Source organism: Nycticebus coucang, chromosome 8 (assembly GCF_027406575.1).
Source record: "Nycticebus coucang isolate mNycCou1 chromosome 8, mNycCou1.pri, whole genome shotgun sequence".
NCBI classification, from domain to species: Eukaryota; Metazoa; Chordata; class Mammalia; order Primates; family Lorisidae; genus Nycticebus; species Nycticebus coucang.
Window position 1 is genome coordinate 54,253,559 of NC_069787.1, and position 1,153,433 is coordinate 55,406,991.

The 1,153,433-nt window shown below is 41.4% G+C and overlaps 2 protein-coding genes, 1 non-coding gene and 1 pseudogene across 4 annotated transcripts; 3 read left to right on the forward strand and 1 right to left on the reverse strand.

The window, feature by feature from the left end:
* Window positions 1-35,056: 35,056 nt before the first annotated feature.
* On the reverse strand, window positions 35,057-948,418 carry CACNA2D3 (calcium voltage-gated channel auxiliary subunit alpha2delta 3). 2 transcript variants are annotated; one of them, XM_053599984.1, is made up of 38 exons: window positions 948,158-948,418; window positions 947,420-947,501; window positions 765,497-765,613; window positions 691,257-691,316; window positions 581,350-581,512; window positions 535,151-535,282; window positions 525,121-525,181; window positions 524,879-525,029; window positions 512,105-512,179; window positions 468,017-468,106; window positions 460,905-461,018; window positions 363,997-364,075; window positions 348,846-348,979; window positions 288,452-288,469; window positions 269,621-269,692; window positions 268,009-268,089; window positions 260,024-260,098; window positions 235,671-235,754; window positions 228,274-228,345; window positions 227,955-228,016; window positions 226,525-226,592; window positions 223,514-223,559; window positions 223,256-223,353; window positions 220,181-220,274; window positions 217,015-217,110; window positions 211,679-211,800; window positions 208,613-208,693; window positions 119,000-119,061; window positions 117,935-117,979; window positions 110,678-110,740; window positions 107,331-107,401; window positions 92,112-92,187; window positions 89,462-89,514; window positions 87,718-87,773; window positions 79,950-80,061; window positions 38,207-38,322; window positions 37,913-37,992; window positions 35,057-35,467 (listed from the first exon to the last, which is right to left on the reverse strand). In XM_053599984.1, the coding sequence occupies exons 1-38, from the start codon at window positions 948,277-948,279 to the stop codon at window positions 35,375-35,377; spliced, it is 3,276 nt and encodes a 1,091-aa protein (XP_053455959.1). In that variant the 5' UTR covers window positions 948,280-948,418; the 3' UTR covers window positions 35,057-35,374. The 2 variants fall into 2 exon arrangements, with proteins under 2 accessions (XP_053455959.1, XP_053455960.1); XM_053599985.1 differs by lacking the exon at window positions 288,452-288,469.
* On the forward strand, window positions 177,536-187,539 carry LRTM1 (leucine rich repeats and transmembrane domains 1). The gene is made up of 3 exons (XM_053599986.1): window positions 177,536-177,873; window positions 180,331-180,927; window positions 186,942-187,539. Exons 1-3 carry the CDS (start codon window positions 177,867-177,869, stop codon window positions 187,373-187,375), a joined length of 1,038 nt encoding a protein of 345 aa, XP_053455961.1. The 5' UTR covers window positions 177,536-177,866; the 3' UTR covers window positions 187,376-187,539.
* On the forward strand, window positions 208,970-209,073 carry LOC128593070 (small nucleolar RNA U13). Its single transcript, XR_008382246.1, has one exon. It is a non-coding gene; the product is annotated as a small nucleolar RNA U13 (small nucleolar RNA).
* On the forward strand, window positions 589,437-589,537 carry LOC128592935 (uncharacterized; annotated as a pseudogene).
* Window positions 948,419-1,153,433: the final 205,015 nt, after the last annotated feature.

Genomic DNA, 1,153,433 nt, shown 5'->3' on the forward strand with positions numbered 1-1,153,433 from the left:
AAAAACAAAGCAGGAGGAATCATACTACCAGACCTCAGACTATACTATAAATCGATAGTGATCAAAACAGCATAGTACTGACAAAAAACAGAGAGGTAGATCTATGAAACAGAATAGAGAACCAAGAGATGAACCCATCTACTTACTGCTGGCGTGGATGTGGAGAGAAGGGAACACTTTTATACTTCTGGTGGGACTGCAAACTAGTACAACCTTTCTGGAAGGAAGTATGGAGAAACCTCAAAGCACTCAAGCTAGACCTCCCATTTGATCCTGCAATCTCATTACTGGGCATCTACCCAGAAGGAAAAAAATCCTTTTATCATAAGGACACTTGTACTAGACTGTTTATTGCAGCTCAATTTACAATCGCCAAAATGTGGAAACAGCCTAAATGCCCACCAACCCAGGAATGGATTAACAAGCTGTGGTATATGTATACCATGGAATACTATTCAGCCATTAAAAAAAATGGAGACTTTACATCCTTCGTATTAACCTGGATGGACGTGGAAGACATTATTCTTAGTAAAGCATCACAAGAATGGAGAAGCATGAATCCTATGTACTCAATTTTGATATAAGGACAATTAATGACAATTATGGTTATGGGGGGGAACAGAAAGAGGGAAGGAGGGAGGTGGGTGGGGCCTTGGTGTGTGTCACACTTTATGGGGGCAAGACATGATTGCAAGAGGGACTTTACCTAACAATTGCAATCAGTGTAACCTGGCTTATTGTACCCTCAATGAATCCCCAACAATAAAAAAAATAAATTAATTAAAAAAAAAATACTAGAAGAAAGTACAGGGAAAACTCTTGAAGAAATTGGCCTGGGTGAGTATTTAATGAGAAGGGCCCCCTGGCAATTGAATCAGCATCAAAAATACACTACAGAGACCTGATCAAACTAAAAATTTTCTTCCCAGCCAAGAACAAAGTAAGTAAAGCAAGCAGACAGCCCTCAGAATGGGAGAAGATATTTGCAAGTTATGTCTCTGACAAAGGTATAATAACCAGAATCCACAGAGAACTCAAACGTATTAGCAAGATAAGAACAAGTGATCCCATCTCAGGCTGGGCAAGGGACTTGAAGAGACACTTCTCTGAAGAAGACAAGTGCATGGCCTACAGACACATGAAAAAATGCTCATCATCCTTAATCATCAGAGAAATGCAAATCAAAACTACTTTGAGACATCATCTAATGCCAGTAAGATTAGCCCATATCACAAAATCCCATGTTGGTGTGGATGTGGAGAAAAGGGAATACTTCTACACTGCTGGTGGGAATGCAAATTAATGCATTCCTTTTGGAAAGATGTTTGGAGAACACTTAGAGATCTAAAAATAGACCTGCCATTCAATCCTATAATTCCTCTAGTAGGTATATACTCAGAAGACCAAAAATCACATTATAACAACGATATTTGTACCAGAATGTTTATTGCAGCCCAATTCATAATTGCTAAGTCATGGAAAAAGCCCAAGTGACCATCAATCCAAGAATGGATTAATAAATTGTGGTATATGTATACCATGGAATATTATGCAGCCTTAAAGAAAGATGGAGACTTTACCTCTTTCATGTTTACATGGATGGAGCTGGAACATATTCTTCTTAGTAAAGTATCTCAAGAATGGAAGAAAAAGTATCCAATGTACTCAGCCCTACTATGAAACTAATTTATGGCTTTCATATGAAAGCTATAACCTAGTTATAACCTAAGAATATGGGGAAGGGGGAGAAGGAGGGGAGGGAGGGGGCAGATGGACAGAGGGAAGGTAATTGGTGGGATCACACCTATGGTGCATCTTACAAGGGTACATGTGAAACTTACTAAATGTAGAATATAAATGTCTTAACACAATAACTAAGAAAATGCCATGAAAGCTATGTTAACCAGTGTGATGAAAATATGTCAAATGGTATATAAAACCAGTGTATGGTTCCCCATGATCGCATTAATGTACACAGCTATGATTTAATAAAAAAAATAAATAAACAAAATAACTTATCCCTAGTCTAAAAAAGAAAGGAAGGAAGGAAGGGAGGGAGGGACAAACAAAGCAGGAGGAATTACGCTACCACACCTCAGACTATACTATAAATTGATAGTGATCAAAACAGCATGATACTGGCACAAAAACAGAGAGGTAGATGTTTGAAACAGAATAGAGAACCAAGAGATGAAACCAGCTACTTACCATTATTTGATCTTTGACAAGCCAATTAAAAACATTCAGTGGGGAAAAGATTCCCTATTTAACAAATGGTGCTGGATGAACTGGCTGGAAACCTGTAGAAGACTGAAACTTAGCAATTATGTTGGGCTGCAATAAACCCATTATTTCACCATAAAGATTTAAACTTACGACATGAAACTATAAAAATACTAGAAGAAAGTAAAGGGAAAATTCTTGAAGAAATTGGCCTGGGTGAATATTTTATGAGGGGGACTCCCCTAGCAATTGAATCAGCATCATAAATACACTATGGGGATCTAACCAAACTGAAAAGCTTCTGCACAGCCAAGAACACAGTAAGTAGAGCAAGCAGACAGCCCTCAGAATGGGAGAAGATATTTGCAAGTTATGTCTCCGACAAAGGTTTAATAACCAGAATCCACAAAGAACTCAAACATATTAGAAGAAAAGAACAAGTGATCCCATCTCAGGTTGGGCAAGGGACTTGAAGAGAATCTTCTCTGAAAAAGACAGGTGCATGGCCTACAGACATATGAAAAAATGCTCATCATCCTTAATCATCAGAGAAATGCAAATAAAAACTACTTTGAGTTACCATCTAACTCCAGTAAGATTAGCCCTTATAACAAAATCCCAAAACCAGAGATGTTGGTTGGCATGGATGTGGAGAAAAGGGAACACTTCTACACTGCTGGTGGGAATGCAAACTAACATGCTCCTTTTGGAAAGATGTTTGGACAACACTTAGGCATCTAAAAATAGGCCTACCATTCCATCCTACAATTCCTGTACTAGGTATATATTCAGAAGATCAAAAATCACATTATAACAAAGATATTTGTACCAGAATGTTTACTGACTCCCAATTCATAATTGCCAAGTCATGGAAAAAGCCCAAGTGCCCATCAACCCATGAATGGATTAATAAATTGTGGTATATGTATACCATGGAATATTATGCAGCCTTAAAGAAAGATGGAGACTTTACCTCTTTCATGTTTACATGGATGGAGCTGGAACATATTCTTCTTAGCAAAGTATTTCAAGAATGGAAGAAAAAGTATCCTATGTACTCAACCCTACTATGAAAGCAATTTATAGCTTTCACATGAAAGCTATAAGCCAGTTATAGCCCAAGAATATGGGGAAAGGGGAGAGGGAGGGAAAGGAAAGAGGAGGGTAGATGGAGGGAGGGTAATTGGTGGGACCACACCTATGGTTCCATCTTACAAAGGTACATGTGAAATTTACTAAAAGTAGAATACAAATGTTAACACAATAACTAAGAAAATGCTATGAAGGCTATGTTAACCAGTTTGATGAAAATACTTCAAATTGTATATAAAACCAGCACATTGTACCCCATGATTGCATTCATATACACAGCTATGATTTAATAAAAAAAATTGCCAACTTATTCACAAATGGTCTTGATTGTTTCAAAATTCCAAAAAAAGTAAACAAAAAACAAGTAAAAAAATACTTTTAAAAAATGTATTTCTCATTTCCTCAGGTACAAAATCAAGTTGTATCTTAAATTCTAATAGATTATAGAGCAGCGATTCTTAACCTCTGGGTCGCGACTCCTTTGTAACAATGAAAATGCATCCTGCATATCAGATATTTACATTACGATTTATAACAGTAGCAAAATTACAGTTATGAAGTAGCAACGAAAATAATTTTATGGTTGGGGGTCACCACAACATGAGGAACTGTATTAAAGGGTCGTGGCATTAGGAGGCATTAGGAAGTTTGAGAACCATTGTTAGAGAGTCAGCTACTTTTTCCCTTAGTTGTAGACTGCTAGTCTTTATTTCTTGATTGAAGAATTTTCACTTCAGGTCTACCTGCTTGCCTTGTTTCTATGATTTCACCTTGTTCTTCAGAATGGAATTTACTTTACCTTCAAAGTAAGCTAAAACTTGAAAAGGAATTCCACATGAAGTCAGCATGTGGATTACATGCCATGGATAAAGCTAAGAAATGTATTACTAAATCTTAGCATTCAGCCAATTATCTCATAAAACCAAGAAAATATTTGCAACTTTCTAAACCAATCATAACTCATTCCAGGAACATGGAAAGACACCCCTGGAAAAATAGATTCTGATTTTGTGGACACACAGAGGATTTCCTCTGTAAAAGGAAAATAGTTCCTTATTGAATTATTGTCTTAGGATGACTATATAAAAATGGGAATTACAGTTGCACTCTTTTTTTTTATTATTAAATCATCGCTGTGTACATTAATGCGATCATGGGGCACCATACACTAGTTTTATAGACCATTTGACATATTTTCATCAAACTGGTTAACATAGCCTTCCTGGCATTTTCTTAGTTATTGTGTTAAGACATTTATATTCTTCAATTGCCCGGGGGGTCCTTCTCATAAAAAACTCGCCCAACCCAATTTCTTCAAGGGTTTTCCCTACACTCTCTTCTAGTATTTTTATAGTTTCATGTCTTAGGTTTAAATCTTTAATCCAGTGAGAGTCTATCTTGGTTAATGGTGAGAGGTGTGGGTCCAGTTTCAGTCTTCTACAGGTTGCCAGCCAGTTCACCCAGCACCATTTGTTAAATAGGGAATCTTTTCCCCACTGAATGTTTTTAATTGGCTTGTCGAAGATTAAATAACGGTAAGTAGCTGGATTCATCTCTTGGTTCTCTATTCTGTTCCAGACATCTACTTCTCTGTTTTTGTGCCAGTACCATGCTGTTTTGATCACTATCGATTTGTAGTATAGTCTGAGGTCTGGTAGCGTGATTCCTCCTGCTTTGTTTTTATTTTTGAGTAATGTCTTGGCTATTTCTGATTCCATATAAAACGAAGAATTATTTTTTCAAGATCTTTAAAGTATGACAGTGGAGCTTTAATGGGGATTGCGTTGAAATTATATATTGCTTTGGGTAGTATGGACATTTTAACAATGTTGATTCTTCCCAACCATGAGCATGGTATATTTTTCCATTTGTTAACATTCTCAGCTATCTCTTTTCTTAGAGTTTCATAGTTCTCTTTATAGAGATCTTTCACGTCCTTTGTTAGATAAACTCCCAAGTATTTCATCTTCTTTGGCACTACTGTGAATGGGATAGAGTCCTTAATTGTTTTTTCAACTTGACTATTGTTGGTATATATAAAGGCTACCGATTTATGAATGTTGATTTTGTAACCTGAGACACTGCTGTATTCCTTAATCACTTCTAAGAGTTTTGCAGTAGAGTCCCTAGTATTTTCCAGATATACAATCATATCATCTGCGAAGAGCGAAAGTTTGATCTCTTCTGACCCTATGTGGATACCCTTGATTGCCTTTTCTTCCCTAATTGCGGTGGCTAAAACTTCCATTACAATGTTAAAGAGCAATGGAGACAATGGGCAGCCTTGTCTCGTTCCAGATCTAAGTGGAAATGATTCCACTTTAACTCCATTCAATATGATATTGGCTGTGGGTTTGCTGTAGATGGCCTCTATCAGTTTAAGAAATGTCCCTTCTATACCAATTTTCTTAAGTGTTCTAATCATGAATGGATGTTGAAGCTGCTTCAAAAATACACTATTGGGACTTGATCAAACTAAAAAGCTTCTGCACAGCCAAGAACACAGTAAGTAAAGCAAGCAAACAGCCCTCAGAATGGGAGAAGATATTTGCAGGTTATGTCTCTGACAAAGGTTTAATAACCAGAATCCACAGAGAACTCAAATGCATTAGCAAGAAAAGAACAAGGGATCCCATTGCAGGCTGGGCAAGGGACTTGAAGAGAAACTTCTCTGAAGAAGACAGGCGCATGGCCTTCAGACATATGAAAAAATGCTCATCATCTTTAATCATCAGAGAAATGCAAATCAAAACTACTTTGAGATATCATCTAACTCCAGTGAGACTAGCCTATATCACAAAATCCCAAGACCAGAGATGTTGGCGTGGATGTGGAGAAAAGGGAACACTTTTGCACTGCTGGTGGGAATGCAAATTAATACATTCCTTTTGGAAAGAGATATGGAGAACACTTAGAGATCTAAAAATAGATCTGCCATTCAATCCTGTAATCCCCCTACTGGGCATATACCCAGAAGACCAAAAATCACACCATAACAAAGATATTTGTATCAGAATATTTATTGCAGCCCTATTCATAATTGCTAAGTCATGGAAAAAGCCCAAGTGCCCATCCATCCACGAATGGATCAATAAATTGTGGTATATGTACACCATGGAATATTATGCAGCCTTAAAGAAAGATGGAGACTTTACCTCTTTCATGTTTACATGGATGGAGCTGGAACATATTCTTCTTAGTAAAGTATCTCAAGAATGGAAGAAAAAGTACCTAATGTACTCACCCTTATTATGAAACTAATGTAGGACCTTCACATGAAAGCTATATCCCAGTTATAACCTAAGAATAGGGAGAAAGGGGAAAGGGAGGGGAGGGGGGAGGGAGGGGGAAGGAGGGGGATTAATGGGATTACACCTGCGGTGCATCTTACAAGGGTATATGTGAATCCTAGTAAATGTGGAATGTAAAGGTCCTAGCAAAATAACTAAGAAAATGCTACAAAAGCTATGTTAACTAATGTGATGAAAATGTGTCAAACGATCTATGAACCAAGTGTATGGTGCCCCACGATCATACTAATGTACACAGCTATGGTTTAATAAAAATAAATAAATAAATAAATAAAAAGACATTTATATTCTACATTTAGTAAGTTTCACATGTACCCTTGTAAGATGCACCTTAGGTGTAATCCCACCAATCACCCTCCCTCCGCCCATCCTTCTCCTCCCTCACCTCCCTCTCCCTCTTCCCCATATTCAGTCTTTTAATAATTGTACATTTTGAAGAATTACAAAGAAACAAATTTGGCAATATTTATGAATTGGCTAGACCTAATTGAAAAAGATAATGAGTATAGTTAACTGTTTCTCTCCTTAAGTAAAAAGAAAGAAAATCATTCAGAAGTGAATGTTTCTACAAGTTTTTTAGTTTTATAATTTTTTTTATTTGTGCAAATGTATGGGTTACTTGAAAAATTGTGTTACATGTATATAGTGTGTAGTGATCAAGTCAGGATATTTAGGGAGTCTATCACCCTATTATAATATAGTTTGGGGGGGTTAATTTGATCATACCTATGTGCATTAATACAATCATGGGGTACAATGTGCTGGTTTTAGATGCAATTTGAAATATTTTCATCAAACTGGTTAACATAGCTTTCATGGCATTTTCTTAGTTATTGTGTTCAGACATTTATATTCTGCATTTAGTAACTTTCATCTGTACTCTTCTAAGATGCACCATAGGTGTGATCCCACCAATTACCCTCCCTCCACCCATCCTCACCCTTCCCCTCCCATCCCTTGCCCCTTTCCCCATATTCTTCTACTGTAATTGGGTTATAGCTTTCATATGAAAGCTATAAATCAGTTTCATAGTAGGGCTGAGTACATTGGATTTTTTTTTTCCATTCTTGAGGTACTTTGCTAAGAATATGTTCCAGCTCCATCCATGTATACATGAAAGAGGTAAAGTCTCCATCTTTCTTTAAGGCTGTGTAATATTCCATTGTGTATATATACCAAAGTGTATTAATCCATTCGTGGGTTGATGGGCATTTGGGCTTCTTCCATGACTTAGCAATTATGAATTGGGCTGCAATAAACATTCTGGTACAAGTATCTTTGTTATAATGTGATTTTTGGTCTTCTGGATATATATCTAGTAGAGAAATTATAGGATCAAATGGCAGGTCTATTTTTAGATCTCTAAGTATTCTCCAAATATCTTTCCAAAAGGGCTGTATTAGTTTGCATTCCCACCAGCAATGTAGAAGTGTTCCCTTTTCTTCACATCCATGCAACATCTCTGGTTTGGGGATTTTGTGATGTGGGCTGATCTTAGAAGAAAGTGCAGGGAAAACTCTTGAAGGAATCAACCTGGGCAAATATTTTCTGAGGAGGGCCCTCCTCCCACCCCTGGACAATTGTAGCAGCATCAAAAATACACTATGGGGACCTGATAAAATTAAAAAGTTTCTGCACAGTCAAGAACACAGTAAGTAAAGCAAGCAGACAGCCCTCAGAATGGGAGAAGATATTTGCAGGTTATGTCTCTGACAAAGGTTTAATAACCAGAATCCAAAGAGAACTCAAACATATTAGCAAGACAAGAACAAGGGATCCCATCTCAGAGTGGGAAAGGGACTTGAAGAGAAACTTCTCTGAGGAAGACAGGCGCACAGCCTACAGACACATAAAAAAATGCTCATCATCCTTAATCATTAGAGAAATGCACATCAAAACTACTTTGAGATATCATATACTCTTTTTTTTTTTTTTGAGACAGAGTCTCAAGCTGTCGCCCTACATAGTGAGCGTCACAGCTCACAGCAACCTCAAACTCTTGGGCATAAGCTATTCTCTTGCCTCAGCCTCCCAAGTAGCTGGGACTACAGGCTGCCACAACAGTGCCCAGCTTTTGTTGTTGTTGTTGTTGTTGTTGTTGTTGTTGTTATTGCAGTTGTCATTGTTGCCTTAGCTGGCCCAATCCAGGTTCAAACCCACCAGCCACAGTGTATGTAGCCAGCGCCCTACCCACTGAGCTATGGGCTCCACCTATGATATACTTTTGTTAACTATAGTCACCCTACTCTGCTAAAGATTGAATTTATTATTTATAACTGTATGTTTGTATTCTTTAACCCTGATATCTTCCTCTTCCCTCTCCTTACTCACTTTTCCCAATTTCTGTTATCTATCTTTCCACACTTTACTTCCTTATGATAAAATTTTTTAGCTCTCACATGTGAGTGAGAACATGCCATATTTGTCTTTTTGTGCCTGGTTTATTTCACCTAATAGCCTCCACTTCTGTCCACATTGCTGCAAGTTATGTTAATTCATTCTTTTGTATGGCTGAGTGGTATTCCATCATGTATCTTACCAAATTTTCTTTATCTATTTATTCCCTGATGGATGCTTAGGTTGATTTCATGTTTTTGCTATCATAAGTAGTGCTGCCATAACTATCTACATGCAGGTAATATTGATAATGTTGATCTCTATTCTTCTGAATAGGTAACCCATAGTGGGATTGCTGGATTGAATGGTAGTGAATGAATGGTCTTTAGTTTTCTGAGAAATATCCATACTGCTTTCCATAGTGGCAATAGTAGTTTACATTCCTACCAAGAATGTGTGCTTCCTCTTGTCCACATCCTCACTAATGTCCATTAATTTTTGTATTTTTATGAATAGCCATTCTGACTAGAGTATGATGGTATCTCATTGTGATTTTAATTTGTATTTCTCTAATAATTAGTAATGTTGGATTTTTTTCATATACCTGTAGATCTCTTGTATGTCTCCTTTTGAGAAATGTCTATTTATATCCTTTGCTGACTGGGATTTTTTTTTATTTCCTTTTGATTTGTTTAATTTCTTGTATATTGTGCATATTAGTCTTCTGTCGGATGTATAGTTTGAAAATATTTTCTTTCATTCAATAAATTGCCTCTTCACTCTGTCAATTATTTCTTTGCTATACAGAAACTTTTAAAATTAAGTACTATTTGTCTATTTTTATTTTTGTTACCTGTGCTTTTTTGGTCTTAGTTACAAATTATTTGCTGAGGCCAATGTCCAAAAGTGTTCTCTTCTGATATTTTTAGTTTCAAGTCCTAAGTTTAAGTCTTTGATCCATTTTGAGTTGACATGTATGTGTGGGGAGAGATAGAGGCTCAGTTTTGTTCTGCTGTATGTGGCTGTCCCATTTTCCAAGCACTTTTCTGGTATTCTTGTTAGCTCTGTTGAATATCAATTAGGGAACTTTATTTCTGAGTTCTCTATTCTGTTCCATTAGCCTATGTGTATATTTTTATACCAATATCATGCTGTTTGGACTACTGTAGCTTTGTAATATATTTTTATTAGTAGCCAGGATCTCTAGCTCTTCTAGGAGCAAGGGTGCCCTGCTTTGGTGCTGCCTTGAGCAATTGCTATGCCTGGAAAGGATAAGGACAGGAATTGTATTTTGGTGTTGCCCCACCCTTAATCCTACCCTGAGCAATCTAAGAAGGAGGAAATGCTTTACCAATCTGGAAGTTCTTCTCATCCCCTCCAGGTGCACTTTTAGAGGGGGAGCACTTATATGCAGATGGACTTAAGGACATATCTGTTGATCCTGTTTAGTAACATCCTAAACGTTTTCAGAACACTCCCCTGGACTGAGCCAACAAAAGAAAACAACCTGAGAAAGGAGTAAGGGAGTGAATCAGTCTCCTGAGACAGACTTCTTCCATTTTACAATAAAGAACTGCTATGTCAAATTATTTCTGTGGTCACTCTCTTGTATTGGCTCTGCTGGTGATTTTTCCTTCCCAAGGTGGTAGAGAACAAGAATAATAGAACCAGGAGGCTGGACTTGACACTTTGGTGTGTCTGTTCATTCTTTAGTCAAAAGCACACCAAGAACCAAGGACAGACCACCATGCTGACAATTGGAATCAAGTAATATGATACCTCCAGCTTTGTTCTCTTTGCTCAGAATTGGTACAGCTATTTGGGATCTTTGGTAGTTCCATATAAATTTTAGGATTGTTTTTTCTAATTCCATGATGAATGACATTGGTGTTTTGAGGAGGATTGCACTGACTCTTTAGATTGCTTTAGGCAATACAGTCATTTCAATGATATTAATTTTTCCATCACGAGCATGAGATTTTTTTTTGTCATTTCCATCTTACCTTCAACATCCTAATAACTATTGTTAACTTTAAGCATTTTATAAATACTTTTTAAATACACTGAATTATAGTAAATTACATTTGTTGAATTCATAGCCCTATAAAATAGAAAACTCATTAAATGTGTACATTTGGATGTTTCCTTATAAGATTATTTAGTTTAGGGATATTCAGATTTTTAGATTTCATGAATGACAAATAATTCAATAATTGAAATTAAAGGGAATTATAGTTTATTATTTTAATGTTGCTAATTAAGGGCATAAAATGCAAATGTAATAAATTATCTCTATAATCTTATAATCTCACAATGAAGGGTAGTTCTTTAAATGAAATACTTTATGAGAATTTACAGCAATCATTGACCAGCCTGGTCTGCCTGACTTGAGTTTGGGAAATCCTATCCCACTCCACTTAGTTCGTTCTGCAGATGCTGGGTTCAGAGTGGGAAAGGGCCTTTCCTAATTAATGCTGCCATTTAAGGGAAGACTGGGAGCTCCCACTCAGGTCCCTGAAGTCCTAAACCAGCATGTTTGTCACTACAACAAGCAGTTGGATGTGCATAAGTCTATTGGTTAGATTTCTTTAGGCTACAATCAACAGCAAAGTAACTTAAATTGTATTAAACAATAAAGGGAATTTATTGGCTCAAATAATGGAAAAGTTCAAAGTGTAGCTTCGGGCAAGGCTTATTCAGGTGGCCAAAGCATGTAATTGCATAGAACCTCACTTCCTTTATATTATCATTAGTCATAGTGCCCCTTTTGGCCATCCTAGAGAGTCCTTGTGGCTGCAAAAATTCCTGACGTCATGTCCTTTATACCATAGATGTAGACAGTATCCCTTTGTGTAGCTCCCACTCATCCTGGAAGTTACTCATCAGATGAGGGTCATTAGTTCCTCCCTAATCAATCATTGGCATTCCTGTGCGTGGGGAGAGAGGTGTCTCAAACTGATTAGGGCTGCTCCTTGTCTTATCCATTGAGGCTGCCATAACAAAATACACCAAACTGGGTAGCTTTTGAATAGTAGGAATTTATTACTTACAGTTCTAGAAGCTTCAAAGTCTACAATCAAGGCACTGGCAGATTCAGTGTCTGGTGAAGGCCTGATCTCGGTCACAAAAGGCTCTTCTCTCCACACCCTCCCATGGTGGAAGGGGAGGCAGCTCTCTGGGGCCTCTTTCTCAATGGCCCTAATCCCCTTCACTTAATCACCTCCCAGAACACACCCTTCCCAATACCATCACTTTAAGGAACAGATTTCAAGATTTTAGGAGGACACAAACATTCAGACTGAATCATTCCTAGAGCTTGGAGTTGGGTCAGTCCCATAAACTACCCAGCTAACAACGAGAAAGCAGCAGTTTCCAAAAGAGAAATTGGAATAGTGGTTTATTAAAAGAAAGGTGAATGAATGTTGGGGAAAGAGACAAACACATGTATATATCACTATTCTCAAAGAGTATATTGTATTAAGAAATGCTTTCACCTAAAATGGCACAGACCATGTTCCGCTTGTGTGTGGCTGGCATATAGAAGACCTTCAATAAAAGGGATGAAAAATTTATCAAACTAGGAAAGTTCAAAAAGATTTTAATATAACAAAATGTATTCACAACCAATAGTCCAAAAAATAATCTTAAAATGTTATACTTTCTTTCTTTCTTTCTTCCTATGAAAAGATGCATATTTACATTTGGAAATATACAATTTACTGAGATTTTTAATCTTTCTGCTTGATATTTTACCATATGTATTTCCCAAGTCATAAAAGCCAATTGAAAATATAATTTTTAAAAACTGTATAGCATTCTATCATAGTAAATTAATGGAATTTTTCAAATAATCCTTGATTAAGATTTATTTCTAATTGTTCACTATATACATAATGCTGCAAAGAACATACACTTATTTATTTGTGTGTCTTAAGAAATTGTGAGTGATTAGGTATCATTTTTTGTGAGCATCACAGCCTTTCCCCTTTCACCTTTCATTCTAAGATTTTGCTGCTTGACTTACTGTGCTATGATACCTATGGACAAATAGACAAGTTAGAAGAAGGGAAGCGAGCTAAATTAAAAAAATAAAGACAATTGGCTACTCAGAGCAACATAGGAAAGTATGAGGAGTTGTCTGCAGAATGAAGGTGCTACTTTTTGGAAAGAGATTTGGGTGTGAGCCACTGAGGCAACAGATTCATGGGCCTTCTGAGGAGGGATACTCAGAGAGGATTCACAGTTAGTTTTGCTGGGCATTGCATGACACAGTGCCCCCTTTGCCATCTCTCCAACAGGTTTCAAAAAAGCAACGCATTATAATTGGGAGTTTTAGAGTTGGGCTTCTTTTTCTTTTGGAAGCCTGAATTTGTCAGAGCCGAGAAAATAATGAGAAAAACACCACAACTAGCCCCCTTCCAGATAGACATCCTTAGGAAATGCTGCAAAAAGTAGAATTATTGAGTCAAAAAGTATGCACTCGTAAAAGGTTATTGTAACATCCAGAAAGGCACATTTACACTTCTACAAGCAGAGAATTAAAGGGTGTTGTGTGCTTTTTGGATAGAAGATCTTAACATTTTTGAAACACAAATGTCCACATGAATTTCTTTCCAGGCATGTAAATACAGAAGATGGATTTTATTGACAGATGGCAGATTCTAAAGTAGGGCAGCGTATGTTTCTCGTAGGATTTGCCCATCTTGGTTTGGGTGAAGATCAAGATGGAATGTGAAGGACGTATTACCCCTTCCAGAGTGGAGCTGAGTCTGGGCTGTGCTGCTTTATACAGTTGGATTCAACTATTTTTATTTCCTTGGGACATTTTGGATGGTTTTCCTAAGAATAACCACATCAAAGCAATGCTAGGGAGCTTTTTCAAGAATACAGTATGGGTATATTCTGCCATCTGTTACCACATAAGGATGGAAGAAGAGGGCTATGGGGAAAGTGTCCACCTGCTCTTCCAAGGGCTCAGTAGCACCTTACCTTGAGCCAGCTGGTGCTGAGGAATAAGACACATCTTTGAAACAAAGAGGAGCACAGAGACACCAAAAAGTTCACTTTAACTTCTTTGTCACCTGATCTTCAGGAAACACCACACATCCCTATAGGCCAATGAGATCCACATACCCTCTTATTGGTGGAAAGGTACAAGCAAGACAATGTGCTCCACTCTACTGCCTAGGCCATCTGAGTCATTAAGCCTTTCTCTAAAGTCAGACTCCAAAGAGGAATGTACCTCCTTTCTAATCGGAAACAGCCTTGCCTCAAGGCTTCCATCTTGAGACAAACACATCAGTGCTCCTGGAGCAGTTGGTGGGAGTATTCTTCCTGAGACTTCTTCTGAGCCTTGCTGTCACTAACTGCTTCTTGCAAAATATAGTAAATGTAGGGCTTCACAATGCTTTCTTTGGGGAAGGGGAGAAAAGAAAGAATTGTGCAAGATAGACAGCTGAGCACACATAATGATTGCCATATGTCAAAGGATTTCAAGCCTTTAAAATGGACTTAGGCAGTGCTTTGCTAAGTGTTCCCATAAAACAACTGCTTTTATAGGTTTCTGAGGTCTTAGCAATGGAAAACATGGATTTCTGATCTTTCTGTATCTTGTTTTTGTTTTGCCATTCCTTTGTTCTCGGGACTGAGAGACTGTCTTCCTTTGGCACCAGCCAGAATCTGATCTGGGTCATCCCAGTATGGCCCATGAGTTATAATGAAGCATTTTTCTCATGTCCTTCAAGTAAATCATAAATCCCTTGAAGCAGAAGTTGACAAAAACATGATGATCGAATGAACTCCATCCCAATCTAACTTCTCTTTTCCCTCTTCTCCTTCACTGGGAAAGTCAGGTGATTAGTCTGACAATGAGGCAACAATCCCTAGGTGGGAGGAATGTACATGAATTAATAACTTACTTTGCATTTAGTCCCTAATTATGAAATTTTTTTCTGTGAAGCCCTCTGCACAGTCTAAAATGGCTTGATTGGCTTCTATATCTGAGGACTAAGCAAAAGATTCTTCCAATAGCCCCAAGGGAGCAATTTGAATTATTCTTCAAATTAGAGAAATTGAGGCTCTTCCCCTTAAGCTCTTTCTATACACACCTTTGCAAATTAAAACTGCAGCTTTCTACCAAAAAAAGACCAAGACAGGCTTTGTGTATTTAAAGAAGGCAACAAGTCTTTCTGTCCTAGACTTAGAGACAGAAATAAGACAGTAAACTAACAAGATCTCCGTTTACTTCATTCAATGCTGTTAGGGTGATAAACAGGTGGGCAGAAGAGTGACTGAGGGGAAGATTGCCTCTTCAGGTGGAGCAGTCAGCAGAGCTCTCTCCAAGAAGCTGACATTGAACTTATATCTGAAGGATGAGTGTTGGCTAGGGGAAGGGTGTGGAGACTGAAGGAATCAAAAGGACAGAAATTCAGAGGACAGAAAGCCTTGCCAAGAAAGAAAGAAGACCAGTGTGACCTGAGCAAGGTGGGCAATGGGACAAAGCATGGAGATGTGGGACAGTGGGGTTGTGGGTGAGATCCAGCTGGGTCTTTTGACTAAGGAAACAAGTTTGGGTTTCAGCAAAGTCTATGTAATATTAAGGCCTTCAGGGTAACCTGAGTCCAGAATGGATCTTTGTGCCTGGGATTGGGAAAGCCACATGCCAATAAAAGGAGAGTCACATCATAAGTGCCCAAATTGTGAGTTAGCATAAGAAAGCAAAGACATAGCACACAAATACTCACCATTAAAGTGGTCCCCTCTCATACAGTCCTCTCTGTTTAATATTGTTTTCTATCCCAACCCGTCTAGTCAACATCTTTGTTGGTCTGTCTCCTGGTGATTGCGCAACATAAATTATCAGACAACATAATGCCAATACGATATGGATTGGAAAACAAAATGGCAAACTTTGCAAAAGATGCAAAATTCTTAGAGTCCCTGAAAGCTGAAGAATCAGATTATCTCTACTCAAAACCATGGACCAGGGAGGATTGAGAAGGGTTAAACCAAAAGAGAAAATCAACCCAATTTTGGATGTAATTGAAGCTTTCAAAGAGAATGATTTAAACACCAATGATTAAGAGAAGTTCTCAGAAAAATTTATAAAGTCCTTAAATAATTTTGAAAGAAAGGGAGAGAGAAAGAGAGAAAGAGACTTTATGACAATGTCATGAAACTTCAAGGCAAATTGAATTTTGTTATCATATAAATTTGTCGGAAAAAAACACTCATGTCTAATATTTTCTAAGAGGACAGTGTTTTAATCTAGCCCTGCATTTGAGTAGATATTAAATAAAAAAGCTCATTTACATAATTTCCAACCTTGTATTTCAAGTTGAAGTTCAAAATAACTGTTTTTTATAGTTTATTTTGAAAATGTAGTCCCTATTTTTGATGGATCAACTTAAGTAGCATTATTTCCAGCACCAATTATCTTCAGATAATAAAGACCTCCTGTGGCCACAGTTAGGAATGTGATGTCTCTGCATATATTGAGGTGGTGGCTCTGAGTTGTTCTGTGATGCCCATGTACATGGAGTTACCTCTATGAGGGAGATGGCTTTCCTGACTGTTGAGATGTTCCCCGCTCACAACCATATGTAAGGAGCTGTGTGGGAAAAGAAAGCTCGGTCTAAGACTTATTGGTTTTATTCTCCTAAGTAAAATGTCTCAAGAATGGAGGAAAAAGTATCCAATGTACTCAGTACTTCTATGACACCTACTTATATTTACTCACACTTTCTTATGAAAGATAGAACACTACTATAGCCCAGGATGAAGGAGAGAAATGGAGTGGGAAAGGAGGGGAGAGGTGAGGTTTGATAGGAGAGGGTAAAAGGTGGGACCACACCTATGGAGCATATGACAAGGGTACAAGTCAAATCTGTCAAGTGTAGGACATAGATGTTTTGGTACAAAATCAAGTAAATGAGGTGAAAGCTATGTTGATTGGTTTGATCTAACCACGTAAGATTGTATAAAAACAAATCAGCACATTGTACCACACATATGCATGAATGTATTTATGATCTATGTGTATTTGACTTAAAAAAAAAAAAAAAAAAGACTTGTTGGTTTAGCCCAGTGAATTAACTGACCATAGTCTAGCCAGTAAAGGAAGACACTTACCCCCAAGGAGAACTATTTCTGCTGACCAAGAACTTCCAGAAACTACATTTAAAATTTCCTAGTCCCAGGAATTTCCGGATGTCTGAATAACAGTGTGAAGATTTCCCAGATGAAAGATGTATTCTGTTCAGGAATTATAAACATGAAATAAATGCTTGAAAATTTCCTTCCCACGCTCCTTCTAAGAATGTCTGTCTGTGGACACCTCTTCAGAAACTTCCTGAAGCAGAGTTAAGAGCTTAGGACTTGGTGTCCAAGAGAATTGGGACCATATCCAGGTTTCTCCACTTCCTACTTGTGTGATTTGGGACACTAGATTTACCCTTTCATTTTTCTCAATTGTGAAGTAGGACATAGCAATATTAACTGCCTTATATGGTAGCTGTGAGAGTTAAGGTGGGCCGTGCATAAAAAGCGCTTCCCACAATACATGGTCACTATTGGCAGTAGAATAGTACCTGAAAAGCAGTTCTAACTTGCTCTATCACCTAACAGTTCTAACTTGCTCTATCACCCTGGCTAGAGTGCAGGGGCATCATCATAGCTCACAGAAACCTCAGACTACCGGGTTCCAGTGATCCTCCTGGCTCAGGCCAAGTAGCTCAGACTACAGGTGCACACCACTGCCCCCAGAAAATCTTTCTAGTTTAGAAAAGATGGGGTCTTGCTCTGGCTCAGGTTGGTCTCAACTCCTAAGTTTAAGCAATCCTTCTGCCCCACCTCACTGAGTTGCTAGGATTATAGACGTGAGCCACCATGCCTGATCTTACATTTCAACTTTATTCTACTGGTTAGAAAAGAGCTTTGGAAAAGTTTTAATTCATGGTTAAAAAAGAGAACTAATTATCATAATATTTGTTAAAATTTACCGAACCCTTATTTTATACCAGGCGATGTTATAGCACTTTTCATATACTAATTCATTTAATCTTCACCCTATGAAATAGAGTCTATTATTATTCCCCACATTACAGAGGGAAAATTGAGAAACAGAGAAAGGTGAAACAGTTGAGGCAAGGTTCGAACTAAGGAAGGATGGCTTCAGAACCCATGCTTGTTAACCAGTAAGTCTGTGGCGCTCCATGTGAGTGTGGTCATTGTGCTGGCACTGAGAAGGGGCCACGTGGAGACAAGGCTGCGCAATTTCTTGAAAAAAGTTCAGAAGAGAGATGATTAAAAAACATGCTTAGGGGCTTTTAGGGTGGGTGTAGCAGGATGGCACAATTTCAAAGGTCTGGATGTAGGCAGAAATGAAACTTGGTGTTTGACAGCATCCTGGTGGGGAGAGGAGGGAAGATGAGAAAAAAGAAGAATTAGGAAGAATTAGTTTTTACTTGTTCAGCTCTCGTTAGCTGAATTAAATTCTTCTTCTATAAAGAAGCCAATCTGGGGTAGCAGAAACGGAGATAAGAAATTCAGTTGTGGACAAGAGGGCTGAAGATCTTGAAATCATTCACAGAGAAAATGTAAAAATGTTTTTTAAGCCAGATAAGTGTGAAAAATTCCAGGGAGGAAGCACTATTAGGAGTTTTCTATTTATAAAATCAACCAAGAAAACCCAAAGAAGGGGAGGAAAATATTTGTAAATGACTAATCTGATAAGGGTCTTTTATGTAGGGTACATGAAGAACTGCTGTAACAACAATAAAAAGCTCAATTTTTTTAAATGGGGAAAAGAATCTGGACAGCAGCTTCTCCAGGGAATAGACACAAGTGGCCAATAAACACATGAAAAGGTGTTCCACACCATTAGCCACTAGGGAAATGCAAATCTGCACCTGGGTACCTGCTGGGATGGCTATACTAAAAAGGACAGATAACAACAAGTGCTGGAAAAGATGGAGAGAACCTGAAACCCTCATAAACTGCTGATGGGAATGCAAAATTGTGGTGCAGTCACTTTGGAAACCAGATTAGCAGTTCCTCAAAATGTTAATTACAATGGTGCCAAATGACCTGGCAGTTCTGCTGTTAGATATCTATCTAAGAGAAATGAAAACTGCAAACACATGTCCATGTGGAAACTTGTACACAGGTGCTCATAGCAACAATGTTCATAACAGTCAAACAGTGACAATAACCCAAATGGCCATAAACTGATGAATGAATAAATATAGTTGAGTCACACAATGGAATATTATTCAGCAACAAAAAGTATGCACACTATAACATGAACAAATTTTGGAAACATTATGTTAAGTGAAAGACGCCAGACCTAAAAGGCCACATATTATGATGGCATTTACATGAAATGTTCAGAATAGGCAAATCTGTAGAGACAGAAAGCACATTAGTGGTTGCCCAAGGCTGGAGACTCGAAGTGGGGAGGGACGGGAAAATGGGCTAATGGCTATAGGGTTTGTTTAGGGATGATAAAAATATTCTAAGATTAGATTGTGGTAAGATTTGCGCAACTTTGGGAATATACAAAAAAACTATTGTATACTTATTTAAATGAATTATATGGAATGAATTATATGGTATGTGAATTATATCTCAATAATGCTATTTACAAAAATCAATCGGGTGCAATAAAGTTAAATACAATGGTCTACATCTATAACTAAATTATGGTGTTTAGACTTAGAAATTCAGCTGACACATCAAGGGAAAATTTATTTTGTCTTGTTCTCCCTTTGGCTCTTATCATGTACTACTGTTTTTAGCAATGGATTCACTTAGTTCCTCCCTATATTTTTTACAAATGAATTCTTTAAAGACTTGTGAGTAATATACATGACTATAGAAAAAGCTTCAATTCTTGTAAGTTACTGGCAACCAGAAAGAAATGAGTGAAAAGAATTTTAAACTGGCAGTTTCAAATATTTACAAAGTCTGTCCTTTAATTCCCATCATGTTTGAAGATGGCGTTCTCAAGGACTTATTGAGTCACGATTGCATAATGGACCCACGCATTAGGTTACTGGTAACTGGAAAAAACTCAACTCACATTAATTCTAAACCTATAATCTTAAGAGTTTACAAACAAAGGTTGTATTTTAATTCTGGTGGGTTTAGAAATTTTCTTCCAATGCCTTGTCCTTTCAAGAATAACTGCACCTATCACTCCCCCCACACCAGCTGATTTTCCATCATCAGATCTTAGAATAATTTCATTCTTTCTAAACCCCAAAAGCAGCCCTAGTTGCAAACTGCAATTCATTAGGAGAGTTCCATGGCGTTTGCCGGGCCTCATGCCACATGCTTTTACCGGAATGGGTTTCATACATGTCCGTGGGGCAATGGTCTGCATTCACTTAAGATGCCTACCATGTGGTTGGGAATTTTTATTTGAGATTTGGAAAAGGGCAGTGTGAGGCTCAGACAAGGACCTCTCTTCTCTAATTCAAGGCTGTGGGTGGCAGGGATGGGAAGCACGAGAGCTGTTTCTGTAGGAATCCTGGGAGGGTAGAGTCTTTGAGCTTTATTTGGTGGACACAAGGAGCCTCTTGAAACTTTTAAACAGAAATGTGGAATAATCTGTTAGCAAAATGTATTTTTAGGGTGTAGGATCTATACCACAAGTTCAAATAATAGAGATGGTGAGTGCTCCGTGTGCCTCACACCATCTTTCTGTTTGTGCTGTCAGGAGGCCCTTTATTATCCACGTTTATAGGTGAGAAGACCACATTTTACATAGGTTAAGAAATTGACCCAAAGCTACACAGCTTACAGGCTGCAAAGAATTCCCATCAGTCCAACTTAAAGATTTGTTCTACGCATCCTTCCTAACCCAGAGGGCAAGGTGCTGACCTGGAGCCTGTTCCTTCAGTGAGGGATGAAGATAAAGGCTTGAAGTAGATGGAAGCAGGGAGTTGGCTAGAGAGGGGCTGGATGCAGGAGGTGGGGCAGGGGAGGGATGGGCGGCACTGGGTGGCCAACTGAAGGGCCTTGAGATCATTCTGTCTCCTAAAGCTACTGTGCGAGCCATAGGAACACTCCAGGGACTTTCTTCCCAGTAGAGTCAAATATGAGTGCTGCACGGAAGGCCCAAATGGCTGGGAGAGATGATACAAGCTGGGAGGGAGGTGAGACTTCCTCCTGCTGAGGTCCTGTGACAACCACCACGTTGCACAAAGTATTTTAGTAACATCCAGGTACGTGATAAGCACGTAGCAAATGCCGCCTCCTGTTATTCTTATTACTCCTGTCACTGTCATACTTTCCAGGCCCGGGCAGGTTTGCTTTCCATTCGCTGCTCTTCCAAACTTTCAGAATTACTAGAGCCTTCATTTCAAAGAAAATTTTGGAAATCTGGGGAAGGTGCTTTAGCTATTTCCTTTTTCTGAGTCCCAATGGTTTGAGTTATCTAGACGGGTTCAAACAAGAAGGGAATAAACAGGCCAAGTGAGGCAATGAGAAGGCCTGGGGTAGTGTCCATAAAACCAGGGCAAGGGCAAGAGCGTGCACATCAGAGCACAGTGGACAGTTGGGAGTAGTGGCTACCCAGACAGCACCCAGAGAACACATGTGGCTTTGCTGCCAACTGGCTGTGGGACCTCGGGCTTTATCTTCCTCTTCAGTAAAATGAGACTAAAATTAAACTCACAAGGACCTTTGGAGGCCAAATTAGATTTGGAATGGTGCCTGGGATATAAGAAGCATGTGCACATGGAAACTAGCAAAGTAAGCTGTTCTGAATGTGAGCTCTGGAACTGCTTGGTAACGCTGTAGACAGGGATGTTCTTGACAAGGCGCCTGTAGCTGCGGAGGCTAAGCTGCCTGTGTGAAAGCAGGATGTTTATTCTTACTTCCTAAGTAGTGGTGGTTGTCGAGATAATTATTTATTCCACCTACATTTAATGACCGCCAGGGCATAAAAGTGAACAGACACACCAAATTCCTATCTTTACAAAACTTCTCAGACAGGACAGTGCAGGTGATGGGAAAGGGCTCTGATGAAAATAAAATAAGGTGACATGATAGGAAGAAGCTGGGGGAGTAGTTAGTTTCAGTGGCTGAGAAAGTTCTTCCTGATGAAGTGATGATCAATGGAGACCCAAACAATAGAAAGAACTTCAAGGAGGGGGTTAAGGTGGGTGAAGGGAGGCCCTGAGTTTGGAGCCCTGAACTGATAGAAGTGGTGTACTTATGAAAGAGGAAGAGACACCAGAGCTTGCCCTCTCTCTATCATGTGAGGACACACACCAGGTGGCCATCTCCTCTCAGCAGGAGCCAACACTGCTGACCTTAATCCAGAGCATCCAGCTTTCAGAATGTGAGGAGAACGTCTCTAGTGTGAGCCATCCAGTCTACAGTACTTTGTTGCCCCGGCCCCAGCAGACTAAGACAGAGGGTCTCACAGTGCCTGTAGCAGGTGCTCCTCACCCTTCATAAGATGGGTGATCAAATAAAGAAATTGAGCCTGTGGTTGTGGTTACATAGGGCACAGGTAGAGGGCACTTTCAGAGTATAGTCTTTAATATATCTGAACTGGGTCTGTATTATTAATTAATCCCTCTGTGCCCTGACTGACCTGTCCTGTTCCAGGAGAGGTAAATGCAGGTCAATCTTTGCTGCAGTCTTTTAATCTGCTGCACTCTCTACAGCTCTGCTTTAGACACTTTGATGGCTTCATTTGCTAGTAGGTTGTGCCCATTTTGGTCTTAATGCTCTGTGCCTTGAATTCAACCTTGTATATTTTTAACATTATGGACCAGCTTTCTTCTTTCCTCTGTCCCACCCCCCCTTTTGCATATTCCTGGCATGTTTGGGGGTTGCTGGAACATGTGCCTTCTACCATAGCTGTCTGCACTTAAGTTTCATTATGAAATAAATTCAAGCACGTTCCTTATGCCACAAAGTACAGGTGACCTGAGGGTACATCTCCTCATCTGTATTCACCAGCTATGTAATTTTCTCAAGTTACTTAACCCTCTACACCTCAGTGTTGTTGTAGTCATTGTTGTTGTTTTGAGTCTGTGAAATGAAGCAATGTCTGTACTACAAGTTCACTGTGAGAACTGTGTGATCACGGATATAGCATGTGTGTGTGGCGGCCAATACAAGTGATGGGTATTGTCTGCTCTTCAGAAAATGCCCATCCACCAGGAAGCATGCACTTCTTCATTGTCAGAAATATTGCTTTATCTAATTTATTTGCACATGTATACCAGTTAGACCCAGTTTTCCATCACAAAGAAATCAAGAAAATATGGAAAAGTTGAAATTATATGCCAAATTGGGGGTACTTTTGATGAAAGAAAATAATTACTCTTCAGAATTCAGCCCTTTGTTGTAAAAAGGAGAAAATGTTACATCCAATGTCTATTGTGTCACGAACTAGCTGAGAACGTTTTTAAGTCAAGCGTATTTCTTCCTCTCTTCCCACTGCTTCCTTAACTCTCTGTAGTCTCCCCTCCACCTGCTCTTGCCCGACTGCAGCTGTTACCAAACCCAGGGTTTGATTCAGTAGATCGAGGGTGAGGCTTAGAAGGCATGTTCTTAGAAGGGTCTCCAAATGTTCATGAAACTCCCGAAATTGTGGTGCAAAATATTATGGATCTCATGTTTCTGGGGAGCTACAGATTTTATTAGGTTCTCTTTGGGGTCAAAGAAAAACCCTGGCTCTCCAACTTGACAGCACTATCGATAGTATTCAAGTAGAAGAGAGGAGAGGCGTTCAGTGCAGTGTAGGATGGCAGAGTATTTTTACTTGTATGAAATGGCTCAAATCCCATATTGGTAACATATTATTTAGTGATATTATTTCTAAGTAGTTTCATAGTACTACAATTACCAGAATAAGCTATTATAATATATTATATATTATATTATAATATAATAGCTATTATAATATTTATAATATTATAAATTATAATATTTATAATAATATAAAAGCTATTATAATATAATAAGCTAATAATATAACATATTATTTAGTGATATTATTTCTAAGTAGTTTCATAGTACTACAATTACCAGAATAAGCTATTAACATATTGAAAATAATTAACATGGTAGCGGTTAATATTCACTGAACCTACTATATATCACATCTAATGTGATTCGTACTATGACTGATTTAGATGTATTGTCTCATTTAAACCTCAAAACAATGCTATGAACTAGGTTCTGTTTTTAACCCCATCATACAGATTTTAAAAAATAGGCTTGAATCTATTAGATATTTTGACAAAATCACACAAGGAGTGAGTCATGAAGCTGTGACATAAATCTATATAGTCTGACTTCAAAGACCTCACATGATGTAGTTTTCATTAGATTCTTTCTGGAGGTGTCAGAGTAGTATGTTAAATGTGACATGTAGTGACACTAAAACTAAAAATAATACTAATAAGAACTAAGATAATACCAAAATTATAGGCAGGTGTCTTGTATTACTTCACATTGAGGAAAGGTGCATGTTATGTTTTAGCATATATTGTCTAGTATCCAACGGATGCTAAATAATTGCAATATAGCTCCATCTAATATAATTTTTGCCATCCAGCTTTTCGATAATTTCTTATGGTAAGAAGACTGTCATAACCATCCTTATGACTGTCATCCTGTCATAAGGATGGTTTCCCAGGCTCAGGGTATTCTATAGTATGGACCAGGGTGGTCCATGTTGGCACTGTTGTTGCTACTGGACCTGCAGGTGGCATTAACACAGTATCTGTATTATTCTCATGACAAGAAGAAGGACAGTGTTATTGTTAATAAATGTATTGTTTATAAAATGATAAAGAAAAAAGAAAATGCAGTCTATATCACTATTTACTCTGATATTGGAGGATACACATAGCGTTAGAACATTATAGTACTACAATAGTTTACTGTATAAACTATTATAAATTGCTCGTGAACTTTATGTCCACCTTGTATCCCTGCTAATGATGGAAATGATGTTGCTCTCTCAGCACAGCATACTATTCAGGAAGTATTGTGCTTCATCTATATACACACTGTATCTTTTGTGTTGTATTTATAGTAAAAATAATAAGGTGATGGTGGCACATACAGGCAGCAGAGTATACAATACTGGTATAAATTTATAAGTCACAAATATTGGGACTCTCATCATATGTGTAGTCTATCAGAATATTGTTTTACTAGTGTGCTAAATGAAATGTCTTGTCATTTCAGAGCCTATTTGAGTAAGTACATATGTAGCGCTTCTCTTCAGTGAATACTTGCTATTTAAGTGTTAGTGAGGTTGTGTCAGTATTTTTGCTAAAAGTATAGACATGGCACCCTGGTTCTTTTACTGGAGAAAGTGCTTCCAGTTTCTAAGTAAGCATGATGTGGCTTGGCAGTAACGTTATCATAGATGCTGAAATCTAAATCACAGGACCGCCAATCATACAGAGTGGTACAAGAGATTACTTCCTCTGACAGAGATGATATGGAACCCAGCTGACTCCTGTGCGTCTGGCGATTTGTGATGGTTAGTGACGTAAAACTGGAGAAGTCACCATCCATAGTTCCACTTTTGAGGGGCAGATGCTTCTCTATTTCACCATAAAGCTGCGGTCATAAGGATGGTTTCCCAGGCTCAGGGTATTCTATAGTATGGACCAGGGTGGTCCATGTTGGCACTGTTGTTGCTACTGGACCTGCAGGTGGCATTAACACAGTATCTGTATTATTCTCATGACAAGAAGAAGGACAGTGTTATTGTTAAAAGAGTATGTGTAGTGTAAAAATACTATTGCTACTGCGATTGGTGGTAGGGTGGCATTGGTGCACTGCCTTGGGGACTGGCAATATTGCCAATCTTTCTGCAAAAGTAGTGTGTGGAATAATATGCTGGTCCTGGTCATGCAGGTTGAGGATCCTTTATGAGAAATGCTTGGAGCCAGAAGTGTTTTGCATTTCAGAATTTTCCAGATCTTGCAACATTTGTATTATACTTTCTAACTCAGCCACCCTATGCTGAACATCCAAAATCTGAAATGCTACACTGAGCCTTTCCTTTGAGTATCGGGTCAGTGCTCAAAACGTTTTGAATTTTGAAGCACTTTGGATTTTCAGGTTTGGGATGCTCAGCCTGTACCCACATTGTAACATGCAAGGCAGTTTGTCTGAGTGGAATTGCTTATTCCTGAGTCTCAATGATAATGCATACAATGAAAGGAAAGGGGCGTGGTGAAAGTTGACAGGTGGCAAAGCAAACAGAAAACAGGCTCTGGGGTCCATCAAGCTGGCTCCAACCTCTGGCTTTGCTCATCTCTGCCTACGTGACTTGGTCAAGGAGTGTAAGCCATCTGAACCGTAGACCAATCGTCTGCCCCTTGCGCCTTCTCATGGCTTGTGCCGCACACAGTAAATGCCTCCCTCACTACCCGACAATGATTGCTACAGCTTGAAGATAATGTGATAACATAACTGAATAGCACATTCGAGGACAATGTTGAATCACATATAAATAAAAAGACAGCATGACTGTAATTTAGTTCTCTTCTTAACGCTATGGTTAGTAGGGGCGTATTAAGCCATGGTGGCAATATCTGATTAAAAAGATGCCACTCAAATATTTCTCTCTCTTCACTAGTTTATTGCAAACCATTTGGAGCTAGGATAATTGCAATATGGTGCTTCTTGGTATAGGATCTTATGATAGGATTCTTGGCAGCCTAACATAGTGGGATATAGCAGTAATATGACACCCAGTATTATAGTTTAGGGCCACACAGCCCAGCACAGGCTGAGAAAAGTGTGCTTTGGGTAACCAATGCTGGCAGCAGCAATGTGATTTTATGCTTCACTTTATTACATGTAATTGTGGGAAGAGAAATGATAATATACTGTGCAGAACTGCATTATGTCAGCCTATCCCCTCTGCCTTATGATTCAAGAAGCAGTAATGTTAGCACGCTACAGTGAATTATGCACTTTGTATTTGCAGTTACGGGAATACGAAGACATGAGATTATACTAGGGCACTTACAGTGTTTGAAATAGTGCGAGTTTATCTGATGCTGAAGTAAGATGTGTGCAGTCACCCTTGTACTGGACCAGTTCCAATACCCCTAGCACCGACACTATTCTAGTGTGCAAGTCTGTAGTTGCAAGGATATTCCTTATCCTTCATATTTATCAAGGAGTTGACAGTCACATGCGGCCTGCTGCCTGTTTCTACAGTTTGCAGGCTAATGGTGCTGTTTATATTTTTATGTGCTTTGAGCAAAAGTAAAAAGCCTATATTTTTTGACATATGAAGATATATCAAATTCAAATTTCAGTGTCCTCAAATAAAGTTTTGGAACACAGCTGCTGTAAAGCTCTAATGCAATGATTTTCAATCAGTGTGCCGCAGCACACTGGCGTACCATGAGAGGCTCTTTTGTGGTGTGCTGTAAACATTTTTAAAGATCATTAATTAAATACTTTCAAAAGAAGTTCAAAGGACAGGAAGTAAATTCTTCTTTTTTCCTTTTTTTTTTTTATTCTTTTTTTTGATCAGCACAATTTAAGCGTGCCACAGAAGTTTATAGGTTTAAATGTGTTGTGGAATAAAAAAGATTGAGAAACGCTGCTCTAATGGCATAATTAAACAGTTGTAGTAGACAGCATAAGGCCCAAACTACTTACTTGGGCCTTTAACAAAAAACGATCCCAGATTTCTAGTTTAAACCAACTTGCATGTCTATAATGTGCATATGAGCCAGAAGCATCGTATTTTGAACATAGTAAAAATGTGGCCAGGGTACCATAGTACCATATGCTATTTCATATGGCATTATGAAAGGTGTTCAAATGTTGCTGGATTATGATACCCTAAACTGGAAAGTTATGCCATCTTGACTTGCTACCTAGCAGAAAGGACGGGTGTCTTCTGCAGGATGGCTCTATGGGACCAAGTGCATGTTGTTATGGTTGATAACAAAGGATGTGCACTAAGTCCCTGTTTCTTACTGGCCCCTGCACCTTTGGGTAACTTGCTTGTTGAGCCTTAGTTTCCTCATCAGTGAAATGGGAATAAGCGCAGGCACATGCCCTGGTGGTCCCAAGATTTACAATAAATGATGCTTTAAAGTGCTTTGCATGGCATCTGGTAAATAAAAGCTTTCATAAAAGGTATCATAAGGATGGTTTCATTCAGCAAACACTTTGTGGGAGTCACTGAAGTTGGGGAGCTATTCCAAGTGCTGGGCATACAGCAGTCAACACAGAAAAGGCCCTGTTCCTCCAGGTGTGTAGAAGGAACTCTGGCAGTAAACAAGAAAATGCCACAGACTAGTTAGTTCGGGGTGTGAATGACACAGTGGGTGGTGAGAGAGCATTCCTGGGTGTTCAGTGGAAGACTGCTGAGGCCTGGATGGGAAGGAGTCCCTCATTTAACATTTTAAGACATGATTTAAGCTGCTTCAATTGCCTGGGGGTTCCTCCTCATAAAATACTCGCCCAGACCGATTTCTTCAAGGGTTTTCCCTGCACTCTCCTCTAGTATTTTTATAGTTTCATGTCTTAAGTTTAAATCTTTGATCCAGTGACAGTCTATCTTAGTTAATGGTGAAAGGTGTGGGTCCAGCTTCAGTCTTCTACAGGTTGCCAGCCAGTTCACCCAGCACCATTTGTTAAATAGGGAATCTTTTCCCCACTGAATGTTTTTAATTGGCTTGTCAAAGATCAAATAACAGTAAGTAGCTGGATTCATCTCTTGGTTCTCTATTCTGTTCCAGACATCTACTTCTCTGTTTTTGTGCCAGTACCATGCTGTTTTGATCACTATTGATTTATAGTATAGTCTGAGGTCTGGAAGCGTGATTCCTCCTGCTTTGTTTTTATTTCTGAGTAATGTCTTGGCTATTTGAGGTTTTTTCTGATTTCACATAAAACGAAGTATTATTTTTTCAAGATCTTTAAAGTATGACAGTGGAGCTTTAATAGGGATTGCATTAAAATTGTATATTGCTTTGGGTATATGGACATTTTAACAATGTTGATTCTTCCCAGCCATGAGCATGGTCTGTTTTTCCATCAAAAATCATTAATAATTGTTAAAGGATTAGAGTGGGGCTTCTCAACTCTCATGCTATTGGAGTAGTCAAATAATTCTTGGTTGTGTGGGCACGTCCTGATCTTTGTGGGATGTTAGGAGGCTCTCCGGCCTCTATGCACTAGAGCCAAGTACCATGGCCCCTACCCCCAAATTGTGCAACTGCAATGGTCTCCAGACTTTGGCAAATGTCCCCTGGGGGGCAAAGTTGTCTACGGTTTGTAACTACCAGATCCGGGGAAATAAGCCTGCAAAACCTCCCGCAGGATCTTTGTTGCTACAAGCTGGATACATGTGACAAAGACATATTAGAAATACCCCAGCTGATTCCTCAGCATTTAGAGGCATCTTTGCAAAACTCCTAAATTGCAGACACCACAAGTGGCCCTCTAGGGCCTGCTAAATTGTAATGACCTCCAATATCGACAGTAATAAAGCTATACTCTTTCTGCCGATAATTTTAATATTTCGCTAAACCACACAGTGTCCCATAACAATAGTAATGTTACCCTCTTCAGTCCTGTACTGCTCCTAATTTAAATAATAGTTATTGTCCTCATCATACATTTTTCACACATTAAGTAGTAGTTCCTACCAACAGCATTACTATCATGTTTCAATGTGCTACATTCAAATATTGAGTTCTCTTCAATACTGTCAACAAAAGCATAGCAGGTGGTGCTGCCCTGTCTTTAATTTTAGGACAAATAAAAGTATCACATTATCATCTTGTCTGTGACACAGTTTACTATTTTACCCTCAAGAGATATTGCAGTTGTTCTATATTTTATCTAGCATATACATATAAAATCAATTTTATAATTATACATGCATATTCATGATACATTTCTACATCTTAGGAAGACTATTACTACAATGTCACACTATAATTGGCTATAGATGCCTTCTGAATCTGTTACCAATTATGTTGAATGTCACAGTCTGCAGTTTTGGTGTCTAATTGTGTTATACATACTCACTGAATTGTGTCACTTTACAGTCCATCTCAATAATTAGTGGAAAATATACTATTATTATTATTATTATTATTATTTTGAGATAGAGTCTCATTCTGTTGCCCTGGGTATGTGCTGTGGCATCATAACTCTGCAACCTCAAACTCTTTGGCCTGAGCAATTCTCTTCTCTCGGCCTCCCAAGTAGCTGGGAATACAGGTGCCTGCCACCGTGCCCAGCTAGTTTTTCTATTTTTAGTAGACCCTGTCTCACTCTTGTTCAGGCTGGTCTTGAACTCCTGAGCTCAAGTGGGCCACCTGCCTTAGCCTCCCAGAATGCTAGAATTACAGATGCCATTGTGCCCAGCTGTAAACTATACATTTTAATAAAAAGTTCTCTAAGATACCTTTAGATATTGTTGGTAACAATGGTATTAATATTGCCTACAGGTGTCTCCTACTGCAAATTTTAGCAAGACAGCATAACATAGACAACCCTATGGCTCCTGTCCATTGCAGTGTTGATGCCACTCTCATAGGGAACCAGACCACAGGGACACACACAATTGCCCCAGTATGTGCTCTGACTGCTATTGCTTGCTTATTTTTGATATAGTCTGATTCAGACACTCTTTGAAATGAGAATATAGGAGTGAAAACAAACAAACCAAAAAAACCAAACAAAATCCCTGGCTTCTCATTGCTTCTGTTCTCTTGGGGACAAATAATTCCCATGTAACTGTTGTGGCAGACAATGAAGCAGGGGAAAAGGTGCAGGATGTGGAAATTGAGATCAAAACAGGGAGGTCAGGGAGGATGCCAAGAAGAAATGGCCTTTAGCAGGAGAGGGGGTGAGGCACCCAGCTATCGGGAAGATAGAGTGCTCTGGGCAGAGCAAAGGGCAAGTGCAAAGGCCCTGAGATGAGCCTAACACATTCGAGGAGCAGAAAGACCACAGGCTGGAGTGTGAGCAGAGAGGGACTGGGAGGAGAGCAGATGGTTTAGGGCTTTGTTGGTCATGTTAAAGTAAATTCATTTACTATTATATTGTATCTTCCCCAAAGCATTTTAAAATAACAATACTGTCTGTCAGCTTTGCTCTGTTGCCTAGCACTTTATTCAAATACTGTCTTTCTGGTGCTCTGTGGTAGGCTGTTTTATGACAGTGGCAGGAAGGTTACAAGAGCCAGTTGAAAAACTAGGCATGATCTTAATAGCAGTATTTCTGCTCTTAGGTTATTTTATTCTGTAGGGTACCTTACCATTTTCATTTGCCTATATTCGCCAGGACTATCTACATGTTACTAATCACAATTCAATCATTCTTAAGGTTTTTATATATATATGTATATATATATATATGTAAAATACCATTTTCAATACTAACAACAATACTAATACAAATATTGGTATTTTATAATACTAACAATAGTTCCATTCAGCTGCACTGCTCGATAGTTTACATAATGCTGTCTAAAGATTTACATCATGACCTCCACTTTCAGTTGACTTCTCTTTTATCTTTCAAAAATGCAACAGCAGGGCAAGGCGGATGGTCTAAGTTTTAAGGAAAGGGAAGGTTTGGAATATTTGTTAGAGTGAGACAGAAGTTGACTCAGGAAAAAATATGTTTCTGGGATGGCACTAGTCTGCCCAGGTGTGCTCAGGAACCCAGGTAAACATAAGGATACAATTGTGGCTTCCTGATTCTAGGCTGGGTATAAAGAGAAATGAAGGCAGGGAAGTCCTGCTGAGTAGCAGAAAATGGCTTGGGAGGTGGGAGGCCAGGAACAGTAGCAGTGGTCAGAGAGGTCAGCTGGCAGCCTTGCACTGGAGAAGAAGGAGTGGAGGCCAAACATTTCTGAGAGATGACGAGGTTAGTGTGTGGGAGCTGCTGAGACACAGCAGTATTAATGCAAGGTGCTTCACAGACTCAGTACGTACTCAACCGGCTGAGTGCCCACACTTGGGACACAAATTACCTGGCTTCAAATTCCAGCTCTGCCACTTTCTAGCCATGTGCCCTTGGAGACATTTACTTGCCCTCTTGTGCCTCCATTTCTCCATTTGCACAATGGTGAAAGTAATCACATCCATTCCCCAGGTCGCATATGAGGTGGCCACACATTAGGTATTTCAAATGGTGCAAGGCAGAATCAAAGCTCAGTAAACATTAGCTGCCAGGTTTGTCATTGCTGGTGGTGGTTTTATTTTTATTTTATGTCAGCTACTGTTGTAGGAGCAGCAAACAGAGTCCCTGTACTCATGGAACTGTGATACAGTGGGAGAAACTGAAATCAAAATTATTGCACTTATTGCCCCAGGGCTGTGGGGCAAGAGCTGCCCAGCAGGAAGGGATATCCAAGTGCAGCCTGAGCAGTGAGAAGGAGCATCCCCAGGGCACCTCCCAGACACATGGCACAGGAGGAACAAAAGCCCTGAGTGACGCCCATGCCTGGTATTGGAGGGTAAAGGATGGGAGGCAGAGCAATGGAGTCCAAGAGCAGAATCAGAAAGGGAGGCAGAGCAGGGAGCTGAGACCCTGGAGGAACCATGGGTTAGTGGTTTCAAACTTGGTTTCATATTAGCATCACCTGGGGAATTTTAACAACTATACAAAAGCCTGGCCTGCCCCTAGAGCAGTGATTTTTCAAATCGTGTACCATGGCACATCATTGTGCCATGAGAGGCTCTTTGATATACCACAAAAAGTTTAAAGATCATTAATAATTAAGTTACTTTTTTTTTTTTTTAATCCTGAGACACAGTCTCACTCTGTCCCCCAGGGTAGAGTGCCATGGCCTCATCATAGTTCACGGCAACCTCCGACTCCTGGGCTCCAGCAATCCTCTTTCCTCAGCCTCCTGAGTAGCTAAGACTATAGGCATGCACCACCACAACAAGCAATTTTTTTTTTCTATTTTTACTCGAGATGGGGTCTCACTTTTGCTCAGGCTGGTCTAGAAATCCTAAACTCAAGCAATCCACCTGCTTCAGCCTCCTAGAGTTACCATGTGAGGCACCATGCCTAGCAAGATTACTTTCTAAAGAAGTTCAAAGCACAGTGAATTATTTTTTACCTTTTTTTACAATATAAGTATGCCATGTAGGTTTAACTATAGCTTCAAGTGTGCTGCAAGATAAAAAAAAAAAAAAAAGGAGAAGTTGAAAAGCACTGACCTAGAGTCAAACATTTTACCACAGCTCAATTTGCAATTGCCAAGACATGGAAACAACCTAAATGCCCATCAACTCAGGAAAGGATTACCAAACTATGGCATATGCATACCATGGAATACTATTCAGCCATAAAAAAGATGGTGACTTCACCTGGATGGTCACTCCACTTCTTAGAAAGGGGTGGGGTGAAATGGTAAATACTTATATTATACATGGAGAGTGGTAGATCATATGATATTATTTTTGTTAAAAATTACATATGATGTTTGTTATCTGTTACAAATCACCTAGCTTTTGTTATAAACCCCTTAAATCTGTGGTAATTTCACATTTCTCAATATTAAACTTAATTTTCCTCTGACCATCACTTCAAGTGTATAAATGGAGTATCTTTATATTACTTGTGTCTTTACCTGGTTAGGGAGTTTAGAGGTCGGTGCATGCCTATAGTCTTAGCTACTCAGGAGGCTAAGGAAAGAGGATTGCTGGAGCCCAGGAGTTTGAGGTTGCTGTGAACGCTAATGATGCCATGGTGCACTACCCTGGGGGACAGCGTGAGACCGTGTCTCAGGATTAAAAAAAAAAAAAAGTAATTTAATTATTAAAATTTTATCCTTCCACCTTAATAAATTATGACTTCTTATCTGATATTAACACATCAGTATAAGCAGAATACATTTTGATATCTGTATGAGCCACAAATGAATTTATTTACCCAGTGCACAGAAGGGAACAATACCAGTAGTCACAATACTAAAATCCCATGGTTGTTAAAATTTTGACATATTATGGTTATACTGAGAATAGCACTCACAGTAATTTAGAGAAGTATAACAATGTAGGCTTGTTATTCCTATAAATACTGGAATCCTTTTTAGTATAGTGTGATAACATCAGTTTTTTTTAATATAACAAGATAATATGCATCTCCCCCCTTTTTTAGAGACAGTCTCCCTCTGTCAGTCACCCTACTTGAGTACAGTGGAGTGATCATAGCTCACCGTGGCCTTCAACTCCTGGGCTCAAGCAATCTTCCTGCCTCAGCCTCCAAGTTATCTAGGACTATAGCCACCCAGACTGCACCTGGATAATTTTTTTATTTTTTATAGAGACAGGGTCTCACTAGGTTGTCCAGGCTGATCTCAAATTCCTGCCCTCAAGCAATCCTTCTTGAGATGGGATTATAGGCATTCAACCACTGCACACGGACATCCTTTTAAAAAGAGTGTCAGTAGCATTCTCCAGATGACTTTTGGATATCTGTCTTATAAAGTAAGGCATTTTCTACCCTACCTAAGCATGGAGATTATTCCACTGTATTTGGGAACCATGATCCAGTGGAATCTATTTTCTTTGGTTCAAGATTCAGTGTTTTAAAAATGTTTGCAGGTCTGTGTAGTTTCACATCTTGTAATATTTGAGATCTAATTTCATCTCTTGTTTATAGGGAAAGCCAGAAGCCAAATTTGTAGTCACTGTTCTTTTCCTCCTTCAAGTCTTCTCAGAATGAATTCCTAGGATTTATGACTTTATTTCTACATCCAAATGTTCAACACTTGACTATTATGAGAGCTTGTGTTGTCATCCAAATTATTTTTTCTATTGAAGTTTAGTTCAACAAAATTCAAGGTTCTATGTAATAAACTGTTCCCTTGTAGATGATATTTTGATTTACTTCTATAAATATTTTTATAACTGTAAGTGGAGCATCTAAACAATTGCTAAATATTTGTCTAGAATGTGCTTTGGAACAAAGGCTCTGCCAACAACCATCCTTTACTGGTTTCTGGAACGAGCAACGTTTTCCCTGTGATTTTTTGTTGTTGTTGTTGTTGTTTGTATTCTCAGCAATAAAGTGATAATGAAATCCAAACAAATAGGTTATGATTTTAATATACTTTATTTAAAAAGTACACAGTTTTAAATTGGTTTCAATGGATTTCAAGCAGAAGGGATGCTGCCTACCTCTGCAGTCCCATTTCTGATGAAGGGTGATTATCATGTGGCAAACTCACATTTGCATGACTGGCAAAGTAAAAAGATAACTTTTTTGTCAACATATTTTTAAGAGTTTATATCACGTACAGTTTAAAATCATGAGATGCTGATGGCTGGATTATATTTCATGTTTCTTATGTTGCACCATATTTTGGTTCACAGTTTATCCATGATTTAGCATGCCAAGAGAACATCTCAGTGTCACCTTGAGAAGAGCATCAGAAGTAGAGAGAGCAAAATCAGGGCTGTCTTGGCCTGGAGATTAGGTGCAGCCCCACACTCCCTCGCGTTCTCCTGTGGGAGGAAAGCAGGGGTAGGTTAGCATGGAAATAAGCTCCAGGGCGCCTAAATATTTCCAAGCTCTGTTGACTCCCCAGACCTCTCCCTCTCCTTCAATATAAGGACTAAATCTTCTGGAACCTCAGTGATGTGGGGATATGGATTTATCTAAATGTCATAAAGTTAGAGATGAGAAGCTCTAATGTCAGTTGCCAACACATGAAAGATTCTAATTGTTCTTTGCATGCTACTATGTACAACAGGCAAGAAGTAAAGAACTATTAGTGGGGAAGTTTACTGTGACCATATTATAAAAGCAAAATGTAGACCTTCTCATTTTTCCCTGCCAAAATGGAAGTAAATATCGCAGAAGGTTTTATATGTCTTTTTTTTTTTTTTATTTAGGTAGAGGGAGGCCCTGTTTTACCAAATGAAATCATATTATTTACTCCTTTCTTCAGAATGCCTCTTTGCTTCTTATTTACTAACTGATGGAAATTTCCTCTATTCCATTATTTTAGCCCTATTTTATTCACCTATTTTATTATTAATGAGCATTCATTTTATTATTTATTCTTCACTACTACAAAGAGTGGTGAATGTAGGTCCTTACCAGCTGGTGATAACTTGCCCTTGCCTATGAGAAAAATGCCCAGGAGTGGGGCTACAAAGCTAAAGGGTACTTTTGCCTTTGATAGATATTTTATCATTATCTGCACTTCCTGATCACCCAGACAATTGTAACCTTCATGCCCTTGGTTTATTTTCACATGTGGTTGCCTGACTTATCAATTTAAAGAGCTCTTTACCATTTGATTTGTAAATACCTTTTCAAGTTCCATAAATTGGCTATTGACTTTGTTTTGGTTACACTTTTCCATAAAAAATTATAATTTTTATGTAGGTAAATGGAGCTGTTTTGCTTTCATAGCTTTCTGGTCTTCAATAAAAAGTTTCTCCAATCTGTAGAATTTCTTATAGGACTATTTTTATTTACCATGTAAGCCTAATCTATATTATCCACTTTGAATTAAACCTTTCTCATATATAAATTTTTTTATTCTGTTCCACTAACCTTATCTCACTAATTATAGCAACTTAAAGAAAAACTTTGTATGTTTATGTTATATCCAGTTTCTTATTAACTCCATTATTTTTACTATAATGATTTCGTTGTCTTAGTATGCAGTTCTTACTTATAACTGAAGTAATTTTAGTGTTTTGGGATGCTTATTTAGATTTACATTTTTAAATAGAGTTTTTATTAGAGATCAATTAATTTTATCAAAGTCCTTTTAGCATATATTTTTATGTTACCATTGAACTATCCTTTGAATATTGAAGCAAACATTCCTCATAAATTCAAGTTCTTATTGCTACTATAATGAGTTTAACATCTTTTCTAGGACTTGGATAGTTTAAATGACATTAAAATTAACTACTATTTAAAGATGAGATTAACACTCACTTGGCTCTGGTGGCATTTTCAAAAACAGACATCTGCCCAATATTTCCATAGTATTATTCTAGGCAAGGTTTCCATTATGGGGGTTGGAAATGGAGTTAATTTTTAAATTTATATTATTTTTCTAGATTTAGACATTTTTGTTGCCCATAGCATTGTAGGAGGTATTTTCTTATGAATCACCTAGATCTTTGACAAGTTCACCTTTTTCAATAGTAAGTGTAATTTTTCCCCTGACCATCACATTCAGTATAAACAAAATGTCTATACTTGTGACCTTACATGGTTAGGGGGTTTAGAGACTTAACATTCCACTTTCATTTTGCATAATTTTTCTATATGCTATACTTCAGAAAAAAGCTGTGAGTCTTTTTCTAATATCGATATTGCCACTTTTGCTTTAAGTGAATTTCTTATGAACAAAAGGTTATTAAAAATAAGCAGGAAAAAAATAATTTTGACTTCAAACTAGTAAACCAATTGGGCCCAAGTTACATTGTGTGTGCTAAAATTACAGTATATATATAATAATGAAGACAGTAAAAGAAAATATACGGGTTTTAAGAAAATAAATGGATATGACAGGGAAAAAACTATTAAGCATAAAGTAAATAATCTTTTTTAGCTAAGAGGGATTATTTTCTTTTTTTTTTTTTTTTTTCTGGAGTTTGGCCAGGGCTGGGTTTGAACCCGCCACACTCAGTATATGATATGGGGCCTGCACCCTACTCGCTGAGCCACAGGTGCTGCCCAAACCTGGCTATTTTTATCCCTTTTATTTTATTTTTTTTTGCAGTTTTTGGCTGGGGCTGGGTTTGAACCTGCCACCTCCGGCATATGGGGCCAGCGCCCTATCCCTTTGAGCCACAGGCGCTGCCCCAAGAGGGATTATTTTCTCATGAGTAAAATTTCCGGCTGTGCCTCCTTTGACCATTGTGAAAATCTCATTGTGAATCTCAAGGGAAAAGGAGAACAGGAATAGTTCTCAGACTCACCTCAGGATGGAAGCCGTGACAGGATTCCGGACGCCTTCTGATCTTCTGGGCCTTTAAACGTTCACACTTAAGGGATTCATTATGTTGACTGTAGTTAAGGCATGTTTCCAAGAATTACTTTTTCTACTCCGCATTTTGGAGGTCAAAACTTGGCATGAAACTCTCTTAACAACTACTCTGTCTCCAACAGTGGAAAGGATGTGATTTTCTTCTAATATTTCTCCCCCAGGTTTCCTTACTCTTGATCCCTTTTACCAGATTCAGCAGCAGAGGCTGGACCTACACACAAAAGGATATACCTGATTTCGATGGGCGCCATGGTGATCGGGGCCACAGACTCACAGAGGCAGCTGCTGTCCACCACCACCATGAACAAGTTGCTACTTGGGATCTGCTGGATGACAAAGGATCTGTTGGAAAAAGAGGCAAAAAGACAGCAAGGGGTCATTTGCCATCCCTGAATTGAACAGCCCTGGGGAAGACATTTCTCTCAGGTGTTAACAACTATCATAATATAAGCAAAGCAAATCAAAAGTCTTAGAAATGGCTTTATATACTAAATTTGCCTCCCTCCACAATGTTCTTCACTTACCCATACCAAGATTTACTAAGAAAACACTGAGTATGGCTGTTGTATAAAGTTCATACAACTTACTTTGGGAAGATTAAGATTACCTGTGCATACAAAACAGGAGAATCAGAGTGGGATAAATCACATCAGTTTCCAGTGTTTAAAAGATTAGGCTTTTCTAAGCCTAATTTCCTATCCTACAGCCTAAAAATTACCAAAAGTTGTATTGGAAGTACCTCTAGGCAGAGTTTTCCCTCCTCTTCCCCTCAAGGATAGACTAAAACTACATCATACTTATGGCAATAGAGGTAGAAAACTCCCTACCCCCTTTTGTGGCACTATGCACAATGTCTGCCTGGAACAGAGAAGCAATGCTGTGAATGAAATTAACATTCATCAATTAGAAGGTCCTACCCCTCAAAGTTTAAGTTCTGGACAGAACTAGTAGCTCTGTCCTTCTGGTCCATTAAGACAGGTAGACCCGCTAAAGTCAAGTTGGATAGTGATTCCTTCTTCCACTGCCCAAATCACTGAAGTGACAAAGTAATTCCACCATAAAAATACTACTAATTCTTTGAAGGAATGAATTAGAGATCAAAATCTTACATTCTTCCAGAGCCCAAAGAATAGCTAAATATTTAGCCACTGTCTTAGAACCCCTGTCATATAACTTTTTATGGAGTTCATATCTATTCACGTTAATAGACATTAACTCCACAAGTAGAATTTAACCTAACAAAATTGTCAATGGTCAAGTTCTTTGTTTTCTCAATAAATTTGTTCTATCCTCTACAGTGTATTACCAATGGTGAACTGAAACCGTGCAATGAAGAAAAACCTTTTGCTTTGTGGGAAATTTTAAAGAAGGGAAAAGAACCCCCCCTTTTTATTCACCTGCTGCAATCTCATATGTTGAATTACTCAAAACTGCCTTTGAGATGACACAATTAGCTTTCTTCCTACAAATGCCCATCCATCTACTTCAGTTATGTTCATTCTCTTCATTCACAGGAAATAGTGCATGTCACTGCTCAAAGATGGTTGCTCAATGTCTATACCACCATCCATACTGTGGGACACCTACTCTGCCCTTTCCACCTTTCTTCAGGACTACATCTGGTTGGAGAAAAATATTCAATCTTACTAACTGCTTTTCTAAAATGAAAAACAAAAAAATCTCTGCTTTAGCCTTCCGCTTTAACACTAGATCTCTTCTTGCCTATGGAAGGACATTGCTTCAGCAGTTGGCCTCTTCTCAATAAATTATGCCATTAATAACAACATAAAAAATCCTACCTGAGATAGCTCTCAGCAGAGAACAAATCTTTTCTAACATGGAGGCAGATTAACAAAGTCCCAAAGAAAAGTGCAAAACCAAGATTACACAACTCCCTGAGTGGAACCTTGGTAAGTCAACCATGCAAGGGAGTATAACAAATTGCTCAACATACAGAGATGGTCAACATAAGGAACTCAGCTCCCGTCCTGGTATGTACATGTGGTGCATGTCTAGTCTATGAAAATTTGGTCAACTTGAGGTGGTCAATATAGGAAGGTGGCCAACTATGGAGGTTCTACTGTCGTTAACTAGGAAAATAAGATGAATAATAAGGGAGAAAAATAGATGAATAATAAGGGAGAAAGAGATGAAAATGTGAAATAGAAGGTTAGAAGATCCAAAGAAGAAAAAACAACTTTGGGGTTGAAAAAAAATATTCTATTCTTTTTATTGAAAGGGCTCATTCAAGCTTTAGTGAAATGTCACTTCATCAAAGATAGAGCCCAATCCTAAAATCTTCTCTAGGAAGCAAATTACTTAAAAAGGAATGAGAATGAAACCAACTTTTTAATAGGAGGACTGAAGCTGAAGAAAGAGAACAATATACTTAAAGTTTTGAAGGAACAGAATAAAGGAATTAGAAGGTATGTTAGTGTCCAGAGAAAAATAGATTCTGCGTAACTATGGATATTTATAGAAAATTATGTTTTAAAATTTAGGAATAACTACTGAAAAAATACAAAAATGAAAACCTGGTCAGTCTACGATAGCATGATAAATTAAATACACACACAGACTGCAAGTCTAAGCCTAAAATTATTACCAATCACAATAAATGTGATTTTGTTAGATTAAAAAGCAGAGATTTTTCAATTGGGTTTACAAAAATATTAACATTATGCTGTTTGCCACAGGCACTCCTAAAACAGAATGACATGGGCGGAGGAAAAAGAACACCAGAAAAATGCTAAAAATAAAATAGCTTAACAAGTTCAAAATTTATACAAGTATTCAAAGTGAAAAGTCTTTAAAATATAATTCATAAAATAGAGGATTATACTATTTTCCAATATAACTAACACAGTATGACATGATTCTTCATGTACATAATAATTAATAGTGCACACACTAATAGAAGTACCAAAAGGATTGCTGAAAGAATGCTCTATTTAAAATGTGAAGCAAAAACTCTTTAGATTTAAATGATAAAGAAAGTAAGTTATTTCAGATACAGATAACTGCAACGCATATCAAAGAGGCAAGAGCATCAATTACATGTTCTTCTCTTATAGTATAGACATATGCAGTGGAAATAAAAAGCAAAAAGAGAAAAACACATCTCATCAATCCTTGAGCATTTCAGAATAGCCCAGACTCACATTTGTGCCATTATCACCCTAGACACTTTTATTAGAAAAGATGAAGGTTGTAAATATGATAATTGACATAAGTTTTTGTATCAAAAGCTGGAAAAATAAAAACCCAGACCTGCACGTGTACCCCTGTCCGTAGCCTTCCCTCTTGTCCACTGGACAGAGTGTTGATGCCCCTCTACACTGCCCTGCTGTCCGGCTTCTGCAGGGACATGACTGATGGCAGAGAAGGGACAGGTGGTCAGTGCAGAAATGGTTTCCCCCATTGTGAGCTTCTCCCTGCAGTTGACACGGTTGCTGTCACATCTGCCATCTTGGGAAAAGCAAAACTCATTCTTTCTTGACCTCCCCTCCAGCTACTGCTATTTATCCACCCTTCTTTATAGTCCAACTCCTAAAAAGAATTATCTATCTCCCTCTCTGCCCTTCCTTGTACCTCTCCTTCCTCCACAAATATACTCTAACAAGGCTGTAGTCCTCACCATTCCACCTCAGTCTGTTCATGACAAGGGCACCAGTGACCTCAGTGCCTTTCTTCTGCCTCCCCTGCTCCTCCTTCCTCCTTACTTGCTCACCGTCTGCCCTTCACAATATCCTGTGGTTTCCAGGGCAACAATGCTGCATCTGACTGTCCAAGGTTATCAGTTATCTCCAGTATCTGGGGCTGTGCCCAGGACAGAGCAGACTCTCCATAAATGTTTGTTGAAGCAATGACAGAATTTATAATGATAACAGCAGAAGAAGAAAATGCAAAAAAAAACAAAAACAAAAACCAAAAAACTGTGAAGATAATTAACAGACTCGAATCTAGTTTTAAAAAATATTAATATGAATCAAGTTTTAGTACTCCCGATTAAGAAAGAAGTTACAAAATAATATTAAAACTCAAAAGATACAGGGGCATTTAAAACACTTTCAGGGACTATTATGTACTTGTATGTATGATGCTGCAAAAAGTTTGAAAATTTCAAGAAAAAACATCTTTGGGGATAAAGTATAAATTATCTACAGTTGGCCAAGATATAAAAATCATGAGCAGACCAATGGCCACAAACAAAACTGAAATGATTATTGAGAATCTACCCCCAGGTGAATACTACCAAATCACCCAAAGAACAGATATTGCTGTGTTCATAGAAAACCCACATCGACCCACTGACCAACTATTAGAACTAATAAAAGAACTCGGTAAGCTGACTAGTTACATAATCAGCATATAAAACCACAGCCTGACACTGGCAATAACCAATGAAAAATACTTATGAATAAAGAACAATTGATAGTATCAATCATCACTATAAAATTCCCCAGAATAAATCTAGTAAAACATTTGCCTCTATAAAGAAAATGAAGAACCTGGCTTATTGTACCCTCAATGAATCCCCAACAATAAAAAAAAAAAAAAAGAAAAAAGAAAATGAAGAACATTAAAAAGATAACCTAAAAGGTGCAGAGAAACACCGTGTTTGGAAAGGAGCACTCCTATTTTAAAGATGCCATTTCTCTCGTAATTAACCTTCCAATTGAGAGCAATCTCAATCAAAATTCCAACAGGACTTTTGACAGAATTTGCTGCAATGATGCCTAGATACTTTTAGAAAACTAAATACAATGAATAGTTTAGACTATTATACCAAGTAGGTTTTACAAAAAGAGAAAGGTAAGTGTTTGCCCTACCTAATATCAGAAAAAAAAAGGAAACACAGACAGACAAAAAATAAGCAAAAGGGGTTCAATATCACTAAAAATTAGGGAAATGCAAATTCAAATGAAAATAATGATTTTACTAGCAGAATGGTAAAAAATTAAAATCCGTGGCAATAGCAAATGCTGAAGAGAGTGTGAAGAAGGGAGTACTGTTGGGTAGTGCTGGTGGGAGAGTACATGGTTACAGTTACTACACATACGAGAACAATTAGTTATTGTGACAGTGGAAATCAGTTAGGTTCTATTTGTCTTTAGTTTTACTTCTAAGATTTGTTATTCAGGAACCCCAAAAGTCATGTATTAAGATGCTGTTGGTAGCCCTGTTCGTTGTCAGCACCCACCCAAAAGTCCGTCAACAGGAGAATGATTAAATAAGCAAAAGATGTCCACTCTGTGGTCTACTAGGTAGACCATAAAAAGGTACAGGTGTCTCTTGTCATGCTAAGATAGCCAACACACAATAAATGAGAAAATAAAATAATACAACTATGTGTAGAGGATTTAAGAATATTTAAGTCCTAAGAAAATGCCATGAAGGCTATGTTAACCAGTTTAGTAAAATATTTCAGACTGCATATGGAACCAGCACCTTGTACCTCATGATTGCATTATTGTACACAGCTATGATTTAATAAAAAAAAAAAGAACATTTAAGTCCTGCTACAGAGAAAAAGAAAAAGAAGATGAATAAAACACATAAGGCATATTAGGTATAAACAGTAAACAAGTAAGTGAACCATGACTCTTGGCAGACTAAATGACTAAACAAGTAGAGCACATGTGGGTTGAACATGGATAACAAAGGATGAACATATGAGGGGTCTTCCTGTAGAAAAGAAGGAATGTAGAGACCAAATAAAATTATAAATTAAATTCATAAAGCACAGATCCTGTCATCCCCAGATGGCTAGCTCTCAGCTATGTCATTCATAAATTAACTCACTCAATACCCATTCTATGCCTATGATGCACAGATAAATGTCAGGGCTGCTCAGCTGGTTACAGGCAAGTTACCCAACCTGACCTTGCATCTTTCCAATAAAATAAGCATGCACTGGCTGCAGGCACTCTCTGTCTTCTGAGCCCCATTTTAGACGAGGGCTGGTCCTCCTAGCTGTACCATCAGTGGGGAGGACAGTAAGGAGAGGGTAAGGGGAAGCAAAAACAGGGGAAGGGAAAGGAAGGCATGATGAGAGAGGGATGAGGAGAATGTAAGGAACCCTGTACAGCACAGGGTGCCGGGAAGGGGGTGATCCTTGCACCCCCTTTCTTTTCCCCTGCTTCTAGCTGATCTTTAATTGAATTCTATAAGCCTAGCGATTTGGGCATCTTCGTTTGCCTGTGAGCCTTTTTGTTCTATGACTTCTATGGGAACTTTTCTGGTAAATACTTGCATTTACTCAAAAAGCAAGCACAAGACAGGCCATACTGGTTCTCTCTCTCTAGGGGCCAGGAGTACTGAATTGCTTCTTGTACAAAGAGAAAAGTGAAACTCAAAGAGGATAAATAAACTCTTATTTGCAGCAAGATGAATAAGACAAAGCTAGCCCCATTTTGCAGATGAAACAGGTCCAGGGCAGAGCCAAGATTCAAACCAAACCTGCAGACCTCCAGCACGCAGGCTCAGATGCTCTGCTACTATCAGCAGCAGACTCGGTATCTTGTATTGGAATTATCAGGGCTCAGGCTCCCTCAGGGCAGATCAGAGTGATCACTCAATACAGACGCTTAATGAGAACAAATGCAAGGTATTATTGTTTTTAGCACATCTACCATGAAGCCCCACAGCAAACTTGTGCTGGTTCTTCCCCAAATCCTAGGAGATGAAAAGCCTTGCGTACAGCTACACTGAAGAGGAGAAAAGCCACCCCCTACAAAGGATTTGCCAGCGGAAAGATTAACTGCTTTTCCATCTTTTAAAGACTTACTGTCTGCTTATTAACATGGTGCTTCGGAGGGGCCTGGGCAATGTTAGCTGTACATTTATGTGTACAATGTGTATTTATGGCCCAGGGTGCAGGGTTGAACTTCATAAAACACACCTCCATCCAGCTGGGCCCAGCAGCCAGGCTGACATCATACTGCAGAGGGTCTGTGGCCTGGTGGCTTTGCCTGGGGGCCAAAAAAGGCCAGGAGGGAAATGCCTCAGCAGAGAATCACAGCAGTTGTTTTGAAGCAGGGATAGGTCAAAATGCATGAAATAAATTAGGTCCTCAAGGGAAAGGGAGTTGGGAAGAGAGAAGCAATTTTGATGTGTCCATTGCCAGAACTGAAATAACCCAGTCCTCCTTTCCCCATTCACTACAGACCTAGAAAGAACTGGAGGGAAAAAGCTGATGTGATTTCAAGACAGCCTCCCCTGACAAGAGACTCCTTGCCGCACGCTGTCTTCTGAGAGGGGCTTTGCTCACCAAATGATGAAAGTGATCACTGTGCTTTTCTAATGCTCACCCCAACAAACATGCAGAACAGGGGAAACCTGGGGATGAGTTTCCCAGAGGATCCCAGGATCGCTCATTCACTTGGTTGGCTTGCCTTTCATTAAATGGATGCAAAATTGTAGCTTGAAAAAATAATTGGGGGGGATAGAATCTTAAAATGTTTCAAACCTAGACACAGGTCTTTTAACCTTTATAGATTTTCCATATTTTGTCCAAAGATAAAGTGAAAGATGATGAGAAATGTACAGGGAACTATTTACATTCTGTGCTGATCCTGTTCCGTACTGCTCCATTCTCCAGTTGGATCAGGCATCTGACCATGGCTCTGCTTTCGGATCCTGTTCTCCTGGGAGGTGGGTACATGCTCCCTTCCCCAGCTGCCCCACCCTCGCAAGTACTAGAATTTCCTACCCTGACCCAGCCCCAGAAGTTGTGAAGAGCAAATATTTGTTGACTGTTCAAATCTAAACTAAAAATTAAATATTGAAGACTTATTCTAATCTAGCACAGCTCTGTAGCCATCTTTGGAAAAGGAAAGACCAGCATCTCCATGATGCTCAGGCCAAATGAAGGAACAGGAGGAACAGCATTGCCTCACCTGCTCATCCCCCAAAGTGGGCAAGCCTAATAGTTTATTTTATTTTATTTTTTTTTTAGAGACAGTCTCACTTTGTCACCCTCGGTAGAGTGCCGTGGGTCACAGCTCACAGCAATCTCCAACTCCTGGGCTTAGGCAATTCTCTTGCCTCAGCCTCCTGAGTAGCTGGGACTACAGGCACCCGCCACAACGCCCGGCTATTCTTTTGTTGCAGTTTGGCTGGAGCCAGGTTTGAACCCGCCACCCTTGGTATATGGGACCAGCGTCCTACTCACTTGAGCCACAGGTGCTGCCCAGGCCTACTAGTTTTATAGGTAAATCACAGTATCATGTCAAGCTGTTTAAGAGCACAGAAAAAGAAGGAAATATTTCAGATTCCTTTTAAGAATACTGATATAAAGGGCAGCGCCTGTGGCTCAATGGAGTAGGGTGCCGGCCCCATATGCTGGAGGTGGTGGGTTCAAACCCAGCCCCAGCCAAAAGAAAAAAAGGAATACTGATATAAAACCTGATCAAGATGATACAAAAGAAATCTGTAAATAATCTCTCCTTTGATTACTGCTGCTATGATCCTCAATGAAATGCAGTAACTAGCCTTCAGCAGGACATTGAAAAAGTATGGCAGTCTGCTCCAGTGAGGACACACCTAGGAATGCAAGTGAACAAGCTTATTGAGTTGTCCCAACTTAACAGAAATTAAAACATAAAACAATTCTTTTTTTCCTTCTTTTTTCTTTCTTTCTTTCTTGTTTCATTTCTGTTTTCAACTTCAGTGTGTTGAATTTCTGCTTTCTCACCTCTAAATAATACATAGTTTCCATAACTTTCTGACCATTTTAGGCAAATAAAATTAGTACACTCTACTTCAATACCCCAATTTCATATCTAGTTCAAAGCTCACACACATCCTTCCTGCAAGCTGCTAGGTCAGTGTTTTTCAATCTTTTTTATCCCACGGCACACTTGAACCTATAGTTAAACTTCTGTGGCACACTTAAACTATGTGGCTCAATATAAAAAAGAACAAACAATATAATACTTACTATGCTTTGCACTTTTTTAGAAAATAATTTAATTAATGATCTTTAAAAATTTTTCACAGCACATTGGTTGAAAATCACTGTGTTAGGTTCTAGTTTCTCAAGTAGTTGGGGGTCAGGAAAACAGAGCAGCAAAGAGGTAAACATTTTCTATTCACCAGGCAGAGGTGCAATCTCACAGCTTGTTTTCTTACACTGACCGTGACTAGTCTTTGGTGTCTGCTGTGTGGGCCAGCACCCAAGTGTTGGCCCTCTGGGAGGTTATCATAGACTCATCCCCTTACAGAACACTAATTCAGCTCTAGAAGAACTATTAAATGTCACTTTCTCCATGAAGCTGGCCCTCCCAGAGGGAAACACCATCCTCCTTCATTTTCCCATGACATGTTGTAGGTGCCATATAAAATACACACTCTGAGCTATGTTTGTGGAATTAAATACTCACAGCTGTTTTGTAACACCATGCTGGAAATGGCTGGAAGGATAGACACCAACACTCTAGTGTACCTTACAGACAGCCTGAAAACCATTAGCTATGGAGCATGTAGACAATTCCCTTTTGATAATCCAGAGGAACAGATGAAAGAGTTACCATCTAGGGCAGCTAAGAGTGAGGTCCAAAGAGAGAACTCTGTGGGTGTCAGATGGGAGGTACAGGTCACACACATGAAGAGGACATCAACAAAACAAAGAAGAGAACAAACAAACAATGGTTTCCAAATAGGAGCCCAAGTCAAAAGTCATGAGGACAGACGCTTCCAATATCAGACACTGACTGGCCAACTAGCTGCTGCCCTCCATGGGTATAGGTAGTGATAGTAGGAATTGATCCATTCAATAACATAATACAGAGGGTAAGCTAGCCAATGACTATCCTTTCTCCATCTTCTCTAGATAACCACACAGAAATAACTATTTTGTTTCCTAATTTGGATAATTTTACCTCCTACTACACTGAGAGGGACATGGGTTTCCCTTATTTTTGTTTCCTATACATCACTTCAATAAACACTAAAACTTATTAAATAACAATGCGTAAAAGGTAAAAGTCCAAAGTAGCAGAAGCTTCCCAGCAAATGAATTTTACAGACTACAGGACAAAGTTTAAACTGTCCAGAATTTTTGTTTATTCTCCCAACTCTTCAAGGTCCTCTTTCTGCTTTAGGATGATTTCAGAAAAAAAGAGGGTTCTGCTTGGCCTTCTGTAGATGTTTCTCTTTGAAATCCAGTTTCTCTTCTTTTGGTACCAATATCCTGTTCTCCCACAGGACCATCCCTCCAGGCAGCCCAGGTGCTTCTGAGGAGCTAGCCCTGCCCAGGACAGCCACCTGGGCCCAAGCTGATCGGCACAATTCCTTACCCTCAAGAAAGCAATCAGTTTACATACGGGCTTTGAAACTAAGTTCTTCCAATCACACCGAAACCCAGAACTCTCATCTCTACTCCCCACACAGAGAACAAGGAAACTGCCAGCCTCAGGAGCCACTGTGCTCAGGAATAAAAATGTCTGCTGGGAAATGCATACAGAAAACCTGGGTCTTGATCCTAACCTTTGGGAAACTACAGTACACCTTACCTGAAGCCTACATCTCAACTTTCCCTTTATAATTTGAGTTGAGCTTTCTATCATTAATAAATAAAAGGATATTGGGGTGGCACCTGTGGCTCAATGGGTAGGGCCCCGGCCCCATATACCAAGGGTGGAGGGTTTGAACCCAGCCCCAGCCAAACTGCAACAAAAAATAGCCAGGCGTTGTGGCAGGTGCCTGTAGTCCCAGCTACTCGGGAGGCTGAGGCAAGAGAATCGCCTAAGCCCAAGAGCTGGAGTTTGCTGTGAGCCGTGACGCCATGGCACTCTACCGAGGTGACAAAGTGAGACTCTGACTCTAAAATAAATAAATAATAAAAGGCTATCAGGGGATATGCTTTTAAATTCCATATGAGGACCCCTACATTGCCTGCACCCTGCAGTTGGGAAACTGAGGCTTTAGGGAGCTGAGTCCCTGGAAACCAGCTATATGCATGGCTGACACCAGGTGTACCTCGATGACCTACCAAGAATCAGACTGGTATAGTCCTCTCCTGCTTCATTTCACTAGCGTGGGAAATGTGTTGTGTTTTCACAGCTAAGTGCTAAGATTAAATGGGACCAGCATATTCTCTTTGTTATACTTACTTATTCAAAAATGTATACAGTGAACACATTATGGAATTCCATTTGTGACTTGCTGATGGAGAGAGCACACAAAAAGCTGGGATGATGCTTTGTCTGCAGGGCGGAGTCCCACAACAGTATAGAATGCATCAAGAAGTGCCATCCTAATGACTTCCACTCATCCTCAGCCCACATGGGATTTGTTGTGATTTATGGTGCAGACCCAGATCTTGAAAACAACTTGGGCAGGAAGTTCTTTGGTATCGGCAGCCCAAGGCAGGTGGCAGGGACTGGTATTTTGTGCTTGAAACATGGGGGAGAGATCCCCATAAATGCAAAGCAAGAGGGACCCAGTTTCCTTTTCTTATCACAGAGGAAGAGAATCACAAAAGAGCTGACATCAAAAGGTATATTTTAAAACTTGGCTATCATTTTAGCTTTTTTGAAGTCTTTTTTTTTTTTTTTGTACTAGGGTCTTCAGTGAATCTTCTTAATTATGCCATGAACCATTTTTCTTCTAATCCCTTAGGAAAAGTAAGGAATTCATTAAATATTTTGACTGAAACTATTAGTGTCTTTTCTTCTACATAATGACAATAAAGGCTAACTTTTGTGGAGAGTTTAACGCCAAGCACTTTTCTAAGCAGTTCCCTTTTAATCTTTATACTGAGTCAAAGGAATATCATTATCTCCATTTTTATAGATGAAAACATTAAAGTTGAGAAGTTGAGAAACTTTCTCAAATCCTAAAAAACATTGAGTACCAAAGTATCAAAACTCTACAAAGCCAGACCTGCTTGAGTCTAACCTTTGTTTCAACCTTCATGTCCAAGCGTATCTAATCACATCACCATAATGAGCACAACCATCACTACCAGACAGTCACCACCCTCTGCGCTTACTGAGCACCCACCCTGTACAGGCATGGTGTGAGGGCCTCGTCCCTAAAATGGACTCATTTCACAGCTCTCTGAGGCAGGTAATGCAATCCCTTAGTCACAGAAGAGATATCTGAGATGTAAAGAACTTCAGTGATATGACCTCAATTTGGTTTAAGACAGCACAGGTAACAACTATCAGACCCAGGGTCTGGATTCAAGATAGCAGATTTTAGGAGCCCTCATCTCATCCATCATGCAACAACATCTCATGTGGAACTGAGTTTGGGCAACAGCGATGCAATCATTCTCCTCTAATAACCAGAACGGAGAATCTGTCCCTGGTTTGAAGGGACAAGTTGACCTTCACTTGAACTCATAGTTCTAATTTCATACTTTCTAACTTCATACTGCCTTCCATAATCTCCAATAAGTGTAGCCTTAAATAGTATAAAGAATTCCCTGGGGAGTTAAGCATCTACTTTTAAATGAACTGGCAAAATCAAATTCTGATCATCAATAATTGTTTTCTAAAAGGTTAGACATCTTGCTTTATATGAAAAAGGCATTTTTGTCCATGTACTACACTAATGGCAAGAAAAGAGTTGAGCTAAAAATCAGCCCAGTTTTGAAAAGAAAAGAGACTGAAAGGAAATACCATTTAAGTCTTTAAAGTCTTAATACTTTAAATACCATATTAAAGTATTAAACACCATTTAAATACTTCTACTTATTGCCATTTTACAGATGAAGTAAAATGCTCAAAGTTACAGAGCTAAGAAAACATGGAGCTGGGATTCAAACCCAGGCCATCTTGTTTCTGAGCCTGAACAGGTGATTTTTCTGCTTCGTAGTTCTGAGTGATGACATAACATATAATTTTGACCTTATTCTTTACACAATTCTCTATTTTTCAGTTTTCTACAATGACTAGGAATCACATTTTCATGAGAACAAAGAACTGTAGAATTATAACTTTTCTTTGGATCATATCTATATATCTATAAAATGGTGCCTCAGCGATCAGCATTTTACTCTCCAATCTCGGTTGCTAATCATCAGAAAAACTAAAATCAGAGTGAAATTCTTCCAAGATCATTAACTGAAAAGACAAGCAAGTACCTCCTTAGTGGCCTTGCTGTCCCCTCCCCTGTGCTCAGTTTGACTGTGTATCTTCAGAGTTAATTCCCTAGTCTGCCACCCCCACAAGAAGCCCTCTGAGCCTCCTGACAGTGGCTGCTTTAACACAGGCTGATTGACAGCTGGAGCTCAATACACCTTTGCTGGTTGAAATTAAAGCTGAATACTTGCCTTATTTTGACTCTATCTGAGCTGTCTGAATAATATATCTCATAGCTTTGAATGAATGTCCCAGGGAAATAGACAAATCATGTCATTTACTATATTTTGAGATCTGACTTCTGAAGCCCTTCAGCCAATAATTCCCACCCTTATTCCACAGTCCGTTATCACAACGAAGCATGATTATTCACTTAGAATAGTGTAAGCACGACAGTAGAGACCTATAGCTGGGGGAAGTTTCAAGAGAGACAGATAGATGTATTCCAGAAACACTGAATGAAAGGCCATGCTTTAGATGTTTTTTATTATTGTTCCCATGGATTTTTGTGATGATTGGTAATATATTCCAAGATGAAAAAGGAAGCCTCCCACAACATGTATCAGAACGGGGCTCCCATTCTGGGTGTACTTGATTCACACAGAGACTATCGATATGGGAGAAATGGGAAGAATCCTGTGAAGGAGGTGGGAAATCAAGGGGGTGCTAGAAAGCCGACTGGCTCAGAAGGCAGTGGAGCTGAATCAGATCCCAGCATGAAATGAATGGGCCACCTGCCCTGAGACGTGTGCTTCTCCCTCTCTCATCCTTAGCTTTCCATCTCAACAGTGATTTTTAACACCCCTGCCCAATATGATATTCTCAAACTCTTGGCTTTCACATCATCTCTGCCTCCTCACATGAATCTCTCCAATTTCTCCAGCCTAACAGACATGGGTTAGTTGCTACTGGTATCCTTCCTTTCCATAAGCCCCTTCCATTGCCAACCCTCTTTTTTGGTGTTGAGGTGGGGGAGGTCCCGACTTTGTGAATTTTTTCCCCCAATGTTATTTTATTTTAAATCAACAACTTAGAATTGTATATATTTATGTGGTATAAAATAATGTTAGGATTTATGAAGACAATGTGGAAAAAGAAAATACAATGAATTAACATATCCAACTAATTAACATACCCATCACCTCAAATACTTAGCATACGAAATTTACTTAGCAAATTTCAAATGGAGAATGCACTATTATTAACTGTGTTCACCACGCTCTACAATCAATCTCAAAAAACCACCTTATTCTTCCTGTCTGAGATTTAGCATCTTTTGACCAACATCTCTACATCCCCTAGCCCCAGCCTTGTAACCACCATTCCATCCTCTCCTTCTAGGAGTTTGTTTAGATTATGCATATAAATGAGAGCATGTTTGGCTTCTTTCACATAGCATAATGTTCTCCAATTCCAAACATATTGTTGCAAATGACAAAATTTCTTTCTTTTTTAAAAAAGGCTGAATAGTATTCCATGGTATATATACCACATTCTCTGTATCCATTCATCCATTGACAGACACCTAAGTTGACTCCGTACCTTAGCTATTGTGAACACTACTGCAGTAAATGTGGGAGTGCAGCCATCTCTTTGACAAACTGATTTCACATCTTTTGAATAAATATCCAGAAGTAGAATAAATTCTGTAGGACAGATACGAGTTATTTTTTGCAGGTTTGGTGTAACCTTCTGGACCAGGAGGGTTTTTTTAGTTAGAAGATTCTTTATTCCTGCTTCTATTTTAGTGCTAGAAATCAGTCTGTTCAGATTTTCTGTTTCTTCCTGATTGAGCCTAGGGAAGTTGTATGTTTCTAAGACTTTGTCAATTTCCTCCACAATTTCAACTTTATAAGCATAGAGATTTTTATGGTATTCTGAGATGATGTTTTATATTTCAATAATATCGGTTGTGATTTCATTCATTTTTAATTCAGCTAATCTGAGTCCTTTCTTTTCTGCTTCAAATTAATCTGGCAAGAGGCTTGTCAACACAAATCAGTAGCTTTCATATATGCCAATGACAGTCAAGCTGAGAATCAAATAAAGATGCAATTTCTTTCATAGTAGCAACTAAGAAAATAAAAGACCTAATGAAAGAAGTGAAAGACCTTCATAAGGAGAACTATGAAACACTGAGGAAAGAAATCACAGAAGATGTAAACAGCTGGAACAACATACCATGCTCATGGATCATCAGAATCAACATTGTTAAAATGGCCACACTAAAGTGATTTACAGATCCAATGCAATGCCTGTTAAAATACCAATGTCATTTTTTGCAGCTATAGAAAAAATGGTTCTACACTTCGTATGAAATCAGAAACGACCCCAAATAGCCCGACACAACCTTATGTAATATGAACAAATCTGCAGGCAAATTTTCCAGACTTCAAACTATCCTATAAGGCTCTAGTAATTCAAACAGCAAGGTATTGGCACAAAAATAGAGACATAGACTTATGGATCAGAACAGAGAACCCAGAGATGAAACCTTCCTGATATTTCCATCTGCTCTTTGATGAAGAAGACAAAAACATACATTGGTGGGAAAAAATCCCCCCCCCACTTTTTTAATTAGACAGAGTATTACTTTGTCACCCTGGGTAGAGTGCCCTGGTGTCATAGCTCACAACCACCTCAAACTCTTGGGCTTGAGTAATCCTCTTATCTCAGCCTCCCAAGTAGCTGGAACTACAGGCCTGGCTCAAGAATCCCTGTTAAATAAATGGTGCTGGGGAAAATGGATAGCCACATGTAAAAGACTGAAATAAGATCCATACCTGATACCATTCAAAAAATTAATTGATGATGAATAAAAAATTAAACTTAAGGCATGAAACTCTAAGAACTATAGAAGGAAGTGTTGGAAAAACTCTTATTGGCTTAGGGAAAGAATTTATTAAGACGACCCGATGAAAATCACAGCAACAACAACAATAACAAAAAAAATGTAGTTCCTAATCAAATTAAAATGTTTCTGCATAGCCCAGAACACAATCAGCAGAGCAAATAGACAATCCACAGAATGAAAAAAAAATTGTGTGCTATTCATCCAATAAAGCACTGATAATCAGAATCTACAAAGAACTCAAGCAAATCAGCAAGAAAAAAAATGAATAACCCCATGAAAAAGTAGCAAAAGACATAAATAGAAAACTTTCAAATAAAGATAGTCTAATGATGAGCAAAAACATGAAAAAGTGCTCAACTTTGCTAATCATCAGGGAAATTCAAATGAAAAGCCCATCAGATATGACCTAACACCAGTGAGAATGGCTCATATCAAAAAGTCTCAAAGCAACAGGTGCTGGTACGAATGTGGAGAAAAAGGAACAATCACTCACTGCTGGTGGGAATGCAAATCAGTACAACCGCTACAGAAAGTAGTATGGAAATAACTTAAAGAACTAAAAGTAGACCTATGTTTTGATCCAGCCATCCCATTAGTAGGTATCTACCCCCCCCAAAAAAAGGACATTTTATAAAAATGACGCTTGCACTTGTTTATAGCAGCACAATTCTCAATTGCAAAGATGTGGATACAAACCAAGTGCCTATCAATACATGAATGGATTAATAAATTATGGTATATGTATGCCATGGAATACTATAAAGCCATAAAAAAGATGGTGATCTAGCATCTTTTGTAACAACCTGGATGGAACTGGAGACCGTTCTCCTAAGTGAAGTATTGCAAGAATGGAGAAACAAACACATATACTTAATACTCAACTGGAACTAGTCGATCAACACTTAAGTACATATATGGAAGTAAAACTTAAAGGAAATTAAGTAGGAGGGAGTGAGAAGGAGGGATAGGATAAATTCATACCTAACTGGTACAGTGCACATATTCTGGGTGAAGGACACACTTATTACCTTGACTTAAAATGTAAAAAACAAATTATATAACAAAAAAAAAATTATGTAATGCCCCATATCTAAAGACTAAAGGAAGAAACTACATGATTATCTCAAAGGATGAGAAAAATGTTTGGCTAGCTTTAGCATCCTTTTATGATAAAATAAAAGCAAATCTCCAGAAATTAGGACTAGAAAGGAACTTCTTTAACTTGATAAACACAAATGGCTAACATCAGACCTAATGATAAAATTCCAAATGCTTCCTCCCACGACTGGGAACATGGGGAGGATCCTGGCTAGCACTCTAACCATTCACCATCACCCTGGTCTTAGTGCAGTCAGCCAAGACAACAAACAAAAGGCATATAGATCAGAAATAAAGAAACATAACCATCTCCAGGTACATATGCACTATTATTTGTCTACACAGAAAAATCCTAAGAAGCTATGAAAAAAGCAAGGAGAACTAATAAGTTTAAGGTATAAGAATACATAAACTAGCAATAAACAGTTGGTAAGTGAAAAAAGTAACATTTAATAATAGCATTACAAAATACAGAAGGTTTTCCAAAAGTAGAAATTAGCTTATTCTGAAATTTACATGGAAAGGAAAAGATACTAGAGTAGCCAAAGGCATTTTGCTAAAGAAAAAAGTGAAATAACCTTATTAACTGACTTCAAGATTTAATGTAATCCTATAAGATAATTTAATATTGGAGAAAAATAGACACATAGATCAACCTAATAATATGGTGTCCAGACAGACACATACGTATATGGTCATCTGAATTTCAGCAAAGTTTCAAAGGCAATTCACTACAGTTTTTTCAGTAGATGATACAGAACACGTGGATATATTACGCTAAATAAATAAGAATCTTTATCCATACCTCACTCCATGTATAAAAATAAATTCAAAATGAATCACAGACCTAAATATAATGCTGAAAAGCATACAATTTCTAGAGGAAAGCATAAGACGAAATCTTTGTGACCTTGGGTTAGGCAAGAACATCTTAGAAGATTATAACAACAAAATCACTGTCATGACCTAAATCTCATTTAGAAAACATTCAAATCTACAATGGCCAAATACATTCTTTTGAAGGGCTTGTGGAGTATTCACCAAGATGACAACATAATGGGTCATAAAATGAATGTAAACAAATTTTGAGGGACTAAATCACGTATAATATGATTTCTAGACAAAATAGAAATGAAGTAGAAATAAAATATATTAATATATCTAGAAATTTTATAAATAGTTGGAAATTAAGCAGCATGCTTCTAAATAACTATGTCAAAAGAAAATCACAAAGGAAATTGGAAAATAGTTTTGATTAGAGTAACAGGCAAAATATCAAAACCTGTGGAATAGCATTTCTATAGGGAAATTTATAGAGTTAAATGTTTAGACTATGGGATCCAAAAATAATGTGTAAGTTTTTACCTTACACTGGAAAAGAAGCAAATAAACCCAAAGAAAATAGAGGAAAGAAATGATAAATATGAAAATAATAATAAAATAGAAAATGAATAAAGAAAGTTTATAGAAGAATGTCAAAGAATGTTTCTATGAAAATGCCAAAGAAGGCTGGGGCAGGATGGCTCAAGCCTGTAATCCTATCACTCTGGGAGGCCGAGGTGGGAGGATCCCTTGAACTCAAGAATTCAAGACCAGGCTGAGCAACAGCAAGACCTTGTCTCTACTAAAAATAAAAAATTAGCTGGGTGTTGTGGTGGGTGGCTGTAGTCTCAGCTACTCAGGAGGCTGAGGCAGGAATCTGAGGATTCTGTGAACTGGGCTGACGCTGTGCCACTTTAGCTGGGGGCACCAGAGTGAGACTCCATCTCAAAAAAAAAAAAATGGCAAAGAAAAACTTAAACAAATTATTTGCAATATATTTCATTACAAAGAGTTATTATTTCTAATACATGTAAAAACTTTTGTACTTTTGGTTCTATTATGAGAAATGAAAACTGGAACTTTAATAAGATATAATACCCTCATTGGCAAGGCTAAAAAGTAACGGGTGCTCTCATACATTGCTGGAAGATAGGCAAAAAGGTACAACTTCCATGGAGAAGAATTTGTCAATGTCTAGGAAAATTACACACGTGTTGACTTTTTTACCCGATAATCCCACTTCTAGGAATCTATCCTAAAATATTCGTTTATATATGTATTAAACTATTCATTGCAAAATCCATGTGTAATAAGAAAAAGCTAGAGACAACCTGAATGTCTGTCAGTAGGAGACTGAATAAGCTCTTACATAGCTACACGATGGATATGCACCTGTGAAAAGGAATAGGAATCTCATCCCTCAAACTGATACATAATGATCTATATGATATATATATATATATTTATGTATATACATATTATTTAAAAAGCAAGCATGTGAATGAAGCATGCTGTGAATGAAGGGAAAAGAAATATGAATGCATTTCATTTTTTCTTACAGTTAAAAAACCCAATGGAAAGCTAAATCAGTGACTAATAAACCTATTAGGAGAGGGAGGTACAGGACGGAGAATTTAGGTAATTCAGGGACATTTCATTTCATGGTTATGATCTTGATACCATGTGCATGGATGTTTTATATAATTTTTTAAAAAGTATTCCTCAAATTAATAACAACCCCCCCCCCCGTCAAACTGCTGAATTAATCATCCAAAGAAAAGAAGTATTTCAGGGCAGCGCCTGTGGCTCAACAGAGTAGGGCGCTGGCCCCAAATGCCAGAGGTGGCAAGTTCAAACCCAGCACCGGCCAAAACTGCCAAAAAAAAAAAAAAAAAAAAAAGTATTTCAAATGACTTTAAAACACAGTATTTTCTCACTATTTCCATCTTGGGATCTAGCCTAAAAACAAAAAAAGCCCACAAAAAATTCCTACACAATAATCATGTTATTGTTAGCAGTGATACTGATATTTTAAAATTATTGTATTTATATTATAGCGTAAATAAATAATTATTCTGTTACTGTGTTTAGGAAATGAGATTTTCTGCATAAGAGAACAAAAATATGTTTTAGGCTGAATTATATTCCCAAATCCATATGTTGAAGCCCTTGTTCCCAATGTCATGTTACCAGACTTTGGGAGGTAATTAGGTGCAGCTGACGTCATGAGAGTGGAGTCCTTATGGTGGGACCATGTCCTCTTATAGAAGAGACCAGAGTGTGTGTGTGCTTGCTCTCAGCAAGAAGGTGGCCGTCTACCAGCCAGGAAAAGAGGCCTCATCAGAACCTGACCTTGCCAGTAGCATGCTGATCTACAAGCTCCCAGCTTCTAGAACTGTGAAAAATAAATGTCTATTGTTTAATCCACCCACTCTATGGTATTTTGTTACAGTAGCAAGGGAAAACTAAGATAAGGTACGGGTGTGAATCAAAGAGGTTAATTAACAACCACACAATTTTGATTTGGAATTGAAACTATTAGTACGAGCCCTTAATTTATTATCTCTTTCTAAACAAATATGTATTTCCTAGCTCTCCTAGTTTCCTGATAAGACTTAAGATTTTTGTAAAGTCATTATTAATACTTGGGCTCAGATTGTAGTCTATAAATAATAACTCCTAATAAACAGAACAAAGGCTTCCCGGAAAATGGCTGATTCCAGATGTAAGGCAGAAAATATGCAAATAAGCCTGTAATGCTTTGTTACAGAAATTATCAGTGACTAATGAGGTCTTGTCAGAAGGATACGAGGACCTATTTGAAGTGTCTTCCATAGGCCAAAGATAAGAAAGTTGTATATCAAATGAATTATGTCTGTAATAGATTAAGGCACATATAAATACATATGATAATAGTTCATGAGTTATTTTTTTAAAAAAACAATTTATTATTTTGGAAGTTGCTACTAGAGCAGCAAATTATTACTCTGAAAATTGGGTAAGGAAAGAGAACGAATCAAGCATTTATCTTGTCTTTTTTGTACAAATTCTACTTTGGGGTAACCAAACCATTTATGAAGGAAAGTTTTTCTTTGAAGAAAAAGTTCATCTAATTATTCAGAAAAGACAATGGAATTAAAACATCACAATTTTTCAATTAGTTTCCAATTTTCTGGAGAAATAACGGATCCATCAGTAGATCTAAAAGCATCTGGTGAAAACTGATGTCAACTTGACAAAGTCAGGCTGACAAGTGAGAGTATAAAGACCTGCCTCTCCATCGCTCCAGGGAGATAGTGTGGGCTGTGTGCCCCTCAGGAGGGTGGCGGGAAGCACATGGCACCCTGCAGAATACTCTCACCAACATTTCCTGTCAGAATCTAGTGACTTTCTAGTAGGATCCACCAGATCACAGAAAGTAACAGGGAAAGAGAAACGTCTTAAGACTCCATAAAGCAACTGTCCAAATCTAGAATATAGGGCAGTGTTTATCAACTTTTTTTTTTTTTATCTCATAGCACACTTAAACCTACAGTTAAACTTCTGCAGCACACTTAAATTATGTTGATCAAAAAAAAAAAAGAGTAAAATAATTACTTACTGTGCTTTGAACTTCTTTTGAAAATAATTCAATCAATGATCTTTAAAACTTTTCCTATCACACCTAAGATCCTTTCATGGCACGCCAGCGTGCCACAGCATGCTGGTCGAAAATCACCGATACAGGGAATTCTATCAGACAAAAGGCCTTACAATCAAAGATAATATGTGCAATTCATTTGATGTGTTCCAAACAAACCAAAAATAAAAAAATGCCTTTTAAACAATTAAAAATACCTTTTTAAACAATTAGCTAATAGAGTGTCAGATAGCTTTTGGGAATTACTTTAAATTTTGTGGGGTATGATAATGGCATTGAGAATTAAATGCTTTTCTAAGGTCTCTTTTGTGTAAGAGATGCATACTAAAGTGTTTACAGATAAAAAATGATGTTGGGATTTGCTTTAGAATATTTCTTTAGTAATAATGGCAGTATTACTAATGATCAAATAAGAAGAATACAATTGAAGTTTGATCTGTATTTTGAGACAAAATTAGTAAAATGCTGATAATTGTTGAAGCTGCATACAGGTATACAGGGTTCATTAAATTATTCCTAATTTCATATGTTTATCACATTACCATAAAAACATTTTTGAAAATATGCATTAAGAGTTCAAAAAGAGATTTGTGCATCATTTTTCTGAGCTCCGACTCTTCTACAGCTTTTCTCCTCAATTTCCTATTATCACTCGTGATAAACAGACAGCACGGTGCCACAGGGCATTTTCTGAAGATAAACAAAATAGATAAACTCTTGGCATAGGATTCACTGTCCTTTGGTTTCTAAAGGTGGAAAAATGTGTGTTCGTGCCTCTTTTAGTTTTTTTTACAGTCCCCTTTCAAGAAATGAATTTTGGGAAGGTGCTAGAAAGATCTTTCATGGTAAGCATATGTCCTTTTTTCTGATTCTTGTAACTGAACAGGCAGGCACCTCACCTTCACAAACACAGTTCATACATCGAATGACTTCTTTCTTTTGGGCACATGGCTGTAGCCCAGTCCATCCTCCTAGTTTAACAAATGCACCAATAGATTCATATTTGTGTACTTAGTGTATATATATCCATCATCCTGGATACCTTATTTATCATAGCATTTTGTCCAAGGCATTTACTTTCTTATTACTATCTTGAGTCACTGTTGACTATTATCCCGTCCATTCTTGGAAATTATTAGGCAGAGTGCTCCTCCAGGTGGGTTTTATGGACTCATTGTGCCTTTTGTGCTAGTAAACATTTGATGAATTCCTGGTTAAAAAGAGCTCAATAGGTTTCTTCACTGCAGGACTTCTAAGAGCCTTTACCATGCTAACACAAATTCTAACTTTCTAAGGGAAATAAGGAATAACAGCATTTTGGACTTGTAAATACATATTAATATATGCATATACCATATTTCATGTTTGTATACATCATTCAATTTCATGCCTGTGGATGCATATTTATATGTGCATATACAGCATTTCATATTATACCTGTGAGTGTATGTTCATACATGGATACTCAGCACATCTCAAACGGCCCTAACTGGAATTGAATAGAAAACCATGAGATGAAAGTAAACTCTTATAGCCACTTGATCTTTGATAACCAAACACTGGGGAAAAGAACCTCTATTCAATAAATGGTGCTGAGAGAACAGGATAACCACATGTAAAAGACTGAAACTGGGCCCACAATTCTCACCACTTACAAAAAGTGATTCAAGATGGATAAAAGATTTCAATCTAAGGCATGAAACAATAAAACTCTCAAAGAAAGTGTAGAGAAAACACTTAAAGATATCAGGCTGGGGAAAGATTTTATGAAGACAACTTCCATGGCAATTGCAACAACAACAGAAATAAACAAATGGGACTTAATTAAACTGAAAAGCTTATGTACAGCTAAAGAAACAACAACCAAAACAAATAGATGACTTGCAGAATGGCAAAAGATATTTGCAAATTATGAATCAGCCAAATGCTTGGTAACTAGGATCTACAGAAAACTCACATTAATCAACAAAAAAGGACCCAATAATTCCATATATCACTGGGCAAGAGATATAAATAGAACCTTCTCTAAAGAAGACAGATGAATGGCCAACAAACATATGAAAAAAATATGCATCATTCCTGATCATCAGAGAAATGCAAATCAGAACTGCCCTGAGATATCACCTAACTCCAGTGAGAATAGGATTACACATAAAGTCTTAAAGCTGCAGATGCTGGTCTGGATGTGGAGAGAAGGGAACACTTTTACCCTGCTGATGGGACAGCAAACTAATACAACCTTTTTGGAAGGAAGTATGGAGAATCCTCAAAGAACTCGAATTAGAGTTCCCATTTGATCTTGCAATCCCATTACTGGGCATCCACCCAGAAGAAAAAAATAATAATTTTATTATAACTACATTTATACTAGACTGTTTATCCCAGCTCAATTTACAATCGTCAAAATGTGGAAGCAATCTAAATGCCCCCCAACCCAGGAATGGATTAACAAACTGTGGTATATGTATACCATGGAATACTATTCAGCCATTTAAAAAGATGGAGACTTTACATCTTGTGTATTAACCTGCATGGAGGTAGAACACATTCTTCTTAGTAAAGCATCACAAGAATGGAGAAACAAAAATCCAGTGCACTCAATCCTACTATGAAGGCAGTAGATGAGCTATGGGGGCGGGGGGAGGGGAAATGAGCAAGAGAGGAGGGAGGGGGGTGGGAGAGTCACAGTCTGTGGCACACCTATTGGGGCAGTGTACAATTGTAAGAGGGAATTTAACAAATGCAATCAGTGTAACCTAAGTCTTTGTACCCGCAATGAATCCCAAAAGATAAAAAAAATAGAGATGCTCATGGATCATAGTATGGATTTTCATCTGCTTGTTCTAGTTACCATGACCAAATTTTTTAACCATTACAAAATTTGGTTGCTTGAGGTTTTCATGTGTATTTGGACAAAATAGCACAACTTTTTAGAAACAACTGCTTTATGACAGATGTTAGTGAGAGGGGGAGAGTCTAATTTTTAGGCAAAGTTAGTTGTTAGGAGGACACAGTGACTTCTTGGGAAGGTCATGGAACTAGATCACAAACTCAAGGGTAAATTTCTAATTTATCTCATTTTCAATCTCCAGTGTTTTCTGCAGATTTAAAAAGAGCTCAATAGGCTTCTTCAATGCAGGACATGGGTGTTTAGGGAACAAAAAAAAGGCATAAGTACATTTAATGAAATATATTTACTTTTATCTAAAACAGCAGGGTTACACCTTGCAGTTTTTGCTTTAAAAAATATGGTTAATTCTAGAGAAAACAAACTTCCTTCTTCACAGGGGAGAAATGACATCAAGAGGAGAATTTATAAAAAGAAATATAACATGCACTAAAATCAGAGGGGAAGGTAGGCCATGATACACTGAACTGTTCATTTGACTCTTCCTTTAACAATCTCTGAGGTGTCAATCTGAAGAAATTCATTCCTGTTTACTTTCTACCCTTTCTAAATTGATGTCGATGACTGACTTCCTGCATTCTGGCTTCAGTTTATACTTGAGCACACCCTCTTGCATGGAGGAATTGCCTGCTTTCTCCAAGACCCTCGGACACAAGTTCTGAAATTCTTCCTCTTGAAAGTGCCATTAATGTTATGGGGGAGTTGGTTCAGGTTTTCTTAAGGCTCTGATTCGTAGCTCAGTTATGATCACTTGTCCCTTTTTAACTGCCACTCATTTCCTATACACTCAACTTTGAACACTAGGGTAGCCATGCGTCCTTGAGCCCAGCTGTGTTGTAACAACATCTCCTCGTTGTGGGCCTGAACACACAATGGTGGTGCCACCAACAACTTCTCAATCCTTGTCATTTGAGGTGCAAATGAAACTTTTGGCATTACTTTATCCTTGGTTTCTTGTTTTAGTGTTTTGTTTTGTTTTTTCTTAGTTATAGTCTGGCTTCCTCCTAGTTTATGCCAATAAGCAAAAGAAAAAGAGAGAGAATCTAGCTTTTGGTAATGAACTCCAGGGAAGTGCTATTATGTCCTAGGAGATGCTGCCAATGGTCCCCTAGCATGGCTATGCATCAGAACCATCTGGGGTAACTGGCCAGAGCACAGATCCTCAGACCCACCTCTTGGACACTGGGCATCAGTTGGTTCAGGGCAAGGCCCAGCAGCATACATTTCTATAGGCACCCCAGATGATTCTGATGAGCCTAGCCCCGTGTTTGAGAAGTACTGCTAAATATTCTGAAAGAAAAGGAGAAACAGAAAAATTACATAATTTTTTAAAATGAAAAATAAAATCCTTTTGCTCATAGTGACTATCTTAAAAATAAAACACCAGAGGCATTCTCCTAAGATGTGAGGGAATCACACTATGGCTAGCTGGCTAAACGGTTAGTAGTCTATGCCAAGTGGCTTAATGAAATCACCCACAGGTACAGGTGTCTCCAGAAACACAGTCCTTCTCTTTATCCTTGAATGTTACCTTGTATAACAACTTCAGACCACTAGTTTGGGAAACACTTGATGGCATGGATGTTTTAACTATGCAGCAAAGTGAGAATTCAAGAGAATTCAAGCTAATGTGTATTCAAGACCCTTTTCTTGAGTTATCTACATCATCGAGGCTAATACATTTTACTATCTGCCCTCCTACATAAATTATTAGACAGTTATCTGAATTCACCATATCACATAACAGGTGGAAGCAAAGCCTGAAACATTTTTAGAATGATCCTAAATAGGGTGGCGCCTATGGCTCAAAGGAGTAGGACGCCGGGTCCACATGCCGGAGGTGGTAGGTTCAAGCCCACCTCTAGCCAAAAACTGCAAAAAAAAAAAAAAAAAAAAAGATCCTAAATACCCTGAGCATGCAACTCTTCCTTTTTTTTCCTAGCCTGTTCAGTTTACAAACACAGCAAACAAGATTGCGTATTATTTATTTTTGCCTCCTTTCTTAAAAACCAATTCAATTTTCAGAATTCGATAAGCATACATTTGAAACCTGTGGCCTTTATAATGAAGAAATGACATAAAAATCGATGAATAGGCCAGTCAGGAAATGGTTAGAATCAATAACATTAGCATAATTCATTTGAGAGATTTACTGGGAACTGAAATACGCATTCTGGAACACAGGGTTGCTCAGAGAACTGGGTGACCTCATACATCCTGAGCACTTTATCCTGTTTTAATCAGGGTTTATTAATCTCAACAATATTTTATGTTGCTTTAATTTACCTGATGTGTTGTACTTACAGCCATGCTCACACATTCAAAAACTGTTTGAGTTTCATTTTTCTGTGACCCACTCAACAAGCCTGTGTCATGTCATTTCAGTGTTGCTGATTATTAAGGTGAAATAATTAACTCAGCACCCTGCTAGAAGTCAATACTTTCTATGTAAAATTGGACTTTTCTATAATAATACAAAGAGGTTTGTTAATATTTGCTAGAAAAAGTATTACATGTATAAAACTCTCTATCACTACTATATTGCCTTTTTTCTTACATCATAAGTGAAATTACAAACAGGCTTCTTCTATCACCTTAATAAGAGAAAAGAAAGTTTACAACACTTAGGTCTCATTCTCACTTGGCACCATATCTTCCTGGATAAGATTTTTGGATTATAATTTCAATCTAATATCTGTTCTTTATAAAAGTTATAGCTTATCTCCCAAAACAGGCAACACAGAAAGGAATCAAGAGAAAAATAAGATGTTTATGTATGCACTGTGTAACTAATTAATGAAGATTCATCTTAAAAAATAATAGTTCCAAACTATTTTGCTTCTAGGAATTAATCCTTGAAAGAATCATTGCCTAGACAGAGTTTTAGGAGTAAAACCTTTACCTATGACGGTATTACTTAGATAGCAAAATATTAAAGACAGCCGAAATGGGGTGGGTAAGGAAACTTAAATCCATATACTGTGTGGTTATTTTTCTTAATTACATTGCAGAAATATTTAAAGGCAAGGAAATACTCTTATGACATTTCCAGTTCAGACAGTTTATAAAACAATATTTATAATATTGTTCTAGTCATGAAAAAATACAGAAACACGAATGGAAACTAATACATCAGAATTTTATCACAGTTTTACTTCTGGATGATTAGATTGTAGATAATTCTCTACAGGCAGGTGCCACTTTGGCAATGAGAAGGTAATTATGTTAAGCTATGTTTTTAATGTAATACATAGGCTAGTTGATTTTCTTACTACATAAGCTCCATAGAAAAGCTAACATCTGAAAAGAAAAGACCAACAATGTAAGATTTAGCAAGTTAAGAGAAGAAGAGAGGTAAGAACATAATTAGAGAGTATACAGGAAAAGAAATATAAGTAACTTAACCGAAATATAAGTAACCTCACATCAGTTGGTTCAGGGCAAGGCCCAGCAGCATACATTTCTACAGGCACCCCAGATGATCCTGATGAGTCTAGCCCCATGTCCCATTAAGAACCTAGAAGGCCATAAGGACAGAGGTTCCCCACCCCAGCATAGCCTATGTATTATTTTAATTATTTACCATGTTCATTTACCCTACTTTGTACAAACATTTTGAATACATTTAGTTAGTTAGCTAATGGTTATTTAAAAATTAGTAGCTATGGAAAAGAAGCAATCATATGCAGAAATATTTCTCAGTGGCATCTGTTGACTGGACTTTGCATCTGGTATCACTGGGACTTTATATTCCCTGCAGGCCCTCAGGTAAGCCTGCCCCACCCCCTGCCTTCTGTGGACCACCTTCCCTTTTCCTAAGGAAAAAAAATCACAAAGTTGCTTTTCAGCTCTTGGGAATCTGAGCTTCTAGTTGTTTTCAAAACAAATACTTGTTTTTAAATACCACACAAAATAACAGGTTTCAGGTACTAGAATTACACACAACTGTGCCCCACCCCTGCCAGGTTGCGTACATGTTACATGGTTATTCTCTTGGGAAACCTTACCTCAATCAACAGTTTTCTGAGCACAACTTTGTATACAAGACCCTAGAAAGGGCTAGGAATATAGGAATTAACTTGACATGTCCTCACCTACAATGAATTCAATGTAAGAGCTCCCAGCTATTGAGTACCAACTAAAGGCCAGGCGCTAAATGAAGCTGTTCCCTCTAAGCACGATTATCATCTTCATTTTACAGATGAGCGGATGGCAACTAAGAGGGTAAGTCACCTACTGACAGAAGTCATCCAGTTAGGAAATGATGGCACTGAGGACTCAAATCGAGGAGTTCATTACACCAAAGACAAGTACCTTTTGCTACTATTTAAACCTACCTCACCTGGTTTGGTCTGAGGAGAGGACAAAGAAAGACAGGATTAAACAGTAAGTGTTAAGTGCTATGAGAAAACCCGCAGTTCCATCTGATGAAGACTTGAGTGAAACTGACACTCAAGAAGTGCATGGTTCTTGTCAAATTAGATGTGTGTAGATTTCTTCCAACAGGTCAAGTGAATGATAGAATTGTCAGTTTCCAAAGCAAACCCTGGCACTAAGATCTACTCAGTCCGACGTGTGGCTACAATATCTCTGAGCCATGACAGAGAGCTATTCAACTGAATTCAGAAGAGAGAATTCCACCAAATCAGAGTCTGTCAGCCTTCAGACTCAGACGGCCCTGGACCCACTTCAACCGCAGCGCACAGTAGCCTATATAGTCAGGAGGCCTAACTCCCCTGAGACTCAGGTTCCTCCTTGGTGAAATGTAGATGAAATAAAAAAAAAAAAAGAAGACAAAATAAATGTGGAAATGTACATGAAGCTCTTGGCAAAGAGTAGGCATGAAATAAACAGTAATCATATATGAATTCTCACATAGGCTTAGATCTACTGAAATAATCCAAGGTTGCTGGGGCAATTTACTTCAATAGAAACGGAATCACTCATGAAGTATATAATTTGTTTTCTAAAAGTCAGTATAGGAGTGTTTTTGTTTGGGAAGCATCTGACATAATGATTCTAGCCTGATAATTTCTCCCTTCTGACTTTGATCATCTACACCTCTAATTATTGTGGATCATGGGTGATTCTGATTCTCATCTCATACTCTCTCCACCCATTTTTATTTCAAATGCATTAAGAACCTTGGTCATTAGCCAGTGGCTGATGTGTTTGTTAAGGTTCCTGGACTATATCTTCCTCAGTATGAAAAACATATTAAAATTAATGACCATTTCCTCCCTAGGTTGCCAAGTGGGCTTGTCGAAATCATGAGAGATGCTCAAGAAGGTCAGAATGAGGATCACGGCAGGCAAAAGAAAAACTTCAAGTCCCAAAGAAAAGTTGATCATTACAAAATAAATTTCCTTCTTGAGTATGCAGAATGTCCCTTGAAAAAGTGGTTTGCACCTAGAAATTTTATGTCTATATTTGATGTGCTGCATTTTGAACAGCGGTTCTACTTTGATCTTTTGAGCTCCTTTAATACATCAGATGGGTTTTTAATACCCATAGGAATATATAAACTCTTTCCAAGCCAAACAAATGGAGGGCAAGCTGGAGAGTTAATAAACACACATCTATAGAGTTCTGGCAGCTTGCTAAGCCACTTCAGGTGCAGTAGTGAGCAGACTGAGGGGAGCACAGACTGCCCTTTGAGGTAGGGACGGCAGGAGGCCCAGCATGAACCACCACCGAGGTGGAGACAAAGCACCGCAGAAGCGGCGCTGGCCAACGCCAGCAGTGTGGACCCAGCTCTGGGCTCCTCGACTCCACATGCAAATAAACACTCCAAAAATACCCCTTGGCTCTGCGGGTCTCCTACCCACTGGCGTGGAAGAGGAAGCCTGATTGTGCTGTGAGCCCAGCTGAACTTACATGCCCTCCCACCCTCTTTCCCACACATTAAGAAATGTACAAATGGGAAATTGTTTGTGTGACTAACTCACGTCAGGTAGAGACCTGCCTAGTCATTATAGGCATGTGCCCCTCTCATTTTGCATCACGGACTTGGGAGGCAAAACAGTAATTTACAACATTTCCTGTATTAAAAATTCTCCAAACACCACTTATCAAAGAGCAAGTAAAGATAGCAACACCTAAACAACCACGTCCATTCTATCTGGATCCTCAAAGTTGTAATCATCCTTGAGTCTGGAGACAGGGCACCTTTTTCCTTTGCATAGCTGATAAAGAGGATCAGAGAGCCCTACCCCTAATAAAGTGCTTCATTGATCTGAGATTCTGAAGGTAGAAAAACTGACCTGAGGTTTTAATCCCAATTATCATAATGCCTTTGGAACACATTTTGCACTCGTAGGGCTCTATTTCAACAATTCAAAATAAAGTTACCAAGATAAGCATTTACCACCTCCTGTCCTTTTAAAAAAATGTAAAGCCAAGATGTTTCAGCAGCCACAAACATATAGCACTAATTAGGTTGTCCATTCTAACAGCTGGCATTGAATTATTCAAACCTGGCCTGATACGGATAAGGTAAAATGAAGACATGTATCACGGGGCAAATAGTTGAAAACTTTTGAATTTGATAGAGTCATGCTTTCAATGTTTTGTAATGGAAAGAAATTGTTTTAGGAACCAGAAGTTACTCCTACCATGTTTCTGAGATGCAGAACAAGAAGCACAAAATACAGGGTGAGGAGGAGGCTTGTTTTCCTCTGCTGTAACTCAAGCATGACAATATAAAATTCAGAGCAGTAACTATTTTGACTGAGTAATCCACAGCTTTGCACATAACCACCCAAGATGGCAAGGTCCAAGGAAGTAACAGGCACCAAGGGAAAACTGGGAGGAAAATAAAATGCACAGCCCTCAATCGCCAAAAGGAAGAATCTGATCACTGGTGCTACTCTCCCTTAGAATAGAAAGTTGGCTTGTTTAGAAATTAAACAAAGCCCATTTGAAAAGCCCACTGATTATTTCAGGGGAAGCTGAATCACACTTACTTACATGTTTTAAACAAAGATTGAGTACAGTAGTTGTATAAAAATCCATAGTGCAGGAGATACAAAAATATTTCAACAAATGAACGTGCACTTGCAAATGAAGTGGTTAAAACTGTTACATTTTAACATCTACATTATTCAAGACACTAAAGTACTCCCACTGGCAAAGTCTGTATCTAACTTGTAGCTTGATGTATCTGATCATTATTGAATATGTATAGACCCAGATTCAGAATTTCCAATTTTTTTCTGCACCAAGAATCAAGTAGACCCAGGAATCAGCAAAAATCCAAGAGCTACTTTTTCTAGGACAGTTTCACTGGAGCAAAAACCTCACCATCTATTTTTTCTGATTGAAACTATGTTTTACCTTCCAGGCTGAGAAATCTGGAAGAAGGGAGTTCTGTGGTTTTCCTGTATCCCTGTCAACACAGACGGGTTTGTGGATTGTTCTCAGTAAAAATATCTGTCATGTACGAAGTTTTACTCTATGCTAGGCACTGTGCTAAGGATGAGGGTTATATTCATTTTTTTAACCCAGTGAGGAAGAGATTAATTTTTATCATGTCCTTGATGCAGATGAACAAACTGAGTCTCAGAACATCTAAATAACACATTAAGATCTTTGCACTATTAAGGATGGTATCCCAGACTCCCGTTCAGTCCCATCCTCTCAACCTTTACTCAAGGAAAATGCCATCTCCCCGTTGTGCAATGGGTCCATTTTACAGATCATTTTCAGAAGGCGTCCTTGGTAGGAACACCTGCAATGCACTCACTGAAAATAGTCTGAAGACTTGTGGTAAATTGCCCACCCAGCTTGAGACCTCAACAGGAAATTAGAGTCATTTGTAGGAAAATGGAATCCCTGAACTATGGTTCTCTGAACTGTAGCCCACGAAACATGTCAGCACAGCTTCCAGACCAATTACTTTCTTTTGACTTAGCAGATAAATGAAAGACGCGTGGGGAGAAGTTGATGAGAGAAGAAAAGTGTAGCCACAGCTTTGGGGGTGTCCAGGAAGACGAGCAAAGCTTGTGTACAGACGTCAAAGTGAAACTGATTGGCAACATAATTTTTATGAAAAGTGATGAGTGATATGACCAAAAAGAAAAAAAAAAAAAAAGGGGAGCATATACCACCACCAACAAAAAACCCTCTAATTTACCGTAAGAATTAATAGCTTCCCATCTTTGAAATGTGACAAGACTTTTAAAGTTCTGGTCCTGAAAATGTGACATGTTTGAAATTTTATTTTTATGTAAAAAGTTTTCTTAATAGGCTGTATTTAACTTAGTAATTGATTTTCATTCCAAGGAAATCTTCATGATCCCTTTCTTGGTTAAGGGTATATGGTGGGAGGGTAGAAAAAGAGAAAGAAACATCCCGGAGAACAGTAAGACACGACATTCTTTTTAGATCTCCAGTTTTGTTCAATTTGTTGACAGTCACGAATGCCCAGAAAATATGGGCTGAGTTGTTTTTGATTGCTGTTTGAATAACAGATTAATTTAATAATCAGTGGGATATTGAATGACGAAAATTATTGGTTAGAGTAGCCAAACCACCAACCCTAATGACATTCTTACGTAAATTCTTATTTTCTTTTAGGCTCCTGCATTCTTAATAAACCCTATATTTTTGAAGATCCTTTTTAAAACATTTTATGCTGTCGGCCTATGTTATAATATATCTGTTTATGCTATAGACAGATAAATGTTCATTTTGGAGTTGCCAATTTTTAGGTTTCTATTTAGAGCAACTGAGTCACCTCTTGATGTGTTTTCCATATAAAACCACCTCGTGATTCTGGAAACAGGACACATGAATGGAGTCCCGAGCAGCCCAACATTAGCCTTCAAACATCTTTGAAGACCAAAGGGACTAGCACTATATGGCTGGAACCACCTGACATGGTTTCCTGAGTTCCAGCAAAGTGTTTATACACCAGGGTCATCAGATCCTTCTAAGTGATGGACAGATTGTTAATGGCAGTTCGAAAGCAAAATGCAGCTAAAGCATGTTCCTGTGGGAAGTACACAGTTCTTTGGGATTGTTACATTATGGTTTGCCATCACTTGTGGAGGAAAGTAATCCCTGCCTTGAGACTGGTTTGTAACGGACACAGTTTTGTACGTTCCATTGCGGAAGGCGAGATGTTTTTCTATGAAAAAGATCTTAGTGCGTAATTTCTGAAATACTATAATTTTCACCAAACTCAGTTTCCAGCTCCCTCCTCGCCAAATGCTGTAGAATTGTGTTATTTTTGAATGTTATTGCCCCTGACCTGAAGTTACCTACAAAGTCGGTCAAAAATTAGTAACTGTCTTTATAGAACTAGATGTGAAAAGTTTCACTCTTTCCAAGCAAAGGTTGACACATTTCTATGTAAATTAGATGTAAAGCACCTGTGAGATGTAGCTTTCTGGATGCCACCAATCATGTTGGCCACTGTACTGAAATATCTATGGGCCGTCAAGGAGAGAAAGAAGACAATAACCAAATACTATTATTTTCCTCCTTAACATTTTGCATTCCAAGAGTGTGAAAACCATACAAAATGAAAAATAACAACATTGTAAGTACTTTGATAAATACTCAGCTGCATCTTCTAATAAATTCAATTTCATAAAATAGAATAAGAAAGGACAGAAAGGGATAAGCAAAAAACAATAATAAAATGGTTCAATTTTTAAAAAGTACCCAAAGAGACCATCCAAGAATCTTTTTTTTCCTATTAAAAGAACATTAGGTCATAATATTATAATAAATTTTCACAAAGATTTTGGATTAGAAATGAAAGTAATCTTAAATTGATTTCTCATCTAAGTAATGACTAAATTGATCTATCACTTTCTAATCCCTAAAAAGAAAAGGAGGAAGAGAAACAAACGAGATTTTTGCCCTGCCAGGATCAGTGTGTATATGTGCTAGGGGGTGGGGAGAAGGCCGGCAAATGGCCTATTTGTTTTGAGACTGAGTCTCACTGTGTCACCCTGGCTGGAGTGCAGTGGCATCATTATAACTCACTACCTTAGACTCTTGGGCTCAAGACATCCTCCTGCCTCAGTCTCCTGAGTAGCTTGAACTACATGCCCATCCCAGCAGGCCCAGCTAATTTTTCTATTTTTTGTAGAGACAAGGCCTCACTTTTGCTTAGGCTGGTCTTGAACTCCTGAGTTCAAGAAATCCTCCCCACTGAGCTCCCAGAATGCAGGATTACAGGTGTGAGCCACTGTGGCCAGCCCAATTGTCCTGTATGAATCAGGAGTTTCTAGTTCAAGAGGCCACCCTTTTCACTGCTATGGTTATTTCTCTCATCATCTGGAATCTGATCATTTTATTTTCTCCCTTCCTTAAAACCCTTCTTATTCCATACTGGTGTCAGGGCATTTGAAGTCCTTTAAAAGACACTTTTCTTTGACAGGAGCCGAAGGGAACATTCCTTGGCCCGGGATCATTTCCTTTCTCATCTCTCCCCACCTGCAGGTCTATGTTCTAGCTGCTATGCTTTCTCTCAGCTCCATCATGCTCTTCTGTCTGCCTGGATATGTTTACCTTGATCCTGCCTCAGGTGCCATTTCTTCCAGGGAGCCTTTCTTGACCAGCCAACCTCCCTTCTGTGCTTCTGGGAGGCATTTACTCCCTACTCATGGCACTAACCATGGAGTATTGGAATCACCTGGTTACTGGCTGCAAACTCCATGAGGGCAGGAATCCCACGTGTCTCATTCATGGCTGTCTCCTCCGATGTAGCCCAGTGACCAAAGAATGTTTACTGAAGTCCTTTTTCCTCAAGTGTAACCCAGATGATCAAAAAAATGTTTACTTAAGTCCTGAGCCATATTTAAATTTTTTTTCTTTAGGCCCTATTTTGTTTTCTGAGCTAATTCTTTAGAGACCTCCTTCAAGATCGTTTAATACATCAGCCCTCACATCTTATTAACTAAATTGCCACCTTACAAATTAGTGATTTGAAACAGGCAAGATCTATGGTGTTAGAAACCAAGATACGTCAGAAATCTCCTGCTAAGTGCAGGTTGCACTGAGAAGGGGCGAGGTATGAGGGGCTCCTGTGGAGCTTGCAATGTTTCTTCGCTTCTTAACATGAGTGCTGGTTAGATAGGAGTGTTCACTTTGTGAAAATTAACCAAGCTGTGCAGACTTGCAATTCACACTTTTCTGTATGTATTATACTTCAATCAAAAATTTACTAAAAAAGGAAAAGTAAAAGAAAGAAAAAGCACATTTCTCTCCCCACCCTCCCTATCCAGACCTGAGTCTTTACTATTTCACCTCTGCAGTGAGTGACTGAGCTGCTGAGTGGTGGTCGTGGAATAAAGCTTTGAAAAGCCTGTAGTATCTTTTCACTGCTGCCAGCAAACTGTGCAAGGCCTTCTTCAATTTCCCAATCTCTGTGAGTCTTCAACCCAGCATGGAATTCAAGATCAGGAACAGACTAATCATGGCTGATATAAATCCCATCAGCTTCGACTTTCTATCTTACACACCTTTGTATTTCCCAGCATACCAGGGCAGTTTCTAGACCAGAGCTGGAATGCTATGACTTTCTACTGCTATTGAATAAAAGACTTTTTCAGTCTGAAATCTTTAAGTCACTTACCTTAATCAAACTACATTCATATATTTGGTTTCTAATAAGGAAAAACACTGGTTATCCCCTATCTTAACTCCATTTGTTTTTTCACTTAAAATAGAAATAAACCCCCCAGCTTACTCTACTATGGATTATTGCCTATCACTCACTTAGTGATATCGACCACCTCACCTTTATAGTTATGATGTTTGGTGGTAGAATATCCATTGGTCAAAAAAGTTCTCAATCCTGAAACCTCAGAACCATGAATTATCAACAACTTTTAATCATACATGACCTGTGATTATCTGAGATACAGGTTTGTTATACCTTTATTTATGGGAATTCTAGTAGTAGCATAGTAACATTCGACCATGAAAAGCAATATCCTCCTTTTAACTGCGTGATTTATGGGGGTTATAAACAATACACACACACACACACACACACACACACACACACGATGTTATGGGTTTCAGTCCATTCAGGCTGCTATAACAAAATACGTTAGACTGGGTAATTGATAAATAACAGAAATGTGTTTGTTGCTTACAGTTCACCAGGCTGGGAATTCTAAAATTGAGGCCCCCTGGATTCAGTGTCTGGTGAGGGCTCATTTTGTGCTTCACAGATGGAAACTACCAGCTGTGTCCTCGCATGGTAGAAGGGGCAAACAGGCTCCTTCAAGCCTCCTTTTCATGAGAGCAGAGACTGACATCAGGGGTTAGGTTCTGACATACGCATTTGGGAGGCACACCAACCCACAGTCCACAGTGTTATGCGTGTATTAAATGTGGCCAACCACTGAGTGTTTACTCTGTTCTAGGCATTACCCTAAATTCACAACAACCAGCCCCTGCTCTGCTTCCTATTACTATCTCTCAAATTACCCAGGGAGGGGCTGAGCTTTAAAGAGTTAAGTTTTTGCCGAAGGTGAGAGCAGGATCATGGAGTTAGGACTCCCATTCTGAACTCTCTGCTTCCACTGTTCCTGCTCTATCTTGCTATACGTCAGTCTTTTGGGGGTGAGGGGCTCTAAGTCCCCAGTCAGAAGAGAAAACTCCAACATGGGCCAATGTGAAAGCAATCTTGCTTCACACACTCAGATACACGAGATGAAATAGTAACATAATACAAACACATTTAAATACACAACAGCTTATAAAATACTAAAAGCTAATTCTTAAATTTATTGCTGAATATAAAAAACTGATAATCTGGTACTCTCTGAAGCTCTGAATAGGAAAAACAGGATTGCTTATGAGAAATCAAACATCAAGCCTAAACTGCATGCCGCTGAGAAAAATATTTACTGTAATTATATGGTGCAGAAATTCCCCAATACAAAAAATTACATAATTATTCCCAGTCAATACTAATAGAATATGTGATAGAAGCCCAAATGCAAATGTGTTACGAAGAGAAACTCAAACTCCATTCTATTCCCAGAGAAATACTTCACAGGAAAGATCAGTCCACAGTAAAAAATGACCCAATATATGAGCAAATAATCTATTAGGAAAGAAAGCAGATAGATTAAAAATAATGATGCCACCAAACTGAAACTACTGGAACAGTTTTCAAAGAACTTTTTAATTCAGTAGAGAACCTCAGAATAAGACTGCATATAAAAGGAAAACGTATTTTTTTTAAAAAGCAAACAAAACTTCTAGAAAGTCATCTATATTAAAAACTCAATGTATTTTCAAAGCAACAAACTAGACATTATCAAAAAAGATTAATGAACTATGAGTTTAAAGAAATTATTAAGAAAAAAGCATATAAACAAATAGAGATAAACTTATATATAGAATCACTTCAGTGAAATTTCAGAACATTCCAAAGAGAATGAACACTGTAAAAGCCACCAAAGCAGGGAAAAATGCCAGGCTACTTACAAAGGTGCATAGCTAAAAGTCAGAAAATAAGGGAATGATATCTTCAAAAGTTTCGATTTTATATGCTGTAGAGTTAGCACCACAGAGTAATATCAAGCTAAATAAGGCAAAGAATGAGAGAATTTATCCCTCCCGGATCATTCTTGAAAAAACTTCTAAAGTACTGTTAAGAAAAAAAAAAGTAATGGTTTAAAAAAAAAAAATCCATGATGAGAACACTGGTAAAAAAAAAAAAAAAGTAGCTAAGTATGTAGGCAGTAACACAATGATAATTGACTGAGTTAAAAACCCAGAACTATACTGTCATAAAATATTGTATGAAAGAGATGAGAAGTAATCCACATTAAAGGGTCCGGAGCTTTTGTTTGTTCCGGAGGAGGGAGGAGTTCCTCACCCATTGAAACATGTTAAAAAGACTAAAAGAAACTACTAAAAGAATAGAATGTATACTTTACATACCGGTAAGAGAAAAGGGATTAGAGAAAACTCAATCCAACAGAAGACTGAGAAGCCAAGAAAACACATGGGAAATACAAAGCATATAAAATGATGGCAGAAAGAATCCAGACTTGTCAGTAAGCACAGTAAATTTTAAAAGATTAAATCTACCAGATAATAGACATAATAAAATTTCAAATCCAGCTATATTCTATTTCTAAAACAAAATCCTAGAACAAAGTGACAAAGGTTGAAAATAGAAGGAAGGAGGAAATATGCCTAAGAAATATTACCCCCCCTCCCAAAGAGCTAATGTACCTATGCTATTAGCAAACCAAATAGACATTAGGGCATAAAGCATTTTCATGGAGGAAGAGGAGTTGTTACACAGTGATAAAAGGAAGGATTTATTAGGAAACCATAATAGTCTTGAATCAGAACGCCCATAGTAATATAACTTCAAAATGTAGAAAGCAAAATGCATTTCATGGTATGTAGGAGTTGAAAACTCTGTAATCCTGATGAGAGATTAATTGACATCTAAAATAGAATGAATAAAAAAGGAAGGTCTGAAACACAATTAACATGCTAAACTAATATGATCCCTATACTCAGCTCTGACAGAATGTAACTTGATTCTGAAATACATAGACAAGTACTAGACCGAATACAAAATTTCCACATATACTTAATGAGATGTGTTACACAGACCACAAGGCCATTTATTAGACATAAATAATAAGAATGGATTTATCAACATATATCAGGTAATTTTAAAATACAAAGAATTTATAGATAAAGAATGGTAAAAATTGGAAAACCGTTAGACCTGAATAACACACAAAGCCCTACACTTTAAATTTATAGAGATGCACTGGAATACAGAGAGAAACTTACCTATATGCAAATAGCTATACCTGTAGACAGAAAATAAAGCTGAACAGCTAAGCATTAAGCACAAAATGTTAGAAAATAAAAAAACAGAGTAAATCCCCAAAACATAGAAGAAAGACAAAACAAACATATCTCTGGCAGTTTGAGGAAAGAGAGACAGAGGGAGAGAAAGCCAACTAAAAACATTTAAAAGGGACAAAATATCACAATATAATAGCCTTTTTAATCAAAAGAGAACACTATTAATAAATGGATGCAATAAACTTGAAAAGCAAGATGATGTAGTCAATTCTCTAAGAAATAAACAAACGTACTTCAAAAAGAAATGGAAAATCCAGAGATAGCCACAAAAGAAACTAATTTAGTAGTTGTAAATTTACACGCACACCCAGATCTCATTAGTCACTAATAACTTTTATGGGTTTTACCAAACCTAGGAGAAACAGATACCATTATTCCATCTTCCATGAAATGGAACAAATGTTAGAGAAAGAGAGACATTTTCAAGTAATTTTGTGACAAAAAAGGGACCTTAACAGCAAAGCCAAATGACGGTACAGGAAAGGAAAAACATAGCCACTCTCTTTTTCAAGCATAGATAAAAGAAAATTCATAGTATAGTGTGAGAAAAATGAATTTAGCAATGTGTTTAATATGTTTGTACACTTTTTTGTAATCATGACAATGAAGGTTCCCCTGGAAAAGCAAATACGTCTTCACATTCTAAAACCTATCTGCTATGAATGATACTTACAGTGTATATTTTTTATAATTAAAATTAAAAAATGTATGTCATATCTCACATTAACAAATTACTTTAGTAATGATATAGAAAAAAAATTTTAATAAATTCAACATCCATACAGGTTTCAAGCCATAAAAATAGCAATAAAAACTCCTGTACAAGTTTTTTTAAATCTAACAAATGGTTAAATTCCAAAAACTTACAGCAATTCTGGAAATAGCGATGGTTGCATAGCGCTGTGAATGTACTTAATGCACTTAAATTATATGTTTTAAAATGGTAAGGTTTATATTCTTTATATTTTACTGCAATAAAAAATACCCTTTAGCTAGCATCATGTTTAACATGTAATTATTAGGAGTACTTCCTTTAAATCAGGAATGAGACGTGGCTGCCTAATCTCACTGCTTCTATGCAACCATGAATAGTTATAGTCTAGTGCAATAAGAGAAAAAAAAAAAGAATTAATGCAAAAATTCCAAGAGCATCTATATACAAACTATTAAACCTAAAAGAGCAATGGCAATTTGTTGGACATAATACTCAATATGAGAAACCAGTGATGTTCTCATGTGCTAGTCAGCACAAATTAGGGAGGTAGTTTTAAATATATAGTATTTATGATTAAAAAAACTATAGACTGTCTAGATAAAAATATATTATAAATAAAATTATAAAACAGTATTAAAAGGCATATCAAAAGACATGTAAATAAAGATATACTCAGTTTATTAATGAGAGTTTATTATAAACAATAGCTATTATCTTCAAATTAACCTATAACTTATAGCAACTTTCATCAAAACCCATCAGAATTCACAGAAATGAACAAACTGATTCCAAAATTAATATGAAAGAGCAAAAAGTCAAGAATAACCAAGACAACTCAGAAGAAGCATAAGGAAAAGATACTTATTATCCGAAATGCCAAGCCATATTATAAAGCTATAATAATTAAAGAGACCTGGTATTGACTTGGGTATTAATGAACCATAATTAATGGAAACAGACTGTCAGATAGATGGGAACTTAAGCCCATGATATAGGTGTGATAAACTATTGTGAAAATGAATATTCTCCAATAAAAAGTGTGAGTTAACTGGCCGATTATATGGAAAAGGACCAAAGTAGAACCCTAGCTCATGCCGCACACACAAATTCCAGAGGGATTATTTTTTTTTAATTTAAAGGCAACACATTGAAGTATTCAGAATAAAAATATAAGAGAATATTATGATAATCTTACGGCAGATGAGAAGTTTTCAAGCAAAGCACAGCATGCACAGATAATAAAAGTATAAATTACACTGTATTCAAATAAAAATGAAAGAAAACTATGTCTCATGGATCTGTAGCCTTAGCTACTCAGAAGGCTGAGGAGGGAGGACTGCTTGAGCTCAAGAGTTCAAGACCAGCCTGGAATAGGAAAACCCATAACAGAATGCATACCATTGTAAAGAAATTATATAAGAAATAGAATGAACACGTAAATCAATAGAATAGATTCAGCCACTGGATAGGGAACTTCCAATTAAAATACAGAGGTCAGAAACCCCAAATGGCCAATAACACCAGAGGCTCAGCCTCATTTGTAACCACAGGAAACGTATGTTAAACCACCGAGACTCCACCCCCAGTACAACAGTTGTGGGTGGATCGTGAAGGCTTGGCGCCTTCAAAAATGATACCTAAGAATATTCCTAAAGTAACTAGTTGAAATCGCCAACTATCAACTGGAAAAACACCAATTAGGACTTTATCAAAACATCAACAAATTGGACTAAACGTCTGCTATTTTCGTGCATTCTGAATGCTTCCCAATGACCTGGCAAAACCAAGTGGTATTTCTTACAAGCTGATAGAAGTGCTTCCTTATGCAAGAGGGCAGCCATGTCTATCTCTCTGCTCTCAGTGTAATTGCATGCATATTATCATGTCATCGCACTGATCCATCTGGGAAAGTTCTGTACTCTGCAGAAAGGTGGAGGGGAGGGGATTGAGTAGGGCTGGCTTACTTGGAGCAGTCTTCACAAGCAATGTTCCCCGTGGTCTCCTTGATGGTGCGCTCAGAGACAAATGCTGGATATTCAGTATCACAAGGCTCCAGGGTCTGTTTCAATTTCTGGGCTGTAGGAATAAGGGGGGGGGGGGAAAGACCAAGAAAACAAGGCACAGGCTCAATATTGTGACTGGCAGCTCACAGCAACTCAGAGTGCAGTTCCGCTCCTGCTGCTCTGTGATTTTTCTAGGCACAGCATCATGCATTATTTTCTAATTAGTCAAGTGATTTCATCTGCCAAGCAACCCTATAAGCTATAATTCCTCAAGCAGTTGTGTTGGCTTGATCAGCTATCATTTATGCATCACAAGAATTCTACTTTCTGGGACAACATCAATCACTGGGTCCTCTGACCTCAGACTCACTCAAACTTAGCAACAACACATATGTATATCTGAATAAATGTATAAAATATAAGTTATACCATATTATTTAGGGTGAGACAAAGGTCATGATACAATTGCATGGTTTTATTATAGAAAGAAAATTGAAATATGAAATAGTAAAATACGTAATGTCTTTGAAGCACAGCCATGAACCAAATCCTACTATTATGAAGTTCCTTGTTCAATAATATACCATGTCAATTTTAAAGCACAAAATAACCCTGGTATACAGATGAGCACATAGTAGGAACTCGGTAAAGGCTTGGTGCTGATGAAATTATTTAAACAAGTTGTGTCCAGTGGACAAGATCCAAAACCTAAGTCTCAGTTTTCTTATTTGTAAATTGGGGGATAATAAAGCCCTATTGGAGGTTGATGTGAGAAGTTTATTTTTATTTATTTATTTATTTATTTTTGGCCGGGACTGGGTTTGAACCCACCACCTCCGGCATATGGGACCAGCGCCCTACCCGCTGAGCCACAGGCGCCGCCAATGTGAGAAGTTTAAATGAAACAATATATGTTGAGTACCTAGTACAGTACCTGGGACATAATGAATGGTAAGTAAATGTCAGATAATAATGACAATAATAATAGCAGCAACGGTGACAAAAACAACCCTAGTATTCTAATGAAGCCATTGTGACATTAAAATGATGACAATACTATAGCAGAGTAATTAAGAGTGAAGGCTCAGAAATAAGAGAACTTTGGAGTGTGAATCCTTGCTCTGTTTCATCTAGTTAATCCTCAGTATTCTCATCTGTAAAATGGGGATGCTCTTCATGGGAGACGTACTCATCAACATTCCCCCAATGGGAAGCTTATTGGTTTCCAACAATCCAATCTTTGTAAAAAGGTTTTGTTTGGTGTTTTTATATAGAAAAATAACATAATTATTTGCAATCCTCAAACACAACAGGATTTTAACACAATGATGTGTGCTATAGCCGTGTGATGTCAGGTGAGTCTTTAACCTCTCTACACCTTAGTGTCCTCATCTGCAAAGGGAAATAACAGTACTGAGCTCACGTGGCTGCTTAGGAATCAAATAAATTACATGAAAGCAGCTGGCACATTGTGAGTGTCATCTGAGGGTCTGTTCTTACCACCATGACTTCTGCACTCATGTTCTTTGCTCATTTTACTGAGTCCTTGGACTGCCAATCTTCTTTAGTCATTGCTTTTTGGTAGGAAAGGCAAGCAAGATGCCTGCCTTCTGATTCCACTGGCTGCAAGGTGCTGGTTCTGGTTATTCTACCAACACTCGCCCAGGCCTCTGACACTGGCCTCCTGTGCCCAGTGGGTGCTAGCTCATCAGAAGGGACATTAAATGCCGGCTGAATACAGGACTGATTCTCTTCAATGGTATTTTTCAAGAAAATGAAGTGGATGAGGAAAACGTGAGAACATCAGTCCCTTATGACAAATCGCTTGCTGTTCAGGTGGAAGGTAAAGTGATTTTTGATGCTCCAAGCCAGACAGTAAAAACACAAAGAAGCACTTGGTGAGCACACCACTCTCTTCCCAATTCTTTTCCAGTGCCTGTTTTGTAAGGAGGACATCTTTGTTTGGTACTGGGAAGATTTTACCATCTTTCTTTCATTTTCACTTATTTCTTCCATTTACTTTTCCTTCCTTTTAATCTGGGGAGGCCAAACATAAAGCTCAGAGAATCTGGCTACAATTTGGTAACACTTCTTATTTCCATGGTTCTTATTTTTGTAGTTGATTTTTCTGTGTGGCAAGTGACTCTGATTTTCAATTTAAGGAGCTTCATTTTTATATTTAAATTATTAGAATTCCAAAAAGTGGGTCCATTAAAATGAAATAAAGCTGATGTATACAATAGTACAGATTATAAGTCGATAGGACATAAACATGCAATGACGTATGAAAGCCTAACAATGGCAACAGCTACATTTATGAAGAAATTGCTATGTGCCAGATGTTGTTCTGATTTATATATACCAATTTATTTCACAGGAAAACATGACAAAATTTTAAAATAAACTACGAAGTACAAACAATTGTTATATCATTTCTGTAGAAGGTGAATGGAGGAGAGAGGACTGGGGGAAATTGCCCAAATTCATTCATTAAGTATGTGGCAGAGCCAAAATTTGACCTTGAGCTGTCTGGCTCCAGCATGTATATACTTAACTGTTCTGTGAAGTTTGGCCAATGAAAAAAATGTAAGAAAGGTCTTTGGGTCAGACTAAAATAGGCAGCACGTGGGATTTAAATAAGTCGGATAATTGCGCTATCTCTAATTCCAATTGTCTGGGCCCAGTTTCAATGGAATGAGTCCAGCACTCTCAATGGTGAGACTCATTTGGCCCTGGTCCTTTCTGGAGATAAAATGCTTTCTTCTTTGACAATTGTAGGGTACCCCATGCTGATGGGGTGATAAACTCTTGCGTCTATGTATAGCATGGCTATCGACTGGCTGGCAGTTGCTTGATGTACTTTTGGGAAACACATGAATTATCATATAAAACCATGGTCACATTTAATCTAAATAACATGGCTTCACATGAAGACTTTTCTTTGTCTAGAGTGCTATGGAAAACACCACATGTATATATATGTCAGTCACTACTGTTCATCCAGGGAATTTCAAATCAATAACCAAGGCCACCAGGAAATTATTGGTTACTGAATTTTAATTCTTAGGCATTCAAAACTCACTGTCTTAAAAAGGTGTGGGTACATAAGGATCATGGAGCTCAGCTAGGCTAATTCCTTCTTTTTCCAGAAGGGAAAACTGAGGCTCATAAAGCAGACACAGCCTGCCTTGAGTCTTACAAAGACTGTCTCATCACAATCACCATTGGCTTAAACAACAGAATACTACCAACCATCATCTTCACAACCAAAACTCATTAAGAATTAATTCACTACATGCCTCACACAATGTTAGGCCCTTTGCATGGACATGATTTTCATCACCACGTAATGATCAAGGCCCTGATACTATCCCATTGTGGAGATGAGAAAACTAAAGCTCAGAGAAATTAAGACGCAGCCCAAAGTCACACTGCAGTGAGTGATGGAGTCCAGATGCAAGGCCAGGCACTCCCATGCTGGAAGCCTATACCCCACGCCCTCGCAGAGTAGTGAGCGCCCTGCCTCCCACCCAGCCACACTGGAGATGTCACTGTGACCTATCACTCACTCACAGCAGAGCATCCAGTGGAGCACTCACACAATAGAACTTTAATTTTCCCTTAGCAACAAATGTCCCTGATGAGAATAACTTACTTGAGTTCACAGTAATTATGCACAGACAATCGGGAATGAATAGATTTGCCATTTGAAAGCCTTCCTCTTTTTTTTTTGTCTCTGTGAATGCACCCCCATTCACAACCGGGTGCCAGCAAGCCCCATTCTCTTTGTGCAACTTCACAAAAATGATACCTTTGTGATAATCAAGCAGAAATGGGCTTCCACAGTCCCCTTCATTAAGGAAATGAAGCAGATAAACAGTATAATTATGGATTCCATTTTTAGCTAAAACAAAGATGTGTATCTCAGCTCAGGGTCTTTATCTAGAGAGGGAATAGTAAGTTTAGAATGAAGAACCATTACAAGTCATTATGATATGGTGCCTGAAACTTTCTCCTCCTTACGCTGAGTCTAGGATCTACATTTATGTTTAATAAGATATCTCAATGATAGAAATCTTGAGGATAAGTTAATTCACCTCCATATGACTTATTTACTTCATCTATAGAATGGAAAAAGTCATATTCATGCCCAGAAGAGGGCTGAAGACCTGAATGAGATAATTAGACAATTTCTGTGCAGCATCTGGCTCAATGCATGGCCTTAAAGAAGGGCAGCCTGCGGCCCCATCATTATCTAACTGAGGGGCAGGCTCGGCTTAGGTCTGAGTTCATTGTCTGGCTCAGAGAGGTTTGGTGACAAATTCTAGCAGTACCCACCACTCAGGTATGTTAAAGGGATTGCAAGGTAATCTACGTGTCAGATCTCTGGAAATGGCAAAGCCCTGTGTATCAGCATACCATGTGTCAGCAATGTCATTATGTGACAAAAGCTTTCTACTGTCTGTGGAAAGGAGGTCTCGCAGTCTGGCAGTGGAGTAAGAGGACTTGTCGTCATTACCTACTAAGGAACAGGAAACAGAGAATTAAAGTATCACATCATTCCCCTTAAGTAAAGGTTCAACCACTGTTGGTCCAACTGTGTATATGCGTCCCAAGTATCCCAAATATCTCTGAATCCCTTATTCATTATCCCCCACCCTACCCTCCTCGCTCTAGGCCAGAGTTTCTCGGCAGCAGCACTATTGACATTTTGAGTGGAATAATTCTCTGTCGGAAGGGAAGGCTGTCCTGTTATCACAGGTGTATAGCAGCTTCCCTGCCCTCTCCCAAATTCTGGTTACAAGCCCTTCCCAAGTTGTGACAACCCAAAATGTCTCCAGACATTGCAGTGAGCCCTAGGGGGCAAAATTGCCCCCTTTTTATTGAAAACCATTGTCCTAGGCAAAGATCACAGTGACCGGTGCTCAATAAAAACTCCCAACTAACTGTCAAATCTGCAGGAACAAAACAAGAGTGTGGGTAGATGTCTGTGGTAGCAGGTCATGGGGAAGGGAACGAGGTCAAGTTGAGAAAGAGGGAGGTGGGAGAGAGTCTGGCATGAGGAAGAGGGAGCATCTCCATTGGGTGTGAAGAAAAAGGTCAAAAAGTAAACCACTGGCAGCACCCAGGCTGCTGCCCTGAGCACTGGGCAAAGTCCTAAGGAACAGCCAAACATCTTAGCCCCAAACCACCACCGCCCCAAATACGTGCACTTGTCACTCTGGACGGGTCCATGAGGGCTTACGCCTGGGTTGTGTGCACAACGCTGGATTCCTTTCTTACAACCATGTCTTGTTTATTATTTCCTCTGTGACAAACGAGGAAACCAAAGCCCAGAGAGACCAAGGGACTTGCCCGCACCCTCACAGCTAGCAAGAAGCAGAGAAGGGCTGTCTGACTTCAAACCCAGGACCCTTAATCACGAGGCTAAACAGCCACTCTCCTTCCAAGAGCGCACAGCCTGGTTGGGAGGGAGTGGGGATAACAAGCACCTGTTCAACAGGTTCCTTCCCATCTTTCTCTGTCAAATCATGTGCAATTGGAACAAAAGCAAGTTCACACCATTGATTACATTGTCTTTTGAGGACATGACAGTGTTGTTTGCCCAAGAGAAATCATATTTTGATCTGTTTCTTGACTCCCCTTTTCTCCGCACTGATTGCTGACCCTTTTTTTTTTTGTTGTTGGGGATTCATTGAAGGTATAAAAAACCAGGTTGCAATGACTGCATTTGTTAGGTAAAGTCCCTCTTATAATTGTGTCCCATCCCCAAAAGGTGTGTCCCACACCGCGACCCTCCACGCCCACCCTCCCCTCTCTGCTTTCCCTTAATTCTGCACCCCTTCCTCTCCAGGATTTGATGTCTTTTTGGTGTATATAGAGTTTCATATTTTGGGTTTGAATTTTTTTGCTTTATTACTTAATTTCATAAACATTTTTATTTCAGAAGCACAGTAATCTGCCTTTCTGTGGATGGGTTGTAATTTATATTAAAATGGATTTTATTGTTAGACATTTAAAAATCTAGCAGTATTTACCATCGTGAATTCCTTAGTGGTGATCATCCTACCATAGGAAGCTTTGTTTCCACCTCAGTTTATTTCCTTAAGCTACATTTCTGCAGGTGGGATGTGGGGCACTTAATGTCATTCAGAACTGGTGCCAACCCAGCAGAGAGGGACAAGGAGTGGTCATAGGCCTGGGGGTTCATCAGGACAATTGTGTGTGGATGAGAGCAGAGGACAAGGGTCCTGCTCCACAGGGCTGCCAGCTTCTCACGACAGAGCCACACCTGGACACACAAGCACCAGGATGACAGTTCTCAGATGCCATGCTGTGCAGACATCAGCCTGGGTATGACCAGAAATTAGAGTTCCTGGATTCAGGCAAAATGGGCCTATTTGCAAGTTACAAAGCTGTGACTATAGTGATTCTGATGGTCCTGCCCAGCACAAGAAAGATTTATTTCCTAAGATATTTAATAAGCAAAGATTAAGCACCTACTATGTGACATAACTCCTACCATGAAGACATTCTAGTTTAGTATAAAACACACAAACTAATTGATGCAATAATGGTGGGGAAGAGCTGGAATCATGTGTGAGCTGACTGGGGCTGAAGCAAGAAGAAAATCTTGCTAAATTTGCCCAGGGGAACTGAGGGAATCCTCATGGGTGGAGGGGTTTAGGACAAAGAAAGGGAATATCAAATTAAAATATACCCAACAGTGGGGGAGGGGGCAAGGGTGGAGCTGGGGAGGGATGCTGATATATTACTAATTTCTTCTTAAAAGACAAATATTAAAAATAATAAGAATTATAGCAGTGTGCTAGTTTCTGGCATCCAAGGTCAGAAAATGAACAGGAGTGAAGGAAGGACAGAAAGAACACAGTGTATCTGACAAACATCCAGTGATTAGGCAGGCCCAGGGCAGACCACTGGGAGACAGCTCTCACAAGGGAGCACTGGTCTGGTACATAATCATCATCGTTCTGGCCAGCACTGTCATCACCATCATAATTAACAGCTACCATTTTTTGCAGACTTATTACGTTCCAGTCACTGTGGTCAACATATAACATGATTTAACTTATTATTACACACACTTACACACACACACACATCCTTCCTAAGAGACTAATTTTATTTTCCCCATGTGCTTAGTATAAAAAAACATCTTTGGAGGAAGATCAGCTAACATGCCAGAGGCCGCCCTCTGAACCAGAGCTCAAACCTATACTGATCTAACGCCACAACTCAGGCCTCTAAAAGTCTCTACCAATCACTGCTAAATCATCAAAGGCGTGTGAGCAGGAAGGATAATATCATCAGATGTATGTTTTATGAGACTAGTTGTAAAAACAAAAATAACGTGGTTAACCATTCATTCAGCCTGAGACATAGGCAATGTGTCCGTCGCCCTCAGATGTTTAGCACAGCACATGAGCTTTTTGAAAAATTTACCTTTGTAACGTATGACCTTGAAGCCTTAGTTAAAAAAAACAGGTCAAATACATTCAACACAGGCTGAAGGAAGCCTGTGAAATTTTGTGTCAGACTGGAGAGTTCGGCACTTAGCACAAAGGGAGGCTTTTTGCTGACAAAGCTGAAAACTCATCACTTTGTCCTGGGGAGTTTTACGCCAGCCAGCACATCCCTGATGAAAAGTAGCCAGTGAACCCGGGGTTTGTCACTCTGAGCTAGGAAATAGAAACCAGTTGCTGCTTACCTTTAGCTGTCATATCAGAGTGCCACCAACTGCAGAGGTTAAATTCCACCAGAAACCTACACAGATGGTGGGAAAGCCCAGTGGTTACTTGGTCGTCATGAACAGAACAATGACATTCTGGGCTACTTAGCATTGCTCACCTCATTTGAAAGAATAACATCACAATTTTTGAGATATCAACATGATTGGTTGAGTTACCACTGAATTTTTACAGGTTTTATCTTGTTTGTAAAAGGCTACCTAATTCCTGATGCCAGCCAAACCCGGAAATCAGCTTTACCTAGACTCAGAGACACCTAGCTGAGAAACTTCCTGCTGGGTAGGCTGAAATAGTTTTCTAGTTATTGTTCACGCATTATTTGCTATTAATACCATCTAGTCTGATTCTTCAGTAAACAGCCAACTTCTTAAGGCTTTCTCTGCCTCAGTTCAGAAATACAAACAGAATATTCTCCCCTACTAGACTATGTTCTGCAGTAATAAAGGATGCTTTCAAAATGTATACTGCAACACGAACATGTTTAAGCCTCTCCCTTCCTCCCCCTCCTGCACCCTGCCCCGGGGTGTGTGCCCACACATGTGCATATGTGTGAAGACGTGGAATTTTTCTTTATGAAATTATGCTACAATGCAACTTTATAAAAATCAGCATTTTTAAATTTCTAGTGAAGAATGTAAAAATAATAAAAATCGCTTTTCAAACTGATGGAGAGAGGTCAAAATTCAGTCATTTCTTTTTCAGTTTCATGGCTATTGTTCCTAATAGTGCTCTCTCAATCAAAACCCCACCATTTTCCATTAATGGGTTTTCTGTTTCTTACACACCTATATGTATGGAGAACTTACTTCCCCCTTGAATTTATAAATGTTGCTAACTTCATGGAGGTTACAATGAGGCAATAAAGAGGACAATGTCTATTCAGCAAAGGGTAAGAAATCTGCCTTAAACCCACAAACCTGGAGTTTTAACAAGGGAAAATAAGAGAGTTTGGTGCAATTTAAACAATCTGGTTTACATGCTCATTCATGAAATTCTTCCCTTTCGTGGGACACAGTTTTTCTATAATGTGTCCAATATCTGCTCTGGCAGTCAAGGTTTTCATCTTTATACCATGTCAAGTCTTACCTAAGTTACAGAAGCATCTACCACCCTCCATAATGGACAGTAATTTGGCAGGATAAACAGTCAAATCACACCTAAGAAAATCTTTCAGTCTCACAAACCCTCACCCCTCCATGCACAAAGACACCTGAAGTAGCAGTGGACAGCTACAGGATGTGTTCTTCTGTTCAGAGCCCACCCAGGCTGCATGAGAAACAGCCAGAAATCCATTTTACATTTAATAGTAACCATAATGAATACATTTGGATTCTGTATTGCAAGCTGTTAGTCTGCTAACAATGGCATAAGGGTATAATGGTTATTATGAATAACTTAATACAATTTTGGTCTTGATGTTTAATATTTCAAGATGAGGTTATCTTGGAGTATAATAAATCGCATAGTTATTGAAAGCATGAAGCAGTCTCTCAATTCACTTACAATACAAAAAGAGAAACAGGAGCATATAACCACAGAAAGATCAAAAAATGACTCATATAAGGCATATATACAGGATTTGAAAATGGCAATAAAAATATAATGAATTAATGATTGAATGTACCTAATACTGGATGCAAAATGACTTTTAAAATAAATTGTGTTTACTGTAAAAAAAAAAAAAATGCAGCAAATTGTACTTACAAAACAAGTTCTGTCACTATCCATTTTACCGCAGAGAGGAAAGCATTGTAAGGCTGAAGAGAAGAATTCAATTCTTTAAAAACAATGTATCACACACAAAATTTGTAGTTTAACTTAAGGCTTTACATAAAGACAATGTTTTTCTTCTAGGGAGATTGATATCATGTTAAAAAACAATGAAGCTGGAGAAAATGGTTGGATACTGTATCCCAAAGCTAACATTTTAAAACTTTGAACTCCACTCTAGTGAGATGTGATTTACAAGTAAAATAAACATGATCTAATACAAGGGTTATCACTGGGAGGAAAAAGGAAGTCCAGCAAACGATGTTTAAACCTTTACCCTCTGGGGGCTAATATTTCGCAGCCTAATGCTGAGGGGCTGGAATCATATAACTAATTTCAAATGGTAATTCACAGGCTGCCTCGTGGAAGGGGGATTCCCTGTTCTTCATCACTGTATGTCATTCATGGAAATAAGCAAAAACTGCATACACTTGATTTTAATGCCTTCCATGAATGATGTAGGATTTAAACTGCCTTTTCTCACACTTACATATTTGGACTTGAAAAAATGATAACCATATAAACACGTGATTTTATCCTTGCAGAAAAGCCCCTTCACTCTATAAAAGAAGGCATTGACAGCCTAATCTTTATTTCAGATATTTTAATTAAAAAAAGCAGTTGGATTGTTTACTCTGTGATATTTCCTATGTGGATAATTCAATTTCCTGAATTCTGGAAAATACCAAGTCTCCCCTCAGTTGGGTCTTTGTACCTAGGTATGCCAGATATGTGAATGGTGGGTGGACTCGAGAGGCAGGTAATGACATTGTCAAAGCCCAGGCTCCAGGCTCCAGATGTCAGGTCCAGAAGAATCTTAGAATCTTTTGTGGTTGGCTTTAGGTATCAGAGAACTGAAATGCCTGCCAGGCCGAATCCTGGTTTCTGGAGCTGTGTCTGCTTAATCCTACCTTCTTAGCATTTTAGTTGTAAGAATTAGAACTAGAAATGAAGAAATTATGTGGCTTTACATAAAATAAGAACAACTTTATAGACTCCTAGCCATTCTCACAGCTTTCCTATTTCAGGCTAGAAAGTAAATGAACAAAACAGCAACAAAAATACTGAGGTTATTCACAGCTCAACCAGATTTCAGATTTCTTTGCACATCTTGCTCTGATTTGACTGAGTATTCAACATCTTTCCCTGACTTAGAGGGCTCTGGGCCCCCAAGAGTAGGGAGGGATAAGGATGTGAACTTTTAACTATTTCTTAAAATCAAGTGCAACCTGGTAGTCCTGTGGTTTTGCCATTACATTTCATGGCTTGAAAAATAATCACCTTTCTTCTAGAAAAAGCGGCATAGTTAGACCAGGGGACAATTTTGTGTTTTTTACCTACTGGTGGTGGATGGGTAGTGTGTGTCCCAAGGAGGGATCAATAAAAGGATTAAGGAAGCTTTAGTGGTTGGGGTGGGAAGACTATCCTGGGGCAGCTCACCCTGAGGCCCTGGGGAGGCACTCAAGCATCCCATGGCAGACATTGGTCCAATATAAAACAAAAGGATTATGTAAATGTAGGATTAAACAATTTCAAATGCACATTATCATTCAAAAGGATTAAGCCCTTGAGCTTTTATGCCTAATGATGAAAACATATCTTGGGAACATTTTAAGTCTGGAAATATTCATGCTAAGGTTAGAGAAGTTGGGTTTGGAAAGACCTGATGAGACTCACTAAACAGCCATGTTTTTCAAAATGTCAAACTCTTCGTTGCCTATTAAAAATTTTCCAGCTCTGAATGACTTCTTGTCAGGGTAGAAGAACCATATTAAATATTTGGTTTTTAAATGATCCCCTTATATCTGCAAATGAGGAAAATGTATATATTTTAAAACCAGAATGGCTTTTAAGTGTGTGTTTCAAACCAAATTTTAGGTTAATTTTTGGTATTTACAAAATGATAACATTGTGTCATATTTATACATATATACCAGAATATGTCGAGGTATATATAAATGGCTTTCACCCCTCCAGGCTTCTAGGTATTGGTGGCCAAAATTACATTGTATTCACATTGTAAATTATATTTTTAAATTGGGAGTAACTTACAACAGTTCATTTCTGGCAGCCTGAAAGCCGTTTTTCTAAAAACACAAAGGCTGCGATGACTGATCCTCAACTGTGACATCATCAAATCAGCTCCAGGGAAAACTGGGCTGAAACTCAGCACAGCATGATTAGGGGAGAGAATCTGATCAAAATGGGAATTAGGGCACAGGCTCAGAGCTCTATCACAAACCAAAAGAAAGATCTCTGTTGAACAAAACCAAATTCTTTTATATACAAATGAGATAATTGACAAAACTTGTCCCTTTTTCTATCCATCAAGGGGGGCGGCTGCTGCATTAATCCATCAAAGACTTCAGAACAGTTTTCATTCATATAATCACTGGATTTAGATTTAAACAGAAGTGGTTTTTCTTTTTCTTTTTTTTTTTAAGAATGAGTAAAGTCAGGAAATGCATTTAAATGTTCATGGTTTTGAAAAAGATAAACTTCATTACTCCAAAGAGGGAGATAGGCTCACACAGAGAGAAACACAGAGACTGCAGCTTTTTCTAGGTGATGGCGTTGTACTTACATCCAGGAGGCCACGGGCACCGTCGCTGCTTTCCTTGTTAGCTCTGCACATGGCTTGGTAGTCATAAAGGGTAATTCTACAGGAAAAAAATGTAAAGCGCCATTACTAAATGAGAAACCAAAAATGGTGGTGTGTACCACAAGCCGAGCAGCCACTATCAAGTGCGGAGGTGACAGGCACCACATAGGCCCAATGCAGAGTGACAAAACCAGTAACATGGCCAAGTCCAGCACTGGATGGAGACGCATGGAACTTGAAGAACAAAGGGAGTGAAGGCAGAGGGAGAAGAGGCCCTGCCCAACTCAATGAAATAGTCATCTTGGTCTGAGAAAGGATGGTCTGCATGGGCCAAGACAGTCCAAAGGGAAGATGCTGTTCTAAACTGGATACTGGACCCTGAATGAATTTATCTGGGCCATGGCTCCAAGGTCAAGGAGAGCTGGAAAGAGCCACTTTGGGCAGTCAATGGCAGGATCCTCTGTCTTTCTCAAGCACTAGATAGGCCAGCTCTATGTGTGGCCCCGCACATGGACAGTCTGTAGGAATCCAGCCGGCTCATTAACTGCCATTCCCTACCCCACCCCCATGGCCAGCACCTAAGTTATGAGTATATTCTGACTTTTGAGAACAGTGTGGTTTATTAAACCAAAAAGTGAACATTTTTTTTTCTATTGACAATACAAGTATAGCTCTCATCCCAATTATGGCCTTTACTCAGCTGCAAAAAAATGTTTTACTTTAAATTGTTTGAGATATTTTAATTCCCCATCAACAATTTTACAAAGTAAAGGTAAGTGGCATTTCTGGTAGCATGAGTTAGGGCTCAGAAAACATTGCTTGAAATATGGCACTTTGACAGAAGCAGCTGCTTGGCCCTCCACTGCAGTCTCTTGATCTTCTGTCTCTCTCAAACTATAAAATAAAATTGTTTAACTAAAAAACAGACCCTCCAAAGAGGAACACAAATGCCTTCCCTACCATTTCATTCACCAGAGAGGGTTAAAACCCACATCAAAGAAGAGACTGAAAATTAAACACCACACCTACAACCCAGATAAGCTTCGTCCCAAACCACTGTCTGTTCTCCAGACACCCCTATCCAACTTCCAACAAAAGTTATTTATTAATTGTCTGAGCATTAGGTTCATTCCTATCCCCCCAAAATCATCTACTGTCCCTCAAATTGCCACATTCCCTCCAACTTCCTTCTTGTATGAAACAACTGTATTCCATTGGGTTATTGGGTAATCACTGTCCTGTGATTCTCTGTGTTATCCACGTTAAAATAAATAGTTTATGCTTTTTTCTTCTATGAATCTGCATTTTGTCAGCTCATTTTCAGGAAACCTTAAGCAGGGAATGGGGGAGGCTTCTGTGTCCATCCCTATGCATAGTCCAGTGTTTGGAAGGAGTGAACACCTTACCCCACACTCAGAAGCTGCAGCCAAAGGAGATGGGCATTCCCAGCTTGCCCTGCAGAGTTCCCTCCCACCATTCCTGGCAGCCCCAAGCAGAGATACTTAAAGTCCAGCCTGGGTTATATAACAGCTGCCAGATGCAATTTTAAATGACTGGACTTTACATGCACTTCTAAATGACTAGATGGAATTCTCCCCACAGGAATTCCTTTCTAGAATAGTACAATGCTTAATGTTGAGTGAACCCAAACTGCTGTGCTTGTTAAGAAAACTAGACATAAAAGCCCCACACAGGAGGACTGGTGTTAGAGCTATGTCATTCCTACCCCTAGGACCAACTACAACACCCAACGTGGAGAAGACATTCAGTTTGTTTGTATTTTTAATGAATGATTGAATGATCGTATAGGTCTTGAATAGACGACACAACTGAGAACAAAGGGGTCAAGTGCAACACCAACATGTGTTGTGGAGGCCTCCCTAGCTGAATGGTAATTAGAGACAGGGTTAAATGGACTGAACACAGAGCCATCTATGGGTACCGACTAGGAAACTGGCTACATTTGACCAAACAGAACATGGAAGCCAGCTCCTGACCCACAGCGCACAGCACTTCTTGGGTAGCAAAGCTCAGGGGGACACCAGTGGTCAAACAATGTCCCAGCCAGTCCCCAAGGCCTCTCCTTCATCAGTATTTCTTCTGCAATGCCCTCTGGTTTTTCTGCTCATGCAGATCCAAGCCGCTTTTTTGTTTTGCAGGAGTTTTTTTGTTGTTGGCTGGGGCTGGGTTTGAACCTGCCGCCTCCGGCATACGGGGCTGGTGCTCTTTTGAGCCACAGGAGCCGCCCCAAGCAGCTTTTTTATATAGAAACAGAAGTGAAGACTACAAACCAGCCAAGCATTAGGCTTGGGAAGTCTCCTGCTTCTCACAGAAACATTCACCATCGACACAGCCCTGACACTACCCTAGTCACCAGGATGTGCCACAGAATCCCCTTCAGACCCTGTGGCCCCTAATGGCCAACAATGCCGCCCTCTCCACTCTTACCCAGGAGGTCTCCACAGGAGCCTCGGTAAGGGCTTTCTAGGATTTGGCAAGAATTAGCATCAAGGTATCCTTGTCCCCCTGCCCGCTCTGCCTCTACAGCTAAAACCTGTGCCCAAGCCAGCTGAGAGGCAGCACGGGGCCTAGAGGCACGTGGAGGTGCTTGGCGTCTCATAGATATGGATGCAAGATGCCTGTGGCTTCAGAAGTTGGTTCTGCCCCACATTCAGGGTGGGATCTGGCTTATCCTCTTCTGAGGCTCCATTTGCTCACGTATAGAATGACCGCAGAGATTTAAACAATTAAGAGCACAGAAGCGCGCTGAAATCAACTAGGAAGAGTGCTTGCCTTGTTAAGACCCTTACAACAGGGCTGCGCCTGTGGCTCAAGGAGTAGGGCGCTGGTCCCATATGCCAGAGGTGGTGGGTTCAAACCCAGCCCCAGCCAAAAACCACAAAAAAAAAAAAAAAAAAGACCCTTACAACAGAAGATCTGATTTCACTGTCCATAAGAGTTTGGGCTCTCAAAGCCACACGGTTTCCAAAGGTTCAAGGGATGTAGTGTGACCTAACGTCAAACTGCCAGCCTTGGAGTCAGTCTTGTCTGAGCTCAAATCCTAACTCACCCAATTATAACAATGGTTTTGAGTCCTCTCTGTGCCTCGGTTTCCTGTCTATGAAATGGTAAGAATAATGCTCTCTTACAGAGTGGTTATAAGGAATGAAGAAAGTTGTCCATGTGCTGTATTTAGCATAGTGCCTGGCACAGAGGAAGTATTCAATGGAAAACAGTTATAACTGCTGTTACAATTACTGGCATGTTTTTCATTGCCACTATTAATTAATGGGGTAGTGTTTAATGCAATGGGGATTGACACAGGATTTATGGAGATGGACAAGCCTCCTGGTTTTGTTGACTCATTGGCATGTACCATGCAGAATAAAATTTATGCTTGTTGCTGCAGTACAAGGCACCCTCAGAAGCTGTGCTGCAGTTATCAAAGGGTAATGCAGGAACTTCTGTCCATGGAATTCTTAGCTGAGGACCGTGATGAAAACAGCTGATGTCTAATGAACTCTATTTAACAACCATAAGCAAGGGACTCGTCTAAGAGCCTCCTTAGAAGAGAGATTGTAATCATCCCCATTTTACAGAGGGGAAAACTAAGTCTTAGCCAGCCTAAATAATGGGTCCAAGTTCACAAAACTAATCTGTGTCAAAGTTAGAATTAGTTGGGGGCCAAGCTGAATCACTGCCTCCTGCTTTCTGCTCCGAAGCAGGTTCTAACAGATTCTAGGAAACTCTTATGATTCAGACCTGTGTTCTACCTTCTTCTTGTCACAAGAAATGCTGCCCGGGATAAGGTCTCGACCAATGTCCAGAATCAACTTTCCAGCCAAGCCAAGGGCTGCCAGGGAGTCAGGAGGCCAGGCTGGGCCAGCCGGCTGGGCTTGTGAGCGCCCCTCACCATGGTAACCACCCTGACAGACAGATGGCAGGAAACTCAGGATTCTTGGATCATTTTCAAAGGCTCCAGTTTACATGTTGGAGCCAAACTAAATTACTCTGGGGCAGCCCCCAGGTCAGGGTTCCTGTCTTTCATTTCAAAAGGAGGTTTTCCCGATACTATTGCCACTGAGGAGGCTACAGAACAAGCCCTCCCTGTCTTCTGCACACTTAGACAGCTTTAACTAGATGTTGCAGAAAGAGAGACTTCCACGTTATTACCGTTTGAAGTGATTTTGTTACTGTTTTAAATGACTCCATTTTGCGGCTACCTGTATCCTGTTTGGCTGATTATAAAGAACATGATAATTGCCTGCTTTCATTTGACTCTAAAATAAGCCCTGAGAATTGTGCCCAACCCAAGACTAGTGCTTTGCACTGCTGCCCTCAGCAACAAGAATTTATTCTTATTATAGATAACATGTCTTAATCCCCATGACATCAACACCAGGCCACTTTAACCAAGGGCCAGAGCCTGAAACCTTATCATTAGCATCTAGGCAACACAGATGGATCTCTTTGAAACATAGAGGGAGGCAGATGAGGTCTCTGAAGAAGGAGCTCAAAGCAATGCAAACCAAAGCTTAGGATATCCTACGCTCCTGTGCTTGATAGAGCCTTGGACAACAAGCTGGAGACATTAAGACATGTTTAAAGTCATCTTATAGATACTGTTTATTCCAACTAGACAAAAATCACAACCAAGAAAAATCTTTTTTTCTAAGAATTATGTTGAATTTTAAAGGCACAAACCCAACTACTTTAGTACTTGTGGGGATCAACATTTATTAAACACCTACCATGTGCCATTAGGGGCCAGGTAATTTACCTGCAATGACTCACTGAATTAACTTACTTTAGCTAAATTATTGGCTTCAAACCACTTCATGTTTGCAAATCCAGCCTTAAAAGGGAGGCAAGGTAAGCACTAGACATAGAGACCCATCATGGGACATGATTAAGCAACCCTGAACCTAAAAGTCTCAGCAGCAAAATGACTCACTAAGGTAACTTGCAAAAATATGTATTCTTTGTTGAGCTATAAAATACATTCTTGGGGGACAGCTTTCAACTTGCAAGTAAAAGGGCATAGGACGGGAATACAGGAAATTCTTAACAAAGAGATTGTTACCCTGGGAAGCTCTCACGCATTCTTAGTGACAGCCAGGAAAGTAGAAAGCTCAGCCTGTTCGTATGAGGGCTCAAGGAAGATCCAACACTCGCTCTTCCTTTCTCCTGCTGTGTTGGGCACCATCTAACTTATCCCACCACAACTTTTTGCAGAGATGGTGCTATTACTTGAGAGCAGAGCAGTGTATATAACCCAGCTGAGGCAGAGAATGTACATGCCCTTGGCCCTCTTGCCTTTAAGCCCTCTGACTGGAAAGCACTAGAACAGATGTAATTAATGAGCACCCATCTTCACCAGAGAAGAAGCTTCATGTGGCTGCATCAGCCAGGAGTCCGGCACAGTGGTACTGGGGCCACTTGGGGTCCACTGCAGAACACTGACCCCACTGGCCCCAAATCAATGCCTTTTATTGATAGGTGATGATAATATAAAAAGAAAAAAGTTGTTGATAATCATCCTATCAGCATCTCACCAAAAGTTGTAAGAGCAATAACAGTAAGAAATAATTGATCACTTTCTGCCAGCAATGTTAGCATTATCTCCGATGTTTAAATTTTGTAGGAGAGGAAACTATGGTCCAGATAGCAGAAGTCACGGGTCCAAGATTTTTACCATGTTAGTAAATGGAGGGCCTGAATTATCAATCCAAGTCTCCCATACTTGAAAGCTGTACATTCAGACTGCTTCCCAAACATGGATTCTCAAAGATAGCTTTTTCCTTAAGGATCTCATGGGGATGAGGTCTCATCAGGAGAATCTGAAAAATGGGATGCATACTTACTTTCAGTTTCTAAGGCCATTTGCAAGCATATACATTGGCATTTGTTTAAAATGGTGATTCTCAACTTTGGATGACCTTAAAATCCCCTGGGGAACTTCAAAAAATTTTTTTTATATATACTGATGCTTGGGCATCTCACCTCCTACCCCTAATATTTCACTGATCTGGGTTAGCAAATTTGTACAAATTATTTTGTAAGCTCCCTAATGAATTCTAATGTGCAAACAGAGGTGAGAGCCATTGATTTTAGAATGTGGGATACCCCACTTGCATTTTCTTATGTGTTTGTTTCTTTCCCTCCTAAGTTGACTGTAAGTATCTTACAGGTAGGACCTGGACTTAGAAACCCAGACACATCCTCGCAGGGCCCATATTAGTATGGACATATTTTGGGGTACTTCCTTGACTCACCATATACATAGATGTCACACACAAACTTCAAGCATGAATAGAGTTTTCTATCATCCTGGAGAGCAGCACAGATTTACCAGACAAGTGTGAATGCCTCAGAGCCTAGGAGACAGGGTCCTCTGAAAGAACCTGGCCCTGGAAAGACCAAAAACCTTCCAGCATCAGGCAAGTCAGAGCAGAGTGTTGCTTTCCCAGACACATCTCTTTCCATCTCGGGGCAAGGGATCAGATTCATGGGTGCCCAGTAAGCACACCTTGATGCTAGTTTTTCTGTATATTCACCTGGCCCCTTCCATGAAAATTAGCAATACTTTTTAAACTGAAAGGAAAAAACAAAATCACAATAGAAAATCTTAAATTTCCTTTGTCTCCTTCTTTGAGTAGGAAATGGAAGGTAAAGGCTGAATCCTGCTTTGGGAATGAGTGGGTTCCGGTGAGAATTCCTGGGTGCTGCCATGTTTGCGAGGCTGTCATGTCTGCATTTCGTACCAACTGCACTGCAATGATGCCTGTGCTGCGCTTACCAATGACGCTGCAATGGTGCCTGTGCTGCGCTTACCAATGACGCTGCAATGGTGCCTGTGCTGCGCTTACCAACGACGCTGCAATGGTGCCTGTGCTGCGCTTACCAACGACGCTGCAATGGTGCCTGTGCTGCGCTTACCAACGACGCTGCAATGGTGCCTGTGCTGCGCTTACCAACGACGCTGCAATGGTGCCTGTGCTGCGCTTACCAACGACGCTGCAATGGTGACTGTGCTGCGCTTACCAACGACGCTGCAATGGTGCCTGTGCTGCGCTTACCAACGACGCTGCAATGGTGCCTGTGCTGCACTTACCAACGATGCTGCAATGATGCCTGTGCTGCACTCAAGCACAGCAGGGCCGCCATTGAGGCGTGATGGACGTCAGTACCTATGAGTGCTGGTGTTGCTGCTGTCATCAGTAGTGGCAAAACCCCATAGGTGTATTCACTGCTCCTACTCTCAGTGTCTGGGGTAGCAGGCACATGAACAGGTGAGTCAGATGGTGGCTATGGCCAATTGTGTTCAGGACTGCACCAGGCAGGAGTTGCTGAACACAGTCCCACGTGTCTTGAGGATTTCTTTTCTTTTCTTTTCTTTTTTTTTTTGAGACAGAGTCTCACTCTTTTGTCCTGAGTAGAGTGCCATGACATCATAGCTCACAGCAACCTCAAACTCTTGGGCTTAAGCAAAACTCTTGCCTCAGCCTCCCGAGTAGCAGGCACTATAGGTGTGCACCAGTAGGCATGATTAGTTTTTCTATTTTTAGTGGAGGCAGGGATGGGGTGGGGTGGGGTGAGAGGAGGGTCTTTCTTTTGCTCAGGCTGGTCTCAAAATCCTGAGCTGAAGCAATCCACCTGCCTCAGCCACCAAGAGTGCTAGGATTATAGGTATGAGCCACCATTGCCAGCCCAGGATTTCTTAGGTTCTTATTCCTGTGGTCTGAAGTAAACTGGAGTATGATGGCTATGGGAAAAAATATGCGTAGTCTCCTAATATCCTCTCTAGTGAGCAGAACTCTGACTTTTCAATATGCATTTTTATCAGAATCCTTTGTAGTGAGGTAAGGCCAAGTGATTCAGCAGAAGGATTGTATGAGAAGCTGCTTAATAAATTTAAAAATATATTAATATAAATTTTAATAAAAAAACTTGAAACTTGGCCTTTTGAAGCTTTTGGACTCCCTGAATTCCCCTTCTGAAAGCCTAGATTATAGATGTGATAGTGGGGACTCAGCAGCTATATAGTACCATGAGGTAATCTTCATTTTAAAAGCTACTGGGGAGAAATGAAGAAAAAAATGTAGTCCTGGGTCTGTGATGACTAACAGGAGGGCCCCAAGTTAGTATTTTCGGTCTTCTTTTAGAGAAAAGAAAGACTCCTATGTTTTTTAAGTCCCTATTAATTCAGATTTTCCTGTTATTTGTCATAGAACCAACTCATAACTAATAAGCTGGACTCTCCGTTTCAGACTTTGTTTCACTGTCTCTTAAGGTGGAATAAGCATGAACGTAAAAACATATCTTTGCAGGAAATCTTGCAGCACACTTCAGCTGTGGATAAAAGACAAGTGATGATTAGGAGAATGTGCTCCGAGATCTCACAGACACTCCTGTATCACTCCTCTGGGTGAACCTGACAAGTTACTAAAATGCTGGGAACCTCCACTTCCTGTCAAATGCAAATAACAATAGTAGTTACTTTGTGGAACTGTTATGGGTATTAATTAAGATAACATGTGTTAACTGCTAATTATAACATTTTGCCTGTAGTTAGTATTTAATAAATGAGGCAGCTGCCATTATAATGAAGACGGGGCAGTTACTGTTTTGTTGTAATTGGGGTTCCTTAAGCAGCAGCTTTCGGATTTTATGGAGTGGTTCATGGGATTCTCCATGTCTCCACATTCTAGAAAGTTTGGCCCAGAAACACATTTGTCCAAGCCACTCTGTCCTTGTCCCCTTGAACACCAGGTCTGACAAGTATGCTTCTGTAGGAGTGGTCAGGGCAATAGGAAGCTGAGAAGCCATTACATTCATTACAGGAGTAGTTGTTAGACATCAGAGGGGCAGTCAGCATGAAAGGAGAGCAGCCATCCAAATGCAACAGACTTCCCCTTTAACACCTCCTAGATCCCAAGGCCAGGCATTTGCTGAAATGCAATGTGATTACCAGTAAGGGGAAAGGATCTTAGTTGCATCATAGAAAGACAGGGGTAGAAATGATCCAAGTCTTGAATTCTATCTGGAGGTGTCACCTTTCAGAAAGGTGATTTAAAGAGCAGGATTCCACGGGGAATTGTACACAAGCCAATCTTGTAAACAAATGTGCGTGGGGTGAGATGTCAAGGGCATTTGCCAGGCCCCACAGGAAAAATAAATGAATGGTCTTGGAGAGGGTAAAAGCTCAGGCATGTTGCATCAATCCCGGCATAAAAACAAAAACATAAAAAACAGTATACACACAATAACAATAGAAAAATGAGAGAGAGAGAGAGAGAGAGAGAGAGAGAGAGAGAGAGAGAGAAAAGAAGGAAATAGCAATGGCCAAGAGAGATAGGAACTATTGTAGCTCCAAAGCATAATAAAATATTGGTAAGTGGGCCGTTTCCCTGCATGGCAAAGGCCAGGTGTGCTCCATCGGCCTTTCTGTCCTCAAACATAATAATTAGACAATCAAAGAACAAGGGAAGACCCTTGGCCTTTCCAGAAACCATAAGATCACTTGGTAAAAGAAAAACCAGGAGGGAAAACCCTCAAGTTCTGAGTATTTGAAAAAAGCAACAGCCTTTCTTTCATCTTTGGGTGAGGATTTTACTTCTTCCCTGTCTTCTGAAGACTGTTGCTCTTTCCCCAGGCTCCAGATTTAATTCACTTCAAATTTCCCTTTAGTCTCCCTGACTCAAATGTCCTAAAATTCACATTTGCACCTCTTATCTAACAAATTCACTTCATATCCAGGCTGGAACCCAACTCTAAAAAACTCAGCTGAGCTGAGTTACTGAGTAACCCCCTGTTACTTACGGAGAAGGAGGGGGGTGAGAAGTGGCAGGGCCACTGTTTTTCGTGTCCTGTTAGCAATCCGCAGAGCACTCTGTGACCGCAGGATGCCCTTCCCAAGGTTAACCCTGAGTTTTCTTCTTGCTGGCTGTATGCTTGGTCTTTGCTCTGGTATTGGTAGACTGAAGAGACCCTGGGGCTCTCTAGCAGAGTAAAGCATCACCAAGGCACTGCAGATGGGGCCCTCCCACCACCTGCTCAAGGGAAGGATGCAGGATCAGAAGATAATCCAAGAAGTATGCCTCTGAAAGATGGCCTGGGGTCTAGGAAGGGATCAGTCCAGACATTTTTATTTGTTTGCTTGAAAGTCTAAAAAGAGAACAACAGGAGGGAAGGTAGAAGTACCGGCTCACAGAGGATAGCCAGGAGCTCTCTTTTTATGATGTGATCCACTCACACACCTGGCTGTGCTCTGCAAGGACCTCCCCTGTGGTCACAGTGGGAGACAGCCAGGCAAGAGGCTGAGCGCCCATGCTCAGGACAGGCTGCAAGTTGCCAGTACCACCAACCTGGGGACACCTGAGTCCTCATATTGTTCCTACATTATTCCATCTAACCCTCGTTCGCGGGCACATGAATCATTATCTTAGTCCTATTTTGATACAGAGATCAGGCAACTCCTAAGCGATCAGCAGCTATGCTGGAATCCAGGTGCATTTCTTGACCCCGTCTACACCTGAGAACCACACAGAGGCTTTTAATGAGAACCAATACCCGGGATCCACCCCAGACCAATTTAATACGAAATCTCTTAGAGTGCAGTGAGCCTCAGTGTGTTTAAAAGGTCCCCAGGGGATGCTAATGCACCGCAGAGTTCAGGTCCACAGGTCCACCGAAGCTGTGCTGAGCTAGTAACTGCCATGTAGTAACCTTTAGGGGGTCACTGGGGATCAAACAACAAAACAAAATAGGAGAAAACTGACATTTGGAACTTACTCAAGGGCTAATCTTACCTCCTGTTTTCAATACCTTTGCAATTTAAAAGGAAGTTTCACAGATTGTAGTTTAGTTTATTCTCAGGCAATAATAGGTCCCTATTTGGTGATGAAGAAACTAGTCTCAGAAAGTCTGAGGAAACTGTCTAAGGTAACCCAGGGGCAAATCTTCTGCACAATCTGAAGTCTTCTTATTTCAAGTCCAAAGTATTACAGAAGTCCTGTCGGGACTTTTGAATGGTCTCTTGTGACTGGTTGTATTTTTTTCCCCCTTTTCCCTGGATATATGACAGTGTTGAATGACAACACTGAATTTGCATTACTGGAAGAAAACAAATTCTAATAAAAGGATTTTGAAACTCTGAGTAGTTGCCAGAGAGACAATGTTACTGCCCATGACTGCAAGAGGACCATAGGATGTGGACTTGAGAGGTGCCTGCAAGGCTTTTACGACACATAACATGGGTGATGAAGGAAAACAGCTAAAATGAAAAGCCCTGAATGAGTCACCTCTCAGGGAGTCCACTTACTTTTGGTGATAGGAAGGAAGAAGTATTTGAAGTTCTCCATTTGCAATACAAAATGCTGACCAGGCATATGCTATCATGTGAGAAAACAAGTGAAGCCTGGGATCGTGGCTTGATCTAACAATTTACCAACTGCAGCTGAAATCAGAGCGATCTTATCACTCAGTGGGCCTGAAAGTTCTGGCTGTCCAGATAAGACTTTGCTGAGCCTACATCTTGCTTAGCTATCCTTCACCTCTCAAACACCCCTGAAGGCTGCTCCGTGTACTATGCTGCTGTGCACAGAACCAGGTGAAGGGCAGAAGCCAGACACTTCTCATTCCTTTCAGACTGCAGGACATTTGAATCCAGCTTTGCTATGCAGAGACTTAGGGCAAGTTCTCAACTTTTCCAGCACTTATTGTTTTTAGCTACACAATGGGTGTATTTGTATGGTGGTCTGGCTTCGTGGGCATGCCACCTGCACTGAGTGCTAGTGCTTGGTTTAATGTTCTGCTGTTGTCCCAAAATTCTTGACACTTTTTGAACAAGGGGTCTCTCATTTTCATTTTGCACCGGGCCTCACAAATTGTGCAAGTAGTCTTATTTCTGCCAGTCTCGCAGAGGTGCTAGAAGGCCTGCAAGGTATGCCAAGTGCAGCCCAGGCCTGGTGTGTGTGGTGCTCAGGAAAGGCAGCCATGGTTGTTACTGTCACTCCACTGAAACTACTACTCTGTTATTTAGCCCATGGACACTAGTTCATACATAAGCTAGGTGGACAGAGTCAACTCAAAGACTGAACTAAAGCGGCGAGGGTGACAGATCTTGCTGCGGGACTTTCTTAGCACTCTCTCAAGTTGTTAATTTATTTGCATGAACCAGTGGTTTTCTTGCCACATGGCACTGAAAGACCCGGATATTCTTTTCCTCTGATGGCACCGCCAGGTAGAATGGCCAATAGGTCACAAGGGGAGTGGTCAGAGCAAAGAAATGGTCCACTGCCACATGGGCAAGCATCACCTCACTGTCCTGGAGACACAGGTAACAGAGATAGACCAGGGGGTGCAGACAAGGGGAGGCTGATAAAGGGAAGTGGTGTTATTCTTTTTGAGTTCTATCTTTCTGGAAAAGATGGAAACTTTCTGGCACTCTTATGTATGAAACTCATTTCTTTAGGACTGGACATATACTGGTCAACAAGAGAACTCATGCCAAGCTTCCACTGTTCAAGATGGTGGGATGAGAGGTCAACATAGTGAACTGATTCTGTACTTTACCTGGGCCAACCATGTCATCAAGGCGACACCACATACCCTATGTTTGGGGGTGCAGTTCTGTGACTTCTGTCCCCGAGCAGTGTTACTTCCAGTTGCATCCTTTCAAAGCTCCCAAAATACAGATCTCCTCTGAACAAAAGGAGTCTCAACTTCATGCTCTGAGCAAGCAACTGCATGGGGCCAAGGGCAGGGCAGTAATGTCTGATTTTAAAAACTGTGCTACTCTCCCACCTGAGACCCCATCACAGGGAGCACGAGAAGCCTGTCTGGAGACTTGTGGATGCAGAAGAAGCACTTCCTGCGTCCGGCAGAAAACAAAGCAAACTGAGCAGAGACCCACAACAAGGTCCCAGCAGCAGCTCGAAGCGACTGAGTTCTTCACATGTGCCAGGAACTGTGCTAAGAACTTCAGTGCCTCTGATCACAAGCCTCAGAAGTCATTATTACTAATATTATCTTCAGTTTCCATATAAGGACACTAAATCTTGGAGAGGTAACTTGACTTATTCTAAGTCACTCAGTGAGTAAGTGTCAGAGCCTGGACTGAGCTCAGTCTAACTCTAAAACTTAAACTCTCACTGGTTAACATAGCCTTCCTGGCCTTTTCTTAGTTATTGTGTTAAGACATTTACATTCTACATTTACTAAGTTTCACATGTACCCTTGTAAGATGCACTGCAGGTGTAATCCCACTAATCACCCTCCCTCCACCCGCCTCCACCCTCCCTCCCCTCCCTTCCCCCTTCCCCCTATTCTTGGGTTATAACTGGGTTATAGCTTTCGTGTGAAAGTCATAGATTGTCAAACGGTCTATAAAACCAGTGTATGTTGCCCCATGATCGCATTAATGTACACAGCTATGATTTAATAAAAAAAAAAAAAGTTGCTCCTAGGTTAAAAATAAAATAAAATAAAAAAATAAAACTCAAATTCTCATTGCTCTACTGGCCCCAGTGAGAAGGCCCTTCAAAGAGGCCCAGAAGGTCTGTCAAAAAGCTCCCAGGTGCTTCGATAACTGAGTAAAGTCCCCAGACCTTCCTTTAACTCAAATAAGTTGGCTGCTCTTGTAGTAAAAGAATGTTCTAGATTCAGGCCAACCATATTTTACCCACATGGAGGAGAAGACTAGAAACTTCAAACTCCATTACAACCTTACTGCTTCTCCCACCAAACAGTTTGAAAGGAATATCCAAGAAGGAAAAGAATAAACAGAATGAACGAAATAGGATTTTTAAAGAAATTGAAAAATATGCTTTCAAACGAGAAACATGTGTGCGATTATTCATCTTTTTTCTCCCCCCCCCACCAAATAGGAAACAAGTTAGCATGACACAAATGTTCACGTCCTCACAGAGACGGAGACATCGTGGTGCCCTGGATGGCAGACAACCCCATTGCTGCGATGGGGGACACGCCACAGCCACCCAAGCCCACCTCCTCCAAGGACTTTCCATGTGTGCGATGACTCCTGGCCAAGAAGAAAACTGTACTTGAACTTTTAAAAGGGAATTGAGCAGGAGAGGACCATCTGCTCCAGGCAGGCCTGAGAGCAAGTCCGTGTGTCAGAGCAGAAGTGCTGGCAGTGTGCCAGGTTTTTGTATTGCTGCTTTTTCCCCCTCCCTTTTGGCACAAACAAGTTATGGAATTTCAAAAACTGGGTCATCATTTTTTAATTCCCTGCTTTCAGCACAGGGCTCAGTTGGTTTTGCTGACCGGCTTAAAAGTTCAATTTCCTGAGCTAACGCTTCCTAGCCCTTCAGCTGCAGGAGTAACACATTGGAGGCCGGCCTTATCACCGGCAGGAAGCGTGCAGAGGGTCTCACAGGCAGGCGAGAGCCTCATCTTCATATTTCCTGCTGCTGTGTATTTAAGAGCATCAGATATGCCATTAAAGCACCACTTCAAAGGCTGCCTTCTTCCAGGGAGGCCAAGGGAAGGGAGACAGCACTGATTCCAGAGTGACATTCCAATCTCCCAATCTGCCGAATTGGTGGCTTTTCCCACAGGCTTGGGTGTTCCCAAGAGCATGGCTGGCTGCCCACGAGGGACACGGGGCTGTGAGGAAGCCATCCTAGTTCCCACAACCCAGTTAAGTGTGTACCTGTTACTATGGAATTTGGTGCCATCTGTGGTTTCTCCCACAAGCAGAATTAAACTTACCTCCAACAAGAGCATTTGGGGACTTTCACATGATTTCTACGACTATATCAAATCTCTAAACATCCCCTGCCATCCGTGAGCTCCGGATGCCTAGGAAGCTCCCCAGGCTTGTCAGTGTGAGACACAACACACTCGTCCTTCATGACCAGGTGACAGTGTCACCTCCTTCTTCACAGCAACCTGCTGAAGACTGACGTAACCACGTCACCGTGCAGGCTCCTACTTCAACATTGGCTTCCAATAAACTCTATGCTGGGTGAACAGGAAACTCATTGTGACCTGAGTTTCTGAGACTCTTAACACTTGTGCGAGAGGAATCGAATGTCAGCGAGATCTTCTGCAGCATGAGCACAAATGAAAACTAGTGATGGGGTCAAGTCTGGGCTTCCTTTATTTGACCTCGGTTTGCTTTATTTTATTTAGGCAAACTTTTTTGGGAGGCATATGGGACCATAAAATCCTTACCTTTTAAAGGAGCCCATTGTTAGCAGTTTGTTCATCACAGCTCCCTCGATCTCACCAAAAAAGTCTCCAGTCTATCGGGAGGAAAAGAAGACATGTGAGGATGAGTGGATGAATCATGCACCAAAACAGGAGAGAAATGGACACAGTCTGTGTCCTGGAACTGACAGGAGCCACAGGCAGGTTTTCAGGACCCTTGCTGCATAAAAGTGGAGAAGGCTTTAATAGTCATGAAAAGTCAAGAGATTACAGAGCCAACTAGTGGGTAGATGTTAACACTTCCCCTATACACAAGGGGTTGGACTGCAGCGCAGAGGACATGTAATGGAGGCTGAAACTAAAACATGCATGCACATACATGTGTGTGCGTATACACACAGACACACAATTACGCAGAGATGGGGTAGGCATTAATCTGTACATAATCCCCTGTGATTAAAATGCTACTTCATACAGGCAGGAACAGGCTATGAAAGGGTTTCCTCAGCACTAATAAAAAGAATCATTTATAATTCTCAGATGACCTGTTCAGGGAAATATAGCTGTCTTCTTTGTTGGCCCCATAAATTTCCTGCAATTGAGAATCCGTCCTTTCTCAAAATCACTTTCTGAGGATCACTATTGTTTTTGTCCATAGGCAGTTAATATGTTAACCAAAAATAAGACTATTCAGTCCTTTAAAGAGACAGCATGGCCAGTCAGACTTCTAATGGTCCTCTCCTACATCTGGGATCATCTTCAGGATGTTCAAGGCCAGTAATTTTTTCCCACCACCAGGCTAATAACTTTGCAAGTCTAGTTCTTAATGCTGGCCAAGATTTTCAAACTTTGCATGGTGGAAAAGTAAGATTGACATCCTCATGCATGCCCTCTTGACTTCTGGAGCCACTACCAGGTGAGGTGTCCCGGGGGAGGATGTATGCAGCACAGAGGAACAGGGCTGGTGGCAATAGCTTTCTTCTGCCAGCCCCCTGGAATGAATCGGCGTGGACCCGTACAGAACTCCCATCTCTACATTGGGTGCTCTGAAGACTTATAGCTTGTGTAGGGGTGAGTGGAGGGTATTACAATAGGAGTCAAAATGACATAAATTCCTTAGGCTTTGTATTAAATAAACACCAATTCTATGGGCAAAGGGAGGATGATTGGTGGGATTACACCTACGGTACATCTTACAAGGGTACATGTGAAACTTACTAAATGTAGACTATAAATGTCTTAACACAATAACTAAGAAAATGCCAGGAAGGCTATGTTAACCAGTGTGATGAAAACATGTCAAATGGTCTATAAAACCAGTGTATGGTGTCCCATGATTGCATTAATGTACACAGCTATGATTTAATAAAAAATAAAATAAATAAATAAACCCCAATTCTATTGCAACTGAGTGGCCTCATTTACACCCCAGTTTTACGTAGCTAGGTATATGTACGTATGTATGTGTGTACATACATATATATAGACTTCAGCAAAAAGTTAAGAAACAGAGGGAGAAAACTATAGAAAAAACCATTTCTCTGGTTGAATATTGAACACTTCCTTTCTTACTGTAGGGAAACTTGGAAAACTTTTGCAATGCAGTGTATGTGCTGAGGCTAGGAGCAAGAAAAACATTTGTATTTTGCATGTGTAAATATGCCAGTGTCAATGGAACTGGTTGTTAAATGGAGAAGAATTACCCTAATCGGGGTGCACCGAGCCAGGCAGTGTCTAACAAGCCCAGGCTGGGCAGGCTGGCAGCCCCGCTGGGTATACTGCATATTTCATGGGGAAATAAAGCAGGGAATTTGAAGTGGCAATGTCTATTCATGGCTGAAATACAGTAGCTGTTGTAATGGTTTGTGGGCTAATCCAGGAATCACCACTGGAAGATATCCCGACATCTTCTCTGCACCCATAACCAGGCTCATATCTCAGCTCTATGTGCCTATGGCAAAAGGGTCAAATTCTTCTTTCGAGGTGATGAATTTGGGTTCTGTTTCCACAGACTCTTGAATGTCCATGTTCTTCCTTCTGGCCTGTGGGCACGTCCTGACAGGCTCTCTGCTGTCTCAGGGACTGGCCTCCTTCCATGGGCTCATTCATCCTATCTAGTGTCCATCAACTGCCCAGCGTTCGGCGTTGTTCAGCACCAGAAAAGACTACATGTGGGCATTTTGAGTCTCAATTTTTTGCCCCAAATGGTGCATTTAAAATCCTATAACATTATCATGAATAAGAGGGGCAATGGAAACACAATCCCTCAAGCTTCCTGGAGCCACTGTTTATAAAGTAACAAGCTATTAATCTCAGACCCTAAGGAGACACACTTAAGGACTGTTTTATTCTAGCTAATTTATTAAATCGTAATGGGCCTATCAAACTGCTGACTACCAAAAATTTTTAAGATTTAAAAAGGACTTTGTTATAAAATATTAGTATCTCCAAATATTAAAGTTCAAAGAAACCTGACATAGTCAACCATCCTCAATTCACAGAGCCTACCTGGAGGCCCAGATGGGTTCAGTTAAGTGCCAATGATCCCAAAGCTTGTTAAGGAAAAGAACTAGCTCCAGAAACCATCGGACTCCCCCACCAGTATTACTTTAATTATATCACACGGCTGAACTTGTCTGTATTTTACCCTCTTTTAATATGCTAACCTAATTTCTAATTGCAAAAAAAGTTTGTTTCAGAAAGTTGGATGGAAAAACCTGTGTTTCTATTACAATACTGTTCACTTTAACTCTCATGTTGATTCCCAAGTCGTGTGCGGATTCTGGTGCTCAACCCCATGACTTGCTTTTTTCCTTCCATCCCTCTCCCTCCTGCTCCCGTACTGCACATGACTCAATCAAATGAAGAATATTACTCAGCTATCTCTGGACCCCTGCCCCTCACTGTTGAGAGCCCAAGTTAACCAAAAATCTGAAAGAAAGCCGTAAGTAATAATCATGTAGGAATACGTGTGTGTGTGTGTGTGTCGGTATATACGTGTAAATGTCAAGTATCAGAAGGAGTGAACTTCCTGAAAGCTGCCCAGACTTTTTAAAGCATCTTCACCCTTGAGGCAAAAATTCTTTAGGTGGCAAGACAACTCTGAGGCTAAGAGTTCTATAAATTTAACATTTTATGAGAGAACAGACTCTGGGCTCTGCCATCCCCACCCCCCACTGGGAGGTAAAAACTCTTCAAGGCCTGCTGAGAGGTGGGTTGTGACATTCTTAGAGGGACGGAAACAAGGTTTTATAATCTTCTGGTATTACCTGGTATTAAAGGGACAAGATCATTGTTTCAAAATTTAACACTGTAATTTGTTCCCCCAACCCAAGCTTCTTCCTTAGAGATGGTAGAAATTTTTCACTCACCTGTGTGTAGTCTTCAGCCACCAGAATAAATCCATTATTGTCTATGAGGTAACAGTTCACAGTCTAAAATTAATGAAAAAGAAAACCAGAGTTTCAGTTTCAGGTCCTCAGATTGCTTTTACACAGAATGATGTACTTCCAACCTGAGACACACCTATTTCTTTGGAAGGAATTGTTTTCAAGGAATTGGAAATACATACTGACTCTAGGAGTGAAGGTCATGTTTCAGATAATCTCAGTGTTTATGCTGCAAAACTAACAAACAAAAATAAACGTTGAACAAGCCTTGAACAACTCAGATTGGAATAAAAATAATATGCACTAAAAAAAAAAAAGGATGAATTACAGGTTGGCTTTCTTTTATTTTCCGTCTTGTATGACCTGACGAATATTTCTCAGGAACAAAGTGATCAGAAGCCCCTGGCCCAATATTCGTGGCAGCAGAAGTGCAGGCTGTTTTGAAAGCAAAACACCAGCACAATGTCATTACTCTAATGATGTATTAATGAAAACACCGTGTTAGCTTGAAGGACCATCAGGGGACCAGGTAATATTTTTTAATTTGTTCATAGACTGAGGCAGGGGGGAAGGGGCAGACTTCTGTTAAAGGAGCCCCTCAGGCCTCCTAAAGTTTTTCAAACTGTGTTTTTAATTGGGAGCTGGATTTGGGGGCAGGGATGTTAGCTTTTGGTAGCTCAGACTTATAAATTGTAGAAAGCAAGGTAAGCCCAAACCTCCGCTTCCCCCACACTACTTTAATCTCAAGTGAATGATTTGCTACAGGCTAAGTTTTAATTACAATGCTGTGGAGTTTAAACTTAAGGTTTAATTCCGTCCTTGATGTAACTCAGTTTCTATTTATTGCAGCTTTACATACATACCAACTGCAACATTTAATTTGTAACATATCTTTACTTAAGCTAAATTCCGCCTAGCTCCAGGCCACCAAAGGGCTGCTGTTTTCTGGGACCTGTGCCTGTCCAACAAGGCTGGTGCCACTTGGGCAGAAGAGGACTAGTGAGTTGGTCAGAAGGTCCAGCCTTTATTACCCGACAGGGACTGTGCAGAATCAACCTGAACTTGTAAGCCTCTTTGGCACCTTTTACAAAAGAGTTGGCTGCTCTGGCGAACAACTGAGCTTCTCTCAGTTATCCAAAGGGTCAGATAAATTATTTGTGTACATCTATTCACACTCTTGTTATTTGAAGATACTCTCGGATTCAGGGTTACTACTAGTCCTAGAGGGAGTCTTGATAAACTTTCTCCAGCCTCAGGAAATAGCAGTATGGACATAATGTCACAGAACTGGGGTTTGAGGTCAGTTTGGTCAAGTGGTATGGAGGTATCCTGGACTCCCTGAGCATAGCAATTCTTAAACTGATGTCTGAAACCAACAGACTCAGTCAGTTATACCCTAGGGGATTTTCTGTATGTACCCACAATTTGTTAAGGAACAATCGATGGAAAAAGAAGAAAAACAACAAAAGCCCATTAGGCTAGAGTCTAAAAATATACTTGATAATCCACTCACTTTGATGAGATTTGTCTACATTCTACCAGACGGTGAAGGGAAGAGGCACTGGAACACAGCCAGCCAGCCCAGGCTCCTGGAGGACAGTTTGCCTAACCTCGCATTTCCCCTAAAGAAGCCTCAATTTTGCCCCAGAATAGTGGGCATGTTCTCCAGGGCATGGGCTGGAGAATAGCCTTTATTTCTTCTACACTAAGTATCAGTTGGCATTTATTTCTTGGATCAGGCTTCTAGTCAATGTTTTTTCAATTCGCTTTCCCCCTCATATTAGGATTCTAGGACAGGAATTTGGCAGTAGAGAAGATGCCTTACTGTACTTGAATTTCAAGGTTATGCTAAGTATAAAAAGACTTGGTCACTCTATTATGCAAGAAACAAGTGCTGCCAGCTTAGGATTTACAAGTCATGGAGAAAATCACAGGTCAAAGGCAGGGTGCTGTGTCTCTGAGGTAGACCTGAGTTAGATTCTGTAAAGTGCAATTAGTTTTCATGATAAGAAACACTATTATTTTGACTACATTAAACAGTAGAAGGCAGATACAGTGGCCAGACAACTTCTTAAACAGACCTCCTAGTCAACAACAACTTGGATTAAATTATTACTGAGAAGGGCAGTGGAGTGGAGTAAGGCCACTGGAGTTAGGGGAGCAGTTTGGGGTTTGTAGATTAGTTGGGACCGAATTATCCAGAATCCGGACTGTTTTTTTTTCTTCAATGCCACTTTTAAGTTAATAACATTCAATTGCCTTCTCCAGTAAAAGTCCATAGAAGATATATTTTCTCAACTTTCCCTCACTGTGCTACTTTCCTTCTAAATTAAACCCAATATCCTAGATGAGGTCTTTCTGCCATCCTGTCCCAAGGCTGTATGAACAGGTTAAAGGGGTTGGAGACACCAGCGGCTCTAAGGTTTAACAGACACTGTAAGCGCCTACACACAGCTACTTTTGGCAAAACATCTGGGGATAATGTTATAAAAAAACGCAGAGGTAAAGGTGGGGAGGGAGACTGAGAGAAGTCGACGTAAAGATCTCTTTCTGCAGCTACTGAGAAGGCTGATGACTGAAGTTAAAGCCCAAACACAGGCCATGGGGCTTGGGTAGTCTCAGATGGAAGGAAAGGAATGCTCAGGAGTGAGAAATCATAGCACCAACCTTGTGTTCACTGCAAGGTGGTGTGAGCCTGGAGGCTGAGATGCCAGCTTTACGAGCTTTAGAACACAGTGTGACCTGGAGCAAAGTCCTTTGACACTGGGAGTCTCAGTTTTCTTATCTGAAGTGGGGAAATAGCAACAACAGCTACTCCACAGGCTTGTAAAGAAGATTAAATGGGAGGGTCCACTTTTTGCACTGTGCACAGTGACTAGTGCATATTAAGTGCTCAAAGAACATGTGCTCACGTCTGGGTGCCATTTTGATAAGTATCCTCATGATACAATTGCTCCGTTTCTCAGAATGGGGAGTGTTACACAGTTCACAGCAAGCGTCCTGGAGGCAGGTTGGGTGAGCTTTGCTGCTTTTTGTTTTGGAGGATGACTTAGTTTATTTTGATTAGTGAAACAACACACTTAAAAAGCCTGGTATTGTACTGTCTATTGTCTTCAATTGTTGTGTGTGTGTGTGTGTATGTGTGAGAGAGAGAGAGAGAGAGAGAGAGAGACAGACAGACAGACAGACAGACACGGACAGACAGACAGAAACTGGGTTCTTACATCTGAGGATGGGGCTCAGGAGGAATCTCTCAATCTCAAGCACATAAAGATGCCACACTTTTCTACCTTGTCTCCAAGTCTCACAATCTGATCTCTGATATTTCAGTTGTGGAATATACTGAACCTTATTTTATATCACTTGTTATCTCTTTTCATTATAGACTAACTATCTTTTGAACAAATGTATTGAAGAGGGATTACTTGGGAAAGGTGAGCTTGGGAGGGGCCGCCTGTGCCCCTCACTTCAACTGCTACACAAATGACCCTCAAACCCACCACTGGCTGGCTGGGTGGTTAGACATGCAGGCATCTGGCTGCTTGGATGCAGCTTGTCATAATTTAAGCAGCTTTTCGGATTCTACAGGAAATGCCCACAAAGCCTTACAAATCGTACAGATTAACAGAGAAGTTTAATCTCTATTCCTCTGGAACAAGAGAGGGTAGAGTGGATTTTGATGGCGTACGATCCTCTCACTGCCCTCTCGCCTACTCTAAATGTCTCACCTCCCATTATCTCTGCTGACTACTGGTGCTGTCATCAGAGATGGTAGCTGTTGGGAAGGTGAGTGGGGAAGAGGACGGTCCCCGTGAGGGAACACTAGTGCTCATGGGCCGGACTGAGACCAGAGGTGGGCATGGCCTGCCTTCCTCCCTTCTGTGCTTGTTTTCTTGACCGTGATAGCTCGTTGCCACCTCGGCGCCTGGGCAGTGACGTTCTCTGCCTGCAAAGCTCTCCTTACGTTTTCGGCATTGTTTTCACTGTATCTCCTTCTCCATCTTTGGCTGACTTAAACATTACCTCCTCGGGGAAGCCTTCCCTGACCACTACATATTAATTTACCCCACAGCATTTATCACAGTTGATGATCATTTAAGATTATCTCTTCTGCCAACCGCTAAGCTCCAGGAGGGCAGGGGCCATTTCTGACTCTGCTCCCCATGTAATCTCCAGGGGTCAGCTGGGCACCAGTACCTAAGAACAGCTTAGTAGATAAGTCTTGAACGAATGAGTGAGTGCATGAACTGTTGCTTCACCATCTCTGAAGTCAACATTCGCCCTGGGTGGAATGGCGTTCTGTAAAAGTCTTTGGCCAGAGCCATGGCCAGATCCTCCAGGTGCCATGGCCCAGGCACAGCCTGGGCCACCCAAAGATGCACCTGTGCAAGATGGGAAGGCATCCAGCCATCCTGACCAGCCCACAGCCCTCTTACCAAGGCCCTAGGGGTGCCCCCATGAGAGAGTGGATCAAAGGCATAGTACGTCTGGTAAGTCTAAGGCAGTAAGACCAGGCCCTCAGTACAGGAGAAGCCAGAGCAGGGAAACTTAATGAGCCCCTACAGCTGTTTTCAATGGGGATCTGATCATTTGAGGTCAGTTGGGAGAGAGGAAGGACATGGGCTCATATGCCTAATTAAAAGTTATAAAAAGAGAATGACACATGGAAAGAGTCTGTTGAAAGAGTGGAAAGGGGCCTTGGTGAGAAGGCAGGGCTGGCTTTGCATTTAAAACAATGTCAATTGGTTGCCTGGAGCCAAAATGTAAGAGTCAAAAAGGAAAAGGGATGCCAGTTGCAAAGTACAAACTGGGGACATTTGATCATCAGATCAAGTTCAAAAATCAGGGCAAAGTCAAGGCTTAATTTTCAAAGTATATGAACCTTTATGTGACATTTGGATGGGGATTTATCCCACTGATTGCTGAAAGAGTGTCACTATGAAAGACATCATAGCCTGCGCTCACTGCCCAAGGGACACTGTCACTTGCCTAAAGTGTATATACCATCACTGTCTGAGCAGTTTTAGATCCAAGTAAACCAATTCTAAAGGAAGAAAAAGTCTTCAGAGGTTGTTTTTTTCTTTAGTTTATAGCTAACAGTTATTGAGTCCTTACCATTGCCAGAACTCTTGTCCTGCAGTGTTCATAGCTCATCTCACCATCTTCATCATTACTTCCCTATCGCAGTTGATGATCACTTAAGTTTATCTCTTCTGCCAACCACTAAGCTCCAGGAGGGCAGGGGCCATTTCTGACCCTGCTTCCCATGTGATCCTCTGTGAGGTAGACACTTCCATCCCTACTCTGTAGCTGATGAAACTGAGGCACAGAGAAGTTCAGACACTTGCCCAACGTCATAGAGCTCTTCACTGTCAGAGTCACAACATGAAGCTAACAGTATAACTGCGTAGTTGATGCCTTTACCCACCATGTTATGCCACCTGCGAAATCAGTCATTGAGTAACAAATATACACCAGACATTTCTATGACAACTCTAAGCAAAGATCTGCTTCTTATTTTTTTATGTGAGGATGCTCTGAACAGTGTGGCTTACAGGAAGATTGCTGTCTCTGGCTTTATTCATCAAATTATTTAACCAACTATCCATTGATCTAATCAACCAACCAACCATCACTCAACCAACCAATGAGTCAACCATCTAATTAATTGACCAACTATCCAAGCTACCTTATATCCCACCAGACAACCAACCAACCATCTACACAATCAACCAACTAACATGCCAACCATAAATACTGTTCATGTTCTTTTACTATAAATTGGGAATTAGTAGTTATACTAAGTAAAAGTGAAGAGCTTCACACAGGACCTCATGACACTGATTAATCAATATTATTATTGAGTTGTGTTGTTCTTTATCTGAGAACCCCAAGGAGACAATAAATGTCTCAAAGACAGAGGACAGGGTTAAAGCCCACTTGACTATCTTATGAATGGTAACCCTGAACTTACTGAAAGGGTGTTGAAAATAAAACTTCACAGGATGCTCCCTCCTAGGGGAAAATAATTTTTGATTTTTTGTTAAGAAAAAAACTGGGCTTCTACTAAAAACCGCATTAATTGGATTTTGTGCTTTGGACACTGTGATTCATACAATTAGGATTTTTTTTTTTTCCAGCCAGCAGCCAGACTTTCTTGGACTGAGCATTTTGCGTTTAAAATAATCCTGAACTCCCTTTTATATTTCTATACTTGTTTTTCCTTTGCCTCTTTTTAAAAAATCTACTTCTAATGTATATTTTCTGGGTTAAAATTATGTTTGATCAAGATTTCTCAAATCTCTTTGGCAACCAGAAGACTATAAATATATGATTATTTATAAGGTCTAACCTATGTACTGGCCAATATTTAACTAACACAGAGAAAGAAAGGCTATGTAAGCTGGAGTGAAAGGTCTACCATGCCTGTCTATACTTGTTCCAACAGATGGGGCGGAAGGTATACGGGATTGCATGTTATAAAAACGTAAGTTAGATGGAAAAACTTTTGGCAGTAGCATAGTTTTTTCTGTTACTGTTCATGTGTGGGAATGAAATTCCTACTCCTAAAGGATGGAGGTCTGGGAAGAGAGGGCGGGGACAGAGACGGGAGCACGGGATATAGGGGAGAAACACCAGGCTAGAAAGAAAAATTTTAAGTTTCAGAGTTTTCAACTACTAGATTTTTTGCATGCTTAGTACACAAAATTAACCAAGTCTCTTAATTTTTCTTTCGTCCTCAGTTTTCTTATCTGCAAAATGGGCCACTAATTTCTACCCATTAAGGATGGAAAGTGATAAGGCTTGCTTAGTACACGAAATTAACCAAGTCATTTAATTTTTCTCTGGTCCTCAGTTTTCTTATCTGCAAAATGGGCCACTAATTTCTACTCGTTAAGGATAGAAAGTGATAAGGCATGGTGGGGAGGAGCTTTGATAACTGTGATGTGAGCTTCAAACGGTAGTATCTTTTGTTTTGTTTGCTACAGAATGTCAAAATTCTAATGGTGCTGTTTACGAGACATTTGGAATACATTTCCAGCTTTCCTAAACTATCTGATTTGGGGGGGCTGGGGGAGCAGAAAACAAGAAACAAAGCCCAAGTCCTTCTTTTGGAGATTGGACCAGAGTTATGTGTTGACCTGCCTCTGTTCATAGTGTATTCCCTGTCCAGAAAGTGCCATCTGTCACCTCCCCTTCCTTGGCCAGGGCAGAAACAAGACCAGGAGGCCATCATACCTCATCATCGCAGCTGATGGAGCATTTGCCATCCAGAGAGGCGCACTGTGGGGCGGGGGGAAGCAAGGGGAAACATGTTACTACATCACTTGGACATTCCAGTGTCTGCTGTGGCTGCCACTTAGCTATTCAAGGACAAACTATCAAAGTCAGGGCCTGTAAAGCAAATACCACATTTCATCCAAAAAAAATGCTCCAGGATGAGCCTTGCCCACCTTCTTCTCTACAATCAATATTAACTCAAGACAGTAATAAAAAAACACATGAAACAATTTTGGGTGGGGGTAAGCTGGCTCCTTTTCATCTATTTTAATTTATGTTGTCATTCAGTTTTAACAATATCTTTTCAAGATCTCAAGTCTTTAGGTAACAAGAATTATGTAATTATTTAATTTTAAATTAATTAATTCTCAGCAACTTAAAAAGCAAACCCTGTCATTACTCTTACTTTGTAGTTTCCTAAAGTATCTTAATTTAAGAAATGATAAACCGTGTGACATTTAAAATTGGGCAGATGAAGGCAATTTATCAGGTGCCATTTTTACCAAATTACTGAACAAATACCACTGAGATTACTCATTACAGACAGCACCAGCGAAAGAAAAGAAGGCTCCCAGATTCCCCAAGGTAGAACAGCCCAAGAAAGCCTTCTGGCCAAGGAAGGCAGACTCAGGCTTCCAGCTTCCACAAATCTGGTTATGCAAAGGCCTTCAAAATTGCAATAAAGACATTCAGCAACACATAAGCAGGTACCACAACAAGATTAGGAGAAAGTCACTATGAAAATCTCACAAAAGGTTCCAAGATTTAAAAGAAAAACTCCTTTGGAAGGTCACTTTCTTGATTCACAATTAAAACTGTTCCTAGGAGCAAAGTCCCTTCTTTGCTCAGCATGGTGTCTAACATGCTGACAGTCCTTTATTTTTCAGTAAAATGAAAGGTAATCTGAGCAGCTGACAGCTGATTTTACAAACATGCATCGGAAATCTGGCACTTTTAGGCTCCAGGTACCCAAATGGGAACACCTGTATAATAACAGCGTTGCTAATGCTGATTATAACTTACCTGTCTGCTAGCAGTCCAGAACTTCCTTTGGAAAAATTCAAGTTTCATCTGAATGCCTACAGCTGGGACAAATTATAAACAAAACAAGGCATTAGAGATCTCTTTACACAATTATTTAAGATTATCACTGAAAATTATCCGTCATGGTGAGAAGCTAATATAGGCCTATCAGATAAAATTTACCTTGAAGCATACAACTAAAACATTTTATCTCTCAGGCAAGGAATGCTCCAGGGTACCTGTATTCACAGAATTCTGATACAGAACAAACTGAGCATAGGGCAGATGGCTCTTTGGAGACACACCACTGTAGTGTTTCTAGACTCCATACACTTGGGGGTCCTGCACCCCAACCTGACACAAGCTAAAAACAGGAATGAACATCAACAACCGAAAGGATATGTGTAAGACGGCTGTTTCTTCATTCCTGTTTCAGCTGTTGCTCTATGAACTTGTATACCTAAAATGTGTACTCTGCATGTGTTTTCCAGACACACAGTTTGAAAGCACTTGTCACCAGGCTGGTATTTGGAAGTGAGTGACTTTACTATCATGGGACTCAGCTGGTCCCCTAGAGTCCACATCTCAAGGTTCTTCTCTGTCTAGGAACTCTGGCAAAAGGACACAATTCTTTTTTTTTTTTTTAAAGGTATTTACTGCTCCGTTTATTTATTTATTTTTGGCCGGGGCTGGGTTTGAACCCACCACCTCCAGCATATGGGACCGGCGCCCTACTCCTTGAGCCACAGGCGCCGCCCAAAAGGACACAATTCTTTTTTTTTTTTTTTTTAATTTTTTTATTAAATCATAACTGTATACAATGATATGATTATGGGGCATCATACACTCACTTCATAAACCATTTGACACATTTTCTTTATGTGTGGAAAGCTTATTCTAGTAACAGACACTAGTGATAGAAACGTATAAAAAAGGAAGAGGTTAAGAAAGTGACTTGAAAGCTTGGGAAGCAGAATTTGGTGGAAGCTCAAAACTATGACATGAACAAGATCACCCTATTTTTCTCCATGAAGCCACAGCAATATAATTCTTGAAACCATTTCAGAGGATGAGAAAACTATGAAGAAGTTCCAAAGAATGAATCTCTGTAGGACATGCTGACTCTCCAGTGGATGCCATGTACCCCAGTGCAGCTTTGCAAACTTACCGCCTATTGAATCTCCGCAATAATTGCCATTTCTGCAGACCGCCAGTACAGTTATTTATCTTTCCACACTTCTTTCTTTTGCTTAAATTCTTATAGTAACCTCAATGACACCCCCCAAAATACACAATTACAAGGGGAAAAAAAGTTCACTTACTTATACACTCTTAAATTTTTTCATGTCACCTTTTCTTTTCTTTTCTCTTTTCTGTTCTTTCTTTTTTTTTTGAGACAGAGTCTCACTCTGTTGCCTGTTGCCCGGGCTACAGTGCTGCGGTGTTAGCCTCGCTCATGGAAACTTCAAATTCCTGGGCTCAAGTGATCCTCCTGCCTCAGCCTCCCAAGTAGCTGGGCCTATAGGCACAGACCACAATGCCCAGCTAATTTTTCTGTTTTTTATAGTAGAGGTGGGGTCTTGCTCTTGTCCAGGCTGGTCTCAACTCCTCAGCTCAAGTGATCCTCCCACCTCATCCTCCCAGAGCGCTAGGATTATAGGCATGAGCTACTACACACAGCTGCATGTCACCATTTCTGACCTCCCACTTGGGTTATCCTTACTGTGCTTATTTCAGGAACTCGGAGATTCATAAAAGTCTTACCCTATCACCCTTGTTAACTATCAAGAGCATTTCTACTTCCTAAAGAAATTGTTGAAACAAGCCTGAAGAATGAAGGTTAACTTGACATTTGTCTTTGGACTCAGAATTTCAAAGTTGAGGATTAGAGCAGAGCTGAGCATGGCCAACGTATGCAGAATGTGAGCGGTCTCTGAAAGGAACCATGTCAGCACTCTGAGCTCATCCTGCTCTCCCAAGTGTCCTCTCTCTTCTGAGCCATAAATCCCCCAAAGCAGGGACTATCGTTGCTCCTTGCCGGACCCCTGCCCCCCAGAATGTTGTTAAATACTTGCTTTTTTTAAACCTGTAGGTGATGTAACCTGCAAGTACAGAGAAGTGTGGAAGAGTAACATCTGTGTGAATTAGAGTCACACTTAGATAAAGGGTTCTTCAGGGGTGGCCATCAACTCACTAGAACCACCTGCAAACTTTAAGAAACAATACGGATAGCTGAGTGCCTTCCAGTCTTTGCCAAGACCATTTAAATGAGAATTTCTGGGGGTAAGGGTCTGGGCATGAGTATGTTTAAAAAGAACCCCAGGTGAGACTAGTGTGCAGCCAGCATTGAGGATGGTTGCTCCCTACTGCTGGCTCTTGAGAGCGACTACAACAGAGGTTACATGGCCAGAATATACCATCAACCACTCTTCCCAGCCTTGGAGAATTTCAGAGACTTGAAGGGAGCTGATTTTGGAGTCTGAAGGTTGTTCTCTGTTTTTCAAATAAATCTTGTGCCTGACAGATCAGGGTGCAGACTGCTGGACTGTGCTCAGATCCACTAGCGAGCAGAGGGGACTGCCTGCCCCCCACTGAGGAATGAGCTTGGAATTAGCGCCTCTGGTTTTACCAAGACAGGCAGGGGCTGGCTGAAACTGACTTCAGGGCCGGGCCCCCAAACTGTGACACCCAATAACTGGTATCTAAACAGAGGGTGGGAAATGAGTTTGCACACCTTCCTCTGTGTCTCTTCACAGACCGCCTCCTGAGTCACTCCCTCAGACAGCCCCTACCAGGCCACCTCTCAGGACCAAGGGTCAATTGCCATGGCCAGCTTCGAGGCCCCACAAGGTAAAGCCTGAGGGTTCCCAGAAAGAGTCATTCCACAGTCATCGTTTCCTGGTCTTCCTTTTTCCCACATCCAGAGCCGCCCTGGTCCCCCGTCATCTCTTGAGTTCCTGCATCCACCACTGCTCCCTTTCTGAGCCCCTGTCTTCACCTCCCTAATGAAGCTAGCTGCTCCCTCCTGGGTGTTTATCCATCTCACATATTTGGAGCCTGCTATCATCTGCCCTGTCGATCCTGTACCCCAGCTCCTCAGAGCGCTTTAATCTTTCCTCATGAGTCAGTCCCTCCATGCCATTAATCATGCGGCTGCTTCTCTCTGATCTCCCTCCAGCACCCTGCATTCTCGCCCTGCTCCCGATGCCCTGAGCTGGACCCGCTTCCCCCCGCCTCACTCACGCCCCTGTCTCAGCCAGGAGCTTGTGGTCCAGGGCCACAGAATGTCCTGGCTGTGCTCCTGCTGGCTGGCCCCTGCCTGTCCAGCAACACAGACCCCCTGCTTCCTGTGGCATGTCTGGATTTGCAATATTTTCACCTGAAAGTCAATATACTCTCCTATGATGAAGAGACGCACCACCCCATTGGTGTCAGCTTCCTGAGCATTTGTTCAGTGCCCTTCCCTGTGCCCAGCTCTGTGCTGAGTACTGAGTGGGATGAGGCCACACACTTCCTCAGGGTCTGGCTGTGCAGCAGCCCCATGGCAAAAGCTGCATGACAGGCATAAACAAAGGGGTACGGAGGATGGAGCTGACCTGACCTGAGGGTGCTGGCAAGAGCTTTGTCTAAGGCAGGGGCATCTGAACTTTTTTTTTACCTCTGTCATACATTGGAAGAATAAGAGATGTCTTGGGCCGCACATTAAATACATAAACTCTAATGATAGCTGGTTAAGCAAGAAAAAGGTCTGTGCATAGTTTTTGTAACATCTAATGCTGTAGAGAAGCAAAAAAATGTCCTCACAAAATCAGCATGGGGCCCACAGGCTGCCTACATCAGGCCGCAGCAGGTTGGACACCCTTGGTATTAGACAAGACATGGAGACCCCACACGTATGAAAGTAAGAGCCAAGGGAAGATGATGATTCAGATGGAGGCAACAGCACTGGGCAAGAGGAGGAAGCCTATTTAAAGTCATCATGAGTTCTGAGCCCTGAGAAGAATGGGGAATGACCTCAGTGGTGCAGGCTGAGGTCAAATGGCAGACAGTGTTTACATGTCAGGCCTGGGCATCTGCCGGGTACCCTGCAGGCTAGGGCCTGGCCGAGGGCTGAATCCAGCCTCTTCTTGTAAATAAACTTTTATTGGGACACAGCCACACTCATTTGTTTACATACTGTCCATGGTTCCTAGGGCAGAGTTGAGTACTTGCAATAGAGCGCACGGCCCATGATGCCTCAGTTATTTTACTCTCTGGTCCTTTGCAGACAAGGTGTGCTGGCACCTGCTGCCAGCACCATTAAAGATCTTCAAGGAAAGAAGTGCCAGGATCAGATTTATTTTAGCAAGTGCATTCTGCCAGCTTGCAGGGGAAGTGCTAGGAAAAGGGCCCGGATGAGGGGAGACACATGGCCCCTTGGGGATTGGGCTAGTTATTTCTTAACCATGAAAATAATTTCAAGTACAAACACCAAAACAAAAACAAATAAGAACAAAAGGGCTCTCCCCCACCCAACAAACAAGCAAATAGACAAAAATGCTTGAGAGTATCTTGTGGCCAGCTGTATTCACAAAAACCAAAGTGACCTGCCACCAACAGAAACCTAGTTTCCTTTCACCCTTTTCCTTTGTTTTGTTCTACATGTTTTCTTTATTCCACCTACATCAGAGAACACATTAGCACTTCAGCAAGTTCTGCCCTCCCCCTGTCACCCTGTGGCCCCTGCATAACAACCTGTATGGAAACTGAGACTTGTCAAGCCCATCTAGTTTGTTCTTTCAACAACATTTCCAGTGCATTCTGATTCAAGTCAGTCTTGCTAATTTAATTAGGAAAACAAGGACAGAAAATTCTTTAGTGTAACCCAAATCCCAAGGAGAGGGCAGAAAATGAAAACACCATTCCTGGGGTTTGAAATTTTTTAGACAGTCCAGAAAATCATCAACGATCTCCCCTGGAGTCCATGATGCTCCTCACTTTAATTTGATTACAGATGCTCCAAGGCTTCCTGCTAGGAATCTTGATCACGTGGAGAGAGACAGAGTCCCTTGTACACAACAGCATCTGGTGGTACCTTACTCACCTCCCAGGAGAAGAACAGATCCAGAAAATATTATCCTATAGGATCCTTCCCAATATACCAGGGTCTGGGGACTCTGACCCTAAGATGTTGAGATACCATTTGAAAACCAACAAAATAACAAAATTATTGTTATGAGAACTGTCATTCCAAGGAGTCTGGAATCCTGTCACATGACACACTCAGGTATCTGAAGCGCTGACCTCTCTTTTGGTTTGAATTATCCATGTAACTGGTCTTGCAAATCATCTCAGTACTCTGCAATGGCCTGAACACAGACTTTCAGCTCAGTCATGTAGATCACAGACCCGCAATAAAGTATTTGCCTTCCAGACTTCCTCTTTTCTCAACTTTCAAACTTCTTTCCTACCCACTTTCCCCCCTCCCTTTCTCCCCGGAGTATCAGAAACCCAGTATGTGCTAGGATGGATGTATTAAGATAAAGATGTGAGGAATTCAACAGCAAGCATGGGGCTTTGGGGAGAGCAGTCAAATCACTGGAGAGAGAGTCACATTTCAGTATTCTTAGAGCTGACAGAGACAGGCAGGGCCATCATCTAGCACCAAAACACACAAAACACTCAATTCGGAGAATGTTAATCATCAGTGTACCTGAATCTAGAAACAGGCAGCTAACCTCAAATGCTCTGCTTCTGAGCTGTCCAAATCGGGAGCTGTAAGTTACACATGGCTATTGAAATTGAAATCAATTAAAATTAAATAAAATTCATAATTTATTTCCTTAGTTGCACTAGCCATGTCTCAAGTGCTCAGTAGCCACTTGGAGCTAGTGGCTCCTGTTTTGGACCATGTGCAGAGAATTCTCTTGGATAGAGATCACTGTCCAAAGAAGGGATCTCAGAGAAGAACTGGACACTGGCACTCCTTCAGGATTGAAGGTAAAGGTCTGCACAGACCCTGTATATTCTACAACTCCCTGGATGTGGGAGAAATGAAGATGACTTAGGTACAAAGAGTTTAGATCAGATAGGACGGCCAGCATGAGATGAATCTGGATTTCCAAGGGGAAGTTGGTAATGAGGTTGAAAGAACCCCAAAGAAATAAATGCAATATGTTTGATGTGGCTACTACCCCCAGGATCTATTTATTTTGCTTTATAAAATTTGAGAATACAAATTACATTTCCAGTGCTATTATATTCAAATGCATTTAAGATGAAATCATGCGTGCATCTCATATCACGTTAATAGACAAGCATTCAAGTGTAATCCAAAACTCAAGGAATAACAATGTTACATGTAAAATTAGAAATAAAATAACTTTTCATATTGTATTCATTTAGAAATAATTATCTGTGGGCTTGGCCTCAACTTACAGCATACCCCTAGGAGGACAAATTTGGCTTGTGAAATACTGCTCACCACGCCTGGCATGAAGCTCACCCAAACACCCCTAATCCTGCTTGCATGATCCTCCTGCCACACAATATAGTCACCTGCACATGGTGAGCTCATTCAGAAGACATCAAAACAATTCTGCCACCATTAATAAATTCTGACCAGGGAACATTTTGCTAGGAGAATTTCTTGTGAACCCCATTTTGTAAGACCACTGCTGGATGTCCTTAGGTAAGTCACTTTACCTTTCTGTCTCCACCCAGAGAGTCATACTGGCTCTAGCTTCTGAACAGAATTTGTGTGGGATAGAAATAAACAAGACTAAATAAAATCATGGGTGTTGGAACACTCTTAAGGAGTTGAGAGTTGATGGTGTTGTCAACATTCATGTTGTGATTTGCTCCTGGACTTTTTTTATTATTTATTCTTATGTTTCATGGCCAATACTCTTTTCATGCCAATATGTAGAGACTAGAAAACTCAACTATGACAAATTCAAACTGTCCACTGCTAGCAATGCTCTTTAGGGTGTAATATCAGTGAATAAATGCTTTCTAAAATCATGACATAAGTTGCACAACTCTAAGAGAATTTATCTTTTCCCTTCAGGATTAATGAAAGGTGTGTCCCTTATTCAAACCCTGTGTTATGGTTTGAATATGTGTCCTCTCTAAAACTCACATTGAAACTTAATCCCCAATGTGCTAGTATTGAGAGGCAGGGCCTTTCCCAAGTGATTGAATCAGGAGGGTTCTGCCCTCATGAAGGGATTAATCAATTCATGGATTAATGGATTAATGGGTTCTCATGGGAGTGAGACTGGTAGCTTATAGGAAGAGGAAAAGAGATCTGAGCCAGGCCCCTTGACATGTGATGCCCTTTGCTGCCTTGAGCCTCTGCAGAAAGTCCCCAGCAGCAAGAGGGCCTTTGCCAGATGTGGCTCTTGACCTTGGACTTAGCCTCCGAGAAGAGGCTGTAAGAAATAAATCCCTTTTCTTAATAAATTACCCAGTTTCAAGTATTCTGTTAGAAGCAACAGAAAATGGGCTAAGATATCCTGTTACTCGCCGACCCCCTGGAATTGTGATCATCAGCGCATACACAGGTAAAGGCCAGATAGGTCAGGGAACAGAACGCAAAATGATTACTATCTAGGACACGGAGGCCGTCAGCTCCACATGCACATGAACCAGGCTGCCTGGCCACACAGCCTCTGAATGGCCTGGCTACCACTGGAAGGATGTAGATGATGTCATTGTGTTCTGGTATGTAGACGGAGAATCACATCCTAGAGGTGAGCTGCTCTACTCGGCAGACAAACAGCAGAAATTTTTTCTAAGAGATTCCAATGCTTAAGTAGAAATATAGTAGAAAACTGTCTCTTTATTAGGAAAAAAAATGAAACTATATTCAGTTAGTAATGCATAAAATACCTACTAAGGATTGCCCACGAGTTTCATCTCTTAGGAGTAGCACACCTTTTCTTAAAACCCAAATTTTAAAAATAAACCTTCCGGCAATTAACCTCCTTGCTGGTTCTATTCCCCAAGGCAGTGGCTGATTTTACCTGGCGGGGTTAATATCTCCCATCCATCGAAGACCCCCTTTGACAGCATCCCTGAATTTTTATTTCTATATGTGGACGGGCAAAGACCGCTAGCGGTGACAGTAACAAGGCCTGGCACATTTGGATTCCAACTTGTCTTTATTAACGGTCAACCATAATAACTGTTAGCCAAGCCACATTTGTTTAAATGTTTTCTCCTGGTTGTTTTCAAAATAGTTAATTGCGAGTAGAACTAACAATGAATCTGAATGTCACTTTTTTGGCATGTTTCACGATTAACACGGGGTTTGGAAGAAGGCCACTGTTCTGGAACGCTGAAGAAAAAGCACTCTCACCTTCCTTGCATCGAATGTGAGCCCATTCCAGAGGTTTGCTAATGTCCAGGATAAATGACTTACCACGTGAATAACAATTTAAAACCGTAATGTGGATTATGACATAACTCATCTGTTAAATATTTCATGTGAAGATTTTAATGAATTGCATGATGGAATGTTGGACAAAAGAGACAACTGAATCCTGGGACTAATTTGGGTGAAACTGAGAACAGAGTATCCCGGGGAAGATGAGAAGGCAGGAAAGACAGCTGCACTCACGTCCCCCTGGCTGTCAGGCCGGCAAATTCAAAAGCTTTTTTAAAAGATTATAGGCAAGGGAGAACAATCAGCAACAACCTTTGGAAAAATATGTAGATCAAAGCAATATGTGTTCGCTATAATCTTGGTAAAGCCTGAACATTAATCTCCAAGCTATGGTATTATTTCAGAAATTATTTAAAAAAAACACACACACACATTCTCACAGCAGCAGACACACCTCATAGTTTAGCCTACTTGGAATGAAGAAATAGAAGCAATATCATGATAAAAGGGGGAGGTATTTTAAATATAACCCCCTAACCAATTGCATAGTTTGCTTCTGAAGTATTCCCCGTGGTATTGGTGGGGGGAGTCGTCTTTCTTATATAAGCTTTTAAATAACAAAACGGCACATAATGTATGTCTGTGGTGAGAGAGAGGGAGTAGAACCCAGGTTCACACTATCACTCGATTGACAAGGCCCCAGCAAAAGATTTTCTTTGAAGACTCGTAGTTGCACAGGCCTATTTTAATCTCAAATCATACCCCCCTGCTGCTCTGACTGGCTCTGGGAACGTGTGTAGGAAGGCCTGATCCATCTGCCCACACATTTCTTTCATAATCGCTTTGTTTTTGTCCTGTCAGAGCTTCTTGGGAACAGTCACCTTTGGTAAAATATAATAAATGACAATTATAAATGTTTCCTCCATTTGGGTTCTAATTACTTGACTGGATCAATGTTGAAAAGAATTAGCAGGGCTGTGGAATGGAATAATAATTTTCTTTTCACCCCTGAGGTAATCTGGAAGCGTTTTTCCAGATTTCATCTGAAGAAACCTATATTCCCTCAGCTTTCCAAGGCTGCTGGAGCTAGCATCAAATAGTTTTTGTCAGATCATTTTATGTTCACAATACTCCTCAAATAATATTATTTCAATGAAGTTTTTTAGCCAATACATTTTTTAGAGGCAATTCCCACCCTTACAACCTTTCAGAATAATAATAATAATAATAATGATAAAACATTTAAGCCTCAGGCTTTATTGTATTTTAATCAGGGCTGCACAAATCAATGTCCATTAAGAAAATTATAAGCTCCAATTATAGCTCCCTAGTTAATAATTTCTATTAGGTCACCACCTAATAACAGTTACTAAAGAGACTATAACAAAATTGGGGGTCAAGTTTCTAAACATTTCAAAACTCATAACAGAATGGCCACATGTATTTGCCAAACATCTCTGAATTGAATGTTTATGATGTTATTTAATACAAAATAGCACTAAAATATCCACGTGGGCAGCTCAGAGTGTTGGAAGGACGCCTCCAAATCCTCGGATTTTCAGGCTCCAGTTACCGTGTGTGGAGAAGGAAAGGGACTTGTCCAAGCACACCCAGCTGGAGCCTGGCGGAAGCCTGCATCCACTTCAGAGCTCCCAAAAGCAAATGTCCTCCAGGGCTGAGTGGGAACTGTGGGGAGCTGGACACCACTCTGCGCTGGGTGGGAACTGTGGGGAGCTGGACACTACTCTGCGCTGGGTGGGAACTGTGGGGAGCTGGACACCACTCTGCGCTGGGTAGGAACTGTGGGGAGCTGGACGCCATGCTGCGCTAGGTGCCAAGGGAGCTGTGGAGGTTGGCTCAGCCTAGCTGGTGTCCTGTGGAAGCATGATACTTAACATGTAGACAGTTCCTTCCTAAAATGTATAACACTTTGGTAAGATTGCCATATACAATATTTTTTATTTGTTAAATCTGGCAACCCTAGGCTGAGGGTGATATTGCACATCCTTAATCAATGAACTGGGGTGACCTTTGCTGCACACTTGGCCCTGAGAGGGCCCAGAAAGTCTGCATCCTGCAGTTTAGCTATCAGGCCTGGAGACCAAGGCAAGCTCCATCAATGTGACTTTTCATGACTTCACTGTGTGTTTCAGGAATTTCCTGCCCAGAAAGATAAGCAAGTAAAAATGTTTCATGATTTCATGATTTGCTTGAGAAGCTTTCCCAGAATCAATTTTTCTCTACAACAGGCTGGTAAAACTGCCTCCCCCACCTTTTCAGGTCAATATGGGTCCACTAGAGAAACCACTTATTTATCAAACAACTATTGCTTTGGCAAGGTCCACCAGCCATAAAGTCACCCAAACCCAACCCGATCCCTACATTGGAAGACCCATCCAGATTCCTAACCCCCATAAGCATCTACCCTGACTTCTTTCTGACATTCTAGTAAGACTGTCAGGGTGGCTCTCCCTTATTGCAGGAGGGAGCAAACTTGACTTTGCTTTATCCACTGAATATTCTGATGGTCTTCTCAACAACCTGCTTCATTTTTCTTCATGGCATTTATCAATATTTGACATTAGGTTATATGACACATTAATTTATTGTATTTCTTCCACATCCAACTGGAGTTTGGGACTATTTGTATAGCACTGTATTCCCTGTACCTAGACAAATGTCCAGCACTGGAGTCACTTAGTAATACACACTGGATGAATAACTGGATGTCTGGATGCTATGTGGAAGGTCATGACCATTATTGTCAGACAGTTTTCTCTCTCTGGAGACCTATCTTTGCCTTCTAGGTGGTTTGAAGTGTCCTGAGAACAACAGGTCCGTGAAAGGTTCTCATCAGATCTGTGTTTTGGAAATGTCTGCAGGTGAGGTTGGCAGCCACATTTAATTTTTCTTTTTCTTTTTCTTTTTGAGACAGAGTCTCATTATGTTGCCCTCGGTAGAGTTCTGTTGTGTCACAGCTCATAGTAACCTCCAACTCTTGGGCTTAAGCAATTCTCTTGCCTCAGCTTCCCAAGTAGCTGGGACTACAGGCACCCACCACATGCCCAACTATTTTTTTTTTTAGCAGTAATTTATTTATTTATTTTTTTTTTAGGGGGGGAATGTATTTTTTTTTTATTGTTAAATCATAGCTGTGTACATTAGTACAATCGCCTGTACCCATTCTAAGATGCACCATAGATGTGGCCCCACCCATTATCCTCCTTCCACCAAAACCTCCCCCCTCCCTTCCCCTTACTTGGCCCTTTTCCCATAGTCTTGTGCTATAGTTGGGTTATAGTCTCCAACTATTTTTTTGTTGCAGTTGTCACGGTTGTTTAGCAGGCCTGGATCAGGCTCAAGCCTCTCACCCTTGGTGTATATAGCTACAGGTGCCGAGCCCACATTTAATTTTTCTTTTTAGAGACAGGGTCTCACTATATTGCTCAGGCTGGTCTCAATCTTCTCTCTTCAAGCAATCCTCCTGCTTCAGCCTCCTGAGTAAGCCAAACTATCGGCTCTTTCATTTTAGTTTGGCAAATTTCAACATGTTTTTGCTTCTAAATAAGTTACTTCATGAAACATGTTTCCCTGCTCAATAGACATATCTCTAAATTATGTAAGACATAATGAAAATTATTTTATAAATTGGGTCATGGGCATTATATCACATCACAGTAATAGCACTAGTGATAATGGAAATGAATACCATTTAAACCTGCTTACCATGTGTCAGGTATCTGCTATTTATAGAAACTTCAGACACTTTAGCAACAATGCTCATAATATCCTGAAAACTTGGTATGTGAGAAGAGCAAGGATCATAGAAGTAAGTTAGAGGCCTAAAATCCTAATAGGAAAAGGTTTTCAGCTCACATAGCAAAGCCAGAAAGGTTTCCACAACTGTGAGTTCTAGCATGTTCTCAGTGCTTTTTCCTGTCAGATAACATGCAGATTGGATGTGTCAGGATAAGTCACTTGTCATTCTCTACCTAAATGTCCCAGAATATTTGCACCGGTTACTATATTTGAATATTCATATTGGTTCTGTCTTTTCCAGACAATTTGCTAGATTTGACCAATTTGCTTAGGTGATTGGGCTACTACCTTAAGATTACTCTGAGAACTAATTACTTAATGTGGAGGTTAGAATTAGAGAACTCTTCACTAAAGAGGCAGGATCTTGAGAATGAGTAAGAATTTACAAGGACATATGACCAGATGGTGAGGGAGGGGAGAGCGAGCACTTCTTCCTGAAAAATCCCAGGCCAGCAATGAGTCTGGAGAGACTGAGATGGCCCAGGACACCAGTGTGGGAGATGTAAGCAAGGAAGCTGAACTTCCTTGACCTTTATAACACAAGGATCTGGAGATTTACACAAAAACTGGTGATCATTCCAGGGATAGCTCATCACAGCAAAATCGTCCTCTTGGTGGTAGCTCCACAATATGATGGCTGCCTATCCTTATCCAGAATCTCTATGTCATTTTACATGGAAAGGATAACTATGCCAGAAACAGCCGAGGGAAGACTGGGAACTTATGAGTGTGCTTGCATAGCAGGGCAGCCTGGAAAGGCAAATCCAGCCTGCCATTGGGCCTGGTGCCCTCCAAGTATGGAGATGCCCTTTCTAAAGTCAAACACCGATGGCAGATGTGAAGGGCTGTAGAAGGCCTGGCCCAGGGCAGACCCTCCCAGCATAGCTGCATACAAGGTGATTATGAGTAAGGAGGAAGAAGAAAATGGGGGAGCATTAATGAGAGGGGCAGACAGCACTCCGGAATAATCAAGCTTTTTCTTTTCTCCAACCTCTTGGAATCTCAGGACCTCATATTATTGGGAATCAGTCCTGCAGTGAAGAATTCCCGTTGTGTCCTATAGATTAATCAGGCAGATGCCGAGGATGGAAAAGCCATCTTCTTTTGCTAAGTGGTTGCTTGAACAGACTTCCAGAACAGGCAGGGCTGGTCAGGTCTCCCAAGGGCTGTGGGGTGAGGCAGGCACTCCCTTTTCTGATGTAGCAGGCAGGCCAGGTCTAAATCCTTCTCAGCAGAGCCCATGGCCTAAAGCCACCTCTGCAGACAGAAGCCTCAGTGGTGAGCTAGATCACCTGGTCTCAGACCTCACTCAACTCAGACTTTTCTCTACTCCACCAAGATTCTGCTGGGGCTCAAAAGTGGACACCCCAAAGCCTGGTGCTTTGATGTGCTGAGATGCCTCAGAAGCTGCCACAGCAGGAGCGTTCCTCTAACCTAGTCTTGTCCCCTTCCACCAACTGCAGGCAGGGACTATCTCTGGAAGTTCCTTATCTGACCAAGACAGTTTCCCCCCCCCCCAAAAGAAATATAATTGTCTGAACCCCCTGCTCATTAGATAACCAGAAAAGATGGACCAGCAGAGAAGAGACAGCCTGGCAGTCTTCACGCCCAGACAGACTTCTTACCTACCCTTTTCAGGGCAGCTTGGGGAGATTACTTGGGACTCCACCGGCATAGTAAGACAGCCATTGTTCTGTGCAGCTCCGCCACTAATTTGCCCAGTGTCTGTCTCCCCCTCCCATCCCGTGTCTCTCTCCTCCCCTAGGAAAAAGATGGATAACATATAAATGCTTCAGGACTGAACTGGGCTACTGGGTCATCATTCTCCTGAGATTCTCCCAATTTTCTCCTTTTAATCTGCCTCTTGTCTGTTGATTTTCAGAGACCCTTCAGAGGGCAAAGGGGGAGTTTTCTCTTCACCCTGACTATTCCCTAGACACAGCTGGGGCCCCGTAAGTGCTTGATACAAGCTGATGGAATAAGGGACGATGAGCAGATGCTCTGTATTCCACACACAGGAGTTAATCAGGGGCCTCTCAGCCTCCCTCTGAGTGCTAACAGTTTGAGACAGTTGTTACCAGCATTCTCCTTTGCAGTTTCCTGGCACCCACTGGCTCTCCTCCATTCCCTCAGCCAAAGCATTCCGCTCTTAAGGCCTAGGGGAAGGGAGGACAGAGAGGAATCCAGACAATAAGGGAGTAAACACTATATTTTTGAGTCTTAAAAGCGGAGGCTCACTGGAATCTCAGGGCAGGAAGGAAAACGGGAAGTGCCTGGGCCCGACATCTCCTATGCACCCTGTCACCCTGTACCCTGCCTCTAGCCCACAGGGACTGCTCAGGGAAGGGAGGGGAACTGAAGGGAAGCCAAGGGCCTGCAGACCCTGAGGGAAAGACCCGAGCCTTGATGTCCCTGTGGGTATCTGCCTTCCTGCCCTAGGGCTGATCCCCAGGTCGAGATGGGGATGCCCAGAGCACAGGGGAGTATTCCTTCCATAGTCATCCCTCTATGAGTGCTGGAAAGTGGCAGGACCCGAGTGTCCCCTCCCTCGGCCTTGCTACTGCTGGAAAGGATTCAGCCCCTCTGAGGCCACAGACAGATGACGCGGCAGGAGGACACTCTTTGCCCACACAGGCACGTCAGAAAGAGGCCCCGGGAGCTGCCTGCCGGCTGACTCCAAGGTGACCTTCCATTGGAATGAGGAGGCCATGGCACCGGCCTGTGCATGGACTGATGACAGAGGACCAGATGGGACTGGGTGACTCAGGAAATGCCTTCAGGATCAGATGATTAAATGCCTCACTCCACCTCCCACCCCCGCCTTCAGCCTCAGGTAAACCCTTCAGGAAAGCAAAGAGAGACACTACATTTGCTGAGTGTTCTCACCCAAAAGGATAATGAAGGCTTCTGATAGAAATGAAATTGAGTTCACATAAAACTGCATTGATTGCACACCTGAAATATTGGGCCCTTGTACATAACCCCAAAACATAAGCAATGGGGCACTTTAGCAAAGGGGCTGACCTCAGGTGTATACTCAGCTTCCAAACCTCTGGCCTTTTCTCACATCCACTCAGGGCTGATCCTGGAACAGAACCCAGGGCTGTGGGAACTGACTTCCAGCACCCCCATTCCCCTGCTGGCCAGTGATTCAAACAGCCCACCAAGTCCTGCATGTAGCAGTCATTTGGGCAGGTCTTTAAGGCTACCCCGAGTGTCCACAGGCCAGGGGGAGTAACAGGCATAACAGCTGCATCCTTCCCTCCATCCCTGCTCCACAGAAACTTAACCTTTTGGCATAAATAAATCTTTAAAATATAAAGTTTTATGGATATCCAAGTATTATAAGTAGTGTCTTTGAGGACATGGGGTCCTCTGAGGGTCCCATTGTAATGACTGGTACTTTCCCTCTACCCATGGCATGGGCATCTGGCCAGCAGTGCTGGGGCCCCAGCTGTGTTCCATGATATCTATAGTTCTGTCTACACTAGGGGTTGGACTTTCCTGAGTCCCATCTCTACCGTTGGGAAGGCTCCACAGTGTTACCAGCCCTAGAATATTAGTACTTTGTTAATTACCACATACATCTGTTTCCTTATATGTACTCATAGGTCCAGAAGGGAAAATATCAAATGAACTTGGGACTGTGTCCTGCCTGTTTCAGAGTCTGCACAATGGGAACAGAGCTATTTGTTGAGACCCTTACATGAGCTGATGCATGCTGCGAGCCTAGTACAGTACCAGACATGTAGTAAATTTCAATGTCACACACACATAGTAACAGATTATGTGCATCAAATACCTGTATTATTTCATATAATCCATATCCTGTTTTTGTTCTCTGTAGCTGAGTCTCCACACAGTTTTTCCAAGATGGGGGGAACTCCTTACCAATCCATCCTCTACAGAGCTGTGATCCCTCCACCAGTAATACTAAATCCATTTCATCTACTGGCCTGGACCTCATTCATGTTCTTTCTAAGCTTTGTGAACTCCATGTCTCCTTTAAGGATATTAGATGTCAAAGGTTTCCTCCTTTGTTGCTGGAAGGCAGGCAAGCTGGACCTGGTATCATCTCAATTACTCAGAACAGCCCACGTCTGCTGAGAGTTTGCGAAAATGCCCGCAGAGCCCAAAGAATCCTCACAGGTAGGTACTGTCATTGTCATTCTGTTTTATGGCTGGGGGCAGGGAGTTTTCTAAGTGGCAGAGGTGGAGGACAGATGACACACATTTCTTACCTGTGAGAGACTGTGAGGGCAATTTGAACCCGATCTTTCTGACTTCAAAGCAGAAACAAAAAAACAAATATATCAAAATGAATGAATAAAAGGGACTCGACCATGCCCCTCTAGAAGAGACTGGCACTCCAGCTACTTAATATGAGATTGGTAAGTCCTCATGTGTTGGGTCAATCCATACATTTTTGCTTCAGATTTTATTTTTTCTTTCCAAAGTCTGTGGACTGACTCGTTTCTAGGAAGCCAGAAAGATCTAAGAAATTCACTATATCTTCCAAAGATTTCAGGACCTCAGTATTTGCTACCTTGCTCTGAAGAAAGAATACAGTCAGGAGGCTCCTGAGAAACCAGGCTGTGGCCTGAAGGAGACGCCCCTCGTGGGGTCTGGTTTTTAGGAAACCTGTGTGCAGGGGGCACTGGAGGGCACAAAGACAACAACCGAGGGCTCTAAGCAGGCAGGTTACACAGGGAAGAAATGTTCTAGGACCCGCAGGGGTGCCCAAGGCCGATTACGAACAAAGCTGATCCTAATAACATGAAGAACAGGATGAGTTGGAGGGTCCACTGCAGGCAGGCACCAGCAGTCCTTCCAGGGAGACGTTTTCTCCATTTTAAAGAAAAGGTGCTGGGCAAAGACTTAACCAGGGCTGTGCAGAGCTGGGAAGGGAGCCTGCCGGCCTGACTCAGAGACTGCTGCCCTTCGTCTCCCATGCTCTCCCATGTTCTTGGTGGGGCTGTATCCTCCCCTAGGGGCTGTTCTGGAAGTTTCTAGTGATATTTGATGGTCACAACCATAGAAGTCCTACAATTCATGAGACTGCCCCCACAAAAAACGGTTGCATATCCCTTATTGCTTCCAGTGCTCCGCCTGGTACCGAGATGTGTGGAAGGCATGATCCTTGTCTGGCCCTTGAACTGAGCTCTGTATTACATCTAAATAAAAGTGTGCCTTGCACATGGACTTTTCTAGAAATGTCACTAAAGTCCTATGAAAGAGAGTCATGGGTATACTTTGTTTTATCTGCAGCTTTGTTATTTCAGAGAATCCCATCATCAAGGCGTCAGAGTTTGTGGGTGAGACGTCCACAGGGCAGCTGTGGCTTTTATGGAAGAGTCGACACCTCAGAAGTGAGGTGTGAGTGTCTGGCTACTTGCTTCTGTCTTTTCTTGCAGTTGGGCCCAAACATTTACATCCCAAAATCTATTATCCCATTATCAGCTACTAGAAACTATTTCTTGATATTATAGTTGGAGAATTCCATGGAGGATTTTGGGTGGGGTGGGGGGTCAGCATGTAAGGAAACAGGTTATATTTTCTATGAATTTCATTTAGAGTTGGGAATTAGTTTTTAAAGGGGGCCTTTGGTGGGATAGAACTGAGAACTGGCTTCAGCTTCCCCTCTGCTCCTGAGTCTGGTGAGTACCCTCTCTTTTCTAGACTCCCCCCCCGCCATTTGGCTATGGCTCCCCTTCCCTCGACTTGCCTTGAAAGCACAGACTTGGCTCAGCCAAACCTCACATGTCACCAGGCTTCCTCTATGCTTCCCTTTCCGTTTATTTTGGCCCTGATCAAGGTGCAAGATATTGGGATCTGAGGCTCAGCTCAACTGATGGATTTCCCATCTCAGAGCTCAGGTCCTAGATAAGAAAATGCTTTTCTTGGGGCTGCCCTCCTGCAGCCCCAAGGTCCACTCTGCTGTTGGCCCCTTTTCTTTTATCAAGAAGCATTGTCTCTGAATTGCCGCAGGCTGGAGAAGGGTACAAAAGCCTTGCAAACTGCTTTTCCTTGCACAAAGCGTCTTAATTATAATTGTTGTCAGCACTTATGTCATTGCTTTGGCAGACGAAGAGGGCAGGAGGGAGTACTCTACACTTTCACAGCATCCGCAGGTTCCTTAAAATGAGGAGGGGGCTGCAGGGAGTAAAAGAGCAAGAAACTCAGCCCTCAGTAGATTAAAAGGGGCCTTTGTAGTGGCTGCATCTGTACATTAAAATAAATCTCTTCTAGCAGTGAAATAACATGTACGTTCATTTGGGCTGGTGCCACATTCAGCATTTAAGAAATGTGACAAAACATTGCTTGAGCATGTTGAAGTTTGCCAGCTCAGAGCAAAACAAGAAAGCTGCCTTGGCCGCATGGAAATACTTCTCCCGGTTCCCTACTTTCACTTATGACTCCCATTTTCCGGCTACACTTGAAAGAAAAAGACTTTGCCCCTTTTTCAGGTGCCAACCACTTAGCATGGCCCTGAAATGTGCAGCAAATTGCCGTTGGAGGTGGTAGACTTCAAGAGGAATCTTTTTCTTTTCCCCTAAAGGAAACTACCAGAGACTCTGCGTGCCTGATAAAGCCTTTAATAGCTACAGAAACATTATTTTGGGTGGCACTCAGGTAGACTAGACATGAATAATAACTCATAAAAATAATTACTTCTACCCAGAGTGCAGCACACCAGATGAGCTTGAGGGGAGCCCTGTTTTCAAGAGAATTACAGGCAAAAGCCATTTTCCATCCAGAATCCAAAGGTGTATCTTCTGGGACAGAGACCATGGTCACTTCTGGAATGTACCCCTCAAAACCAGTTCTGAGTTTTTCTGAGATCCTGACCAACAGTGTTGGGAAGTTTTTCAGGAGGCTGTTTGCATCTTTACAACATGCTTAGGCCTCAAATACTAATCAGTCCACGTGTTGAGAATGTTAATAGTGCACTCTGCTTCTTGTGTTATCCATTGGCTGTGGTGTTGATGGGTAGATGTGTACAAGTTTAGAACTAGAAGATGGAGTGGATCATTGAACCCAATTTGTTTAGTTCATAAACCAGTAGCCAGAGGTTCAAAGAGGTGAGCAACCTGCCTGAGATGGTTCAGAGATGTCACCCCTGCTGGCTGCAGTGAGGGACAGCTGTTACTTATGAAAGCTGAGCATGCACATCCCATTTTGGGGTAGCAGAGCAGCACCATTTCCTTCAGGGAGCAGCTGTCCGGCCTCCAATTTCAGCCCGTGTGGTTCATGTAGTGTTAACTGCTACCACTTTGCAGAGGGATGTTTCCTCCTCTCCTCTGCCACAGAGATGGGCGCTAACCTATGCTATGGCAATGAGAACAAGCCCTGGACTTGGAATTGAAACTCTCAGGAAAGAGAAGACTTCTTCCCATTGAGTTTGCCAGGCTGGTCTGATGCATGCTGGGGGCACTGCATAACAACGGTCAGCTGGAGAATGGGACCAACACAAAGACAAGTAAAACAGGAGACCCTTGGTGACTTCAGCTGAGCCCTGGATCTAACTGTAACTGAAGCCAGATACAGCTCTGAGCATTTTGGTTACATGTGACAATGAATTTCTACCCACCCCAAACAATGACACAGTTTAATTCGTTTAATTTTGGGCTTTTGTTGCCTCCAATGGCTAGTATCCTGGAAAACCCAACTGTAGTTTGGGTGATTGGCCCCTCCTTACTGTCACGTGTAGAGAGGCGTCACATTGGCAACTCCTTGCAGATAATGAAATACAACAGCTGACGAGAGCACTGGCAGGGAGCAGACCTGAGGTGTGGCTGCCCTTGTCTGCTTTCCTATCCAGCGTCCCTAACAAAGACTGCTCTCAGGATGCTGTGGTCTGTGCTGCTGCCCTGTAGACACAGGGCATAGGGCTACCCCGGCTGGACTCCTGCCCTTTCCCCCTGCCTGGCAAGTCCTAAGCACAGCCTCTTGTGTTCCTCATCTTCTGTGTCTTTTAGGTTTGGGTGAATACTGCTTGAAAGGTGAGTACTGCTTGGAAGATCACTATACCCTTTTTCTGGTCCTTAGTCTACTGAAGAAGTTGAGGTGCAGCATAGAATAATGGTGGGCTCGGGAAGAGAACCCAGCACGCCCACTTACCAGCTGTAGAAGGAGTTTAGGCAATTTGCGCCCCTCTGCTCAGTCTTACAAGTTGTGATGACAAAATTGAGACCAAGAAGAGAGTCTGGCATACAGGAAGAGAGCTCAATAATTGTTAGTTTTGGTATTATAGTATTTTCCCAGAATTAAAGATTACTTCCCTGACGGAGTTCCAGGAAAGACTAAAGATGACCCTTCTGCTAGCCAGAGTCAGCAATGTTCTTCCCCCACCCCAATGACATGTTCTTAGACACACAAAGTCCCTTACAACTGTCTCATTGGCTCACCCCTCTCCTCTCTCTCACCAACTGCTCCTACGACAAAGCATTTAAATCCTCCTTAAATTGTAGCCGCTTATAGCAGTCGACAGCAAAAAGCTGCCTGTTCCCTGCCTCAGGCTCTCTAGGTAACTCTAATCATCCTATGGTCACAGGCAGATTAATTTTTCACAATGCTTAATGATTTTTATCAACACATTATTACAACTGCAGTTAAAGATCCTCCAAACTCCAGCTCTGTGCCTTAACAGTAATCTCAGTATTTTAATGAACCACATCTATTTCCAAAGTGGCATTTATTACTTTTTTTTTTTTAATTCCTTGATTTTGAGTGTTTAAGAAAGAATTGGATGCTTTTCATCTAGCAGAGAAGAGAGCAAAACATTATCCCCCACATCAGGTTTGGAGTTAGTTCCATGAAAGTTCATGGTCTCCTGATGTTATCTGGTGTTCTAGAATAAGGCATCGGTACAAGTAACTCTGCTCTTCTTCTTTGTTAAAGCAAACCTTTATTTTTTTTTTTTTTTTGTCCATTGGTAGGGTTAGTTCTAAGAGGCTTTAACTTCTTTCCTAACATTACTTCTCCCTTTTACTTTCTCCTCCTCTCTGCACTGTCTTTATCCAACAAATAGTGATTGATGGTCTTCTGTGTTGGGGGACACACCTGAAGGATATAACAGCTCATGTGTTCCCAGGGCTAAAAGTCTCTAAAGGCACACAGATATTATGCAACTGATGACCACTGGGAGTGGTTTGAAAGAGACATGTAGGACAGTAAGGCAGCCTAAGAAGGGGCAGCCAATAAGTCCCCTCTTAGGGAGAAATGATTTTAATATGCAGCCTAAAGCCAAGGGTGGGGAGTAAGCAGGCAAAGTGGGGTGAAGGTAAAGGACATTCGAGGCCATGACCTTGAGGTGAGGGTTTATAGAACTGAGAGGCTTTCAGTGACAGGTACATCCATGTATACTGCTTTTTATTTCTTTAGAAGTCCCCACTTCTCTTCATGGCATCTCAGAATGAAGGACATGTGATAATGAGGCAGAGTGCGAATTTTCCTGCTGTTTAGAAAGATCTGGGAGAGTAAGGGTGGCAAAGACCTATGAGGAATAGGAGCTGGGGCAGGGGGTGGTGCCTTCCTCATTCCAGTGAGGACCCACCCACCACCCCAACTCTTATGACCCACTGACTGCCCTGCCGAAGCAACTTTTTTACATGCTACCTTGCCTGGTCCCTGACTGATACTGTATATCCTCACAATGCCCCAGGAGACCTATAATCTCAAAAAAGGCGAGTGTGGCGCTGGACACTGAATGGAGCAGTGATAGGGAGCATTTACACCTGTGCCTGGGGACAAGTGGAGGTGACTGCACTGGACAAGCTTGAGAGTCCCTTGGACTGGCTGGGAGTTAGTGGTACTAGTTTGGAGATGTTCAATAACTTGCCACAGGTTATGGTGCTAACAAGTAGGAGAGCACAGAGTGGACACCAGGCCTCCTCGAAGACTCTGCTCCTTGTCACTGTACACTTAAAAGACATTGTTCTTGCTCTGAAGAATTTCTCAGGCACCTGAGAGAAAGTGACCTTGTGCCTGAGCTGGGTGCAGGAGGGAGGTCAAAAGCAGATGGAATTTGAAGATACAGACAACTGGTCCTACTTGGCCAGTTTCAAGGCCAAGACACTACAGAACAATGCTTAGACAACATTCTAATCACTGCCGCTGATATGTGAGAAGGCTAGCAGGTACCAAAACCACGCATTCTGCTACACACATCACAAATACCATCATATATATTCCTGAAAAATGCTAATGTCCAGATGAGGTAGGGGTGAGGGTCTGAACATGGACCCTCAGAGAAAATGGACACTTGCATGGCGACAAATGAGAATCCCTACCTTTACATCCCCCAAACAAGCCCTGGAGTTAAGGTAATTCCCCCTATCCTCCAATTTGGCTGAGTCCCCATTGATTTATTCAATAATAAAGCCTATTTGCAGGGAAACTTTAAATTAGTATCTCAGTGCCTCACTCTTAAGTGAGAAAGGGGCTACAAATATTCATGGAAAGCCTTCAACATGAAAACCAAAGAAAAACCAACAGAAAAATAAATGAGTTAGTGTTAACAGCACAGATAGCATATACCCAAAACCAACTCTGATTATAGTCAATATATTCAGAGAGATAAAAGAAGTATTTTTGAAACAAGAACAGGCTGCCATAAAAAAAATAACGGTGCAAGGGAGGGGTCTTTCTGTCCAATAGAACTAAAGTCATTATCATATAGATGTTTCATTCAGATGCTGGAATTACAAATAGTTTAATAAACAATGATTCAATATACTGTTTTACCTATGTCAAATGTAAAGGAGATTTGAAAAGTGTTTTTATTATTGGCTATTACATGGCTTACTACAAGTTTACTATAATATGTAGGATCTAGATTTAATAAATTAGTAAGTACACAAAAAAATAAATAAAAAAATACAGCATTGGGTAAAGGCATGATAAGAAATAAGATAATAAAATGAGAATAATCTCATTTGACCCTGACAAAGAGCACACAGAACAGAATGAACAGGTCAAATACTGTGCGATAAATTTGAATCTCACACTTAAAAATCAAGATTCTAATTAGCAACAATTAACTCTTCCCACAAGTCATTACTTGAGGTTTCCAGAGGTTAATTTTTAAATCAACTATATATATCTATATATCTGCATATCTGTAATATACATCTTGGCATGAATGTCTGTAAAGTGTTTTATAGAATTAACTAGTTTTGTAAGTTATGGACAAAATAGATTCTAATATTTAAATGAAAATAAATTAACTCCCCATACCTGCAAAAAAAAAAAAAAGAAAAGACAAGAAAAAATAAATGAGTTAGTGTTAAACAACACAGGTAGCATACACACAAAAGCAACACTGATTACAGTCAATATATTCAGAAAGATAAAAGAAGTTACTGTATTTTTAAACAAGAACAGGCTGCCATAGAAAATAACTCTTGGAAATTTAAATTAAAACAGTCAAAGTAAACAAATTTAAGAGTAGAAAGATACATGTTGGGAAAAGAAAACCTCATGGATAATAAAATAAAAAGGTCTAGAAAAATGATAAAAGAAAACTTGCTAGGACTTAAGGACATGCACGTCTCAATCAAAGAGCTCCTTACAATGAATCATGAGGACCCATAGTATCTTGGCATTAAAAACACTAGGAACAAAGAGTAAGTACCTCCTGAAAACTCCTGGAGTGGCAGCAGGGCAAACCTACGCAGATCAGAGGACCTAGAAATAGAATGATATCAGACTTTCTAAAATCATTGGGAAGTCAAAAGAAAATGGAACAGTGCCTTCAAAACAGAGGGAGAATGATTTCAGCCTGGAATTCAATACCCAGCTAAATGATTATCCATTAAGGGAGTGAAATAATGATATTTTCAGAGCTACGAGAACTCAAGAAATTTTACTTCTCTTTCTTAGAGAACTCTGGAGAATGTTCATCAGCAAAATGAGAAATTACATCAAGAAATAGGCAGGCAGGAGGGTTAGGAGAAAGGGACATGTGGTAGAGGAAAATGGGAAGAGACATCTTTGGAGCTTAGCTGCCTAGGAGGCTTAGAGAGCTACTAGTCCATCTGAAGCAGGGGGACACAGGGTGGAGGGGGGAGTCCTCTCAAAAACATGAGGCAATGGGCAGACACACTGACACTTAGAAAATAGTAGTGACAGACGTTTAAGATATCTGATAGGGATAGGGAAAAAACTAGTGACAGGGAGAAGAAAAACTAAGGAAATAAAAAGACAAGGGGATCTTTCAATCTAGGGGAAGGTATCACAAAAAAGAAATGACACAAGAGCACACTATGAACACAGTAGGGGATGTATGCGCACTCCATGGTCCTAATAATCTCTGTCTAATTAATCAAAAACTATGAAATAGGCATATAGCTGTGTTTATGGAACAGAGGCAGGGGAGGGCTGAGTAAATGACCCAAAGCACCACGTATTAAAGAAAGTAAATAAGTAATGTCTAAAATTAACTAAAATGCAGCAATCTCAACTTGCAATTAAAAATGGGGATGCCAAGAGAGGTGGACACCGTTGCCTCTAGGAAATCAGACTAGGGCCTGGGAGTGCTGGGGCAGGGTTTGCTTTTTCTCCTGGTAAACTTCTTTAGCACTATTTAATTTTTAAAAACTGCATTCATGGCTGGCGCCTGTGGCTGAGTGAGTAGGGCACCAGCCCCATATACTGAGGGTGGGGGATTCGAACCCGGCCCCGGCCAAACTGCAAACAAAAAATGGCCAGGTGTTGTGGTGGGCACCTGAAGTCCCAGCTACTCGGGAAGCTGAGGCACGAGAATCACCTAAGCCCAAGAGCCGGAGGTTGCTGTGAGTTGTGATGCCATGGCATTCTACCAAGGCCGACAAGGTGTAACTCTGTCTCTGAAACAACACCACCAACAACAAAACTGCATTCATATATTACTTTGCTATAAAACCAATTTAATTAGAAAGTGAGGTATGAAGAGGAACAAATAATCTGCAGATTCAAGTCCCTGGCATCAAGATTCAGGCCTGAGACTATTTTTCCCTTTGCTTCTTCCTCCTGTGCCCATATCAGATGGTGTGCGTGCATTCCCGGGAGGCGGATAGGAGAAATTTCGGGAGAAGTCAGTTCCTATTCCTTGGCTCAGAGTCAGAATCCTTGAGCTTTGTCTGACTCTACCCATCTAGAAGGTGAGTTTCAACCATGCTAGGCCCCTCAAGGGACCATGCGCTGATATAAAAAGCATCAACACACCTACGTAGAGTATATGGGCATGTAACTGCCCTGTCACAAAAGTCATTCTACAGGTGCTCAGGGAAGCCAAGACTCAGGGATACATGATTATTGGGCTCTGGCCAATGATCACTTGATAAACCCTATCTGAACTTCATACGTGACTAAGGATGCGTTTTTGCAAGGAGACTAATGGCACGCATACCACCTGTAATCATCTCTGGGTGGAATGATTTCCAAATAAATCAAGTAAGTTTGCTGAAAGACAGATGTGTTTGCCATTTTACCAGCATGAACTTTATCCCTTGGTGAGCAGTTTCCATTTTTACTACAGCCAGGACAGGTGCAAACCAGGCTGCAGAACCGTGTAGCGGGAAGGAAGCCAATGCTTGTCCCCAAAGCCTCTGCCCCAGGTCCTGGGGACCTTCGCCCCAACAGTCGGCTTGGTGTCCTCTTCTCTAGAGGTTGAGGCATCCATCTGAAATCTCATGATTAGAATTCTACCAAGATCCCCTTGGTAGGAAGAAATTATTACTTTAATTAAACTTAAACTTATCCCACAAACCATTAAGTATTACAGGTTACCTTGTCACAAAAGACAATGAAAACAATATGGGTGTCACGTGGGAAGCAACAGTAGATACTGAAAAAATAAATGTCGTCAAGACTTTATTTTCTGCTCGCCCACATAATTCGAGTATTTAAAAAAAATGATGAACAATGAATGGAGGGAGAAAACAACAGACAAAACCGGGAGTCTTTAAAGCTCTAGGCTGTGCCAGCAAGTAGTTTGAAAACAGTGTTCGTCAGATCCATATGTTTTCTGCATGTGTAAGAATACTCTCACACAGGGGGCTTACTTCATAACTTAGATTCTTTTTCATTTAATTCAGTCATATTAGATTATGGGGCTGATTATGATCATATCCACAAATCAGTATTTTAACAGAGTTTCCATGGAAACACTATATGCCCCTGTTTTTTAACTTTTTGGACAAGGCTTTGCCTGTTTAACAACTTGAACAAGTTTGACGAGGACAACATGTTTTGTTTAAGTTACATTAGCTGGGGCCAATATTTCCTAATTGCATTACCAGGAGAAACATTCACGGCATTACTCGTACCATGGAAAACCTCCCCTTGACTAGCATTCGATTTGCTTCAATCACTAGAGAACAGGAAACATACCAGGATTGCCTTGTCTTATCAAGTTCTAAATGTGTTAACTGGTTTTAAATCTATGAAATAATCTCCCTTATTAAATGACAAAGTTAGTCTTGTTAAGAGGATCGGCATGTATGGCTATATCCATTTATTTTTCAAAATCAAACCTACAGATATCTGTGGTTCCCTGCTACAGAGGAGAACTCATTGTGCCTAAGTGTATGCCCTTTTCTGCAAATGGGTTTCAGAAAAAATCCACCAAGGAAAGCCTCCCTTCTTCCACACACACATAAAAAAACACTCTCAATAATAACAAGCACAGAATACATGCAAAAGTGACATCCAGGGACAAGGACTTTTCATAAAACAATCTCTTTTGGGAGGTTAGTTTTTGGTCCTTTTAGCCATTCATACACACAAAACCTGTGATGTTTACTTCCAGAAGTGACATTTGGGGAGTGGCCTGTAGCAAAGTTTTTGAAAATGCTGCATTGTATAAAGATGTGGGAGGTGGTGGTGCATGGACTGATGTCAGAGTTCACCCTGACAGCGGATAAAACTTATGGCCCGAAGCTCTGCGTGATGTCTGTGTCTGAAATGCTGGTGGAGCTTAATAAAATATCGGCAAGGAATAGTTTAATTTTACAGCGTTAGGCAGTGAGGCAGTAATTTGAGTGGGATGAGTTGTATTTTAATACATCAAAGTATACTATACTACAGGGAAGCCAAATGTATTTTTTAAAGACATGCATCCCCTATTCAGAATTGCTTGACTCGAAAACCTTCCTTTCTCAAGGAGAGTAAGAAGGAAATAGTCATAATCTTCCAAGAGCTACCTGTCTTTCTTTTTAAACTATGCACATATCTCAAAAGTTAGCTAATCTATTTCCAAGGCAAATGCCTTTTCGTGGGGGCACTGACTTGGGAATGGAGACTGGACACCAGCCTGGTGAGTGTGATTCTCTCCCGACCACAGAAGTGTGTGCCGTGCAACCAGTCGGAAGGCTGCAAGTTCAGCTCGACCCTTGCATCTGCCACTCTTCTTTTTGAGATGCTTATCTGCTCAGATGTTAGTCCCAGTGGCATCCTTTCCCCTGTGTTATGGTCTAGAATTTTTCCATGGGAAGGAAGTGGCCATTCTATTTCTACTTTTTTTCCAGGGCATGGTCTGCCTTAAGAGTCTGGATACTCTAATGCAAGTGTGGCCCAGGGGTTTGTTCGAATGGTTGTCCAAACAATTGCCTGGGTGGAGGGCAGGAGCAGGCCTGTGAAATGCCATGCTTCTGCTACTGGTCTGCAGATCAAAGGGAATTCTCTCCTTCCTGAGCAGCAATGGAGAGAGGGTGGGCCTGAGGGGGCAGCTTCTGAACAGGGGAGCAGCCATGACAAATATGTCCCAGATTTGACTGATAGCTGTGTTCTGGGGGGCAGGCCAGATTAGTGCTAACTCTCTGCACAAAATGCCCTGCCTTCCCCACCGCCAGCCCCAGAAAGCTTCCCTAGTCTGGGACCCAGCAAGCAGATAGCAGCCTTTCTTTGTCTCCCCATGGCCCTGGGCTCCCAGAAACAATAGACAGTGAAAACCAACAGGGGGTAGGCATCTTCCTGGGTAGAGATGGATAGAATATTTCCCCCAAGTTTGCTTTGTCTGGGCTAATAATGTTCTTGCAGGGTCCTTCTTTTGTTTTCCCTCAGATGCAAGAAGAAGGGACTGGGAAGAATGAGATGAGATAAAAGTACATACTAGTTCAAAGCTTTGAAGTCAGGTAGACCAGGTCCCAGATCTACCACTTATGAATTGTCATCTTGGGCAAGTAAGTAAGCCTCACAAGTTTCCATTTTTTCTTTCATAAGATCTAGAACAGTGGTTCTCAACCTTCCTAATGCTGCGACCCTTTAATACAGTTCCTCATGTTGTGGTGACCCCCAAACATAAAATTATTTTCGTTGCTACTTCATAACTATAATTTTGCTACTCTTATGAATTGTAATGTAAATATCTAATATATGCAGGATGTATTTAGGTGACCCCTGTGAAAGGGTCGTTCGACCCCCAAAGGGGTCGCGACCCACAGGTTGAGAACTGCTGATCTAGAAGATAGTTACAACAAAACCTCTGTAAGTTGACCACCCAGTTTGTAACAAATTGGTCAACATATGGAGATGGTCAACATAAAGAACTAGGCCTTCTGTACTAATAGGTACATGTGGTGTATGTTCAGTCTACAAAAATTAGGTCAACTTAAGGAGGTGGTCAGTGTAGGGAGGTGGTCAGCTATGGAGGTTCTACTATAGTTCCTCCCATGGAATTGTGAAGGAATGACATGATTGTTTCCCTGTAAAGCACCCCATGTCTGAGACCTTCTGAGGGTTCTATGAGTTTTAGATATGGTGGTTCAACCCTGAGAATTTAGGGTTGCACCAGGTCAATCAAACTGGATTTCTAAACAGAGGAAAAGCTAAATGGGGAACAAGCTGTTAATCAATGGTGTCTCATCTTCCCGAGTGGGGAACTAGCATCACAGTTTCCTCTTGGTCCCAGTTGGCCGTGTACCACGTGTTACCCTTTAAGATCAACTTCCTCTGGGCTGGGCACTTCATTTTCTTAGACATATTCTTATGGAAGGACTTTAGTGAGGCTCATGGCTAATCCAGGACTCACGGGAAACCCAACACTCATGGCAAAGTAACAAGAACCATCCACATGCCCAAATTCAAAGACAGAATGCTTATGCCATCGCTGACTCCTTTGGAATCAAACACAGATCATCATATAACATCTTTTAACATGTTCTAAAATTTTGTCTTTCATTTGAAGGTCATTTTTACAAATAAAGAATTATTTTTATCACTGTCGAACTATGACTATGTTCATGAGGACAAGGAGAAGAAATCACGTTTACATCAAGATGTAGAAGTGGGAGATAAGGGCAGGTGATAGGGCTTGGTCAGTAGCTTCTGAGGGCCCATTCAAATTTTCCTTAGCAAAATGGCACTTAACATTTGTTATGATAGACTTCAGGGCCACTGAGGTTAGTCCACTTTGTAAAAGGCAAGGACAGAACAGCAGGCAGGCTTATGTTAGCATGGTGTAAGCAGTTGCTTATCTAATGTCTCAAGCACTGGACTGGAAAGGATGGCCAGCCCCAAGGACTGCTAAATGGGGAAGCTGTGGGGCAGAAACACTCATTTGCCACCCCTGGTCTGCTGGGTGTTGCATCCAACTAACAAAAACTCACAGGAGGAAAACTTCTGTTCCACCATGTAGCCTCAGAGCCTGGACTCGGGCACTTGTGCAGTGAGGACGCAACTCCTCCCTTTCTGCTGGTCCTGCGGCTCAAGCATAACACATTTTCCCACAACTGAAAACTACGTAAAAGCTCAGGATCTAGTAAACGCGTACTGAGAGTTCATAATGCTTGCAAAATTGCCACCCTCTCTACCTCCTCCTTGAGGTGTACAGCCAGATATCTCTCAGGTTATGGTGAGACAGTGGAGAAGCCAACAGACACCCCCAAAAGTACATTGCAAGGTATGCCACAAGGCTGTAGTCCTGACCCAAACACCAGACAGAAGCATTCTTGCAAAAGTGTGTGTGTGCATGTGACAATACTTTTCCATATTAATAATAAAGTTAATGTGGAAGATGGTTTGGGGGACTGAGCAATCAGCCTCATCACCTCATCTCCAGCACCTGCTTGCTCAGGCCCTCCCCTCACTCTCGGGGTTGTAAACATACTGGCCTTCCAATATTCCCCAGGGTACTGCACGTCTCTCTGGCCTCTCAGTCTAACGCAGCATGCCTTGGCCTGGAATGACCTTCGTCCCTTCTCCTCCTTGTAGCAAACTCGAACTTGTACTACAGATTTCAGCCTGCTTATAATATCCATAGTGATGTCTGCTCCAAACTCCCAAGTCAAATTCCCTGACTGTATTCTCTTACAGCACCATGTACCCCCTACCCAGCACTCTCCACGTCACTTTTCATGTTGACCTTTGAACAACACGGGTTTAAACTTCATGGGTCCACTTATGTTCAGACTCAAAAATACCATATTCACAGGATGTGAAACCCACCCCAACAGGGGCTGGCTTTTTCTGGATGCATGTTCCACAGGGCTAACCGTAGGGCTTGAGTATGCAAGGATTTTAGTGTTCATGGGGGTTCTGGAAATAATCCCTCTTGTATAATGAGGATGACTGTATTTCTATGGCTATAGGATGAATGTCTCTTTTCTAGACTGTAGTGGCCATATGGACTCTAGGTCCATTTAGAGAGTTGTATCTTATTTTGATGCCTGTAATATCCCCAAACACAAAGCTTCTTTAGTAAAGAACATAGTAGATGCTTCTTTAATAAAGAAATATATAACAAAGGGGTCCCTGTAGTATTTATTTTTATATAAGAGTATTCTCACCTTCAGGAGAAACTGGAAGCTTCTAAAAGCAGAGAAATGCCAGTGTCCCCAAAGTCCAGCCCAGGCTGCTCCCCCCAGGGCAGCTCTGCTCCGTGTTTCCAAATGCCTTCCTGGGAGGAGCTCCTCCAGGCCATGGAGAGGAACTATAAACATCGGCTCCAGCAGTGAGTGCAGTACACTGAGTTTATTTTCTTCTCAGCCCTCATTAGAATCACAAACGAAATGTTGACAACACATAAAGGAGCCTGCTTGTTGAACACAAATGTTTCCACTCCTATCAACCTCAAAAGTCTGATAGTCATGCCTCGTGATGAAAGCTGAGCAGCCCTGGGGAGATGACTACATGCTTTCCCTAATTATGCAAGGATGGAGAAAAGAGCCTCCTACTAGGGACATTCGGGGAGAGAGCAGCAGGGAAACCTTGAAAAATAAGAGCACCCAGCATGTAGTAAGTGGCCCAATGTGGGACTCACGAGTTAAATGAAAGGATGAGACCAGCACTGCGGGGCCAGAATGGGAAGCTGCCCGTTACAATCCCCGACAAGGCTGCAGCAAAGCCACGGCAAGGGCTTGCACTTTACTAATCAAGTGCCACATGAAGGTTGTGGTTCTGTGGCTAACGAGCAATTTTCCTTTGTGGAACTATTTGGATGACAAGCAGAAATATGCACAGCCCCAATTCACAGAGATTGCAATTAATTCTAGGCAAACACCCTCACACGCATGCTTTATACTCCAAAAGGATGGTGAAACCATCCACAGGCAAGATACTCCTTTGCATTAAATTCACTTGTTTTTGTTCCAAGCAGATCAGTTCAAGCAGATGCATTCTAAACGTCTAGTTGATACTTGGCATAGAGATACAGTGGTAAAGATGGTACTAGCTCATGTATAGCGGCCATGGGCCAAGACATTGGCTCTCCCCACAAATCTGCGAGCTGCGTTTCTTTGCACAGATGACAAAATTGAAAATCGGGGTGGTTAAATAACTCATTCGAGGTCACAATGCCAGTCAGTACTGGAGGCCACAGTTGAGCCTCCATGGTTTCACTCCAGATTCCATGTTCCAATGTTCTGAAACGAAATGGTGAGACAGATGGACCCACAAAGGGATTCCTAAAGTTTAGAATGTGTTATTAATGGGTGGGTTATAACTCTAGGTCTTGCTTCAGACAACTGTGTTTTTCCAGAACATTTTCAAACTATGTGTACCAAAGAATTAATACAGAGCAAACCTCAAACAGAAAGAAAGCAAAATAGATTCATTATTGCATCACAACATACATGCACTGAGCTATAACTTAAAATATGAAACATACATTGTAATCTATTACAGAAACTGGATATCATGACATACAAAAGCAAATAAAACTTCATGAAGAAATACTGCACAAAACACTCATTTTCTGTGTAACATAAGTAAACAATCAAACATGAACAGGGACAAAAGTAGCCAATCAAAAGATGTAAGTAAAACATCGTGTCAGCACAAGGCCTTGGCCAGGCTTCCTAAGCTGCCATGTTTCTTGATCCTTCTGTTTCTTTCACTAGCTTTATGTCAACCTGCATCTGTCTGTGTTACTCCACCAGCCACATGAGCTCACTAATTACCTCTAATCATACTTATCTGAAATACATCTTCATCTTTACATACATCCTATGTGCAGGAAAACCAAGTGTTGAGAGGCTGGAGTTGGGAAGTTATTGGAATAGGAAGTCTGTATTTCCTCTAACCCTGACAGTGCAGGGTGGATGGACCCCCCTTGGTCCATCTTTGCTGCCATCTGAAGGGGAGAGTGGGTTCCCTGAGAGTTGAACAGTATCATCAGAAACAAAATCATATGCACTCTTCTCATGGGTAACAGGTTCAAGGTGATGAGAAGATCAGCATCATCTCTGATATCCTAAATAAGGACTGCTAAATAGCACCCTACAAACTGGTAAGCTTTTTACAAGCCAGCATGCTATGTCTTTTCTAGTCCCCATAGAACCCTAGCTTAGCCCCAGGCTCTATGGACATGTGGACTCTGGAAAGCAGCCTCAAACATTTTGGCCAATGTCTTCCTTCGCTTTAGTGGGGCTGGGGCATACATTTCAAACTCACTGTTCCCCTGATTTTATATCACATCCACAAATCCACTAACTTTATCAGATAACTTGAGGTGTGCTAAAAGGGAGATTAAACTCCGCAGACATTCATATTCAGTAAAATGAATGACCCTAGGTTCCCTTGAACCTGAATGCTTACCTTAACAAAAGGGCAAGAAAAAGCAAGGAAGTGAACATAGCACCCTCTCTCTGCTCTCTACCACCCTCCCTCTTCTGAAGGGAAGGTCATTTCACAGCCTTCATTCCTCCAGCTAAAAAGGAAAACACATCTCATCTTCTGAGTCAAAGCTTCCAGATAATTACATTTGTAGCTTAATGGCAAAAGAATGGGTGGTATAAAAAAATGACAGTAGGGCATACAATGAATAAAACTATGGGTTCCCTGAATGTGTGCCTAACTTGGGAACTCACAGTCTATGTGTTTGCAGTAAACATGCTGGAGACCTTGGGCAGGTTCCTTAACCTCTCTGTTCCTCAGTTTTGTGACCTATAGCAAAAGTAACAGTAATAACCTAATTCATTCATTCAACATTTATTTAATAAACATACCATGTGGGTATTGTAGAAACTATGGGAAGAAACAAAAGAGGTTGCTTGAAGCTTAAAGGCTAGAGTTCTGTTGTCATCTTTAAGATAAAGCAAATAAAATGTGGAGGCAGACTACAAATAATCTCCAAAAGCTACATCTCCTCTTCTCCCGAGGCACACTGCTAGACAACATTTCCCAGCCTCCCTTCCTTTAGATATGATCGTGTGGTTTCATCCTGGCCAGTGGGATATGAACTGCAGGGGTCAGGCCTAGCCTACACCTCATCTTCATTTTCATCCCCCATCAGCCAGCTGATGGGGAGGGCTCTGAGAAACAAGAGGAGGCACGGCCCCAAGACGGAGGAAGCCAGGGTCCCTGCAGGACTGCACAGAGCCCAGCCCCTGCCAACCTGAACTAGACTATTAAGAGCAACAAATAGAGAATAGAGAACCAAGAGATGAATCCAGCTACTTACTGTTATCTGGTCTTTGACAAGCCAATTAAAAACATTCAGTGGGGAAAAGATTCCCTATTTAACAAATGGTGCTGGGTGAACTGGCTGGCAAACTGTAGAAGACTAAAAATGGACCCACACCTTTCACCATTAACTAAGATAGACTCTCACTGGATTAAAGATTTAAACTTAAGACACGAAACTATAAAAATACTAGAAGAGAGTGCAGGGAAAACACTTGGAAAAAATCGGTCTGGGTGAGTATTTTATGAGGAGGACTCCCCGGGAAATTGAAGCAGCTTCAAAAATACACTACTGGGACCTGATCAAACTAAAAAGCTTCTGCACAGCCAAGAACACAGTAAATAAAGCAAGCAGACAGCCATCAGAATGGGAGAAGATATTTGCAGGTTGTGTCTCTGACAAAGGTTTAATAACCAGAATCCATAGAGAACTCAAACGTATAAACAAGAAAAGAACAAGTGATCTCATCGCAGGCTGGGCAAGGGACTTGAAAAGAAATTTCTCTGAAGAAGACAGGCACAAGGTCTACAGACACATGAAAAAATGCTCATCATCCTTAATCATCAGAGAAATGCAAATCAAAACTACTTTGAGATATCATCTAACTCCAGTAAGATTAGCCCATATCACAAAACCCAAGACCAGAGATGTTGGCGTGGATGTGGAGAAAAGGGAACACTTCTACACTGCTGGTGGGAATGCAAATTAATACATTCCTTTTGGAAAGATGTTTGGAGAACACTTAGAGATCTAAAAATAGATCTGTCATTCAATCCTATAATTCCTCTACTAGGCATATACCCAGAAGACAAAAAATCACATCACAACAAAGATATTTGTGAGGCGGAGCAAGATGGCGGCCGAGTAACAGCTCCCTTGCATCTGGGCATCGTGAGTCTGGGGAGATAGGACTCCAGGCATCTCTGGCTGGTGGGATCTGCCTATCATCACCCCTGTGAGGATACAGGGAGTCAGCGAGAGACTACTGGACCCCAAGAGGAGGACTAAAACAGTGGAAAAACCGCAAGTGGTCGCGTGTGTTCAATCCGTCTAAACCTGCCCGCAACTGTAAATTCAGTAGCAGCGAGACTGCAAACCAGAAAGGCCTTACCTGTGAACTATTTTGGTGTCTTTGGACTTGGCACTCAGTTGAACTGCCTTGGGGAGAGCCTGAGTGGGAGTGCGAAGAACTTTGGCCATTGTCTGGGGCCCCAGTCTGAGCAGCTAAGCCAGATGGAGCTAATAGTGTTTGGCTCTGGGTCACAGGGTGCCATTGTGAGCCATCTGCCCGGGCAAGCTCCGCCCTCAGGGTCGCAGAGCTAGAATCGGGTAGGAGCTGGTAACCCAGCGACCAAGTAGCCTAAGGGTGGGGTCTGAGCCACCTTGCAGCCCTAACCCTCAGGGGCAGAGTGAGACCGGTTTTGGCAAACTGGGTAAGTGGATAGGCACTTCAGCAGTGATTCCAGCGACAAGCACTTTCCTGGGAAAGCTTCTGCTCAGCAAGTTTACAAATTCAAAGTGCCCCTTAAGTGGGCTGAAGAGAGACTGAGGGTGTCTACCTGCTGGGGTTTGAGAAATCAGCAGTCTCCAGTCGTATCAGAACTGTGATTAACATCTCATACCCAAGAAGACCACGTGTTGCCCAGACAATATTCAATAACACATACATACTGCTTTGTTTTGGGTTGTGTTTTTTTTTTGTTTGTTTGTTTGTTTTTTTGCTTTGGTTATTTTATTTTGATTTGTTGATGTTGTTTTGCTTTTTAATTTCAACCTTTTCCATACAGATCCTTTTTCTTTCTCAATTTTTCTAGTTTAATTATAATTTCCCATTGCTGCCTTTTTCAATAATTAGAACTTCAATTTTGCTAGTGTTTCTACCACTATTATTTGGTTTTTCACCCAATTTTATCCCGTAAAGTTTTCTGTTTGCTTGTTTTGGTTTGATTTATAGCATTTTTGTCTTTCCTCTGTACTTGGTAGAGGAGGGGTATTGTGTCTGATCAGGTTAGCAAAGACCTGCTGACCTCAAGGGAACCACCCAACTGGGCACCCCCAGAAGGTGGGGTTTTTTAAGGTTGTGTCAAAGTACCCTACTGTACACCTATACTGCTCTGTCTCCCTCTTACTGTGCCTCTATTCTTCTTGTCAATATTCCTTTTACCCACCCCCCCTCCTTTCTCTATTTTTCTTTTTTTTTCTTATCACTCGGTCCTTCTTTCTTTCATCCCTTTTTTGCTCTTCAACCTTCTCACCCTTCTGGTCCTGTAACCCTTAGTCCACAGGCATGAGAACTTAAAGAGCAAGAGGAAGTGAAAGGAAAATTAGGGCAAGGAAACAGATAAAAGAAATCACTCATGAGGAAGAATCAGCAGAAAACTCCAGGCAACATGAAGAACCAGTCCAGAACAACCCCGCCAAGGGACCATGAGGTAGATACTACAGATGATTCCACTTATAAAGAAATGTTAGGAATGACAGAAAGGGAATTAGAACACACATGTTGAAAACAATGAAAGAAATGATGGAAACAATGAAGGAAACTGCTAATAAAGTGGAAAATAACCAAAAGGAAATCCAAAAACAGAATCAAATAAGAGATGAACGATATGAAGAATATAAAAAGGATTTAGCAGAGCTGAAGGAACTGGAACAGTCAATTAGGGTACTTAAAGATGCAATGGAAAGTATCAGCAACAGGTTAGACCATGCAGAAGAAAGAATTTCAGAGGTAGAAGACAAAGTTCTTGAGATAATTCAGACAGTAAAAGAGGCAGAAAAGAAGAGAGAGAAAGCAGAACGTTCACTGTCAGAATTATGGGACTTTATGAAGCGCTCCAACATACAAGTTATAGGAATTCCAGAAGGGGAAGAAGAATGCCCCAGGGGAATGGAAGCCATACTAGAGAATATTATAAAAAAATTTCCCAATTTTTCCCAAAAAATTTCCCAAATATGACCAAAGATTCTGACACACTGCTTTCAGAGGGATATCGGACCTCAGGTCGCCTCAACTCTAACCGAGCTTCTCCAAGACACATTGTGATGAACCTGTCCAAAGTCAAGACAAAAGAAAAGATCCTGCAAGCTGCCAGGAGTAAGCGCCAGTTGACCTACAGGGGCAAATCCATCAGAGTGACCGCAGACTTCTCTAATGAAACTTTCCAAGCAAGAAGACAATGGCCATCTACCTTTAATCTACTTAAACAGATCAATTTCCAGCCCAGAATTCTGTACCCTGCTAAGCTAAGCTTAAAAATTGACGGAGAAATCAAATCATTTACGGATATACAAACATTGAGGAAATTCGCCACAACAAGACCAGCTCTACAGGAAATACTTCAACCTGTTCTGCCCACTGACCACCACAATGGATCAGCAGCAACGTAACAACTCAGAAATCAAAGGACAGAACCTAACCTCCACACTGATGCAAAACTAAGCAATGGACTCTCACAAAATAAGACGAATAGAATACTACCACACTTATCAATTATCTCAATAAATGTTAATGGCTTGAATTCCCCACTGAGGAGACATAGATTGGCTGACTGGATTAAAAAACACAACCCATCCATTTGCTGTCTACAAGAAACAGACCTGGCTTCAAAAGACAAATTAAAGCTCTGAGTCAAGGGATGGAAGACAATTTTTCAGGCAAATGGAATTCAGAAGAAAAGAGGAGTTGCAATCTTATTTTCAGATACATGTGTATTTAAAGCAACTAAAGTCAAAAAAGACAAAGATGGTCACTTTATATTGGTCAAGTGAAAAATACAACAAGAAGACGTTTCAATTCTAAATATTTATGCACTCAATTTAAATGCTCCCAGATTCTTGAAACAGACCTTACTCAGTCTGAGCAATATGATATCTGATAATACCATAATTACAGGGGACTTTAACACTCCTATTACAGAGCTGGAAAGATCCTCTAAACAGAAATTAAACAACGATATAAAAGATTTAAATGAGACCCTAGAACAACTGTGCTTGATAGACGCATAAAGAACACTCCACCCTAAAGATAAAGAATATACATTCTTCTCATCACCCCATGGAATATTCTCCAAAATTGATCATATCCTGGGACACAAAACAAATATCAACAGAATCAAAAGAATTGAAATTTTACCTTGTATCTTCTCAGACCATAAGGCACTAAAGGTGGGACTCAACTCTAACAAAAATGCTCAACCCCACCCAAAGGCATGGAAATTAAACAATCTTCTGTTGAATAACAGATGGGTGAAGGAAGAAATGAAACAGGAAATCATTAACTTCCTTGAGCATAACAACAATGAAGACACAAGCTACCAAAACCTGTGGGATACTACAAAAGCAGTTTTGAGAGGAAAATTCATCGCTTTAGATGCCTACATTCAAAAAAGAGAAAGAGAGCACATCAACAATCTCACAAGAGATCTTATGGAATTGGAAAAAGAAGAACAATCTAAGCCTAAACTGAGTAGAAGAAAAGAATATCCAAAATCAAATCAGAGATCAATGAAATTGAAAACAAAAGAATCATTCAGAAAATTAATGAAACAAGGAGTTGGTTTTTTGAAAAAATAAATAAAATAGATAAACCATTGGCCAGACTAATGAGGAATAGAAAAGTAAAATCTCTAGTAACCTCAATCAGAAATGATAAAGGGGAAATAACAACTGATCCCACAGAGATACAAGAGATCATCTCTGAATACTACCAGAAACTCTATGCCCAGAAATTTGACAATGTGAAGGAAATGGATCAATATTTGGAATCACACTCTCACCCTAGACTCAGCCAGGAAGAAATAGAGCTCCTGAACAGACCAATTTCAAGCACTGAGATCAAAGAAACAATAAAAAATCTTCCAACCAAAAAATGCCCTGGTCCAGATGGCTTCACTCCAGACTTCTATCAAACCTTCAAGAAAGAGCTTATTCCTGTACTGCAGAAATTATTCCAAAAAATTGAGGAAGAAGGAATCTTCCCCAACACATTCTATGAAGCAAACATCACCCTGATACCAAAACCAGGAAAAGATCCAAACAAAAAGGAGAATTTCAGACCAATCTCACTCATGAATATAGATGCAAAAATTCTCAACAAAATCCTAGCCAATAGATTACAGCTTATCATCAAAAAAGTCATTCATCATGATCAAGTAGGCTTCATCCCAGGGATGCAAGACTGGTTTAACATACGCAAGTCCATAAACGTTATCCACCATATTAACAGAGGCAAAAATAAAGATCACATGATCCTCTCAATAGATGCAGAAAAAGCATTTGATAAAATCCAGCATCCTTTTCTAATTAGAACACTGAAGAGTATAGGCATAGGTGGCACATTTCTAAAACTGATTGAAGCTATCTATGACAAACCCACAGCCAATATTTTACTGAATGGAGTAAAACTGAAAGCTTTTCCTCTTAGAACTGGAACCAGACAACGTTGTCCTCTGTCACCTTTACTATTCAACATAGTGCTGGAAGTTCTAGCCAATACAATTAGGAAGACAAGGAAATAAAGGGAATCCAAATGGGAGCAGAGGAGGTCAAACTCTCCCTCTTTGCTGACGACATGATCTTATACTTAGAGAACCCCAAAGACTCAACCACAAGACTCCTAGAAGTCATCAAAAAATACAGTAATATGTTTTTTGGAGACAAGATGGCGGACTGAAGCCAGCTTTCAACAAAGGCTCCCGTCCAGAAGGAGAGTTAAGGGACAGGAATTTAGTAAGTATCCTGGTGGACTTGAGCCTCACCAAGAGAGAAGGCTGAAGAACGCACATCAACACCGCTGAGGCAAGTTGTGATCACAAGGACGCAAACAAAAGGTACAAAATCCACCACCAAGCGGACGGGAGTCCCCCTCCCCCATGAGACCGGCTCTGGAGCCCCACAATTGAACAAGCGGGCAGAAATTAAAGCCCCTCCCACTACACTCCACGGGAGAGACCTTCTAAAAACTGGACCTACCTCCCCTACTGGGGTGCCGTGGCGTTCTCCTGCCGGATATAGGGCTGAATAAAACTTTGGGAATCCTTTGCCGGCAACCCTGAATCCCCGGCGCTCCCCTCCCGCCCACTGAGGTCTGGAGGCCTGTCCCCCAGGACTTCGGATCCTTGGGTGATTTCTCAAGGGGAGTGGACAGTCCCCGAGTTGCGACTGGTCAGCATTGACTCTGAGGCGCGCGAGTGAGGAGAGGGCACCGGGCTGAGGGGGAGTCACGCCTCGCGGCACTTCCCTGCGGTGCAGTGCACCAACCCTCCCCGGGCACAAGACTGAATAAGACTCTGGCCTCCCCGCTGAGAGCTGAGAGCCCCTACTCTCACTCGGGGTCTGAGGGCCTATCCCCCAGGAGTTCGGCTCCTTGGGTGATTTCTCGAGGGGAGTGCACAGTGCCTGAGCTGCGTCAGGTCAGCGCTGACTCTGGGATACGTGAGCGAGGAGAGGGCACTCTGCTGAGGGGAAATCAAGCCTTGGCGGCACTTCCCTGCGGTGCAGTGCAGCAACCCTCCCCGGGCATACGGGGCCCAAGACTGAATCAGACTCTGGCCTCCCCGCTGAGAGCTGAGAGCCCCTACTCTCACTCGGGGTCTGAGGGCCTATCCCCCAGGAGTTCGGCTCCTTGGGTGATTTCTCGAGGGGAGTGCACAGTGCCTGAGCTGCGTCAGGTCAGCGCTGACTCTGGGATACGTGAGCGTGAGCGAGGAGAGGGCACTCTGCTGAGGGGAAATCAAGCCTTGGCGGCACTTCCCTGCGGTGCAGTGCAGCAACCCTCCCCGGGCATACGGGGCCCAAGACTGAATCAGACTCTGGCCTCCCCGCTGACAGCTGAGAGCCCCTACTCTCACTCGGTGTCTGAGGGCCTATCCCCCAGGAGTTCGGCTCCTTGGGTGATTTCTCGAGGGGAGTGCACAGTGCCTGAGCTGCGTCAGGTCAGCGCTGACTCTGGGACACGTGAGCGAGGAGAGGGCACTCTGCTGAGGGGAAATCAAGCCTTGGCGGCACTTCCCTGCGGTGCAGTGCAGGAGCCCTCCCCGGACGGTAGTATTGCGTGAAACTGAATGAAACTCTAGCTTCCCCCCGCCCCACTCCCAATCCGGGTCTGGGGGCCCATCCCCCAAGAGTTCTGATTCTTGGGGGATCTCTTAAGGGGTGTGGACCCAGCACAAACTGCGACCGCTCAATGCTGACTCTGGGGCGCGGGACAGAGGAGAAAAGGGTCGCCTGAGTGCCCACACCAGAGCAGCAGTTCCCTGGAGGTAGATCAACAGCCGTTTTTTCTTTAACGGCAGAACGCTCACTTCTGGATATTCTGAGGCCACACCCCCTGTCTCCCTGGGCAACCAGAGGAGGCCACCGGTGACACGGCTCACAAACCCGGAAGCCTCCAGGACGGGGCCGACCCAGAGAGGTGTTCAGACGCAATTCTCCAGCAGCAAAGACGTTTGAACTCAAAACAGCCCGTCTCCTGTAGGCGACGACAGGAACAGAGACAGAACCTCACAAAGTTGTCTGTTCTGTTCTGTTCGGTTAGCAGCATCCATCAGGGACGGGGCTAAGCCTGAGTGAACACCTCCTTCCCATCACCTGCATCAAACACTCAAAGATGTCAGGCCCCATCTCCTCCTGCTAGATAGCGGCAGTCTGCGGGGGCCTGGCAGACTTCCTCGCGATTCAGGCAGGTGCAAACCCCTGGAGTGTCTGTTCACTGCAGGCAACTGGGTTAGCCATCTGCAGAGATACCAGTGACTGGGTCCGACGGAGGGGCAAAGTGGGGAAGGAGACGTCAACCTTCCCAGACTGCTCTGTTTGCAGGGTGGCTCCTCCTGACTCCACGCTGCACTGGGGTGAGCTGTCTCAGAGGAGTCACCAGGTCCCTGTGATCCAGTTCCCAGAGACCTCTTGAACCCTTCCACCTGAGACAAGTGCCGATTGAGACAGTTGATTCGGACCTTTTGAACTGGGCTAATAGACTGAGGACTTTTCAGGTGGTGCCCTGGGTGTGCGATTGTAGGAAGGTTTGATTCTCCTTTTCCAACTGGGGCCAGAGGTGGGCAGGCGGGGTGACTTAATTGCTGATTTTTCCACACAGCTGAGACTTCAAGCCAGAGTAGAAGTTGCAATAGGATCGAACAGAAACCAGTTGAAAACAAGACAGAACCACTTTGCTCCACCACACCAGACAGGGCCCCAGTTTCTCAGGCCACAACACTGTACGGGCCCTCGATAAATCCCCAGGGGAAAAACCAAAGGGAGTAAACCATGGGGCGGAATCAGCGGAAAAACTCTGGTAACATGAATAACCAGAATAGATCAACCCCCCCAAGAAAAGATACGGCAGATGTGATTGAAGATCCCATTCATAAACAACTGGCTGAGATGTCAGAAGTCGAATTCAGAATTTGGTTTGCAGACAAGATTAATAAAATGGAATTAGGAATTCGAGGAGAAATTCAAAAACTGTCTCAAGAATTTAACGAATTTAAAGACAAAACCACCAAAGACTTAGACACACTGAAACAAGAACTTACAGCCCTCAAAGATATGAAAAATACAGTAGAATCCCTCAGTAACAGAATGGAGCAAGCAGAAGAAAGGATTTCTGACATTGAAGATAAAGTCTTCGAACGCTCCCAATCTCTCAAAGAGGAAGAGAAATGGAGAGCAAAAACAGATCACTCACTCAGAGAGCTCTCAGATAATTCGAAAAAAAATAACATAAGAGTTATAGGAATTTCGGAGACTGATGAAGTGGCAGCCAAGGGCACAGAGGCCCTTCTACATGAAATTATGAAAGAAAATTTTCCAGACATGCCTAGAGAATCTGAAATTCAGATAGCAGACAGCTTCAGAACCCCAGCACGATTCAACCCCAATAAGCCATCTCCCAGACATATCATAATTAGCTTCACTAAAGTTAACATGAAAGAGAAGATTCTCAAAGCAGCCCGGCGAAAGAAAACTATAACGTACAAAGGTAAGAATATTAGAATAACTGCAGATCTCTCTGCTGAAACTTTTCAAGCAAGAAGAGGCTGGTCATCAACTTTTAATCTCCTAAAGCAAAAAAACTTTCAACCCAGGATCTTGTATCCAGCTAAACTGAGTTTCATCTATGATGGAGAAATTAAATACTTCAATGACATTCATATGTTGAAAAAATTTGCCATAAGTAAACCAGCTCTTCAGGATGTTCTCAGACCTATCCTCCACGATGACCAACACAATCCTATACCACAAAAGTAAACTCAATCAGAAACTTCGGATCAAACTCCAACTTCCACACTGGCGAAAGGATTAAAAATGTCCACTGGACCTTTGAAAAACTCGATACCCAAAATTCCACCAGACTTATCCTTACTCTCCATCAATGTGAATGGCTTAAACTGTCCTCTAAAGAGGCATAGGTTAGCTGACTGGATACAAAAACTTAAGCCAGATATTTGTTGCATACAAGAGTCACATCTCAACTTAAAAGACAAATACAGACTCAGGGTGAAAGGATGGTCATCCATATTTCAGGCAAATGGTAATCAGAAAAAAGCAGGTGTTGCAATTTTATTTGCAGATACAGTAGGCTTTAAACCATCAAAAGTAAGGAAGGACAAGAATGGTCACTTCATATTTGTTAAGGGTAATACTCAATATGACGAGATCTCAATTATTAATATCTATGCACCCAACCAGAATGCACCTCAATTTATAAGAGAAACTCTAACAGACATGAGTAACTTGATTTCCTCCAGCTCCATAATCGTTGGAGATTTCAACACTCCCTTGGCAGTGTTGGATCGATCCTCCAGAAAGAAGCTGAGCAAAGAAATCTTAGATTTAAACCTAACCATCCAATATTTAGATTTAGCAGACATCTACAGAACATTTCATCCCAACAAAACTGAATACACATACTTCTCATCAGCCCACGGAACTTACTCCAAAATTGATCACATTTTAGGTCACAAGTCTAACCTCAGTAAATTTAAAGGAATAGAAATTATTCCATGCATCTTCTCGGACCATCATGGAATAAAACTTGAATTGAGTAACAACAGGAATCTGCATACCCATACAAAAACATGGAAGTTAAATAAGCTTATGCTGAATGATAGCTGGGTCAGAGATGAGATTAAGAAAGAAATCACCAATTTTTTGGAACAAAATGACAATGAAGACACAAGCTATCAGAACCTCTGGGACACTGCAAAGGCAGTTCTAAGAGGGAAATTTATAGCACTGCAAGCCTTCCTCAAGAGAACGGAAAGAGAGGAAGTTAACAACTTAATGGGACATCTCACGCAACTGGAAAAGGAAGAACATTCCAACCCCAAACCCAGTAGAAGAAAAGAAATAACCAAAATTAGAGCAGAATTAAATGAAATTGAAAACAAAAGAATAATACAACAGATCAATAAATCAAAAAGCTGGTTTTTTGAAAAGGTCAATAAAATAGATAAACCTCTGCCCAACCTAATCAGGAAAAAAAGAGTAAAATCTCTAATATCATCAATCAGAAACAACAAAGACGAAATAACCACAGACTCATCAGAAATCCAAAAAATCCTTAATGAATATTACAAGAAACTTTATTCTCAGAAATATGAAAATCTGAAGGAAATAGACCGATACTTGGAAGCACGCCACCTTCCAAGACTTAACCAGAATCAAGTGGAAATGTTGAACAGACCCATATCAAGTTCAGAAATAGCATCAACTATACAAAACCTCCCTAAAAAGAAAAGCCCGGGACCAGATGGTTTCACGTCAGAATTCTACCAAACCTTTAAAGAGGAATTAGTACCTATATTACTCAACCTGTTCCAAAATGTAGAAAAAGAAGGAAGACTACCCAACACGTTCTATGAAGCAAATATCACCCTGATCCCCAAACCAGGAAAAGACCCAACAAGAAAAGAAAATTATAGACCAATATCACTAATGAATATAGATGCAAAAATATTCAACAAGATCCTAACAAACAGAATCCAACAACACATCAAACAAATTATACATCATGACCAAGTTGGTTTTATCCCAGGGTCTCAAGGCTGGTTCAATATACGTAAATCTATAAATGTAATTCAGCACATAAACAAATTCAAAAACAAAGACCATATGATTCTCTCAATTGATGCAGAAAAAGCTTTTGATAATATCCAGCATCCCTTCATGATCAGAACACTCAAGAAAATTGGTCTAGAAGGGACTTTTCTTAAACTGATAGAGGCTATCTACAGCAAACCCACAGCCAATATCATATTGAATGGAGTTAAATTGGAATCATTTCCACTCAGATCAGGAACCAGACAAGGCTGCCCATTGTCTCCATTGCTTTTCAACATTGTAATGGAAGTTTTAGCCACCGCAATTAGGGAAGAAAAGGCGATCAAGGGTATCCATATAGGGTCAGAAGAGATCAAACTCTCGCTCTTCGCAGATGATATGATTGTGTATCTGGAAAACACTAGGGACTCTACTACAAAACTCCTAGAAGTGATCAAGGAATACAGCAGCGTCTCAGGTTACAAAATCAACATTCATAAATCGGTAGCCTTTATATACACCAACAACAGTCAAACTGAAAAAGCAGTTAAGGACTCTATCCCATTCACAGTAGTGCCAAAGAAGATGAAATATTTGGGAATTTACCTAACAAAAGACGTGAAAGATCTCTATAAAGAGAACTATGAAACTCTAAGAAAAGAAATAGCTGAAAATGTTAACAAATGGAAAAACATACCATGCTCATGGCTAGGAAGAATCAACATTATCAAAATGTCCATACTACCCAAAGCAATATATAATTTCAACGCACTCCCTATTAAAGCTCCACTGTCATATTTTAAAGATCTTGAAAAAACATTACTTCGTTTTATATGGAATCAGAAAAAACCTCGAATAGCCAAGACATTACTCAGAAATAAAAACAAAACAGGAGGAATCACACTACCAGACCTCAGACTTTACTACAAATCGATAGTGATCAAAACAGCATGGTATTGGCACAAAAACAGAGAAGTAGATATCTGGAATAGAATAGAGAACCAAGAGATGAATCCAGCTACTTACCGCTATTTGATTTTTGACAAGCCAATTCAAAACATTCAGTGGGGAAAAGATTCCCTATTTAACAAATGGTGCTGGGTGAACTGGCTGGCAACCTGCAGAAGACTGAAATTGGACCCACACCTTTCACCATTAACTAAGATAGACTCTCATTGGATTAAAGATTTAAACTTAAGACATGAAACTATAAAAATACTAGAGGAGAATGCAGGGAAAACCCTTGAAGAAATTGGTCTGGGTGAGTATTTCATGAGGAGAACCCCCCGGGCAATTGAAGCAGCTTCAAAAATACACTACTGGGACTTGATCAAACTAAAAAGCTTCTGCACAGCTAAGAACACAGTAAGCAGAGCAAGCAGACAGCCCTCAGAATGGGAGAAGATATTTGCAGGGTATAACTCTGACAAAGGTTTAATAACCAGAATCCACAGAGAACTCAAACGCATCAGCAAGAAAAAAACAAGGGATCCCATCGCAGGCTGGGCAAGGGATTTGAAGAGAAACTTCTCTGAAGAAGACAGGCGCACGGCCTTCAGACATATGAAAAAATGCTCATCATCTTTAATCATCAGAGAAATGCAAATCAAAACTACTTTGAGATATCATCTAACTCCAATGAGACTAGCCTATATCACAAAATCTCTAGACCAGAGATGTTGGCGTGGATGCGGAGAAAAGGGAACACTTCTGCACTGCTGGTGGGAATGCAAATTAATACATTCCTTTTGGAAAGATATATGGAGAACACTCAGAGATCTAAAAATAGATCTGCCATTCAATCCTGTAATTCCTCTGCTGGGCATATACCCAGAAGACCAAAAATCACAACATAACAAAGATATTTGTACCAGAATGTTTATTGCAGCCCAATTCATAATTGCTAAGTCATGGAAAAAGCCGAAGTGCCCATCGATCCACGAATGGATTAATAAATTGTGGTATATGTATACCATGGAATACTATGCAGCCTTAAAGAAAGATGGAGACTTTACCTCTTTCATGTTTACATGGATGGAGCTGGAACATATTCTTCTTAGTAAAGTATCCCAAGAATGGAAGAAAAAATACCCAATGTACACAGCCCTACTATGAAACTAATTTGGGACTCTCACATGAAAGCTATAACCCAGCTACAACTTAACAACAGGGGGAAGTGGGAAAGGGGGGGGTGGGTAGAGGGAGGGGAATCGGTGGAATCACACCTGTGGTGCATATTACAGGGGTATTTGCGAAACTTGGTAAATGTAGAATATAAATGTTTTGGCACAGTAACTGAGATAACGCCGGAAAGGCTATGTTAACCACTGTGATAAAAATGTGTCAAATGGTTTATGAAGTGAGTGTATGATGCCCCATAATCATATCATTGTATACAGTTATGATTTAATAAAAAAAAAAAATACAGTAATGTTCCAGGATATAAAATCAATGTCCACAAGTCAGTAGCCTTTGTATACACCAATAACAGTCAAGATGAGAAGCTAATTAAGGGCACAACTCCCTTCACCATAGTTTCAAAGAAAATGAAATACCTAGGAATACACCTAATGAAGGAGGTGAAGGACCTCTATGAAGAAAACTATGAAATCCTCAGAAAGGAAACAGCAGAGGATATTAACAAATGGAAGAACATACCATGCTCATGGACAGGAAGAATCAACATTGTTAAAATGTCTATACTTCTCAAAGCAATTTACCTATTCAATGCCATTCCTATCAAAATACCAACATCATACTTTCAAGATTTGGAAAAAATGATTCTGCGTTTTTTATGGAACCGGAAAAACCCCCGTATAGCTAAGGCAGTTCTTAGTAATAAAAATAAAGCTGGGGGCATCAGCATACCAGATCTTAGTCTGTACTACAAAGCCATAGTGGTCAAGACAGCATGGTACTGGCACAAAAATAGAGACATAGACACTTGGAATTGAATTGAAAACCAAAAAATGAAACTAACATCTTACAATCACCTAATCTTCGATAAACCAAACAAGAACATACCTTGGGGGAAAGACTCCCTATTCAATAAATGGTGTTGGGAGAACTGGATGTCTACATGTAAAAGACTGAAACTGGACCCACACCTTTCCCCACTCACAAAAATTGATTCAAGATAGATAAAGGACTTAAATTTAAGGCATGAAACAATAAAAATCCTCAAAGAAAGCACAGGAAAAATGCTGGAAGTTATTGGCCTGGGGAAAAACTTCATGAAGAAGACTGCCATGGCAATTGAAACAACAACAAAAATAAACAAATGGGACTTCATTAAACTGAAAAGCTTCTGTACAGCTAAGGAGACAACAACCAAAGCAAACAGACAACCTACACAATGGGAAAGGATATTTGTATATTTTCAATCAGACAAAAGCTTGATTACTAGGATCTATAGAGAACTCAAATTAATCCACATGGAAAAAAGCCAACAATCCCATATATCAATGGGCAAGAGACATGAATAGAACTTTCTCTAAAGATGACAGACGAATGACTAAGAAACACATGAAAAAATGTTCATCATCTCTATATATTAGAGAAATGCAAATCAAAACAACCCTGAGATATCATCTAACCCCAGTGAGAATGGCCCACATCACAAAATCTCAAAACTGCAGATGCTGGAGTGAATGTGGAGAGAAGGGAACACTTTTACACTGCTGGTGGGACTGCAAACTAGTAAAACCTTTCTGGAAGGAAGTATGGAGAAACCTCAAAGCACTCAAGCTAGACCTCCCATTTGATCCTGCAATCCCTTTACTAGGCATCTACCCAGAAGGAAAAAAATCCTTTTATCATAAGTACACTTGTACTAGACTGTTTATTGCAGCTCAATTTACAATCGCCAAAATGTGGAAACAGCCTAAATGCCCACCAACCCAGGAATGGATTAACAAGCTGTGGTATATGTATACCATGTATTACTATTCAGCTATTAAAAATAATGGAGACTCTACATGCTTCGTATTACCCTGGATGGAAGTGGAAGACTTTATTCTTAGTAAAGCATCACAAGAATGGAGAAGCATGAATCCTATGTACTCAATTTTTATATGAGGACAATTAATGACAATTAAGGTTATGGGGGGGAAGCAAAAAGAGGGACGGAGGGAGGGGGGTGGGGCCTTGGTGTGTGTCACACTTTATGGTGGCAAGACATGATTGCAAGAGGGACTTTACCTAACAATTGCAATCAGTGTCACCTGGCTTATTGTACCCTCAATGAATCCCCAACAATAAAAGAAAAAAAAAGATATTTGTACCAGAATGTTTATTGCAGCCCTATTCATAATTGCTAAGTCATGGAAAAAGCCCAAGTGCCCATTGATCCACGAATGGATTAATAAATTGTGGTATATGTACACCATGGAATATTATGCAGCCTTAAAAAAAAGATCTAGACTTTACCTCTTTCATGTTTAGGATGGAGCTTGAAAATATTCTTCTTAGTAAAGTATCTCAAGAATAGAAGAATAAGTATCCAATGTACTCAGCCCTACTATGAAACTAATTTATGGCTTTCACATGAAAGCTATTAACCCAGTTACAACCTATGAATAGGGGGAAGGGGGAAAGGGAGGGGAGGGATGGGGGAGGTGGGCAAAGGGAGGGAGATTGGTGGGACTACGCCTATGGTGCATCTTACAAGGGTATATGTGAAACTTAGTAAATGTGGAATGTAAATGTCTTAGCACAATAACTAAGAAAATACCAGGAAGTCTATGTTAACCAGTGTGATGAAAATGTGTCAAACGGTCTATGAAACCAGGGTATGGTGCCCCATGATCACATTAATGTACACAGCTATGATTTAATAAAAAAAAGAAAAAGAGCAACAAATAGGCTGTTATGGTCAACTACTGAGATTTGGGGATTTATTTGTGACAATAGCTAGCGTGACTTTAATACAAATCTAACAATATCTGGCCCATTATATGCACTAAATAAATGCCTGCCATTTAAAAATCTATTCCAAGTTTTCTTGCTTTCTGTCTCATAAGAAGTCCAAAGAGAGATATTTTGAGAGAGAGAGAGAAAGGAAAGGAAGAAGGGAGGTGGGGAGGAAGGAAGGAAGGGAGGGAGGGAGGGAGGGAGGGAGAGAGAAAAGGAGCAAAATAATATTGAAGCTTTAAATAGCTCTGTATAAACTTTATACGTGGATGCTATTTTGTCATCCACAATTCCCAGGGAAATATGTTCACTATCATCCCCTTGCTTCCACATGCCAAATTTCCCCCATGACCAAATGAAATTTCTCCACAGATTGGTGGTGCCAAGGGCCTCCTCCCCACGACGCAGAACTGCAGCTGTCACGGGGCCTGGCTGCCTCCTGGGCATCAGATCTCTGCAGCGCATACTTTGGCTGGGCAGCCGCTGACATGGATGGAGGAGCACTTTGCCGTGATTTTACCAAGCACATATTAACAGTGAGAGAAGCACTCATATTTGTTATAAGGTCTTGTCACATGCAGAGACCCCTTGGCAGAGAAAGACAGCTCTTAGCTCTGAAGCTAATCCTCTTGGCGTGAGGGGAGACAAACTCAAGGCACATTACATTTACACATAAAACTTAGCTGGTCATTAGAGGCTAAGCCATCTGAAATATTCCAGTAAATGAAATGTGCCTCTACTAGCTACTTAAATAAACTTGTTCCTTATAGCAAGCTGAATATGCTAAAGTATAAATAGAAAAAGTTAAATTTCATTTTTTTTTTTTTTGCAGTTTTTGGCCAGGGCTGGGTTTTGGCCGGGCATATGGGGCCAGTGCCTTACTCCTTTGAGCCACAGTTGCCACCCCAGAAAAAGTTAAATTCCTCCTCTTTTTCTTAAATCAGCCCCTCCCACCCCCAAGTAATCATTATTATCAGTTTGGTGACTGTCCTTCCCTACTGATTCCTTCTTCAGACAAATCAATGCACATTTATAGGGTTAGTTCCTCCTATAACTTTTTTTGCAACATAAATGGGATTATACAACCGGCTTGCTATTCAAATTGCTTCATTTCACTGAACAATTTGTTATGAATATCCTCCCAGATGGGTATTGGTTCTAACTTATTCTTTTTAAATAGCCATATACTATGGCCTGGGAAAATGAGTTATTAGATGCTGGGTTTCAACACATCATCAATTTTAAGGGTTAATAATTGTTATTGGTTTATTTTTTTTAATTCATGGGAAGTGAAATGGTAAATAGACCTACTCATATTAAAAAACACTCTGACACATTCTTCTCATCAGCCCACGGAACATACTCCAAAATCGACCACATCCTAGGCCACAAATCTAACCTCAGCAAATTTTAAAAAATAGAAATTATTCCTTGCATCTTCTCAGACCATCATGGAATAAAAGTTGAACTAAATAACAACAGGAACCTGCATACCCATACAAAAACATGGAAGCTAAACAACCTTATGCTGAAGGATACATGGGTTATAGACAAGATTAAGAAGGAAATCGTATTTTTGGAACAAAACAACAATCAAGACACGAATTACCAGAACCTCTGGGATACTACGAAGGCAGTCCTAAGAGGGAAATTTATAGCACTGCAAGCCTTCCTCAAGAAAACAGAAAGAGAGGAAGTCAATAACTTAATGGAACATCTCAAGCAACTGAAGAAAGAAGAACACTTCAACCCCAAACGCAGCAGAAGAAAAGAAATAACCAAAATCAGAGCAGAATTAAATGAAATTGAAAACAAAAGAATTATACAACAGATCAATAAATCCAAAAGCTGGTTTTTTGAAAAGATCAATAAAATAGATAAACCTTTGGCTAACCTAACCAGGAAAAAAAGAGTAAAATCTCTAATTTCCTCAGTCAGAAATGGTAATGATGAAATAACAACAGACCCCTCAGAAATTCAAAAAATCCTTAATGAATACTACAAGAAACTCTACTCTCACAAATATGAAAATCTGAAAGAAATCAACCAATACCTGGAAGCACGCCACCTACCAAGACTTAGCCAGAACGAAGTGGAAATGTTGAATAGGCCTATATCAAGTTCTGAAATAGCATCAACTATACAAAATCTCCCTAAAAAGAAAAGCCCAGGACCAGATGGCTTTACGTCAGAATTCTACCAAACATTTAAAGAAAAACTAGTACCTATACTACTAAACCTCTTCCAAAATATAGAAAAAGAAGGAATATTACCCAGCACGTTCTATGAAGCAAACATCACCCTGATCCCCAAACCAGGGAAAGACCCAAAACAAGAAAAGAAAATTATAGACCAATATCAAAATGAATATAGATGCTAAAATACTCAATAAGATCCTAACAAACAGAATCCAACAACACATCAAAAAAATTATACACCATGACCAAGTCGGATTTATCCCAGGGTCTCAAGGCTGGTTCAATATACGTAAATCTATAAATGTAATTCAACACATAAACAAACTTAAAAATAATGACCATATGATTCTTTCAATGGATGCAGAAAAAGCTTTTGATAATATCCAGCATCCCTTCATGATCAGAACACTTAAGAAAATTGGTATAGAAGGGACCTTTCTTAAACTCATAGAGACCATCTACAGCAAACCCACAGCCAATATTGTATTGAATGGAGTTAAATTGAAATCATTTCCACTTAGATCAGGAACCAGGCAAGGTTGACCATTGTCTCCATTGCTCTTTAACATTGTAATGAAGTTTTAGCCATTACAATTAGGGAAGAAAAGGTAATCAAGGGTATCCACATAGGGTCAGAAGAGATCAAACTTTCACTCTTCGCAGATGATATGATCATATATCTGGAAAACACTAGGGATTCTACTACAAAACTTTTAGAAGTGATCAAGGAATATAGCAATGTCTCAGGCTACAAAATCAACACCCATAAATCTGTAGCCTTTATATATACCAACAATAACCAAACCGAACAAACAGTTAAGGACTCTATTCCTTTGACAGTAGTGCCAAAGAAGATGAAATATTTGGGAATATATCTAACAAAGGACATGAAAGATCTCTACAAAGAGAACTATGAAACTCTAAGAAAAGAAATAGCCAAAGATGTTAACAGATGGAAAAACATACCATGCTCATGGCTGGGAAGAATCAACATTGTTAAAATGTCCATACTGCCCAAAGCAATATATAATTTTAATGCAATTCCTATTAAAGCTCCATTGTCATACTTTAAAAATCTTGAAAAAATAATACTTTGTTTTATATGGAATCAGAAAAAACCTTGAATGGCCAAAACATTACTGAGCAATAAAAACAAAGCAGGAGGAATCACGCTACCAGACCTGAGACTGTACTATAAATCCATAGTGATCAAAACACCATGGTACTGGCACAAAAGCAGAGAAGTAGATGTCTGGAACAGAATAGAGAACCAAGAGATGGATCCAGCTACTTACCATTATTTGATCTTTGACAAGCCAATTAAAAACATTCAGTGGGGAAAAGATTCCCTATTTAACAAATGGTGCTGGGTAAACTGTCTGGCAACCTGTAGAAGATTGAAACTGGACCCACACATTTCACCATTAACTAAGATAGACTCTCACTGGATAAAAGATTTAAACTTAAGACATGAAACTATAAAAATACTTGAAGAAAGTGCAGGGAAAACTCTTGAAGGAATCGGCCTGGGTGAATATTTTATGAGGAGGACTCCCCAGGCAATTGAAGCAGTATCAAAAATACACTACTGGGACCTGATCAAACTAAAAAGCTTCTGCACAGCCAAGAACATGGTGAATAAATCAAGCAGACAGCCCTCAGAATGGGAGAAAATATTTGCAGGCTATACCTCCGATAAAGGTCTAAATAACCAGAATCCATAGAGAACTCAAATTTATTAGCAAGAAAAGAACACGTGACCCCATCTCAGGGTGGGCAAGGGACTTAAAGAGAAACTTCTCAAAAGAAGACCGATGCAAAATCTACAAACACATGAAAAAAAGCTCATCATCCTTAATCATCAGAGAAATGCAAATCAAAACTACTCTGAGATATCACCTAACCCCAGTAAGAGTAGCCCATATAACAAAATCCCCAAACCAGAAATGTTGGCATGGATGTGGAGGAAAGGGCACACTTCTACACTGCTGGTGGGAATGTCCACTAATACGTTCCTTCTGGAAGGATGTTTGGAGAATACTTAGAGACCTAAAAATAGACCTGCCATTCGATCCTATAATTCCTTTACTAGGTTTATACCCAGAAGACCAAAAGTCACAATATAACAAAGACATCTGTACCAGCATGTTTATTGCAGCCCAATTCATAATTGCTAAGTCATGGAAGAAGCCCAAGTGCCCATCGACCCACGAATGGACTAGTAAATTGTGGTACATGTATACCATGGAATACTATGCAGCCTTAAAGAAAGATGGAGACTTTACCTCTTTCATGTTTACATGGATGGAGCTGGAACATATTCTTCTTAGCACAGTATCTCAGGAATGGAAGAAAAAGTATCCAATGTACTCAGCCCTACTATGAAGCTAAATGATAGCTTTCACATGAAGACTATAACCCAACTATAGCACAAGAGTATGGGGAAAGGGCCAAGGAAGGAGAAGGGAGGGGGGAGGTTTTGGTGAAGGGAGGGTAATGAGTGGGGCCACATCTATGGTGCATCTTAGAATGGGTACAGGCGATTGCACTAATGTACACAGCTATGATTTAACAAACAAAAATAAAATTAAAAAAAAAAACACTCTGACTTAAAATGGGCAAAAGAGTACATCATAGAAGCTGGAACGTTCTTGAAATCTGAATGTGCTGATAACTACAGTATTACTCCGAGGGTGTATCTGAAGCTGTCATAATAGTTTCCATGTGGGAAACTGGGGTCCTTCTGGGTCATGATGCCAGGATCCCCTCACCGTGTAGTCCTCCCTTCTAGGCAGTGGCTTTGGCCTTAGCTGTTAGCTGGCGTTTAGCATCTCTCCTTGGTTACTCTTTACAGTTATCTTGCCACCTTTTGGATCTGGCTCACCAAGGGAGGGAGTGAGGGAGGGAAAGAGGCAGGAAAGGATGGAGGGAGAGAAGGCTCTGCCCACATTAGCATGCGTATCACACACCCTCCCTTTGTTCTCTTGGCCGAGGTCAGATGGAATAAATCAATCACTTTCACAACCAAAGCCCTTCAATGTGTCGGGGAGTCTTCCAGTCCATGTGTGCACTGCCATCTTTTAACTGCCCTTAGAGTTAGCAGGAGTAAAACAGAACCAGAGATTCCCCTCGGGCAGTAAGCAGCTGCTCCCAGGAGCCCCTGGGCTGCAGGGCTTCTTGGGCCTGCACGTTTAGATGGGGGCAGGCAGCTCAAACTCATGGAGGTCTATAAATACACACCGCTGCAGGAGGTGCCACTTTTGATCATTTGCTCCACCAGACTTGTGCTATGCACTTGATCCTCCCTAGCCCCTGTGAGGTGGGTGTCCTCTGTGTCTACAGCTAGGAAGGTAAGGCTCAGAGCATGCGCCTGGGATTTGTCCAGTATCACACACAGCTTTAGGACACAAGCAGCAACCAAAGTGGGCTTGTCCACTTTGCTGCACAGCCTGGCTCTGCCAGGGTTGCCCTGACTGCCTGCAGTCCTCTGCAGGTACGCTGGCCTCCCGTGGCCACCTGTGCTGCCAATGGAGTCATCTTTTTCAGGTCTCTGAGTCTAAGAGACCTGCTCTGTAGTTGGGATCTGGCAGGACACAGCTAAATAGTTCCACTATAACCAAAAGAGACTTCAAAATTCTATTAGTTCAAGCCCTCCTCAAATAAGTAAGTACAGGGGCTTTCAAGCCCGTTATGCTTCCTGACCACAATGACAAAGTTTTAGACATAAGAGGGACTTAAAGGTCATCCTATCCAATGCCCTCAGATCACAGATGAGGAGACAGAAATGTGCATGATCTGGCTGGGTGGTAGGAGCTGGGGATGGGTGACAGGTATAAGGTAGTGATAGTAGTGACCAGAGTACAGAATAGTGCAGGTTTGTAGACCCAAGCCCGTGAGCCCATCCAGTCCTCTACCTGCTCTTCTAAATGACTTCATCGGAGCACAGACACACCAAAGGCTGAGGTGTTGCCTTCGGTTATTTTTGTACTACAACTGTAGAGTCCAGTAGTTGCAACAAAGAGACTGTAAAGCCCTCCATGTCTAAAATATTTACTATCTGGCCTTCACAAAAACTCTTTTCTGATGCCTGGGAAAGAGAGGCACATGTACATATGAGGTCTTGGTAACTTTCTGGTTCTTAGAGGAAGCAGTAGGTTCACAGGATTTTGTTATGTTATAACGAATTAATAACTAAATGCCATACATGGGCCACAGATAGTCATATATCACTAAGAAATTATTATTAAGGCTGGGCATTGTGGCTCATACCTGTAATCCTAGGACTCTAGGCAGCCAGGGAGGAGGTTAGCTTGAGCTCAGGAGCTCGACACCAGCCCAAGCAAGAGCGAGACCCTTTCTCTACTACAAAAACAGAAAAATTAGCTGGGCATTGTGGTTGGTACCTATAGTCCCAGCTACTTGGGAGGCTGAGGCAGAAGGACCACTTGAACCCAGGAATTTGAGGTTGCTGTGAGCTAGGCTGATGGCAGGGCACTCTACCTGAGGTGAGAGAGCAAGACTCTGTCTCAAAAAAAATTATTAAATTCTTTACACCTGAAAAAAGACAAATAGGAAAGAGGGAAGATACCATTTAGCTCTTAGGAAACCATTCATCTTCCTAGCCCTCTGGGAGGCCAAGGAGGGTAGATTACCTGAGCTCAGGGGTTTGAGATCAGTCTGAACAAAAGAGAGACACCCCTCCCCCATCTCTACTAATAATAGAAAAACTAGCTGGGAATTGTAGCAGGTGTCTGTAGTACCAGCTACTCAGGAGGCTAAGGCAAGAGGATCACTTGAGCCCAAGAGTTTGAGGTTGCCGTGAGCTATGATGATGCCCCGACACTCTACCCAGGCCAACAGAGTGAGACTCTGTCTAAAAGAAAGAAAAAAGAAAAGAAACCCTTTACCTGATCTACTTCATCACCTATGTCTGACTTTTGCCCATTGTGATTCTGAAAAAATATTGGAGAAAAGGACAAACTGTGGCAAGCTGGGGACAGCAGACTTGCAGGACGGAGCTGGATGAGTCTACTGGGTTCTGTGAGTGGGAAAGGGAATGGCCCCAGGAGGCAAGGGTCCCAAAAGTACATGCTGTTGAAATAGCCCAAATCCATTTATAAGGAGCCTCTCCCCCCTGTAGCATCAGAGTGGCATGTGGGGCCGTGACCTCAGGAACTCCCTCCTGCTTTCAAGTTAAGGTTGCCCTTCAAAGGCTGGCAGCACACAAGTCCTGGAGGGCATGTTCATGGGTAATTGTGAACATTTCTGAAGACAGTGGGCCATGACACATATTGCCATATCTAACCCTCAGCACAGTCTGGTGACATAAGGGCTACTGTTATCCCCATGCTTGGCTGACAAGAAAACAAGCAAGCAGTTGGGGCTCTGGGTGGGCAAGTCACTTGGCCAGAGACAGAGCTAAGATGGAGCTGCAATTCATACCCAGATAATCTGAGTCCAGAGCCCCACTCACCTGCTGAATTACACTGCCAGGGGCCAGGGGTTGCAGTTCACACAAAGGCAAGGGTTTTACCTCACACCATAGTCATTGTGAGTACGTGGAGCATTCTGACATGGCACAGAAGGGCAGCTTCAGGCATTGAAACCCCACCTCAGCAAATGGCAGGGGATTTGCACATTCAATGAAACGGTTCCAGTCCCTGGTGGGAAAGTTCCCAACAGCTTCAATTAGAGAACAGTCACAGTTCACTGACGCCCGATACTCACAGGAGCAGCTTTATTGTTTCATATGTGAAAAACGAGCAAAAGGCCAGGACCTCAGCATCAGGGAAAGGATGAAAGATCGTGAAGTGTTTCTAAAGTCACGTTAACCAAAAGGTCAGTTCATGGGGGTGGGGCTTGAGTAACGAGCAAACAAGCAAGCAGGCAGCTGAGAAGTATTTGTGGCCCCAGAAAGAAGGTTGTGATGTCCACTAAAGGAAACCATGGCTATGGATTTCAGGGCATCAAGACCCTGTCAACACAGCTAATCCCCATAGATGTTGGCTGAATAAGCTTCCAGTGACCAAAGAAGTGGACTGTACAGCCGTGGCAGCCTCCAGCAGGCCAATTTGTCCTCATATTACACACTCTGCGGCCTCTGCTGCAGGCCCCCCAGGTCGAGGATCCCTACCCAGCACCCTCCAACTCCATGAGGGTTGACACAGCATGGTTAATAAGTCAACAGAATTCAGGAGCCAGGACCGGATTAAGAAGGCAGTGTTATTTTGGTGCCCTGGACTTCAAGCAGATTAAATAATCATAAAGGCTGAGCCATCGGGGTCATGTTTGAATGCTACAGCTGTTCACTGGAGTTTGACAAACATTCTTTATGTGGCTCGTCGTCTGGATGGGAAAGGCAGGGGTGATCTCAGGGAGGCCAATACTTTAAGAAAGAAAAGGGGGCACAATCCAAAGATCCTCTTATGGAAACCGGCCCAGCCAGATGGAGACAAGGGGAAGGACTGCTTAAATACGAGGTCTTTTGAAAGCGACAACTGTTTGCTGCACTGAAGAAAAGCACAAACAGGATTCAGAAAAAGGGAGTGAAAATCTGGACTCTGAGGGTGTCACGCTTTTGGTTGAGAGGCTCGTCGTTAATAAAGGTGGGCGACCAGTCACAAGGACGCCTGTGGAGACTCAGTCATGAAAGGTGAGCTGTGGTTTGCACCCGAGAAGAGTTCTCTTCTTAGAAACGTCATCTCTCTTAAAAGACTAGAGGGACATGACAAATGTCTCTGCATGGGAAGTTTGTTTGTGCCCTGCTGTTTGCAGAGGGAGGGAGTGGGAGACAAATGTATGTGGCCATGATGGGAGTATGCAGTTAGCCATGTCACAGGCCACTTCATTGCCAACATGGTGCTTAGAGGTCTAGTTCATATATCACTCCTTTGTGGGGGGAGTGGAACCAGAGAACAAACAAACCAATTGGCTACAATCTCAAAAAGACAAGCCTTTCATTAATAGATTAGTGGATTCTGTGGGAAACAGGTTCTTTGCTTTAAGAATTGATTTCCTGCAACCAATTAATGCTTGAGCCCCACAGCTGAAGGCAAGGGGTATCAGTTCATTACGATGTTTTGGCTTTGAAAGGAGTCATTTAGATTATTTGCAGAATTATAGACAGGAAAACAAGGGTCCTCTTCTATATTCTGGAAAGGGGAAAGGGACTGTGATGCTCTCCATCTCTTGAACTAAGTTAAACTCAGAAGAATCTCCTCCAGAGGCTCTCCAAACATCTTCCCTAAAGCACTGTTAGCATCAGAAGAGAATTCGAGGAACAAAGGGGAACAGGTTCAAATGCATTTGACAGCCACATTGTATATTTCTATCATTAAGGCCAAAAGGGAGCAAGCAAACAAACAAACCTCTCTCAAGAGCTTTCATTATGAGAGAGAACTATTTCAAGTTTTGACCATTATTATGTAAACTTGTGAATTCCCCTATCAGTTTAACAAGATGCCCTTGACAGATGTTTGCCATATTCTAAAATTCAAGTTTCGGGGGAAAAGGGGAGTGTCATATAGCTATTTTGGAGCATGTAGTAGTAGTATCTGAAAAAATATGAACTTCTTTTCTGAGCCCTATGAGGAAATTCCTCTTGATTTCAGTGACCTCGCCCATATTCCTGAACAGAGGAGGAGGTCCGCACCGGGATACTATCTGCAGCACCATTTGTAATGAAAAATTAGAACAGGTCAAATACTCCTCAGTAAGGATGTGATTAAATATGAAAGTAGCCTGGTTTTTCATGGAATACTCTAAGGAAGGAATTAGCTTGCTATGTGTCCCTGTGGCTAGATAACTTTTGAGGAAATAGGGAAAACTGCGGAATGAGACATGCTGATGATTATACTGTCGTTACATTTTAAAACTGCTATGAGAGAGAGAATTGGACAAGCAGAGCGCAGAGGATAAAAACTCTGACAGACTCTGGAGGCTGACGGTCTGGATGTCACAGCTCTGCTACTCACTATCTATGTGAACGTGGGCAAGTGATATAGCTTTTTTGTGCCTAATATCCTTACCTTTCAGATGGGGTTAAGAACAATCATATTTACAAAGTGATTAGGTTAATATACACACATATATACACATACACACACACACACACAGAGAATATATAAAGCACCAAGGGTGGCACCTGGCTCAAAGTGCCCGCAATATGCGCTGTTGTTGTAACTATTAATGATTATTTCTAAATGTCTGGAGGGATACATCAGCAACGGTGGGGGTAAAGGAAATTCATGTAGGAAAACATGAGTTGGGCTCTAATCAAAGGGAGTTCAACTGCATAAGTAATGAATTGCTTCTGTTCTAAGAGAAAAATAAAGGAATTATGACAATCTGTGAATGACTTACAGAAGTGTTATTGGAACACGTGTGCTTATTATATTATTGTGTTTTCTGTATTTTAAAAATCTCTTGAGTAAAAAAAATAAAAATCTCTTGAATAAAAAAGCAGTAGAGACGATCATCACTCCGGGAATTACACCTGCAAAGACGGACATGAATTTGTAGGAATGTTTTAGACCCGCCCCACACAATACATTAACCATTAGCCACAGGTGCCTATTTAAATTTAAATTAAATGAACTTGAATACAAATAAAAATTGGTTCCTTGGTTGCAGTAGCCACATTCCAAGAGTTTAGTAGGCACTCACGGCTACTGGCTCCCGTAGGGACAGCAGAGATTGAACATTTCCATCATCTTACAAAAGTTCTATTGGACAGTACTGCTCTGGAGCATATCTTTAAACAATGTGAACATCTGAAATTTCCTCACTTTTCTACACATCTGGCCCCAAATAATTCTGCTATACTCTACAAAGGGCATGTGCTCCCAGAAGATTTATTTCACTTTCCTAGTTGACATCCTAAATTTTTCATCTTTTGATTACTGAGGCACTGAGAAAATACCTTTCCTGAGTCTTCCAACAATAGCACAGAGACGGCAATAATTACTGACACTGCGGAGGATGGCCAGTGGTAGTTGCAGGAGGTGTTACCTGGCTCAGGAGCACATTACCTGTGAATTTGAATGGGGAAAAGTGCTGATACACTCCTCACAAACTGCTTCCTAACCCTATTTCTTTCTGTTTGTCGTAGGTGAACTGTTCATGCTTTCAAGCATGATTGTCCTACTGCAGGTGGCCCACGGCTGCCCAGACAAGTGCCGCTGTCACTCGTCTACACATTTTGTAGACTGCAGCCAGCAGGGTCTGGCTGAAATCCCTTCTGATTTACCTGCTCAGACTCGAACACTGCACTTACAAGACAACCAGATACACCAGCTTCCTGCATTTGCATTTAGGTCAGTGCCATGGCTCATGACCTTAAACTTGTCCAACAATTCCCTTTCAAATCTGGCCCCCCAAGCTTTCAACGGACTTCAGCGCTTGCAGGTTTTAAATTTAACCCAGAATTCTTTGCTTTCCCTGGAAAGCAGACTTTTCCATTCCCTCCCCCAGCTGAGGGAGCTTGATTTGTCATCAAACAACATAAGCCACCTTCCCACACCCCTGGCTGGGCCTTGGGAGAACCTAACCGTATTTGCAGTTCAACACAACCAGCTTCAGCAGCTTGATGGCGCACTCCTAGAATCCATGCCCAGTGTGAGGTTTTTACTTCTCAAGGGCAATCTCTGGAAATGCAATTGCCACTTGCTCAGTCTTAAACTCTGGCTGGAGAAATTTATCTATAAAGGTCAGTAGTGCCTATTTGGACCCCCCCCACCCCCACCCCTCTGTGTGTTACCAGCCCAGGATGAATTTCATCTGTTCTCTGCATTAGAAGAAATGTTGAGTAATATGCATGAGGTGGTTTTAAGCTTTTCCACAATGATTATCATTTCACAGTATTGCAAATGAGTAATTAGAAGGTGTTTAAAAATTCAAAGTATTGAAATTCATCTACAGATATGATGCACAGAGATAACTTTTAATTTGTTTAATTAATACCACATGAAGTTACTTATCTGAGAATATGCCTTTAAGGAAGAGATAGTTTAGTCACCACCTGAATAACAAACTATGGAACCTCTTCATGGCACCAAACTCTAATTTTCAAGTGTAATCCTACTGCAGGCAGGGCTATCTTTCTTTGGAATATTTTTCTTTCTTTGCTTGACAGCTATAAATCTTCCCTTCTGCTTTAGCAAATAACACTGTTACTGAAAAGGGTTGCAATAGAGCCTCTCTCCCAAGTTACCTACAATTTCTTTAACCTGATGTCAAAAACAAAGCAAGCAATCCCAGAATATTAGAGATGAATGAAATCACCCATGAGTTAGCAAACCTCAGCCCAAGGGCCGAATCCTGCCTACCTATAATTTTTATAAATAAAATTATACTGGAACACAGACATCCCCATTCATTACATACTGAACTACTGCTTTCCCTGGTAAGGGCAAAGTTATGACAGAGACTATATGGCAAAGATTATAACAGTTACTATCTGGACCTTTATAGAAATGTTTGCCAACTCCTGTCATCAAGGGTCAATGGAGGCTCAGAGAGGCTCAGTGAGTTGCCCAAGGTCACAGAGTAGAAGTCTAGATGAGAAAGAAATGCCTGGCTTTTTGTCTTGGCCTTACATTCTTTCCTCTGCATCACGGTTCTTCTCTCCTCCTAACTCTGAGCATCATTCATTCATTCATTCCTACGCCTGAGTGCCTTTTACATGCCAGGCACTGTCCTAGCCCTGAGAAGAGAGCAGTAAACAAGAAAGTACTAACGATCATGGACGTTCCATCCTGGTAGCCGAAACAGATGTCAAATAAGATGCTAAATAACGATACATGCTCAGATAGCAGTGGGTGCTAAAGAGACAGTGAGGCAGGGGAAGGGGCGAGGGAGGGGTAGGATGGGGGTCCCATTTTAGATAGGGCAAACAGGGAGGGCCTTACCATGAAGGCAACACAGGTGAGCAGAAGCTAGATGATGAGGAGAAATGAACCAGCACGAGAGGATGGGGCAGGGAGAGGAGGTGAGGGGAGAGGACAGCAGGTGCAAAGGGCCTGATGAGGGAGAATGCTTGACTTAGCTGTGGGGTAAAAAGAGGGACAGTAGAGTGTCTGGACACAAGAGGAGAGTGGAAGTGTGGACAAGGCCTCACAGGCCTCAGGGGTCCCGTCAAACAGCAGTGTGCAGGGCAGCCCAGGGTGTCTGCATTTTATTTCAATTGAGATGACAAGCTCTTCAAGAGTTTCCATCTGGAGAATGGTATGATCTGTTCACAATTTAAAAGGACACTCTGGTGCTGCAGATGAATGAGAAGGGGACCTCGGTGGACCAGCAAAGAGGTGATGGGGGCTCAAACCAGGGTGGGGAGATATCTGGAATACTATACTGATAGAAATTGCTGACAGGTTGGCATGGAAAACAAAAAGGGGAACATAATTATGGGAAATTCTATTTGATTTGTCCTGCTCTGGTAACCAGATAAGTGGACATGCCTTTACTGGCATGCAGATAAGTGGACATGCAGACTGGGGAGGGGAGAGAGTAGGTGAAGGGTACCCACTCAAGACTTCAGATTGGTCAGTGAATGTCAAGTCTGAGGTGGCATTTACATATCCTCAGGGAGCAGTGAAGTCAGAGGTTATATATCAAAGACCGTAGCTCAGTAAGATGTCAGAACTATAGACATGAATCAGGGAGTCAGCAGTCTGGGTGGTCATAGGAGGTCTCTGAGAGTAGTGGGTTAAGGTACAACATGGGTACAAATGTACAATATTGAATTAAGAATTTTTCTCAACCATATATAGTAGACCCTCTGTAAGGTGACCACCCAAGGGACTATAACAGCCTGGTCAACATCTGGAGGTGGTCAACATAAGGAACTAGGCCTACTACATCAATACATACATGCCATGCATGTCCAGTCTATGAAAATTAAGTCAACTTAAGGAGGTGGTCAATGTAGGGAAGCGGTCAACACTGCAGGTTCTGCTGTAATAGCAAATAACATGTCGCTAACCAGCCAATGTTCAAATTACCCTACATAGAAGCCATAATGTGGCAACCTGTTTCTTACACGAGGTTGCAAATAAAACTCTTACATCTGGAGGTGAAGAGGGTTGAGCTATTGTTTTCTGGATTAAATAAAAGGCATAAATCAAGACCATCACAGAAAGATGATTTTCACTAAAAAAGAACATTTCTTGATAAATAAAAATATAGTTCCTAGGACCAGGGACCTAAAAACAACATGGGGTGGGATAAAGTTCTCCCCAAATTAATACCCCTCACTAGATCAGTGTGACTAGATGGAAAATCAAGCCAAAGGGTGTTTGGGGCCCCTTCTGGTCCTTGGATTTGGTGACGGCAGTGCAAGGCTCCCTGGTGACAGAGCTGCAGCACAGTTAACAGTTTTTCTTCAGAGGAAGGTAAAACTGATATGGGGGGAATAAGACCTGGATGTTCTATGATAAACAGAAAAAAAACTTGAATAGATGCCAAATATAGGAGACAGTTTTATTATGGATTACTGGATATAGGCAAGGTAAGGGAACGGATATTAGTAAAGTTCTTCTTTTAAAAAAAGATAAACAAATGCAAATACTAACGCAATTAGACAGGGGAAGCTATTTGATATAACAGACAGCTCCAGACTTCTGTTATATATGCAGAAGTCTGTTGATCATTCATGTCAGAGTCCAAGGGCAGTGTGGGCAGGTCTGCATTCTGTGCAGTTATTCAGGGATATAAGCCCCTTCTGGCTTGTGATGCCACCAACTTCACTTTGTGGTCTCTAAGGTCATCACCAACATGGAACAAAATGCAGGGAGGATTCCCTCAGGGGTTTCGAGCCTTGAAGTGTAATTAATTGGTTTCACTGGCCAGAATTCAGTCACATGACCCTTAAATGACCACAGAACTGGAAAAATTCAGTCTTCCTGTAGGCCTTCACCAACAATGTGCTTTGGTGAACATGTAATAATATCTCGTCCACCAAAAACATGCCCATAGCTTTTGTAATTATTCTTCTCTTTCTCTCTTTATAAGTAAACAAATCATCTCTATGAGCTAACTTTATTAAACATCTCCCCTGGGCTAGCTGTATGCTAAATACTTGCTATACTTGATCCAACTGAGTTCCTAGAGCCATCTCGGGAAGTTACTTTCATTATTTCCCCATCTCCCACTTTCCAGATGAGAAGCAGAGGCACAGTGTGGCCCAGGAGCCTTCCATAACTACACAGCTAAGTCAGGAGCAGGCTCCAGATTTCAAGCCAGTTTTTCCCAATACAGAGGTTAAGAGCTCCTAGCGTTCAGAGAACAACGCGCTCTTGGCAAGCTGGAGCTTCTGCGCTATCTGTGTACACAAACGTAGAAGGGAGTGGCACCCTATAGTTTTAAGCAGCAGGTTTGCCTAGGGCGTGGAGGCCGGTAAGACAGTTGTGGAGAGGTGGGAGGTGAGTCCTGGCTGGAGAGGAGCTGCACAGCAGGATATGGAGCTCTCAGGAGCCACAGCCCCTGCCTTCCAGCCATGTCCCTGACTCTAGCCTGGCTATTTCCTTGGCTCTGGGTCCCAAGGCTGTGGCTCTGACTCTACTATGGCAGGACGTTTGTAACTAGAGAAAGACAGTGCTTAAGCCTGCAGTGATTACATACACCATCCCCAGTCTAGGTAGAAGTCAGGGATGAAACTGTCCCACAGCAGGTGGCTTTTCTTCCCCTGGTGAAAGGGTTAGTGTTCTTTGGCTAGGTTAAATGTTGTTACCTCTTCTCAAAGCCCCACGCTTCACTTCTGTCTCTCTGGCCTCTGCAAAAACTCCCTGAGGCTCTGATGGCCAGGCACAGAAGAATGAAATGGTCCATGAAGCAAGCAAGGATCTTTAGACTCAGAACAGCTCAACGACATCCTGGGCTCACTGGGAGCAGCTGCTCCACACCACTGGCCTCAAGAAAATCAGAGGCTCGGAAAAGGCGAAACTTTTTTGTTGTTGTTGTTGGTAAAGTTGCTTTAGTATTGAGACTCTCACCTCCAGGGATTGCCTAAGAAGGAAGGAGTGGCCCAAGAGACTCAGGTCGTGGGTGATTCAGTTTCAAGCAGTGGTAGCAAAAAGGGCAAAGGTTGAATTTTACTATGCCACTAAACCTGGTATATCGGGGCCACATGATAATGGTTACACAGCAGGTTGGCCCCTTACTTACAGGGCCACTTAGGACTTACTTATCTTACGAGGCTTAAATAGGATAAATATGAAAGCATTACCCAAACTCCAACATTCTATGCCACGGAAGGGGCTAATGTTGAAGTGACAACCTCCGGGGGTGTCTTTCTGATATCATATCTTAATTCACCTATTGTGTGTACTAAGAGTCTCCAATCTAACTTTGTTAAGAGTGGTACCTGGGTTGGCAGCTGTCCTAGGGGAGGTCTTTATGGCAGCCCCAGAGAAGTGAGACAGAGGCCATGAGGTAGCTCTGCCCCAACACAGGACTTTCCAGCTGACACTGCCAAGGGCCACCATGCCTGCTCCCTAGACCTCAAGACACTCCAGAGAGGAGGAAGTAGAGAAACAGTGAATGTATTGGGAAAACTGAGATCGAGCAGAGAGGGCTAGGTATATTTTCATAGCTGAAAACTCAGAGAAATTTATTTCTCCAAAGTAAAATAGTAAATCAGTGATCAAACTAGTCTAGAATAAAGCCGATTAGCCTGGTGCTCCTTCTAGAAAAAAATTACTGATCTGGGTGGCGCCTGTGGCACAGTGGGTAGGGCACCGGCCCCATTTACCAAGGGTGGCGGTTTGAGCCTGGCCCTGGCCAGCTAAAACAGTAATGAGAATTGCAACAAAAAATAACCAGGTGTTGTGGCGGGCACCTATAGTCCCAGCTACTTGGGAGGCTGAGGCAAGAGACTTGCTTAAGCCCAAGAGTTGGAGGTTGCTGTGAGCTGTGACACCACAGCACTCTACCGAGGGTGACAAAGTGAGACTCTGTCTCAAAAAAAAAAAAAAAAATTACTGATCATCTAGATCTCCCTCTCCACCCCCCAACAATAGTCATCCACACACCTGAGAAAAATCAATCACTTTATAGGGAATGGAAACTGGTTTTAATAACCCATTGGAAAGTTCGGTACTCAAAGTAGTAAATGTTTCAAGGCCCGAGCAGATGCCTTAATTATACTTAATCCCATGAACTAAACTAACAGTGCTGTCAAGTCCTTGGATAAATAAAATGTCTAAAGACCATTCCACCTCTCCCTATGGCATCACTGAATAGTACTGGTCAACACATAGGGTCTTTATAATTAACACATAACATCACAACAATGGACATTTGTTTTATTTTTTTTCTTTGATTTCCAGTGGGGCTCAGGCACAAAGGACTTTTTGTCTGATGGGGCTCGTTAGGGGAGCATGGGGCAGGAATGCCATGGGCAACGGTGCCCTTGCTGTGGGCCCACAGTGTTTCTTCTCATCAGCTTTTGCATTGTTTCCCCTTCAGCATTTATATAATGTTAAAGGTAACTTGGCTTCTAATGAATTCTTGGTCATAAGTAATTGCCAATTTAGTGTGTGGCATTTTTAGCATTTAGCCAATTTAGAAAATCCTAAAATCATAAAATATGGTTGTTAAATTCTTTGACTCAGGGGGGAAAAAGCAGTTCATAAATTCCATCTGCCTAAGTTTTTGCAGCCTGAAGACTTTGGAACTTAGTTGTGTCAAGGCTTCCTTATCATCTTTTGCTTTTGTTTTTCAAAGGAGGAATAACAGATGGCGTCATCTGTAGGTCACCAGACACATGGAAGGGAAAGGACCTCCTCAAAATCCCTCATGAGCTCTACCAGCCCTGCCCTCCTTCGGCTCCTGATCTGGGGTCCTCGCAGACTCAGCAGCCCAGTTCTGCCCATGGGGCAGCCCTGAAGCCCCATGAGAACCACAGCTCAGGGGAACGAGACCTCTCAGAGTGTGAGTTCAAACCCAAGCCAAGGCCGGCCAACCTGCGTCATGCTGTTGCCACCGTCATCATCACTGGGGTTGTGTGTGGGGTCCTGTGTCTCATGATGTTGGTCGCTGCAATCTACGGCTGCACCTATGCAGCAATTATAGCCCAATACCACCGGGGACACTTGGCTCAAACCAATGAGCCTGGAAAGACAGAAGGAAAAGAGCTATTTGGCAGTGCACCAGCCTGACAGCTTTCCCCCAAATACCATAGATCACTGTAGGCCAGAAAAAGTGTCTGAGTAGGGCTGATGTGATTGCTGTGTCTGTCTCATTTTAATTTTTTCCAAAGAAAAAAAGGCATATCTATAAAAAAAATATTTCTGGGAATAAATTTATGTTGTGATTTTTAAGGCATTTTAGATGAACAGAGATGATACTTGTGCTCTGGGCCTGAGAGGATATTGCAATGATTCTGTCCAAGGGGGTGGGGAGACCATCTCTTTCAGGTACTTATCCCCAGATTAAGTTGCTTTCACAGAGCAATGGAAATTCAAACACATGTGCCAGTAAGCATTCCTGGGAGCTTTATGGTCCACTGGAAAGCAGCCCAATTTTGAGTGCCTGGGAAAAGGCTGGTGATCTTACCTGAGGGGCACCAAATGCCTCTGTAATTCAAGTTCATGCTAGATTGGTGATCCTTTTAGATGTTGTGTATGTTATATATTTAATGGGAGCATCTGTTGGTTGGGAATTTTGTAGCTTGCCACAAGAGTCAGATATATTTAATTTTCTAAATCAGAAAACCATTTGGGGCCGCAGAGGAAGAGGAGGGTTCCATGTCTGGATAATGGGACTCAGGCCCAGAGTTTGGGGAAGTTTTCTGATGTGAGGGTAAATAACGTATAAACAAACACAAAGAGGATGGGGAGCCAGAATTCGGGGCAGATATTACCAAAAGGCTATATCCACCAAGGGATTGGAACCTTCCATTTATAACTCTTACAGCAGGAACAAATTTAGGTCGGGCTGCGAGCGAGATAATGACTTTTGTGTATCTGTATCTACAGACAGAGCACACAGATTTGTACAACCACACCCACACATAAACATCCTTGGAGCAATCAGTTTACGCACTAATGAAATGCAGCCGTGTCACGGTGCAAGCCAGCAGCTGCTGACCACCACCCAGATTATCTACTCAACACTCTGGGATAGGAAGAAAGAAGGAGGAAGCCTGCAGAGAGTGGGAATTACCAAAAGACTCGAGATAGGTGGCGGCAGCCATCCTGAACCTTATTTAGGCCATGGTTTAAAAAAATCAGGTGTGGCTGGCTTTACTCCATAGACATGGTCTTGAAGAGTTGCATGCAAAGTGAATTTTTGTAAATTGAATCATCATTTTAATGCAGTAGGGGAGCTGGCTATTTAAAGGAACCTTTCATGGAATCTTTCTGTAATGGAAATAATTGGCTCCAGATTTATGCATTTTGTAAATTGGCATTTTCTCATGCTAGGTTTTCTTAAAGTGGAATCTACCTGTTCTGGCAGATAGGCCCTGGCTCATACTTAGTCACCTGTTAATGTTAAATCGTTTTACACAGGAAGATTGCACAGAAGAGTTGTGGACATGTTAAAAACACAGAATGGCAAATACAGGGCAAGCTGTCCATCCAGAGGCGGTGACAGACATCGCTAATCAATCCCAGCACTCCTTCCAGCTGAGCAACACAGATGCCTTAAGACAACACTGTAGGCAACCAGAACTAATCAACTGGAGTTGGTTCAAAGGATAAAACACATTTGCCATTCAGGGTACTGGCTCTATATTCTCTTCTTCGGGCCATGTAAAATTGGTTTTGATCCTAAAGCCGTAGTCCAATCTCTAACTAGAAAGTGAATGGAAAGTTCACATGCATATGGGACAGACAGGTGAACCTACCACGCCATACCATGCAGGTCTCACACCAGCGCACCTCTGATCTTCACAGAGAAATCTGCACTTGCCCACAGTGCTGCATAACTAGTGTGGGCCCCACACACCTACAGGCTAAAGGTGGCCCATTTTTGGGAGTAGCAACATTATTAGATGATTTTTCTGGGGTGGGGGAAAATTTTAAACTTTGATGGTAAGGGTTTTTTCTATTAAAATAAACCCAGATACATTAAAGTGTAGGTCATAAAGAGACCCCCGGGAAAGCCTGCTGCTGCATCAGCTCAGTCCTAGGCCCTGGCACCTCCTCACTGCTCTGTCATCTGTGCCACTTCAGAGGGCCAGGCTGAACATCTGCTCTAATGATGAAGCAACTACTTTTTAGGTGAAATGAACCTTTCTTTCCACTGCCCTGGACTAAGAATCCTTGCTCAAGAAAGCAATATGACAAAGGAAATTTATATATTTTTATACCTCATACCAATTTCACCAAATGTTTCCAGAGCTTGTGCTATGTACCAGGCCTGGTGCAAGGTATTCTCATGAGCATTTATCATCGTATTCCTGACTGCATTGGATGCTTGACCAGATATTGCATTAGCTGGGAACGAGTGAGGCCAAGAATCTGGTTTCCTATAACTGTGGTGATTTAAGACTGCCCTGTGCCCTACCAGAGGTTTGGTGACAGTGCAGGTCAACCCTGTCCCCCTGCCCTGAGGGATTACATGACCAGTATGCCACAGAAAGCCATGAACATGACTAAAATCCTCACTTGTCAACACCTCTGTATTAGATTTCTAAGTAGAGATGATAACTCAGGTAAATAGACTTCCTGCTTTATGGGTAGCCTTTAAGGAAATTGATGAGTCTGAATGTATTTCTATCTTTTGCCTACAGTCACTACAAACAGCAGTTGGCACGGAAAATAATTACTTACCCTAAAATATCAACAGTTTTCCAGCCCAGGGGAAAAAAAAATCAAATTGTTTAGATTAGTAAATGCACAGTTATCATTTGTTAATATGAGAAACGAGATGTTTTAACTGGAAAAAAAAGCATTGCAGATGAAAGACCCAATTTGCAGGATATTCTGTGAGAACCACAAATTATCTTGCACAACCACTACAGCTCATGAGGGGTAATTTGCAAACGCCTCATAGATTATTTTGAGCTGTTTATTGCTGCTGTCCTATTCATAGATGGTCTCATAAAAATGTCCTTCCATCACAGAGCCTTGCTGAGGATACACTGTGAACACAAGTCACGTTTGGTACTCATTGTTTCTGGGAAAACCATCTAATATAGAGTAGTTTTTTCATCATATTTAGTAGAATAATATGGCTACTATCTATAGATTGGTGAGTTTTGCTTTGCCAGAGATCACAAATTCACAAACAGATACTGTCCTTGTCCCAGTGGAGCATAGAAGGGGGAGGATGAAGATTATCCTTTGCCATAGAGATTTTGTTGAAAGACTATCTAGCCCCAAATCTGTATCTGCAAAGCTTTTATAATTTAGGTAAATATCCCTGATCCTGCAAGAAGAATCTTACCAAAGTATAAAATGCCAGGATACCTGAGTGTTTTATTTTTCCACTGTTCCTTACAAGAATGGAAACTAGTGATTTCCATGTGAATTTCTCCTGGAAGGTTCATGAAAAGCAAATCTCACTGCTCAAGTTAGTAACCATGTATCCCTAAAACATGGTATCTTTGTCTTAGATCCTGAATATCAAAGGAAGTGGCTAAATGAACTTCTAAATTAATCTCTCTACAGCACATATTCACCTAATTAAACAATAACTGTTAAAAATTTATAACTTTCTATTGAAGGTCAGAGTATTACTGTTTCCAGTTTGGTAAAAAGTTCATCAGCACATCCATTGCTAAGTGCTATTCATGGAAACCTAACAATGATGATATTCCAGCCTTCTATGGTATTGCTGGGCTATGGATCATGCATGACTTCAGGGAACCATCCTGTCTGCCCTTTTGATTAAAATGTTTTTTTAAAATAAAAAATTGTAATGAGGTCTCAAAGATACCCTTGCCCCACTCAGAGTAGCTCCTTCAGTAATAAATCACCCCCCTTTTGGATTTTCTTAAATTTTCATTTTTACTTATTTCTATTGACCATAATGTCTTTTACGTTCTTTTGTTTGTTTGAGACAGAGTCTCAGTATGTCACCCTCGGTAGAGTGTCGTGGCGTCATAGCTCACAGCAACCTCCAACTATTGGGCTTAAGCGATTCTCTTGCCTCAGTCTCCCAAGTAGCTGGGACCACAGGTTATTTTTTGGTTGTAGTTGTCATTGCTGTTTGGCAGGTGTGGGCTGGATTTGAACTGCCAGCTCTGGTGTATGTGGCTGGCGCCCTAGCCACTGAGCTACAGCGCTAAGCCCTATTTTAGTTCTTGAGTTGACTATCCACACCTGCTTTTTACTCCAATGACACTGAATATTCATTTGGATGGACAGGATGTCACCCACCTACAAAGCTCATCAAGAAAAACCAGAAGAATCAGAGGAAGGAGGAGCCCTGAAGGGGTTTGGAGAGTATTAAGTCTGGTCTGGCAAATTTCAGAATAGCTGCCATCAGCCTCTCTATTCATTGTAGACATTGCTAATAGATTATGGCAAACTTATCTGCTCAGCCCAGACAAGGCCTCAGAAATTCTTAAGAATATGTTTTCCCACTACTGATTAACTGGAGTTGACATAAGAGATTAAACCTATTTGCTATCCTGATATAGTTCTGTACCTTATTTTGTAGATAGGAAATAGAAGTATCGAAAAGGAAAGAAATTTTCCAAAAGTCACACACATAATTAATTGCAGGTTTGATAAACGTGGTGGTAGGTGCATCAGGTTAGGGTGGATAATACAATCTGACCTACCCTATTCATCCTGCAGCAAACCATAATATCAAGACTTAGACATTATTACACTAATTATTTGAGTAAAGACAATTATATAAGTAGCATTTCCTAATGAAATATTAATACACAGAAGAGAAAAAAAGTATATCCAAGTCCCTAGGAGGAATATCCACTCTCTAAAACAAAGATGGGGCTTTGAGACAGATGAGTAGGTTATAAAGGAGGAAAGTACTAGTCTACCCTAGCTATTCTGATGATGATACTCTGAGACAGCAGGTTTAAAAAATCAGAAGGAAACGACCCTTTCCTATCACTGTCTTCACCCACTAAGATGAATATTCTCAGCGGTGTAGCATTTAATAGGATGAGAAAAGGAAAGGTGGGCAGTGAGTACAATCTAGGGACTGCAGTTTACTTACTGCTTCTCCCCAGGAATGAAAACGACAGACTAGTTTTTTCATCTAGGTTAGGTCATCAGACCAGTAGGCAATGGGAGGTGGCATCTTCTTACCAATCCTGCACCGTCCAGGTGCTAGACGTTTGGGGCCTGTGTGTATCGATCAGCCTCCTATCTTAGTCTTTCCAAGGAGTACCCTAAAGCCAACAGCAAGGGACACTCGAGGAGGAACACCATCAGCCATGTTCACTGGTAAACACTTCCTTAACACTTATGTTAAGGATGATTACAATTGAGAAAGAACACCTAACCTGGAGCCCCCTAGAAGACTATTTTTTAAAAAAAGGAAAGGAGAGCACAATTTCCTTCCAGATACAGAAGAGACATGGAAAGTTAATTTTACATGTGGAACTATCCTAATGTAATACAAAATTATATAATATTAAAATTTCTGGTGGGATTTGGTGTACTCTGTGTGTGTGTGTGTATATATATATACATCAAATATACATATAGTACATTTGTATACACACACAATATATGTATATTTGATGTACATTCTATTGGCAAAATCATGTTATATAGACAAGCCCAGAGTTAATGAGGCAGAGACATATATGGCTCCAGTGGGAAGGCACTGCAGGTGAACTGGCAGTGGGCAGAGACAAGCGATCCCCTCATAGGGACAGAAAAAGTGAATAATTGCAAGCATCAAAAATGATAATGAATAATAATAGTAAATAAATAACATATAATAAGGAATTGATGAATAAAATCCAGCATAGTCGGGCGGCGCCTGTGGCTCAGTCGGTAAGGCGCCAGCCCCATGTACTGAGGATGGCGGGTTCAAGCCCGGCCCCGGCCAAACTGCAACCAAAAAATAGCCGGGCGTTGTGGCGGGCGCCTGTAGTCCCAGCTGCTCGGGAGGCTGAGGCAAGAGAATCGCTTAAGCCCAGGAGTTGGAGGTTGCTCTGAGCTGTGTGAGGCCACGGCACTCTACCGAGGGCCATAAAGTGAGACTCTGTCTCTCTGCAAAAAAAAAAAAAAAAAAAAATCCAGCATAGTCATTGTCAGATACAAAAAACCCAAAAAACTACAATATATTTAATCAGTGATCTAGAACACATCCTAAGGAATACACACTCCAGAATATATTAATAGAAGGGAAAAACAGAAGTGAGAAAATTGTGAGATGATAGAAATGAAAGAATAATATGCAGGACCAGTATGTGGCTACTTGGTTTTCCCAATAAATCCAATATACTAGAACATATCAAACAGAAGGATAAGTTTTTAAAAAATCTGAGATGTGATCTTTCCTGAGCTAAAGAAAAATACAAGTTATTTTGATCAAGAAAGGCTTATTCTAAGACAGATTGATGAGAAAAATATGAAAAGCTGGTCTAAGCTAGTGCCTGGCACATATGAGTCACAATCAAACTAAATAGAGAAAAACAAATCATAAATTAAATAAATAGACTCTGGAAGAATGTTCAAATCCTAAGAACAAATAAAAAAATTCTACAATCTAGAGGCCAAACAAATAGAAAGAAAACCAAAACTGCAATGTTCAGCTAGGTGGGGAGGAAGGGTGTGAGAACTTAAGAATGTGGAAGTCACGGCAACCAAGTGCCAGCAATGTTCACTAATATCAGTTAGTCAGAGGGAAGTCTCAATGATTTTGTTAATAGTGTTACAAAACAATGCAAAGTCAACAATTTAACAAATCTCTAAGTACCTGCTGTGATATTCCAAGTATCAAGAATAAATGCTTGAATGAGAAGCATAAAGTACATGCCCCATGGAACTTAGTATCTAAAAGAGGAGCTAAAGAGGGGTAAGTTAGAGAAATAAAAATTATATCATGTGGTAAAAAGCAGATGTTAAGGGCAGAGAGTGCAGAGGGTATAGAGGAAGAAGTGTGTGGTGATCAAGCAGAGACCTGAAGGAAATGATGGAGCCAGTGGTGAAGATATCTGAAGAAAAACAAAAGTCACTGGAAAAAGGTATAGCAGGTGGAAAGGCCCCCAAGGCAGCAGCAAGCTTGGGTATCCATAAAGAACAATGTAGAGGTTGTGGGTGAGGGGGCAGAGGGCGCGTAGAAGGATCCAAGGGTAACTAGGGGTCAAATCGTGTCAGACCCTGTGAGTTGTGGCAGGTAGATCTTAAGATCTCTTTTAGTGGTTCTTGCCTGCTGGTACTCTTGCCTTCTCCTTGGTGGTGGGCTGGGACCAGTGACTCATTCTTTACAAACAAAACAGGCAAAACGTGTATGCCATCCTTTCTGAGGTGAGGTTAGCTCATTTTTATGGGAGCCAACTAGCCCATGGTAAGCTGCCCTAAGGAGATGCGTGCATGGCTAGGAAGTAATAGAGGTCCCTGGTCAACAACTGAGGCCCTCAGCTCAGCACACCACAAGGCACTAGGCGAGTCCTGCTAGTGATATCTCATGAGAGAAGGTGGAACTTACTCCTCTGTGAGAGGCCCTGAGCCCTGAGCCCTGAGCCAAGCTGCATGCAGCTACAGGCACCCAAAGCACAGATAGTAAATGTTGGCACAGTTTGTTCACAGCAAGTATAACTACTACACGGGCCATTGTGACTATTTTGACTCTTAACTCTGAATAAATTGGGAAGACCAATTAGAAGGCTACTCCAACAATCCAGGACAGAGATGGAAGTGGTCTGACCCAGTGGGGTAGCAGTGGAAGCACTGAAAAGTGGTCAGATTCTGTAAATAAATTAAAGAAAGAGCCATGTCAATTTATGGACAGATTGGTTGTGGGTAGAAAGCAAAAGAGAAGACTTAAAAATTACTTCAAGATCATGATTCAAAATCAGGTGCAGTCTGGACATGGTGGCTGACACCTGTAATCTCAGCAATTTGGGAGGCTGAGGTGGGAGGATTGCTTGAGCCCAGGAGTTCAAGACCAGCCTGAACAAGACCCTGCTCTTGCCTTGCCATAGCAAGACCCTCTCTCTACAAAAAATAAACAAAAAAAAAAAACTTCACAGGCTGTGATGGGGTCACACCTATAGTCCCAGCTGTTTGGGAGGGTGAGGCAGGAGGATCTCTTAAACTTAGGAATTCAAGGTTGCACTAAGCTATGTTTGTGCCACTGCACTCCAGGCTGGGTAACAGAGCGAGACTCCATCTCAAATAAAAAAGAAAAGAAAAGAAAAAAAAAAAAAACTAGGTAGAAAGGAATGTGCCTGTAATCCCAACTACTTGAGGAGCTGAGGTGGGAGATTTGCTTGACCCCAGGTGTTATATTTTAATTCTAATTTTTTTTTTTTTGAGAAAGAGTCTCACTATGTCACCCTTGGTAGAGTGCCATGGCATCACAGTTCACAGCAACCTCCAACTCTTGGTCTTAAGCAATTCTCTTGCCTCAGCCTCCCAAGTAGCTGGGACTATACACGCCTGCCACAATCAATCCCCAGCTATTTTTTGGTTGTAATTGTCCTTGTTGTTTGGCAGGCCCAGGCTGGATTCTAACTCGCCAGCTCTGGTGTATGTGGCTGGTGCCCTGCCATTGAGCTATAGGCACCGAGCTGTCCCCAGGAGTTTTAGACTGGCCAGAGACCCAGTCTCTTAGAAAAAATAAAAAAACAACAAAAAAAAGATCCTGATTCAAACAAACTGTAAAATAAATAAATAAAAATGACATTCTTTTTGAGATACCTAGGAATTTAAATACTCATTAAGTTATAGGTTTAGGAATTATTTTTAGATACAGTAGTGGTATTGCTATATTAAAATACAAAGAAGTCCTTATCTTTTAAAGATGCACACTGAAATAATTATGGATAAAATGATGTAATGAGTAAGATTGGATTTAAAATAGTGTAGAATGGGTAGTAGTGGATTGGGGATTTGAAGGACACAACAGTCATGGGCTAATGGCTACCAGGATTGGGTGAAGGATACATAGAATTCCATTATATTTTCTGCCTACTTGTGAGTATGTTCAATATTATTCCCAATAAAATATTTTTTAAAAAATAAATGACTAATAAATTAGTTTCATAGTAGGGCTGATTACATTGGATACCTTTTCTTCCATTCTTGAGATACTTTACTAAGAAGAATATGTTCCAGCTCTATCCATGTAAGCATGAAAGAGGAAAAGTCTCCATCTTTCTTTAAGGCTGAATAATAAGAATATGGGGAAGGGTGAGAGGGAGGGGAGGGAGGGAAGAGGATGGGCAAAGGGAGGGTGATTGGTGGGATTACACCTGCGGTGCATCCTATAAGGGTACATGTGAAACTTAGTAAATGTAGAATATAAATGTCTTAACACAATAACTAAGAAAATGCCAGGAAAGCTATGTTAACCAGTGTGATGAAAATGTGTCAAATGGTCTATAAAACCAGTGCGTGGTGCCCCATGATCGCACAAATGTACACAGCTGTGATTTAACAATAAAAAAAAATGACTCCAAAGTTTTCAGACTGCACAACTGGATAATGACAACTTCCAAGTTGCCTTTACCTAGATTTTCCAGGCTAGGATGTCCAACCATTTTTCTTTTCTGCCACACATTGGAAGAATAAAAGTTGTCTTGGGCCACACATTAAATACACAAACACTAACGAAAGCTGATGACCATAAGAAAAAAAGGTCCAGGCTGTGCCTGTGGCTCAAGGAGTAGGGTCCTGGGCCCCATATATCAGAGGTGGTGGGTTCAAACCCAGACCTGGGCAGAAACTGCAAAAACAAAAAAAGAATATTCTTTGGGGCAGTGCCTTTGGCTCAAAGGAGTAGGGCACTGGCCCCATATGCTGGAGGTGGAGGGCTCAAACCCAGCCCCGGCCAAAAACTGCAAAAAAAATAAGAAGAAAAGGTCCATGCTTACTTTCCTTCATATCCAACACTATAGAAAAACAAAACAGGCCTCAAATAATCAGCATGCAGCCCACGGGACACAGGTTGGACACTCCTGAGGGAGGAAGGGTGGAGGGGGAGAGTGTGCCTGGAGTCGGACTTTAGCATAGAATCTGCTGAATTTAATGGGCCTTTCAGAGAAGAGTGGAGATGCAGAGTAGCCCAGGAAAAGTCAAGTGAAAAGAAGGCTGGATTGGGAGTCACCAGCTCATAGATGGTGTTTCAAGTCTAGGGAGTGGACAGGAGCACAGATGGAGAGTCCTGTGTTGTCCAACACTTACAAGGCAGGGACAGGAGCGTCAGGGAGAACGGCCAGCACAGGAGATGAAGCAGGGGTAGGCAGTGAGGTGAGTGAAGGACCAAGTACAGAGATATTTCAAGGAGAAAGAGAGCAACACAGTCAGGCACTGCTGATAGACAAATGAAGAACTAAAGTTCCATTATGGATTCAGTGACATGGAAGGCAATATTGGGGACCTAGAGAAGAAATGTTTCACTATGGATCAAACCTGATTGAAGTCTGGTCCAGACAGAGTGAGACAGAACCAGGGAAAGGAGCGCACAGCATCAAAAAGCAATCCATAACTCAAAATAATGTAATAGAAGTATTTTGGCTTAAAAACCTGACTATATCATCTATAATCTGGAAGTTGGTGGAAGAAGACTAGTGATATAAAGCATGAAAGATGACCATGCAGTATATTCTCACTCTGAAATTTCTGTTTTTAAGGACAACCGTGTGCTCCCATTTGCCTGAGCTGGGATGTACAATTTGGACTTGAAGTAGGAAAGACATTCGGACATTGATCCTGATTTCACATGGATTTTTTCAACTAGAATAGAACCCAAGAATTCTTGGTAAGTGCAAACTTTGGGAGGCAATGGGAATAAAAAGACATCAATTGGCATTGTCCCTTTCCCACCACAGACTGACCACAGCATTTTACATGGGCAAGAAAGTCCACGGACTATCTGTCAGACTATTTACACTCCTACAGCAGACTCTGCCCACACCAGTTTCTCTCTTCCCAGGGGAGAGAAATTCACGTCAGCTCATTTATCCTCTGTGGGCCCTTCACTTAGCATGAGTCATATATATTCAAGACTTAACTGAGATCAAAATCCCAACAAGGTCACTAGGAGATTTGCTTGGATAAAGGCAGTTAAATAAATCCCCAAATCTCTCATGAGCTATGTTGGGAAAAAAAAAAAAATCCCGTAAACTGTTTTCCACCAAAGCATGTGAGGGCATTTCCAATGCTCTACCAAGCATTATGCTGATTGCACTGTTCAGAGGTTTATAAACTAGAGTGCAGATTAAGTAAATCACTGTCTTGACTGACAATGAGAACATATATTTTTAGAAAGCTTAAGATCTTTCGTTGGGATTTCTGTGTAACCACATGTACAAAAACATCAGGCACAAGTGATGGACAGCTTCTGATACATGAAGCTTTGTCTTCAACATCTACTTATGTAACCTCTGATTAAAATATCTACTTCATTTTTATAAGAACATGCTTAAATAGGTGAGTGAACAAATCAGTATTTTTTATTCTTCTTTTAAATAGATAGTATGACACATTTTGGGGGCTGGGGCTGGGTTTGAACCCGCCACCTACGGCATATGGGGCTGGTGCCCTTACTCCTTTGAGCCACAGGCGCTGCCCAATAGTGTGACATATTTTCATCTAACCCTTTCCATAACATAAAAGTCAAGATGGTAAATATTTTTGGCTTTGCAATTCATACAATCTCTACCCAATGATTCGGCTCTGCTATTTTAGCAGGAAGGTGACTATAGATAATATGGGCATGACTGCCTTTCAAAGCCACTTAATTTACAAAAACAGGCAACAGGTATCTGACAAGAGACCTATATCCAGAATATATAAAGAACTCTTAGAACTCGACAATGAAGAGACAACCGAATTTCATTTAAGTATGGGCAAATGATCTAGATAAACATTCTCCAAAGAAGATACACAAATGGCAATAAAGCACATGAAAATAGACTCAGCAGAATTAGTCACTGGGGAAATGCAAGTCACTTCATGCTCACTATCATGGTTAATTTTAAAAAATAGATAATAAGTAGCAGATAGGATGTCAAAAAATTGAAACCCTCATACATTGCTGGTAGAAGTATAAAATTGTACAGCCAATGTTGGAAAATTAGAAAACAATTTTCTCATTCTTCCAAATGCCAAATGTAGAGTTACCCTATGACCTAACAATTCTACTTTTAGGTGTCTTTCCAAGAGAAATAACAACATATGTTCACACAAAACTTGTACATGAATGCTCATATCAACATTATTAATAACAGCTAAAAAGTGAGAACAACCTAAAGGTCCACCAGCTTATGAATGGATAAATAAAATATTGCATAACCATACAATAAAATATCAATTGGCAATAAATAAAGTATCAATTGGCAATAAAAAAGTAAAGTCCTAAAACTACAAATGGATGAACCATGAAAACAATATGCTAAGTGAAAGAAGCTGGTCACAAAGGCCATATATAATATGAATCCATTTATCAGAAATGTCCCCAAATAGGAAAACCCATAGAAACAATAGTGATTTCTTGGGGCTGAGGCAGCAAGCAGTGTATTAAGAATGGGGGAACATATATGGTGAGTTCTTTTGGTGATATTAAAATAATCTTAAAATTAGATTGTGGTGATGGTTGTACAACTCTATCTACTAAGAACCAATGAACTGTATAAATGGCTAAATTTTATAATACACGAAGTATATTTCAATAAAACTATTAAAAAAAAAAAAAAAGCAAAACCTGGTTCAGCACCCGTAGCACAGTGGTTACAGTGCTGGCTACATTGACCGAGGCTGGCTGGTTCGAGCTTGGCCCAGGCCAGCTAAACGACAATGACAACTGCAACAAAAAAATAGCCAGGCATTGTGGTGGGTGCCTGTAGTCCCAAGCTACTTGGGAGGCTGAGGCAGGAGAATCGCTTAAGCCCAAGAGTTTGAGCTGTGATGAACTGTGATGCCGCAGCACTCTACCGAGGGCAACATAGTGAGACTCTGTCTCAAAAAGAAAAACTGAAAATGGGCAGCAGCCTACATTTCACGTGAGCTATAGTTTGCCAGTCTCTCTGCTCTACAGTATAGGTAGTGAAAGTATGGGTGTAAGCTTCAAAGTGTTAATATGAAACATGTCGAGATATTTTAATGATCCTCCCACATGCAAGTTTTTAAAGAGAACAACATACAACAAATAACACTGGCTAGTGATGAGTGTTGCTGGGTGTAAAATAGGGCAATTCTTAACAAAGATAGCAACAGCAATAATCAATGAGCAGCGAATGATTACTGCGTACTAAACTGTAAACATTTACCAAGCACTTTACATATAAACATATACGTATTTTCACACACACACACATATACACACACTCATTTATTTCTCTCAACAGGAGTTGGGGTGTCCCGCAAAGCCAGACTGAATCTGGGTGTAGATGAGTGTGAGAAATACTCCAATATTGGTTAATTCCTTTCCTTTTCTGTGCTGATGAAATAAATTTTCATCTAGGCTTTTAGAAATTCAACCTAGGGTGGCGCCTGTGGCTCAGTCGGTAAGGCGCCAGCCCCATATACCAAGGGTGGCGGGTTCAAACCCGGCCCCAGCCAAACTGCAACCAAAAAATAGCCGGGCGTTGTGGCGGGCGCCTGTAGTCCCAGCTACTTGGGAGACTGAGGCAAGAGAATCGCTTAAGCCCAGGAGTTGGAGGTTGCTGTGAGCTGTGTGAGGCCATGGCACTCTACCGAGGGCCATAAAGTGAAACTCTGTCTCTACAAAAAAAAAAAAAGAAATACAACCTAAACACCAAAAAAAAAAAAAAAAAAAAAAAGGCAAGACATGATTGCAAGAGGGACTTTACCTAACAAATGCAATCAGTGTAACCTGGCTTATTGTACCCTCAATGAATCCCCAATTAAAAAAAAAAAAAAAAAAGTTGATTTAGCAATGTGAAAACTAAGGCCCGGGGTGGTAGTGGGGGCAGGTAATGGCCTGTACTCACTCCTGAACACTTAGATCACAGTGAGTTTAACCTTCAAATCCACCATGACGTCTCAAAGAGGTGTCTTAACTTGCCAGTTCAGAAGCCAGGTATGAGGAAGGGAAGGAAGTAATTTTGCCCCCAAATTCTGCTATTGATTTTTGAGTGGAGGATATGCTAAACTTTTATGAATTTAGAAAGGGATGGTGACTGCTGGAAATGAGGGCCCTGGAGACATAGCATAGAGGATCAAGTTTCTCCAAACTCTGGGCTATTTTTATTTCTGGGCCAATAATCTTCAACGTGCCCTTGTCACTGGCTACCGTGGGAGGCAGAGCAGCTGTTCTAATAGTAAGTTCTAACTCTCAGATTCTGCTGCAGACTTTAAATACAGCCTGGTATATAACTACAACACTAATCCATTTCTTTAAATTTGCTTTTGTTAGTCCTACCAGTTTAGAACTGCTTTTTTCTGTGGATTGTACCCATTCATCAGTTAAAAAAACCAATGCCAAACACATGAAAAGCCCTACCTTATAGCTGACTTTTGGAGCCAAGATTTGCCTTGAATTCCCTACTTACCCTGGGTCATCTACCTCCCTCCCTAAAAGCTTTGCTTTTAGATCCTGGTAAATAGCCTCAAACCCAAGAGGCTCATTGAGGTCTCAGAGGACTCTCCTGGAAAATGGATGTATTTATGCAGAATCTTATTCCAGATTCACTCAAGATTTTTGGAGAACTTAGTTCCTTTTGTCTGGAATTCTCTTCCCATATATCTTTGCATGATGGCAGCATCTCCACTCAACATCACTCGTATCACCATATCAGGGAGGCCTACTTTAACCGCCCCCATCTGGGAGAGGCATTGCCCTGCCACATACCCATACCAGCATAGGTAAGAACACAAGTGTGCACTTCTCCCCTTTGCCACCGCTCACTGCACTCTGTCTCTTTATTCCGTTCTAGTTTCTAGAGATTATGTACCAGTACTGGGATTCCTCCCTTCCCTTCCTTCCTCCTATTCATCCTTTCATTTCTTATTTTTGAGACAGAGTCTCACTTTGTCACCCCTTGGTAGAGTGCTGTGGTGTCACAGCTCACAGCAACCTCAAACTCTTGGGCTTAAGTGATTCTCTTGCCTCAGCCTCCCACGTAGCTGGGACTCCAGGCACCTGCCACAATGCCTGGCTATTTTTTTTGTTGCAGTTTAGCTGGCCTGGGCTGGATTTGAACCTGCCAGCCTGGGTGTATGTGGCTGGTGCTGTAACCAGTGTACTACGGGTGCCAAGCCCATCCTTTCCTTTCTTCCTTCCCTCTATCCTTTTCCCCTCCCTTCCATTCAAGCAATATTTATCAGTTATCTAGTATCTCCCATCCAAGTGGAAACTCTCCACTGGAAACTGGCAGCGTCTTGGCCATGCTCAGTGGTCTCAGGGTGCTACAGCATTTGGGCAGAGAGATTCTTCATCAGGTAGCTATCATTCCAGCCTCTGGGTATCGGATGCCAACAGTATCCTCATCATTACATCAACCAACATATTCCTGACATACTCCACAATGCCCTTGGGGTACTTGTTTATAGCTGTATCACCAGCAATAGGCACACAGTAGGTGAAAAATATGTATTTATCTAATTATTTAGTTTAAAATGTAGTGATTACACAGGATTGTTTTAAAAATTAGTCTGTAAGGGAAAATACTGAATTCAAAGACACTAAGAAATAATGTCTGTGTGTCATCGTAACCCAATGATCTTCAAACTCACCACTACTGACATTTTGAACCAGATCATCCTTTGCTATCCTCTGTGTTTCCCCAAATATTTAGCACCATTCTTGACCTCTACCCACTTGATGCCTGTAGCACCTCTCCTACCAGGGGTGAAAATTCAAAGTTTCTAGATGTTGCCAAATGTCCCTTAGGGGGGCAAGATTGCCTCTGGTTGAAATCTATTGGTCTGATCAGTAAGTTTTCATCTTTGCCAAAATAAAATGCTTCCTTTGCTCAGATTTAAGAAACTATAGGTTTATCCAAGCAGACTTGATACGTAATTTCTGACATAGTAGTTAGATCCCTCCAAAGGAATACTGCTGAACTGAATGTGGGTCTATAACATTTTCCTAAGAGTATTCCCCCAAGTCTAATGATGGGTCCACATTAAATACTACAGTTGGGTTAAATAGCACATACCTGACGATAACTAATGGTTGATGATGTTAATCCATTTTCTAATTAGCTGATTAAATGGGATCTTTCCTTCATTAAGCTGCCTTGATTTATGCAAATTGGACTGAGATTTATGAGATTTATGCAAATTTCCCCCCCAAGGAATGGATCTAATGCTGTCTACATTTCTTGCAAAGAACAGGCTGGCAGATCAGCAGCCCCCAAAACCTACTAAAAATCATTGAATTTTACAATGAAAAAAGTGAATTTTGGGTATGTAAATCACATCTTAAGAAAGTGGTTTTAAAAGGGGCTGTTTCTATTAAAAAAATGCTTCTAATGCTGTCTAACATATTTTCTTTTCTGCTGATGATCAGATTAGCTATTCTAAACATCACCTTTAAATGTGTAAACCTCAGAAAAGACATCAACTGATGCAGAGATAATGACTAGTTCAACACAGTTGCCTTTTGGGACACCAAACAAATTTCTATCCTTTAAAATATCCATATTATTATATGGATAGTTTGTATTATATTATTATGTTATAATGTCTATATTATATTATTATGGTGTGGACTGGGGTTTTAGCTTCTGGGTTCCTCTCCTACAGCTTTAATTTTAATCAAGTACTGCATTTCCATTGCCTAGTTCAGTGGTTCTCAACCTTCCTAATACCTCCTAATGCTGCGACCCTTTAATATAGTTCCTCATGCTGTAGTGACCCCCCAACCATAAAATTATTTTTATTGCTACTTCATAACTGTAATTTTGCTACTGTTATGAATCATAATGTAAATATCTGATATGCAGGACGTATTTTCATTGTTACAAAGGGGTCGAGACCCACAGGTTGAGAACCGCTGGCCTAGTTAGTAAATTAGTAAGCAGGTGAAAATGGAGCCCTTCTTCCTTGAATCATTTATTCTACCAATATTTCTCACAAGTCTACCATGTGTTAGCCTTTGTACTTGGCACTTGAAATAAAAAGATAATTGGGACAGTTCTTGCCCTTAGAGAATTTATAATTATTTAAGAAATCAAAATGGAAAAGTTTCAGGAGCAATTTTAGATTTTGATATGTTAAAAATGTACATTTTGAAGTAAATGTAAAACATTCAGAATTCATTATTTATTATTTACAAAAATGCAGCAGCCTGAACTTCATAACAAAAGTTGAGATTAGGTATTTTGTATTTGTCTGAGGGAGGGTCTGGAAGGCGGATATGGAGGTCAGACAAACAACACAAGGATGGGAAGAAGTCAGGCCTTCCACCTGGGTTCAGTTCTTCCTCTCTAAGACTGTCTTCTCCCCTCCAGGGCATTTCCACCTGGTATGATAGAAGCAGTGCCTACCACTGTTGACCTACAGGGCCAAATTTCTCCCTGAGAGGGGGGTAGAGAATTACCACCATGACTAAGGAAATTTATGAAACTCAAATTGACTGCAAGAAAGTTAGGGCAAAATGGGTTTCTACGAGTTCAGTTCAATTTATAAAGCTCTTTTGGGGGGGCAACAATGAACTATGTTTCAGATACTCCTCTGGGTTATACTGTGAGGGACAGGAGTGAAAAGAACAAAATCCTTGACCACTAAGAGCTTCCAGATAATTTTTTCAGCTTTTCAATTCACTTCTTCCTATGTAAATGTGGCTTTAAAAATAGCCGCTATTTTACAGGTCTGTGGAAGAAAGGAAGGATGTCAATTACAGAGCCTGGTCGCTATGGTTCGAATGTGCCCCCTGAAGTTCATTTGTTGAAAATATAATTCCCAACACAAGGGCGTTGAGATGTGGGACCTTTAGAAAGTGGTCAGGCCATCAGGGCTCTGCCTCCATGACTGGACTAATGCTGTCACCATGGGAGTAGGTGAGTTATCACAGGAGTGGGTTCTTGACAAGGGGCCCACTTCCTCTCTCTCATGCTCTCTTGCCCTTTCACCTTCCACCTGCCTCCAAGGGATGATGCCACAAGCAGGCCTGCATCAGATATGGGTGCCCCAACCTTGGACTTCCCAGCCTCCATAACTGTAAGAACTACATTTCTTTTTCTTTACAAATTACCCAGTTTGTGGTGTTCTGTTATAGCAACACGAAATGGGCTAAGACACTGGTTATTATTTATTTATAGCTAGAGTGCCTGGTAAAAGTGGAGTCTCAGGAAATATTTACTGAATAAATGAATGAAGGGATATGCCACCATCTTGAAGACAAAATTGGATTACTCCAAACCCTAGCATTTTTATACTTTCTTATACTGAGAGATTTTCTTATTTATTTTCTCATCTAACCTCCACATCAACACAGAGTAAGGCAAGGGAGGTAATAATCCCAACCCTATTTTAGATAGACCTTCAGAGACCCAAGAGCACACATTAGGCAAGTTACAGAGTGAGTAACAAACCAATGTGGACCTTATAGTCCAAGGTTTGCTTTTCCGACAGCAACAAAAAATGGATTGGAGACCTGACATTTATAGAAGGTTCCAGGGCTCTAGAGAGACCTGGTAGGCCAAAGGGAAAGTCTTACCACTTCTTGCTGTGCAGTGGGAAAGCAATTTAGAGAACAGCAGCACACTGGTGGCAGCAAGAGAGTTGGCAGGCTTCAGAAGAGAAGGGCTGTAAGCAATGTCATAGGCCGGGAAGATGAATGGGGCCTGTTTATCCGCTGAGGCTGACGTACAAATGGAATCCTGCCCAGTTTGCCTGGCCTTTCTTCAAAGGTGTCATTGACAGATGAGTATATAAATGTTTTTGTTTAAAAAATAAGAAAAAAAAAGAGAAGAGTCTAAAGCAAAAAACAAAACAAAACAAAACACTCTTTCTACCCATCATACACAGAGCCAAGAAACAGGAGAAGGCCAAATGAAGCCTGAGAGTGGGGCAGGCCTTTCAATGGAGTCCTTGATAAGAGTTTGCAAAGTTGTACACCTTTTCTTTTGGATAAATTTTAATTTAACACAAAGTTTCATTGACGCCTCAAATTACTGCCAGTCGACTGTCTCCCATCTGTTGTTGGAGGCATGCTGATGGGATAGGCCTGCTCACACATTCATCTTCATCTGCCAAAACAAGGCCTCTTCCCCAATTAAAAGGGCCTTTTGATTCTACAGTGGTAAACAATGTCTACTTAATTTGAAGAAAATACACAGAGGAAAGTTACCAAACCTAATCACACAGTGACATGATGGTTGAGTCAGAGTCAGTGAAACTTTCAGGGATGTGCTAAAGAGGCAGTTCTGCTTTTACAGAAAGAAAGGTCTTCCTGAGGTCATTGGCTTCATGGGCAGCCACACAGCCTTCAAGATCAAAACCAAGCAATTCTACCAAGCGCGGTTTGAAAAAGAAGGTTAATAATCACCGATTTTAAAAAGTAAGAACTAAATACAGTTCCTCGGATAACCTGGCTTCTTGGTCTTGCTCTGTAATTATCTTCTGAAAATGGGGACCACCTGACACACAGAGAGAAGCAGTAAACAGGAGGAGACCTCTTCTACCCACTCAGCATGGCCAACCCGTCTCATGACCTGCCTGTGGTCTCCGGACAGCTATGTCACTCAATGAAAGGCCAGCAAACCTCTTGTAAAATGCACATTCTTCTCTAGACTGGATGCACAGTACCCAGACTGAGTCTGTGTCAGCCTTTCTCTGCCAAATGGGCATTTGTGAAACTTAAGGCATTTGGAAACATGTAGCCATAGTTTGTAATCTTGGACAGAGGTGGCAGGGATAGGCACAGTGACCTTAGGGCCAACCCAGAGCAACCTTCATGAGGACTGAATTAGAAACCCAAGGAAAAGACATTTCAAACAGATGGACAGATAGCTTTGGCCAGAACATGTCTTTGCCAGCTGCTGCACATGGCCAAGGCTCCTAGGAGATAACATACCTCCAGAATTAGTTGGCTGGGTTAGCCAAGAGGTAAGCAAGTCTGACCTCCTTTAAGCAAAAATAAATCTTGCTGAGTTAAATGGTCCTGTATCCTATTTTCCTTAAGGAACATGAGACATTAAGTGACAAAATCTGAAGACAGCAACTATGAATCCTCAGAGCCCATATCTCCTGGCTGATTAATTATAGGTCTGCTTAGTTCAAGAAGAGCCATAGGTCGGATTTATAAGAGTGTTCTTGTCATATCCAGTAATCCAGAAATAACAAGGGCTACTGTCCCTAAATTTTTCAATTTCTCTTAATACAATTATGATGCATAGGCAAAGTCAGGAATAAAATCAGGGAAAAACAGTATTTCCTATCCAAAGAACAACCACTTCAAATGGGTCCCCTCCATCTGCTCCATTTGCATTCCTTCCCACAAATATTCATAGTGTGCAAAGACACAAAAGTTGATGTTCAAAGTCGTCCTCAAGCACCACTTATTGAAAGAGGCTGCCTTAAAACAGAATACTCCCTTTGGTAAACCTGGCCAATACTGATGGTGCTTGGAGCGTATCACACATCCATCAACCAACGGATCCAAAAATTATACCGTGGAAAGGACTATGTGCCAGATGAACTCTGGGGACTTGTTTTTGTCAGAAGTTGTCCTCAAAGAAGGATCTGTGGTCGTTTCTAGGGCTTTATGCCAAATACCACCAATGAAAGGCCCCAGCCACCCACTGACATCTACTGATACTTTTCAGAAATGAGAGAAACGGGAAAAGCCACAGACAGGGAGTCTTTGACAATTCACGACCCTCAGTTGTAAAATGTTTTGGCTTTCCCTGGTCCCAGACCCAGCACCTGAAGATACATTTACTCTAATTCCTCATACAGATTAGGGTGATGAAAACTTCAGTCTCTCTGGAGAAGAGCACATTTCAGTTTGTGTTTGCCTAAAACAAACTCATAATTTCCTTGTACGCGCACTGTCATCCTAATGATATAGAAGCAAGGATTGTGGCTATGACTTTAAAAGCACATGCTATCCGCCACCAAGAAATTCTCTTCGGCATGTATCAATAGTTTCTTCCTGGCTCAGAGTTTAAGAACAGAAACCCTGGGGAAGATTTCTGTTTTCACATCAGTAGCCACCAGCTATCAGAGCCTCGGTTTGGAGGAGATGACACCAAGCTGAGGATTTTTGCCTCCTTTCAAAATCGACTTTCTGGAGAATAAACATGCTACAAAGAATCAGTTTGACTGGTCAGATGAATGGATGCCATGCTGACTTTATGCTCATGATTGAAATCTGCCGTTTACCTGCTACTACAGGAGATTTCCGCTCATCCAGGAGTTGGATGGAGGTACTTGCTGTCACCACATTGCTTTTGTTGACCGCTCCTGTAGAAAGAATATCCATCATGACAAAAATGAGAGAGTTGAAGTGTATATGTTAAAAGAATAATCATATTGACCCACAGTTGCCAATTCTGCAAATTGTTCTGGGTTTTGGTTCCCAGACCCCAGAGTTCTCTGGGCCATGGATGCCCTGCCACTCTGTCAGGCCATCAGTATAGTGTGGCCAGTCCTCTCAGCCAAAGGAATTAATGCACTGAGTTAGGACCACCTGTACTGGGGAATATCTAGGCTCTTCACATCAAATACATTGACTATCAGATCCTTTTATTGTTCATACGCATGGTGATTGGGTTTTCATGCACATGCGTGAGATGTGCCTCCCACAAATCTTGTTATGATATTGACACATTACCCATCTGACATGAAAAAAAAATGAAAACATTGACTATCACAGAGGGACAATGTCTTTTGGTAATCTGTGATTACAGGCTGCAGTGCTAACTTGTGTCAGTGGTCATGTTTACACAGCCTGTCTAAACATAGCCATGGAGATCTATGTGAGAGTTTTGAAATTATTTTACAATTTGGCAACTTTAGCTCTAATTGCTTGGTTAAACCTTTACTGATCTATAAAACTCAAATTTCAAGCCCAATTTTTCTGAGCAAAACCATTCTAAACAAAGAAAGAAAACATAGTATTCTTTACTCCAAATTCTTATCATTCTGGTAACAATATGGTATTAGTATTAGGAGATTTTCCAATGCCAATGATAGTCCTAATACTCATCAATTAAAAGACACTGAACACAAATTCTGAACGCTCAGTGTTAATAATCGTTATTCCAATGCTTGCCTTATAAAAACTATTCAGTCAGTGTGAGGTGAATGAAAGCCAATTGAATTGAGAAGCAGGGGAAATGTCAGACCTGAATTTGAATATACTTATGAGGGAAGCAATTAGGATTTTTTTTTCTGGCCCAATTCTGAGCAACAATGAAAATCAGCTTGTTCCCCAATTTGTATAAGTATTCAACACACAGTAGAGAAAACAAGAGAGTTCCACCACAATGACTTGTACATGGTGATTTTTAAAACGTTCCCTGAAACTAAAAGGGCCGTGAACATTGCAAAGGTATCATGTCATCTGTAACCTTACAATGAACAAAGGTACATTTCATCTTACTTTATGATTACATTGAAAGTTCAGTGAAACCCTAGTTGTCAAAAACCAATTCAATAACGTCTTTAATTGATCAGAATTTTTTTTACCCCAGACATAACTCTTTTAGGATAAACAGTGGATAGCAAAAGAGCTGATTTGAGGGGCTGTCACACATAAGTGTACACCCAGACAAAGCAATTTTGGGGGATGCTCTCGCCTCTCACTGCTCTTTCTCTCTGTACATTTGGGCAAAAGACACTCAGTCATAAATAGATAATTTGACAATTCTATTAATGTGTGTGATACAGATAAACAAAAAGACAGAGCATCAGGCACTTGGACATTTATATTTGAGGAAATGGTGTGCATGCATACCAGAGAAGGAGCACAGACTCAAAGACCCTTAGCCCTGACGAAAACCTAATAGTATGTCCTGACACTGTGAACTCCCAGCCAGAAAAGAATCTCATCAACATTCAGCCTTTCCTTCAGTAAGTCCATTAAGGAGGCACCATCTTCCTGATGAATCCATTCAACCAATTATTAGACAATTCTTGTCAACATATCTACAAACTTCAAAAGCATCCTTCTAGAAAATGTTTTTACTCGTGGAAATGAGAAAACACCAAGACTTAGGAAAATAGATTGGATACAGGCCCTTGAAGAGCTTTCCTTAGAGTTGAGTTAGGAATGTTTGTAAGAGATTAATTTGAAAGGACCCAGTATAAAATACAAATACAGATGAAACTTTCCAGAGCAATCCAAGTTCCATTCATCTCAGAAGACTCTACAATGCTCAGTGGAGAGCCTTACCCAGAATAAGTGCCCCAAATATCAGATATATGAGAAAAGGAAAAACCAAGAAGAGTTAAAGCATTTCTAGTTGGTCTTGCTTCTACCCCTAGTTAAAATACAAGGTCTGACAGTTAGGTTCATGAACTCATCTTAGAAAAAGTGCTATATTCCTCATTGCAGAATATCACTATGGTCACCTTCCAAGCCCTCCCCATGGGAAGCCAGGCACCAACACCAAAGCCTACTCCACCCTTCAAAGCAATTTTGGAACTCTTTTTTTGGAATGAGGTATATAGCACTTTTTCTAGGATGAGTTTGCAAACTTAATTGTCAGACTGGTAAGACAAGGAAGGTGACCTTAACTTCGTTATGCCATTATCAAATCTTTTTTTTTTTTTTTGGTGATTTTTTTTTTGGCCGGGGCTGGGTTTGAACCCGCCACCTCCGGCATATGGGACCGGGGCCCTACTCCTTGAGCCACAGGCGACGCCCATGTATTACAGTTATTTGTATTTCCTTCACTACGTTGAGTAGTCTCAACTATTTTTTTTTTTTTTTGCCATTATCAAATCTTCTGACTGGAAAGAGAATCAGTCCCAGCCTCTGCCTGGTCACCACCGCCCTCTTCCAGGAGAGCATATGGCTATGCAAACTCAGTTCTTGCTCCTACACATCGATACAAATCAATTCAGGTCAAATGGAGAATTGTGGACTCTGAAGTGATCTGACTTGCTGAAGGCTCTGGCAAAGGATATCCGAAATTTCTCTAAGTGGCCCTAAGACAATATTAAAAAATAGCAACTGAGAAGAATACCAGTCCAAGAATGCAGAATACCAGTCCTGGTTCCTCAAATGCTTTTACACAATTTGCTTGAGTGAAACCATCATTTTATTTGATGCCATAACACTTACGGAACAGGTCACTGGTTCAGGGCTGGCTCAATATTCAGCACTGACAACGAAGGTTGAACTTGGTTCCTTTGAGCATTCAGGCAGCTCCCCCACCTGCCCACAACGTCCAGACCCACTGATCCAGACAGACAGAGCCTGGCTCCAACATGGGCACCCACCTGTGCTGAATGGGATTGAGTAGACAAAGCTCCCTGGAATCTGCTCAGCTGCTCTCCGGTACCAGAGAGGGAAATGGTCTGCATTAAAAATGTTCTCCTTGTCGCCAGCTTTCAAGAAGTCCCTAGGAATGGAAAAGAATAAGAGCATGGCCCCACTCAGCAAGGTGCCATGTAAATGTGAACAGGGTGCACCCCAACAGCCTCTGTTGGGTAAAACCAGTCTTGCCTTTGAGAACCCCAACTTGCTCAGCATAGAGAGAAACTGCGCTAACACCGGGCACCCCAAAGTCCTCAAAAATATCTTGTGGAGCTATGGCAGTCAGATTTCTAGTAGGCTAAATATACTTTTTTTCACATCACAATGAACTAATTACCTTAAAGTTTGAGGCAAACAAAGTCTCCAAAAATCATCTTGGAGGACCAGAGGATGGCCCCTTTAGAACAAAGAGCTATGCCTGGCTTTGAAGCCCACACACACCTATGTGTACCTTAGGGAGAATCAACTTCTTAAGCAGATCTCACTCTTCCCAGAACAAGTGAAAAGAAGGCAAATCACTGTTCTTCAAAAGTACGTAAAACACATAAAAGAGGGCCCATGTCAGGGTCTTTCCACCTGAATCCTTCACCTGCCTACTGTCCTAGACAAATAGGGCTGCTCAGATCCCCTCTGTGAGCCCCCCACCCTGCCAACTTCCTCTCCCTCAGACCCCCATCCCGTGTCCCCACCTAAGGGAAAGCTAAACACATTGTCCTTCCCCCCTCCTCCTCTCAAAAGGGACACATCCTGTACCACCTACTTTATGAACCTCTAGAAACACGTGCAAGTTCTGACTCCTCTTGGGCCCCCACACTCTCACACATCCATACTTTTTCTTGTTCTTATCTGCACAATTACCACGTGCCCTCCCCCAAGGCTCCCAAGATCTCTGAGGACAGGAGCTTTGCTCACTTTTGTGTATCCATCCACAGAGCCTTAAACATACTCAAGTCCTAATGTAAGTATGTTGACTTGACTTATCTCCAGAGAGTCACATTGACCCTCCAGTACTGAGTGCCTCATCTTGGTCGATAGGGAACAAGTTAGGAGAGGAAATGACTGCCTGGCTAGTTTATACACTGCAGCAATTTTCAGAAAGGGAGACAATGTGTAAATAGGAGAAAAGCCATCAGTTCAAGCAGAAATGGCACTTTTTTTTTTATTTTTTGTAGAGACAGAGTCTCACTTTATCACCTTTGGTAGAGTGCTGTGGCATCACAGCTCACAGTAACCTCCAACTCCTGGGCTTAGGCGATTCTCTTGCCTCATCCTCCCAAGTAGCTGGGACTACAGGCGCCCGCTACAACATACGGCTATTCTTGTTGCAGTTTTGCCAGGGCTGGGTTTGAACCTGCCACCCTCAGTATATGGGGCCGGCACCCTACGCACTGAGCCACAGGCACTGCCCAAATGGTACCCTTTTTGATCCAGAACTTGCAGCAAGGAGTTGCATCACATGGACCAAGGAGAGGAAGTTTGAGGTGGTTCTGAAATCTGCCTCCCTGTCACTTGAACTAGCATGGCCTACTTCCTCTCTAAGGTCTGGGGCCTCCTTCTAGCATCTCCAGGGCCTGGCTCTCAGGAGGCACTCAGTGTATGCTTAATGATCACAGGATTAATCAAATCTCGTATCCAGGTAAGAGCTTGTCAAGTATTAAATATAATTTCTTCTACCTAGTCTAAATAAAATTTCTTAATTCTTTCAAAATGAAAGACCCTCATTGGTATGACCACCTTTTTGGTAAATGTTCTATGTTGTAAATCGGCTATGAAATTTTGTGCTCACCATGGACAAAAAATGATCTGACATAAAGTATAGCATAGCTACCTAAATTTCTTTACTGACTTCACTGATAAGATGACTCGCCAGAAAATAAAAACTTTAAGAAACTTGGCAAAAGCAGTCTATCCTCACTTGGAGTCCTGGGCAGGACTGAGAAGGTGCGGGGATCCCCCCACGCTAATCAGAGTGCTGCACACAGGGACTCCCAGCCTTGACATGACAGACGAGCTCCTCCTGGTGCTGCTTTATTCAGTGCTAATGTTACTGGATCCTAAAACCATTTGGTTTCACAAATATTGAAATTGTAGCCTTTTGATTTTTTTTTCTTTAGACATGAGATTCTTCATAAACCTGACTTTGACATGTGTGGAGAGACGCCTTATCTGCCCACCCCTTCTGCACTGGGCCCTGGGCATAGCCACGTCTGGGCAAAAGATGTCTTCATTCCTGGCAGATCTTTTCAGTGGCCAGATGCACATCACACAGGCAACAGGTGCCCTGTCCATGCCAGAGTCATTGCAGGTGATATGAAAGCTTGGTAGAAAGTGTGAGGTAGTCCTCACTTAGACTGGTGGTGACCCTCAGGCTTTGGGAGTGGCTGGCAGTATGTTTGGAATGCAGCACATCTGGGTGTCTGGTGCCCTCCTGCCCAGGACGGTGCAGGCACCTAGGGTCACAAGCAGGAGCCTGCACACTTGATCTCCATTAGCGCTGGTGTTAATGTGAAAGGGTTTGGTTGCCGGGAAACCTTGGAGGCCCCTGTCAACTACCAAGAAGTGATTCAAGAAGAAGCAGGAAAGAGACAGCTGATTCTACAGAATCCCACAAATGCTCTTCAGGAAGAAAGATCTGTCTAAGTAAGAGGCAAACCTACTTCTGGATACCAGGGGCTATTGTGGTGCTGTGTCAACCAGGCCTACATTCTGGGCAGGGCTGGTCACCTTGGGTGAGTAACTGAGTCTCTGAGCCCCCATTTACTCATCTATAAAATGGGAAGAATAATATTGCTGCACTTACCAGAATTACATAAGACCATACATAAAGGTTGTCACATAACTTGAAAATAGGCTCAAACAAATATATGAGATTCTAAAAGCCCAAGAATCTCTTTTTGTTTCCTGGGGTTCAAATGGAGGGCATAAACTGTCATCTTTCAAATTTAGAGTTGCAGAGGGCACCAGTAATGACACTCAGAAGGCTAACATCACTGGATGCTGTGTGCACAGTGATGTGAGAGGTCACACTGAAGACACAAAACATACTGTCGCCATTGGGGATGATGGCCATGAACTATAACTGACCCACTTCCAAATACAGGTAATAAGAGAGGGACTCTCAGTGTACGAGACTGATGAGAGCACAAGTTAATTCCAGGTGGGGACTCTGGATGATCAAGCTCTCTACCCAACACTTTGAACACTTCCTTTCATGCCCTAGACAAAAACAAAAATAAAAATCAGAAACACGGGCTGGGTGCAGTGGCTCATGCCTGTAATCCTAGCACTCTGGGGGGTTGAGGCAGGAGAACCACCTGAGTTCAGAAGTTCGAGATAAGCCTGAACAAAGTGAGATTCCATCTCTACTAAAAATAGAAAAACCAGTTGGACATTGTGGTGGGCACCTGTAGTCTCAGCTGGTCAGGAAGCTGAGGCAGGAGGATCACTTGAACCCAGGAGTGAGGTTGGTGTGAGTTAGGCTGAGGCCATGGTTCTCTAGATTGGGTGACAGTGAAACTCTGTCTCAAAAACAAAACAAAAAGCAAACAAAAAGTCAGAAGTGCTAGAAATGTTCTAGTCCTGGCTCAGAGAGTGCATCTGCATTGCTGGATCTCAATGAACACCATTTGGAGAGAAGGGATAGGTGAGAAAAGGCTCTAAGTCAATAGACAGCAAGGTGCCTCTATGTGACCCAATGATGTCAAGACAGAGAATTATTTCACATCCACACAGTCAGTGAGTACCCACTCTGGGTCACAGAGTGACAGAACAGTGCACAGAACTCACTGTGGTAGATATCCCAAAGCAGTTTTACATCTTTAATTTTTTTGACCCTCACAGTAACTAAAAGAGACCGTTACTCTCAGTGTTCAGACGAATGGAATGAAGGCACACACGTGAGATGAGCCAGATACGCAGCCCAGGGTAGTCCTGTTGCTTTTCAAATCCATCCCAATAACACAGATAGATGTCAGACTAGCATAATTTCACATTCTGCTGTTATAATCTCATGACCAGCAGCAGCCTTGCTTATTGTGTCTCCCTTTGCCTCTCCAAATCCTAATAGCAGAAGGTGATATGTTACTAGTCCTTCCTAGGAACCTGCCCTCTGGAAAAAGAATTGTTTAGGGATAAAGTGCTAAAAAGACTTAAAAAAAAAAAATCAAGTCCTAACCATAGTGAATTTCATAAATGGTAAGGGTGAGAAAAGAGAAAGCCAAACTCCTAGGACAGAATTCAAAGCTAGTCTCCCCCAAATAACTAAGGATCGATGAATCTGCCATTTACCATTCAGTTTTATAAGGTTACAGGATGGTGTCAGGGTCTTGTCTGGAGGAGGCACGGCTGAACTCAGGCTACATGGAAAGGAGGCATCTCCACCCTGGGCCCCCATCCCCTCTCAAATCTGCAGCCATCCTGTGTATGGTTATTCACCCCAATACCCTGGAGGTCAGGGTATGTGCTATTCCCTGGTAACCTCTGAACTCACACGTACACTTGCAAGCCACTCGCAAACTTTCTGAAATCTCGTGATCCATTTGTCCCTGCCCTAATAACGCCTTTGCTTCAGCGAAAAGAGATCAAGAGAAAACACTAATGGGCTCAGAAAGACTTCACACTTTCCACAAGCTCTGATGAAACACAGTTTGGTGCATGAAGGACCCATGGCTCAAGACCCAGGGGCTGAGCAGTGTCTTAAAGAGCATCTGCGTGAACTCAGCTCATTTCTGCCCACTGTCCAAACAGGGTCTCTTTGGAAGTACAAAGAGACATTGTCAAACCCCAGTGCCCCCAGACAGCCCACCCCTGGGTGTGGAGATCTGCAATCCCTCAGGCCAAGCACAGAGCCACAGAGGTTTGTTAAAACATAAACAAATAAACAAGGCTTGAAACTCTGACTTTCCTGCAGGCAGGAATTCCTCAGCATCCCTGCAGAACAGCTGAATGCCCTGAAGCCATTTGTCAGGAGATGAGTGCTTCCTCCCTCTGGTGGCTCCCCCTGCAGCTGCACTGCCTCCAGAGTTCTGAAATGACTCACCGGGAACAGGGGAGAATTTCAGCATGGTGGACAGAAGCCAACAAGCCTGAGGAACAAAAAGCTGTGGAAGGGCTAACGGGCAGGTGAACACACACGCTGGGACCCCCACCGTAGAACAGAGAGGAAAAAGTCTTAACAGGCCTGCTGGTGGCCTCAATTTTGTTTCTACCCATGGTAGAATCAAGGAATGCAACAAGCTTCCCCTTGAATTCCCTATTTCAGGAGCTCCCGGAGCCCCTGCAGAGGAACCCTCCTACTTACTGATTGGTGAGCTGCTCGGCCCCAACAAACAGGTTGATTCTAGAGAGGCCTGTGCGAGTGCCCAGAAAGGCCACTTCCACGCCCTTGTCAGAATTCCTGAAATAGAACAGCAGACATCAGGGGGATGCTTCCAGACAGTAAGCAGAGCATGCCTTTTGTTTCTCAGGATTCATGGAATGGTTTTAAAAATAGCAGTTTTTTAAACCTAAACTGCAACAGAAATTACAGGAGCACACACATACCCATACGCACACGCACACACACAGTTGCACAAAGCACAGAATGAAAACACTGATCCCTCACGAAAGTTTTCACAGTGATACTTGCAGGAAAATCAAAGCATTTCCTGCCCAAAACAGCAGCATGAGAAAAATGCATTTACAACCATAAACCCATCTTTCTCTCAGGTTCTGGGTATAAATTCAGAGAGAGCAGGTTGGGAATATGTCAGGCATTAAGGAGATGAAGAAATCCTTACGATGAATTTTCTGCACTCACACGACCCAGTTTATCCTGAGATCATTCGTAGAATCTATCATTCGAGAGAATAAACAACTGAGCCACTGACCCAAATTTGCAGCATTCCACAGCCTGGAATTCTACGTAGTTGGAATAAGATCTGACTTTTCTACAGCTGCGGGGCACTAACTTCTAACTTCTACCAGAGCACAGGCTTTAGTCTCATTACCAACCCCCAACAGATGAGGCAAAAATGGCTTCCTTAAGTAGACTTGTAGGGTGTCACAAACAGAAAATTCAAGAGCAGCCTTAGCAAGGAAAACTGATTTGAAAAATTTACTAAAAATAATTTTCTTTCAACATTCAAGACAAATTTTATAATGTTTGGGCATATTCTTCTACAAAGTGTATTTCTTCTTTGAAGAAAGGAAATGATCTTTTTATCACAAACATGATTTTATCCTACAATAAAGTATGAAGAAAATGCCAATTCTTGAGTTTTCTTCTCTGTGTTAGATGCCAGTAGTAATTTGATCTAAGCATTATCCATGTTATCTTCAGTATAAGATCATTTAGTTGCTTCATCTTTAATAGTAGTCAAAGTGGTCAATACTAGCTTTAAGTATTTAAGTTTGAATAAAAACCAATGCCAAGCACTTATTTCTGCTTGTAGCCTTCACCAGCATAGAAAGCCAGGCTGTCCAGTTACAGACATGGACTACAAAGCAAGCTTCCATTCTGAAAGCATTTAGTATGTCTTAGGAATGAGTCAACCATCTTTGTTCAAGATTTTAGTTTCGTGAGAGCTTAAAAGAAACATTTCCACATCCATTAGAAAACTTAACACCAGGAAAGGCTTGATTCATTTCCAACTTCCCAGAGAATAAACTATTTAGGTTAGCAGTCCAAGAATGCTCCCAAATATAATGAAAATGGCCGTCTCTCTTTGGAGCTCCAGACTCACGTCAGTCAACAGCCTATCTGACATCTTCACTTTCAGCCATTTTAAGCTGCTATGTCTGGAAGGGATTCTGGTCACACCCTGATCCTCCTTTAGCACTTCCTCTCCTAGCCAATGGCACCACCTGCCCAGGTGTCATAACATAGACCTGATGGCACAGTATCCCTGCCCTCACACAACAAACCCATCATCAGGTCCTGGGCGGGGTTGGGGGAGGAGGGATCTTACTTCTGAGGCAGTCAACAAGCAGAACTCTTCTCACTGTGCCCACTGCCCTGGCTCGAGGGGCACACCCTACATCCCCGGAATGCTTTAGGAGCCTTTGATATTATTCTTAAGCCATTACTCTCTGTGCTTTGCTTCACACAGCAGTAGAAAGATTTCTTTAAAATTCAAATCTTCCTTCTTAAAAGCCATCAATGATTTCGCAATATTTAAAGTATAAAATTCAAAACTTTTCACTCGATTCCCAAAGGTAGAAGACACCAGGCCCCTCTATAGCCTCGTCTTCTGCTACTATTTCAACTATATTGACCTTCTCTAAATTCCTCAAATGTGTCACATACTTTCTCATCTCAGTGCCTCTGCGCATACTGTGCCATCTTCCTAGAGTGCTCCCTAACCCTTGAGTTAATCCTCATCTTCTCCGTGTACCCTAAATCAGTGATTTTCAACAGGTGTGCTGTGGCACAGAAGATCTTAGGATGCCACAAAAACTTTTAAAGATTATTAATTAAATTATTTTGAAAGACGTTCAAAGCACAGTAAGTATATTCCTTTTTTAACTTTTTTTGATCAATATAATTTAAGTATGCCACAGAAATTTAACTATAGGTTCAAGTATGCCTTGAGATAAAAAAAAGTTGAACAACATGGCTCTAGATCTTGTTACAGTCTACATGTCTTTGCTTTTCTTTCAAAGCAGTTATGATTCTTTTTTTTTTTTTTTGCAGTTATGATTCTTAATAACACAGCACACTAGATGCCACAGGTGCCACACTGGCAAGGACGCCATCTGTTTGGGTGATTTCCATTTCTCCAACACCTAGTTCAGTACCAGAGACACAGTCAAGACTTAATAAATGAATGAATGAAAATGATAACACAGTGAAAGCTAGAAGGTAAAGGAGGGCACAGAAAAGTGGAGAGAAATGAATAATGCATCACATGAAGATATCAGGAAACAGGAACAATTCTTATTCTTAATCTCTAAGAGCCTACTTAAAATAACAGCAAAATAATCATAATAAAAATGAGCTGCTGAAGCAGTTCTCACCCTAGCTCTTGACATGAGTTACCACTGTCTTCCTCTCACACCCTCCATCTCCTACTTCAGATATAAAACCGCAGGCTTACGTCTGACACCCCGCGGCACAGACCTCTCCCTTCTCCTTCCCACTCACAGCAGAACTGGCTCAGTTCCCTCAAGACTGTGAGGTACAGGGAGCCGTGGCAGAACACAACACGCTCCTTCCGCCTCCCTTTCTCTCGGAAGTGTCACCCTACCTCGGCCTACTGAATTTCATGTAATGTTAAAATTCAAACAAATTATATGTCAAACCTAGGAGCTTGCCATCTAAGCCTGAGCCGCTAATCTGTTCTAGCTTTTGTGGTTTGGAGCTTTGGGAAAAATTAAAGAACCTTAACACCAGTCTCCTGAAACAGCTTAGTTCTTTAAACCATAACCATATTTTGGAGTATTGGTAAGGAAATGGCCACGGAAGGGCAACACATGCAACCACTTACTCAGATTTGTTGAGAGCCAGGCTGGTCCAGTAGGCTTCAATAGGGGCACTCACCACGGCATCAAAGAGGACTTCTTGGATCAATTCCTTATCACCTGTTGGGAGGGACAGATGAGAAGACAGCTTTGGCTGGGCCAGAAGAAGGGAACAAGAGGCACTCACTGGGCTCATTTTGCAGTTCTTACATGGCGAGTTGCTGTACGAGTTAACCTCCTACCAGTTGCAAATATGAAACAGTTCTGATACTTGATATGCCTGCAACGCAGGGGCTTCTAAAGCATTTGGTGGAGACGACAGTAAATTGAGAGGCTTCAATGTCTCACAGTTCAGTTTTGACTTTCTCTCCCCATCCCACAGCGCAGGCCATAGACTAACATACGAACTCCTGGATGTGGAAGCCAGAGGCCAGTACTCTCTGGACAGCTGGCTCTTGTCACCACCACCCCCCGCACCCTGTCCTTTAGTAAAACCTTTAGGGCAATTCTTCAGTGCCCTAATCTTACTCAGTTGTAATATAGGAAAGAGATATCATAGCTTAATGACCACTGGGACTATTATTTTGTGGTGACTTCCACTTCAGAATGTTTTCACTTTAGAAGAGAATATTTATTCTAGTCCAAAGGGACTCTTGGTAGAGCTCTGTGGAAGAGGCCAAGGAAGGAAGGGGATATCATAGGTCTGGGAGAAGACTGTAGAGCTCTCTAGGCATTCCACAGAGGAGGCAACTAATTATCACAGGAGGCAGACTAGTCCTCCCCCTGAGTCAGGACAAAAACAAAACCACAATAGAGATTTCCTGAAAAGCAAAAATGGGAAGCAGCTCATCATCAGTAAGACAACGGAGAAATTGAGACAATGGAGTTATGTAGTGAAATTCTATACAGTAATTCAACAAATGCATTAAAGCTAAGTGATAAACTCAAATTTCAAAAATATGATGAGTGGAAACACAAATTATAGTCCATATGTATATACATATTATATGCATTATAATATTATATGTAGCAACTCATGTAATATTATGCCATACATTCTCTATATAAAGTATAACATACAAAAAATAATAATGCTATCAATTGTTTATGGATACCTACATATATGTAATAGTATAAAATACATGAGAATGAGGAACAAATCAGACAGTCATTCTCTTTGTAACAGAAGTGGGACTGAGCAGGGTTACACAGGGGCTTCAACAAAAAGCACCTGAAACAAATATGGTAAAATACCAAGATTTAATAAAGCTTGATGATAACTATACATGTATCTTTTACATTAGCTTTATACTTTTGTTTTCTAAGTATGTCATTAGAAAGTAAAATAAAATGAACAATTGGGTTCATAGATATCCACCAGACTATTTCCCTTCCAGAGTATATATTAAAAAAAAAAAAAATATATATATATATATATATATATATATATATATATATATATATATATATATATATATATATCATTCCATGAAGATGTTGTTTAGTGGCTAATCTTACATCTCTCATAGAACTGCTGAGGTTATTCTGTAAAAATAACATATATAAAGTACTTTTCATATCATTGAATAAGCAATGCTGGTTAGAGTTGGGGGCAAATGCCATGCTTATAATGTCTGATAATTAAGTTCATGAACTCATCCTAGAAAAAGTGCTATATTCTCAATTGTTGAATATCATCAGTACAGTCAACTTTGAAGTTCTTCCCTTGGGAAGTTATACACTGATGCCAGCACCTAGGCTACTCTTCAAAGCAATTTGGAACTCCTTTTCTGGAATGGCCATCAAGACTGTCATTGTATTACCCTCGATGTCCTAATGTCATCAAAATGTCCTCCTTTCAATATTTTCTTTGTCTTTTGGTAAAGAAAAAAGTCACTGGGGGCCAGATCAGGTGGGTAGGGAGGATGTTACAATACAGTTATTTGTTTACTGGCTAAAAAAATCCCTCATAGACAGTGCTGTATGAGCTGGTGCATTGTCATGATGCAAGAGCCATGAGTTGGTGGCAAACAGTTCAGGTTGTTTTCATCTAACTTTTTCACACAGTCTTTTCTTCTGTACTTTCACAGTCAGCCAATGATTTTAATGTACAATTTGACAGATTTTTGCAATGTTTTCATCAGTTTGGCTCAATACTGTCTGCCCTGACCTCTCTTCATCAGTGATGCCTTCTCTCCTCTCAGAAAAACATTTAATCCATTTGCACACTGATATTTTCTTCATGGCATTATCCCCATAAACCTGGACTACAATATTCTTGATTCTACTTTTACTCTTGCCAGGTTTAACAAGAAATTTAATGTTTGCTCATTGTTCTAATTTAAGCTCCAACATTCTTCTGACAGCACACAAAAGCACACAACAATGATAATTAATACCACTCAGTAAGACACCACCACAAGTCAATAGGAACACAACTGTAAGACACTGATACAGGAAACCTCACAGAAGTGTCATGAGCACTGGGCAGCAAGTTCACAAAGTTAATTGTTAGATCTCGTATTCATTATGGCTCTTGCCCTCCCTCTGGGGACATCCAGCTCAGCTGCTGCTCTTCCATACACAGCCACTGGCCATTTCTTACTCACTGAGGTCCTCTGCTTGGTAGGAGGAAAGAAGAACTTACACCTCCCTAAGGGGCAGCATGTCCTGGGGTGACACCGTTTTGGGGAAAACTAGGAGACTCAGATGATTGCTTCAGAGAAGAGAAGATGAGTCCTATTGCCAGCCTTGCTTTCTCATTTGTAAGATAAGGGAGCTGGATAAGCAAATATGTAGAGTCCCTTCCTGGTTGCAACATTTCTATCCTATTTCGTTGCTTAGCTAAACCGGTAAGTAAGGGGATAATCCCAGTGCAAAGGGTTAAACTGGGATTGTGGATTCTGTGCAATTTTTTGTAACCCACCTTCTTTCTTCTGTTCCTATAGGAAACAGATATTTGGCTGGATTTCCCATGACTGAGAGTATCTGCCAAAGCAAAGCTTCCCTTGAATTCCCTTGAACACTGAGGCAATAAATGGTTTTGTGTTCACTGCCCCACCACCACTTGCAGGCACAGCCCACCGTGAAAGCGCACTCACATTGCAGCAGCGGTTCTTTGCCTTTGAGGTAGAGCTTAATAGCTTCTAACTGAGACAGATGATGGTGCTCAGGGTGCAGGTCAGTGTTGCAATAGGACCTAAGAACATGATACAGCCGAAAGAAGAATCTATGAATATTTACAGCACCTCCCTCCTTTGCCTTTGAAACAGGAAATCTGGGGAACAGGGCACAAACAACTTGAAATCAAAGAGGGAAACAAAAGATGTTAATGCCAATGAAGGACTTTTAATTCTTACCATTCATCTGCCAAGGACACATCAGGGTGTTCTAAATCGTGCAGGCCTAAAGGTCAAGGAGAAGGAATTAATGAGTAAATTAATTAACTCCTTTTCATCCTCCTGTATGCTTCAAATATTCTAGAGTAGGGCTGTCGGGTGGGCTAAGGGTAGACATCAACTCCCAAGGGACCTGTCTGGGAACGGGTGCTCTGAGCAAAGCGCACAAGCTCACTCCCTCTTGTCAGGCAGAACCCTCTCTTCTCTGCACCTCCCTCAGGCAGCACTGCCCCCTGTGCTGCACCTGTGTCCCAGGAAAGCCTTAACTCATTCAAGATAAATGAAACACTAAGAGTCCTGAGGGATAAGCTTAATAGGACCATGATTAAGAAACACTGACTCTGGCGCCCCACATAGTCCGAGTTGGGAACTGGCCTAGGCCACTCAACTGTGTGATGTTAGCAGGTTACTTTACTTTTCTAAATGTCAGTTGCCTCATGTGCAAAAGAGGAATAATAATAGTCCCAAACTGATGGGTGGTTGTGAGGGTGAAATTATAGGTTAAAGGAACAACATGAAATTGTCAATACTCAACTGTCTTTGACCAGCAAAAATTACTAGTTGTTACAGGATTCTAAGTAAAAACGAATCATCGGTCTGGGAAGGTAGCTAGGGGAGCTGGGGCTTGCAGAAAATCCAGAATTTTTTATAGGCTGCTTCAGACTCCCCAACTGCAAAATCAGTTCCAGTCAAAGATTTATCTACACAATGCTCTCTGCCTATATTCCACAGGAACTATAGATGAGACCCTGAAAATGTCATTGTTCTATAACTCTATCACCTCTGATTTTGGGCATTTCGATAAAATCACATCTACCAATGATAGATAATGCTAATGATAATGACATACACTCTAAATATGATACACATAAAAGATGCAAAGTTTCAGAGGAGATTCAGAAAAGGAACAATTTCAGCCAATAGAACTATGCTCCATAACTTCAACCTCAGGATGATACCTTACATTTCTTTTTAGCAAAATCTACCCATTTGCCATCTTTGTAATATCTGGTGTTGGCAAAGCATGTGGAAAATTCCTACATTCTGGAAGGATGCCTTCCTTATGGAAAATCCTGTAGAAATGTAGTTGTCAGCCCCAAGGAACTCCTCCCTTCTCTCTCTCTGAGAGCAGAAGAGAGCAATAATCATGCCATGGCTCTCAGAGTTGACAAGACCCTCTACTAGTTAGCCCAAGGGGAAGCAGTGTTCTTAGGCTCTGTGACTCAGCAAAGTTGGCAGGAGTGTAAGTCCTTTTATTTACAGAAGACCAACAGAGAGAGGAAGATCTGACCTCATTTGTGTGGATAACCAGACACTCTCCCCCTTGCTGAGGGTTCAAACTAATTTCTTGCATGGTGGTTACAGTTAGTTCTGAAATTCTCTGCATGTGACTCTGTAGCCTAACAGCTGTGGAACATACAGGAAGAAGAGAGTGACTAAAAATACGGTCCAAAAGACAATGCAAAACAACTGTGAGAGAGAGAGAGAAGGGGTGGGAGAAGAAGGGGGTGAAGGAAAAGGCAGGGAGGAACAGGTCCATGCACAGAGAACTGACTAAGAGGACAGACACGGGACAGGTAAATCGCCCCTTCATATCCTCTCCTTCCATTGTTCTGACCACGAGTTCTTTCCTCAGCTTGACCTTAGATGCCTTAGACATGAATTTTCTGGCTTCATGAATAGTGATGTCCATAATGCCAATATGACCCACAGAGCTGGAAAATTCTAGAAGTTAATTCAAGCTATCTGAGAACACATCCTAGACAGTGTCTTTCCCATGTCGCAAGGCTGCCTGTTTTCTCTTGTAAGTCTCCGGGAAGACAGCCCGTGTGGTGAGCTCTGTGGTGGGCATGCTCTGGGCCTGCCCATTTCACTGAGCCTCCCTACTCTGCTTTTTCCTTTGTAAGATGTAGGATCACTTGGGAGACAAAACAAACACCTGTGACAAGGTGCAGGGCTGATCAGCCATCAACCAGAAGGCTGTCTATGGGACATGGCATCTCAGGGATCGCTGCTTCCATTCTTCATTCCCTGCCACATCACCTGACTGAGCCATGGGTGGCCCAGCTTCTGCAAGTTCATCACATTCTTTTGTACACAGTTCTAATCAATTAAAATGTGGCTCATAACTGATCTTCCTATTCTTGGCCATTCTCCTTGGGGAGAAAGAGTAGTGGTCTGGTCCCACTTTCTCTGAGGACACACAAAATCCCAGGCACAGACTGGGCAGTAACTCACTCTAGGCAATCTGGGAAGCAGAGCCCTTCGTAAGATAATGCCCACCTCTCCCTAGCAGCTCTTGATACTGGAAAAGGTCTGAACTATTTGGTTTGGGGGAGATGAAAAAACAGTGCATATGTGACAGCTATTTGGAAGTTTAAAGAGCTGTAACAACTGCTTTTGTTTACTGGGAGTTCACTGCGCATCCATGTTTTATGAACACCAGAGGATCTGGGAACCTAAAGGTACCATTTACTCCTTCTGACCTATGTAAATCCGATTTAAATGGCCACTTTCTCTTTGGAGCAGGGCTGCCATGAAACACAAATATAATTTGTGGCTCAACTATAGAGGAGACCAACGTCCATTTTCCACGTCCATTTTCATTTGGGTTTGAGTTTTTACATTTATTTGTATTTTCTCCTGGTACTGATCTTTACCTATGAGAAGGATATAGTTGGTGGATGATTCCTATGACTTGTCTAAACAACTCTGTTGGTTGCAGAATATAAATAAATTAAATCACAATTTGCAGAATCTAAGTAAATTAAATCACAATCACTAACAAAGTGTTCCACCACTCTGAAACCTAGCTAAGCACAATAGGTGATATCATATGACATTTCAGTCAAATGCCCAACAGATTAGCCACAGGTTTGGACAGATGAACAAGTTCCTTAGTTGACCCCAAAGCTGGCTCTGAAGCTTTCTTCCCACATTATAGGATAATAGGAGCCAGGGCAGCATCTTACCTTCTTCAATGGTTACATTCCCGCGGAAGAAATACTTCCCATGGCCTCTGGAGAGCGCCACTCCTAAACTGTGCAGAGAAACAGAGCAGAACTTGAAATTCATGGCATTGACTGGAATAGACTTGTCGGCTAACAGTTTTTATTTCCATTTTCACATTTCCATTTCATGTTCTGTAAACAAGTTTCCCAACAGTTTACTTTCAAAACTCCCCTGATTATCATTGGTGTTGGTTTCTCTTAGGTTCAATCAGCTGCTTCACAGTAATTTCTGATTGGAAATGCTAGCAGCAATTGCCCACTCTTGTGTGTTTTTCTAAGAGTGGTGGCAAATTAGTGGCCCTTCCAGAAAGCCTTTCTCTCCTATGTGCCCTCCTTTTTATACATCCTTGCCCTACATTCAACCATATATAGGTGTCTCCAGATCCTAGCTTTTGGGACAAGGGAAAATCAACCCCTTCTCATGGGCAAAAATGAAGACTTCCACTATCACTGGAGTGTAGCCACCGCCTGTGTCACAGGCTTCTTTGCACAATCCTCTCACTAGTCTAATATGTTTTTCACACTCACTGGCTTGATTTAAGCTCCTAAAATAAGAGGATACATTTTAAAAACATAGTCTCTCCATTTGGCATATCCGCTTAGTGGTTCATGTGTTCTCGACTGCGCTGGTTCTAAATGAAATACACTCGCGAGCCTTGGCAATCTATGACAACTAGGCTACAATTTACTTTTTGGATTAATCGATTGTCAGTAAACTCTTTCTCTCCTTAGCTTTGTGAGATACTAGTCTAGGAACAGGAACTGGTGTCCAACACTACCCTACTGCAATAGTTTTTTTTTACGGAACATGTTACAACACTAGGTTACTAGTAGCAGGAAAACTTTAGAATGCCACATACACATCTGAAAGCAGGCAATGAGGCAAAACCATTTTTTCAGGACTGTTACAAAGAGAAACAACAGGATTCAAAGGTAGACAAGCACAGAAGGACAGTTCAGAGAAATTGAAACGGAAGCACAACATGTGTGGATGGATATGCTACCTCGAGGTTTGAAGGATTGTTTTTTGGTCATGGAAATAAAAAGCGAAATGGGACTCATGAGGCAGCAAGTTAGATGGTTGAGGACCCTGGTAACCCTCTGAACTCGCCTCCACCCTTAGTGGGAACCCCCAAAGCTTATTTGCTTGATAATGAGATGCAAAGCCATGACAAATCGAGTGAGCTCTCCTAGGTGAGCCTGAACCATCTCCCCCCTTCTGGAAAGCAAAAACAAAAGCAGCCTGGGAAAAGCCCCTTCCTCACTCTTTCCAGCCTTTCGGCAGGGTGTTTGGTTATCTTCAGATGATGAGCTCTGAGAGCGCCAGCAGGTTTTGTACAAACACAACTGATGGGTCTGATGGAATGTCCATGTATTATGGTCAGCTCTACCTGAAAGGGGTACCCTTGATGTCTGTATAATAGTAGTCATTTGTCATCACCAAAACCCGTTTCTAGATTGAAAAAAAAAAAGTCGTAGAGAAAAGAAAACATGGTTAGTCTGCTAGGTGAAGTTTTCAGAAATAAATAAAAATAAATGGACACACTATGATCAGGTTAACAATACTACATGAATCTTGTTTGAGATAAGTAAAGACAAGAGAAAAATGATCTCAGCGAAAGATATTTATTCCAGATAGAGCTTTCAAAGCTAATTTTTCACAGTGGTTTGTTTTAAATTAAGCGGCAAGAATGTTTGAGAAAAATGTACCCCTTTGTCCACTGTCTTCTTCACCTCCATGGAAAACTTCCCCGTCTTTCGATTCACCATGGCATTTCTTAACTACAAGGAGAAAAGAAAACCGTGTGTTAGTTCTTCTCTGGGTGATGTATCTGGATACCTCTCATGCTCAATCTGGGAGCTCATTTGGTGGCTTGTACAAAGCAGAGCTATGAAAGGGCTGGGTTGCTTTTCCATCAAGCCTTAGGTACTTTTGCAGTTCAGTCTGCATTGTGCACTCAGACCTGTAAAAGAGAGTTTCTGTGGGATAAACACCCAGCTGCTCTTGCATGATGTGAGAGGGGCAAACAACACCACGTAAGTCACTTTCAGCTTCACTGTGGGGTGCTCACGTAAGCCTCAGGACGACAACAACAACAACAACAACAACAAAATAGCCTTATGATGATGATGAATCCTAAGAATCAGAGAATGAACTTCCAGCAATCGGCTAAAACACTCATGAAGCAAGAATGTCTCTGGGGACAAGTTACATTTTCAAAAGTATACTGATTGGCCAGGGAGAAATCATTTTCCAAAACATAATCAAGTTAAAGATATTTTTCGACACAGTAGTTAAAAAAAAAAAAAAAGAAAAAAAGGCTAACCCTTTGGAAGATAGAGATTTCATAGCATGAATCATCTTCAAATGTTCTCTGAGAAGTCCGGGCCAATTAACGGCCTTGCTGATGGGGCAGTGAACAGGAGTGACCCTGTGCCTGATTTTTGGAGGTCCCATCTAGGAACAGTGGGCCTGGCTGTCCTCCCCCACCCCTGGCTGACCTTGTCTAGTTATGTGTGGCCCTTCCCTGAGTTCAGAGGAGGACAGCAGACATGCTGATAAAAGATGTGCCGTCTTGGGCACCAATGAAAGACAACCGAGAAGGCCATTTAATGGAATAGGAGCAAACGCTGACATGCCACAGCCTGTCAGGAAAGGCTCTTTCTCAGCCCCATGCCTTGTTTTTTTTTTAATCCTTTCCCCTCTTTTCTCCTTTGAGGAGCTTGAATAAGATCTGGCTGATAGAAAACTTCATGGCTTGCAGGCAACCTGAATTTGATTCGGAGCTGTCTAGATTTGGGATCTTCTGTGAGAGAGAGAGTAAAAGCGTAATTTTTAGCTGGAGGCATGTATAAAATAAAACATATATTTTACTCTAGATATTTTTTAACAACACATAATGGGCATTTCTGGAAATATTTTCCCATTTTAACTTTTGTGGTTTTAGATGGGGAGAGCTGGTCCTAATTAAGTCTACTTTCTAACTTTTAAGAACGGCTCAATTTATCTTTAACATGGTTTTCATTTTTCCTCTCTCTGGTGCCTGCCTAAAGCCATTTGGGACCTTCCCCTCTCACATTCCCCAGGCAAGTCAGAGATTAGGTAAGCTTCTCCGTGCCACCCCACCCCCAACTCCCACTGGTACAGAACAATCAGTGTGAGGGGCCTGGGAGGATCCAAGGCCAGGGTCACTAATGCCTCTTCCAGTCTTGACATTTTCTTAAATAACAATGAAAATGGATTATACTTATTAATCACCTACTTATGAGGTGGGATAGCAGTGTAGTTAAGAAATGACTCCAGAGCCAGAGCACCATGACCTTGGGCAAATCACTTACCTTCTCTGTGCCTCAGTTTCCTTTTCTGCAAAATAGAACTAATGACACCACCCATCTTATTAGGCTGTAGTGAGGATTAGATGAGTCAATATTTAGAAGAGTGCCTGGTATGTCCTAAGCACTGAGTAAATGTCAGCTGTCCTCTACTAGCACCACCACAGTCATCAGCGTGTGTATCAGCTTCATCTGCAGTATCATCTTCCTCACTTTTACTTGGTGCCAGACACCTGTCAGTAGTTTAAGGAAGTGGGATGCAAACTCCAGTTTGTATGACACAGATGCTCATGTTTTTCCAACTTTTATGACTTGTTAGCCGTATCAGGAAAACACACCTTACTCTGATGATGTACCTCTGTATCTCCTATTTTAGTAGATTTCGTTGCTTTTATTTGCTGTTTGTGAACCACTAAATAGATTTGGTGGCCTCTCTCCCAACTCCCCAGGTTGAAAACTCCTGCTCTTGACCACCTGTGGGTTGGCACAGAGTGAAAAGGAAGCAGCCTGAGGTAAAGAGAGGGAACCCAGGATATCGAAGTTTAAGTTCTGCTACTGACACAAACCAGCTGTCCTGTGACCTCCCTGTAGCTCGGTTTCTTCATCTTTCATTCACGCTGCCAAAGTGCTCCTGAGTGAGGACTCCCAGACCCCAGCGATCCTGTCAGGTGTTATAAAAACTGTGGGTATCAGATTCTCATGAAATTCAGATAATATTGATAGATACTATTTATGGAGCTCTTACTTTGTTTTTAAATCCTCAAAATTGCCTTGCAAGGTACCACACCATTATTAGCACTATTATCCTCATTTTACAGGTGTAGAAACTGAGGCACGGAGGTAAAAAGCTTGCCTCAGGAAACATAGCCTTTGCCTGTTGAGCCCAGGCTCTTAACCTCTGCCTCCCAAATAAGGAAAGAAAGCAATTGGACATAATTCAGTATTTTATGTCATCAATATAAAAATAATGTATTGCTATTTACAGATTTAAAAAAGAAAAAGTTCTTAAAACTGACTATGCAGTCGAGGTTCCCAGGAGGCTTCTCCACAAGCTTTACCTGCTGTAGATAAGGGCTGATAGGAAGGAAAAGGGGTTTGGTGATTTCCCAATAGATTAAAGAATAACCTTTGTAAAGGCATCATGCATGTCACCCTGGGTTCTGGGTAGCAGAGGAGCTCCAAGCACAGGAAGAGTGATGGAGAGTAGTGATGCTATCCGTCTCGGCCCGGAGCACGGATCTAGCAGTGCTGCTCAGAGCTGGCCACAAATCCTTTGACTCTGTCACTGCCTGAATCTACAACAGTGAACAACTGGAAAAATAAGAATGGCCTGGCAAAGGAAAATTTCCAAACAAGTTTTGGTGTGTCCATATGTTAGCATACGATGTGGCCATTAAAAATCACATGTGTGAAGCTGTTCAACTTAACATGCAGTCAAGGGAAGTATCGATGATATGGCTTTATTTTTTTCTATCAGGTATCAAGTATCTGCAAGTGTGATAATGCAGGGACGATGAAAGCAGCTTTCACCACAGTATGGTCAATAAAATAAAACGTAAAATCTCCTCAAGCTGAAAATAATAGTCTGGTGACAGTGACCAGCCTCTCCGGGGCCCGGCCTTGTCTGGTTCAGATGTGCTTCTCCGGAGCCCCTGGTGAGTATGTCCTTCTTTTGCAATGCTGAAGCCAAAGCCGCTGGGATGACACTCACAGCACCGACTTCCCTACCAACCATGTTACAGCTGTGGACATAGGAGGCCACACATCCTGTGTCACGGTTGGCCTCCTGCTCTGACCTCCCAAGTTAGACCTCATTCAGGAAGCTTTCCCCGAGACTCATTAGCCACCTCAGGTTGTGAATATCAATATGTAATAATAACTTATTCTCCTAACGGTGTCCACACTAGAACACGAGCCTCACCCTTTCTAGTGCACAGGGAGTCCCTGATGACATGCGACCCTGGACAAGATGACAGGTTGGAGAGGAAGAGTGATGTAGTGGACAAGCAGGTCTGTCCTACCAAGCATTCAGCTAACATAGGAGACACACTTGGGCGCCTAGGTTCTCAGGGAAGGCTGTGCTTGGTTTGAGAGTCCAGGGCTAAGGCATGAACTGGACAGACAGTAGAGAGGGTATAAAGAAAAAATGAATCAAATGGCCAAAGGTCTCAGAAATATGCCCCAAGTGAAAAGGTTTATAGCAGGGCTTTGGGAATGAAAAGATTCAGGGGAAATTTTCCATCAGAGTCATCATGGATAAGAAGAACTATGAGTTGAGTAGAGGGAAGTAGAAAAAAATACTGCAACAGAAGGGATTTCAGTTGGATTCAAGGATCTTTGGGGTGGCGTTCACAACAGTACTATGTGAACAAACACGTGCTTAGCAGCTGCTATGCACAAAATACTCCCATCTTTTCTGCATCCCTCCAGGGAGGATCACTCACTTTTCTGCATCCCTCCAGGGAGGATCACTCACACACTCTGAGGCACTGAAATTGACTTTTCGAGGACTCTTGAACTCAAGGACTTAAGTGCTCTTCTGTGGAAGACCAAATGTCAAGAGCATGGCTTTGTGGGCCAGGCTGCCTGAGCTGGAATCCATGCTGTATGCCCTTGGACCACTACAGCAATTCTTTGCCTCAGTTTCCTTACCTGTAAACTGGAGATAGCAATAACGTAAAAGAATCACTTTGAGAAATAAATGAGGTCAGTCATATATAGAATTAGTATGTAATTGGCACGTAGGAAGAGTTTAACACGTGTTAGTTATTGTTTACATGAGTTTTTCTATTTATACAAATAATCATGTTCACTGTGGAAAGCTTGGGAATGACTAAGAGGTAATAGGAATAAAACAAAAATCATCCTAATTCCTTTAGTCATTTCTGGGAATTTATGGTCAAAGGATAAACATCATTTTTAAAGATAATTTTTCCTTCCCAGAGGGAATCACCAGTGTGGATCCCCCAGGCTATGCATGACCCACTGCTGGTTCATGGGTCTCCCAAAGATCTGTTCTACTCATTGTGTTGTTGATGCAATGGCTAATCATCCTGAAGATGGGGACAGAAGTCCTGCTCATTCCCCTCTAATGGGTTCTGATTGTCTCTTTTATCCCTTCTTTTAACTTTAGCCCATCTATTTTGTATGTGTTTTAATACTATCAAATAATAATAATTACCAAATATATGTGACCTTACATCATTTTTTGGAAGTATGAAGGGCCTGTGTTATAAACGTTGTCATTAACTTCAAGAGCCTAATTGTCTAAGAGAAATAGGATTCTCCTCTCCAGAGGGTCTCTGCAGCTGGTAGACTCTGCTTGTTTCTTCCTTATTGGGCTCTACTGACATTGCCTGTCCCAGATATTGACCCTAAACACCTGTCCTCTTCTACTGGGATGCAAATTCCAAATAGTTGGCTGCAGATAAGCATGTGGGATTTCAGAATTCACAAAGCTTTGGGCAGCTACCAAAATCCACCAGTCAGTGAGGTGACAATCCCCCAGAAAGAAATGGTTGTTTGGGTTTTCCTAAGTCAAATAGGTTGATAATGAAGGAGTTCACATTTCAAGTGCACCATTCTCCTGAGGTGACAGGAGACCCAAATCAAACAGGGAACCAGAGACCAATCTGTGTGGCAGGAGAGTACTAGATTTGATTTAGATGGGGTAACTGTGAACAAGGGCAGCCAGAAACCAGCCCTGTGGGTCAGATCAAGGTGAAGAACATGAACCTGGGCATCTGATGGCTACAGCCTTGATGAGAAACGCAAACAGGATGAGATAAAAGGTGCTTCCAAACCATGATTAGGACAAGGAGATATTAGCTCCCTGAAAATTAGCTGAGATTAGAGTGAACTGAGCGGGACATCTCTGGGCAGCCTGCAAAGGAGGAGTCAATTTGGTGCTAACTAGTAGAGGGAGGCTTCCTGGCCAAGGGAACCTGAGGGCAAGGTAGGTGTGACCGAGTCTGCCCTCCATGGTAGCTAAGATAGAAAAGAGGAAGGGATCTGGAAGCACATTGACCACAAGGGTCAAGCCCTCTGGGAAAGAAAACGGAAAGATCCAGTGAGGCCAAAACAAACCAGAAATAAAGCAATGGACAAAGAGAAGTTGGACGAGGAAAGACAAAGATTCATGAGACAAGTTAGCATCTATAAATCCACAAGACAGGTATTCATGAGGGGTCACCTGAGCATTGATGGTGATGATGAGAATTACACTAACAATGGCTACCCCTCGGAGAACACTCTGTGACCACACAGCAGTGTAAGCACTTTAATCTCTTTCTACATATTAATACATTTAATCTTGACAATAGCTCTGTGAGGTAGGGACTATTGCCATCAGACTCATAACTGGGAAAAAACAAAAAAGAAAGCAATGAACAAAATCTAAACCTGAGGTTCAGAGGGCATAATCAATCACCCACCCAGCCAGACAGCCAGCCCGCAGGGAAGGTAGGATTCAAACTTGCCCGTCTAACACCTGAGCAGAACTGCCCACCGCTGTGCTCAGGGTAGGTTGTGTACCTTAGATGCTATACAGTCAAAGAGCCTGACAAGATCTTGATGAAAGAATTTAGATACAGAAGACATAAAACTCTACCAAGTTATTGAGCTGATGCTGTGTCAGACCTGGCATGTGCGGAAAGAATGTGGACGAGGAAGCAGCTTCTATCAAATGAAAAAGTTATTTTGTCTGAGCTTGAGTTTAAATAGACTCAGTGCAGATACAGAAGGAAATAGGTTAAATTTCTAACGCAGACATGGTTCTTGCATTTATTTTATAGGCGACAAATAAAATCGGAAACTCCTGCCAGTTGAGACGGTGAGAGGGAGCTGAGGATGTGAAAGAAGGAAAGCTACAGAAAGAGGCTGGGCCACGTCTGAGAGGCACAGAGACCCAGCCTGGGCTTTCGGGTAGGGCTTCTCAATATCCCTTGGGACAGCAGGACAGACAGACAGATGGAAGCAATGCTAATTCAATGATGAAACATAAGAAATCACACAAATCAGGGAGGGTGGGGCAGGGAAACGTGGTCTGGCACAGAGACGTGAGGAGAAAAAGTGATGAGTCAGGATGTTGACAGGAACACCTGGGAGGTGACAACTCAATTAAGGACGTTCCACCTGGATTCACACAAAGGCAGGCATGTCTAACAAATCTGATTTGTTGAGGAAGTAATGAGAAGACTTGAGGGGGTTAAGTCATGGGCGTAGGGAAAGCTTTTGATAGAGGAGAGAGGGCTGGATCTGTGTGGGGAAAGAGTGGTGCGCTGCTGAGGCAAGGTGGGAGTGGGGCAGGGCTGGGAAGGCAGAGAATGTAGCCAGCCAGCCAGGCAGGAGCAAGGTGGGCCTGCAAAGCCCTGTGCTGTTCTCTGAAAACAAGAGCTGTGCCCATGTGGTCCAGACAGGCAAATTCTGGTGCCCAGGAACCTGCCTGCTTGGCCTGCAGGCACCCTGACCTTGCTCTGGGCACCCATGTTCCACTGAAGATGGCAGGGCCCATCCATTGCACTGAGGAGGAGGCTGAATTAATCAGCGGGCTGCACAAGCAGGTGGGGCAGCTTGGCTGCCATGGGCCCCACCACGGAGCAGCAGGAGGGTTGTAAAACTCCTGATGTGGTAAAAGGGTCTATTGTCTCTACATCCCTCTGGTGGCCAGCTGTCCCTCTAGTGGGCCTCTTGGCCAACCCCTGGGGGAGCTTCCAGGTACAGAAGTGGGTACAATGGAGCTCCTTCTTCATGAGGCTTGAAAACAAATCACTTACCACGTCATCTCGGTCTTCCCACTCCACCTCAGAGAGGTCAACACTGCTATAGTTTGGTTTTCTTCGCTTTTTTCCTTCTTCGTACTAGTGGAGGGTCGGGGGAGGTGGGGAGAGATAGAAAAAGAAAAAAAAAAAAACCATATCCATGAAATCCTCAGCTAGGGCAGTATTTATCCTCCCAAGTCCTGTTTCAGGGATGGGGACTGGGAATGGGCAAACATCAGCGAGAAGCCAGCCGGGTGACAGGCCTTGGGGTTTTAATGACAGGAAAGCCAAGGCCAGATGCTTGTAAACATTTGCTCCAAGCTGGGGGAATATAAAAGTTAACTCTTTGCTTGATTTGAATTTACCTGGTGGACATTTTGTTTTTAAAAACACCAGTGGCAAAAGAAACTTTGTCCCTTCCCTGGATGGGGTGTGTGTGAGAAGGGCAGATCCTTCTTCATTCCGAAGCTTCTTAAACTTATTCCTTCACAACACAAAAAAGAGCTTCTTATGTTGAAAAACATCTAGTCATGTCACCCTATACTTTACAATTCTCCCTCCTCTCTCTTCTGTCTCAAACCTACCACACACTCCTTGGCTAGGAAACAAAAGCGCCAATCTCCACAGCTGAAGCTGGGCCCGGCATCCTGGTAACATTTTGCAGATGCCCAGAACCTTCTATTTGGTATCACATTGGCCACAGTATTAGTGAACTGGGCACGGCTGCTTTATCTGGAGTAGAGGGGGTTACTGAGAATCACTGCTAGATTTAGCAGCCATTGAAGGCATTTTTCTGGAAAAGCCGATGTGTGCAATCAGAGCTGGGGAAGTGGTTTTAGTTTTTCCTCCTAAATCATTGGTGTTAGTCACCCTGCAAGCCTACCATTTTATCCACCGGACGTTCTTGTGTCTGAATGTTTTGGTGTCTTGAGACCTTTAACGTTGGTTGTTGGGGGGTTTATAATGTAGGAAAGTCTGCCCTCTGCTGCAGGCTAAGGATAAGCAACCTCTTTCCAAGTTTGTACGATATGGTTAATAGCATATTGGGAAAATATATATGTACGTATACTGTTTTCTTTTTTGTTCTCTCTTTACAGTGGTCACCTTTTGATTTAATTAGAAGTGATACCCAGTAAGTTTAAGTGTTTTAAGCTCCCCAAATCATGGGATTCCATTTGGGCATAATTGGCTACTGGGGAGGCAGGTGCAATCCCTCTCTGTATGTTAAACCAAACAAGTCTAAACCAGTCCCCAGAAAGTTCCAGGGGAGCTGGAAGGGGTAGATCCTTCCAGTAGTACCATAGCTGTGGTACTAAACAGGGTCAAGTATTTTCTCTGCCCTCTTTCCTTCCCCATCAACTGCATTTCAGAAACTGCAACATCTCTAGAGAATCCCCTGCCCCACTGCTACCCAGGAAAGTGCCTTGCCTCCAAGGGCCAGTGGGCTCTCACCACCCCAGCCAACCACCCTCCCAGACTCCCTCCTCCTGGGTTTCCAATTAATAGACATTCACAGTCAGTTGTATGACATCAGACACACTTCAGATGAAGAGGAAAGGAAGTGATTCCTTCAGAAGCCACTGTAAATGATAGCCGGTCAGTAGCCAGATCCTGTTACGGAAAGTTCCTGTGTGCATGGACTCCCCAGTCCTTGCAAGATCCAGGCTGGGGCTGAGCAGGAGCAACAGGAACAAGGTTGGCAGGTGTTGTGAGCAGTAGTGCCTTGCCCTGCGGTGGGCAGGATGGCGAGGGGTGGAAGGCCTAGGGAGCAACGGCTCAGGACTGTCCCCCTGAGGAGCTAGAGTCGGACAGTCATTCTGGACCTCCATTGCATGTGTCAAAGTCCCACTCCACTAAGAACCATTACTGAGCATTATTAGGCACCCAGATATTTAGCAGCCAGATCCTGAACTTTATTTATTTATTTATTTATTTATTTTTCTTTCTTTGAGACAGAGTCTCACTGTCTTGCCCTCGGTAGAGTGCTGTGGCATCACAGCTCATAGCAATCTCAAACTCTTGGGCTTAAGTGATTCTCTTGCCTCAGCCTCCCAAGTAGCTGGGACTACTCCCAGCCAACCTCAATGCCTGGCTACTTTTTTTTTTTTTTTTAAGAGACAGTGTCTCACTTTGTTGCCCTCAGTAGAGTGCTATGGCCTCACAGCTCGTAGCAACCTCCAGCTCTTGGGCTTAGGTGATTCCCTTGTCTCAACCTCCCGAGTAGCTGGGACCACAGGCACCCACAACAATGCCTGGCTATTTTTTGTTGCAGTTTGGCTGGGGCTGGGTTTGAACTCGTCACCCTTAGTATCTGGGGTCAGTGCTCTACTCATTGAGCCACAGGCACCGGCCCCCCAGCTACTTTTTTGTTGCAGTTGTCATTGTTGTTTAGCAGGCCCTTGCATGTGGCCAGTGCCCTAGCTGCTGAGCTACAGGTGCCGAGCCCGAGCTCCTGAACTTTAATGTCAGAACTTTCACAATTTCTTGGTTAGCCTAATGCTATGTCTAAACTGGTTTATGGGGAGAAATTCTTCCTTGGTTTACTTCAGAGTTCTCCATTATTTATTTACTCAACACACATTTATCAGTCACCTACTACCTGGGAGACACTAAAGATATGAAGTCAATTAAACTGTGCTTTACTCTTCCCATGGACTTGTAGTTCATCACTCTTAATTCTGCTTCTATAAGGTCAATTTATTGTCCATCATGCATATGAGAAAATGAGCTCTAGTTCAATAACAAATTAAATAACTAGTGAAATAAGATTATATGGCCAGTATGGGGGAGGACATCCCACCTACTATCAGTCTGTGCCCAAATTTTCTGATCTAAGCCTCATGTCCTTGTAAAAATTTCTTTGTACAGTGATATTTGTTGAAGATGATGGTTTCAATCACAATCACACATCTCTTCCTAGTGTGTCCCTTACAAGTTAGGAGTGCAGGTTCGCTTGGCAGAGAAATTTATACTTGTATGAAAAAACTTAAGTCCTTTTGGGTGGTATTGGGCAGCCACGGATCAGCAGAGAATCCTTGACTCCTAACCATTCTGAGAGGTCTTTACTCATTTTTTTTATAACTACTCAAGCAATGCTGTACATTGCCCCAAAAAGATACTCAAGACATTTGGAGAGATTAGAGAGTGAAGGAATGAAGGATTTCCCAGCATACTGGTCTGTGAACCACCCTATTTCAGCAAGCCTATAATTTAATTCACTGAATGAAACAGATAAAAGCTGAAATTCTGTTTTAGGAATGCCCTTTCGGAAGGTCTGCTTAAACAGGTATGTGAAATGGGTCTGAAACTCTTCCCATGTGGATCTTTGTATGCTCCTTTAGAATATAAATAGTAAAGGAGCAGAATGATTAATTTGGGTGGGGAAAGGACAAATCAGTAGGCTGCTGGATAGATAAAACCAGTCAAGGGCTATAAGCCAACTCTAGCATACTCAGACTAAATTCACTTTCTCTTTTCCCCTGTTAAGAAAGCATGTGAAAAGGCTAGAAGCAGAGCTCCATTAGGAAGACACTGAGCTATATAGTCTGCCACTTCCCATTCTAGGCTTTCAGCTTGATTTTCCTGCAAGGAACTCCCTAGGCCTCACCCTCAGTGAATATGGTTCCAGGGAATGTACATTCATCCCCAGTCTGGAGGTGGGCATGTGGCCTGAGCAGTCAGGGAAACTCATATCATTCAGGACACAATGACAGGCTCAGAGGTGGGTATGTAACCCATGCCAATGTCCACTCAAAAGACTCACTCTGGGATGATTTCCTGGATTTATCCAGAAGAAAAAGGGACTCTCCATCTATCGGTGTTGCTAACGTGGTAGGGATGTGAGCTTAGAGCACCTCACAGCCACTCTGCCACGACATGGAGAGAGTCTGAGCATGAAGCTTGTACAGCTGAGCAGAGATATGAAGAGAGTCCTGAAAACATGGTGTATGCAGCTGGATCAAGCTGTGCCTGAAATCTGTATGCCCTTGAACATTTCATGTTTTACGTTTCAATACCTTCTCTCTATATTATCCCCCTTCCCTTTTTAAGATATATATTTTTTAAAACTAGCTTGGATGTCAAGCATGAAGTAGTCAACAGAGTTCCAACTTATATGTATGTTTAGTGCTTTTATGATTTTTTTAAAAATGAACTCCCTTTAAAATGCATGTTATATGAAGCATTCACAAACTTTGGCACTTTCATGATTATTTGGGAACACGTGATTTATAAAATGCCTCACTGCTCACCAAGACACACAACTGGGTGTGAGCATAGCTGATCTCTCTGTGCTGCCCCTGCCCACACTTAGTGACAGAAAAAGCAAACTCACCATCTGTAATTTCTAGGCCAGATCGCCCCTCTCCCACACGGTTTTGGTTTTTATTTTTGGTGAAGGATGGGGGTAGGGGGAGGCGCTAGGCTCCACAACTCCTTCTTCTGTGTGAGGAGCTAATTACCGGGGCCTAGGCATCATAGATGGCATTTGTTAGAGTATCTATAATCTGTAACTTCCTTTGAAAATGTGATTAACGAATTGCAAACTGTCTCCAAAGGTTGATAAACAGATATTTTGAGAGCCACAGGTAGGTTTGTAGCTTTTGGTGCCTGTTTTATGAAAAAAATCTGTGGGGTAGAATTTAATAAGGAAAGATATTCTGCACTATGAAATACTTGGAGGTGGAGTTTCAAATAAAGGCCAGATGTGGTGAGCACACAAACAAGCCCTGGGCCTAGGAGGGTGGGACAAGAGGGCACCCATCCCAGTAGCAAGCCCCAGAACCAGGGGCTTGCCTGAAGTGCCAAAACCTTCCCAGAGGTATTTCTTGGTCTGGGTCGGAGCACACTTTTGTTAGCTGCAGATGGACTTGGGCAGCACAATGGCATGGGCCAAGGTGATGGACATGTTGATTGAAAGAAAACAAAATACCTTTACTCGTTCTGCTTTCTTTTGGGAAAGGCCAGAGGAAATCAACTACCCATATCCATGCAGCCTCTGTGGAACAACTACTGTGACGCTGATCATTGATAAACTGTACGTGCAGCTCCGTAATGCTGACAGGAAGGAAGCAGACGGGGCTGGGAGTCCCCCCACTGAAGAGGAAGAAACTTTGCCCAAAGCTAATGCCATCTGGAGACAGGGTGTGTCTGAGGGCTGGGAGCCAGCTCTTGTCTGGGACAGATGTTTCTCTCCCCCACGGCTACAGTCCTCAGCTGCTGAAGACCTTTCCGACCTCCTCCTAGGCCCTGTTTCTCCTCTTCTCGCAAAGGCTGCAGGGACCATTTCAGGAGAAAGGATGTAGGCAGGCGTTTTCTCCTCCAGGTGTAAGATACAGGAGCTAGTGGCCACCGGGCACTTCTTTCCTTCAGTCGTCTGTTCCCTGCACATCCCCAAATACTGTTGCACACCTAATACTTCTTGGGCTCTGCGTCAGGCACAGGCACGTCTTGGGAAAGCTCTGTAAAGCCACCTGTGAAGGCTGAGCTCTCCCCTCAAGTAGCTGATCACAGCCTCTTCCAGGAATCAGGCTACATCAATGGAGCCCATGTAGGACAGTGATTTACAGCTGGAGCCCTGGGTCAGACTCAGAGTCTCCTCAGGGCCATCTGCTATATGCTCCGGGGCCAGCGTGCACATCTCGGAACCTCATCTGTGAGGCTCACAGGGCTACCCTGAGAAGCAAACAGGCATGGACATGGTCGAGCATCAAGGGCAGCTCACTGAATGTCCTAACAATCATGGTCTGAGAACATGCCCACTTGGCACGTACCTCCAACACGGCTGCCGCGTTACTGGCTGATGAGGTAGAGCAGCCTGGCCTCTCAGAGCACAAGCCTAGGGATGGAGTGGGCTTCCTCCCAGGATACAGTGGTTCTTAACTGTGCTGATGTTCATTAATAAATAGTTTCATTCCTTCCAAGAGGCCATTCAACCTGACTCAGCCGACTCTCCTTAAAGTCAAAGTAAAGAACAGGTGGACTTGAGGCAAAGGGATGGCCTCTTCCCCTGGAATTTGGGAACATTCCATTCCATCTTGCCAGTTGCAAATCAGTGTCTCCAAAGGTGACAGACTAAGAGGAGGTGGCCCCAGAAAAAGAGAGCCCCAGTGGCCTCTGTCAGCCACTGCTCTCCTGGGTTCTATGGCAAAGGCCATGAATGTCACAGTCAACATGGTTTGACTGCTGTTGTTTTCTTATATTTTGGAATGGAATAGCTGCTCAAATTTGGAAAATAATGAGAAGTCCAAAAAGTGAAAAGAATATTGTCCTCACTACCACAGTACAGAGATCAGCACCTGCCCTTCCATGCTATTCCCCAAATGGTGAAAAAAATATTTTGGACCAGTTACTGTTTTCAGTTTTCAAAGTTCATTGTTTCTCTAACGAGGAACTCATAAAATGTAGTAACTGATCTGTTCTGCTTTCCAAGTGACTGCCTTTGAAAAAAATTAAAAAGTGATTTTGTTACTGCTGGGCAGCTTTCCCTTCACCTTCTATCATTTTTTAGGGAGGGTGAACGTTTCTGGAGCCCGGCTCTGTGCTAAGCACTGCACATGGTGACAAGGCTAGCAGACAGAAGAATCAAGGTCCAGCCTCACGGAGCCATGTGTCTGAGCCACAGACTTCCCTTGCCCTCTGTACGGCCTCCCCTGGGGTGGTCTCTTTGTGCTGCAGGCCCTCAGCTCAGATGGCAACTGGAGACAGGAGGCCCAGGAATGGCCACAGAACCATGCTGGAAGGCCAGCCCCATCATCAGCCAGTTATGTCTCTGTTAACAGCTGATTTATCTGGCCTGCCCGGAAACTGGCTTTAATGGGTAAGGATGTGAGAAGCAGTTTTAGATTAAGAATGAGTACAGTATACTGCGTGACTGCAGTGAGCTAAGTATTATGCCACAGGCCCAATTTGTATCTATTTTATCTCTTATTTAATTTATAGCTTATTTCATTTCACCAATATCCATCTCAGGGACTCAGGCAATCTTTGTAGTAATGAAGGATAGCATTTCAGCTAGGATTTCCAGCAAAATTGTACTGGTCCCTTTAGTTGTGTGACTCCACGGTAGCCCGGATTTCCCTAGACAAGATACACAACAGGACGACGTAGACATTATGACAGAAGAGAACTCCACGGGGCCTGTATTCAGAGACAAAATCCTAAATGCTATGGGAAGATGAGAAGCCCAGATACGCTGCAGGGCCATGAGGGCGTGTCAACAACCCTCGGGAAGGTGGGAAAGAGGCAACAGGGCATGTCTAGACAAAGAGTCTTTTCCTTTTTCTAAAAAGTACAGTGCTCTTATTAATTAATGTTTTTAAGCATCTCCAAGATGAAAAGTTCTATGTGCTTTCTTAGCATGATTACAAAATCCTTTTGATCGCTGTAAAACTAAAACAGCTTTGGTATTCTTTTAAAAAGCAACAATTACCAGGCCACTTTGAAAACCTGGATGACCTTTATCTTAATCAGCGTCTCTGAGTAGCCGTGAGTCACACAGTGTGTGGGGAGGAGGCCGTCAGGCCTACCGCTGGTTTTTGTAGGTCAGACATGATTTCGTATAGTGAGGCTGGATTTAAACTCCGATTCTTAAAAAGCTGGTTTATCTTGTCATCGCAAACTAGTCATAAAAATTAAAACCATGCTGAGTGGTTAGGATGAGGAGCAGAGAGCAGGGGTCTTGGAAAGCAGAGAGGGAGAGTGGCAACTCCAGGCCTCTGATGCAGGCAAAGGAGTGATGCTGAGAATAGAGACTGCTCAGTAGAGAGGAAGGAGGACCGTGCAGGGGGCTGCATACAAAGCACAGACCGGCGGGGCACCTAGGGGCATCTCCTCTGATGGGTCAGAGCATCTTTTTTTTTTTTTTTCTTTTTTGAGACAGTCTCTCTGTCACCCTGGGTAGAGTGCTGTGGCATCACAGCTCACAGCAACCTCAAACTCTTGAGCTCAAGTGATCTTCTTGCCTCAGCCTCCTGAGTAGCTAGGACTACAGGTACCCACTGTAACACCTGGGTATTTTTTAGTAGAGACGGAGTTTTGCTTTTGCTCAGGCTGGTCTAGAACTCCTGAACTCAAGCAATCTACCTGCCTCACCCTCCCAAAGTGCTAGGATTATAGGCTTGAGCCACCATGCTAACCTAGTCAGAACACTTTAAGACAAAATCATCTCTGAAGCCTACTAAATGGAAGTTAGATGCCAGACAGCCTTCAGTGAATTTCAAAGTTTCAGACAGAGTTGCAAGAAATTCCTAAGCATGTGGGTATGTGCTTTATTCCACAGCTAATTTCAGAAAAGTTTTCAAATACTGCTGTGTGACTTGGAGAGAATACCTAGGGTAAAATAAGACCTCTATAATTAGAAAGTATGACTGTGACCTTTGGCAAGTAAGTTTTTAAAAGATTTACAGACCTATGTGGCAGTATTCCTTTGAGCAGTTAACATATCAAAAGATCCTTGAGTATGTGGACCCATCAGACCTTTGTGAATATGGGATTTAATCGGGTACAACAAATTGATTCTAGTTTTGAAAATGCAAACACAGTGACTTTTCTTATTCATCCAGGTAAAATCTGACAATAGTACCCCACGACAATGACAAAATGTGTGAACTTTCACATGCTGCTGCAGCTAACTCCTCGCGGAGCAAGTTCTCCGTGTTGTTGGTTTTCCTCCTGCGCTCAGTCGTTTGGACCCATAGACTCATATTCTGACACTCCATTTCCAATGCTCCTCCCCAACTTAGACCCTGGAAAGAAGTCTTACCATCTCAGCCTGGGTGGGAGGATGGCCGTCACAGAAAGAACCCTCAACCGCTCAACTCGAGGTTTTTATGGTAAATGACATGAGGCAGGGCAGGAAGCTGGCGATGGATTTGCAAGTGAAGCCAATAGACAGAAGCAGGAAAGAGGGAAAGAAATGGCTCCTTCCAAATGGCTCCTGCCATTACCTGATTTATGCCTCTAAGAGTGTCAGCCTACATCAGAATCCTACACCTTCATTAGAGGTGGGATGGTGCGTTGTGTGTATAATTTTATTTAGGAAGATACTTGGCATAATAGCTTCCTTTTATTTTATTGTTTTGCTTTTCTGCTAAACGTTGTTAAAGATATGTGTGAAGGAAGAGAAAACAGGAGGGGCTCTACCTTTGTGGCCATGTCTTCCTTGAAGGTTTCCCAGAGCTCTCCAACCTGAGTGTCTCTCCATTCTCAGCCGGGGTGGCACTTGTTCCACACCAACCTGAGGACACACCACTTTGCTACACAAATGAGCAGTGGCCTCCTTGTCCACGCGTGTGCTCTAAGCACTAGCCCTGTCCTGACCATCAAACTGAGTAAGCTCCCATCTACCTTCAGCCCATCAACTACACTACACTGGTGACCCAACAAAATAGTTAGTTTTGTTTTTGTGTGTGTGTGTGTGTGTGATCCTCAATTATAGCGATGTGTCTCTGACATTTCTAGACGCATGCTGGTCTTAATAAGCCCAAGAGACTTCGGATATGATGCATGACTCATACGACAATCAAAGGTCCTCTGTCAGGTTGACTGAGTTCAATGGGGCTTATATTTCCTGGCCTGTGACCTTGGAAACATGGACCTGGGCTGGAATGGGTAGGTATAATCAGAGAAAGAGGCCAGAGGAGCAGGAAAATTGACCAGGGTCCATCAAACTACCACCTCTACTGTTTCTAAGAGTCTCTTGAAATTACATCACACTGATGTTGCCAGCAGTTTAGAGCTTAGTATCAGTCTCTGTGATACCTGTCCTTGATAAGGGCAAAAGACCCCAAACCAGTCTCCTTGACTAGACCCCCTCCTCCAATCCATTCTTCAAAGTCTAGCTAGAGGGATTCTTCCAGGTGTAAAATCAGATTGTATCACTGGTTGGCCTGGAATGCTCATTGCACCTGGTCCCTGGAGGCCGATGTTGGGCATCCACAAGTCCTTGTTACATGGCCTCAGCGCACTGCTCTTGTTTCCCCAGCTAGACTGAGCTGGCTGCTAAAAATGTCATCGTCTCCAGAGAGTTGCACAAGCCACCTCTTGTGCTCTGAATACCTTCACTCCAACTCAGAATGTAGCAGCCAGTCCCTGCTGAGCCCTCAGGACCTCCTCGGGGAGGACTGTGCTGACCTGTCCAGGGCCGCTCAGGTCAAGTCCTTCCCATGCTCTCATCAGCCTCCTATGTTGGCCCTATCTCCACACCTACCACACTGTACTGCAAATTGTCCCCCTCAAGGTCCTGACATCATTGGGAAAGATTTCATGCCTGGCAAAGACTAGGTTCTCCATGAATGTGTGATAAATGAGTGGCCAGAGGGAATGAACAAACGAGTCGTGTATTCATTTCATAAACACGTGTATAAACTGACCTGTGTGCCTGGCCTGCCATGGGTATTCTGCAACATTAACTCATGTAATAATCCTCGTCACAGTCTCAGGCACTATTTTTGTCCTCACTTTTTAGTGGAGGAAACTGAGGTCAGGGAGGTTAAGTAACTTGTCCAAGGTTACACAGCTGATTGTGTTTGACCCCAGATGTCTTGCCTTGGAGACGCCCTGCTCCATAGAGAAACATCTACCAGTGAGCCTCTTGTTCTAGCACTAAACTTCCTTCCTAGAACTGGCCTGACATGTGTCCTGAGGGCACAGGAAGGGGGAGACAGCAAGGTGACCTATGGTTGTTGTCAACCAGGTTCCTAGAATTCCACACTGACCAGACTGAGTTTAAATTTTGGTTCTCAAAAATTTATAAAATACATAAAAATACATGGACATAATATTTATAGTTGTATTTGAGCTGGAGGAATATGGGCTTCCTTTAAGGTGACTCCAACCCACACAAAATCAAACCTGTAGCAACACTGGGAGTCAGAGAAATGCCTCATCCAGTCCAGGTGCTCCCAGTGCTCTACCCGGAGTATAGCTAGAAGCTCAGAAACCCCAGGACAGCCTTTTGGGGGGAGAATCAGGCATTTGGGAGAATCAGAATATTTCAACTGGTTCTAACATTTATGATACGTTTTTGAAATCCCTACATTTCTTCACTGGGAAGAGGTAACAATATTCTGTGATCCCTGTCAGCTTCTAAACGTTCCAGGTAAACCTTCAGTCTGATTTGTCACCTCTTTCATCTATTCATATTTCTCGTTCCTAAGGAATCAAGCTGAGCTTGTTGGGCCATTCTTGCTGAGTCACATTTCTGCCAAGTCAGATCCCTGTTTCAATTTATATCTGACTTGAGTGCTCCTTAGCAGGGAGATCTTTGGGTTTTTGATTTAATTTGGAATAAATATGTGTGTGTGTGTGTGTGTGTGTGTGTGTGTGTGTGTGTGTGTGTGTGTCTATACCTTTTAGTTGATATTCTAGATTTGTCTTTTGTGGATTCTGGCTTCAACTCTGCTTGGGGTGAATTGCGTGCCTTGATCTTGAGGGACTTCAGTTTTGTAGTCATTAGGTCCAAAGGAGAGAAGCCTTTGTGACTATGGTAAATGTCCCCTTGACTTACTCCTCAAGACACCCTTGTGCTTCCAGAGAAAGACAAACATAGAAAGTGTTAAGTTTAAGACCTGAACTCAGAGCCTCCTGGGTTGGAGTTGGCAGGCCAGTCGGCCATTTGGGATTTCTGTCCCTGGCCAGCTGGTCACATAAGTGGCCAATCTAGTGAAAGTCCCAGATATAGGCCAAAGAAATGCTACCAGGCACAATCCCATCATGCCATCAATGGAGGAGTCACTGGAGTAGATCGAGTCCCCAGGAAAAAGGGCAACCAAGGGCTGAGAAGAACTTTCAGCAAAAGCCCTGCCAGGCTTAGCCAAGCTGCTTTCCTTCCTCAATACTCCAAATTGTTTCCCTTTACCTAACAAACATCCACAGGGGACACGGAAGTGGCACCTGGGGAGGGTGTTTGGAGACATGTTCGCCTATCACATTATTATGAGAGTTGAGCAGTGGGGATAATGGTTAGAGTAGGCTCCTCAGTGTAGTGTAATGGTCAGCACAGTGGTGCAAGAGCGATTAAATCACTGTGCCCCCAAGCCCATGGTCTCAACATTTTTACGTGCATTCTTTGGGTCTTATCATTTAGGATTATGCAAAAATGACAGCTGCTTATAATTATTTGGAGGTTTGAGTTGCAATAATTAAAAACATCTGCCTTTATCTTATGGCTACCAGACTTAACCCCGTGAGGTTGGGTCTACTGAACTTCAAAGAGAGAAGCAAGAAATAAAAGAAAACTCCACACATTACTAACAAATTTCTAGTGATTCATTTAAATGGATAACCAGTTATTCCAACAGCCTTCAAACCTTTAATTATCTTTTAAATATATATAATTTGGGACTGCTAATTAGATAGCAATTTAATGCACTCATGGGGATTCAGATGGAAGGTCTTTCTAAAATGTAAACTCCCAGAAGAATAATCATTGGCATTCAAATGATTGAATTCTTCAGTTATTCAAATGAGTGTAGGCATTCACCCGGTTGTGATTATTTGAATATTCAGCTGTCAGATCCAGCTGTAGGGCTTTACACGGGCCCTCAGTAGAGTTAGGGTAAGACTAGGTTATCTCCCAGTCCAAGTCCAACCCCACTACCCCCACCAAGAAACATGCTGGGCTCCTTGAAAGCCAAACATCACTAAAGCAGCTCCTCCAGTTTCCACTAAGAGGCATACGGCTCTGTTTCCTATTTTAAGGAAGAACAAACTTTCCTGGAATCTGCAGTTAGGAATCTGCAGTTATTGCTGGCTTCTCAGGCTTTCTCCAGGCTGGTTGGGCCTGCTATTGTCTGGGCAGTTAACATTTTAATTAATCCTCCCCAGCAGGCTGCTACACGTGGAGGAGGCCAGGGACTCATTCTGCTTAGAGCTTCCACTTCCTGTGTATTTCTACCCCCTTTTCCCCATCGAGATGGTGCTTTAAATTATATAAAGATGTGCATCACATGGAGAAAAGCAATTGATCAATTAAATGACACTGGGCAATGACAGAAGCCAGCACTCACATCTCAGATTCACAACATGGCCGGGGTTTACATTCCTGAGCTGGGGCTGGTAGCTAGCAGCTGAGGCTCATTTCCCTCACAAGAGGAAGGAGGTGCAGACAAATCTATAGGAATTTTTAAGAGATCATTATTCAACACATTGCCTGTAATTACATTTTGATGAGGTTTTTATTGCTAATTCATCATCCAAGATAGGGCATTCTAGATATGAAATTAATCTAGTAAAACAAAGGTCAGAGTGTGTCCAGTGAAAAGAAAGGCTTTAGCTCATCAAATCCTTTCTCCAAATCATAAAGCAGCAGAGACTCCTATCTCTGAACCAAATTTCCTTAAAGTGCCTGCCTCGATTATGAATAGTGTCAAGGCAATGCTCTCCAGTCCCCCCAAAGACAAATGTGGATTCTCCAGATAGGCTGGTATGATGGGAATACATGCTGGGGTAAGAGTAGGGGATGAAATAGAATGGAAAACTTGCCCATTGCCACCGTGCTAATGTAAAAGTCTGTGTGGGCACACTCAAAACCGTATTTGAAGCTCTAGTCTACAATAAATTGATTTTTGCTGAGAAATATCAGCCGACTGGGTCTTGGCTTGAGTATTCTCATAAGCAAACTCTGAGAACAGGATTTAAGCGCAAAGCTTTTATTTGACAGGGGTTCCCAGGAGATACCTGCAGGGACATGGCAAAGTGATTCAGAGATGGGAACGCAGCTAACACTGGGTGCATCACAGGTACGTACGTATATTACCACTGTGGACAAGTGGAGCTTAATCCCATTGGGAAACTCTGGGAGCCTGAGTAAAACACATACCTGAGATGTGGCAGTGCTCACCAGTCTTTGGTTAAGGGATGCTAATTCCTTGTCCTGTCTGGTCTGTTGCATGCTGGGAAGAGAGGACTGCAGAATACAGAAAGGCTTCCCTGTGTGCTGGCAGCTGTGAGCCAGGCCACATGTGCCAGAATGGGCAAGGCGGTGTGGAGGGGAGCAGACCATCCACAGGGACCACTTTACTGAGAGCAGTCCCCAGTAGGACTTTGTCAAAACAAACAAATAACCCCCAAGTCACCCCCTCCTTCTTTCAAAGTCTGTCCTAAATCTAGGAACAGATTCCAGAGCATAGCATACAGGCCATCCCCATATCTCCAGGTCTTTGCACACACTTCCCTCAGTCTTCCACATCTCCACATCCTCCCTGTCCCTAGGGGGTCAGCTTAAAATGTCATCCTGAGTCTTCTATATCTCCACATCTTCCCTGTCCCTCCCGGGTCAGCTTAAAACGTCACCCCGAGGAAGGGCCCTCCCTACCACCCAGCTAAGGTAGGGGCCTCTACCTACGTTTTTGTTTTCCCAGATCCTTATTTTTTTCAGAGAGCTTATCTAAAATGTGTAATTTCTTTATATGTTTATTTATGAGCTTTTATAAAACATATCTTCTCCATGAGATTGGAAAAAGCAAATAAAGGGGGAATTCCATCTGCCTTATCTTATCAGTAGATCCTCGGCACATGATAGGTGTTCAAGAAATATACACCCCTATGAGGGAATAAAGGAAAGGATAAGAAGCAAGCAGAGAGAGAGGGAAGGAAAGAAAGAGGAAGAAGAGGCCCAGTAGCCCAGGAGTGGGCAAGTTGTCATCCAAGAGTCTGAGGGGCCTTCTGCTGCTCCCAGTTGTGCTGGGCCATGACTTCGAGCTTAGAAGCTGCAAACCTGCTTCCTGCAGCCTTCCCCAGCTACCCAGCGCACAGCTAGACACCAAGTCCTCTTCTCAATTCTCCTCCTTGTCAACACCGTCACCCTGGTGCTTGATAACATATCCTTCATTGTTTCTCTCCCCTTACTTATCATTCCACCCTCTTTGCCAGGTACCTCACTGGGCCCTGAATGTACAAGGATAAAAAAAACACAATCTGATCAGTGCAGAGAGAGAGTGCAGATGTGTCTACATATTTCTGCTAGGTAGCAGGAAGCCCAAACTCAAAGGCTAATGCAAAAAGCCCAGTGGATAGGGACAGATTGCTGTAGGGGTGGGGCATAAGGTTGAGTAAAACTGAGTTTTATAAAAGAGGGTCGTAGATGGTGGGTGGCAGCAGGGGTGGTGTCAGACTGGGGGTCCTTGAGAGGAGGGGTGAGAATCATACCCCCCCAGTGGTTCCCAGACTTTGAGATTTCATGGCTGTATCAGTCAGGTTTTTCTGCATTTAAGTGCCAGATAATAATCTCTTAAGCAAAAGGAGAATTTATTAGAAGGGTATATGGAAATTCTCCACTCCCACTATCATGGGAGCTAAAATAAATAAATGGATTAATAATGAATAAACAAATATATAAAGCAACAGATAGAGGGTCTTCAGCTCCTTCCTTTTCTTTTTCCTCCCTCCTTTCCTTCCTATTTTTCCTCCTTCCTTTCCCTTTTTGCTCTTCCTTTTTTCATTTCTGCTTTCTTTCTCTCTTTCCTGGAGGAGTAATGATTAAGAAAACAAACTTCCATTTATTCTCTCCTTTGTATCAGTCAGAGCCCCAGTGGGAAGCACATGGCCTAGTCCAGCTGGCTAATTAAGGAGGGTTTAATAAAGAGGCCATTGTGAAGGTGTGGGCAGGGTGAGGAGACTGCAAGAAATGGTGCGGGATCCTCGAGCGAGAAACAGGGGGAACCTTTTCTACCACTCTGCATGACAAGACAGAGGAAGGAGCAGGTGCAAAGCCCAGAGAAAGAAGCCACCAGAGAAGGAGGCTGACATGGCTTTAAGTGGGTGCAGCCAGGCCCAGAGGACGCATGGGGAACACACAGCCTGACCCACTGCTCTCTCTCCATTTCAGCCCCAGGCAGAGGAGCCCCTGCTGAGTTCCACACATGCCAGAGTCCAAAGGCAGGAGATGTTCCTCTGAAGAGGCTAAGGGACACTCTCTAGCCCAACCTGGCATGTTGTCAAAGAACCTGAGAACCCGGCTTCAGGATTGAGGAAGTTCTTTCAACTGAATAAGGTTAGTTTTGTATTTTAAAAAATTGCCCATAGTCATCTTAATTCCTGAACACTGACTAAAATTTCCTTTCTGACTGATGCATTTCTTGGTGTATCAGGAAACATCATTTTTTTTTCTTTAACCCCCTTCATATATGTATTTCTCCACTTTTTATTTAAAAGATATTTTATTATATAAGAACCACCTTGGCATACAGTGAACCTCTCTGTGAAAAGCACTCCACACAAGGTGTGAGGAGAACTCGCCCAGGCAAGGTGTGCCCGGGTGCTGGGCACAGGGCAGCCTGGCTAAGGCTGCATTCTCATGGCTGGTCCCCTGGTGCTGCTGTGCCCAGCACCCACACCGTGTTAGCGAGCCACTTACTCCACATCCTAGAAAAAACACCTGTAGAACTGATCCCTACCCTCCATATCCCCTAAGTGTCCAAGCACACACTTAGTCACAGAATTTGGGGCCAAGATGCGATGGGTTTGACTCCTTGGTGAGCAGAGCACAGCACAGCACAGCTCCCATCGCACAGAAGGCAGCCCCCCGCGCCGCTTGGCGTCCTTAATCCTGAGATGAGGAGGTGTAAACCTACCCTCTCAGGGCCGCAGCACTTCCACCCAAGTGTCCAGACCCGGGCTGTTCAAACCGTGCCCTCCACGATGTCATCAAAGAGAAAGCATGCAAAGTTCTGTTTTCTCTTTTGCCAGCTGAAGCTCTTCAAAAAGAACAGACTCGCTACGTGGGGGTCACGCAGTCTTGTTTATTTTTTCTCAGAGAACACACTCCTCTGAGCAGATACACTTACTAAGCACCAGTGAATTCTTTCTCTTAAACTAAACGAAATGCATTCCGACCAGGCGCAGATGAGAGCGGCCCGGGCCCTGGTCTGAGGACGCGCGCGCTGGCAGGGACGCGTCCGACTGCACTCCGCACACGGCGGTGCCCGCGCGCCACCTGCTGGGCAGTCCCTTTCAGTTCATCAGCAGCCCAGTGTCTGTATCGGGGGAGAAGGCTGAGAAGGGTCTCTAGCATTTGGGAACCAGCGAAAGGCTGGTAAATAATGCTGGCCACACTCCACCACCCCTTCGAAGCCGTGGCCAGCAAAATGTATGGTCCTGAGATCAGAAAACAATGTCATGCCTGCCTGGTCCATCCTGGGGTCAGCAGTCCCAGGGAGAGGAAGCTGGGGGGGAAGAAATGTCTCCCAGAGTGGACTGTGGTCCTCCTGCCCCTCCTCCGGGAAGCCCTCCTGCATCTCCGAGCACCCTTCCTCAAAAAATAGGTGCTTCCTGTGTTAGCCCACAGCTTTTCCTGTTCTCTCTTTCAGGGAACTCTTGCTTTGTGCCATGAGCTTCTTGTGGGTAGAGATGTCCTTCTACTTGTTTCTCTATTAGCTAGCGCAGGGCTTGACTCAAGGACATCTGATTACTGCCTAGGGACAAACAGGAGGGCATAGGGAGGGCTGGAACAAAGGAGGGTCTGAAGCATCCCTGCGTCCCATGCAGAATCAATGCTTAGTAGATAAGTGTGTGTTACCTGTGCCCAGGGTACCAATTCCCTAATTTATGGTAGGGAATTGGTGCCCAGATCCCTAATCATCACTTCATTCTAACGTCCTCAAGATCAGTCATAAAATATTTACTGATTACTCCCTTTGTGTAAGAGTCCTAGCTATTCACAAATGACAATAGGGGAGAAGTTAAACACACAGATATTTTCCAAGAGAAAATTCCATTTTTGTAAGAGATCCAAGGAAACTAAAGCAGAGGATGTGCTGCAGAGTGAACGAGGAGAAGTGGGGGTCCCTTGGACAGAAGCAAGGATGCTTCTCTGAGGTGACATCTGAGCTGAGAAGGGGAGGATAAGAAAAAACCAGTTACAGGTGCATCGGGGACAAGATTCCAGGTACAGCCAGGTAGAGGGGTGCAAACACAGGAGTTCTGGATAGAATGAAGCTTGGAGCTTCTGAGCAATGGACCCATAGATAGCACTTTCCTTAGTTATGAAACTGCATAATTATATGAAGATTCTCTTTAAACTGTATGTCTAAGCTCTGTGGAATTATACAGAATCTTTCCCCATAGCCCATTCCTTGAACTAAGTCAGCTGGACTTAGATAAGAATTCTATCACTGTCCTTACCTTGTAAAATCTTATTTAAACTGGTGTTTGATATGCATTCTCTAATTAGGATTTAATACTTAGGATTTAAAACATGTTCATATGTGTCCATAGGGATGTCTACTTAGTTCCATACAAGAGGGCTAACGTGTGAAAACATTTACATTTATTATCATGTCCGCTTGACAATCCAAGGATTCAATAACCTTCTACAGGGGCCCATCTAGAACCAATGTGCATTAGTAAACAGGTATGCAAAAATGAATGCCTACGCATCCCAAAGAATAAAGAAGAAGAATCAGCATTGTGAGTGGGGCAAGGACAGTCTGGAGTGACACAGAGAGAGGAAGGTGGCATGCTAGAACTCAGCATGCTAGAAAACTTTACGGAAAGAGGGAGGCTAATGATCTATTCTACCTAGAAGTGTCCAGAATGTCTGGTCACATTCTATAACTTTGCTGTCCCTTACAATGTCTGGTCTGAATAGAGGTATGCTGTAAGACTCCACCAGATTTTAAAGATTAGCATAAATAGAATATAAAACATCACATTAAAGGCTTTAACATTGATTATATATTTAAATACTGATAACCTGGATGTTAGGCTAAATAAAATATATCCTTAGTGTCACCTGTTTCTTTCTTACTCCTTTAGCTGTGGCTACTGGAAAAAATTTAATTACAAGGCCAGGTGCGGTGGCTCATGCCTGTAATCCTAGTACTCTGGGAGGCTAAGGCAAGTGGATTGTTTGAATTAAGAAGTTCAAGACCAGCCTGAGCAAAAATGAGAGCAAAAAATCTCTACTAAAAATAGAAAAACTGAGGTAAGAGGATCGCTTAAGCCTGAGTAGGAGATTGCTGTAAGCTATGATACCATAGCACTCTACCCAGGGTGACAGCTTGAGACTCTGTCTCAAAAAAATTTTTTTTTAATTATATAGGGGCTCATGTTTGTGGCTTTCATTATATTCTTACCAGACAGTGCTCAGTCAAAACAGATTCTAACCACAATGCCCCATGGTTTCCTGGGTATTCACCCAAGTGCTGCAGAGACCAGACATCATGGTCACTTCCACCCTCTAACCACCTGCCTCTCATTTCCTGAAGAACTGACACAGCAGAGTGAACTTGGTACATCTGAACTAACTAGGGTTAGGGCTACTGGTTCTGGCTTTTCCCGGTTGTGTGATTTGGGGGAAGTCCCCTTAGCACTCTCATCGATTACATGGGAATCAATATCTGTCTTTGTCTTAAAGGACCCCCAAGCTTGTCGGTCCAGGCCTCACAGCTCTCTACACCTCAACTCCAGGCTACCTCTAGGTGTATCTCCTGCCCTCCCCTCCCCATCATCTTTCCCTTATGCTTCTGGAACTTTCCAAGGAACCTGCATCTTAGGCTTGCTACTCAATTAGTTAATGACTAAAGCAACTAACACACATAAATACTTAGAATCATTCTCGTCCCATAAAAAGGAACCAATGATTGTTAGAAAAACAAACAAAGACCAACAACAACCATAAGAAACAAAAATTGCATCTTCCCTAGTGGCCATAGTTATTTATGTGCATGTTTTAATGCACATCTTAGCCATGCTAGTGAGGCAGGGCACTCTTCTGTGACTTCTCTGAGCAGCTTTCTCAGGCCTAAAACATAGAGAACATCAGGAATGTTGCAGCAACAACATCATTCCTATTTCCTGTCTCATCAACCACCATACACAGTGACAGGTGAATTTTCACCCAGAATAAAAACCCTCCAGCATCCTTTCCCATCTCCTGAGTTTGGAGACAGAGTAAACAGCTTTTGGCAGATTTCAACACCTGAAATTTTCATGGAAATGATTCCTAAGTTTTGCCTGCCCACGGCTCCTCTGTAAAACCCCGCTACTGCTGAAGAGGAATTCTTTGTGTGTGTTCTTTTAGAGGTTTAACCAGGTCTACATTGCAAGACCTGCTCAGGGAAGGAAATCAATGCAGATGCCACTTTATTCTAGAAGGAAGAGAGAAATGAATGGCCAAAATCTCAACAAAAATACACATCGTGCAAAAGGAAACACCTTCACAGTCCTACATCTCTTAATCCCCTGTTGGCTAACAGAAGCTAAGGAGATATATTTAGGGCCCCATATTTTAGGAAAAATCCATAAAGCTCTCAAAGAAAAAGGAAAAATAAAGATCAAGAACCTTAAATGTAGGCAGCAACTATACCTGAAAGTACCATTAGCCTGAAAGTTAAAGAGTGGTAAAGAACAAGAACAAGTGGAAAGTTAAAGAGTGGTAAAGAACAAGAAAAAATTCCCAGGTGTGTAATAACTACTCGGAAAGCATTTGTCAAGGTTAAGAGGATTTAATTACCCTTACTGCACTGTTCTTCCATGCCCCACCCGGAGAACAGAAGCTCGCCCCCATCCCTTGAAACAGCCCCCTATCTGTTTGAAAGATGTCCTTACAGCCTTTAGTCTACCACAGGACTGGGCCATACCAGCCATGGTCAATGCTTGTTGAACCAACAATAGTCAGTCAATCAGGAAGTCACAAGCTGGTGGCAAGGAGAGTGGTTGAGAAACACTTGATGGAGGACAAAAGAGAGCCCAGTTATCACAAAGTATTACTTTAGCAGCTTTGCCAATTAAACCAAAGCAAGTCTGCTGAGTAAGGCTCCTACCTCTGAGCTGTTTTTGGAGACACTTCATGATTCACACCCAAATCACACAAGATTAAAGAAAATACTGGATAAAATCAAGCCAAACATTAATTTCAGGGGAAAGATTTTATTGGATGAATTAGACAAATATTGGTGTTGTGCTTCAGAGAAACCCACTTCTTTCCTCTGGCTGCAGGAGCAGACACAACCTCAATGGCAGATGGAGAGGGCGTATGAGTTATTTTAAGTGAGCTTGCTCCATCCTCCCCTTGCTGGCCACAACCCCACACTCACACCCACCGTGCTAATCTGGCAGTCTTGGCCAGAACTGAGGGGAATGTCCATTTATAATAGGGATTCGATTATATGGCTGGGCTTGGGAGGAGATGAATGGGATTTGAATGAGGATTCCCTGCCTGAGCTAGCCAGGGAGCTACTAGCAGCTGGCTGCTCCTAGCCACACTCGAGGGCTCTAGCCAGGGTGGATTGATGCCCAGTGCAGACACCAAATTTCCAGGGAAAGCTTGTAAGTTAAGTAGCTCCTACAGAAGAACATAAAGTAAGTTAAAAGCAACAGTAGTTTCAGAGGATTCCTTCTTTTGCTCATCTATTGAGCCCCTACTATGTGCTGGATGGACTGGTAATAAGGAGGGAGGAGGGGAAAGACAGCATGCCAGAGCCAGGAGTATCCACATAGGCTAGCTCTCAACCACCACCCTTCACTTACTGTGGCATCTAGTATTATTATTCTTGCTTCATTTAAACAAATAAACAACTTTGGTTTCCTTACATTGGTTCACACAGAACCTTATAGTACAGTTGTCTCCTTGTCCTCTGGACCACAGATGGTTAAGATGCTATGGAACCAAGAAGAAAATTGAGGGTGTGTGTGTGTGTGTGTGGGAGAGACAATGACAGGAACAGATAGACTTGGCCGAGGTCACCCTGACCAAGTGGATGGCAGACTGGTATGAGGGCAGATTGTATGATTCCAGAGATTCTGTATCTGTACACTCGTGTGCGTGCATGTGCACATATGTGTACACAATCCCTTGTCAATGTTTATTATAATAATCCGAACCACTTGAATAATTAAAAAATGTTCTTTTATACTCCCTCTCCAAGCACCTGTCACCACCATGTCCTTCCAACCTTTATAGTGGCTGCGCTCAGATCAATAGAACCAATCTAACACTGGTTAGATGCCAGAATAACCGCCACTGCCCCGGAGATTCCCGGGGCCTGCCCTGCTGCACCAGGTCCTTTGCTCGCATTCTCGCATTTACCCTGACAGCCGAGCTATGATATAGGCTTTATGGTTATGGCAGGACTACAAGAGAAAGTGCTGCTCTGAGAGGCTGTGTGACTTACTCAGTCACAGAGCTGGGATGTGGCAGGATTAAGAGTATAACTTCATCACTGTGTGAAGCTAACGTTGAGTTCCTTTCACTTGCCTGCTGCTCTTTGCTCAGAAGAGAAATGCAAAACTCAAGATGGAGTCAGCAGACACTTATTAATCACATCAGATGGGTTCATATAACTAATTCTCAATGGTTGGTATCCCCCTAAACCTCTTCTAAGTATCTGATGGCCTTAGGGTCAGGGACAGAAGAATGGGATATGTGACCCATTGGCCAGTCCATTTCTTATCTTCTTGTCATGGATCAATTACAAAATCGTTCATCTGGTTTGAGTTCTCACAAGTGAGATGTGGGGCATTTGGTTGGGCCACCCCATGGAGGCTTGAGCCTGGCTACCACTTTTGGTGAAACCATTTACTACAGTGTTTCAGCAGTGAGAACAACAGAAATGACTTCTATTTGTGAGTTATTTGTACTTTGAGGAGATGAACAGTGTTGACTTCTTGGTCTGCTTTTCTAAGAGTCTTTCAGCTGCCCTCTCAGTGGTCACAGCTCTGGAAAGTGCATCTGATAGACTATTTCCAAACACACCATTTGCTGCATGACCAAGAGATATAAAAGCCCAGAAAGATATGGTGAGTGGACCGTGTGGAGGGCAGCGCATCATTTCCATGGCTGCTGAGGGAAGGAAGCTACCTCGGTGACTTCTAACATCTGGTTCCATTTTGTTCTTTCTTTAAAAGCTGATAATAGGAAGTTAATTCATTCAATAGCATGAGATTCAGGTTTGTTTCATTGACCCTGCTCTATTCCAATTTGGCACAAATAAGCAAGTCTATATTCAACCACACAAACATGTAACTCCTACTTCCCCCAACAAACATCCCAACTAAGTAGCCTGGAGATGGGTAATGTGCTAAGCTTTTCAGACTTACAGATGTCTTGAGACTTATACATCTTTTAAAAAGTTAGTGGCTTTTTCAGTCAGACTTTACAATAATTCTGAGTTACATTTGGAAACAGCCAGTTAATTTAGCTCTTTTCAGATAAAAAGATTGCTCCAATTGAATATTACCGTAAGTCCCGTCTTGAAGCATGCATATGGGATCCACATGAGGTGGTCATGACTCCATTAATACCAGGGTGATTAGAGCAAAGTCAGATGATGATGGAGCCCTCACAGGAACTGTTTCTAAACAATGATGCAAGCGAGAGGTGACCTGGTCCCCACAATGTTTGGCCAACAAACATTTGTGTAGCAGGCATTGCTCCTATTTTCTAATTTTGATGAACAGAAAAAGCTATGCAGGGTGGATGAGTACATGTGCATCTGTGTGTATGTAGAGAGGGATTGCTAGAGAAAACTATACTGTAAAAATTGGAGTTCACTGTATTATTATTTATACTTTTCTATTATTTTTTATAATTAAATAAAGATACACAAACCCCAAAGGATGTCTTAAAAAAAATCGTGACTAGTCCAGGGAAGGCACACACATGTCACACCTGCTACCACGGTCCCACCAGCATCCACAAGAGACACTGTCAGTCAACAAGCCTGGCTGCCAGTTCATAATCTCAACACGTCGCTCCAGGAAGTCTCTACCCAGGGATCTGGGCTTGATGATACCACGGGCTGTCTTGGACTTTGCCTAACCCCAACTTATTCCATAGAGAGTGAAAACAATGCTGAGAGAAAGAAAGTGGCTTATAACCAGGTCGCCAAGCAATGCTACTAGATAGGATGTGGATAGGAAATGGAGGAAATCTCAACAGTTTTGATTCTATTAAAAAGGTGTTGAATATCTTTCATGCACAAAGCACTGGACTTAAGCAATGTAATTTGGGGATAAATCCCATTGGAATGAATTTCCAGGGATCTAGGGTCTGATATGTTCTATCAAATGAGACTATGGAATCAGTGGATCTGGAGCTAGTGTGTGAATGTCCATTTATCATATAAGGGGAACCATTACAGTGGGTTCCATGCTGTCTAGAGTTTCCATATATTGGCAGATGTGAAATAAATACATGCATATAGATATATATGATTTAGATATGACAGCATGGTAGTAAACATATTTATCTTACCTTATTTAAATATTGAGTGTCAAAGCACTAGTCATAAATTATTTAAAACAACCTTTACAATACTATGAATCGAGCAGTGTTAAAGTGAAAACTTTTGCAAAGTGTCATCACTGTTAACTGAAGAGATCTTTTAAAATCATAAAAGCAGAAACACAGAAATACAGATTTCTCTTACCAGTGGCCTGAGTTCTGGATGCGTCAGGATATATCCATTATTTGTGATTGCAAAGGCATAACCGTGAATCCCTAACTGTAAGAGGAAGCAAGAAAGAAACTTTCATTAGCTTGCTCCCTGGTGAATTCACGAAGCATAAAGCAGCCCGGCATTTAGTAATTTACAGCTTTAACTTGGCATTCATAACCCTTATCAGCACAATATTTCATTACAATGAATGCAAGGCACTGATCCTTGACATTTGGTGGAAATGAAGACCTGTCAAAGGATAAGCTCAGCAAATAGCACAATTTAAAATGTCACAGCCCCACCCTGGCATCCAAAGGCTTTATTTTTATTTATTTAAAACAAAAACAATTACTTTAAAAAAAAAAAAAACAAAAACAGGAAAGTAGTTAATATTTCTGAAAAGGCCTTATGTCTGAATGAAGAGAATTTCATCAGTCAGAGCATCCTCTCTCTGCCCGTATTAAGGAAAGCGGGGTCCTTCACTTTAGGGTTCCCGAGATCTGTACCCAGAGGGGCCATCTCAAATAGGCATCCCCAAGGCTGCCATTTTCCATAATTCTTCAAGGATAAAAGTGCGCACCTGCCCCAGCCCCAGCCCACAGAGGAGCCTGCCAACCCATTTTATATCCTTTCGTCTTCAAATTATGTGACTGCCCAGCTTCGCCACGCATGCTTCCACCGACACAAAGCCTGGGTAATTTTCTATGCAGAGCCTCGCTTAATTTATATTTTCTAACTAAATGGGACTATGGGAAATAGTTTGCGAGCAATGAAATGTTTTATTAGCTTTAAAAAGTATGTAATCAAATTTAACACCGCACTTATTTAAATAATAATCCCGGCTTTTTGACAATATTTCTATTACACAGTTGACTGCACCCATTGGCTACAATAAATTTACCTACAAATCATTCATGTATTAAAATGGCCTCTGGCATAAAACTCACACTGATCTCTCTCTCTGAAGAAAGAAAATTGAAGCCACTTTTACCAAAGCAGTGAACAGGAGAAGAAAAACCAGGTATCTATTTTTTTTTCCTGAGGAATTATTTCATAGTTCTGAGCCCTCACTGTTACTTTTCTTTAAATTCTCTGCCACTCACATTCTTGAATATGATACTATTAAATGATCCAGACAACAGAGTTTACAAACCAAGAATGACCCTGTCTGCTTGTTAGCTTAACGTCAAGGTGATGTGAAATTAACTTCAGAGAATTTAACAGCAGCAATTAAAAGTTTCCGTTGCATTACATAAAGCAAATACGCACGTGGTAGTCAAGGGCAACAGACGTTTTCTCCTGGAGTTACCTTGCACAGCAAGTCTTAATAAGATTCTGCTGGACTCTAATGGTAAAAGTATATTTCATTATGCTGTGAAAGATAAACCAGAGATTTCCTATCCTTTGAGATGTATATCGTCTCTTTCATCTTGTCTCTTGGAAAAATGTCAGACACAGTCAACACTGCATTAATTACCATTATTACGTCCCAGCTGAAGATGGACTGGAGGGGTCAAAAAGGACTCCGAGAGTTTGACTTTTTCCAGTAAAGGCAAAAGTGATATTTGATTGGGAATTCAAACTCAAAATTAGACCAAACAAATCCTATTTTATAGTCAGCTCATGTATTCAATGTCTTCTAATGGACTTGAGTTTTGTTCTTGTTTTGCTTTGGGGAAGCAGTATTCATAAGAAGTAGGATTCCTCTCTTTTTTTTTTTGCAGTTCTTGGCCGGGGCTGGGTTTGAACCTGCCACTTCTGGCATATGGGGCCGGCGCCCTACTCCTTTGAGCCACAGGCACTGCCCAGAAGTAGGATTCCTCTTAATACGCTGGGCTTTTCTTAGTATGGCACTTATCAAAATGATGATTATCAATTATTTATGAGATAGATTATAAGTAATCAAAGCATCGGTCAGGAACATTGATTATTTAGTGACCCACCAGAATGTAAGTTCCATGAGGGCAAAGGTAAAATCATATCTTTTAAAATGTATGGAGGCTACACTTGTGGTTTTTCTTTCGTGTGGGCATGTAGTTGTTTATATACTGGTTTCATATTAGTGTTAAGTGCATTGGATACTTCCCCCCAGCCCCATTTTTGGGATATTTTACTAAGAAAAATGTGTTTCAACTCCATCCAGGTAAACACAAAAGGTATAAAGTCTCCATTTTTTCTTCCGGTTCAATAGTACTCTATGGTTGCTTCCATGTCTTGGCAATTGTGAATTGAGCTCCAATAAAAATTCTGGGGCAAATGTCCTTGTGGTAAAATGATTTTAGTTCTTCTGGATAGATACCTACTAATGGGATTGGAGACTCCGACACTACAGAAAGAACACACACATGTATAATCTAGTAAGGGAGAGGGGAGAGGAGGAGATGGGAGGGGAAAGGAGGGAGAGTGATTGGAGGGATTTCACCTAATATGCACAACGTGAGGGTGTGCAGCATGCCCCCAGGATGAAGGTCTCAACTACAACTTGAACTTTACTTTAGAAATGAAAACAACGTAACCTAAACATTTGTACCTCATATTAATCTGAAATTTAAAAAAGTATCTATGTGGAGGTACAGTTGGGAAGGAGGGAAGAGAAGTAGGGAAAGGAGGAAGCAGGGAAACAGTAAATGAAATTGCATTTAGGGCAGATTCTACGAAGCTAAGCTAAACCTTCCACCTCCTCCCCTGAATGCAGAGATTGAGTGCACTCTCTCACCCAAGGTCTTCCACACCACCGACTCTGCCTTTGTCCTCCCTCCACCCCACAAGATACCAAAGAAACTCCTTTCTTAGTGATTGCCAGTTGCTAATGGCCACCTAATTGCCAAGCCCTCTAGGAGTTCCCCTCTCAAATCTTCCTAGTTCTATTAGCTGGCTGCCTCCTCCCCCTTGACATTATTTCCTCAGCTTCCAGGCCCCACGCTCTCATGTTCCTCCTCCCCCTTGGATCCTCACTCTGCTGCCTTTCCTCAGCAGTCCCTTTCCTTAAGACTCTATCCTTGGTGGCCCTTGTCTTCCTTAACTGCCTTCTCCTCCAGTGATTTCCAGCAACTACCTACAGATTGTGGATCCCAGGCCATGCTCCTGCCCGGTTGGTCTCTCCTCTTGAGGGTGATCCAAACACCCAAGGGTCGATCACCTCTTCCCTGCCCCTTCTTAGGCACCTCAGACCCGCTCTGTAATGGGTCAACAGGAGTTCTTTGATGCTGCTTCTCTCTCTCTCTCAGTAGGCAGCACGACCACCCAAGCAGACTCCCCAGTTAGAAACTACAGCAGCATCCTTAGAATTTTCTCTTTCATCCCCACCAGCCCTTCAAACCAAGTCATTTCTCAACCATCCTTATTTTATTTTCCCTGATTTAACCCACTATCTGACCTTACCACCACAAATTAGTCAGCAGCTTTCTACAACGGTTCTGAACTGTTCTTCTTGCCTCAGAGGTTGGCCCAAATAGTCATCCTCCAGTTGGTCAAAGTCAAAGGTAACTCTGACCATGTGGCTCCCTTTTGTAAAGTCCACTGGAGACCCCTTGGTGTGTAAGGTAGATCCCACGGGCCTGTCCCTGAGGTTTCCCCAGGGTCTGGGCCCTACCTGGGTACCCAGGCTTAAGTACCCCCTTCACCCTCCTGCCCCTCAGAGCACATGGCACACCCCTGTAACCAACCCTCTCTCCCATTCAGACCTTTCATCACATGGGGCCAGCTTCCTAGAGCAGCCTCCTCGCTCCTCCAGTGAGTTCTCTCCCATGCTATGAGCTCAGCCTTAGGATCACCTCCTGTAAGGAGTCTCTCCTGCCTCTCCTTTGCCTTCTCTTTCCCATAGGAGAGATAGGAAAGATATCTCCCTTACTAGATTATACATGTGTGTGTTCTTTCTGCCCCACAAAACCCAAGCACATTTCCATCCCCGCTTTCACCTTAATGCATAGAAAAGCTATGCATGTTCCCATCTTGCCATGCTAGCTAGTTTTCCTTCCTTCCTCTGTCATATTTCAGGATGAACCTGTAGCAGTGACTCCTCCATTAGAATGAACTCTGTGGGGAGGGGACCATGTCACCCACCTTTGACTTCTACAGTCCCTGCCACAAGGGCGAGCATGAGGCAGGCATCCCAGTAGTGTGTATTTAAGACCAGTATGATTTTACTCAAGTATTACCTAATTCATCTTAAAAATGTGAAATAAAGTAATTGCAGCAGAACTTCCATAGCTGACCACCTTCCTACACTGACCACCTCTTTAAGTTGACCTAATTTTCATAGACTGGACATGCGCTACATGTATCTATCAGTCCAGTAGGCCTAGCTCCTTATGTTGACCACCTTCCATATGTTGACTAGTTTGTTACAGTCCTTTGGGTAGTCAACTTACAGAGGTTCTATTGTATTAAAAATAAGCCCCCCCCCAAAAGCTGATTTGCCCCAGTAGATACATAACCCATCCTTCTCAAACCTGTACCTGACAAAGTCTTCCTAATGTTAAGAAACAGTCTAGTTAAAATCCTTCCCAGTCAACCATTCTGAGAGAATAAATCAAAACGTTTTGTTGGTTGGTTGGTGGCATATAGATATGACTTAAGGTAGATGTAAGAAGTGAGGCTCTGAGCAAATCTCAAAATACATTTTTTGGATGAGTCAGAGAATCAAACGCTTGCAATATGACAATGTCCAATATTTGTTTTGGGTCACAAATCAGTATGCTGATGAAATACCTAATTCTTGTTTCCTCTGAAATAGAACTGGTCTTCCTGTCCTTTGTAATGTGCAGTCCTGTGGTGTAATCGAGAACAGATTGGACACGAGGCCTTCCAGCTCTTGGGCTTGCCAAAGGGGCCCTGGCCCAGAGCATGCTCTCCTGGAGGCCAGAAGCCTGCGTGGTCCAACAGCCTGGGGAAAGGAGGCACTTCCCTTCCAACTGGAGAGACTTTGGGCTAATGAAGTGAACCCAATTATAAAATGGCTCGTTATGTTAACAGAGGCTGTGGTGTCTGGAAATTATTGCTGGGGTGTCTGGAATTCTTAATAAAAATTACAGGAAGTCTGATAGCTTGTAGGAAAACCTATGAAGCTAAGGGAGAAAGAAAGAATTCTATCTTCTGGGAAAACCCCAAGAGCCAAGGGGTGACTCATCTTTACAAGGTGTTAATCAGGAGGGCAAGGTGTGATCTGAACTCTGCTCCCTAGAGCTCTCCTCTCCCTCGGAGAAAGGCCCATTTGGCCATGCCCGTCCCTGGCTGACTTGTACACTTTCGTGAGTCTCTTTAAGAAAACTGAAGGACGGATGCCTTAGGTTAGCATATGCTGTCCCTATATCTCTGCTTCCTAAGCTCAGCCCTGGAGAAGGCGTAAGACAGAAGAGTCTGCCTTTCAAACCCAGCCAGTTAATTTATTCTAGCCTACCTTCCTCCATCCTCTTGTTACGCTTTGTTTCATTCATCTTTTACCAGCTGAGTGATGTTGAGAAATTTCTTTCAAGCACCCTTACCTAAAAATGAGGCCAATGTACCCATTTATGAGAGTGTAATAAGAATCCCATAGGAATAATGCATGTAAAGTACTTTGGTTTATACCAACTATATAGCAAGAAGTTTCATAAACATTTACTGTATTTTAGTTATGATGATGATTTTATTTTCACATCTTAATTTCTCTTTTTTTAAACTTTATCCAAATTAATATGAGGGTACAATATTTAGGTTATATTGTTCTCACTTCCATTTGTAGAAGAGCCCCTCACCCAGGGGGCGTGTTACACACCTCACAATGTGCACATTAGGCACCTCATGTCCTCCCTTCTTCTGCCATACATCCACCCCCACCCCACTCCTGCTTCTCATTACCACTCAACTGGACTATAATAGTGTTTTCTTGTTCTTAGGAACATGTAATTGTTTATATATTGATTTCATATTATTATGGAGTACATTGAACATTTATCTTTCCATTCTTACAATACTTCACTGAGAAGAATGTATTTCAACTCTAAGTAAATGTAAAAGATGTAAAGTCTCCATCATTTTTAATGGCTGCATAATATTCCATGGTATACATATACCACAGTTTGTTGATCCATTCTCGGGTTGATGGGCACTTAGATTGCTTCCATAACTTGGTGATTATGAATTAAGCTACTGCCATTTCTCTTATCATTCCTCAGAGTACTGTGGTTACAGAGGTTAAAATCATGGCTTGCCCACTTAAAAGTTGAGAGATTGGCAAAATATTTAAGCTTCCTATGCCTCAGTTTCTTTAGCCATAAAATAAAGGTTATTCTATTTTATTTATGTATTTATGTATTTATTTATTTTTTGAGACAGAGTTTCACTATGTCACCCTCGGTAGAGTGCTGTGGCGTCACAGCTCACAGCAACTTCAAACTCTTGGGCTTAAGCAATTCTCTTGCCTCAGCCTCCCAAGTAGCTGGGACTACAGGAGCCCGCCACAATGTCCAGCTACTTTTTGTTGCAGTTGTCATTGTTGTTTAGCTGGCCCGGGCCAGGTTCGAATCCGCCAGCTTTGGTGTATGTGGCTGGAGCCCTACTCACTGAGCTATGGGCGCTGAACCAAATAAAGGTAATTTTAATAATTTTACTTATTATTAAGTAAAATTTTAATAATTTTACTTATTATTAAGTGAGACAATGCTATAAAGAGCTTAGCACATTACCTGGTAGAGGGAACTTTGAGGAACTGAACCATAGGGTAGTTGTTATTGATTATGATTATATTTATTCTTTCTCGATTTATAGGACACGCACCAAGTAGTGCTTTGTCTTCTACATTTCCTCATGTGAAATAAGAAGCTAATGAGCATTTGAGAACATTGTCTATGGGTGGGACACACTTCCTTAAACAGTGAGCCAGAAGTTCTGGACACCTGTGTCTGGGAAATCCCAACCAAAGACAAGTTCACTATCTTTAGGGGCCTCAAAGCATTCCCTCATCCATAACCTTGCTTTTCAGTTTCTGGGGACTGACAGTTCCTGAAAGTTGAGTACATGTGTTTGAGACATCTAAATGTTTGGTTGTACCTCTAGAAACTTAACTCCAATTGCAAAAGCTTTGGTGGATGAATCTGGCTATCACTATTTGACAGAAGGGGAACTAAGGGTTTGAGAGACTATCTACATCCACCTCATCAGTCATGGAGCCAGGAACCTCCAGAGCCAAATTCTAACCCTGTCTGCCTCCCCCCCAGGCCCAGGAAGGCCAATGGGCCCCTCGCAACTGTGGCAAATCAAGCCTCAGCACATCAGGGAAGGTGAAATGAAGAAAGGAGCCCCTGATAAGCAATAATCCCAGATTCCTGGCTGCCCTCCAGATAGGCTCAGAGGGAGTCTTCAACAATCTGAATAGGCCTGAATGGAGATGAACTGTGCCGTGCTGAGGAGGAGGCAGAGGATGTGTCCTGAACTCTGCACAGCCAGTGCAGCCCTTGGGCTAGTGAACCAGCAGGACCTGACGGGGGCTTCCCTCCCACACACGCAAACTCAGACGCACATCCAGAGGGTCCTCAGGAGTTCTGTGCACCTGTGTGGGGCCTTGAGGGGATCTCCCACTGCCTACTTTTTGTTCTGCTTTTCTCAGGAGCCCACCCCCAACCCCCGCCACCACAGGAATGGGAGAGAGTCTCCTATGCAGGATTGAAGAACTCTTTGGGCCATCTTTTTAAAAGGCAGACCACTCATATCAATACTCTGTATCACAAAAATATAACAATCATATCAAAACATTGATTCTTCACATTGAGGTTAGGAGAGGTAAGTAAGAAAAACAGTAAGTCAATTTAATTTTAAATATACCTGTTAAGTAACCATACAGATGGTACAAAGTCAAGGTAATAGGTTACAACGGTGGTAAAAAAAAAAAAAAAAAAATCATTGCTCAATAGGGAGGTAAAGTTTGAACCCTGACTTGTGTGAAAATGAGGTACCTGGTATTTCTGTTGCTATGATTTTATTAATTAGGTCAGCATTACCTTGTACTTGGGGATGGTCTTCAGAAGCTCTTTCACTGGGACATCTGTACCAACCACTCCCAGAAGAATACCCTTTGATCTCTGTTGAAAATGGACATTGAACAATAATAACAGTCAGTTAACTTGGCAAAAGAAATAGTCTCATGAGAAGGCACACACCACAGAGCACCATCCGGTGCCTTCCCCAGAGTGATAGAGATTGAGCATTAACACAGGTCTCTAAGAAGGAGCCTCTTCTATCCCTCATCCTCCATCCAAAATATTACTAGATAAGAATAGTGGTTTCTCAGTCCATCCGTTAAATACTACAAGACCCAACACACACTCATACCAAGACAATTCAATAGCTTCCCTCTTCTCTCTCCTGAAAATCAGACACTGATGGGAAGTAGCATAACAGTTTCAGCAGCACGAGACTCTAATCATTAACCAGCCTCTCTTAAGAAAGCTTTTATAGGAAGACAGCCTGTTAACTGTTTTCTCTACTTACACTGCCATCTGGTGCCCAGGAGAGAGAGACTAAATAGCCAGAAAAGATGTAAGAACTCTTAACATTTTTAGCAATGAGTTGGAACCAAGGACAAATGTAAGGAATAGACCTCCAGGGTCCCAGTTTCCAAAGCAGGTGGCCTGTGATGTTTTAATGTCAGAAAGGCCATGGGAAAGGATGTACAAATTTCTGCTGTCAGTTGTTTCCTCTGAGGCTTAGAGTAGGTTGAATAGTTACCAGCACCAAGGACTCATATCAGCTGCTAACTATACTTGCCTCCTTCTATTCATCTTCTGTCTTAGCTACATGTCAACAGCTTTTGGTTTCCAAGCTTAAGGGCAGGAATGGTGTTCTCACTACGTATAACAGTACCATGCCCATAACAAGCACTCAGTAAATGTTCAGTTAAAAAGAAAATATAGGGTGGCGCCAATAGCTAGTTTAAAGGTCACTCCAAGTTCATGTCCACCAGGACCTCATAATGTAATGCTACTTGGAAACAGGGTCATTGCAGATGTAACAGTTAAGGACCTCAAGATGACATCATCCTGGATTTAGAGTGGACCCTAAATCCAATGACTGGGTTTCCTTATAAGAAGAGGGGAACACACAAAGTGGTGCATAAAAGAAGGTGTGAAGACGGAGGCAGAGCCTGGAGTGATGCTGCCACAAGCCAAGGTATGCCTGGGGCCCTCTGAAGCTGAAAGAGGCAAGGAAAGGCTCTTCTCTACAGCTGTTGGAGGGAGCACAGTTCCCCTGAACTGGACTTCAGACTTTCAGTCTCTACAACTGGGTCAGAATAAATTTCTGTTTTTAAGCCACCCAGTTTGTGGAACTTCCCACTACAGCCCTAGGTAATGAGTAGAAGGCTGGTAACTATACAGCAAAAAGATGTCAGTCCACCATAATCAAGGATTGTCTCTGGGGGTTTTGTCTTCTATCGTCATTAACACAAATTTTGGAAAGGTACTACAGACTCTGTAGTTTCTAGCAGCAGGATAAAATAATAAGGAAAAATTACATATACTCTCTCATTAAAAAGAAGTCACAAGAGCCTGAGTCAGAGAGTCTGAGAAAACAGCCCTCTGAGTGTCAGGCGTGAAGCGCTGCCACCATACTCACGGTTTCATTCTGCTTACTGAACACGGGCATGGCGACGGTGGTCATTAGGACGAGGCCCTGATCATCGGCCAGCTGGATGGGGAAAGAAAAGCCAGTTAGCTGGGAAGCATCTGAAAACCTCTGCTGGGGAAGGCGACCCCCTTGGCCATCACTTCCTTTCCTGACCAGGGGCTATGGCAAGTGGACCAGCGCCTGCTCAAGCCTTTAGTGGAGGGGCCAGAGCAATGTGCCTCCAGCTGATTTGCAGATTATAGCCCCAGCCTGGGGCTGGGGAAACAAAGTCACTTGTTGTCAATCACTCCAGCTGATCTGGTCTCTGCTTACAGACATTTTGGGTCAAATACAGCCTGATTCAGATCTTACAGATTTATTTTATTACCACAGATTTACTTTACTATTTTACTTTCCAGATATTTATGTTCAATAACAACGGTTCTCCTTAATCTAAAAATCAGGGATCCAAATATGTGGGCATAAGGGGTCTGGTGAATTGCCCCTGTTGGAAATGACGGAATCTGGAAGTGTTTACTCTCCCTAAGGTAGCTGAGTCAAGGCCCTTTTACTTCTACAGATTTCTGAATGCCAGTCCCAAATGGAAAACAAACAAAATAAAAACAAAATGAGAAACATAACTTGATCACCTGACCCCTACAATTATGTCTAAGAAGCTGACCGTCTCTCTTGGGAGAAGGATTCCAAGAATAGGGCACATGATACGCGTCTGGAAGCCTTTAAGCTGTGCACAGACACATGGAAACTCACCATCCCATCTGCGTTTCACACGGTGTTGGGAGCCAGGCAGGAACCCCTACTTTGCCCCAAAACCAATGGGGAAAGAGAGTCCTGGAACATGCCAGGCTTTGGCCCAAGGCAAACCTGCTCCTAATTCTCAGCTTTGAATCCTTCCTAACTGCATTAGTTAAGCCCCAGTGTCCTCATATAAAATAATGCCAACTATTCCCCAGCATTGTTGCCAGAAATATAAAACTGTCTATCTTGGTACCTGGCATTTGGAGGTGCTTAAAGCACGCTAATTTCCTCCCCCTGCCTTCAAGCTTACACGGCTAGTAAGCCGCAGAGTCCAAAGAAGATCAAGGCTGGAGGCACTGCTGACAGCCACCAAAACTGGCAGGCAAGTCTGATGGGAGAGGGACACTTTATGGTTTCACAGCCTATTCAAACCTCAGGTTTTTTCCTGATGTTTGGGCACTTCTCTTCTCTAGCTTCAGTTCTGAAGAATGATCAAGTGTTGCTTCCTCGACCTTCTTGGGGAAAAGCATAATAAAGAAAAGATCCTAAAATCCTTGAAGCCCCCATAGACTGGTTGCTCTCTTGAGTGAAAGTCATTAAGCTCAGTCCACCCTTCACCTTGTTCTTCTGATAGATCATCAGAGTCATAGGGCGTCACTACTTGCAATGTGGTGCACAGGGCAGCAGCATGCAGCAACTAAATGGTTGTTAGAGATAGTCCTCGACCATTCCAGGTGTTCTGAATATGAATACTTATTTTACTAATTTATATGTATGCTAAAAGTTGAGAAACATTATTATGGGGCAATCCTTTCTCACCTCCTCTCCATCAATAATTATGACAGCTAAAGAAAAGCTAGCAGGTATTGGAAAAATCTCCCAACAGGGATGGAGAGGCCATGTTTTTAACAATTTCACATCTATGTCAAGATGGGCCATAATCTTCCATGACAAGTAAGATGAGGCAAGAATTTCATAGACCCTCAGGACTGGGAACACATTGGTGTCATGGATAATTTTATGTATCAACTTTGTTAGGCTACAGTATTCAGTTGTTTGATCAACCATCAGTTTAAATGTTGCTGTGAAGGTATTTTGTAGAGATATGATTAACATTTTACAGAACACCCTCTATAACGTGGGTCAGTCTCATCCAATCAGTTTAAAGTCTTAAGAGCAAAGGCAGTTCCCCCAAGGAAGAAGGAATACTTCCTCCAGACTGTCTCCAAACGCAAACCTGCAGCACCAACTCTTACTGGAATTTCTAGTCTGCCAGCCTTACAGATTTTAGACTTGCCAGCCCCCACAATTGTGTAAGCCAAGTCCTTAAAATAACCCTCCTGCCTCTCTCTTTCTTTATATATATCCTCTCTATATATACCTCTTCTATTGGTTTTGTTACTCCAGAGAACCCTGACTAATAATATACATGGTAATCATGTAACTCCCATTATTTGAGGACAGCCTCATTTGGGTATTACAATAAGAAAATAAATTTACTTTATTTAATAACCAGATAATATTAACTTTGAGATGATGTTGATAATTATTTTTGCCAGGAACCACGTCAACCAGTATATACAGTGATATAAGAGTATGGAAACATAGTTCCAATGTCTTGCTAAAAATACTTAAACCATACCAGTGGAGGCATGCAAGGCCATTTTCAAAGGCAGAACCAACCCACAGTGAATAGCTCTCTTAGAAAGAGAAGACTTCCCACATTCCGACTCCTCGATTAATCCTTAATGCTATAAAGAAAACTGATTTGAGCTGATCCATAACCCTGGACAACTTCCACTTTTCAACTCAAATCAAAATTGTAAGCAGTGCCAACATGGATCATGGAAGAAATCAAAACATACCATTGACAATAATGAGAAATGAAGCATTTTTCCTGCAACCAGTAAAAATCAGTTATAAATCACTAGTAATTGTCCTGGCACAAACACAAGATCATGGAAAACTAACTTCAAAATATTAAGCCAGCATATAGTATTAACTTCACTCAGAGGCTAATTCCAAATGTAATTACTGCATCATTACTTTAAAAAAAAAATCCCCATAGGATTTTTTGCATTGCATTTGTACTGAAACCACTCATTTGTAACCAGCCCCAGGTAAACTAAGGAAATGCAGAGAGTTTGGTGTGGCCACAGTTTACACATGGGCCTATGATCGCGTGCTACTCTTCTCCTAGGGGCAGTTCTGGCCAGAAGCCTCACCTGTAGGCTTCCTCAGATAGGCCAGCTCATCATTATGCACAGAAATATTACTTGTGAAACATTAAGGCCCTCTTCTGCACCCAACAGCTCCATCGTTCCCAGTCCCCACAGGTCTGGACTCTGTGAATCTTAAACATTTTATGGAGAGGGAACATCAATTCACAAGTTCATTTAAACTGTAAGCACTGTATGATTGAAAGGCATTCCTTGCCATAGGAAATAGAAGCCAATGGCAAGAGTTTTTTTCCTAGACCACCAAGCAGAAATTATACAACCAACCACAGCCAGAAATACTCTTTCCCCCCATATGTTGGGCAGGGGGATTCCTTGCTTTTCTGTGACCCTCTAACCTATAGCTGCTGCTGAGGCAAGAGGACTCCTTATGATTCATACGTACAGTTTCCAAGAAAAATGCAGACATAGAGTCAACATTCATTTTCCAAAGGGTAGGAGCAGGAGATGAGGGTCACCATGGTCCACCTCGGCAAAATCCCATTAACTTAAGTCCAAGTGGGAATCTTAAAATGAACTGCTGTTCAATTACACTTGCCCAGGCTTTGAACAAGCCTCCAAAATGCACAGTTGTGGTACTCAGTTGTATAATAAGTGTATATTATTCCATATCCTTCATTTCCCATGCTACATAATGGGGATAGTTCTGGTATCAAAGGAAATGATGAATAATAATACTGAACATCTGGCTTATAAAACACAAACTTGCTCAACAGATTGACTGCTTCCTGTCAGCTTCCCAAGTTAATCATGCATGTAGGCTCACATGAATATGCATTTGGATTCGTGTGCAAGGTCCATGCAGCCATGCCAGGCCTCTACTTCTGATGCTTGATTAGTTTCCCACTGATGGCACTCATCAGCAATGTGACCAGCCCTAGGGTGTGGCCCCAGATAGCATAACAACACCAGATTTGTGTTGCTATCCATTTTTCTGCTGGTCTAGTCATTACTCTTCATTGACTCCCTTGATAAACATGCCTTGCATGTTAGCTATGTGCCAAGTTCTATGACATATGCTAGAAAAAAAAAAGACAGGAATAAGGCATGGTTCTTATTCCTAAGGCACCTCAGGTCCACTAAGGGAGACGGAAAAGCTAAAGTGGCAGAGGAAGAAGGGCTGGGTGGGGCTGGAATGCTGGCTTTCAATTAGTGAGCAGAGAGGCTCTGCAGGTTTAGCTTGAACTAATGGAAAAACATCTGGCATTTATTGATATCTGTCAGGGTTTGTATGACAGACCCAGAGGGCTCCCTGAAAGCAGTTCCCTGCTACACAGCAGTTTCGTTCCATTTGCTTTATACTTATGGATTTTTACAAATAGAACAATGCAGGGGAAGACATATTTTAAATTGCCCAGCACCTTGTTTCTCCTTCTTCTTTCTGCAAATAACACCCCCTTTCTATAGGAAAATCCTCTTTACCCCCTCCAACGACAAGGTTTTTTGGTAGGTAACCTCTTCCATCAGAGTATGGGCAATCCAACTCAGGCTGTGCACACTCGCACACACACTGCCTGGGCTGCGCTGATCAGCTTATTAATTAAGCATGTTATTCAAGCAAGGCTACCTGGGATTTTTTTTTCTTTTTCCTACCTGGAGCTAGTGGGATTTTATATGTGTGTGTGCGTATGTGTGTGTGTAATTGATGAGTACACAGCTGCGTTTCTGCTGTGTGTTCCTTTCAATACCTATAAGGAACATTGACTCTATGAAAAGACACTGCCACCATCTAGTGGCAATCAGGGTTAATTGCAGGTACAAGGTCCTGGGAAATTAAAAAAGCCATTTCCAGAGCATGGGCCTTACCATGTCATTGGCTGCCACTTAGTTATCTACTGTAGTTGAAACAAAAAAGACTGTATCAACTATTAGTACTGTCAATAACTTTCACCTTGACAGGAAGGGAATAGTCCTAAAAGGTCGAAAAACACAGCTGTGTACATCTTTAAATGTCAGATGAGACATTGTAAAGGAAAACCATTGATTCTGTAAGGTGTGTGGGATCTGAGAATGTGATAGGGGAGTAAAGGAAAGGTGAGGTTATCTCACACCCACTTTCTCAAATGCAGCTTTAACAGAAGGGAAGCTGTCTCCTTGGTATCTTCTCTCTTCCTCATTAGCTTAAATTTACTAATAAACTAGAAACCCCCAAGGATCATTATCTGGGTAGAATGAGGGATAATAAGGTCAAGGTAGAAAAAAATTTTACCCATATCCTCCAGTTTTGATAGTCCAAGACAATGAGAGAGCAAGATAGTAGAAATTCATGAAATAACTCTCTGTACAAATAAGTAACTGGGAACACCAGGGAGAGGAGCAGGGAACTATAAATCTCAAAAGGGGGACTTGAGCAGAATCTGTGGCTATGTAGAGACCCTCTACAGCCACAAGTCCTGACCTTTACCTCCTATCCTCAGACCAAAACATCCTCTGTACCTACCTCTTTCAATGGCCACAAGTCTGCCCTCCACCCCTAAATTCCCAACCCTTCTGCCATTACAATATTCCTTATCCAGTCAGTAGAAGAATCTGGTAAGCATGTACTGGGTATGTGCAGAAGGATGACTTTCTCCACAGCTCCTGGTGGAGATGTAAACACCCTTCAGAGGAATGGCACAGGTGAAAATCCCCTGAATTGTGGGAAGCAAATCCTATTGTGTCTCAGGCCTGAAAAGGGAGCACGGTATCAATACTGCTTACTTTGCTAATGTTAACTCTGGCTGTGAGTTTTTCCCTCAAATTCTTTGGATTCCCACTGCTGTTAGTGAGAATCATGAAATTTTCTGGCTGTTTTAATAGAGGCCAGTTTTGATTGAGAGACTTTACGCAGGTATAATATTTAAAAATCTCCTTACTTAATAATTTAATCAATGATCTAAGAAGCTATTTTGAATAAGAAAGGAATAAAAGGAATAGCATGTTTCAGTGGTAGAACCAAAAGACTCCTAAGTCGCCACTATCTACACGTACGTATGAATGCATACATCTATTTAATGAACTCCAAGATCTAGATTTCTTTTTGAGAAATTTTGTCTTAACTGGAGAACTGAAGTGTATTATGTAATCATTCTTAAAATCTAAATGACTAAATATTCATAGAACAACATGGATACATCTCAAACAGTATTTGGAAAATGAAACAAGTTGCAGAAGGATAACGTCATATGAAATCACATGTAAAAATGTAAACACCTAAAAGTATGCAGCGTGGGTATGTACATCCATTGTAAAAAATGACATAGACAGATAAGATGCAAGCTTTTGTCTGTCATATCCCAGCAGAAAATAAGCAGCACACTCAAAGTGTGATTTGAGGTAAGTTTAATAAAGGGATTATTTAGAAAGGTGCCTCAAAGGGTGATTTGAGGTAAGTTTAATAAAGGGATTATTTAGAAAGGTGCAGGTAGAATGCGGGGTACCACTTCAAGGAATAGTGCAGTGCCTGGGTGCTCCCAAACTGGACGAGGGCAGGGAAGGAGCACTTGCTGGAATCCGCAACAGAGAAACTGTATTGAGAGACAGGAGCCAAGATGTGATCTCCTACAGAAGGACAGTCAGCCCAGGCAACGCCACTGATATTTGCAGTATTTCCCTCCACAAAAAACAAAAACAACAACAAAAAAAAAATTAAAAATGAAGCCCTGAAGTAAATACAACAAAATAGTTATATTTCTTATTTCTGGGTGGTGGATACATAAACAGCCATTTTGGTGTCTTTTGTGTATGACTGCAATTACAAAGAACATCCCCCTCAATTCTCATCTACAGAAAGCATTTTATAAATAAACCACCAAATAACATATGCTCTCAATAAATATTAATGCTTCAAGATAAAAATAGATGAAGTAAAATAATAAAAATAATACTACTTCAAAAATCCTTTCTGCATTAAGATCAAAATGGTCCTCAGAGTTAGAAGATCAAAACAAACTATGGTAACATTTTGACATTGAAAATACTAATAAAGTTAGGAATATAATAAAGTTTTAATATTCTGGGTTAAACATATTATACTTTATTGTCAGTATTTCAGGTGTGCTTTATAGTGAGAGATTTAGAAAACGTAGGCATTATTTTTAACTGAAAAGATATTTCTTTTTTCAATGTGAGCAATATGAATCGTCTTTTATGACACTCCTCAGATGAACTGCTGCCCTTTAAAAATCTAGACAAATTAAAAACGCCAACCATTGTTCAGATTTCCATTATGCAGTAGCATTTTCTCACAATTCTGCAAGGTACCTGAATCCTAAATAACACAAGGCCCTAATGAAACAGCAGGGGAGAATAAGAAATAAGAATAAGTAAAGCTTTCTAGTAACATCTCTTCTTGCTTTGCATTTGATCACCCTGATAAAATGTCGTCACTTAATTCTCGAAAATGCTGTTTTGCTTTTAGCTGATACATTTTCCCTTTTCTCGTTCTATCATTACTACTTGCATCTGAGATTTGGAGATCCTGAATTCTTACATGAGATTTCACTGTATTTAAAGTTGTTTAAATATAAAGAACAAACTGATTTCCCTCTTTGGACTTTAATGCATACCATACGAAATGAATTTTTCAATTTGTTTGTTCTCTTTCTTTTTAACAATGTAGAGACAATTTTGTGAACGAGGATGTTGGATAATGTTGGAACATCTAGGAGAATGTAAAAACGACTTCCTTCTAATAAAATTGTTATTATTCAGGAAAATTTGGTGTTCTTTCCTTTCCCTCCAATAATGCTAAGATAGTCATGGAGCAGGAAATACGATTTATGAGTAGACAGCTACATAGAGGGAGGACACCGCCTGTGACGAGGAGCACATATATAAAGCCATGTCGAGAGAGTATTACTGATTAACAGACCTGAAAGCTGTCTAGGAAACCGCTTTGTTTTAGAGCACAACCGGCTTATTTCAAGAATGCCCAGTGATAAGACCAATGAGAATTATCATGAGGCATTGGAATTTGGGTAATATTTATGATGAGCTATGACACATAACTGACCCCCCATTGTGGCCGAACATTCATATTTTCACAAATGTGGTTTAGACACCTCTCAGAGAGATGCCTGAAAACACAGCCAACTCTTGGAGCTTCAGGGCCCTGGGACAAAACCTTCCTCTTGTTTAAAGACCCCCTGAAATGCTGCTTCCTCCATAAACCTTCCCTAACTAAGTGGAAATGGGAACCAGATGTTTTCAAACTTCACTACAAAGATAATCATATTTACTCTACAACCAAAGATACCATCTAGGACCAAATCTGTGCAAACTGTTAATGCAGCAAAGTCACTGAACACTGTGGCTGGAAGAAATGCTGAGAACTGTGTAGAGCCTATGAACTCCAAGGGCAGAAGCCGGGAATAATCCCTCTTTTTATCCGTAGTATTTAGTATGCAGCCTGGTACATAAGAAGTGCCCCCCTGCAAATGACCCTTGAATGAATTTATGCCAATACCATCCTTTTATTTATTTTATGAATGAGGCCCAGAAAGGAAAGGAGTCACAGAGAACTGGTATCAGAATTCAGACAGGACCCTGGGGTTAGTTCTCCCTCTTTTACATCACACGGCTTCTGCTCGCTCGCGGCTCCTTCCCTGAGCAGCTCTGTGTATTGCTCCTGCATCAGTGTGGTTAGCCTGAGAGTGTGAGGGATGTGCTGAGAGGCTGATGCCCAGGTGCTTCTGCTCTGGTAAGGGGGGAAGGTTCATAATGTCTAGCTGATGTCACAGTGAAAAAGGAAAAGGACTTTTTTTTTTTTTTTAACAGCTTAGTTGAACATTGTGAGTTGCTTAGCAGCACAGAGAAAAGTATGAACTACAGAAGCAAAAATTGACATTTCGGAGCAAGTTATTCCAACTTCTGAGTCACTTTTATTGAGCCATCCATCCATCCATCCATCCATCCATCCATCCATCCTATCTGTCCATCCATCACACCCACATCCACATCCAGGGCCAAATATGGCTTCCCATTTGTTATCAAACATTGCTTTAATGTCTTATATCAGGGTAGCTTTAAATTGAGCTCTGACATAGATCTTATGTAGTGTCTATGCACATTTTTTATGTAAAGGAAGTAAAGATAAAAAGGCAAAGTACATTTCTGGAGTTCACAGAAGGCAACAGGGTGGAGATTTAAGCCCTGGCCCACGTGATGCCAGAGCTTGTGTACCCACCCCTTTGCTTTCAGACTCCTATTTTGGGGTGCAAAGGCAACTACCATGTTTTGCCTGCATGAGCTTAGAGTACAGTGCAAGAGGAATATTACTTAAATCATCCTTAAATTAGGAATAGCACGTACACTTCTTACAGGATTGAGTAGAATTATAGACATAAAGCACCTAGCACAGTGCCCGGCACATCTGATGGGTGCAATGAATCTCACAAAGACCATCATTCCAGGCTAGGGGAGAAAAGTTCATATGCTTCTTTGTAATTCACTCATTGTTTTAGCAAATTTGAACTTGATCTCTCTCTCCATCTGAATTGCATAAACAAAATAGAAAGCTATTTCTTCTTTATCCTATGGTAGAATAGCATGACTTTAATAGCTAAACAGTATGCTTTAGAAAGTAGTTGGGAGTAGTTACTTATACTTAGCAATTATAAATATTAGAGGAGGCTGGGAAAGAACACATCGGGAAGTAAGTTGTTATGGAGGAAGGGAGACAGGGAAGAAGGGACAGACGCCTTAGAAGTATCCAGCCTGCAAATCATCTAATGTGTTCCAGGCCTAGGCAAATACAGATGGGTAAAATCCAAGCACACAGGGCTCATGATTCAGCAAGTGGTTTAATTTTGTGAGTCATTTCGGGAAAAAGAAAATCCATACCATGGCATTAGTTCTTGCCTGACATTTTTGTACCTCATGAAACTCGGTTGGGTTTCCCAAAATCCTTCTAGTTAATTCGAAGGGATAAACATCTAACTTTCTGTTTTTGAACTTCTTGGTAGCACTGCTGTACACAATTGCACAACTGCTGCAGTTTACCCCAGAGGGTCATTCCAGTTGACTCCTTTGGCATGAGGAGTTTGGCAGCCCAGGCACAGACGTTGCTTCAGTTCCCATGGGAGGGGGCTGCTTGGGGATTTGTACATCCATTAATTGGGTGCCTAACCAGGGAAGAATATGACTGGAAAAAGGATCAGGCAGCTCAATTATGAACAGAACAATAAATATGTGACTCCATTTAGTAAGAAAAACAAAAGGCAGTTGTTTCAGTGTAATGGGCACTTTTCTGATTTTAATGCACAGAAATAAGTAGACGATTTTTATCAAAGAAAATTAGACCCTTTTTTATCAAAAAAAAAAAAATGGAAGAAAGACTATGACCATGGGTAGTTTATAGGTTATGCATATTTTCTCCTGAGTAACTCATTGTCTTTATCTAGTATATCTGCCACACAGGAAATCTCTTTCTGTGAGAACCAGCAAAGCCAAATTAAAATTACAGATGGTAATCTGGCATTGATTTGATGTAGACTTGACTTACATTTATATTTTAACACAGATTTGGTTTTCAAATTATTTACTGAATTGTCCTGAATCAGTACAGGACAACGTTGGAATCATGTTGGAATCATGTTTCAGTGTTGGAATCATGTTCTTTGTTATGTGCCTCTAATGCAATCGGGAAAAAAATGTATTTCTGACTCTAGTCCACTGATTTGGAGTTGCTTAATCCTGTATTTCATAAAGGTACTCCATACAGGTATCCTTTAAATGACAACTCTTCCAGAGCCTTGAGCATAATGTATAAATTGATAAGTCGTTTTTTCATAAAATGCATCTAGTGTCTCCAAGAGTGATACCGTTGTTCTAAATCGATTAAGAAATATGGAAGAGACCTCAAAATGGCAAAGCCAGTACTTTGAATTCAAGATCGCCTTTGAGCCAGTAAAAATGATCTACAGAGAATTGCATCTAGAAGCAAGAAAAGCATTCCCAAGAGGTCCCCTTAAAACCACCTCAGACTTAATACTGGTGATGCTGACATTAACACTATAGTATTCCAGTTCAATGGTCTTTATGAAATAACTCCATCCTCTGCCTTCCGTTCTATATAGAATGAAGAAGGATGTTTGTATTTATTTAGGAAGGCAAGAAAAATTGAGATGAAAACAATTATTAAAATTCCCTTGTTTTTAATTCATGTATTACTTTGACTTTCAAAAGAAAAGATAGTTTCACTTAGCAATGTCGTAAGAAGAATTTGCAGTGTTTAAGCACATCAAGAAAATAATATTTTATTTATTTATTTATTTATTTTATCTTTTTGAGACAGAGTCTCGCTTTGTCACCCTGGGTAGGGTGCCATGGCATCACAGCTCACAGCAACCTCCAACTCTTGGGCTTAAGTGATTCTCTTGTCTCAGCCTCCCGAGTGGCTGGGACTACAGGTGCCCACCATGATGCCCGGCTATTTTCCTGTTGCAGTTGTCATTGCTGTTTAGCTGGCCCGGGCTGGGTTCGAACTTGCCACCCTCAGTGTATGTGGCTGTTGCCGTAACCACTGTGCTATGGGTGCTGAGCCAAGAAAATAATATTTTATAATTGTATTTTATTTAAATAAATAGAAAACATTTCATATATCTTATATAAGATAGTCTGAAAGAAAATTTTGAATTTCTAAGATGCTAAAAATTAAGTCCAGGTCTAGAAAGCATTGCGATATTAGGGATTTTTAAAATCAATTCTTTGTTTTCAGCTTAATAATCAGGTTCTTTTTTTAAGAACACCAGATTATATCAGTGTTCCAAAATGATTTCTGTTTTTACTCCATCAAAGTTTTTCTGTATTAAATAAGGTATCATGATACCAGGGTAACTCATAGTATTCCTGCCCCTGCCACCTCTAATCGAGCACTTGGTGTGGATGGGCCCTGACAAATACGGTTCATGTGCTTCTCAGAAGACCATGTGAGGCAGGCGTCTCCACCCCGTGATTACATGAGGAGACCAAGGCTCAGAGGGATGGTGTCCTGGGCCCAAAGTACTGAGGAGAAGTGGCAGGCAGGGCCTCTACTCTGCCTCCAGCTGACTCCGAAGTTGCTCTGGAGAACCACTGCTCTCTTTCCTTTGCTGTGACAGTGGAATGTCCTCCCCAGCCATGATGAATAGGATGCCAGAGGTTGACTGCTACTGCTCGGTTCAGCACTTTTCCCACAGCAAACTCGGCAATTGCCAACCACATCCACTTCATCTTTCCCACTTGTAAGCTGAGGTCGTCTTCCCTTCCTAGAGGTATGAGTGGAACAGGGAGCACCTACCAGCTGAGGCTCGCTCACCTGGGGTAGGTGACCCTACTTTAACCACACACCTGCTGTTCTAGTGGATTTCCCCAGTTCCCATCAATGCTTCTCTAAGCATCTGACATGGACTGGGCCTCTCACTAAAGATCAAACATGACCTCTTTTTCTAATAGGAAATAAAGATTAGTGATAAACAAAGGCACTTCTAGACTTGTCCCATGCAAGAGGACCCACTGTTTACAAACCCTCATACTCTAACTACAGTTAGTTGTACTAGGAATCAATGTAATTGTGGTGTATCTTCACACATAAGTGTGTGCTTCTCATTTTTTTGTTTCTGGCGAGAGTTATGGTCAGAAAACAATTGTTAGGTTAACACTCGTTAGTCTGCTCCATTTAACATATTTGTAATACACTTAGTTCATGATTACAAATAAATTCTTTTCTTATAAAAGTAATATATGCTGATCATATAGTACTTGAAATATTCAAAAATGTATTAAGAAAATGAAATAAATACTTGTCCTTCTGCCACTAGGAAATAGCCAATGTTAAGCACATCTATCCTTTCCAATACTGTCTTGTTTATACACACACACACATATACAATAGGTGCATAATGTACATAAACTACTACATTCTAACTATTTATTTATTATTTTTGAGACACAGTCTTACTTTGTCACCTTGTTAGAGTGGTGACATAGCCACAGTAACTTAAAACTCTTGGGCTCAAGCCATCCTCTTGCCTCAGCCTCCTGAGTAGCTGAGACTATAGACGCCTGCCACAATGCCTGGCTACTTTTCAGAAACAGGGTCTCACTCTTGCTCAGGCTGGTATTGGACTCCAGAGCTCAAGTAATCCACCTGCCTTAGCCTCCCAGAATACTAGGATTATAGGCGTGAGCCACTGCGCCTGGCCCTACATTCTCATTTTAAACATAATATCTACCAAATAGTCTATTTTTCATAAGTTTAGGGCTTTTGCAACCATTTTCCTATTTCTTGGGATTTTGGCTCTTCTTTTCCTCGTTATAAATAAAATTACAAGGCACTGACCAACACAGGCTAAATTCTGCAAAAGAGGGATATTCGGACAAAGAGTGCAAGTGTAAAAGTTCTCGTTGTGTTCTACTGATGTTTCCTCAGAGGCTTTTGCCAGTTTTTACACATAACAATGAAAAAGCTAAAAATACGTTTTAAAAATTTCATAATTAAATTAAATCTCTTGCTTTTGCTTTTTCCCTGAATAATCATGAAAAGTAGTACACAAAGTATAAAAACAATACACAAATTCTTCAATTGTTCAAATAAATATGAAGATGGAGTAAACCCTGAATATTTTTCCATACACACAAGTAGATACAACTATGTAGTTGTCTACTACTAACAAATTATTTTCAATAAGAAAGTCAAATACTGGCTCAGCGCCTATAGCTCAGTGGTTAGGGTGCTGGCCACATATACCGAGGCAGGTGGGTTCAAACCCTGCATGGGTCTGCTAAACAACAATGGCAACTACAACAACAACAACAAAAAATAGCCAGGCGTTGTAGTGGGTGCCTGTAGTTCCAGCTACTTGGGAGGCTGAGGCAAGAGAATTGCTTAAGCCTAAGAGTTGGAGGTTAGTGTGAGCTGTGATGCCACGGCACCCTACCCAGAGTGACATACTGAGATTCTGTCTCAAAAAAAGAAAAAAAGAAAAGAAATGCAAATACTATCCTTCCCCCAAACAGAGCTCTGTGGTCCCCTATCGGGCTGCACAGGGCTCTGCCTGTAGTGTCTGGTGCTGCTCTGCTGGCTATGCTGCCTCCAGAAAGCCATGCATTTGGGACCTGAGAGCCTTGCATTTGTTTATTTACAGTTTCAAAGGCAGTATTGGACAAGGCCATGAAAGGGGTTAGCTGAGACCCACATGGATATGACATTTGCAAAGTTCACCTCCTTCCTCAGCAGCAGAGCAGTCTGTGGGGCTGTCACAGACACACTCATGGGCTGTCACAGACACACTCATACCGAATTATGGCAGAGAACAAAATACTTGGCTATGCAACCATCATTATGGTTGAGTAGTATGCCATCACTCTGATTTCCTGGGTCCCATATACTGGGCATGGAAAGAGCTGGAGTAAACAGACTTGCTCTACTTTCTACTTCCCTGGCCTTATTCACAAAATAGATCTCATAATTTAAATGGTAGCCCACTGTGCTGCTATATCTTTCAGACTGTGAATACATCAATTTTAACTGCCCCAGCTTTGGGGAATGTATATAAAAAGCATCTGTACCTGTTACTATAAAATAGTAAATGATAAATAGAAAAACAGGGTTATCAAAACAAAACATAATAGTTTACATGTAAAGTAAAGGTAAAAGCAAATGAGACATAAACCAGAACCAAATGTAAATAGTCATCACCTCGCAGTTTTGCACTTCATTTGCATTGACTTAGCTGGTTATACAGCTGTAAAAAAACACTAAAATCACTAGACCTACAGTTCTATGAAAACAGCAGCTTTGCAAACTTTCAATTTTCTATGTTCAGTGACAGTTCAACGGTTCAAAGTATAGAAGTTAAATGAGGCAAAAAATGATAAATGATGCCTCACAGTTGCTGAAATCTGATTACGCTGAGATAAGAGCTAGGCTGAGATCTACTTGTATAAGTTTCTACCTAAAAAAAAAAACAAAAAAACAAAAAAACAAGACAACGGGGAGCGAGGGGGAGAAAAAAAGAAAGAATGGAAAGAAAAACTTCAGATAAATGAATGCTTCCATTTGTTCCCTCAAAATAAAATATAATCAAGGAAACAAAGAAAATGCAAATAGATTCAGGATGCCTTTTACACTGGGGAGGGAGGGATTAATAAACAGCTCCATCCTGAAAGAAAGGCCAAAAACTGACCTCCATTTAGGAAGCTAATATATGCACTCCTGAGTCCTCATACAAGTTAAGCAGCACAGAATATCACAGCAGGCATAGAACAACAGATCTTGAACCCTGCTGTGTTTGTTCAAGAAGGCAAGTTAAGCTATTCCTAACAGGAAACAAAACACGTGGTTGGGCTATTAAACGGGGATCATTTTGCCATACTGTGCAGTCCTGAATGCATCAACTGCTGTTCCAAACAGGATTAGAGATGTGGTTTGCTTTAACTATGGTTTTGAGAAAAATGCTTATGCCTACTTAGAATTCTCAGGCTGATATTAACTAATACAGTGCCAGGCAAGCCAGACAGCACCTAGGAAAGCTTCAAGAAATGGTCTTTGGCAAATTTCAAAGTTGTATGAGTGCAGCAGCAGATGAGGGGAGAGGGTACCAGCATCTTCACAAGGTCACCCATGACCCATGGACACAGCCACTTCGGGATTCCTCAAAGAGTATTTCAGACCTTGTATCTTCAGGGCCCATTCTACCTTGATGAAGTCCATATTGATTGAATTAACCATGTAGGGAACAACTGATATTTAGTTCTTAAAGACAGAACTAACTTGAATAAAAATGCACCTAGAAAAATGTACTATTTTGTTCAAAGATATAACTGTTAGACATACATTTATAAATGACTTTGAGTATTTTTACCATATCATCATTATAAAAGGGGATCTATCTGACATTTTTGCAGGAATCAAGAAGTACCATGAAGGGAAAAAAGCCAAACCCTTCTTAATCATAGACTTCTCTTCATTGTTAACTAAAAGAACAATCCATCCACTGGCTCAATTTTCACCAAAAAAAAAAAAGAATGAATTTGTGATGCCTTGAAGGTGTCACATCTATATTGTTACATGTTTTTTAGCCAAGACTTCAGAACTGCCTCTGTATTTGTTGAAAATATTTAACATTTGTCCAGTACATTGCTAGTTAGTGCTAGTCCAATTTTATATCAAGGGTTGAAATTTATAGAGTCTGGGAGTTATGTTGGAGGAGTTTAAGAATCACAGGAAAAGCAATTTTTTTGCAACCTATTGTTCTAGAAAATTGTCATTAAAAAGGCTGGAAAAGAAATTTTGGAAGACCCTAAAAATATTAGACTCATGAAAACCATAATTCATAGACAACAATCCTTAATGACTGCCACACATAAAAGGGACACCAAAATGAGACATTTTTTAGATGTAGATCAGCCAAGAGATTAAAATAAGCATGTTAATAGAGACATAACTATTTAAAATATTTATAGAGAAAACAGTTGCAGATGATACAAAGGCAGATTCCAATAAAAACACAGCACAAATGCAGATACCATATGGTCCAATGTGCGCGATCATGACCTCATGTGAAAAGCAGGCCAGAGATGCCTCCATTTAGCCCCAGAACAACAAATTCAGGGGTTTGGAAGGAGCTCATTATATGTCATGTCTATAGATGCATGAAATCTATGGGTAACATCAAAGGCATCCGGAAGAAATCTCTCAAAACCATTGTCCCCCAAAGTCTCTCCTTTGTTGGGGCTTTAAGCCCAATCTCCATTTCCTTCTGACCACATATTGAAGGTGCCCTCAGTTAATGCATGGTTTCCAGGGAAACAGGTGGAATGCCGCATACCTGGTGGGCTCTACTGTCATCTCCTGACTATTCAACTGACTCAGAACCACAAAACCCCGTGCAGAGAGGTCCTAGACCAGTACCTCCCACGTGGCTGCTCTCTTGATCTGCTCTGAAGCCTCAATGACCAGGCCGAGCCAAATAATAAACAGAGCTCTACATTTAGAAGTGTTCAGCGAGGCTCACAAGTCACCAGACTGAGACTTGCAGGCCTTGGGGGAGGATGCTGTCTGTCTGCAGGACACCTCTCCTTCACTACCCTAACCCTCTTACCATATACCTGAACTTTCTAGTCAAGCTCCTTCTCTAAAGAGCTGAATGGTCCAGAAACTACCCCAAAGAGTCCTGAAACCAATTCAGACTAACATCTGATACATTTATTTTTAGGTTAAACTACTTTTCTCTAGTTTAATAGAAAAAAGACCACTTGTAGGCACAACAGGAACAGGCACCAAGAGCTCCTCCTGGTTATACAGGGCTACAGGACAAGTCAGCATCTTGGGAAGTTTGACATCTGTTGGAGACAGGGAAAGAGCGAGGAAACTGCTGGGACATCTTCTTTGACTCTGGAGTCATGCAATCACAATAGTGTGCCTTCACTTTGCAGGACATGTGACATGATGACATAAGAAATGAGGACAATGAAGCAAGTGCTAGTGAAGAAACATATACCCTGGTGACACTCGCTCTTGCTATATTCTGTGATGGTTTGTTTTGAATTTTGTTTTAAAATTGCATGGATGGTGGCACCTCCAGTTCATGAGGTATCTTCCACAACACTTTTGTACAGGTGTTAGTGGAAATTTGATGAATAAATGCCAGGTCTGTTTTTAGGCACAGAATTTGTAAGTCCTACAAAAAATTGCAAATGTAGGCAATTAAGAAAGTATGTCCTATCAAAGACATTGAGGCTTCCAAACAATCTGGAATTCTGACCATATATTTACCCTGGAAGCTGTTGTTGGCCTTGAAAACGCTAACTTTTAATGAAGTGTTCAGTCCTTTTGTGATGGCATTGAAGTGTAATCAAACATTACCATAAGCCAAGTCACACACTAGCACGTCTTGCCTTGTTTAAATACCTCAAATATATTTGAGTAATTGTGTAATGATTTCTAGGCCTCTGGTTGTCCATATGGTCTGAACAGACTGTCTTTTGTAGAGCAGTTGTGCTCTCTCTCACTCACTGAGAAGGTTATCTTTGCTTCAAACTGAAGAGGTTAAGAGATGCTGTTTACATTTCAGGGTGGCTTCCTACCTTAACTCTTGGAACAAAATTCACATCTGGCCCCCAGAAACTGCTATGTCTTCTAGAAGTCTTGCTTATGTTTGTGAAATACACAAGAACAATGTAGCAGGCATCGAGTGACACGTTTTCTACCATAAATATCCTTTGGGTACAATGACATGCCATGGAGATGACATAGCAAAGCCATCATTGCAACAATATGGACTCTTTCTAGACAGAGAACATTCTAAATGGTGGAACCAGATTATCTCAGACAATGAAGACCAGTGAAAGGGTCTGGCCATGGGCAAGAACTCCGCTGTTTTAATGCTGGCTGGGTGATATAGATAAGGGGACAAGCAAAGGGGCTGCTCATTTTGCAATTAATGAAACCCAAGAGAGGGAGAGACATTCAGAGATTTGCCTTAGGAGCCCAGAATGTAAACTTGGTTATTGGGCCTTAACTAATTACATTATTTGTCTCCCTAGGAAATTATCCCAGGGAAGGCCTGGAATGCTATGTCTGAAGGACTGTGCCCAACTTACTCTTGACCTATTATTTGGGAATTCTCAGGAAAATGGTTGGGGATAGCTTCCCCTGCCAACCACTGGTTGTAATAGGGTTCTTTGATGAGACTAACTTAGCAATGGGACAGTGCATAGTTGAGTCTGTGGGCCTCCCTCCTCCTGCCTAACTTAGCCTCCTGAATCTGTAAGGGGAAAACCATTTCACTGGTCATGAACAGTACAAAACACACAACACCATGAACACATGCACGGCTCGTGAGCTCTGGCGATGACTGGAATGTGACAGGAAAGAGTTTACCTTTTGTGCCTGAGGGAGCTGAAAAATAAGGGGGAAAACAAAACAAAACAAAAGAAAAAAATCAGTCATTATATAACAAGTTAAGATTAACTGTAAAACTTCATTTTGTTGCCATTGGCAGGTGAGAACACCAAAATGAGGGAATAAAGAATGAAATAAAACTAAAGTCAAGTCATTTTCAAAATAAAGCCACAGTTCTGATCAGGAGACCTGCTGTCTGAATTTGTGGCACCCACAGATTATCTATGAGCTTCCAGCATTATTTTGTGAAAGCCCAAAGCAGTTTGGTAACCTCATATAAAGCTGGACCTCAGCTTCTTCTGTCCAACGATCCAAAGAGCACAGTTTCATGACCCAGCTCCTTCTCCCTGTAGGAAAGCCATCTGGAGGCATCTGCCACTGTCACAATTTGGTGGTGGTGGTGGTAGGGGGGGTAGTGCCAGGGGAGTGAAGGAGAACTGTAGCCTCTTGTAGCACAGGCCGGGAGAGTATGAAAACCCCTACAGTGCACACAGGACGGTTCCCACCACAAAGAGTTAGCTGTCCCATACATCAACAGCACCAAAAACATTTTTTTTCTTTTCTGTAGAGACAGAGTCTCACTTTATCACCCTTGGTAGAGTGCTGTGGCGTCACAGCTCAGAACAACCTCCAACTCCTGAGCTTAGGCGATTCTCTTGCCTCAGCCTCCCGAGTAGCTGGGATTACAGGTGCCTGCTACAATGCCTGACTATTTTTTTGTTGCAGTTTGGCCGGCGCCGGGTTGGAACCCGCCACCCCTGGTATATAGGCCAGCGCCCTACCCACTGAGCCACAGGTGCCACCCCAACAGCACCAAAATTGAGAAACCCTGCTATACATAAAGGTGAGACTGTTAGAAAAACACTGTTTTTAAAACTAATTTTTCTTGTTTTGCAGCACATTAACTGTTCCCTTTATCAGTGGTTGAGGAAGTATGTACAAAGATTTGTGCAGGTAGAGTAAAACTGATATTCTAAGAACAATGAAAAGGCAGTCAGTCAATCCATAAAATAAAACAGAACAGCTTTCCCAATGGCACAGGCAACGAACTGAAATTAATAGGTATGTGGAAAATGATGAACATTTGTGAGACATATTTGTCTGTTTTACTGTGTCGAGACTATTAGGCTGCGGCTTAATGCCACAGTATTATGATTGCCATTAAAGCATGCAGTGTTTTGAAAAGCATTCTAATCTGGAATGGAATTAACATGATCCATGTATTAAATTCCCAATCTAAGAATTACATTCCCAAGACTGACTTCTCGTCAAAGAGACTAACGTTTATCTATCGAGTGCGAACTTGTTGCCAGGCCCTGTGTGACATTCTTTACTTGGATTATTCTGTTTAATGACAGCAACCCAAGGCTAGGTGCTCCCATTTCACGGATAGAAACTAAAACGGAGCTCAGAGGGTAAGTAATTATGCGATGTCCCATAGATAATCAATTGCAGTACAGGGCTGCCTGACTTTAGTATGTACAAATTCAACTCAACTCACCCATGAATAAAGACCACACACATTTGGGAATTCTGACTGCAGAGACTTTTTCTCAGTCTCTCTAAAGCAGTGATTTTCAACCCATGTCCCATAAAAGGGTCTTAGGTACACCTCAAAAACTTTTAAAGATTGTTAATTAAATTATTTTCAAAAGTTCAAAGCAAAGTATATTCTTTTTTTTTTTTTGATCAACATAATTTAAGTGTGCCACAGAAGTTTAACTATAGGTTCAAGGGTGCTATGAGATAAAAAAAAAAAAAGGTTGAAAAACATGGTTCTAGAGCTTATCACACCAAAAGTCCTAGAAGATGCAAAACAACTAAATCTATTTGCATCATCTGCCTTTCCTATTCATTTTACAGTGGAAAGAATGTTCCCTTTGCCTATGCACTGAGACAGGGACTCTCTTAGACCTGTCCTAAGCCCCTGCCCTGTGGTTGGAGCCCAGCAAAGGGCAGAAGGAATAAACCCAAACACATAAAATGTCTTGAATCTCAGAGACATCGCCACAATGTCCATCAAAATCAGATTTCAACCTCTCCAACACTCAATTTCCAACACTTTTATCCCAAGTAGATCTCCCAACTGAAGACAAGAACATGAGCATGTTCTTCTGATTCTTTCCTACAGTTACAACTGTGGCTATTGAAAAAGGAAGCTCATGAGTTCCTCCAGTGCTTCTCAAGAGTTCAGAAAAAAAAAAAAATGTACCAAGAGGTGAGAAATTGAACCTAAAATGAGAAATCACTTGAAGAAAAGTTTCTGAAATATTAAACATCTTTTCATACAACGGAAAGAAACCTTGGATTTACGAACATCGTGGAATGAAAAATGTATGTTTTCTTAGGAAAGCATTTGTGTCGAATCACAGCTTATGTCAGATGAAAGCACAGGGGGCCACGCAGACTGCAAAATCAATGCCAAAGTCAAGTCCTGCACAAACTGTCGGACTTTATAGGCCTCTTTAATAGGAGAGAGCTCTTTCTCTTTTCTTTCTCTCTTAAAGTTATATCTTGGTTGACCAGGAAAGACCTCTTTTTGACTCATCCGTTGAAGCATACAAGATGAAATTCTGGGAAGGCAAATGAGAGACTAGGCCTTTGTGGTGATGTCCTCAGCTTAAGACTGCCCTCAACCTCCCCACAGAACATATATTTTCCCTCAAGACATAACTCATGAAAACAAAGAGCAACTTCGCTATCGGAGCTTTTAAATAATGTAAATTATAGCTTGCAATGCCCTAAACAGGTTGGACATCTGAGAAAGAGTCTCAAAATAGAACATAACAAATTTAGATCAGATCATCTGCAGCCACAGACGCTGCTGCTTCAGTGTCGGCCCCGGCAACATTTATGAATGGTGTGCACAACCCTGAACTGGGAGCCAGACCAGCCAGACAGTGGGTCCCCTTTTGACTCTGGCTGGAGTCTCGAGGCACGCGCCTTCCTGTCCTTGGCCAGTGCATGTGTCTGTATAAAGGAATGATGGAAAGAGGGCTGGGGAATGGGCCAGATCTTGGATGGCTGATAGGTTTTACCTCAAGAGCCAACTAACTGATCGGTAATGTCTGTCTGGAGGGCCATGTTGAGAAGGATTCTGAAGTTATGTCTGAGTCTTATTTTAAAGGATATTACAATCAATTAGCAGCATTTGCTGTGAACTAAGAAATAAGAAATGGTAAAATATATCCCTGGACATGATAATCTCTAAAGATCTTACTGCACTTATAAAATTTTTTTCTGTAGTTATGAGCACATCTCTTATTAACATGTGATTTATTTGTTTAATGACTCTTTCCCTTGCTAGGTCACAAACTACACGAGTGTAAGAAGTTGTCTTCCCTGTATGTATGTCTGAAGTTCTCTAGCCTGTGGGTGGGGCTCTTCTTGTTATTACTAGGGTATAACCCACGGTTGATGGCAGAGAAAGATAACTGCAGTAACTTACTTGACTCTACGTCCAACACCATGTTGCTAATCAAGCTGATATCCCTGCTAAAGAACAGATAAAACTCTCAGATTCTCATATGCCTGGTGTAAACTTCTACATATGCACAACTGTCTCACTGATCCACAGATAAGCATAAAACCAGCCTGGGAACTCCCATTATCAGGAGGCCAGAGGTGAGGTGACCTCTCTTTCTCTCCACACAGGGGAGACCTTTTCTTCTCCAAAGCCACCTGGTCAGGCATCGCCAACCAGGTTCTACCTCTCTTGGTCCATCTTTTCACATAACTGCATGAGGCGTCTGGACAGACAGACTGGATTCCTTCTAGGCTTATGCATCAGACTGTAAGGATTCTATGTGTAACTGTATATATCATCAAGCCATTTTTCTAAAGGAAAAGCAAAGGAAGAAAAAAGTTGGGTGACCACATTCCTAGGGAAAACGTAAGCATAAGATATAATTCATATGGTATTTCACATTGGAAAATGGAAAGACGGAGAAAGTGTCATTCAGAAGAGAATGTGTCATTCAGCGGAGTAAAGTGATGAATATGATGGTGACAGTGATGGTAGCAATAGTTACATTTATTGAACACTTTCTATAAACCAGGTATTTGGCTAAACACTTTACCTCTTGTGGTCCTCACAGTGAATCTCTGGATTAGACATTAGTATTAGTAGCATTCTTGGTTTACAGTTGAGTAAATGCCCAGTATTTAGAATGGCTAAGTACCTTGCTATGGTGACCTGGTGAGGAACCGCTGACACTGAGAGTCAAAGCCAAGGCTTTCTGGGACCCCACCTCTGCTCCAACCACTAGGTGCACAGTGCTGCCTGCCATGCTGCAAAGCAGTACCAACACCAACCCAAGCTCCCATACGATCTAGGGACCTCACAGGTCATTACATCTGCCACCACCCCCACACCCCACCCAAGAGAAAGGGGAGATGAGAAATTCTAGCACCACTCCCTACAGAAGAGTCTGGATGGAGGACAGAGAATCCAGCTCACCACAGTCCCCAACATCTGACAAATGATCTATGGTGTAGCGTGAATGTTTACTATGCTCTCTTCTGTCATGGACATTTACACCTGCTCTTTCCGCATCCTGAAAGTCTTCCTCAGCTCCTTCCTCCCTTGCCTGGCAAACACCTGTTTCTCTGGTCAGCTGTCACTGTCTCAGAGACACTTTGCTTAATCTCTTGTATCACATGCTTTCATCACAGGCATTTGTAGTTCCACATACCTCCTATTCATAGCTTAGTTACTGCCAATTGAGGTAACTATCATTCTGGATGGGCAAGTAAATTCAGTTGTGTTCAGTAAGACAGGCGTGGATGTAGTTTTTCCAGATGGTGTCCTTAAAAGGATTTCCTCCATCTTGCTGTTAGAATGGTAGATATGATGGCTGGAGTTCTGGCAGCCATTCTGGCCTGTAAAGTTATCTTGAGAATAAAAATCACACACTAGGATGTTGAGGATAGGATAGGTGATTTTAATAGCTAAAAACATGCTATTTGCCATTGTAAGTGCTTTCCCTATGTTAACAATGAAACCTCACCTTACTAGGTAAGGTCCATTACCACCCTAATTTTGCAGATAATGAAACTATAAGGTCACATAGCCAGAAAGCAATAAATACAAGATTTAAGAAGGGAGGCTATTGAATGATCTAGATAAGAGCTGGTGAAGAACTAGACTAGGGTCTTGGTGGTGAAAGTAGCAGGCAATGGTCTGACCTTCAATAGAACTGAGAACAGAGATGTTGGGCTGGATGATGCTATAAGAGAAGGAGAGAGGTCAAGGATTCATCCCAGGGTTTTGATCTAAATAAAAGCAAAAATGGAGCTTCTCACTACTACAAGATGACTATGGGAAAAGCATACTTGAGGAAAATACATGTAGTTCAGTTTTGTCTAAAACTGACAAAAGTTTAAGATGTCTCTTAGACTTGCAGGCAGAAGTAGAGAGTAGGCAGCTGGATGAATGAGGCTCGCATTCAGAGAGGAAGCCTGAGCTTGGTCACTGTCAGCACACAGACAAGGTCACCGGAGGCATGAGTGGCAGAAGACAGCTGGAGTCTCCAGTCACAGGGCACTTTGCCAGTGAGAGCCCATATGACCGGATAGAGCCCGGGAGAGGAGCCTGTGAGGAGTGAGGAAGGAGACCCCAGCCAGCTCTGAGTCCCTGGGGCTATATGATAAAGGCGTTTCAGCCCGAGACGCTTCCTGCATGGAGGGGATGGGAGTGTTTTTGTTTTCACTCTCTTAATTTACCTTATTTCTATCTCTGAGTTTCACAGAGCCATGGGAGCTTCTGAGGGAATATCCATCTCTCTAACTCAGTGAAGTTCCAGAGTTGAGAGGATTCTTTCAAACACAAAACTCCACTTAAAGATCAATTGATCAAAACAACACATTTCACTATGAAGTATGTAAAGACCAAATGGGAAACAAAGTATTTTCCTGCCAACTATATAAAACAAAAAAATCCTGGCTTACATATGTTTATTCCATTTGTAAGACTGGCTCTTTGCCGCAGGCCTTATGAATGAGGATAAATCCCAGCTCATTGTAAAGGCTCCTTGTATTCATTTTTTTTTTTTCTTGTAGATGCTTGTATGCAATTCCCCATTCTTCTTCATTAAGCAACGTGGATAAAGATCCCTACTCTTCTGTGTAACTGACAACATTTTGTTAATTGGCTCAAACTCCAAAACCTATGCCAAGAAGGGACAGGTCTCCGATAAGCTAGTTTGGTGGTACAGGTTCCGTCTCACATCCATCTGCTTCTGCCGCCCCACACCAAGCCACCAGTGTCACTCATTTGGTCTCTTCCCAAATCCTTTCTTTATGCTGCATCCAGAATGATCTAAAAGTATAAGCCAACTACTTTGCCAGCCTATAGCTCAACACTCACTTGCCTCAACATCTTTGTGTGGCTCTTTACTCTGATTGCCTGATGTTTTGTCCCCATTTTATTTAAGTTCCCTGACTCCATCTCACCTCATTGATCCCTACCCATCTGTCAAATCTCAGCTCTGATGGCACCTCTGCTGACAGCGGTCTTTATCTGTCCCCCCAGTCTCTTTCTATGACATCATCTTATTTATTCCCACTTCAGCATTCATTACATCTGGTAATCTTCCTGTTTATTTGGGCTTTTCAAAAATTACTTTTTCACATAAGAACTCAAGATCCTCCTGAGGGCCACATCTATCTTATTCACTGTTGTATCACTCGGAACTAGACCTGTACTTGGCCCTTGGTAAGAATTCAGTGCATATTTGTTGAAGGGAAGGTGAAGGAAGGATAGAATAGGCGGGGAGAGAGAGAGAAGGAAGGAAGTAAAGGAAGGGAGGAGAAAGAGAGAAATAAGGAAAGAAAAAGAGAGGAAGAAAAAGAAGGAAGGATAGGACAAAAGGAAGAAAGAAAAAAAGGAAGGAAGGAAGGAGCATCAAGGAAAGGAAGAGGAGAAAGAGCCTTAGAGTTTGAGAGACCAGGTTTCAAATCTTACCTCTGCTACTTAGTGGCTGGGAAGTTGGGCAATGATACATCATCTCCAAGTTCTAGATTCCTCATCTGTAAGGATTATAGCAATAAAACTATTTCATGGGATTAATGTATTAAATGAGTTAATACATACTGAGTCTCTACAAAAGTAACTAGCCCATAATGGCTGTTGTTTCTACCCCTTGACCTTGTAACCTTCAGTGTTTTCAGCGTTGACTCCAAATTGACGGTATGTGAGAAGCTACAACAATAACCATGTCAGATGGGCACGGTGGCTCACGCCTATAATCCTAGCACTCTGAGAGGCTGAGGTGGGTGGATTGCTTGAGCTCAGGAGTTCAAGACCCGACTGAGCAAGACTCAGTCTCTACAAAAAATAGAAAAATTAGCTGCACATGGTAGTGGGCACCTGTAGTCCCAGCTACTCAGGAGGCTGATGCAAGAGGATAGCTTGAGTCCAGGAGTTTGAGGTTGCTGTGAGGTAGACTAATGCTATGGCACTCTAGCCTGGGCAATGGCATGAGACTCTCTCTCATGTTCCACAGATGATCTCACAGACCTGGGATCAAAGCATCCTTGCTGAGCCATCACTTCTTCCTGGTGGTTTACATCATGGCCTGAGTAAGATACAGTAAATAGAATGTGACCTCTACGGTGGACACCTGGCACTTCCACTCTCATCATCCAAACTCTTTCTTTCATACTATCCCTGTGCTTTGGGTCAGAGGCCAAGCCACATGATATAGACAGTGCCCAGACCTAAGGCAACCAACTCATCATTTTCCCTTGGCCATGGCAATTGGCTCAGGCTGGACGTGTGACCTAATCTAGTCTAATCAGGTCTTTTAGATCACACCCCTGTTGCCTATTTCCCCTGCTCCTTTTCTTATCTCAAATGGAATCTGAGAGGGTACACCATTGAAGACAGACCATCAAATAGGCCTGAGAGTGAAGCCAATACCATGGAAGACATAGCAGTGACATGGACAGCTCAGCACCAGTGGTGTCATTTGAGCCCCACATTCATCCATAGGACTTAGATTCTCGCAGCTTCCATATTAAGCTGAGGCCTTGGGGCATCCTGAGTGAATGGAGCTTTTCTCCTTATTCCCATAGAAACTTGCAGCTGGCTGTCTCTAGGTACATACCATGGCAGATAACTTACACAAATCAAGGGATTCATCAAAATGTTTCCATAACTGTTTTCTATGCTTCAAAAATACTCAGGAGTAATTTCCTCAAAAGATTTCCAATGCTATGCATGAAATTTCCTTACAAACACACAGCGTACCATATTTCTCCAAAGTCTGGAAGCTATTCTGGTCTATGGTAATGGGTAAGTCAGGAGACAAAAGAATGTCTCTCCGAACACCCTTCTCCAAATCTCTTCCTTGAAAACCCTCCTCCTTGGAATCCCCTTCTCCCCTGGCTTTCCTATGAGTGTCCGTCTACCACTTCCTCGACGCCCCATTCCTTCTCTAGCCCCTTAAACATATGCACCCCGCACTCACTGTAGAATCCCTAAGTGAGGTGGCATGGCTTCACCTAACCCCTTGTCATGGTGGTGGTGATGAAGGAAGAAGAGAAAGAAAAAGAGAGGTAGAGACAGACAACCTTATAAAGGGAAAGACAAGAACAGGATCAAGGCAGAGAAACAAATACAGCTGACTTTTCTACTTCAAAATTATTCAAGTCCTCAATCCAATTTTTACTGCATATCTGTAAGTCCTTTCAACGCCGTTGGAAAGACTGATGGGGAGAATTGTATCTCTGTCTTCCAGATTTTCTTGTTTTTTTCAATTTGTGTATTATGTTGCCAGACCATATATAACTTAATACTGATTTCTCAGACTCTAGCTTAAGATACAGATGAAATATCAACTTCTTTTTCTAACAGTATGTTTCAAAGAAAGAAAAAGATGAATATAAAGATCCCTCTTTGCAATGCATATGCTTTTAAAAGTGTTTCTTTTTTTCAATTAAAAAAAATATTTTTTGAGACAAAGTCTTGCCCCAACTAGAGTGCCCCAGTGCAGGTGTAACGGGATCATGATAGGTCACTGCAAGCTTAAACTCCCAGGTTCAAGTGATCCTCCTATTTCAGCCTCCTGAGTATCAGGGGCTATAGGCACACACCATCGTACCCAAGTAATTTTTCTATTTTTTTGTTGAAATGGGTCTGGCTCTCACTCAGTCTGGTCTGGAACTCCTGGCCTCAAGTGATCCTCCTATCTTAGCCTCCCAAAGTGCTAGGATTACGGGTGTGAGCCAGTGCCCAGCTGAAAATGTTTCTTTTTTAAAAAAGTACACAATCAATGAACATTTCTCATAGAAAATTAGATATAAAAGATAGGCCAGAAAAAGACATTTAACACACTTATGATGTTAATAACCATTGCTGATCTCAATATCATGCTAAATGATTACATTTTAAATTATTTGAATATGCAATAAATTACTTATTTGATTATTATTAGCTATCTAGGCCTGCCTTGTCATTAACATGAATGACATTATAATAGACATCCTTGTAATCAAATTGCTACAGACACTCCCAGCTTTTCAAGAAGCTGAATTATTGGTGAAAAGGTATTACATATTTCAGTCCTAATACTTTCAAGAAAAGTTGTCCCAGTTTATACTCTGACCAAGATTCTCTTCCCAATGTTCCATTTCACTGCCCCCAAGCCAACACTATGTATTAGCATCTTAAAAATTCTTCCAGCACTTTTAAAATACTGATTATGTGGGTGAGGTTTTCCCATCAGCCAAATAAGTTAAAGACAGAGAAGATGCTAAACTTCAAAATTCCTGAGTGGCCAAGCGGCTAATTCTGCTGGGGGTCTACACAGACCAGCAGTACCAGGTACTTAGTAGCAAAGATGTGGACTGATAACTCCAAAGGTCAGATTTTTCAAACTTGACTTCGGATGAAAAGAGCTGGGGTTTTTGTTGTAGCAGTAGAGCCCTGCCTAGATGAAAGACCAGCCTATATAAATTATTCACTTTATGGCAGACGTTTTTTGAGATGCTGGAAAATTTGGATTATTAATGGGCAGATCGGAATAAGTCTCACATTACGTATAGCTAAGGAGTATCAGCGGGGAAACAGCCTCGGACGTTTTACTTGTTATAATGTTCTGAAAATTCTCACAATAAGAAGTCATTTCTCATCAGGTTTGAACTCTGCCTTGTATCTGAAAAATAAGGTTCCAATTAAAATTGTCATTCTTCAGCCTTACTTTGGGTGGTCACCCTGCCGAAAAGTGATCTGAATTGGAGTTCTGGCAGTGTGGGGGAGCTGGAGGTCTTGCCAGTTCTCAGTTGAGAACAAGGGTTGGTGGAATCAAAGGGAAACTTGGCAAAGGCCAGATAAAACTATTACCGTGATGTATTTGCATTTCCTGCTCAAAAATCATATCGGTCCCCATGGCACTCCAGGGGCTGATGGCATGAAGAGATTAGTCAAAGACAGCAGTGGATATTAAGAAGGGACTGATAGGGAAGGAAGCTCTTTTCTACAGCATTAATTTTGGAAATAGCCAAACAGGATGCAAACCCACTCAGACCTTCTCCTGAACTCCCACCCCAGCGGCGTCACTTTCCAACATTGTGACTGCTTCCAGTTGGATACACTAAGCTGCTGGTTTTAATTAAAAGTTAATTTGCAAAAATGTTTCATAATTTATGCATGTCATGGAATTCCTCTGAGATTATGAACTTGCAGCCAACTCAGGGCCATATAAGGAGACACGGTGCCGAGAAGGTTACAGGAGGAAAGGGATGCAGGAAGGAAAGTACCAACTGGGGGCAGCAGGGGAAGATGTGGAGCTTTCTTTCACCTGGCTCTGCAGCCACCGGGGAGAGCTGGGGGCCTTGTCAGAAGCAGAGAGACCATATGGCAGGTCACAGACGTGGAGAATCAGAAGGGTCAACAATGGCCAGAAGGGCTCTCCGAGGACAGCCTCATGAGGGGAAATAGGGAGCCAACGAACTTGAAACGCTCCAAAATAGACGAATGGGTTTCTACCTTCTCAACAAAAGGAGACATAAAAAACCCTCAGAGGGAAATTAATGAAAACTCCAGAGTTTGCAATGAAGCCCTTACTTCACTCAACAGATGTCTTCAAGAGAGCACTCGTAGGGATCTAACAAACTGTTCAAGCACAAAGAAACCCACGGAGCAACTTACCTAGGAATTCTGAGCTGCAAGAACAGCACGCAGGAAGACCCTCCCCCCAACACACACACTTTGTTAACTGCAAAGTGAACCCTCCATGGTAAAGTCACCCTCCACGTCTGCAGTAGAGAGAGTATACAGACAGTGTTGGTCATAGAAAAAAAGCTAAAGGCACCAGAAATGATGATAAATACACTTTCTACATACTCACAAAGGATGGGGCACAAGGTTGATACCATGATTTTTAGCAGCAAATCTGTTAAGTTATATATTTCAGAGGGTCCCTACTACAAAAACAAGTGTTAGCTTGAAAGAAGTACAACTGCAGGCATTTCTGCTATGATATGATACTTGGTGGAAAATGAGACCCTAAAAATAATAGAGGTGGTAGGAAAAATAGGATAAGGACAGATAGCTCAAACTATTAGGAAGTTCGTAACCAGAGAATTGAACAAAAACAATAAAAACACTCATAAAATATTAGCACAGTGAAAATGACATGTTAAATTTATGATTAAAAAAATTAAAGTATTTTATCATTTAAAAAAAAAAAAAAGAGTTGAGAAGCCAGGCACAGTGGCTCACATCTGTAATTCTAGCACTCTGGGAGGCCAAGGCAGGTGGATTGCTTGAGTTTACAAGTTCAAGACCAGCTTGAGGCACATGGAGACCCTATCTCTAAAAAAATAGCTGGGTGGTGTGGCAGGCACCTTTTGTCTCATCTACTCAGAAGGCTGAGGCAAGAGGATTGCTTGAGACCAAGAGTGGTTGCTGTGAGCTGTGATGCCACAGCTCTCTACCCAGGGTGACCAAATGACACTCTGTCTCAAAAAAAAAAAAGTTGATAACTTGAAGGCAGGAGCAATAAAGAAACATTGAGGCACCTGAAAAATGGAAATAAAGGTGAAATGTTCACTGGGTGAACCAGGCAGGAAGCACTTCCAAGACAAGAACACGTGACCCTGGAACCCAGAGGAAGAACTTTAACTAATTCTCCTGTGCTGGAAGCTACCTCTCTGCAGGCTGCTGTTCTCAATGGGCATGGCAAGCTTTGTTTTCAGCTGCTGTTTCCTTGGTGATACAAAACTATGGCACCCTAGGGGAAATGGCATATATATCAACATAGTTTTGTCCTATAATAACACCATTCTCTCTTTACCAATCAGGTAGGAGCTAATTCACATTATAGAAACAACCTGTACTGGATGAGACAATATTGTTATTAAATTCTGGCCCAGTTTTTTGGTAGAAAATGACACTATACAAGACACTTGATAATGGCTTTCACATTATTGGTAGCCACAATGAAGACCTGGCAAGGTTTGTGTCTTTTAATACAAGAAGTTTAATGCTCAAAAGGAACCATTAGGTAACACTCGATAACTTTGTAATACAGTAGCCAAAATGAGCAATTTTCTAAGCGTCACATTTTTCATAGGATCTTTAGAGTTGAGGGGACAACTTTTCAATGTGTGGGAACTTCCGATACAAGGATCTTACAGAGCAGATTCTCCAGATTTTTCAAGCAACCTCCTGCAGCCTGTGTTTGCTTCCTCATTTGGCTTATTTATTTGTACTTAACAATAATAGAGCTTTATATTTGTATGGCAATATTTCAGCTTGCAACAGCTTTTTCTGTACAATAGCTCTAAGGTGAACACCACATAGCTAAGGTGCGTGAAAACCTTTGCTTTTAATGTAGTTACTGGGAGAATGATAAAAAGATGTGTAAAAATTCTAGAACACATCTTTACAGGAAATTACAAACTCAAGATGTCATATATTAAGTAGAATGATTTTTATATTTTTTATCATGTTTCATGCTTTGCTATGTCTCAAGTTGAAAAATTCCAAAGGAAATTTCCAAAATAAAAGGTTCAGAAGTTGGGGGGATGGGAGGATAAAAACCATACAATATTGTCATATTTTCCAGCAAATTTAATGCTGTACTCAGATTTTATGGCTGAATTGTAAGCATTTCAAAATAGTGGCTTTGTGCAGAAAGACTTCCCCCAGGGACACAGGCTTCTCCACCCACTGAAATTGCACTATAGAGACCAGCCACAACAGGGGCAAGTGCCAGGTTCACCAACTCCTTTGCTGCCTGATTACCGTTACATTTCTGAATCCAGGGACATACATTCCTGGGAAACACAGTCTCATCTCATCATAAACCAGGGGGGAAAAGATATCCCTATGTCTCCTAATGATCTAAAACTTACTGTAGAAACAAAAAATGTAGCATCACTTTAGTTACTTTCAGTGAAAACCATACCAATGGCTGCCTTTATCACAGCATCATTTAGCGTGGTCAGATGGCAACAGTCCATCTTCTAAGGTCATTTGAAAGATGATCTCAAAGAATCACGTGTTAAAAGGCTATCTGCTATACATAACTGGTTTAGGGGTGAATTCTTGAGAAATGTTTTCAGAATGTGTTCTTTGCTGTTTTTGAAAACAGCTGATGTTTTCACTGAGCTTCATGGTTAGCTATGACAGTGATGATGATTATAACTATCTCTATCTCTGTCTATAACTCAGAGGTTCAACTTGGCCCTTCTACATCCTGACTCCTCTGAAAACATAAGGAGCCATTAAACAAAAGGGATGAGGTGGAACTTTGATCCATCAAACCCGTATCTCACAGAAGTGAACATGCTAAACAGCCAGTTGAGGGTACAAATGTGAGCTGTGGGTGGCGCACAATCCTCTGTGGATGTTCTCAGGGAATTCTTCAGTAAACTCTGAGCTCTGTGATGGTAGTCTACAAAAAAATCTATGGTTTTAGTCTAAGAAAAGTTCTTTTCTATAAAAAAAAAAAAATCTATGCATGATTCCTTCTCTTACGTATTGTTTTTCCCTTGGCCCATCAATACATATATTTTATGTTTCACCTGATCAGGGAAAGAACTGCTCAAAGCCACGTGCTGCATGCTATTAGCTCTGTTTGTGTGTCTAAGCACTTTTCAGGCCAAGACTGGATCCTACTGACTTATAATGACAGCTCAGCCACGCTGAGTGCTTACTGTAAGGCAGGACAGGAGCTAGGACTCTGAATGCTGCATCCTCCTAAGAAATCTTAAGGCAACTCTAGAGTTCAAATATGATCAACTCTAGAGTTCAAATATGATGAGAAAACTGACCTGACTCCAGGGCTTGTTTTTTGACCTGATAGCATATAAAAGTCAAATGACCCAATTGTTATTTTTCTAAATATTTAGAGTGATTTATTAATGGATTCTGGAAAAGAATGCAAAGTTAAAATAAAATTGAAGTGGTCTATTTGCCAGCAGACTAGAAGATAGCTTTGTTTTTCACTCAAGTCTATGGCGCTCCGATTACTATACCACTTCAGGCTTATTTCAGTCATATCTAGAAAGGTGGTCTGATAGTACGTTGGGACTGCTAATTCTCCAAAACTACATTTTATACCCCAACTCCCAAAGGCTGGGATTTGGCAATCCTTAAGTACTCTTTCCCAAACATATACTCCTATAATTTTAAAATCTATGTGTATTTTCACGAGTTTTTCTTATGGTCTTGAGTACTTTACAATGAAATCATGAAACACAGTAACTTTTTACCACAGATCTGTATTTCCTAGAGCCTTTTTGGTATCCATCCTATAAGAGTTTTTTGTTTTTTTTTTTTATTGTTGGGGATTCATTGAGGGTACAATAAGCCAGGTTAAGAGTTTTTTTATCTTACTATAGAAAGTCAGGTCTTATCAGTGGCAATTGGGCCCAAACCTCAGAGAGACAGATTTACTTCTGAGGGGTACATTAAAGAATTAGAGGAATCCAAATACCAAGAATGGAACTACAAAATGCTGTCATTTATACTGAATATATAAATTATGTAACATGGTCAAGGAATAAAAAAGATAAGTATCACTCTCTGATAAAATTAATCAAAACCTAGTATGTTTTTAAAATTTTGAATATGAATGACTAAATGGATTGATTTAATTAAATCATCTTTAAGACAAAACAAACCAATAATAATCATCATCATCACAATCTTTTATCATTAGATTTCTGCTTATGGTCACAACAGACTCACTAGTTCTAGATTAGTTCTCCTAACACAAACAACCAGAAAACTAGATGGATCATAAAAGGCAAATGTCCTAAGAAATTTATTGGTCCACAATTAGTACAGACTGTGATTCTTGAATGAAGGCACAGAAGTGAGGTAAACCACATGATCACCCCAATACTCAATCTAGAGGCATTTTAAGACCCCAGAGAATGGGAGGTGCAGTCCAGCAGAGACTGGTAGTTATGCTGAATCAAGGATTAAGCAGAGTTCATAGAGGCCAAGGTGCCTGGAAATCTGCAAGGTAGAGTACGAGGGAGAAAAGGCTACACAGTAAAAGAACTCCAGAAATCTATGGAGAGGTTCTCTTAAATCTTTCATTTATTTGTTTGTTTATTAAGACAGAGACCTGAACTGTCACCCAGGCTAGAGTGCCATGGAGACATCATAGTTCATAGCAACCCAACCTCTTGGGCTCAAGCAATCCTCCTGCCTTAACCACCTGAGCACCTGGGAAATCTGCAAAGTAGAGTACTAGACAGTGTTAGGGTGTACAGCATGCCTCCCAAATGAGGGCCTCAACTGTAACACGAACTTTACCTTGGAAATGAGAAGAATGTAACTTACAAATGTGTACCCTTGTATTAATTTAAAATAATAACAATAATAAAAGTTACACAGAAAAAGAACTCCAGAAATCTATAGACAGGTCTTCCCCCATGGATAGCACCACCATGTCTGGCTAGTTTTTTTCTATTTTTTGGTAGAGATGGGGTCTCACTCTTGCTTGGGCTTGTCTCAAACTCCTGAGCTCAAGCAATGCTCATTCCTTCAAATTACAAGTGTGAACCACCATGCCTGGCTTTAGTCTTTGGTTTAATATTAACATGAGCATGTATAGAATGAGACTCCATGAGGCTGAGCAAAGCACATTTACAGGGTAGAGGAGAGAAGAAACATCACTGAAGCTGTAATGGAGTGGGGGTGGGAGCTGTTGGACCTCAAGAATGGCGGAAAATTTACATGCCCAAATAGCCAGAGCAGGATGCTTTTTTTTTTTTTTTTTGCAGTTTTTGGCTGGGGCTGGGTTTAAACCCACCACCTCCGGTATATGGGGCTGGCGCCCTACTCCTTTGAGCCACAGGCACCACTCATCAGGATGTTTTGTTCAACATTGGGGATATCAGGATGTTTTGTTAAACATTGGGGACATTCAGTAAAAAAAGGCTGTGTCTAGGATTAGAACTAAACTAGTCCCACCATGAAAGATAAAATATCCTTTGTAACCAAAGCTTAGAAACAAGTTTTGAAGGGCTAAGGTGATACATACAATTTTATAAATTAACTGACTGCTAGAAAAAAGCTCAACACTCTGGAAAAATATACAACAAAATCCAAACATTCAAAACATATAATCCTCACCATCATGATGTCATTATGCTCATTATCTAATCATAAATTATGAGATATAGAAACAGAAAAATGTAACTCATAAGAGGGAAAACAGTCAATATGTAGAAATACCTACAATATGTACATCATTTCTACAATATGTAGAAATGATGAAATGAGAAAACAAGGGCTTTAAGTTAGATATTAAGATATAAAATATGTAAAGGAAAACATGAACACGATAAAGGAAGGAATAAAAACTAAGAGCAAAACTAAAAATCAGTAAAACCAAACAGGACTCCTAGAGTTGAATATTATAGTGCTTTACATGCTTTAAAAGTCACTGTACAGGTTAAACAGCAGATTAGTCAGGGGAAAAAGAATGATTGATGAATCGGAAAACATAGCAATAGAACAATACAAAACGCAGCATAGAAAAAAAGGAGAAAAAAACATGCAGCATAGAAAAAAGAAAAAGGTCAAAAAAGAACTTCAGTGACCAGTAAGATGATATCGGGCAGATGAATATATGTGTAATGGACATTTCAGGATGCTTTGGAGCAGAATAAAAGTAAAATATCTGAAGAAATAATGCCTAAATAGCTTAAATTTGATTAAAATTATAAACCATTCATCCAATAGACTTACTGAACCTCAAGCAAAATAAACAGAAAATAATACCAAGGCACTTCATAATAATGTTGCTGAAAACCAATCATAACAACAAAGTCTAAAAAGAAGCCAATGGAATAAAGGCACACAGAGGATCAAGAGTAAAAATTACCACTGACTTTCATCAGAAATAATGCAAAACCAATAATAATAGAAAAACCACTTTAAAGTACTGTCAGAGGCCAGGCATGGTATCGCATGACTATAGCGCCAGCACTTTGGGAGGCTGAGGTGGGAGGATCATTTCAGGCCAGGAGTTCAAGATCAGCCTGGGTAACACTGTGAGACACCATCTCTATTAAAAAATATATACAAGTTAGCCAGATGCCTGTAGTCCTAGCTACTCAAGAGGCTAAGGCAGAATAATCACTTCAGCCCAGGAATCTGAGGTTAAACTAACTGCACTCCAGAGTCTGGGCAATGGAGTGAGACCCTTTATCTAGGGAAAAAATAACAACAGTCTATACTACCCAAAGCAATCGACAGACTTAATGCAATCCCCATTAAAATACCAACATCATGCTTTTAAGAACTTGAAAAAATAGTTCTTCATTTTGTAAGGAACCAGGAAAAAACCAGTATAGCCAAGGCAATTCTTAGCACTAAAAACAAATCCAGAGGCATTACCCTACCAGACCCCATTACCCTACCAGACAAGGCTGTCCTCTGTTACCTTTACTATTCAACATAGTGCTGGAAGTTCTAGCCAATACAATTAAGCAAGACAAGGAAATAAAGGGAACCCAAATGGGAACAGAGGAGGCCAAACTCTCTGTTTTTGCTGATGACATGATCTTATACTTAGAGAATCCCAAAGACTCAACCACAAGACTCCTGGAAGTCAACAAAAAGTGCATTAATGTCTCAGGATATAAAATCAATGTCCACAAGTCAGTAGTCTTTGTATACGCCAATAATAGTCAAGATGAGAAGCTAATTAAGGACACAACTCCCTTCACCATAGTTTCAAAGAAAATGAAGTACCCGGGAATATACCTAACAAAGGAGGTGAAGGACCTCTACAAAGAAAATTATGAAAACCTCAGAAAGGAAATAGTAGAGGACTTTAACAAATGGTAGAACATACCATGCTCATGGCTGAAAAGAATCAACATTGTTAAAACGTCTATACTTTCCAAAGCAATCTACCTATTCAATGCCATTCCTATTAAAATACCAATATTGTACTTTCAAGATTTGGAGAAAATGATTCTGTGTTTTGTATGGAACCAGAAAAAACACCATATAGCTAGTAATAAAAATAAAGCTGGGGGCATCACCATACCAGATTTTAGGCTGTACTACAAAGCCATAGTGGTCAAGACAACATGGGACTGGCACAAAAATAGAGTCGTAGACACTTGGAATCGAATAGAAAACCAAGAAATGAAACTAACATCTTACAACCACCTAATCTTTGATAAACCAAACAAGAACATAACTTGGGAGAAAGACTTCCTATTTAATAACTGGAGTTGGGAGAACAGGATATCCACATGTAAAAGACTGAAACTGGAACCACACCTTTCTCCACTCAATCAAAAATTGATTCGAGATGGATAAAGAACTTAAATTTAAGGTAGGAAACAATAAAAATCCTCAAAGAAAGCATAGGAAAAACACTGGAAGATATTGGCCTGGGGAAAGACTCCATGAAGAAGACTGCCATGGCAATTGCAACAACAACAACAAAAAAAACAAATGGGACTTCATTAAACTGAAAAGCTTCTGTACAGCTATGGAGACAACAACCAAAGCAAAGAGACAACCTACACAATGGGAAAGGATATTTGCATATTTTCAATCAGACAAAAGCTTGATAATTAGGATCTATAGATAACTCAAATTAATCCACATGAAAAAAGCCAACAATCCCATATATCAATGGGCAAGAGACATAAATAGAACGTTCTCTAAAGAAGACAGACGAATGGCTAACAAACACATGAAAAAATGTTCATCATCCCTATCTATTAGAGAAATGCAAATCAGCACCACCAGGAGATACCATCTAACCCCAGAGAGAATGGCCCACATCACAAAATCTCAAAACTGCAGATGCTGGCGTGGATGTGGAGAGAAGGGAACACTTTTACACTGTTGGTGGGACTGCAAACTAGTACAACCTTTCTGGAAGGAAATATGGAGAAACCTCAAAGCACTCAAACTAGACCTCCATTTTGATCCTGCAATCCCATTACTGGGCATCTACCCAGAAGGAAAAAAAATCCTTTTTTCATAAGGACACTTGCACTAGACTGTTTATTGCGGCTCAATTTACAATCGCCAAAATGTGGAAATAGCCTAAATGCCCACCAGCCCAGGAATGGATTAATAAGCTGTTGTATATGTATACCATGGAATACTATTCAGCCATTAAAAAAATGGAGACTTTACATCCTTTGTATTAACTTGGATGGACGTGGAAGACATTATTCTTAGTAAAGCATCACAAGAATGGGGAAGCAAGAATCCTATGCACTCAATTTTGATATGAGAACTATTAATGACAACTAAGGTCACGGTGGGGGTGGGGGAAGGGGAGAGCAGAGGGAGAAAGTAGGAGGGAGGGGTGGAGAAAAGAAGAGCACAGAGAGGGAAGGAGGGAAGGAGGTGGGGCCTTGGTGTGTGCCACACCTTTTGGGGGACAAGACAGGATTGCAAGAGGGACTCTGCCTAACAAATGCAATCAGTGTAATCTGGTTTATTGTACACTCAATGAATCCCCAACAATAAAAAAAAAAAGAAACGAAAATATTTCAAATTGTATATAAAACCAAAGAAAAAAAATAAAGAAAGAAAATATATGTGTATATACATATGTATGCTTATTATATGTAAGATCTGTTCTTTTATATATGTAAACATTATTTCTATGTATGGTTATATATTATATACATAAGTGTATATAGTTTTCTAAAATAATATGGTAAACAAATAAGAAAAATAACAGAAAAGATGAATTTATTTATAACAATATGGCACACTTAAAACCAAACAACATAACTGCATGAAATGTAGATGGACTAAGCACATTGATTAAATTGTGGGATGCTCATTCTAGATAAAAAGAAGAAAATCTCAAACTACAAATTTTATACAAAAGTACATTTTAAATAACAAGATAAGTACATTAAAGGTAACAGAATAAAAAACGTCTACTACCAAACAATAATCATAATGTAGTTTGGACTACATTAATTTCAAACAAAAATCAAAAGCAAATAGAATAGACTTCAGGACAAGAAACATTACCTGAGATAAACAGAAATATTTCGTAATGATGAAATGATCAATTCATGAAGATGATAATAAACCGCAATCTTAATGTATGCTCCTAACAGGGCTTTAAAATACATGATAAAAGATTTGGCAGAATCAAAAAATTCAACAGATAAATTCAGAGTTTTAGATGGTAATTTCAATAGTCCTCTCCCAGTAATTGTTAAAATGACTAACAGAAAATCAGTGAAGATACAGAAGACTTGCAAAACACTACCAACCAATTTTACATAATTGACGTTTACAGAACAAGATATGCCATAACTGCAAAATACACCTTATTTTTAAGAACTTATGAAATATTCACCAACAAAGTTCATATTCTAGGCCATAAAACAAGTCTCAATGAATTTAAAATGACTGAAATCATAGGGTATAGTCTTTGAACACAAAAGAAACAAATTAGAAATCACTAATAATAATAGGCCTAGTAAAATCTGAAGACACTTAGAAAATAACACATTTCTAAATAACCCATGAGTCAGAAAATTCTCAAATCACAAGGGATATTAGGAAATATTTTGAACTGAATAAAAATATAACATACTAAAAGGTGTGAAATGTACCTAATGTAGTGCTTTAAAAGAAACATATAGCTTTAAGTGCTTATGACACAAAAGGAGAAATGTTTAAAATCAATGGTTAGCGGGGAGGAGACAAGATGGCTGACTGAAGCCAGCTTTCCACAGAGGCTCCCATCCAGTAGGAGAGTTAAAGGACAAAAATTCAGCAAGTAACCTGGTTGAGCTGCACTAAGAGAGAAGGTTGAAGAACGCACGTCAACCCCACTGAGGTGAGCTGTGACCACAAGGATACAAACAAAAGGTACAAAATCCATCACCAAGTGTACGGGAGTCCCCTCTCCCATGAGAATGGCTCAGAGTGCCCCACAAACAATAGGGCAGAGTTCAAAGGTCCTCCCACTACACTCCACGGGAGAGACCCTCTAAAAACTGGACCTATCTCCCCTACTAGGGTGCCACGGCGTCCTCCTGCCAGACATAAAACTGTATAAACTGCATATAGTCTCTACCTGGAATTCTGAGCTCCCAGCACTCCCCTTTACTCACACTGAGGTCTGGAGGCCAGTCCTGGTCGGCAGAGAGGGGACCGCACCAGAGTGGCAGTTCCCTGAGGCACAGTGTGACAGCCGTCTTTTGGTGACAATACGGCCAGGCATAAAACTGTGTAAAGCTGTGTGTGTTCTCTGCCCGCAACCCCAGGCTCCCAGCGCTCCCCACACTCCCCTCTGCTCTCGCTCCAAGGTCTGGAGGTCTGTCCCCCAGGAATCCAGACTCTTGGGCAATTGCTCGAGCGGTGTAGACAGTGCTGGGCTGCAGCCGGTCAGTGCAGACTCTGGGGTACGGGAGCGGAGAGAGGACAGTTGGCTGGAGGGGAGCTACACCAGAACAGCAGTTGCCTGAGCCATAAAACAGCAGCCCTCTTTTGCTAGAAATACGGCTTACTACCGAATATTCTGAAGCCAAACCCCCTGTCTCCCTGGGCAACCAGAGACTCTGAGTATAGGATTTGCCTGAGGCTACTCCAACTTGCAAACCAGGGAAACTCCCAGGGCGGGACTGACCCAGAAGTCCGCTTTACTAAACCTAAAATGCACCTGGCCCTCAGGGGATCGTCAGCCTATAGACAATACAAGAGCAAAGACAAGCTGATTTGGAACTCAATTCAGCTTCTCTTCTGCAGGGGAACCGCGGAGTTGTTCTGTTCTGTTCTGTTCTTTCAGTAACATTAATCAGGGGTGAGACTGGACCTGAGGGAAAACCCCCCAACCTTCATCAAGCGCCCGAGGTTGTCAAGCCTCACCTCCTCCTGCTAGAGAGAGGCAGAGCGCAGCGGCCTGGCAGACTTCCTTGTGATTCAGGCAGGTGCAAACTCCTGGAGTACTGATTCACTACAGGCAACTGGGTCAGCTAACTGCAGGGCTATCAGTGTCTGGGTGTGACAGTGGTGCAAGGTGGGGAAGGAGGCACCAACCTTCCCAGACTGATCTATTGGCTGGGTGGCTCCTCCTGACTCCACGCAGCACTAGAGCAAACCACACCACAGTAGTCACCAGACCCCTGTGATCCAGTTCCCAGAGACCTCTTAAACTCTCACCTGAGACACGAGCAGACTGAGACAATTGATTTGGACTTTTTGAACTGAACCAATCACCTGAGGACAAGTCAGGTGGTGCCCTGGGTGCATGGTGGTAGGAAGGTTTGATTTTTCTTTTCCAATTGTTTGCCAGTGGGGGGTGGGGTGACTTAATTGCTGATATTTCTCCACAGCTGAGACTTCAGTCCAAAGTATCTCTTCCACTAGGGTGGAACAGAAACCAGTTGAAAACAAGACAGAACCACTTAGCCCCACCACACCACACAGGGCCCCAGTTTCTCAGGCCACAACACTGTAAAGCCCTCAACAAAGCCCCAGGGGAAAAATTCAGAGGGAGTAAAACAACCACGGGGCGGAATCAGCGGAAAAACTCTGGTAACATGAATAACCAGAATAGATCAAACCCCCCCCCCCCAAGGAAAGATATGGCAGATGCAACTGAAGATCCCATTTGTAAACAACTGGCTGAGATGTCAGAAATCTAATTCAGAATTTGGATTGCAGACAAGATCAACAAAGTGGAATTACGAATTCGAGGAGATATTCAAAAGTTGTCTCAAGAATTTAACGAATTTAAAGACAAATTCGTTAAACGAATTCGTTAAACAAATTTAACGAATTTAAAGACAAATTCCACCAAAGACTTAGACACACTGAAGCAAGAATTTGCAGCCCTCAAAGAATGAAAAATACAGTAGAATCCCTCAGCAACAAAATGGAACAAGCAGAAGAAAGGATTTCTGACATCGAAGATAAAGCCTTCGAACGCTCCCAAACTCTCAAAGAGGAAGAGAAATGGAGAGCAAAAACGGATCATTCTCTCAGAGAGCTCTGTTATAATTCGTAGAAGGCAAATATCCGAATCATAGGAGTTCCAGAAACAGATGGGCACAGAGGCCCTTCTGCATGAAATTATGAAAGAGAATTTTCCAGACATGCCTAGAGATTCTGAAATTCAGATAGCGGACAGCTTCAGAACCCCCACGACTCAACCCCAGTAAGACATTCCCTAGGCATATCATAATTAACTTCACTAAAGTTAATGTGAAGGAGAAAATCCTCAAAGCTGCCAGGAGAAAGAAAACCATTACCTTCAAAGGGAAGAATATTAGAATGACTGCAGATCTCTCTGCTGAAACTTTACAAGCCAGAAGAGGGTGGTCACCGACTTTTAATCTCCTAAAGCAAAATAACTTTCAACCCCAGATCTTGTATCCAGGTAAACTGAGTTTCACTTATGATGGAGAAATTAAATATTTTAATGACATTCATATGTTGAAGAAATTTGCCATAACCAAAGCAGCTCTTCAGGATATTCTCAGACCTATCCTCCATAATGACCAACCCAATCCTATACCACAATATAAACTCACTCAGAAACTTTGGTTCAAACTCCAATTTCCAAACTGGCGAAAGGATTAAAAATGCCCACTGGATTTTTGAAAAACTTGATACCCAAAACTTCACCAGACTTATCAATATTCTCCATTAATGTGAACAGCTTAAACTGTCCTCTAAAGAGGCATATGTTAGCTGACTGGATACAAAAACTCAGGCCAGATATCTGCTGCATACAAGAGTCACATCTTAACATAAAAGACAAATACAGACTCAGGGTGAAAGGATGGTCATCCATATTTCAGGCAAATGGTAATCAGAAAAAAGCAGGTGTTGCAATTTTATTTGCAGATACAATAGGCTTTAAACCAACAAAAGTAAGAAAGGACAAGAATGGTCACTTCATATTTGTTAAGGGTAATACTCAATATGAGATCTCTATTATTAATATCTATGCACCCAACCAGAATGCACCTCAATTTATCAGAGAAAATCTAACAGACATGAGCAACTTGATTTCCTCCAGCTCCATAACAGTCGGAGATTTCAACACTCCTTTGGCAGTGTTGGCTCGATCCTCCAACAGGAGGATCAAGCTGAGCAAAGAATCTTAGATTTAAACCTAACCATCCAACATTTGGATTTAGCAGACATCTATAGAACATTTCATCCCAACAAAACTGAATACACATACTTCTCATCAGCCCATGGAACTTACTCCAAAATCGATCACATCTTAGGTCACAAGTCTAACCTCAGTAAATTTAAAGGAATAGAAATTATTCCTTGCATCTTCTCAGACCACCATGGGATAAAACTTGAGCTGAGTAACAACAGGAATCTGCATACTCATACAAAAACATGGAAGTTAAATAATCTTATGCTGAATGATAGCTGGGTCAGAGATGAGATTAAGAAAGAAATCGCCAACTTTTTGGAACAAAAAAACAATGAAGACATGAACTATCAGAATCTCTGGGACACCGGAAAGGCAGTTCTAAGAGGGCAATTTGTAGCACTGCAAGCCTTCCTCAAGAGAACGGAAAGAGAGGAAGTTAACAACTTAATGGGACATCTCAAGCAACTGGAAAAGGAAGCACATTCCAACCCCAAACCCAGTAGAAGAAAAGAAATAACCAAAATTAGAGCAGAATTAAATGAAATTGAAAACAAAAGAATAATACAACAGATCAATAAATCAAAAAGCTGGTTTTTCGAAAAGGTCAATAAAATTGATAAACCTTTGGCCAACCTAATCAGGAAAAAAAGAGTAAAATCTTTAATCTCATCAATCAGAAACAACAAAGACGAATAACAAGAGACTCCTCAGAAATCAAAAAAATCCTTAATGAATATTACAAGAAACTGTATTCTCAGAAATATGAAAATCTGAAAGAAATTGACCGATACTTGGAAGCACATCACCTTCCAAGACGTAGCCAGAATCAAGTCGAAATGTTGAACAGGCCCATATCAAGTTCAGAAATAGCATCAACCATACAAAACCTCCCTAAAAAGAAAAGCCCGGGACCAGATGGTTTCACGTCAGAATTCTACCAAACTTTTAAAGAGAAATTAGTACCTATATTACTCAACCTGTTCCAAAAGGTAGAAAAAGAAGGAAGACTACCTAACACGTTCTATGAAGCAAACATCACCCTGATCCCCAAACCAGGAAAAGACCCAACAAGAAAAGAAAATTATAGACCAATATCACTAATGAATATAGATGCAAAAATATTCAACAAGATCCTAACAAACAGAATCCAGCAACACATCAAACAAATTATACATCATGACCAAGTCGGTTTTATCCCAGGGTCTCAAGGCTGGTTCAATATACGTAAATCTATAAATGTAATCCAGCACATAAACAAATTAAAAAACAAAGATCATATGATTCTCCCAATCGATGCAGAAAAAGCTTTTGATAATATCCAGCATCCTTCATGATCAGAACACTTAAGAAAATTGGTATAGAAGGGACATTTCTTAAACTGATAGAGACCATCTACAGCAAACCCACAGCCAATATCATATTGAATGGAGTTAAATTGGAATCATTTCCACTCAGATCAGGAACCAGACAAGGCTGCCCATTGTCTACATTGCTTTTTAACATTGTAATGGAAGTTTTAGCCACCGCAGTTAGGGAAGAAAAGGTGATCAAGGGTATCCATATAGGGTCAGAAGAGATCAAACTTTCACTCGTCGCAGATGATATGATAGTATATCTGGAAAACACTAGGGACTCTACTACAAAGCTCTTAGAAGTGATCAAGGAATACAGCAGCGTCTCAGGTTACAAAATTAACATTCATAAATCGGTAGCCTTTATATATACCAACAATAGTCAAGTTGAAAAAACAGTTAAGGACTCTATCCCATTCACAGTAGTGCCAAAGAGGATGAAATATTTGGGAATTTATCTAACAAAGATGTGAAAGATTTCTATAAAGAGAACTATGAAACTCTAAGAAAAGAAATAGCTAAAAATATTAACAAATGGAAAAACATACCATGCTCATGGCTGAGAACAATCAACATTGTTAAAATGTCCATACTACCCAAAGCAATATATAATTTCAATGCAATCCCTATTAAAGCTCCACTGTTATACTTTAAAGATCTTGAAAAAATAATACTTCATTTTATATGGAATCAGAAAAAACCTCGAATAGCCAAGACATTACTCAGAATAAAAACAAAGCAGGAGGAATTACGCTACCAGACCTCAGACTATACTACAAATCGATAGTGATCAAAACAGCATGGTATTGGCACAAAAATAGAGAAGTAGATGTCTGGAACAGAATAGAGAACCAAGAGATGAACCCAGCTACTTACCGTTATTTAATCTTTGACAAGCCAATTGAAAACATTCAGTGGGGAAAATATACCCTATTTAACAAATGGTGCTGGGTGAACTGGCTGGCAACCTGTAGAAGACTGAAACTGGACCCACACCTTTCACCATTAACTAAGATAGACTCTCACTGGATCAAAGATTTAAACTTAAGACATGAAACTATAAAGATACTAGAGGAGAGTGCAGGGAAAACTCTTGAAAAAATCGGTCTGGGCGAGTATTTTATGAGGAGGACCCCCTGAGCAATTGAAGCAGCTTCAAAAATACACTACTGGGACTTGGTCAAACTAAAAAGCTTCTGCACAGCCAAAAACACAGTAAGTAAAGCAAGCAAAAAGCCCTCAGAATGGGAGAAGATATTTGCAGGTTATGTCTCCGACAAAGGTTTAATAACCAGAATCCACAGAGAACTCAAACGCTTTAGCAAGAATAGAACAAGGGATCCCATCGCAGGCTGGGCAAGGGATTTGAAGAGAAACTTCTCTGAAGAAGACAGGCGTGCGGCCTTCAGAAATATGAAAAAATGCTCATCATCTTTAATCATCAGAGAAATGCAAATCAAAACTACTTTGAGATTCCATCTAACTCCAGTGAGACTAGCCTATATCACAAAACCCCAAGACCAGAGATGTTGGCGTGGATGTGGAGAAAAGGGAACACTTTTGCACTGCTGGTGGGAATACAAATTAATACATTCCTTTTGGAGAGAGATATGGAGAACACTTAGAAATCTAAAAATAGATCTGCCATTCAATCCTGTAATCCCTCTACTGGGCATATACCCAGAAGACCAAAAATCACATCATAACAAAGATATTTGTACCAGAATGTTTATTGCAGCCCAATTCATAATTGCTAAGTCATGGAAAAAGCCCAAGTACCCATCGATCCATGAATGGATTAATAAATTGTGGTATATGTACACCACAGAATATTATGCAGCCTTAAAGAAAGATGGAGACTTTACCTCTTTCATGTTTACAAGGATGGAGCTGAAACATATTCTTCATAGTAAAGTATCTCAAGAATGGAAGAAAAAGTATCCAATGTACTCAGCCCTACTATGAAACTAATTTAGGGTTTTCACATGAAAGCTATAACCCACTTACAACCTAAGTATAGGGGAAAGGGAGGGGAGGGAGGAGGGGGGTAGAGAGAAAGGGATTGGTGGGATTACACCAGTGGTGCATCTTACAAGGGTATATGTGAAACTTGGTAAACGGTCTGTGAAACTAGTAAATGATGCCCCATGATTATATCAATGTACACAGCTATGATTTAATAAAAAAAAAAAGTTAAAAAAAAATAAATAAAATGAATGGTTAAAGCTTCACCTTTAAGGCTAGAAAAAGGACCAAATTAAACACGATGTAAGCAGAAAGAAATAAAAAAAAAGAGCAAGTAATTGATGTAACAGAAAATGGCAAATAAAAAAGTACTATCGGTAAAACCTAAAGCTGGTTCTTTTAAAATATCAATAAAATGGAAAAACATATACCTAGAGTGATCACAAATTGCTAAAATCAGGAAAAAAAGAAGGAATGTCATCATGGGTCTTGAAGACATTGAAAGAATAATAAGAGAATATTATTAACATCCTTATGCCGATAAATTTAACAACATATAAAATGAACAAATCCCTTATAATGAAGATGAGAAAACTGATGTAAGAAATATAAAACCTAGATAACTCTGTATCTATAAAAGAAAATAAATTTGGAACTAGAAACTTCCCCCCACACAGAAAGCTCCAGGCTCACATGGTTTCATTAGTGAATTCTAACAAATATTCAAGGAGAAATACGTCAATCTTACAAAAATGTTTTTGGAAAATAGAAGAGAAGGAAATAGTTCTCAACTTATTTTATTGGACTAGCATTACTAAAACATGACAAACAAATTACAATAAAGAAAGAAATAAACTACAGATATCCCTTGTGAACATAGACGCAAAAATCTTAAAAATGTTAGAAAACTAAATCCAGCAATATAGTAAAAGAAAAATATGTGATGGTCAAAAAGAGCTTACTGCAGGAATGCAGAGTATTATAATAGTCTTGTAATTAATATCAATCAGTATAATTAGCCATATATAGCAGATTGCATTTTCAAAAGTTGGCCGTAGTAATATCTTGTATGCCATGTTCTTTTTACAATGTGATGTCGACACACTCTTCGTATAAACTAATGGGGTCTGTGTCTTCTGTCCTTGAAATTGGGAAGACCATTGTGATTGCCTCAATCTAGAAAATATGGGAAATGGCACTGTGTGACTTTCAGGGATAGATTATTAAAACGTCATTCACCTCTGCCTTCCTCTCGAAACCCAGTCCCCATGCCACAAGAAAACTCAAACTAGCCCAGGCAAAGTGACCACATAGAAAGACAGGGTGATTGTGGCCATACCTGAGGTTAAAGTCAACAGATGGCATCAATGACATGGTAGGTAAGTAGAGATGCCTCCAGTTTCCAATCATCAAGTCATCCCAGTCTTTGGATCTAGGACCCCAGGCCTTGCAGTGAAGAGGCAAACTATCTTCAGCATTCCTTGTCCAAATTCCTGCCACAGCATGTGTGAATGTACTTAAATGGTTATTTTACTCCATTACAATTTGGGGTGTTCTTTAAGTAGTGATAGTATTCAAAGGTAGATATTTTAACCTATCTTAGAGTGGAGGACACTACATCTTGAGTGTTACTTGTGCACAGTGGTGTGGGTGGCAAGCAGCAGTGCTTTCTCTGCAAAGCCACTACACTCATCTAGAAAAGGGGATTCTGTGTGTGCGACGAACTCATCCACTCATCCAGGGCTGTAAGTAGCTTTTTGCTCCACCATCACCAAGAGTGGCCACTACTCTGACTTGGCCTTCTATTACTCTGTTTTGCTCTGAAAGGCACTTGAGGTGAAGATTTGGAATGCTTGGGTCACAGCCAAAATCATGTCACTCTTGCACTTTTCGCACAGACATATCCTCAAGGTCTACATTTGAAATACTCAAGTAGCCCAATCAGCCATGAATTCTGGGCATTTATACAAAAGCTGGTTGAAATATGAGCTTAAAGAACTCTTGCCAAACAGTTGCAAGAAGCACAGGAAGCAGAGGAATGAAAACCTGTTACAGTCTTGGCCTTCACTTCACCACATCACAGAAGATATCAGGTGGTAGACCAACAAGTATTTATGAAAACACTGCAAACAATGTCTTCATCGTCTTCCTTGAAAGATGACTGAACTTGTGAGGGATGGGTTGGTGTTTTCCATTTTCTGTGTCTTCTCCTCTGCTCATCCTCTCTCCCTCACTGCCAAGTATGTTTCCCTTCATATGAACATCACTTTCCTCTCTATAGAAATACAAGTCTTTCTGTACCAGGGTTGAATAAAATCTCTATAGATGCAGATAGAGAGAGGTGGTGTGCGCTTAGACTTGCAGACCGTTATATTTGAAAGGTAGCTATGGAAAACAGCTGGGTTTTGCCTGCACAGAATCCACCCCTTCTTTTGGCAACAGCATTGTGATTTGCCTTTGAGAGAAAAACCCAAGCCCTATTCTCAGATCTTGTATTTGGACCGAGAGGACTCTATCCTCCCTCAAATCCAAGGATGGACATGTGACTCCCACCTGGCCAATCAGAACTCTCCATCCTGTGCCCGCATGGCTGGTTCAGAGATGAGCAGGTGGTGGAAGCCATGATTGTCAGCACCAGGACTTAGCTAGAACCATAAGGAAAGAGAAAACATCTTTCTTTAGGGGGCAGGGGTCTCCATCAGCAGCACGTAAATCTGGAGCTGTTGGTGGCAATCTTACCCCACAAGGGGAAGAGAGGTTCACCTGAGAATAAGTCACGCAGAGGGAAACACAGCCGAGAGATGGCAAGAGGCAGATTCCTGACAGCATTTGGGCATCCCAGCCACACCTAAAGGTAGATACATAATTTGATACTTCAGTTTTATAATTCAGTAGATTCTTCTTAATCATACCAGCCAGCCAACATGGATTTCTGCCACAAAGAAACCCGGTTCACTAAGACAGTGGTTCTCAACCTTCCTAATGCGGCAATCCTTTAATACAGTTCCTGTGGGTCGTGACCCAAAGGTTGAGCTGCACTAAGACAACATATTATCTATACCAGTGGTTTATGAACTCTGCTCTGTGGAGTCACAAAATTCTATGTGTCACAGGGGAACCAAAGAGATTGCGCAAGAGGCCCTCTGACCCCACTCAGTCAGAACCAGTTTATCTCACAGTGTAGGCGGACCTAACATGGACCTCGGGCATCAGCTGCCTGTTCACTCTTCAGTGCAGAGCCACATGCCTGGCACACTCAGGGAAACACTCAGGAGTCACACTCCCTAGAGGGTATGATGAAGCCTGGGCATTCAGGGAAGTAGCCAGTAAGCAAACGATGGTAGCATCCAGTAAGCACAGATGGCTTCCTCAGAAGAGCCTCTGTAACACAGTGAATGTGAATGGTGTCACCTCCAGAAGCACCCAGCAGGCTCACTGTTTTTGCATTCTTTATAGATCACAGCCAGGAAAGCGTGGTTCAGATTTTTCTTTGATGGGCTCATGCGGAAGTCTCCACGTGGTAGCTGGAGAACAAACTTATTTCTGCACTGACTTTCTGCCAGAGTAAAGGGTAAGAACTTTTTTATAGTCCTCTAAAATAGTGGTTTGCATTTTGAAAAGTCTTTTGGAATCTAACTTCCTTAAAATTGAAAAAAAAAAACAAAAACAAATCTGGTTACTTTTGAGACAAGTTAATTAAGTCCCATCTGTCTCAATGTGACTGCCCTCTATTTTGAAGTGGGAAGAAAAGAGAGAGAATCCAAACTGGCGCTAATGTCCTTTTAATTGAATAAACCAACAGTTTTCTCATTCTAATGAGCATAAACTGTTTACGGAAAAGATTTTATTTAAATTACCCAGAGTGATTACTTTAAATGCACAGCTTGGTTAAAAGTTACAGTCATAAATAATTAATTTTTCTTTTTAAAAGAATTATGCAAATTGAAGCCATGAGGCTAAAAATGGAAAGTGTCTAATCACATATGAACTGAGCTGGCATTTCCCTTCCTTGTTACTTCACCTCCGTATTTCTGTCTTTGTACCTGCTCTGAATACAAACAATGTCTGCCTTTGCTTCCCATGGTCTAGGGTGTTTCTTACACCTGCTGTCAACCCCTTATATTCCTAGTGAACATCAAATACGAATAGGAACTAGATATAGTTGCAACAAGCTTTGCATCAGTCTCCAGATAATGCCATGCATGTGTGAACATTAGCAAACTCTTCATGATGAAGGTTAAGAAAGAATCGATGGATCAGGACGTGTTTCCTAAGCATCTACCACGTGCAGGCATTCTGCTGAGTGAGCAGAGCTTGGAGAAATAAACTTCTCTGTGTGGAGCTTCCATTGACTAGTTATAACACAAGGCTAAATAAAAATACAAGGGAGGAAGTAAAGACTAGGCGATAACATCTTCAAGTATCCATAGGCCAGGGGTCTGGTTAGTAGTTCATGGCAGGAGACACCAACCGTGGAAGCCAGGATTTCAGGATGGGGGGATGAGGGGTATTGAAGTCAGACTCAACCTGAAACTCTATAATCCCTTTTGACTTGACTGGCACTGCCCTGCAGTATTAAGTCCCCTGAGCACAACCAAGAAAGAGAAGTCCCTTCTAGATGATGGGCTGCTGCCCCAGCACTTAGGACATGGGAAGCAGGGCCAGCTCTAAGAGCACAGGGCCAGATACAATTAGGCTCCAGTGGTGAGAGTGACAGTGAATGTGAAGAGTGAGCTCTAAGCACATACAGAGAGATGGAGACGTGTCCCGCTCCATGCATTCACTTCACCAGCCTGACTCCTGAGAACATTTTCTTTCTGGCATGGATGCAAAACAATAGGTGGATGTTAGATCATTGCCTTGCAGAGGTAAGTGGCAGGCAACCCTATATTGGCTGCTACGGAAGCAGCAGATGAGAGGGTAGAGAGAGGTCCCTGAGGGAGGATGCTACGTCAGTTAGCCTGACAACAACCCAGTCAGGCAGTCTGCCATTATCTCCCTTTTATACGTGTATAGGACAACGCAGAGGCACAGAAGGGTTATGCTGAGTGGCAAATAGAGCATTTAAACCTGGGCCCTCTAGCTCTAAAACCTATGTTCTTAACTTGCGTGGCACACCTGGCTACCTTCATAAGTGATAAAAATACCTTAGTATGGAGTAAAGTGAAAACATTCCCCATGGTACAAGATTACTTAATTCTTTCTTCAAGATCTCCATATTGCAACTTTTGGGAGAGCAAAGAGGATGGATCTCAAGACTCAGAGGAATGGGCACTGGGCCCGGAACAGCCTGTGCTGCCTGAACTTGCTGGGACTACCCTGGTGAACGCACAAACCCCAGCTCCCTCCAACCTTGGGCTCACTTTGATGTGAGTCAAACTAGCCTCTCTCAATGCTGCCATAATCCCTCTTTGCTTTAGAGAACTAAATAGCTGTTTAATGTATAGCAAGTAAATGAATCAGATGACATTGTTAAATTTCCACCCAAATAACCAAGGGTCCACAATGAAGCAGGGGGAGTAAGCTTGGTAAAACAGTTTGATTTTGGCTATAGACCCCTGGATTTTCCCTGCCTACTTACTGAATAAGTCAGTGCAAACAGATCTGAGGATAATTTGGGCTTTGGGCATGGTTCCAAACTCTGCTCGGAAGCAAGCCTGTGATGATACCTTCACATGTCAGGAATCTGCCCTGGGCTTCTGTAAAGGAATCCCAACATCACTCCACTCAAAGTTAAGCAAAGGGAGTACTGCAGATATTCAGACGCAGGGTTAATGTCTTAGTGCTCAAATAATTCACTGATTTTATTTTTAAACATTTACATTCTACTACAGAAAGGACATTTTAAAAATACCTTAAAATGGCTATTTGGGAAGGTTATTTAGCTATTCAATGCCTTAGTTTTATCATCTGCAAATAAGGATAACAATGACACTATGTCATAAGACTATTATGTATCTGTACTTAATGACACATTTCAATCTATATGATTTTTGTTTTAATATGATTTTCTTTTTTTTTTTTATTGTTGGGGATTCATTGAGGGGACACTAAACCAAGTTACACTGATTGCAATTGTTAGGTAAAGTCCTCTTGCAATCATGTCTTGCCCCCATAAAGTGTGACACACACCAAGGCCCCACCCCCCTCCCTCCGTCCCTCTTTCTGCTTCCCCCCTCATAACCTTAATTGTCATTAATTGTCCTCATATCAAAATTGAGTACATAGGATTCATGCTTCTCCATTCTTGTGATGCTTTACTAAGAATAATGTCTTCCACTTCCATCCAGGTAAATACGAAGGATGTAAAGTCTCCAATATTTTTAATAGCTGAATAGTATTCCACGGTATACATATACCACAGCTTGTTAATCCATTCCTGGATTGGTGAGCATTTAGGCTGTTTCCACATTTTGGCGATTGTAAATTGAGCTGTAATAAACAGTCTAGTACAAGTGTCCTTATGATACAAGGATTTTTTTTCCTTCTGGGTAGATGCCCAGTAAAGGGATTGCAGGATCAAATGGGAGGTCTAGCTTGAGTGCTTTGAGGTTTCTCCATACTTCCTTCCAGAAAGGTTGTACTAGTTTGCAGTCCCACCAGCAGTGTAAAAGTGTTCCCTTCTCTCCACATCCACGCCAGCATCTGCAGTTTTGAGATTTTGTGATGTGGGCCATTCTCACTGGGGTTAGATGATATCTCAGGGATGTTTTGATTTGCATTTCTCTAATATATAGAGATGATGAACATTTTTTCATGTGTTTGTTAGCCATTCGTCTATCGTCTTTAGAGAAAGTTCTATTCATGTCTCTTGCCCATTGATATAAGGGATTGTTGGCTTTTTTCATGTGGATTAATTTGAGTTCTCTATAGATCCTAGTTATCAAGCTTTTGTCTGATTGAAAATATGCAAATATCGTTTCCCATTGTGTAGGTTGTCTCTTTGCTTTGGTTATTGTCTCCTTAGCTGTACAGAAGCTTTTCAGTTTAATGAAGTCCCATTTGTTTATTTTTGTTGTTGTTGCAATTGCCATGGCAGTCTTCTTCTTGAAGTCTTTCCCCAGGCCAATATCTTCCAGTATTTTTCCTATGCTTTCTTTGAGGATTTTTATTGTTTCATGCCTTAAATTTAAGTCTTTATCCACTTTCAATCAATTTTTGTGAGTGGGGAAAGGTGTGGGTCCAGTTTCAGTCTTTTACATGTAGACATCCAGTTCTCTCAACACCATTTATTGAATAGGGAGTCTTTCCCCCAAGGTATGTTCTTGTTTGGTTTATCGAAGATTAGGTAGTTATAAGATGTTAGTTTCATTTCTTGGTTTTCAATTCGATCCAAAGTGTCTATGTCTCTGTTTTTGTGCGAGTACCATGCTGTCTTGACCACTATGGCTTTCTGGTACAGACTAAAATCTGGTATGCTGATGCCCCCAGCTTTATTTTTATTACTAAGAACTGCCTTAACTATACGGGGTTTTTTTCTGGTTCCATACAAAACCCAGAATCATTTTTTGCAAATCTTGAAAGTACGATGTTGGTATTTTGATAGGAATGGCATTGAATAGGTAGATTGCTTTGGGAAGTATAGACATTTTAACAATGTTGATTCTTCCCATCCATGAGCATGGTATGTTCTTCCATTTGTGAATATCCTCTGCTATTTCCTTTCTGAGATTTCATAGTTTTCTTTATAGAGGTCCTTCACCTCCTTCGTTAGGTATATTCCTAGGTATTTCATTTTCTTTGAAACTATGGTGAAGGGAGTTGTGTCCTTAATTAGCTTCTCATCTTGACTGTTATTGGTGTATACAAAGGCTACTGATTTGTGGACATTGATTTTATATCCTGAAATATTACTGTATTTTTTGATGACTTCTAGGAGTCTTGTAGTTGAGTCTTTGGGGTTCTCTAAGTATAAGATCATGTTGTCAGCAAAGAGGGAGAGTTTGACCTCCTCTGCTCCCATTTGTATTCCCTTTATTTCCTTGTCTTGCCTAATTGTATTGGCTAGAACTTCCAGCACTACGTTGAATAGTAAAGGTGACAGAGGACAACCTTGTCTGGTTCCAGTTCTAAGAAGAAAAGCTTTCAGTTTTACTCCATTCAGTAAAATATTGGCTGTGGGTTTGTCATAGATACCTTCAGTTTTAGAAATGTGGCACCTATGCCTATACTCTTCAGTGTTCTAATTAGAAAAGGATGCTAGATTTTATCAAATGCTTTTTCTGCATCTATTGAGAGGATCATGTGATCTTTATTTTTGCCTCTGTTAATATGGTGGATAATGTTTATGGACTTGCATATGTTAAAACAGCCTTGCATCCCTGGGATGAAGCCTACTTGATCATGATGAATGACTTTTTTGATGATAAGCTGTAATCTATTGGCTAGGATTTTGTTGAGAATTTCTGCATCTATATTCATGAGTGAGATTGGTCTGAAATTCTCCTTTTTGTTTGGGTCTTTTCCTGGTTTTGGAATCAGGGTGATGTTTGCTTCATAGAATGTGTTGGGGAAGATTCCTTCTTCCTCAATTTTTTGGAATAATTTCTGCAGTACAGGAATAAGCTCTTCCTTGAAGGTTTGATAGAATTTTGGAGTGAAGCCATCTGGACCAGGGCATTTTTTGGTTGGAAGATTTTTTATTGTTTCTTTGATCTCAGTGTTTGAAATTAGTCTGTTCAGGAACTCTATTTCTTCCTGGCTGAGTCTAGGGAGAGGGTTTGATTCCAAATATTGATCCATTTCCTTCACATTGTCAAATTTCTGGGCATAGAGTTTCTGGTAGTATTCAGAGATGATCTCTTGTATCTCTGTGGGATCAGTTGTTATTTCCCCTTTATCATTTCTGATTGAGGTTACTAGAGATTTTACTTTTCTATTCCTCGTTAGTCTGGCCAATGGTTTATCTATTTTATTTATTTTTTCAAAAAACCAACTCCTTGTTTCATTAATTTTCTGAATGATTCTTTTGTTTTCAATTTCATTGATCTCTGATTTGATTTTAGATATTTCTTTTCTTCTACCGAGTTTAGGCTTAGATTGTTCTTCTTTTTCCAATTCCATAAGATCTCTTGTGAGATTGTTGATGCGCTCTCTTTCTGTTTTTTGAATGTAGGCATCTAAAGCGATGAATTTTCCTCTCAAAACTGCTTTTGCAATATCCCACAGGTTTTGGTGGCTTGTGTCTTCATTGTTGTTATGCTCAAGGAAGTTAATGATTTCCTGTTTTATTTCTACCTGCACCCATCTTTTATTCAACAGAAGATTGTTTAATTTCCATGCCTTTGGGTGGGGTTGAGCATTTTTGTTAGAGTTGAGTTCCACCTTTAGTGCCTTATGGTCTGAGAAGATACAAGGTAAAATTTCAATTCTTTTGATTCTGTTGATATTTGTTTTGTGTCCCAGGATATGATCAATTTTGGAGAATGTCCCATGGGGTGGTGAGAAGAATGTATATTCTTTATCTTTGGGGTGGTGTGTTCTATATGCGTCTATCAAGCACAGTTGTTCTAGGGTCTCATTTAAATCTCTTATATCTTTGTTTAATTTCTGTTTAGAGGATCTGTCCAGCTCTGTAAGAGGAGTGTTAAAGTCCCCTGTTATGATGGTATTATCAGATATCATATTGCTCAAACTGAGTAAGGTCTGTTTCAAGACTCTGGGAGCATTTAAATTGGGTGCATAGATATTTAGAATTGAAATGTCTTCTTGTTGTATTTTTCCCTTGACCCATATAAAGTCACCATCTTTGTCTTTTTTGACTTTAGTTGCTTTAAAGCCACATGTATCTGAAAATAAGATTCCAACTCCTCTTTTCTTCTGAATGCCATTTGCCTGAAAAATTGTCTTCCATCCCTTGACTCGGATCTTTAATTTGTCTTTTGAAGCCAGGTGTGTTTCTTGCAGACAGCAAATGGATGGCTTGTGTTTTTTAATCCAGTCAGCCAATCTATGTCTCTTCAGTGTGGAATTCAATCAATTAACATTTATTGAGATAATTGATAAGTGTGGTAGTATTCTATTCATCTTATTTTGTGAGAGTCCATTGCTTAGTTTTATCTTTTGCATCAGTGTGGAGGTTAGGTTCTGTCCTTGAATTTCTGAGTTCTTACGTTGCTGCTGATCCATTGTGGTGGTCAGTGGGCAGAACAGTTTGAAGTATTTCCTGTAGAGCTGGTCTTGTTGTGGCGAATTTCCTCAATGTTTGTATATCCGTAAATGATTTGATTTCTCCGTCAATTTTTAAGCTTAGCTTAGCAGGGTACAGAATTCTGGGCTGGAAATTGTTCTGTTTGAGTAGATTAAAGGTAGATGACCACTGTCTTCTTGCTTGGAAAGTTTCATTAGAGAAGTCTGCGGTCACTCTGATGGATTTGCCCCTGTAGGTCAACTGGCGCTTACTCCTGGCAGCTTGCAGAATGTTTTCTTTTGTCTTGACTTTGGACAGGTTCACACAATGTCTTGGAGAAGCTCGGTTAGAGTTGAGGCGACCTGGGGTCCTATATCCCTCTGAAAGCAGTGTGTCAGAATCTTTGGTGATATTTGGGAAATTTTCTTTTATAATATTCTCTAGTATGGCTTCCATTCCTCTGGGGCATTCTTCTTCCCCTTCTGGGATTCCTATAACTCGTATGTTGGAATGCTTCATAAAGTCCCATAATTCTGACAGTGAACGTTCTGCTTTCTCTCTCTTCTTTTCTGCCTCTTTTACTATCTGAGTTATCTCAAGAACTTTGTCTTCTACCTCTGAAATTCTTTCTTCTGCATGGTCTAACCTGTTGCTGATAGTTTCCATTGCATCTTTAAGTTCCCTAATTGACTGTTTCAGTTCCTTCAGCTCTGCTATATCCTTTTTATATTCTTCATATCGTTCATCTCTTATTTGATTCTGTTTTTGGAGTTCCTTTTGGTTATTTTCCACTTTATTAGCAGTTTCCTTCATTGTTTCCATCATTTCTTTCATTGTTTTCAACATGTGTATTCTAAATTCCCTTTCTGTCATTCCTAACATTTCTTTATAGGTGGAATCCTCTGTAGTAGCTACCTCATGGTCCCTTGGCGGGGTTGTTCTGGACTGGTTCTTCATGTTGCCTGGAGTTTTCTGCTGATTCTTCCTCATGAGTGATTTCTTTTATCTGTTTCCTTGCCCTAATTTTCCTTTCACTTCCTCTTGCTCTTTAAGTTCTTGTGCCTGTGGACTAAGGGTTACAGGACCAGAAAGGTGAGAAGGTTGAAGAGCAAAAAAGGAATGAAAGAACGGAGGACCGAGTGATATGAAAAAAGAAGAAAAATAGAGAAAGGAGAGGGGGTGGGTAAAAGGAATATTGACAAAAAGAAGAGAGGCACAGAAAGAGGGAGACAGAGCAATATAGGTGTACAGTAGGGTACTTTGACACAACCTTAAAAAAAACCCCACCTTCTGGGGGTGCCCAGTTTGGTGGTTCCCTTAAGGTCAGCAGCTCTTTGCTAACCTGATCAGACACAATACCCCACCTCCACCAAGTAGAAAGAAAAGACAAAAATGCTGTAAATCAAACCAAAACAAGGAAACAGAAAACTTTATGGGATAAAGTTGGGTGGAAAACCAAATAATAGTGGTAGAAACCCTAGCAAAAATGAAGTTCTAGTTATTGAAAAAGGCAGCAATGGGAAATTATAATTAAACTAGAAAAATTGAGAAAGAAAAAGGATCTATATGGAAAAGGTTGAAATTAAAAAACAAAACAACATCAACAACATCAAAATAAACAAAAAAAACAAGGAAACCAAAAAAAAAAACCACAACCAAAAACAAAGCAGTATGTATATGTTATTGAATATTGTCTGGGCAACACGTGGTCTTCTGGGGTATGAGATGTTAATCACAGTTCTGATACGATTGGAGGCTGCTGATTTCTCAAACCCCAGCAGGTAGACCCCCTAAATCTCTCTTTGGCCCACTTAAAAGGCTCTTTGAACTTGTTCACTTGCTGAGCAGAAGCTTTCCCAGGAAAGTGCTTGTCACTGGAATCACTGCTGAAGTGGCTATCCACTTACCCAGTGTGCCAAAACCGGTCTCTCTCTGCCCCTGAGGGTTAGGGCTGCAAGGCAGCTCAGACCCCACCCTTAGGCTACTTGGTCACTGGGCTACCAGCTCCCACCCGATTCCAGCTCTGCAACCCTGAGGGCGGAGCTTGCCGGGGAAGATCGCTCACAATGGCACCCTGTGACCCAGAGCCAAACACTATTAGCTCCGTCTGGCTCAGCGGCTCAGACTGGGGCCCCAGACAATGGCCAAAGTTCTCCGCACTCCCGCTCAGGCTCTCCCCAAGGCAGTTCAACTGAGTGCCAAGTCCAAAGACACCAAAACAGTTCACAGGTAAGGCCTTTCTGGTTTGCAGTCTCACTGCTACTGAACTTACAGTTGCGGGCGGGTTTAGACGGATTGAACACATGTGACCACTTGCCGTTTTTCCACTGTTTTAGTCCTCCTCTTGGGGTCCAGTAGTCTCTCGCTGACTCCCTGTATCCTCACAGGTGTGATGATAGGCAGATCCCACCTGCCAGAGATGCCTGGAGTCCTATCTCCCCAGACTCACGGTGCCCAGATGCAAGGAAGCTGTTACTCGGCCTCCATCTTGCTCCGCCTCCAATATGATTTTCTTTTTAAGACAGGGTGTCACTCTGTTGCCTGGGCTAGACTGTACCAGTCTAGCTCACAGCAATCTCAAACTCCTGGGTTCAACCCACCCTACTGCCTCAGCCTCCTGCTAACTAGGACTACAGATGCCTGGCATAACAAGGCCCAGCTACTTTTTTTATCTATTTGTAATAGAGATGGCGTCTCACTCTTGCTTAGGCTGGTCTCAAACTCCTGAGGTCTAGGGATCCCCCTGCCTTAGTCTCCCAGAGTGCCGGGATTATAGGCATGAGCCATCACACCTTACCTAAATATAATATTAATGTTATATTTATTTAGAAATATATTTGACATATGTTTATATGTCAAGCTCTTTGAACTCTGCCTGGCTAATACTGAGCGTTCAATAAATGTAGCTCAGAAGAAAGCCTGTGATAATACCTTCACATGTCAGGAATTATTATCACCATTATATTTTGTTGCTCAATCAGGTATTTTTTTTTTTTTCACTCAACAAAACTTATTAAATGTCTCCTATATGCCAGGTACTGAGAATTCATGGAAAAACTTTTTAGAACGCAATATTTAGGAATATTTACTGTGGGCAAATCCAGTCCACTGAGTCATCACTATAGGGTTATTTTAATGTGAATATTTTTAATATTAATAATATCACTACTTTAACTTTGTTACATATTATAGTTTATATAGTATCTTACCCAATGTGGTAAAGAAACTGAGGCCCGGAAAAGGGAAGTGATTTCCATATGTGCATATAGCCAGTAAGGGGCAGAGCAAGGAGTTGAACCTCAGGCTGCAAACTTCTCTCCTCAATGTACATTCAGCTGTCACAGAGCCTCAGAAATTCCGGGGTGTTGTCACTAACAACACCATACGAGAGACAGACATCATTCCTCAGTATCCCCAGGCTTACTACTCCTCCTCATTTGGAGGACTTTGAAAGCGAATTTTTGAAATAACCTCTGACTCATTTCCCAAATAGATTCTAAGAGGAAGGCAGCTTCCACAAAGGATACCAAGCTGCCCGGGCCCCCTGATAGGTCTTGCCCATGCTTAGTCACAGACTGGTGGGGTCACGTTCTTAAACAATCAGGCAATGAATATTGTATGAAGGCCTTTGGAGGAATGAGCTAAACATGCTTACCTTGACAGACCGTGAAGTAGCAATGGTGAGTTACCACCTGAGAAACCCCCTTCCTTAAGATGACCAAGACCGACAGTGATAACAAAACACAAACACACTTTCAAAACTCTTAGGACCCACAGTAATATTATGGCTAATAGATAAAATCAGATGGTTAGAAGGTCAAAGCAAATATGGAGTCACAGAATACAGCAAGAAGTTTATATAAATGCAGTAACAGTGTTGAGGACAGAGGAGTATAAAACAGCTGCCATCAGAAACCAACAGTGAGAAGGGTAACATTGCTAAACAAAAAAAAAAAAAAAAAGAAGAGAGAGAGAGACTATAAATAGTAAAAGGAATTAGAATATCCTATCCATAAGTATACCACTATGCCATAAAGATCATTTTCCGCTGAAGGCAATGGAAAAACAGCAGATGTAGGAGGAATTCTCTGTCCTTTTTGTACCTATTAAGTTGGCCATAAATTTCCCTTTGTGAAGGTGTCTTCCCTCTTCTCTTAAAGAGATGAGATAAAGATGAGATGACTCTTTATCATTGGACACAGAATTGGCTTAAGACTACATAGAAAAGCTTGATAAATAAACCTTAACATCCATCTATTTCCCCCATATATTTACTGCTCCTTAATTTACCACCCCTCAAAGCATAAACCCCTTTTTCTTTGTCTTGTCACTTCTCATAATTTATAGCCCTTTGTTAAAATGGTATAAAAGCTCCCAGGCTAATTTTTGGAAGTTTCCCTTCTTTTCTGTGAGGCCCCCTGTGTACATATGAAATAAACCTTTCTCCTATTAATCTGTCTTTTGTCAGTTTAATTCGCAAGCCCCAGTCACTGAACAAAGAGGGTAGCTGAAGTTTGTTTCCTCCCCTACAGTAGTTTCATGTGTAGAAATCAACTGTGATTTTGGTTCAGATTTTTAAGAAAAAATGAAAGATTCCTGATGAATTATGTATATTTAAAAACTTACAATGGTGCCCCAAGTTAATGAATCATAAGGACTTGAAAGAGTTTATGAAGCAATGTTTATGGACTGATAAGGTAGTTTTCCCCAACAGAATCAGATCATATTGTTATCTGACAGCCTGTTATCCATAACTAACTCAAATGAGTGATTTCAGAATTCAATTGCTCTGAAACTCAAGGCAATTGTCATGAAATGTGCTGTGAGAACTGCATACTCTCTCGCATATGTGTATGCAGGAAACACCTATGAGAACAGAAAAGCTCTGAAACATGTGGGAATGGTAAAATTTGGTTGCTTTTATCTCTCTGTTTGTTGCTAACTAAAATGAAGGAGTAACAACCACAGAGTTCTTTCCAACAACAAATGGCTTTTGTATCTCCATGTTAAAAAATTGAAAAATTAATATAATGGGAGATAACAAGTTTAAGTCATACATTCATGTGCTCATTCACCCAGTCACCTAATGAACATGCATATGAGTATGGGTATGTGGGCCATATGGAAAAATAAGATGCAGGCTTTTTGAGGTGTCACTGTCTGTGTTCCCAGTTGCAATATTCCATATGTATAATCAGCTGTGTATGGTTTTTTTGTTGTTGTTGTTTAACCATGAATGGATCAGATGTGTATGAAATGGCATACTGTTTACCATCTGGGTCACAGTATCATGATAAACTCATGACATTCACACATTTTTTAGTTTTAAACTTATCAAAACTACTATATAGTTCTCTATTATCCATTTACCTACTTAATATCTATAAAGCATTAGCCCCTGGGCCAGGAAAGAGTGGTGTCCATAAGAGACTTTGGCATGATTCTGTCCTGGGATTCTTACAAAGTAGGGGGACCCAAGACTAAATAAAGATGACCCAACTGTATGATTACTGGGCCATGGAGCCAGTACAGGGAAGGATCTGCAGAGGAGGCAGTAAAGACAGACTTGAAGGCCTGCGTGAGACAAATAGACCAAACTACCATACAACAAGAGTAAAACTGTGTTTCTCTGAGTGGAAATCATTTTGCCATTCCTTTCTCCATCCTACCATATGTGTGGTACTGAGTTGGGTACAAGGAATATGGTGATTAAAATAAATGAATAAAGTCAATTAGCGACCCTTATTCTGTTACCATGCGTAACTTGGAAAAAAGTCAAATGATATTACTATTTTAAATTGCACATGAACTTTATGTCCACCCTATATAATAATAAACTATGCTGAGTGCTATCAAGAACAAGAAGTTGTTCTCAAAGAGAGTAAAAGATGGTCCCCTTCTATGTGGGGATTCAGACAAGGGATTTGTAAATTGAGACCCAAACATTAAGTGAGAACTATTTGGGAAACAAGTGAGGACTGTGATGGCAGATGGTGTTCACCTCTTAGGAACTAAAAGAAAGGCATGGAGAGAGCCTGGAAGTGCAAGAATGGACCCAAAAGACCAATTTATAGTCTACAGGGATGCTCCAGACAGGACAGAGGGTGACGGCACACTGCAAATGGAGAGAAGGGAAAAGATTTGAGGTGTATTTTGAGAGTTAAATCAATAGAACTTATGTTCAAACCCAAGGATGTGGTCACGGGGTGTCTAATATTTTTTCTTTTCTGCTGCACAGGGAAAGAATAAGAGTTGTTTGTGGCCACACATTAAATACACAAACACTAATGAAAGCCGATTAGCAAAAGAAAGGTTTGTGCATAATTCACATGATCTTCGATAAGCAAAAAAAAGTCCTCACGACGTCAGCAGGCAGCCCACAGGCCACAAGTTGGACATCCCTGATAAGTGTTTGTCTCCCTTACTAAGCACAAGAAGACACAGCAAGGTTCATAGCCACTATTCTTTCATACCAACCAAGGTGTCTTTGGTGGGGCTCCCTCCTAAGTCACATGACATCTGTGGATAGTAGGATATGGCACACAGGATCTGCAGTCAGGTTTACAGGCTTCTGAATGTCCCTCTGGGGAATAGTTCATATATTTTGCTTGCCATTAGGCAGATGAATAGAGGCAATTTACAACAAACAGCGATAGGCCCATACAGCTAGACTAAACATGAGAGATCTACTTCAGTGATTCTTAACATTCTGAAGAATGGCAGTCTGTCTCCTCTACCAAAGAAAAGAAAAAAATCATATATACACATGCATACGTTTTGATAACAGGGATAACAGATTGCTTGAACTGCACACAACTGGATACCAGATCTTGAAATGTTCGAACCTAGACCAATCTCCCCATACCTCAGTTGGAGAAGCTGAGGAGCAGATGTTATATTACATAGTGGGAGAGAGAAAACCAAAAATGTTGTCTCCTGACCATGTCCCTGCATTTTATAACCTACTGAAAAGAAGATATCTTTCATCTTTGGGAAGGGAATTTAGCCATAACTAATCCCAAACACTCCTGTGTAGGAGGAGGCCCCCTGGAGCAGCTCGGGGAGGCTGGTATTTACAGGTCTGCAGCCACTCTTGCTCCGAGCTCCTGCCCCTGCTGCACTTGCTCTGTTCGAGCACTGCCTCGCCACCCTAAATGCACACACACTGGGCTCCTCCCCAGGAGTGAACAAACTAGAACTTTCCATGCTTCCCTTAAATACCAGTCTTTGAAGGCATTTGTGAAAATGTGGTGGACTTTCAGGAAGATGCAGGGGGTACACTGTAGCAGAGCAAATAGCATGAAATTAAATATGAGCTTGAACAGATCCTAAGTGGCTTTGCCCATCTGGATCCAGGCAACCTGCTCACTGTGAAGTCTGCTGCTCCCTTTACTCTCAGGAGGCCAACTTGACTTTTTTATTTGTCCCATTTTCTGCTACAGAGCAACTCCCTTCTCTCTTCTCTTTCATTCCCACGCTGCCATGGACCACCCTCCTTTTACATCCTCATGGCCCCAATCCTTTCCTGAGGAATTCTGGTGCTAGCTTTGACTGCCAGTCTGATTTTGAGGTAAACATTCGGAAGTGACTGGGCATGGAAAGAGGAAGTTACATTTGGTCATCTCACTTTAGTTTTTCAGTTTTTTGAGACAGAGTCTCACTTTGTCACCCTCTACCTCAGCCTCCTGACTAGCTGTGTGACAGGTGCCTGCCACAATGTCTGGCCAGTTTTACTATTTTTAATAGAGATGGGGTCTGGCTCTTGCTTAGTTCTTCTATTTTTAGTAGAGACTGGGTCTGGCTCTGAATTCCTGAGCTCAAGCAATCCACTCACCTTGGCCTCTCAGAGTATTGGGATTATAGGCGTGAGCCACCACACCTGGCTGATCATCTCTTTTTTAAAAAGACAAACAACTTAGGGTGGTGCCTGTGGCTAAACAGAGTAGGGCACCGGCCCCATATGCCGGAGGTGGCGGGTTCAAACCCAGCCCTGGCCAAAAACTGCAAAAAAAAAAGACAAACAACTTAAAGTGATTATTTGGGTGGAGAAAAAATAGAATTCGGGTGTGGGGGGGGGGAAGGTCTGACAATATTATTGCTTTTCCTCCTGGCCCTCATCTAAAACAGTCTGTGTGCAACAGTTCAGACCGTAGGCAAGATTTCTAAGAGGCAGAAACTCTTAGCCACCAGGTTAACTGAATAGCCTCCCAGAAGGCCTTCAGCACAAGCCCCAAATGGCTGCTGCACTGTGACACAGGAGCTCTCCGATTGCTAAACTCGCTCCCATTCCCAAGTTCTATCACCCTACCCTGGCCTGCCTTCAGGACATGTTGGCTTGTTCAACTGAATATCTGAAGTTTGATCTACTAATTAACCTGCTGCTTGACTCCCCTGACTATCTATCAAGATGGACAGACTGACTATACCGAGTCATTAAAAATGCCCCCAAGGAGTTTGATTCAGGACCCTCAATTTCCTTTAGGAGAGAGGCTGTGTATATCAAGAAAAGCATATCATGCTTTTTGACATAGTGACAGCAATTGGAGTTATATAAATTATAGGATATGATTACAGTGTTTGCTGTGATAACACCATCAAAATCCTTTTGTGATGTATAACACATTGAAAATGCAAATTCTAGGATATTTAAAAGCCCATCAGATAGAATTGTTATGACTCAAGATTTAAACCCAGGAATGCTGTGGTTTCTTTTACAAGTATGATGAGCTGAGTTTTCCTTCTGTCATTTAGCAGAGAACTCTCCGTGTAGGAGATACATATTGCAAAATTTAAAGTTTCCTATCTTGGGTTGCCAAGGCTATGGGGAACATAATTCATGGCAAGTCAGGCTCCAGTGTCCTCACATCTCAAAGTGGGAAGCATGGGGTTTTTCAAATTCAGTAGAAGTGATATAATTCAGGTTGGTGGGAACAGAAACAACATTTCTAATTTCCCATCAGACATCCTAAAGACCTCAGCACTTCCTTAAAGCAGCCTGTTGGGCTTTTTCCCTGTCAGAGCACATACATATGTGTGGGAGACCTTCCCACACATAACAGGGGATCTAAGGACAGTCTCACACCTGGGCAGATGACCCAGCATTGAATTCCGTTTGTTCCACTAATTAGCCCATCTCATTGGGCAAATTTCTCACTCTCTCTAAGCCTCCCTTTCTTGTCTGGAAAATGAAGATATAAGAACCCACCTGGCAGAAATGGAAAAGCACTTAGCAGTGGGTCTTGTGTGCATTAACTGCCCATGATTGTGGCTCTTAACATCCCAGTTATCCTGCTGTGCCACTCAGATGAGGCCTGCCCTACTGTGCTGTGGGGAAGGATGCTTCTGGAGTCATCAATTTGTACTGCTCAGTCTTTCCTCCCAAGCTTTCTGGTTTCTGTTGGCTAGACATGGGGCAAGACTAGGAGCACAGCAAATTCTGGCAGTGTAATTACATCTTACTCTGGTCATTTCTAAATGACACAGCCATAAAGTCTTCTGAGACTAGGAGAGACAGTGGCATTGGTACACCTTTTGGTTTTTGTTTTCCTTTTCAATCCCAAGCATGACATGGAACTTCTAGGCAGGACAAGCTAGACACACCATCCAGAGGAGAAGCCATGAGTCTGGATGCTGAGAGAAGGGACACAAAGAAAGGGCTTCAAGGGGGATGGGAGGACAGCCTGGCCTATTGAACAAGGAAATCTAAAGGCCCCATAGACACATTCACCACTCAATGATTCTCACTCAAGAAAAGATAAAAGAATGAGGGTATGCAGTAACCTAGGTAACCAATGTCCTATAGAAAAAGATGATAATCAATGGCCAATAGGAAAGGGCAATAATGCTGGGAGGTGCAGATTGACCAATAAAAGAGCTGCAGCCAATTTTAAATGGAGAGAGAGAGGTATTCACTCTTCTGCACTGCCTCTGTTTCTCTGCCTCTCTCACCTCTTCATGAGAGAGACCCACTTCCAACTCTCTTTGGAACCGCTCTCAACTTTCTGTTTCTTCTTAAATAAAAATTCTCTTTGTTACACTAAGACTTGTGCAGGTCACTTTTGGTCTCTATTCATACTGTGCTGCTCCAATTTTATTTTCTTTTTCCATTCATTTTTGCTTTCGGTTACTGCTGTGCCTGGGTTGAACTTTCTTGCTCAGCTGAGTAATTGAACCAGGTCAACTGGGTTCAGGGAACTGAAATGCTTGACCCCCAAAAGATGCCCTGCTAGGAAGGAAAATATGATCATGGCCTTGTCTTTGCCCCTTTATTTCGGAGAGTGTCAGAACTTGGCCAAGTCCAAAATAAAAGGAAGATAGAATTCATTCCACAAGACTCTGTATGGAATAGTAAGTAATGTTATTCTGAATTTCTAGGTAATACTGATTAGCAGTTGTCAAGCACTTGTTATAGGCTTGGCATGGTGCTAGACAACATTATCCAAAAATCTTCACAAATCTATGAGATCAGCACCATAATAACTTCCATTTCATGAGAAAGAAACCTTGAGAGACTAGCACTGCTATGTGATATGTAATTTACTACAGAATACTTCAGCATAGATATGGTGATATGTGAATGCTAATTTTAATCTGTATCTCAGAGGAGGTCAATAGCCCTAATCAGGAATACATCTTCCAGCCAGTAAGCAAAAGGCTTCATGTGCTTCTAGCTATTTACCTCATTCAACACCAGTAGTTTTGTCAATTACCATAAAGGACATTAGAAATGAGTTCCTGCTGGTAAAATTGGAGATGTTCGCCTCATGGTTTGTTTCAATATATCACAGAGGGCTTGCCTTTCTCTGCAGGAACCCACATTGGGAGCTCTATCTTCAGGAATAATGCCCCAGGCTGTATTTTTAAGCAGTTTTGCCTTCAGTTCCTGACTCTACATGGAAGGTTTCCCAACTCCTGCAAATAATGCATTTGTTCTGATGCAAGTGCTAGGGGTACACCTAAGAAGGTAGAGAGAAGGGTCTGCCTTGAGCCTTCAGAACAGGTGGCTTCTGCATGTGCTTGCTAATAAATACTTGCATAGATGGTAGGATTGGCCTGGACTTGTTTTCTCCACAACCTAATAATAAGTTTGTGAGGGGTGGACTTATAGCCTCACTGCTAAATGTTGGAAGATACCAATAACTACTAAAATAATTTAACTAAATTACCCACTCAGCTTGGATAGTTCACTGCAGGGACTTAAACTGTATTTCTTAAATATGGAAACTGCTACATACCCTAGTGACAGTATAGGGAGTGACAGCTTAGTTAACAGGGGTGTCCAACCTGTTTTTTTCCCTCTACCACACATTGGAAGAATAAGAATTGTCTTGAGCTACACATTAAACACACAGGAAAGCTGATGAGCAAAACAAAATAGGTCAGTGCATACTTTTCATAACATACAACACCACAGATAAGCAAGAAAAGTCTTCATAAAATCAGCATGAGGCCCACATGTGGACACCCCTGATGTGTGTGGTCAATGAACTAGGTAACCCTGCATCTGCTTCCATGGTGTCCCTATAACATTGATGTCCAAAGAGTAGCCCTTCCTGTTTGCTGACTGGCTATAGACAGAGAAGGGGCCATCCAGCTTAGGAAGAGAGCCATAAAGTCCATATTCTCTGTGCTCTTAACTCAGCCCTATGTTGGATTCTCATCTCAAGGGAAATGAGAAATTGACAAACTTGGTCTAGATTCCACAAAGTCTGGGGAAATCAGCAGACCTTACAAAAATGTAGGGCTCTGCCAATACAGCAAAGGGCCGCTGTGAATGCATGTACTGTGGCCAAGGCACAGCCTTGATGGGCTCCCGCATTCCCAGCCACCAATTTTCTTTTCCAAGTTTGTTCTTGTTTGCATTCAATCGTACTTGTTTGAAAATCTGGTTTTAATAATATTAATAGTTAAAATTAAGATTATTTTAACCTTTAAATAACTTATGTTTAACAAAACCACAGTACTTTCTAAGTAAAAAGATCCACATTAATCACAAAATAGTAATCTCATTTTAAAAGGAGAGTTTTTTTTTTTTAAAGTACAGTTTTGTTACATATGTATTGTCATGCAGTGATCAATATCTCTTAACTTGAGAATTCCATGCTTTTATATAACAGAAAACTAAACAAGAAACAGATTGTCAAGTGTTACGATGGTGAACAGCTGCCAAAAATCTATGATTTCTCCCCCTCATTCCCTTAGTATTCTGTTGTAAAAATTGAAACACTGATTCATTAAGGATTTCTTAGCATCTTCTTCAGGAAACAAATGTCATTTTATCATAATATCTGACTTTCTGGGAATTTTCCTTTCCAGTCCGGCCTGGAGTAATTAGCTTGGCTTGACTAAGGACAGTAATTAAAAGCAGATCACATTTATAATTTGCTGGAGAACTGGGGGATAATGCTAAAGAAGCTTCATAGACCTGAATATTTTTCCTGGCCTCTCCCAATATCAAGTTTCTTTGGAGTCCTCCTCAATTATGATGATACCCCACCAAAAATTTCACATTCCACACTTCTCCATAAACCATATCTTTAGCAAGAAAACCACTGTTAGGAACTTTTCCATCAGACCCAAGTCGTATAGTGTAAACAATGTGCCTGAGGCAATCAACCCCTTTTTCCCACATATTACATTTAACATGCTTAGAAAAGGACTATTGCAGAAATCTGGTTCACCCCCCAAATTTCTGTTCTTCCAGCTGAAATCAGCGCCTGCCGCTTATATGCAGGTGGCATTCAGAGAAACCAGTTGCTTCAGATCTGAAGTTGACCATTCCGCTAGGTTTGGAAAAAGAAAAAGAAATATGACAAATGTTATTTCAGGGATAATTTAAAACTCTGTCTGGGTCCCACTTCCTTGTTGTAGCCCATATTATTTATTATTTCTTCTCTAATTCTTAAGGTCTCATGGTACCATTTCAGGAAAAAATATGGTGTACAGTGGGAGGAACAAACAAACTATAGTAACAGGGACTGGTGGTGTGACCAAGAACAAGCCACCTATCCTCTCTGAGACCTACTCTGTGCCAGGCCCAGGGTCGGGTTATAGAGACACAACACCTACTCTGCCACAGTCTTTATGTTACTATTGGAGAGACAGATGCCAAAGAATTTTTAAAAGGGGAAGAAGATTAAAGCATTTAATTGTAATAATTATGTATGTATAAATGACCATAATGTCTACAAAGGAAACCTACAGGGACTGAGAGGGAAAGTCTGTGGGCTCAAGTGGAGTCACATTCTAACTCAGACACAGAGCAGGGGACAGAGTCTCTTTTCCAAAGAGGAGCAGAGCAGGACGGTGGTCTTTCCAGTTCAAAAAGAGAAGCATGTTCAAAGCCCAGGGGAGGGAGAAAGTTTGGGGTGTTCAAGCAACTGCAAGGTTGCCCAGCATGGCTGATGTGGTGAGGGAGAGGAGTGTGGTCAGAGGTGGTACAGCTGCACTGATGCTGGGAGGTAACCAACAGAAAAGCTCGAGGAAAGCCAGCAATACAAAACGACCGTAAGGAATTTTTTTTTAAGGACTCTGAATGCCCATTAGATACCCCAACAAGCAGATGTGATTCTGACAGTGCCAAAAACTAAAAAAAAATATTCCCTTGGATTTTAACAGTGGGCAAAAAAAGTACCACCAATTTTATCTTAACAATGATATAGCTGGTATTAAACCACCTTTGCCATTCAGAACGCCATTATCTTAGCTCCTAAAAGCAAAGACTTGTGAATTCAGGACTTTCTGATACACGCGCTAAGGGCTTTATGGGGTTGGTGGAGTTGGATTTCTGGGAGAAGCCCAGTCACACAGTGAAGATGAGTCCCCTAATGTGCATATAACAAACATAGCCTCAAGCAAGTGTGCAACGTGCTCAATGCAATGTTGGAGATGATGCCATTTTCTTACCTAATAGCTACAAAACGTAGATATTTTCAGTTCTTCTCTTTAAGATCTCTGATGATATAAGATTCAGACACCTGAATGTATGCATATACCTACTACCTGGCCGACCCTGTACTGAGGACACTACAGTGAACCAGATCCCATCTCTCTCCTCAAAGAGTTTATAGTTCAGTGCGGGAAAAATAAATTTGGATTTCTTGGTATATAGCACAAGAAGTTCCAGGATAGTGCTTTGGAAGCACATCGATGAATACCACCTTGTAGACTGGGGTCAGTCCAAGAGGTCTGAGGGGATTATAATCAGCAGAGGATAAGCCCAGAGGCTCTAGGTGGGGGCGCAAGGCCTGCTCCCTGCAGAGAGCAGCACGTACAGTGTCCAGGTAGGGAGAACACAGGATTGAGTCTGGAGACTATGACTGCATGAGCAGGGTAAGCACCCTATGGAGAAAGGCCAGGTTTACAGGGAAGACTGAGCGGTACACTGCTAGCAGGGCTCCACGTGCTTTGAATTTAGGCTCCCCTGAGAAGTGTTAAGCCAATGATGATTCTACTGACACTTTAGATTCTCTAATTTATTAGTTGATCGTTATAATGGCTCAACCATTTAGGAAGCTCTTTCACACTGGGTCTTCAATTATTTTTCAGAGGTAGACAAAACAGGTCATCTAATCTGGTCTCACTCTATCCCTGCTCTTGTAAGGTGAGGAAGGTGCTTCTCTCTGGGGCCTTCTGCTGAATCACCATGGGAGATGCATTGAGCAAAGGTGTATATGAACCCCCGTCTTTCTCAAGTGGAAACAAGGGTGCCTTTAACAGCACGCTGAGTGAGAGGGAAACAGACTGTGGTGTGACTACTCCACCCTTGCTTCATCTTGGGTCTCCTTTAATTCGATCATTGCAGAAGGGGAATCAATGACTAGAGTGTTTAATAGTGATTTCCATCAACCAGAAAAGATGTTGATGGTCCAGATTTTTTGATTAAACATAATGGAAATTGATTTGAAAGCAAGTTCCTTTTGCCTGAATAAACTAGTGCCTTTGCTTTTTTCTTTCTTTGTTCAGAACAAGAGAGAATTTCCCCTAAGGAAATGGCACCGAACATCATGTTTGGTCTGGACATCTGAAGGGAGGAGCCCGGGATTGTCATCTTGCTCATGAAAGGTCATGAACGCAAGAGGAGGCAGGAGTGATCCTCAGCCGCTTTCCAACAGAGGCCAGTTAAGAGCCAAAGTCAGGTAAAATATTCTTTCACATGGTATCTTTGAGCCATGGCCTCATAGACAATCCATGCATATGTGGCACATCAATTCTTACAGAACGGCGGTAAAAGAATTAAATTTTTCACATGGAGAAAATTCTGTATACAGTAAGAGAAGAGAAACTGGCAGCTGATACCAAACCACAGGCTGATTCTCTGGGATCATTTTAATTGTTTTTCATGCTGATAATAAGAAGAATGTGTTCATTTTAGTTTAAACCATGTCAAAGCATGAGAATCAGCTCTGAGAATCTAAGTTGCCCAAGTATCTGGGCCATGGCAGAGAAAGGCAATACAGATTCGGTTCTGGTGATCAAAATGCCTTCTTCAGCTCTCAGAGGGCACAAAGGAGAGGGGCTCCCACCGCCCCCACAGCAGGCTGAGGTGTGGTGCAGAAGCAGAAGCAGTGCTGAGGCAGGGCAGGATTGGGGGACAGGCACTTACTCCTGTCCAGACCTCTTCCCAACTGTTATCCACAGTCCTAGCTGATCTCTTGTTTGGGAATTAAGGCGATAAAAGCGAAGGAATGAGTCAAAAGAACACAGGTTTGATGACTGAACATAGTCATGCTTCAAGACAGAACCACACAGATATCCTGATTCCAAGAGACAATAATTCCTTTTTTGACCTTTGCTACTTTGACTTGGGAGCTGTGACGTATAAACAAAGAGTGCGGAGTAATCCACCATTCTGTATGATTATTCAAACTCAATGATCTTATCCTTTTCTGTATCACAGTGGATAGAGGCTGGTCTTTCATTATGGACAGTTGCAAATCATTAAACCATCAAAGCAGACACAACAATAGACACCTGAAATCTAAAAATATTTTTCATGTTCGGCTTTCCTATGAGTGAACAGTCATCCATATAAAGTATAAGAGCTTCTTTTCTGAAGATAATAATTTTATGACATTGATTCATAGCTTTAAAATACCAACTCAAAAAAATGATTAAGCTCAGAAAAACTATTTAATAGAATCACAGGGAAGAGGAAAATATTTGGATGGATATAAATGGTACCAAAAATCAGGAATGCACTCATATTATTAACATCGGCATCTCCTGGCATATAAAAAAAATTATAAAATTATAACAGTAATCTGTTACAATGGAAATAAAGTACTGTAATATTTATAGTCTGTGCCAGAGTTATAATGACTGCGGGGCCAGAAGTGAAGTGTCACAGCATGCTCCACATGTTTTTAACACGGTTTCTAAAGGCTCTGGAGGCTATTAAATTTAATGAACCCATCTGCTATGAAATAGAGGTCCTAACATAATCAGTTTCCTCCATGCCATGTAATGCAGACAGCATTCTCAGTTCCACAACCCAGCAGGATGGTTTATGTTTCTCTTTCCATGTATCTCTTTGTTTTGAAGATTTGAACTTCTTTGATATGCAGCAATGTCTTGGGAAAATACTGTAAATTCAATTTCCAAGCCCCAACACATTCCTTAGGATGCCTTTGACCCCCGGAGTAATTGTTTCTAGGCAGTAAGATGTTGGAACTTAAAGCAATTATCCAGAAGACACGTAAATGGCCTAGGTGCCATTCCTAGATGGGAAACGGAAACAAATGTGCAACTGATCAAATGCAAAACATTTTCTCCAAGTTGAACTTAGTGGGGGGTAAGGATGAGGGATACAGGTCCAATTTGCAAATGCAGCTAAATTGGTTTGAAAGTTCCTACATATTGCCTACTGAATTGCATTACCAGCAAATGGGAGGGGCAGGAGGGCTTGGTAATGAATTCTCATTATTTTAAATGGTCACATTCCCACTGTTTCTAACAGACTTCTTTGCTTCCTTTCTGTGTGTCACTGTGGTCTATGTAAACTTCCCCCTGGAGGGGTTGATCAGGAATGCTGATGCTTCCTAGGCTTAATACTGGTTCTCCCCTGCACAGCAAGTTGGATGGCATCAAGCAGCTTAAGACCCAACTGCAAAGCACAAGTGATTTGCTTACAAAATGGAACAAATTCTATTGTTAATGATTTTTTGCTCTGCACCTAAGAGATAATGACTATGCATGACTTGTATTCAGATGAGAAGCCTATGAACTTCAGAATTCTGGTGTTTGCTGTTATGACAATTAATACATAAGATCTTATTAGATTAAACATAATTAATGTTGTAACATTAATTCATTTATTTGTGTTTCACCGGGAAAGCAAATTGAATAGAACAGCAAAGCTGGGAAACAGAATATTTAATCAGACTGGTGGCAACAAGCAAAGGAGGATTGGCCCTGAAAGGCAGTTTTGTCAGTCTCTGATTCTAGAATCAGGCCTGGTTAAATGCAATCATTGGCTCTCAGTACAAGAATCCAAACCCAGCTTCTGTTCACAGTTAAAGTTTTAGCTTGAACTTGTCTGGACCAAGTATGAACCAATGTATAATTAATAAAAATGGAAAGCACCACACTCACAATACATTTTAAGCTATTCACTTAAGAATTAAATTAATTACATAATTATGTGTGTTGTTACAAATACAGCCATAGTAACTGATGAGTCAAGTAAACAAGAATTCCTTTTGCCTTAACTACCCAGATAATTAAGAAGAAAGAAAAGTTAGACCACATCTTGTGGGTATAAGTTCCAAATCTGCTAATCAACAAATACCTTCTTCCTTAGTATTTTGGCAGAAAAATATAAATCAGCAGGTTGCAGACCTTCTGATTCCTAAAGGAATTGAAGTTATTTTGAGATTGCAGTATAGCAAAGAGAACCAGGCTACTCCTCAAAACATTAGGAGTAAGCAAAAATGTTAACATAAGGAATGAATGTGGTTGTCCTAAAATTTTCTTTTGACAGAGTTTGCAGGAGATATGGTTGCATTTCCTCCAGCATTCCCTTTCCTTCTCAGATTGGACCACACAGACAAAGGCTGGTGCAGTAGGCAGAATTCAAAATGGCCCCCAACTTTCTGTCCCCAACAAGTTCATGCCCATGAAGTCCCCTCCTCTTGAGTATGAGTATGGTGGGATATCAATAGCATGATTAGATGACTAATCAACTGTTTTCTAGTTAATTAACAGAGATTCTCCTGGGTGGTTCTGGCCTAATCAAAGAAACTTTTATGAGAAGTTGAAGCATTAAGGTTATGCATTCTTGTAGGCCTGGAAGGAAAAACAAAACAAAACAAAACAAAACAGCATTGAGTGACTGCTTAGAGGGACCTCTGGCAAGAAACTACAGTTGCCTCTGGGAACTGAGAGTGGTAGTCCCCCACTAATAGTGGGGACCACAGTTCCATAATAGCAAGGAACTGAATTCTGCCAACAAACCAAAGCTTGCAAGAAGACCCTGATCTGTAGCTGTGACCTGCAATATAGCCAACACTTCACTGCAGCTTTGTGAGCCCCTGAGGATTATTGGGGCCACTGTGAATTCTGCTACTGCACCAGCCTTTGTCCATGTGCTCCAGTCTGAGAGGGAAAGGTAATGCCAGAAGATTATGCATTCTAGCTAAATGCTAGCTAGGAGGCCCTTGACCCACTGGAACCTTGAGATAATATGTTTGTGTTGTTTTGAGCCAAGGTTACATAGCACTAGAGAACTAACACTGTCATCCAAGTGATGTCAACCCACATCATGGGAGTATGTCAGAAGTTCTAGCCTAAGAATCACAAGTACTCACATACCAGTTAGTGACCTTTCTCTCTGTGCTTGAGAAAATCATTCTCCTTCATGGAGCATGCAGTTCCCAGATGTCACCAAAAGACAGTAAGACAGGAAGCAGATAGACCCTAACCCAGCCCCCAGATCTACCACATCAACAAATCAATCAAGGAAAATTACCCTATAGAAATAAAAAAATAAAAATTGAGTATCAGTTTCCTCTGAATGCAGGGGAGATTTACTTAACAGTAAATACTAGAAATCACTCTGTATCAACCAATATAGATCTTCCTTGTTCTTGTTTTAAACATTGACTCCTTTAGTATATGTACCATAGTTGACACAGTTAATCTCTTAGGTAACTTCCAAATTTTCTTTTTTTTTGGTTTTTGGCCGGGGCTGGGTCTGAACCTGCCACCTCTGGCATATGGGGCTGGTGCCCTACCCCTTTGAGCCACAGGCACTGCCCACCAATTTTTTTTTTTTGAGATAGAGTCTCATTCTGTCACCGTGGGTAGAGTACTATGGTGTCATAATATAGCTCACAGCAACCTAAAACTCTTCGGCTCTGGTGACCCTCTTAGCTCAGTCTCCTGAGAGCTGTGCCTGCCGCAATGCTCTGCTAGTTTTTCTATTTTTTTCAAATAGACATGTAGTCTTGCTCTTGCTGAGGCTGATCTCAAACTCTTGAGGTCAAGGCCTCGGCCTCCCAGTTGCTAAGATTATAGGGATGAGCTACCACACCTGGCCAATTTCCAATATTTTGATTTTGCAAGCTATTCTTCAATGAACAAATTAGTACATGTGGAGGTTCTTTTCATCTTAGGGTAAATTCCTAGAAGTAGGACTTCTGAGTCAAAGGGTAAATGCAAATTGCCCTCCATAGAAATGGCATAGTCTGCATTTCCAGAAGTATGAGAGCATCCCTTTTCCCACAGCCTCACCGACAAGGTGTATGGTTAAGCTTTTAATTTTGCCACCCTGATGGGTGAGAAATAGTATCTCACTATAGTTAAATTTGCATTTTTTATTATGACAGAAATTGTATATCTTTTTATGTTAAAAGCAATTTCTATTATTTTTTATAAATTTTCTAATCATACCTTTGGCTCATTTTTTCCTATATCAATTTTGGGGGTTTTCCCTCCATTTTTACAAATTCTTTATGTATTTGAATTATTAATTCTTCATGTGTGCTATACATTGTCAATTACTTCCTCCCACTTTATCATCTGTCTTCCAGTTTTCCTTGTAGTGTTTTTTGATTCATAAAGTTATTTTCTGTTTTTATTCTAAGTAGTCAAACTTATTTTTCTCTCTCTTTCTTTTCTCTTGATTTTGGAGTCATTGTCAGAAAACCTTTCACAGAATCCAAGTCAGAATGGAATATTATGCAGCCTTAAAGAAAGATGGAGACTTTACCTCTTTCATGTCTACATGGATGGAGCTGGAACATATTCTTCTCAGTAAAGTATCTCAAGAATGGAAGAAAAAGTATGCAATATACTCAGCCCTACTATGAAACTAATTTATGGCTTTCACATGACAGCTATAACCCAGTTATAATCTAAGAATAGGGGGAAGGGGGGAGAGGGAGGGGAGGGGGGAGGATGGGCAGAGGGAGGGTGATTGGTAGGATTACACCTGTGGTGCTTCTTACAAGGGTACATGTGAAACTTAGTAAATGTAGAATATAAATGTGTTGACACAATAACTAAGAAAATGCCAGGAAGGCTATGTTAACCAGTGTGATGAAAATGTGTCAAACGGTCTATAAAACCAGGGTAGGGTGCCCCATGATCACATTAATGTACACAGCTATGATTTAATAAAAAAAAAAAAAAGAATCCAAGTCAGAAAAGTACTGACCTGGTGTTCTTCTAGTGCTTCTAATGGTTTCATGTTTTACAGTTTGTATTTCTGATCCAGTTGGATTTTCTTTCTTGGGCATGATATGAAAACTAGAACTAATTTTGTTGTTTTCTAAATGGCTATCTAGTTTTCCTAAAGGTATTTATTGCAAAGCCTATCCTAGCTCTACTGACCACAGAGGCACCTCTATCATACACTAAATCCCCACATGAAATTAAATCTTTTATTAGACTTCTATTCTGTGGATCTGTCTATCCAGATACTAGGATCACAATGTTTTAATTATAGAGACTCTCTCTTTTCCAATGTGATGAAACAAATAAAATGAGTGATCAAATTGGCTAGTTAGAGTTTGTAAACAAAACTGCTGGGTGATAAGATTACTTTACTACTGGCTAGCCACACTCTGCCTCCTCCCCATGCTTATTTCATTTTATTTTTTTGTCTTATTCAACCACATATAAGAAGCGGTGAAGCTATCCCATCGGTGGTGGTTGTTAGTATTATTAATATGGAAGCATAAATGAGGCAGCTTATTTTGTTGACACAATTCAAAACCAAACTGGGCTCAGACTCTGAAATGGACCCCACAGAGGGCTTCTCAGCTCAATGTCTATCTTTATACAGGGTGACTTTTCCAGGGGAAGGGGAATCCCTTTTTAACAAGGAAATACACATATTCCCATGGCCCCTCTGTACACTTTAAGGCTGAGTTGGGGCTGGTTGCTGGGGCTTGGCGTGTGTCCTAGTGTCCCCCCAAGTGGGTTCCCATGTGCTGTTTTGCCGACAGCTGCCAGAAATGCAGCAGGAATGAGAGAGCCCAGGGAGAGAAAAGCTGACCCAGTACAGCCATAGTGATCACTCCAGAGGACAGCTGTGTCTAAGTTAGAGTGATTAATGTGATGTTAGTGCCAACAAAAATGATAGGAGAGAGGCCCTCTGAGAATATTTACAATCAGTAAATGAAAACTACCACCCCCATCAGACTCATTATCACTGTGGAAAAGCACCGTAAGATTACAGGAGAAGTCCAGCCACCCAGCCACTACTTGTTGATTGGCAAAGCTCCTCCTTTTATGCTAATTCAGTGTCAGAATCTTCTGCTTAGAGGTTTGCTTTAGAATGAGTTTGTGGCCAATGTTCAAACAATATTCCAGTGCCCATTTTACCACCATTCAAGTATATTTTCACTTGTCCATGTGAAGAGAATGCAACTGCAACCTCTGTGAAGGGATCCATTCATTCTTAGCAGTGAGCTTTGGTCACATTCCCAGTTGAGATCCCAAGATTCATTACCAGACTGGGCCTTACACATGGTGAGGCCAGAATCTAAGACCGTGCTTATAACCATCGCTACACTGACAGAATCGGAACGTGTGGAAAAGGAAAAAAGTGTGACAAAGATACAAGTTTTTTGTATCTTCTGTGGTTTTTCTGTGACCAGTCACGTTTCAGATGTACATGTCATACAGTCTCTGACATTGTGGTTTTTCATCAACTTCACTTGCCACAATGACCAATGCAAACTGTACTTACAATTTGTCACTGAATGCCATAAATTGAGGAAGAGTGACACAATTGCTCTTTTGGGGAATAAACACAGGTAAACTCTCACATTGCAGGATGAAGGCAAGCTCCCCATCTCTTTCCCGGGGCCCCAGGGACTCACAGTGCTGTCGATGTAAGCTTCTGTCCACACCACATCATGTTCCTGGTCGATGACTTTGGGCCGGCTGAGCACATGGAGGTACTCCATGACATTTTCCTGCACATCGGCCAAGGTGGAGATCTGGGTGAAAAATCCTGGCAACACCCAAGGGAGAACCAAGGTTAGTAATAGACAGGAACACACACAAAAGGAAACAGGCATATGCCATGCCTTCTTGCCCTCAAGCTCCTTTCTTTCTGTTTTCTTTTTCCAACATTAGCTCCTCTCCACCACCACACACTTCATGAGTGATATGTTCATGTTAGAAAATACAAAATACAGTCAAGCCCTTTACATTCCACTTTGACTAGGATTCACATATTCCCTTGAAACCAAGTGTACGGTGCCCCATGATCATACTAATGTACACAGCTATGATTTAATAAAAATAAATAAATAAATAAATAAATAAAAACAAATATTAATAATGACAAAAAAATGCTAGTTCTTACTGGTAAAAAAAAAAAAAGAAAATACAGTCAAGCAAAAGGAATAAAATTAAAGATCAACTATAAACCCATGTCTCAGAGCAAGTCCTTTTCAACCCTTTGGAGAATATCCTAAGAGACTTTACATATTTTTATTTATATGCATGTATACATATATATATGCATACACACATATATGTATATAGACACAGACATATGGATGTGTATATACACAGACACACACGTATACAAGATTATATATACACACACATACCTATAAAAATAATGTATATATATTCCCAGGCAGAAATGGGAGTCCTCTCATTTTTTAAACTTTTTTTTTTTTTTTACTTTTGTGAACTTATTTCATCAACTATGAAAATTAAAGGCTATTTCAATTTTATAAATATAACAATAGTAATGATTAATTTTGAGCATTAAGTGCCACAAAATTTACTACATACTTGATAAAGTTTATCTCATTTACTCTTGGCAATATGATGAAGTAAGGATTACGGTGTCCATTTTAAAGATAAGACAACTCAGGCAGACTAAGGATAATTGTTTTGCCCATGGTCTCACAGACATCATGTGACTTAGGAGTTTCTTAATTGGTCCCTTTCTTTCTACAGAGTTTGTCCTTTTTACATTTGAGACTGAAATTTCCATGCTCACCTTAATGGGGTCCAGCCCTGCTTTTAGAATATGCTGGATGGATTTGATTTCTAAGCAACAGAAAATGTTCTCAACATGCTACTGTTTTGTACATGGGATGCATTTTGATCTTAAGGTCCAGGGCATTGGTATATTCCTCTTCATCATGGGGTCCCATTGAATTTGCTGAGTGTCAAGAGATATTAGAAGGGAAAATGTGAAATGAGCAGAGGCCTGGGTCCCCAGGAGGGAGTCCTTCATGCAAGCATTTATAGAAGGTTCTCTTGGTGCTTAGAACTGGAGAAGCAGCAATGAACAAGATGAGCAAGGGCCCTGTTCTCCTGGGGCCTGGAAGATCTGAGTAAACAGACAATGACAAAATAATACAGTCAACATTAAGCTAAAGCACACAACAGAAAGCCAATCAAATGTGGTCACCTGGGCAAGGGTCAGTGCAGTGGGAACCTGAAGGATGAGAACCAATTAGCTAGAGAAAGAGGGATTAGAGAGTGTGTCCAGCACAGCTAGGAGTGTAAGTAAACATCAGAGAGAATCAGGCCCTTACAGGGACTAAAAGTGGCTCAGAATAGCTGGAGTTAAGGAGCTGGCAGAGAAGGGTAGAGGTAGGGTGGTAGAAAATCGAGAAATGAGCAGGGGACTGTCACATCAGAACTTGGGAAACTTATTCCTAATGGCAGGTTGTCACGGAAGGAATTCTAGCAGGAGTACACTGGATGGTCCACGTTTTTCCCCATGCTTCTAAATAAGGACCCCAAGCGCATACTAGTTCCTACTTGCCAAACAAGTTAAAGAGAGAATGTGTGCCCCTATGCCCCTGAAACCAGTTCTATAACAGCACTAGCTACAGCATTTATAAAATCTCTCAGTGACTAAAGCAGCGCTCAGGGTAAGAAACACTAGCACTTCCACGGTCCAGAAAGGGTCGAGACCCTCCCAAAGCATTTCCAAACAAAGGCCAGATGGTTTGAATTTGGTGTGCCAACCCCAAACCAGGTTGGGACCTTGTGGCTTTTGGGTTCCTGATGACAGCTCTGCACAGTGCTAATTAGCAGGCCTTGTCACTTCTGCCTGCCCCACCCTCCAGGCTAGGGCCAGGGCCTCACCCATCCCAGGGCAAAGAAGGCCCCCAAGGACAGGCTGTGAGTGCCTGTTCCGGGGTGAGGCCTACGTGCACTGCTCTCAGAAGGGAGGCAGCAGAGTTAGAGATGCCACCCTTGCAAGGATCCTTGGTGGCCCCGCTTACAGACATGATGGGAAAGCAACTTAAAGAGAATTAACAGAGAATAGGGAACACATCACACCCATAGTCATCATCGCTCCCTGCATGGAGGCTGCAGTGTTTGAATGAGAAAGAAAATGTTCCTTTTTTTTATTATTATTAAATCATAGCTGTGTACATTAATGCGATCATGGGGCACCCTACCCTGGTTTTATAGACCGTTTGACACATTTTCATCACACTGGTTAACATAGCCTTCCTGGCATTTTCTTAGTTATTGTGTCAACACATTTATATTCTACATTTACTAAGTTTCACATGTACCCTTGTAAGATGCACCTCAGGTGTAATCCCACCAATCACCCTGCCTCTGCCCATCCTCCCCTCCTCCCCTCCTTCTCCCTCTTCCCCATATTCTTAGGTTATAATTGGGTTATAGCTTTCATATGAAAGCCATAAATTAGTTTTATAGTAGGGCTGAGTACATTGGATACTTTTTCTTCCATTCTTGAGATATTTTACTAAGAAGAATATGTTTCGGCTCCATCCATGTAAACATGAAAGAGGTAAAGTCTCCATCTTTCTTTAAGGCTGCATAATGGTGTACATATACCACAATTTATAATCCATTTGTGGATTGATGGGCACTTGGGCTTTTTCCATGACTTATCAATTATGAATTGGGATGCAATAAACATTCTGGTACAAATATCTTTGTTATAATGTGATTTTTGGTCTTCTGGGTATATACCTAGTAGAGGAATTATAGGATTGAATGGCAGATCTATTTTTAGATCTCTAAGTGTTCTCCAAACATCTTTCCAAAGAAATGTATTAATTTGCATTACCACCAAGCAGTGTAGAAGTGTTCCCTTTTCTCCACATCCATGCCAACATCTCCGGTCTTGGGATTTTGTGATATGGGCTAATCTTACTGGAGTTAGATGATATCTTAAAGTAGTTTTGACTTGCATTTTTCTGATGATTAAGGATGATGAGCATTTTTTCATATGTCGGTAGGCCGTGCGCCTGTCTTCATCAGAGAAGTTTCTCTTCAAGTCCCTTGCCCAGCCTGAGATGGGATCACTTGTTCTTTTCTTGCTTATTCATTTGAGTTCTCTGTGGATTCTGGTTATTAAACCTTTGTCGGAGACATAACCTGCAAATATCTTCTCCCATTCTGAGGGCTGTTTGCTTGCTTTACTTACTGTGTTCTTGGCTGTGCAGAAGCTTTTTAATTTGATCAGATCTCAGTAGTGTATTTTTGAAGCTGTTTCAATTACCCGGGGGGTCCTCCTCATAAAATACTCGCCCAGACCGATTTCTTCAAGGGTTTTCCCTGCACTCTCTTCTAGTATTTTTATAGTTTCATGTCTTAAGTTTAAATCTTTAATCCAGTGAGAGACTATCTTAGTTAATGGTGAGAGGTGTGGGTCCAGTTTCAGTCTTCTACAGGTTGTCAGCCAGTTCACCCAGCACCATTTGTTAAATAGGGTATCTTTTCCCCACTGAATGTTTTTAATTGGCTTGTCAAAGATCAAATAACGGTAAATAGCTGGATTCATCTCTTGGTTCTCTATTCTGTTCCAAACATCTACTTCTCTGTTTTTGTGCCAGTACCATGCTGTTTTGATCACTATCAATTTATAGTATAGTCTGAGGTCTGGTAGCATGATTCCTCCTGCTTTGTTTTTATTTCTGAGTAATGTCTTGGCTATTCAAGGTTTTTTCTCATTCCATATAAAATGAAGTATTATTTTTTCAAGATCTTTAAAGTATGACAGTGGAACTTTAATAGGGATTGCATTAAAATTGTATATTGTTTTTGGTAGTATGAACATTTTAACAATGTTGATTCTTCCCAGCCATGAGCATGGTATGTTTTTCCATTTGTTAACATTTTCAGCTATTTCTTTTCTTAGAGTTTCATAGTTTTCTTTATAGAGATCTTTCACGTCCTTTGTTAAACTCCCAAATATTTCATGGTCTGTGGCACTACTGTAAATGGGATAGAGTCCTTAACTGTTTTTTTTCAGCTTGACTATTGTTGGTATATATAAAGGCTATACCAATTTATGAATGTTGATTTTGTAACCTGAGACGCTGCTGTATTCCTTGATCATTTTTAAGAGTTTTGTAGTAGAATCCCTGGTGTTTTCCAGATATACAATCATATCGTCTATGAAGAGCGAAAGTTTGATCTCTTCTGACCCTATATGGATACCCTTGATCACCTTTTCTTCCCTAATTGCGATGGCTAAAATTTCCATTACAATGTTAAAGAGCAGTGGAGACAATGGGCAGCCTTGTCTGGTTCCTGATATGGGAGGAAATCATTTCAATTTAACTCCATTCAATACGATATTGGCTGTGGGTTTGCTGTAGATGGTCTCTATCAGTTTAAGAAATGTCCCTTCTATACCAATTTTCTTAAGTGTTCAGATCATGAGGGGATGCTGGATATTATCAAAAGCTTTTTCTGCATCGATTGAGAGAATCATATGGTCTTCGTTTTTTAATTTGTTTATGTGCTGAATTATACTTATAGATTTATGGATATTGAACCGGCCTTGAGACCCTGGGATAAAACCAACTTGGTCACGATGTATAGTTTGTTTGATGTGTTGCTGGATTCTGTTTGTTAGGATCTTGTTGAATATTTTTGCATCTATATTCATTAGTGATATCGGTCTATAATTTTCTTTTCTTGTTGGGTCTTTTCCTGGTTTGGGGATCAGGGTGATGTTTGCTTCATAAAATATGTTGGGTAGTCTTCCTTCTTTTTCTACATTTTGGAACAGGTTGAGTAATATAAGTACTAGTTCCTGTTTAAAAGTTTGGTGGAATTCTGATGTGAAGCCATCTGGTCCCAGGCTTTTCTTTTTAGGGAGATTTTGTATGGTTGATGCTATTGCAGAACTTGATATTGGCCTGTTCAACATTTCCACTTGATTCTGGCTAAGTCTTGGAAAGTGATGTGCTTCCAAGTATTGGTCAATTTCCTTCAGATTTTCATATTTCTGAGAATAAAGTTTCTTGTAATATTCATTAAGGATTTTTTGAATTTCTGAGGAGTCTGTTGTTATTTCATCTTTGTCATTTCTGATTGATGAGATTAGAGATTTTACTTTTTTTTCCTGGTTAGGTTAGCCAAAGGTTTATCTATTTTATTGACATTTTCAAAAAAACAACTTTCTGATTTATTGATCTGTTGTATTATTCTTTTGTTTTCAATTTCATTTAATTCTGCTCTAATTTTGGTTATTTCTTTTCTTCTATTGGGTTTGGGGTTGGAATGTGCTTCCTTTTCCAGTTGCTTGAGATTAAGTTGTTAACTTCCTCTCTTTCCGTTCTCTTGAGGAAGGCTTGCAGTGCTATAAATTTCCCTCTTAGGAGTGCCTTTGTGGTATCTCAGAGGTTCTGATAGTTTGTGTCTTCATTGTCGTTTTGTTCCAAAAAATTGGCAATTTCCTTCTTAATCTCATCTCCGACCCAGCTATCATTCAGCATAAGGTTATTTAACTTCTGTGTTTTTGTATGGGTATGCAGATTCCTGTTGTTACTGAGTTCAACTTTTATTCCATGGTGGTCTGAGAAGATGCAAGGAATAATTTCTATTCCTCTAAATTTACTGAAGTTAGACTTGTGACCTAAGGTGTGATTGATTTTGGAGTATGCTCCGTGGGCTGATGAGAAGTATGTGTATTCAGTTTTGTTGGGATGAAATGTTCTGTAGATGTCTGCTAAATCCAAATGTTGAATCGTTTGGTTTAAATCTAAAATGTCTTTGCTCAGCTTCTTATTGGAGGATCTATCCAACACTGCCAAAGGAGTGTTGAAATCTCTGAATATTACGGAGCTGGAGGAAATCAAGTTGCTCATGTCCGTTAGAGTTTCTCTTATAAATTGAGGTGCATTCTGGTTGGGTGCATAGATATTAATAATTGAAATCTCATCATATTGAGTATTACCCTTAACAAATATGAAGTGACCATTCTTATCCTTCCTTACTTTTGTTTGTTTAAAGCCTATTGTGTCTGCAAATAGAATTGCAACACCTGCTTTTTTCTGGTTACCATTTATCTGAAATATGGACGACCATCCTTTCATCTTAAATCTATATTTATCTTTTAAGGTAAGATGTGACTCTTGTATGCAGAAAATATCTGGCCTGAGTTTTTGTATCCAGTCAGCTAACCTGCGCCTCTTTAGAGGACAGTTTAAGCCATTCACATTAATAGAGAATATTGATAAGTCTGGTAAAATTTTGGGTATCGAGAAAGAAAATATTTCATCTCTTCTTCAGTAGGCAAACCCTGGGCTCTGAATGGTCTTTACAGAGGAGAAACTAAAAGGGAGATGAGTGCTTTGCAGGGTAGAACATGTCTGTGCCCAGTGTGCTGTGAAGACAGTGTCTCTCGGGAGTTCTTCTTGGTTGTCTGTATTCACATGGAATCCTCAAAGCCCATAGTAAAACTCTGACTTGGGTTTTCCAAAACAGGGTCAAGAGAATAAAGGAGATGGATAAAAGAAGGTGGGTGGGAGAGATGGGTCACTAGCCAGAGAGGCAGTGGGAAACAAAAACGGTTTCACGTTTGGAAAGGGAGTGAGCTGACAAATCACTCTCATTTGGACTTGATTATTGAGTTTGGAAAAGTTACAAAAAACTTACTTCTCTGCAGAGCTACAGACCCATAACCAGGTCTACACCTGACACCCCCACAGGGATAATTGACAGGATTCTCATGCTGAACGCATCTCACACCACCTCCTGCTTTGCTCACCAAATCCATCCCTCTCCCTGTTGGTCTTTCTCATCTTGGCAAATGGCACCATTACCCAGTTAGGTCCAAACCATAATTATCCTTGAGCTCTACCATTTCCTCACTTGGCCCCCTATCTAAGCCACCAGTGTGTTCTTCTGGCTCCATCCCCACTCCCTCACAAGCTCTAAGATCCTGCGACCTTCCACAGGTCTCCCCACAAACTCCAGGTCCTCCTTACCCAGGCACCTCACATAGTCAGAGGCATTGTCTAAAAGTACACAACAGTTCCTCATCTTTCTGATTAAAATCCTATATAACTTTTACTTAAAGTTAGAATAAAATCCAAAAGTCCCACTCTGACCTCCAAGACCCTCCCTAATTGGCCCCTACCTTCCCATCCATTCTCCCCTTGCTGGTTGTTTTGGCTCGCTGGCCTTCTTTCTATGCTAAGTTCATTTCCAGCCTCAGGGCCTTTGCTGAGGCCTTGTCCCCTCTGCCTAGAATACCCTTCATCTGGTTTTTCCATGGATGGTTCCATTTTCTCACTCAAGGCTCAGCTCAGAATGGTCAGCTCTCACTGTCCTACCTGAACTCACTTCCTCTCACTGACACTGCTTCGGCTTCTTCAGAAGATTCATCCTCAGCTGGGCTCTGACCTACTTGCTTACTATGTTCTCTTTCATTAGAATATTAGCTGCATGAAATGTTATGAAAACATGTCCCTCTTGTCAGGAATCATATCCCCAGGATGGGGAGTTCGGGTGTATGTGGGCTATTAGTTATTCAGGAACATTCACTTAGGTCATACTGGGATTCACCTTGCCTTTCTGTGCCTGGCCCTCAGCCCAACTCATGTGGTGCTCACTGTAAAGGGGAAAAAGAGAAACTCACAGAGTCAGTCCTTTTCCCTGGATCAATTCAAGTCCAGATTCATTTGATTCCAAAGCCTTTGCTCTGAACCACTGACAACACTGCTCAGAGCTCCTCCTCCAGGAGTGTAACTCTAATGTACTATTCATGTATGGTGCTGGAAAGGGTTGAGAATGGGGAAATGCATGATTGTTCTCTAAGGTTCCTGGCAATGTGCAATAATCAACACCAAAGTTCCACTCAAAACCTAGGACATGGTTCCAACTTATACTTCAGTATTTAGACCAGACATATAAAAGGTAAAAAAAGCTGAAATTATAAAAATATTATTAATAATGTTTGCTGCAAATCATATGCAGATTTGATCCCAGCCCATTACAATTTAAAACCTTTTGAAAGAGTCTTTTTTAAAAAAGTTTTCATATACATTTTAGTTAACAAATGATGAAAAATAGGAAGTCACTAAGGGTTGGAATCTTTGGCCGTAACCATAGACACTTCCCTTGTTTTCCCTCTGCATTCTCTGAGCTGGCCACTTTCCCTCCCCTTCCCTCTTTTTTTTTTTTTTTCCTTTTTGTCTCTCTGTTAATGCTTTTGAATGGTTACTCTTTTTAAATGTGCCTTTTTGGACTTCATAGATCATGTATGAAAACAGAATCAGCAATCATTTGGTAATTACCAAGGAGTAATTAATGCTGAAATTAGCCCCCTATTACAAATGGTCTGCTCATTTTTCTATATAACATCAATTTATTTACCTTGTTCCCTGGCAGAGCTCCTTCCATGAACTCTGGGTTATAGCTTCTCAGTGTGATTAAACCATATGCAGCCCAAAGCTTTGTATTCCTGAGATTTTACCACCCTTCCTTCAGTCCTACTGAAGAGTTCATTTCCATACTGTCTCAAAGTTACACTGGTGTGAAATGCCCCTTTGGCACTTCATGTAACATTCTGTTTTGCAGTGATACAAGATCTGAGGGCTCTAGGATCTATTCTCAATAGGTGGACGCTACTTGTCTACCCATCCACCTTTGTTGTGATGGGTTTAGTTTTCTTTGAGCCTTTCCAAAGAGTCTTCACTCTCTTAAAGAAGGATGAAAACTGAGAGGCAGTGCCCAGACTTCAATCCTTCCAGGGCACTGGGGTGTAGATAAGCTTTGAGAGGGCAGTGAATATGATAGTCTGACTTCATTGATTGGCCTTCCCCATGAAATAAGTGTTCTTGGAAGACTCTCACAATACTTTATTGTTTCATCTTCCTCCTCCCTGTCAATATCACATACTACTAAATAGGCACTTAGATCTAGAGGAAAATGTACAACTTATAAATAGCTTCCTCTCTCTAGATCTTCTCTGACCTCCACAAAGAATGAGCAAGAGGCCTATTGGGGCAGGACATGGGGGCTGATGCCCATGGTCCTAGCACTCTGGGAGGCTGAGGGAGTTAGATTGCTTGAGCTCAGGAGTTTGAGACCAGCTTGAGCAAGACCAGGACCCCATCTTTACAAAAATAGAAAATTAGCCAGATGTGATGGTGCATACCTATAGTCCCAGCTACTTGGGAGGTTGAGGCAGGGGGATTGCTTGAGCCCAGGAGATTGAGCTTGCTGTGAGCTATGATGATACCACTGCATTATGGCCAGATGACAGAGAAAAACTACACATACACACACAAATTGCCCACTGAGCACTGAAGGTGAAGAGCACATGTCCATGAAAGAGGACAGAATGAGCCCAGTGGCCTCTATGGAGAAAAGGACTCCTGAATGAAGCCGTCAGAATGGGCTCAAGCCTCAGATTCAGCTACATGACTTTTCCTTTGTGACTATCATTGCATTTTAATTTCTGTAATTCCATGTTAAAAATAAAATAACAAGAAAAAAAACAACCTAAAGGTATGCACTGTGGAAGCAGGGATGCTGTACCCCGCCACATCTTGCTAGGGTCTCCTGCTAGTCTGATCTCTTACAGACTTCACATCCCCACCGTAAAACATCAGGACCGACCACAGTGCTATGCAAGTGAAGGCAGTACCTTTTTCAGAACTCCCAGGCTGGGTATAGATCCCAGCTTCATCTTTATTAGCTATGATGTGGTGAAGTCTAGTTTTCTTTTGCTAAGTTATCTCATCTGATGAGAGGCACATCAGAGTCCTCTATGAATCACAACTTTCTTCTCCCCAAAGACAGGCAGGTTCTCATCCTGGTGAAGATTTCAAGGTAGGACTGGGCCTGAATCCCATCCTTGCTACCTGCTAGACAGTAACCTGGCTCAAGGTGCCAGTCACCCTCAGCCTCAGTTTCCTTCTCTGTAGATAAAGATAATTACAACAAACACCTCATACAGCTTTTATGAGAGTCAAAAGAGACAACACGCAAAAGCACTTTGGATCACACCTGCACTTAGTAAGCAGCTTGTCAACCTTAGTTGCTATTAACCACCACAGCAGGTATCACCATCTTCATCTTCATCACCATTCAAATTCTCATGTTCTAAGGAATGTACACAAAAAATTTCAGGAAGGTATCAAATAACGGCCATTTTTGCATTCCTCCATCTTTCCTAAAATAACAAAAAAAGTTAATTCCCACTTTTCTCCTTACTGTGCCTATAACCATTCAGGCCTCAGAAATCTGAAGCTATCTTTTGGGGACACAGCACTTGGAAAAGTACAGTGAGATTTAGAATTTTTTATTGGAAAAAGATTGGGGACCTAGACTTCACAGAAAGGCTCAGGCCACTAGTTCTTTTTCAAATAAAGAGAGAATGACCTTTAATCCATCAAAAAGGGACAAGCTAAGCAGGCACGGAAGAGAGCCGTGTTCGGCATTTCCATTGGCCCTAAAAATGACTGATGGGTTGAAACCCAAATACGGAGGCCCTGCTTTATTTGCACAGCTGGAAAACACTCCATTAACTGTGATTTTTGTAGGAGAATCATCCAGTGTTTATTCAAAATCTTGGCACACTGCACATTAGGGGTCATCATGGCTTTATAGAGTATCTGGGCCACTCAGCCCTTCTCTTCTGTTCTCCCAGTTCACATGTTTATGCAATAGTGCGAACACAGTGCTTTAAATGCCACAAGCTGTTCTGCAGTGGCAATGATTGTTTTAATGTATTTAAAATGGCTTGCTGCTTTGCCTCATTAGGGCTGGTCCCCTCAAAATAGGACCTACTTATGCATAAATGAAGCAAACCCATGAGCTCTGGGCCTCTCTGGATTTTGCTAGTAGACTGGAGGAGGAAGAGAACTCCTGCAGGGAATGTGAATGTCCCCAGACCTTCATCTCCAGAGGACAGTATCTAAGGTCCACTACGAACTGTCTCCATGGCTACCAGACTCTCAGGAAAGAGGTTCTGCATGGAGAACAGGTCCTTGACCATGGAACTAAGGTAGACATGATGGACCTAAAAATTCTTGCTCCCTCCAAGGGTCACTCTGTGGCCAGGCCTGGTCCGTGAGTCAACAGCCTTTGTCATCTGTTCTCCCAGGTTCTTCTCTGATCTCCACATGCTAACGGTTCATTTCACTGAAGAACTTGGCTGAGTCAAGGCAAAAATATGCTAGGGGCGGGCTCTCTGGACCTCATGTCACTTGAGATGAAAACTGCTCTGCTGCCTCCATACTATAACAGTCTGAGACTATAAACAATGATTTAATTAATGACCATAGAAGAATACTTGCTCACCGATATTACGTGGTTGAAACCCATAACTGACGCAATGTGTAGCCAATGTTTACATGGGTACAAATGATGAGAACATAACATTTTGATGGCATTGCTACTTGGAAGAGGGACAAACAGTGGCATTTTATTCCCAAGGCCATTTACAACAGAGTAAGAATAAGGGAGTTGGAAACTTTTGAGAGGGACTGACCCTGGGGGACAGGAGGAGCAGGAAACTCACTGTGGAACCCACTGTCTGTCAAGCTAAGCAGCTGCTATCACCTCCTTGGATTTTCTGAGCTGCTTTACTCAGAATGTACAAACCCTAAAGCCAGGCCCTGAAATACTCTGGGTTGACTAAATTTTCTTCAAAAGGATGCCTCAAAGATTCTTATAAACAATGACTAAAACTAAATTATGGTGTAATATTAGTTGATTAAGACAAGATTTCAATTTGAGTAATTTTCATCAGCTGGACACAGACAGTGGTAAAAACAATAACCCGTGACTAAATGCACACTAGCTGATGGGAAGAATTGTAATCTGATGTGGAAGGAATAACAAAATCACAGGAAAAAATTTTAAAAAGTGAAAAAGTGGATAGGAACCTTTTTTTACCCCCAAGACCACAAGATAAAGGAAAAAAATGGGAAAAGTTTAGTTCACTCAAGGTTTTCAAATGCTAAAAAAGTTCTAAAACTAATTTCGAGAACAGCCTCTTCACCCAGAGGGAATCCGGGGGTCCCCTCAGCCTCCCTCTCCTATGCCTGTGTCCCTCTTTTACTTCCCCTGAAACAAAGCCAAACATTTAGCTCTGAGACAGGCAGAATTACTGATACCTTTTAGTGAAGCAAGCCAGACAATGAACTAAAACAAATGTAGAATGTGTTATTTTTTGAGAGCGTCACAGAAATGTAAAAAACCTTCCATGCAGCCCCTCTTTTTTTCAGATGAAGAAATTGAGAGTTGCTTAAAAGACTGTTTCAAATAGAAGGACATAAATAAAGCTAATGTCACCAAAAGGGAAAGATGGGCACAGATTTACTAGCCCAGCTGTGTACCTGTTCTCTGAGAGCTTCCCTCATACTCCTACCCACAGTGCTGAGTTCTGCAAGCACTAACTAGTTCTCTCTGGCTTTTCCTGCCCACACCCAATTCAGTGAGTAGAGAGAACTGGCCCAAGCTGGACATTGTGGTGTTCGGAATAGGCGTGGGGAGAGAATGGGGAGGGACTTGAAATTAGAATTAACACTTGGTGGTCCATCTCAAGTGAAAAATACAAATTCTCCTTTCCAATACCGTGCCTTGCCATGATATGTGCTGTGTGGATTGTAGGCACGTGTGGTGTGGGGTGGCCATTCCTAGTTGTGTGCCTTGCATAGCAGGGAAGGTCTGTCTACAGCAGTGGTTCTCAACCTTCCTAATGCCATGAATCTTTAATACAGTCCAAAGGGGTCGCAACACACAGGTTGAGAACCACTGGTCTACAGAGATGAATATCATGGTCAGGTCAAAAAGAAACCAAGAAGGAAAGGGAAAACTAAAACACATCTCCCTGGTCCCTCATGAGACCTCAGCTTCCCTTACCACACAGGGTTCTGAGTCACTCCGCTCTCTCTCCAAAACACTCCTCTTTTTAATTTTAGAGAGCAACTTTGGTTGCTTCCAACTAAAATAGCTTTGTCTTAAGTCACCAAAACTGACTGGTTGTGTGCTGAAACCCATAAACGCTTCATTGAGTCCTCTTTTCTTCACTTAAGTACAAACACTAGAACTTTCATGAAGGATGACTTGGGAGAGCCATATAAAAACAGAACACTGAAATCCATCAATAACAATTTATTGTTCAATAGGACACACCTTCCTTTATTAATACTCATTGTCAATTTACCCATTTTTCGAACATCAAAAGATCACCCACTCTGAGTAAGGTATAAGGCTGAGCTCTGCCAGAGCAGCCAAGATGAAATCAGAGCCAAAGCCTCTCAGGGAACCTGCAGTCTCAGAGGGAATGTGTCACCACCCAGGTCCACAGATCAGCATAACAGAGAGAATACTTTAGGGCCCTTATGTACCAGGTACTAAGCTACCAGCTCTATCTGTATAGTCTTGTTTGATGCCCACAACATCTGTAGTGGGAGGGCATTGTCACTACCTCTGTAGGTAATAAAACTCAGACCCACCCAAATGATAAATTGCACACAGTTGGATGGTGGAGGCTGGGTTTGAACTCAAGGAGTCTGGACTTTCCCATCAATATGTTTGTTAGATATGCTTTGTCTTCTTGGCTGTGTGTAAAATGAAAAGAAGCCCTTTATAGACTGAAGAGCCTGTTATTTCCCTCCCCAAACTATTGTTTATGACATGTGACAGAAAATTGATCATAGATTAACCTTATGAATTCAAAAAAGCCTACAATTACTGAGCACTTATAATGTCCAAGCATTGAAGTAGGCACCCAAGGTGTACCATTTGATTAACAAGAAAAAGAAAGAACTCAAAGTTCACAAGAGCAGAAAAGAGCATAAATACAAAGAGAGTTAGACACAAAGCGTTAGTTACACAGGAAGAATAAGTTCAACAGATCTACAAAAACATGGTGACTATAGTTAATAGCAATACATTGTATGCTTGAAAATAGCTATGAAAATAGATTTTAAGTGTTCTCACCACAAACAAATAATAAGCATGTGAGGCAACACATGTGCTAATTAGCCAGATTTAGCTATCCCACATCATGGTGCATTCTATATGCAATTTGTATTTGTCAATTAAAAATAATAATCAAAGGAAGAACTATTATTATCATTCTCATTTTAAATTTCAGAACATTGAGGCAAGTTAAAGTTTATTAGTATTGTAGGCAATGTTCTGGTATGTGAGCATATCAAATTGGAAATCTCAGTGGCTTAACACAAAGTTTATTTGTCATGCATATGTATATCCCATGGGGGTTGGCAGAAGTGAAAAGGATCTGATCCATGTGGTCACTCAGGGACCCAGGCTGATGAAGGCTGCTGCATCTTGTGACTACCTGAACCAGGTGACTTCAGGGTTTACAAGAGCAGGAGAAGACAGTATAAACACCACCACACCAGAAGTGACTCAGGTTGGTTTCACTCATAGGCTATTGGCCAGAACCATTATTGAGCCCCCAACTAGCTGTAAGGGGTCTGGGCATGGTAAGAGAGCATGTGGATATTTGGTGCACAACAAATGTCTCTACTATAATAATTCTCCTGAGGTTACTCAGCTACTAAGCAGCAGATTGGAGAACCTTAACCACTTCATTTGACTAAGTTCTTAAAATTTATAAACAGTGAAATTTGGAAGAATCTATCATTATGAGTCTATCACTAATCACTTAGAAGTACCCAGACCTCATCTTAGAATTCATAACCTTGTCTACTTTCTTGTGACTATTCTTAATTCTGTATGTGCAAGGGGAAGTCATTGACAGTAGACCACGTCAGGGAGACTCACCTTTGTTGGCGCAGGCCATCCACTTGAGATTGTCTGCAAAAGCAGCCTCTCGTCCAATGAGGTATGTGAAGATGCGAACCTGAAAGGGAGACAAGCGTGCGGCTGAGTGGCGTTTGCTGTTCACCATCCTGTGCAGACCACGTGCATGGCTCGCACACATGTGCTTACCTCTTTAATGCTCCAGGCTTCCATCTGTACAAGCATATTTAAGATATTTGAAGTACAGTCAGCTAGAAATATATTCAAAACTAAGGCCTTTGATCTCTTAAACCATATGGCGCTGATGGTGGTTGATTTTCAGTGTGCACATCATGCCAGAGGAGAGGACCTGGAAGTGGGAGACTGGCAGCATCATGGGGCGTGCGCCACACAGCTGGGCGAGGAGCAAATCCCCAGCCATTTTCCTCAGTCACACAGGAAACACAGAATGTATGCTTCCTGGGAACAAAAATGCCACTGAAGAGACCCTCAACATTTCCTCCCAGTGGTGAGTAAAGGCTGCAGACAGTCTTTTCCCATCTGTAGCGTCTGGCACAATATTAGGAGGTGATTAACAGGGACAAGAGGCACAGCCTGAGGCCAGGAGACTAATGGGGATTCTCTCTAGTCTTTCTGAGTCTTTGGCTCCTGGAGAGTGGAGAACACACAGAAAGCCCTGGCTCCTTCATTTCCTATTGGTCTCTCAACTCTCTCTCATGAAACCAGAACTCAGTGAAACAAAGCACAATTACCTGCCAGATAGTAGTTGAGAGTTAGATGAAAGAATAAGGAACCAAAAGGTTAAGACCCCTTAACTCAAATTTAAAATGGTATGTGGGTTAACACTGCACAGTCCAAACAAAACTCTTCTGGTGGGGCAAGTGCAGGCCTTTGGCCCCCTCGCTGTGACTGAAGCCCATAAAAATGTGGCACTGGATGATTGACAGTGGATAGGTGGCTCTGAAGGCTTCACCAGGTGACGACCCCCAGCTCAACCAGACTAGTGGCTCAGGGGCTCCCACTGCTCCTCCCCAACTGTGGTTAACTACTACCTGCCTAGTTAGGGCTATGATCTTCTCCAGTATCCCTTTGACCAGGGAAAGAAGGAAAGTATGTGATCCCTTTACCTTGCTGTGTCCTGGTGCAGCGTAACAGTGCAGTGCTTAGAACATTATAACCTAAACAAGGACAGATAAAAATAAATGCTTACAACTGACTATAAAAAATGATGATTTGGGTAATTATGAATTAATTTGAATGCTAGAACTTGATGGCTAGTTGTTAGGTGATGGTTTCTTTCTGACTTAAAGATATGTTTCAATGCACCTTATCGCTATGCAACGCTGGTTTGTTTTCCCTTGTGCCCAGTAAAGTCTGTCCTTTCATTCATCACAGCTCCTGCAGGGGGGCTTCCTGGGTAGATGGGCAGGCACACAGGCCTTCCTTTACTCCCTGTTTTTTGGGGGTTTTTTTTGACACATCATTCTCACCAGAATCACATTTGGGAGCAAGGGCAAGTTTATTCTATTGGAAGATTCTGACTTGTCTTGGGAGGCAGGGGAAGAGAAGATTGTACCTCATATGACCAAAGGTGATAATGGTTGATCTTCCTATGTAGAATTACTTCTCTGCCTGGCCACTGTCAGCACTCAGCTGAGGATCCCTAACTTAGGGAGAGATTAAAGCCCAGTTCAGTGAAGTGTTTTGCTTAGTTGCTTCATCAAGGTTTGATCTCACGAGAGAGGTTCCAAAACCTCTGGCACTGGGGTCTCCCCTCAACCTCCTGAAGGTGCTGGTTTGGTCAGTATAGAAGACTCTAACCAGCTCTGCGGCCCAGAGTCAGTACCCCCTGAAGCCAGAACTAAAATCCAGTCTCTTGAGACCAGACCCATGCTTTCTCATAAGTCTTTGTCTATAATTTCAAATTTAAGCTCTTTAAAGGGACAACAGTATTCTGACCAAAGCCCATATCTCCACTGGCTCTTAGCTAAGTACAAGATATAGCTCTTAGGAAAAGAAACACTGAGTCTACCTTCATAGGCAATGCACCACACAAAGCAGCCAGTTAGTTTTTGAGCAAAGGTATCTGTGTGTGCCAGCCTCCTCCACTGTCAAGTTGAAGAACCTCAGTACACATTGAATTTTCTGTTGGAGATATAGTTAAAACTCCACAATAAAACCATGAATCACTGGCAAAACTCCTATAGCTGCTGATTTAAAAGATGGCAACCCACTTGGAAAACCAGTAGGCCTGCGCCAAACTTCAGAACATGACTGCTCAAAAACAACTGTGTTAACAACAACCACAATAATGAAAACCATCACCATGTCCCCCACCCACCTTCCTGCTGCTCTTGCCATCACCACCACCACAGCCTCTACAGTCAGCACCATCCCCTGGGGTCAGGTACCATGCTAAGGGATTTATAGGCATTATTATATTTGTGTTGTTGGCTGTATTTTATTTCATTGCTTATGAAAGAAAATCAGAATCATGCTCAATATTTCCAGTCAAGTGAAGTCCTTGGCTCCTAGTAAGCTGACTTCTTTATCCAAGGAGAAAAGGCCTGGAAATTACTTGCTGCATGTCTTCCTATAAAATAAACATGGTCAGGGGATACTGGGCTCACACCCTGCATTCCTCACAAAAACGCCTTTCAACTGATCACAAAAGAAAAGGTATTTTATTTCAAAGTATGAAATATTTTGGCGAGCAATTTTAACAATATCTATAGCATTTTATGTTTTTAACTTCTTTCGCCTAGTAATTCTACCTATAGGCACTTATCTTATAGTTGGGATAACCAATAAAATGCCCATGGGGACTAATAGGTAACAAATATGACAGAAGGTGGTGGAGAGGGGATGCCTACGGAAAGCCCTATACTTCATATTTAGACATTTTCACAAATATATAATGATAAAAGAACGAAGGCTGTTCACCTTCGTTACATGTAATGATCAAAAGCTATTAAATCGTAAGTGTCCCCTGATGGCTGATTGACTAAATATTTATGGCACATTCATCTTCTGGCAGGATATCGTGCAGCTATGTACTCATCCATTGTGAATTAGTAAGGGGAAAAAAGTAAGTTGGGGAATTTGGTTTAGCACCTATTTTTTTTCTAAAACAGGTCTCACAGTTTTTCTTTCATAAATTTTTATACCATTTTTCAAATAAACAAGTATTGCTTTAATAATTAAAGATGATTTTAAATGAGGAGAAAGTAATGACATTGCTACTTCCTAAACAATTTGGTAAGGACATAGGATGAATGAACGCATCAGGGATAATCAAACACAAAAAAGAGATGATAGGTGGAAATTAAGTCCTGACTTTGTCTATTCTAGTGTGGGCTATTCCACTGTTGATTTAACTAACTGGGTTTTTCAATTAACAGTCTAACTGCTCCTCATTTCTATCAGTAACAGATTCTACAACCTGATGGATCCGTGGCAAGCACCACCAGACAAATTTTCACTGGTCTGCCTCGAACCCTACTACTTCTTTGATGTGGCCAGGAGTAGGAAGCAGAGCCAGATCTGGGGTAGTCCTAAGGCCGGGTGCACAGCCCAGACAATCACAGGGAAAAGCTCCAGCACCATTCAGACCAGGGCAGCCACTGGGATGCACTGGAACACCCCAGAAAGCCAGCCCTTTGTGCACAGGCTCAGGAAAGCCACCCCTTACTGAAGTTAATGTAAGTAAATGCAGCCCAAAGGTGGGGGTGAGAAAATGCCCACATCAACCTATTAGTACATTTTGATCTCTCATTTAAGTTTGGATGGTCTTTAAATGTTCTACAAATCCAATTAAGCTTCATAAAATGTTAAGACACAGACTTTCAAAGTTCAAAGTCACTTATTTTAATCTACTTAGTATAAAATTTCCCAAGTGAAACAAACAAAAAATTTAATTCAGTTTTTCCATACAAACAGATTATACTTTTTACTCACGCAGATGCAATCCCCCTCAGAAATGTGGAGAGGTTTCCAACCTTCAGGGAATATGGATAGTGTGAGTATGTAAAGAAAATGGACCATATTCTCTCCTTCTTGCAGCTATTAAAATAGGGGAAGACAAGTGGCTTCCAGAAGAGTTAGAATGGGGCAATTATACAGCTAGAAAAAAGCTGCTGCCTGCACAGCTCCCTTCAGTAATGAAGGTGAGAGCACCAACACACCACACTTTTGAGACAGCTCAAGAGGTCACCTACGATATGTCACCTCTGAGTGCTTACCACGTGCAGTGGCAGGCTGGGTGCTGGGCATTTGCTGTTGACTGTGGGTAAACAAACTCTCCCCTCAGGGAGTTTACATTTTCTTGTGAGGGAAACAGATTATACATGGCAAATTCATATAGATCATTCATTTTATTTGTTGGAATAAATGCTGATTAAAAAAAAAAATCAAGCAGGGCAAGGTGATGGCTGCTGTTTTAGAAAGGGAGGAAGGGAAGGCCTTCCTGCTGAGGAGATATTTGAGCAGGGACCTGGACGAAATGGGGCTGGAGGAAAAGGGACAAGCCACGTGGCTAATGTGGAAAAGTGCTCCAGGTTAAGGGGAATAAAAAGGTCCCAAGTCTCTGAGATCCTGAAGAGGCCATTGTGGATGGACTGGAGTCACCTAGGAGAGGCTGTAGGAGATGAACTTGGCACTGTTCATAGACCTTTTTCGCAACAAAAACAGAAGCCACAGGAAGGACTGAGTAGAAGCTCGACATGAGCTGATAGAGAATATAAAAGAGTCATGCTGGCTGCAGTGAGAGACCAAGCCATAGACAGCTGTGCTCCACTTGGCTGCCCATTCCATTTTCCTGTGATGTACATAACAGTCCCGAGTACCCTGGTCCCATCTAAGAACAATTAAATCAGAACTTGTAGAGGCAGGGCCCACCTTTTCATTCCCCATGCAGATGCCAACACACAGCCAGGTTTGAGAGCCACAGCCGTAGAGAGGGAAGAAACAGAGATACTGAGTCAGGGGCTGCTCCGATGCTCCAAGTCAGAGATAACAACAGCTCAGCCTCCCCAGGGGCCTTGAATCACATGTTGAAGATGGAGTTGCAGCACCACCCTCTAGAGCAGTGGTTTTCAACCTTTCTAATGTCACGACCCTTTAATACAGTTCCTCATGTTGTGGTGACCCCCAACCATAAAATTATTTTTGTTGCTATTTCATCATTATAATTTTGCTACTGTTATAAATTGTAATGTAAATATCTAATATGCAGGATGTATTTTCATTGGTCACGACTTACACGTTGAGAACTGCTGCTCTAGAGGTTCAGACAAAGTAGCCCAGGGACCTACTTTTGCTTAAAGTGCTCACGGTGGGTTTGACACAGATGATCTAAGGTCAAAAGCTAAAAATTACCACCAAGAAGAGGAGGCCTGAGTGAAGGCAAGTAGGACTGGGAGTAAGAAATCATTTGAGCCATTTCCCGTACAGCTGCTTCTACATATTGCTAAAGATCAAGGTTAAACTTCAAGGAGTTGATAACCCAGTGGTTAAAACAGAAAGAGAAGCTGGATCAAAATGGCATTTTTAAAAAAGTTTGTATTGCTCTAAGAAGGCAGGAATGTCAGACACCAGCCAGACTTGGCCAGAGGAATCAGCTAACTACACTTTCTTCCTTCCTCAAGAGAGGGCATATCTGACCCAGCTATCTGCAACTGCTGAGCTGCATGTGCATACTGGAGGCATTGCTACTTCAAGTTGCCATGATCCCACTCTTGCTTCCAGGTGAGGAGGAAAGGGTTGGGGGGCCAAAGGGCATGGAGGAGCCTCAGAATACATAGTCTATACTTTTAGAGAAAAAGGAGGCAAACTTTGATTTTAAAACAAACCAATTATTTCCACCTTTAAAAAACATGCAATTTACATGGACTGCAAGTATAAACAACATTTGCTACCATAATTCTCCAGTACCCATGTGTGCCCACATTCACGGGTTCTAAATTTTAATTCAGCAAAGTGGCAGCCTCCACATCAGGCGTGTAGAATCACCTTCATGTCTTCTCACCTGTATGTGCCCCTCCTCTCTCACTGCCCAACTCAATTATTCCCTAATACACCTCTAGGATTTCTCAAAATGATGAATGACTTCAGCTTTAAAAAGAGGTCTCCAGATAGCTTTATGTTTTAAAGTCATTGTGATGCTGTTGAATATGTTCTTAATCTATACCTTCACAAAAGATATTCATAACCAACTTTTATTATTATGGCTCATTTCTATGATTTCTAGTATGCAGAGAATTTCTGAATAAAATTTTTAATCTCTGAGCAGATGAAGCCTGGATAGAATCTGATTACCTGCAAAAATGTTCCATAAATCATTGCCAATACATATCTTTATGAGAATTCTACGAGAGCAGAGATAGGCTCAAAGAAGCTGGACTCCAAAGGCAACAGTTATAGTGAGCAGGCTGCTTTAATCTAGAAGCCATCATGCTCATAATAAAAGAAGAAACATTCTTATCCAGAAGGACAAGAGAGGCAACCAAGGTAGGACTGCCCTGAGCAGCAATAAAATGGGATAAATTGAATTACAAAAGTAATAAAAATTTCAACAAATGAATATCATAGATCATTATGAAAAATGGACTGTCATTTTAGCCATGCTCTAAGAGTCTGTATAATCTTCTTCCCAAGCACAAATGCCTGATACCTCATGTGTGGTATTGAAAATATTCAGGAAAAAAGAAAATTGTCATTTGTAATCTTCTGGCCAGGGGAATGAAAGTTCAGTTTTATGGCCACGTGTTCTGTCAAGATGAAAGAGATAGGTGTCTCTTGGTCACCCAGAGACTGACCTGGGTGGGGTTGGTGCAGAGTAACAGGATATTACATACAACTTAATGGAGCACTAAGAAGTCAGGCTGCAAACATCCTCCAAGGTGTGTGATGCAATTCATTAGACTGTCCAGCTCCTTAGACTTCAGTCAGGGGACAGAGCCAGTGTATCAGCTATGTCTTTTGATTTTCTCCATTATTATTGCTCTGATATCTGGGACCTTGCTGACCCTGGAGGGACTGTCCCTCCCAAGGTTAGCTAATTTCTGGAGATACCAAGCAACTTGCCTATAAGTGGATCTTTGATATACAAACCAGCCAAACAATGCCTCCATCCACCTTCATCTACCTCCTTTCACCAGGCTCTCAAGCTGTGGGTCATTACTTAACTTACCCAGCTATCCCAGGCCAGGTATCAGACAAGTAGGGACAGACTCTACACCCCACTGTCCACTGAGATATTGACTATCCAATCCTAAACCTGGCTGGTGTCTTTCTTTCCAAGGAAACCACAATAAGGCTTCTGCCCTCTAGTTCCTTCCCTCTCTGCCCATTCATCTTGCCTTGGTGCTTCCTTCCATGTAGTATACCTCCTGCTTCTAGAAAAACAATATATTATGCAGAATATAAATTTTGTCCTTCATGACAATCATTTTCGTGTCTGTGTGCCTTACCATACTCAATTAAAACAAATTCCAGGTATCCTTAAAACAACCAGCAATCAGGCGACTTGGGTTCCAGGTGGGTCCACTTACTGGCTTGGCAATCTTGAGCAAGTCATTTAAACCCACTGAGCTGTGCTTTCACCACCTGAATGTGGGATCCTCCACCCATCCCTCTCATGTGATCCACAGCAAATGAGATAATACCAGATGAAAGGAAAGGTCTGAAGCAATGAATTCAGTTAGCTAGATTTGCATCCCACTTGTGTTTCAGACAACTTGCTGCAATAAAACTAAAGAAAGTGAGCCAAGGGGAGAAGCTAAGTCCATAGACACTTCCCTCATCCTGCCCAGAGATTTTGTTAAAGAGGAAATGTGCTCTTAGGTAAAGAAGGCGGTTTTTCCTAGGTAGTGTGTGTATGTGTTTGGGATGGGGGGGGGGTGTTGACAAGCCACCACTGATGTCTGTGACTACCAGGAATAATGGGATTAATAGTCCCTAACATAATCAGAGTTTCACTAGAGGTATAACTTCTATTAACCTTTGGAGAGTCATAGGATACACTGGTAATTTGGCAGGGGCTATGGATCTCTCCCATCCAAATTCTCAAGGCTATACATTCAAAATTTCAGACAGTATTCATGAGGTTTGGGGGTACTTCCTTCACCAAAGCCCAGACCCAGATTTCCCAGAAATCTCTGGATCCCAGGTTTAAAACCCTTGTCTTATATATCTTTTTTATTTTGGACTATTAAAATCAAATGGATCTTTGGTGAATCAAAATGGGGTCTCTTATATGCAAATCAAAAACACCCTGAGATATATCACCTAACACCAGTGAAAATAACCCACATCACAAATTTCCAAAGCTGTAGATGCCAGCGTATAAGGGAACACTTTGACACTGTTGATGGGACTGCAAACTAATATCCTTTTTGGAAAGAAATATGGAGAATCCTCAAAGGGCTAAAAGTAGACCTTCCATTTGATCCCACAATCCCTTTACTAGGTAACTACCCAGAAGAAAAAAAATATATCATTTTATCATAAGGACATGTGCACTACAAAGTTTATCGCAGCTCGATTCACAATGCTAAGGTATGGAGCAACCCACATGCCCCTTAACCCATGAATGGATAAATAAATTATGGCATATGTATACCATGGAATATTGTTCGGCCATAAAAAAGATGAAGACTTTATATCTATTTGTATAGATCTGGAGAACATGCTCCTACATAAAATATCACAACAATGGAAAAGCAAGTATCCAGTGCACTCAATACTAATATGAATCTAGGAGATGAACAGCCATGTGCCCACATGAGAGGAAAAATACAACTACACTCAAGTGGGGAGGAGGATGAACAAGGAAGGGGAAAGAGGGGAGGAGGGAAGAGATTGGTGTGCTCTCACCTAATGGGCACAATGTAGGGGTATGTGGCACACCTGATGGGTGAGGGGCACAACAACAACTTGGGCTTTACTTAACAAATGCAATCAATGTAATCCAGTCATTTGCACTCTTACATCAATCTGATATTTAAAAAAAAATAAAGAAAAAGATGAGGTCTCTTATCTTTAGTATTTGCCAAATTGAGAAAGAAGTCCATTTGGTCCCCATTTCCTTGCCCATTCTGTGATGATTTACTGAGTACCAGATTTTGGCCACACACAGTCATAGCCAGCAAAGTCACATGAGGAATGAGTCCTCGACACGGAGGGACAACGTGGAGATATGGGGAGCCCTGAGATGGAGCCGGTATTGCTGTAAACCTTGGATTTTTGTGACGAACACCACACTATGGAGCTTGTGCACGACCACATTTAAAGGAGTAGGAGTGAAAGGGGAAGGCAGGACCCCTGGTTCATTCATATTTGAATCTGTAAAATTCAGCACAATGCTTGGCACAGGCCCTGAATCAAAAGCATGCACCCAAAGGCTTGCTGATTGGCCCCAATACCATAAAAATCCTCTTCTGCTGATACGAGGGCTCCTGAAACAAACCTGTTTCCAAGCTTCAGGCTGATGGCCACCAGAGGGCCTGGCATGTGCATGGTTTGAAAGCCCCCTCACTGCTTCTCTATGACCTCTGGAAATCAAGGGGTGACAGTTATTTGTTCACGGATATGTCTCTTCTTACAGATTCAACACCACGGAAAAAAGGCACACTCAAATGTGTAAAGCCGTTAAATTACGCAGAACAGAAAATCCATGTAGGTCAAAATGAAACTAATTAATTGTTCCACAAATTGGAATGGCATGAAACATCATAAATCATGCCACTCCCTGGCTTTGCCTCTGCCTTCCCACTGCACTTGGAATATATTCCAAACTCATAATTCCACAACTAAGCTATCCTGGGAGATCCAGAAGCACCACAGACTTTATATGGTGCTTATGAAGACTTTATATCTATTTGTATAGATCTGGAGAACATCCTCCTACATAAAGTATCACAAATTGAGAAAGAAGTCCATGTGCTTTGAGGTCTCTGCATGTGCTGTGCTCCCAACGAAGTGGTCCTCGCCTCCCACTTTGCATGGCTCCCTTTCATTCCAGGTCCTTCTTTTCTGTTTCTTTCCTGACACTCGGTCCATTTTAAAGTTATCTTAATTATTTGTTTATTTGAGTTACATGTATTTCTTCTTCCTCACAACGTCAACATTGTGAGGGCAGAAAGAAACAACTGTGCAGAACGCTGTGCAGAACTCAGGGCCTACCACGTGGAAGGGTCTCGATAAATATTAGTTACCCACCTTTTCTGCATTTCTTTTGAAAAAATTAGAAAGTCAAACAAAGTCAACATGGACATACTTGAATTTATTACCATAGAGCTCAATACACCATTTTAAATACTTTGTATTTTTCCAGACTGCTCTGGTATCAATCAGCTGAAGTTTTACTTTCCCCATGCTTCCCCTGGCTTCTTTTTATACAGAAGCTCAGTGATAAAATAGGAACAAAGAGAGGTATGAAAAAGCTCTGGTCTTTGCTATTAAAGCCTCATATTCATGGACCATAAAATGGTGTCTCATTCCAAGGCCTCCCATGGATGGATGATCAGTTTTATAATATGTTTCTTCCTAGGTGTCTGCCCCTGGATGCCAGACGGAAGCCATGCAAAGATGGAAGCCAGATGTATTTAAATAACTGTCTGCTTCAGGGATTATCTAGTAGGGAAAAGATTACATCTTAAAATGGTGATGCTGTGCCTGCTATTCCAAGCAACTTTCAGTGGAAATCTCTCCTTTCTCTTACACTTTGTGACAGTGGACAGACAGCATCATTTTGTGGAAGACAGAGATGACGGGATGGACAGGTTAGCAGAATGCAGAGGCTACTGCAGGGGGTTGAAAATTAGACACCCCTGTATTCAGAATTTGGGTCTTTCCCAAATGAGCTATGAGGCCTTGGGTGAATTACTTGATCTTTCCAAGCTTCATTTTCCTTACTAGTAAATTAGTTAACCATATAGAACCCAAATGGTAGTGCTATTTTTTTTATTAAGTCTTTTGTACATAGATTATAAATACATTTATGCCTTTTTCAATGTGTTGATTATTTGTAGAAATTGGAGTGCTTACATCATACTAATCAACCTAGCTTTCACCTCATTTACCCAATTATAGCATTAGGACATTTGTATTCTACACATGATAGATCCAACTTGAACTTGCAATGTGCTCCATAGGTATGGTCCCCCTACTATCCCCTACTATTCCTCCCACAGTCCTGTTGTTAAATGGATTAAATAAAGTAAATTGTCAGGGGTTGCAGGGTTAATGCTGCAAAGGAAGAGGGTTCTTTCTAAGAGGAGATCTCTAAGGGCACTCCTTGCCTAGACCCTAAAGAGGGACAATGAACCTGGGGAAGGTCTCGGGGTATGAAGGCTGATGAAGTGATTTGGCCCTGTCACTTGGACTGTAGAGGAAAATTCCCTTATCTCTCTCTGTCTCCCTCTGCCTCTGGATTAGTGAGACCCCGAGGCCCAGGTCAGGGTGCAGGACCAAGACCCACTTGGCCTTGAGCACAGCTGCAGGCCTCATGATGTCCTCATTGGGAACTGGAGGTGGGGACTCCCAGAGTAGGCAGCAGTGCATCTGGACAGAGTGTCTCCTTTGCACATCACCCCGTGAATCAGCACAGTAGCAGGTTATAGGTCGAGGAGTTAGGAGTCTGGAATTCTTCCCAAACCATTCTCAAACTCATTAAAAGCAACAGCTGTTGTGAATGCAAAGCTAGCACAGTTGCTTTCTCCCAAGGTTCTTGTCACTTCTATATCCCAACCGATGCTCCCTGTCACTAAGAATTAGTCCAAAATAGCAGTTTCTGCTGTCACCTCTCCTACTGCCTTCTGGGGTTTCTGTCAGTAAGAAAAAATCAAGGACTCTTCAGACAACTGCAAGGATATAGTGGGGACCGTGTTCACTGTTTTACCTGTGATTCTCCAAACAGGAGACAGTAGGAAGACGGCTCCTTGTGAAGGGGGCAGGAGAGCTCCCATATTCGAATCATTTGGGACATATGGCTCTGGGGACGCATGCCTGTTTTTTCTTCCTGGTCAAGTGGCCTGCAGTAGAACCCTAAAGAGCATCATCATCTTCCAGAACTCTGTCACTTCTGCACTCATCTCCCCAAACAGCTTGGTTTCCGGGCATATAGCACATGCAATCTTGGGATCTAATTGACAAAGAGGACCATGGCATTGCAAAGTTGTCTGGTTCCATCTCTAAGTTGTCTGTACTAGTAGATGAACATTTGAGGCCAGAGGAATCCTTCCTGATCCCGTCCCCAACTATTTGTTCCTAGAAATGGCCTCTCTGGCACCACCCATGTTCTTTTTCTCCCCATAAGTCTTCCACATAAGAGAAAAGCCCTGAAGGTTAAGTAGTATCAGTCTCATGATAAATTGATGAGAAGGGCATTTCAGCAGACAATGGCTGAGGAAGGTGAGCTCCCACAGGATAAAATATTTACATCATCCCTGCCTTCAGGGAGCTTTCCATCAGTAGAGAAGCTACAAGCCCATAAGCAGAACTTTGGAATGCACAAGAATAGGGTGCCCTGGGGGCAGCAAGCACACCAGGGAAATGCAAACCCAGCACTGAAAGCATGTTTTAACAGAAAAACATACACAAAAGGAAGCTGGTCTCTATTTGTTTCCTCACCCTTCCAGTTTTACTTGTTTGTTGGTTTTGTGGGGTCAGGATTTTTCACAGGGATCAAGAAAAGAGAAATATAGATCCTATGTGCTAGAACTGACTTCACTTTTTCAAAATAGGTTTCCCCCAGTTGGGAGACTAGAGTCTAGTCAAAGCTAGTGGCTCTAGGGGCTGCAGGAAGTTCTGGAATCTTCCATATTCAACATCACTTTTGGGGACACTGAAACTTCTGGAGGGCTAAATTTGAGGACATGTTTCTGGTACCTTTTTGCCCTGGAACACAGCAGGATTATCTGCCACAGCATGGAAACACACTCTTTCGGAGCACTGGGTGGACTTTTAACTGCAGCCATTGTTAAAAGTCCTAATTAATGACGTGGAGGGGAAATACATAATTTATTTGTAAGCTTCTTGCTGAATACAATTCTTGTGATTTTCATCTCTTCTGCCACCAATGCCTCTCATCTGGACGACCGGCTGGGCCGCTTACTTGAGCTCTTCCATTGCTATCCAGCCACAGAAAGAACTTGTTATAATGAGAATCAGATATTGTTTCTCCTTTGGTCAAAGTTCTGCAGGGGCCTTCCCTTTATTTAGAATAAAACCCAAAATGATCTGTCCCTGGCCCTGTCCTGTAATCCCACCTCAGGTCATCCACCTACTCCCTTCCTCAGAGGCTAGCTGCCTTTCTCTGATGCCTCCAAAACCTGAAGTCCTTTCCCTTTGCACAGGCCTTTGCACAGACTGTTCATTCTGTATTGAAACATTCTATCATGGCTATCTCCCTCCATCATTCACATCTCATCAGAAAACTTTCCACCTCCAAAAGGCCTTTCCTCCCCTTCTTATCTAGATTAAGCCCCTCTTTATTCTCTGTCTTGGCCTGTTTGTTTTCTTGGTATAATTTATAGTAATTATCTGGTTACATTCTGTCTCATATACATACACACACACACAACAAGGTACGCTTCATGACATATATTACTTTTGTTTACTGTTGTTTCCCCAACTCCCAATTAATAGCAGATGCTCAGTACCTGACCCATAGCAGGTACCCCAAAACATCTGTCAAATGAATAAATGAATAAGGTTACTACAGACAATTAAAAGGCTTAAATACCAGTTAAGTGGGGGTAATCTATCATGATATATGAAGTAAGAATATGCCGAAAGAAACAGAGGGATTAAATAGGCACTGAAGTATTAAAACTAGGCATATGGAATATCATCCCCATGCCAGGAACCACGCCTGGCACAACAATGTTGAAGTGGGCACTATCATCATTCTTCCTTAACAGGTGAACAAACTGAGAGGTGCAAGGGTGAGAAACGGTCCCAGGTCACACAGCAGGTAAACGATAGCTCCTGGAGTCTTCTAAGGAATGTGGGACTCCACAGCTCACTTTCTTAATTGCTGTACTATGAAAACAATAACAGGACAAAGGATATGAACCAGCATATCACAAGAGAAGTACTACCCATGGTAACAGAAACAGGCAAAAGATGGAGAACAAAATGCCCAACTTCACTTTAAAGCAAGAATAAATCTCAGAGTTTGGGGGTACTTTTTGTTGTTTTTTTTTTTCCTATCAAAATAAAAGTGACTTATTAACAACAATAAGGGTACTGAGAAATATTCTTTATGTGGGTAGGAATATAAATTGCTATAAGTTTTCTAAAAATAACTTGGCCACATTTATCAAATATTTTAAATGTTCATAACCTTTGACACAGCAATTCCACTTCTAGTCAATAAACTCAAGGAAACAACCATTGAAAGAAAACAAATTGGCGGTGCCTGTGGCTCAAGGGGTAGGGCACTGGTCCCATATGCTGGAAGTGGTGGGTTCAAACCCAGCCCTGGCCAAAAAAAAAAAAAAAAAAAAGAAAGAAAGAAAACAAATTTAGTTTAAAGGATGTATGTTGCAGCGCTGTTCACTTTAGAGAAAAATTACAACCTAAATGCATCACAGAAGGTGATTTACATTATAGTACATTTGTTCATGAAGGTTCATGAAGCCAGGACAAGTGATGGTAAAAGTGATGACTCCTAAAACCATTTAGGACTGCAGCATAGATGCTGTCAGGTGCTGTATGAGGCACTGGGGATAAAATGGTGACCCAGTCTCCAACTCCAACTCCATGCAATGTATTCAGTAGGAAAATGCACCATTCAGGACTAGAGCATAGATGCTTAAGAGTAGTCGCAAAGACTATAGAGGTAATATGTTGGAAAGACATCAATAAATGAAAAAAATAGGTTTCACAATGTCATACGTAGTCTGATCCTATTTATAAAAAAATAAAAACATACATGCATAGAAAATTAATGGAAAGACACATGCAAAAAGCATCCAATGCCATCATGTCTGGAGGTTGGAGAATAGGTGATACTTATTTCTTTCAGTGTTTGCATTTTTACAAATTTTCTACAATTAACATGTAATACTTTTCTATAAGAAATTTTTAAGAAAAAGACAAATTTTTATTCAATTCCATTCAACGAATATTTATATAGTGTCTTCTAGGGGTCAGGTGCTATAGGAGGCACTGGGGATATTTGGTGAACCAGTCCCCAACTCCAACTCGATGCAGATGCATTCAGTAGGAAAATGCACCATTTAGGCCTGGAGCATAGATGCTTCAGAGTAGTCAGTCGCAAAGACTATAGAGGTGATATGTTGTTAAACAGGTCTCATAAGGATATTCTGAAAATTAATTAGAAGCAATACCATCCTACAGTTTATCAACAGTTAGGCCAATAGCAATGTGAAGGACCACCCAGAGCTGTGTGTTTGCCGCTGAAAGCTTAGTTTCATAGAATTTCAACTTTCATTTCATTTCCTGCTTCTCCCCTTCAGAAAACTTCTGACCTGAAAGAAGGTTTGAGCGCAATGTCAATGCTAAGACTGATTAAGAGTGTCTGAGATGTGGGGGCACAGATTGCTGGAGGCCAGGCCTTCTGAAGGGTCACTCTCTACCTATGTTGTTCTAAGGTAGCTAGAGAACAAAATTTAGACTAGTGGTTCTCAACCTTCCTAATGCCACGACCCTTTAATACATTTCCTCATGTTGTGGTCACCCCCAACCATAAAGTTATTTTCATTGCTACTTCATAACTGTAATTTTGCTACTGTTATGAATTGTAATGTAAATAGCTGATATGCAGGATGGTCTTAGGCAACCCCTGTGAAAGTGTCATTCAACCCCCAAAGGGGTTGTGACCCACAGGTTGAGAACCACTGATCTAGACCCTCAAAACATGCTGAGAGGATAAACCAAACTTTAAGGCTACAAAAGACCGTCTAAGAGACAGATCTGCCATTAAGGTATCTAGGAGTGAATAAATTCACTATCAGGACAGCTTACTATGGTTCATGCAGTATATTTTGGCCTTCTTTAGAGATTGAACAAGGGAGAAGTGCTGGTGTGCTGCTGCCTGTCTCCCTGCTGGGACGTAGAGGACTGCCATAGTGGCTTAGTGGCTACAACACGAGCCAGTATCCCCAGGCCTGAGGCCAGGCTCCTGCCTCAGCAGACAATGAGCTTGGCAATCCCTATAGTCTTTTCTGGATATTAATCCTCATCACAGAATTTCTATAATGCATGATATCATTTAATACACCTGGCAGACTCACAACTAGTTCATTCTTTTGTTGTGTAATAGCCCAAAGTGAAGTCGAGGGTGGTTAGCACTCTGACAACTAGTTATTATCCCCCAATAACAGGCATTTTCAAAGGATTATTGCCGTCAGGAACCATTTTGTAATAACTGTCAACTGGAAGACACTGTAGCAAAGTAAAGCGGTCTCTGAGAGTTGCCATTTATTTTGTACAGATCTCAACAATGCTTCAAGCATCTTGAAATGAAACAACTTGAGTAGTAATGGGGTTTTGTGCACCAAGATACATCACCTCACTAGAAAAGTTAGAGGGACGCATGCCTTAGAGTCTTCAGAATCTTTCCATTTTTATAAGCCCTTTCATCTTTCCCCTCATCTTTGCCCTTTATATTATTCTGGCTTCCTAAAAGCCTGCTCTCGGGCAAGTTACAGTAGTCTTGGGAGCTGTCCTATGAACTGATTTCACTGTGAAGACGCTCTACCCTGTGTGAGGCCCCAGAGGGAAGAGCGGTCATGGGATTAATTTTAATAGGCATGTCTTGACTTAACTAGATCCCACGGTAGGAAGATAATTTGTGTTGGGTATGACAACAAAGATGACTGATTATTCTCAGCAAGCAGGAGTTTAGGGCTCAGTCTAGGACAAAGTCAGACTTTATTCAACACAATGCTCCCCCATTACCAAGCCTGCACAGCCTCCTGGGGAATGATTTCCTTTCAGGGAGCCGCTTTGTTAAACATTAATCCTCCCTTTTAAAAAATGCCTATAAATGAGATATCTCCTTAAGATAGTTTCCCCAAAATGCACTCATAACATCCAAACTCAAACTCCAAAATCTGAAACTTAAAGAAGGTTGTTTTTTATGTCATTGCTATGATAAAAATTATTGAGCTCTTTGTACTTTACGCAGATTGCTTAAATCCCCGCTGTTTGAACTTGGGCAACATGGTTCACTGATGACATTAAATTGACATCATCTTCCTTTATCTTGACAGTTCAGACGACTAGAGGCGATTGCCACTCTGTCTGTCAGGTTAGGATAGTCAGCGTGAAAATTATTATACTGCCTTTAAGTTTATCTTTGATTAAAAATTAAATTTAACTTCCCTTTATCATTTTTCATACCCCAATATCATGCATGTGTTCTCCATGTTAAATCAAGATGGACTAAATATTTAATACCCTATTCTAATTAGCTACAACTGTTACCTAATTTCTCTCTGTAAATGAATGTGAAAGGGCCCAGGAGGCCTCACGTTAACCTTCATACACTCTTGTTATAGGAGAGAAATTACAGGTTCTAATTAGCTGCTTCAAATTGCAAAGAAATAGAATTTTCATAACCAGCTTATTAAAATCCTAGGGCTCCTTTGGGATAGGGCAAATTGCTTCTACCCTGATCTGCTTATCCCGGTACAACACCATACAGAAGACTCGTGTTGTCTGCCTACACAGCTCATATTTCTCCCAAATTAATGAGTACTCAAATTATTCCAGCTGCCCTCTTGGCACAAGGAAAAATTGAAAATCTATGACTGCCAAGTGATGTGGGTAACTCAGCTGCTAAATAAAATCCGCTTAAGGGGACACAGCTGCTGTGGTGCCTATTTACATTAAGATTGCTAAATCCATGAACACAGAGCAAATATCCCAAGACAGTTCAACAGTGTTCAACACTTGGGTTAACCCTTTTATTAGTCGAAGGCCCACAAGATGTGAGTGTCCAGCACAATAAGGCAGAAATATGAGGTTTTTACCACATGACTTTTTCCCTCTAGGACAGATCCCTAAGCATTGTGGTGGGAAAACCCTGGTCCCCAATGAGTTCTACTTCCACTAATGCCTTGGTACAAGCCAGTCAAAGCTCTCATTCTTAGTGGAATTACACATAGATCATGATTTGTTAAATTTTGACACTTCATGAATCTTCAGCAGGATTCTCTCTTTTGGAGTCTGACCTCTTCTTCAAGGTCTATACAAAACCCTGATAACTAAGATATGGAAGTCTCAGGAAACGATGTCCCAAAAGTCAGCTGTCAGCAAATGGCATCTCAAATGGAAACGATCAGCTTTTGGTGGCACTTCCTAAAGAGGCCCCTGAGTAATTTACTCTGGACTAAGAAAATGAGAAAGCATGGGAGAAAAGAAAGTACAAGAACAACAGCGCATGGGTGAAGGGGCACAAGTATGTACTTAATGCTCATTAACATTAAATTAATATGATCTTCCATTGTTAGCCCCAAATTCTAGACACTAAGAGTATTCAAATACCTCTGAATACTATCAATGACCTTGTCCAAATCAAAATTCTTCATCCAGAATTCAAAGCTGAACTCCCTGCCCAGGTCTCGACCACCTACAACTGTTCAAACCAAATACCCTTCAGAGTTAGTCTTTGGCTACCAAAGAATATATCGAGAAGGACCATCTTCTCCTGTTGAATTTCTCTCTGTGTGTGTGTGTAAGCATGTGTCTTAACAAGAATTAAAGTTATAGCTTGGATTCTCTGGCTAATTACAAAAACATGTTCCATTTGCTGTCCTGAACATTCTGCCCTGCACGCTTTGCATTGTCCAAATCATGTAAAATTATAGAATGATGTCATCATATAGTTCAGGCTCAGAAGAAACAGATGAAGATTCTATAAACACTTTTCACCCTCAAACACGTAGCCTAAACAGAATACTTCCTTTCTCTGTAAGAGAAAAATGGCAACAAACAAGATTTAAAAAACAGAATGGGGACATGTGTACATCAGCCCACAAACATTTGAAGATGCTTAAGGAAGCACAGACTTAAATGAAGGTAAGAGGGACAATGTTGCTCTCAGAAATAAAAAGGGCCTTGACACTGAAGGAACCCAATACAAAGTCAGTTTCAATTACACGGTGATGCTCTGATCCACGCCATTGCCCTACACATTTTTTGCTTGTATTGAAATGTTTGTCTAAATACCTGAGTATCTCCACAGAAGACATTACCTACATGGCTTTGAACAGTCCAGGCTCATGTAAAATCAGAGAACTCAGATATTTTAAAATATCTAGTATTCACAGAGTCCGAAGTCCTATTGAAAACCCCAAATTTTGGAGTGGTGGGTATTTCCTTAGGATTGGTGTTACATGCCCCACTGAAGACAAGATTCTCTCAAATCTTTCACCATTACTTTCATCATGACACTTCAGACTTTTCTAGGTCCACTGTGAGTCCCGGGTCCAGTGTTCTGGATCAGATGCAAAGGCAGCACACAGTGTGACCTTGCAAACAGAGCAGATGATATAAATGAAAAGCATGCTGGAAAAGCATGCTTACATTCTTTCTTACTTATGACACTTTAAGGTATAAAGACAAGTGGTCATCAACAACTTCTGGTGTTATATGTAGTCTTAAAAAACAGCTGTGATGTATGGGGTTAAGAGAACCTGTTGAATGAGAAAGATAGAATCAAGTTTCCATTGTCCATGCTAATAATAGAAACAGTAGTGTGGTTAGTATAAAACGTTAAAGATTCTAAGCGTCTATTTCAGAAGGTTCTAAGCATCTATTTCAAAGTCATATTTCCTACAACTTTGCACAAAGGTATACCTTTCCTAATTATTTAGAACCAATGTTGGTCTGGAAATGTGAGAAAAAGTGTATACACATTGTCTGTTTGGAAAGTATTCGGCCATGTATGTCTCTATTTTTCACATTACATGGCTGGATACTTTCCGGATAGCCTTTATATGCCTATGTATACAATCATTTAGATCTAAAACTATATAAAATCACAAGATACATTTTTATACAATCATTGACTCACTTTTCAGACTCTTTACTTTTTTGCCAAGTTGCCTTTTTTTGGGATAATTACGAACTTAGTTGTGTAAGGCAGATCAAATGGGCTGACAGTCTTTAAAGCATAGTTCCCTACCTTTCTCATTATAATGACACTCTTACTTGATCTCCTGACAGTTTCAATTTAGAAAATCAGACCAAAAGATGTGTTTAAAGCGAATTTAAATGAATTTTATTTCAGTAATGCAGCAAGGCTTGTTGAAAGGTGTGACAATGCATAGCCAAGAGTCAGACTCACTGTGGTAAGTTAAATATTCTGTTTCAATCTAATTTATTCCTCAGAGGAGGCAAAACACTCTGCAATGACAATTTCTATTAGGCAAATGTCCGTATCTACTAACTTTTTTATTTTTAATTTTTATTTTATTATTTTTTTTTGTGTGCTCTCTGTGCAGTCAAACCTCTCTGCTAATGATAATCTGTATTTGTAACCACTCCCCAGTGCTAGCATCACCACCTCAGCTCCACCTCAGATCATCAGGCATGATTCTCATAGCAACAACCTAGATCCCTCGTATGTACAGTTTACAATAGAGTTCATGCTTTTATGAGAACCTAATGCCATCGCTACTAGACGTTTTAACAGAGGAGCCAGTGACCACTGGAAACAGAAGAAAGGCCCATGGTTGTCCAGAAGACTAACTCAGTGTTCTATATACATGTCTTCCGTGCATGGTCACAGGTGCCACTACTGTGGATTCCATAGGCAAGTTCAGTGCCCCTAGAGGATGCTTTCTGTCTTGTTCATTGCTATGTTTTTAGCACATAGCACAGCAAGACTGAACACGTAAGTGTCAAAGATGCTAATCTATGCGTATGTATAACTCAATAAAATAAACAAATAAATAAATAAAAATGATGGTGAAATTAGAACATTTTCAAATTTATCAGCAGAATTCAAAGAAATATTTCAGGCAGAAGGAAAATGATCCCAGTGGGGAGCATGATAATTCAGGAAAAAATTAAGAACCAGAAAAGAGGTGGAACTACATGAGAAACTCTAAGAAAATATTATCTGCTTAAAATGAAAATAATTGAGCACATGGTATGTGCCAGTATTCCCACCTTCTCAGGAGGCAGAGTGGGGAGGATTGCTTGAGCCAGGGAGTTCGAATTCAGCCTGGGCATCTTAGAAAGAGCCTGTCTCTTTAAAAAAAAAAAAAAAAAAAAAAGACAGGGCGGCGCCTGTGGCTCAGTCGGTAAGGCGCCGGCCCCATATACCGAGGGTGGTGGGTTCAAACCCGGCCCCGGCCAAACTGCAACCAAAAAATAGCCGGGCGTTGTGGCGGGCACCTGTAGTCCCAGCTACTCGGGAGGCTGAGGCAAGAGAATCGCTTAAGCCCAGGAGTTGGAGGTTGCTGTGAGCTGTGTGAGGCCACGGCACTCTACCGAGGGCCATAAAGTGAGACTCTGTCTCTACAAAAAAAAAAAAAAAAGACAACAATAATCATGGGGTTTGGGGGTTATAATACCACAAGGGCAGGCAGGGTTAAATAGAGTTAAACTGTTGTAAGGTATGTGCATTTTCTGGGAAGTGGTGAAAGCAATAACAAAAGGAGACTCTAATAAATTGAAGACAGATATTATAATCTCTAGGGTAACTACCAGATCAAAAAATAAACTAATGTAATCCTAACAAGCTAATAGAGGAGAACATTGAATAATAATACACTTTTGTCTTCTTTTAGATTAATAAACTAGAGATATAGATGAGAAAAATAGCAAGATGGTAGATATGATTAAATATATAATTATATTGAATATCCACTTTTTTTAGTATATCTTACCCCTTCTTTTTACTTTCAAAGTATGTAAGGCACATGTAATAATAAATTATAGTATCTTTTAATAAATATAATCACAAAAGAGATGATTCAACAGGAAAACATAACCCTAGATTTGTATACTAAGTAACAGAGAGACATATCAACATGCAAGACAAAAACTGACTGAACTAAAAGCAGAAATAGAGAAATACGATATAATAGTGGGAGATTTTAACACACCTTTCCACCTGATAGAATAAGCAAATAACGCAATCAGAAGACACATAGATCTGAATATCACAATCAATGTAGCTACACTGACATATATAAACCCTTAATTCAACTGCAGAATGCATTTTGTTTACAAATACTCAAGGATCATTAACCAAAACATACCATATGCTTATCTATAAAACGAGTCTAATCATATTTGAAAGGATAGATGTCATACGGAAGGTATTCAGTGTCACAGTGGAATAAACTAAAAATCATATAATATTAACTAGAAAATTGGAGTCAAAATTGCTTCAAAATTAAATAATACATTGAATACCTCATTGGTAAAGAGAGTTTACAATGAAAATTAGGAAACAGTTTGAATTCAGTGATAATGAAAATATATGTGAAACTGAAATATTACTAAAGCAGCTATAGGGAAATTAGTATCAGTAAATGCACGTAACAAAAAAAGAATATGGGCCAAAAATCGACAACGTAATGTTTCATTTTAGTAAGCTAGAAAACTGTCAATTTAACCCAAAGAAAGTGGAAGGATAAAAAGAAATACAAAATAAGAATAGAAATCAATGACACAGAAAACAGATTACAATGCCAAAAGTCACTTCTTGACAATTCATAAAATTGATCAATCCTTAGGCAAGATGGATTTAGGAAAAATGAGTGAAAACACAAATTAACTATGTTAGAAATGGAAAAAGGAAAGGCCCTACAGATTTTTCATATGTGTAAACGAAAATAAGGAGATTTTATAAACAACTTTAGGCTGATAAACATGAAAATTTATAGGAAATGGACACAGTCCTAAGAAAGCACAACTTACCAAAACTGATTCAAGATGAAATGTCAGAAGCAGAATAATCTTACTTCTATTAAAGTAATTGAATCTACAATGAAAAATCTTCTCTCAGAGTAAACTACAGTACCTTGTGGCCTCACCATTGAATTATTCCATCCAATTTAGGAAGGAATAACAATCTTATACAAATCCTTCCAGAAATGTAAAGAAACACTGCCCAACTCATTTTGAGGCCAGCATATGCTAATCAAAAATCTGAAAGAGGAATTACAAATTCCTTTTCAGACCAACATCTCTCTTGACATAGATGTGAAGATCTTAAAATTACAGCAAATTAAATATAGTAAAATGTAAAATCTTAATATATTATGACAAAGTTGAATTTATACCATGAATATAAGGCGGCGCCTGTGGCTCAGTGAGTAGGGCGCTGGCCCCATATGCTGAGGGTGGCAGGTTCAAACCCAGCCCCGGCCAAACTGCAACAAAAAATAGCCGGGCATTGTGGCGGGGGCCTGTAGTCCCAACTACTCGGGAGGCTGAGGCAGCAGAATCACCTAAGCCCAAGAGTTAGAGGTTGCTGTGAGCCGTGTGATGCCACGGCACTCTACCGAGGGCGGTACAGTGAGACTCTGTCTCTACAAAAAAAAAAGTTATTTTATTATTTGAAAATCGAACAGGGCAATCCATGACATTAAATAAGAAAAAATATATGATGACTTTAATAGATGTGGAAGCACTTGATAAAATTCAGTAATCATTCAAAATTTCTTACCAAACTAGAAATAGGATAGCACTTCTCTAACATAAAAAGCCTATTGTTTTCGTATATCAGAAAACAAAAAAATTAAAACTGTATCATTTATAATTTCAATAATCCCCCACCCCAAACTTAAGAAAAGATTTGTAAGACTTCTTCTTTTTTTTTTTTTTTTGTAGAGACAGAGTCTCACTGTACCGCCCTCGGGTACAGTGCCGTGGCGTCACACGGCTCACAGCAACCTCCAACTCCTGGGCTTAAGCGATTCTCTTGCCTCAGCCTCCAGAGTAGCTGGGACTACAGGCGCCCACCACAACGCCCGGCTATTTTTTGGTTGCAGTTTGGCCGGGGCTGGGTTTGAACCCGCCACCCTCGGCATATGGGGCCGGCGCCCTACTCACTGAGCCACAGGCGCCGCCCAAGATTTGTAAGACTTCTAACACAAAAACTGCAAAGTATTACAGAAAGAAAATAAGTGGAGGAAGGAATGCAGTTCATAGATTGAAAGGCTCAATATTGTAAAGATGAGTCAGACTTCCTCCATCCAACTCAATCCTAATCCAAATCTCAGCAGATTGCTTTGTAGAAATCAACAGACTGATTCTAAAATTTGGAAGTGCAAAGGACCAAGAAGAGCAAAGACAATTCCGGATGAATTTTAATAATGAAGCTTAATAGTGAAGGTTAATAAAGCTTCTAAAAGGTAATACTGGGGAATATCATCAGACTAGAGAAATACTTCCTAAAGTATATGTAAGATAGCACTATCCATAATGGAAAAGACTGATACTTTGAACTTTATTAAAATTAAAAACTTCTGTTTATCAAAAGATAGTATTAAAAGAAAGACAAAGCAAGCTGCAGAGAGAAGATATTTTCAGTACATAAGCAGACCCTGAGTTATGAATGAGATAGGTTCTGTAGGTTTGTTTGTAAGTTGAATTTGTATGTAAGTCGGAACAGGTACATTTACTATTACCTGTAATGGCCTCTGTTTATACGTCTGAGTCAAACATCAGTTGGATATTTGTACCTTAGAGACTTCCTGTATATATTCAATAAAGGAGTGAAATCTAGAATACATAAAGAACTATTACAAATTAGTAAGAAAAAGCTTATTAAAATATATCTTAAGTGGTCAAAAAACTTGAATAGACACTTTACAAGAAAGAATACCCAAATAGGCAATACGCACATAGAAAGATGATCAATAATAGTCATCACAGAAATGCAAGTTAAAATTACATTAAATACTAAAACGCACAGAGAGGACATACACACAAAAACATATTAATGGTTAATATTAAGAAAATTGAGGATATCAAGTGTTGGCAAAGAAGAACTAGAACTCTGCTTGTTATAACTACTTAATATTGTCGAAAGCTGTTAGCAGTACCTTCTAATGTAGAATATATGTATATGTTTTGAGACAGTATTTCTACTCCTAGGTGTATACCCAACAGAAATGCAAGTGTCTAATAAAAGACATGTGGAAGACTCTTTATAGAAGCATAATTTGAAATAGACAAAATTGGAAAGAACCTATGGGTCCATCCATAGTAAAGGAGATAAATGTTAATAAGTGATGGTTATGTCCATACTGCAGAGTACTACACAGCACTGATAAAAACAAACAACCTGGATGAATCTCAAATGCATGTCACTGAGCAAAAGAAGGGAGACATAGGAGAGTATATAACATATGGTTTCATTTAAACAAAATATAATAACAGGTAAAACTAGCCCCTGGAAATAGAAGTCAGCAAAGCATTTGTGTCTAGAGACAGAAGGATGGGAAGGAGACATGATGAAGGAGGCTGTGGTGGTGCCCGCAGTGTCTGCTTTGATGACTGCGGAGCTCACCTGGAAGTGGAAGCCTGGCAACAGTTCACAGGGCCACACACTTATGTGTTGTGTACCTTATCACGTATGTTTGAAACATTCAGTATAAAAGGTCTTTAAAAAGTTAATATGGAAACAGCCTAAATGCCCACCAACCCAGGAATGGATTAGCAAGCTGTGGTATATGTATACCATGGAATACTATTCAGCCATTAAAAAAAAATGGAGACTTTACATCCTTCGTATTAACCTGGATGGAAGTGGAACACATTATTCTTAGCAAAGCATCACAAGAATGGAGAAGCATGAATCCTACATACGTAATTTTGATATGAAGACAATTAATGACAATTAATGACAGGTGGAGGGAGGAGGGGGCGAGCAGAGAGAGAAAGAAGGAGGGAGGGGTGGGGGAAAGAAAGAGCAGAGAGAGGGAAGGAGGGAGGATGTGGGGGGGTCACGTGTGATACACCTTTTGGGGGTAAGACACAATTGTAAGAGGGACTTTACTGAACAAATGCAATCAGTGTAACCTGGTTTCTTGTACCCTCAATGAATCCCCAACAATAAAGAAAAAAAGAAAGTTAACTGACAATTCTTACTTAGATTGTATCACTGGGGGACAAATTCGGGAAAGGGGAACAGAATATTTCTGCATTTCTTGTGAGTCTACCATTATTTCAAAATAATTTTTTTAATTTGAAAGTTTTTAACTGACAAATACTGAATATGTTCAAGGTGTACACCTTGATTTGGTATATGTATAAATTTTGTAATGATGATTAAAATCAAAGTAATTAACACAGCCATTGCCACACATGCTCTATATCAGATGCCCAGAACCTGTTCATCATATAACTGAAAGTTTTTACTCTTTGTCAACATGATCACATTTCCCTCACCCCCTTAGCCTTGGCAACTACCTAACCAGCTGTTCTACTCCGGATATTTTTAGATTCCACATGTAAGTGAGTATTTGTCTTTCTGTGTCTGCCTTAGCATAACATCCTCCAGGTCTATCCATGTTGTCAAAAATGGTAATATTTCCTGACCCTTCCCAGAGATAAGATCTTGTTCTGTCATCTACGCTGGATTATGGTAGCTGGGGCTACAGGCACATACCACCATGCCCAGCTAATTGGATTATCTTTTGTAAAGATGGGGTCTACTTATATTGCCCAGGCTGGTCTTGAACTTCTGGGCTTAAGCAATCCTCCTGTTCAGTCTCCCAAAGTACTGGGTTTATAGGAATGAGCTATTGTGTCCAGCCAAGATTTTCCTTCTTTTTTATGGCTGAATTATATTTCATCACACACACACACACACAAACACAAATATATATGCCAGTGTGATATTGTGAAATACATATTTGGTCTTCCTGTTTCCTGACATATAGCCCCTAAAATCCTTGGGTTCTCAAGAGTGATAAGAGGCACTTTTATATACTAGTGATACGATTAGTGGCTGGGGGGTCAAAAGATTTCCTTGGGATGGGGGCTGATTACCCGCCCGCCCCCCCCACACACACACATATACATTTCTGGAGGGGAGAGGAACTGAATGTTGAGATGATAAACCAGTGGACTTAATAAATCCTCCATAAAACTCCAAAAGAACCACGTTCTAAGAGCTTCCAGATAGTTGAACCTGGAGGTTTCTGGAGGGTGGCATGTCTTGAGAGGGCCTGGGAGCTCTGCACCCCTTCTCCTGTGTCTCTCCCACGCACTCTTCCATCTGGCTGTTTATCTGTAGCCTCTGTAATATTCTTTATAACAAACAGGTACAGTGTTTAATAGTAAATGTAAGTAAAGTGTTTTTTCGGAGTTCTGTAGTCTACTCTAGCAAATTAATAGAACCCAAAGAATGGATCCTGGGAAACCCCATTTGCAGCATCAGTCAGAAGCATAAACGACAGTTCTACCCCTTGCAACTGTCATCTGAAGTGGGGGCAATTTTTGGGACTGAGTTCTCAAACTGTGGGATCTGACTCTATCTCTAGTCAGATAGCATCAGAAATGATTTGGTGCGTACCCAGTTGGTGTGCTAGAAAATTGGTCACAGTGAGATGACAATGATTGTCTTGTGAGAGTACAGTAGGAGAAACTGAGTCTGGCTTTTCCTGCATGCCCGTAACCACAATTTCTATATCCAACTGTCCATCTATTGATGGAGATGTAAGTAGTTTCCATATTCTGGCTGTTGTGAATAATGCTTCAATAGACATGGGAATGCAGATATGTCTTTGCTACTGATTGTATTTCCTTTAACTTGGTGCTACCATCACCCTCATGACCATAAGTGTAAATAATTCAGAGGTCAGAAACTGGACTAGTAAGGGAAGAATTTATGGTCATGATGTCTGTTGTTAAGAGTAAGAACACACCAGAGAATTTGGAGAGCGAGACTGAATCAGTAGCTCTAGGGAAAACCCACTGGCCATACCCATTTCCACTTTTCAGGCATGGGCCCTGATCTCCCCTTTAGGAATCTAAAGAATCCTGGGGTATATCAATTCCATGAAGGCTCTGGGCAGTGAATTGTAAGCCTTGTTTTCTGGGTAAACCATTTCATTAACACAGCTCACTCTGAAGGACTCCTTGGCCACAGTGCACTCCTCACCATCCCAGAAATACAACATGCTCCATAAACAAAAGCGCTTCAGTTTTGATGACTTTGCTTCTGAAGTGCAATCTTCAATAAATTAATGCCATTGCTATCTTGCACAGATGAACAAAGCCTGTCTGCAAACAATAGCACCCTTGTTTCCAAGCCCAGTGACATTAAAATATCATCTTGTCTTTCATCATCTCTGTCTTTATCTTCAGTTTATTCCCGCTGTGGGATGAAAACAGCCCAAGACAAGACATAATTCCTGCTGAGTCCAGGACCTACAAGATATTTCTTTCCAGCCAAGAAATCACAGTTTTCTGCTGTCTGCCTTTGGCACACTTGTCACAACCAACAAATTGAGCCTCCTTCCCACCAAGGGGGGTCAGAAACCATCATCACTTAAGTAAAGCTTGAACAATGGCTACATTCTCCAGATAATATTTTCATCTTGTAATTACATGTGATGCAATCTGGGGGGAAAGTTTAATGGAATAAACATTCACACTAAGATTTAACTACATGAGAGTAGAAATTGGAATGCTTTAAGTCCACACAGTCTTTGGCCCCCCTGGTAGCTGGGGGCCAAAGACTGATTCTTGACACTGATTATTTTCAGTGAGGTCTCTAATAGGTAAGGAAGATCTCAGAGCAATGTCTGACCCAGAACTAACTTCCAGGCCCTCCTTGGACTGAGCACTTGAGTGGTACAGACATCACCGCACATTGAGGTAGGAAAGAATTTTCTGTGCACCTGAAAAATGGGGAAACTAAGGCATGAAGTAGAAGCAGTTCCAACTCCAGAGCGTGTTACGCTAACCAGACACTGCATTCCTCCTCTTAGAGGGGCTAGCGCAGCCTGCTCCGGGGAAGGGTCTTAACCTCTTTCTACTGATCACTTCTCTGCAAGGATAATGTCATCTGCTTGGATCTTGCCCAGTTTGTTTCATTCTTGTTACTCATAAAATTGGCTTTGCACAAACCACATGTTTTCTGTGGAGAATTGCATAATTCCAAGGGATCTCAGACCTTGAGCTTTGGCTTTAGAAAGCAAGGAGGAATTTACTGTCACTATGATCTCTGTCCTTTTATCATCAATTCTAACAGTGAGCAAGATAGCAGCAGACTCTTCCTTCAGACAGAACTGCCCATAGCCTGCCCCACAGCAAAACAAACTCAGGAAAAGTAAGGACAATTTCCTGGACAATTTCAGGACAATTATTAAGCACGTGTCCATATGACTGGATTGCTCTAAGCCATTTCAAGATCTCATTTAATCAGCACATCCTTCTTATGGGATGGGACAGGATGGTAGGCAGAAATGTACCCCCAAGTGACGTGCTCTGTTGAGCTCCCATTCTTTCCCACCCCCAGGCCCGTGGCTATCTAGTTAAAGTTTCACTATGATTGTGAGGATGTTTGTCTCTGGAGACTCTGAGGAGATAGTCACACCCAGACAATAGTTGTTGGGATATTGGTAGAGTAAAGGTTACTTTGATGATATGATGTGTTCTTTGATAATTCTCCTAGATATTTTGTTAAATTAAAAATCAACTTCTGTTGTTTAAACATTTTGCATTGTTAGAACAGAGACTACTTTGATGTTATTTCCTATCAGATAAAATTTTCTACGCTGATTTCCTTGTATCTCATTATAAAACTTATTAGAATTATAACTAATATTTATGTTAGGCAGAACAGAATTGAGAGGCTATGCTCACTGTTCTCCAGAATCACTGGTCTTCTGGCAAATAAAGTCTGGTGGACCTATCCCTATCTCTGTATATTGGCTGACAGTGACAGGCAGCCAGACCCTCTTTGTCCAGTAATAAATATGTTTACAAAAAAAAAAAGAAATGTACCCCCAAGATCCATTCCCCAGATGTCTTGGAATTTGTGATTATATAACATTACATGACAAAGGTGATTAAGGTTGCAGATACAAATAAGATCATTCATCACCCAATGTGCACAATTTGAGGGTGTTCAGCATGACCCCTGGGTGAAGGGCTCTTCCACAACTTGAACTTCACCTTGGAAGTGAGAGCAATGTAACCTGAAATTGGTACCCTCAAATTAATTGGAAATAAAAAAAATACATTGCTAATCAGATGATCTTAAAATAGGGCCAATTATTATCTCACTGCGCCACTGCAACCACAGGGTCCGTTAATGTGAAGAGAGCAACAGAGTCAGGGCTGCAGTGTGAAACAGACTGAACTGGCCATGGCTGGCTTTGCCAATAGAAGGGGCCATGGGCCCAGAAATACAGACAACCACTCAAAATTAGAAAAGGCAAAAAAATTAATTCTCCCCTAGAGTCTCTAGAAAGGAATACAGTCCTGGTAGCATCTTGATTTTAACCTGATCTAACCTGATTTAACCTGTTTTCTGACTAAAAAAAAACAAGAAGATAATAAATTTGAGTTGTTTTAAGCCACATTTGTGACAATTTGTTACAACATAAATGAGAAAGGAATAGAAGTAGGGTTGATGATGATGATAAGGTCCATTTTATAGATGAAAAAAACTGAAGCATCAAGAGTCTTTAGATTCTTGCCTGAGGTGACCCAACTAGTCAGTGGCAGAGTCAGCAAGAGTGAGTACACTGCACAGAATGAGGCTGTGCAGTGTGCTCACTCTTGGTATATTATCCCTTCTCCTCTTCCTACTTAAAATTGTCCCATTACTTCTTTCATTAACACAGAGGTATCATATGTTTAATATTGATTGTGCAGCACTGAAAGGGAAGGGCGGGGACGGGAGGAAAACAATCTTTATCTAGCAGTACATGCTTTATGCCCATCTGCAGAAAGCTGTGGGTGACAAGCAAACTGTCAGTGCTTAGGTGGACTGGTGGTGGTGCAGGTAACGAGAGCTAACACCATCACTATTTGTCCTGGCTACTACACTCTCGGTTTGATCAGATATTCACTCTGCTCTGTCCTCAGATGGGATACTTCCTCCCAAGTCCCAATGTGGAATCATGACCTGTTTAATGTAATCATGGCAATTCCATTTCTTTTTCCAATGACTGGTTCTGGCAAGAGCACGTGGCCTGTTCCTAGCCGATGTGATCTACAGAGGTGCCTGCTTAGGGGTGGAGAAGAACTTCCTCTACAATAGGATGAAACAGGAGGTGTCTGCTGGTGACTCCTTAAACTGCTGCCACCACTATGATGATGCCACTGTTTACAAGCTGACAATGACAGAGAAATCAATACAAAAATCGTTCTGAGCTGCTGAATTAGCCAGCTCCACCACTGTTCCGTCTGTACAGGACAGACTCTGAGAGCTGGCTTCTGTGTGTGCTACTCACTTTAAGTTACTTAACTAGACAAAGTGAAGTGCTTAGGCACAGTCTCATTCATGTGGTACCCAGTGAACCATAGCTACCACTCTTCTTTTTATGTGAGAGAAATCTGGCTCAGAGAGGTAAGCCAGCTTGAGAAAGATCACATTATTTTATGGCAGAGTTAGGACTGGAATTCAATTCTGTGTGAGGCTAAAGCTTGGGCTCTGTCTACCAATCAGACAATCTATCCCCTATTTGTTATTTTATGGCAAAAGTCTAATTACCTTCTATCAAAATATGGCTCACAGTCAGAAGAATAACAGTTAAGCTGATCTTTCAGTTTACCCAGACTGCAGGTAAATTGGTTCAGGTGTGCCTCTGACTTTTTAACATTGTCAATTATAGGTAAGGAGATTTAACTAAATACTCTAAATAACAAAATGGTAGCAAATCTATAGTATTGGCTGTAGGGTCTCTAAACATACTTAAAATGTAATGCATTCCTATTACACTGTTAACGTGGCTAACAAAATTCTACTTGCTGGTTAAAAATCATTTCTGAAGAGAGATCCTCCTGTAGCTTCTGGTCTAAATGAGGTCTTCCGTTAAAACCAAGATGCTCACCAATCCCATTTCCTCCTCCAGGACACTCAGGAGAGCTGTGTTGCCCAGTCTCCCCTGATGTAATGTTGGCTACATGTGGCTAAGTTCCAGTCAGTGGAATATGAACAAAAGTGATATCCCACTTTTTAGCTGGTCAAAAACCCAGCTAAAATTATGCAATTCTCCTCAATCTTTCTCTAGCCACAATTACGGAGAGTACATATTGAAGCTGGTGGTGCCAATGACAGAAAGAGGCTGGACCCTCACATCCGAAGAGAACTATCCAATCTGCATCATATTGGTAACGGAGAAAAGAGAAAGCTTTGTTTTGTTAAATCATTTAAATTTTTTTATGCTTAAATAAAGCATTTTATGCTTAAATAAAGCATTTATTACTGTTGTTGTTACTGCGACATGACTTGGCCTAGTCTCATTAATACCATCCTCTCTTTAAGATATTTACTTTTCCTTCATCACACTTACCATGATTTGATGTTAAATAGTTCATTTGGAGTTGGTTTGTTCCTTTCCTGACTCCTTGCTAACCACTGTACACCTGTGCTATCTTTAGGTGCTAATTCAGTGCCTGGTACTCAATAGACACTCCACAAATAGTTGCTCAACATGTGAATACATGAATGAATGCTTAGCACACAAATGAGCACACACTATGATTTTTGTCTCCCACATCTCTGCTTGGTTTTTTGTTCTGCTTTTGTTTGGAGGGTTTTCTTTCTTGGGGTGGGGGAGGTTCAGGAATCAAAGGCATGTTTTCTTTTTGGAAAATAGTACCTCTACCCAGTAGTAGGTGTTGAATTTCCAAAAATAAGACTTTAAGCAGTCTGCAACTGGAGTTTAAAAATAAGGACAGGTGTAGAGACAGGTTTTAAGGTTGATGAATAGATATAAAGAATAGTTACTTAAAATTGGTCTTACCTCATCATACCAGAATTAGTGGAAAACCAAAAGAAAAATATTGTCTCTTTAATCAATAGGGTTAAAGGAAAAGACGTAAACTTAAGACCCAAGATTTAAGTCAAAATCAAACTGGTCTGGTGGAAAATAAGTGAGTGCCTAAAAGCCTGTCTATGCATGTTAAGGTTCCACTCCTCCACCACAAACTCAGGTGTTAGAGGAAATTTTAGGGTCTCCTAGGATTTGGTCATTTAAATTATGGTTTAACTTACAAATATGCATTTAAAAGCATTCTCCTCTAAAAGATTTAGTTAACTGTCTCTTATAGCCCCAGCCCTCTACCTCCTGCATGCTTGGGACAAGGCTGGAGGTACTCAGGGCTAAGATTCCAGATTTCATGTCTCTGCTCATTCAATACATACCTATTACAAGTAATCAAAAATCCAGGTTGGCAGTAATCACAAGGTCTTCAGTCAGAAGAATCTTGTTCCTTTTGAAGACTATTTATTAGGGTTGTTTTTCTGTCACTTTGTTTTTGGTAGCTGTACAAAGTGGGCCAGACAGCTAGTAATCTAAACCCTAAAATTTATCTTACTGAATAGAAACTTCCGTGTTTTTTTTAGAGCATATAGGAAAAACAATGGTGGCTTGTCATCAAATTAGATAACACCTTTATATGTGTCAACTAATACCTTCAAGCTACTTCTAATTCTCAGAGATTAAAGATCAGTGAACTGGAAGGGATTATTCTGTTAGTCGGAAATCCAGAAAAGTTTTACTGGAACATTTTATATGTTCTTTGATTGACTTGACATCAGGGATATACAGCCCTGACTTTGGTTTTAAATAAACAATTACCTTCTTAGGCCATAAGCTTTGTCCAATGTTCAACACAGGCAGCACTTCAAAGCTTCCAGCAATGCATCTCTATAGCTTCTCTGTGAATACAGGTGGACCTAAAGTCATATGCCAAGTCTTGATTTTCATAGCTATGGTCTGACTCCAGCAGGAAAATGGGAATGAACACAGTATCTGGAAAGGCCTTTCCATCAGATGAACAGTTCCCTTAATAGACAAATAGCATGTGCCACTTACTTTTCTCACTCCCCTGCTAACGTCAGACAGACAAGCAAATAAAAGTTTACAACTATATGTCCCAGAATCCCTATCCTTCCAGCTACTCCACACAGTGAAGGTCTGAGATGGGCAGACCATGGAAGTTCAACAGTCACCAAAAGTCTATGGGCAGCCCACCTGACTCAAAGGCTTTATCACAATATGGCTTTTGGGTAAGCTTTGGAGACATTAGGCACAACCTGATACTAGAACTACAAAGAAAGCAGTTCCACACACAAAAGACAGAGTCAGACTCTTTTTTCTAGCCAGCAAAGCAATGTCAATCTGAAACTATCACTCAGGGTCTTTTCCCCATTCAATTCATAAGTTGCTCTGTGACCCCTTTTCAAATACATGGACAAGGGTGTAAATGTCTTTGCATTAAGTCATTGGACTGCTGGCATGATAAGGTTGACCAAATTACCAGACCTTTGTGCAGAAACTGAAAGGCAATGGGCACCTCTGATGAATGCAATGAATATAATATGCAGGAAACACACATAACAAGCTTCAAATCAAACCTCTCCTCTGACCCCCAAAATGCCAAGAATGTCTCTTAGAACTATATAGGACCATGGCCAATTAGATCTGAATTCATTACATATGTTTTGGGGGATCGGGCTTTTGCCTGAACTTACCCTAATGAATTGTTCAGCCTTCATAGAAATGCTCTAATGACAATTTTCAGAAAGTAACTGGCTCTTGCCTTCTTTTACTTGCTACCCATTAATACACCTTCCATGCATTGCATAGATTAAGGAGTTTGTAAAGGAGGCCTTTGTACGAGAAATAACATGGGCAACAGTGCAGCAGAGCATGAAATCCCAATCTGGATGGTTGGCTGCTCTATAAATGTGACCAGGAGTGGAGAAGCCAAAAATAGAGGTAGGAATGGAGTGATGGCGCTCACAGTAGCTGATGGAAAGTTTCCCAACCATATCATGACAGTTGGCCTATGCAGGGCTCTGAATGAAATCCATTATGTTGGCCACAGAGCATGGGATTCTGGCAGAGTCAATGCAAAAAATGTTCCCCTCTGTGAGCTGTAAAAGTTATCAAACAGTCTCCCACCACCCCTTGCCCTGCGATGAGGGCCTAAAGCTGGAGAGCATCAGTTCCCACAGTGGCCCTGACAATTATTTACTTATCATTTTTGAAGGGAACCAAATGCATAGCACTTCAGTAAAAGGTATAGCCTTCTGCGGTTTTGTCAGTCAAGGACAGCTGGTCTCAATGGCAACATGCCACTGACAAAAGTCCAAGCACCAAAATAAAAAAAGATAGATTCTAATCATTCTACGAATATGTTGCCCCACCTACTTGCATTCTAAAGGATGACTGTGAATGAAAGGGAAAGGGCTGACCAGTGTATAATCCTAGGCAAGCACTGGCATGGGGGTACAGGGATTTCTCATTTCATGTGGACAACAGTGCTGAGAAATGCTGCTACCTTGGGAAAAAGATATCCCACCAAGGATAAAGTCTCCACACCAACCTTCTGTTAAAATGTCAATCCCCAAAACAGAATCTGATGCACGGCTTTACCCAAACTTCACCATAGCTAAAGAAAAGGCAGAAAGGGATCTCCTCATGTTCATACCCCGTTCCCCCGAAAATAAGACATCCTCCAAAAATAAGACCTACTTACAGGAAAGATAAGACGTCCCCTGAAAATAAGACCTAGCGCATCTTTGGGAGCACACCTTAAAATAAGACACTGTCTTAAAATAAGACACACCTTAAAATAAGACACTTTACTTGGATACAACAAAATAATGCATTTTGGGGTCTTCGTGCACTTGTTTCTAGTTACTGGAATGCTGGATCCATGGAAGACCTGGACTTAGATGGAGGAACAAGGTGCTAGTTGATCTGGCCTTACAGTGTACAAGAGGTTCTAAAAATATAGGAGCTAATGAAGTCCCCTCAAAGGAAGCAGAGAAATCAAAACAGAGCAGTCTACTTTTTGTGTGAACTAAATGAAAATGAAGGGGGCCGCGTACCTCATCTCCTTCACCACTTTATGACAGTTGAGCTTCTGTATCACCGACATGCTTGTCCCAGACCAGAAAATAGACTTCAGATACATATCCTCATAACAAATCAAAACTCATTATGTTAGGATCAAGCACATTCTCTGAAGCAACTTATATTCTTCCAACCAGAAAGATACCCTATTGTTTTATATTGGATAATTCCTCAGGGTTAATTCAAAGCTCTTTGTTACAGAAACATCGTTTAGGAGGCTCAGGCTGTTGAACTAAATGACTCTATAATCCTGTGCTAAAACACTCGTTAAAAACATTAGTCATCAATGAGAAGAAAGTCTGTCAATGTGTTGTTGACAGCACTTGAGTTCACGAATTTTTCGACCATTGAGTCATCTGTTCACTCCAAACAAACTAAAAAATAATAACAGCAAAGAATCCATGAGAACCAACGGCAGCACTAGCCATGTCGTCAGAGGCTAGGGACAATATCTTGACAAAGGCTAGGGTTTTATTCTCAAGCAATGAGGAATCAACAGTGGGGCTGAAGAGAAGTAATCTCATAACTCTAGTTCAATGATGTAGTTCCTCAGACACTGACACAGACAATAGAATTTGGCAGCACCAAGAGCTAACGCTGCCTGGGAAAAGAAATAACATGATTCCGGGAGAAGGAGAAGGAAGCAGGGACATAGATAAGGCCAAAGGGCTGAAATAAATATGGTAAAATGTGGATATTTGCTAATTCTAGATAATTCAGCACATTTTAAATATTTCACAAATGGAAAACAATGAATTTAATTCTTTGGAGGGCAAGCCATGTTTAGAAGTAATCAGGTGGGAAAATCCAAGCAGATGACAAGGCAGGGCTGTCCCAGCTACACATCCAGGGGCCACGCAGCCCTGTGCACAGCAGAGCTCAGAGAACACAGAAAGCCCAGGAGGAAAGTTTTGACTTCAATTCACTCTATGCTCTACCAGTCGATTTCCCTTTGAAGAAAGCTCTCACTTGGATCAAGGAGCTAGTTGATCCACTAGAAAGTGTCCAGTTGGTGTAAAACTGCCATGCACGTTAACGACTGGCCCGGACTATATCTTCCTGAAGGTCATGAAATAAGAGACTTGAAACAAAAGGGAGTTCCACATTTGGGTCACTGCCTCCCAGTGGATGAGTTGTGTTGGTATCACTTGGCCCACACACCTCTTATTAAAGGTTTCTGCCCCTGTATGACTATAGGTTATTTCTTTCTTTCTTTCCTTTTTTTTTTTAATAAGTTTTCATTTTTTTTTTTAATAGAAGAATTGGAGGTTATTTATTTCTGATCACCAACATCTGAGTAATCAGGCAAACTGCTCTCTAACAAGTCAAAAAAGAAAATAACTAGTTCAACAAATTTTTATTAAGACACACAGCTCCCAGAGAACACTGAGCCTGCAGCAATTAACAGGGGGGAAAGGCAAAAACCTATTTGCCAGGTGTAAAAAAAATAGGAAAAAAATAAAGAAGTGGAAACTATGTACGAAGTGAGGATCCAGCATTCTCCCCCGCCTGAAAGAAGGTTTTAGCTGTCCTTACAAGTCCGTTAAAAATGTTTAAGGAACACACTTAGACTGCAGCATTTCTAATGCGGCTGTCACACTACATTTAATGCAGAAAAGATGTATTTTTAAATGATCCGGTTACTCTGAGGGCTTTGGCTTATAAAAGCCTTTTTTATTGAGATTCTAAATTCCAGTCTGAATAACCTTTCAATTTGTTCCAGTAATTTTTCCCCTTCTGCATTTGCATTGGCAATACAGCTGGAGTCATTTCAAAGCCTGGGCCCTGAGCGCGGAGCCTTTTGTACCAAGTCTCCCCTTCGGCAGAGACTGTAGGTGCCAGACTTGACATTTTTATGAAGCTGTTTGCACAAGAAAAACCATTTGCTTTTCAAAGATCAAGATTAAAGAGAGCTTAGGAAAAGAAAGAGAGCATGTAGTAGTTTCATCACTCCTGTGATTATCTGGGGGTTGAGGCAGGGGTTTGAGCAACGAATTAAGTCACTTCAAGATTCCTTGAGTAGTTAAAAGTGCTGCAAACAAATGTGGCTCCCTGTTAATATCTCTATCCACATCCCCAGACCCGTGTTTCACCATCTAACCCTCACTTTCCTTTGTGCTCTACTGTGAGCTCCCTGACTCTATTATGATTCCAACCTGGCTCTTGGGTGACACTTAGGACAAAGCCTCAGTGCAGAATATGAGCAATGTGGAAACTCCACAGCTTTTCATGTGGCCCCTTCTTCCTAAAAACAGACAGTAAAAAAGATCCTTGCAAAGATGGGACTTTGTAGGGATTCTAGGTCATTCCAGTCGAAACTTAGCATGAAGATAGCCAATGTTTATTAAACCTCCACTATATGTACAGTGCTTTCTGGAATTCTTTTGTCCAAAAAGGAACATGGGAATAACATAAATTGGCTACCATTTCAATTGTGAGGACAATGCTTATTCTGGAAAAACTATAATACCACCCAATATCTAGAAACTACTATTACATTGAGTTTGTTTGAGTAGGATTAGGCCTGGAAAATTTTTAAAGGTAAACTCTAGCCCCAAAGGGCTAAGATGAATCATGTTTAGTCAGGGGTCTCTGAGACCCTCGCGTGTTGAGGAGATGTGGTCTGATTCACTCAGCAGAACTAGCAAATTTGGCCAAGTCAAAATGAAGCAAGGGTATGCCAGAGGCGGGGATAAAGCAGCTGGGACTCCAAAGTAGCAGAAAAAAAGTATAGTGTGTTTGGAAGAAAGCAGAGACAAGCATAGACTTTTTCAGCGGTAGTGGAAAAGGGTCCCCCTGGAGAATGAGAGAAGATGCCCACAAAGACAGTGCATAACAGAACCATCTTATCTTAGTTCCTCCTGCAGTTATCTGTAAAGCTTTTAATTGGTCCCCTAGGTCTTTAGGTATCTTGCCTACTTCCCATTGGTCACAGATCACCTCACTTGCCACATGTGCCCCTTTTCCTTCTCTTTTTAGCGATAACTGCTACCTGCTATTTTCATGACAATTGTGTGGTGCTGTCTATAAATCTCATGATGCTCGTGACCCTTGCTGTGTGCACTGTTCTGTAACTGTGACCATTACTCCACGTTGTGTCACAAACTGGAAACTCCGTTGTGTGGAGAACAGGATCTAATTAGTCAATTGAGTCACGAGATTCCCTAAACTCATTGTTTGTTTGCTTCAGGGCCCTTTTGAACTTATTTATCTAGGAGGACAGACTTTTCTCCTACTTCCCTATAGCCCCTTTCTACCCTTAATCATGTGGGTTAATATAAATGATATAAATTCCAGACCACCTTGTCATCTTAAAACTTTTAGGTGACCTTTTATAAGGAATGTACATTGACAACATGCATTTACATCTTTTAAGCAGAGCTGGCAGGAGCTAGGTCTACTGGGCACAGAGAGAAAGAGGAGAAGTCCCAGGAGCTGAAATGCCTTGCAAATAGCTGTTAGGCTTCCTGCACATAGTAGAGTTCATTTTATTTTCATTAAGATCACCAGCTTTCAAAGCTTTAATGACACGAAACCAGTCTCTCATGTAATTTCTTTCTGATCCACTTTCAAACATCAGATGGTCTTTTTTTGGTGGGACATATCCACTTTAGTTGGTAGAAATAAAGACAACGTACAATGCCTGAGATGACTTATAAAGCCCAAAAGGAAATTTTACTGCAGTGGCTAGATTGGTTTCTTTTAGGCATCAGAGGCACTTGACAAGCACTCATGAAAAGAACCTGACTTCTTTCATCCAGTGTGGCCCATGTCCTTTTAAATTTAGAACAGAGAATTCTGTTGCCTCTGCTTTTAGAACAGTTAGCAATAGTGCTTCCTTTTGGAGAACATGCAGTGTGATAGCGGGCCATGCTCTGGAGTCCAGCGGGTTGAGGTTGGGTCTTCATTTCTTCACTGAACAGTCCTGAGGCTTGGGCAGGCAACTTTCCTACCTTATACAAAAGGACTGATAAAAGCATCCACCTCATAGGGCTGCTACGAGAACTGAATGAGACAACTCACTCACGAAAAGCACTCTGTGTGGACCCCAATGCACAGGTTAAAGTCAACTAAATAAAAATTTAATCGTTTTTAGAGCACAACTATTTACCATTCTTCTGCCAACTGGTTATTTAATTCATGTCCTATAAATTATAAAACACTAAGGGTATGGTCACATATGTCAAAAAACAATTAAAAACTCAGCATCTTGCCTATGACTCATTTGACACATCCTCTAGAGCGGCACTGTCCAATGGGACTTTTGTTATGATGAAAATATTATATATTTGTGCGACCGTGGCCATTATGAGCTAAATGTTACTAATGAACATTTGAAATTTGACCACTGCAATCAAGGAATTGAAGCTCTAATTTTATTGGATTTTAATTCAATTAAATTTAAGTAGCCACAGGTGGCTGACGGCTACCATACTGGATAGCACAGCCCTAGAGTGAGAAGAAAATAGGCTGGAGAGCACAAATAAATATCAGTGGGAAAAGCTACATTTGGACGACAATGATTGCTTAGCACTCATCCTGAGAGAAGATACCCAGGAAAAGTAAGGTCTGAAAGACTTCTCACAGGAGAAATGCCCAGACACTCCTGCAAATTCCTCCCTGTGATGACTCAGCTCTTAGGAATTTGTAGAAAATATCCTGGGACCTTGAAACTAATGCTTGCTTCCCCTTCTGTAAAAGCCCCTGCCCACCTTCTCTAGCTCCATTCAAAGTGACCAATGACAAGGGTGCCCATGGACAAGGAACTCTTAGCTGAAGATAAAAGAGATAAGGGCAGAGCTAATCAGGGAGCTAGGCCATTTTTGGACTTTAGTTCTCCGTGGCTCCTTTGGCTGAAATAAAGCCCTACTTCTTTTAAATATGGGTGTTCAGGTGTTTTTTTCTCTCCATTTGGGGTTCATTTTCCTGCAACAATCCAGCAAATATTGAGGATGTTGCATGGGTTACGAAGGTGAGGTGGAGCTGGAAGTCACATGGGCCTCAGTTCAAATTCTAGATCTATCACTTGTAAGTTGTGTGAACCTAGAAGTTATCCCCTCCTTAGCCAGGGGCTATGATTGGGGGTGCAGATAGGAGTGGGTTCTGCTCTCTAAGGAAACTCATCAGGGTCAATCCTGCATGCACCTGAGTCATGTGGCGGTCATAAGATGCAAGTACCCACACAGACACACAATTTAACCTCACGGTTCATATGGTAGTTTAAACTGCATACTTTTAGTCATTCATTCAGCCAGGCTACAAACTGTAAATAAGCACCCTTACTGTGTAGTGGGACCCAAAGGGATAGAGCAAATTCCAAACTGATAATATTTAGCACATCCTGAGTACTTTCCATTTCATCTTGTGGCAGCCAGGATGAAGTTGGTATTAGTACTCTCATTTTGTGTACACTACAAACTGAGGCAAAGGGACACAGCACAGCTGGAACCCAAATCCAGTTTAATATACCCCAATTCAGAAGAACCATTGCTGAGAGATACAACAACAGATGGAGTATGCCCTCATATGAAAATGCCTGGTCTACTAGGAAAAGTAAGGCAGCATGATTCAAAAATAAAAAGCCAGACATTTTTTGTCACGGGGGAGAGGAGAATGGCCAGAAGGAAAAGCTGGGTTCTGGGCACCTTGTTAGTGGCCAGGTAGGCAAGCCAGCCATTTCCCATAGGAGGGAGAGACTCTGGTTCATAAAGACAAGAGTGGGACACTCTCCTGCCCCGTTAAAGGTGGCACTGACACACCCTTGGTCTCAGCCACTGGTGGAGACAGGAGAAGCAGGCTGCAACCTGGTACCTCTGCCCCTTCCCCCTGGCTTCTTCACCACCCTGTCCAGCCTTCCACCCTGTGCTCCTCGGGTCCTCTCTGGCCTGCTGTGCCTCCCAAGTGTCCTATCAGAGATTGGCGAGCATGGGGCTAAAGGAAAGAATTGTTCTTAAAAATGGAAACCAGATGCCACCAGCTACCTGTGACTTGTGCAAGTCACTTTTTTACACTCTTAAGTTTTGTCTTGCCTTAGTGCCTTTGTCTTACTTTCATCTTAAGCCTTTTGGGCAGGTTCAGGGTCTTCTGGGTTTCCAGTGAAGCACACTGTCAGCACCAGTAATCACTGAGTAACATCAGCAATCACTCTCCTTACCTAAATGCCTCCTGCGGTTTCAGTAATTCCAGTCTAAACCCCTTGCTGAGCCGCCTGCGTTCACGTGCTCCTTAGTGATTTGTACAAGCTTTCACTTGGAAAACAAATAGGGTGGGACAGAAGTATATCTGCATGCCACCGCCCATGTGCCAACTTACAAAACACATCATCAGAGATGAGAAAGTGTTAGGCCAACGTACTTGACGTGTCTGTGTTGTTTGCATTTGCCTCAATCCCAAGCATCTCCTTCCCCACACGGTCTCATCATGTTTTATTCTGACTGTAAGAGTTCTGCTTACTCAGATGTTCTCATTTCTTTAAAGTCGACGGCAAGCAGGAGGCAGAGATGAGCTTTTTAATCCTACACCTCACCTCCCTAACGTCAAGTGTTTGTGTTCAGCATTTTCAAAATCAATAGGGACCAAGAACATATCAAAATGATAATCAAAGCATTCACAGAAGAATATTAAACATGTCTTAAGTTTTTCTAAGGCAAGTTTTAAAAACAGGACAGGCAACAAAGCAAGTTCAGAGTTTATGAAAACAGGCAGCTCTTGCTGTATTCTATTTCCCTTTGTCTGGAAGCCAGTTTGTGTGTGTGTGTGGTTTTTTTTAAGAGTTCAAAGGAAAACTGAATTGTGACTCCTCTTCTGAAAAACAACACCATCTCTGTATGTCAATAAGTTAGCCATCCCCCCAGCTCCTCACATGCAAACTCACTCCCCTAGTCTGCTCTGCACCTTCCAGAGACTACTTGGGTACAACCTGCTCTGGTTGCTGTCCACCTCTGCGTCTGCACAGAGCTTCCCGGGAAGCCTCCCTAAGTACTCAGCTGTCACTAGGATTTGAGAATAGCTTGAAAACATTCTTCGGATTTTTGCAGCTTATGGCTTTATTTTTTATTTTTTATTTATTTTTTTGAAATATTTTTTGAAATCAGTTACTCAGTGATTACCGGTGCTGACAGGATCTCATTCTGTTGCCCAGGCTGGAAAGACAGTGGCATCATCATAGCTCACTGTAGCCTAAAACTGCCGGACTCAAGCCATCCGCTCACTTCAGCCACCCATGCAGCTGGCTCCACAGATAAGTGCGACCGCACCTATTTTTTTTTTTTTTCGTTTTTTGTAGGGATGGGTTCTTGCTGTTTTGCTCAGGCTGGTCTCTAAATCCTGGCCCCAAGTGATCCTCCTGTCTTGGCCTCTACCACTTCTAAGATTAGAGGTGTGAGCATGGTCCAGCCTTGCTGTTCTTTGTTTTACATGAAAATAAGGAAAAGGAGCAGCAAAAGTGACGATAGACAACTCAAAAAAGGGGAGCAATAAATCTTATTTTTTGTTTGTGATGTTTCTAAGACAACATATTGTGCCTAAATTAAAAAAAAAAAGAAAAAGCAGAATGAATGACAGGCCAACAGTGCCGTCACCATGCCTACTGGCCAAGTGAGACTCTGGAAAACTGAATGAACTCCTCCAGTCTTAGAGATTTTTAAAAAAGGTTCTTCCCTCTTCTTTCCCCAAGCCCCTTCCCAGCAGTGGCTATGACATCCATCAAAATTGGCGATTTGAATTCATGAAAGGTAGTTAGGAAAGGACTACAAGTATCTTGCCTACAACTCACTTGCTCCAACTTCCTCTCTCTGGAATGTGTGAAAAATAAGCTAAATGTGCACTTCACTCCCTGACAGGCCACAGGGGCAGCGGGCGCCTTGCAGCAGGGGTCAGGAAGAAGCAGGACAGAGAAGAGCAGTGAACGCAGATTCCTGAGAGGGAGGGTCAGGGAGGGGCTCTGCTTAGCCCTTGAAACTGGTAGGATTAGGAAGAGCTGATGCTACTGCTCCCAAAGAATCCCGGAATAGAAGAATGTTCTTCTGATCCTGCTGTAGGGAAGGAAATTCAACTGATGTGAAGAGCCTCCCTGGAAGCACAATGTGTTCCTGTTCCTCTTGAGTCTCAGGAGTGATTCAGGGGACACTCTGAAGGATTGGGCTTCTCTATGAGGCATGGCCGTCCTTCACTGAAGTAACACCACATTAATCAGACATTCTAAATGGGGCCTTGATGGGGGAAAGGCAGGAGTGACATGCTAGCTTTAGGGTAAGACAGACCTGAGCCTGAAGGGGCTTGTGGAGAGCAGGAGGCGGGGGAGCCCAGTTCTTTCCTGCATCCTCCTCGATTGCCAGATGACCAGTGATGATAATCGCCCTCAGGAATTGGCGGAGACAAAGAGAGGGAGTTCTCTAAAACAGTGGGTCAGCTTTACCTGGGCCTATCCCAGACCACGTTGGGAACTTTGGGATGGGGCCAGGAATCCAACTTTTTAAAAGAGAGCTCCAGGAGACTCCAAAGCTAGGGGCCCTCAAATCACAGATTCAGAAACATTGCTTTTTACTACTGGCTTCCCCAACAAAATAACTCTGCAGATATTTTTGCACCTGTAGGAAGTAGGCCTAGAGTCAGTGGAAAATAAGAAAGAATGCTTTTGAACATAATATTGCTGGCTAATTTATGCAACCACCCCCATTTTTAGCATCCTTTAAAATGTCTTCTGGAGGGTTTGGTGCTGGGGTAGAGAATAGGGTCTTTCAAAGGAAGCTGGGTTTGTTAAGTGACGCAGTGATGGCAGTACACGTCCAGCCACTGGCCCTTAGCAAGAAGAAGAATGAGCAGAGGACAAAAGAACTGTCCCATTTTTCCCTCCAGGTCCTTGCTACCACCAAGTTGCCTGACTACACGCCTCTCTGATGGTCATATCCTGTACAAAGCCTCTGGATGAACTCCACCAGAGAAACTAACCCTCTCCTAAAGAAATACCCTGTGACAAAGAAAAAAAATGAAGTGAATTATAAAATCAATTGATAAAGGAAGCTAAATTCATTCCTATGCATCACAGGTAGCATTGGGCCTCACGGGCATTTGAAAATCATTTGAAAGTCAGTGTAGCAGGGAGCAGACACCTCTTCCCCTGCCATGCAGGATATCACTAGTGCTAGAATGGGGACCCACTACACAACCACCTCAAGATGAAGCGTGAAGGCGTCAGGGAACCCTCCATAATCTGCTGACACAGGGAGGCATTGACCCAAAGCACAGATCATAGCCATAACCATTTGTGAATTTAGAGCTGTCAGCAACTGTAAGGGAGCTACTAAGAAGATACATATCTGATTATAACCACAGAGTTACTAGAAATCAGACAGGAACATGCCCCGCTCCTCGACCTCAGCCACGCTTCCCACCTTCCCCCAGTGCCCTGGACCACAGTGGGGAGAGAAGTGAAGAGAAAATAAAGAAAAATAGGTAGAAAAAAGGGAAAATAAAAAATCAAGGCTGCCTCAGGAATATTATCCAAAGCAAAAACAATAAAGGGAACAACTGATCATATGACTTTAAAAATTTTTTAATTTTGATGTAGCAAAACCACTATAAAAATCAGAAGAGAAACGAAATACTGATAAAAAGTATTTGTGGACAGTGACAAAAGTTAACAAGCATTTATAAAAAGACTTGTTATAAATCAATAAGCAAAAAGATGTATTGCTTGAGTTACAATAATAGGAGGCAAAGGGCTTGATCAATCATTCTAGGAGAAGAAAACTCAAATGACTATACAAGCTTATCGTTAATGAATTCTGCAATCTCATTGGCTAATGATTTTTCAAAGTTACAAATAGCAGGTGATGGGACGATAACATGGAGACACTGCTGGTGGGTATCCATTGCTTTAAAATGTTCTCAACTTTTGCATCCAGCCATGTATATCTATGTATTTATCCTAGAAACAATTTGTGATATACATAAAGATTATGCTTTAAGAAAATGTAAAGAGAAAAAGGAAAAGCCTAAACTTAAACAATATTCAGTCTTCGAAATCACATTTTTATAAAATATTTCATGACATGACAAAGTGGTAATGATACAATAGAAAGGGAGAGGAGTCAAGATACAAAATTGTGTAGAATGATCCTCATTTCCTTTGATTCTCATGAAGAGAAAGAATGGCTAATTGGGATTGGAGCTATGTGTTCCCTATGAGATATATTCATCCGAAATTTTAATTTTCTCCTTATATTTTTTTATTATTTCTCAAAACAAAAAGAATAAAACAAAAGTCTTATCAGAGGAAGCAAAATTAGAAGGGAGAAGGGACATCTGAATCATTCTAAAGGGAAGAGGCCCAAACACAGCAGAACCGTAGGTCCCCTTCTCAAAGGAGCTCCTTGAGTTTTTGAATTTCAGTATTTTGAGTATATTGACTGCAAGGCATTCCTCACCTGTCTTATGACAGGATCTGAGTGGTGGGTGGACTGAATTCTCTTTCAACCTGGCCCTGTGGCCACCAAGCGCCATCAGGCAGAGCAGCACATCTAGGAGAGCAAGGCTTCCTTCACCAGTCCATGGAGAAACGAAACAATGGAAATAACAGAAATGCACAGAGTTTTCTATAAAGTGAAGTGTACAGCCATGCACCACTTAATGACATGAATAGCATGTTCTGAAAATGCTTTATTAGGCCAATTTATCATTGTGCATATATCAAAGATACACAAACCTGGGTGATTTCCAACCAGTGTGTGTGCCTTGAACGGATCTTAGGTATACAGTGAAAATTTTTGAAGACCATTAATTAAATTATTTTTGAAATAAGTTCAAAGCACAGTAAGTGTATTCTTTTTTTTACTCTTTTTTTGACCAACATAATTTAAGTGTGTCATGGAAGTTTAACTCGCTTGAACCATAGGTACAAGTAAGTGTGTGAGATAAAAAAGGTTGAAAAGCACTGGTCTAGCCTATCGTACCCCCAGCTGTATGGGGTAGTCTACACTCCTAGGCTATAACAGTACTGTAGACAATGGTATTTGTGTAACTAAACATATCTGAACACTGAAAAGGTACAGTAAAGGTAGAAAAGATACCTTAAAGGATAAAAAGTGGTACACTTGTGTAGAGCGCTTAACCGTGAACTGAGTGGATTCCACTGTGCTGCAGAACTGGAAGCTGCTCTGGGTGAGTCAGCGAGTGAATGGTGAATGACTTGTGAAAGCCTTGGCCATGACTGTGCTCGACTGTGGACCACAAACACTGCATACTTAGGCTACACTAAATTTATTTAAAACATTTTTCTTTCTTCAATAATAAATTACCCTTAGCTTACTATAACTTCTTTAATAAACTTTAATTTTTTTAACCTTTTGACTCTTCCATAATAACACATAGCTCAAAACACAAACATGTTGCACAAAAAAATTTTCCTTCTTTAGATCCTTATTTTATAAACTTTTTCCTATTTTTGAAATTTTTATTTATTTAGTTTTTGCTTTTTAAACTTTCTTGTTAAAAACTAAGACACAGGCTGGGCAGGTAATCGTGGTACTTTGAGGATTGTTGGAGGCGAGGAGTTTGAGACTAGTTTGTATATCATATGGCAGTGGTTCTCGACCTGTGGGTCATGACCCACAGGAACTGTATTAAAGGGCCACGGCATTAGGAAGGTTGAGAACCACTATACGTAGAAAGAGCCTGTCCCTGAAGAAAAATAAGAAAAAGTAGCAATATGTGGTGGCCTAGTAGCCTGTGGTCCTAGCTTCTCAGGAGGCTCCTGAGAAGTGATGACAAAACGTATAGTACAGTAAATACATAAACCCGTAACATAGTCATTTATTATCATGTATTACGTCCTACACATGATTGTATGTACTGTACTTTTATTCAACTAGCAGGGCAGTAGGTTTGTTGACACCAGCATTACCACAGACATATGAGTAATACATTTTGCTGTGCATTGGACAGCTGTGACATCTCTGGGTGACAGAAATCTTTTGGGACCACCACTGACTATGTTCTTATGTGGCACATGATTGTATTTCATTCAAAAGGTCCCTTTATTCTGAGATAATGACCTTCCAACATTTTGGTGTTAAAATGTCCATTCTTTTTTGAGATGATAAAATAATAGATAATAGTTTTTCCGTTTTACTTTTCTTAACATGCTGACCAAGCAAAATAAAAACCTTCCAACCACATGCTGTTACACACTTTTTTTTCTCCTTACATTTTACCGATCCATAAAACCTAGGTATCTAGTACCAAACTCCCAAACTCATAAGCCCTAATGAAAAAGAAAGAGTTGGTCATTTCATGTGTGGGAGCAGAAACTCAATGGCTTTTTTCTTTAGACCCTTGCTGGGTAAGTTCTCAGTAGCAGATGACAGATAACTGCATTCAGGTTGAACGGGAGTGCCAAGGCAGAGGCATCTGTAAGAATAAGAGTTCTCCTTCCAAAAATGTTGCCGGAGACACACGGATATGCCTGCAGGATGAAAGAAACCCCTCACTGGGCGACAGGCCATCCTGTCTGTTGGTGAGCTGAAACAGGTAACCAGGCTCAAGTCCACCTTGCTTGTTGATGGTGGTTTCCAGAGACTTGGGAATTTTTAGGAAATTTCAGTGGGATTCAGACAGAGAAGGAAGCTCAGTTCTAGCCATTGTATGGTGAGTCATCATACTCTGCATGGGAAGAATGAACACAAGGGAATCTGTGATCCTGAAACTCAGTCCCCAGGCTCGGTGCCTGGCACGAGTGTTCGTGGCTTCCAGCTCCCTCTACAGACCCTGTGCCCAGCAGTGTGGCAGACCGAGGAGAAGGGGGGTGTGCTGTGGCATTCTACTGAGCTGCTCTCCTGTTTAGAAGGGGTGTTGACTAAGAGGAATTCTTAAAGAGAAGAGGGAGAGACGAATCGGACTACTGGAGCAATAGAAATTAATATTACTAATTTCTTTAGTTATTAGCTGTTTGTGATGAATGGCCCTGTGAACTAATAACCTATGGGCTATTGACAGAGTCAAAATTAAAAGATAAAGAAAGATTGATGGAGACTTCCACTGCACTCTCTTTAGGCTCTTGAGGCTTAACAAACAAACAAAATTGCAAACATGAGCTTCTTCCTAAGCACACAGTAAATAAATTAAAAACTAAGTCCTGCAGGAAAAGGCAGCAACTCATTCCCATTCACAAAGCCCTAGAACTGGCCTGTCTCCATGACACCAGGGTCTGAAGGAATTTAGCACTTGAAGGAATTTAGCACTTGCTCATTGTCATGTTAATAACTCACGATTTTGAGTTAGAGATTACTGTAATTACTTTTCTTTCTAAACTGTCTGCTGGGAATATACTTTCAGCACCTTTCTTTGGCATTCTGATAACCTCTTCCTGGCAAGCAATCTAAATATGGTCAGGCTTCCATCATATGTTCCTCTCCCTCCCTCTTGCCATTGAACTGAATGTTGCCTCGATATGTGACAGGAAGCTAATCAAGTGAGCAGCCACAATATGTTCTGTTGCTGATTACACACATCAGACTATTTGCATGGTGTCTTAAAGCCACTGGGAAATCTGGTAGCAAAGTGCTCAGCTGCTACAAAAATTTGGACGGAATATCCAGGGGAGGGGAGTAGAAGAGTCAGCCCCACGTAGGACCACACTTTTAGCCAAGAGAAAGGCTATTTGTGTGGCCTGACATTTATCCAAATGGCCAGGCTAGAGATACCCAAATGAAAGGCATGGAGATGGGGCTTCTTCGTAAGAAACTGGCTTCCAGTCTAAGAAAATGGGAGCCAACAGGGCATTATGAGCAGAACAGAAACAAGACCAACATTTTCAAAGAATCACTCTGGCTGTTGTGCTGAAAACAGATTATAGGGAAGGTGGCAAGGAGGCAGAGAGATCAGTCAGGACACTTTGTAGTAGTCTATGTGATTGGACCAGGGTAGGGATGTGGGTCAGAGTCAATATATCCAAAGTTAGAGCCAAGAGAACTTACTGATTGATTAGGTGAGGGGTATGAGAGAAAGAGGAGTCATCTAGGATAATTCCAAACTTGTGATCTATGTGACAGGAAGGATGGTATTATCAGTAAGCCTGGTGGGACAGCTGAGGGAGAACTGGTGAGGAGGTGGATGAGAAGCTGAGTTCTGGACACAAGGAATCTAAGAGGCCCATGAGACTTCCAGGTGGAGATGGGGAAAGCAGGTGGATGTGAGTCTGAACTCACGGAAAGAGGCTATCCTGGAGATATCCTTTGAGAGGTGTCCACGTGGAGATGGAATTGAAAGAGGGGAGCCTGGATGAGATCACCACTCCAGGGAGAAATGAGAGAGGAGAGAGCAGCACCGAGCAGAGCACTGTGCCTAGAGCAGTTAAGGTCACACCAAGTCAAAGAAATGAGAGGGAATCAGAAAAGAAGAAGAGGTTTAATGACAGGAGGGAAACCAAGAGACCTTGGTATCCTGGCAGCCACGTAAGGGAAATACCTCAAAGAGGAGGAGAGATTGACTGTCTCAAATGCTGCTGCTAAGTGAAGCAATGAAAAGATTGTAAAGGACTGCTGGAGCTAGCAACCTTCACTGTAACTATTAGCATTAATAATAGCAGCTTAGGCTTTGGAGATTTCCTTATGTCAGGAACTATGTGAAGTGCTTTATGTATATTACCTCATTCACTCTTTACAACCATCCTTAGAGCCTGTCTTACCTTCACAATAATGCAGCCCTAAAAATTGAGGTTTAAAGAACTTAAAGAACACTTCAGCATACACAAATGTAAAGCTCACTGAATTTAACACTGGGATTCTTAATACCTGTGTAATCTACCTCTTTCCTTTTTTCCATCCTTCCATCCTTCCCTGTCCTTCCATGACATTCACAGGAAAACAGGCGGAAAGAAAGGAAAAAGTGACAAAGCCAACAAATAAAACATAAGTATGGAGAAAAGGGATAAAAGAAGGAAATAAATTAGGGGCTCCTTAGGGATACAAATTGCTTCTATTTGGGCTATGATCAGAAGGTAATTTGGAAGACATAAGATATTTATAGTGAATATCTGACCAATTAATACAAAGTAAGGAATAAAAGCTCCAAGCTCTTGGGGACTAAGAGTCATGTTTGCCATTAATTAAGGATGTATCTGCTTATTCTTAGCTTCTATATTTAAAAGCCAGTGTGATTCTTTTAAATAATTAAATATGAAATATATGATGTTGCTTACACAACATGAAAGATAATAAAATAGGAGAAAGAAATCAATGCCTATAATTAAGTACAGTCTGGTTAATGGCAATGAAATAAATTCACAGAGTTTTTCTCAAGGATTAAAAAGATGCTATTGGCCAAGGTGCCAACTGAGACAAAGGATGCCTGTGGGAGGAGTGTATACAGAAGAATTATTCTCAGTAATAAAGTTATTCTAGTGACTGTGTGCATCTAACACCAGTGTGATTTCTCAGGAAAACAGCTTGCAAGCACTGCGCTAAATATCTCCTTTGAAAAATCAAACTCAGGGCCGGACATGATGATCTCACCTATAATCCTAGCACTCTGGGAGTCTGAGGCAGGTGGATCCCTTAAACTCAGGAGTTTAGAGACCAGCCGGAGGAAGGGCAACACCCTGTCTCTACTAAGAAAAACTAGCTAGGCATCCTGGTAGGCACCTGTACTCCTAGCTACTCAGAAAGCTGAGGCAAGAGGATCATTTCAGCCCAAGAGTTTGAAGTTGCTGTGAGCTAGACTGATACCACAGCACTCTACCCAGGGTAACAAAGTGAGACTCTGAAAAAAATAAAACATAAAAAAGAAAAGAAAATCAAAAAATGAAACTCAGTTGGGTGTAGGAGAGACAAAAATTTAGAAAACCAAGGCTGGGCAAGGTTGCTTACATCTATAATCCTAGCAGTCTGGGAGGTCAAGGTGGGTGGATTGCCTGAGCTCACAGGTTCAATACCAGCCTGAGCCAAGGCGAGACCCTGTCTCTAAAAATAGCTGGGCATTGTGGCGGGCTCCTGTAGCCCCAGCTACTTGGGAGGCTGAGGCAAGAAAATCTTAAAGCCCAAGAGTTTAAGGTTGCTGTGAGCTATGTCTGGATTACACAGGTATTAAGAACCCCAGTGTGAGATTCAGTGAGGTTTATATTTGTATATGCTTAAGTGTTCTTTAAGTTCAGTAGCGTTCATAGCACTCTACAGGGGGTGACAAAATGAGATTCTGTCTCAAAAAAACAAAAAAATTTAGAAAGCCAAGTTGCTTTGTCAAAATGACTACTACACTGATTCCTGCAAACACTTTTTAGTACTGTATCTTCAGCATAAAATAAGCACTCAATTGTAATGTTATTCACGGAAACAGCTGAACTCAAGTGATTTTCAGGGGTTCTCAAACTTTTTAAACAGGGGGCCAGTTCACTGTCCCTCAGACCGCTGGAGGGCCAGACTATAGTTTTTTTAAAAAAACTATGAACAAATTCCTATGCACACTGCACATATCTTATTTTGAAGTAAAAAAAACAAAACGGGAACAAATACAATCACACCACCGCACGTGGCCCGTGGGCCGGAGTTTGAGGACCCCTGGATTCCAGTATAAAAGCAGAGAGAGGGGGTGATGATTTTCACCTGATACGGTGGAGGAAGGAATCAAGTAACAGCCACTGGGAAAAAACCCACAAAACATAAAATGACCCACGATAGCCTTTAAGAACAGGAAGCTTTGTACCATTGTCTATCACAACAGCTAACCACCAATAGTTATTACGTAGTGACTATGAGTCAGCCACCAGGCGAAGCACTTTACGTGTATCATATTATTTTCCCAGAAGAGCGAGGTTAAGGTCACGTTGCTGGCCAACAGCGACAGCAGGTTGTGCAGCCGGGTGTTCTTTCCCCAGAATCTGGCTCTTAATCACTGCACTATACAGCTTCTAGGAAAAGGCGTTCAGAAGGAGAATAATGTGACTGACTAATTCATTCCAGGGGTTGGTAAATTATGGCCTGCTTCCTGTTTTTACAAATAAAGTTTTACTGGAATAGGGCTATGCCCATCATTTACCTATCGTCCACAACGCCTAGGATAGCAGAGTTGAGTAGCTGCAACAGAAACTGCACTGACCCAGAAAGCCCAAAACATTTAGTGCCCTGTGGCACTTTGTAGAAAAATGGTCAGGACCCCAAACACATTCATTCAATTCAAGGAATTTTCCTTTTCCTTTCTTTCTTCTTCTTCTTTTTCTTTTTTTTGGGGGGGGCAGTGCTTTATTCTTTTTCATTTCAGAGCTAGTCCGTAAACTCCTGGCCTCACACAGCCCATCCCTTTGCACGTTCAGCTGCTGAAGAGTCCTCTGAAATGGGCCCCACAGGCCTTTGTTCTCTGGAGCCCTGTCATTTTCCACATTTGGCTGCCAAGATGCACATACAGGAGTTGATAGATTGTAAGGTGACATTTAATCAAAGTCAGGCTTTGAAGGTAAACAGATGTCTCCACAGATTCCTGCACTCCAAGCGGTGAGATGCACGCAGCAAGTAAATAGGGGATTGAAGGATAAGGAGACTTTGTAGACACTCCTCTTATCTGGCTGAGAAACATTCATGTCAGTCCTCCAACACTGAATCCACAGGACCCACTGGGCTGCTCTCACAAATTCTGTGATGGCTTGAGAGCTTCTCAACACAGAGGAGATTTTTTTAAACATGACGGACATTTAATAATGGCATTCAATTCAATGGCATTCAATGCCATCTCCTGAGGCTTACTGGAAATGCGAAAGGCTAGGGTATCTCCTGCCATCTCATCAGATATCTACAATATCTATTTAAACCATAAAATACATAAAGGGAAACAATACAGAACAAGTCCAGAGGAGCAATCGCTAAGCAAATGTTAGTAGTGTCTGCACTGTCCATTCAGGAGCTGAGGGGAGAAGCCACAGCAGCTGGCAAAGCACGTAACTTCAGATGGTATGTCTGATTCAGGATGAAGCCACGGCTCCCTCCAGGCTAAAATAAAGATGGTGTTTGCAGCCAGTTGAGTTGTATTAGAGGTCCTACCCACCGCAGTGCTTCTGAATGTGGCTGTGGTAGAAACAAGGTTTTGCCGATGTAATCAAGTTGAGATGAGGATGTACAGGATCAGGGTGGTTCCTAATCCAATGACTGGTATCCTTTATAAGAGGACAGATGTCTAGGCACAGACCACAGAGGGGAACAGCCATGTGAGAAAAGAAGGGAGAGGTTGGGTCAATGCTTCCACAAACCAAGAAATACCAAGAGTGCCTGACAGCCACCAGGAGCTAGAAGCCGGCCACTGACAAATACTTTCCTAGCGCTTGCAGAGAGCACACAGCCTTGCTGACACCTCGAACTCAGACTTGTAACCTCCAAAGCTATAAGAGAATAAATGTTTGCTGTTTTTGGCCACCCACTTAGTGGTACCTTGCTAAGGCGGTCCTAGGAAACTAATAGTGTTGGTGGTGGCGGTGTTTGTAAAAGAGGAAGTAGGGGAAGGAGAGTGGTGAGCACGGAGGGGTCACCTTCCTCGCCCCAAGTTCCATGCCAGGTATGAAGTGTGCAATATTTCAATGCTCACCATTCTTGAGGTTAAGTATTAGTAACTTCCATCGACAAGTGAAGAGCTCACCCACCATCACAGGGTTAGCAGGTAGCAAGGACTGGATTTGAATGCTGGTACCTGGGCTCCAGCTCTACACTTGTAAGCCCCACTTCATACTGCTGACTGAGCCTGCCCTGAAGGGTTTTGTCTGGAGATTTGTTCTTGTGTTTTTATTTTTGGACCTCGCCAGCTGGTCCATATAGAGAAGCTGGCTCCAACAGGCCTCCACCCATGGGGCAGGGGACTCAGATGATTCCGACATCTATCTGTAGGGAGCTGCTATCTTATGCAAGTTCTCTCCTACCCAGTGAGGCTGCAGAAAGTGGGAACCACTTATGAAGCTCATTAGCACTGTGATACTGAGCGTTCCATTCCAGGAATGAATTCCTCCTTCTATCTCTTTCTTTTTTGTCCCTGTCAGTGGGAATCTTCGTAGAGGGAGTGTGAATAAAGGGGAAGAAGACACAGTCTATATTGGTTTGTTCATAAGAACCTTTATCTAGCCTTTGCAAGATAACCAGGATTCAATTTTTGCTTTCATATCTTCACTGTACTGTTTTGTCATAAAATTTAATCAACTCAGAAGCTAAAATTAATAGTTCAGCTTCAAAGATGTCTTCAGGGCTGACTCAGCTTTGGAGAAGGCAGTGGGGTCTGGGGTAGTAAGAACACAGTCAGACTCAATGTTATCTCTCCAAGTGGAGCTCAGCCTGAGCTGCTACTTCGGAATCACCCCTGATAACCTTGTGAGAAGATTAGATCTATAGTTTTACGTTCTCAGTCATTTATGAAAGAGGGCATATTTAAAGGCCATTCTGAAAACACTAACTACATTCACTTTTTGAACTTGTAGTTCTTTAATTTTATTCCTTATTGATTTAATTCTAAACGCTCTAACAATATCAAACAAATAGCAGAACTTTAAGTCCATACATAGTTATGCTTCTGTTTCCTGCTTATAATTATATTAAAATACTTTTCTTTGTTACCATGACATTATGGAGGTTTTATGGGGTTTGTGTGCATATGTTGTTTGTTTTTATTTTTTATACAAATAAGACAAAATAGGAGGCAGCATGACAAAGAAATGCTTTGGAATCATGCGCTGCAGATTCAAACTCCCAGTCCCTGCACGTTAGTTCCTGGGCAAGTCGCTCATTTTCTCTGAGCCTAAGCTGTTCACCAGTTAAAAGCTTGGATTATATTGGCATCTGAATGTGAAAACACCTTCTCCTACAGATCAGCCTTCTACCTTCTTCTAGATGTCGTCACCTCCACCGTGGTTTAACATTTTAACCATCATTTCTATCCAGACCCTGACGATATGGTGGCGCTTACTTCAGAGATGTGGCCGCAAGTCAGAGCTTTTGTCTGTTTATTTCCCTCTCACTTTATATAGTTTTTATACTAACATAGAAAGAAAGATTTAAAAAAATAGGAACCTCATAGAGCTATCAGATTTTAGCCCCCCCCCCACAAAAAAAGTTATTAGATAACAATCAACAAACAAAAAGGACATGTCCTCTATCTGGACACTGAGAGATGACACTCCATGGATCCAGTGTCCTCATCTCCCCAGGGCTCTCCAGCACGTGGCCCACCGAGCGTGAGCACTCACTGCACTCCTGGGAGCAAGTGGCCAAGAGGAAGAGCTCTCTCACCTCTACCCCTCATTGATGATAACTCCATTTTTCTTAATTTAACAAAACAGCTAGAACTTGGAAAAGCCTCTCAAGCATTCGAATGTTCTGAATGCAATTAGGAAATCACACTGGTCTCTGTAGAAGATGGCCTAAGGGGCCTGCTCCAGGAGGACCACTCTACCCAGTCACCTCCTCCACTGGAGGAGAAAACCATCTATAGTGAGTCCAGCATCTAGGGGTCCTACCACTAAGTTCAAAAATGCAATTTTTTCCTTTTAAAAATATTTAAACATAGTAGTAGCATGTGGAGGCACAAGACAGAGAAAATCTGTGGATACTAAGAGCGTAGAATAAGTTTCCTCAGGCAACACCCAGGCTGGGGGTAGGGGCAAGTTGAAGAAGTTTAAGCAATATTTTACTGTCTGAAAGCTACATATAAATTCAATAAGTCCTCCATTCATCAGCACAGCCTCGGAAACCTGCAAACATATAAACACACCCGTAAAAATTAAAAACATCTGTGCAGCCACCAGGACAAAACCTTATAATAAAATGGAAGTGTTGTTGAGCTAAATGAGATTATCAGCTGCTCTTTTTCCATAATTATCTGAATACATATCTTTTAAAGTATCTACACATTGGATCCGGAGACAGAGTAGGTGATTATCTTTGCCTAGTAAACAATTTTTAGCCTCTAAATTCATTATAATTCCAACCTTCCCCAACCATACCCTACAACCTACACTCCCAAAAGTTATTTGCAACTCTTAAATTATCTTTTAAACTTATCTTTTAAATTAAAGAGAAAGAACTAAAACTATTTCTACTGTTACTAGTTTTTAAGAAGTGTGAGCTTGGGTGGTACCTGTGACTCAGTGGCTAGGGCGCTGTCCCCATATACCGAGGGTGGTGGGTTCAAACCCAGCCCCGGCTAAACTGCAACAAAAAAATAGCCGGGCATTATGGCAGGCACCTGTAGTCCCAGCTACTCGGGAGGCTGAGGCAAGGGAATCGCCTAAGCCCAGGAGCTGGAGGTTGCTGTGAGCTGTGTGAAGCCACGGCACTCTACCAAGGGTGATAAAGTGAGACTCTGTCTCCACAAAAAAAGAAGAAGAAGAAGTATGGACTTTAGAATTTAAAATAACAGCCATAAAACATGTCATTTAGCTCTATCACTCTGGTTCAGGATCAAACAGGCAATAAAATATTTGTTTTTTTAAATTTTAAAATTTCAAAATTTGAAGTAATTTACAAATTATGCAATTTCCAAAAAGATAATTTTATTCACTATAGAATATATTTGCAGTAAGTCTGCTGTTTAAAAATAAGAAATGGTCCTAGCGCTCTGGAAGGCCAGGGTAGGTAGATTGCCTGAGCTCAGGTGATCAAGACCAGTCTGAGCAAGAGGGAGAACCCATCTCTACTAAAAATAGAAAAACTAGCTGGGCATCCTAGTGGGTGCCTGTAGTCCCAGATACTCAGGAGGCTGAGGCAGGAGCATTGCTTGAGCCCAAGAGTTTGAGGTTTCTGTGAGCTATGATAATGCCACAGCACTCTACCCAGGGTGACAGAGATAGATTCTGTCTCAAAACAATAAATAAATAAAAATATGAAATGGTTTCTCCTTTGGACCCTATTTACCTACTCAGCGGCTCATATCTCACCCTTTGTTGACCTTGGATCCACCATGAAACATGTTTTCAAAAAATGGTCTGCATGGACTTCTGAATTCATTTCCTAAGTCAGCAACTGCTACAGATGAAGGCACTTCTAAGTAGGGCCCTGAAGGATGAGTAGGAGCTTGATAGCAAGATAAGGGGCCAACCGATGCAGAGGATATGACATTGAGCAAAGAAAGGAGTCCTTGGGGGAAAATCCCAAGGACTTCACCATGTGTGAACCCCTGGCTGTTCTAAGAGCTCCCCCCAGGAATTTATGCCTAAAGAGAAGACGTGGAGTCCTTAGTCTCTGTCTCAATAGTTTCCCGAAACGTATGATATGATATGAAAAGGGTACTTTGAGCAGACTTGGGAAGAGGCAGAGCCTATCTGAATACCATAATGCCCAAAATATGCCCAAGAGCAAGCCAGTCTTGGCAGTCTTAAAGATCTGACCATTTCTCAGTTGTTATACTCATAGCGTTCAAAAGCCCCACAGCCTCTCCCCTTCTAGTATGATATCTAAGGAAGACTTAGGGAGATGCTAGGAAAAAGACTGATGGGACCCCAGAGGCAGTGGTCTCCCGAAGGAGAGGAATTTGGCGCTCACAGTATGAGAGCAGATCACAGTTAAGTTCTCAACCTTGTTATCTAGCTTCTGGCCTCTGGTCAGATGTGAGGGTCTTCAGTCGTTATCTGTGCTACTATATGCTAAGAAGAGACCGATTCCTGAGTGTGGAATACTTGTGTTTTATAGACTTTCTCAGACTCTCACTTAAGCTACTCATGCATATCTTTCTCATCTCTTTTAATGCCAATGTTTGTGCTTTTAATTCTTGACCATTTAGAGTTTTAAACTGGAGGAAAAGGCAAAAAAATGTTAATGCAGTTAATTAACTTGATCACCTACTTTTACTGCCTTCTTTTCCCTTGTGGGTGATTGGAATGCCAAGCTCTCCTGTCTGTCCCTCCTTTCCTAGGAAATTCCTTTATATTCAGCCTCCCTTCTTGTCACCCTTTTCTACATAACAGCAAACCTGAAGTCATACAGTCCCTGAGCCTTAGCACAGAAAGCCCTGTAACTTCTGCTGTGAACAGACTTCTTCACTCTGAGAAGGCTTGAGCTGAATTAGGAAGGCCCATCTAAAACACACAGCAAACCTGATCCTCGGAACTCCCTAGGTGCCCGCCTTCCCTGGGATATAAGCCCCCAGAACATTTTCTCAGACCCCTTAGATTCGTATTATTACATTCAGAAGAAGTCTTCAACAGTAAGTCCCATCTATTGCCGCCTCCTTCTACACCCTGTGCCTTAAAAAAAAAAATAATAATCAGTCTTTTTGCTCTGTGAATTTTTTACCTCTTGATTCACTGTTGTCTCTCATCACACATTTATCACTCAAGACTCTAAAGGTAACTCAACTTTCCCTGCTAAATGCTGGGGTTCATCACCCTTTCTCTGTCTCTGATGAATATCTGTTTTTAAGACTAAAATTCCTCTCCCTTCTTCTCCTATGGCTTAGCTAGTCAAGCTATTCCTATGATCACTACGACATGATTCCAATATTCTCTTTGGTTCAGAGATTTGACTCTTTTCCCACGCAAGCAATGAATTGACTGGGGTAAGAATAGTAATATTTCATAATAACAAAACACAATTTGTAACACATTCCTGAGACAGAAGAGTATATGAGAAAGTACTTTGGCCACAAAAGACAGCTCTTCAAATACCATTATTTTAATTGTTTCAAAGCATTGAATTTTCCTCTACATAGCCATAATTAATATATTGCTTTAGAAGGTATATTAAACCACAAGGCTTATTTGAAGAGAATTTCAATCTATTTGTCTTGCAATAGAGGCCAATTCTTCTTATGCAAGAATAGTACCATTTGTAAGCCCATGTGATGACAGCAAATTTTTTTCCTCAATTCAAATATCAACTCAATCTTGCTATTTACAGATCTTGGCCATGAGAAAAAGAAAACTTAAATGATAATCACATATGCTAAGGTCTGCGATTCCTTTTTAGTTTTTCCTTCCCTATAGAACTACAAAATTAGGGTTCCTTGTATAAGATAAGTCAGCTGAGTTTACCTCCTAAAAAGTAGCTATAAGGCTTATGGCCTATTTCCTCTTCAAGAGCACTCAACATTGCAACATTTTAAGTTTAGCACGCCAAGCTATGTACCTGGAGGCACAGAGAAAGAAAACAAGCTTGTAAAGTAAATCAGATAAGTTCTGTTCCTGGGACAACATCTATTTATTAAACTGGGGGATTGTGCTCGAGGGTATGTATACGTGTGTACATCAACTCCTTTCTGAATCTCAAATACCTTATATCATTTGAGCTTAGAGAGAAAGAAAAAAATTGCTATAACTATCTACCAACTCCGTAAATGTGCTGAATCAGAACTAAAGCAATGTGGATGTCTGACTCCCCACCTGGCGCCAAAAAAACTCATTTAACCTCAGTTCTTTTAGGAGTCCAAGTTAAATGCAAGGGAGATGGCCTCAAAAATTCTTAGCCCTAGTCAATCTATCTTCTCTCTACCTACAAGGGCAATTTCAATCGAAATTTATTTTTAGGTTTAATTAATCTACTCTCCCTTGCGATGGCAGGCAGTTGACAGCAATCCCCTGACCTTCCCTGGGTAAGAGAATTTCAGGAGTGTTCCCTACAGAGAGTGAGTTGGGTCTCTGCTCTTGGGGATTCCTGACAGCCCATGGGAAGGGCAATTTCAATGACCTAAATACCAAGATGCAGCAGAAGGTCATTTCTACACAGTCTATCCATCTGGCGCCTTTATCTGAACCCTTCTGTCCTACAAACAGCCCAGCATATAGCACCCAGCACACACTCCTCTCCACAATCCCACAATATACATCCTCCCACAGGAGGGACTGAGTGACCCAACAGTGTCCAGGCATATAGTTAGCTTCTTCCAGGGTCCTACCAAGGCTCAGATACTGTATTGTGCATTGGGAAATTTGGACATGTCACAGCAGGTGCATACATGAGCTGGCAATGAGCCCAACACATGTTTCCAGACCCCCAGGTACTGTTCCTTCCATCAGTTCTGTCATATGTAAAGAGCATGGTTCCTTAAACACGCAGTGTTTACAATTTAAGTTCCAATGTCCACATATCCAAAGAACTGCTAGGGAAAAGAGGAGGAAGGGGACGAATATGTATTGAGGTACTGCTACAAGCCAAACATCCTGTGTTAATGCACAACTGCCATGGCAACCTTGCACAGTCAATGTTCCTAAAGATGAAGACCCAGGGGATCAGGGAAGTAAGGGGTGGCCAGGTAATGGTCATATTGGGATTGAAACTCAGTACTTCCAGAAGCATGTCCCAAAGAAGATTACTTCTGCAAAATATCAGTAGGGACTCTGTAGATGGGGGAAGATATGATACAAAGTCTAGGATATAACCATGGGGGAGGCTATTGAATAGAGGTGGAGGACACCCTCAGGGGAAGGGAAATTACTGAGGAATTCCGAGGCCAGGCTTGGGCAACGCTGTGGTAAACAAGGATAAATGGGTACACCTGCTCTGGGGCCTGCAGAGCCTTCATTTCCATCACTCTCCAGAGGGCACAGTGGGGGCAGCATCTCTCAAAGGTCTTTGTACATTGAGACTTCTTACTCATCATTTACCTCACATGAGATAAGGGACTGCACAGCTACGAAGGGCATGCTGACGCAGACTACACGAGGAGGGATGCCTCAGGAAGGCACATCGCCAGGGCCCTGATGCCCTGGGCCTCCTACCTCCACTCCCATGCTGCACTCACCTACAGAGTCCCAGTCCTATCCCTGCCTACAGCCTATGCCATGAACTTCAAGTAGAGATGATGAAGAAGACTGACTGCCCACCTATCCCCATGGGCCACGAGACCCTTTCGTCACATTATTCCTCCATCAACAGGGAAGGCCAGACCTTTCCAGGTAGCCCTTCATCACCCAGAGCTGTATCCCCAGGTAGGTGTCTCTGTCCATCCTTCCCTCTCCTGCTCCAAACTCCCTGTGTGTGCCCTCTGCACCTCCGGTTCAGCATCAGCAAAATCCTCCTTACCCTCATCCTCTTCTCTCAACATTACATAACCTTCATGCACCACCTGTCTGTCCAAATCCATCTGTCCCTGGAGAACTCTGCTGCCGCTGCTCCTGTCAAGTGATGTCTTTGGATCTCCCACCCCATGCACACCATGCCACCTGGAAGTTGAAGAGGGCATCGTCCCTGCTACTTATTACTAAATCCAAAAAATGTCTCCTTCCTTCCTCTGAAAATGCCCAGTTCCTTTGATGTACTTTCTGTCAGGCTAGACTACCCTGAATCCTCTTGTTGCTGCTGGCTCCTGACCCCCTAATTGTTCATGAGCCCTTTAGCATTGGATTCAAGGGCTCTCTCTCCTTTACCTTCCTGTTTTCATTCTTGCTTGGTGACATTAAAATCCTGGCCTCTGAATTCTTTTTTTTTTTTTTAAAGTGGCTTTTACTATTTATTGGATTCTTCTAATTTAAGGATCCAGATTTTTCTTTTTTTCTTTTTTTTTTTTTTTATTGTTGGGGATTCATTGAGGGTACAATAAGCCAGGTTACACTGATTGCAATTGTTAGGTAAAGTCCCTTTTGCAATCATGTCTTGCCCCCATAAAGTGTGACACACACCAAAGCCCCACCCCCCTCCCTCCATCCCTCTTTCTGCTTCCCCCCCCATAACCTTAATTGTCATCAATTGTCCTCATATCAAAATTGAGTACATAGGATTCATGCTTCTCCATTCTTGTGATGCTTTACTAAGAATAATGTCTTCCACTTCCATCCAGGATAATACAAAGGATGTAAAGTCTCCATTTTTTTTAATGGCTGAATAGTATTCCATGGTATACATATACCACAGCTTGTTAATCCATTCCTGGGTTGGTGGGCATTTAGGCTGTTTCCACATTTTGGCGATAAATTCATCTCTCTTGCTAGTAGCGCCATCAACCCCCCTTCAACCACTGACTCCCGTGGTGATAGACTTGAGTTGGTCATTGCCAATGTTGTTTTCTCTCCAAAATATTAATTTTATAAATTCAGCTATCAGACCACCAGATCACTTCCTTCCACTGAAATGGGAAAGTAGTTCATCGTCCCCGGTCTATCACCTCCTTCCCATCCTTACTTCCTTCCTTACCCACCTCAGATTCCAAGGCTCATTCCTTTCAATCCACTTTCAATTCCATCAGCTCTCCTTCCATCTAGCTGAAGCCCTCTGGGCCTGCACCCAGGTAGCTAAATATGGCTGGAGAAAAACACACAACCATGTCGGACAGTCCCACTTTAAATGTATAACTAAAAACCTCAAATGGTTCCTCTCCATGGCTGGGCATCCTTCTACGCTTCCCTGATCAATTCTGTGCACATGTCTCCTGAGACAATAATGTACTCTTTTCTTTCCTCAAGTCTCAATCCTCCTTCCCCTTCTCACTCTTAATCTCCACATTCCCATCTCTTTTAACTCACTCACTCACTCAGGAATGAATAAGGCCAGTGCCCTGTGGGACCCTTTGCAGATATAATGCTCTGTATCACCAGCAGAAGGAAAGAATACTGGGGACCCCATGAATATGTTCCAGTCATGCCCTAAGTTTTGCTGGCTAAGAGAGAGACCAATCACCCAAAGCTATCATAGAGAATGATTCCTACCCCAACATAGTTTCAACAGCCTTCATGGATGACAGCTGACAAGTGTCACGCCAAGTGAAAAGTTCATTTTAATGGCAAAACCTTCAGATTTCCCGTGCTATGCTCTACCTGCCACAGAAGACACATTGGCTAGCAGGGCAAGTATAAAGACAGACTAGGCCTTTCCTGTGTCTCTTTGGCAGCTCCAATAGGCTGAAGGGGAGACTGGAGAGGAGAGAGTGAGGTCTTTCACCCTGTGGGCCCCCATGCAGACCAATTCAGAGAGGAAGGAGCTTTTTAGCTAGAGTGAACCAAACACATCAGAGCGATCTGAAGTGGAAGCTGAGAATCAGAATGAAGCTTTATGAATGTTAAGAATCAGTTTTAACTAAATAGTACCTTTGACATTTCTCAAAGTTATACCAAGCAACAAAGGACTATCATCTAAGTGTGGCCTTTAAAAAGGAGTTTCATTTTTGATAACATGTGAAAAGTTCCTGGTGGGGAGGTGCCATCACTAAATTATCTAAGTGTTTGAGACTTGAAGCTTTCAAGAATTTGAAGAAAAGAAAATAGGCCCCAAGGATCATCTAATTTCTGAAAGTCCATTCTGAGCAACCCAATCTCACACATTGCTATTTGAAAAACAAATATGCTCAGGTAAGTTTTGGAAGAATGATATTCTCCTCTTGAAATTTTCAAGCACAATCAAGTCTCACAAAAAAGAAACCTGCCTTACCTTATTCTGTTTGTTATACACAGCATTTCTAAAACTTACCCAAGCCATCTTTTCTACCTCCACCTCCAGCATCTTTAAAGACTTGGCTGGACATTTCCAAGAAAACTAATCTGGCCCAATTTATCCATTTTAAAAATACACTCTAAAAGAGTATATTTACCCTCAATCCCATAGCTACTTAGGACAGAAGTGAAACATTAAAGAGAAGGCAAATGCCTGGTGTGTGCCATCACTGTCAACCACACCTCCAAAGGCAGATAGTCCTCATGATTCCGGGGCTCTCACTGAGCCGAGACAGAGTGTCAGAATCATGCACAACACAGTCCCTCCATCAACAGAAGCTGACAGGTGAGCCTGAATTTACTTGTCATCCCTAAAGTACTTGTTTCCAAGTGTTTGCACTCTGGGTTCCCAAAGCAATAATGTCAGCAGCAGCATTGTTGTCATCACTCACAGCTGTCATCTACTGAGTGTTTACTTTGTGCCAGCCACTGTGCTCTGGATTACAACTGTGTTAATCCCTGCAGTAACCCTAAGAGAGAGTTAACACAACCATCCCTATTCCACACACAGGAGAGCTGAGGCACAGGTGCCTTATCCATTTAGTAAAGGATCATGCAGTTTGAAAGTGGCTTGGCTGACATCTTGGCAAAGTCAAACAAGTTGCCCCCAGAACACATCCTCAGTCTGGACCAACCCATAAATGAAATGGTCAATTAAAGAAGCAACACATTCAGGCCTGCAGGAGCAAAGACTATGCCCCAGAAATCCACTTTGTCCTTAGTTTTTATCCTGGACATGAACCCTAAGATGAGGCCAGAGTCCCCATCAGTGCATTTTAGAGAAGTGTGGTTCTAAGAACTAGTTCTAAAGGCCTATCCATGATGTCAGAGGAAGAAAAAGGCCAAAGTGAATTAGAACTTGCATGATGGGGTTAGAACATGGCAGTGGCGGGGGGCAGGGTACTGAAACCCAGACCCTTTGGCTATTTTCTCAGCTTGCCCTCATCTCCTGGGATATACGACATCCCAGCTTTCTATACACTCTCTTCCCAAAAGCTACAAAGCAGCCCGCCTGATTAAGAAATTCTAACCAATAATAGCACCACTTGCTCCTACAGCAAAGGTGCTAATTACCTGCTGTGGCTCAACTAGTTTCAAATGGAAACCTTACAAAAGCAGCTGTGTGTGTCCAACATCCTGTACCAAATGAGGTCTCCTGATACTCACATGCTCAGCCCTAGAGCAAAAAATCCCAAACAGAACAGGTACCCCATTTGGTTCTGAGACCTTGATAAAGCAGGGCCGTGAGAGAACTTTCCAAGTTTACCTGAATAATTCCTTTGAAGGGTAGACCCTTTTCCCTTGTCAGAGCATAATCATCTCAGTCAACACATTACTGTCCTTTCGTGACCTCACAAAATTCCATTGACTTTCCCAAGACAGCAGGGGGAGACGGGAGCAGACGTACTGTGGTCAATTAGTCTTCTAGGCCTTTATTTTATTCCCAACTCTTAGGGTGCTGGCTCTTGGCAAGCTCCCAGTCTGTAAGCAACCCTTGGCTTTGAGTCCACAGCTCAGGGCTGCTTTCGTTAGGGAGTGACTTTGCCTCCTCCCTCCACAGCCTATTGCATAATTCTGCTGGGAGAGAGCCCAAAAGATCCCCTGTGCCTGCCCCAGAGCAGCTGTATTTCTATGCAGAGACTGTGAACCTCACCTGGCCATCTGCCGGGAAAACAATGGAAGGGAAGGTGTTATGTAAATATGAGGGTAGCTGAGGGCTGACAGAGGAGCTCTGTTCCCCTTGTCACTTTTGATAAATCACATGCTCCCTCACTTGCCCATCTCCTCTGCCTTCCCAATAGCAAAGTGATTATTGAAGAGGTACCAGCCATGACTTTATGGAATAGAAATAGGCCTGGCTGGATATATTGTACTCTCCAAGAACTCCCTGAAGCCTATCTGCAATCACAAACAAGCAGCCCAAGTGTCTCCAAAGCTCTTCAGTAACCCTGCAAAGGGCAGGCATGCAAACCAGAAAAGGAGGAGAAAATAAGACGGCTCCTTTGACTTGACTAGATATAAATTTTTCTCTGATGAAATGATACCCCCAACTATGAGACACAAAGGAAATAAATATTTGTTAACTTCCAAAAAGGAGTGTGGGTCTTCTTGTGAAAATACACGAAGCACCAAAACCAAATTCTTCACTTATTTCTAGTTGCTGTTTTTAATACGATGCACGTCTTTTTTTTTTTAATTATGACTAATAAACTTCCACTAGAGGCAGGTTGGTTTCCCAGTTGAAATAATGCATTTACGCCCATTGCTACATTATTAACAACAATTTCCATATTTACTTGGCTTTCATCACATGACCTAGCACTGGTGAGGGAAGACAGGGAGAGGGGGTGACCTGGGCTGGATGGGCAGATCCCTCTTGCTCTGCTCAGCAACCATTCCCAGTTAGTGGGGAATGCACCCGTATCAAGGTAATGAAACATAAATCAAAGTGAACAGGTCCACACACCACGCTGAGAGTGTATGTCAACTCGCGCTGTTTACAAGACAGCAGACGGGTCTGAAAATTAAATGTGAAAAATCAACAAAGATGGAGGTTCCTCACAGGAAGGGAGAGCAGCACCCCGGCAGTCCCGCTAATGCCTGTAATCACAGTGATCAAGGCTCATAAATGGCTTCATTCCATCTTGTCACTCACAGCCCTAGCCGCCTCCTCTCAACCCCACTCCCTGCAATGACCTTTGTCATGCTTGAGAAAACAGCTTCCCATTGTGAGTTCTCTCTTACAGAGTGGCCAGATGGGGTGGTTTTGCTCCATTATTTGTGTCTATAAAGAGAAAATGCCAACAGAAAGATTCACGATGGCCTAGCCCATCTCTGTAAAGCTTCTCTGATTTATTAGGGCATAAACTGCTGTATGGGCTGTAATGAGACATAAATGTTCTGGAAGGCCTATGAACTCTGGGCGGAAATGCCTTGCCAACATACTTCTGTGCACCTAATTTATTAACAGCTTGCGCCAGCACAGCCTGGAAAATCCTGCCAACTTCACAATCTGCGGCAGTCACCTTTAGGGTGGGCAGGGGAGAATAGGAAAATGTGTTTCTAAGTCAGATCAGTGACAGAAAATATATGGCCATGTTGTATAAAACTGTGAAGACTCGCAATTTCTCCATGAACTCCACACAGACTTTTGGCCAAGCATGCTGTGGAGAAACTGAAGTTTCCCCGGCTAAGCAATGGGAAGATCACACGAGGTATTTTGGTTTTACAGTGCCCATTTGTTCCAGAATGAAGCAAAGGAAAGTATTTCTATTCTGTATTTCAGAAGATCCCCATCACTGTCCAAATTTTCTCTATCATTTGAAAGAGAATTCCTCCAGTACAGTATTGGCCCCAGATCATTATAGAACGCTCTGCAAGAAAAGTAACATTTTTGTTCTTAGCCCATTACCCTTTCAGTTCTAAATACAAAATAAAAAAATTAACAACAGACCAGTCCATTCTTATACTTCTATAGTTTGCAACCAATTCTTTTTTTAGATCCTAACACACATGTCTCTTCAATTGTGGCTGCATTTGCTAAACTTATAATAAGAATGGGATTAAGCAGTGAGCTGGCAGGAAAATACGTAACATCGACTTGTTACGTATACCAGGTATTAGAAAGTTTATGCTTCATGTGTTAACAAAAGAGATTATCTTTCCTCACTCAAACATTCATTTACCTGACGCTTTTTGAGCACATTACCACATGCTGGAGATACAACAGAAAGGGACATGGTCCCGACCCAGGGCAGACTACATCACTTGTAGGCCCAGTGCAAAATGAAATTGTGAAAAGCATTATGGATTTCAAGATGACAACAGCAGAGCATTGAATCAAGTGTGGGGCGCTAGGGAATATGGAGCCCTCCCCGCTGGCACAGCACAGCATGCCCATGAAGCCGGCCCTGAGTCTCCTCCTGCCATGGAGCTTATCATTTCACGAAGGAGCCCAACTAAAAGAAGAGCATACCACCAACGAGAATGGAAGAAATAGATGTAAATGCCTGAGGAAAAAAAAAAAAGGAAAGAAAAACTGTCCTGTGTGTATATGTGACAAAGGAGTATCTCCAAGGTTGTTGAAATCTAAAAGGTGCCATGTGCTGCTGAGTCCCAGGCACCCTGCAGTGGGTGGAGCTGCAGGCGCCTGTGCCCTCTGGGGGAGGGGACTGTCTTGGAGCAGAAGCAGCCCAAGTTTGAGGGGAACTCTGACAGAGACTAGGTGCCAGACCTCTCTCTGCAAAGCCTCATAGGCTGCATACGCACTGCCAGCTTGAAGGAACATTTTGCAGAAGGCACAGAATTCACTGGCTCCCTATCGATTGTATGGGTCTTCCAGAGCCTTTGTGCCCTGTGTTAAGTGGCTAAAGTGACAAACTCGTTCATCGCTACAGCAATCCACGTAGGTTTGGCAAAAATATTTACATTTGTAACACCAGAAGGAACAGAATGAATTTGTTTTTAATTTAAAAAGACTAAGAACTCCCCTTGCTAGAGAGCAAATGCCAAGAGTGAGCTCAGAGAGCATTTCTCCACCTGAGCAATAAGCCTATGTAAACACCGACTGAGATTTTGCCACTGAAATTAAACACAGCAAAAAGGCCATGGAGCCTCCTTGAACAATGGCGGAGGCGTGCCCTACACATCACCTTCAGCCTTCTTGGTCCCCAGAGCATTGAACTCATCATGCCAGTCCCAACAACACTCCTGTTTGGCAGCTCCTGGACTCTGCCAGGCTGTTGGCACTTGATTAAATGTTACTGTGAAAATGGAGAACAAAAGCGAGGGTCCTCTGACTCTGGACACTAATGAGTGCATGGAAAAGGAGAAGGAATTCAAGGTGCTGGATGTTTGATTTACCTTCTGGTTTTTTTTTTTTTTTTTATTGTTGGGGATTCATTGAGGGTACAATAAGCCAGTTACACTGATTGCAATTGTTAGGTAAAGTCCCTCTTGCAATCATGTCTTGCCCCCATAAAGTGTGACACACACTAAGGCCCCACCCTCCTCCCTCCATCCCTCTTTCTGCTTCCCCCCCCCATAACCTTAATTGTCATTAATTGTCCTCATATCAAGATTGAGTACATAGGATTCATGCTTCTCCATTTTTGTGATGCTTTACTAAGAATAATGTCTTCCACGTCCATCCAGGTTAATACGAAAGATGTAAAGTCTCCATTTTTTTAATGGCTGAATAGTATTCCATGGTATACATATACCACAGCTTGTTAATCCATTCCTGGGTTGGTGGGCATTTAGGCTCTTTCCACATTTTGGCGATTGTAAATTGAGCTGCAATAAACAGTCTAGTACAAGTGTCCTTATGATAAAAGGATTTTTTTCCTTCTGGGTAGATGCCCAGTAATGGGATTGCAGGATCGAATGGGAGGTCTAGGTTGAGTGCTTTGAGGTTTCTCCATACTTCCTTCCAGAAAGGTTGTACTAGTTTGCAGTCCCACCAGCAGTGTAAAAGTGTTCCCTTCTCTCCACATCCACGCCAGCATCTGCAGTTTTGAGATTTGGTGATGTGGGCCATTCTCACTGGGGTTAGATGATATCTCAGGGTTGTCTTGATTTGCATTTCTCTAATATATAGAGATGATGAACATTTTTTCATGTGTTTGTTAGCCATTTGTCTGTCGTCTTTAGAGAAAGTTCTATTCATGTCTCTTGCCCATTGATATAAGGGATTGTTGGCTTTTTTCATGTGGATTAATTTGAGTTCTCTATAGATCCTGGTTATCAAGCTTTTGTCTGACTGAAAATATGCAAATATCCTTTCCCATTGTGTAGGTTGTCTCTTTGCTTTGGTTATTGTGTCCTTAGCTGTACAGAAGCTTTTCAGTTTAATGAAGTCCCATTTGTTCATTTTTGTTGTTGTTGCAATTGCCATGGCAGTCTTCTTCATGAAGTCTTCCCCCAGGCCAATATCTTCCAGTGTTTTTCCTATGCTTTCTTGGAGGATTTTTATTGTTTCATGCCTTAAGTTTAAGTCCTTTATCCATCTTGAATCAATTTTTGTGAGTGGGGAAAGGTGTGGGTCCAGTTTCAGTCTTTTACATGTAGACATCCAGTTCTCCCAACACCATTTATTGAATAGGGAGTCTTTCCCCCAAGGTAAGTTCTTGTTTGGTTTATCAAAGATTAGGTGGTTGTAAGATGTTAGTTTCATTTCTTGGTGTTCAATTTGATTCCAAGTGTCTATGTCTCTGTTTTTGTGCCAGTACCATGCTGTCTTGACCACTATGGCTTTGTAGTACAGACTAAAATCTGGTATGCTGATGCCCCCTGCTTTATTTTTGTTACTAAGAACTGCCTTAGCTATACGGGTTTTTTTCCGGTTCCATACAAAACGCAGAATCATTTTTTCCAAATCTTGAAAGTACGATGTAGGTACTTTGATAGGAATGGCATTGAATAGGTAGATTGCTTTGGGAAGTATAGACATTTTAACAATGTTGATTCTTCCCATCCATGAGCATGGTATGTTCTTCCATTTGTTAATATCCTCTGCTATTTCCTTTCTGAGGATTTCATAGTTTTCTTTATAGAGGTCCTTCACCTCCTTCGTTAGGTATATTCCTAGGTATTTCATTTTCTTTGAAACTATGGTGAAGGGAGTTGTGTCCTTAATTAGCTTCTCATCTTGACTGTTATTGGTGTATACAAAGGCTACTGACTTGTGGACATTGATTTTATATCCTGAAACATTACTGTATTTTTTGATGACTTCTAGGAGTCTTGTGGTTGAGTCTCTGGGGTTCTCTAAGTATAAGATCATGTCGTCAGCAAAGAGGGAGAGTTTGACCTCCTCTGCTCCCATTTGGATTCCCTTTATTTCCTTGTCTTGCCTAATTGTATTGGCTAGAACTTCCAGCACTATGTTGAATAGTAAAGGTGACAGAGGACAACCTTGTCTGGTTCCAGTTCTAAGATGAAAAGCTTTCAGTTTTACTCCATTCAGTAAAATATTGGCTGTGGGTTTGTCATAGATAGCTTCAATCAGTTTTAGAAATGTGCCACCTATGCCTATACTCTTCAGTGTTCGAATTAGAAAAGGATGCTGGATTTTATCAAATGCTTTTTCTGCATCTATTGAGAGGATCATATGATTTTTATTTTTGCCTCTGTTAATATGGTGGATAACGTTTATGGACTTGCGTATGTTAAACCAGCCTTGCATCCCTGGGATGAAGCCTACTTGATCATGATGAATGACTTTTTTGATGATAAGCTGTAGTCTATTGGCTAGGATTTTGTTGAGAATTTTTCCATCTATATTCATGAGTGAGATTGGTCTGAAATTCTCCTTTTTGCTTGGGTCTTTTCCTGGTTTTGGTATCAGGGTGATGTTTGCTTCATAGAATGTGTTGGGGAAGATTCCTTCTTCCTCAATTTTTTGGAATAATTTCTGCAGTACAGGAATAAGCTCTTCCTTGAAGGTTTGATAGAATTCTGGAGTGAAGCCATCTGGACCAGGGCATTTTTTAGTTGGAAGCTTTTTTATTGTTTCTTTGATCTCAGTGCTTGAAATTGGTCTGTTCAGGAGGTCTATTTCTTCCTGGCTAAGTCTAGGGAGAGGGTGTGATTCCAAATATTGATCCATTTCCTTCACATTGTCAAATTTCTGGGCATAGAGTTTCTGGTAGTATTCAGAGATGATCTCTTGTATCTCTGTAGGATCAGTTGTTATTTCCCCTTTATCGTTTCTGATTGAGGTTATTAGAGATTTTACTTTTCTATTTCTAGTTAGTCTGGCCAATGGTTTATCTATTTTATTTATTTTTTCAAAAAACCAACTCCTTGTTTCATTAATTTTCTGAATGATTCTTTTGTTTTCAATTTCATTGATCTCTGATTTGATTTTGGATATTTCTTTTCTTCTACTGAGTTTAGGCTTAGATTTTTCTTCTTTTTCCAATTCCAAAAGATCTCTTGTGAGATTGCTGATGTGCTCTCTTTCTGTTTTTCGAATGTAGGCATCTAAAGCGATGAATTTTCCTCTCAAAACTGCTTTTGCAGTATCCCACAGGTTTTGGTAGCTTGTGTCTTCATTGTTGTTATGCTCAAGGAAGTTAATGATTTCCTGTTTTATTTCTTCCTTCACCCATCTGTTATTCAACAGAAGATTGTTTAATTTCCATGCCTTTGGGTGGGGTTGAGCATTTTTGTTAGAGTTGAGTTCCACCTTTAGTGCCTTATGGTCTGAAAAGATACAAGGTAAAATTTCAATTCTTTTGATTCTGTTGATATTTGTTTTGTGTCCCAGGATATGATCAATTTTGGAGAATGTTCCATGGGGTGATGAGAAGAATGTATATTCTTTATCTTTGGGGTGGAGTGTTCTATATACGTCTATCAAGCATAATTGTTCTAGGGTCTCATTTAAATCTCTTACATCTTTGTTTAATTTCTGTTTAGAGGATCTGTCCAGCTCTGTAAGAGGTGTGTTAAAGTCCCCTGTTATGATGGTATTATCAGATATCATATTGCTCAGACTGAGTAAGGTCTGCTTCAAGAATCTGGGAGCATTTAAATTGGGTGCATAAATATTTAGAATTGAAATGTCTTCTTGTTGTTTTTTTCCCTTGACCAATATAAAGTGACCATCTTTGTCTTTTTTGACTTTAGTTGCTTTAAATCCACATGTATCTGAAAATAAGATTGCAACTCCACTTTTCTTCTGAGTTCCATTTGCCTGAAAAATTGTCTTCCAACCCTTGACTCGGAGCTTTAATTTGTCTTTTGAAGCCAGATGTGTTTCTTGCAGACAGCAAATGGATGGCTTGTGTTTTTTAATCCAGTCAGCCAATCTATGTCTCTTCAGTGGGGAATTCAAGCCATTAACATTTATGGAGATAATTGATAAGTGTGGTAGTATTCTATTCGTCTTATTTGGTGAGAGTCCATTGCTTAGTTTTATCTTTTGCATCAGTGTGGAGGTTAGGTTCTGTCCTTTGATTTCTGAGTTCTTACTTTGCTGCTGATCCATTGTGGTGGTCAGTGTGCAGAACAGGTTGAAGTATTTCCTGTAGAGCTGGTCTTGTTGTGGCAAATTTCCTCAATGTTTGTATATCCGTAAATGATTTGATTTCTCCGTCAATTTTTAAGCTTAGCTTAGCAGGGTACAGAATTCTGGGCTGAAAATTGTTCTGTTTAAGTAGATTAAAGGTAGATGACCATTGTCTTCTTGCTTGGAAAGTTTCATTAGAGAAGTCTGCAGTAACTCTGATGGATTTGCCCCTGTAGGTCAACTGGCGCTTACTCCTGGCAGCTTGCAGAATTTTTTCTTTTGTCTTGACTTTGGACAGGTTCATCACAATGTGTCTTGGAGAAGCTCGGTTAGAGTTGAGGCAACCTGGGGTCCGATATCCCTCTGAAAGCAGTGTGTCAGAATCTTGGGTGATATTTGGGAAATTTTCTTTTATAATATTCTCTAGTATGGCTTCCATTCCTCTGGGGCATTCTTCTTCCCCTTCTGGAATTCCTATAACTCGTATGTTGGAACGCTTCATAAAGTCCCATAATTCTGACAGTGAACGTTCTGCTTTCTCTCTCTTCTTTTCTGCCTCTTTTACTGTCTGAGTTATCTCAAGAACTTTGTCTTCTACCTCTGAAATTCTTTCTTCTGCATGGTCTAACCTGTTGCTGATGCTTGCCATAGCATCTTTAAGTTCCCTAATTGACTGTTTCAGTTCCTTCAGCTCTGCTATATCCTTTTTATATTCTTCATATCGTTCATCTCTTATTTGATTCTGTTTTTGGATTTCCTTTTGGTTATTTTCCACTTTATTAGCAATTTCCTTCATTGTTTCCATCATTTCTTTCATTGTTTTCAACATGTGTATTCTAAATTCCCTTTCTGTCATTCCTAACATTTCTATACTGGTGGAATCATCTGCAGTAGCTACCTCATGGTCCCTTGGTGGGGTTGTTCTAGACTGGTTCTTCATGTTGCCTGGAGTTTTCTGCTGATTCTTCCTCATGAGTGATTTCTTTTATCTGTTTCCTTGCCCTAATTTTCCTTTCACTTCCTCTTGCTCTTTAAGTTCTTGTGCCTGTGGACATTTGTTAGGTAGATGAGATATGTGGCTCTCCCAGGAACAAAAGCACCCGGCTTTGCTGCTGTCTTGAGCATCGGCTTGGCTCCCCCTGAGAAGAATGCACTCCCCTCACTCCTATCCAAGTGGCTGCTACCGCGGAGGAAGGACAGAATGCTTGCTTGGTCAATTCCCTTCACCTCTTCTCTGTTTTGTTTTAATTAGACCTAATTTGTTACTTATACTGAAGGCATTCTCTTTCATGCTCAGATGATTAGCTTTATTTTAGTCTTGTTCCCTGAAGCCTATTGATGATATTTGCTCTTAAAATAGTTTTCCTTAAATACAGCAAATTTATTTGTATAAATTTATATAAGTACTTCAAATTTATTTTGAAGTTTCGAATAAGAAAATGCTTTCTTCTTGCCAAATCATGCTAACCATCTCAGATTTGCACAAAATTCAAATTTAAAAATGTCTATTTAATTCTTTTAAAATAGGGTCCAAATTTCTATCACCATTTTCCAGCAAACTGGACTGTGTCTCTCCTTGAACTCAGCAGAAAATGGTCTCTGCATTGATAGGCAATGCATCAATTTTTAGGGTTCATGTTGTTTCTGACAGTATAGAAATAAAATGAAAGCATTTTCATCTAACCATTGCAAGCTGATTTGTCCACTGAAAATGGCATTTGACCTCACTCTTACGGCTTCCTCCCAGCCTCTCCTTTGGAGATTGGTTACTGATTATGTAACCAGTACAAAACAAAATTGACGTGTAAGTGTCATCATTTAGTCTTGAAAACAAATTCACACCTTTCATTCTTCCAGATTTCTGTTAAATCCTGAGGTTTTAGGAATCCAACATATTGGAAAAAAAGTCATTCAAGAAAGGGTCCTTTTTACATGAATGTCTTATGAATGGATCCAATCTAGGGTTTTTTGAAACAGTGTCCATACAGCAATTCTGCTGTGCCAGCCAAAATGTAGAAGAGTGACTAACGTGAGGATCTTGGGGAATGTAAGCTGGACTGAGCTATTTCTGCTAAAAACATGAACGAACTAACCCTCTGGTCAAAAACACTTCGGAGAAAAATCCATGCCTAGAGCCAGAGCACTGCATACAGATGTTCCACTGGAATTCAGCCACCAGCCACAGGGCAGGTTCTTACACGGGTTCTGCTGGCAGACAGAGGAATCTAATGGCACCGAGTATTTTGGTCCATGCTGGGGGTAATGCAAGTCCCAGTTTCCCTGCACACTACCAGGTGGATTCCCCTGTCACCTTGAATCACATGTCACAAAATAAGACTGACCTTCTGTCTTAGGAAAGCTTGGTTTAACATCTGATATTAAGGCTTTATTTTGTATATATACATTTCAAGGAGTAAATTTGGAAAGGAGGTGACTTTACAGCAAACATGCCTTTGGTACCTGCAGCCATCAGAAGAGATTAATGAGATCTTAAATTGGAGGAAAAAAGCCAACAGGCATCCCAGACTTTTCTTTATTGCTGTGTCAGCAATGGGGTTGGATAGACCTCCTCATACAGAGCGTCTTCATTATTAAATATAGAAATTGAGGCAGTAACACTCTATAAATGTCACTTTGAATGTCTCCTTCTTGGCTTGGGTTCCATTCACTAATATGATACAGAACAATCTACTGCTAAGAGAAATTTCAGTAGAGCTTTGTTCTAAATCTGTGCGGTTAACAATGACTTATTTATAAAGAATATGTTTTTGTCTTATATTTTATGCTATTGGAGTGTAAGAGTCTCTCGTTACCTGGTTTTTCTCAGAAATGTTTCTTCTATTTTCCTACATCTTTGCCATTACCTTTCAAAACTATTAAGAAATTAAATGATTTTTGAGTTTCCCTTTTACAAATGAGAAATTCTATGGGGGGAAACCTCTGTTTTTTCCCCATCATTTTCTCTAGCAATTAAATACTGGATAATATATCAGAGGTAGATTTTTCTGAGTTAGTTACTTCCATCTATATCCCTCCCTGATTAAATATTCATCTGTCCATTCAAATACTCATCCTCTCTCACTCCCATCCATCTACACAAATATCCATCCATCTAACTCTTTCAATGAATGTTATCGTTAATAAAATTTAAGGCCAAAGAATTCATTCCGTTTGACCTCTGTCATTAGTCTTTTCCTATCTCTGGCAGTTTTTGTGGTATTATGAGCCTTATTAATGCATTTTGAGGGGAGAATCTTTATGTTTGGGGATTAGTATAGCTACTGTACACATGGCCATTTGCACAGTATATGAAGCTCAAGAAAAGCGATTTTGTTAGAGGAAATAAAAAAACAGTACATCATAAAATAACTTGTATTTCATTTCCAAGTTCTGTGGCTGTAAATAAGCTTTAAGGCGAACCCCAAAGGATTGACTCGGTGCTCCGTGCTATGCAAAAGATGGCTTGCCAGGGAGATGAATGCATTTCATTATCTTGAGCTTATTCCATCGGCATAATTTGAACTCCTTTGAGAAGTCAACTAATTATGTAATATCCGGCAAAGTATGTGAGGATTTCATTCTGGCATTAAGCAGAATCTACCAAGCTTCCTTTTAATTTATGATTCTCTACTAGAAGGGGACCAAACAGGACAAGTCGTTTCCACGGCAATGGTTTCTGATCAGTACCACCGGATAACATAAAAGTGGAGTATATATCTTCCCCTTGGGGCACTGCTGGAGGAAAGGCAGCTTAGATCGGCCTGATATATTATTAGATGTCCCCATTGTCCTACAGGAACACAGCTGCAGGTATATTATTTCTGGCTGGAACAATGGTAACATGAGGGAACAGCACCAATACCAAATGAACGACCTTTATTAGCTGGCTCCTTTTCCCCTTCTATATATAACCTGCATGGAGCCAGGCAATTGGGTCCCAGTATCAGAGGTTCCAGCTCAGGTCTGTATGTCTCACTCCACAGCCAGCGCCACTACCTCCAGCCACGGGTTGACCCACACTCCCAGCTGATGCTGAACTTCTGCAATCCTGCTTGTTTCCCAGAGAAAGCAGCAGCCTCTGGACCCTCCCAATTCTGCCCTTTCCCACCTACAGGGTTTCCACTGCTCAGTCTAGGCCCAGGGAATGGCTTTGGCACTTTCCAAAGAATTTCTCAAATTTATGTAAAGAAAGGCAAAAAATGAGTGGCGCCTGTGGCTCAAAGGAGTAGGCACTGGTCCCATATGCTGGAGGTGGCGGGTTCAAACCCAGCCCTGGCCAAAACTGCAAAAAAAAAAAAAATGAAATGTGACTTTTCCCCACAAAGACCAAGTTACTCCTAGATAAATTAGCTTCAGATGATGCTTTAAAAAAAGGAAGGGGTGAGGAAGTAAGCAATCCAGCTCTTCCGTGACTGCCAAGCAGCCAAAAACTGGTTCAATGTATTTTTTAAAATTTCAAATGACAGAGTATCTTGAAACATGTGGATATGGCTTTCTGAGTTCAGAAAGGCAAGGCTGGGCTTGGAGCATGTGAGGAAAACTCAAGGGAAAGGGATGGCGACCCCAACGCGTGAGGACCACCACTGGCCTTTCTGTGCAGTGCAGACTCTGCTCCTGGTGCCTTCAGTGGCCACACTGGCCCTTAAAACTCTTCCCAAGTTAGTGCTCCTGAAAACCACGGGGGGAGGCCCACAGCTGGCCCTTGCCACTAAACCTCTCTGCCGTCACCCATTCAGCGCAGCACAGCTGGAGCTAATGAAATAGTTAATGCAGTTTTCCACTCTCCCCACTTGCTTTGAGAGACTCTGGTGAGGACCGGGCCTGCTCAAATCACCTTTAGGAAATGGAAAAATCTGACTCACCACACATGAAGGCAAGCACAGAAAGGAATGCTGGGGATGAACCAAGGATGGGCTGAACACAACTGCAGCTTCAGGTCGCGAGAAAGGAGAACACAGACTGGAGGAGGAGGAGAGGATGGCGGGGAGGCGGCCACCTTCCTAATTGCACGCAGGCAGACCGACTCCCCCTCACACGTCCCAGCCTGACCCTTGGGGTGGTGGGTTCCAGGACTGGTGTGCACATGGCAAGGAAGGGGCTCAGCGGCTGTTTCCCTACGCATCCCACAGATGTGTCAGCTGGTATGAGTTAGTTAGGCAGTGACCACATTTTGGGGAGAAATCATCCATTGATTTATCACAGGAGGCATAAATCATAAATGCGTTTAGTTGTCTTCATCACCTTTCTTGTCATCCTGCCCCTCTGAAGTGAAATTAAGAGGCAGATGTCTTCTCTGGGATCAATTCCAGACCCCATTTGTGTTTATAAAAAAGAAAGCCAGCAAGGGTTTCATACAAGCCTTCTGCCACAGGTTAATCAAAATCTTGGTGCCTTGAAGGCTGAGTCGCCATGCACAAGCAGATAATTCTTAGTCCCCTCAAGTCCCAGATGGGGCAAAGGATAACAGGAGGTCCCACACTGTCTCTAAAACAAGTCAACCCTCCTTTTGGCTCACAGACACCGAGGCCTACAGGCCTCTCACACTACCGGGCAGAGCCTAGAGGCTGGTCCTAGAGGCTGGTCAATTGTCACTATAAATTTTAAAATTAAGTCACTGAAAACAGCCACAGCAAGGACAGAGAGAGATGATTCCAGAAAGGTCTAGAGGGCTCCTCTTAAGCACATTCTCAGGCCTTGACTTCCATTGAGGACTTTTTGGGTACCCTGACTCATTCACCCCCATTCTCTCATGTTGAGAATTCTGGCCCATTTCCCTCACTGGTTCCTGGGCCAAAGGTACTGACGCATGCCTTTACTCATTTGGTTCTTACAACAGCATGGGGAGGGAACTACTTTCAGCAAGTATTTACAAATTAGAAACTCAGAGAGTTGAGTGGCTTGTTTGAGATCACGTAGCTCAAGACTAAACTGGACGTTAAACTCAGCTTCCTCGACCTTTACACGTAAGACTCTTTAACTCTTGTTTGCTCCCACCAAGTGTCCTTTTCCACGTTAACCCTGAGCAAACATGTCCCTTTCCTCTCTCTTCTACGTACTCCACCAGTTTCATCATGGACTCCAGCCAAGTGGACCTGAACGGCCCTGGAGTTTGAGGAAGCAAGTGCAGCAAGGTCCTTACCTTGAGGTCACAGACCAAGACCGACCGATGCTCTTGCTGGCTTGCAGCTGAGGGAGCAGGCAGGGTTTGGACAAGGAGGAGGTGAGGGTCTTTGGGGGAGGAGGCACAGGGAGGGCTCCCAGTACCACCCTCAGGGAACTCTTGGCTGTTCTTATACAAGAGGACTTCCTAAACCTTCAACATCCTTCAGACGCAGATATGCTGTACCTAAACCCTGCTAGATGTCATGCATAGCACTTAGTCTATTAGGACTGAGGCACATTCACTTTAGACTCCTTTTTGTTCTAGTCCACAAGCCAGCCTCCCAGGGATCACAGGTGAGCCAGCGAGGGGAATGTCAGGCCCTGTTCCTAAAGGTGTGAGCATTTGTGTTCAGTCATTGACAGGAATTTAAGGTAATCACCCAACCCACCCATCATCCCCCCACAACACACACACACACAGATGCATACACCTATGTGTGTGCAACTTTCTATTAAGCAGTTTCTGGCGCTGACATACAGAGTGCTGGGTGAACACTGGTGATGGAGAAAGTCACGGTATCTGCCCTTCAGGAGTTTGCAATGCATGAAAGTTAATAATCAGGTGACCCCCAAAATGAATATCTGATTTCAGCTGTAAATGACAGTTTCATTAAGAAAAATAGCACATAGTATAAAAGCCTATAGCAGAAAGAGAAGTGGCAGTCACTTTGCTGAAGATGTGGACCTATTATTTTAATACACACTTACACACACACATACACATGCACAAAAACAGCTCAAGTCAAAATTTTGAGCTGTAAGGTGTCCCTGTGAGATACAGAGCTATTCCTCTGGGACTTCCTTAAAGGCCTGGAGTGACCATGATGTCAGCTTTTTGACAACTCTCGTGAATCAATAGCAGTAAGACAGGAATGGGCATCTTTAAGTTTTCTGCTTAAGACAGGCAGCAGTTGAACCCCACATCCCAGGTTTTAGCCTCCATCCCTTTTTCCTGAAGTCAGGGGGACAACTGTCAATCCCTAGCTTAAGTCAACTTTCTCTGGAATTTTTTTTTACTTTTGCAGGAGACTAGAAGTTTTGTTTAGTGAGAACAGCTCCCAACCTGCCATCTCCTAAGTTGAGAGGAAGCCGAAGGATCAGTACTTTAGGTGAGTTAAGGTAATCATTCTCTCAGGAGAAAACACATTGCAATAAGTATCTCCCTGGCTCACAAAGACATTCTTCTGTTTGGAGTTCTGAACCAGAATAGTCGCCTTTGAAATTCTAAAACCATCTCTTTCTTTGTTTCTGTCCCATTGAGGCACAGAAACAAATTATGTGAAAGCAACATTAAAGTAATTCAGCTCTTTTTTTTTTATTAATATTAAATCATAGCTGTGTACATTAATGCAATCATGGGGCACCATACATTGGTTTTATAAACAGTTTGACACATTTTCATCACACTGGTTAACATAGCCTTCCTGGCATTTTCTTAGTTATTGTGTTAAGACATTTATATTCTACATTTAGTAAGTTTCACATGTACCCTTGTAAGATGCACCACAGGTGTAATCCCACCAATCACCCTCCCTCCACTCATCCTTTCCCTTCCCTCCCCTCCCTCTCCCCATTCCCCATATTCTTAGGTTATACCTGGGTTATAGCTTTCATATGAAAACCAAAAATTAGTTTCATAGTAGAGCTGAGTACATTGAATACTTTTTCTTAAAGTGCCCATCGATCCACAAATGGATTAATAAACTGTGGTATATGTACACCATGGAATATTACACAGCCTCAAAGAAAGATGGAGACTTTACCTCTTTCGTGTTTACATGGATGGAACTGGAACATATTCTTCTTAGTAAAGTATCTCAAGAATGGAAGTAATTCAGATCTTAAAAGCACTAAAGTTTCCATGAGTTGCATGGGTCAGATTCATAGCCACGAGAGGGAGAGTACCAAAACTTCAGCCTCTGACCCAGAAAGCTCCAGACACTTGCCCCCAACAAGGCTAAGCCTTTCCAGACCAGAGTGCACCTTGGAACTCTGTTCCAGGGCTGCGTCTGATGGGGCCCGGGAGGCCTGGGGGCAATTCAGCTAATCCTCCCCACAGCCTCCTCTCAGTCCCTGCTCCAGCACAGATTCCCAGCATGGTGCGTCAGGCAGGATTTGTGCTGCTGGGCAGTCGGCACACAGCTCGTGCAAGCTTCCCCCAAAGAGCCCCATTAGTCACCACCCTCAGCTGTTTTCTTTCCTAGATAGGGATCCCTGAGGAGTGAAGAGAATAGAACAAAATCTATTTTTACATTATGGAAGAGCGAACAATGAACCAAACTCCACTTTAATGTGGAGATCTTGGGAGGGAGGGAGTATAAGGGCCCTTGTGGGAGACTCTGGGCTGAAAGAAGGGTCTGGAAGGAGCCAGGGCCTGAAGTACTGGGCTGCAGTAATGGAACATATCCACTAAGCCCTATAAATCTCCTCCCTTCATATTTTTTATGGAAATGATTAAGGTAAAGGAAGTCGGGTAGATAATCGCTTGATGGCCAAGACCATTTGGCATTAGCCTCAGGTCTTATCCCCAGATGTTTGAAGAGGGAACACGGGTCAGCCTGGGGAGAATATAGGATTTCCCAAAATCTACTGCAAGAAGGAACTTCATTTATGAGGCATAAAGGTGATTTCTCTATCAATAAGTTAAGCTAAGAAAGCAAAGGCTGCTCTTTGATAAGGACCTAGCAATGTGGAAAAAGTGTCAAGTACCAGGAGATACAGAGCTGCCAGTCAGATTTTGGGATGGGAAGCCTTCTGGTTGGGCTGTTGGGATCCAGTTTGAAGGATTCCTCTGTGGGCATGAATACAAGGCAGTTATGGATCCCTGGGGAATGCAGAAACCCTGCCTTAACCTAAATCAATTTATTCTAACCTCCTTCCACAGATGTTTGCTGAGTACTTACAATGCATCTGGCACTGTGCCAAATGCTAAGCTTTGAGTGAAAACAAAACAGGAACTGATCTTGAGGTCTATCAGAGAATGTAGACACTGCAGAGATGATAACCTGGTCATCACCAATGCGGTGCCTGCTATAGAGATATTCAAGGCGCTGGGAAATTCCACCATCTAAAAGCTTTTCCTATCCAAAGTCATTCCCTCTGGCCCATGCCAGTTTTCCTGAAAGTTCACTACTGTTTAGAACTCAGGATACATCTTGCAATTCTTACCACATCCCTGGATGCTCTCTGTATTCCCAAGGAATTCAGCAGGGAAGCCCTAGGTAGGCTACTATGCTCTGTGTCTACCCAGGGTCTCAGACCAGGAGAAAGTGTTGGAGCAGATTATAGGTATGGGCTTTGGAGTTGAGTTACTTAACCCTAGTTTCAACTCAGTATCCTGCACTCTAAAAGGGATATATACTGTCTATATCGCAAAAGTGCTGTGAGGATCAAGGGGTTGTGGTGTTTGTAAAGTGCTCAGCAAAGTGCCTTCAGGAAGGCACTCCAGGCTGCGTGCCCAGCAGTGCTCCGGGAGCTGGGGCTACCCTACGGTGATAGCGTTCTGCCTCTAGCAGATGGACAAAAAACACAACTCACTTCTTTATGCCCTTTGCCTAATTTGTTACAATATGAAAATGTTCTCAATGAAAGGAATATAGTAACTAAGCTGGAAGCCAGGGGCAGGAAGTGACTTTAAATCCAGTAGTCAGGGTAGACCTCATTAAAACTGTGGTATCTGCATAAAGGACATAAAGGAAGTGAGGAGTGAGCCAATGTGGAAATCTGGGGGCAAAGTGTCTCAGACAGAGGGAATATGAGGGTCCGATACCCCACAGTGGCTGTGTGCCCAGCATTCCAAGAGAACAGTGGGCTGTCAAGAGGGCCTGAGGGGACACAGCCGAGAGGAGGGCTGAATAAGTAGGTACCCATTAGGCCAGGCTTTGCTGACCACCACTGGGCTTTAGCTCAAACTTGTCATGGACTGGGGAGCCAGTGGAAGTCTGGGGGTGTCACTAGCACCTCTCTAGTCTTCACGAGTTCTCGCTCCCAGTCCGCAGGTGGCATCTTCACTCTATTGATTGTCTCTTTTGCCAGGGGGAAGCTTGTTACTTTGATGTAGTCTCATCTATTTTTCTTTTGTTGCTTGTGCTTCTGGGGTCATATCCAAGAAATCTTTTGCAAATCATATGTGGTAAGGAGTTAATTTCCAAAATATATAAGAAACTCCTAAAACGCAATAGCAAAAAACCAAATAACCTGACTCAAAAATGGGCAAAAGACGTGAATAGACATTTCTCCAAAGAAGGCATACAAATGGCCAATTGGTATATGGAAAAACAGTAGGTGTCATTCATTACTGGGGAAATGCAAATTAAATCCATAATGAGACATCATCACACACTTGTCAGGATGGCTACATTTAAAAAAATAACTAGTGTTAGAGAGAAAATGGAATGCTTGTATATTACTGGTGGAGTGAAATTTGATTTAGAGGTTATAGAAAATTGTATGGCTATTCCTCAAAAAATTAAAAATAAAGGGGTGGCGCCTGTGGCTCAAATGAGTAGGGCGCCAGCCCCATATGCCAGAGGTGGTGGGTTCAAACCCAGCCCCGGCCAAAAAAAACTGCAAAAAAAAAACACACCAAAACTAAAAATAGAAAAACAATATAACCCAGCAATCTAAATTCTTTGAGTATATCCAAAGGAAGTAAAACATTGCAATCTCAAAGACATATCTGCATACCCATGTTCACTGTAGCATTATTCAGATAGCCAGGAAACGGAAATAAAACCTAATGTCCATTGACAGATGAATGGGAAAAAATGTTTTATATATATATATATATATATATATACACACACATACACACACACACATATATACATATATATAAAATAGAATCCTATCCATTCTTTTTTTTTTGCAGTTTTTGGCCAGTGCCAGGTTTGAACCTGCCACCTCCGGTATATGGGGTTGGCACCCTACTCACTGAGCCACCCTAGAATCCTATGCATTCTTAAAAGAAAGGGAATCCTACCATTTACATCAATATGGATGGACCTGAGAGACTTCTTGTGAAATGAAATAACTTCGTCACAGAAGGGCAAATGTCACATGATTTCTCTTACATGTGGCATCTAAAATAGTCAAATGTATAGAAGTAGACAACAGAATGTAGTTTCTAGGGGCTGGGTGAGGAGAGGGACGGTGGGGAGTGGTTGTCATTGGGTACAAACTTATAGTTAGGTAAGATGAGTAAGTTCCAGAGATCTGCTATACAACAAAATGTCTATAGTTTACAATATGGATTGTGCACTTAAAAATTTGGTAAGATGATAGATTTCATGTTAAGTGTTCTTATCACAAAAACAAAGCCAAAAGAAAGGGACACAAGGAAACTTTCAGAGATGATGAATATATTTATCACCTGAATGTGGTCATGGTAACATGAACGTATACATATGTCCAAAAGCATGAAATTATATGATGTGCAGTTTTTGTGTGCCAATTATAATTAAATACAACTGGGAAAGGGGCAAGTGTCGTTCTGGCTGCTGTGTGGAGACAGGCCACGTGCTGCCTGGCTCTGGTGGAACAAATCTATCTGAGAATTGGGAAGACACGTGATGTGACTGCAGCTTATGTGCAGGAATGAGGGTGGTGGGGGCGGTGAGGAGCACAGCTGGCTGCCAGGACCGAGGGCCCCTAACTCCCCATATGCAGGGCCTTTTCCTAACAGCAAGGGAGTGGTTTTGCCCTCCTTTTGGCCCTGCTTAATCCCCCTCCCTTCCTTGGCCCACCCTACAAAGGAAATGGCAGGAAAGTGGGCAACAGCTCTCCTGATAAGATAACATGAAAGATGGGGCTCAGCCTGAGCTGGCACTCCCAGGAGATCACCAGGCAGTTTCTGGCCACCTGCAGCAAGGAGCCTCTTAGAGACCTCCATTTACGGGAGTTCGGCCAGCTCACAGTCACAGTTCCTCACAGTCAGGCTGCTGTGAGGCTTCCCATCCAACCACCTATGGGGAAGTTTTGCCAAGGGAACAAATGAAGTAAGAAAATAACACAGGGCTGCTTAGGAAAGGTAAGGGCTTCCAAACCCACTCATCTCGCCACACACATTCCCAGTCTATCATGCTAAGTCCATATCCTATCCCATCTTCACAGCAGCACAGGCTGCCTGAGGAATACTACCTGGATACACCTGCTGTCCAGGCTCCCACCAGCCATAATCCTCTTCTTTATCACTAATATTCCCGGTATTCTTGTTATTCCACAAGGACACGCCAGATGCTGGGCGCTACTCCTATGTCCCGCACAACGCTCTTGCAGAGAATGGTGGTTCTTACCCTCATTTTCTAGATGAGGAAACTATAGCAGAAGGAGATTCACTCGCCTGTCCAAAGTCACCTACCTCAGAAACACTAAATCCTGGACACCCATCAAGATAGTCTGAGCCTTGACCCTACTGTAGATAAGGGATAAATAATACAAAAGCAACACTACTTTTCAAACCTCCTTTTCATATTTCATGAATACACACAGGCTTATCTTCCCTGAAGCTCTCTGAGTTGATGAACATTAGTTACCATTTGTCAGTAATTAATGATCAATATGGAATGATCAGATATTTCACGGGAGTTTGAAAAGTACCAAAAGTTTAAGTAAAAAAGATACTGCATATATATTTATTCATGAAATATGTAAAAAGGAAGACTTGGAAATGTTTCAAAAATGCAGTTGAAATCTTGCACTTTAATCTTCCCATAAGTCAGCCAAGACACTACATAAGATTAATCCATATTTATAGATAAAAGAGCACTTTCTATTTCCCACATCCAAAACATACTGTAACATCATCATGAATCCATTTAGTACAACTACATTTTTACTATAACAAAGAGATTGTAGCAATGCAGGTGGTTGCAAATTATGGTAACAATAATGATGAAATAGAGCCATCATGTCCTCTGCCTTCTATGTGCCCAGCACTGAACTTGGTCACACATCATCTTGCCTAATTCTTAACAACACTTCAAGGTATGTATAAATAGCCCCATTCTGCAGACGAGACACAGAGTTGTCAGCATCCAGACACCATCCTCTTTCCATTAGGCAGTCCTATCCTCCCACTCCCCACACATACCCTGAGATCCCTACTCAATAGTCCAAGAGAATAAAAACCCGGGAAGTAAGAACTAGACATATCTTTAGCTGGCAAATAATGCAGAACTTGTTTGGCAAGCTTCCAGTTATTACTGGGTATGCCAGCTAATCAGCTAATGTGTCTCTACCTCAAACCCGCTGGGCTCTGTGAGTCTGGGCCTGGGGCAGGGGCTCGTTTGGGGCTCTGAAAGCCATATTTCTGCTTTGGCAGCTGTTCCTGGCCTGCGTCTGCCCTAAGTTCTTGCCAATAGCGTCAATAGAGGTTGCTGTACCCAAGGAGGAAAGAGGGGGACTTGCTCCTTCCTGCTTGCTCCAGGCCAGCTGCTTATCCTCAACCCTTGACACAGCAGGCTTCTTCACTATGGCAGGGACAGTTCATTCCAGCAGCAGCGAACGAATCTAGCTGGTAGTTCCCCCAACACATACAAAATCAATCTCATTTCATCCTCCTCCAAGACCCTTAGCACTCCTTCCTCAAAGTCTGGGTCCTAGCCCCACACAACCCCCCTCTGAGCCCAGAGACCCCATGCTTGCCAGCTGGCATGCCTGGCAGAGGTGTAGGTCCCAGCCCCATGGGTCTTCTCCTCCCACCGACTAGAGGGGTGGTAGGTGTTTCTTGCACTCACAACTTCCATGATACCCTGGAGTCCTCTTTTGCCCTTCCATCTAACCAATACCTGATTGACGATTCTTAACATTAAATTCTCTCTGTTCAGATAACTGGTGTTTTCCCTCTCCCAGTTCAACCCTGCCTGGTCTCCTGGGAACAATATCACCCAGAGGAGCATTTCTGAGCACACTCCAGAGTAGTGAGCTGGAGTTATAGAAGGGGTGTTAAACCCCTCACAGCTGACAAGGTGTAGTCCTTGAGCCACCTACTAACACTCAGATTCCAGGGTCCCACCTCCACCTGCAGAGAATAGAATCCAAGCAACAGTTCCAGCAAGTTCCCCACTGCCAACCCCCCAGTGACTCAAATGTGCCATAATTGAGAGCACTCCATTGTGGCTACAGTGTGACAAGGATCAGAGACTCCCAGCTTCCTAGTGCCGGCTCTGGAGCAAGTGGCTTAAATCCTTGAATTCCCTCACCTGTAAAACAAAAATGCCAATCACAGTGCTGACCACAGGTGAACCTAAGCATTAAATACTGAGCTAAAGCAAGTAGAACACTGGGACTCTGACACAGGAGCAGGCCTTCCCTGAAGATCGGCTATGTAGATAGCCATTGACTGGGACACATGGGCTGGTCACCTGCAGGAGTGCACAGTGAAGAACCCAAAATTCCTTCCACCTGCTTTCTGAACTCAGTGGCACCTAGCAGAGGCCAAGGCGCCAATTCCAAGTCTAGAAGGAGAAACAGCAGTGTGGCAGCAGGGAAGTGGCCAGGCGCGGCCCTCAGTCCCTGACACGAGATGATTTCTCAATGGCTGGCAGCAGCCATGCCTCAGTGGGCCTTGTTCCTAACTTGTCTTGTCATGTTCTTCTTGCTGGAGTCACAAGATGTCTAATACCGGCAGAAGTAATTAAAAATAAACCAGAGACAACGAACCATTTCGACTTTCCCTTCAGCTGCAAGGAGGGCCTGCGTGAGCTCTCGCCGGGTGACTGAAAATGCCTTTCCCTGTCAAGCTGTTGACTGACCATGAGGAATGAATGTTCCTGCTGTTTCCCTCAGACAGCTGTAGGATTTATCACCCTTGAAAAAACACAGCAGTGACACAAACTCACACACAGCTCTCTGACCAAAAAATGTCTTCTGCTGCAGAAGCGGGAGAAAGACAGGGAGGAGAGAAAGAGGGAGAAGGGAAAAGAGAAAAGTAACCTCCCAAGTGAGCCCTGAAATAGAACAGCAGGGAGAAACAGCAGCACTGGGGAGCATCCACAGGAGGCCACCCAACCGCCAATGGCACTTATGACAGACAGAATTACTACCCAAATTAATACCAAGCAGCCCAGATCCAGCCGCCCTAAGCTGATGCACTTTCAAACCAATCAGCTCAAGTCTCTTCCCTGTTCAAAAGCCTCCCAGGGCTTGCCACTAGCCTTGTATGGAATCCAACACTTCACTGTGCCCAGAGGAGCCCAGAGGAGCTGGCTGCTGCCTGTCTTGGCAGCCTCTCTGACCCTTTCCTGTGCCCTCCCAGCTCCTGCCACCTGAGGGTCATCCTGCTCCTCCTGAGGCCCTACAGTTCCCTCTGCTGAAAACAGCCTTCCCCACTCAGCTCCCTCCCCTCCCCTTACACAGGCTCTCCTCCCAGAGGCTGGCCCTGGCCACCACCCCATTCTCTGTCTCAGGCCCTTGTTTGTCTTGTTCAGATGATTTATCACGATTTCAAATTAATTGCTCTACTTGCTTGTTACCTGTGAGCTGCTATCTCCTGTGATTGCCATGGGGCTGTCTTAGTCCCACACTCTCTGGATCTGTTACAGTGAACTACCACACACAGTGGCCCTTAGGAAGCACCTGTTGCACAAATGGATCACCCTCATGTGGCCACCAGCTTCCTCTATTTCCTCTGGCAACAGCCCTTGCCACCTGCAAGCCCCCTTATTAACCCCTTTATTAATTTCATCTATGGATGAAAGGTAGACAGAGCCAGGGTGGAGGCAGTGTGGGGGCTCGGGGGTGGGTAGGGCATTTTGAGAACACCCCAACTCCAGAAACAGTATATCTTAATGTTTTCCTATGTTTCCTGTGAGTTTTAGGTTTTCCCCGAAACCATCCAAAGGAAGGCAAAGGCGTCGTAAAATCATTTTAAAGTCAGAGAAGAAAACAATGTAATACAAGGGGGAAAAGAACCAAAAATTCCTTCCAAATTGCTTAAGGTGACTGAAGGTTTGGGCTCTTCAAAGGGTAAGCCTTGACCCAGCTCAGAAACTCTGCTCTCCACAGTGGCACAGGCCCCATGGGAAGTTCAGGAGTGACGGGACTCCTGAATTGTACAAAAAACCACCTCAGTGGCACCAAGTGCCACACAGACCACCAAGACAAGGCTGACTGGGGCTTTACCTTCCACATTATGCCAAAGGAAGAAAGCCTGAGGCAAAGCACCTGACAGTCCCTTCTCGGAAATGTATTTGACACCAATTCAAAGAACAGTGATTTCCTACAGAGTTCCACAGTGCTCCAAGCCAGGTCCCCTGAGTCATTCTGTGATCAAGGGCTCCCCTTTATACCCAAAGCAGGAGCAGCTTCTGTCCCCTCCTTAAAGTCCCCACCAAACCACCAAGGATCCGTCAAGGAACCTCCAAGGGCCCTGAGCCTCTCAAATGGCCTCAAAACGACTATCCTCACTTTTGTTCTCAAGGCAATGGATAATAAGGCACACAGCACACATCAGTGAAACAGCATTTACCTTTGAAGTTCTCCTGTCCTTTTAGAAGAGGAAAATCATTTAATCACCAGACAAGCTTGCGCTGGCCCACGCAATTTGCTTTCTTGCTCTCTGCCTGCAGCCAGATGGGTCTGATGGGTCTGAGATCACGGAGTCCCTGAATTTCTGCAGACCCTCCTATACTTGGGGGGGCAGGAGGCCAAGGAAATGAACTTCTTGTCCTGAGGACAATGTATGCAGCACGGACAGCTCTTTCCATATTCTGCTTTGCCCTTGAGATGTCTACACCCTGGTTAAGGGAACAGGCTTAGCATTCAACCACCAAAGGATCACATCAGCTCTACCAAATACTAGTCAGAAAACCCTAAATGTGCTTTGTAGGCTGTTGGTACCTCAATTTCCTCATTGGTGAAAAGGAGATAACAGCAGCATGTGTCTCCTGAGGTTTCTGCAAGAATTTAATACATCCCAAAGTATTTAGAACAGTACCTATGCTGGGCATTCAGTAACAATTAACTATCGTTAGTTTTGTTCTATGAATGTAGGTGTAAGACATTGGTTTAAAGCATTATCTTGTTGAGGGAAACACACAGGGGAGTAGAGCGGAAGTGCACAGAACATTCTAGCATTTTTGAGCCATGTGAAGGACAGTGACATCTGATAGGAGTGGACACTAGGCCTTGTGTCGCTGTTTTACTTGCAGTTGAAACAAAGATGCAGCTGTTATTTGAGAGTTGCAGGCTAAATCTTGCCCCCAAAGTATAAGCAAGGCAAAATAAGGGTTATTAACCCAAAGGAGGGTTGATTCTGCCCCCATAGTAACAGAGAGAGTTATGGGCTGTTAACATCCCCTAAAAATTCACACATTGTGAAATCCTAGCCTGCAATACGATGGCATCGGGAGTTGGGCCATTTAGGGGGTGATCAGGATTAGATAAGGTCAAGAGGGTAGAGCCCTCCTGAATGGGGTTGGCGCCCTAGTAGGAGGGCTTGCTTCCTCACTCTGCTTGGCACCACGTTAGGGCCAATGCGAAGTCAGCAGTCTGTAACCTGGGAGAGGCCCTCATCAGAACTATGTTGGCACCCTTACCTTGGACTTTCAGCCTCCAGAGCAGTGAGCAATAAATTTCTGTGGCTTGTAAGCCACCCAGTCTTTGGTATTTTGTTATATCAGCCTAAGCTATGTGACATGGAGTCTGCGGTTTCCCAAGTCTCTGCAAAGAGGGATTCTCTCCAGGGTGTTCCCTCTGGTAATCTGCTGTGGAATTCTGCTTGGTGCCCATGTCACCATGAAATCAGGGTTCTAGGGGCAGGCAAGTGTAACATTTATGAAGACCATGTGCTCTAGGCCCTGGGTTCCAGCCCTGCAGCCCACTCTACTTCTGTGCACCCTCATCACCCTGGCTGGTGTCCCAGGCCTGAGGACAGCAGTCATGGAAAAGCAGGGAGAGGGGAAAGTAAAGAGACCTACTCCTTGCAGAACAGCAGATAGGGACACTCAGCATTTGGGGAAGAAGGAGCATAGCAGGAAGAGAAGTATTTGCCATCAAGTCTCCCACACCCTCCATAATTTATTATGTAGCAAATGTCATTTATTCAAGTAGAAAAAAACAAAGGAATGGTAGAGAGAAAACACCACTACCAATTTCTGTTGAATTCAGCCAATGTATAAAATTCTGAGGATTTCTCAGTGACTCTTGGTCATACACTGGTTGGTTTAAATCTTTTCAAAAGTTCCTTTAGACCAGGGCTTGGCAAACACATCCTTAGTGAGCCAAGTATTACATATTTCAAGCCTTTCTGGCCAGAGAGTCTCTGCCACCATACTCAACTCTTCCCTCGGCCATAGACAATATGCAAATGAATGGGTATGACTACATTAAAATAATACTTTATTTAAGGACACTGAAATCTGAATTTCATATAATTTTCCATGTTGTGAAATATTCATCTTTCTGCTGACCATTTAAAAATGTAAAAATCATTCACAACTCACAGGCTGCAAAGCAAGCAGCAGGTAAGAGGCCAGATTTGGCCTATGGGTCATAGTTTGCCAGCCCCCTCCTAAAGTCACTTAACTTATATTTTCAACTCTGTCCACCTATCACTTCTCCATGCATCAGGGGGAAGTAATGATATAAAACGCCACAGCCTGACTTGTTTTTTTTGTTTTTCTGTTTTTTACTTCACTAGAAAGAGCCATTGCCTAGATGGCGGGCATGGCCATTTTTCTAATTTAAATGTATGCAACTTTACTTCTTGAACGGATCCTGGAATGACTCCCTTTGTTACTGAGGAGTTCATATTTTATTCCAAGTGTGTAAGAGCTGCAGTTAAGTCACTAACCACCCGATATTAGGCAAAAGTAAATGCTTCCAATAAATGAATAAATAGCTCATTTCTGCTCTTAGAAGTGGAATACTGGCAAGGGACATATTGCATAGGCAATCGTGGTGCTGCCTTCAAAGACTTGTATTTAAATCACCAATAACACATCCTTTCTTCCAACTTACTCTGAAATGTTTTATGAAGCAGTTGCCTTAAGCGGGGCCTTACTTAGGGGGTAGAAGACTTTACAAATGACATCCTGAAGTGCTCCCCTGGCCTGTTCTCCACTTCCTTCTGCTTCCCCTTTCTTGGAACCCTGCTGACAAGCTGTGAGAAAGTCTGGGCCACAGTACTGAGAAGAGTGGACGTGCAGGGAGGGCGAGATGCCTGGTGGAGACAGAGCCATGGAGAGAACAAGCAAGGACGCCAGCCAGGCTTCCAGGTGACCCTGCTCGACTCCGCCTGGGGCAGGGCCGCCACCTAGTTAACCCACAGAATCACAGAAATAGTAAATGGTCATTATTTTAAGGCACCATATTTTGAATATCCCCATTATTTGGGGGATATTTTATAGCTTTGCTATGGTAACAATTTTCTTTCCTTTCTCCCTTCTCTTTGCTTCTTGTATCTGTTTCATATTGTTGCATAACACATTATTTTAACTGCTATAGCTTAAAAGAGCACATTTATTATCTGTCCGTTTCTGCAGCCCAGGACTTGGGGCACTGCTGAGGTGGGTCCTCTGCTGATAGTCTCACAAGGCTGAAATCAAGGTGCTGGCTGGACTGTGTTTTCATCTGGAAGCTTGACTGGGGATGAATCTGCCTCTGAGCTCACTCGGAATATTGGCAGAATTGATTTCCTTGCAGCCACAAAAACAGAGGGCCTAGCTTTTTTCCTGATTGTCATTTAGACAAGACCACCCTCAGGTCCTAAAGGTTGCCTGCAATACCTTGCAACACAGCTTTCTTCAAATGGCCATTTACTTTATCACAACAGCAAGAAGAGTCTCTCTGCCTCAGAGAAGTCCAGTCTTTCTTTTAAAGATTTGCCATTATTGGGGGAGGGACACTATTAATAGAGGGACTTCACCTAGCAAATGCAAGCAGTATAAACTAACCCATTATACCCTCAATGATTCCCCAACAATAAAAAATAAAATAAAAACAAAAAAATAAAGATTTTCAATTAAATCAGGCCTGCCCAGAATAATACCCTTTTTGATCAGTTCAAAAACCAACTTACTTGAGACAGAATCCCTTCACTTTCAAAAGATTGGTATTGGTTAAAAGCAAAGCACATGTCCTGCCCAGAGTCAAGATGAAGAGATAGCACAGGACATATACACAAGGTGTGGGACTCAGGAAGGTGCCCAGCCTCTTTATACCACACTTCCTGACAGGGCTGGGATATAGTGAAAGGTAGTGAGATCATTCAGAAACAGGGAGCCCATCCTGACTCTTTAGACTTACTAAAGAATAAAAGTGAACAGACCCAGAAGCAGTTACAGTATTAGACATGAAGCCATACATCCTTTAATACAATTCCCAGGGATTTTGGAGTTTTGAGCTCAGGCAAGGACAAGATTGCCTCCGGCTGGAGGAGAAGAGGGAAAGCTCAGGGCAGACCTAACAGAAAACAAATCCCAGAGGCTGGGAAATACAGGCCATGCCTGGGAAACAGAGAGCACTTGTTTAATCTAGAGCTCTGGTCAAGGACTCCACACCTATGGGCAGGTAAAGCATATGAGTAAAGTGGCCTGCGAGGAAATGATGGGGAGTAGGGATGAGAGTCCCCACCAAAAGCAGCATGAATCCACTGCCGGGGCAGCGGGCAGCATTTCACAGCTCCAGCCATTTGCTGGGAGTGCAAAGTTGGCCCTGAAGTACCAGGCATGCCCCAGGATGACAGAAACTAAAACGTTAGAACTTTACATAGTCTCTCCAGATTTTAAAATGCCAATCAGTAATTGACAATTTTAAAAACAGGTAATGAGCCAAAAAACACACAGCTGTGCACTGACTTCAACTGAGGGCACACGCTCTTGAACAGGGAAGCACAGGGGAGCTGTATGGCTGAGCCCAGGGAGTAACTAGCCCCTGTTTCTAGTGGCTGTGGTTCCCCAAGTGTGGTCAGAAATGCAAACTCTCAGACCCCAGCCTGGGCTCCTGAATCAGAAGTTCCGGGTATGGGGCCCAGCAAGCTGTGACTGAATAAGCTATCTGGCTGCCCTGAAGCTTGCTCAAGTTTGAGAACCCCTGTTTTATGAGAATCAGATTCCAGCCTTAACATCATTTTTCTCTCTGCCGAACCCATCTCCTGCTTTTACTGTCTTGAAGACTGTCAACTATAGCATGAGATAACCTCTACTAAACAGCTAATGTTCAAAGTAATGAAGAAAGATGGCTGCTTAGACACTGCACATCATTACACTGTAACACAACGCTAATCACACGGGGGGGTGTGTGTGTGCAATTGTGCACATTGGGATTTTACTACGCGTACCCTCACAGGGCAGTTCATAAAGGAGGGACTGTATGAAGTATATGACTATCCAGAATAGGGCAGGTGAGAAGCGAACCTGCTATAAATTTCTAATCATATAAAAGACTCTCATGCTACAGAAAGAAAATCTGCTTCTCTTTGATAATACTTTATAGTAAATGAAATTGTTTCATGTACCGTCGGCATTTCCAGGACCCTGGTTTCAATTAATCCAAGAATGCAGCTGGTCTAAAATCAATATTGTCCATCTGGAAAGACACATTGAGATCTGTGTTTTGTCTGTAGTATTAGGACTATGCCTCTGCTCACAAGTAAGGACAGAATGTTCAAATACCACTATTCTTGGTCAAATGCTATCCATCGAGTATCACCAAGTAAGGGAAATTCATGTGAGTGAACATATTAGACTCACACGATAAAACATTTGGTATTAATGGAAGTGCTTATTACAAGGCCAGTTCACTTTTTTCTTCTTTTTTCTATTGGTCGTCCAAGGTCCCACCCCTGTTCACTGGCAGTGAGGCCTCCCGTCTGGCCCTCTCAGTCATTCAGCATCCAGTGGGTCTGTGAATTAGGACTGTCACATGCCCAGCACTGTGCTGAATGCTGCAGAGATAAACCTGTGTCCAGCAAGTTCTCTGTTCACATCAAGTGTGTTTATTGGGAACTAATTCTGGCTTCTATCTGGTCCTGGAAATCACCACCTAAAATACTGTTGGTATCTAAAAGCACTGTCCAAGTGAACTTTCATCTTACTGAAGTGCTAGGATCTAAACTCAGTGCATACGGTATGTCAAATTTATTCCTGGATACTCTTTGGGCAGGTGCTATGTCAGCCTGACCAGATCTTCCTCTGGCTTCCAAGGTGATGGCTGCCTTCAAGGTTGGGCACCAGGGGAAGAAGGTGACATCCAAACACCAGACTCACACTGGGTGAACGAGATGCTAGTGTTACAAGACACTGGTGGACCAAGAATGACTGAGGGGATGTGGAACAACATCTCATCTCACATTCCTCAAGAGTATGTGCTCTTTGCATACAGTGGAGGACAAAGTTATTATTTACCTTTTGTTTCTTTTTTCCAAGTGTGTATGGTTAGTTTAATTCCCAGAAGTTACAAATGCAAAACAGACAAAGCAGGAGGACTTGGCCTGGTCTATCTCATGTACCTATAGAGCCATCAGGATGGTGCCATTGGCACATGGAATGGGAAAAGACCTTTGCCATACCCTCAGAGCAGCACCCACTCTGACCTCTTTTCTCTGTTAAAATCCCACCATTTAGATGAGACAGTGGCCATCAGTTGCCCTGATGGGGCAATCCACCGTTGCCTACTAAGGAACTTGATAAAAACAGGGATTACTGGGCCACATCTCCCAGAGATATGGGGTAGGGTGAAGTATCCATAATTATAAAAATCTCCTTAGGGAACTGACATTGGCTAACAGCTAGAGGAACTTGTGGTTTCAAGCAGTCAAAAGACACCAAAAATATTGATGTTGGTTATTGATAAACTAACATATGGGGTCATCAGATTAATAAATGTCAACTTGGAAAATAAAGGACTGGAGTAGAGAACAGACAAGCTTTGACAAGAATGGGGAACAGCCTTAGGGGATAGAGAGAAGGACCTGGGTGGTAATGGGGAGGTACTTCAGAAACAAGATTGGGCCACAACAGCTGATTTCACCATTCTATAATACTGAACCTGACAAATAGTTCTGGCTCCAAGGAAAATTAAAAAAAAAAAAAAAAAAAAAGAAAGAAAAGAAAATCACTGCCAAAATGGTTGAAGCACACTTTACAATGACTCTTTTCACTGAACAGATCCAACCTCTCTTTACACATTTCTTCTCTCCTCCAACAGTTTCATTTTGAAAACAAGGAAAGCCAAAGTCTTCAGTTTTGGTCAACCAAAAAACACAAGGCCAGGAAACCATAGGTCATTATGAGATTACATCTACATGGAGCCCTGGTCCATGGCGAATCTGGAAATTACAGTAGTCTCGATGGACTCTACTGCATGGACAGCATCGATGTCAACTCACCTTTCGATCTGGCCAATTATATTTCGCAAAGATCGTATCATAAGTGTCCACTGCCCCGTCGGTTATGAGCATGATGGCCTGGCTGCAGATACTTCCTTGTCCTGTGTGGTTGAACTGTGGAAAGAAAGAAGTTCAAAATAAAACACACATCAGAGAGTTCTGTGTACCTGTGAGGCTTCAGAAGCATGTGGTCTGGGACTTAGAAAGTCTCTGAAAATGAGAGCTCATTGCACACCATGAAGATGCAACCTGCACCTTTCTGCTCTGATCACCATATTGGCTGTGACAAATTGGATCTAAAAACAGATCACACATAGGGTGAGAGGTAAGAGTCTAGGATGCATAACCTCTCTTACCTTCAATAATGGACTGCATTTCAGAAAACAAATTCAATGGAGTCAGAACAATAATCTTTTGGGGACACCCTATATGGAATGCAATGCTCTCTGAGAACCAACATGTCTTTTAAAATCTAAATGAGGCTGGTTTGAACTCCTTTTTAAGGGTTGTTAGCATGTAACATTATGTATTAGTCCTGTTAGTATGTACAGCATGTTGAAATTCTAGGATTGTGTTCACTGGCATGCAAAACCCTGGAGTTATTCAACTTCTAATTACGTTTATATAAGATTTTAAAAGCTCCCAGCCTTTGTGAGTGGTAGAGAGAATAATCAATGATGACTGCCAGAGTAACATGCTCTTCTCTTGAATTAGGGGTGAAAAAATTCCTTTAATGAAAGCTATTAATGAAACAATTCAAACCAACACCATGTCCTTTTAAAGCCCTACAATTACATGACAATGCTGAGGCATTAGAAACACACAAAGAGTCTTTAACCTTCAGTAGTTCATTATAATTTGTAATGTTTATTCATTCATTTGAAAATTATTTGCTAAGTGACCACATAGCACTGGGGATGAAACATACAAAGACCTCTTGTATAGCTTCATATTCTCCTTGGGAAACTACAAAAAAGGTAAACAGGTGAACTATTATATGTGGATGGATGGATGGATAGATGTGTGGATGGATAGATAGCATTGCCTTGTGTCCATACTGAAAAACAGCAAAACCAACTTAAAACACAAATGGAGTAAAATGAAATAGTGGAAAGCACTCAATCCCATCCCAACATCACGGCTGTGTGCCAGAGATAAGTTCTCCTTTCTAGGCATTCATTTCTTTATTTATTAAATGGGAATGACATTCTTATATGGTTGGTATGCTTACATGGTTGACATACTTACATGGTTAGTATTCTTACATGGTTAAATGCTCATTACATGCTGGGCTACATGTATAAACCTACTTAATCTCTACTAGCCTCTCAGGTAGGTACTCTCGTTACTCATTTTACAGGTAGGGAAACTGAGGTACGGTGAAATGAGCTATCTTGCCTCAAGACACACAGCTACTATCTGACCTAGCTGGGATTTGAATGCAGGCAGCCTGCTTCTAGAGTCTACTCTCAGATTCAGCATATCCCATGGCCTTTTAGCAGTAACAGGAAGGTCCTTGAGCAGATGTCAATACATGGTAGGGCTCCACAGTATTAATTTCCTTCTTCTGGCCCTTCTTGCTCCATCCCCTTTCAGGTTACAGGGTCACAGGACAGTCCCCAGGGCTACGACTGTGAGTGTGAATCTCCTTAAATTCTATGTCCCACTTACCTCACCATTAGTCCTGGCCCTGGCAGCCACTCCCACAACTCACACTGGACATGCACACATGAGTTAATGAGCAGGCACGATCCATGGTACTACCATGTTAGTAGGTTCAAACAAAACTAACGCCATCACACCACAGAGCTTCCCATATGACTGTTATTCTACTGTCTTTATTAACATAACTCACTATTCTAGAAAACACTTGTCCAGGAAGATAAAACTTGCAAATAACTTTATTGCTTGTTCCAGGAACTTTCTGAAAATGCCATTAACTCTTTGATAGAAAGCATCAGAGAACAACTGACACCCTAAGACTCTTTGAACCCCTGTCCTCAAAGTTTACCTCTTGCCAGCTACGTCCACCAACCTTCAACTGTGATAGGATTGTGACCTTACGTTAACAAAGCTTCCTCCCTCCTCTCTTGCTGAAAGGCCCACCACCTTCAACCAGACTTCAAAGACTGGATAAATATCCTGACTTTGTCCTTCTCACTTTGAGAAGCTACTAAGACTCTCTTATGGAAGTGCATTCTCTTCCTTACTACAATACAAAAAACAAACAAACAAACAAAAAACTCCTGTAAGCCTGGTCTTATCAACAGGTTGTTCTGGAGATGTTCTGGGGAGGGTGTACTGAACACAGCCTTCACACCACTGCATAAATCTAAGGACAATAGGCTAAATAAAAGCAATGTATGCTTCAGGTCGTAAATGTTCCAGGAGGGAAGAAAACCAGACCCTAGGGCTATTGCTCATGCAACTCATTTGGAAACATCTTAGAAAAACTTTCCTAAACCAGAGGAAAGAAAGAGGGGGAGCTGAAGATATCTGAGTCTATAGATTGGAAGAAAGGGCTGCTAGGAGCTGTTCATTTAAAAATGTTACTTTCCTCTCTGGCGAGGTCCCTGGTATTCTCTGCTGCAATCCGCAGTCAGAGAATTCTGAAGAATGCAATTAAATTCAAATGCTTTGATGAGTAATATCTCTTCTCTTCATATTTGTCTAAAACTTTTTTTATATTGAATAGCAAGAGTGATGAAAGTGTTTTCCATAATAATAACAATGACAAGGGCCTGTGATGAACTACAATTAGCTCAGTGATTCATCAGTTAGCAAGGAAAATTTCAATGCATCCTGACATTTAGAGCATTTGGTTGTGATTAACAGTCTTTGAAATGTCACCGAATTTTATTTAATTGGCTAAGAAAAATTTTTAAAAGGTAATCACTGCAAAGATCACATTCATTGCCAAAAAAGATAATTGCAGTTGTCACATGACAAGGTAGATGCTAACTACTGTAGCAAACTGGCTCTGTGTTCTTCCTGAATCTAATGAATATAGCAGCAGATCAATAGCTAGAAGGGGCTTAGAAGTTTATTCGAATGCTCCTTTCAAAGCCTTTGTATCAACAACTGCGAGCCTTTAAGTCACCCAAGCAGACACTGAAACTGAAATGCAGGTAATTGTAAAACAGAATTAACTCCATTTAATTGTCATAACCTCCGAGCCATTCTAAGCCCCAACCACAACCACAATTTCAAATGTGCATGTTTGTGTGTGTGTGCGTGTGTGTGTTCCTGTGCAAGTGTGTGAAATAGCTTTTCATATGGGCTTGCAGAGGCCAATAATACACAGGAAAAGAATTATATCACTTAAAGGTCATATTGATGAAGTAGAAAATAGATAGAAAGCTTCATTTTCATGGGAGATTAACCATCTCTCTGTCAAAGACAGCAAGAGATAAGATGGAAATTTTTTTCTTGATGGGATATATGTGCATTGAAACAAATAAAGTGCCAACTACCAACCAAACAATCTCAAGCAGGAACATTTTGTAACATGTATTGAGGCTTCAGTGTCCTGCTTTCCAGAATTCATGTTTAGCCCATCTGGTTTTGTGACTGGCCAGACTAAAGAGGGGTTTTTACAGGGAAAGGCAGAGCAAGGAGATGGGTGGCAGGTTTCCTTGTTCAAAACTATTTCCCTCACAAAGACTCAGATCAAAAAAATCCACTAGGGGGTGGTGATTTCTCTAGGTCCTACTGGTCCCACGGGATTGTGAGTATACTCACTCGAAGAACACAGTGACGTTCTGCCCAATAATGTGGTCAGGAGCTTGACTTCCACCCAAGAAGCTAATATTGGGGTCAGTGAGCATGACTTCCACACAGGATGCCAAGACAGAGCTCATGATGCAACATAAACTGTCCCTGGGTCACTAAGCTTGAGTACTGATATAAACACATTTTCAAAGGTCCAGTCACTGTAGAACTTCTCAAGGCCTTTAATATGTGCAAGTACATTGTATGTCTCTGAGAGGAGGATGGCCTCTCTCTGGCTTGATCACAATCTCTATGTTGCAGTATTCAACTGAACAGGCTTGGGAAATACTGGCTGAGGAGCATCTTGGAACACAAGTGGTAAATGGAAGGCATGAACAGAGAAAAGGTTCCTGGGCAAGGGACAGAAGAGAGAGGAAGATGAATGGAGCAGATGCCCTGAAGACTTGGGCAGGGATCAGGACAAAAGCATCAGAGCAAGAGCTGCGTCTAAAGACCAAAGTCTCAGTGGTCAAGGAGACCACACTTCTCAGCCCCTATTCTGCTGAAAAGGGGCCCGGCACTGCGTCAGCAGGCTGCATTCTCAACCCCAGGAGAAAGGGTCTACCAGGACCGCCTGGCGGACGTGTGACGTGCTCAGCTACACTGGCCCATGATGAGAAAGGCCGGCTCCACCCTTGATTCAATACTCAGCTATCACTCCCTGATAACTTAACAACTTTGAGCAAGGGACCTGACATTTTCATTTTGCACTGGGCCTTTTATTTGTGCAGTTGAGCTGAATCTATTCCTATCTTCATTTTATACATGAGATAAATAAGGGGGAGAGGAAAATCATTTTTTCAAGGTCACAGAGTAAGCTCTGACTAGCAGGGCTTCTCCGCCCAGCCCAGCTGAGTTCAGAGGCTATCCACGTAACCACACAGCAACAATCTCCTAACTCTTACTTCTTCACCACTGAGGCCGGAGAACAGGGACACAGAAACTCACTATGGGGCAGACGTCCAAATAAGGGGCTCCTCAACTCTCAGCTCAGAAGAACCTCCCGATTCTCAGCAACTAGGCTTTTGAGATAAAAAGATAGCAGATTTCCAAATTATGGCAAGCCTTTTCAGTGTCACCACCTGGAAGCACCCCGCTGAGACGCAGACCTCTGGGCCCTGAGAAGGCAGCTGCCCAGGGCTCACACCAAAATTTAAAGGTACAGCCTGGCCCTCTGCCCTGGCCTGCGATGCTTTTAAACTATTAAGGTGCTGATAACAGAATTCTTGTCCAAAACATAGACTCTTACCTAATTGTTAATTACCCGAAGTCCACAAGCCCTCAGAACAAGAAGAGAAGGAATAAGCCACGCTGACTTGGCTTGTTTTTCTTATTCCTTCCTTTTCTTTTCTCCTTTGCTGTCACGACACTGGCTCAGGACTGAGACCTAAATAGCCTTGTTAGTGCCAATAGGTCTTCTTGGTAAGGGAGAGTCTAGAAATCAGGGAGGTCCCTTTGCTTGTCACTGTAGTGAAGCAGTCAAACTCGAGTTTTGGTGTCAGGTGCAACTCACCACCACATCCCACCTGTGCAATGACGCCACTCCCTTCCCTGCTCTAGAGAGAAAATGTGTGCTTGCTGGTGCTCATCTGTGGACTGCTTCATTCTTGTTTGATTTCTCTGCTTTTCCATTCCCTATACAGTTAGTTCCCTGAACTACACTCCCACTATTTGAACTACCTTGAGTAGTTTCTGTTTTTTCTGCTTTCTACCCTCTTAGCTGCTATCTCCCTAAGCCGAGCCACCATAATCTTCTACCTAGGTAACCGAATGGCCTCACCGCTATTGTCCTTGCCCTCCTAGAGTTACTTCTAAACACGGCAGCCAATAAAATGCCAATGAAACCCCAAATCAGGCCATTCTGTGCTTGGACTCTCCAGTGGTTTTCCATTCCACACAGTGAGAGTCAAAGTCCTCACTAGTGTCTCTGAGACTCCACAGGATCAGCCCCTCTAGTTCCATGATCTCATTCCCTGGCACTCTCTCTCACCCCCTGGCTGTCCCCACACTGGTCTCCTTGCTGTATTGTACATGTGCTAAACTTCCCTGCTCAGGGCCTTTGCATCTGCTGTTCCTCAAGACCCCTGCATGGCTGCTCTCTCACCTCCTTCTCTCCACCAGAATCACTACATCAGTTAGAACTTCCCTGACCTCACTGTATAAAGCAGCACCTCTCTCTCCTCCCAGCACTCTGACCATGGCAGAACAACAGTGCTCTCATTCTTCATAGAGCTACCCATCTCATCTGTCTCTTCCCACTAGAACTAAAGGTCAGCAAATGTTTGCTGTAACTCTACAGAGTAAGCATCTTAGGCTTTGTAGCTGATATAGTCTCTCCGTCACAACTACTGAACTCTACCCTGTAGGGCAATGTGAAATGCAGTGCCAGGGACAATACATGAATGGGAGGCATGGTCATGTTCCAACAAAACACCATATTTACAAACACAGGGTGCAGGCTACATTGGGCCCATAGGCCATAGTTTGCTGAGTTTTGCACTAGATCGTGAACTATTAGGCAAAGGTTACCTCATCTTCTCACTGTTGTATTACCAGGGTCTGACATAAAAAAGGCATGTAACACGTGGTCCAGGTGCATGGCGCAGGACCTGGATGGATAAGGAGAGTCACTATTTTCCCCACTATCCCTCCTAACAAGAAAACAATGGCAGCTGCTGTTCTAGCTTAACACAGTTGGATCCAAGGGTCAGATTCACCAGCCCAGGATTCCCCAATGCGTCTCACAGCATATTAACAGGTGCTACTTGAAAAAGAGATTCTTTGTTCAAAGAAGTATTAGAAACACTGGGTTCAGCCGAATTTTTTCCCTACAGCACTTATTGGAGCCTCTAATATTTTACTGTATGTTGCAACTCTCCCAGGGGCTGGCACAGGGGCAGGATAGGGGTAGCACAATAGCATTCCCCAAGTATACTGAATAGAGAAGCCCTTCTTTTCTGTATGGGGCTTCAGTGAGACACATGTGAGAAGTGAGTTCACTCTATGGGAAAACTGAGAGTGTCTCAAGTGGAAAGCAACATGCATCACAAGACATTCAAACACTGGGAGACACTCATGGCCCCAGAGCCAACAAGCATGGTAGATGAGTCCAGTGACCAGACTTCACTGTCTACTCCAATCAGCAGTGGACTGTTTTGGCCTTGTGGGCTGACACCTAGCTTCCCAAAATGCCTTACACGGCTGGCCAGCCTCACTCTCCCATCCGTGCCTGTGGCTCTTGGTCAGTCACAGCTAGCGCTGACGGTAATACTAAGCCACTGTTTTCTAAGAATCCCATCTTTTCTCCTGGGGATAAAAAAGGCACATCAAAAGAAGCTTACATCGCTGAGAATGTTGAAAGCCTCATTCAGAGCTATATCCAGCATTCCGATTCCTTTGGCAAAAAGTTTGTCCAGATGCTCCCTGAAGTGCTGAAACAACAAAGCAGAAAATCCATTAGCGTCTGTCCTGTTATGCCAAACGCCAACCTTGAATGAATTAGATGTATGCTATAGCAAAACCAATGATCCCCAGACCCAACTGGTCATCATTTATTCTTTTCCATGTACATTCAAAACATAAGAACTTATTCAATGTAAAATTTACCTTCAATATTCATGTTTTAGCTTCTATGACAGTTTAGGAAAAAAAAATTAGTTGAACTCTGATAACAGTACCAGTCCACAGAGAATTGCCACTTTCCTCCCCAGTTTCATCCCTGTGACTCTTTTCCTCCTTTACCCCCTACTCTCTCTCTCGGATCACATTCAGGACCCTGCACATGCTCCTTTCCACTGGGAACCCACTCCCTGGCTGCTGTCACGCTCTATCCCTCCTGCTTTGGGAGCTCAGTGGGGACACCACCCCCACATGCCTCCTGAGCCCTTCTCAGGCCGGCCTCTGAGACTAGTTTGGACTGCTTCCTCTTCAACCCCATGCTCCACCCCACACTCGGTTCCACACTGTGCTGAAATTCCAGGTGAGCAATTTCCTAATCACCACTCAAGCCTGTGAGATTCCCTAAGACAGGGCATTACTCTGTGCCCCGTGTCTAACACACGTTGGACACACACAGAAGGTGCCCCACAGGAATCCCTGAGGGGAAAGGATAAAGACTGGATAGAGACATGAAAACTGCAATTATGGGGAGGGAGACCTCATGGGCTAGGAATCCAGAGGAGCTTCAAAGAGTCAGAGGAATAGGAAGGAGCTCTTCCAGAGCAGGTTCCTATGGCTGTGCTGGCTCTGCAAAAACCCAGCATCAGCTGGCGACTGACAGGGACAAAGAAAAGTAATTAAAAACCCCACACAGTCCTGCCACCCACAGCAAAGGGACAAGAGTGGATCCAGGCATGCACTCAGGAAGGCATGCAGGTGTGTGTGTGCAGAGCCCGTGCCTGCAGCAAGACCACCTGGCACCACCTTCTAATCCACCCATTCCAAAGGCATCCACACCCTTGTCTGCTGGAGAAACTGGCAGGAGGAGTTACCAGGAGGGAGAAGGTCAGGAAGGGTGATTTTTTGACAGAGGAGTGGCTTTCCTTCTCCTACTACACCCTGAGACTCAGCCACGCCCCCAGCAAGCCGCAGGCACTCAGGTCGTGACACCCATTCAGGGTGTGTCTCCTAACACCCTAAGGACCCTGAACCTGTTCACAGATCCAAAACAGATCACAGAGACCAATCCAGGGCCAGAGAAATGGTCCTAAGATGGTGTTCTGCCCCTGCCTGCAAACCTCAGGAAGTGGCTGAGGCAACCAGGCATTGGGGTGGGCCTCAGGTGTGCTGGCAAGATGGTACAGTGTGGACTCCAAAGCTGGGGTGGCCTCCTCATTGTGATCAGGCTTTACTGACACAAGGTCTAACATGAATCAAGGCTGGACTTGAAATTGGTGATTCACCCTGGGGATACATCAACCCACAAGCCCCCTTCCCTGGTCTGCTCCTCCCACATGGCAACTTCACCTTCGGGTCCACCACAGCAGCCACCATTATTGAAGCCTGCTTTGTGTTAGGCCCATAACAAATAGAGGGCCTCTGAGAAATCACAACCCCGTGAGGCTGCACTTCCGACTTTACCAGTGGGGGACGAGGCTCAGCAGTTGGCCCAGATTTCCATCAGGTCTGCTTCACCTAGTCTAATGCCCTCCTCTGTCCTTCTGTCCACTATACATCTGTTGCTTCTCGCACTGGGCATGGGCTTGACAGGTACCTGAGCAATCTGGCTCTAGAAGGCTCCCACATTATCCCTATATCTGGGCTAGGGCTGAGTCTACAGGTGATGCTCAAGGGGCTCAAGTGATGGGGGAGAAAAATGCTAAAGACCAGAGAACTAGGAAAACCACATGGCCAGGAGCCACACCTTACACTTCTATTTCCTTCCTTCCCAATTCCCAGGGCCCAGCTGGATGCCAAGTACATGCCAGGTCCTGCATGAACACTTGGTGACAAATGCCTGAGAAGCCAGGCATCCCCACTGCGGGTGGGCAGGGAAGAACCACCACCCAGGAAACCAGCCACCAAGAGAACATAGGCTCAGCAAGGATGACTGGACTGTGGTCCCTATACACACACCCCAGGACATAAAGCATAGTTGGTAAAGCACCCATCACACAGCTTACTGAGAGTTGGTCTTTTAAGTGGCCCCAGGTCAATGCCACTGTGGCTGGGCTCTGCCTTTACAAGTTTGTTCTATTCATCTGATGTTATTTCCATCAATTGTGTTTAATTATGCCTCATCACACAAGTTTGCACAGTGTGTGTATGTGTTTGTTTTTTTTTTTTTAACAACATAGAACAACATTTAATTTTTCTTTTAATCTATGTGTAGTTTGTCTCACGTGCCACTTCAGGCAGTGGTCACCTTTATCCCTGGACACTTAAAGAGTTAAATGCAACAACAGTTCATGAGTGCTTTTCACTTTGCTTTTATAACAAGGTCAGTTGTGTTTTGTTTCTTCCTGCTACAAATCTGGTTCCCATATTAGATGGAAAAAATATTTCCTCACGTTAAGGGCTTCCAAATGACGCCACAGGAGAAGGGCTCTTTGTTTCTTTCTCTCTCTCTCTCTGTCATTTCCAAGTTCCTTTTCCCCCCACTCTATAACCTGAGCTAAGTCAATACCCTGGTCTTTTGGGCTGCGTTTATCCATCAACCCAATTCTCCTACACAAAACCATGTCTTGCCTTCTAGGAAACTAGATCTCATGCTCTTCTGTGTACAATATGGTAGCCATGAACCATAGGTAGCTATTTTCATCTACCACTAAAAATTCAGCTCCTTGGTAGCATTAGCCCTGTTCCAAGTGATCATCAGCCACATGTGGCCAACTGTGGCTACTGCATTGACTGTGGATTACAGAGCATTGTCACCATTGTAGAAAGGGTTAGTGGACAGCACTGATCCAGAGACACACGTTAGCTATTCCTCCCTACCAAGCCACTGACAATGAATGGTGAGTCAGAGAAAAGTCTCTAAGGCCTGTGCCCAATGCATATGTGTGATTTTTGCCTGTCCAGCATCCACTCCCCTTCTTCTGATTTCTTTTCTTTTCTACCTCCTTGTAATTTATATGGTTTGGATCAGGCTAGCATCACCCTCCTTCCCAGATCAAGGGGTAGGTCTATTTATCAGGCTTATCCAATCTATGAATTCCATTCACGGGTCACAGTCATGCCTGGTCATCATTGACCCAATCTCTGGACTTTTGCTAGAATGTGTGGGGAAAAGGCTTTCTCTTTCCACTGGGGTTGCCAAGAAGTCAGGGAGGAGGCTGGGGCTGCCAGCAGTCGGCTTACACAGGAAGAGCACACCTGAATGAAATGACAGCCGAGGAGAGCAGAGCCCACCACGGAGGGGCCAAGGCAGGATTGGGACAACATGGCTCAAGCCCCCACATCCAGGCATGCCGAGCCTTTGGGTAAGTGGGCAATAAATTTGCACCTTTGCTTAACCGGTTTTAGCTGTATTGAGGCTGTTTAATTGAAAGGACCCCTATGATTATGATGACCATCATAATGACCCTTTCCACCAATACAATACCTCTCCAAAGCCTTCCCTGCACCATCTCAGCTATGCTCCCCGCTCCCCTTCATAGTCACGATCAGTGTTGTGTGGTTTACCGCACCTGTGCCAGACAGGGAGAGACAGGCTCTTGGTGCTCCCGAATTTAACAGCCATTGCTTTCACTCTCTGTGACATGGAGGAAGTTGTGATTTTGCTGAAGATGAATCCTAACCATATGCACCCTCAAAATCCAATCTAATAGCAAAGGAAGGGGCCTGGCTGACTGCCCTGAACTCTGCTCATCACTGTGGATTTCTTTTCCTCTACTTTCAGTTGTAGCTACTATAATATTCAGAAAGTGCTATATTTAATGCCATCATATCATTATCCTTATACATAAGCAATCAGTATACAGGCCCAGTGGACTCTGAGAAAATGAAAAACTAAACTGGGAGGCAGGAGATTAGGCCTACCTGTCATTTACCAGCTGAAATCCTGAGGCAAGTGGCTTTAGCTCTCCAGCCTCAATTTTGCCCCCTGGGAAATGGGGATGAGAAAGTGCCTGAGTAGTGAGCGTCATGAGTGCCTCCGACCAGCAGGCAGAACTTCCTTCCACTTCCCACTTGGACATACTCCCTCTCTACAAGCCCAAGCAGGACACCCCTTTATCTGTGCCTTTGTTTCCCTCTTTCTTCAGGGTGGTACTGTGCTGACCTCTCGCAGAGAAGATAGGACGTGGGGACCAGAAAAGATGAGACCACCTTCATTTTCTATTCACTAAAAAAGACTGTCTCCAATATTTAAAAATTTAAAAATCCTTTTAATAGAAAGCATTATACCTCGAACACCTTCTATGCCAACTTCCTTGTTTGCAACTTTATAATCTAATACACCTTGGAAAAGGGTTTAACTCACCCTTGAAGGGCCAGGCTTGGGTGGAGTGGGTAGAGACCCCAGATGATTTCACTGACCCCAGGCCCCCAGTGTCCTCAAGAACACAACTGCAGAAGAACAGAAGGCTCAAGGTCGCCCAAGCCGGGGACACACTCAACAATCCCTTACCAGAAGGGGGCCAGTTTTCATTATTTTTCTCAATTAAAATGAACAGTTTATTGCAAATGGTTACAATTCCATTTTATTATTAAACTTCAATAAAGAAGGTGAGGGTGTTTTTTTATCTTTGCTTCAGGCAACTCATGAAGCATATGCTGCTGCCCAGGAACAGGCCTCGCTTCCAAAGCAATTAGTGCAGCCTAGTACCTGGGGAGACGAGCCCGGGCGAGCGCCACTGCCTCCTGTCCCCGGTGCCAGCAGGCACGGCCATGGCCACTTATCTCCGTCAACCAGTCGCAACATTCAGGCCAGTGCAGGATCCATCAGCCTTCCATCAGCATTTGATTTAGTTGAACCATCCTGATGACTCTCTCTATGAAAATAGCAATCACGCCTTTTCCTGTCTATGTAATTGTAATAAATGTTTGAGTCTTCCCAATTAAGAAAAACAGGAAGTCAAATGAAAAGTGGACCTCAGAAGACAAAATGATAACCCTGCCCGCAGAGCCATTGAGAACTGGTGGTCCTGGCTGGGGGTACAGCTGCTACTTGGGGTAGGGTCAGTCGACCGGACACGTGAATTCCGTACTCGTTAGGCCTGGATAAGAGTTGCCACAGCAACTCAGCCATAGAAGGCTTAAGAAATTGCCTGGCCAGGTCCTCTGATGGCAGCCAGCACCAGCTGACTGAGGGCTATACGCAGACAGTGCTTTTTATGTGTTACTCCCCGTGATCCTCCTAACACCCTAAAGTAAAGCACTATTACATTCCTATTTTACACACAGAACAACAGAGGCTAGAAAGGTGAAATAATTTGCCCATGACGGCATGGCAGCAATGAGGTGGGGTGGGTTTGTGGTCACTAAGTCCTGGATCTGAATACCTGTGCCATAAGGCCCCTTCCCGACACAGGGCACAGCCCTCTGTGGCCCGGATACTGTACAGCATGCAGGAGGGTACAGAGACTTCAGTTCATGTGACAGCCATGATCCCATTCAGAGCGAGTTTCCTGGGTATGTGACCTGTGCAGTGGCCCATGGACCCATGCACAGAAGAGCCCTGTATTTGGTTTAATGCTTTGCTGCCACTGTACTGAAATTCTTAAGTTTACCTTCAAATCTGTGATTTGTCAGGGAAATCCACCAGACAAAAGGGAGTATACACATAAACAGGGGAGGTGCAGGAATATGCTGTCCCTGCTCCCTGCTGTGCACGCACACACAGCACAGAACTCTGGTGGTTGACAACAGTGCAGGTGTCCTTAACCGTGCTTGACTTGGGCAGGTCAGTTTGTACGGGCAGCTTCAGGTGGCTCAAACATGCGTCAGCAAACTTAAATTAAGGTGCTAAAGGTAGGAGTAGCCTGCAAAGGCTCTCTCATTTTCCACTGCATCAGTAACAGACATGCTACCACTTACCTTCTTCTAAAATAGAGATATGGCTCCCATCAGTACAGGCGGCCTGAGTAGATCAGCAATGTTCCAACAGCCACATCTACTCATTCTAATGCTAAACTGCTCGTCAAGATTTCCAAATCAACCTTCACAGAACTCCTTGGTCCCATCACCACTGAGCTCTAAACCCAAACTGAGGAAAAGCCCATTTGTCAGAGATACAGAGGGTGTTCATAACTATCTTTCCATCAGATATGGATATTACACCAGGAGACTATTATATATACAATATCTACTACTCAGTATTACATATATACTACTATTATATATAATATACTATTATATATATACTACTATATATATGGACTCTCCATCCTGATATAATTCCTTGGGACAACACTCCCACCTCCCAACCCCAAACTCAACCTGGCATGAGTCTCCCATGTACCCATTTAGTAGAACTCCCCTGGTGGAACTTTACAGCCTCTTTGGGGCAAATATCTCAGGGATCTAGGGTGATGCACAGTCAGTACGTTTTGCAGGAAAGGTACATGTTTTGTGATATTGCTACTCCCAAAGCCTGCAGGCCAGCAAATCAGACAGTCATTTGATTCCGTGGGGAAAGCAGTGACATGGTATTTCTCAAAGATGAAAACAGAATGGCTGACGAGAGCTGGTACGAATGAGGGAGGCCCAGCTGTTTGCAATTTGGGGGAGAAAGTACAGACACTGACACAACCACATCTGAGCCCTTCCCCATTTCTCCCTCGCATTGTATATAACAAATTGATGTGTCTGAAGGTAGCAGCTGTTTAATGCCAATGCCAAATTAGGGAGAGGATAGATCCCCTGGATGCGAACAGTGACTGTTCTTTCATACCAGGCAGTCAGATGAGCTATAACCTCACTTCGATAGCAAAAACACTAATTATTTCATATAGGATGGTGGTGGTAAGCCCAGAATTGGCACTTCTCTGAAACTGGGAAATACCTAATGCGGAAGAGCACTGTGGCCAAAGCAGTCCACATGTGCAGGTAACTGTGGAGAAGGACATGGTGGTCCTCACCAGTGAGCGAGGCAGTTGGAGAGGGTGTTCTGCCATACCTAGGAGCTTATCGTCTTCTGGTGAGGTCATGTTGCCTTGTGAGCGAGTCTCAGTGAACCAGGCTCCGTGAGCCTCAGACTGAGAAAATACCGCATGGACAGGAGCACTCGATCTGTGTTTCTGCGTGGTGTGGCAGTGTGTGTATAAACAACAGGCCTCCCCCTTCCCATCTTTCTGACATTTCTGAAAACCCAAGTTCAACCTTTATAAATTCTATAAAAACCTTGATTTGATTCAAATCTGTTTCTCAAGGGAAGAATGCTTTCATCAGCTGCAGTGTGCCAGAGCAGACAGAAGTCAGACTTTCAGTTAATTCCAAACACAGTGCCACGCTCTGAAGAAGCTTTGACTCTGAAGAGAGGTGCATGGACAGGCAGCATCGGGGAGAGTCCGCTGCACGTGCAGGGCTGTGGGTGCCATGGGGGACAGGCGTGTCTCCATCAGACACCACCTCACAGTCAGGCTGACAGTCCTCTGTACCCAAACCCAAAGCTCTGGCCCAGGGTTCAAGTGCAGAAGTGCTGAGACACACTTGCCCATTCAACGGTGACAAGCATTCATTTCTAAAATAGCTTGACAAAGACATGTGACCCCAGGAGAAAACTAGATTAGAATGTTTACTTTGTGATCACTTGGAAGACTTATATAATACATTTTATAAAACTTGTATTCAATTAAAATACAAGTGTTTGTTTCGGCAATCTCTGTATTTTGCCAAACTTAATTACACACGAGCATTAAACTTAATTGTCTGACTTTCTTCCGTTCTCATTCAAGTTTGTGAATAAACAAATATTCTGTATAGCACTATTTATTTCTTTAAGGTATGAACATTTGTTTGACCAGTTCCCTGCTGATGAAAATTTAGGTTTTCAGTATAATTTTTTTTATACATTACTGCAGTAAACACCTTTGTACCCATATGATAGTACATATGTATAGTAATAACATTATAAAAAGTCATAGAAGGTAAATTATTGGGTCAATAATTTCTTCATTTATGCCATGCAGAGTTACTGTGAGGATGTAATGAAGCAATCTAGACAGAGTCCGGCACACAGTAAACATTATATCTAGGTAGCAGGTGCCTATGACTCACAAGCCCTCTCAGCACTGGATTTTGAACCTATTAGAGTGTCCATATTGAAATTCTAAAAACAAACCACCACCACCAACCAAGTTATAGGTTCCTATAATGGGAAACCTTGGATGTGGCTGCCTTGGGAAAGGAGGGACCAGGATTCAGCAGTGCACTCAAGACCAGTCTTTCTCATCTGTAATAGTAATAACATCTCCTGGATCTACTGGGGTTTCTTTCTGCCAGCAGGCTCTTGACCACACAGCTGCCTACATCATCCGCTTCACATCTTCCCAGCTCAGTCGGCCCATTGGCAAGAGCTAGGGCTGCCAAATAAATATAGGATGTCCAATTAACTTGAAATGCCATACAAACAACAAATAAGATACTAAAAATGTATTCATTGTTTATCTGAAATTCAAAGTTAACTGTTTGTTTGGTTTTCTAAATCTGGCAACTTTATACAAGACCAGTGTCAGCAATATTACTATCAGAAGTGTCCCTGAAAATATTGATTAGTGCAGCTTGGGTTATGTGTCTGGGCCTAGGCCAATTAGGTGGCCAGAGAATGGACTTAGATCATGTGCCCATGTTTGAACTTGATGGTTTTGACCTTTTGCTACAGAAGAACTCTAAGATGCAGCAAGAACTGTGGAAAGCTCCACCTAAATGTCACCAAATGCCTTTTATAAGGGCAGAGGGATTTCATGGAGAGGGGATGCTGTACAGATAAGAATAGTCATCTTATTTTTTAGAGCTAGAATTTCACCCTGTTGCCCAGGCTAGATTTCAGTGGCACCATGATAGCTCACAGCAACCTCCTGCCTTAGCGTCCTGAGTAGCTGGAACTACAGGGACATGCTACCACTACGGCTAATTTTCTAAATTTTTTGTAAAGATGAGATCTCACTGTTTCCCAGGATAGTCTTGAACTCTTGGCCTCAAGAAATCCTCCTTCCTAGGCCTCCCAAAGCCCTGGGATTATAAGCATCTCCCAAAGCCTTGAGATGACAGGCATGAGCCATCGCACCTGGCTAGAAGAGTCACTTTCCAGAAGTTTCTTGGAGGGTGCAGCCCTTCAGTGGCAGTGGCACAGTCCACATTCCCAGAGAAATGCACTGACGTAGGCCAAGGGAGCGAAGATGTGCCCGGACACACTTCCAGACTAAGTCAGCGCTGTCCTCTGCAGTAGCATGCGGAGTGGGGAACACATGCAGAAGGGGGATGAGAAACAAATGGTAGGTTTTCTCGGGAAAAATCACAATACGCCCCTCAATAGTGAGAGAGAAGGGTTTCAAGAAAACAATGATCCTGGGAAGGTTTGAGGACTAGCAGGAAGACAGTGCCCAAGCTAGAAGAGAAGAGAATACCACGGACGACGGATATTCAGTAGGTGTTCTTGCACACCAGCCTCGACACCAGGCACTTGTGAACTGCGTCTTCTTGAATCCTCACAGTAATTCAAGAGATAAGGCGGCACTCTTCTTACCCACCCTTTCCAAATGAGAAAACAGATTTCCATCACTTGACTAGGTCTCACACCTAATAAATGGCAGACCTGGGATTTAAATCCAAAATGGATATTTTTTTCTCCCCCAGAAACTTTCTATAATGGAAAATTTTAATTATCAACTCATGACAAACCAATACCCCACCACAACCTGCTTCTGTCCTCCTTATAGGAGCCAGCTCTCAAATGATCCACATCTCCTGATACTCAGACCCTGTGTGGGGCCCTCCAACTTGGTACCAGTGTTGGTCTCTATGACCAAAAGAATGTAACAGAATTGATGATATGTCACTTGCAAGATTAGGCTGTAAATGATATTATGGCTTCTACCATGGCTACTCTTCTGATCTCTCCTGGATGCTTCCCTCTGGGAGAACCCAACTGCTTGTTCGAACACCCTCATGGAGGTGCCATAGAGTGAGAAACTGAAGGTTCCAATCAACAGCTATCAGAAACTGAAATCTCTTTGCAACAGTCATATGAATGATGTTAAATGTGAATCTTCCAAGCTAGCCAACAGTTAGAAGCCAATATCCTGAATGCAACTTCATGAGAGACCTTGATCTAGAACAACCCAGCTAACTATTCCTGGATTCCTCATGCTAGAAACTATAAGAGCTAATGCATTTTTGTTGTTTTAAACTATTAAATTTGAGGGTAATTTGTTCCCCAACAACAGATAACTAATACAACCCCATCCAGGTTATTCTGAAGCACATCCCAGACATCCTATTATTTCATCTGTTAACATTTCAGTATATAACATGTGTCTCTGAAAGAAAAAGACTTTTAAAAAAACAAAAGTACAATGTACATTCTGCTTTATGTCAATCAGAGTTATACAGTTTAAATGAGGATCCAGATAAGGTCCACATATTGTGACTGGTGGAGAGGCCTCTTAACTATTCCAGAAACTTACTTTTCTTAAAAATTTTTGTTGAAGAAAATAAGTTACAGATCACGAAGAATCCAGATTTTACTGATTATACTTCTGAGATGGCCCTTACATGTCCCTCCGTCCCCTCTGTGATAGTAAAGTGGTGGTTAGATTTAGCAGCTTGACCAGAGTCGGGCCTGACCACCTATTTATTTATTTATTTACCTGGCATTTGCTTCATTCATGGGGTTGTTACTTCTCTGAGACAACTGTCTGGCAGCCTCCTTGTGATGCTGGTACCACTGACGTGCCGTGCCTAGAATTGTTAAGTCATTAGGGGCCACAGCACAGTGGCATTTTAATTCTATCACTCTTCCTCATTTATTAGATTAAAAAATTTCTATGAATAAGAGCGTCCTCTCTTACATTGCTTAGTTATTTGAGGAACCACTTGCAGAGGAAAGTTGGATCAATGTGGCTGCACTTCATTTATTTATTGGTTTTCAAAATAAAGATTGGTCCAAAGATGACCAATGAGGAGCTCCCAACCCCCCTTTTAGTATCATTAATGTTTTTTCTGCTTCATGTTTTTAGTATTGGCATGAACTATAATATATATTATGTGTTTCTGTCTTTGCTGGAATTTTATGTTTGTTTCTGTGGGGCTAGGGAGATTGCCCCATCAATTTATCCCATCTCTGGCTATTGGGAGCTGCTTCTCTTCAGGGTTGCTCCCCAGTTTTTCTACAGTAGATGATGGTTTCCTGCTATCACAACAAGCAAAATGTTACAGGCTTATCTTGTTCATCTTCTGCCCCTGACGTAGAATAGGCCATTTCTCTAAAAGACCAATAAACCCACTATTCCTAGCCATTGACCCCCTATAGCCTCTATATGCTCTTTGGGTACACATTTGAGGAATGAGAGGGAAGGAGAGGCAGGAAAACGGAGCTGAAAGGTACCCAGGGAGGGGCAAAGACGGAAAACGGCAGCACGGCATCTGAGAAGCTCAGGAAGGGCACAAACTATGTGCAGATCTTAGTTCAACAACCTGGCAAGTGAAGAGATGAACTAGGAAACAAGAGTGGCAACCACCTGCTAGACCCTTCAGGAATTGCTCCGAAAACCAGCAGCACAGTGAGGGAAAGTTGCAGTTAGAACAATTTGATGAAAAAGGCTGGTGGTTCATGCTGCAGTGAGGCAGGTTCTGCCATTGGTCAGGACCATAGGAGAATTCAGATTCCATCCTCAGGACTGGAGGGGAATTCCAAGGACACCCATTACGTCCAACCACATCTGTACTAGATGAAGTGAAATCTGACTATAGTAACCCTACATCTTTGCTATCCTGGGCTCTTCTCTTTCATCATGGTACACATTTGACCCCAATATCCTTACTCTGGCTTATAGTCATTCATTGAGTCATCACATGTTTACTAAGAATCCACCAAATGACAAAAACTGTATTTGATCAATTAAGCAGTAGCAAACCAGGACTCTTCCTACAGAGTTCACATGCTAGAGGAGACTCAATCAGTAAGCACACAGATAAACGCAAGAGTAACAGGTGCCATTGAGGAGAGGACAGTGGTGTTTTGCTAGTACAGAACAGAGAAACGAAACAAGGACCCAGAGTAGGGGTGTTAGGGCATAAGATTTATAGGGAGGGGAAACAGGATGTGCCAAGGCCCTGGGGCAGGAGGAAACAGCATCCATAAATAACTATAACAAGGTCATTGAGCCAAAGTACAGAAAGGGAAAAGGAACATGGTGCACCAGGAGCCCGGAGATATAAGTAGAAGCTAGACTAAACCAGGAACTTATTGGTATTCAGAGTTAGCATTCAATAATTATTAGCTAGAATGGTTGTTTAAGGATCAAGAAGTCTTAAGACTCAGTTGTAAGATAGAATGTGAACTCCTTTCCATGGGACAGAAAGCCTTTCTAGAGACCCCCCAGACCAGCAGTAGGTGGGCCATGAGCATATACAGAGGCCCACGGCCATTCACATGTTATAAAACAAACAGCAATAATCCAGAGGAAATACAAGTATGGATTTTTCAGCTTCAGGACGTGAGATCAACAGAGAGTTTTACAGACAAATTGCATGCCCCCATTATAGAAAATTAAGATTCAATCACTGGCAAGGGAAACAAAACAGCAGAAGAAATCTCTCCAACAAAGAATTTATGACATGTCAATAAAGGAAATTTTTTACTTTTTTTATTCACTGCTGGAAGGCATACCTCTTTTAAACATCCAAGCAGTTTTCTGAAGCAAAATGCTTCTTAGCAAACGTGCCATCTACCTGACAGGTAGAAATGCAAATTAGCAAACATAATGTGCATAATAAGAGGGCTCCTGGCTCAGTCACGGGTCAACTCAGCACCCACCATGCTGAATTCTGCCACTTTGGTCCCCTTAGAGAAGACAGTCTCTTAACATTTACTGTTTGCATCCACCCACAAAGCCCGGGAACGCCGCCCATGCCGCACAAAGCTGCCTCGTGTTTGGCCATGGGTGGTCCACTGCATAGCAGTTCACCAAACCCCCGCCTATGCTATGTCTCCCAGCCCTGGAATATGCAGGGTCTCCTCCTCTGCACATAAACCATCTGCCCCAGCAACGTAGGGTTTTGAGATAACGGTAGTAGGGAGTCATCTAGCCTCGTCCACCACTGTGGATTGGTGGGTCAATTTCAACTGGCTGAGAAATGAAGTTCTCTCTTGGTAATTTGCCAACAGACATCCTCCAACTCCTTAGCTGGGTTTATCCCTTCCCAGAGCTGGCTTTCCCCCAGCTGTTAAGACATCTTCCCAGTGCCCTGGAGGTTATCTGCTTTTCAGCCTGGTAGGCAGCAGGTTTCATGAGTTTAATTAACACATCCTACCTCTAATTGAAGTTAAAGGGACTTTAGAAAGAAAATCATTATTTCCATCATGGAGAGAATAATAGCAAAACATGCTAATTCCGGACCGTCTGGCTAGTTCTCTTCACAAGCATAATACATGCAGGAGCTACAGCAGGTCTCTCATTTGGGATTCAGGCCCTCCCTGGGCCTCCCAGACTTCACCTTCACAAAGCCTACTTGGCCTTTTCCTCTGTTGCTCAGGATCCCTGGGCTACTTCTGATTCAAGGTGGATCATAATTGTGAGTCATTAGAACAAAACGATTAATGCCACTGCAACAGCAGGGGAGTCCATAAGAAGGTTTCCTCAAGAAACGAGGAGGAATAGGCCTTGTAGCCTACCAAGGTCAATGATGTCCAAGGAGGAAACATATGGCCATTTATGAAAAATAAATTCTCCTCCAACAAGGGACGCTTTATAGAAAGCATCTTATCAGCAAGCCCCCACTCTCTCCCTCGGAAGCCTTGGGAGAGCCGAGGAAGGGGGAGGAGGCCAACCCCAGGACAGCATGATGGCAGGACCGGTATGAATCTCCACTCCTGGGGCAAGACAGACAGCCAGGGCACCAGCACACCTCCTTAAATCTCAGTTTGAAGGCAGTCCTTCCAAGAATGTATACAGCACTTAGAGTCGGTATGTTAATATGATGATGATCTTTTTAAAAAGGAAACAAACATCCCTTTAACATTACGTGTGATGAATTCATTTATTTATTTATTTATTTTTATTGTTGGGGATTCATTGAGGGTACAATAAGCCAGGTTACACTGATTGCAATTGTTAGGTAAAGTCCCTCTTGCAATCATGTCTTGCCCCCATAAAGTGTGACACATACCAGGGCCCCACCCCCCTCCCTCCGTCCCTCTTTCTGCTTTTCCTCCCCCCCTCATAACCTTGTTATTAATTGTCCTCATATCAAAATTGAGTACATAGGATTCATGCTTCTCCATTCTTGTGATGCTTTCCTAAGAATAATGTCTTCCACGTCCATCCAGGTTAATACGAAGGATGTAAAGTCTCCATTTTTTTTAATAGCTGAATAGTATTCCATGGTATACATATACCACAGCTTGTTAATCCATTCCTGGGTTGGTGGGCATTTAGGCTGTTTCCACGTTTTGGCGATTATAAATTGAGCTGCAATAAACAGTCTAGTACAAGTGTCCTTATGATAAAAGGATTTTTTTCCTTCTGGGTAGATGCCCAGTAATGGGATTGCAAGATCAAATGGGAGGTCTAGCTTGAGTGCTTTGAGGTTTCTCCATACTTCCTTCCAGAAGGGTTGTACTAGTTTGCAGTCCCACCAGCAGTGTAAAGGTGTTCCCTTCTCTCCACATCCACGCCAGCATCTGCAGTTTTGAGATTTTGTGATGTGGGCCATTCTCACTGGGGTTAGATGATATCTCAGGGTTGTTTTGATTTGCATTTCTCTAATATATAGAGATGATAAACATTTTTTCATATGTTTGTTAGCCATTCGTCTGTCATCTTTAGAGAAGGTTCTATTCATCTCTCTTGCCCATTGATATATGGGACTGTTGGCTTTTTTCATGTGGATTAATTTGAGTTCTCTATAGATCCTAGTTATCAAGCTTTTGTCTGATTGAAAATATGCAAATATCTTTTCCCATTGTGTAGGTTGTCTCTTTGCTTTGGTTGTTGTCTCCTTAGCTGTACAGAAGCTTTTCAGTTTAATGAAGTCCCATTTGTTTATTTTTGTTGTTGTTGCAATTGCCAAGGCAGTCTTCTTCATGAAGTCTTTCCCCAGGCCAATATCTTCCAGTGTTTTTCCTATGGTTTCTTTGAGGATTTTTATAGTTTCATACCTTAAATTTAAGTCCTTTATCCATGTTGAATCAATTTTTGTGAGTGGGGAAAGGTGTGGGTCCAGTTTCAGTCTTTTACGTGTAGACATCCAGTTCTCCCAACACCATTTATTGAATAGGGAGTCTTTCCCCCAAGGTATGTTCTTATTTGGTTTATCGAAGATTAGGTGGTTGTAAGATGTTAGTTTCATTTCTTGGTTTTCAATTCGATTCCAAGTGTCTATGTCTCTATTTTTGTGCCAGTACCATGCTGTCTTGACCACTATGGCTTTGTAGTACAGACTAAAATCTGGTATGCTGATGCCCCCAGCTTTATTTTTATTACTAAGAACTGCTTTAGCTATACGGGGGGTTTTCTGGTTCCTTACAAAAGGCAGAATCATTTTTTCCAAATCTTGAAAGTACAGTGCCCCATAACTCCAATATGGAATTCTGCAGTAGGTGCCAAAGTTTTTTCATTCTTTTCCTTCCACATCCTGCCAAAATATGAATATGATTTTCAAGGTAGTATGACATATTAATTACTACTTTTCCCAAGATGGTAATTCTTGTCTAGGTTTGAGAAGATTCTATCTCCTTTCCAATAGCACGTTAGGGAAGAGAGCGGATAGACCTGTGCCCCAGACCTCAACAGTCCAGGTGTCTAGTTTTGTGGAAACTTCTCATCTGAGCACAAGAGCAGACGTGGGCACGCTAACTTAACAAAATGGCCCTTCCCGTCAGCATCTTAGGAAAAAAAAAAAAAAAAAACGACTCCATTACAGAATGATTCTAAGTGGTGCCCCAAGGATCTTGAAGACAAAGGCAAAAGACCTCCTGGCTCAGGTGACTCTGTGCAGGAAAGTCATTTGCAGTCTGAGTCTTCAGAAGTGGGACATATATTGACATGTGAAAATTGAGAAAGAGTTATTTGAAAGTGGCTTAGCAGAGATCTTTCAAACAATCTCTCAGTGTAGAAAGACAGTCTGAGAAATGGTTGACAATTAGAAACATGTGACTCTAACACACAGCTAAACTCCATGTATCCCCACATGTGAGACCACACGCACAGAGTGCAGTTAGTTGTAACATGTCCTCCGATCCAGCTAGGCTGTGTTCACACTTTGCTCAGGCCCAGTGACGATGCTAAGAGAAAACTCTAAGGTCTTTGCTGCAGGAGGCTTTGCTGAATCCCTCAAGTAGAACGAACCCCCAGATCCAACCCTCACCTGCACCGTCTTCCCCAGACTCTAGAGAGCAGGACACGCAGGCTGACGATATACCTGCAGAGAGGGCAATACCACATTCGGGTTAAGGAGGGATTATGAAAGCCAGAGTTGAAGAAGAGGTATTTAAAAAGATCTAAAGCATGAGACCTGGAAAACGCTGGCATATGGAAACCAGATTACCAGATACAGTCATATAATCTCTCAAACACTACAGTCTTCACATAAACCTGCATTAACACCCATTACTCGCCCCCACTGGATCAGACCTGAGGCAGATAGCAAAAGGGAATGTGCTATATTTACAAAAAAAAAAAAAAAGCAGCTTATCCTGAAAAAAAAACAAAAACAAAAATGAAAGACAATGAAGTAGAATTTTAGAGCATTTATTGCAATAGTTGTTAGGTACTTATAATGGGTATTATGGATTAATCAGTGTCCCCATAGGGATATGCTGAAGTCTAAACCTCGACCTCAGAATGTGATTTTATCTGGAAATAGGGCCATTGCAAATGTAATCAGGTAACATGAGGTCATTGGGATAGTCCTCGAATCCAGGGTGACTGGTGTCCTTATTATAATAGACACAGACACACACAGGGAGAAAATAGCCTTATGAAGATGGAGGCAGACTTAGGAGTGATGCATGTACAGCTAAGGATTGCCAAGGATTGCTAGGATTGCTGGCTACTGTCAGAAGCTCCGGGAGGTGAGGAAGGAATCTCCCCTAACAGCTTCAGAGGAAGCCTGACCTGCTAACACCTTGACTTCAAACTTCGCAGTTCCTGCAGAACTGTGCAATAATAAATTGCTATTCCTTTAAGCCACCCACTTTATAGTATTTTGTTATGGCAGCACAAGGAAACCAACACAACATTATTTCCTGAATTGTCGGCTACAAATTTACTTCGTTAAATGGTCTTCCTAAAACAAGTTTTGGAGATACTGCAAGATAAATTATTTAACTCTCAGAAAGTTACAAAGTATATGAGCATTTTTAAGACTCTAAGAAGTCCTCGTGTGCATATACTCTTATTTAAATTTGTCTGATTTGACATCTCTAAGCTTTATTTGATGACAAATCCTCCTTCTCCCTGCTCTCATCAGTACACTTGTTAAGATCTCATCATAGAACTACCATTTCCTCAAACACATTTTGAGAAACACCAGCTTAACCAATACAAAAAGAAAAGCATGGTACAGACTTGTTCTTTCTAGGGAACATGATCAGATGCCAGATTTCCACCGCCACCTTCACCACTTGACATGAAAGCAGCATTTGAGACTACTCTAACACTTTGCAGATCCTACCAGAGTTACCCTCTGTAGTAGTTAGTCAGGCGGCCGTAACAAAATACACAATTGAGTGCTTAAACACAGAAGTTGAGCTTCTCACAGTTTCAGAAGCTAGAAGTCCATGATCAAGATGTTGGCAGGGCTGGTTTCTCCTGAAGCAGCAGTTTCTCCTCTCCTTGGTTTGCATACACCATCTCCTCTCAAGGTCTTCACATGGCCTTCTCTCCATAGATGTGTGTCCCTAATGTGTCTCTTGTACGAACAGCTATCACACTGGACCTCAGACTCACCCTGACGACTTCATTTCGCCTTCATTACCCCTTTAAAGGTCCTTTCTCCAAACGCAGTCACATTACAGGGTAGTGCTTAAACAAATACATTCTGGGGGACACTATTCAGTCCATAACATCCTCTCAACCTCTCAGTTAGGAGGCAAATGTCCTTGTTTTTGTAGGTAAGTAAACAACCCAAAGAGGCTAAGTTGTTCAAAGTCATTAGCAAGTATCAGAGCCCAGATTGAGGGTCCACTCAACTCAAGGTCCTCCACACTGTGGGTTTCATTGACTTCCCCAGACCCCTTAGACCCTACTCCAGCAAGCTTCTCCATGGCATGGGGGCTTCTAGTAACTTTTCTGATAGATTATGTATTCTTTTTATTTTTTAAACACATTCTTATTACTTTATTGTGAAAAGAAATTTGAGTCTGGAGACTTTTAAATCTGCAAGAACCATGTTGAGGATAGCAAGCAGCAAGGGCAAAAGCCACATTTTTTCAGTAACACCACTGAGATCTCCAGCAGAGTGGTCTCTACACACTGGGAGCTATGGGGATCTTTGCATCTCAAAGCTTAAGAAAGGAGGGAAAATCTCATAGTCCTCAAACACACAAACTCTGGAGCCAGGCCATGTACATTCAAAATCTAGCCCTGTTACTTACTCTTTTGTTGTTGTTTTTCCTGAGACAGGGTCTTGCCCTATTGCTCAGGCTAGAGTGCAGTGGCATCACCTATCGTGGCTCACTGCAGCCTTGAATTCCTTCAATCCTCCTCCTGCATCAGCCTTCCGAGTAGCTGGGACTGTAGGTACTCACCACCATACTTGGCCTTTTTTTTTTTTTTTTTTTAAATTATCTTGTCTCGTAGAAGTGGAGTCTTTTTACATCACGCAGACTGGTTTTGAACTCCTGGTCTCAAGCCATACTACCAAAGTGCTGGGATTATAGGCACCAATCACAGCACTCAGCCTGTGATTTTCGTAAAGTCTCCTCACCAGTAAATGAGGAAAAGGCAATGTTCCAGACAAGGCTGTGAAGGTCAAATGAGACAACAAATACAGGTACTGAGGGTACTGAGCACAGGGCCTGAAACTCATAGATACTCAGAAAGTTTCAGCTGCTATTAAGGGAATGTTGAAAGACTTTTTATTTTGAAATAGTTGTAGACTTACATAAAAGTTGCAAAACTAGCAATAGAAAGCTCCCATGCCCTACCCTCAGCTTCATAATATCACATATCATATCATGTCATATCCTAATCATAATACCTTTATCATAGTACCATTATCAAACCAGGAAGTTGACAGTGGTACACTGCTATTAACCTAACTAAAGACATAATTTGGATGTCATGAGTTTTTATATTAATCTTTCACACTGTGTGCATAGTTTTTTGAAGTTTTATCACAAGAACAGACTCACGTAGCCACCACCATAATCGGGACTCAGAAGTGCTCTATCAGCACAGAGACACCCCTCGCCACCATCCTCCCTCCACTCCTAACCCCTGGCAACCACTATTACTTTCTGTCACTACAATTTTACTTTGAGAACATCAGATAAATGGAATCATACAGCATGCAACCTTTTGAAATTGTCCTTTTTCACTCAGTGCAATGACCTTAGTATCTCTCCAAGTTGTTGTCCACATCAGTAGTTCTCTCCTTTTTATTCCACTGTATGGATGCATCACAGTTTGTTTATTTATTCACCTGCTAAAGGACCTTGGAGTGGTTTCTAGTTTGGGTGGTTGCAATTAAAACTGTGATGAACATTCATGAGCATGCAGGTTTTGGGGTGGGCATAATTTTCATTTCCCGACGGTAGACATGCAGGGCTGGAAGTGCACAGTGAAAATGTATAAGAAATTGACAAATTGTGCTCCCGAGTGGCTGTCCCACTTACATTCCCACTGACAGCCTCTGAGACATCCAGCGGTTCTGCATCCTGGCACCTGCTATGGTCAGTGTATTTTGTCCTGGCCAGTCTGTGCAGTGGCATTGTTGAGATTTTAAAGTACTTGGGGAGTGTTGCTGGGGCCACATATGAAGGGAAGACATTGATGCAAGGAATCCAGATAAAAATGGCCTCACCAGGAACCATTCCACAGTCACAGCTTGCAGTGCTGCACATGCAGGGACAGTTGTCCTGCACCCTGACAACTTTAGGAGGCAGCAGGATCAGGTCTCTGGGGATGTAGCATACTCACTGAAGGTACAGAAAGTGTGACCTGCCTTTGTGCAGCACCCTTCTGCCTGGGGGTTCCTCCAATGTTGTGGCAATAGTAAAACACTACTTTAGTGAAAATCTTAAAATTGAGTTTTTGTCCACCTATTGCTCCTCTGGCCCCAAGGATTACATGGAAAATATTTTCAAGTTCAATTCTGAGACACACTATGGAGGAGGGAAGAAGGTCTGAATACCACAAGAGCAACAGACAGATGTCCACAGTGCGGGGCTGGGAGACAGGTGCATTTTCCCTTCAAGTTTGCAGATGCCTTGTAGTTATGTTAATTTATCCTTTTATTCTCAGAGTTGATGCTAAGAGGAATTGGAGAGGGGATGAAAAGAAGCTTTCAGGTCATGTTTTCTTCTGGTCCAGGGATCCCATCCTCCAGCGTGTGCTACACAGCGGGCTACATCTGCAGGCCCGCCACATTGCGGATGCAGGCTGGAAGGGGTCCAGCAGAAGCCTCTGTAAATTCAGCTCACTTAGATGCCTTGGACTACTTCAGCCTTACAAATGCTGCTTTTTGGGCCCCCAAAGTGTAAAACAAGAAGCTGACAGGAGGAAGGCACCCCTAGTTGTTGTTATGTGATCAATAAATGGAAAACACAAAACAGAAAAAAAGAAAGTCGCATTACACAATCAAGTGAGAACAGCAGCTGATTCTTAAGACACCTTGATAAACCTCTTTCTCCTTATTTGTTGCTATTGTTCTGCCTTAAAATAAAGACAAGGAGGAATAGATATTCTAGGGTAGAGAAATGGACCAAACTCAGTTCTCATGTCAGAATTAAAATGCACTTGATCCTGCTACGTAAGGACTCTGCATCTTAACCTAAGGGCGTCATGCAAGACAAAGTCACCCAAATGAGCTGGAACAAAATCTCGTCAAATTCATAAGAAATGATTTCTTCTATAGATGATTGTTTACATGTGTATACAGCTGTCAGTAAGTTCCGATCTGCATTTACTGCCAATTCCCTTGTCTAATTCTGACAAGCCCTTGAATTCACAGCAACGTTCACTGTAGTGTTGGCACTTCAGTGGGATACTCACAGTGCTTACTGAGTGTCTGCGGTAAGTGCTGGGAGAATTAGACAAGGTCCCAGGCTGCATGGAACTTATAACTTGTTTGGTAGGGGCAGGAGAGGGCCAAGATAATACACAAACTAAAAACTATTTAAGGTAAAATAGCCTAAACAAATATTCTGAGTGGTTGAGAAAGAGGGACATAGTAGATATGGGCTACCACAGGTTGGGTGGTCAGGGATGTCTCACTATGGAGGAGAGGTGGAAGTCCAGGCTCAGATGAGCACATTTCAGGCTGAAAAGACCATGGTCTGTCTGAAAAGGCCGCCCAGGTCAATGTGGTATGAACAGCAGAGGCTGGTAATGTGTAGAGTTAGATGGGAAGGTCACAGTAGGACAGGCCAGGGCCATCTCATGCATGGTGGGAGCTGGAGACTTCTTATAACTGGGATAGACATGTGAGTTTCAACCATGTTATAGGTTAAATTGTGTACCCCCTAAAAGCACGTGGAAGTCTCAACCCTCAGTACTTCAGAACATAACCTTATTTGGAAGGATCTTGCATATATAGTTAGTTAAATTAAGATGAAGTCATGCTGACATAGGGTGGCCTTAATCCAATATGACAAGTGTCCTTATAAGAAGATGGCCTGGCTGGGTGTGGTGGCTCACACATCTATCATGCCAGACTTTTTGGAGGCCAAACTGGGAGGACTGCTTGAAGCCAGGAGTTTGAGAGCAGCCTGGGTGACATATTAAGAATCGGTCTCTACAAAAAAATTTTAAAATTATCCAGGCATGGTATTGCATACCTGTGGTCCTAGCTATTCAGGAGGCTAAGACAGGAGGATCACTTGAGCCCAGGAGTTAAGGGTGTAATGAACTAGGCTGATGCCAATGCCCTCTAGCCTGGGAGACAGAGCAAGACTCTGTGTCTAAAAAAGAAAAGAAGATGAAGATGGACACACAGGAAGAACACCACAGGGAGACAGAGGATTAGAAGGATGTCTCTGTAAACCAAGGAATAGTAAAGATTGCAGGTGAGCCAGCAGAAGCCAGGAGGGGCAAGGAAGGATTCCTCTACAGGTATCAGGGGAGCATGGCCCTGCCCATAATTCAATTTTCTGAGTTCTGGCTTTCAGAACTACGAGACAATAAATTTTCTACTCTTTTGAGCCACCCACTTACAGCAGCCCTTCCAAACTCATACAGCAGTATGGCTTAAGCTGTACAATTTTCTAGATCTCAAGAGAAATTCAAGTGAGTAAACTCTGCCAACAAACCCATTGACTTGAATTCCTCTAAGAGTTTGAAAACCATATAGTTTGAGACATGCTGGTCACATGCTTTAGCAATAATCTTCTAGACTTTAACTCATGAGAGGCCCATGTCACATATCATATTCAGGAGTCACATGCTCATGAAGACACAAAGGCCCATGGGCAAGGAGCTGGAACCCACACCTCTGCCCCTAGGAGAAGCTATGTAAGCAAGAGCAACATTCTTAAAGTGATAACTTTGTATACACTCTAACTTCTTAAAAAGTTCATTTGCCAACATGTTGGCATTCTTGGGTTGCAAGCAACAGAAACAAATCCAGTCTAGCTTGACATCAGATGGTATTTAGAATAAATGAAGACGTGGTGCTGGCTGCAGTCAGGTACCATAACTGGAATGAACACATTACCAGTGTTCTGCCTTGTCTTGGCTTTTCAGAGCCCTGGACAGAAAAGTTCATCAGCCTTTTTTTGTGAGAGAGACCGAGGAACATCAACTTATCAAGGTATGGTCCTGCCAAGATTTCAAAGTAAAGCATTCTTAGCAATAAAAGGGAGAGATGGATGTAGGGCAGCCTAAAACCACAGGCAACTAGAACGAGGCAGCAAAGAAAACAGAGCATGGGGCAGCCTGTGCCCCTGTGGCTGCTGGCTCTGCATGCAACAGACCTTGGAGACCACTATTCTTTTCTTTTGGAGACAGAACCTTACTCTATGGCCCTGGCTAGAGTGCCACGGTGTCAGCCTAGCTCACAGTAAACTCAAACTCCTAGGTTCAGGTGATCTTCCTGCCTCAGCCTCCTGAGTAGCTAGGATTACCTGCCACAACACCTGGCTAATTTTTTTCTATATTTAGTAGAGTGACACCTATTCTTAAAGTTAAGAACTCAAGTAAGTAAAATACTATCTATAAGAGTTTACTCAATATAGTGAAATATATCAAGTTATCTCCCCACAAATAACTACTGTGACCCCCATTATAGACCTTCACCGTCACATCTCTTCTGTTCTGAACAAAGATTGAGTCCTCCTTTGTGAGGACTTTGTGAGGACTTTGTCCTCCTTTTCAAAAATGGATCTTTGAATCTCTTTTCAAGTGTGGTAATTTTTTGAAGGTTGTTTACCTGTGAAGGCAAGGCCCTCCCTTCTCTGTAGAGGCTAAGCAATTCCTGGGAGGGTGGAAGTTTTCTGGTTCATATTTGCAAATCAAGGAGAAGCTGTAAAATTGCCAGGTCAAGATCTGGGGTGGGGCAGTGCTGGCCTCTGGATTGTAGTCCTCTCATTTCTCTTTCCATACAAATCTTTAGTAAAGAACAAAAGCCATTTTTTCACAACTCCAAGTCAGTGACCTTTTCCCCACAACACTGACAACCACTTTCCTGTAAACTTTACAGAAGTTATCAAAGGTCATTACCGGCTCATTGTAAATGAATGCAGTCATCCTAATTAGTAGCACTGCTTTTATACATACAACAACAGATCAAGAGATTTTTTAAAAAACATCATATTAGACAAACGGTGCCTTATTTTGGGTAAAATTTAAATGTAATATATCTGATACCTGTTTCTGAAATTCCTTTAAAAAGCCCAAATTTAGTTATAAGTGCGGCAACAAATATTCCAGTCTTTGAAGCTCTCTCTCACATAAATAGGAAAGTCATGTGCTAGTGAAATCAACACCATCATGTATCTGCTTGTAACTAGGTAAGCCCAGGGGGAAATGAAACTACAAAAGCAGCAATTTTTTTTACAATGCTTACCAGTTTAGAGTGACCTTTCACATATCTGGTCCATATCTGGTCCCTATCTCCTCCGTTCTGGTCCCTCCGTGATCATGCCCCCATTTTTATTCATGTGTTTTGTGTTCCTCTTCCAGTTCCTTCATTTTTACTTACACTGAGAAGGAGCCAGAGCTCTTTGAGTTCCTCCTCCCAGGAGAATCTGGAGCTATGAAGTCACCTGATTGTTCCTCTTCTCCTGAAGCTACTCATGATTCCTGCAGGGACATTGTGAACCCTACATGTCTAACCTTCCTGGGGGAGAAACTGCGGACCCCACTCATTCTAGGAAAGCCAACAAGTCCACTTGTCTTAGGCATTAGTTAATACGTAGTCACCTAGTACCATGTATGCATAGTATATATTCATACAGTACATGAATACTATGTAGTATATATTTATATAATAGATAGAAATAGTCTACACCATGTGGCATGGGATTTAGTCCCATCCCCCAAAGTGTACAAAATTTCTTTCCTTCATTATCCATATTCAATCCACCATCAAGTCTTGCCGAGTATTTTCCCAAAACAGGCTCTAGACTTATTAATTCTTCCCATCTCTACTATATCCCCTTGGTCTCAGCACACCTAGAGGCTGAGAAGGAACCTCCTCTATGGCCATCTGCTTCTATTCTGACCTGACACGGTGCAATTGCATAATAGCATTCAAAGGAACTTTTTAAAAACATAAATCACATTATGCCACTTCCCAATGTGAAGTATTGCAGGGAAATATTGCTTCCTAGAGCAGGAAGTATTGCTTCAAGAACTTTCTGTATATGGAATATGAACTCTTCAGAATGGCCCCGACATGCCCTCAGCCCAGCTCCACCAAGGCCCCGCACAATGTACCTTCTCCCCAAAGGTCCCTTCCAGCTGGAAGCTCCTCAGAGAGGTCTTTCCTGACAGATAGTCCATTCCCTCCAAGCTTCCCTAGACCAACTTACTCGGTTTTATTGTTTTATAACACTTGGCACTTTATGTCCGTGTATGTGTGATTCACTTGACAAATATTTATTGCGCTAGGTCCTCATAGATCTCACAGTCTAACATGTAAGGGAGATAATGAATGACTGAATACGAGACATAACTCATGGTGATTAGCATGTTGGATGAATATAACGTAGGAAAAGAGGATAACAAGTCTCTGGCTTTAATTAGAGGCATCAGGGAAGGCGGCTCTGAGTAGGCGGCCATGGATTGCAGATCTGAGGCAGGGAGGGAGCCAGTCATTTGGATATCTGGAGCAGATCCTCCGAGCAGGAGCACAAGTGCCAACACCCTAGAGTGGGCGCAAGGGACAGTGAGGAGGCCAGCATGGCTGAAGCCAAGTGAGCGAGAGGTAACAGAGAGATGAGGTCTGGGAGCGAAGGGATGCCCAGGAAAGAAGATCAGCACTGGGCACCTGAACAGCACAGGCTTTACTCTGAGTAAGGCCCCAGACACTGTCTACAGAAGGGGTGTGACCTGGCCTTCATCCTAAAAAGACAGCACTGTTGAATCTCTTCAGTGGAGACCAGACTGGATACTGGGGCAGAGGACGGGGCTGGAGAGGGTGGAGGTAGGAGAACCAGCTAAGAAACATTGCACATTTCGGGGGACAGAGGATGATGGCTCAGCCTTGGGTAAGTGGCAGAGGGGCTAAAGGTGGCCAGATTCTGGTTCTCTCTCTCTTTTTTTTTTTTTTTTTGTAGAGACAGAGTCTCACTGTACCGCCCTCAGGTAGAGTGCCGTGGTGTCACACAGCTCACAGCAACCTCTTAACTCTTGGGCTTACGCGATTCTCCTGCCTCAGCCTCCCGAGTAGCTGGGACTATAGGCGGCCGCCACAATGCCCGGCTATTTTTTTGTTGCAGTTTGGCCGGGGCTGGGTTTGAACCCGCCACCCTCGGCATATGGGGCCGGCGCCTTACCAACTGAGCCACAGGCGCCGCCCCAGATTCTGGTTCTCTTAAAGGTAGAGGTAGCAGGACTTGTTGGCTGTTGGGGTGGGGGATAATAGAGAAATTTGCAGCCTGAGTCTTAGAAGTCTGGGATTGCCATTTGTGAAATGAGGAAGACTGGGAGAGATATAGTTTGGGGAAGTTAGACCAATTTCCTTTCCATAAATTTATTATAAGGATTCGATCAAGTATATATCCAAATATTTATATGCAGACGCTCATTACAGCATTGTTTATAATAGCATAAAAAGCCCCAAGAAAAAAATATATTTTTGACAGGAATGAGTAAGCTACATTTTTGACAATCAGAAAGTTGGAATGCTGTATAGCCATCTAAAATATTGCAGAATATTTCAGGGTCTTCAAGGGCGATGGCAACCAGAAATTTTAAAGAACACTTAAATCAATTATAATTTAACTTTCCTCATTTTAAAAGTGTGGTGTCTGATATATGATGGCTTTCCAGATAAACATACTAATATTATAGTCAGTTCTTTTCGGTAACAGGACTACATGCAACTTAAAATTCCCTTCCTTTTGTTTACCTGTATTCTCGATTATTTTGTGTAGTAAGGAATGAGGGGGCTGTTTTTCATGTGAAAGGACCATGACACAGGCAAAGCCACACTGCCGTGGATGAGACCCTCTTCCCGGTGTGTCTGCATTTGTGGGAGTATTTCGTATGCTGGAATCTCAGCCTTAAAGTTACCTTCCAACATGCCAGCAATAGCAGCTCAGTCCACACAACAGGCAGGCATACTACAGAGTATCTACTGGCTTCCTGCCAGTGGGAGGAAGAAAACAGTGGGACCACGGAAGGAAAGATGGTGCCTGCCTTCAAGAGAGCCAGGCTGATACAGAGGAAAGAGCTAGAAAGACCTCCAAGGGCCCCTCAGAGGGTCAGCCCATTAGTGAAAGGAAGGGGTTAGACAGAAGGGGTGGAGTGAGCATGGCCGGCAGCAGGAACTCCTGAAAACCCAAGAACTGAAAATAGTTGAGTACTGCTTGGGAAACTCATCAGTCCTGGAGCCTTAATTAGGAGAGGGTAAGGAGCAATTCCTCTTCCTCCTCTGTGGAGACACCGCCAGGAGCCCTCTGGGCCTGGGGGTGGCGGGGCCAGCGCAGTCTCCCAGCCCAGCTCCCTAATTGATTCTGCCTGTGCTACAAACGCAGCTGACTCACCCATTAAGGCAGAGCCGACTGAAGCTTGCCCGCTTCCCTGGTTATTTCTTTTTTCCACGTATTTGTTGATAGTGACACCGAACAGAGGAGGACCACCCACAAAAATCTTCAGTTTCAGACGATGAGAATGTCTAAACAACAGCAGACCCTGTGTTGCTTCAACTCCACTTTGAAATCCCAGATCATGGGGCTGGAGTTTTTTAAAGGGTCCCAACCCAGGCCCGTTTTAGAGTATAAGTAAAGAAGAAGTTGCCTCCTCTAGTGGCAAGATAAACTTTCACATCATCACAAATGAAGTGGAAACAAATTAAACACTGGTTTAGAAAATATTAATAAAGACAGAGCATCATATAATTCAGTCTATTTAACTTGAAGATGTCTATCATAATCCAGGACCATTTTCTCTTATTATTTTAATACTCTCTTGAAGATACATTATGACTACATAGAGAGGGAGGAAATATTTATTGCTAGAGCTAATAAATTTGAGTCCAACTCCAGGGTTGGTTTCCTGGACATGTGACCTGTATAATCACACCTTCCCTGGGCTCAGAGAGGGCCCATATTTGGTTTAACGGGATGACTGAAGTAGAAGATTTGGGGTTGTGCTGGATCCCAATGGTATCTAAAAGTACGTTAGTGGACACTCTGCAGCAGAATCTCCTAGAAGCTTGTTAAAAACATCCCAAGCCTCCAGGCTAAGAGATTCTGATCCAGGAGGCTTTGGGAAAACCCAGGTGCCTATACTTTTAAAAATGTTGTCCCTGGGATTTTTTTATTATTATTATTATTAAATCATAGCTGTGTACATTAATGCGATCATGGGACACCATACACTGGTTTTATAGACCGTTTGACACATTTTCATCACACTGGTTAACATAGCCTTCCTGGCATTTTCTTAGTTATTGTGTTAAGACATTTATAGTCCACATTTACTAAGTTTCACATGTACCCTTGTAAGACCCTGGGATTCTTAAGTCCTGCCAAGTTTTGGTCATCCTTGACCTCAATGACCAGAATGGGAATTCAGAAAGGATTTAAGTGAAAACGCACACCGGTCAAGTGTGTACACCTCTCACCCAGCATGGTGAGTCCACCATGCAAATGTGGCACACTCCAGATTGCACACTCTGGATTACACAGTCCCAGGTGCAAGACTCTGGGCATGTGATCTGGACATCACAAAAATACTAAGATGAAACATTTGATTATGTATGAAAATGAGTCAAAAGTGAAGAAATTTCTAGGCAGGGAGAACAAGTGCAGGTCCAGGGAGTGAGATGGCCAGAGGGCTCCAGATGCTGGGTCTAGACTGTACTTGGTGAACCGCTTGCTCCTTCAGAGCCCCCCACAGCTTCCACCCATGGCTCATTAATACACATACAATGGAGCCAAGGCGAAGGAGGTGCATCGCAACCGCAAGGAAGAAAAGCCAAAAACAAGTACAGCAGGAGGGTCCATTTGTAAGCCAGCTCCCTCAGTGCCTCACAGCACACCACATTATCTTGGTTACCCAGCAGTCTGCACATCCCAAAAGTGGTCCTTGAGGAACAGCCAGCCACCAGGCTTCTGACCCAGGAGAATGAAAATGAGAAATCTCCAACCAGGGCATACTGATTTGTGCTAGAGGTTCCTCTTCAATACCCAGCTGGCTGTTAAATGAGGTCAATCCAGCTCGGCCCACAAGAGTTTGCGGCAAATACCCAAGAAATCTGCTAGACTTAAGGCAAATCTTTAAAGTATTACCAGTAAAGGAACATTTTCTCTTTCTAAGGATAAGAAAGAGCCAGTTACACAAGTGGAAATTCCTCCTGCTTTATACAGAAGGCATGTTTAATGGAGAAGAGATGGCTTCTGAATTAGCAACAGGACATAAACAGAATGAGACACTCTGAGGGATTAGGCAGGAGGGAGCAAAGCTGCAGGAGGTCCCTTCCACTGTTCTTCAGACCCCTACCCCAGATATGTTCTCCCTCTCCCCCCTCAGTCGGAAGGTGAAATCTGTACGACACACTGCTTGAAGCTGAACTGGTCGGGCTTGGGCAACAGGACAGCTCCTTCCTGGGAAATGCCTTCAGCTCCAACCTACAATCCCTGAAGGGTTTCAGGCAACTAAATGAAAGAAAACTCTGGGGCTGTGCAGTCTGTGCCAGCAGGCTTACTCTGCCAGGGCCTTTGGCCAGCAGAGCACAGGGCCTGAGCCTGGCATCTGGATGGTTTGCCCCAGGATCAGTAATCACAGCTGAGCCAGAGCCCCTGGGAGCCACCCCTCTCCCCCTGCCCCAAGGCTGCACCAGAGTGACTATAAGGCTAGTTAATGCTCAGATGGCCTGGCACCCAGACCCAGACCTAAGGACTGAGCACAGAGTGAAGTCACGCGGCACTAAAACCTTCCATGATTTCTCATAGCTCATTTTAACCAGGTTTGGCAAAAGCAATAGCTTAATCCCACAGAAATAATTAAAGTTATAGGGCAGGCCACAAGGCTGCTTTTCCCACTTTGATGGGGTAATCTACATATGAAAGCTTATTGTTTTGGCTGCCAGGGGCCTTTTAAAAATTTTTCCCTGTTAATTAGTTGCTTTACTTATTTACTTGAAGCAGCAGGAAGGAAGGACAGAAATTCCAGTATGTTCAAGTACAGCTTCCTGTTAAAGGAATCCCTGATGCAGACTGGAGTGGGTGGGTTAACGTTACACCTGATGTACCTGCCCAATAAAGGCACTGGCTAGAGCACTAATAGACATGCTGAACCATCACGCTGCATGCCACCTGAAATTGCTGACGTGACCATTTTTTGATCTACAAAAATATCAATTTAATATGGTTCCTCCTAATAGCTTTTTATTCTGAGCAAGTCATCTTGGATTCATTTCATCCAGTATAAAATTTGAGATCCAAGGTCTTGATTTCTTCTCCTACAGAGTCTGTGAGGAACAAATGAAAGGAGAGATAAGATGCGGCTTTGGAATGTCAGGAGCACCACCCCAAGCCTGAGGGGATGGCATGATTGCATCCCGTTATCTTGATCACATCCAAGACTTTTCACTCATAAATAGAACAGCTACAGGGGCTGCACCCGCAAGTGACTTCATAGGGTGAGATTTTAAAATGCATGGTGGGGTCTCCAGCAGTTGCATTTTCTTTCATATCTTCTTATCAATGATACCTTCCATAAAAATAACATGGACTTCACTGTGAGATCAGAGTCTTAGGTTAGATGCTGGCCACTAAAACCCAGAGCTTCACAAATGGTATTCTGCGAATACTATCTGGAGTGGTCGGTACAGTGGGCAGCTGCTCTGGGTAATTGGGTCACATTTACTCAGAGATTCTGTTTACTGATGGACAAGAACATATGTGTGAATTTAAGTGCTGGCCTGTTTCTGTGTCACATTCTAAAATACCCATTATCATTAGCTAAATATTTATGAAATCATGGACACCACAGCCTAGCTTAGTGGTTTGGGTGTTTGCATTAAAAATGCCAAAAGGTAGAAAACTTAAAAGTGATGTAAGGAATCTGATAATTAAGTTCACAAAATCATCTTAGAAAAAGTGCTATATACCTTGTTACTGAATATCACTAGTTACTTTCGAAGTACTCCCCTTGTTCATAGGGTGACCATAGTGATATTCAGCAATGAGGTATGTAGCACTTTTTCTAGGATAAGTTCGTGAACTTAATTGTCATACCTTGCATGACGACAGCTCTAATGACCATTCCAGGAAAAAAAGTTTCAAAATTTCTTTGAACAGTGGACTAGACATTGGTGTTGGTGCACAGCTTCCCAAGGGAAGTAGAAGGTGATCGTAGTAACATTTAGCAATGAAATATGTAGGAGCACTTTTTCTAGGATGAGTTCAAGAGCTTACCAACCTCGTATGTGCATGAGAACTTCATGAAAAAGGACTTGGAAATAGCCGAGCATTGTGGCAGGTGCCTGTAGTCCAAGCTACTTGGGAGGCTGAGGCAAAAAAAATAACTTAGAAAAGTCTTATTTTGAAAATTACTCTTTATTCTTAATATGCCCTATTTTTCTACATGTTAACCATTTGGAATGAAACACCTCTTAAGCAAGCATGAATACCATTATTACTTAAGTAAATAATCGCTTACATTTGTTAAGATGCTGGGCACTTCGAAATGCCCTGAAAGCTGTCATCTCACTTAATGAAAGAGCACCTATGTGGAGATACACAAAGGAAAAGGAGCCTTGATCCTCTTCCTATGGATGGGACAGCTTGCAGGGATACAGACTGACACACCCACTGCCTCACAGCTGCCACCATGGCCAGGACTCAAAGCTACATTAACTTACGTCTTAGGCATTTCCACCTCTAAATTTACTCACTTCCTCCCTCAAATTCTATTGATCAGAATTTAAATTCACCCCCAAAATTCAAAATTGTCATGCTCAACAGTAACTCCAAACTCCCAGACAACCCAGGCTCTAGGGTGCTGAGAACTCTGGGCTGTTTTATCCACACAGTTATTTGGGTCTTTCACCCTAAACATTAGGCTAACATCTCCCCTTCTTTTAGATGCCAGTTTGCCTACCTCTTATTCTTCCCTTTACCCTCAAGACCATTTTAAACTATAGCAGGATGAGAAATCTAATGTTCCTTTATCCATTTGCTCATCTGTGTAGTCAGTAATATCTGAGCCCCTCCAACAGGATGAGCCAGGGACCCTCTAAGACAGTGGTTCTCAACCTTCCTAATGCCGCGATGTACTTTCATTGTGACGAAGGGGTCGCGACCCACAGGTTGAGAACTGCTGCTCTAAGAGATACAGCAGTGATAAAATGCAGATGTGTCCACGGAGCCAGCTTTCAGGTTGGGGTAAAGGTGAGTGGAAAAGAGAGAAGGGAGCAAGTAGAGAAAAAAAGAAAGAAATGCCTGTCATTAAGGGCTCCCAGGAATCAGGGCAGGGGACATGAAGAAGAGGGGTCAAGGTACCTTGGGTGACTTTGGGACCAAGACATGACAAGGTGCGGAAGCCCTAAGGAGGGTGAATGGGCATGGAGTAGAGGGAGAGCGTGGGCTACCCAGCAAAGCTGGAGGTGAGGCCCACACTCCCCAAGAAGGAGGCAGACTTCACTCCAGGAGGAAGAGGAAGCCCTGGAGGGTGCTGGTCAGGATACCAACTAGATGGCATGTTCTCCTTCCTTCCTTCCTTCCTTCCTTCCTTCCTCCCTCCTTGTGTCTTTCCTTCCTCTCTCCCTTCCTGCCTCCCTACAGTACGAGCTACTTGAGAGGCTGAAGCAAGAAGATTGCCTAAGGTCGCAAGTTCAAGGGTGCAGAGAGCTATGATCACACCACTGTACTCTAGTCCAGGTGACAGAGTGAGAATATGTCTCTAAATAAAAATATTTTGTTTATGATAGGAAAAGTATACAGAAATACGAGTATCACTCCTGAATCTCACCTTCCTTCCTTTCTTTCCTCCTTCCCGCCTGTCCCTATTTTCTCCCCTCTTTCCTCCTAAATGTAAGCAAGCAAAATAGAAACCTTGATGCATACTATTCTGCAATTTACTTTTTTTTAAACTTAACTATATACATTGTTACTCTTTTGTGGCTGTGTGTGTGTGTGTGTGTGTGTATTATATACCTACTTTATTTTTGTTTAGAGCTCTATTATGTTAAATTATATTGGATCTAGAATTTATTTACATTTGAGTTGTTCCCAGTTTTTCTCTGTTATTTATTTATTATTTTTTTTTGTAGAGACAGTTTCACTTTATGGCCCTCGGTAGAGTGCCGTGGCCTCACACAGCTCACAGCAACCTCCAACTCCTGGGCTTAAGTGATTCTCTTGCCTCAGCCTCCCGAGTAGCTGGGACTACAGGCGCCGCCACAACGCCCGGCTATTTTTTTTGGCTGCAGTTTGGCCGGGGCCAGGTTTGAACCTGCCACCCTCGGTATATGGGGCCGGCGCCTACTCACTGAGCCACAGGCGCCGCCCTTCTCTGTTATTTTTAATACACTCATGACATTTAAAATGCAATGCAATTCTTACCACTTTTCATTAGTTGTGAATTGAATAAAGTGGGTTAGTGTTTGTTCTCTCCTGCAAACTTTGTCTCCCTTGATGTTTGGGCAGGCAACATTTACCCATGTGCACAGGGCTACTTCTGCTTATAGCTCACTACATACCCCTCGCCCCAGTATCACAGGCAAACTGTACTCTGTATGTCTATCGGGATGCAGGACGTTTTAGAATCCAGGGTGCCTCCTTTGACAAATCTCGGGCTAGAAGAAACAGTACTGGGGCAAATCCAGCAATGCTGACATGTACTTATGTTAGTTTTTGGAGTTTTAGTGATGCTTTATCCCACAAGAAGTGATCAAATCTGCCAAGGAAGATGAGAATTAAATGGGTTTCTAAGATCAGTTGATTTTGCAATAAATATTTACAAATGTATCTTAAACAGAGCCATGAAATTCAGTGCATTTCAGATCTTCATTACAAAACCAGAGAAAAACCGTATCACTCTTCTTCCTCCCTCCTTTCCCTCCACTCCCCCAAGAGAGACCACAGGAGGTTCATTTCAAGGTCTGATGAATGGTTCAGAAGGTCTGAAGTAGATTAGGATGAGAGTTTACTCATTTGAATTCTATATTTGAACTCCAGGCTCACCCAATTTGTCATGGTTTCTTTTTCCTCAAAGGAAAAAAAAAGTCATTTATTCGGTACATAAAACAGCAAAGCAAAATGCTCTCCAGACAGTAAACAATACCTTTAAAAGACAAAAGCAAAAATTTAATAGTATTTCAAGACCACTTGTTCAGGAATAAGGTGCTGTGGCCTATTTCAAGAAAATCACAGGAAATCTATGAGCCAGGACAATTCAGTGTGAACAAAGCCAGCATTTCCACCCTAATCTTTCTTCTGTGTTAAGACTCACTGAGATCCCCTTGCTCAAAAATGTCAATTTTTGCTGTTAGAATGAAAATTATCTAGTTTTGATTTTTCAAAGGGTCACCTGAGTATTGTGAAACCACAGTTGGTGGTTGTCAGACTAAAGGTGCACAACATAATAATTTCTAGATACCACCTTCTAGCAACCCTTTCATGCCCTTTTATTACCTGGGGATAACATCATAGTGGCCACCAGGGAAACAGTCCTAAGATGAAAGGTATGGGTAGGAAAGAATCTTAGATATTTGGTTGTCATAGGAACTTGTCAGGATACATGTGGATATTTTGATTAAAGAATGAAACATCTCAAAGGATTTGGCACATTCTAGTCAGAATCATCTTACTCAGAGGACAGAGGGCCAGCATCAGTGATCACAATGGCAGTTCTATATAGACTTATACAGAAGGTTATAATCCTCCAGCCCTCTCACACAAAGAATGGGAGAAAATGGCCTCAAAGCTGCTATTTAGGGTTTGGGCCAGAAATAGACCAGTGAGAACTGCCAACCCTGAAACCAGATAATTTCACTCACAATCTAATTCTTGATTGTTCTGAGTATACTAAAATGTAACGAGTTTCATGCTTTTGTTCTGAATGTTTTGTGGATCTTCCATCGACATAAAAGAAAATTCTTTTCAACCAGAACCCTCTCCCAGGTGGCTCCTCCATCCATCCATCCACCCATCCATTCATTCTTTCATTCATACTTTTACAGAATAATCTACTTCACAGGCACTGTCCTGGTTGCCCAGAGAATTTTCCTTTTGGAAAACCAGGCAAGTATGTCCAACACAGGTCTGCCCCCTAGCCACAGGTGCAGACACTGGGCCAGGATGCCCTTACCCCTCGAGATGCAATGATGGATCCAGAATGGGCACCTGACCTAGCAAGCCAATCGGCTTTCACAGAAGACACGGGGAGCCAGCTGGGGAGAGGGGGTTGCTCTTGACATTAGGCTTGAGGCCTTGGGTGAAGTCTCTTCTACCCTAGGTATTTGTAGTTAGGTGAGCTGATATAAATTTCCATTTTGCTTTTTACAGATTTGCTAGTCTCTGTCACTTGCCACTGAGTCCTGAATGTACACAGCCTAATCCCGAATTAATGATAAAAATGGAAATTGGTTCAAATTAACCAGTGAAACCTACCTTTATCTTAAAATATCCTGAGATACTAATGAAAAATGAAAGGTTTGTCTTCTGAGCTTTTCTACAAATAAAAAGACCCATAGACCCATAAAGTAAGAACATCAAAATTTCTTTCAGTCAGAAAGTAAACTCCAACCAGTATTCTTTATACAACTATAGCAACCTAACACTCATTATACAATTATTCACACTAATTTGATAAACCCATTTTTAAGAGTTACTCACATACTTCACATTATTTTTTAATTACACTTTTTAATTATAGATCCACATGCAGTTGTAAGAAATAATAAAGAGATGCCACAAATCCTTTACCCAGTGTTTTCCAAACCACAGTTCATTATCACAAAGAACATTGACATTAACAGAGTCCAGATAGAGAACAGTTCCACCACCACAAGGATACTTCATGTTGCCCTTTTGTAATCGCACTGACCTCTCCCCACTCCTACCCCTAACCCCTGGCAACCACTAATCTATTCTATATTTCTATACATTTGTTATTTCAAGAAAATGATATGAATGGAATCATACAGTATGTATTCTTTTGATACTGACTTTTTCTTCAATCAGCATAGTTTACAAAGATTAAAAGATTCATATCAGTTATTGCATGTATCAGTACTTTGGGTTTTTAATTGCTAAGTAATATTCCAAAATTATTGCATGTATCAATACTTTATTGTTGTTGATTTTTAATTACAAAGTAACTTTCCATGGTGTGGATAAAGCGTAGTCTAACTATGCAGCCACCCATTAAAGGATGACTAGGTCATTTCTAGTTTTGGGCTATTACAAAAACTGACATGAACATTCATGCACAAGTTTTCTGTGTGCACATACGTTTTAATTTCTCTGCAATAAATGGCCATGAATACAATTGCTGAGAAATATTGCAGTTGAATATTTAATTTTATAAGAAACTGCAAAACTGTTTCCTAGAGTGGCTATACCTCCACTTTACATTCCTGTTTGTTCGCCTCTTCACCAACATTTGGTGCTTTTTATCTTTTATTCTAGCCATTCTAATAGGTGTGTAATGATATCACATTATGGTTTCAATTTGCATTTCTCTAGTGGCTAAGAACATTGAACACCCTTTCATTATTTATTTGACATCTATATAACCTCTTTAGAAAAGTGGATAGCTAGTTGAGCATTCTTTAATTCTTTGCATCAGCATATGGTAGTTTTTAGCATATATAGCCTGTATATCCAAGTTTCTCTTCATGTCTTTTGGCCATTTTGACTGTTGAGTTTTGAGAATTATTTATACATTCTCCATATATTTGCTCTTTATTAGATATGTATTTTGAAAATATCTTTTCCTAACCTATAGCTTACTTTTTCATCCTTTGAATAGAGTTCTTCACACAGCAAAAATTTTTGTTTCTTTTAATTTCCCAAACTTTGATGAGATCCATCTTATTAAACTTTCCTTTTATGAATTGTTCTGGTGTCGACTCTAAGAACTTTTTGCCTAGCCTACATCCCCAAATTTTCTGCTGTGTTTTTAGAATGTCATGGTGGTCTTTCCATTTAAGTCTTTGATCCATTTGAGTTAAATTTTAAGTTGCAAAGTTTAAGGCAAGGTCAGTTTATTTTGGTTTTTTATGTGTTTGTTTTCATTTATGAATGGTCAATTTCTTGAGTCTGGAGTCATTTCTTGAATAAGATAGTCTCTCTCCATTTAATTGCTTTTGCACCTTTGTCAAAATTCAAGTGGACGTATTTATGTGAGTATATATCTGTGTCTCTATTCCTTTCATCTACATATCTCAAGTCCCCTGCCAATGCCTCTCTTAACTGCTATTACTATATAATAGGCTGTAACATTAATTAACATTGTATAGATTATTTCCTCCTCTTTATTCTTTTTCAAGATCATTTTATAATTTGAGGACCTGTGATTTTCCATGTAAATTTTAGAATACTCTTATCTATTTCTGTAGAAGATTTTGATAGAAATTCATCCAGCCTACAGATCAACTTGAAGGGAATTTTTATCTTTACTCTGGTGAGTCTTCCTATCCATGAACGTGGTAAATCTCTTCATTTATTTAGGCCTTCTTTAACTCTTTGCATCAGCATTTGGTAGTTTTTCAGCACATACAGCCTGTACATACAAGTTTTGTTAGTTTTATTTCTTTGGAACAATTGTAAATGGTCTTATGTCTTAAATTTCAGTTTCCATATGTCATTGTTAGTACATGGAAATGTGACTGGTTTTGTGTGTGTTGAACTTGTATGTGTGACCTTACTGAACACACTGGTTTGTTTTGTAGATTCTTTGGATTTTCTACACATACAATCAAGTCATCTGAAAGTCAGAACAGTTTCATTTCTTTTCCTAGCCTGGCTAAAATTCACAACACTCCATTGAATAAAGAGTGTTAGTGAAGACATCCTTACTTTTTCCTGGCCTTAAGAGGAAAAGCTTTCAAACTTTCACTGTAAAATTTAATGTTAGCTGTTGGTTTTTGTGGATAGTCTTTACCGATTTGAGGAATTTACCTTATATCCATAGTTCACTGAAAGGTTTTGTTTTTTTAAATCATGAATGAGTGCTGTTTTTCTATCAAATGTCTTTTCTGATTCAGTTTATACAGTCATTTTTTTCACTTTTACCCTGATATAGATTACCTTGATTGATTTAACAGATGTTGAATCATCGTTACATATCTGTAATAATCTTCCTTGGAAACGGTATATGATTTGTTTATACACATTATTAGATATGATGTACTAAAATTTTGTACGTCAATTTTTGAGAATTCTTACATGTACATTCATGAGAGATATGGGTCAATAGTTTTCTTTTTCTGTACTGTCTTTGGTCTATCAGGTAAATACTAGTCTCAAAATGAGTTGGGAGAATTTTTTTCCATTTTTTTTAGGAAGAGATTATAAAAAATTAATATTAATTCTTTCTTAAATGTGTGTAGAGTTCTCCAGTGAAAGCATCTGGGCCTGGAAATGTTTTGGGGGATCTTTTAAATTATAAATTTAATTTCATTAACAGTTATAAGATTATTCCTTTTATTTTATCTTGGTTGGATTTTGGTACTTTTCGGTTTTTGAGAATTAGATACACTTCTAAGTCATTGAATTCACGAGTGTAAAATTGTTTATAATACTCCTTTATTATCCTTCTAATGACTGCAGGTTCAGCACACTCCTGACAGTGTTTCATTCCTGATATTGGTGATCTGTCTTCTCCCTTAATTTCGGCCCATCTTGCTAGAGGGTTATTAGTTTTATTGATTTTGTTCTTTAAGAACCATCTTTTGGTGTCATTGATTTTTCTGTTTCAGTTTAATTGACTTTCCTCTTTATTATTTCCTTCCTTCTTGCTTTGGTTTTATTTTGCTCTATTTTTCCTGACATAAGAACTTCGATTATTAATTTGAGAAGTTTCCTCTTTTGAACATTAAGTGTATTGTGCTATTAATTTCTCTTCCAACACTGTTATCAGTTTTGTTTCACATATTTGATATGTTGTTTTCATTTTGATTCACTTTTACACTTTTTAAATTTCCTTTAAAATTTCCTCCTTGACCCATAGATTATTTAGTAGTATATTGTTTAATTTTTCTACTATCCTTCTGTTATTGATTTTTCCTGTGACTCCAATTTCATCAGAAATCATGCTCTGTATAACTTGAAAACTTTAAAATTTTTTAGGTTTCTAGTAAGACCCCGGATATGTTTTATCTTGGTTAACACTCCGTAAATGCTTAAAAAGAATGTGTATTCTGCTGTTGTTAGATAGAGTGTTCTATAAATGTCATTTAGATCTTACTGGTTATTGTTCAGTTATTCTATAACCTTGTTAATTTTCTGTTTAGAAGTCTATCACTTTCTGACTGTGGAATGTGCAGGTCTCCAATTGCAATTGTAAACAAACTCTTAGCTCTATTAGTTGTTTCTCTATGTGCATTTTGAATCTGTATATTTTGGTTCAAACACATTTAGGAGTGTTATTTTTTCCTAGGTGATTGTTTTTTTTTTTTTTTATCATTATGTAATTTCCCTCTTTGTCTCCAGTAATTTTCTTTGTTTTGAAAATTACTATAACCATTCCTGGTTTTAAAATATTTCAGATTGTATATGAAACCAGCACATTGAACCCCTTGATTGCACTAACGTACACAGCTATGATTTAACAATAAAAAAAAAAATAAATAAAATAAAATAAATAAAAATATAAAAAAAAGATTGTTTACATGCTATATTTTTCCTATCTTTTTGACATATCTATGTCATTATATTTCAAATGAGTTTTTTACAGTTGGCAGATGATTAGATCATGTTTGCTTGTGTTTTTTATCCACTCAATCTTTGTCTTTTCATCGGTGGTGTTCAGACCATTTATATTTAAGGTAATTAATTTTATATTAGGGTTTATGTCTACCAATTTTTTTTCTTGTTTAGTCTCTCTTTCTAATTCCTCTGTTTCTTTTTTTTCCTAATGCTCCTATGAGATACTTAACTTGTTATTTTTTTTTTTTTATTAGTGGGGAGGGGTTAAGACAGAGTTTCACTGTGTTGCCTGGGTTAGTTTCAAGGCTGATCCTCCCACCTCAGCCTCCCAAGTGGCTGAGTTAATTTTTAAGTATAACTTTGTGCTATTTTCTTAATGGTTGCCCTAGGTGTTACAACATGAATACATAATTTTTCACAGTCTACTCATATCAACATTTACTACTTCCAGTGAAGTACAGAAAACTTACTTTTATTTAGGTCCCTTTACCCTTCACATTCTAAAAATATAACGTCTTAAGTATTTCCTCAACAAACATCAGGCACCACATTAGACAATGTTCTAATTTTTGTGTCAACTTTACAATATAATTTAAGAATCTCCTAAAAATTAGGATAATCTATGATACTTACCCCTATTTTTTACCCAACCCTACATTCTTCTTTCCTTTATAAAACCCCAAATCTCTTTCTCTTATTTACTTTGTTTAGAGAATTTCTTTTAGATATTCTTTAAGGGTTGGTTTGCAGGCAATAAATTCTTATAGTTTTCCTTTATTTGAGGATGACTTATCCTGATTATCCTGAAGGATAATTTTAGTGGCCATAGAATCCTAGATTGACAGTTCTTTTTTAATTTTTTATTTTAATTTTAATTGATTGACTTTTTGAGACAGAGTCTTACTCTGTTGCCTAGGATAGAATATGACAGCAACCTCGAACTACTGGGCTCAAGTAATCCTCCTGCCTCAGATTCCTTAGTGATGAGAGTACAGGCATCCACAACTATGCTCAGCTAATTTTTCTATTTGTAGTAGAGATTGGGTCTTGCTCTTGCTCAGGCTGGCCTCAAACTCCTGAGCTCAAGTGATTCTCTCTCTTTAGCCTCCCAGAGTGCTGGGATTACAGGCGTGAAACACCACACATGGCTGACAGTTCTTTTTATTTAGTACTTGAAAAATGCTATGCTACTTCTCTCTGGTCTCCACAATTTCATATAAGGAATCTGCTGTCCTACTGATGTTCCATATAAGTGATGTGTCCTTTCTCTGGATGCTTTCAAGATCTTTCTTACCTAATCATGTTTATGATATATTTGGGAGCATGGATTTAACTGGGTTTATCCTATTTGGAGTTTACGTAACCTCTTGAATATGTACGTTTATGCCTTTCATAAAAGGAGTTTCAACCAATATATTTTTAAATACCTATTCAGCCCTATTCTCTCTCTCTCTCTTCTGGGACTTTGATGTTATAAATGCTAGCTCTCCTTCTCTTGTTCCACATGCCCCTGAGACTCTCTTCATTTTATTCCAATTTATTTACTCTGTTGTTCAAACAAGGTAATTTCTATTGACCTGTCCTGAAATCCATTGATTCCATCCACTCTCATTGTCACTCTGCTGTTGAGCTAATCCACTGAGCTTTTATTTTGGTGATCATATTTTTCAGTTCTATAATTTCCATTTGGCTCTATTTTATAACTTTCATTTCTTTGTGATATTTTCTGTTTTTTCATTTATTTCAGGAGAAGTCCTAATTGCTGGTTGAAGCAATAATGCCAATGTCTGATTAATGTCAATATTGGCTTCTGTTGATTATCTTTTCTTATTCTCCTGGCTCTTGAAATAAAAAGAGACTTTCAATTGTATTCTGGGCATTATGGATTATATATAATGATACAATCTTTTTTCTTAGCAGTCAATTTCTGCTGAGATATAGCACCAGGGCTAAGTGGGTATGGGTGGGATGCTGATCAACCTCTGTGGTTTGGTGCCACTGAAATCACAGAGAGTTGGTTGTTCTGTTTGGCAGGAGTAATAAAGGTATCATTACAAAAGTTTTCTCTGGTCCTTTGGCTACAAGGAATAGGATTTTCTGGAGCTTTTTTTTTTTTTTTTTTTTGTCTGTGCTTGTTATTGGTACAAGTGGCAGGATTCTGGGGTGATCTATTTGGGATATATTGGAGCCAATAAGGAAACCCAGGGAATTCACCTGCATGTCTCTAAGCCCGAAAGCCCCTGGGCATTGAACCTTTTCCTTCCCAGTTCCCAGAGTCTTCCTATATCGGCTAAGCATCCTTAAACCAAAAGTCCAAAATCTGAAATACAAAATATTCTAATCCAAAACTTTTTGACCACTAACATGATGCTCAAAGGTCATGGACAAAGAAAATGCTCACTGGAGCATTTCAGATTTTGGATTTTCAGATTAGGAATGCTTCATCATGAAGTATAAAGCAAATATTACCAAATATGAAAAAAAAATCCAAAATCTGAAGCATGGGTCCCAAGCATTTTGGATAAAGGATACTCAACTTGTATTTGTTTATTACATATTGTACAGGAGTTTTTATTATAAGGCGAAGAACCTAATTGGAATGTGTCTACTTAATACTGGCCGAATTAGAAATTCAGATTACTTTTTATATTCAAAACTATGGGAGTCTTCTATATCCATAAATTCAAAAGCAATTTAAAGTAAGTTCTTAGTCCATTTCCTTTAGCAATCTCTTTCATTCATAGACCTCCATACCTCCACAGCTCATACTGTCCTTCTTCCTTTGGGAAGCCATGAGGGAAGGCTCTGGTCATTTAAGTCTCCTATTTGATGTTGCCAACACCAGCACTGAACACATATTTGAAGCACTGGTGGATATTTCAAAAGTTACAACACTGGAAAAGGGGTGAAATTTTCACTCTTGCTATGACCAAACAAGGGGAAAAATCCCTAGAGAAATTTGGATGTAGATTTAAGTCACTTTCCTACCTTAGCCTAGACAACCCACCAATGAATATTCCCAGGATACACTCTTTCTTTAACCCACAATCTATTTGGTTTCTCCCTTCTAAATATAAAGCTCATTATGGTGCTTCTTCCCCTCCTCAAGTTGAAGCTCGACAGAATCATGGTATTTCCTCTTTACTGGCCAAAACTTTTCCTTCTTACTCTGTGTTCCAATTGGAATGATTTTCTCCCAATCCTCTGTTATTCATTCCCACACAGATCAAGTGCTTCTGCCACCTGCATCTAAGGTAGCACCAGGAGCAATCCCCACTTGGGCCAGAGAGTTCTCTCCCACACATGTGTAGTGTCTCACAAAAGCCTACTGAGGAATCACTCACAGCCGCCCTCTGGGGAAGAACAGCATATTGAGGCAGGCAACAGTATGGGCAAGGACCCCTGTGATGTGAGTCCCATGTGTGACTTGGCTGCGGCCACAGAACACCTTCAACATCAACTATCAAGTGGCCCTGGAGGGGTAGTGGAATGTTGGATCTGGCAGTTATACTGACATATTTAAAAGTGGCCAAAGGAAACAGGATTTATTTTATAGAAATCTATTTTTGAAATTGTCCTAGAATGCTCCACTGGAAGGGAAACTTCTATCCCATTTCTTAAGATTCTCCTTTAACATATCTTCCTTTTCTTTCCAAATAATTCATGGAATAGACGATGTGTTCCTATCCTAGTAAGACTTACCTGCTAATCAGGAGACAAGTTACCCCAAAGCTATCCCAATGATTACGTCATCAATGGTGAGATGTACAAGGGAAATAACCAGTGGGTTCAATTTTTCTTAAAATCTCAGCAAAAGCCATATTCTTTCAAGAGTATCAACATAGGTGTCAAACACAAAACAAGATGTGCTTAGAGCAAGAGGGGAAAAGTCAACGCATTTTCTCAGAATAGCAAGCACCTGAAGCCAACATCATTACTGTTGTGCCATGCCTTTATCTGAGCCCCTGCACACTGGGGCTCTAGACGCTCAGTAGAAGGGCAGACCATTGGTGGTTTTATTTATTTTTTTAACAAAGACAGCTCATTGTAAACAATCACTGTGGGGGAGGCAGGGTGTGCCATGACCCCTTCTGCTGCCTTCCTGCACAGCCCTTACCTCCTTGTTTGTCCTGTCAGCTTGCACCAAGGTCCCATTCAGGCAAGGTTCCACATAGTGAAGCTCCTCATTATACTGCACAGGGGAGAAAAAGCCAAGAGGAAGCACTCAATTAAGGACTTGAAGGGAAGTAATTAATAATTTAAAGAAATAAATACACAAACAAAAAAGCTGCATAATCAGACTCAATTGATTGCCATAAAGTGACTTTCCCCATGGGTACCCCTATAGCCAATTATAATTAAGTGCTAAACACAGACTTTATTCTTTTTTTTCTTGAAAGAAAAACTTCTAGAGTACATGCTGGTATATGGTGGGGTGTATGGTGGGGTCGAGGGTGCACACTGTTAACTGACCATCCCTTGGGTTGGCTCCAAACACTGGCAGGTCCTTCAGCATGGCCCAAGGACCAGGAGGGATCTGAAGAGCGTCCCGGAGTTGGGTGAATACAGCCACAGCTCCCATCTTTAGCTTCATAGAACCAAGGGACTCATGAAAGTCACACATGAGTGGGACAGAAGGGGGAAAAAAAGAAGTCTTGATGCTCCCCGGTCACTCTGGGAGGTACACGTCAGAGTAAATGCTCTCACACATCACCAATGCCTCTGTGTCCCTCACTTTCATCCCAGAATATGGCCCTTTATTTTTATCCAAATCTCAAAAGCAGGAAGTAGAATTTGAGTATTCTTATTACTATCTTCATTTCTCTGGTCAGATATGATTCTCTGGCCGGCAGCTAGGCTGGTCCTTCCAGAACATAAACCTGATGATGGTGCCTCTCATTAACCCCTTCTCAGCTCCCCATCCCTCTGCAGTTGACCCTGCCTAGGGCTTTGCCCTGACCATCCAGCATCTTCCCTTGGTCCTGTACAGCCTTGATTCTCTTCCTATCCTTTGATCTATTCCATCTCTTTCTTCTCCCCCTACCCCCAAGTGGGCCCTCTTCCCAGAACCCTTGCTCTGACCTCTCTCCTCTCTGGCTAACTCCTGCACATCCACGGGGTCAGCTCCTTCCACTCTGGAAGGAAGCCTCTGGTGCAGGTTAGGCACACTTTAGTCCCCTCTTCTTTCTGTAGACACCCAGCAGATCCCAATTACCTGCTGCCTGGACTCCCCGCCACATCACTGAGGACCACATCTGTACACTCAGGGTGGTCTCAATGGCAAACACAGGGCTGGACCCACATTAAGTGCCCAATAGGGTCGTGGTATTTCCACTTTAGTGGCCAAAAGAGCCCAGAGCTCCTGAGGCAAGAGACAGAACTGTGTGTCACAGGCTCAGTTCTTGCACTTTAAGACCGTGGTCAGCGAGGACCACGCAGGGCTGTGAGCAGGGGAGTCAGGAAATAAAGAGGTGAGCTCAGGGCCATGGCTCTGGATGCACTGTAGGGCTGAACTGAAGAGGGGCTAGCCCTGTAGCTAGTGGGTTTCCCACGCAGACACGCTTACTAAGCAAGCAGGAGCAGTGACGATACTGATATTGGCAATTAGCTGCTACTGAGCACTTCCTTCATCTAGACCCAGGGAAACATCATCTGTGCCTCATGTGGAAAGTACTTCACCCCCCCTTTACCCATGAAGAAACTGAAGCAACACATGGATGACTGACTTGCCCAAAGATACCAGGGACTAAGTAAGGGGTAGAAAATTCAAATTCAAATCCAGATAGTCTGACCTCACAGGCCCCAGCCTCTCCTCCTTAATCTCCAAACACGCAGCCTCTTTCTCTTCCTTTAATCTTTGTCATATGAGAGCATTTGAAAAATAATGCCCCAGTGGTCTTAGGCCTTAAATATCCTCTGATGAGGGATGAAAAATATATATATATGTATGCAGTTCTGAAATTAACCCCTGAGAATTGAGAGTATGACTTTCAATCAACAAATGGAATGTCATCTCAGGATGCAGGCAGCAGTTGCTCAGTTCAGCATAAAGAAAAACTCCTACAAGGGTCTTGGCCGCCACTGGACCGGCCTTTTTTGTATTTCGCCCCCTCGTGACTGATTTGGTTCAAGGTGACAACATGCCCAATCCCAAAGCCTGAAGCATAATAGGTCTTAGCCGTTCCCAACCGTCTGGTCCCCCTCTGCTACACACAGGCTTTCACTGCCTGCCTTGCAGCTAGGAGTGGTGCAATGACCCCACTCCCAGCAGTGAGACTTCGGGCAGCGGTTCTCAACCTGTGGGTCGCCACTCCTTTAGGGGTCGAACGACCCTTTCATAGGGGTCAGTTAATATTAGATATTGACATTACGATTCATAACAGTAGCAAAATTACAGTTAGGAAGTAGCAACGAAAATAATTATGGTTGGGGGTCACCACAACATGAGGAACTGTATTAAAGGGTCGTGGCCTTAGGAAGGTTGAGAACTGCTGCTTCAGAGGAAGTTTTCTGGGCAGTTTCAGGGAAACTCTCCGGCCATCAAGGAAAGTTCTTCTACACTCATTCCTTCCTTTCTGCTTAGAATGATATTATGGATTTGCAGCAGCCATTTGCAACCATGCGGTGGCAAAACAGAGAATGGAAAGCAAAGCCCAAGGAAGACAGAGCAGGAAGCCGGAGCCAGTGTGGGTCCTTGAAGACACCACTGAACCACTGCACCAAGGCTGCGGCTGCCCCTCCAGGCGTCTCACACGAGTCTTAGATCCAGGGGGCTGAGCCAACCTTTCTTCATCTGCTCTGTAACTTAAAGCTCCAGATCTCCTGATATTCCCACCTGGGTTCTAATTTCTCCATTTTCCAAGTAAATTTAAAAACTCCATTGTCATTCTGTATACTACACACTCTCCAAGTTGATTTTGGGGGTTGAACTTGGGTTTGCCTCTACCCTACATTCACTATGTGGCTTTGGGAAAGTCACTAAACTTCTCTGATCCTCCATCTATATGCATAAGAAGATGCTAATTCACCTTTTGTTTACCCTCCAGGGCCTCCCCTGTAGATATCAGTGAGGCAACAGACCTGAAACTGCTGTGCTTTTGTAAAAATCTGTGCATGTGGAGGCCGCAGAAGAGGTTTAAAAGTCAAAAAGACCAAGAAGTTGGTCTTCTCTCATCAGGGAGGTACATGTGCAGTAATCAAAACCATGCTCACCATCACTGTGCGCTGTGGCCTCTGTGGAGGAATCTGCTCTTCTGAACCCCAGCCAGCTTGTTAGTGGCATCATCCAAGCTTGCAGTTGACTAATTTCCCTTGACTACATAAGGATAAAGCTATGCCGAGCAATCTGGTCTGTATCACTGAAGGGAGTGGGGCTCAGCCATGTGTAAGCGGACAGTGCACACCAGGCTGCTGGGTCACAGAGGCCCACAGCTGTGCACGCTCATTGCACTGCCCAGTGGCTCCTTCCAAGGGTCACGCAGGACGCCCTGCACACGCACCTGCTTCCAGACTCCTGACAGCTCTCCATTTGGAAGGCTTTCAGCTCCTGCATTTTTATGTATGTTCCCTAGACTTCTGTTTTGTAAAATAACAACGGAGGATGGCCATATCAATTTACAACTGAAGATCTGGTCACCTCTTCCCCAAGACACAACAGCATTATAAATAGCCCTCCTTAGTCCTTACTCAATCTGCTATCAACAGTCTGAGGAAGAAAAGGATGCAACGCACATCAGCACCATCCAGGGGCAAAGTCCTTCTGTTATTTGGTTATACTTCCCACCAAAAAGGCACTCAGCCTTCTCCAGTCTAGCCAGAGTGGTTAGTCCTTCCTGCAGATTTCTGGGAAATGGGAAGATTCTCTTACAGGGATAGGAGAAGGCCCAGGAAGCCCTGGACAGAGTCCAGTCCAGCCCACCAATTGCATGGTAAGGAGATGGACAAAGAACTTTCAGCCCTTGAAAAGCTTTGAAGCCGTAAGCTAGCATGCAGGGACTTGGTCACTGTTAGCTTTCCTTCCCCTCCTCTTTCCTGGTTGGCTTTCCTCTTCTGATTCACACTAGGGGAGAGCAGTGCAACTAATGCAATGGAGGCAGACAGACCTGGGTTCAAATCCTGATTCTGCCACACACTAGCGGGGTAATCCTGCCCTCAGTCAGATCTTGCTTCATCCTCTTTGCTACTTATAATTCTTGACTGTTCTACCAGGATTTGCTCTGGGATTCTAACTGCATCTCGCTGTCAGGATGAACTGAGATCATTCAGTAATCAACACAGCGCCTGGCATGTAAGGAAGTGAAAGAAGGCATCTGGGCACATGTGTACAGGTGCACCAAAAAAGAAAATATGTAGTAAATGTGATGTATGCTAAGTAAAGAGGAAGGCCAACAGATGACACCTCCACCTGGAGCTGGGGCTTGCTGAGTAGGAAGGAGGTACAGGGGACAGCAAAGTGACCCACTCTTGGGACCAGGGATCCCGTGCTCTTGGCCTCCTCTGAAAAGCATAGACTGCATTTACTGGAGACTAAATGCTCTAAAATTTCAGTGCCATCAGGCACATGTGACTGTCTAAATGCCTGAGACAGAAGCCACTCTCTGAACCTCCCAGGAACCTGGGTATTTGGCTACATGGGAACCAAGATGGAGTAGCCACCTCACTGTCAGATTGTCATCTAGTAAGCATTCTCCACGAGACCCATTATTCCTACTGCGTGCCAGGGACATAAAACACTGTTTAAATTTCTCCATGATCATGGTGGTGGAGTGATTATGAATGACTCTTTCTTGTATTAGTTGGTAAAAGAATATGTTCATTCCATCTGAAGACAAGGTCTGCTTTTCCTTTTCATGATAAAAAGTGATGCTGCCAATGTTCCTCCAAAAATAAGAACAGGCTTGAGACAAACCCATAATCTTCCTTGGGCATTAGCCCACATTGCACTACTCTCTTCTTGAAGGAACTGGCCCTCTCTATTCCCCATTCACCATCAAACTACATGCTGAGGATGAGACATGCACTATAAGCCTTGGCCTTCCTCCAGCCCAATCTCTTCAAGCACTCCCCACACCTCCTCTTTTAAAAACAAAGCAAAATTCCCAGTGGGAATGTTGTTGCTGACCTAAAATAGGTAAGGCAACTCTCATTAAATGAATGGCCAGAAAACTTTGCTGAAGGACCTCAAAGCAAAGCAAAATGAGCTGGAGTCTCCCACCAAGTTCACTTAAGCTTCTACATTAGTGCAGGATCATATCACTCATCAGCTTGTGTAAAGTACAGCTAAAAGATCAGAGAGAGAGGACAAATGACTTTGGCTTCTGGAAGACATTGAGAAATTCAAACCTTGCTTCATGTTGGAAACAGACTGGATGGATGGAAGGAAAGCAGCTTTCAGACCTAGCAGATGATCCATCAGTCACCACAAAAAGAGAATGAGGCAAGACCTAACCAGAGAGGGAGAAACTTTAGGGAACATGTCCACACCTTATCCTGAACCTGAGACTTGGTCCTTGTCCCTCCAGGGCCTCGAGACACTGTCCTAGTTCCTCTACATGGCTGGCCAGTCTTTTCATTCCAGTCCACTCTTTTCACCATCACCCACCTGGCCTGCTTCCTCCACATTCACTCCCACCGCAGCATGCTCCAGACACTCCTTCTCGGGGGAGAGGTTCCTGTAACCATGAATGGCACTTTCCTCCTCAGTTGCTAACCCTTTCCTCCTCTGTCTCTTCCCTGCTCACACATTTTCTGGGCTACACTACTTATCACTCAGTCAACACTTTGTCACTTCCTGTGCATCTGCCCCTGCTCACTCCAGACCCCTTGCCACCTCCTCTCCAAGACTACACCTGCTACACTGTACTGGGAGCCTTGTGAGCACTTGCTTCCTGGCTGCCCCCCCACAGTGCTCACACACCCAAAACCCAAGGTTTCTGAGAGCAGATCTGCCTTCTTCCTTATTTACAAAGGCAGCCGTAGCACTTAGCACTGAGAGCTCCCTCTTACTTGCTGAGTTAATCAATAAACAGGAAAAAGAAATGAAAAGGTAAAATTGTAGAGAAGATCACTAATGCAAAAAGGCAAAGAACGAAGCCAGAAAAAAATGGTGGGCACAGAAATAAAAAAATAAGATGAGAAGCTCTACTCCTTTCAAAAAACAGATAAATAAATAAAAAGTAAAGAAAATAACTGGGTATGTTTTAACCAATCCAAAGTTCCACAAAAGCCCCATAGAATTAAAATGCTGGCATGCTCATGTAATGCAAGAAACTGATCTAAGATGCAAGAATTGCTGGGACTCCATTAAATATTTTTATGGTTTTATTGGTGCACTTTTGATTAAATAACTTTTAGAATGAAAATGTGTAGGAATTATGTAGTGAAGCAGATGAACTCACAACAGTTTCACCAACACAAGGCATCCCAGGGATCTTTTGCATTACAAAAGCTCCTTATGTAATTTGAAACAGGACTGGACATAATTAGTAGCACAGAACAAATGAGCACTGAAAGAAAATACCATCCTCATACTTTTAATACGGAATTGATTACCTTAAAAAGCAGATCCACAGCCGGCAAAGCGCTGGAGAAATAGTTCTGAAGAAAATTCTGCAAATTAAAACCAGGGCACCAGAAAGTGCTCACTTGAACTAACAAATCATGCTCTCCTCAATTCAACTTTGCACAAATGTGAGCTGCAGGAGGCATTTAAATTGATTTAACAATATCAGCCCAGTTAATGCTGTGTTCATTTAATGCCTGGCTTAGGCTTCTGTAAAATCATTTTTCAAATTTCAGCATTGGACAGAATGAGCACCCTCATTTTTATGATAATATTATTAATTTAATGCATGGCTTAAAGTTAGGCTTCAAAGTGAATCAGGAAAATATGCCTCTTCTTTTGTCAGAGACATCTCTCTTCATGCACCAATGGCTTGACCTTAAATTTTAACTTCAACTGCACAAAATCACTCTCGTATTTCAACTATTCTTTTATCAATCAGTTTGTCAATTTTTTTAGATAGATTTTTGGTAATATTTTGCCCATGAAAGCTAAAACAACTTTTAATATGAACTTGTTATGTTTTTTTCCTCTGGAAAGACTTGGATCAGAAGCTTTTTTTGTATAATACATAAGCTGCCATTTGCAACCAATTTAATAATATGTGCAAAACTGGTTCAAGTAGGTAAGGAAGGTCTTTCCCACTATTTAAATCTCCCTCTTTCCTTCTTTAGGGCACTGAAAATCAAAGCAATGATGAATTAGATTTGTACAAACAAAAACCTACAGTGCACAAGGGCTTCCAACATTAAAAACAAAGGTTGTATCCTTAATTTCCCTCTGAAACACTGAAATGTCTCCTCAAACGTGTATCAAGCAAGCAAAGAAAGGCTGATAGTGTAATGAAGGGTGAAATGATAATGTCCTTGCGAGTAACTGGAATCCAGCAGATAAGAACAATGCATTCAAACAGATTTGCAAGGCTTTCTGAGCAGAGTTTTAAATAACCCCTCCCTCTGCACTTACAAGATCCTGCCTTTGTGTCACCCTCTAGACAGGTAGCAAATGACCATTTTAAACAGACAGAGGGAAAACTTACACCCTATTACTGAGAGCAATTGTGCCAAGTTAGAAACAGAAGGAGCTCATGGAGGAAAAAACTAATTCAGCAAGGCAAAAATGTTGAAACATGCTGGGGTTGAGAGAGACAATTCAAGGAAATGCAAATGAAAACTTGCCAATTATGAATCTACTATTATTTAGAACCCTTAAACTGCTGGTAAGTGTGTAAACATTATACCCTGGTTGGTGAACATTCTGGTAGACCCTATGTGCATACCCTTTGGTGCAGCAATTTCGCTTCTAGGCTTTATTCAATAGAAGCACACCCAGCCCTGCAAAAATCTGTGCACTCCACTCAGGGCACTCCCTACATTGAAGAGTCCATTCGCTTCACACTCGAGTAGAAAACGGGATGCCACGTTCTGCTATTCAAATATATCTGATTGCAATGGGTAGAAGCAAGTTGCTGAATATTCTGTAACAGATGATTCTATTTTTGAGAAAAAGTTATATGTTCATATGCACAGAAAAATTTAGAAGAATATGTGCCGAACAGAAGGGGAATGAGAACATTTCTGAACTGTTTATAATTTTTACTTACGTTGCCTACATTAAAAAGCAATCAGCCAGTAAACGTTACTGTTAATGGTTCCTTTGTGGTTTTGGTTTTCTGTTATAAATTCACTAACATATCTGATCTATTCTTGTGGCCACTAGGGGAACAGAGATTTTGCTACAAAGACTTTAAATACAGAAAGTTTAGAGCGTTGTTCTAGTTGTCAAAATAATTATTCAGATAGTGTTTGATGCTGATTATTTGTTAAAAACGAACAAACAGATGTACAGTGAGGGTTATTGGGACCTCTAATGAGTTTCTTTATGTAAGGGGGCAACTGGGGTAATAAAAAAATAACTTTTTTCTTAACTATTCTATAACTGGCATGTCTACTTTTTAATTATCTTAATCACTCTCTCTTCTTTATTGAGTTGACACTGTTTGTATATCTTAATGAACTTACATAGATTATTTCAATCGATTGGTTTTGTTAACAGAACAATAAATCCTGGCTGATAAAGGATTCAGGGTGTAATTAGTTAGCTCTTCCTATTATGTGAATTTCTGATATTTCTATAATGAGTAATTAAAGATTAATAAGAAAGATAGTCTCAAATTAGCTGCTGCTTATCTGTAAATGCTTCTGGAAGTGTGGGGATCAAACCATATTTGCATATTCACAACCAGGCTGGGGACTAGAGTAACTGTTCTTAATTAGAAAATGCTAAGTTTTAACTATCTGAGTCTCCTCCCAAAGAACTGTGCCCCTGGGCCATATAATTACATAATAGAATGGTTGTTTGGATCAACTACATTCTCTTCCCTTCTGCTCAGAAGCAGCTAGAGGTAAAGCTGGCCAGTGCCTGACTCTCTTTTTTTTTTTTTTTTTTTAATTAAATCATAGCTGTGTACATTAGTATGATCATGGGGCACCATACACTTGGTTCATAGACCGTTTGACACATTTTCATCACACTAGTTAACATAGCCTTCCTGGCATTTTCTTAGTTATTTTGCTAAGACCTTTACATTCCACATTTACTAAGATTCACATATACCCTTGTAAGATGCACCGCAGGTGTAATCCCATTAATCCCCCTTCTGTCCACCTCCCTCCCCCTTCCCTCCCCTCCCTTTCCCCCTTCTCCCTATTCTTAGGTTGTAACTGGGTTATAGCTTTCATGCGAAGGTCCTAGATTAGTTTCATAATAAGGGTGAGTACATTGGGTACTTTTTCTTCCATTCTTAAGACACTTTACTAAGAAGAATATGTTCCAGCTCCATCCATGTAAACATGAAAGAGGTACGGTCTCCATCTTTCTTTAAGGCTGCATAGTATTCCATGGTGTACAAATACCACAATTTATTGATCCATTTGTGGATCGATGACTCTTAACTATGTCCCTTTTAGTGGCTGAGTGACTCTCCAGGGTCATTTCTGCTGCTTTGTGCCTGTCTCCACATCATGCGGCACAGAGCCAGGGTAAAGGTTCCATAAAATAATCTGGATAGGACACTAAGCAAGGGGTGTGCACGCAGTGGGCCCTGTGTGGAAGGCAGCCATTGTTCCTATTCATTCAACAAATGTTTAAACTCCTGCTATTTGCCAAGCACTGTCCTAGGAGTTGGGGATGTAACCATGAATACACAAGACTAAACCCTATTCCTGAGGAATTCTGTTTTCTATTTTTTCTCTCTCCTCTTAAGGACTTCTTAAAATCTGAAGCTGTAAATCATGTTGCCCTGCAGTTGAGACCTTTGCTCTGAGAGTTCATCAGAAGAGGCACGCGTACAGAACTCTAGTTCAAGCAATCCTCTCTGAAACTCCATGTCACTTAAGCACCTCTGCTTTCTGCCTAGTGAATACTCAAGTGGGTGTCATGCCAGAGAAGGCTGCCTGGACACAGAGTTCCATGATGTCCCTCTCTGCGCAAAGGTCTGAGCAGACCACAGCAACCGCATCCTTGGAGCACCTAAGCACCCCTTCCTTCCCATGCTCCCTGGGCTCAGGGAGTCCTGCACACCAGCTCCACCCTGGTACATCCACTCAGGTATTCCTGGCAGCAACTCTGTGGGCAACATAGATACACCCACTTCACAGTTGAGGGGACTGATGCTTCTATTAAAGGAGGTAGCCCAAACACACACAGCAAATGTGGCAGAACTGGGATTCAAAACTTAGTCCTCACTGCAAAACCCAAGCTCCGCCCCCTCACCATGCTGCCTCCAACCACTCCACGTCCCAAATAGATGTGACATGGAAAAGCACAAGAGCCCACCACACTTGAGCACCAGGGCAGGTACTCAAGGAAAAGAATCAGGCTCATTGTCACTATGGTCTTTATTATTTTTTTTATTAAGTCATATATACATAGATCATGAATACATTTATGCCTTTGTGGGATTCAATGTGCTGATTATTTGTACAAATTGGAGTGCTGACATCCTACTAATTAACATAGCTTTCACTTCATTTACTTTATCACAGTGTTAAGACATTTGTGTTCTATACTTGATAGATTTGACTTGTACCCTTGCAATATGCTCCATAGGTGTGGTCACACCATTACCCTCCCTCTATCGAACCACTCCCCTCCTTTCCCATCCCCTCCCTTTCCCTCCTTTACCCTAGGCTATAGTGGTGATTCATCTCTCGTATGAAAGTGTGAGTGATTATAAATTGATTTCATAGTAGTACTGAGTACATTGACATTTTTTTTCCATTCCTGAGATACTTTACTAAGAAGAATATTTTCCAACTCCATCCATGTAAACATAAAAGAGGTAAAGTCTCCATCTCTTTTTAATGCTGCATACCCCGTTTTCCCCAAAATAAGACATCCTCCGAAAATAAGACCTACTTACAGGAAAGATAAGACATCCCCTGAAAATAAGACCTAGCACATCTTTGGGAGCATACCTTAAAATAAGACACTGTCTTATTTTCGGGGAAACAGGGTAGTATTCCATGATATACATATACCATAATTTATTAATCCATTCATGGGTCAATGGGCACTTGGGCTTCTTTCATGACTTGACAATTATGAATTGAGCTGCAATGAACAATCTGGTGCAAATATCTTTGTTGCCAAGTGATTTTTGGTCTTTTGGATATGCACCTAGTAGAGGAATTGCAGGATCAAATGGCAGGTCTAGATTTAGATCCCTGAGTGTTCTCCAAACTTCTTTCCTGAAGGAAGATACTAGCTTGCATTCCCACCAGCAGTACAGAAGTGTTCCCTTTTCTCCACATCCATGGCAACATCTGTAGTTTTGGGTGTATCGTCTAACTCTACTCTTACTAGAGTTAGATATATCTCAAAGTGGTTTTGGTTTGCATTTCTCTGATGATTAAAGATGATGAGCATTTTTTCATGTGTCTGTAGACTGTGCACCTGTCTTCTTCAGAGAAGTTTCTGTTCATTTCTCTTGCCCACAATGAAATGGGATCACTTATTCTTTTCTTATTAATAAGTTTGAGTTCTCTGTGGATTCTGGTTATTAGACCTTTGTCGGAAATATAACCTGCAAAAATCCTCTCCCATTCTGAGGGCTGTCTACTCGCTTTACTTACTGTGTTCTTGGCATGTGATTCTCTCAATTGATGCTGAAAAAGCTTTTGATAATATCCAGCATCCTTTCTTGATCAGAACGCTTAAGAAAATAGATACAGAAGGAACATTTCTTAAACTCATAGAGGCCATCTACAGCAAAACCCACAGCCAATATTGTGTTGAATGGATTAAATTTAAATTATTTCCACTCAGATCAGGTACCAGGCAAGGTTACCCATTATCTCCACTGCTTTTTAACATTGTAATGGAAGTCTTAGCCATCACAATCAGGCAAGAGAAGGTAATCAAGGGTATGCAAATAGGATCAGAGGAGATCAAACTGTCACTCTTCACAGATGATACAGATGATAATGATTCTATATCTGGAAAGCCCCAGGGACTCAACTATAAAACTCCTACAATTCATCAAGAAACACTACGGTCTTTAAAATAAGAGTGGTAGGAGCCAAAGGGCTCTGATAAGAATCACACCAAAGAATCCAGGGGAAGAAAAAGAACTAGGCTAGAAATCTGAATAAGTGGTCATTTCCAGGCCACATGTCAACTGAGCAGCCTCAGCCTTGGTTCCTGGGTCTCCCCCTCCCAACCTTGTGACCTTGGACAAGTTACTGACACTCTCTCAATCTCAGTATCTCCCTCTGAAAACATGCCCAAACTACCTCCAACATCTAAGAGTCCTAAAAAATGAACATAATGAAAAAATGAAATATAAGGTACACAGTAGGCACTTAATAAATGCCTAATAAAGTGTCTGAGAACCATAAGCTGCCTTCCACGTTTTAGTTGTGTCATGATCACAATTATTATTATTATTATCATAAGGCTAATCTATTTAAAGTTAATTTCCATGTGAGAAATTCTAGTGGTTTAGGCAATCTTTTGAGGACTATTCTCCAGGGTTCTGAAAAGGTGTCGGCTCCCCAGGAAAACCTAATCTGGTGGTAATATTCCAGATGACAGTGGCTCTGGGCTAGGTCAAGAGGTAATGTGTTCAACTGAATTCCTCAAAAGCCCTAATGTCTCCCAATGTCCCTCCACTGTCCATGATTCTGCAAACTCACGCGGGGCTAACCAGGTCTCATGCCCTGGCCCCTGGATGCTCTGTGTCCAATAACAATAACAGTGTTAATCCATTGCTGCTAAAAGATCAAGTGAACCCTAAGTGCAAAGAAAGTACAAAACAGCTACACTCACAGCAATTATGTTGAAGAAGTCATCATCCCCAAGCGTATCCAAAATAGACGACACCGTTTGCTTCGCAATAGTCAGACGAAGTCCTTTCATGCTGCCACTGACGTCAACTAAAATGACCACATCCTTTGGAGAAGTCGCTGCCTGGATGTACCTAGTCAGGAAAAAATTAAGTAAAAATGAATCCTGACCTCTCTTCAAGATTTCTTTTTAAAAAATAACTAGGAGATTTGACCAATGCCTACCATTTTCTGTTCCTGCAGTCAAAAGCAATGACTCCATTCTCATCTGGTTCCCATTTAATCCCTAGAAGAAAAATGGGGTTATAAGAAACCCAGAAACTTCAAATATTTATTCATAGCATTTCAAGGCTGCTCTGCTTTGTTGATTGAATTGATAGGGTGAAAAATCACATGCAAAGACCAACCCTGGAGTTTATCACGTGCTCCATCACCAGGGCTGGGAAGGAGCTCTGCGGCCATGACCCCACAGAAACACAGGCTTAGCTCAGCGGCTCCAAAGACCCACAGAATGGAGGCATCTTTAGCACTGTGCTGTCTGTAGAGAGAGGATGTGACTCCAGCTCCTTCCCTTGGCTTATGATAAAGGTAGCCAAGGTCATTTCTTACTGTCCAGGAGGTTGTTGGACCTGGTGACATTATCCATAGATCTTTGGACAGAGTCAGGCCCCATCCCTGGACCTGGGTGAGGTAATGTCTGTAAGCAGGGAATTAGAAAGCACACAGTACAGTGTCTCCCTCTCAGCATACCCAGGGTCTGTTCCCTCCTCACTCCTGTTTTTAAAATCAGGACTTTTGGCTTGGCTTTCCACATTGACAATGACATAAAATGGCTTTAATTTTCCTACATAATAAAGTTTGAGTTTCAGATCCTGAAGCCTGGGAAATTTTCCTCACGTGTAAAATCAACTCCAACATCCTTCGTCTTGTGGTTTGCAAACTGGTTATAATATATCCAACTTAATTTTTAAAAATAAAATTTCTTTTAAAAAGAAAGGTACTCACTGCTTAAAAATAAGATAGGAAATCATTGCTTTTTTTTTTTTTTTTTTTTTGGTCAGGGCTGGGCGTGAACCCGCCACCTCTGACATATGGGGCCAGCGCCCTACTCCTTTGAGCCACAGGCACCGCCCTAGGAAATCATTGCTTTCAATCATCATTGCTGTTCAGGCATGGAGGATTGGAAATACAGACTTTGGACAAAAGTAGATAAAAACAGAAAAATCATTCCGACAGGAGAAATTCCTGTGATGTTGAGATTCTCCTTTCCAATTAACAATGGCCAGCTTTCTGGACCACACTGGGTGAATAATAGGCATTACGTGCTTAAGGTATCATCCCAGAATCATTACATAGATAATCTTGAGATGGTAGTTTGTAAGCCAAAGACGTATTTATTTTTTTTTTTTTTTTGAGACAGAGTCTCACTTTGCCACCCTCGGTAGAGTGCCCGTGGCATCACAGCTCACAGCAACCTCAAACTCTTGGGCTTAAGCAATTCTCTTGCCTCAGCCTCCCAAGCAGCTGGGACTACAGGTACTTGCCATAATGCCTGGCTATTTTTGGTTGCAGTTGTCATTGTTGTTTAGCAGGCCCAGGCTGGACTCGAACCCTCCAGCCTCTGTGTATGTAGCTGGCGTCCTACTCACTGAACTACAGGCGCCGAGCCCAAAGACAAATTTTGTTTTGTCCTCCTTGTACCTGAGTTTCCCACCTGCATACTAGTACCTGCCTGATTTAAAGAGTTCGCCTTAAGAAGTCAGAAAACAGAAGTATAAGAACCCTCGGCCTATTGAAGGTCATTGGGCAATAAAGATAAAATGTACCTGACCTGATACTGTACATAAGGGACTGGAATGCAATTTATTTTAAAAATATCTAACACACTTTGTAGAAATCCAAGTAACACTAGGAAGGCACAGATGTGACACACAGTGAAATTACGTCCCTGGTGAGCCTAGGCAATGTTTGGATTTGTAATTCCACAAATAATTGGCACAAGAATGATATTAAGAGATTTTTATATTTTTTGTTTTTTAAATGTGTTTATGTATAGTAGGTGTCCAAGGGATGGTTCTTAAATTATGCTGAGTCTCCTTAGACCTCAGCTGGTCCCACACATACAAATGACCACCCACCCCATTTTTTTTTTACTGTACCATCCTTTCTCTATTACAGCCCTATCATGGTATGCTCAATGAGGAGCAGAAAATGACCATTCCTTTCACCACCCCAACATTCAGGACAGTGGCTTAGCGGAAGGAAATAATGAGTCTTGGGGATCTCCATTTGGTTTCAACCCGTTTCCTTACATCTAAACTTGTAACTTCTCTCAAACAGGGCTGAAATGTAGTTGCTTTTGGAAATGTTGACATTAAATTAATCTTTGGGAAAACCAGTATAAGATACAATTCCATTGTAAAGGTGCATCAAACAGGATGACTCCAGAGCCTTTGCCTACTAACTCTACCTTTCACTCAACTGCAAGTGCTTGGCGGGTTGAACATACAGGAGTGACTGAGAAAGATGCCCCGGTTCCTGCCTGCCCTTGGAAGCCTCACATGTAGTAGGGAAATAGACAGTGGAGAAGAAACCACAGGTACCAGAGACATCATGAGGAAGCACCTGACGCTATGTCAGGAGATAAGGTGATTTTTTTTATTTTTTACTTTCTATTTCTTTGCTTTTTGTTGTTGTTGTTGAGACAGAGTTCCACCCCATGCCCTGAGCAAAGCACAATGGCGTCATAGCTCACTGCAACCTCAGACTCGAGCTGTGGGCATCCCGCTGCCTCAGCCTCTGGAAGCCGCTGGGATTACAGGTGCCTGGATGCTTTTTTTTTTTTTTTTTTAATGAGTTGGGGGTCTCACTCTCACTCAGGCAAATCTCGAACTCCTGAACTCAAGCAATTCTCTCTCTTCAGCCTCCCACAGTGCTGGGATTACAGGCATGAGCCACTGCCCCCGGCAGAAAAGGTGATTCTAATCCCTAATGTAAGGAAGGCATCTTTGAGCTGAGAGTGGAATGACAATTTATTACTTTGCTGGCACTGCAGTAATAAAGTACAGTCGTCGCCTGGTGGTCATGGGAGATTGGTTCCAGGACACCCCTGGCCTTGGTCTGTAGATACTCAAGTTCCTGATAGATAATGGTATAGTGGCTCGGTGCCTGCCGCTCAATGGTTAGAGTGCCAGCCCCATGCATCAGGGGTGGTGGGTTCAAACCTGGCCTGGGCCTGCTAAACAAAAATAAATAAATAAATAAAACCAAAGAAAGAAAGAAAGAAAGAAAATGGTATAGTATATGCATATTGCATATAACTTATGCACATCCTCCATATAAATCATCTCTAGATTACTTATAATACCTAATACAATGTAAATGTTCTACAAGTAGTCATTAAACTACATTTTTTATCTGTATTATTTTTTATTGTGCTGTTTGTTTTTTCTGAATATTTTCTACTCATGGCTGATTGTACAGATGCAGAGCCTGTGGACCAGAGGGCCGACGGTACTGCAACCTGGGTAGCTTAACAGAAGTGTATTCTCTCATCATTCTCGAGGCTGTAAGTTCAAAATCAAGGTGTCAGCAGGGCCAACCTCCCTCTAAAGCAGGAGTGTCCAAGCTGGGGCCCGTGGGCCACATGCTGATTTTGTGAGGATTGGGTTTTTTTTTGCTTATCTGTGGTGTCAGGTATCACAAGTATGCATGGACATTTTTTTTTTTTTTTGCAGTTTTTGGCCAGGGCTGGGTTTGAACCTGCCACCTCCGGCATATGGGGCTGGCACCCTACCCCTTTGAGCCACAGGCGCCGCCCTGACATTTTTATTTTTTTGCTAACCAACTTTCATTAGTGTTTGTGTATTTAATGTGTAACCAAAGGCAACTCTTACTCCTCTAACATGCAGCAGAAGAGAAAAAAGCCCTGAAGGCTCTGCGGGAGAATTCTTCCTTGCCTCTTCCCAGCTTCTGATGACTATTAGCAATCTCCAGCGTTCCTTGATGTATCATTGTGTCACTCAAGTTTCTGCCTACATCTTCCCATGGCTGTCTTCCCCTCGTGTCTGTGTATCCACTCCTAATCACCCTAATCTAGTGCAATCTCATCTCAACTCCTTACATCTTCAGAGGTCCCATTTCCAAGTAACATCACATTCTGAGGATCCAGATGGACATCAATTTTGGGAGGACACTGTTCAACCTACTACATATGGCTAGGATTTGTTAAATAGAAGCAGGGGTAGTGACCGGGTAGAGATGAGCATCCAAGGCAGAGAAAACATTGTGGGCAAAGAATCCTGAGGCTGAGAAGTGTGTGTCAAGTTCAAGGAACTGAAGGAACACTGGTGTGGCTGTACATGGAGAACGTCCCTGCCATAGGAAAGGAGCCTGACAGACAGCAGGAACTGTGGGCCCTTCACAGGCAGGATGTAGGTATTCATCGAGTATGGCTGGGGATATTATAAATCCAAGCATAGCTGCCCTGGATGTAACAATAAACCTCATACTTTGGCTCAAAGTCAAGGCTTGATGAGCCCAGGCGTGGCGAGGCCATCTTGCTCAAAGCTGACATTTCAAATCTCAGAGAAATAATAGTTGGATCATCTTAAATCTTTGGAATCTAGGGAATTATCACTTAACCAAAAAGCACACTGCGTGGGCCATACAATTTATGAAAGTGCCAATATGCCTTCTGGACTCCCACCAAGGGTGGTGGTGCAGTTGGCAGTGGAGTTAGCTAGTTGCATTCAGCCTTCCCTCTGAGGCATCCTGGTCTTCATCAGCTGTGTCAGTGAATGTCAGCCTACCTTCTTCAACTTTCAGAGGACACGGTCTCTAGAATGTTAACAGACCCCTGGTTGAAATTGAAAATAATGTCGAAATCACTACTGAAGATTCAAATGCTCAAATTTGAGTAAATTTTAAATATTGTGCAACATTCCTATATCCCATAGCTTCTCTCCCAGAGGCATTAAAAACCAATATAGGAGGAAAATTAATTCCATCTAAGACAACATATGACTTCATGTTCTCTTTTAGCACATAAAAACGAATTGTAGGGCCAGCAGAGCAGAACCTAATGCAAGATAATCCAAAGGTCAAGCCACATGCAGCCAAACATAAGCCCATGAGGCAATGGAATTTGAGATTATCTAACAGAACTACAAAGGACTACCACAAAAGGCACACTAAAAACCCAAATTATCTTTTTGCTCTCTAGATTTATTTCTGCTTTGTTCTGAGATCCCTCCTTCTCTCTACCTTAACAAAAGGTGTCCTAGTCCATTGCTTTTCTTCTCATTAGCGCAAAGTGTTTTCCATCCCACATCCCTGGCACTGCCAATGACATTAAACCATCTCCATGACCCACCACCCGAACCAATACTCACTGTCTCATTGCAACATGGGATTTCTCTTCCCTATTTGAGAGTAAAGTCCAGAAATATGGGGAAAAGGTAGGAAAATCAAGAGGTAGTATATGTTGGTTTTGCTCCTAACTGTATAGGTTCTGTCCAATTCCTTCCTCAAAATAAAATTTGGAATATGGTCCATAATCTAAAGTTTAAATACATGCCTTCCAGCATAACTTTAGGTCTAAAATATCGGGCCTAGAATAAATCCTGGCATCTAATATGAGTTTGAGCTGGAATCCAATTTGGCTTTAAAATGTCTTCTGAGAAGCTGGCTATGCACTTCTTTAAAAAGAACTCCTTCATTCAACCACATGCCACCTCCCTTAACAATCTCTTGAGAGATTATACACATAATAAATGAGTATGTAATAAGGGAATCACTATGAGAATTATAAGAAATAATTTTCCATGATTATTTTTTATTGGCGTGGTCCTATTTAGTTGGCCAACGAAGAGAACCCTGTTATCAGTCACACTTTTCCTGTCGCTAAACCTGAGCCTGATGAGGAAGGTGAGGAAGCGAATCAACACAGCATAATGCTGTTCACAGAGCCTAGAACCTAAACTTGACACCAGCAAACAGCACATGTGCTCTTGCAGACAGTCTTTACTGTCTGGCATAAACCAACTTTTACCATGCTAGGGTACCCAAATCACGGCATAAGTATAAAACCATCAATTCCCTTTGAAATCATCAGGCCTTTGACAGGACAAAGCTCCTTGAGATGGGGCTGTAGAAAGGTAGGAGTCTGATGTTGGGGAAGGAACTGAGGCTTCTTATCATCACATATGAACCTAATTTGTGTCCTGTGTTGGATTAGACATTGATCTACCTATGATGTACAGACATAGTTTTCTCTCTGTGTAGGTAAGGTAGGAACAAGGGGGTGCAGCAAACTGTCAGCCAGTCATATCATTTTAGATAAAGCTAAGGATTGACTAGAACAGGAAGGATGGGACAGCAATGGTGGTCTCACCCAGTAAACAAGGTCCCACAGAGGGTTGTAACAAGATGAATTGGCTGAGGGTCACAGGAAAAGGATTCACTGCACAGGTGTCGTCCTCTGCTTCCTGGGAGAGGTTGGGCCTGGAGAACCCTGCTGACTAGCATGGCAGTCACTACACCATGAAGAAATGGTCAATAGAAGAGTATGCCCAGCGTCCAGGACATAGTGGGCACTGTGGTGGAAAGGGAAGGAACTCAGGAGGACTCAGAGGAGATAGAACAATGGGAAAAGAAAGAGACCATGGCTCTGTTCTGCAGTTAATGCCCGCTCCCTACTGGGCCACCCCCATCTCCACCAGACTGCAGCTGGGAACAGGGACCCTCCTCTACAGCATCTGTGGAGAAAAAGCTGCTGACACTGGGTGATGGCACATAACAGATCTGGTGGAATTTTATCCACAGAGTGGTTCATACATCCAACAAACACATAGGAAATGCCTATAACACTCCTAAAATACGTTATTCTTGCTACTGGTGACAGAGTAATGGACAAAACAAATGTCTCTGTCCTCCTGGTGGCTGATATTCTAATACAGAAGACAGGGATTGAAAGCCTGTTGGTTCAGGATTTCAGGTTTAAGTTCCCATTTTATAAAGTAAGAACCCGCCTGTAATCCTGGCATTCTGGGAGGGCAAGACAGGAAGATCCTCTGAGCTCAGGAGTTAGAAACCAGCCTGAACAAGAGTGAGATCCTGTCTCTACTAAAAATTAGGAAAACCTAGCCCAGCATTGTGGTGGGCACCTGTACTCCCAGCTACTTGGGAAGTGGAGGCAAGAGAATCACTTAAGCCCAAGAGTTTGTGGTTGCTGTGAGCTATACTGCTATGGCACTCTACCCAGTGTGACAGAGTGAGACTCTGTCTAAAAAAAAAAAAAAAAAAAAAACTCTCTCTCTCCCTCTCTCTCTACACACACACACTGACACACACACACATATATAAAATAAAGACCACAGACCCTGACTAAAGTCTTCTGTTGAGTGAGACCCTTCTGCAATACAGGCACTGAAAGATAAGTCCCTTGGAAACTGGCCACAAAAGACTGCAAGAGAAGTCTTTTATTTTTGTAGTGTTATGTTATTCAACATGGTAGCTACTAGCCATGAATGCCACTTAAATTTAACTTAATTAAAGTTAAATAAAATTTAAATCTCAGTTTCTCAGCCTCCTCGGGCCCATTTCAAGTGCTCTGTAGCTACATGAGGCCAGTGACAACATCTTAGGGCACATAAAGAACGTTTCCACCAGCCCGTAAAGTTCTTTTGGACAGCACAAAGAGACAGTGGCCACCTGCTCACTGGATATAAATTGAACTTGAAAAGGTCTAGGTATGAATCCATGCAGAAATGGACTCAACACAGGTATGCTATTAGCTTACTGTTTACCAAAATACTCTTTCAGGAACTCATTCCTCCACCCCAGAAGTTGGGATTGAAGTCCCTCCTCAGTGATTCCCCCAGTACTTTCTAGTTCCCCCATCCTAGTAGGAAATACTCTGTGCCACGATGATCTGTCCATCTGCCCACTTCGTGATCCCCCAGCCCTTTCTAATTCCCCCATCCTACTAGGAAATACTTTGTTCCATGATGATCTGTCCATCTGCCCATCTCTCCATGGTGGTAACTGATGCTCCTTCATCTGGGGAGCCACTCCAGGCAAAGCCACAAAAATTCCACCTTGACCCTATGGTTTCATATGGGTGACCACGCCCTGTACCCCTGGCTTCAGTGGTGGGCATGTGACCCAGACCACACTAGTCCCACAGCCAGGCCATGGCCCCCATCAGAGGGAGATCCCCTGCCAGTGAAGCAAGTTCAGAGTAGACCAAGGCAGAAATGAGAAATGCAAAGAAAGATTCAAAATCCAAATGACATTGCTGAGTACTGAAATCCAGCTGTGTTCCCAGACAGCATGCTTCCTAGGTCTCAAGTTACATAAGCCAATAAACATGTTTCTTGCTGGAAGGAGTTGGAACCAGTTTCTGTCACTTGCAACCAAAATCTCCATGAATGCATTTCCCCACAAGAGGGCGCTTGACAAGGGCAGAGACCTGTCCAGTCCAGTTCACTATTTTATTCTCAGGGTCTCTCTCACAAGGTTCTTGGTACAAAGACAGGACTCAGGACACGATTGTGGAAGACTGAAGAAAGCCTTCTTCTGCTTAAGAACATGCACAGTTACTACATACTATTATACCACTCAAAAATGGAAAGAGGCATCCTAACAAAAATTTTCATGATCACTCTTCTAATGGCGTTAAGTGCAGGAGGGAAGAGGTATATTAGGTGTTAAGAACTAACACAGAGTTGATTGACCACCATCTGGGCAATGAAATTTATCAAGGCAATGAAACACCTTTGGCCTTTTCTAACATAGCTAAAATACAGTCATTTTACAAAGTTAAAATCCTGCCACAGTGCCATAAAAAAACTGCAAGCATCTCTGAGCCTACTGTTCTGTTAAAAGCCTTGTATGTAAATTAATCTCCCCTATTACACAAAACTTTTATGAGGATTCTCATTATTTTCAAATGTCCTCATGACTAAAATTGAAGGACTTTTGCTGGTGCAGACAACAGATGATTTGTAGTTTCTGCTTATCTGTCCCACCCTCATCCAAATACTGCATAGTGAGACGGTTAGACCTCCAGTGGCTTCCTAGGCGCTGCAGCCTCCCCACTAGGCTCTGATTTCAGCAACATTTGTATCAAATTTGCTCTCTGTTGAGTGTATCAAGGCAGATTGCAATTTGGTGGCACTGGAACTTTAATAGTCCACTGTCTATTATAATGTTATCTTTAATACGATGCTTATTGTTTAAAGCTCCAGGAGGAAGCGTGTGCACCCTGCTGAACATGGCTCTCGGGAAAGGCTGAATAATCTGCCAAAGGCAGGCAGGTCTCAGGGGACAGATGCTGTGCGCAGGGCAAACAGTTCCTCAAGGCAAGGCCGGCAGTCTCCGTGCCTCAAAGTGGGAAGACATCAGGTGCCTAGTCTTACTTAATGAAAACATAAAAGACTACTTAATTGGTCCAAGATTATGCATGGTGTTTTTTCTCTTCTTTTAGGTTGAGCTTGTTAATTTCTACAGCTGTGATGTTGGCACAATTGTAGCCCCAAGTCCTGTTTTCACAACTTGTAAGCAAAATTAAAACTTCCCTTTTTAATTAAAATTCAAAGCAAGCCAGAATTAAAATCCTATTGCAAAATAGAGGCCTGGGAAGGCTCCAGAAGGAACACCTGTTCCAAAGGCATGACGGACAGCCACTGACCAACACACGGCTTGGAATGCCGTCGGAGGTCTTGGTGGAGGGGCTGCTACTGTCAGCAAAGCTTTAGCCATTTCAACCTGTCCCTCCGAGCTGAGCCAGCTCTGGGGTGGGGAAAGCCAACTCCAAACTTACTATTTCTTATACCTTTCAGCCAGAATTTAACTTCCCAAATATGACTTGTTCTCTTCCCCAGTAGTGATAGCAATGATAATAATATAATAGCAATAACAGTATAGTAATAGTAATAAAACCAAACTCTTACCCAGAAGGATTAAATATTTCACACATTCAACATCCTACTTCACTTGTGGTGGGAGCTCTACGAATTACTCTATTGATAAAGATTCAGGTCCAGGGAGGCGCTCTGTGATTGATGCCTGTGTGTGCATATGTGCCTGCAGACGTCCCCTGGCCATTCCTGTCCTGTGCCCTGACAATAGAGCTGAGCATCATTGTTCATTTTCATCGAAGGGAAGGGAGAAAATTTTAACCCTGAACCCTAAAGAAAATTATTACAGGCTCATTCATCTGAATCATAGTTGTCAATGCAGGGATACTCACCTGGATATTGCCTAAAAAAGCCTTTTGCACTTCCAAAGTATTGCCATATGAGAGATGGGTCACGGTCAAAGTTATCTACAAAAACTTTATTTAGGGATTCGGACCAATAAACTCCATTGACAATGGCAGGGTCTGTAAAATCAGAGAGAGAGAGAAAGAGAGAGAGAGATTAGAAACAAAAGTGAAATAGACTCCCTGGCAGATAGCAGCATAAGATACCCCCATCTTGCAAGAGGCTCTGAAAAAAGTTACAGTTCCCAAAATGTTTAGTTTCTGGGAATCCAGATGCTGGGGCTTCTCCTCCTCCCTAACCCCCTAATCACCCAGGAGCCTCTACTGATGGCTCCTTATGTGAAAAGCACATTCCTCTTTTACAACTTTCAATATCATAGAACCCATCATTCCTGAGAAAGAAGAGAGCCCTTCTTAGCATTATTTTTCTGCCTTTTTCCCTACTGAGCCAGAACTCAGCATTAAAAATAGAAAATCTGTGTTTTCTCATGCTGTAATCACCTCAGCCAACACGACCCATTCCGTTTCTCTCTGCCCTTGGCTTAGAGGTTTGTTTTTCCTAAACAAACAAACAACAAAAAAGAAATTAAATTGGAATTGTATGACTAAATCTTTGTACTTTTTCTGTTCAGCAGAACGTGAGCTCCATGAGGGCATCAACCACATCTGGTTGGTGTTCTGTTGTATCCTTTGACTAGCACAAGGCAGAAACTGCAAAACTTTTGTGGATTGATGAAGGGATGGATGGAAGGATAGACGGATGACTGGGTGGATAAAAGAAAGGTTATTTTCCAGTAGCAGATAATCATTTACTCTTCTGCTCCATGAACCCATTAACAAATCTCTTTTCTTCTCTTTTGGAAGCCCAAAGATAACTCGTCTTCTGTTCATAGATAAGAAATAAGGATAAAGGAAAAGAAGGGTAATAAACAAGCAATGTTTACATAATGACTGAAGCAGGGTGGATCCTTGAGGCGGCTCGGTGATGGTCCACTTTTTTTTTTTTTTTATTTAACCTTTGAAGACCCTATTTCAAAATGATGCCACATTAGGCAACATGGTGTACTAAGAATGGAAATGACTGTCGAGTCTCCTTATGACAAGGGTAAGAATGGGAACATGATGAACATGAGCAAGAATCAGGAATGGGGCGGGAGCTTTCCCTGAGTCCCTGCCAGGGCAGCTACTGTGCTTACCTCATATATCTCCTGTCAGCCCCTCATAGCCCCGCAAGGCAAGATCCCTGTTACCCACCATTCTACACAAGTGGGAACTGTACTTTCTGAGGAGCACCTAACCACTAACGATCAGAGGTTTCTTTATTGGTAAAAAGGCGATAATAATACACACCTCTAGAGACAGGCCTCTTTGGAAAGTAAAACAAGTGGACAGAAAGTACTTAACGTCAACGGGTACCCACAGGCCCATCAATGGAGCTATACTGTTAGCCCAGCACCCTCACAGTGGTCCCCAAGGAGCTCTGAGTCAGAGCCATCTCCCTGTGACATCCTCATTTGGTGGAGATTCCTCAACAGTACACAGACAGGAGGACTGAGGACAGATTCTGTCACTCCAGTCCTCAAGTTGCAGAGTAAACAGTGAGCAAAGTAATGCTACAAATGCTCGCATAAATCAGGTACCCTGATGCGGAAACTCAGGCTTGGCCCCACACCCCCAACCCCTCCTCCACAGCGGCCTGCTCTGCACAGCGTCTGCAGAGCTCGGAGGCAGAGCCCACAGAAGGGCACCGGCCTGTAGGATAATATTTAGAAATAAACATATCCTACATCAAGCACACAAAGTGAACTCAGTATGAGTTTAAAACGACTTGCTATTCTTCCAGAGGCTTAAGGGACCTGGGCCCCCCTGGGACTCATGCAGAGTTAGCTTGCCTAGAGTTAAAATTCCACAAGCCAATTCTCTGAAGTTGTGAGGCCTCGTGAAGCCTGAGATCAAAGGGCATGCCACCCTTCCTCAGAGATATGGACCAGAGGGTTGACGTATGTTAAAAACATATTGTCAGAGGTCTATAGGTGCTCTGCCCTGAGGAGAGACACAGTCGTTACTTCATGCTGAGTAAACTGAGTGAACCCTTGAGGGTACTCTTCCATTAACTCTGTTCCCCTGTGGCTACTTTCTTCTTTGTGATCTTTATTTAGATACCTGCCCAGAAATTAGTCAGTGTCTAGAAGAAGATGTTTACTGCAGAAGTGATTGTGTTGATATGGTAATAGGATATTTCCTTACAAGTTAATTTCAGATAGGTAAAATGAGGTAATGGTGAAACTAACAGATGATAGATTAAGTGTGTACGTGACTAGAAAGGTATAAAATCAAAACCTTGAATAAAGAACTTTGCTACACGCCATCCCATACTATGTAGTCGGTTTCTTGACTTAATAATTGCAGGAGCGAGTTTATACCCACGGCAAAGCTGCTGTTCTTTTGCATCTCCGGTCATGTAACACCAGCCCACCAGAAGAACCTGGCATCTGGTCTTGCCTTCTTACCTACGCCCTGACTTAGTCCTTCAGATCACTGAGGCAGTTGGGGTTCTGACCTCAACGTCAAAGGTAATGCTCCAACTCCCAAACTACAATAAACCATGTCACAGCCTGATGAGTGAAAATGACTAAATCAACTTTTTACCAGAGTAATTTTAGGAAGACTTTATTCTCACAATCCTGGAAAATAGAGCTCTTAATTGTTCCTGTCCAAACTTGATAATAATTATTGTGACTTGAGCTTAGCAGCAAAACCACTTAAATTAATCCACAAAGATGTAAATACGATAATGACACTAAAAACCCCATGGTTCGTGCCTCCATCAATGGCCTTGATTATGTCTGCATATAAAAATCTGCAAAAAGAAGCAAAAATTCCATTTCACCAGCTCACTGCCTCAACATGTTAAGGAGTCAGTTTCTAGTTAGACAATTCTCTTTTCTTAAGTGTGGTGACTGGGATTTGCCTACTGAGACAATTCTTTTTATTTTTTATTTTTTTTCTGAGACAGGGTCTGGCCCCATCACCAAGGCTGGAGTACAGTGGCATCAACATAGCTCACTACAGCCTCCAACTTCAAGGCTTAAGCAATCCTCCTACCTCAGCATTCCAAATAACTGGGACTATTGGCAAGTGCCATGTGCCTAGCTAATTCTTTTAATGTTGTTTTTTTGTTTTTTTTTGTGGACACAGAGTCCTGCTATTGCTGAAGTTTGTCTTGAACTCTTAACCTCAAGGAATACTCTTGTCTTGGCCTCCCAAACTCCAGGATTACAAGTATGAGACACTGCACCTGACCTCTTTTTCCCTGAGTATGGTTTCTTGGTGGTTAGAACAAGGCCGCCCTTGCCTCTAACCAGTCCTGGAAACAGAATATTGGCCCCTGTGGAGCTATGAGCATCTTCAGGAATGCAAAGGTTACTGAGGATGTGCCACTCACTTAGTATAGACACTAAGTTTTGCTCTAAAATTATGTCTCTTCCAGAAGAAGGAGCCTTTGATTTTCCAAGGGCAGAGTGAAGAAGAGGAAATAGAATCGCTGGAAAGTACGATCCACTAAAAACGGGGGCTGTGTTAGATACACCCAGATGCAATATGTGAAATAACACTTCCCTTGGCTTATAAAGTAAGAACTGTGTATTGATTTCACAAGCTTGCTTAGCCAGCAATTTTAATAGAGGGGAAATTTTTGAATAGCTGTCTACTGTTACAGTTTTTAAAATATAGGAGGGGGAGCTAGGAAAATTACATGGGGACTTCATCCGTGTATTTAGGTAAAAAAATATATATATATAAGGTAAACGTTATTTCCAAACTTTGCTGACAGAGAGTGGAAATGAGGTAAGCCAAGGGTCAGTCAGTGTTCTCACCCTCACTCCCTGCCTCAGCCCCTTCCAGTGCTCAGTGAGGTGGTGCTGAAAGTCGGGGGGTGTGTGGGCCAGTGCTCAGTCTGAAGTTCCCTGTACAGTAGCTGAGCCAATCTGCTCTGCAGTCTCTGGTGTCAAAGACAGCATCTTCCTGAGTAGCAGACTTACCCTTTTCCATGTTTGTGTCTTGTTTCAAATTTTGCTTAAAATCCCCCTTTGCTTCTTGTAGAGTTTTCATGGGTCAGATTTATCTGAGCTTTGGCGTCTACTTCCCCCTCTCATCTTTTTAGGAGTTTAGTGCACTGTATTAGCTTCCTGTGGCTGCTGTAATAAAATACCCACAAAGTAGATGTCTTAAAACAACAGACATTTGTTCTCTCACAATTTGGGATGCAAGTAGTCCAAAAACCAGAGTGTCAGCAGGGTGGGAGAGCCTGATGCGGGTTCCACGGGAGAGTCTGTTCCACGTCTCTCTGGGTGTTCACTTGGAATCCCTGACATTCCTGGGCATGTCGACTCATTATTTCCATCTCTGCCTCCATTTTCACATGCCCCCCGCCACATCTCTGTGTCAAATCTCTTTCCTGTGTCTCAGAAGGACACCCGTCATTGGATTTAGGCTCTACCCTAAATGCAGGATGATCTCACCTCAAGATCTTTGAATTCATCACATCTGCAAAGAACTTATTTCCCAACAAGGTCCATTCTCAGGTTTTGGAGATGGGACTTAAAAACCTATCTTTTGTGAACACTATTCAATGAAGGACATCTACTCTCTACACTAAACTGTGTATTCTACCCAGTATACCTGTATTTCATGGTTTGCACATTTTTTTAACCTGAGTTTCATAAGTGCAGGATGTTTACCAAATGAAGGATGTCGAAAGGCCCTCACCTTTTTCCTCTTTATGAGAACAATTCAGATTTTCATGGGCACATTGTATTTTTATGAGCTTGCCATTCTTCCTGACCTCTGTCAGCGGGCCCCACTGTAATGCACTAAATTGGATTACAGTCATTTCCCTCACTCTCTAGTGGATGTGTCAGTACCTGGCATTCTCTGATCAATGAAGTGAACTCAGGACAGCATGATCATTTTTGCCAGTATTCCCATCCAATCCACATTAACTTACTATTCATCCTGGTCAATGTGAAGTACAGGAACAGCAAGCAGTCTGCTTCCTCCACCTTCTGAGACATTAAATTACCCCCGATGCCAATCAAGAACTTATCAGATGTTCCGCTTTCACTAAGACAGACTACCCACAGATGTTTGGGGAGTCAGAGTCACATACCACCAGCGTGATAAATTTTCAATTTGCATCTAAAGAGCATCTCCCACACCCCTGATCTGGCTTTGTAAGCTATCACATAACCCAACAGCAAATCACTTTTGTAGTTTCTTTCTTTTATTTCCACCCAAATAATGACTCTCGCCTGGGCTTTACCATAAGGTCTGCATTTTGCAACATGGGACTCTTTACGTGGCAGATGGCTGGTGTCCTCGCTGCATGCCCTCTGCACATTCTCCCATACCTTTGAGTTCTGCATCTTTAAACAAGGCTGCCCCTCTTATCACCCTATTTCAGTTGTGAGTTCCATTCTCCTTGAGTCCTGCCTGAGATGGTCAGCCCCCGGGTCCAAGCAATAAACTGACAGCTCACTTGGCTTGTGCTTGAACTTCCCTGAGCCCCAGTATTTTTGGAAAACAGATGACAGTAGCCCCCTCTTTCCTGTTCTGCAGTGGGAGGACCCAGGGAACACCACAATCCTCACGCAGTGGGGAGCACCTCACTCCCCACCCACAGCATCTTGAGATGATCCAGAGGAAACTTAATCTGCATCTCTTTCCCCCTTCCTTAAATGATCAGGGCAAGGCTCTCTGACTGCTTTGTTCCTTTGTTCATCCAACAAATGTTTGGTGAGCACCTCCTATGTCAGGCATTCCACAGGGAGCCAGAGGGCTCTGCTGTGTGGAAAGGGCAGAGGGAGCTGCTCAGAGAGGGTGATGGAGGAGAACTTCCAGCAGAGGTGCTCCAGATACTGAGAAGGCATCAGCCCCCAAACACCTGGGCCAGCAAGAACGCTGCAGGCAGGGGGAACAACAAGTTGAAAAACCCTGAGTTGGGAAGAAACAGGTCCTGGGGAACAGCAAGGGAAGGAGGCAGTGTTGCTGGGGCCCAGGGATGGATGGGGAGAGGTTTGGGATGAGGCAGGAAAGGTAGGCAGGCCCCAGTAAGGAGTTTAGCAGATCGGCAAAGTTTCCTGCCAAGTGTACATTTTCTAATAGACATAATCTGCTCCACTCATGCCAAGGCCCATCACGCCTTTATTCATGGTTCCAAAAACCAAATTTACTTTCTGAAATCTGTAGCAAGCGTGGCCTACTTCCTCTTCCCAGGACAAGCAATCAGAATCTTCATGGTTGCCTCAGTGCTTATATTTCCTCTCCAGACCTCAAAGACATCTGATACACGCTCGATTGTTTTCAATATCATTTATTCTCTAGTGAATTAGCAGAACTGTATTAATTTCAACTTGCCATTCAATTTCTAGAGAATTTGGGTGAACATGAACAAGTATAAGCTTATATAGAATTACAGACAAACTACGATGACCCCCAAACCATTGTTTGAAGGGAGAGGACGGAGCTCAGATGCAGCAGGATTTTTGAAGTGTGGCCCTTGTGAGGAAGGTGTTTTCTGCCAGGATCTCAGGCTTCCCTACATTTCTCTGAAGTTGTGTACCTCTCAGCCGTAAAATTATAGCAGGCACGGGGGGCCTGGGGATCAGCCCACGCAAGCATTTTCTTTGGTGTCATATTTTGGACCAAATTCAAGAGGAGAATGTTTGGATAGTTTTCATGTCTCCCATTTCAGCAAGTAAATGACATCTCTCCCATTCATTCTAAATAGATCATAGATTAAATAATGAACAGTTTGATGCTAATTATCAAACACTTATATCTACTGGAAAACAGTTCTTAATGTGTGCTGAATTATAAAATAGGTTTGTTTGCCAAACATTTATGCTTTCTCTAAACTTAGTGATATGCAGGTTGCTTTTCATAAAGCTGGAGCCCATTTCTAGCAGCTCTGGGACCAGAGGGATGAGGGTGATTCACAGCTCAGTGCTGAACTGCTTTGGATGGAGCCAGGAAACAAATGGCATGAAAAATCTCAGAAAACGCTCTAGACCAAGGATGTCTAACCATTTTTTTTTCCCTCTGCTGCACATTGGAAGAATAAGAGTTGTCTGGGCTACACAATAAACACAGAAACACTACTGAAAGCTGATTAGCAAAATAAGTCCATACATACTCAGCCTGCAGCCCACAGCCCACAGGTTGGCCTCCCCTGCTATATAGTATCTTTGGCCTATTGCCTCCATGAGCTAAACTTCAGGGTTACTTCCCCAGTGAGATTTCACATCAATGATTGAACTTTTTTTTTTTTTTTTGGCCTTACATATACCAACTATAAATAACCTTCGTCTCTTAATGCATTTTAAATTTTGCAGAGAAATTTGTGTTTCTTTCTCCTTAATCTCCTGGAATAAACCATTCATAAGTGTTTGTCAAAGCTATTAAGAAGAAAATGTCAGCATATGAATCAAGATGATGATGATACTATGGTAATAGCCACAGAAAATACCATTGATGGAGCACTATAATGGGCCACACACACTCTGAATAACCCTTCCAGGCAGTTACAAACTACTTTTCCTAGCCCCATTTTGCAGATGAGAAAACTTATCCTCAAAGCTTTGAAGTCCATTTCCCCAGTACACAAGACAGAAGTTAGCTAAGCTTCTTGTGCAATCTACATGATAACAGAGACCCTGAATTCTACAGGGTTCCTACCAGGTGTTAGAGAGGAGCTGGAGGAAAAGAGTGACGGAGTAGGTATACTCCCAAGACCAGGTAACACGTGGCTCGGAGCAGGCCATCTGCCCCCAGCTAGTAAACAGAGTGGGTGATCTGTGGAGGAGGCGACTCTAGTCAGGCTTTCCTGAGGCCCTGACACGGCATCTTTGCACCTAACCTTGGGACATGAAGGTGAGTTAAAGGAGACAAGATGACTGAAGATAAGGTAGTTCTGGGGACCAATCCAGAGTCCCTGTCCAGGAGTTCCCCAGTGTGTCCACCTCGGGTTTCTGTTGCAGAGCAGATGGTGAGTCTAGCTCATCACCATTAGCTTTTGGATTTGGGTCCTGCTTGCAGAAGGGACATTTATAAGGCATAGAATTCGGAAATTTAGAATGCAGGCTAAAACACTCCTGAGAGAAGATAAGCACATCTCAAGGGGCCTCTAATTCTAAAATAGCATGTGAAACACATTACTTGATATATGATATTTAATTAAGTCACCCTTGCAATCTAAGAAAAAGCTGAAGAATCATTACCCACTTCCTTCTTGAAGGTTTGCTTGGGTTAGAAAGGAGACAAAACTCATCCTGAACAGGTTCGGGATCGGGTGAGCAGAGAATCACCTTTTCCCATCAGTAAGTACTAGAACAACGCCAGCCCAGGCCAACAATGCCAGACTCCTGTAGCAGCTCCCTGGAACTCCACTGTGTTGCCTGAGAATCCATGCTGAGCCCCACAGCCAGAACACCCAGCCCACTCAAGAAGCTTCAGTCATTTCCGATAACCAATCACAGACAGACTAATTCTGGCTGCCTGAGGCGCCAAGCAATTCTGATCTGGCCAGTGACCCCTTTTCAAATTTGCTTCCTCTCCAGCTCCCCAAGTACACCCACATCCACATCCTGGCCAATCTCCTGGAAGCTTTCTCTTTCTTATCCTCTAATTGTTCCACTTGTAGTAACTGTTACTACCACTGAACAACTCATTCAAAACATTTAACACATGTCATATTTTCTAATATCGCCCAAAAGAATTTAGCACCTCTGCTGGATATAGTAGGCATTTGTTCATTCATTCAGAAAATATTTGCTGAATGCCTACTGTGTGTCTAGCACATGCTAGGATTTGGGGATGAAGCATTGAGCAAAACTAGACATGCACAGTCTGGGGGAAACTGCAATCTGCAAAATAAGTAGGCATAGGGCAGTGGTCGCGTAGAGTGGTCCTGACAGGGCCAAAGCAAGTCTAAAGGTCTGGAATGCAGGGAATAAAAAGAGGCTGGATGGGGCTGGGCTTGGTGGGGGAACCAAGCAGGGTCTTACAGATCTTGGTCGATAATTGTCCTCAATCTCAAGAGCAGTGGAGGTTCCTGGATGGTTGTGAGGGCAGGTACTCATCTTTGCGATTTGAAGTGGAGAGCAAGTGCGAGGGCTGGAGGGGAGTGTTTAGGGACTCCTGCAGTCATCAAGGGGTGCATGTGGGTTCTTGTACAAGGGTGGGAGAGGGCGAGATGCCTGTGGTGTCCAGAGAGGACGTGCTTGGTAAATGTATGTTGGTCTAAGTTTTGAATTCTGATGGCAGGCATTTGTGCCAGAGACTGAAGATCTCTTCTACAATGTTCCTGTGTCAAAGTGGGGAGTCTCCAACAGCAGGAAGCCTGGACGGCAGAATCTCAGAGAAGCCACACCATGGAGAAATTAGCCAGAGGGGACTGGCATGCTCCTCAGACCATGTGCAAATGGGGAATCCTAATTGACTGCAACAGGAAAGAGTTTGTCCCCAAACATCTGGATTGTCACGGATTTGCTGATTAAAACTAATTTCTCTGTTGTAGCAATCCTCAGAACACACATTCCTCTGAGCTATTCTTCAGTGAGTCTCCAATTGATAGTGGTTTATCATAAGCAGCGTGAGAGAATGGGAATGGTGAGAAAAGGATATCCTTGACAGCCCACATCTGGGTGTGTGCACCCTTCAGGGGAGCTCTCTTGGCCGGCGAGGCTGTGTGCCCACGTGTGCAGCTGCTCTGCCCCTCACCCCACCGCACTTCCCAAGAAGAAAGGCCCACGCTATTTCCTGGAGGGCCTGGGAACACCACTCCACCAGTGAGGAACCTGGGTTCTCCTTTCACGGCTCCTGAGTGGGGGCCCTCGGGGTACACAGGTTAGAGGATGGGGCGGGGCACAGCCACTTAGCCCTTGACCCCTTGACATCTACCCTGATCCCTCCTTACAAAATAAAGCCAAATAAGTTCTTTATCTTGGGCGGCGCCTGTGGCTCAGTGAGTAGGGCGCCGGCCCCATATGCCGAGGGTGGCGGGTTCAGGCCCAGCCCCGGCCAAACTGCAACCAGAAAATAGCCGGGCGATGTGGCGGGCGCCTGTAGTCCCAGCTGCTCGGGAGGCTGAGGCAAGAGAATCGCGTAAGCCCAAGAGTTAGAGGTTGCTGTGAGCCATGTGACGCCACGGTACTCTACCGAGGGCGGTACAGTGAGACTCTGTCTCTACAAAAAAAAAATAATAATAAATAAATAATAAAAAAAAATAAGTTCTTTATTTATTCCGTCAACAAGCACTTGAAAAAAAATTTGAAGTCTTGTCTTATGCTCCCTGGGGGTGGGGGAGCACAGAAGAAATAATTCTGGAGAGAATTAACGTCATGGCAAACCGTACCAAGAAAGGACAATGCTCAGAAGTAGGTCGTTGTCATCCTTCTACAGCAGCCCATCCCCACATTCACTCAGAAAGTCTCTCATTTGAACCTTTCTGAAGAAAGACAGAAATTAAACATCCCTTCCTTCCATCTTCCAGACAGGCCTAGCTCCCAGTAAAATATGATTCTGCACGCCTGCCATCTGGGCTGATGCTATCAGCTTCTTATTGATATTTAATATAAATACAGCCCTGAGGCTAGCAGGTACCCTGACAGGGTCTGAAATATAATTGCCAGGGAACTGTACAAATGCATGTAGCCATTAAGGAGCTGTCAGGGATATTGCTGGTGCAAAGACAGAGAAGCCGCAGACTGGACAAAGGAAGGCCGGATGGCAGCTCGGGAGGCACAGGGGGCAGGAGGCCGGGTAGCAGAATCACGTAACACCACTGCAGGCCCAGAAACCACAGGCAGGGAGATAAGGGGATAATGAACATTTAAAAAAAGGAAATGGGCCAAGTTTAAGTTTGCTGTTTGTTTTCAACACCTAGAGGCTAAGAGGTGACTCCTGTCTTTGATATGAGATTTACATGGAGAGACTACAGGCAGCCTTGAGTGAGTCGAGTCAGGCTTTTAAGGAGGTCAGAACAGAAGCTGTAGAGGTGGAGATAGCAATTTGTGTTGTTTATTTGTCTCAACAACTTTATTGAGGGGTAACTGGAATTTGTATTATTCACTAATTTTAATGTCAGTCACAGAGGCACAAGCCTGTTAATCTGGCTCACGGGTGAGAAAGACGGAGTAGATTAGGGTAAGAAGCAAGCTCTGGGCACAGCAGGAGGAAAGATGGGCCAGCTACAGGGCCAGGACTCACCGAGCCGGTATCTGAGGTAGGCCTTGAGGAAGGTCACGGAGTGCCTTGGTGCAGTATACTACTAGCACATCCTGCCACAACTCTGCTGTCACTGACTGGAGAGGAAGTACAGTGGGAGTGGGGACCTGGGTGGTGGAGACGCAGTCTCCCCCCTTGATCAGAGTCTGTTACTATCCCTCGATTGCTAGAAAGCCTTGGTTTCTGTAACTGGAAGAGATGGGGTAGGGAAAGAAGTGGGATCTAATGAACATACAGTTTGGGAATCAAAATAGCCAAGTCTAGTTATAGGGGCATTCGTACCTACTTTACTTTTAAACTCCCAAGAAAGGTGCACCACAGGTACAGCTCCAAATAGTCAAGAGGGTAGTAGAATAAAGAAATCTAGATTGGGTGGTGCCTGTGGCTCAGTGAGTAGGGTGCCGGCCCCATATACCGGAGGTGGCGGGTTCAAACCCACCCCGGCCAAAAACTGCAAAAAAAAGAAGAAGAAAAGAAAAGAAATCTTGATCTCCATCTGCTTGGACAATGGATAGAAAGGGCCTTGTGCTCCGTCCTCCCCTCCTCACATGCACACACTCTCTCACACACACCACAATCCATCCTGGGTAAGTGACTTCAGGTAGAATACACAAAATCTTTTAAAGATTTTAGTAGCTATGTATTTCATGGTGTTAGGAAAATTTTAACCAACACATCTAACTCACGGATACTCAAAATCCATTGCTCCAACTATGGCTAAACATATTAACCCATATAAACCCACAGGTGTTGGGCAGACCTGGATGATGTCTCGAGTGTGGCCACAACCAGCTGAAGCTGGGGAAATGCAGATCCCATGGCCCAGTCAGCAAAGCTCCTCTGTTCCTCCTGGTTCTCTGTCCAGTTACTATACACCAAAGCCCTGACAATGCCCAGGCCATGTGTGTGATGATAGGTGACATAAGAACACACATTGCAACAAAAATGGCTTTTTGTTTAATAAAAAGCAAACATATCCTCTTTATCCTTCTTTTCTGAAACATCAAACTACTGAAGCCATTCAGCCCCAAGAACGTGAAAACATAGATGTGGTCACACAACAAAGGGCACTTCTAGCTCTACACCCATCGGAGAGTGCAAGCGAGAGTCAGAAGCAGGTGCACGGAAGGTTCATGGCAGCTCAGTTCACAATCACAAAGATGTGGAAACAACCCACATGCTCATCAACACATGAATGGATTAATAAACTGTAGTATATGTATACCATGGAATGCTATTCAGCCATAAAAAGATGGCAATTTGGATGGATTTGGAGAACATTCTCCTAAGTAAAGTATTGCAAGATTGGAAAAGCAAGCGTCATATGTACTCAACACCAATTCGAAACTAGGAGATTAATAATCACGGACCTACATGAGAGAAAATCTCAATTCAGGAAGGGGTTAAGGTTCAGTGGCTTCCCCCCAATAAGTACAATACATGGATATATGGCACACTCTCTGGGTCAAGGACACAGCTACCACTTGGACTTTAACCTTTCAAGTGTAAATTATATAACCTAATAGTTTATACCCTCATATTAATCTGAAATTTAAAAGTTTAAAATGAAAAAGATCAGAAGCAGGCCTGAGAAAGTTTAGAAAGATGTTCCAAGGGGTAATATGCTCTGTGAGTAAACCTCAGGCAAGATCTGCCCCTCACAGAGCCAATTCTGTGCTGAGGGACTTTTGATGGACACAGCACCAGGGAAGCAGGTCCACACGGCTAGAACATTGCCCTTGATGCCCAATTTCATGCGCAGATCTACAGGTCATCAACCTCCCTGAACTATACCACTCAAAGTTTTAACTGCTTCCAAAGCACATGGTACACACTAGGAATGATGCCAATTTCTAATAATGCTGGCCAAGAACTATTAACAAGGAGACATTAGCTGTCTTGGCATTGGACTTTATTCACCCTACAAACCTTTTATCAATTATTTCTTCGGCTTATTAAACAACCTCAGTATAGCCAAATTAAATTAGACCAAATGATTCAGTTTCTGCACCTCTGTAGCTCGTGTACACTAACTGCTAACTCCTGAGTGGCAGGGAAAGGTGCTTGAATATCCCCTCCTCCTGTCACATAAATGGCTCATGAAAAATTGAAGGATACAGGTTTAATTCTATTGAATTAGTTATAACCAGGATTAGCACAAGTTGAGAACTGCATCACTTTTGAGAGTATAAAGAAGTCTTTTTATTAATACATGAAAGCAAGTAGCATAAATTGCTATCCAAGCAAGCCATGCTGGATATGAGCACCCCATTTGTAACTCACCCTGTTCCATAGAGAAAAGAACTGATCGAATGTGTATGTGTGTGTCAGCACACACCTGTACCATTGCTGATGTTAATCCAAAGAGAGCAAGGAATGATTTTTTAAAATAATACATTGTACACCTTATTTTAACACGTGAACAATCTTCATGTGTAGGCTCATGGCCCTTTGAGCCTTGGGGGACGTTTTCTAGCTGTGGCCAGTCAGCATGCTCTAGACACCAGCCAAAGCAATTTATACCAATGGGAGAAGAAATGGAGAACATTAATTGATCCATTGAGCTGCTTAAGTGGATTCTGCTTAAGAATTACTGCTATAATTATGTCAGGGAACTCTCTACTTCTTCAGCATGGGAATCTTCCCAATTTAAGGAACCAAACATACCCTACTCCAAACACCTCAGAAAATGTTAATCTATAGAACTAAAAGAGTAAGAATGGCTTTATGGGAAAATGGATCCAGAGACTGGATCTAGTTTCTATCTTTCTTTCCATTCTGCATCCTACAGGGCTGGCTCCAGCCTCGTCCTTTCACCCACCCTGGCCCTTCGCCCTATCCCCTTTGCCCAGAATCTCCAGCCTTTTCTCTTATAGGGACATAAAATTGCTACAGCACTTACAGTCACCACATCTCTCATGGGCAAAATATGGGGTCTTCAGATTTCTTCTGACTTTTCATTGACATTGATCATTGTAAGGCCATCCCTGAACCAGTAAGCACAGGAGGTGATGGGGCATGCTGATCAGCTTACACCTTTTAAGCCTCAGATCGGAATCCTAGCCCAGCAGTCACTGAAGATGAGTTCCCAAAAGAAACTCAAGGTGCTACTGGTGGGATGAGGAAACTAAGGGGAGCAAACCATGAACATCTCCTCCAAGTTTCCAGTGTGGTCATAGTCATCCAAAGAGTTATCATCTCAGAGGACGCATAGCCCAGGTAACCCAGAACTTCTGATTCTGTTAAAGAATTTAAACTGGGCAAGATCATTCCCCAAGTGAAGCATTTCTATAACACACGGACGTACAAGAAATTTTTTGCACCTTCTAAAAATTGCATGGCAGAAAGAAAAAACTTTATCAGTCACCAGCAAAGCAAGGTTAATGTGAAACATAGATCTCTTGGGATGCAAAGAAAAAAAAAAAAGAAGATAGAAAGAAGTGCTTCATGGGAAATAACGCTGCAAGTCCAGCAGATTACATGCTACAAATAACAAAGAAACAGAAGAAAATGTTACTGCAACTAAAACAAAACCAACAAACCATACATATTTTAACAGGAAGTGTGCTGAGAGTGGAAGAAGCCAGCTGCTACAAAAATGATGTGTGACAAGAATGGGCCTTCAAAAAGGGTAGAGGAGCTCCAAAAACATCTTTGAGGACCCAGTTACTTAGAGATTTTAGCTGAAATTGTTTTAAGAAAAAATATGTATTTAAGTAAAGGATTGGATATCAGGTAGTCTAAGCTTTATTAATTTCATATTCATAAAAATAAAGTGATTCAGAAAGATCTCCTAATAATACAAATGCTAAAATTTTTATTTCATCTTTGTCTATTTAATCAGTCTGATTTGTTTGGAATGTAGTTTAAGCAGCCAGAGTGCAGAGGAAATCCAACCGCAGTGACATTTTGGAGTCCTAACACTTGTAATGACTAATTTTATTACAGCAGCTAAAAAGAAATAAGAGAAGCCATCTATGTTCAGCTAGTAACCAATTCACCTTTTTTATTTAATCCTCTGTGATTTTACCTTTTAATCTATTATACTATTTTTAAACAACTTGGTTTTATTTTGTATGTGAATTAATGGACATGTAAATTTAAAGTTACTGTTATTTCAGTAGATAAATTTTTATAAGAGCTGAAAGTCCCAAGTAGGGACCAACTATGATGACACAGTCAACGATTATAAAGTCAAAATAATATAAAAAGGCCCTCTTCACTGTGAGATCAAAAGATGAAAAGAATGAGCAATAACAACAAAAGACATAAGGATAAAATAATAAAGCCTGTTTCAAAACAACAGTCCACTATAAAAGAGTAAACTATTTAAAAGCAAACATGTTGCTTAAAACAGATATTTAATTCAATATAAAGTTGTTCAATATTTGTTCTCTAAGACATGTATTTGCCATGTGTATACGGAGATCTTATCTCCTACAATTAAATTATGGATAAGACATACTTAATTAGCAAATGGGATCAGTAAAAATTCATACCAGAGGGTTAATCCAATTCTCTTGAATAACCCAAAGTCTATTTAAAACAGAAAACGAAAAGGTAAGAAGGATAAGAAGAAATGGGTCTTTTGGTTTAGAAAGCAGCTGACTACAGCACAATGAGAGGAACAAAAAAACTATTAACTCTCTAGGCCTTTAACTTTCTCCAGACACTGTCTTTAATGCATGGGGAAAAGGTTCAAATGTTTTAAATCTCTCCAAAACTATTAGCAAAAACAATATGGAAATATATAACAGATGCATAAAGGCATCTTGGGGTGAATATATTAAGGACCCACAACTGCAAATTCTAAAATCTGCTTAATTGTGCCAAAAAGAAACACAAGAAAGACTTTGTGATAAACAAAATGTAAACGATGTTTCCAAAAAAAAAAAAAGAAAAAAGTCTTGAGGTCTTAAGCCAAGGATTTTTCCTCAGTTGGGTACTTCAGCCTGACTGGACCACCAACACAAGCTGTGTTGTCACATTGGCCACCAAGAAGAACAGTGACAGAGGCCAAGCCTCAGCCCCGAAGTAGTGGGAGAGCAGAATGAATAATAAATGAATTTTCCAATGAGTTTCCACTTGGGGCATTTTATCTTAAACCAAACATAGAGTGCTTTTCTGGTGGGGAGGGAGTGGAAATTACTGTCTAAAAATACTTTCACTTTTTTCTTTTAGAAGAAAAAATTTAATTAACAAAAATATCCTTTGTTAAAAAAATCAAATGATCAGAAAGAACATTAAGGTTATCCTAACCCAACGAGAGTGGTAGGATCTCACCCACCACGCACAGTGTGAAGGTGCTCAGCACACCCTGGGTGGAGGGCTCAACTACAACTTGAACTTTTCCTTGGAAACAAAAACAACGTAAACAATGTAACCTAAACATTTGTACCTGCATATCAATATGAAATAACAAAAGAATGCTGTTAAAATTCTGATGCAAAACTGTCTACTCCCTCCTCCACTTACAGAAGACTAAATGTTTGCACTAACTTGGGATGTGGGAATATTCTGTCTATGCTCCACGACAATCTACCCCCCAAACACCTTTTTGTTCCATTCATCAATTTTCTTTTTTTTTTTTTTAACTTATTTCATTTTATTTCATTTTTAGAGACAGAGTCTCATTATGTCGCCCTCGACAGAGTGCCATGGCGTCACAGTTCACAGCGACCTCCAACTCTTGGGCTTAAACCATTCTCTTGCCTCAGCCTCCCAAGTAGATGGGACTACAGGCGCCTGCCACAATGCCTGCCTATTTTTTTTAATTTTTTTTTTTGCAGTTGTCATCCTGCCAGCCTTGGAGCATGTGGCTGATGCCATAACCACTGTGCTACAGGTGCCTACCCTAACTTAATTTTTATTAAATCATAACTGTATATATTTATGGGGTACAATGTGATGATTTAATATACAATGTGGAATGCTTAAATAAAACTAATTAACATAACTATCACCTCACTTACTCATTTTTTTTTTTTTTGGGTGGTAAGACATTTACAACATACGCTTAGTTGTTATGAAGTGTACCCTTGCATTGTGCATATTAGGTAAGGCTCCCACCAAATACCCTCCCTCTATGCACCCCCCTTCTCCCTCCTCTCTCCTTTTTCTTTCTGGACTATATTTGTGTTTTATCATTCATATGAATGTGTAAGTGTTCATATATTGATTTCATAATAGTATTAAGTACACTGGATACTTTTTTTTCCATTCTTGAGATACTTTACTGAAAAGAATATGTTCCAGCTCCATCCAGGTAAACATAAAAGATGTAAAGGTCTCCATCTTTTTTATGGCTGCATAGTATTCCATGGTATACATGTACCACAATTACTTTATCCATTCATGGGTTGATGGGCATTTAGTCTGCCTCCACAAATTGGCATTTATTCATTGAGCTGCAATAAACATTCTGGTGCAAATTTTGTTGTAAAATGATTTTTGTTCATCTGGATAGATACCTAGTAATGATATTGCAGGATCAAATGGCAAATGGCCAACAAACACATGAAAAAGTGCTCATCAGATTTAATCATCAGAGAAATGCAAATCAAAACCACTTTGAGATATCACCTAACTCAGGTAACATCAGCCCACTTCACAAAATCCCAAAACTGCAGATGCTGGCATGGATATGGAAAGAAGGGAACACTTCTACTCTGCTGGTGGGATTGCAAACTAATACAGCCTTTCTGGAAAGAAGTATATAGAATGCTCAAGGAACTAAAAGTTGACACACCATATGATCTTGCCATCCCTCAATTTTCAAAGCCATATGCATCTCTCTCTGATCTGCCATAACATCATAACATTCCATTTCAAGCGGGGAGAAGCAAAGGGTGTTTTCATGAGTGAACTTTGTAGTACCCACAGTGTGTGAAGGAATATGTCTTGATATAAATAAATGTAACACGCTCACCATTTTAAGCAGAAAAGTGTTGTTGAATTGAGAGATGAAGCCTGTGTCCTCACTGTGAAAATGGACATGTGAGTCAGCTTGGCATTCTTAACATATCCAAGATAATTCCCCCAAACCTCTTTCTGTCCTATCTTTCTCCTATAAACAATTAGTATCACTGTTTTAATTTTCATTATGAAATTATTTCAGAATAGAAAGAAGTTACAAAAATTATTTTTAAAATATCCCATTCACCCTTCTGTAAATGCCAAACTTACTAAACAACACTCCAAACAGCCACAACACCAACAGTGATGCCGTACCATTACCTAAATATAAAGATCTTATTGAAATTTCATCAGTGTCCACATCAATGTGTTTTCAATCTGGAAGTACACATTGCAGGGGGGGACTATCTCCTTAGTCCCCTCTACTTCAAGAGAGTTCCTCAGTCTTTCTTGGTCCTCTGTGATCTTCATGCTTCCCACGTCACTGGCAGTACCATATGAAGGTAACATGAGCACCTGTCTAATAAGACTCAGAGGAGGCTGGCTAGTTACTTTTTAGAATGTCTGGATTAGTTTCCTGGAGTTGCCATAACATACTACCACCAACGGGGTGGCTTAAAACAGAAACCTACTCTCTCAAGTTCTGGAGGCCTGAAGTCTGAAATAAAGTATCTGTAGGGCTGGTTCCTTCTGGAGGCTGTGATGGAGAAACTGCCCCATGCCTCCCTCCTGGCTCAGGTGATGACTGGCAATCCTTGACACTCACTGGTTGGCGAATGTGTCACTCCAGTTTCTGCCTTCATCTCCACATGACTTTAGTCTCTATATGCGTGTGTGTGTGTCTTTCTTATACAGACATTTGTCCTTAGGTTGGGGGCCCACTCTAAAACCAATCTCAAGATTCTTAATTACATCTACAAAGACCCTATTTCCAGATAAGGTGACTGCTATGGAATGAATGTTTGTGTTCCCACAAAATTCAAACATGGAATACATAATCCCCTAGGTGATGGTATTTGGAGATGGGATCTTTCAAAGGTAATTAAATTGTAAGAGTAGTGAACTTATGATGGAATTAGTGCCTTTAAAAAAAGAGACACAAGAGAGCTTGCTTCCTCTCTCTGTTTTCTGACATCTGAGGACACAGTAAGAAGAAGGACAGATCTCTTACCAGAGCCCAGCCATGCTGTTACCCTGATCTTGGACTTCCCAGCCTCCAGAACCATGAGATATAAACTCTGTTGTGTAATCCACCAGTCTATGGTGGATTTTTTTATAAGTTTTGTTATAACAGCCCAGACTGAGACAGTTGCAAGTTGTTCTGAGTAGACACCAATTTTTGTGGGGCACATTTACAACTATAATATCTTTCAATTCAGTTGTTTTAAAATGCATATTACTGGACAATGACTAGGGCATGCGTCCTGTTATACAATTTTTCATGTTGCCTGAATGTGAGACACAATAAGCAGCTGAAAATCATTTTATTTCTGAAAAGTAGCATCAGCCTCAACATGACTCATGGTATCTTTGGGAAGATAATGGCAAATTATATTTAGTTTCACATTTGATACTTCAATTATAAAAAACAACTTAGTAGGGGCTTCACAGTCCACTACTGTTTCTTACTTCAGGTAAATATTCATCAGTTATCAGAAATCAGGAGAAACATTCTTATCCAGGGAGGCATCAGGGTTGGAGGCTGCTGTGAAATCGGATGTTCTTTTAAGAAGTCATTATTTCTAAGAACTGCCAAGACTCCAGCTCTGCTTCACAGGCCACTGAAAGGCACGATGGGTACAATCATTGTGTTCAGCAGCCCAGCTGCCACTTGATTAGAGAGGAGATGAGGTCTGCTGTGTAGGGTTTGTTCTCTGCAGAAATCCACCAGGGGAGAAACAGCAGAGCATCCTTTCCAAGACAGCTGCAAATTGAGTTGGTGATAATTTCACACCTACCCGTAGGCTTTCCAGGCTCACCTCTTTTTGTCTGTCTGGGAAATGGATGGCAGTTCCTCCCTTCCACCCAGCAGCAGAGCTTACTCATCAGCAGGTTTGCAAAACTGGTCCTAAAATGCCTGGCCAGGTTGGCTCTGACAATACTTTCCAACACATCTCACCAGACTCCCAGCTTAACACATTTCTTTCTTCACAAATTTCTTTAATCAAACAGAAGAGCACCTCACACATAATTTTTAAGCTGCTGATCCCAGCCTGGAGTTTATCAAGTTTGAAAAGATAAAGCTTTGACAACAGAGATAAATATTCAGAAAACACATACACACACACACACACGCACACCCATGTAAGTGTCATCATATCTGTGTGTCCACAGGGAGGTTAATGGGACAGAGACGTCTCTGGTCAGAGAAGGCAAAGCAGAGAAAAGCAGATATGCAGATTTTCATATGGAAACAGGGTATACATGGCCCAAATACCCAAGTAGCAAAAGAAACCATTTAACAGACACTCATATCACATACACCTACATTTGGGCACACGTCCTCAAAATGCAACAGGATAGTGACAGTCCTGGACCATGTACCATGAATAGTTCATGAGACTTTATTGGAATCAGGAATAGCATAGGAAAAAAGGAAAATAGGCTCAGTTTCAAAAACAGCTCCCTAAAAACAATAACACTAGCCATATACATAGCACGTTCATTTGCCCATCTAAACACTTTCCATGTTGTGGCACACTTGAGCCACTATGACATAGGTCCTTTTATACATCTTACTAATGAAACTGAGGCCACAGAGGTAACATGCCCAAGATAACATCATCAGAAGGTAGTGGAGCATGAACACAGTCAACGGGTAATAAGCGCTCAGGGCATGTCAAGGAGCTATCCTAACACATCTACAGATAGAAACGCATTGAATATAAACAACTCTAGGGTGAATACTAATGTCATCTTCATTTCACAGATGGCGATACTGAAGTTAAGCTGCCAAATAACATGTCCCAGGTCAGACAGTTAGTAGCAGAGTCACTGGAGAAATCCTTTTGATCATATTTTATTGATAGAAACCAATGCAAAGATAGAACAAGCGAATTACTGGGGCTACATTTCAAAGCTAAAACAAATCCCTACATCTATTCAATAGCCTGGGCCTCTGCAGTGCTGCTGCCTCCGAGGGGTGGGCCTGGGATCTCACACAGTGTGGGTGTGCACGGCACAGAGCCAGACAGAGGACCTGACAGTCTGTGCATCTTTGTACCACGGCCAAAGGGAGTGAAAACGAAGCAGCATAAGATGTCTGCAAATCCCTCAGAATACTGGCTAAGCCTTTGAGGAGGTAGTAGCAATGAACATCCAGAAACTTGGCACCCTCTCTCTTGCTCCCCTGAATCCTCCAATCCCCTCTGCGTTGTCAGAGGAGGATCACAGCTGACAAGGCCAGAGAAAGACTGTGAGGGGCCCGTGAGCTCTCTGTCTTTCTGTAACCATGGGAGCACGTCCTAATGCAGCTTCTCCCACTGATGAACGACGGTGCCTCGAAGGAGAGCTGAGGGGAGAGGAACTGAGAACTGCTCAGTGTCCTGGGAAGGTTCACAGTAAGGTGGTATGGGAATCACTGGTCACAGTACCTTGGCATTTGACCCGTGTCCTTATCATCTAACTTGCCAAATATTGCTCCAGTCAAGCAGCCTCGAAGTGAGGGGGAGCAGCCCTCGGGGTGGCCAATGGCTGATCTATAGGTCCTTAAAGAACCTGGCAAGGTCAGGTTACTGATATGGGCCAAACACAGAGGCTGAGCTGCAGCCCCCCCACAGTGAGGCCCGTTCTGGTCTGCCCTGCTGCAGTGAGCAGCTGCCACTCTTCCTGTGTCATCGGCCACAGCGTATGTAGGTACTGCCCAACCACAGGGAGCAGAGACCTCGGTCAGACAAACAGCCAAGTTCGAGTCCCCAGTGGACTGTGCCTGAGTGTTTCTGAGCAGGTCTAAATCCTCTGAGTCCCTCTAAAGTGGGGCATACTGGTCTTCATCCTACCGTGACCTGAGCAGCAGGGGTAACTTGGTAGGAAAAGTGCTCGGCAGACAGCCTAGCACACAGTCAGCCCTCAGAACAGAATTGCTGTAATTACCCTATTTGGATACAGCCATGTTTGAATCCCCTAGTAAGTGTTCAATAAACATTTGTTAAATAGGTGAGTCCTATGAGGTGGTGCTACTAACACTCCCATTTTACAAGAGGGCAAGTGAGGGACAGGAGCTCAAGTGCTCCACCAAGCGTGGGCGGGAGAGAGCAAGGATGTAAGCACACCCTCAAGTCCCAGAGCCTACTTCTTTCACCCCCACATGGCGTGCTCTGCACTCAGAGCCAGCAGGTGCAAGTGCCAGGACTAGTTAGCCCTACTAACTTGTATGGCCAAAGCAGGAGCTCTTCCTGATGTGCCTGTCAACAGCCAGCACCTTCTGCTCTCTGTGTCTCTTTGACTGCATGTCCCTCCCTCCTCCGGCTTGCTCTTCCTGTCTCACTTTCCTTGTCTATAAAATAAGGATAACAATACTTAGCTGACAGGACTGGGAGAAGGTCATTGTTACCAACAGGAGTCATAACTATTTATTGGGCCTTTATTTATACATAGCAGTCTGTCTGGCACTCAGCACTCCGGTTCCTAACTGAGGTATGACAGGGACAGCCCCACTTCGCAAGTGAGCAAGAGTAAGTGACTTCTCCAAAGTCAACACAGTGCTGGGCACCCATGAACACTCAAGGCATGGCAGCTGCTCTAACAACAAGAATACTGCAACAGTCTTCAGCTATTCTTTCAGAGTGAGAGAAAAGTGAATGAAAGAAAAATAGACAGAGGAAAGACTCTTTTCAGAAACACCCAGAATCCTCATCTCACCCTGCTCTTCACCAGGATCTCTTTCCTAGCATGCGATGTTCTGTGCTGTGGGGGCCTGCTGGCCATGGCCCAGAGCCACCCTGTACACTGGCCACCTACCCAAAGGTGGCTCACAGATCAGCAGCAAAGCCAGCCATGGACGTAAGAGAGACATCAGGACATGTGGTCGCCCTGCGGAGGACACATTTGTTCATTACTGGCCTGATGGCAGGGATGGTTTCTGGAGGAGTTCCCATCAGAGGAGCATGGATAATCTCCCGTGGGGTGGGTCCACATTGTCCTTGAGGCTGTCCTGCTCCTTCCTGCACATCAGAGTTGGTGAACAAATGAAAAGTGTTCCAACCTTATCATCCGTATTCCAAATACATCCTCAAGATATTAAAAAAAAAGTTCACAGTATAAAATCTACAAAATACATAAAAGAACAGAGAAAGAAAAAACCCTTAAAGAACTCAACTCAACAAGAAGAAAACAAATCACTCCCTTAAAAATGGGCAAACAACATGAACTAACGTTTAAAAAAAAAATAGATGTGTTATGGATGCAGAGAAGAGGGAATACTTATACGTTGTTGGTATGTAAACTAGTACAACCTCTATGAAAAACAGTATGGAGGTTTCTCAAAGAAACAAAATACCATTTGATCTAGCAACCCCACTATTGGGTATCTAAGGAAAGGAAAGGTAATCATTGTAGCAAAGAGATGCCTACACTCATAGATCTATTGCAGCCCTATTCAAAATAGCGAAGATAGGGAATCAACCTAAGTGTGCATCAAGCCATGGGTGGATAAAGAAAATGGAATATGTGTCCACATACACACATACACACCCCATGGAATCCAATCCATGGATGGACGGCCTCCAATCCATCCACCTAGCCACAAAAGACAATGAAATAATGTCTTTTGCAGCAAATTAGAACTATGGTCCATTATCCTAAGTGAAATAACTCATGATGAAAAATCAAGTGCTCATTTAGAGTTGGGGATAAACAATGGGTACACATGGTCATATAGAGGGGAATAATACACATAGGAGACTTCAAAAGGTGGGAGGGTGGGACAGGGTGAGGGATGAAAAACTACGTATTGTATACAATGTACACTAGTCAGGTGATGGGGACACTAAAAGCTCAGACTCCTGGACTTCACCATGACACAATATCTCCATGCAACAAAACTGCACATGTATCCCCTAAATAGGTAAAAATTAAAAATTGTTTACAAAGAAAAACCATCTATAATACAATGACCCAGGATGATAATCTTCAACACTAATAAATTCCTATCTATTCTGCCCTTCCTCGAACTCTCCTAACCAGAATGTCCCATTTAGTACATATTTTGTGCTAATGACAACTTGGAAGTTTTTCATCAGCTCTATACCAGAGGATTAAAGGTTGAAGCTGAACCCTGGATATTTTCAATAACTTTTTTACTGCTCTAGGGTGATTCAAGTGGAAAGCCCACATTTTTAGATGGAATACGAAACACAACCACAAACATTCACATCTAAATAGCTCTTAGCTCTCTAAGAGACCCTCTATAAGTGGAAACTTTCAATTTTCCAACACGTAACCTTTTAGCCCCTTTTATTTTGGGCTGTTCTACCTGGTGGCCACTTCGTCTGTTCTCCAGACAACAATGAGTTCAGAGCTGACACTGACAAATTGACCAGCACAGGCGCTGGTCAGACCAGACATTATTCAGTATCCTGACAGGTGACCTGTCCACCTCATAGCTTCCACTTTCAGCTGGCCGGTGGGGCTTAATATGAACCCCAGCTGGGGCCAGCTCACCAACTCAGGACACAGCTCGCCATCATATGTTCTCTCAATAAACATTCAGTGGCACAATGATGCCTCTATAATTATTCATCACTTAGTGTTATTAATATTCTGTTTCCTCAATAGCAGTCATTATCAGAAATGGAAATCAAGGAAGGCTATAATGGCTTAGCATCCACATAAAACAAAAGAGGGGACAGGGATAGAAAAAATAAAAATAGAAGTCATATTTTAACCTTGAATTCTCACAAAGTCCAAAGCTGACGTGTGAACATTGTCATGATGATAAAAGTGAACTTTTTATAGAATAGAATTTTTTAAGGCTCTAAATTAAGAAGTGGACATTATAACACAAAAGGACACTGCATATTTGCTTATTCATTTAAGTATTTTTTAGAACTTACCTCATGTGAGGGACAATTTTAAAGCAGTGATTCTCAATTTTAAGATGCAGCAGAATTAACTCTACGACTTACATAATATAGATTGCTGACCCCTATTTCCAGAGTATCTGATTCAATAGTTCTGGGAGACAGCCCTCAGTTTTTGTTTTTTTGTTGTTGTTGTTGTTTTTTTGTTTGTTTGTTTAAAACAGTCTCACTCACTCTGCCATAGGGTGCAGTGGCATCATCATAGCTCACTACAACCTCAAACTCCTGGGCTCAAGTGATCCTCCTGCCTCAGCCTCCCAAGTAGGCAGGACTATAGGCATTTTGCCACTACACCCAGCTAATTTTTCTATTTTCTTTTCTATTTTTTTTTTAAATTTGGAGACAGAGTCTCACTCTATCAACCTTGGTGGAGGGCCATGGCATCATCATAGCTCACAGCAACCACAAACTCTTAGACTCAAATTATCTTCTTGACTCAGCCACCCAAGTAGCTGAGCCTCCCAGGTAGACTACAGGTACCTGCCACAAAGCTCAGATTTTTAGAGATGGAGTCTTGCTCTTGCTCAGGCTGGCTTTGAATTCCTGAGTTAAAGCAAACCACCCACCTCGGCCTCTAAGAGTGCTAGGATTGCAGGCATGAGCTACCATCCCCAGACTAATTTTTCTATCTTCAGAAGAAATAAGGTTATTTTTGCTTAGGTTGGTCTTGAACTGAGCTCAAGCAATTCTCCCAGAGTGCTAGGGTTACAGCTATGAGCCACCAGACCCAGCCTCCAGAAATGTTCATATCTGACAAGTACCCAGATGACACTGATGCTGCTGTCTTGGAAGGATAATATGTGAACCACTGTTCAAGGCTATGAAAATACAACAGAGAAAAAAATCAAAACCCTTCCCATAGAGCTTGCCTTCTATTGGACTGATAACAATTAAGCATGAACAATTTCGGTAGTAGAAAAGTGGTCATATCTACCATTTAAAATAACTCAGAAAAGTATTGAGAATGATGGAGCCCATAGGTTTTTTTTTTTTTAAAGAAGGTTGGTCAGAGACAGCATCTCTGAGGAGGTAACATTCAAACAAATAAAGGGAAAGAATGAAGAGAGAGAAAGGAAGCCATACAAAATTACAGGGGGACAGTATGCCAGGCACATAGAACATCTCATGGAAGAGGATCCCCATTGTGCTAATGAACTTTAAGTGTTTCAGAACAGCAAGACCAGTCCAAACAGAGGGGAGAGAGCGGGAGAGAAGGGAGTTTGGAGAAGGAAAGGGGGAGCAAAGTTTTTCTAATGGAAGGTTATGGTTATGAGTGGAGAAGTGATACAATCTGATTCATGTTTTAGGACGACAACCCTGATATATAAATAATTATTTGAAAATTTAAAAAAAATTAGAAAAGAAGAATTAAAACTACCTCTAAGTCCTCTTTGTTTTTTTAGGTGATAGAACAGAGGGCTCAAGGATGACCACATGTTCTACTAAATACATTTAATTAAAATAAAACATTTGCAAATATACAGAAAGGTACAAGAATAAAAATAGCACAAAGAATACTTGTACTTCCTTCTTAGAGAATCTGTTTTGAACACTTGCTTTAATATTGTCACACTCTGCTTATTAACACACATGTGCACACATGCTATTTTCCATTCCAAATCACTGGAGGACAAACTGTACACACCATGGACCTTCTTTCCTGAATACCTCAGAACCACAATGTTTTGAGCCTGATCTACAGGTACCTGCCACAGGTATGGTATGCACAGGGCAGAGAGAGTCAGAGGGCCACACGTCCCCATGGGAACTTGGTGGCAGGTGGTAGACACCAGGGAAGAGAGGCAGGGTGGGCACAGGAGGGAGGGCAGGCTCTGGCTTCCAGGCCAAGGGTGAAATTGGAAAAGCTACTGCTCAGGATGTGCTGGCTCCAGGTGCTCCGACTCCCTGTGGAGGGAATGCTATGTTGTGAACAAGAAAACCGACCCGACTAGTGCAATGACAATATGGCAGACAAATGGACCAAAATTCCTTTTCTATTTTTTGCCAGTGTTGCGGATTTCTAAAATTCTTCTGTCTCAACGTCCCCTTAGTCAGGGTTCCACCTGAGCAAGTCCAGGTTTTCAATAGCAGCCAATCCCTCTGACCTCGAATGATGACTTCTGAGTTCCCAACTTGGATGTCACAGAAGCACACTTAACTTTGCTTCTCCTGAATTCTGTGGCACAGCACGAGCTGCCGCCCTCATCAGAATGACATTTCTGTAGCCAGGCTCTCACTGCCAGGCTCAGAGACAAGCTTATTCGCTGCAAGCTGATATATGCAGACAGTAATCAAAAGTTCTGCTAGCACAGGGGGAAAAAAAATCTTCTGAGGGTATAGAGGCAGCTCAAAACGAGATTGAAATGTGATGAACCACAGCCGTTTTTTTTGATTAAGTAGGGTTTTTCAATTTGCCACTTAAAGGGAGCTATGAATATCCTTCCATCATACATCCCTATCAACTTCCTCCAAGAGGCAGTTGGGCCAAGAGCATCAATAATTCTGAAGCACTGGAAGTCCCAGCCCAGGTTTATCCTCAACGGGTGTGCAGAGATGATAATCTACATCCAGTATGTATGGAAAAATCCTCTTCTGCAAAGAGGAAATGCAGAAATAAGAGTCAGGCCAGCTGCTGGAGCATGGCATCTGTTCCCATGGCTTCTGCTAATCTATCCTCAACTAGCACACAAGGCACAGCTAAACCATTACAACTTAAAAGCCACAGCAGTTGCCAGCCTATGTTTCTGCGGGCCCTTAAAGGGCTTTAATTCTGGTATCTTGAACTCTGTGTTGTTTAAACTCAAAAGGTATTGCTCTCCAGACTGCAGCACAAGGGGGGAATGTTCTCCATTCAGCCCACCTGGGCACTGAGGAACTGAGCTGGACTAATCTTGGTGGTGCTGAAATCTTTTTTCATGGGTGTCCAGCCCTTTCTCTTCTCTACTGTAAATGAGAGTTGCCTTGGGCCACACATTAAATACAAAAGCACTAACAAAGGCTGATGAGCAAACAAACAAACAAACAAAAAGTCTGCACATATTAAACCGTCCTCAACTAACCAGCATGCGGCTAGAGGGCTACTGGTTAGATATCCCTGTTCTAGATATTCATTTGCTACACGGGATTCATATTCAGGCAATACTGCATATAGCTGAGTATATCAGTGGGCTGTGTGATACCCAGGAAGTTACTCAATGTCTCTGGGCTCCCTTTTTCCTTTATAAAGTGGGGCACAAAACAGAGCTGATCTTCAGAGTGTTGCCAGGAGGATTAAAGCAGATAATAAATACAGTTAAAACACTTAGCCCAGGCTCAGCACCTGTAGCTCAGCAGTTAGGGCACCAGCCACATACACCTGGGGCTGGCAGTTCTAACCCAGCCCAGGTCAACCAAAGAACAATGACAATTACAACAACAACAACATCATCAACAAATAGCCAGGCATTGTGGTGGGCGCCTGTAGTCCCAGCTACTTAGGAGGCTGAGGCAAGAGAATCGCTTAAGCCCAAGAGTTGGAGGTTGCTGTGAGCAGTGACCAATGGCAACAAAGTGAGACCCTGTCTCAATTAAAAAAAAAAAAAACACTTAGCCCAGTCCAGGGAGTATAGTAGGGCTTCTAAAATGTTAACATTACATTAGCTGAATCCAATTTTCCTATTGTCCTTTCAAGATACATATGGAAAATGAGGCAGCCACTTTGGTAGTTCTTCAAATGGTTAAATACAGAGTTATAATTCAATCTAGGAATTCCATTTCTAGGAATATGCCAAAAAGAAATGAAAATGTGTCCACTTGAAAATGTGAATGCTGTCAGCAGCATTATTCAAGTAGGCAAAGGTGGAAGCAACCCAAGTATCCATCAGCAGATGAAGAATATACAAAATAATACACACACATATACACATACATACACACAGTGGAATATTATTCAGCCATAAAAATGGACACTGATATATGCTACAGCATGGAGGACTATTGACAATATTATGCTAAGTGAAATAAATAAGCCACAAGAGATCATATATTATATAATTATATTTATAAAATAAATGTCCAAAAAAGGTAAATCTATAGAGACAGAAAGATCAGTGGTTTCTTGGGGGTGGGAAGGCACACAGGTTTATAGATAAAAGTTACAGGGTTTCTTTGTAAGGTGATGAAAATGCTCTAAAATTGGTGACTGATGTTGGCACATAAAAACCACTGAATTGCACACTTTTTTTTTTTTTTTTTTGCAGTTTTTGGCTGGGGCTGGGTTTGAACCTGCCACCTCCAGCATATGGGGCTGGTGCCCTACTCCTTTGAGCCACAAGCACTGCCCTGAATTGCACACTTTTAATAGGAAAACTATACAGTACGTGAATCATATGTCAGCAAAGCTGTTTTTATTTTATTTATTTATTTATTTATTTATTTATTTATTTATTTATTTTTGCAGTTTTTGGCCAGGGCTGGGTTTGAACCCGCCACCTCTGGCATATGGGGCCGGCGCCCCACTCCATCGAGCCACAGGCACCACCAGCAAAGCTGTTTTTAAAAGTACACAGCTTTCTGAGTGATTCTGACCAGTAAGCGGACTGAGAACCACTGCTCCACCCATTAGTGAGTGCCCAGAAGCTCCCTGGTTCTCTCTCCAGCACAAATGGATACTTCTTCAAGATGTCGACCGCGGACGAAGTCAGTTCTCGGTTTTGTGAATTCCTCATGTATTTAGAATACATACATTGAGAAATGAGCTGTGTGATGACCCAGCCTCATCTGCTTCTGAGATAAACACAGCAGCCAGCCTCCCACTGCAGGACCAAGACACTGACCCCTCAGCCCGCAAGAAGGGAGATGGGCCAGTCCAGCACCTCTGACTGAGTTGCCTCTTCTTGGTACGCCAGAGGATTACCATGGGAGAAAGGCAGGAAGAACTGCACTGGGCCACTTGTGAACATCAGCTATTGCACATGTAATAAACCTCAGTCCCCCTAAGTATCTATGCAGAAGGATATTGAAACCATCAGAAATTAGCCTTTGTAAAGCTAGCTTCCTCTCAACTAGCCATTTCAATTTCCACAACATTGTAATCTACTACCTTTAGTGTGATTATTTTTAATGCAGAGACCCCAAGACATAATAAATATGCTCCAGCTCTTTGCTTCACTTCTGCCCTGGCCCAGGGGCCATAACTTAAGCCATTTGATGCCAGCGTACCCCTTGACTCCCCATCAACCAAGTTGATCATCACTGCCCACTTAAAATCAGATCTTACTCTCTAGCCTTTGTCAATAGGACATCTGACTTAGTTTTCTGTCAGTTGAGTTAATATAAACCACATCCCGCCAGAGACAGAGGCCATCCATTATACAGAATTATATGCTATAGGCCTGGAAATGGAAGATAAGGTTCTTTCTGGCACAACCTGAAAGTGTATTATGTGTCTCCTATGACTAAGCTGTTTATTAGGAAAAGGGGCTGCTCAAAAAGGAAAAATCATATTATCTTTGCTGTTGCATTGTCTGAAAGGGGGACCAGGCTCAGAACAGACTCCCCACCATTCTGTTCAAAGGTCTGACTTCATCTCCAGTTCACTGTGGGGTCGAGTGAACTGCTAGTCTCCAGATTTGGATTGCATAAAGAGGGCCATCCTTGCCTTTCAAATGCTGACATTACTGAGAGCATTGAGAGGTTTGGAGGATGAACAGGGTGGAAATGTCCCCTGGACTGCATCTGGGCCAGAAGGCAGTCCTGGCCCACTCGCGTTTCTGTGCACCCAGCTTCATTACAGCTCCTTCCTTGCCAAGAGTCCCTACTGTGAACCCCAGGAGACTGACCTGACCGCCAATCCTGTAATCCCTCCCTGGGGAGCGCCTTTCTCAGTGATAAACTCAGCTGGTGTGAAGAGACTGCCCTTCACAACAGAGTTTACACATGTAGGCATTTCATTTCTCCCCAGCAGCACCCACCTGTCACCTGATGAGAGCTAGCACACAGAGGCCCTTGCCCGGAGGCAGACACACACCTCGCCTGTTCCTTACTGTGCCTTCGCCATGCAAGTGGTTCTTTGGGCCTCCACACCCCTGGAGGTTTTTAGTTTTCCACCCTTATCCCCCAAGTCCTTTTTCACTCAAGTGACAATGTACCTGTTAACTTCTAACGTGAGCTAATAAAAGTCATTTTCAAATATTTTACGCAGAACCCACATGAAGCATGAAGATGGCTTTTGCTATATAAGTAGAAAATAACCCAAATTCCTCTCTCCTTTTTTTATTAACTTGAGTGAGACTTGGAATGGAATAAAAGGCTGAAAAGTGCCAAAAGATATTTCATATCTTGACAGTTAAAACGACATCTGGTCATATCTTCTTCATCAAACTCCTCCGAATAAGCTGCAGGGAAAAAGAAACCCAGAACTCTAGGATGAAATGTGTCAGGATGAGGAGAGAGCATTTCTGGAGTCAGGTTGTCAATAGTACCAGCCACAGAATGAACCAGCTGGGTACCAGGCTGAGAGGAGCCTACGGCTGGTCCCAGATCAGTGGTCCAGGTCCCACAGGTGCTGACCTCATGAAGAAGATTCCAGAACTCTCTGTGACCCCACCCTGCAGCGTCTCAGTGGGGCACTGAGTATGGGCTTCTCAGCCACTGGAGGGACACCCGGGTGCTTGCTCCTGCTCCTCCCCCCTCCCCTCCTTCCAACCCTCATTCTACCTCTCCTCTCCTTTCTTTTTTTTTTATTTTTATATTTTTTTTTCTAATTTATTTTTTTTTTAATTGTTAGATCATAGCTGTGTACATTAGTGCAATCAAGGAGTACAATGTGCTGGTTTCATATACAATCTGAAATAGTCTCACCAAACTGTTCAACGTAGCCTTCGTGGCATTTTCTTAGTTATTGTATGTAGACATTTGTATTCTGCATTTAGTAAGTTTCACCTATACCCATTCTAAGATGCACCGTAGGTGTGGCCCCACCCATTACCCTCCCTCCACCCTAACCTCCCCCCTCCCTTCCTCTTCCTTGGCCCTTTCCTCATAGTCTTGTGCTATAGTTGGGTTATAGCCTTCATGTGAAAGCTATCATTTAGCTTCAAAGTAGGGCTGAGTACATTGGATACTTTTTCTTCCATTCCTGAGATACTTTGCTAAGAAGAATATGTTCCAGCTCCATCCATGTAAACACACTCCTCTCCTTTCTTCCTCTTAGGTAGTGGAGGATCAGAGGCCACAGAGGCGTCAGCTGGCTTTCACAGAGTTAGCTAGCTCATCTAGTCTGACAGCCCACAAGTGGACTAGATGCCGCACCTGCACTCATAACCACCCTGAGACACAGAGCTAGTTCTGGCCCTGCATTTGGGAATGAAAGATTCCATTCCTCTCCGCCCAGCCACCCTGGTTTTAAAATAAAGAAACTTCCATAGGCCTGGTCACTCTTGGAAAGATTCCATTCAGAACATTGATGGGAGCTCACCGTGCTTCCTCGGAAGGTCCACCCTAGAATGACAACCACATAGTAGGTATTCTGAGTGGGATGGCGGTCCTCCTGGGTTAGGATGCCGGGAGCAGCCCAAGGCTCATTCCTCAGCCGAGCAGAGTCCTAGGGCAGTAGCTACAAGAAAGCCCCGGAAGCCTCCTCAGCCAGCTTGCGAGGGTGTGTGAACTGAGCAGGGGCAGGGCTGCTGGAAAAAGGAAGTGAGAACCAGGATGGAGCATCAGGAGAGATGAGACAGAGCCTTAGGATTCTTCTCAGCCCCAAAGACGAAGGAGAAGATACACATTTCCCCACTGATGAGGCCACAGCTCGGGGCACGCAGCGTTTACAGCCTATAGGGCATGTCCTAAACAAGGGAACTCAGTGGTGCCACACAGGGGGTGGGGCTCAGTGGTTACACCCTGTAGGGCAGGTGCTGACCAAGAGAACTCAGCTGTGCGACACTGGGAGGAGGAGGGGCTCAGCGAAAACAGCCCATAGTGCAGGTGCTGACCAAGGGCACTCAGTGGTGCCACAGTGGGGGACATTTTACAGCCTGTAGGGCAGGTGCTGACCAATTACAATGGCGCAGGCCTTAGGCTGTGATGTCAGCCTCTTAGTTGTTGGGAGGGCCTGGGGGAGACAGGGGGTACTAGTGAGGGGGTCTTGGAGCTATTTACCAACCAGACACATCATTTTAATATTTGAGCCACTGGCATGGGCACACTGATGCTTCCTGGCTGAGGTCAGGAAACCACCAGGGTGACAATGTGATCTTGGCTTTGTCCAGGCTGACTCAAGAAAATCTTCCCTCATCATCAGGGAAGGACAGCCTGGGAGCTGGGCTTCTCCCAAGATATATGCCTTGTGGAGGTTCTTGTAGCTCACTAAAGCATGGCAGCTAGGACCAGGCTGATTTGGGTCTGAATTCAGACTTGAACAAATAACATAAGTTCCTGGAGCCTCATTCTTGTCATCTGTAAAATGGAGTGGGCAATAGTAATAATAAACAATTTTTGAGCCTTCTGATAGGCCAGGGCTTCATGTTCTCTCTGCCATTTAGTCCTTACAACAACTTCCTGTATTGAGTTAGACAAACTTATTCTCCTCTGAGGCACAGAGGTTAAATATTTTGCCTGAGAACACACTGCAGGTGAGCAGTCACACCTTGACTCTTAACTCCAGCAGTTTGGCCTCAGAGCCCATCCACTGACCAGGAGCCTTCCTCCTTTCTGCTACAGGGGCCCTATGGGTGTCCAAGGAGATAGAAGATGGGGCACTACGCACAGCACCTGCCTGCAGTCTGCAGGTGGCTGCTGTCCTACCTAGTGCTACTCCTTGGAAGACAGGAGCACCTTGGTGGATTTTACATTGATACCTGTTGGGTTTTCACTCAAGTAAGAATGAACAGAATGAAGTTTATCTAGGAGTTCACACAGTGTTTCTTACATGTAAAATGAACAGTTCTTCATTTATGATATTGGCCCTAAGCTAGACTAAAGAAAACTAATGATATGAACATCACTCAGCCATTTGCTACACAGGGTTCACAAAGGAGAAGGTGGGGGCAAGGAGGCCAAAAGGAAAGAGACCATTTGGTCTTGAGGAGGGGGAAGTGTTGATTTGGCCCACTTTCAGCACACCTGCCTCACATGCTCCTTGACAAAAGAAGATAGTATTAGTCAGCCATTACAAAATACCACAGACTAGGTGATTTAACCAGCAGACATTTCTTTTGGGAGATAAAATCCAAGATTAAGGTGTTGGCAGGCTTGGTTTCTCCCTCTCTCCTCGGCTCTCAGATGGCTGCCCTCCCGCTGTGTGCCCGAGTGGCCATCTCTCTGTGCACCTGCTATCCCTCATGTCTCTTCTTAGTAGACAATGGTCATACTGGATTAGGGCCCACCCTAAGGAAGGACCTCATTTTAACTTAATCCCCTCCCTAAAGCTCTTATCTGCAAGTACAGTTACATTCTGACCTACTGTGGGTTAGGATTTCAACAAACTTGAGACCTGCAGATACTACGTGAAGGGAGAAAGTCTACTCCTGATGAGTGGGGGACAGAAATGATCCTAAGACAGGTACTACCACTGGTCGGGAAAAAATTGAAGTGATGCAGAGAGTATGACATCCTGTTCTTGAAACCTGAGGGAACAGTCCTTGAACGTTGTAAAACCTCACTGAACAAGCACCTCGAAATATTCTTTAAAGTCTGGGTTGTGAAAAGGCAAATCACCACCCAATTTTGTGTGTCCTTTAAGAAGGCACTGCGGGGTTTGGTGTTTTCTCAGGCTCTCATGCCTGCAGAAGGAACCTTCCACTATCGCCCCGCGGCTGGTCTACCACAGGCACCCTGACTGTAGCCCCAACCAATGCCCTTCCTCACCACCTCATCTGGGTTCCCCACCCTGCCCTTGATAACAGTGAATGGAGAAGGTAAAAAGTCTCTGAGGTTCAGATCTGGCCCCACCTCCCTTCATCCAGGGGCCTTGAATGAAGTGGACACGAGAGGTGAGGATGTGCCCATGGGGTTCAGCTGCTGAGGCTCTGCTTTGAAGCACAAGTGGGAAACCCCAGATTGGGAATGGGAAGACTTGTAACTCCAGTCTGTTTCACCAAGTAAAGCTGCATGTCCCCAATCTCTCCCAGCCATTTGCTTCTTCTCTAAGATGCGGATGAACCCACCTGCCAAAAGGCAACGTAACAGTGTGCTGCATCCCCACGCATACGGAGATATGCAAATGTCTATGTGTGTGGGCTACAAACAGAGCCACAGTAGTTGTTGAGGTAGAAACCACTCAAGAATTGTTCTACTGCCTTGAAGTGAGAGGGAAGGAAAGAGAAAAACATCAAATGTACAGAAATACCTCTCCTGCTGAAGAATGCAGGGAGACTACAAGAAGGGGGCCCTTTGGAGACTACAAAGTGGAGCCAGCATTTTGGGCAGCATGTGAAGTCTTAAGAAATAGGGAAGTACAGTCACCAAGCCATGTTTACTAGAAACTAACCCAAAATATTGGAGGCATGGACTTTTGAATGTCATCTAGAGAAAGTGGTGGCCCCGAGCAGGGAATACACCTGCAGTGTGCATCTTATCTCCAAGGCCTGCCTGTGCTGTTGCCAGGCATTCATCAGACAGCAAGATACTCACAAGGAACCCCTGGCCCAGATCCCCTATGACATGTGTCCCCAGTATAGAATATGGCCTGCAATATGGGGCAGAGGGACTCGCTGGTGCCCATCCTTAGCCACATTAGCCCTGGGCCTCCATCACATTTAGAAGGTCCACTAAGGCCCAGACAGCTACTTAAAAAAGGGCTCTTGGGAGTCACCTGATAAGCATATGATGTCAGTGAGAGAACAAAATAAGTTTGCACAGCCCCTTCTGAGATAAGAAAATCTCACTTCTAATCCCAGTTTCTAGTCTGACCCTTGGAAGCCATGACATACTTTTGTTCAAGTGCAGACTGGTCTTCATATTTCAGGCTGGGCATCCCCATGTCTGTGATATCCATCAGCAGATGGCTGGAGTATCACAGAATCATTTCAGAGGGAAATCATTTCTCTTTTCCCAGGCCAACATCATTCTTCTTAAAATAACTACTGCCACCATAAGGATGCAGTGTGACACTGATGGTAATCTCTTGCAAAGGTGGCACCCACTGATTGCCATAAACAACTCACTTAATAGTTATCCTGCCTCTAACGAACCACTGCCAATCACTGCCACAAGAGAGAACTGTCACCTGGGAAGCCAAATACACCCCCTGACACACAGGTATATTTCCTTTTATGGGATATCAGTGTACCCTGAAAAAGTATTTGTAGATAAGTAGCTTTGTAAGTCAAATTCCTTTGTTCTTTTGGTTAGAATTACTAAAACGTAATGCTTGTTCCTTATAAAACATTCAAACTAAGTAGGAAGGTGGAAGGTACAGGGCCAACACTATCAATTTTCTGAATATCCCCCCAGTAATATGCAGTATTCTGCATATACAACCACTTTATGTCCTTCAAACACACACACGTACTTTACCAGGCGTTTTCCTCTACATTTTTTCTGTCTGCATCTTTGTCACTTATCTGTGCACCTTTGAAACCTTTGTCCTGAGCACAGAGAGCCCCAGCTCAGCAGAGACTCTAGGTCCCAGGAAACACACATGATTTTTAAGATGTTAACGGCTGTTCCACAATAAAAAAAATGCCACGATCAATTAAGTTAGAGAAAGGCTGACTCATAATTAAACAGCTTTCTCTACAGTAGGAACTTGTATTCCTTGAACATTTCACGTACACAGTAGAACGCCAACGCGACAGATTCTACGCGGCATCTCCTTCCTTTATTCCATCCCAAAACATTTTGTCAGGGATTACTTAGCAACACCTTGGCTGATGAGTTTTCTCTCACTGCAGTATCTCCTGCCTCTCCCCATGCCCCAGACCGTGGTTAAATTATCTCCTACTCATCTTCCAGATGACTGCTAAGCTTCTCTTTCTCAGAAAGACATCCCTGACCCTGACCAACCCCCACCTGGCATTCAGCCCAGGCTGAGCTGCTCTGCGGCACTGGTTGAGGCCCCACACTCCCTCGTTCCACACTGCATGCCCTCCTGCGGGCATCAGGTGATCAGCTATGTGACCCCTGCCCGTCTGCCTCCCCACTGACCTGTCAGCTGCACAAGAGCATGGCCAGAGCCTGCCCATTCCTCACCACAGCCCCTCACGCTACAGGTTACTCTAGAGTACTCCATGAATGTTTACTGAACCAACAGATGCCGGTGGTGCCCCCACAGAACCCAGGTCTGCACCTGCCACTCTAGTCTCCCATCTCCTAAACACGGCGCAGTGAACTTTCTGGTGAGGAGAAGAGCCTGTCTGCGCTGTGATGCATCACCTCCTTACATGCTTGTCTTGTACATATTTTGGTAGGGTGGGTTTGCAGGATTAAATATGGAACCATCTCATCTCCGACAGAAATATCCTCAACGTGTGAGCAGTTGGTATCCACTGGCATTCTGATGCAGGATTTGCTTCACGTTTTTAAAATGACTTTTTGCTGCAACGTTATTTTGATGAAGGGAAGAGATTGGAAGTGTTTATGTAAAATAAGACTAGTTTTCATTTGTGATGGATTTTCACATGCTGAGAAGAAAATAGCACGATTTGACAAAAACAGAGCCTTCCACTTGCGGCACGTATAAAGTGTGCGCATAAACAGGCATGACACAACTAGCTGAATACTCAACACAGCCTTCAGGGTGGTGGATACAGCGGCATGCAGGACACAGCATAGAGGGGCAGGTACCCAGAGGTTCTGAAGTCAAAGCATTGTGTTCACATGCTGACTGACACCCTTTGCTAGCTGGCAGATTCTCAGCAAGGGTCTAAGCCTCAATTTTGACACCTGTAAAATGGGAATAATAAGAGTTCCTACTTCACTGAGTTATGGGTAGGACTGCACTGTATTAGATCACATTGTTCCTTACCACATAGTAAGCATCATATAAATGTTACCTGAATAAAGAAAACTGATAGACAGGGCATCAATTGATTAACACACAGGTGAATGTCTCAGAGGACTATGGGTAGATAATATGTCCTGGCCAGAAGTTTCCATTAGCTTGGAGTTCAGAAGAGTAAAAGAGTATGAGAAGTGGAAAAAAAAAAAAAGAGTTCCTTCATATCCCTGCCGAGACTAGTACCTCCCAACAGCTAAGAGCTCCCAGGCTCCTCTGAGAGCCCTGGTCCCAGCCAAAAGGAAAGCAAAGAGCATTATTTGAAGCCTTATAGAATTTAATTGAGAATGATATCAAGGTGTCAGCAGCCTGCAACCCAAGCAGAGCCACAGAGCCACAGAGGTTCCTTGTATCCCAGCATGATGAGGCCAGGTGCAGGAATTAGAGACCAGGCCCCCTGCCAAGGTGCTTATAGGCCTCCAACCTTGCATTCTGGGTCCCCGCTGTTCTCTGTTCACTGAATTTCTTGATGTACAACTTCAGTGATTTAAGTGTTCCCAGGGTGCAGGAGGAAAATAAAATGTCACCTGACCCAGTGTCAGAGAAATTGCCAGGCATAAGCCATGCCATTGTGGGTTTCACTGTCCTCCTTCTTAGAACAATACTAACCATTGAACTTGCAGTAAGCCTCTACCCCAGAGTAGGCACAGTTTGAAATGCTTAGCATGCACAGTTTCATTCAATCCTCACAAACCCCCCATGAGGCAGGTGCTATTGTGATGTCTATTGCACAGAGGGACAAGCATCACCAGCTGAGCCCTCTGTGGGGCAGGCCAGCACCAAAGCAATGAAGACATATCATGGCCACCCTCAGACCACACACGCCCAAGCATGCCCGTGGCTCTCCCAGGGCACCCTAGCTAATGCTGCCCAGAAGGCTGGGAGCCAGAAACCAGCCCCTGTTGTGCCTCTTAAATCCTAGAGGCCCAGCCTGCATCTCTTCAGCAAAGCAGTCTCTTTCTCACATGTGGGGACCTGTGGCATACATGTATGGTTGGTTGAGTCAACCCAGGGACAGTGGCTCGTAATCTGTTTTCCCCACAGGACACACTGTACCACCACCGGAGGCTATAACACTCACTGCTGTGATTTCCAGAGTTCTGAAGGTGGTTCCACCCTCTCCCTCCCAGTCAAAACACAGACCAGACAGCAGGTGCTTTAGAGTCATACAGGAATGACCTTGAATCCTCTCTAAGTCATTAAAAAAAAAAAAAAAAAGAGTAAATCACCTCTATACTCCAGTTCACTACCATTACTGCGACATTTCACAAATGCCGGGACAGCAGGGTGAAATAAAGCCCTGCTGGCAACCCTCCCTGCTCTTCCACTGTCTTCCAGTTCTGCCAGCCCCTCCTGGCAGAGTTTCTCTAGTAGATTCCATTTCCATCTAGTTGCAAAACTGTCCTGCTTTCCATTCCCTTCAAAAGAGAGATTTAAAATACAAATTTTAAAATTCTGAAAGTAGCATTACCTCACTACACATATGTCTAAAATTACTGTCTTCAAAACCAAAAAAAAAAAATTCAAATATAAGCAGAATTGAAGTAACAAGCAAAGACAAACAACAACTAGAGAAAACATCACTGGCGACCTGTGGTGAGCAGGCTAAGTCCAATTCCACTTCATCCATGGAGGATCTCTTCCAGTCCAGGTCCTCTGCTAGGTTCCCATGGGGATGAAAAACAATGACAGCCCCTGGCCCAAGGTCAGGGGCAAAAAGCCCAGTGAGGAAAAAACAAAACAAACAATAACAACAATAAAACCACTACACAATGTGATGAATACTTTCACACAAGAGGAATCCAAACACTGTGAGGGCACACATGGGGGACAGAGGGTGGATCTGGGGAGGAGGGCTGGGCCAGAAGGGCTGGGCTCCAAGCAAAGGACAGGTCTCTCCAGGTGGGAAGGGGAAAGCATCCTCAGCTGGAGGTCAGAGGTGCAGAGGCTGTTCAGGGAATCTAAGAAGAGGAGGAATAGGATAACCAGGAAAACAGGTCAGAATACTGGGCTCAGCTTGTGGGTGTGTTTGTATTTCGTTCCACACCAAGTGCTGAAGGAAAGGGGGTCCAGGCTTGGGATTGGGCACCCCCTGCAGGTGTTTGGCAGGACAGCAAGGGGAATCAACCTGGTCTGCAGGGGGTGGAAATGGGTTTGGTGTGGAGAGTCATCATGTGCCAAGCACCTGTGTGTGACAGGTGCCATGCTGCGTGCTGTGCCTTTCTCCTTTAAATACTCAAAATGACACTTTATACCTCACAGATGAAAAATAGAGGTCCTGGGAGTGAAATGTTCCTCCCAGGCCCCCACACTGATAGCTACAGCACTGGCTGCAAGTCCAGGCCTGCTGTTCTCAAGAGACGGACCCTGATGGTCCAGAGAGAGCCCTATAGTAGACCAAGATAGACAGATGGGGACAACACAGGGTGGTCCCCAGGGCTAAAGGTGACCAGGGGATAAGATGTTTCAGGGAGCCTTAGGCAGGTGGTATAACTCCCCTCCCACTTGCATTCTGGGGAACAATCACTTGGCATCTAAAGTGTTGACTTTGAGTTTTACCTCATGTAACATCCCTGGACCCCACTCTAGAATAAAGGTTGTGGACAGTTTGCCTCAGAGGATGGTGGTCCCCAGGCTGCCTACAACGTGGGGTTGCTGTTAATGAGATATTGCAGTTAAAATGTTCAGTACAGAGTGTGATTCTTGGGTAAATAATATACTTATCCATAATCCATCCATCCACTCATTCATCAAGTGCAAGTTCTAGGCTAGGCGTAAGCCTACACTTAGGGCTGAGGGGCCACGAGCGGCCACACGACACCCTCCCTCTACGATGCAGACACGAGCCTATGCACACACACACACACACACACACCTCTACAGACCTCTGTTCATGTGCACGTGTGCACACACACACATTTAGAAGTGGGAAGAGATTGGCAACAGAACTTGAATTTTAAGTTAGAGATAGTTATTCTGTGATGTAAAAATATCATTTACAAACTAGAAGAGAAAAACCGTGAGTGCTTTGGGATGATCTGTGGCATAACTTCAGTGTCACTATGCAGCTTGCCATCCACCACAGTCCTTCTGCATTCACTGATGGAACAGGAGTTCCTGAGAACCAGATGCAGCTTGAGCAAGTTCTCTGGGCCCTGGTGAGGACTGCGGGTTCTTGGAGGTCTTTCTCTAGGGCCAAAGCTGTGTTCTCTCATCTATTTCCACTGACCTGGACTCCCAGTTCCAACTGATGGCCATCTCACCATCACATTCAGTCAGGGCTGGGAGACAGACACAGAAGCACAATTGCAGCCTACTCCAAATGCTCAGAGCCCAGGGAAGACAACCACTTAAGAGTCAGAACTTGCTTTTAACATCCCGGGGTTAGTCACTCTTGCTCCCTTGTGTGCGCTCTCTCTCCCTCTCACTCTCTTTTACACGTCCATAAGCAAAGGGAAAAGAAACAAAAGAGAAAGCAAAAACATTTAAACAGCTTTCTAAAAGGTTCACGAGCCTTCTTGCACATCAAATGGCTCTGGAGAAACAACATTTTAATGATTTCCGTGTAAACAAATCAGAAACATATGGACTAAATTTCCCTCAAAATATACACACGTAATTAAGGGGAAAAGTGCTTGGAAAAATGCATTTTGCGTTTTATCAAACCCAACCTTTGAAAAATAGTTTGAGACATCTGACAAATCCCAATCCAGAGGTCCTGCCTCTCCCCACAGCAACATGCAGGCTCTGCTTCTAAGCAGGGGACCCCATTCTGCCTCTTCAGACTTTTGTTCTTCTCTTGGGCTTTTTAGAAAAAACTATTAGATTGTAACGGACACATTGATTTGGGGGGCTCTGCAATGGTGGTTCCTTTTCTTCGAGCTCTGTTCATTTTCAGGGGCTAGATCCCCAAGCAAAGCACAGCCTTACAACCCGGCCTCAGCCTGACTCAGCTGCCTGCTGGGGAACTCTAGAAGATGAAGGCGTGGCCTAAACTGTGTCTTGCAATTCACACTTCCTCCTTACCATAATATATAATATGTGTGTAGATATGGGTTTGGATATGCACGTGTATGTATAAATTTTATGCCACTTCAGCCTAGAAAGTATTGAAAAAGAGTTCACCTTTATCTGAATCCTCTGCCAGATCATCAAGAGTTCTCACCAAAGCATCCTGCCCCATGCTTTTGTCATAGAGAATATGGAGCCATTTACAGCTTCAAAGTATTGGCCACTGGTCTTCAAAGTCTCCTGGATAGTAAGACTCACAGGCTGGGGATACCAGAGCAGCCACTCAACAACTGTGAAAACAAGGCTGCATAAGACACCCTGAGGACCCTAAGATGCATTCTAAAGACTCTAGGCTTAGGGCTCTTTGAGTTGCCACTGGCACAACGTGCCCACAAGACACCAGCTCTGAAGCTGCAGCCTCTTTCAGAGGCTGAGAGAAAGACACATCAACCACAGAGGACCATGGTGACTCGGCTGAACAGCCGGCTCTCAAGGCCCAGCCAAGGAGGCAGAAGGCAGAGTGTCAAAAGCAGGTAGAGTTCACTAGCCAGTTTCTCCTAGGACCAGAAATCATGCCCAAGAACACAGCACGTAGCAGCTCCTTATCAAATCACACTACTACGTACCCACAGAGGTCCTAGCTGACAGGAGAGAATGACCTTGTATTGGGTTTCTTTGTTGGGGGCAAGATTTCCAACCCAGAAACAACATAACCCATGATGAAGCTCTGAGCATGTGTTTTGAGTACATGTCATCAATAACTAGATCTGAGCTGGAGGGCCTTCTAAACATGAAATATATTTCTGCAGTTTGTAAAGAAAAAAGACTGTTTGGGGCTGGTTTGAATTAGGTAGAATGGAGACAGGAATTTGTCTGAATTGTCTGCCCCTCTCCCATGAGCAGACACTGCCTGGCTGAGACAAGATAGAGCCCCTGGCTGACCTTGGTCTTTGCCCCATGCCCAGGGGATTGGGAGTGACTTCAAGTCTTGGCAGGAAAATTAAGTAGGCAGACCCCATAAGGGTTGCTTAGGATAACTTTAAATGTCATTATCTACGTCCCATGGCTCAAGAAATCTGACTACCCATTAAGATTCTGCCTAAAGTTCCTCACAAGAATGATTCTACAGCCTGTGTGATCAAGGGTCTGTCCCTATGTGTTGCTACCATCAAAAGGTACAATTATATAATTTAAAGCTCCAGGTGCAATTACATCTTTATATGGTGCTAATGGCTCAAGCAAGCTTGGAGCAGCTGTCATATTTTAAAATATCATTCTGGATTGTTATATATCTGAAATTGTTCTGTAAAATCTTGTTACTCTTTCATCTTCAGTTGAGAATGTATTTAATGCCGAGAAGGTGGCTTTCTTCCAGCCACACTACACAAAAAGGGGCAAATTTCCTCTGGGACTTGATCAGCTGACAAGAGCATTTGGAGGAGTAAACAAACAGAGCTGAGCTCAGCCCTCTAAGGCTTGGTTGAATTCGTCCTAAGGAACAGTCTAAAGTAAAGATGAGGTCACAGGATGCAGCTCAGTGCAGAGCTCCCTGGGAGTAGTTTAAACTGACATCACTTTCTCTAAGGGAGAGAAAGAAAAAGACATACCAGTGTCTTTGCCCACATGAACTCCTGGAAAGGTTCCATCCTCGTTGGCACTCCTGTTGTCCCCTGGCTTGTGTGCTATGGCCAATACGTGACACACAGTGTTCTAATTACCTCATTACCTCATGTCCCCAACTAAAGTGTGAACCCCTTGAGGAAAGGGCTGTGTCTAGCTTACCACAGGATCCCCCCAAACTGTCAGGATGGTTAATGAGAGGGATCCTGCCTCCACTGAACCTTCAGAATGGAGATGGATAATAGACGGCGCAGGAAAGAAGAGATCAGATATCCAACCACAAAGAACGGGCATAAGAGAAGAGATGATGTTTCAGAGACAAGGAGTCCAATGCTCTTTAATCACTGACAAAACTCTTTAAATAGTGACCTAGGACCATTCAGAGGAAGAGTTTATGTTCTTGTCACCTCCCCATAGTGGCAATGACAGCCAACATGTACCGCTGTCCCATGCTGCTGCACTAAGGGGCACAGATGCATTATTGAATACTTGCTCAGAACCTTCTAAGAGGCAGTACCTTTATCTCTGTTTTACAAAGAGGGAAACTGAGGCTCGGGAGGCAAAGCTATTTGCTTAGAATCATATAGTTCATAAGAGGAAGAGCAAGATTCAAATCCACGGCCCTTGTTCTTAACTCTTGCACCCTTGTATGTGATGTTGAAACTGATGCTGTGATAGAAACTGGCCCCAATGTCTTTGAAACTGTGATGGAAGACAATGGCACATGTTTTTTTCTTGTGCAATGTAAAGGAAGATAGTTTTTCTAGGATAGTTGTTTTTTTTTTTTTGTTTGTTTTTTAATTTTTTTTTTTTTTATTGTTGGGGATTCATTAAGGGTACAATAAGCCAGGTTACACTGATTGCAATTGTTAGGTAAAGTCCCTCTTGCAATCATGTCTTGCCCCCATAAAGTGTGACACACACCAAGGCCCCAGCCCCCTCCCTCCGTCCCTCTTTCTGCTTCCTCCCCCCATAACCTTAATTGTCATTAATTGTCCTCATATCAAAATTGAGTACATAGGAGTCATGCTTCTCCATTCTTGTGATGCTTTACTAAGAATAATGTCTTCCACTTCCATCCAGGTTAATACGAAGGATGTAAAGTCTCCATTTTTTTTTAATAGCTGAATAGTATTCCATGGTATACATATACCACAGCTTGTTAATCCATTCCTGGGTTGGTGGGCATTTAGGCTGTTTCCACATTTTGGCGATTGTAAATTGAGCTGCAATAAACAGTCTAGTACAAGTGTCCTTATGATAAAAGGATTTTTTTCCTTCTGGGTAGATGCCCAGTAATGGGATTGCAGGATCAAATGGGAGGTCTAGCTTGAGTGCTTTGAGGTTTCTCCATACTTCCTTCCAGAAAGGTAGTTTTTTTTTTTAAGGAGCCTCTCAGGTAAAACAAAGAACATACTTCTACATCATACATCCCAGTAATGATGGGATGAAGATGTTTACAACTTAAATTCTTTATAAACATCATCTCATGTAGTCCACACAACCACCCAACGAGGTAGACATGATTAGTATTCACATCACAGAGATGAGGAAACTCAGAACTAGAAGACAAGAGACAGTGCCAAGGTCACAGCCAGAAAAAGGTCTAGTCAGAGGCCATCTGATGTCAGTACCCAGTCCTTGGCCACCAATTGGAATGGGCTGAGGGGAATTTTGGAGAAAGAACTCTAGTTTCTATATGAAGTCTAGATTTGTAGTACATAAGGCTGGAAATAGGGAATTCTTAAGGTCCATGCTGCTTTGCAATCTGACAAAAGACCAAACAGATTCCATTACAAACTCAGGAGCTTCCCAACCCTAAAATATCATTCCAGAGAATAGAGAAAGGAAAGAAAGAGATTATATCAGGGGTCAGAAAACTATGCTTGCAGGTTAAATCCAGTCTCTCTTTTCATAGATAAAAAGATGGAGTGACATACAGCAATGCCCACTGATGTATTGTCTATGGCTGAACAGTAGAGCTGAATAGTGGCGAGAGAGACCGTATGGCTGGCAATGCCTAAGATATTTGCTATCTGGTCCTTCACAGAAAAGGTTTGCCAACCCCGGACTACATGTTGGAAAGCTTAATGTAAATAACAATGGGGGAAACAGCAAGCCCAGAGTCTCTAGGCACAACAGGACATACACCCTTCACTTATCCAGTTGATGCTTGACACATTCAGCTTGTAATCGTGCAAAAAAAACCAAACAACCAAAAAACCTTTATCCAAAACCAACCAGACCCTGTTTCTCGAACCCCTCACTCTTTACCCTCTAAAAAGAACAGTGGCCAGGAGTCTTACCTTTGTTGTACATGTTTGTTGGCACTTGGACGTCACTCAGACTGATATTCACAGGCAAATTATTAAAATGGTCATTTGGGGCTAAGATGAATTCCTTTCCCAGCTCCAAAAAATTCCCGTCTTTGTCCCTTTCATTTATCAGCACAGCATTGAAGTATTCATACTGAAAGAGAAAGTCAAAGAACATTACATGCAGCTTAGGCCAGAGGGCCGTGAACTCAGAAACACCTGGGCACAGGCTGTAAGCCATCCCCTACATTCGGGGACCCTGATCTGCTCACATAATCTCTTTCAATCTTAGATACTGTGTATGGCTGCTTTTGCACATGTGTGATAGCAATATACAAATATTTGCCGATGTCATTAAATATTCTTAGAAAACACAAGTTTAAGGGACAACACAATATTTCCTTACATGAATATAGAGGAAACTGCCCTAAAAAGCATTTTAATTCTTTAAATTTTAAGAGAGACCATGACATTATGCAGCATATGTTTAAGTTGAAGGAGGCTGAAAATCAACAAAAGATAACAAGTAAATATATACGATTGGACAATTAGTTTGCGAACTTATCCTAGAAAAAGTACTACATACCTCATTGCTGAATATCACCTTAGTCACTAGATGGCCAAGGGGAGTACTTTGAAGGTGACTGTAATGATAGTCAGCAATGACATATGTAGCACTTTTCTTAAGATGGTTCACAAACTTAATTGTCTGACTTCATATGGCAACAGCTCGAACAGCCATTCTAGAAAAAAAGAGTTCCAAAATTGCATTGAAGTACAGACTAGGTGCTAGCATCCATGCATAGCTGCTTCCCAAGGGAAGTACCTTAATGGTGACCATAGTGACATTCAGCAGTGAAGTATGTAGCATTTTTCTTAGGATGAGTTCGTGAACTTAATTGTCTGACCTTGTATGAGATGTCAGAGCATAATTACTTTGAAAAAATAATAAAGCAGAGTAAGTGGAATAGTAGAAGCAGAAGGACTGTGTGTTTATATGGTGCTCGGGGCAGGTATCACTGCTATAATGATGTCTGCATAGAGACTAATCGAGGGGAGGAAGCCAGTAGGGATGGTGTATAGGAAAAATGTCCCAAACAGAGTGGACAGCAAGGGAAAAGGCCCTCAGATGGGAATGTGCTGGCACATTTTACAAATAAATGACTGTATCATCATCAGCCATAAGCCTTCTGACACATACAGAAGGCTTATCTTGTGTCAGAAAGTACCGTAAGTGCTTTTCATGTGCTATTTGTTCTCTTAACAATGTTATAAAGTAGATTTTGTGAGTATTCTCACTTTACAAATGAGGAAACTAAGGTATAGCAAACTTATGCCCCATGAAAGATTACACAGCTGATAAGCAGAGCCAGAATTCAAGCACAGGCAGTATATCTCCAGAGTCTATGCTCGTATCCACTGTGCAGGATGCCCAACGTCAGGTGTGGATAGAATTAACAGACCGGGACCTTAAAATAACTACAATCAATATGCTAAGCAGACTAATGGAAAAAGTGGGTAACATGCAAGACAGATGCAACACAAGCAGAGAAATGGATATTCAATGAGAGAATCAATAATACCTGCTAGAAATCACAAAACTATAATAGGAATGAAGAATGCCTTTGATGGGTCATCAGTATTCTGGACACAGCTGAGGAAATAATCAGTGGGGTTGAAGATATGCTAATTACAAAAGGTGTAACATGTGTTCCCATGTAATGGGGACACCAGATGGAAAAGAGAGAGGGGGAAACTGAAGAAATATTTGAAATACTTGAAATGGCCGAGCACTTTCCAAAATTAATCACAAACATCAAAGCACAGATCCAGGAAGCTCAGAGAACACCAACAAGCACAGTAAATATTATAAAAGTCTAGCCTCCATATATTATATTCAAACTGCAGAAAATCAAAGATAAAGAAAACATCTGGAAAGAAGCTGCAGGGTGGATCTTACCTATAGAGCAGGGGTCCTTAAACTACGGCCCGCGGGCCACATGCAGCGGTGTGAATTGTATTTCTTACCGTTTTGTTTTTTACTTCAAAATAAGATATGTGCAGTGTGTATAGGAATTTGTTCATAGTTTTGTTTTGTTTTTTTTTAAACTACAGTCCGGCCCTCCAATGGACTGAGGGACAGTGAACTGGCCGCCTGTTGAAAAAGTTTGAGGATGCTTGCTATAGAGGAACAAGGAAAAGGATTACATCAGACTTCTCTTCAGAAACTATGTAAGTAAGAAGAGAATGGAGTGAAATACTTAAAGTACTCAAAGGAAAAAAAAAACTATCACCCTAGAATTCTGTATTTAGTGAAGTTATCCCTTGAAAATGAAGGAGAAATAAAGACTTTCTCAGACAAACAAAAGTGAGGAAATCTGTTGCCATGCAAGAAATGATAAAAGCTCATAAGAGAGAAGGGGAATTATGTAAGTCTGAAACTCTTACTTACATAGAGAAAAGAGTGTTAGAATAGGAATAAATGAAGGTAAAATATTTAATTTTTCTTATTCTTAAGTGATCTAACATATAACAGCTTTTTCAAAATAAAAATAGCAACTAATTACTAAATGATTACAGTCCGTGGATAAGTGAAATGAATGACAGCAGAGGGAGGAGTGAGAACTACTTTGTGCTGTGACTTGAATGTGTCCCCTCCAATATGCAGGTGTTGCAAATAAGAGGATATTAAGTTGTGGGGTATCGGGAGGTGATCAGGCCATGAATGGGAGTGACAGACAAAAGTTTTTCCCTTTTTCTGTCTGCCTTTGGCCATGTGAGAAAACAGCTTTCCTTGCTCCAGACGACACAGCATCAATGTGCCACTTTGCAGACAGCAGCCCTCAGTAGACACCAAACATTCTGGTGCCTTGACCTTGGGCTTCCTAACTCCAAAACTGTGAGAAAATAAATTTCTGTTATTTATAAATTGCTCAGTCTCAGGTATTCTCTGATAGTAGCACAAGCAGGCTAAGACACTCTGTTATAAGATACCTGTGCTACCCATGAAGTGGCATAGGGCCGTATGAAAGTAGACTTACATTAGTTGTAAATGTATACTGTAATCTCTAGGGCAACTACTAAAATAATTTTAAGAGGAAGTATAATTTATATGCTAAGAGAGGAGTGAAAAATGAGTTACATAATATGCTCAATTCAAACTAGAGAAGGCAGAAAATGAGTTAAAGCAAAGAACAAGTACAATGAATAGAAAATTGTTATAATCATGGTAAATATTAATCCAGCTATATCAATAATAACTTATTATTGATTGGTCTATATAATGTGAATGGTCTAAATACATCAATGGAAAGACAGAGACTGTCAGAGGGGATAATAGAACAAGACCCAACTATATTTTGCCCACAGGAAACCCACTTTTAACATAAAGTCACAGATATATTAAAAGTAAAGGGATGAAGAAAGACATATTATGCTAACATAACTTAAAAGAAAATCAGAGTAGCTTTTTTTTAATTTCAAATAAAGCAAACTTCAGAGCAAGGAAAATTATCAGATACTGGATGCTCATTATTTACTTATAAAGAAGTCAATTCTCCAAGAGGACAGAGCAATCCTTAATTTGTATACACCTAACAAAAGTGTTAAAAAACATGAAGCAAAGACTGACACAACTGCAAGGAGAATTAGATGAATCCACCATTACAGTTGAGCAATTCAACACATCTACCCCTCTATCAGCAATTGACAGACTCACAAAATTGGTAAAAAATAGTTGCATTGAATGGCATTATCAGTTGGATCTAACCTGCATTTATAGAATACTTCATCCAATAAGAGCAGAACACACATTTTTCTTAAGAATGTGAATATGTTTGATTGCAACACTCACCAAGATAGACCACATTCTCAGCCATAAAATATACCTCTACAAAGAAAACTATGAAATCCTCAGAAAGGAAATAGCAGAGGATATTAACAAATGGAAGAACATACCATGCTCATGGATGGGAAGAATCAACATTGTTAAAATGTCTATATTTCCCAAAGCAATCTACCTATTCAATGCCATTCCTATCAAAGTACCTACATCGTACTTTCAAGATTTGGAAAAAATGATTCTGCGTTTTGTATGGAACCGGAAAAAACCCCGTATAGCTAAGGCAGTTCTTAGTAACAAAAATAAAGCTGGGGACATCAGCATACCAGATTTTAGTCTGTACTACAAAGCCATAGTGGTCAAGACAGCATGGTACTGGCACAAAAATAGAGACATAGACACTTGGAATCGAATTGAAAACCAAGAAATGAAACTAACATCTTACAACCACCTAATCTTCGATAAACCAAATAAGAACATACCTTGGGGGAAAGACTCCCTATTCAAAAAATGGTGTTGGGAGAACTGGATATCCACATGTAAAAGACTGAAACTGGACCCACACCTTTCCCCACTCACAGAAATTGATTCAAGATGGATAAAGGACTTACATTTAAGGCATGAAACAATAAAAATCCTCCAAGAAAGCATAGGAAAAACACTGGAAGATATTGGCCTGGGGAAAGACTTCATGAAGAAGACTGCCATGGCAATTGCAACAACAACAAAAATAAACAAATGGGACTTCATTAAACTGAAAAGCTTCTGTACAGCTAAGGAGACAATAACCAAAGCAAAGAGACAACCTACACAATGGGAAAGGATATTTGCATATTTTCAATCAGACAAAAGCTTGATAACTAGGATCTATAGAGAACTCAAATTAATCCACATGAAAAAAGCCAACAATCCCTTATATCAATGGGCAAGAGACATGAATAGAACCTTCTCTAAAGATGACAGACGAATGGCTAACAAACGCATGAAAAAATGTTCATCATCTCTATATATTAGAGAAATGCAAATCAAAACAACCCTGAGATATCATCTAACCCCAGTGAGAATGGCCCACATCACAAAATCTCAAAACTGCAGATGCTGGCGTGGATGTGGAGAGAAGGGAACACTTTTACACTGCTGGTGGGACTGCAAACTAGTACAACCTTTCTGGAAGCAAGTATGGAGAAACCACAAAGCACTCAAGCTAGACCTCCCATTTGATCCTGCAATCCCATTACTGGGCATCTACCCAGAAGGAAAAAAATCCTTTTATCATAAGGACACTTGTACTAGACTGTTTATTGCAGCTCAATTTACAATCGCCAAAATGTGGAAAGAGCCTAAATGCCCACCAACCCAGGAATGGATTAACAAGCTGTGGTATATGTATACCATGGAATACTATTCAGCTATTAAAAAAATGGAGACTTTACATCCTTCGTATTAACCTGGATGGAAGTGGAAGACATTATTCTTTTTTTTTGTTTGTTTTCCTTTTAATTATATTTAATTTATTTAAGCAATACATTAAAAAATACCTCATTTTCTTTAAGCCTTTTTAACATCAACTAAAAAAAAAAATAAAAGTGATGGAAGACATTATTCTTAGTAAGGCATCACAAGAATGAGGAAGCATGAATCCTATGTACTCAATTTTGATATGAGGACAATTAATGACAATTAAGGTTATGGGGGGGAGCAGAAAGAGGGACAGCGGGAGGGGGCTGGGGCCTTGGTGTGTGTCACACTTTATGGGGGCAAGACATGATTGCAAGAGGGACTTTACCTAACAATTGCAATCAGTGTAACCTGGCTTATTGTACCCTCAATGAATCCCCAACAATAAAAAAAAAAATTAAACTGGAAATAAATAATAGAAACATAGCTGAAAAATTCTAAAATACTTGAAAATCAAACAGCATGGGGAAAATAAACACATGGATCAAAGAAGAAGTTTTGAAAGAAATTTTAAACTAAGTGAAAATGAAAATGTAATTTATCAAAATTTGTGGAAGCAGCAAGAACAATGCTAAAAAGGACATTTATAGCATTGAACACATGTATTAGAAGAGCAAAATGATCTACAATCAATCACTGACACTTCTACTTTAGGAAAGTAGAAAAAGAAGCAAACTAAATCCAAAGTAAGCAGAAGAAATGAAATGATATCGTTTTTAACTTGCAAAGCAAAAAATCAATGAAATTAAAAACAGAAAATCAATGCAAAAAAAATTTAACCAAAAGTTTGGACTTCTAAAAAGATTTATCATACTGAAAAGATACAATGCAAAATCCCCAAAGGGAAGAGGAACATGAAGCAAAGTCCAGAATAATCTAGGTGCAAACTTCCAATAGTTCTGTCCACTGCAATCACACATGTTGCACTTAATTCTTCTAGCAGCAAATTGTAATAATACATCTGAAACGGTGTCTGCCAAGGAGGCTCAAGAGAGACTCAGTGCTCAGAATTCATATGGAAGTGTTGGCCATGTAGCAATAGTATTTGCCAACTTAATGTAATTAACACTTATAGAACCCCATGCCTACCAACTGCAGAGCATACTTTCTTTTTCAGAACATATACTGGCTGAGCCATGAAGTGACTCTAAATCAATTTAAAATGACTAAAATCTATAAAGTATGTCCTCTCATAAGAATGGACTAAATTTAGAAATCAATATAGGATATTGTCATAAAAATATCATTGATATCTAAATATTCAGTAAAAGATGACATCTAGAAATGTCCTAAAGATTTAGAAATTAAACAACATACTTCTTAGTAATATATGTATCAAGGAAGAAAATGTCAAGGAATGTTGGAAAATGTCTTGAAATTAATGATAATAAAAACAACATATTGGCCAGCTGTCGTGGCTCATGCCTATAGTCTTAGTACTTTGGAAGGCCAAGGCAGGAGGATTGCTTGAGACCAGGAGGTCAAAATGAGCCTAAGAGGGAGACCGTATCTCTACAGAAAAAAGAGAAATTAGCTAGGCGTGGTGGTGCCCACCTGTAGTCCCAGACACTTGGGAGACTGAAACAGGAAGATCTCATGAGCCCAGGAATTTCCAGGTTGCAGTGAGCTATGATGATGCCACTGCACTCTAGCCGGGCAATGCTCTCTCAAACAAAAGCAAAAGGAAACAAATATAAAAAAGAAAACTACACATCAGTATTCCTCATGAACCTGGACACAAAAAAATCTTAATAAAATATTGAGTGAAATGAAATCCACCTATACTTAAAAGGATAATACATTATGACCCAGTTGTATTAATCCCAGAATATTAAGATTGGTTTCACATTTTAATAATCAATCAACGTAATTTACCACATTAACAGGATGGAGAAGAAAAATCATATGATGTAGAAAAGGTATTTGACAAAATTCAATTATTCTTTATCATAAAAACACCCAGAAAATTAGAAATAGGAAAAAATGTTTGCAACCTGAGAAAAAATATTTTTTTTCTTTATTAAAAATCTACAGCTAACATTATATTGATAAAGACACACTGAATGTTTTCCTACTAAGATTAGGAATAAGGCAAAGATATCTAATCAATTTTATTCAATATTGTACTGGTGGTTCTAGCAAATATAGTTAGACAAGAAAATAAATAAAATCATTAAAATTAGAAAAGAAAAAATCTTTATTTGTAGGCAATATGATTTTCTATATAGACAATCCTAAGGAATCTAGATAATATACCAATCTATATAAAACACTAAAAATGTATCATAACATTTTAAGAGTTAACAAGGTCATAGAATACTGGATTAGTATTTTTTAAATTCTATTGTATCTTTATATACTAACAAGACCAACTTAAAATTCAAATTGAAAATACTAGCATTTACATAATAATAGCATAAAATATGAAATACTTAAGTATACTTTTTTTTTTTTTTTTGAGACAGAGTCTCACTTGGTCACCCTTGGTAGAGTGCTGTGACATCATAGCTCACAGCAATCTCAAACTCTTGGGCACAAGAGATCACCTTGCCTCAGCCTCTCGAGTAGCCAGAACTACATGCACCAGCCACAACGCCCACCCAGCTGTTTGGGGTCTCGCTCTTATTCGGGCTGATATCAAACTTCTGAGCTCAGGTATATGTAGCACATGACCTGACAATTCCAATCCCAGGTATTTACCCAAGGGAAATGAAATCAGATGTCCACAAAAAATATTTGTGTGAATGTTCATGAAACTTCCGTCAAAAGAGCTCTAAATGTGCTCCCTTCAGCACCACATAAACTAAAACGATACAGACAAGATTAGTATGGCCCCTGTGCAAGGATGACATGCAAATTCGTGAGGCATTCCATATTAAAAAAAAAAAGCTCTTAAAGTAGCAACAGGCTAAATGTCCATTCATAGGTGAAAGGATAAACAAATATGTGATATATTCACTCAATGGACTACTACTTAGACCAAATTACTGATACACTCAAAATATGAATGAATATTGCAAATACTATGAATAAAATAAGCCAGAGACAAAGAGGACATATGTGTGATTCCATTTATATGAAGTTCTAGCAAAGGCGAAATTACTACTCAATCGTGATAACATTCCGGGGGTGCTTCTTGGAGCACCGGTTTGAGTCTAAGGGGAGGTCCACCCGAGAGCTTCCTGTCCATACCTTGATGAAGCATGGATTACACAGGTGTATTCATCTGTGAGTACTCACTGAGCTGTATGCTAAAGAACTGTGCATTTTTCCAGACAGAAATTTATGCCTTGATAAAAAAATAAAGTCATAAGGTGCTGTTTAATCACCTTTCAATTATTAATTCAAGAACTTCACAGAAACAGAACTCAAATTAATAAATTCCAACCCTAACCATTTTTAGAGCATAATTTACTGAGATGTGGTACCCCCGAAACAAAAGAAATCAGACTTCTGCTGAAACACCAACAAAGAGAGCTCTTTACCATGCAGAAATGCCTTGAACGGCCCACGAGCCACCCAATGACAAGGGGAAGGCACCCCTCTTTTAGGAGTCTGGTTTCCAGGGAACATATCAGTAGCTCTTCTTTCCACAGCATCATGTTAAGAGAAGTCTTCATCTTCCATGACCAAGGGCTTCACAGAATATCAACATTTTCCAAAACTCGAGCCTTTGCCTTCATTGTTTGATATAACTGGAAGTTAAATTACCAAAATAAAGCCTCAGCCTGCCGCCTGACAAAAGACAAAGCAAGAATGGTTCATGCACAGGCTCTCTGGAGGAAGCTTTGAAACTGCCATTTAATTGAATAATCTGCACATTCCAGAATGCAAATGAAGTAAGGATGAAAAACCTAAGCATGATTTTGCTCAGTGGTGCTCATCATTTCCCAGGGACAACTGTGTGTTCCGCTTCTCCTCCCCAAGTTCATTTGTCTACTCTGCATTGATTTTGAAAAGGCTTGTTCCATACAAACAAGAAGGATCATTTCTCAGTCCTTGGAAGGTGCGGCTATAATTATGAAGCTCAATGGCATTGTCCATATGATCAATTGAGGAAAAGATATGTTTAGCCCAGGTCACCTCAGTATTTCTGAACCTTGGTGCCCTGAGGGTCAGGGTAAATTAATTTCTTTGTGTGTATATCTGATGACCTACTAAGTGTGATGTGGGCACAAGAGAATTAATTCAGGGGACAAAAATGTGGCACATAAAATGTCAGGGACAAAGTGGTGGGTGTGCTATGTTCACTAGAACGTAGCCCAGCCCCAAACTGAGTATGTGGTGGTTCAATGAATAAATATCTAACAGATACTCAGCAGGGCAGCAGTCAGCAAACTTTCTCTGTCACGGGTTAGAAGGTAAATAGTTTAGGCTTTGTGGGCTACGGAATCTTGGCTGTAACTACTCAACTGTACTGTTGTAGATGACAGCAGCCCCAGACAATACATAAATGAATTGGGCCATAAATGGGCCTCGCTATCTTCTCCTAAAACACTATTTACCAGAAATTTACAAAAAAAAAAAAAAAAAAAGATTTGGCCTTTGAGTGGAAGGTGGCCAATTCCTGTAGTAGGATATTATGGGATATTCAGGAGACAGAAATTTTTAAGTAACCCTCCGGCTGGAAGAGATGTTCATCCAAGAGGCACGGGAGCTGGGGTCCATGAAAACTGGAGGATGAAGATGGGGGAAGAGAATGCAGAAGTAGGGACGGGAACAGGAAGTGTCCCAGACCAACTGAACCGGAAGGGGTGACGGGGAGTTCAGAGAGGGAAGCAGGGAGGCCAGAGCAGAGACCATCTTGAAACCAGGAATAAAGCAACTGGACTTCATTTTCTAGAACAGTGATTCCTAACATTTTTGATCAAACATTTCCTTTCTTGAAAAGATTTTGAGCAATACGCACATATCTGCTACATAAATGTTATTTATAATTCGTGTGGACTCTTTGCTCTTATACTAACATGTGCATATTATGCAACAAATGACAAAAATGATACTAGAGGTAAATAGAAATTAAAGGGGCAGATTCCCTTTGGGTAGGCCAGTGGCTCACTGTGCACAGTCCCAGAAGCAGCACTTTCGTGTAGCACCCTGAGAGGCATCTCCACAGAATGATCCAGAGAACAGTAAGTCACTCTACAACAGTGATTTACAATGGTGTGCGGTGGCACACTGGTGTGTCCTGAGAGGGTCTCATGAGGTGTGCCATGAAAATTTTTATAGATCATTAATTAAACTTTTTTGGAAGAAGTTCAAAGCAAAGTATATTCTTTTTTTTTACTCTTTTTTTTAATCAACATAACTTAAGTATGCCACGGAAGTTTAACTGTAGGTTCAAGTGTACTGTGAGATAAAAAAGGTTGAAAAACAGTGCTGTACAGAATACTCAGAAGGAAACACTTTTTTAAATGAACCACGTTTGGGAAATATAGGGAGAGCTGAGATAGAAAAGGCAGAGAGGTGTCTGCACCGGAGGGCTCAGGGCCTTTGCCTCATTCTGAGAGTGCCACGTTCCCCACGCTCCCCATATTTAGCTCCCATCTCAGTGACATGGGATTTGTATCACCTGTACTTGTGCAATTGTGTTATCAGTCCACAGGTCTCCCATGACGCTAGTTCCACAACTTCAGGAACTATGCCCAGGGTTACTCACTATTGTACTCCCAGTCCTTGGTACAGCAACATCTGATAATCAGTTGTCGATTGATCAAATGACAGAGGCAGAATCCATTTGGTTAGCAGGTCTCTCACAGGACTTGCATTCTACAGACCTGCCTTTGCAATCAACTCTTTCAGGCCATGTGATACCGGCGAGAGCTATTCAGTAGGCCGGGAAATCACGCTGTAAGCTGTGATCATACAGACGGAGGAAAGGGAAAGTTGTAGGAGGCAAGGTCATATCACTCCATAGCCTCTGGAAGAAATTTGGAGAGCAGAGTAGGTTCAAGGAAGTGGACAGAATCGCTAGTCTGTGCTGTCACCATAAGATCATCAGATGAAGTAAACAAGGCTCCTTCCTATCATACTTCAGCAATCCTGTAGCTTCCCCAAAGGCCACCTGGGTGTCCCACTTGCCAACAGAGGTCCTCTCCTTGAATGCATTGTCACAGAAAGTAACACCATGGAAAATAAGCCATTTCCCCACCCCAGTGACAACTGGAGAATTGGGCAGCTGAGGCCTTCTAACTGGCCTGGCTAGACTTGTCACACATGGATAGCCAAGCTTCAGTTTCAACTGGAGTCATCACCAAATGGCAAAAAGTCTCAGTGTGTGCCCTTCCTGGTGGGCTGCAATGACTGCCTGTTTGTGTTGAAAAGGCTTCCAAGGCCAGGGGAGCATGTGCTACTCTCTTAATGGTGATTTAGCCTCTGCTACACCACACACATTCTCCAAAACACGTCACTCCCCAGTTTAGGGTTGGCACATTTTTTTTCTGTAAATAACCAGATAATAAATGTTTTAGGTTTTACAGGCCAGATAGTCTTCTGTTGCAACATTTAATTTTACTGTTTAATGAAAGCAGCCAAATGCAATATACAAACAAATGAGTGTGGCTGTGTCCCAATAAAACTTTATTTACAAACAGGCACCTGGCAGGATTGATCTCCAAGCCTTCATTTCCTGAACCCTGCCCTGCTTCTCTCTTCACTCTTTCCAGTGAGAGGCACTTGGAAAGTGTGAAATCAAGAGGTCCTAAAGCAGTGCTTCTCAACTCTGGCCAAACCTCATAGCAATGAAATCAGAATCCCTGGATGGAGCCCAAGCATTAGAATCTTCCAATCTCCCCAAGTGAGTCCAATATAGGACCCAGGCTAAGACACTGTGTTACGCGTGCTTTCTACTTCTCTTTCCTGCAGGGTGAGTTGATAATAACGGAACTACAGGGCCCCACTGCAAAGGGCCTGCTTTGTAGGTGGGAAGAAGCTGCCTCACACATTTTGACTTGGAAATGAAGTTCTTCCATGAGAGTTCTCTTGTCATTTCCAGTGTGTGCATACTGTAGAGCCAACTGATTGTGAACTCGCTAAGACGTAAGACTTGAACTGTCCACATCCACTTGCCACTGAACCCAAGGACAGGTCCAACTCATAAAATCAAGCCTGGGGGATAGATCCAGAAGATATGGTCAGCTGAAAATGAAATGTCCACTAGCAAGTGACTGTATGAGAGTACTAAAGAGAAACAGAACCAGTAGGGGAAGAAAGAAGGGAGGAATGGGGAAAGGGAGGAAGGTAAGGGAGGAGGAAGAAAGGGAAATGAAAGAAAAAGAAAGATAGGGAGGGAAAGAAAGAAAAACAAGAAAAGAAAGAAGAAAAGGGGGAGGGAGGGAGGGAGGGAAGGAGAGAGTGAGAGAGAGGGGGGACAGAAATGGGGATAGAGAGAGAGAGAGAAAGAGAGCAGGGGAGGCAACGGACGGACGGAGGGAGAAAGAAAGAAAGGGAGAGAGAGTGAAAGAAGGGAAGGGAGGGGGAGAGGAAGGAAGGGGAGGAAGGGAGGAGAGAGAACATATAGGATAATAGGACATACACAGAGGGTAATAGAATACTTTTATATTCCTTATACATGCCTCAGTCTCCTCATCTGTGAAATAGAGTAACTGTGTACTCCTTCACAGCTGTATGTCAAGCTCCTATCACAGCATTCAGCAGAGATAAGACAGGCTAGAAGTCAACTCCAGGCATTCATGGTGTTGAGATCCATCCTCCTGGAAGGCTCAGGGCTCTCCCGCTCCTCCTGAAGCCTTTCTCCTTCTCAAGAGCTCTGCCTCCTCTGAACTTTTCTCCCCACTTAGGATGTCAGTGGTATTCACTCCACTGAATCCTCAGAGGGTGAGCTTTGGATGGGCAGACAGGCACCTATGCCGCCCAGGTTCCTAGAGCATGTGTCCTTCCGAGAAACACCCATGTCCTTCTCACCTCCACCTCATCCCTGGTACCAAACACAATGCCTGGAGGTCATTGGTCAAAGTTTGTAGGGTGAGTAAATGGACACAAAAATCCTTATCTGCACCACTTAGGGAAACATTTTCCTATTTCACCACCAGCTAGGAAGAGCCTTGCCACTCCCTCTGGGCAAGTTAGTCCCAAACCAGGAGAGGAATCTGGGTGGATCTTCTGCCTGGCATCTCCCTCTGCCCAGATTCAGCTCTGTGCTCCACTCATGAAGCAAGAACCCAGCATGGGGCAGCCAAGAGAGCCTGATCACAGAGACAGGACTGGGCTTAGCTCCCAAGGGTATCCTCATCCCTCTGACTCAGTGAAGGGCAGGGGCGACCCCCGCCCCTTCAGGTCTTCAAGCACTGAATGGGATGCTGCCATGAAAGCCACAGGCGCAGGGCCTGAAGCAGTTCCTTCACATGTTCTGTTTCTTTCTTCTTTTCCGTATTTTTTCCCCTTCTATGTTCTGGGATGATGGCCAGCTTTTTACAACTTAGATTAAAAAATAAAAATTAGAAGGAATACGAGTTCCAAATGAGCCAAGCAAATATCCAAATCCCAAGTCGTGTGTATCCTAGAGGGAAGTGACATATATTGCTACTCAGCTGTGCCCCTCTCCAAAGGTCTAGTGCCGTCTGGTTACCATTCAATAATCTCATTTTCTCCTCATATGTGAAAATTGATTTTTTAATGATCTGTTCCAGAATATTTCTAGGTATTAACATTACATTAAGTCATTTATAATTCCCCAAGGGTCACAGTTACTTTTAAAAAAAGAGATAATGAATATCCCTTTCCCAGCCATCTGGAATTTCCAGCCTCTGAGAATACTCAAACGTTAAGTATTAATGGCCTACTTAACAAGCCACCAATGTAGGCCTTGGACTGCAGTTTTCTGCAGGCCTAGAAGGCTACTCAGTATTTAATTATAAAACCCTTGGAGTTGAGTGTTTAACACTAGCACGCTGGGTTCAAATCCCAGCTCTGCTGCTTAGCCACAACCTCTCAGTTAATGCACCCATCAATGGGTCTACAATCATCCATGTTACAATAAAGTTGTCTGGGGAAATAAATGTATGAAAGGCAAAAAGTACTCAGTTCAGTGCCCAGAACACAGTGTTGGGTTGAACTGTATGAAACTGCCCTTTCTGTAGGTCAAAAAGGGTTGAATATCAGCAATTTCATATGGTTCTACTAAACAGGGTTCCAACAAATGATAATCACTATTGTGGTGGAGGTGAGGGACAGGCAGAGGGCAGAGGGCAATAAAGGCAAGATGAAGACACCATCCTCTCCCACGTCTGATCTCTCAGCACCCATTCTGGACCCTCCAATCTGGTCTCTTTATGGCACCATGAAACTCCAGTAATACTGAGCAGAGGGGACCTCCCCTGCACACGATACATCAGCAACTTACTTCCCACCACTCTTAGGACACAGAACAAGGTGCTTACCATGGCAGATGGGGCCCTGCTCACTAGCCCCACCTCCCCTCTGTTCCTCCCACTCAGCATCCCTGATTTCTATTGGCCCTCCCTCCCCCGCCCATTGCTACACAATCCTCTGTCTACATGGCCTCTGAACAAGAGTCCAGAACACTCTCTCCACCTTCCACTTAGCCAATCCCCATTCCTCCTTGGATTCAGCTCAGTCACCATGTCCATAGGGCAGCTGCCTCTGATCTCCTTGACTGTAGATCCTACTGGGTGCTCTTGAAGCCTCACAAGCCTGTCTGGTGCCATACTTATCTCAGGTGTTGTTGCACACTTTTCCGACTGACCACTTGGTTGACAGAGTCTCCACTCTGCAGGGTGAGACGTATATCTGCAGCCACAGCTGCTCTTCCTGTGCCATTGCAATCTCGGTAGCCAACGCAATACATGGTACAGAACAGGTACCTGTGAAGACCACTGAAGGAATAAAAGGAGAAACACCTCCACTGCAGCAGTGCCCTACATCAGTCTGCAGGGCATGGCAGAGCTCAGAGGGGCCAAGAGCAGTCAAGGGTGAGCCATGCTGTCACCTGGACAGACAAGAAGGACTGTTGGGGGAACTGCATAGAGTCCAAGGCTCTGGGTTCTTCTGGGGGTTAGTCTGGCTGGTGTTCAGTCTAATACCATGATGAGGGACTTCAGAAGGCAGCTAAGTACCCCCCAGGCTCTCCACCAGAGCACAAAGCCCTCACAAGCAGACATCTAGCCTGGCAGGACGTTTCATCAGTTCTTTCATTCATCAGATGGTTTCTGAAGGCCTTCAGGGTCCTGCTCCTACCTTTGCTTCCTTCTGCCCTAGCAGTGAGAATGTTCCTTTCAAAGCTGTCCCTATCTTGCTTAAGCAACAGGTCATATTTGATCTAGCCCTGGCCTGCCTCTCCAGCTCAACCAGACACACTGGTCATCTTTGGATCTTCAAAGTGGCAAAGCTTTCCATCTTGGTCTTTGCATTTACTGTTCATCCACCTGGAAAGTTATTCCCCTGAGACTTTTGCACGAGTAGCTTCAAGTCTTAGCCTAAATACCAACTTCTCAGGAAGGCTTCCCTAAATATCTCCTCCTGCATCTTTCTAGTCACTGTCAAGCCTAACACCACCCAAAAGAACTTTGGATGATGACAGGCATGGTCTATATAGGCACTGTCGCACACGGTAGCCACCAGCTACATGTGGTTATTGAGCATATAAAATGTCATTAGTGTAACTGAAGAACTGACTTTTAAATTTTATTTCATTTTACTTAATTTTAATTTAACTTTAAATAGCTACAAATGGCTTGTGGCTGCATATTGGACAACAGGTCCATTGCCCTGTTTCATTTTCTTTATTGCACTCAGTATCTAAAGTTTAAAAAAATGTGTTCCTAAGTTTACTGTCCACCTCCCCCTTTAGAAACTTGACCTCCACATAACAACAGAGACTTTCTGTCTTGTTCATAGCTGGAACCCCAGGGTCTGGATGCTGGAAGGAACTTAAAGGTGATTTGAACAGGTAGGCTTGTGTCCAACACTGTGTTGACACAGTTATACTTATAATGTCCATCTGGGGGCAGAGGCTTCCACTCTAGGACTTAGGTCCTAAGTAACTGTGAGATGTCCACTCTTGACAGTACTAACAATAGAAGTCTTCACATTTGCAGAGGACTGCCTTTCTAATCACAGTGCATTGAAGGTTATCTGAATACTAAGCTCAGGCCCAATTATTTGTATTAAGATTTATATTCTCTTTTTGTTTTTTTTTTTGAGATATAGTTTCAATCTTTTGCCCCAAGCTAGGGTGCCACGGCCTCAGCCTAGCTCATAGCAACCTCGAACTCCTGGGCTCAAGAAATCCTCCTGCCTCAGCCTCCAAGTAGCAGAGATTATAGACAAGTACCACCATACCTGGCTAATTTTTCTATTTTTTATTTTTTAGTATAGATGAGGTCTTATTCCTTTTTTCTTTTTCTTTCTTTCTTTCTTTTTTTTTTTTTGCAGTTTCTTTTTGGCCAGGGCTAGGTTTGAACCTGCCACCTCCATTATACGGGGCCAGCGCCCTACTCCTTTGAGACACAGGTGCCACCCAGAAGAGGTCTTATTCTTGCTTAGGGTGGTCTCAAACTCCTGAGATCAAGTGATCTTCCTGTCTCAGCCTCCCAGAGTGCTAGGATTATACATATGAGCCATCATGCCCCATCAAGATTTATAATCTTGGGTAGGAGGAAAAAGGGGTGACTAATGCCTAAGGAAAAAACAGCACATGGAAGTGTGTCACACGCACAAGCATCGTCTGTCGTTTTCTGTTCAGATAAAAAAAAAAGGGTAAATGTTGTGAATAAGCTTGCTTTTACCTGCTCAGCGTGTCTGTTCCCTGTTTAAGAAATAGAACCCCAATACTCTGCTACCAGAGGGGCTCTCAGTCAAGGGGGTCCTGTCCTGTCATCCATAGTCCACTCAAGAGCACATCACCCAGCCTGGCTAGTCAGAGGGAGACTGAGCTTTCCACACCCTTTCTCAAGGTCACTGATGTAGTGCTGCTTCTGGGTTGGCCTGACAGTGGCCACCTCACCCCTCACACAGAGGTCATTTTTCTAGGACCAATGCCTAGCAGACACAGAGTCAAGAGCTGGCAGGGAAGAGAGAAGTTTGATCAAATGATTCTGGTCTAATCCATGACTAGACATGCTGAAAGGCAGAGTCACACCTTGGAATGTCTAGATAAGTGAGTCCATAAATTCTCTTTTTGGTTTTGATTCTAATTTGACTTGGGCTGCTAGAGTCCTGACCAAGCATTCAAAAACTCTGAAGTCGATACTTAGAATAAGATGTGCTTCCATGAACCTCAGTTTTCTTCCTGTGAGAGAGAGAAACAATATCTACTTGTGTTAGTTAAGACCTCTATGACCAACTAAATTTATCTTAAGATACAGATGTGCCTGATGGAATTCAAAGGACTAAATGCAGCCAGGCCTCAGGAAAGCCATCAGACTCCTGGGAAAAGTTGTCTCACTTCTCTGTGTATTTGCATGAATCTCTTCTTTACAGATCCATTTCATGGCCCACTGGTTCACAGAGCAAAAGAGAGATACCCACTCACAGATTCTCCATGTTTCCATCTTTCTGTCCAAAGACCAGCTCAGGATGAACTGAAATTTTTGATCCAATTCCCAAATCTTAAGAAAAGGATGGGGGAGAGAAAAAAGGGGAAGGCACAGGAAGCAGTAGCCTCAAGCTGTACAAACATGGTTATTGGAGCCCACTCTCAAGTATGAAGAGGTTGTTGGGGATACCATCACTTAGGCAGAGACCCCAAAAGGTGTCTATAACATCATGCTTTGGAGGGTTTTATGAGGACTTTCTGATCTAACACACTATATGTAAAATCATCAAATAAACTGATTGCTAAATGGCTCACGCTTAAGAAATTGTAGGTTGAATTTCAATGTATGCCCTCCAAGTCCAAACCAGAAAACCAGCTTACAAGACTAACCCTTCTATGGTGAGCTCCATTATTACTTAATAACTAGATTTCCTTGATTCACATAAAAAAAAAATTCTCCTATGAAGAGCATTTTCCTTAGCAAAGTATCACAAGAAAGGAAAAGCAAGTACCCAATGTACTCAATACTAAAATGAAACCAGTAGATGAACAACTATATGCAAGCATATGTGAGAGCAACATACAGTTAAATTCAAGTGCAGGGGGTTGGTATATTCTTACCTAAAAGGCACAATGTAAAGGTATATGACACACCTCCTAGGTGAAGGGCTCAACTACAACTTGGACTTTACCTAACAAACATAAACAATGTAACGTAATCATTTGTACTCTCATGTTAACCTGAAATTTAAAAAAAAAAAATTCTCCTATGAATTTGGATCCCTAACTGAGTGACAAAATGTGAAAGAACAAAGCTCAACTGAGGTATTTGGATTTTAGAGCGCAATGCTTTGTGCGTGATGATAATCCCTGACTCGGAGGCAAATCTGTGTAGTTTTGGTACTGTGTTAGCAGAAATAAACTGCATTTAAAATCATCTACCTAGGTTGTTTTTCTTCAAAAAAAATGCTCACAAATCCTAATAGACTAAAAAAGGTTTCCTCACAAAATCCAATTTAAGTAACAAATAAATCACCCCCTAGTTTCCACAGCATCATAACTTTACCATTCCCACTTAGAAGAGTTAAGAAGCAATTAAAAGATAGACACAGAATATGTGGCCTCATTATCATGATTATTGCAATTTACAATGTCCTAGCACTTAATATTGTAATGGTCCAGTTGCTTTGGTGATTTACTCTTATGTTCGTCACAGGACGTTAATTAAGGGAAAAGACAACCAAGGCCACCAATCATCACAAATGGGCCTGGTGTCTATCTCTGGTTACCAAGGTAACAAACCATACTAGTGTCTTTTCCATCACTACCCAGCATCTGAAACACAGACTGCCTCTGAGTAAAAAGAAAGTGGGAAACTCAACAAGTGCAATTGCCACTGGTGTGCCTCATGTGAGGTGCTGGATTTCCAACAGGTTACACTTGACATAGTTTGGGGGGAGGGGTTAGGGAAGGTAACAGAAAGTAAATATAAGCTTTTCTAAACAAATAGAATTTTGAAAAATCTAAAAAAAATGCATTTATGACACACAGTTCTGTGTCATTTCAAAAAACACCAATGTTGTGGAAAGTTGCAATAAGGGTGACATGGCAACAGTACCGTGGTGTTTCATTGGTTAGAACCTCTTAAGGTCTTATTGGAAATCTCCTACCCATCTCACCCCACGAGGAAACTGCAGCTCAGCATGATGTAGTAACTGTCTGAAGGTCCTACACCTTGGAGGTGACCCAATCCACACATGAAACCTGATGTGAACAACTCAGATGCACACTCTATGTCGGTCGCTCTGGGCTGCTTTCCAGAATTCCAATTTAATAATATATTATACAAAAGCAGTCATCTATTACAATCTGTCAATATCATACATTGTCTTGCATTTAGTGAGTGTTCTGAATATGTTTGAATGAATTGACTGTTATCGGAATTATAATAAGTTACGGAAATGAGATGTCCTGAGTCAAGAAAACAAAAACTAGAAATTACAATATGATGACATTCCTTACGAATCTTGCAACAACTACTAAGAAATAAGGTGAATAACTGTGAGATTGTGTTATTTTTCTCTTAGTCTTCCCTGTTATTGTGGTTGTTTTTACTTCATATTGCAATAAATAAGGGGGATAAAAAATTAAACATCAAAATAAAAAATAATACAAGAAGGTAAATCCATTTAGTGCCTTGACATCTCATTTGAGATAATGCTTCAGAGAAAATGGATAAACTCTTCAGTGTTGGCAATACAAGTCGGAGAACTGCTCTGTGGCAAGAGAAAACAACATCAATTTTGTCTTGTCACTAGAGTTTAACCTTCTATGTAACCTTAACAAGGTCCGTTCCCACCATACGCTCTGAGAAGGCACAGAAATATTTCCTCCTAATAAACTGCAAGATCCTGCTTGCTCTAAAAGCCTTTAGGATTAGGAAATAGAATTTTTCAGAGTCTGTTTGTAAGAGCCTCAAACAAACAAACTAAACAACATCATTGTATGGCATTTAGAGTTAAATAAGGAACAAGCTCTTGTAGTTACGTTGATAGTGTAAATATATACACAAAAAGTCCTTTAAAGTTAACATTCCTTTAGCAATTTTCAATTCCTGCTCTATTAACGTAAAATAGCAACAAGCATTGGGTATCTACACAAAGGAAAACAAATTAATATATCAAAGGGATATCTGCATGTTTATTGCGGCACTATTCACAATAGCAATGATATGGACTCAACCTAAGTTGAGGACTCAACCTAAGTTCATCCCAGATGAACAGGTAAAGAAAATGGGGTATATGTCCACAATGGAATATTATTCAGTCATAAAAAGAATGAAATCATGTCATTTGTAATATAGGTGGGACTGGCATTCATTGTCTTAAGTGAAATAAGCCAGCAGTAAAAGCCAAATATTGCTTGTTCCTACTCTTTTCAGGGAACTATGATATTTAAACACATGGAGGAAGAGAGAGGAAAACTACTTAAAAGAGACTGGGAAGGGTGAGTTAGGGGAACAGGAAGGATAAAGAGAAGTGGATTAAAAGTTACAAACTAGAGTATGATAGAAGGAATAAATTCAGCATTTGACAGAACAGTAGGATGACTTTACTTAACAAAAATGTATTATACTCAGGAGGTGGACATTGTAAATACCCCGACTTGATCACTACACATTAAACAAATGCAACAAAATTCTCCATGTATCCCATACATTTGCACAAATAAAAGTAAATAAATAAAATAAAATAGCCATAGCATGCTCTGAATGCCAAGTCATTTAAAAAGGATTCCCCATTCATTCATTCTTCCATTCTTGCATTTAGCATTTTCTGTGCACCTGTGACATGTTAAGGTAGTAGGAACAGTCCTGCTCACAGAGAATCCCATGCACTTTCCTACATTTGCCAGCATCCCTTGTAATTGATATTGGGCATGAGACTAGTGTGGCCAATGGGTTGTGAGCAAAAGTGAAGTGAGTCACTTTCTATCTTAAAATCCTTGATGGGGAATATGCATCCCTCATATTATCTCCAGAAACTACATTTTCCAGATGACATGGCTACAAGAAGAAAAGGCACCTGTGTCTCTAGGGCACTTATGAGTGGCTAGACCCACAGTGGCTTTTACATGCAGAAGAAATAAACTTCTACCTGTTAATCCACTGAGGTTTCAGGTTTGTTTGTTATCAGAGTTATTCTGACTAATGCAGTTGGGCACTGGGTGAGGCATGAGAAAAGAAGATAAATAATATAAATCACTGCTCTAATTTACTTAAATGAAAGAAAATTGAAAATAAACATATAAATTATAAGTATTAGTCTTTTAGAAAAATGTAGATTGGCTTAAACCACCCCAATTTATATTCAGATCTCCCTGTTTGCTAGTAATGAAGGCATTCTACTTGGTTGAAAGCCTTCCATTAGTTTAAAAGCTCCAATTGTTGAACCATCAACGTCTATAAGAGTGTAATAAAGGACCGAATAACTAAGTGTTATAGAAGCAGAAGCTGTAGCTATATTAACATTCATGAGTTTACTCACCACAATTCCATTCATAATCATTTAGAGATGAAAATACAATAATAAAAATTTCAACTTACAAAAAAGCCAAATGCTACTCACAGCCCCTCCCCTCTCCTCCAAAATAACAACGAAGTTGAGAGTATCAGTGTCATTTATGATATCTCAATTCTGCTCTAATTATTATGGGAAGACATACTATTAAAGATTTACCAAATAAAGAAAATGCAATTTGGTGGGGCAATTTGACTTGTCACATATATGCTTATTGATACATATTTCTTCCAAGAAGTACCTTCAAAGGGGAAAATACAATTATGTGCTGATAAAAGTCAAACAAACATAAATACCTAGCTGTTCAAAGGAAAAAATCATTTTAGAAATCCCCACATGTATATTTTCACATAACTTACTGAAAACTTTGTATAAACTAATAGAGCCAATTTAGTGATGTGGTATGTGTACATTTGCACCCACAATGATCTGTTTATATCAGTGGTTCTCAACCTGCAGGTCACGACCCCTTTGTAACAGTGAAAATACATTGTGGCATTAGGAAGGTTGAGAACCACTGGTTTATATAAACTAACACAGACATTGCTTAACCTCTCAAAGCATAACTTTTCCCTTCCTCAGAAAACTACACATTAATTCAAATTTATTCACTTCATAAGGCCTAAGCAAATGGAATTCAGACAAACTTATCCAGCAATAGAGTTGCCTGCAGTCAGGGGTAGAATAAAATGAGAATGTCTATTAGCTTTTCAACTGCTCTAGAGAATAAATGCCGTGTACAATTTTTGGAAAAAGATATAAAGGCTGGGCCCATGAGAACAAATAGCTGTGGAAGAATTGAGCACAGTTACCAATCATTTCACATGCTCCTGCTGTTTTGAAATTTTTGATCTCTTCCAGAGAAGCCATGGAAGCCAGGTCACCAAAAAGCCACCCCAGATTCCAGGGCCATTGTGGAGTATGAGCCACAGGTTTTCCAGAGGGTGGTAAAGGAGATCACACAACTTAGCCATCTGCTTGAGGTTTCCAAGAAATCCTGCAGGCGTGCTAGGAACACTTTGAAAACATCATTCCACTCTGGCTGTGCAAATGAAACATCAGAGAGGAGTCAAAGTTTAGGGGAAGCTGGTGAGTGTCCCAAAGCTGTGGAAGACACAATATAGGTGTGGCTTCTTATCAAATGACCTTCCTGCTTCATCACCCAAAGACAGCCCAGCCAGAGCTTCTCTTTCATGTTTGACCTCTGTATTCCCCTTCCCAGAAGCAGCAGCAGGAGTGAGTCCATCTCAAGGGGACTCAATTCCCAGAGGACATCAGAGAGTGGGCACCTCCAGACCTTGCTTGTCTTCCCCAACAGAGACAAAGCTTGTGGACAATCAGGAAGTATCCCAGCATCCAGGGACTCCTGTGGTCACCACACAGAGAAATGATCCCAGGCCTATGAGTCAGAAGGCTTACATTTTCTTCCAAAGATTGTTTTCTCATCTGGATAGTCTTCAACTTTCTGAGCCTCTGTTTCCCTGTCTGTCAACAAGCCATTTCCAGATGACTGTAGGGATTCTCTCTCATTCCATGTATTTCAGATTTTGGAGTCTGTTCCCAGCCTTTTGAGGAATTTAACACTATCCAGCATACTGGTACATGGAAGTAGAAGTCCACATTTTACACCAAAAGTATCCTAAATAAACAAGAAATTGAAGTATCCCTAAAAATCAGGAGACAGCCCAAGTTGGCCAGGAATAATAACTAAATTACTGAAAGGCTCATGTTTCAGTTTAAAAACTTCACACACTGACTTGTGGACATTGATTTTATATCCTGAAACATTAATGTAGTTTTTTAATGACTTCCAAGACTCTTGTGGTTGAGTCTTTAGGGTTCTCTAAGTATAAGATCATATCATCAGTGCAATTGTTTCAGGAGGAACACCGTGCTATGGAATTAGGGTTTAGAAGCAAGTTTTAAGCCCTGTCACAGACTTGACTTGTGTGAGCCTATCTATGCAGGTACATGGATTTTAGGGATGAGCCATTTTCTGTGATTCCCATATTCTGGCTAACCATTGATGGCGAAGAAATCTTCTGAATTTTGTAGAATTAACCCCCAAAGGATAAGTCAGCCTACTAAGCAGGCTGGATTTCCTAGCTTATAAAGAATGATATTATTTTGGCTGACTAAATAACTATAAAAACTTGACCAACAGCTTCCCACTGAGCATGCATTTCTGTAAGATTTTTAAATACAACATTCAGTCATTTAATTTCAAGTGTTTGACCACATGCTTAATAACACTGCTCAAACAATTTCTTTCAATGAAACTGTATAGTAAAATTGTGTCTGTCAAGGACAGTTCTGTGGCTGCAGGGCACACAGATAATTTAGCCTTTTCTCCTATTGGGTTCTGATGTCTCCATGAATGCAGGGAGAATAGGGGAGCTACTGCACAGCTCAGGACTTCATAATTTTCAAGAACCAATTTAAATTAAGGGACATATTAAAGAGTAAAGGCTGGAAACACAGGCAGGGAGCAGGTTCCAGAAAGGCCTATAATTAGAGTTTCCCAAATTTCAATTGATTTTTGCTGTACAACAGTACCCCCCTTATTCCCAAGGTTACATTTTAAGACCATAGTGAATGCCTGAAACTTTGCATAGGACCAAATCCTGTATATACTATGTTTTTCATTCCTATATATATCTATGATAAATTTTAATTAATAAATTAGGCACAGTAAGAGATTAACAGCAATAACTAATAATTCAGTAAAGTACTATTAATCAAAATGAGGACTGTCAGAACACAAACAGTGCCTCGACAGTTGATCTGATAACCGAGAGGCCTACTGTGTGACTAACAGGTAAGTGAACAGACAGTGTGGACTGGCTGGGCACAGGGGGAGATGCATGCTGCAAGGTGTAAGATTTCATCATCCTACTCAGAATGGCACAGGACTTAAAACTTATGAATTAGCTCTGGACATTTAACATCAGACCACAGTTGACCTCAGGTAACTAACACCACAGATAAGGGGGGACTACGGTGCTACATCCCCAGCTCTATTCGCTAATTACTTTCATTGTGCTCTTACCTTTAAATTTAAATATATGCCTTTTAAAATATAACCACTTCCACTGTGCCACTTCCATAAATGGGAGAACTTGTATCATGAGCCATAAAGTAAAAAGAAATCGTAAAAACAATAAAAATAAGCAGTGGTATTAAATTCTAACTATCCATAGCTGCTTGCTCTGTCTTACTTAAAAATAGAAATAACAAGAATTAGAAAGATGTTGCATTGCTGACTGACCAAGGCAAAAGTTAAAATAAAAAATAAATAAACAAATAAAAAAGAAAGAGGTTAAAGACATGTTAATACAGAATTAAGACTTTCTTCCTGAGGAGGTCAGAAGGATTCATTCAAAGGGAGTATCTCTATTTCTATTAGTTCAATGTCCCTCCTGGTGACTGTCTCACCCAAATTCCTTTCTATTATAGTTGAGTGACCACGCACAAGAAAGCACATTTCGGGGGAAACTGCTGTAGCTAGGGAGGGAGGACCCCCTGAGGAGTCTTAACCTGAGAAGGGGTCAGGTTTGAAGTCCAGCAACTAGGAGGAGGTGAGACTGGAGGAAAAGACACCTGGAAACAGGAGGACAAGACGGCACACTGGGGCAGAAGTCCAAGCAAGAGATGATGATGACTTAAACTGAGACAGTGGCCTCGAGGGTGGAGAGAAATGGAGAGGTGAGAGAAAGAACAGGAAATGTGACACTGGACAAAATTGGGAGACTGAAGAACGAGAGGAGGAACAGGTGGGGCGGTTACGGCATGCTCTCCAGATTTCTGGTTTGTGTAAACACATGAGTGATCGACTGTTCGCAGAGAGGGGAAACACAGAAGGAAAGCAGTTTAGGGTGGAGGAAGGGAAGACTGTTTAGTTTTAAATCAACTCTGATGGGAGGCAGTCTGGCATGGTGGATAAGCGTGTGGGGCCTGGCATCAGGCTGCACAGATTCTAATCCCTACTCAGCCTATGTATTTCTGCAATGACCTTGGTGGAGCTACTCAGCCATTATATGCCTCAGTTTCCCCATCTGAAAAAAAATAAGCATACTTCTTTACTTTTAAGGTATAGGACCCTATGCCAGGTAGCTACCTTATCACTTTACATATGACCTAATACCCCATGAGTATTAATCTGTTGGTATCATTTCCTACAAGCCTAATTTATCTTGATAGTATTTATTGGTCAACAAATACATCACAGTGACATGTGAGTCTGGCCCTGGGTTGGTCTCTGCTGGCTTTCCCCAACAGACCCCGGCCTTCCCTCTCTACCCTCCAACTAGGACATCCAGCCTTGAAACTACCATCTACTGCTTCTTTACAACCAAACTGAAGAGAGGTGTCATGTTCCTGTATTTCTGCCCACTTAGAACTTTAAGAAAAAGAAGATGTTATTGATGTTTAAGAAATTTGTGAAACTGCCTTCAAATCTAGGCAAAGCTATTTAAAAACCATATATTCAATAAGGGGTTAATAGCCAAAATATACAAAGAACTCATATAACTCAATAGCAAGAAAACAAATAATCTAATTAAAAATGAGCAAAGAACTTGGATAGACATTCCTTTCCCAAAGACACACAAAGGACCAACAGGTATACAGAAAAATGCTCAATATCACTCATCATCATGGGAATGAAAATCAACCACATACCTATTAGGATGATTATTATCAGAGGCAAAAGATAACATTATTAGCAAAAATGTGGAGGAAAGGGAACCCTTGTGTACTGTTGGTGGGAATGTAAATTAGCAAGCCACCATATGATCCAGCAATCCCACTTCTGGTCTATATGCAAAGGGAATAAAATCACTATCTCAAAGAGATATCTGCATATTCATGTTCATTGCTGCAGTATTTACAGTAGCCGAGATATGAAAACAACTTAAGTGTCCACCAGCAGGTGAATGGATAAAGAAAATGTAGTATTCATATATAACAGAATACTATTTGGCCTTCAAAAAGAGGTAAAGCCTATCATTTGAAACAACGTAGATAAACGTAGAGTACAGTAAGCTAGTTAAAATAAGCCAGACGTAGAAAAACAAACACTGCATGATCTTTCTTATATGTAGAACCTAAAAACAAGCTATATTTGTGGTTGTAGAGCTTAGAATGTTCGTTACCAAGGAATGGAGGTGGGGGAAAGGGGAGTTGTTAATCAAAGGGGTACGAGTATAAAATGATTAAGTTCTGGAGGCCTACTGTACAACATGGAGACTACCGTTAATAATAATGCGTCACAGACTTGCAATTTGCTGAGAGAGGAGATCTCAAATGTCCTCTCTCACACACACACACAAATGGCAACTACGTGAGTTGATGGATATTTCAGTTAGCTTCAGTGTGATAATCATTTCACAATGAATATCAAAGCGTCACCTTAAATATGTACAACTTTTATGTATCAATCATACCTGAATAAAGCTGGGGGTAGAAAACAAATGTGGGCAAAGAGTTTAGTTATGTAAACTAAAAAGCCCTCTTTTCTTTGGTTTGACTCTTAAAGCAGGGTTGAACTAAAGACGGAATGGTAAGTAGCTAGTGATAGTTGATTTTGGTGGGACAGGGACCTTGGCAGCTCTCCTACAATCCCAGGAAGATGCTGAGGAAACTGACAGGACTTCCTAAGCATGATGACTAATTTTCTTGAAAAGAGATTTCTCCATTTGTTCTAAATGAATAGAATTCAGTACCAAAAACACAAAGGAAAATAAAGCAAAACAGCTTTATTCTTGTTTTTTCCCCTTTGCTACCACTGAGACTTTCCATGTCATTTGCAATTTTGCCCAGGGAGGTAATTCAATTATTTTGTTCTCCAAAAAGCAGACCACTGGCAAAGCTTGGAATTTTCTGCCCCAGATTAAATCAGGACTATTTACTGTGCACGGAGTGTTTTTCCTTTATAACTCACAAAGGGGACAGCTGCAGTGGTAGGGAATTCATGAACAAAGCTCTGTGGCAGGAGAGAAGCACATTCCAAATCTTCTGTCTCAAGTCTCAGGCTACACTAGGGCAATTTCCATCCCTGAGCTACTTCATTCATTCTCGACTTGTTTCACTGTGCAAGGTAATATCTTACTTAGATTTCAGTTCTCCTGAGAATCTGTGTGCAGTCAGGGTGGAAAGTCTGATGCCAAGGTCTTCAGTGTAGACAGTGTAAACTTGAAAATAAAGAGACCAGTGGCTATAAAATGATTTCCTGGGCTTCACTAATATCACCCCTGGATTAAGGAGGCATTCTGGAAGCTACATTGAACAGTTTCTCAAAGCTTAAATCAAAGGAAAGGGAAACTTAGCATCTCAAAGGGATGTATGCAATTGTAACTGTTCGTCCTGGAACTCAGCCTCACTTCAGCAATGAAAGAGTTCAATTCAAACTTCTAAGGGTACTAAATACCAACGATCTAGACCTGCTTCCTTCATCTCTGTTATTCATAGTCTCATTTTCCCTCTTCCCTTTCTTCTTTCTCTTTCTCTCTCTCCCCAAAGCCAGATGCTTGGCTAAATATCTTTTATGCCTCACTTCATATAATCACCCCCAAACATAGAGCTTATACTATTATTACCGTCTTCATTTTTTTTGTTTCATTTTTTAAAATGTATGATTGACACATAATAATCATATACATTCATGGGGTAAAACGGGATTTTTGATAATGCACACGTTGTGTAGGATCAAGGTAATTAGCATACTCATCACTATACATTTATCATTTCTTGTCATTCAAATACCTCTCTAGAAATTTTGAAATGTCCATCCTACTATGCAAAAGAAGACAAGAACTTATTCCTCCTATATGACCATAGCTTTGTACTCATTGACCAATCTCTCACCCCATCTTTTAGTAACCACTATTCTACTCTCTACTTCTATGAGAACAACTTTTGATATTCCACATAGGAGTGAAATTACGCAGTATGTGTCTTTCTGTGTCTGGCTTATTTCACGTAACATAATGTCCTCCAGGTTCATCCACGTTGCCACAAATGACAGGAAAGCATCTCCATTTTCCAGATGTGGATACCAGGCTCAGAGGAATAGGGCACTTTCCCCAGTCTCATTCATGTGAAGACTTGAATCGCAGGATGGCTAACTCCTTATCTATTACTCACCAACCACAGAGTTCCTCTCTCTCCTTCTCCTCTTCCACAAGCCCAAAGGAGTTCAGGCAGCATTGATGTGTTTTCAATACTCTTCCCAGTTCACTGGTCACACTTTACAGTTCACAGCACAGAATGGAGCCCACAGGGTGCCTCTTGCCAGTCCCAGTTGGTTAGATCTGCATTCAGACACCATTTGGTGCTTTGCTTTAAACTTATTTTCCTGGAAATAGATCAACTGAGGCAACAACCTGTATCCTGTTGCCAGCTAGGACCCCTATTGTTGTTTATTTGAGACACAGAAAATTCTGCCCTGGTCTCCTCCCACTCAAAGATGACACATAAAAATAATTGGCTTTGAAATGTAAAAGTTGATTTTTAGCATTGAGAACTTTATGGTCCTTCCAGCAAATGGGCTACAAGCCACAGTACAGCAAAACCCACCAAGGCTCTCTGAATTTTTCTTTTAAATGATCCTTATTTCTCAACCCAAAGATAACACCACAAAACGATGAAACAAAGCTTTCAACACTGGATAGCCTATAAAATCTCAGCCAACTGTCCCAAACTTTTGAAGGATACCCACTTTTTAAACTATACTTATAATTATACAGTCTTGGGCAACTCACAAAACTCAACACAGCTCAGAAATCACAATAGTACAATGAGGTGGGTGACTTTTTACAACTATTTTATGTCAGTCATGCTAAACTTCTTTCACATTTTTCCACATGTTTAAATTTATTTCTTCTTTTTTTTAAGTAACTTTGTTGCCTGGGCCCCCAAAATAAATAAACACTGTATATGAATAACACTTGCAGTGTTACTGAGCAGTGCCAGCCACTGAGGGGAAAAACTTGGCTCAGATCAACAAATTTTCCTAACTTCCAAAAATAAAAAAGGCAACAACATCAGCATAATCACTCTTTTGTTTTTCTTTTCTCTGTTAACTTGTGGGTTTCTTTATAACAATAGGTGGTATAACCAGTTTAACAGTGATATCATAGGGAAGGAACCCTGAAATAACAGTATAAAACTCAATTAATTTGAGACTGCCTTTTAATAATATTTTTTAATTATCTCCTTGATTGAATTTCAAAAATAAGTTTACACAATACCCACTTGTGGTAGTCAAAATTCTATAGATGGCCACATCCAAAATTCCCGTCACCTGATTTTTCAACAAAAGACTAATCTAAGAGTGCTCTGCAGATGGAATTAAAGCCTCATGTCAATTGGCCCTAAAAATATGGACATTAGGGCCTGACTCAATAAGGTGACCTCTTTAAAAGCAGAGAGCTTTCTCCGGCTGGTGACAGAAGAAAAAGTCAGAGAGATGCAAAGCACGAGAAAGACTCAACATGCCATTGGTGGCTCTGAAGGTGAAGGGGACACAGGTAATAGCCAAGATATCCAGCAAGCAAAGGAGACCTCAGTCCTACACCCAGTGGACTTAAAAGAACTGGGAAGTAGCTGTTTCCACAGAGCTTCCAGCCCAGCCTGGACAGTACCTTAACTTCAGCCTTGCGAGATCCAGAGCAGAAAAGCCAGCCAAGCCCACCCAGATTTCTAACCTACAGAACTATGAAATAGTGAATTGATGATGTTTTAAACTACTAACTTAGTTATACAATAATGATCATGAAAAGGTAATACATCTACCATGTGCAGAACCCTGTGCCAGAGATTTTCAAAATGAAGCATCTACACTTAGATGTGATCATACTAGGCACAGTTTGCCTCTCAGAACATACACTAAGAGTACAACAATCCACCCTTATCCTTGGGGGGTATATTCCAAGACCCCCAGTGGATGCCTAGAACCAGGATAATAATGAACCTTAGATAGACCATGATTTTATACATACATACCAATGATAAAGTTTAATTCATAAATTAGGCATAATAATAGATTAACAATCATTTATGAAGATAGAACAATTATGGAAATCTACTGTAATAATGTGGCCTCTCCGTCTCTCTTTCCCTCTTGCCCTTTATTCCCCTTTCATATTTCCCTCCCCCTTCTTTTTCCCTCTCAGCAAACTCCAAGGATTAGGCTCTGAATGGCTTCTACAGGTTCATGCATCCATCACTGAACCAATCATTGATTCAAAAAAATTCATGCTGAGGGGGAACAAGTTGGCAGTCTAGAGATATCTTTGTAGCTGCTGCTGGTAAGATCAGGAGAAAGGACTTCAGCCACCTCTGGCTGGGGTGTCCAGACAGAGGCATTGTTTGGGGGGAGCAGGGAGGCACTGGGAGACTCCAGGAGTCAACAAAGAGCAGTGGAGAACTGGCACAGATGGCAAGTACTTGTGTGCCAGGGGATGACAAGGGATTGGGCATCAGGTTTCAGACAGAGAAGGCGAGTCCAGTAGGGTTTTTCTGAACCTGTGAACTTGCCAGAGCTGCCTTGGGAGAGCTTGGGTGAGCAAGTGACCTTAAACAGTGCTCAGTGGCCAAGATTGAGCAACTGGGCAAAAGCAGAGCTCTCATAGTTCAGTGATTGGCAGGGTACTGTCATTGTGGAAGAGTTGCCCGTGAGGAACAGTCTGCAGGGTCCTAGTGCCAGGCTGGTTCTACGGGACCTGCTGAGTTGGGCAGCCACCTTTAGGGAAATCTGCCTTTCTGAGAAAGCCACTTTGTATCCGAAGGGCAATGTTTGGAAAGGTGGAGGAATGTCTTTTAAGTAGGCTGATTAGAGCTTCAGACTCTCAACCCTGTGGAATTGAGGGCAAATACATCAGAAAGATGGGACTGTGTCACCTTAGCAACTAGATAGTAGTTTCCAGCCCCCATCTTTTAGTGCCATTATCAGCATGGTGATTAGCATCTCCTAACCTCAGAACACCCCCATCCAGGCAATATATTGCAATACATATATATATTTTTTAACTTTTTTTTCAATTTCTCTCCCTAGGTGTTTTTGTTTTATTTTTTAATTTTTCATTGTTTCTTCAAAAGTAAGGGCTCCATTTTTGCTACAGTTTTTCTATCCCTTTTATTCTTTCTTTCCTTTCCATAGCTCCCCTTTGCTCTGTCTTTTTGTAAATTTTTCTACTTTTATCTTTCCCATGTAAATTTCTCAATTAACAACTAAGACACATTCTTTTTTTATATCTTACACAACTTTATTTTCAATTTTATTTATATATAAATATATTTTTTTTTCTGATGTGTTTTATTCTTTATCAATCTGTATTCCATTTATGGGACAGAGCCTCACTCTGAAGCCTGGACTATGGGGGGAGAGGGCACAGCATTGGCCTGGATCAAGAAGACCTATATATCCTGATCCTTCTAGTTTTGGCCTTGAAGGACACTATTGTTAAGTCCCATTGTAACATACTGCTATTTTGTTTCCCCCCTTTTCCATTTGGTGGAGGTAGGGTCTTGCTTTTGCTCAGACTGGTAAAGAGCTCCTGACCTCAAGAAACTCACCTATTTGAGGCCAGGAATTGTACATGTGAGTAAAAGCACCACTATTACTCCTATCTCTCCCTTTCTGTTCTTCTCTTCTTTTTGTCAACCTTTCCTTCAGGCCCTTTCCCTTTTCTTTTTCTTTTCTCTTTTTCTTCCTTTCTCTCCTTCTTCCTCTTTATGCTTCTCTTCCTTTTGGCCCCATACGAAAAGGAAAATTCAACACATAAGTGCACACACACACACAGGCAATTTCAACATAAGGGGCTAATAAAAGGAAAAAGTAGGGAAAGAAATCACACAAGAAAAAAACATTCATGAGAAGGAACCAACAGGAAAAGCCTGATAACGTGAAAAACCAGAACAGAGCAAACCCCCCTAAGGGATCATGAGGTAGCTACCATAGAGGATTCCACCTATAAAGAAATGATGGATATGACAGAAGGTTAAAAACAATGAAGGAAATTGCTGAGAAAATGAGCAGAGCACCTCAAAGGCACATTGTCATGAACCTGTCCAACATCAATATGAAAGAAAAAAATTTGCAATTATCCAGGAGTAAGTGCCAATTGACCTACAGGGGCAGATCCATCAGGTTGATGGCAGACTTCTCGGATGAAACTTTTAAAGCCAGAAGAGAAGTTCAGCTACCTTTAATGATCTCAGACAAATTTCAGCCCAGAATTATATATCCTTCTAAGAAAGCTAAGCTTTAACTTGATGGAGAAATCAAATTTTTTACTGATATGCAAACATTGAGGAAATGACCAGCTCTACACACTGGAGACCTATTCTCCACACTGATCATCACAATAAACCACCAACAAAGGAAACACTCAGAAGCTAAAGAATAAGACCTAGCTTCCACAATGATGCAAAGGATAAACCAATGGATGTTCACAAAATAAAATGAACAGAACTCCCTCATACTTACCAATTCTTTCAATAAATGTAGATGGCTTGAATTCCTGACTGAAGAGGCACAGGCTGGCTGATTGATTAAAAAAACAAAACAAACAAAAAAAAAAAAACCACAAGCCACCCAGGGAGAAAACCCAATCTTGAGGACAAAACAATATTAAGAGTGAAGGATTAGAAAATAATATTTCAGGCAAATGGAAATCAGAAGTAAGGAAGGGTCACAATCTTCTTTTCATATGCAAATGGTTTAAAGCAACTAAAGTCAAGAAAGACAAAGATGGTCACTTCATATTGGTCAAGAGAATGATACAATAAGAAGACATTTCAATTCTAAATATGTATGCACTCAACTTAAATGCTCCCAGATTTATGAAACAGACCTTAATTGATCTGAGCAATATGATATTCTATAACACCATAACATCTAGGGACTTTAACACCCTTCTGGCGGAACTGAACAGATCCTCTAAATAGAAACTCTTAAAGATACAAAAGACCTAAACGTGATGCTAGAACAATTGAATTAATAGACATATACAAAGCACACCACCCCAAAGCTAAAGAATATATGTTCTTCTTGTCAGCCCAGGGAACATTCTCCAAAATAGATCATATCCTAGGATAAAAATCAATCTTCAAAAAAATCAAAAGAATTTAAATTACACCTTGTATCTTTTCAGACCACAAGGCAATAAAGATGGAACTCAACTCCAATACAAATTTTCATCTCCACACATAGGCATAGAAACTAAATAACCTTATGCTGAATGCCATTTGGGTCCAGGAGGAGATAAAGAAAGAAATTGTTAACTTAACTTCCTCATACATAACAGCAATGAAGACACAAGCCACCAAAACCTGTGGGAAACTGTAAAAGCAATTCTAAGAGAGAAATTTATCACATTAGATGCCTAAATCTGAAAAACGGAAAGAGAGTTTATCAACAAACTAATGAATCGTCTTTAAAAAATGGAAAAGAAAGAAACATGATTGCAAGAGGGACTTTACCTAACAACTGCAATCAGTGTAACCTGGCTTATTGTACCCTCAATGAATCCCCAACAATAAAAAATAAATAAATAAATAAAATGGAAAAGAAAGAGCAATCTGATTCCAAACCAAGTAGAACAAAAGATGTAACCCTGGGTGGGGCCACATCTATGGTGCATCTTAGAATGGGTACAGGCGATTGCACTAATGTACACAGCTATGATTTAACAATAAAAAAAATTAAAAAAAGATGTAACCAAAATTAAATCAGAAATAAATGTAATTTAAAACAAAAGAATCACTCAGAAAATTAATGAAACAAAAAGTTGATTATTTGAAAAGACAAATATTATCAATAAACCATTGGCCAGATTAACTAGAAACAGAAAAGTAAAATCTTTAATAACGTGAATTAGAAACAAAAAGGGGGAAATAACAACTGATACATAAAGATACAAGAGATTATGTCTGACTACTAGAAACAACTCTATGCCCAGAAATTTGACGATGTGGAGGAAATGGACAAATACCTAGAATCACACCATCTCCCTAGACTTAAGCAGGAAGAAATAGATCTCTTGAACAGATCAATATCAAGCACTGAAATTGAAAAAGATATAAAAAAGCTTCCAAAAAAAAAAAAAAAGAAGAAAGAAAGAATACTGGACCAAATGGCTTCACATCAGAATGCTATCAAATCTTTAAAGATGAGCTTGTACCTATATTGCAGAACCTATTCCAAAACATGAAGAAGGAAGGAACCTTCCCCAACATGTTCTTTGAAGCAAAAATCACCCTGATTCCAACACCAGGAAAAGACTCAACTAGAAGAAACCAATTTATAATCACTCACACTTTCATATGAAAGATGAATCACAACTATAGCCTAGGATGAAGGAGGGAAGGGGAAGAGGAGGGGAAGGGAGGAGGGTGGGTCAATAGAGGAAGGGTTAATGGTGGGACCACACCTATGGAGCATATTGCAAGTACAAGTTGGATCTATCAGGTATAGAACACAAATGTCTTAACACTGTAATTGGGTAAATGAGATGAAGGCTATGTTAATTAGTAGAATGTAAGCACTCCAATTGTACAAATAATCAACACATTGAATCCCACAATGGCATAAATGTATTCATGATCTATGTACAAATGACTTAATGAAAAAAAAAGAAAGGAGAACTATAGACCAATTTCACTAATGAATATTGATGAAAAATACTCAATAAAATCTTGACTAATAGATTGCAGCTACACATTAAAAAAGTTAACATGATCAAGTAGGCTTCATTCCAGCAATGCAAGGCTCATTTAACATATGCAAATCCATAAATGTAATTCACCATATCAACAGAAGCAAAAACAATGACCATATGATCCTCTAAATAGATGCAGAAAAAGCATGACAAAATTCAGCATCCTTTTCTAACAAGAACACTCAAGAAAATAGACATACGGGGCACATTTCTTAATCTGATTGAAGCCATCTATGACAACCAACAGCCAACATCATGCGGAATAGAGTAAAATGGAAAACTTTTCCACTTAAAATTGGAACTAGACAAGAATGTCCACTATTGCCACTACTATTCTACATAGTGCTGGAAGTTCTAGCCAATGCAATCAGGCAAGAGCAGGATATAAAGGACATCCACATGGGGGGAGAGAAGGTCAAACTCCTGCATTTCATTGATGATATAATCTTATACTTAAAAAACCCAAGAGACTCAACCAGAAGACTGCTGGAAGTGATCAAAAAAATACTATAACATCTCAGGGCAAAATCAATATTCCCTCACAATAGCTTCAAAGAAAATTAAATTCTTAGAAATATATCTAACAAAAAAAGGTGAAGGATCTCTACAAAGAGAAATATGAAACCCTAAGAAAAGAAATAGCAGAAGACATTAACAAATAGAAGAACAGATCATGATTTTAGCTAGGAAGAATCAACATTGTTAAAATATCTATTCTACCCAAAGCAATCTATACATTCAATGCAATCCCCATTAAAATACCAACATCATACTTTAAAAAACTCAGAGAAATAGTTATCTGTTTCATATGGAACCAGAAAAAGCCCTGTATAGTTAAGGCAACTCTTACTAATAAAAACAAAGGCATTACTCTACCAGACTTCAGGTTACATTACAAGTTCACAGTGACCAAAACAGAATGGTATTGGCATAAAAATAAAGATAAAGACATATGGAACAGAATAGAAAACTAAGAGATGAAATCAGTCTTTTATTGCCATCTGATCTTTGATAAACCAAACAAAAGTATACAGTGGGGAAAAGAATCTCTATTCGACAAATGGTGCTAGAAGAATTGGATAACCACATGTAAATTACTGAAACACACCTTTTACCACTTACAAAAATTGACTCAAGATGGATAAAAGATTTAAATCTAAAACATAAAAGAATAAAATTCTTACAAGAAAGTGTGGGGAAAACTCTTGATGATGTCAGACTGGGGAAAGATTTTATAAAGAAGACTTCAGTGGCAACTGCAACAACAAAAATAAACAAGACTTACTTAAGCCGAAAAGATTCTTCACAGCTATGTACACAACAATGAAAGCAAAAAGACAACTTTCAGAACAGGAAAAGGCATGTGAATGTTGTGAATCTGACAAAGGGTTGATAACTAAAATCTATAAAGAACTCAAGTTAATCAATAAAAAAGAGCAAACAATCCCATCTACCACTGGGCAAGAGATATACTGTAACTTCTCAGAGGAAGGTAGACAAATGGCTAACAAACATTTTTTAAAAATGCTTGTCATCCCTAATCATCAGAGAAATACAAATCAAAACCTCCCTTCTCTCCACATCATCCCCAGTGAGAACAGCCCGCATCACAAATTCTCAAAGCTGCAGATGCTAGAGTGGATGTGGAGAGAAGGGAACATTTTTACACTGTTGGTGAGACTGCAAACTAATACAACCCCTATGGAAAGAAGTATGGAGAATTCTCAAAAAACTCAAATTAGATTTCCCATTTGATCCTGCAATCCCATCACTAGGGATCTACCCAGTAGGAAAAAAATCATTTTATCATGAGGACATTTGCACTAGATTGTTTATTACAGCTCAATTTACAATCTCCAAAATGTGGAAACAACCTAAGTGCCCACCAACCCAGGAATGGATTGAAAAACTGGATTCATGGTATATCATGGAATATTATTGAACCATTTTAAAAGATGGAGACTTTATATCTTTCATACTAACCTGAATGGAATTGAAACACATTCTTCTTAGTAAAGTATCACAAGAATGGAGAAGCAAATATCCAATGTATTCAATACTATTATGAACCCAGTAGATGACCTAATACACACTCACATAAAAGAAAAACTCAAATCAAATCAAGGGAGGGGGAGGGGGAACATGGGAGGGTGGAGAGGGGTGAAGGGGGAGGGATGGGTGTGCTCCCACTTAATGGGCACAATAGTAGAGTGCATGACATATGTCTTGTGGGCAGGACATAATCATAAGAGGGATTCTGCCTAACAAATACAAACATTGTCAACCTATTTCTTTGTACCCTCTAATTAACCTGAAATTAAAATTAAAAAAGAAAAAATCATGCTTTCATTGACTAGTCATAGGTCAGGAGCATGTAAATACTATGGGCTGAGTTGGGGAGTTGATCCCCAGGGAATACCAGGGGATACATGTTTTACTAAGAATGGATACTGGGCAAGCAAACCACACATGTCTATCATATAGCCTGATGTTGCACCATTAGCAAGGGACACTTCCTTCTTACAATGATAACTCATCTTTTGTCATATCATTGCTAGCCTCAGTTACAACTCAATACTACATTACACAGCATGAAATTGGATGTACCAACTGAATAAAAAGGTAAGGGATAAGAATGGTATGTGCCAAATTCCCTAGGTGACAAAAATTAAAGTAACTAAGAAAATGCCATGAAGGCTACGTTGAACAGTTTGATGAGAATATTTCAGATTGTATATGAAACCCGCACATTGTACCCCTTGATTGCACTAATGTACACAGCTATGATTTAACAATAAAAGAGAGAGAATAACTTGAGGAATTTTAATAAATCTACTCTTACCCATTTTTCATAGGGTAAAAATTACTAAGTAATGATTTCATAGTTTCATACTAAAATGATGAATTCTATCTAATTTCACCAACCTATCATATTAATAAAAGCTAATAACTTATTTAAAACATGTATTAGTCTTTTAACTCTGGCCCTATAAGCTTATATATCATGTACTTTAATGTACTATCTCAAAAATACCCTATGCAGTTCCAGTAATCATGCACTTAACCTGGCAGAACTGCTGCACACCCACAGTCCTACTCAAAGAAACATCTGGGTGATCCCACCCCTGGTGAGCTGGTCCCTGAAGCTCTCAATCCTGGCCAGAGAAACACTTTGGAAAACCCACCCCCAATCAGTCACAACCCAAGTACTTGAGTTCCTGGTGAGAGAACTAGCTCAGAAGCCCCATCCCTGCATGTGTGTACATGTCCTTGACTTGAGAACAAGTTTAGAGAGCCAACCCATGTCAAAACAATACTACCACCCATAAACTCCTGCATTCTAGGCACTCTGAAGCTCTCAGAAACATTGCTAATATGGGTCACATCTAAAGAAACCCCACTATGTACACCCAGAACCAAAGTCTTTACCCAATCAACACCCTAGGGCCCCCAAATAGGAATAAGTCTTCCCATATGAAAGTTATTTTGTACAATAGAAATCAGTGACTATTCCACTACAGAGTGCTTAGTACCCACAACCTTTTTATTCCTTTCAATTTCTCCCATTTGGAATGGAAATGTCTATCTTATGCCTGCCCAACCATCCTATTTTGGAAGCAGATAACTTGTTTATCAGGTCAACAACTGGGGAGGAATTTTGCCCCAGGATGCACTATACCCCGAGTCTCACCCATACCTGATTAAAATGATTTAGAAGATGAGATTTGTGACATTTGGAGTTGACTATATTTATAGGAGATTTTTCTTAGTCCATACTGTTGCTATAAAGGAATACATGAGGCTGGATAATTTATAAAGAAAAACAGATTTATTTGGCTCACAATTCCGCTGCTAGAAAACTGGACTTCTAGTGAAAGCTTCTGGCTGCTTTCACTGGGCAGAAGGCAAAGGGGAGCTGTGCATGCAGAGATCACATGGTGAGAGAGGAAGTGAGAGAGGGAGACAGGCACAAGGCTCTTTCAACAGGAGCTCTCTTGGGAACAAATAGTGAGAATTTGCTCATGCTGTTCTTCCAGGGAGGGTATTGTTCTATTCATGTGGGATCTACCCCCTTGACCCATATACCTCCCACTAGGCCCCACCTCCAACGTTGGGATCAAATTTCAACATGAGATTTGGAGGGGACAAACATCCAAACTATAGCAAAGGTTTTGGACTTACAGTTGATTCTGGAATGGGTTACGATTTGGAGGGATATTGGGATTGAATGTATTTTGCACATAAGAAGGATATGAATTGGAGTGAGGAGTGCAGAGTGCAATGAGTTGTGGGCTGAATGGTGTCGCCTCCAAAAGATATGTCAAAATACTAACCCTAGTTACTCGTAAATGGGAATCCTATCTTCTAGAACCATGAAATAATAAACTCTTGCTGTTTTAAGCCATTGGGTTTGTTGTACTTTGTTACAAAAGCTCTGGGAAATTAATGTATGGAGAGATTCATTAGCTCCCCAGAGCTGATCAATGGCAAACTATGAACAGTGAACCTGATGGGTAGATTGACTTAGCTTACAAAGGGTGAGAGACAAATTATGTAGGCAAATATTTTAATAATTATTTCTTCCACTAACAAATGGAGGTTCCAATTATTGCACTTATAAATAAAATGCCTTAGAGACAGGACAAATAGTACAGCTTGCAGGTATATATATTTACTTAGATACAAAATGACATAAGATTGGCATGGAGGTTATTACTTTCCTTAATGTAAAGAAAACCAAATTGGAAATAAAACTTAAAACACTAAATTAACAAATCTTTTCCATTGAAAACATAAAGTGAACACACTATTTTCTTTAAATGTAGTGAATATGCCTTGCTCTAAATATTCAGCTACACATAGAGATAAATTCTGACTTCAGCCAATTCTTTGATATTAGTCCACAAGAGCAATTCTTTTTTTTTTTTTCTGTACTATTCTTATCAAAAGAGACCAAGGCTGGCTCTCTTGTGCTTTGTACACTCACTCTGTAAGAAGTACTAACTGAGTGTGATGAAGAACAGAGGAGGTATTGGTTCTTTGGTCCAGATGCTTTACTCTGTTATTCCACCCTAGCATGAGGAACCAAAGACTCAAAACTACAGTTCAGCTATGATATTAAATAAGTGTCCAGGTTCATCTCTTGGTTCTCTGTTCTGTTCCATATATCTACCTCTCTATTTTTGTGCCAATACCATGCTTCTTTGATCACTATGGATTTATAGTATACTTTGAAGTCTGGTAGCATGATTCCTCCTGATTTGTTTCTATTTCTGAGTAATATCTTGGCTATTTGAGTTTTTTTCTGGTTCCATATAAAACACAGTACTACTTTTTCCATATCTTTAAAGTATGATGGTGGTGCTTTGTTAGGGAATGCATTAAATTTGTAAATTGCTTTGAGTAATATGGACATTTTAACAATGTTGATTCTTCCTAGCCATGAGCATGGTATGTTTTTCCATTTGTTAACATCCTCAGCTATTTCTTTTCTCAGAGTTTCATAATTCTCCTTATAGAGATCTAAATTTCCAAATATTTCATCTTATTTGGCACAACTGTAAAGGGAATAGAGTCCTTGGCTATTTTTTCAGCTTGACTATTATTGGTATTTATAAAAGCTACTGATTTGTGAGTATTGATTTTGTTTGTTTTTTTATTATTATTAAATCATAGCTGTGTACATTAATGCGATCATGGGGCACCATACACTGGTTTTACAGACCATTTGACACATTTTCATCACACTGGTTAACATAGACTTCCTGGCATTTTCTTAGTTATTGTGTTAAAACATTTACATTCTACATTTACTAAGTTTCACATATACCCTTGTAAGATGCACCGCAGGTGTAATCCCACCAATCACCCTCCCTCCGCCCACCTCCCCCCTCCCTCCCCTGCTTTTCCCCTTCCCCCTATTCTTAGGTTATAATCTGGGTTATAGCTTTCATGCGAAAGCCATAAATTAGTTTCATAGTAGAGCTAAGTACATTGGGTACTTTTTCTTCCATTCTTGAGATACTTTACTAAGAAGAATATGTTCCAGCTCCATCCATGTAAACATGAAAGAGGTAAAGTCTCCATCTTTCTTTAAGGCTGCATAATATTCCATGGTGTACATATACCACAATTTATTAACCCATTTGTGGATCGATGGGCGCTTGGGCTTTTTCCATGACTTAGCAATTATGAATTGGGCTGCAATAAACATTCTGGTACAAATATCTTTGTTATGATGTGATTTTTGGTCTTCTGGGTACATACCTAGTAGAGGAATTATAGGATTGAATGGCAGGAGGAATCACGCTACCAGACCTCAGACCATACTATAAATTGATAGTGATCAAAATAGCATGGTACTGGCACAAAAACAGAGAAGTAGATGTCTGGAACAGAATAGAAAACCAAGACATGAATCCAGCTACTTACCGTTATTTGATCTTTGACAAGCCAATTAAAAACATTCAGTGGGGAAAAGATGCCCTATTTAACAAATGGTGCTGGGTGAATTGGCTGGCAACCTGTACAAGACTGAAACTGGACCCATGCCTTTCACCATTAACTAAGATAGTCTCGCACTGGATTAAAGATTTAAACTTAAGATATGAAACTATGAAAATACTAGAAGAGAATGCAGGGAAAACCCTTGAAGAAATCAGTCTGGGTGAGTATTTTATGAGGAGGACCCCCCCGGGCAATTGAAGCAGCTTCTGCACAGCCAAGAACACAGTAAGTAAATCAAGCAAACAGCCCTCAGAATGGGAGAAGATATTTGCAGGTTATGTCTCCAACAAAGGTTTAATAACCAGAATCCACAGAGATAACCAGAATCCACAGAGAACTCAAACGTATAAGCAAGGAAAGAACAAGTGATCCCATTGCAGGCTGGGCAAGGGACTTGAAGAGAAACTTCTCTGAAGAAGACAGGCACACGGCCTACAGACATATGAAAAAATGCTCATCATCTTTAATCATCAAAGAAATGAAAATCAAAACTACTTTGAGATATCATCTAACTCCAGTAAGATTAGCCCATATCACAAAATCCCAAGACCAGAGATGTTGGCATGGATGTGGAGAAAAGGGAACACTTCTATACTGCTGGTGAGAATGCAAATTAATACATTCCTTTTGGAAAGATGTTTTGTGAGTGTTGATTTTGCATCCTGACATGCTACTGTATTCCTTGATCACTTGCTTGAGTCCCTGGGGTTTTCCAGGTATAAAATCATATCATCTGCAAAGAGTAAAAGTTTGATTTCCTCTGACCCTATTTGTATACACTTGATCACCTTCTCTTGCCTGATTGCTATGGCTAAGACTTCCATTACAATGTTAAAAAACAGTGGAGACAATAGGCAACTTTGCCTGGTTCCTGGTCTGAGTGGAAATATTTTCAATTTTACTCCATTCAATATGATATTGGCTGCAGGTTTGCTGTAGACAGCCTCTATCAGTTTAAGAAAATTCCCTTCTATAACTATTTTCTTAAGTGTTTTGATCATGAAAGGATGGTGGATATTATCAAAAGCTTTTTCTGTATCCATTGAGAGAATCATATGGTCTTTGTTTTTTAGTTTGTTTATCTGATGTATTATATTTATAGATTTACATATATGAACCAACCCTGAGACCCTGGGATAAGAACCACTTGGTCATGGTAAGCCTATCAAAAATATAAATTGGGGGAAAGATTCCCTATTTAACAAATGGTGCTGGGAGAACTGGATGGTGACTTGTAGAAGACTAAAACTGGACCCACACCTTTCACCATTAACAAAAATTGACTCTCACTGGATAAAAAATTTAAACTTAAGACATGAAACTATAATGATTCTTGGAGAAAGAGCAGGAGAAACACTTGAAGAAATTGGCCTGGGAGAATACTTTATGAGGAGGACCCCTGGGCAATTGAACCAATACCAAAAACATATTATTGGGATCTGATCAAACTGAAAAGCTTCTGCACAGCCAAGAACACAGTAAGTAAAGCAAGCAGACAGCCTCCAGAATGGGAGAAGATATTTGTAGGTTATGCTTCTGACAAAGGTTTGATAACCAGAATCCACAGAGAACTCAAACTTATTAATAAAAAAAGAACAAGTAATCCCATTTCATTGTGGGCAAGGGACTTGAACAGAAGCTTCTCTGAAGATGATAGGCCTACAGACACATGAAAAAATGCTCATCATCTTTAATCATCAGAGAAATGCAAATCAAAACCACTTTGAGATATCATCTAACTCCCATAAGAGTGGTTCACATAACAAAATCCCAAAATTACAGATGTTGGCATGGATGTGGAGAAAAGGGAACACTTCTGCACTGTTGGTGGGAGTGCAAGCTAATACATCCCTTTTGGAAAGAAGTATGGAGCATACTCAGGGATCTAAAAGTAGACCTGCAGTTTGATCCTGCAATTCTTCTACTAGGTGTATATCCAAAAGACCAAAAATCACTTTATAACGAAGATATTTGCACCAGATTGTTCATTGCAGCTCAACTCATAATAGCCAAGTCATGTAAGAACCCAAGTGCCCATCAACCCATGAATGGATTAATAAATTGTATTAATAAATACAATAATACAATTAATAAATTGTATACCATATATGCAGCCTTAAAAAAGATGGAAACTTTACCTCTTTTACATTTACATGGATGAAACTGGAACATATCCTACTTAGTAAAGTATGTCAAGAATGGAAGAAAAAAATATCCAATGTACTCAGTACTATAATGAAACCAATTTACAATCACTGACACTTTCATATGAAGAATAGGTCACAACTATGGCCCAGGATGAAGGAAGGAAAAGGGAGGGATGGGAGGAGTGGGGGGAGGTCAGCTTGAGGGAGGGTGAATGGTGAGATCACACCTATGGTGCATAATGCAAGGGTACATAACGGATCTATTAGTATAGAGTATAAATGTCTTAACACAGTAATTAAGTAAAGGAGATGAGGTTTATATTAACCAGTGTGATGTAAGCGTTCCTAATTCTATATGAAATCAGCACATTGTACCCCATAAATGCATTAATGTATACATTTAAAAAATAAAAAGTTGTTTGCTATTTCTTGGTTTTCACTAGGGGGTTGATTGAATGATACTGATCATTCTAAAATAAATATATTAAAAATAAAGTCTCATATGATTCCAAAGTACTCATTATTGACTTCATCTCGAGTCAAATCAAGATGTGGAGAGACACAAAATAACCAATCTCTGAACAAATAATTTGTGGTTCTCCCATGCAGCACTCCTTGTAGTTGGGAAAATAGACAGCATAACAATGAAATAATGTGGAAGTGAAGCACCTGTCACAGAAACCTGAGTTCTGGACAATGGAAACAGCTGGGTCTACCAGGCTCATAAACATCCTGTGAGTTGATACATGGTGTATTGGCACTCACAGAGGTGCAGACAGACGGCACAGTGGAAGGACTCAGCTTTCCACTTGTGAGTTTACTGGCACTTTTCTATAAGGGACATTTCCAGGTCTGAGCCTTTCAGCACTCCTCACACTGCCTCTTGCTTAATCCTCCAGTGTTTCGAGTGGAATCGGACCTCTTTATTAACACTTTCATTTGAGAACCTGGTGGGAACGCGACTTGCCTAAAATACAGAGGAGGATGAAATTGAGAGAGTGAGAGTACGCAGGTCTTGAAGACACGGTTCAAATACCTGAATGAAACAAGGTCTAGAACACTGATTTATAGGACGTGGCTCTTCTTCCTGCTCTAATCTAGGCCTCAGCAATCAGCACTCACCTACTTACTCTGATTAGTTCAGAGATGGACATGTGACGTAAGCTAAATGTGTCAGGTCATTTCAGAGGCAATAAGCCTATGGATTCATCTAGATCTTCCCTTGAACCTTTTCGTAAATTCCTTGCAACTGTGCTACTTTGGGTTGAGTTTTCTGCCACTTACAACCAACACTGATAATGTGTATAATCATTAAATAAGCCTTTTGACTACTGTTACTATTATTGTGAGTTAGTTCTTTCTGGGACTTTCTCCCAGAGGTATTATGAAATAATTTGAATTTATTACCAAGACCCAAGGCCATCCTGGAATGACCAGAAGTTTCATCCAAAAAAGCCCAGTGTCTGGGCGGCACCCACAGCTCAGGCGGTAGGGTGCCAGCCACATGTACCAGAGCTGGTGTTTTTGAATCCAGCCCTGGCCTGCTAAAAACAAAAAAATAGCTGGGCATTGTGACAGGTGCCTGTAGTTCCAGCTACTCAGGAGGCTGAGGCAAGAGAATCGCTTAAGTCCAAGAGTTTGAGGTTGCTGTGAGCTGTGACACCATGGCACTCTACGAAGGGCAAAAAAGTGAGTCTCTGTCTCAAAAAAAAACAAAAAAAAGCCCTGTGGTTGGTTCACAGTAATGCAAGTCTTTATAGGAAAGATTAATCCTCAAAACTTTCTTTCACCATTGCCAAAGTTATCATTTTCCAAAGAACAGGGAAGTTGGGCTCTCGGGCCTCTGTCTGCACTGGCTCTATCTGCCCTGTGGCTCCATAAGAACCAAACAGCGCCCTGCCCAAGTGTTAGCAGGAGGAGCAGATGGGTGTCCTCCTGCTCTCATTCAAGGCCAACAAGAATCTAAATAAACAAAAGCTCTCTAGGGCTCCCAGGCCACAAAGGCTCTGCCACACCACATGAGACCAGTTCTGTGGTCTGGCCTACGAACCTTGTGTACACTACATTTGACTGACACAAAAACAAAGCTCTGGAAATAGTTCATTTTCTGGAAACGTCTTCTCACAGACATATGAAGTTCTTAGACTTGAACCAGTCCTGAAATATCCTTGAAACTTCTGATGTTTTCCTCAGACAACTTGCGCTTCCAGGATTTTTCTTTTGTTTTTCTTTTTATATTTCCCTTGTTTTAATCTTCCTGGCAAAGAACTCATTCTCAATACTTCTGCCCATCAAAATATAATTTCTCAGATTGTCTTTTCTTAAAGTAGAGATTTTTTAAGAAAAGCAAAAACCCACGGCTGCCATTCATGTGGTAGTTTTCATTTATTTTGAATTGGAACAGATAAGCAACTCAGAAAAGTTGTATAACATGGATCAAAGGAAACTGAGCTCAGAATGCCTGGTTCACAAAATTTGAAAGCAAGAACAGTCTTACCATCCAACCAAAAGCATCTCTTGTGAAATTAATGGAGAGGTCAATGCTCATCTCCTTGCCTTCTCTCTGCCCCTCACCAGTCCCTCTCCAGGCCTCAATATTCTCATCTGTGCACAGAGAGGTCTTAATTCGGTGCTACATGGACTCCCCCCCCACCCCATGAAAGTTTTTGGCCAAATTGGTCAAATTTTTTTGCTTTTTTTTAAGAGAGTCTCACTTTGTTGCCCTCGGTAGAGTGCCGTGGCTTCACAGCTCACAGCAACCTACAGCTCTTGGGCTTAGGTGATTCTCTTGCCTCAGCCTCCTGAGTAGCAGGGACTACAGGCACATGCCACAACATCCAGCTATTTTTTTTGTTGTTGCTGTTTGGCCAGAGCTGGTTCAAACCTGCCACCCTCAGTATATGGGGCCGTAACCCTACTCACTGAGCCAAAGGCGCCTCCCTGAAATTGGTCAAAATTTGGAAACCGAGAACCTGAATACATCAAAAAACATTGATTCCGATAATGTCTATATGACAAAAGAAGCCAGCATATCAGGAAAACATGAAGGGTGTTGAATTTGAAGCCTATTGTAAAAGCACAGATCAGGAAAGACATCTTGCAGCAAGATACTAAAGTGTTTCCTCTCCGAGGAACCAAAGTGGACAAACCCATAGTCCAAGCCTACTCCTAGATTCCTTGTTGCCAAAGCTTCTTCCATTCACCCACTTTATCCTGTTCAGGCCACTCAATCCACAGTCGCCTGGATGCTGGGGCAGCTTCCTGAAAAGGCCCTGGAGAAACCACAGAAACAGGCAGTTCCTGCTTACAGGGAGCTCCAAGACAAGCAGGGGAAGGCCTTGAAAACACCTAGTCCAGTTGAACAAAAGAGTAACTGCAAGTGAGCCCTCCAAGCTTGACACTGCTCTTCCTCACTTCCTCGCCTCTCATTTTAGTTGTATCCTTTTTGTTTTTCCTGACCACAAAACATGCACGTTATAGAAATGATACACAAAAACTGAAAGTCCCCCCAACACTCTCCACCTTCTCTCCACCCTGATATTATCCCTGGCAATAATGATGTGGATTTTCTGTTCTAACCCCCTACATATCAGACATGAGTGTGTATGCATAGATAATACACATAGAGATAAAGGGCATATATACCTAGAATAAATGAATTAACACAAATACGCATACATACATATGTTTATTCATTCAACGTACCTCTCTTGCATGTTTCTTTTTTCTACTAATTAATATTGTTCAGAATTGACTTCCTTAAAGTATGAGAAGTCAAGAATTCTTGAGACCACAGGCTGAATTCTGTGTGCAGGCATGTTTTCTTCAGCCTGAAGTCTGCATGCAAAGTGTTTTAAATTTTAACTCATTGCCAAGTATTTTTTTTTTTTAATGGTTTACTTTAAAATCTGGATTTCCAGCTCTGACAATAGCAGACTTACTTTTCCATGGGGTAGCAATGCCTAGAGCAGAGCCACAGTGGCCCACCTTGGAGGACAGCATCTGTTATGTTTATCTCAGCCTCATCTCCTGCTGTTTTGTTCCTGACCTGAGGTTCAGAACCACACAACTTATCATCTGACACCTGGTTGACTTGACTATCATCTCCTACCTACCTGATACAGGTGAGTTTTGAAGTTTGCATCCTCTGGCACATTTATTTCTAACTCAGACTCATTCATGATAGCCAGAGGCTCACTCTGTTTAAGGGGCTGGTGGAAAGGGCAGGAATGAGCAGAGGATGGTTTCATGAGTATACAGAATTTGAACTGCACTTGGAGAGGCAGACTTTTCTTCAAGAAAGAGAATGTTTATCTCTAAAGCAACAGTAAAAGGAATTTGGCTATTTCTAATAAGGAAATCCTAACATTGTATCAAACGATGAGCCAAGTACTGAATAATGGAGTTCATTAGCTCCTGTGGCCAAATTACAGTTACGTATTCAGAAATAGCTCTGAAAGCCTCAAAACTCAGGGCAACCATTAACCTAAGCTGTCAAAAACAAGTGCTCCACACGTGGCAGCTCTGGGTGCGTCTCCTCCTGGAGAGGAGAGGTTGTTCAGCACCCTGCAACCTAACTCAGGTTACTTGGTCTCCTTGATTTATTTACCAGATCAGGAGGTAGTTGTCCATGGACAAAATGAGACAGAAAAGTACAACAAAAGGAATAGGCCAGTTTATGAAATGGCCCACTTCATCAGCCAGGGCTCTTTGGTTGTAAGCAAATGATACTGATTTGTGGTGACTTAAACTAAGAGAATTTTTTTGAAAGCACACAGAACCAACAAGACTGGAGAAGAAAACTTGAGAAAGTAGGTATTAGGGCCACCACAGACTTCCAAGTGGCAGGATTTGTTCAATATTGTGGTCAGGAAAATGCCAGAGAAAAAGTTATCTGGGAAATTCTACTCAAATTCAAGTCCCAGGAGAGTCTGGCAGGCCAAGTTTGAATGAGAGGCCTCCTGCTGGCAAGGAGAAAGCTGGGTACCTTGATAAATATTTTCAACCAAGGGGGAAATGGAGTGTAATATTCACTGCGTTTGACACACTAAATATGGCCTGGGTCTCTACTCTTTCCTTGCTGGACCACTTGTGCATCACCCAGGGTTTCAAGTCCATGGCCAATACGATAAGGAAGTCCAGAAGCAAAGAGAATCAGAGTAAATAAAAACCAAATCTCCATCCTGCTCTTCCCAACCAAACAAAACAGAAGCATGTTTTGCAATAGAACTTTATAAAGCAATGATGACTTTGTGGTCACTTTCATCTCTGACCCCTGACTCAGATCAAAGGAAGAAACCGTGAAAGTAATTTTCCTTCTCATTTTTTTCTATTTGCCTGTATTAGAGACAAGACACGGCAAGAGACAAACATGAAAGCTGAACACAATGCAGTCAACCTGATGAGGAAAGAGTGCCAGATCCCTGCCAGCATGTCTGCAGATGGAGAGGAGTGCACGATGCCAGGCTAGTCTGCCAAGGATCTGTCCCTGCTCTTCCCAGGAAACACTGGGTGGACATGTCAGGTGAGAGGAAGGAAGCATCCCAGTGCAGGAGGTCCTATCCCCTTTCCACCTTCCTAATTCCTCTTAGTGAAGAATCCTTAAAGAACTAACAGCCATAGACAGAAATCACCCTGTAAGGGGATCCAGATATACAGAAACTGGGGTCTGCCAGTCATGAGTTTTGCAAGAAACCACTGTCTAAGACACTGCCTAAAGTGAATTGTTCCTCATTACTGCACCTACCCACCCACCACCCCACCACACATAGACATGCACACACACATGACAAAATTAAACAACCACAAAAAAGGCAGATGGCTGGCTGTGTAGAAGAGTTCCTGGTCTAGTCTGAATTCCCCAGAGGCTGCTTCTGACATATAAAGCTGCCCCTCATTCCCAACCGCATATAGTCTCTTTTACCAATAAAACTAGAGGAGTTTATTCAAGATATTCTTCAGCAGCAGCTTCCCTTTACTGCATTCCACATTCACTTTTATTTAACACCTACTGTGGTGCCAGGACACATATACATCTTTCAATGTTCCATTCAGCCCTTTCCTGTAGGTAGGTATTAATAGCCATTCCTATAGACAGGCAGGCTCAGAGAGGTGTGAATCACGTTTCAGTTCCCAAGAAGCTACCAAATAGTGGATAGATTTCACAATCCACCCAAAGCCTTAGTTCTTTGCCCCCTTAGTTCTCTGGTCTCTGATCCTCATCTCAATGGCAACTGGTAAAGTGCCTGGCTATGCATAAGATTAGGCCTTCATCCTATTTCTCAGAAGACCTGCCCAGTGCTGTATATACGCTAGGCTCTTGCCCTGTTCATATGTATTGAATGGATGAATATATGGCTCATGGGATTAATGAAGGATGAATTAGTGGATGAATAAATATTGTCTTAGGGAGCAACTGAATTAAGCTATATAAATGTTAGCTATACATTTTTACATCGCTATACAAAAACTATACAAATTTACATCACAAATTATCCCACAGAATTCAGTATGAATTCTTACCACTCTTCAACTAAAGACTTGATGCTACTATGTGAATCTCAGTCTACTGACAGTACAATCAGGTGTAAACAACAGAAAAGCCACCCAACAATAGCTTAAATAAGTAAGAGCTCTGCTTTTCTCATGAATAATGATGCCCAGATGTGAGCAGTCTAGGGCAAGCAGAGCTATAGGAGAGCCTCATTAAGATACCAGCTTCTCCCATCTTTCTAGTCCACCATCCTTAGTCTGTGGTTTTTATCCTCTTGGTAGCAGAATGGCTGCTGTATCTCTAGCCACCACATCTGTGTTTCAGATAAGAAGAGAAGAGTAAAGCTATCTCCTTATAAATATTTATATTTTTAAGGTATGGGAGAAGTCTTCAGTAGGAACTTCTGCCAGAGACCCACTGGCCAAAACTAGGTGATGTAGGGATTCAGAGATGCAGGGAGGTTGAGAGATCTTGAGGAAGATGGGGAGGGAGAAGGGCCTTGTGGCCAGCATCGGAAATTCTCCCACAGGGTCTACCATCATGGGGCCATTACTTATGTCCCTATCAATAATTTAAGCAAATTCAAACAAAGGGAACAATTCTTTGTGGTTTTCTTTATTCAGAAGCCAGTATCAAATCATGCATAATTAGAGACTTGAAAGTAAAAGTGTCTATGTTTTTACTATGCCAATCAAACATATCATTCTTCATCATTTATTCACCCTGTGGGCCCTTGTTGGGTCAAGTAAAATCTTTTCAAAAAATGATGTCTGGCACATAAAAGTCACTTAGAAATGTGTATCTACTTGAACTGGATCTGCTTTATCTAATAATAAAGAAGAAAAGTACCTCCTGAGGGCTGAGTGTAATGAACTCACAAGAAACAGAAGACACCATTCCCACCCTTAAGGAGTTTGCAATCTAACAAGGGTGCTCAGGAACACCAGTGCATGTTACAGAAAACTTACTTGCTACACTGCATTAATATGACAAATTACAAGATTAAAGATAGGGAAGAAAAACATGGTTAGGGTGGGCTTTCTAGATTGGGTGGGTTTCATGAGCCTTAAAGAAAAGCAACTACTGCCACTTTCATCCCTCTAACACCACTGTCAGAAAGGTCAGAGCTGGCTAATTTCTATATTAATGCCTCAAGGCAGGTGCAACCCTACCCACATCAGACTAACCCAAGTCTATCTGGGCTGGACTGAATCTCTGTTACTTGACAGAAGAGAGACCAGGGACACTCTAGACAAGGAGAAACAGGAGCACAGCTCCTGGATGCAGGAAAGAAAATGGTAAGGGCACAAGCCAGCCCTGCTGAGTTCAGGGTTGGCCTTACCATAGGGATAAACTTACCATATGGATGGACTTACTGTGGGGACTTGGCCAGCCACCTCCCCTTCTTGTGTCTGCTCCACCCCCTCCCACACTCCCTTCCCTCCCGCCCCATGGCATGTTTTAGTACCTGGGCCTTGCCTTATGGAAACAGGGGTGGAAGCATGGTAAAAATACAGCTACTATTTCTTCCTTCTAGGAATCTGGGATTGGGACTTGAACCTTCCGGCTCCATCAGCAGCCAGTACTGGCCTCAAAAAGGGACATAAATTCATAGCTGGCCTGCCTTTCTGGCAAAGCAGAGAAATCGGGTCTGCAAAGAGGCTGAACGGAAAGAAGCAGATGTTACTGGGTGAATGAAAGACCACCTTGGCTGCTAAGAACTCTCTTCTTCCCTGCCCCAGGCCTTCCGAAGGCCTGGTAATTGATTCTGCTGCCCTTGGGATTTATAAGCTAATTCTCTATCCTGATAGACACGCGCGCACACACACACACACACACATATCATAATCTCCTTTTTGCAGGCTAGCTTGAGTTTCTTTAATTCATAAATACAAACACAATAAACTTGAAGGAGACAAAGATATTTCAAAATAAGACACGACCTTGGCTAGACATGGGTGACTCTGGGTTGCTAGAAGTGATGTCCTGAAGATGGGAGGTGGGCACCCCCAAGTGATAAATATAATGGGAGCACTGGGGAGAGCAGTGAGGTTGCCTTTGTAGCTGTTGATCTTGAAACAATGTCAAGGTTACTCCGTGTGGCTGGTGGAAATGTGGATCCAGCCAGCCAAAGTGACCAATCTACACCTGGCCTATTGATTGGGCACTGGTGTTCCCACGTATCTTGTGTAAAGTTATAGAACAGACACAAAATATATACTTACTCATCCGTTCTAATATTCAATTCTTCACAGAAGCTACCAAAAATCAGAACAAAATATATATTCTACCAAAGTAAAAATGACAGATTAATCTTTTTTGGTATTATATAAAGCTTAGATCAAGTTCATCATTTGTAAAGATGATCACCAAACTTTCAGTGCCTCCCTTAATGATTGTTAAATTACCCCTTTAATGGATAATTAATGCACTTAATGTCCCTCACTACTATGATTACTTTTATGCAAATTCAGAATGATAATAGCTGACAAATACCATACTCTCTTTATCATAATTTTGCCATCTAAATACCCTTGCTACAAAAGACAGGTCACTTTAAATGCTTTTAATAATAATTCAATTCAGCCTTTCCTTTAAACAAAGAAGTGTTCATTAATTATACTTTGATTTCTCAGAGACCTTTTTCATCTCACAGGCAGTTTCTCTGATGATATGCAATGAGAGGTCATCTTGATTTCCCAGAACAATGGTTTTCAGGAAGGTTTGTAGAAATGACAATTATTTGTAGAAGTCTTTGGGCCCCTTACGTGAGGGGCTGCTAAAGGAAAATCACCCATCATAAGGTATATAATGAAACATAAATTAGAAACTAAAAACTCTTACACATCAGTTTCCAAATTCTTTTACTGTGTAATTGTATTATAATTAATTTGCCTACTTTATATATTAGTTTAAAATTAATTACTTCATGTTTAGGAAGTAACTCAAGGAAGTTATAAAAAAGGTTCACTTAGAAACTAACAAATTTTCCTCATGCAAAGAGCTATATAGTAATAAAGGGATAAATTTTCCCCACTTCTATAACCCTTCTCCTGTAGTTAACAAATCCATTCTCATCCTCAGAGAAATTTTAGTGAACTATTCGATCATCACTATTTTTTAATAACTCTAGTTGTCTCTAATATTGCCCATAAAACCTCTACAGAACTCATATAAACACTATGTGTATAAATCGATAGCTATGTATCATCTCCTCCACCTCACCAGTGAACAGCTGAACATCCATACTGTCTGTCCACTCCCATCCAAGTGATGGTGTACCAATCTGTAAACACTCTCAGCCAATTGGCATCTGTCTTCCTTACCACCTAACAGCAGCAGCAGCACCTCTGACCACCATTCACTTGGTTCCTGGACTACTACTGTGCCATCTTGGTTGACTAGAGGGTCACAAGAGCTCATGTCCACCCATGCTGCAAAGAATTAAGGAAGCAAAAAAAGGAAGATTGTCAAAAGCAAGTTGCTAGCAGTCTTAGGCATCCTCAAGGGAATGGATCAGCAGGTAATCAGGGGTCCTTGGACATAATGAAAGAATTCCTTGCACAACCTTGTGGTCTGGGAGGAGTGACTGGCAACATCTAACCCTTTTGGCTAAAGTCCTACGATGATGCAGGAATACATCTGATTCTCTTAGAGCTCATGTTTCTAGGAAAGCTATCACCTGCTACATGAGATATAAAAGAATCTGACTTAATAGAAGGACCAGAATTAACCAAGGAAATAATACAAAGGAAAATACCCAAGGGGTTTTACTTCAATTAGAAAAACTCAAAACACATGCACACACAGAATCAAGGAGCCTTCAACAAGCATGTCCATTGTGCATTCCTTGTAATGGCTTAAGTCTGGGAAAATGCCTTGAAAAACATCTTTCAAAAAAGGAACACGAAAATAAAGTGCTACATTTATAGCTAACACAGCAGTTATAAGGACTCATTATAAAAACACACTGAATTAAAAAAGCAAATTTCAGAAGTCATGTAGAGTATGTGGCCATTTATGTAAAATGCTTAGGAGGCAATACTATAAGGTCTGACAATTAAGTTCACACACTTATCCTCAAAATTGCTATATACCTCATTGCTAAATATCGCTATGGTCACTTTCAAAATACTCCCCTTGGGAAGCTATGCACCTAGCTCACCCTTAAAAGCAATTTGCAGGGCAATGCCTGTGGCTCAAAGGAGTAGAGCGCCGGCTCCATATGTCAGAGGTGGTGGGTTCAAACCCAGCCCCAGCCAAAAACTGCAAACAAACAAACAAACAAACAAAAAAAGCAACCATCAGACCTGTTGTTGTATTTCCCATGATGTCCTGAATGTCATCAAAATGTCTTTCTTTCTACACTTTCTTTATCTTTGGGTAAAGAAAAAAGTCACAGGGGGCCAGGATCAAGCAAGTATGAAGGATGGCTAAAAATTCCTGTACAGACAGTGCCATGTGAGCTAGTGCATGGTCATGATGGAAAACCCATGAGTGGTTGGTGAAAAGTTCAGGTCATTTTCATCTAACTTTTTTACACTGTCTTTTCAGCACTTCCAAATAGTACTAGATAGTTACTTCTAATAGTAACTTGATTGACTGTGCCCAGTTGGTTCTAATTCATAATGAATAATCCCTTTCATATCAAACGAAGGTTAGCAACATCATTTGGTCTGACAGATCATTTTTGGTCATAGAAAATTGGCTGACCTCCACTGTGCACTTTAATGCTTTGTTTCTGGGTCATGTTGGTACACCCATGTTTCATCACCACTGATAACATGGCACAAAACGCTGTCTTTTTTTTTTTCAGTGCTTAAAAAATACTGTACTATTTTCTCTGGCCTCCATGGTTTCAGATGGCAAATCTGCAGTCATTCAAATCCTTCCCCTAGAAGTAATGAATCATTTCTCTCTAGTCATTTTTAACATTTGTGTGTGTGTGTGTGTGCCTTTAGTTTTCAGAAGTTTAATTTGATGTGCCTCCATATGAATACCCTTGAGTTTACCCTATCTGGGATAAACGTACTCAGCTATCACCAAACTTAGGAAGGTGTCAGTCATTATTTCTTTGAATACTTTTTCAGTCTCACTCTCTTTCCCTTCTAAATCTCAGATGATATGAACCTAGTTACTTTGTTACTGTTCCACAGTCTACATCTCTCTGTTTTCAGACTGGGTAAATTCTAGAAAAATTTCTATTAATCTGTTCTCAAGCTTACTGAGTCTATCCTTTGTCATCACAATTCTACTATTACGCCCACCCACTAAGGATTTTTTTTGTGTGTGATTTTATTTTTCATTTCTATAATTTCCACTTAGTTCTTTTTTATAACTTCTATTTTTTAGCTAAATTTTTCTAATTTTACTTGTTTTCAGAATATTTACAGTTGCTAGTTGAAATGTTTTATAATATCTTACTAAGGCTCCTTCTGTTCCTACAGAAGTAGAACTCTTCTGCATACTATTGACCCTAAGGGAGAGGGAAGTGGAGTGCTAACCAGCCTGCTTCCTACCACCTTATTCCATTTCACTGATACTGCAATAGAGGTAGAGGCTCAGCCCCCCACTTGTCCCCACTCACACTGGGGCTGGAGAAACTAACTAGCCCTACATCCCACTACCTTTGACTATACTGTGAGAGATACATCATGGTTATAAAATTAATAATAACAGTCATAAGGCCCACTTGCACATCTCACAGTACCTACACTATGGGCCACTTAGCAACATGAGGCATCTGGCCTGGGGATTTCACCTGGCCCTGGTCTGAGGATTGTCAGCTCTCTATGACAATGGACAAAAAAATTCTGGTTTCCCTAGAGACAATGTCATCTCTGCACAGATGAAAGTTTCCTACCTTTAAAACAAAGCATACACTTCCAAGAATAGCTTAAACTCCCTTTATGAAAGATGCCTGTTAACTGACCTGTAGCGTCCCACAAATTCTGAGAATGGTCTCTGGATAGAGACCTTCTCAGTCAGGCTGATATGTATCAGTCAAGGCCTCCTGTATCTTGCCAAGGCCTCCTGTTCCTGCAGTTGACATCATAAGAGGACAGCTGAAATAAACTGCCTAAACATCCGACAGTGCCTGAGAATCATTTTTGATTCTTAGACAGAAGGGGAAAAGTCCCTCCTGAAAAAGCTGGTTAACTAGTACCACTCTAGAGCCTTGATTGACAACCTTGAACAGCCTCATTGATCCAGATGCGATCCCACTAACACTGGTAGGCTAGAACCAGAGTGTCAAATAGCTTTGCTTTACATACAACACCTCATTTAGTCTCTCTGATGCTGGGTGGGTATGGAAGTCTAGCTCCCTCACTGGGGTGGGAGAAAGTAGAATGTTCTTAACTCCAACATTTACTGCCTTATTCAGTCTTGTGATGCTGGGTGAGAGTAAAAGCTCAACTCACCACTGGAGTGAGGGAAAAAATGTTCTGACTGTCCTTACCTTGCACTGTCTTGTTGATGGTGGGCAGGTGCAGAGCCTCTCCTCACTAATGCTCTCCACTGACAGTACTCTTGCAGGGAAACAGAAGCACTGCCTGCTTCTACCATGCAGTAGATGGAAGATCAGGTTCCCATTCAGCCATGAAAACAACACCCACTGGGAGAATCCCAGCCCTGCCTGCTTCAGTTGGGCAGGGAAGGGAAGATTAGCTCCTTGCTCAATTCTGCTGACACCACCAGGTGGGGAATCAAAGCACTGCTGCTTCCTTCAGCTGGCTGGGAGCACGGAGAGGAAGATCAGCTATTTGGCCCTGCTAAAACTTCAGGGATTGGTTTTCCTTTGGTATTTGGCTAGTATAGGGTGAATGTTGCCAAGATGGATTTCTGCTATTAGGCCACCCTTTTCTCAGCTCTTTGTCTAGAGGGAAGAGGCTTTTCTTATGGTCTGTGCCTGTTGGAGGTCTAGGTGGGAGGCTGGAAGAACCACCTGTTTGTAATGTTTGAGAAGTAATCAAGTCCAGGGGACTGACAGCCATGTTGTTTCTCATGTCCAAAAGCTTACAGGCTATTTGTCTTGTTTCCATCTTTCAAAGTCTTTCTCTGCATACTTTTTATATGATGTGTACAGGTTTTTAGTTATAAAAAGAAAAACTTGAGAATAATGGGGCTACTCTATCTTTGCTGGAATTGGAAATATCAATAAAGTTCTAGTGGTTTTCAAGGAGCATAGATTCAGATATTACTTTGTACAATTTGAATTTTCATTTCACAAAAGAGAAAAGAATATTTGGTGAAAGCAAAAGTAACAAAAGTTGTCTGAAAGTGACAACCCAACTATTTCCAGAGTATATTCATTGATTCAATATTTATTTATTGAGCATCTACTTAGTTGCAGGCACTGGCCAGTCCCTGGAGTTACAACAACAAAGAAGACAATAGATGCAATCCCCATCCTCACAGAATTTACAACTAGAAAGAGATCTAGACACTGACAAGTAGCCAGCTAGTCACAACTGAAATAAGCTACAGCCATGGTCCCAATGACCTATATTTGTTCTTCCCCACTCAAATTAAGCTCGAGGGCCATTTTATTATTTATTTTGCATGTTCATTGTCTGCTTTGAATCAAAACATCAGCTCCATAATATTCTGATTAAAATGTGTTAGCCTACCCAAACTTAAAACTTTTGATTAAAAAAAAAAAAAAATCTACCACTTAATTATTTTGGCCCACGCAAAAGGAATGGTGAAAAGGGCTATGACATCAAGCAAGAGCCAGAAGGTACAACATCCCAAAGTGTCAGCCTTTACTTCATTCTCATTTTATATTTTAATTAAAATAAATTGTATCCAGGCAGCCTTTTTAAAAATTAATACCTGATTTAGAAAAAAATATATATGTATATAAACAGTAGCAACAATATGCATATACTGAAAGCCTCCTATTCCTAATACATTTGTAGTGTTTTACTGTAATAAAACCTTAACAGAATCCTAAACAAGCCTGGGTGGGGAAAAACACATCAAATGGGTCTGCTGGCACTGAACACTTAGCAAGTGATGTCAGTGCTTTTGTGTTCAAGGGAAAATCACAGATTACAGAGAAAGAACATGTTTTTTGCTTCCTTTTTCTTTAAAATGAATTATAATATTTTAGAGAATAACATTGTATTCTAGAATTCACTTCGTTACAGAAATGCATCTGCACTTTTCACTCAAGTTACATTTTGATAAAAGCATCTGAAAATACGTAGTGAGCTGAGAGATTAAAAAAAAAAAGACTTTTGTTTATCCAAGAAAGAAAAGCATTTCCTTGTTTATGATTTGATAATAAAAATATAATTTTATCATGAAAATTAGAAGACACAGAAGGATTAAAAACTTTTAAATATCTATAATTCTACTAGTCATTTATAGTATTTTAGATATATTATCTATGAACACACACATTAAGAAAAATGGGACCCCGATTGTACAGAGCATTTTATAGTTTTTATGAGAATATAGTGTGGCTATTTTTCCCCATTAATGGACATAGTTAAACCTGTATAATTTTTATGGCTGTAATTTACCTAAGAAGCCTGTATGAATGCATATTAGGTTTAAAATACAAACTTTATCAAGGTACAGTAGAACCTCTGTAAGTTGATCACCCAAAACACTGTAACAAACTAGTCAACCTATGGAGGTGGTTAACATAACAAACTAGGTCTACTGTACTGATATGTACATGGGGTGCGTGTCCGTCTATGAAAATTAGGTCAACTTAAGGAGGTGGCCAATGTAGGGCTATGGTCAACTACAGAGGTTCTACTGCATTTTGTAAGTTCACACTCTGATGAAGCTAACAAGTTCATATCTTAATATAGCTACATAAACAAAGCCATGTTTTCAGAACCATAAATTTTAAAATATGTAACAGTTGACCCTTGAACAACACAGTTCTGAATTGTGCAGGTCCCCTTACACGCTAATTTTCTTCTGCCTCAGCCACACCCGAGACAGCAGGACCCAGCCCTCTTCCTCCTCTTGCTCAGTCTACTCAACTTGTAGAGTGAAAATGGAAACCTTATGAGGATCCACTTCCTCTCAATGAATGGCAAATATATTTTCTCTTCCTTATGAGTTTCTTATAGCATTTTCTTTTCTCTAGCTTTAATGTAAGAATAGAGTACATAATACATATAATATACAAAATATATGTTAATCTAAATTGATGTTATCAGCAAAGCTGCTGTTCAAAATGGTAGGTTAGCAGTTAGTTAAGTTTTGGGTAAGTTAAAAGTTATACTTGGATTTTCAACTGTGGAAATCAGACCCCTTAATCCCTGCATTGTTCAAGGGTCAATTGTATTAGTTATTTCACTAAAGAACCAGTTGACAAGCAAATTTCTGTAGAATAATTAAAGAAATATGAAGGAAAACTTCCTCTGACAGGGTCTTCACAGATTTAAGGCATTCATTCTAAGACTTAAAGTATTGGTCTTGTCAAAGTCATCCTGGAGGAAACACAGGGATACAACAGGCTTTGGAGCATACTTAGGGTTGACCCTGGACATACACGAAGGATCTAGATTATTCAATATCCCTCAAAAACCAAACAATGTCTATAATAAAACCAACATCAGGGTATGTTGAGTTGGAAGCATTAATCAAAGATGCAAAACATGGTTACTGGATGGTATAAATTCTAAACATTGACTCTGGAGACAAAGAGTTACATATCACAGAAGCCAAATAATCCACTGGGAATCTCAATAGTATTTGCACAAAGAATTCTCCAAGATCCCAACAATTCAATCAAAACTGTACTATTGACCTAATCCCAATACTTTTAACGTTTTAATTGAAAGACAGGGAAAATATAAATAATTTTTTCTGAAAGTAAAAAATATTAATGCAATATTTTGGTATGCAGAGAATAATTTGTACTGAAAGAGATACCTAGCAAATTCACATGTATAAGTTCATTGCAAAATGTGCTTGTGGTTTGGAAATGATTTCATATTTTCCCACAATTTACATATAAAGTTGTGTAGCAGGAACATAATTAGTATTAAATATGATTAATTTGTACTGTGGGGAAACTCAGGAAGCATTTCATATTTTGATACTGTGTTGTGGCTTCTTTTTCTCCAATCTCCATCCATAGTAAGTCAAGCAGACATTCATAGCGCATTCATTCCCTGATATTCTAGTTTTTTGTGAGTCATTTTATTTTCTTAAAATGAATTTATTTCAAGTTAATGTGAGGGTATGAACAACCAGGCCAAAACATTTGATTTTGTTAGGTAGAGTCTCTCTTGTGGTTACGTCCCATATACAAAAGGTGTGCCAATGCCCCCCGCCCCCACCAACCACCACCACCACCGTGATATTCTAAACAGAATGTAAGATTATAATCAGGGAATTTGGGCTTTTTCTCCAATGACTGGGAAATCTAACCTTCTCATGATTACATTATTTTCATTTCATGGTTGTTAAATTTTCTGCAATATAATAAAATCCATAGAAGACTATCTAAAAATTACCTCAAGCAAATGATATTCCAACATGCAAGAAAAGTCCAGGTAAAAGATTACTTCCCATTACAGGAGGCTTCAAATTGCTGGGTACCAAGGATAGGCATGGGAGTTGACTAGTTTGGCAAAGTGCCATTCACCATACAGTTGTCCATAGGGCATCCCTATGGTGTAAGCTCAGGGAATATACCAGTCTCTTTCAACTCTTAGTGAAATCTCAGCCACAGCTGAGAAGTGTTAAGATGACTCTTACAGAGGGTACTACAATACCAAGGCTTTCTAGTGAAGACAGGATCTAGATTCTAGACTAAAGTCACAGTTTAATACAGAGACTCTCAAATACCCAATCCCCCAATCCCTCACATGGTTTCCTATTTGCTAGGAGACTGCTCTTTAACCCAAAACAAACAAACAAAAATGAAACACAAAACACTAAAGGAAAAAAAATTGCTTGTCATTGTAATATTTACAAGAGAACTTTCCATGGGTCTCAAGTTTTTCTGAAAATTAGTTTTATGATTTTTCTTTTATAGTTGATTAAAGCTAACCTTACTCCTGTTAACATTCCTTTTTTAAATTTAGGATTCCATCCCATATTAGCCATGCTCTGGGGGGAAAAAAATGCAGCTCATTAGGAGTGGAAATCTATAGCAGCTGCCAGTCTTTCCGCTTTTGTTTTTTTGCCCAACCAAGAATTCATTCTGTATACCAGAAAGGACTAGCTTCGTAACCTCCACACCAAACCATCCAATCTTCCTCCATGAGCGGGTCTTTCAGCCAGAATGGCTGGCGGAAGATTCATCCTACCCAGACTACAACAAGTGTGGGATCCCTCCTACTGTCACAGGCAAATCCCCAATGGTAAAGACCGATTTTTTGTTCTGTACTCAAAGCAAATCAAGCATAAACATAAAGGGAAAATCGACCTCATTGGATATAGAAAATCTAAAGTATGTAGATAAGTTATGTTAATACAGACTAACCACATTCATCAAGGAAATGAAGTCTGAGGATTTTATTTAAAAATCGAGGGAAAAAAGCAACATACACAAAAAGCAAGATGGTTTAAATAAGACAGACTTTGTTAAGCTCCTTAACGTGCTATTTGCTAAATTTAGAAAGGTAGAAAGAGATCACTGAAGAAGAGAAAGAAGGTTCATTTGGGTGAACACAAAGGAGATATTAAAAAGAAAAAGCTAAAAAGAAAAATCCATGGAAGTTCCAGATTTTTAACTCTGGCCTGACATTTTTAAGAACTTTCTTAAACATCCATAAATGGGCCAACAGCGGCACTGGTGTGAATCGCCAGTGACATCTAGTGGATGGCAATGTTATGGTGTCTGACTGCAGCTTAAATTCAAATCAGATCCCCGACCTCAGCGCCTCACCCTATCTCAACATTTATTGTTTGCAGGAAAAAAAATAGGTGACCTTCATTTACTTTAATTCAATAAGTCTGTCTGAGTTTAGTCTGAAGATATGAATATGGAAGAAACTGTTAAGTTGCTTAGTCAACCTGGCAAGGATCACGCTTACAAAGAACCTGAGAAAGTCTAACTGTTGTACGCAGGCGGAGACCTGGGTTTTATAAAGCTGTGTTGTTGCACAGATTGATTTAATTCACATGGAAGAAGAAAGGGCTGCACAGTAAACAAACACTGAGGTAGTAATTACGTGACTATGGCCAATGCTATTTCACCCCTGTCAAGCACATTATGCTTCAGACATTTTTCAAAATGACTTGACATTTTTTCTGCATGACATGTTTTGGGTTTGATACAGTGAAAACAGCTGGTTGCCTCCTGCTGCCTGGACAATCCAGCAGCGGAGAAGTAATGTTAAAGCTCTTAACTTTCCCACAGGATCTCTTTAAAAGCCCCCCAAAACAGCTCATTGCTGCCACAGTGCTGGTCTGAAGGCAGGAGGGCATGGTGGGGAAGAACCAGGGTTTTGCAGGTGGCTGGATTCGAGGTCCCCCACCTATGGACTAGCTGTGTGACCTTGGGGATGTTATTAACCTGTTAATCCTCCACTGTGAAGTGTAAAGGCACCACTGACCTCCCAGGTTGTTGTGACATACTAAATAATCATAGTAGTGCCTGAGGTCAGTAACCTGGTGTTACAGTTACTAAACTATAAGCTCTGCAGTGGCAAGAAGCATGTCTCACTCATATGTTTGGGACACTAAAGAGGGTTGCCAGATTCAGCAAATAACAACACAGGACACACTTAAATTTCATTTTCAAATTTCATTCGTTGTCCTATGTTTTACCTGGCAATCCTGCCATTTGCCTAGGGTAGTTCTGACTGACGCTATTGCCCAAGAGTAGTTATCAACAGCTCCTCTTTAACTTTCAAAAAAATTTGATTTGAAGATGAATAATCTGGATCCTTAACTTGGAGCCCACGCCGAGCACAACGCTAAGCACACAGGAGGCCTCGCAATTCACATCTTAACTCAACGTACTGCTATTTCTGGACGGAAAACCAAGAAGCACCTGTGTCCAAGATGTTTGCTAATTCCAAATCTGTTCTCTGCTAACATAGTTTGAAAATTCTGTTTCCTGAAAATTTTTATTAAATATTCAAAGAATATGTACGGCATTCTGCAAGGCCCGCTGGCCAGGCGGAGAGCGTTTCCTGCTCCTCCTGGGCTGAGTACAGCATACACCCAAGTAAACAGTCTCGGTCTGATTTCTGATAACATATTCCAAAACACAGAAAGGAGACATAGGACATAAAGAAAGGAGGGGGGGAAGGTAGAAGGATAAGAGGAAGAAGAAAAGAAGAGAGGGCAAGTGAGAAGAGAAAGGGAAATAGGAGTAAAGGAAGATGCAAAAATAGAGACAGCACACGCAGACACACAAACGGGGAGCTACCCAGCACGGTGTCTGTGAAGGTAGGAAGGATTTTCTGATTTAATGAAATGGAAAGAAATCAAAGGATAAGATTTGCAAGCTGACATCACTGCCAACTGTGGTACAAATTATTTTGTAAAATGGAGGAAGAAAATCAAAGAATGCATTTTTACACAAAGAGAACTATTAAGAATTCAGACATGACAGGTGACAAATTCAGTTGTTCCTTGGGGACAGGCACAGCATCTATCCTGTACTTGTGGCACATAGATTTCACTCCTCAACTGATTTCAGTTCTGCACACTAATTGGGGCTGGTATTTGTGATGGATTAATGACAGAGCCAGTCAGGAATGCTGAAACACTATCATTAATATTGCCAGGAAAGAAAAGCTCAGCAGGGAAGTGCATCATAATTAATGTCACCTAAGAAATTATATTCAATATTCAAAATACTTAAGGGAAGAATTGGTGGTACATTTAATATGAGAAACAAAAGCACTGTGTAATTGATTCCAAAATATTCCAACCCATGAAAAGGAGTGAAAAGGCAAATATTATGACAGATGCAGAAAGTGCAATTTGTAACAAAGATGGAAGGCTGAAGAACAACAAAATAATCTAAAGCTATAAAAACCATGCTCTGTTACGGCTTCTTATAAAAGAAATATATTTCAAATTAGAGTTTGGTACCTGAAGTAAACTCTGCAAACAATTTCTATGTTTAGAATACAAATAACAACGTGCCTACCAGCTCTCTCCGACCAGCAAGTCTCTAAAACAGAGGCCCACCGGTCTTCTCTTGACCACTCTAAGCCAGAGATTGACATCTGTCTGAAAACTTATCCAGGACACACACCTGGTTTACAGTCATTAAAATGAACTGCATGCCTGGGAGGAACAGCTCTCATCTAAACCAGCCAGATTCCAATGCACCCTGCAGGCGGCTGGGTTCTCCAAGGCTGCGGTTATCCTAACTGCTCTGAGCAAAACTGGACAAAAAGTCCATCTGTCTACATCCCATCTAGGTGTGCAGAAGGGCAGCAAGATCACCCACTGATCAGGCCTCCCAAAGGCTTTACTTCCAGCTGGTTAACAAGGCAGAGCTGTGGATGCTCACAGGCGGGGGCCTAGTCCCTTCGCCAGCCTTAGTACCTGACCAGGCCTGGTGCCTCAGAGGAGTTGGAAGCTCAGTGGTTGGTCACTCAGACAACAGGAAGTACTAGGGCTCCCCCAAAAGTGATAACAATGAGAAAGAGGTGAATATGCTTATTTATCTACACTTTAGAGGAAAAAACAAACCCCTCTGCCTTGGTCATTTCTAGTATGCTGGGAGCTGTTGGGAGTAGGGGAGTCAGAGCTGAGAGTAGTAGAAACGTGAGAAGGATACTGTGGAAAATTCTAGAAAAGACAAGAGCAGAGTGGAAGATCCTTAAACAACTGTAAGCCTGGTGCTTTAGATTATTCTCTCATTTAATCCTTAACCTATGATCAGAGGAGTTAACACTTGCCTAAGAACTTATCCAGCTATTGAACGGCCACCTGGCCTTTGAAATTAGATCTCTCTGACTTCTACCCCCACATCCCTTCATTAGCTGAGCCTGCTTGAGGAAAAGAAACAGCTGTAGGTACTCCCTCGCCCCTTTCCCTGTGCCCCCAGGCCAACTCTGTGCACAAAGCAGGTGGGATGCAGAGATTCTGTGATGCAGGGACTGGGGGATGTGGAGGACTTGGGGGTGCAGAGGTGAGGAGGACTCGGGAGTACAGTAAGAGGATGAAAAGGGTACTCACAGCCTGTGCGGCAAAATCCAAGTGCTTTGGACAGTAGTAGACCAGGAGCTGCCTTCTGGCCACTTGCTCCATCCCCAGAGTGCAGGGGCCAGTCCAGGCCCTGGTTCCACCTGCACTCAGAATCTAACTGAAGTCTAACAGAGCCTCAAGTCTCTGGAGTCCAGCAGCAAAGTCTTCCCTCAGACAGTTTCCTAAGTACATACAAACAATAAAGGAGACATGGTTGTTGCCCTGAGGGCAAAACTACAGATTCCATGGTCTCTTTTGAAAACCTGAAAGTCTATGCCAGTGGTTCTCAACCTTCCTAATGCCATGGCCCTTTAATACAGTTCCTGTGGGTCGCAACCCACAAGTTGAGAACCGCTGGTCTATGCTGTCTTCAAGGACTCTTTTTGTTACCTTAACATCAGAGCCCTGGGGCCCCTGACTCTCCTCATAGCCTGGCCAAAGGGAGGTTCCAAGGGTTTCTCCAATCAAAATCGTTACATAATCCATAGGGCTTAGTGCAAAAATTGTTGAGGATTTCAAGATGGCAACAGGAGAACATTAAGCTGAGATAGAGCCCTTCTGAGTGTGGGGCCTGTGTTCCTGGGCCGGTCACACACCCGGGAAGTTGGTCTGGCTATTCATGTTCCAGGCAGGCCAGAGAAAAATGTTAGGCTGGAAGGGCTAGAAACCCCACTCTGACACAGACTAAGGGACTTTCTGCCTGGGAAGGCATAGGAGGCTTATTAAAACCAGGGGCACCTCCAACTCTAAGGCAGAGAACAATAATCAATCACCAGGACCTGCCTGCAGCCTGGCTCAACACAGCACTCCACATCCATTGATCTCCAAGCTCAGTACCAATTCAGAGCATACTTCATCAGCGCCAGCTCTATGCCAGGCACTGTAGTAGGGGCTGCAGGTGCAAGGGAGGGAAAGACACACTTGCTCTCACTTGATCTTCCCCTCAGGGACACAGGATCCAGAGGCCTAATAAGAGAAGGAAAATGAGCAGTTGTAAGCACTCTGCTGTCAGTGTCTCTGATCTCTGGCTTCCCTCTGAGGCTACTGTGAGCAAGTTCCAGACACTGACGAATATTTCACCTCTAACTCAGTATTTTCCTCATAGAATTTTTTCTTAATTTTGATGACCCCAAGGAATATTCTTACAAAAAACTGAACATCCCAGATAAGGGTCATTGGACATGCTGCTAAGTTTCGCACTCCCCACATCTTGCCAACAGACATTTTCTTCTATAATAACAGACAGCTATAGATATTCACAGAAAATATGTAAGATGTTTTCTTTTTTTAATTTGAATTATATCACATTGTGTAAGTCATTCTGAATCCTGCCTTTGCCTTTTTAAGTTAATAGCATACTCTGGGCATTGTCCTGAAGGTCTGGTTGGTTCCTTGTAGCTATGGCTTAGAGTCCCGTTCCATGGACATGCCATAGCTGCCTCAGCCTTTCCCATATAGTCAGACTTTCAGGCAGTTTGGAGACTTATACGAAATCAAACAATGGTGCATTCTGGTGAACATATGCTAGTGCTTCTGTAAGCAGACCCCAACATGTAGCATTGCTGGTTCACATGGTCTGTGCATTTCAAAGCTTCAAAAGCTTCTGTAAAACTGACCTGCACTGTAATGTACCAGCAAGAGCCCCATTTCCCCAGGTTGGTACTGACATGGATATTATCATCATCATTACTATTTTGCCAAATAATTGGTAAAATGGTGCTGCTTTTATTTACTTTTCTCTGATTGCCAGTAAGATTGGGCATCTTTACTTTGTTTAAGTAATTTCACTCTTGTCAACAAATTCTTCATCTCTTTTGCCCATTTTCCTACTGCTTTTGTACAGTAGATTGATATTAAGGACTTTTTATTATTTCTGTTACTGATATGGAAGGAGTTCTTTTTGTATCCTGCATATTAGTCCCTTGGTTCTTACTTGCACTGTAAAAATTTTCTTAAACATTTCTTTTTTAAATTTTTTTATTTTTTTATTAAATCATAAACACATAGATCATGTATACATTAATGCATTTATGGGGTACAATGTGATGATTTCATATAGAATTAGGAATGCTGACATCACACTGGTTAATATATACTTCATCTCGTTCACTTAATTATTGTGTTAAGACATTTATAACCTATACTAATAGATCCGACATGTACCCTTGCATTATGTACCATAGGTGTGATCCCACTATTCACCCTACCTCGATCTGACCTCTCCCTCCCCTCCCAGCCCTACTCCTCTCTCCTTCATCTTGGGCCATAGTTGCGCTTTATTCTTCATATGAAAGTGGGAGTAATTGTAAATTGGTTTCATAATAGTACTGAGTACATTGGATATTTTTTTTTTTTTTTTGGCCGGGGCTGGGTTTGAACCTGCCACCTCCGGCATATGGGACCAGCGCCCCACTCCCTGAGCCACAGGCGCCGCCCTACATTGGATATTTTTCTTACATTCTTGAGATACTTTACTAAGAAGAGTATGTTCCAGCTTCATCCATATAAACATAAAAGAGGTAAAGTCTCCATCTTTTTTAAGGCTGCATAATATTCCATGGTATACATATACCACAATTTATTAATCCATTCATGGGTCAATGGGCACTTGGGCTTCTTCCATGACTTGGCTATTATGAATTGAGCTGCAATGAACAATCTGGTCCAAATATCTTTGTTATAAAGTGATTTTTGGTCTTTTGGATATACGCCTGGTAGGAGAATTGCAGGATCAAACTGTAGGTCTACTTTTAGATCCCCGAGTATTTGCATACTTCTTTCCAAAAGGGACATATTAGCTTACCCTCCTACCAGCAGTGCAGAAGTGTTCCCTTTTCTCCATATCCATGCCAACATCTGTAGTTTTGGGATTTTGTTATATGAGCCACTCTTACTGGAGTTAGATGATATCTCAAAGTGTTTTGATTTGCATTTCAAAATTGAAAATCTTCTCTTGGAATATTTCAATTATAAATTGGAAATATTCTCTTCAAAAGTCCCTAATGCTCCCCAGCATTTTTCTGATACAAACTCAGAAAAGATCACTAACATTGCAATTGGGGTCTGCAGTATATGAACTCCAGTTTGCTTTTGCTATTGCCTTTTGTAAAATCTTCAGTGTCACAGCACACAAGCTGCAGGAAACCACCATGAGGGATAAAGGATGGAGCACAGGGACCACACAACCTCAGGAGATTGTAGACAAAAATCATTACCAGGTTCAATTAATTGCTTTACAAAAGAAGGGCTCATTCTCTCTCTAACCAGTGAACCCTGACATGCAGACACCACAATTAGAAGCAAAGAATAAATTATAAGCCCGTCCTCTCTGCCACATAGAATAACGAACACAAGGTCAGGCCAAATCATACTTTTTAAAGCCATACATGAATTATAAAAACAAAGACACTGGACAAAACAGATGAGTGAATTATAAGGCTCTCAGTGCAGTGGACCGTCCACCTGCTGTTTGGGAACACAGGTAAACACATAGCTCTCACTCAACGCCATCACACATCCCTTTTTCCACAGTCATTTGAAACATACACCCTTAAATATCTCACCATCCTAAAATGTGAAGTGGCTTGGGGCAATACACTGCTCAGTGGCCTGAATCTCCTCTTCTCATATGTATTCATTAAATCCTTATCACCATCCTGCCCTGGTTCCCAACCCTCAACATGATAACTGAGCAGCAATAAATAGTTTCTTCTGCCAGAAAAGCAAATATGCCAACAACAGCTACCCCCAACCCAGCATACGGAGTCCAGGTAAACTTTTCAAATCGGGAGCTGGCTGCTGCCATGTTGGAAGGATACACAGCACATCAAAGGCTTGAATCCCATCCACAGACACTCAAAGGGACGCCTCTAAGACCCTCCCAGTCCAGGAATGGGTGTCATCTGCTCTGCTTTTTTCCACTTCGTCCATTTAACTTAAAGGTAATAGAAAAAATGGCACAGAAAGGAAACAAAAGAAATTGCAGACTGTCTGACTCGCTGCATCAGGCACCTCCAACGATTGCTGGCTCCCTGCCCTTTGTCACAAGTCTCAGGGAAAATGTTCTAGCATTTTTCTTTTGCAGATAGATCCAAGAAAACAACAAACAAGCCGCCAAGCAACAAAGACATTCACCTGAGGAAGGATTTGTCTTCTATAATACAAAGTACCCAGGGCCCTTGGTATAGAAATGCTGCCGATTATGAATGAGTTTTCACACACCACGAACTTACTCATCTGACCACAGGTGCCTCTTGCTTCATCTAAGAGCAAAGCCTCCAGAAAAGAGCATCATGCATATTGTAAATGGTAACTTTAGGAAATATAGGACCAATAGCATAGAATTCTATAAGACACAATGCTGTAGCAAGAAAACAGAAACACTTCCTTCCTGACTCAACTGAACTCAACCTGTACCTGTGACAGCCTGTTTCCCAAATTTATTACAATGTCCAATCACTCATCCATACCAGTTTAAAGAAAAATCTGGTAATAAATATTCATAAGCAAAGTTTGCTTTCTAGAAAGCCTGTTGTGTGAACACTGCTCATGGTATAAAATCCAGCTTAGTTTCTGATCCCAGGTCTTCCATTCTCTCCTGTGTGGCTTTGTGTTATTTATTTAACTTCTTTGAGTGTCAGTTTTATCATTTGAGAAGTAGGGACAACAATACTCCCAACCTCTCTGATTGACATGAGAATTAAATTCAATAGTCTTAACCCCCAAATGCTTACCCACCAGTCTACAGTTTAATCACACCTTGTGATTCCGAGTCAGGATTCTATAGCTCCCCTCAAACACTGACCTGACAGTGGATGTAGGCCTGCCAGGGATAGGACTGAGATTTGGGGTCAAAACCCACAGCTAAAGTTAGGGCACATAGGAGATCTGTAAAGTCTAATATAGATGACATCTGTGGATTTTAACTTGATAGTTAATTTTGTCTCTCAAAGCTGAATGAACAAAGTCCCAGATTCCAGACATCCATAACTGCCAAGATATTTCTAAGAGCATGGAGATATTCCTGGAAATTTAAATGGAAGAGCATGTTCCCAGATCACCTGCCCTACAGGTAAATATTCAGAAGGTCATAGAAAAATTTGGCACACACAGCCAAGAGGAAATGTAGATTGTAATAAATGGCTGGTGTTTAATAATGAAGACAGAATACTTAAGTCAATTATGAGAGAGGTTTCTTTCAAAGCCATTAACCAAATTGGAAGAGGAATATAAAATGTGCCTTAGCTGCAGTCTCTTGTGTTTCTCTTCTGCTATGTAAAGTGACCTGTTTAACACAACAAGGAGGCAGTGCCCATAGCTCAGTGGGTAGGGAGCCAGCCACACCTGGGCCAGCTAAAACAACAAAGACAACTGCAACAACAACAACAACAAAAGCCAGGCATTGTGGGGGCTCCTATAGTCCCAGCTACTTGGGAGGCTGAGAAAAGAGAATCACTTAAGCCCAAGAGTTTGAGGTTGCTGTGAGCTGTGACAGCTTGAGACGCTGTCTCAAAAAACAACATACAAACAACAACAAAAAAAGGAAATAAAACTGAGCAGCCAGCTTGCCTAGTGATCCAAAACTGATTATGGAAGAAAATTTTCTCTCTGCTTACTTAGATGGAGCCGTCTCACTATCTGCCACCCATACGCAGTAGTATACAAGAGTGACCAAAGGAATTTGGAGCACAGCCACTCTGTGGACACAAAACACTCAATCCTATGCCCACGAGGATCCAAAAAGGCTTGCAGTAGCTCAGGTTCCAAGGCTGGGCAGTCCTCCTACTGCAGAAGTTACTATCAATTCTGCTAGCACCATCGCCACTTTTGCTCTTTAGCAAATGATGGTTTAACCCTCATCCCAGTGGGTATTTGACTTTTGAGATGATTCTTCATTTTTTTTTCTTTAGTCATTCAGTCCTCCTTCAAATATTTGTTGAGTGCTGGCTGTGTGCTTAAGCTTTGTTGACAGTGCGGAAAACAGATGTGGTCACAGTGCACAAAGGAGGCAGAGATTAAATATGCAACTATAAATGTCATCAACTTCTTTCTATTTCAAAGGCATGGGTCAAAATAATGATCAAAATAATAATGGCAAGGGTATATGTGAAACTTGGTAAACGGTCTGTGAAGCTAGTGAATGATGCCCCATGATTATATCAATGTACACAGCTATGATTTAATAACATAATAATAATAATAACGGCTACCAAGAATCGGATCATCTAGCCGGGCATCGTGGCGGGCGCCTGTAGTCCCAGCTACTCGGGAGGCTGAGGCAAGAGAATCACGTAAGCCCAAGAGTAGAGGTTGCTGTGAGCCGTGTGACGCCACGGCACTCTACTGAGGGCCATAAAGTGAGACTCTGTCTCTACAAAAAAAAAAAAAAATGAAGAATCGGATCATCTTCTGTACCAGAAGAGTCCTAAATGCTTCATGTAGATCATGGACATTTGACATCCTTTAGGGAGTAGCCTCTACCTACAGGTGAAAAACCTGAGACTCCCAGAAGCTAAGAAGTTATGCCCCAGTCTTAACACTAGTAAGTAAAAATAAATTCCAGATTCAAATCTGTATCTTTCTGTCTTTAAAAGACTTCTCTCAACAGCTAATATGCACCTCATCCAGAATGTTAATTAGCAGGCAGCAGCAAGCTTAATGAAGCCTCTTTTGTTTCCTTGTAATCGAAGAGGCATTCTGACCAGACAAAAGCTGTGTGTGGCTCGTTCTTTTTGACCCAGGCTTCAGAAAATATTGCTATGAAACTGTAATTCCTTCTTCTCCACCCTGTATTCCTCCTCTTTTCAGAATGACCTCTACATTTCAGCCAATTTCAAGTAGAACAAGTAGAGATAAAAAAGGCTTTAAAATATAGAAGAAAAAAAAACCTTTCAATGGTGACTGTATGTTCTCTGCTACCTAAAATCGTTGAGAAAGGATTACAAATATTTATATGGAAGACATAATCACTTCCAAGTAAGTCAAATTAAAGGTTTTATTTGGTTGCTTTAATTATATAGCAACCTAAGGTCAGGAGTAAAACAAGTCATGTCAGTTTTAAAATTAAGTTCTTAAAATTTAAAAACAAAGTCCTTTATATTACTTATAAGAACACTTATAATCTAAGACAGTTATAAAGGTTGTGAATCATCCAAACAATCTTCCTTGAATATCCCTGTTTCAATTTTAAATTATGAAATTTTTATCTACTGGGACCGGGGAGTGAATAGAGAGAGAATTTATTCTCAGATAGTGTTTCCCTTAGCACAATGCTGTGGCTATAGAAACTGCTGGATTTTGTAAAAGAATGAGCACAGAACCTATAAAAAAAAAAAAAATAGTTGCTATCCTTTCCATGTAAAAGATCACAGCCTTATAGACTTATATAATTCTAAATCAGGAAAGAAAATCAAACCAGCCCCCTTGTTTACCTGGGATAAGTAGAAAGTGAAAGGACATATGTCTTGTCCAAGGGCACATTTGATTAACCAAACGATAGGGCTCCTGGCTATTAATGCAAATACTGCAAAGAGGGAAATTATTATTTTTTCCTCCATTAACAACTACTAGCATGAGAAAAATCTGTTTTCTTTTGTCTTTAGCTGGTTGTTTATTTGCTGCTGTTTTATTTTGTGATGAGCAAGAGGAATGTCACATCATTTTCCATGAGAAGCTGATTCTTATGGCTTATAAACAATATTCCAAGGAGATATTAATGTTATAAGTACATTTTGTGGTAGACACACAAGATTCAGACAAGACCTCAAAATATACACTTTTTAAAAAATTAAATCATAAATGCCTAGATCATGTATACATTTAGGCATTTATGGGGTATAATGTGCTGATTTCATTTAGAATTAGGAACGCTTACATCACACTGGTTAATATAAACCTAGCCTCATTTACTTAATTATTGTGTTAAGGCATTTATACTCTATACTTACTAGATCTGACCTGTACCCTTGCATTATGCACCACAGATGTGATCCCACCATTCACCCTCCCTCGATCTCACCTCTCCCCTCCCCTACTGCCCCCCTTCATCCTGAGCCATAGTTGTGATCTATTCTTCTTATGAAAGTGTGAGTGATTGTAAATTGGTTTCATAATAGTACTGAGTACATTGGATATTTTTTCTTCTATTCTTGAGATACTTTACTAAGTAGGATATGTTCCAGCTCCATCCATGTAAACGTAAAAGAGGTAAAGTCTCTATCTTTTTTAAGGCTATATAATATTCCACAGTATACATATACCACAATTTGCTAATCCATTCATGGGTCAATGGGCACTTGGGCTTCTTCCATGACTTGGCTATTATGACACACTTTTTTAAATGTGAAGCACTCATTCTTAGAAGCTGATTTGGCCTTCCTCTATGTTCCTACCTGTATTTTAAGAGACTGCCCTTGCCACAGACACATTGTGCCTATAGCTCTGAGTATGGAGGCTGGGAAGGCAGGTGGGCACCTGCCCAACAGTGGAAACCTGAGTTGTAAGAACATGTTTCCCTTCCAACCTTTTTTACTTTCCAATTTAAAAAATTGTTTCTCTATAAGCATGTATCTGTTTAATAAAATAAACTGGTAAATATTCATTTAATATATCATTAAATATAATTATTCAATTATCTTGCTCAAATTAATATAGCCATATTTATAAGTGCATATTAAGTAGCAGAAAGAAATCATTTAGCCAAGGACAATTAGCATATTCATGAGTTCCTTATAAATAACAACAAAAGCCAATTGTTTCACTAATAGGTTGCTATTAGTATATGAAAATGTGTTTGAATTTTACAGCAATAATTGAATCACCTCTGGTTAAGCCATAAGTATTTGTGTAGGAAATAGTCAGCTTTTTCTAATTGAAATAGATGACAACTTCACAAATTACTAACAGTTCATAACTCTGATGATAATCAATTAGCTGTAGTTTTTATAAAAGTAATTGTGTCACCATTATGGATAGCAACTGATTCTAACTAATAATTTGGACATCCCACTAGCAATCAGGTCTGTGTTCTCATGGAGCTACATTTTGATGGAAGAGACAGAAAATGAACAAAAAAAATCCTACTGCCCGGCTCAAAGAACAGAAAGGCATGAGTCAGGATCACAGCAGACAGCAAGGGAAAGGGTGGGATGCATTTGCTGATCTGCCTTTTACTCTCAGGCAGGTTGTGCAGAGCTTTATAAGGCATGTGGGAGTTTATATTTCATTCTAAATGTGAGCAAAGCACATGTGTAAACAATTAAGTAACCTGCCTTATTAAAACCATATTTGTGTTTTAAAAGGTCACACTGGTTGCTGCGGAGAGAACAGAGCCAACTGCCAAGTAAAAAACTATCTCCCTTAAATGCGTATATATGTTTGTACTTACATCAATAAAACAATGCTCACTTTTTTTTACTAAATCATTGTATCTTCTTAAGACATGTTTTTATTTCATACATTTCTGGATCAAAATTTATCATTCTAGAAAATTTCTTTTGTAATTGTTTGATAGGCCTTTTAAATAATCCATGATACATTTGATCTTAAATTTATTTCTAAGATTTTGTTGGATGCAAATTAAGAACAATGTTACAACTTGTGGTCCTCCCGACAGGCAACATAGTGTACTGTTTGGGGGAGCCAGAAAGATTGAGGTGTGAATTCTGGCTCCGCTACCCACTATTGTATAACCCTGGGCCCACCCCTTGGCCTTTCTTTTTTTTTAATTCTTTATTAAATCATAATTATGTACATAATGCATTTAAGAGGTACAATGTGCTGATTTGATATACAACTCAGTTTCTCTGTATGTAAAACAGAGATGACAGTATCTGCCTTATAGGACTGTAGGGAGAAGAACAAAGAACAAAGCTGCTGTCTGCACTTGACACATTTTCCATGACGGTGTCTATTGCTTCTCATGGTTACCATATCCTCCTGGCATTAGTAGCCAATGAAGAGAAACATCCTGAAGTTGTAAGTCATGAAAGTACTTATAATTGTAAAAAATTGGGGTTACCATAGTAAAGGCACATGCTTGGTGTTATGTATAATAAGAACATCTATATCACAAACCAACCTGAAAGTAGGAAAGATGAGAATTAATTCATCTGTGGACACATCAGGTACTTTATGAACAGACTTAAATGAGGTTGGAAAATTTGTTACGTGTGGTCTACTTTCTGGATTGTCACCAGATTCAACTTTTACTTTAAAAATTCAATAGTAGTTGGCAAATCCCTAGACCACGAGATCCTTTAATGAAAAATCAACCACCTAAGGTCATTCCCCTTATTGCCAAAGAATTTACTGGAGAAAGATGCTGCGGTAATTTCTGGGGTCTGCCACTGACTTCTGCAGTCAATTATCTTAATGAAAGATGTTCAAGTTTATAGACATGTACTGTGGGACTCTAATTATTCTATTTTCATAAAGTTCGACATATGCAAAAGTAATCTAACAACATTAGAAAGCTAACTATGGTTTACTCTGAGGGCAGAAGGGAGTTGAATGTGGAGGGGACAGAAGGAGACTTTCCTTATTAAGTCAAACTTACCAAGTTTCAAGACCCATGCACTGCACTGTATCCACATTTTATGTAATAAAATAAAACGTAAAAAATATCCCAATGGTAATTAAGCATAGTCTATGTAATTGTATGTCAAAAGGGCTGATATCCTGGCTCTTATTTTTCTTTCTCTTTCAATTGGATCTTTCTATCCCCTGTGCTTAGCACATGTCTAGAACACAACAGGTGTTTGGTCACTGCAGGCATCCCTTGGAAATACTGTGGGATCAATTCTAGACCACCACAATAAAGTGAATATTGCAATAAAGTCAGTTTGGGGGCATTTCCCAGTTACCTCCAAAAGTATGTTTATCCTACACCGTAGTTTACTAAGTATGCAATAGCATTATGTCTAAGAAACAATCTACATACTTTGACTTAAAAATTCTTCATTGCTAAAAAATGTTAACAATCATCTAAGCCTAGTGAGTCATTATCTTTTTACTGGTGGAGGCTCTTGCCTAGATTTTGATGACTACTGACTGATCAGAGTTACAGTTAAAATAAATCCCCAAATAAGAGATGCTGGTGTGGACATGGAGAGAAAGGAACTTTCATACACTATTGCTAATACCAGAAACCAGTACAACCGCTATAGAAAGTCATATGGCGATATCTCAAAGAGCTAAAAGTAGACCTACCATTTGGTCCAGTAATTCCACTATTGGGTGTTTATCCAACGGAAAAAAAAAAAAATGTCATTTTATCAAAAAGACATGTGCACTTGAATGTTTATTGCAATATAACTCACAATCACAAAGATGTACAAACAACCCAAGTGCCCATCAATACATGAGTGGATTGATAAAATGTGGTTAAGTATACCATAGAGTACTAGTAAACCATAAAACAATGGTGATCTCATACCTTTTGTAACAACCTGGGTGGAACTGGAGACCATTTTTCTAAGTGAGGGAAGTATCAAAAGAATGGAAAAACAAATACCATGTGTACTCACTATTAAATTGGAACAAATTGATCAAAACCCATGTGCACATTTGTTAGGAAAACTCAATGAAAAGCGAACAAGTAGGAGGGGACAGGAGTAAATTCACACATAAGGAAGGATACAATGCACACTATCTGGATGATGGGCATACTTGTAACTTTGACTCAAACTTTCGTAAAAAAAAAAAAAAAAAAGCAATTCACACAAGGGCAGACTCAGGGGTCAAAGGAGTAGGACGCTGGCCCCTGTATACCAGAGGTGGCAGGTTCAAACTCAGCCCCAGCCAAAAACCGCAAAAAAAAAAATCAATTCATACAGCCAAAACATCTGTACCCCTGTAATATTCTGGAATTAAAAAAAAATAAAAAGAACAACAGTGAAGTTTGCTACATTGATTGACTATTGCTTTCACGAATAGCATGTGATAATGTTTGATAGCATTTTACCAACAGAAGAACTTCTTTCAAAACTGGAATGAATCCTCTCACAACCTGCTTTTGCTTTATAAACTAAATTTATATAATATTCTAAATCCGTTGTCATTTCAACAATGTTCAGTGCATCTCAAGAATTCATTTTCTGGACCAGGCACGGTAGCTCATGCCTGTAATCTTAGCACTCTGGGAGGCCGAGGTGAGTGAATTGACTGAGCTCACAGGTTCAAGACCAACCTAAGAAAGCACAAGACCTCATCTTTTAAAATACCCAGGCATGGGCGGCACCTGTGGCTCAAGGGAGTAGGGCGCCAGCCCCATATGCCAGAGGTGGAGTGTTAAAACCCAACCCCGGCCAAAAACTGCAAAAGAAAAAAAAAAAAAGTCAGGCATTGTGGCAGGCCCCTGCAGTCCTAGCTACTTGGGAGGCTGAAGCAAGAGAATCACTTGAGCCCAAGAGTTAGAGGTTGTTGTGAACTATGACACCCCAGCACTCTACCAAGGGTAACATAGTGAGACTCTGTCTCAAAAAAAAAAAAAGAAAGAAAGAAAGAAAAGAAAGAGGGAGGGAGGGAGGGAGGGAGAAAGGAAGGAAGGAAGGAAGAAGAATTCATTTTCTTTGTTCATCTACAAGCAGTAACTTCTTACTTATCAATATATTTTTTTTTTTATTGTTGGGGATTCATTGAGGGTACAATAAGCCAGGTTACACTGATTGCAATTGTTAGGTAAAGTCCCTCTTGCAATCATGTCTTGCCCCCATAAAGTGTGACACACACCAAGGCCCCACCCACCTCCCTCCTTCCTTCTTTCTGTTCCCCCCATAACCTTAATTGTAATTAATTGTCCTCATATCAAAATTGAGTACATAGGATTCATGCTTCTCCATTCTTGTGATGCTTTACTAAGAATAATGTCTTCCACTTCCATCCAGGTTAATACGAAGGATGTAAAGTCTCCATTTTTTTTAATGGCTGAATAGTATTCCATGGTATACATATACCACAGCTTGTTAATCCATTCCTAGGTTGGTGGGCATTTAGGCTGTTTCCACATTTTGGCGATTGTAAATTGAGCTGCAATAAACAGTCTAGTACAAGTGTCCTTATGATAAAAGGATTTCTTTCCTTCTGGGTAGATGCCCAGTAATGGGATTGCAGGATCAAATGGGAGGTCTAGCTTGAGTGCTTTGAGGTTTCTCCATACTTCCTTCCAGAAAGGTTGTACTAGTTTGCAGTCCCACCAGCAGTGTAAAAGTGTCCCTTCTCTCCACATCCACGCCAGCATCTGCAGTTTTGAGATTTTGTGATGTGGGCCATTCTCACTGGGGTTAGATGATATCTCAGGGTTGTTTTTATTTGCATTTCTCTAATATATAGAGATGATGAACATTTTTTCATGTGTTTGACTTATCAATATTTTATCATGAGATTACAGCAATTCAGTCACATATTCAGACTTTACTTTTAATTACAATTCTCTTGCTATTTCCAACACATCTATAGTTACTTTTTTCCTTGAAGGCTTAGCTCTTTCAAAGACATCCATGAGGGTTAGAATCAACTTCTAACCTCCTGTTAATGTTGATATTTTGACTTCCTCTTATGAATTAAAAATGTTCTTAATGGTATCTGGAATGGCAAATCCTCTCCAGAAAATTTTAAATTTACTTTGCCAAGATCCATCGGAGGAATCACTATGGTGGCTATAGCCTTACAAAATGTACTTCTTAAATAATAAGATTTGAAAGTTGAAATTACTCCTTGATCCCTGGTCTGCAGAATAGATATTGTGTTAGCAGGCATGAAAAGAACATTAATCACCTTGTATATCTCCATCAGAGCGCTTGGGTGACAAGGTACATTGTCAATGAGCAGTAATCTTTTCAAAGGAATTTTCTTTCCTCAGCAGATCTCAACAAATGGGCTTAAAATATTCAGTAAACCATACTGAAAACAGATGTAATATCATCCTAGCTTTATTCCATTTATAGAGTATAGGCAGAGAAGATATAATATCGTTCTTAAGGGCCCTAGGATTTTTGGAATGGTCAACTGCATTGGTTTCAACTTAAAGTCACCAGCTGCATTAGCCCCTAAAGAGTGAGTGTATCCTCTGAAGCTTTGAAGCCAGGTATTGACTTCTCCTCTCTAGCTAAGAAAATCCAAGATGGCATCTTCTTCCAATATGAGGCTGTTTTATCTACTGAAAATTGGCTATTTATGCAGTCACATTCATTAATGATCTTAGCTAGATCTTCTGGTTAATGTCCTGCACTCCTATATCAGCCCATTCAGGTTCACCTGCAACTCGCAAAACTCTGCTAGTTTCAAACTTTTGTTCTTCACCTTCCTCAGCTCTCCCAGCCTTCACAGAACTGAAGAGAGTTAGGATTTTGCTGTGAATTAGGGTTTGGTTTAAAGAAATGTTGTGGCTGGTTTGACCTATCCACTAAAACTTTTTCATATCTTTTGAAGCTACTTCAATTGCCCGGGGGGTCCTCCTAATAAAATACTCGCCCAGACCGATTTCTTCAAGGGTTTTCCCTGCACTCTTTTCTAGTATTTTTATAGTTTCATGTCTTAAGTTTAAATCTTTAATCCAGTGAGAGTCTATCTTAGTTAATGGTGAAAGGTGTGGGTTCAGATTCAGTCTTCTACAGGTTGCCAGCCAGTGCACCCAGCACCATTTGTTAAATAGGGAATCTTTTCCCCCCCCGAATGTTTTTAATTGGCTTGTCAAAGATCAAATAACAGTAAGTAGCTGGATTCATCTCTTAGTTCTCTATTCTGTTCCAGACATCTACCTCTCTGTTTTTGTGCCAGTACCATGCTACTGGGACCTGATCAAACTAAAAAGCTTCTGCACAGCCAAGAACACAGTAACTAAAGCAAGCAAACAGCCCTCAGAATGGGAGAAGATATTTGCAGGTTATGTCTCCGACAAAGGTTTAATAGCCAGAATCCACGGAGAACTCAAACGTATAAGCAAGAAAAGACCAAATGATCCCATCATAGGCTGGGCAAGGGACTTGAAGAGAAACTTCTCTGAAGAAGACAGGCACACAGCTTACAGACATATGAAAAAATGCTCATCATCCTTATCATCAGAGAAATGCAAATCAAAACTACTTTGAGATATCATCTAACTCCAGTAAGATTAGCCCATATCACAAAAATCCCAAGACCAGAGATGTTGGCATGGATGTGGAGAAAAGGGAACACTTCTACACTGCTGGTGGGAATGCAAACTAATACATTCCTTTTGGAAAGATGTTTGGAGAACACTTAGAGATCTAAAAATAGACCTGCCATTCAATCCTGTAATTCCTCTACTAGGTATATATCCAGAAAACCAAAAATCACATTATAACAAAGATATTTGTACCAGAATGTTTATTGCAGCCCAATTCATAATTGCTAAGTCACAGAAAAAGCCCAAGTGCCCATCGATCCACAAATGGATTAATAAATTGTGGTATATGTACACCATGAAATATTATGCAGCCTTAAAGAAAGATGGAGACTTTACCTCTTTCATGTTTACATGGATGGAGCTGGAACATATTCTTCTTAGTCAAGTATCTTAAGAATGGAAGAAAAAGTATCCAATATACTCAGTCCTACTATGAAACTAATTTATGGCTTTCACATGAAAGCAATAACCCAGTTATAACCTAAGAATATGGGGAAGGGGGAGAGGGAGGAGAGGGAGGGGGGAGGATGGGTGGAGGGAGGGTGATTGTTGGGATTACACCTGCAGTGCATCTTACAAAGGTACATGTGAAACTTAGTAAATGTAGAATATAAATGTCTTAACACAATAACTAAGAAAATGCCAGGAAGGCTATGTTAACCAGTGTGATGAAAATGTGTCAAATGGCCTATAAAACCAGTGTATAGTGCCTCATGATCGCATTAATGTACACAGCTATGATTTAATAAAAAAAAAAAAAACAAAAAAATACAATTCATACCTTCTAAACCTTTTTAAAAAATACACAATTCAATTAGGAAAATGTGATTCATGTTCACTTTTGGCAGCCCTCCCAATAAATCATTCTGCAGATAAAAAATAAATAAAAATAAAATGTCTCATTTCACTGTAAGCTACATGAATATAGGAACATATCACACTTTATTTTGTATGCTTTGTTTATTTGGGATTATCTAACATTTAATAGGTTGTTAATGAATGATTGAGTGACATAATGTTTATAAAGTCCTTGTCATTTGATAGGTATTCAATGAAATAAATGTTACTTTCCTTCCAAAAAAATAAAAAAAAACTTTTTTATATCAGCCATAAAGCTATTTTCTTTCTTACCATTTGTATGTTCCTTCAAGAACTTTTTATTTTATTTATTTATTTTTAGTTTTTTTGTAAGACAGAGTCTCACTTCGTCACCATGACATCATAGCTCACAGCAACCTCTAACTCTTGGGTTCAAGTGATTCTCTTACCTCAGTCTCCTGAGTAGCTGGGACTGCAGGTGCCTGCCATGATGTTTGGCTATTTTTAGAGAAAAGTAGAGACCGGGGGTCTCACTCAAGCTCAGGCTCATCTAGAACCTGTGAGCTCAGGCAGTCCACCCGCCTCAGCCTCCCAGAGTGCTCCGATTACAGGCATGAGCCACCGCACCCAACCCTTTAAGAACTTTTTATTAGCATTTACAACTTGGCTAGACATTTGGTACAAGAGGCCTTTTGGCCTATCTCAGCTTTTGACTTTCCATCCTCACTAAATGTAATCATTTCTACCATTTTCCCCCCAGAATAGTATGGGATTTTGGTTACATACATTGCTTTCTACAATGAGAGATGGGGTCAAAGTTGCATTGTACATAAATGTATCCCTTATTGTGTGCATTGCTGAATTTACCTATCCCCTCTCTCCTACTTAATTTTTGATGAATGTTATTTCTATATGTGTACCTGAGTATTGATTGATTAGTTCCAAATTATGAGTGTGTACATGCAGTGTTTGTCTTTCTATTCTTGTAATAATTCACTTAGAAGAAGGGTCTCCAGCTTCATCCAAGTTAATGCCAGAAGTACAGGGGTATTAGCTCTTTATTTATGACTGAGTAGTCCTCCATGTTAAACATATACCGCATTTTGTTAATCCACTTATGCATAGATGAGCCCTTGGGTTATTCCATATCTTTGCAATTATGAATTGTGCTGCTATAAACATTTGAATGCAAGTGTCCTTTTCATAAAGTGCCTTTTTCTTTCCTTTGGGTATATACCCTGTAGTGGAATTGCTGGATTAAATTGTAAGTCTACTTCAATAGCATTCATATATGCCAACAATAGTCAAATGAAGAACCAAATCAAAGAATCAATACCCTCCATAATAGCAATAAAGAAAATAAAATGCATAGGAATATATTTAACTAAGAAGGTGAAAGATCTCTACAGGGAGAACAACAAAACACTAAAGAAGGAAATAGAAGAGGACATAAACAGATGGAAAAACATATCATGTTCATTGATCAGCAGAATCAACATGGTTAAAATATACTACCCAAAGTGATCTATAGATTCAATGTAACCCTCATTAAAATACCAATATCATCTTTCATAGATGTAGAAAAAGAATTCTGTGCTTCACATGAAACTAGAAAATACCCCATATAGCCAAATCAACCTTAAGCTACAAGAACAAATAGGGAAACATCAATTTACCAGACTTCAAGCTACACTACGAGGCTACAGTAACCAAAGCAGCATGGTATGGGTGCAAGAACAGAGACATACACCAATAGATCAGAAAAGAGAACTCAGATATAAAACCCTCCTCATATTGCCATTGTATATTCAATAAAGCAGACACAATTATACACCGGGGGATAGAATCCTATTCAACAAATGGTGCTAGGAAAATTGGATAGCCACATGTAGAAGATTGAAACATGATCTGTACTTCTCAACACTCACAAATATTAACTCACACTGGATAACTAACCTAAACCTAAGGCATAAAACTACAAAAATTCTGGAAAAAATTTTGGAAAAACTCTTATAGACATCAGCCTAGGAAAAGAATTTATGAAGATGACCTCAAAAAACAATCACGGTAACAACAAAAATAAATAAATGGGACTTGATCAAATTAAAAAGCTTCTGCACAGCCAAGAAAACAATCATTACAGCACACAGACAACCTAAAGAATGGGAGAAGATATTTGCATACTATACATCTGATAAAGGGCTGATAACCAGAACCTACAAAAAACTCAAGCAAATCAGCAAGAAAACAAACAAATAACCCCATTCAAAAGTGGGCAAAAGATATGAGCACTTTTTAAAAGAAGATAGATAAATGGCTAGCAAACATATGAAAAAATGCTCAACATCTCTAATCATCAGGGAAATGCAAATCAAAACGACAATGAAATATCACTTAACTCTAATAAGAATGGTTTTTATCAAAAAATCCCAAAAGAAAAAATGCTGGTGTGGATGTGGAGAGATGTTCTAGAACACTCATACACTGTTGGAGGGACTGCAAACTAGAACAAGTTCTATGGAAAACAGTATGGAGCTACCTCATTTATAGCTTTTGATTTAAAGGGAGAGGCATAAGACTTTTCCTTTCACATGAACATTTAGATACCACTGTAGGGTTATTAATTGGGTTAATTGTGATATTGCGTTATCTCAGGGAATAGGGAAGCTGAAGGAGACAAAGAGAGATGGAAAAAAATGATCAGTGGAGCAGTCAGACACATGTAACATGTATTGGTTATGACTGCAATTTTATATGGGCACAGTTGTGGCATCCCCCAAAATTACAACAGTAACACCGCAGATCAGTGGTCACTGATAGTCATAATAGAGATAAAATGAAACATTTGAAATATTGCAAGAATGACTAAAATGTGACACAGAGACACTAAGTGAGGAAAAATAGCACCAACAGACTTGCTTGACACAAGCTTGCCATAAACCTTTAATTTGTTTAAAAAAAAAAAAAAGCAATATCCACAAAGCATGGTAAAGTGCAAGAAAATGATGTATGCCTGAATTTGTTGAAAGAATAAGTGAATGAATGTTTAAAAGCAATCAATTTACCCTCATTGAGCTCACCCGGTATCTTAACTGGTTACTATAACCATTGGTTTACATGTCTACATAATTAGATAGAACTTACCTGGAGGAATAGAGTCGCCTCTTAATTTGTCAGAGTCCCATAAACTACAATTGGGCTTTGCATGTACTAAGTTCTGAATAAATGTCAAATCAAGCAACAAATGGACATTTAAGTGAGTAAAATTAACAAGATGGGAAGTGATAAGCATCATTAAGGAAACAAAAATAAAGTGTCATTAGAGTTGTCAAAAGACAGAATTACAAAAAAAACTATTATAGATCTAACTAGTTTTTATTCATGATTCATGAATCAGGCAGCCTTCATTCTACAAAATAAAATGAGAGCTCCCACTGGACAGTGGGCAGAACAGTGGGTTTTGTAAGATGGGAACAAAGAAATAAAATAATAATGGGAAGGAAAGTGATTGTTTAAAACCAGTTTACTTCAGGTTACTTTTCTTTTTTTTTTTTTTTATTGTTGGGGATTCATTGAGGGTACAATAAGCCAGGTTACACTGATTGCAATTGTTAGGTAAAGTCCCTCTTGCAATCATGTCTTGCCCCCATAAAGTGTGACATACACTAAGGCCCCACCCCCCTCCCTCCATCCCTCTTTCTTCTTCCCCCCCCCATAACCTTAATTGTCATTAATTGTCCTCATATCAAGATTGAGTACATAGGATTCATGCTTCTCCATTCTTGTGATGCTTTACTAAGAATAATGTCTTCCACGTCCATCCAGGTTAATACGAAGGATGTAAAGTCTCCATTTTTTTTGATGGCTGAATAGTATTCCATGGTATACATATACCACAGCTTGTTAATCCATTCCTGGGTTGGTGGGCATTTAGGCTGTTTCCACATTTTGGCGATTGTAAATTGAGCTGCAACAAACAGTCTAGTACAAGTGTCCTTATGATAAAAGGATTTTTTTCCTTCTGGGTAGATGCCCAGTAATGGGATTGCAGGATCGAATGGGAGGTCTAGCTTGAGTGCTTTGAGGTTTCTCCATACTTCCTTCCAGAAAGGTTGTACGAGTTTGCAGATCCACCAGCAGTGTAAAAGTGTTCCCTTCTCTCCACATCCACGCCAGCATCTGCAGTTTTGAGATTTTGTGATGTGGGCCATTCTCACTGGGGTTAGATGATATCTCAGGGATGTTTTGATTTGCATTTCTCTAATATATAGAGATGATGAACATTTTTTCATGTGTTTGTTAGCCATTCGTCTGTCGTCTTTAGAGAAAGTTCTGTTCATGTCTCTTGCCCATTGATATAAGGGATTGTTGGCTTTTTTCATGTGGATTAATTTGAGTTCTCTATAGATTCTGGTTATCAAGCTTTTGTCTGATTGAAAATATGCAAATATCCTTTCCCATTGTGTGGGTTGTCTCTTTGCTTTGGTTATTGTCTCCTTAGCTGTACAGAAGCTTTTCAGTTTAATGAAGTCCCATTTGTTTATTTTTGTTGTTGTTGCAATTGCCATGGCAGTCTTCTTCATGAAGTCTTCCCCCAGGCCAATATCTTCCAGTGTTTTTCCTATGCTTTCTTTGAGGATTTTTATTGTTTCATGCCTTAAATTTAAGTCCTTTATCCATCTTGAATCAATTTTTGTGAGTGGGGAAAGGTGTGGGTCCAGATTCAGTCTTTTACATGTAGACATCCAATTCTCCCAACACCATTTATTGAATAGGGAGTTTTTCCCCCAAGGTAAGTTCTTGTTTGGTTTATCGAAGATTAGGTGGTTGTAAGATGTCAGTTTCAGTTCTTGGTGTTCAATTCGATTCCAAGTGTCTATGTCTCTGTTTTTGTGCCAGTACCATGCTGTCTTGAGCACTATGGCTTTGTAGTACAGACTAAAATCTGGTATGCTGATGCCCCCAGCTTTATTTTTGTTACTAAGAACTGCCTTTGCTATACGGGGTTTTTTCCGGTTCCATACAAAATGCAGAATCATTTTTTCCAAATCTTGAAAGTACGATGTAGGTACTTTGATAGGAATGGCATTGAATAGGTAGATTGCTTTGGGAAGTATAGACATTTTAACAATGTTGATTCTTCCCATCCATGAGCATGGTATGTTCTTCCATTTGTTAAAATCCTCTGCTATTTCCTTTCTGAGGAGTTCATAGTTTTCTTTATAGAGGTCCTTCACCTCCTTCGTTAGGTATATTCCTAGGTATTTCATTTTCTTTGAAACTATGGTGAAGGGAGTTGTGTCCTTAATTAGCTTCTCATCTTGACTGTTATTGGTGTATACAAAGGCTACTGACTTGTGGACATTGATTTTATATCCTGAAACATTACTGTATTTTTTGATGACTTCTAGGAGTCTTGTGGTTGAGTCTTTGGGGTTCTCTAAGTATAAGATCATGTCGTCAGCAAAGAGGGAGAGTTTGACCTCCTCTGCTCCCATTTGGATTCCCTTTATTTCCTTGTCTTGCCTAATTGTATTGGCTAGAACTTCCAGCACTATGTTGAATAGTAAAGGTGACAGAGGACAACCTTGTCTGGTTCCAGTTCTGAGAGGAAAAGCTTTCAGTTTTACTCCATTCAGTAAAATATTGGCTGTGGGTTTGTCATAGATAGCTTCAATCAGTTTTAGAAATGTGCCACCTATGCCTATACTCTTCAGTGTTCTAATTAGAAAAGGATGCTGGATTTTATCAAATGCTTTTTCTGCATCTATTGAGAGGATCATGTGATCTTTATTTTTGCCTCTGTTAATATGGTGGATAACGTTTATGGACTTGCGTATGTTAAACCAGCCTTGCATCCCTGGGATGAAGCCTACTTGATCATGATGAATGACTTTTTTGATGATAAGCTGTAATCTATTGGCTAGGATTTTGTTGAGAATTTTTCCATCTATATTCATGAGTGAGATTGGTCTGAAATTCTCCTTTTTGTTTGGGTCTTTTCCTGGTTTTGGTATCAGGGTGATGTTTGCTTCATAGAATGTGTTGGGGAAGATTCCTTCTTCCTCTGTTTTTTGGAATAATTTCTGCAGTACAGGAATAAGCTCTTCCTTGAAGGTTTGATAGAATTCTGGAGTGAAGCCATCTGGACCAGGGCATTTTTTGGTTGGAAGCTTTTTTATTGTTTCTTTGATCTCAGTGCTTGAAATTGGTCTGTTCAGGAGGTCTATTTCTTCCTGGTTAAGTCTAGGGAGAGGGTGTGATTCCAAATATTGATCCATTTCCTTCACATTGTCAAATTTCTGGGCATAGAGTTTCTGGTAGTATTCAGAGATGATCTCTTGTATCTCTGTGGGATCAGTTGTTATTTCCCCTTTATCGTTTCTGATTGAGGTTACTAGAGATTTTACTTTTCTATTTCTAGTTAGTCTGGCCAATGGTTTATCTATTTTATTTATTTTTTCAAAAAACCAACTCCTTGTTTCATTAATTTTCTGAATGATTCTTTTGTTTTCAATTTCATTGATCTCTGATTTGATTTTGGATATTTCTTTTCTTCTACTGAGTTTAGGCTTAGATTGTTCTTCTTTTTCCATTTCCATAAGATCTCTTGTGAGATTGTTGACGTGCTCTCTTTCTGTTTTTCGAATGTAGGCATCTAAAGCGATGAATTTTCCTCTCAAAACTGCTTTTGCAGTATCCCACAGGTTTTGGTAGCTTGTGTCTTCATTGTTGTTATGCTCAAGGAAGTTAATGATTTCCTGTTTTATTTCTTCCTGCACCCATCTGTTATTCAACAGAAGATTGTTTAATTTCCATGCCTTTGGGTGGGGTCGAGCATTTTTGTTAGAGTTGAGTTCCACCTTTAGTGCCTTATGGTCTGAGAAGATACAAGGTAAAATTTCAATTCTTTTGATTCTGTTGATATTTGTTTTGTGTCCCAGGATATGATCAATTTTGGAGAATGTTCCATGGGGTGATGAGAAGAATGTATATTCTTTATCTTTGGGGTGGAGTGTTCTATATGCGTCTATCAAGCATAGTTGTTCTAGGGTCTCATTTAAATCTCTTATGTCTTTGTTTAATTTCTGTTTAGAGGATCTGTCCAGCTCTGTAAGAGGTGTGTTAAAGTCCCCTGTTATGATGGTATTGTCAGATATCATATTGCTCAGACTGAGTAAGGTCTGCTTCAAGAATCTGGGAGCATTTAAATTGGGTGCATAAATATTTAGAATTGAAATGTCTTCTTGTTGTATTTTTCCCTTGACCAATATAAAGTGACCATCTTTGTCTTTTTTGACTTTAGTTGCTTTAAATCCACATGTATCTGAAAATAAGATTGCAACTCCTCTTTTCTTCTGAATTCCATTTGCCTGAAAAATTGTCTTCCAACCCTTGACTCGGAGCTTTAATTTGTCTTTTGAAGCCAGATGTGTTTCTTGCAGACAGCAAATGGATGGCTTGTGTTTTTTAATCCAGTCAGCCAATCTATGTCTCTTCAGTGGGGAATTCAAGCCATTAACATTTATGGAGATAATTGATAAGTGTGGTAGTATTCTATTCGTCTTATTTGGTGAGACTCCATTGCTTAGTTTTATCCTTTGCATCAGTGTGGAGGTTAGGTTCTGTCCTTTGATTTCTGAGTTCTTACTTTGCTGCTGATCCATTGTGGTGGTCAGTGTGCAGAACAGGTTGAAGTATTTCCTGTAGAGCTGGTCTTGTTGTGGCGAATTTCCTCAATGTTTGTATATCCGTAAATGATTTGATTTCTCCGTCAATTTTGAAGCTTAGCTTGGCAGGGTACAGAATTCTGGGCTGAAAATTGTTCTGTTTAAGTAGATTAAAGGTAGATGACCATTGTCTTCTTGCTTGGAAAGTTTCATTAGAGAAGTCTGCGGTCACTCTGATGGATTTGCCCCTGTAGGTCAACTGGCGCTTACTCCTGGCAGCTTGCAGAATCTTTTCTTTTGTCTTGACTTTGGACAGGTTCATCACAATGTGTCTTGGAGAAGCTCGGTTAGAGTTGAGGCGACCTGGGGTCCGATAGCCCTCTGAAAGCAGTGTGTCAGAATCTTTGGTGATGTTTGGGAAATTTTCTTTTATAATATTCTCTAGTATGGCTTCCATTCCTCTGGGGCATTCTTCTTCCCCTTCTGGAATTCCTATAACTCGTATGTTGGAACGCTTCATAAAGTCCCATAATTCTGACAGTGAACGTTCTGCTTTCTCTCTCTTCTTTTCTGCCTCTTTTACTATCTGAGTTATCTCAAAAACTTTGTCTTCTACCTCTGAAATTCTTTCTTCTGCATGGTCTAACCTGTTGCTGATACTTTCCATTGCATCTTTAAGTTCCCTGATTGACTGTTTCATTTCCTTCAGCTCTGCTATATCCTTTTTATATTCTTCATATCGTTCATCTCTGATTTGATTCTGTTTTTGAATTTCCTTTTGGTTATTTTCCACTTTATTAGCAGTTTCCTTCATTGTTTCCATCATTTCTTTCATTGTTTTCAACATGTGTATTCTAAATTCCCTTTCTGTCATTCCTAACATTTCTGTATAGGTGGAATCCTCTGCAGTAGCTACCTCATGGTCCCTTGGCGGGGTTGTTCTGGACTGGTTCTTCATGTTGCCTGGAGTTTTCTGCTGATTCTTCCTCATGAGTGATTTCTTTTATCTGTTTCCTTGCCCTAATTTTCCTTTCACTTCCTCTTGCTCTTTAAGTTCTTGTGCCTGTGGACTAAGGGTTACAGGACCAGAAGGGTGAGAAGGTTGAAGAGCAAAAAAGGGGATGAAAGAAAGGAGAACCGAGTGATAAGAAAAAAAAAGAAAGATAGAGAAAGGAGAGGGGGTGGGGATAAGGAATATTGACAAAAAGAAGAGAGGCACAGAAAGAGGGAGACAGGGCAATATAGGTGTACAGTAGGGTACTTTGACACAACCTTAAAAAAACCCCCACCTTCTGGGGGTGGCCAGTGGGGTGGTTCCCTTGAGGTCAGCAGCTCTTTGCTAACCTGATCAGACACAGTACCCCACCTCCACCAAGTAGAGAGGAAAGACAAAAATGCTATAAATCAAACCAAAACAAGCAAACAGAAAACTTTACGGGGATAAAATTGGGTGAAAAACCAAGTGATAGTGGTAGAAACACTAGCAAAAATGAAGTTGTAGTTATTAAAAAAGGCAGCAATGGGAAATTATAATTAAACCAGTAAAATTGAGAAAGAAAAAGGGATCTGTATGGAAAAGATTGAAATTAAAAAACAAAAGAACATCAACAACGTCAAAATAAACAAACAAATAAAACACAACCAAACAAAAAAAAAAAAAAAGAAAGAAAGAAAGAAAAAAATACACAACCAAAAACAAAGCAGTTTGTATATGTTATTGAATATTGTCTGGGCAACACGTGGTCTTCTGGCGTATGAGATGTTAGTCACAGTTCTGATACGACTGGAGGCTGCTGATTTCTCAAACCTCAGAAGGTAGACACCCTAAATCTCTCTTCAGCCCACTTAAAAGGCACTTTGAACTTGTAAACTTGCTGAGCAGAAGCTTTCCCAGCTTTCTCGCTGGAATCACTGCTGAAGTGGCTATCCACTTACTCAGTGTGCCAAAACCGGTCTCACTCTGCCCCTGAGGGTTAGGGCTGCAAGGCGGCTCAGACCCAACCCTTAGGCTACTTGGTTGCTGGGTTACCAGCTCCCACCCGTTTCTAGCTCTGCGACTCTGAGGGCGGAGCTTGCCGGGGCAGATCACTGACAATGGTTCCGTGTGACCCACCGCCAAACAGTTTTAGCTCCGTCTGGCTCAGCGGCTCAGACTGGGGCCCTAGACAACGGCCAAAGTTCTCCGCCCTCCCGCTCAGGCCTTCCCCAAGGCAGTTCAACTCAGTGCCAAGTCCAAGGACATCAAAACAGTTCACAGGTAAGGCCTTTCTGGTTTGCAGTCTCGCTGCTACTGAACTTACAGTTGTGGGCGGGTTTAGACGGATTGAACACACGTGACCACTTGCTGGTTTTCCACTGTTTTAGTCCTCCTCTTGGGGTCCAGAAGTCTCTCGCTGACTCCCTGTATCCTCATAGGAGTGATGGTAGGCAGATCCCACCAGCCAGAGATGCCTGAAGTCCTATCTCCCCAGACTCACGGTGCCCAGATGCAAGGAAGCTGTTACTCGGCTGCCATCTTGCTCCGCCTCCTCCAGGTTACTTTTCTTATAAGAGTTAAAGCAGAGGGGACTTCTTAATTATGCTTACTCAGACTGTATTTTTCCATTTTTAGGGAAAAAAAGTGGTCTATTTTGGGATCAATCGGCTTCCTTGAAGTTTCAGTTTCAGTTTGATTATGTGGCATTCAGCACAACTAACTCCATTTTTGGTATGGTCTAGTCTGTTAGGGAATTTTGCACTTATAGAAAATAAAGACATTACAGGTTCTCAGTGTCAGGGAGATTTCTCCTAGTTGTGGTAGAGGTGAAACCAAAAAGTCCATTCAATCCAAACTCATTCTTCAGTGATTTGCTCCAAAGTCCTCTGAACCCCAGACTAAGTAATGTCTCCTTGTTGTGGATTATGACAATATCCTGTACTTCTCTTTTATATCATTTACCACAATTGAAATTTAACATTTATTTATGTGCTCATGTCTTCAACAACTGTCTTTGTCATTAGATGACAAATACATGAGAACAAAGACAGCATTCTGCCTAGCTAATGGCCATATCCACTGAATAGAGTGCCCGATATACAGAAAGTTATTGATAACTGTTGGCTGAATGGATCATGGCATCTGAGAAATGGATGAGATCTTAGGGGTCATCTAGGTATGACACCTGCATCTTTTTATAAATGACCAAAGAAGCCACAGCAGCAGAGCCTAAAACATGTAAATGGTCCACATGGGATTAAAATTACTGGAACCTACAATGTCCACACCTCCAGGTCAAAGTTCTCTCTGTTGTATCTAGCAGAGGTTCTATCAATTGACCCTTCTTCCACTTTCACAAGACCAATAGGGTTATGAGCATAACATATGACCACCAAGTAAGTGATTAACAAAAAGCTCAAAGCCATGACATTTTCCTTATTACAAGTTATGATGTCTAGTCAAATGAACAAAAATGACAGGGTGTGTTTGCATAGGGACTATCTATAACAATTGAGAAATAACTTTGCTTTTTTTTCTTTTTTCTTTTTTAAAATTTTTTTATTAAATCATAGCTGTGTACATTAATGCAATCACGGGGTAAAATGTGCTGGTTTTATATACAATTTGAAATATTTTCATCAAACTGTTTAACATAGCCTTCATGGCATTTTCTTAGTTATTATGTTAAGACATTTATATTCTACACATAGTAAATTTCACATGTACCCTTGTAAGATGCACCACAGGTGTGATCCCACCAATTACCCTTCCTCCACCCACCATCCCCCTCCCCTCCCTCCTTCTCCCCTTTCCCCTTCTTCTTGGGTTATAATTGGGTTATGAAAACTATAAATTGGTTTCATAGTAGGGCTGAGTACATTGGATACTTTTTCTTCCATTCTTGAGATACTTTGCTAAGAAGAATATGTTCCAGCTCCATTCATGTAAACATGAAAGAGGTAAAGTCTCCATCTTTCTTTAAGGATGCATAATATTCCATGGTGTACATATATCACAATTTATTAATCCATTTGTGGGTCGATGGGCACTTGGTCTTTTTCCATGACTTAGCAATTATGAATTGGGCTGCAATAAACATTCTGATACAAATATCTTTGCTATAATGTGATTTCTGGTCTTCTGGATATATACCTAGTAGAGGAATTGTAGGATCAAATGGCAGATCTATTTTTAGATCCCTAAGTGTTCTCCAAACTTCTTTCCAAAAGGAACATATTAGTTTGCATTCCCACCAGCAGTGTAGAAGTGTTCCCTTTTCTCCACATCCATGCCAAAATCTCTGGTTTGGGGATTTTGTTATGTGGGCTACTCTTACTGGGGTTAGGTGATATCTCAAAATAGTTTTGATTTGCATTTCTCTGATGATTAAGAATGATGAGCATTTTTTCATATGTCTGTAGGAAATACAGAATTTCCTGTATTTCTGTCTTTTTCAGAATAGTTTCTCTTCAAGTCCCTTGCCCACCTTGAGATGAGATGACTTGTTCTTTTCTTGCTAATATGTTTGAGTTCTCAGTGGATTCTAGTTATTTAACCTTTGTCAGAGATATAACCTGCAAATATCTTCTCCCATTCTAAGGGCTGTCTGCTTGCTTTACTTACTGTGTTCTTGGCTGTGCAGAAGCTTTTTAGTTTGATCAGGTCCCAGTAGTGTATTTTTTATGTTGCTTTAATTGCCCACGGAGTCCTCCTCATAAAATATTCGCCTAGGCTGATTTCCTCAAGTGTTCTCCCTGCACTTTCTTCTAGTATTTTTATAGTTTCATGTCGTAAGTTTAAATCTTTAAACCAGTGAGAGTCTTGACTTTTCTTTTTAAATTCTCACACTTAAAATATTCCTTGGAAATTGATTATACATTAGTTCTTTATTCTTTCAAAAATATTAAGAGGGTACAAATGTTTTTGTTATGTGGAAGTCAGGGCTTTTGGTGTGCCTGTCACCAGAATAGTGTTCATGCACCCAGTGGGTAAGCTTTTATCCCACACCTCTTCTCCCACCCTCCTTCTTCTTGGTGTGTGTACCCAAGGTTTAGCTTTCACTCAGTGAGCTCATATGGTATTTTCAATTCCTAAGATACTTCACTTAGGATAATGATCTCCAAGTTCATCATCTCTAGAAACTTCCATCCAAGTTTCTGCAAATTACTTTATTTCAATACTATTTATGGCTGAATAGTATTCCATGGTATATACGTACCACATTTTCTTTATCCACTCATGAATTGATGGACACTTAGGTTGGTTCCATATCTTTGTGATTGTGAATTTTGCTGTGATAAACATTCAAATGCAGGTGTCCTTTTGATAAAATTACTTCTTTTCCTTTGGGTAGATATCCAGCACTGGAATTGCTGATTTCCATGGCAGGTGTACAATTACTTCTTTGAGGAATCTTCATACTATTTTACATGGAGGCTATACTAATTTGCAGTCCCACCAACAGTGTATAAGTCTTCCTTTCTTTCTGCATCCACACCAGCATCTACTTTTTTTTTTTTCTGTTTATAATAACCGTTTTGATCGGGTAAGGTGATTGGAGTTGTAGTTTTCATTCCTTGATTAGTGATGTTGGGCATTTTTCATGTTTGTAGGCCATTTCTCTATGTTCTTTTGAGAAACTTCTGTTTATGTCTTTGCCCACTTTTTGATAGGACTGCTTTTTTCTTGCAGATTTGTGTGCATTCTTTGTAGATCCTGGTTTTTAGTCCTTTGTCAGATGTTTTGCAAATGTTTTCTCCCATTCTATAGGTTGTATTTTCACTCTATTGATTACTTCCTTTGCTGTGAAAAAGCTTTTTGCTACAAAGAAAATAAAATACCTAGGACTTACTTAACCAAAGAGGTGAAAGATCTCTGCAATGAGAACTATAAAACACTGATGAAAGTAATTGCAGATGACACAAACAAATGGAAATAGATCCCTTTTTCATGGATTGGCAGATCTGCCATTCAATCCTGTAATCCCCCTACTGGGCATATACCCAGAAGACCAAAAATCACACCATAACAAAGATATTTGTATCAGAATATTTATTGCAGCCCTATTCATAATTGCTAAGTCATGGAAAAAGCCCAAGTGCCCATTGTTCCATGAATGGATTAATAAATTGTGGTATATGTACACCATGGAATATTATGCAGCCTTAAAGAAAGATGGAGACTTTACCTCTTTCATGTTTACATGGATGGAGCTGGAACATATTCTTCTTAGTAAAGTGTCTCAAGAATGGAAGAAAAAGTACCCAATGTACTCACCCTTATTATGAAACTAATGTAGGACCTTCACATGAAAGCTATAACCCAGTTACAACCTAAGAATAGGGAGAAAGGGGAAAGGGAGGGGAGGGAGGAGGGAGGGAGGGGGAAGGAGGGGGATTAATGGGATTACACTTGCGGTGCATCTTACAAGGGTATATGTGAATCCTAGTAAATGTGGAATGTAAAGGTCTTAGCAAAATAACTAAGAAAATGCTACAAAAGCTATGTTAACTAATGTGATGAAAATGTGTCAAACGATCTATGAACCAAGTGTATGGTGCCTCACGATCATACTAATGTACACAGCTATGGTTTAATAAAAAAAAAAAAAAAGAAAAGATGCTCAATAAATAAATGTCAGATGAGTAATAATAATAAAAAAAACAGAATCAATATCATTAAAATATCCATACTGACCAAAGTGATTTATAGATTCAACACAAGTTCCATCAAAATACCAATGTCTTATTTTAATGACCTAAAAAAAATAGTCCTAAACTTCATTTGGAACCAAAAAAGACCCCGAATAGACAAAGCAATCCTAAGCAAAATGAACAAATCTGGAGGCATCATATTGCCTGACTTCAAATTATACTATGAGGCTACAGAAACCATAACTGCATAGTACTTGCATAAAAGTAGACACATAGATCAAAAGAACAGAATAGAGAACCATATAGATATGACCAAAACATTTTTGACAAAGCAAACAATAACATACACTAGGGAAAGGGAGCCCTATTTAATAAATGGTGCTGAGATAACTGGACAACCACATGCGAAAGAATGAAACCCCATATTTTTTGCCATCTATAAAAATTAATTCAAGGTAAATAAAAGACTTAAATATAAGTCATGAAGCTACAAAACTTCAAGAAGAAAATGTAGGAAAAACTTTTCTAGATACTGGCCTAGCCAAAGAATTTATGACTCAGAGCCAAATACAATAACAATAACAAAAATAAATAAATGGGACTTAATTAAACTAAACATCAGTCTAAGGAATAAAGGACATGATGTGGTGAGTCCTAGGGAAACACCTAATGTAACATCTTAAGATGTTGAAGACTAACAGTCTGATAAACCTGATAAAAAGAAAAAAACAAAACAAAACAAAAAGAAAAAAACAAAAATAATGGGCAGGCTTTCATCAATTACATCATAGGGGGAAATGGGACTTATTTTAATACAAAGAGTGTGACATTTTCTTCTCTTTTCATTTATTTCCTATATATTTATTGTTTACTGCATGAAATCCAATTAGCAATCTCTATGGAAAACATCATTTCTAATTCTGGGGTTTGAGTATTCATTGTTCCTCCCAACCTCTCCATAGGTAAGATCTCAACACTTCCCTCAATAAAAGTGAAAAAGGATGGATTGGGGCTTGGCAAGAAAACATGAAAACCCCTGTGAAAATAGTCATTTTCTCCACTCAGGAAGTACTTGTATTAAACCCTTCCATTACTCTAGCTTGAGATATACACTTTTTCCCTGTATGTATTTTCACTTTCCAGCAGAAAAATGCCTTCAGGGTAAAGAGACAGCTCGACTCTGCCGTTTGCTGCTCCATTTTCTTTTCTTTTCCTTTTTAAATAAATGTTATTATTTTTATTTAAGGTATGCCACATGATGTCATAAGGTATGTATAGAGTGAAATAGTTACTGCAGTACAACAAAGTATATCCATTACCTCACACAGTTAACTATCCCTCGCAACCCAATGGCAAGAGCAGCGATAATCTATCCATTTACAAAAACCCTGAATACAATTCACTATTATTAACTACAGTCCTCATGTTGCACGTTAGATCTTTCAACTTGTACCTCTTACATATTGGCTACTCTATACATGTACCCTTTTTTCCTTTATCTCCCTATTTACTCCCTTCCACTCTGGCCCTGCTGATCACTATTTTATTCTCTATTATATTTCACCTTTTTCTTCTAGATTACACATGTAAGTGAGATCATGCAATTTCTTTCTTTCTGTGTGTGGCTTATTTTACTTAGCATAATGTCCTCAAGGTCCAATCATTATGGTAAATGGCAAGATCTCTTCCTTTATCAAGGCTGAATAACATTCTATTATATCATAGTTTCCTTACCTAGTAGTTCACTGATGAACACCTAGGTTGTTTCCATATCTTGACTATTGTGAATAATGCTATAATAAACATGGGAGTGGGGCAGTGCCTGTGGCTCAGTGAGCAGGGTGCCGGCCCCATATGCCGAGGGTGGCGGGTTCAAACCAACCCAGCCCTGGCCAAACTGCAACAAAAAAATAACCGGGCATTGTGGCGGGCGCCCTGTAATCCCAGCTGCTCAGGAGGCTGAGGCAGGAGAATCGCGGAAGCCCAAGAGTAGAGGTTGCTGTGAGCCGTGTGACGCCACGGCACTCTACCCGAGGGCGGTACTGTGAGACTCTGTCTCTACAAAAAAAAAAAAAAAAACATGGGAGTGCAGATTACAAGATGGTGATTTCGTTTCCCGTTGGCCATTTTTTTTTTTTTTTTTTTAAGGAAGACAGAGTCTCACTCTGTCACCCAGGCTGGAGTACAGAGGCCCGATCATATCTAGTTGGACATTTAATGTTATTTTTGAAGAAGTGTTTAATCAAGTCTGTTGCACATTTTTACTTGGATTTTATGTTTTCTTGCTATTGAGTTATATGAGTACTTTATACGTTTTAGCTATTAATCCCTCACATAATATATGGTTTGCAAATACTTGCCCCAATCTGTAGGTTACCTTTTCATTTTGTTGATTGTTTCCTTTGCTGTGCAAAAGGTTTTTTGGTTTGATGTTAGTCCCATTTATTTATTTTTACTTTTGTAGCCTAAGTTTTTAATGTGATATCCAAGAAATTATTCCCAAGACCAATGCTAAGGGGCTTTCCCCCTATGTTTTCCTCCAGGGGTTTTATAGTTTCAGGTTTTATTTTTAGGTTCTTTAACTAACTTGAGTTAATTTTTGTGTATGGTTTAAGAGAAGGGTCCCATGTCATCCTGAAGAGACTGTCCTTCGCCCATTGTGTCTTTCTGGTGCCCTTGTCAAAACTTAGTTGACCACATAAGTTTGGATTTATTTCTGAGGTTCCACTGGTCTATGTCTCTGTTTTATGCAACTGACATAGTGTTTTGATTATTCAAGTTTATAATGTTAAAGCAGGAAGTAATGCCTCCAACTTTGCTGTCTTTTTCCTCAGAAGTGCTTTTGGCTTTTTTGTGGTTCCATATTAATTTTAAGATTGTTTTTTCTGTTTCTGTGATTGGGATTCTTATAGGGATAGCCCTGAATCTATTTCTTTGGCTAGTAGGGACATTTTTAAAAATGTTAATTCTTCTAATACATGAGTAATAAATACTGATTTGTGTTCTATTCAATTTCTTTAATCAGTGTTTTATAGTAGTCCGTGTACAAGTCTTTACTTCCTTGGTTAAATTTATTCCAAAATATTTCATTTTATTTTTGATGCTACTGTAAATGATATTGTTTTGTTGATTTTTTTCCAGATCTGTCATTATTCTTGCACAGAAATGCAATGGATTGTATATCCTGCAACCTTACAATATTCACTTAATAAAATACAATAGGTTGTTGGTGGAGCCTATGGGGTTTTCTATACATGAGATCCTGTCATCTGCAAAAAGATAATTTTCCTTTTTCCATTCCAATTTGAATGCCTTTCATTTTTTTTCCTCTTTAATTGCTCTTGATACCCTTTCCAGTACTATGTTGAATAGAAGTCACAAGAGAGGGCATCACTGCCTCCTATCAGATACTAGAAGAAAAGTTTCCAGTTTCTCTTCATTTATTATGTTAGCTGTGTGTTTTTCCCAAATGATATCAAGATGATGCTGGCCTTGTAAAATGTGTTAGAAGTACCCCTTCAGCACTATTTTTTGGATGAGATTAAGAACCATTGTACTAATTTGTCTTTGAAATTTTGGTAGAATTGGGTTGTAAGACCATCTGGTCTTGGGCTTTTCTTTATTGGGAGGTTTTTAATTATTAGTATCATCGCTTCACTTATTGCTAATTTAGGGTATTTAGACTTTCTGTTTCTTCCTATTTCAATTGTGGCAGTTTGTATTTTACTAAGAAGTTATCCATTTTTTCTAGGTTATCAAATTTGTTGGCATATAATTGTTCACAATAACCTCTTGGCATCCTCTTTGTTTCTGAGGCATCTGGTAGATCATTTACATATTTGAATCTTCTCTTTACTTTCCAGTCTAGCTAAGGGTTTGTTGATTTTGTTTATGTTTTCCAAGGGCCAACTCAACTTGATTCATTTTTTCCCATGATTTTATTATTCCCTATATTTGGGGTCCCCAACTCCCATGCCAGTCAGTAACCTGTTAGGAACAGGGCTGCATAGCAGGAGGTGAGTGACAGGCAAAAAGAGTTTCATCTATATTTAAAGATTTTCCCCCATTGCTCACATCACCACTTGAGCTTTACCTCCTATCAGATCAATAGCAGCATTAGATTCTCATGAGAGTGTTAACCTTACTGTAAACTGTGCGTGTGAGAGATCTAGCTATAGGGAGGGATCTAGGGATCTAGTCTAGTTTGTAGACTGCACACTTCTTTGCTCCTTATGAGAATCTAATGCCCCAAAAATGTCTTCCACGAAGCCAGTTGCTGGTGCCAAAAAAGTTGGGGACCACAACCCTATTTGATTTACTTCTGATCTGATTTTTACGTTTCCTTCCTTTGCCAACTTTGGATTTACTTTGTTCATCTTCTTCTAATTCTTTGAGACATAATGTTTGGCCATTTGGGGGGGGATCTTTCTTATTATTTGAATGTAGCCATCTGTTGCTTAAACTTCCCTCGTAGAAATGCTTTTGCTGACGGAGGGAGGGGGGTGGGGCCTTGGTGTGTGTCACACTTTATAGGGGCAAGACATGATTGCAAGAGGGACTTTACCTAACAATTGCAATCAGTGTAACCTGGCTTATCGTACCCTCAATGAATCCCCAACAATAAAAAAAAGAAATGCTTTTGCTGCATCTCATAGGTTTTGGTGTGTAGTATTTTCATTGTCATTTGTCTGAAGATATTTTTTAATTTCCCTTTTGACTTATTTGATCCATTGGTTGTTCAGGAGCATGCGGTTTAATTTTCACATATTTGTCAATTTTCCAAAATTCCTATTAATTGATTTCTAGTTTTATATCATTATGGTCAGACACAATACTTGATATGATTTCAATCTTCTTAAGTTTGTTAAAACTTGTTTTGTGGCCTACCATGTAGTGTACCCCAGAGAATTCCCCACGTGCACTACAGAAGAATGTTAATTCTGCTGCTGCTGGACAGAAAGTTCTCTATACCTATATTAGGCCCCATTTTTTTCCCAAAGTACAATTCAATTCCAGTATTTTCTTATTAATTTTCTGTCTGGTGGGTCTCCCCATTGTTGAAAGAGGAGTATTACAGTCCCCTACTATTATTGTATTGCTATCTATTTCTCCCTTTATATCCATTAACATTTAATTTATTTAGGTGCGCCAATGTTGAGTGCATATACATAATTGATATGTCTTCTTGATGAATTGAGCCCTTTATCATTAAATAATGACTTTCTTTGTCTGTTGTGACAATTTCTTCCTTGAAGTCTATTTTATCTAATATTTACAGCCACTCCTATTTTGTTTTGTTTCGTTTATTACTATTTCCATGGAATATCTTCTTTCAACACTTCACTTTTTGGGTGTGTATATGTATGTGTGTATATACGTATCTACACACACATACATATACACACCTTAACTAGTAAATTTTATACTTCCATACGCTGTCATTTAGTAATTAGCATCCTTTCATTTTCACTTGAAGAACTCCCTTAAGCATTTCTTATAAGGCAAGTCTAGTAGGGGCTGGATTCCCTCAACTTTTTCTTACTTAGGAAATACCTTACTTCTCCTTTATTTCTAAAAACAGCTTTGCTGGATAAGGTTTTCTTTTCTGACAGGGTTTTTTTTTTTTTTTCTTTAGCACTTCAAATACTTCATCTCATTCTCTCCAGGCTTACAAAATTTCTGCTGAGAAATCTACTGATAACCTAATTGGAATTTCCCTTATATATAACTTTATACTTTTCTCTTGTTGCTTTTAAAATTCTCTTTTTCCTTTTAATGGTTTGATTAAAATGTACCTCAGAGAGGACTACTTTGGGTTAGATCTATTCAGAGACTAGCTTCATGAATCTGAATGTCCATATCTCTTTCAATAATTGGGAAGTTTTCAGCAATTATTTCATAAAAAAAGCTTTCTGCTACTACCTTTATTTCTTACTGTTCTGCTAACTCCCATAATGTGAATGTCTATTCACTTAAAGTTGTCCCATAAGGCCTGTAGGCTGTGTTCACTTTTAATTTTTTTTATTTCTTTTTTAAAAATTTGTTTCTTCCAGTTAATTTCAAAAGATCACTCTTCAAGTTCAGATATTCTTCTGCTTTATTTAGTCTGCTATTAAACCTCTCTATTGTATTTTTTATTTTCATCATTTAAGTCTTCAAGTCTAAAACTTGTTTGGTTCTTTTTCATGATATCTATCTCTGTTGAAGTTTTTTTTATCACATTGTGAATTGCTTTTCTGATTTTGTTAAATTATCTATCTGTATTCTGTTTTATCTTATCGAGTTTCCTGAAGATCATTTTTAAAATTCCTTTTTGGAAAATTAATAAATTTTCTTTTCATGGGGAGGGGAGAATTCTTGTGTTCCTCTTGTGTTGTCATGTTTACTTGTTTTTTCATGTTTCTTATGTCTTTGTGTTGATATCTGCACATCTAGTGAATAATCAACTCTTCCAAACTTTATAGAGAGACTTTCACTTGCAGATGGGTCTACTGGGTAGGGAAAAGTGTGATGGCTCGGTTTCTAGGAGATGTATTTGTATAGCCTCTGTGCAGCTTCTTCAGCTGTGATCAATGTTAGTGATGATAGTGGGTCCCTCAGTGGCATAGGCTATAGGAGTTTGTGGCAGTGGCAGCAGTAGCAAAGGTTGTTAGGGTCAAGGTGGCAAAGGCTTTTGGTGCCTGCATGTTCTCATTTTCCACAAAATGGAGAGCCTTAGGAGGAGGAGATCCCTCTTAATGTTGGACCTGACACAGCCCACAAATAGGTGCAATGGTGCTGGGTCCCAAGGTACCAGTGCTCTTAAGCAGTCAGGAATCAGTATTTCTGGGCTCAGGCTCTCACGAACCTATGGTGGCACCTGGGTTTTAAAGTACAGATTCACTTTCCAAGGCTAGGCATAAAGCTTGGACATGGGAAGATAGATTGTAGCTGTGGCTCTAATATTAGGAGACAGGGTATAGCATTTGGCCCAGCTCAAGGGAAGAAGGGGTGCTCTGAAGGTTTTGGCCTAGGGAGCAGGGTACAACTAGAATGTGTGAATCAAAGCCAGTAGTGCACAGTGGCAACTCAGGCCCTGGGGGATAAGTCACCACTATGTATGTCATACCCCATAGTGGCTGAGCTAAAGTGATACATCAACTCCTGGGGAAACTGAGACTTGGCCCAGCTGAGCAGTCACACCACCTAGGGTGCCACTATGTACCTGGACCCTGAGATGGTGGGACATGACAATGTCTTCAACTCTGTGAGGCCAGGTGCAAGCAGCAGCAACAGCAAGGACTCCAGCATGGTGAAGCACAGCTGTTGTCACAAGGCAGTAGCACTGCACTCACTCTGCTCCCCAGGGAGGGGTGTCTTAGATTATAATGGGCTAGTCCATGTCCAGGAAAGCAAGGTACCATGTCAAATTGGCCCTAGGACGTGTGATTGATCTGCACAGCCAAGACTCTATTTCCTCAGGAGCTGACACACCACTTCAGTTCAGCCACTGTCAGGTCTGACTATTCTGGGCCAGCAACTTCAGCTCACACTCTAATAGGCAGGGCACACCGGCAATGGCATGGAGTAGAGGGCCCAGCAGTTTGGCCTTATGGGGTAGGGGTAGCAGCAGCTCAGGTCCAGGACGGTGGGCCACCAGGAGAGGGTGGTTCAGCAGAACACAGCCACGGACTATGAAGGGTTGTCATGTCTACTCAGCCTAGAGCACAGTACACTCCAGCAAGGGGCTCTAATTCCAAGCCATGAGCACAGGGGCTGGGCCTAGTGCTAGCTCCTTCTCTATGGGGAGTGCAGCCCTGTGGGCTCCAGACAGTCCCACTGCTGAGCTTAGTGCCTGCGAGGACTGCAGAAGTCCCCAGTGGTCAGCACTGCAGGTGTCCCCAGCAGTGATGGGGGCTGCTGAGGTCCCCTTGCTTACCTTCCTCCCTGCATCCTGCCCACAGAGAGAAGGAGGTGTTGAAGGCATCCCAACTGGGGGATGGGCAGAGAAGAGGTGTCTCCTTCTGCTCTCTATGTGATCATCCTGGGTTTCTGGGCTCTACAGGTCTCTGCCACTCCTCTGATGAGCTCTGGTACTCTCTTTTAGTTATTTTCACCAAAACAGAGATGTTTATTCATTGTTTCAGTGCTCTTTGGTGAGTTTCTAGCAGGTATCTTACTAATGTCACTCTCCCATTGTCCTTGCTAATCTTTTCCTGGAAAGGCTTCCTTTGCCCAGTGGATGGTGTTAGAAGTTAGGACTGAATTCTGTAGCTCTTTGGTTGCTCCATTCCCCTTTTCTGGGTCTCCTTCAACATAGGACCCCAATGCCACAGGCAAGAGGGTAGAGTAAGCTGTTCTAGGAAGTATCAGAAGTCATCCTATCTCAGAGATTTCTCATAAACAGTCTTTGTATCCCTTTCCACTCCAGACCCCCCCCTGCACCCCTCCCCTTCCCCCCCCCCCGCCAAAATCCCAACTGTGAAATCAGGTCACCATGTCTGAGACGTAGCTCTTGCAGCTTGGTGATTACTAGAAAGGGACATTCAGAGTACTATATTGTACTCTCTCCAAGTTGCTTTTCTCTTTCATACTTGTTATCACTCTGAATGTCACTGAGCTTTTTCCCCCCCTATTACTTACAAAACAACAAAGAAAAAGAATTATAAAAAACTCTGTAATGGAAAAAGCTTCTGCAGGATACACAATTCAAAACCACTTTTTTTTTCACTATGTACCCGCTCTGTGCAATTGACACTTATTTGAGACAGCTTTCAAAGAAAATATGTTTGTGGTTCAAAGATAAGCAGGTTTTTAGTAAACTGTCAAAAGGACTTTTTTCCTTCTCCTTCACTACCAGTGGAAAAACCCAAAAAGAAAGAGTAAGTGGGGGGGGGAGGCCTTCTGTCTGAGTTATGCCAGATGATATAAAGACCTAGTTTTCTGGGAATTCATCGATGTCTAGGTAGTCTAGGCTAGGGGCTCCTACTCTCCCACCCCCAAAGTAGAGTTTTGCTGTCAAGATAATGAGGGTGAAACGCTAAAATAATCACATGTGGAAATTAAAACGTAGGGTGTTTTTTGAAAGCTCTGTTTTCATTATAACTATCAATTTTTTGATGAAAGCTTATTTTAATTCACAGTATAAAATAAAAAACAGGTAGATGCCATTTAACAAGGTCTTTTTCATCAATTATGACAATAATTTCCCCAAAGGAAATATCAGGGAATAGAAAACTAAATAAAGAGAAGCCTATAGGCCACCACCAAGGAGGACAAGCCAAAGGGCTGAACTGACCCCAACATCCACAGAAAGGTATCCGGCCAAGAAGACCAGCCAGATGTGGTTTCTGTAGAGGACTCTGCGTTTGGTTTGTTCACAGGCACTACCCTTTCAGAGGCTGCATTTTGTCTCTTGCCCAGGTAGAATGTTTGCTATGAACGATCTAATGCCACATGTAAGGACTTCAGTAGGAACTGCAGATGTCAAGGTCTTAAGACCATGGGGGGAAAGTCAAACCTCTGGAGCGACTGTGGCAGAAATTTAAATGGAAAATAAAATCCTGATAATAAAGGGAGCATAACTTTCTTTTTTTAACTCTCGATGATTCTACCAATCTAAAACAAAGTCTTCAGTTTTAAAACACATCAATGTTGCAAAGTCTCCAATCTAATGTGGGAGAAGGGGCAGATCTGTCATCTCTTTTTTTGTTTGGGGAACAAAGAAGCTAAAACCAACATAATTCAAAACTAGACAGTTTAGGAAATTTTGCAAAAATACCAACCCACCTTTCTTTCTGTAGGAAAATAACAGACTTCCCCTTTGCTCTTCCTGAACTGACAGGGCAGGGTCCTCCTCAGCATTATTTCACAATGAGCAAATGGTAGTCTGAAATTTTTTTGATAAAAATAATTCTCTGGCAGGGGTTGCTGGGAGGTCAGTGGAACCCAGATTAACAATTGATCAACTCTAATTGACCATTATAGCAATAAACTTAGAGCCAGTACACAGACCTGCTACATAAGTAATAGCGACTGGATTGATACTCGAGCTAACGGAGTTGCATTTAATAGCATCAAAGCTTCAGCAGCTTCAAAACCTTTATCTAAGCCGAGATGAATTCTTCAGTGCACATCTATTTCATCAAAGGCCTCTCTTTTACAGGTTTCCACCAAGTGCATGTGCTTTCTTCTGACTCAGAGGAGAATTCACTAAAGTCTGAGGTCTGGATAGTGAATATTGTAATAATTGCCCAATAATTATTCAGTGCAGATTATTTCAATACCTATCCTTATGTTTATAACCACAATGGTACCCTCTGATATTTTTCTTGTACACATACAGAACACGTGACTGGAAAGGAAAAAGTGAACTCCCTTTCTTTGTTCCCAAGAAGATTAAAGATTTTCTCGGTGCCTCCTTTTCTCAAGTGAGATGCCAATGCTGCAGCCACATTTATAACACCACCTTTGACAAGGGAGATCACTTGTGCGACACCAGAATTTTGTTGTAAAGTTTCACTAATAGGAAATCAGAACACTCAGGGAAGATAACAAGAGCTCCAATGGATAAAAAGAGTAGCTCTCCAATAACTGAACTAAACCATGGAACATGTCTCCTCTGCTGAAGGACAAATAATCCCCTAAAGCAGCGGTTCTCAACCTGTGGGTCGTGACCCGTTTGTAACAATGAAAATACATCCTGCATATCAGATATCTACGTTACGATTCATAAAAGTAGCAAAATTACAATTATAAAGTAGCAACAAAAAATAATTTTGGGGGGTCACCACAACATGAGGAACTATATTAAAGGGTCATGGCATTAGGAGGCATTAGGAAGGTTAAGAATCACTGCCCTAAAGTCATCTTTTGCCATGCTCCAGCCCACTTATCCTTAGTAAAGAACTGATTTCAGAGGTAAATTGACTATGTGAGCCCCAAATACCAGATTTTATAAAAACAATCTTGACTCCAATAATGTTTGTCACTCTCCTGAAAACGCATTCCCTCCTATTGGATGAATGAATCCAAATGTTTGGACCAGAAAAAAATCAAAGAATACAGGTATTCTTTAACATATTCACCTTAAAGTGATCAAAATTAGGGAATCCAAAATCAATACACATGCACTTATTATTATCTAATGCACAGTCCATATCAAAACCTTTTTGTCTGGTTCAGGATCCAGTTTAGGACCACACATTGCATTTGGTTGTCACGTGTCCTTAATCTCTTTTAATTTGACCAATATCTCTTGTCCTTTCCTGATTTTGACTTTTTTGGAAAGGAGTCCAGTCAGTTGGTACAATGTTCCTCAACCTAGATCTGTCTGATGTTTTATCATTATCAGACTCAGGTTTTACATTTTGGGCAAGAATTCTACATAAGTGGCCTTGTATTTTTCTAGGCCATCACAGCTGGAGGCACTTTGATGTCACTTTGTCTCATTAGTGGTGATATTAATTTTGATTACCTATTTAAGGTGGTGTCTGCCAGGTTTCTCCACAGTAAAGTTGCTGTTTTCTCCTTTGTAATTAATAAGTGGGCAGTTACTTTGACACTGTTCCTTATCAAACTTTTACCTACTAGTTTTAGCATCCATTAAAGATTTCTGCCTGAATCAATTATTACCGTAATACTCTAGCTCCATCATTCTTCTATATGTACTAGTTGGCATTCTACTATAAGAGATTTCCTTCCTCATTTAGTTATCTATTTATCCACCTGTCCATTTATTAATGATCAGCATAGACTCATGGATTCTGATTTTATTCATTGTCATAATCTAACCTGAGTTTCTAATGTTTACAACTAGAAAATTCCTGAAGAGGCTTTAGGAACTCCTGAGAAGAGTGAGACAGTTTTCCCCTTGGCAATGTATTGAAGTGATTCAATCTTTATACTCATGAAGGTGCTTCCTGATGCTTCCATTAATCCCATCCATCCCACTCTAGGAAGCTCTAACGCTTTGAAGACCAGGCTTAATGAAGACAAATGGTCCCTAGATCTTGCTGGAGTCATCCTGTGGGTACGGCTATAGGAAGGCAAGGTTCTTCTCGCTGTATTCAAGATTTTTCATGCTACCCTCTGTCCCTTCTCTTACAACTCTGCTTAATGAGCTGGTCCAGCTTCCGTTCCTCTCCCAATGTAATCAACCATCCCCAGCACTTCTCCACTTCACCCTGGAACTTCTTACACTTGGCTACAATTCCAACTCTACTTCAGACCTTGGGTATTGCGCCTGAAAACAACCCCAACATGGTAGGCTTGATATTTACTATTTGCCCCTCCATACCCATTCTTCAATCTTCTCCACCCAGCTGAATAACTCAGGAAGTTGAACTACATCAACTATACCTATAGTCAGATCAACCAGTGATGGGTACCTTCAAGAAATAAGAGAGCAAAAGTCCCCACTTGCCAGCTACCATGGGTGGCTACCCTCCTCTACCAAATACCCTTTCCATATCTATTTTTTCTGGGCTCTAGAAACCACGTCCTTCCCTTGTTTCTTCAGATCAGAAGTAGGGCTATCTCTAGGGTATACTACTATTGCTTATTGGTTTCTCTTAACCCAGGCCACACATTGATAAATAGTTCCTTTATTGATCTTCCCTCAATTATCCCATTTGAGTGTGCATTCTTTTGCCAACAAGGCAAAAAATACAGATGAGAGTGATGATAAGAGCATATCAACAGGAGGGAGACACAGCCAAAGGCTGTCTTTGGTATGGCCATCTTTTCTGTGCTTACAGATTTACATCTGCCTTTATCTTTTCCATAGAAATGAAAACTTAAGAAAGTAAACACTATTTCCTGATTGTGACCACATGCCACTATAAGAGATACATTTTGGTGAAGTGCAGACTTAAAAGTTAAGATTTGCTCTTTCTGTTTTTGTAGCAATGAAAAAGCCAGCAAACTCAAATTGACAATTAAAAATATTGTTTTTTAATTTCAGGAGAGACCTAAAGGAACCTCCAAGCATTATTCAACTCACTTGTTGCCTTTTACTATGTTTTTTATATACATCAATATCAAAATCCTTCTCAACCAGACATAGGTGTACCATGATCAGATACAACTTCTACTACAAGAAATTTATTAAACAGATGTCTCAATCTCAAATCTATGAATGATTTGATTTTTAAATATAATTAACAGTCAATTCAAGGTTAGATGCAGCACAATGTTACTTTCAGTCACTTACATTTCTCCCCCCCACCCCCCAGACAAAGTCACACTGTAGCCCTGCATGGAGTGCCCTCTGGGCATCGTACCTCACAGCAACCTCAAACTCCTGAGAGTAAGCAATCCTCTTGCTTCAGCCTCCCAGGTAGCTGGGACAGGCGAGCACCATTATGCCCTGCTAGTATTTCTATTTTTAGTAGAGACAGGGGTCTCACTCTTGGTCAGGCTGTTCCCCAACTCCTGAATTCAAGCAATCCATCTGCCTCAGCTTCCCAGAGTGCTAGGATTACAGGCACGAACCCCCATGTCAGGCCAGTCACTTGCATTCCAAAATGCAACCAGCAAAGTGAGATTTGAATATGTGCAATATTCTGCCATCTTATCAATGTACCACTGATAGCTCTGGAGATTATTGTCATTGGTAGAAAGTGGTTGAGGATTGCTACCCTGACCTATCAAGAAATAGGCACATTTATTCTGACTCTGTACCATTCTCCACAATGTTTTTCTCTCCCAACCGCTAAAAATTGGCAATCCCTGTATGCCAAATTATAATCGGTTACCTGCAAGTCTGCATCAAATTCATGTTTCAGGTGTGCCTCTTCTGCAGCTTCCACAAGACGCTGAAAAAGACAGAAGACAACATCAAGGATCAAAATTGTGGCCTGGACCGCATTTCTACAAGGTGAAAAGACTGAAGTTTCTCCATTGTCCAAAAATGACAGATTATATCATGATCTAGGCATTCTGACCTGATACATGAAACTGAAAATAATCGCTTTAGGGTAAAAATCTAGGTTTTTGCCTTCATCATTCAACCATATTTCTTCCAATAAACATTCGTTTTTATGTATCTATAAATGCTCAAATGCATCTATTGTCGTAACAGTTCAGACACTGGCCCTTAAGGTCCACTGCAAATCTAAAACCTACCTTGAATAGGTCACTCCTTAGGTGGTATAGAGGGTCCTTGATCAAGATTTATCTAATTGAATTTAGCCCAACTCTTAAGCGGACTTTGTTCCCCACTGGTTTAGAAAAGAGTACTTACTTTAATTTCCTCAATCATTCAAGGCCAATTATTTGTACACCCAGCTATAATATGTAATTATTGGGTAATAGTTATTTGCATTATCTGGTCCAATACCATTTTGTTAATCTGCAACCCAATAAAGCAATCATTGACATTAAATAAATATGCAGGACCCACAAGAACACAATTCTTGTTATTACTGTTAGTCAACTACGAAATCAACAAATTCATATTCTTGTGAAAACAGTTTTATGACATCTTCATTTAGACTTTTAGTTAACTATCGAAATCATTTTTACTTTAAATTTGCTAGCAGTGAAATATTTCCCATCATAAAAAAACATAGGCTAGGAGATATTGAAGAAAACTCTTCACTTGGTGAAATAATAGTTGACTGAAATATATCAAACTAAAAGTAAAACCTTTATATCCAAAAAAATTTCTATTTTTGCTGTGTTTACTCTCTTTTCTAATTTGATTTATTAAACCATAACTGTGTACATTTAGGGGATATAAAGTGATGATTTCATATAAAATGTGGAATGCTTAAATCAAACTGATTAACATAACCATCATCTTACTTATTTGTTGTGGTAAGACATTTATAATTTACTCCTAGTTGTTTTGAAATGTACCCTTGCATTGTGTACATTAGGCGAGATCCCAGAAAAATGCCCTCTCTCCTCCCTCCACTCGTTGTCCCTTCTCCCATCCTTTCTCCCGCCTCTCCCCTCCTTTCTGGACTATATTTGCATTTTATCATTCATATGATGTGTAAGTGTTTATGTATTGGTTTAATAATAGTATTGAGTACACTGGATACATTTTCCCCATTCTTGAGATACTTTTTTATTATGTTCCAGCTCCATCCAGGAAAACATAAAAGATGTAAAGTCTCCATCTTTTTTATGGCTGCATAGTATTCCATGGTATACATACACCACAATTTATTAATCCATTCATGGGTTGATGGGCATTTGGGCTGCTTCCATGACTTGGCAATTATGAATTGGGCTGCAATAAACATTCTGGTGCAAATGTCTTAGCTGTACAATGATTTTTGTTTATCTGGGTAAATACCTAGTAATGGAATTGCGGGATTAAATAATAGGTTAACTTTAAGTTCCTTGAGAATTACCTTTCTAAAAGGAAAGAATACTTTCCAAAAAGGCTGTATTAGTTTGCAATCCCACTAGCCATGTAGAAATGTTCCCTTCTCTCCACACCCATGCCAACATCTGCAGTTTGGGGATTTTGTGATGTGGGCTAATCTTTCTGGAGTTAGGTGGTATCTCAAAGTGGTTTTGCATTTCTCTGATGATTAACAATGATGAGCATTTTTTCATGTATTTATTGGCCATTCACCTATCATCTTCAGAGAAGTTTCTGTTCAAGTCTCTTGCCCACAAAGAAATGGGGTTGTTTGTTCTTTCTTATTGATTAATTTGAGTTCTCTGCAGATTCTAGTGATCAAACTTTTGTCAGAATCATAACCTGCAGAACTCTTCTCCCATTCTGAAGGCTGTCTGTTTTACTTGTAGTGCCCTTAGTTGTCAGAAGCATTTTAACTTGATCAGTTCCCAGTAATATATTTTTGGTGTTGCTTCAATTGCCAGAGGGGTCCTTCTTGTAAAATATTTTCCCAGGCCAATATCTTTAAGCATTTTCCTTGTAACTCTCTTCTAGTATTTTTATAGTTTCATGTCTTAAATTTAAATCTTTTATCCAGTGAGTATTGATTTTTGTTAGTGGTGAGAGGTGTGGGTCCAGTTTCAGTCTTCTATATGTTGCTAGCCAGTTCTCTCAGCACCATTAGTTAAATAGGGATTCTTTTCCCTAATGCATGTTTTTGTTAGTCTTATCAAAGATCAAATGATGATATGTGGATGGGTTCATCTCAAGATTCTCTATTCTATTCCGTATTTCTACATGTCTATTTTTGTGCCAGTACCATGCTGTTTTGATCACTATAGATTTGTAGTATAATCTGAAGTCTGGTAACGTGATACCTCCAGATTTGTTTTTATTTCTAAGTAATGTATTGGCTATTCAGAGTTTTTTTTCTGATTCCATATAAAACAAAGTACTATTTTTTCAAGTTCTTTAAAGAATGACATTGGTGCTTTGATAAGGATTGCATTAATTTTGTAAATTCATTTGGGTAGTATGGACATTTTACCAATGCTGATTCTTCCCAGCCATGAGCATGGTTTGTTTTTCCTATTGTTAACATCTTCTGCTTTTTCTTTTCTCAGGGTTTCACAATCTTTATAGAGATAATTCACATCCTTTGTTAGATAGATTTCCAGGTATTTCATCTTCTTTGGCACTACTATAAAAGAATAGAGTCCTTGACTATATTTTCAGCTTGACTATTGTTGGTAGATATAAAAGCTACTGATTTCTAAGTATTGATTTTGTACCTGGAGACACTGCTATATTCCTTGATCACTTCTAAGAGCATTATAGTTGAGTCCCTGGAGTTTTCCAGGTATAAGATCATGTCATTCAATTGGTGAAGAGTGAGAGTTGGACTTCCTCTGACCCCATTTGAATACCTTTGATCTCCTTCTCTGCCCTGAACGTGATGGCTAGCACTTCCAGTACTATGTTGAATAATAGTGATGACAGTGGATATCCTTGTCTAGTTCCAAATCTGAGTGGAAATGTTTTCAGTTTTACTCCATTCAATATGATATTGGCTATGGGTTTGCTGTAGATGGCCTCTATCAATTTAAGAAATGTCCCATCTAAGCCTATTTTCTTACATGTTCTAATCATGAAAGGATGCTACATATTATTAAAAGCCTTTTCTGCATCAACTGGTAGAATCACACGGTCTTTGTTTTTTATTTTATTTATATGATCTATTATATTTCTAGATTTATGTATGTTGAACCAACCTTATAACCCTGGGATAAAACCAACTTGATCTTGATCATGGTGTATAATTTTTTTGATGTGTCATTGTATTCAGTTTGCTAGGATCTTATTGAATATTTTTGCATCAATATTCATTAATGATACTGGTCTATAGTTTTCTTTCTTTGTTGAGTTCTTTCCTGGTTTGGAGATCAAGGTGATATTCGTTTCATAGAATGTGTTGGGAAGGGATTTCTTCTTTTTCTGTTTTGGAAAACATTATGTAATATAGGTACTAGTTCCTCTTTGAAAGTTTGGTAGAACTCTGATGTGAAACCATCTGGTCCCGGACTTTTCTTTTTGGGGGAGATTTTGTATAGTTGATGCTATTTCAGTGCTTGATATAGGTCTATTCAAAATTTCTAATTCTTTCTGCTGTGTTTATTCTTATAGCCTATGTTGTCTTTAATTTTTTTTCTTAACATAACACAGGCCTCAATTTAATAGGATATGTTTAGGAAAATAATGACATCAGTATTAGTCCTCAAATTATCATAAATTGACCAATGTCTTGTGAATAATGATTAAATTGGATGTGGAAATGAAGAAACTGAAATGTATTTGGATAACCTTAAGTATCAGCACAGCATACTAAAGTCCCCTTTCTCCAGAAGACATACAAAGGAAGAGACAGGTCAGCCCAAGACAGTGCTACCCACAGACAGGAATCCAGAAGAGAAGGAAATCTGGTTTTACACACTTCCTTCAGTTAGACAGGAAGTTTGGAAGGGCTCTTAAGCTAGAAGACTTGGTCCTAATTCCAACTCAGATGCTAACTCACTGCAGTTGTGAGACCTTAGCATGTCCCTTACTATCTCTGGGCCTCAGTTTCCTCACCTAAACACTTGAAGAGGTCATTCTAGAGTCACGGTTTTCAAAGTACAGTCCGTCATCAGAAGCATCAGTTTCACCTGGAAACTTGTGGCAATGCAAGCTCTCAGGCCCATCCCAGTCCTACTGAATCCAAAGCTGGAGGTGGGAGGCTGTTTTAACAGGCCTGCCAGGTAATGTCACTAACTTTGAGAAATGACGGCTAAAAATGGCTTTCATCCTATTTCCTACCCCACCCTTGATGCCTGATAAATACAGTCCACCAACCCTCTAAGGCAGTGAGATAAAAAAGGTTGAAAACTGCTCTAAAATTTCTCAACTCTTATCTTTAAAAATCTGTGTACCTATGTACTTCACTTCCTTACATAAGACAGTTATAAAATGGAGGGAATGAGAAACAAAAAAGAAGAAAAATAAGAAGAGATACAGTCTACAGAGATTGGGTAGCTTGGCCTGAGCTTTCACTGGATCATGATATTCTCAGAATCATCGTAGTCAATGAAACTTGTAGGACTCCTGCAGTCACATGGTCAATTTGCAAATGTACTGATGTGGATCTTCACGAATGAGTGACAGGTAGTGATATAAAAAAAAAACTATGCATTTCTGAGAGCTTATTCTCTTTATCTTTGTAATAGATTTACAATTTCTATTCATGACTCACGAAGTCAGCTACATTTTGAACTTTATAGAATATACATAAATATTATGTATGTCTGAATATTTACATTATTAAAACCAGTCATGTATTCTAAAAATATATTTACTTAAACACACAAAAGTTATTTTTTAATGGTGTCTAAGCACTGAGAATCTAAAGAAAAAATATCAATAAAATGTTCAAATGATCATAAAAACAAAACTTCATAATGACTAAGACAGATAATATTAATAAAAGCAAAGAATTAGGAAGGAAAACAATAGGACCAATAAATAAGAGAACAAGATGAAAAATAATAGACAAGTCAAAATTATCATGAAAAAAGATCTCATGAAATGTATTTCACATACAACATACTTATTTATATCTGTGTATATGTACATATACATACAATCATACATACCATATAACATATTCCTATATTAATATAATGTAACATAAAGTGCATTTCAATTCCAAACACTGCCATGGGAAATACAGGGCACAAGAAGTTAACACACTGGAAACAATTCAATAATATTCTATTTACTACTAAGGTCACCCAGAGCATTGCATTCTGTGCTGAGCAAAGCGAGTACATGAGAGTTTGACCCTGCTGTCCAGTTTTTCTGTCCATTTTCAAGTTAAATTTGCCACATGCATTTTATTCATATGGAACTCTACACAGATTTACGTGTCATCCTCACTAACCTTCTCTGTATCATTCCAACCTTAGTATATGTGCTGCTGAGGCAAGTACTGCATGGCTTTGTTTTAACTTATTTCACATATTTCCTGTTTCCATGAAGATATTTTCCCATCTTTCTCACTACAAAGCTTTAGCAAATGTGACTCAAGAGAAGACAGTCAACCAGCCACCAACACACCATAGCTGTGTCAGGTGAAACCCTGCAACAGGGCTCTTTAAAGGGTACATGCTTCATGCAATCATTCAATGGGGGATCCCACCCTTCTCTGTGATGTCAACAGAATACAGGCCTACATTTTCTGGACAAGTTCAGAGAGTTCAAGGGACACTTTGCCATCCCTAGATTAGGGTGTTGTGCATAATAGTCAGTCATGACAAACAGCACATCCAGAACTATGCATCTTGTGGGAAGAACAAAGTATAGCTGACCTTTCCTTCTGAAGTACTCTCTTAAAGTATTTAGGTAGTTAGTTGTTTTAAGATAAGTGTAGAACAAAGTTAATTGAGGAAGAGAAAGGTAGATTTACAGAGTAGGAGCAGGATACGATACTGCAGAACAAGATATGATCTCCATAGATAGGGAATAGGCCTCCATTGCCAGGGCAAGTAGGCAAAGAGGCCAAGGTAAATGATTTAAAAGAAATATTATTTAAGAACAAAGCCATCTGCTATAAATTTACCTAAAACATCATCCTGATGACATAGGTTTCCACTGTTAATAAAATTAAAATGAATTGAATCATCATCTAACAAAATCAAGAAAATTTAACTTCAAATTCTGTTGCTTGCCACTAGAAAATAACAGCCTGTATTATCTTCTTCCTGAGCAAATATTATCATCTGAGTCAAATGCAATATGTTTTAAAAATAAGTTTGCAGGTGAGAAAAATCCATTAAATTTGCTAGTATTTTAGTTATTATACAAGGAACTGCCACAGAGCCTGGGGAAAATGGTTGTTCTCTTATATCTGTTAGAAAGGTAGTGTACTTTTAATAATATTAAGTTCATTTTCTCTTATATGAATTCTCTTTTTCAGTTGACAGATGGGATTATGGAATTTGAACGTCGTTTTTTAATTAAAACTGAACACTGGAAATAAAAATGGCTTTGAAGACTCTGGTCTTCAGAACTGAGATTCAAGGTAAGGGAAAATACCATTTTTTTCCCCACAGATCTTTCTCCCCGTTCCTTAATGCTGGAGCATTTCCTCCTTATTTAATAAAAATGATAGGCTACATCCTAGCCTACAAACAAAGCACCTATAAACTAAAAGACTGTAATTCATGAGTTGATGCACCTGCCATTGACTTTTTATATTTCAACATAACTCTTTCCTTTTAGTGAAATAAATACAAATAAGAGCTATCTTTATAAATAGGAAATGTTAGAAGCCATGGACCAGGACAGTATTTATAGCTGTGGTGAAGGCAAAGCTGCCAAGGGGAACAGAAGGGATATTAGAGCATTTCATTTAAAATCACATCTTATTTCTTGTTACAATGACCTCATGTATATCGGTACAGCACTACAGAATGCACAATGTCCCATTTCCTCCCTGCAACACTTAAATCAAGGCTAAGGTTAAAGATACGGTAGAGGTCAAACTTTCGATCATGGTCCAGAAGGGGGAAAATCGGACATCAAGTCAAAGTAAAAATTGGACCAGAAGAAGAAAATGATTTTTTTTGTTCTACTTGGGTCTCTCTCTCTCTCTCTCGCTCTTTTTTTTTTTTTTTTTTTTTTTTTTACTTTTTCAGTTCCTGGTCATTTGGCTTAACAAGGGAGAAACGACAGAAAGAAATGTGTAGCAAAAGATGGGAAAGGTAATGGAAAATGTGATTATACAACCTAAGTAACTTGCTACTGAACTCCCGCTGATTCTATCAGAATGAACAAATTGTGTACAAATGAAAAAAACATTCAATAAAAATCCCTAAAATGGGAGGGGAGAGGGACAATTATGGATGAAAATCCTTAAAGCAAAACAGAAATATATAAACCATATGGAATAGCTAAGCAAAAAATTATTTTTATTTCTCACATTAAAGCTAAAAAGCTTTGGCTTATAAATGCTGTTATAATGAGATGTTGGAATTTAACAAAGATTTTAAAACATAGTATATTTAATGGTTTTCATTTAATGTTTTGCAATATATTTAATAGTCATACTAGCATTTTTATTGACTTTTTTCTGGAATGAATGAGTAATTCTTTCTCAAATAAGGTTCAAGTTCAACTTGGGTGGGGGGATCTCTAAGCATAATCTATTTATGAGCTAGTTATTGAATTATCATTAATACCAGAGTTATAGATCACAAGTCTCTTCCTTCAAATCAACAAGAGCTCAATGTGTAGAAAAGCAACCAGGTGGAGTAATCCAGGAGGAGAAGAAATTACCGTGATCACCATACCCAGAATGGCATGATTCTATTTTTTCTTAACTTTTGTCCATCAGTGTATACCTGGGGCTAATGCTACCCTATCAATATGTTCCATGGCTGGTCTTGAACTTGAACTTGACATGTTTATGGTCTTCAGAAGTGAGAACAGAGGTCTGAGACCTAAGTCCTCCCCAGAGTCATAGATTTTGAACTTAATCCCAGGAATGAAATGAAAAATATCTACCCTCATTAAGAATACTTAGTGCATCAAAAGATGTTTCCAAAACAGAAGCAAAATGAGATTGGTTTGTTCCCAGGACTAACGTCAAACACTCCTCTCTTGTACCAAAGGTCAGAAACCATCCATTTAAGAACCATTACATTGGAAAAATTAAATAAGATGTTCAAGTTTACATTTTCCTTCCTTCTGGAGTTGAAATTCTTTCCCTTCTGTTCTCAAGAGAGAAGTTTTATCACTCTGTACCAGCATCGATTAATCTTCGCTGCTTTTGTAGCTAGAATACTTAGGTGACTATTTCCCAATGCTGGTACCACTTATGATCCATGAAACAACATGAGGTGGTTTACAGAAGGGTGAGGGACACACACAAGGAAAATAGATACTTCAATATGAAAAGATAATAGACAAAGAATGCTGTCAGCAGGCCCCAGAAGCTTCGCAGGAGAAATGACATTTAAGCTGATGTCTGAAGGACAACAGGAAGCATCCAGGAGAAAGCAAGCTACTGAAAGAATGTTTCAGCCAATAGGAACATTCTGCACAAAGTTCTGGAGTTCAAAAAAGCAAAATTGGTAAACAACAATTAAAAGAAATGTTCTGGAAACAGCTAGCGCTCAGAGACCTACCCAGAGGCCGTCTCTGTCCTGGAGGCCATCAGGCAGTGGATCAGAACACAGTGAACAACTGAAGAGATGGACACGTTTAGAGGAGAAGAAAGCCAAGACATCTCTCCTTCCCACCCTGCAATGCTGCAAGTGCAGTTAGACTCAGATCTGAGTGCTTAATAACATGCAGTAATCCTTATTGATACAAATGATTTTACTTTTCAATTACAATACAAAAGGCACATATAAATCACCTACTATCTAGATGATCGTTTCTTTAGAGAAAAACAGCTTTTAAGGAGCCTTCATTTCTTTGTTCCTGCAGAAGAAATAAGCTTTGTTGCACACGAATGAACATTTTGTATAAAATGACCTTCTGCCTGAAAGCTGCAAAAATTGCTTCTGCTTTAAAAATGGCAAACATTTCGAAGTGGATTATAAAAGCTAATCTATAAAATTTCTAGAAAAAGCAGGCAACAGAACAATAGAGCAAGCACATCTTTCTTCCCTTCCTTCACTCCTCCCTTTCCCATCTCCTGTGGATTGTGTAAAGCCAGCCCAGCCTTTTACAAGACAAAATAAGCCTGGCATTTATATCAGAAGACAGGATCACAATCAATAATAAATTATCTTTGTTTCCAAAGGAGATAGCTGTTATCAGTATGAGGCTGATTAAATTAATACCTGTTATTAATGTGGGTGGCCAATTTCCAAACTGAAGCCACCTCATTCTACAGTTAAGGTTGCATTTGCGAAAGTGCAACATTTGAAAAGCTGCTGAAGATGGAAACAGCCAAACTTTGCTCAAAGGGCTGCCCACGGGCCAAGGTAGCTCATCAGGAGGTAGGAAGAAGAGACAATAGTCTATTTTAGCCCAAGTAATTTTTTTAAATGACCCAGCATTTTAAGGAATGGTCTCTGCTTATGTAGCCTTTCTGAAAATGTTTTAGAGTTGATTATCAAAATCAAGGCTATTGAACCACAAAACTTAAAAGTTCTTTCAGGACCCTTCAGTTCTGAAGTGACTGAGCTATTTCTTTCTTTCTTTTTTTTTTTTTTTGTAGAGACAGAGTCTCACTTTACTGCCCTTGGTAGAGTGCCGTGGCGTCACACGGCTCACAGCAACCTCCAGCTCTTGGGCTTATGTGATTCTCTTGCCTCAGCCTCCCAAGCAGCTGAGACTACGGGTGCCCGCCACAATGCCCCGCTATTTTTTTGTTGCAGTTCAACAGGGGCTGGGTTTGAACCCACCACCCTCCGTATATGGGGCCGGCACCCTACTCACTGAGCCACAGGTACCATCTGAGGGAGCTATTTCTTTTGTGGGCAATATAACTATCTTTAACTGCCCCAGGGGATGGTCCGGGATGAGCAGGGCTTTGACATTAGACCATTTGAAAGATGAGCGTTTGTTTTCAAGAATGAAGGAAACTCTCCTGTAACCGAGGGCTCCTTTAACAGTGGTGAATCAATTTCTGTTCCAGCCCTTAATTATAACCTTCGAAGGTGCTGACTGGAATCCACAATAGCAGAGTATCGAAGATATTTGCCCAACTAGCCAAGGAAGACAGGAACATATGCCCTAGATAAGACAAGTCACAGCCAAAATAACAAGTGCTCCTGCTCGTGAGAAAGTCTGTCCCACAGAGCTTTTCCATTTCTGGCTGTAACATTATGTTCCTATCACCTCTGTTCAATGTAGTTTAACAAGTATTTGTTGAGAACCTACTAAGTTACCAGAATGCCACCTAGAACTGAGTGGACCCAATGACTTAGTCTGAGACCTCAAGAAGCTTTTAGTACATTTTGTTACAGGAGTCACAACCCATCTCAAACACCAAGGATGAGGATTTGAATCTAGATCTTCCAACTCACTAGCTGTTTGACTCTGGGCAAATCTTAACCTCCTCTGAGTCTCGCTTTTCCTATCTGATGAATGGAAATAATACCATCTTGGTCTGTACCTTAGTGTGTAAATTTGATGAGAATGTATACACAAAACATTTCCTACAGGATTCTACACAGTGTAAAATATTATCAAGATAGGGCAGGGGAAGAGATGAGATTCTTCAGCATAAAACAGCTTGACTGAACAAGGAAACTCACAGAGTCTGTGCCTCCCACAGTTGGCTCTCCTATGGGTAGAACTTGGAACAACTCCCCAAGTTCACAGTTACATGGAGGTTATGTGAAAGTTAATTTTGCTGCCAAGGAAAGGATGGCAAATCTTGTGTTCAGAAACACAAGGCTGTGCACCTGCTCCTTAAGGACTGGTTTTCAGAATTCACCACTCTCTTTTTCAGCTTCAGCAGTAAAATCTGTGCTCAGTGAGGCTGAAAATGGAATGAAGCAAAGGCCTTTATAGAAAGGTCTGACTGATGTCCTCAGAATGGCACAAACACTAGAAATTAAGCTGTTTGCCAAAGCAAGCTCCTTTGACAGATGGCACCTGTGAGACACTGGACGGGGCAGTGAGTGTAGCAAGCAGCTCCTGGCCCCCAGGCCCCAACCATGGGCAGGGAAGGAAAATTTCCTTTCTTCTTGAAAATGGAATCATGCAAAATAATTTCCATGTCCATTCATACTTCACCTGCTCAGGATAGATTTTTATATAAATTTGACACAGGGAAAAGCTGTTCCAATACCCTGTTGTTCCTCTTACCTTCCACCCATCCATCCAAATCTTTACAAGGCCACATCACTTTCGGAGAGAACCTATCACGTTGGTCCAGAGAGCAAGCTCTGGGGTTATAGAACCTGAATTTGAATCTTGACTCCAGCAACCTTATGACAGTATTCTAAGCCCAAGTTCTTGGCACATGGAAAATGTCCATTCATAGAAGCTCTTGTTATTGCTGCTGCTGATGGTCAACTATATGAGAAGTATGCCAGGAGCTCAGGCTATCAAGATGATGGCACATTCACACTTCACTTGGGAGAAGCAGCAAATAATTAGATGATGAAACAGAAGCTAGAATGGCGAGGGTGGGGAGGGTCCACACAAGATAACACCAGACAATGATTGAGTTTCATACCTCCTCTCCTACCTGCCAAGCTGTGCTTAGTGCTTCAGCCAATGAATCCGGTGAATCTTCACAACCACACTAAAAAGCGAAGCACAGATACCATCCAAATCTTCCACAAAGAGAAACCAAAAGGCAGGGAGGTTCCAGTGTTGTGAAACCTCTGCCATGGCAGGGAGCGCCATTGTGGGGGAACACTCATAAATGACTGTCCATAGAGTGAGTTAAACAATGAGTGAAAGTGGGCCAGCTACACAAAAGACGTGATGGGAAGGAGCAGCAAAGGTGGGAACCTCGTGTGTCTGTGGAGGTGCAGGTCTGGAACAGAGAGGAGGAGGAGGCAGGATGACAGCGGAGGGTGCAGAAAGGCAGCCCGGGGGTCAGCCCAGCAGGCTGAGGAGCTTTATGGCCTGTGCCCAGCAGGAGGTCTCCTTAAGCACAGGAGCCACATGATCAGAATTGAACTTTAATTAATCTTTAAACTTAATCTAGTAGCTAAGCTGTGAAAAATTATAAGGGGATAAATGTGAAACAAAGAAACTGAAGCAAAGAGAACACTTGCTTTAATGCCATTTATTCCAGAAACATCTCCATCCATTAGCAATCCCCATGGGCCTCCCTCTAAAACACATTTTGCCACTTTGTCATCCTCTCCCTGGTGACATCCCACATCAAAGCCATGACCATCTCTGCCCTGGACTCGCTCAGCCTCCCAACAGTTCTCAGATTTCCATTCAGTGCCCTCCGGTCATCCAGATGCCTCCTAAGAATCACCGTCCTGCCGTGGACAGCTGAGGCTGCTGCTGGGCCCCCTGTGAATGTGCAGCTTCCCTGACCCTTCCCCCTCTGCTAGTTCTTCCAACTATCAGGTGAGCCTTTATTTTCCTGCATTAAATCCCTGCATACTTGGAATACCTGAAGGGTTCTGTTTTCTGATCCGACCTGACTAGGCAGGACAGAGGGCACCCAGAGAAGAACCACTGGCGAGCACAGGTAGGGAGGAGCAGGGGCCATAGTGCAGAGAGCAGTAAAAGGGGGAGGAATGGAAGTTAGGGACAAAACATCCAGATTCCTACAGCACATAAATGAAAGACAGACAGAGAGAGAAGGAGGGAAAGTTGGGAGGGGAGGACAGACAGACACTAGGGCCACAGCAGGAAGGGAATGCAGGATGAAGGAGGCTTTAAGATGAAAATACGCTCATAACAGAGGCAGTAGTAAGAATTTCCCCACGAAGCTGCCTGAAGACCCAGCTCAGGGTAGCTCCAGCATCCTTCCCAGGGGTTAGAAAGCCACTGGGCCGAGGCTTTCAATTCACCAGGCCCTAATCTCAGACTTTCCCCATTATTTCCTAAAGAGATTCCAGGTATAACCACAGAGAGAACATGGCACTGGAAGGGGCAGTTGTTTAAAGTTATATCCTTTTCCTAAACCACACAGCCTACGGGGAATTAAATTTTTTTTACTGTATCCTTTTTTTCTTGGGAAGAGTCCATAAATATTATACAGGCATTCTCTGTTAAGAATCAGGCATTTGATAAATGTACATATTTACGATATTCTACCATTTTCAACTATGTCTATGTTTTGTCATTTTTATAACATAACAGAGGCCTTGAGAAAAATCCAAATGGTCTGGGTCACTCTGGACTCTTGAAGGACCCTGTATAATCGGATCAAGCTGGCTTTTACTTCTCTGAAGTCAACCGTATGCACTTATGTGTGAAGCTGATTTCAAATGACATAAAGAATGAATAATGAAAATAAGCCTGTTCCCATGACTTTCATCCCAGAGCCTTTTATACAAGTCTCTTGCTTCAATTAATACCACACTCATGACTTCAGGGTCCTCAGAAAAGCCTTCTTCCCCCAGTGCAGAAATAAAATCCTTAGGCCAAGACTCTGAACCTTGCCCATCAGCTTTAAGAAGATGACTGCTCCACCTAGAGTCATGGGACAGCAAGGGATCCAATGCTGGGGGCCTAGTAAGACATAAATGAACTTTAGAGTCTGTGGGGAGCTGGGTAAACCAAGGGGCTGGATTCCGAATGAAGTGTGTGTGTGTGTGTGTGTGTGTGTGTGTCCTAAACACACTTTTGGTTATTTTTCCATTCTAATTCTCACATATTCCTTTTGCATTCAAGAACTGACATTTTCACCCTCTGGAACCAGACTTAGCATTTTAAATTTCTGAGGATGAGAAGCTAGCTTAAGGATAAGCTGACTCTCCCTTTTTTAATGCCCAGGTAATGAACTGAAATTACATATAAAGTTTGAATTTTTATGGAAAGTTATTCATGTGCTTTACTCTCTCCTTTGTCAAGCCTTAATTATAACTTTATTTCCAAATGACAGAGAAATAAGCAGATGTATGAACACAGGCTAATAGCAAAAGATTTGAGGTTTTTTCGTTGTGTTTTTTTTTTTTTTTTTTTTGAGACAGTGTGTTGCTCTGTCACCCAGGCTGGAGTGCAGGGGCATGACCGTAACTCACTGCAGCCTTGAACTCCTGGGCTCAAGCGATCCTCCCACCTCATCCACCCAAAGTGCTGGGATTACAGGAGTGAGTCACCATGCCCAGCCAGGAATTTTGGAGGGTGGGACGGCTGTTTGTTTTTTTAAGAAAAGACAGAGCTAATGAAGAAGGACTAAATCTATTTTTACACAAGAGTGAGCTAAGACCCCAAACTCAAATTCTCCTGGATGTCTATGTGACACCTCATCAGCACACCATGCTTGCTCTTGACTTTCTTCATGCTGATCCTCCACACCCCACAATCTGGAGGCTAGTATCTTTCCTGTGTTCTTACATGACCAAACAAAACAGGGTCTTGCTTTCAACACGACTCTCCACTTCAACTTTCTGCCACCCACCCCCTCCTTTTACTGTGAAATAGAGACACAGAGATATAGTAAGTGTGGCCATACAAAAATGCCACTTTGTGAGTCAAAGGTAGTTGTATATCATCAATGCCACATAATTTAAGTTAATTCATATATTAGAACTTTGGTGGGTTTTTAATTTCTCTTTGACATTCCAAAGGAGTTGGATGGTTTTGAGCAGCAAATGCAAAGGCTCTGAATGCTGGCTGATAAAACCAAACGCAGGATTACAGGACTATACTTGAAACCCCTGGGCTAGATGATTATTTGGACTTTAGAAAGGTCAAATGATACCAATTTATTACAACTCATTCCCAGTGACATATGGAGCAGCACCCCATAATCAAATATTAATATTTCTGTAGTGAGTATATATTTAATTACAAAGAATAAATAAATATTATACATACCCACAGTTAAGTTTGGGCCAACTTCTTCTACCAAATGAGTTATGAAAAAACTTTCAATTTTTTAGTGCTTTCTTGAGGACAAAATTAGAGATATGGGAGTATGAACCTCCTGACACTTAAAAAAAATTAAGGTAATAGAAGTTTCTCAATTTTGTGTTTGAGGACCACAAAGTTTTCTCAACCCTTTGGCTCAGCTACTACTTAGTTTAATAAAACAGACACACACACACACACACGTGAGGATAGATCCATTAAGTGGCAATGGATCTTACTGATCTTTCTTAGGAGAAAGATTTTACTGGAGCAAAGAAAATTAGAAAGAGGACAATGCAAACAGAATATGATGTGCATCCATTGCCACATTATGGTGACACATGTACAACTTGCTAAATTTACAAAAATCATTGAACTGTACTTTTTAAATGGGTAAATTATAGTATATGTGAATTATACCTTTCATAAAGAAAAGAAAAAAAATGGGAGTTAGAAAAAATGGGAGAAACAGAAATGTTCATATACTGGTTTTCAGAGGTAGAAACTCATATCTAATGTGATCCTATTTTCTCATGGTAAAAGTGTTCCTACTAACACAAAATAGTATGGTTATTTTGGAAAGTTACTGGATACGTTAAACATAAGAGTTATCATATGACCCAATAATTCCATTCCTAGGTATATACCCAAAGAAAATGAAAACCGATGTCCACACAAAAACTTACACACGTGTCCACAGCAGTATCAATCATTATATCAAAAAGTAGAAATAACCTAACTGCTCACCAACTGATGAATGGATAAACATGTGATATATCCGTACAATGGGATACTGTCCTGCACTAAAAGAAGCAAAGTACTTACACATGCTACAGAATGGATGAGCCTTGAGAACAGTTTGCTAAGTGAAAGGAATCAGTCACAAAAGACTATGAATTATATTATTTCATTCATATGAAATGTCTAAAAATGGCAAATCCATGGAAACAGAAAGCAGAGCAGTGAATGCCTAGAGCTGAGTGGAAAAGAGAGATCAGGAGATAATGGCTAAAGGATATTTGGCTTCTTTGGGGAGTGATGAAAATGTTCTCAAATTGTGATGATGGTTGTACAACTGTGAATATGCGAAAAACCACTGGATTGTACACTCTAAATGGGCAAATTGTATGTGAATCATATTTCACTGTTATTGAAACAGTGTTTCCTATATATTAGGTGGAATTTTGTTTGGTGTTCTTCAAAGGGTGCAATGACTCCTTGGCCACCAATACCTTCAGAAGCACAATCTCCTTCATAGAAAGTGACCACAGATGCTGATTACCATGGAGCAAGGGAAAGTTCTACTCTGCTCACAAGAAGAGCGGATAAGTCCATGGAAAGGTTTAAATCTCCTTTAAAGACTTACTTATCTACCAGATTCTTAATTATGACCTTTTACATGTCTTTAGCAAAACAACGCATTTCAGATTAACTAGCTGAATTACAGTAATTTGCAATAATTGTGACAAGAAACACTATTACTGAGATAAAAAGCTAAATGTATTAAAATGATCCCTAGAAATGTATTATACTATATTATGAATATTCAACTAACAGAGTCTTAGAATTATAACTCTGACGACATCTAGCAAAATTCTAGATCAAGCCAAAGCTAAAATAGAAATAGTGCTAAATAAATTTTTTTTCACTTATTGGATAAATAAACATGACATAGAAAGAAAAAACCATAGACTTGCAATGACATTTCAGAAGGCTTATAATAATTTACTGTTTATTTATACACCACTTTATTCCAAAAAGTTTTTCCTATTGCTCATATGCTACATGAAAGGAAAAGAAAAACTCCATAATTACATTAAGAATATTTGATCTTAAAAGGCATGAAGCTAATTAGTCAAGAAGTATTTATTAAGCATCCTCTGTATGGAGGGAAGATGGCCTCACACTGAAGGGAACTACAAATTACTTACAACAATCTCTGCCCATTAGGAATTTGCAGTCACAGCTAGCAATAGTACATAACAATGCTTAATTTTTTTTTTTTTTAGACAGAGTCTCACTTTGCCACCTTTGGTAGAGTGCCATGGCGTCACAGCTCACAGCAACTTCAAACTCTTCAGCTCTCTTTGCCTCAGCCTCCCAAGTAGCTGAGACTACAGGCACCCGCCACAACACCTGGCTATTTTTTGTTGCAGTTGTCATTGTTGCTTAGCTGGCCCGGACCAGGTTCGAACCCGCCACCCTTGGTATATGTGCCTGGCACCATAACCACTGTGCTACGGGTGCCAACTATGCTTAATGTTAAACTTGCCACATTTCAAATAAGGAGTCTAGTTAATAAAGAGTATAAGAATTGAACAAAGGAGTGATGAATTCCCACTACCAAGGTCAGAGATACCACAGAGGAGATGACTTTTGAACAAACTTCTAAAGGTGCCTAGGATTAAGGCCGGTTCAGAGGTAAGAAGACAGACATCACAGGCAGGAAAGGCCAAGTGCACTTTGGAAAAGGAGAGCACACTTGTCTGTGCAGAGAATAAGGTACGTACAAAGAAGAGGGCTGGGGCCAGCCTGGGCAAGAACCTGGACTGTTGATCAAAGGGCAAACTCCATCCTAAATCAGTTCAAAGAGGTGCCAGATGAAAAGGGATCCAGAGTGATGAGAAGCTAGGTTCCAGTGGGCTGATGGCTGGACAGAGGGGAAAAGAATGTGAGGAACCACAAGGCCATGGCTTGTCCACTGCCTGGGCATCACTACCAGTCACTTAGAGCAGCATGAAGGTTATCAAACACCATGCAGATGGCTCCCTAGTCCAGCTCCCCCTCGAGGTCAGGTCTAACCACACCCCCCAAAAATATTAAAGGATGAATTTAGTGCTATTCTATGCTACTATTTTTATTTTAAAGTTTTCTGTCATTCCATTATTTAACAAGTTTTTTTAAAGAATAATGCTCCTTTTTTAAGTCTCAGGTCTAAAACAAACAGAAAAACCAACTCCCTTTCAGTGACCTGTCATAGCCCCCAGATATTAGTACATGTATATACATATCTATAATTACTTCAAATATGTTAATTAAGCTTTCGCTGTTTAGGGGGATTGTAAGCAGAATGATTAACATAGTAAGAAGGATAAGTTATAAGAAAACCCCATCCCCAAATATTAGCTTACTGCAGGACACGTATGCTGACTATTAAACTGACTCTACCAAATATGCTGGTTACATGTTGAAAATCCAAGTTTATATGAACCAGAAGAGATCAGGGTTTTTGCTCCCTGTCTCTGTTTCTCTATCTCTTTCAGAAGAAGTAGTTAAGTTCAACATTACTTATTAAGTACACAGGATTATGACAGCCCCTGCCCTTGAAGACCGCATAAAACAGTAAGCGGCTGATCATGTAACCCTTTCCAGGTATCTCATATGATACATCCTATAGATAACACAGATGTGCTTTTAAATGAGCATTAAAATAATTGTTAATAAGTCAAAACAATAATACCAACTTGGGCCTTCTTACTTCTTATATAATTACCGTCATGTACCTATACTGCATTAAGACAAACCGCCTAATCTCTGCTAATAAAAAACTGCAGGTTTTTATGTATAGCTACTCAATGAAAACCATCAATAGTGCATCCCACTTTGCTGATAACCAACATCATGAGCAAAAGGAAGACAGTGGTGAATCACAGGACAGGTCACACTAGAGGCCAAGGCGGGTAAGCATCTTCATCCTACCGATGGGAGATAATGTTTTACAAGATCAGGGCCAGCAAAGAGTAAAGGAGCATTAAAAAGTCTGAAGGGAGTAATGCTAGCACTCTGGGAGGCTCAGGGATGGATTGCCTGAGCTCAGGAGTTCAAGACCAGCCTGACACAGAGTGAGACCCTTGTCTAAAAATAGCCAGGTGATGTGGTGACTGCCTGTAGTCTCAGCTACTCAGGAGGCTGAGGCAAGAGGATCGTTTGAGACCAAGAGTTTGAGGTTGCTGTGAGCTATGATGCCAAAACACTCTACCCAGGTGATAGAATGAGACAGGGAAGAGAAGGAGAAGGAAGGGGAAGGGAGGGGAGAGGAGGGGAGGGGATTGTAGCAAAGGGGAGGGGAGGGGATTGTAGGGAAGGGGAGGGGAGGGGAGAGGAGGGGAGGGAAGGGGATGGAAGGGAAGGGAAGGCGTGAGAAAGAAAAAATCAAAAGTTTGAAGGTAGCAATAGAAGGATAACACAGGAAACTGGGAAAATATGATGCTGAGGCAAACTGAGTAAGATAAGTTTATATAGGAAGGCAAGAAAGACTAGGATGAGCCCCACCCAGCACCCAGGTAGGGGGCAGAGTCTGCGGTCAGGCCTCTCTCCGGCCTCCTCAGGCCTGTGCTTCTTTCTTGCTTTACTCTCCCTCCCACGGTGTTTTTTCCATTCTTTGATAGGTTTCATTCCCCATGAGCCCTGCATTTCCTTCAAACTAAGGACATTTGATAACTGCTCCTTGTGATTAAATTACAGGTGGTCAGCTTTTCAGCTTCCCTCAGTAAAAAATTAAGCATAGTTATGTACTATTGCTAGCTGGGGCTCTGTAGCTTCCCTCCCCCAAATGCTGGCTTTCAGGGAGACCACGTATGGTGGGAAAAATAAGGAGGGAAGCGCCTCACACAAGATAGGGGCATTTAAGTGCTGATGATCAGAGGGTCCCCTTGACTCACAACAAGGTTGGAAGCACAGCTCACATTCACAGGAGTGGTCTGTCTTTTTGTAATTTGATCTTACAGAAATGTCTTCCTTGGTGGAAGATCAAGTAAGTGAGTCCATTCAACAAGATCTAGCACACAGAAACTTGGTTAATCCTATAGTTAAAAAGGCAAAGAAAATTCTAAGCAATATGGCCGTACAGCTGTTGGAGTTAGAAAATTATGTGAAAAGGTAAGGTGGTACTAAGAGAATTAGACTTGGCAGTTTATCAAATGTGAGCAGGCGAAGATGGATGAATTCAAGTCAGTAATCATTTTATCACTCCTAACAACTTCCACCTGGCAGATGCCTGGAGTCTCGCCATAACATTTACTTATAAAACAACACTCAGTTTGTCTCCTCTGTTTTCTTTGCTCTCTGCTTTGAATTTGTAGCACTCTTCCCTTTCAGAGGTTGCTTTTCTCTTTATCAGCACTGTAGCCTCCTCTAAAAATCTTAACCATTACTTTAAGATCACTTGGGATAATGCAAATATGCATGGAGTTAAGCAAACAGTTGCTTTTCTCATCAAGAGGCATCTGGACAAAGAAGGAAAAGGCAGAAAAGTAAAGAAAAATGGATCCCTAAATCCACTAGAATCCATTCAGGAATCTACTGAATGTAGCTAGTAGTTTCTAAGGTAACAAGCACAGACCCTTCTCAAAGATTGCTCTCCCAGTTTTTAGTTGTATAAAGAAACTTTACTTTATGGGCAAAGTGCCTACATCATTTCAAAAAAGATAATCTAGTACACATGTGGAGCTGGCACATCTCCTGTGGATCCAATTTAAGCCCCTAATATTTGCATCCTAACGGGTTTAAACGTTTTCTGACCAGGAGGAAAATGTATTTTGCATCTGCTTTCCAAGTTTCAGAGCAAATTGTTTTCTAGCTCTAGGGTTATTAATTCCGCAGAGAAAAGCCTAACTCCTCTTCCATTTCAAGAAGTTTTCTAGATAAAATGCAGGATAGTGGGAAAAGTCAGTCCCATGCCGTCCTCATTGAATATATCATGTTATCCAAATCAACAATGAGTAGGTGTGTCTTTTCCATATGTGGTCCCTCTGGCTAGATTCATTTCATCCCTGCTAGTCAAGCTTCTACTCTTCCTTCAACACCCTAATCAAATATTCCCTGCTCTAGGAAAACTTCGCTGAACAACACTCCAGAGCAGAATGAATACCTTTTTACTCTGGGGTCCCAAATCCCTTTCACTGCAACATTTGAAAAGACTGTAATATGTTAGGATGAAAGATATGCTCCATAAACATCAGCTGCAAAGCAGACCCTTCCTTCTACCTCTGGATACCTTGGGCTTCGGTGAGTACCCCTTGCAAACTGGTGCTCTATCAGTGTCTGTTCAACAATGAACACTCCTTTCCATCTTTCTCTGGTCCACCCTGTCCTATTAGGTTGAACCCTGGGATGTCAGAATGTCTTATCCACTGGGTTTTTCAACCTCTGGCATATAGTAATTATTCAGTGAGAAGGGGCTGAATGTATGAAGGAAAGAAGGGAGGGAGGAGGGAGGAAGAGAGGGAGGAAAAAGGAAGAAAGGGGGAAGGGAGTGGAGAGAGTGAAAAGAGGGGGAGAGAAGGAGGAGGATGGGAAAAGCCAAAAGTGTCCTGTGTCCAGCAGACATTCAACACATTTGTTGAATTAATGGCTGACTCCTCATAATTTCTTCATCTGTATATTCCTCATGTCACTCCACCACATTTTCTACCTTGAATTTGAGACATCTTATCTACTGGAACAGAAGCCCTCTGAGGTCCAGAACTGCTTCACTGTCTTGGGCACATAGTGAAACATGCATCTTGAGCTGACAAGTCACTCAAATATCTGTTCACTAAATATTCAGCAAAGATGGCCTAGGATTGCAGGATGTTTGTGGTGGCCCCCAGTTTCCTCAAAGAAGAAGGTTTAATTTGTGAGCCCCACCAAAGATTCAACAACCTAAGTGGGTGAGTTCAGCCAGGTTTGAGGAGCACTAGTTTTACTAAACAATTCCAGATGACAATGTTCAGCAATTGCTGCCAGCCATTTCATTTCCCCATTTCTCTCCTGTCAGACAGAAATAACATAAAATCTGTCTCCAACCTACTATAGAAAATAAAGGAAGGATGCATGAGATGGTCATTAAGAAATCTAAGTTCTGCTGACAAGAAGAGTTCAATAAATTATTAGTCAAATACAATGCTTAGAAAAGCTAAGTATGATTATTTACTTGATGGTTAGTCACCGATGTCAAAAATGCTACTTTTCATTCACCTCCTTTCTCTTTCCACTTCCTTGCATTTATACTTTAGAATAAGTGAATACTGTGAGTTATGGTCCATATCTGTATTGTAATAAATAGCTGAATAGGGTGACTACAATCAAGTAAAAAGTAATCAATATTGAGACATGCAATGGTCTTACATCAAAAACCTAAAATTGTTATATAATTGGCTTTCTTCCTTTTGCTATCCTTTTTTATTCATGGTTTTTCTAGAATGAAGGAGTAACTTGACCTGCATGTGTTAAGAGGAAAAGTAATCACTTTAGTAGCAGCAAATGAGGTATTATTATCACAGTTCAATATAAAATTGCCATCCATCATTTAAACAATTTGATCTGTGGCAGGCGTAGGAAATTTCCATAGACGTTCCTAAAGACTACAAAACATTTTTCAAGCTATCAAATTAAGAGGCACAGGAATAATTAGATGTTGCCCAAGGTCTTTCTATTCTGAAGGGAGAGATTTTTCAGGAAGATAAAATTGTACATCCCTGTTGTTTTGATATTTGGTCTTAATGCAAACAAGGCCATGTTTCTGACAATGAGCTACAAAGTGTCAGAAAGGTCTTTACTAATTACATTTTTAGGAGGCTAATAACATACCCTACATGTAGAGAATGTTAATGTGTCCTCCTGAGATCTACTTAGGGGTTGATTTAACAGACATTCTGAAATGTCTACCTAGCCCACACTGTCCCTCGCTGAGAGCTAGCCAAAAGCCCACCTGAAGGGGCCAGCTGCCTAATCAACCACGTCCTCCAGACTGGACATCTGACTGAGCTGGGCTCTTCAAATGCTCTTCCCTGCGGGTTTGGAATTGGAGGCTGGAGATATTCATCAGTCGCTGGGGGGATATTTGAAGTAAGGGCATGTGACTGTGGGGGAGGTGGCAGGCATTGTCCACAGTGGTGTGCAGAGGCCCAGAGGAAGCCAGCATGTTGGAAGGGAGAGCAGCAGAGCTGAGAGATGGAGGCCATCAGATCCTGCTCACCTACTGAGCCCCGCCTTACTCTCAGACTCCATCCCTCTCCTCTGTTGCTTCACCATCAAACCCTCTTTGTCTCCTATGCTGACTCCTGTGAATTTTGGTGAGATGCCACAAAACAACCTTGAGAGACCTTTGCCAATGGACTCTGACCACTTGGCAGGCCAGTAAGACAGCTTCTCCATGAACTCTAAATAATGACACAGTAATACCTCTAGGGGTGGCTGAATATTTGAATTCAGAAAGCGCCCAAAATCCTTAGGAAATTTGGCCAGAGGTCTTTCAAGCTTGGCCTAGCAAGAGAAAATGTCTAAGATGAACTGGTCAGAAAAAAATGTGAAAGACCTCAGCTACTATTTTAACCCAGGGCAATCTGATATTCCCCAAGTGGGTTCTGTGCTCCCTTCTGAGTGCAAGGCACTGCAGCCCCATTCGATGACAAAGGGACAAAGGAACCGACAAACTGGGGCCTACACCAGCATCCCTCGTACTGTAAGTGGTGAAGGGCCAGCTTTTACTTTCTTTTGTTTTGTTCTATTGTGGGTGGGTCTTTCAACCCACTGGAGTTCAAAACATTCATGAAACACAGAAGGATAGTGCGATTGTTGTCACGCAATGTCATAAATATTTCTAACCACTTATTCTCAATTTCTTTTCTTGTGCTATTACACTAATAAACAGTTCTTGAACCAACACCTGTCCACACTTCACCGGAGCTCTGGTCTGTGTAGCAGTTATCCCAAGGTTTGATATAAGTGGGCTGTTTAGCTGTCCCTCTTGGTGCTTTCTTAAGACAATGTGACAGTCCACCAGTACAAAATGGAGGTGCGTTGTGCCTGGAAGGCTGACAGTGATCAAATCCCTCCTGTGTCAGTGCTATCCCTGTAACTTCAGGCTAGGACAATTCTCCCCCACCTTCAGGATAAGGTTGAAGGCATGTAGGCAGAATTCTAAGATGGCCCCCAAGAGCCTTAGTCTATACACCCTGCGTACTCCCCTTCCCTGGAGTGTGGGCAGGGCCTATGAGTAGGATGGGATAGTCTCTTTCTCAATTAGGTAATATTAGATAAGACACTGTATAAGCAGAAATGACAGTGATTGATTCCCTGCCAAGTGATGAGAAGGACACCTGGCTAGGACTTAAGATGGTATCTGGAAGCTGAAACAGGGACTCCAGACCTATCACCTCAAGGGAATGAGTTCTGCCACCAACCTGAATGAGCTTGGAAGAGAGCCCTGAGCTTCCTGTGCCCAGAACTCTGACCTGGAGATGATAATAATACAAGGATGTTGTCTTAGGCTGCTAAATGTGTGGTAATCTGTCATGCTGCAAAAGAAGACAAATATGGAGCCACATACCTACTAACTGTGGCACTGTCACAAGGACCAGAAATCACTAATGGGAAGTGTTGAGCACATCACAATCACTCAGCTCATACTGGCTGTTATGCTCGTGTTGATTAGTTTTCACAAGCTGCCTAGGCCTCTTACGTGGTAGGTAAAGTATATGCACATACAAACACACCTGCTTACACGCGCAGAACTCCCTCAGACTTCATGGGCCTTCCTGCACAGAGCAATCTCCTTATCATTTCAAAAACTAGCTTACATCTCGTGGATCCCTCTCTGTCTCTCTCTTTGGAAAACTGTTACACCTGGGAGGCTGGTGAGGCAAATACAACCATTCTCCTCATACCAGAGAAAAACTTGAAGAGGGCGGTGCCTGTGGCTCAGTGAGTAGGGCACCGGCACCATATGCCGAGGGTGGCGGGTTCAAACCCAGCCCCGGCCAAACTGCAACAAAAAAATAGCCGGGCATTGTGGCGGGCGCCTGTAGTCTCAGCTACTTGGGAGGCTGAGGCAAGAAAATTGCCTAAGCCCAAAAGCTGGAGGTTGCTATGAGCTGTGACAGCACAGCCCTCTATGGAGGGTGACAAAGACTCTGTCTCTTTAAAAAAAAAAAAGAAAAAGAAAAGAAAAGAAAAAACTTGAAGCTCAGACCCTACTCAAGGTCACGGAGCCTGTCGGCACATCGCATACTACAAGCCTAGTCTTTAAAAATAATCTACAGCTGCTTCATGTTTAAACTTAAAACTTTCTTCAGCTGCAATGAGCTGCCTCACAGTTTCCAAAAACAAACGTTGCAGCCATCGTGGATGTCATTGATTGTAATGTAGGTCTCTGCTCATCATGAAACCTCGGGGTAAGTGGGATTTTCTGATTCTCAAATGAAAAAACTAAAGTGGATATCCCCATAAGCAAAATCTTAGATGTTGAATTGGGCCTAAAACGCATCATTCTTAGATACTGCCTTTTGAAATGCAAGTTTAACAACAGACGGTGTGGGGACATCAAGGCACAAGGCACACAGCACACCAACCACGTCTGCTTTATTCGCCCTGAAATGATGATGCTCAGCTTCTCATCAGGGCTGCAGGGCTTTCAGCCCATTTGACAGGTTCCGCAGCACCTTCCCACTTCATTTATAATCATCGATTTTGTAAGCTGTGGACTTCTTCACTTGGTACTTAACTTTCTGTAAAAACAAATATTCAAATCATGATGGTGGTGAACATTTTCACTGGCATGTTTCACAGTGAAGAATCTTTACATTTTTATGCACATTTTATGCTTTGTGTGCAGCTATCTGAAAATATGGAACTTTTCTAACACTTGCTACCACAAAGTGACAAATATTAATTCTTATAAGTCTTTTTTTTTAAAACTTATTTTCCTACACTCTCAAACACATCAAAACCATTAAAAACCATACATTTTCAATTTTTTGAAAAGCCATATGGATGAGACATAGAAAAACCAAATAAAACGCATTTGGGTGTTGGACCGTATAAATCTGTCTTCTGGGACTGATTAAGTTGAATGGTCCCACTCTACCTTTTGGGACAACCACATACTTTATCACCACAAGATTTTACATTATGAATGGTACATAAATATACATGCAGAAAGTTACTCTCCAAGGGAGAGAGCAGAAAACATCTGCCAGTATCAATAGTGTGTAGAGGAAACCGAGCTCAGAGAAGCCAAGAACTGCAGCCAGATTCCTATGGGGTTGGGACACAGCCTAATGTTGTGCCAAAGGTAATGACTGGTAGCTTAGGGGGACACAGTGGCCTCCTGATATCCCCAAAGCCTAGGCACCACCATGGAAGGTATAACAATACCCACCAAAGAAAAAGACAGGTCTTCAATTCTCTTGGACATTCAGAGCTGAAAAGGCAGATGACCATCTAAATCTCTGTCCTTTTCATTAAAAATTCAAGTGACAGCTAATTCCTAAAATTTAATATTGGGGACTTTGCATATGTATTTTTTCATTCATCTGTTTAATGAAACTGGAAATGAAAAACACAGATAATTCTCTCATCCTAGCCCGACCAAAATCAATCCAACAAACCACCTAGAGCAGGGGTCAGCAAATGTTTCTACAAAGGGCCAGACAGAAAGTACCTGAGGGCTCTGCTGGCTGACTCTTCTGTTTTATTTTTATTTTATTTATTTTTTTCAGACAGAGTCTCACTTTCTTACCCCAGTAGAGTGCTGTAGCATCATAGCTCACAGCAACCTCAAACTCTTGGGCTCAAGGGATCCTCCTGCCTCACCCTCCCAAGTTGCTGGGACTATAGGAACACACCACCAATACCTGGCTATTTTTAGAGACTGGAGTCTCACTCTTGCTCAGGCTGGTCTCGAAGTCCTGAGTTCAGTCAATCTACCCACCTCAGCCTCCCAGAATGCTAGGATTACAGGTATCAGCCACAATGTCCGACTGACTCTCCTGTTTTAGTGCAAAGGAGTGGGTGTGAATGTGTTCCAAGAAACTTTATTTACAAAAACATATGGTGGATCAGCCAGATCTGGGCTGTAGTTTGTTGACTCCTGGCCTAGAATTCTGAAAACAAGCCTAGGATTCTCGGAATTTGTTGCCACAGCCTTTGATTCTTATGATGGCATCCTGACACATGTCCTCCCCACCCATACCTTCCACCCTACCAGATCTCTACAACAGAGGGTGGGTACATTCCTCTCTTGCCAAACCACAGTTGGTTCCCTGGCCTGGAGAAGCACTCCAAAATCTACGTGAGGAATATCCACTAGCCCAGATAATCATGGCTGATGCACATGAAACAAAAGGAACACTATCTCCAGATACCACATGTTTACAATTGCCAGCTTCGGCTTTGACAAAGTTAGGCAGACACTGCAGGACATCTGGGGATTATACACTAATGGGCATCATGCAGATACAAAGCAGTGGCAAGAATCATTTCTCAAATGTTTAACCATGGAACCCTGGATTTCCATGGAATAGTACTCAGAACTGTGTTCCCAAGGAAATATCTTAGGTAATACTCCCAGACATGATATATTCCTTAGCATGACATAAGTTACCCTTTATGCCCTAAACAATACAGACCTCCCAGCTTAATCTGGACAAACCCACTGCTTTACTCACTCGAGCTAGGCATCACATTGCCAACATGTTAGAGACTTTTCTATCTCTTTGCCAAAACACTCACTTGGACCTCTGACCATACCTGTCAAATTCATGCTGCAGGGGGGCCAGCTCAATGTGTATGCAGGCTCTCTCAAAACTTTATCTCCCAGGCCTTTGTTTCCAGAGAATATTTGAAATAATAATTCAATTATCCCATATAGTTTAATTTATTCCCACCCAAAGGTGAATGACATAACCCTGGGTGAATTGACACTTCCCATTTGAACACATGACCTTGGATAGACCAAATTTAAGCATAATCCCCGAACCCATTTCCTATTAGTTTCTCTAAGCAAGTGCCAGCTTTGGTCTGTTAAGTGGTGATGTCTCCCATAATGCATACTTTTGAAACACTCCATATACTACCTCATCCCTCCCCAACACCATTATTATTTACTAGGGACCCCTTAGATAACTTAAAGGGTCAGTTAGGGGAGGATATGGGAATTGCTTATGGAAAGAAACAAAGGGGTGGGAAACAAGGAAATTATCTCAGAAAACATCCAACAAATACTAAGCATAAACTATTAAAATTAATTCTCTTATTTGCTTCCCAGACTTCTCCTGCAACCTTTTGACTTTTAATAACTGCATATTGGTCTTCTAGCTCGCTTCTGGTTGATACCCAATTTGCCGTGCTGTTGATTCATAGGCAATTTCCCAGGCTAAGTATCAGAATAGGAATTACAGAACACCAGGCTGGAGGGAACAACATGATCATTTTTCAGATAAGGGATTGTGGGCCAGCAGGGAGGCGCCTTGCCCCACCAGCTCTCCACAGATGCCTCCCATTCCAGCAGATTGTTCCAGGGCCAGGAGGCACCCCTTTTCTCCTTCCACAGGCCTCTCATTTTAAGTATCCTCAGGCACTATCATTCTAATTTTACAGATGATGAAACCAGGGCATGGAGAAATCACATGGCCTGCCCAAGCAACTCACTTCAACACTGAACGTGAACAGCAAAATATCACAACCCATCCTCCCTGCATTTGGAGGGAGATTTCGTTTCCTTAACATAAGAAAGGCAAAAAAAAAAAAAAATCTGCATATTCTTTTTCATGAAGACACAATTTAATTAATTCTAGATTACAGCAGAAGGAGCACTTTTTAAAAATAAATCCAATGGCAAAAAAGACAGAATCAACCCCCTCCTTGCAACCCCCTATATTTCTATAGCATTTTACTTTTTTTGAATTGACTTTATTTTTTTCAGAGTAGTTATATGTTTACAGAAATTGAGAAGAAAGTACTGAGAATGTTCATATAACCACCTCATCCCCCTCCCACACATGCAAGTTCTTAAAATCTTGCATTACACACATATGCTACAACTAATACATTCTTATTAACCAGAGTTCACAGTTTGCATTAGGGTTAACCCTGGCATTAGGTTTGCATTGTACATTCTGTGGGCTTAGACTAGTGGTTCTCAACCTTCCTAATGCCATGGCCCTTTAATAGAGTTCCTGTGGGTCGCGACCCACAGGTTGAGAACCACTGGCTTGGACAAATAAATAACAACATGTATCTGCTATACATAATTATGTATCTCCCCTAAAAATTCTCTGTGCTCTACCTATTCACCCCACCATTTCTCCAAACCCTGGCCACTAACTGATCTACTTCTCTCTCCATAGCTTTGCTTCTCCTGAATGGGAAGTAGGTGGAATATTCGTACAGTACGTATTGCCTTTTCAGAGTGCTTCTTTCATTTATAAATAAGCATTTATATTTCTTCCATGTCCTCTTGTAGTTTGATAGCTCATTTCTTTTTATTGCTGAATAATATTGTAGTGTCTGGGTGTGCCACAGTTTGTTTATCCATTCACCTATTAAAGGATATCTTGGTTGCTTCCAAGTTTTTGGCAATTGTGAATAAATGTGCTATAAGCATCCGTGTGCAGGTTTTAGACGTAAGTTTTCAACACATTTGGGTAAATACAAAGGAGCGCAATTGCTGGATCATATGGTAAAATATGTATAGTTTTATAAGAAACTGCCAAGTTGTCTTCCATGGTAGCTGTACAATTTTGCATCCCCGCTAGCAATGAACAAGAGTTCTTATTGCTCCACACTGGCACAGCTACTGGAGCTGAGCACTTTGTATTTTAATACAACGTGTGAAAGTAATCACATCAATTTATGACAGCTTTTATGGAATGAATCTGTTGTGTTCTAAGGGGCAAGATTTGATATTCAACATCCCTGAATTCATATAATAATGATTTTTTTTACTCTAAGTTTCTACAGGGTTAATTGTATGGACTGACCATGCCTCATTCACTAATATTCACTAAGCCCCTCCTGTGTACTGGACAACACTGTAGACAGAGAGGGGAACAAGACACATGTCTCAGCACTCGCTCACAGTGACCACAGACCACAGTGTTGACAACCAAATCAAGAGGAACCAAAGGTACAGGAGGGCCCAGTACGGTCACCTTTTATGGTGAGCCCCCAGTCATGGCAGCACACAGGAGGGAGTCCTACGTGTGTATGCGGGATGATAAAACAATGGTCCTAAATGTATTGTATTTTGGCAAAGTTACCAGGAAGAATTCGCCCTGCCAATAAATCCAGAGAGAAAAGTGACACAGAAATTAAAATAAGTACGTGCTGGTAGAGCTTCCAAATAGAGTATGTTTATCATTCCTGAAAGTGTTTTGAAAAAACACTAATGATATAGGAATGCAAATGTTTAAAATTAATACCACGGTTACTGACTTTATACATTCATGTGGCCCTTCTTTAATAAACTACACTGGACAAAAATTGTTCTCTATTTTGGGAGGTATATTCATCAACATTTAACACTAAACACTTCTTATATTTTAAGGCCATGATCCCCTCTGCCCCGCATTTTTTAACACTCCTCTTGGGTTCTGTGTGCTGACAGAATCTGTGAGCCAGCCCACATTATTTACAAAGGGTTTCACAGGGACAGGAATGCAGTGCCTAGGAGTGGCTGCCAAGGCATAACTCACCACACTGTGTCAAGGTTAGACCTCGATGCCAATAAAGATTCATTAGGTACAGAAAACTGAATCAGCAGTGTCTTTGCAGTGACCTGAGCCCTCATGTTGGCACAGAGCCCTGGAAGTTCTCAGCAAAGAAGAAAAGTGAAGCTTAAAGACAGTTTTTAATTCATATGTAACACAACAAAGACAGAGAATAGCAGCCCATACGGAGATGACCAAAAGGAAAATTAAAATGACTTTAGAGACACCACCCCATTAGCTCAGCTCAGTTTACTTCCACGAGTTATTTCTCTGGGTGATGACAAGTAACCTACGTTGTTAACCTTGGCCCTGTAAAGAGCTATCCAGATTTCATCATGGGAGCTGCCCTCCACATCCAGACATCATAGGACAGTCACCACAGAGCACATCAGCAGGAGAGTCTGCAATTTGTGAAGAAATCAAACCAGGATGCAGTTGCTGCCACTAGTCCTGTGGCCCTCCAAATGCCTTATCAACTAAGAACTCAGCAATCCCATGGTCACTGGACCCATAACCTTCAGAGCAATCAGTGAAATCAGAGCAGTAAAGAGCTTGGCTATATATGCACTTGCCAAATGGGGTTTCCAGACTAACAGAAGTGTAAGAGGTAAAATGATACAAAGTCCACCTGGGCTTTTTTCCTTTGTTTTCTGTCATAGACTCTTCTCAGTAACATGAATGAATATCCCCACACCCACCAGTACTCCTAAACCTCCATCTCCACCCTGGACTCCTGGCCTGGACTTATACCTCAAAAAGCCAACAGCATATTGTACATCTCCATGTACATGTGTAATAGACTTAACAGGGCCAGAGCAGAACTAAAGGCCATACAACGAAGTCCAGGAGTATCATCTGTTTCTCTCTTTCCCTCCTCACACCCACATACACTGCTCCACATCCAACCCACCAGCAATTCCTGCGGACTCTGCCTTCAAACATATCCTGACCCTACCTCTCTCCTCTACTGATCAACACTGTTCCCAGATCTAGTCACTGATGAATGCAAGGGCCCCTGGCTGGCCTCCATTTCCACTCTCACCATGACAGGCCAATCTCCACACAGCAGCCAGAGAGACTGTAATGGAAATCAGACCACATCACTTACTGCCCAAAACACTTCAAGGGCCTCCAGCTGTATTTCAAGGACGAGCCACATTCCCATCCCTAACCTCAAAGCTGTATGCAAACCAACCCGTCCATCTCTTCAACCCTGTCCTTGTGGCTACCCAGATCCCAATGTCACACTGTCACATCTTTAGATGCTCCTTACTCCCCTACTCTAAAGAGACCACTACCCAATCACTCTCTCGAATTCTGTTATTTTCACTCTCTGGAGCATAGTTACCATCATTTTTTATAAACACACACAAGCAAATGACTACATAGTTTGTAAAAGGCTCAAACCAGAGTATATACAGTTTGTTTACAATGGCATCTCCCATCCCCAGAAGTATATCCAGGACAGAGAAGGTCCTCAATAAATATTTTAAAGTTAAAAGAATGAAAACTGATCAGCCATCACTCAATAAATCCAACATAGACATTTTTCTCTCTGTTGTTGCAACTGATGTTTGTTTTTGTTATTGTTGTTGAGCTAAAGATACAGCCACTGGCTTACATGTAGAGATGATAATGTTTAAAAGTTCTGTGTCAGTAAATTCTGGACTCCCTGCCAAGTTCAGGAAGAGGCACCTGAGGACCAAGTAGCCCAAGGGGTCCAGCAGGCATGGGTCTGAGATCCCAGATTCCAGCCAAAGAGTAGAATAAGTGGAATTAAATCTAATGATTAGATAGTTTTGCCCTTTTTATTTCCTTTTGACTGATTTTGCTTTGTTAAATTGGCTTTTCTAAGAAGTAAGACCATTGACAAAAAACCCGGAATATACAATGAAGAGACTCAGAGACTCTCAGGAGGGGCCAGTGGATGAAAACCACCAGAACCCCATTTAACTTGCAGCTCACTGCAGCACTGTTTGTCATTTTTTATTATACTTGGAGTTTTTTTTCTTTTCTGGTTTTAGGCCTTAAAAAAAAAATCCTTCATACTTCATAAGCTTTAAAGTAATGAAAACACTAGTCATTGTTGACTTTTGCCCATGTCTCAAATTCAATTTAAAGAGATACCATCAGGGGGGCAAAAAAAGCCCTAGGCTGTCCTTAAAACAATAGTAAACTGGATCATGTCTCCTTAATTCCCTGGGTGAGTGTGTTTGCAGCAGACTTATAAAGAGCACATGAATGCCAATAATTCTAAGGAGAAAAATCCCTTTGCTTCCAAGATCTGATCCAAAGTAAACACCGCACAGCACGTATGGGTAGGTGTTGAGGGGCTGGAAGGCTGAGATTTATGTGCGAAGTTGAAAAGACCTTGAATGTGTATAGCTTGGCTAAAGAGACATGATAACTGCCCTTAAATATTTGACAGAGTAAACACCAAAGGGGAAAGAAAATAATGGCCAAAGCTACACAAAGGCAATTAAGGGTAATGGGAATCTTGGGCAAACATGATAAAAAGCTGTGCTGGCAGGAAGACTTTCTAGATGGGAGAATAGTTCTCCAGGACCAAGCACTACCCCCCAAAGACCTTTCCTGAGGCTCCTTCACCTTGCCTGGAGCTAGGCTAGTTGGCATGACTTTCAGACCAGGATAAGAAGGCAAAAACCCCAAGTCTGTGGGGGAGTGACTTGACCAATTGCTGCAGCATCACATCACCCCACTGTACTGCCCTTCCTGAAGCCCACCCGGAGGGGAGGAGGAATGGTTCCACCAGGTCACTTCAGGATCTGGAGCTCAGGCTGCATTTTCATATGTTACTCTGTATTACTACTGCAAGGCTGGGGAAGAGGGGGAGTGGGGAGGGTGCTGCCGAAATGCCCTGCTTTAGAGTTGTGGCTCCCAAACACCAGGGATAATCAAAACCACCTGGCAAATAAGGGGGGGGTGCGGCCTTATAAAGATACTCTCCTGTATCTCCTCATACTCATACCTGCTACACCATTGGTAGGCAGCAGAGGTGAGACTCAAACCTCTATCAGTCTGGCTGGGAGATTCCGCACTCAGCCACAGGTCAAGAACTATGAGGGGACATCAACCTTCCCCAGGGACTTCACATTTCAATCTCTGCATTTCTTTAGAGCTACAAAGAAATCCTGATTCCCTGATTGTCCTGCTATTGCTGACTTTAAGGGAGCAGCTATTATCAGTAATTTGACCTCACGACTTAAATTAGGTAACTAGAAAATTGCCAAATTTATTGTCTAGGACTTAGAGAGTTACTACTAGAGCTGTATCCTAAAATTTCTGCAAGTAACTATTGGTAACATCTCTGGGTATTTGCCTAAATAAAGCAAGCGCCACTGCCTTTCTCTTCACTCACATTTGAAGGTGACATTGGTGGGGCTGTAATTTCTGGAAGAACCCAAAGTTGCCAGGGCTTGGTGCCATCTGGCAGGGCTCCACTGCTGCTCTGGGCATGAGAAGTGCCTGATCCAGGTGAGAGGAGCCTTTAAAAACCTTTGTAGTCACAGCTTTTTTGTTTGTGACTTTTCCACATGCTAGGTTATTTGTTGGTAAATCCGTGAGATACAATTGACTTTCCCCAGGTTGGTTTCTATGATTGGCATAGACCAGTTTGTTCAAGTTTAAATCACTTTAACAAGTATTTAATGACTATCTTATAGGAGTAAGAGTAGAAGTAACAATATTATTACCGTTAGAAGTGGCAATAATGATACAACCATCATTGCCATACCATTGCCTTTAAGTATACTGGATCCCAGGACTTGATCTGCACAACAGTCCTATGAAATAGATGCTATTACCACTCTATTTTGTAAATGACTCACTAGAGGCCTATAGAAATAAAGCAGCTTGCACAGTGAGGAACAGAGAGACCGGACATGAACTAGAAGTTAGGTATACCCGCTGTGCTCTGACGCCTCAGCTATCTGACTTTGTACTATGCCAAGTGCAAGGAGATCACAAGGACAAATAAGAATTCCCTAGCTCATAGAGGGCTGCCATCAACTGGGGAAAAAAGTAAGCAGGTGTATCCACATGTCAGTACAGGGGTCAAAGCAAAGCACCCAGAGCCGTGAGGAATAGGAGGGAGCCTTGGCTGCAGGCTCTGGGAAAAGCAGCCAAGGAGGAACCAGACTGGCAGAGCAGGTGTCCCATGTGGTCACCAGGAATAAGACGAGTGGCTTGGGACCACTCTAGAGATCTTTGAATGCTAAGATCAGGCATCTGTGTTTAATGGATCTGGCACTAGGCAGCCGAGTAAGAGCTGAGCAAGAGACGATAAAACTGAGACACGCTTTAGAAAAGTTACCGGGGAGCTGGGTACTCCTTAAAGTTATTCTACCACAACCGCCCTTGGTTCCCAGAACCTTCAAACATGGAGGCAAAGTTGAGAATTAGTTATATGAAAAACTTTGAGCAGAAAACGTAAACATGGGATAATCTTTGGACTCCATTCTAACAATCTTGTTTATATGATTTTCCAAGTCACGACACATTTAGAAGTAGCAAAATAAAAAATGACAGCAAGCAGCAGCAAGAAGCCACCATGGGCTACCTCACAAGAAAAAAGGAGACAGAAAATGCTTAAAAATCAGACTGAAGAGCTCAAAATCCACAGCCATCTGGAAATACCGGGCTCAGAAGCAAACAGCCCCTGCATGTCCTCACTAAACGAACGTGTCGCAAATGGATGTTCAAAGCACAAAGGGCCACAAAGGAAATGTTCAATTATCAGACCATTCAGGTAGGCAGATAGGAAGAGAATACATTGAAGACACAAAAATTCACGTTTTTTAAGATTGGTGCTACAAGTATCTACACAGTTCACTCTTGTGGAACATTTGCCTGGATGTGACCAAGAGGAAACAATATGGCTGGCGTTGATAATAAAACTGTTTGAGCCCATCATCCTGAAACTTCTAGATGTTTCTAACTAAGCACCAATAAAGCTTATTCAAAATGTGAAAGTGTGAAGTATTTTGCAGTTAGCTTAGAAGAACCTAAAATAGCCTATACTTTTGCAGTAAAGCCCTGAACACCAATCCTAATACAGTCAGTGGTACCCCACCCCTACCTCTCACCCAGACCTTAAGCTCAGTGAAGGAAAGACCTTGTCTGTGTTTCCCAAACACCAGTGATCATCAAAATGAGTGTCAGTCTCATTTACTCTTCTGTCTTGGGACCTGGCAAAGAACCTAAAATGTTATAGATGCTTAATAAAGTTTTGATTAATAAACTAAATTAAAAGGTGATTAGTCTTCATCAGAAAAATACTATTATTGTCTGAAATATCCATTTAAACAAATACTTAAGAACTAAAGTTATGGCTCAGCACCTGTAGCTCAGAGGCTGGGGAGCCAGCCACATATACCGGAGCTGGCAGGTTCAAATCCAACCTGGGCCTGCCAAACAACAATGACAATTATAACCAAAAAATAGCCGGACGTTGTGGTGGGCACCTGTACTCCCAGCTACTTGGGAGGTTGAGTCAAGAGAATCACTTAAGCCCAAGAGTTGGAGGTTGCTGTGAGCTGTGACGATACAGCACTCTGCCTAGGACAACAGCTTGAGCCTCTGTCTCAAAAAGAAAAAAAAAAAAAAAAGAACTAAAGTTACACTGAGCAACTGGAAACCCATTTGGATTTTTTAGCAATAGAGTACAGCAATTTGAATAGCTTTTAACTTAAGAGAAGAGGGGGTTCTACTCCTTTCAAGGGTCTTTCTGAAGGGGCAGAAGTTGAACTGTAAGGGGAAAGGGAACACTGCCTGTGGGCGATCAGCCAGGTCTGCCCAGATAAGTAGCCGGAGCTAAAGGTGCACCTGAAGTCACAAAGTGTCAGGAGAGGCTGAAACACCAATGGCTGGAACATAAGACAACTGCTCGGGCAGCATCTGATCTGAAGAGGTCTCTGTCCCAGGAAGGGATTTAAGAGAAGTCTCATCACAATGACCAGCATTCACAGACACACTGCGGAAGGCAATGCGGGTGCTCTGAACAGTGAGATAAAGAGCTCACATCCCTGGCACTCCAGTACAGGACGGAGAGCTGAGGTTGGACACGGGGGAGAGAACTTAAACTCAGGTCATGACTGAACAGAGTGGGCAGTCCCCTAAGAAAGCCAAGGTGGTGCTGCCATCAGGCGAAGACATGCCGGGTGCCTGGGGAGGTGGGGTGATTTTCAGGAAGCTTTGTGAACAAAAGAGGTTTAAACCTAATTAAAAAGAGAAAAGCTCATTGGTGATTTTATAGATAAGGAGGCAAATAATGGAAAGTGAGACAAAAATTAAAGGAGCACAGTGAAATAGAGATAAACACAGCAGCACTCTGAAAAGACAAGGAGCAAACAAACAGCTTGGCTCGGAGTCAGGGGAGCCATGAAGGGCTGTGGCGAGGAGGAGTGACAGATGGGGCTGGCACTGCTGATGGGCTCCAGGAGTCTCTGCTTCAGAATTCCTAAAAGGAGCTGCCTCTTAGGAACATCTCCTAATGCGAGGCTCCTAATGAGAAAGCTCAACGTTCAGAACAAATGGTTGCAGGAGGCCAAGACGGGACAGATCCAATCCACAGTCTCAGCAGGCTTGGGGTGTGGGAGTGCCCCTTGCCTGGCTTCCTGCCACCCTCCTAAGTCTCTCTCTTTTTGATTTCTGCAGTTTGGGGCTAAGAGCTGCAAGTGCAAGAAAGCTCAGAAACTCAGCACCCTACTCCTCAATGCTGCTCTTTCGGGCCCTCCTTCCCCCAACACCCCACCACCACCACCACCACCACCTGCACCGTTCCAGACCTATTTTCCTTCTCAGTCCCAAGAACAGAACCAAGAGACTCCCCCTTCCTACAATAGGATGCTTATCAAAAACGCAACAGTTGCAATTAGGTGTATTGCTAACACAGAGTCTTTCTTCTTGACAGAAAAGAAATATGAGCAACTGATTTGAATGCCATTTGCAATAATTCTCAGAATAGGAAAAACTTGAGTTATGGGGGAAGGAATAGCAGCATCTCCTCTAAGAACAAGAGACTCCTGATAATGTGCCTTGAATTTCCATTTAAAAAGAAATAGATGTCTCTGTGAGTTCATAGTACCAAGCTCTTTGTAACGGAAACATAATATTGTAAATACCACAGCATCAGCAATAAAATTACCAGAAAATTATCCATTTTGACTTGAGTATGGAGATTCTGTCAATTAAAAAAATATTTTATCTTTCAGTTAAAATGTTTCAATGAATCATGAGCCAGGGTGCTTTCAGCTACAATGCCAGCCGATGAAATACAAAAGAATTCCACCAACACGTGCCAATACTTAGGCCAAGAACAAATGCTGACTTCCAGAAAGAGTGATAACTGACTACATTGAACCCATTCAAAGAGCAGCACGGGGGTCTATGGTTAGAGAACTGGATTACAGTCAAGATACAGAAGTTCAATTCCTGGCTGACACCTTGGGTGCTCCTGATCAAACTTTGTGCTGCAATCAACACATCACTCCAATGAAACCAACAGCAGAGAAGTCTAGGAATTTTTTTTAAAAATATTAACTTCTTAGCTTTCACACAGGCATACAGGAATCAAATAAATGTAAGATATGGCTTCTATACATGGAAATGCTTTGACAAACATATAGCCTTATACAATTACATTTATTGAACAAACATTTCTTAAGTGGCGACAGTGTACTAGGCCTTGTGGGAGGATCCTTCTGACTCTCACCAAATGGAGCAGCATTCAGGCCCCTTGTGCGTGCACAGTGGGTCCCAGGCAAGGTCACCAGAGAAGAGCTGTGAGTCACCAAAACCCTGGGCCACCTAGCAAATAGATGCTAAAAGAGCTTTCTATGAAGAAGAAGGCTGTGATTCAGAAACAAAAAAAAAAAAAGAAAAAGAAAAAGTCAGGAGGCTGAGGTGAGAGGATTGCTTGAGCTCCGGAGTTTGAGCCCAGCCTGTGACCATGTCTCTGAGAAAATAGAAAAATAAAAATAAATTAAAAGCTAGCCAGAACAAGTTATGTCTGGTCCTGACGCAGCACAATCTCATTCACTTCTCTGCGTCCACAGACTTGGGGTGTTTAATATGGAAATAAGTGGGTTCTGTGTTTGGGATATTTACTACCAGGCATCCATCAAATCTGATAGAAACACCACATCAGAAAAGCTGAGCCATCGTCTTAAGTTCTCGTCTAAAGAACTCATGAGTAAGGCAGAGAAAAGGAGCGAAGATCTCCAATACAGCTGGTCTTCAAAATGAAAGGAAGTACGTGTCACAGCGCCCCTGCCCTTAAGAGGGCATTCAGATTGCTTCTGCAAGTTCCCACACCAGCAGGAACGTGCTCTGGTGACGGGCAGAGGGAGGTTTCAGCACAGCGTTCCCACTTACGGACTCAGCTACCAGTCTCCCTCACCTCCCTCCTTCTGTGTACAAGGCTTTCAAAGGGGTAATACTGGCATCTCCTGTCAGGGTGGCTCGAGAAGTTAAGCGGCCGTGCACATAAAAACAGTGGCACAGGGTTGCCCACTGTCAGCTGCCATCAACACTGCAACAAGGTCCCTGTGTGTCTGGCTTTTTAATTTTCCTCCTTACTTTTATCACCTTCAAATAGCCAGCAGCCCAAATCTAAACTGCTTTACACATTTGAAATAGTATGTTTAAAATTGCACTCTTAATATGGTTGAAATGGCAAACTTCACGTTATATATGTTTTACCTCCCTTTTTTTTAATTCTAAGAAAAAAAAAAAAACTAAAGAGACAGTAAAATGGTCAAGAATTGCCAAGAGCACAGCAGATTTTTAGGGCAGTGAAGCTATTCAGTATGGTACTGAAATGATGGATACAGGACACCACACATTTGTTAAAACCCTAACTGGAGGAAGGCAAGAAAGGGGTACATGGGGGTTCTCTGTACTTCCTGCTTAGTTTCTCTGCAAACCTAAAACCTAAAGAAGTTTATTAATTTTTTTTTATACTGCATGAGAATAACAGATAACAATTAAGCTATGTCAAACAAATTCACAGAGATGTCAAATACAATTAACAACTAATCTAAATATGAATAGGAAACCAAAACCTATAGCAAGAGCTGCAATTCCAAGTGGTAAGCAAGGATGCAGACTATCCTGATGGCCAGAAGGTCACTGCCCTCCCTGGCACTGAGCTGGACCACACACAGGGTGAGTGGGTCTGTTGCTCTGACTGAGGCTACTATATCTCCTCCTCTCTCCCCACTGCCGTGTCATGTTTTATAGTCATCTCAAAAAGTGACACTTACAGTGGATCACCAGAACTTGGGCCTGAATGAACAATACCCCAACTTCAAAGCAGGGTCATCCAACCTCTTGAGCCATGATATGGGTACCCACCTCCTCTAGGATGGGAAAAAAAAATTATAACCCTTCTCCCTTCCCCTCATCCCCCAGCAAAGGTCTATGCAGTCCAAAGATACAGGGGCAGCATCCTATAAATCCTAGCATGGGAGGAAGATGTCATGATACCAGTGGAAGCTGGAAAAATACATAGCGTTCTGTGTCGTTGATAGAAAACAGCTGTAAGAAATACCTGATGTCCTGCAAAGCTGTGATTCAGAACTGCACATGCAGCTTCTGGGGGTGGGGAAGGCAGCCAGAGAGACTCAGTAACTCACCATTTCCTAGCTAGGGTTGGAAAGACCTGGAATCCTCAGGCCTCCATAGCAGAGAGAGAGGCCAATGGGGAAAGGGTGAGGCTTGTAGGTGCCTTAGGAGTTAAAGTAGGCAGTCACCAGACACCCCATTAAATGACACTGACCCTCGCAGAGAAAGGTATTTCTTTTCCAATTCTCCCTCAAGCCTCTTCATCGAGGGGTGGTGCCTGTGACTCAGTGAGTAGTGCACCAGCCCCATATACCGAAGGTGGTGGGTTCAAACCCACCCCAGCTAAACTGCAACCAAAATAGCCGAGCATTGTGGCGGGTACCTGTAGTCCCAGCTACTCGAGAGGCTGAGGCAAGAGAATCGCTTAAACCCAAGAGTTTGAGCTTGCTGTGAGCTGTGTGATGCACGGCACTCTACCAAGGGTAATAAAATGAGACTCTGTCTCTACAAAAAAAAAAAAAAAGCCTCTTCATCGAAAGAAGGAGAGAGGAAGTCTCTGCCTCTCAGGCCCTCCCATCGCAGGTCTCTTCACGGATGCCTCACAGGCCATGGCAGCAGCTCAAACTGAGTCTCTGCCTCTTAGGCCCTCCCATCACAGGTCTCTTCACGATGCCTCACAGGCCATGGCAGGGGCTCAAGCTGAGCCTGGGCTCACTCTCCTTTTTAGCCTGTTACAGCCAGCTTGCTTTCCTTCCACTGTAGTGTTTTAAAGCCCATTTTTAAATTTAAAGAGAAAGGATGTTAATGTAAAGAAAAGCATTCTGTTCAACTTTAGATATTACCCAGGTAAGGCAGAAATTATAAAGAAGATATAGGAATAGCAGGAATTTGGGCCACTCCAATTCGCAGATTGTACTGGTGGGGAAACTGAGCCCATACAAAGGGGAAGAAATTTCTGTATAAGGGTCCCAGAGCTAATAAAAAGCTGAGCAAGAAACGAGACTGGGCTATGAGTCTGTCTCCAGTCAAAGACAAGTTCCCTGAGGAAGATGAGCCTTCTGGTGAGATGGCCTAGGAGGCAGAAAAGAACTGTGCCAGGATAAATGATTCATCATCGCCAAAGCACAATTTGCTTTTCTTTATGGTTCCCAGAGTGCCAGGGACATGCTGAAAACGCCATGGACAGAGCCCTCTCTTCTCCCATCCTCTTCTTCATTCAGTCACCAAACATCTGGGGAGCCCAGCACTGTGGTGGGCTCAGGGACACAAAGACATACTAGCCCTGCCTTTGAGGAATTTGTCATTTAGTCAGACATACAGACATCAGGTAAGGAGGCTGTCCTGGCTGTAACTGCAGGGAGATGGGCCAGGGTGCTGGACACAGAGACAGCACATGGGAGAGGTGAGAGGTGAGAGGCCATGGGAGTCCAGCTCAGCAGTGCCCCTCGGTCATGGCACATGTTAGTCACTAGTAATAGGTGAAGTGTAAGACTCTATTCCTATTTCCTCTGGTTACGTGTGACCTGAAAAGCCTAATCCTGCAACATAAATCCTAAAAACATCCTTTCAACTATCTCAGAAATTTTTAAAAAATTTTCCTATTGGCAAAAAAAGGGAGATTATGCCTGCCAATAGGTACATTTATATGTAATATTACACTGTATAAATATCACTATTTTGTGTATTATCAGTACCATTGCTTTACCATATACAAATAAATAGTTATTTTAAAAGAGACATTTCAGTATTTTCTCCCTGCACCACAGAGAAGCATTCCAGACACTCTTCTTTAGAAATGACTCCTCTGGCTCAAAGCTTCTCAATATGAGATCTCAGGACCCTGGGGCTGCCATCTGCCTGGGGTGCAGGGTGGGGGGTTTAAAACTCCAACTCTCTAGTCCTCCTCCACATCTACTGAACCGACTCTCCCTGGCGGGGCCTGGGAATCTGTAATTAACAGTCTCCTCAGGGGATCTGTAAACTCACTGAAGGTAGATTAAATAAACTTTTCCGGGTCGGGTGGGGGGGGGGGAGTTTAAGAACTTCCTTAAGGCAGTAAATTTGTTTCAAATGCTCACTATCCAAGGATTGCCCTGAGCATAAGGATGGTAAGCTGTCTTGTGGGAGGGCAATGTCTGCCCACACAGGCCCGAGATGTGAAGGAAGGGCATGGCACAAACTCAAGAAGGCTGCCTGCCAAGCCCCCAGCAGCCTGACAGCCATGGCGGGGCAGCTCCCGCTCAGGCGGCTCCGCCCGGAGGAGGCATTTCTGCCACCTTTGCTGGTGACAAATTACCCACATGGTCAACTTCAAACCAGTCGTCTCTGCTGTGGACATTCTCTTTATTGACGTTGGTTTTATCTCCTGGGACTCCAGAGGTGTTTTCACAACTTAAACTGCTCAGTAATTTGTTGAGTCTTGTCTTTATCAATGATTGTCACCTACTCTGCTGGTCCAGAGGGAACATAGAGCTCTAAGTTCTGAAGCATGAGCTTCACACAGGAAGATGCTCTGCTCCTAAGTCACCGATGACATTGCCCTGGAATCATCTACTCCCCCCACCGTTTCCCCTTCCCCGACAGACATGCCCAGCCAGCCTGCTCATGCCCACTCCCACACCAGCATCAATTTTCATCCTCTACACATTTGAACAGAATGTTATATCTTTATGATACTCAGACCTATCACCTCATAGGACAGCTTTGTGTGTAGATTTCTATGACTAATTCAGGACTGTAAGCTTCTCTGATCCTGAATCTGCCTTACTCATCTTAAACTCCTCGAATGCCCAGCATTTACAATAAGCATGGTTCAATGAATGTTCAGGGGATAAGCAGACTACAATGCTCTAGTATAAGCATTCTGATATGAATTTGGGTGACAAAGCAACATATGACCGCTATATTACTTTTACTTATGATTAAAGTAAGTATTAAATAGATACTAATGGCTCGAGTCCCAGCTCACCCACCTGCCAGCTGTGAGATCACTGGCAAGTCATGTAACAGCTCTACCAATCAGTTTCCTCACCTGCAAGACAGGGAGATAGCAATATCTACCTCTTAATAATATAAAGATTAAATAAATGTACACATGTAATAGGACCAGAACCATGCCTAATGATTGGAAACAATAAATGTTATCTATTGCTCTACTAATTCAACAATTATTGACTACCATTATTGATCCATGCACTCTGCAGGTTACTTAAAATACAAAAAATAAAAATAAAAAACCCAAACCAAAAAATCTTCACTCTAGCTTAGAAGTCAGAAGGAGTACAGTGAATTACCTACATTATCATGACGTGAGGACTTTGAATCCATCATGAAGGTCTTGTCCATGAGCAGATGGATGAATGGAGAAGGTTCTCAATACCTAGTAACTATCAATTGCTGGAGATGCTACTTGCCAGCCTCTCAAGGCTTTGATGACAAACTCCCATTCCCAGGCTTCAAAATCCCTGCGTAATGCCACCCATCCAAGTGTACCAGATGACAGGGTGAACCTTCCTGGCCCCTCAGACAAAGAGAATGTTTGGTGCCACTATTCTGAATTTATAGCTACCCTACACCTCCAGGTGCCTCCAGGTCTCACACCTCTGTGCCTAGCCTCCCACAGAATCTCCAGAAAGTTAGCTAGCTGGGAGTCCATGGGCACCACCTCTTGGAACCAGGAACTAGGTCAGGGGCCCTGGAGGCTCTACTATCAGGATGCTGGTCAGTGCCTGGGGGAGTGTGAGTGCTGGAAAACTGGGAGGGTAGACAGAGTACCAGCACTGAAGGCAGCTCCAACACATGTGGCATTTTTGCCTGGACTTTTTTAAGGGAACTCCATGGCGCTCATACAACATAAGGAAGTAATAGTTCATGTGACAAAAAGGGCCAGAGAGCTATTTTAGCAAGAGTGCCAGGGAAAGTCTCTTTGAGAACTGGCATTTGACCAAGACCAGAATGAAGTGTAGGGCAAGCCCCGTGCTACCTGGGAGAAAGCAGTCCTGGTCAGGGGACAGCAGGTATGAAGATTCAGAGGGGCAAAGTGGGGCACAGTGAGTAAAGGAGAACGGCAAGAGGTGAGGTCAGGTTGGTGACCAGGCCAGAGAGGCTCCAACTATGGATCCCAGGGCAAGGAGTGTGGTGCCTATTGATTAGACAAAACTCAGCCTCATGCCCACTGCTGGGATCTGTCCCATCAAAGCCTAGTAGTCTGGGGTTCAGAAAGGGATAGATCTCCACAGAAAATCAATAGGTAGGATAATAGATAATTTATATTTAAAAAAAAGAAGCACAGAGAAATATAGAAACCCCAAATTCACTTCATTTAGAACAAGCCCTACGTTCCCACTCACCTTACATTACAACTGAAATGTCCTTCCGCTGGTGGTGGCTAAATGAACCACGGTACCTCCAAGGGAAGGAATGCTACTCAGCAAGAAAGCACCCAGTACCTTTCTAAATATGCTTTTCATTTTACATATATTTATTTTCAAATATATTAGACTTATAGTCAACTTTTACAAAGCATGTTTCTTTATCAATGACATACAGATGGTTAAAAATGATTAATAAGTGTGAAATTCATTTTGAAATACACCTCCCAAATAAGATACATTAATGGGTAGCTAGAGGGATAGGGGGACAGCACAGATAAGTGACAAAGTGAGTAAACTTGACGTCCATGGTAGAAATGAGCAGTGGATACATGGGACTTTGCTATTTTTTTCTTTTCTTTTTTGTTCCTTTTTCTTTTCTTTCTTTGAGACAGGGTTTCACTCTGTTGCCTGGGCTAGAGTACAGTGGTGCAATCATAGCTCACAGCAACCTCAAAGTGACCCTACTGCCTCAGCCTCCTGAGTAGCTGGAACTGCAAAGCACCTGCCATGCTGCCCAGCATTTTTGCTGTTGTTGTTGAAGACAGATAAGGCCTCACTATGTTGCCCAGACCGGTCTCAAACTACTGGCCTCAAGTGATCCTACTTTGGCCTCCCAAAGTCCTGGGATTACAGGGGTGAGCCCCTGTCCCCAGATCAATTTTTCTGTATGTTTAAAACTTTTTACTTTCAGGATGAAGTGTGCTGGGTAGCAGACACTATCAGTCTAAACCTAAAAAAAAATGACTTTGGTGGAAGTAATATCTTTATATTACTCTGAGAAGTGCCTTTTCAAAATCAATACTATTAACTTGCCCATAACCTAAGTTTTCTAAAAATCATTTCTCTCTCAGTATTGTTGCTTTTCTTTGTCCTTTGTTCTCCTCAAAGGAGAGCACCATTGTGACTCATCATCTTTGGAGAAATCTTTCCTCCAAAAAAAAATAAATAAATAACCTTCTAGTATCATTAAATAAATGTATGTAAAATTCATAACTAATTATGTAATAAATATTTACAGGTCATAGCAAATTTTACTCTTTAACATCATGAAAAATTAGAGTTTGCTGATTAAATCTCACATTTTTATCCACCCTGTAATTAACAGGAGCTGGCCTTGTCATCAGTAGTTTTCATTCCACCCACTAGAGTGCATCTTACAACTCACTCAGGGAGAACAATGTTACTGTTTTAAAAGGCTATTAATTAAAGAGAATTTATTTAAATTGCTTGAGTTTCCCATATTTTTATACATAAAATACTATGATGTTCTCTCCAGCACATAAGAACACTTCTGATTGTTCACTCGTTCCATGAATACTTCTGGAGTGTCTGTGCTTTAGGAGGCACTGCCCTGGGTGAACAAAATACATACACCCCTCCTCTTCCTGGGGCTTAAATTCCAGAGAGAGGGGAAATAAAAGCCAGCTACTAATATGCTAAAAGGTAATTTTAGACACTAATGAATTCCATGAAGAAAAGACATAAACTAAGCAACATGAGAGGAAATGACAGGGCAGTGGTGGCGTGGGGGAGGCAGCAGAGTGAAGGTGGTATTTGGGGTAACATGGGAGGGGGTTCCAACTTAGGTGAGGAAGTCAAGGAAGGCTGCCCCAAGGAGGAGAATCTGAGGGGACCACAAACACCAATAAGGGACTAGATTCTGGTGAAGAAGATTCCACGCAACAAGAACACCTCATACGAGGACCCTGAAGAGAAGCAGGTTCCCACATTCAAGGAACTCTAGGGGAACACAGAGGGGAAGGGCTGGGAGAGGCCGACAGAACCAGAATCATGCAATGGCCTTGCTAAGGACTTTTGATTTCTTTGTAAACAGGTGATAAGCTCTCTGCAACAACAGACTGGACTTCCAGAGTCAACACCAGTTGCTTTTATGTGTAAATCCTAAAGACTGCAAAATAATCTCAAGATTAGTGAAAACAGTGGCTATAGAGAAGCTGGAATATCTGTGGGGATGCTGCTGACAGCCCATGAGGCTACGCAATGATAATTAGAGGGAACAATTAATGGGCACCTCATATGAGTCCGGAATTGGGACACACATTTTATGGGCCATTCATTCGCTCCTCAAGCCCCGGGGATTGCTAATCTCATTTTGCAAGTGAAGAACTCAAGAGGCAAAGTCAGGAGTACTTGAATCTGGATCCAGGGGTCCAAAGCCCATCTTCTTCCCAGTGAGTCGAGTGGCCCGTAACAGACAAGAAGATGGCATGCTAGGGAAGTACAGAAAGACAGCCCTGTAAGCTGGGGATGCTGGGAGCAGGCATGGTTCTCTGGCTTATCTCCTAGCCCACGGTACCCAAGTAGAGATGAACACTCACCCCTACACACAGAGGCACACTCATGGCCTGGTGATAAGAGGGGAGACGGAGAGAAGCTATAGAAAGAAGACAAGTGTAGCTGGAAGTTGTTATCAAGTTTATCATCTTTTCATGTGGCAACAGCAACATGCTCACAACCTGCTTGGCTCAGAAAAGAAAAAGAGCACACGCATCACAGTGGGCTATAGTTCATATTTTCCTTTGTGGCCCACAGTAAATAAGTTCCCGTGTTTTATTCCTGTGCGCCCATCACCCAAGCCATAGGAGAAAAACATTGTTCCCAAATGTTTTCTTACTGCAGCGCCTTTGTGAGCCAGTGATTGCTGTAATTTAACCTCCATAATAAAACAGAATCATCACTGGATGACAATTTATAGCACAGTTTCAGAACTGTTTACTTCTTCCACCGCGCTCCATTGTGATTACGATTTACCGGTGCTGTCTGCCCTGGGGAGCACTTGCACAGCCCTGCCAATAGCCAGCAGGACAGACAGGGGCTCACTTAAGGCCCCCAGATGTTTTGGATGCAAGCAGCAGACTGCACCTTAAGGACCAGGATGGGGTCCACGGCTTAATCTACTTCTTGTGGACAGGGAAATAAACCACAAAAGCATTCCAGGTGATTCAGCTGCCTGCCGGAGGGTTCTGCGTCCCGGCAAATTGTGTTGAAGACACAATCATGGAAGCCCAGCATTCTGTAAGCACCCACTGTAAGAGGGGACCATGAAGATGTTATTGCAAATGAGGCCACTTGACTGGCCGGCTCATTAAGGGGAGGACACAGAGGAAATGACATGGGGCTAATGCTGAGAAAAAAAAGGAGAAAATGAGACATGGAACTTTACAGGCACAAAATCAAGTATCAGGTGTGGCAGAGGGGTTGTATCAATGAATTTTCCTCTACCACAAAAGGTCCAACCTAGTCTTCTCCATAAGGCCTTCAACTATCGTGGGACAACTCAGTTTCCAGTTAATATAGAGACAGAAGAACTCAAGAAAGGACAGACACAGTATTAGTGAGGGTGTTTAAATGCTGTCATTTTAAAGGAACCCTTAAGATTAAGGGGGTTGTGCAGCAGTGTAATGGCGGACCTGGATCTGGAATCAGACACACTGGGTCTGCATCTGCTCTACCCACGCTTTCCCTCCATGACCCTGGACCGCATGTTTCCTCTTCTGATAAAAGGCAGTGGTAATACTACCTGCCTTATAGGCTTTCAGGAACATAAAATGCTAGAATATGTATAATGCACAAGGAGGGGAACCCAGGCACAAGGAAAGTGATTAAGAAAAGTTCCTGCAAATGTTATCATTCTACCCTTGCACTATTGCTCCCCCGTTAGACACTTACATCCCACCGTGCCTGTTTGCTGCATCTGCCGCCTAGCCTGGGTGGATGTGTATCTCTCTATCTAGCTCTCTCTCTGTGCCTGCACCTATGTCTGTGTCTATGCAAAAGGTCGAGCAATTTGTACACTCAGCACATAATCATCGCTGGTCCATGCAAGGCTTCCCTCTTGACTTGTATTTTCTTTTCTTTTTTTTGCAGTTTTTGGCTGGAGCTGGGTTTGAACCCACCACCTCCATCCGGTATATGGGGCAGGTACCCTACTCCTTTGAGCCACAGGCGCCACCCTTGACTTGTATTTTCCCCTTCAGCTCTGACCTCCATTCTTATTCCCTTGCCCCCAAAGGACTTGATGGGCACCCTTGACTATGCATGTGCTTATTTTATAATGCCTGGTTGCTTTACATGCCTTTAATGTACATGGATGCTATCATGACACAAGTCTCCTAATATTTCTTATGCCTTGTTTCACTCAAGATCAACATGGGCTGTCATGTTGGTATTTAGTTTATTGCCTCTCAGGGTCGTGTCCAACACATTTGACTTGTCCCTTTCCCTAATAATGGGTTGGCGAGTCCCCAGCTGCTCTCCATAAACCAGGCTGCAAGTGTCCTCCTCATCCCACCTTAATTTGCTGCATTTCTGTAAATTCTCTCATAAAAGTTATATAAGTATCCATTAAAGGATAGGATATTTGTCCTAATATAGATTAAAATACATATATGATAACAGAAATTGTCAGGAGCTATGACAGCGTAATCCCTGGGCCCCCTCACATACATCACCCATTAAAGGCCTTGTCCACACTGGACATCATCCTGTGTTCGCTGAAAGGCCATGGTCAAATAGCTCAGGTTAGTTCCCAGTCTAGTTTTCTTATCTAAACTTTCTATTTAACCTGCAGTTTTCCTTTCCCTCAAACAAGCAAGGGCAGCAAGAGGACCAACCAATCTAGTTCTGGGGCATCTCCCCTGGCCCCAGGGAAAGCACTGCAAAGCAGAGCCTGGTCCACTTGACATTTCTTCCGTCATGAATCTTGAGGACCCTGCCCAGCTAGCATCAGCCCAGCTGAGAGAGCAGGAGGGCGTTCCTGCTGACAGCAGACAGAGCAGATGGGAACTCTCCACAACCTACTGAGGATCGCCTTGCCAATAAAAGTCTCCTGGGATTCTGAGCAGTGAGAGTTTCTTCTGCATTACCTCCCAGAAATAGCAATGTTTGGTATAGAAATGAATTTATAAAACCCTCTCAAACATTACTATTAAGTTAGCTATTCAAAGATTGGGACAGGATTTGAATCAAAGGAGTTTGGTGTCAGGATCGGAACCTATTTTTTGCTATCCTGATTGTATAAGGTACATTTTTACAGATGCAAATAAAAATAAATTACCCTTATAAAGTGTTTGCTATATTCCAGAGCTAATGATACTAGGCCCATGTTTCTTCATGTGAGCCTCACACTAGGTTTGAGGTCGGCTGCTTCCATCTCGAGGAGGTGGTGAGCAACAAGGCTCAGGGCCAGTCTGAGAGAGCCAGCCTCAAACCAAGTCCTACTGTGTTCTGAGAATCACTATGCCTGCCACATGTGACCATGTCCATTTCTCAGAGGAAGAAACTGAGACTCGGGGGGCGATAGGCTCATAGTCAATGACAGCTCACCTCAGGTCTCCAGGGCTATCCACACCTCCCAAAGGAGAAATGACCTGGCTTCCCAGGATCTGACTGAATATCCAAGTGCATCAAAATTCTACAGACAGAACACACAGTGCGGACCCTCCCTTGGTACCCCCTTCCACAAAGAACTGTAATCCCCCAGGCTGGCCTTCTCTGGTAGACTAAAGGTGCTCAGAGAAGCCATTGCTGGAAGTAAGCAAATCAGAAGCTGTCTCTTCTAACTGCTGTCAGAGAGGTGAGACTGCATGGGACGCCAGCTCGGAGAATTCACGGTGACAGTCCTCCTTGGGCAGGCTCCAAGAAGGTGCCCTCCACTCAGTAATTGTCCAAGTGCTCCCCAAAATAGGACAGTCCTGAACTAGTCCATCTGCTAAATGTAGCTGAAAATAAAAATTCAGGGCTCTTCGCTTCCACTGAAAATAGGCTTTGCAGGGTTTCTCTTGGCACAATAGAGGCTGATGTGACTTCCAGCACCCTCCTTCTGAGTGAAACCTGGGGGCTTCATGCTCTGTGGGCTGTACACAAGCTCTTTTCTCTCTGGCCTCCAAAGTGCATTCTGCTGAGGGACAGGGCCAGCTGACCCAGCAGCCACAGCTCCCACCGGGATTTGGAGGAGCCACTCCCAGCCCTGCTGCCTCTGAGCTCTGTGAGGGCACCTACTCTTAGGAGAGGTGGGTGAGTGCCAATCAAAGACCCCAGGAAAACTGCAGAACTCTGTAATGTTGCCCTGGACACCAAGGCAAAGGAGAGACCAAATGCAAAGCCTCCTGTAGCTTCCTACATCCTGAGGATGACTCTGGAACCCTTCCAGTGAACAGGTGCAGGGGATCTGGGGGGAACACAAGCTGTAAAATGGGCCAACTGCTGCCCTGGAGGGTAGGGGTGGAGGGATTCAAATCCACCCTGCACCAGGCCCCTAATAGCCCCCACCCTGGAGACCCCACAGAAAGATCCCCTTTGACTCACTCTCTCCTCTCCAACCCCAGCCCCCACTCCACCCTCCTTGCAATGCCTTCAACTGACCCCGCTCTCCACTCCCTTTCCAGCTTCAAACATGCATTTCTTATGCCTGGAGCCCCTGCCTTTGGCCACCTTTAGGGCTCTGGCATATGTATATCTTCACCCCCCAGTTCCCTGGTAGCACTGCCTGAGAAGCTGGGACTCCCATTTTAAAGCTTTCCTATCTCCAGCAACAGCTTATAAACGCCATGTGGCCAGGGTGGGGGAGGGGATGCATGTTTCTTCCTTAAGGCTGTACATCTAGTTCTTAGGAGTAGTCCACCCCAGGACCTTGGGCTGATACAACTCACAGCCCATAGAGCAGAGAGATGGCCAAGGAAAGGTGAGGTGAGTTCGCCGCCCCACCCACACGCAGTCTTCAGATGGATGAAGGCAGCTTGGGACAGGAAGAGAAGACAAATAAATTGCACCCCTACTCTCAAGCTTTTATTTTCTCCTCCTTCAAGTGACAAGGATTCTCAAAGAAATGAACACTTCATTGCACTCCCAACAGGCATTAGTTCAAAGCAACACTTGCCATCCAGTTCCCAGCTGTGGTTAGCAGATAAATCAAACCTGAACTTGATTTATGCATCCGGATGGGTTTCAAAGCAGCGTAAGGACTACACGTGCACACTCACATGTCCTATGCGTGTGTGAATTCTATCTCAGTAAAACTGCTTAAACATGGCAAGGGCAATCGGGTGCTGTGTTTTCAGGGTTGGGCCAATGATTAGATAACTGCTTTTTAAATGCTAACAACTCAGTTATTAAGACAAGTTATACACATGCCAAACATCAGAGAGGAGATGTGAGAATCTAATTTAAAATCATTGACTATGCAAATGTGAAATTTCAAAATATATAAATGCACCACACTGCGATAAAAAGGAAGGATACATGGGGCTAATTTCTTCCTGTTAATTCTGCTAAAGTAACTCCTTTATTGTCCCATTCCTGCCATGGTGAGCTCTTTATGTTGTTGTTGATGAAAGCTTAATGCTCTTTTTTTCTAGAATGAAGTTTGATGAATTATTTTTTCTATAAGGTGCCTGCACAGAGAGATAAGTGCCACATATTCAAATGTAGCCACTTTGAGCATTTTTCATCCCCTTCTCCATGTGAGAGACACTGTCTCAGTCAGTCATCATTCTAATAGGAAAGTGTGTGCAGGGGGCGGGGGCAGACTGAGGGAGGAAGGGGCTGCTCTGCTTTTTATTTCCTGATTCTGTGCATGGGACCAGACTGGGAATTATTTACATGGATCGGGTCTCTTTGAGATTGGGAGAAGACATACAATAAAACGAACACGTTTCATTTATTTATAGGCTCTCCCCATGGACAAGACCCCAAAAGAAGGGCCAAAACCCTAAAATGTTAAAGGTGAATAAAATCCTAGAAATAGTCCTGTCCAGCAGTTCTCCAACTTAAAAAAGAAAAATCTCAGGTCTCCTTAAAATGTTTTCTTACCCCAAGTCCCGTGAATGATCTTTCCTCCACCCCTAGCCAAGAATTTTTTTAATCTTGGGTGTATCATTTAAAGGAGATAACATTCCTGAAGCACGGCACACTGGCTTGGCAAATAAGAAACCCTCAGTCATGGGATGATGATGATGACTATGAGGATGACAATGATGCCAGTGACTCCATTTTACTAGTCCCAGAGGGAGTTATGACAGCCATTAGCATCCTACTTCACACACTCAAGGACCCTGCTAACCCTAAACAGGGCTGTGGCCTGGATCTGACTAAGGCAGGTGTTACAAACTCAAGGCTCTTTGGGGCCAGAGTCGCCATACAAAAGGCTGGGAGCTGCATGGAAATGGATACTCGTGGCAGTACCTCCCAGCCCTTGCTGTGTGGGTCTGGGGGCACAGGACGGCTATACTTCTCCATTTGTCAAGCTTGAAATCTGGATATTTTTATACCCCTTCATATTTTTATGCCTGATTTCATTTTCCCCCCTTAAAGCCCACATAGATCAAGTGAAATATACAAAGGGTGCCAAAAACGTACACACATTTTAAAAAGGGAAAAAACTATTAAAATTGTAATGCTCAATATACACTGATAACAAAAGATGAATACAAGTCATGTTGAGCACCTCTTGTTATTGCAGAAGTCAAACAAGACTTGTGTACTGAAAATTTAATACAGGTGTTTTTCCTTTCTTAAAATCTATATACTTTTTTTTGGTACCCTCTGTATGTATGATCAGGACTGGCCTGGGAGAAAAGGCTTATAGTCCTGACACAGTTACCTCTTTATGATTTTCCCCATCTTCACTGAAGCAATTACCATGAGAGTGGACATTCATGTGTCAAGCCCTACCCCTAACTCCTGCCCACCCCAACCATTCTGAACACATGTGTGTGGTGGTATGGGCACACACACACCCACACACAGATTTAGGTAAACAGCACTGAATCCATTCTATGATCATTTTTGCCAAGTGAAGAAGGCTCAATACACTTCCCTGGCATAAAATCATCTCCCCCATATGTGTCCTCGGAGGCCCAGTCTGATTCCCTCATGTCAAACACAAAAGTCTTGCACCCTTCCCCAGACAGTGGCCACAGGGACTGCAATGACAGACTCCTGGTACATCAGGGGAAGGACTCAACTGAGCCCTCCCACCCCCCTCCATAAGTACTCTTGGGGACAGGCTGGCTGGCTCAACAAGTACCCTAGCAGAGGCTACATCTAGCCAGCCATGGAGCTGCCTCGGGCTCTGCTCCCCATGGTCTGGCTTGCTCCTGCCGGGTGCTGCTTCACCACCTCTCAGCAGCTGACTCCCATCTCCTCGTCTCCTGGGGAGAGTGTTGAGAGCCTGCAAGCATTGACAGGCCTCAGATTTAAATAGGCTGGTGTTGGGCTGTCTATAAACAACTCCTAACCAAGATCTAGATGAGGAATCTGCTTTCTGATGTCCACCAAGAGCTCTTGGAGAAGTTCCTCTCTATGAAGCCCATCAGTCAGCCAGATGGAATGCTCTGCAGCCTCTGGGTGCAGTGAGGGGAAGCTCTCAGGTATATTCCCAAGGATCTCATTCTCCTCCCCAACTGACACACATAAAATCAATTCAAAAGCACACAAGAAAAAAAAATAAAAAACACATTTGCTCCTGATAGTACATTACATGTTGTCTATTCAAGCAGCCAGTAAGCCTGGGCTGTACAGTAAATGATATCCCAGCTGATTTTTAACAAAGACTCTGATTACTCGCAAGGGCTGTCATCTCTCCACTGAATGCAGTGTAAATGAAATGCCAATGAATTCCTAAATACCTTTTCATTTTCCCCTCATAACCTAATTTAGAAAATGTAAATAATCTCACTGTGTTTGCAGGACCAGCTGCTCCTTACCTCCATATGGGAAACTGAGTAAAGACCAAAAAAAAGTACAACTGATGCCACCAACACATCCCCAGTTACACATACTAAATACTCATTCAAAATATTTTTAAAAACCTTTAATTTGTTGCCAGTAATCTATATAATTATAACCAATGGTCTCTTATTATTATTACTATTATTATTATTATGACTTTATTCTGTCATTTGGATCTACTGATGATGATGCATCAGTGATTCTCCACAATTTCCTCCCACCCACAACCCTTTTAAGATTTTGTTCACCTGGCCCCAGTATAAATTAAGTGGCATTTTTTTCTACCTAGCCTGTTATATTGAAATGACATGATACTCTGCAAAATCAGAACTGGAACCAACATGTTCATGCAATACTGCTATGCTGGGCTCCTCAGCTCCCATCTACTCTGGCTCAGGTCAAGTGCCCTGCCTGTGTCCTACCTGCAGACAGATATCTGGCTCTTTAAGTGACAGCAGGCCCCACAGTCAGAAGACCCCAGAAGTCAGACTGGTGCCCTTCCTGTGTGCTTCCTGAATGGGGGCAGGTGGATTACTGCTCGTGTTAATGGCAGGAACCAGCCCTGAAATTTCACACAGTATGTTTACGGCCACAAACCTCTCTTCTCGAAGCTGTTTGGTCCACTCATCCTTGACAAAAGCAACAGGAAATCTTGCAAAGCTAGATTTCGTAAATGGAGAATAAAAATAGGCATGCTTACCCCATGACATCGCCATTACTAGTGTGGCAAGTGCACAGACAGGCACTGAGCCCCCACCCTGCGTCCTGGAGATATGCAGGAACCTACCTCTCGTGGTCCCTGTCCTCAGGATACTGGAGTTCTAGCGAGGAGTCCAGCAGTAAGCATGAGATAGACAGGATATGTTCAACTTTCTAAATGTTTTATAATGGAAACAAGCAGGATATTGGGGAGGAGGATGGCAGAGTTGGGGCAAGGACTTGGGGTGGGGTTTTAGACAGGGCTCTGAGCCACCCCTCCTACGGCTAAGACAGCACTAGGCCTTACAGTGGGAAAGAATATGACAAGTACTCTCAGCATCACTCCAAAATGCTCTGCAATGACATCCCAGGGAGGGCTCACTCCCAAATTTATGGAAACCTTCTTGAACTTGCTCAGAACTTCAGCTTATTCCATTTCTTAGGGGCAATGAGCTGTGTTCACCACCTGCCACATGGGGAGAAAAGTCTGGCAAGCCTCAGGTACACACCCTGGCTCTGGTGCCCTGCCAGACACCGGGCTCAGGCAGGACACAGGAACTGCACAGCTCATCTATTAAGACTGGCCCTCCAAGGCCAATTTCCTCCTCCTTTCCCTCTCCAAGAATCAAGTCTTCCTTCATCAATTCCAACCAAACATTTTCATCATTCATAGAAATACAATTTTTAGAATGTTTTAAATAAAATCTCCTGGTATTAAAAAGAAGAAGAAAGGAAAGGAGGAAAAAAGAAAGAAAGGGGAAATAAAGAAAGAGAGAAAGGGAAAGAAAAAGAAAGAAATCTTTATTTGGTTCCCTCTCAGGAAATCAATTCACTTATCTCCATTCTGAGCAGCTGGCCTGATTTCTGCCCATTTCAGCCCTTCCACTCACTGTCCTAGAGGGAGGCCCATGTGGGGAGGGGCTGGCCTGGAACTGAGAGGACTAGAGCCTGACACGGGCAAGCCCACAGCCCATTTACTCAGACCAGGCAGTGAAGGGTGAGGAAAGCCCACGAGCCCACAGTGCCTTGCAGTTCTTCTTGAATACTTTTCTTTTCCCCCTCATCTCTCAGGAGTCCTCTGGCCATTGGAGGAGTCCTCTAGCCCATTTCACCCTGACTTCAGTTCTGAATCCAGCATAAAAGTCTGCTAGTTAATCAACAATGGTTTTCTGAGCACTTATACAGATTCAAACACTGAGACAGGTGCTGGGGTGGGAGTGGAAACAGGTAGGAACAAAGAAAAGAAATAGTACAGTATAAACAGAGGGAAAGAGTATTAACAGGAAGTTTTCAAAAAGAAAAACAAAGAAGAATGACTGATCAATATCTATGGAAAAAGATGGTCAACTTTACTATGCAGTGGTACCTTTTAGAGAAGTGAATCAAAGTCACCCTGGCAGCGGGGGATGGGGCCCTTATCCACTGAGAGGAGCTGTGCCAGGCGTGACTTTCTCCCACCATGGGGTGGGGGTCTGAAACACTCTGGGTACTACAGTCCCCAGGTACTGAGCCACTGTGGTCCCAGACAACCAATCCAAACAGACAACACTCCAGATCCAGGCAGGCTGGGGTAGTCAGTTTGTCCTAGTTCTTGGGCTGATCTTTAGATACATTCTGGAAAGGAGAGAGAAGGGGGAGGGCCCTCCAAGCATATCTAACAGAGTGCCAGGCCCACCTACCTCTCTGCAGGAGAACAGGGATTAGTACCTGGGCCATCTCTGTTTTCTTAAACCCATGATCTGTGACATGATATAATTTGCCTCAAACCCTATGGCATGTCAGGTGGGAAACCAGAGGTACCTGCCCTGACAAACAGTGAGTAATGAAAGAAAATAAAGCAAAATGAGACACTACTATTTGTCTACAGGATTGACAAAGACCAAGAGACTAATAACAGTAAATAGAGGGGACCATGCAGCGACGCTGCCTTTGCGACCACCCAGGACGGAACACAACGAGGCACGTGAAGCCTGAAGGACAATCTAGCAAGATGCACAGAGAAAACCTTGATTTTACTTCTAGGAATACATCCTAATAATCGCATCAAATAAATGGACAAGAGTTTATCTGCAAGGGAGTTTATCATATCATTGCTTCCAGCAAGGAAACACTGCAGATGACTCTAATGTTCACCAAGAGAGAACTGCTTGATGGACACACCTGGAAAGCAGGCTACTATACAGTCATAAAAAATAATAAAAATCTGTATTCACGGACATGGAAAAATGCCCACAACATGTAAAAAAAAAATTAACGAAGCTGGTTATGAGAACACTTGAACACACGCACAAACAGAAGAAAAAATCTGTAAAATTGAAATGAAGATGTTTAAAAACAAAAGGTATCAGAAGATTAATCACCTTTTTAAAAATACTTGTTGGTGGGGAGGCGGAGCAAGATGGCAGCCGAGTGACAGCTTCCTTGCATCGGGGCACCGTGAGTCTGGGGATATAGGACTCCAGGCATCTCTGGCTGGTGGGATCTGCCTATCATCACCCCTGAGAGGATACAGGGAGTCAGCGAGAGACTTCTGGACCCCAAGAGGAGGACTGAAAAAGTGGAAAACCGGCAAGTGGTCGCGTGTGTTCAATACGTCTGAACCCACCTCCAACTGTAAGTTCAGTAGCAGCGAGACTGCAAACCAGAAAGGCCTTACCTGTGAACTGTTTTGGTGTCTTTGGACTTGGCATTCAGCTGAACTGCCTTGGGGAGAGCCTGAGCGGGAGTGCAGAGAACTTTGGCCTTTGTCTGGGGCCCCAGTCTGAGCCGCTGAGCCAGACGGAGCTAAAAGTGTTTGGCTCTGGGTCACAGGCAGACATTGTGAGCGATCTGCCCCAGCAAGCTCGGCCCTCAGGGTCCCAGAGCTGGAATTGGGTGGGAGCTGGTAACCCAGCGACCAAGTAGCCTAAGGGCGGGGTCTGAGCCACCTTGCAGCCCTAACCCTCGGGGGCAGAGGGAGACCAGTTTTGACACACAGGGTAAGTGGATAGCCACTTCAGCAGTGATTCCAGCAACAAGCACTTCCCTGAGAAAGCTTCTGCTCAGTAAGTGAACAAGTTTGAAGTGCCTTTTAAGTGGGCTGAAGAGAGATTTAGGGTATCTACCTGCTGGGGTTGAGAAAGTAGCAGCCTCCAGTCGTATCAGAACTGTGATTAACATCTCATACCCCAGAAGACCATGTGTTGCCCAGACAATATTCAATAACATATACATACTGCTTTGTTTTTGGTTGTGACTTTTTTTTTTTTTTTTTAGTTTGGTTGTTTTTTTTGTTTATTTTGATGTTGTGGATTGTTGTTTTGTTTTTTAAGTTTAACCTTTTCCATACAGATCCTTTTTCTTTCTCAATTTTTCTAGTTTATATATAATTTCCCATTGCTGCCTATTTCAATAATTAGAACTTCATTTTTGTTAGTGTTTCTACCGCTATTATTTGGTTTTTCCAGCCAATTTTATCCTGTAAAGTTTTCTGTTTGCTTGTTTTGGTTTGATTTATAGCATTTTTGTCTTTCCTCTCTACTTGGTGGAGGTGGGGTACTGTGTCTGATCAGGTTAGCAAAGAGCTGCTGACCTCAAGGGAACCACCCAACTGGGCACCCCCAGAAGGTGGTTTTTTTTTTTTAAAGGTTGTATCAAAGTACCCTACTGTACACCTATATTGCTCCGTCTCCCTCTTTCTGTGCCTCTCTTCTTTTTGTCAATATTCCTTTTACCCACCCCCACTCCTTTCTCTATTTTTCTTTTTTTTTCCTTATCACTCGGTCCTCCTTTCTTTCATCCCTTTTTTGCTCTTAAACCTTCTCACCCTTCTGGTCCTGTAACCCTTAGTCCACAGGCACGAGAACTTAAAGAGCAAGAGGAAGTGAAAGGAAAATTAGGGCAAGGAAACAGATAAAAGAAATCACCCATGAGGAAGAATCAGCAGAAAACTCCAGGCAACATGAAGAACCAGTCCAGAACAACCCCGCCAAGGGACCATGAGGTAGCTACTGCAGAGGATTCCACCTGTACAGAAATGTTAGGAATGACAGAAAGGGAATTTAGAATACACATGTTGAAAACAATGAAAGAAATGATGGAAACAATGAAGGAAACTGCTAATAAAGTGGAAAATAACCAAAAGGAAATCCAAAAACAGAATCAAATAAGAGATGAACGATATGAAGAATATAAAAAGGATATAGCAGAGCTGAAGGAAATGAAACAGTCAATCAGGGAACTTAAAGACGCAATGGAAAGTATCAGCAACAGGTTAGACCACGCAGAAGAAAGAATTTCAGAGGTAGAAGACAAAGTTTTTGAGATAACTCAGATAGTAAAAGAGGCAGAAAAGAAGAGAGAGAAAGCAGAACGTTCACTGTCAGAATTATGGGACTTTATGAAGCGTTCCAACATACGAGTTATAGGAATTCCAGAAGGGGAAGAAGAATGCCCCAGAGGAATGGAAGCCATACTAGAGAATATTATAAAAGAAAATTTCCCAAATATCACCAAAGATTCTGAAACACTGCTTTCAGAGGGCTATCGGACCCCAGGTCGCCTCAACTCTAACCGAGCTTCTCCAAGACACATTGTGATGAACCTGTCCAAAGTCAAGACAAAAGAAAAGATTCTGCAAGCTGCCAGGAGTAAGCGCCAGTTGACCTACAGGGGCAAATCCATCAGAGTGACCGCAGACTTCTCTAGTAAAACTTTTCAAGCAAGAAGACAATGGTCATCTACCTTTAATCTACTTAAACAGAACAATTTCCAGCCCAGAATTCTGTACCCTGCTAAGCTAAGCTTCAAAATTGACGGAGAATTCAAATCATTTACGGATATACAAACATTGAGGAAATTCGCCACAACAAGACCAGTCTACAGGAAAAACTTCAACCTGTTCTGCACACTGACCACCACAATGGATCAGAAGCAAAGTAAGAACTCAGAAATTAAAGGACAGAACCAAACCTCCACACTGATGCAAAAGATAAAACTAAGCAATGGACTCTCACAAAATAAGACGAATAGAATACTACCACACTTATCAATTATCTCAATAAATGTTAATGGCTTGAATTCCCCACTGAAGAGACATAGATTGGTTGACTTGATTAAAAAACACAAGCCATCCATTTGCTGTCTGCAAGAAACACACCTGGCTTCAAAAGACAAATTAAAGCTCCAAGTCAAGGGTTGGAAGACAATTTTTCAGGCAAATGGAATTCAGAAGAAAAGAGGAGTTGCAATCTTATTTTCAGATACATGTGGATTTAAAGCAACTAAAGTCAAAAAAGACAAAGATGGTCACTTTATATTGGTCAAGGGAAAAATACAACAAGAAGACATTTCAATTCTAAATATCTATGCACCCAATTTAAATGCTCCCAGATTCTTGAAACAGACATTACTCAGTCTGAGCAATATGATATCTGATAATACCATAATAAAAGGGGACCTTAACACTCCTCTTACAGAGCTGGACAGATCCTCTAAACAGAAATTAAACAAGGATATAAGAGATTTAAATGAGACCCTAGAACAACTGTGCTTGATAGACGCATATAGAACACTCCATCCCAAAGATAAAGAATATACATTCTTCTCATCACCCCATGGAACATTCTCCAAAATTGATCATATCCTGGGACACAAAACAAATATCAACAGAATCAAAAGAATTGAAATTTTACCTCGTATCTTCTCAGACCATAAGGCACTAAAGGTGGAACTCAACTCTAACAAAAATGCTTGACCCCACCCAAAGGCATGGAAATTAAACAATCTTCTGTTGAATAACAGATGGGTGAAGGAAGAAATAAAACAGGAAATCATTAACTTCCTTGAGCATAACAACAATGAAGACACAAGCTACCAAAACCTGTGGGATACTGCAAAAGCAGTTTTGAGAGGAAAATTCATCGCTTTAGATGCCTACATTCGAAAAACAGAAAGAGAGCACATCAACAATCTCACAAGAGATCTTATGGAATTGGAAAAAGAAGAACAATCTAAGCCTAAACTCAGTAGAAGAAAAGAAATATCCAAAATCAAATCCAAGATCAATGAAATTGAAAACAAAAGAATCATTCAGAAAATTAATGAAACAAGGAGTTGTTTTTTCGAAAAAATAAATAAAATAGATAAACCATTGGCCAGACTAACGAGGAATAGAAAAGTAAAATCTCTAGTAACCTCAATCAGAAATGATAAAGGGGAAATAACAACTGATCCCACAGAGATACAAGAGATCATCTCTGAATACTACCAGAAACTCTAAGCCCAGAAATTTGACAATGGGAAAGAAATGGGTCAATATTTGGAATCACACCCTCTCCCTAAACTCAGCCAGGAAGAAATAGACCTCCTGAACAGACCAATTTCAAGCACTGAGATCAAAGAAACAATAAAAAAGCTTCCAACCAAAAAATGCCCTGGTCCAGATGGCTTCACTCCAGAATTCTATCAAACCTTCAAGGAAGAGCTTATTCCTGTACTGCAGAAATTATTCCAAAAAATTGAGGAAGAAGGAATCTTCCCCAACACATTCTATGAAGCAAACATCACCCTGATACCAAAACCAGGAAAAGACCCAAACAAAAAGGAGAATTTCAGACCAATCTCACTCATGAACATAGACGTGAAAATTCTCAACAAAATCCTAGCCAATAGATTACAGCTTATCATCAAAAAAGTCATTCATCATGATCAAGTAGGCTTCATCCCAGGGATTCAAGGCTGGTTTAACATACACAAGTCCATAAACGTTATCCACCATATTAACAGAGGCAAAAATAAAGATCACATGACCCTCTCAATAGATGCAGAAAAAGCATTTGATAAAATCCAGCATCCTTTTCTAATTAGAACACTGAAGAGTATAGGCATAGGTGGCACATTTCTAAAACTGATTGAAGCTATCTATGACAAACCCACAGCCAATATTTTACTGAATGGAGTAAAACTGAAAGCTTTTCCTCTTAGAACTGGAACCAGACAAGGTTGTCCTCTGTCACCTTTACTATTCAACGTAGTGCTGGAAGTTCTAGCCAATACAATTAGGCAAGACAAGGAAATAAAGGGAATCCAAATGGGAGCAGAGGAGGTCAAACTCTCCCTCTTTGCTGACGACATGATCTTATACTTAGAGAACCCCAAAGACTCAACCACAAGACTCCTAGAAGTCATCAAAAAATACAGTAATGTTTCAGGATATAAAATCAATGTCCACAAGTCAGTAGCCTTTGTGTATACCAATAACAGTCAAGATGAGAAGCTAATTAAGGACACAACTCCCTTCACCATAGTCTCAAAGAAAATGAAATACCTAGGAATATACCTAACAAAGGAGGTGAAGGACCTCTATAAAGAAAACTATGAAATCCTCAGAAAGGAAATAGCAGAGGATATTAACAAATGGAAGAACATACCATGCTCATGGATGGGAAGAATCAACATTGTTAAAATGTCTATATTTCCCAAAGCAATCTATCTATTCAATGCCATTCCTATCAAAATACCAACATCGTACTTTCAAGATTTGGAAAAAATGATTCTGCGTTTTGTATGGAACCAGAAAAAAACCCGTATAGCTAAGGCAGTTCTCTGTAACAAAAATAAAGCTGGGGGCATCAGCCTACCAGATTTTAGTCTGTACTACAAAGCCATAGTGCTCAAGACAGCATGGTACTGGCACAAAAACAGAGACATAGACACTTGGAATCAAATTGAAAACCAAGAAATGAAACTAACATTTTACAACCACCTAATCTTTGATAAACCAAACAAGAACATACCTTGGGGGAAAGACTCCCTATTCAATAAATGGTGTTGGGAGAACTGGATGTCTACATGTAAAAGACTGAAACTGGACCCACACCTTTCCCCACTCACAAAAATTGATTCAAGATAGATAAAGGACTTAAACTTAAGGCATGAAACAATAAAAATCCTCCAAGAAAGCATAGGAAAAACACTGGAAGATATTGGCCTGGGGAAAGACTTCATGAAGAAGACTGCCATGGCAATTGCAACAACAACAAAAATAAACAAATGGGACTTCATTAAACTGAAAAGCTTCTGTACAGCTAAGGAGACAATAACCAAAGCAAAGAGACAACCTACACAATGGGAAAGGATATTTGCATATTTTCAATCAGACAAAAGCTTGATAACTAGGATCTATAGAGAACGCAAATTAATCCACATGAAAAAAGCCAACAGTCCCTTATATCAATGGGCAAGAGACATGAATAGAACTTTCTCTAAAGACGACAGACGAATGGCTAACAAACACATGAAAAAATGTTCATCATCTCTATATATTAGAGAAATGCAAATCAAAACAACCCTGAGATATCATCTAACCCCAGTGAGAATGGCCCACATCACAAAATCTCAAAACTGCAGATGCTGGCGTGGATGTGGAGAGAAGGGAACACTTTAACACTGCTGGTGGGACTGCAAACTAGTACAACCTTTCTGGAACGAAGTATGGAGAAACCTCAAAGCACTCAAGCTAGACCTCCCATTTGATCCTGCAATCCCATTACTGGGCATCTACCCAGAAGGAAAAAAATCCTTTTATCATAAGGACACTTGTACTAGACTGTTTATTGCAGCTCAATTTACAATCGCCAAAATGTGGAAACAGCCTAAATGCCCACCAACCCAGGAATGGATTAACAAGCTGTGGTATATGTATACCATGGAATACTATTCAGCCATTAAAAAAAATGGAGACTTTACATCCTTCGTATTAACCTGGATGGATGTGGAAGACATTATTCTTAGTAAAGCATCACAAGAATGGAGAAGCATGAATCCTATGTACTCAATTTTGATATGAGGACAATTAATGACAATTATGGTTATGGGGTGGGGAACAGAAGGAGGGAAGGAGGGAGGTGGGTGGGGCCTTGGTGTGTGTCACACTTTATGGGGGCAAGACATGATTGCAAGAGGGACTTTACCTAACAATTGCAATCAGTGTAACCTGGCTTATTGTACCCTCAATAAATCCCCAACCAAAAAAAAAAAAAAAATACTTGTTGGTGCTGTTATCTTTACTTTTTCCTTTATCAGTTTCTACACATTCCTTCCCCATTTACAATGAACATGTATTACTGGCATATGCAGTAAAAACATAACAAAAGTCATTAAAAACATAGGTGTCTTGTATGGTAGATCATAGGAAGCACAAAACTAAGTCTTCCATTAATCTCTGAAAATGGAGAAGTTTCATCAAATTATTTTGAAAAGGGACCAATGACAACCAAGTTGGGCAGGGTTTGATGCAGAGGTTCTACCCACAAAGAGTAACTCTTTTTGTTGGCCGGCATCCCCAGATTAAGCAGGATAATTAGGATACTGTTCCCCAAACCTACCCAACCTTGACTATGTGTGACTGATGGAAAAGGTCTGATGAGAGGTCTGGGAGACAGGATGTGAAATGGCACGTACAGCGTGACTGGTGGTTCTGCCGTCCATCAAGGGGGCCACAAGGTTTACTCTCTGTCAGTAAGACTCCAGCTGGTATGATCTGAGGTTTGTTAGAGGGAACCCCAGCACATTTGGTAAAACCCACAAAGACTACGCAGGTCTCTGTAGCTCTGTTCTCAATCGTAAACTAAAGATGGTTCACTGACCTCATTGAAACCGATAAATGTGCATGCTCATGATTTTTTAAGTTTCTTCTGGTTTGAGGTTTCTGCTCTAAATTTTCTTACACATATATATGGGATTTTGCAACCCCACATATGTGTACAAAAAAAAGGCAAACAGACCATATGACACATAAACATAAAAAATAATAGTCTCTTCCCTCCATCTGTGACTCAGAACAGAAAACATGACTTTTTCCTAAAACACATATACTCCTCTTTCAAAGTACAAGCTTTGAGATGAGATCAGACATGAAGACAAAGCAGAAAATAAAAATATTTCAGAATGTACATCCACCCCTATCACCTGAGAACTATACACCATCCTAGCTGTGTTCAACTACTATCAGCCCCTAAGAAGCTCCACCACTCATGTGGGACCTCCCATGTAAAGAAGAGAAGTAGTTCTGTCTTCAGTACCTTTCTGTAATTTAGAAATTTATAAAGAGAATCACTGATGTCATTTCTAACTTATGGAATATATTTTTGAAAGTATGCATCCCCCTAAATTTTTACAATGTCTTTAGGTAGAGACAAGTCTTGAAACCAGCAGTATTCATACAGTCCCGATAGATATTAATTCCTTATATAGCTTATATTTTTGTTACAGAAGATACTTTGCTTGGGTGCATCTGCCTTTCATGCCTTGCTGTATATATTTACATAAAAACATAGATGTATTTTATAGTCATACATATGTAGACAGGCGGCAGTCAAAAAACAGCTCGAGAAAGTTACTTTAATAGTACCCTCTAGCTTTTTGGAAGATTGGCGTAAATCTCTTCTGCAGAGGGAAAAAATCCATTTTTCTGAGAAGGTAAATGTTTATTAAATGCAAATACTGATATTCGTTACCTAGGAAAAATGTCTTGCTGCATGTGGAATTTCTCGATAAAAAGCTTTCAAGTCCCAAGTTTCTCCAGATAAACCCCTATCGGTGAACTGATGCGTGAATGCACTGAAATTGAATTACTGTACAACAGCAATTACTTTCCACAGTACAGCTATAATGGGAATCAGTTCTGCAATGAACAGCAGGTAGCTATAGGAAGGAGGGAAAAACCTAATATAAAATCTAGCCTCCTCTAGCTTTTCCCAAGAAGCAAGGGTATTTATTTTTAAGCAAAACACTCTTTCCAAGGACCTGATTTACCATTTGATCAATAGAAGTCAAAAAATAAGTGAAACAGGATTAACTTTATATATCAATATGAGCTTCACAGTACTTTCAAATTTTATTAAATGTCTTATCCAAGGTTTGAAAACAACTGACTCTTCATCGAGTTTAGCTACAACTTGCTTTTTATGTCTTCTCACATTCCCCAGAGAAGTTTGTTCCCTTAGACACTTCTAATTAATTGTGGGATTTTTTATGTTGTTTTTTTTTTGTGTGTGTGTGTGTGTGTGTGTTTGTTTTTTGAGGGAAGGGGATAAATTTGAACAGCAAATAAAATACTTAATGTTTTGTTGAAAACACTACTAGATAGTAGCCTATAATCTGTCCTGTCCCCTCACCGTTTGAAATTGTTTCAGTCTGTGGAGGTCTGAACTCTGTACAGCCCAACAAGTCTTATGGATCAGTGTCAGACACTGAAACCAGAATCACGTGGGAAGACAGAAGGAGGTTACAAATCTAGCTCAAATCAGTGATCAAAGCAGTGCCCACCCCAGAGCTGTTTGGAACAACCAAAGGCAAAAATCACCCAGGGTAATTCACCTTGGGGAAACCATTCTGGAGAATATTAGTATAAAATTATAGATTCTCCAAAGTCCTTCTTTTTGTGATTTCCTGATTTATCTACTTTTTTCAGGTTGTTCTGCTCCTCTTAGTGACAGGGACCACACCAAATCACAGGATCATGACTGCCTCCAGCTGTGTTGGAATCAGTCCTAAAAGTATACCCTCACAATCAGAGATGTCCATAGTTACTCAGAGTCACTTCCTACAAATTTTCCTTCAACTGCACATTTGACCGTGCCTGTCAGAGTTCCCTGGTGGGACCTCAGATGGTGATTCCAGGTGACTGATAGCTCGTGTGACTCCCAGCAGAGGGTGGGCTTTTAAAGACAAAAGACAGGCTGGGAGGCCCCTGTCCATATAACCAATGTGATGGAATGTACATTCTTTGCCTTGTCCCTGCCCTGAAATCAGGGTACAATTCTCAAAATCAGCAACTCAGGAGAAAGCGGAGCTGTGTCAAATGTGCCTTCCATCAGTACAAAGATGAGTTCTGACTTGTGACATGGACACACATTTCCAGGAATCTTTGAGGAACATCTCGGTGGGAGTCCACGATTGGCAGAGGATTAGTCTATATCATCTTCCCATGTCCAGCATAAGAAATTATCTCCCTTGAAATGGGAATGCACTAAAAGCAACTTGATTCTACTTGTTATCCATTCATAGGAACTTTAAATTTGATAAATAGCTCAGCAACATTAATTGAGGGCTTGGTAGCATAAATATGTTTGAACAAATAAGTTGGGAGATGGTACCTTGGGCATGATTGCTGTACACGTATACAAAAGCAAGCTGTAGCACCACTATATCAAATAACCTATAGCTAGCCTCTGAGCAGGTCTGGAAAAATTACTTAAACCAATAACATTAAAAAGTGCTAGAAAATATTAGTTAATAAATGCCACCACAATAATGGTACCATTATGCTAATGGCAATTACTGAAGCTAAGGTTATTTATAATTTGATAGCCCGGGGGAAAAAAAGTAACATATAGTCCATTACCAACCAGATGACAGAGGTTATGTAATGGGCAGGCCACTTTAGGTTTCACATTTACTTCAGACATCTGACAGGGAGAAAATAGGACTTCCTGTGATAGGATAATTGCATGGTGGAGAGTACTTCAAATAGGGGACGAGTATGATAAAATCACTCTGATTCAACTAATCACTGGGGACAGTGATGGAGGAAAATGATGAAATCAAGCCAGAAGAGAGAGAAAAAGATCAACATTGTTTAACAGGCAGGAGATGACAGGCTACGTTAAAGGATGCGGTTACTGAGGTGCTCCATTTTTTCCCCCAGCACTAACAGAACCTACTTTCAGAGACTAAAGGTGTTGTTATTGCAGTTTCCTAAATTGCTATTGCCAGTCTCATAAATATTTTATATATGTCAATGGAAATCTCAATAATCAGTGTTGTTCGTGAACCAGGCTTTTCTTATGCACATCCTCCACTGATGGACCCCAGGCACAAGGAAGGCACAGTGGGAAGCATCACCAGGACCTCTGACCTGACTCAGACTGCCAGGGGGATGGCAACTTAGAAATGAAAGCCTCCCAGGTGATAGAGCCAAACCTACAATCATCTGGTCCTGGGCCATCTGAGAAGAAGGGGGAGTTGATAGAAAAGGAACCCATGCCACCTCAGATATTAAATCTACTGCAAACCCATGGACAAACAACAGCCTTTCCGACTTACTAGAGAAGTAAGGTGGCATTATAATAAAAGGGTCACACTGGTTGCTTCCTTGGCCTCCAAATCAAATCAACATCTCATTCCAAATGCCACGCAGTTCTAACTATTGCCACCAGAGCCACATGGTTCACAGTGGGGACCAAGCCCACTTCAACTATCTCAAGGCCAAATCCTGACTTGACCTGCAAACTCTTTTTAAAGACTAGGACCAACTGGCTGGGTGTGGTGGCTCATGCCTGTAATCCTAACACTCGGGGAGCCCAAGGTAGGAGGATTGCTTGAGCTCAGGAGTTTAAGAACAGCCTGAGCCAGAGCAAGATTTGGTCTCTTCTAAAAATAGAAAAACTAGCTGGGCATCTTGGTGGGCATCTGTAGTCCCAGCTACTTGGGAGGCTGGGGCATGAGGATTGCTTAAGCCCAAGAGTTTAAGGTTGCTGCAAGCTAAAACACCATGGCACTCTAACCAGGGCAACAGAGTAAAACTCTGTCTATAAATAAATAAATAAAGACTAGGACTGTTTAACCACGAAGTATGTTTACAAAGGGCCTGTGCATTTATTTTAAAATACATAGAATACACATTTCAAAGAATTCTAGCTGCGTTTATCCCTGGAACATTTCGATTCAAAGAGAACAACTTCATTTTTCTATTCAAAGAGACCCTACCAAACATATCAAGCAGTCTTTTTGTTGTTGTTGTTGTTGTTAACTTCACTAATATAAAATCATTTTATCAAAAATACACATGCCCTTGAATGTTTATTGCAGCACAATTCACTGTAGCAAAGATGTGGAATCAACCCAAGTGCCCACCAGTTCATGAGATTAATAAAATGTGGTACATGTATAGTATAGAGTGCTGCTCAGCCATTAAAAGAAAATAAACTAATTCCTTTTGTATCAATCTGGAGACCATTCTCCTTAGTGAAGTATAACAATGATGGAAAAATAAACACATGTACTCACTATTAAATTGGAAATAACTGAATAGCACTCACACAGACAGAAGTAAAACTCAAGGGAAGTTTGTGGGTGGGAGTGGGGAGGAGCGGATGGATGAAACCACACCTAGCAAGTACAATGTACACTGTCTGGGTGATAGGCACTCTTGAAACTTTGTCTCAAGCAGTAGAAAATAATCCTGGTAATCTAAACATTTGTACCCTGGTAACACGCTGAAATCTTTTAAAAGGGGGGAGGGGAGTAAGGAAAAGATAAAATAATAAACCTGCAATAAACTTAATAGTAAAATTATTTTATAAGTGGCAAAACAAAAAAATAAGCAAATAAAATAAAGCAAAAAGGTGTCAAGGTGGCAGTATAAAGATGTCAAACCCAGGTCATGTTCCCTCCTGTCACTATCCAGGTGCTTCCTGCAGCCCCAAGTCTCCCTCACCATTAAATGCTCACACATCGGAAGGCCCCTTCATTAGCAGTAACAGCTAATGTTTACTGAACATCTACTGTTTGCCAGGCAGTGAGCTAGATAAACACTACCCTGATACACACAGAGGCACTGCAATCCCACCACCTGGGTACAAAAGCAAACTCCACGGAGCGCCGCCCAGGTGACCCAGGGGAATGACTTCATTCTGCCAAGCCTGTTGGCTCACTTTTAAGGCAATGATAATAACAACACCTCCGTCCTAGGGTTGATGAAAGAATGAAAGGAGATTACACATGTAAAGCACTTATTAGCACAGGGGTTGGTGCATCTGAACTCAATAAACGTAAGCATGGATTATTAAGTCACTGACGACTCCTAACATCTCTGGAAAGGTAAATATGGAACACCAGATCCACAGGGGTTACTCCACTTTTCTCCTGGTCTCAAACCAGGGCTTCTTCGCCTATCAGTTGCAGAAGAAGAACCTAAAGATATTGTTGTCCCTTTCCACTCTAAACTTCTGTGATTCACAGAAAAATATAAGTTAAAACAATAATATTTCCTCCTCTCAAATAATGGTTCCTCCTCTCAAATTGGCAATACAATGACTGTATTTTTTTTTGTTTCGTTTTTTTGTAAGGATTCAGAAAAAATAAGCAATTGCATATCACATGTGCTGGAGGGGCTGTGAACAGACACAACCATATCTGGATGGAAATGTTATATCTACATAAAGAACCTTAAAGATTGGCTCAGAGCCTCTGAACTGCCTTCCATCTCAGGAATTCATGTTAAGGAAACCAATATACACTCCAGGGTGCTAAGAGCTGGAGGCAGTGAAGAATGTGGACTCTGAGGTCCACATCTCTGGAGCCTACCTCTCACGCCCCACGTGACCTTGAAGAAACTACTCAACTTTTTGTCTCTCAGGCACCCCTTTTGTAAAATGGGGATGATAGTAACCTCCATCATGGGGCTATTTAAGGATAAAATAAGAGAGTACATGTCAACTCCTTAAAGGAGCTGCCAATGCATAGTAGGTACTCAGTTGGCTGATCCATGATAAGTATATAAGAAGATTGACTATAGTATTATTTATATAAAAACTTGCAAACCACTTAAACATCCAAATATACAGGAACAATCGAACCTGACACCTTCACAGACTGGAATGTTATGCAACTATTTAAGAAAATCACAAAATACAGTGACACTGGAAAATACTCATACTACAATGGCAGAAAGAAGTGAAAAGAAGCTGAATGTACAAAGTAAACAGGCAACACAATTGCCAATTTGAAAAAAGAAAAACACACAAGTGCACGCACAGAAATGTGAAGAAAAAAGACTGGAAGGAAAGAAACACAAGAACATAAACCATAGATTCCTGCCTAGGAGATGGGATTTTTTTTTTTAAATGCACTAATGTACACTATTTTTGTGACAGATTAAAGTGAACTTTTTCTTCTAAGGCATTTCAGAGCTTCCACCAAGAAGTCTTATCTTACTTAAATCAATAATCATCTACTCGGGAGGCTGAGGCAAGAGAATCACTTAAGCCCAGGAGTTGGAGGTTGCTGTGAGCTGTGTGAGGCCACGGCACTCTACCGAGGGCCATAAAGTGAGACTCTGTCTCTACCAAAAAAAAAAAAATCAATAATCATGGAGCACAGTGACTCACACCTACAATCCCAGCTACTTGAGAGGCTGGGGCAAAAGGATCATTTGAGCCCTAGGAGTTTGAGACCAGTGTGGGTGATTTAGCAAGAACTCAATAAAAAAAAAAAAAAAAAACAGTATCAGTCAATCAAAAATTATAGCTTAGCAACAGCTATCATTCACTCAGCACTGATGATGTGCCATGTGTCACATCTCACTCCTGACACCACTTGTCAGGGCCCAGGACTGGCCAGGTCTTGGCCCGGCTTAACTAGGTTCCAGACGTGGACTGCTAAGTTACCTTGCTCAGGTCTGTTATGTGCCTGAGGGCTGTCTACTTTAGCTGGAGAGACAGAGTGTGTCTTAGAGAGAGTAAAGCAGTCTTCTTAGAAAGATAGATCTTAGAAGGGGGAAAGGGAGGGGAGGGAGGGGGGAGGTGGGTAGAGGGAAGGGGATTGGTGGGATTACACCAGCGGTGCATCTTATAAGGGTATATGTGAAACTTGGTAAACGGTCTGTGAAGCTAGTGAATGATGCCCCATGATCATATCAATGTACACAGCTACGATTTAATAAATAAATAAATAAATAAATAAAAAGAAAACCTCAAAAAAAAAAAAAAAAGAAAGATAGATCTTAGTCTTTAGCAGAGCTTGGTAATCTTCAGCAGAGAGATGCTGTGCTAGCGTTCTGCAGGCCGAAGTCAGAGTGAGCGCGTCTGTGATAGAATACGCATGCTCCTGACTGCCTTCTCCTCCAGCCTAATGTAAGGCTGATCTCGTGCCTCTCCACACCACAGGTGTAGAGACTGCCAATTTCCCACTGCTCTCAGCTCGCGAGCTCTCATGCTTGTTAGGAGAGCCAAATCCCTCTCCATGCCCTTTCCACCAAGGTGTTCCAGTATTGAGCTATACCAGTATTTCTTTTTTTTTTTATTAAATCATAGCTGTGTACTTTGATATGATCATGGGGCATCATTCACTAGCTTCACAGACCGTTTACCAAGTTTCACATATACCCTTGTAAGATGCACCGCTGGTGTAATCCCACCAATCCCCTTCCTTCTACCCACCTCCCCCCTCCCTCCCCTCCCTTTCCCCCTTCCCCCTATTCTTAGGTTGTAACTGGGTTATAGCTTTCATGTGAAAACCCTAAATTAGTTTCATAGTAGGGCTGAGTACATAGGGTACTTTCTCTTCCATTCTTGAGATACTTTACTAAGAAGAATATGTTCCAGCTCCAACCACGTAAACATGAAAGAGGTAAAGTCTCCATCTTTCTTTAAGGCTGCATAATATTCCATGGTGTACATATACCACAATTTATTAATCCATTCGTGGATCGATGGGCACCTGGGCTTCTTCCATGACTTAGCAATTATGAATTGGGCTGCAATAAACATTCTGGTACAAATATCTTTGTTATGACGTGATTTTTGGTCTTCTGGGTATATGCCCAGTAGAGGAATTACAGGATTGAATGGCAGATCTATTTTTAGATCTCTAAGTGTTCTCCATATCTCTTTCCAAAAGGAATGTATTAATTTGCATTCCCACCAGATCTCACTCCTCCTAGCCATAGGCTATACGGGCTGCTACAGCCATGGTTTATGCTAAGTGACTAAAAATCATAACTTTGAACTTCATGCTCCCTGTGTGAGTTTTTCCCATTTTATAAACGAGGCAGTTTAGGCTCATCAAGACTATTTTGTCAAAGCTCAAAGCTTAGTGATAAAGGCAGGCACTGAGCCCAGGTCATACTTGTGCTCTTATGCATTAAGCTACAATTCCTCCCTAAATCTAAACAGTAAAAAATGTTTTAGAGATGAGCAAAGGCAGCCATAACTTGGGAAATGTTGATTTTTCCAATTAAGTGTGAGAGAAACCAAAGCAGGAAACGATCTTTTATAAGAAAGTGATCCTAGAGAGAAATATTAAAATTGAAAGGTAAACAAACTATACCTTACAAATATGGGACTCTTTAGATTTCAGTTCTTTCTCATAATCTATGTCAAAATAGCATTAATGTAGGATATTGCAACATTCACATGTACTACATCAATAATGTAAGATGCCCTGTGTAGTTGGTAACAGGAAACAAAGTCAAAAGCCATCATAGAAATCCAAAATGATAAATATATGCACTGCTGTTCCTTCTACCATGCTGATATTACAAAATTCAGGAAGCTCTTACTTATCAAAACACAAACATTATCGTTGTTGCACAGTAATGTTCCAATAACGGTTAAGAGAACTTTCAACTTCATCCAGACATCATTTACCCCACTGAGATTTTCAATTCCACATTTTGGCAAGCATTGCTTCAATTTTTTGAAGTTGCTTAGTTGAGCCACAATGTATCTTTGAATGATTTTTGGCAATTAGTGAATTCATCACACAGTTGTAGGCCCACCCTCCATCCATAGCTATACAATTACTGGCACCTGGGCTAACGGTATAAAAGTATAAGAAGAAAACTAGTACCAGAACTGAGGTGGGGAACTGGCAGACCTTGATCAACATACAGTCTTAAGTCTCTGATAAAACAAGAGGTGGAGAACCCAGCCAAAACCAGCTAGAACCCAGATGGCCTTGAGAAAACCACCTCAGGTTATCCTCCCTGCTCATTACTCTCTAGTTATAAAGCATTAGCATACTAAAAAGAACCCCCACAGCACCCTGACAATTTATAAACAGCTACAAGGTGTTCCCCTTTTTTGTTCCGAGAAATAGCCACTGCTCTATCAATGGGGTAGCCACTTTTCTCTCTTTTATTTTTTCCTTTCTATCAGTAAACTTGCTTTTTCCTTACTTTGTCAGCTCATGCTTGAATTCTTTGTGCAGCAAGGTGAAGAACCCACTTGGCCTTCAACTGGGTTTGGGGATCCATTTTCAAACCCTCTATGAAAAAGGCAATTCATGCCCCTAGTAACTGCTTCTCCTGGTTGAACAGACTGAAGAAATAAAAGAATAAAGGTGTTGACATAATGACTGAGCAAATCAATTTGTATATTTGAGAGATGGGTTCATCAATGCCAATCCTTTGTGTCTTTGGACAATACAGAGCAGAAACAAGAGGCGCTTACCCTCACGGCCTCAGACTTCTTGTGAAACATCTCTTCCATGTTTTTGGCCAGCTTTTTCACCAGTTGGAGGCCATCGATTTCTTCTATAGCAACGTCTTTTTCATATTCTTTGTATTTCTGCAGAAGGTAGAGCAATATTCATTAAAGGCATGGGATACCGTAAAGCATCTCACCTGTGATTTTAGAGCACATCTAACTACAAGAAATAAATAAAAAAAAAAATTATAGGGCGGCGCCTGTGGCTCAGTGAGTAGGGCGTCGGCCCCATATGCCAAGGGTGGCGGGTTCAAACCCAGCCCCGGCCAAACTGCAACAAAAAAATAGCCGGGCGTTGTGGCGGGCGCCTGTAGTCCCAGCTGCTCGGGAGGCTGAGGCAAGAGAATCGCGTAAGCCCAAGAGTTAGAGGTTGCTGTGAGCTGTGTGACGCCACGGCACTCTACCCGAGGGCGGTACAGTGAGACTCTGTCTCTACAAAAAAAAAAAAAAAAAAAAAAAAAAAAATTATAATATGATTGCTTCTGCTGGCTTTGTGAGTATTGGACTGTATTTCAAAATTATTTAGCCAAGCAGGGAACAGTGTGAAAACTGACTATGGCTCTTAACTAGCACTCAGGAAAGTTATAAATCTTACCCCAATTAAACTATTCAGCCTCTGTTCATAAGGGACTGATTTGATCCACATTTTGCTCAAATTCTCAATTAAAAACAATTTTTCAGTTAAAATCTATCATATACTTTGGTAATCTACCTGTTTATTAAACCCTCAGTTCTTACAGTGGTCCCCAAACTTCTAGGAGCTCATGAAACCTCTTTAGAGGTTCATGAAGTCCTTTTTCCAACAGCATATTTATGTGAAGATGGATTTTCTTCGCAGATTTCAGTAAATCACAAGTAATAGAATACAGAAGCAAATATGAGAATCGAACTGTCTTCCCTCAAATCAAACACTATAGAGATAAATGCAAAATGAAAAAAAAGGCACTCCTCTAACTTTTTTTATTCTGGAAAATATAGTTATTTTTCACAAATTATATTATTTATGTTAACACGTAATAAGTTTATCTTTTGAATTACTCTTTAAATGTCTCGTTTTTAATTTCTAATATGACAAATATCAATTGGTACAACTAACCCACATAAATAGAAGCTCTTAGAGGGTCCTCAATATTCTATAAGCATCTCAAGGGTCCTGAGACCAAAAGTTGATTTAAACTAAAGATTTAATTTTGTTCCTACCAGAAAGAAATATTGTTTATTAATAGGAACCTTCCAACTGAAATTCAAAATACGTTTAATGTCATAATGAATCCATTACATCAACATAGTTATGAAAGGTTGGGGAACTAAAAATATTGGGGGTATATATTTACTCTTCTTGTGAGGAGACTTTGAATTAGTTACTAACCCCCTCACTCTAAGGCCCTACTCTGGAAAAACAAAGGGTGCACGTCTCTTCTTAGCTCTACAGACCTTGAAAGTCCTTTTTGAAGTGAAAACAAGAAAGCCTTTCTAATGGCAGGATAATTGTTGAGATATAAATTTTCTCCCCATTCATTCCCCCATCTGATACCTTCAACAATGTAAACTGGGAGGCAGCTCAGTTTTTTCTTGCCTCAGGATGAGAAGGTGTGTGTGTGTTTGTGTGTGTGTGTGTGTGTGCGTGTATCACACAGAACCCTTCCTTCCCTTGCTCCAATTTCCAAGTCCTATGTGGACACGGAGTTTCCAGCTCCCAGTGCCAGACTCTTGCAGAGTGGGACTACGAGAAGAGATCCTCAGATGGGATATTGGGGCTAAGGCCTGAATATCAGTCCCCTGGCCTTGGAGTTTCTCAGAATTAAGTTGATCCTGAAGAAATTAAGTGCTTGAGGTAGATGACCTGAGTCTGGACCAAGGCGGACATCTGCTGCGTTCCTCCCTAGGTGTTAGGAACTGCTTTGCACAGCCCACAATGGACCACAAGCTGTAGTTGCGTGCTTCTCTCTGCTCCCTGAAATCCATAAATGCGAGTTTGTTTTGAGGACTTCTCTTTTGCACCTCGCCTAGAAAACCAAGATTCTGACCTAGACTTTCCCTCCTCCCCTCCAAGGCTGCCCTGGTTCCCTAAAACAAGGAGACTGCACTCTCCATCCCCGCACCCAAAGCACTCCGTGCTCATCTCTCCTGCCACCACACACTGGGTGACCCAGGTGAGACAAGGGGAGGGGAGGATGGGTCCTCATGGTCACCACTGCAGCCTACGGCAGACACTCAGGATTTCTCTGGAGGAAGCTTATTAGAGAACAATTGTGATTTTTACAAAGAAGATGTGACTAAGAATGAAGCTGCTAGGCACGTGTTGGAAACTCAATCCTCAGTGCAACAGTGTTGGGAGATGGGGCCTGATAAGAGGTGACTAGACCTCTGCCCTCAAGAATGGGCTAATGTCATCACCTTTGGAGTCAGTTATCTGGAGAGAAGTTTGTTATGAAAGCAAGTTTGTCCTCCCTTGCTCTTGCCCCCTCACACTCTATTGCCCTTGTTTCTGCTGTAGGATGACGCAGCACAGAGCCCTCACCAGATGCAGTCCCTTGACCTTCTTGGGCTTCTCCGCCTCCAGAACTGTTAAAAATAAATTTATTTTCTTTTAAATTACCCAGTCTGTGATGTTATGTTCCACCAACACAAAATGAACTAAGACAAAGAGTGACCTTCCTCAGTCCTTGGGAGTTTTTAGATTGGCCTGGGATGCGAGACCCCAGGCCACCCCAACCCTGGCTGTGGCTAACAGCATTCTCTGGTGTGTAAATGAAACTCCAATGACAATCACTGGAAACTTTCCCTACCTACGTTCAAATGAAAGCCAGTATCTTTGGAGCCGAAAATTCTAGGGCCTCTCTGCTGCCTGCTAGTTGTGCACCAAAAGACAACGGCAGAGCCCAGCTTATACCCAAGGCTGACTCACTATCAAAAATACAAAGTTCATGAACTGAGTAAAACAAGGTGAAACTAACCAGCCCAATATCTGTAACTTATGGTGATCTAGAGGCTTAACATGAAGAAAAATAAAGTGGACTCACAATTAACCTTTACCTGATCTCTGAGTTTTCAAATTAGGCCTCAATAGTCTGTTACTTGTATGTGTCTCCTCTCTCAGTAGATATCTAGAAAGTAACCAATTTTTTTAACCCTGACTTTCCACCAAGTTTTTAATGAGATCTTCTTGCACCCGGTCTCCTTTTTCTGAGTCTTCTCTGTGGAAAGGAGCCACTGATTTTAGGGAGGTTTGTTGAGCTCCAGGACTTCCTGTGCTTGCAACATCGCTAATCAACCTCAATACAAAGCTCTTTGCCAAGCTGAGGATTCCAGATCAGAGACAAGCTATGCAGTCTCGGATAGACAAGCTATTCACTAGCTCCATTCCTCTTCTAGCTGGAGTCTTCCCCCATCAGGCCACATGCCAACGTGTCTTCTTTGCAAATGGGTCAAGTACATACTACTTTCTTACCACCCTGGGAAAGTTTTATCCCATGAACAAAAAACACTGTCTTTCCAAGATGTTTTAATGCCTGCTAGAATGAGATCAGAATAATGTAATGCCTTACTCTTTCCAGGAAACAAAAGATTTTTGAAGAACATACAGAGTAACTCAATGACAGTCATTAATCAATTGACAGCCTCTAGCAGCTTAGAACAGTGATATGCATCAAAACCATTAAAAAAGTATCTACAATAGGAAACCAGGCAATTTCACCACTCGCAACTGGATAAAGTGAGCTATTCCAGAACAATAGAATTCCATATAGCCAAAGAATGTAGGAAATACACATATATTATAATTTATTAGGCAGTAACTGATGACTTGCTGTTTTAAATCACTAATCTACACACACACATACACATGCACACATCCACTCTATTACCCTGTTTCCCCGAAAATAAGACATCCTCCGAAAATAAGACCTACTTATAGGAAAGATAAGATGTCCCCTGAAAATAAGACCTAGAGCATCTTTGGGAGCACACCTTAAAATAAGACACTGTCTTATTTTTGGGGAAACAGGGTAGGTCATACACCAAATGTTTATAGCCAATTGTGTAATTACAAATGATTTTATTTCTTTCTTCAGAAAAAAAATATAGAAAATGCAGCTTACCTGTATTTTCTGACTTTTACAACGAACACTCTTATTTTAGAAATTAGAAAATATAAAGTTGTAGTTATATTTAGAATAGAATGTGGACTCTTAATTCCTTCTGGAGAATGTGGTCCCAGTTAGGATCTGTGTGGCTTAGTGACAGATCTGCACTGGCAGAGTCCAAGGATGTCACTAAAATGAGCCCTGTGTGTATCACAGGTGCAGCAGGTGCTGGAGCGTTCACATAGTGATTTGTCTAATCCTCACAACCACCCTGAGAGGTATTATCCCTTCTGAGGTACAGAGGGGGTCAGTCAGCTGCTGAAGGCTGAAGGATGAGAAAGAGGGCATAAAACCTACCAAAGGCTGACTTCTAATTGCTTGGTATTTTGAACTGCGGGGGTAGGAGGTCAGGGGAGAAGGAGGTCAGGTAAATATTTACAAACTTGTTTCAGAGGGTCTACTGCATGTTCATAAAAACACCTGTTTCATTGATTTGGTAGCCAACTGTGGCTTGGACTTGGCAAGAGAGTCAAATACCAAAAACTAGAAACACTGTCGGCAAAGAAGGGCTGCAGCTGTTCACAAGGCTGCTCCAGGCAGCCAGGGCATATGTACATTTGACATCTCAGAAGTTGACTCTCTGTCCTCTGGGCCTCTGAAGTAGGTGAGCAGGGAGCCTGCCGCCCACCCCAGACAGAGCTCTCAACAATAAAAACACCTGGAAAGAGAGGAGCAAACCCTCTCAGAAGGCAGCACTGGAAGCTCAATCAGAAATTACTTCCATGGCCATATGTGGGCTACAAATCAGTCTTTATTCTCCCAAGTACCAAGAAAGACCTAGTAGAAAAATGCCTGGGGCTCCCCCTCCTCCCAGGGTTTGCCTCCCCACACAGCTGTGGAGGCAATGGTGCTTTTTATTCTCTATAGCTTCAAGGACCACACTACAAATTACTTTTGCTTCACGTGAAAGCAGTCATCTCTCAACCGGGAAAGGATTTGGGAAAATATTAGCAGGTCCTTGTAAACATACAAAACAAAAGCAGAGAGGAAAACACACATGGAAGAGATGGCTGTGCCACCAGATTAGAGATCTGGGCCAGTCTGCCTTTGACCTTTACCTCCATCTAGCACTTCATTTATTTTTTTCTGCAAACTAGACTTGGTGTCTCTGGTGTTCCAGCCAGGGTGCTAGACACCGGGCCAGAACACATAATGATGAGAAAAACAAAGGTTAAGAAAGCATCTAGTCTAATGGTCAGGATGTTCCAATGAGTAAACAGGCAAAGAAGATAGTAAGTACCCCGGTGGGGGTGGTCAAGGCAGTGACTCCTGCCCTGCTGGACCCTTTAAGGATGACTATGCTTGGAAGATGGGAGATGCAATAAGGGCCGAGTGTGCCAGGCAGAGTGAGTAGCAAGTATGAAGGTCCAGAGTCAGGCGGCGGTCAGGCTCAAGAAACTGCTGGCCACAGCATGAATGGCCAAGGTGAGTGACCTAAATGAGAGAGGAGGCCATGAGGCGAGCACAGGCCAGGATATCATCAAAGGTGATGTGCCAGGACTGACAGTCTGGGCCTCTGCCTGATTTGGGTAGGGTGGCCGGGGTGTAGAGAGGTGAAACAGCTGGAATAAGTAAAAGGTTTAAGGATAGGAGTGATCAATGACCAGGTATGTGATTTTGAACAACCTCAGTGTGCAGAACGGAGGTGAGATGGGGAGGCAAAACTGGGTAAAGATAAGGAGCTTGGAGGCTGGAATTGTCAAAGTTGGGGATGACAATGAGGAGATTCCAGAAGAGCCAGAGGAATGAGAGGCAGGGCTCCCCAAGAGACAGCGAGAGGTCTGATGATCTGAGCCAACTGACCAGTTCACATTAAGAAAGTCCTGTATCCCCAGACCTCATTATCCTTAGGCAGAAAACCAGGGCTGATGATGACCGTCCTCCAGGTCTGTTCTGCAGTCTTACTGGGAGGACGCCTGTGAAGCCCCTGGCGTGTGGTGCCGGTACACAGCAGGCCAACCCCAACCCCAGTGGGAAGCACCACAAAGGAATATGGTAAGCATTATGTTTTCATACTCTTGCCTTCCTGAATTGACGAGCTCTTAACGTAACACATTCTGGCAGGGTAACTGATGACACTGATGCTCTTCCCTCTGCCTCTCCCCGGCTCCCTGGCCTGGCGCAGTGGTGCAGTGGCAGGAGATACGTGGCCCTAGTTTGGGCAGAACGCAGCCCCTTGCAAGGGCACCTCTTAGCATCCGTGCCACAGAAGGAAGGCAAGCCTGAGAAACTTTGTATTCCCTCTGTCACAAAAGAACCTCTGAAGCTTCCATTCCTTCTGTTAGCAGAATCAGCATTTGGCAAGAAATCCTGTGATGAGCCAAGAACATTCATCATTTGAGAAGGGAGACACAGAAATGCATTATTTCTGCAGCATCTATTTTGCCAGATCATTTCACACAAACACCAGGAGGAGGAAAGCACTACTTCACTGTCAGAACACTTAACGCTGTTCATACATTTGGGTCATTTTTTTTCTACGTGATAACAGCATATCTAGAAGTGAGTCACCCAGAACAGCCCCCCAGAGAGGAAGCTCAAGTCAGGGGACTTCTGGCCAGTCACAATTAACTGGGATAAAAGCCAAACATGGAAAAGGGGCTCCTAGGGCACCTGGCAGCAGGACAAAGCGCCCTCCGCAGAGGAGAGCTGCAGGAAGGACCCCCAGCCACAGAGCGGCGGCGTTTTAACATGGTCTCTTGGCCACGTTTTCTCCTCAAAAACTAAAATTACATCTCTGGCGCTGGCAAAATTAAATCACTACATGAGGATAGACAGAAGGGCTGAGGAGAAGATGGCATAGCAAGCACCTGCCACTCCCCAAGTGAAAATCTGGAGCGTTTGCCTCAAAGCCCACGCCCTGAGAGCAACTGGCCTGCTTCTCCGCCCCTGTGCCATTGCTCTGGCCCTTCCCCTGAAATCCCCTCACCCAGATCCCCGGACAAACACTGACACTGGAAGAGTGGCCAACAGACAGTCAAAGGCCAGAACGCTTTAAGAGTGGACGATATCTCACATTCCCACCCTAAGGTCCAATTTTTTTTTTTTTTTGTCGTCTTCTCATTCCTTCAAGCTCTAAAATAGCTACAGTGCAAGAGATAAATTCATTAAACCAATCATTTAAGTAGGGATTATGCCAACACAAAAAAGGAACTTAAACTGAAATTGCTGCTATTTTCCTTCATTCAATAAATATTTACAAATCTTCTACCATGTGCCAGGCTGCAGGGTGGAGGGGGGATGTGTTGGCAAATATGCGTGGTTCCCTTGGGGTATAAGGAGGTTTATTTTTGGTTCATGTTATTTAAAAATAAGTTGGAGCAGAGCTGCAGGGATCATTTCCATGTAAACCTGCATCCTCATATCCCACACAGCTGGTCCAATGTGCCTCTCTCCAGGGCATTCATTTGCAGAGCAGGTATGTCACCTCTGACAGATGTGCAAAGGTGCTCTGGCCAGTCATACAAAGGACTGGTCGTCACAGTCGCCAGGGAGGAAGAGGGTCCTGGAGAGGGTTGTAAAATGAGAGATTAAACAATGCTCCTAGAGAAAGAAATCTGGGGGGCGCAAATATCAGTCCCTGCCTCCTGGGAGACGTAGTCTGCAAAGGACCCTATTCATGTAATGAGAAGGTCATGACCCAGGATGAGGTGGCTGGTAAACAGAGGCAGGACATCTGTGACCAAGGCTTGATAGAAAGGGGTAGCAAAGAGAGGTGGGTGAGGAGAGAAGAAAGGAAGGGGACAGTCACCTAAGTTAGGTGTAAACTTACTTCACATCCCTCTAGTGGGGATAGAGTGACATGGTTCCTGCTCTGTCGTCTCTGTTTTATTACTGGTGAAGACACCTAACCAGAATGGGTTGGGTTGGAAAGAATCCGCATCAATGTTGCTGCTATGCTATTGATTTGGAGCCTGGGAACAGCATCCTTCTTGGCTTAGATTTACTGCCAGGGTTCAAATCACATGAGGACCACCAATGTATACTTGGCTAGGCAGTTTGGCATTGTGCTAGGACCAGGGACTCTCCAGCCAAATGTACCACAGTCAAGTTCTCACATCACCATGTATCAGCTACATGACAAGTTGACTGGCCCTCACCTGCCTCTCTTCCTTCATAATGAAGAGGATACCAGACCTCACACCATTCTTCGGACAATGAAATGAGGTGAAGTGTGAAGTACCCATCAGCAGAATACTGAAAGCACTACTCAAAATATGGTGATGGCAAAGGTGGTAATAAATCTCAACATTTGTTCTAGAACTTCTGTAAAGGGTCTTTCTTTCTCTTTCCCCAACAAGAAGAAACTCTCACCTGACATTCACAACCTAACAGACCAATAGTTCCCGATGATGCTCTGGGCAGTCACATTAAGACTCCAAGCCATCTTCATAGTAAATCCGGCAATGGCTCTCTTCTCTCGCAAAAAAAAAATTGGTTGCTGGAAGTCTATATTTGTATGTGAGGGAATGCCAGTTTTAGGTCCATATGTTATGAAAGATGCTGTGAATAAAAAATAATCATCTATAATTTGGAGGTCTCTCCTTCTAGGCAGTGTCATTTCCTTATTATGACACAAAAGTACTTAGTATTCCTCTCAACACAATTATTGCGTGCAGAAGTATCACTTCAAAATACAACACTCCAAACAGTTATGTGTTTCCAAGTAAATACAGTTCTAAATCCTTTAAGTGGATGTTAGGAACATTTCTTCTTAACCCTAACAGCAAAACCAATTGACTTCATGGAACTCTCAGTCACAGAAGAATATTTTTCTCTTTGGAAACGGAAAGTGCCATATTGTATGAATAACTCTGTTTCACAAAGGTATTCCAATCAAGTGTCTCCAAGGTCAAAAACACCCACAGTTAATGTTGTACTCTTCTATATCTAGTTAAGTTTGAGGACAATCCTTGAAGAATACAGTTTTTCTGTCAAAGCTACAAGGAGAACAAGAGACAATTTGCATCAAAACAATAGGCCCTGTTTGGGAATCAGGAGGGAGAGGAGGAGGACAGAAGGGAGAGCAGGAGGTCAGGAGGGGGAGGAGGACAGGAGGGAGAGCAGGAGGTCAGGAGGGGGAGGAGAACAGGAGGGAGAGGAGGAGGTCAGGAGGGGGAGGAGGACAGGAGGGAGAGCAGGAGGTCAGGAGGGGGAGGAGGACAGGAGGGAGAGCAGGATGTCAGGAGGGGGAGGAGGTCAGGAGGGAGAGCAGGAGGTCAGGAGGGGGAGGAGGACAGGAGGGAGAGCAGGAGGTCAGGAGGGGGAGGAGGACAGGAGGGAGAGCAGGAGGTCAGGAGGGGGAGGAGGACAGGAGGGAGAGCAGGAGGTCAGGAGGGGAAGGAGAACAGGAGGGAGAGCAGGAGGTCAGGAGGGAGAGGAGGAGGACAGGAGGGGGAGGGGAGAATGAGGATGAAGACAGGAGGGAAAGAAGGAGGACAGGAGGGATAGGAGCACAGGAGGGACAGGAGGGAGGCACAGAGCAGCTCAGCTCCCACGTGATAAGTACAGGCCACTTGAGGACTTAGAATATCCCCTATAAGTAGTACCTGCTGAGAGGTGAGAAGCATGGAAGTGAACCAGCTTCACTGAAGGCAATAGTTTCCCCAGCATGTTTTCAAGACCTTCCAGCTACAGGGAAGGAGTGGTGTGGTCCGAATGACTTTTCAAGGTGTCTCTGGCACCCACCTCCAGAGAGCACTGACATAGAATGATCATGATCCCCAGCCCCAAGCTCCCATGAGCCCCTGCTCCCGTCCAGCTGTTGAGAGTGCTCTACCAATCATGGAGCTCCAGAGACACTGCCCCCAGAGCAGCTGGCTCTGCTGTGGGTGGTCCCTGACAGATTTCTGTTACTCTCAGACTTTTAAGTCCAGAATTGAAAGACGGCTATCTCTCCTCTGCCTGTTTTACTGCCTATACTCTTTTAAAAAAAATAAATCTTGATAAGTCTCATATGCTTTTACTGTTGAACAGTCAACTAGATAAATGCTTCTGATAAATTATAACTCTGTGGTGATAACACCGAGTGTGAATGCTGCATTATATTCCTGTTGTATAAAAGGAAATTAAGACAGAGCTAAGCTACTAAGCCAGCTGTTAATACGACTACCCCTGCCCTAGTAGCATCACTCAGCCATGGTGGCATCACTCAGCCATGGGAGAAAAATCCAGTCAAGGAAAGCGGCTTCAGGGGCTAGCTCTAGCCCAGAGACAGGTATAAAGACACAAAAGCTAAGTGGCCAGAAAATGAACAATTCGAATCTCAGGCTAGGTATCATGGCTCACGCCTGTAAACCTAGCACTCTAGGAACTAAGGTGGGTAGACTGCTTGAGCTCAGGAGTTCCAGACCAGCCTGAGCAATAGTGAGACCCGGTTTCTACTAAAAATGGAAAAATAAGCCAGGTGGGGGTGGTGTGTGCTAGTAGATCCAGCTAGTGGGGAGGCTGAGGCATGAGGATTACTTGAACCCAATAGTTCAAGGTTGCTATAAGCTATGACACCACAGTACTCTACCCAGGGCAATACAGTGAGACTCTGTCTCAAAAAACAAACACAATTGGGGAATTTATCTTTCCATTAAAAAAACTCAAATGGCCTCAAATACTTACAAAAATCTCCAATTCCTGAGCATTATCTGGATTACTGCATGGGGATCTGAGGCTCTGAAATCAGAATATTCATACTGTATATACACCCTCCCAACCGCACAAGCTAAAACAATGATTATAGGTCCATGTGTGCTAGAGAAGAAAAATCCCATGTGTACACTTATGAGTATCTTTTACGTTCACCAACAAACTTAACTACAGCCAAAATGCAAATGATAAAATGTTATTGAACCAAGCTGGCACTACTTGATACAGATTGCTTCCTGCAGCCTACTTTTTAAAAGCACATTCTTCTGATGTTCCAACTGAAAATAATTCATCTTTTCTGCCCCCAGAGGATCAGAAGGAATGACCACAATAACAATAATAATTTATTATTAATGACAGTAGCCAAGCCAGCATTTCCTGAGACCTTACCTCGGGTCAGACAGATATTATTTCCTCTATTTTATAGGTTAGGGAACCCAGGCAGAGAGAGATCAAGTAACTTACCCAAGAGTAACCACCAGCAAGGGGCTTAATAGTTAAGAGAACACTAGTCTAACAGTGGTGGCCTAACACAATAAAAGTTTATTTCTTGTTCACAGAACCTTTCCGAGAGGGAGCTCTTCACCCTCAGGAAGTCTTCTGCACAGTGATTCAGGACCCAGGATTGTGCCATTGTGTGGCTCTGCTCTCCCCTCACTTTGGAGTCTTCTGCACTCAGATGGGGGAAGAGGGATTGCAGAAGTATACCTGCTTCTTGAACTCCTTAGCTTGAAAGTGACATTTATCAGTCCATTGCCAATAACTACCAGCCTTACAGCCCAATCAGATATAAGAGGGCCTGAGGAATGGAACCCACAGCTGAGGGGCCACCCCAAGCTCCAAGTCACTACTATGATATTTCAAATCATTATGGGACCCAGGATTTGAGCCCAGGTAGCACGACACCAGAGCCCATGCTCTTAACTGCCATATTTTACTTTAAAAGCTTGATAAACCACAGCTAGAGGAAACCTCAGATTAAAACCTGACTGGGAACAATTTGCAAGATGGGTACTTGAGTGCTGGTGCAATCAAGTCACAATCAACAGAAAGGACAACATGACCCAATCACTTGGATGTGTAATTATAGTCAGACTCAGATGGAAAGGCCAAGATACGGCAACACAGAAAGGAATACATTATAAACAATTCTGAGAACTTTTGTCTGATTTCCTCAATCCAAGCTCAAATAAAACTGCTATTTGAATAACATCAATGACCTTCTCTAGCACACGATATTAGTTGCCCAGGCGCCACAAAAGTTAATTGGCTTAACTAAAGTCTTTTTAATTCTATATCCAAGATGTCCTGGAAATCGAAGGCAATCAATGAATGAGTCTGCAAGATCCCTAACAAGCTTAGAGCTAATACTATTTGCAGCTGCTGAAGTGGTTTCTGTAGTTACAGAGCCAAAAGCTGGAGTGAGTGTCAGAAACCTGCATCTTTGAATCTTTAACTCTGTCACGTCCAAACTGAACACAGAGATAGTGGTGTACAGCACAGCGGAACCCTAGCTTTTCATTGGCGGAACAGAGAACTATGGTGAGATAATGCTTGACAAATTGTCATCGACTTGCCCTCCCTCCTGTTGAATGGACTGGATGACAGCTGAATCTCCACTATCATGTTGGAGAGCTTCCCTTGTAAAAAAGGTGGGGAGATTCTGATATAGAAATCCCTACTGTTGATCTCCGAGGCCAAGAGAGATGGATCCATATTGTCAGCATCCTTCATGGAAGCATCTCCTTGCCTCACCTCACCCACAGAAGCTCACAGGTCCTCTAGGAGCCTGTACAGGTGACCCTCCAATTTCACTCATTATAAATAGTAACAAAAATGAGGGGACTACATCGGAGCCTCCACAGTGCTGAGATGCAAAAACATCCTCTGAACTCTCTAAAAATGTGTCACCAACTTCAGAATCAAATGATACACTGACATACTTCATCAAGCCCAACACCAGGACTTTTCCCCTATATCTTTAAAATCACCATGTTAGAATACAAAAGGAACTAAGAAATAATCCGTTTCAGAAGCCACTAACTCAAAGGCTTCCCAAGGCCAGACAGGTCATATCAGGTAAGGGAAGCTGGACAGTCTGGAGTCTACATCAAACATCAGAAGCTCTTCCTGTCCCATCCTAAGATGACGGTCACTTCTTGGCTCCTTTAATCTTTGTGTTGGGGAGGGGAACACACTGTGGTTACCCTATCTTCTATTTATTAAGAGAAGCCAAAATCTGTGTTTTTTATGTGAAATCTCCCACTGAGTCCATTTCTTTGAACATCCTGGGACCTAGACACAAAATGTCTCTAAATGTCTTTGTCCTCATTCATCTTCATATGAGGAAATCAGGACACAGAGTAACACGAGCTCATGTCTCCCAGAAGACAGTGATGTGCCAGGCAGTGTACAGACTGCTCCCAGGCATCTACACAAACCCTCCGGTCAGGAGCTATTATAATCACCAGCCAGGGCTGGTAAGGGACTGATGCTTACCTGGCTCACCAAGGTCCTAGCCAGTGGGGACAGAGCCAGGATTCCCCCTCACCACTCAGGGTTAGCTGGCCATCCAGGGGCTCAGAACCCAAAGCTGCCTTTCCCCACAGACCCCCAAGTATGACCAAAAGCACTTGATTCCACACATTGGGGGTTGATAGTCATGGAAACGCAACTCTGAAGTGGAGGAATTACGGCAGTTAATAGAAGTTCACATATTACTCTAGAGATAAGGATTTTTCTATGGTGGTTTGAAGAATTCTAGAGTACTAGGAAATTTAATCTTTCCCTCTTTCTCTCTTAAATAACCACATAAAATCACTATGCTACCATTTTTTTTTCCTAAAATGTATTTAGGAAAATATAAGAAAATTAATCAATTCATCCACGTTATTATTATTGTATTACATGCCTTTAGGAGGGGGATTTTTGGACTTTGGGGGGGCAGGTTGCATACCACAGCCTTCTCTGATGAAATCCACAGACCTCTCCTCAGAATGATTTTTTAAATGAAAAAAAGGAAATTCCTAAGAAAAAAATTTACATTAAAACTCAGTTTTCAAAATGTTTAAAACATAAATTTGTGATGCAGAAATAGAAGTGTTTCTTCATCAGTGCATTAAATGCCAAGATCCTGCTGAGTCTCAACCACCATAGTCATCAACATCAAGGAGACACCAGCATCAAAAAGGATCTGATGAGAAAGCATCCACGATTTCTGCTGGTGACAAAGTCACAGACACTCCTGGGCTTGTCACCTACATTTGTAAGAAGGCAATAAATTTCAGTCAGAAATTAGTGAAAATCAAAGACATCATATTTTTCTCTTCTAAATGTATAGTCCTCTGAATTCTCTCTGACGCCTGTGAAGACACATGTTAAGCACCTCTGTGCACCACCCAAGATCACCAAGAGGTCCCAGAAAAGCTCCCTTGATGTGCAAAGTGTGACAGGGCATCTGCAGCCAATTCGGGTCCAGTGTCCGGATACACAAGCCCTTTAGGCAACTGCTGGTCTACGTCTCCACATCATCACAGGTATGTCTGATCCTTAGGACATATTTACCATATGATTAAAGGTTTCTATATGTCAAACATGGACACCAAATTTTGGACATTCCCTGAAACAATTTTTCAGCCAGATAGTTTTGCTGTCAATGTAAGTGTAGTTTATAGCACATGAATTTCTCTGTGTAGTCTGTCAATAACTGATGATTTCTCAAATGGATTGGAGAAGGGTAAACACTAAAATGGAAACAATTTTATCTCAGGCCATGGTCATAGAATGGAATTAATGGGAACTATAATTTTTTTTCCTACTACTGAGTTTTTAGAATTCTTCACAAAGAGCATACATCCATGTATTATTAATGTGATTAAAAATATATAAAGTGTCAAGTTCAAAGAAATTTAGTAATCACTGATATAAAAATATAATAAATGTCTTGTTTCATGATGTGCAAAGAAGAATGTGACTGACTCAGGTTTAAACTCAAGACATGAATTAAACAACTCATTAAACAAGGCTGGCCTTTGTCCACAGCTACTACATTACTATGTCAAAAAAATATTTTAATCAATGTCTGTAACTGTGCTATCATAGAAATATGCTCACAAAATAATGCTAAGTAAAGATGCAAATGATTCAAGTGCATTATGTTTATAATTATAGCTATGTAAAAACAGAACAAAACGTGCTAGGAGGAACCACAATAAAATTGCAATCATGGCTGGGTATAGTGGTAGAACTTTGGGGAACTTTTTCCAGTTTTATAAATTTGCTGTATATTGCTTTTATAATGAGAAAAGGAAAGTCTAAAGTGGAAAAAAATAGAAAGGTACACATGGGATTCAATCCATCCAGGTCAGAGCCCATGTCCTGATCTCCCCTAACAATTCTCCTAAAGCATTTGAAAGTAAAGCAAGACTATTTTCTTAATATTAAAGCAAAATGTGCTTACCATAGGGAAAATGATGAGATAGTCGACGTAATAAAACAGAAGGAAAAAACAAATACTTCATCCTACTTTTCCCCAAAACTACAGTATGGTTCCTTGGTTTCTACCTTTGCAGATATGTATTTAATATATGACTATAAATGTAACCGTTTCTTTACAGTCAAAGTGAGATCATCCTATACACACCAATATGATCTACTTTTTTTTTTGTTTGTTTTCTTTTTCTTGTTGTTGCAGTTTGGCCGGGGCCGGATTTGAACCTGCCACCCTCGGTACATGGGGCCAGCGCCCTACCCATCTGGTGGAGCAACAGGCGCCACCAGATCTATTTTCAAATTACCTCCCCAGGAGGCTTAAGCACAAAATAGTTCAAGCTTCAGACTACCAGAGTAAATAAGGAGAGTGGTCAAGTGCCCCACAGCACAGCTGTTCACACAAACACATTGAGTTCCATGGGGTGAGTGTGGCCAAGGCAACATATGAACCTCGCTGGGAAGAGGGAGGCACATTCAGGGTACCAGTTCTCAACTACAGACCAGAATTTCCTGCAGGGACACTTGGAAGCATCTGGAGACATGTTTGGTTTTCACAAGTGGAGGAAAGAGAGGCCGTTGCCACTGATCCAGTGGGCAGAGGTCAGGGATACTGAACAGATGAAGCATAGGGCAACCTCCTGTGGCGAGGAATTGCCTGGCCGAGCACATCAAGAGGACAGAGCTGAGAAAGTCAGGGTTGAGAATCATTTCCATACTGAATGTACAGAGCACAACTTGATTGCTCCAAAGCCCAGCCACGAGCTAAAATTCTATCCAAGGCACCCCTGGGCTCTTCCAGGGAGAGGCTTTGGCAGCCCCACACAGCCACCCTTCCCCTGCTGAGCAGCACTGGGCAGCCCAAACATTCTCTCCTTGAACTCTGTGCACCTCTCTGAAATATCCCTTAGAGCAGTCATACCAATTAACTATTACGCAGACTACATCCCATCCTCCCAGCCTCCCATCCTGCCTTGAACTGTTTTAGAAGACGGATGGGGGAGATCATCTGGCACAGGGGCTAGGAGCACAGACAGCCTCGATGGGAACCCCAGCTTTCCCTCTCCCACTCCCTCTCCCTGGGGTCCCTGGAGAAGGTATCATGGACATCTTCCATCTCAGTTTCCTCGCTGAACAATGAGGGTGACAATTACAACCACTTTATGTGGTTTCTGTGAAGGTCAAATGAGTTTCTATGTGTAAAGTGTTTAAAGCAGTACTTGGCACCCTCTGCCACCCATGACACCTTTTTTTCAGGCTAAATATATCCCCATTTCTTTCCTGTGAGTGCTCATCTGACCACTCCAGACCTCTGTCCCTATCTTGTTTGGTTTTGCCCAACATTCCCTATTTTGTCTCATCAAACCCAGAGCCAGCATCTCTGGACTACAGCCCCCAGCTCTGATCTGACCACTGCAGAGCCCAATGAAGGCAGGTGCTGTCTCCTCTTCACTCCGTGACCAACTCCCATCACTGCACCCCAGGGCAGCATTGGCTCTGGAGCAGCCACTGGCCCCACCACATACTGTCCTTATTTACTTTATGGCCCCATGTTGGCATAGAGCAGGCACATCAGAAAACAGGCAAGCTGCATGGGCATAGGGTTCAAGGAACCTCCAGGGACAAGCATATTGTGAAGTCAAGGCTTCTTAGCAGAAACTATACTTCAGATGAGTTCCTATGGTGAGGACCAATGAATGGTGAGGAAAAGAAAAGTCCTGGCGAGAACCTGACATCACTGATGAGGGTGATGGTGGCTGTGCACCAAATCAATCACCTAATCAATCATGATAGCAGCTGATAACCTGTGAGCCAGGTTTCCCTAAGTGTTTTCCCACATCACTGTCTCTAGAGTTTTTGTTTTCTCACAAAAACTCTAGAGTTTTTGTTTTCTCACAAAAACTCTAGAGATAAATGCCACTCTTGACAGGTTGAGAAAACTGGGCCTCACAGAGCTAACACCCTGAGTAGGGGACCATGCTTGGAAATGTCAGAAGGGCCACTAAGCTGCAGAGACCAGAGCAACACATTTCATAGCACAGTGCACATATGTGAACATGCTCTGCCATGAAAAATCTGGCTTCTGAAGATGGCACCAGTGAGACATCACATACATCCACTCGTTCAGTAAACAGGGAAGTCTTCTGCATTAACTTCTTCTCAGTAAATAAGTAATGTCCACTAGGAAATCAAGCACAATTAGGAGGAAATCATCACTTTGACAAACTCCTGACACTGTAAGGAAAAACCATCAAGTCCAGTCAACTGCTGACTGTCAAACTTGATACTAAGTGCCTACCGTGTGCCAGATGCTGTGCTGAGGGCTGGGGCTACTCCAGAGAGCAGAAAAAATATGATCTCCATCCACCCAGAGCCTAGAATCTATCTGGGAGACAACAGCTAAAAAAAAAAGCACAGAACACACATTTTATTATACACCATGACCGTCATCACTGAGTGCTGTGATTCCAGCAACAGAGACTCAATGTTGATGGACAGAAAAGGCCTCTCTGCTGGTCCCACAGAGACTTACAGGGCAACTTGAGAGGTGAGGGGAAGACCAAAGGGAAGACGCTGCTGAGTACACGGAACTGCAGATGCCCACACGTGAAATTAGGGTCCCAGAGTAAAGGTGACACAGGAATGAACAAGTTCACCTGCAGAAATAGATGGCAGAAGGCCAAAGGAGGAGCTGAGAACAGGAAAGGAGAAAGGATGTGTCCCCAGGACTAATCCCCAAGCAGATGTCTCCAGGAACAGCTGGGTGGGGAGAAGGGAGGAAGTGATGGAGGAGTGGGCAGACAGGAGAGGTGAGGTCACGGCAGCACATCTTGAAGCTCGCTGGGACCTGGGCATGTTTTCCTCGTATCTAATTAGACTCTGGGAAAGGCAGTCTCATTTTAAGCATCTAAAACCTTTCTCAGGCAGTTAGAAGACAGGCACATGCAGAGGAGGAGTGGGTGCTCAGGTGTAGGGATGCTTTCAAGGTCAAGAACGGGAAGAAGGTCCACCAGATGCTCTTTCCATTGTATGCTTGGGAGCCTTCTGCATTCTTCTGTGAAAGCTCAGTCATGTTCTAAGAAACACATTCAGTTGAAAAACAGCACCAAATACCTGAAAGACAAGGTGGAAAGTCCTCTCCAAACAAAAGATGTTTTTTACCACAACTCCTGAGCTATAGGAACCACTTCCACACCTCCAATCCATACCTCTCATGTAAAAACACCCCCAGAGGCTGCACATCCATTTTATTGCACCTGAGAAATACTGGAATTTTCCTGATAGAGAAATTGTAAAGCTAGACACCTGGACTGAAAGATGTTACCAGTGAGAAGAGAATATGTTGTTCAAGTGTCCAGCTTTGACATGAAACTGAATACAATACTAAGGGTTTGCAGTAAATCTGAGCTTGGTACTACTAAGATGTCAATGCTAATGTGTAGATGCTAGTTGGGAATCAAAAAAAAAGACAAGGTAAGGCAAGAACTGTTTAAAGTTGCCTGTGTTTGTTTTATAGGTTTCTAATACTTCAATTTCAGAGAAGTAGTTTTTCCTTTCCTTAATATATTCTGTAATGTATATCAAATCTATGTAAGGAATCTTAAACAGCAGCAGTCGAGTGGGAGACACGTGTCTGCTTGGGTCATAAAATTCATCTTTGCCAAACACTAGCTGATCCAAAAGCAATACGCTTCTAAGGGAATCATCTACCTTCTTACTCCCCAACACCCACTAAAGAAATGGGGAACAAGTATGAGTCTGTGTATGTAAGTGTCCATGTGTGCTGTGCACATGCTGTGTTTCATGAGACAGGGCAGGACAAATTCTAGGGACAAGGAAAACCAGAACAAATATAGGAAATTAAGAACTTTTTCAATGGGCAGAAAGACTAAATTTTCTTTGGGAAACTCTAATATGCAAATTACCTCTGCAACTTCAATAATATTTAATAATTTCCTATTAAATTTATCATTTATGTTTGTTAAATGTTTTCTTTTCTCTTTTACCTATTCCTGAGTATTAATAATTACAACTTATTTTAAAGAGACCCATTTACCCAATGGACCACCAAAACTAAGAATTGATCACAATGACGTTATTGATCAGACTGTACCCAGAAAGCACAGTTCAAAGCCAAATACATAATCATATGACCATTTTCCATAGTAATGAAAAGAAAGAAGAAAAAGACATGAATAAAAATAACAGTGGGAGGGATTAGAATTAACCGAGGGGCTAAAAAGCCCCACCCCTCTCTGTTCTGCAGCACAGCCTATCTCCTGAAGGCAAGAAGCTATCAATCATCAGAAAATCAATAATCATTTGTAAATTAATGAGTTAAACAATGCAAGCCAACATTCTGCAAACAGGCCAGATATGAGGATCCAGGCAAGAACTATTTCAGAGAAGGAGCCATGTGGCAGAGATTGCCCGTGGCACTCCTACATCAAGTCCATCACCTGGTGACAGGGCATCACATCCTATAAAACTTCCATCAGGTGAACTGCCATGTTCTGCTGTCAGCAGCTGAGTCCCACGACACTCCTCTGAAACCAAATGAGAGGCTTTCATGGAATTCAGGTGCAGTGCAAAAAGGTAAAAAGTGAAGGGAACAGAAATCTAATACACAGCTCCTATTAAAACCAAGAGTGTCCCCCATTAAAAAAAAATGATTTTAGCTTCTGGCTCTAAATTATTCTCATTAATTTAAAAGTAACCTCTGATTAGAAGGACAATCCCTTGAATTACTAAAGTAGGGAAAAGGCAGCTGAGTGACAAAAGCTAAGAGAGAAAGAGGCCGGCTGCATTTTCATAGGATCTTCAAGTATTCGCTATTCAGCCATAAGGTTCTCATGGCACTGGCATAGATTCCGGTATACAAAACAGCAGCAAAACACTCACAGGATTCAATTACCAAATATTTATCTGCCAAATAAATCTTGCATCTTCTAACCCTTACAGAAAATCGATTTGTTAATTCACTTCTATTTCATTCTATAATGTCTCCTTTTGTTAATCCTTTTTCCCAGGGGGACTCTTTTCAAATCTTGTCACTAATCCTTTACTGAAAAAGTTCCTTTTTCTGAATTCAAAGTGAATTGTACTTAATAAACGAGCCCTGAATTTATCTGCCTGTTCTTGCCTTCATTTTTGTGTTCCATGGTCTCTCATTAATCGAATGCTTTTTTGGCTGTTCCTTTCCTTGCTATCACCATGCTTCCTTTAATGCACTCATCTTTCACTAAACACAATGGTGGGCTACAAAAGGTTAACAAGGAAAAAAGGAAAGCAAAAGGAAAAAATTAGAATATCAACCCAAAACTGAAAGTGAAAATTAAGTTTTAAATTGTGGCATACACACCCGTCAAAGAGACGCCTTGCACTAAGGCACTGGAGTGAACACGCTCCTTGCCAACAGAAGAGAGCAGAGCTATCGAGGGAGATGGGGCTGGACTGTTCCAGGGAGCTGCCATACACAGTCCAGAACAGGAGGAGGTGTGTGCCCCAGCCCCTCCTCCCCACCCGCTGTGTTTCAGTTAGGCTTGAAGGCACTGATTTTTGAAAACAGGGAACCACATATCTGAAGGACAAGAAGAATGAATTTCATGACTCATTACAGACCAACCAAGTTTTCTCAACAAGCTAGTGAAAATCAAAAGTTACAGGTCACAAAGGAAGACTCAAACTTGCAGAAACTACCAACTAGCCCATGTTCCTTCCCAATGGCAGTCTGGATCCAGACCCAGATGGAAGATTTCCAAACCCATCCACATACTTCCTCTTTTTCCATTCCCAAGGAATTCATCTGATAGTTGAGTAAATTCAGTGCAAAATAATATCTCTCATCTGTCTAATGAATTTGCGTTTTGCTTATTGGATTTTGGAAACAAAGTACTTCTGGATTTTTCAAAAATTCTTTCACATAAGCCAGCATGTGCCCTGTATGAATGCTGGGAAGGAACTATAAATATCAAATCAAAAATAGTAAAGGGAGGTCAAATTATTTTGCCATCATTGGCTTTGTCTAGCCAATCTTTTTTTTTTTTTTTTCTTTTTGAGACAGAGTTTTACTTGTCACCTTCAGTAGAGTGCCATGGCATCATAGCTCAAAGCAACCTCAAACTCTTGGGTTCAAAGTGATTCTTTTGCCTCAACCTCTGTAGTAGCTGAGAGTACAGGCACCCGCCACAACACCTGGCTATTTTTTAGAGACAGAGTCTTGCTCAGGCTGGTCTCGAACTCCTAAGCTCAGGCAATTCACCTGCCTCAGCCTCCTAGAGTGCTAGATTACAGGCGTGAGCCACTGTGGCTGGCCTTGTCTAGACAATTTTTTTCTTTTAGAAGTCTCCTTCTCTCTATTTGCTCTCACCCTTCTCTGGTCCCAGCCAACTCCTACGCATCCATCACTACCGAGAGCAAGGGCCACTGGCTGTAGGAAGTCCTCCCCTGGGGAGAGGCGTTGGTCTACCTCACTGGCATTTACTCTCTGGCTTATTGGTTCATCTTCCCAGTGACAGTGAGACACCATAAAGTTTGACATATATTAATATGTACATGAATCTCTTGAGGGGTTTTGTTAAATTGTATATTCTGATTCTGATCTAGGGTGAGGGTGAGGATTAGGCATTTCTAACAAGTTCCTAGGTAACACTGATGCTGTGGATCTGGGGACAGCAGTTAGAGTTTAAAAGGAAAGTGTGGGTTTCATCTCCATATCTTCCATGCACTGGGCAGCTGCTGAGGGGCCAAAGGGAGGCCAAAGGGAGGAAGAATAGCATTCCCCACCTAGGTGGGCCCAAGAAGCTGTGCAGCAGTGCTGTCAGTCGTCCAGCTGTTTATTTGTTTATGAAATATGCATTAAAACAGAAAGTACCCTGATCTGAGAAAATGGAACCGGCTATGAACCAAGCCCTCCATCTAAATTCAAAGTTATTTCCCACCTTAGTCAGCAGACTCCAAATATGGAACTATCTTTAGGATCTCAGGGAGTTCAGAAGTCAAAAAACAACAGATGAGAAAACATGACATCCTAGGGGGAAATAAATGAAGTTGTCAATGTTCTCTGTAATTTATGGCTGCAACATGCCAACTCAGTTTCCCTAACAATGGACGGGGTTATGAAACAAAAGTACTGGGTCTATCCTGAACTCTTCAGTAGAACTCTCCCACAGGGGCAAATAATATCAACAGTAATGCAGCAACAGCTGCCCAGAACTTCACTGAGCACTCACCCTGTCCCATGTGCTGTTTCAAGTCCTTCACATAGAAACAAGTTGCTCAACCTCACAACAGCACTGTGGAGTAGCTGCTATCATCACCCCCATGTTGCCAAAGGACAGTCACCCTGGGCTGCCAGGAATGCCATGGTCTGACCAAGGTCACAGCACTGTCTCCCTGGGCAGGGTTGGAACTCAGGCTGTCTGACTCCTAAGTGTGCATTGCCAAGGTCATTTCAAGGTAAAGTGAAGAAAAAAGTGACCCTAGAAACAAACGAAGACCTGATCAAAAACTTCAGATAGGAGGTGGAAGAGGTATTCCCTGAAGTATATAGAAAGGTTCCCCTGATCTCCAAAGATACTGAGCTCAACTCAAACATCAGCCTAGCTCTGCTGTGCTTAGTTTGAACATCAGGGCATCTAAGAATCCCTCATTTTACTCGCTTGCTCCTTACTTTGCATGGAACACATTTCTCTGCTTTTTCCCCACAATACCATTTGTCTCTCTCTCAGTTGGCTTTTTAGTTAAAAACAAGAGAGATGAAGCTTGAAACCTAATTAAGGAAATTGCCCGTGTACAAAGAAAACAGCCAGGGATCATTATTCAAATGGCAGCCTCTCTTTTTATTTTTGAGGGAAAGCTAATGACTGCTCTGCAGCCCAGTGGCCTCTATATCATATCGCGCACACATCCCGTTATTAGAGGATAATGTGAGCAATTGGAAAACACAGTGAATAAAAACATGCACAGATCCCTGTTCTCACTTAAATGCTGTTTTGATGATTTAAAATAAAGACAAATGTTATCCGGGGAAATGCAGTACTCCCTGTGGCCAAACTCATTCATCTTACGTTAGCAAGATTCCCTCTCCAATAGACCTGGCTCTATGTGATGGAGGCCAAGGGCAAAAAATGAGAAAGTAACAAGCCCAACTGTGCCTTTCTACAAAACCAACCTTCAGAGTGTCTGGGAAGAAAGAAGAAAAGGAGAGAGAACAAGAGAGCAAAAGAAATCTTCTGGAAATAGTCTGGGTGGTTCTCATGAATCTCACCAAAATTTACTGACTTCTAACCATTCTGATTGCCAAGTCCAGTTCATACCCCTCACTCTATCCCAATGCCCAGGTCCCTTTCCAAGGTCACTCCAGCCTTGGCATGCCCAGTCCTCACTCCATACAGCCACAGGAATATGCACCCAAAAGTGCCTGCCCTTCCAAGGCTAGACAAAGGTGGACACAGCCCAGGGACCTCCTCCCCTGAGCCCTGCCAACCTCCCCTCATCCAGCACCACACACAGCATGTTATTGTGTCCAGTTCCCCTGGATTCCCCCTTCTCTCAAAGCCCAGTCATTCCTTGAACATGGGAAGTCCCACAGAGTTCATGGCACCTGAAAAGCTCTACACGCCAAACGCTGCCCCGTCACCTCCCTGCCTCCTACATGTCAGCTTCTTCCTTCACAAAGCCCTTCTTTGAACCCCAGCCTGGATGAGCACCCCCATCAGGATGCACCCTTGGGACCTCCGATCCTTCCCATCATAACTCTGGCTACCCGCCCAGGGTTTCCTAATTGCCTCGTCTCTGTAAGTCTCCTTTAAAGGGGGTCTCATTTTCCTTCATAACCCAAGTAGCACTCATGCACTAATGGATTTATCTTTCCAAAAGACTTGCAGAGAGAATAGAGGGATGAGAATGAACAGACAAATGAATGAGGGAAAGGAAAAAGAAAGAGATGACCTGGTGCAGCTCTCACTCAAAGTAGAAGAAAAGCCTCAGGCTCTGTCCCCACATTTCCACCCCGTCTTCTCTAAATCAAGGGAAGGCCACTGAGGCACAACCACACGCCAAGGCTAATAATCTCCATGCTCCACAGCAGATCTGCTGCCTTCCTTGTTCCTACAGCCCCACCAATCAGCTGGATTTCATGTAGGACAAGAAAGGTAGGATAACAGAAAAAGTTTAAGATGACCAAAGCCTGGATGTGTTGATTTTCAGATTAGATCACAAGACTTAGTATAAAGTATGGGGCTCCTCACACCACTACCTTTATGCACGAAGGAGAGGTTTCTTCTGGAAATTTTCCCTCACCTCCCATGGTGGCTGCATCAGCAAAGGAACCAAAGGATGAGCAACAACCCACCCAAGAGGCGCCAGCAGAGGGCTGTGGGCAGGAGGGCAGCTCTAGGCAAGAGCAGGTAGGTATTTCATCATCACTGCAGGCCCTAAATTGAATCTGTTCTCACGAAACGTCTTGTTACATGCCCATTTATTACCCAAGGTTTCTTCGGGAGGCTGTAGAAACACTTCCATCAATCCTTGGGCAGGGCTAAGTGAAAATCTGCCCATCATTTCATAGTCCCACAAGAAATATACAGTGGGCCCATGTGTTCTGCATCCTCACCAACATTTGGAATTATCAGGGGTTCTTTTTGTTGTTGTTTTTGTGTTTCATTTTTTGTGTTTCTTTTTGAGACAGATCTTGCTCTTTTGCCCTAGCTAGAGTGCAGTGGTATTATCATAGCTCATAGTGCAAACTCCTGGGCTCAAGCAATCATCCTACCTCAGCCACCCAAGTAGCTGAGGCTAAGAGACACCAACCACAATGTCCAGCTTAATTTCTCTATTTTTAGTAGAGACAGGGTCTTACTCTTGCTCCTGCTGGTCTCGAACTCCAGAGCTCAAGGGATCCTCCTGCCTTGGCCTTCCAGAGTGCTAGGATTACAGGGGTGAGCCACACCACACCTGGACAATTCGGGAGTTTTTTGTTGCTGTTTTTTGGAAGGAGAAATGTTAACTGTTCAGATGTGCAAATGTCACATTGTGGTATTAACTTGCATTTCCCTAATTACTAATGTCATTATGCACCTTTTCATATGCATATCTGCCATTTATATATATTCTTTGGGGAAATATTTATTCAAAATGTGGGGCGGGGCCTGTGGCTCAAGGAGTAGGGCGCCAGTCCCATATGCCGGAGGTGGCGGGTTCAAACCCAGCCCCGGCCAAAAAACCACACACAAAAAAATAAATAAATAAATGTTACCCAATTTTATTGCATTGTTTTCTTATTCTTGACATTTAAAAGGTCTTTATGTATTCTAGACACAAGTCCTTATGTTTTTGGTGTCATGACTAAGACCTTGTGCCTGACACTTGGTCACAAAGATCTTCGCCTGCATTTTCTTCTAGAAGTTTTGTAGTTTCACATTTTACATTTACTTCCTTAATCCCTTGTAATTTTTTGTGAAGGTTGGGTGTCATTTATTTTACATATGAATGTCTGATTTTTTTTCCAGCCCCATTTGTTGCAAAGGAATATACTTGGGGAGGAGAGACATAAAAATTTTAATCTTAACACAGTAACATCAGTAGCTCATTTTTTGGTTAGAAAATAAATTAAATCCACTGAGTAAAGTGAGAGAACGTAAGTCAAAATTTTTTCTTAGGAAACCCAAAGTTCTTTTCATATTTGCCTATTTAAGAGAGAATTGTATAGGTTAACTTGTTTTTATTGCAGTAAAATATACATACCATACAATTTTCTGTTTTAGCCATTTTTTCTTTTTTCTTTTTTTGAGACAGTCTGTCATCCTAGGTAGATGCTATGGCATCATAGCTTATAGCAACCTCAAACTCTTGGGCTTAAGCGATACTCTTGGCTCAGCTTCCCAAGTACCTGGGACTACAGGAGCGCACCACAACACCTGGATAGTTGTACTATTTTTAGTAGAGATAGGGTCTTACTCTTGTTCAGGCTGGTCTCGAACTCCTGAGCTTAATCGATCCACCTACTTGGCTTCTCAGAGTGCTAGGATAATAGGTGTGAGCAACTGCACCTGGCCTGTTTTAGCCATTTTAAAATGTAATATTCAGTGACATTAAGCACATTCACACACATTTGCCATGTTGTGCAACCATCACCACTATTCATTTTCACAACTTCTTCATCTTTCCAAACGAAAATTTTGTACCCATTAAATAACAAATCAGATGTGGGATCTGATTTCTCCACATCTTCCTTTATGATCCAACTTCATGGTTAGGGGCACTCTAGCAGGTGTGAAGTAGTGTCTCATTGTGGTTTTAATTTATATCTCCCTGATGACAAAAGATCTCAAGCCTCTTTTCATGTGCTTATTGGCCATTGGTGTCTCTTCTTTAGAGAAATGTTTATTCTGATCGTCTATCCATGTTTAATTATATCTCTCTTCTCATTATTGAGGAGTTCTTTGTATATGCTTCTTGAGTTCATCTTTCTCTCTTTTATAGTCCACCACCACCCCTTTTTGAGACAAAGTCTCATTATGTCACCCTCAGTAAAGTGCAGTGGCATCATAGCTCACAGAAACCTCAAACTCCTGGGCTTAAGCAATCTTCTTGCCTCAGCCTCCCCGTAGCTAGGACTGTAGGCACACACCACATGTTACAACTCTTTTAATGAAAGAATTTATTATATAAAATTTGGATCTAGTCAAAATGTCAAGTACCTTATCAAATATATGATTTGCAAAATATTTTCTCCCATCCTGGGAGTTCCTTTTTACTTTCTTGATGGTATCCTTTGAAGCACAAAGTTTTAATAGTCTAATTTATTTATTTTTCTATTTTGGTGCTCATACTTTTGCTATTATATCTAAGAATCCATTGCCAAGACCAAGGTCATGAAGATTTACATCTATGTTTTCTTCTAAGACTTTTATGGCTTTAACTCTTACATTTAGGTCTTTTAGGTTTTTGAGTTCTTTGGGGGGTCTGGTGTGAGATAGGGGGTCCAGCTTCATTCTTCTGCATGTAGCTATCCTGCCTGTTGAAAAGACAATTCATTCCCCTACTGCATGGTCTTGGCACACTTGTTGAAAATCGATCCACTATCTACATGAGGGTTTACTTCTGGGCTATCCACGAAGCTAATGTTTTTTAAAAACTTTGGTTTGGGGGGGTCAATAATCACTTTATCTCATTAATTATTCATATGTTACCTGCCTTCCTAGATTATAAGTATTATATTCCATAATTTTTAGCACAGTGTCCTGCACATAACAGGAATTTACTCAGTAGTTGCATGATAAATGAATGGAAATGCTCCTTTCCTAGACATTATTAGGAATTTGTTCAGCATTCTTATTCCCTGGAGTAACTACTTTCACCAAACATCCCTGGCTCCAAGGACAGATGGGGGTGAGGAACCTGCTGCCTTCTGATTTCATCTTTCTCTGATACAGCCCTTTTAATGAAAGGATTTGTTATGTGACATTTGGATCCAGTCAAAAGGCCTCAGTTAAGGATCAGGAATGTCACAGGTTTCCTTTAGGACACAGGTTTCCCTCCCCTGAGGTAAAGTTATGAAAACCAACTGCTCTGGCAAAATTCTGTTTTGTGTCAATAGGGAGAGGCACACTTTTTCCTAGTCCACAGTTACTAACATTTACCTTTTCTTTAAGATTATAGACTCAGATCATTTAGTACCACAAAACATCAATGGCAAAAATGACAGGAGGTTCTGATGAACTGTGATTTTAGCACTCAGCAATAAGAATGGAAATCAAAGGAACAGGCAAAAAAAAAAAAAAAAAAAAAAGTGTTTCAAGAAGAGAGAAGATTAGGGTTATTTTTAAGGGACAAACTTCTGATAATGTTTACATATGAACATGCTGTTTTAATTGCCTGTTTGAGAAAAAAGATATTAATCATTACTGTAACTGATTTTTAAATTGGTGGGATGATCACATAGGTACTAACTTTTATTTACTTATTCATTTATTTATTTATTTATTATTTTGAGACAGAGTCTCACTATGTCACCCTTGGTGTCGTGGGCTCACAGCTCACAGCAACCTCAAACTCTTGGGCTTAAGCGATTCTCTTGCCTCAGCCTCCCAAGTAGCTGGGACTACAGGTGCCCACCACAATGCTTGGCTATTTTTTTGTTATTGTTGTCATTGTTGTTTATCAGGCCCTGGTTGGGTTCAAACCCACCAGCCCCCGTGCATGTGGCCAGTGCCCTAACCACTGAGCTACGGGCGCTGAGCCTATTTCTTTTCTTTATTAAACAAGTAATACATGTTCATGGCAGATAGAGTATGAAAGTGAGATAAGCAAACTATAATTAAGGATCATTTATAACCTACAAGCTAGTTGCAAACAACAATTTGTACTGCCACAGCGTTTCCTGCCCTCCTGTGCATGTAGGTACATATTTTATTTATAAACTCCTTATGACCTACTTTTTTCACATACCAAGAATACTATTAATGTTGAATATATTGGACGCCATCATTCTTACTGCTGTATAAGTATTATATATATAGCATTCCAAGATATGGAACGGCTGTTATTTATTTAACCAATCCCTTATTTTAGAACATTTTTTACTCTATAAAGTCTGCAATGAACATATTCCTCTGATCGTGATTTAGGAAAATGCAACAAGTGATCTGATGAGTATTTTTGATTATCAGATTTTTTTTTGAGTTTTTTTTTTTTTTTTTTTTTATTGTTGGGGATTCATTGAGGGTACAATAAGCCGGGTTACACTGATTGCAATTGTTAGGTAAAATACCTCTTGCAATCATGTCTTGCCCCCATAAAGTGTGACACACACCAAGGCCCCACCCACCTCCCTCCGTCCCTCTTTCTGCTTTTCCTCCCCCCCATAACTTTAATTGTCATTAATTGTCCTCATATCAAAACTGATGAGTATTTTTATTCACCCTTTGCCTGCGGAACGTTCAGAAACCAAGCTAGCCAATGGAGGCATGCATCAATCGCAACAACCATTTGGATACTCAGTGCACTACTGGGTGTTCTTCAGTTTCTTACTAATCAAAAGAATTCACTCAAATAGGTTTCAGTTATTTCAGGCGTAACTGCGAAAAATATTGAGAATGAAGCATGATGTTTATAGACTCAGGTAACATAACAATAACATGTGTCATCAAGTTTTTGTTTGCAAAATGAACAACATCAATAGGCATCCCTGCACCAAAGGTCTCGCACTGAACCCTTAAAGGCAGCGTTGGCATCCAACCAACATCTCCTTCGCATGCCTATGGGTATTGTTCGTGGTCAAAAGGTTAAGAAGCAATAGTGTCCCTGGTATCAGTGCTATCGAAGGGGGTCTCTTCTAATAAGATTCATGTTTCACACTTTATTCTCACACGCAAGTTGTTCATCAAGACAAAGATGTTTGCTGCTCAGGGTACATTATATGTCATTCTTAAAATTAAAAGACATTTTATTGGTTTCATAATAGTACTGAGTACATTGGGTACTATTTCTTCCATTCTTGAGATGAGGTGAAGGCTATGTTAACCAGTTTTATGTAAGCATTCCAAATTGTACATAAAATCAGCACACTATACCCCATAAATGCATTAATGTACACAGTTATGATATAATAAAAAAATAAATAAATAAAATAAAATAAAAGGTATTGTAATATTTTTTTTCCTTCAATAGATTTATTTTGAAATAATTCTAGATTTACAGAAAAGTTGCAAAGGAAGTAGGATTCCCAATATACCCTTCACTTAACTTCTCCTAAACTAAATATTATGTGTCACTGTGGCATATTTGACAAAACTCAAAGATTAACATTTGCTATAAATTTTAATAAAGATTTTAACTGTCTAAAAGGAAAAAGTTCCTGGGGGTAGGACACAACTCCAACAGGGACTATATGTAACAAATGCAAACATTGTAACCTAATTCTTCATACCCTCAAATTAATCTTTAAAAAGTATATAAAAATAAATAAAAGGAAAAAGTTGTCATAGCTAAAAACATACCTTAGAGCAACAGTTAAAAAAGGAACCTCTTCCTCTGGGACTGTATCTACATATGGAAACCCCTCTGGTATCAGAAAGTGAAGAGCAACAGCCATTATCAGCTTTTGCAGGATACAAAGGGAGTATGATTCACCAGCGATGTATCCTAATTCATGAAATTACTCACATACATTATACCTGCTTTCTGATAACACTGATTAAATCATCTCCCCAGAACATCACTCTGTACAATGAAAGCCAGTTACATAGAGTGAGCTGCTAAAGCAATTTCTTTCCCTTGCTATTAATACTTCCTGAAGAACTTTATCTGCTCTTACTATTGAGTATCTAAACTCAAAACATTTATCCATTAAGTATCTTGTTCTCATGTTTAATATTCAGATAAAAGAGACCAGCAACCCGACTTTCACATTATATTCTGCGACCAAAAGCACTACACAGTACCATGGGCTACCAGTGGAGAGCAGAGCCTTAAAGTCTGCTTCTTTCTGTTTAGACAAAGAATTCTGATGCTGCAGAGGGAAGCGATTTTACCCCAGGCTGTCAACAGCTGGTATCCCATCAGGATTAGGACCTAGAACTCAAGACCACTGAACTGGCATCTCTTTCATTACACAATTCCACTTTCCCTGTTAATTCACTTTGGACAAGATTACTTCTCATTAAAATTCTACAATTTGTATCCTATAATTATAAGCACATTTCAACGTCCTGCTAGCTCAAAGCCAAAATCAGTCTCTTTCTTTTTCTCTTTTTTAAAGGTAAAAATTACTTTAATGTCATGTAAAGCCACATTCTTCAGAATAAAACAGCCTCATCAAAAGGTGAATACAATGTCAGTAATAAAGACCTATTTCTCATGTATATTGCTTCCCGTTTGATAACAGACTTTAAACCACAACCACAAACACTGCTAACTACTATGATAATGTAGCATGATCTACCTAATAATGATTGTATTTGATGATTAAAAGAAAAGAAAGTTTAAGCTTTTTATAGGGAGGTAATTCCTAAAGAATTACCTGATTTATTTTCTTTAACACTTACCACATATATATTTATTGTTTAATGTCTTCTCATTACAACATAACCTCATGAAATTTTAAATAACCACTGTATTCCCAGAGCCCTGCACATAGCCTGGTGACTACAGGATCACAAGGATAGCACCATCCTTCAATATAGCCACTTCTATTCCTAGATCACTCCAGATCTAGAAATGCACATGATATTAACATGAAGACTATAAGCTTTTATTCCTCAACTCCACAAGCATGTGTGACCACTACTAAGGGTGTTAGGTCCACAGAACAAGCCACACAGTTCTTCAGCACCACTACATTGACACATCTGTCTGTTCTGCACACCTAATGGTTTATTAGTTAATCAATAGCTACTGTCCAGAGGGGCTACTAGCATGTCAACTTAGTCTTATAAAATGGTATGATGAGTTTATATTTATTCAGTTCCAAAGCCTAACTCTCTATATCTGTGTTAGTTTATTATAAAATTAATAAATGTTCATTGCAAAAAATTACCAATATTCAAATTAGAAAATTCAGGGATAATTCCACCAACTTTCCACCTTCATTATCCCCCCAACCCAAATTACAATTTTTTCTCTATGTTTAACATGTATTTTAATGAATTGAAATTGTATCATATATGCCATTTTATTAAGTGCATTTACATATTATGTGATGAGACACTTTCTATGTCAATAATTTGTTGTCATCGTTGCTTTGGTTAGTCATACTTTGATTTGCTGAGATCATTTAAGCAACAAACGCTCTCTTTTTAATATCATACATGTTCCTAGCCAAAACAATCAGACAAGAGAAGGATATCAAGGGTATTCAAATGGGGATAGAGGAGGTTCCCATGGTTCCCCACCAGTTCTTTGCTGCTTATATGACCTTATACATAGAAAATCCCAAGGAACCATCCAAGAGACTCCTAGAATTGATAAAATACAGCAATGTCTCAGGATACAAAATCATTGTACACAAGTCAGTAGCCTTCATTTATGCCAATAGTCAATCTGAGAAACAAATTAAAGACACAATACTCTTCACAGTAGCACCAAAGAAAATGAAATACCTTGAAATATATTTAACAAAGAATATAAAGGATCTCTATAAAGAGAACTATGAAACACTGAGAAATTTCAGAAGATGTTAACAAATTGGAAGATGTACCATGCTCATGGCTCAGACGAATCACGATCATTAAAATGTCTATAGTACACAAAGTGATCTATAGATTCAATGCAATTTCTATGTTAGAACTTGAAAAAGCAGTCCTACACTTCATATGAAATCAGGAAAAAAACCAAATAGCCAACACAATTCTTTGTAATATGAATAAATCTGGAGGTATCATTTTACCAGACTTTAGGTTATGCTATAAGTCTACCGTGATCTAGAAATGGATCTTGTAGCATAACCTACATAACCTACAAGTCTACCGTGATCAAGTCTACCAAAACAGTATGGTATTGGCATAGAAACAGAGACATAGACCTATCAAACAAAGAATCTAGAGATTAAAACAGCCTCATGCTGCCTCTGATCTTTGACAAGGCAAACAAAAGCATACACTGGGGAAAAGAATCCCTATTCAGTAAATGGTGCTAAGAGAACTGGTTAGCCACATGTACAAGATTAAAACAGGACACCACTCATAAAAATTAACTCACAATGGATAAAACATTTGAACCTAAGATATGAAACTATAAAAATCCTAGAAGAGAGGAAGGGTAAATGATACAATGATACATTTCAAAACTATTAAGAAAAGAGTATAATTGTGATGGATGTGCTAATCAATTCAATATGAGCATTTCACATTGTACATCAAATCAGTACACTGAACCCCATAAATGTGTCAATGTACACAGTTATGATTTAATAAAAAGAAAAAAAAATCCTAGAAGAAAGTGTGAGAAAAACTCTTAATGATTTCAGCCTAGGGAAAGAATTTGTGAAGAAGATTCCACTGGCAATTGTAGTAACAACAAAAATAAATAAAGGACCTGATCGAGTTAAAAAGTTTCTATACAACTAAGGCCACAATCAATTAAACAAAAAGACAACCCACAGATGGGAGAAGATATTTGTATGCTACACATCTAACAAAGGACTGATACCCAGAATCTACAAAGAGTTCAACCAAGTCAAGAATTAAAGACCAATCCCATTAAAAAATGAGCAACAGAGGTGAACAGAAATTTTTCTTATGGTGATAGCCTAATGGCCAACATGAAAAAGTGCTCTTCGTCTCTAATAATCAGAGAAATGCAAACCTCACCTAACCCCAGTGAGAAAGGCCCACATCATAAGGTCCCAAAGTAATAGATGGTGCATGGATGTAGAGAGAAAGTGACGCTTACACACAGTTGGTAGGACTATAAGCATGATCCCTATGTAAAGCAGTATGGAGATTCCTTAAAGATCTAAAAGTAGCCCTATCATTTGATCCTGCAATTCCACTACTGGGTATTTACACAAAGGAAAAAAAAAACACATTTTATCATAAAGACTTCTGCACTCAAATGTTTATAATGACAAAATTCACGACTACAAGGTGTTCAAACAACCTGAGTGCCCTTCAGGTTAATCCATGATAAATGGATTAATAGAGGGTGGAGATAAGATGGCTGACTGAAGCCAGCTTTCCACAGAGGTTCCCGTCAGAAGGAGAGTTAAAGGACAGAAATTTAGCAAGTAACCTGGTGGATTAGTGCTGCACCAAGAGAGAAGGTTGAAGAATGCACATCAACCCTGCTGAGGTGAGCTGCGACCCCAAGGATACAAACAAAAGGTACAAAATCCATCACCAAGTTGACAGGAGTCCCCTCCTCCATGAGAATGGGTCAGAGTGCCCCACAGACAAATGAGCAGAGTTCAAAGGTCCTCCCGCTCCACTCCACGGGAGAGACCCTCTAAAAACTGGACCTACCTCTCCTACTAGGGTGCCACGGCATTCTCCTGCCAGGCATAAAACTGTATAAAACTGTATATATTCTCTACCTGCAATACTGAGCTCCCAGTACTCCCCTCCACTCTCACTCTGAGGTCTGGAGGCCTATCCCCCAGGAGTCCAGATTCTTGGTTGATTTCTCGAGGGGTGTAGACAGGGCCTAGCCTGCAGCTGGTAATGTTGATTCTGCGGCATGGGAGTGAGGAGAGAATGGTTGGCTGAGAGGGAACCACACCAGAGGGGCGGTGCCCCTTGGCGCAGAGCAGCAGCCATTTTTTGGCAACAATAGGGCTTACTCCCAGATATTCCAAAGCCATGCCCCCTGTCTCCCTGGGCAACCAGAAGAGGCCGGGCATCTTCTGAGGTGGTAACCACCTCGGAACAGATCTGGGACAGAAACGCAGTAAAGGGTTTGCCTGAGGCGGTACCGGCCTGGGTGGAGCGCAGTGACTAGAAAACGGACACGCAGAGCTGAGAAATTCCCAGGGAGGGGCTAACCCAGAGGACCGCTTTACTGAGCCTAAGATGCACCCAGCCCTCAGGGGATTGTTAGCCTATATACAAAGGAAGGCAGGAGGCTATAACTGACAGCTAACCGAATACAAACCTGCAGGAGCAAAGACAGGGCCTGAGGCGCAGGCTCTGGGAATTCAAAACAGCTTTTCTTCTGCAGGGGAATTTAGCAGGGACAGAAACAAATTCCCACAAAGTTGTTCTGGTTTGTTCTGTCAGTAACATCAATCAGGGGCGGGGCTGGAACTGAGTGAACACCCCCCAGGTCCATCAAGTGTCCAAGGTTGTCAGGCCTCACATCCCCCTGCTGGATAGAGGCAGACTGCAGCAGCCTGGCTGAGCAGATATAGATTTCCTTGTGATTCAGGCAGGTGCAAACCCCTAGAGTATCTGTTCACAAGAGGCCATTGGGTCACAGCCCTGCGGGGCTATCAGTGACTGGGTGTGACAGAGGTCCAAGGTGGGGAAAGAGGCATCAACCTTCCCAGACTAATCTATTTGCTGGGTGGATCCTCCTGACTTCACGGAGCACCGGGGCAAGTCATATCTGAGTTGTCACCAGACCCCTACAATCCAGTTGCCAGAGACATTTTAAACTCTCCCACCTGAGACAGGTGCTGACTGAGACAATTGATGTGGACCCTTTGAACTGAGCCAATTGCCTGAGGACTATTCAAGTGGTGCCCTGGGTGTGTGGTTGTAGGAAGGTTTGATTGTCCTTTTCCAATTGTTACCTGTAGGGGGCGGGGTGACTTAATTGCTGGTATTTCTCCACAGCTGAGTCTTCAACCCAGAGTAACTATTTCACTAGGGTCGGACAGAGACCAGCTGAAAACAAGACAGAATCACTTAGCCCCACCACAACAAACACATGCCCAGTTTCTCAGGCCATAACACTGTACAGGTCCTTGACAAAGCTCCAGGGGAAAAATCAAATGCTGTAAAATAATCATGGGGCAGAATCAGTGGAAAAACTCCGGTAACATGAATAACCAGAATAGATCAACCCCCCCAAGGAAAGATATGGCAATGTAACTGAAGATCCCATTCATAAACACCTGGCTGAGATGTCAGAAATCGAATTCAGAATTTGAATTGCAAACAAGATTAATAGAATGGAGGAAAATTTGGAATTAGAAATTCGAGGAGAAATTCAAAAGTCGGAATTAGAAATTCAAGGTGAAATTCAAAAGTTGTCTCAAGAATTCAACGAATTTAAAGACAAAACCACCAAAGATTCTGACGCACTGAAGCAAGAATGCGCAGCCCTCAAAAATCTGAAAAATGCAGAAGAATCCCTCAGTCACAGAGTGGAGCAAGCAGAAGGAAGGATTTCCGACATTGAAGACAAAGTCTTTGAACTCCAAAGACTCTCAAAGAGAAAAAGAAATGGAGAGCAAAAACAGATCATTCTCTCAGAGAGTTCTGGGATAATTCGAAGAAGGCTAATATCCACCTCATTGGAATCCCTGAAAGTGACGAAGTGGCCTCGCTAGGCACAGAGGCCCTTCTCCATGAAATTATGAAAGAGAATTTTCCAGACATGCCAAGAAATTCTGAAATTTAGATAGCAGACAGTTTCAGAACCCTAGCACGACTCAATCCAAATAAGACATCCCCCAGTCATGTCATAATTAACTTCACTAAAGTTAATATGAAGGAGAAAATTCTGAAAGCAGGCAGACATAAGAAATCCATTACCTAAAAAGGAAAGAATATTAGAATGACTGCAGATCTCTCTGCTGAAACTTTTCAAGCCAGAAGAGGGTGGTCATCGACTTTTAATCTCCTAAAGCAAAATAACTTTCAACCCCTGATCTTGTATCCAGCTGAACTGAGTTTCATTTATGATGGAGAAATTAGATACTTTAATGACATTCATATGTTGAAGAAAATTGCCATAACCAAAACAGCTCTTCAGGATATTCTCAGACCTATCCTCCATAATGACCATCACTATCCTCTACCACAAAAGTAAACTCACTCAGAAACTTTTAATCAAACTCCAACATCCACAGTGGCGAAAGGATTAAAAATGCCCACTGGACTTTCAAAAAACTTGATACCCCAAATTTTACCATACTTATCAATATTCTCCATTAATGTGAATGCCTTAAACTGTCCTCTAAAGAGGCACAGGTTGGCTGACTGGATACAAAAACTCAGGCCAGATATTTGTTGCATAAAAGAGTCACATCTTACCTTAAAAGATAAATATAGACTCAGGGTGAAAGGATGGTTGTCCATATTTCAGGCAAATGGTAATCAGAAAAAAGCAGGTGTTGCAATTCTATTTGCAGACACAATAGGCTTTAAACCAACGAAAGTAAGGAAGGATAAGAATGGTCACTTAATATGTGTTAAGGGTAATACTCAATATGATGAGATTTCAATTATTAATATTTATGCACCCAATACAATGCACCTCAATTTATAAGAGAAACTCTAACAGACATGAACAACTTGATTTCCTCCAGCTCCATAATAGTCAGAGATTTCAACACTCCTTTGGCAGTGTTGGATAGATCCTCCAATAAGAAGCTGAGCAAAGAAATTTTAGATTTAAATCTAACCATCCAACATTTGGATTTAGCACACATCTATAGAACATTTCATCCCAACAAAACTGAATACTCATACTTCTCATCAGCCCACAGAACATACTCCAAAATCGATCACATCTTAGGTCACAAGTCTAACCTCAGTAAATTTAAAGGAACAGAAATTATTCCTTGCAAATTCTCAAACCACCATGGAATAAAAGTTGAATTCAGTAACAACAGGAATCTGCATACTCATACAAAAACATGGAAGTTAAATAACCTTATGCTGAATGATAGCTGGATCAGAGATGAATTTAAGAAGGAAATTGCCAAATTTTTGGAACAAAACTACAATGAAGACATAAATTATTAGAACCTCTGGGATACCACGAAGGCAGTCCTAAGTGGAAATTTATAGCACTGCAAGCCTTCCTCAAGAGAACGGAAAGAGAGGAAGTTAACAACTTAATGGGACATCTCAAGCAACTGGAAAAGGAAGAACATTCCAACCCCAAACCCAGTAGAAGAAAAGAAATAACCAAAATTAGAGCAGAATTAAATGAAATTGAAAACAAAAGAATAATACAACAGATCAATAAATAAAAAAGCTGGTTTTTTGAAAAGGTCAATAAAATAGATAAACCTTTGGCTAACCTAACCAGGAAAAAAAAGAATAAAATCTCTAGTCTCATCAATCAGAAACGACAAAGACGAAATAACAACAGACTCCTCAGAAAATCCTTAATGAATATTACAAGAAACTTCATTCTCAGAAATATGAAAATCTGAAGGAAATTGACCAATACTTGGAAGCACATCACCTTCCGAGACTTAGCCAGAATCAAGTCGAAATGTTGAACAGGCCCATATCAAGTTCGGAAATAGCATCAACCATACAAAACCTCCCTGAAAAGAAAAGCCCGGGACCAGATGGCTTCACATCAGAATTCTACCAAACCTTTAAAGAGGAACTAGTACCACCTATATTACTCAACCTGTTCCAAAATGTAGAAAAAGAAGGAAGACTACCCAACACGTTCTATGAAGCAAACATCACCCTGATCCCCAAACCAGGAAAAGATCCAACAAGAAAAGAAAATTATAGACCGATATCACTAATGAATATAGATGCAAAAATATTCAACAAGATCCTAACAAACAGAATCCGACAATACATCAAACAAATTATACATCATGACCAAGTCGGTTTTATCCCAGGGTCTCAAGGCTGGTTCAACATACGTAAATATATAAGTATAATTCAGCACATAAACAAATTAAAAAACAAGACCGTATGATTCTCTCAATTGATGCAGAAAAAGCTTTTGATAATATCCAGCATCCTTTCATGATCAGAACACTTAAGAAAATGGAACAGAATAGAGAACCAAGAGATGAATCCAGCTACTTACCTTTATTTGATCTTTGACAAAACATTCAGTGGGGAAAAGATTCCCTATTTAACAAATGGTGCTGGGTGAACTGGCTGGCAACCTGTAGAAGACTGAAACTAGATCCACGCCTTTCACCATTAACTAAGATAGACTCTCACTGGATTAAAGATTTAAACTTAAGACATGAAACTATAAAGATACTAGAGGAGAGTGCAGGGAAAACCACTGAAGAAATTGGTCTGGGCAAGTATTTTATGAGGAGGACCCCCCGGGCAATTGAAGCAGCTTCAAAAATACACTACTGGGACCTGATCAAACTATAAAGCTTCTGCACAGCCAAGAACACACTAAGTAAAGCAAGCAAACAGCCCTCAGAATGGGAGAAGATATTTGCAGGTTATGTCTCCAACAAAGGTTTAATAACCAGAATCCATAGAGAACTCAAACGTATAAGCAAGAAAATAACAAGTGATCCCATCGCAGGCTGGACAAGGGACTTCAAGAGAAACTTCTCTGAAGAAGACAGGCGCACGGCCTTCAGACATATGAAAAAATGCTCATCATCCTTAATCATCAGATAAATGCAAATCAAAACTACTTTGAGATATCATCTAACTCCAGTAAGATTAGCCCATATCACAAAATCCCAAGACCAGAGATGTTGGCGTGGATGTGGAGAAAAGGGAACACTTCTACACTGCTGGTGGGAATGCAAATTAATACATTCCTTTTGGAAAGATGTTTGGAGAACACTTAGAGATCCAAAAATAGATCTGCCATTCAATCCTATAATCCCTCTACTAGGTATATACCCAGAAGACCAAAAATCACATCATAACAAAGATATTTGTACCAGAATGTTTATTGCAGCCAAATTCATAATTGCTAAGTCACAGAAGAAGCCCAAGTGCCCATTGATCCACGAATGGATTAATAAATTGTGGTATATGTACACCATGGAATATTATGCAGCCTTAAAGAAAGATGGAGACTTTACCTCTTTTGTTTACATGGATGGAGCTGGAACATATTCTTCTTAGTAAAGTATCTCAAAAATGGAAGAAAAAGTATCCAATGTACTCAGCCCTATTATGAAACTAATTTATGGCTTTCCCATGAAAGCTATAACCCAGTTACAACTTAAGAATAGGAGGAACAGGGAGAGGGAGGGGAGGGAGGGGGGAGGATGGGCAGAGGAAGGGTAAAAAAAAACTTCTACAGCACACTTTAATGACGTTGATTTAAAAAAAGAGTAAAAACGAGAACATACTTACTGTAAAAAATAAATAAATGGATTAATAAACTGTTATATATGTATACCATGGACTATTAGTCATAAGAAAGATGAAGATCTTACATCTTTCTTAACAACCTGGATAGAATGGGACACCATTCTCCTGAGTCTCACAAGAATGGAAAAACAAACATCACACGTGCTCTCTAAATCGGATCAGCACCTTAGTGCTCAATTATGAGAATAATTCAATGAAGTTCAAATCAGGGGTAGGGTGGTAAGGGATCCCCATTCAACAGGGACACTGCACAATTGCTGGGTGAAGGACATGTTACAACTCAGACTTTAACATTACAAAAGCAAACTATATAACCAAATTATATGTACCCCCATAATACATCTGAAATTTAAAAAGATAAATTATAAATGTTGAGAGAGAGTAATGATGGTTTTTCTTTAACAGATGAAAGAAAGTTTTCACTCTGTGCTATTTGTTGAGCAGACCTAACTCACGTCAGGAAAACATGGTAGAAATTGCCTGTCAAAAGGTCACATAAAAGCCACTGGGACTGAACATTCATTCTTAACTGCCAGGAAATGCTGTTGATTCAGACCCAGCTCCCCTCCTAATTTGCGGCACTAATACAAGACTTTCGGCCCCTTGTATGTGGCTTTAATTCTACACAGCAAAATATAATTTTTTTATTCCCAGCAAGAATCTGCAGAGGAGGTAAGACGTCAATAAAACATAAAGGCACCAACTGGACCTTCCATGGGCTCTCTGAGGTGCTCCCATGCCATGGGCACACACCTGTTCCCGCAGTTCTCGCTCAGCAGTTTAAGGAAAGAAGAATCACCTCATTACAGAGCTGTCATGTCTGAGCGGTTTGAAGGTGCTCTGGGGTACGCCTTCCCTCCTTCACTGGGGCCTGCCCTCCCCTTGCTGTCTACCCTGGGCTTACCAGGGGTAGGTTTCCCAGGTCTCTCACACACATCCCCCACGCCTCTAAACACAGGTAGGGCAGCCCTGTGTTTTTAGGCTAGCTAGATGCACAATGGAAAAGATTGAGTCCAAAAATCTGTGATAATCTACATAAAAATATAGTGATATTTTCTCATTTCATAAACCATGTCTTAAGACCAAGCCAGGGGCGAGGGGCACTTCACCAGGTATTGTTTTAGTATACATTGCTTTATGCCTAATGAAGACGGGCAAACTGTCTGCAGACACTGTCAGACTCCCCGCAGTCTCCATGTGCTACCCTCCTCCTCTCCACTCCAGCTTGTTCAGAAGCCAAGGCCTCATCTGGCTCCCATTCCTACATCTATCCACTCTATAAATACTGATGGGCTGCATCAGCCTCTAGGGTGGATGCTGGAGACAGAGGAATAAACAAGATAGCCCAATCCTTGGTCACTGGCAATTCACAGCCCCATAAAGGAAGAAAACAAGAAAGCAGTGTGCTCAACACATGACAAGGGGAGGTGACAGGTGGAGGCCATTTCTAGGAGTGGTCCCCATCCTAGACTTGAGGGTAGAAGGGGTGCCTCAGCTGAGATTCAAAGAATGAGAAACAGTTGGCTAAGAAAGGCCAGGGTGAGAGGGGTGGATGATACAAAGGGAAAGGCAATGGGAAGGCTGAAAAGTAAGAGAGTGCGGGTATGCGTGGGCACGGCATCTGGGAGGCTTGTTACCTCTGAACTCCAAGGGGATACTGTGTGAGAGGTGGGCAGGCTGGGTCCCCACCAGGGAGGGTGCTTGAGTCCAGGCTTCCACGCCTCCTCCTCTCTGCTGCCTGCACTGACTGCCCCCCTAACCTCACATGTTTAATCATCTGTTTGCTTCTGGCCCCCCAGACACTAGATTAGAACTTTAACACACACAGGAGCTTTTATATGTCTGCCCACTGCTCACTAGCAATGAGCCTGGGCCCGACGCACAGGTGCTCAACACGCATGCATTAAGCAGTGGTTTCCAACCTTGTTTATATCATGGCACATTTCAACCTATAGTTAAACTTGCACAGCACACTTAAATTATGTTGATTAAAAAGAAGAGTAAAAACAAAGATTATTGTGCTTTAAGCTCCCCAAAATAATTTGATCAATGATCTTTCAAATTTTCAAGGCATACCTAAGATCCTTTCACAGCACTCCAGTGTGCCATGGCACACTGCTTAAAAATCACTGTGAATGAATAAACAAGACCTGTTTACTGTTACACTTAGACCCTGGTTGTTACGTGAATGAAATCATTTGAAATTCTCTGCAGCTGGAGCTAGATTTGGCTGGCCTCTACTCCCAAAAACTCAGTGTATAAAATACAGTTTAGCGAATCTTTCCATCCTGAACAAAACCAACACCTCAGGCCATACCCTGATCATAGACTACTGACCACGCCAGCCACTCAAAGCATGAGCCCCCAAACCAGGGCCCTCCACCTCCACTGTGATGGATGGAGACAGCTTTATGTGCAAGATGCTAGAACTCAGCAAAGTTTCAATTAAGAGGGCTAATCCAGAGCTCTGCTCAGACACTCATGCATTTGATATGGGGCTGCTGGCACTACATAGCATTCTCCAGTGGTAAAGACAGTGGAACAGAGAAGGTAAGTTCTCTGTCTACAACCTCCTTGTGCCACCTGCAGACAAGGCCTCTATGTGAGAGCCCCACTTGCAAAGTGCAAGCAAAGTGCAAGTGCAGATTCAGCATACCAAGGTCATCTTTGGGCAGGACACAATACCAGTGAGAGAGAGAGACAGAGCTTGTCAGGATTCCAATATTTAATAAATCCTCTCTCTCCCCTGGGGAAATTACTCAGCTCTACTTGGGCATGCATAATAGTTGGGCCATCCTGTTTGGTCTTCATTCAGTGAAGGTCATAGCCACTGGCCCACAGGCAGCCGTGGGGGCTGAGAGGTGTCACTGAAATTGCTCACAATGTTCCAATTCCTTCAATTTGTTAGTCAGAATCTGTCCCTCACCCTTGCTTGGACTTGTGCATTCCACTCGTGTAACCGGGAAGTAAATGAGTCATCAAAGTGACAAAGCCAATCTCCTCACCACTGGAGCCTTACAAAGGAGGGGCAAAGCTTTGGGGAATGGGGAAACAAGTCCATTTACAGCAGTGAATTAGATATCTTCACAGGACCCGTGTACATTGAAGAATGCTAATGTGATTCTTGTCAGCTCTGTAGCTAAGCTGTCAATACCAGAGGGTTTTAGAAGGGTGAGGAAAGGGAAGAAGATGGTCAAAGTGGCATGGGCCAGTACCCCAGGATAGCACATAGCTGCCTCCCCTGTTCCAGGGCTCTTGGGGGGCATGTGCCACAGGACAGGATGGGACACTGGGTCTTTGTCTTTCTGGGCCACCTCTGTGCCATGGACCAAAGCCCTGGTGGGTAATACAACACCTAAAAAAAGAATCAGGCTTCAAATTTGAAAACCAGAGCTGTACAACGGGCATAGGCTACATGGGGCCTGCGGCAGGATGTAGCTTTTCAGCCCTGTTTACACAAACTGCCTCAGCACACAGCTATGAGCAGAATATCCAATGAAGGAAAGCAGCTTCAGGGGCCAGCTCTAGCCCAGAGACAAGTGGAAAGACAGAAAAGCTGGGTGGCCAGAACATAAGCAATTTAAATTTATCTTAATCTGAGAGAAATACAGAGAGAAAACTTCAACTCCCTCTTTTCCCATCTCTCCCACTCTCTCCCACCCTAGCCACACAGCTCAGCCTCCCCTCACCTCTCCTTTCCCTGTACAACCATCAGGGACTCTCTATGGCTCTCCCCTTCTTTACTGTCTGATCAAACTGCTCTTCTTTTCCCTTAGATCAGCCTCACCTTTCCAATGTGAAACCCGCTGACTATTCACTCAATACAGGATCAAGAGGGAAAACATTCCAGAAGGGCGGAGGGCTGAGTGGCATGTGGGCAGCCCACCCATCCCTGTGGGGTGGTTCTTAACCAGGGGTTCAGGATGTCTAAGAATCTGATTTTGTCTTCTCTTAAATTTTAAAGGTGAAAAAATAAAAGTAGTAGTAGAAGAACCAACAACTTTGTCCCCTATAGAAATCAGATATTCTCCTACCACATTTTTAGTCATTGCTAGTATCTCAAAATAGCATTCATTATCATCACTGTCTTGAAATTAAGTCTGTTAGGGATCTTGCTATTAGGTATTTATAAAGAAGCACATTTATTACTGTATGACAAATTTAGAGTTTTTAGTATTTCGATATTTTTACTTCATTATAATTGGGTTTCCTTATAATTCTATGCATTTTGTGAACTTGAAAATATTTTTTTACTAAGAAGGAATCTGTAAGTGTTAGACTGTTACGAGCCCTAGCCTCGGGGAGGGGTCCTTCCCCTAAGACCTGAAGTACCACGAAGACTTACCCAGCAAAGGTGTGGAAACAGAGTTGGAAGGACAGGGGCACACACAATGGAAGCTCAAAGAGGGAAACTAATGTTTCTAAGTACTTGCCAGTCACAAGACATACCCTTGGACTGACCTTCAGAGGGCAGATGTATAAAGATGAACCAGGTAGGCCTCTGCCCAAGAAGCCACCCAGTCTGGGGCAGGCCCCTAAATCAGCTTGTCTGTGGTAGGCAGCTTCTAGGATGGCCTCCCACAGCTCCCTGCCCCCTGGTATTTAAGCCTCTGTGCAAACAATCCCCTTCCCATGAGCATGGGTTAGACCTGATGACTTCTTCGTAAGAAATACAATACAACAAAAGGGAAGCAATGTCACTTCCAAGATTAGCAAGACTGTGCTTCTCTTTTATTCCCTCACTTGCTCATGCTGCCAGGAGCCACCTGCCACATGGCAAAGGTCTGAGGCTGTCAGACTAACAACCACACAGAGACTGCCCTAGCCGAGCCTTCAGAAGAGAATGCAGCCCAGCTGACTTGCTGACTGCAGCCTGTCAGAGAGCCTGGACAGAGGGCCCGGTGAAGCTCTACTCCCATTCCCACCCCACAGAAACTGTGCAATAATAAATATTTGATCTCTTAAGCCACTGAATTTTAGGATAATTTGTGATACAACAATAGATAACTAATACATGTACAATAACCCAGAACACACAGTAGTGGGTAGAAATACCAACATTCCGGGGGCATTGAGGAAAACCCATCCCTCTGGGCTGGGAGTAATTGTACAGGAAGATGTCTGAGGAGACTTAAAGTGGACCTTAAGATGGGTGCCACACAAAAAGATCTCTCATCAGAGAGTTGTCAAAAAAAAAAAAAAAAAGAAGAAGAAGAAAAAGAATCCATAAGAAAATGAATGAAAATTATGATAGCCAGGAGATAGCGTTATGAGTTTTTCTTGCTAACTTATACATTTTGAATTTCTTACATATTTTATATAGATAGAAATAATTATATAAATATGAAATACACATTTGTATGTTTTCCAGATTTTTGACATTTATACAGACTGTCTTATACGAGATGCTTTTTAAAGAATGATTAGATTTTATCCTTGAGTCATGAAAGCAGCTCCTCTCCAGTGAACTAGCACCAAGAATACAAAGTTTAATACACTATAAGAGACATACCGTGGCTCTCAGATTAACGACCAGGATAAGGTCCACCCACACATCTCCCAAGACCTATACTAGGTGCCACTTGCCTGAGGATTATCTGGTCTCGATGGCAATGGGGCCAAAAGTGCTGTTTCCCCCCAGAAACAAGGCCACCTCAGCAACCTGCTTACCCTTACAAGTGTAGCTGAAACTTGCTAAATGAAAGAAAGACCTGTAACTGACCTGGACTGAATACAGGTATAAGGAAGGGTAGAATCCCCCAAATTCTGAGAATAGTCTCTGAATGGAGCCCCTGTGGCCAGGCTGTCATCCGAGGCCCGACTGTATCTGGCCCAGGCATCCTGCTCCCGCCATCCACGTTGTAAGAATGCTGCTGAAAGAAACTGCCTGAGCCTCAGACAGTGCCTAAGACTCATCTTGCTGCGCATGAGACTAAAGGGGAAAAGTTGTCCTGGGAAAGCTGGCTGACTAGGGCCACTTGAAAACCCTAAACACTGCGCAGAGGAACACAGAAGAAACAGAAAGTGATTTCATTTGTCTGAATGATATGTGGGTTAAAGAAATCAGTGGACACTAAAACAGGGAATTGGGATGAGATCAGAAGACAGGGAGAGATGTGTGAGAGACAGGCAGACAGACAGAGGGAGAGGGATGACACATTCCATTTCCAGTTTCTGGAAGGCTGAGAAAGGAAGAAGGGCCCAGAGCCAAGAGTAATAAGACAAACCCAAACTCTCTTTTCCAGCCAATAATCACAGCTGGATGAGAGAGAAGAACAAACCCGAGACCTTCGCAGATTCCACAAGCTTCCTTAGCAGATGACAGCCTTATGTTGGGCATGTGGAACCACACAAATCTGCTTTCCCTTCCCAGGGACATGTTTACCATGAGCAAACAGGGTAAGAGCTGACTAGACAGATGAAGCCAAATGATGCTTAATCCATTCACCAGACCGAGTGGCTTGAGGTCCTTATAGCCCAAAACAGGATCTAGAATAAGGGGTCCACGGCGGAGCCTTTAACTGTCTCAACCACAGGCTCTGGAGATAAACAAAGCCTGGGAGGAGTGGGGTCAGCGCTGGTCAGAGCCATCAGTCCCACTCATCCCGCACACATAAGGAAACAGTATGCTCACCAGGTCCCCTGTGGGGAGAGCCGGAATGCCGGGGGCTCTTCAGGGGAAGTCAGGGAGACACACCCAGTGTCTTCTGACAAGGGTCTGTGGGAAGGAGCCCTGAGTCCTCACCACCCCTCCCTGGCCGAGTCCGAAAGAGGAGGGGAAAGGGAATGATAAGTCTAACAAAGCTGTAGACAGGGCTCCCCTGCACCTTCTCTTCCCAAAGCAGTGTAGGAAGGCAGTAGGGCCCCACAGTCCTCCCACAATCTGCACGCTACAGATACGTGTGTGTGGTGCAGGTGGGTTAAAGAGCGTAGCCAGCTCCACAGGATCCCCAAGCCCAGGGAGGTACAGGAAGAACAGAAACCTTCCCTCGCCGGCTGGAAGCAGCTTGAGTGAAGCGCACAGAGCTAGCAAACCTGCTCAAGCCGGCAGGCAGGTGAAGCAAAACATAAAATCAATGCCACAAGAATCAAACATCCAAGTGTTGCTCCCCACACACATGATTCCCAGCCGCCATGTGGATGGGGAGGGCTCAGGGCTCAGCTCTGCTCGTGGATATGGGAAGCCATGTGTTCCATCCTGAGCCATGCACTTAGGAGCCACTGAACAGCCTTCCAGTTCTTGCTTCCCTGCCTAGGGGGACTAGAAGCTTCATGCAGAAACAAGATGGACACAGCTGGGTCCCTCATCTGTATGTGGAGGAAAGATGCCCTGGAGGATCACCCAGCCCATGGAGGATTTGCCTGAACAAGAAAGTAATTTGTATGTGTATATATGCTACCAAGCTTTTAGAGTAAATGTGCTACCTAGCACCACCTAGTTTCTCCTGAATAAAAGCAAAGACAACTGTGAGTGAGGATGTCTCCACAGCTGCCACACAAGCAGGTGACAGCAGAGCACCAGAGGCCCCTCCAGCATGATGCTTTGGCTCCATATGGGTCCTTGGAACTTGGACACAACCTAGGGAGAGTCAGGAAGAGCACCACGCGTTGACTTAGATTTCATTTCAACAACTTGGCAGAACAGGGGCTCAAACTAGAAATTAAGTTCAATTAGAGGAAAAGAAAGTGACTTTTCCTGCACACTTCAATTTGTGGCTTGAAAAGTGAATCTACTCCCCAGATGTCTGTGTGACAAGCAAAGCAAAGGCTAACTGCTCTTCTCTGGCTGTCTGCAATTTGGCCAAAGGAGGTGATAATTTCTCATTTCAGAGAATTGTAGCATTTCAGGATGAAAGGGGGCCTCCAAGTGCCGGGATGACACACAGGTTTCATCTCTAGTGCCAAGTCCAGTGGATTAGTGGTGACCTCCTGGAAGGCCACGTCAAAAGGATTCTAGGACCGCATCCAGGCTCAGTAGGGAAGAGAGGAGGGCTGATTAGAAAGGTCTACCAGGAGACAGCAGAATGAAAGCACATGAATGGGGCGGGGGGAAAAGAAAAAGAAGAAAAACAAGATGACCTGGAGAGCCCAGCTGTGTCACTGTCTAGGTGGTGAAATCAAGGCCCGGAAAACATGCCCACCACTCTCCAGACACATGGTCCCAGATTCAGGACTTGAATCTTCATCCCTCAATTCCAGTTCACTAGCACTGTGTTACCACCAGCTGTCACTTAGAAATAATTACTTCTACAAATGCTAATGAGATGCAGTCCTCCTGCCTCTCTCTAATGTCTCTTGGTAGCTTACTGTTCTTGACTTTACATAAAAACAATGCTTATAACTAATCTCTTAAAAACAGGGAACTTTCTCCAACTGGTGGCAAAAGGGAAAGTCAGAGAGATCTGAAGCTTGAGAGGGACTGTATGCACTACTGCGGGCTTTGCAGATGGATGGAGTCTGTGTCAAAGGGATGGGACAGCCTGAAGGAGCTGAGAGATACCCTTGACCCAGAACCACTGAAGAAAGAGAAGCCTCAGTTCTGCAGCTGCAAGGAACAACCTGAAGAGGCATGGAAGAGCGTTCCCCCCGGGGACTGCACATAGGAGCTCACCTCGATGGCACCTTGATTCAGCCTTGTGATACAATGAGTGTAAAATTCAGCAGAGTCCACCCAAAACTGGGAGATAATAAATGGGTGTTGTTTTAGGTTGCCTGATTTCTGGTCAATTGTTATGCAGGAGTAGAAAGCCAATGCCGTGGGCAGCTGAAATGAGTCTCCTGTGGATGGTTGACAAAGCCGTGATTGAGGGATGCAGACTATCCTCTCCCTGCTGTGTGGCTGCAATGGTGGAAACCAACTTCTGGGGTAAACACAAGAAAAGGATCCAGCGAATGGGTAGACCAGGTCAGTTAAGTCCCACAACACTCACTGGATGATATTTAATATTTAAATACAGCACGGTTTGTATGGTTCAAACAACAAAAGAAGCTAAAGTCTCTCCAAAAAGATTATTCGATTCTGTTGTCCATTAAACAAAACAGAGAAAAGAAATGCATTTTTATTGTTCACATTTACAAATTCAGTACATAGATAAGTTCACTATAGGCTGCTTTAACAATTTAATAATTGAGGAGAACGCTGAACACAGAAAGAATTTTAAACATGCTTTTTTCAAGCTCAAGCACCACAAGACTTGAATTAAACGGCACCCACATATGGCTTTGCCCATCTCATACTCAGACTAGCTGCTTCAGGTTCTGGTGTAACAAGTCAAGGAAAGCTTTTAATTGTCTGTTCCCCAGGGCCAAAATCTGATAAATATTATTATGATTACAACACAAAAGAGACCTTGGGTTGACGTCATTCCTCATGTGTTGGGTACTTTTCTAAGTATTGTAGGTAGTTTCAAGCATCTTTCAACAAATTCATGAAACAAACAAAAAATAGAAATAGAAATAATTTCCATCTCTAAAACTGTTCCATAAAGCTGCCTAAAGTAATGCATCCATCTTCTTTCCTTCCCAGGATAACGCCCACTCTGGGTACCTGGGGAATACAGATGCCAGCCAAGGAATACTCGGGAAAAGAGACCAAGAGAGAAATCCAGCAGAATTTCTTTCCCTCTGACAGCCACAAAATTCCAAGAAGGAGCAGTGACTCTGAAACACAAAAGGGTCCACTCATGGTGTTCAAAGCTAGCTGGGGCCTTTCACCTGTATCTGCACCACTCACTCACTCACAATGGGCCCCAAACTGGTCTGGTCACTCCAACCATGTTTTTCTTACAAGCTTAACACAGACTCAATCAGTCCCAAAAGTAAAGAGCCAAATCACAGCCACGGTAACCCTTCTCTCCATATAAGGCCCTCCTGGTCCAAAAATAATAAGGAGAAAGATCTAAGCCCACTCACAGGCTTCTCCATCTACTGGTTTTCTCTCTGAAGCCAAATACTTCTAGAAGATTCTTATGCCATCCAGGTTTCAGAAACATTGCCATCAAAGTTACAGTTCCCCAGTGCTTTGCTACTGATGCCCTGGTACATAATGATTAGAATGCTAAAGAGGCCTGAGTTCAAGTTCCAGCTTTGTTACTTACTAGCTGGGTGACCTTGGGCAAGTCCTTTTCTCTCTCTAGACTCTCAGCTTTCCCATCTCTAAATGGTGACAATAAGTGTCTCTAATTCCCTGAGCCTTAGTGAGGACGAAGTGAGGTCAGGCACACATCTCAGTGCAGTGGCCAGCAGATATTGATTGTAATGGCTCAGCAGTGTCAGCCACTAGCCATAATACCAGCAGAGCTAGAAGGACCCTTTGAGTGGCCATTGCATGAAGGCTGTGTCACCCAGAACAGACAAGCAGTTTTTCACATGGGCAACAGCTTCTTTCTCATTAAAAATTTGTCATATGAGATTTCTCTTTAAACCTCTTTTTAAAATTTCCATGCCACAGCTCAGAATATTAATATTCCCAATTGCCCAAGCCAGCACACTGTTCTGTTTCTGAATATAAGAACATAAGCACATACCAACCACCCTAGGTTTCAGACCATTAACTTCTTTCCTTTTCCTTTTTTTTTTTAAATCATTTCTAACTTGGAGCAACCAAATAGATTTATATTTTAAACATTATAAAAACACCCCCAAACATCACTTGCTTCCCAGGCTGAAATCTTTTTGTGCCATTAGCTTAAGCCCCAAAATCGTTATATGGATGAATTGCAAATCCATGGAAATCATTAAGTGTTTAGAATGGAAAAAATAACTCAGAGCAGTAGGCTCTGGAAAAAACCATTTAGAATATCCTGTCCCGTTCCCTCCAAAACATCACAGGTACCTCATCTCCTATACAGGGTGGCCATAAAGTTCATGTGCAATTTAAAATAGAGGAACTTTACAGCCACTTTGTATTTCATTTAGGATATATCCACTAAGTTTCTGTCACATATGTGTATAGTACGATTTTGGGCTCCTAAGCAGTGACTGAATTCTATGTGGGTCAGAAAGGATCTATTCTATTCACTTAAAAAGAAAAGAGATGAAGTATGGGGTATCTGCTACCTGTTAACCATGTTGCTGAAATTTGCCAAGCTTTCATCCCCGGGAATGGAGAAGAGAATCTACCCTGCGCCTTCAATGCAGAACTTATGGACTCTCTGAAACCATGCACTTATTAGAACAAGTAACCCAGGACAGGAGGTTCGGCTTTCTCACTGCTGCCTCTGGAACTTCAGCAAGTCATTGTCATTGAAGAACATTTATAAAGGGTTACTGAAGGAGGCTGAGAACCTACAATACCCCTTTGCTAGACACAGTGTGTAAACTGTGATAGGTCCCACACACTGAGGACGAGGGAGAGTGCAGAGGCAGTCTTTCCCAAACTGCTGCTATCTGAGTCCCACCGTCACATCTGGAAATGTCTAAACACTACCTGTGATATGTGTTTTTGAATAAACTCACATTTTCTTCTCACTGCCTACTTTGACCTCATCCTTAAGCTGCAAGGACTATAACACCACATTTGTGCTAGTCACTGACCGCCCCCACCTCATTTCACACTACAATACATACAAACTACTGAAATGTAAAGCATCTGTGGTCCACATTCAGGAGAAACCTAACATAAAGTATGAAAAGGACAGAAGGTGATGCTAAAGAAAACAATGGCCACTCCATGCTCTGCTTAAGAGGGCCTGCTTGGCCTGCTCTTATAAACCACTTACCTGTGCCTAAGTTTTGCTGATTGGGTCACTGAGTGAGGACCTGAGGTCACTGAGGTCTAAGCCAGTCATAGACCTCTGCTGACTGGAGCTGGCAAGGGCTGGACAGCACCCCGTGATGGCACCCTGAGCCATCGGTTTGCTCTTCTGCCAGCAGGGCCTTCTCAGATTGGTAAGAAAGGACATGACCTGACTGCCAACATTGCCCCCTCCAACCCTGAATTCTGTGCTGTAAGCATAGACTAGGCTCTTACGGAAACCATTCACCCATCCAACCATCCACCCCCTCATCAGCAAATGTCAGGAGTAATGTAAAGACCTTTGTGTGTACATGCAGGCTCTAATGCAAACCCACTCGGGGTTTGTGTTCCTGAAGAAACCAGTGCAGCAGTAGAGCCCTCCATTCTTTGTAAGGATAACCCAACACCTTCAGCCAACCTCATTCTGTCTTCCCAGAGGACAGAGTTCACATGAGGAAACATTAAACAACAAAATCAAAAACATGTGAATCCAGGACATCAGCACTCTTACGAGGGATTCATGTGACTCCTTGATGCCCCATCTCGCTTCTCTTAACCTTATTTTCCATTTCAGTTATTTGGAGCAATAGCCAGAAAAAAATATTATTCTGTTTATTATTGATAGCAATGAGTACACTCTCCAACACCAGCGATAAGAGCATGACTAAGATTCATGGTCAACATCCCTCAGGTTGGTTTCACACACCGCAGAGATGGCCACAAAGCTCAGGCCAAACTGGGCCATTTTCTGGATTTGGCAACAACCAAAAATTTCCAAATCACTCATTTAAGTTCCAATTCCCTAGATGTAAGAATTTTTTCCAGTACTTTTAACTATGATTATATAAAGAAAAATATTGGGACATATTTTTCTGATTCCTGTGTCCTTCACTGATCAAAGGCTTTCTTTGAGAGCTGATAGCTAAGAAGGCTTCTGAGCATTTTGTAAGTCTTAAAATTTTCTTCCTCTTTGAACTAGGAATCTGCCCTTTTTTGCTAACAGCCCACTAAACTTGAACTTCAAAAGATTTCAGGTCAATCTGAAACTTAAAACTCCACGAAGTGCAAGTGGGTTCTAACCCAAGGGGGAAAAAAAACATTTTCTCCTTCCTCAAAAATAATTTTTTCCTTCATATGCTTATCAAAATGTGAAAGGAATTACTTAAAAGGACAATGCAGTCTCTTAACACATTATTGACCAGCAATTTTATGCAGAAGCTATCCACATTACCAGGTAACTTGTGACTGGTCAGCAATGTATTAAAATGTGGACTTCATATGCAATGAAAGAAAATTTGGTATTGTTCAGTTCACCAGACTAAAAAGTAAAAGGTCATAATTTAATTTATCCAAGCATTCCTAAAATAATAAGAGCCATCTACCTTTCACAGCAGCTGATATAAGGTCACCAGCCACACAGAGCCTTTTACAAACTAAAATATCAAATAAGAGCTCCAGTCAACATCACTTATGGGCTTCCCTTCCACTTCACTATTGATAGCCAGAAAAGAAACTTAAAGAAAGAGAAAAGGATGAGAGGTTAATCCATTTTCAGTCCTAAACCGAAAGATTATTCTAGGTCCAAACATGGAAAAAAACGAGTAGGCCCCCTGGATCTGAGCCTTCAGCACAACTAATGGTATCTCTGAGTTCAAAGCCATACGACTTACACTTCTTTTTTATCCTTAACCAGTCTCCCAATTTTCAAAGCAAAAAATCACAGACACTGTGATTATCTTTCATCATTACCCAAAGCACATTAAATATAACAGAACCTTTCCATTACTTCGTTTTGAAACACAAGAGCAGAAAAATCAACCCAGAGGAGTGATACAAGGACAGGAAGTAAGAGCAGTTTCCCAAAATGCTGGCTGCAATCTTCGTAATCAGCCAAAGACACCACCCACCACATCTGGGTGGGCACCAGAGCCAATTATGCTAATTATGATTGGGCTGGATGAATAGCAAATCTGCCATATTGTGGCTGGGCAGCAAGTGGGGATAAAACATGGTGCTGGGTGGCTTCCTTCTGCTGCTATAGTGAAGGCAACATTGTCACTACAGAACAGATACTTTCCTCTAACTACGGCAATGGACCCACATTAATAAGGCAGTGTAACATTATTCCAACCTACAAGAAAATGAAATAAAACAAACTACAGGCCAAAGACCATGTAAAGCCAGAGTGGACAAGCTCCCCACTCTATCTGATACAGACACCATGCCTACCTTGCATAGGAGTCACTCAATATTACCCTCCTTCCCTGTGAGCCTCCTGAGGCAAGGCTGTGTGTCCAGCTCATTCCTGGGCACTAGAAGACAATGTGGCTCAACACATGTTTGCTGAATCAATGCTTCGACAAACTTCGACAAACTCACAAACCAGCCCTCACAAATCACCACACCTCAGTGATTCAGGTATCATCCTGTCACATGCTGCTTCAGAGGCTACATTTAACATCTGAGGTCCCAGAAATGATAGGCATTAAGAAAACCAACAAATCTTGGCTTCTGGCGTTGCACTGCCTGGTTTCAAATCTTGGCATCATACCATATCTCTATGACCTTGAGCAAATTACCTTATCTCTCCATGCCTCAGATTCCCTTACCTGTAAAATGATGACAAAAATAGTATTTACTCTACTGAGAGGCTCTCGTGATTAAATTATATAATCCCTGTGAGAGACTAAGTACTAATAGTATAGTCTCTGACAAACATTGAGCATTCAATACATATCAACTATTTCTCCCCACTATTTTTGCTATTCTGAATCTGTAGACAGTCACCACCATGGTATATGCTTCCAATAGGATTATGAATTATACAACTTATTATAATATGTTTATTAATACAATGTAATTATAATATGATTATGAATAACCAACTACCTTTACAGCTATCAACATGAACTAATGTAAAAATGTGCTATAGAATAAAATAAGCAAATTGCACAATTCTATATGTGCAGTGTATGCCTCGTGTTAGAACAATAGTATAAGCTTTCTATGGGTATACACACACACACACCACACACATGTGGACTTTCCTCTGCAAAGTTGTACTGTAAATCCACCAGAGCGGTTACCTAGTGGAGGGAATCAAAAAGAGCTCCAACTATCTGTTATGTTCCAATTATAAGTAGACTCCTGAATTATTTACTGAAATTATAATTAAAACATTAAAGCAAAACTTTTAAAATATATACCAAAAATAAAAACAAGAAGGAAACAAAAGAAGAAAATCATCTTCACTGCCAGCACTGGGAGGGAGCTTTGCCACGTAGCTGCTGGAAGAGGTAACCGTAATTACGTGGATAATGGCTGCTTCTTGGCTGAACCACAGGTTCTGCCTGGCAAAGAACCCACCTGCTTTTTTGCTTCCTCTGTCCACATCTTCAGCGGCAGTGCTAGTCACACCTGGGTGCTCAGCAAATACTATAGATTAAATGAATGGATTTTTAAAAAATTTCCAAAATCTCTTTTGAAAGCCTACAGATTTTTTTTTATTATTAAATCATAGCTGTGTACATTAATGTGATCATGGGGCACCATACACTGGTTTTATAGACCGTTTGACACATTTTCATCATACTGGTTAACATAGCCTTCCTGGCATTTTCTAAGTTATTGTGTTAAGACATTTACATTCTACATTTACTAAGTTTCACATATACCCTTGTAAGATGCACCACAGGTGTAATCCCACCAATCACCCTCCCTCCGCCCATCCTCCCCCCTCCCTCCCCTCCCGCTCCCCCTTACCCATATTCTCAGGTTATAACTGGGTTATTGCTTTCATGTGAAAGCCATAAATTAGTTTCATAGTAGGGCTGAGTACATTGGATACTTTTTCTTCCATTCTTGAGATACTTTACTAAGAAGAATATGTTCCAGCTACATCCATGTAAACATGAAAGAGGTAAAGTCTCCACCTTTCTTTAAGGCTGCATAATATTCCATGGTGTACATATACCACAATTTATTAATCCATTCGTGGATCGATGGGCACTTGGGCTTTTTCTATGACTTAGCAATTATGAATTGGGCTGCAATAAACATTCTGGTACAAATATCTTTGTTATAATGTGATTTTTGGTCTTCTGGGTATATGCCTAGTAGAGGAATTATAGGATTGAATGGCAGGTCTATTTTTAGATCTCTAAGTGTTCTCCAAACATCTTTCCAAAAGGAATGTATTAATTTGCATTCCCACCAGCAGTGTAGAAGTGTTCCCTTTCTCCACATCCACGCCAACATCTCTGGTCTTGGGATTTTGTGATATGGGCTAATCTTACTGGAGTTAGATGATATCTCAAAGTAGTTTTTATTTGCATTTTTCTGATGATTAAAGACGATGAGCATTTTTTCATATGTCTATAGGCTGTGTGCCTGTCTTCTTCAGAGAAGTTTCTCTTCAAGTCCCTCGCCCAGCCTGCAATGGGATCACTTGTTCTTTTCTTGCTTATACATTTGAGTACTCTGTGGATTCTGGTTATTAAACCTTTGTTGGAGACATAACCTGCAAATATCTTCTCCCATTCTGAGGGCTGTTTGCTTGCTTTACTTTATGTAAGGACTCTATTCCATTTACAGTAGTGCCAAAGAAGATGAAATATTTGGGAGTTTATCTAACAAAGGACGTGAAAGATCTCTATAAAGAAAACAATGAAACTCTAAGAAAAGAAATAGATGAAAATGTTAACAAATGGAAAAATATACCATGCTCATGGCTGGGAAGAATCAACATTGTTAAAATGTCCCCCCCCCAAAAAAAAAATAAAATAAAATAAAAATCACCTTAAAAAATAAAAGAAATAAAATGTCCATACTACTCAAAGCAATATACAATTTTAATGCAATCCCTATTAAAGCTCCACTGTCATACTTCAAAGATCTTGAAAAAATAATATTTCGTTTTATATGGAATCACGAAAAACCTCAAATAGCCAAGACATTACTCAGAAATAAAAACAAAGCAGGAGGAATTACGCTACCAGACCTCAGACTATACTATAAATCGATAGTGATCAAAACAGCATGGTACTGGCACAAAAAAAGACAAGTAGATGTCTGGAACAGAATAGAGAACCAAGAGATGAATTCAGCTACTTACTGTTATTTGATCTTTGACAAGCCAATTAAAAACATTCAGCCAATTAAAAACATTCACCATTTAACAAATGGTGCTGGGCGAACTGGCTGGCAACCTGTAGAAGACTGAAACTGGACCCACACCTTTCACCATTAACTAAAATAGACTCTCACTGGATTAAAGATTTAAACTTAAGACATGAAACTATAAAAATACTAAAACAGAGTGCAGGGAAAACCCTTGAAGAAATCGGTCTGGGCGAGTATTTTATGAGGAGGACCCCCCAGGCCATTGAAGCAGCTTCAAAAATACACTACTGGGACCTGATCAAACTAAAAAGCTTCCTCACTGCCTAAAGATATTTAATTATTTAACTTTCAAACTATGAGAAAAGACTCCTGATCAGTCAGGGCTTTAACCAGCATGTTCAAATTACAGATATTTCTGATGCAGAAGAATACATGTTCGCCTTTGACTATAAACTTTCCTATCGTGGTTCAAATGTTTTATCTTTCTACTTTCCCCACTTTGGGAAACTCCCTCTGCCTAAAAGGTGCTTCTTCTATTATGAGTCCCCATCTAACTTTGTGACCTTGGAGACACAATAAACAGCTTCCCTTTCCCGGTCCCACCACCACCTGAGATTGTGATATGATACACAGACATGGTCTACTGAGTCCTGCAGCTGAAGCAAACAACATCAGCAAAATCTACCCACCGTTGCTATAGATTTATGTCGGTCCAGCAATTATGCAGCCTGTCACAGATTCTGGGAATACGCTAAAGTGAAATATAAAGGAATCTTTAGACAGCAGCAGCAAAAAAATCTAAACTCCAGTTTCTCCCCGCAACACTTCCAGCCCCAATTACCTTCCCAGCCCCAGGACACCCACATGGGCTACAAAGAGCCTCCTTTTTAACTGGCTTATTGAGATGAGTCATTGTTAAGTACCCTGTAGGGATTTGTGTAATTCCAACGGGAGAAGTCTGAGGACCATGCATTTTCCAGGATTGTCCTGCTTGCAAATATTCTAGCATGCTGCTCATCAAAGTATATTCATACATCTTAGACCATACCCCAACTTTCTCCCTCAATAAACCTAGAGTAGTGTAGGGTCGAATCTAAGACTTGCTATCATTGAACATGCAAGACCATAGATCAGAAAGATGGGGAGGCGCCTGTGGCTCAAAGAGGTAGGGCGCCAGCCCCATAAGCCAGAGGTGGCAGGTTCAAATCCAGCCCTGGCCAAAAATAAAAATAAATAAATAAATAAAAGAAAGACAATCTTTCTGTTCTGCCCGTGCTAAAGATGAGAAAGACTTTCCATCTCTTTTAATCCCTGCAAAAGAACATGTAAACAAAGAATTTAATGTTCTTCCAGCCATGAGGAAACACGTATTCATTCAGATACAGAGATTCCATACTTGCAAAATCTTATGTCCAAATCAGACAGAGTAAAGGGTTCAGCCTTTGTGATTACACCCACAACATTGAGCATCCACTCTGTGCCAAGCACTCGGCCAGTCTGGGGGCATTCAGCAATGGATAAAGCAGTCCTAGGCCCAAGCTTAAAGGTTTGCCAGAAGAAAAAGACAGTAAATACATGACGACAAATTCAGTTAATCCTCCTGGTAACAGGTGCCAGGAAGAAATGTGGGTGCCAAAAAATAAAAATAAACTCCAGATATGCAGAGAAGTTGGACTTGGGTATTATTGGTCCCTAATGTTTTTGTAAGAATTAAATGAGAATCAAAGTATCCAGTTTGATGTGAATATCCCATTCCATGTCCCCCTCTATAATAGAGAAACTGAAAGGGGATGCTAAGAGGAATGGGTAGGAAAAACAGCCATTTATTCTTACCAGAAATAAACCTGAGCATCTACCATGTGGCAGGACATAGGTGCCAAAAATACAATACGGAGTTAGACAGACTGCCCCCTCACTCTTGTGATGTTTATATTCTAGTAGAGAGAAAGCACAAGCAGGAAATGAATTCAGATTGTTCAGATAAAGCTACTATGGAGAAAATAAGGCAGAGTCGTATTAAAGGCAAAGGACTTTAGATTGCCTGATTAGTACAAGCTCCTCTAAGGAGATGACATTTGAGCTGAGACCTGAGTGGTGAAGCAGGTGGGCAAAGAAGTACAAGAATAGCAGTCAAGGCAAAGGGCCTATGAAAGCCAATCCCACATAAGAAAGATGTTGGCAAGTTTAAGAAGAAAAGAGGATCAGCATAGCCAAATCCTTGTTTGGGCACTGGAGAGAATGGTGGAAGAAGGGAGGGGAAGGAGCCTGCTACAGCTTGAATGTGCCCCCAGATTTCATGTGTTGAAACTTCATCCACAAATTCGTATGTTGACAGTATTTCTAGGTGGGGCCTTTGGAAGGTAATTAGGATTAGATAAGGCTTCAGGATGGGGCCTCTTTGATGGGACTGGTGGCTTTAGAAAAAGAGAAAGAGAGACTTGAACTGACACGCCTCTCACCATGTGGTGCCTCCTGCCATGTTATAGCACAGCAAGACGGTCCTCACCAGATGCAGCCTCTGGACTTTGGACTTCCCAACCTCTAGAACTATAAGAAATAAACTTCTTTATTTTTATGAATTACGTGGTCTTGGGCATTCTGTTACAGCAGTACAAAATATTCTAAGACAGAAACACATCCTGGGGGCCAAGGTAAGAATGTCAGGAACTCAATTCTAGGAGTCCGGTTGCTAAAGAAATAGAGATCAATAGGTGAAATTCCAGAGAATGACATCTCTGTATGCTACAACAAATACAGTTTCTGTTTAGGAAGCAGACCAGTTTGTCACATCCTGTTTCATTTAACAAATGGCTCAAGTAGCTAAGTAATTAGCTATCTCCGCATTTACAAACATCCAACATTACTGGGTTCAATTCATAGAAGAAGTTAGGGCTAAAGATCCTGGATTCCCAAGGAAGAGAAGGAGGAGACATATTTATTCAAGAGTCCTCTGCCCATATATTACTGAATCTTGGCAGAGCAGCTGGTCCATAAACAGGCCTGAAAATTCCTGAGCATTGCAAAAGCCAAGCCGCTAGAATGCAGTGCTTTGCTTCGGCAGCTGCACATTTTGTCTCTCTTCTCCAAAGTCCCTATTTTGCAACTACATAAATGTATTGGGAGGCTTCTGTTTTAACTAAATGGACTTTTAATTTTGTATGTTTCCTTCACAGAAAGGAATTATGATATATATTTATGACGCTGTCATCATAAAAGTTACTCCAGGCAACCTCCCAGTCGCGATAAGTGTTTCTAGAGACAACAGCATGCGCCTGGCAAGTCCTGAAAACAGTGTCTGAGCTCAGCACCTCTCTCCCTGCAGAGTTCTTTTCAACCCTGCTGCACAGTAAAGCATTTCCATCCAGCTCTCCATACATCAGAAATGAAATCTCAACAGTGTGGCTTATTAAGCAGAAGCATATTTCATATTTTTATTTTTAAACTTTTTTTATTAAATATGTCTCTACATACTTGTCTAAGCATGGCAATCTAAAGAATCAAGAACTCACAAGTCTGGATCAGAATGCACCTGCTACGTTTGTTTCTCTCCTAATCACAACTCTCAGTTTTGCCGGATGTCAGAGTCTGGCATGTTGATATGGACCTAATGAGCAAGTGTAATGGCCTGCTTATGCCAGACCCTCTTCCTATCGGCTTAGCCACACTGCTGAAAAGGTCTTTCTCACTAGCTCCTGGACAGCAGTCCAGGAAAGGCTCTGATTGGCCAGAGTCGCACACACCCCTTTTTGACCCACTCTATGCCCAGGAGGATAAAGGACCTTGGTGGGCCAAGCCCGGGCCCCTGCCCATATTATAACTAGAGCTTATGGGACTCCAGCATCAAAAGGAAGAGGGAGGATTCCCAAAGAAACCAGAAGACAGGAAGACAGGAAGCATGATGATCAGGTTAGTACTTGTGCTACTTCAGTCCTCCATGGCCAAGATGTGAGGTGACCAGGCTACGTGGTACAACTAACCATATGCGACTGAGTAACATGGAATTCTCTTCCCTAGCCAGTTCTGTCTCAGCCTTACAATTTCCTGCGTTCTGTTATTGTAAGTTATTTATTATTAATCACCCCTGATCCCTTCAGGTGTTATGAAAGTGTTCAATCAATACTTTCAAACATTTACACAACTGAGCAGAAATAGAACCACTTACCTCTAAAACCATCCCCAACATTCTCAGCTGGGCATTTTATGTTGGCTCTTTCCCCTGAACTGAATGCTGATAGCATCAAATCTCTTCCTTTCAGAGTGTAAAAAGAAAGCTCTGCTATTAGAACATCTCAAAAACAAACCACGTTTAATGGTGAAAGCGGCTTCAGGCCTATGAGCTGGGCTGACCTTATCTTACTCACCGAACCTACCTTACCTACTCTGTGTTGAACTTCATTCTCCAACATCAGACAAGGCTGCTGCCCTCAGCCATCTCTAATACTATATGACATTACTTTATAATTATCATCTGTCTTCCCAAGCTCTCCACAAAAATATCCAGGGGTCTACGGTATCCTTTACTTGTCACCTGGGGCCCTCACAGTGCTTACTCATAGCAGGCACGATGGGGTTAGCTGTCCACAGAATTCCTTTCTCATAATGAATTCTCATAGGATCCAACTTGGAAATTCTATGATAAACAACTATGAAATTAAAAAGTCTTACCATTCCTGGAAATAGTAATATACTAGAAATTCCTACCTGCAATAGGATATCCATCGAAACCAGGGTTCTAGAAAGCACTGGAGGCCATGGACGTTACTGTACCTTCATGCCTCTCCATTTCCCCAGCCCTCCTACCTTCCTGCACCAGCTGTGTACTAGTATACTGGATTTTCTTATTAAAATATCTTAAAATACTTCTCTCAAGTTCTAATGGGGTCTTAATTTTATCCTCTATTTTGCTCGGTTTGTTGATGAGGACTGCATGACCAGGGACTTAGGGACTACCCCCATTTTCTAATTTCCTCAGTTGCTCTCAACTTCCCACCTGCATTGCCCTCTTTGTCTCCCATCCACAGGCTTCTGAAGGAAACTATATTCAAAAGATTCTCAGCAAGATAATCATGCTTTTTTAATTAGCCTATCACAACCATGGAAGAGTACTAGGCCCACTGGCATTTGCCCAAATAAATTTTCTTAACTTTCATTGAAAAACTTCTGAAACCTTCTTCCTTTAATGTTGGCACACACATACACACAAAAAAAATTCTCCTGTTTTTATGAACAAGTTTTTCAGATAAGAAATTTACTCTAGCTGCAATCAACCTTTCTAGAAGGAAACCATTCTCTCTGACATGACAAGACCTATTAAAAATCAACAATAGCAGGAACAGCAGCTGCGCCGCACTGCTGAAACCTACAAGAGCAGGGGAAAAAAATAGCTGGTGGGGGGGAAAAATAAGTCCATAAACATTGCAGAGAGGCAAAGCTCCCCCAGCTCTCATGCTACATGCAGCAACCAATTACTCTCTCAGAAGAAGAATGCAGGTCTTACATGAAGTGGAACAATTAATTTCACGCTTGTCATCCTGGCCTCAATAGTAAGTTGATTTGAATCAGATATTTGTGGTACATTACAGCTTGCAGGGGACAGTTCTGGTGCCTCCTGAGCTGACGGACTGCTCTGATGGCTACCATTGTAAAACAATCCATCAATAAGAGTAATTATGGTATTGATCAAAGTGGTTGGCTGCTTCAGATTGGAATCAATTCTCAGGAGTTGCTGGGAACAGAAATGTCTAATGGACTATTCCATCACTTGTCACTGCAACAACTGAAACAGCTAATATTCTGGAAAGTTCTTAATAATTACTCATTGAATCTGCATTTCTGCTTCGCTGGTCATAACCAGACCCGGTTTACTGTAGCCTAAAAGTCAGTCCTAGTGGATGAAGGAAGGGCCCAAGGCAGATTTATAAAGTAGTGCCAGCAGTGACCCCAAAAAGTAGGAGAAACAATATGGAAAATTACCTTCAATACTTTTTTTTTTTTTTTAATCAGAGTATCTCATTATTTTATTTTCCTCCAGAGCTTCTGGGTAAGAAAATACACGGGAAGAAGACAGCTTATTTTCTAGAGGCTGCTCTTATAGTGGTCCTGAAAAGAGAAGAACGTTCTTCATCGCAATGTTGATGGCATCCATGACAGAGAGCATAAAGCCATTAGTGAGAAATTCTTCCGGATATGTCATTTACCATATTCTGGCTCACAGAGAAAAATCTGGGCTCTGGGGGAAGCAGCATAAACTTGGGGAGCCTCACAATAGCACACAAGCCCAACAAACCTAATAAACCAACTTTCTTTTTCCCTTACTCAGATGCCTATTGACTTATAATCAGGGTCTTCGTATCCAGGGCAGGCCACACATGGCATAAGACCTCAGAAGCTGCCACATTCCTCATTAGACAGCCCCTTAATCCACACGGACAAGGGTGGCAATTCAATCTTGAGGACATCTTCTTCTAGTCATGACAAGACTTGATTGACACGGCACGTTCACCCGCACCACACACCTCCCTAGTGAAAGGTTGCAGGCCCACCAGAAGAGGTGTTGCCAGTCTCGGGTTTGAGGCCCTTCTCTTTCCAAAACTGTGTATACAACCTTTGTTCAACAATGAGTCCCCACAAGCCTACTTTTTGGTCCCTAAATTTGGCAACAATACCCTATCTCCAACAATGTGTCTGAATATTCACTTTTTTCATTAAGTATTTCATTGCCCACCCCGACCCTGACACTCAATGAATGTGTAATTGTGGGTGAGTTACCTAACCTCTCTGTGCCCTGCAGCCACATCCACCTGTCCAAGGCAGGGAAGGAGGAGGTGTAAAATGATTGGTTCTGCGTGTGATGTGCTTAGAAAAGGCTTTTCTAGAAGACACTGGAGATGACTTGAGAGAATCCTGGAGTAGCTGGCAGTAGAGTGAAGAAGGTCTCTTAGGCAGAGTAAACAATATAAGTTAAAGCCTAAAAGGAAGGAATTTGGGGCCAACCATCACAGAAAGGGCTGGGGTATAGACCACCAAAGTTAGATGGGAAACAGACAGGGAAGGGCCTAGAATGCAAATCTCCAAAGATTATATTTTTGTTACAGGCAATGGGAGAATCATTCTGGTCGTCGAAGCAAAGGAGCAAGCTGATGGAAACACTGTTTTAGAAAAGGTAGCCCAGGAACTATTGTGCAGGATGGACCAGTTAAGAGGGTAACACAATCACTCAGAGGAGATGTAATGATGATGATTGAACAGTACATTTTTTCAAAAGAAATCTTCTGTGATTGGGACATTACTTCAAATAGCAAGTTGATTAATACTTGTGGGACAGTTGTCAATATAAGTTTTTGCATTGTGTTTCACTCCACTATTTGAAAGTTGCAAGAGTGGCCTAATCTTATTAGGAATTTATAGGATGATCAGTTGTGAACCTCCTATATATCAAAGCTCTATAAGATGCCTGAGTGAACTCTAAGTTCAGTATGAAAAGTTTCAAGATAACAGCATATTTATTTAAAGGCTTAGAAGGTTTTAACGCCAGAATGACTCTTAACTCTCCTTAGCTCTATAAACATTTACCATAAAATCAAACATGATTCCATTTTTAAAAGTGGGAAATTGAGTTTAGATAGTTTTTAACCTGCGAGAAAAATGTGCAATAGAAACTAAACAGTTATTCCACATGGGAAAAGTTACAGATGTTTGCCTTCCCTCAGCAACCAAATACTAATTTCACTGATGCGAGGTGAAGGAGTCAGACAATAGTCAGCTGAGATTGCTCCAGTGCTTTTACTTACATGCGGCAGCACCTTTGGGCTGGGGCGGGAAGGCAGGAAGATGTCCTGTTAAGGCTCTTCGTGGTAGATTCCATTGATAAAGCACCACGCTGTTGGGAAGAACTGCGTTCAGCCCAGAAATTGCACCAACTCCCTTAGAACATACAAGCTGCTGTGTCTAATATTTTCTCTTATCTTTCTTATTGATTTCCATGAATTTGAGACAAGGAAGATTTTTGCTTTAATTCAAATAAGTTTATAACAATGATAACAACAAATACTGTACTAACAGCAACTTCTGACAAGCTCAGTGCAATTCTTAGCACTGAGCATTTAATCTTTGCAACAACCCGATGTATTAGGTACTGTTGTCATCTCCATTTTCACATACGGAAACCAAAGCTGAGAGAGGTGAAGTAATTCACCTAAGTCCCTATCTTCACCATCGACACATACAGGCATACCACGGATGCACAAAGAAGCTACCAGAAGATTGCATTTGGAGGATGCAACATCCTACTCCTACAGAGTAAATACACTGCATTGTTCAAAAAAGCCACAATTGTTTGTCAGAAGCTAATTGACTGAGTCCTCACGGATCCCTAGGCCAGCCCCACCCCCAAGAGGAAATGGAAGGGTGAAGAGGAAGAATTGGACTATGACATAATGAACCACTTTATCCCCAGTCTCCTACTGAATGAAAAATTACCCTCCAGAGATCAAACACATCCATGGAAAACCCAAAGCTGTTATTCGATGGGAGACAGTGCTCCTCAGACACTGTCCTCCAAGGAGAGGACAGACTCTCTTTGGAGCAGTGCTTTTTAAGTAGTCTCCACAAGTACCAACATCCTCTAGGAAAAAAATCCATATTTTTGAGCCCCACGCAGACTAAACCTAGTGACTTCCTGCAAGGAAACACAGGGAACCACACTTTAAACAAAATATTTGAGTGTCTTTACAGAGAACTCTTGGATGGAGACTGGAGACATTTTGCTACCCCGAGAATCCTCCAACAGGCACACATGTGTCTGCAAGGTCACAAACTCTTCCTCCACAATGAAACGTGTCCTAAGGATAAAGAGACCAACCTACACTCCCATGTTCTCAAAAGGATGAACATCACAAAGCTCATGGAGCTGAGCAAAGAAACACCTTGAAGACATAGTGTCTCAAGATGTCACCCAAACACAAAGATGCTCTGAACAGCAGCTCCTGAAAGCGCTGCTCAAACTTGGAGCCGTTTTGAAACTTTAACACTAAAGGTGCAATTTCAGAGCCAAGTGTAAATAAAGTGGGCACTGAATGAATAGCACAGGAATAACAGTAAGTCAAATCTTTTAAAAGAACAGCAGAATCTCTGAAAGTGTGGACAGGTTGCTGAGGCCAAGAAATGATTTAAGGGGAGACGCCAGATTTATGGAAGTGAAGACTGACGTTGCTTCCTGGGAGCCAGTCCTCCTGCTGGGTCTTCTCTCCCCGATGCCTGCAGAGTCCTTGCCCTCAACACCCGATTCATGCAGACCCCAGTCAGCAGCAGGCTCTATAACGGCAGGAGCACGGCAGGTGTATAGGAGGTTTCAGCCACAGGTCCAGGCACAGACAACCTGGCAGGCCACAGAGTGATGGCAAGGGAGCTACGCAGGTGAGGATAGCAGAGAGCAAGGAAAGGCAGTCCTGTGTGCCAGGACAGGTAGGCTGCAGAGAGAGACCAGAAACAGGAGAGAACAAAAGTCTTCGCACAAGTCTAACTTTAAGGGACTGTAGCCAAGTCCTAGTGACATAATCACTGGCCAATTAAAGTCTTTACTGAGCCCCTTAAAACATTTTAAAATAAAGACAGGAAAGATTAAAAATAAAACCTTTTTACTTTTACCTCTTAGCTCTCTAATATCTAGTAGATACCAGCCTATTGTCCTTAACCACAGAAATGAGACACTACCAATCTCATGCTGATATCACAGTTCCATCTTTAGTAGGGCTGATGTTAATCGCCTAAGTAGCCCGTGTATATCTGTACTATGATGAAGTTATTCTCAAATAATTTTTTGGTACAAGAAGGACTCTACCTAACAAATTCAAATATTGTGATTTGGTTGTTTTGTGCTCTCACATTAACCTGAAATTAAAAAAAAAAAATGAAATGAAATAGATAAAATAAAATTTTTTGGTGTGAAAACCAGGACAAATAGCCCAACCTAAATCTAGAACTTCTGATATTCTCATTAATAGCACATTCTTGCAAGAAAACAAAGGTTTTTTTCTTCAAGTATCTACCTGTCCTTTAGCAAAACTGTATAAAGAGAATTAAAAAGAGCAAGCAAGAGAGAGACAGATCATGATATCAAAAATGCAGCTCTGCAAAAGGAGAAATTGGAACCACTGAGATACAGGTACTTTGTACAGACACATAGCTGTGTCTTGGGATCTTCCAATTAAGGAGAATGTTTAAAAAGATGACTGCATCAATAAAAAATTACACAGATACTAGAAACAAGCAGATTTCAATAGGCGAGCTGGAACAGTAAAACACCAGGGCCTCGCTATAAACCAGCAGGTCTGTAAGTCTCACACTATTGTTCAGTCTTATAAGTAAAATGGTCTTAGGACAATATCATTTTGGTATTTCTGTTACGAACCCCTGGGAACCAAGTCACTTTATAATTCTACTCCACATCAGCTCTATACTCATCTTCCAATGTATCAATATTCATTTACATTCAAGTCAGAAGATGGCGATTTCAAAGGCCAGGGCAGACACACAAGGCAAACCCTGTTTAGAAAAGCAATAAAGTTACTCCATTTCTGAAATTACTGTAAGAGCCAGATGAGATGAAACTGGTGTTCCGGGGAAGGTTCCTAGAGCCCTTTTTGACCAAAATAGGTTGACATTTGAGATTCCCATGTCTTCTCACTCACTACAATGCCACAGTCGGCAGATTCTCAATAAACAGAGGCAGATGACAGTAATAATAATGCTTCCACAAGGAATCGGGTTTGTCATCTCATTCCATCCTAAATAATAGACGGCTTCAAATTAAGATAGTTACACAGATATACTCGGTATCAGCTACACTGACTTTTTAGTGAGAGACACCTTGCACTTATGTCACAGAGGCTAACTCTGCTTCTCCTCCCTCTAGTCACACGGCCTTAGTGTAGCTCCCCTTCACCTCTTGCAGTAGCCTCCTCACTGCTCTCCTGCTCCTATCCTGCCTCCCCTTTTTCAAGACACTGGTACAGGATCAGTGCCATGTGGGCACAAATTCTGCTACACTTCTTGGGAACACCTGCTCTTCCTACTTGGTCTGACCCTGCCTAAATCACCTCCATAACCCCTGGCCACTTTCTACTGAGAGTCTAAGACTGTCTATGTGTATAATTTCCAGGCTAGTGCTGCCTCAGGGCCTTTGCACCAGCTGTTTGTCCTGCCTAGAGTGCTCTTTATTCAGATCCTCATTCCTTCCTATAATTAGGCTTCACATTACATGCTACCTTCCCTGCTTATCTGCTATCTCGTTTAGTGCCTATTTCCTGCTATCTGACATTGTCTTATTCATTTATGTCTCATCCTTCCCCCACTAGATTGCAAGCCCCCTAAGCAGTCGTGTGCCTATCACCTTTGTAAATAAAATATATTGATAGTTCTTTTATAAAAATGTATTTATGTAAGCTGACAAATAAAAATTGGTATACGACATGATGTTTTGATATAGGTAGACATGGCTAGATTGGCTAAGTCAAGCTATTGAACATGGGCATTATCTCATATATTTATTGTGTGTGGTAAGAACACTTAAAATCTACTCTCTCAGCAATTTTCAAGCAATTTTCAACACATAAACAGTAAATTGGTGGATTTATAGTTCATGTTTGTCACTTATCAACCACATGTTCACCACTGATCACAAAGTCAGGACTTTGCCTGGTGATCCCAGTGTGCACATTAGAACAAAGTCAACCAGTCATGAAAAAAGAAAAAAGTGATGGTGACCAAGAAGGGCTAGTTGATCACAGCTGCTTTCTATTAAACCTCAGACATCATCAATATCGTATCGAAGGAGCAAACAATGACCCAGAGAGGAAAAAAGTGTTCTCTGAGGAACCCCATCCACCAGATGCCTTTGCCCAGCACATTTTCAGAGAAGTTATCGATTGTTCTGCCACTAGATGAGAGCTCGGGGACACTACGACAGCAAAAGGTTCATTGTGGTATGACTTTTTACAAAAAAACAAAAAAGTAATTAAAGAGTTATCTCTAGTTACTTGGGGCCATTTTGGACCACTTTTATATTATGAGGAGACAAAAGACAAAAGGAGAAACAGTCTCACATACTCCCCAAAGACATCCTGCCCAGAATTCTGGTACAGAAGGCTGAATGTTTGGGTGTTAGTCACAGTTCTCCAGGGAAACAGAAACAATAAGGTGTGTCTATGGGGCACGGGAGGAACACAGAGAGAGGGAAAGAGAGAGATGGATTTATTATAAGGAACTGGCTCTCAAGATGACGGACCCTGAAAGTCTAAATGTGGGCTGGCAGCTTAGAGACGCAGGACAGCCAGTGGTGCCCAGGAAGCTCAAAGGCAGTGCACAGGAGAAGTCCAGTGTGCTCTGGGATGCTGGTCTTTCTGTTCTATTCTGGGCTTCAATGGATTGGATGAGGCCCACTCACATTATGGAAGGCAATCTGTTTATTCAACGTTCTCCAATTGAAATATTAATCTCATCCAAAAACACTCTCTAAGCTGGCACATAGAATTAACCATCACAAGTCCTTGTTGATTTGGTACCTATGCGTGCCTACTTCAACCGTGCTTAATCTCCATACAAAAATAATCACAAGGTCATATTTCCTTCTAACATGATACAACTATCTATGTACAACCAAAAATACACTAACCCTTCCCCCAGAAGAGGACTCAAAGACTTTGGATGATGTTTATTCTTCTTGATATTTTTTAATTTAAATACTATGATATAAAGTCAGTACATCTTATGTCACATGATAAAAGGATAACAGAAGGAAGAAAACAGCAACATCTGCCATGTGTACACACACACATTCATAACTAAATGGGGAAATACGACAATTACAGTCCTCATTTCTATAACTGGCCCCTTGGTCATAGCTGCTATTAATAACTACCTTCTTGACCAGGCGTGGTGGTTCATTCCTGTAATCCTACCACTCTGGGAGGCCAAGGCAGGTAGACTGCTTGAATGTAGGAGTTCCAGACCAACCTGAGCAAGACTGAGACCTTGTCTGTACTAAAAATTGAAAAAATAAGTTCAATTTACAACTGCCAAATTGTAGAAACGAACTAAATATCCACCAATCCAGGAATGGATTAACAAGCTGCGGTATATGTACACCACAGAATACAATTCAGCCATTAGAAGAGATGGAGACTTTATATCCTTTGGATTAACCTGGATGAACGTGGAACGCATTATTCTTAGTAAAGCACCACAAGAATGGAGAAGCAAGAATCCAATGTACTCAATACTAATATGAAGACAGTAGATGACCTGATACATGGTGGGGTGTAGGGGAATGAGGGAGCAGGGAGACGGGAGGAGGGTCTTGGCTGGAGGGGTCACAGTGTATGACACACCTCTTAGGGGCAGGACACAATTATAAGAGGGAATTTACCTGACAAATGCAATCAGTGTAACCTAATTCTTTGTACCCTCAATGAATCCCAAACAATAAATAAATAAATAAATAAATAGTAAAAATTGAAAAACTAACCAGATGTGTGGCAGGTACCTGTAGTCCCAACTGCTCAGGAGGCTAAGAAAAGGGGATCACTGGAGCCCAAGAGTTTGAGGTTGCTGTGGAGCTAGGACACCATGGAACTCTACCCAGAGCATAGACTAAGACTGTCTCAAAAATAAAAACAAAACTACCTTCTTCTGCTACCCATTCTCTATTCCCTTTGCCTTCAGCAAGTACCTCAGCTGGAAAGTAAAAGAACACACCACCACTACCTAGAGTCCTTCCAGGGAATCCAAGCCCAGTCTGGATTAGCCTTTGATTTCAGCTGCCAATGTGCAGAAAATTCCAAGGACAGAACAGGGTGATTCTACCATCAGTGAACAAAATGCAGACTATGGGAAACTCTAAAAGTTAAAGAGCCTCAATTACTAACAGATAAAATTGTAAGTGGGGGGAGGAATGGAGAAGGAAGCTCCAGATGAAAGAAGGTTAAGGATACCAAATAAAAAGAAAATGGGCAAGATTAAACTATAGTGCCTGGGGAAACACACTTGAGTCAAACCACAAAGACATGCAAGAAAGTAATTAAAATAAAGAAAGAGAGATTTATGCCCACCTTGAACTTATGGTCAAAAGGGAATTAAGGAATCAAAATAAATAAAAACACGTAAATATTCCCTGTTAGGAATTACCAGATGATAATGATAATAGAGACGCAAATCCCAAAGACAACACACTCTTTAAAATGTATCCATTTTGAGGCCCAGGACAGTGGCTCACACCTGTAACCCCAGCACTCTGGGGGACCAAGCGGGGGTGGGGATTGCTTGAGCTCAGGAGTTCAAAACCAGGCTGAGCAAGACTGAGACCCCACTTCTATTCTACTAAAAACAGAATAAAACTTGCCTGTAGTCCCAGCTACTGGGGAGGCCGAGGCAAGAGGATCACTTGAGCCCAGGAGTATGAGGTTGCTGTGAACTATGATGATGCCACAGCACTCTAGCCTGGGACAACAGAATGAGACTCCGTCTCAAAAAATAATAAATAGTCAAAAGTATCCATTCTTGTGTTACATTTCCATTTAGGGATCAGACAAGAAATGAGGGCACTGGTGACGGTTTCTAACTTTGAGATGAACCTATTTCCCACACTCAGCATTCATTCATGATGGTACTAGTGAGGGACTGGGACAGGCCTTTTAAATAGATGTTCTCTCAAATTCTGCATTATACCAAGTAACAACTGTACCACATCAAGGTCAAAGTTGACTGATGGAATCCAAGCCCTAGCCCAAGGTGCTTGCTTTTAGTACCATTGCCACCCCAATGGAGTGGAAGGCTATCCGATGCCCCAGGTTCTGCATGAAGGATGGATCATAGGTCCCAACCTGCAAAGATAAAATCTTCTGACTGCCAAGAATCTGTTTTCTCCATTCAGCACAAGCCACCTTCTGATGGGCCCAGGCAGGGAGTTCCCCAGGGAATAATCACTCTTGTTCTCTCTCTCTTTCTTAAAAAATAAGAAAAGACTATGTTCTGTTCCAATCCAACTACCTAACTCCTTGTAGGCTATGAAAACATAATTTATTGTCCAAATAAAGACATTCTTGAGAGTGAAAGGGAGTGACATTAGTAATTATGCCAGGCAACAGGTATAAACCGCCACTTCCTGGGTCAATCAGGACAAATAATTGCCCTAGCTATGATCCATCCAACACATTTTAAATTGCTTAAATATTACCTAAGTCTTTCTAGAATTTTTGTTGTTCTGGTCTCCACATAAAAAGCAATAATATCATTACCAGACTCTCAATAACTCTCAAACGGTATGGACAAGAGGATTTTAGGAGGTAAACAAACACGACCTCTTTATTTCATTAGTTAACTATTACCTAACAATTGCAATCAGTGTAACCTGACTTATTGTACCCTCAATGAATCCCCAACAATAAATAAATAAATAAATAAAATAAATAAATAACCTTCAAAAAAAAACTATTTAAATGTAGAGATAGCACTTCAAACATGTGATTTTAAATATATTATTGCTTACAATGAAATCAAATTCTTTCAAATTGCTGGTAGATTTAAATTTTAAAACATCCAGTAAACACCTCTACAGCTGATCCCAGCACACACAAGAATGGATGCTAGTTATGGACAACTACTTTGAAAACTAAGGCACAAGCAATACACATTCATTTTTCTTTTCTTTCTTTTTTTTTCGTAGAGACAGAGTCTCACTGTACCGCCCTCTGGTAGAGTGCCATGACGTCACATGGCTCACAGCAACCTCTAACTCTTGGGCTTACGCGATTCTCTTGCCTCAGCCTCCCAGCTGGGACTACAGGCGCCCGCCACAACGCCCGGCTATTTTTTTGTTGCAGTTTGGCCGGGGCTGGGTTTGAACCCACCACCCTCGGCATATAAAGCCGGCGCCCTACTCACTGAGCCACAGGCACCGTGCCAGTCAACAAACCTTTACTGAGTCTTTACTATGAGCCAGGCATTACCCTAGACCCTGGAGTCATGTGGTAACCCTGGCCCCTGGCCCAGCGAACTCACCAGCCAGTGAGTCTTCAACAAAAATGATGTAATTTTTAAAGCTAATAAGGCTTTTGATAGTTTACTATAATAACAACAGATATTATTGTGCTTTACAGGTGACAATTTCCACATATCCAGTCTTGCTCAACTAATTGCTTTTAGTTTAAATCCTCAGAGCAAACACCCTTTCCCAAGATCACCTGCAATAGCAGCTGCTTATGGCTCCCCAGCTGCTCTGGCCAGGCCACAGATTCTGGGCATGTCCTAAGGCCTGCCCAGACCAGTTTAGTTTATCAGTAGCCACTGGGGCCACTTTTACCAAAACAACGTGAAGGGAGACTGATCTGTAAGGACACCAGGATTTCTGTATTTCCTCCTAACAGTGCTGTGAGTTGAGAAGGACTGGGGGCATTATTCAGCTAAGAAAGGAGGTGTTTTTATCAGTTAGGCAGATCTTTCTCCAGCAGAGGCTGAGGAGTGTGACTCCTGTGCCTGCCAGGCACCTCACCATCTACAGACTCTACTGTACAGTTTGGAGAGCTTACATTTCAATTTCCACCTCAATATGAATCCAGTGAGGAAGACAGGGAAGATACCTGCTGAAAAGTAGCAAAACCGAGTCTGTGTACAAGTATTTTCTGCTCAGCTGTTGTAAGTCTGAAGTCCGGAGCCCCAGAATCAAGCAGCTCAATTCCAAGACTCACCCTCTTCATACAGCACTCTATATGGTGGGGAAGGAATTGTTTGTTTGTTTGTTTGATTTTCCCCTTTTGATTCTTATCAACTCACTTTATTTTAATAAGAACTGTCTAGTGCTTCACTGGCCTTAGTAAATGAGTATAATGAAGAGAATACCATCATATAATATAATGTAAATGAATTCCACTTCACTGCAATGTAAAAGACATGTGAATACTAACCAAGTCTTCATCTTTCTGTCTTAGCCCCAAATGGCTTCCAAGCAGTGGAGATGGGTCACCAATTTGGCTTTAAGAACACCAAATTAATGAAGAGATAAGAACAAAAGAGAAAAAGAGTGCTAAAAATAATTCGAGAAACGTATGAACCCACAGAAGACTAACCACTGAATGTAGTCGAGAACACCCATTCTATTTTTGGCTGATTCTTCTCACATCAGCTGGCATTTGCCAAACATTTGATGGCCCACTGCATCTCAGGTCTCTGACACCACCCCCTGCCTTTCTGGGTCACTTCCAATCATGCATTTGCAGGACTCCACCAGGACACAGGTGAAGGAAAATACACTGGGAAGCTGGGGAGGGGAAGACTCAGAGACAGGGGCACAATCTTGGAAATCTGGAGTCAAGGGCACCTGGCTTACAACATGAACTTTGAGAATCAGGCTAACTACTAGAGCTGGCTGTGCAATTCATCTGGACCTCAACCCCACATGTACCTCTGCTATTGAAAAGAATGATTTCTACAGGGCACATCCATATTTTGACATTTTGGTAAATGTCCTTCACTGTCTGTTATCTCCAAAATTCTCTCCTTACCTGAGTAGTAACAACAAAAGCAAGCACCTCTACCGCTGAATTTATTATGTTCAGGCCCTGTGATGAAGCTTTTATAGCAGTTTCCCCTTATGCATGGTTTTGCTTTCCACAGTTGAGTTACCTGCAGTCAACCTCAGCCCAAAAACATTGCAAGGAAAATTCCATAAATAAGCAACTTACAAGTTTATAATTGCATGCCATTCTGAGTAGCATGATGAAATCTCACACCGTCTTGCTCCTGTCCTGCCCAGGATATGAATTATCCCTTTGTCCAGTGTTCATGCTGTATATGCCACCCACCCGCCACCTGCCCATTACTTACTTAGTAGCCACCTTGGTGATCAGACTAACTGTCAAGGTATCACAGTGCATGTGTTCAAGTAATCATTATTTTACTTCATAACGGCCCCAAAGCACAAGTGTAGTGATGCTCATACATTGTTATAATTGCTCTATTTTATTATTAGTTATTGCTGTTAATCTCCTACCATGCCTAAATTAAATTTCATCATAGTTTCGTAAATATAGGGAAAAACAGCCTATATAAGGATTGGTACTATCTACAGTTTCAGGCATCCACTGGGGTTCTTGCAATATATTCCCCTCAGATAAGAGAGGCTATTGCACATGCTTTCTCTCCCTTAGACCTCACAGCACCTTATTTATTGAGTATTCCTAAAATTATATTTTATATGGAAAAATTGAATTACTTCAACTTGCCCAAGTAACTTGCTCAAGGTCCCACAGGAAGCAAGTGTCAGAACTGCTTATCACTTACCACTACCAACATTCAGCATTTGAAGCTGGGTGCATATGACCCCAGAGCAGAGACTCTTAATCTTTGCCCCCTCCTGGAGCCCAGTGCTCAGGAGCTACTTACACACAGCCTGCTCAGCATGCATTCCCACCACCTCTCACATCCATGTGACATAGTCAACATGCGGTTTATATACCAGCCAACAGGGTCTTTCTTCCAGGCCATTTGAGTTGGGAAGCCCAAATTGGTCTCCATTGACCCAGTTTGCTCAGACTCTGCTCTGCAGTCCATGTCTTCATCCCAAAGTTACCTCAAATCTCCGTGATAACTAGTAGACCTTTTTAGACTGCAGACTCTGGAGCCAAATAGCCTGGGTTTGAATCCCAGCTCTATAGCTTATGGGCTGGTGGCCTTGGACAGCACACCAAGCTCACTGAGCTAGTGTCTCTCATCTCTACAGAAGTGCCCACGGTAGCAGCAGAACGTGGTCTCAGTGTGCTGTAAGGACTGTACACAACTCTGCAGGCAAGAAGCCATCAGTCATGGTCACCTAGACAAAAGTGTGCAAATCAGCACTGAAATTTTCTAGATAAATGTTCAGACTTCTCTTAGAAACTGAATATTTGGCAGCAAATAAAAGCAAAGATACAGAGTGACCCCAAGAGAGCCAGCTTTTGGTTATTGGATTTACCACTGGATTCAAGTTCTATTGGGAGGTCATCCAAAAAATTAAAAGAAAAAATGAAAACAAAAGCTAAAGTGGACAAAAGAATAAAGCCTCCAGCCTTTGTTTATTTTTAGGGTTTTTTTTTTCAGGGAATGGAATGATAACATATTTTAATCCACCTGGCACTGGGTTTTTGGTATTTCTGGTTTGGGGTAAATGGTTTGGTTTTGGTTTTTTTTTTTTGTTGTTGTTGTTGTTGTTGTTTTTGTTTGTTTGTTTGTTTTTGCCAAGATGCTTCCAAGTAAGTGTATGACAACAGTTCCAAATTTTCTAAGGGGAAGGCCAGCCTTCACTCTGCTGTGGCGCCTCCAAACGTCTCTATAAAATCAGCAGAGGAAGATGAGGACATGACATCAACTCAGAGAAGCACATCATGAACCATAAACCAGGTACATCAAATTCCTCCTGCTCCTCCTCCCTCTCTCATCCTCATGTCCTGGGAAGCGCCCTCCCAGCTGCTGATCCACACCCTTCTACTTCACCTGATTAGCATTCTGAGTGGGTGCCTCTCACGAGGAAAACCACCCTGCACTTCTGTCATTCTGATTATGCTGAAGCAGCAGAAGATTTTCAGTAACTGCCTTTGACAAGCATTATTATATCCAGTAATTACTGTTCTTTTGGGTATGTTGGAACAAAATAGACTTGCTTATCATCGCTGATCTTTAAACTCTAATGCTGAGTGTTTGACCTCCAACGAACATCCAACAGAGTCTGCCAGCACCTGTGGTGGCCCCTGTCTAAGTCTGTTTTCACTTAGAGAAAAAAAATCCCCCTACTATGACCACCACCAGCCAATGTTCTCCTCCTATTCTGATGGGTTAAATATTCCAAAAATCCCACTTACTTAGACTCTTTAAGATTTTGAACAATCCCATGTAATGCTGGTGTAAAAACCAAAAAAAAAAAACATTTTATATAAATATTTTATATTTTAAAATTAGAAATTAAGTTATTTAACTACATGATCCTATTCCTTACTCTGAAGATTCCACAGGTGTTGTCTGCTGTGATTATTGCAGCCGCTGACATTTAGTGAGACTTTGTGAAGTACCTAGCCTAAAGTGGTTTTATTAGAAAAGTATTATCTGATTTTATTCTCAGAGAAACTAACATGGTAGTTATAGCAGTCATATTATCTTCATATTACATTTTAACTATGCCTACTTTAATAATGATTTAAAAAAAGATCAGAGACTCAGACAACTTGCCCAAAATTCCATGTAAGTTTTACTTGAACGCCATGATATTTACCCTCTATCCCCTATTGTCTCCTTGGCTACTATTTTGAACGGACTAGATAACCCATCTGTCAGGAAACAAATTTATGATTCTGAAACATGGCAGCCAGTAGAATCACATTTGTCCTTCCCGAACCTCTAAGGAACAAAGTGATCTTCCAACACAGCATTTGTTCTGCAGATTTATTGAAATAGAATTGACACATAACAAACTGCACATAAATTGCACAATTTGGTATATTTTGACAAAGGAATATGAAACCAAGATCACATATAAAACCAGGGTCACAATCAAGTTTATAAATACATCCATCATTCCCCAAAGTTTACTTATGTCTGCTTCTCCCAACAGCTCCTCAGAAACAACTACTGATCTGCTTTCTGTGCACATTCATTAATTTGCATTTTCTAGAGATTTATATAAATCATATAGCATAATTTTTTTTGTCTGCCTTCTTTCACTCAGTGTAATTATTTTAAGATTCATGTATGTGGTGTGTATCTGTAGTTTCTTTTTATTGATAAATAATATTTCGTTATACATCAGCTTTATTTCTCATCAGTCACTAACTAATGTATCTTTGGTGTCACTTTCAGATACTGGCTATTATAAATAATGTTGCCATGAATATTCCTGCTCGGGTCTTTGTGTAAACATATGATTTCATTTCCCTTGGATAATTCCTAGGAATGGAATGACTTGGTCATATAATAGCTGCATACATAACATTTAGAGAAATTGCCAAACCGTTTTCCAAAATGTTGTATTAATTTTACACCCCCTAAAACACTAGTTCCCCCAAACCTTTGCCAACACTTTTTACAAACAATCTTTTTAATTTTGGTTATTTTATTACAGTGGACTAGTATCCCATTATGGCTTTAGTTTCTATTTTCCTAATGATGAATGCTATTGAGAATTTTTTTATGTGTTTGTCATTAAGTACCTTCTTAGACATGGTGTCTCTTCAAATTTTTTCTTTATTTTCTTATATTGGCTTATTTATTTCCCTATTACTGACCTCTGAGAGTGTTTTCTGAAGGGCAGAAATGATACCAAACTATTAATAAGGGTTATCCCAGGCAAGGATATCAGACAGCACTTTCACTTTTCTATCTTGTTTTAACATTTTCCATAATAACAATTGAAAAATTTAAATGATTTTAGTGAAATATGCTGAGGGGAAGAGGTAGTAAGAAAAAGAGCAGAGGCACCAGTGGCATAAGATGGGATAATACAGTCAAAATTAATGTAAAGTCGAAGTCTATTCAAGTAATGTCCAGTCAAGTTATTCTCCTTCTAGTTCATTCAGTATAGGACTGTCTCTCTCTCCGCCAGGTCTGGCCTCCTTCTGGTAACTTTACTGTGCCATTTCCCTGTATTTGAAAATATATTTTGTTTCCCTTCTCATTTTTTCATCTATTAGGAGGAAAATTGTTGTAGAATCTCTTTTTATTGTTTGATGAATTAATTCTAAAATGTTCTCTAATTTCTTGATGTACTTCATATATCATATCTGTGTAAATGGAAATACTTAGGATTGAGAATCTCATCTAACTCGATCACCTCTCAAAGGCCCTATTGGGAGGGAACACAAATATTTAGTCTATAATGGAGCATTATTCCATTTCTAAATTGAGGGAAATTAATTGAAAGTGAATCCCTTTTTATTAAAATCCAAGTAGGATTTTAAATCCACTTAATAGTGTTATATTTACATGTATTTACATATAGTTAAGGACTCTTTAAAAAATTCAACTGCTAGGGCAGCACCTGTGGCTCAAAGAAGTAGGGCACCGGCCCCATATGCCAGAGGTAGCAGGTTCAAACCCAGCCCCGGCCAAAAACTGCAAAAAAAAAAAAAAAAAGAAAAAATTAAAGTGCTGGCCAGACACAGTGGCTCACGTCTATAATCCTAGCCCTGGGGGAGGCTGAGGCAAGAGAATCATTTGAGCTCAGGAGTTCAAGACCAGCCTGAGCAAGAGTGAGACCCTGTCTCCACTAAAAGAGAGAAGAAGGAAAGAAGGAAGGAAGGGAGGGAGGAAGGGCGAGCCAGGCATTAGAATGGGCATCTATAATCCCAGCTGCTCAGGAGGCTGAGGCAGGAGGATTGCTTGAACCCAGGACTCCAGGACTTTAAGGTTGCTGTGAGCTGGGCTGAGGCCACTGGACTCTAGCCTGGACAACAGAGTGAGACTATCTCAAAAAATTTAAAAAAATCAGCTGCAAAATAATTCTGTAAGAAGCAAAATAAATATATTATCTCTATTATCCCAATAATAAAACCAAAATACAGAAGAAAGTGAAATGTTCCCATATTACTTTATTAGGCAGTTGATAGACTATTTGAAGAATGCTTTTTTTCTTATATCTATCCCAGAGATCCTCACATCCTATTGCTTTGTCCTGAATTTTGTGCAACCCAGCACTTTTGGCCTGGACCCCAAATGCAGTTGAGGAAAACCTGGGCAGTCAGCATTCTTTGATTCTTTCATTGGCACTAAATTTTGTTCACGCATTTATATCTCATCTCTCCATCTGAGTTATAAACTCTCTAAAGGCTGGAAGAGTTAGAGTCATTTCTTTCTCCCTTCCTTTGGGATAATGGTTACCTTCCAAATACTTACTGATTTGTTTCCACATTCAACCAATACAAGAGTTTGAAAGCAAATATCTCAGAATTCAATTTCTAATTTTTTCTGTTCTTTAAAAGCCTTTGGAAGGCCTTGACCATACTCCAAGCCAAATCCCACCTTACATTTAATTGACTTAATATTGTCCAATACTGCCTTATGTCCTATATTTAGCCACAGGCCCAGACACCCACTCCTTTCTACATATCAAATAATATTTTGACAAACTTTAGAAAAAATGACTAATAAATTTATGGGTATCACATCCATAATACGTTAACATTTTACAACAATAAACACATCTGCTAGTGTAGATGTTGCTAATAGATAAAATAGTTTAAATGCTCTAAGGACCTCAGATGAGTTTATTAGTGCTATGGTTTATGATTTTGGTAAACAACAACTTTGGAGGTATGAGCAGATTAATTTCCCTGACCCACAGACCCATGTCTCAGCTGGTTTCATCCTGTGTAGTTTAAATAGCATTAGGGAGAGAACTGCTTTCTGTTTAGGGGTCTTCTCCACAGCTCTTACAGGGCCTCTGTTTTCATCATTCAGACTTAAATTCAGAATGACCTTTTGTGTCATTTTTCCTTTTCTCAGGAAAAACAGGATATATTTGCTGAACTGTATCTACTTTTCTTTTTTTTTTTTTTCTTTTATTAAATCATAGCTGTGTACATTGTGTATCTACTTTTCTACCAGGTACTATCATATACAAAAACTGATACCACAAAAAAATGGATGACCTGAAATTTACTATTTTCTTTCCAGTAAGAAGCTCTATGATCACAGAAGGACCCCCATCTTAGCAAGTGCATTAATCTTTCAAGTTTTTTTTCCTATTAAAATAAGTCCACATAGTGGGACTGCCACAAGAAAGCAATTACAGGGCCCAAATTGGATTTTTTTGCATAATCATTTGAGGTGATTTGCTCCACCTCTGGGTTCAGCAACAATTTACTTCCACCTCCTTAATATGTACAGGTGATTGACAACTCACTAATAACTCAATTCCAAAACAGACGACTATGTGACTAAAATAAAACCCGAATATCTACAGAGGCTCAACCATGCTGTTAAAAAATCACAAACACAGATTGCAGGGGTGAGAAGGAATGAAATGGAGGGAAAAACTAATAAATTATGCAACAGATAACTTGGGGACATAGAAAGGCAAGTTTGAGTAGTGCAAAGAAATTGGAAATAGCATGGAACAGTGTTTTTCAAGTGTGTGCCTCAGAACACCAATCTCTCAGCATCGAAAACCGCTGAGAGACAGGTTCCGTGGGAGTCTGGAGAGGAGCCAGACCACACACTGTCAGCGACTCTCAATGCAATGCACGCCTGCAACACCGAGGCTCAGAAAAGTCCTGCAGGAAAGAAATGTGCTTCACTTGGTGTCACATTTCCTGAATTTATTTACCCACGGAACCATTTTTCCCCTACACTTGTTTACCCATAGATAAAACTTGGTGAATTCACGTAACTTTGGGGGAATCCTGCAACAGAAAGAGGAAAAGACCAGGAAAATGCATTCGATGGGGAATTGAGCCAAAGTCAGCACGGAGGTGCAGCATGTGCTGACAACAGAAACGCTTGGATGTTTAACCAGAATGGAATGAATGACACTGATGTAATAATTTCAGAGAGGCAGAAGAAAAGCAATTGATAAGTTAAACACATTAAACAAAATCTTGATGGGTCAGCTAGTGTTCCTCTTCATAACAGCCAAGTTCCAGAGACCCAGCTACCTGGGAGAAGATACCCATGAAAATGCTTTTGACCTATATTTTATTCATACGAGTTAAATGAATCCAAATTGCATGGATACTTAAATTAGCAGGAAGTGTAAAATACTAACTTTTCTTAAGGAGCAACAGTGACATTTCTAGGTAGATCTGGGTGGGTTTGGGAAGTAACAAGGTGTTTTTACCTCCCCTCTGAACTCCCATCTTCCTCTCCAAGCCTTTGCCCTAACTGTTATCAGGCTCCCCTAACAGGGCAAACCTTACAAGCCACTTCACATCAGATGCGTTATTTCTCCTGGGCACACATGCAGCCTGAAAGAGATATGGTAACATTTAACAAATTATTTAACACAATTCTTCCAAGAGGAGCCAGGGTAGTTGATAACAGACATTACCCTTGAAATAAGACCAAAGTAGCCACTGGTATCATCTGCTGCCATTAGGCAGAATCACTCGACCTGTGCCAATGGAATGTTTCTTTGCATATTTAAAAAAATTATTGGCAATAACAACAGCTACCATTTATGGAACAGCTGCACAGCAGCACTACTGTGCTGAGTAGGGTGCTCTACATACATTACCACCCTCATTTGGTCCTCAAAACTGCCAATGATATGATCTACTATGATATTCATTCTATTGATGAGGAAATTGAGGTTCAGAGTATAAACCACGTATATAAAAATCTCTTGGCTATTATGCCAGAGGGCTGGATTTGCACTCAGGGCAGTGTGGCTTAAGTTCTATGTTTATGGCCTATTTAGTTGGTCCACTTGGAATAATGGTATTTCAAATGAGCTTTGCATTATTTGAAAAGTCACCTGTTGACTTTGGCAATAATTTTCCACAATTTTTCTCTGTGCACAGAGTTTTTATTTGTTAAGGTAAATTCACCCACCCCTCAACCTTCATCCACTGAACACATATTGGCCTGCTGACTTGGCATCAGCTCTTCAATCAAAAGTGGCAATAAATCCAGAGTTTAGTTCAGTAGGTATTTTTAGTAAACCTTTTATCTTAGAATAATTTTAGATTTAGAGAACAATTGCTAAGACAGTACAGAGTTGCCATCTACCCCATGCCCAGTTTCCCTTACCATCTTCTCTTACATTAGTGTAGTGTATTTGTCACAAGTGATCAAACAACATTAATACATTATTACCCTGTTTCCCTGAAAATAAGACATCCTCCGAAAATAAGACCTACTTACAGGAAAGATAAGACGTCCCCTGAAAATAAGACCTGGCACATCTTTGGGAGCACACCTTAAAATAAGACACTGTCTTATTTTCGGGGAAACAGGGTATTAAAGTCCACACTTTTCAGATTTCCTTAATTCTTACCCAATGTCATTTTTCTGTGTCAAGATCTCATCTAGGAAATCACATTACATTTAATTGTCATGTCTCTTAGGGTCCTCTTGTCTGTGACAATTTCAATTAGACTTTCCTTATTTTGAGGCATACTGGCCAGGTATTTTGTGGGTTGTTCCTCAGATGGTATTGATCTGATATTTTTCTCATGATTACACTGAGGTTATGGGTTTGGGGGAGGACAACCACAGACGTAAAGTACCTTTCTCATCACATCTCGTCAAGGGTACGCACTATAAAAATGACTTACCACAGTCAGCGCTAACTTTCATCACCTGGCTCAGGGGGTCATGGTCAGGTTTCTCCACTGTCAAGTTACTCCCCACCACCACCCTTTTTCCCCATACTTTACTCTTTGGAAGGAAGTCACATGCATATCCAACACTTGAGTGAGAGTCATGCTCCACCTCCTTGAAGGCATAATAGCTAGATAAATTGTTTGGCATTCTCTTTTCTTTTTTTTTTTCTGAGACAGAGTCTCACTATGTCGCCCTGGGTAGAGAACCATGGTGTCACAGTTCACAGCGATCTCAAATTCTTGGGCTTAAGCAAGTCCCTTGCCTCAGCCTCCAAGTAGCTGGGACTATAGGTGTCTGCTACAACACCCAGCTATTTTTTTTTTTTTTTTTGCAGTTGTCATTGTTGTTTAGCAGGCCCAGGCTGGGTTCGAACCCGCCAGCCCCGATGTATGTGGCCAATGCCCTGATCACTGAGTGATGAGCACCGAGACTATTTGGCATTCTTTTCCATGGAATATTCATCTGCTGTTCTCCTGTTTATATATATCATGAATATCTGAGTTATAATCAATGCTACTTTATTTATTTTATTTCTCAAATTGTTCTGCCTTTGGCCATCAGGAGCTTTCATTTGACTCTTGTGTCTCTAGCCACTCTCATTGTGGGTTTTTTTGTTGTTGTTGTTTGGTTTTTAGCACGTCCTTACTTTATGACACTATACATGCTCCAGGCTCATTTTATAAATCCCCCGCTCTAGTCCTGGAATCAGCCATTTCCCCACATAGCCCTAGGTCCTTTTATTGAAAAAATGGTATTAGAAACCAAGAGCTGGAAGAGCAGGGTTTTTTTCAATTTTCATGAAAACTTTCTTTGTTTTATTGTTACCAATAGTCAACCCATCCTTTGTCTTCAATTCCCATCCAATGCAGCCCTACATGACAACTGAAAATTGTATGATGATCAAGCAGAGACCTTAAGTCTTCCATGCTTAATAATTCCCAACTGCTCTCACTGCTGAGAAGGGATTCAGATGCTTGCTTGCAGACATCTCCTCCTTGGATTAGATTGCCACCACCAAGTAGTTTACTATGTCCAAACTGCTCACTTTCCTAATGCTATAAGAATTTTGCCCCAAAGAATGGACATTCCTATACTTCTTTAGAAAACAGAGCACAAGGAGGCACTGTGTTACTTTACAAGGACTATGTCAGTGAATGTGTTTCCCATCATATAGAAGAGCACAGAAGCCAAAAAAGGCAAAGCGGCCTTTAAAAATATGTACTCAAGACACATCCATCTATGCGGTCTGAAGGCTCGACGCCTTAGAATGAGCCACCACTGTGGCCCAATTTCCTTTCTGTGCCCTTCGTGTGGTGCTCAGCTTTGTCTAGCAGATAACTTCTTCTCTATTGCCCACAGTCTATGGATAATTTTTCTGTAGATCCCACTTAATGGCTTCATCTACCATTCTTTAACTCCACACTGTGCCAGGCTGGCTCAGGCCTGGGGATACAAGAGTGAATGCTAAAAGACTAAGCCCCTATTCTGGCAGAGTTGATATGGCAGGGCTAACGGGGGTGGAATCTAAAAATATCAGATGGTGATTAAGTGCTAAGAAGAAAAGTAGTGTCAGTGAGGAGAAAGACACCCACCCATCTGTTTGACTCTGTAGCTGAGCTCATCACAGCAGACAGGTACACAGAGCACACCTATGCATCCAGATATATAGGAAACACATACACAAACGTGTGTAATATGAAAAAATACGCATGTGTAGCTGGATACTTTCTGGATAGCCTTTGTATATATAGTACATATACGCACATACAGGTGTTTACACAGCTGAGGCCACCCCCAAGACCACAGGGAAGGTTATTCCTGTGAAGAATGCCTGTGCTTGGATAAGTGGCAATGGACCCAAGAGTTAGGAGCTGAGGCCAGGTGTACCACATGGGAACATGTAACCCTAGCTGTGCCAAGGACAAGGGGCCACATCCCAGGCAACAGCTTTGGCCCTGCTGCCTGAGTTCTTATGAACGCCCCCTCCCTCCGCACACCTGGACCACTCCTTCCACTCACCATGCAGCTGCTGACATTAAGCAGCTGTCTGCCTCCATAGAATGGAATATGATAGACATGTCTCCAGACCATGAAACCTATAACTTGGCCCTGACAAGATCATGTATTTCTTACTAACTAAAGTGCTTGTGAAAACCACTCATTCATTCATTCAACAAATTTTTATAAAATCACCTAATACATGCCAAGTACTTTATTACACACTAGAAATACATGAGTGAACAAACTGGGCAAAAATCCTTTCATCTCCAAAGTGGCATCCTGGCAGCATCTAAAAGTATTCTTACAACCTGAATAAACATCAGTTACACGTATGTGTGAGCTCGCAAGGCTGGCCCAGGACAGAGCCTGCTTCTTTGACAGATGATCACAGAGTATTTGATGAATCAACCAATGTACTAACTAATACATGTATACTGCTTTTGATTTTTTAAGAACTCTAACAAAGGACTCCTCACATTTACCCTGAAAGGTAGAAATCAGTGACACTGCCTTTTCCATGTGGCTGGCTGGCACGGTGAAGACCAGAAGGCAGCCTTTCTACCTCCTGCTTAGGATCTTGTTATCCCCAACCAAGGGGGAACATCAGATTTCACCAAAGAGAAACACCCAGATATTTGGTAGCTATAACACTGTGTCACCATTTCCTAGAGACACCAGCACCAGCAACTAGGCACCTCCCCTTGTCCTCTCAAAGTGGAGGAACCCTAAAAACATCGCAAGAAACCACTGACCACTGATCCCTGGTTTACATGTTGGCAGACTAGATATTTTTGTAAACCACAGCCTCAGGCAGAACCCAGAAATGGAGTCCATCCAGGTCACCATGTGTCCCCATCACCATTTATCACGTTTACCAGAGCTGGATATCTTTTGGCAACAAAGTCAATTTACATGACTAAAAGGAAGCTTGGAAATGTTAGGTTTAATTAATCTTTCTTATTTTATCCTATTAGCCAGTAAAAAACGAATGTTTTGGCTCAGTTGAGCGAATTAGCATTTATAATTTTCTTTTGCAAAGAGATTTCTCTACATCTACCTATATAAAATATTGTTAAAATAAAAATGTCAAATACAGATTCCTTGGCAAGATAAAAGGAATTTTATAACACTGTGGCGGTGACATGTGGCCTGAATAATCTCTCATACAAATTTACTACGTTTTTTGAGCTGTAAGTATAACATGCTTAATGAAGCGCAACATTTGCAACCTGTCCCCCACAGAGTCCGACAGAGTTTGCCTTTAGAATCCCCTGTGTCTAGCTCTGGCTCAGAAACTATTTACTTGCTAAGATGAGCTTTTCATTCCTACATCATAGTTATGCTCTTTGAAATTATTCACTAAAATTATTATGCCATTTCAGAAATTAATGACCCTCACAATTTACCAATTTAAACGTGTATTGCCTTACGCAATTCTTATGAGATTTGGGAAACATTTTCTTGGATATGGGTAAGGTAAGTCAAAGAGGAGAATTTCACAGACTGTCAGATCGTCATCTTTTGGGAAGCCCAAAGAAGAAGCTAGGAAATATTCCACTGGCAAGAATGAAATCAACAATGAACTCTGGCATAATTTCCCTACAATAAAACTGTGATAACTTTTAAATTCATGTCTGTTTTTAGGACCACAAGCTAGGAACACTAATAGCTCTAAAATACTTAAACCACAGGAGAAAAAATAAAGTAAGTTAATAGCACTGTGAGTAGGTCTTGTTTTTTTTCTATCTTTCTTTGTTTTTCTCTTCTTTTTTTTTTTTTTTCTTAAAATTAAACTTACCCTTGGTAAAGTTTCCTACTTACATAACATTCTGCCATGCCTTGTCCTTCTTCTACCCTGGGTTATTTGGAAGCATCACTGAAGTGGCAAAAAATAGATGACAGTAAGTTACAGTAAGATGAGAAGGGAAAGGAAGTGAGCCCTTTATAAACCACAAGTGTCCAGATATTAAAATTTCCCTCTCTATTGAAATGAATGCTCTGAATGAGATACTTAAAAAAATGGGTCCCGAAACAGCAAAGTTGGTACATTACATAAAATAATTGCCAAGGCAACTGATACTTGGGAGGAAAACCTGCAATTTTATAACTGAGTGACATCCATGTGAGCGAAATAGAGCAAGAGAAGACAAGAAGTAGGAATGAATAATGAACTCCAGAAAGGTTTCTTACCATACCAGAAATTTAAAAATCTGCATATGAATCACTAGCCCTTCAGGACTTACAAAGATCAGGAAAAATTGAGTCGCCTGTTGTGAAACAAAAGACACAAACAAGAAAGAGAATCACGTCTCCCCAGACTGGATGCCAACAGTGTCACTGTTTCAGAAATATCTGCATTCACTCCTGATGCTTTAACACAACACAAGGGTAGCTCTGATGCTGGGGAAAACACCTAGGGCCCTGGAGGAACTGGCCTCTGGAAAGATCTCAGGGTCATCCGTAAAAACAAATGTGAGCTCTAGTGGACAGAATAGCAGCAGAACACGGTGTTACTATATCAACATACATCTGGCAAATCTGAAAGCCAAACTATGAACCCTGTCTCCATGCAGGACAACACGGGCAGGCAGGCTGCATCTCCATCCTCATCTGATAAACAGGGATCCTGTCATCTCCCAATTCAGACAGTGAAGATGTTATCCAGATACCATGGTGAACACCTTAGTGCACCTTTAATATAGTTCCTCACGTTGTGGTGACCCCCACCCATAAAATTATTTTCACCTGGGGATCACCACAACATGCAGAACTGTATTAAAGGGTTGCGGCATTAGAAAGGTTGAGAACCACTGCAAGTGCGTCAGTAGGGGCCTGCTGAGAGCAGCCATGCCAGACAGAATAAAGTCACAGGCAAAATAGGTCACAAGTCCTTGTTCACAGGATTCTGACTTTAAGGTTTTAATTACACGTGCAAAATAAAAGTACTTGAAATAAAAGACTAGAATCTCCATGAATTTGCTAAAGATATGGCTGCTAGACTATAGCCTACTTAAAGGCAGGTTCCACATTCGTATAGAGTCTGGCCAGAGTCCATAAATATCTGCTCAATCTTCTTAGCACCATTTAATGGTGATGTGGGCTAGGTAATTTACATAAATTATGTGTAATTCTCAGTGAAAGGTGGGTATTATTCTCATCTCATGATTCTTGCACAGGTACTTAAACGAAAATTCAAAGAGGATACACCTTTCTATGAGATCACACCCAGTTAAACAGCAGAGTCAGAATTTGAACCCACGTTTCTTCTAAGTACATTCTGTGGTGTTCATACAACAATGAAATCACCTAAACACACATTTCTCAGAATACTTCCTGGTCACTATGTGACACATGACTGTTGTGGTAAAAGTACTAACTTACACTAGTCAAATATGTCATAGGTGTGCCCTTCACCCAGAAAGTGTGCAATATACCAAGGCAATATACCCACTAGGTAGGAATTTACCCTTGTCCCTTCTCCCAGAATTTAGACAACATAACACTCTGAATATTCAAGATACGATTCAAAATTACTTGCAGAAAAATATAATCAATAGATGTCAACACTAAGATGATTCAGATGAGGGAACTATCAGAGACTTTAAAAGAGCTATTATAATTATAATACATGAAATACAGGAAAATTCAGCTGAAATAAACGAAGGGAAAAAAAGAACACTCAGCAGAAAAATGCAAACTATAATAAAGAACCAAAGGAAATTTTTAAAAGTGAACAACACAGTATCTGAAATTTTAAAAACTCACTGGATGGGCTCAAGAACAGAATAGAGATGACAGGTGAAAGAGTAAATGAACTTGTAAAGAAATCAACAGAAATAATCTATCTTGAACAATAGAGAAAGAAATTGGAAGTGAGCAGAGTTTCAGGAATCTTTGGGGCAAACCCAAAAGATTTAAATATATACGCCATTGAAGTCCCAAAAACCTAGGAGAAAGAGATGTGAGGGAAAAAATTGAAAACAATAATTGTCAAATTTAATGAAAGACATAAATTTACAGACTCAAGAAGCTCAGAAGTTCAGAAACAGGATAAACTAAAAGAAAACCACACCAAAAACATCATAATCAAATAGCTGAAAACACAAAGACAAAGAGAACAGTCTCAGAAGCAGCTGAAGAAAAATGTTACATTACCTATAAGGAAATAATAATTTGAATAATCACAAATTTCTCTTATGAAACTGTGGAGACCAAAAGACAGTGGAACAAGTTTTAAAATACTAAAGGAAATGTCGTGTCAAAAGTCTATGTCCAGTGAAATACCTTTCAAGGATAAAGGCAAAACTAAGACACTCACAGATGAAAAAAAAAAGAAAACTATAATAATTTGTCATCAGCAGATCTGTTCTACTGAAAAGCAATTTTTTTTCAAGCCAAAAGTAAACATTAACAGAGGCAAACTTGGATCTTCAGGCAGGAGAGAAGAGTAACAGAAACAGCAAATAGTGGGTTAAATGTAATAGATTATTTTTGTTTTTGTTAACTCCTAAGTAGTCTAAAATATGTATGACTGTTTAAAGCAAAAATGATAACATTATATATTGGGGTTTTCAATGCATGTAAATGTAATATATACCACAACTACAACATAAAGTTCAGGAGGTAAGGAGGTTTAGATGGTTGCAAGGTTTCTACATTCACATGAAGTGACATAATATTCACTCTCGACTGTGAAAGCTTAAGTAGTTGTTCTAGGAATTAACAAATGCATGAATAATGAATAGTGAATAAATGAATCAATTAATAAGAAAAAATATTGTCTTCCAGCATTATAAATTTTTGAATATGTTAATAGTATAGGCTTACAAAAATCTTGCTACAATAATTCACAGTACCCTAGGCTATAATATACTCATTTGATAATGAATATATTTCAATAGATTTCAATTTGGATTAACTCTCATATAGATGTAAATTTTCACATTTCAAATAACCCCAAATAGTTCTTATTAAAGGTAAACTACCAAGTTAGAAACTCAAAATCATGACAGTACCTAGTGAAAATACTCAATCGTGAAGGAAGTTAAACAACTTTATCTAGAGGAGAAGAAACTAAAATCCTAAAATATTTGAGTACCCTGAAATGGAAACTGAACAACCAAAGCAATTTTTAGCCATGGCTGTACCACTGTCAAGATTCCACCCTCCCATCTCAATATTTGAATATTTTAGAGGGTGGGCTGCATGAAGTCAAGGATTCATTAATTTTTAACATCTGTAGCTCCAGCACTTAGCAAGATGCCTGCTACCTGGTAGGTGCTAATACTTACAGCATAAATTAAAGACTCTCTCTCAGGGTGGCTGTGAAAATAAAACGAGGAAATGCACTCCACACGCTTTGCCTGTGCCTGGCACAGAGAGATGGGATAAATGCCAGCTGTCTGAATAGCAAGTTCTCCACCCCGCTTCCCAGCCAGCCACCTGCTCTCCCAGTCCTTGCACTCCCATCCCCAGCCTCCTATGCAAGTTCAAAATGCCTCAGCATCTTAGATGAGCCGAGGGTCAGCAGCAGGAATGACAGGAGGTCACTCATCCCAGCAATGCTCCCTAAGAACCTACTGTGGACCAAGCACTGTGTGGAGCTCAACAGCATTGCTGAGCAGTCCACCCTGAGCCCCTGCCATCAAGAGGAGAAGACAAAGAGTCAACATCCCAAATGTGTTATGGTTGTCACCAGTGCTATCGGAGAAGACAACTGCTTTGGTGTTCAGTAAAGGTTCCCTGGGACAGGGATACTGGGAGGCTGAGACCTTCTTCCTAAGGAAAGGCCCCAAGCAGAGGAAATAGCACTTGTGCAGTTCCTAAGTCTCTGTGCCTCTCAGCCTGGAGGAGGATGCAGGTATGGTGGCAAGAGCACTATTGTGGAATTCACACGCCTGTGCCTTGGGCTTGACTAGAGATGCCCTTTGGACCCACTGTCACATCTGAGGGTGGATTCGTTTTCTAAATTGATCTATTATTCTCTAAGTACTATGTGAGTATCTGAGCTTTTCTAAAGTCAGCCATCTTTCTGTTGATCTGCATCTTTAAAAGACTTAATTCAAAAACTTTCTCTACACAGAGAATATTAGATAACAATCACACACCTAATTATTGAGGCTTTACCAAAAACCTAACTGACAAGAGCAATTACGTCTCATACGTCTGGTCCTATCACAGCAGACTGACTGAAACAAAGGTGGAAGACACATTCTTAGCACTTACCAAGATGCAATTGACTAATTATTGACATTTTTTAATATTTTAAATATCCCATTGTAGGGAAGTTCTCACTTAAAACGCGGCTTGAAATTCCAGTAGAGAAGAGAAGAGCAATGACAATTTTAGAGATTCAAAAGACAGCACAATAAAATACCAAGTACAAAAACAGACTCAAGGTTTTAATAAAATATTTATTCTACCAGAAATCTTTCAGATAGTAAGAAAAGATAGTTCATTAATGAAAAAGAATTCTTAATTAATTGCCACCACCTTATTATCATGCTTCAAGATATGCCCTATTCTACCAGGCTCCGGAGATTATTATATGAGCATAATCGCCAGGATTTCAGTAGGACATGAGCCACCACATGAGTCTACCAGCCCACGTCTATCACTGTCAAAACACTGAGAGGGATACACATCGGAACACACAGGAAGTAAGCCCAAAATGCTGAAGAGGTCACTTGTTTAAGACCAGGAGATATTTAATGGTTCCCATATGTGAGAAAAGGAAAACTGTAACGTCAATGAAAAATGAGCAAAAGTCCCCCAGCTTTCTTTGAAGGAAGAGAAATCTTAAAGGGTACGTAGTTCATTATCCAACCCTATCAATCTCAGAGAGATGTCAATACAGGTCTCCATATCAAGGCATCCATAATGCTTCCAAGACATCTATTCATCTGCCCAAATATGAGACGGCAGCCCTAGAAAAATGGAGAGGGTGTCCCAAAAGACAGGAATCCCAGCCCAGTGAACAGGTGGAGGTCAATGGTAAATGCTCAACATCCAGCTCTCCAGGACAAAGACCAGGGAGAGAGGTCCAGGGGTGTCTAAGCTTTTTTCTTTTTTGCCATATATTAGAAGAAGAAGAGTTGTCTTGAACCACACATTAAATATACAAACACTAACAAAAGCAGATGAGCCAAAAAAAAAAAAAAAAGTCTGTGCATAATTTCTGTGATATCCACCACCATAGATAAGTAAAACAGCCATTTGAATGCAGCCCTTGGGCCACGAGTTGATCACCCCTGCATGCTGATGTCCGTGATTGCCCTTGGCCAGTTTCAAACTACCAACATGAAGCTACTTCATATACTCAGCTTCTGAGAGCTGGTGTGACCCAGCTCCAGCATAAATTAGGGTGGGTGAGAGAGAGAGAAGGCAGCCATAGAGTTCTTCATACGCAGGGCCTGGAGATGGACAGGTAAATGAGGGGCACTAACTGCGGAAGGCAGTTACTACGTCCCCCAAAGATGTTCATGTGCTAATCCAGAACCTGAGAATCTGTAACTTGACATGGAAAAAAAGCCTCCAAATGTGATGAAGGATCTTGAGACAGGGATATCATCCAGGATTATCTGGGTACGTCCAGAGCAGTCACAAGGTCTTCGTAAGGCAGAGAGGGAGATAAGAGTCAAAGTAGCAGACGTGGCTGATGGAAGCTGAGGCTAGGGTAATGCTGCTCCTGGAAGGCACCAGGACTCACAACAGCTTACAGCTAGAAAAAGTAAGGAACAGGTTCTCCCCTGGAGCCTTGAGAAGGAACACGGCTCTGCCAACACCTGGATTTAAGCCCTTATACAAAATCTACTGTGGACTTCTCACCTCTAGAACTATAAAGCAATCGATTTGTATCACTTTAAGTCACTGGGTTTGTGGTATTGTTGCAGCCTCACAGAAATGGTTGTGAAGATTAATACATGGTTACAAACATCTATAACACAGACGTTAGAAAATAGAACCCTTCACTTCACCATAGGGTCAAATCAAAGCTGCAGATTTAAACACTTGAGCCAACTTTGAATAGCAGGAAATTTAATGTTTTCCAAGACTAAGAATTTTTCAGGCTTGTCTGGGAAAACAGGGATATCTAACCCCATTGGCTCCACGCCCCACAAGGCAGCATTAGCTGAGGGGATGCTGCCGCCCAGGCCTGTGTCAGTCTGGGTGGGCACACTCCACGTGCCACCACTCTCATCCACGAGTGACACCCAATCTAGCCCTGGAGGTGGGAGAGCAGGAAACCCTTGCTGTAAGCTGAGCTTGGCTGGAGCAAAGAGCGGGGAGATGAGGGGACAGTCCCACAGAGGGAGAGGGTGGTCTCCACCACCGTCAACTTTTCCTCCCTTCCATCACCACCCACCCCTGCCAAGGGCGTGGCAGATGAAGAAAGAGAGGAGACAGCATGTTTCTCCCTCCCCCCCGCCCCCCCCCTGCCCGCTCTCTTAGGGCCTATGTTAGTTTCCTGTGGCTTCTCTAACAAATTACTACAAATTGGTGGGGCACAGAATAACTAATTTAATCTCTCACAGTTTTGGAAGCCATAAACCTGAAATCAATATGTCAGCAGGGCCACACTCCTGCCAAAGGAGGATCAGTTCCTGGCTTCTTCCAGCTTCTCATGGCCATTGGCTCCTGGTGTCCACGGCTTTAGTCACATCACTCCAGCCTCTGCCTCCGTCTTCATGTCCCCTTCTCTGTGTATCTGAGCCTCCCTTTGCCTCTCTCTTACAAGGATACTTGTGATAGCACTTAGGCCCCATCCAAATAAGGCAGGCTAATCCTCTCATCTTAAAATCAGTAACTTAATTACACTTGCAAAGTCCCTTTTTCTAAATAGGGTAACATTTAAAAACTCCAGGGATTAAGACTTGATATCTTTGAGGTGGTTAATATTTGATCTACTAGCAAGGGTGTCCAACCTGCCTCCTGTGGGCCTCATGCAGATTATTTGAGGACTGTTTTGCTTATCTGTGGTCTCAGATATCTCAAAAAGTGTCCACATATCTTTTCTTTTGCTCATCAGCTTTTGTTAGTGTTTGTGTATTTAATGTGTGGCCCAAGACAACTCTTGTTCCAAAGTGAGATAGAGAAGAAAAGTTTGGACACTCCTATAACTGCAGGGTCTGTTGTCTCTCCATCCCTGGACAAGGTGTGGGGAAGCCCAGACAGAACCAAGGGGAAGGAGGGGAAGGCAGGGAGGCCCATGAACCAGGTTCTCTGTGCCTAGACCCCCTCAGTCACTGCTCTGGCTTCTCCCATAGCCACTTCCCTGTCAGTTCCCACCTCCGGCCCCACTGCCCCCCCTCACACTCTACAGACAGGCTGGCTCCTCTTTGCACATCCAGCTCTGATGGGCCCTTCTGGGTCAGAAGGCCACCCCTCCCCACCCACTCACCAGCACTCACTGTCTTATTTAATCTCTGGCACTCGTCACCACCTAGAATCACTCTTTGTGTTCTAGCAAGTTCTTGTTTGTTTCTCTTCACCAAACAGAAGCTCCAGAAAACCAGGGCCTTGGCTGGACTTGTCCCTGTAGCATATTCAAAGCACACATAGGAGGTGTCCAAAAAAAAAAGGCTAACTGAGTAGTTCCCTAATTTCTTACTACTATGACTGTTTGGCTGGGTCTCTCATTCAAAGATGCTCAGTTAGATCACGGATGGTAAAAAGCTTTTCTAACACCAGGCAATTATCATGTGCCGCCTTCCAGGTGGAGTGCAAGAAGTTATCATGCCTTCTTTGATCTGCTTTTTCCTCATCTAATTAGTTTTGATATGAATCCAGAGGTCATTTCAGTGTTCACAGCCCACCTGATACACCAAGGGGACAACTGGATGGCCACTTGTCCAGGAAAACATTAAAGGAAAGCAGGAGATTTCAACAATTGTATTTGGAATGAAATCTCATCAAAACATCAATTTTTAAAAATCATTGAAATGTGAAGGATAGAAGCCTGATATCAAAGTCTCTGCCTCCTCACTTGTAAAATACCTTCTGCAAAGTGTGGGGTTTTGACCCATGCTTCTTCCTTCCCCAACCTCCACGCTGAAATTGCTCTCAGGAACAGAGTGCATGGCCCTCAAAGCAGTCGGCAACCCCCAAAAGTTGAAGACTACCTAGTTTGGAGACCAGAAAAGGACTGTTATATTTTTATTTAACAAAACAAAGATATTAAAGACAGACAGACACACACACACATATACATGCATGCCATGATCACTCCATAAAAGAAAGGATATTTTAAATCACAAAATAAGCTGAATCTTTGAATGGAATATGTTTATGTGTTTGAATGCCTCCCTGCATTATTCTTACTTCTCTTGGGTCAACTGAGACCAGAGGAAATAAGTTTCACACTTACCGGCACCAGGTACGTTTGCAAGCTGCTGAGTGGGAATTCTTTGTGAGCTCCTGTGCTAAGCAGTGAAGATGACTGACAGATGACAAAGCACAGGATGTGTCATGCCTCCTGTCACCCTCACCAGGCTGATTCACTTAGAAAAGAGAGGTGTTTCCTGGGCAATGTGTGGCAAACCCAGATGACAAAGGCAAGATAAGTCTCAGCTTCTAAAATCAAAAGGCCAAGCCCACATGTGCATAAGAACATTTTAAGGGGAAAAGGGTTGGTAGATGTTGGTCAAAAATACAAAGTTTCTGTTAGGATGAATAAATTCTAGTTGTGTACTTGAAAATTGTTGGGAGAGTAGATCTTAAATGTTCTCACTACAAAAAAAAGTGTAAGTATGTGAGGTGATAAATATGCTAATGACCTTGATTTAATCATGTCACAACATACGCATTAATCAATCAAAAAAGTCACATTGTACACTGCACATACATACGATTTTGTCAGTTATACAGAGGGGGAAAATATTTGAATGGAGGTGAGAACCTTTCTCCTCCCCCTTAAGCCCAAGGGCCCCTGGGTCCTATGACTGCTTTGCTGACCATCAGCCAGGAGAGAGACAGGCAGGACGCAGCATGTCAGGCCAGCCCAGGAGGGGACAGGATAAGGTTGTAGTGGCATCTCAGCTGACTGAAGCTTGGAAGATTTCACATCTGCCAATCCTTCCTCCTAGGTGCTGTGCTTTATTTAGAACTATCTTCCCCTACTGGGTTACTGGAAAGACTCCATCAAAAAGGCAAAGGATCTGGGTACCATACTCCAGCTCCTGCTAATGTCAACCTCTGAGCTCCAAATGATGAGAACCACGGTGACCACTTCTCACCCTGTCATTACTACTGGTATTTTGGAATTAGGAGACAGAAAAACAGCAGTGTGGTCAGTTTGGTCTGGCGGCATGGGACACAGATATATTAAAGCTGCTTCTTTCCAGCTGGGCTGGGGTAGCAGGTTTCATCAGTACTCGACTGCAAACTGTTTAAAATGGGAGCACCAAACACAGCATCACCAGCTCTCATGCAGGCACCGTGTGCAGCTAGCTCCACTTACAACCCGCAGCAAAAAGTGCAGCTCATAGTGTCAAGGGCCACAGAATCTAAAATCCATTCACTTTACCCTAGGTGACAGCACACTGGGTACTAAACAGGTCCTGCCCTTTGATTCCAGATTCTGTTCCTTACAGACCAGCAAGGAAGGGATTCCACTTGTCTCCTCAATGGCTGTGATGCAAAGGTCAACTTTAGAGCTCCGCTGTGTGTTTACTAATCAAAAGAAAGGTCTGTAAAATATTAATAAGTGGCACGTGGAAATACTTGCAATTGACAAAATGTAAATGCCAGATGTCTGAGGCAGGGTTATTGACAAGCCTAATAAATCAATTAATTCAGCCAGTCTTCTGGAATATGAGAATTTGCCCATGAGAATTATTAAATGGCAGCCTCCTTCCTGCCAGAGGTGTCTCGAGTCTTTATGGCCACCATGGGCTGCTCCAAAGGCCCCATCCCAACAAGGCCTGACCTCCAGCGTCCAAGGGAGCTCAGCAATGCCATTCTCTTGGTATAGTATTTTCATTTAAAATGCCAAGGCTCAGAGCGGCCCAGCATGGCATCTGTGAGCCAGCTGCTTGACTGACTCCTGGGCCCCTCTTCTCTGGGCACTTTCCTACCGAATGGGCTCCATCGACAGCAGGTGCTAGAGATGGTATCAACTCCTTAAGCTCTTCCCCTTGATCCAAGTGTACATGAATAAATATTTCCCATTTAATTCACTTTTACTTCTAGGCTTCTGTCATTCCTCCCTTATCATGAGTCCCCACCTATCTTTTCCCATTATTAGAAGAAAACATGACAATTACACAGCATGGTATTTTGCTCTGTGGTGTGATGCCTGGGTTCCGTATCTAGTCCCCTCATTCAGCAGCCTGAAGGCAGAAGGTCCCAAGGAATTCCTTAATTCAGCCTTCACCCCTTGAGCAACAGATCACAAGGAAGTCCTTAATTCAGCCTTCATTCCTTGAGGACTACAAGGAAATGTATCATCCTCCTCAGGTAAGGACCATGGGAAGAAAGAGGGAACGCTGTTACCTTCCACAGACAGATTCTGATGGAGACATCTATTAAAGGACAATGAACTGCAACCAAGGGGAAACAACCAGGGAGCTCTGTTCCTGTGTTATCAATGTCCCCTGGGGGCTGGGGCAGGAGGGGTGGCCTTTAATGGCTCAAACCTGTGCTGGCAAATAGCTGCATTAACATTAGAGAAATATACTAATTAATACAACTAGAGGGACCAGGAGGGGAAAAGTTGTATTATTTATCTTTAAATTATTCCATCAACTACCTTTTGAAAGGGTGAAAATATGATTTCTAGAAAGCAAAATACCTGGGCATTTTCCTAAGGGAAAGAAATATGACCCAGCTTCAGTGACCAAGAGCCATTATTGGAAGCATTTGTGACCCATAGGCCCCCTTCCAGGCCACTGTAGTGGGTCATCTGGAGGCTTCACAATAGTCCACGCATAGTGCATACTCCAACTGTGGCTCAACAACTCAGGAGCCCACATTATGTGTACAGACTAAAGGCTACTTGTGAGGAACCATGAAAAAGGGCAGACGAAGAGGCAATAAGGAACCTGGGCCTCCCAGGTCACCTCACTCATCCTCAGAGAATATCCTGTGAGGCAGGTGCTGTCTGCACCCACCTTCACAAAGGAGGACTCCAGCGGCAGGGATTGAGCCCTCCCTGCCCTCCACCACCTCTGAGTGCCCAACAGATACTCTTACCTCTAAGCTAGTCTATCTCTGACTGTTAGTGAGGATTCTTTTTTCCATCCCCTGAGTCTTAAAAAGTAAAGTTCCTCAAAGTATGGGAGGGGGAGGGTTAGCAAGAGAGAGGTGGGTAAAGTCAAGGTTTCTCCACCTCTCTGCACTCTTACTAGCTAAATAAACTCCTGTCATTATAATTGTGCCTTTGCTTCCTTGTGCACCTCGCTCTCCACCCTTTAACAAACCTCATATGTAAAAACCCACATGTAAAAAACTAATACTAGTTTTGTAAACTATTAATACTAATAATATCTATTAATAGTAATTAATAGTAAAACAGTAACTTAATAGTAACTAATAGTAAAATAATGTCCTTTACTACTTATAAATACAAAATAATAAATTACATTTTACAAGTATATTTTTTATGAAGTTTTAAATGTCTTTAACAGTTCCTCTTTCAGTAATTATTAATTCATACATGATTAGGTATCTACTTTAGTAAAGACACTAATGACAGAAAAAATCAAAACTAAAATATTGAGTCCTTGTTAAGTAAGACAGCAATTAAGAACACCTAGACAGTTTGAAGAAGGAATTCAGTTCCTAAAACACACCTGGGTTTAACTGAGTTTTGCATACAAATGTAAGGGATCTACTAGCACAGAGCAGGGTTCTGGTGTCATTCAGAGGTCAGGCTCCAAGGTGCTGGTAACCTGCTCTTCTGTGAGAATGAAAAACAGACAGAAGCTGCCATCCCAGACAGCGCAGGGGGACTCAGGAAATCCCTCCTTCTCGAAAGCTGTATCCCTTTTTACCAGTCAGATGGGCAAAAGACCAAAAATTCCCTAGCACATTATCCTGGCAAGTTTGTGGGCAAACTATGTCATCATTCACAGCTGGTGGGAGTGTCAGTTGGTGCAACCCCCCTAAGGATCAGTTTAGCAAGATCTATCAAAATTACCACATACGGCCTTCATCCCTACATTTACACTTTAGGAACATCTGAAATAAAGGTACCCACATGTGCAACAATGTACATGCAAGGTATTCATGGCAGCACTGTGGATAACAGCGCAAGACAGGTCTCTCAAAGAGACTAAAATCGTAACAACCATTAATGCAACATTCTACGGTACAGCCGTAAAAAGGACCAAGGAAGCATTTGCTCGGATATGGGAAGGCTTCCAAAATGTGTTCTTAAATGGAAAAAAGGAGGGCTTCTCCCCACATCGAGAGTGTGCTATCGCTATCATAAAGAGGGAAAACAGGAATATAGACGGGTGGCAGCTTGTATTGCACACAGATACATTTCCTAAGCTACTCAGTTCTCGCCTATCTGGGTGGGGAGTGGGACTCACTAGAATACAACCCCCACCGGGGCGTGGATCTTTTCCTTTCACTGAGGGATCCTACCAGTCTACAACAGAGCACAGCAGATGTTCAATAAACACTGGCAAAATCCATCAAATCCAGCTATCAAAAACCTCCTAGACAAAAAGAGATACACATGCAGCACTCATCTCTACAAGGATTTTGATCCTTTAAACAAACTGCTTAGATACTCAGTGACATGATAGGGACAAAAGGAGTACAGAAAATTTATACAGCAAAATAATAAAAAGTTCAGGATCAAAGATGTTTCAAGAGAGTTAACATATAATTTAGAATCTCCTCTGGTGGAGTCTCTTAATGTTCCATTAATAAAATCTAAGGAACTGCTTGAGCCCAGGTTTTGAAAATTTTTGTTCTTGGAGCAGACAATGGGATGAGAGACTCTACCATTACTGACTATGGCTCCTGTCTTTCTTCCATCAGAGTTCAAAGCCTCTCACATTATGCTTCCTTTAAATAAAGCTGTAAAGGAGCATATGTTGGAATAGAACACTGAAAATGTAATTTAATGGGTGAACTCCTTTTGGCTCCCTCAGAACAGAACAGGTACAGGGATAATTACTTTTGACCTCTATTTTCATTAGCTAAAAGTTCTGTAGAAAGTTCTCTCACAGCTCCTGAGACTGCAAGCCAGTTAGAGGTTTTACTCTGCAGCAAGGTCACCAGACACAAACAAAGGGACAGGTATGGGAGGCGGGATGGACAAACAACCGTATTAAAAGACTCATCTAAAGGCCCAAATTATCTCCTAATCATGTTTTGATATCCTCAGGGGTCTGCAATTATTTCAATGCATATCTTGAAATCTTCCAGGGATCGAGTGGGTTCTTCGTTTAAGATGATGAATTGGACAGACACTGGAACTACCCCCTCATTCCCTATGTCAAATATATTAGGATGAAAATTAGGGGAAAGTTTTTAAATACCACCTATACAATGATGCTCTAAAACAAGACAGGAAGTATGTATAGACCAGAACTGGATATGCCTATCTAAAGTGAAAGAATTAGAGAGGAGCCCGCTGGCTGCGCTCCACCAAGAGCAGACACCTGTGAGTGGCAGGGACCCGACACCAGTAAGGCCAGGCAGGGACTAGGCCCAGGCACTCACTGCCTAGAGAAAAGGAGGTGGGGAGAAGGGAAAGTGCCTTCCAAGTCCCTGGTCAGAACTGCAGGATATCCAGGGCCAAGGCAGAGGCCGCTCACAGACCCACACCTCCCACACAACAGGAACCTGACAACCCAGGGCCCCTGGGACACCACTGGACACCAGCTCCTACAGGGAGCTCCCTGAGGCAGACCAGCATCTCAAAAGGCAGTTCATAAACAAGATCCACCAGCAAACTAAGCACCAGAACATACTCATCACTCAGACATTTTAGGAAAAAAGTAGAAATGTGTCAAAAAAAAAAAAAAATCAAGTCAACAACCCTAAGCTACCACAACCCCAAAGGAGCTGTGAACCCCCAGCCTCGAGTGACAGGGAGTATGAGAAGTAGGATTCACACTGAGGCAGTCACTCAGCCAGCTGGACTATAGATCACTTTTCTGGATAATGGATAAGTGTCAAGAGAACAGATGCAGCCAGGTAGGCTAATCCAAAGTAATCTTGTGGAAATGCATTCTGTCAAATGGTGCTGTCACACCGCTCCTGTGATGGAGTTACGGAGAGAAGAGATTTGTCACTTTCCCCTCAAGCCATCAGCACCTTCTCAGTCCCCAGTGACCACGCTCCACGGCTCACTCCCCATATGGTGGAACAAGCACAGAGTCTGGAACATGACGTTCCCGAAGTAACTCAGACAAATGCAGGTTTCTCCTTTCTGCTGGCCTGGAAGACTGCCACCAAGAATCTTACACCAACTTCCATTCATCTGGCAAGGTTTGTACGAGAGAGAGAAATGCACTGCTCCAAGCCTCAGGTACAAAACAGAAAAAATATATACCAGTGTGGAGGTCCAAGAGAGATGTTCACCTTGGTCTTAAATGCTCTTTCTCTTTTAAATGAATTATTAATATGCAAGTAGAGGACTGCCACCCAGGATTCAGTGGTATCAAATCATGCAGAGGACACAGCAGTTCCAGATTATGGGCAAGCCCAGCTCTGCTACTCGCTGTATGACCTTCAAAAATGGCAGTGTCTGTGAGCATCACTTTTCTCGCAAGGAAGATGGGAAACCTAGTACACATCTCCCAGTGTTAGTGAGACTGTATGCGTAAACAGCTTAGTTTGGTGACACACACACAGTGAGCACGCAGGGAATATGCCATAATTACACTTCTTCTCTTGTATAACTTTATTGTATAACGGGGAATACAATGTCGTTGGCTCTTGTGGCAGACGCTGCCCTAAAGGTCACCTAAGCCCCAAAGATTCTATTTTTTACCTTCTCTTGCAGTGATGTTTGCACCACCTTGACAGATTCTGGGCCAGTGAATGAGAGTGAAAATGACGTCCATCACATTCAGGAGGAACATTCAGGGAACAATGGAGCCTCCGGATGAGAGGAGCCCAAGTCCCCAAGTCATTCCTTGGGAAAGAGCTGCATCAGATGTTCACAAGTAAGGAATAAATTTAGATTAAATTAAGTCCCTGGGGTATGTGGATTATTTGTTCCAGCAGCTAGAATTAATCACTCTGACTAGCTCAGCTATTATATGGATCTTCAATTATGAGAAACAGCCAGACCTCTAAACATACCTGGTACAGCTCAGCACAACATGGCTACTTTATTACTCAGCACTTAGCCTCCCTCTCTCAATGCTGCATCAGAGCAGAGTTTCACTGTTTGCGTTTTCAAGGCCAAACACTTATCTCAGGAGAGAACCATCACAATTTGGAAACGCTGGTAATAATGAGACTTTTCTCTCAGGACAGAGTCTCTTTTACTCTTCTCAACACCATCCCAATACAGTTTTAGTCTTCCTTGTGGTAACCTCATAGTAACCGGAGCTTGGCTTACAATTTACCCAAAGATCACAACTGCCTGACCTCACCTGCCAATAGATAGAAGGTGCGGCCCCTCACTTGGCCACAGCCCTGGCATTGTCCAGAGTTTCTATTATTCTTTCTTCACTCTCAGAATTAATATATGCCTGCTGTAGAACAATTCAAATACAGAAATGCAAAAGAAGAGTTTGGGACCACACCCTTTCCCAATGACACCCCCCAGAAGCACCCACGACTAAGGTGTATCCTCTTCAAACCTGTTTAATATATAAATAATGATAGATTCTGTTTATTTTCTTCAAGCTAATACAAATAATAATGCTAGATTTCCTGATGAAGCAACAAATACAAGGTGATCGTTTACATTTGAATTTCCGATAAACAAATACATTTTTAATAGAAGTACATCCCAAATACAGCATGAGCATACTTATACTTTAAAAAATATTCACTGTTTATTTGAAATTCGAATGTCCTGTACTTCATTTGGCAACCCCTAACATAATATTGCTGACTGTTTAACAAAAGAAGACATCTTCCACCCAGTATTTTCTTATCTCCTTTCTCTGCCCCCCGCCCCCCATGCTGCCAGCCCAACACCCCAGCTACTTTCAACTCTTTCAGCTCTTAGCCCTGGGATTTCCCTCCATGTTGCTAAATCTCAAGAATATCAATATGGCACATCATCAATTATCATCATTATCAATTGATTATCTGCAGTGCTGAAGAAAGACTTTGCTCCCACCACACTGCCCCCACTTTCCCTCCCTCCATCCTCCCATCAGAGCTACCATAATCATTAAAACATTCAATAACATGAACACTGAACATGAACACAAGATTCATTGCTAAGCCAGGGAATATGCCGTAATTATACTTCTTCTCTTGTATAACTTAATTTTTCCTAATAGTAAGAACTGCTTTATATTTTCACCTGCTAATTGTTTATATTCCTATCACTAATTCTTCTGTAACAAATCTATCAAAAACCTATAAATATCATTGTCCAAATATGTCAGATTATCTACTGGCTCCATTGTCTTCTTCTTGGAGATTTCATTCTGATTTCCTCCTTCCTCCTGTTCCAGCCAAAACAGACTCTACTGCCCAGTTGTCTTTTGGGGGAGCCTACACTGCGTCCCAGATCTAATATTGTCTGTTTGATGTGAAAGAATGAGGAGGAGAAGCTTATGCTCCAGCTGGTTCATTACTCTCTACCTCGGCTCTTGACTGAGAGTTGGGCAGGTACAGAAGTCTAGATGGGCAGATTCCCTCCTAGATTTTCTCTACCTGCCATGTGCTGTTGAAAACTTGGATGCAAATCTAATTCTGATTCTTTCTCTGCAAGCTTTAGGATTATTTTTCTATCCCTGGTGCTCTGAATCTCACTACTGCGTGCCCAGATGTGGGCTCTCCACTTGCTCTGTCCCCCATTACGCTGGTGATCCCTCTCCAGTTTGAGATTGCATCGGGTCTAGGAAACCATCTTCCGAGTCCATGATGACTCCTTCTTCTCTACTCTCTTCATTATGGAGATGTGGTAAGTCAGGAGCCATGCCATCTTCAACAATCTCCTGGCTTCCTGTACTTCTCGTACCTAATTCCATGCCTTTACTGTTGTTTTATACTTGTGGAGAATGTTTTTAATTTTATCTTCCAAGTCATCTACTGAGTTTTTATTTTGGTTATCACTTTTCATTTGCAAGTGTTTTTCCTTATTCTCTAGGCTCTTTTTTGATAATTTTCTGCACTTGTTTTTTACCTGCAATATAATCTTTTATCTTTGAGGTTACTAAAGATTTTTTAAATGCTTCTTGTCTTCCACATCTGCATCTTTCTGAGATTCCTTTTCTCTGGTTGCTTTGGTCTCTTTCTTTCACACTGGTAGCTTTCCTAAAAGTCTGCTTATCCTTAACATCTTTTCACATAAGACTGAGCACCTGTGTGTGTGCACATGCACATCTGTGTGACTGTACCAGTGACTGTAATGGAAAAAAGCTAAATTCTGTGAAATAATTTCAAAAGGTTTATTCTGAGCAAATATGAGTGACCATGGCTCAAAGAACACAGTCTCAAGAGGTCCTGGAGAAAATAAGACCAAGGAGGCTGGGTTACAGTTTTGTTTTATACATTTTAGGGATGCAGGAATTGCAGGTAAAATCTTAAATCAATACCTGGAAAGCACACACTGGTTTGTCCCCAGAAGAAGGGATATCTCAAAGCAAGGTCTTCTACATTATAGATGGGTTCAGAGATTCTCTGATTTGTAATTGGCTAGAGAAATAAAACTTTGTCTAAAGACTTGGAATCAATATAAAGGCATGTTTTAAGTTAAGATAAAGAAGTCTGCTAATCGAAGAGCAAGCCACAATATGCTGACGCAAAGTGGTCTACTAAGCAAAATGATAGCCTGTACATATAACTCAACCTTTGCTTTGCATGGTCCTGTTTGCAGTTTAGTATCTTACTGCCATGAAGAGATGTTTTGTCATTCTTATGATCTCTCTTTAACATTAACATTGCTCAGTTGTATCTAAATTCTAAAAGGGAGGGTGTATAAGCAGGTGTGTCCAACCTCCCTCCCTGTTTTTATCTGGGGTCCCCTTAGCCAATAGGGGGTCCATTCAGTAGGGTGAAGGAGAGGCTTAGAATTTTAATTTTAGTCTACAAGATTTATTATTAGGAGTTTGCTCATGTGATTATGGAGGCTGAGTAGTCCCACAATTTGCCACCTAAAAGCTGAAGACTCAGGAAATCTAATGTTATAATTCAAGCCAAGTATGAAAGCCTAAAAACCAGAGGAGCCAGTGGTGTAAAACCCAATCCAAGGGGCAGAGAATGATATGACATGCTCCAGCTTAAGCAGTGAGGCAGGAAAAAGGGGGTGAATTCCCTCTTCCTCTGACTTGTGTTCTATTCAGGCCCTCACAGGACTGGGTGATGCCCACTCCCACTGGGGAGAATAATCCACTTTACTGAGCCCACTGAGTCAAATGTTAATCTCACCCAGAAACACTCTCACAGACACCCCCAGACACAATGCTTAATCCAGGCACCACACACCCAGTTAACACACAGAATTAACCATCGCAGCACCCAAAGCTCACCAGAAGCTCTACATGTGCCTCAGCTGCTGGTCCCCTGGAGCCAGCTGACTTCCTCCAGGGAACAGCCCTCCCCACTGGTGAGTTCACTCTCTGCTTGACATCCACTCTCTCCTAACCCTTGCTTGACCATGTAAGTTTCTATCCAAAGACTCTTTAGAAAGTAAAATTTCAGGGAGAGGAGAGACCCTATTAAAAATTATAACTAATAATTATTAATAACTACCAAGACATCAGGCATAAAATGACCTAGGACAATCAGACCTAGGACATATGGTCTTCTCACCTAAGTCTATTATCCCCAGTTCCCTGCGTTTTTCAAGAAATGGGTAATCAACATTATCTCTCACTTTATTTTCCTTTCAATAAAATTGAATCCACATATGAATTGGATAATTAAAATATGTGTCCTGATTAAGGTTGCCTTCCTGTTATTAAATAAGCATAGTAAATAGACCACATGTACTTTTCTCCTCTTCTTGAAACCACATTAAGAAACAGTAAAGGAAGAAAGTGGGTATAAACTTACAGTATAAGCAGTGGGGAGGGGACTATGACAAACAAGATTAATGCACTTTGAAGATGGCGTGAAGTATATGCGATTATTGGGACTTAGAGCTGGATTCTTCCAGCCGAACTTTCTGCAGCAGGAGAAAGTCAACTGCACTTGAAGAATCCTGGACAGGCTTAGGATTCAGAAGTACCCCGTATTCTAGGAGCAGACAGTGAGGTGGAGGGCTCATAGTGGAAATTGGCTAAAAGGCCACTTGCAGGAAAGTTGGTCCCCAAGTCCCTTCTCCCCCATGTGCAGCTCTTCCCATCTCCTCTGCATATGCAGGGATGGGATAGCCAGGTCTAGGGTTGCAAGATAAAATACAGGAGCCAAATTTAAATTTCAGATAAATAACAATTTTTTTTAGTTAAAAGTATGTCCCAAATATTACATGACACATGTTTATACTAAAACTTATTTGTTGTTCATGTGAAATTCAAATTCAATTTGTAAAATCTGGTAACCCCATTAGTGAACAGAAAGACTGGAAGAATAAGTCCATTTGAATTCATGGAGTTCTAATGTGTGTTAGGGACCACTTTCCCTTTATATTTACTGAACACAAACTCTAAGACTTGGAGTCTAAGAAAGATGTTTCCTTCCATTGGTCTATGATTCTTGAGCTAATATTCTATTCCATAGGTTACTGTTGCTTCAAATATTACAGCAATATTCTTCAGTATCAAATAAGTCAAGCTTTCCCATCATTGCTCTAATTGTTTAAAACATCCTCAATCATTCTCACCTTAATAGCTAGCACTTTCCAAAATAAATGTAATGCTAACTATATGTGTAATTTTAAATTTTCTGGTAGCCACATTGCAAAGTTAAAAAAAAAAAAAAAACAGGGCCAGGCACGGTGGCTCATGCTTATAATCCTAGCACTCTGGGAGGCTAAGGTGGGCGGATTGCTTGAGCTCAGGAGTTCAAGACCAGACTGAGTAAAAGCGAGACCCTGTCTCTAAAAAGAAAATAGCCAAGTGTTGTGGCGTGCACCTAGAGTCCCAGCTACTTGGAAGGCTTAGGCAAGAAGATCACTTGAGCCCAAGAGTTTGAAGTTGCTGTGAGCTAGGCTGTCATGGTACTCTACCAAAAGGTGGCAAAGTGGCAAAAAAAAAAAAAGAAAGAAAGAAAAGTTTAAAAAAAAATAAAAACAGATGAGATGAATTCCAATAATATATGTGGTTTAATCTACTATGTCCAAAATATGATCACTTCAGCATGTAATCAAAATCAATATTTTTAAATTATGAAATATGTTACATTTTTTTGATGTACTACGTTGTTAAAACCCAGTGTTTATTTCACATGTACAGAGCACCTAATTGTAGGCTAGCCACATTTCAAGTGCTCACTAGCCATACAAGTGATTCAGGGACTATCACACTGGACAGTGCAGTTCAAAGTAAACCACAGGGTCTTTTTTTTTTTTTGCAGTTTTTGGCTGGGGCTGGGTTTGAAACCACACCTCTGGTATATGGGGCCGGCACCCTACTCCTTGAGTCACAGGCTCCACCCTCCACCAAATAATCTTCCTATTTTCCCAAGCCTTTGTCTGCAACGTGGGAAAATGGAGAAACATGAGAAAAATCTATGGGTCGATATAATCTCAAAGTGATTCAATCCTAAATAATCAAGTGCTATGAAAAAGAATAGCCTAGAACAATTCTCCCTGCAGCCCTGCTCCGACAATTATGGCAGGAATGGATACCAAAATGAGAAAATCACAAGTATATGCCAGAGATCGTTTGCATTTTATTTTACCTTGATGCTTTCCTCCCAGCTGGATATCTACTACTAAAGCCAGAGATGAAATTGATATTACAGACAGAAATCAGCTCAGTATTCTATGTTAGGAGACTCTCGGTGTATTTCATTTGGTGGTAAATTATTCAACTTCACAAATAACCCTTCTCATTTCTTTGAAATTACTTTTCTTCTAGTCAGTATAATAATTTAAGAGGCCAGGGCAACAGAAACTTAATACAGAACATTTTGTGGGAAATTACTGAAAACTACAAATTATTTCTGCTTTGCAACAACTACCCAATATGAGGTCTAAACCCCATCTAAATGCTTAGAGATATTAGCACAGAACCTGGAGCATGCATGCCTTGGTACTAGGAAAATCCAGCAATGGGAGCTGGGAGCACTGGAGTGTAGGATGAACTTTCTACCCACCCTCTCTTCTGGCTGTGTGACCAGGGTCAACCTTCCTCCTTCCTGGTAGCTACCCCAGCTACAAAGCAAGAGGCTAGATCTGATAGCAATTTTCCAAACTTCAGCAAAATGCTGCTTTTAATGAATTTAGGACCTCCGAAGAGCCAAAGATGTTCTTCCTTAAGATTCTTCCATCTAAACAGGAGAAAGCAAGAAAGAGTCCTCTTTAAAAGAAGCACATGGAAATATTGAAATAAGATGATAAGATATCTCAGAACTGCTTCCGAATAATCCAGGGGCTGGAGTAGGGGGATAATGAAGATACAGATGAAGCAAGAGTTAATAACTAGTGAATTTAACTGTTTTATTTCTCTACCCTTTATATACTAGGGCTGTCTGGAAAGTATCCAGCCATCATCAATATTATTTTTTAAACTGCAAAGCTGGAGACTTCCCGGACAGTCCTGAAATGTTTAAAGTTATTCATAATGAAAAGCTTAAAAAAAAAAAAAAAAGATTATACCAAAATAGCACATATAATCATTAACATTAGAAGAAGGAAGGAAAGTTAAGGAGAAGAGAAGGCCAGAAAGTAGGGGTTTTAAAGGAAGAAGTTATAGGGAAACAAAAGGTACGGGGAGAAGAAGACAGAAATAAATGTCCCAAGGGCAATGGCCTTCTGTTCTACAACAAATGTAAGGAGCAAGACACATAAAGCTCCCGGCTGCCGCCATCACTCAGAACAGGAAAATCAGTGGAGGAACAAAGGCTTTTGGTGCCTGACCTGAGCTGACCAGACTTGCGCACTTAGGGTCTAGCTGTAGGGAGGCCTCTGGGGCTGCAGATGAAGCCCCGGGGCAAACCTGAGATCCAGTCACCACCTGGGGCCTGAGGGGCAGCAGCGGCACAGCCTTGAATCAGTGGATATGAACTCTTGAATTCCACCGCACTTCCCCCAGGCTGAGCATCTTCCTTTTGAACGGTTCCATATGAGGCTCAGTGCCAAAGTAGGAGAACAAAGCCGGTTCATGTGCTAGAAATAGGGCAGTTTAATTCCATTGTCCAAAGTACTGGAAGTGAAGCACAGCAAGTGGGCGAGTAGCATAAATTAACAGACAGAGCCCTACTGAGCAGTCTGGCCCATCAATACTCCACTGAGGTAGGCTGGCCAGAAGGCTCCAGCTGGTTTACAGAAATAAAATACCCCTGAACCCCACAGGAAGCCAGAGGCTCTGACCTCACACCAGGCTGTTGACCCGAGGGGGCTCCTGTGAAGAGGGTTCAAGACACCTTAAAACGCCCTTGGAAAAGCTACACTGGCACACAAGAGTGGGTTCACTGCCCCAAGCCTCTTGTGCTTAGATTGGCAGGGCTACAAGGAATACTCTTTTAGGTATTACAAAGTTAAGAAACACAAAGATAGTGGTTTGCTCCTATCCCAGGTGAAAAACAGAAACAGCCTTTTAGGTCTTTGGGGGTTAAAAAAGTTTAATAAGAGAGAGGCAGCAATTGGGGCCCTGGTTTGGCTTTCCCTAGAACTTCATACCTGCTGCTCCGGCTTTCACACTGACATGTCCAAAGATGCTTACGATATCAAAGCCCAAGCCACAGATGTTTCACCTCATAGAGAAAATGGTTCCCAAGTGAGTCTCCAATACCCAAAGCTAGAAACTTTTAACTTCAGATTGGAGATAGTGAGGAAATGGAGAAGAAGGAATTTCCAACATAGCCCATCAAAGAATGTGCAGAAAACCAAGAAATTGAGGAATTCATACAGAAAGGTACACCTTAGTGACCCCCTGCTGTTCTCCTCAGTTCCCCTCAAAGCCTGTAATGGCTCCTGGGATAGCAGGTCTCAGCAGCCCAGGAGCAAAGGCTCTACACACAGAAGCAGTTCTGAAAAGATGTAAAGTTCCTACACAAGTGTAAGATGCCATCGTGATGACCTGCCCTGAAAAACTGACATGCGCAGCTCAGGAAAGCAATGTCGTAGTATCTGTGACATTGCTTCCCTTAAGAGATCAGGATAAAATCCAGGGAAAGGACATAGTACCAGAAAAAATAAAAATAAAAGCACACTTGTGATAAGTTTTGCTGTGGAAAAGATGCTGCAGATGAACCCACACATCACATCTTTTCTCAAGAACAGAGAGGAGAGAAAAATACACATGCCGTAGGTGCCAACCCCTTCCTGGAGATGCTCCAATAACCGTGGCTGGGACCAGTCAAGCCCCCGCCTCAACTTCCCAGGGCCCTGCTCAGGCCCATCCCACACATGTGCCGTAATACTTTTTACACACTCAAATTTTCTGCCTGAAGACCTCACAGATTGGAAAACCTAGACTAGAGCTTCCTTTTAAAGCTTGGCCCTTTTAAAAATGTTTACTAACAATTCCTATTGCAACTTTTATATAAATATTAGTGGGAAAAGTGAAACACATTTTGTACCAGATTCATAAATAATTCAAAAGGTTTAATTTACCATAATCACGTCTGGCATTTATCTTCCGTCGATAATGTATCGGGCACATGTGTTATCATACATAGAAGCAATTTCAGGGCAGCAGGACTGTATCTGCATTTGAAATTCACTAAACTCCAACGTCCCTGGAGCCCATGTGCAGAAATTGCCATCTCCAAAGACATTCACCTAGGCAGGGGCTGGAAATGTCATTATTTTTTTTCTATGTGAAATTAAGTGGGAAATTACAGAAAATGCAATTTAAATGAGGATTTTTTTTCCTGAGACATAAATATTCATAACTTGCAGACTGACAAAGCCCTGCAGATACCATAGGAACCACTTTATAAGAAGAGCTGATTCTTCCAGATTCCGTTTGTCAGTGACAAGATAATTTTCATAGCAACAAATTAACATCTCAAAGAGAACTGGGAGAACTGTGACGTGTGGGCAGAAGGCAAGCTGGGGTCTAGCAAAGGCATTCCAGATTCAAGTTTCAATTTAACAGCTTCCCAGTGAAGATTTATCCATCAGGTGTCCCATCTCGGACTTCACTGCCCTCCTTCCCCAGAAGAGGCTTCATTTTTGTATGAAGTGGTTCTCAATCTGATGAACTCAACACTGCCTTTTAAAAAAAATATTTTGTGATATGTTCTTTATTATCCTGAAATGAAACTCAGATAATATCCACATACACACATAATATTTTAAAAAATCAATACTATGTTTGATCTTTAACAAAAAAGATATTTGAAACCAAAAGGTTTGTTAAAAAGGGATAGGATATTTACAACAGAATGTTTACAGTAGTTCAGTGCACAAAAGTGCCCATCAACCTATGAATGGATTAATAATCTGTGGTTTATGTACACCCTGGAATACTATGCAGCCATAAAAAGATGGAGATTTTACATCTTTGTATTTACCCAGATGGAGCTGAAGAACATTCTGCTTAGTTAAGTATCACAAGAATGGAAAAGCAAGCATCCCACAAATTCACTACTTATTTGACACTCGTAGATGGACTACTACAGGCCCACACAAGAGAAAAACGCAATTAAATTCTAAGTGGAGGGGAGAGGGGAGAATCGAGGGGGATTGGAGGGCTCTCACCTAAAGGGTACAATGCAAGGGTGTCCGGCACACCTGTTGGGAGAAGGGCTTAACTACAACTTGGATTTTACCCAACAAACACAAACTATGTAACCTAATTGTCTGTACTCTCATATTAATCTGAAATTTTTTTTAAAGTGATATGTATTTCAGTAGGTAAATAGGTACAACTACACTAAAAGGCCTAGTCAAAGAGTCAGATGCTTATGACGCTGCCTAGAATCAGGAAAATTCAACAGCTACAAACGCAGACAACATGAATATGTCTTAATGGTTATCCGTGTTGTCCTCAGTCATGTCACTCCTCCAGTACATGGGATAACTCAAGGATCAGTGGCAGTCATGTTCCCAGAAAATTCAGTGTCTATTAACACTGTGAAATAAAGTATCGTGTGTTGATTAGATTCTTGGCTCAAAAAATTACGAGCAGGTGTTTCACCAGCGTGAACGTCCAACAGGAGCTGCTGTTCGTGAGGGGTGTGGGACAATTCCTCTAGAAGCAATACTGACATGTACCCCTGAGATGTCTGGCATTCCTGAGCCCTGCATGCTGAACACCAACAGTGTCAAGCACGTGACAACCCAAGGCAGCACCACAAAAATCCAAGGAAAGGTGGCATCAGCACCACTCCCTCCTCCAAGACCTGCACTACCTGAGCAGCTCCTTCTGCTCACTGACCACAAGACCTTGGGCAGCTGCCTCAACCTCCTTGCATGCCACTTTCCACACCCACAAACACGGACACAATCACTATATCAACTTTGCAGGGCTATGCAGAGTAAACACCTTAATACTTGTAAAAGGGTCCACAAGCACACCACAAGCCTTCAGGGAACAGGAGACAGTGTAATGCTTATGCCCATCATTGCATCTATGTGTCAGTCTCTCTCTGAACTAAGTCTTAACACACAGAAGCCAGAAAAAAAGGGGAAGCAAAGCTGGGTAGGAGGAAGCTACAGACAGAGCCAGTGATCTACGAAAGACACAGAGGCAGAAATACACCAGGCTGGAGAGGCATGTTAAGGAACTGATCCGCACGAGTCAGTGTTTTGTCCAGATCACATGCCTCAGAACAGAATAGCCAAACAGCTGATCCCTGGGCCTAACCCAGACCAATCCACTGGTATAGATCTCTGTTAGAGGGAGACCCATCTCTGAAGAAAAGGCATTCATCCCCAGACACACACCAGCCAACACCTGCATCTTCGACTTCCCAGACTCCAGAATTGGGCTAAAATAAGTTTCTGTTTATTGTAATTACCCCATCTCAGGTATCGTGTTAGAGCAGCACAAATGGACTAAGACGGGCCCCGTCCACGTGGTGACCAAGAGGAGAGGCAGAGACAACGAGGAGGCCATTCAGACAGAATTCTGCAGAGACAAGGAAGAGTTAGAAAGACAGGAGAGAGAACTGGGGCTGATTTCTGGCTGGCTATTTGGAAACGGTCCCAGCACCACATGCCTACTTCTCAATTGTGAATGTAATGACAGGTCCCATGTACTAGGAGATGACTGTGGGTCAGACCCTGAGCTCTTAACAGCCAGGTGAGTTAAATACTTTTCTCATGTTTTACAAATAAGAAAACGGAAGACCAGAGAAGCAACTTGACTATCACCACATGATCCATAATTGGGGAATTAGACGTTAGGTCTCTCAGGCCATAGAGCCAATTCTCCTAACAACACTTTCTAATTCAGGTTTGAAGGAGAATGTTCTTGCTGTCACAAGCTTGTCCAGGTTGGGGGGGCCCTCCTGAAAGGGCACAGGTTAGAGTGCTAGAGAAAGACTGTCCAGGTTAGACATCCACCTACTGGTCCCAAGACTTCAGGCAAGTGACTCTATTTCCTCATCTGGCAAATCAGAATAATCAGAATACCTGCTTATAGATAGGGCTGTCATGGGGCAGCGCCTGTGGCTCAAAGTGGTAGGGAGCTGGCCCCATGTGCTGGAGGTGGTGGGTTCAAACCCAGCCCCAGCCTAAAACTGCAAAAAAAAAAAAAAAAGAAGAAGAAAGAAAAAAAGAAAAAGAAATAAATAGGGCTATTATGAAGAGTAAATGAGATAATGTTTGAAAATGTTTTAAATCAGTGCCTAGTCATTAGGGTTCAAATATTTACTATTATTGTGTTGTCTAATGTGGCTACCAGAGACACCGAAGAAGTTCTAGTTAATTCCAGAAAAACTGAACTCTAGAAAAATACCCTCAACATGCAGTTTGCAGAAAAAAGGCCATTTTCCTGCTGTCCCTAAGTAATTGGGCACAGCATGACTCTGCTGCCAGGTCATCTGGATCAGCCTCCAGTGTCCCACAGCCACGGACATGAAGTTTGAGGACAGGGGCACAAAGTCCCCCCACCTGGACTGAAATCAGATTCTGACTCACCAAATGACCAGGGGGACTCACCTCACCACTAGAGCATGACAACTTCATCTGCAAAATATGTTCAATAATAAAGTTCCTTCCTCAAAGGGTTGTTGTGAGGATTAAATGTGAATCATTTAACAGTGTGCCTGCCCCAAGTTACGTGCTGAGTAACTATAATCACAAATAGCCTCCTGCTCCCAGTCGCAAGGGGGAAAGACAGTGGAAGGATAGTCAGGGGTCCTCAAACTGCGGCCCGTGGGCCACATGAGGCGATGTGACTGTATTTGTTCCCGTTTTGTTTTTTTACTTCAAAACTAAGATATGTGCAGTGTGCATAGGAATTTGTTCATAGTTGTTTTTTTTTTTTTTTTTTTAACTTATAGTCCAGTCCTCCAACCGTCTGAGGGACGGTGAATTGGCCCCCTATTTAAAAAGTTTGAGGACACCTGGTCTAGGTAGTCCAATAGGGCTACAGTTGATATTATTTCACTGCCCATCGTAATTCTTAGATTATTTCTCCCCATCATGGGTCTCTGACATTGGTCCGATTCTCCCTGAGGGATGAGCAGCTCTGCTGGCTCCATAACACCTGCTCAATTTGAAGTCACTTTTCCTTGCAAGAGCTGCAGGATGATCTGTGTGTTTCTGGCACACCTCTAGTCCCTTTGCTTGGCTGAGTTCCCTGGAGGGGTCCACCAACTGTCCACAGAGAACAATCAACAGCCAACATGGCCAACCACAAAAATACTCTCACAAATACAGAGACCTCGTGTGTGGGAAGAGCATGGGAAGAGCTGGGGCTACCTCATGGGCTCTTGTGCTCATCCCCCACTTTATAGGGGAAAAAACAGAGTTGGAGAAAAGCCATTTGCCAAAGACTCTTAGAAGAGCATGGGCTCTGTGTGGACTCCTACCTCCTCCTTTAAGTCTCTGGTTCTTCAATGCCCAAGATTCTGTTTGGGCATTGCTGTGGGTGCCATGTATTTACCAAAGAATCATGTACATATCAGACTACTCCTGCCTCAATGTTATGTGGGGAATCTCAAGTATCAATGCCCTGTTTGCAAAGAAAAACAAGCAACCATTTATAACAGCAAGTACTTCCCCATTAGCATAAACTCACCAGGGTGATTTATTCTTGTCAAAACACACCATTTGTGTTAAAAATAAAAGTCTTCCCCACCACCCCCGGCAATCTTTAAAAGAACTTTCTGGAAGTGGGAAGATGAAGGCCTACCCACTCTTGAATCACTTGGCACTGTTGATTGACAGGATATTTAAGAAAAAAAAAGAAATACTTCACCCCTGGTTTTGTCACTGTTGATGGCACAAGACATTCTAAAGAAAACTTGCAGGGGAAACATGAATGTGCTAGAAGACAGCTGGTAGGTCGCAAACGGATCCCAACCTCCTCCAAACAAACTGCTTCAATGTGAACCCAGGACCTTCCGCTTCCCAGTTCAGGGCAGGCACAGCAGATTAGGTGCTGTTGTATAATACTGTCACCAACGGCAACGGCTAGCATCTGTGGAGCTTTCCATGGCCTGCTAGGCCTGGGTGCTATAGACATTCTGTCTTAACCTTCACAACAGCCCTGTGGAGGTAGGTGTCATTATCTATCATTATCCCCAAATATCATAAAACAGAGACTCAGGAGTTACATAATTTTCCCCAAGTGCATAGCCCTGACACCCAAACCCAGCTCTGTCTGACACTAAGCTGAGCTCAGCAAAGCCAAATTGTCTATGAGGGGGCTTAATTTGCCACACCTGATACCAGCGCACATGCCTGAGACCAGGGCATGTCATCATGTTCCACATTCTCGGTCAGTTCAATGTGAAAACACAGACAGCACGCAGCCCAGCTCCTTCCCAGGCACTCCCTGGATGCCAGCTCGGATACCAGCTCCCAGAGTCCATTTAGCAATTTGGAACGCTCAGCACGGTCATGAAGCTGAAAACACTAAACCAAGAATTATGATGATGATGATGTTAAGAAAAGGGGGCATTAGAACATTAAATATGGCCAGAAGGCAGAAAAATACTCATTTTAAAACCATTAATCTGATGTGATATCCCATCAAAAAAAGACATTAAAGATTGCACATTATCCCGGAACATTGTCCCTGCCTATTGAGGCTGCTTAAGCTCTGCTTCCCCTTCAACTGCTGTGACTATACCTTGGAGTGATCCTCCATGCCCCGGAGCAGGAATGTGTTTTGGCCCTGTTAGTTCTTCAAAACTCTATGAGTGGGTTTACTCTGACTGGTCAAAATCAAGCCAACACAATAAAGACATTTTTTTCGGCTTTCACCAGCACTGATGAAGCAGCAACTCAACAATATAAACAATGCCAGGCTCTGATATTATCCCACTTGATCTTCCTGAGGTTTTTTTTTTTTTTTTTTTGTAGGGCCTTTTTTTTCTAGACAGAGATTCCTATTTTACAGGCAAGAAAACCGAGGCCCAAAGGGGTGAAGTCCTTCATCCAAAGTCACATGGCCACGGGGGGGCAGAGTTGGGATTAGAATCCAGCTTTACAGACCCCAAATCTGCGTCCTATCCAGGGAACCTTAACACCTCTGCAGTTGCAACCAAATCTTATCAAATGTATCTGGAATATTTTACTCATCATCTTCTAAGGAAAGATAGAAGAAAGAGATTTGCTTTTCCTGGAAGCAAAACGGGCTATTGTCAGTGGTGTTGCTGTGAAAGAGAAGATGAGAAATCACGCCAAGAGAAGCACTTTAAGAATCACTTTCAAAGGTTTCTGTAGACGGAAACTCTGATAGCAGCATGCTTAGGGAGATAGAAGCTGGAGCTAAAATTCAAAGCTTATAATGATGCGAGGTTTTAAGTCTCTAGATTTTGTGAAAGAGGAAAATGGGGTGTGCTTGTATTGGAGGGGGGCGGACACCACTCACCTTTAAGTTACCATCAGCTAATCCTAAAATCATCTCACTGCCTTCTGTACAGGAAAGAGGTTTTAATAAACACATTTTCTGGATACCACATCTTAGCAGCCACTAACAATTTATAATAACTGCCCCCTCCAGTAAGGGATACTAGGGCTATGAGCTGAATGTTTGTGCCCTCCCCCAAAGTTCATATGTTGAAATCCTTACTCCCAAGGTGATGGTATGAAGAGGTTGGGGGTCTTTGAAAGGTGATTAGGTCACCAGAGCTCCAGTCTTATGATTGGGCTTACTGCCCTCATATATAAGACCTCAGAGAGCTAGTTCACCCTTCATATAAGGGGAAGACCTCAGAGAGCTAGTTCACCCTTCGTATAATGGGAAGACACATCTAGAAGGAACCAGGAAACTGCCCCCCACCAGACACCAAACCTACCAATGCCCTGGTCTCAGAATTATCAGCTTCCATAACTGTGGGAAAAATTTTCTTTTGTTTGCAAGCATTTTACTAGAGCAGGCCAAATGGACTAAGACAACTGGGAAAGAGCATTTATGAAGCTGAATTGTTGTATGTGAAAATCAAAAAGTATAAAATTATGTTTATTTATTAACTTTAATGATAGAAGAATTAAAAAAAAAAAACTCTCCCTCTGTAAAACAATCTAAGCTGAAGGCACAGCTGATGGAGAAACTGGCCTGTCTGTGGGGTCTACCTGATGAGACTAGGCCTCAGGACAACCTTGCCTTACCCCTCTGCCCAAGGAGTGGCAAGGACTTCCTACAGACCTCTCTAATCTACCACAGCTCCAGAGCACTTCCTTCTGAAGCTAACAAGAAATAGCTCTCATCTCAGTGACTTGCCAGAGAAGCCCAGCCTGCCTGCCAACTCTACCTCACATGGGACATTCATCCAACACCACATGGCAGAGCTCTGATCCCTCCTTACACCTCCTCTGCTCTGGATCTCAAAGGGTTGAGAAGGAGAGAATAAGGAATAAGACTTGCTTGAAGAGCCTTAAGACCACTTAATGCCTTTGTGTTTGACTTTGGTTCTGTCCCTAACCAGCCTCACGATAAAATTACCTGCCACTGAGGACAGTTATGCAATCTTAATTAATGGATAAAAAATCTATTGCCTATCTCACCTTCTATAGACTCAGACAGACTCCTCCAATCTCTGCAGGGTCCTTGTACTCCAGTCGTTACGCTTTCCACATGATCATGGCCAGCACTGGCTACATAATTTATGGAACTGAGTGCAAAATGAAAATGTAGGTCTTACTGTTCAAAAATTATTAAGAATTTCAAGATGATGGGCGGCACCTGTGGCTCAAGGAGTAGGGCGCTGGTCCCATATTTGGCGGGTTCAAACCCAGCCCCGGCCAAAAACCAAAAAAGAATTTCAAGATGATGACAGCAGAATATTCAACCAAACTTAGGCCCTTCTAAACATGGGTCCTTATGTGACTGCATAAGTCGCATACCTAGGACCTGAGCCCTGATTATGCTAAACCCAGTAATGACCCATGAAGATCCATGAGCACAATTAACTCTAGTCATTGTTTTGAAATATTCATACAAAAATAATTTTTTTTAGACACTCAACCCCTTTCAGAGCCATAGACATCATACTTAGTATCAGTGGGCTGTTTTCAAGGGGAGCCTTTTCTTAATCCGTCTAGCTATGATGGTCTAAACAAACACGATTCTCCGCTGGGTATCTTAGAGGAACTAAGTCCACACACAAAGCCATCCCAGTTGACATACTGGCCAAATAGGAATGGAAGATCAGAATTTACAATCACATAATCTAAGAATTTCGTCCATAAATTTGAGCCCTTACTTCCCTCAGAACAGGAGTTACTTTAGTTAATGCTTGCAATAAAATATGTAGAGTTGTGCTTGAGGCTCTGAGGCTTAGATATCAAGGCTTTACTTTTGACTGAGGCTGGATGTATTGAAGGAGGAGTGGAGAAAATTCTTTCAACTTGGCAAAGTCAGTCAAAGGCCAAATCCATTATCCTGAGTTGCTGGGGACAAATACTGCAAATGATATCAGAAGGGCCTGCCAAGTACTAAATGAGTGACACCCTATGTTCTAGAGAACTTGGCAGCTAATATCACCACTAATGCCACACTAATGGTAAACAATAAACTAGCCATTTTGGAAGTTTGGAACTTATGAGTCTGTTAGAGAAGGAGTCCTGTGCTCATTACCTTTGCCCTGAAAAAGGCATGAAAATCCCTCGTATATAAAGAAACGGTAACCTTGGAACAACGAGCTAGGCGGGAAACCTAGCAAGCTAGGCGGGAAACCTAGCAAGCATGGCCTCCCATTTGCTTCCGCAGCAGGAGAAACCTTGTCAAGCATAGCTTTGGGTGCAGTTCTGAGGGCATAATGAACACAGACTCTGCCAGAATGCCATTGCCTACCCCAACCAACAGCCAGGAAGCAGTTAAGGATTTACCAGGTCCCAGGGCTGCAGCCTCTGTGTCACTGTCCTTGGTGCTGAACCACCGGTGCAATCCTCAGCAGCATCATCCCTTCAGGGTAATTCCCGCACAGCCTCTCCTGCTGTGCGGTTTTTCCTAGTCCATTTCTGCTAATTTGATAACAGTGAGCGTAACAACAGAAAACATGGAACAAACACAACCCTGGCCTACGTTGAACAACTGATGCAATGAGTTCTGCATGATATGATCCACAGCTATACGTTCTAAGCAGCTAGGGAACACATAGCCCTCTTACTGCTCTAATGCTGTCTGTTTCCCTTCATGCCCCACAGTGCTCAATACATACCATTATCCCCTCGATCTGCAATTCTGGGTTTGTGGGTCAACTTCCTTTATTTGTATGTGAGCTCCCTGAAGAAAGGGCCTATGTTTCATGAGGGTAAGAACACAAATTGTCAAGTCCTTAAAAATATCTGTGGTTTCTGTGTACTTAGTTCCTACAATATCAAAGTGAGAGACAGGCATCGTGGTATTTAATATTCAACTGAGTACACAAAGTTTTATTTACTAGCATCTAAGACAACCCAGAAGGCTGATCGATCACTCCAGACACAGATGGAGTCATGTGGATCATAAAGGCCAAGATGTCAAGTGACTCTTCCAAGGTCACTTCTTTCATCAGCCATGCCATTGACGTAAGCCTTGCTGACTCAGCCATAACTTGGAAAATCACTATACCCAGAAGTGCTCCCAAGGACAGCAGCAGAGAGAGTTTCCTGAGAAACTATCTAGTTCCCAACACCTGACCCAGAGAAAGTCATTATAGTGTTTCTCATAGATGCATGCAGTTCAGACTGCAAGGAATGCCCAGCCTTTCCTTTCCCTCCTCACGAGGCCAACTCAGGATCATGCCACACCTGGAGGTCAACAGGGCTTCCCTTCGGGAGGCAGGTAGGAGCAAAGCTATCTTGGCCTCTGAGATGGAGAGGTTTGCCGTTAGTGAGCATTTGGGCTGGATCTGAGATTTTAAAGGCTCATTCCCTTTAATTCACCTTCTTTATTTTAATACTAACTCAGTTAAATTTTTTTCATAAGGCCTAAGGAAGGAGATACCATAAATCCAGATATAGCAGAGAGCACATTAAAAATGCAGTTCTATTATCTTAAAACTAGAGATGTAATTAGAGCAGTCATGTAATATGAAGAGAAATTGCCAGAAAAATATTTTAAAGGCCTGGCTGAAAAGAGAAAAAGGTCCATATCATTTAATCTCTAATACATTAAGAAAGAAGAAGAAAAATACGCCTTCGGATCTCTCAAATACTTCCCCATTGCCCCCTAAATTATCATTTTCACTCAGCCTTTCTGTTCCACGTGCATAATTTACTGCAGTGCACAGTAGCCTCATTTCTTCCTTTCTCCACCCAAGAAGCATATATCTTGGGATAATGTGGAGTCATCCCTAGATTCATCCAAACAATCTGTGTCTTTGGGGATACCTGAAATTATTTGAATAGAGCATTTCCTCCTGCTGTACTTACTGTTAACTGCAAGAGTTCACCTAAACAAAACAAAACACTGTATCAGGTCACTACAGTTCATTCACCAAGTCTCACAGTGAGTGCCCGTAGTGTGTTGGGTTCCCTGTCCTCCTCCCATCCTCAAGGCTGGAGATACAAACTAGAGCTCCGAGTTGGAGTAAGGGCAGAGAAGGAAAGGAATAATAGCAGCATAGTTGCTTAGGGCTGTGATACAGGATACAACAGAGAGCTCTGGGAGGATATGTGAGCAGGACGCAAGGATATGGGACCCAAGAAGGCCTCTGGGGGAGGGATGCTTGAGCCAGGTCTGGGAGGCTGACTAGCAGTTACTCCATCAAGGGAAGAGGCACGTTTTATACAGCAAGAGGGAAGAGCCTGGCGTATGTAGCAGTGCAATCAACAGACCGGGAATCTAACACAGGGTTGCCAAACTATGACCTGCCACCTGTTTTTGTAAATAAACTTTGCAAAACGTAACCATGCCTATTGTTTATCTATTGTCTATGTCTGTTTTCACAATATAAGGGCAGAGTTGAGAAATTGCAACAGAGACCTTATAATTCACAAAGCTCCCAATATTTTCTGTATGGGTCTTTAAAGAAAAAAATCCTTTGATCCCCTGGTCCGAAGGATCTGGTGCTTAATCTAAAGAATAATATACTCGTTAATAAATATAAGTCAACCTTTAGAAGTCATGTTACGGACTCCTAAAATCTAAAGCTTCATTTCTAGAAGTTTGCTGCAGGCAAATTAAAATGTTGGTTGTTAAATAAGTGAGAAAAGCCAGAGTAAAATTAAATAGGCTTCTTTCTCAGGACTTTCCAGAGCCTTGAATGTACAAATTGCTCCATCACCAAAAAAAAATATTTTAAAAGCAGAATTTCTCAAAGTTATTTGCTCCAAAAACTCTTTTTGTGAAGAACTCCTCTTATGCAGGAAAATTGTTCAATTCTAACATAAGTGTTTATTTTTGCACCCTAAAGCACTTACATGTCAGGACAAAGCAATGCTTGGAAACCTCTGGACTCTGTGAGCTATTTAGACGAACTGCAATCTGAAAAGTACAACAATGACAACTTTGTGATACTGAAATAGATTTTCTCGTTATTTCAGCTTCCAAACTGATGTGTTCATTACTGCCCTGTCAACAGAATTCCAACATCTATGAACAGAACATACGGGAAACGTACACAAGGCCCTCCTGCTGCCAAGGCACTAGGGCTCTGGTTCAGGCCCATGGGGTGGCAGCATAATGCCAGATGAATTCTGGGAGGGCTTCTCTGCCTAACTAAATCACCGGTCACTCAGAAGTCATTCTTGTCACCAAAAGTGGAAACGGTTGGGCTTCTTGCCTCAGAACGTTGTTGACAGAGACAAATACTGTAGGGCTCTGCCCTTAGCTCCAGAAAATTCCAGAATCCCAGTTCTAAAGAAAACCTCCCTCTGATTTCCACACACATTCACTACTCTGAATCAAAGAAAAAAATAGAAAGAAATGTGAGGCATGAAGGGATGAGAACTCAAGAAGCTCATCTCCCAAAATGAATTCAATGTTACAAGTATAATAATAACCTGTGTAAACCACATCCTGTTCCCTGGTGTGCTGGCTCACTTCATGTGGGAGTTGGCCACCAGGGCAAGGGAAAGATGAGGTGGGGGCTGTGCTAAAGCCTATGTGTGCTCAGGGGTGGGAGGGAGACAAATGTCCTGTTCTCCTAAAGCCAGTGGTGGGCACAGCGTGGGATCAGACCCAGACTTAGGGCCCCCAGGCTCAGGATCTTGGGCAAACAACTATACGCTCTACACCTCATTTCTATGCCTCTGAAATTTGAGGGCAGGTGGCAGGTCATAAGGCCTTAATATAGAGCCCAGCACACAGTGACCCATCGCTTGATTATGTAACAACACCTGCTGTAACCTGAGACTGCAGCAACACCCAGACCTCAAGAGTTTGTCAAGTGTGCAGTTAATGTTCAGACTGAACCTTTAGGGGGGATCCAGCTTTCCCCAACCAACCTGAACCTCTGATCTAGCTAGATCTCTGATCTAGCTCTGTAAGAGCACTGATTTCCTGTACTCAGTAAATCTGACCATGACACATTCTTGTGCGCATTGTAATAACTCTGCCTTCAATCTTGACCTCTGATGGCTAGATCTCATCTAAAAAAGACCATCACAAATGCACAGGGACACATACCCTGGAAAAAGCAGGTGATTTCACAGTAGAGGCAATTCCACATTCCCTAAAATGAAAGAAAGTCAGTTCAAAGCAAGAGAACTGCCCCCATCAGTCACTGCCCAAGTCCCTGTTGAACAGTCATCTGTTCTGTGGCTCCTCTTAAACCCAGGAGAACGTGAACCCAGAAACTGAGAAAATACAATACATTGAGATTTTGTATAAATATATACATATATACACACACAGACACACATAAGTATTAATCTATGAGCTTTCTAAAAGTAAAGTTCTAGAAAAGAAAAAGGCAGCTTGGCAAACAGCCCCCTAAGTATGTGGGCCTGGATGCAAATCCAGCCCAGCCTCATGACACTAAACAGGTCACCTTGTCTCCACAGGTTCCTGTTTCCTCTCAGCCCCCAAGGGGGAGGGCTACCCTAATCTCCACAGCTGCCTACCACCCTCGACACTAACACTGCACTGGGAACCAGAAATGGGTGCAAACAACTACTACGGAGTAACAGGGTCTCCCTACATTTCTTTCAATGCATGTTCTGAAAAGCAACAAAAATAACATTTTTTAAGCCCTGATTCTCCCAAACTCAATTCCACTTTCTTACCCACTGATAGTTGTGATGGGTTTTAATCCAATTTTGCTGGGGTCAAGCAAATTACATTTCACAGTGTGAAAAAATATTCTTTGGGAAGATAGGGTCAACCTCAGAGGAAAAAAAAAAATAGAGTAAAGCTTTGTTTCTGATTATTTCCCATGAAGATATGTAGAGTATATCTTTTAAATGGAGATGAATTGTGATTTAAAGAAGTGTTGTTATAATGTGCTGTGAAATAAACTCAGAAATAGGCTTTCTATCCGATGCCTGATAGATTAGTTCCTCTGCTTGTTAACTGAATTTGTGCCTCAGCTTCTATTCATGGCTCTGATTGTTATTTTCAAATTGTCACTTAAGCTATATGGCGTTTCTAGGATTTATTTTCCATCCTATGCCATGATAAGCAGTTTCTGCCATCCCAGCGGAAACTCTCAGTGAGGAAGTGATCGCCAAGGGCCCACTTTCCCAATAACCATCCGCAGCAGGTATAGAGCACTCAGCTATAGCAGAGGAAAGCCTAACCAGAATTCATTGTTAAACTTATCTAATGTAGTTGCTCTAAATCAAATAAGGTAGTAACAGCCATTTCAGACTTTCGTCTGTCTACCAAAGAAATATTAAATGTGAAAATAAAGCCATTCTCTGGATTTTTTTCAAAGGCAGCATCAAATCCTCCAAACTTATGATCTCCATCCTCTTCCCCAACCCAAGAATAAGAAATGTGTTTATTTATGCCAATGACCACTGGACTCCTAGCTTCTGATTTTATTTATTACACTATAATATTGCAGAAAGCCATTTATTATCTCTCCTTTATACTTAGAAAGAAAGGTGACAATATTTATCAAAAAATCATTATGATGTGAGATAAAAGCTAAAATTGGATTTCCAAAATAAAAATAGCAATCAAGCAAAATCTCATTTAAAGCAAATAGACTTCTCCACCCCGAAAGGAGTACTGAATGCTGATAAGTCCTCCCTGGTGAGTGCTGGACAAGGTTGTACTGCTAAGTGGCTTACCCAAACACCCTCATTTTTCATCAGTCCTGGCATAGGAAACGTAAGTATTTGCATTAAAATTACTTTGTAACTTCAGCTTTGGGGAATCTTAAACCTAACTTTGATAAATACTGTTGCCTGTAAATACATTTCCAGAAGGGTGTATTTATTGACATTGTAAGCCCACTAGATTATTAAAGGTATCAAATCCAGCTTCTAAATTTAGGTATTTGCTTTAAATCATCAAAAATATGATTTTAAAAACAGTTTGCATGTCCTGACAGCTTAATAACTGCCAGACTCCTTGCTCAGGATATCCATGCTTTCCTTTCTTCCTTACAATCACACTATAAGGGGTTCCTATTATTAAAAAAAAAAAAAAAAAAAAACTAGAGCAAAATAGTGAATAAACCTCAAAGCCTATGTTGACAGATAATCCATTAGTTCTTTAATAAGATGCTCATTAGAAAAGGCTGAAAAAAAAAAAGAAAAAGAAAAGGCTGGGTGTGGTGGCTCACGTCTGTAATCCTAGCACTCTGGGAGGTCGAGGCAGGTGGACTGCCTGAGCTCACCGGTTTGAGACCAGCCTGAGCCAGAGCAAGACCTCGTCTCTTAAAAAAAAAAAAAAAAAAAAAAAAAAAACAGGAGTTCTGGTGGGCACCTGTCCCAGATACTTGGGAGGCTAAGACAAAATAATTGCTTAAGCCCAGGAGTTTGAGTTTGCTGTGAGCTACGATGCCAAGGCACTCTACTCAGGGTGAAAAAGTGAGACTCTGTCTCGAAAATAAAGGTATTTATGAGACTTGGGCAAGCTCAAAAGAATTCTTTAATTCTTTAAAAATTAAATGAAATAGTTTATATCAAAGAGCTTAATTTTTTTTTTTTTTTGAAATATACATGATGGGTTCAAATCCTGAATCTACCCCCATCAGCTACAACAATAAAGTATGTGACCCTGAGCTCATGAAATAAAAAAAAAAATCTTTACATTATTTTATGGAGGTCATACATTAGGATAGATTTTAATAGGCATACACAATTTTAAGTCCAAGATTATATTTAGAATTAATCGAAAATAATTAGCAATGTCTCCTTATGTTAGAACATCTACCCACAACTACTGTTTATGTATATGTTTATGTAGGGTTATTACTAACTTTTCTAAAAATATAATTTGTACACTTGATCTTAGCCAAAAGTCCAAGAAGCAATAAAAAGTATAATTTGTAAATAGCCAATGTTCTTAATGAGAAGTTTGTCATCAAATGGTATAATTTATCCCTGGGGAAGTTTATTTACTTCCACAATCCCTCATGTTCACTGTTACTGCTAAATATGAATATATTGATTAATAGCAGCAAGATAATTGGTGTCCGATATCTATTCATCACCCTAGCTTATGTTCTTTATAAAGTACCTTCTTATATAATAAATAAGACCTTCGTGTTCTACCTGACAGCTTGATTAATGACCCCACAACCCAACCCTTTTTCACAGTAAGTGAAGGGTGAATATTTTAAATGTCAGCTGTTATGCTGTTTCCACTCAGGCTAGAACCATCCACCAGAAGAGGGAAGACTCCTGCTATACGTGGTGGGGGGCTGGGACCCTAAGAAACCTTTGTTATTCATCAGTCTGAGCTTGGCCAGATGGTCTGCCAGCTCAGTGACTTCTCTTAAGAATTAAAACCTACCAGGTACCCTCTTCCACAAATGTTTACTGAATACCTACTGGATTCTCAAGGGCCGCCCATGCTGTGAGGTTGGGCAGATAAGTATAGGCTTCGTGTATGTGATATATGCAGCTCTGGGGTCACTGACCAAGTACATCCCAGGACCTGAGCAGGGGAGCAGCCAGGCCTCTGGGAGAGGATACAGACATAGTTCTTAGAAGACTCCAAAGATGAAATGACACATGGCCTGGGCCTCTAAGGAAGATAAGACAGCAAACACACAGATAGACACTAACAACAACGGAAGCCAGGAACAGCATCTGGCAGTCAGGAGGGCTGGGTCCTAATCCCAGCTCTGCGGCCTGCACCTCTCTGGACTGAGGGAAGACTGGGTGGGACTTCAGCTTCAGCAGGGAGTTCACACATCTCAGTGACAGACACTGTGGGGTGCCTCTCTGGGCCTGTCTTCTCAGCCTGCCCAGAGGCCTAAGTGAGGTTACATGCTTGGCGTCACACCTGACACAAAGCAAGTACACAGCACACAGGCCCGTGCCTGTCCCTACCTGGTACACTGGGAGGCTCACGCCCTCCACTCACCTCCTGGCACTGTTGGGCAAAGGTCTCAGAAATGCAGAGTCACAAGGTCAAGCTAAGGTCATTCATCACCCACATTTCTGAAGATTTTTCTTTTCCTCTCCCAAGTAAGCTTTAACAAAACAGGCAAAGGGGGAAAAAGCCACACAAACAAAAACAAATGTGAGTTAAGACATAAAATGAAGGGAAAAGAAGAAGAAAAGAAACCTTCTCAGAAACTAAGGCTGAGAAATTTCAAGGCACAGATACAGATGGCCTAGGCTATAAAAGGGTTCAACCCGCAGACCCAGCTAAAGAATCTGAGAGGATGTCTGAGTCACTTCATGCCGCTATAACAAAATACTGTAGACTGGCTACAAAAAACAGACATTTATTTCTCATAGTTCTAGACCCTTAAAGACCAAAATCAGAATGCTGGCTGATTCTGTCCCTAGTAAGGGGCTCGCTTCCTGGTTTGCAGGCAGCCACCTTATCACTATGTCCTCATAGGTCTTCTTTATTCTTATTAGGGAGCGAATCCTAACCGGAAGACTCCACCCTCAGGACCCAATTAATTCCCAAAGACTCCATCTTCAAATAACATAACACTGGGAATTAGGCTTCAACATGGAAATTTTGAGTGGACATACAGGTTCTGTCCATAGCAGGTTATCCCAGAAAAATTTCCCCGAGGAGAGTTTCCTCCATCATCAGGCAGGAAGGATGAGGGTGTCGACGACTACCTCAGAATGTCTCAGCCAAGCAGCCTGAAGAATCAAGAATCAGTCTGGTCAGAAGAGAAGCATGAAAGAGGGGTGCCTCAAGGATAGCAGAGGGTTCCTGCACAAAGAGCTTGTCCTGGAAGGAGAAGCAAGAAGCAAGCAAGGTTCCCTGAAGGCCTGGCCTTCCAGATCTTTCTGCAGACCAGGAACCTACAGGCAGCCTCTGAGGTGCTGACAGAATATGTAAGCAGTCACATTTGGGTAAAACAGTTTAATCCTCAGTGTATTCATGGCTGTTTCTCATTCTCTTTTTCATCTTTCCAAACCAAAAAGATACTGGAACTCTTCTGAGGGTCACGGGAACTTCCCTGAAGGAGCTATACACAGCCTCAAGCCACCTCTGTCCCTCCACTCCCTCACCAAAAAGGTCAATGGTGTGAGCAGAGGCAGCACTGGGGACCATCAGCCACCAACTCAAATCAATATAGATGCTAAATTTTAACAAATATGCTTGTTACGTAAATAATAAAGCTTTAAAACCTTCACCTAGAGTGCCTTCCAAACAGAAGCTATCCAGAGATTCTGGAAACCTACTCTGCACCAGGTGACCTCAACGGTCAGCATCCCAGACTCTGCCTTTCTGTATAGCCCAGAACCAAAAGCCCTGGTTCCAAAGGAGGAAAATCCCACTCAACCATCTCATTTCATCCTTATTCATTTTAAAACTGCTTTCTTTAAAGGATATCATTTTTTATTTTGACAGATTATTTCTGTCAATGCTATCAATTAGTCGGCTTCTGACCAACTGTTCTGTTAAAGATGCAGAGACTAACTAGATTTAAGCAAAAGCATAAAGCTAATTTCATAATTTCCAGGAAAAAAACCAAGACAGTCCTCAGAAATAGCAAAGTGCATTTCAATGGGTGGTAATGCCATTCAACCTCGCCTTTTTGGTTGTGTGTCTGCTTATAAAGCACCGAGAAAATCTGAAAGCTTCTCCTGGTATGTGTACTCAAAGTGGCTGACCCCCTCACAGTCAAAAGCCAGCTTCTCTCTTCTGGCCCACTTTGGGAGACTAGAGTTACTGAAATTGCCAGACAATCAATACTTGATTGTCTTAACTGCTGTGGAGACAATTCTAGAAAGGAGGTCAGGGTAGGTATCCAGGAGGCCTGAAGCTGTATCTGAAAGTGATCCTAAAAAACAAAAAAGAAGTGTAGAGAACAGCAGAGCCTCTCATCTTATGGCAAAGGCCATTTTCTACCTATTCACCCCTGAGCTTCTAGCAAGTCTGTGCATTGCTGAGGGTTCATATGGCCAAATGATCACAGCAACTTCTGGAGAAGGGTCTGAACTCCAGAAACCAGCGGCTCTCCAGCTTTCTTCCCCATGCACTCCTTTTCACCTCGTCTTCCATTAGTTTCGCTTCCATCTCTATGGAAACTAGAGTGGGAAACAGGAGTCAGCCTTGAAAATGATCGTCAGAAACCATCCCTGATTCTATTTCCATGGAAACAGGTGACAGATCGGTGGAAATAAGGTAATCCTTTTTAAAACATTCTCCTTACCTAATTGTCCACCAGCTTCACAGAGCTGGAATTTGGGGATATATGTGGCTCATGAGTTACAAAAGCAGCAACATTCTCTTGAGGTTAAAGGTAAATATAGGGGACAAAAAGTAAGAATCCAGGGAAATTAGGAAAATGTTGCCTTGGCAGTAAGTAGGACATTCCACATCCATCAACATGGCATTTGCCTCAGCATCTTCACCATATATGACAGTTGCCTCTAAAAGAAACAAAACTCTTTTGGAAGCTTTATGACAGAAGGATCAAGCATAGGTAAAGGACAATTCTCCAAAATAGACAATTCTCCAAAGCTAAATATTCTATGAAATAATCCCCAGGAATCTCGATTGTTCAACAGGACTACTACCCCCGCACATACCCATAGACAGCAATCTGGTCATGAAACGTGACTGTTACTCCTACCACTGCTGTTACTAGGAGCAAAACTGAGGAAACTGAAGGCATCCTACCAAATCCTTCTTGTAAAATAATGTCGGTCCAAGACCAAAAATAATGAGACACAGATAAAGAACCTGAATTTGCAGGCTGATACTGTGACAAATCACAGCATTTCAGGCCAAAAATAGACTGGGCTCATGAGAACTAGCATATTTTGATAGATGATATTTATGCTTAAGTAAATAGGAGAGATGGAATTTATAGGGAAGAATTCATACTATGGAATTCATACTACTATTCATATACCTTCTCCTTGGTATCATGGTAACAGTCGCCATTTACCAGGCACTCACTCTTCGGTAAGCATAAGCTCAACGTTTCATGTCTATTTGATACAACTCCTCCCAGTGGGGTATTCTCATCCCCAAGTTGCAGAGAACTGAGGCTCTAGGTCACACAGCCCGGGCTGTCCAGGGATGTGCTGGAAACCCAGGCCCTTCCGTCTTCTGACTCTAAGTTTCCTAAGCCCTCAGTTGGCTGACTGAAATAGTCACAACTATTTCCAGAGCGCTCCACCCCAACCAAAGGGAAAACTTCTCAGGGGCAGGTTAAGCAAAAATCCATGGAAGTGAATGGAAGGACATATATTGCCCATAGAAAGTTCTGGGTATGTGTTTTCTGAATGAAGGGTAAAAAATATATTGGAAGAAGGAATTTTAAAAAGAAGAAAAAACAACACACAAGAAAAGCAAAGCATAAACTTTCATATTAAAATATATATATATGCCGAGTTAAACACACACACACACACACACACACACACACACACTCAACAAGAGAGGACTTTAAATAGCCTTGTAATGAATCAATGTAATTTTGAACATGGATACAAATATGCCAAAAGAAAATGTTCTTATATATGATGACAGTGAGATGACAATGACATAGAAAGCTACAAAAGCTAATGATACCACAATATACAGACTCATGTGGGAAACATTTTAAAGCTGAATCAGAGAACTCAGGTGTGTGTGCCATTTGTTTCCAGCATAAGCTGCAGGAGGAGCGTTGCTGAATTAAAACATTGTAAAATGCACAAATTGGCCACCATCATTATCCCTTCAAAAGAAATCAGAAAATAAGATAATAGCCAGGAATTTCTATGGCACCAAAAGAAAAGCCTCAAGGACGTGAACAGAAATACATTGAAGGCATCTTTAGTCAGGGCATTCATGGCTGTGGTCCAGGGAAACTGTTTTTTCCTTAAATACATAAAAAGAAAATATGAAACTAAGCAAGTCTTTCGGACAAACAGAATATTGGATCAAGGGAAGAAGAGAAGTTCATCATCTAGTTAGATACATTCACTGTGAAAATACATAAAATGTAAAAGCTCCTGAAACCTCAGAAAACACTTAAGCCTTCAGGGAGATGTGACCATGATCTGAGTCATGTAGCACGTAGCTGTACCCGCTGCTGCTTAGATTACCGCTGAACTTTCTTCCTCTTTGTTCTTGTGCCATAAATGACTGGGCACCTCCTCTTCCCAATCACTGATCTCTGTTACAGATTAACATCCTCCTTTACTGTCCTGTACTTACTCAGACCAGGCAATGCAAAAGACTCCATGATTGTTACATCCTCGGTGTGGAATGTTAAATATACCTTTCCCAAAAGAAAAAAAAACACCTCAACTAATCAGATCCTTTTAAGTATGCATTAAGCCTCATGCAGAACCAAACCTTATCTGTATAAATGACTCCAAACTTCTTCACTTCGGAACACTGGCTTCTATTCTTTGGGATCTGCAAAGTGGCTATCCTCAAACTTTGCACTTGAATCAACTTTAAACTAGATTCTAACCTGTTTGATTATTTTAAGTTGACAGAAGTCAGGACAAGTAGACCCCCTACCAAGTGTAACACAACAAAAAGTGTAAGAAGTCCAACTGGTTACCATGAACACTTAAACAACAGGGCCCCCTTTCACTTTAAAAGTATCTAAAAAGCAATGAAAAATTAGCTATGATGTATGTAACACAGTGTGTGCTACTGTTGCCTTTGAAATTGCCAAGTCAGTGACTTCTTTAGCCTCTCAAAGAAGAACTACTAAGTGAGGGCATAGGCACAAATCCAACGTGAGGATGGAGGCAGGTGTGCCTCATTTGGAAGGCCAGGTCCCAGGCCAGGTCCCATCGCAGGAGCTCAGCAAAAGAACCCAAAGCAAGTTGGGTAGAAAACAAAAAGGGGCAACAAAACCTCACAAATCAATGCCACCCCCTACCAAACTCCTAACTCCCCCTTCAAGAAAACCCTGAGATTTTTCTTCAAAAAAGATTCAAGCTCATCATTTCACTTTTGTTATAACTCCCAAACCAGGAAATCCACAATTAAGAAAGGCGACAAGGAGATCCCAACCCACTTAATATTCGCGTCAGCAGCTGTTGTTATTAGAAAGAATGGTTTGCCATCAATATCACTTAAAACTCTCTCTTCTCCCCTGTCCCAGCAAAGGCATTGTCTCATTTTGCCTGTATTGAGGCAGGACTGAGGGTGGTATCTGGATGGGTTAGGTGACTTTTAACAGAAATATCTGTGAAAGCAGATGTCCCACCAACTGGGTAGCACTTAGCATGTCCTACAGCAGGGGTCGTTAAACTATAGATAGTGGGAGAGCCAAATTTGCTATTTTTGTAAAAAGTTTCGTTAGAGCTGAGTATGGTGGCAGGCCCTTGTAGTCCCAGCTACTCAGGAGGCTGAGGTAGGAGGATCATTTGAGCCCAGGAGTTCCAGGCTGCAGTGAGCTATGACAGCGCCACTGTACTCTAGCCTGGGTTAACAGAGCAAGACCCTGTCTCCAGAAAAGCAAAAAAAAAAAAATGCTGTATTCCAACATGGGCATACCCATTTCTTTATGTGTTGTCTCTGGGGCTACTTTGGTGCTACAAACATTTATGATGTAGTCCTTTACAAAAAAGTGTGTAGACCCTAACCTAAAGCAAGGGTCAGCTAGGTCAGTTTGTGCTAGCATCAAACTCATCTGGACAGCTTGTTAAAGAAGCAAATTCCAAAACCTTCCTCCAGATATTCTGACTCAGGGGATCAGGAGAGGAGCCCAAGAATCTGCATTTTAACAAGCTCCAAGGTTTATAAACCACACTCTGACACTCTATAGGCTTAAGAGATAGCTTTAAAATTTTAAATTAGCCAAAAACCATAATATTAAATGATGACTTTCTTTTTTAATGTAAGGAAAGACTCAAAGCCTGAGCTTCCTCAGCTCTTCCCAGCTTAAATTTTTTCTGGGGCTAGAAAGTGCAAAGGCCAAACAACACCTGTTCGATCTTTTAAACTTACCTGTGCTTTGCAAAGATTAATCATTTCCACTAAAGTTTGCTCAGCCATGCTCTCTAATTATTAGCCAGGCACTCTTCTCAGAAAGGGAGACCATTTCCGTTTCCATAACAACTTGGTTCAGCCTTTGATGCAACGCACTTGCAGAAAGAGTGAGCAACCCGCCTGGCTTTGTGTCTGTCAACCAGGAAAAATAGCCTGGCCGTAGGTAACTCACGACCCCTCCATGGCACATTAGCAACCTTCTGAAAAACCTTTTAATCCCCAAATTACATTATTATTACATTTTCTTGTGATGGTATATTTTAATACTAATTATTGCCTGAATCATGGATAAAATGAATAATATAGGGCAATAATGCACACATCAGAATAGAGAATGCTGCTATTTTCCCCTAAAGGACAAAGAGGGAAGGACCCAGAGATGTTCACAGGAGGTTAAACACAAAAAGAGTTTCAAAGTCAAGTTAGAGAAATTTTGTTTTAACAAATTATAGTTTCCCGTACTGTCAGACTTCACAGAGTCTTTTTCATCTTGCTAATGTGTTTCTTGACTCTTCCAGTGTAGAGTATTAGCCCTCATTTCCAGCCCCAAACTACTTTAGCCACAGAGAGGTTATTTTTGCAGCAAGCCATAAGTATCTCCACGTCTGGGTGAACTGATCCCAGCTCTTTCAGTTCCCAGAACTTTCAGTATTAAAACTGTAATGGTTCTGGACAAACCAGGACAGCTAATCAGCCCATCTGCCCTCTGCACTCACTGAGAGGCCTCCCTGACACTTTTACACTTGTATGGAGCTGGTCTTCCTGGCTAAATGCAGGAAACAGACTTGACTTCTCTTTGTAATCCCAACACCTACCAAAATGTTTAGTAGGAGAAATAGATGAGCTTAATAGATGGAATATGAATAAATGAATACATAAAATAGAAAGTAGCGAGTCATTTTAAACAAGGCCCACCCTGCCATCTATTGCCACTTTTATAGGTCAAAAATGCCTAGATGTTGGGAATTTCATGTTTCAACCCAATTAACATACTTTTATTTTAGAACTGAGATTTTACTGGTAAATACGTATTATACAAAATTGGCAGCTGCCTCCTCCATACCCTCTGCCTTGATTAGTAAGCCCATGGTAGGTGCTAAAAATCTTGCCCAGCTGGATTTACAACATTCCCACCTATATTTGGTCATTCAGGAAGTGAGACTACTGATTGGTGTTCACAGCATGGAGAAGGAGCCTTCATATTTAGGGAAGTTTTACATTTCCAAGAGGCAGGGCGACCCACAATACTGTCACATCCAAGCAGCTTATAGCAGTGCTGGGTGCAGCGACCAGGACTTGCCAAAGTGTGCCTGTCAAAGGCTCCACTGAAAACAAACACATGGGTTCAATATGAATGACATGTTTTCTGCCAAATCAATGAACACCTTTCACTGGAGATTTACATTGGCAGCCCAGGAGAGTAAACAGCAATGCTGGGTTTGGAAGAGGACAATGGAGGGAACAGATGCTTGAGGAAGGCACTGGCAGGACAGAACTAGGGGGCAAACATCACAAAAGACTGCTCAGTTGTGCAAATGAGCACTGGCACTGAGAACACTGGGCGGATGGTGGTGCTCTCTTGAAAAAGAGGCCGTTTGTGGAAACAGGAGAGAGAGGTATTCTCTTTGGCCTTGTACAGCAGACAGCCAGAGATCCGAGAGTACAGAGCGAGATCTCCCTAGGCTCTGGCTGAGGGAGAAAGGACACCCAAAGACTGGAAGAGCAGAGGAGAAAGGGAAATGGACAGACGGAGAGACAGAGAGGGAAAGACAGGGCAAAGAATTTCAACCTCAAAAACTTCAGAGTTCAAGGGGAGGGTATCCCGTGGAAGTAGCATACCATTTCATAAAGGTGACAGTTTTTGACAGGCTGGCTACACCTCCTAACCTGAGGAGCAGGAACGCGGCTTCTCAGCCTCTGACTGGCAGCCTGCAGGTTTTACGCCTTTCCGATTTCTGTGAATCCCACCTTCCTAATCATCTGTGCTTCTAAGTGTCAGGAGCCATCTGAGTTTCTTAGTGAATCTACATTTTGGAATATAACTTTTTCAGTAGTGTCGAACATAACACATTTCATAGCTGTAATTTGGAAGTTTGTAGACAGCCTGCCCTCCCTCTATACCAGTGACTTGTGCACAGGTCAGCATGACCTCTGATGGCCCTAAATGCGTGCCAGAGTGAACTGTGCCACTGCCAAGGGTCAGCTCTGCCACCCAAGGAAACTGCAACCACAAAGACTGCCAGAATGTACCCTGGAGCACTCAGATTATTCAGTTTAAGAATCACCAAAGCCCTTCTGTGGGCTCCTCTCACAGTAACTCATCAAAATCACTTTGGCAAATAACAGATATCAGGTATATGCTACATTACAGTTAACAAATGCAGACCAAACCCTCCTTAAATAGCTTCACTGATCATTTAGCTCTCCCTACAAGATGATCATCATGAAATATAAACAGAAGGCTCATGAAACAGTTCTGTGAAAGTACCTAAAGTAGGAAATCCACAAAAGTCCAATTTGTAAGTCCTTTGGGAACATTTACCCCACTACATGCTCTCTCCTCCCCCAATCAGATGTCAGATCACCTGCCCAGGGTCATTCCATTAATATAAAGTCTCCGGTTTTTAGATGTTCACAAAAATTACTCAGTCTATATTTTTTGTTTTTAGTTGAAAACATCTGACAAATCCTAGAGAAAGGTGAAATCTATTGACACAGCAAAATAATAAAATCTACTCATCTTTATAGCCAAGTTCAACTTTGATGAAAATTTGGTTTCTTAAATAGAAGCTTTAAAATGTACACTTGCCAGGCTTCTTATGAAGAAGCTTTTACTGAACAAAATTGATTCCCATAGGAAAAAGGTTTACTCACTGATCTGCCCTTAACAATATTAGTGAACCGAAAGGAGGGAAGGAGAAGAGGAGGGAAAGAAGGGAGATGTCTCGGCCCCTCCTAGGCTAAAATGATCAGTAGAGAAGAGGTCCACAGCAGCAATATTTTGCATTTCCAAACTGTGTCTCAGAGAGGTGCAAAATATGTCCATTAAGACTTGTCTAAAGGTCAAGCTCAATGGCACATACCTATTATCCCAGCACTCTGAGAGACCAAAGCAGGCACTCAGGAGTTCAAGACCAGCCTGAGCAAGAGCAAGACCGATCTCTACTAAAAATAAAAAAATTAGGTTGATGTTGTGGCAGGCGCCTGTAGTCCCAACTACTTAAGAAGCTGAGGCGTGAGGATCATGTGAGCCCAAGAGTTTGAGGGTACTGTGAGCTACGATGATACCCCAGTACTCAACCTCAGGGCGACAGAGTAACACTCTGTCATTACTAAAAATAATACAATAATTAGCCAGGCATTGTGGCACGTGGGGTGCCTGTAGTCCCAGATACTGGGGAGGCTGAGCCAAAAGGATCCTTGCAGCCCAAGTTTGAGGTTGCTGTGAACTGTAAGGTCAGGTTGCCACGGCATTCTACCTGGGGGCGACAGGGAGATTCTGCCCTGGTCATCTTTTCACTGGGCCTCTTGGCCAGAGGCCCTGGGCACCTGTCACTAGATTAGCCTATTCCTAGGCTATTCTCTTCTCCTCATTCTTGACCTGGAAAATTCATTCTTATAATTCAGATCTTAGCAGAAATGAGGTCTTCCTTCCTGACCTTACCTAAGACCTATTCACCTGACCCATCATCACTAACCACCCAATACACACACGCCCCATTCTCTGTCACTGCTCTGGTTTTCTTTAATACATTAGTCCTCATTTATATTTTTAATGTATTTGTTTATTTCTTTATTTTGCACTTTTCCCACTGGACTATAAGCTCCATAAAGGCAAGTGCCTGGCACATGGCAGAAATGCAATAATAAGTTGTAACAAATGCATAAAATTAAATCAGAAAGGAGAGTCCAAGTCCCACTGAGCAAAAGATAACTTGGTTCCCAGTTCATTTCCATGGTCTATGAGGCATTATTTTCAATCTTTGTCATCCATGAGAAAGCCTACGTCTCAAAAAATCAACCCCCTTTATAAGTTGAGCTGCTCCATCTGTGGGCCCTGCCACCAAGATAGTCCTGGGAACACCCAGCTGTGGTCCTGAACCTGTAAGAAAGTCGTAGTGAGTCAGGGCCATGCAAACTCACTTTTCAGTTTTGTGTTTTTAAGACCAATGACCCAGGGGCTCACTTGCCACAGCATACTAACAGCTCACAACCAGTCCCCTATGATGAGCAAGGGGAAACCCCTGCCAGCTTTGAGGACATGTTTCATATTCCTGATCATCCTGGAACATGCAGTTCAACCTTGCAGGCCTGGGGACTATGCAGCACACACTGAAACTGTGTGGGGCTTTCAGGGCAGCACACAGCAGGACCTCCTGGCAGGACAGTGAGGTATAGTACACAGGTAAGGCCCTGCAAGTCTCTCTCCTGAGCCTTGGGCCCCTTGGAGCACTTTGAGTGCTGGCCAGACCACCTGAAGAGGACTTCCATCTCTCTCATTTGCATCAGTCTGGGCTTCATTTGCATGAGCTAACTCCAGAGAGTCAATAAATCTGCTCTAAAGATATGGTCTGGCCTCATGCTCCCGGGGCCACCACAGTTAACACTGCCAGGAGTGCTGAGACATCCGCTGCTGACCTTGGCAAACACTTCTGGAATCTCATTTGGGTTGTAAATAGAATTACTCCAGGCTTCCTGAGGAGGCTCCCCAGCACCCATAGCATTGTGGGAGGTGAGCATCCCTGCACTCCAAATTTGGGCTCTCCATTTTAAACTGCAAACACACCCACCCCCAAATCACCCTAATTTATTCACCATCACAGCTACACTGTTCACTCATCTTCACATTTTAAAAGATAAGCACTCCAATCAGGTAGAAAATCCAAAGGATATTTTTGCATGAATTACCAAAACACAACCTACTCACCATTATGTAAATGTGAAATCATGTTAGCACAAGTGAATGGAAGTTATAAACTCATTCATTCCACAAGCATTTAGGGAGAACCTCTAGTGTCCCAGATTCTGTGCAGAGGCTCCCACTGACCTCATTTCCACATCACTTCACTCTTCTCCTTCTCAAGATCTCTGTAGTCCCAGATACTTGGGAGGCTGAGGCAAGAGGATCCCTTGAGCCCAAGGTTCTTCAATCATAAGGAGTCAAAATATGAGATAAGATAGAAAGGAAGAGAAATGTAGACAAAAAGAGCAGAAAAGAGTAAAGGAAAAGGGTAAGGGGGAAAACGAGAAGAGAATGTACTGAAGAATGACTTCAGAGAAAAGGAAGACACAGAAGGGACTGCTGTTCGTGGAGAAGAAAAATGAAAGCAAAGAGGACTGTATACCTGGCACTCACCCTTTAACTGGGTAGGATTTGACCAAGCTGCTCAGAATCCAAAGGGGGCCCTGTAAGATTAAGGGCAGAAGTTCTCCAATCCTTCTCAGATTGCCTTTACCCAAGACTTAAAGCCTCTGAAGGAGCTAAGGAAATTTCACCCCCAAATACGACTATTTGGTGTAAAGAATACTTGGAATTAAACGTCATTCCAGATCAGAAAGCATTTAGAAGGTGAAAGGTATTGCAGTGGTGCCCAGAGACAAGATGGGAGTGGAGACATTCAAGCCAGTTTTACTGAAAGGGACAGTGACTGCCTGGGCAGGGCAAAGATGGTGTCTGCAGGATGGGGGGTAGGGTGTAGGAGGCAGTTAGCCACCCCTTTATGTGGGGCTGTAGGGAGTTTGGTGAATTAGGGTCCTTTGGCTCAAATTTCAGGGGGTGAGGCTAACTTTGTGTTATTTGTTTTGGGAGGAGGGTCCACAGGCCCCCCCAATAGAAGAGACTTTTCCTCTGTCTACATAAAACCTAACTGACCTGAACAAAAGATCAAAGGTGGGCAGCTGACCACCTTTTCTTCCCCCTGAAAGCTAGCAAACTTGGCTGAGATTATTTAAAACAAAATACCTGTCTCTCAGGTTAATTTACTGGTCAGCCTGCCCCCGCTTCCTCCTCCCTAGCAACCACTTGTTGCTATATTCACACTTTCTGTATTCACACTTCCCCATCCCTTCTAAAAGGCACCTGTAAAGGTATCTGACCATCATTGAGACCTTGGGTAATTCCTCTTGTGATTCCCCCCATGCACATGGTATTGGGTAATAAACATTTCTTTTATTTATCTGCATTAATTGTGAGTTGATCTTTCAGTAAACTTCTGGGGAAAGCGCAAGCTTCTCCTTACCCCTACACCTATAACAGTCACGCCAAATGGGATTCCATTCCACTTCCCCCGAGTCTCTCCAGGGACAAGGACCTCACTCTCCCAACAGGCACCTCTGTCCATCTTAAATATACTGGGAATCCATTCTTCTTCTCCCCAAAGAAAAGAAGGTGGTAAATAAAATGACCTCTAGCCCCCACCCCAACTCTGATTTTAAAAGTTGGCAATACACTAAATCAAAAAACCGCTGATGTGCGTGTGGTGCTCCCTGACCGTACCAAGACACTGCTGGAGCCGCCAACTTGAACAGATGATCACCCAAGCTGGAGCTTCATCAGTGCTTGTCTCCACAGCCTTTGCTACGTGTGACAATGACAAATGGTACAGGGTGTAAGGAACCCACTGGAAGATGGCACGTCTTGGTGAAAGGAAGGCAGAGGCTGGGAATGCATTAATCAGCATTGGAGTGCATTGGGCCCAATCAGTGCCTGTGCTGGGCAGGGAAATGGTACAATGTTCCATTGAACAAGCTTTTACTGCAAATGATCTACTGTGGGTCTGGGAACGTACAAACACAGAGCTAGTGGGAGTCATAGCTGTCCCAATAACTCAGCAGAATAGCTCAACTCAGTAACAACGCAAGGCAGAGGGGATCTGGTGCAAGGAGAGGAATCAACACACTCTGTGTAAGGAGAATTCTTATTTTGTCCAGGGAGTGAGAGAAAACATCCCCCAACACCTGAAGACAGAATCAGAATCCTTGTTCCCAAAATAATCTCACTAAACTTTTTTTTCTTTTTTTTTAAGAGACAGAGTCTCACTTTATTGCCCTCGGTAGAGTGCCATGGCATCACAGCTCACAGCAATCTCCAACTCCTGGGCTTAGGCGATTCTCTTGCCCTCGTGTCCTGAGTAGCTGGGACCACAGGTGCCCGCCAAAACGCCCGGCTATTTTTTTGTTGCAGTTTGGCCGGGGCCGGGTTTGAACCCACCATCCTCAGTATATGGGGTCAGTGCCCTATCCACTGAGCCACAGGTGCCACCCTAAACTATTTTTTTTTTTTAATTCAAGAAAACTGTAATCCAGGTAACACTGTAAGTCATAAAATCTTTTCCTAAAACATAAATTTTCATCAGGATATCTTTGATAGGAGAAATGGCCTAAAAACCTATCATCAGTCGAATGTAAATAAAGATGTCATAATTTTTCAGACCATTAAGTCAGAAGCCTTCATCTCCCTGCATCAAAGAGATAACACAGAATGTTGTCAAGAAAGTCTCATAAAAACTCTTTTAAAACATTCCAAAAGGTTTATAAAATTATCTGATAAATGTGACAAACTCCTCAAAATCATCTCCTATGAATTAAGCATCACAGAGGCAGTGGCATCACTAACAGCTTTTTAACTAAGATGATTGTGATTAAAGGTACTAGGGAAGAAAATAAAACTTTCCCCTAAATTGGGTGGTGCCTGTGGCTCAAGGAGTAGGGCACCGGTCCCATATGCCAGAGGTGGCGGGTTCAAACCTAGCCCTGGCCAAAATCCAAAAAAAAAAAAAAAAAAAAAACTTTCCCCTAAATTATCAAATTTAAATAATTTAATTAGATGAATGTTCAGGAATAAAATAAAAATGGGGGCAACCAACTCCCATATCTTGAAATTCATGGCATTCTCTGAGTTCTTCCACCCTATATTCAATTAATAAGGGGCTCTGGACAGGAGGGTAATTTTCTTCTCTATTCACAGGATTTCAAGGTGAGCAGCTAATAACTTGCAGTAGGTTGCTTGCTTAAGATTAATGGTGTTCAGCAAGGAGCATTATAATTTAGAGCCGTCAAGCCCAGGAGAATGAATGGACAAAGGCACATGATGGACTTGGGCTGCCAGTGGTCCTCAGGACCTTCTCCTCCAGCTGGAGAAGCAAAGTCCCCCAACAATCAAATCTCCAAACTTGGGACTGAAAGGAGACACGACCAGCTCCATGTGGATACGCACAGTGAATTTCAAGCTTGTGAACAAAGGCTCTGCCCATCTTGCAGGTTCTTGGCAAACAGGGTGACAGGGACTTCAGGTACTTGGTGGCAGTCATGCCATGCCTGGGCCCCTCTCTTAGCAGCATGTGCAAAGCACCTCACTTTGTGACTCCTTTTTCTGGGTCACACACTTCCAGCGGCGCCATTGTAGGTCGAGTGTATTTTTGGTGACCACAGGGCCACCTTCAGCCACCTCTCTGTCACCCCAGGAGTGTATCATATATCAATGGCCAAGAAAGCAACCAGGGGACAAGGAAAAGTTTCCAGCACAAAATCAGCTGTCTCTTCTCTGGAAACCCCTTCCTTGCTCAAAATATGGCGACCAAAAAGCTTCTGGGTCAGAGGCAGGGAAACCCCACTGACCTGCTCGCTGTCTAACTGCACTGCCAGGCCCTCACTCTTCCAAGAACATGGGATGTCAGAGCATTAGCAAAGTATAGGGTGAGCTGGGTCAGTGTTCTCAACTAGGGGCAGAACCATCACCCCCTCATGGGGACATGGAGAAACACTTAGTGCTCTGGGTGGCCAAGACAGGAGGGTCACTTGAGCTCAGGAGTTCAAGACAAGCATGAACAAGAGCAAGACCCCATCGCTGCCAAAAATAGAAAAACTAGCCTGGTGTCGTGGCACACGCCTATAGTCTCAGCTACTCGGGAGACTGAGGATTGCTCAAGCTCAGGAGTTTGAGGTTGCTTTGACATCACAGCACTTTACCCAGGGCAACACAGTGAGACGCTGTTGCAAAAACAAAAACATTTGGTGGGGAGTGCTGTCTGTGGGTAAACCAAGGGTGGTGGTGGTGGGTAAATGGCACTCAGTGCGCCACGCTGAGGAACTGTCCCTCCCCACACACCATTGAAGTCTCTGTTTAAAAAGATTGCTCTCATCTATTCATATTGTTTGACACAAAACAAAAATGGGATTCAGAGATGCCAAGCATTCCGCCCCTTACTAAGCTCCTTACTCCACCAACAGGAAAGGTAGAAGCGGTAACCACAGAGGGGCAGATATCATCTAGTAAGCCACAACCTCAACCCGGGGTTGAGGGCTTTGCTTACTTTATCTGCATGGGACACTGAGAAAAATCTAATCACACAAGGGAGACTAACTTGTCTGAGGCCACACCGCCTGGAAATGTCAGGGACTCTCCCTGAGGACTGGCAGGTGGGTGGTGGTTGAGGCTATTCCAAGCCATCCCCTCCCCACTCCACCCCCACTCTCCTGCTGTCACAAAGTGCTCCTCTGCTAGGGCCTTTAGGAAATGCAGCAGGCCTGACAGAAGAGGTTACTGTACCCTCCCATCCTGAGGGTACAGTTAAGTTTTATTTTAACTTAAAAACTGATCCCAAAAGCTTAGGAGCTGTCTGGACAAAGGCCAGTATAAGATGTAAGAGGAAACATGAGCGAGGGGGTAGTTAAGTGAAACAGCAAAGGTAAATCCAATTGAATCCCAGAAGGAGAATGTGGGTAGAGGGCTTGAGACTCGGGGCACGCTCACATGTCATTCCCTTGCTCCTACAAAGAGGACTGCTGGTCCCAGCTCTCATCAGCATAGGAGGATTCCTAAGGTTGCGACTCCTGGATCTGATGCTTGAGGAATCAGGATGCAGGTAGCAAATCAGAACTCATGGAAGGATGGGGAGGAGGGGTGCATAGCTTGTTCCCATGGGAAGGCAAAGGACGTCTGGGCCTCAGCTCTGATTTCCTTCACACAGAGAAAAGATGACACAAAGCCATCCTCCTCACCCAAGAGCCTTTGCATATGCAGGGCATTCATCCAGGAGTGTTCTATCCTGGTCTCCCCAGCATGTCCCCTTCACCTAGTATGTGGACCAAGGTGCCATCCGCTTTCCTGACCATTTTAACTGGTCAGGCACACCCCTATGCTGCACAGCCCTCTGGGATAACTCTATCCAGCAACCAACCACACTACACTGAAATTGACTGCTCACTGGTCTTATCCCCAGCAAGACCATGCTGTGTGGGAAGGGGCCGAACACCTTGTGCAGCACCTGCCACCATGCCTGATTTGCTGGAGGTACAGAGGCCCTGCCCCTCCTCATCCTGTGGGCCTCTGCCTGTCACTCTGCACTCCAAGGCACCACGACCATCTCCCTCCCAGCTGCCCTTTCAGCTTCCAGTGTGATATTTGTTTCTCCAAGGGGCTCTTTCAAAAAAAGCAAATTAGATCAAGTCTTACCTACTCAGAAATCCCTAATGGCTCACGAGTAGAGTGTGTTGCTTGTTCATAAGTGTTTTCTACCCTCCCTGTGGGAGATTATCAGTCCAACTCCCCTGCCATCAGGCTTGGCCATAGGATTTACTTTGGCCAAAGAAATGTGAGCAGAAGTGACAAGTGTGCTTCAAACCAGTAGCTTTCTAAGCCGTCATGAATTCCGCCATTGCTTTTCCTTCTCCCACCGAGATGAATGGCATGTCCTCAGCCAAGATCTTGGGATGGAGTGGGCATGGAGCAGAGCCATAGCTGGCCCATGAAGCTCATGTAACCAGACGGGCATTAGGTGAAATGTTTAAAAGGTAGACTGCAGTCATTCCTTAAGATTTCACTTGAAATTTTCTTTTTATTGTTATTTTTTAATTTCAGAATATCATAGGTGTAAAAACATATTGGTTACATAAATTTCTTTTGTATAGTCTGAGTCAAAGTTATAAGGGGGCCCATCACCCGGACAGCGTGCATATTCACTGCAGTTAGTTGTCTACTGTAGCATAACCTTCAGCAAAAGCTGGCTCTTACAAGCTCTCACGGCACTCAGCGTCAAACCTGAAGTCATCGCCACAACCTGCATGGCCCTGCACCATTGGCCCCGCTTCTCCAACATCATTTTCAACCACTCCTCCTCCCTCGTCTGCTTCTGCCAAACTGGCCTCCTGACCACATCTTAAACTTGCTCAGAATATTTCTGCCTCTGGACTTTGCACTTGTTTTCCCTTTGCCTACAATATGCCTGATCAGTGGGGCCTTTAGCAGCCCTATCTGAAACAGAACCTCCCACCATTCTCAGCCCCTTTACCCTATTCATTTTTCTTTATACTACTTATCACTATCTGACCTTACATTCTATGTTAGTTTAATAGTTTGTCAGTTTCTGCCACCAGCAGGCAAGCTCAATGGTAAGAGAGTATCTGTCTTATTATCCTCTGAATCATTAGGAAAGAACATGACACATTGCAGGTGCTCAATGGTACCTTCCCAGTGATCCAGTACATTACTTTCCACTAGCCTGTAAGTTCTGTGAGGGCAGAACATGGGACCCTTTGAATCAAATCTTATATTTTTAAATGGTCACAATATTTCCCATGCTACATGTTCTTTTTAAAATCTTACAACCCCCATCTTGAACAATGTCAGTCTTTACTGACTCAAGTGATGTGGCAGAAGTGATGCCAAGTGACTTTTGAAGCTACATCCTACAGACCCATGGCCTTTTTCCTTGTTCTCTTATGATGCTTCCTCTTGGAATCCAACTGTCACATTATGAGGATGCCCAAACCATCCAAAACAGAGACTATGTTGGAAAGGCCATACACAAGGTTCCAGCTGGTACCTCAGCTGAGGCTCCAGTATGTACAAGTAAGCAAAGGTGCCTCCAGACAATTCCACCCTCCAGCCATCAAGTGGCCCCATCTTCATGTCTCAGGTGAAGTCTTTTATAGCAGGCGCAAGCCACCCCCACCATGTGCAAACGCCTAACACCAAAATCCCTGGCAGGACGAAGTGGTTATTTCTCACCACAAAGTTCTGGGGTATGTTGTTACTCAGCAATATTAAGTGAAATATCTCTATCGCCAACACATGACCAAGCCCGACACACATCAGGAATGCAATAACTATCCCTGACTGAAAGGATAGACCTAGCTATCACGTTCTTGCCTTCAGACAGGCTAAATTCCACCTTATCTGAGTCTCAAGTAAGTCCCAGGGAAGAGCAATGCTCAGGACTGAGACGCCCCAGGATTCCAGGGGCTTCATACATCTTAAGAGTGGCCATGACCATAAAGGTGGAACCAGACTAGGAGCTGGTGAAACTCTACCCCCATGGCTGGGAAGATGTAAAAACACACAGTGCCCCTTCCCATGGAGCAATTATCGCTGTCTTAATGTCAGGAACAAGGAGGCTCAGCAGCCCTAACTAGGCTGGCTTTTGTCTAGCCTTTTCAACATTTCCGAAAGGAATCTCTTGTTGAGGTACACAGTGGAAACAGGATGACAATCTAAGAATGATGTTTTTCACATCATGATATTGAACGGGGTGTGAGGTTGCTTCCTAAAAAAGCAGCAATCACTTCAAATACAATGAACATGGAAGGAAAGGCACAAAAGTGAACTGTTTTCCAAAGTCCTTGGGCTGAAACCTTGTCATCAGTAACTCTTTCATTCCCTCTTACGCCTCAGTTTTGCCATCTGGTTACTAAATCGTGTGCAAACGCACAGGGGGACTTACTGTGCAGCTAGAGAGACTCAAGCTTCAGGGACCCTCCTGTGTCTGAGCCCCTCCCAGAGGACCCAGCGAGTGTACACATAGCGCATGTTTTTGTACACTTAAAAGACCTTTTAACCTCCATCAGTTAAGTCTCTTATCTCTTTTACGCCAACTGCCCTCTGTCACACTTCTCTTCCAGCAGCTGCCACAGGCCTGGCTGTAGGCATTGTAGGGTCTGGTAAAGTGGAGTTGAGTTGGAGATGGATTTGGTTTGGGTGTAAAGGGATACATGTGTGCTTTATTTCCATGTATGATCTCTGCCTGTTAGTGATACTGGTGGAGCTGGGATTTACAAGAGAATAATGTTGAAGTGGTAGGAGACTTTCTTTCACATGCTTATTGATCCCTTCACTAAATGGGAGGATGCCCTTCCGCTGGCACTTTCCCACCTGCACACAGGCTCCCCTTGCTAGTGGCATCCCAGCGGCTTCCCCCAGCATGTCGCTGTCTATCCCCAGGGGCCTTGCCTTTTGGACAGCCTTTGCTTACGTTCTTCCTTTGGCAAAACGTTCTCATCAATCACATTTCTTCAGGCCACTTAATTCTTACTATTTTAACACAAAATACTAATCTTAATTTTACTGGTCTTAAAACTCACAAAATGCGTAGAAAATGAGGACACATTACAAATTGGTTAATAAATGTCTTCAATTCAAAGAACATGTAAGATTTGTTCCTGTACAGAAAACTTGAAATGCCCTGAAGTCTTGTAGCTTATGTCTGAAAGAAATTTGATAGGGGTCTTCCCAGATTTGACAACAAGCCTAAAAGTATATAAGACAATGCCAGTAACAAGTAGTAAAACTAAAAGAAACTCTTCTAAGCTATCAATGATAAAAATCAAACTTCCGTCATCTATTCTGGAGCCATGGCTCCCACCTGGTGCTTTTACAAAATACATATGTCAGGGTCCCGGCAATTCTCATTTAAAGGGTCTAGGGAGCATCCTGAGCATTAGGACTCTTAAGAGTTCCCCCAAATATTCTGCTGCACAGCGCATGTGGAAAACTACAGCCACAAGAAAGAATCATCTTTCTACTCTCTCCATAGAAAACACTATTACAGGCCGGGTATAGTGGCTCATGCCTGTAATCCCAGCATTCTGGGAGGCCAAGGAATGAATTGCCTGAGCTTAGGAGTTCAAGACCAGCCTAAACTAGAACGAGACCCTGTCTCTAAAAAAATAGCTAAGCATTGTGGCAGGTGCTTGTAGTCCCATCTGTTTGGGAGGCTAAGGCAAGAGGATCACTTGTACCCAAGAGTTTGAGGTTGCTGTGAGCTATGACACCACAGCACTCTACCCAGGGTGACAAAGTGAGACTCTGTCTCAAAAAAAAAAAAAAAAAAAGCCACTATTACAAAATCATATGAAGAGCAGATCAACAGGCATTTAGCCCAAAAGTGTAAGAAATAAATGACATTACAGAGCCTGTCAAGTAATTAATTAAAATAATTTTTTAAAGAATAATAATTTTTAATTCTTTGTACCCTCAAATTAACCTGAAACAATAATAAAAGAATAATAATTTTATGCTACTTTCTGGATTTAGTAATGTTTGTGGAATGTTTGTTGCATAAATGGCACTTTTTAAATTTTTAGATTAAATAATGTGATGTGATTTATTTCCTATTCATAATTTTGTGTTCTTTTTCACAAAACGTATCTCCCCCCTTTGTATAGGTTTGAGTCCTCTCCGGGGAAAACAGTAATGCTTTTCAATATTGTATTTCAAAACAGGTACATTCTATTAGAAAGATGAAAAAAATAGAATAAAATCTTTGTGGATAACAAATCCAAACTAGTCCCAAGAGGATTAGATATAGAATCAAAATTTATCAGTGTCAATCTCAGGGGACTTTGACAATTCTATCATATATGTCCCCAAACTCAGCATCCAACACAAGCCTGGTACATGGGAGGCACTGGAGAGAATTTGATTCTCTTGACTTACCCCCCTCCATTACTGAGTATACTCAATTATACATGGTATAATTTTTGTGCTATTTAAGTTCAAATTTTTGGCTTGGTGCCCATAGCACAGTTGTTACAGCACCAACCACATACATGGAGGCTGGGCCTGCTAAAACAACAATGACAACTGCAATAAAAAATAGCCAGGCATTGTGGCGAGTGCCTGTAGTCCCAACTACTTGGGAGGCTGAGGCAAGAGAATTGCTTAAGACCAAGAGTTTGAGTCTGCCGTGAGCTGCGACACCATGGCACTCTACCGAGGGCGACATAGTGAAATTCTATCTCAAAAATAATAATAATAAAATAAAATAATAAATAAATAATAAAAATATATAAAATGAAGTTTAAATTTTTTTTTTATCTACACTCCTCCTTATTACACAGGGAGTATATAATATAACGTTCATGGGCCGGGCACTGTGAGTCACACCTATAATCTCAGTGCTTAGGGAGGCTGAGGCAGAAGGATTGCTTATGGCCAGGAGTTCAAGACCAGTCTGGACAACATAGCAAGAGCCAGCCTCTTTAAGTAGAAAAAATATTAGCCAGGTATGGTGGCACATGCCTGTAGTCCCAGCCACTCAGGAAGCTGAGGTAAGAGGATTCATTTAGCCCAGCAGTTTGGGGCTGCAGTGAGCTACGATCACATCATTTCACTCCAGCCCCTGGGTGATTGAGTGAAACCCTGTCTCAAAAACTGAGATAGCTCTAAAATTATACATACCAGATGATTGCTACCAATTTAAAACACAATCCCTTTGAGCATGAAAAAAGTCCAGAAGAAAAAAATAATGACCACATGTTAATAGTAGGATTTTGAAGTGCATTATTTTTATTATTATTTTACTTTTTATATTTCCCCATCTTCCAAATTATCCTGAATGATTATGTACTGCTTTTATAAGAACAGAATCAATGAGGATATCAACAGAAAATAAATGACACGGGCTAATTTAAAGAAGATTTGGTTCAAGCTACAAGAGGAAATCTACCCAGCAAATTCAATTATTGTGATTTGGTTGTTTGTACCCTCACATTAACCTGAAATAATAAAATAAAATAAAGGTTTGGTTCAAAGATTTGATTTAAACTGGGGGAGGGCAGAGCTTCTATACTCCGAAACAATGCAGTTGCTAGGCGGTGAGATCAGAGACACGATTTTTAGAGGTTTCCTGCAGGAGGTGACACACGTCACCTCTACTTGTTTGTATTCTATCGAATATGTGAAATCATTCAGCCACACTTCACTTCAGCAGGACAAGAAGTAGAATTTAATGTACCCAGCGGGAGGAAAGATTGAATATTTGTGAACAACACTAATGGCCACCACAGGGGAAGGCCCCAAATACCTTGTTTCTTTTGCATGTATGCGGATGGGCAGGTCTGACAGGAGGAAGCTTCTCCAAATGACACAGGTTCAAGAAGCATTTGCTAGGTTAGCAAATGAAATCACATCTTCAAGAGGACATACCTTCTTTCCACTTCCTCACACAACACAGAAACAAGAAGAGAGGATGATGTTATGTGGGAACTTGACCATGGATAAAATACCACCAGCCCCGGTTAATCTAAGGATGGTCATTTGATTCCAAGAAGCCAGTTCAGCATCTGCAATTCTTTTATTATTCAAGACATTCGATGTCATGTCAAATGGAAACGTTGGTTTGTCTCGGACAGAAGACGCAGCATAGACGGGTGGGCTGAATGCATGAAGCCCACTGCATATTGTTCTGAAAGCTTGAGATGGGCTCCTTTCCCCCCACTTTTTTCCTGACAAGCAGTGAACTCCAGTTACATTGTTCGAAAAGAGAATCGATACTGAAACCATTTTCAAGTCAGTTTGGAACAAAATTTCCACAGAAGGCATCTGAAATAAAACCGCTCACAAAAGGAGCTAAATTAGCAGGTATGGGGATCTGGCTGCACCCAGGGTGACCTCAGAGCTGCTGCTGAAAAATATACCCCCTAGAGAGACCAAATAAAAGGCCACAGGCAAACAGAGCCAGGGGGTTCCTGATACCTTTCCAACCTCTGCCAAAGAATCACAAAAGTCTCCGTAGCCAGACGCAGGAACCAAGGCCAGAAACTGCAGACAGCATAGGAGAGGGGCAATCTTCCCTGCTTCGGCACCAGGAAGCTACATTGCCTCCCACCTTCAGGAGCAATTTCCTTCTGAAATAGTGCAGCTCCTTTCAAAATTATATGTTGCTTCTCCCACCTTCCCAAAGAACATTTGGATGTAATGATTACAAGGAAGCTGCTCACTAAAGAGTCCTTGCATACAGAATCGCTCCCTCTTTCTTCTTTCCATTCCCACTAAAGACACGCCTTTTTGACAGGTCATCGTCATCCCTTACTTGACGGTGGAGGAAATCACTTAAGTACAGGCCTGGGGACCTCTGACAGCATTGAAAGGCTTTGTTGAGTGTCTTCTCCTCCTCAAAATTCATATGGTGAAACCCCGAACCCTGGCCTTTAGGGAGGTTATAAGGTTAAATGAGGTCATAAAGTTAGAGCCCTGATCTGATAGTTCGAGTGTCCTTCTAAGCAGAGGAAGAGACAGCAGAGACCTCTCTGTCCACCCGCACACAGAGGAGAGGTCAGGTGAGGACATGCCAAGGAGGCGGCGATATACCTGCCACAAAGAGAGCCCTCACTGGAAACTAACCCCCAGAGTACCTGGATCTAAAACTTCCAGCCTCCAGAACTGTGAGGAAATAAATTCCTAGTTGCTTAATCTACCCAGTCTATGGTATTTTATAATGATAGTTTGAGCAGACTAATACAGCACATGTATTAATTATCTATTGCTGTATAACAAGTCACTCCACAACCCAGTAGCTAGAAGTAATAATGATCATTTTTTACCTCATGTGGTTTCTGGGAGTCAGGAATTCGTAAAGGGCTCAGCTCTGAGCGCCGTAGTTCAGTAGTTAGAGTGCCGGCCTGGCAAACCAGGGGAGGCAAGTTCAAACCTTGCCTGGGCCTGATGAAAAAAGAAAAAAAGAGACCTCTGCCAAGCATGGTGCCTCACACCTGCAGATCTACGTGGTGGGTGGATCAACTGAACTCAGGAGTTCAGACGAGCCAGCAACAATGAGACCCTATCTCATTAGCCGGGCGTTGTGACGGGTACCTGTAGTCCAGCTACTCGGGAGGCTAACGCAAGAGGATCACTTGAGCCCAAGAGTTTGAGGTTGCTTTCAGCTATAATGCCACAGCACTCTACAGAGGGGAGCAAAGTGAGACACTATCTCAAAAAAAAAAAAAAAAAAATGGAAAGGGCTCAGCTGAGCGGATCCCACATGGTTGCCTCAGCCACGGGCACCACCATCTAAAGGCTAAAAAATTTGGAAGATCCACTTCCAAAGTGGCTCACTCAAGTGGCTAGCACATTGTTGTTAGCTGTCAGCCAGGGATCTTAGCTCTTTCCATGAGTTTCTCAGGACATCGTGGGTGGCTTCACCAAGCCAAAGACAAAGCCTCAGACGTCACACTTCATCCCTCCTGCCAGGAAGGGCCAGCCCTGATTTGGAGTGGAGGAGAATGATATAAGAACATGAAGACCAGGAGACAACAGGGACATCTTCTGGAGTCTGACACCCAGGGAGCCAAAAGGACTGACACTGGGCACCATGGGTGTAGCAGATAAGTAAAGCCCCGCTCCCCTTCCAACTGGGCAGGAAGTTCTGAGAAAGTTCTCCCAGAAGCAGGCCTCATGCAATGACGGGTAGGCATTTATAAAGTGTATAAACGTCCCAGTTCCCTCCACCTCGGGTGGGATAATGCCACGGTGTGTGTACTGACTCGTAGAGTCACCCAGAAAACTACACTCCAGTTGCCCACGTGGCGACTGGCTTGATAACACACCTTTCGTTGCCTGCCTTCTTGTCCCTGTCTTAATTCCCCACTCCCCTACTGGTGCTTTCTGGGTTCATATCATAAATAAAGTATTTGTGCTCAGATCACCAATTCAGGGTCTGCTGCAGGGGCAAGCCAAGGCAGTTCAGGGACGACACAGTTTCCCCTGCCCATGGAACATTCTTGTAGCTGGGGAAACACAACATATGCACATAAACCAGGCTGTATATCTTTAAAAAGCAAAATGTAAACTAATATTAGCATGTTCCTAAGGAGAATACCATGTTTGGCCAAACCTCAGTTGGCAAGTGCCAAATAACATGAAAAAATTGAGGATTTAGGGTGGCGCCTGTGGCTCAAAGGAGTAGGGCACCAGCCCCATATACCGAAGGTGGTAGGTTCAAACCCGGCCCCAGCCAAAAACTGCAAAAAAAAAAAAAAAATCAAGGATTAGTAGGGCATCAATGCAAATGACATTCAATGTAGTTTTAAACTGAAGTAACTAGAAGTTCTAGAAGGTATTGGTTTCCAAAGCAAACAACATTTTCTCATGCTCCATGAAGTTGCCCTGCTTGTATATAACCTTTCTCAATTGCCCATGGTCATGGCTTTGGTACTGAGACCTGCTAAATCAGGGTTTTCTATAGACTGGACCTGAGAGATGTCGGCAGACTCAGCAATTACATCCACACGATGAGGGAGTTCTCCTCATTACAAGTTGCTTTCGATTATTTTTTCATGTTAAGGAAATGAAATAAGAAAGAAAAAAAAAAACTCCATGCTGTATTTAAGGTTATCTTTAACACAATTTCCATGCCATTCCCCTTTATTTCTCAACATCAAACATCATCTCTTGTCATTAGTTTGAGGCCACATAACTGGTTCTGGTCAGTGATGTGAGAAGAAGTTGTATGCGTCCCATCCAAGCGGAGGCAATTAGAGCCAGGGTGCATCGTCACCCCTCCTCCCTTTCTGCAACTACCAGACAGGCTACCTAATGTGATAGTAAAGCCAGGAGAAAAGTAGTTGCAGCCCTTGAATGAGATTCCAGACAGACACTGCCCTAGAAAATCTTCCAACCTCAGCAGGCTTTATGTGACCCACAGGTAAAGCTTTGTTGGGGTAAGTCATAAGCTTTCAAGGTTGTATTTATTACTGCAACATAACCTAGCACAGCCATGACCACTAAACCCACTTCTCCAAAGTCCCATTTTAAAAGGAGAAAACAGGCTTAAAGCAAAGGGCCTTCAGCAAGCAAAAATAACCAGCTAGAATTTAACGCTATTGTTTTGTTTTCATGGCACTTACTTGCACAATGGCAGGTGACAATGGTTTGTTTGCGGTACTGACTCAAGGTTTCCATTTCCATGATTTTAGTAAGGTTTAAAGAAAAAAACAATAAGTCAATCTGTAGAAAAATAGTTAAGTATCAAAGTCAGGAAGGTGAAAAACTCAATGACTAAAATGCTGGAAACGGCATCGACCTCCCAGAAGGAAAAGCAATCATGGTTGGCAAGTTCTTTTGTTTGACAGGACAGAACTGTACATCTGCAGCAAGATCATGGATTTTTTAAATGTGGCTGTACAACATCACACCACGTTATCTCACAACCTGGTTGGACAAAGCCTTGCTTGGACAGACTGTATGGAGCAGACTGGGTAAATATGCCCTGAGGATGGATCGAAGCAGAGGTGCTTACACACTGATGATTGTCCTTGGGACAAGCTTCCTGGAAGAGAAAAATAGGAAGCAGGCATATTGTGGCTGCTGCTGGGGAAACAAAAATCATTTAGGGGAAATAGTAAGGAGTATTTCAGGCACAAAATATACTGCTTTCACATGCATGCTTGCAAATCAGAATATTTAAAAATATAAGTTCCTAAACCCAAGAGCTCTAGATTGAAATGCCACTCCATCATTTGATCTTGGGCATATTAATTAAGCCCCATGAGCCTTGGTTCTCATTGGTAAGACAGGGATATTAAGAGAACCTTTCCTAATCAGGTTACTGTGAATGTTACATGAGTTATTGCATTTAAGTGCTTAGACTAGTGCCTTGCACGTAACACTAGACAGGTATTACCCATTTTTTTTTAAATGCAGTAAATATTGGGACCATATAAAAATCTTTGAATTTAACTGACAGAAAATGATTATTTGGATATAAAATGGCATTCAGATTAGCTAGCTATGTTAAGAGTCATTATGTCCTTGTACTATAGAAAGTTTTAAAAAGTCACATACATGTATGTGTATGTATATAGAAAGAGACACACACACCCTAGCAATCACGTACTGACATGTTTTCTAGCTAAAAAGCTGGAACTAGGTCTACAATTCACTTTCTGATTGTACTCTACCACATTAACTTAGCCTCTAATTCTTCACTGGCTAAAAGCCCATGCTACCCAAAATGAAGGCTCCGAGAGGGTTTTATATTTCACTTCACTTTATCAGAAGTACATCAATCAAATCCCAGCAGAAACGGTTAAGCATTGTTCTGCAGAAGTTTTTGGACTGCAAGTGGCAACCCAATAATAGGCAATAAAACTAATGTAGTAGGTCGAAACTTCCATTCTTAGAAAAATACAATAAATATCTCAGTGCAACAATCACATAAGGAAAAACAATTGCTACACACACATAACCAGTTAGCGATCTAAATATCCTTCTTACAGTGAGTCGTGTTTAAAAATTCAAGAGATGGGCCCTTTAAGGTTTCTCTTTATCATTAACAGTCATTATTTGTTTCTTTAGCATCTACCAATCTAGTTTTCTTCCCAGGTGTGGCATTTAGTATAAACTCAGCCACAAAACAGTGCCCTATCTCTAGAGAGAAGAGTGTTCCATTTCACATCATTACTTTGGGTCTGGAATGTTAACAGTTACATGTTGGTGCCAGGCCACATGGGAGACAGGGGCAAAACAGGGTGTCCCTGCCCTCCAGGAGCTCAGTGTCCTGATGGAGACCCAGGGGCATAAATAACCAAACATAAGTTAAACTGGAATCAAGCTTCGGAGAGCCTATGGGGACCAGGTAGACAGGTTCTGCAGGATCACAGCAGCATAAACACCTTTCTATTGCTAATCCCTTCAAGGGGCTTAGCAAAGGTTTCACAGAAGAGGTGGCATTTGAGCAAAGATGCCAGGAGTAGTATTAGCTCTAAGAGGGTTTATCAGGTAACAGGAACCACAACAATGAGCAGAGGGGAAAGTGATGACCTTTGGAGGAAACAGGTTTTCTCCTAGTGGTGAGGACAGATAAAGGCAGAGGGACAGAGATCGAGTCCAGAAAAGGCGGCTGAGGAGCTTTGTAGAGGACACCCTGAGTGCACAGAAATGGCCGAAGGGGCAGGGAGCACCTCACCCATCACAGAAGAGTAGGTGTGCCAAGCACTGGGGCAAGCGTGCTCCCAGCCATGGGCCACTCTGTCAGCACTGCGGTCACCACACCATCCTGGTGGCCCTGCCCACTGACCCAGCACTGGGAAAGCAAGTGGCTATCTGAACATAGTGAAAAGACAGAACAATTGCCTGAGAGAATGGTTAAGAATTCCAAGAGCCCCAAGAACAGGAGAATATAGAGCTGCTTGAAGTATCTATTTATGTTCAGAAATTCATTCACTCATGCCTTCCTTCATCTATTCATCCCTTCCTCCACCCGCCCATCCATCTATCCCTGTGCCACTTATCCATTCCCCCATCTATCTACACATTCACCATCCTCCTTCCATCCTCTCATATCTCCATCCATCCACCCATCCAGTCATCTAATCCCTCACAGTCCAATCCAAGCTGCCTGCCTCTTCCCCATGTTCGCAGGAGACGAAAGCGGGCTGAAGAGGGGCACCCAGATTTCATCCATTTCTGTTCTCCCCCTACCCCTGAAATAAGGTGACCCCATCTGCCTTCCATTTTCATATCTTTCCTTCAAAATCCTCAAAGTATTTCCCAAGCTTAGACACATAACATCCAAAGCAGATACTGAAAGGAAGAACCTAGAAAATGATTAATTAAGTCTCCATCCGGCAAAGTGCATCCTGGAACTAGAGTTCTAGGGGATTTTCATATTTTGGGTTTTGTTTTTTATTCCCTGTGGAGGAAGTTGACTCCCCAAACTGAACTTTTCCGGAGAAGGTCAAATCTACTACCCTGTTTCCCCAAAAATAAGACAGTGTCTTATATTAAGGTGTGCTCCCAAAGATGCGCTAGGTCTTACTTTCAGGGGATGGCTTATCTTTCCTGTGAGTAGGTCTTATTTTCGGAGGATGTCTTATTTTTGGGGAAACAGGGTCATAGTCCTTGTGTGTGTTTGCACGTGTCTCTGTATGAGACAGAAGGAAAGAGATAAAAGACAGTGGCAGAGAGAGACAGAGAAGTCCTTAAAGAGAGTTTTCTGTTACTAAAATAACACGCAGGATGGCAGCTCTCCAAGAACCAGACACCTATCCATCTTCCTCTTACCTGGACTTTGGCAAATCTCAGAGCACCACGAGACACACCAGCATGTCCTGTTGGTATCCAAAACTAAGCACGTCACAGACCAAGCTTGTCCTCCTCCCCTCCAAACTGCTCCTCTTCCTGTATTCCTCATCCAGATCGTGAGATCACCCACTCACTGAGAGCCTTGCCACGGGCCCCAAGCATCAGAGGGTCCCCTTCTAGCTTTTCACCAGCTGTGGCTCCCAAAGCAGAGAGGAGTGTGCAGGCCCAGGAAAATGCCCACCCAGAACCCACACTCTTTCCCTTCTACACCTCACTCCACATCCTTGGGATCTCGAAATTCCCTAAACATATGCTTGCCCTGAGCCTGCTCCCCTGTGGTCCTCCCAAGGACAGACAACACTTCCAACGTGTGTAACCACAGGCCCAGAGGAGCCAAGAGGTGGCAGGTGTGGAGGTAGCACAGACGTGCAGGCTGGGTGTCCACATGTTTGTGCACACGACCCCCTGCAGTACCAACAGAGCTGGGGGATGGGTAGAGAAAGGGATCAGGCCACTGGGGGCATCTCCATTTTTGCTCCTTCACTGAGCCCACAAATGTTAGGGACAGGCCTGATTCTGCCTCCAAATCATCTGTCAAGTGCCGAATCCCCCCGTTCTGGCTGTCCTTGTCTAAAACCTTCACCACTAGACTTCCCATCTTCCTCTGGGCTTCCCTATCTCATCCTGTGACCTTACTGGTTGAACTGACTTCTTATAGCATAAAACTGATCAGATCCTAACCTCATCCTCCACCCAACCCATGTTTAAAGCTTCTTACGTAGCACAGAAACAAACCCAAGTGCCATTGGCTGGCTCCAGCTCCTTTTTCTCGGCACCCACATGCAGGGCTCAGGTCCACCAGGCTCCAGGCACCTAACCTGAAACAAGCCAGTACCCAGGCTGCCTTCCACATTCTCCACTTGCCAAGCATTGCAGTGCCAAGTTCTGATTCAACGGTCTCCTCCTTTTGAGGTCTCCTGCCACCGCGGGGCTCCCCAGGAAGATTTTACCAGGTGGCTCTTCCCCCTGGGTCTGCACTGGGAAGCCTTTCTGACTGTCCTGAATTCTACACTTGTACCTACCTGACTCTCTGCACTGTGAGCCCTTCATGGAAGAGACCACGGCTTCATTTCTGTCTCCATGCATGGTGTGCAGCATACGAGGGGGCAACAAGAATCAAGAAGACATCTGAAGCTGAGAAGCCCTGGGCACCTCAAGAAGCATCTTTGGGCCATCACAGAAGCCAGCAGTATAAAAACCTCCCAGTTGTAACTACTTCTAAAACTTTTGGGAAAGCCTGCCTGGGCTCTCAAACCAAGTCAAGCCGGGCAATAAAAACAAACACTAATGTAGTACTTACCAGGCGCCAGGCTGTACCTATGTTAACACTGTTATCACACAAAAACCTTGCAATTCTCCCCATGTCCTAGATGAGGAAACAGAGGCACAGAGAGGTTACACCACTTGTCCAGGGTCACACAGAGCATGAAAGAGTCAGGATCTGAACCAGGCAGTTTGGATCCAAAGTTCATTACCTTTTCCACTAGGGATACCACTGACAGTCGCAGAAAAGGATAGAAGGAAGGGAAGGATGAAGGAGGGAAGGAGGGAAGAAAGGGAGAAGGAAGGAGAAAGAAGTTTGTTTTGATCCCACTTTTATCAGAGATTAGTGGGAAATTCTCCAAGCCAGGGCTCCTCTGAACTTTTTCATCTGCTAATTTCATGTTCACCAAATTACTAGTTTTTAAAGAATCAGGAGACCTGGCGTTTTCTCTATGCCAAACTCTGGCCTTAAATGCTTGAGTTGCTTACTCCTCACAACAGCCCCATGACTGATCTCATTTTAAATGTGGGGACACTAAGGCCCTGAAGAACAAAGCCACATGTGCAGTGACAGAGCCAGGGGACGGCGCATGGGGCAGTCACACTGTACCCTCAGCCCTGGGTCTTACTATGACATTTGTTTTTCATCTTTTGGGGTAGCTGTGCACTGTTTTCTTCTGGGAAAGGTATGGATTTTGGTGAAAAATAAAAGCTAATTAGAAATCAAAGAATATATTATCAGTATTATTCACTAAAAGGGGAAGCTCTTCCTCTTCCTTGAACCTGCAATAGGTAAGCAGAGGCCACAAGCAAGGCTGAGCTTCAGCCATGATCTCGGCTGGGACGTCCGTCCCCCGGCTCCACGAGGGGCAAGGGCATCCAGCCCAGCTCTGTCCACAGCTGTGACAGAGCCCAGCTGCAGCCTCCGTGTCTGACTCTTGCTGCCACCCTGTGACAAACTACAGCAATCGCAGGTGGGAAACAGGGCTGATGAGCTGTGTGGGAAGAGGGGCCCCTGGCTCTGATACACTGGGGAATCCCTCGGGGTCTCCTCAAGGCACTTTCTGAGTGCAGGCAGCTCAGAAAGAGAAAGTTCCACAGTAGCTTCTCTGGGACCTGTTAGATGCATGAAGGGCATTGTGGTTCACGGAGCTCACTGTGAACAGGGACACACTAGGGCTAACCCATTCTCCCTTTCTCCACATTCCCGTGTCAGCCTGTGGAACGAGAACTGGAACCAACCACTATGTTCTCTAGCCTGACTCTCTCTCCCTACAGAAGAAAGGGGAGAGTGTGGACTCACACTGCTCCCCTGCCACTGGGCCTATGTGGGTGGTGGCTAGGACAGGGAAGACCTAGCTGCTCAACCTGCTGCTGAGCCTCCTGCTATCCTGGCAGTGGCAGATGCCTGAAAGAGGCATCATTCCCAAAAGGCCTGCCTTCATCCCTACAACCCCTAGGTGCACTGGGACAGGCTCTGCACCAGATTCTGCACTGGGAAACTAGAGGCCCAGGCCACCTATAGTGTAGTAAAAGATAGACTATCTTAGCACAGTCACCTAGCACAGTCACACCAGGGACCTAGCACAGTCACACCAGGGACCAGCACCATCAGGAAAGTCTCAAGGCTAGCAGTGCTGGAGACAGGGCTCAGGGCTAGGGTTTAACACCAGGTCAAGGGCAGGAGTCAGGCTGCAGGACTGTGGATGGCAGGAAAGAGGGTTGTCCCATTCTGAACGGAAGACCAGCAAAACTAGGTTGATTTAAACAACAAGAAGAAAAAGAATAGAAATTCCAGAAATGAAAAATATGACAGAGGTCTTAAAAGAAATAGAAACAAGTAAAATAATGAAATTAGACCCAGCTGGAGAGAGAATGGGTGAAAAGGAAGAAAATTAACCAAATCACTCATGCAGTGCAGAAAGATAAAGAGAAAATACAAAAAAGATATTAAGAGACATGGAGGCTAAAATGAGAAGCTCCAACATCCATCCGTAGGAGATAAGAGAGGGAATAATGAAGCACTATTGAAAAAGGTAGAAGTGAAGAATCTTCATCTTTAATTGAAAGCAGGCAGGTGTCTTCCTGTGGTAAGATCGCCTGTTTCACTCAGTCAACCTCAGGTAGTTACTGGATGCCACGCCCTGCACTGTGTGGTGAGGATGCCCCGAGACAGAGATGGGCACAGACTGACCCTCTCTGAAGGAGTCTCCTCTCTGAATCTGGATCCCAGAGCTCCTCAGGGCCTCAGGGACATGCAGTGCAGAACTAGGCTCTGCTGTTTACCTCCAACCTGGCGTTCAGAACACACCTGGAAACGCTCCTCTTCTTTCGTATACATTTTAGTGACACTAAATAGCTGAGAGGGTTACTTTCTTAAAAGGGAAGAAGAAAAGCATTTTTTTACAGTGTCAAGACCCTCCTGGTTTTCAGGCTAGCAGTAAACAGTCTCTAGTTTGGCATCCAGGCTCCAGAAATTCCTGAATTAGGAAGGAGGGTGCTTTCGTTATCAAAATGCAATGTCCTGGCCTCTTAGTGGTGTTCATAGCCAGTTTGCATTTGCAAATATCTCCATTTACTCTAGAGTTTAGACAACATTACATAATTGGCAACTTCCCTCATTTTAATTAGCTGTTGTTAATTCCTATTATTACTGTTACCCTTAATTTATTTGACTGCTAAAACAACTGTATTTAGGAACTGAAGGAGACAGCTTGCCCTCCCGGTGCCAACACTTAACTCCTGGTCCGGGTTTTTAAAGACAGGCTTTTAGGGTAGAGTCAGTCTAAAGTCTCACACTCTTCTGGGGATCCTATCAGCAAATATTTAAGGTGAAGCCTGACACGCTAATACCTTTCTCTAAACCACACAGACAGTAGCTAAAACAAACACACAACTGATCTCAAGAATATATTAAAGTTCTATTTCTATGATTAGTAGTTTTTTAAATGAGTTACATTCCTATAGTCTTAAAGCCTGAAGGTTGGAATAAACAGTAAAAATAATAAGAATAGTATTTGCCATTACTGAGTCCTTACTGTGTATTCAATTCTAAGCACTCGACATATATAATTTCACTTAATCCTCATAATAACTCCAATAAGTGGATTTTATTTTTCCCTTAGCAAACTAAAACTCAGATAAGTTAAGCGAATTGCTCAAGTCCACATAGCTGGTAAGCTGCAAATCTGGTATTTGAACTCACCTATGCCTGGCTCTGAGCCCCATGTTGGCTGTCTCACTCATCCGTGGAAGAGTGAAGGCCATTTAGTCCAAACCTATCTGATCTTCCAGACACAGAGCTGGATGCCATGGGAGAAACAAGGAGGAAACACGCAGACCCACATGCATATCCACACACACAGGGCAGCAAGAATGGAGAACTCTAGTAACATTCACATTGCTTGGCACAATGATTCCCCTTCTAAGGATTGCTCTGAAAGACATAAGTAGGAATAGAACCTACAGAGACAGACAAAGACTTTCATCAAAGCACTGTTTCCACCTGAGCAGGAGGTGGGGTGTGGAAGCTGGGCAACAACCATCTAGTGTTCCACAATGGGGGAAGGTGACACAGACAAACAACCTGACCCCTGCAGGGTGAAATGTTTTGTAGCCAGCAAACAAATCATTTTCAACAATATTAAATAAGGAAGGATATGTTCATGAGATAACATAAAATTGGGGGGGAGGGAGAATAACTCATATCTATAGCGATTTTAATTTTAAGCAGTCTGAAAGACATGCTGCAAAGTTTTAATGTGGATATTCTTATATCATAAAATTAGAAATTATTTTTTGTTTTTGTATCATCTGATACTTTCCAATGTTTCAAAGACAAATTTTACTTATCATAGGAAAAAAGTTATTATATATGTAGTCCCTATACTGCCTAAATCTGCTCTACTATCTCTTGCCCTTATAAGATAGTTGGTACAATACAATCTTATTTACATAAAGTAAATATACTTATAGGCACAACACATATGCAAAAGAAAAAAGACTGGAGAAAATGCACCAAAATATTAACAATGATCAGGCCAGGATAATGGGATAGCAGTTTGTATTTACTTGCTTTTTATTTACTTGTATTTTCAAAATTTTTCATAAGGAATAGATAACACTTTGTAATGTGAAAAACTATAAATCACCATATTTATTACTTCTTCTATGGTCATCCAGCATCTGTAGGTGAACACAACAAAATTCTTTTCTCTAGCACTTCTGAAGCCCATGCAGCTGCAGAATTTATACCTGTAATATTGAACTTGACGGAAAGTCACCTATGATATAAGTGACTATACGACATATGCATACAGGTCCTATATGACAACTTGGACTGGCTTGGGACCTTCTTCAATCCTGCAAAGAAAAGCAACTAGAAAAAAAGAATTTGGCCAGAGCCAAGCAGGGCTGCTGCTGTAACCAATGCAGGCATCCCTATGCCAGGGCACATGCTCTGAGGACCTGCTCTGGTCTGGGGTCTGCAGGCTTGCCAAGGGGAGGAGCTTCAGCTGATTGCTGAGGGATAACAGGAGCTAATATGACAGAGAGGTGGAGGAAGGGATCCTGGACCGTTTGTGGTGCTACCTACTTAAGGGGAACAAATTCCGGAGCACAGAACCCTAGTCATGAGCCTGCTTTTCACCGTACTTGGAGGACCAGTGTCAGCTAGTTACTCCTTTATCACTCAGGGTTGTGATGCTTGTGCACACTCTAGGACGGGGACACCTTACACCTGTCACTAACTAGAACAATCATTTTCACATGTACAACTCCACAAATGCAAGCCACGCAAGGAAGCATGCAGAGTGTAGCAGCTCCAGACACAGACGCCAGAATCAAAATGCCTGCTCTGGCACCCTGGCTCTATCACTTACTAGCCAAGTGACCTTGAGCAGTTAATGAATATCCTTCCATGCCTCAGTTTCTATGCCAGTTAAAAACAGATAATAATAGGCTAGGCACAGTGGCTCATACCTCTAATCCTAGCACTCTGGGAGGCCAAGGCTGCAGGACTGTGGATGGCAGGAGTTCCAGATCAGCCTGAGCAAGAGTGAGACCCCTCATCTCTACTAAAAATAGAAAAATTAGGCAGGCATCATGATGAGTGCCTGCAGTCCCAGCTACTCTCGGGAGGCTGAGGCAGGAGGATCACTTGAGCCCAGAAGTTCGAGGTTGCTATAAGCTAGGCTGATGCTCTATCTCAAAAAAAAAGGGGGGTGGGTAATAATAAAGTAGCTTGCTCACACAGTTGTGGTGAGGATTATTATCAGTTAATGTGTGTTAAGTATTTTGTTTTCTTTTGTTTTTTTTGAACTTTTGCTTTCAATTTCAACTGGCTTTCACTCATCTTAGTTTTGGAGTTGATTTTTTTATTTTTTTTCTTCCTTTTAGTGATTCTCTTGCCCTTTGCCTCCTAAGTAGCTGGGTGCCACCACAACGCCCAGCTTTTTTTGGTAGAGATAAGGTCTCGCTCTGGCTCACTCCAGCTCAGGATGGTCTCAAACCTCTGAGTTCAAGCAATCCACCTGCCTCAGCCTCCCACACCACTAGGACTACAGGTGTGAGCCACCACGCCAGGCCTGTGTTAAGTATTTTGAATGCTGTCTGGTTCACAGTAAACGTTCAACAAGTTGTTGTGTGTTGTTGTCGTCATTATCAGGCTATGTCCTAGGGAGCCACAAGGAGAACAAAGATGTGAAGGACCAAAGGGCTTCAAACACCTTGGGGAGCTGAGGGAAGGGCCTAACGATAGTGCAACAATACTTAGAAACAAGGTTGACTTGGTTTGAAGAAATGAAGAATGAAGAAATGAAATCATCAAGTTCAGACTTTCTTGTGCTCTTTGATGGACCACAAGTGAGGTACAAAAGGCAAAAGAGGATGAGCATGGGAGAGATTTCCTGAAGCCAGGGGCAACTGAGGGCCCAGCATGGAGCCCCTGGCATAGTGGGAACTTAGAAGCCATTAGCTGAACTAAAGAGGTAGGCTGGGGAGATGGGGAATTTAACAAGCTGCTAAACAGGCGTGAGGGTAAGAGGTTGGGGGTAATAGAAATAAGATGACCAAGGCCAAGAAGGAAAAGTACAGGATGAGTTCCTGGGTCCCAGAACTCGGGCCAGGAGCCGAGGCACAGGCCTACGTGGAGCAGTGAGTGAGGGTGAGGTGGGGCCAGGGTGGGTAAGGAATCCCTGCAAAGGGCACAGGCCCCTTCTTCTACCTCTCTGTCATTGTCACTCCTGCCATTCCTCAGGGCTCAGCTGAAGCTCCTCCCCTGGGCAAGCCTCCTCTGCGCACAGACCACAGCAGAGCCTCCGGGCACTGTGTGCTACCAGCATTCCTCCCTAGTCCCTCAGAGAGACTTCAGCAGTAGTCTAATTCTTCGGTAAAAGCCTGATTCTCATATTCAACTATAAGCCCCAAGAGGGTACAGTCTTATTTCATTTTTCCTTTTATACCCAGAGCCAGCACAATATCTGGGACAGAGTAGCAACATGCAAAAAATGAATGAATGAAGAAATGAAATTGTCAAATTCAGACTTTCTTGTGCTCCTGCCGCGGACCAGCCACAGTCCAAGGCAGTGACATTCTCTCTGGAGATGGGTGCTCGCCACCTCCTCTCTACACATGGAATGGAGAAATAGAGAAAGAATGTGTTATTGATGTACTTTGACATTCTGGACTAAAAGCTGCTACACAAGGAACAAAGTATTAATAGCTATCATCTCTCAAATTTATACTGCACGACTCAAGGGCTGAGTTCAAGGACTTTCTCAAAGAGGACGGGAAGTGCTCCTCTCACACTTCACCCCTGCTGCCTCTCCTCTTCCTCGCTGAACCTGGCAGCCTTGCCCACAAACAGGGTCTGAGAAAGAGGACTAAAAGTGGAGCTTCACAGCCACTTGCCTTGGGAAAATAAGAGGCTCTAACATATGAGTTGGGAGGTTTAAATCACCATTGCTATAAACAAGAGAAAGATGATATATACATGAATAGCTTGATGGGAAAAGCTTTCCTTTATGAAGTCCCAGAAAAAGCACCTAATATGGAGCCTTGGGTATGGGCTGTTTCAACTTCCTAGAGGGACTGTGTGGTTGATTCAGAAGATCAGCACTTTTAGGAGGCTTTTTCCTAAAAGGGAGAAGGGTTGCCAACATGTTGTTTGTTTCACCCAAGAATGAGAACCGACCAAGTAATTAGTTTCTAAACAACCATAAGGCCCTACATCTAATAAGACACATCTCGGCAAGCATGGGGCACACTCACATTTCACCTGCAAGTGGCAGGGGACAGACAGTGTTGCTCTTGGGAATTTAGGTAACAGCGCAGAGAGATGCCAATAAGCCCCCACTAGCTAAGGGTTTAGCTGAGGTCAGGGAAAATCTTTGCTCTGTTCCTTCTGATCTCACCGACGTCTCTGTGCCTCCATTTCCTCAGCTTATAAATTCACTCTCCACCCTCACTCATTCATTTATTCCACAAATATTTTCTGACACAGGCTATTACACAAGAGTCAAAAACAGAACAATGAACCAGCCCAACAAAGGTCTTGCTCAGGGGAGCTAACACTCTCCAGACAGGCAATACTGCTGACCTCAGAGGGTAAGTGTATAACTCAAAGATGGCAAGAATTCAAATAATGGCTGCTTCCATTCATCGGATTCCTACCGCTGCCAGACATTGAGACAAAGTTTACATTCATGATCTAATTTAATCCTCACTCCAGTTCCAATGAGATAGGGACCATTTAAAGAAGAGGAAAATGGGAAATAGAGAACCTAAGAAACTGCTCAAGGCCACACGCTGTCCACTGGTGGAGCCAGGGTTCACCCCCACAGCCAGCTTCCAGTCCCAGAAGCCACATCCAAAGCCCCACTGCCTATGTGCAGCCTACACAGCCTGTGTTCCTGGGATGTCCGTGTCCCCTCACCTGAAGCCACTCCAGTTTCATCTCAGTGTGCCCTCCCCCAGAGATGTCAGTTCTCCTTCCCCAGCTCCAGCCTGCACTGGGAACACCGCACACTTGTTGAATGAATGCTGGCTTTTTAATTTGGCAGTTTAAAGCAATTAACATCATTTAGTCAGGCGTGTTATTAAGTCAACATTCAAGAGAGGGTGGATCAGGGGAAGTGAATATACCAGGTTATATAAATACCAATTTACTCACTGTCTAAAATGTCATAGAACTTCATCATATGTCAAATATTTTAGTCCCTTTTATTTTTGCCTTTCACATTCAAAGATGACTCCATTCCCATATACAACTCTAAGAACATGACTGTGGTGCAAGGACTCGGGGGAGATAATGTTAGCAAAAATGTAGAGCAGAATTTACCAACACAGTATGTCATTTCTGCCTCCTCTGACATCAGTGTGACTTAAATCTACTCTTGGTCCTGCAGCCAAGTCTTCCTGTTGTCTGCAGGGTTTGTGCTAGCATATGAGTCCACTGCCTCTGCCAGATGTACCCTGGGGAAGGGCCAGTAGCTTCTCCACACCTCCTCTCCTCCAGCAGACACCTGATGCAGACAGAGGCATGGCAAGAGATGTTGATAGGATGGATGGACACAATGAAAAGATCAAGGGGCAGGAAGCACCACCCATCTCATGGAGGAGCATACTGGGACATGAAGCTGGGCCTGCCATCCTTGTGAACTATGCTAACTCTTGGCACTAAGGGACCTTTGACCTCTTTCATATGTAGGCACAGGGAGAAGCCCCAAGTTTCCCAGGTCCCTGAGGCCAGAGCTAAAACCTGAACCTCCAGACCTCCAGGTCAGGGCCCTGCTCTCTGCAGCCCAGTGACTCTCTGGTCCAGCCCAAAGGGAACCAAACTCAGAAAACCTACATCCAAACGGGAAGGGAAATGCATGGAAGATGACTAAGTTAATCTTCAGAAAATAAAAAAAAAAAAGATAAATACGAACATAATAGTCATATTTGCATCTTGGAGTGGTGACCCTCCACCTCGCTCTTCCATCACTAGCGTCATGATCTTGAACCCAGTTTCCTCAAATGCAGCATGAGGATGAAACATGAGTCATGGGCTAGTTGTGAAGATTAACTTTTAAAGGATCTCTTCACGTACATGCTCAGTCACCAAACTCTGGCAAGGCATCTCCTTGGGCCACGTCCTGGCATGCTAAGAAGGACAAAGCATTATCCCTGTTCTCAGAAAGATGGTGCTTGGTCAGAGAAGGAGCTGTGAAAACCAATAATTGCCCAGCAGATAGAATAACAAATACCGGATGCAGTGAGTACTCCAAGGAGGAGGCAGCCAATATGACATAGACACAAAACACTTTGTGAATTCTATAAGTGCTAAGCAAAAGACCAGATGCTCTGAAAACCATGGCTCACCCTGGGCTTCCCAGGCTCCCCTCTTCCATTCTCCTCCCCTTCTCTCACATTTCCTCCCTATTGCTCCCCATGATGCCACCCCCAAATTGCCTCTACTGGGACCTTACACATAGAAGAGCCCAGTGTTACCAAGACCCACTAATGTGTCTCAGAGCAGGAAGAGGCAAATGCAAACACGGTTAAGAGGACAGCCTGCACATTCAGATAGCCCTCGGTTCAAGAATCAATGCTAACACTTATTAGCCATATGACCTTGGCTAAGACACATCACATCCCAGAACTTAAGTATCCTCCCCTAGAATATGGAACCATCAAAGTAACTATCTTATGGGACAGTTGAGAAGGTGAAATGAAATTTATACAGAGAGCTTAGTACTGTGATTAGCTGATAAGCATTAGCTATCACCACCTATCATGATTATCATTAAAATACAGCTTTAGTCTCAAAGATCAACACTATACCTCTCAGAATAAAATTAAACTAGCCTACAATTCACCCTGGTAACAGTTAGGATACTATCGTATGTTTGAAATTCTTTTTTTAATTGTTTGTTTTTTTGGTTTTTTGAAATATAGTCTCACTCTGCTGCCCCAGGTAGAGTGCAGAGGCATCATCGTAACTCAACTGCAATTTCAAACTCCTGGGCTCCAGAAATACTCCTGTACCAGCCTCATGAGTAGCTGGGATACCTGGCTTATTTTTCTGTGTTTAATAGAGACTAACCATAGGGCCTTGCTCTGGCTGGTCTTGAACTCCTGAGCTCAAGCAATCCCCCTCTCCCCCCATCCCCCGGGCCTCCCATAGAGCTAGGATTATAGCCACGGGCCACTGCACCTGGCCTAGAGCACTGTTTTCTAAGCACATTTATTAGGTTGTGAACACAATTTATTAGTCACAGCCAGCATTCTAAAATAGAATAGGCTTTCTAGAATAGAATGTAATACAATACGATACTATACAATACAATAACAAGAATAGGGTAGAACAGCATAGAAAAGAGTAGAACAGAGTATACTCCAGTTGAGTGGAATAAAATACAAGAATGCAGATTGCACCACAAAGAATGAGGCTAAGTAATATTTCATAAAACTTGTGTTTTACATACAAGAAAGGGTATTGCAACAAAACATGTATTTCCTACTATGGGCCATGGTCAAAAAAGTTTGAAAGGCAGTGACTTAGAAAAAACAGTTTGGTGCCCAACATGCCCCTGAGGGAGCAATTCTTGCACCAGGGAGATTAGGAGAAGGCTTTTATGGGAAGCAGATGGTGTCTTTCATACTGATGTTCACTAAACAACTTTCTGTTAAAGGGCTAGTAACCACAGGTCTCAGTAACCTAACACATATTTGGGAAGAAGAAAAGCCATCGGTGACAGGTCAACAAATTTCTCTCCATCTCACAAATTGGCCACTTGAACTGTGCTCGGTGATTTCTAAATAAACTCCTTCTTTGACAATCAGACATGCATCTGGGTACCTTTGGGCTTAAAAGATAACACACCTGATTTCTTCCATTCATGCCATCCATGCTGAGGAAGCCTGGATCCAGTACCAGCCTGGTTCCCACCTGGGTCAGGGGTAGAGCAGCCCCAGCCTCTGGCCCAGGACAACACAAACCCCACGCACACAGACACAAAAGCAAACCATGGTGGGAAGATCTACACAGGCCAGAAGGGAAGGGAGGGAATGTCTGGGTCTTTTTAGGGGAAGCCAGAAGCCTCAGAGGTGAGATACAGACAGCATCTCTCAAAGCGTGGTCCACAGATCGCCGAATCAGAACCACCTGAGAAATGTTAGCCTACAGATCCCTGGGCCACGCTGAGTCAGAGTCTCTTGGGGTAGGCCCCAGAAATAATGCATTTTAACAAGTTTCCCAGGTGACATCTCTACCTGGAGAACCAGCGCTTAGCAGCTAAACAAGGGCAATAGGGTCAGCAGTGTAGACGGGGCAATGACACAGCACAGACCCAGAGGCTTGACACGGCCAGATGCAGATAGGGAAGCAAGCACCGTGCTGTCACTGGAGCACTCAGCGTGCGGACAGCAAAGGGATCTGGGCACCCAACACAGCTCTGCATGCCTCATTGAGTATTCACTGGATATTTGTTGAAGCAGGAAGAAAGGAAGGAAGAGAGGAGGGAAGGAAGCAAATACAACCAACATTGGGCCAAAAGCGAATGTTTTCTTGGGAGTGTGATAAAATAGCTAAGGCTTTTTTTTTTTTACCAAGCCACGATATTCTACCTAAATGAAGCATTAGACCATTTGAACTAATGTGAAATTCAGGCATACATGCAATTTAAATGGAGGACAGGGTGCAAACACACCCTTTTGCAAAGGCACCTAGAGCACATTTGAAAGGCACGGGATGGGAGCAGACAGGTCACAGGGCTTAGGCTGCCTCTCTGCCCTTTGCAAAAGGAGAGCAGAAGTCACAGAGGAGTCACACCTGGTGGGGAGCTAGATACAAGACCCCTCAGAAAGCTTACGACACCATACTCTGTTAGGTACTGATATTTGGGGACAGCAGAGGCTGGAGTGAAATGTCTTTTGGGAAAACCACCCCCCATGAAATCCATACATTTCCCACTTTCTGGCAGCTGCTCCGCCCCTGTCTTAGAGAGGCTGCACTTGGTATAGGTTCTTGGTACATCCTTGGGCTGGACCTGGTGAAGAAAACAGGCAACTGTACCTGCAGGATGCAAATGCAAATAAAAATAACCCAAACTTGATTTATGGCCTCTCACAAGAATTTCCTCCTGTGTGAAGGTGCTGGACACAGTCCTGCAGGGCGCAGCCATGAGGTCACTCAGGGAACAAGCTGTGGATGCTGCAGGTTTGTTGCAGCGGGCAGAGGAGATGCAGCTCCCAGTAGCCTCAATGCACAGACTTCCACTGATATAAACAAATAAAAGGAATCCCCTCACTGAGATGGGGAGATCACACTCAGCAAATACCACACACACATCTTCATGCTGGCAGGGCCTCAGAAGCTAGGTCAGAAATTAAAGTTAACAGAAATTTAAATTCACATTTCTGCCCAGTATCACTGGGAATGTAGTGTTCAAGTGCTTTATGGAATGAGCTGCGGCAGCTCTCTAATTGCCTTTGCTGAGTTGCCTCCCCCAGGTTGGCGATGGCTGCTGCAGCAGCCCCATCAGTCTCGCTTGGTGCTCCTCGTGCACCCGCCCGGCACTGCGGTGCTCCCGTGGCAGCTGCTCGGCTTGGCACTGCAGAGGCGTCCAGACCCCTCAGCCCAACTGGATGTTCCTGGGAGAGACTTGGCCGTGCTTCCAGGGTGCTGACCCAGATGGGCAGGGAGGCTTCCCGAGGGAAGGGAGGGCTCACCCAGCTGGAAAAAGTGAGGACTAGTGAGCTCTGTTGTCTGGCCGTCCCTGCAGGCACTGACAGGGCTGTGGGCAAGAGACCTGCCTGCAGGGCGTCAGGGCTGGGTTGCGGCAGCTGGAAGGCAGTTTCCACTTTTTGCAGCATCCATGCCTGATGCCGGGGCTCCTAAAACCCTGGCACTGGAGAGTCAAAGGGAAAGGGATATGAAGGACCTAGTGATCTGCCTATGCTCACCAGCGTTCTTATTTCCACCACTTATTTCCTGCGTGCAAGGACAAGGAAAAGGCTAGGCTCTGCCAATCCTTCATTTATCTGTACACCCGTGCCCACCACACAAACAACTCCTAAAGTCCACCCCATAGACAGATCTTCACTAAGTGCCAAAGAGGGATCCTGTCCAGATCAGAAAGTATGCCCTGGGGAATTTAAGGTCTAGTTTACTGGCCCCTCCGCCTCCCCACCAAAGGAGATAAGGGGTCTGCAGGATATCACACATCCCCAGATGTCCCAGACCTGCCAGGGTCTGCTGGACTCATTCTACACAAAATAAAATTGATCGCTGTGGGTCCAAGGGCTGGAGCTAACTGTCACTTGTGCAGAAAAACAGAACCATGGCTTCATCAAGAGAAAAAAAAAAGTCACATAGGAAAGATAGACAAAGAATAGGAATACCAAGAACAGAAGAGCTCAAACTTCCTGGGTATCCTGTTATGTGTTAAGACTGTCCCCTGCCTCTTCACCTAATCCTCACCATGACCCCAATTTATAGGTGAGCAACCTAAGGCCATGAAAAGAAGCTAAGAAGCATCCAGCTGTAACTCAAAGGCAGATCCATCTGGTCCCAGGGGCCCAGAGCCCAAGCTGGCTCTTCCATACTATCATCCATCACCATAATGGGGAATACACAAAAGGACAATTAACCAAATTCAATTAGATTTTCAGAAAGGTATCTTAGGAATCAGACCTCATGAGGCTGATCCCCAAAGGAAACTATAACAAATAGCATCATTTTGCTATAATAAAAGGGAGAAGTAGAGAAAGCTAAGGAGAGAACTCACCCACCCTCCCCTCACTCCAGCTCTTTTACCTCTTTGAAGTGCTGCATTATGAAAGCTAATGCACCAAACAACAAGACTAAGTAAGAATTCTATTAAGGAAAATATTAGGGAAGGAAAGAAGTTTCTACCAAACACCATGATGAGCCAACATCATGGTAAGACCAAGGCATGGGACAAGCGGCTCATCTTAGGAAATACCCAAATGCCTATCCTCTGCTCCCATCCCACCCCAGGCCCCTGAACGAGGAGTCACAGGACCCAGACTCAAAACCAACCTTTGCCACTTAGAACCATGTGGCTGTGGGCAGAGTTTCATTCTGTCTCAGTTACAGCATCTCTAAAACAGAGATGGTAATGGAAACCTCAAGGGTGGTTGTGAGAAATCAAATAATGTATAAAGCACAAGGCACAAAATAAAAATAAAATACCATTAGTGTTCCTGTGATTATTTCCCAAGAAGCCCTTATAGGGTTGAGTCATGGGCAGAGGTCTCCAAACAAGGTCTCCAGATGGCCTAATGTTAACTACCCCCACCCCAAATAGACAAATTGCCATCTTTATTAGTTAACACTTCCTAAGATGTAGAAGCAATTCCTTGGGAATAACAACAACAATACAACACTGCACCTTTTCTTAACATTTCCTATAAGCCAGTTATTGCCAAGCACCCTGTGTGCGTCTTCTCATTTGGGCCTCTCAATTCTACCCTAAAAGATACTATCAGTACCATTGTGTCCATTTCATAGAGAATAATATTGAGGCTCAGCTACTGACTTGTCAGGGTTATATGACTAGTCAGTCAGAGCATGTGGATTCAAACCCAGGCTGGTCTTACTCAGATTCAGACTCTCAGCCCTATACAATTTTGCCTTCCTAAGACCAACACCTCTCTTAAAAGCAGATTTTTAAGTCAATCCTCTAATGTCTTTCCAAGTCTATATATCTCTCCTATCATTCATAGAGCATTTGTTTCAAGCAAAAAAAAAAAAAAAAAAAACCCTGAAAACCTTGCTGTTCAAGTAGAAAATCCAGCTATGGGTCTATAATTCTGAAATTCCTGTTCTAGGAAATGTGTATCATTGGCTTTTTTCAAAAGATTATTGAGCTGTTAGCTCTCTCCTGAGAGGATTACATCTTATTTCAGGATAACCAGGATAACCAGGTGACTCTTGATGTTCTGAAATACTCAAAAGTTGGCCACAGATCTGAGATTTTAAATTCGTTACCAGTATTTATTAACAAAAGAAAATAGCCCATGTATAAAAAATACACACACCTCCACAAATACCTTCTATTGGTTACCTAATAGTGATTTGCCTGAAGTATACCATCTGAGTTGCTGCACAAATTCTGTATTATGAAAACAAATGACAATTGCATTTCAACAGTGGCTCAGGCCAACCTGAGAAGAAAGAATATTCAAACTTCAGCAATACCATCCCAGAAATCAAAGGACTATCATTTATGCCAGTGGGGTAAAAGTCTATGCCCATTGAGCTCTCAGTACATGAAGCAATCACATTGTACTAATAGGCATTTTGCTAATAATGGAAACCAGTGGGAGGCTGAGAGTCAAGCTGTATGCTACGAGTCGCGCCTGAAGATTACCTGCGTCTGGTGAATTTACTGCCTTCCTTACCTATTGTTCTTTCACAATATTTTCCACCTCTGCCTCAACAAAGTATAACGGAAAAGGTGTTATGGATGATAGAGCTACAAAAAGCCCTGTATTTCCAACTTTCACCTTGCTTTACAAATTACAGTTCAATATTATAGTAAGAGCAAACTTTAATCCTACAACTGCCCATCTTTTCTGTGGAAGGGGAAAGATGAATAGGGTCTGAGAACTAAAACAGGAAAAAAAGAAAAACATCTCCCTCGGGATAAAATAAACACATTTATTGTGCCCGTCACATTAAACGTGCAAGATATACGCTGCCTTAATTTTATGAACTCATCATGGGATCAAAGTGACAAGAATGCCAAGAGTCTCTCCGATGTATTAATAACTGAGACAGGATGAATGTGAGAGCCGCCAAAGAACTGAGGATTCTCATATGCCATGTATTGTTCTGAATGACTGGAACGGTGTGGTGCTCACACAGGTAGTCCCAGCTACTCGGGAAGACCACTTAAACCCAAGAGTTCAAATTCAGCCTAGCAAGACCCCATCTCTAAAAATAAATAAATAATAATAATGATGATAATAATAAAGAACTGGAATGCTATCTAAGAGGGCATTTGGATAAGGGAGTCTCTGCTGCTGACTACTGAACATATTCCCACAGCAGGGCAAATGGCTAGATGTGGGCTCTCCTGGGCTCGGGTTCAAGGCCTCACTCTGGGCTGTGCAGCAGAGGCAGCTACTCATCCCAACCCCCTGCCCAGATAGCAGGGCAAGGGATGGAGGAGGTAAATCCTCAAGTGACAGGTTTCTCTGGGCATTTTTCCTCACCCTCAGGGAGAAAGAAGCTGATCTCAAGGGGAAGAGTAAATATCTTTACAGAGGCTACAGCCGCAGAAGCCCCCATCCTGCTCTGAAGTATCCCCACCAGGCCCAGGTGGGGATCACCTTCCTACACGCCTGGCACTCACCCATTCACGCACTTGCCCATTCATGAAGTCCACGTGTATGGACAGATCCAGGTCCAACAGATGCTCAATGAAAGTTACCTGGAGACCTTTTATTTGTATGTTGCAACTAGTAATGACGACAGCAACTCACCTGGCAGGAGCTTTTGATGGGCCAGGCACTGTGCTAAGTGCTTTGCAGAAGTCAGCTCATTTCAACTTGGTCATAGCCCAAAAGATAGACAGTATTAATCTCCTTTTCCATTATGTATCCATTATGTATACAGATTCAGAAATGTTAAACTTCAAGGTGACTCAGGTAGGAAATGGCAGGTCTGGGACTCAAATCCAAGTCTGTCTGACTCCAAGGGTGTGTCTTCTCATCTGTTATCCCAAGATTCAATTGTTCTTAATTAATGTCCCCCATGTTAACTCCTTTAATCCTCCCAAACATCCACGAGGTAGAGAAATGCAAGGTTATTCATACTTTTTTCCAAATAGAAACTGAGGTCAAGAAAGGTCACACAAAAATGAGGAAATATAGAACCATGGCCAGGTGTGCAGGCTCTGGAAGCCCAGCCTTGGGGAGGCTGCTTAAATTCTGCAAGCCTTGGCTTGGCTAAATCTACAAAATGGAGTGAATGGTAATCAGAAGCCCATTAGGTTGCTGGGAGAACTTAATGGAATGACATATGTAAAGTAATTCTTATAGTACCCGGAATGCAGAAAGTTCAGAGTGAATGCTACCTGTTTTTACTATTAGATTAAGCAATTTGCCCAGAACCATGCAGGAAATGTATACAGAAAAGATAAAAAGAAAGATGCCACTGCTGTAGGCCAGTGACCCTTGCTTTAACAACACAGCATCTCCAAAGATGCACGCCTCTGAAAATGCTCCAAGCTCTCCACCTATTACTCATAAAATAAGAAAATGATTTCATTGGAGACAGAACAAAGGTGGGCAAAGGAAGCTGCCTATACTGAATGGAGCTGAGAGCATAAGCTACCCAGCAGGAAAGAAAGCAAGCCAAAATGAGGACAGCCTGTCCCACAGGAGGTTTAGCCAGGGCTCTGTACTTAGTTTAATGCTCTGCTGTCTACCACACTGGAATTCTTAAAAACTCTTAATAATTTTTAACAAGGGGTTCTACAATTTGCAGTGGGCCTCATAAATTATGTAGCCAGTCCTAGTCTCAGCAAATCCTCAGTTTCCAGCTGCCCATGAAGTTCCAGACACTGGATAAATCTGTGCCTGGTAGACTAAATGACTAGGTTCTGTCCTAGTGCCCTGGTTCACTCTCTCGAGCCAACCTCTCTAGCAGCCCAAGAAGGCAAAACAGTTTTTTCCCATCAGCAGGAAGCATCTAGCATGTTCTGTGATGAGCAGCATGCACTTTTATCCACACGGGTGCACACACACACTTAGTAAGTATAATGGTAACAACATATGCAGCCACAAATGGCAGTTGTTTCACCTAAAATGGAAAACCTGAGATGTGTTTTGTGAACTCACAGCGTTTATGGCCTTGCTAACCTTGCCTATCCAGATCATTCATGTGGATACCAGCCCTTTTAATCTTGGGAGGGTACTGTTTTCCAATAACAAGTACCAGAATAAATACTCTGCAGTACACAAACTAAAGAAACAGCCATCTATTTTTTGTTGAGAGAGGACACTCTACTTTCCAACAGGGCCTTGAAATGTGCACTGATAGTTTGGCTTCTGGGTTGTTTATTTTCATAATCTTGGTTTGGGGTAACTGGGAAGCTCGGCAACATATAAATTTAATATACCTTATAAATGTAATGCCTTATTTAAACAGCCTTGGAACAAGCGCTCAGTGAACGCAGTTCAAAGCAAATGGAAATTGAGATGTTTGCCATTTATTAGAAGTGAACTAGATTCTTTTCAAAGTTGTACCCGTAAAACAACTTTCTTCTGAAAAGGAGACATGCTGGCTACACACACAGAAAACCCCTAAAGGCCCTGTCCTCCTCTTTTGTCCTCCCATCCCCTTCTCCCATTCCTAAAAACAAAAAAAAAAAAAAAAAAAGAAAGAAAGAAAGAAAAACTTTTTTTTAAAAAAAGAAAACCCTAAAACACATCAGCTATACAAATGGCTAATATACAAATGCCTTAAATGTCAAGGGTGAGCTGTAGCACAGGTCAGAGGACTGGGCTGTAGAGGGATCTCTGAGTCCAGCTTTCCATTACAGCAATGACAGCCTCAGATAGGGACTGCTGGTCACTAAATACTCAGTAAGATCACAACAAATGGAGAATTTTCATTTCATGGGCATTATCATTTTCTTTCATTGAAGGTGAAGCTAAGTTTGGTGTAATGAACCAAAGAGAACCAATAAAGATTCTACCAGTTTTGCCAGAAGCCTGACCTTAGGATCTTTTCTTCTCATTGAATAATACACAAAAGCTTTGTGGCCTCACTCAAGATAAACAAAGGCCATTACATCTCCAGTGTAAAAACTATATTAAAAGCTCATATGCTAATTTATAGGCTGGTATTTTATGACACATATTTGATTTTTTGCTCAGTCTCAGTCACAGAAGTCAAATCATAGTGGCTCAGGGAACAGTCTCTAAAATTCCTTGCCTGGAAGATACTGTGGGTCTCAATTTGGAAGGCTGTTTCAACAACCACTATGATTGCAATGTGGGTGGGGGAACTCCTGAAATAAATGCTGCTCACTTCTGGCAGAGGATGTGTGCTGGGGTAAAGAAAAAGCCCCTTTGTTGTCATCTATGATGGCAAATTTGGATTAGTGGCAGACCTGAAAAAAATGTCTTTCGTGAGACTATTTGCTGCTTTAAGTAAGCTCAACACACCAAATCATTCACTGATCATTGTAAATGGGAGCACTAACACCAACTGAGGACCAGAAACTGAAAAAGGCTAAAATCCCAAACTTGCACTTCTAAGAATATGTGCTTCAAAATTCAAAGACAAGGACCACAGGTGCTAGGGGTAATGGTCTCACATTTATTTTATTTTCATTCATCCTGATACATGGCTATGTCTTCATCAAAAACTTGAAACATGCCCGATGGATTTCATAATTATCAGGTGGTTTGGTATTCATGCATTTGCCTAAAAAATCACCTTAGCAATAGAATTAATTAATTAAAATCAACATGACATCACCACACTAATCAAAATTATAACCACATTGTAATAGAAATATGAAGTTTGCCTCCAACCAGAAGACCATGCCTATATTCTCAATTTCCTTTCATTCTGGCCAGCCTCTGTCAATCTCCTGAAAAACAGAATCTGCAGTAGTTCCTAATGAGAGAAAAGGCAAAGTATCTTATCTAGCAGAAAAGAAATGTTAATAAAGGGGAAAAGAAAGAAGGAAAAAGAAACAACAATCAAAAGAGGTTCAGACAAAAACTTAGCAGGTGACCATGTGTGAGTTATCAAGTGCAATTAGATATGGGCATAATATGCAGGTACTGAAGGGTCTCTGGTTTAATCTGCTCTGCTACTATCTATCCTAGGGATTGGGTTAATGAGGACCAAGACGCTGCCCTAAAAGACGGAAAACTGTCATTTCAGAGGTTTTAAGCCTTTTAAAAATAATCTACGGAAGAGAAGTCCAGTAGCTTGAAATGATGCCATGAATTAAAACATCGGCAGCATAGGGTGGAGGCATTTATCATTGGGGATAGCAAATAACTGTGTTTATCCAACAAAAATGTTAGCGAAATAGCGCCTCCCCATAAAAGCAATCTGAAGAGTGCCAGGCTTCCCACAGGCAGCGCAGAGCTGCTACTCAACTCCTGATAAGTGAATACACCTATTTAATTATTTAAAAGTCCATCGATTTCCACATTGATGAAAAGTCATAATTATAAAAATGGCTTAAAGAACCAACCTTTTACTTTGCTGACTCTGTCCTGCGGAAAGAGATATCAACTTTATGTATTAAAGCCGCCCTCTCAATAAATAGTTGATAATGCAAAAACCGAGTTGTGCATTCCAAGAAGTGCATGCGTGGTAAGTGCTGTACGAGGCATCCAAGGTAAATGTCAATTCTTTTCTAGCATTATTGGTAAAGATGCACATTACCTGCATTTCTGCTGTATATTTATCATCATGATTCTGGAAAATGTAATTGGAATCCTTCGTTCCTATGAGCATTCATTCCCTGAATGCACTTCTAAATAGAATGAAAACCTGAGCTCCTACTGAATTCTCCCTAAGGAAGATGAAATGAGAATCACACCAGTTTAATGCCTTTTATTGTGATTGTTAGAGGTGTAGAGACCATGAGTTTAATAGCCTGGGTTTCCAAACCTACTAGAACGCTTCTCACTGAGTCCTAAAATACAGAGGGAATTCAACTATGCCTCCCCAAAATAACCCAAACAAAACGCATTCTTTGGGGAAACTGAAGCAAGATAGAGGCAGCTGAATACTGACATGAATATGTCAAATAAGAAAGTTAATTAAAAGTCAAAGTGAATGGAAACCCCTCCAGAATCTGCCTGCTTAGGAAGGCGGCACACAGGCACACAGCACCACACCTACACTTTCCTTCCAGAGGCCTGCTATTCTCTAACATCACCTAAAACCTCTCAAGGTTAATTCCAACTGCAATATACAAGTCCCATAATCTTCTATTCTGTACTGAAAACAGACAACTTTGCTAAAACAAGGATTATTGCATTTTATAAAATCAAAAACATCTTTATAAAGAACTAATGAGCTGTTATTCCTGTGCTCAGCAAAGACAAAAAGGAAGAAAAACAGGAAAATTCTGGCATGGAATACCTAATATATTATAATAAGCTAAGGTAATGAGAGCCATGGTATTAAACACAGAAACTACTAATGAAATATTCTTTCTGAAACCCTGACAACAGAGTGCATTGTTAAATATTTGTGTTTACATTGATGAAGTCAGTACCAAGAGTGCTACCTCATAATTACATTATCTAATAAAAACATGTACCAAAATGGCAGTTTTCCCAGTCTCCAAACACCTTAAAATAGATGGCCAGTTATTATTTAATGTATATTCACAATAACCACTTTGTAAAGTTTATGCCTTATTGCAAAAATCACTAAACACCTATTCTAAAAATCAACATACTACATTGATTCACTACATGAAGTGTCAATTAGAGAAACTACATAAAATACATAAAATTATATGGTGGTATACAGTCTACCATACTTAACTAAAAATCAAGTTTAAATGTTCATGCTTTCAAAGTGCAATTACAGTTTATTACACAACAAAGTATTGTCACCTTTGAGTCCCCTTAATACAGTGTTAATGCATTTTCCAGGGACATTTTCTAACGCATTTTGAAAGCATCTTAATTGTTAAGGACGCAGTGACGTGACAGAGAGTGCATAGAGTTTTGACTTAGAGGAGTGATTCCTCAAGCAAATGGCCAGAAACTTGAAAATAAACAAGAGAGGGGCAATTATCTCTTTGCTTTTCCAAATGATGTTACGTCTCCTTTACTCTGAGAACCTCAGATCTTTTCCTATTCATACTCTGACCCCTCTAAATCAATGTTCTTTGTTAATTTTAAGAATACTGTCACATTCAGCAGGGTTATGGACCAAGATGAAAAATGCTCCCCAGGTTATCTAACATATCCTTCCCATACTCATGACAGTCCTTGCCAAGCAACACAAAGGGAGGGGTATTCCAGGACCCCCAGAGAAGACACAGCAGATGATTGCAATCCAAGTCCTAGGGCAGATCCGCACCCTGGAACCTAATGCCCAGCAACACCTCACCTTCCCCTCACATCACATTACAGAATGCCAGGCAGCAGCAAGAAATGACAACAAAGCCATAAACAGCTGGAAATAATTACACAATTGTCAAGCTGCAAACATGAGAAAACCAAAGCAAGGCTACTGAATTCAATAGCAGAAAGGATGCTGATGAGGAGGTAACAGAAGCATGTTAGCGGTTTCCAATTTGCTGTCATAGAGTAGCCAATAAGGGTTGATGGCGTTTTGTGGATGTGTAGATGTGTGTACGTGTTAACTTCAGAAAGAAGGAATAAACCTATTTCATGTGCTTCTACAAAATGTGAGATAAAAGACACATAAGCACAACCAAAAAAACATTCACAGGCTCTGAAAAGATTTTTTTCAGAGTTGCTACAACTACAAGATGCAAAAGAGAAATATTTCTTTAAAGTTGTACAAAACATTCTCATCTTTAAAAGCAGAAGGAAAATACACAGGCGATGCCACAGACAAGAACTCTTCACATAAAACATCTGACAAGTGGGCAAAATGCCAGAGCAGAATATGGACCAGTGCAGATTAAAAGAACGCTAGAGAAAGAGGTGATCCGCTAAGCTCTAAGGAGGGTCCCAGGTATGTAGATTATCATCATCCAAAAAAGCCATACCATGGCCTCAAGTTTTTATCAATTGCCTATAATTCAATGAACTCCTTCCTAAACAACAGAGGTAAGCCAACTATCTCTCCATGATTTCCAGGAATAGGACTAGTGGTGATTTTTAAGCCAGAATAACTTCTGTCATTCCATTGTGGCTGATGCTTTATTACGATATTTGGATTTCAAGTAACACACTGTTTCATATAATGTCCCCAAAAATGCTACTCTCTGAAGTGGAATGCCATAAATAAAATACGTACTTGGTTACCAGGCAGCATGCATAACACATATGGTACATTGGCCCAAAAAACACATTTAAAAATGCTTAAAAGTTAACTTAACAATTTAAGCTGTTCGTACCGATTTTCAGAGAATTACCCCCCTAAAGGCCAATTTTATTTTCAATCATCAAGACAATATTTCGATTCATCCTGTTCATTTTACTAACTTGAAATTCTTTTAACCCCTCTAAATTTCTCCTCCCTATCCCGCTTTTGTCTTTATTTCTCGGAGGGGAGAAGGAAGGATCATGTATCTCACAATGTAATTTTAAGCATAATGCCGCCTGTCTGAATTAAAATTGATGCAGCTTCTGATAAAAGCCTAATAATCAATTCTCCATTCTCATTACTCTCCAGAATTATATGAACGCAGACCAATTTCTTAAGTTTGTGGAAGACTCTCTTAGGTTATTACCCGGCAGTGCAGCTGAGTGGAAAGATAACCACATTCATTCTCCTTATCTGTAATGATGTAATGCATCCCAGCCCTGGGTCTAGATGATTGGGGAATAATGGGATTGTACAACTGCAGGGATGACAAACAATAGTGCAGAGTCTTTCTCTGACACTGAACCCTGCGCCTGCAATGCAAGGTGAAAAGCATCATAAAATAGGCACCTCGCCTGCCGCTTGGATGAAGTTAGTATTTTTTGACCGAAGGAGCATCTGCTCTCCCGAGCAGCAGCAATACCGACAGTGAGAGGAGAGCCGTGCAAAAACACTCAGTCCCCGAGCCCAGCCAGGACAGTGCGAGTGAGGATCCTGCTTTTCTTTGTGTTTAGAATCAAGTGTCATCTAAAAATAACCGGTTGGTAGGGAGAAGTCACTGCACAGTAGAATGCCAAGAAACCAGGGAATCAGAGACTCCTTGGATAACTGATGCTGCTCCGGGCTCACGTTTGTTTGGAAAACTAAATCTGCCTCCATTTTCTGTGCTGGAAAAATCATCGCTTTCTGCCACCACAGAAACCTTACCTTTTGCAGGAGCTGGGAGCCGGAGTACTTCGCAGCAATGGATTTTATCTCCCCACCAAAAGCCGAGGCCCAGAGCTTCACCCTACAGCGAGAAGGGGCACAGGAAAACATGTAACACTCGTTTCACAGTCAACACGCACGCACACGCACACATGGGCTGGGGCTGAAGGAGCAGGGAGATAGAACATTAAAGAAAAGGAAAAAAATAAAAAGACAGAAAAAGCGCCTTAGCAGAAACTGCCAGCACCCAACTGCAGAGCTCAGCGCGGAGGGGGCCCGAGAGGGTCACAGAGTTCAGACTGCGCAAAGTCCCTCAGGCTGTCTAAACGCACACCTGGGTTTCATTTGAGTAATTACCTGAGGACTCGGCCACCACCTGAGCAAATACCAGTCCAAGGAAATCCACCCATCCCCCTCCCCAAAGAGAAGTGAGATGACAAGATAGCCGAGAGGGGGCTAATTAAGCGGCCCGTGGAAGTTGGACTCAGTAAACAAGCTCCAAAGTTGGTGCCGTCACCAGAGGTATCTCCAGGTCTCACTCGCCAACCTGCGGGAAGGGGCGAGAGGATCCCACCCCAGCCTCGCCACACGACGCTGTCCCGAAAGGCAGGTGAGACCGGCAAAGCCAACGCCCGCGGCGGGTCCTGCCCAGCCGCACCTGCAGGCGCCCAAACTTGGGCACCGCGGGACGCGGGCGTCCGAGTCCCCTCCCCGGGCGGCGCAGGACCCAGCACTTACACTGAAAGCGGTATCTGCTGCTCCGAGCGCACCACGTCCCCCAGCGCGGCGTAGAGGAGCACCGCGGCAAGGAGCGCCGAGGCCCCCCGGGACGCGCGGCGTTGCGAGCCCGGCCCAGCCATGCTGGGCTCCCTCCGACGCGCCGGCGGCGGCGGCGGCAGCTACGGCGGCGGCGGGGAGCTGCGCGGGGCGGGCGGTGGGCGAGCGCGCGGGGATGCCTGCCTGCTCCGCTCCGCGCCGCCCCGCCTGTCTCTCGCGCGCTGGGCTCACTTGGGGAGCAGAAAAAGGAGCGGGGCGGGGGGGCGGGGAGGAGGAGGAGGGAAGGGGGGTGGAGAGGGAGGCGGGAGAAGGAGGAGGCAGGGAGACGCGCCTCTAGCAGCGGCGGCGGCCCGGCCCCGCCTCGGCGGCCCCGGGAGTCCGCCGGGCCGCGGCGGGAGGGCGGGAGGCGCCGCGCAGGGAGGGGGACTCAAAAACTCCAGTGTCCTTGGCCGCGGTGGAGCGAGCCCTGCCCCGCCCGGCCCACTGCGGCCGCTGACTACTTTACAACTCCGCAGTCCGCCACCGCGGGCGCGACTCTCGTGTTGGCCCCGGGCTGGCCCCGGGCCCCGGTGACCCGAGCCAGGGTGCAGGGTGCGGGCGCAGGAGGCAGGCCGAGGGCCCCGCGCGGCTTTCCGCACTTTGCGGGCGGCGGCTCCGAACGGGCGCCGAATGTCCAGTCGGCCCTGGGCCAGATGGGTTTGGGACACCGGGATCGGTGCTAGGGAGCCCTGAGGTGGCGCGACCCCAACCCCTACGGCACAATTTTCCTTAAGGAAGGAAGCCGGAGAAGCAGCAAAAGTCTGAGGAAGTAGCGGCAGACAGGGTCGCACGTGTAGCTAAACGGGCTAAGGGTGGGACTGGTGGCGCCGGGGCTCCGGCCAGGGCACTGCTGCGTGACCACCCGCAGCTGGTCCTCTGGCCGCGGCGCCCCACAGGGGAACGCGCGGAGGGCGTCGCCACCACCGCGGCGCGGGCGCACGAGCGCTGGGCTCCCGGTATCGGCCCGCAGAGCAGCCTACCCTGGTGCTCCAGAGCCAGGGTTGGGGGGTTCCAAGCTGCTGGCACTCTAGCCGGCTGAGACTCGGGGTCCGCACAGCCGCGGCGAATGGCGGTGCTGGGGACGTCAAAACCGGGAGAGCAGGCAAACGCAGCGCCCAGTAGATCCTGACCGGCAGACACCCTTGATTTCTGGATAGAAGATTCTTCCGAATCCAAGGGTCACCTGCTCCCAGGCTGGCCTGCACCCCCAGGGCAGGAGACAGCTGAGCGCCGGTGGAGGCGCCTTGTGGCTGCAGGCAGAGGGAGGGGCAAGCTGAAAAGGAACTGGGGAAACCTCCGGGTGACCCGGAACCAGGCTTCCCCGCGGCCTCTCTCCCCATTACCTACCCCAGAACCCAGCTTTCAGATCCCCTCGCCCCTGTGAGAGATTTGAGGTGTGCCTGGGAACTTTGTGAAACCCTTGCGCGGGCTGGTGGTGAAGAGCGACCGGACTGAGGCTGAGTCATCCTCGTCCGGCAAAGTGCAACTCAGGTGACCCCAGCGAGCCGAGCGCTCCCAACGTCGCCGGCTTTCCCAATGCGCCGGCCGCCTGGGTTCTCATTATTTGGCTGCCTTACTGCAGCAGGGGCTTTGTGTTCACGGTCACCCGCCCATGGCCTCAGCACCATCAAGTTACAGGGAAGTGAGAAAGGGTGGGCTGCGGCTTCTGCCGGGTGATGTCGACTAGGATCCAGTCGACCTCCACTGCCCACCATTCCCTGGAAAAAGTTACCCCGCAGATGTTGGGCTTGATCTAAACTGGCTGCAAAGGAGAAGGACTGCTGCCAAGGAGCTATTGGTGCTTTTTCCCTATGCTAGCAGACCCCGGGCTCCCATGGGCTCCCGACAGTCGCGCTGGGGACGCACCGAGGGGACAGGCCCCACCCAGGGAGTGCCAGGTGCGTCCCACCCACGGGCAGTATCTACCATTTCTACGGATGACTAAACAGTTATAATGAATTCTCCGCTTCTGTGCACACCTCCTGCTTATGGAAGCCTGCCAGCCCTTCCCAAACCCAGGTACGCGCAGCCTGACCCTGAGGCAAGTGTTCCGGATGGCTTTGGCACTCTATTGGGGGTTAGGAGAAAGCGTATTATCCTGTCAGACACAGGAGCATTCTTTGGAAGTGAAAGCCTGAGTGAATGAATGAGTGCACACTAACCTCTATTAGTTAAGACTTCACCTGTTACCTCCGCTGTATCTGTGGATGGTAACAACCCTTCATACATTCACTCATTCGTGTAGTCAATAGTTGTCAATCCTCTTCCATTCCCAGCGGGATGTGCTGGGAAGCCAGTAGTGAACAATAGGACAACCTGCCCCACAGAGTTTATATCCTAAGAGGGAGACAGGCTTTACTGCAAAAGCCAAACTAATCAATAGGTAATTATACACTTTGACAAAGGATAAACAGTATTCTGTGTCAAGAAAAAGGGCCCATGACATCCATACTATTGTTAAGCATATTAACTGTTAGGAAAATTGAGGCACAGCTAAATAATACTTCTTAGTCATATTTGAACAACCACTTGACTGCTGGACTATATGGAAGGCCACTTGGGCACCAGAGTCATGAAGACACAGGTAACCTTAATGTTGTCTCAGGACAATGGAAAGTAGGAAGGAGATGAGTCTGGTAGGCTGAGCATGGTGGCTCACACCTGTAATCCCACCACTTTGGGAGGCCAACATGGGAGGATCCCTTGAGGCCAGGAGTTGTAGACCAGCCTGAGCAACATAGCCAGACATTGAATCGACTTGCAAAAAAAGAAAGAAAAGAATCAGCTGGGCATGTTGGAGGGCGCCTATAGTCCCAGCACTTGGGAAGCTAAGGCAGGAGGATCGCTTGAGTTCAGCCCAGAAGTTTGAAGCTGCAGTGAGCAATGAGAGATGATGATACCACTGCACTCCAGCCTGGGCAACAGAACAAGACCTTGTCTTTAAAAAAAAAAAAAGAAAGAGGAGCCTGGGGCACAGGGAGTCACACTCCTGGGAGGATAGCACTTCAAGCATGTATAACTGTTATGCACAGACCTTCTTAAACAGAACATTATGCATATTACATTTAAGGTGGATTACCCTAAACATTGCCTATGACCTCAAAAATAAAAGAAAATATTTAAACTATCTGATATTAATAAATTCAGAATTCAAAGTGTCAAAAAGATATAGGGTCTTACCACTTACTCCAATATTCTTTCCAGAATCACAAAAACCAATGCTGAAAAGGATCTCTAAGCTATCTAGTCCCATACTTTAAAGGAGGACAGTGAAGCCCAGAAGGGTTTAGATTCTTGTCCAAGACACACAGCCACTTAAAATTCTCCACTCTGGAGACCCCAGAGCAGTGGTTCTCAGGGCAGGAGAGAGCATTGCCCCTGGTGACATTTTGAACAGTTGGGACTTTCCTGTTTGTATAATGACCTGAAGTCTGGGCATTTAGTGGGTGGGACAGGACAGTCCCATACAAAAGAATTGTCCCATGTCCCTCGGGACTTTCAGGTGCCCCTCCAGACATTTAGGTAGGAGAAAAATCTACATATAACTCTCTGGATCTAGAACTAGTATATATATATATATATTTTTTTAATGGAGTTTTTACATAGCTTTAATAAACATTGAATTTTCCAGGAATGCAACTACTATGTAAATAAAGGGAAAATTGTCTTCTGTTTTGTTCAGAACCTTACCAAGTTTTTTATTTGGTTAGTTGGATGGTGGGGGTCTATTTGTTTTTTCCATTTTTGTAACTCTCCAACAGCAACTGTGTTCACAGGTCCTGAATCACCAGCACACACACCTGTATCAATCTGCATTAGGAGTATGGCATTCACAGTCTGAAAATAGGCACAAACATCTAATGACTTCATTAGATTTTGCAGTTAATTTTATACAAGCATTTCACATAGGGAAACGCTTCTTATTTTATTGTAAATTACTGTTGTTTCTCTCTGGTATTAACAAATAAGCCATCATGTTAATTTTATAAAATTCTGACTTTGAGTAGGTTAATCATCTCATAATTTCACACCACGGTAGCAAAGAGGTATTGAGTCTAACTAGGTGAAGATCTATTTCAAAAGGAATGCCAGTTAAAAGATTGGGATCGTGCTGATGGGGAAGCAAAAAGACAAATGCTTTCATTTTTAACCCAGCAATTCCTCTTCTGAGAATTTATCTTACAGTTACTAAATGACATACATACACAGTTATTCACCTCTGCACCATTGCCAAAGAGCAGAAGAGGGTAAACAACCCAACCATCAGGTCACGACTGGTTAAAGAAACTGGTGCTGTTTTTTAAATGAGGATGCTTTCTACATATGGATGGGCAAACATCTCCAGGGCATATTAAAATATTTCTAAAAGCAAAGTACATGACAGTATATATGTATATGTGCTGTGCCACCTTTGTGTAAGAAAGGGGGAACATGAGAATACACATTTGCATTTGCTTAAAGAAACAATGGAAGAGGCACAAGAAGCTACTAGTACTTATTCTCTGTTGAGAAATTGGAGGGACAGAGATGAGGACAGGAATAAGAGTGACATTTCACAATGTATGTCATTTTGGCTCAGTGGCTCACACCTGTAATCCTAGCACTCTGGGAGGCCAAGGCAGGTAGATTGCTTGAGCTCAGGAAATCAAGACCAGCCTGAGCAAGAGCAAGATCCATCACAGATCTTTAAAAACAGAAAAACGAGCCATGTGTCCCAGCTACTCTGGAGGCTAAGGCAAGGGGATTTCTAGAGCCCAAGAGTTTAAGCTTGCTGTGAGCTATGATGCCACAGCACTCTATCTAGGGCAACAGAGTGAGACTCTGTCTCAAAAAAAAAGGAAAAGAAAAAAAGAGAGACAGTTCACAAGGTATATAATTTTAAATCATTTTGGTATTCAGGCCATGTGAATATAATATGATACTTTTTCAAAAGTATAAGAATAAGGATTTTCATAGCTTTTGTAACAGTTCAGATACTGGGCCTGGCTGCAGGAGTGGGAACAGACATTACAGTAAAATGTGAGAGGCACTTGTAATCCTTGCTCGGCTTCGGAAGTGGTTCTCACATGCTCAGAGGCCCTGATTCAGGAAGTCAAATTTGGGGTGGGGGATAATCTATAATTCTAATCAGCTCCTCCAGAGGATTCTGATGCCAGCGAATGTGTCAGACTTTTTGCAAACAAAAAGCACTACCCTGGGGCGGCGCCTGTGGCTCAGTGAGTAGGGCGCCGGCCCCATATGCTGAGGGTGGCGGGTTCAAACCCGGCCCCGGCCAAACTGCAACAAAAAAATAGCTGGGCGTTGTGGCGGGCGCCTATAGTCCCAGCTACTCGGGAGGCTGAGGCAAGAGAATCGCGCAAGCCCGAGAGTTAGAGGTTGCTGTGAGCTGTGTGACGCCACGGCACTCTACCGGAGGGCGGTACAGTGAGACTCTGTCTCTACAAAAAAAATAAATTAAAAAAAAAAAAAAAAGCACTACCCTTTTATAAGAAGGGTAGGACAGAGCCTGAGGCCAGTATGGACTTTAGGGTCAAACAAACCTCTGTTCGTGTCATGCCTTATCTTCATCCTATCTGTGAGACACTGGGCAAGTTACCTAACTTCCCCAAACCACCCCTTCTCAACCACAAAAGATGGATAATAACAGAGCCAAACTCACACCAAGATAAGGATATGAAATGGGAGAATGCAGCTAAGTACTCAGTAAACATCACTTATTTCTTTCATCTTGTACACACAGCCAGGCTGGTACTGCTCTGCCTCTCACTAGGCCATGGTGGACCAAAGCCACCTTTTTAAAAACAAAAAACAAAACAAAACAAAAAAAATTCCCCTGCTTAAAATCCTCCAATGGCTTCTGTTTTAAATTATAATGCAAACCCCTTACCAGGGCACTCCAGGTCAACAGCCTCCTTCTCCACCCCTCTCTCCCTTGCTTGCTGTGTTCTACCTAGTTCCTGAGGTTCCCAGAATACGCTGATCCTGTTCCCACCTAAGGCCTTCACTTGTGCTGTGCCCTCTGCCTGGATCACTCTTCTCCAGGTTGCCCCATGGATGTTTCTCACTGAATTCAGGTTTCTGTTCAAAAGGCCACTGTGCAGAGCTTCCCACCACCCCAGGTAAAATAGAAACACACAGGTGTGCATACCCACCCACCCCCCACACACACACCTCTGTGCTCTTTCCTAGCAGCTATCACTACCAATGTACTTATTTATACTGGGTGAGATGTGTCCATCATCTTCATTGTGTGACCATAATGGCTTCAGCCAGGCCTGCAATATTGTGGGGTCTGAATACAGATCAGCTTAGTGGCTGGGAGAGGTGTGTGCCTGGAACTCCTTTCCCCAAAGGTCCTGCCTCTTCCTGTTCTTCCAAGGCTGTGGCATCCACGTCACCCTAGACACAGAGCCTTTTAAAAACCACTAGACTTGCCAAGAAAAAGGGAACCAGGGAAACTGTTTCCCTGAAGAGAATCTCTGTGGGAGGATGCCAGTTGAAGAAAGAAGGAGAGATAAGGAAGACGTCTTGAAAGTTTAAAAACACTGTAAAAACGCCATATTGAAGGCTGGTTTTTTTGAGCTATCGGAAGAATTTTTACAAAAAAGCTTGTAGAGTGGAAGATGGTATGTCTGGAAATATTAACATGCAAAACAGCCAAACAACACAGATGTTCCAAAAGGATGATTTCTGTGTGATCACCTGTTCCTAAAATCATGACATGGTAGGAGAGGAAGATCTCTCCATGCTAATGAGCAAGCCGGGGGAGAAGAGGTTGCTCCTCAGGGCTGGAATGGATGTTCTTCCAGGAAGAAGTAATACATGTCTTTAAAGCTGAGAAATATTACCTCCTTAACAGGCCCAGGCCAGGCAGGGTGACTCTGGAAGTGCCCCCTGACCTCCTTACAATGCATGCACTTGTGACTTTCTCCTCATTGAGTTCTGTTTCACTGAGAACTATTTTTTAAATACTGAATTTCAATGAAAACATTTTGTTAATGGAGTATTTAAACTCCAAGGATATTAATAATCAGAAAAGAAAATTGTTTTCTGTATATTACCTTTGTAATAAAGATAGACATAATATTTAAAATTTTGTAGGAAATAATCAGGTTTCAAATGTATGTGGAGACCTGTGTTTGAAGCCAATTTTTAGATTATCAAACCTCATCCTCTTACCCCAGGTCAGCTTCCCCAATACCATTCATCAACCCCTTATGCTATTCAATAGGCCAATTTTAAAATAATATAAATAAAAATTACCTAAGTTAGTAAATTATCTATTTAAACACACACAGGTGTGAAAAGCAAACATAAGTTTAGATGAGATCCGCCACTGTTTTTAAGTACACTTCAGTACTTCTCTGTCTCTCTGCATAGCTGTGAGTTGTGAAAAGAGGAACTTTAAATCCTCAGTTCATTTAGAGAGCCAAAGGGGTCCCCCATTGTATGACCTTTTCATTCCATCATCACTTTACATCTACACATTTCCTGTTACATGAGTTGGTGTGGAGTTGACTCCCATCATATAACAGCCTAGTTATTCAAATATTCTAAGTGGTCAATTAAACATGGCCATTTTTCTATAGTAGATCTTTAGTAATCATATATTTAAGGAGAAGTGTTTGAAGTTAAGGTGTATGGGGCTTAATCTAAGTTCACTGGAATAATTAAAATTCATTTGACAAACATATTCTTTAGGATGTGAATATAAATTATAATATCCTTTCATTAGTATCTTCCAAACCCTTTGCAAATGCTAATTTTAAGAATTTACCTTAAGTAAATAATCATAAACATAAAATATTTAGCTATAAGAATATCATAATGTTATCTACAATAGGATAATAAACACTTAACTGCCCCCAAAATGGGGTATTGGCTAAATGTATCATGGTCGATTCATGGAATATAATGCTATTATTAAAAAATGTTATCAAAAATGGAGCAATTCCTATAGAGTTCATAACCATAAAAAAACACAGTGATCAAAAAGTGATATTATATATAATAACAATATAATGCATTAAAATAGTTATTATCAATGAATAATATATAAACTACAAAAATTTCTTTCTCCTTTCTGATTTTTGTCCCTCTTATGGTTATCATTATAATTTTAAGTAACATTTTATATTTTGACTTTTAAATTTATTTAGTCATCAACTTAGCCACCTTTATAAAGCCCTTACCATGTGCAGGTGTGGCTCTAAATGCTAAGAAGGGAGAGGGTGTATGAAGCAGTCTTTGCCCTCCTGGAATATATCATCCAGTGTGCTTATTAACTTTATTCTCCTATGCTGAGTTAGCCAGTGTCCTCAGACACACCACAATGAAAGGGGACTTTCAGATTTGTCCACTGCTCCCTTCTATACTATCTCTACTTCAAATATGAATATTTAGCATATATATAGCAATTTTTGCATTGTGGAGATTTATAATGTTTACATTCTACTTTATAAATCAATATTCCCAGATATGTCTACAGATTAATTATAAAAATTGAAACCCAAAAGCCACATTTGCAATAACAAATTGTAATGTACCTATCCTGCTCGGTCTCTGTGAAGCTGTGAAGGGTGACTAGACCCACAGAGAACACACAGATTTCTGGTATGACCGTGGCTCTATGGGGTCAGTCTTTTTTGCTTTCTCAGAGAAATCATTAAAAAGCAATGAAAATGTTTTTAAAAATCCACAACTCTATTTTCATCAAAAGTTAAAAGCACATTAATGTACACAGCTATGATTTAATTAAAAAAAGAGTTAAAAGCAAATATAGTCTGCAAACTACGAAGTACTACAAAATATAGCTTTTGAATAAAAGCTGCTCAAAGGAGCAGGTGATACAGAAGCTACCCTGAGGATGGGAGAACAGAATGACAGACAAAGTCACGGACTCTGAAGACATAAATTAAAAGGAAAATACCTTGAAAAACACAACTTCATACAAAATAGTCACAAGGAGAAACAGAAAATACCAAGGCCTCATATCTATAAAATAAATTGGATTTTTAATAAAAACAATAAAAACCTCTAAGTTCATATAGCTCCACAGTAAATTCTATCAAAAATTCAAGAAAGAAATAATTATAGGCACAAAAACTTTAAGAAAATAGAGGAGGAGGGAACAATTTCCATCTCATTTAATGAGGACAATGTAACACTGATACAAAAAGCTATCCTTATGAGAAAGAAAATTACAGATCAATTTCTCTTACGCATAAAAATGCTAAAATCCTTAACAAACTATTAGCAAATTAAATAAGTGAAATATAAAAAATAGTAATGCATTGTCACAAAGAGTAGTTTTATATTTTGAAAAATAATAGGAACACAAGTTATTTTATCGTGTGAAAAATCCAACAAAGTCATTCACCACATTAACAGAAAAAAAGTTTAAGTAGGGGGCGGCACCTGTGTCTCAAAGGAGTAGGGCACCAGCCCCATATACCAGAGGTGTGGATTCAAACCCAGCCCTGGCCAAAAACTGCAAAAAAAAAAGGGGGGGGAGGGGGAGTGTAATCTTCTTAACATATGCAAAATAAAATTAATAAAATTCAATGTAAATTTATGATTTTTTAAAAATAGGTTAAAATTAGAAATAGAAGAGAATTTCCTCAATCTAATAAAGATGATCTACTGATAACATCATATTAACAGTAAAACACCATACACTTTCCCCCACAATTGGGAATAAGGCAAGGATGTCCAATTTCACCACTTACTGGAAATCTTAACCAGTTCAATAAGGCAAGAAAAAGATTGGAAAGGAAAAAGTACAATTTTCATTATTTGCAGGTGACATGGTAATATACATAGAAAATCCCATAAAACCTAAAAAATATATATTTAAAAAAAAATCTAGAACTAGTAAGTGAATTTATCAAGGTAAAAGACACAAAGTCAATATTAAAAAGGCCCCTGAACTTCTATATATTAGTAACGAACAATTTAAAATGAAATTCAAAAATAGCACAATATCATCATCAAACTTCAAAGAGTTAGGAATAAATGTGAGATGTGTAAAACTTCCATACTGAAAATAACAAAATATTCTTGAGAGAAACTAAAGAAAACCTAACAAACAGAGATATACCATCAAAATTGCTAAGATATCCATTTTCCAAAAACTGATCAACTTATATTACCATAGGGCCAAGCAAAATTCTAGAAAGTATTTTTATAGAAGGTGACAAACTTGATTCTAAAACTCTTAGGGAAATACAAAGAACATACAAAAGGATGTTGAAAGAGAACAAAGTTGGAAGACATACATGATCCAATTTTAAAACACATTATAATGCCACAATAATCAAAACAACATTTATTACTTTAGGCATAGACATAAAGATAAACAGAACTAACAGAGAGAAATAGGCCCATACTTACATAGTCAATTGATTTTTAAAAAGAAAGATCAACGTAATTCAAAGGGGAAAGAATAGTATCTGTATAATTGTTCATCTGTATTAAAAAATAATGAACCTCAACCCTGGTGTCACACTGGATACAAAACTTAGCTGAAATGGATTATAGATACCAGCTTGAAAGCTGAAACTATAAAACTTCCAGAAGAAAATATAAGAAAAATCTTTATTACTATAGTATAGGCAAAGACAGGACATAGTAACACTAACCAAAATGAATATGATGATAGTTTGGACGTTATCAAAAGTAAAAACACCTGTTCTCTGAAAGACACCTTAAGGAAATGAAAAGACAACATCTAATAAAAGACTTGTGTTGTATCTAAAATATATACAAAAACCCCTGCAACTCAATATTAAGAAGATATGCATGGCTAGGCATGGTGGTTTATACCTGTAATCCTAGAATTTGGGGAGGCCTGGGTGAGAGGATTGCTTGAGGCCAGGAGTTCAAAACCAGCTGAGCAAGAATAAGACCCATCTCTATAAAATATAGAAAAATTCACCAGGAATGATGGTGCACTTATAGTCCTACTTCCTCAGGAAGCTGAGGAAGGAGGATCATTTGAAACCAAAAGTTTGAGTTTGTACTGAGCTATGATGATGCCACTGCAATGTAACCTAGGAGACACAGCAAGACCCTCCCCCCACCCCCTAAAAAAAGAAAAGATATAAAATTTACAAATGGACAGAAGATTTGAACAGGTGCTTGATAAAGATTTATGGAGGGCCAGAAAAGCAAATGAACTGATGCTCATCATCATTAATTAAAATGAAAATACAAATTTAAATTCACAATAAGACTATAGGCATTGTGGCAGGCATCTGTGGTCCCAACTCCTCAGAAGGCTGAGGCAGTAGTATGCCTTGAGCATAAGCATTTGAGTTTGCTATGAGTTATGATGACACCATCGCAGTCTACCCAGGGTGACAGAGTGAGGGTCTCTCAAAAATAAATAAATAAATAAACAAACAGAAAACATTACTACATACCCCTGGAATGAGACATTACTACATACCCCTGGAATACTTAAAATTTAAAAGGTGGATAATACTAAGTGTTGGTGGAGACATGGAGCAACTGGAACTCTCATGTACTACTAATAGGACTGTAAAAGAGTACAGCCATTTTGGGAAACACTACAGCAATTTCTTATACACATAGACCTACTCTATATCTCAGAAATTCCTACATATTTGTTCAGGAAAAATGAAAACACACAAATTACACACAAATTCTCCTAACTGAAAATGATCTAAGTGTCCACCATCCAAACCATCTAAGTCTTTGGATAAACAAATAGTAGTATATTCGGAGAATGGAATAACTACTCAGCACTAAAAATAAGCTGCCAATACATGCAACAAACAGCAGGAATGAGTCTGAAAAATATTATGCTTGAGTGAAATAACCTTGAGAATAAAAGAGTGTATACTAAAGTGATTCGAAAATACGTGAGGTTCAAAAACAAGTAAAAACTAATGGTGACAATAAAGAAGTGCTTGCCCAACTAGGAGATATTTGACAGTAGGTTATAAAGGACACTATCTGGGCTAATACAAATGTTGCAAATTTTGTCTTAGGTAGTGTTTTCACAAATGCATACTATTGTCAAAATGCAAATAAAAACCTGAACATCTAAGATAATGTGCATTTTAATGTGTATAAATTATGACTCAAGTTTTTAAAATAATGTTTATTAGATTTCTCTGTACAACATCTGTACCCAGCAATAATAATGTTGTTTTGAAGAGATGATGATATATTATCTTGCATTATGTTAATTGCCTTATCATATTATAACAATTTGTAACTTTATGAAGTCTTCATATATGTGATCAATTGCAATAATAAAATTGTGAAACACTTAAAAATGATAACTGGAAAACTGGGGAAGATAGCTGCAACTTATCTTTCAAAGGGCCAATTACTCTTACATATGAGAATTCTTAAAATGCCATAAATTCAACATCCCTTCATGATGAAAACGCTCAACAAATTAGGTATTGAAGGAAATACCTCAGCATAATAAAGGCCATATATAATAAAACCATACCTAACATCAGACTGGAAGAGGAAAAGCTGAAAGCTTTTTCTCTAAGATCTGGAATAAGACAAATATGCCCACTTTCACCACTTTGATTCAACATAGTGTTAGAAGTTTCTGGCCAGAGCAATCAGGCAAAAGAAAATAATGAAAGGCATCCAAATGGAAAAGAAAAAGTCAAATTGTCCTTGTTTGCCAATGACATGGTCATATAGATAGAAAACTCCAATGACTCCATCAAAGAACTGTTAGAACTGATAAATGAATTCAGTAATGTTATAGAATACAAAATCAGCATATAAAAATCAGTAGCATATCTGTACACCAATAGCAATTATCTGAAAAAGAAGTCAAGAAAATAGTCCCTTTTAAAATAGCTACCAAAAAAATAAAATACCTTGGAATAAATTTAGCCGAGGAGAAAAAAAATCACTAAAGTAAAAATGATAAAACATTAATGAAAGAAATTAAAGACACACAAAAAAATAGATTATCTTGTGTTCACAGACTAGAAGACCTAGTATTATTAAAACATCCATCCTACCAAAAGAAATCCCTATCAGTTATAATCCATATCAAAATATCAATGACAGTCTTCATAAAAATAGAAAAAAACTCATAGCCTAACAGAAAAGACCCCAAGTTGCCAAAGCAATCTTGAGCAAAAAGAACAAAGTTGGAAGCATCACTCTACCTGACTTCAAAACATACTACAAAGCTATGGTAACCAAAAAAGCATGGTACTGGCATAAAAAAGTGACACAGAGACCAATGAAACAGAATAGAAAGCCCAGAAATAAATTCACACATCTATAGCCAATTTATTTTAAACAAGGATGCCAAGTACACACATAGGGAAAGGACATCCTCTTCAATAAATAGTACCTGGAAAACTAGATATCCACATACAGAAGAATAAAATTAGACCCTTTTCTCTCACCATATACAAAATTCAACTCAAAATGGATTAAAGACTTCAATGTAAGACCCAAAAATATGAAACGACTAGAAGAAAACACAGAGGAAAAGCTCTATGACACTGGTAGGCAAGGATTTTTTAAAAATAAAATTCTCAAACACATAGGCAACAACAGAAAATATAGCAAAATGGGATTACATCAAAGTAAAACTCTGCATGGCAAAGAAAACAAACAGAGCAAAGATACAATGTACAGAATAGGAGGATATATTTTCAAACTATACATCTGATAAGGCATTCATATCCAAAATATATAAGGAATCAACTCAGTAACAATAACAAAACTGAACAAAAATGGGCAAAGAACTCAAATAGATATTTCTCAAAAGAAGACATGCAAATAGTCAACATTACTAGTCATTACGGAATGCAGATCAAAACTATAATAACACAGAAGAGCTACTATCAAAGGATATTTGCATATTTTCAATCAGACTAAAGCTTGATAACTAGGATCTATAGAGAACTCAAATTAATCCACATGAAAAAAGCCAACAATCCCTTACATCAATGGGCAAGAGACATGAATAGAACTTTCTCTAAAGACGACAGATGAATGGCTAACAAACACATGAAAAAATGTTCATCATCTCTATATATTAGAGAAATGCAAATCAAAACAACCCTGAGATATCATCTAACCCCAGTGAGAATGGCCCACATCACAAAATCTCAAAACTGCAGATGCTGGCGTGGATGTGGAGAGAAGGGAACACTTTTACACTGCTGGTGGGACTGCAAACTAGTACAACCTTTCTGGAAGGAAGTATGGAGAAACCTCAAAGCACTCAAGCTAGACCTCCCATTTGATCCTGCAATCCCAATCCTGGGCATCTACCCAGAAGGAAAGAAATCCTTTTATCATAAGGACACTTTTACTAGACTGTTTATTGCAGCTCAATTTACAATCGCCAAAATGTGGAAACAGCCTAAATGCCCACCAACCCAGGAATGGATTAACAAGCTGTGGTATATGTATACCATGGAATACTATTCAGCCATTAAAAAAAATGGAGACTTTACATCCTTCGTATTAACCTGGATGGACGTGGAAGACATTATTCTTAGTAAAGCATCACAAGAATGGAGAAGCATGAATCCTATGTACTCAATTTTGATATGAGGACAATTAATGACAATTATGGTTATGGGGGGGAAACAGAAAGAGGGAAGGAGGGAGGTGGGTGGGGCCTTGGTGTGTGTCACACTTTATGGGGGCAAGACATGATTGCAAGAGGGACTTTACCTAACAATTGCAATCAGTGTAACCTGGCTTATTGTACCCTCAATGAATCCCCAACAATAAAAAAAAAAAAAGAAAAATAAATAATAAAATAATAACAATAAAAAAATATTCAAAAGCTAACAAGTGTTGGTGGGGATGTAGAGGAAAGGGAATCTTTACACACTGCTGGTGGGAGTGTAAATTAGTGCGGCCCCATTATGGAAAACAGTATGGCGTTTATTCAAAGACTTAAAAATAATATCCAGGTAGAGTAACACATGCCTGTATTGCCCAGTACTCAGGAGACTAAGACAGGATGATGGCTTGAGCCCAGGAATTTGTGGCTATCATTGTTCCTGTGAATAGCCACTGTGCTCCAGCCTGGGCAACTGAGTAAGATCTTGTCACTTAAAAAAAAAAAAATGTAAAAATAGAACTACCATATGATCCATCAATCCTACTACTGAGTATATATCCAAAAGAAATGAAATCAATACATTGAAGAGATATTTGCACACCTGTGTTTACTGCAGTGCTATTTACAATAGCCAAGGTATGGAATCAACCTAGATGTCTATCAACAGATGAATGGATAAAGAAAATGTGGTATATATATGCACAATGTAATAATCTTCAGTCATTAAAAAGAATGGGATCTTGTCATTTGAAGCATCATAGATGAACCTGAAAGACATTAAGTTAAGGGAAATAAGCTAGGCACAGAAAGACAAATAGTGCATGATCTCACTTTTATGTAGAGTCAAAAAAGTTGTTTTTGTGGAAGTAGGGAGAAGAATAGTTGTTACCAGAGGATAAGGATGGTAGGGAAAGGGAGAGATGGTAAAAGATTGGTCAATAGGTGTAAAGCTACACTTAGAGGAATCAATTCTGGTGGTCCATTGCCTAGTAGGATAACTACAATCAACAATATTGTTTTGTGTAATTCAAAATGGCTACAAGAGGTCTTCTCACTTTTCTCTTTCATGAGAGGGACCCACTTCCAACTCTCTTTGGCAGTGCTCTAAACTTTTTTTGTTCTTCCTAAATAAAATCTCTCTGTTACCTGGAAAAAAAAAAAAATAGCTACAAGAGGGGTATCTGAGTATTCACATTACAAAGAAATGTAAGATGACAGATAATGCTAATTACGCAATTATACACATACTAAAACATCACGTTGTACCCCATAAATAAGTACAAGTTATTAGGTGGCAGTTAGAAATTAGAAATAAAGAAAAATAAAAGATACTCAGCTATTTAAAGTACATACCATAGATTACCAAAGCAAAGCCTGCCCTACTTTGGAATTGGAGTGCTCTCATCATGCCTGGATTCTACTCTTGGGTGTAGCTACTTGGCTTGTTTGTGATTTCATTTTCACATCTAATGGTGGTCTGGAAAAGGGAGAGAAGGAAGAAGGGAGGAAGCAGGAAAAAAAGACGAATACAAACCTATGCTCAAAGAAGTATTAAATAGAAATGTATCAACAGATCAGTAATTGAGGATAAAATCATAGGTGTTTTTTCTTCTAATAGATCATCTGCATTTTCTACAGTGGACACATATTACCTTCCACTCATTTATAAGAAATGCTATCATGCAAATGAGAACTATTTCTGGTGAACCTATTATACTTACAAGTACTTTAAATTTCATGAAGTTCAATTTATGAGTCAAAATTTTATTCCTTCAATAGGCAATGCTTCTATTATTCATTTACCCCACCCACAGAACATAGACGAATTAAGAGAACTTCATGAACTTTTTACTTATAAATGCTGCATAATTTTACATTCTAATAGCAGACAATATTTTTTTAAAGCTCATTTAAATCTACCCAACTTATATTTGCAGTTTTCTTCCATTGTTTTCATTAGAGATGGTGTCCATATTGGCTCCTTAAAATAGATGTCAAAGCCAGGTGCACTGGTTCATGTCTATGGGAGCCTGAGGTTGAGATCAGTTGAGCCCAGAAGTTTCAAGTCCAACTTGGGCAACCCTTGCCTCTTTAAAAAATAAAAAGAAAGAAAGAAAAGAAAGATATGCAAGAGGAAACCACTGACAAAAGCCTTTGTATTATAAAATACTTTCAAATATCCATGAAAACAGGTTTATTGAACCCTGTATAACCATCACTAAGCTTAACAAATATTTTGCCATATTTGCTTCATTTTAAAAAAAAAAATATTGGACAGACATTTCATCCCTAAATATTTCATAATGCATTTCTAAAATAAGGACATCTGACAGGGCGTGCTGGCTCACACCTGTAACCTCAACGCTCTAGGAGGCTGAGACAGGAGGATGGCTTGAGCTCAGAGTTCGAGACCAGCCTAAGCAGAAGCAAGACCCCATTTAAAAAATTAGGCAGGCATCATGATGTATGCCTATATTCCCAGCTACTCAGGAGGCCGAGGCAGGATCACAGAATTTTGAGATTGCAGTGAGAAATCATGTTACCACTGTACTCTACCTGGAGTGACAGGTGAAACTCTGTCTCAAAAAATAATAACAATAAAAAGTAAAATAAGGACATTATATAACCTCAAAACAATTTTTACACCTAACAAAGTTAATAATTTCTTAATGTCATTTAATAATATTTCGACTATATTCTAACTACCCCATTTATCCCCAGAATGTATTTTTGTAATAATTTGTTCAAACAAGGATATATATAAGGTCCAAATGACCATTTTCTCTCTTAAATCTAGCCTTTTAAAAATTTGGCCAGATATGGGGGCTTACATATAATCCTAGCACTCTGGAAGGATGAGGCAGGTAGATTGCTTGAGCTCAGGAGTTTGAGACCAACCTGAGCAAGATCAAGACCCCTTCTCTACTAAAAATATTGAAAAACGAGTCAGGGATTTGTGGCAAGTGCCTGTAGTTCCAGCTACCCAGGAGACTGAGGCAAGAGGATGGCTTAAGCCCAAGAGTTTGAGGTTGCTGGGAGCTGTGCCCCACAGCACTCTACCCAGGGTGACAGAGTCAGACTCTGTCTCAAAATAAATAAAAATATAGACTTTCTATCATCACCATCATTTTTTCCTTTCATCTTCTTCTTTGTTAATGTTATTGACTTAAAAATTTTGATTAACTGATTCATAAAGTGTTTCTTCACAATTTAAAGAATGATGTGAGCATACCATCAAAATATTCATTGCAAAAATTGTCTCTAAACGTAACATCAGATTCCTGTTTTAACATCAAAATCTTGCAAATTCTGATTTTGATCTCAGACATTAAGACCATCGAATGGGGGTGGAGGGGCAGATAGGAATATTAGAAAAACACCATAAAACCGAGCATGTAAGTAGACTGATCTGGATCTCCTTTTTTTGTTATTAAAGCCTTGATTTTAGAAAGCTGCCTTTTCTTTGGAGCCTCTCAACCTGGAAGAGACATCACAAGTTCCCTTCTGGCCTGGAGGAACACAAGCTTACAGGAAGCCTGACTTCAGCTAGCTTTAACACCCCCAGGAGTTAAAATGTGAAAGAATAGCACTTTCCTTTCAGGAGGCCCAATGTCCCAGACAACAGAGGTAAGAGAAAACATTTTAAGCTAATGATGTTTACAGCTAACCAGATCTGGTGGAAGCAACCCATTGGAATGGAGTTTGTAAGTCTCATATTTCTTACAAGATCCATTTATGTTAGAATGCTCAACTACCAAAAGTACCCCGCCTTCACATTTCTCTAAGCATTAAGTGATACAATGAATTTTTCTTCTAGCTGGTTAACTATCTTTAACCCCTCAGGCTGCTACAATATTGTGTGTATGTTAATTCAACTGCATAGCAAATTCTCCAACATTGAATAACAACAACAAAAGAGACAAATATTAAGCATAATGGAAAGAATGTTGCTAAGGAGATTTTTATAAAATGCGACCAAGAAAGTCTTTCCTGTATAAAAGGAAGAATTTTCAAATCATAAACATGCAACAACTTAGCATGTGCCAATCTGGTCAGCTGCTGACCTTTTCTATCCTGGTCACTGAGCTCTGGAAAGGATAGAGCTTTCCCAGACAGCCCTGAATCACATACCCACCACGGGAGACAGGGATGAAGTCAATTTCACCCAAACCTAAATCTGAGAAACAAAGCATTCTCCAAGAAAAATCAGAGAGCAGTTACCAGCAGAAGGGGAAATGGATCCCAGGCAGCAAAACCAATAGTTGGTGTAAGCGAAATGCTCTACAAACATACAGAAAGGATCACAGCATGCGTGTGTCCCCTCTTTCCATTAGAATGTTTGGGTCCCTGATACTTCTTCCTTTCTCTAAGTGGTGTCCCATCCTCTCAGGACTCTAGGTCCCTTGGACTTGCTGGCCTATTGGACAAGCTTCCTAATACATCACCTCTCCTTCACAGAAAAGTCTCATCGCGAGTGTGCCTGGAAACACATTATAGTTCAGCTATCTAGCCTGTTGAGTTCAGCCTTAGTGGGAAAAATCATTCATTTCTTAATTTAGTTTTTCTAGAAGTCAAAAGGCAACATAAGAAGCAGTCATTTAATTTTAATGAAAAATGAGATGAAGATAGGGAGTTTTCAACTTACAAAACAGACTAGACTTTCTAGAAAAAAGAGGTCCCTCTCAGAGTTTTCGTAGCCCAGTGAGGTTGCTTGCTCCTGCATCATGGTTCTTGCCTTCTCTTCCCCTCCTCCGTGCAGCTTAAAAATAGAAGAGGAACTTTGTAAACATGGGCATAAGATAACACTAAAGTTCCTCTGGCCCTCCTGGAATCATTTACCAGAGCCTTCCAAAGTGGGCCATATGTGTTCTGAAAGATGCATGGTAAATATGAAAGGATAATAAATGAAAAAAATAAAAGGAAAATGAGTAACGTTTACAAGTGAATTTATGTTTATACGAAATATTTGTGGAAACATGTCTTTCCACTTTGGAGATTCTGCTAATCTATCACCTTGACACTAATGTTGCAAGAAGCAAATCTGTCAGGCAGCAACCATTACTTTTTAATAAACCACTCCATTTTCAGCAATCACACTAACAAAGTCAGGATATAGTCCAGTCTGCTTGTAAGAGATGAAAATTGGCAAATGCTTTGCAAATGTTGCCCTACACACCCGTCAGGCTTGCTCACAGGTAGTCTAGATATAGAACAGACAAGAAATGACAAGAAAATATCCTATGTGCATATTCTTCTAGAGCTGGCCAACATCTGTGTGGTGCCTGTACACCCAGTGCAGAATTTGCCTTTTTTTTTCAGAAAGCTGTTATTATTTTGCCCAGAACAGCTCTGCTCAAGGGCTAGGTTTATGGTCTTTGCTTTCAGATTATGTAAGATGCTAAAACACGTGATCCGATCTTGTAGGCCAGAGTATGATGATTAAACTCCTTCCAAAGGACATTGAGAGAGAGCCTCTTCTTAAAAGTCTCTGACATATTTGTGACTATACCAGAATACTACATACAATTCATTCATTCACTCTTTGCTAAGTACCTCCTAAATGGTGGGAACTGTGCATAATATTATGAAATACGAATATTCATAAATCATGGTCTCTGCTCTCAAATGAAAGGGAAAGACTCAACTGGTCATGCTAAATATCATACCCAATTAAGTACAAGTAAGGAGCTTGGGGAGCATAAAGAAATATGTGATTTATGAAACTTCCTGCAAATCAAAAAAAAACTTCAGGGAGGAAATTTTTTAAATCTTGACCTCAAAGAGTAGCTAAGAGTTATTCTTTTATTATTATTATTTTCTTTTTTGCCGTATTTCAAAAGTGATAACATTTGTATTCAGAAAATATATATAAGCTCACCACTCGGATCTAACTACCATCGATATTACTCATCTTTTCCTATGAACATGCATTTTCACAATAATGAATCCATACTTTTTTAATTGACTTAAAACCTGCTTAATCCTCCCTGGGCATGTAATAACATATTATACAGATAAGAGCGTTTTAATTGTGAAGAGTATACTAGAATCCTGAAAAATGTGTATGACATCTTAAGTTTAAAAGTAAAACACAAAATCTTCTCCATTCCCCTAATACAACTGTGTAAAAAATACTTCTGTCCATAAACAAAATTTGGGGAGAAACTTGAAAAATGAAAAACATTTGATTAATATTATAAATGAACTTTTTCTGTCACTCTGATTTATGTGAATAGTGTCACCCAGTTGTTTGGGCAATAAATAATAATGCTGGTAAGCTTTTAAAAAAGTCATATGAACTCCTAAAGACTCTGACCACTGTGAATGTCACCGCACTCACTAGTTTTTAAAAAGCCAGGGACACTTAATCAAAGAAAATATAGATTACAAGTCAGGGCCCTTATAAAATGAGCCCTCACCTCTGAGTTCAATGCTCAAAGCAGCCCAGCAAAGGGGAATGGCAAATACATTTTCTTCTCTACCATTTTCATTTTATTTTAAGGAAATAAGCACATGTGGTATTGAAAATTGTATTCTCCGACATGGGAAGCAATGAGGAATATAAAAAGGTAAAGAAAATCAGTACAAGTCACAATTCCTGGAAAGAAAAAAATGTATTAATTCCAAGAGTGGGACTAAAGTCCCTGTTAGCTAGGGAGTTACTAATTACAAGTATCTTTCTTTTAATTCTGATTAAATACAGCTCTGAAATGAATTCACACTCCTAACCTAAACTAGGAAGATGTTATATTCAACTTCCAGAAAGTGTCTTAAAAAGCAAACCAAAAACCACAGCATTTAGCCCAAAGAGGAAATAAACTAAGCTGTCCTTCATATTGTACAGATTTCATTATTTGCAAATACACATACCATCTACCATTTCTGTTCTAAGATGAAAATTATTTTTTTTCTGTTTCACTGGGAATTGCCTTTTTCTTAATGGGCCTCGCACTATACTGCCCTGAATCTCCAGTCCAGAAGTCCACCAGAGCAGCAGTCCCCAAACTTTTGGGCACCAGGAACCAGGGGCCTAGTTCATAGAAGACAGTTTTTTCACAGGGTCAGGGTAGGGGATGATATCCTACAGGCAGTGAGCTCAGATGGTGATGTGAGCACTGTGAATACAGGTGAAGTTTCACTGGCTGACCACCTACTTTTGGGCCCGGTTCTTAACAGGCCACAGACCTGTACCTATCAGTGGCTCAGGAGTTGAGGACCTTAGAACTAGAGGACCTGTTATGGTGGAGAGAAGCTCACAGTCCCCCTTTAGGTCAGGGTTTGATCAGGTATCATTGATCTGTCTCACCTCAGTTGGCTTCTAATTCCATCTGGTTTTATTTCTATCAAAGAAATAAACACTATGAGGAAGTAGTTCTAGTACCATATTTGAAATTCCTCCACTAGTCAGCAGTACTCAGGAAAAATTCATGTCTCATCCAGCTCTAGGGGATCTATTGCGAATTCTTTAAATTGTCATATTACCCTCTCATTTGCTTCTATTTTAGCAAAGCAAATGATTAAAAATTAAACTTTCATTTACAAGCATAATTATTTTAAAGGCTGTCAGGGCTTCATGTTAAACAAATTTACCTCAGCAAATAGAATAAGGATTTGGAATTCCGACTGGAGAGTTAAGGAAATAACCATAATTCTGTTAGGTGAATCAACCTGATCATCTTATTTATTTAAACAGATTTCTCTCTTTATTTATTCAGTTGTTACGTATGTATCTATTACTTATTCCTTTAGTAAATGTCTCAGCTGTGATTCAGAGTGAATCAGAGAAACACTTTTGTTTTAAATCAGGAAGAGGATTATATATATACATGTATATGTGTGTGTGTGCATATATATACATATATATACACACACAATATATGTGTGTGTGCATATATATACATATATATGCACACACACAATAGTGAAAATTAATTAATGTGATTTCCCTCAAAGAGAGTAGGAATTTATAAGTTAAAAAAGTAACAGCAATACTAATTTGAATTTCTAGTTCTTAAAAATTCCCCAAGTAAATTTTGTTCTGAATAACTGACATAAATTAGTTTAACACTATTTGAATAGCTGAGATAAATTGGTTTAGCATTATGAATTTGAAAAAGCCCATTCTTAGCCCTGTGCCAGAAAAACTCTATGTTGAATGATACTTTTGAATGAACAAATAAACTGTCAACCTAAATAACAAACAGAGAGAAGCTCTCTAAAGGAAAATGATATTTATTCAGGAATCAGGCAGTGCAGTGGGAATAGGAACATTAAATAATAGCACCATATTCCTATTGCAATGCCCTATTCCCAAATAAATGCCATTTTCTTTTAGAGAGCCTCTATTTTTTGGGCTGACAATATGCCAATCCAGCCCGCTGCTCATGCAGTAGGTACCACTACAGTGAGTCCAGAAGCTGGAGGGTCGGGAGGCCACTGTGGTGAACATACAATGGAAGTGTTACCTCTTTGTCTCTCTTACCTTCAGAATGTACCCCACCACCAGCCCAACAGACCTACCAGATTTCACTGGGGGGAGGACTAAGAAATTTACCACCAGTGGTAAATTTAACTTTGCCCTCATTTATGGATATAGACCAAGAGTACAAATGGAAGCCCATAGATTATGTGTTTACTTATTTAAAAGTTAATAACCAAGCTACACCCACAGCAAAGTACATGTTCTCACCAAGAACTCCTCCAGTCTTCACCCATTCAGCTCTTTCCTCAGGAGGCCAAAGGAATCTGCTCTGTGTTCCAGGACCAGCCCTTTGTCTTGGGAGCTCTAGTAAGAGCACGGATATACTGCAGCAGGGCAGGTCGAAGCCAGGTTGGACTCCTAAGCCGTGCCTAGACTGGCCCAACGAGGGCTGGGGAACAACTCAGTGAAGCTCCCCACGCAGCCAGCAATAACTGGGATGCTGAAAGACCAACCAACTCAGGGCCATTCCACCTGCCAGCTCAGGGAGATAATTATGCAAAACCTCCAACAGTCATAGCTAGAGTGAAGCAGGTTAGAAGAGCTCAATTCATCGCATGTTATCACCATGTAGTCATTATTCACAATTAGAAGGCCAAAAGTAAAAGGAAAACTTGAGGAGAGATTTTACTAAGGGCAGCAGTCGCTTAATTAAGCAGTCAGTGGTTTAAGTCGATCGTGTTCTTTTGCACCTGTTAGTTAGATGTTCTAAAGAAGCCATGCTTGGAACTGCAAAAGTATCATGCACAATAGTCTACTTTTATTCAAGAGAAAATGAGTTTTTTTGTTTTGTTTGTTTGTTTGTTTTTGTAGAGACAGAGTCTCACTTTACGGCCCTCGGTAGAGTGCCGTGGCCTCACACAGCTCACAGCAACCTCCAACTCCTGGGCTTAAGCGATTCTCTTGCCTCAGCCTCCCAAGTAGCTGGGACTACAGGTGCAAGAGAAAATGAGTTTTAAAAATCACAATCGGAATCGCTAATGTCTGTTGAGCACTTACCACCTGGCAAGCATTGTGCTTCCTGCTGTCCCTGGATGATCTCACCAAGTCTCGGGACAATATGCTCAATGGATACAAACACTGTAAGAAGAGGAAGCAGAAGTCTTGGGGGGCTTAATTCCTTGCCCCAGTACGTGAGAGAGCAAGGAAGTCAGCATCATTCAGGAGTGTGTGCTCTTACCTGCATCCCCTTGGCCAATCCCATTTCAGAAGCACAAACTGTCCGTCAAGGTCTTATACTTGAATGCAATAATCTAAACCTAAGAGAGTGTCCTCCCCTATGCCACACATCTCCTATCTGCCGCTGCCATTCCCTCTACCTACCCCAGCCCAGCCAGAAAGACAAAGCCAAGCCCTTGACAGTGAAACTACCTGATGCCGCTTCTATAGCCAACTGACTGAGAAATCCTGGAAAAGTTATTTATCTCCCTCTTGCCCTCTTTCTATATCCATCAAATGGGCATGATGGGATTATGGATTCATTCATCTAAAGCACAGCTTAATTGATCTTCATGCAAATGAACATCACTTCTTATAGAATTATTTCACATTTGAGCATCAGAAATACATAAATATTATACAAGATACAGGTAATACAAAGTTTTCCCATAAGGCCCAATGTTTAGCATAGGTTGTTAGTCCATCCTAATATACAGAAGAGGAATCTATGACAAAGAGGCTAACTTGCTTTCCTAGGAAAAAAGTCAACAGTGGGGCTATAGTTCTGCCTAGTATCTAGCAGGCATTCAACAATGAATAAGAAAAAAGTTAAAAAGGCTAAGATTATATACTAAGGTCTATCTGACAGGATTATTTATTATATAGTTGAATATGTAAATTTTTTAAGCTTTAAAATTATTTATTGAAGATTGGCACATAGAAATCGTGGAGGCCATCGTTAACTCTGCAAAGACAAAACGTAAGGAAATGGACATTTTGAAGAAGAATGTCAGGAGAAATAACAAAAGATGCTGGTCTGTGGGGCCAGGAGAAATCAGAAGAATGTTTGAATGCTTGAATTGTTTAATATGTAAATTTTTATTAGTTTAAATATGTTTATAATATTTGATTAATACCACTCTCCTCGGCGAGTATGGTGGCTCACGCCTATAATCCGAGCACTCTGGGAGGCTGAGGTGGGTGGATTGCTTGAGCTCAGGAGTTAAGAGACCAGCCTGAGCAAGATCAAGACCCCTTCTCTACTAAAAACATAAAAACTAGCCGGGCATTGTGGTGGGTCCCTGTTGTCCCAGCTACTCAGGAGGCTGAAGTATGTAGATTGCTTGAGGCCAAAAGTTTGAGGCTACCCAGAGTAACAGAGTGAGACTCTGTGTCAAAAAAAAAAAAAAAAAAGAGAGAGAGAGAAAGAAAACAATAACACTTTCCTCCACTAAACTGTAAGTTCCAACAGGGACTGTGCCTGTTTTTTGCACCAAAACTAAGAACAGTGCCAGGTACATATAAAACCTCAGTAAATTTGTACTCAAATTATTTATCAAATGCCCCTAAATATCAGGCACAATGCCATGCACTCAAAACTTCTGTTATTCTAATGAGTCCCTCATTTTTTTCACAGGGGCACAAAGTTTTATGAAAAGAGCATACTGCTATGAGTTAGAGAACAGGGACTCTGAGCCTACTTCTATACTAGCTCTGTGGCCTGGGGCAAGCCACTTAGCCTCTCTGAGCTTTCATTTTCTCAACTATAACATCCTTTAATAATATTTCCCTGTCTATTTCATAAAAGTGCTATGAGGGCAAAAGCAATAAAATATAGTAATTTACTTTTTATTTCTGTTAATGACTTACTGTCTGTGTCCCCACTAGAATACATATCTCATAATGCCAGAGATTCTTGTCCATTTGGTCGACTGAGGAATCCCAAGTACCTACAAATTCTGGCCCTTACAGAGGCAGCTAAATGAACTAAATGATCAATAGGGTTGATGGCAATGGCATCCAGTGTCAAACCCACCAGCTGTAGTGTGGACTTGGGGTAGCCACTTTAGAATGGGCAGAGGTAAGAAAATCCTTATCTCCAATAGATCCTTCATAAATTGATCTTTCCAGAACCTCCCGTGCTTAATATGTTTCTAATACCTCTACTATGTACTGTTGCATCACATGTGAGATACCTACCAAGAGCACCTGTGAGATGATTTTTGTGGAAGGCAGATGCATTATTAAATCTATTCTCTTTCAATCCTTTATATTACTCAGAGAAAGTCTCATCTAGGATAATCTTTGACACCTCTCTACTAGCTTGCAATAATCTAATTTTAAGAAAGAATAAGACTTTAGGTTCCACAACTATGGCTGGCAGCAGTATCAAACCAGAATTTAATAATATGGTTTATTTAGAATACACTCACAGTAAGTAATACTATTTCACCACATATGTTAACGATATAAAATTTCTTTCCATTTAAATAAAGTGGGTTAAATAAAATTATTAATTCTGGCTTTCCCACCTCTTCCCCCAGTTCCTCATCTCCATATCTTCAAATCACCATAACCAGTTGCATCACAGAAAGCTTCCCCTACCCCACCCCCACCAGTATGGTCATTACCCTGGGCCCAGCGCTGACCAGCCCATGCTGAGTCATAACCTTCTTCGATCTAATCCCTATGACTAAAGGTCAGATGCATTACTAGACTTAGGTCAGTTGAGTCTTCCCCCAGTGTATTATAGTGGGCTCACTCTCATCCGTGTGTGTGTGTGTGTGTGTGTGTGTGTGTGTGTGTGTGTGTGTGTGGTAGTGGTGGGGGTCCAGGATCTCAAGGGCACCCCAAGTTCACCCTACAGCTGGTGGGTTTGACACTGATGCCATTGCCATCAACCCTATTGATCATTTAGTTTCTTTAGTCGTCTCTGTAGTGCCAGCATCTCTAGGGGTCTGGGATTCCTCAGTCAACCAAATGGACAAGAATCTCTGGCATTATGAGATATGTACTCTAGTGGGGACACAGACAGTAAGTCATTAACATAAATAAAAAATAAATTACTATATTTTATTGCTTTTGCCCTCACAGCACTTTCAGGTAAAAGGGCAATGGGCTTGAAGTAAGGAAAGTGAATTCCCCAAGAGAAAAACCCCAGGAAGATCACTGGGGAAGTGATAAGCACCAGGTATCCAGCATGTCACCTGGCTAATCCTGACCTCCAGAGCCTTGCCCTCTTCACTCTGATCCCAGGGGGTGACACACCTACCTCCAAGGTAGGGGAGAACTGCATGGGGAGAACTGCATGAGACACTTGCAAGCAGGGCTCCCAAGGACAGCCTGGACAGAGAGCTCAGCAACCCTGAGGATGGTGCACAGTAGATGCTCAGGAAGAAGGTGGACTGAAGTCCCCTAGCAGGAGTCTATCATAGAAGGTGGGGGCAGCTGTGCATGGGAAAGCTCCCTAAGGCAGGGTGCTCTAGATCCTACTGGGTGGCGGTGTCAGATTTCACAACACAACACAGGTCCAGGGATGAAATGCAGAAGGGGTGGAAGGAGAGTGGCCTGATGCCCTTGGGAAAAGGTGGAACTCTCCAGCCAGGATCCCAGGTGGCACAGGAATAAAAGGAAATGAAGAAAACAGCAGGTCAATTAGCAGTGGGCTTGCAACAGGAAGGGCCATGGAGGCTGCATCTGGGGCTGTGCAGGGCCACCCTTCAGTGCACAGGCTATCGTGTGTACAGCCGCCTCGCAATCCCGGACCACCACGCACACGCATGTGCACATGCACATGGATTCAGAGCCGTGTGTGGACATCCAGACTCTGGGCTACAAGGACTTTTCCCCTCTGAACTGACTGTCAGCAGTCACTGGCAAAGTGGCTGGGGAAGTCTGGCTTTTTTTTTTTTTCTTTTAAGAGGTCAGCAATCTGGAGCTGGTGATCCTAAAGTACAGGGATTTTTTTTCCCAATGTTTTTCTCATTACAATGTCCTTTTATCCCTGCCCCCAACATCTCTTAAGTGCATTTAGCTGGAGGAAAATTGACCCACAGTAGTCATTGCATTGTACCCAAGACAGTATTTGAACTTCCTAATGGCCCTAGGAATCCCCTCAGGACCCTGCTTCTTATAAAACAAACCTTGAAAGTGGAAGAAAACAGTTTTCCCACCCTGCCAACCCTCTTTAAAATTCAACTAGAGGGCAGGCTTGGACTTCCTGGCTGACAGCTATGCCTCCTGGGTTAGGGTCCTTAACCACTCAGAGCTAAGGGAACAAAGTAGGGGCAGCTGCCCCCAACTCAGCGAGGGCAAGTGTCCTACAAAGCAATCCTGTGCCTAGGGACAATGATTAAAACCATTTTACAGAGATGAAGGTAAGGATCATGGGATAAGTGACTTGCTCAAGGTCCCCTCCTTTGTAAGTTATAAAGTTAAGTTATAGGTCCAGGTCCTGGTTTGTGAGTCCCCAGATGGTCTTATACGTCTTCCTATGCCCATAAGAGTCTCACTGTATTATCCGTGATTTTAGTCACTATTCAATTTAGTATTATGAATTATAGAGTAACTATTTTCATTCAGTGCCTGTGTTAATCATTCACCCTTTACCGACCAGTGGCCCCCTCCTTTTTGGCACCGTTGACTGGTTTCATGGAAGACCATTTTTCCAGTGATGGGGGTGAGTGGGGGAAATGAGGTCTGACAGGAGGCGGAGCCAAGGTTGTGATACTGTGCCAGCCAGATGGCAAACAGGCCACAGACCAGTACGGGTCCACAGCCTGGGGGTTAGGGACAGCAGCTGCAGGCTACTTGCAGGCAATTGCAGTTTTTGGAAGGCCACATTAAAGAAGATCATATTTCACGGAGTTGTCTCTGTGGTAGAGGATACAGCACAGGTAAATTTTCCTGCAGGCTATTAAATCTGGGTGCTATCTGACACTCAAGTGGGTGCACTTTACGTAGAAATGCACCTACCCACACCGACATCAGCACCACAGAATGTTTAACATAATGAAAGCATGTTTCCTTGCTTACATTTCCTAGTGCAGATTTTCTCCTTTTCAATGTCCTTGGGTTTAAAGCCTTCACAGAGCATGGTAATCTAAAGTCACAATGACATGTATATTTCCTTTTCAAATGTGAGAAATGAGAAAAGCCATAATCACAGATTAATATTATAGAGTTTAAAAAGAGGGTCTGTCCAAATCTGAGATTCAGAGCAACTTCTTTACCAATTCTCCAGTCTTCCCTTTGAAGTATATTTTCAATTCTCTAAGACCTGCTTATTATGTAAGAAAAAATATTGCCTATTTCCTTAGCTGCATTTTTCCTTTATTTTGCCTTGATGGTGTGAGTAAAAACTAAATGTACTAATAAAGAAATACCAAGATGTCATAAGAAGCAGAAATAAAAAAGACAATCTAAGGCAGTGTTTTTCAACCCTTTTTTTTAATCTCAGGACACACTTGAACCTCTCCGTGGGACACTTAAATTATGTTGATCAAAGAAAAAGAATATACTTACTGTGCGTTGAACTTCTTTCAAAAACAATTTAATTATCAAATTAAAACAAATTAATTAAAACAAATTAATTATCCTTAAAATTTTTCGAGGCAATCTAAGGTCCTCTCAAAGAACACTGGTTGAAAATCACTGATCCAAGTTCTTAATTTACATCAAGACCCATCATTTCCAAGCTGTCAGTAATAAAGCTTTCACTTCCCCAGCGTTTAAGGAGTATCTATCATATCTCAGGGCCTGTGCTAGGCACTGGCAACAAAATGGACACAGTCCCTGCCTTCATGGATCACAGGGTAGGGGAAGCCAGGTCCGAAGCCAATAGTTACAAGTTGCTAAGCCACACTAGGGAACTGTGAGAACACACAACTGGAGGCTCTAGACTGGTTTCTCTAAGGAAGGGAGAGTCTCAGCTGAGTTGAAAAGGAGATAGCTAGGTAAGAAGGGTGTCTTAGTCAGTTTGCTGTTGCTTATAACAGAATACATGAAACTGGGTAATTTATAACAAAAAGGAACTTACTTCTTATGAAGACTACGAAGTTCAAGGCTCGGGGGCTGCATCTAGTGATGGCCTTCTTGCTGGTGGGGACTCTGCTGAGTTCCAGGCAGCCCAGAGTAGCAGCTAAGCATTTCTCTCAAGTATCTCTTCCTCTTCTTATAAAGCTACTAGTCTCACTCTCATCATACCCATTAATCCATTAACCCCTCAATCCATTCATTCATGAGTGGATGAATCCATTCATAAGAGAAGAGCCCTCATGACCCAATCACCTCTTAAAGGCCCCACCTCTCAATTCTGTCTCCTGGGGGATTACATTTCAACATGAGTTTTGGAGAGGAAAAACATTCAAACCATAGCAAAAGAGCTCTCAGACGTTGAAGAGGATGTGGGCAGGAGGAGAGCTTGGTAGAGTGGCAGAACTGAGAATATTCCAAAGTGACTGAAGGGGAAAGATAGGGAACCGAGTGTTATCAGGTGAGTTTGGAGCAGTCCCTGTCTATCACTGGACATGACCTTTGCCACAGAAACCTAGCCCAGTAGTGTAGACCATAGAAGTAAACTCCGTAAGGGGAGACCAAGCCTGCTTTTGCTTACCGTATTCGGCATACTTGCCAGCCCAGCACAGAGTGTTAGCACATAGTAGGTTCTCATTAAACCACAGCTATTTCTTTTCTTTTTTTTTTTTGTAGAGACAGAGTCTCACTTTACTGCCGTCAGTAGAGTGCCATGATGTCACAGGACTCAGCAACCTCTAGCTCTTGGGCTTCCGCGATTCTCCTGCCTCAGCCTCCCGAGCAGCTGCAGTTCAGCTGGGTTTGAACCCACCACCCTCGGTATATGGGGCCAGCGCCCTACTCACTGAGCCACAGGTGCCACCCAAACCACAACTATTTCTATATTATTGCCACATGTCTGGACACATCATAATCCCTTTCTCTTTATTTCCCCACATACACATACCTTGTAACTAAATGTTGCTCCTATTACTCCCATTTTCCTTATTTAAAGGTAATAGATTCAAAGGTTTCTCTCTGCCTTCCACAGTCTTCCCTGTTCTTTCTTACATTTTGCCATACAATATCTTTAATAATTCCCTCCAGTGTCAAGCATAAAGGAGAAATCACTCTTCCAGCTCACTTAGGGAAAACAATCAAACAGACAAAAAAACAAACAAACAAACAAAAAAAGAAAACCTAGGACACTCTTGCCTCTTAAATTTTAAATCCACTCACTCTGCACCAGCTCAAATCTGGGCAGGGTTGGTGAGAATTTACACAACCACTAGCAAAGTGAGTAAGACTTTCTAGCTTGTGCTTTAAGTGACAGGTAATTTATACCCAAAGGAGTGTTCTGATTTATTAGTAAGATTCTCGTCATTGATTATGATGCCAGAGCTTGAGGTGGCACACGGAAAATGTTGTGAGCCCCAGGTGCCAAATTGGTCCCTCAGGGAGTAGAAAGGCATCTTAGAAACCATGTTTGAGGCAACTATACACACAATTTTGAGTGGTCAAAGCTCATCTCTCTACTGTGTCAAAAATTGCCAAGTCTTGATTCTGAAAAATAAAAGAAAAAAAAATTGGCACCCATAACACTCCGGACACTCATGCATATGTTCCTGTTTTTTTTTGTTTTGTTTTAAAGTAGTTTGGGTTCTGGGAGACCTTCCTAGAAACCTACTTAATAAGCAACTCATAATGAAGGTTTATTTGAATTTGTTTATTTGAGTGCCCCATCCTCCTGGGACAGTCACCCTTTGCTTTAATACCCCACTAAAATGACTCACTTCATCACACAGTTCACAGGCTTTCCCAAGAGGTGAAGACACAAGCTCCTGCCCAGTGTTCCTCTGAGTTCCTGGCTTGGAGCTTAAGTCTCCAGCCCCTTCTCCTTAAGAATGAGAAAAGCTTCCTTTCCCAAGTGCCACCAATCCATTGTTTTGTGTACAACAGATCTTTACAAAATCTGGAGTGAACAGAGGGTAAGTATAGCACAGGACTGGAGGGAGGGAGAGAACTTCAAGCTGAATGCTTGACACAGACAGTTATTGAAAATTCATCAACTGTCCTCTGACCAAGTGTGTCCATGACTGATTATAGTATCCTTGGGCCCTTGGGTCATTCAATTCCTGAAAGCTTTTCTCCTTTTATTCTCCAGATAAATTATATTATTCTTCTTTAATTGACAAAGCAACCATAGATATTTCATATTCTCAAATAGCAACCATTTCTTACCTGTTGTACACTTGCTGGAGAGGATCCTGCCTTTAAAAGTCAAAACTATGTCTGTTCAAAAATTCAATATCTCCCTTGGCCTTGTTGTCTTCTTCCCCTTCCAGAGCTCACATAAAGAAATGGCTCTAAAACTACCATCTGTGAGAACTTTCACGGCTTCCCAACCAGCCTTATCTTATTTAATCTTTATAACTGCTATATATGATTACCAGTTTACAAATTACAACCAACATAGACCTTTATTAAGTAAGGGCTGACTGTGCATCAAGCTGTACACATAGCACTTTTCATGGCTCTCCTTAATCCTCACAACTCTATAAAGTTACCACTATCATCCTCAATTTATAGATGAGGAAACTGAGGCTCAGGAGAAAAAACGGGTTAGCAGCATCCAAACAAGAATGGAGCCCAGGACTCCAAGGCCTGTGATTTTTTTCACTCCATCATAGATATTCACAGTGATTGGAGCTTCTGAAATTTTAGGAAAAATCCCTTAGTAGACATTGAGCTATGGTTTTCATTAACTAGCTCCAAGCTAGCCCAGGGCATATATCAGAGAAGGTCTTCAGTAATTAATGTCCAATGAAGAGAAATACTGGTTCTAGATTCTTCCACAGAGACTCCTGGGAGCACCACTTCTGTCCCTCAAACTAGGTCTTTTCTTGGTTATAATTCAGCATCGCCTGAGATGGTTCAGTTGAGGGAGTACCCATCAATTAACATTCTTGCTAAGAATGCAGCATTCAACTTTAATGGGAAGAAAGAGGAAAGAATAGTAACTGCAGCATGAATAAGCTGGTCTTTTTTCTAGCAAAGCTCCTTCTAGTACCATCCCCGATTTCCTTGGATTATAGCATGGTAAAATGGCCCTACTGTCACTGAGAGACTTGGGATGCCCCATTTCTTTCCCAAGTCAGATAACAGGATTTATATACAGTTTGACCGTCCCTCTGTTTCTACTCTATGTCAAGAACCTGTGTCTGAAGCAGTCAGAGAAACGCTGGCCTGGTACTAACAGGAGAAGGAGGTAATTCTCCTAAAATGTGAGCCCAGAAAAGTGAAGCTCCTGGCCCCTCCAGACTTAGGGGCTATGTTCCTAGAAGGGGCACCTGCTGTTTTGCTCAGACTTATTTCCAGAGAAAAATTTGCTTGACAGGGAGTCTCTCTGGGAAGAGAATATGGGAGACCAACGTGGACCCTCCCCTGACACACTTCGGCAAGCCTACACCTCCTCACCCTTCAGATGGCGAGAGAAGAAAGAAAAATGAGAACACCAGTATTGAGGACAGTAAATCCCAGAAGCCAAACTGGGAACAAGTGTTACAGAGCCTTAAAAGCAAGCATTTGATTTGACACAGCAATTATACTTCTAGAAATTTATCTGAAGTAAACAATTAAGAATATATAAAATTTTAGCTATAAAGCTATTCATTCACAGGAGCGGTTTTATAATAGCATAAAATGGAATCAACTTAACTGTTCCAAAAACAGAAAATTGGTTCTGTTGATTTTGAACCATTCCTACAATAGGATATTCAGCAGCCATTAAAACAATACTGTATGGTTCTTTGTTGACATAGACGGACATGACACAATGTTAAAGTAGATTAAATCAGAGTGGTTCCATTCTCTGTGTGTGGGTCATGTGTGTATGCATGTATGCGAGAGAGAGGTGGTGGGGACAGAAAGGGAGAGATTAAAAACAGTAGTTATTGCTTGGTGGCAGGATTATGAAAGTTTGTTTCTTCTTTATGCTTGAATGTATTCCATGAAAATTTTGTAATAGAGTTGGCCATTATGGCTCATCCCTATAATATCAGCAACTTGGAAGGCTAAGGTAGGAGGATGGGTTGAAGCCAGGAATTTGAGACCAGCCTAGGCAACATAGCAAGATTTCATCTCCACAAAAAAAATTTAAAAATTAAGCAGCCATGGTGGTGTGTCAGCATCTGGGAAGGCTGAGGCAAGAGGATTGGTTTAGCCTAGGAATTTGAGTCGATAGCAAGTTAGAATCATGCTGTTGTGCTCCAGCCTGGGTGCTCCAGAGCAAGACCCCATCTCTAATATAAAAAGGAAAAGTAATTAAAATTTTTTTTCATAAACATGAAAAAAGTATAATCAGGAACAAAATTAATAGTAATATTTTTGTTTCTTCAAAAAGTACTATTTACCAAGAAACCTAAGGACAAAGACAGATCGTAGAAGGTTCCTAGACAACCAAATGGATAGAAATCAGATTGCTGCCAGACATCCCAACTGTAACTGAGTTTGCTCCTCTAGTCGTAAACAGTAAAGCATTCCCTGTTCCACCAGACCACGCTACCCTGTTTCCCCGAAAATAATCTTATTTTAAGGTGTGCTCCCAAAGATGCACTAGGTCTTATTTTCAGGGGACATCTTATGGTTCCTGTAAGTAGGTCTTATTTTCGGAGGATGTCTTATTTTCAGGGAGACGGGGTAGCAGCATGAAATATGGCCCAGGGTCTGTGACTGGCCCTATTTCTGCCTGGAAATATGGCTCAGGGGTTTAGCTGCCCTATTCCTCAGTGTCACACCCTCCTCAAAGCCTTTCATCCTATAAGGATTTACTGAGCACACATGCAGTGCCAGGCACTGTGCTAAGCACCTGGGAATCAGAGGACAGAAAGATGTGGTCCCAGGATCAGAGAGAAGCCCTTCCCAAGCCTTCTTGTGAGTGAGCGTCCCCCTGGAGTCCCTGCAGTCTCTGACCTGCACTGTCTGGGGCACCTTCCTATCCCACATTGTCTTACCCTTGTCTTCTGCTTCCGATCCTCTTCTCAGCAGGTCATCTGTCCCTTGAGGATTGCTTCCAAATCTCCCACAGCATGTAGCAGAGTGAATGGTGCCTAGCAGAAGCTCAATGAACACTTACGGCCTGACCGACTAAATATAATTACTACCAGAAAAGCGTATTCCCTTTATTAAGATTAATGTGAGTGTGATATCTGATATCCCGTGTCAGTTAGAACTCTTCAGATCTAAGTGACAGGAAACATAACCCAAACCATCTTAAGCAAAAAGGGAGATTGATGGTCTTCCGTGGCTATGAAGTTTATAAGCACAGCTTTAGCTGGATCAAGGGCACAAAAGAAAATGTAGACCTCCGTCTCCCTCTGTCTCTCAGCCTGACTTATCCATGTCGGCTCCATTCCCAGGCGTTTCTCTTGTGAAACCAAGATGGCTGCCAAGAGCACCACGCTTTCACAGGTCCAAGTCTAGCAAGGGAAAAATAAAAAGTGAAAAAACAAAAGAAGAAAGAATGCATCTCTTTTGAAATTCAAGCAAAAATCTCCAGATTGGCAGACTGGATCTGACTGCCTGGCTTGGGTCTTATGACTGTTTGGAATCAGTCACTGAGCTGGGGGATACCGTGTGCTGACTGGGCAGGGCTGGGTTATGGGCCCCTAGTGAGAGAGGAGAGGCTGGCTGCACCAAATGCAATCAGTGTGCCATTCCCAGAAGGAGAGAGGGCAGATTTGGGGGATATTATGCTTCCGTTACTAGAAATTTCCCTGACAGAAAGCACATCTTGCCTAAGTTTCTTGGACTAAACCCCTCCCTTTCAGCATAAACATCTTTGGTTTCTCCCTCTGCCCAAGCAGCAGAACTACGTCCAAATGCACCTGGGGAAGATGCAGCTGTCTCAAATTAAACTAGACTCTTTGCCTTAGCCAAGTGCAGCCTGTGGATGTGCGTTCACATCTCACAAGGGAGTCATTCTTCACCAGCCACACAGAGGTCATCTGGAAGGAGGAAGGCATTTTAAAAGTAGTTGCCTAGTGTGTCGCCCTGATTCTGATTCTGGTGGTCTGAGTGGGAGACCCCATGTCATCCACTCACCTCCCACTGTGAATTGCAGAACCCCAATGGGGAGAGAGCTGTGGTTTGCATTTAGAAAGTGCTGAGAGCAAGACCCTGCCCTGACTCTTATGACCCTAAGACAAAGGGCAAGGTAACTGTCTCTCTGGTCCTCACTTTCCTCATCTGTAAAATCAGAGTGATAGCCTCTAGTTTGCAGGGCTTCTGTGAGGATTAAACCAGATAAGGCAAACAAAATTCTGGTCCTAGTAGGTACTTAAGATTCTTAGATACAAGTTATACACAAGACTGCCAAGGGGCATCTATTACTCATCCCTGCAGAAGCAAACCTTGCTTTGTTTCTAACTTGTTCTTTAAAAGCCAGCCACTCGTTCCATGCTTCACCAAGGAAGAGCAGTTTGTCAGGATGTTTAATTTAAGAAATCCCTCTTAATACTATCATAATGTGAAAGGATATTTTTAAAAAAGTTAGTGTGTGCCATGCTCAGATAGCATGAAGTACAAAGGAGACTTACATATGCAAATCAACCTTGTAAAAAGACACTCCGAAGATGCTATCTGAATAATGAACGTGACTCCCGGTGAGAATGTTGGTTACCCAAGCACCAAAACCTGTTTCAGAAACTTCAAACTTTGTTTTCTATACTGTTGACATTATATGAAAGAAAAGGTCACAGGTGAAATGTAAAGAGATTTTACTATTTGAAACTATGTTGCAAGAACAGCCTCCCTCTAGGATAAGAATATCTAGAAGGGTTTAAATGTCACTAAGAGCCTCAAAATTATTGCAGTGGATTTGTAGAATAAAGAGATATAAAGGGCCTTTTTTTCATTAAAAATGTTCTTTGATTTCACTTGTAGCTTTGGAGGCGTTATTGGCCAGGGAAGAATCCTAGGGGAACATGGCTCAGATAGTGGTAGGGACAAGGTTGAGAAGGCACTTGGGGCAGTTTACACATGAAAGGACTTTCCTCTCAAAGAGGAAGCTTGAACCAGCTGGCTGAGATCAGATGGAGTAATTCTGTTAATTTCTAGAAAGAAAGAAGATTGAAAGAACACTCTTTCCTGCATGGAAACCAGCTTCAAAACTCTGCTGGCCACCATATCAGGACTGCCGAGTCCACTCTGTGGTTCATCCCACAAACACTGCTTGATGTTTGTGTGGCCAGCCCTGTATTAGGCCCTGGGGTTATTGGAAGGGAGGAGGTGGAGCCCCCAGGAGCTCAAAGTCTGGAGGGATCTATGGGGCCATGAGGACGAGCCTTACATACCCTCTACTACAGGCACGGAAGTCCTACCTGGTGTTTGCCCTGAGTCCCCTGCCCCTATAGGCAGCTCTAGCCAATGACTCAGTGTGGCAGGACAGTGCTAATGCAGGCCTATTCTGGGGAATCTGGGACTCCTGTGAGGGTCCTTTTGGCTGAGAACACTCCTAGGACAAGGGGCTCTGAGGGCTTGCCCTCAACCTCCCTTTCCTCTCCTTCTCGTGGGGTCAGCCTGGCACTATGTTCTGAGGCCTCTCCCAGGTCCCCAGTCCCCTGCCCACTTTCCCTGACATGTGTTTCACCTAATAAAACCCCTGCACATTTAATCCCATCTCAACATCTGTGTGTAGCACAGGGCCCACAATCAAGACACGTGGTAGACAGATTAAAGAAGAAAACACGAGTGTCAGAAAAGCTTCTGTGTGCTGGGCCTGGTAGGGTGCGCCAGAGTTAACCTCCCTGGTACCTTCTAAGGCAGGTACTGCTGCCATTTCTGTTTGAGGAGGAGACACCTGGGATACAGAGCAGGCAAGTAACCACTCGTCTGGCAAGTGGTGGCCTCAAGCCTTGCGGCCAGGCCTCCTGGTTCCAGGCCTGTGTGACACTAGTACATGGTGGGAAAGCCTCAGAATACCATGCAGCCATGTCCCTCTGCATCTCTGTCCTCTCCACTGTGACTCTGCAAAAACAGGACACAAGCCCTGCCGACACATTATGAAGAAAAGTGAGGACACCATTTCTGAGAGGCTATTGGGAAGGCAAGGTTCCTAGCTGCCTGTGCAGAGTTGAGGAGGATAGTGCTCATGCTTGGGGCCAACCCTGAAACCAACAGCCCAACCAAAGCCACTGGATCAAAGAAGTGACAGAAAGCCCAGGAGGCCCTGGGACTTGATAGAAGACACCCTCCTGCTGACCCCCAATTCAGGGCTGGCCTGTGCAGCAGCTGCCGCCTTTTCTCACCTTCTCCTGCTAGTAGCACATCAGTTTCTTTCCGGGGAACTTCCCCACCCCCTCTGCCCCCCACGTGGTTTGGGTGGGATTCAATCAACCTCTGATCAGGCAGGCCTGGCACCGAATTTCCCTCAGCAGGATGACTGGTACAGGAATGAGCTTGGGACTCCATCAAGACAAAAAGATGTGGTGGGATTTCTGCAGTGACTACTGAAAGAGAAGAGGCCCCTCCTTTCCCAACGGGCTTGAACCTGCGAGGTGTAGACTTAGAGCAATGGGCAGTCAGTCATCTTGCCTAAGAAGGAAGCCAATGTGGGAAACAGAACTGAGAAATGGTAATATTATTTAAGCCCCTGGATACAACTGAGCCTGCAGCTGGCATGCCTCTGGACTTTTCTGTTACCTCAGGCAACAATACCTATTTTATTCTCTGGGCAGATTGAGGTTGATTTTCTGTAACTTGCAATAGAAAACCTTTCTCTGTCCAAGCTAGCCCTTCCACATTTTATCTGTGCCTCCAAACTTTCCCTGCCACACAAAAAAATGCCCAGATCTCCCTTTGTCCTCCTAAAATCCTGCACACTTGTCTTCAGGTAACCAGAGTCAGGACAGGTCAGCAGCACCTCTGGAACCTTCCTGCTGACCACCTTCCGGGAGCTGATAACACTAGTGGCTTTGGCTATCCTATCAAAAGGCTCAGATTCTACTCTGAGCCTGGAGATCCCTACCAAGACCAGTTGAAGGTTCCTTGTCAAGGCTAGGCCCTTTCCTTAGAGATTTATTTCCCTCAGTACTGGACATGGAGGAAGGCTGACCTAAGGCTGGCAGCAGACTTTATGGAGGCTCTCAAGGCCATAGGCTTTTTATTAACAAGGGGCAGATACATTTACAGAGAAATGACCACATGCCTGGGCTGAGCCCTTATCCTCACAAACACCCCATGATGTTGGTGCTATTATTACCCCATTTGACTAATGTGGACACAGAAGCTGGAGAGGAAAAAGATTTGTGGACCTTTGTCATCCTTATCCCAATCCGTTAAAACTCTGTCTGGGTAGCATTATAGTTTTGCTCACCTTTAAAAAATATAGGTGATATAAATACATAATCTAAAACTTTCAAACAGTATAGAAGAGTTTAGAGGAAAATGTCTCTCTCCCATCCCTGTCCCCCAGGCCCAGGATTTATTAAGTGCTTGCTAGGTGTCAGGACCTCTGCTAAGCTTTTTACATTCTTCACTTAATCCTGGAAATGACCCCATGTGACAAGTACTATTATAATTATCCCCTGTCAAGACGATAAAATTGAAACAGAGAGAGATAGTAAAGTCAGAGCAGGGAGGCTCAACTGCCCGCCTCTGAAGCCCATACTCTCCACCTCACCTGCACTGAACTCCCGCCCCCATCCCCCATTTGGGCCAGGACTTTTCTACTGCAGATTCTGTTTGCAAAAGGCACTCTAAAGTTCACTTGGCTTCTGTGGGTTTATCTTAGAAATAAAAGCAAACTGTTTCCCAGTCAGTACTCTAGAAAGGTCCCTGTGTATCTCCTGCCTTCCCAGCTCTTCCCTCTAGGCCCTGTCTGCCCTCTTTCTTGGCCCAGGTCAGCCAACCCAGCTCAGGGCCACGTGGACACACAGCAGCCTTCGAAAGCCTCCGTTGTTCATTACCAGGGGAAGATAAACGTCTGCAGTGATAAGCCGGGTCTTATTTTAAGGCTGCCCAGCACTTTGCTATCTCTGCCCACTCTGGCAGCACAGGTGACGATATGGAAGATGGGAACAGGTCGGTTAGTATTCCCCAAGATACAGCACATAATCCACTGTGTCCTTGTGGTAGAAGGGCCCAGCAGGTGGAATGCCTGCCACCCCTCTGCTTCACAGTTGAAGGGGCAGAGAAGGGGCCTTGGTAGGGGTTGCGGGTGAGGAAGTGTGGAACTGTTTTCCCTTGAAGACCAGTTTGGTCCACAGGCTGCCTACACTCAGCAGCATGAGGCCCAGGCACTGAAGGCTTCTCTAGTTTCCTCCTAGACAGGGCCTCGGACAAGTGAGGAGAGAGGGTGAAAGAAAGAATATTCTGACTGCTCCGTATTAATTAAACTATAAAGAATAAGACAGGAATTCAGTGATGATAACAGGCCTGAGGCAGAATCAACAGCATCTGCCTCTCGGGAACACGCTGGGAAATCTTTGCTGTGAGGATATTATATTAAGAAATGGATGACAAGTACACAGGCTTCCAGCCTTTGTCCTTTATCTGTGCCGACTTGCTGGTAGAATTGAGCATGGCTCACTTTTTTCCATGATACAAATTTGGGAAGCCCCTTCCTCAGTGACCCAGCTCAGTGGTGTGCTACTAAATGCGTAACAATCAGTTCTCAGGGGAAAACACCTTGATTTGTAACACTTGCTGATCTCCAAGATGTAAATAATCACACCATGCCTGATGCCGAGCTTCCTGTGGGAAGTCAATGAAGCTTCTATTACACCATTTTACAGTGGAGTAAGGTGACCATCCAAGGGACTGAAACAAACTGGCCAACATACAGAGTTAGCCAACATAAGGAACTAGCCCTACTGTTCTGATACGCACATATGGTGCAAGTCCAGTCTATGAAAATCAGATTAGCTTAAGGAGGTGATCAATGTAGGGAGGTGATCACTTATGAAAGTTCTAGTGTATAGATAAAATAGATATAAAAAATCTCAGGATCATAGAGAAGAGTAAAATGCACAAAATAACTAGGAAGAGATGAGTGGTACTTGTGTTTTTAATATAATTTACTTTAATTGCAAGCATCTGTATACATATATAGATATATACTGTTTAGTAATGGCTGCACTTAACGACCACCTCACAGAATTCCTCCAAATCTATCAGTACTCGTGAGCCAGTAGGAGCCAGTCTGGCACACCATTAACTGCTCAGAAAAGTATATTATATTTGAATCATTCAGATTTCAAGGAAAAAGAGTCAGACAGGGATTATCTAGTGTAATGGGGGAGTTCAGTGTAATGATGTGCTAGGATGTGAGATAGCCTCCACTGATGAGGAAGTGAGACACTGCTTCATCAGCCACAGGCTGGCTGGGGTTTACTTTCTTTCTTTTTTTTTTTAGATAGAGTTTCACTCTGTGCCCTGGGTAAAGTGCCATGGCATCATAGCTCACAGCAACCTCAAACTCTTGGGCTCAAGTGATCCCCTTGCCTCAGCCTCCCGAGTAGCTGTACTCCAAGCACCCACAACAACTCCTAGCTAGTTTTTCTGTTTTTAGTAGAGACAGGGTCTTGCTCTTGCTCAGGCTGGTCTCAAACTTCTGAGCTCAAACAATCCACTCACCTTGGCTGGCTGGGGTTTCTATTAGCAGAATGATGACAGGACTGGCGGAGGATTGAAACAATCAGCTTGGCATGGTTGTGGGGACGACCCCAGCGCTCATAACCCAGCTTTGATCACCTGTCATTATGAAGCACCCCTGTTAGAGAGTTGTGCACCAAGATATCTCTGGGTGAGCCAGCCATCCTTGGAGCCAGCCTGCATATGGATACCCACATCTCAGGCTGTATTCCCTAGTGCAAAAGCTCATGCCTGAAGTTGCATGTTTGGTCCCCAGGGATGCACACAGCCTGTGTGCTGACAATCTGAAGCAGAGAGGACCTCCTGGGGCCCCTTTCTCAGAATGTGTGGTAGGCATGGCAGTCCCTTGGAGCATCTCAAATCCTTTGCTACAATGAGCCTCCTTTATCTCATCTCTCTGGGAAAGAGCTATGGGGGCTGCTGAAGAATTCTGGCTTTTTGGGTTTCCAAACTAAGTTTATTGCTGAGCAAATAGTGAGGCAGTTGCTGCTAAGACAGACCACACCCTGAAACTCCACACACATGGAATTGTTTCCAGGCACTACTCTGCTGTGTTTAGGAGAGGAATAATGCCATCTTTCATGTAAAAAGCTAAAGCTACTACCTCCCATTTTGTCCCTGCTGGTTGGAGTGTTGCTGTCTGCAATTCTCTTCCCTTCCCTACTTACCTCCAAACTGACTCTTATGCATTTTCCGGGTATTCTCCTAAAGTTGCAAAACAAGGAGGCATCATAGTGTGTAAGCAATGATCTCAATTTCAGATGTGTTCTCAAACAGACTATCCATAGGACCAGAAGAACATACATGTGCCCGAATGGTATTTTTCCCATGAACTTTTATATATTTTGTATATTTCCTCTACTGAACATATAATAATTTTACAAATGTAGAAGAGGCATACTTCATTTTCCTTGGAGTCTTGTCCTACCCTCATGGCAAGTAGATCACTCCATCTTCCACACTCACTATCCTGTGCAGCCATCTCTTATTGCACACACTACACTGAGCTGGAATTAGCTTTGTGTCTGTTCCTCTTTTTCCCACTAGAGATGAGTCCCCAAAGGCAGGACTCTTTAGCTCACTTCTCCCTCGCATGCTCACCCTCAGCTTCTGACCCCAGACCCAGCTCAAAGAGGTGCACAATGAATGATTTGTGGAACTGAACTGGATCACTGCAAAGCCCACTCCAAAGACTGCTTCAACCTTAACAAAAGGGAGGAAATGGTTATCTCTGACTTTCTGGCAGTATGTCTGCTGAAATATAAATTACACAATCTTGTCAAGAACAGAGCTCATTCATGACGACCTTTTCATCTTTGCAACCATTACAGTAGAAAACCAGGGCCTGGAGAGGTCTAGGGACTTCCCAAATCACACAGCAAGTAGGTGCCACAGCCAAGAAGGAATCTAGGTTCTGTAAGTCTTCATATTTTCTATATCACCAGCTGAAAATATAGAGAAACAGTATAGGTGCTAAATAATGATACACATTATTTATAACAATACAATAACAACAATTAGCATTTGCTGTATTGAGAATTTTCAATGTGCCAAACCCTTTCTTATATTATCTCATTGAAGCTATATATCATGCACTATCATCTGAGAGATTGGGTAGGTTCCCAAGCTTACATGGCTGGTCTAGCCTATACTGGTCCAAGCCCCTGGGCTATTAGTGGTTAAAGAAACTGAACACCCAGAGCTGCGTACCGTGGAAGTGCTGCCTTCAAGGACTGCGAGGGCCCCTGGAGGCTCTGCTAGGATTAGGTTAATGGCAATCAGATCCAGGGATGGCTGGGGAGCAAAGGGCTATAGCACCAAACCAGATGGATCAAAATCACATTGATGCCTGACTGAAAAAAGCCAAGAGAACCAATTAAAACTCAGCCACAACTCAAACAAACATAAAGCAATGCCTTCAAAGTCTCTTCTTGGTGTCTGTCTCTTTCTCCCCCATTTCGTTACTTTGCTTCCCTTTCCTATTAGCTTCTCTGTTGGCCTCTGTCCTCCCCTCCCCCTCAGGCCACAAGGGGTCCTGAGGTCTCTTCGCTTCTGTGCTGGGAGGGTGGCTGCTTGCACAGTGCACCTTTTTGGGGACGAAGCTCCTCTGCCCTTCTGTCTCTCACTTCTTTGCTTAGCCCATGATTCCTTTGTTCTTTTTCTGCCTTGGACTTAAATCCTGATCTGAACATCCATCACATCACCCCTCAGTATATCCAAGCTCAGGCCCTTTGATGGCAGCTCCCAGGCCCTCCTTTCTTTTGCTAAAATGACCCTCTCTTTTTATCCCTGTCATTGGGAGCTCAGGATTCCAACAGCCCTTCTCATTCTATCTTCAAATCCTTACCATTTAGGAATCTTTGTGATTTGGTGTGATGGTCAAAACAGAAGCATGTCTATCCTTTTATACACTAAATTTACCCAATTTTACTAAACTTTTTAAGAGGGAAAACTACCCCCAGAGACATTTCTTAGCACAAAACCCAGATTTCTATATTTAGGACCTGAAAAAGTTCCTGGACAGAGCTATCCCTCCCTACCCAATGAGATAGCATGGCATACTGGCAATTTAACAGACTTGGTTTAAAACCTGGTTCTGCTGCTTTCAAGCTGTGTGACCTTAAAAAAGGAATAGTTTCTGTGTGCTGCAATTTCCTTGTCTACACAATGGGGACATCACGGCTGCTTAGCAGGGCTATGTGTGGTCTCAAGACAATGCCTGGCACACTGTGGGTATTTAAGATGAGCTACTCTTGGTACCTTCTTATTCCCTAGCAAACCAGAAGTTGAAGTTGAAGGCATTGCTTTATGTTTGTAGGGCATCTTCACTTCCACCATCTAACTTGGATCATCAGAGTTCAGTTGTGGAGTATAGAATATACTCGAGCAGCTTTAAGCAGAAAGGGTTTATTTCAGAGTAATAAATGGCTATTAGAGGCTTCAAGAAAATGTAATAACTCTAGCTTAAGTTTTCTAGAATGGCTGGATGGAACCACTGAAAAGACTGCTTCCTCTCCTATAATAAGGAAGCACTGCCTGATCTGGAAACTTCCATTACAACTATTGGCCCCATACCCATGAAACCACTACCATGATCAAAGAGCTGCCATGGTCAGGAAGTTTCCAGGATGCTGCTGACTGAACAACTCAGTGCCTGCTGCAATCTGCAGCACCAAAATGGACTTGCTATAGGGGCACTGCCTCTTCATACACACAGCTGGTGATAGCCCTACTCCCCCCACACACAGCTCCATGACTGCTGCTGATAGGAGAAGCTGTAGGGACATGGTATCTGCCTCATTTCCACCTCCTAGTCCCACCTGAGGGTGTGTGGTTAGCTGGCATTGGAAGACATCTGGAAACTAAGCTGCAAGAGAGTCTGGAGAATTCCACCTTCCCCTTTATAGCCTCTGCAGTACAGAAGCCATAGTGGATGACCTCCACGGAGATGCTGAGCACCAATCTTCCATTTCCACAACAGCCTGATAATCTGCTATCATGGCTCCCTGTACGGTTACTTTTTTCCCTGGTGGTAGCACAGACTGGTCTGGGGGCTCTAGGAGTCTACCCACGGAGCAATGCTTGCTTCTGAAGTCTGCTATTCCCAACACAGCTTTCCTGCAGGTCTCTCAGGGAGAAACTGTTTTATCTCCCAAAGGTGGGGCAGGTATCCTCTTTGCTCCTCATTGCCACATCCAGACCACTTCTTTCTTTCTAAAACATCCCACCTCCCAACAAGGTGCAATGGCTCATACCTATAATTCTAGCACTTTGGGAGGCCAAGGCAGAAGGATCACTTGAGGCCAGGAGCTCAAGACAAGCCTGAACCACATAGCAAGACCCTATCTCTCAAAAAAAAAAAAAAAAAATAGAAAAATTAGCCAGGTGTAGTGGTGCAGACCTGTAGTCCTAGCTACTCATGAGGCTGAGGCAGGAGGATCCGTGAGCCCAGGAGTTGGCTACAATGGGCTATGATTTCACTATTGTGCTCCAGCCTGGGTGACAGAGTCAGATGCTGTCTCTTAAAAACAAAGACAAGGGGGAATAAAAGCACCTGTGAGTCCCAGACCATCCTCTCCCCCCTTTATTGGCTCTTTTGTAGATGCTACATATTTTCTTAGACTGTTAGGACTCATTATTAAAAATTTAAGCACCTGTTCACCATTCTTCTCCATTTCTGGGTTTTTGATTGCCTGGATCCACAGATGACCATCTAGCATCTTAGCACTAAGCCCACTAACCTCTTTACTTATGCTCATCTTTTCCACCTGCCAATCTCAGCACACCCTAGCCCAGGAGTGGGGGAACACTGCATGTTGGAAGGTCACATTATATTAGTTGTAATCAAATAAGGCCACATACAAAAGACGTCTATTAAAAATACTTTAAAATCTATGTTATATTGTAAAAATCTAATTACTATGTATTAATAACTTCAAAAAATGGAAACTATTGGTTAATTTTAAAGTTAATCTTTAATGACTTTGTTGTCTCTGCTTTTCATCGGAAAGCATTTGAATAATTGGGTGCAGCATGGAGGTCCACATTTTCAACTGATACTGTAGATGGGTATCAGTCATTTGTTACCTTAAAGGCATTTTGATTTGGGTGTGGTACAAGAATGTAGATTCTCAGCAGTAAGTGGTTGAAAAACAAGACAATTTTTTCAGGGATGTTGCTGAAGATGTGGGTATTCTGCATTTTCCCATATTTCAACTGGATCTTTGTTAGCATCAAACTGTGACTTTAAAATGTCATCTACTGAGAACTCAATCAATTCCATCTGTAGCTCTTTAGGTACCTTAGTGATATCAACTAGGTGATGCTGAAATGTTCATTTGAATGTGATGTCCTGATTCTCAAAGTCAGTGAAACTTTCATTGTATTCTCCAATTTATAGGTCTAGTTATCCTACCATTTTGAGAGGCCAAGGTGGTTGGATCTCTTGAGCTCAGGTGTTCAAGACTAGCCTGAGTAAGAGTGAGACCCCATATGTACTAAAAATAGAAAAATTAGATGGGCATTGTGGCAGGTGCTTGTAGCACCAGCTACTCAGGAGGCTGAGGCAGGAGGATTGCTTAAAAACCAGGAGTTTGAGTTGAGCTAGGCTGATGCATAGCACTCCAGTCTGTGGCAAGAGAGAGAGAGAGAAGGGAGGGAGAGAGAAGAGAAGAGAAAAAAAGAGATACTCAAGTCATTTTATTTGACCCGAGATCGCACAGAAATGCTGCATTTCTATAGAAATATTTTTTCAGTGATCTATATTGCTGATTCTGTTCTTAATAAAATTTAACTATCTGTTCTCATAAAGATAAAGCTTTGGCTAACACCTGTCCTTGCAACAGCCAATGCACTTTAGAATGATTAGGCAAATCCACACTGAATACCTACCTCATCCTTCAACTTTAGCATGTTATAAAACTGACAGTGTGATGCCTGCAATTGCACAAATAAATTTAACAATACTTATAACTTGTTGCAAAGTTTCACTTAACATAGTTGCTTTAGCACGGAGATTTTGCTGATGCAAGATACAAAGAAAAGAAATGATAGCATCTGGATCTGTTAATACATTTTTACCCTCATATTAATTTCAAATTAAAAAAATACTTTTTTTCATCTTTGCAATAAACTCTCATCATGGAAGGTGTGCCATCTGTACATACATTCATTAAGTTTACCAAATTCAGTACAACTTCATGACATTTATCTTGAAAGTTGTAGAAGTTGTCTATTCCCCATGTTATGTTCAAAAGAGTACCCAAAGCAAGTACCTCTTTGTAGCAAAGAAAATCTATTATCACCTGAATGAAGTCCAAAATCTGTGCCACGTCATTAATATCAGCTGATTCATCCAAAGTGGTTGAATAATATGTATTTTCCTTTTGAAGTATTGCATGAAGTTGTTCTGTTAAGCTGAAGGTTAATTCATGCTGCCAATCAGATATAGTTCTCCTCAAGAGAGGCAGTTGTGTGTGCTTTAAAGTGTCATGGTATCTAAGCATCCTACAACTTTGACAATGCATTCTTTCTCAGTTCTATATTACTGAATGTCTTCCTTTTCCCCCCTTCCCCGAACATATCAAGTATATAAGCTACTTTATAAGTTGCTTAAGTGGCATTATTTCCAGGTCCTAATATGAAACCAATATATAAACAACTACCTGCTCACACAAAAGAAAAAACAAAATAAAGTCTAGCAAGGGGAGAGAGGAAGAGGGCAATTGGCTCAATCTCACCTAAGGGGCACAATGTGAGGGTGCACGGCATACCCCTTGGGTGAAGGGCTCAACTACAACTTGAACTTTACTTTAAATTGAAAACAATGTAATCTAAACATCTGTACCCTCACACTAATTTGAAATTATCTAAAAAAAATTAATTAGATAAAGAATTGTCTTTGCTTTTGCATTTCATCTTTTAATTTCTGTGATACAGCCTTTTGAACCTCGCCTTCTAATTTAAAATATTTGTGGTTCTTATGAGTGTAATAATGCTGAAAAACATTAAATTCTTTTATCATAAGGACACTTGTACTAGACTGTTTATTGCAGCTCAATTTACAATCACCAAAATGTGGAAACAGCCTAAATGCCCACCAATCCAGGAATGGATTAACAAGCTGTGGTATATGTATACCATGGAATACTATTCAGCTATTAAAAATAATGGAGACTTTACATCCTTCGTATTAACCTGGATGGAAGTGGAAGACATTATTCTTAGTAAAGCATCACAAGAATGGAGAAGCATGAATCCTATGTACTCAATTTTGATATGAGGACAATTAATGACAATGAAGGTTATGGGGGGGGAAGCAGAAAGAGGGATGGAGGGAGGGGGCGGGGCCTTGGTGTGTGCCACACCTTCTGGGGGCAAGACATGATTGCAAGAGGTACTTTACCTAACAAATGCAATCAGTGTAACCTGGCTTATTGTACCCTCAATGAATCCCCAACAATAATAAAAAAAAAAAAAAATTGAGTTTCTTCAGTGTTGATATTGCCATGTCACAAAGCAAGCAAATCATCTTGTCTTTAGCAGAAATAAGACAATACTTCAATCTCTAATCCTCTTTTAAAAATCTGTTTTCTTCCCTCGGCATTCTCTTGGTCTTCTTTGACATGATGGGCTGTTAAGAAGACAGAATTTAAAAATGCTGTCAAGCAACCATTCACAAATTCTACTTCAAACACAAACACAGTGTACCAATGTCAAAAGCTGATCACAGACTGGCATACTGTTCCCCGATAAACTCTCAACAACCAGCCTCCCAGTCAGGTGGGGGAAGTTAGAACTAAGTCCTGAGTGCAGCAGCCAGTGATTTAGGCCTATGGCTTACCAATGTTCTAATTGTGCCAGTGAATCGGGGAGAATTATTTGTTTGAAATTTATTTTCTTCCTTGGTGTTTTAAATATGTCCATTTTAAAAATAAAATAAATATATACAAGGTGAACAAAACATATTAATAAAAATAAAAGGATTTTTTCTGTAAAAATTGAATTTAGTCAAAAAGCTGCACTTAAGGACATAGAAGGCCACATGTGGCCTTAAGGCTATAGGTTTCCCATCCCTGCCCTAGGCCTATCCTTACCCATATCAGCACCACCTGAACATCTCTCTGCCTGTGACTCCTGCTCACTTATTCAAGAACACCCACATTCTTCTACCCACCAGATGCTCTAATCCATTGACCTTATGGCTTTCTTCTTAGTCATCCTGTCTTTTCTGTCTTCACTTCCTTGCTTAGATAGTACAGCCCATCTTTACACTAATTCTTTCACTCTTTCCCCGAAGTCCTACCTTATTACATCAAGTTAGAAAAACCCCAATCCTACTTAAACTCAACCCACCCAATTCTGAACCTGAGCAACTGGATTTGACTGTAGAGAAATACACTATGTCAACCGTTCTCATGTTAACACAATGACACTTATATCTCAGCACTGCCTAACAATTTCCACAGTAAATTTGTTCCCCATCCCTTTAGACTACTTCAAGAATGTCTCCTTTCTCTTTAAAACAGTGTTTTTTAACCTTTTAAAACAGATCACAGATCCTAGTAATGTATTTTTGATGTTGCTTCAATTGCCCGGGGTGTCCTCCTCATAAACTATTCTCTCAGGCCAATTTTTTAAAGTGTTTCCCCTGCACTCTCTCTAAGAATTTTTTATAGTTTTATATCTTAAGTTTAAATCCTTTAGCCATTGAGAGTCAATTTTTATTAGAGGAGAAAGGTGTGGGTCCAGTTTCAGTCTTCTATAGGTCGCCAGCCAATTCACCATTTGTTAGGGAATCTTTCCCCCAGTTTATATTTTTGATAGGCTTATCAAAGATCAAATGACCATAAGTGTCTGGGTTCACCTCTTGGTCTTCAATTCTGTTCATACATCTACCTCTCTATTTTTGCGCCAGTACCATGCTGTTTTGATCATTATTGTTCGATCCTGCAAATTCCTCTTCTAGGTATATATCCGAAAGACCAAAAATCATTTGACAACAAAGGTATTTGCACCAGATCATTCATTTCAGCTCAATTCATAATTGCCAAGTCATGGAAGAAGCCCAAGTGCCCATCAATCCATGAATGGATTAATAAATTATGTATAGTGTACATAGTATACATATTAATAAATACATATTATACATATTAATAAATATGTATACTATGGAATACTATACAGCATTAAAAAAGATGGAGACTTTACCTCTTTTATGTTTACATGGATGAAGCTGGAAAATATTCTTCTTAGTAAAGTATCTCAGGAATGGGAAAAGAAAATATCCAATGTACTCAGTACTACTATGAAACCAATTTATAATCATTCACACTTTCATATGGCCCAGGATGAAGGAGGGAAGGGGAGGGGGAGGATTAGGGATGACAGGGTGGGTCAATCGAGGGAAAGTTAATGGTAGGACCACACCTATGGAGCATAGTGCAAGTACAAGTTGGATCTATCAGGTGTAGAACACAAATGTCTTAACACAGTAATTGGGTAAATAAGGTGAAGGCTATGTTAATTAGTATGATGTAAGCACTCCAATTTATACAAATAATCAACACATTGAATCCCAAAATGGCATAAATGTATTCATTATCTATGTACAAACAACTTAATAATAAAAAAAAGATCACAGCACACTTGAACCTATAGTAAAACATCCCCAGCACACTTAAATTATGTTGATCAAAAAAAGAATAAAAAAGAAAATATACTTACTGTGCTTTCAACTTCTTTCAAAAATAATTTAATGCACTTAAATTTAAATTTAATACACTTAAATTATGTTGATCAAAAAAAGAATAAAAAAGAAAATATACTTACTGTGCTTTCAACTTCTTTCAAAAATAATTTAATGCAGTAAATTTAATAATTTACTGCTGTAAAACATCCTTCATCTAGGCCTTTCTTCCTCTCAGCACATGACTGTGTTTAGAAGAGCAGGATTTTGCCCCCCTTCCCCCGAACACCAACCTCATTAGCTGGATCATGTCTATTGCTTCCCTCCTTTACCTAGATGACCTGCCCCTTCTCCTATTAGAACTATGTCCACTTCCCCCATTGCCTGTTATTCTCTATTTAATTCACTCCAGTTGGAGTGAGTTTCACTGAATCCACTCTTGCCAAAGTCACTAGTGGCTCCCACCTTGACAAATTCCATGATCCACTCACTGTGCTCATCCAACCCTCTCTAGACTCAGAAGGCCTGGTCCCTATTCCCATCCCAAACAGGAACTTCCTGGCCCTGAAGGATGCTGCCCTTGTTTCCAAACCTTAGGAATACCATTTTCTCCTAAAGACATTTCAGATTTAACTGAATTCTCCAGCTCCCCCACAGGGTCACAAGCACAAGGTCCCCATGGCCTGCAGTCTGTCCAGGAGTCCCCTGTGAGAGGAATGGAAGAGGGGAGACAAGTAAGGTCACATCCTCTGAGAGTCTTCCCAGAGGGGCAGACTGCCAAGCTGAATGTCACCCTTTTGGCACAGCCATAGAAGTATCTACAAACAAATGGATTTTAGACAGTAGAAACTTCAGCAGCTTCCGGGACTAGAAGAGGCTGTGAGGACCAGCCAATCTAGCCCTCTCATCTTACAGAAAAGGCACATAAGGCCTGGTATTCAATATCAGCTGTGTGACCTTGGATGAATCATTTAGTCTCTCTAACCTTCAGTTCCCAAGTCTGAAAATTAGAAAAACAATACTCCCTCTTAGGGTTATTACAAGCATTTAGTGAACTAATGCATGAGAAGTGCTTATTTTTTAGTAGTTACTATCAACAATTATGTTATAATAATACTATAAGTAAGTATAATGATGAAAAAATGATGACCCAAAGAGTGAAGCTATCTGAAGTCATAATCCACCTCTTACCATCCAAGGGAAGCGGATATGTCTTGCCCACATTTCAACAATTGAAATTAGGATCATTCTAGGAGTGGCATTATTTTTACCCAGCATGTGGATGTAAGTGTGTGCCTTTGGTACTCCTAGCTCACCGCTGAGATAATTAACCAGAGCAATTACAGTGCACTTGGCAAATTGCAGCTTGCAAGGGACATGTTTTATTCATACTTCCTCCCTCGTGGCTTGCTGATTTATCACATTCTAAGTCTAATACTCAAAGGTGAGCTTCTGACATAGACTTCACCTGGGCTCACCTCAGCATTCTCACACTCTGGGGTGTGGGCGAGAAGCTTTCCCACAAATGCGGCCATCTCTGACAATCTGCAGATCTGGGAGGATCAGATGTCTTCATCCCTGGCACATCTGCAGAGTGCCCTGTGTTGAGTATTGCCAGTGAATCAGTGCAGTGCCCTGAGCTGGACATCTCATCTCCTCTGCATAGTCTTCTCCAATTTCAGAATTGCGGTAAGCCAATACACTTTTAGAATATTGAATTCACAAAAGGCTTTTGGAGCTGGACACTAAAAGTGGACATCCTAGTAATTCTATTTCTGAAGATCTATCTGGCAGATATAATCTGGAATGTGGATTTATTCTGAGATTTAGGTGTGAGAAGGTCATCTAAGTGTTATCTACAATAGCAATATGTGAGGGAAAAATGAAATGTCCTAACAATATAAGATTAGATATGGCATGATCAGACAAGGAGACAGTAGAAAGACGTTAACATAATATAAACAGTGTTTTTTTATATATATATCCTTGGGCTTAAGAATATAGAAAAATGTTGAGACAAGATGGCTGACTGAAGCCAGCTTTCCACAGAGGCTCCTGTCCAGAAGGAGGTAAAGGACAGAAATTTAGCAAGTAACCTGGTGGATTAGAGCTGCACCAAGAGAGAAGGTTGAAGAATGCACATCAACCCTGCTGAGGCAAGCTCCAAACCCAAGGATACAAACAAAAGGTACAAAATCCATCACCAAGTGGACAGGAGTCCCCTCCCCCATGAGAACAGCTTGGAGTACCCCATAAACAAACAAGCACAGTTCAAAAGTCCTCCCAAAATACTCATAGGAGAGACCCTCTAAAAACTGGGCCTATTTCCCCTACTAGGGTGCCATGGCGCTCTCCTGCCAGGCATAAAACTGTATAAAACTGTATATATTCTCTACCTGCAATTCTGAGCTCCCAACACTCCCCTACACTCTCACTCTGAGGTCTGGAGGCCTGTCCCCCAGGAGTCCAGATTCTTGGGTGATTTCTTGAGGGGTGTGGACAGGGCCTGGACTGCAGCTGGTCAGTGCTGATTCTGCGGCACAGGAGTGAGGAAAGGACACTCGGCTGACAGGGAACCACGCCGGAGTGGTGTTGCCCCGAGGCACAGAGCAGCAGCTGTTTTTGGCAACAATAGGGCTCACCCCGGATATTCCCGAGTCACACCCCTATCTCTCTGGGCAACCAGAGGAAGCTGGGCATCTTCTCAGGTGGCAACCACTGGCGGAAGAGTGCGGGGACTAGAAAACGCATGCGCAGAGCCAGGAGATTCCAAGGTCGGGGCTGACCCAGAGGACGGCTTTACTGAGCCTAAGATGCACCAAGCCCCCAGGGGATAATCAGCCCCAACAAAGGAGGGCAGGCAGAGGCTGGAAATGATAGGTAACCATGCTGCAAATACAAACTACAGCAGCACAGACAGGGCCTGAGGCACAGGTTCTGGGAACTCAAAACAGCTTCTCTTCTGCAAGGGAATTTAGCAGGGACAGAAGCAAATTCCCGCAAAGTTGTTCTGTTCTGTCAGTAACATCAATCAGGGGCGGGGCTGGACCTAAGTGAACAGCCCCAGCCTCACAAGGTTGTCAGACCTGACCTCCCCCTCCTGGATAGTGGCAGGGAGCAGAGGCCTGGCTGAGCAGACACAGATCTCCTTGTGATTCAGGCAGGTGCAAACCCCTGGAATATCTGCTCATTGGAGGCAACTGGGTCACAGCCCTGTGGGGTTATCAGTGACTGGGTATGACAGAGGTGCAAGGTGGGGAAGGAGGCATCAACCTTCTCAGACTAATCTATTTGCTGGGTGGGTCCTCCTGACTTCACAAAGCACTGAAGCAACTCATATTAGAGTTGACAGCAGACCCCTGTGATCTAGTTGCTAGAGACCTTTTAAACTCTCCCACCTGAGATAGGTGCTGACTGAGACAATTGATTTGGACATTTTGAAATGAGCCAATTACCCGAGGACTATCCAAGTGGTATCCAGGGTGTGTGGTTGTAGGAAGGTTTGATTTTCCTTTTCCAATTGTTACCTGTAGGGGGTGGGGTCACTTAATTGCTGGTATTTCTCCACAGCTCAGATGTCAACCCAGAGTAACTGTTTCACTAGGGTCAGACAGAGACCAGCTGAAAATAAGACAGAGACACTTAGCCCTACCACACCAAACAGGTCCCCAGTTTCTCAGGCCATAGCACTGTATGGGTCCTCGGCAAAACTCCAGGGGAAAACTCCAACAGTGTAAAATAATCATGAGGTGGAATCAGAGTAAAAACTATGGTAACATGAATAACCAGAATAGATCAACTCCCCCCCCCCGCCCAAGGAAAGATATGGCAGATGTAACTGAAGATTCCATTCATAAACAGCTAGCCGAGATGTCAGAAATCGAATTCAGAATTTGGATTGCAAACAAGATTAATAAAATGGAAGAAAATTTGGAATTAGAAATTTGAGGAGCAAATCAAAAGTTGGAATTAGAAATTCGAGGAGAAAATCAAAAGTGTCTCAAGAATTCAATGAATTTAAAGACAAAACCACCAAAGATTTTGACACACTGAAGCAAGAATTTGCAGTCCTCAAACATCTGAAAAATACAGTAGAAACCCTCAGTAACAGAGTGGAGCAGGCAGAAGAAAGGATTTCTGACATTGAAGACAAAGCTTTTGAATGGTCCCAAACTACCAAAGAGGAAGACAAAGGAGAGCAAAAATGGATCATTCTCTCAGAGAGCTCCAGGATAATTCAAAGACGGCTAATATCCACCTCATTGGAATCCCTGAAAGCGATGAAGTGGCTTCACAAGGCACCGAGGCCCTTCTCCATGAAATTATGAAAGTGAATTTTCCAGACATGCCAAGAGATTCTGAAATTCAGATAGCAGTTTCAGAACCCCATCACGACTCAACCCTAACAAGACATCACCCAGGCACATCATAATTAACTTCAGTAAAGTTAATATGAAGGAGAAAATTCTGAAAGCAGCCAGACGTAAGAAATCCATTACCTACAAAGGGAAGAATATTAGAATGACTGCAGATCTCTCTGCTGAAACTTTTCAAGCCAGAAGAGGGTGGTCATTGACTTTTAATCTCCTAAAACAAAATAACTTTCAACCCCGGATCCTGTATCCAGCTAAACTGAGTTCCATTTATGATGGAGAAATTAAATACTTTAATGATATTCACATGTTGAAGAAATTTGTCATAACCAAACCAGCTCTTCAGGATATTCTCAGACCTATCCTCCATAATGACCAGCACACTCTTCTACCACAAAAGTAAACTCACTCAGAGATTTTTGATCAAATTCCAACTTCCACAGTGGCGAAATGATTAAAAATGTCCACTGGACTTTTGAAAAACTCAATACCCCAAATTTTACCCCAGACTTATCAATATTCTCCATTAACGTGAACAGCCTAAACTGTCCTCTAAAGAGGCATAGGTTGGCTGACTGGATACAAAAACTCAGGCCAGATATTTGCTGCATATAAGAATCACATCTTACCTTAAAAGATAAATATAGACTCAGGGTGAAAAGATGGTCATCCATATTTCAGGCAAATGAAATCAGAAAAAAGCAGATGTTGCAATTCTATTTGCAGACACAATAGACTTTAAACCAACAAAAGTAAGGAAGGATAAGAATGGTCACTTCATATTTGTTAAGGGTAATTACTCAATATGATGAGATTTCAATTATTAATATTTATGCACCCAATACAATGCACCTCAATTTATAAGAGAAACTCTAACAGACATGAGCAACTTGATTTCCTCCAGCTCCATAATAGTCGGAGATTTCAACACTCCTTTGGCAGTGTTGGATAGATAGCTCTAATAAGAAGCTGAGGAAAGAAATTTTAGATTTAAACCTGACCATCCAACATTTGGATTTAGCAGACATCTACAGAACATTTCATCCCAACAAAACTGAATACACATACTTCTCATCAACCCATGGAACATACTCCAAAATTGATCACCATCTTAGGTCACTAGTCTAACCTCAGTAAATTTAAAGGAATAGAAATTATTCCTTGCAACTTCTCGGACCACCATGGAATAAAAGTTGCACTCAGTAACAACAGGAATATGCATACTCACACAAAAACATGGAAGTTAAATAACCTTATACTGAATGATAGCTGGGTCATAGATGAGATTAAGAAGGAAATTACCAAATTTTTGGAACAAAATGACAATGAAGACACGAACCCTTGGGATATCACAAAGGAAGTTCTAAGAGGGAAATTTATACCACTGCAAGCCTTCCTCAAGAGAATAAAAGAGAGGAAGTTAGCAACTTAATGGGATATCTCAAGCAACTGGAAAAGGAAGAACATTTCAACCCCAAACCCAGTAGAAGAAAAGAAATAACCAAAATTAGAGCAGAACTAAATGAAATTGAAAACAAAAGAATAATACAACAGATCAATAAATCAAAAAGCTGGTTTTTCGAAAAGGTCAATAAAATAGATAAACCTTTGGCCCACCTAATCAGGAAAAAAAAAGTAAAATCTCTAATCTCATTAATCAGAAACAACAAAGATGGCTAATCTAACTAGGAATCAATCAGAAATGACAAAGACGAAATAACAACAGACTACTCAGAAATTCAAAAAATCCTTAATGAATACTACAAGAAACTTTATTCTCAGAAAAATGAAAATCTGAAAGAAACTGACCAATATTTGGAAGCACGTCACCTTCCAGGACTTAGCCAGAATCAAGTGAAATTTTGAATTGGCCAATCTCAAGTTCTGAAATAGCATCAAATAGCATTCGATCAGAAATCGAATTCAGAATTTGGATTGCAAACAAGATTAATAAAATGGAAGAAAATTTGGAATTAGAAATTTGAGGAGCAAATCAAAAGTTGGAATTAGAAATTCGAGGAGAAAATCAAAAGTGTCTCAAGAATTCAATGAATTTAAAGACAAAACCACCAAAGATTTTGACACACTGAAGCAAGAATTTGCAGAATCTTGCAAGAATCTCCATAAAAAGAAAAGTCGGGGATCAGATGGCTTCACATCAGAATTCTACCAAACCTTTAAAGAGGAACTAGTACCTATATTACTCAACCTGTTCCAAAATGTAGAAAAAGAAGAAAGACTACCCAACACGTTCTATGAAGCAAACATCATCCTGATCCCCAAACCAGGAAAAGACCCAAAAAGAAAAGAAAATTATAGACCAAAATCACTAATGAATATAAATCCAAAAATATTCAACAAGATCCTAACAAACAGAATCCAGCAACACATCAAACAAATTATACAACATGACCAAGTCAGTATTATCCCAGGGTCTCAAGGCTGGTTCAATATATGTAAATCTATAAATATAATTCAGCACATAAACAAATTAAAAAACAAAGACCATATGATTCTTTCAGTTGATGCAGAAAAACTTTTGATAATATCCAGCATCCCTTCATGATCAGAACACTTAAGAAAATTGGTATAGAAGGGACATTTCTTAAACTGATAGAGGCCATCTATAGAAAACCCAAAGCCAATATCGTATTGAATGGAGTTAAATTGAAATCATTTCCACTCATACCAGGAACCAGACAAGGCTGCCCATTGTCTAAACTGCTCTTTAACATTGTAGTGGAAGTTTTAGCCATCGCTATTAGGGAAGAAAAGGCAATCAAGTGTATCCATACAGGATCAGAAGAGATCAAACTTTTGCTCTTGGCAGATGATATGATTGTATATCTGGAAAACAACAGGGATTCTACTATAAAACTCTTAGAAGTGATCAAGGAAAACAACAGCATTTCAGGTTACAAAATCAACACTCATAAATCGGTAGCCTTTATATATACCAACAATAGTCAAGCTGAAAAAACAGTTAAGGACTCTATTCCATTCACAGTAGTTCCAAAGAAGATGAAATATTTGGAAGTTTACCTAACAAAGGACGTGAAAGGTCTCTATAAAAAGAACTATGAAACTCTAAGAAAATGAAAATGTTAACAAATGGAAAAACATACCATGCTCATTGCTGGGAAGAATCAACATTGTTAAAATGTCCATACTACCCAAAGCAATATACAATTTTAATGCAATCCCTATTAACACTCCACTGTCATACTATAATGATCTGAAAAAATAATACTTCATTTTATATGGAATCAGAAAAAACCTCGAATAGCCATTACTCAGAAATAAAAACAAAGCAGGAGGAATCACACTACTGGACCTCAGACTATACTAAATCGATAGTGATCAAAACAGCATGGTACTGGCACAAAAACAGAGAGCTAGATGTCTGGAACAGAATAGAGAACCAAGAGATTAACCCAGGTACTTACCGTTATTTGATCATTGACAAGCCAATTAAAAACATTCAGTGGGGAAAAGATTCCCTATTTAACAAATGGTGCTGGGTGAACTGGCTGGCAACCTGCAGAAGACTGAAACTGGACCCACACCTTTCACCATTAACTAAGATAGACTCTCACTGGATTAAAGATTCAAACTTAAGACATGAAACTATAAAAATACTAGAAAAGAGTGCAGGGAAAACTCTTGAAGAAATCGGTCTGGGGGAGTATTTTATGAGGAGGACCCCCCTGGTCAATTGAAGCAGCTTCAAAGATACACTACTGGGACCTGATCAAACTAAAAAGCTTCTGCACAGTATGTAAAGCAAGCAGACAGCCCTCAGAATGGGAAAAGATATTTGCAGGTTATGTCTCCAACAAAGGTTTAATAACGAGAATCCACAGAGAACTCAAACATATAAGCAAGAAAAGAACAAGTGTTCCCATTGCAGTCTGGGCAAGGGACTTGAAGAGAAACTTCTCTGAAGACAGGTGCACGGCCTACAGACATATGAAAAAATGCTCATCATCCTTAATCATCAGAGAAATGCAAATCAAAATTACTTTGAGATGTCATCTAACTCCAGTAAGATTAGCCCATATCACAAAATCCCAAGACCAGAGATGTTGGCGTGGATGTGGAGAAAAGGGAACACTTCTACAATACCGGTGGGAATGCAAATTAATACATTCCTTTTGGAAAGATGTTTGGAGAACACTTAGAGATCTAAAAGTAGATCTGCCATTCAATCCTATAACTCCTCTACTAGGTATATACCCAGAAGACCAAAAATCACATTATAACAAAGATATTTGTACCAGAATGTTTATTGCAGCCCAATTCATAATTGCTAAGTCATGGAAAAAGCCCAAGTGCCCATCAATCCACGAATGGATTAATAAATTATGGTATATGTACACCATGGAATATTATGCAGCCTTAAAGAAAGATGGAGACATTACCTCTTTCATGTTTACATGGAGGAGCTGGAACATATTCTTCTTAGTAAAGTACCTCAAGAATGTAAGAAAAAGTATCCAATGTACTCAGCCCTACTATGAAACTAATTTATGTCTTTCATATGAAAGGTATAACCCAGTTATAACCTAAGAATTTGGGGAAGGAGGATGAGGGCAGAGGGAGGGTGATTGGTGGGATTACACCTGCAGTGCATCTTACAAGGGTACATTTGAAACTTTGTAAGTGTAGACTATAAATGTCTTAACACAGTAACTAAGAAAATGCCAGGACGGCTATGTTAACCAGTGTGATGAAAATATGTCAAATGGTCTATAAAACCAGTGTATGGTGCCCCATGATCACATTAATATACACAGCTATGATTTAATAATTAAAAAAATATACAAAAATATTAACCAATGGTTTTCCTGAACAAAATGGATTCCCTCTATATATTCCCCCATGACCATTTATATTATTTGTATTATTTCTTTTATTTGATAGAGGTTTGGTATCAATTCTTTGAAACTTAATGAGTCACTAGCATTTCAATAAGTACTACTCTTCACAACAAACAATACTCTTCAACAAATCTTCAAGATATTAAAGGTTCAAAATATATAAACTGTTTAATTTCTTTTTTATAAACTCTTTAATTTCTTACCACATATATATTTTCCCATTACTTGACAAAGAAAAATATTACCCATGAGAAACTCCACACCTTAACTATATCATCATAATCTGTTTCATAGTTATCTTTTTTCTCACAGAAAAAAAAAGGTTTACCTTCTTCAGGAGACAAAGTAAGAAAAAGAGAGGGGATATCAGACTGCCTTTTGTCCCTATAAACAATTGATCTCAGGAGATCTGCCACAATCTGTAATACCATCTCTATCAGTCTATGAGATAATCATTGAAATAAACATGGACAAATACTTCAGATTTTGAACCTTAAAATTGATCTTTATATATTCTCAACTAACCTCAGTTTAAAATTAACTTTGGCCATTCATTTTTATTTAGAAGTTATTTATTTAGCACCTTACACATTTCAGGCACTATATTAGACACAGGAGATAAAATTGTGAGGTAATGTCTGCCTTAATGTAGGCAAAGATTAGAGGGAAACAAAACAACTTAGTCAAGAAAGACACTATTAAGTAAAGATTGAACACTACCAAGTGACAGAAAGGAGAGGAAAAGGGGATTTGACCTTGACATGGGACCTTAGCTGACATTTGAAGGATGAATAAGATGTAAGATAAGAGAGGAAGCAAGAGCATCCCAGGAAGGGGAAAGAGCTTGGGCAAATGCCCTAAGATGGAGAACGTGGCTTAAAGAATCTGGAATCAAGAAGTAGGGACTGTGGCCTAAGGTGTTACTGGAAACACAGATAGTGTGGGTGGGAGACATTTTAAGGGACCCATTTACTGAATGGTGTTGGGTCCCCATCCCATATACATTCCCACCTTTCCTGATATAGGTACTCACCCTATATAGCTATGTGATACAGGGGAAGATGATGTCACCTTCAGTTCCATGGAGGGTTCCAATAGATTGAAGTCAATCCTAGTGAAGCTCAGGTTTAAGCACTGTATGAGACAACTACTAATGATGGTGCCAAGGTAGGAACATAACCTAAACTGGACCACTCGGACTCCCAAACGATGGTATTCCACACACACAGGAAAGGTCTTTCTCTCTGCCTTTAGGCCAGTGGTTCTCACCCTTCCTAATGCTGCGACCCTTTAATACAGTTCTTCATGTTGTGGTGAACCCCCAGCCATAATGGTAGGTTGAGAACCAGTGCTCTAGGCACAATGAGGAAGCCCATTGACCTAGCTGCTGCTGTCAGCCAAGAGACAAAGCCAATTGGCTGGAAAGCAAAGAGGAGAAATGGAAAGAAACTTGGTCCTTGAAGACATCATTGTGCCACTAAGTCAAGCAACTCTGAATACTGAATCTGCTTGGGACTTCTTATAATGTGGGATTATAAATTTCCTTATTGTTCAAACCAATTTGAGTCATGCTTTCTGAAACTTGCTTCCAAAAGCATCCCATGGGACATCTGATTATGAATAAGAATTTTTGTTGCCTTTATCCCACAAGAACAATGTCCTGGAATGTGGGAAGAGGTTGTAAAATTCTAAGAAAACGTTTATGGAACAGGACCTGGTAAATTCCCTACCACCACCAACCCCAAATGTTCTAATGGTAAATGTGAAAAATATATTTCCTTATATGTGACCCCAACAGGTTGCACACAAACACACACATTTTACACTCAAAGAAAACCAGTAAGAAAAGTACTATGATAAGTGACTATTCTTAGGTAGTCAGATTAGTACGAGGTTTATTTATTTTCTGTTTTGTTTGGCTTGGTTCTTTATGTTCTTTGGTACCTCGTCATTTTCCTACAGTGAATACGCTTACTTCTATAATTAGGTATTAAAGGCAATAACTGTATTTTCTATTTAAGTTTATACTACCTATCACAAAAGAAGTTATTTATATTTTTAAAAACATAATGGCCTAATGAAAACTAAAAAGTAGCATATCTAACACAGCCTACTGATAAAAAAAACATTTTTTGGTCTTTATGTATTATATCCAGAGAATTGAGGATTTATCATTGGTCACATAATAGAATAAAATGTCTTGAGAGCCTATAATACAATAAAATATCTTAAATCCTCAATTGATAAAGTGTAGTTACTTCTGCTCATTTTCAAATTCCATTATATAAAATAGAGACATTTGCAAATTTTGAGACCCTCAGGAGATATCATTTAGCATCTTTGGAAAACATAATATTTAATTATCATAGCATGAGGTTCTTTTAATGGCACATTCCAACATTGCAACTGAAGACTGATTTCTGAGAGGTAAATTAAGTGATATTTCCACTCTCATCAAGTGATATTTCCACTCTCTTTTTTAAATACAAACTACATGCATAATTATTCTTGATCCCATTGCCACTTAAAAATAATATGCAAAAGTGAAAATACAAGATATTTATGGAGGTTTTCCTCCTCAGCAACTACAAAAATAACTACAAAAATGTAGTTATCACTAAATGATCATGTACCTCCTAAAAGATATAGGAACCCTATTTGCTAATATACACCACAAGAATCAAACTCCAACTTAAGCTTCTTGCTTTCAGAGCTTTTTCAGATAAGCTTTATTCTAGAAAGGAAGATGATATCATTTTTATTAATCAGCCTTTAAATATAAAATTTGCATTTTTTGTTCAATCTTTGCTCAACTATACCCTTCTTTCTTTTTAAAAAAAGTAATATATTGACCTTGTTTTGCATTATCTTTTCTTTTCCTAAGATGGCAGGGACATTTTTAGAGAGCTAAGACTGTCAGATAACCTAACAGAGATATTGGAAAGAGCGTCTTCCCTGCGGGTCCTGCCTAATGAGTGAGGGAGGATTAAGGAAGGGTGGGGAGCATTAGGGCTGTTCACAGACATTATGGTTCTTCCCTTTGGGAACACATGGTAGAATCACACTTCCCTACACTTTTGAAATTAGGGTGGCCATATAACTTTTTGTAAAACATTTATGTTTTGTTTTATAGTTTTATAAGAACTACAAACATCAAAAGTTTATATCCGCTTTTCTGCAATGTATGTGTAAGTAATATTATAATTTAAATAGTAAAAAGTCCACACTTTGTTGGTGGTAAGGGTGTAGTTCTGGGATCATTTTTCTTTAAGGCCTTGAATATTTCAGACCATGCTCAAGGTAGCTCCCTGTCTCTTCAAGTACATTGCACGAGTTATGAGAATTTATTCACCCAAAGTTTATCCAAAAGATTTATCTGAAAACAAAAGAGCTAGCTCTAAGGCTCCCTGCATGCTCATGACAGAGGAAACCAGAGAGCCAAAGCTCTAAAAGCCAAGAAAGAATCATAAAAGATGACAAATAAAGGCATTTGTGGCTCTTTTTGAAGGCAGGACCTATTGCAGCAAAATATCTTTCTTTGCACTGCTGTCCCTGGGATGGGAAGGCTGCTCTAACCATTCTCATATGCACAGTTCTTTTTGATTTGTTAAAACCAACAAGGGATTGATGTGACATTGATGATTTGGAGCATTTGTCACTGAAAACATTGGCCAACATATAGTCAAGGTAGAATATTTTACATTAGTAATATAATTTTGCTTTTAGTCTCTTTTTCTATTTGTTGGAATTCTTGATTTCTGCTAAGTGGTTTAACTAATTTCTCTTTTACTATAATAAACACTAGCTTACATTTCCTCACTGTACCTAAAGATTCCTCACATGCCTAAAGATGGGCCTGGAGAACCAGCACAGCCAGTGGCAGATGCCCACGAAGAGCTGATGCCAACTAAGCAAACAGAAAGTCCTAATCAGAGAGTACCAGTGTATACCTCCAACAGAATCATGCCATGAAAGTACTTGGGAAATCAGCATACCATCCTGATGGAAAACAAAATCAATGTAGGAGAAGAAAAAGATGGTGAAGAACATGATAAAGATGATGACAAGATGGTAAGGTTGATGGTGAAGGAAGGTGATGACGATCATGAGGGTCTTGACTCTTTCATGGGTTCAGAATCATTTAGTGCCCCATGTCATGGGTGAGGCCCTCTGGTGGAAAAGAAAATCCAAAAGCGTAAGACAAGTACCCTGTCCTCAATGATGAAAAAAAAAAATACATACATTGTAAAAAAAGACTGTAGGAAAGACAGAAATTACTCCTGCTCAAAATAAAGGCTTTTAGCCTTCTGGTCTTCTGGCCTAGTTTGAGAGTAGATTTCTTCCACAGAGCCTAGTCCTTTGGCCACCCTTTTCCACTATGTGACTACCTCATTCATTCATTCATGGAATAGTTAATGATCTGCTATTATCCAGCCCGGCGTTGGGCAACAGGAGCCCAGTGCTAGAGGAAACCTGACAGCAGAGCTGCTTGTGTGAATCTATTGTGTTCCCTGGCCTGGACTTGATCTTTTATATGTTCTTGGAGCAAAGTACTCACCCATTCCCCAAATTATTTGATCTTTCTGTGGTGCCAGTTTACCGCTCAATTGCACCTTTTACCTCCTTTGTGGCAGGCAGTGGCTGTGCCACTCAGCTTCACATTCTGTCTGCTCAGAGTCACTGTGCTGGGAATTTCCTTGTGAAATAAATTAACTTTATGCATGCAACACAGCACATGACTTGTGAAGGCCTAAGGCCACGAACACTTGTGGAGAAATCCTGTCCTAACATATTGGAAGGCAAACTCCATCCCTAAGCGGAGGGTATTGACTAATCCCCAGGATTCTGGATGTGAAAAGCACTCTTGTAGAACACTCTCCCCCCCCCGTCCCCTCCCCCATCACCTTAAGTTCCTTGACCTCGGATACTTTTTTCTTCCATTCTTGAGATACTTTGATGAAAATGGTATATAAAACCAGAACATTGGACCCCATAATTGCATTAATGTACATAGCTATGATTTAATAAAAAAAAGTTCCTTGACCTCTGTATTTTAAAAGGAAAATGTAATTCATCTGATCCTGATTTGTTTGCACCTAACTCATCACAGTATTGTTTTGAAGAAGCTGATATGTAGAAAGCCCTTTCATCAGCTTCTTCAAGAGGAAAAACAGAATCAGACAGTGTTTACCAAGGATAAACAATCCCAGTCCTCAAATAAAAATCCAACTGAATTTCTAAAGCCCAAACTCGCCAAGGGTCAAGGAGGTTTGAAACGTAAAAACAGTTCCTGTTCCCCCTCATAGGAAAGCATGTGGACCAGAATCAACGGCTAGGCCTTTCAGGCAGAAACTGTGAGGGGTGCTCTCATGGAGCAAACCTTGCCACGTGCTCTTGAGCTGGGATGTGTGTTTGCATCATCAAACAGTCCTAACGATGCTCTCAACAAAAGCCCAATTTTCAGCCGTGTTCTCGCTTTTCTTTTCATGTTATTTTTTGCAGTGAAAGGATCAAAGCAATGATGCTACTTTTTCTCCATTCAATCAAACAGGAGTTCTTTGAAGTAAGTGTGTTATTTTTGTCTGCTTTTTCCCCTTTTCTCCTTAAGGAAGAACCTTGATAATCAGTGGGCTGATTTTGTAAATTTCCCTAACACTACTCCCTCAGCAGGTGCACATGCGACTCAGAAATATGAGTCTGTGATAGCTTTTTCCTTGGATTTGCCCTTCTTGTTTTCCCCTGGATGAAAGCCATCGGTGGGTTTTAATGTGCCCGGGATGGTTGTGAACATCTAAAGACAACATTACCCATTCATCAAGAACACAGGAGAATGAAGACACAAGAGTTCATCTGTACAGAAAAATAAATCAGAAAGTTTTGAAAAAGCATTTGTAGCTCAAGGCTGCCTTGTAAAAAAAAAAAAGTATCAAAATAACTCCATTAATGATTATATCAGAAGCAAAATGAAGCTAAAAGCTTGTTACTATGGTTCTTGCCTCCATGGAGAATTCAAAATATCTTATAGAAAATAATGGGATGGTGAATAAAAAAAAAAAAAAGATACAGAAGTCAACTCAAGCATAATTTCTTCAGGGGCCTTTCAGTGGCATATCCTGTATAAAACCAGAGGTTTTCAAAGAATGAGTATTTTTTTGAATGGGCAATAAATAATAATAGCAGCTAAAGCATATTGAGCACTTATTATGTTTTAGTCATTGTACTGTTTTCTACATTATGCCTTTTAATATTCATACTGACCCTGTCAACCTGTCAAGGGTTAATATGTTATTATTAATCCCATTTTTCAGAAAAGAAAACTGAGGTTCAGGATGCCCAAGTGACAAACTCAACCCCAGATCTATTTGATGCCCAAAGTCTATGCTCTTGACAACTGCCTATATGGTTTTGTCAGAAACCTGTTGCATACATTCATCCTATAGCCTAGAACTGCTCTTGTTACTCAAAGGCTGAAGTCACATCTGTCTTAGTTAAGCAAACTAAAGCAATAATCTGACTTGAATAAAATTCCTTTTCCACTGTTAATGAAATCAAAGAAAGAGAAATCATTTTAGACCATTCCCTCAACACTCCTCTTTGTACAGTGGTAGTATAGTCCTAAATCCCTGTACATTTTCCCCACCAAATACTTAATAAAGTTGTCAAAACCCATCAAACAATAGACCTAAAATGCTAGCATTTTATTATATGTAAATTAGACCTCAAAGAAGTTGTTTACAAAATAAAGGTCCCAGAACATTCAATGGGAAGTGCACCCAATACACTTTCAGTTTGACCATTTCCTAGATTTTATGTCACATTGTTAAGTTCAACTACATGAAATTGCCCCTTGTGAATGTCAGTCCCTCCAAGTTTTAAAAAGTGTTAACATACTCGTGCAATGTAATCTGCAGCTATAATCACCTACTGTAAGAGTAACACAGTTTGATTTAGAAAAATATTATCTTTGCTAGCAAAGGGCCTAGGGGAATGGATTTCCCAGTCTCCTGTGCGGTTAGTTGGAGCCCTGTGACTGACTTCTGCACAATAGAAAGTAAGCAGAAATGACGTGTATCACTTTTAGGCCCAGTCCAAAAAACCTCCGACAGACCACGTTCTACTCTTTTTCCCATCCATTGTCTGGAAGTGAAGTAGTATGGGCCTTTGGCTGAAGCACAAGATGAAAGGAACCTGGGTCTTGGAATTGGCGTCTGAAAAATCACCTGGCAGACCAGCGCTGTAAGAAAAGCAAGAACTAAACTTCTGTTGGGTTAAGCCACTAAATTATGGGGACTTGATACCCCGTTTCCCCAAAAATAAGACATCCTCCGAAAATAAGACCTACTTACAGGAAAGATAAGATGACCCCTGAAAATAAGACCTAGCGCATCTTTGGGAGCACACCTTAAAATAAGACACTGTCTTATTTTCGGGGAAACAGGGTAGTAATACTACAACTAGTGTTACTTTTACCAGTAGTCTTTCTTCACCTTTTGTTCTTTCAATAATATTTTTTGCATATTTTCTATGTTCCTTGGAGATATAGTAAGGAACTATTTGACACAGTTCAATGTATCAAAATTAAGCAACTTCAAAAAAGTGCTGTGGAACTGTATTCAAGGTCAGTTGAATTCAGTTTATATTCAACACATAAACTTCCCATTTATGGAAGAGATCTGTTACCTGCTGTCCATCATTCATTCACCCTCTTCCTGGGATCTGTCTCCCCATATTTCCTTCATCCTTGTGATTTAGGTGAGGTTGAAACCCCCATCAATGTGTGTTGGCTTCAGCCAACCAGCATCTTTCAGCTCTCTGGCTATAGGGCTTAGCCCATGACATTCAAGGGTATAAAGGTGCATCACTGAATCCTTCTGGCAAAGAAAAGATTTCTCATCCTCTGCAAAAACTAATGCAAGAGATAAAGATCCTCTCTATAAATCTGAAGAATGCATCACAGCAATATGACTGCCTGGAACTCTGTAGCCACCTTGCTGCTGCCAAAGAGAAGCTGGCCTGCAGGACCGCGTGAAACCTGCCGATGAAGATGCTGCTCCAGTCTGAGGCACGGGGGGAAAGGTCTCAGAGGACCATGTCTCACCATCTGCATCAATACTGACCTGACTTCTGGTCTTTTGGTCTTCTCAGTTTTAGGGGGCTATTACTCTAATTATTCAAGCAATTAGAGTTGAGTTTATAGAACTTTGTTATTCATTCATTCATTCAGAATTTGGCTGAGTAAGGAAGGATGCCAATTTGCATGAACCAAGGAAAACTCAATATTGAAATGTACATATTATTTTCTGTCTTACAAAGACATTTTTTCTCCTCTTACAATTGTTAAAGCTTCCAAACCGAGCCTAACTGTAGTAGTACAATCAATCCTGTAATGATAATTGAGCCCCAGCATGCAGGAAGAATTCAAGCTAGACCACTGCTGGTTGTCAAAGAACTCCATCAAATAATTTACCAGTCTTGCGTTTGTACATCCTGTATTGCAATACATGCTCATTATGTAAGTTAGAGTCATAATCATTTGTTCTAATACATCACATTTTCAAATGATACATGGAAATCAACACATAGCTCTAGCTCAGATGCTGCTGTAATCCTGAGGACTCTCACCTAGTACTCTTGTATTTTGGCTGAATCATAGCTCCCTTGCCTCCTGGCTCTGGGCTTCATGGCCATTTATTCATTCACTCATTCTGAAATCAGGTGGGAAAAGATTGATGACTTATAAAAAATACAAAATTGACTGTAAAAGGAACCTGTGTTACTAAGCGTGCCATTGAACATGAAGACATTCAATTTCTTTTTATTCAATCCTTCCTCATCTTTACTGCCTACATAAGTCAACAACCTTTGGGTGACAAGTGACCAAAAAAAGCCCAACCAGAAAAGACTTAATCAAAACAGGGAGAGAATTTATTGGCTCTAGTGACTGAAATATCCTGGGATAGACATGGCGTCAAGTGTGATTGAACCTAAGGGCACTCTGTCTTCATGTGGTAACCTTCAGCACTTGGGTTTTGATTACAGCTTCAAAGCCTTCCCCCCCAAAGGCTCTGCTTGGCTCAATTTCCCCTGTCTAAACCAATCTCTGTGGCTGAGAGGTTGAGGGAAGAAGAAGCAATGCTCTGACTAGCCAGGCTATGTTACTTATACGGTCAGCCCTCCCATATCCACGGTTCTGCAAACATGGATTCAACCAATCACAGATTTAAAATATTCAGGAAAACAAATTCCACAAAGTTCCAAAAAGCAAAACTGGAATTTGCCATGCACCAAGTACTATGTCAAATTCACGTGAACGAAGTAACATGTAGGCACTGTATTATATACTATAAATAATTGAGAGATGATTTGAAGCATACGGGAGGATGTGCGTTAAGTTACATGTAAATACTATGCCTTGTTATATTAGGGGCTTGAGCATCTGTGGATTTTGATATCCATGGGAATACTAAAACTAGTCCCTAGTGAATATTGAGGGGTCACTGTAAATCCTCCAGAACATTCGGTCTGAGAATGATACTGTTTCTTTCAGAAAGGGGAGTAGACACTATATGGCTGCATTAGGACACTTAACATTAACTACTATAACCAGCCATCCCAAATATCCATGACTGAACAATAAGTTGCATTTCAGCTCATGCCAAGTCAAATGCAGAGATGTTCTGGTTGGGCAGTTCCCTTGGCAGCTCTCCACCAGCACTGACTCAGGAATCCAGGCTTCTTCCATCCCAGGAATGCTGCTCTCCACATCACATAGTTTCCAAGGTTGTTGTGGAAGAGGCACAGTGAACTGGATGAGGCATAACTGCTCTCAGCTGTCTTGGCCTCAAAATGACACATCAATCTGTCCTTGCATCCATTGGTGAGAACTGAGTCACATGGCCCCACACAGATGCGAGGGGGCTGGGAAATACAATTTAGCTGTGTGCCTAGGAAGAGGAAACAGATTTGTGGCCACCTGGCCAATCTCTGATACAAAGGCAAACCCAACCCCTGTTAAATACACAGCCAGAACTACCCACTGGTCAGACAAACACTGAGTCAGGGCCAGCAGGGCCCCACCCTCTAATTGAACAGATGGGGAAGAGAGACAGGAAGGGCCTTTCCCACTTTATTCACCACTCACATATTGCACAAATATCTCAAAAAAGAATAAAAAGGCATTCCTCCCTCCCCTGGTGCCAGGCACTCCTTCCTGCCCCGCCCCCACCCTAACCACCAGGGTGGAAGCTTGCTCTCATCAAGCATGGGATAGTAGAAGATGCTGAGTTCAATCCCTAGTCCATCTCTTCCTAAATTGAGCGAGCAGTTAGCTCTCGGAAACTCAGTTCACTCATCTGCCCAGTCAAATATTAAGCATTAGATTTCTACTCTCTCCTCATTATTACTCCTACTGTAGGATAATACCAGTGACACCTAGAATATTCAAGATAGTTAACGCTGGGAAGTTCCCAAGAGTACAATATATTTTCCAAATTTTTGTGGTCAGGGTACTAAAACCAAATACTTTTCCACAGAAATCTGTAGAAGCTCTGAGGGTAAGAGAAAGTAACTTCCTTGTAGAGGTAAATTAACCTTTATATTGTAAACATTCTACTCCCAGCACATACAGTGCTAATTCAGTCATCACAGTTCCTGCTAAAGCTTGGCTAGCTAAGCTAAAAATGGGGAATAGAGATACACTAGCTCCCCTCCAGATCTCAAATGAGGATAATCATCTCTTCCTAGGAGGAAGTGGTGCTGTTTTGGGAGATGACTGAATTCTAGGTCATTGGCAAGTCTATGCTTTGTGAACTCACAGGAGACCTTAATTTGCCAACTGAACGAAACCCTAACCCTCACTCCCCAGACCATAAATACTGTGTCTAAGGCTTTAAGGAAACCACCTAACTCCAAGCTCCTGTGTTTTTTCAAAGGAAACTAAGCTATTTGCAAAGTGAAGGACTTCCCCAGACCCAGTAGAGCCAGACCAGGAGACTAGCTTGGTTTCTGACATCCACAATAGCCACCCTGGGGGGACTGCTCACTATAGAAGCTTCCCTACCCTAGACGGCCACCCAACCTCAGCATGGTTCTTCTCCTCCTTAACTATTCAAAACATCTGCTAGATGGGTCATTTCAATATATCTTAGCCAAGCTCTCAACAAGCCGACTAACCTGAAAATGTAATTCACAGCTGCCCCTGTCAGCATCACCCAAGGATGATGTCGTGTTCCTTTGAACAAGAACAAAGGCCTCTTTGCGACAAACTCCCTGCCTTAAAACAAAAAAGTACACCTGAAAATCCTGGTGGAGTAAGTTTGGTTGAGATGGTATTTCTCTGTCCTAGAACTTCTACCAGCCTTGCTAAAACTATGCCATACCACAAACGTCTCCACCAGGTCTTGAGGCCGTTATGATTTCCCAAGGAACTTGACTGCAGATAATGCCTAAATTCCTACCACATTGCATTAAGCTTCTGGGTAAGGGATGTTATGGTCCTAATGCCTTCATCATTTTCGCATTTGTTCTCCAGGCTACACAAAAGGTCATTATAAAGTTTTTAGAAATTTCTTTTGGAAATTTCTAGAAGGACTCTCCATTTTATCTGTCCACACTTAGAGAAACATTATGATTTTATCTTCCTAACACCAGCTTGTTTTAGGACTTCTTTTTTTTCCTTCTGTTTCCTTTCGCTGACCTACACAGACTGGCCCATAAAAGTGTGCCTGAATTGTGGAAAGTCGAAACTGAAAAAGAAACATATATTCATTTCACCTTGGGTTACTCTAAGAATCTGACTCCTGTTCTTAAAGGTACATTGTGGCATTACGGTAATGACAGAGATTTCTGTTCAAGATCCTGTCTGATGGGTTATAATTCAGGGCTTACCGAGAAAATATTTAAGGGAACACTTTCCGGAAGAACTTACCACCCTCCCACAAACCTTGGTGATTTTCACCCCAAAATAGATGAATACGCATACCTCATTGCTGCCTCATTTCAGCTCCAGTCACACCTGGATCTTACTTGCATTTCATAAACACTCAAATATCAGGGACTTTCTTAGTAACCAACCTGCTTAAATTTCCACAAGGCTGGCCAGAAAGAAGGCACTAGGAGCTGAGGCCACCAATTTAGAGCACTTACCTCTATCTAGAAAGAATGCTTCCTTTTGTCCAACTTAGGAGAGATGGAATCTATGCCTATTCAACACTCTGCCTGCCTGTCCTGTAAGATGGCTCATTCAGCAGAGAAAGCTCTGGCTGGGTAGTCAGGAGACCCCGGACTCTGTCAAGAACCATATATGGTGTGACCTGCTGCAAATTGCTGTCAAAGCCTCAGTTTTCTTGCTTGCAAAATGAGATGGAGTGGGGAGGGTTTGATCTAGGTCAGACTCAACCTTTCTGTTGCTGGGAGATGGGGAAGGGGGAGGTTTTCTCTCCCAAGAAACAGAGGAGGGGTTGTATTCTCTCACTAGAAAAATAAATAGGGACCCAAATGTCACACAGAATTGATGGCCTGGGAGTATTAGCTTAAGAACTCTCAAGGAAGGGACCTTTAAAACTCCTTTCGGTTCTTGCTAGTAAAATGACAACAAAATAGAGAGTTGATGCTTCTTTATAAAAACCTGATCATCTTTGAGTTTTTTCTTTCTCTTACCCCTGCCCCCTACCCTACATATGATCCCCCATAATTTCTGTCAGCACTAATGACACAAGATAGACCCAAAGGGTCTCCTTCTCTCCACCTGCCTCCCTATTCCGCTTCCATTTCTCACATAGATGCCTCCCAGTCTGACCTCCTACGGTCCACTCCCCACCAATAGCTGAGAGCTCCTCTGTCCAGATGAGACCTGGGCTTGACTTCCCACCTCATTGCCACTCAGCCTCACCATCCTGCTTTCTGTACCTTGTCTTTGCCAAACCCATTCCCACCTCAAGATCCCCTTTGTCTGGACCACTCTGTCCTCAGAGCTTCGCATGGCTTTAAGGGCTCAAATATCCCCCTCCCGGAAAAGCCTACCAACAGTTATTGGCCTGCCTGTCCTGCCGCCCTGCCGCCTTGACAGTATTTATCAATGACAGGAATGATCTGTTCGTGTGCCCTTCCAACTTACTTTGTCTGCCTCTCTTCCTGCCTTCCCCAACCCCTGCCACCGAAATGAACATTGTACCAGAGAAGGGTCCTTGCCTGTCTGTTCACTCTGTGTCCTGGCCCTGGAGGCTGCATGCTATATATTTGTTAAGCTAATTAAATAAAATCATACTTAAATCATTCCTTTGGCATCATATAATAAAACTAGCAGACTGGCTCCTGTTTTTAAAAATATTTTAATTGATTCTCATGAAGACATCAGTAGAATGCCATTAATTACACCCCTAGCATTTATTTCTCTAGATTAAATTACACTTATTCCTCTGCACTTTCTTACCAGTCTTCCTCTTGTCCTCTTAATCACTTTCCAGATCCTTCCCTGGAGGCACTCCAATTTCTCCTTCTCTTCCTGAGAAGCTGAATAACTTTGTGTTTAGTGGCACTAAGGTGAGCCCACAGAAGGGGCAGGGCATTAATTCTGCATGGCAAAGGGCTTAACATGTGGGTTTGCTAAGCGGGTGTCACTCAGATGCTCTTGCTTTCCAGGTCAATGGCTGACAGTGCTCCACTTTCTCAGCCTAAGTTTCCTCCTCTGTAAAACAGGGCCAACGAAAATACCCTATAGAGCTTTCTGTGGTGAAGCTTTCAGAAGCTTTCCTTGAAGCTCAAACAAAACACTTAGCACAGGGCCTGGTGCACACTGAAACCTCAGTAAATTACAACTATTCACTAATAAGTAAGCTAAAACTATAGCCACTTTAAATAAACAACAGAAGTGAGCTGAAATTGCACTTATATGATTTCAGATTTTTTTTTAGGAGAAAATAGGTAAGTGACGGAAAAGGATTTATTAAAATACCAAATCAAGCAATGGAAGCAAGAAAGACAGCCTAAGCCTTTTCCTGTAGTGGCGTGCACAGGGCAGATGTGCCCACTTGTGTGCACAAAGAGCTATTTGGGCGTGCAGCGGAAGCAACTGCAAGGGGTGAAAGGTGGCGCGACTTGAGAGGACATGGTGCCTCCTTACCCTGGGGGCATCCCCAGGGCACCACACACCTGCCTTTTCAAATGCAGAGGCTCCTCTGCCTTGGGGAGGGGGGCAGGATGGCCCTAGGACTGCCCCAGGAGCCATCATTACTCTTGGAAGGCCTTAGAGATGCTGTGGGGCAGGGAGCTTCGCTGAAGGATACACAAGCACCAACCTCAGAAAGACTATTTTCAAGAGGCTTATGTTTAAAGGGCACATACTTTCACGGTGGCACTGCAAATAGAGGCCTCTCTTAAAGATCAAGTTCCACCAGGCCACCCACACAGTGGAGTGCTAAGCAGTGCACAAAAGGATGAATTGGATCCCTATGTTCTTGACATAGAAAGAAGTCCAAATATATGGTCTAGTGACAAAAGCAAGGTGCAAAATTTGCATACAATATGGTCAGGAAGAGACTTACCTCCCCTACTTCCTCTCCAGGAGCAGAACTACAGCAAATGCCGCCCATTTCTCTTCACCCTTGACTCAGCCTCCCCAGAAACACTGGCTGGCCATCCCCTGTGCTGTGTGTCCTAGACGGCAAGAAGGTGGAGAAGGTGCTCAATGCCTCCTAGTCCCTGCCAGGCACAGAGGGGCCCATGCCACCTCTCAGGCCCTTCCCTGCTTCCATCCCCAGCTAGGAAACAGCCAAGGAGAGGCCAGCAGACCCACACTTTCTCTCTCTGGCCCAGCTCCTCCTTCTATATCAGAAGGATGGGTCAGCCCAGTGCCCTGAACCTCCAGCCTGGCTATCTCTAACTCAAGGTGCCATCGTGGCCTTCCCCTAAGCCAACTGCTCCAACCCAGCCCCTACCAGGAGCTGTCAAAAACATAGTTTAAAAAGGAGGGTAGTGGTACACAGCAGAGACTCAGATCAGTCCCCAGCTCTGGCCAATGGCTTGATTACTGACCTGTGAGAAACCCGGAGGCAAAGGACCAAGCTAAGCTGTGCCAGGACAACTGATCCAGAAACTGCGAGATAATCAGATAATCAATGTGTGTTATTTTAAATCCCTAAATTTGTGTCAATTTGTTATATATCAATAGATAAAAAATATAAGTAGCAACAGTAATAAGATGAGAGGCTGTCTAGCAGTGGGGTTAAGAGCCCAGGCTTGGAGCCCAACTGTCTGGATTTAAATCCTTCTTTTCCCCCAAGCCCTTTTTGTGTCTGTTTCTTCATCTTTAGGAGGAGGACAGTACTGGTCCTACCTCCTGACCTCATGGAAGGGATTAAAGGAGTTAAGCACAGGGGGAGAGCTTAGAACACAGTGAGTCTTTGGTAAGGCCCAGTAAAGACTTGATCATGCTCCTCACTCTCATTCTCAGTGTCGGGAACAATTTTCCTCCTAAGGAATATTATTGTGAGGATTTGTACATTCTAAGGCATACATTTCTATACTTTTTTTTTTTCAATGAGCGTTTTTAATTTTGTATGTAGAAAAAACAATGAAGTTCCTTTTATAATTCATATTAGCTTCCTGTTAGCCCCTTCTAAAAATGGAATCTCTCTCAAATTCTTATAAAAAATAAAATTCCAAGCAAACCAGCTTAAACAAAATGGGGGAGAAGATGCAGGGTGGATGCTGAAGTGTGGCACAGCACAGTGCAGGTTAGTGCACCATACGCAGAACAGTGGCACAGGTTAGGCAATGCCTGGGGACCTTGGAGAGGGAAGCTGGGCACAGGGATGGAGAGTGTGGAGGTCACAGGCAGACTAGGCCTCAGCCTCTGTCTTTGGTCTCTCTGTACCTGTCCTTTTAGGCTTCTCTGAGGCCATGGTAGAAGGCAGCCACCCGCACTGATTCTATGAACAGACATCCAATAGAAACTGCACCTCCTCTCCAAGTCCAAACTCCTGGGGAGAGAATCTTTCAGTCCCACCAACACCTGGAGCAGAGGTTGGGTCTTCTGATGTCCACAGCATGAGGAATGCATGAGATGGCGGCAGTATAAAAAGAGAGGAAAGGGCATGGCCAAAGGCTGTCTATTCCAAGTCCTTTCCTGGTATTTACTAAGTGACAGCAAGGAAATTGAGAATATTGTTCAAGAAGCTTTTAGAGACTTTAGACAAGAGATTATGTTTGCCACGAACACCAGAACCCTCCAGAAATCTCACACTTGGAGAAAACGAGCGAGTTCTTTTAATTAGTTGGATTCGCCCTTTTCTCCTTGATACCCTGATGCATACAGGATTGCTACTATTCTGCTGGGCAGAAAATAGCAGAGGTGCAAGCGGATGGCTCTGCCTAGTTGATACTGCCTTGGTACAGCAAGTCTAACAAGATTTGGAGGCCACAGGAGTCAGTACATAAGAAGCCAGTCAGTGGGCCAGGTGCACACTATCCATAACCTAACTCATTGAAGAGTGTTTTCCTCCTTGCTTTGTCCTTGTAAAAGTAATGGTTATAAACAAAGTACAGTACAGGCCCAGGTCCAAAGCAAACTCCGATCTCATACAATGATGCTAAAGATAAAATATGCCACTCAATTTGAAATTATACCTCACTTAGTAGAAACATTATCTTCAATTAGCATAATTATCTAATGAACATTCAAAGGGGAAAAACTAATTACTAGAATCACAGGCTGTCTGGGTTGGCAGGAAGCTCACAGGTCATCGTAAATGCCTGTTCTCTCTCCAGCCTGCCCCAACCCCCAACTGCTGCAGAAATCCCCCTTCCTCTGTCTCTACCAGGTGAGTGCTACCACAACTCATGTCTCCATTGAAGCTCCACCTTCTATTTCGGGATAACTTCAGTTATCAGGAAATCTTGGCTTTCTTATAACCTACTGATTAGCATGTTTGCCCAAATTTTGCCTCTGGAGCATCATAAACAAACCCTGTTCTACATACCAATACTTTCCATGTTTGAAAAGTGAGCTCATGCCCTGTAGCAGATACACTTAGTTGCCAATCCGACAGCTACTCCTCCCACTGCCCTTTTTGTGCTAAGAAAATGTCAAAATGCATTTTCATTGTGGGGTAGGCAGCAAAGTGTTTAAAAACAAATGTCCCCTTTCCCATTAACAGATGAGGTCTAGTTAATCTTTGAAACTGAAGAGCCAAAAGTATGGGTGACCATGTTGCATAATCCAGCCAAGGAGACAAAAGGGGAAGTGGTCTAAGAAACTTCTGGAAAAGCTTTTGCTTCCAGATGGAAGGTAATATGTTTGAGAAAAGTCCTCTGGCTCTGTCTTTTCCACTTCTCCTCGCCTTTAATGTGGTTGCATGAGAGTGTGATGCTTGGAGCTATAGCAGTCTTCTCAATACCATGAGGTGACAAACTTACGGATTAGAAGCCAAGAGGCCAAGGATGCAGAACACACGTGGAAGGAGCCTGGGCCTTGGATAATGTAATTAAGCCTGCCACTCACCCCGGAGGGGCCTTCCTCCAGCTGTCTTGTTCTATGAGATGTCACATTTGTGTCACCTAACCACTGCTGGCTGGGCTTTCTGTAAATTTTAATGGAGCATGTTTTAACCAATAACAGTTCCTCAGACCTGCAGGTGTCCAGACTCCCACACTAGGATTCATGTGATATTTCAGGTCCCTCCCTCAGCCCCACCATCCCGGCCCTTCTTCTCAATACAGTTCCTGTTTGTCAAGTACAGTGAAGATAACTCAATGCAAGCCCCCAGTGAAGGCTGCCAGAAGGAACTCTTACCTTTACTCTAACAACACCTCAAACTTCCCTTTCTTGGTAGTCAGCTTGCACCTTGAAATTGCAGTTTAGCCTATGAATCTCTCCTAGACTCACACTGAGTCCCTTATCTGACATCCTTTGCTCAACTTGTTGTTTGGACCTAAGTGCTGGACTTTGCATTTATCCCTGTTACGCTCCAGGTTGTCTGACTTGACCTGGCCTCCAAGACTGTCAGCATTGCTTTGGCTCATTATTCTTTCATCCAATCTATTAGCTCTGCTCCTGGCCCCATGGCAGCCTGGAAATGTGATCAGCATGTCACCAATGTACTCACCCACAAGGCTCTGAAAAATAAAAAAAAAAGAAACAAGACTGAATAAGACAGCAGCCAGAGATGAAATGCAAACACAATACTAGCAGTTGGTCTGACAATGATAACAGCTCTACCAGCATCTCCAAAAATACACCAACTTGATACCCATTTGAATTGAGGCTTTTCTGGTATTAATGCCAGCAGGAGAAGAAGGCAGGTTTCATCCCATAGGAGGTAAAAGTGCTGAGGAAAGAATGAGGTGTGGAGGTCGACACAACTCCTGGGTTGTTATTGTGGCTGTGATCAGTCTCCTCACTCTGGGTATCCTGTGACTGCAGCGTGTTAGGTCATGTGCAACAAAACACAAGTTGAAAAGAACTCCTGGAGATTTAAGAGCCATGATCTGAAAAGGCTGCATTTTTATAGGATGTGGGCATTTGCTCCATAACAGTAGAACACACTCATGATTTACAAAGCAAAGCAAAGATATATGGCCTGCCATTCTAGTAATATATATTTTTAGTCTAGACATAATAAGCAGATTCACAAAAAAAGAGAATTCCTAAATGAAAGCAGGTATCTGTGATACCAAGCGTATAGGGGCAACAGAGAGAGAGAGAAATATTCAAAGAAGAGAAAAATAATGCTGGAAAAGTAACCAGAATAACTGGATAAAATCCTTTGTACTTCTAAATCTGATTTTTGATCTTACCCACCACACTCAAGTTCATCTCCAACATCTACCACCAGTCCTTTGCACTGTCACTATTTCACTATTACCACCACTTCTACCATCACCACCAACAGTCGTGTTTGTATCATTACTACCACCAAGAACAACTCCATCACTGCTACGACCACCACCACCAATACCATGACCACAACAACAACAAACAAACCTGTTCTGGCCACTAACACCACAGCCATCATCATCACCAGCTACACCGTCACTGCCACCATCCTCAACACCAACCCATTTACTATTATTTACAATACCACCATCATAATTGCCACTAACATCACCATCGCCACCAGCCATACTATTACTGCCACTATCCTTACCACCAGCACCATGGCTACTCAACACCATTACTATTATTGACAATACCACCACCATCACTGCCACTACAACACCACCACCATCAGTCTACTCACCACCATCTCCATCAACACACTTATCTTACTTGAGCATTGCCCAGATGTGATAGAGGAAAAAGAGACTAGGGTATAGTTTGGACTCTGCTAATTAACTGGTGACCTTGAGCAAGTCAATTTAATTTATTTGCATCTCAGATGAATAAATACATGTTGAATGACTGAAAGAATATTATATTATTTTGTGTCTGTTCTGAAGTCAATAGAAATACAAAAAATGCCATTAGTCAGTCTACATATTTAGCCCCCACTGCCAAGAAACCAGAAGCTCCAGCTGAGCTGAGCCCCTCATTGGCCCACGCCTCTTTATTCCTCCAGGATTGGGGTTCTTAACCAGAAACCACAAAGACCCCTAAAACTATACGCAGAAAGGAATGTCTCAGCAAAGAGCATTCATAGGTATTAGGATGTCCTTAAAGTGGCCCCCATTCCTAAAAACATTAAGTACCACTTGTAAGTGCTAACTTTGTTACTAAAGACGTAGAAGCCATGGAGAAAGATCAGAATGGGGAAAGAAAAGAGTCTGATTTTTTAGTGACTGATTTGAGGTACAGAGGTCCCTTTAGGAGGGCTTGTCTCAAAAACAGGAAATTTTCATCTCCTTCATGGCATTTGATACTTAAAAGTTATTTGTTGTTGTTTTCCTATTTAGAGTCCATCTTTCTACCTTAGAATAAAGCTCCCCGATGCAGGGCCTACTTGGGAGTGTTTTCCTCACCCTAATGAGGACCATGCACAGTTCCACACAGAAGAAAAGGGAGTATGTTAACATGAATCAACGCCAACATCATGTGTAACACTCAGAGTCTTGGTATTAGCTTTTGACAATGCTTACCCTAAAATCAAAATAAAGTTTGATCATTCTCAGATACAACTAGAAACTTCAATGTTGAAGTCAGTAATTTTCAACCAGTGAGCTGCAGCAGTTGTGTGGTATGAGAGGATTTTAAGTGTGCTGCAAAAATATTTAAAGATCATTAATTAAATTATTTTCAAAAGAAGTTTAAAGCACAGTAAGTATATTCTTTTTTTTAACTCTTTTTTTTTAATCAACATAATTCAAGTGTGTTGCACAAATTTAACTATAGGTTCAAGTGTTCTGTGAGATCAAAAAAAGGTTGAAAAACAGTGGTTTAAATGGTGGTAAAATCAAGTGTAGACAGGCATTTTGGTAAACCGACCACCATGCTAAGAGCCTTTTTGGCACCAGGAATACAGATGGGTCAAGCCAGGTGCTAACATCCCTGCCCAGTGACCACTTCCCAGTTGCTCCTCTTAGCCAAGGACCTGCTTTCATTCTTTCCATGTATAACATGGGCACTGACTTGCTGGGAAAAAGACTCACTTGGTGTCTGAGAACCTGGGGATGAGTACCCTTAGATAAGCTGCTGCCCTTTGCGAGCTGGGTGTCCTGTTCTGCTGGTGGAGAGCTCTCTGAGATCCTCTGCCTCAGTAAAAGACCAAACCAACTGCCAACTGCCCCTCCTCTCTCTTCTCCCCATGCTGATATTGATGTCAAGGTCTAACACAGTGGGTTTAGTCAGGAAGCACTTCGCTGCTTTAATCACAGAAGCCAAGTGAAAAAGTCAGATTTTGTGTCAAGTAATGACCTTCTTCATTCAGACCCCAAAGTAGACTCCTGGGTGGTAAAATCCTCCTACAAAAGGTTTGTGAAAACTTCAGGGCCACCCACATTGGACCCTGATGACTTCATGAGTCCTTTACCCAAAGTACTAATTCTATGTGGAGCTCAAATATTAATGGGCCCTCATTTCTGGAAGACCTAACTTGAGGATAGATTGTCGCAGAGAGGAAGCAACCCACCTTCCCAGCTCCCAGCCTGCTGCCTTAGGCTCACTGCTTCACCTACCCAAATAGTAACAGACTCTGTTTTGGAACTTCTGGATCAATAAACCTCCTCTTCCCATTTCACACATCAACTAGGATTCAAAGTCTGCAGAAATGATCATCTCCTTAAGAGATGTTCTCAGCCTTCTGTCTTTTCTCAGCATTAACCAGATTCCCTATCAGATTTTTTTTTTCAGGTATTTGGGAGGTTGAAGAATATCATCCTAATATGCCATCTTTTACCACATAACAGACTTTGTTTTAAGCACTTTACATGCACTAAACTCATGGAACATGAGTAGGTAAGTGTTATTATTCCTGCTTGGGTTTGAGGAAACTAAGGCCCAGTGATGTCAGCTTGTCAGCAGTCTGAACCCTACAAACGCAGTGGTGATCAGCCCGGATGAGTCTCTACCATGGTGGAGCCAATATTTCCAGAGTGGGGAGCCAGAAAGTGAGCAAGAGAACAAAAGGATAATTTCAGGAATAAATAAGAAGAAGAAATGAAGAAAACTGTCTGAAGCCCAGGGCCAACCTAATGTTAGGGCCACATTGTTCTTCTAAAGGAGCTTATCTGATATTTCTAACAGGGCTCTTTTGTGAGAATCAGAGTGAATTATTATGTTTAGGACAATGTATAAAAGATGAATGTATTAAAAAGTTCTTTTTTAAACTTTCAGCAAACAATAACCAGATGAAAGAAGATTCTCTTATCTACATGATTGTTTAAGAGCCATACATCCTTAAGATACAGTCCTAGGAGTAGGTTTCTAGTTCAAAGATTATAGGAAAATTGCCCTAAAAAAAATAAAGAAAAAATTACCCGAAAGATTCATGTTACTAGCTGTTCAATTATCCTCTGGAAAGATCATAGCAATGCAACTTCTGCCAGTACCACTGACAACACTGAGTCATCCATACACATCTTAGACAATTCAGTAGGAGAAAAATAGCATCTTGCTGCTGCCATGATTTGCATTTCTTTATTAATAGAGTTTTTAAAATCCTTATTGTAAGTAATATTTCTTTGACTTTAGCAGAGATTTTATAAACTTGGCAACTAGAGCATTCATAAGGGGATTGAGCACCACATAATTCTAACTTAATTACCACACCATTAAAATGAGCTCTGTACGGTGTGTCAGAGAACGGGCTTTCTTCTGAGAGGCAGACCATGGTGCACATGGCTTCTTTTCTGCATCGGAGCTGTGTCCTAAGAACACACACTGACTGCCATAGTCACCCGCCAGTCCCTCAAGTGGCTCTTCCTAGCTCATCTGAGTCCCCATCCTAATTCTTTAAAGTGCTGAAAAGGTTTTGAGAAGAAAGATACAAGAAATACTCCCCCAGTGTTTTCTATGGCTAATGTAAGTTATGGTAACACAAAAATACTTTTTATTTAAATAGCCTTTAAGATTCATTTTGAAAACAGCAGTAGCCACCTTGAGACATATTTATTGTGAGTTTTCAGCACTACACCAGTGGGGGTACAAAGAAAAATTCTAAAATAACTACATAAAAAGCTTAAATGAGTTTAATTAGACTGCTAAAAATGAAAAAATACCAAATTATAAACCACCACAGACATGATTAATTACATTTACATTACATAGAAAGCACACAATGAAACCACCCCGTGGCTTTCTCCGCCCAGATTCAGAGAAGTATGTTATTGCCAGCAAGACGGCTCTGGGTGGAGGCAAGTCTAGACCTGGGTCTGCAACAAAGCAGTGAAAATTTGCACAGAAAGGGTCACTGCCTGCCTCTGCAACCTCATGACCACCAAACCACTCCCACCCCACCCCTGTCCCGGGCCCAAGCCTCCCCATGTCAGGCCCAACCTTTCATCATACCATGACCCCTGTCCCAGCCCCTCTGGACCCAGGACACACCACTGTTTTTAACTGTCCCATCCAACTGTCATTATATTAGGTACTCACGAAGCCAGGGCAGAGTAAGTGAACAGTCACTGACAAAGGGAGCATCCCTTGGGGAGACAGAGAATGACAGATAGGCCAAGATGTCCATGGCACATTAAGCGGAGAAAAGCAGGTATCACACAGTGTACAGAGAGGATAATCCAATTTTAACCTTCATAAAAAGGCATGTACATGAAAGAAAAAAAATCTGGAAAAATGGCCTCCTGCATCAATGTTTAAAGATGGCAAGTGCAGGATAGATACATACAAGATACCAAGGGAGACAGTGTCTCTCCTCTAGTCTGCTTTCCTTTGGTTGGGGAAGTAAATATTTTAGAAGAAACTTTTCCTGAACTGGTCCTATGAGCAACAAGGCTAAAGATGAACTGGGGAAGTGAGGACCTACCTGGGTTCTTCAGTTTCCATCAAAGCAGGTAGGTGAGGAAAAAAGGAGGTACCAATGCCCCATGTGTCTCAGTCATGCCATCAACAGGTATTACTGTGCAGCTGCTGCGTGCCAGGCCTTGTTCTCAGTGGTAAGTTATCACATGATGAAGACAGAGAAAATACTGAGTCTCACAGAGTTACATTCTAACAATAAATACAATAAAATGATAACTCACATGACATATTAGAGGCAAGGAGGGCAAACATACAGGTAAAACACTAAAAGGAGAATGTGGTGAGGCGTGTGTGGTGGGGGGAAGGCCCCATGACAGAGTGACTTGATGGGCATCAGGGAGGCAGCAGCAGGATGCCTGGGAAAGGAGCCCCTCCAGTAGTGGGAGCAGCCAGTGCAAAGGCCCTGGGGCAGGAATGTGCCCTGCACACTTGGAGGCCAAGTGACTCAGGGTCTGATAGGGCATCATAAGGACCCAGGTCTTACTTAGAGGAAATCAGGGAGCTACTGGAGGGTTCAGAGCAAAAGAGTGACAAGATTTAACTGCTGGTTTTAAAAAACAGCTTAATACACCTAATACATTGGGTGATTCACCCATTTAAAGGGCATCATAAGGACCCAGGTCTTACTTAGAGGAAATCAGGGAGCTACTGGAGGGTTCAGAGCAAAAGAGTGACAAGATTTAACTGCTGGTTTTAAAAAACAGCTTAATACACCTAATACATTGGGTGATTCACCCATTTAAAGTGTATAATTCAATGGTTTTTAGCATATTTGTAGGGTTATACGACCATCACTACAGTTTAATTTTAGAACATTTTCATCCCTTCCTCCACAGAGAGCACATACCCCCATTAAGTCATTCCCCACTCCTCCACCCCCAGGCCCAGGTAACCACCAATCTATTTTCTATCTCCATGGATTTGCCTATTCTGGAAATTTCATACAAACTGGATTATATGGTCTTTTAGAACTGGCCTCTTTTAGTTAACATAATGTTTTGGGGTTCATTCCTCTTGTAGCACACATCACTACTCATTCCTTTTTATTATCAAATAATACTCCATTGTATGGAGTACAATACAATACAATACTACATTTTGTTTATCCACTCACCAGTTGATGGATATTTGGATTGTTTCCACTTTGGGGCTATTACGAACAGTACTGCTATGAACATATGTGCACAAGATTTTGTGTGGATGTATGTTTTCAGTTCACTTTGAGAAACTGCCAAATTGCTTGCCAAGGCAGCTGCACTGTTTGACATTCCCACCAGCAGTGTACGAGCGTTCCAGTTTCTCCACGTCAATGTTTGTATCGCCTGTCTTTTTTATTGCAGTCATCCTAGTGGGTATGAAGTGGTATCTCATTGTGGTTTTGATTTGCAATTTTTCCAATGACTAACAATGTTTAGTCTCTTTCCATGTGCTTATCAGCCATTTGTCTATCTTCTTGGAAAAAATGTCTATTCAAACCCTTGTCCATTTAAAAATTTGGTCTATTGGCTGCAGGGTGGCTCACACCTATAATCCTACACTCTGGGAGGCCAAGGTGGGGAGATCACTGGGGCTCAGTAGCTTGAGACTTGACTGAACAGGTCTCTAAAAATAGAAAAATGAGCCAGTGCGTGCCTGTATTCTAAGTTACTTGAAAGGCTGAGGCAGGAGGATCTCTTCCACCTAGGATTTTGAGGTTGCAGTAAGTTGTGACACCACTGCACTCTAGCCTGAGCAAGAGTTAGGCTCTGTCTCAAAAAAAAATTTTTATTTTTTAGTTTCTTTGTCTTTATTTGACATATTTTAAAACAGTGGTCCCCAACCTTTTTGGTACCATGGCCCAGTTTCAAGGAAGACAATTTTTCTATGGGACCGGGGTTGGGGTGGAGTAGTTTTGACGAGTCTGCAAGCAATTGATGTACTATGGTCTCTGTGCAGTCAAACCTCTCTGCTAATGATAATATGTATTTTCAGCCATTCCTCAGCACGAGCATCAATACCTCAGCTCCATTTCAGACCATCAGGCAGTAGCATATAATCTCATAAGTAGCATACAATCTCAATCCCTCTCATGCACAGTTTACAGTAGGACTCGTGGTCTTAGGAGAATCTAATGCTGCCCCTGATGCAACAGGAGGTAGAGCACAGGTGGTAATGCAAGCCATGGGCAGTAGCTGTAAATAAAGATGAAGCTTTACTCGCTCACTCTCCTACCACTCTCTGCTCTGCTGCCCAGTTCCTAACAGGTCACAGACCAGTACCAGTCCCTGGCCCAGGGAATGGGGACCACAGTTTTAAATGGCTTATTCTGAATGCTTTGTTAAGACAGCATATATAGGAAACATATATTATTCCTGAAAACATAAGAAAAAGATAAAATTATGTTTAAAAAGGTACCAGTCTTAGAATCAAAGGAGTTGAGTCCAAGTTCTGGCTTTCATCAAGCCTCATGGTCCATCCTTGACCAGGTGCAGATTCTTGACCAGGTGTGGGGCCCAGAAAACCAGATTCTCATTGAACTTCAATGTCCTAATACAAATATAAAACAGAAATACTGGGCCTCAGTGAGGACACAGCACTGATGGAACTCTGAAAATGAGGAAACTAGGACGACTATGACTTGCATGTCACAACACAAGACACAGGACAAGGTGTCAGGCTTATACATAGCAGAGAGAGACAGCTGAGTACCCTACAATCTTATATCAGACACATCCTATGATATGTGTACTATGAAAGCTGTATTCTGCCCATCTAGTACCTGAGATCTAAGGGCTTCTCAAATCAAAGTAGAAGTGTGGAATGTTGGTTTGTCTCTGGATGATCATTTTCGGTTATTACTGTTCTAGAATTAGATGCTGACTCTGGACTCACCTAACCTGGACTCACCTAACCTTTATGAAAGAGGATCATAAAATACAAAAGCAAAAAGTTCCACTGTTATACTTTAAAGACCTCAAAAAAATAATACTTCATTTTATATGGAATCAGAAAAAACCTCGAATAGCCAAGACATTACCCAGAAATAAAAACAAAGCAGGAGGAATCACACTACCAGACCTCAGATTATACTGTAAATCGATAGTGATCAAAACAGCATGGTTCTGGCACAAAAAACAGAGAGGTAGATGTACGAAACAGAATAGAGAACCATGAGATGAACCCAGCTACTTAACTGTTATTTGATCTTTGACAAGCCAATTAAAAACATTCAGTGGAGAAATCAAATGGTGCTGGGTGAACTGGCTGGCAACCTGTAGAAGACTGAAACTGGACCCACACTTTTCACCATTAACTAAGATAGACTCTCATTGGATTAAAGATTTAAATTTAAGACACAAAACTGTAAAAATACTAGAAGAAAGTGCAGGAAAAACACTTGAAGAAATTGGCCTGGGAGAATATTTTATGAATATTATATGTTTCAATTACCCCCCCCCCACCCCAGGCAATTGAAGCAACACCAAAAATACGTTACTGGGATCTGATCAAACTAAAAAGCTTCTGCACAGCCAAGAACACAATAAATAAAGCAAGCAGACAGCCCTCAGAATGGGAGAAGATATTTGCAGCTTATGTCTCTGACAAAGGTTTAATAACCAGAATCCACAGAGAACTCAAATGTATAAGCATAAAAAGAACAAGTGATCCCATCTCAGAGTGGGCAAGGGACTTGAAGAGAAAATTTTCTGAAGAAGATAGGCACACGGCCTACAGACATATGAAAAAATGCTCTCCATCCTCAATCATCAGAGAAATGCAAATCAAAACCACTTTGAGATATCTTCTAACTCTAGTAAGATTAGCCCACATCACAAAATCCCCAAACCATAGATGTTGGCATGGATGTGGAGAAAAGGGAACACTTATACACTGGTGGTGGGAATGCAAACTAATATGTTCCTTTTGGAAAGATATTTGGAGATCATGTAGGAATCTAAAAATAGATCTGCCATTCGATCCTTCAATTTCTCTATTAGGTATATATCCAGAGAACCAAAAATCATGTTATAACAAAGAGATTTGCACCAGAATGTTTACTGCAGCCCAATTCATAATTGCTAAGTCATGGATGAAGCCCAAGTGCCCATTGATCCACAAATGGATTAATAAATTGTGGTATATGTACACCATAGAATATTATGCAGCCTTAAAAAAGATGGAGAATTTACCTCTTTCATGTTTATATGGATGGAGCTGGAACATATTCTTCTTAGTAGAGTATCTCAAGAATGGAAGAAAAAGTATCCAATGTACTCAGCCCGACTATGAAACTAATTTATAAGCACCCGCACTTCCACATGAAAGCTATAACCCAGCTATTCCCCAAGCTAAAGGGGAAAGAAGAGAGGGAGGGGAGGGAATAAGAGGTTGGAGGATGAGTGGAGGGAGGGTAATTGGTGGGCCCACACCTACAGTGCATTTTACAAGGGCACATGTAAAATCTACTAAGGGTAGAATATAAATGTCTTAACACAATAACTAAGAAAATGTGGTGAAGGCCATGTTAACTAGTTTGATGAAAGTATTTCAAATTGTATATAATACCAGCACATTGTACCTCGTAATTGCATTAATGTACCCAGCTAAGATTTAATTAAAAAAACGAAAGCAAGCACAAATAGAGAAAGCCCCCCAACTTATGATTTTTATGCTTCTTGATGGTATAAAAGTGATTTGCATTAGTAGAACACATACTACCGATTCTGAAGCTTGATCTCCCAGGACAGCAGCATGCAGTCTGATACTTGCTCATGATGTAGGGTGAAGGCAGTGAGCCGCAGCTCCCAGTCAGCCCCACAATCAGAGAACCCACAACAGATTCCCTGCAGTGCACTGTGTGGCCAGACAATCATGCCCAACTGTGGACAATGTCAGTGTTCTAAGAACATACAAGGTAGGTGAGGTGAGGCTGCGATGTGTGGTATGTCAGGCGAATTAAATGCATTTTCAGCTTATAATGTTTTCAACTTAACAATGGGTTTATTGGGATATAACCTAATCTTAAGTGGAGGTTTATCTGTACCTAAAGGTATGATGTGTGAAAAAAGACTGCACACATATTCACAAGGAAAAAAGTAGAAGAAAATATATTGTAGTAGTTAGGGAAAGGTGTTGTAACAAAGGGATTTAGCAACACTTTTGAAAAACTAAGACTCATTTCTCTCGTGTATCAGTGTCAAGTGTTGGACCCACACTTTTCACCATTAACTAAGATAGAATCTCACTGGATTAAAGATTTACATTAAGACACAAAACTGTAAAAATACTAGAAGAAAGTGCAGGGAAAACACTTGAAGAAATTGGCCTGGGAGAATGTTTTATGAATATTATACATTTCAATTGCCCCCCCACCCCAGGCAATTGAAGCAACAATTTTAAAGACACCGAGGAGGTGGGTGTCTCTCTGCTGTGCAGTCTTCCATCATGTGACCCCACCTCCAGGCCCACCATCACAAGCATAGCTGAAGCTGGGTGGCAGCAGACGCAGGTTCCAGCCACCAAGAATGGGAAAGCGTGTTCAGAAGACTCACACACACTGTCCCCGACCCAGGTCTGTAGAGTCCACATGGGCTCCCCTCACATCCCACAGCTAAGAACTGTGTCATCTATTCACACCCAACTGCCAGGAGCACTGGGGAAGGCTACCAAGCTGTGTAGCCATGACCTGGCTTTGGAACTCTATTTCTATTGAAAAATAAAGAATGACTTTGAGTGGACAGCCTGTGGTCTTTGCCCCATACACCAAAATGCTCAGATGGCTGACTGTGAGGTAGGCTTGTAGATATTTTCATTTTTTTCTTTACACAGAGATCTGGATTTGGCTGAAATATTCATACTGCCCCCTTAGCTGGCACATGAAACAATAGTTGTGATTATAGTCATGGATTCTGAAGTCAGATTGTCTAGATGTAAATCAACCTCACTGGTGACACTGGACCAAGGGTTTCTCTCTGTATCATGGGAACCACCATGGAACCTTTATCCACAGCCAGCTGTGAGAAGCAAAAAAGGAAAGGCCTACAAGGGTGTCCAACCTTTATTTTTTTCTGCCACGCATTGGAAGAATAAGAGTTGTCTTGGGCCACATATCAAATACACAAACACTAATGAAAGCCGATTAGCAAAAAAAAATAAATAATTAAAAAGGTCCGTCATATTTTTCGTGATACCCAACACCACAAATAAGCAAAAAATGGCCTCACAAAATCAGCATGCTGCCTGAGGGCCGTGGGTTGGAAATCCCTGGACATTGTGATTGGCACAGAGCCTGGTGCTCAATAAGTACTGGTGAATAGGACAGAGTGCCATTGGGGCAACCACAACTAAATATGGTGGTGATTATCATAAGGCCACCTAAAAGGCAGGCTCTGGTAGGGTTTGGAGCATTCCTCCCCATGAGCTGCTGCCTCCTTTTCCTTCTCTCTCCTTCCTTCTCCCTAGCCCTTCAAGTAAGTTCATTTAGTCATTAAATACTCTGGTTCCTCTCCTGGATCCCCTCCCACTATCTTTATCAAGACTCATGTCATCATGTTCCACCTCCTGGCAGATGTCCCAGGTTTGGGGGGCACTTGTGGGCCCTGCTCGGCCATAAAAGTGAAGACTGCCTCTGAGGTTCCTGAGATTATTTAGATCTGACCTCAAAGGTAGAACTGTGCTCCATTAGCGTCCCCAGGACATTCCAGGGAGGAGCTAGCCCTTGAGCTGTCCCCCTTTCCTGTGCCCAAGTGAGTGGGACTGAGCCTGTCTCTCCCATCCCCTGCTCATCCTCCTTTCCTCTCTCTACACAAACATGTGCAAGCTTGGATGGGCATAAGTAGAGAAGCCTTTTAAACAGCTCATTAAAACTATTAAAAGCTGAAAATTGACCTTGGGAAATGACTGTGCATTCACTTTATTAGATTGCTTGGGGGGAAGAAAAGTTAGAAAGCCTGGCTGTCTACTACTGATTTCTCAGGGTTCTCCATGCAAGCTTCTAAATTTAGGTCTCAAGAATTATTGAGCTTCTACTGGAAAAAAATAAAAAAGGATCTGATGGCCTGCCAAAGACCAGAATGATTCTCTAGCTCTTTCTCCCAGAGCCATTGGAAAGGGAAGAGGCCAGGGTTTTAGACTGGGGGAGGCTGCTATTGTCATTCAGTTTTTATGGGGAGGAAGCGCAAGGAGGACTGGAGACCCACTACTAAACTGACCTCTGCTTTCACAATGCTGAGCTGAGTGTCTTATTTTCATCTCTTCTTCAAAAAAATGAAAGGGAGGAAAAACATGTTCTGGTATCATAAAAGCTGGGCATGATGGGGGAGGAGACAAGATGGCTGACTGAAGCCAGCTTTCCACAGAGGCTCCTGTCCAGAAGGAGAGTTAAAGGACAGAAATTTAGCAAGTAACCTGGTGGATTAGAACTGCACCAAGGGAGAAGGTTGAAGAACGCACATCAACCCCGCTGAGGCAAGCTGTGAGCCCAAGGATACAAACAAAAGGTACAAAATCCATCACCAAGGGGACGGGAGTCCCCTCCCCCCATGAGAATGGCTTGGAGTGCCCCACAAACAAATGAACAGAGTTCAAAGGTCCTCCCACCACACTCCATGGGAGAGACCCTCTAAAAACTGGACCTACCTCCCTTACTATGGTGCCACAGTGTTTTCCTACCAGGCATAAACTGTATAAAACTGTATGTATTCTCTACCTGCAATTCTGAGCTCCCAGCGCTCCCCTCCACTCTCACTCTGAGGTCTGGAGGCCTATCTCCCAGGAGTCCAGATTCTTGGGTGATTTTTCAAGGGGTATAGACAGAGCCTGGATTGCAGCTGGTCAGGGCTGATTCTGCAGCACAGGAGTGAGGAGCGGATGGTTGGCTGGGAGGGAACCATGCCGGAGTGGCGGTACCCCGAGCCGCAGAGCAGCCGCCGTTTCTGGCAACAATAGGGCTCACCCCTGGTTATTCCAAAGTCACACCCCCTGTCTCTCTGGGCAACCAGAGGAGGCCAGGCATCTTCTCAGGTGGCAACCACTGCGGAACAGATCTGGGATGGAAACACAGGCCCCATGAGTAAAGTGTTTGCCTGAGGCAGTACCGGCCTGGGTGGAGCACAGGGACTAGAAAATGCACACACAGAGACGGGACATTCCCAGGGCGGGGCTGACCCAGAAGACCACTACACTGAGCCTAAGACGCACCCGGCCCCCAGGGGACCATAAGCTTAAACAAAGGAGGGCAGGCAGAGGATGGATCTGACAGGTAACCATGCTGCGAATACAAACTACAGCTCAGATCATACAGCAGCACAGACAGGCCCTGAGGCACAGGTTCTGGGAACTCAAAACGGCTTCTCTTCTGCAGGGGAATTTAGCAGGGACAGAAACAAATTCCCACACAATTGTTCTGTTCTGTCAGTAACATCAATCAAGGGCAGGGCTAGAACTGAATGAACACCCCCCCAGCCTCCATCAAGCGCACAAGGTTGTCAGGACTCACCTCCCCCTGCTGGATAGAGGCAGAGAGCAGCAGCCTGGCTGAGCAGACATAGATTTCCTTGTGATTCAGGCAGGTGCAAACCCTGGAGTATCTGCTCATTGCAGGCAATTGGGTCACAGCCCTGCAGGGTTATCAGTGACTGGGTATGACAGAGGTTCAAGGTAGAGAAGGAGGAATCAACCATCCCAGACTAATCCCAGACCCATCCCAGACCAGGGTGGGTCCTCCTGAGTTCACGGAGCACCGGAGCCAGTCATATTTGAGTTGTCAGCAGACCCCTGTGATCTAGTTGTCAGAGACCTTTTAAACTCTCCCACCTGAGACAGGTGCTGACTGAGACAATTGATTTGGACCTTTTGAACTGAGCCAATCGCCTAAGGACTATCCAAGTGGTGCCCTGGGTGTGTGGTTGTAGCAAGATTTGATTTTCCTTTTCCAATTGTTACCTGTGGGGGTGGGGTGACTTAATTGCTGGTATTTCTCCACAGCTGAGACTTTAGCCCAGAGTAACTGTTTCACTAGGGTTGGACAGAGACCAGCTAAAAACAAGACAGAGCCACTTAGCCCCACCACACCAAACAGGTCCCCAGTTTCTCAGGCCATAGCACTGTATGGGTCCTCAACAAAGATCCAGGGGAAAAGTCAAATGGTGTAAAATAATCATGGAGTGTAATCAGCGGAAAAACTCTGGTAACATGAATAACGAGACTAGATCAACCACTTCCAAGGAAAGACATGGCAGGTGTAACTGAAGATCCCATTCATAAACAGCTGGCTGAGATGTCAGAAATTGAATTCAGAATTTGGATTGCAAACAAGATTAATATAAAAGAGAAAAATTTGGAATTAGAAATTTGAGGAGAAATTCAAAAGTTGTCTCAAGAATTCAACGAATTTAAAGACAAAACCACCAAAGATTTTGACACACTGAAGCAACAATTTGCAGTCCTCAAACATCTGAAAAATACAGTAGAAACCCTCAGTAACAGAGTGGAGCAAGCAGAAGAAAGGATTTCTGACATTGAAGACAAAGCTTTTGAACACTCCCAAACTCTCAAAGAGGAAGAAAAATGGAGAGCAAAAATGAATTGTTCTCTCAGAGAGCTCCAGGATAATTCAAAGAAAGCTAATATTTCCCTCATTGGAATCCCTGAAAGTGATGAAGTGGCTTCACAAGGCACAGAGGCCCTTCTCCATGAAATTATAAAAGAGAATTTTCCAGACATGCCAAGAGATTCTGAAATTCAGATAGCAGACAGTTTCAGAACCCCAGCACGACTCAACCCGAATAAGACATCCCCAGGCACATCATAATTAACTTCACTAAAGTAAATATGAAGGAGAAAATTCTGAAAGCAGCCATACATAAGAAATCCATTACCTATAAAGGGAAGAATATTAGAATGAATGCAGATCTCCCTGCTGAAAATTTTCAAGCCAGAAAAGGGTGGTCATTGACTTTTAATCTCCTAAAACAAAATAACTTTCAACCCCGGATCCTGTATCCAACTAAACTGAGTTTCATTTATGATGGAGAAATTAAATACTTTAATTAAATTCACATGTTGAAGAATTTGCCATAACCAAACCAGTTCTTCAGGATATTCAGACCTATCCTCCATAATGACCAGCCTAATCCTCTACCACAAAAGTAAACTCACCCAGAAACTTTTGATCAAACTCCAAATTCCACAGTGGCAAAATGATTAAAAATGTCCACTGGACTTTTGAAAATCTCAATACCCAAAATTTTACCAGACTTATCAATATTCTCCGTTAATGTGAATGCCTTAAACTGTCCACTAAAGAGGCACAGTTTGGCTGACTGGATACAAAAACTCAGGCCATATATTTGCTGCATACAAGAATCGCATCTTACCTTAAAAGATAAATATAGACTCAGGGTGAAAGAATGGTTGTCCATATTTCAGGCAAATGGAAATCAGAAAAAAGCAGGTGTTCCAATTCTATTTGCAGATACAATCGGCTTTAAACCAACAAAAGTAAGGAAGGACAAGAATGGTCACTTTATTTTTGTTAAGGGTAATATTCAATATGATGAGATTTCAATTATTAATACTTATGCACCCAACCAGAATGCACCTCAATTTATAAGACAAACTCTAACAGACACAAGTAACTTGATTTCCTCCAGCTCCATAATAGTCAAAGATTTCAACACTCCTATGGCAGTGTTGGATAGATAGCTCCAATAAGAAGCTGAGCAAAGAAATTTTAGATTTAAACCTAACCATCCAACATTTGGATTTAGCAGACATCTACAGAACTTTTCATCCCAACAAAACTGAATACACATACTTCTCATCAGCCCATGAAACATACTCTAAAATTGATCATATCGTAGGTCACAAGTCTAACCTTAGTAAATTTAAAGGAATAGAAATTATTCCTTGCATCTTCTCGGACCACCATGAAATAAAAGTTGCCCTCAATAACAACATGAATCTGCATACTCACACAAAAACATGGAAGTTAAATAACCTTATGCTGAATGATAGCTGGGTCATAGATGAGATTAAGCAGGAAATTACCAAATTTTTGGAACAAAACAACAATGAAGACACGAATTATAAGAACCTCTGGGATACCACAAAGGCAGTCCTAAGAGGGAAATTATAGCACTGCAAGCCTTCCTCAAGAGAACAGAAAGAGAGGAAGTTAACAACTTAATGGGACATCTCAAGCAATTGGAAAAGGAAGAACACTCCAACCCCAAACCCAGTAGAAGAAAAGAAATAACCAAAATTAGAGCAGAATTAAATGAAATTGAAATCAAAAGAATTATACAACAGATCAATAAATTAAAAAGTTGGTTTTTTGAAAAGGTCAATAAAATAGATAAACCTTTGGCTAACCTAACCAAGAAAAAAAGAGTAAAATCTCTAATTTCATCAATCAGAAATGACAAAGATGAAATAATAACAGACTCCTCATAAATTCAAAAAATCCTTAATGAATATTACAAGAAACTTTATTCTCAGAAAAATGAAAATCTGAAGGAAATTAACCAATATTTGGAAGCACGTCACCTTCCAAGAGTTAACCAGAATCAAGTGGAAATGTTGAACAGTCCCATATCAAATTCTGAAATAGCATCAACCATACAAAATCTCCCTAAAAAGAAAAGCCCGGGACCAGATGTCTTCACGTCAGAATTCTACCAAACCTTTACAGAGGAACTAGTACCTATACTACTCAACCTGTTCCAAAATATAGAAAAAGAAGGAAGACTATGCAACACGTTCTATGAAGCAAACATCACCTTGATCGCCAAACCAGGAAAAGACCCAACAAGAAAAGAAAATTATAGACCAATATCGCTAATGAATAAAGATGCAAAAATATTCAACAATATCCTAACAAACAGAATCCAGGAACATGTCAAACAAATTATACATCATGACCAAGTTGGTTTTATCCCAGGGTCTCAAGGCTGGTTCAATATACGTAAATCTATGAATGTAATTCAGCACATAAACAAATTAAAAAACAAACACCATATGATTCCCTCAATTGATGCAGAAAAAGCTTTTGATAATATCTAGCATCCCTTCATGATCAGAACACTTAAGAAAATTGGTATAAAAGGGGCAATTCTTAAACTGATAGAGGCCATCTATAGCAAACCCACGGCCAATATCATATTTAATGGAGTTAAATTAAAATCACTTCCACTCAGATCAGGAACCAGACAAGGTTACCCATTGTCTCCACTGCTCTTTAACATTGTAATGGAAGTTTTAGCCATTGCAATTAGGGAAGAAAAGGCGGTCAAGGGTATCTATATAGGGTCAGAAGAGATCAAACTTTTGCTCTTGGCAGATGATATGATTGTATATCTGGAAAACAACAGGGATTCTACTACAAAACTCTTAGAAGTGATCAAGGAAAACAACAGCATCTCAGGTTACAAAATCAACACTCATAAATCGGTAGCCTTTATATATACCAACAATAGTCAAGCTGAAAAAACAGTTAAGGACTCTATTCCATTCACAGTAGTGTCAAAGAAGATGAAATATTTGGGAGTTTATCTAACAAAGGACGTGAAAGATCTCTATAAATAGAATTATGAAACTCTAAGAAAAGCAATAGCTGAAAATGTTAACAAATGGAAAAACATACCATGCTCATTGCTGGGAAGAATCAACATTGTTAAAATGTCCATACTACCCAAAGCAATATACAATTTTAATGCAATCCCATTAACGCTCCACTGTCAACTTTAAAGATCTTGAAAAAATAATACTTTGTTTTATATGGAATCAGAAAAAACCTCGAATAGCCAAGACATTACTCAGAAATAAAAACAAAGCAGGAGGAATCATGCTAACAAACCTCAGACTATACTATAAATCAATAGTGATCAAAACGGCATGGTACTGGCACAAAAACAGAGAGGTAGATGTATGGAACCAAATAGAGAATCAAGAGATGAACCCAGCTATTTACCATTATTTGATCTTTGACAAGCCAATTAAAAAAATTCAGTGGGGAAAAGATTCCCTGTTTAACAAATGGTGCTGGGTGAACTGGCTGGCAACCTGTAGAAGACTGAAACTGGACCCACACCTTTCACCATTAACTAAGATAGACTCTCACTGGATTAAATATTTAAACTTAAGACATGAAACTATAAAAATACTAGAAGAGAGTGCAGGGAAAACTCTTAAAGAAATCAGTCTGAACAAGTATTTTATGAGGAGGACCCCCCAGGCAATGAAGCAGCTTCAAAAATACACTACTGGGACCTGATCAAACTAGGTCTCAAGTCTGGTTCAACATACATTCAGTAAACTGAAAAGCTTCTGCACAGCCAAAAACACAGTAAGTAAAGCAAGCAGACAGCCCTCAGAATGGGAGAAGATATTTGCAGGTTATGTCTCCGACAAAGGTTTAATAACCAGAATCCACAGAGAACTCAAACGTATAAGCAAGAAAAGAACAAATGATCCTATTGCAGGCTGGGCAAGGGACTTGAAGAGAAACTTCTCTGAAGAAGACAGGCACATGGTCTACAGACATATGAAAAAATGCTCATCATCCTTAATCATCAGAGAAATGCAAATCAAAACTACTTTGAGATGTCATCTAACTCCAGTAAGATTAGCCTATGTCACAAAATCCCAAGACCAGAGATGTTGGTGTGGATGTAGAGAAACGGGAACACTTCTACACTGCTTGTGGGAATGCAAATTAATACATTCCTTTTGGAAAGATATTTGGAGAACACTTAGAGATCTAAAAATAGATCTGCCATTCAATCCTATAATTCCCCTACTAGGTATATACTCAGAGGACCAGAAATCACATCATAACAAAGATCTTTGTACCAGAATGTTTATTGCAGCCCAATTCATAATTGCTAAGCCATGGAAAAAGCCCAGGTGCCCATGGATCCATGAATGGATTAATAAATTGTGGTATATGTACACCATGGAATACTATGCAGCCTTAAAGAAAGATGGAGACTTTACCTCTTTCATGTTTACATGGATGTAGCTGGAACATATTCTTCTTAGTAAAGTATCTCAAGAATGGAATAAAATGTATCCAATGTACTCAGCCCTACTATGAAACTAATTTATGGCTTTCATATGAAAGCTATAATCCAGTTATAATCTAAGAATATGGTGAAGAGGGAGAGGGATGGGAGGGAGGGGGAAGGATGGGCAGAGGGAGGGTAATTGGTGGGATTACACCTATGGTGCATCTTACAAGAGTACATGTGAAACTTAGTAAATGTAAAATGTAAATGTCTTAACACAATAATTAAGAAAATGCCAGGAAGGCTATGTTAACCAGTGTGATGAAAATTTATCAAATGGTCTATAAAAGCAGTGTATGGTTCCCCATGATTGCATTAATGTACACGGCTATGATTTAATTAAAAAAATGAAAATTAAAAAAAAAAAAAGCTGGGCATGACGTCTGTCTTCAGGCGTGGCTCTGTAGTGCTTTGCTTCCTGAGGCTATTCAGGTTGCACACTCCTTGGCCGGAGACCCCTGGCCACTGGCTCACCCAGGTTGCCGTGGCACCAGCTGCTCCTTTCAAGGAATGGCCTGTGAAGCCCCTCCCTTCACCCTTCAAACCCCTGGGACATATGGCTGACAATGCCAGGAGTTGTAGAAGTTGTCCCTAAATAGGAGAGACAGAAGGGATCCCAGAAATGCTCTCTTTCTGGGTTTGTGCTGTCCTGCAGGTCAGCCAGTCCAAGTTAGCAAAGCAGCTAGAACGGCTCAAATCTTCTCTCCACTTACTCGCTATGGGACCTTACACAAGTTTACCCACCCCTTCTGTGCCTCAGTTCCCTCCCTTTAAAAGGAATATGATGACAGGCGGTGCCTGTGGCTCAAAGGAGTAGGGTGCCAGCCCCATATGCCAGAGGTGGTGGGTTCAAATCCAGCCCTGGCCAAAAACTGCAAAAAAAAAAAAAAGGATATGATGATGCCACCTTCCTTGTGGGATTAAGTAAAACAATATACACATGTGCTGAATGGTGGTTGGCAATATTATTATTTCTATGCAAATTGTTCCTTTCCTCTACAGACTCAGAATTCTCTCAGTCCATTTTCTTCTGAAACTTAAAGAAACAAAATCTACAATGATATACCCCTTCTCTTCTATCAGATTGGCAAAAATCCAGAAGTTTGACAACACAGTCTGTTGATAAGGCTGTGAGGAAATGGGCACTCTTACCCACTACTGATGGGAATACAGAATGACACAGCCCTGTGAGGGAATTGTGTGGCATCTAGCAAAATTACCCATGACCTGACAAAGTCACCCCAGCAGTCTATCTCAGAGATACACTGGCAAAAATGCACAAGAAGTCCTAAGAATACCAATCAATTGCAATGTATGGACCTTATTTGGGTCCAGATTTGAACCAGCAAAATGGAATGACAAGACATAGAAATAGTAACACTGATTGGGTATTTGATAATCCTAAGTAATTATTATTAATATCTTTAGTTGTGATCACTGTATTGTGGTTATAAACATAACCACAATAAATCTTAAAAGGTCCTTATCTGTTAGAAAGACTTACTGAAATATTTATGAATGAACTACAATGTCTGGAATGTGCTTAAAAATAATCCAGGAGGAGGGAGTGTGTGGGTGACAGTCCTTGGGGGTTTATTACAGTGTCCTATTTTTGTACATTTGAAAGTTTCCATAATCTAATTAAGATAGTACACACAAAGCTGAGCCCCACTCCCCTTAACACTACCCTAACCCTAAGACTCTTTCTTTTCCTCAGGTAACCACTGCTTTCCATTTGCTCTGAGGCTTTCCACACATTTTTCTGGGCATTTAAGTATTATATATGTACTCACTCAGGGTGGGGGATAGTATTTTTTTGAGGACAGCCTTCTTTCCATTTACAGCAGTGATGTCATCCTGACGTATTATCCTGCCTCATGTTTTCTCCCCAGCCATATGTCTTAAAGAGCTTTCATGTCAGCACACACAGATTTATTCTGTTTTTCCCTTTCTGCACTGGGTCATAGAAAGGGTGTGCCATAGATTATTCACTCCTTCTCCTAATGATGGACACTGATGCTCACTGATGCTTTCCCCAGGCTCTTGACTACAGTCATTGCTGCAGTGAACATCCGTAGCTATACCTCCTCATGCATGGGAGCATTTCTATAGGATCAGTAGTAAGAAATGGAATTAAGACCTACTTTATTTTCAGCTGCTTAACCACATCCTGACCCTTCCTTCCCTTGGCCTTGTCTTCTGTCAGTAAGGTCTCTGTCACATGGGGTGCTCAACAAATGTGAGATGCTATTTTTATCATCGTTATATTACCAGCATTCCTATAATTTCATAATTTCATCTCCCACCTCCTCCATCTCTTAGTATTATTGCTCTAAGCTCACACTTCTACCCCCTGCATTGTGAGCCAATCTGCTCAGCCGTCCCTCACCCCCACCTCTCCTCCCTGCCCACCGAGAAGAACCCTTTGGCCGCTGCTCACCTCTCCAGCCTCAATATGTGTCACCACCTTCCCCCATTCTGTCCTGCAGGTGCATAGCCCTGCCCCTTACCTCCCTTTGCCTGTCTTGCACCTGCCCTGCCCCATCTGGTGGTCCAACTCTTCCTTCCCTTCTCAGCCTAACTGTCACTTAACAGCCAGCCATGATCCCCCGCCCTGGAAGTGCTGGGAGCCTTTCATGATAGCACTTAGAGCAGTTTTTAATAATACTTTTAAAAATTAACATCTGTTTTCCCATTAGATTTCAAGTGCTCTGAGGGCAGAAACTGAGTGCACTTTTACTCACTCAAGATCTACCACAGTGCCAAGAATATAATAGGGCCTCAATAAATATTAGTTGAATAAATGAATAAGTGAATAACTATTTGCATATGACATATGGCAGCTCCCTTCATTTACATATTTAACTTGACTCCTGTTTCACTACAAGGTCTAATGGTAGAAGAGAATCAAGTATCCAACGAAACCATTGACCAGGATTCCCTGCAAAGCCCTTTTGTGCTCTAAAATTCCATGCTTCTTATAAAACAACAGTTCCTTTGTGAAACACTCCTCTGGGAGAAGGTATGCTTGGCAGTTGTCTCTCCAGATCTACAGCTGGTACGCCATCACGCACAGCCATGCTCCCTTGGTTGCTGTACCTGATGACCAGGGTCTGGATCCTAGGGGTCTCTGCCTCCTCCAGGCCTGGGAGCTGCACTTCTCCTAGAAAGTGTTCAATAAAAGACCCTGTGTGACTGAATGAGTGTAGGAAGGATTGTGGAGTGCAGGAAATACTTAAGTATCAATTCTCTTCTAACTGTGGAGTCTCAGATGAGCACTGGCCCACAAGCTAAAACATACACAAAATGCTTTAAAAAAAATCCCTGGCCCTGCCCCTCCCTCTTTACAGCTGAGTGCACATCTTCCTGGTTGGGTTGCCAGCCCAAAAGGCCCTTCATCCCACCCTGCGCCACCGGCCCCTTGCCACTGTGCCTGCCCCTGTCAGCAGGAGGGAGTCTAGGAAGGTGATGTGTGGGTGTCAGGCATTCTCTCCCTGTATAGTTTCTCCTATATGTAACGTGGCTGCCAGAATGCTCAATGCCAAGTTTTTCTGGGCAAACCAGCAACTTTCATGGCTGGCATGTCTGTTTTCCTCCTCTTAGTCACCATATTTTTTCCTTTCAAAATTCTTATTTCATAAATTTTACTGTATGAATTACTTTGGTTACTTCAAACTCAATTAAGGGCAGAAAAGAGCCAAACAAGTATAAAGAATAAAATTTGACATCTGAAGTCTCTACTTTCTCATTCTACCCTCAAATTTGGAAAGAATCTCAAGACCGCTACTGACTTCAGGCAACATGTGCATCTTCAGAAAATTGTATCCTCTTTTGGAGAAAAGATTGACTCCAGGGCCAGGACACAGAAAGTACAAGATGAACTCAGAACATCTTGCTGTGTTAGGAAGTACGGAAATGTGCAAAGAATGATAGCAATGTGTCAAAATATGGCCAATTTTAAAGAAACCACATCGAGACAACGTGAACATCAAAATAAATAATGATATTAAGAGAGTATTAAAAAATTAAAAAGGGTATAATCCATGGAATAAAATAAAAAGGAATAAACCTACACTCAATTAGTTCATTTAATTGTGGGAGAAGATGTCTTTGTTACAGTAGCAAAACAGCCAGTAAATGCAGAAAGAATGATGGAATTAGAAAATCACCATTTGGCTGCCACCAGATCAATAACTTTCAGGAAAGAATCACAACAGATAATGACACTAGTGGGTGAAAGTTTGAAGGTTAAAAGAATATTTACACAGTCTCAAAGTCTCTCCCCATTAGGTACATATAAATTTACAAAAGAACAAGAGAAACCTTATAGTGGAAAAACCTAAAAAATCAAAGGTAGCATCTATAGTAATGGGACAATTCAATAATACATGTTTCCTGCTATAAGGCCCTGAGGAAAATACAATATCCCTGCTGTGGTATTTCTCTAAAGAATCATGTCTGAATTTAATCATGTGGAAACAGCAGACAGATTCGAAACAAGAGCCATTCTATAAGACAACTAGCCTGAGAACTGTACATCTAAAGAGGATGAATTTTACTGTATGTAGATTACATATGCACCTGATTTTTGAAAAACAACTGGCTTGCACACCTCAAAAATGTTAATGTCATGGAAAACGAAGACTGACCAAGAACTGTTCCAAATTAAAGGAGACCAATAGATAGGTGAATGCAACATATGATGCAGGATTTTCTTTTGGTATAAAGAACATTATTGGGACTATAAGGGAAATCTGAATAAGATTTATTGATTAAACAATAATTGCTTTGTGTTGATTTCTCCATTTATGTAAGAGAACGATCTTGTTTTTAGGAAATAGTTTCTGAAATATTTAACAACATCTCAGTTGGTTTGGGCTACTATAACAAAAATACCATAGACTGAATTAAACAACAAATATATTTCTCATAGTTCTAGAGGCTGGAAGTTCAAAGTCAGGGTTCCAGAATGGCTAGGTTCTGGTGAGAGCCCTCATCCTGGTTCACAGATAGCCATCCTCTCCTTGCATCTGCACATGACAGAGAACAAAGAGGAAGGAAGCTCTCTTGGGGCATTTTATAAGGGCACTAATCCCATTCATGATGTCTCCATCCTCATGACCTAATCACCTCTCAAATGCCCCACCTCCTAGTACCATCACCTTGGGGGTTAGAATTCCAGTGTATCAATTTTTTTGGGGGGGGTGGGGGACAAACATTTAGTTCAAATGAGCAGCAAAGGGGCATTTATATCATGTCTGCAACTTAAGATCGAACAGTAAGTAGTTAGATAAGTAAGTCTCTAGAAGATACACAGATAGGATAACGTGGGAAAACATAACATGTGAGGAATCTGGATGAAGTGAATACAGGAATATTTTGTACTGTTACTCCAACTTTCCTGTAAATCTGAAATCATATCAAAGTTAAAAGTTCAGAAAGAAAAGACTTAGGAGAGAGAGGTTTGCACCCATAGCAACTGTCCTGACAGGTGGATATGCTCCTGTTCTTTACACCCTTGAAGGGAAACTTGCCATTCTCTCTCAAAAGCCTGTCTTAATCTCCCAGAACACACACTTTTTTTTTTTTTGAGACAGAGTCTCAAGCTGTCACCCTAGGTAGAGTGCTGTGGCATCACAGCTCATAGCAACCTCCAATTCTTGGGCTTAAGCAATTCTCTTGCCTCAGCCTCCCAAGTAGCTGGGACTACAGGCACCCGCCACAACGTTGGCCCAGCTATTTTTCAGTTGTTGTTGTCATTGTTATTTGGCAGGCCCCGGGATGGATTTGAACCTGCCAGCTCCAGTGTATGTGGCTGGTGCCCCAGCCACTTGAGACACAGGCACCAAACCTACAACACATATTTTTGATAACACTAACTTAAATCCCTTGTCCTATAATTTCAACCCATCTCCACTGTTCTGAATATAGTCAGATCAAGCCATAGAGCTATACAATTATAGTCTACCTCCTCTCCTGGCATTAAATTCCTCTACTTATGCTTGTGACACAGACCACTGTTGTAATTCCCCCGTTGATTTGTGTCATGATTGGGTTCCTGTCTATCTTTCCCTCTACATCATAAGCTTTAGGAAGGCAGGGATAGGGTCTGGCTTTGCTGAACATTGTGCCCACAGCATGGGATTCAATGCAAAATGAAAATGTGGGGCTCCCACTTCAAAAGCAATTGCAAGATAGCAACAGCATGACATTAAACCAAGTGCAAGGTCCTTCTGATCACAGGGCACCGTGCAAGTCTATAGGTTGCACTCTAATGAAGCTGGCCATGGCCAGCACACTACCTGGTGCAAAGAAAGAGCTTAATCAATGTGTGCTACATGAATGAATGGATGAATGAGTGAACATTAATAAAATTCCTTGAACAAATTTCCAAGTTGCATATAAAGTTGAGGTTTCCTGCAGCCAATACTTTTATATAGACAATTGATGTGGGCCTTCATGAACCAACTCTAAAGGGGTTCCAGGTTGCAGGGGTGCCGATTCCTACAATGCAGCAGGAACAATGCTGAACTCCAACACCCCACTTGCACCTCCCCACACCCACCACTGGGGACAGGCCATCCTGGGCTCTTGACATTCTGAATCTCCATGGAGGACACAGATCCTTCCAGCCTTACTTCACCATTTCCGTACCTTCTGCTCTGCCTTCCCCTTCTTCTCATCTCCTCTTTGGACTCAGTCCTAGGACAAAATGTTCTAACAGAGGAATGTAAGCCTCTCTGGAGCCCACAGGATTAACAATCCCCAGCTATGCTAAACTGGGCATTGAGGTGAAGCCACCAAACCCCTTTTCGTTCATGACCTACATTGCCATTGGTTCCATGGACTGTTCATTCTGCAGCTCAAGGGGGAAAATGTTACTATGACAACAGCTCCTGGAGCTTCGGGGATGCAAAACACCTACTTAAAAAAGTTCACTTACCCATATGGCAAATGGACTTCATTAGTTGTTTCTAAATCGAATATTCAAACAAGATGGGCTGAAAAGAGAATATTTTTAAACAGCTAATTCAGACTGTAGCACCAGAGCTAGCCATTGAGATACTGGATGACAAAGACAGAGTGCCACAGGTTGGGGGGTTTATTTTTAAAGACAAATATTATCACAAATTATCAGTGTGCTCTTTCACTGATGTGGGCCTGTCCCTGTGAAAAGGAAACAGGCATCTAGGAGCAAGGCCTGATTCTCTCTTCTGAAAATCCCAGCAGGGGTTGGTTTCTATTACGTTCTCCTCACAGCTGACTAAGATTTCTAATTCTTAACATTTCTCTCCAAGCACGACTGTTCAGCAACTGCTATGTGTGTGACAGAAAGAAAATGAGGTTCTTAGGTCTAAATTCCAGCTTTGCCATATGAGCTCAAGCTAGATACTTCTCTCAGTCCTACCAAAGACATTTATTTATTCATTCATCCAAATATCTACAAATGTTTCTCAAGCAACTACTGTGTGCCTGAAGTCACCCCCTCCTTCAGGGTGCCGTGTGGTCTGAGACCAATGTCAGGTTGAAATCACTGTAGAAATCCTGATCACTTGTTATCTCTATTTCCTTTCCCCCTCCCCTCTCCCAACCAAAGAGATAGTCACAGCCTCCCCTGACTTCCACGGCCCAGCTTCCCATCACAGCCTGATTTGACTGGGCTGCCCTACTGTGTACCCGATTCACGCCCGCTGAGACTCTGAGTGAGTTCCTCAAAGGCAAGGATCAGGTTCCAATCCAACCCATCTCCCCAGGACCTGGCGCCACAGCAGGCGCATGGTAAGTCAGATTCTGCATAATCAAAGTAACTGTTTAGAGCCAATGTCCATAAGTAGTTTTGCACCGTTTTTTATGTTCCTCCTACAATCAATGATCTTGAGTCATAATCACCTTCCAGTGGTGGCTTCAGAAGTCCCACATGGGAGTGCTAAAGAGGGGCTAGAGCGCATGTGACATGCTGCATTCTTGTGTTACACAGATTGCATTGGCACGTCCATCTAGGGGAGCCCGAAACTGTGTTTGTGTGTCTCTACTTGGATTATTTGTGTATGGGGTGCTTTGGACCAGGTGCACATGGAAATTATAAATGAACTTAACCCCCAACCCCTGTTGGAGTCCTCATTCCTCATCACCTTCCAGCTGAGCTTCTGTCATCTGATTCCATGTATTTCAGAAGTGACCTGTGTCATGCCTCACTACCTTCCTCCAAAAGGACATCTTTTTTTCATCTCCTTTCTTAGCTAAAATCCTAGTCCCAGGGGAGCACTACAGAGAAGAAAACATCAACAGAAAACAGGGCATCAAAACTCTGGGGACATGCACCTGAAACCACCAGGTCACCCTCCTTAATTTCAGTGTCTCCTTCCCCAGCCGTGCTTGGAGAGAAATGTAGAACATCACTCTGGTAATCCCTTCCAGACACAATTATGTTCTAGTTACTGCCTACAAGGACCTACTTGATATTTCTCTTCATACCCTGATTGCATTCAAAACTTGATTAGATTCTATTGATTCTGTCATAAAAAAGTAAAGTCAGCCTGCTTTTCTCCTGTAGTCTCTTACATGCTTGATAGAAAAATCCCACCTGTGCCTCGTAGGTTTAAACCTCTATTTCTTTGCTCTGCCGCACTTCCAGCTCTTTCTCTTTCCCTTCCCAGAGCTGACATCTCTCTTCAGTCTTGTGCACTGGTTTTAGTTTTTATTGCTCTTATTTGCTGATCTCTGTTAGGGCTATTTGCTCTCCCGACTACCAGGGGGAAAGGAGAAATATTTCTCCAATTCCCAGATAGTATCTTTCGCCAAACTGCTTTTCAATGAATTCATTTATATTTATTGGTTCCAGGTGTTACTTCTCCCATCATAAGTAACTTCTCTTAAAAGAAAGTGACCCGCAGTGGCAGGGGCCTCCTGCAGGGACACCCCCATTCCCATTCTCTATATATAGCAAATGCTCACTCACCTTTCAAGACCCAGCTAACCAGTCCCTACCCTGGAAAGTCCCCCTTAGCTCCTTCAGGCAGTTGAAAGCTGATGAGCAGAAAGGAAGAAAACTGGGCTAAGGACTCCAAATGGAGCCATCCCTGAGGATCATATAATAAAGAGCTCACACTGCCCAGTGACCAGGGAGACCTGGGTTATCCCACCTTTCCCCAAATTCCAATTACTTGTACATGTATATCATGTCATGATTTCTTTTCCATATCTGAGCATCACTTGTACTTTAATTTACTTATAATTTTTCATAATATCTACTTGGGGTTTTTTTTAACTCAAATATATATATTTGAGACAGAGTCTGTCACACACCTTAGTTAACAGTAGACTGTAGACTGCAATGGTGTCATAGCTCACAGCAACCTCAAATTCTTGGGCTCAAGCAATCCTCTTGCCTCAGCCCCTTGAGTAGCTGGGACTATAGATGTCTGCTGCATGCTTGGATATTTTTAGAGAGGGGGTCTCACTCTTGTTTAGGCTGGTCTTGAACTCCTGAGCTCAGGCAATCTACCCATCTAGGCCTCCCAGAGCGCTAGGATTATAGGTGTGAGCCACCACGCCCAGTCTCTTTACATTTATTTTTAAAGAAATTTTATCACTGTCAGATCTCTTGTCATAATCGTGATCATTTAAAAGGTAAATTATAATGGAAGAATAACAGCTGGGAACTAGTTCAGAATTCTGGCTCTAAACACACGCACACAATTTAAAAATCTAGTTCAGAGGCAAAAACCATCCTGCCCTTCTAGACTTCTGCTTCTACTGTTTGTCTCTCCTCTCTTTCCAGAGTGTTTCTGATTAACAGGCCCCTTAAACCAGAGGTAAAAAATAAACAAGCAAATCTACACTGATCCTATTCCCCAGGAAAACTGAGCTTCATGTGATGGGATGTTGTAGGGGGTGAATGATGCCTTAGTTAACTATAATAATGTCCATTATGGTAGCCAAAAATGGGAAAAATACAAACTTCCAGCAATAGAGTATTGGTTCCACAAGCCATGAGATGCTCATATAATGAAATTTTATATAATACTTAAAATTATGTTTTAGGGGAACGTAAGAGACATGAAGAGATATTTAAATCCTAGAAGCCATTTGAGCAGCATAGTAGAACCATGTAGATGACATATGACCTAGGACTTAAGATCCAGTATTCCTCAGCTTTGTGAGCTTCCATGGAACATTAGTTCCTTGAGTTACAGAAAATAAAGATTTCATGCTCAAGTACATTGGAAAACCTCTCGATTAATCACAGTGAAATGAACTTCTTAGCTACTGAATTTCTCAACTCTTTTAATATGCTAATGTACATCACAAATCTCCAAGAAGAGGTGCTAGGGTGATCCATTTCTAAACCATGAGACTAGTGTCCTGGGGACCATATAAATAAACACTTGATGGATTGTATAAACATATGGATCAATGCAGAAATCTAAAAAGCAGACCCAAAATGTTGGTGATTCAAGTTGGCTGTTAGAAATATGAATGATTTTTATAGGTATTATATTATTATTGTTATGACCTCATCCTAGAAAAAGTGCTACATATTTCACTGCTGATATCACTATGGTTACACCATGTCTCAGCAATGAGATGTGTAGGATGAGTTCACAAACTTTATTGTCAGACCTCATATGACCAGGGGTCTGACGGCCATTCCAGAAAAAGAATTCCAGAATTGCTTTGAAGGGTGGACTAGGTGCTGGCTTTGGTGCATCGCTTCACAAGGGGAGTACTTCAAAGGTGACCATACCCAGCAGTGAGGTATGTAGCACTTTTTCTAGGATGAGTTCATGCTCTTCTACAGTAATGAGGCAGATTCTTTGGAGGACCTCCCCATGATTCCCACTGGCCATTACAGAAAGTACCCAGTCTCCAACCGGAGCCTCGTAATCACCGTCATCATCAGCATCAGAGTCAGTGGATCATTGGGAGGCTTTTCATCTTTCAAATTTTTTCATTGAGGTAAGATTTACATAATACAAAATAAGCCCTTTTAAAGTGTGCAATTCAGTAGGATTTAGTCCATTCACAATGTTGTACAATCATTCCTGCCATCTAAGATTTAACTGATAGGCATGGGATAAAGATATACAGCACTGTGCCATGAATTTTTGGCCCATTATCCATGACCTTTTTCCAAAAATAATAGAGGTGGGCCATCAAGGAATATATACACAGATATATAGTAAGGATGTAAAGCAGACAATAAAAGGAGAAAGATAAATATGCCAACCCTGAGGTTAATACAATGCTTATGATTGAGCATAAAGAGTTTCTCTGAGTTTTCTGGCAACCAGGGCAAAATGGGAAACACAATGATAAGGGGCCATTATCTGAAAGAAAGCAAGCTAAAATGTTTTTCTGGACCTTAATTCTAAAATAAATTGTTCAGGCTCAGCGCCTGTGCCTCAAGCAGCTAAGGCACCAGCCACATACACCTTAGCTGGCAGATTTGAATCCAGCCTGGGCCTACCAAACAACAATGACAGCTGCAACCCAAAACAATAGCAGGGCATTGTGGCAAGCACCAGTAATCCCAGCTACTTGGGAGGCAGAGGCAGGAGAATCGCTTGAGCCCAGGAATTGGAGGTTGCTGTGAGCTGTGATGCCACGGCACTCTACCTAGGGTGACAGCTTGAAGTTCTGTCTCTAAAATAAAATAAAATAAAATAAAATTGTTCACATGAATTTTATCCATAGAACATTGACATACACAATAGGCAACATCTTTAATGACTGTTTTACAACAAATATACAAGGAAGGATTTTCATATGATTGTTTTTCAATAAATATTTACTAGATGAATTAATAAGCCAATAAATAAATGAATGAATAAAAGATAAATATCTACTAGCTCAGCTGCATTCACATTACGCAAACCTTCCATAAAGTTGTCAGTATGACAGAACTAAATGCTCAAGGAAAACTACAATCCTAAACCAATAAAAAACCTGTTTAAATAAACATAAACTCTATGGCAATATTAAATATCTGAATCAAATAAAAAATATCAGAAACTTCTGAATTATCTCCTGAGAGCACTAACAATATCGCAAACCCATAAGTCTTTGAGAACTTTCTCTTGCTTTATAATTTTATGGAACTTTTATGATGAAGTGGCCTCCATTCTTTGGTCCAGATACACTTAAGTTGTTTTAAAGCACAAATTTTTAGTTAAAGAAGAGTTTCAAGTATTGCTGGAATAATTCTACTTCCCAAACTATTGAAATGTGAGTTAGAACAGCCACTTGGGAACAACACTTCTCTTTAGCCTGCCTAATCCTGTCAACACAGTTGACTCCTCCCATTCTACACTCTAGTTCCTGTCATTTGTATCTTAGATTTCGAGAGGAAATTCTCCCCCCTAACAGCAGTGTCATGATTTTTCTAGGCTCTACCCTCCAGACTAAAGCTTAAGAACAAGTGAAGACAAGTGAGAGGAAATAATCCTGGAAGACATGTAATATTGTAGAAGATAGGTCTGAAAGGTTAACCACGGCTCTCCCCTGCGCTTGACATTATGCGCTATTTTTTATTTTAAAGTTTTTTCTTTCTCCACATTCTCCAACTTTTCTCATGCTTGCATTACTGATTCATGAGAAATTCTTTGGCTTTGTTTTAAGGAGAAATCAGAAGTTGAAAGAACATGTATAGAGGGGAGGCTCTGCGGGGTGGAAGACATCTGGCTCATCCATCCTCTGGTGGGAATGACTCATAAACCGGGGTAAACACTCCCACCTCACAGATGTGTTATGACGGGGTGGGGGGGAAACCTCTTCATGTTGGAAGGCCATGGTCAAGAAACTTCAAGTAGATATACTTAAAAAGGTATATTATTTGATAAAAATCTAACTACCATGTATTTAATGATTTTTAAAAAATGAAAACTATTTGTTAATTTTAAAGTTAACTAACCTTTGCATGACCTGGTTGCAGTAAGGAGGTCTTCCATTTAAGTTAATCCTCTAGATGGGTATCAGTCAATTGTGACCTCAAGGGCATCTTGATTTGAGTTAGGTAGGAGAATGTAGATTCCCAGCAATAAATAGCTAAAAATCAAGAAAGCATTATTTGAGTATTCTACTGCTTTTTTCCTTATTGTCACTGGATCTTTCTTAGCATCAGACAATGACTTTAAAATATCATCTACTGAGAACTCAATCAATGCCATATTAGTTCTTTAGGTGCCTTGTGATATTAACTAGGTGAGGCTAAAATGCTAATTTTAGTGTGATGTCATGATTCTCAGTATGTGAACCTTTCATTGTATTCTTCAATTAATAGGTCTATAACAGCTGCACAGTCTTAAAATGATTCACATATGTCATCTTGTTCATCAATGACCTGTGCTAACTTGGGAAAAGATTCATCCAAAAATTCCTTTTGAAGGAGTATTTTGGAAAAAGATAGCTTTTCTCCAAATGCTTGGATTTTTTTTTTGACACATATCATATATAGACTTAGTTTTACCTTGCAAAGAAATATTTAAGTCATTTTATTTGACATGCTATCAAACAGAAATGCTATATTCCTATAGAAATTTTTTCTTTAAATAATTCACATTGCTGATTCTATTCTTCATAAAATTTAACCATCTATTCTCACTGAGATAAAATGTTGGCTAATGCCTGTCCTTGCGATTGCCAATGCACTTTAGAATGATAGAGCAAATCCACACTGAAAACCTACCATCCTTCAACTTTAGCATGTTGTGAAACTGCTCTTGATACTGTGTTGCCTTTGCATGAAGATAGTTGACAATACTTATAACTTGTTGCAAAGTGTCACTTAAGATAGTAGCTTTAGCCTGGAGATTTTGCTGATGCAAGATAACAATGAAAAGAAATAAGAGCATCTGGATTTGTTAATACCTTTTTATTGGTGCAATAAACCCTTCTTGTTTTCCTGTCATGGAAGGTGCACTATCTGTACATACACTCACTAAATTTGCCAAGTTCAGTCCAACTTCACAACACTTATCTTAAAAGTTGTTGAAGATAACTATTCCCCATGTTCAGCTGGCAAGAGTACCCAAAGCAAGTGCCTCTTTGTAGCAAAGAAAATCTTCTATTATGACCTGAATTAAATCTAAAACCTGTCTGTCAGAAGTTCAGTTGATTCATCCAAAGTGATTGAATAATATATATTTTCCTTTTGAAGTAATGCATGAAGTTGTTCTGTCAAGATAAGGCTAATTCATACTGCCAATCAGTTATGGCTCTTTTTTTTTTTATTGTTAAATCATAGCTGTGTACATTAGTGCAATCAAGGGGTACAATGTGCTGGTTTCATTTGCAATCTGAAATATTCTCATCAAACTGTTCAACGTAGCCTTCATGGCATTTTCTTAGTTATTGTATGTAGACATTTGTATTCTGCATTTAGTAAGTTTCACCTGTACCCATTCTAAGATGCACCAAAGGTGTGGCCCCACGCATTACCCTCCCTCCACCTTAACCTCCCCCCTCCCTTCCCCTTCCTTGGCCCTTTCCCCATAGTCTTGTGCTATAGTTGGGTTATAGCCTTCATGTGAAAGCTATAATGTAGCTTCATAGTAGGGCTTAGTACATTGGATACTTTTTCTTCCATTCTTGAGATACTTTGCTAAGAAAAATATGTTCCAGCTCCATCCATGTAAGCATGAAAGAGGTAAAGTCTCCATTTTTCTTTAAGGCTGCACAATATTCCATGGTATACCTGAGTACCAGAATGTTTATTGCAGCCCAAGTCATAATTGCTAAGTCATGGAAGAAGCCCAAGTGCCCATCGACCCACAAATGGACTAGTTATGGCTCTTCTTGAAAGAGGCAGTAGTTTGCACTGTGAAGCATTATTAAGATTTAAGCATCCTATAACTTTGGCAATGCATTTTTTCACAATTTATATATCACTGAATGGCTTCCCTTTTTTCCCTGAGTATATAAGGTACTTTGTAAGTTGCTTCAGTGGCATTATTTCTAGATATTATTGCTGCTTGAAAGAATTGTCTTTGCTTTTACCTTTCATCGTTTAATTCATGCCTCTCCCTCTAATTTAAAATATTTGTGGTCCTTATTGGTGTTATAATCCTGATGAGCACTGAATTTCTTTAATGTTGATATTGCAGCATAGCAAAGCAAGAAAATCATCTTGTCTTTAGCAGAAACAAGACAATATTGCAATTCCCAATCCTTGTTAGAAACTCTGTTGTCTTCCTTTAGCATCCTCTTGGTCTTCTTTAACATGATAAGTTGTTAAGCAGACAATTAAAAAACACTGTTGAACTGTGCAACTATTCACAAATTTCACTTCAAACAGAAACACAGTGCACCACTGTTGAAAGCTGACAACAGACTGGCGTACTCAACCCCCATAAAATCTTGCCAACCAACCCCATGCAGTAGTAGCACCAGTCACGCAGGGGAAGTGAGAACTAACTCATGAGCATAGTAGCAGTCAGGTTAGGCCTTTTGGTTTACTAATGTTCTAATTGTGTCAATCAATCAGGGAGGATTATTTGGCTGACACTTATTTTAATCCTTGGTATTTTAAATATGTTCACTTTTAAAATAAAATAAACATACACAAGATGAACAAAAATCTATTAATAAAAATAAAAGGATTTGTTCTGCAAAATTTGAATTTGGTCAAAAGGACTAAATACATTCAAGGACGTAGGCCACAGGTTTCCCAGCCCTGTGTTAGAAGGATGAAATAATATAATGCTGAGATCAGGGGCTCATATTAAGCACATGCTTATTATATTTTTAATATGTTGTTACAAATGGTAACTATAAATATTATTGATGTTTTATTTTATGTAATATCAATAACATTAACACAACAATGGTAAAAAGAAGAAAAAAATTCTAGAATCCCATTTCCCCAACAAATCAAGCTATTTTCACTAGCCTACAGCTGTCCTAGCTTTGACCCACATGATTGGTACATAGCTATATTATAAATGCAACTTTGCATCCTGACTTTTTTCCCTCTAACATTATATGATAAGCATTTTCTGCTACATATGAAGCATTAAATGATGATTTGCTACTCAAGGACAATAAGTATTGTAGTGACCTTGCCTATAACATAAACTGTTGCTTTCATATTTTCTAAATTAAAATCCCTCAAGATGACTGATATTGGCCCTTGAATAAACCAAATTCTTTGCAATAAAATCAATGTCACAAGGAGGCAAGCAAATTGGGGCATTTGGGGTGAGGATAAAGCATTAACCTTTTATAAACTTTAATTCTGATGAGTTTTGGTTTGCTACAATGTACAAATGTACCTTGGAATGTGATCTAAGAAGTGAGCTGCCTTTCTGAATGTGAGTGCAGATTCTGACCTCCAGAGCCAAGCCAGGAGTATCTGAATCCTGCAGATCCAGGATGGCCTGCTCTGGCATGTAGGCCCTTTCCTCCCCCATGCGCAGAAACCTGAGTAAGTGGAGGTGGGGCAAGGGCAGGGCCCCAGGAGAATGGCTGGAGCCAGCCAGAGCTGGGAGATGATAGAGCACAGACTCATTTAGGAGCAAAGACAGAGCACATTTAGGTAGGGACAGCAGGTGTGGATCAGGAAGTAGTGGGAGAAACGTGTTATCAAAATTGGCCCAGAAAATGAAAAACCTTGAAGTCTGCTAAGGAGTTTGAATGTAATCATGTGGGTGCTCTGGAGCCCCTCAGAGTTGGTGAATAAGGGAGTGGGCCAGCCCAGGGGATGAGATGAAATGAGACAAGAACAAAGTGTTATGAAACAAAGGAGGAAACAACTCTGGCGGGGGTCCAGAAGAAGAGGGAATCACAATATAGATGCTGGCTAATGGGTCCTGAACGCTGTTCCAGGCTCTGTTCTATGTACTTGGTGTGTATTTACTAATTTAATCCCTTGAACAATCTCTGATTTGGGTCCTGTTTTCCAGATGAAAAATTGAGGTCCAGGATTATTAGGTGATTTGGGCAACTTGCCAAGGTCACAAATAGTAAGTGGCAGCCCCAGGACAAAAATCCAGGCCAGCTCCACCCTAGTCTGCCTGTACGAATGTCTGAGATCTGAGACAGAGGCCCTACAAGAGTCCATCAGAGGAGTGGGCGGGCGTTCCAGGCAGAGGTGACAACACACACGAAGGCCCAGAGATACTCATGGAGGCAGACCAAAGTTCCAAGAAAGAAATAGAGGGTGAAGATGGACGGGTGTTGTGCCGGAGGTTGAAATCAGAGAGGGTAGCACTGAATTTAGACAGACCAGAGAAAAATTGAGGAGCTGAAGATAACTGTGACATGCTCTTTATTCAGCTTGTGGTGGCCAGCAAGCTAATGTAAGAAGCCCACCACTGGAGTCCCACCACAAGTAGTCTGCACAGGCGGAAAGCCTCAGAGCCTTATATAGTGTGGCCAGAAAAACAGTGGCTGTGAGTCAAATACTAATTACATAAGAATGACATCATATTGCTTAACCATGGTTACTTAAGTTTAACTGTGACACCTGTCATTACTTAAGATAGCACGACACCTGCCAGCCTTCAGGCAAGAGGAAGATCAACTCATCTTCCCCACAATGGCCAGAGAAGGGAATCTCTACTTCAATCTCTATGACATTCAGTGTGCAGGGGCCAGTGACAATGGCTGCAAAAGGCCTGTGTCCCTCCACATTCCCTCAGATAGTTGTCCCCAGCAGCCTCACATGCAGTATTGTTTACAGCTGGGAAGGATTATTTTGGCCAAAAGTACCTCCACTCTGGCTGGTCTCAATACAGCCATTCATCCATCTAGCAAGCATTAACTGCGTACACTGAGAAGAACACTGGCTACACAGAGATAAACAAAATTGCCACCGTGCTAACAAAAACCCACACCTGAGATGAACTTCCTTCCACTCAGCAGAGAACTAGCTTGGACAAGAAAGGCCTCCCTATAGGGTACATCAAACTCTTTGTTCTTTCTTGGGAAAATTTCATCTTACAGAGCAGTGAGATCGCACAAGTGGTTTCCTGCTGGAGAAGATCAGGTTTATTGTTGCTAATGAACAGCCGGGATAAGTAATCTCACCTCGGTTATAGCTGCATTTGAACCAGTTGATCCAGACTGGTGATTTTATACTCAGAATCTTTAGCCCAAAGCATATCTAGGAAGCCAATCTCCCTGCCTTCGAGTCCCTGAGCTGTGGGCCACTCAAGGTGGTACCAGCATGAACTCTGAAATTGGAGATATAAGCAGTTCCCGAGTTACAAACATCCGACTTAATGTACAACTTACACTTATGAACAGGGGCTATTATAGTAAGTCCCTGAGTTATAAACACATACCTGTACTTACAAACAGGGACTATTAGAATAAGTTCCTGAGTTACAAACATCCAACTTGCACTTACAAACAGGGGCTATTATAGTAAGTCCCAGAGTTACAAATATCCCACTAGTGCACAGCTCACACATATGAACAGAAGCTGTTACAGGTAATAGATAAATGTAGGTAAATATACCTGTTCCAATTTATGTACAAATTCAACTTAAGAACAAACCTACAGAACCTATTTTGTTTGTAACCAGGACTGCCTGTACTGGACCCCAGGCTCCTCTAAGTCCCCAGGGTGCCTACTCTGGGAGAACTTGGGGGTTTTCTCAATGGTGGACTTTAACAGTGCAAAGGTTCAGAGCTTGACAGATTCCCTGAAGTTGGATCATCCACTGAGGCACAACTTGAAAACCACTCCTGTGAACTTGATTTGTTCAATCTTGCTAATGCTCCACATTATAAACATCCTCTTGTCCATTTCTCAAAAAGACAGTTTCAGCTACAACCTGGCTTAAAACTCTTCAGCTGGCACCATCAGGACTGGGATGAACTGATCCTGAGCAGAGGGAATGCTGAGCATGTAAATGGCCCAGAGAGAACTCCACAGGCCATGGAGCAATTATCATGAAAATAGAGGGGCATTTAGAAAAGCAGCCACAGCAAAGATTTGTCTAGCACAGGTTTGCAAAAGGACCTACATCTCCCTCAAGAAAGACTGCCTTTTATGCAATTAAAATGAATCCTCCATCTGCCTAAAAACCACTTACATAAAGCAGCCCCTACTCCCCCGCCGCCACAGGTTCGGCATCTATCACCAGGTCATGCTTTCTGGCCAATGTACACCGAGTCCACCACTAACATGCACATAGCCATGTTCCACCCAGAGCAAACTGCTAAGGAGAGAAGCCCCTTTTTAGACAAACTAAGGCTTAAAAGTTGAGAGAGAGAAAAGAGAGAGAAGCCCGTTAGTGGTAGCTTGCTTTAAACATACATAGGAGCAGTCCCTAGGTAAGGAGCATGCTTCCCCCACACCCATTAGCATATAGTTCCATCTGCATTGCCGCTGAGAGCAGCTTGGAAGTATGATAAAGTCTGAAAATATTACATGTGTGTGTCTCTACACACCCTCACCCAGAACATGTCTCTGGGCAGAATGAATAAAGAGGTGGCTTTACTGGAAAGGGCTCAAATCCTACCTCTCTCTACACACACAGACACACACTCATATGTCCCTTTAAAAGATGAGGATACTGAGAGGGCTGTTTCCCAAGACGGACTTTTAGATTTTAGGACAATGTTGAGGGCCTGTTTGCTGCCCACATCCCAGAGGTTCCGGAAGTGGCAAAGCAAACTATCTGGCCATGGCAGAAGACACATGTGTCTCACAGAGAGCAGTGGAGATGCCCTCTCCAACTTCCAATGTTTGGCCTTCTAGGCTGGCTTAAGGCTCCCACTGTCCTCAGGCTCCCTCTCTCTCCTACTGTGAGCCTGAGAGAGAGAAGAAGCCACAGTCCCAGGGCATGAGGGACGGTGAAGCTACCAATACCTTGGGCTTAGGCATCAGGCAGATGTGAACTCAGTGCTGGCTCTGTCACTTATTCGCCATTTGACCTCCAGAGCTCATTTAATCTCTCCAAACCTCATTTCTTCATCTGCAAAGCAGGGATAACAATGCCTCCCCAGCAGGTTTGTCATGGGAATTACATGAGATAGTATGTGCAAAAAGCTTGGTTCAGGAAGTACATTCCACAAATGGCAGCTCTCATAGCATTTGGCTTTATTGTTACCTGCATAATTATTTCTTACTAGAAAGTGCTTTGAAAGAAGGGTTAATGGTTTATTAACTCCTATACTCGGATGGATAAACACAATGCCAGATATACAGTAGGCACTCAATAAACACTTGATGAATTAATAGCTAATTCTAGACCTGTGCCCATTATACCTATAATAATTAATTTTGTGTATCAACTTGGCTGGGCCACAGAGTACCCAGATATTTTGTCAAGCGTTACTCTGGATATTTTTGTGAGAGTGTTCTGAATGAGATTAACATTTAAATGGGTGGACTTTGAGGAAAGCAGATTGCCCTCCACAATGTGAATGGGTTTCATCCAATCAGCTGAAAACCTGAATAGAACCAAGACTAACCTCCACAGAGCAAGAAAGAATTCAGCCATTGGGCTACCTTTGGACTTAAACTGCAACTCTTCCTGAGTCTCCTGCTATTTTACCCTGATGAATTTTGGACCCACCAAGGTTCCACAATCATATGAGCCGATTCCTTAAAGTAAGTCCCTCTCTATAGATAGACACCCCGTTGGTTCTGTTTTCCTGGAGAACCCTGAATAATACAGTATCTAACCTGCTAGTGTAGAAACCAGCCAAATGGGGATGCATTTGCCCTCCTTAGCCTACAAACATGGTTAATACCAGTTTCACAGCACTTTTATAAGCTTAAATGGCCAAGAATCACACCCATTTAACCAAATTCTTCTATTCAATGCATACACGGGCTTGTTAACTAGGGATCATGAGCCCTTTTCAAAAAAAAAAAATAATTTTTTATGGAGGTAAAGTGTACCTACATAGTTTACCATCCTTACCATATTTACATGTATTTTTCGATGGTAATAAATACATTTATATTCTCGTTTTCCCTTTCATCCCCCACCCCTCCCCTTTCTACCCTCTGGTAACCACCAAGCTTCTCTCTTTCCTCATAAGATTTACCTTTCCATCTTCTGCTATGAGTGAGAATATGCAGCAATATTTGTCTTTCTGGGCTTGAATGGACACTTTTTCAAGAGAAGAGAAAAGCGGGGCTCAGCTAGATCAGTTAACTTTCCCAAAGCCACACAGTATAATAGATTGCAAAAATGACTCTGATCGTCACCTTTCCCTATTTCCAAGTTCTCTGTCATGTAAGGCATCTATCCATTGCAACGCTGGGCCTTGGCCATGTTACTTGCTTTGGCCAATGGGATGTTAGCAGATGAGTTACAATCAGAGGCTTAAAAATGCTCACATGACTGGGACCGTGCTGCCTTTTAATTCCGCCACTGCAAAACAGCATACTGGGTTAGCCTGCTGGAGGAAGGGAGGTCTGTGGCATATAGGCCAGACACCCCATCACTCTGCCCAGGCCATCCTAGATCAGCTGTCAGCTAACCCATAGATTTGTATTTTCAGTCAAGGTCAACAGAGCTGCCTAGCTGATCACCCTGAAGCGTGAGCAATAAGTGCTTTGTATGCCATGGAGGTTCTGGTGGGTTTTATTCCATGGCAATAGATGACTGATGGACAGAACTAATGAGTCTCCAAACGAAGCCTTCCTAGTTACACAGTCTGTGTTCTTCCAATGCATGAGAGAGTTAGACGTCACATGCAGGAAGGTCTCCTGGTATAGACAAAACTTTTAAAATGTTGAGAAAAGGTTCCTCTGCAATCCATCAATGAGAAAACAGCATGCCTACCAGTCCCTGGGCTACCCAATAAACATGCAGGCTAAGCACAGGTGCCAGGCATAGCCTAGAAAGGCAGGGGCAGCAACACAAAAATGAGAAACTTTTTTTAAACTTGATATTTCAAAAAATAAGCATTGAAGTAGTCATCTTAACTTTTTTAGAATTCCTTATGCTATTTTATGGTTGAGGCTTTTTTATAAGAGTTACATCCTGGGAGGTGGGTGTGTCCCCAGAATCTGTTACAGGCTTAAGGCCTCTAAAGGGCCAAGGTGCCCTGCTGGTCCCCAGGGTTACAGGGGACCAAGGACTACATTTATCCCTGGGAGCCACTGCACGACATGCAGGGAGCAACACATGAAGCAGCTTGGGGGTTGGGGGGACACCCGAGGAAGAGGAGCTGAGCTTCTGCAATCTGTTTCTAACTACTTCTGCCTGTGAATCATCTACAGCCACACTCCCTCACAGCCCTCATATTACATAAATAATGTACAAAATGAGCAAGATCAAGCCACCACCACAGATGAGCCTGACCTTGAATTAACAGGGAGGAGCTAGGAGGCTGTTTGAGAGACCGGTGGAATCTCTCCAGAAGGGCAAGTTTTGCTTGGTTTCCCTTTATCACTAATAGTTTTTAAAAAGCCAGTCACCTTTAAGGCCCAGGCCCATTGGAAACTGTCTTCGATGTCAATTTCTTACCCAGTAAAATCTCTTAAAAGGAAAATAAAAGTAGGTTTGCATGCCAAGAAGAAAAAGGAGTACAGAGCAATTCCAGAGAACTTGAAATGCTGGCAAAATCCAACTCAGGGTGAAGGTGGGTGTAGGAGGGGATGATCACCAATTAAATGAACAAAATTGTGAGTGCTATATTCTTGTAAAATCTGGGGACAGAATCCGTATGTGTTTCCTCTCTGAACATTCAAAAGCTATGTAAAGATGATACGGTGAGGTTAGCCTAAAGAGTGGCTTGTAGAAAGTTTCCCCAGCCATTCTCAGAATCTAAGTTGCTTACTGGAGACTGGCTGTGGAAGTGAGCTGAAGAACTCGCCAATCCCCAAATTAATTAACAGGAGAAAAAGGAGGAAGATGCAGGAAAAGAAGGGGAGGAGAAATTCTTATGTAGTGCCAAGCTCTAGCTTATTCAATTTTTTTGATAATCCTGTGAAGTCATTATTATTATTCCCATTCTATAGATGAGAAAACTCAGAGAGCTTAGATTACTTCAGACCACTCAGCCAGTGTGTGGGGATCTGGGTTTAGAGCCCAGCCTCTCTAACTTAAATCCCATGGGCTAAGTCATGGGCCTATAGTATAAGACTCCTAGCAAACAGCTTAGTTACTCTAACACATACTTACATGTTTCCCATTTGGATAAATGCATCTAGAATTGCAAAGTACTTTACTCTGTATGAACATAGGAAAAGGTTCATTCTCAAAGCACAACATTTATATTTGAAGTAAATTTTATTTAACTGAGTCTTCTGTAGCATGCCTTGTATAAAAACCATATGAATTTATTTTGGCAGAAGAGCCCTTCTCCTTCATCTTCTTAAATGCTGTTAACCTGCATGGTCTTTCCTTCATTTATCATTTATTCATTCATTCAAGAAATATGTATTAAGCACCTATTAAGTGCCAGGCACCATGCTTATTCTTAGGACTTACTAGATGAGGTTCCCCCCTGAAGGGGCTCACAGTTTATATTTGGGGCTGTTCTGGACAAGTCATCTAGAACTCATAGTCTATTACTGGCACTTAGGTGTCAAAAATAAACTCATAGCACAAGAAGAGAATAAGTAGATTCTCTAGATGCGGGATTTTGATAACTGAATATATCTGTCTCTAAATGACCAAGTGATTATCAGACTTTCAACCAAGTCACCCACACTCAAAATAAAATTAAAATTTTAAAAATAGCATTGTGTTCACAATTCACTGCTTCCTCATTTCATTCCACCAGTATAGCACACTCCTAAAATAAAACAAAAAGAGTCAAATATTTCAGCTTTTCAAAACTGGACCAAAGCCAGTACACTGGGCTTCTGCTATAGAATAACCAAGACCCCTTCTGTAAACCTATAATTAATTTCAGTAGATGCTTGGACTCAAAAGGTCAAAGTGAAAAACCAACCCTCGGGTCCTCAGAATCATGTTCACAGCCTCCTTTCCTGACTCTCTCCTACTTTGAGAAAGCAGTAGTGCAGAAAACAGTATTTTCCAAATGATTAGTTACTCCAGGAAAACCTACAAGGATAGATAACCCCATAGAGAAGTGAGTAATCTACATGTTCTAGTCCCACACGGTTTCTTGTACTCCCAAGGATATAAGAAATGAAAGCCACTAGAAAGGCCTCTTTCAAGGTACTGTGAGGAGCTCCACACTCAGCCACCTCTACCCCTGGCCACTCAGAGTGCCAGATTACAGACTGTGAATGCCAAGCACACTCTACCTCAGGAAGAATGAGCATCAAGTCATCAGCTTCCAGCTCTGGTTTTGCAACATCAACAACACCACATATCTGAAAGGTGGTTCCAAATTTTCTGAACAAATTAACTTTATTCATTTAATTTGGAAAAGGTAAGGAGATAGCAACCATTTAAAGAGGAATAGGAGCATAAAGAGACCCCATAATGAGAGTAGTAAACAAGCATGATATTCAGAATAAACCAGAACACACACTTCTCCAGGGCACGTGGACTTTTTCCATCTTGTTCTTTGCTGAAGTTGCAGTGCCTCTCATGTAAGTGTTAATCCACTTCTACCAAGTCAATGAAGGGATGATGCTGATGAGGAGTGTTTTCCACATCTTCTGTGATAAACAATTCATCTTCATTCTCTCATTTAAACTCCTCGACATAATACTAATCAGGAACCTGTACAATCCAAGTCTGTCATAAGGAAAACATTTCATTTCTTCAGGGTCATGTAGCTACAGGGAGGATCCAGCTTTTGGCGGGCTTGAAACTTACACAATTTACAGAAAAGAATATAAAATAATAAATACAAATATAGATATGTAAGCATACCTATTTAGAGTAAGGAAAGAAATCGCAATAAATTATAAATGTAAAAACATTATAAATATCATAAAATCAGAAAAATAACAGATTTATTTAACTTGACTTACTTCTATTATATATTTCTGTATATTTATTGGCTGCATTTTTTAATAAAGAGAACAGAAAAATAATTTCTTTCCTGTAGTGTGGTTGATCAAACTTTGTTTTTGTTATTTTCAGCTTCATGACTCATTATAGAAGATAGTGGGAAAATCCTTAGTGGTGGTGTCAAATTTGGGGAAAGCTCTATTAAGTTTCTTGGATATCTGAGCTGTAAGACTACAGGACATTTCAAGTTTTCCTGTCAATGACTCATCTTGTATCAACATTGCTGATTTGACAATACTCCTTAAGCTATTTGTTGTCAACAGACCTCTTCACTAGAGTAACTTATTATGAATTTCATGTAACCTTTGTTCTGTGTCAAATTGGCAAGAAATTTAAATCTTTTCCCAATGTGTTCTTGTGATTTGCTCCTCTTCACTAATTGGATTATCAAAACTTCATGAGCATCTTCATTATTTCCAGTCAATACTTCTCTCGTGCTATGAATGAATGAATAAAACTTCTCTCTGCATTAATGGTTTGATATAATTTAGAAATGTTTGTTAGAATTGCCTTCTCAGTGTCTGTTAGATTATATTGTCACTTCTATTTCATGTTATATATTTATATGAATTTTCTTTCAGTTCTTTAATAAGTTTAAAGATGACCACAAAAAAATAGACCATTCACCTATGTTAAAATCTGTAGCTGTGATTTTTCACTTGTTTTATTGCACATTCTCGAATGACTTTCCAAATTGCAGTTAAAATGGTATATTCCACACTCAACAATCCCTTCCAGCGAGATCCCCAAAATGCCCTCAGGAGTTCCAGTGCCACAATGAAAAGAGAGACTAAGAGGAAATCAGAGTAGACAGAGACAGCAGAGTGAACTGATTGACTTTTTGGCCACAGGCTGGGACTGTTCCCAGGGCCTTAAAAGGAGCTTGGGAAAAAAGGAACCCCCAAATTTAATCATCAGCTTCATGAGAAACTGGGCTCTGCACAGCTAGCATGTGTCAATCTGACTCCATCCCTAAGTGCTTGACCTCTGCTATATATACTGCCTATCTAAGAAATGGACAAAACAGAATGTACAACTCCAAGAAAATTAGCCAGCTCTCCTGTAGCAATGACTTCCATGAAGTGTCAGAGAAACACCCATGATTCTTTCTGTAAGATGACAGAATGCAATTTTTAGAGAATTCTAGGGTTCAAAAGAGCTAAGCTAAAAACTAAGTGCAGAGTTCTCAGATAAATTCAAATTCACCAAACATCAAAAAATAAATACAGAAAGGAAAGAGAAACCATCTCTGCATTCTCTTGAGCTCTCATGTCAGAAGCTGCAACAGGAAAGGCTTGCCAGACCTCCCTGCCTATGAGCACCTGTACCAAGCTCATCCCTGACAACCATGGTCCCAGTCCTCTGAGAATTACAAACCTTCGACTCAGTGCTGGAATTGGAGACATATCTGCCCTTCCTCCCACAAGGGCACAGTGGGACCATCCTCACTCCTTTCAAGGGAGTGTGTGTGTTTCAATGTGACTCTTCAAATCTCATATATGCCCTGGGAACTATAAACAAATATAATTAACTAAAAAAATTGTTACACAGCTGAAACATCCATCTTTTTCCTCCTACAAATTGTTAAAGAGACCCATCTCTGAGTCACCAAGGCATTTATTCCATGTGAAAATTCTCATTATAAAATTATTATAAAACTCAATTTTTAAAATAATATTCTTAAAAGAAGAACTCCACCTACTCATGCCACTGGGGAACTCACTGTTGATAAAGTATATACAGGGATGTATCTACTCAGTAATTTCACCAACTAGCAAAGAAGTAAAGATATAAACACAAATAGCTACAACACCATGTACCAAGTCAGAGGAATGGCCAAAAAATAGACCTGTTACAGAGTGCCACCTGTGGCTCAAAGGAGTAGGGTGCTGGCCCCATGTGCTGGAGTTAGTGGGTTCAAATCCAGCCCAGGCCAAAAACTGCAAATAATAATAATAATAATAATAATAATAATAATAGAGAGCTGCGCCAGGACCCATGATTGGTACCCTCCCAGACCTCCGGAAGAGCTGCGCCAGGACCTGTGATTGGCACCCTCCCACCTCTAGAAGAGCTGCACCGGGACCCATGATCCACACCAATCCAGACCTCCAGAAAAGCTGTGCCGGGACCCATGATCAGCACCCTCCCAGACCCCGGTAAGAGCTGTGCTGGGACCCTCCCAGACCTCCGGAAGAGCTGCAACCTCCCAGACCCCGGTAAGAGCTGTGCAGGGACTCGCTACCCTGCTCACTGGGCCTCCCCACACCCTGATTGGGAACTCCAAGAGCTGTGCAACCCCACATCCTCCCACTTGTACCCTCCCTGCCTCCACACCGCCTGCTCGTCTGGCCAGGGACTCTGATAGCCACGTGCCCTCCAGAGCCCTCCCTGCCTCTGCATGGAGCCCTTCTCCTGGCCAGAGACTGCTGGAGCCTTGGCCCTCTTTGCCAAAGTCACTGGGCACCAGGCACTCCCAGAACCGTGTGCACCACCCCCCACCCTGTTGCTGGATCCGGGGGTGTCACACTCTGGAGCTGCTCCCACAACCAGAACTCCCTGGCTGGGGCAGCCCCAGAAGAGCTACACAGGGTAACTCCCTACAAAGATCCAGCAACAATAGAGTGATCCCCCTGGGTCTAACCTCAGAGAGACACCACCCCAACTCTGAGGACAGCCAGAGGCAATGGTGAAAAACAATCATGAGACGAAATCAAAGGAAATACTCTGGCAATATGAATAATCAGAGTAAATCAACTCCCCCAAGGATCAATGGGGCAGACACAGCACAAGATCCCATGCACAAACAAATAGCTGAGATGTCAGAAATCAAATTCAGAATCTGGATAGCAAATAAGATCGAATTAGAATTCCAAGCAATAACCCAAAAGATGTCTCAAGAATTCAATGAATTCAAAGACCAAATGACCAAAGATTTTGACACATTGAGACAAGAAGTTGCAGCCCTCAAAGATCTGAGAAACACAGAAGAATCCCTCAGTAACAGAATGGAGCAAGCAGAAGACAGGATTTCTGACATTGAAGACAAAGCTTTAAAACGCTCCCAAACTACCAAAGAGGAAGAAAAATGGAGAGCAGAAATGGATCATTCTCTCAGAGAGCTCCGGGATAATTCGAAGAAGGGTAATATCTGCCTCATTGGAATCCCTAAAAGCGACAAAGTGGCTTCACAAGGCACAGAGTCTCTTCTCCATGAGATTATGAAGGAGAACTTTCCAGACATGCCAAGAGATTCTGAAATTCAGATAGCAGACAGTTTCAGAACTCCAGCATGACTCAACCCAAATAAAACATCTCCCAGACATATTATAATCACTTTCACTAAAGTTAATATGAAGGAGAAAATTCTGAAAGCAGCCAGATGAAAGAAAACCATCACCTACAAGGGCAAGAATATTAGAATAACTGCAGATCTCTCTGCTGAAACCTTTCAAGCTAGAAGAGGATGGTCATCGACTTTTAATCTCCTAAAACACAGTAACTTTCAACCCAGGATCCTGTACCCAGCTAAACAGTTTCATTTATGATGGAGAAATTAAATACTTTAACGACATTCACATGTTGAAGAAATTTGCCACAACTAAACCAGCTCTCCAGGGTATTCTCAGACCTATCCTCCATAAAGACCAGCATAATCCTTCACCACAAAAGTAAACCCACCCAGAAAATTTTGATCAAATTCCAACTTCCACAGTCGCAAAAGGATTAAAAATGTCCACCAGACTCTCAAAAGGATTATCAATATTCTCAATTAATGTGAATGGTTTAAATTGTCCTCGAAAGAGGCACAGGTTGACTGACTGGATACAAAAACTCAAGCCATTTATCTGCTGCACACAAGAATCTCATCTTACATTAAAAGACAAATACAGACTCAAGGTGAAGGGATGGTCATCTATACTCCAGGCAAATGGAAAGCAGAAAAAAGCAGGTGTTGCAATCCTATTCGTCCATGCAATAGGCTTTAAACCAACCAAAATAAGGAAGGATAAGGATGAACACTTCATATTTCTTAAAGGTAATACTCAATATGATGAGATTTCAATTATTAATATTTATGCACCCAACCACAATGCACCTCAGTTTATAAGAGAAACTCTAACAGACATGAGCAACCTGATTTTCTCCACTTCCATAGTAGTTGGAGATTTTAACACCCCTCCAAAAAGAAGCTAAGCAAAGAAATCTTAGATTTAAACTTAATCATACAATATCTGGACTTCACAGACATCTACAGAACATTTCATCACAACAAAACTGAATACATATTCTTCTCATCAGCCCACAGACATACTCCAAAATCGACCACATCCTGGGCCACAAATCTAACCTCAGGAAATTCAAAAAAATAGAAATTATCCCTTGCATCTTCTCAGACCATCATGGAATAAAAGTTGAACTCAATAAAAACAGGAATCTGCATACCCATACAAGAACATGGAAGCTACATAACCGTATGCTGAAGGACAGATGGGTTATAGACAAGATTAAGAACAAAATCACCAAATTTTTGGAACAAAACAACAATGAAGACATGAATTATCAGAACCTCTGGGATACTGCAAAGGCAGTCCTAAATGGGAAATCTATAGCACTGCAAGCCTTCCTCAAGAAAAAGGAAAGAGAGGAAGTTAATAACTTAATGGGACATCTCAAGCAACTGGAGAAGGAAGAACATTCCAACCCCAAACCAAGCGGAAGAAAAGAAATAACCAAAATCAGAGCAGAATTAAATGAAATTGAAAAAAAAAAAAGAATTATGCAACAGATCAATAAATCCAAAAGTTGGTTTTTTGAAAAAGTCAATAAAATAGATAAATCTTTGGCCAACCTAAACAGGAAAAAAATAATAAAATCTCTAATTTCATCAATCAGAAATGGTAAAGATGAAATTACAACAGACCCCTCAGAAATTAAAAAAATCCTTGATGAATATTACAAGAAACTCTACTCTCAGAAATATGAAAATCTGAAAGAAATCGACCAATATTTGGAAGTACGCCACCAACCAAAACTTAGCCAGAACGAAGTGGAAATGTTGAACAGGCCTATATCAAGTTCTGAAATAGCATCAACTATACAAAATCTCCCTAAAAAGAAAAGCCCAGGACCAGATGGCTTTACGTCAGAATTCTACCAAACATTTAAAGAAGAACTAGTACCTATATTACTAAACCTCTTCCAAAATATAGAAAAAGAAGGAATATTATCCAACACATTCTATGAAGCAAACATCACCTTGATCCCTAAACCAGGGAAAGACCCAACAAGAAAAGAAAATTATAGACCAATATCACTAACGAATATTGATGCAAAAAACTCAATAAGATCCTAACAAACAGAATCCAACAACACATCAAAAAAATTATACACCATGACCAAGTGGGATTTATCCCAGGCTCTCAAGGCTTATTCAATATACGTAAATCTATAAATGTAATTTGGCACATAAACAAACTAAAAAATAAAGACCATATGATTCTCTCAATTGATGCAGAAAAACCTTTTGACAATATCTAGCATCCCTTCATGATCATAACACTTAAGAAAACTGGTATAGAAGGGACATTTCTTAAACTAATAGAGGCCATCTACAGCAAACCCACAGCCAATATCGTATTGAATGGAGTTAAAATGAAATCATTTCCACTTAGATCAGGAACCAGCAAGGTTGACCATTTTCTCCATTGGTCTTTAACATTGTAATGGAAGTTTTAGCCATTGCAATTAGGGGAGAAAAGGTGATCAAGAGTATCCACATAGGGTCAGAAGAGATCAAACTTTCACTCTTCGCAGATGACATGATCGTATATCTGGAAAACACTAGGGATTCTACTACAAAACTTTTAGAAGTGATCAAGGAATACAGCAATGTCTCAGGCTACAAAATCAACACCAATAAATCTGTAGCCTTTATATATACCAACAATAACCAAGCCGATAAAACAGTCAAGGACTCTATTCCTTTCACAGCAGTGCCAAAGAAGATGAAATATTTGGGAGTTAATCTAACAAAGGATGTGAAAGATCTCTATAAAGAGAACTATGAAAGTTTAAGAAAAGAAATAGCTGAAGATGTTAACAAATGGAAAATCATACCATGCTCATGGCTGGGAAGAATCAACATCATTAAAATGTCTATACTACCCAAAGCAATATATAATTTTAATGCAATTCCTATCAAAGCTCCATTGTCATATTTTAAAGATCTTGAAAAAAGTAATACTTCATTTTACATGGAATCAGAAAAAACCTCGAATACCCAAAACATTACTCAGAAAAAAAAAACAAAGCAGGAGGAATCACACTACCAGACCTGAGACGGTACCACAAATCAATAGTGATCAAAACAGCATGGTACTGGCACAAAAATAGAGAAGTAGATGTCTGGAACAGAATAGAGAACCAAAAGATGAATCTAGCTACTTTCCATTATTTGATCTTTGACAAGCCAATTAAAAACATTTAGTGGGGAAAAGATTCCCTATTTAACAAATGGTGCTTGGTGAACTGGCTGGCGATCAGTAAAAGACTGAAAATGGACGCACACCTTTCACCATTAACTAAGATAGACTCTCACTGGATAAAAGATTTAAACTTAAGACACGAAACCATAAAAATACTTGAAGAAAGTGCAGGGAAAACTCTTGAAGGAATCGGCCTGGGTGAATATTTTATGATAAGGACTCCCCAGGCAATTGAAGCAGTATCAAAAACACATTACTGGGACCTGGTCAAACTAAAAAGCTTCTGCACAGCCAAGAACATAGTAAGTAAAGCAAGTAGACAGCCCTCAGAATGGGAGAAAACATTTGCAGGTTATACCTCTGATAAAGGTCTAATAACCAGAATCCACAGAGAACTCAAACGTATTAGCAAGAAAAGAACATGTGATCCCATCTCAGGGTGGGCAAGGGACTTGAAGAGAAACTTGTCTAAAGAAGACAGACACACGATCTACAAACACATGAAAAAAAGCTCATCATCCTTAATCATCAGAGAAATGCAAATCAAAACTACTTTGAGATATCACCTAACCCCAGTAACAGTAGCCCACATAACAAAATCCCAAAACCAGAGATGTTGGCGTGGATGTGGAGAAAAGGGCACACTTCTACACTGCTGGTGGGAATGCACACTAATACGCTCCTTTTGGAAGGATGTTTGGAGAATACTTAGAGACCTAAAAATAGACCTGCCATTCGATCCTATAATTCCTTTTCTAGGTATATACCCAGAAGACCAAAAATCACAATATAACAAAGACATCTGTACCAGAATGTTTATTGCAGCCCAATTCATAATTGCTAAGTCATGGAAGAAGCCCAAGTGCCCATCGACCCACGAATGGACTAGCAAATTGTGGTACATGTATAGCATAGAATATTATTCAGCCTTAAAGAAAGATGGAGACTCTACCTCGTTCATGTTTACATGGATGGAGCTGGAACATATTCTTCTTAGCAGAGTATCTCAAGAATGGAAGAAAAAGTATCCAATATACTCCACCCTACTATGAAGCTAATTTATAGCTTTCATATGAAGGCTATAACCCAACTATAGCACAAGAATATGGGGAAAGGGCCAAGGAAGGGAAAGGGAGGAGGGAGGTTAGGGTGGAGGGAGGGTAATGGGTGGGGCCACACCTACGGTGCATCTTAGAATGGGTACAGGCAAAACCTAAAGGCAGAATACAAATGTCTACATACAATAACTAAGAAAATGCCATGAAGGCTACGTTGAACAGTTTGATGAGAATATTTCATATTGTATATGAAACCAGCACATTGTATCCCTTGATTGCACTAATGTACACAGCTACAATTTAGCAATAAAAAAATAAATAAAATAATAATAATAATAAAATAGACCTGTTACAGAGCTATGGGGATGTAGAAGAAACATGTTTCCAAAGAGGAACTATCAGGAATTTAAAGGCATTTAAAGGAATATCCTTTATCTAAATCAGAAATGTATTAAAAACAAAATTAATTTAAAAAATGAAAAGAATACAGTTCAGAGAACTTGAAAATGTCTTGAAAAATACAACTGAAAAAGAAAGATGACAAAACTTTCCCTTTTTTCCTTCTTCTGTGGGTAATTTTTACACAAAAATCGATATTATCTTTATTCCGTGTAATTTTGCTTCACTAATCAGAGATCTTGTTCTATCATCCTCTCCATTATCTTGTTTTCCTGCCTCATTTGCTTTCTGCTTCCAAACTCTGGCAAGATTATCCTACAACATTATCACAAAGTAAATTTTAACTGAATTTGCAATTTGAAATCATTGATTTTTTTTTGTTTTTTGAAGTTTAAACAAACAGCAGTAACTGCCAGATATTTCAAAAGGAAAATCCCCGGAAAAGGAGTGCTAGATTGTTGCATGGAATTCCGATCTGGAAGGAGAAATGCTAAAGAGTTAAGAAGTGAAAAAAAATCTTAAGCTTCTTTCTTTTTTGTTTGCAACAGAGTCTCATTGTTGCCCTTGGTAGCGTGCAGTGATGTCATAGCTCACAGCAACCTCAAACTCTTGGGCTCAAATGCTTCTCTTGCGTCAGCCTCCCAAGTAGCTGGGACTACAGGCGTGCACCACCATGGCTGGCAGTAATTCCTTTATTTCTAGTAGAGACAGGATCTCGCTGGTCTCCAACTCCTGAGCTCAAGCAATCTACCCACTTTGGCCTCCCAGAGTGCTAGGATTACAGGCGAAAGCCCCCACACTGGACCAAGAAGTGAAATTTTAAGATGAATGTGAAAAATGAGCACCAAGCAGAGAAGTGTGGAGTAGAATATTTTCCCATAGCTGAAGAAATTTGAGAGGACCCTCTTTAACTATCCATTGGAAGAGAACTTTTCCACAAGACATTTTGCGAAGCCATTCACATGTCCTGCAATATTGTGTGGCAGCAACTTTTTCTTAAGTTCTTTGAATGAGGAGGCTATAAGAAAGTTAGGGAGCAAAAGACAGTATTTTGAGGAAACAAAATAAAAGTTTTACTCTGACAGAGTCAGGACACTGTACTTTGGCAGGGCGGGTTGGGCACTCAGGCCCATAGTGGCAAAAGAAGCACCAACTGATGTGAAAAACTGGAGTTGGTACCAATGGGAAAGTTCGAGGGGAAACCTCAACAGCATCATCAAACAGCCAGGTAGAAGGTGGGGGGATAACAGGGAGCATGACAGAGAAGCCCTGGAAGGACAGGAAGGATGCTTTAATGACACTCAGAGAGAATTCCAGAGCCCTGAGAAGGGCAGGGAGGCCAGATATTGAGGGTGTTGCGTTCCAAAGATGACAGTGCATGGGGAATCAAAGCCAGAGGCTATTACCATTGCCACTGTCCCCCATGCTTCCTCCCTGGTTGCTCTTCTCTGATTGAGAAAGGAAGACAATTCCAAATAGCCTGAGGTTCTCCAGGCACTATCCAAGTGATATTAGTAGGGCCCCAAATTCAAAATCTACCCACTTACTGTAGAGTGACCCTGGGGTGGCTTATCTGAGCCACAAATAGTCATTTGTTTTTTCTCTACTCAGGCCCCCTAGTTGACATCAATGCTCTACAAAGCTAAGTGAGGGCTGGGACTCCTCCCTGTCCCTGGTGACTCCCATAGAAATGCTTATGGCCATGCCTGGAGTGCTGGCTATAGATCCTAGGGGATACTCTTCTGAGTGCCATGGCAGACCCAGGTCCCCTGGGATCTCCACTGCACCAAGCAGCTCTCTGAGGCACTCCTCTGCCCCACTGTGCTGTCCTGAGTCTCCCAGGCCCTGGGGTGGCACTGCCTGTGCTGCCACAACCCACAGTCCTGATGAAAACTATGGCTCAGCTTGTGCCTATGGCCCTCTCCAAGGGGTCTCAGATGAAGTTCAAGGGCTTCATCTTGAGATATACTGTTGAGATATACAAAGGCTTATACTTGAGGTATATACCATGCTGTTCTCTTGTCTTTCCCTATCTCCATGTCTTCCTGGGGGTATAACTTCCACTTAGAGCAAGTCTCTCTTTCCCATATAAATTGCCTTCGGCAGAGAGGCACAGGCTGGATACTGCCCCACAGACTCATCAGACACATGCTAAATTGTCAGAATCCTAGCCACAGCCCATCCAGGACTTCTGATTCTCAGCTAATGACCATCAGTGTGATGCTAGGCCTTTGGATAAGATGTGGGGGAGAATATTTCAGAAAGCCCCTTTCTGAAAAGCAGAGTGAATGTATTCAGGGGTGTATCCAAGAGCTTTTCACCTTCTATGTTTGGAAGCCAGACGGGCTAGTGACAAGGTTGCCTTCATCTGTTCGGGCTGCTATTACAAAGTACCATAGACTGGGTAGCTTATAAACAACAGAAGTGTTTTCTAGCAGCTCTTCAGGCTGGGAAGTCCAAGATCAAGCAACCAGTAGATTTGGTGTCTGGTAAGGGCCGAACTTCTGTTTTGTAGATGGCACTTCTTATGTCCTTACAAGGTAGAAGGCAGCTGTCTCTGGCTCTTTTATCAGGGCACTAATCCCATTTATGAGAGCTCTACTCTCATAACTTAATCACTTCTCAAAGACCCCCCCCCCACCTCCTAATACCATCACATTGGAAATTAGGTTTCAACATGAATTTTGGGAGAACACAAATATTCTGACTATATAGCAGAGGGCTTAGAGTCAGATGGATTCAACCAATTAAACTATCTGAGCATTCTAAAGACAGGAAGGATCCAGAGAAAATTCTGCCATTGCCAGAGTAATTTTTATTCATTCTAAATATACTAATAAATTTTGGTAGCAAATTACTGCTTCCCAGCATACACCACAACCCACCCACTTATGACACAAATGTGCATTATATAAACTTCCTGGAGAGTAAACTAAAGCTCTAGAGCAGTGAATTCCAGAGATGAACTTATTAAAGCTGTATTACTTGTAAACTCATGGAACCTGCCAGGCCCAGATGGGTAACTGGTAATTGATATTTATAAACAATGTCCTTCACAGTTGGGGGAATACAGCTGGCACAGTGAGGCCCCTGCTCCTGGCAGGCCTCACTTCCACAGTCCCTCATGCCCATCTCTGCAGCAGGTGCCCCATGAACAGTTTTCCTGAAACCCATGGCTGTTGAACAACCCATTTGCTTGGAAGCTGATGTGAACTTAGAGGCCTGAGTTGCTCACTACACGTTCCTTTTCCACTCCATATCACCCAGATTCTGTTGATGCTTGTCAAAATCTTAATTCACAGGAACACCCTGCACCAGATTCTTTGGAGTTCTCGGAGATCTGCGATGGAGAGTCAGCTCTGCTGCCAAGACCTCAGAAATAGCACAGAGTGAAATCTGCCAGCTTGCGGCTTAAAGAAGTCAGCTCACCTTTTGCAAGAGAAATTAGCACATAGCAAATGAAAATCACTAATGTTCCTATTCATCTGGCATATTATTCCCCTTGGATATGAGATGGCTCTTCTCCAGGCTGCAACTAATGATCATCTTGACCTCCAATGCTCAGACCTGTGAGCGACTAACCGTGTCGGGTCATCAGTGCTGAAGGACTTGCAGTATGGGCTGGGGAGCCTGAAGCTTCAGCCCTTGTTGCTATTCTGCCACTAAGTGTGCTATTTTACACGCATCCTTTCCTTTCTCTGGGCCTCAGTTTCTCCAGATCCAGTGAAAGCCTAAATGAAAACAACTCACCCTCTCTCCAAGCATTTTAAGATCCTCTGCAGTCTAAGAGAGCTGAACCAATTTTGGATTCTTAAAAGGCAAGAGAAGAAACCTGACAATGTGGGGCTGCTTGCTGGCTCCAGGTTTTGCTAGCTGTGTGGCTGTAGATCGCACCTATTAACCAACCTGTTCCCAACCCATTCTCTAAAAATGTTTAGTTAAAAAACAATTTATTCGTGGTTTTGGAGTTGATTTGGGATTGGCCTCTAGGCTGAAGGGTGAGAGCAGGAATGGCCATGGAGGCCCTGTCCTATTTAGGCTACCCTAGTATTTGAAAATGTTAAACTACCAGACAGAAAAAGTAGGAGGTGAGTTATTTGCATCATAAAGGGATTCTTAGTACAAAAGAGATGATCAGGCACCATACACTTAAACTCTTTTGTTTCTGGGCAGATGGGAAAAACATCTGTTGATTGCCTTCACCTCCAAGAGCTAATTATGGTGCTAGGTGCTTTCATGGTTATTATCTCCTTTAATCCTTTAAACCACCCAGATAAACTGAAGCCCCAGCTACCCAGTCCCATAAGTAATAAATGCTGGGAGACTTCAACTCAGGTCGCTGGACCTCAAGGTTCATTTTCTCCTCCACAATCCACACACTCCTCAAAGACAGGAAAGCCTGATTTGAATTAATAAATATTTAGGCCTCTAGTTTGTGGAAAATCTTCCTAAAATTAGCATAATGTAAATTAAGGGAAAATAGGATTCTAGTAAAACAAATGCTTCATTTACATACCAGTTCTCAGAAACCTATTGTGGAAAGTGAGGCTCACCTGTGCTGTTTTATTGTTAAAACATACTGATTTTTGTCCTCTAGATAATCTGCACAAAGCTCTGTGCTAAGAGAAAAAGAGGGAAATTACTTCTTCCACAAACTATTTATTCCACCATGGCTGGCTCTCAGCTCTAAGGCTTTGATTTCAAAGTCAGCATAGAACTTTTTAATTTTCACCTAGAAAATAACAAATACATATTTTCTTTTTTTAAGCGCTAGCATTTACACAAAAGGAAAAAACTTAAAGGAAAAGACTGATTTGAGTGTATAAAATTTAAGGTTTTTGCATGACAAAAACTGTAAAAGGGACAGTGAAAAAAATACTAGAAGTTATGGAATTCGTCGGGTAAATACCAAATATTAAAGAATCTTTTAAAATTATTTTCAAATGAATGCCCCAACAGAAAAATGGGTAAAGGACTGGAATAGGCAATTAATTAGTAATCACAGAAGTGCAAATTAATACTTTCTTTTTACTTATCAGACTGGTTGTTAAGGAAACAGGACACAAGGAAATGGTAAGAATCTAGAGTAACTGACATCTTTGTACACTGCTGAATAATTTGAATTGGCACATCTCAGAGAGTCAAAATGTACTAAAACAGTTCATTTCTACTACATTTGAATTTTTTTCAGTAAGCATATATCACTTTTGCAATAACAAAAATAGATAATATTTTTAAATACATTCATCCTTTACCTGGCAGAATTATTTCCTCAGCATAAATCATAAGGAAATAATCACAAATGTGTAAAAATATTTAGGTAGAAGAGATACACGATAACATTGATTATACTTGATTTTAGCCAAAAGGCAAAGAAGAGATAGACAGCATTGATTGTAAGTGCAAAGACAGAAACCATTGGTAGCCATTCTTTTCTTCATTCCTTAGCAATGGAACTCTCTGACTGCTCTGAACAGACTCCCTTGCAGTAGAGCATTGCCAAGGTCAGGAAAGCAGCAGTGTCATATAGGATTTCCAGGGAGGCTACTCAAAGTCAGCTGACCTGACTGTGCAGGACACCTTATGTGCTTGCTTCCTTATTTCATCCTCTGGCTAGCTAGAACTTAGACATGATGTCCAGAGCTCCTACAGCTACTTGGGGCCAAGAAGTGACTCTGAGAATGGAAGTTGCTACAATTTGATTTGTTCCCAGCAAAACTCAGGTTGAAATTTAATCCTCAATATGGCAGTGTTGGGAGGTAGGGCCTAGTCTTTGGGCGATAGGAGTAGATCCTTCATGAATGGATCATTCCTTGGGGGTGAACAAGTTCTTGTTCTTGTGGAAATGGATTAGCTCCCAAGAAAGCAGGTTGTTATAAGAAGTCCAGCCTTCTCATTCCTTTCTCCTGCTTCCTCTTTCTCCTTGGGATCTCTTTGGACATGCCTGCACCTCTTCTACTTTCTGCCTGAGGAAGAAGCAGCTGCCCAATCTTGAACTTGCCAGCCACCAGAATCATGAGCCAAATAAATCTCTGTCCTTTGTAAATGACCCAGCCTCAGATATTCTGTGATAGCATCACAACACCAACTAAGACAGAATTTAACCAGAAAAAATGATGCATGAAAAGGTAGAAGACTCCTGAGTCCCTGAAGACTGCCATATCAGTCCAGAATTGCCCACCTCTGGACTATCTTACGTTAATGAGAAATAAATATTTATCTTGTTTAAGCCATCATTCTTTGGAATTATCTCTGAATAAAGCTGAACCTAATTCTAGGAACCTAAAAGTCCAACAGCAGAAAACTAGTGAAGTAAATTGTGTGGAATCTGTATGGTAAAACCTCAGCAGCAATTTTAAGTATTTTATGGAAAGATGTTCACAGTATGTTGGTATTTGATAAAGGCAAGTTTGAAAGCTATGTACAATGTAATCCCATATATGCAAAAACAAAAATGAAAATCGGTATTTATGCCTTGAAAAAGTCTGGAGAGTTATACACCAAAACATAATAGCAATTATCTCTGAATGATTGCACTATAGTGAATAGTCTGCTTTTTTCTACAAAGTATCTGACTAAGTTTAGCATATTTTATACATGTGGTCTGTGTGAGACACCAAGTACCACCTGAAAACCTATTTATTTATAGTTCAACAGAAAATTAAGAAAGAGAATATTTAACCATCACTGAAGGAAGCACTACCACATAGCACACAAAGACAATGGAGGCGCTAAGGCTGACTGTTAGAAGGTATGTTCACTTTTGCAGATCATGAGGGAGCTGCTACATAAATTAAACTCAACTCCATAAAATAGTTCCTTTAAATACCCAAAGGGTTAAATTAAAAGGCACGTTGTTTTTCAGTGGCCATATGTACCTCAAGCAAAGGCAGAGGCCTGCAGAGATGCTTCCAAATGTTCAAAGGACAAGTTTCCAGGTTTACAGCTGTGCCTTATTAGGGGGCTGCAGCCAATACCTATAAAAATTTGGCATAACTTATTCAAGAAAATGTTAACATGCACTGAAATCAGATTTAATATATATGGGGTGGGGAGCGATCATGCAGTCTATGGAGCGCAAAAATCAAGCGATATGATAGATGCATTTAACACTTTTTGTGGGTCCTTTGAAATTTGGTAGGTATCTTCCAGTAGTTCTCTCACTGTAGAATTCAATCTCCTGATACATGAGGCAATGGGCTCTCCACATAGCTGGAGGGTGTAATTAGCATGTCACCTCACAATGCCATAATGAAAACCTCTAAAGAAGCTTCTGTCCCAAGCCTCCTATTTTTAACGGTTATGAGTTTTCCTTCTAACATCTCTTCTTTTCCCAAATAGTAGCAATGAGCTGGCAGCAAGAACATGGTACAACTCCTCTATGCTATGGTCAAATCATTTTTCAGTCATGTGAAAATCAACAAGAAAGGACCACTGGGGTTTCAAACAGCTTTATGCTCCCATCTGGAGTCCCAAAAAAGGCTCATTTAACTTAACAAAGCCACATTTTTCAAACACCTGGTTTTTCATTGGCATTCTGATGAAAATGTTCTTCCAAAACAAGAACAGAAACTTAGTTACTGTTTAATCACTCATCAATGTGTGTGGTGAAAAATATTACCTATGTGTAAGATTCTCTGGTTGGGAACATCAGAGCTGATAATCAACATCCCCAGCCCCATCACTGGCACCATTCAGTGAGTGCTTACACTTTGTACTAGGTACTGGCTAAATAATTTACATCCAGCAGCAATCTAGTGAGTTAAACATTATCATCTTTATTTTGAAAATGAGAAAACAGATTTAGAGATGTTACGTCACTTGCCCAATTTATATAGGTGGCAGGATTCACACCTAGGTCTATTTGACTCTCTTTATCATGCCAGACTTGTTTTTTATTGTGGTAATATATATATATAACCTGAAGTTTAACCATTTTTAACCATTTTTATGTGTCCAATTTGGTGGCTTTGAATATAGTCACAATGTTGTATGACCATTACCACTATCTGTTTCTAAAACTTTTTCATTACCAAAAGCAGAAACTCTATATTAAACAATGACACCCTATTTCCCTCCCCAAACCTTTAGCAACCTCTATTTTATTTTCTATCTCTATGAATTTGTCTATTCTGGGTAAATTTAAGATAAATCATACAATATTTGTCTTTTCGTGTCTGGCTTCTGTTACTGAGCATAATGTTTTCAAGGCTCATCCATGTCGTAGCATATATCATCCAAACTTCAGTCCTTTTTATGGCTATAATATTCTGTTGCACATATGTACCACAATTTGTTTATCTATTCACCAAGTGATGGATACTTGGGTTGTTTCCATCTTTTGGCCTCTCTAAATAATTCTGTAATGAACATTGATATACAAGTATCTAAGTCCCTGTTGGGAATCCTTTGGGGTATATACCTAGGAGTGAAATTGCTACATCATTTGGTAATTCTATGTTTAACTTTTGTGTAATCTACACTTTTTCCACATATAAAATATGGTCCCAATTTCATATAAATATAAATATAGACCTTTCTTTCTCTCCCTCTCTCTCTCACACACACACATACACACACACACACTCAAACACAGTCTTGTTGATTCAGAGTGGAAAGAGAATGAATAAAACAGACCTGGGTTTAAACTCAGGCTGTACCACTTAAATGATATTGAGCAAATCACTTCACCTCTCTGGGTTTTAGCTTCCTCATCTATGAGACAGAAATAACAGAATCTACAGTGAGGTTGTGAAGGTTTGAGTTCAAATGGGCAAAATGGCAAGCATATACCCATCCAGAATGAGCAATGGATAAGTAACTACTTTCTCTAGTTTTATGAAACAGAAGAAAGATAAGCCTGTATTTGTGATGTGTAAAACATAATGCCTCTTTAGGCCCAATTTACAGGTGATGAGCAAAACCAAAGCCAGATCAGGACAAGTCTGGGGACTTTGCATACCTCAGGGAGAGTGAGATCCATAGTCTTCGAGTCTCTGCCCAAGGCATCAATGAGTGGAATGCACGGGCTCAGCTTGCCATCATTAGCTCTCCCTTGAGCCTTTTCTACAGCCAAGGGACCATGAATCAATCAACCTTGTTATTCAATAAAGCTCCTTGACTGCGAGTGGCTCAAAGCACTAAATAACTAAATCCAATTTGCCCAGAATACAAAGACATGCTGCATCTCCCTGGATGAGAATTAAAGTCCTTTAATACCGAGATTATTTTTTAATGTAACCACGATTTAAAATTGGTTGAAATCAGAGGAACCACTGACATCGGCAGCAACATAAATGGAATCTCTGTGGCCAAGGATCCTCTTCTATTTTCTTTTCCCCTCAGCCCCAACTAAAGTCCAGGGCTGCTCCTACCCCAGTCTGTCACCCATGAAGCGATCAACAGCCAGTGTCAAGAGTGGTGATAACTTGTACCCAGAGGGCACTTCAAGAAAAGTGACCTGATGAGGGTGATTAATTCTTCTGATCAATTTTGCTTTCAGCTCATATGCATATAATGGCTTAGATTTAATAATGATAAGCCTACTTAACACCATCACTTGTTCCTTAATGTCAATTTTGCGATTTTGATCTTGCTTTGTCAGTTTCCCTTAACCTTCCTAAAAGACTGCCATGGATGGGTCTTCACTTCTTTTTAGTAAAGACATGAATGTGTAATATATTCATATCATTAGGAAATGAAAGACATTCTTAAGATATAAACTTGACTGCAATCTAAGAGCATACAATTCACTAACTATAGCCACAGATAGAAACCATCTTCGAAGAGTCTCATTCTCACCTAAGATCTAGAGAGTGTTTGTTGTGTTGTTTATATTTTAAATTATAGCACTAATCAAACACACCAATTGTGAATTGCTTCAGTAATTTCCTCCATACGCAGAATCCCTATCTTGGCTATTCCTCATCAGCGAGGCTGGGAAAGGGATAAAAGTATGCTGCTAGAAACTGATCTCCAAGCTTTGGGTAACATAACAAGGTTCAGCGCGTAATGTTTTGTCTTCTTCTTTCCACTAGGTCTAAAGATGCAGGCTGACATTTAAAGTATGTGAATACAACTTCAACCTCCATCTGTAAGTGGAAAGTAGTTCATTAAAGTAAATATCCATCAGTAGTACAGTTTGAACATAAAATCTGGTATGTTATTCGGCCCTGAAGTTTTCTAAAATGATAATGAGCTGGTTCCTGAGCACCCTCATTATGTTAATCCAAATTCCTTCAGGAGCTCCCAGGATAAAAGCTGGGGCTGACAGCACCTATTGGTAGATGAACAGGAGTCCCTACCCTCACATGTCTGAAGTGAATGTTGGTGCTATCAAAAGGCTTTGTTCCTAATCATTTCAGCTGTTCCTTCATTAGACATGTAAAGCTCACCCTGTCTCAATTTGGCTGCAAACAGCATGCAGAGCATTTGTATTTTAGGAAGTGCAATGAGCACCCAGAAATGTGACTAAAATATTGCTGGACTGATTAGGGAAGAAGTTACAAAGCCGCTCCTGTCTGCGTTAGATGTTGTTGGACGCAGCAGTTGCTCTCATGCACCTCAATCATAATTTTCCTACCCAAACAAGCTTTTAGGGACAATGCCAAGTAAACATTGTTATTTGGGGGAAGGTTTAGAACTCTAAAGGTTTGTAAAGAAAATTACATTTTTAGTTCCCTGATTTGAGAATGTTATTCTTTAAACAGGTGCAAACCAAGTGATTATTTGAGATCTTTTCATTCGTATAGACGCTCAAAAAATGTTATTTTATTTCAAAAATTAGACATACTTATGATGCACCAGGCACTACATTGGTTTCCAAGAATAAGATTAAGGTTACATCCTGTATTCACATAGTACTTGCAGCTTGTGATGAGGAAGATGAGTAAACAGCTATGACAGTCACATGTGCTATGACAGAGGAGCACACACACACGGATGTGATGTGGCACAGAAGATGCATTAACCCTGTGTGGGGACTGAGAGCCAGGGATAGGGCTACGGAAAGGCCAGAATGACTTCTAGCAATGGGCAAAAGATACATGAGTCTAGGAGGAAGAATAGGATTGGCTCTGCAAGGCTGGCACAGGAAAACTTGAGAGAAAAAGATAAAAATCGGACCTTGGGGCCTGTGGGCCAAGGTAAGGAGCACAAGGCAAGAGATACAGAAAAACATCTTGATGTCTTGCTAGGGAAATGGCCTGCATCATGAAGGCTCAAGAGACTCAGCAATAAGATGAGCATTTTAGACAGAGGACCCTCACTGTTCTGAAGAGAAGAGCTAAATCCAAAATCTGAGTCTCTAGTCAAACTAGATGCCAGAGAGCCTATGAAATAATGTGTATCCACTCACTACACCTTAGGAGAGCCCTTCAGGAGTTTTACTTCAGTCTAACTTGCATGGCAATACAATTTTCTAGTCTATAGAATGGTTGTGATGAAGAAAAGGAAAGGGGAAAGGTCAAGACTCCATCAGCAGTAGCAATAAAAGCTGCCATTTACGGAACAGTGACTGTGTGCTAACAACATGGTCCTTCCGTGTGCTCACCACAGCATGTGGGGTAGGTATTATTATTCTCCCCATCAGACAGATGAAGAGACGGCATTTCTGAGAGGTGAAGTGATTTGTCCAAGGTCAGTTGTGCTGGAATCCAGCAGCTATCCTCAACTATCATGTTACCCAATTGAAGGGAAGGGACAGGTGGCAACCTAGGAACAACAGGAAGCACTGAAAATATGGTGGACTGAACACACCTATTAAAGTTTTCTCCCTCCTATAACCTGCCAAAATTACTATAAACAGGTCTAAACACACTGGGATGGAGAGAATAGAAAAGGAGGCAATCACCCATAATTTTTATAGCTGGAAGGGTGAGGACCTTAGCAGCCATGGGAATTCTGATTCCTAAGTCAGCAAAGGAAAAGCAGAGAACCAAATCTCTTTACACAGAGAATCCTTAAATGAGAGGTCAGCTGCACCAAGACTAATCACACAAATCTTTTTTCTCTCGTTAATCAAAATCTTAAAAACAGTGATCTTTACTTTTTCTCCAACTGGATTATACAGAGAAAGAGGCCAGGAGCCTGGCTAGTAAGAAATTCTTACCCTTTTTACTGTCAGGTCAGTTCTCTGGGTTCTCTTTGCTGCAGCTTTCCAGAACAAGGCAACTTTGATGATCCTACCAACTACACTAACCAGTAGGAAGCTAGGCCTTGGCCTCATAAAATTCACCAGAATAAGGCAGATTGATTAACTGAAGTAAAAGACATTCAAATTTAATGGTGTACATGTATACATACGAACCTTCAGAATGAAAATTCAACTTCTCAATGAGGTGCAGAGGTTAGTAAGGAATGGGGGCTTAGAAATAACAACACGTATTTTGGGACAGAGAAAGAAAGAGGCTTGTTTTTAAAATAAAACCTCCTTATGCAACACAACCCTCAGAGAGCATAGGTGGTAAATTTTTATTTTATTTTATTTTATTTTTTTGCAGTTTTGGTCAGGGCCAGGCTTGAACTCACCACCCCTGGTATACAGGGGGCAGTGCCCTACTCCTTGAGCTACAGGTGCTACCTGTAAATATTTATTTTCATACCTTTAAAAGTGTCAGACTCTCAGTTAATCTTTCCTTAATCAGGCAAGGAAAGATCTGGCTGCATTAGCCAGGAGATTCTCTATGGATGCAAATTTTCCCCCACAAAAGACAGATTAGCAACCTTACTTTTAAGCCATCTCAAAATACCCTGTTTCCCCGAAAATAAGACATCCTCCAAAAATAAGACCTACTTACAGGAAAGATAAGACGTCCCCTGAAAATAAGACCTAGCGCATCTTTGGGAGCACACCTTAAAAGAAGACACTGTCTTATTTTGGGGGAAACAGGGTATGTCAAAGAAATATATTATTTGGTAAAATATTTCTCATTACCTGTGCAGGTCAATGTCCAAATAACAGTACTTTCAGGGGAAAAAATACATAGAAAATGAAGCAGTAACAATGAATGAAATCATTCAAGAACATTTCCAAGAATGAAAAGGGCTCCCCAGATCCCCAGAATAATGGATGAAAATAAATCTACAGTATGTGAAATATAGAATACTTGGGTCAAAGTGAAGCCTTAGAAACTTCCAAAAATAAAACAGAATATATAAAAAGTTTCTAAAACTAGAATAGTCTTAGGCTTCTCAACAGCAACATTGGAAACTGAAAGACAATGAAACATTCTAAAGAGAAATGAGTTCCTACCAAGAATACTATACTCAGCCAAATAATCAGTCAGGAGAATAAAAACATTTTCACTGCTTGATAGTCAAAGTCTCAAAAAAATTATTTTCCACACACCCTTTTCCAGAAGGCTCTTGGGGATGTACCTCATGAAAAAAGGAGGAAGAGCAATAAGGGAAGGGGAGAAGGAGGGGGAGAAGGACAGGAGGAGAACGGGGGTAGGGAGGAAAGGAAGAGGAGGAGGTAATGGCAAAGAGAATCCCAAAGCTGAAGGAAAAGGAGAACCCAGAGCCATGAAACGGACATGCACTTGGTATATAAAAGGCAAACCAATCTGTACTGACACGTCAGAAGTTTCCAAAGAGGTGTTAACTAAAATAAGACCTTAAGGCTCCATCCCCATCCCAGCAGCTAACTGGACGGACCCCTTCTTGGCCAAGGGGATACCCTAAAACCTAGCCATCAGTCATACTCCATCACGCCCCCTTCTGTTCTTGAAGACATCTTTTGTAACACATTAACAGGCCTATGGCTATGTAAGCAAATCACTTGAGTCTGGGTAAACATTGGCTTGTCTCTGATTAACAGATTTCCTTAACTTAAAGCATTCCAAGCCTTTAGACAAAGCTCCATTTCTTTACACAATTACAAATCAAAGAACCTTACACCCACCTATAACCTATAAACCCCACCCTCATGGGCCAAACCAATGTACATCTCCCATGTATTGCTTTACAACTTTACCTGTAATTCCTACCTCCTTGAAATGTATAAAATCAAACTGTAACACAACCATAACAAGTCCACTTGCTGCAGGCTTCTTGGGCATGGCTCCAGGCCATGGTCCTTAAATTCATTTCAGAATAAACCTCTCCAAATTATTTTACAGAGTTTGGCTTCTTTTCCATTGGCAGAGGCTCCCTGCAGAAGACAAAACTAACAGAATGCTCAATATGTTTATACGCAGTAAAAGGAGACTTGAACTGAGCTAAACGAAGTGTGATCGACCAAGTGGTGTTGTCTGTGAACTGTTTGTTCCAGAAATGAATTTTCACTGTATTTTATAAAAGTATGTCTATAAAAGATTAGCAATTTTAAAAAAATTGGCCTTTCTCACAGATAGTTTGAGAAGCAGCAATTTAGACAATGGGATGAATCAGAAATAAATACAGAAAACACTAAAGCAAATTTTACAAAAAACAAATAAGACAATTTATTAACGTGAGGGGGAAAGCGAAAAAAAATTGTGCAAGAAAAGAAAAGTGATTATCTTTTTCTACATGGTTGAGCTCTGAATAGCATATAGAGTCATAATAATGTAAACACTGAATATCAATTTAAAATCTTGGGAAGATGGGAAGTGAGTGTGTGTGGTGGAGACAGAGAGGGGCAAGCGTGAAACCTCCCTCTTCCATAGCAGGAAGTCAATAGAGCCAAAAGGCGAAAGACAAAGAAGCAGCAATGCAATCACGGTATTTACAGACACAGAAAGAAAAATTTTAATCAGCTAAAAAATACAAAAGTGGTTCTCTGTAGGGCAGGGGAAATCTGACGGGGATCACCGTTTTTCTTCACAAACCTGGAAGAACTGGTACACAAACTATGTGTCTGGGTAACTCTAGTTAAGATATGGATCTTCACAGATAAACTCTTGGGGGATATTTAATTAACCCTGTATTGTAACGTGAAAGCACAAAGTCCATTATAGTATATTCCCTTTAATGTTGTCCATCTATTATTCTTTACAGATTTTTTAAATATTATTAATCTATCCTAAGCATATCAAGGTGTATAGATGGCATCCTACCATAATCAATATTACTATAACTAGGCATTGTTAAGCCAACTGCATTCTCACCACTGAAAGAAAGACAAAAATGGAGACAGCCTTTGCTCTAAGGGACTCCACTTTAAATAGAAAGTGGGGGTAATTCAAAGGGAAAAAAAAAGAACACAGCAACTAAGAAAGGCAGCACTATTTTTATGGTGTTCCTTTGGAAGAGATAAGGAGATTTAAAATGCTGAAGAGGGAATCTCTTTATTCACAGAATCATAAAATCAAAGAATTTGAGAATATGAAAGAGCTTTGGAGACCATCTAATCCAGTGGTTCTCGACCTGTGGGTCGCGACCCCTTTTTAACAATGAAAATACATTGGGGCATGAGGAAGGTTGAGGACCACTGATCTAATCCATGAATGTTGGAGGTGGGAGAAGGAAAGAATGAAGCCTGAAGGTGTATATAAATGTTTTCTGCATTTTCCTAGGGAGAGGGTCCTTGATGTTCACAAATTATCAAAGAAGCCTGTACACCTTTGCTAACCCAACTCTCTCATCTGAAAGGTTTATGCATTTTAGAGCTAACAGAACTCAAGACTTCAGGCATATGTTAAGAGGAGGGATACCCTAGAGGAGAAAAGTTCTGGCCCAAGGGCATTTAGTAAGTCAGTGGCAAATCTGGGAAAGGTCTGTGACTCTCAGTCCTGGGTCTCTCAACCACATTTCCTTGCCTCTAGGATACTTCATCTATCTGTCTACAATGTATATAGTTAGCTAATTAAATCAGTCACATACAAGGAGTTAATGTTCAATAAATGGTTGGTGATTTTTATGAGCCTGGGCAGTGTCTCTGACTCTTTTCTTTCCCCTCATCATCCTCTTCCCCAACATCTAATTCATCATTAAAACTTAGCTATTCTGTGACCTCTAGGTTTTGCCCTCCCCACACTGAAACCACCATTACCTCCACCACTAACAGACAGGTTGCCCAGCAAAATACAATAGAACCTCTGTAAGCTGACCACCCAAGGGACTGGGGTGATCTAAGAATCTGATTGATCTAAGAATCTGATCAATATACAGAGGTGGTCAAAATAAGGAACTAGGGCTAGTGTACTGATACATACAGGTGGTGCATATCCAGTCTATGAAACTTAAGGAACTGGTCAATGTAGGGTCAACTACAGAGATTCTACTGGATATAAGGAACTCAGAATCTAATCAGATGGTATAGTGATTAGTGTAATCCAATGAAGCTAGGACAGAATTGGCCATAAATCATGACATTTGTGATAAGAGTTGAAGGAAGGTAAGGAAAACAACAGTCAACGGTGAGAGACTCTCAAGACAAATGGAATGCACCAAGTTGCGGTAAATTCCAGTGGAAGGAATAAACATGGAGGATACCCACTAACAACAGCTAAACCTGGCTCTAGAAAAGGACCCTAAGTTCCCCAGGGGCTTGGGTAGAATCATCCAGGAAGTGTGTAGCACCAAGTATCACCCAAGGCCACATCCTCAAACATCTGATTTAAGTCACAATACTTTGGTTCTAATTATTTGCCTGCCTGAAGTGATAAAACTGCTCCTTCTATTAGGTAACTTTACAAACTGAGGTTTAAAAGTAAGTACATTAAATCTAGAATTTAATGCTACTAACCTATAGTTATAAAGTATACTAAAATTTTACCAGGTTGGTACAGATCTTTGAAATTTTTTGTTTTGTTTTGTTTTTTCTTTTTGAGACAGTCTCAAGCTATTGCCCTGGGTAGAGTGCTGTGGTGTCATAGCTCACAGCAACCTCCAACTCTTGGGCTGAAGTTACCCTCTTGCCTCAGTTTTTCTATTTTTAATAGAGACAGGGTCTTGCTTTTGGCTCAGGCTTGGCTCAAACTTGTGAGTTCAAGCAATCCACCTGCCTCGGCTTCCCCCAGTGCTATGCTAGGATTACAGGCATGAGCCACGGAACCCAGCCTTGGAATGTTTAAAAGAATACTTTGCAACATTTAATTTATCATTGTTACAAAAAATATTTCAGTATTTAGGAAGCTGTTGCTTGTTAGGGTTACAAGTCTTCCCAATCAGGCACTCAGGGTACTTGAAAAAAATCAGATATACTAAACAGATTTATAAATACAGTATATGTTTAAGATAATTTAACTGGTTAATTGTATATTTAGCACTAATTTTAAGGAAAATTTAATATAGATTAATGGAAGTGATTGTTTTTATTTGCAACTCAAATTTAAATATCTGCAACCATAAATAGTTCTTCCTTATGATAGTGAGAAACTGAACATACTAACAGACGATGTTCAGATCACATATAAAAACAGAACTCTGGCCCACAAGAACAGCAATGACCTGTCTAGGATACCAACCCCTTATCTATGATAACCAGCCTGGACAGACAGCTAGACTTATAAGCAAGTCAGACTTTCAGGAAATCAGACTGCCATCTCTAGTAACAATCAAGGAAATTAAACAATAACTTCTGTAACAATCATTCCCAAATGGCCAGGACTTGATGAGTAATGGATAGCTCTCCTAATTTTGTCCTTGCTTCCAATATAGGACCAGAGAAAGCTGGAATATCCCTCACCAATACATAGGACGCCTCACTTCTACTCAGCCCACCTACAGCTTCCATAGGCCAACAGCCTCTGATCAGGGCACACCTACAGCTGTCTCTTTTTTTCCACTTCCCCCCTCCCCTGCCTGACTTTGAGTCTCTGCCAAAACACCAGTGACAGTGTCTGACTCCCTTGCTATAGCAAGCTCTGAATAAATAGCCTTTGCTTGTACTCATTTGACTGACTTTGTTTCCTTCCACAATAAAATGCTTCCTTCAACATTAAAAATCCAAACTCCAAGTGTTGGTCTTTCCGATTCCTCCTACATGCTGCAGCCAGAGCTGCCCTTCCTCTCTGGGGATCCACTCCAAAATCTTCCACGCAGGCAACAATGCCTCTCCCAGCCTGCCCAGGCCAATCACTGTCACGTGTCTCTTCCCTCGCAGTGCCTTACTCTCTGTGCTCTAACTATGACAATTGTTTCAGTTCCTTGCACATGGAATCTCTTACCCAGACCCATTGCCTGGCCAGCTCCTCCTTGTCCCTCACTCAGTATCACTTCCACTCCTGCCTGTGTGCCCCATTACCAACTCTTAGCATGTTGTTGTTGCCTATTTCTAACTTCGCTGCCCTGCCCCCTGTAGACTTCACAGTTATGCAGAAATCATAACTGCCTTGCTCACTGCATCCCCAGCTAGCTCAGGGCCTGGCATAAGGCAGTTATTTAATAAATGAACCCGTCACTGGGAAGCCAAAGTTCCTACACACACGGCCTACGACCTAGAACATTAAATAATTGTTTTAATGGGCTATCCAAATGACAGGGTTTTTACAACTGCAAAAATCCACGCTACTCCCAAACAGGGAAAATTATATTTAGGTATTTCAATGCAACAAACATTTTCTGAGAGCCCTTAAATGCCAGGTCCTAAAGTAGGTGCTAAGGATACAGAGAAAATAAGACATGAACCTAGCTGTCAATGACCCTGCTGGGTGGTGGGATACAAAGGTGATTAAGATATGTTCCTGGCCAGCAAGGGACTCACACTATGATGTTAATAACAGCAAAAAAAAAAAAATGATCATGACATGGAAGTATGATAAATTGAATCACAGAAAGACATGCAAGGTTTAGAAGCAGCACACACAATGTACCCACACAAATCATATCTATCTACTTTCCTCTCTACACATTATATTTTCCAGAAAGGTTATGTGCAAATTAAGTGTTTATAAATCAAATCATTTGAAATGCCTTCAAGGTACCTGTCTGTTTAAAGAGCTGTTGTGACTCTTTTTAAAATCAATTCCTAATTTAATTCTTTTATAAATTGGACACTTAAAAAAGAATAATCTTTTTTCAAAAAGCAGATCACAATTGTATTACATTCTAAGGAATGACCATTTGTGGAGGAACGTGTAAACTTTAAAAGGAAGAATTTTCCTTCTGGAGCTTCCTTATCTGTATTTTAAAATACCCCAATAGAAGAGGTGGGGGTGGGGGGATCTGAGGAGGGAGGGTTAGACCCCATCTGAAGGCTCAGTGTCTGCGTTCTTGATGACCATTGACTCCAGAAGAAACATGAGCACAGGTGTGAGGTGAGGTGGAACCAGGTGTGTTCAGGCAAAGTATGTAGCTAGTCCATCCATAACAAAAAGGTTGTGCAAGAGAACAGCAGGAAAGAAACCTCCACAGTTCCCCCTGGCTGCCTTGGAGCTTGTATGTGAGTTTGTAATTTTGGCCTGAACATTGAAGATATTCATTAATATACCTCAAAAAATAATATTTGTAAAGGAAGGGTGTTGGTGGCAATTCAGATCTGGGTTTGAAACTCAGCTCAGCCACTTGTAAGTTATGTGACCCTGGGCAAACTATTTAACCTTGTTAAGACTCACGTTCCTCAGCCTGAATATATAGGAGCCTATTCCCAGTACTATGGTTCTGTGTGTGACATGCATAGTACCATGCTCGCCACGAGAGATGATTATGTACTCGCCATTGATGCTGCTCAAGGAATCCAGGATATTTTACCACAAAATATGCCTCTCTGACATAAATATTTTTGAGCTAGAAGCAGCAGTTGCAGAAAAGGGTTATCTGAGCTGCCCTTTCTTACCTTTGGCAGGCCAAAAACTTCTTGTAAAAAGAATGTAAGGGAGCCTCTGCATCCCTTTTCTGCCTAAAGACAGAATTGTAAATTCCAGCTTGCTTACAGCTCTGAGCTCCACAGGACTCAGGGAATCTGGGAGAAAACTTTACTTTCCCACGTTCTCACAATGAGAGAACTGAAGCTGCTTATTCTTCGGTCTCATCACTTCTAGATTTATTGTTCTTTGTTAGAAATACTATATAAGCTATAATCCTAAACCATTGCTCTGAGAGATACTTTTGAACTGAAGTTTCTCCGGGTGATGGGCACAGCACATGTTAAAAATAAAAATGCTTGTTTTTCTCTGTTAATCTGTCTTTTGTTACAGGGGTGTTCCAGCTAAGAAACTATGAGGGTTGACAAAAGAAATTATGTGGGGTTTTTTCCCCTTCATTTCTCACCAAATATTCCTGGCTCTCCACCTTCCAAGCACATGGTAAGCCATATGATCCAAATGTTTGAGTCCCTCCAAAACCCATGTTGAAATCCTAACCCCCGGGGTGATGGTATTAGGAGGTGATCAGGGTCTTTGGGAAGCAATTAGGACAAGAAGGTGGAGCTCTCATGTATGGAATTCGTGGCCACATGGAAGAGGCTTGAGAGAGACTTCTCCTTCCTTCCTCCTTCTCCTTCTCTTTCTTGCAGGACACTGCAAGAAAGCACCATCTTTGAGCCAGATGAACCAGAAGCCAGGCCCTCATCAGATGCCACATCTGCCTGTGCCTTGATTTTAGACTTCCCAGCTTCCAGAACCATAAGAAATAAATTTATGCTGTTTCTAAGCTGCCTGGTTTGTGGTATTTTGTTATACCAGCCATAGACACATAGGAAAAGGGAGAAAAACATCTTGTTTTTAGCAACTGATATTTTAGGATGCTAATGTCAGAGAAAAGGGAGCATGAGAGCAACTAATGGAAAATCCCAAATGAAATGTCACTTAATACTTTTTCTTATGCCAGAGGTGATATTAGCTACTCTGCATATGAATTTTCTACCATGGGTCAAGCACTGTCCCAGCATCTTAATATGCACGATCTTATTTAATCTCCCTGCAAAGAGGGTGTCATTATCCCTACTGTACAGGGAGGATTCAGAGTGCAAAAGATCTAAACACTTACCTAACTTATTATTATTGTCAATGCAAAGGCCAGAATACAAATTCGAGTCTGTTTGACACCAAATCCCTTGTTCCTCCCTCTGTGCCCTATCCCTGTGTGTCAAACTTGGCCAGCCCTCTTTGCCCATTTCAGACTAATTCAAGTCCAGAAAAAGTACCAGCCACACTGGCTCAAACTGGTAATTCTAGCACTTTGGGAGCCACAGATAGAGGATCACTTGAGCCAACTAGTTGGGACTACAGTGAGCTATGATCACACCACTGCACTTTAGCCTGGGCAACAGAGCAAGACCTTGTCTCAGATTAACAAAAAAAAAATTCTGGAAAAGGGATTAAGGGTGGAGTATTCTGTATATTGAAGTAAAAGTTCTTTTCATCTCTGCTTGAAATATTCAAATGTTTCGTGCAACTTAAAGATGACACTAGATGTGAACTCATAGACATAACATAGGCAGGTTGGTTGGTTCTTAGGGACATATGTGAAACTTGCTTCCCCTCTCTTCCAGCCATGGCAAACTAAATGTTCACCAGAAGGTACAAGATGCCATACTGAGGCCCATGGACACAGTAGTAAACAGCCAAGCTATTGCCCTCAAGACAAGACAAAAAACAGACTGACCATGCATAGTAAACAAAGAGAGATTTAAACTACAGTAGAACCTCTGTAAGTTGACCACCCAAGGGACTGTAACAAACTGGTCAACATACTGAGGTGGTCAACATACGGAACCAGGCCTCAAGTACTGATATGTACACGTGGTGCATGTCCAGTCTATAAAAATTAGGTCAATTTAAAGAGGTAGTCAATGTAGGAAGGTGATAAGCTATGGACGTTCTGCTATAATTACAAATTGAGAGAAGTTAGGAAGATGCTGCAAAACTGCCTCACCAATTCTTCTTCAGGTTTCTTTTTAGAATATCAGCAGGGTTCAGGGGTTAAGAGCAGGTGGGGGCTATGCACACTCGCACTGCTATAACCGGGCTGCAGGTAGGGCACTGTGTGAGCAAATCTAGATCCAATTCCAACTGTGCACAGACAGTTTACTACCAAGTGAAAGTCCTCGGCCTTCCCACAGGCAGGGCCCTCTGTCCTCCGGTGTAAGGGGCAGCCTCTGGCAATGAAAGACAGCCCTCCAGTGCACTTAGGACAAAGGCCACAAGCTTTGTATAGGAGCCCTGAGCCCTGCCATGTTGCCAACAGTTAGGTTCCCATTTCCTCTACACTGTCTGCTGAGGCAGAGATGTGCAGCCCCCCAACATACCCTCAGGGGCAGCTTCATGGGCTTCCTGTGACTGCAGCAGCACATGGAGAAAGGCTCACACTTAGACATTAATGATCTGCAGTCACCATACTGAAATTCTTAACCAAGAGTGAGTGAAGTCCAAAGGGACAATGGACATGTGCTTGGCACCACATCCAGTGTCCTGCAGTCACCAGGCAGGTAGGTTCTCACCTTTCTATTCCCTCATGCCCTGGTGCCGTTGCCCCCAGCTGGCTTCCCTCTCCCCACTCTATCCCACCCGGTGGTCCTTGCAACCCTTTGCCCCCACTAGGGGTAAGGGCATGAACATGGGGATTGCCAGGGTCATTGCAAGGGCCCTTGCTGTTTATTTCTGGGTTGGACATGGCAGTGGCTGTCCCTAACACAAGTTGGTGGTGCCACAGCTGCCAGTGTAGCAGCGTCAAGCCTCTTACCCTATCCAATCAGGTCACTAGCATGTCCCAGAGCACAGGTGGTAATAGTCCTGGGGTCACACACCCATCATGGGCTAGGCGGTCAGCCCATGAAAAGAGGAGAAATTCAGTTCAATTTATCCACCCCCAGCACTGGGCCAATGGCTGGCAAGAAGGAAAGCTGGACCTGTGGGCTCTGTGGGCAAGTGAATACCCAGAACAAGACCCCACACTCCTGTCTGAGTACCCAGGATCCTCTGTACCCTCGTGGACCCCTGTGATTGAGGGAGTATGGTATAGATTAGCAAATTTAAAACACCATGGCAGGTCAAGAGGGAGGCTATGGAAGAAAGGAAACACTATTACGTTTTAGTATCTTTAATGACCCTTTTTCCTTCTTTTTGAATAAAGAGCCCACATCGTTCTCAGCACTGAACCCAGCAAAGAGTGTAACTCGCCCTCCCTACTCTAACCACCACGAATTTCACCAGTCAAAAATTACTTCTCCTAGCTCAGCACCTATAGCTCAGCAGCTAGAGCACCAACCATACACACTGGGGCTAGTGGGTTTGAACCTGGCCTGCCAAACAACAATGACAACTACAACAATAAAAAAATAGTTAGGCAATGTGTCGGGTGCCTGTAGTCCCAGCTACTTGGGTGGCTGAGGCAAGAGCAAAACTTAAGGACAAGAGTTGGAGGTTGCTGTGAGCTGTGATGCCATGGCACTCTACCAAGGGCAACATAGTGAGACTCTGTCTCAAAAAAAAAAATTACTTCTCATCTTCTTGTGCCTTTAACCAGGCCCAAGGGGTTGCTTCAGATTAGGACTCTTCATACACTAATTAGCCAACCCAAGGTTACCAAATGGAATTATCTTATTGGTGCTTACAACCATTTTGAGGCTGAACACCACCAACCCAATACAATAGAGAAACAAGCAGGGTCTAGAAAGAGGGTAGAGGATGGAGGGTCTACTGCTTCAGGAAGGGTGGCTGGAGGAGATTCCTCTGATTATCAGTGTAGCAAAGTCCCTGGTTCAGAAGGACTAAACTTTCTTGTAAAAGACACCACCAGCTATTCTACTCATCATTTTGTAGAAATGATTCTGCTTTTGTAGAAAAATATATGAGTATGTTTTTAAAGGCTGGAAAACGGTTTGCAAAGACATATACCAAGCTATTATAAGTGATTGGGTGAGGTCAGGGGGTATATACTCCTTATTTGATAAGCTTGTTTGTTGTTTACATTTAGTTTTTTTTTTACACAGACTAGAGTGTATGACCCCAGCCTAGCTCACAGCAGCCTCAAACTCCTGGGCTCAAGTGATCCTCTTGCCTCAGCCTTCTGAGTCGCTGGGACTACAGGTGTGCACCACCCTGCCCACCCAGTCTTTCTGTTTTTTGTTTTTGTTTTTAAGTAGAGATGGGGTCTTGCTCTTGTTCAGGCTGTCCTCAAACTCCTGAGCTCAAGGGATCCTCCTGCTTCAGCCTCCCAGAGTGCTAGGATTACAAGCATGAGCCACCATGCTGGCCTGGTTTACACTTTTAATAATGATAACAGTAATGTCCAGTAACCTTAGAACAGACTTTTATTCTGAGACAAATGAACTTTTGTTATGTAAGTAAGGCAGCAAGGAGTGGGCTAAGACCCAAGTTCAAATGCAGGTGCTGTGTAACCCAGAGGAGCCAACTTCCGTTTGCCTTAATTTCCTCCTTTGTAATGAGGATAACAGTAAGGCTCACACTGCAGAATACGTGTGAAGACTGAGTGAGCTAATTCCCACACAAGACTTAAAACAATGTCTAGCATACAGTCAGTGCTCATAAATGTTAGAGATGATTATTAGTGGTAAGGCATGCAGGACCCCATTGTTCAGAAAAGAGTGTTCTTAGGGAAAGTGCAGGATATCCTGGGCCTTCCTGGAGAAAAAGAATGGAGAATGTCTCTGAGGTTCAAAGTCATAGGTACTGGCTGTGTATGGTGGCTTACACCTATAATCCTAGCACTCTTGGGGGTAGGGGTGGGGGCTGGGGCAGGAGGATTGAGTTTAGGATTTCAATACCAGCTTTCTTTCCTCTAAGCCCTGGGAAAACAGGAATAACCAGAAATAGCAGTCTGTGCCTCCATCTCCACAACGCCCCTGAACTGTCTGGGTGCTGCCTTGGGACTGCCATACTCCCTTTCTCTGCTGTGATGCCAAAGAACAGTGATAGTGGTACACAAAAGAAAGTAATGAATATCCACCCCTTTGGACTGAGCCAGCCCTAAGGTTCTTGGGCTTATTAAAAGAGAGCTTGCAAGAATAATTCTAGGCCTTTCCAATACGGAATAGTGGGAATGGGGCACTTTGAGCCCATTTGTGTCATTACTGTGGGCTACTTTCTGGGCCTCAAATTGTAAAGCAGAATGCCCCAATCTGAGGATGTTTAGAAATAGAACCACGCCGCTTGAGATAGTGAAATATGTTTCTTCAATTTCATAGGTCAATTACACATCATGTCTATTCATTCCCTCTTTTCTCCCCAGACAATCTGATAGGTGATTGCCTTCTTACTATTATATGCTCATACCAACACACACACAAAAAAGGACTTATGAAGAGATACTTCAAAGACATAGCTGGCTTATAAAGAGGGAAAAAAACACATTCACCGCCCACCTCCTTGGACTCGGAGGCAGGTGCCAGATGTGCTGTAGAGCTGCAATGCCAGTACTAACAGCAGCACATTTTCTCTCTGCTCCATAAAGTACCAATAACAAGTCTTTAATCAGAAGCCCTCATCATCCAAGAGGAGGCTCCCACCTTCACAGGCATCTGTGATTATGGAACCTGCCTGCTCACAAAGAAGGCCTTGCTCTGTGAAGGGAATTGGTGCTTTTTAGAGGGTCTTGCCTGGCAGCAGTGACAGGAAATGCTTGCCTGCTTGCTGCTTTTCTCTCCCCAGCTCTTGCACAGTGTCCAGTAGACAAACTGTCCACGTGACCTCTCCCACAGCCAAGCACTGACTGCTCTTACTCATGGACAATCCTTATACCAGATTTCTAAGCACAGTGCTGGCAAAATGGATGTAACAGGGAGCAACATCTTCACCCTCTTTCCCCTCACAGAGTACAGAGTTTATTGAGTCACAGACAATTACAATAAGGTGCTTTAGGAGCTTGTGTGACCACCAAAATTTGAGTACCTCTTCCTGTATTATAGCATTGTTATTAGACAGTTGTCCCTAGGAACTAGGTGGCACCATGTTCATTCCAATGGAATAGAATTGGAAAGGACACAAGACACCTGTATCCGGGCAGTAAGGGCCCAATATGCCTTCCAGTCCCTCTCTACCCTTCTGCCCCATCTGGATACCGAGGACTCTAAGGCCTGGGAGGATGGCAGAGCTACAATATGGAAAGAGCCTGGGGCCTTGAATCAAACTGTGGAGAAATCTGCCTAACAGCCAGGAGCACCTGCATTGGATGGGGAGATGAATGAGAACTAAAATTCTGTTTCATTGAGCCAATTGTCTAAGTAATACAAAGCTACAGTTGGATGAAGCAAGGGATACTATGAGGCACCTAGCAGAGGCATCTCATCTTGTCTGAGGGTCCATGACCAATATCTGGAGAGATGAGTGCTGGGCCATAGCCTGAAAAGTAAGTAGGCATAGGCTAACCTAATGGATGAAAGGGTAAAAAGCAGTTTTCCAACAGGAGGGAACACCACATGCCTGGGCTAGGGAAGAAAGAGAGAAAATGGGATGCTCAAGGAACTGAAAAGTATGGACAGCAGTGAAGTCATAGCAGCAAGGGGAGATAAGAAGAACTAGTGAGGTACGAGGCCTCAGAGCTGAGCCAGGGCCTTGTCAACCATGTGACAACTCTGCTGCTTTACTCCGAGGGGCCTTTGAGGCTGAGAGGGTTTCCATCAGGGAAGTAACCTACATGGTTTATGTTTGAGAAAGATCATGGTGACTGTCATATGGAGAATGAATTGGAGTATTCGTGGAAGAACACATGTTTATTATTTCCCCCTTCTTAACAAAAATGTAGTAGGACAATATCACTAGAACAATGTGAGTGACCTACTTCAATAGCCTTGAGGGATTCCCAACCCCCACAGAGGCACAGGATTTGGGGGAGACAGGTGCCAGCCTGCAGGGGGCAGCATGAGTGTTCTTTGTTCACAACATGTCAGGATGCCAGCGGAGCATCCAGGCACATGGGAGGGAGCCTGAGATGGAGACCTCCAGTCTCACTGAGGGCTGAGGGACCCCAGTCAACTGAGCTCCTGGGGCCTCCATCGGGATCTGCAGCACACAGAGGGGAACTTCCTCTGTCCCCTGACTTGCCTGGCCCAGCCCCCTAGAAGACAACAGCACTGGTGAGCCGCACTGCTCATGCTTCTAGGAGTAGACTCATCCCACTTGAGAGTAGCCTGAGCCTCCCAGCACCACCATCCCCTGCCCTTCCTGGCACATGCCTAGGCTCTTGTCCTTCCTCCAGGCTTTACTGCTAGGTCTGACATGTTCTTCTTTTAGAGCTCCCAAACCAAGAAGCGGGGCTCAATCTCTTTCCCAGGCTCTATGTCTCACTACAAATGTCATCAGCCTTTCTAGCACCCTTTCACTGAAGCACAGGGAAAACACACACATGTTTAACTTATGCAGGGGCTTAGCGGAGAGGGAGCAAGGTGTACGGAGGAGTGCTTATCCATCCACTTCTTGAAGTATTCTTAAGCTCTCCTTGGTTAAGCCCACAACACATAGCCTGAAATACAGCTTTCTGATCCCCTGTAGCGTACGTAGTACATTCTTCTAGGGTGCAATGTCACAGGGGTATACTGCAGGATGTGACAAAATATAGCTCTGAGGAACGTGACCTATCTGCAGAGAGGATAATGCTGAAGACGCTGATCACTGATCTACACAGGGGTGCTCTTTACAGAAACCCACGGGAGAAATCTCTCTTGGTTCTAATTTCCAGGAATTATTGTGCTGCTTCTGACCAACCCCTTGGGATGGGACTCATGGGACTGATCATGAAACCTCTTTGAGCTGAGTGCCGGGAAGTAAGGGCCAGATTTGGGGTAGCCCAGCTCTGGGAAGCACATTTTGTACTCCCAATTTCTTATTTTTCCCTCCCATGTTTTCCTCTTGCCCTAATTTCCTGACTTGCCGATTTTTGTCTCATCTTGTTATATTGCATGTTTTTCTGCAACCCACCTTAAATCCTTTTTGGAACAAGGTGGGAGTGAAAATAAATAAATAATAGAACTATCAGCTATCTTTTCCCATCATTATTATAAAGCAGCTACTAATGATGAAAATAGATGACACTTTCAAGCAGAACATGGCTCCTGGTAATGAGACTAGGAGGGAAAAAGAATGACAAGTGGCACAGGTTAGCACAGACAGAAAGGATCTTTAGGAGAGTTTCCTAATTCTGTTCTATGCAGAATTTTAGCAAACGGAATAGAAAAGAAGCCTTGTGTACTGAGACTTGATAAAATATATACGATTGTTGCAACTACTCCAGTTGGGTGACTGCCGTTAGTGATCTTTGGGGGCTCTCATTAAACAGTATTCAACGGTTTCTTAATCTGAGCCAAATTCTTGCCTCTCTATATGTGTTACAACTTCAGAGAGGTTATGATAAACAGCAACATTGATGCATTAGGAGATAGGTGCATTAATGAAACAATAATTTTGGTAATGGCACACACAGTCTGTTGGAAACTGGAACTTTGCTCTTCACCTTGAGTGCTACACCCTAGATTCAAGACAGACAGGTTGTTCACATCATCTGTAATCCTAATCTCTTTTTTTTCTAACTAAATAAAGGGTCCCATACGGAGCCCTTTCCTAACATATCAACCCCAGCCCTCACCTGCTCCAAGGATAATTCATCAGTCACTCCTCTCCTCTGAATATTTGCTAAATTTAAGCCACAGACTTAGTTCGTCTAACAGCACATGATAAAATTGGTGCTTTCCATTTTCCTCCTCTTCCATTACTCTGCATAAGCGTCTCAACAGAATAACAAGCCTACTTATGAGTAGAATACAAAAGACACATCTTTCTTTTTTTTGAGACAGAGTCTCACTCTTGTTGCCCTGGGTAGAGTGCCGTGGCATCAGAGCTCACAGCAACCTCAAACTCCTGGGTTCAAGTGATTCTCTTGCCTCAGCCTCCTGAGTGGGAGTCCCACTGGGACTACAGGTGCCCACCATGATGCCCAGCTAATTTTTGTTTCTATTTTTAGTAGAGATAGGGTCTTGTTCTTGCTCAGGCTGGTCTAGAACTCCTGAGTTCAAGCAATCCACCTACATCAGCCTCCCAGAGTGCTAAGATTACACACATGAGAGACTGCATGGGGCCAAAAAGTTGCATCTTTATAGCTTTCCCAGAAATTGTGCCTTTCTAGCTTTCTCCCCCCTCAGAAACTTTTAAGGCTGTTTGGAGGGACCCTGACAAGAAGAAAATATAATTCCTTATTAGAGAAGTTATGGGACATGTGTTAGTTTCCCATGTTATAACAAATTACTACAAACTTTGTGACTTAAAACAAGACAGGTTTATTACCTTACAGTTCTGAAGGCAACAAGTCCTAAACAGGTCCCACTGGGCTACATCAAGGTGTCAATAGGGAAGCATTCCTTCCAGAGAATACAGAGGAGAAACCATTTCTTTGCCTTTTCCAGCTTCTAGAGGCCTCTCCTAGCTCTTGGCTTGTGGCCCCTTCCTCCATCTTCAATGCCAGTGATACCAAGCCCAATCTTCCTTGTGCAGCTACATCTTTGATTCTGACCTCCTGTTCTACTTTAAAAGACCACTGTAGTTGTATTGGGCCTACCCAGGTTATCCAGAATATTCTCCTTATTTTAAGGTCAGCTGATTAGTTTCTATTGGCAACCTTGATTCTTCCTTGCCAAAACCACAAAATATTTACAGGTCTTGGGGATCAAAATGTGGGCATCTTTGGGGCACCATCATTCTACCAACTATGGCACATAAATCTTCAAAGAAAAAGTCCAAATATGGTCTCCCTTAAGACATTTAACAAGTTCATACTTCTGAAGCTATCAAAATATATAAAGTTACTTTTAACTTTCATGGCATAGTCATTTTGATACAGAGGAAGCATTTCCCACATTTATTTCATCCCTGTCACCCTAAAAAAAAAATCACCCAGGGACATTTATTATTTTCCCAACTCACTAATATAAGGAGAGACAAAAGTTTCCCTAGATTTTCTAATGGTCTGACATAGGCCAACAGGCTGACATTCTCTTAGTCAATGTCCAGGTATCTTCTCCTGCCAGGCTCATGGGAGGATGGCATCTTATATCTTACTTTCATCCAAGGTGAACACGACCAACTGACTTGCAATCCATGTAAGCCTAGCAGTGCACACATCTCCTCTGCTACATTTCATTACTGGAAGCATTTAATTGTCATTGCCCTACTCTCCAGCCCTCTCTTCCACACTGCAGTGATCACAGAAGAGCATGTTAGCATTGACATGGCATAAAAGGTTATACAGCCACAACCTGGAATGAAGAATCAACACTTAGAGCATTTCTCTGACTTACAGCAGACCTAGCATGAGTGAGAAACTTTCATTGTGCTAAGTCAAAGACATTTGAGGCTAATTGTTGCCGCGCCCACGGCATTACTGCCAAAGCGAGGCGGCGCTGACCGCGTTTAGAATGCCGGTAAAGAGGCTTGTGCTCCACGGAGCTTCGCCCCCAGCAACCCCTGCACAAACGGCATCAGAAACGGTGCTCTACGTGCCAAGTCACCCGCAGGAGCTTGAACGACCATGACAGTCTTTAAAATTTATCACTTTGTTTTTCTTTAACATAAGTCTGTGTGTTCTATTACTAATCACAATGTGCTTTCTCAGGGCCAGACCCATTGCACTGCAGGATGAGATAAGGCACGAGCTTGCTAGACTCAATGCCGCCTATAAGTCAGGCACTAAGATGTTTAAGTAATAAATACCTTCACAGTAAATACCAATGATTTCAGACAATGTATAGATGTTTTGTTACAAGAAGAATCATTTATAACTAGAATAGACAATGATCATATACAAATCAAAATAGTACAATCACGCAAAGGCAGGGAAAGCAAGATAAACAGAAAAGTAAGAAATTATGCCAGCCTTCCCTTTGCCTTGAGCAGTTAGCAAAAAAATGCAAACCTTGTTATCTCTGGAAAGAGGAAGAAGCAAACAACTTCACAACCATGCTGAAACCAACTCTTTTATAATGAGTTAAACTTTGTACTGTTTAGTCTGGACATGCTTTTGACTGTTATCAACAAAAGGCAGAGCAATTGAATTGTTGTTGAAAATGTCTCAAATAATCAGAACTTACCTAAGCATGAAAAACTGCAAACATAAAAGAAAGATCTGTACATCTAAGTAAATGATTGTAACTCTCCCACTAACTCAAAATAACTCTTGTGTATGACACCCCCTGCCTGTAAGAAAAAGTGTATAAATACTTACATGCTTTCACAGTAAAATTACAGCTGCATACTTCACCCGTAGTGTGTCAGTCTGTCATTCCTTCGCCGATCTCTCAACCTTCCTCGTTCCTTCTCCCTACTTTCCCTCAGACTGGAGCCCACCGACAGGGCGGTCCGTGGCAGGTGGCGCCCGAACAGGGACCTGAAGGACAGGTAATCTTCTCTCTTTTTCTTTCTTTATCAAGGTTGAGGACGGCTCTTACCAGGGAGCTGCAGACCCGCCGGTAAAGACTGACCGGTTAAGTGTAAGTAATCACAGGATTCATGGGGCACGCACTAACTAAGAAAGAAAGAATGTTGAGTATTATGTTACAGCGTATGTTGGCTAAAAACGGGTTCAATGTGTCCCTCAAGCGATTGGAGAATCTTATACATTTTATTAAGCATGTCAGCCCTTGGTTCGTGGAAGAAGGGTCACTGTCTTTGAATGATTGGAAAAGAGTTGGACGGGAAATGCGCCGTTATATACAGGCGAACGGGGAACATACACTCCCCGCTCAGACTTTTCCCCTATGGTTACAGATTAGAGAGTTATTGACTGACACCACGTCTTTTGAAGCATTCGTACGTGAAACTGCTTCTGACTCTAAAAGTCAGCCTATATATGAAAATGTTGCAGCAAAAGATGCTATAAAAGGGGAGATGGAGCCTCTGTGTGCTACGGCTACGGCCCCCCTGTTACCGGGACCAGAGGGCTCCTTTGATGATGACTGGGATTTGGCCGATGAGATGAAAAAACAGGATGAAGAAGAGGATTTCTTTGATCATGATCATAAGCCCCCCATAGCGTTTGTGAATACGACAAAGACACGTCCAACTAAGCGGGTTCCTCGCCCCCCTTTGCCACCCATGGGTTTTCAGGGCGCTATGCGAGAGACCCGCAGACAGGGGGATTGCACTTTTACATTCCCAATCAGAGAATCAACAATTGACAATGAGAACCCTGTATGGGAACCTCTGCCTCTTAAAACGCTAAAAGAATTACAGCAGGCTGTCCGTACTTCGGGCGCCTCTGCGCCCTATACTTTGCAGATTGTAGATCTGGTTGCAAGCCTTTGGCTCACCCCTTATGCAAGACTGGAGGAAGCCATTAATAAGATGCTCCCACCGTCAGAGGGCACATCATTGTTACTTAAACAATTAGCTTGGGAAAATGCCAACACGCTGTGTCAAGATCTTATACGACCTCTGAGAAAGGCAGGTACTTTACCAAATTACATCAAAGCATGCATGGATGCCTCACCAGCTATAGTCCAAAGTATGGCTTATGCTGCAGCAATGCAAAAACAGAAATTCAGCGCCTATGTTAAAAATACCTTCAATAAAGGAGGTAAGGGGCCAAGAGCTCCTGCTAACACTTGTTACAATTGTGACAAGCCAAGACATATGCAGAAGAACTGTAAGCGGTCCACTGCCAATAAGCCGAGGGGAGACCCACCCAGCTTATGCCCCCGTTGTAAAAAGGGGCGACATTGAAAAAATGAATGTAAATCAAAATTTCATAAAAATGGAACCCCCTTGAATAATGACAAGGGTGACTCAGATCCTGAGGAACAGGAAATGAGAAAATCAAAAAACTAGAGAGGGGGTGTTCTCCCAGCCCTAACCCCAAGGGAGATCGTGCTGCACTGCAAGACACGCAGCAACCGTCCACTTTAAATCCTCAGACGCCTGAATTCACTATTCATAATCTCCAAAGAGGCACACCTAAAAGTGCAAATTTAGATTTAGCAAGTGAAAAAGATGTCTTACTATCCAAATGGGATGGTGTTACTTTAATCCCCACTGCAGTAAAAGGGCAACTTTTACCTGGAACGGTTAGAATTATAATAAGTAGAAGTTCAAATTATACTAAAAACTTTGAAGTCATCCCAGGAGTAGTTAACTCAAACACCCAAAATACTATCAAAATAATGGTTAGAACATTAATAGAAACTACACAAATTCACAAAGAACAAAGAATTGCCCAATTATTATTATTACCATATGTCCCTTTACCCAATCCTCACTTAAAGTCAACTAGGAAACAAAGTCAGTTCAGCTCCACTAATTATGTGGCTCTAATACGTAATTTAAATAAAAAACCATTTCAAAAGGTAAAATTGAATGGAAAGACATTTAAAAGGTTAATAAACACAAAAGCTGACAAAACCTGTATTGCAGCTTCTGAATAGCCTCAGTCCTGGCCAGTACACAGAACCGGTTCTTCTTTAATTGGTCTTAGCTCAGCTTCAAGAGTTATACAAAGTTCAACTTATCTTTCCTGGGAGTTTGAGAGAAAGGCAGGAGTTATTCAACCATATGTACTGCCTTCCCTACCTTTTACTCTGTGGAGCAGAGACATCTTAAGCTCTATGGATCTTAAATTAATCACTACTGATCATTTGAATAACCAGCATTTTATATAGAAACCACTGCAGAAAATCATGCAGTTAAAATAACTTAGTTAACAAATAAAGAACCAGATGTCCTCATAACTTCGGAACGAAGGTATGCTTATGTTTTTCCACAGGATACAAAATCACCCATCTGAATTCCAAACCGACTGGTCAAGCCAGCTCCTCCGGAAAAAACAATACAGAAGGAAACGCCAGCGGCCGCTGCAAGATCTCACCCGCCGCTTAGAAAAAATGAAAGTACACTCGCCGATAGCGAACAAAATCACCTGAACACAAGTTAAAACTCTTACTCAACAAGCCAAACAACTACTACTTTCTCAGGGAAAATCCCTGACTCCTTACATGTATTTTATAGCTTTCTTAACCCTCATTTCAAGTCCCAAAATAAAAAATACAGTCTATTGGACATATATTCCTAATCCACCTTTGTTACACCCTGTAGGATAACTAAATCCAAAACCTATAAAAATTTTAACTAATGACACCCTCCGTCTAAAAGGTTTTCAGGATTCAGAATCGCGGGGCCACGCCTCCTCCCTTGTGAACTTTACAGGTAGAGCGAACTCACTCCCCATTTGTCTCTCCCTCAAGGGACTGGCACCGCCATTCTGCCTAAAAACCAGCTTCAGAGTATTTCTAACAGATGCTCCTAATCCCAATAACCCTAGTAAACGTTATGTGTGAGAATATCAATTACAAACCTTAGAATATTTAAACTTTAATGAAACTTTTGAAAAAGTAACTACTTTACCCATTCCCTACTGCAAAGAAAAATATAAAAATATAAATCAATTTTGGAACTTATCATTAACAAAAACTCCCATCTAGCTAACATGTAATTTTGCTGAGGCAGCCAGTTGACATGTCCCAGTAAACTCTAAATTAACCATTTAAAACTATTCTACTTCTTCAGAAGAAGAAAATTATAAACAATATCTAAAAGACAATAGTGTAAAATTTCATAGATATAGATGGTCATCTTTTCCCCCACAAAAAATTAAACATTGGTATTCACCTAGTTTAGTAGAACCCATATAGGTTGCACAAAGCCAAAACAAAACTCAAGTTCATTATGATTTGTTTAAACTAGTTACAGCCTCAAATATAATTTTAGAGAAAAAACCAGACATGACGAAACCTGCTGCTATACCTGTTAGAGTGTGTATGAGATATCCCTATGCATTGCTATTGACATCTTCAAGTTATTTGAATATAACTGAACATAAAAATTCCTATAAAATAACCTGTATTTCTTGTAAAATAACTAATTGTATTACGTCCTTTGATATGCAGCATGATAAACAAGTAAATGTTATGTTAATTGTAAAAAAACCTTCTTATGTGATGTTGCCTGTAGACTTACAAGATAATCCATAATATGATAATTCAGCACTACAAGTTTTACAAATACTTAATAATTTAATGAGACCAAAAAGATTTGTGACAGCTTTAATTTTAAACATCACAGCTTTAATTTCTATAATTACTACTTTTACAGTTGCCACCACAGCCTTAGTACAACAAGTACATACTGCACATTATGTTAATACTCTTAGTAGTAATGTAACCCTTACTTTAATGACACAAGCTAGTATTGATAATAAACTTGAAGCAAAATTGAATGTATTAGAAAAAGTAGTTTTAACATTAAGACAGGATATTAAAAATATACAACAAATATTACAAACCAGATGCCATTCTGCTTTCCAAGCTATTTACATTACACCATTACCTTATAACATATCCAAACCTTAGAATAAAGTGCAAGCACATTTACAAGGAGTATAGAAAGATAATAATATAACACATAATTTAAGCCTTCTTCAACAAGACATTACAACTATAAGTCAAACCCATTTGCTAACAACTTCACTTCACACATTAGCTGAATCACTAAACAATAGCTTTAAAGCATTCAATCCTCTTGATTAGATCCAATACTTTGTGTTTATAGCTATAATAAGATGTCTACTATTTCTTACTGTTCTGCTATTACCTTGTCTCATTCGTTGTCTTTTTACATCTATAACTTCCATTCGCCAGGAGGTCTTCGAGCTGCGATTTAATAATAAAAAAGGAAAAAATGCCGCGCCCATGGCATTACTGCCGAAGCGAGGCGGCGCTGACCGCGTTTAGAACGCCGGTAAAGAGGCTTGTGCTCCACGGAGCTTCGCCCCCAGCAACCCCTGCACAAACAACATCAGAAACGGTGCTCTACGTGCCAAGTCACCCGCAGGAACTTGAACGACCGTGACAGTCTTTAAAATTTATCACTTTGTTTTTCTTTAACATAAGTCTGTGTGTTCTATTACTAATCACAATGTGCTTTCTCAGGGCCAGACCCATTGCACTGCAGGATGAGATAAGACACGAGCTTGCTAAACTCAATACCGCCTATAAGTCAGGCACTAAAATGTTTAAGTAATAAATACCTTCACAGTAAATACCAATGATTTCAGACAATGTATAGATGTTTTGTTACAAGAAGAATCATTTATAACTAAAATAGACAATAATCATATACAAATCAAAATAGTACAATCATGCAAAGGCAGAAAAAACAAGATAAACAGAAAAATAAGAAATTATGCCAACCTTCCCTTTGCCTTGAGCAGTTAGCAAAAAAATGCAAACCTTGTTATCTCTAGAAAGAGAAAGAAGCAAACAACTTCACAACCATGCTGAAACCAACTCTTTTATAATAAGTTAAACTTTGTACTGTTTAGTCTGGACATGCTTTTGACTGTTATCAACAAAAGGCAGAGCAATTGAATTGTTGTTGAAAATGTCTCAAATAATCAGAACTTACCTAAACATGAAAAACTACAAACATAAAAGAAAGATCTGTACATCTAAGTAAATGATTGTAACTCTCCCACTAACTCAAAATAACTCTTGTGTATGACACCCCCTGCCTGTAAAAAAAAGTGTATAAATACTTACATGCTTTCACAGTAAAATTACAGCTGCATACTTCACCCGTAGTGTGTCAGTCTGTCATTCCTTCGCCGATCTCTCAACCTTCCTCGTTCCTTCTCCCTACTTTCCCTCAAACTGGAGCCCACCGACAGGGCGGTCCGCGGCAAATTGTAATAACAATTTGCCTGTCTTGATTAGTACATGGCCCATCTATGAACTAGAAGTATCCTCCTGAACATTACCATACCAAAGGAAGGAAAATAATAACTACATCCTTGCAAGTCATGACTCACATAAAACCCAAGCTGAAGTTTACCTGACATACTTGCTAAGGCAGTGGATTCTACTCTGAAAATATTAATGAAAGTCCGCTATGATATGGTAAGGAATAACTGTTATTCTTTGTATTTTTATATTGATAAAATGAGCTTTGGAACCCATTATATAATAAAGTATTCTTTTCTTATTAGCACAGTATTGGTGATGAACTTAATCATAATTGATGATTAATCAAAGATTCAGAAAAAAAGGCCTTTTGGTTAGATAGTTTGTGTTGATAAATGTCAAGCAACCAAGGAGTTTCAAAGCATTGACAATGGTCTGTGTTTGGAATCTGGAAATTCATTCCATCTGAAAGCAGAGTTAAATTTTTGTTTTCTTTACTGCATTTCTAACAACCATTAGAAGCACCTAACATAGCTGCTCTGGGTACAGTGGTATATACACAGTAGGAAACTAATAAATATTCATTGAATAACAGAATGATCATCATGGCACCTGATATTAAGAATAAGCCTGCTATTACAAAAGCATCACCCCAAAATGGAAATTTTGCCCTTGTTGCATGCCTCCAGGACTGACGATGAGAGCATCAAAGTACTGATACTGACTCACCATTGCAACCCAAACTTCTGCTCAAATCAACATGCTTCCTCCTGTTGGCTTAGGCCTAAATGATCAGATCAACCATCTGGAATATTAATTTCATATGCAAATGAAGCATTACTAACCATGGACTAGTGTATGCAACACTTTTGGTGAGCAGTAAGCCATTCGTTATTTATCAAACACAAGATTAAGAGCTTAGATCAAAAGTCCTGTTGTAAAGAATTTACTTTAAAAAGCACTTCTCTAATTTCCAAAATAAAAGAGAATGAATTAGGCAGTCACTACATGACCTTCCTTGCCTGAGGAATTGAGCTGTCCTAGAAACTACAAATTGGGGTTCCTGCTTCAAGCCTCAGGCTGCCAGGGCACCTTAGGGGGCAACAAACAAGAAAGAAGGAGCTGGCAGCTCTTTCAGGACACAGACAGCATACTGAGCATGTTCATGCACACATCTGCTGGCCACATTCATGGCTGCTCAAGTCTCAAGTTCAAGTTCATGTGCAAATAGGCAAAGCAGGCACATTCACACAGAGGCAAGTCTGAGGCCAAGCCCAGAGCTAACACTGAAGTGACTGGGTTGGGGGTAGGGCCCTGGTGTAAGTAAGGCAGCAAACATCTAAGAACAGAACCCTTTTTGACCATCCCTCTGTACTTCAAGTGTGAATTTTATACTTCTTTTTTTCACATCTTTTCCTCACAATCTAAATGACATCCAGTCAACATAGTTACAATAAAAACTGTCACCCCAAAAATAATAGTCTTAGAGAAGGTGCTTGGAGGAAAGAGGTGTCACCCCTGCTCCTTCCAGCTCTGCTTCTGTATCAAGACCAAAGGAGATAAAGAGGGTACAGGAAGGAGAGCCTGAGGGGTTCCTGTACCCTTGAGTGTCAAGTCTAGGGGACTTCCAGTTGTTGCAAATTCTGGAACAATGTCAGATGTTGGAGAAAAAAGAAAGAAACACATTCTGCATCTCCCAAGTGCCTTTCACCTTGACCACCTACTAGAGATGGATCTGGGGTATTTTTATACCTGTGATTGATATATGGCATGAGGGTCTGACCTCTGAGGGTCAGATTTAGCTTCTCTCTCATACTAAACAAACCCAAGTTGTAAAACTACTCACCAATGAGAATAGGCAGGGAAGATCTCCAAAACGATGCTCAGCCACAGATCTCTCCATCTGCCACAAGCTGGGTTATGGTGATGAATTTTCATGGGGCAGAAAACAACCAGACTATATGTTGAGAGGATGGCAAAGAAAAAAGGTCAAGGAAAAATCTGTTTCAAAGCAAGAGAAGTTTTGGACGTGTTCACACATAGCTGATATGATCCTGCATAAGTGTCAGCTATTTCACAAATTAATGTTACTTCCTGTAATGCTACTTGTATACCGGATTTAATTATAGAGTTAGTTGTTAAAACTTTGCCAATGTTACATTGAAATAATGGTTTGAAAAGTAAAAACTGTTGCAAAAAATTGTTTTTATTTACATTGTGTCCAAAAATATTACGGCTGACTTTTAAAAATAGAATGAACTGATTTGGGAGTTGAATTACCTAAATGGACTAGATACATTGTCAATTTGTTGATAAATCCTACAAGTATGATAGGTTTCTTTCTCTACAGAAATTTAACAAACTAATGCTATTTATATATTTTTTATATTTATATAAAATAGGAAAATATTTTGTCATTATTTTGTAAAATCTTATAATGAATATTTTGCAAATAAAGGTACATGTAGCTACCATTTCCCATTTTCCCTACGTATGTATGAATGGCAACCTTTGGGACACCCTGTATTTAAAGAGATTCTGAGGTCACACCCAGGCTTAGTGAAAAAGCATTTGCTAAATAATTAGTGACGCCCATCATGGATGTGGGAGGGGGAGGGAAGGGAGGACCAGGTAGACAAGAAGGCTTGTAAGTTTAAGGGAAAAGGAGAACCATTCGTGCTATATATGGTGTCATATTTTCCTATTGTGGGCACGGAACCACTGAATATGCCTGAGATTCACATTATTATACACAAGTACTGAATTGTTATTGCACTTCAGGGAATCCTTGGTGTTGGGGGCAAAAATTATTTCAAAAATACAAATGTACTATTTACATTTCCCAGCTGAAGGGCAATTTTTTGCTAAGTACATAGTTTTCTCAATTTTAAAATAAAATTATTAAATAAATATGACAGGGAACACAACAACCTCATTCCTGCCACGCAATGCTAACCATGTGCCAGGCTCTCATAATTCCTACAGCTGAACTGGCTGTTTGTGTAACTTGACCTTTTTCTTCCTACAAGCTGGGGAAGCTGAAGCACTAAGAAACTAGCAAAATTCATAAAAACTGCAAGTCAGAGTCACTCTTTTTTTGAAGAGGCAACACATTTAAAAAACATCACTTGTAATTATGAAGCTATTATAAAACATTTTAAGAATGTGGAAGTACATTAAACCTACTCAAGAGAACAGACACAAGAACATGGCCTAATGTCATCTCTGGGAATAAATTTAATGTGCTGAAAGTTGCTTCATTTAAAAATAATAAAATGTTAAAAAATTATATAAAGCTTTTTAAAATTAAAAGTCTATACTCAGGAAATGAACAGATACTTTTGAGAGGCTGCCTAATGACTGATACAAATTGTTAGGTAAGTCACTGAGCCCTGGCGAGAGGGGAGCCAAAATGAACAAAAGATTCTTCTTAATCTGGACTTAAAACCTAAGCTGTGAGGGCCTAGCATGAAATCTTTGGTAATTTTGTCTACTTCCAATTCCATATATCTAATTGCTTTCAATGTTGCAGGGTAGAAAGCATAACTAAAGAAAACAAAGGCCTAGAAAAATGGGAGTATAATCCGGAACTTCTCCAAAATACTGATAATACTAGTGGCTACCATTTATGAGTCCTGACAATGTGCCAGGCACTGGGCTGGGCAGTTTATACATCTTACTACACTAGTAACTCAACATAATCCTGTAAGGCAAGGAGTATCATTATCCTCAAATTATAGATGAGGAATCTGTCCTTCCAAGGCTCACCCCAAATCCAATTGCAATAAAAATTATAATATCTGGGCGGCGCCTGTGGCTCAAGGAGTAGAGTGCCGGTCCCATATGCCGGAGGTGGTGGGTTCAAACCCAGCCCCGGCCAAAAAAAATTATAATATCTATTGATATCAAGAACAGAATTACATAGGTCTAGACTCTGTTGGTTCATTAGAAATGGGAAACAGAAAGACACAGGCTTGACTTAGCCCTAAACTGAATTTTGTCTTGGTACAAACTGGAATGCAGAGAACAACCTATCCCAGTTGTGAAATCTGTTCTCGATAGAGTCAAACACATTAGTTATTCTTGTCTTCTTAAAGACTAATGAATGTCATTGAAACAATTCAAATTTGCCCATCCAAACCATTAACAGTTTAGTGTGTATCCATCTGAGCTGTTATTCCATGTATACACACACTTTTTGCTTTTACAAAATTGAAGTCATACTGAACGTAATGTTCTGAAACATGCTTTCTTCACTTAATCCATACGTGTATATTTTTCCACATCGGTATACATCAGTCTACCTTGTTCTTTTTAACATACACCTAGAATTCTATTGAATGAATGAACTTTTATTTCCCACCATTAGCCTATAGATTTTTGCTATCAGAGACATACTACAATAAACATCCTTGCAGGCCTGTGGGTGTGAATAGCTTAGATACCCAGAAGTTCTACTACTGGGTTAAGAGTTAGAAGCTTATTTTTTCGATAGATACTACCCAATTGGTCTGTCTTTTCCTGACCGGCTTCCTTTTGTCTGCATGAGTTCTTCTTCTGCTTTGGGGGATGGTCTTTAGATGCCATATCATACCCTTGGCTCTTTTTATCCGGGGTCCTCACTTTCCTTTTTTCCTTTCAGCTATATTCTTCTCTCTTCCCTGAGTCAGCCTCCACTTCTACTTATCCCACACTATCCTTTTATCACTCTGCATAACTGACCACAAAATGACAGAAAGACATATTTTAAATTTTAACTTATTATGAATTGAGTTCCCTGTTTTCATTGGTCAAATAAATAATTAGGTAGTTTTATCTTTCATATATCTCTAAAAATAAAATAAAGTGAAACACGGTAATTAAGTGACTTTCATATGACTCTTGGCTCTAATGACCCATTTTCCTGCCAATGACCTCTGGCCATAAAAATGTTCCCCTTCCATCTTAGACATACAAGACTAGTGTGCAAAAATGTTATAACCTATTCACACAGAAAATTAAAAATTCAGTTCATTATCAGAATTGTTTTCTTGGTACTTGATTCTGAATCATCCAGATATTTAAGCTTTTCTATTTTTAATTAGATATTCAATATTAGTAGTTAGAATAAGATGTAGGAAACCATGATCACAGAAAGTACTTGCAAGAAATTTTTTCCCCCACAAACCTTTTGAATAACAGAAAAATGATCATGGAGAATCTGCTGTACTTTCATTGCTGCATAACCCAACCTGTGAAACACAGCTCTACCCTGTCTTCTACACTGATCTCCATTTAGCAATCAGTAAATTGCCCCTGGGTAAACACACAGAGAGCAGAATTAGAAGACCATGGAAAATAAATTTTAGGAGCCTTCAATTTATTTATCCAGAAAAAAAGAAAATTTGATTTTCCATTTCTAAGATAAACATTGCAAGAAATATAAAGAGCTAACTTTGATGGGGAACAGAAAAGAAAATCTTTATGGCATACTACACAAACAGCAAAGTTAAAGAATAAAACCTAATAAATAGAAGAGATGAGACTTCCCTTGCGCTGTATATAGGGATAAGATATAGAAGAAATTACAGACGCATGTGTGTTGGGGTGAAGGGGCCTGTTTATGTTCATTGAAAAAGTCCAGAGGTATATATATCCAAATGGGATTCATTATCTGTGGGGATTGGGATTACAGGTACTTTTTCTCTTTCTGTTTGTCTAAACTCCTTAATTCTCCAGTGAACACAGATAATCTGTGCAAAAAATAATTAATCAAAGTTTAAAACTATAAATATTTGTGAAAGAATCAAGACATTTAAAAGTCTTTGCAAAATATATCCAGGGCTTTATCAAATTCTGAATATCTGACATTTGACTTGATAAGTTCTGTTTGATCCCAAATTTCCAAACTGTATAAACAAATGAATTACTGTTCACAGAACTGACACCTAACACAATGAAATGGAAAGCCCTATAAATACTAAAGATAGTCAAATAATTTGGTTGTAGGTATTAAACAATTCAGTACATAAGATGATTAATAAGAAATGATATTTACTATCAAGGACTTTTATCCAAAACATTTTAGTAGCTTAGAAAAGTGAATAATTTCAAAGGGATTCAAACTAACAAGTGCTCCAAATGGAATCTCTTTACAAAGCAGTACCAGTTATCTAAACTGTAGCTGAGTTGGCTTATTAAAAGACAAGTTTTTTTGGCCAGGCACAGTGGCTCATACCTGTAATCCTAGCACTCTCGGAAGCCAAAGAGGGAGGATCACTTGAGCTCAGGAATTTGAGATCAAGCTGAGCAAGAATGAAACCCCAGCTCCACTAAAAATACAAAAGATTAGATGGGCATTGTAGCACGTGCCTGTAGTCCCAGCTACTTGGCAGGCTGAGCAGGAGGCTCACTTGATCCCAGGAGTTTGAGATTGCTGTGAGCTAGGCTTATGACATATAACTTTAGCCTGGAGCAACAGAGTGAGACTGTGTCTCAAAAATAAATAAATAATAAGTTTTTTTCAGATACCAAGGGATGTTCACTCTTTTAAATTTACAGCAACATCAAGGCTGTATGTTGCAATATTATTTATAACAGCAAAAGACTGGAAACAATTACAACTGATCATTACCTAATGTCTGGCTGAATAAACTATGACGAATCTACACTGTGGGGTACTACGCCACTGAAAACAGGAAAGGGAAAGATTTCTACTGCAATGGCATCACAAGGACATACTGTTAAGTGAAAAAAACAAGGAGCCAGGGACAAGGCTTATAGTATGGTACTGATCTTTTGGTAAGAAAAGAATGGGGAGAAATATATCTAAGACTTTGTCAAACTCCAAATAAACTAAGATTTGGCTTGATAAATTACATGTTGTTAATTACTTGATATGTTTGCTTTTATTTTCAAAAAGGAAAAAAGTAAAGAATAATCCAAAAACTGAAAAAAGAAAAAGGTAATTCTAGAGGGAAGATGGGTACAAGTAGAGAGAATAGGGGGTAGAAGCTAGACTTCTTGATGTACTTTGTTGCAAACTACCCATCTGATAAGGGAGTAATAACTAAAATACATCAGAAGCTCAAACAACTCAATAGGAAAAAAATCAAATAATCCATTTTAAAAATGGGCATAGGATCTGAATAGGCATTTCTCAAAAGACATACAAACGGCCAACAGGTATATGAAAAAATACTCAACATCATTAATTATCAGAGAAATGTAAATTAAAACTGCAATGAGGTTACTACAAAAGATGTAAAGTCTTCATCTTTTTTAATGGCTGCATAGTATTTTGTGGTATACATATACCACAGCTTGTTAATCCATTCCTGGGTTGGTGGGCATTTAGGTTGTTTCCACATTTGGGTGATTATAAATTGAGCTGCAATAAATAGTCTAGTAAAAATGTCCTTATGATAAAAAGATTTTTTTTTCTGGGTAGATGCCTAGTAATGGGATTGAAGGATCACATGGCAGATCTAATTTGAGTTCTTTGAGGGTTTTCCATACTTCCTTCCAAAGAGGCTGTATTAGCTTTGCAACACATTCGTATTAGTAAAGTATCACAAGAATGGAGAAGCAAGAATCCAATGTACTCAATTCTTATGTGAAGCCAACAGATGATCTAATACTTATCCACATAAGAGAAAAACTCAAATCAACTCAAGGTGAGGGGGCAGGAGAATGGGGATTGGGGAGAAGAGAAAAGGGAGGGGAGAAAAGGGCAAGGGGTTATGGTGTATGGCACACCTCTTAGGGGTGAGACATTAGTATAAGAGGGACTTTACCTAACAAATGCAAACAGTGTAAACCAATTCTTTGTATGCTCAAGGAACCTGGAAAAATAAAAAATAAAAATAAAAATAAATTTTAAAAAGAAAGCACTCCCCAGAGAACTGGTAAAAGAAATAGGGAAATTAGAGTAGGGGTGGTGGTGGAGCCAATAAAAGATGGATTTTCAGATGAGTCTCAGCCTCAGATGAGATGCTTTATTTAGTCTTGGACCAGTCAGTCATTGGTCCAGGCCATGGCAGGTGGGCAGGCAGCCAGGCAAAAAAAAAAAAAAAAGAAAGAAAGAAAGAAAAAAGAAAAATCTACAATGAGGCAAGAGATAATGAATGCTGGCAAGGATGTGCAGAAAGGGGAACGCTTGTGCACTGTTGGTGGGAATGCAAGTTAGTGCAACCACTGTGGAGAACAGTATGGAGATTCCTCAAATAACTGAAAATAGGACTACCATATGATCCATATACTCTGCTAGGTATATACACAAAGGAGGGGAAATCAGTGTATCAAAAAGATATCTGTACTCCTATGTTTATTGCAGCACTATTCATAATAGCCAAGATTTGAAATCAACCTGAGTGTCCATCAATGGATGAATGGATACAGAAATTGTGGAACACATACACAGAATATTACATGGCCACAAAAAAAGAATGAAATCCTGCCAACAACATGAAGGGAACTGAAGAACATTATGTTAAGTGAAATAAGCCAAACACACCAAGACAAATCTCAGATGTTCTCACTCACATGTGGGAGCTAAGTATTAAAAACAATTGATCTCATCGAGAGAGAGAGAGTAGAATGATGGTTACCAGAGGCTGGGAAGGATATGGGGTAGGGGCATAAAGTGGAATAGTTAACGGGGGCAAAAATAAAGTTAGATAGTTAAGTAGAATGAACAATATTTGGTAACACAACAAAGTAAGTATAAGTAATTATAAATTAGAATATATTTTGAAATTACTGAAAGAGTAGACTTGGACTGTTCCTAATACAAAGAAATGATAAATGTACTATCAGAGGTCCTCAAACTACGGCCCATGGACCACATGTGGCAGTGTGATTGTGTTTGTTCCCATTTTGTTTTTTTACTTCAAAACAAGATATGTGCAGTGTGCACAGGAATTTGTTCATAGTTTTTTTTAAAAAACTATAGTCCGGCCCTCCAACAGTCTGAGGGACAGTGAACTGGCCCCCTGTTTAAAAAGCTTGAGGACCCCTGTGAGATGGATATCTCAATTACCTTGATTTGATTAATGTACATTGTATCTTATCAAAACATAACAAGTACCCTTTAAAGATATACAATAATTATGTACCCATAATAATTAAACAATAAAAGATTGGTATCAATGTTTTATATACTTAAAAATTTAAAACAAAAAGGAAAAACATTTACTGTATCTTGATTGACATTTATTTTGGCTAACTATCTTTCTACTTCATTTTCTACAATCACTTCTACTAAGTTAGAATTTAACAAATAGAAAAGATAAATATTTCTAGTTTCATTATCCCTTTAACTGAATTCTTTGCCTAATTCTTTGCCTGTTAAGCTGAATTTTATCTATTTTCTATGATTTTTTTTTCTTTCTTACCTGTGCCACTGATAGTTTTTGGTTGAAGAAGAGGTAAGTGGTTTTTAATATATGAACATTTTCCAGGAAAGAAACAAACTTCTGCTCTTATTTCAAAAAAAATCATTAAACTAATATTTGTCTATTATATGTCAAGCACTCTAATTTTAAATATTATGTATATACACTATAGCACTTACTCTGCCCAATGACCCTATGAGGCAAATACTTTCATTATCCTCCATTTAACAGGTGAAAAAGCTGAAGCCTGAAGAGGTTGTCATCTGCCCAAAGTTACCCACTTTTTCTTCAGCAACTTTTTTGAGATACATGTCACATATCATAAAATTCACTCAATTCAAGTGATTTTTATTAAGTTTACTGAGTGGTACAACCAACACCATAAATCAGTTGCAGAACATTTTCATCCCTCCAACAAGATCCCTCATGCTCAGTTACAGCTAATCCCCACTCATGTTCTGAGTTCCATGCAACCACTAATCTACTTTCTGTCTCTATAAATATGCCCTTTCCAGACATTTCATATAAATAGAATCATATATATGTAGCCTCTCTGTAGGGCTTCTTTCACTTAAGGTAATGTTTCTTTTTTTAAAAATAAATTCTTTTTTATTAAATCATAACTTTGTACATTGATGCATTTATGGGGTTCAGGGTACTGCTTCGATATACAATGTGAAATGTTTACACTGAACTAAGTAACACATCCATCACAATTATACTAATTTCTTAATAGTTTTGAAATGTACCATTGCAACATGCACATTAGGTGAGGTCCCCTCAAATACCTCCCTCCCCCCACATGCCCCCTTTCCTCCCCTCACTCTCCTTTTCCCTTCTACTTTCTGGACTATAGTTATGTTTTGCTATTCATACGAGTATGTAGGTGGTTATATATGGATTTCATAGTAGGATTGAGTACATTGTATACTTTTTACCCCATTCTTGAGATACTTTACTAAGAAGAATATGTTCCAGCTCCATCCAGGTATATATAAAAGATGTGAAGTCTCCATATTTTTATGGCTGCATAGTATTCCACGGTGTACATATACCACAGTTTGTTAATCCATTCATGGGTTGATGGGCACTTGGGCTGTTTCCATGTCTTGGCTATTATGAATTGGGCTACAATAGACATTCTGGTGCAAATGTGTTTGTTGTGAAATAATTTTTGATCATCTGGGTATATACCTAGTAGAGGAATTGCAGGATCGAATGGTAGGTCTACTTTTAGTTCCTTGAGTATTCTCCAAACCTCTTTCCAAAAAAGGTCGTATTAGCTTGCCTTCCCACCAACAGTGTAGAAAAGTTCCCTTCTCTCTGTATCAACGCCAACATCTGTAGTTTTGGGATTTTGTGATGTGGGCTAATTTTGTTGGAGTTAGATGATATCTCAAAGTGGTTTTGATTTGCATTTCTCTGACGATTAAGGATGATGAGCATTTTTTCATGTGTTTGTAGGCCATGTGCCTGTCTTCATCAGAGAAGTTTCTGTTCAAGTCTCTTGCCCACATAGAAATGGGGTTATTTATTCTTTTCTTATTGATTAGTTTGAGTTCTCAGACCTTTGTCAGAAGCATAACCTGCAAAAATCTTCTCCCATTCTGAAGGTTGTCTGTTTGCTTTACTTACTGTGCTCTTGGCTGTGCAAAACCTTTTTAGTTTGATCAGATCCCGGTAATGGATTTTTGGTGTTACTTCAATTGCCCTGGGGGTCCTCTTCATAAAATATTCTCCCAGGCCGATTTCTTCAAGTCTATTCCCTGCACATTCTTCTAGTATTTTTATAGTTTCATGTCTTACGTTTAAATCTTTTATCCAGTGACAATCAATTTTTGTTAATGGTGAAAGGTGGGGGTCCAGTTTCAATCTTCTACAGGTCGCCAGCCAGTTCACCCAGCACCATTTGTTAAATAGGGAGTCTTTGCCCCACTGAATATTTTTGATAGGCTTGTCGAAGATCAAATGATGATAAGCATCTGGGTTCATCTCTTGGTTCTCTATTCTGTTCCATAAATCTACCACTCTGCTTTTGTGCCAATACCATGCTGTTTTGATCACTATAGATTTATAGTATACCCTGAAGTCTGGTAATATGATACCTCCTGATTTGTTCTTATTTCTGAGTAATGTATTTGCTATTCAAGGTTTTTTATGCTTCCATATAAAATGAAGTACTATTTTTTCAAGTTTTTTAAATTATGACAATGGTGCTTTAATAGGGATTGCATTAAATCTGTAGATTGCTTTGGGTAGTATGGACATTTTAACAATGTTGACTCTACCCAGCCATGAGCATGGTGTGTTTTTCCACTTGTTAACATCAAGCTATTTCTTTTCTCAGAGTTTCATAGTTCTCTTTATAGAGATCTTTCACATCCTTTGTTAGGTAAATTCCCAGATATTTCATCTTCTTTGGCACTATTCTAAAAGGAATAGAGTCCTTGATTGTTTTTTCAGCTTGACTATTGTTGACGTATATAAAAGCTACTGACTTCTAAGTATTGATTTTGTATACTGAGATGCTGCTGTATTCCTTGATCACTTCTAAGAGTTTTGAATTTGAATCCCTGGGATTTTCCAGGTATAGGATCACATCATCAGTGAAGAGTGAGAGTTTTATCTCCTCTGACCCTATTTCGATACCCTTGATCGCCTTCTCTTGCCTGATTGCAATAGCTAAGATTTCCATTATTTTGTTAAATAGCAGTGGAGATAGTGGGCAGCCTTCCCTCATTCCTGATCTGAGTGAAAATATTTTCAATTTTACACCATTCAATATGATATTGGCTGTGGGTTTGCTGTAAATGTCCTCTATTAGTTTAAGAAATGTCCCTTCTATGCCTATTTTCTTAAGAATTCTGATCATGAAAGGATGCTGGATATTATCAAAGGCTTTTTCTGCATCAATTGAGAGAATCATATGGTCTTTGTTTTTTATTTTATTGATTTGATGAATTATATTTATAGATTTGCTTATGTTGAACCAACCCTGTAACCCTGGAATAAAACCAACTTGATCATGATGTATAATTTTTTTTTGATGTGTTATTGAATTCTGTTGGCTAAGATCTTATTGGATATTTTTCCATCAATATTTAATAATGATATTGGTCTATAATTTTCTTTCTTTTTTGGATCCTTTCCTGGGTTGGGGATCATGTTGATATTTGCTTCATAGAATGTGTTGGGAAGTATTCCTTCTTTTTCTAAGCTTTGGAGAATGTTGTATAATATAGGCACTAGTTCCTCTTGGAAGGTTTGCTAGAATTCGGATGTGAAGACACCTAGTCCTGGACTTTTCTTTTTGGGGAGATTTCATATTGTTGATGCTATTTCAGTGGTTGATATAGGTCTATTCAAGATTTCTAATGCTTTCTGATTGAGTCTAGGAAGGTGGCATGCTTCCAGGTATTGGTCCGTTTCCTTCTGATTTTCATATTTCTGGGAATAGAGATTTCTGAAGTAATCATTGAAGATTTTTTTGAACTTCTGAAGTGTCTGTTTTTATTTCTCCTGTATCATTTCTGATAGACAATATTAGAGATTTTACTTTTCTATTTCTGGTTAGGTTGGTCAAAGGTTTATCAATTTTGTTAATATTTTCAAAAAAACTAACATTTTGTTTCATTAATCTTCCGAATGATTCTTTTGTTTTCAATTTCATTTAATTCTGCCCTAATTTTGGTTATTTCTTTTCTTCTGCTGGGTTTGGGGTTGCAATGTTCTTCCTTTTCCAGTTGCTTGAGATGATCCTTTAAGTTGTTGGCTTCCTCTTTTTCTGTTTTCTTGATGAAGGCTTCCAATGCTATAAATTTCCCTCTTAGAACTGCCTTTGCAGTATCCCACAGGTTTTGATAATTTGTGTCTTCATTATCATTTTGTTCCAAAAATTTGGTGATTTCCTTCTTAATCTCATCTTTGACCCAGCTATCATTCAGCCTAAGATTATTTAGCTTCCATGACATTGTTTGAGTATGAAGATTCCCGTTGCTGTTGAGTTCAATTTTTATTCCATGCTAGTCTGAGAAGATACAAGGAATAATTTCTACACTTTTAAATTTGCTGAGGTTAGACTTGTGTCCTAGGATATGATCTATTTTGGAGGATGACCCATGGGCTGATGAGAAGAATGTATATTCAGTTTTATTAGGGTGAAATGTTCTGTGGAGGTCTGTAAAGTCCATTTGTTCTAGGGTCAGGTTTAAGTCTAATATTTCTTTGTTTATTTCCTTCTTGGAGGATCTATCTAAAACTGTCAAAGGGGTGTTAAGATCTCCAACTATTATAGTGCAGGAAGGTATCCAGTTGTTCATATCCATTAGGGTCTGCTTTATGAATTGAGGAGCATTCTGGTAGGGTACATAAATATTAATTATCAAAATCTCTTCATGTTGGGTGTTTCCCTTGACAGATATGTAGTGACCATCCTTATCTTTCTTTATCTTCGTTGGTTTAAAGCCAATTGTATCTGCTACTAAAATTGCAACCCCTGCTTTTTTCTGGTTTCCATTTGCCTGTATTATACAAGTCCATCCCTTCACCCTGAGTCTATTTTTATCCTTTAACTTAGGATGAGATTCTTGTATACAGCAGATATCTGGTCTGAGTTTATGTATCCAGTCAGCCAGCCTGTGGACAATTTAAACCGTTCACTTTAATTGAGAGAATTGATAAGCCTGGTTGTGTTTTGGGTGTCATGATTTTTGGATGTCCAGTGGACAATTTTAATCCTTTCACTACTGTGGAAGTTGGGTTTGTTCAAAAAATTTCTGGGTGAGTTTACTTTGTAGGTAGAGCATTGCACTTGTCATTGTGGAGAAAGGGTCTGAGAGTATCCAGGAGAGCTGGTTTAGTTATGGCAAATTTCTTCAACATGTCTATTAATTAAAGTATTTGATTTCTCCATCGCAAATGAAACTCATCTTAGCTGGATAGAGGATCCTGGGCTGGAAGTTGTTTCGTTTTAAGAGACTGAAGGTCAATGACCATCTTCTTCTGGCTTGAAACATTTCAGCTGAGAGATCTGCAGTTATTCTGATATTTCTCCCTTTGTAGGTGATGCTTTTCTTATGTCTGGCTGCTTGCAGAATTTTCTCCTTCATCTTAACTTTGGCAAAGTTAATCACAATGTGTCTAGGAGATGCTTTATTTAGATTGAGTATTGCTGGGATTCTGAAACTGTCTGCTATCTGAAGTTCTGTATCTCTTGCAATGTTTGGGAAATTCTCCTCCAAAATCTCTTGGAGTAGAGCATCTGTACCTTCAGGAACATCCTCTTCTCCTTAGGGAATTCCTATAAGACGAATGTTTGATCTTTTGGAGTGATCCCACAACTCTCTCAGGGAATAATCAGTTTTTGCTCTCCATTTGTCTTCCTCTTTGAGTGTTTGGGAATGTTCGAATGCTTTATCTTCAGTTTCAGAGATCCTTTCTTCTGCCTGGTCAACTCTGTTACTGAGAGATTCTACTGTATTTTGGAGCTCTTCAACTAACTTTTTTGTTTCCTTGAGCTCTGCTATCTCTTTTCTCATTATGTCCATATCTTTGGTGACTTGGGCTTTGAATTTATTAATTTCTTGAGAAAACTTTAGAACTACCATTTGGAATTCAATTTCCATCTTTTCTTCCATTCTATTTATCTTATTTGCAATGCATATTCTGAATCCAGTTTCTGACATTGCTGCCATGTCTATGCATGGCGTCTTCAGTTGTATCTCCTTTGTCATTTCTTGGGGAGGGTTGATCTACTCTGGTTGTTCATGTTGCCAGTGTTCTTCTGTTGGGTCAGCACCACTGTTTGGTTATTAGAACTGGTAGAGTGAGATTGAATTGGGGTTCCCAGGTATTAGAGATAGCCCCTTGCCAAAGCTCTACGCTTTGTAATTGTGGCTCATCTCCTATAACCTTACAAAGGCCCCTTTCAGAGTTTTGGCCAGAGATTCTGAGGATCTACTTGGTGAGATAGTGTGGGCTAACTCTGTTTTGATATCAGCCAACCTCTACCCTATCCTAAGAAACCACACTCTCAGATTTAAATCTTGACTGTGAAGAGATACAAACAGCTATGGCACCCAACCTCCCCCCCTTCAATTCTTTTCCACTACGGAACTTCAAAGGTCAACCTCAGAATGTCCCAGAGTGGACAGCCCCAAACACGGGTTCCAACCAAATTGTCTCTGGCAGTGCAAACCCTGCCCAACAGAGAGGGATTCAAGGACAATTCAAAACAAAGGGATTCAAAGCACAATTGGAGCCAGGGATCCACACTCCCACCTGCCAGACTCAGTCCATATCATTGTCTGCTTCTCTGCTCACAGGCCCAGCTGGAGCCAGGGGCAACACCCCTGCCCACCGGTCTCAGTCCACACATAGCTAGCCTCTGGAGTAGGGTCTGGAGTAGTGCTTGCCAGACCAGTTGGATTCAGGGGATGTTACACCCCTTGCCAGTCTCAGTCCACTCCCAGGCAAGCCTCTGTTTGCAGGCTCTGTTGGAGTCAGGACAACGGGCCTGCCCTCTGGTCTCACTCCACACACAGCTAGCCTCTGCTTGCCAGACCAGTTGAAGTCAGGGGACCAGGCCCCCCCTGCCAGTCTCAGTCCACTGTCTAGCAAGCCTCTGTTCACAGGCTCTGTTAGAGTCAGGGCATCACACTCCCCCCACAGGTCTCAGTCCTCATCTGGTAAGCCTCTGCTCACCAGCCCCGCTGGAGGTGGTGGAGCACACTCTAGCCCTCAGGGCTTTGTTCACACCCAGTAAGCCACTGCTTGAGGGTTCCTGTGGAATCAGGAGACCACATCCTCTCAGGTTGCAGTCCATGCCTATCAAGCCTCTGCTTGCAGGCCCAGCAGGGACCAGCCCTGTCTGCCAAACTCAGTCCATATGGGGCAACCACTCTCCTGCTGCGGGTATCATCAGAGCCAGGGGTTCTACACCCTGTCCTGCCAGACACAGCCCAAACTGAGGGTCAACACTACCACTGGCTGGGCATAGTCATAACCAGGGGACTGCTCCTCTTCCCTCCAAGTGTCCCTTTCTTCCCACACCCTCTTTCTTCCCCGTTAGTCACAGATTCTGTCCTGATGGTTGGCGGTCCCCATTATACCCAGGTCTCTCAGGACAAGACCAAACACGCTATGCTCTTGCAGGGAGCAGAACTTCAGACTACCATGTGAGGGGGAAAGAGTGGACTGGGAGTTTGGACTTGTGGGGAAAATATCTGTTCAATTATATGCCTGGTGGGGTGGTGTCTAGGTTCATAAGTGGGATCTCCCTGGAGAAAGAGACCTGGAGTTTAGTGGCTCTCTCCAGTGAGGTAAAATGAGAGGTCTTTCGTTCCCTGTTCATTCGCAAATAGCCTGCAGCAGGCCTCCTGGTTGGGGGAGGGGTCTCCCGTCCTCTAATCAATAGGCTTTGTACCTGCAATTTGTTTTCTTGAATGCTCTTCCTTGGAGTTACAGCTTGCCAAACTTCTTTCTTGGCTCAGCTCCCTGTCTTTGACATCATAGAGTCTGATTCCATCCAGTTTTTTCTTCCTTTGCTCAGAAGCCTCTGATGAGCATTGCTACCAGTCAGCCATCTTCAAGAAGCACCTAGGGCAATGTTTCTGAAGTTCATCCATAACATGATATGTGTCAATAGTTTATTGCTTTTTATTTCTGAGTAGTATTCTATTATATGCATGCAGCACATTCAGTCTATCTGTTCACCAGCTGATTAACCTTTGAATTGTTCCAGTTTGGGACTATTATGAATAACACTGTGAGGAACATTTGTATACAAGTCTTATGTGCACTTACGTTTTCATTTATTTCGCTTTTCTCTCTACCTAGGAGTGGAATTGAAGTGTTGTATAATAGTGTTATATCTAATTTGTTTTAAAAACTATCAAACTGTTCCTAATGTGGCTACACCATTTCATATTCCCACCAGCAGTATATGAGAGTTTCCATCTTTCCATATCTTCATCAGCATCTGTTACTGCCTTCCTTATTTATGATAGCCATTGTAGTGCATTTGAAATATCTCATTGTGCTTTTATTTTTTTTTTGATCCTTAGAACATTTTTTTATACATCAATGCATTTATGGGGTACAATGTGCTGATTTCATATAGAATTAGGAAAGCTTACATCACAATGGTTAATATATAACTCATGTTATTTACTTAATTATTGTGTTAAGATATTTATACTCTATACTAATAGATCCAACATTTCTCTAATGACTAATAATGTTGAACATCTTTTCATATACTTATTAGCCATTCATATATAACATCTTTTCATGTACTTATTAGCCATTCATACATATACACACACATAATTTTTTGGTGAAAGTTTATATATTTTGCCTTTTTTTTTTTTTTTTTTGGTCTTCTCATATACTTGAGATGTTAATTGTTCTTTTTTTTTTTTCTTCAGACAGTCTCACTCTGTTGCCCTGGGTATAGTACCTGGGTGTTATAGCTCACAGCAACCTCAAACTCTTGGGCTAAAGAGATTTTCTTGCTTCAGCCTCCTGAATACCTGGGACTCTAGGCACCTGCCGTAACACCCAACTAGTTTTTCTATTCTTAGTAGAGACAGGGTCTCTACTACACACTGTTAAACTCTTGAGCTCAGGCAATCCTCCCACCTTGGCCTCCCAGAGTCCTAGGATTACAGACATGAGCCACCACAAGTTATGTTCTTCATAAATTCCAAATACCCAGGTATAAGTTCTTTATTAGATATACATTTCCTTTATTAGATAAATATTTTGTCCCAGTCTATTTCTTGCCTTTTCATTTTCTGAATGGTGTCTTTTGAAATCCAAAAGTTTTTCATTTTGACGAGGCCCAGTTCAGCATTTTTTTCTTTTATTGACTGCATTTTTTAATTATTGTACCTAAGAAATATTTGCCTAACTCATGGTCTAGCTAATGCTCTAAAAATTTTATTATTTTATTATTATTATCTGATCCATTTTGAGTTGATATTTTGTTTTGTATGAAGTGAGGATATGAGTTTATCTTTCTGTATGTGGATATCTAATTATCCCAGCAGCATTTGTTGAATAAACTACCCATTCCCCAGAAAATCACCTTAGAACATTATGAAAATCAACTGACTATAGATGGAAGGATTTATTCCTGGATATATATATACATATTCTTATGCCAGTACCATACGGTCTTGATAGCTATAATTTAACTAGGAGATAAAAATTCTCCAAATTTATTCTTCTTTTTCAAAATTATTTTGACTATTGTAGGTATTTTCATCTTTCATATAAATATTAGGATCTGCTGGTCAATTTCTAAAACAACAAAAATTCCTGCTAGAATTTTGATAGAGCTTGCTTTTACTTATATATCAATTTGGGAAGAATTGACATCTTACTTAATAATACTGGATCTTCTAATTCCTGAAAGTAGAATGTCTTTCCATTTACTTACATCTTTGATTTCCCTCAGCAAAGTTTTGTAATTTTCAGTGTATGGTCCTATACTTCTTTTTAAAATTTTATTTCTAAGTATTTTATTATTTTTGATACTATTGTTAACGGAATCATATTCTTAATTTCATTTTTGAATTGTTCTTTGATCATATATACAAATACAACTAATTTCCGTATATTGACTTTGTATCATCTGACCTTACAGACAATATCTGTAATCTTTTATTGTCATTTATTAGTTCTAACATGTTTTGTATGTGTGGATTCTTCATAATATTGTGTATATAAAACCATGAATTCTCTATATAGGATTTTCTGTGAATAACAACTTTACTTCTTTCGTTCTAATCTAGATGCCTTTTCTTTCTTTCTCATGCCTGATTTCATTGGCTAGATCCTTCAGTACAATACTGAATAAGAGGTCACAACAGATATTCTTGCTTTAGTCTTAATGTTAGAAGGAAAGCATTCGGTCTTTCACCTTTAAGACTGATGTTCGTTGTATTTTTTGGTTGCAGTTTTGGCCGGAGCCGGGTTTGAACCCGCCACCCTCGGTATATGGGGCCGGCGCCCTACTGACTGAGCCACAGGTGCCACCCCTTTACCTATTTTTCATATGTAAAGAAAACAGAAACCCAAAAAAGCAGTAGCCTAGCTGAGGAACAAGTGGGGACAAAGATGCAGTCAGGCTTATTTGGGAGAAAGCATATAATGGAGAAACAGAAAAGCTAAGGAAAGTTGTTTCAGGATGGCACAGTTGTTTTCTTGGTGCATTGGCATCTTTTTTTTTTTTATCTATCTATCTATCTATTTATTTATTTATTTATTTATTTATTTTTATTGTTAAATCATAGCTGTGTACATTAGTGCAATTGCCTGTACCCATTCTAAGATGCACCATAGATGTGGCCCCACCCATTAGCCTCCTCTCCCTTCCCCTTCCTTGGCCCTTTCCCCATAGTCTTGTGCTATAGTTGGGTTATAGTCTTCATGTGAAAGATATAATTTAGCTTCATAGTAGGGCTGAGTACACTGGATACTTTTTCTTCCATTCCTGAGATACTTTGCTAAGAAGAATATGTTCCAGCTCCATCCATGTAAACATGAAAGAGGTAAAGTCTCCATCTTTCTTTAAGGTTGCATAGTATTCCATGGTCTACATGTACCACAATTTGCTGGTCCATTCGTGGGTCAATGGGCACTTGGGCTTCTTCCATGACTTAGCAATTATGAATTGGGCTGCAATAAACATTCTGGTACAGATGTCCTTGTTATGTTGTGACTTTTGGTCTTCTGGGTATAAACCTAGTAAAGGAATTATAGGATCAAATGGCAGGTCTATTTTTAGATCTCTAAGTATTCTCCAAACATCCTTCCAGAAGGAACGTATTAGTGGGCATTACCACCAGCAGTGTAGAAGTGTGCCCTTTCCTCCACATCCACGCCAACATTTCTGGTTTTGGGATTTTGTTATGTGGGCTACTCTTACTGGGGTTAGGTGATATCTCAGAGTAGTTTTGATTTGCATTTCTCTGATGATATTGTCTGTGGGTTTGCTGTAGATGGCCTCTATTAGTTTAAGAAATGTCTCTTCTATACCAATTTTCTTAAGTGTTCAGATCATGAAGGGATGCTGGATATTATCAAAAGCTTTTTCTGCATCAATTGAAAGAATCATATGGTCTTTATTTTTAAGTTTGTTTATCTGTTGAATTACATTTATAGATTTACGTATATTGAACCAGCCTTGAGACCCTGGGATAAATCCGACTTGGTCATGGTGTATAATTTTTTTGATGTGTTGTTGGATTCTGTTTGTTAGGATCTTATTGAGTATTTTAGCATCTATATTCCTTAGTGATATTGGTCTATAATTTTCTTTTCTTGTTGGGTCTTTCCCTGGTTTGGGAATCAAGGTGATGCTTGCTTCGTAGAATGTGCTGGGTAATATTCCTTCTTTTTCTATATTTTGTTAGAGGTTTAATAGTATAGGTACTAGTTCTTCTTTAAATGTTTGGTAGAATTCTGACATAAAGCCATCTGGTCCTGGGCTTTTCTTTTTAGGAGATTTTGTATAGTTGATGCTATTTCAGAACTTGATAGAGGCCTGTTTAACATTTCCACTTTGTTCTGGCTAAGTCTAGGTAGGTGGCATGCTTCCAGGTATTGGTCGATTTCTTTCAGATTTTCATATTTGTGAGAGTAGAGTTTCTTGTAGTATTCATTAAGGATTTTTTGAATTTCTGAGGGGTCTGTTGTTATTTCATCGTTACCATTTCTGATTGATGAAATTAGAGATTTTACTCTTTTTTTCCTGGTTAGGTTGGCCAATGGTTTATCTATTTTATTGATCTTTTCAAAAAACCAGCTTTTGGATTTATTGATCTGTTGTATAATTCTTTTGTTTTCAATTTCATTTAATTCTGCTCTGATATTGGTTATTTCTTTTCTTCTGCTGTGTTTGGGATTGAAGTGTTCTTCTTTCTCCAGTTGCTTGAGATGTTCCATTAAGTTATTGACTTCCTCTCTTTCTGTTTTCTTGAGGAAGGCTTACAGTGCTATAAATTTCCCTCTTAGGACTGCCTTTGCAGTATCCCAGAGGTTCTGGTAATTCGTGTTTTGATTGTTGCTTTGTTCCAAAAATATGGTGATTTCCTTCTTAATCTCATCTATAACCCATGTATCCTTCAGCATAAGGTTGTTTAGCTTCCATGTTTTTGTATGGGTATGCAGGTTCCTGTTGTTATTGAGTTCAACTTTTATTCCATGATGGTCTGAGAAGATGCAAGGAATAATTTCTATTTTTTTAAATTTGCTGAGGTTAGATTTGTGGCCTAGTATGTGGTCGATTTTGGAGTATGTTCCGTGGGCTGATGAGAAGAATGTGTATTCAGTTTTTTTGGGATGAAATGTTCTGTAGCTGTCTGTTACGTCCAGATGTTGAATGGTTGAGTTTAAATCTAAAATTTCTTTGGTTAGCTTTTTTTTGGAAGATCTATCCAGGACTGCTAAAGGGGTGTTAAAATCTCCAACTACTATGGAAGTGGAGGAAATCGAGTTGCTCATGTCTGTTAGAGTTTCTCTTATAAATTGAGGTGTGTTGTGGTTGGGTGCATAAATATTAATAATTGAGATCTCATCATATTGAGTATTACCTTTAACAAATATGAAGCATCCATCCTTATCCTTAATTATTTTGGTTGGTTTAAAGCCTATTGCGTCTGCAAACAGGATTGCAACACCTGCTTTTCTCTGCTTTCCATTTGCCTGGAATATAGATGACCATCCCTTCACCTTGAGTCTATATCTGTCTTTTAATGTAAGATGAGATTCTTGGATGCAGCAGATATCTGGCTTGAGTTTTTGTATCCAGTCCGCCAACCTATGCCTCTTTAGAGGACAATTTAAACCATTCACATTAATTGAGAGTATTGATAAGCCTTTTGAGAGACTAGTGGACATTTTTAATCCTTTTGTGACTGTGGAAGTTGGAATTTGATCACAAATTTTGGGGGTGGGTTTACTTTTGTGGTGGAGAATTACGCTGGTCTTTATGGAGGATAGGTCTAAGAATGTCCTGGAGAGCTGGTTTAGTTGTGGCAAATTTCTTCAACATGTGAATATAATTGAAGTATTTAATTTCTCCGTCATAAATGAAGCTCAGTTTAGCTGGATACAGGATCCTGGGTTGAAAGTTATTTTGTTTTAGGAGATTAAAAGTCGATGACCATCCTCTTCTCGCTTGGAAGGTTTCAGCAGAGAGATCTACAGTTATTCTGATATTCTTCCCCTTGTAGATAATGGTTTTCTTTCATCTGGCAGCTTTCAGAATTTTCTCCTTCATATTAACTTTAGTGAAATTGATTATGCTGTGTCTGGGGCATGTCTTATTTGGGTTGAGTCATGCTGGAGTTCTGAAACTGTCTGCTATCTGAATTTCGGAAACTCTTGGCATGTCTGGAAAGTTCTCCTTCATAATCTCATGGAGAAGAGACTCTGTGCCTTGTGAAGCCACTTCGTCACTTTCGGGGATCCCTATAAGACGAATATTGGTTTTCTTCAAATTATCCGAGAGCTCTCTGAGAGAGTGTCTGTTTTTGCTCTCCATTTCTCTTCTTCTTTGAGGGTTTGGGAGCATTTGAAAGCTTTGTCTTCAATGTCAGAAATCCTTTCTTCTGCTTGCTCCATTCTGTTACCGAGGGATTCTACTGTGTTTCTCAGATCTTTGAGGGATGCAATTTCTTGTCTCAATGTGTTGAAATCTGGTCATTTGGTCTTTGAATCCATTGAATTCTTGAGATAACTTTTGGAATTCTAATTCGATCTTATTTGCTATCCAGATCCTGAATTCAATTTCTGACATCTCAGCTATTTGTTTGTGTATGGGGTCTTGTGCTGTTTCTGCCCCATTGATCCTTGCGGGAGTTGATCTACTCTGATTATTCATATTGCCAGAGTTTTTCTGTTGATTTTGCCTCATGATTGTTTTTCACCATTGCCTCTGGCTGTCCTCAGAGTTGGGGAGGTGTCTCTCCAAGATTAGACCCCAGCGGGATCAGTCTATTGTTGCTGGATCTTTGTAGGGAGTGACCCTGTGTAGTTCCTCTGGGGCTGCTCTAGCTAGGGAGTTCTGGTTGTGGAAGCAGCTCTGGTTTGTGACATACCTGGATCCAGCAACAGGGCTGGGGGTGGTGCGCATGGTTCTGGGAGTGCCAGGCGCCCAGTGACTTTGGCACAGAAAGCCCAAGGCTCCAGCAATCTCTGGCCAGGAGAAGAGCTCTGCGCAGAGGTAGGGAGGGCTCCAAAGGGCGCGCAGCTACCAGAGTCCCTGTCCAGATGAACGGGCTAATGTGGAAGCTGGGAGGACACAGGAGGGAGGACGCAGCATTGCGTGGCTCCTGCAGTTCCTGGTCAGGGAATGTGGAGGCCTGGTGGGTGCAGGTCACTGGTCGGGGGTTGCTGCACAGTTCTTATGGAGGTCTTGGCGGTGCCAAGCCCAGGAGTTTGAGGTTGCTATGAGCTGTGACGTCACAGCACTCTACCCAGGGCAACAGCCCAAGGCTCCAGTGTGCCAAAACCATGTCACTCTGCCCCTAAGGATTAAGGCTGTAAGGCAGCTCAGTCCCCACCTTTAGGCTGCTCAGTCAGTAGGTTACTTTGATCCGCCCAATCCTTGCTCTGAGACCCTGAGGGTGGAGCTTGCCCGGGCAGTTCTTTCACAATGGCTTCCTGCGCCCTGCTCAGTGGCTCAGTCTGGGGCCTCAGACAATGCCCAAAGTTCTCCACACTCCTGCTCAAGCTCTCCCCAAGACAGTTCAACTGAGTGCCTAGTCCAAGAACACCAAAACAGTTCACAGGTAAGGCCTTTGCAGTTTGCAGTCTCACTGCTGCTTTTACTTACAGTTGCCGGCGTGATTAGGTCGATCGAACACACGCAACCACTTGCCATTTTTCCACTGTTTTTGTCCTCGTCTTGGGGTCCAGAAGTCCCTTGCTGGGTCCCTGTATCCTCGAAGGGATGATTATAGGCAGATCCCACCAGCCAGAGATGCCTGGAGTCTTGTCTCCCCAGACTCGCTGTTCCCAGTTGCAGGGAAGCTGTTACTCGGCCGCCATCTTTAATCTCCAAGGGTTGGCATCTTTTAATTATAGAATGATTTAAAAATAAGTATAGAAATGTTTAAAGATATAAAATGTATAGTATTAATATTTTCAGGTGAAGTACTCTGTGTATGTTTGGTATTTAATTTACTTACCATGTTTCAGAGAATGTAGCCTAATGGAGAATGAGTTCATCGTTGTAATTCTAATTTTGAATAGATAATTGATTTAGAATTACAATGTTACATTCAAATCTTAATAGGTTTATGATAGAACTGAATACTTTAAAAGAACTAAAGGTCTATCATATTTCTAAGTTTCATATATTAGATTTACAGGAGTTATTTAAGTATTCAGGAAGGTTTTGTTAAGTCAAACAATTATAGTACTTAAAAGGAAATGGAATATATTAAATTTATAAAAGCATTTTAAAAGAAATTTAACCAAGTTTGTAAATGGGACAAACATTAATCAAAGTCTCCTTAAAAGTAACTGTAATAGCTTGCTGGGCTTATAAATAATAAGATTTGTAATCTAAACTTAATAGCTTAAAAAATACAAGGAGTTTTTAAATTCTAATTTTAATAAATCAAAGACTAGTTTAAAAATCAAAGTTACATCTGAATAACCACTTCTGTGCATAAAAATTACCATCAAAGACTTTACAAATTGCTTTCAACAAGTCAGAGCACAATGTCTCCTGGGTAAAATATGCTATCATTCGATAGACATGTCTGGAGCACTGGGTGCCAAAGACTAAGGAGTTCACAGAGCCCTCCAGCTGTGCACACAGGAGTCTACAATTCCAACCTGTACAGATATTAGCCAAGCAACCAAAGGTACTGAGTTGCTTAGAATTCTCCATAAAATAAAGCCAAGCTACTGTGGCAAGATACTATGTTTAAATAGAACATGACAAATACAGGGGTCAATGCTAGGCTTTTGAGTTACTAAAGCTTCTCCTTACATTGGTTAGAAATTTGTAAAAATGCAGGTAGGGGATGGCTTTCCTATCCAACACCTGTCCCTCCTCTACCCTGGGCTAAATAAAAATTCCATGGGCTTGGTGGGAAGGAAAAAGTGAGACAGAGGGGAAGAGAAAAAAAAAAAATAAAGATACTGATGCATCTTAAGAAGGGGCCCTGTACCCTGCCTATTTGGACCAAATTGCTGATAAAAGGGAGGACAGAACTCCCACAGATAACTCTGGTATTTGAGAAAGGGACCTCAATAGATCTAAGAGAGATCTTAGGTGACAAGATCCAGAGTTTCCTAGCCCCTGTGTGCCAAGACGTATGTAGACAAAGTGGTCCAAGGTAGCCTTACTACGTGACTTGGGAATAGCAACATGATCTCATAAGGCCCTGAAGAGCACAGAGGTAGAATTTCCTCAGGACTTGTGTGCAGCTGGCATTTGGCAACTTCCACGCCTGTCTCATCATACCTTCACAGCCCTCTGACAGAGGATGTCTCCAGATCTGTACTTTACAGAGGAAGATACCAAGGCTCTGAATTAAATAATATGCTCAAGTACACACCCCTCGGCAGTGTTAGAGCCAAGACTTGAATGTAATCTCCTACCCTATATGCTATATCGCTTCCTATTAAAAAATATATAACATCTATCATCTTTCTTGCAAAATAGATGAGTAGAGACCTGTCTTCATGCCTTGTAGCATGTAGAGAATGGCAGCAAGCCAAAGAAGAACCCAAACAGAGAAAAAGATAATTCAGGTCCTGACTCAGCATTGTTCTTGATGACAGTTAAGCTAATGGAAGCTACAAAACATAGCCAAGAAAAGTCCCTTTTTTCTCCCTTTGCTGAAAAGGATCTAGCTGTTTGGGGGGGCTATTTAAAGTCCCTAGCACATAGGTATCTTTACTAGTGAGCCCAAGCTACCTCTGTGCACTCTGCGACATCCCATCCCCCAGTCTACCTAGCTCTAAGGGGAGAGTGCTGCAAGAGAAAGTGAGGGCTTTATCTTAGAAAGGAAGGTGAACTTCAGAGTATATTGTTAAGAGAAAAAAATTAGCAAATGCTACAAAATAGTAAGATCCCATTTTTGTTGCCTACGTAAATATGAATGCATTTGTATAAAGGCCTCTTTCTGGGCAGGACAAGGATGGATAATTCTATTATCATTAGGGCTGTTGAGTCAAGTGGTAGAGGTACAAGATTCTAAGTCAAGGTTATCTGACTTTGAATTCCTGCTCCCTCCACTTACTGGCAATGGGACCTTTGAATAAAGTGATCAAACCTCTAAGAATCTCAAAGTTTTTGCTTGTGAAATGAGGGCAATAGCAGCACCCCCCTCACCTGCCTCACATAACTTGTGAGGATTATGTCAAATAATCCCCAAACTGGGCTCAGCATAGTGGTTGCCACATGGGAGACACTCAGTCATCAATGTGGCAAAAGAGCTCTGCCTTTTTGCCAAGGGCCACATCCCGCCTCCTGTTTTCAGGACTACTACCTGACTTCATTCATCCTACAGATACAGAATCCCAGAGCTAGCAAAGGCCAAGCTCAGCCTAGCACTCAGAGCTCCAACCACCCCTCCAGTCTCTCTCTATCCCATCAGCACTGACAACTCAGATGATAAAAAACTGCAAAAACTATTGCATTATTATAAGAATCATGCCACAAGTATAAATGCTAATGAAAACATTTTATTAGATAGAAAAAAGGCATATGGAATTTAAATACAGAGACTTATCTTGTCTCAATGTAAAAGTCTGTTTTTTATTTTGAGTCACATGGATATTTGACCAGTAGAAACAGAGCTCATGAGATCAATTTCAAGGCCCTTGCATAAAATTCCCTTTGAACTCATGGGCCAGCACCCAGATTGAGAAAAAAACAAGATAAGACTGTGAAGACACATTCTTATAGAACACACTCCTGAGCACTGTGGAAGTAGACTTTCTTTCTTCTCCACTTGCTGTGTGACCTTGAGCATGTTACCTAACTTCTGTGACTCTTGGTCTCCTTAGCTAAAGGGTGAGTACAATCCTTAACTCACAGGGTTGATGTAATAATTATTAAAAACAGTGCATATAAGAACCCTCACACACATTGAAATCACACAAATAATAATCCCCTCCTCACTTAGAAAACTATACCCTAAAATTAACTAGTAATTTCTGTTTAAGGCTTATAAATTTTGTTTCATGATGATATGCCATAGAGGAGATAGCATATATACAAAACTTGAGGCCTGAAATCATCCAGGTTTGGTTTCAATCCTATCTCTGCCATTTCCTACTTTGTAACCTTGGGCAAGTTGCCTCTACTTCCTCACTTGTAAACTAGAACTGATCATGGTAACTCACAAAAAGGGGTTAAAGATAAGTCCGATAAAGTGCTTGGCAGATTCCCAAACACTCTAAAAATTTTGGTAATTTCTATTTTGTTTGTTTTTCTAAGAATTATGCACATAATTGCCCCATACCTTTCCTTCCATTTATGTCTGAAGTTATAGCTACAAATTTTGCATTTCACAGCAAGGTGCATTTTCACTGCAACAATTTAATCCATATAAAAAATGAACAAAAAATATGGGAATGTTTATTTACATAAACCTAAGAAACTGACATGAAAATAATAGAGCCAAACAGATTCTTCATTTTAAAAGCATCCTGACCCAATCTAAAACAGCTCAAAGGGTCCACCTATAGACTAAAATGTAGAGATGATGAATATGCTCAGTAGAAAATTACTTTCTAGTCTGCTCAGAGAGAGTCTGTAAAGCCCTGACAGCCCAATTAAATATGGGTAGGGAGGAATTAATGTTTATTAAGTGCCTTTTGTATGTCAAAAGCTATTCTTCTATTCTCTTATCAATCATACCTCTGTAGTCCATGTGCACCACAATTAAGGTCAGGCACAATGGGGTCTTTTGCTCTGTTGGGTTCTTTTTAAACATTTCCTTGAACACATAGGAACCAACTCATCCAGTCCTTTCAACACTTTGAAGTGGAATTTATCATCATTCTTAAAAAGGGAACTGATAGACAGAGAATTAGGGAAATTTGTCCTATGTCACATAGCTAATAAGTAGTAGAGGTAAAATTTAAACCCTGGCACTAAATTACACTGTCTTTAAAAAGTGAAATCAATTACACTGTTGTGTCTGTAGTGAGCTGATCCTGGTAAGCTGCAACACCATCGTGAATTAGCAGTGGGTCAGCCACACTGAAAATGTCATATTTTAGATTGCTACAGTGATTATAATCAGTTTTGAATAGGTTTTCTTTTTGGTGGGGGAATCTGGCTAATAATAATAATAGTTATTATTATTATAGTAGTCTCCCCATTTGTCATTTCAATTTCCATGATTAAGTTACTCATGGTCAACTGCAATCTGAAAATATCAAGTGAAAAATTCCAGAGTAAACAATTCATCAGTTTTAAATTGCACACCATTCTGAGTAACATGATGAATCATGTTCAGTGTATCCACACCAAATACACTACCTGCCCTGCCGGTCAGTCACTCAGTAACTGTCTCGGTTACCAGATTGAAAAGTTATAGTGTGTACAGGCATTATTGGTACTATTCTTGGTTTCAGGCACTCACTGGGGGACTTGGAACAGGGATAAGAGAGGACTACTATATTTTTGTTGTTGTTTGGATAGGTAATATATTCACATGGTTCAAAATTCAACAGTTACAAAAGGTTTCCAACAAGCGCTGCCTGTCTCTACTCATACTAGTCAGTACCTTGCTCTGGAGGGAGGCAGTGATATTAGTTGGTATCTAGCCAGAGATTTCTTGTGCACATGTAGGAAGATAACACACACACACACACACACACTGAAGGTATTATTCACACATTTCTACACCTTGCTCTGTTCGTGGTGCCTACTATCTGGAGACCATTCTATATTAGTACACAGAAAGCTTCCTCATTCCTTGTGAGAGCTGCCAAGTATTCCATTTTATAATCTGTCCTCTATTAGACATTTAGGTTGTTTCCAGACTTTTGCTGTTACAGACAATGCGGCAATGAGTATCTCAGTCTGAAGATCATTTTTCATATTTGAGAGTAGATCTGATAATATCCTCGAGGTGGAATTGCTGGGTTAAACAGTATGTGCATTTGAAAGATACTGCCTCCTTCTCCTCTGCAAAGAATATCCAAATTCTAAAATGTGCAATCTCTGCCACTCTTTATTTATGAGTGTCTGGATCTGTTTGATTAAAGCATTCCTAATATTCTAGCTATTTAACTGAGCAGCTGATCATCCCATCATGATCTGAGATGCTGATACTGACAAATAAGCACAACTTTCAACCATAACTCGTGATTTCAAACTTTTGTTTTTACCAAAAGGATATTTTCCAATGACTGGCTATTAAGTAAAGGTTCAAAATCAGAATGTACAACATTCATGCTAATAAAACCCTGCTTTTATCTGCTTTATATGTTGGAGTGCTACCCAGGTACTATCTAGAGTTATGCAAACAGTATAAATGGCATCCCCTGAAGTTGCACACAACTTTATGTCTTGAACCAGCTCTGCCTAAGATTTCACTAAGAAGTGTTTGGGGAGGTGTTTCATGTAAGGTAAAACACTTATGAGACCTACCCTGAGTTAGACGTAGGTGGTTATTTCATAAATGCTGCTTGATGTTAAGGACAGGGGCTAAATCCTGAGTCTCTCTCTGAGAGCTTTCAAACTCCCAGGACATTTTACTTCCATCTCAGATGAGCTAGCTGAAATGAAACTTTAAACCTTGCATCTAAAAGAAGGCCAGCTGTCAGTGGCACTGTGTCTTTGTTAAAAAACAGAATGCAAGAAGTAATCACTGAGCCACCAATTTCCTGATCCCTGGATGTTTATTATCCATAGAAAGTTAGACAGTGGCATGTGGGGGTAGTCTGGAGATGGAGAGGGACAGCCTAGTGGAGCTGAGCTTCATCGGATTTAGATACCATTCACAAGTGTGTGCCACTCACCCTGTGAGATAAGTTAGATTAGCTGTGCTTCGCTTTACCACCAAACATCCCATCTTAGATTTGAGATTTGACATGCATGGGCCTGACCCACCAGGCCTGGATGTCCAGGGAATAGGCAGGACCTTTGACACTACTGACCACCAGTCGAGCAGATTGGCAACTGGGGTCTTGGGAATGAGATGCTGCAAAGGCTGCCACATTCCCTCCTTCCTTAATTCTGGCATCCTATCTTTGCCTTCACTGGAAAGTGACCGCAAAAGAGGCCCTAGGAGGAGAAAGGGTGTGAAAGCGCTGTGGATAGAGGAGGATAGTTCTAATCCCCAGCAGCCGCCAGAGCTCAGCTCTGGTGATAAAGAGATATAGCAGTAATCCAACCTCTCAACAAAGAGATTTAGTACCCTGGGGCCCAGATCCACCAGCTTTTAAGGGTCATCAGCTGATTTAATCCAGCCAGGTTTTTTACAGTTATGGTAAGTGACTTTACCAAGCTTCTTTCTGCTTGGGTTTCCAGGAGTGATAGCATTTTAATAGAGTGGATAAATGAGGAAATATACTTTCTGGTGTGAGTATATGAGATTTTCATATCTTAAATAAATAGTTTATCAAATAAACTATAATAATTATGCCAAATTTGCTAACCTAAACGCATTTCGCATACTTGTCATCGCCCTTCATTACTGTGTAGTGTGGTGACCCTGACCTCTAGTGGTAAAATGAAAGGTAGCAGCCAAGCAAGAGCCTGGAAAAAAATTGTATTTTGGGTAAGCCTACTTTCATGAAAGTTATAGAAATTGCACCTTTGGGTGAGCAGGGCCCCCAGTTCCAACTTAAAAGCTCCTTCATGTTTTCTCTACTGCTAAGTGTATACTTGTCTCATTTTAAAAGCATAGTGACAAAAAAAAAAAGCATAGTGACTTGAATATGGCAGGGAGGTGAGAAGTTAATAAACCCTGTTCTGTCTAAAACACTTTCCCCAGAGTGATGACATTTATTTTGGGGCCTAAAAGAAGCCTGTAGATGATCATGCGAAGCCTGAAATGGCTATGTCATTTAAATCCAGTAGCATCAGGGCTGGCCAGGGTGGTTTAAGAATGGGCAGACCAGAAAATAGCCTAGTCTGGTACTACAGAAGGTGAAAAGACTTCTCTGTCCCCCAAATGTTTTCTTTCTTGCCTATATCAATGCCCAGATTTTCACCATTATGTAGTTCATTCCTTTGGAACTTGAGAACTTTCTCAGCCCTCATTCGTGCAAATGATCCTGACATGGAGAAATACTTTAATGTTTGCCAATCTTCTGAGGAAAGAAGGTGAATTAAAGCTGAGACCAGCTGACTAGTTAAGAATACAAAAGTGGAAATTGCATATTGAATCAAACTAGATGACCACTAGAGCTTCTTGTATGGTTACAACAACCAGCTGAGCTCCAGGCCCTGATGAAAATGGAACAAATATGGTTGTGGGGAGAAAGCTAGAACCTGGGAAGGAAAAGATGAAAACTGAGGTGGGAAGAAATGTAGGAGAGATTAAAGACACCTTTGTTACCCTCCAGAGTGTTTTTACTAGAAGCAATTCTCCTGCCAAAGGCATGGTGTCTTTTCCAGCAATGCTTCACCAACTCTCCAGCACCAGATGAGTGGCCTACAATTCAACTCAGTTCTGACACTGTCCACTGGAGTCAGCATCAGATCCCCCAAGTTAAGGGCTCCATCCCACAACACTGCACCCATTTCAGATGCCAGTCTCAAGTCTCAGGTTGTCCCTGGGACTTGGAACTGAATAATTATAAATCCAAGGGGCCTCTACAACTCCTTCTTCTTGTCAGATAATTTGCAAAAATGACTCTTGAAACTCAGAAAAAGTACTTTACTTACTATTATTGGTTTATTATAAAGGACACAAAAGGACAGCCAGATGAAAAGGCACATGAGGTGAGGTTCAGAAGGGACTGGAACACTGCAGCTTCTGTCTCACAGAGGTGGGGGTGTGCCACCCTTCACCAACCTGGAAGTTTTCAAGCCCCATCATTTAGGGGTTTTGATGGAGGTTCCATTACATAAGCATGATTGATCAAGTCATTAGCCATTGGTGATTGAATTCAATCTCCAGCTGCTCTCCCCTCCCTGGCAGTCACAGGATAGTGCTGAAAGTTCTAACCCTGGAATATGCCTTGATCTTTCTGGTGACCATCCTCCATCCTGAAGCTATCTAAGGGCCCCCGCCACCAGTCATCTCATTAGCAAGGAAATATACTTTTATCCCTCCAGAGATTTCAAGGATTTTAGGAACTTTGTGCCAGGAACCTAGGGACAAAGACCAAATATTTATTTATTATTGTATTGTACACCTTTACAGTCTTGCTCAGGTTCTGGCTTTAAATAGTCCGGGATAGTTGTTTTTTTATTTTTTTTAACCCCCTTAGTACATTTTTCCAGGTTCAAACTACTCAACTGAGCTTTTTTTTTTTTTTTTAAATTAAATCCAAAAAATCTGTCCCCTGCTACATCATGAGGCTGAAGAGTTGACATTATGGTCTCACAGATGTCTTACAAGTCTTCATGGAGGAAGCTTCCAAGACATTTGACAAGGAAGCCAGAAAACTCAAAAACTTAAATCATGTGCACTTAGTAACCATTCAATAACATACTTGAACCCCAGATCTAAAAGGGGCAAAATGCAGTGATTTCTCAAAACTAGTTTGGAGAAAGCTGGTTCAACGCCTGAGGCTCAAGCGGCTAAGGCTCCAGCCACATACACCTGAGCTGGCAAGCTGAATCCAGCCCAGGCCCGCCAAACAAGGATGGCTGCAACCAAAAAAAATAGCCAGGCATTGTGGTGAGGGCCTCTAGTCCCAGCTACTTGGTAGGCGGAGGCAGAGGCAGGAGAATAGCTTGAGACCAGGAGTTGGAGGTTGCTGTGAGCTGTGATGCCATGGCACTCTACCTAGGGTGACAGCTTGAGGCTCTGTCTCCAAAAAAAAAAAAAGAACTGAGAAAGCTTCTAATCCACTTTGAGTTTTATTTGTATACAGTGAAAAATAGGAGTCTAGTTTCATTCTCTGGCATATGGATATCAGTTTTCCCAGCACCGTTTATTGAAGAGGGTATCCTTTCCCAATGTACATTATTGGGACCTTTGTGGAAAACCAGTTGGCTATATATACATGAGTTTATTTCTGGGTTCTCTATTTGTGTCTTTTTTTTTTTTTTTGAGACAGAGTCTTACTTTGTTGTCCCCAGTAGAGTACTGTGCTATCATAGCTCATAGCAACCCTATAATCCTAGCACTCTAGGAGGCTGAAAGAGGAGGATCACTTGAGCTCAGGAGTTTGAGACCAGTCTGAGCAAGAGTCAGAGTCCGTCTCTACTAAAAATAGAAAAATTAGCCAGGCATCATAGCCAGTGCCTGTAGTCCTAGCTATGTGGGAGGCTGAGGTGAGGGGGTGAGGATTGCCTGAACCCAAGAGTTTGAGGTTGCTGGGAGCTAGGCTGACACAATGACACTCTAGCCTGGGGTAAGAGAATGAGACTCTATCTTGAATAAATAACTTTTTTTAAAGTAAGACAAATGGCCAACAGGTAAATGAAAATATGCTTAACATCACTAATCACCAGAGAAATGCAAATCAAAACCACAATGAGACATCATCATCTTATCCTAGTTAGAATAGCTATTATCGAAAAGACCAAAAAATAATAAATACTGACAAGGAAACTCATACACACTATTGGTGGGAATGTAAAGAAAATTAGGTTTCTAAAAACACTAAAAATAGAACTACCATATAATCTAGCAATCTCACTACTGGGTATTTATCCAAAAGAAAGGAAACTGGTATATCAAAGAAATACCTGCACCCCATGTTTATTGAAGCACTACTTAGAATAGCCAAGACATGGAATCAACCTGAGTGTCCGTAAAAGGATGAATGGATAAAGAAAATGTGGTATATATACACACAGTGTAATACTATTCAGTAGCAAACATGGATGGAACTATATCAGGTCATTATGTTAAGTGAAATAGGCCAGGCACAGAAATACAAATACGGCATGTTTTCACTAATATGCAGTAGTTAAAAAGGTTGTTATCGTGATTGTACAAAGTAGAATGACAGTTTACAGAGGCTGGGAAGAGTGTGGTGTAGGGGGATGAAGAGAGATTGGTTAATTGTCTGAGGTCAATGCCCTCAAACTCAAACCTGGTTTAAATGCCAGCTGGGAAATGATGCTGGAAATAACTAACTCAATACCTGTTTTAAGGAAAAACAAGTCTGAGGATGCCAAGAGATGGCTGACACTAACTCAGGCTGGGTAGACCAAAGCAATGCAGCACCTTCTGGCCTCTTCAGAAGGTTTTTATTAGTTTTTTAACAAAGGTGCCTATGCAAAAGATAGGGTTGAAAGAATCCCAAGTTCCCAGGAAGACGGATAGAGAGAAAATCAGGGTAAGCTGCAGGGAGTTGGTAAACATCTGGTGGTCTATTCAAATAGGGAGGGAGAAGCCAGTTCTGTTTAGGTAAGGGAAGTAAACCAGATTTTCTAGTTTAACTACATATTCCAGGAGTTTAATCCCATCTACCTGTTGACTCTCAAATGCATGGGCTGGTCCAGACCAGGCAGGTGGGCACCTCTGGAATCTTTTTCTCTTTTGTGATTCTAAAGAACACCCAGGAATTGCTCCCTTGCAGGTGGTCTCCCTAATTACCTCAGAATTGAGGCAGGGCACTCTACTGAAAAGTCAACTGACTTACCTCCCACAGTTAATGAGTACAAACCTGTAGTTAGATTGAAGGAGTAAGTTCTAGTATTCAATAGCGTAGCAGGGTGACTATAGTAAAAACAATATATTGTATGATATCTGACAATTAAGTTTGTAAACTTGCCACCATGCACTTAAGTTGGCAGCACTGTAGAAACCACTAAGTAAGGTTTCATAACCTTGGTGTATGGGTGTCTTACAGCTGTGTTCCAGTCAACATGTGGTGGTGTTTTGCTGAGTGGCATTCATTATTGCTCATTCAACAGCATTCAACAGCAATAATGCTGCCTTGAGCAAAGAACAAACATTAAATTTCTTGTTAAACTTGGCAAGAGTGGAAGTGAAATCAGAACCTGTTAGCCTAAGTTTGTGGGATAATGCTATGAAGAAAACGGCAGTGTACAAATGGATTAAAAGTTTTTCTGCAAGGAGAGAAAAGTGTCACTGATGAAGAGAGGTCAGGGTGGCCAGTAACAAGCAGAACTGATGAAAACCGCAAAAATTTCTCAAATTTGTACATCAAAATTATCAACTGATTGTGAGAAGTAAATATCAATAGAGAAACAGGAAAATCTTAACTGAAAATTTTGGCATGAGAAACGTGTATATAAAAATGCTCCCCAAAGATGAGGCGGAGCAAGATGGCAGCCGAGTAACAGCTTCCTTGCATCTGGGCACCGTGAGTCTGGGGAGATAGGACTCCAGGCATCTCTGGCTGGTGGGAACTGCCTATCATCACTCCTATGAAGATACAGGGAGTCAGCGAGAGACTTCTGGACCCCAAGAGGAGGACTAAAACAGTGGAAAACCGGCAAGTGGTCGCATGTGTTCAATCCGTCTAAACCCGCCCACAACTGTAAGTTCAGTAGCAGGGAGACTGCAAACCAGAAAGGCCTTACCTGTGAACTGTTTTGATGTCCTTGGACTTGGCACTGAGTTGAACTGCCTTGGGGAAGGCCTGAGCGGGAGTGCGGAGAACTTTGGCCGTTGTCTAGGGCCCCAGTCTGAGCCGCTGAGCCAGACGGAGCTAATAGTGTTTGGCGCTGGGTCACACAGATCCATTGTCAGTGATCTGCCCCGGCAAGCTCTGCCCTCAGGGTCACAGAGCTAGAAACGGGTGGGAGCTGGTAACCCAGCAACCAAGTAGCCTAAGGGTGGGGTTTGAGCCGCCTTGCAGCCCTAACCCTCAGGGGCAGAGTGAGACCAGTTTTGGCACACTGAGTAAGTGGATAGCCACTTCAGCAGCGATTCCAGCGAGAAAGCTGGGAAAGCTTCTGCTCAGCAAGTTTACAAGTTCAAAGTGCCTTTTAAGTAGGCTGAAGAGAGATTTAGGGTGTCTACCTGCTGGGGTTTGAGAAATCAGCAGCCTCCAGTCGTATCAGAACTGTGACTAACATCTCATACCCCAGAAGACCACGTGTTGCCCAGACAATATTCAATAACATATACAAACTGCTTTGTTTTTGGTTGTGTATTTTTTTCTTCTTTTTTTTTTGGTTTGGTTGTTTTTTTTGTTTGTTTATTTTGATGTTGCTGATGTTCTTTTGTTTTTTTAATTTCAATCTTTTCCACACAGATCCCTTTTTCTTTCTCAATTTTCCTAGTTTAATTATAATTTCCCATTGCTGCCTTTTTTAATAACTTCAACTTCATTTTTGCTAGTGTTTCTACCGATATCATTTGGTTTTTCACCCAATTTTATCCCCGTAAAGTTTTCTGTTTGCTTCTTTTGGTTTGATTTATAGCATTTTTGTCTTTCCTCTCTACTTGGTGGAGGTGGGATACTGTGTCTGATCAGGTTAGCAAAGAGCTGCTGACCTCAAGGGAACCACGCAACTGGGCACCCCCAGAAGGTGGGGTTTTTTAAGGTTGTGTCAAAGTACCCTACTGTACACCTATATTGCCCTGTCTCCCTCTTTCTGTGCCTCTCTTCTTTTTGTCAATATTCCTTATACCCACCCCCTCTCCTTTCTCTATCTTTCTTTTTTTCTTATCACTCAGTCCTCCTTTCTTTCATCCCCTTTTTTTGCTCTTCAACCTTCTCACCCTTCTGGTCCTGTAACCCTTAGTCCACAGGCACAAGAACTTAAAGAGCAAGAGGAAGTGAAAGGAAAATTAGGGCAAGGAAACAGATAAAAGAAATCACTCATGAGGAAGAATCAGCAGAAAACTCCAGGCAACATGAAGAACCAGTCTAGAACAACCCCACCAAAGGACCATGAGGTAGCTACTGCAGATGATTCCACCAGTATAGAAAAGTTAGGAATGACAGAAAGGGAATTTAGAATACACATGATGAAAACAATGAAAGAAATGATGGAAACAATGAAGGAAATTGCTAATAAAGTGGAAAATAACCAAAAGGAAATCCAAAAACAGAATCAAATAAGAGATGAACGATATGAAGAATATAAAAAGGATATAGCAGACCTGAAGGAACTGAAACAGTCAATTAGGGAACTTAAAGATACAATGGAAAGTATCAGCAACAGGTTAGACCATGCAGAAGAAAGAATTTCAGAGGTAGAAGACAAAGTTCTTGAGATAACTCAGACAGTAAAAGAGGCAGAAAAGAAGAGAGAGAAAGCAGAACATTCACTGTCAGAATTATGGGACTTTATGAAGCGTTCCAACATACGAGTTATAGGAATTCCAGAAGGGGAAGAAGAATGCCCCAGAGGAATGGAAGCCATACTAGAGAATATTATAAAAGAAAATTTCCCAAACATCACCAAAGAGTCTGACACACTGCTTTCAGAGGGATATCGGACCCCAGGTCGCATCAACTCTAACCGAGCTTCTCCAAGACACATTGTGATGAACCTGTCCAAAGTCAAGACAAAAGAAAAGATTCTGCAAGCTACCAGGAGTAAGCGCCAGTTGACCTACAGGGGCAAATCCATCAGAGTTACCGCAGACTTCTCTAATGAAACTTTCCAAGCAAGAAGACAATGGTCATCTACCTTTAACCTACTTAAACAGAACAATTTGCAGCCCAGAATTCTGTACCCTGCTAAGCTAAGCTTCAGAACTGACGGAGAAATCAAATCATTTACGGATATACAAACATTGAGGAAATTCGCCACAACAAGACCAGCTCTAC

Coding starts and splice junctions, on each gene's coding strand:
- CACNA2D3 (XM_053599984.1), bottom strand. CDS start 948,279: ATGGCTGGGCCGGGCTCGCAACGCCGCGCGTCCCGGGGGGCCTCGGCG. Junction 117,980..118,999: donor TCTGGACTGCTAGCAGACAG/GTAAGTTATAAT, acceptor CCCGCCCCACAG/TGCGCCTCTCTGGATGGCAA. Junction 92,188..107,330: donor ACAATGGGCTCCTTTAAAAG/GTAAGGATTTTA, acceptor TTTTTCCTGTAG/AATTACCCTTTATGACTACC.
- LRTM1 (XM_053599986.1), top strand. Junction 180,928..186,941: donor GGAGAAATTTATCTATAAAG/GTCAGTAGTGCC, acceptor TGTTTTTCAAAG/GAGGAATAACAGATGGCGTC.